Below are 1,153,433 nucleotides of genomic sequence, written 5' to 3'. Positions count from 1 at the left end.
AAATATATTAATAAATTTATAATTTATATATTTTAGAATGGACCGCACCAGTGATGAAATGTATGCTCCAAAACATGGAACTGGTACGCATATATACATTTCTTATAGATATATACAGATGAAATGTATATAATTTATTCAGACATTTTAAGATAAAAGTGCTAATATCATTTTACTTTGTACATTGAAAAAAATAAAGTATAAAACAACATTACTGTGTCATCTAATTTTTATATAATTTTTTACATTTTTCACTTGTGTTACAATTAAATCATAGAAATAATCTTTAAATTAATAATAAAAATGCCTTCTCTTTTATCTCTTTTAAATTACTAATATGTTTTGATTAAATCGTGTATAGCTTAAACGATTTTGTAAATTTATAGATTCTTTCAATTTGTTAATAATAAATATTATTATTTTACAATCTTTCAGATTGATGACGAAGGTATAATTAAAAAAGATGAACTTTTAACCGGATTTGAAAAAATCATCTCTGATGAAGGTAACTTAAATCAAGCAAAAACGCTGGTTTCATCGTGCTATGAGCAAGGTAACTTAAATATATTTAACATTTAGTAAAACATATTTTGTATCATATTCACAAATCAAAAAGATCTTTTATATCAAATAAATATTCTTTATATCAAATAAATATTTATTTGTTTCAAATAAATTATTTATTTGAACGTACTGAACTCAATATTTGTTAATTTAATAAACCTTTTTTTGCAGTGCATATACAATATTATATTACTTAATTTTATTTTTTATTTTTAATTTATTATTTCTATATTTTGCTTATACCGTAATTATACATATATATATATATATATATATACATATATATATATATATATATACATATATATATATATATATAATTACGATAATGGTCAATTAATCGCTGCAAGAAACTAACAAATTTTTATGTCTCTATTTTACATAATTAGAAATTGGAACTAAAACAAACTTTAATTTTTCCATGTTATTATATATGTATAATATATACGTATTATATAATAATAATAATAATATATATAATAATATATATTAAAATTATACATAATAAAATCAATATAATTTTATAAACTTGTTTTATTTCAAATTGCAGGATATGAAGGCGATGGAAGCAATGATGAAAAGACAATGATGATTATACAGTGTGCAATAAATGTAAAAGATCTATTCGATAAACCCTAATAAAAAGAAGAAGTACATATCATCTTTTATGTAACATTTATATATAAAGTACTAGCAATGCAGCAATCCTGTGTGCATGATTAAATATTATATAGTACTTCTGATATAATAAAACCTTTTTAGGGAGGCTTTATATAAAATTTTATCTCATGACTTGTAATTGATTCCCTTTTATGTCTATATTTCAATAAAGTATCATCCTCTCTGAGAATGTTATAAAAAACCTGTCTCTTACATTAATACAATCAAATACTACTTATAATACAATCAAAATATTATATTATACATATATATAATAAAATATTATAATTATAATAACTGAAACTATTTTATATCCAGTTATGAAAATTATTTTTAATTTTTTATATAGATACAATAAATAAAATGCGTATTTTATTTTATAAATTATTTATCAGACTCTCGTACCTATAGCATGTCTGCTCATAAAAATATTGTCTAATCATATATTAAACAATAGAATAAATAATAATGTTAATTCTTTTATATTATTATAAAATTTATATAAACTCGAAGTTTGCATTTTTCATATTTTCGCATTTTTTGAGTGTCATATATCATTGATACATTAATGCAACCAAACAAAACAAACTTGTATTGCTTTTAAAAAAAGGACTACACATTCCGCTTGATTATGATTTTTTAGTGTTCTCACATTGCGCGTTACAGATTAATCTCATTGCTTTTCTGACAGACCTCGTATATAAGTACCTAAATGTTTAACGTTTTGTAAAAATTATTTCTTATATGAGGCCCCAAGACTTTTATAGTATAGTATTTATTTTCTAATTTATCAGACTAATCAACAAGTTAAAATTTCTGTTAAACAAGCTTTTAATATCGACAATTGATTCTGAGATTTGCTCGAGAAATAAACGATAAATTACCGCTGAACATTACAGAGTAATTAATGCTATTTTTATATGTATATTCAAGTTCTTCCACTCCCTTAATTACTGCAACATCGCATAATGGTGTGTGTATAACTTTTTATAAACGATAAAAAAATAATCAGATACCATTTCAATATGATCAACCGCAAGCTTACAAAAATTATATTTAATATATAACACGGAATTAACATAATATTATCTCGTCACATTATATAACATCATGTTACTGTTACTACGTAGATATAAATGCAGTTGAAGAAGTGATGTACAAACAGTATCGTATCGAAGTGCGAGGGTAACACCAGATCAGTGCATTTTATATTCCAAACAACAATGAAGACATTTCTACTTATTGCCGTTTTTGATAGTAAGTAGAAAGCAATATACAAACTAGCAGTTCTCCAAACCAAAATATAAACAATAAAATAAAAAATTTTATTTTTTTTAATCATTGCGCAACATATTTGATATTGTGCATAAACATTCCATATATTTTATTTAAAGAAATATCTAATTTACTTGTAATAAAACAATATATAAATTAGAAATATCGAAATATAAGAAAAGAAAATATATATAAAAATATGTACGAAATAAATTAGACTATACAGAAATAGATAATATATAAAAATCAGTCAGTACTTAAACCGTTGTAATTGTTTTTTTTTTATTACGTTACATTTGGAATAATTGTTTAAAGACTCTTCAACCAATTTGTAATTTCATGCAATATACGCGACAGAATTCTATAGGTTTGAAATAACTTCTCAAAATTGCGTGAAAATCTAAGGTAAGCATAAAGTTAATAATACTAACGGTAATAATACTAATACTAGTACTCGTAAAAATAAATACGATACATTATAATAAAAATATATTAAATATGAATAATTAGTAAATGTGGAGAAAAACTATTTTGTTATATTTTTTCAGACAATATCCTACGCCGCTGATCGTGAAGTGAAAATTGAAGTTATTCTATCAAATCCACCAAAAATGTCTCAAGGAACAGAATTGCACAAGGTGAGTAATATACCATAATTTAAATTTGAATTAAATGAATATAAATTATTTATATAAAATATATTCATTTTATTGAATAAGGTTAAAGAAAGATCTTTGAACTTAAAAATTTCATTACCGTTATTATAAATGTTATAAATTTATATTACATATTAGTTTTATTATAAATAATTTTATCAACAAATATAATCATAATAGGCATTTTTTCTAAATAAAATCTTCAATTTTTTTCTGAATGAAATGTGAGTGTAAAGAAACAACTTTTTTCTGTTCGGGCCAGTAATATTCCTACATTAAAATAAAATTTAATAATAAAACGTAACAACTTTTTGATTCAAGAATTCTGTTGAAAGATTTGTATTGTAGAAAATACATTAGACCAATTGTATATCAAACTTTTATAACAAGTTTGTTTACAAATTTAATTACTAAATTATAAGCATACATATAAAATATGCTATTAAATTCATAATTAATATATTTTAGATTTTACTCCAGAAGTGGTCCGATGTATATTCTACGGATCGTGAAGTAGTACGTATATACATATTAAAACACACACACACACATATACATACTTTTATAACATATACACATATCAAGCATGTCAAGTGAGCCATCTTTACAAAAAATCAATAACATATTCTTATATATAACCGAAGGCTTTAAGAAATTAAGTATAAAAATCTATAAAAAAAAGAATTTTTAAATTAATTATGTTATAATATAAATTATTAATATAATTTTATTTCCAGAAGAAAGATAAATCCTTTTTACTTACAAAACAATTAGCACAATTGCAAAAATTATTACTATATAATTATTTTACTATGTGTATAACTACAAATTTTTTCAAAGTCAAAGTTCGTATTTTGACTCGTTACTTGTATTGAAAAATAATTGTTCTTGTGGTAATCAAAATTTTCGAAATGCGAAGCAAACAAACAATAATCAACAATTTCTCAAAATTATGACCTATAGAGCAATTTCAAATTCGGAATCTGTATTAAAAATCTATGAAATATGACTATAACTTTGTTTAAATATTATTTTTTAATAAAGTGTGTATAATTCATTTAATTTATATATAATACTAATTTATTAATTCCAGGTTGACGATAAGGCTGTAATTATAAAAAGATAAACTTTTTACACATTACGGATATATAATTTCCGATGAGAACAAATTAAATCAAGCAAAAGAAATCTTTAATAAGTGTGACGAACAAGGTAAATGAAAGAGAGAAAAAGAGAGAGAAAATATTCTTATGTAATAATTCATATTTTGTACTTGACATATATATTAGTTCAGTTATATTATTTCTTATTATTATGTTGTTGTTGTTAATTATTATTATTTTTTTATTATTATTACTTTCATTATTATTTCTTATACATAATACTATATACATATAACGTATTGCGCCTTATTTATTCTTTAATACATTATCGTAGCGATATTGCTTATTTCAATATTGCCACATTAATACGATAATTACCAATAAATGGTGCAAACTTTAAACTTTAAATCATGCTTTTTTTTATTCTATTATCTTTTTCATAATTAGAAATTATAAATTAAAAACAAATATTCTTTTCTATCTTATTATTATATATAATATATATATATAGATATATATATATATACACCATACATATATATTCAGGTATATTATATATATATATATATATATATATATATACATATATTATATTATAATAATATATATTACAATTATATATAATATCTATTTATCAAAATAATATTATTTTCAACCTGTTTTATATCTAATTACAGCACAGCAAAACGAGCGCCAGGAACTAACGAGGAGAAGCTTATGTTAACTATTTCATGCACAATGCCAATAAAAGATCTACTCGACAAACCCCCGCAATGAAAAAAAAAAGATCACTTTTTCTTTCACATAATATTCATATAAAATAGTAACGATGAAGAGATAAAGTATATATAATGAGATACGAATACTTTTGATCCTTTTTTTATACTAACAGGTTATTGGGAATTTTACACAACAATTTTTTTTGTCGTTTGAATTAACATGTACTTATTTTATATTATATTTAATAAAATTTTAATTTTTTTGAAACAAGTTTCGAGAAAGTGTGATACTGTGCTAAAGTTTATTTTAGAATCAGAAGATCATAATTTTAGCTAATAAAACAATGTTTTAAATTTATAATTGTACATTTTGTTTAAAAATTAAACATATTTACAACTAATATTATATCGTATTATATTACATTATATTATATATATGTACATACAATACATATGTTATAACATAATTAAAATTATCTTGAACACTGATATAATTTAAATAAAATTTTTTTATGGTTAAAAAATAAATTTAATATTTCATATTTAAAACTAAAATTGTATGCGATAATCTATGTGTAAAAAATGATAATAATTTAAATAAAAATTCAACTAATTAAACTATTGTGTTTTTAATTTAATCTCTATAGTTAGTGGTTTTTAATAGAAGATAAACAAATTTATATAAATCTTGTACTTTAGCGCGTCTGCTGATATAATATTCAAAAATATTTCTTAATAATATTGTTGTATATTTCACACATAGATATTAAGATTAGCGCCTGCGGATGACACCTCCCGGCGCTCTTAAATAGGAAGAAGTCGATTCTCTGTTATCGGCTAAAGTGCTCCGATTTTCGACGTGTCATATATACCCCCACCGGACACTAGCGGATAGCGCGCGCGTAAGAAGCAGGATCTGGAATCACTCCTGTGTGATCCTTTATCGCGAACACAATTAGCGTACCATATACAGAAATATAGTTACTCAGTTTCATATATATCGTGTAAATCATTCCATCGTTCTTCCATCACCAATCCTCTAATTGAAGGAACATAACAAATATATTTAACGCTAAAATAAAAAATAATTTTAGTTCTTTTACATTATTATTATAAAAAATTTTATAAATTCAAAGTTTGCGTTTTTTGTATTTTCGAATTTTGATATATCATTGACACATTAATGCAACCAAACAAATCAAAACTTGTATTGCTTTTAAAGGAAAAATTACTTTACATTTCGTTTGATTATAATTTTCTAGTGATCTCACTTTGCGCGTTACAGATTTAATCTCACTGCTTTTCTGACAGACCTCGTATAAGTATATTAAAGTTTTAATGTTTTGTAAAAATTACTTTTAAATAAGGCCACAGTATTTTTCAGTATAGTGTTTTATTCTAATTTATCAGACTCAAATCAACAAGTTAAAAATTCCAATAAAACAAGTTTCCAATATCCACAATTAATTCTTGGTTTTTTTGATTATTTGCTACAGATGTAACGGTAACTAAATTACAGCTGAACCATTACAGAGTAATTAATGCATTTTTTATATATTCAAGTTCTTCATTTTTTTCAATATCTATCAATATCGCGTGATTTATAACTTTTTAGAACAGTAAAAAAAAATAATTAGATATAAAATATTGCTTATTTCAATATAATCAATCCCAAGCTTATAAAAAATTATATTACATATATAGCTAGGGATTAACATAATATTATCTCGTCAAATTATATAACATTATGTTACTGTTACTACGTAGGTATAAATGCAGTTAAAGAAGTAATGTACAAAACAATAATCGTATCGAAGTGCGAGGTAACACCGGATCAGTGCATTTTATATTCCAAACAACAATGAAGAAACTTCTACTTATTGCGTTTTTAATAGTAAGTAGAAAGCAATATATAAACTAGCAGTTCTCCAAACCGAAATATAAAACAATAAAATGAAAAAATTTTATTTTTTTTAATCATTGCGCAACATATTTGATATTGCGCATAAACATTCCATATTATTTTATTTAAAGAAATATCTAATTTACTTGTAATAAAACAATATATAAATTAGAAATATCGAAATATAAGAAAGAGAAAATATATATAAAAATATGTACGACGAAATAAATTAGACTATACGAAATTGGATAATATATAAAAATCAGTCAGTATTTAAACCGTTGTTAATTGTTTTTTTTTATTACGTTACATTTGGAATAATTGTTTAAAGACTCTTCAACCGATTTGTAATTTCATGCAATATTCGCGACAGAATTCTATAAGTTTGAAATAACTTCTCAAAATTGCGTGAAAGTCTAAGGTAAGCAAAAAGTTAATAATACTAACGGTAATAATACTAATACTAGTACTGGTAAAAATAAATACGATACATTATAATAAAATATATTAAATATCAATAATTAGTAAATGTGGAGAAAAACTATTTTGTTATATTTTTCAGACAATATCCTACGCCGCTGATCGGGAAAAATTGAAGATAATGTATCAAATCTACCAAACTTGTCTCAGGGAACAGAATGCACAAAGTGAGTAATATTACCATAATTTAAATTTGAATTAAATGAATATAAATTATTTATATAAAATATATTCATTTTATTGAATAAGGTTAAAGAAAGATCTTTGAACTTTAAAAATTCATTACCGTTATTATAAATGTTATAAATTTATTATACATATTAGTTTTATTATAAATAATTTTATCACAAATATAATCATAATAGGCATTTTTTCTAAAATAAAGTCTTCCATTTTTTTTGCTGAATGAAAATAAGAGTGTAAAGAAACAATTTTCTCTGTTCGCGCCAGTAATATTACTACATTAAAATAAAATTTTATAATAAAACAACTTTTAGATTCAAGAATTCTATTTAAAAGATTTGTAGAAAATAACATTAGACAAATTGTATATTAAAATTTTTATAACAAGTTTTATTTATAAATTTAATTATTAAATTATAAGCATACATATAAAATTATATTATTAAATTCATAATTAATATATTTTAGCATGGATTCCAGGAGTGGTTCGATGTGTATTCTACAAGCTGGAAGTAGTATGTATATATAAAAAGCACACACATATACATACTTTAATAAAATATATATATATATATATATATATATATATATATATCAAGCATGTCAGGTGGAACCGTCTTTACAAAAAATTAATAGTATACTATTATATATAATTATTTTACCATACGTATAATTATAATTTTTTTTCAAAATTCATATTTTGACTTATTGCTTATATTGAAATTAAGTAATTGCTCCTGTGTAATTAGTATTGTTTGATAATAAAAAATGTCATAAATGCGAAGCAGAGAAACGATACTCTTAACAATCCTAAACTAATTTCTCAAAATAATGACATATTGAGCAATTTGAAATTTGGAATCGTTTAAAAAAACTATAGAATATGACTATATAGTTTTGTTTAAATATTATTTTTTAATAAACTGGGTATAATTAATTTAATTAAAAAAATAATACTAATTTATTAATTCCAGATTGACGATAAGGGTGCAATAATAAAAGATAAACTTTTTACACATTACGGATATATAATTTCCGATGAGAACAAATTAAATCAAGCAAAAGAGATCTTTACTAAGTGTGACGAACAAGGTAAATAAAAGAGACAAAAAGAGAGAGAAAGAGAGAGAGAGAGAGAAAATATTCTTATTGTAATAATTCATATTTTGTACTTGACATATTTATTTCAGTATTGCTTATTTTAATATTGTCATATTAATACGATAATTGACAATAAATCGTTGCAAACTTTAAACTATAAATCATATTTTTTTATTCTATTATTTTTTTTCATAATTAAAAATTATAATTAAAAACAAATATTCTTTTCTATGTTATTATTTATATATAATAATATATATTACAATTATATTTGTAATATCTATTTATTAATATATCATTTTCAATAACCTGTTTTATATCCAATTGCAGCAAAACAAGGATCAGAAACTAATGAAGAGAAGCTTATAAAAATTGTAACATGTGTAATGCCAATAAAAGATCTACTCGACAAACCCCCGCAATGAAACAAAGAAGATCACTTTTTTTTTCACATAATATTTATATAAAATAATAACGATAAATGATAAAGTATATATTGTATAATGGGATAAGAATACTTTTGATCCTTTCTTTATACTAACGGGTTATTAGGAATTTTGCACAAAGATTTTTTGTCGCTCGAATTAACATGTACCTATTTTTATATTATATTTAATAAAATTATAATTTTTTTGAAACAAGTTTCGAGAAAATGTAATACTGTGCTAAAGTTTATTTTAGAATCAGAAGATCATAATTTTAGCTAATAAAGCAATGTTTTAAATTTATAATTGTACATTTTGTTTAAAAATTAAACATATTTACAACTAATATTATATCGTATTATATTACATTATATTATATATATGTACATACATATGTTATAACTAAATTAAAATTATCTTGAACACTGATATAATTTAAATAAAATTTTTTATGATTAAGGAATAATTTTAATATTTCATATTTAAAACTAAAATTGTATGCGATAATCTATGTGTAAAAAATAATAATAATTTAAATAAAAATTCAACTAATTAAACTATTAAGTTTTTTAATTTAATCTCAATAGTTAGTTGTTCTTAATAGAGAATAAACAAATTTATATAAATTTTGTACTTCTAGCGTGTCTGCTGATAAAAATATTTATTAATAATATAATAAACAATAGGATATAAAGATAATTTTTGTTATTTTATATTATTATAAAAATTTTTATAAATTCAAAGTTTGCGTTTTTTATATTTTCGAATTTTGATATATCATTGATACATTAATGCAACCAAACAAATCAAAACTTGTATTGATTTTAAAGGAAAAATTATACTTTACATTCCGCTTGATTATAATTTTCTAGTGATCTCCCTTTGCGTTACAGATTCAATCTCACTACTTTTCTGACAGACCTCGTATAAGTATAATAAAGTTTTAATGTTTTGTAAAAATTACTTTTATATGAGGCCACAGTATTTTTCAGTGTGTTTCATTCTAATTTATCAGACTCAAATCAACAAGTTAAAACTTCCAGTTAAATAAGCTTTCAATATCCGCAAATAATTCTTCGTAATTTACTAGAGATAACAATGATAAATTACCGCTGAACCATTACAGAGTAATTAATGCTATTTTTATATGTATATTCACAAGTTCTTCCACTTCCCTTAATTACTGCAACATCGCATAATGTGTGTGTATAACTTTTATAACGATAAAAAAATAATCAGATACCATTTCAATATGATCAACCGCAAGCCTACAAAAATTATATTTAATATATAACACGGAATTAACATAATATTATCTCGTCACATTATATAACATCATGTTACTGTTACTACGTAGATATAAATGCAGTTGAAGAAGTGATGTACAAACAGTAATCGTATCGAAGTGCGAGGTAACACCAGATCAGTGCATTTTATATTCCAAACAACAATGAAGACATTTCTACTTATTGCGTTTTTGATAGTAAGTAGAAAGCAATATACAAACTAGCAGTTCTCCAAACCGAAATATAAAACAATAAAATAAAAAATTTTATTTTTTTTAATCATTGCGCAACATATTTGATATTGTGCATAAACATTCCATATTATTTTATTTAAAGAAATATCTAATTTACTTGTAATAAAACAATATATAAATTAGAAATATCGAAATATAAGAAAAAGAAAATATATATAAAAATATGTACGAAATAAATTAGACTATACAGAAATAGATAATATATAAAAATCAGTCAGTACTTAAACCGTTGTTAATTGTTTTTTTTTATTACGTTACATTTGGAATAATTGTTTAAAGACTCTTCAACCAATTTGTAATTTCATGCAATATACGCGACAGAATTCTATAGGTTTGAAATAACTTCTCAAAATTGCGTGAAAATCTAAGGTAAGCATAAAGTTAATAATACTAACGGTAATAATACTAATACTAGTACTCGTAAAAATAAATACGATACATTATAATAAAATATATTAAATATGAATAATTAGTAAATGTGGAGAAAAACTATTTTGTTATATTTTTCAGACAATATCCTACGCCGCTGATCGTGAAAAATTGAAGTTATTCTATCAAATCCACCAAAAATGTCTCAAGGAACAGAATGCACAAGGTGAGTAATATTACCATAATTTAAATTTGAATTAAATGAATATAAATTATTTATATAAAATATATTCATTTTATTGAATAAGGTTAAAGAAAGATCTTTGAACTTAAAAATTTCATTACCGTTATTATAAATGTTATAAATTTATTATACATATTAGTTTTATTATAAATAATTTTATCACAAATATAATCATAATAGGCATTTTTTCTAAAATAAAATCTTCAATTTTTTTCTGAATGAAAATGTGAGTGTAAAGAAACAATTTTTTCTGTTCGGGCCAGTAATATTCCTACATTAAAATAAAATTTAATAATAAAACGTAACAACTTTTTGATTCAAGAATTCTGTTTGAAAGATTTGTAGAAAATAACATTAGACAAATTGTATATTCAAACTTTTATAACAAGTTTTGTTTACAAATTTAATTACTAAATTATAAGCATACATATAAAATTATGCTATTAAATTCATAATTAATATATTTTAGATTTTACTCCAGAAGTGGTCCGATGTATATTCTACGATCGTGAAGTAGTACGTATATACATATTAAAACACACACACACACATATACATACTTTTATAACATATACACATATCAAGCATGTCAAGTGAGCCATCTTTACAAAAAATCAATAACATATTCTTATATATAACCGAAGGCTTTAAGAAATTAAAGTATAAAAAATCTATAAAAAAAAGAATTTTTTAAATTAATTATGTTATAATATAAATTATTAATATAATTTTATTTCCAGAAGAAAAGATAAATCCTTTTTACTTACAAAACAATTAGCACAATTGCAAAAATTATTACTATATAATTATTTTACTATGTGTATAACTACAAATTTTTTCAAAGTTCGTATTTTGACTCGTTACTTGTATTGAAAATAATTGTTCTTGTGTAATCAAAATTTTCGAAATGCGAAGCAAACAAACAATAATCAACAATTTCTCAAAATTATGACATATAGAGCAATTTCAAATTCGGAATCGTATTAAAAATCTATGAAATATGACTATAACTTTGTTTAAATATTATTTTTTAATAAAGTGTGTATAATTCATTTAATTTATATATAATACTAATTTATTAATTCCAGGTTGACGATAAGGCTGTAATTATAAAAGATAAACTTTTTACACATTACGGATATATAATTTCCGATGAGAACAAATTAAATCAAGCAAAAGAAATCTTTAATAAGTGTGACGAACAAGGTAAATGAAAGAGAGAAAAAGAGAGAGAAAATATTCTTATTGTAATAATTCATATTTTGTACTTGACATATATATTAGTTCAGTTATATTATTTCTTATTATTATGTTGTTAATTATTATTATTTTTTTTATTATTATTACTTTCATTATTATTTCTTATACATAATACTATATACATATAACGTATGCGCCTTATTTATTCTTTATACATTATTATTATAGATATTGCTTATTTCAATATTGCCACATTAATACGATAATTACCAATAAATGGTTGCAAACTTTAAACTTTAAATCATGCTTTTTTTATTCTATTATCTTTTTTCATAATTAGAAATTATAATTAAAAACAAATATTCTTTTCTATCTTATTATTTATATATAATATATATATATATATATATATATATATATACACACATACATATATATTCATGTATATATATATATATATATATATATATATATATACATATATATATTATAATAATATATATTACAATTATATGTAATATCTATTTATCAAAATAATATTATTTTCAACCTGTTTTATATCTAATTACAGCAAAACGAGCGCCAGGAACTAACGAGGAGAAGCTTATGTTAACTATTTCATGCACAATGCCAATAAAAGATCTACTCGACAAACCCCCGCAATGAAAAAAAAAAGATCACTTTTTCTTTCACATAATATTCATATAAAATAGTAACGATGAAGAGATAAAGTATATATAATGAGATACGAATACTTTTGATCCTTTTTTTATACTAACAGGTTATTGGGAATTTTACACAACAATTTTTTTTGTCGTTTGAATTAACATGTACTTATTTTATATTATATTTAATAAAATTTTAATTTTTTTGAAACAAGTTTCGAGAAAGTGTGATACTGTGCTAAAGTTTATTTTAGAATCAGAAGATCATAATTTTAGCTAATAAAACAATGTTTTAAATTTATAATTGTACATTTTGTTTAAAAATTAAACATATTTACAACTAATATTATATCGTATTATATTACATTATATTATATATATGTACATACATATGTTATAACATAATTAAAATTATCTTGAACACTGATATAATTTAAATAAAATTTTTTTATGGTTAAAAAATAAATTTAATATTTCATATTTAAAACTAAAATTGTATGCGATAATCTATGTGTAAAAAATGATAATAATTTAAATAAAAATTCAACTAATTAAACTATTGTGTTTTTAATTTAATCTCTATAGTTAGTGGTTTTTAATAGAAGATAAACAAATTTATATAAATCTTGTACTTTAGCGTGTCTGCTGATAAAAATATTTCTTAATAATATTGTTGTATATTTCACACATAAATATTAAGATTAGCGCCTGCGGATGACACCTCCCGGCGCTCTTAAATAGCAAGAAGTCGATTCTCTGTTATCGGTTAAAGTGCTCCGATTTTCGCCGTGTCATATGTACCCCCACCGGGGACTAGCGGATAGCGCGCGCGTAAGGAGCAGGATCGCTCTGAAATCACTCCTGTGTGATCCTTTATCGCGAACACAATTAGCGTACCATATACAGAAATATAGTTGCTCAGTTTCATATATATCGTGTAAATCATTCCATCGTTCTTCCATCACCGATCCTCTAATTGAAGGAACATAACAAATATATTTAACGCTAAAATAAAAAATAATTTTTGTTCTTTTATATTATTATTATAAAAAATTTTATAAATTCAAAGTTTGCGTTTTTCGTATTTTCGAATTTTGATATATCATTGACACATTAATACAACCAAACAAATCAAAACTTGTATTGCTTTTAAAGGAAAAATTACTTTACATTCCGTTTGATTATAATTTTCTAGTGATCTCACTTTGCGCGTTACAGATTTAATCTCACTGCTTTTCTGACAGACCTCGTATAAGTATATTAAAGTTTTAATGTTTTGTAAAAATTACTTTTAAATAAGGCCACAGTATTTTTCAGTATAGTGTTTTATTCTAATTTATCAGACTCAAATCAACAAGTTAAAAATTCCAATAAAACAAGTTTCCAATATCCACAATTAATTCTTGGTTTTTTTGATTATTTGCTACAGATGTAACGGTAACTAAATTACAGCTGAACCATTACAGAGTAATTAATGCATTTTTTATATATTCAAGTTCTTCATTTTTTTCAATATCTATCAATATCGCGTGATTTATAACTTTTTAGAACAGTAAAAAAAATAATTAGATATAAAATATTGCTTATTTCAATATAATCAATCCCAAGCTTATAAAAAATTATATTACATATATAGCTAGGGATTAACATAATATTATCTCGTCAAATTATATAACATTATGTTACTGTTACTACGTAGGTATAAATGCAGTTAAAGAAGTAATGTACAAAACAATAATCGTATCGAAGTGCGAGGTAACACCGGATCAGTGCATTTTATATTCCAAACAACAATGAAGAAACTTCTACTTATTGCGTTTTTAATAGTAAGTAGAAAGCAATATATAAATTAGCAGTTCTCCAAACCGAAATATAAAACAATAAAATGAAAAAATTTTATTTTTTTTAATCATTGCGCAACATACTTGATATTGCGCATAAACATTCCATATTATTTTATTTAAAGAAATATCTAATTTACTTGTAATAAAACAATATATAAATTAGAAATATCGAAATATAAGAAAGAAAAAATATATATAAAAATATGTACGACGAAATAAATTAGACTATACAGAAATGGATAATATATAAAAATCAGTCAGTACTTAAACCGTTGTTAATTGTTTTCTTTTATTACGTTACATTTGGAATAATTGTTTAAAGACTCTTCAACCGATTTGTAATTTCATGCAATATTCGCAACAGAATTCTATAGGTTTGAAATAACTTCTCAAAATTGCGTAAAAATCTAAAGTAAGCAAAAAGTTAATAATACTAACGGTAATAATACTAATACTAGTACTGGTAAAAATAAATACGATACATTATAATAAAATATATTAAATATGAATAATTAGAAAATGTGGAGAAAAACTAATTTGTTATATTTTTCAGACAATATCCTACGCCGCTGATCGGGAAAAATTGAAGATAATGTATCAAATCTACCAAACTTGTCTCAAAAAACAGAATGCACAAGATGAGTAATATTACCATAATTTAAATTTGGATTAAATAAATATAAATTATTTATATAAAATATATTCATTTTATTGAATAAGGTTAAAGAAAGACCTTTGAACTTTAAAATTACCGTTATTATAAATGTTATAAATTTATTATACATAATAATTTTATTATAAATAATTTTATCACAAATATAATCATAATAGGCATTTTTTCTAAAATAAAGTCTTCCATTTTTTTTCTGAATAAAAATGAAAGTGTAAAGAAACAATTTTCTCTGTTCGCGCCAGTAATATTACTACATTAAAATAAAATTTAATAATAAAACGTAACAACTTTTATATTCAAAAATTTTATTTAAAAGATTTGTAGAAAATAACATTAAACAATTTGTATATTAAAATTTTTATAACAAGTTTTATTTATAAATTTAATTACTAAATTATAAGCATACATATAAAAATATATTATTAAATTCATAAATAATATATTTTAGAATGGACTCCAGAAGTGGTTCGATGTACATTTTACAAGCATGGAATAGTACGTATATATAAAAAGCACACACATACATACTTTAATAACATATATATATATAGAAAATTCATGTATTATTTTGCGATATTCGCAATAATTATTGAGTTATTTAGTACAATATCTAAACAAATAAGCAGGTAGAAAACATTATTTGATCGAGAAGCGGCGTCATGCAGCGAGCGGCGACCAATGTAGTGGCGCCGAAAAGTAAGATGATACTTTTGATATTAAGCGGCATATAACAAATAAGTCAGCCGACATGCACACCGAGTCCGGCCTACCGCTTTCTACCCGCTCATTCGTTTAGATATTTTAGTTAATAACTCAATAATTATTGCGAACATCGCAAAATGATACAGAACTTTTCTATTCAGTTTAACACGCTCTATCTGCTCATTCGCGGTGGTTCGCGAATTATGGGACACCCTGTATATATCAAGTATGCCAGGTGGAGCCGTCTTTACAAAAAAATAATAACGTACTCTTATACATAACCGAAGACTTCAAAATTAAAGTAATTTATCTATAAAAAACAAGAATTTTTAAAATTAATTACGTTAAAATAAATAATTAATATAATTGTATTTCCAGAAGAAAAGAGAAGCCCTTTTTACTTATAAAACAATTATAGCAATTGCAAGAATTATTACTATACAATTATTTTACTATATGTATAATTATAATTTTTTTCAAAATTCATATTTTGACTTATTGCTTGTATTGAAAGTAATTGCTCTTGTGTAATTAGTATTATTCGATAATCAAAATTGACGTAAATGCGAAGCAGACAAACGATACTCGTAACGATTCCAAAATAATTTCTCAAAATAATGACATATTGAGCTATTTGAAACTTGAAATCGTATTAAAAAAAACTATGGAATACAATTTTGTTTAAATATTATTTTTTAATAAACTGCGTATAATTCATTTAATTGAAAAATAATATTAATTTATTAATTCCAGATTGACGATAAGGCTGTAATTATAAAAAATGAACTTTTCACAAATTACGGATATATAATTTCCGATGAGAGCAAATTAAATCAAGCAAAAGAGATCTTTACTAAGTGTGACGAACAAGGTAAATGAGAGAGAGAGAGAGATAGAGAGAGAGAAACAGAGAGAGAGAAAAAATATTCCTATTGTTAATAATTTATATTTTATACTTGGCATATTTTGTTTAAGTTATATTATTTCTTATTATCATTATGTTATTTTTTATTATTTTTTTATTATTATTTTCTTTATTATTATTTCTTATTATACATATATATGCGCCTTATTTATTCTTTATACATTATTATTATAGATATTGCTTATTTCAATATTACCACATTAATACGATAATTACCAATAAATGGTTGCAAACTTTAAACTTTAAATTATGTTTTTTTTATTCTATTATCTTTTTTCATAATTAGAAATATTATAATTAAAAACAAATAATTTTTTCTGTTAATATTTATATATAGTATATATAATATATATTATAATAATATACATATATTACAATTATATGTAATATCTATTTATTAAATTCAATATTAATTTGAATAAGCTGTTTTATATCAAATTGCAGCAAAACAACGGCCAGGAACTAACGAGGAGAAGCTTATGATAATTATAACATGTGCAATGCCAATAAAAGATCTACTCGACAAACCCCCCCAATGAAAGAAAGAAGATCATTTTTTCTTTCACATAATATTCATAAGTATTCATATAAAATAATAAAGATGAAGAGATAAAGTATATATATTGTATAATGAGATAAGAATACTTTTGATCCTTTATACTAACGAGTTTTTGAGAATTTTACACAAAGATTTTTCTTGTTGCTTGAATTGACATGTTATTACTTGTTTAAAATTATTATCAAGTATTAAATTTTTATTTGCTTTCTTCTTTTTTTACTTAATTATTTTTCTTCGATTTGCGGAGTATTTGGTGCAAATCTGTTTTCAGTTTGCGATTGACAAATCTGTTCTCAGCTTGTTGCGTTAATTTGTCGTCGCACTGTTAGTGACAGATCTTCTCTGGTGTTACACCCAACTTTTGATGTTAGGATATGCTTTCAACTTTTGATTGCAATTGGGGCGCACTCGAGGACACAGTAGGCCCTGGATTTACAGCCGTATTTGGCAGAAAATTGTTTCCCGATTGTTAACAATTCTAGAGCAAATGGTATTAGATGGGATTATATTATTATATATATTTATATATATATATATATATATATATATGAGTTGTAGAAATTAATCGAAATTAATCAAACTAGCGAGCAAATAATTTAACGTTTTTAGCGAGGCTCTATAAAATCTTATCTCATGACTTGTAATTGATTCCCTTATGTCTCTATTTCAATAAAGTATCATCCTCTTTGGGAATGTTATAAAAAAATCCCTGTCTTTTACATTATCTATAATACCATTAAAATATTATAAAAATAATATTTTTTTATAAAAGATTATATAAAAATATATTATTAAAAAATTATCAGTAAATTATCAACATAAATTTAACTATTTATTATACATATATATCTTATAAAATATTATATTTATAATAATTAAAACTATTTGATATCCAGTTATGAAAATTAATTTTTTATAGATACAGTGAAAAATAAATGCGTATTTTATAAATTATTTACATGAATCTCGTTCTTATAAGATGATTGCTGATAAAAATATTTCCTCATCATACATTAAACGATAGAATAAACAATTATTTTAATTCTTTTATATTATTATAAAAGTTTTATATAAATTCGAAGTTTGCGTTTTTCGTATTTTCAAATTTTGATGTATCATTGATACATTAATGCAACCAAACAAATAGAAACTTGTATTGCTTTTAAAGAAAGGACTGTACTTTACATTCCACTTGATTATAATTTTCTAGTGTTCTTACTTTGCGCGCTACAAATTTAATCTCATTGCGTTTCTGATAGACCTCGTATATAAGTACATTAAAATTTAATGTTTTGTAAAAATTATTTCTTATATGAGACCACAGTACGAGTATTTCTCGTATTTCTCAGTATAGTGTTTTATTCTAATTTATCAGATTCAAATCAACAAGTTGATAATTCCAATTGAACAAGCTTTCAATATCGACAATTAATTCTAAGATTTGCTAGAAATAACAATGATAAATTACCATTGAACCATTACAGACTAGTTAATGCATTTTTTATATATTCAAGTTCTTCATTTTCCTTAATATTTATTAATATCGCGTGGTGTACAACTTTTTAGAACAATAAAAAAAATAATTAGATATACAATATTGCTCATTTCAATATGACCAATCCCAAACCTATAAACAATTTAAATTTATGATTAATATGACCAATCCCAAGCCTATAATTATATTTTAAATTATATTTTATATATAACATGGGATTAATATAATATTACCTCGTCACATTATATAACATCATGTTACTATTATTTTGTAGATATATAAATACAGTTGAAGAAATGATGCACAAACAGTAATCGAATCAAAGTAGGATAGGTAACACCGGATCAGTGCATTTTATATTCCAAACAACAATGAAGACTCTTGTGCTTATTGCGTGTTTAGTAGTAAGTAGGAAGCAATACATACACTAGCCGTTTGTCAAACCAAAATATGAAACAATAAAATAAAAAAATTTTATTTTAAATCCTTATTAAAAAAATATAAAGTAGACTCAGTTTTCGCTTGCTATAGTTTTGATATATTTATTATTGCAACTGCAATCTTTACAATTATCTCGTTAATTTTGATATCTCTACACGTATTTTTAAAAACACTAATATGCCACTAAATCATAATAAATAAATTATTTAGACAATCGTATGCATAATTGTATTCGCGTAAGTTCATCATGGTTGGAAAGCTCGCATTAGAGAGAAAGAAAGAAAGAGAGAGAGGAGAGAGAGAGAGAGAGAGAGAGAGAGAGAATATTTATCAACTTTACTTTTCCAAAGTTTTCATTTCTATCCCCTAGACAATTAAAATTAACAATCAACGGTAATTGCCAAATGCTTCTATCATATTAATTCTAAATTATCATGATTTTATAGTAAAATAAACAACTTGATTAAGAAAATTGTTGAAAAAACTCGACAAAATAAATCAAATAAATAATAATTTAATTAATAATTTAATATATAATCATAAAGAAATAAATATATATGTATTTAATCCGGATATATACATATATAAAAATATTATATATGTTATCAATTTTAATCAAATAGAAATAATAATCAAAGAAATAATCAAAGAAATAATAATAAAATATATACACACACACATACAATATTATCATAATATTTTATACAACATATTATACATATATAATAATTGTGATATTAAATAAAATATTTTACATAAAAAGATATGATATATATATATATATATATATATATATATAATTAAAGATATGATAATATATATATATATATATTGTATATATCATATCTTAATTTATATATATATATCATATCTTTTATGTAAAATATTTTATTTAATATCACAATTATTATATATGTATAATATGTTGTATAAAATATTATGATAATATTGTATGTGTGTGTGTATATATTTTATTATTATTTCTTATACATATTACTATATTCATATAACGTATGCGCCTTATTTATTCTTTATACATTATTATTATAGATATTGCTTATTTCAATATTACCACATTAATACAATAATTACCAAAAAATGGTTGCAAACTTTAAACTTTAAATTATGTTTTTTTTATTCTATTATCTTTTTTCATAATTAGAAATTATAATTAAAAACAAATATTCTTTTCTATGTTATTATTTATATATAGTATATATATATATATATATACATATATATATTATAATAATATATATTACAATTATATGTAATATCTATTTATCAAAATAATATTATTTTCAATAACCTGTTTTATATTTAATTGCAGCAAAACGAGCGACAGGAACTAACAAAGAGAAGCTTATGTTAACTATAACATGCACAAAGCCAATAAAAGATCTAATCGACGGACCCCCGCAATGAAAACAAGAAGATCACTTTTTCTTTCACATAATATTCATATAAAATAGTAACGATGAAGAGATAAAGTATATATAATGAGATACGAATACTTTTGATCCATTTTTTATACTAACGGGTTATTGGGAATTTTACATAACAATTTTTTTTGTCGTTTGAATTAACATGTACTTATTTTATATTATAGTTAATAAAATTTTAATTTTTTTGAAACAAGTTTCGAGAAAGTGTGATACTGTGCTAAAGTTCATTTTACAATCAGAAGATCATAATTTTAGATAATAAAGCAATTTTTTTTAAATTTATAATTGTACATTTTTTAAAAATTAAACATATTTACACAACTAATATTATATCGTATTATATTACATTACATTATATTATATATATGTATATATTGTATATATATATATATATATATATATATATATATATACATATATTATAACTAAAATTAAATTATCTTGAACACTGATATAATTTTTTAAAAAATTTTTATGATTAAGGGATAAATTAAATATTTTATATTTAAAACTAAAATTGTATGCAATAATCTATGTGTAAAAAATGATAATAATTTAAATAAAAATTCAACTAATTAAACTATTGAGTTTTTAATTTAATCTCTATAGTTAATGATTTTTAATAGAAGCTAAACAAATTTATATAAATCTTGTACTTTAGCGTGTCTGCTGATAAAAATATTGGTTAATAATATAACGCTAAGATAAACAATAATTTTTGTTCTTTTATATTATTATTATAAAAAATTTTATAAATTCAAAGTTTGCGTTTTTCGTATTTTCGAATTTTGATATATCATTGACACATTAATGCAACCAAACAAATCAAAACTTGTATTGCTTTTAAAGGAAAAATTACTTTACATTCCGTTTGATTATAATTTTCTAGTGATCTCACTTTGCGCGTTACAGATTTAATCTCACTGCTTTTCTGACAGACCTCGTATAAGTATATTAAGTTTTAATGTTTTGTAAAAATTACTTTTAAATAAGGCCACAGTATTTTTCAGAATAGTGTTTTATTCTAATTTATCAGACTCAAATCAACAAGTTAAAAATTCCAATAAAACAAGTTTCCAATATCCACAATTAATTCTTGGTTTTTTTGATTATTTGCTAAAGATGTAACGTAAACTAAATTACCGCTGAACCATTACAGAGTAATTAATGCATTTTTTATATATTCAAGTTCTTCATTTTTTTCAATATCTATCAATATCGCGTAATTTATAACTTTTTAGAACAGTGAAAAAAATAATTAGATATAAAATATTGCTTATTTCATATATATAATCAATCCCAAGCTTATAAAAAATTATATTACATATATAGCAAGGGATTAACATAATATTATCTCGTCACATTATATAACATTATGTTACTGTTACTATGTAGATATAAATGCAGTTGAAGAAGAGCTGTACAAACAGTAACCGTATCGAAGTGCGAGGTAACACCGAATCAGTACATTTTATATTCCAAACAACAATGAAGACCCTTCTACTTATTGCGTCTTTGATAGTAAGTAGGAAGCAATATATAAACTAGCAGTTCTCCAAACCAAAATATAAAACAATAAAATGAAAAAATTTTATTTTTTTTAATCATTGCGCAACATATTTAATAATGCGCATAAAAATTCCATATTATTTTAGTTAAACAAATATTTAATTTACTTGTAATAAAACAATATAAAAATTAGAAATATCGAAATATAAGAAAGAAAAAATATATTTAAAAATATGTACGACGAAATAAATTAAACTATACAGAAATGAGTAATATATAAAAATCAGTCAGTACTTAAACCGTTGTTAATTATTATTTTTTTTTTTTATTACGTTACATTTGTAATAATTGTTTAAAGACTCTTCAACCGATTTGTAATTTTATACAATATTCGCGACAGAATTCTATAGGTTTGAAATAACTTCTCAAAATTGCGTGAAAATCTAAGGTGAGCAAAAAGTTAATAATACTAACGGTAATAATACTAATACTAGTACTGGTAAAAATAAATACGATACATTATAATAAAATATATTAAATATGAATTATATATATAAAGAACTAAGAAGTCACCAGTCAATAATTAAAAATGGTAATAATTTCGTCAACCATATCTGGCTATAAATACTATTTATTAAATTTCACGACGTTTCGGCCATGGGTTTCGGTCCTTATCAAGTGCTACTTAATACCGCATTATTGTAATAACACTACTTATTTGATCTTAGGTCATGACAGTACATGATCACGTCATGACCTAAGATCAAATAAGTAGTGTTATTACAATAATGCGGTATTAAGTAGCACTTGATAAGGACCGAAACCCATGGCCGAAACGTCGTGAAATTTAATAAATAGTATTTATAGCCAGATATGGTTGACGAAATTATTACCATTTTTAAATATGAATATATAGTAAATGTGGAGAAAAACTATTTTGTTATATTTTTCAGACAATATCCTACGCCGCTGATCAAGAAAAATTGAAGATAATGTATCAAATCTTCCAAACTTGTCTCGAGGAACAGAATGCACAAGGTGAGTAATATTACCATAATTTAAATTTGGATTAAATAAATATAAATTATTTATATAAAATATATTCATTTTATTGAATAAGGTTAAAGAAAGATCTTTGAACTTAAAAATTTCATTACCGTTATTATAAATGTTATAAATTTATTATACATATTAGTTTTATTATAAATAATTTTATCACAAATATAATCATAATAGGCATTTTTTCTAAAATAAAGTCTTCAATTTTTTTCTGAATGAAAATGAGAGTGTATAAAAACAATTTTCTCTGTTCGCGCCAGTAATATTCCTACATTAAAATAAAATTTAATAATAAACGTAACAACTTTTAGATTCAAGAATTCTGTTTGAAAGATTTGTAGAAAATAACATTAGACAAATTGTATATTCAAATTTTTATAACAAGTTTTGTTTACAAATTTAATTACTAAATTATAAGCATACATATAAAATTATATAATTAAATTCATAATTAATATATTTTAGCATGGATTCCAGAAGCGGTTCGATGTGTATTATACAAGCTGGAATAGTATGTATATATAAAAAGCACACACATATACATACTTTAATAACATATATATATATATATATATATATATATATATATATCAAGCATGTCAGGTGGAACCGTCTTTACAAAAAATTAATAGCATACTATTATATATAATTATTTTACCATACGTATAATTATAATTTTTTTTCAAAATTCATATTTTGACTTATTGCTTATATTGAAATTAATTAATTGCTCCTGTGTAATTAGTATTGTTTGATAATAAAAAATGTCATAAATGCGAAGCAGAGAAACAATACTCTTAACAATCCTAAACTAATTTCTCAAAATAATGACATATTGAGCAATTTGAAACTTGGAATCGTATTAAAAAAACTATAGAATATGACTATATAGTTTTGTTTAAATATTATTTTTTAATAAACAGTGTATAATTCATTTATTTAAAAAATAATACTAATTTATTAATCCAGGTTGACGATAAGGCTGTAGTTATAAAAGAGAAACTTTTTACAATTTACGGATATATAATTTCCGATGAAAACAAATTAAATCAAGCAAAAGAGATCTTTACTAAGTGTGACGAACAAGGTAAATAAAAGAGAGAAAAAGAGAGAGAAAGAGAGAGAGAGAGAGAGAGAGAGAGAGAGAGAGAGAGAGAGAAAATATTCTTATTGTAATAATTCATATTTTGTACTTGACATATTTTATTTCAATTATATTATTTCTTTTATGTTAAAACTCTTATATATTATTTCTTATTATTAATGTTATTTATTATTATTTTTTTTATTATTATTTCTTTCATTATTATTTCTTATACATATTACTATATACATATAACGTATGCGCCTTATTTATTCTTTATACATTATTATTATAAATATTGCTTATTTCAATATTGCCACATTAATACGATAATTATCAATAAATGATTGCAAACTTTAAACTTTAAATCATGTTTTTTTTTATTCTATTATCTTTTTTCATAATTAGAAATTATAATTAAAAACAAATATTCTTTTCTATGTTATTATTTATATATAATATATATATATATATATATATATATATATATATATACATATATATATACATACACACATACATATATATATACATATATATATTATAATAATATATATTACAATTATATGTAATATCTATTTATCAAAATAATATTATTTTCAACCTGTTTTATATCTAATTGCAGCAAAACGAGCGCCAGGAACTAACGAGGAGAAGCTTATGTTAACTATTTCATGCACAATGCCAATAAAAGATCTACTCGACAAACCCCCGCAATGAAAAAAAAAAGATCACTTTTTCTTTCACATAATATTCATATAAAATAGTAACGATGAAGAGATAAAGTATATATAATGAGATACAAATACTTTTGATCCATTTTTTATACTAACGGGTTATTGGGAATTTTACACAACAATTTTTTTGTCGTTTGAATTAACATGTACTTATTTTATATTATATTTAATAAAATTATAATTTTTTTGAAACAAGTTTCGAGAAAGTGTGATACTGTGCTAAAGTTTATTTTAGAATCAGAAGATCATAATTTTAGATAATAAAGCAATTTTTTTTAAATTTATAATTGTACATTTTTTAAAAATTAAACATATTTACAACTAATATTATATCGTATTATATTATATTACATTATAATATATATATATTGTTACGTCCTCCGGACGTTCTTTCTCGCAAAAGACGTCTCTCGCACACACTCTCACTCACTCGCGGCTCGCGAAATAAATACACTCTCTTATGAAGAAATGATCCTTTATACAATGATGAAATACAATGACTAATGTACACGCGAAAGAAAGAAGATTGCTCTCTGGTCAAGTCACGTCCGTACGAGATGACAGCCAGACCAAAAACTGTCATGGACCCTGAAAACAACCACCGGGCGGTTGTCAATAAACAACCCCCCTTAACGATGAAGCTCCACGACACAAGGGATGATATTCAGGGGATGAAAGATCAGGGACGTAACAATATATATATATGTATATACATATATTATAACTAAAATTAAATTATCTTGAACACTGATATAATTTTTTAAAGAATTTTTATGATTAAGGGATAAATTAAATATTTTATATTTAAAACTAAAATTGTATGCAATAATCTATGTGTAAAAAATGATAATAATTTAAATAAAAATTCAACTAATTAAACTATTGAGTTTTTAATTTAATCTCTATAGTTAATGATTTTTAATAGAAGCTAAACAAATTTATATAAATCTTGTACTTTAGCGTGTCTGCTGATAAAAATATTTGTTAATAATATAACGCTAAGATAAACAATAATTTTTGTTCTTTTATATTATTATTATAAAAAATTTTATAAATTCAAAGTTTGCGTTTTTCGTATTTTCGAATTTTGATATATCATTGACACATTAATGCAACCAAACAAATCAAAACTTGTATTGCTTTTAAAGGAAAAATTACTTTACATTCCGTTTGATTATAATTTTCTAGTGATCTCACTTTGCGCGTTACAGATTTAATCTCACTGCTTTTCTGACAGACCTCGTATAAGTATATAGTTTTAATGTTTTGTAAAAATTACTTTTAAATAAGGCCACAGTATTTTTCAGAATAGTGTTTTATTCTAATTTATCAGACTCAAATCAACAAGTTAAAAATTCCAATAAAACAAGTTTCCAATATCCACAATTAATTCTTGGTTTTTTTGATTATTTGCTAAAGATGTAACGTAAACTAAATTACCGCTGAACCATTACAGAGTAATTAATGCATTTTTTATATATTCAAGTTCTTCATTTTTTTCAATATCTATCAATATCGCGTAATTTATAATTTTTTAGAACAGTAAAAAAAATAATTAGATGTAAAATATTGCTTATTTCATATATATAATCAATCCCAAGCTTATAAAAAATTATATTACATATATAGCAAGGGATTAACATAATATTATCTCGTCACATTATATAACATCATGTTACTGTTACTACGTAGATATAAATGCAGTTAAAGAAGTGATGTACAAACAGTAATCGTATCGAAGTGCGAGGTAACACCGAATCAGTGCATTTTATATTCCAAACAACAATGAAGACACTTCTACTTATTGCGTTTTTGATAGTAAGTAAAAAACAATATATAAACTAGCAGTTCTCCAAACCGAAATATAAAACAATAAAATGAAAAAATTTTATTTTTTTTAATCATTGCGCATAAACATTCCATATTATTTTATTTAAAGAAATATTTAATTTACTTGTAATAAAACAATATAAAAATTAGAAATATCGAAATATAAGAAAGAGAAAATATATATAAAAATATGTACGACGAAATAAATTAGACTATACAGAAATGGATAATATATAAAAATCAATCAGTACTTAAACCGTTGTTAATTGTTTATTTTTTTTTTTTTATTACGTTACATTTGTAATAATTGTTTAAATACTCTTCAACCAATTTGTAATTTCATGCAATATTCGCGACAGAATTCTATAGGTTTGAAATAACTTCTCAAAATTGCGTGAAAATCTAAGGTGAGCATAAAGTTAATAATACTAACGGTAATAATACTAATACTAGTACTAGTAAAAATAAATACGACACATTATAATAAAATATATTAAATATGAATAATTAGTAAATGTGGAGAAAAACTATTTTGTTATATTTTTCAGACAATATCCTACGCCGCTGATCGTGAAAAATTGAAGATATTCTATCAAGTCTACCAAAAATGTCTCAAGGAACAGAATGCACAAGGTGAATAATATTACCATAATTTAAATTTGAATTAAATAAATATAAATTATTTATATAAAATATATTCATTTTATTGAATAAGGTTAAAGAAAGATCTTTGAACTTAAAAATTTCATTACCGTTATTATAAATGTTATAAATTTATTATACATATTAGTTTTATTATAAATAATTTTATCACAAATATAATCATAATAGGCATTTTTTCTAAAATAAAGTCTTCAATTTTTTTCTGAATGAAAATGAGAGTGTATAAAAACAATTTTCTCTGTTCGCGCCAGTAATATTCCTACATTAAAATAAAAATTAATAATAAAACGTAACAACTTTTTGATTCAAGAATTCTGTTTGAAAGATTTGTTGAAAATAACATTAGACAAATTGTATATTCAAATTTTTATAACAAGTTTTGTTTACAAATTTAATTACTAAATTATAAGCATACATATAAAATTATATTATTAAATTCATAATTAATATATTTTAGCATGGATTCCAGAAGCGGTTCGATGTGTATTATACAAGCTGGAAATAGTATGTATATATAAAAAGCACACACATATACATACTTTAATAACATATATATATATATATATATATCAAGCATGTCAGATGGAGCCATCTTTACAAAAAATAATAGCATACTATTATATATAATTATTTTACCATACGTATAAATATAATTTTTTTTCAAAATTCATATTTTGACTTATTGCTTATATTGAAAGTAAGTAATTCCTCCTGTGTAATTAGTATTGTTTGATAATAAAAAATGTCGTAAATGCGAAACAGAGAAACGATACTCTTAACAATCCTAAACTAATTTCTCAAAATAATGACATATTGAGCAATTTGAAACTTGGAATCGTATTCAAAAACCTATGAAATATGACTATAACTTTGTTTAAATATTATTTTTTAATAAACTGGGTATAATTAATTTAATTAAAAAAATAATACTAATTTATTAATTCCAGATTGACGATAAGAGTGCAATAATAAAAGATAAACTTTTTACACAATACGGATATATCATTTCCGATGAGAACAAATTAAATCAAGCAAAAGAGATCTTTAATAAGTGTGACGAACAAGGTAAATAAAAGGGAGAAAAAGAGAAAGAGAGAGAGAGAGAGAGAGAGAGAGAAAGAGAAAATATTCTTATTGTAATAATTCATATTTTGTACTTGACATATTTTATTTCAGTTATATTATTTCTTATTATTAATGTTATTTATTATTATTTTTTTTTATTATTATTTCTTTCATTATTATTTCTTATACATATTACTATATACATATAACGTATGCGCCTTATTTATTCTTTATACATTATTATTATAGATATTGCTTATTTCAATATTGCCACATTAATACGATAATTACCAATAAATGATTGCAAACTTTAAACTTTAAATCATGTTTTTTTTATTCTATTATCTTTTTTCATAATTAGAAATTATAATTAAAAACAAATATTCTTTTCTGTTATTATTTATATATAATATATATATATATATATATATATATATATATATATAGTATATACATATATATATACATACACACATACATATATATACATGTATATATATATATATATATATATATATATACATATATATATTATAATAATATATATTACAATTATATGTAATATATATTTATCAAAATAATATTATTTTCAACCTGTTTTATATCTAATTGCAGCAAAACGAGCGCCAGGAACTAACGAGGAGAAGCTTATGTTAATTATAACATGCATAAAGCCAACAGAAGATCTATTCGACGAACCCCCGGCAATGAAAAAAAGAAGATCACATTTTCTTTCACATAATATTCATATAAAATAGTAACGATGAAGAGATAAAGTATATATAATGAGATACGAATACTTTTGATCCTTTTTTTATACTAACGGGTTATTGGGAATTTTACACAACAATTTTTTTTGTCGTTTGAATTAACATGTACTTATTTTATATTATATTTAATAAAATTTTAATTTTTTTGAAACAAGTTTCGAGAAAGTGTGATACTGTGCTAAAGTTTATTTTAGAATCAGAAGATCATAATTTTAGATAATAAAGCAATTTTTTTTAATTTATAATTGTACATTTTTTAAAAATTAAACATATTTACAACTAATATTATATCGTATTATATTATATATATGTATATATACATATATTATAACTAAAATTAAATTATCTTGAACACTGATATAATTTTTTAAAAAATTTTTATGATTAAAGGATAAATTAAATATTTTATATTTAAAACTAAAATTGTATGCAATAATCTATGTGTAAAAAATGATAATAATTTAAATAAAAATTCAACTAATTAAACTATTGAGTTTTTAATTTAATCTCAATAGTTAGTGATTTTTAATAGAAGCTAAACAAATTTATATAAATCTTGTACTTTAGCGTGTCTCCTGATAAAAATATTTCTTAATAATATTGTTGTATATTTCACACATATAGATATTAAGATTAGCGCCTGCGGATGACACCTCCCGGCGCTCTTAAATAGCAAGAAGTCGATTCTCTGTTATTGGCTAAAGTGCTCCGATTTTCGCCGTGTCATATGTACCCCCACCGGGGACTAGCGGATAGCGCGCGCGTAAGAAGCAGGATCGCTCTGGAATCACTCCTGTGTGATCCTTTATCGCGAACACAATTAGCGTACCATATACAGAAATATAGTTACTCAGTTTCATATATATCGTGTAAATCATTCCATCGTTCTTCCATCACCGATCCTCTAATTGAAGGAACATAACAAATATATTTAACGCTGGGATAAAAAATAATTTTTGTTCTTTTATATTATTATTATAAAAAATTTTATAAAATCAAAGTTTGCGTTTTTTGTATTTTCGAATTTTGATATATCATTGACACATTAATGCAACCAAACAAATCAAAACTTGTATTGCTTTTAAAGGAAAAATTACTTTACATTCCGTTTGATCATAATTTTCTAGTGATCTCACTTTGCGCGTTACAGATTTAATCTCACTGCTTTTCTGACAGACCTCGTATAAGTATATTAAAGTTTTAATGTTTTGTAAAAATTACTTTTAAATAAGGCCACAGTATTTTTCAGTATAGTGTTTTATTCTAATTTATCAGACTCAAATCAACAAGTTAAAAATTCCAGTTAAATAAGCTTTCAATATCCGCAAATAATTCTTCGTAATTTACTAGAGATAACAATGATAAATTACCGCTGAACCATTACGAAGTAATAAATGCATTTTTTATATATTCAAGTTCTTCATTTTCTCCATATCTATTAATATCGCGTAGGGTATAACTTTTTAAAACAGTAAAAAAAAATTAGATATACGATATTATTTCAGTATGACCAATCCCAAGGCTATAGAAAATTATATTTTATATTTAGCACGGAATTAACATAACATTATCTCGTTACATTACATAACATCATGTTACCATTACTTTATAGATATAAATACAGTTAAAGAAATGATGCACAAACAGTAATCGAATCAAAATACGATAGATAACACCGGATCAGTGCATTTTATATTCCAAACAACAATAAAGACTCTTGTGCTTATTGCGTGTTTAGTAGTAAGTAGGAAGCAATACATAAACTAGCATTCTCCAAACCGAAATATAAATCAATATAATAAAAAAATTTTATTTTTTTAATATCATTAAAGAAAATATAAAATAAATTCAATTTTTGCTTAGTATAGTTTTGATATATTTATTATTGCAACTGTAATCCTGACAATTATCTCGTTAATTTTGATATCTCTACACGAATTTTTACAAACACTATTGTCACTAAATCATAATAGACAAATTACTCAGACAATCGTATGCATAATTGCATTCGCGCAAGTTCATAATGATTGGAAAGCTCGCACTGAAGAGAGAGAGAGAGAGAGAGAGAGAGAGAGAGAGAGAGAGAGAAAGAGAATATTTGTCAATTTTACTTTTCCAAAGTTTTCGTTTCTATCCCCTAGACAAGTAAAATTAACGATCAATGGTAATTGCCGCCAAATATGTTTTTATAGATTCTCATATTAATTCTTAAATTATTATGATTTTACAGTAAAATGAACAACATAAGTAAGAAAAATGTTAAAAAATTCTGCAGAATAAATCAAATATAAAAAATAATTTAATTTATAATTTTATGTATAATCATAAAAAAATTAATACATACATATATCATATATTTAAATCTTTATTTAAAATATTTCATTCAATATCACAATTATTATATATGAATAATATGTTGTATATAATATTATGATAATATTGTATGTGTGTGTGTGTATATTTTATATGTTTGAATATTTTCGTTACGTTATTCGTTTATATTAATTATTGCATAAAATACTACATTATATAAAAATAAATAGAATTCTGTCTCGAATATTGCATAAAATTACAAATCGGTTGAGTCTTTAAATAATTATTCCAAATGTAACGTAATAAAAAAAAAACAATTAACGACGGTTTAAGTACTGACTCTGATTTTTATATTATCCATTTCTCTATAATCTAATTTATTTCGTCGTACATATTTTTATATATATTTTTTCTTTCTTATATTTCGATATTTCTAATTATTAAATTATTTTATTACAAGTAAATCAGAAATATCTCGAAATAAAATAATTCATTCATTACTCGAAATAAAATAATATGGACTGCTTAAGCGCAATCAAATATTTTGAGCAATGGTATTTGAAATAACTTCTCAAAATTACGTGAAAATCTAAGGTACGCATAAAGTTAATAATACTGACGATAATAATACTAATGGTAAAAATAAATACGATACATTATAATGATATATTAAATATGAATAATTAAAAAATGCGGAGAAAAACTATTTTATTATATTTTTCAGACAATATCCTATACCGCTGATCTTGAAAAATTGAAGATATTCTATAAAAACTACCAAATTTGTCTCAATGAAGCGAACGTATCAGGTGAATAATATTACGATTAATTTAAATTTGGATTTAAATAAATATAAATTATTTATATTAAATATATTTATTTTATTAAATAATGTTAAAGAAAATTTTTGAACTTTATAATTTCATTACCGTTATTATAAATATTATAAATTTATTATACATATTGGTTTTATTATAAATATATAATGTTATCACAGATATAATCATAATAGGCATTTTTTCTAAAATAAAGTCTTCAATTTTTCTTTCTGAATAAAAATTAAAATGTAAAAAAACAATTTTCTCTGTTGAGGCCAGTAATAGGTATTACTACATTAAAATAAAATTTAATAATAAAACGTAATAACTTTTAGATTCAAGAATTCTATTTAAAAGATTTGTAGAAAATAACATTAGACAAATTGTATATTAGAATTTTTATAACAAATTTTATTTATAAATTTAATTACTAAATTATAAGCATACATATAAAAATATATTATTAAATTCATAATTAATATATTTTAGAATGGACTCCAGAAGTGGTTCGATGTACATTTTACAAGCATGGAATAGTACGTATATATAAAAAACACACACATACATACTTTAATAATATATATATATATATATATATATATATATATATATAAATAGAAAATTCATGTATCATTTTGCGATATTCGCAATAATTATTGAGTTATTTAGTAAAATATCTAAACGAATAAGCAGGTAGAAAGCATTATTTGATCGAGAGGCGACGTCATGCAGCGAGCGGCGACCAATGTAGTGGCGCCGAAAAGTAAGATGATACTTTTGATATTAAGCGGCATATAACAAATAAGTCATCCGACATGCACACCGAGTCCGGCCTACAGCTTTCTAACCGCTCATTCGTTTAGATATTTTAGTTAATAACTCAATAATTATTGCGAATATCGCAAAATGATACAGAACTTTTCTATTCAGTTTAACACGCTCTATCTGCTCATTCGTGGTGGTTCGCGAATTATGGGACACCCTGTATATATCAAGTATGCCAGGTGGAGCCGTCTTTACAAAAAAATAATAACGTACTCTTATACATAACCGAAGACTTCAAGAAATTAAAGTAATTTATCTATAAAAAACAAGAATTTTTAAAATTAATTACGTTAAAATAAATAATTAATATAATTTTATTTCCAGAAGAAAAGGGAAGCCCTTTTTACTTATAAAACAATTAGCAATTGCAAGAATTATTACTATACAATTATTTTACTATATGTATAATTATAATTTTTTTCAAAATTCATATTTTGACTTATTGCTTGTATTGAAAGTAATTGCTCTTGTGTAATTAGTATTATTCGATAATCAAAATTGACGTAAATGCGAAGCAGACAAACGATACTCGTAACAATTCCAAAATAATTTCTCAAAATAATGACATATTGAGCTATTTGAAACTTGAAATCGTATTAAAAAAAACTATGGAATACAATTTTGTTTAAATATTTTTAATAAACTGCGTATAATTCATTTAATTGAAAAATAATACTAATTTATTAATTCCAGATTGACGATAAGGCTGTAATTATAAAAAATGAACTTTTCACAAATTACGGATATATAATTTCCGATGAGAGCAAATTAAATCAAGCAAAAGAGATCTTTACTAAGTGTGACGAACAAGGTAAATGAGAGAGAGAGAGAGAGAGAGAGAGAGAAACAGAGAGAGAGAGAAAATATTCCTATTGTTAATAATTTATATTTTATACTTGGCATATTTTGTTTAAGTTATATTATTTCTTATTATCATTATGTTATTTTTTATTATTTTTTTATTATTATTTTCTTTATTATTATTTCTTATTATACATATATATGCACCTTATTTATTCTTTATACATTATTATTATAGATATTGCTTATTTCAATATTACCACATTAATACGATAATTACCAATAAATGGTTGCAAACTTTAAACTTTAAATTATGTTTTTTTTATTCTATTATCTTTTTTCATAATTAGAAATTATAATTAAAAACAAATAATCTTTTCTGTTAATATTTATATATAGTATATATAATATATATTATAATAATATACATATATTACAATTATATGTAATATCTATTTATTAAATTCAATATTAATTTGAATAAGCTGTTTTATATCAAATTGCAGCAAAACAACGGCCAGGAACTAACGAGGAGAAGCTTATGATAATTATAACATGTGCAATGCCAATAAAAGATCTACTCGACAAACCCCCCCAATGAAAGAAAGAAGATCATTTTTTCTTTCACATAATATTCATAAGTATTCATATAAAATAATAAAGATGAAGAGATAAAATATATATATTGTATAATGAGATAAGAATACTTTTGATCCTTTATACTAACGAGTTTTTGAGAATTTTACACAAAAATTTTTCTTGTTGTTTGAATTGACATGTTATTACTTGTTTAAAATTATTATCAAGTATTAAATGTTTTTATTTGCTTTCTTCTTTTTTTACTTAATTATTTTTCTTCGATTTGCGGAGTATTTGGTGCAAATCTGTTTTCAGTTTGCGATTGACAAATCTGTTCTCAGCTTGTTGCGTTAATTTGTCGTCGCACTGTTAGTGACAGATCTGCTCTGGTGTTACACCCAACTTTTGATGTTAGGATATGCTTTCAACTTTTTATTGCAATTGGGGCGTACTCGAGGACACAGTAGGCCCTGGATTTACAGCCGTATTTGGCAGAAAATTGTTTCCCGATTGTTAACAATTCTAGAGCAAATGGTATTAGATGGGATTATATTATTATATATATTTATATATATATATATATATATATATATATATGAGTAGTAGAAATTAATCGAAATTAATCAAACTAGCGAGCAAATAATTTAACGTTTTTAGCGAGGCTCTATAAAATCTTATCTCATGACTTGTAATTGATTCCCTTATGTCTCTATTTCAATAAAGTATCATCCTCTTTGGGAATGTTATAAAAAAACCCCTGTCTTTTACATTATCTATAATACCATTAAAATATTATAAAAATAATATTTTTTTATAAAAGATTATATAAAAATATATTATTAAAAAATTATCAGTAAATTATCAACATAAATTTAACTATTTATTATACATATATATCTAATAAAATATTATATTTATAATAATTAAAACTATTTGATATCCAGTTATGAAAATTAATTTTTTATAGATACAGTGAAAAATAAATGCGTATTTTATAAATTATTTACATGAATCTCGTTCTTATAAGATGATTGCTGATAAAAATATTTCCTCATCATATATTAAATGATAGAATAAACAATTATTTTAATTCTTTTATATTATTATGAAAGTTTTATATAAATTCGAAGTTTGCGTTTTTCGTATTTTCGAATTTTGATGTATCATTGATACATTAATGCAACCAAACAAATAGAAACTTGTATTGCTTTTAAAGAAAGGACTGTACTTTACATTCCACTTGATTATAATTTTCTAGTGTTCTTACTTTGCGCGCTACAAATTTAATCTCATTGCGTTTCTGATAGACCTCGTATATAAGTACATTAAAATTTAATGTTTTGTAAAAATTATTTCTTATATGAGACCACAGTACGAGTATTTCTCGTATTTCTCAGTATAGTGTTTTATTCTAATTTATCAGATTCAAATCAACAAGTTGATAATTCCAATTGAACAAGCTTTAATATCGACAATTAATTCTAAGATTTGCTAGAAATAACAATGATAAATTACCATTGAACCATTACAGACTAGTTAATGCATTTTTTATATATTCAAGTTCTTCATTTTCCTTAATATTTATTAATATCGCGTGGTGTACAACTTTTTAGAACAATAAAAAAAATAATTAGATATACAATATTGCTCATTTCAATATGACCAATCCCAAACCTATAAACAATTTAAATTTATGATTAATATGACCAATCCCAAGCCTATAATTATATTTTAAATTATATTTTATATATAACATGGGATTAATATAATATTACCTCGTCACATTATATAACATCATGTTACTATTATTTTGTAGATATATAAATACAGTTGAAGAAATGATGCACAAACAGTAATCGAATCAAAGTACGATAGGTAACACCGGATCAGTTTTATATTCCAAACAACAATGAAGACTCTTGTGCTTATTGCGTGTTTAGTAGTAAGTAGGAAGCAATACATACACTAGCCGTTTGTCAAACCAAAATATAAAACAATAAAATAAAAAAATTTTATTTTAAATCATTATTAAAAAAATATAAAGTAAACTCAGTTTTCGCTTGCTATAGTTTTGATATATCTATTATTGCAACTGCAATCTTTACAATTATCTCGTTAATTTTGATATCTCTACACGTATTTTTAAAAACACTAATATGTCACTAAATCATAATAAATAAATTATTCAGACAATCGTATGCATAATTGTATTCGCGCAAGTTCATCATGGTTGGAAAGCTCGCATTAGAGAGAAAGAAAGAGAGAGAGAGAGAGAGAGAGAAGGGGAGAGAGAGAGAGAGAATATTTGTCAATTTTACTTTTTCAAAGTTTTCATTTCTATCCCTTTTTTTATCCCCAAACAATTAAAATTAATAATCAACGGTAATGCCAAATGCTTTTATCATATTAATTCTAAATTATCATGATTTTATAGTAAAATAAACAACTTGATTAAGAAAATTGTTGAAAAAACTCGACAGAATAAATCAAATAAATAATAATTTAATTAATAATTTAATATATAATCATAAAAAAATAAATATATATATTTTATAAATTAAACTTCGGCTCGTATACAATTAAAATATGTGATATAATAAAAGGCCAACTTAACGAGCTTATAAGATATTAATTAAAAAATTTTTTTATTAATTTACGTCATAATATACAATAGATAAGATAAACGTTTCGACTGTACGACAGTCTTTTTCAATATCATGCTAATACGTCAAAAAATTAATTTAGTCATATCGACCTTATTATAAATACAACATTTATGAGATTATCATATGACGAACACAGTACAAAATTCATGTTTGTTGGCTTGAGTTAGAGCGTCAGATGTTGTTTAAGAAGAAATAATTTTTTAAAAAAAGTGTTATGTTCGTGACAAAAAATGTCATTACATAATATAACAGCATGACATACAGAAATCTGACGCTCTAACTCAAGCCAACAAACATGAATTTTGTACTGCGTTCGTCATATGATAATCTCATAAATGTTGTATTTATAATAAGGTCGATATGACTAAATTAATTTTTTGACATATTAGCATGATATTGAAAAAGACTGTCGTACAGTCAAAACGTTTATCTTATCTATTGTATATTATGACGTAAATGTCGTAAATTAATAAAAAAATTTTTTAATTAATATCTTATAAGCTCGTTAAGTTGGCCTTTTATTATATCACATATAAAAAAATAAATATATATGTATTTAATCCGGATATATACATATATAAAAATATTATATATTTTATCAATTTTAATCAAATATATATATATATATATTGTTTATATCATATCTTTAAATTTATATATATATATATATATATATATCATATCTTTTTATGTAAAATATTTTATTTAATATCACAATTATTATATATGTATAATATGTTGTATAAAATATTATGATAATATTGTATGTGTGTGTGTATATATTTTAATTATCGCAAAAATATTATATTATATAAAAATAAATAGAATCGTATTTATTTTTACCAGTATTAGTATTAGTATTATTAACTTTATGCTTACCTTAGATTTTCACGCAATTTTGAGAAGTTATTTCAAACCTATAGAATTCTGTCTCGAATATTGCATAAAATTACAAATCGGTTGAGAAGTCTTTAAACAATTATTCCAAATGTAACGTAATAAAAAAAAACAATTAACAACGGTTTATGTACTGACTCTGATTTTTATATTATCTATTTATCTATAGTCTAATATATTTCGTGTTACATATTTTTGTATATATTATTAATTTTTTATATTTCTATATTTCAAATTATTGTTTTATAGATCAGATATATTTCTAAATAAAATAATATTGAATGTTTATGCGCAATATCAAATATTTTGCGCAATAATATTTTAAGGGGTTAGGCCAATGTAGAGCGCCCAAAAAAGGCCTATTTTTTATAATTTTTTACTATAAAACAAAAACAGTGATAGAAAATCCTTTTTAAGTACTTAATCTTACATACTTCGAAATATATAAAAAAAATTTTTTTGCATTTTTTTTTTACAAAATGGCGGTGACAGAGCTCTGCAACGATGACCACTCGTTTCGGACAGTGCCTTACGGGCGACCTACTAGCTGCTCCAATTTTTGCTGTAGAACAAAAAACCAAATTTTTTTTAATTCTTTATATCATTAGCTAGCGAACTACGTACGGAAATTAAAAAATAATTGTTTTTGTAAAAATGACACAAGTTTGAAGAAAAAGTTTCATTTTTTGACGAAAAATTTTGCACAAAATTGTTTGTAAAAAAAAAAGTTTACAACGGAACGTAAAATCCGTACGTAGTTCGCTGACAAATGTATCTTAGAAGCTACAGTTTAAATTTGAAGTAAATCGGTCAAGATTTGTGGGAGTTATGAGGTCGCCCAGTTTGAAAAAAGTGATTTCGAGAAAAACGCGTTTAAAGTTTTATGTAACTTCCAAAAATGACACTTAGGAATTTGTTTCCGTTATAAAACCTTTTTTTTCTTATTTCTAAGATCTTAAAGCATCATTTAAGCAAAAAAAAAAAAAACGATTTTTTGAAATTTCTACAGTGGCGTGAAAATCTAAGGTACGCATAAAGTTAATTATACTAACGGTGATATACTAATGATAAACATAAAAATAATACATTATAATAATATATTAAGTATGAATAATTAGAAGATGAGGAGAAAACTATTTTCTTATATTTTTCAGACAATATCCTACGCCGCTAATCTTGAAAAAATGAAATTATTCTATCAAACCATCCAAACTTGTTTCAAGGAAGAGAATGTACAAGGTGAGTAATATTATATTATACGATTAAATGAAATTTGGATTTGATTAAATATAAATTATTTTTATAAAATATATTTATTTTATTGAATAAGATTAAGGAAAGATTTTTGAATTTTAAGATTTCATTACCGTTATTATAAATATTATAAATTTATTATACATATTAGTTTTATTATAAATAATTTTATTACAAATATAATTATAATAGGCATTTTTTCTAAAACAAAGTCTTCAATTTTTCTTTCTGAATAAAAATTAGAATGTAAAAAAAGAATTTTCTCTGTTCAAGCCAGTAATATTACTACATTAAAATAAAATTTAATAATAAAGCGTAACAAATTTTTGATTTCAGAATTTTATTTGAGAGATTTGTAGAAAGGAACTATAAATTAGACAAATTATATATTCACATTTTCATAACAAAAAAAAGTTTTATTTAAAAATTTAATTACTAAATTATAAGCATACATATAAAAAATTATATTATTAAATTCATAATTATTTATATTATTAAATTCATAATTAATATATTTTAGATTGGACTCCAGAAGCGGCTCGATGTGTATTCTACAAGCGTGGATTTGTACGTATATATATAAAACATATACACACACATATACATACTTTTATAATATATACACATATCAAGCATATTAAGTGAGCTATCTTTACAAAAAATTCATAACATACTCTTACATACATAACCGAAGACTTTAAGAAATTAAAATAATTTATCTATAAAAAAATTTTTTTAAATTAATTACGTTAAAATAAATGATTAATATAATTTTGGTTATACTTCGAGGAAAAAGATAAGTTACTTTTTACAATAAAACAATTAACAATTGCAAGAATCATTACTATATAATTAAATTTATTATATGTATAAATATAATTTTTTTCAAAATTTATATTTTGACTTATTGCTTGTATTGAAAGTAATTGCTCTTGTGTAATTAGTACTGCTCGATAATCAAAATTATGAGCAATTTAAAACTTGGAATCGTATTCAAAAACCTATGAAATATGACTATAATTTTGTTTAAATATTATTTTTTAATAAACTGAGTATAATTAATTTAATTAAAAAATAATACTAATTTATTAATTCCAGGTTGACGATAAGGGTGTAACTATGAAAGATAAACTTTTTAAAAATTACGGATATATAATTTCCGATGAGAGCAAATTAAATCAAGCAAAAGAGATCTTTATTAAGTGTGAGGAACAAGGTAAATGAGAGAGAAAGAGAAAGAGAAAGAGAGGGAGAAAATATTCCTATTGTTAATAATTTATATTTTGTACTTGACATATTCTGTTTAAGTTATATTATTTCTTATTATTATTATGTTATTTTTTATTATTATTATTCTTATTTTTATTTTCTTTATTATTATTTCTTTTTATACATATATATGCGCTTTATTTTATTTTTATACATTAATATTATGGATAAACTTTAAATTATAAATCATGTTTTTTTTATTATTCTATTATTTTTTTCATAATTAAAAATTATAATTACAAACAAATATTTTGTTCTATGTTATTATTTATATATAGTATATATATATTATAATAATATATATTACAATTATACAGTAATATCTATTTATTAAAATAATATTATTTTCAATAACCTGTTTTATATCAAATTGCAGAAAAACAAGGACCAGGAACTAACGAGGAGAAGCTTTTAAAAATTATAACATGCGCAATGCCGACAAAAGACTTAATCGACAAATAAAAGAAAGATCATTTTTTCTTTCACATAATATTCATATAAAATAATAACGATGAAGAGATAAAGTATATATAGTAATGAGATAAGAATACTTTTGATCCTTTCTTTATACTAACGGGTTATTGGGAATTTTACACAAAAATTTTTTTGTCGCTTGAATTAACGTGTACCTACTTTATATTATATTTAATAAAATTATAAATTTAAAAAATTATAATTTTTTTGAAACAAAGTTTCGAAAAAGTATAATACTGTTCTAAATTATTACTGCATTACTTGTAATCACTCAAGAATAAATTCAATATTTTTAACAATAATATCAAACATTTACTCACCCATTTACTCCTCTTAAATAAAATCCGTACTGATTAGTCGCCTGTTAGTTAACTCGCTGAATCTAAAAATAGAAATTAAAAATAGAAATTAGCTGCAATTTTTTGACTTATATGAAGTAAGAAACAAGAAAAATAGTATTTAAGTAGTCGTTTGTATTTTAAATCATATAATACATCTACATATCAAAAAGCATTATCATGATAAAAAATTCAGTGTTGTTGCATATTTATTAAAAGATTTTATAAAAAGCCTATGAAGAGTGGTGTCACTTCTAATTTGCGTAAATCTGAAAATCAATATTTCTTACATATTCTGAACCTTGAATTTACTTATATGTTAAATACTTCCGCGTACTTGACAATAAGAATACGCTCATATCCCATGTTTTACTTTTTTTATCTGAATCATAAACATAACAAACAAATGAATAAAAATAAAAAGTAATTAAAACTGTAAAATTAAAATTTGAATTCCTTATTCAAATTAAATGTCCACGTTTCATTACTTTACATAAATTTAAAAAAGGAGTACATTACTGTCATATTGTATATACTTTTTCAAAATTCTATTTCAAATAGGTACCAAACAAATAAGAATATAAGACTTTCATTGTTAATTCATATTGCATATTGTACAAAGTGTTATAAAAAACTATTTGAAATTGTCGCTTCTTTCTTGCAGAAATCTATCATTCTGGCATAATTAATTCTACCTAAATAAAATTTTCTCGCGACTTTCTATACTATATTATTTTCTTAATCTTATTAAAAATTGCACAGAAACCGCAGGAGCTTAAACATTTACTCACAGAAATATAAAGAGTCAATTTTTTGTATCTTCTTAATCTTATGTTTGTTTTTCTCTATTCTTTTTTTATTTTATTTCTTTTATTATTTTTATATTTCTCTTTATAAAATGTAATATTTGTAGCAATTTTTAATGCTTTTAATGTGATTTTACAATTCATAATAAAGTTTTAATGTAAGAATAAGGATAGATATTCATTACATATTATTATAATATATTTTACTTATTATTAGTCTATATTTTTCATTATGTAATTCTCTTTATTCTTTATTCCTTTTTTCATATCCTTCACTTTTTATTTTTTATTCTTCAGTATTCTTTAATTTTCTATATTTTCGATATATCTATAAAAATAGAACTTAGAATTTAAAAAAACTCTTAGAATGCATATTAGACCGCGTCTTCTTCTATCATTTTTTACAAAAAATAAATAATGTATAAGTATCATTCTTTAACATCCCAGTTCTTTATTGTTTCATTTAATTGCTATTTGTAAATATTTATTCATAAGATTAAAAAATCAATTAAATCAAACTGCCCTTTTTATATGTAAATCACCTATAATAAATCGGTGCTTGTGAACGCATATGTGGCGCAATTACATCATCAAATATTGGTTTGATATAAATACGCAGTTGAGGTATCGATGTATACCAGTGCGAGGAAAAATTAGAAACAGTGCATCTCAAAATATTCGAGAAACGACATAATGAAGACTCTCATATTTGTGGCATGTATGTTGGTAAGTGGAAAGCAACACGCAAACTAGACATTTCCGAACCACATATAAAACAATAGAGTAAAAGAAATAATATTAATATAATAAGAAATTTTATTTTTTTAAGTCACAAAAAATTTTTAACAAATTCGAAATTAGCGTTTACTGTATTCCTAAATTAATTTTGACATTATTTATACTACAATTAATTACACGCCACCATGATACTTTTATTTAAAGCTTCATATGAAGTCTCTTCTTATATTATCGTGATAATATAAAAAAAGAAAATGTTGAAAAAAACTTTACAAAGTAATTCAAATATACATATTTAAATAAAATGTTATTTAAAAATTTTTATTAAATATATTTTCATTAAGTTTAAATTCATATAGTTGTAGAATATATTTAAAATGTGGATATAACTTTATGTCTAAACAGCAATTTGATTTGCTTTAAAAATTTTGATATTCTATTCTACTTCATTGAACATATATGGATTATTTTTATTTCGTTTCATTACTCGACGTTCGTTGATTGCCTCTTATTTAATTAATATTATATTATTATAGTTTATGTGTCATACTATTTTGTAATATTTTATATTCTATATAATATAAATATACAATGTTTATAAAATATAATTATGTAATATAATTATATTCTAATTTGTTAGTATATATTTTAATACATAATTTTTATTTTATAGATTTTTAAACACATGTTTAAAATATAACGCAAAAGAAAAATTGACAACGTCTTGATTCTGATTCTTATGCTCAATAAATATTATTTCTTTTTAATAAAATAAATAAATAAATAAAGTAAGAAAAAGTAAAGTACTTAATGTAATAACATGTTATTTTTTTTATTTAAAGTAATTAAAAAATAAACATTTTTTAAGTAAAGAACAATTTTTTAAGTAAACCAAATATAGATGTGTATTATATGTACTTATATCAAATATTATTAATAAACACAATAATAGTGCTTTATTGGCGTCAAGAAGAAAGCGCACACAGATTAAGTAATACATTAAATATAAATAATTAAAATATTAATAAAATATAAGAATTAAAATAGAAAAAAATGTTTTAACTTTTCAGACAATTTCCTATGCGATTAATCTTGAAAACATGAAGAAATACAACAGTATCCACACAAAATGTATCGAGGAATTGAATGCGCAGGGTGATTATGGATAATATTATAATTAATAAATATTAGTATTGTATATATGTGTATGTAAATGGAGACAAACTAAAATGTCATATTTACTGGATAAATTGTAAATAAAATTTTCGATTTCTAACAAAATTAACAGTTTTTAAACATTTGTATTATTAAAATAATTGCACACGCAATAAGAATTTCCAAAACAAGATTTCCAATATGTTTCTTTAAAAATAAAAATAGGAAAAATATCTTATTATCTTCAAATTAATATTACTACATTAAAATAATTTAATATACAACACAAACTTGTTCAAAAATTCTATTTCAAAAAATTAAAGTAGATAATATTACATAAATAAATTGTATATTCAAGTTTTTAAACAACTTTTATTTATTATTTTATTAATTTATTTTATTTTATTTAATTTATTTAATTGCCATATTATAAGCAAACATAGGAATTTGTTGAGTTTTGAGTTCAATTTTTAATTTGTATATTTTAGGCGACTACCCACCGAATGTGGTTTTGTGTATGATGGAAAAGTACGAACTGGTATGTATATATATTTACTTATTGCATGAATAAAATATTATACATAATTTATGCACAAAATGTTATTGCAAAAGTGCCAATATAATAAATGAATATGATTTCTCACGTTATAACATGATATAAAAGATAACAAACGCGTAACTTACATCATATTATACAACTTATATCGTATAAAAATAATTTTTAAATTACAATTATAAATTCTTGAAATATATATTTTTTAAATATGTTAATAATAATAAATAATATAATTTATAAATTGCAGCTTGACGAACAGGGTTTAATTGTTAAAGAAAAAGTTTTCAACAATTTGAACAACCTTATTTCCGATAAAACCAAGTTACGTCATGCGAAAGAGTATGTTGGCTTGTGTATCGACCAAGGTAAATGAAATATTCTTAATAATTCATATTTTGTATAATTGACTAATCTTATTATTTATATTATTTTATATTTTATTATTGTATTTTTTTATTTATTGTATTATATATATTAATTACCAGAATCGCTGTAAATTTTAAAGTTAATCATTTTTAAAAATTTTTTATATTCATATAATTAATAGTATATTTTCTTTATATTTAGAAACTTACTTTATTTCAAATTACAGCAAATGAACGTTCAGAAAGTAACAACGAGAAAACTTTGGAAGCTATAAAATGCGGAACAGGAGTAGTACATCTATTTGATAAAATGGAATAAAAAGAAAAAATTACATTCCTTCTTATGAGTAATATTCATAAAATAATAGCTTTATAGAGAAGTCCACGCATAATTAAATACTAATAATTCTCACTTTCTATATACTAATGTATTGTCGAGAATTTTAAAGGTTTCTGGTCTCTTAAACTTAAATTGTATGCCTATGTTTCAATAAAATATGATGTATAAAATATGATCTTTTCTTTAGAACGTTAAATTGACCTATTTCTTATTTTAATAGTATAACATAAAATAACTATACATAATTAATATTATAAAATTAATATTATAAAAATATTTTTATTTGTTATAAAAAAACTTGTATAAAAAATATAATATTTTAATATTATCATAAATATAATTATGATAATATTAAACTATTATATTTTTATACAAGTTTTTTTATATATGCAGTTAACAAATTCTTATTATAAATTATTATGAGTATAATAATATATTATATTTTAAATAATTAAAACTATTTTATACTTCGTTACATAACATTTTTTTTAAATTTTATCTAAATAATAAGTAAATCATTATTATCATTTATATTATTTATATTATTTTAATAATCTAAAATTAACACCATCGACAATTGTGCCAAAAAATATATTAAAAATTAATATTAAATTTTTATAAATAAAATCAACACACTAGTGTCAATTACAGATCTGTATAACGTGTCACTATTGCTATTATAAAGAAATCACGCTAAATAAAATACTCTACATCAACTTTTAATTTCTGCGCAAAAAGAAAATAAATATATGTATGTGTACATATACAATATGTCACGTCAGTAACCATAGTCATATTCTATTATTCAACAGTCAATTTCAAAACCGACAGTACAAGGTCAGCAAAACATCTTTTCAGAAGCTATTTGTCATTAAATATAGCCAAGAGTAAGCCAAATGAAAATAAAGCTCGACTTAATGCATCTATTGCACGCTCTAACGAGACCGCGTATCCTCCAGCGATCGTTGTTGTCGTAATTGGAGTCATTATTTTTATCATTTATCATCATCGTAATTTGCTATCATCATTTTTATCATTTATCTCGTCAAATTACGCTATATTTTTTCTTTCTGTTATCGATTGCTTGTTAAACTTTAAAGTATATATTTTACATAAAACATTAATTACATTAGAAAAATGTTATATATATATATATATATATATATATACTAAATTTAAATATTTATATCATATTTATTAATAAATAAATATATAATAATATATATGTGTGTATATATTAAAATAAAAATATAAATTGCATATACTTGATAAATAATATTTATAAGGAAATGAAATATTCGTTACAATCAATCAGAGAATAAAAAAATTAATTCATATTTCATATCAACATAATTGACTGATTGTACTATTATTTTATATATAAAGTACTAATATATAAAATATGAATTATTTTTTATATATAAATATAGAAAATGAATTACATAAAAATATTTTCCCTGCATATTTTCCACTTGTACATACATATATACCGACTCATTTCACGTTAAAAATTCTGAATATTAATTTTACACGCAAATTTGACATTATTTGTTTTTAATATCGCCGATGTCACACATTCTGATGCGCTCTACGATATAATTGAGGCAACGTGTTATCGCGGCGCCATCGAAACTTATGAAAATCTGATATGTCACCCAATTATACCAATTGCGCTTCCGCAAATCCGCACACATTATGTATACTATACATACATATATACAAATACAGGTATTATCACTTGCAGATGATGTAAGAGCACATGGAATGGAATGACATGTGGGATGATAATATAAATATGAGCACATGGACACATTCACGTCCAGTTCACGAATTAACTCTCTGGGCAAGTTATTGATTGTTCTGTCATTAAACTATAAAAAGATGAAAAGAATCGCTTTCTTCGTTTTAGCTCTTATCGCTAATGTAAGTACAACTTATCATCTCCCTATTGCAATTATTATTTATTTTTTATTGTATTTTCTATTCTTTTTGTTTTCTAACTTCGTTCAAATAGCACAAACTAAATAAAACAATTCACATAGTTTAATTATATCGAGTATTTAAATATATAAAAGCATTTAAAACATTTTAAGTAAAATTTTGTTTTAAAAATATAAAATAAAATATTTATCTATATTATATAAAATAAATAAAAATTTTTCTGAAATAATAATTTTGTTATTATATTCTTATTGATACAGTTTTCCTACATTTTATATTATAAATTTGATGTAATATTCTTTTATTATAATTGCCAACAATAATGGCGTGCCAATAAAGAAATATATAATACGAGAGAGCTTATTTTAGGTAATTGCAGACGAAAAAACAAATATACAAGATGTAGCAACAAATTTCGAAACCGATACGCAAACGATAGAAATATGTCTAAGTGAAGCTGGGACAACTATAGGTAAGTGTTACACACATAATATCCAAACAATATTATATGTATGTGTGTGCACATACGCGCGTGTGTGTAATTGAAAAATACTTATATTTTAAAAATTACAAAAAATATATAATTTATAACTTAATATGATCTAAAGTTCTAGATTTAAAATTTGAAATTAAAAACTTAAAATTTAATATTCAAGATTAATTTACAATATTCATAAATAAAAATATTGTATTTAAAGTTCACTAATACAAAAAAGGACGTAGCTTTAGTCATTTTGAAAATTTCTTTTACTATATAATTCTTACAAATTTTTTTCTCGTAAATATAGAAAAAAAGAGATAATATATAAATATAACAATATAAATAAAAATAGAAAAATATATATATTCTTTATTTTTCATAATTAAAAATATTTTTCCATAACAGAGGAAATGGATATTGCGAAAGAGAAGTGGAAGGAAATCAAAGAGGATGAAGAGCTCGATGAAGAAACTAAAGAATCTTTTACAATACACGGAAACTTCTTAGCATGCATATTTGAGAAAAAAGATATGGTAACAATTCAACATACAGTAAATTTTTTTAATAATTATAATCAGATCAACTATATATTAAATATAAAAATGAAACCTTTTGAAGCCATTATTTTTTTAATTATTTTCATTCTAATACATATTAAATACTAAATTACATATTTATAATAATTTATTACAGCTTACAATTAGTCAAAAATATTAATATATTTAATCGTATATAATTAAACCGTGAATTTTCTCTGGTCTACAGTTTTCTTATTTTTTATATACATATATACTCGTATTAAGTCATTCAAATAAAAATGAGCCAAAGAACATAATTATTATAATTATTGTAAACCTATTCAGTATTTTGTTATGTCCTTTGACTTGTTTTTATTTGAATGACCTAATATTATATATATTATACAAAATATATTTTGTGCGTCTCATTTCTTTTTAATAACTTTAGATGAAAGACTCGAAGCTAGTTTTAGACAAAATACTAGAAATGGTTGACAAGGTACAGGATGCAACACTAAACAAGGAAGTTATAACGCAATGCTTGACTGCACGTAAGTAAAATAAATAAAGTAAATTAATTAATTAAGATAAAAAAAGTACTCCATCTCAATCCCTTTCTCTCTCTCTTGCTCTAAAAAAATCGGATAATGCATATAATTTTTGAACAAAATATATTTGATACTATAATCTAATAAAGAATAAAATAATGTTTGGATATTTAAGTTTTTTTTATAAAAGTAGATATACTCTAAACAATTTTACATTTATATAATAAATATATTATAATTATTATAAAATTTAAAACAATATTTTTATAAAATGTAACGTTAATTCATTTATAATTAATAAATATCAATTATGTTTTGTTTAAAAATTTATTAATTATTTAATAAGTAATTATATAGTTCCTTTAAGAATAATTATTTATGCTTTATTATTATTGGTTTCTGCGTTTGGTTTTTATATAATATTAGCTCGTTATATTATTACAAAATAAATAACATTAATAAATATATATTCGTACATAATAAAGGATTCATGTGGTTATAATATTTTTTATTCATAAGTTAATTACTTTTAAAAAAGATACTTCAAACCTTAAAAAAGAGACTTCAGAAACCGATAGATATGATTTAGAAAAAACTAACTGTCTGAATCGTATCTTTTATCATCTTTTACATGTCATTAAAAAGTTATAGAAGACGAGAGAAGAGAGAGAGATAGAAAAGTTCAAATCAAATTGAGAAGATTTTAAAATAAGTTTTTATTGCGCCTAATTATTGCACCTGGCTACCCAATTAGCTCATAATTAAAAAACTAAATAAATTAGTAGGAAAAAATATCTCAATCTCAACTTTATTATATACAATTTATGTATATTAAATATAAATCTAAATCGCAAGAAAGGCGTTTTAGATTTATATTTAATATTACAGAGCCGTAATTTAATCTTAGTAATTTATGTATAATTCTTATGTGTGTTATGTAAAATATTTCTAATAATTTCAACTTTGTCACTTTTTCAGTAAATGAAGATAACGAAATAACTCGGGAAGATAGAGCGTTTGGATGTTTACTTTGCGTATCTAGCAGTCAGATGAATGCAAACAAAAAATAAAAAAATAGGAAGAAACATTTGCACGACATTAGATTTGTAACATTAGATCGAACTAATGAAAAAATGTTCAACTTTGCAATGGTAACATCATTTAAACGAAAAACAAGATTTCTGTCATCGGGGTTTTTTAAAAATACGATATTATTCTTCTTGTAAATTCACAAAATTCTTGTAAACTTACAATAAATCATTCTGCTTATATATTTAATTACTGGTAATTAATTAAAACCGTCTAGATAGAAACATGATAACTTATTTAAACCTGTAACACATTAAGTAATAAATTAAAATTTAACTTATTTTGAAATGTAATAATTAAAAAAAAAACAAATAAGAATATCATATCTTGGTTTTCTATATATGTATTGTAGGAAGTAAAATCGAAAATTCTTCAACAAAAATAACTGTAAAAAAAGAATGACGCAAACAAATAAAAAAATCCATAATATTCAACTTTAAAGAAATGGAGTATGTAAAGTTAGCTCCCCATTTTTTTAATTTTGAAAAAATTATTAGAGTTCTGGCTTAATAATTCTAGAACTCTCTATCAACTTTAGAAATAGTTCCCCCGTTTAAAGCATTGAAAATAGCACTTCAAGTTACGAGGCGCTAACTTCAACTTTTTTCCAACTTTTAGGCCGTATAACTTTTTTCTATTTATTTTAGCGCATTAAACAATAAATAGAAAAAAGTTCTACAGCCTCAAAGTTGGAAAAAAAATGTGAAGTTAGCTAATGTAACTTCAAGTGCTATTTTCGATGCTTTAAAAGGTAGAACTATTTCTAAAGGGCTAACTTCACATACTCAAAGAAATATAAATTCTTGTTGTTGGATTATTTATTTACTTTTTTATAATATAAAAATTTTTAGTTGTATAACTCTACAACAATTTTCAATTGTATTACTATATAATATTTTTCAATTTTTAAAACTTTTATTTGTTATATTATACATATATTATATTTTTTATATATTTGAATTTTTTAGAAAAATATACCTACTATCTTTGAAATTGTATTATGTTAAAAAATTTTGTAAAAGATTTGCAATTAAATCGACAAAATAGAATATAAAATAGGATATAAAATTTATAAAATAGAATATAAAATTTCATAAATAATCTTAAGTCATTTTAAAATTTTTATACTTAAAATATTATGTTTCGCAATATTATTATTTCTAATCCTATCCCGACTAACATTCCAAAATCTGTAAAGAATTGTGCTGCAGCTGCTCTATGAACAACAGCTTATGAATAAACAAAACAATCTTAACGTTATAAATTATAAATTATTTAACGTCGCGACGACGATATAAATGAAATATGTGTTAACGGGCGACTTTTGCAAAACGTGTTTATATAATCAATATGCAATATGTTTGTGTTTATGCATATGTGTAAAAGCGAAGAAAGATCGCGTAAATAATTCACATTGCGAGATATATTCTAGATGTCATAATCAATTTTAAGGAGAACTATTATAAAGCGAAAATGTCTCAAATTTGGAAATATAAAGTGCTTTCGCACTATTAGAATTATGTAAATTTCGCAATTTTTAAACTTATTCGCAATATTTAAATTTCAATAAAAAATTGCCAATTTTTCTACTTGTATTCTCTCTGAAAAAGTTAAAAAAACAAATCAATATTTTAGAAGTATAAATAATCAATCCACCAATTCTAATTAATCTAAATTGTATGTGTTAATTTTATTAAAATATTCCTTCAAATTAGCCCATTGTCAAACATAATAAAAATTTTGTCTAAATTATTTTTTGTAAAGTGTTGTTTTTCAGAAATATTAGATCATTCTAGGTCTTTTCGCGTATATGTACATCATTATTCCTGGAATGCATTAACTTATGCAATCAAAACTATCAAGCCAAGTTATAATTAGACACTCTGACGATTTGTTTACATTGAAAGTGTTACAGTATTGAAATGGACTAAATCAAAATAGAGCTCAATTTTCTACATCTATTGCGCAATCTAACGACTATGCATATTCCGGCGATCTCAACTCATAGAATAATTATTTTTATCATTTATTATCTTCATAATTTGCTGTCATTATTTTTATTACATCTCTCATAAAATTTCGCACTTTTATCTTTATATTATTACTTGCTTCTTATTAAATTATAAAAAGTATAAAATTTTAATATTGAAATATTTTATTCAAAACATATTTTTTACTTATTATACTAATTACTACTTACTTTACTACTTATATTAGAAAGCATTTTATATATTAAAGTGTATTTTCTTTATATTATATTATTTATATATTATTAATTTTATATATTAATTATATTATAGATTAATTTTATATATTTATATTATATATTATTATTAAAATTTGTAGAATGTAAATTGCATTCTAATAAATAATATTTTAAAATCCCTTTTCATTCTGAATAATTGTACATCACTTAGTAATTACATTTTTTATACCTTTCCACAAAATTTTACAATTTTTTATATATAATAGAATATTAATTATATATAATAGAATATTAATTATAACAAAATTATTTTTCCTGTATATATTTTTGACTAATATATATTGATTTATATTACCTTAAAGATTTTGAATCAGTTTTACACACATCCGGAGTAATTAATCTTCAATGTCACCGATGTTACATTCTAATATACGAGCACAAAATAAAAAAAAAACAGTGCGATATTGCGCCATCGAAAATTATGCTTTCAAAATCTAATATGACAGCCAATTATACAAAACGAACTTCCGCAAATCCACACACGCATAAACATGTATATACACATATTTAAAATACAATTATTGTTTCTTGCAAGTTACATCGATGATGTAAGAGCATGGAACGGAATAATAATGTGGGGTGATAATATAAATATGAGCATAGACACATTTTCATCCAGTTCACAAATTAACGCTACGCAAGTTCTTTATTCTTCTGTAATTAAATTACAAACGACATGAAAAGAATCGGGTTCCTTGTTTTAGCTCTTATCGCTAATGTAAGTGTAACTTGTCTGTACTGCAAAGACTATTTACATTTTTCATTCTTTTTCTTTTCTTACTTCGTTCAAATAAAGCAAGCTAAATAGGACATTTCATATAATATATTTATCTCGAACATTTAAAATATATAAAAGTATTTAAAAAATTTTAAATAAAATTTTACAAAATACAAAATAAAATATATAGTATACCTATATTATATAAAAAATGTTCTCAAATAATTTTTATTATACATTTTTATTAGTACAGTTTTATTATATTAAATGTTATAAATATGCAATATTCTCGTGTTATAATTGCATCAATAGTAATGACATGACAATAAAAAAATATATAATATAATTATTTTAGGTAATCGCAGATGATGAAGAGGTAATACAAACTGTAGCGACAAATTTCGAAATCGATCTGCAAACGGTAAAAACATGTATGGACGAAGCTGGACTAACCGTGGGTAAGTTTTAGAGACACATACACACAATATGTGCGTGTTTTTATAAATACATACGTATATAAAAAATGCAACTTTAACATTTTGAAAATTTCTTTTGTTATATAATTTTTATAAACTTTTTTTGTGTATAAAAAAAACAAAGAAAAAGATAGCATAAATATAGCAACACAAATACAAAATCTATATGAATTCATACATAGATGAGTCGATGAAAAATCTGAAATATTTTTTATCTCGTAATTTACTGAATACAAAAGGTCGACACTTACATCATTTTTCTGCGTAATCTTCTTGGCGTACAATTATAAGTGAAGACTATGGAGAAAAATTATATAAGTGCGTATTTTTTATATTTAATAAAATACGAGATATAAATTACGAAAAACATTTAAGATTTTCACTTGACTCACTCTACTATTAAAATTTTCTTTTGCAAACATTTCTATTAAAAAATACATATTTTTTCTATAACTTACAATATCAAAAATATTTTTTCATGACAGAGGAGCTACATATTGCGGAAGAAAAGTGGAAGAAAATTACAAAATATGAAGATCTCGATGCACAAACTAAAGAAACTCCTGCAATACACGGTCGTTTCGTAGCATGCGTACTGGAGAAAAAAAATGTGGTAATTAATAATTCTACATTTTTAATTTTAATTAATGTATTAAAATCTCTTAATAATTATAATGAGTTCAATATACGTATAATACGTAAAAATGAATTTTTTAAATCATTATTGTTTTAATTATTTTTATTTAAATACATATTAAATATTACATTACATATTTATAATAATTTATGTGTGTCACAATATCTAATCAAAAATATTATTATATTTAAAACTAATATATGTTTTTTCCTTAAACCGCATTTTTTTCTTATATGTATCATGTTTCTTTTCTATAATAATGTTATAATAATTATATAATAATTCAATATCTTTAGATGAAAGACTCAAAGATAGTTGTAGAAAAAATACTAGAAGATATTGGTGAAAATGAGAATGAAGCGAATAAGAAAGTTATAACAGAATGCCTGTCTTCACGTAAGTAAAATCTTAAAATAAATTAAGATAAACAAAGTACACTCCTTTATTATGCCCCCCTCCCTCTTTCTTTAAAAATATCAGATGATTCATATACATTTTAAACCAATTTATATAATTAATATTAATCTTAACAATGAGATTCTCTAGTCTGTGAACATAAGTTTCTTTATATTATATATTTCTTTATATATTATATATTATGTATATTATTTATTATATATTATATATTATAATTATTATCATGAATCTTTGTTAATAAAATTTGTTTATAAAATTTTATGTTTCCAAACACAAAAATTCAGATAACAACTAGGCTAATAAGAGCCAAGGCACAAAAATAAAGCGCAACAAAAATTTGTTTTAAAAATTCCTTTATTAATTTAAATGTTTCGATTTTTTTCTCTCTCTTTGGACCGTCTTCAGCGGATCAAATAAAACAAAATTCAATCGATTTAAAAGCCGTGAGGAGATGAGGATCAAGACTTCAAGATGCATATATATTCTTTGTCAATTAAACTGATGAGAATAATCCAGAAGAAGAGGAGATATTTAAAAGTTCAAATTGAATAAAGATTTTAAGACAAACTTTTATTGCGCGTATATAGTTATACTGCACTTGGCTCCTATTATTCATAATTTAATAAATAAAATAATTTAATAAATAAAATAATAAGAGAACAAATACGTATATTTCAGCATCAACTTTGTTATATACTGCATAATTTCAATATACAATATTTCTGCATAATTTCTATATACTCGTATGTTATGTAAAACATTTCTAATAATTTCTTCTTTGTCTTTTTTTTTTAGTAAACGCAGAAGACGAACTGACTCGGGAGGATAGGGCGTTAGGACTTCCGCTTTGCGAAAGGAGCAAAGAAACAAATGTAGGCGAAAAAATAAAGAATGGAAAGAAACATTAATGCACGACGTATAACATTAGATCGGAATTACTCCGATACTTCCAACTTTGTAGTAGTAACATCATAAAAAAAAAGATTTTTGTCGTAAATTTATAAGATTCTCGCAAACTAACAATAAATCTTTCTGCTTACATATTTAGTTACTGATATTAATTAAAACTGTCTATATAAAAATATGATAACTCCACATTTATATAACTTGTAACACATTAAGTACTAAAATAAAATATTTTAAACTTATTTTGAAATGCATTAATTAAAAAGAAACAAAATATGAAAGTCATATCATGATTTCTTGTATACTGTGGAAAATAAAATTGGCATATCTGCAAAACATGTATATGTATATATATTTTTTTTTATCTTAATTTATTTTAAGATTTTACTTACGTGAAGACAGGCATTCTGTTATAACTTTCTTATTCGCTTCATTCTCTTTTCCACCAAATCTCTTCTAGTATTTTTTCTACAACTAACTTCGAGTCTTTCAGCTAAAGATATTGAATTATTATATAATTATTATAACATTATTATAAAAAAGAAACATGATACGCATAAAAGAAAAATACGGTTTAAGAAAAAACATATATTAGTTTTAAATATAATAATATTTTTAATTAGATATTGTAACACACATAAATTATTATAAATATGTAATTTAGTATTTAATATGTATTTAAATGAAAATAATTAGAACAATAATGATTTAAAAAATTTTATTTATATATATATATATATATATATATATATATATATATAATATGCAACGTATGTATTGTATTTATTGTGTAAAAGGAAAGAGTAATCGTATAAGTGACTCACGTCGCCGAATATATTCTAAATGTCATAACATAATTTCAAAAGGAATTATTATATAGCGAATATGTTCCTTTAAAAATATAAAGTTCTTTCGCACTATATTAGAAATATAAAAAATTTTACAGTTTTTAATATTCAAATTAAATCAAAAATTGCTTACAATTTTTTACTTGTATTCTCTTAGAAAAAGTAAAACTAAAACAACAAACCAATATTTCAGAAATATACCAAAAAAATTGACCAATTCTAATTAATTTAAATTCTCTATTAATTTTGTTTTATGTCTGTACAACTTAATTCCATTTAAACTAAATCCATATTTTCTATATTAATTTAATAAATATTTAATTTAAATTTATATACAAATTAAAAATTTATATTATAGTATTAATAAAGAAATATATTATAATTTATAATAAAATAATGATATGTATGTATAAATATATTACACATATGTAATAAATGTGTATTGTACATATACAATAAACATGAAATTCTGATGAGATCTAATGTATTTATTGTGTAAAAGGAACGCATGAAATAAGTGAGGTGATAATTATCGCTAATGTAAGTACAATTTAGGCAGCTTGATAAAACTTAAAATGAAAATCTGATAAGTCAGGCCATTATATCAATCACGCTTCCGCAAATTTGCGCACATATACATATATACAGATTCAGATATTGTCGCTTACAAGTCGATGATGTAAGAACACATGAAATGAAATGACATGTGGGGTGATAATATAAATATGAGCATAAACACATTTTCGTCCAGTTGATGAATTAACACTAAACAAGTTCTTCATTCTTCTGTTATTGAACTATAAAAAGATGAAGAGAATCGCGTTCCTCGTGTTAGCTCTTATCGCTAATGTAAGTACTACTTATCATCTCTCTATAGCGATTATCGTTTATTGTATTTTCCATTTTCTTTTTCTTTTCTTACTTCGTTCAAATAGAACTACATATAAACTAAATAAAACACTTTATGTAATTTGATTATCTCGAGTATTTAAAATATATAAAAGCATTTAAAAAGTTTTAAGTAAAATTTTGTTTTAAAAATATAAAATAAAATATATACCTATATTATATAAAATAAATAAAAATTTTTCTGTAATAATAATTTTTGTTATTATATATTTTTATTGGTACAGTTTTCCTATATTTTATATTATAAATTTTATGCAATATTCTTTTAATATAATTGCCAACAGTAATGGCATGACATTAGAATGATATAATATGATTATTATAGGTAATTGCAGATGAAAAGGAGAACATACAAAAAGTAGAGACATTTTTCCAAACCGATACACAAACGGTTGAATCATGTCTGAATAAAGCTGGAACAAATATGGGTAAATGCATACATACAATTTGATATGTGTGTAATTCAAAAATATAGAATGTTAGAAATTAGAAAAATATATAATTTATAATTTAACATCTGGAGTTCAAAATTTTATCTAAAATTTGAAATTTAGAATTTAATATTAATTTACAATATAAATTAAAATTTATAAATATAAATTTATAAAAATGTAACTTTATAACATTTTGAAAATTTCTCTTATTATATAATTTATTAATTATTATTATATATAATTTTCTATAAATTCTCTTTCGTAAATAAAAATTAAAGAAATAAATAATATAAACATAGCAATAGAAAAAATCTATAATTCATATGTTAATTTTTTTTCTTTTTTACAAACATTTCCATAGAAAAATATATCTTTTTCCATTATTTAAAATATTTTTCCATGACAGAGAAGGTATATATTGCAATGAACAAGTGGGACAAAATCACAGAAGATAGAGACATCAACAAAGAAACTGAAGAGTCACTTACAACAAGCGGAGATTTTATAGCATGCTTATTGGAGAAAAAAGATATGGTATCAAACCTACACACAATTTTAATTATTATAAACTAAATTCTTTTAATAATTACAATCTGATTAACTTTATACATATAATGCAAAAATGCAATTTTTAAGGCATTATTTTTTTTAATATTCTCATTCAAATACATACTAAATACGAAATTATATATTTATAATACTTTATGACTATTTAATCGAAAATATTATAATATCTAAAATTAATGTTTTTAAACTGTGATTTTTCTTTCATTGATAGTTTTTCTATATTATATACATATACATATACATATACATATACATATACATATACATATATATATATATATATATATATATATATATAAAATATGTATATATAAAATAAAAAATAATAGCATATATAATGAATCTCTCTAGAATATATCAATATAACACACATATTTTGTGTGCGTGTGCGTGTGTGTGTGTGCACGCGCGCGCGTGTGTGTACACACGCGTGTTATAAAATCAAACGCATTAAATTAAACCTTTTCTTCAAAAAACTAGATAAAATAATTAAAATAATTATTGTCTTATATATCTATAATCTATAGCTTTAATATGCATAAGATTTTGTTTCTTATATGTCTTGTTTCTTCTCAATAACTTTAGATGAAAGACTCGAAGCTAGTTGTAGACAGAATACTAAAATTGTTTCATAAAGGACTACTAAACAAAGAAAGTTTGACGCCATGCCTGACTTCATGTAAGTAAAATCTTAAAGTAAATAAATAAATCAAGATAAAAAATACTCCTTTATTTTAAATTTAAATCTATATATTTTTATAAAATTTATCATGTATTTGAATCATTTAATCACAAAGTTAAATCATACTATAAAATATTTCTAATAATTTCTCCTTTTTCTCTTTTTCAGTAAACGAAAATGTCGAATTGACTCGAGAAATTAGGGCCTTCGCATTTTTGTTTTGCCCATTTGAAAATATGGGTGCAAGCGAAAAATAGAACAATGGAAAGAAACACTTGCGTGACATATAACATTAGATTGGAAGAATTGCGATATTTCCTACAATGTAATGATAATATCATAAAAAAATTCCATCACCTTAGTTTATGAAAAAAATAGGATATTATTACTCTTGTAAACTCATAATGTTCTTGCAAATAAATCATTTTGCTTATATGTTATAATACTAGTATTAATTATTTATTTATCATATGCATATGTGTATACATATATGTATGTGAAAACAAAATATCTCAAAACGACCGAATATCCTTTTTACAACAGATTCTCTAAACAATTTAGGAATAATTTTTCCTCATTGCCAATGAAAATGTTCAGACTTGTTGAAATATCGAGACTTGAAAATTGTCAATAATTTTTAAGGTATAAGCGACTAAATAATAGAGTTTTTTAATACTAAACTTTTGTAAAGTTAAAAATTAACAAAATTATATTCTTAAGTTAATTTTAGAAATTTATTAGTATAAAGTTTCATTGACTTAATTACATAGAAATATGATAGCCAAAAAATAAAAACATATAAAAAATGATAATCTCCTTCGACATTTTCATTGAGGAGAAAAAATTATCTCCAAATTTTTCTATCTATTATTAGAAGAATATTTGAAGTTTTTTGGTACATTCAGTATATACATATACAGACACGCACGCACGCACATACAATATACAAAATACATATGAGATCTTAACACACAGAATTTTTATAATTTCGATTTTTAACGCAATAATTTGATGTTGCATTCATTAAATAAATAATACAAAATTAACGTAATTTTTTTTAACTTATATATTATAGAAAATTTGTATAAACTAAAAAAATTCTAACACAACTATCTAGCATCGGCATATAAATTAATAATATACACTCAACTATATTTGGTTAAATGCACTGATATTGTTAAATGCATTGATATTTATTTCTAAAGAGCGAGTTTATTAATATATAGAGTATAACAATTTTCAGTTTTTGAAAATTCTATTTTATGCATTATATAAATGGTAATTTTTATTTAAATTTTTTCCTTTTCTTTTTAGAAAAATTTTTTGCATATTTTACCAGTTTTTGTTGACATTTTTATTTAAATTTTATTATATAAACAAATTTTAAAATCTGCGATAAAATCGAAGACAAAATAAAACACAAAATAGCACATATATAAAATTCGCAAATGTGATGAATAGTTTCAAATCAATTATAAAATTTAATTATTCTTTTTCGCGAATTCTTATACTCAGACAATTCTTTTTCTAACAATGCTGTATTTCTTATTTCATCCCGACTGAAATTTCAAAATCTTTAAAGAATGATGTAGCTGTAGCTGCTATACCTAAAACGCAAGCTTATGAATAAACGAAGCAATCTTAACGCGTTATGAATTATTTAGTATCGCGACGACGATAAGCGCGATGTGTTAACGGCCGGCCTCTGCAAAACGTGTGTATATACGCAATCTGCAACGTGTTTGTATCTGTGTACGTGTAAAAGCAAAGAGAGATCGCGTAAGCGACTCACGTCCTCGGATATAATAGCAATCTGTAATGGTAGAAGTTAGCTCGTATAGACAGTATCGCATAAAGTTGTCGCCGGGTTGGAACGAGGAGAGGATAATGTTCTTGATGCCAGGACCAGTTTTAAGGGAAACTATTATATAACAAGCCAGTTCCAAATTTGGAAATATAAAGTGTTTCCACACTACTGAAATTGTGTCAAAAATTTCAATTTTTATCATTCAAATTTAAGTAAAAATTGCCTACTTGAATATATTCTACTTGCACCTTCTAGCTCTTTTAGTTGAAAAAAAGTTCAAAAAGAATTAATCTTTTTATCAATATTTTTTAATAAAGTATTTAAAACAATCAACCAATTTTAATTAATTCAAACTACAAATTTTATTTATATTAAAATATTAAATATTAAATATTTCATATATTTTATTATATACATTACATTTATTACATTATATTTATTATTATAAAATGTTAAAGTATTCCTAAAAATAAGTTTATTGTCATAAGTTTATTGTCACGTTAAATAAAATAATGTACATGAAATGCAATTTTTAGCACCAAAAAAAAACTAATCTCTTTTCGCTGATATGTTGTACATATAAAATCAGTATATATATATATATATATATATGTGCGTGTGTGTGTGTTTCACATCAATAACTTTAGTTACAATCCATTATACAACAATCATTTTCGAAACGAACAGTATAAGGTTAAAAAAATATTTTTCCAGGAACAATTTGTCACTGAATATAAACAAGAATACGCCAAATCAAAATAAAGCTTTGTACTCTTACAAGACTGCATCATTCGGCAATTTCATGTGGTTATACTGTAAAGTTATTATTTTTATCATTTATCATCTTCGAAAATTGCCGCCATTATATTTATCATTTGTCTTATCAAAATTAATTTTTTTCTTGATGTTACCAACTGTTTGTTAAACTATCAAAAATATAAGATTTATTTTAATATTAATATTTATTTATATTTTAAAATTTAAATTTTTTACATATAAAACTAATTATATTAGAAACAATTTTATATTTTTATGTATTATATATTTATATTATATTATTAATAAATAAATACATTATAATTAATAATAAATAAATATATATGTATATATATTAATTTTATATTACATATTAAAATTTGACTATAAAGTGTATGCTTAATAAATAATATTAATATATTTTATAATCCTCTTTTTTAAATTTTATAAATATAATATTTATATCTATATAAACATAATATTTTATATATAAAATAATAACATATAAAATATATATTTTCATATGTAAGAAAATATTAATTATATATATAAATATTTGTTTCCTTTATATTTTTAATTTATATACACTGATTTATATTATCTTAAATATTCTAAATATTATAGTTTACTGCACATTCGGCGTGATTTTTTTTCAAAGTCACCGATGTCACATACTCTGACGAGCTCTAATATATATACACGCGCGGAATAATAGAGGTAGCGTGATATCGCGCCATCGAAAATTATCCTTAAAAATCTGATATGACAACCAATTATACCAATCACGCTTCCGCAAATCCGCACACATTATATATACATTATATACATATATACAGAAATACATATTATCTTTTGTAGGTCGATGATGTAAGACTCACATGGAACGGTATGACATGTGGGATGCTAATATAAATATGAGCATAGATACATTTTCATCCAGTTGACAAATTAATTTTCAACAAGTTGTTCATTTTTTGTCATTAAACTGCAGAGATGAAGAGAATCGCACTCCTCGTTTTAGCTCTTATCGCTAATGTAAGTGTAATTTATCTCATCTGTATTGATATGCATTAGGCTATTTTTTCTCTATACATATATACATTTCTCTATACATTTCTATTTTAAAAAACAAATATATAATTAAAACTGTTATTGCGTAACAAAATTGAAAAAACAGGAAAAGAAAGAGAATATTGCGAAGATTATTTACATTTTCTATTCTATTTTTCTCTTACTTTGTTTGAACAGAATAAATTAAGTAAAACACTTCATATAATTTAATTATCTCGAGCATTTGAAATATATAAAAGCACTAAAAAAATTGTCTAAGTAAAATTTCTTTAAAAAATAAAATATATATACATATATAGAAAATAAATAAAAATTTCCTCAATAATAAGTTTTCGTATTCTTTTTATATAAAATTTTTTCTATTAGTATAGCTTTCTTATATTTTATGTTATAAATCATATTCTTTATATTCTTAATATAATATAAATTCTTTCATTACATTCGCCGCCAACAGTAAGTAATGGCATGACAATAGAAAAATTATAATATGATTATTTCAGGTAATCGCCGATGACAAAAAGGACATGGAAGAAATAGCATCAGATTTACAAGCCAGTGTACAAGATATAGAATCATGTTTGAATGAGGTTGGGACGACTCTGAGTAAGTGTTATATCCGCAATATGTGTGTGTATTTAAATAAAAATTTAGTATTTAAGATTTAAAAATATATAAAAAAATAACTTTAACTTTAAGTTCAAAAATTTCTTTTACTAGGTAATTTCTATAAAATTAAAAAATCTAAAAAATAATATCAATATAACAATATAACAATATATGTAAAAGTAACAAATCTACTTAAATTTATGCATTAAAACTTTTCCTTTTTTGCAAACATTTCAATATAATTTTCCACACTTAAAAATATTTTTCCATGACAGAGGAAGTAGCAATTGAGAGACAAAAGTTGATTGAAATCGACGAAAAAAAATACACCGAAGAAATGAAAAAATCTGTAATAGAATACTGTCGTTTCCTAGGATGCGTAATGGAGCGGATGGATTTGGTAACAATTAGACACATAAGTTTTTAATGCGTTATACTAAATTTTTTTAATAATTATAATAAGATTGATTTTATAATATATGTATATGTATGCAATTTTTTTTGTCATTATTTTTCCAATTATTGGTATTTTTTATATATATCCTGTTTTTCTCCACAATTTTAGATGAAAGACACAAAGATAGTTTTAGACAAATTATTAGAAGTGCTCCACAATGATAAAAGTGCAGTAGATGCATATGACGAGGAAATTTTATCGAAATGCGTGATTTCACGTAAGTAAAATTTTAAAGTAAATAAATAAATTAAAATAAAAAAGTATTCTCTTTCGCTTCTTCTTTTTTCAATTTTGTTATGCAATAACAGTTTTAATTATATATTTGCTTTTTAAAATAGAAATGTATAGAGAAATGTATATATGTATAGAAAAAAGAGTAGCCTATTCATATCAATTTTCTAAATTCTAATTATCTCATTAAGTTTTGTTTATTATTGAAATATATTTATATTTAAACAAGATTTGATGAAGAGTAAAAATGTAAAATATAATAACCAAAAAAGGTTCTGACATATAAATATAAATATTCGAATAAAAAATAGAATAAAAATCGTATAGAAATTAGAAACAAAAACTTGTCCAAAAATTTTTATTAATTTGAATGTTACGGTCATTTCTCTTTGGACCATCTTTATACCAATTGACAAAAAATTCATATCTCGATCTCGTTTTCGATTACTTTGAGAATTTACCAAGGAAGCGAGAATAAGGATCAAAAACATAAATTTTATTTGTCAATTGAATTAATGAGAATTACTCAGAAGGAAGGGAAGAGGATCGAAACATTCAAATCAAATAAAGATTTTAATAAAAAACAAATATTTCTGGGTCTGATTTTTGTTAGCTTATTTTGTTAACCTATTATCTGAATTCTCTTTTATATATACATATACAATATGTAAAAGTACAAAAATAAAAAAATATATTTCAACATTAACTTTACATCTATATTGTTTCTATATTATGTACAATATTTTTAATAATTTTTCCTTCTTAACTTTTTCAGTAAATGAAGAGGAAATGGCTAAAGAGGATAGGTCATATGGACTTTTGGTTTGCTTTGTTACCAGCGAAAAAGAGACGTAAGCAAAATCAAAAAGTAAAAAGAAATATTCGCACATGTAACGTTAAATCGGAAAAATTGTGATATTTCCTACGAGAACAGAAAATAAAGATATGTGTCAGGATTTATGGAAAATAAGATAATGTTCTTATAAACTCACAATATTATTGCAAACTCACAATAAAACTTTATGCTTATATATCATGTTACTGATATTAAATAAAATCGTCTAATTAAAAATTTGATAACTTATTTGTATAACCTGTTATACCATTAGCGTAATAAAAAAAATTTTTAATCTATTTTAAAATGCAGCAATTAAACAAAAAATAAAATTAGAAAATTGTCATATCCTAGATTCTTATACACTGTCAGAAATAAAGTTCGGGATGTTTTAATTAAAGAAGAGAGAGAGAAAAAGTTTCAAAAAAGACCGATGCAAAGAGCTATATATATAACAGTCTTAATAAGAAATTTTAGAAAAGCATATAAAAAAGAAATATTGAAAATAATTTAGAAATATTATTTTATGATCTAGATATAAAATATACTATAAATGTCTAAGTTAAAAACACACTACTGTTAAAAAAGATCTTTAAAAAACGTAATAAAAATAGTATATTAATAAATAAATAAATAGTTTATTAATTTTTATGAAGTTTAAAAATATATTATAAAAAATATGAATCAAAAGTAGACATAGAATGAATATAAATGTACTCAGTGTCACACAGCGCATAAAACTTTGACAATTCTTAAATGTATATAAACATATATGTATTATACGTTCAAATGATCAAATTAATTTATCTTGTGACATAGAACGTATCTATAATCTTAATAGTTTGATTTTTCTTCTCGCAAGTCAGATAAGTGTAATGAGTTCACAATAGTAAACACAGCATTGATAAAAGCATATTAAATGATATATGTATAACTAATATCTCGCACGAGCTTTTTTCTTAATTTAAAAATTATAAAACATAATTTCAATTTAATTTCTTCTATATAATTTAAGTTTTAATTTAAATATAATATAATTTTATATTAATAAATTAAGAGAACAATTCAAATATAAAATAAATTGTATTTATAAAGAATAGAACATATTTAATAATATAAATTTGATTGATATTTCAATGCAAAAATATATATAAAAGTAAATGTATATTAATATTTAAAAGTAAATGTATTTTCGTCAAAAGATAAAATTATAATAAAATGTAAAATATGTCTTATCGCAAAACCATATTACATTATTGCAAATCATAAAGCGATGTCTTTCAAACACAGAGTTAATTATAGCACATTCAATAAAGTCGTATAAAGTTGTTTATTTAAGATTTAAGAATACGGGAAATCCTCTCGGAAATCCCTAAAATGATTAAGTTCAGAGATAGCAACTTTCCTTGTTTGTTTTTGCTTCACAATTTTTTTATCGACGCAATATTCATTAGATTTTTTGTGAAAGAAAACTTTTAGACACTAAAAAATTCAAACTCTTCACAATTACTATTTTCGTCGTATATTTTAATTCTTTTTAAATATTTAAAATCTTTTAAAAACATTTTAAAAGTACAAATTATTCAATTCTATTCAATAATTTTAATGTAAAGACGTTTTAAGATTTTGAGTAATTAAAAAATAACACCATAATAAGAAAATTGCAAAAAAATTGCTAGTACAATACATCAGAAATATTTAAAATTCTAAATACAACTTATCACAAGATACGCCTTAAAATGATAAGATGTAATAAAAAATCTCAGGAATTTTTAGTATATTATTATATAATATATTCAACTTACTTGTTTCTACGTAAAATTATAATATTTTAAGTCGATCAAAGGATACGTGATGCAAATTGCGACGTAAATTTCCAATCAGCGTTATAATCTTCTTTAATCCGTACATCGACCGCAGCAAAATTTTTCCTCTTATACTTTTTCCGTATGTAACAGAGATAATAATATCAACGGCAATTTTCCTATAACGTTTTCTCGCGGTCGACGATTGCATATTTAGCGCTTGTATGAGATATATAAATAGGGGTGCGTTGGCTCATTGCTGTCAGTTCACGACGCAGCATCGAAAGTGCCTCATCAGTAAAATAAAAATGAAATTCCTCGCGCTATTCGTCTGGCTGATGGCAATCGTCGTAAGTAGACACAATTTATTTATTATTAAATATTTAATATAAAAAATTTAATTGCTATTAACCATATTTTTACAATTAAATATTTGCATTATTATAATTTATAAATATAGAAAAATTTATAACATGATATTTAACTTTCAAGAAATTTGTATTATTTATGAATAGAATATTTATTTATTTTTATATATTTAGTACTATTTTTATTTAATAATTAATAAATATTTTACACACAAACATAGATAAATATATATATATATTTTTTTTTAATTGTTATAATATATCTTTCATAGCTCTCATATCTAGGTCTCTTTACGCTTTATGTTTTCTAATTCTCATAACAAAATAATTTCAGATGATTGCCTATGCAAATACTATCGCAGATACAGCTTTACACGGAGGATCGTTACCAGCCGCGGATTTGGAACAATGTTATGAGAGAGCGAATTTAGTAGAAGGTAAACTTTCTTGAACTTCTTAAGAGAAAATGTATATACATGTGCACATACGTATGTAATATATGTTTATATATTCATGCATAAACATATAATATATACAATTGAATCCCGATTGATGGCCTCTCGTTTTAAGGCCACTTCAATATTATTTAAACTAAATACTCCTTTTATCTCGCATCCCGAAAGGATAGTTAATTGATTCAGAATCATTAAGGTTGCTCTAAAAATGATTTATATTATATTAATAATTGCAATATTATACTATTTATTTAACATTTTATTTATTTAGTATGTTTTTATTTATATATTTTTATATCACTTTTTGATCAAAAAGACTCTGAAAAGAAATATGCTTTCGTTCGTTTCAACTAATTTCTTACATTTGAAAACTTGTGTTATATTGCTTAAAAAAATAATTATACATATACACATACAGAGTGTGCCATTATATTATTATTACCTATTAATGAAAGATTCTTAAGATTATTTGGAGATTTTTTTTCAACGAAAATATGTCAAGGAATCTTTATTTTTTGCAAATTTCCATCATTCTTTTCAAATTTGTGCTATTATTCTAATATTTGTACCTAATCTTTAAATTAAACCTCTATTAAAATAAACTCTATTTGAAGTTAACTGAAGAATGTAGTTTTGATGATCATTTAATACTCTATCAAATTTAATTTGCCAAACGCCCTTCTTTTTGACTCACTTATAAATAGGAAATTATTGATGCCTCGAAATTTTTACTAAGAAGAAATCGTCTTCAAATAATCTCAAAAATGCCATTAACCAAGGGAAATCCTATATAAATAAGGAATAAATGCATAATTATTTTTTGCAATGTAATAATAGTACTAAATAATTACTTTGCAGCCGATTTAATTACAAACGCAGAAATAAAGGATGGTTCTTATAAAAATCCAGAAAATGCGCAAAAAGTGAAAAAAAATGGATGCTTCGTCTTATGTATATTAGAAAAACGGGGCTTAGTAAGTAATACAATAAATGATTAAATTGTTATGCACGAAACATTCATTGTTCCACAAAAATTATCACACACACAAAATACTTCACATTAATATAATACGTAATTCATTAATTATAATACGCTTTTCATCTATACGTTTTTCACTAATCTTAGTTTTTTAATTTAAAAAAACAATATAGCCTGTTAATAATTTGATTTAATCACAAAAAATATTTTTCACTGAATATAAGTAAATAATTATGTATATAATCATGTATCAATTAATATAAAACTTAAAAAAGTTAAAAAACAATTATTAAAAGCAAAGATTATATTTTTAAACGCATTTATAACATAAATTTTCTCAGAGTTAGAATTAAATATTTTAATATTTTAATATTTTAATATTAAATATTAAATATTTTAATATTATATAAGTTTAAAGCAAACGTCAGCGAATATCTATGTTTGTTTTCTAAACGCTCGAATTGAAAAATTTAAAGGATAATTTACGCTACTTTTGAACATATAAATAGTGATCATATCAAGAGGAATTTTCGTAATCCAAAATCTAAATAGCTTTTTAATCGTGTGTTAACCGATGCGATTATCAATTCAAATTACATCGAACCACAGCTTTGATGATTTTTGGATTAGAAATTTTTGACATAGTGTACTATTTTCCATACATTCTTAAACTGACATAATTTATATTTTTCCATATTTAAGGTATCGTTCATATTATAAAAAAAAATATTATATTATATTTATACATTATTTCTAGATCGTTGACTCAGAGATCCAGAAGGACAAGTTGTACGGCAAATCAGCACACGCTCATTTGAATCAGGCTACTCAAGCTAAAATATACGCGACTGTAGATCGTTGCATTGAACAAGGTAAGAATATACATCTACTATATATATAATCACAAGTTATCTCATAAATGTCGACAATGCCGTTTTCTTCAAGATAATAATTTTGAATAATAAAAGGTACATACATTTCTATATTAAATAAATGATATACCTATTCTTTATTATTGTGTTTTACAACAATATATTATTATCAAACAATTTTTTGATTTTTTATTTTAAAAGTTTAATCAATTCTCATATGTAATAAATATTTCACTCTTTATAAGATAACTGAACATATATAAAACATGTAAAAACAATAATTATTATTTCAGTTAAAACAAAGCCGGATATGTGCGACAAGTCCCTTGACCTTCTTACGTGTCTCTGGAAAGATTTCTAATCTGAGAAACGAAAGAGAGAAAGAATAGATTATCATATAAATATATGAAATACTCTGTTTCAACACAATAATATGAAAAATCGATTAGCGCTACAATTATTATAAATATGCTGATCTCTTTATATTAATAAAAAATCGTTTGTATTATATTTTGTGTGTGTGTGTTTTATTTATTGTCAGAATCTTCAATATTAAATATATCATTGTTACTTATTGTTGCTACAACAATATAAGTAGTTATAAAAGCATCAAAGTTTCTTAAAATTTAACCATTTAATTTTTTGATATATGTATATTTGATTCTTAAATTTTATTATATTGCAATATATGTTATTACATAATTTTAAAACTTCTTAAATTTTTATGTACTTTAACATTAATTTAAAATTATTAATATTTATTCATTTCTTCGAAATATAATCATATAAAAAATGGTAGTAATTCAATCGACCAACTCTGGCAAATAAGTATTTTTATTGAATATTCACAACGTTTCGGCCGTGGGTTTCGGCCCTTATCAAGTGCTATGTTCTTAAAACAAAGTAAATCACAATTTTTTTAAAAAACAAAAATTCGATCTTAGAATATGATATGATATAATAACATGATAGTATGAAAACGAAATAATTATGAGTATATAGTTATTTCGTTTTCATACTATCATGTTATTATATCATGTCATAATCTAAGATCGAATTTTTGTGTTTTAAAAAAAATTGTAATTTACTTTGTTTTAAGAACATAGCACTTAATAAGGGCCGAAGAAACTCACGGCCGAAACGTTGTGAATATTCAATAAAAATACTTATTTGCCAGAGTTGGTCAATTGAATTACTACCATTTTTTAATTATCATCTGGTGACTTTTTAGTTTTATATCATTTATAATCATATAAGCTAAAGATTTAAAAGTTAATATGACAAATATATAAAAAGTTGAGAAGTTTAGAATTTTAGAATTCTAGTGATAGTTTAACATACAATTACACATTATAAAAATATTAAAGATAAGATAAAGAAATAGTATTTAGATTTTTGTACAATGTTCTACTGTTATCAAAATTTTTGCTAAAATTCCAAAAAACAAAAAATTTTCTAAAAAATAAAGGTATATAAATAAAATAAATTAAATATTAAACCTACATACATATAAATTAAGATTACAAATTACTTAAATAAAAAAATAATATTAATATATCTGTAATACATCAGTGTGCACACAAACTATCAGACTTTTTACATGTGTATAAAATTGAAAAAATTATTTATATTTATTTTTATCATTATTATTTAGATAGAAATAAAATTACAATAATTATCATCAAAAATTTATCTTCCTTTTATATTTTTATATAAAATATTTATAATTTGTTAACACACATGATGTAAATGACGTTTAAACAACGCGTCTTTTTATTGAAATATATTTCTACAAACTAAATAAACAAAACGTTTATACGCAAGCAAGTTTTGTGAAATGCACCATTTTTCACATTTCAAAGATTATTACACATTAATAGAGTCTAATTCTCTTCGCGGAAGTATAAAAAACATTAATCGGAATTTAGACGTCAATACATCTATTATTACTTAATTCATTTTTAATAATTTTATAACAAATCAATTTCGCGGAATAATGAACACAACACGCTAATGTTTCCCAAGTACTGTGAGAAAAGTTCTTCACAACTTCACGCAGATGTCCTACACGATAACCTCGACACATAAAAATCATGGTAGTTTATCATCGGGTATAAGATATAAATGCCGTACATCGAGATGTCGACGCAGTTTATTGTTGAACAAGTGAATTGGCAAGTGTATTATCCAAAAACGTGTATAAAATAATTGTGAAATCATGAAGCAAGTAATATTCATTTTCGGTCTATTTATCGCCGTTGTAAGTATAACAAACAATTATTTTTAAAAATTAATCAAAAGATTGTATAAAACATTTGTCTTAATTTTCGAAATATACCCTAACAAAAATAAATTATATTTAAAAAATTGCTTTACTTGGCGCCACTCTTTTAACATCATAATTTTTGTAGGGTATATCTAGAAAATTAAAACAAATGTTTTGTACAATTTTTTGGTTAAAATAATTTTTTGTTACAACTCTACATGGGTTTGCAACTTTATTAATTTTTCACTGGCGCGTATTGTTTGGCACTTTTCTTTTTACATTTCTTGGTAAAATTTTAGAGATTATTCTCATTCTTTTTTTAGTGTAATATATACTATATTTCTTTCATAGTAAGAATTATGTTCTTGTTCCGCTACCATTTTATTACTATTTCTGTCTTATTAATATAACTACTTTCATGCTACACTATCATCTTACTATTTCTTTCATATGTTTATGTATACTTTTATATAATTTTAATCTGTATTTTATAGACAATGGGTCTCAGCGATGATGTCACAGAGAGAATGGCGGAATTTCTTATGCTGTCAAAAACAGATGTACAGATCTGTGTAAATAAAACATCTGTAACAATAGGTAAGTTTATTTGGCAATAAAATTAACAACCAAAATCTTTATCTTAAATTTTTCTTCTCACGTTATATACATAGTTGCAAACTATCAAAAAATGATTAACCATAAGTGTAATATAATATTATATTATATAAGTATTCCAGAGCAAAATCGGTAAACTTTATCAGCTCTAACTAAAAATTATTTGTATAATTAATTTTAATTTATGTAATTATTAAGGAAATTTCTATATATTTGTAAATTTAATTATATTTGATTATATTACAAAATAATTTAAATTTATATTAAAGTAATTAATAGCAAACGTATATATATATAAAATAAAAAGACAAATATTTTTAATTTGTATTAATAGTCAAACTGTTTATTGTTTTACGCGTACTTTTTCATTACAAAATAAAATTAATTATAATGCACAGTCGTTTTGCGCTCTCGTAAATTATTAGATATATTTTATCAATAATATTGATTAATCTGTTCGTACTTAATTTGTATTTTGCAGAAGATTTAGCGAAGCTAAATCAACTAGTAGATGATAATGTGGAAACAGCAGATATTGATAAGTCAGTTTCAAAAGTCGGCTGTTTCTTTGCCTGTTTGTTACAGAAAAAAGAAATAGTAAGATTTATTTAAAACTATATTAATAATACATCAATGATATATTCGTATAATTCATATCATTTACTTTTTTGATCATTGCAACAATATTTTTGAGTAAAAGAATTTTTTCATTTATTTATGTAATTCACATGTTTTTTGTGTACCCGTTATGTTATTGCTTAATCGATTTATCCATTCCTAATTATTTAATTTATACATTACACTAATTACATTTATTATTGCATTTATTCTCTCATTATTCATTATGCGTAAATTCCAGATGTCGGGTTCATATATCAATGTGGAGAAACTTAAGGAATTCGTGGATGTACGCTACAATACTGGTAGATCACCAAATCCAAGGCACATTGTTGCACGCAACCGAATATTTGACACATGTGCAGAACAAGGTAATCAATTAAAAAATACTAAAAATATTATGTTAATAAATAAAACTATAAAAATTAATTAGTACGTGTAACATAAAATTACTTAAAAATTAATTTAAATTTATATAATTATAATTGCAATCATATATGATTAAACATAATTTGCTATATTTCTTAATAATATAAATTTTTCATTTTGCAACATCGCAAAAATTTATTATTTTATTATTAAAATATTATTTATTTTGTCGTAATTTATGTATATATATATATATATATATATATATTGTTTCAGTTAAAAGCAAGACTGACGAATGCGAAGTGACTATTAAGTTCATTCTGTGTCTAATACTAGAAGCAAAACGCTTTAAGGAAACCTTTATGTGAGACTTATCGTCAAAGAAGAAAAAATATATAAATTGTATCAACAATCAAAACAAACATTTTGTAAAATAAAATAAATTTGTCTGTTCTACACATGTTAACAAATATCACAATTGTTCGTTGTTATTTGCTATTGTCCTGAGAGTTACAGCGAGTTTATTCTAGAATTGCAAAGTTGAGGCGGCAACTCGAAAGCACGACAATTATTCTAATCGAGGGTAAGAAGAAGAAGTTACATAAAGTACTAAATGCAAATATTTGCAAATACTGCGCGATCCGTGGTCTCTGCGGGTCAAAGTTTCGCAACGCAAATGAAATTACAAAACTAATATAGATTGCTTATCATACACCCGAAAACAAACTTAATACAATATAATTTAATATATATAATATATATATTATATTTATATATAGAATTATATCAAATATAAAAATTATAAAATATTAAAATATTAAAATAAGATATAATGCAATGTATAAGAAATCAATAAAAAATTATGATTAAAAAATATTTAAGTAATACGAAAATGTAGAAGTATAATAATGAATTTAAAGACATAAAATATATAAAATATATCTAACGATTAATAATATTTTTCAAAAAATCAACAAATAAATTTATTATTATATCCATTTTTCGAATAAGCAAATCGTGAATTATTTTGGGTCTCGAGAATCGAGAAATCGACTTTAACAACGATTAACGAGGACGAAAGGGTTGCCGCGGCGTTAATATAATTCGCGGTGGACCGCCTTCCAGACGATGACCGGAAAGGGAAATGCCATGCAAATTCCACGTTGGGATTAGCATCGTTCGAATTCCGATCCGTGAACATACTAACAATATGGCCGAACGAGAGGACGCGATCCCGCATGCTTCGCCCATGATCTCTCGTAGTCAATATGCACGTGTATTCAATCCTAAAGGGGTGGATAATCACCCAAAATTATGGCAACGGAATATCCTGTTAGGATCGCTTTAAAACGTTTATGATTCATGTGAATAAATCGTACCTATAATCCGAATACAATAGAAGCTCCATATTTGTGCGTCATTTATTATTGCGCGATTTTAACTATTTTAACTATTTTTTTTGCATTCACAATTCTAAAATAGACTCAGAGAAAAATTTTTTGACAGAAATAATGAATAAAAAATTTAACTTTTTTAATGCTTTCGTCTTTTTAATTTTAATTTTGGAGAAAATAGAGCAAAAATATGCAAAACAAAAAATATGTTTTATATATATTCTCTTTATACATATAATATTGTATATAATATGTAACAATAATTAACAAGAAATTGGGGACCAATCTTTTTCTTCAAGCAAACTTGTTTATCTCTCAAAAATTGTTGCAAAGAGGCAAGAATAAAAGAAAATAAAAAAGAAAAAATTTAATAAAGATAATAATAAAAATAAATAATAAAGATAAGAAATAAATTTTAACCCATATTCTTCAGCCAAAGATAGAACTTAAAAAAACTAACTTCTTATACGACATGATACACCCTATTTTAATGTTTATTTCTTGGTTGCGCCCACATATAAATAAATAAAATTACGTGTTTTTCCATATTTCAAAAATATTCTTGCCAGAATCAATATTCAATCAAAATAACAATTGCGCAGTTCGATAATATTGATGTAACTTACGTTATACTCTATCGAAGTTTCAAACTCCTAATTTCAGATATTTTAGCGAAGCAACCACATTAAAAGGAATGCACGAAGTTGCAGACGAAAATTGCCATGAAAGCTATACTTATATTGAAATTTCTACCGTTGCAATTCGAGGATATACATACATGGTAACTCGAATTATACACTTTACATGATTGTAGTATGCTCAATGTTAGAAATATATGCAGATACGATACGAATAATATTTACATTTACATGTCTGCATAATATCATTATACCAAAGCAATGACTTCATTTAAGTCCGTATTTTTAAAATATTGGCTAACATAAAATTGACATTCACATAGTTACTTTTATACAGTTAAAACTTATAAATATTAGAATTAATTATACATAAAATCATTAATTCTTTATACACATTTCTGATTATTATTTAATCATTTTTGTTGACTTTTTTCTTGAATTATCAAAAAATAATTATTAAAGTCATATGTGAATTTGCAAAAGAGGATGCAAATATAAACATATAAACAGATGGATAAACACAACTCCAATATAGCGCGGTATCTAATAAAGATACCATAAACTCTCTGAACCTCAGGATTCCGGGATTATTTTGGAAACTCTCTCGCGCGACAACAGCATAACACGAAGTTTTCCTCGTAATAATTTGCCGAGCGCGTTTATTACGAGCTATCATAAAATTAAGAAGAAGAATATACGGTTAATATCCTCGTCATAATACGCACCATCACGAAAATTTCGGCAGAACGCAACCAACGCGCATTTATGGACCCGCATCATGGCAAAGACTTATCATTAATAGATTTCATACGCAGTTCAAGTACAGAGTAATAAAGCGGAGATAAAAATTATTCATTTTATTGCTAGAATTTTCAGATTAATCATTAAAATATTTCAAACAAAAAAGTTATATTAGTTTATATGTATTATCATTTTTTCAAATATTAATTATATATTTTTACTATTATTGCCAATTTTTTATATGTAACACTTATAAGTGCTACATAAATATTTATTTAACTCTAACGATCATATGCAAATCTACGTGTATATAATAATAATAATCAATATAAAAAATTGAAATTTTATTAATTATTAGACAAATCAAATTATATCGAATTTATATTTTACTCTTTTTCTCTCTCTCTCTCTCTCTCTCTCTCTTTCTCTCTAGAAAATATATTTTGCTAAAAGTATATTTTATATCTATACATATACTGTAGGCATATAATTTTTTATTTTTTTTTTACCTATTTTATTTTATGTGTGTGTAGATATCAATATTTCTCAAATAAAGCACAAACATACATCCCTAGATAAAAATTCTAAGTTTAGCAGTTTAATTAAATCGAAAACAATCTATATATAAAGTCAAAAACTGTTATATATATCCAAAAAAGAAATAATTCTTTGTAAAACTAAATCAAAAATTTAGAATAAAATTGTAGAAAATTTCAGAAATAATTTATTATTTTTTATTAATATCAGTTATAAAAAATAATGTATTAAATATAAAATCTCTCTATTTAATACAACTTTGTCTAATTGGATAAAGTGCAACTTTATACGAAAGTTATGGTGAAGCTACTATAGGGAGGTCCATGCCCTGTCTGTGTCTCTCTAAATCGATTTTAGACCCATGGACCACCAGAGGCGTACACATTTGTGTTGAAAGAACACATTGTCAGATGGAAAGAAACCTTTGTCCGTAATTAAATAATTTTCGTAACAAGACCTTTTTCCTTGTTTTCATCTTTAAAATTATAAAACATGGCACTGTATATATATTTCTTATAACATACATTTTCTAAAATTAAATTCTAATAAAGTATACTAAATAAAAAAATATTAAAACTGTAGTTATTAAATGTGGCAAATTTAAAATATGTATTAAATATTATATTATCTCAAAAATATATTTAAAGATCAAATAAGTTCGAGACAAGTGAGAAAAAATAAAAATAAACAACATGACCAAATGCTTTTCCTGTACTCTGAAATATCTCTTATTAATCTATGATTTTTTTATGTGACGAACAAAAAAGAAAAAATGCATTACTCGAATGCAACGCATTTATATCGCAGTTATCGCTGTTCATACGTCCTTCTTGATAAGGCTTCAATGTGTGTTGCGCATTTATGAATTATCTTTCTCCCTTATTTCCGGTAATATACAAGAGACAAGATTTGAGACTTATTTTTTTCGCCGTAAATGCAATGAATTATGATTTTAGCTAAATTAATTCTAACATTTTTTTTTAAAAAAGGTAAAAAACATACGCCAAAAATACATAAAAAATATAAGCTTATACGTAAAAAAGTAAAAAAATATTTTTACAACTTACAACTTACAAAATTAGATATTTAAAAATAAATATGAGGTCAATGTATGTTTGCAAAAAGAGAGTCAAGTAGAAAGTTGTCAAGTATCATAGTTGATTGCATACTATAAATTTATAATTAACGTTAACTGTAATTTATGAATAACCATTATATATAATTCGTATAATACCTATATTTTATACTATATATTGTATGTATGTATAATATAAAAGAAAATCTTTCATAAATTTTAAATTACGTATTTAAGCGAAATATAAAAATTCAGCGTGCCCACAAGTTGCATTAAAATGCATATGTATATTTTGCCAACACACACTTTAACTGTATAAATTAGAATAAATTTGTATCGTCGTTAGTTTGAAGTATGTATTTAATATATTTTAATATAAAACAAGATAAAGTTATAAAAAATTCCAATTATTACAAAAGATGTAAAAAAAATATCTGCTAAAAATATCTGTAAAAAACATCAATCTACAAACTTCAATAAGTGCAACAATCTTTATAAAATTCTGGATACAGAAGTATATAGTAACGCTCACCGATAGATAATGATATAAATCTAGCCAAATCTTATCATTACTTTTATGTACTTACTTTTCATGTAGTTGCATTAAAAAAGTCTCTTCAGCATTCAATAATTTATATAAGCTGTTTAATATTATGCAATAAGTAATATATATATATTTATCTTTCAGAATTATACACTAAAAAATAAGATTTTTTTGCATCTGTTCTATTGAACAAGACGCACTTACCTTCTGTTCTATTTATATAAACATACATATATCATAATAAAAAAATAATCACTTTATATGTTTTATTCAAAATAAACATTTTTAACACATCATAATATATATATGTGTATATATATAATTAATATATATATTATTTTATCAAAATTTAGAAATATAGATATGTATATACGTAATATGTATTTATATATATATATGAAAAGAGTTGAGCGTGTAAATTAATTTTTTATTTTGTATTTTATCTCTTATATATCTTGATATTTTATATTTCCGCTATATTTTATATTAGCTGAAAAGTTTTTAAATATGTTATATTTTCAGATACGAGTTTTGTATAAAACTGATTTTTCAGCAGAGCATTCTAAGCCGCTCCATTTACTTTTATCATCGCGCTTTATCGGTTTACGATATCTTGCGATTACAAACTCCACATTTTTACGCGCTTTCGTTAACAAAACCATTCTTGCACACGAATTAAACCTTTTAATTCCATGCAAATTAATACAAATGTTTGTACACCAATTAAGTTTCTGAAATTGCTAAAAAAGAAAAAGAAGGCGATATCGAGAATAGCCGTGCTCTCAAAATATAGATCGCGCAATAACGAGTATTTTTCATTGACAGAATCCAATTTAGTCACATGTCCCCGCGAACTTATGCAGTCTAATATATTTTAATCAGATTCTCCTCCAGAGAAAAATGTTAAATAAAAATTATATCTCATCGATCACTTAAATTTTCACCAGTATGCTGCTAAATAGCATACAGTATGAAAAACTGAATATATAATCGCGAATAAAAATGCAATATTTTAAAATATATTATATCAGAAACTATATGTGTGTATCACTTTGTCCTACAATATTTTCTTTATCAATAATTGTTCTTTAAAATATTTATAGTTCCTTTGAACAAGAGTTCTAAGAAGAGTTTTGCCTTTTAAAAGTAAAAAATATTATTTAAAATCAAATAAACATTAGCAAATCTCTTTGTAAATCTCTTACATAAACATTAAAATAATCGTTTGAAAAATTGTACAATTATTTTCATCATCTGAGCTCTTTGGAAACAAAAAATGTAAATGTTCAGAATGCTTCAATACCAGAATTATTTCGTAATAAGCAGAATTGTCGAAAATCGAGTGGCATTTTACTTCGATATGTTTAAGTAAGAGATTTGATAGTCTTTATTTAGTTTTAGTTAATCTTTTAAATTTTTAGAAGGAAGAACTCTTAATTATTTGTGAGTTCCACGAAATAAGACGCTTTACACACTCTATATCGCTACAGAAATATTATAAAATAAACAATTTCTCACTCACCGATACGATGCAATAGCGGAATTGTAATGCACAGCATATTGATCTGAAAACAAAATATTCAAATTATGTATATACATAGTGTAGTGCTTAGATGATTTTAAAATTAGCTAGATAAAGATGAGATAATATGTAAATTCATTTTAAATAAAATAAAGATGATTTTGTTTTAAATATAGATAAAAGATAAAATTATATGGCGATTTATCTAGATACTTTTCTAGATTCTAGATAATAATTTTTAAACTGCTTATGTGAACACAGATATAAAAAAATGTAAATTAAAAAAGGAATATAAAAATATATGTATTCATATTTTTATTTATAAATTTTTATCGCTTACTGCGTAAGTTCTACTATTTAAGTATTTTTATGTGTTATGATTCTAAACCAAAATTATCTGAAAATTACTCTAGATAATTTAATAAAGATACTTAATACTTTTTTTCATCTAAAGTACAAATATAGATAATACATATTTTTATTTCTATATAAAGATAAGATAACGCCAAAGTTTTATCAAGATAATCATTTATATACATTTTTGTAGATAACAGCAAACATTGCGCGTGTGTGTGTGTGTGTGTGTGTACAGAATGTCTGGAAACAATCAAAACAAACAATACAGTTTAGAAAAAAATATTTATAATTTGCATACCTCACAGTTGCCCCACTGTCGCCCGATGCCTCCCTGGGCCTTCTCCTCCTCTCTTGGTCCTTCGTTGCACTCACGACACTCGCGAAAACGAATAATTACGATCGTCCGGCACTTTACACAGCACTCCCAACACGACGCGTGAATCGCAATGTTACCTGTAACAAATAAAATGCATACATATATTAGAATAATCTTAGTTTATATTATAACATACACAGTTTAAATATGTAAGTTAAAATTAATTAAACATTTTTTTATTTAATCGCCAGAACTATTTTGTTTAAAATTTAAACTATCAAGAACTCCAGAACACTATTGAAAGTAAAGCCAAAACTTTCAATTATTTATGATTTTCCATTAAGCAACATTATTATTTTAAAATTTAATTAGCAAAGTAACGCTTTATTAATATTTTTTGACAGAAATCAGCTGATTAAAAATAGATTAATATTTTTGACAGAAATCAGCTGATAACTGTCAAAAATGTTAATCGAATGTATAAAGTATTATGATAAATTATTTACACACACACGTAAAAGAGTCTTCAGTGATTCAAAATGGATGTGATTCAGAATTCTATCAACTATAATATATTTGAAAATTAATATAATTTATTTATAATAATTACCAAACAAATAATTTATAAATTATAAATATTATGATTAAATATAATTAATATTAAATAATTAAAAATATATACAACATTAAATATTTTTGTTTAATTTTATTATAATCATTACCTAATATAATTAATGTATTTTTTAATTAAAATTATTATATTTTTTATTAAAATTTATTAATATATAAAAATAATATTTAAGAATGTTTATGTACTATTTTTCACATGTATAAAAAAGTATATAAAAACATTTACATAACTTGATTACTGTATAAATAACATCCTTAATCTTATTTTGATACAATGTCTCTGTAATGTCGACACATTGTCTTATCTCACATTACGCGGCTGATAGTAACAAAATATTTACATGACCAACTAAAGTGCTAACGACTCGGATCAATGATCAAAGATAATACTTGTCTTACTCAGGTATAAATGTCTATCTGTATTGATTTTCTTTCTATTAGCATCCTCTAAAAACAAATAAATCCGCTAAAAAATTATATCATTTATGCATTTTGACAATTTTTTAAAATATAGGTACAATAAAATATATCACCAAAATATATCGAAAGAATTAAAAATATTCTAATAATCGAGTTTAATTTAAAAAAATCATATTATGCGTGAAATAGAAAGAGGATAAATAATATGTGTATAAATTAAAAATAATAAAAAATTGATATTCTATATTTTATAACAATTATTATTTTTTATTACATAATTATTATTTTTTAATTAAATATATATAAGTGTCTATGTTCTTTAATTCCTCTAATTTAATATTTAATTTTTAAAAAATCCTAGCTAAAAATTTTATTTACGAAAAAATTTGTATTAAACATTTAATTATTATAGAAAACTTTTTTATTGAGAAATTCGATCTTGATAATATATGTATATGTATATCGAGGAACAAGTTCTTGTGTACGTCAAGATCATAATTGTCGAAATACTATGTTAAAAACATTTATTCTTTTCTTTCATCACGTAGAATGTCTTCTAGCGGTACAGACATCAAATGCGTAAGTAGAATTGATGTTTTCATAATACCCAGGAACGAGAACGATTTCTTTGCTAATATGGATCGAAACATTCACTTTTGTAATTTGCATCTTTTGATTATTTAATTAATTAAAATTTACTCGATAATAATTCGCAAATGAAATTTTTCACACATACACACATAATTCAATCTTGTATAACTATAAGCATAATGCATATAATAATTTTCTTATATACTAAACACGAATGAAGTAGACATTATATTATAATGCCAATCTAGATGATCAATCACTATCAAATTATTAAAAAAGGTTCTTCATCAATTATGCATAAAATATTATTAAATATTATTAATTTATCTATTATTGTCATTACATACGTACATTCAAATTTATTAAATAATATTATTACGAATTATATATTATGTATTTTTATACATTATTTTAATTTTTTAATTTATATATTAATAGCTTCAATATATAGATTTAATTTATTTTAAAAAATGGACATATATTTATATGTATATACATACGTGTGTGCATGTATTATATAAATAAGTAAATGTATGTACATTTTTAATTACATTAAATCTTTTATATTAAAGCTATTAATATAAAAATTAAAATTAAAATATAATTTATAAAAATACATACTTAATATCTAATGTAATATATAAAAATAATTGTATTTTTTATATGGAATAATAAAATAATTACTATATTTTAAACCGCAATTAAATACGCATAAAAATGCGTTGAAAGAAGCTGTATGTTGCTGCAAGTAGTGATACACATTTCTTAGAAACTACATATCGCGAAAGATGAATCGGTCACGTCACAAAAGGATAATCTTTCTGGAAGCCAAGGTGTTTCGGTTCATCATGATAAAAAATGATTTATCTTATACTAGTTAATCTAATATAAGATATTTCACTTAAAGATTTCCTTGAAATTTTCAATATATTTCATATTTAATCTTTAATATTTTTTGATAAATTTTAAATCAATCTTTTCCGACATCAATTATATTTTTTATAAAAAAAAGTTTAAAAAAAGCACAGATCTCTACGCGTGCCTGTTGAAAAAATTATTATGCAAAGAAGGGTTGCTTTTTAATGCGCATATATTTATTGATTAACAGAAGAGTTTGATTGTTTATCATTTTCTTTATATTGAGAAAAACAATTATCTTAAAATATATTGTGTATGCACTTTTTTCTGCAATAAAAAATTTTAATTATTTTGAATCGTTTTTATTGCCTGCAATATATATAATGTCATCAGTTATATAAAATTTTTATTTTTTACATAAAATACTTTAAACTTTGATTTCTATTCACATATTTAATACTTTTTGTTTCCAATATGTTGTATATTTTAAGCAATTGATTAATTATAATATTATTTTTCTTTATTTTTATTCTATGAACATCGGAAGAGATTTTTCTTTAATTTCTCTCTACTCTTTTTGTATATTGGCTTTTCTTATTTACTAAGTATATTTATAATAGAATATTTTACACATTATAAGAGAATACACATTTCCATATGAAGAAACATCAACGCTCATAATATATAAAAAATTCTTTTACTTTTTTATTCGATTGATTAATTTTATACCGTGCAATACAAAATGTTTTCTTGAATACAAATATTATAATAAGTTCCTATTCATTTCATACATAAATGACTCTAATAAAAATATATAATATCTTTTCGTTACAAGATATCGTTGTTCAGAATCGATTGCTATCTTCTAATGATGTATAGCAGACTTGTTTGTTTCAGAAACAATTCCATAAATCTATGAAATATAGATGAGAACGAAAGAGATAAAGTAATATTTTAGGAAGTTTTATTAAGTATATTTTGACTTTTGGCGTCAAATAAGGTTCGAGTTTGTTTTATTGAAAAATATAAAGAATTCTATCTTGTAACGGAGTAAAAATCTTTCTTGTAACAAAAAAACACTATATCCAGATAGATGCGTAATCTTGAAAGTATTTTAACATTCACCAGAGAGTGCATAATGATAGCTGTTGTATACATATTCAATTCAGACAACGACTTGTAATATCATATACATGTAATAATCACAAAACTGTACTTGTTTTAGTCATCTTCTGATAAAAATTAAATTGAAATTCAAACAATATTGAAACAAAAAATACGATTGTTATTTTTTAGAAAATGCGTCGTTTAAAATATTAGGTATATTTATGTATCTATTTATATTGTATATATCATTTAAAAAAAAATGTTTTTAAATAAATTTTTTACATTAAATAATTTTTTTACAAATTATATATGTATACTCTAAATATGATTATATTATTCTTTCTATCTTTTTTTATTTTTAATTAAGTTTGTCATCTTCATTAATGTTCATATATGTGTGATTTTATTACATTTCAAAAAATTTTTATTTTAAAATATATATATCTCTGTTGTAATTTTCTGGCAATAATTATTATTCATACATATCAAAAAAAAAAAAATATATATATATATATACATATATGTGTGCACACTCGAATAAAATGTAAGCATAATATACACTTTATCATAGAACATTTTTAATATTAAAAATAATAATAAAATTTTATACATAATTTGTTGTACTGAATCAGCACAATTTTTTGATGTTATTTCTTTCTAAATAAGAAATAAACAGATTTAAATAAATATAAATAATAAAGTACATTAAAGCTAATAAAATACGTTAAATTAATAAAGTAAATATATAAAAATATGACACTTCTTTGTAGAACAATTTTTCTTAGTCACGTAATTTTTGTCATGTAAACTTTTATCAAAAAGATATTAAAATTTTTTTAATTACTTTTTTCTTTACACGCAAGAATATTATCATGTTTTATTATAATTAAAAAAGATATTTAATTTTTATAATATACATAATTACAAAATGTTTCATTTTAATATGTATTTATTTTTATGTAATAAATTATTTTAAGCAATTGATTAATTATATATACTAATTAGCAAAGAAAATTAAAATGTACAAAATATTAAAATATCAAGTGTATATAAATATAAAAAACAAACAAACTTATTTCTTAAAAATTTGCAACATATCAAATAATATAACAGTAACAAATTAATATACATAATTAAATTATATAAATATTATATGTAATAATTGTAATAATAATTATATATGTATCTAGGCAATCAGATTAAATTATATAACCGGATTTCCTAGCTCCGATTCGCTCCAATTTAAATCTGACACTTCTGTATAATAAAAATTGCAGTCACGCAATCGAAGATCTTTAAAGATCTTTAATTATGTATATTAATTATTACTGTTATATTATTTGATGTTACAAATTTAAGAAATCAGTTTTCTTTCTTTTATATTTATACACTTGATGTTCTAAATATTTTGTACATTTTAATTTCCTTTGCCGATTAGTATAATTAAGACCAGAAAAGTCTCGGTTTTCTCACGCGACTCTCGCGACTTTTAAATCCGGAATTCGGTTCGGACCTCGCTTTATATACACCAAAAATGATAACGCACTCACCTGCGCAGTGTACAATCACGGCACTTTCTCCCGCGACGAGACCCGGAAGAAAAATCTTGACAACGGAGCGCCCACGTGTGCCCAACCTGCTCCACCTTTGAGATACATCGACTCGAGATTCGAGATAAGTCAAAGCACGCGAAACATAGGACACACGCGTACTTTACTATCAACAGATAACGCGCGGCTACTTATCGACACCCGAAATATGCACACAAAAAAGAGGAGAAAACCAATAATGACACATAACACCTGTTGCGCGATCATCACAGACTGAACAGGCCCATTAAATTCGCCATACTGAAGATCTGGCATCTCGCAAGAATCGTATTCGACGCGCCATCTCGCGTCGATTGTCCGACACTAAATGTGCTGCGAAAATGCATGGTGCTTTGCATCTATGCAATTTTATTTGTTTGACGCAGACGAAAAATATATTTATTATAATATATTTATGACATATGTTATTAATATTCTGAGATTTTTTTTCTATATATTTTTTATATGTATATATTTAATATATTATTTGAAATTATTGATTGTAATAATTAATTAAAATTATACATATATAATGTATGATTTATTAAAATTGCTTCAACAAAATAAATAATGAAATAATTAATTTTTTTTCGACTATTCTCCGAATTACGAGGGCGACTTCCTCCACGACGCACTCGGAATCGCCGATGTTCCACAATTGAGAAATATACCATATAACAATGGCGACGCGACCTTTGTCATACTCGACCTGCGATTTTCGCGAAAATTACGAGCCTAGTTCGCGGAATGATACTCCGACACGACGATGCGAGAGTACGAGCAGAAACACGTAAACGCCCGCTTGAAATGCGATCGACGACGCGGAAAAACTCGGAAAATTTCGCGTCGAAAGCGCGGCGATAATTCCCGCGATCCGGCCTCGTAAACTTGCGCGCGCGAACTTTCGGCGGGCCCGAGCCGGAGCTGTGACGTCACGCGAATGTTAGATTGTGTTCAAAAATGTATTCAGCTAGTGTTCCTTGAATATTTATATTATTATTATTATTTATATTATTATTATTATTTATATTTATATAAATATAAATCAAAAATATAAATATAAATAATAATAATAATAATATAAATATAAATAATAATAATATAAATATAAATTTTTACTTTTTAAAAATATTTCTATTTCAAGGGACACTATATTCAGGGTGAAGCGCTCGACCAATCAGAACGAAGAGATCCTCGGTCTCCGATTGGTCGGTCGAGTTTCGCATTTTGACAGACGGATTTCCGAACGCGATCCTGAAGTTTCTTTCGACGTAAACTGGCTATATCTATATAAATGTCAGCACGTAGTAGGACGGTGTATATAACCCGCGTGTAGTGCAACAGACGGAGCGATATTAAAAGTAAAATCATCGCGAAGAAAGATGGTGGTGACAGTGGCTTCCGTACGTCAACAACTCACAAATCTGGCGCATTCCGGCGGTTCACACAAAGATCAGGCCGAGAAGTAAGTTTCGTAGAAAATCGCAAATCAATTCTCCCTCGTTCGCGAATCAACTTAATTCTTCTGTTTAGGTATCGTTCAACTTTGGACATGATATTGTTGTCTTCCGGCGAAGAACTAGTCGATGCCCTGAAGACGTTTATCGAAGCAAGTATGTTATTTTTATTCTACCACTAGTGTGTCTTGAAAAAATCCTGGGAACGATTGTGACGCCTTCTCCTCGACAAAAATTCTCCTGATCTCAATTATCATAGATAGGTTATAAAAAAGTTTTTTACAATTTTCTAGGAGATATTTTATGTGTGCACATGTGTCTCTAGAAATGCGGAATAGCTATTATTATCTCATCGATTTTGACAGTATTATGTAGTTTGAATTAAATACGAAAATGACAGGATTAATAATTATTAATAATTAATTTGTTGTTAAAATTCAATCATTTTAATTATTTTTTTATAGCATTCAGGCAACGTTTGTAGTCACATGTTTTAACACATTTTTCCCAAATATACATATCTATACAGTTACCGTTGCTAAAATACATTTATATACAATTTTATTGAAATTAATGACTTATTAGCTATTCCACATAATTATCTCTATCTGTAATAGAGTTGTAATAACATATTGAGTTACTCATCATGATAATTTGACATTAAATTAACATTTTTGTGTTATATGTAATCAGTTTTCTCTCTAACATATATATATATATATATATATATAAAACTACTACGAAAATCTCAACTATTTAATTCGACATTATGATGCAAATATTTGACATTATTTTTATGTATATATTCCAAAATTAGAAAAACATGTATAGATAAATTTTTATTCTAGTTGTGAATGAAAATGTGAGCTTGGTGATTTCGAGGCAAGTTCTGACTGATGTTAGCAGCCGTTTATTATTTTTACCTGATGAGATATCAAAAGCTGTTTCACATTACACATTAGATAAGGTAAATCATTATTATTCTATTGGTAATAAAATGATAAGAAAATAAATATATAATTTAAATATTATATAGAAAACATATTTCTCTCCCTTAATTAAAATCTTTTACATGTATGCAGGTTCAGCCACGTGTAATTTCCTTCGAAGAACAAGTAGCTAGTATAAGACAACACTTAGCTGATATTTATGAACGTAATCAGAATTGGCGAGAAGCTGCAAACGTTTTAGTCGGTATACCATTGGAAACAGGACAAAAGTAATGACATTTATCAATTAAGATCTACAAATATTTATACATATTTATCACATTGATGAAATTAATTCGTTTCAGGCAATATACCATTGATTACAAACTCGAGACTTATCTTAAAATTGCTAGATTATATTTAGAAGATGATGATCCAGTTCAAGCTGAAGCGTTTATCAACCGAGCGTCACTTTTGCAGGTAATTTCTTTTGTTTTTTTTTTTTGTAAATTTACTTACAAGTGTGATAATTATCTCATTCTTTCTGTATTGTTTGTAGGCCGAGTCTAAAAATGAACAACTACAAATCTATTATAAAGTCTGCTATGCAAGAGTACTAGATTATAGAAGAAAGTTTATAGAAGCTGCTCAAAGATACAATGAATTGTCATATAGATCTATTATTCATGAAGACGAACGCATGACTGCTCTTAGAAACGCATTAATTTGCACAGTATTAGCTTCTGCAGGTGAGTGATTCATTAAAATTAATCAGAGTTGAGTAAATTAATTATTTTATTAAATTAAAAGTTAAATTTAAAATTAATGACAAAATTAAATTAATTGTGTTAAAAGTTGCATCAATGAAAAACTAACTTATTTAAAAGTTGAGTTAAGATTAAATTAAATTAAAAGTTAATTTTTAAAAACATTAAATTAGAATGTCAATTTAAAAATTTTTAAATTTAATATTTTATTTATTAATTTTGATTTTTCTATATATATGAATGTATTTTTTTCTTTCTAACTACAATTATGAAAAAGATAAAAACTAATAGTATCTTTATTTATTTCATTATACTAAGAATTGATGTACATCATAAAAAATGATGCTTTTATTAAAATTTAATCATTATTGAAAATTGTCCAATATTTAAGATTTTATAGAAAAAATAATGTAATTCAAAAATGACAAAATATTTAACTTAGAAAAAAAGTTAATAAGTTTAAGTTTTAAAAATAATTAGTTAAAATTAAAAAGTAATTTATTTTAAATTAAACTAAGTTAAAGTTATTAACTTTTTAACTTTTTATTTATTTATTAAATAAAATATTTAATATTTTTCCCAAACTCTCGTTTACATCATTCTTATATTACAGGACAACAGAGAAGTCGAATGTTGGCAACCCTATTCAAGGACGAACGTTGCCAGCAACTTCCGGCTTATTCGATCCTTGAGAAAATGTATCTGGATCGTATCATTCGGCGTTCGGAATTGCAAGAATTCGAAGCGTTATTGCAACCTCATCAGAAAGCATGCACCATCGATGGATTAGGCTCCACCATACTCGATCGTGCCGTCATTGAGCATAACTTGTTATCAGCTAGTAAATTGTATAACAACATTTCGTTCGAAGAATTGGGCGCATTGTTGGATATCCCACCCACTAAAGCGGAAAAGATCGCCAGCCAAATGATCACCGAAAGCAGAATGAATGGATATATCGATCAGATAGATTCTATAGTACATTTTGAAAGTGAGTTGTCTGCTGAACCTTATCTAGATATTAAAGCTCCTGACTCTTTGCCGCATATTAGATTATGATACGTCAGAGACGAGAAAGCACTGAAAATTCTTAGATGCCATTTTTAAATATATATATATATATATATATGTGTATATATTAATACATAAATATTTAATATGTTAAATTTTATATACATATAGAATACAATTTTATATATATATATATATATATATATATTAAATATATATTAAAAATTATAAGCCATTTTTAATGAAAAGATATTTCGAAATGGTATCTAAGAATTTTTAGTGTATTTTCTCGCTTCTGACGTCACAATTCCAATATGCTTGGCGAGAAGCCAGGAGCCTGAAAAGTCTCACATCATCTCTCTCATTTCTTTTTTTCTACACAGCGCGCGAAACCTTACCGACGTGGGACAAGCAAATACAATCGCTGTGTTACCAAGTAAATCAAATAATCGAAAAGATAGCTCAAACCGAACCGGAATGGATCGCGAAAGCAATGGACGATCAGATGGTGCATTAATATAGATTTTCTTTAATACGGAAGAATCATTATCGTCGCGCGAGAGTAAGAGAATTTCATTTATAATAATAATTGTATATTAATTCTATAACAGAGAATCAGAGCCAAAATAATAATCATTTATAATTAATAGCTCATTCTTCAAACGCAAATATTGTCCGATATGCACGTTGTTCATTGTATTTATTTTCTATAATATAACATCTTTCGTTAAATTTTTCAGAAGTATATCCACATTGTTTTTTAAAGGATTAATAAGTAAATATATGTTTAAGATATCTTAAACGCATATTAAAACTTTACATTCTTAAAACTTTACAATATCAGGTTCTAGTATTTCGTTAACACTTATTATTAAAAATGGAACTAATAAAAGATCAATAAAATTTATCATAACACAAATAAATGTAAGTTTATTTAAAGGAAACGTTTTAAAAAAATTACTTGTTTTCAGTCAACTCAAATAAAATCATTGTATATGATAAAAAAATAATGTAAATTCTTGTAAATAAATCACATTTACATTTCGTACAATGTTCTTTACTAAACACACAAATAATTTATAATAAATAATTGTTGAGAGGAAAAACTACACATATATATATATATATATATATATATATATATATATATCTATTTCTATTTCTATTTCATAAATATTATTCCCTATATAAAATAAAGCAGTGGAATTACAAGTAACTATACGGTTATTGTGTCTTTTGAATATATGATCATTCCTTATCACATGTGTGATAGAACAATCTTATAAGAAGGAATAATATCTAAGGCAAACATCGTAATTAAACTGGCAGTATTCCCCTTTATACACAAGAAACAAGGAAACTGTTTCTTTCTTGCAATAGGAGACTGACCTGAATAATTTTTCACAATTATAATCTGTACATGTATACATATATAATTGCATTATTATTTATATGAATTAGAAGGCATCGTATATGTTTATATAAGTGACAGTACTAAATAAAAAAATGCATATACATTTACCATCAATCATACTGTGTTAATACTATTGGGGTGTAATTGCATACAAATATACATGTTGTGCATTTTAAAATCTGATACTATCTCTATCAAAAGATAAAAGTCATACTTTGTAATGATAAATAATTGATACTTTGCTGAAATGATATAAGATATTACTAGACACTTTTTATTACATCTTTTAAATTTATAGTATTGATGAATAAATCAATACTCTATATTATTAATTCGAAAAATATATAAAAGAATAATATTGTCAATATATTATGATTATATATGAACATGTATTAGAGAAAACCAAAATTTTATATGTACAGAGTTTATTACCGAATTTTCTAAACCATGCCAGTATGTACGAGTATAAATAAGGAAAAATATCTGAAATCTATAATTGTTTTGTTATAAAGTAATATATATATATATAAGAGAACCTATAATTGCTTCATCATAAAAAGTTATAACTAAAATATGTGGCTTTAAAGAAATAATTGAATTTCCTTTTATTAGTTATACAGAATAGAATACCATGAACGATATTTAATATATATTTAATATTATATATATTAATTTACTTTAATATATATATATATATATATAATAATTTTTAATATATATTATATTCAATATATATATATATTTTTTTTTAATTATTTATATGTAACATTATTTTATTTTATATTTATATATAATTTAACATATTAAATATTTATGTATTAATATATATGTATTTAATATATATATATTAATCTGTTTTATACAAATTGTATCTACTATATATACTTCAAAACGAAATTAAAGGTCATTCACGTAACTTCTATTGTTCAATTAGAGTCACTGTTCAGTTTCAAACTATCGATCATAAAAGCTGCGACACGAAATTGTACGATAATAAGTTCCATTACTTATAATTATTTTATATTGATATAAACGGCCAATATTTTAAGTTTTTAATGAAACAGTAATAATGTACAATTAATAAAATTATATTTATTATGTTGCATAAACAGATTAAATAAATATCGTGTATTGATTTTATATTCTATTAATTATATATAATATATAAATTATATATAATATTTTAAAACAAGCCATTATATTATTTTTATTTTATTTTTTTGTCATATTTTTGTTAAAACTTTTGAATAAAACATATTATAGGCCCCTCTTCTCTTCTGTTTATATTTTGTTTATGTATTTTTCCTTTTTTTTACTCGTAAAAGTACTAGCTGAAAAATCTTGGCATATCTTGTATATATGTGTATGCATATACATATATATGTACTTGTATATACATACATATAATAAGAGAGAAGTAAAAAAAGTATAAGGTTCGCAATTAATTAATTTTTTAATATTTTATTTTTACAAAAGTGCTTACACATCTCATACAGATACATCTTTTCATTACTTTTCGATACAGTCTCCTTTACTGAAACACTTGTCTAAGCATAAGATGCATGAACCAAAATTCTGTCAGTGAAGAATCTTGCATTTCTTTTTACATCCTTTGTATTTCATGCAAAAATGGCTTTGTCAAGTTGTCACTTTCTCATTTTAGACAAGTATCCCAATTAAATATATTGAAAAGTAGTGTGAGAATGTATCTATGAGATATAACATTTTTTTCAAAATAAAATTATTAAGAAAATGAATTAGTGTTGGAAACCTTTATTTATACTTTTTTTACTTCCTCATATATATATATACACATACATCTATACATATATATGTATGTATATATATATTTCTTTATATGTATATACATTTTTTATCTTTTTTTATTTTAATCGAATTGAGATGATTTTTTTTCATTTTTCATATTATTGCACTAATTTCCTTTTTATGCAATTTCAATATACTGAGTGACCCATTTTAATCTATAAAAGATTTATATTTCGGAAACTATGTTGAATTGAAAAATGTGATACATTTGATACAAATAATACATTGAATATATAGGAGGAAATTTGCTAGATGATGTTGTTAAGCAAATTTAGAGATCAAAATTTTTTGAATAAAATTATTTTTTTAATAAAATTTAATAGAACGTTAAATAAGAAAAAATATAAGATACTTGAACGCTGAATTGAACGCTAGAGAAATTGAATATCTCAAAAACTTAGAGTTTCAAGATTTAAAAAAAAAATATATTTAATCAAATTTCCTTGACGTTTTCTTATATATAGCAAACTTCTTCTCACATGTCCCTCTCAAAAATCCTGCAATCTTCCAAAAGAACAATTTTACAATTCAATAAAGTTTTCGAAATACAAACATTTGCAGATTAAAAAATTGATTACTCTGATATATTATCCTGACCTTCATGTCTTTATGAAAAGGATGATCTCAGGAACTTATAGCTGTGCAAGTAAAGTATTGTAGGTACTAAATAGAACTAGCAGTACAAATTTGTCTGATCTGTGTAATTGTTATTTGACTTTATACTGTTCATCGACCAATATATCATTTGCTTATGATAATTATGTATAATATAATCTATTTTTTTTTTAACTAATTTGAAATAATGCAGGATATTTTGCGGCATCTATTTATAAGAATCAATCTGTCTATACGTACAAGTAATACTTTATTTGAAGCATACTGTCACGCCAATTTTGACACAAAGGTCACGAAATATTTATTTATATGGGATAAATTTTTTTGCTGTTTCGTAATAAGAGTTATTTTGTAATGATACGTATTTAAGCTTGAAGGTCTAATGCGACGCCATATTTGTGGCCACCAGATCCAAAGTTTTTGCCATCAATGTTTGTAGAAAGTGTCAAGGTTACACCTGTAAACAGATATTTAGTTATTTAGCATGTATTAAAATATGTATTTCTTTATATGTCAAAAAAATTAATTTTTTTAATATTTAATACTATTTAATATTTATTTTTATATATTTATTTAATAACTATAGATTGTTACATTAAAATAGAAAAAGAGAAGCAATAAAGTGGAATATATAATTTTTATTCTGCAAAAGATTATTTTCTATTTATTATGACTTAATAAATATATACGAGCTACTAATAAATTCACCAATAGCAGGAACAAAAATATATATGTTTATGTGTTTACTTTCATTTTCTACAATGACATGGCAAAAATATGAACTTATATTTATAAATATTCTGGATTAAATAAAATTGCACAAAAATTCGTACTTCATAAACCAAAAAGTTCAAATATTCCTTTTTTTATATCATCTCAGAGGAAAAACTTTAAAAAAGTTATACTCACCATCCCGCAACTTATGTTGATACCCCAAACCTATTTGAAGATTAGAATTCACTTTGGCTCTAATGCTAGCATCATTATCAAGGTTGTACTTTGCTCCAATGCCAAAATGTGTAACATTATTACTGGAATTCCATGCCAAATTAATCGCTCCCTCTAAGTCTGGTTTTATCTTTTGATAAATGGAGCTACTGAAATCCTGACCATTATCCCTAAAAATATTATGTTTTAAATATTTCTATATAAATATCGCTCAAGAACTGTCTTGCAACATTACATATCTCATCTCATTATTACAAATTATATTTACACAGCAGTATGAAGAGCAAAATCTGAAGCAGTAAGTCCAAGAGCAAAGTTGTTCCTTGTAAGTTTGTTTCTTTGTGTGTCAAAGGCTATTTGGCAGCCACCAAGCCAGCCTGTAAATTAATACAAATACAATAATACGTGAATCTATAAACACTCACATGATGCAAATTCTTAACATCTGTTATATATCATAAGCTTACTTTTGTATATATTTTAGGATATTCCACATGATCCATGATAGGAAAATATATATTTGGGACAAAGAGAGGAATGGCACATATGTAGAAGAATTAAGGATCTAAATTAAAAGTATTTTCTTTCAACAATTTTGCATGAAACAAATATGAATAATTTTGTAAATTTTTTCTTTCAAAATATATTGAAATAAATTTGTAAATATTCTATTTTTTTTTATCATCTTGTATACCTTCAACATTTTTAAAGAAAATAAACTTTATGACAATAGATAAAACTTATAGAGCTATTATTTAATCCATGTAAACCTAGAAGAGAATCTCTGATATATTTTACTAATCGATATTATCAAATGCAAATAATAAAGCGTTATTTATTTCAATGTATTTTGCAAGGAAAAGATTTATACAAATTTCTCATTTCTATCATAATTCAATTTGACATCAATGAACAACCAAAAACATTGTAAGAGATGTATCTAGCATCTAAATTTACCTTGATAACCCACGACAGCTGAAGCATGAACTAGAGGTCCAGCAGACAGACTAAGATCAAAGTCAGAATTTATAGACACATTCTCATGCTTGTAGGTCGTCTTCAGTTTTCCAGTTTTGGAGCTATAAAGATGCAAAACAAAGAAAAATTGTAAATGCTATAAAAAATTATGAAGCAATTAATTTTCTTACATTACATAACAAACATATCTTACCCAGTTTGAGGAGAGAAGGTACAGCTGTAGCCAACGGTGAGACCATTGACCAATTTATTAGCGATGGAGATATCAGTCGCAAGAGTATTGTCAGTGTTCCACTTCTCGCTGAACGTTAACCCATATTCCTTGAGCTTGTACTTAGTTTCTAAGTTACCAAACACCTTTCCAGTATCCTGATTGGATACACCGCCACAGGAGAACTCCACATCAGAATTGGTCTTAGTTTTCACATCTAGTTTAAAGAGACCAAAGTGGTAGCCTTGGCCAAACACATCACGGGCGCTCTTTCCCAGATCACTGTACGTTGGCGGAGACATGTTCTGCAATGAAAATCTTTACTTAATGATTCATTATCCGTTCCATCAATGCAAATAAATATAGCTCGCAACAGATCAAAGAGTCACATAACAATACTCTATAATAAGACAACAGCTAAATTTAATTCAAGATACTTTGCCAGCTATCGCACTGTTTCTATTGATAATTATGCATACAATAATAAGCATAGTAGACATTAACCCGAATGAATTAAAACGAGATAATTAACGCGTAGAAGAGATCAATTAGCAAAAATTTCACGTACATTTATAAAAATTGCGAAAAAAAGGCGCGACTAAAAAATGACAAGTCACCTGTCACGAGGAGCCTAATGCAAACAAATCCGTGATGATAAAATTACAATCATTTCCTTATCACGACGTGCGAAATAGTATTGACCTGCCCTTAGTTAAGTATTACATAAGGCGTACACTTTGAACGAGTTACATCGCGACTACTTAAGATTCTGAGAAAAGTTGTTCTACAAATCACGTTTTGTCAAAAAAAAAAAAAAAAAAATTAGCTTTTTTCGTTCATAAATTTGTCTTTCGAAAATATTACAAAATCTGGATACGACTTCGAGGGATCCGATCGGTCACGGCAGACGACATTGCGAAATCGCGATCCCGTGCCGGTTCACCGTAAGAAACTCGTTTCTCGAGGCCCCGTACAAATTTCATTTCATTTCATTCACATCCGATGACTTTGGAGAAACGCGAATATCGCCAAAAAATTACTTACAGTCTTACAAGTTAGCGGACACGACGCGAAAAATGCGCAACTCTCTTCAGGACGCAGCGACGTGGGAAGCGACGACAAAGATCGGACGAGAGACGGAAGAGGGAGAGAGAGAGAGCGAGCGGGAAGAGACGGACGACCCCAGGGACGCAGACGCGCATGCGCGCTCGCGCGCGGAAAAATGGTGCTATTTCTGCGCAACCGAAGCGGGACGTCTCGACGTTCGGACATGAAAAAAATTCAAATCGCGGGACAGCATTGTATATTTCCAAGGGAAAATGATTTCTCGAAACTCGCTTTGCTGATGGCGGAATTCGAATTCTTTCGAAGGTATTTGTCAAGATGACAATTCGTTGGTAAACGTATAAAGTATAAGCTTTCATGTCAAACTTTTTTCGATCCTTATTAATATACATATATGTATATTTTTCCTTGAATATATATATATATGTCGAAATTTTTTATTTACTATTTAATTGTCCGAGAAAAAACTGCACCTACACATATATGATGGAAATTGGCATATAAACATAGCCTAAATATGTATAGCCTCTTGGCCAAAAATATAAAGCAGCCATTTTTAATTGCAACAATAAAATAATAGAAAAATAGTTTATCAATATTGAATTTCTTACAATAAATGTTAAATTTTTTACAACTATTTTTTTATTTCACAATGCTATTTTAGAGAAAAAACATATAATTGAAATTGTCATAAATATATAGGCTAAATATATGTATTCCCTCAGGGGCACTATTCCCTCAGGGGCACTACAGACTCATCCCTGTAGTGTACGGGTGTCGCAATCCCGAGGTACCCGAGCTGGAGTGTCTGGTGATGGATGAATGGGGCGTGATGGGCGTGCAGGCCCTAAAAAGGACTTATCCACTGCACTAGGTGAAGGAAAACACCGAAGATAACACCCGGGGGGGAGGCCCCGTTAGCTGAGTAAGGCAACCTCCTAAGGGGAAGGAAAACCCCTGACAGAAAAAACCAATTTCTTTTTTCAGAAAATGAGCAGTACGAAGAAAGAAGAGAACGTCCCGGGTTCGGGTACCGGGAACCGGCGTGGGGGGGGTGTAGGCCTGGCTCCCCCCATGTCGTCATCGAGCGACAGGTCGTCCATGGATTTGCCGGCTGGGTCTGTGGATTGGACTACGACAGTGCCGAGGAACAAGCTGGAGGACGAGGTTGATGACCAGCTAATTAAGCTGGCCATAGCCTGGGAGGACTTGGGCGTAGGTACTGATCCGAGGGATCTCGCGATCGACATCCATCGAGTCCTTCTAGACGGGAAAGTGCGTGCGCTCCGGCATCGCTTTGGCTTGTACGCGACTTTGTGCGGGTATATTCGGCCCTTCTTAAGGAAGTGCTCGCGTGGGGCCACGGAGTTCTGCTGCCAACACGAGTGTGTGGGGCAGTATGACTCCGCTGAACTCAGTGATACGGACTCTGTGGAGTGTGGTTTGGATGAGTCGTCGAGCGACTCCTCGCAGCTCCTCCCCTCTCCTGAAAAGTTGAGGGGAAATAGTAGTAATGAGGAGATGGAGGTCGGTGAACCGTCCTTCGTTACGATCTCGTCACCGAGCTCCCCCGAAGCCAAGGTGGGCAGACGGGATAGAGACGATTCGTGGGTTCCGGATGACATGAGGCTGATCACTGGCAGAAAGCAGTATCCACGGAAGGCAGCGCAGGGTGGGTCTGCCAAGCGCAAAAGAGGACGACCGATTAAAACGGATGAGTACTCGAACCTTGCCCAGGAGAGGGAGCGCCTTAATGCCGCTGAAAGAGAGGCATTAAGGCTTGAGTACGCGCGAAGGGTGCTGGACCCTTCTTTTGGTCCAACCCTTTCTGCTGTGGGTTCGGAGAACGCATCCACAGATGCGATGTTCGCTAAGGAGCTCCAGAGTATAACCACTCTGGAGCTCCGGCGATTAGGAGAGACCTTCGTCACACAAGTGGAGAGGGTGGCTGGGCAGCCGGGCCTTGTGGAGTGCATGGCTGAGACGCTCCGAGCCTCCTCGAGGAAGCTGGGTGGCGTTATTAACGAAGTAGTTAGTCGCACATCCAATGTCGACCCAAAAACGGATGCGCTGAGAAGCGAGAACCAGGGCCTTAGGGGTCAGATTTCGGCTCTGGAAAGGGAGGTCGATCGTTTGTCCGGGGAGCTTAGCTTCATGCGCTCAGTGCTCCCGGAATTTGATGATTACTTGGTTGGAAAAAAGAGGGCGGGAAAGAGGCCCCTACCATCTTCCTCGGAGGGGTCTCCGCAGAGTGCGTTGGCGATCTTGACGGCTCCTATGGTGGAAGATCGCCCAATTATGGAGTCCGACTTGTCGTCCCTTCTTGATCGTCGCTTCGGTGACTTGAGGGACGACATGTCGGTTGCTGTTAGGGCTGCCGTTAGGGCGGAACTCGCGGGGCGGGCTGGGGCCTCCTCCTCTTTGGAGGAGGTGGTTCCCATGCGTGAGCCGCCCGTGAAGAGTAGTGGTGGCGCTATTGCGTCTAGGGTCTGCCCCTTGCCTAGGGGCTCTGTCGCCTCCGCCTCGGTGGAGGTTTTGGCGGATGCCTCTGTCCATGGGGTGGTCAAAGGGGGTAAACGTCGTCGCGGTCGCGGAAAAGGACGGCAAATTGTGAGGGTGAAGGGACTGTCCTTGGGTGCCCCCTCTATGGAGGGTAGGGGGACTCAAAACTCCCTTTCTTCTGGGAGGAAAAAGATAAAGAGAAGCCGTATTCCCCCCCCCCCCTCTTCTTCGTCGGTGATTTCACTGACGGTTGGGGGGATGAAGAAGGATAGAGAAAGGACTTATGCCTCGGTTCTGTCCGAGGCTAAGTCCAAAATTGATATTAAGGCGATGGAAATTAGCTCCATGCGCATGCGCAGAGGAGCTACGGGCAGCATTTTGTTGACTCTCCCGGGTCGTGACTCAGCCTTGAAGGCGGATGCACTTGCCTCAAGGCTTAGAGAGGTGCTCCCTCTTTCAGGGGGGGTTAGAGTTGGTCGTCCTTCCCGGATGGAGGACGTTCGGTTGAGGGGTCAGATGTTCTCTGTTAGGAAATCTGAGATCTTGGAAGAAGTTGCCCTAGTTGGGGGTTGCGAGGTCGAGGACCTTAGGCCTGGAGAGATCCGACTGTTTCCAAAGTCGTGCGTGGGGACAATTTGGATACGCTGCCCCGCTGGAGTGGCGCGTAGGCTTGTGGCGGCGAAGAGGTTGTCGATTGGGGGGGGCTGGGCGACGTTGGATGTTATCCATCTGGCTCGTCGCCCCCTTCAGTGTTATCGGTGCCATGACTTTGGCCATACGGCCAATTGTTGTGGCGCTGAGGTGGATCGCAGCAGCCTCTGTTATAGGTGCGGTGGCCCGGGGCATAAGGCAGTCAGTTGCGTGGCGTCGCCCCGTTGCTATTCATGTGCGTCGAGGGGGAAGCCTGCTGGGCATAGAGTCGGGTCAGCGTCTTGCGCTCGAGTTCGTGTGCCTCCTAAGAGGAGCGGGGGGGGCACTCTTGCTGCTGAACGCGCGCAGTCTCCGGGGCGCCCCGATGGGGGGCCTGCGAGCCCGGAGTGGACGGGGGTGGACTGTGGCCGGGGGCGGGGGAAGTCGCGGAGAGGCGGCTCCCCCGTGCCGGGCTGCAGTTCTGCCCCCGATGTTTAGTGTCGGTTTTGTCCTTTGTTGTCGTAGTGAGTAGCGGTGGGTGCGAGGAGTTCTGGGGAGGTTGCCGAAAGGTGACTCCGTGGTCTCCCTGCCCCGCCAGGTTTATGTTGTAGGTTGCGGCGATGGGTGATGGAGCGCCGGGGAGGTTGCCGAGAGGTGACTCTGCGGCCTCTTCACCCGCGCCAAGTTTATGTAAGTCTTTGTTTTGTTTGTCTTTCGTTCATAGGTGGGGGTAACAACCCTCCCACCTTTATTGTGGTCGGCAATAGTGCCTCAATGTTGGCTCCTAGAGGGCTGGGCCTGCGGCCCTTACTTGGTTTATGTTGTGGACGTGTATATGTTTGTCCACGTATAGTTGGTGACGTCTTGTGACGTTAAGTGTGGGGTGGACGGCTGCGGCCGTCTCACTGACCGGGTTGGCAGAGAGAGGGGTGGGGGCCCCGCTCTCATTGCACGTCGACCCTGGGAAGTCCGGGGGGGGGCTAGTAGCCCGGCTCCCCTCGATGCCCTTTCGGGGCAAGGGATGTCCTCTCCGGGGGGATACCTGTAGTATCCTCTCGGGGGATGTGTCCTTCCTAAAGGACGCCGGTCGGGTGTCCACCGTGAAGTTATGCTTACGCGGTTCCGCGGTGGACATAACCCATATGACCAGGGGCTTCAGTCAGGTTTTAGGTCGGTCCCCCGCCCGATAGTCCCTCGGGATACTACGGGCGGGAATCCACCACAAAGCCTCCTGACCCTCCCTCAGGGGTCAGGACGGCGAAGTTTGGTTTAGGCAAATTTCCTGACTATAAAAAAAAAAAAAAAAAAAAAAATATATGTATAGCATCTTGGCCAACAATATGAAAAGCATCTATTCTTAATTGCAATAATAATTAAAATAATATAGAATTGTGAAATAAAGAATTGAATTTCTCAAAATACATTTTTTATTTTACACTATTTTATTGTTTAATCATTATTGCAATTAAGAATTAATGAGTGCTTTATCTTTTTTGATTAAGGCTGTATATATATGTTCTGAAAAAATAATGTCTATGTATGTAAAATATATATAATAACATAAATAAAATATGTGTCTATATATGTACAAGAAAAATAAAAGAAAAATATGATTGAAAAAATAATAAAAATATAAATAATTTCTTTTTTATAACAAACAAAATAAAATTTGAAGTAAGAAAACATTGTTTACATGATTATATGTATAAATTTTTATATAGGTAATTTTTTTCTCGAATATATATCTTGCAATGTAAATTTATTCACTTTTTCTAAAATGTGAAAATTATTGTTTGAATTACTTTTCTAATTTAACGGACAGATAAATGATATATAAAAAAAGAACAAAATATATAATGATTTTCCATATAATTTTATATTTTTATGTACAAACATTTTCATATATAAACAATATTTTTCAGATGTAAAGATGAATATAAAGATAGCTGTAATCACATCATCATCATCTCAGAATCATCTCGCAATTAAAACGTTAATAGAACAACAAGGCAGAATGCATGACATTACAGTTGCATATAATTATGGAGCAGAATGGTGGGAGCTTTTAGAGCTCCAAAAATATACATCTGCAACATGGTCAACGACGACGAAGAACGTCCTGATCACAACGTATCCGAAGCCGGTGCAAATCACCGATATAATTCAACTTATACCATTGGTGGAGCATTTGCATGTAGTATTTTTAATAGAAATAGAAGGTATAAAGCGTAGTAAGCTCGAGCTTCGGCTCAGTCCAGAAACAGATCTCCAATCAGCATCGTCATCGCTTATTGACGAGGAATAAAAAAATAAAAGTCGAGAAAAACGCTCGAGCAACTGAACATGTCGCAAAAATCATCGGTATGTCATCGATAATTTTAATTTTTTTTTTATATATATATTTTAATTATTATATATATTCACGCACACGAGAAAATTCGAGTAATTTCCTTAAATTAATATTCAAATATAATTTCAGGAAGGCGACGTATCTGCGGAAGGAGCTACATCACGAGCATACAAGATACTTCAAAATGATCAAGTTGGTAGGTGAGTGAAGATGTTAAATTGTTCAGAATCAAATATGAGAGAAATCTATGAGCAATACTTATATAGGAAAAATGGAATTTCTTAATAAAATTGCATAACGCACTTAATAAATATTGCAAAGTTATAATTAAAAATAAATCATGGTATACGCGATTTATGCAGCATAAAAATGATTTTAAATATATAAAATATAGAATATAGAATTGCAATCAACAACAAAAATAATTTTAAAGTGGAATAAATCCACAGTACATTAAATGTTATTAATAAATAATTAGTAATATATATTATAATATATTATAAATATTTTATAAATAGTAAATATATTATAAGTTATAAATATTTATAAGTTAATAAAGGACAAAATAGATAGAAACATAAATCACATAGTGAAAATGCCTCAACGTGCCAAGAGATGATTATTTTCGGCGATCGAAAAATAGATGTTTTATATTCTAATTAGAGCGTTTATTCGAACAAAAAAATTTTCAGGTACATGGTTGCAAGTAGAGAATTGCAGGTCGGCGAGGAAATCGTGACGGAAATGCCCTTCGTCATCGGACCTAAGTCATGCACTTATCCCTTGTGTCTCTCTTGCTACACACCTTGGCCGCCTAGTCCGGATAACAAACCGCTCTGCTCCAAGTGCAAATGGCCCGTTTGCAATCAAGAATGCGAGAATTCTCCGCAGCATAAAGATTATGAGTGCCCAGTGAGTGCGACCATTTTTTAAGGACCTTGTTTCCAATAAATTCTGTAGGTTGATCTCTGAAATGTGCATTTTTAATATGTAAAAGTGGAGATTACACATTACAAAAAGTTATGTATAATGTGTAGTATATATTTTCATGCTTTTTTAAAGTATAAGTTTAATATAAATTTTAATTCTTAGTAAATTAATTCATTAATAAATTTAATGTTAATTATTTATTGAATTTAACACTTCTCTTTATATATTTACGCCACTATAACCATTGCATTCATTTTTTTTAACATAGACTTAAGATGCTTTGGCATAATTATTTTAAATGTTTATTTCTCCTTCTAAATTGTGTTTTTACTTAAGAATCAATATTCTTCGATAGGTGTTTATGCAGGCGGATGAAAAGTTCAACGTGGACGCCGCACTATTGGATGGGAACGATGGTGTTCCGCAATTAGAGTGTATAACACCGTTAAGATTCCTATTGGAGTCGGAAAGGAATGTCGACAAGTGGAACGAAGAAGTAAAGGATATGGAGGCGCATAATAAGATAAGGTGTGAAAAAACGCAGTGGAAGTCAGATCGCATTAACATCGTGGATTATTTGAGGAACCGACTCAAGCTCGATAGGTATATATGCATTAATATATATTTTTATATTAATATATATTTTATTTTAAAATATATTTTTTTATATTTTATTAATATATTTTTATTATATATGTTAATTATATATATTTATTATATATGTATATTATATATGTATATTTATTAAACTATTATATTTATTAAACTGTATTGCGTCGACATACAATTATTCGATATGGAACCTCAAAGGGAATTATATTTGTAGATTTTCGGAAGAACGCATACAAACAGCGTGCGGAATTTTGGACATTAACACCTTTGAAGTCCGAACGGCGAAGGGATACAGCGCCCGAGGTCTTTATCCAAGTGTAGCTATGATGAATCACTCGTGCGTCTCAAACACGTCTCACAGTATATCACCGATCGATTATAGGTATTATTAACTCGATTCGTAGTGATCGTTTTACATATGAGATAAAAATATAAAATAAATAATAATCCTTAAGGTTGCCAGTAATAATTAATAAAAAACCACTCCTCAATGTTTAAAGTCGACCAGACTGGCAATAATTTATTATAAATAATTATTTGAAATACAACAACGTTTCGGCTGTCATTGCAGCCCTTTTCAAGTACATCAAATTTAAAACAGTAAATCAACTTCTATGCAAACTACCGACAATGTTAACGCTTGTTTTGATGAACAATGCAAGACTGACAGAAGTAAGCACATATTAAATAGATGTTAACTGTTCACAAGAATCTTAGTCACTCTTGAGTGACTAAGATTCTTGTGAACAGTTAAGTCACTCTTGAGTGACTAAGATTCTTGTGAACAGTTAAGTCACTCTTGAGTGACTAAGATTCTTGTGAACAGTTAACATCTATTTAATATGTGCTTACTTCTGTCAGTCTTGCATTGTTCATCAAAACAAGCGTTAACATTGTCGGTAGTTTGCATAGAAGTTGATTTACTGTTTTAAATTTGATGTACTTGAAAAGGGCTGCAATGACAGCCGAAACGTTGTTGTATTTCAAATAATTATTTATAATAAATTATTGCCAGTCTGGTCGACTTTAAACATTGAGGAGTGGTTTTTTATAAAAATATAAAACCTTACTGTGTTACATTACAAATAGCGATAAAATGTTTTTAAGAAATTATGAAATTAATAAGGCTCTCGTCTGTCAAACAATTGAGAATTTTTCGAGAACAAATAAGAGCTAGATGATCTGTCAATAAATCATTAATTTTTCTTTTAAACTGAATTGTGCACAATGCACATATTTATATTTATATATTATTTTATATTTATACAGGGTTTGTCCGGAAAGTAATGCGTCGCATTTTTTTAAAAAAGAATTTATTGATCGCATAGGTAAAACAACTTAAAATTGTTCGAAGTATGACCCTTCTGCGTCAATACATTTTTGCCAACGCGATTTCCATGCGTCATAAGATTTCTGGAACTCCTTGACTGGGATGCTGTTCAGGGAGGCCGTCGAAGTAGCTTGTACGTTGTCAACCGACTCGAGCTGTTGTCCTTTGAGCTCCCTTTTCAGCCGAGGAAATAAAAAAAAGTCCGCCGGGGCCAAGATAACGTTGTTCAGGAAATTGGGATTATCTGCACAGAGTTGCTTGAGTTCTTCACAAACTTCCACTCGGTGTTGCTTTTGCGCATCGGTCAACACTCTGGGCACAAGTTTTGCGCAAATCTTCCGCATGGCCAAGTCTTCCGATACAATCTCGTGAACAATCGTTTTCGGCAAGTTCAATAATTCCGACATTAAGCGAACATTCATTCGACGGTCTGAATTCAATAATTGGCGCACACGAGTCACATTGTCGTCCGTTCGCGATGTTGACGGGCGTCCTGCGCGGGCCTCGTCGGCGACCTCCTTCCGACCTTCTCTAAACATCTTGTGCCATCTGTTTGACTGCGATTTGGAAAGGCAATCGTCCCCGAAAACTTTCTTGAGCATTTCAAAAGTTTCCAGCGGCGTCTTGTCCAGCTTCACGCAAAACTTTATCGCATAGCGTTGCTCTATCGTTCTCTCCATCACAAGTTCGACGCGACCACTAAGCAGAGGTTCACAGAATAAGCCGTCCTAACCCTCCAAGCGCATGGAAACAATTGAGCGACCTACCGTTGGAAAGCTAAGGGTACCCCCCTTCCTCCCCAACCGGTCCCATCGCTCTGCGATGTATAGTCGCGTCACAAAAAAATGCGACGCATTACTTTCCGGACAAACCCTGTATATTTATGTTTTTCTTGATGCAATATCAAGTAATTAAATGAAAATCTCAAATTGAAATCTATTTAATTACTTGTCCTTGCATCAAGAAAAACATGTGTTCTGCACAACGATTCAGTTAAAAGAAAAATTAATTTTCCATTCTAGCTTTTACTTGTTAGTCAGGAAAATTTTAAAGTTTTTTTTTCAGCGATATTATTTTAACGTATTATCTCAACACAACTACATCTTCTCATTTGATTATTACGCTCACGCATGTGCTCCTTCCTCAATTAATTCGTACACCGTGTACGAACCCCAGGAAATCTCACGAGGTTTATTATGTTGATGAGGAATACGCTTGTGTATTATAACATATGAAAGCAGTAATTATAATATACTCGATTTTTGCACGTCTACACTACAGGATACGACTGCGTACCACGCTTAAGGTTTCTACGGGTGGTGAACTTTACGGAAGTTACACGCACTCATTACTCCCGACATTGCTGCGGAGGGAACACTTACTCCAAGTCAAATATTTTGCATGCGCGTGCCTGCGATGTTCGGATCCCACAGAATTAGGCACCCACATGTCCTCTCTTAAATGCAACAAATGTGACAACGGAATTATCCTGCCATTGGATTCTCTAGGTATCACTATCACTTAATACATATATTGAAGATATATATATATATATATATATATATCTCTCTTTCATGAATCGCATCGGCTCCGTCAGCTCCACTGATAGCTTCAGCGGCGTCTACTTCTGCTTGAATAATTCGAAAAACTTTTCGCACCGCTTGTCCGTTTGTTGAAAACTCGCAATGTGTACAGTTCCACGTACTTTCCGAATCTAAAAGATATATCATATACTCTATATATATTATATAATCACTATTTTATATTTTTAATAAATTAGAAGCTGCATTAACAGTAAATGTTACATTTTAGCCAAGAAAATTGATATAATCTCGATGAATTAATTTTTTATGCAATTACGCGAGAAAGAATTTTGCGTCAATTGTTATGTATTTATTCGAGAATGAATAAACATAAATAAATTTATTAACCGTTATACGCACACGATAACATATCTAGAGCAAAACTCTCAAAATTGGATTAGTTTTCAATCTTTAATTTATGCTTGATCACTATAACTTAAAAATATAAGATAAAATATAAGAATTTTGTATATATATATATATATTTTTTCATATATATATATATATATATATATATATATATATATATGAAAAAATATATATATATATATACAAAATTCTTATATTTTATCTTATATTTTTAAGTTATAGTGATCAAGCATAAATTAAAGATTGAAAACTAATCCAATTTTGAGAGTTTTGCTCTAGATATGTTATCGTGTGCGTATAACGGTTAATAAATTTATTTATGTTTATTCATTCTCGAATAAATACATAAAAATTGACGCAAAATTCTTTCTCGCGTAATTGCATTAAAAATTAATTCATCGAGATTATATCAATTTTCTTGGCTAAAATGTAACATTTACTGTTAATGCAGCTTCTAATTTATTAAAAATATAAAATAGTGATTATATAATATATATAGAGTATATGATATATCTTTTAGATTCGGAAAGTACGTGGAACTGTACACATTGCGAGTTTTCAACAAACGGACAAGCGGTGCGAAAAGTTTTTCGAATTATTCAAGCAGAAGTAGACGCCGCTGAAGCTATCAGTGGAGCTGACGGAGCCGATGCGATTCATGAAAGAGAGACTGTTATGAAAAAATATCGATCAGTTTTACATCCTCATCACGCCTTTCTTACGATGTTAAGGTATGATGCAGTTGCAATTGAAAAATTAACTCTAGTAATAATATATTGAATCAATTTTACTCTTCAGAGAGATCGGTTTTTATCTTTAAGTAAATTTAATTTAATATTGTTTCTCCAAATCGTCCAAATTCGTACTGAAATATTTTAATATTATATTAACGAATTATTTATTAGATAGCTATTCTGATTGTAAAGATATAGATGATTTAATTATTCATCTATATATATGTATAATATGAGATACATAATAAAATGTAAATAGTATGTAATTATAAAAATATATAAAATATGTACATATATATTTTCTCTTATATAATTTGGCTGTATGTACAGAAAAAAATAATAAGTAGAATAATTTTCGCTTCATTTTTTAAAAAAGTGAGAAAATTTGCCATAATTATACACTTTATATATGATTGATTGTAATGTTGTTTTATTACAAAAATAATGCAAAAATTATTCTTTTTATTATTTTTTCTGTACAAATATATACAGACGTCAAAAATTATACAAATGAAAGAAAACCATTTTATATATATATGTATATTCTCGTACATTTTTATTTTTCACACTTTCATACTATTAAAAAATCGTGAAATATTATATATGGTGTATATATATATATATCTTTTCTAGGCATTCATTGACTCAAATGTACGGCCGAGTTGAGGAATATTTGCTGGACGATTTGCCGAATGTTGTACTAGAGCACAAAGTTGACTTGTGTCGTTTATTGCTTCAAGTATTGGACGTTGTGGAGCCTGGATACACACGCGTAAGAGGTGCGCACTTCTTTTATTAGATAAATAAGTTCCTTTTTCGTTTTCAAAAAACGTAAAAGAGACATATGAAAATAATTCTATCGTCTTTTCGACAGGCATGACGTTATACGAGTTGCACGCGCCTTTACTTTTCCTAGCAAAAGGGCAATGGAATGCTGGTGTCATTGACGAGGCCACACTAAAATCGAAAATGACTGAAGCCGCGACTATTTTAAAGGAAGCTGCCGCAATATTAACTTTGGAGCTACCGGAGACGGCTGAAGGACAAATAGGACTCGTCGCAAAAGAATCTCTTGTTCAGCTGGAACAGTCTATAAATAACTTATAAATGAATTATTCTAAAGATTTCTTATTTGTGTTGAGATATTAATAAATATCTCGATATAAATATATATATCGAAATATTTATTTATATAGGTATATATATCAGAGTTGGGTAAGTTAATGATTTTTTAAAACTAAGTAAAGTTAAAGTTAGTTGTTTATAAAATTAATTTAGTTAAATTAAAAGTTGCAAAAAATTAATTCAGTTAAAGTTAAGTTAAGATTAAATTAACTGAAGTTAAATCAAAAGTTGATTTTTAAAAACATTATATTAAATTAGAATTTTGTTTGTTAATTGTTTTAAAATTTATAATAACAAATAACAAATAAATTTAACTTAGTTAAAAAAATTTAACTTAGGAAAAAATTAATAAATTTAAAGTCAAAAATAACTAATTAAAGTTAAAAATATTAATACATTTTAAATTAACTAAGCTAACGATAAGTTAAAAGTTATTAACTTTTTAACTAATTAACTAGTTTTATTACCCAACATGATAATTATTATATATATATATATATATATATATATACACGATACGTTGCTGTTATTTGTTAACTAATAACCAGAATTTTGCAGAGCATTTATAAATCGAAAATATTTTTGCCTTGCAAAAATTTGCATAGATGATTATATGAGAAAATATATACTGTGTATTATTTATTCTTATGAAAATAGATGTGAAATATATAAAAATTCGACAAACTATATGAGAAACATATCTTTGACGTACATATCACATAAAACATTTGAATATTTCTTGAAGATATATTATTATTATATAAATATTTATTTTTAATTAAACTTATTAATTAAATCATTAATATTAATATAATAGATATTTTTTATTAAACTTTTTATTAATAATTTTCTCATATGATGTAAAACGTCTTGTAAAACTCTCTTAAAAATGTGTAAATATACAGGAGAGAAATACGTCCGACATTCTGAAAATATCTTTAAATCTATAACAAAAATATATATATACACTGTGTGTGCGTAATGATTGATGATGATTAATATTATATCTCAAATTCTTGATATGTAATCGCCTCGAGATATCTGAAAATATGATACTTCCGGGGAGGGGCGATATCTTGACGGAATGATAGCGATATATCTCTGCTTTATCATGTAATTAAATCCGTACGTAATCAGGTCGAAAAGTGTAACATATATATACAGAGATCGACAATTTTGTTTGCGTTTGTAACTCTCTGCCAAGGTTCTACATTTCTTACTCTCTGTATCAGCGAATTGCGGATTGCGCGCAATGTCACAAGCGGTGTCTAATAATAATACAACACATCGCATGTGCATCGCCGGTTCGTGTTACTGATGCGTTCGCTTCCAACAAATGCCAGTTACCGGTGCCAGTTTGCAACAATCGCAAATCCGAAGGAAGTATTCTTATTTAATAGATATTATGGCGCCCACCTGCCCGAAATATAAGATCGCGCATTCGAAAAAACTTGGAAGGTAGTTGTATATTTTAGCATAATTTTGCGATTTGTTCATCTCTTTGTACATCAGTGACATATTGTAAAAGGAAGAGAGGGATTCGGCCCTTTCCCGAAATCCAACCCTCTAATAATAAATTGTTAATATTTTTGCGTTTATAGAGCACTTTTTTATTAAGTAAGTGAAATTAGAGTCCAGTTGCTTAATGCTAAGTATAAATTTGATTTAAGTGCTCGTTCAGAGTTCTAGTTTTCCTCAAAGCAAAATCCTAAATACGTCACTGTTGTACACTTATATGTAGCAGTTATTGCATAATCAGATTTTAACAAAACGAGTATACTTGAAAATCTTCAAAAAATATATTCTTATTTATAGGTGCTCTTTACTTATTTCTATTTAGCGAATAAATCACTAATTATTAAAGTTTTAATAAGAATAATAGAATAAAAATAGAGACGAAAGAGTAGATTTATACGATTTATTTTGAAAGTAAAAATTTAATGTTTTTTAAAGCCAAACAAGTATAAATCAGCGCAAGAAAAAAATCTATATAATAATTAAATATAAATACAATATATCAATATATTTATAAAAATATGTTCATATATATATATTTTCTTTCTTTTAAATAATTTTTATCCATATATACAGGAAAAATAATTTTTGTATTCATTTTAGAATAAATAAATTGCTTGTATATACAATCATGTATAAAAATATAAAATTATATGTAATTATTATTTTTTTATTGTTTTTAACATAAATAAACAGAGTATATAAGAGAAAGAGAACATATATGGACATATTCTGTACAAATTAATATATGTATAATTATATAGTAATGATTTATTATATATTAATTATATAGAAATTTTTTCGACTTTTAAGAACTATATCTTTTATGTTGTTATAAGATATCTCTCAACGACTAAAAACATAGCACCGGGGGAAGTCATAATTCGAGAGAATCCGATTGCAGTCGGTCCGATGACATATAACAAAAATTACTGTTTCTGCTTCGCGTGTTTGCGCTCGTTGCCAAAAATCGGTGCAGGAAATCGGTATACTTGTTCCAGATGTAACTTTGCACCACTGTGTAGTATTGCATGCGAGGTAACGAGTTACAAAATCAGTGGTTTTCAGAGCTTCATCCTTGAAAAAAAACGCGAAGAGAAACAGAACATTCGCACTTTAAAGAGACAGTAAAAATTGATAACCGCGCGGAAACACTTTGTTTAATTATATAAGAATGAAGACCTTTGAAAACTGCTGTGTATTACATAAATTTGTATCGTTTCAAAATAGTGCTTTGAATTTTTTCTCTTTTTATTTCCTATTTTTAAAGGTTCGAACGAATCATCATGCAGATGACGAATGTCAAATATTTAGAGACAATCAAGAACTATTGGCGAAAATTGGAATTGACAACACGACGAAAATTTTGCTCGTCTTGCGATTATGGCTAACAAAATACAGAGATCCAGCTATATGGGAAAAAATAAATCATGTGGAGGCTCATCTAGATAAAAGGATCGGGACTTCTGTCTGGAAGGAAAGGGAGGTTGATGTTGTAAATGTGAGTTTCATGTAAATTAAAATGTTTATTAGTTAAAATATACTTAAGAAGACGTTTTTTTTAAATCTAATTTACTCTCTATGCAAAAGAGAAATAGAGATGATCGCCATATAAATATCTTCGAAATATTTTGAAGAGAAAAAATATTTTTTTAAATATAATATTGTCAGATATATATATATTTCTTCCGTTTTTTTTAAAGCATCAATAATATTTCGTTGTTTTTTAGCTGATGATTCAGCTTGCATATGTATACAATATATTTTTTTAATACACTATATTATTATTATACTTTTTATTTATTATTATTATATTTTTAGCTGGTTTTTGCATTTGCAAGGTGAATCTCAGCTGAAAAATATACTATAACAATAATAATACTATAAAAATATACTATAATATATAATAAACCATTAAAAATATACTATAATATAAATATGTATAGGTGATTCGAAAACTTCGCATGCCTACGGAGACTGAGCCACCAGGTGCCGAATTGATACAGAAATTATGCGGCATCCTAGATGTAAATGCCTTCGAATTGCGATCTCCTAGCGTTCTGGAGGGTCTCTTTCTTCGGGGTTTATACCTCGAGGCGATGCTGATGGCTCACGATTGCAGGGGCAATACTTATCTCACCGTGGATGACAATTATCAGCTGACCATTTACGCGAGTGTCCCAATTAAGCAAGACGAGCCTATTCTTTTCAATTATACCTCGTCACTACTGGTCAGTAAATAATATGAATTTGAAAATTATTAATTTAACGTATAAGACGGGCAACAAGAGCCAAATCGCGGATGACAATGCGTTATCCTAACGAAACTAAATAATTTTCCGTTAGAATTAAATACCGGTGCACAAGGCACCAAATTTTACTTGGACACGGCCAAGATTTTAAAATATGAAATAATCTCATATTTGAGATTTAATTTCAATACCCCCTTTAACCCCCCTACGGAAATTAAATAAATGAATGCAAGAGAAACATATAGATCCGAAAATCGGGGATTCCCGATTCAGCGATTTTCGGATGTATATTTTTCTCTTGCATTCATTTATATATTTTCCGAAGGGGGGTTAAAGGGGGTATTGAAATTAAATCTCAAATATGAGATTATTTCATATTTTAAAATCTTGGCCGTGTCCAAGTAAAATTTGGTGCCTTGTGCACCGGTATTTAATTCTAACGGAAAATTATTTAGTTTCGTTAGGATAACGCATTGTCATCCGCGATTTGGCTCTTGTTGCCCGTCTTATACGTTAAATTTATATTTATATTACAGAGCCTTGTTAAAACTCTTATATTGAAAATTATTATTTTGAATTTTCCCTGAATATAATTTTGCGTCAATATTGAATCAAACGATTTTTTTTCTTATGTTAGTGATATATTTTTCTCGTTGCTTTCGTTTCTAAAAGAAAAAAGAATAATCACTAATGACGATTAAGAAGTCATTAATATTACATTAAGTCATTATATATATAATTTTATTATTATATAATAATAATTTAAAAATAACAATAGTTACAGTATATAACAAAATCATATATATATAATAGAATAAATAATAAAATTAAATATAAAATAGATATAATAAAAATTATATATTAATAAAAGTATATATAATAGAATGATATAATCATTTTTATTTTATGCAATATCAGAGTACAGCCGAGAGAAGGGAGCATCTTCGAGAAGAAAGGTACTTCGATTGCGAGTGCCCCTTATGTGAGGACCCTTACGAATTGCAATCGCACTTGAGCAGCGTGCTATGTTCACGCTGTAAAAAAGGATTTTTGGGAATGCAAAATGCCTCTGTCATAGCACCATATGAGAAAACTAGTCGATGGCAATGCCAGATGTGCAGGAAATTTTACAGCGGCCGTCTTATCAGAGCTACGTTGAACATATGCAAAACACTCGTCGACGAGTGCGAGGATGTCGATATAAAAGTTCGCAAAATATATATTTTTATATACATATATATAATATACATATTTATAAATTTTTTTCTCTATTTAATTTTAACGACGTAATATTTTTTTAGACTATCGACGACTTGCTGAAGAGATTATCCCGATCCTTGCATACCAATCATTTCCTCATGCTAGCATTAAAGCAGAAATTATTGACGGCGTGTAGGAGAGAGATGACTTCATTCAATCCTCGGAAAAAGATTGTGCAAAAGATGCTGAATACGTGCAAGCAAGTCTACGATGTTCTGGATATAGTAGAGCCTGGCATATCACGTTCAAAAGGTTTTTTTTTTCATATGCTGCATCTAAAAATATATTTTTTACGTCGCAAGATTGTGAGAGTATTTGTCAAATATTACCACAAATATTGATTTTAGGCATAATGTTGTATGAAATACATTTGCCTATGATAATATTGGCGAATCAATCTTATTCCGCCCGTGAGATCTCGTCGGAGCAGTTGGTCTGCCAGTTGGAAGAGGCCCGTGATCTTTTGAAGAAAGCTCTGACTATGCTTCTTTTGGAACCGGTGACGACTCCGGAGGGAAAATTAGCTAAGAGAGCACTCGAGGAATTACGTACGCTAAATCAAAATATAAGTGACGTAAAATCTTTACCGCCGGAAGAGCCAAAGGTCCATGCGCGTAAAGCAAAAGAACAGCGTAAAAAAAAGATCAAATAGCAACGAGCTTTTTTTAAATTTGTATGGAAATGTAGATTTCTAGAAAATGCAATTTTTTTTGCAATGCGCCATTATCATCATATATGCATTACATTGTGGAACAAAGAATTCGTATCATCTTGGATTTGTGATATGTTGTTTTTTTATTCTTCAATTATTAGGTTTGCGAAACACGCAACGTTACACAAATTTCGTAATTTAACAAATTGAACATTTACTTATTATTTTTCGAATCTATAATTTTTATCAATGCAAACACGATTTTTTTTAATTGATAAACAATCTCGTTTAATTAATAAACTAACAAATTACTTATAAATAACTGTACTTTATACAACTTGTAATAGTGTTAAAAAATAACAGATATTGTAATGGCTTATTTTTTGAATAATACATGCACACACACGCACACATTTTAAAAGGAAATAAAGAAACAAGTTGTCAATTATACATCTTTATGTGAAAAAAATATTTACAGTTTTGTAAATAGAAAATTGCAAGTTAATAAACACAAATTACTTCAAAATTTCAAAAGAAAAAAAGCCATAACTTATACATATATTTCTTTTTCTTCTTTATTCCGATTCGGATTGAGATTTTTCTTTACGCACACAATTTATTGTTATTTATTATATTTATTATATAATTATATAATATCACAATGCTGTATTATCTTGTATTTTTGCAAACTATTTTTCTTTGTAATATATAAGTAATATAACAATAAATAAATAAAATGAAAACAGCAGATTATTATTCATATAAGATGAACCTCAGTACATATTTAATGAATTTATATACATTTTAATTTCACACAATTTAAAGAAAAAAGTAACACTCCGGATTCCTAGAATTACGTATACTGTAATTTATACATTATAAATTAAAAAGTGTGATCGACTACAGAATTTTTAAAACTGCAATTTGTCAAAATATGTATCAGAATAAGAGTATCCATTTGAAAAAATAAATCAATTCGTTTTATTCCATATATTAATAACCAAGAAAGTCGAGTACGAGTCATTATCCAGTTCTTATAATTTTTTCTCCTCAATATTTGTACTGGGGTCAAAACTGGCATCATTCAAGCAGCCGCCGTACGAGAACATTTTTGGAATGTCTTGTCCATAATATATCTTCGCGTTGCGCGCTAATGCCTCGTACTTTTTGAGCTCTAAAAATTCTTTAGATAAAAGTAGTGTATTCGCCTCAGCTTGCATTTTCATTTGATAAAATTCGGCATCGGAACGGCTCTTTTGCCTCGCCAAATGCATCTCGTCTTCTATCGCAGCCATCTGTTGCAAAGACTCTTTCTCCATGATTTTCTGATTATACTGAATCTTTGCAACCTGTGCTTCCTTCTCAGCTTCGATGACAGCCTTCTTGCGATCAGTCTCAGCATCTTTCTCAACTACTTTTTGATGTTGCGTAGATATTAAAAGCTTTGTCTTTTCTCCTTCCCTAAATATATTAATATATATATATATATATATATATATACATTACATGTATAATATAATAAGAAATTTAAATAAATAAATATAAAAAATATAGAAATATATGCAAGAAAAATTTAAAACTTAAAAGAGAAAATTAATTAACAGAATCACTTACATTAATTCATAATTTTTCCTAATTGTTTCAGGAATTTTTGGTTTTGTTACTCTTACAGCCTGTATATTGAGACCAGGCGCTAATTCATTCAAGTCCCTTTGAAGCGCAGTTTTCAAGTTTTCATCAATTTGATCGAACAAATCAATGTAAACTTCATGCAGTGTATGTACAGAGCAAAATTGATTTAATTCATGATGCACTTTATTAAAAATTAGTGTGCGATCGTAATCTGCTGTGAAATTTCTCACCATATTGTAAACTACAAAGAAATTGTATATGTTAAATATTGTACAATTAGTGAGCAAATAATATACGTAAACATATTCTTGAGAAAGAACAAGCTCCAAGAGATCTCACCGCTATTTGCATCTAATATATTAACAACTTCTATACGATCAAAATAGATCATTACACCACCGCTGGTTCCACATGGCACATTCTTCACCTCATCCGTCTGCAGAGTTACTTGCACAGAACGATATGTGGTCAGCAATGGTATCATCATATGAAAACCTGGATTACTCACTTGAGGTAACAGTGCACCACCCTGATAGACAATTATAGAATAGAAAAATCGAGGAAATTGTGAGATTCTTAAATACAATCAAAGAAATAGATTTGAAATAACTCACCCTGAAGTACACCCCCACATGACCCTCTTCAATACGATGAAGAGAAAAGTTGAACACTATTGCAAAACACACAAGGAAGCAGATCGCTATGATTCTTTGATCAAACATAATTATCTGTTTATGAGATGCTGAAAAAAAATATACGAAATAGTTAATAATTTAGGAAATATATGTATATAAAATATATATATATATGTGTATGTGTGTGTGTGTATGTGTGCCATATAAAAAATGCACTATATATATATATATATATATATCTTATATACACTATATATATATATATACATATATATATATATATATATATATATATATATATATATATAAACTGTACAAGAGATGCACAGATATATATAAAAAAATAGAGCAAACATGAGTCACGAAATTCGAATAGCTTGAAATAAATAGTAGTTACGTAATGTGTGAATATAAGACGGTAGAAATTATACAAGGCACAATTAGCGAATCTTCATAATTCGGAATGCGACTTGTAGAAAGAGGTTATTTCGGGAATAATATATCCTACACACATACAGCTTATTGTCGACACACGAACGATATAGTACCTTCAAGTCAGAAGATGAAAAATGTGTGTCGCAAAGTAATGAGAGATCTATGATTATAATTAGAAATTACAACATAGTCAATTAAACTCATATTTGTGAAATTAATTCCTCGGTCTCATCCAGTAGCCATAGCGCTTCCTTCCAGTCGCTCTCTTTGACAGATATCGACTTTGGATAAAATATGACACGTCGGGAACGATGGAAACTGTATACCTGTATATTAATTTTATAAAATAATTAATTGTAGTTTATGAATATTATTTATTTTAATATTATTTATTTTAATATTATTTATTTATTTAAATTGTTATATTATACACTATATAATATATTATATTATATATTATATTATATATTATATTATATATTATATATTAATATTATATATTATATTATATTATAATAAAATATATAATTTTAAAAAATATTACATATTATAATATTAATTAAAAAAAAGAGAAAAATATTTTTAAAATAAAAAAAATATTTTTTATAATAATATACACATACATATATATGAAATAATTGTACGAAGAAATTTTATTCTCTTCGAGACGGAATTTGAAATCACGATCGATTAGATTTTCGATCATATCGATTAATCGATTTGTATCGACTCGCTCATCGTGTTGACATAAGATACCGATGTTAGGTTGGGTTAGGTGAATTCTGAAATGATATGTATGTAAATAATTATTAGAGGTTTAATGGTGTTTTAATTTATTATATTGTTATACGATTTATTTAGAAAAATGGAGGTTAAAACAAAGAGCGAGCATTTACTGGCATTAAAAGGTAATCGTGAAATAATTAAAAAATTGCATTGTTTTTGCAAGCTTTTAGGTTATGCTATTTTAATTATTTTATTATATACATATATATATATATATATATATATATAATATATAATTATTAATTAAATATAATGGTATGAAAAAATTATATATCCATAAAAATAATGAATTATTTTTCTCACAGTGATGAGACTAACACGACCTACTCTGGCAAGTCCTATGGTTGTTACCTGCGATTCAACAGATTTGCCAAGTAATACGCTAAACAATGAACTCAAGAATGATTGTACAGCGCTGCAGGGTATAGAAACGCTTGCTATAGGACAGTTTATGGTGTTACCTCAAAGCTTTGGGTACGTTTCTCAGTTTGGAAATAATCCTTCTTATATTAAGGAAAAAGAATTCCAAGCCAGTGCTATAATATTTCTTTGAGTGATAGTTGGGTTTTATTTTAGGAATATCTATCTAGGAGAAATATTTTCCAGCTATCTATGTGTACATAATGGCAGTAATCAAGTGGTAAAAAATGTTACTGTAAAAGTAAGTATAATAGTATATAATTTTGGGATGATAATAATTATGTTTTTTTTTTATCATGTTAAATTTTTATATTTTCTAATGTCCTATTCTTTCTGATATATTCTATAGGCAGATTTACAAACAAGTACGCAGACAATTTCCCTCTCTGGTAATCTAGAAGGAAAGGAATTAGCACCTGATAGTACAGTAGATGAAGTTATTCACCATGAGGTTAAGGAAATAGGTACACATATGTAAGGATATTTATAAATTCTTATAAAAATTTATTCTCGAATTCAAATAAAAAAAAAATAATAAATAGATAATAAAAAAAAATAAATTTTTGTTATATTTCTAGATTGGTTTGCGAAGTGTCTTACACAAATCAGGTTGGAGGATCTCCATTGTCGTTTAGAAAATATTTTAAATTCCAGGTAGTTAAACCACTAGATGTGAAGACGAAATTTTATAATGCAGAGGTAATATTTAAGTATTTAATTGCACTAAAGTTATACATGCTTCATACAAATTGTTATTCTGCCGATATGTCTGCCAATTTTCATAGTAATATTTTCTTTAAAGTCAGATGAAGTATATCTCGAGGCACAAATACAAAATTTAACAGCTGGGCCAATTTGTTTAGAAAAAGTTGTTCTTGAATCGTCTCATTTATTTAATGGTAAGTTGTCTCTGATCATAATTGAAAATGATTGTAATTCTGATTAAGAGTTTGATTTTTGACATAAATTGTATTCCAGTAACTACATTGAATACGAACGACGAAGGTGAATCTATTTATGGAAGCGTAAATCTATTAGATACAAATTGTAGTAGACAATATTTATACTGTTTAAAACCACAATTAAGCCTAATGAAAGATCCGAAAATGATGCAAAATGCCACGAATATTGGCAAATTAGATATTGTGTGGAGGAGCAATTTGGGAGAGAGGGGAAGATTGCAAACGAGTCAGTTGCAGAGAATGGTACATTATATATATATATATATATATATATATATATATATATATATATATATATATATATATATAAATTTAACATATATAAGATAGGCAATAAGAGCCAAATCGCGGATGACAGTGCGTTATTCTAAACGAAACTAAATTTTTTCGTTAGAATTAAATACCTGTGCACAAGGCACCAAATTTTTTTACTTGGGCACGGCCAAGATATAAAATTGGAATAATCTCTACAAGAGATTTTTAATTCCATGTATCCCCTATTCCCCCTAAAGAAATAAAGTGCGAGAGAAAAATATAGATCCGAAAGTCGCAGAATCGGGAATCGAACCCGAGACCTTTCGCTTGCCGGGCGACTTCTCTTCCAACTGAGCTATTCAGATCCTTTCGATTCTATACTTTTCTCTGTTATATATATTAATGTTGGTAAATAAACGCCTTTAAGCCAGCGTGTATAAATTAAGAGTTTAACTAGGCTCTGTAATCTATTAATAAATATTATTCATAAATATATATTATTAAATAAATATTCATTAATAAATATAATTATATGTATATAAAATTACATTTTATCTCAGGCACCTGAATACGGAGATCTGAGGGTCATCATGAAGGATGTTCCTTTAAAGGTGTATCTTGAAGAACCAGTTAATTGCACATGTCATATAATAAATACATCGTAAGTGCAAAATTTCAAAGAAGAAAACGTACACGATATATTATTGTGAACATAACAGGTCTTTCACTTTTTTTATTTGTAGAGAAAGAAGTATGGAGTTGCTATTGAGCCTAGAGTCCAATGATTCCATAGCTTGGTGCGGGATATCCGATACAACTATTGGTACTTTGAAACCCGGGGTTTCTATGGACATACCTCTTTGTTTGATTACGTTGACTACAGGCATTATTGTAATTTATTTTTATAGAATGTTTATACATTAGTATATGTATATATATAATATATACATATAAAATTTTATTTTATATATATAAACGCGTTTCTTTTTTTTACAGACTATCTCTGGATTAAAACTGACAGATACGTTCTTGAAAAGAGTATACGACTATGATGATTTAACACAGATTTTCGTCAATCAATTGGACTGAAATGTATGCATGCAATAAAAACTCTTTCTTCAGATGGCATCGGAATTTAGATGGCATTTTTATTTATAAACATATATAACTCATATGTCGGGATTATATAAAATATTTTATGGAATATTTAGAACATTCTTAATGTAATATATTTTAGTATTGATATTACCTTAATTTGTGTAATATAAAGAGATCTTTATTCAATTGTTCTAATAGATAATACTTATAATTTTGTATAAAAATGTATATTGAGTGCTAGGCAATCTCTGAACTCGATCATTTTTTAAATCAAATTTTATCATAAGAGTTACTTGATGTAATTTTGATGTACCAGAGTTATACTGAAGAGCTCATAAATATTCATCCATTGTTGACATTTTTTCGTTTTCACTGACAGCTCCTACCGCACATGCGAGTAATGTTTGAACGTCTTGTGGCTCATTACCACCGAAAACATATCCGCTGGCTTTATCCACCGCTTTTTTCACTTCTAACAACAATGCTTTATTAGAAACATCTAATGGTATAAAACTGACAAGACTATAGCCCTCGATTATCGATATTAGCGCTTTATTAAGTTTCTTGTGCCTGTAAAACATCACATCTACTTAGGAACTTACCGTAAAATATTTTACAAATTTGAATGGAACACATTCACATTTAAACATTATATATAATTTAAATACAATTAACTTACTTTCCAATAAAAACATCTTCATCCAATTGTTCTAAGAGATAATTCAAATCCAGTACTTCTGTGTAAAAATCTATATTGAACGCTAGGCAATCTTTAAACTTCTTCACTTCATCAAATTTTGTCATAATATTTACATGAGGTAAACCTACTTGTAACATCACTGTTGTGCAAAGAATCAGAGAGGATAAATATTTTCCTGTAAATAATAATAAAAAAATACACAATTAAATGTGAAATTCTAATAATCTAAATTATATATATATAATTAAAATTAATTTATTAGTATTTACCAGGATCGCTACAATGATGTGAATCTATAAGATGCACGCTGCACAATCTTATTAAATTCTCACTCAATTTCTCTGTTATCCGACTCACTGATTTATGATGTGTATACAATTCAACCTGTTAAAATTTTATGTCTTATTTATATATTCACTATAAAAAGATAATTTAAGAAAACTTTGTATCACAACTCACTTGACCCGGGCAATCAAAAATGAGATAGTGATCCTTTAAATTCAAAACTTTTGTGATAAGCCACTGCACATTGATTTCTAAAAATTCCATGCAATGTACTAAAGCACCATTTGGCCCAAGTCCACAGTCCGTCATAACATCTTCGTGTTTAATTAATTCAGATATATCTATTGCCGGATTATATTCCATGTTTTCATTTGCTGGATCTAAAATGTAATAAACTGCTTGCTTAGATTTAATTAAATAAAAAAAACCAATTAGAATAATATTTACATACCAATGTTAATAACAGCTACTTTTCTTCCAAGGGACTCGAGAAATTTAGACATTGCATTACAATATGTTGTTTTTCCACTACCGGGTGGACCGATAACCAGCTGTCCAAAAATTAAGCTCATAGTGATGCGGTAAATATTATATTACCACGGTTTTATCTGATTTACAGCAGCAACAATAGATTTTAAAGTCTTCACGTTATAATCTTTCAAGGCTATCGATAGCAATAAAGGTTTCTCAATGTTAAGTTCTTGCGCTATATATCTGGCAGCTACATGAACGTCATTGTTGTCACTACCAAAGAGTGTCCTAAAAATTTTAATACAATTAAGTGTCATATATTATACTAATGCAGCTTTAAATTGCACAGTAATTATTTATCACTTACTTTATTGTGAATACATCACTTGCGTAACCATTCACAGAGGACTCACGATTTATCATCAATAAAGTGCCGAATTTTTTGAAATGCGTTACAATCAACAGCGTCCGATTGCTACAAGAGAAAATATGCGATAATATTGTAAATAAATGTTTGTTCCAAAAAAACAAATACAAAGAGGTTACATCGTAATACCTATATGGTCTTAAAACGATATCAGTGTGATGGTCATTTGTAACAATACCGCAGGAATATTCAGTCATATTTTTTACACATGAATCGGCATGAATGTATAATAATAATAATAAGTAATAGTAGCTGAAACGTCAGTTCAGCTGCAACAGAAACAAACTTGTGGATACTCTTATCTGACTATAGACATGTGGTTTGTCATCATCATCATTCAATAATTCGATGTCATCAACACGATGAGAGTAACATAATTGACATTTGATAAATAATTATATTAATAATAATAATTATATATATTATATATTGTATATTATATGTAATAATTATATATAATAATTATATACAATAAATATATATACACGCAACCATTTGATTGGTTGAACAGGGTATTAAGTCAATTTCCAACTAGACTTAATCGGACTATGAATACGAGCCATTATATCTATAATAATACTAGCTTTTCGGACCGCGCGAAGCGCGGTCCTCATATAGCCTATATTAAATCCGTTTTAACACAAAAAATTAATTCTTTTTTTGTATTACCGCGAACTACTTCCATATTTGTTGTCCGACTTTCACGAAATTTATATCAAAATAAATGTTTAAATTTTTTTTGGATGACTACTATGTTATCTATTTCTTTCTCCCAGATATTTTATTTTACACCGCGTTTTGCATATATATTTAAATATTTATTATATATTTTTATTTTATTTTCTTGTTTATTTTAATTTCCACACAATTTCATATTTTTTAAATATAAAACATTAGTTTAGTTAATATATACTTTAAATATTTTTTTTATTACTTAATTATTATATCCTTTTTTACATTTTACTCAATTTTTTTTATTTCTAATGTACCCACCGCTAACCCGCTATTATTAGCTCTCATACAATGTCATAATTCTTCAATTTACAAAATTTCCCTGTATATTACATTTTTTGTAAAACATTTTTTACTTTAATCACAAACACGTACACACATTTTTTAAAAATTACTTCTTGGTGTGACCAAGTCAATAAATGCGTATGCACATGCGGGTACGTAGATACGTGGGTGAGTGCGTGGGTGGATAAATAAAGTGATAAAAATTTGTTAAAATCATATAGTAGCCATCCCGGACAAAATTTGAGTACAAATTTCGAAAAAGTCTGTGAATAAATGTTTGAATGCGTGGGTGGATGCATGGGTGGGATAAAACTTAAAAGAACCACACAGCAGCTTTCTCAGAAAAATTTGCAACATTTTTGTACCAATTTCGTAAAAATTGGTCCATAAATGCGCATGCGCGTGGGTGAATGCGTGGGTTGAGGTGTAACACTTGAAAAAATTACATCGTCGCCATCTCCAAAAAATTTGCAACATTTTGGTACCAATTTTTACAAAAATCCGTTCATAAATATGCGATTGCATGGGTGGATGCGTGGGTGGGGGCGTAAACCTAAAAAACCCACACAGCAGCTTTCTCAGAAAAATTTGCAACATTTTTGTACCAATTTCGTGAAAATTGGTCCATAAATGCGCATGCGCGTGGGTGGGTGCGTGGGTGGAGGTGTAACACTTGAAAAAACCGCATCGTCTCCATCTCCAAAAAATTTGCAACAATTTGGTACCGATTAAAAAAAAATCGGTTCATAAGTATGCGATTGCGCGGGTGAGTGCGTGGGTGGAGGCGTAAACTTAAAAAACCCACACAGCAGTTTCCTCAGAAAAATTTGCAACATTTTGGTACTAATTTCGTGAAAATTGGTCCATAAATGCGCATGCATGTGGGTAAATGCGTGGGTGGATGCGTGGGTGGAAGTGTTACACTTAAAAAAACCGCATCGTCGCTATCTCTAAAAATTTTGCAACATTTTGATACTATGTGTTCAGAAATATTGCAAAAAAATTTTTTTTGCAAAAACATACCCTCCTCTGAGGAAAAAAAATAAAAATAAAAAAATTAAAAAAAAAAACCCACAGCACCCTTACGAAAAGGAACTATTGCCGGCCGTGTGATTATTACACGCGGCTGTGTGATTATTACTGATGGCTCTGTAATTATCAAGACGAATATTATTGCCTCTATAATAATTACTAGCAACGGAATACAGACGAATATTACTCGCCTGTTGGGTATCACTAGAAAGATCACTGCATATGTAATAACTACTGAGGGTACAAATTACACGCAAATATTACTGGATGTCGCTCATGATTAATTCTATTATATAATATAAGCAGAAATATTGAAAATGTTATTGCAAATATAAAAACTTTAAAATTTTGTTATGCTAGAAGGTTTAAATATTTCTTTCAAATAAAGCAGCAAAATATTTTTGCAAAGATACAAATAATATTAGGTGTTTTTATATATGAATAATGTAAATTTAATTAAAAAATAAATGTTTTATAAATATATAGTATAAATTATTATTTATATATTTAATAAGTTTTTGCTTTTATTTATTTTAATTATTTACGAAAGATTTTATTGAACGTTTTTTAATGTCTAAAATATTTAAAAATTAATGTTCCATATTTTCTGCAATAAATAATTTTTTACAATGTTAAAATTTTTTACAATGTTAAAATTTACAATGTCACAAAGTGAATAACGTACAATAAGTTACATACTATCAACGTTATTTTTTATTTGGAAGAAAAGATTTTTAATACAAATGTTAAAACAATTATTGCTTTACATGTATAGATTTTTAAATTTACATTTTTTTACATTTTTATTTTTACATATGTTTTTTACATTTACATTTTTCATTATAAACTTATTTCATAATTCTTATTATTTATATAATTCAATCAGTTTCTATATTATTTACAAGAGGTATTATGCATCGCTTATTATTATCATAATTAATATTGTTTAGGGAATAAACAGGAATATTAATACATTTCTTTCTAATCGCAGAAGGAAATACACATTTAATAATGTCTGTTTTTTCTATAACGTAAGAGAAAAGATTTGACGTTATATTCCTATTTTTACATATTTCATCACCACGCAGTGTTTGCAATACCTTACAAATTAACAATTGTTTTTTTATGCCTGCTGATGTTTCTGCTATACATAGATATTGAATATCTAATAACGATCTATCTGTAGTTAAAATTGTACTGTTACATCTTTTTTTTAGTTGAGTACAATTGGAACCATAATAGAGAATATTTTGGTATATAAATCGCTGATAAGCTAGTGCTTTGTTTTTAACTGATTCTCCCAAAAATTGTTCGACAGTTATTTTTTCTATTAATGATAACTCTATGATAATTGCAGAACCAAATGCTCGCAAAGAATTTCCATATTCCATGCATCTTTTAATTCGACATTCTTTTATAATAGAATCAAAAAGATCCTTTCCTTTTTTACTACAATTAGGCTGATCAAAAACTGAACTTTGTTTTACGTATCTTATACGAGAATAAAATTTGCAGATTTGTTCCGGAATATATTGAGTGCCGTTAAAAAGTGATTGTATAGTATGATTAAAATCTTCATACGGAAAAGTTGACCATGCCCATAAAGCGCCAAATTGTTTTACAGCTTTTGGAATATGTAACATCAAGTGTATATTGTAGTTCATAAACATTGCTCCATACAATTTTTCAGTATCAAGTACAAATTTTTGGAGCGCAAACGTAGCTATGATAAAATTATTAGGAGATATTGTTGTACTTAGAAAAACATGCATACTGTAAACTAGTAACAACCAATGCTGTACATATTTATTTGGCATTAACCCTTTTAAACATATGAGAGAATAATATAAAGCAAAATTTTTGTATTCTGCACCTTTCCACAATCTCCGTTGTGTTATTGATTGAGGTGTTCTAGTTATTTCGGAGGTAGGTTTCATGCTCATTAATCTTTTATCAAAGAGCACTTCGTGCTTACGTAAGGACCAATCTTTCTCACGATTGCTAGAGTCAAACCATGCCATCAAAAATTGTTTAATTACACCTTCTGCCAGGCTGTGCAAATATTCCGGCGGAAATGATGAAATGACGTTAAACAGTGGTATAAGTGTAACAATTGATGGCCATTTGACGCCCTTAACTGGTTTATTTTTTTCTTGACTTTTTTCAGCATGACGCACGTAATGGCTCTGTTTACGTAAAGTACATATATTGCCACAGTATACTCGTTTTCGCCTATTTTGTTCTATACAAATTTGTTTTCCTTTATGATAACAATATGGGCACCCATACTTTCCATTATACTGCTTTATACCCTGAATGGCTGATCTGGCAACAGAATCAACCGGAGCAAGCAATGTATGGACTTTTATAAGAATTGGTTCTTGGTGAATAAATGTCGTGCTTTCAAAGCCATTAAAATGTAAATCTATCAGTTCTTCAAGAAAAGGTTGGAGAAAAACATTCATTGGAGGTTTACTTGATTGGAACCATAAACCAGTTAGCAATATTTGTTGTTTTCGAATACGATAAGGCAATTCATTAATTGTTACCAAAATTGGCCATAAAGAAGATAGGGAAGAATTAAAAAGTTGTACGCCATCTGTATTCCATTGAATAGTAATGTCATTTTCCCCTATAATATTTTTTCTTTTCAGTTTACGGTACACTTTACCATTGATAACGTCACTTTCCTTTTCGTTTTCCTGTCGAAATTGCATAAAAACCTTAGAATTAACTAACTCGATTAGTTGCTCTTTCAGCGGTATATATATAAAAAATTTTCCATCTTTTTTGAGCTGTGATGGGTTATACTGCTCAGAACATTTATCGCATTTTACAGTAATGCAGTCATTGTCAACATGTAAAATAAGTATACATTGTGGACAAAAGTAATATACATGATAAGTCTGCTTTGGTACAGATTTACAAAATAGATATTTCAAACCGTGACATGTGCGAGGAAGATGGCAATCAATGGTTTGGATGAAAGATTGTAATGCTGCATCAGTGAAATGATGACGTAAGGCTACACTCATTATTAGAAGTACACTTTCTTCTTTTGTTAAATCGCAGCCCTCATATAAAACTTGTCGGCACTGTAATATTTTTTAAATATTATTAAAAATATTGTATGCGTAATAATAACTTTAATTTATTTGTTTACCTGTACGTCATGATTGGGACAACGCTTTTCAACATTAATATTTTCATCTTCAAAATTTTCTTCATCCTGATCTGATTCGAAATTCTCGGAGCCTTCATTGAAATCGCTAACACTTGATGATTTGTGCTCTTCAATACTGTCATAATCATTATTATCATCGCTTATGCTTGTATCACTTTGCTGGTCACTGTCATCAATTTCTTGAACCGATGAATTACTATCATCAATATTATCAAGATTTGCAATACATAAATGGTCTAGTAGTTCCTGTTGATTTACATAATCTTCATTTTCATGCAGATCATCAAACGGTAGTCCATTCTACACATAATATTCATGTGTCAAAATACATATATATACAAATTGCAAATACTTAACATATAAAGAAAAACATATGTCAATAAAATTATGTTTGCGCGTACGCTCGATTGCTGACGTTGAACGCTCACGCACGAAGCTACGGATCCTGACAATCGGGTTGTAAATCCGATCGTCGATATCCGTCTCGTGTATAGATTGCACGGGAAGATTCAAAGTGGACTGTATCTTAAGGAGGGTGGACGCGCTCCGATTGGTGCGCAGGATGGGTAACGATTTAAGCCACGTGCCGAATCGAGAACCAGAATACGGAATTATATGCACAAATTACATAAAAACAATCCATTTATTAACTAAATTTGTCCGAGAGTCACAATGTACATAAACGCAAATTAATTTGAAACCTTTACATAAAATCTTTATCTATTAACGAATAAAATAGTCACCGCGAAAACACGTACGACGTGGTTGTTAAGCAGTCCGAAATGTCTCACTATATGGTATCTAGCATGTGTTGCATGGACACCACCGAAAAACTATTTGTTGCATAACAATTGCTAGTTACGATGAACACGCTCGAAACTCGTGTATCGAATCGTTCGAAATCTCATATTAAGATTTCGTACACGTTGCCGATTGCGGCGAATGCGATATTAAATCGCGAACCGAAATGTTTCAATTAACATGAAGAATCACTGATCACATAAATGTTACAGTGCGTTGAGCACCACGGGCTCGAAGGGATGAAAAAAAAAGGAACGCAAACACAATCACGACATCAGGTATCAGTCCCAGATGACTGATCACGTGATCTGCGCGCTCCAACTCACGTGATCTACGCGTGCCAAGCGAACACGCGCGAGCCTCATGTATACAATTATTACGTTCGTGGAAACAATCGGACTTCGGCACCTTGATATTTCACCATTGCGTGAATTCTGGTCCCAAATCACTGAATTCCGCTTCGTTAACAATGTTTTGAGCGCAAATTTTATGTCGCGTATATAACGGCGCACCTTGTTGCTACCGTTAATTAGCGAATGTCAAAGTGAACGTATTTCACATCTCACTTATCACTGAATCACAGCAGAATATCAATCTGATTATTTTTTTTTATTAATCAAACGAACTACGAACAATTAGAATCGCGACGGAAAACCCACATGTGACTAATCGCAAAGCCGTGCAAGGAGCGAATGCCCAGGTTCGATGACGAGGCAGTTCATCCCGGATCGATTCGATAATCGAACGCTTGAAGCGCGGCGTGTAGGTTCAGTGCGTGCTGCCCCGTGCCGGATTAACTCAAAAATTATAGAATTTCAAATTATCGACCTACTTCTTCATTCTCTTTGAACAAATAATAAAGTTCTTGACCTGGGGTCAACTTACTTCTGAACATACCGCCCGCCTCGAAATAAAGATTTCGAAATGTCTTACAGTAACTAAAGAACTTACCCCAGGTTTGGGTTTTTTTTTTGTTACATAAAGAGAAAAAAAAAAAGAAAAAATAAAACGTTAATCGCTTAATGATTTTTCGAGTGAGATTCAGTGATTACATATTGAACAATAACAGGCATTTGGTTGCTTACATGATTGAATAACAATATTAAGACATAGATTCTTACTAAACTTACATTAACGCGACGCGAGTGGTCTTGAGTAGTCAAGGATATTGAGCGCCGCCCGCCTTAACTAACTACGAAGGACTTGACTTGTCCTAATTATGCGAACGATTGAGACGTTGCATGCGCATTATGGAGTTGGGTTTTCCGCAGTACCTGTCTTACGTTCCGACAGTTGATCGATTAAGTTAATATCGATAGGTAGTAGGCACAATTTAGTTACTGGTCGCTTGTATTCGGACGTCGCTGTTTTAACTGAGACGACTCGAGTTAACCCGTCAGAGCCCGGATGACAATGAATAACTCGCCCTAATTCCCATTTACACGGTGGGAGAAGGGGGTTTTGAATCAAAACCATTGAGCCAACCTGAATCGGAGGCGTTTCTCGACGCCACTTTGATCTTTGTTGAAGAGTATTGACATAATCTGACTGCCACTGCTTCCAAAAACGCTCCGTAATCTGTCTGAGTAATTGCCATCGCGACAATCTGTTTTCGTTCAATTGTAGAACGGAAGGTTCCGGATTCGTAGTAATGGCAGTCCCAATCAAAAGGTGACCTGGGGTCAGGAACTCGTAGTCGTCTGGAGTATCATTGAGTGGAGAAAGCGGCCTTGAGTTGAGGATAGCCTCAATTTTGCACAACACTGTCGTGAACTCCTCAAATGTCAATGCGTGTGAGCTTACAATTCGACGAAGGTGGTGTTTGACACTCTTCACTCCTGCCTCCCATAGTCCTCCAAAATGAGGAGCATGAGGCGGGATGAAACTCCAAGTGATCCTATCTGTTGCGATTAAATTGAGAAAATCCGTATTGCGTTGAGCATCCCGATACGCGCGGGATAGCTCTTTATCGGCTCCTGTGAATGTTGTACCGTTATCCGAATACATAACTGCTGGCAAGCCTCGTCTGGCGCAAAATCGTTGAAATGCGTTCAAAAATGCTGGCGTTGAATAATCGCTGACCAACTCGAGATGAATGGCTCGAGTTGCCAAACATATGAAAACGGCTATGTAAGCCTTTCGTGAGGTGATTCCTCGACCAGCAGAGGCTCGAATGAGCACTGGACCGGCATAATCGATGCCGCTGTGCAAAAACGCCCTCGTTGGCGTTGAGACTCGAGTTGATGGGAGTTGACCCATTAACTGATTGGCTACCTGAGCTCTTTCTCGCGTGCATCGAACGCACCTGTAGATAACTGATTTAACTAAAGGCCTAGATTTTATAATCCAAAATTCTTGGCGAATTTTAGACAGGGTAGACTGAAGACCGGCGTGCAGCGAGGCTATGTGCGTGTAGCGAATGAGCATTGTAGTAATTGGATGATCAGCTAGTAGAACTGGATGTTTGGATTGAAATGGTAGATGAGAATGCTCCAATCTTCCGCCAACGCGGAGTAGACCATTTGCGTCTAGGAATGGATTTAATGATATCAGAGCGCTGTTTCTTGATAACCTCTTGTTTGACTTGAGTAAGTAGAGTTCTTGCTTGAACACCTCTGCTTGAATCATATGCAACCAAAAGTTACGAGACTGCATGTACTCAAATGCTGTAATGGCGTGGGACCGGACGTGATCTTTGTGATCTGCCGCGTGCTTCCGTTGACATTTGTTTATGAATCGGTATATATATGCAGTGACGCGTATCAATTTTGGCCACCATGAATACCGTGCAGCAAGACTCCAGTCTTCACGAGTACTGTTTTGATGAGCTTCACATGCCTTCAGTTCCAACTGAGTTTCGTGGTGCTCTGATAGAATTTGATGAGGCCACTCATCAGAATGAAGATGCAACCATGACGGCCCATGCCACCATAGGTTGATGGATATCAAATCTCGGCCGAGTAATCCGCGCGAAGCACAGTCTGCGGGGTTTTCACTGGTGTTTACGTGATGCCAACTACCGGTTGGTAATCGTGTCTGAATTTCGGCTACTCTATGAGCTACGAAAGTTTTCCAATTTGAGGGGTGCTTCTTGAGCCATGCGAGAACTACAGTGGAGTCTGTCCAACAATAAATCGCAATGTCGCTTAAATGAAGTGACTGCTTGATAAAGTCAATCAAGCGAACTAGCAGAACGGCAGCAGAAAGTTCGAGGCGAGGAACCGTCATTGGTTTAAGAGACGCGACTTTAGATCGCCCAGCAATGAGCGAGACCGTAATTTTCCCAGAGGAGGATGTCACGCGTAAAAACACCACTGCTGCGTAAGCGATTGTGGATGCGTCCGCGAACCCGTGTAATTCCACAGTTGCCGTTCCGGACTCAAAACCTGTCCAGCGACTCAGTTGAATCTTTCGTAGATAGGGTAATGACTCGTAGATAGACTTCCAGGATGATAAGATTTCGTCCGGAATAATGTCGTCCCATCCGATACGGTGTCGCCATAATTGCTGCATGAGAGTTTTCGCCTTTAAAATCGCAGGTGTGACCCACCCGAGCGGGTCGAATAATCTTGCTATTGTTGATAGAATTGCTCGTTTGGTGTTAGGAACAGTTTCAGATAATGTAATTTGAAACTGAAAGCAGTCATGTTTCGGGTTCCAGACAATACCGAGGATTTTTAGACTGTCATCAGTCTCCAAATTTTTTGCGTAAGCCAATCCATGATTGTCAGGCTGAATATCTGAAAGCAATTCTGAGTGGTTACTGGCCCATTTCCGGAGATCGAAACCACCACGGTTCAGCAAATTACAAAGTTGAGTGCGAGCTTGCTTTAACAGTGTGATATCGTCTGCACCAAATAATACATCATCGACGTAGATGTTTTCTCTTAGGATGGGAGAGGCTAACGGAAATGAATCTCCCTCGTCACAGTTCAATTGTTGGATTACTCGAAGAGCAAGAAACGGTGCTGACGCAGTGCCGTAAGTAACGGTAAGGAGTTGATATTCCTGTATAGTTGAGTTGTGGTCGACCCACAGTATCCGTTGGTAGTCTCTATCTCTAGGATCGATTAATATTTGGCGATACATTTTAGCGATGTCCGCAGAATATACATATTTATATTGCCTCCAGCGCAATATAACTGCTTGTAGATCGGACTGCAATTTTGGGCCGGTGTACATGTGAAAGTTGAGAGACGTTCCATTGGATGTGAGGCAGGAGGCGTCGAACACGACTCTTAAACGGGTTGTCGAACTTGTCTCCTTGATGACTGGATGATGAGGTATATAGGTCGCTTGAACATTATTTGAATGCAAAGGAGCGACTTGCTTCATATGATTTAATTGCTCATATTCGCGCATGAAGTCCAAATATTCTTGTGCAAGTGTGGGTTGACGAGCAAATTTACGAATTAGCGACGAAAGTCGGCGTTCAGCTATGCTGCGAGAGTCGCCTATTTTAATAGGCGGGCCCTCTTTAAAAGGGAGTCGCACGACATATCTGCCATCTGCTGTTCTAGTATGCGTGCGTTGAAAGTGATCCTCGCATTGTTTATCTTCTATGGACGCATGAACATGTTGAGGAGTTTCTTCAACCTCCCAAAACTTACATAATTGCCGTTCCAAGGAGCAGCAGTGAGCAACTGCATGATACCTTTGTTGTGAACTGGGTAATGGTGAGCCTTGAGGTTGGGCTCCGACATGCGATGAAACCAAAGTAGAGCCGACTACATGGGTGTTTTGTATGACATGATTAGGGATTGACGTAGGTCCAGATAGAATCCACCCGAAATGCGATTGTATAGCGTCTGGTTGACCTATGGGTCCATTGCGTATATTGACAAGAACCTTGCTATACAAATCAGCTCCAATAATGAGGTCAATAGGAGTTGATCCAGTCGGATCGTCATCCGCTAAGGTCAAGTTGGAGATGTGTTTCCAGTCACGTAATGACGAAGCGTGTCTGGGAGCATACTTCGTCAATGCTCTCATGATGTAAGCTACCGTGGTGAAAGTTGGCTCAGGTTTATCGCGAGGCGAAATATTAATTAACGCGGCAGATCGGCATGTACCGGTATCTGCACAGCTAATCCCCGAAGTTGAAGTAAATGTTTGCATACGAGGTAAGCGTAAAATTTGCGCTACGCGTTCCGTAAGAAATGTGAGTTCTGAACCACCGTCAAGTAAGGCTCTGACAGTTAAGGAACGTCCAGAAAGCGAATGTATTTTCACCGTTGCCGTAGACAACACCACAGGAGTCGGTGATGTAGTTAACGTGACCGCTGAAAGCGCTGTGACATTTGATATATTAGTAACATTCTGCGAACTCGATGACGCAGGAATGCTCGTTGTTTGTTGCAATGAGCCCGAGTCAACGTGGATCATTGTGTGATGCCGCTTGCTACATTTGCGACACGTGAATTTACTCTGACAATTAAGTGCTACGTGCTTATCGCTTAAGCAATTGAAACATCGCTTAAGTTTCTTTATCAATTCGCGTCGTTGATCCGTGCTCATTGAAAGAAATTGTTGACACTTAGAGAGAAAGTGAGATTGTTTACAAATTGGACATGACAAATTAACTGACGCAGTTGCGGTGGCGCTTGTCACTCTCGAATGTGACTTCGTTTTATCGTGTTCGTGAGGATGGAGTTCCTCAAGTGCTATAGCGCGCGAAGATATGAAACGTATCAAGTCTTTGTACGTTGGAGGATTTTCGTTATCGCTACTCTTCAATTTCCACGCTCGACGCGTAGCAGAATCAAACTTTTGTGAAATGAAGTATACTAATATATCGCTTACAATATCCTCTGCTGTACGATCAAGACGTTTCAATGTCGCTAACGCTTGTTCCGTTTTATCTCGCAACTCGTGAAGTTCTGACGCTGATTCGCGAGTCATCTTTGGAAGATGATATAAGGTCGACACATGTACTTCGATCAACCGTCGTTTGTTCTCGAAACGCGTGGTTAACGCTTTCCACGCGACCTTAAAATTTTCGGCGGTTACTTTGATTCCTAATATCGCATCGCGGGCCGGACCTGTCAAACTAGAGATCAAAAAATGCATACGAGTGAAATTTGACAATTCTTTGTTATCTATAATCAACGACTGAAAACGGTCGCGAAAGGTCTCCCAATCCTCGTTTTTTCCAGAAAAAGGCGGTAATTTAATAGGAGGGAGATGCTTTAACGAGAATGACGATGCGTCCATTTGCGCAAAAGAAGTTTCGAGGGATGTATCTCGACTTACGACAGGAACCAGGTCTTCTAGACATTCGTTCATATGATCCAGGGCTGATTGATAGAGATCTTCGTGAAGGTCGAATTGATTCTTCTTGAAATAATTAATTGACCCTTGATCATCCTCTGGAACAAGTTGAAGCAGAATGGTGTGATTGTGCACACCTTGAGTCCATTGAGCTTGTAAAGTCGCAATCCGTGAGCGAACCCTTGCGGCCGTCAAATTAGAACGACCAATCTTTTTGAAATTGTCGAGAGCTCGAGCAATTGAGTGGAAGATAGTTTGCTGATTTGCAAGAGCGTCTTCCATTTTGACACTATAGTTGTTTATGAATATGTCACTAACACGATTGTCTACTTAAACGCGATTACTTGACTGACTGTATCTCGAATCACGCTGCACTTAAATATCACTGGTGTCCTTAATTCAGTGTTCTCGATTCGTCATTACTCTCCCATCCGGCTCGAAGGACCAAAAAATGTTTGCGCGTACGCTCGATTGCTGACGTTGAACGCTCACGCACGAAGCTACGGATCCTGACAATCGGGTTGTAAATCCGATCGTCGATATCCGTCTCGTGTATAGATTGCACGGGAAGATTCAAAGTGGACTGTATCTTAAGGAGGGTGGACGCGCTCCGATTGGTGCGCAGGATGGGTAACGATTTAAGCCACGTGCCGAATCGAGAACCAGAATACGGAATTATATGCACAAATTACATAAAAACAATCCATTTATTAACTAAATTTGTCCGAGAGTCACAATGTACATAAACGCAAATTAATTTGAAACCTTTACATAAAATCTTTATCTATTAACGAATAAAATAGTCACCGCGAAAACACGTACGACGTGGTTGTTAAGCAGTCCGAAATGTCTCACTATATGGTATCTAGCATGTGTTGCATGGACACCACCGAAAAACTATTTGTTGCATAACAATTGCTAGTTACGATGAACACGCTCGAAACTCGTGTATCGAATTGTTCGAAATCTCATATTAAGATTTCGTACACGTTGCCGATTGCGGCGAATGCGATATTAAATCGCGAACCGAAATGTTTCAATTAACATGAAGAATCACTGATCACATAAATGTTACAGTGCGTTGAGCACCACGGGCTCGAAGGGATGAAAAAAAAAGGAACGCAAACACAATCACGACATCAGGTATCAGTCCCAGATGACTGATCACGTGATCTGCGCGCTCCAACTCACGTGATCTACGCGTACCAAGCGAACACGCGCGAGCCTCATGTATACAATTATTACGTTCGTGGAAACAATCGGACTTCGGCACCTTGATATTTCACCATTGCGTGAATTCTGGTCCCAAATCACTGAATTCCGCTTCGTTAACAATGTTTTGAGCGCAAATTTTATGTCGCGTATATAACGGCGCACCTTGTTGCTACCGTTAATTAGCGAATGTCAAAGTGAACGTATTTCACATCTCACTTATCACTGAATCACAGCAGAATATCAATCTGATTATTTTTTTTTATTAATCAAACGAACTACGAACAATTAGAATCGCGACGGAAAACCCACATGTGACTAATCGCAAAGCCGTGCAAGGAGCGAATGCCCAGGTTCGATGACGAGGCAGTTCATCCCCGATCGATTCGATAATCGAACGCTTGAAGCGCGGCGTGTAGGTTCAGTGCGTGCTGCCCCGTGCCGGATTAACTCAAAAATTATAGAATTTCAAATTATCGACCTACTTCTTCATTCTCTTTGAACAAATAATAAAGTTCTTGACCTGGGGTCAACTTACTTCTGAACAAATTATAACTTCAAAATTCATGTAAGTAAATCAAATATTACAATTATATTTTAGAAAATGCAAATTTATAATTATTTATTATGTACTTACACGTGCATCAGGGGACATAACCTCTTCATTGTATGTCGTTCTCTTGCCCGTACTACATTCACCAACACCAACTCGTCTTTTCTTTCGAGAATAGTCTGTCGATAGAGGAAGGTCGCCAGTCCTTTTCAAATGTTCTTTATAAGGGCCTCGTTTCATTATTCTCAATACTTCGTTTCAAAACCATCGATGTAATGTATACAAAAACATAGAGCCACGTGATAACGAGGTGATATGCAAACTGTTGCGCGTTGAGCATGCGTTGTGGAACGCATGCGTACGCGCATAAGGATAACGCGGTAAACCAGAAAGAATCATACTCGCGATACGATCGTGCTAACAAGGAATTCGGAGGAATTTGGAAAGTATAGATAATTATAGTATTTATCGGATAATGGAGGTGAATGACACAGAGGAGTTGAACGATGAAAAGTGTATTCTCGTAGAGTTTCCTAACGAGAACGGAAATATAGCCGTTGGATATTTCGCATGGCTAACAACAGTGAAAGAAGAAGAACGTGTAAATGCACTTATAAAAAGCGGTGAACATGTAGTTATTCGTTGGCCGGCGAATTGCATCGTTGGTCCACTGAATGCAAAAATGAAGAAAAAATTTCTTAATTGCAAGTGGACTCCGCACATCGTGTCCATTTTAGGATTTGGAGGTTATTAATATGAGTATAGTTTTTAAATAAAAAATTTTATTATATTTACTTTACTGCATATATGGCAGTGACAAATATTATTTAATTAGGATACTTGTAAATTTGTAAAATTATAAATATCTACATTTATATATTCACAGATTGGACAAGCATGAACACGCAGCTTAAAAATTATCTTAAATATGATGAGCCAAATCCAACGAAGGAAGATAGGAAGAAGTATGCTGCTAAGAAGAAAGGCAGCAGTAGTAGTGAAGAGGATGATAAAAAGAAAGAATTAAAGGTATGAAAAAAATTAAAAATTTTAAGCCGTAAAAGATAAAAGTAAGACATTAATAAAGTCAATTCTTAACGTGAACAAAAGACATCAAAAATTAGAAAATTTACAGCGCATACATCTTAAAGTCTACAGTATTATGTAAATACTGTAGACTTAACATGCATGCGCTGTAAATGAAAAAATTTTCAAGCTGCAATTAACACATACAAGTAAGACATTAATAAAATAGTATTTATAAAATACTGTAGACTTAAGATATATGCGATGTGAATTCTTTAATTTCTGATGTTTTTTGATTATGTTAAGAATTGATTTAATTAATGTCTTACTTTTATGTCTTAATTATAGCTTGATTTTTTACATATTATACTTTCAATTCTTTTCATTACTTTTATCTATTATGTATATATATATATATATATATATAACAATTAGTATAAAAATCTGTTTTTATGTGTTTGAGAACAAATTTTACGAACTTGTTCTTAAACACATAAACATTTTATACTAATTGTTATATAATAGATAATTCAGTAAATATATACATTTTTAAAAATAATGTCACTAATATGTCTTGTATTTTTGTTTGCTAGGATACAAATAAACGTCGAACCAGTGCTGCAAAAAAAGTGGCGGGAAATATACTGGAAAAAATTAAAAAAAAGGATCAATCACAATCAGAGGCACAAAGTGTAAGAATCTATATATATATATATATATATATATATATATATATTTATTTATTTATTTATTTATTTATTTATTGAAAAAGTGCATTACTTTTATTACTGAGAAATAAAAGATGTTTTTACTGTAATAATTCCAATATATCTATAGGTGACTCGTGCAGATTCGGATTCGACTTCGTCATCAGATGATGATTGTGCAATATCAATGAGAACTCTATCAACATCACATAACAATAAAATAAAATTTACAGAAGAAACGGTATCTTTGAGAAAGAAAAATAGAGCGTTGGAAGCCGAAAATTTAAAATTAAAAGAAGAAAATAAAGAAATAAAAATAGCTAGCGCAAAAGGTTTAGATTTATTTTTTTTTCACAAATGTAAAAATAATAAAAGATTTTTATTAAAAATTATATATCAATATGTATATATTTTTTGTTTTTAGATTTAAAAGACATAAAAGACATGACGACGACAATTTTAAGACTTTTAAAAGTTAATGAACGGGAAACAAAAAAACAGGTAAATAAGTTTTTAAAAAAAGTTTAAAATAAGTTGAATATACACCTGCATTTTCAGCTCACTAAACAAAAGAAAATAGAAATAGATATTTTGTAAAACATTTTTTCTTTTACAGAATGTAGACAATTTACATAAAGAGAGAGCCGAAGATAATGCCCAAAAAATTGTCTTTGACGGCTTCATAGATTCATTTGATCCGCCAATAAATGAAGACTCATTGAACGATGATTACGCAGTTTTTAGAGTACCTTATAAAAATAAAACGATTGTTCCACAGGATGACAATGAAATGGTAAAATTTCATTCACAATACATATATATATTTATTTATTTATAAATATTTATGATAGTTTATTATTTAATATTATAATGTAATATTAAATTTATCTTGTTTTTAAAAAGGCCAATACAAAAGAATTCAAAGTTGATTATAGTTATAAAGCAAAATATACACTTTTATACTTATACACACTAATTTAATATTTAATAATAAACTATCATGAAAAATGACTCAGTTACAATTCAGAATAACTTATAAATTACATTTTTCAGAAAAATCGTGTACTTAAAACCGTTGAAACAAAACGTGACGAGAAACGACAACTGATGACGATCAGTAGTAATGAGAACAAATTAAAGGTTAATAATATATTCATAATATTTTACTCAATAAATTAGACAATAATTTGTAATTTTATGGTACTCTATGGTAATATATTTTTAAAAGAATTCTCTGTTTAATTTACAGGAAAATGGAAAATATTTTGGAGATCGGTTTTTAAGCAATCAACAATTGGAAAAAATTAATGACAAAGACGGCCTATCAATGATGGCAAGCGAATTACTTGGATTAGTGTTCGATCGCGAGGAACTGCGAGAAAGCAGCTTAACAGGGAAGCAGGCTAATGCGAATAAAGGAAAAAAACTGCCCAAAAGCATCGACACAACAGCTTGATCCTACACGTGTAGCAGATGTTGCAGGTAAAATAAATAATAACATAAAATAAATGAGAATTATTAAATATTATAATCGGTGTTTTCAAGGTATCTACATCAAATCTAATTTTTTTACAGCGTACATATACGAACGGTTCGGAGGAAAGACTCGGGACAATGAAAAATTATTTCGAGCTGCTGTTCGCAGCAAATGTAATAACGCAAAAAAATATTGTTAACTTTCTTTAAAAATTCGTTTGCAGCAAATGCAAAGTGCAAAACATGCGACTGTTTTTTAAGTTTTTTTTTAATTTTTAAAATATTTTAATTAAGTTTTTGTTCGTAGCAAATGCAATAATGCAAAGAATACTTTTCGTTTTTTTTCAAGTTTTCTGAGTATAAGTATGCAATATTTCTGAGTATATTAAAGTTTGCAAAAATTTCTGAGTTTAATAAATAAAAAATATACCTAATATATATTTGTATATATATATTATATATATAAAATTGTATGCAATAAATAGCTATTATTTTATTATATACGTGTTTAATGTATATTGAAGTAACATATAAGATTTTATAGGAGAAGTTTTTTGGGATAATTTCAGTAGTTACTGATAAAGCAACAATATTTTAGTAATATAATTTTCAGTTAATTTTAAAACGAAAGTTATTGGACACATCACCAATATATATATTTACTATTATTTCAATGATGAAAAAAGAGTAATAATATATTTTGGTCGTTGTGTCTATTAATTATCTTTTAAAATTAACTGGAAATCATTATTAAAATATTGTCTTATCAGTAACTCTACTGAAATTATTCCAAAAAGCCTCTTTTATTTAGGCAGTAATATTTTGGCAATAATATATTTTGGCAGTAATATATTTCGGCAGTGGTACGAAATAATTATTGACATTCTATGTAATTGCCAATAATATTTTCTGTGATATCCTGTAATATTTCTTGTAATATCCAGTAATATTTTTGTAATACCCAATAATATTTCCTGTGATATCCAGCGATATTCCCATGTAATTATTAGTAATATTTATGTGTAATCGGCAGTAGTTCTTTTTCGTAAGGGCAGCCACCCCCGAAAAATTTGCAACATTTTGGTACCAATCTCGAGACAATCGGTCCACAAATGCGGAAGTAGTTCGGGTACAGACAGACAGACAGACAGACGGACGGTGCTTATATATATAGATATTATATATGTATATTTTTTTATAATATACATGTATATATTTATATATAATTAAACGATTTATTATATTTGCCTACAAATAAATATAAAATATAAATATCTATAAAAATAATAAATAGAAAAATGCAAAACAAAAAAATTGTAACCCAGATAGACATGCAGATATATATGTTGAACATATAGTATGCAAACATTTTATGTCATGTATACTTTATGTAATGCAATTAGAACAGCATAAAATTACGAATTATTTTAATAAATTTTAATCGTGCATTATGATATCATATTCCCTTATAGAAATTTATGACTATAATAAGTCCAAATAATCATATTTTATTTCGAGCATATTACTGTATATCAATAATTTAAGTACTCGAATAAATAAAGTGATTATTTTAGACTTACTACTGATAAATTTCTATAAGTAATTAGTAATTATTAATATATATTTTAATATATTTGTTTCACTTTGTTATAAACGCACAATTGCAATAATTATAAAAAGTGTTTCTAATATTAAATTATTACCCAGCAAACACCGATATATAATTGTTACATTGCTATAATAAAACGGAATATAACAGGTAATATAACGTGTACGTTACATGTAACATCCCAGATAGCACAAGACGTCCTATGGACGTTCATTTTATATCCATTTTACGTATGTACGTCCATGGACATGAAATGAACGTCCATTGTACATCCGATTTCGGACATCCATCAGTGACTAATATTTGGACGTCCACAGGATGTCCATCAAATTCTCTTACAGCACGAAATATTGCTAAAATATTGCATAAATATTTTATTTTATTGTATCATAATAAATATTGAAGCAACATTGTGCAAATATTATAAATTTAATATTTTATTGGAGACATTGCAAAATATACTATGCAATATTATCTTGTAATAGTTCCTTCATTTGCCGCTATGCGACGCAAGATTCGCTGTTCATCTCGCTATTAAATTTAGTTAAGAGAATTATAAAGCGCATGCAAAAAGTGGCTATTACAGTTAAATATGTTATAATTATTCTGATCAGTTTAACCTTTCTGATACTATCCCAACACAAAAAATTTAGATATTGAATTAATTGAAAAAATTGAACAAATAAAAATTCGGATAAATAAAATGCGAAAATAATAAATATTCTGCAATATTTTATGATTAGTATAAAAATGAATTAATTTTGCATGTCAAATTTATTATTGCTTATAAATTTCTTCTTTATGAATTTTAAATGTCATTTTCAACGATATACATGTATAATAAAGAACCAAAATATGTTTATTAAAGATTTAAAATTTATTCATAAAAGATCCAAAATTCGTCCATTAGATCCATAATTAGTTTATATGAGATCCAAAATTCGTCCGTTAGATACATAATTTATCCATTTAAAATCCATAAATGACCAATAATGGACGACTTATGGACGTCCAGACCAGTTGCAAACGGACGTACAATGGACGTCCCTTGTACGTCCGCTGCAGGTAATCTGGACATCCGATGGATGTACACAATGTCCGGACCGGACATCCGTTGTACGTACATAGGATGTACTTGTGCTTATTGGGATCTATGTTAGTTGTAATTTCCCACTCATAGATGTAACATTTTAATATTAACATATATAATACATTGTGTAGTTATATTGTAATTATATACCAAATAGCACATTGATGTATTTGATAAGTCAGTGCTATCTTGTGATATAATGACAATATAACTACAATGTAATATATGTAATATTAAAAATGTTACATCTATGAGTGGGAAATTACAACTAACATATACGTTACATGTATAACATGCTTAAGTATATAACATTTATATACTGTGTTTGCTGAGTATATATGTCATATAATTGTAATCTTTTTTAGAAGCAATAATTGCAGCAAGTTATATATTTGACAAAATATTAATTTAACATTATTCTATTTTTATGTAGTTGTGAGTTCTATTTCTGACAAAATAAGCAGCATATTTTCACAGCATTAGAAGAATCCTTTAACTTAAATTGCTGATAATACTCAATGTTATATGAGCAGGATGCATTTCTCAATGTTTATGCAACATGTTCAATTTTAATGTCATTATGCAAGCAATTCACTGAAATAAGTTTATCTGGGAATATTGAAATAAATGCTTTCGTTTAATCGCCAAAAAGAGAGAGAATGTCTCAATTAATATAAATACAGTATATACAACGCTAATTAATAATTAAAATAATTTATTCTCATTTTAAATAAAATGAGTTATTCATTCGAATTTTATTTATAATGAGAATTAATTATTTTATTCTCATTGTAAATAAGCGATCATAAATGACGCCATATATACGTCAAAAAGAACTTCAGGGTTACGTTCGGAAATCCGTCCGTCAAAGTCCAGAATTCGACCGACCAATCGGAAACGAGGATTTCTTCGTCCTAATGACACTAGCTAAACACATTTTCGAACACAATCTAGCGTTCCGTGCTGCTCTCTAGTGCGCTTTCGAGTCGTTCGCAATCAACAACGTACAAACGCGCGTGCATCGCCGGTCCGGTCCACGAAAATACGTGAATATTCATTAGCCGGCCTCGTTAATTATTGATACAAATCTGTTCGAGTCACGCGTACCGACATCGCGATCGCGATCGTGCGGATGAGATCGATATCTCGTTGGCCGCGAGTCTCGCGTAATCTCCCGCGCATTCGTGCACCTCCGAGAGACCGCGTAACGTCACAGCTCCGGCTCGCTCCCGCCAAAAGTTCGCGCGCGCGAATTCACGAAGCCGGGTCGCGGGATGATCGCCGCGCTTTCGACGCGAAAATTTTCCGAGTTTTTCCGCGTCGTCGATCGCATCTCAAGCGGGCGATTGCACGTCTCCGTTCGTACTTCCGCATCGTCGTGTCGAAGCATCGTTCCGCAGACGAATTAGGCTCGTAATTTGCGCGAGAATCACAGGTCGAGTACGACAAAGATCGCGCCGCCATTGTTATATTTTTTATATCGTGGCCAATTTTCTGGAATATCGGCGAAGAAGAATAGTCCAAGTGTAAGTCAAATTAATTATTTCATTATTTATTTTACGAAACGTGTCGAAAATGTGATGGCTCAAACCCGGGCGTTGCAAACGAAAATTTAATAAAAATTGATACGTAGAATTAAAACTCGTTTTTACTTCGATCTCTAAAAAATATAAAATTCTTATAAAAATAAAACGATTCCTATCGTCGGTTTCAATCGTCTGCAAGAGAAAAAAAATAAAAATTTAATTTTTACCTCCCTCTTTAGAAAAGTGTAACACTCCAAGGAGGAATATAAGAATATATTTTTATATAAGAAATCTTCCTTAATTTTCGACAAAGAATCATCTTCTAAAATTTTTCGTGCTTATTTAAGTACACCATGTATAAAATGTTTACCATATATAGCTTCCTTAAACTCACACTTGTTTACATTATTCCCCACCTATCTGCTTGGCAGTTATCTATCTGTTTTTCTTTATATAACATTTATATTCTCATATTAATAATGAATATTCAGATTTCTGACGGTTCCCTTCTCGGATATTTTGTGCTCTTTCCGTTTTCATATTTTGTCTTGGGTAAATCTTCTCTCTTACACTGTTGGTTTTATTATTTTAACGAACTATATTAATTTCTTAGCTTATCATGTGAAGTTCTTTTGTAAATCTTTAATTGACATTTTGTAGAAACACGTTAATTTTTATAGAAGTCGATCGTATTTTTTTGAAGATCAAGCACAGGATTTTTAATTTCACGTACGTATTCTTATTTATATTTTATCCTTATCATTATCTATTCTTATATATGACACATTTATATAGTCTGAAAAAGGATCATGTTTAATTAAAGAATATTCACTGTTTTTGCCATGTTTTCTGCGCTTTTGCTTTCATTAAAGCATCCGTTATCATACTTTTTTTTTATATCGGTTATTACAATCTTTCTATTTGGATTTCTTAAACATATTTATTCTTATATAAAAAAAAGCTATAGCATAAAGAGAGGAACGTCGGTTGAGTAAATCGTTTGCTCTATAAAATAAATAATTTGATTAAGAAGGTTTAACAGACGAAGTAATTCTAAAAGTGAAGTAAAAAATAAATATATTAAGAGACAAGTGCAATTACATGAAATTACAGCAAAATTTATTTTTATAATCCTTTTTCTCAACACTAACAATAAGTTAATATATCCAAATAATTTATTTTTCATAATTTATGTTTATTTTTTTCAATAATTTATCTTTCTTATATATTTTTTATATAATACACATATTTTGCTAATAGTAATAATAATAATTTGCTAAGCTCTATTTAAATTTCAATTAATTTAATAATTAATTTTTTTGACAACTTTGATTGTTCGTAATTCTTTTTTGATAAAATTACAATTAAAAAAAAATTTTTAATTGTCCTTGTTATCAGCTTGTACATATTGGCACTATATATAATATATTTACCATTATATATAAAAATATGTTGTTTCTTTTAGATACCAAAAAATAAAATTATTTTACTTTTAGCCTTCGTAAAGCTAGCGAAATGGATCATATAATAATACAAAGAAAGAAACAAACACTTTCGACCTGTCGAGCTGTCGAGATGACATACTAAAAAGGCGAATATGATAGAATCAATATTTTTGTGAAGAAATGCGATAGCATTACTATTAGTGATACCGAAGAACGTAGACTTATCTATTAAAGTCTCTGAGAAAATTATTAAGAATTTTTATCACCAAATTTTTTATATATTAACAACGTAAAACTGTCACACAAATTAGAAAAAAGGATATTATTTTTGTTCGGCAAAAACTGACAAAAAATCTCATCTTCAACTCTAATATAACAAATGAAAAATTATGTAATTTTTTATATAAGTAAATTATTTTCTTTTGTATATCACTTGCGATCGATAGCATAGATTGATGAGATATATAAAAAATTTTCTCGTTGGTTCGTAAATTAATGAATTCTCAAATTTCGATGGGTTATACATACCTATATCATAACGATTTATCATAAGACATGCTCAAAATGGATATAATTGTATGCGCATCAGGATGTGCATTTAACGCAAGATAATAAAAAAAGGAATTTCTTGATATATTTTAACGATTCGACCAAACTCAAATTATGAAAAAATTAATTTTTAATATTTATAGACACATTACGCAAAAAACTCATTTTTTATTTCTGTCATTATAATTTAGTATAGCTAGTCGAAAAAAAAAGAAATTTTATAACAGGTATAACAATTAAGAGTTTAACTAGGCTCTGTAATATATAAATATAAATTTAACATATATAAGATAGGCAATAAGAGCCAAATCGCGGATGACAGTGCGTTATTCTAAACGAAACTAAATTTTTTCGTTAGAATTAAATACCTGTGCACAAGGCACCAAATTTTTACTTGGACACGGCCAAGATATAAAATTGGAATAATCTCTACAAGAGATTTTTAATTCCATGTATCCCCTATTCCCCCTAAAGAAATAAAGTGCGAGAGAAAAATATAGATCCGAAAGTCGCAGAATCGGGAATCGAACCCGAGACCTTTCGCTTGCCGGGCGACTGCTCTTCCAACTGAGCTATTCAGATCCTTTCGATTCTATACTTTTCTCTGTTATATATATTAATGTTGGTAAATAAACGCCTTTAAGCCAGCGTGTATAAATTAAGAGTTTAACTAGGCTCTGTAATATATAAATATAAATTTAACATATATAAGATAGGCAATAAGAGCCAAATCGCGGATGACAGTGCGTTATTCTAAACGAAACTAAATTTTTTCGTTAGAATTAAATACCTGTGCACAAGGCACCAAATTTTTACTTGGACACGGCCAAGATATAAAATTGGAATAATCTCTACAAGAGATTTTTAATTCCATGTATCCCCTATTCCCCCTAAAGAAATAAAGTGCGAGAGAAAAATATAGATCCGAAAGTCGCAGAATCGGGAATCGAACCCGAGACCTTTCGCTTGCCGGGCGACTGCTCTTCCAACTGAGCTATTCAGATCCTTTCGATTCTATACTTTTCTCTGTTATATATATTAATGTTGGTAAATAAACGCCTTTAAGCCAGCGTGTATAAATTAAGAGTTTAACTAGGCTCTGTAATATATAAATATAAATTTAACATATATAAGATAGGCAATAAGAGCCAAATCGCGGATGACAGTGCGTTATTCTAAACGAAACTAAATTTTTTCGTTAGAATTAAATACCTGTGCACAAGGCACCTATATTTTTCTCTCGCACTTTATTTCTTTAGGGGGAATAGGGGATACATGGAATTAAAAATCTCTTGTAGAGATTATTCCAATTTTATATCTTGGCCGTGTCCAAGTAAAAATTTGGTGCCTTGTGCACAGGTATTTAATTCTAACGAAAAAATTTAGTTTCGTTTAGAATAACGCACTGTCATCCGCGATTTGGCTCTTATTGCCTATCTTATATATGTTAAATTTATATTTATATATTACAGAGCCTAGTTAAACTCTTAATTTATACACGCTGGCTTAAAGGCGTTTATTTACCAACATTAATATATATAACAGAGAAAAGTATAGAATCGAAAGGATCTGAATAGCTCAGTTGGAAGAGCAGTCGCCCGGCAAGCGAAAGGTCTCGGGTTCGATTCCCGATTCTGCGACTTTCGGATCTATATTTTTCTCTCGCACTTTATTTCTTTAGGGGGAATAGGGGATACATGGAATTAAAAATCTCTTGTAGAGATTATTCCAATTTTATATCTTGGCCGTGTCCAAGTAAAAATTTGGTGCCTTGTGCACAGGTATTTAATTCTAACGAAAAAATTTAGTTTCGTTTAGAATAACGCACTGTCATCCGCGATTTGGCTCTTATTGCCTATCTTATATATGTTAAATTTATATTTATATATTACAGAGCCTAGTTAAACTCTTAATTTATACACGCTGGCTTAAAGGCGTTTATTTACCAACATTAATATATATAACAGAGAAAAGTATAGAATCGAAAGGATCTGAATAGCTCAGTTGGAAGAGCAGTCGCCCGGCAAGCGAAAGGTCTCGGGTTCGATTCCCGATTCTGCGACTTTCGGATCTATATTTTTCTCTCGCACTTTATTTCTTTAGGGGGAATAGGGGATACATGGAATTAAAAATCTCTTGTAGAGATTATTCCAATTTTATATCTTGGCCGTGTCCAAGTAAAAATTTGGTGCCTTGTGCACAGGTATTTAATTCTAACGAAAAAATTTAGTTTCGTTTAGAATAACGCACTGTCATCCGCGATTTGGCTCTTATTGCCTATCTTATATATGTTAAATTTATATTTATATATTACAGAGCCTAGTTAAACTCTTAATTTATACACGCTGGCTTAAAGGCGTTTATTTACCAACATTAATATATATAACAGAGAAAAGTATAGAATCGAAAGGATCTGAATAGCTCAGTTGGAAGAGCAGTCGCCCGGCAAGCGAAAGGTCTCGGGTTCGATTCCCGATTCTGCGACTTTCGGATCTATATTTTTCTCTCGCACTTTATTTCTTTAGGGGGAATAGGGGATACATGGAATTAAAAATCTCTTGTAGAGATTATTCCAATTTTATATCTTGGCCGTGTCCAAGTAAAAATTTGGTGCCTTGTGCACAGGTATTTAATTCTAACGAAAAAATTTAGTTTCGTTTAGAATAACGCACTGTCATCCGCGATTTGGCTCTTATTGCCTATCTTATATATGTTAAATTTATAGGTATAACAATCTTTTAAAAATCTTAAATTTTAGATGTATGAATTTTTTAAACACTTTAAAAATATGATCAAAAAATCCGTTCTGATAAAAAGAATCATATAAGAAGAAAAAGACGAATTTTTTCACTTCTTGTTCCATGAACATTGGTTTAATATTCGCAACAATTTTTTTTAAAGAGGTTTAATAATAAATACATGTTTACAACATATAAATATATAATATAAATGCGATTTGTAAAGGAAGAGTCAAGTGAATATAAAAACAACGTGACTTCAAGTAGAGATTTTATTGAAATATAAGGAATCTGTACCAGACAGAACTAAAATTACTGTTGAATTTGGATCTACCGGGGTTCACGTATCGTATATGCCTGCGTAATCGCTGCTTTATCGTATAATTGTAGTCGGAATATTTATATAAGTACAGAAACAATATCGAAGGTACGCGCACAGTCTATCTTGAACTTTCTAAAGCTAAGAAAAGGATTTTTTTCTCTCTATAGAGACCTATAGTTGCAATCTTACGTTTACAACTAGAGGAGAAGGGAGGGAGAGAGAAGGGGGATTTCTCTCTTTTTCATTTCTATGTACAATTGATAATTCAAAGTTTTTTTTTATATAAGCCATTCTCATGACTTCGCTTGCCATGGCGAAGACGCGTACAGTTGTGTTCGTCCAATTATTTACATTTTTTACAAGAAACATTCTCTCAATATACAGTGATACGTTACAACAATTTCAATGTATATTTAAATTCTTCTGCATTGATAGTTGCAACGAATGTGTCAATCTAATATCTTACGCGAATGGCCCCGTTTAAAAAAATATATAAAAAAAACAAATCTTTTTTGTCTTGACTATACGAATTTTCCAAGAAGTCGTCAAAATTTTTTAAAAATTTCTATAAAATCTCATCGGATCTCTAAATATACAATTTTTTATTGACATGAAAAGTTATCTATCCGTGGCGATTGTGCTAAAACGCAAGAAATAACACATTAATGCTGAATGTCGAACTCACTTTCCAATGTGTGCGGGACATCGTTGCACATACACATAATCTAATTATACAACTATATTATATATAAGAATGTAGAAACCTAAAAATCTTCGTGTTAGTTATAATAAATAAGCAACGTATACGTAAATTTAATAAGAGTGTGTATGTGTATGTGTCTGTATTTATGTCTGTGTTTGTAGTATGAATGTATGGGACTGCGTGTGTGTGTCTATTAAATATATATTAAATTATTTGCATGTATTTAATATATATTTAATATTTATACAGAAATATATTTAACTTAATGTAAAAGGGGTCTTTCGCACTGTCTTTTTCTAAATCCACCACATCGCGCTTTACAGATGCTATACAGATGCCTGTTACGCGAGATAGAAAATTTTTCTGCAGAAATGTTTAGGATGTTTTTCGACATTTTCGATTTTACTATATCGGTAAAAGATACACAAATTATTATAAAAAATGAATTATCAATTTATTCGTATTTCAATTTATTCTGTATTTTCTTTCATTATTCCTCAAGCATATTTCTCGATCTCGTTTGATTCAAAGTTAGTAATTGATCAGAATTCTTTAGTTGTTTCTCATGTGACTTTTATGTAAAACAGTGCCTCAATATAAAGAAAAAAAAATTCAAACGCGATCAGAAATCATGAGAAAAAATCTATTGGCAATTGATGAGGAAAATAATGCAAGAAAGTAAGAATAAGAGAAATAAGAGAAAAATCATGATATTCTATGTCCTAAATAAAATCAGTTTTTTTTTTTCAATTCGTGTCAAAGAAAGAAAAAAGATTTAACGTTGTGTCGAAACATCACATCATCGCATAAATCATTTTGATCATAATTTTAAATGACGCTAGCATCTTCCATCCTCCCATAAATTTGGAAATAAAATGTTTCTCTTCATTCTTATGCGATTAAAATTCTCCCATGTGATAGAAAAAAGAATGGCAAATAAGATAAATAGTGTTAACGAGAAAGATTAATTTCAGATAATTTTGATATAAAGACAAATATTGACTGTATATATTAAACTTGAATAGAACTGAATTTGGGATCGCAAAACTCTTTTTCAAATCTTGAAAAAAATCCTTTTTACGGTGTCCGATGATCGAAATGTATATAGTATGGTTTCACTAAGAGATAGGAAATGATCTTACACTGTCGATATACGGGCGATATTTTGCACGAATAAAAATATTTAATTACACGTAAAGGATATCGAAAGCGCAATATCCTTTTATGTATTAAATATGACATTTCGCGATCATTTGCAATTCTTAGTGAAATTTTTACGCTCGCATACGTATACACTTGAAATCGAAATTTATATCTTTCTTTCGCGACATTCTGACGTTTGCCGACGCATTAGCAAAGAATGAAAAATACATAACGGGATAAATGGGATATATATACAAGAGTTCAAAACTATCTCTTTTTTGTTCGAAATAATATAACTCGGAACGCCTCTCTCCCTTGGAATCGCTCTTCCGCGAAATATATTTTTTGATATTCTAAAAACGAATTAGAAAAATATTTTTTCTAACTTGTATATAAATACATATATGTATCCCGTAGTAAAAACAAAGGTTTTATTATAATAGTTTTATCTATACCATTTTCTCTCAGCAAAGTTCCAAGAGAAGCAAATAATGAATAAAACAACTAGAAGACGTAGCATCCGTTAATGTTATCTAGATCTTCAGCGTGTATGTGGTTAAAATCTACCAAGCGTTTTGAAATATACAAGTGTACGTATTGTAATAATAGGTATGATGATTTGCTCGTCAGACCGTTATCATTACAACATTCTTTATACAATAAATTTACACAGACTCGCAAATCTGAGTAAAGCATCGTTTGTGACTATTTAATTTTCAATTTGGTAGGAAAAAAGTTCTCTAATACTGATCAATTTCTAATTTCACTATTTAATCGAATTTCTTGGAATCTCAATGCGTACGGATTGTATAGATCTTTGCGCGCTGCCCGACTATCGTCGCGATATCTTTCTTCTTTTTCTGCGATACCATGATATATCGTCATCTGTCAATTATTAGAAAAGTTTAAATTTGCTCGGTACTATGATTACATCCTGGGCTTAACATGTGTGTGAAAATAATTTATATTTATTTACAATAATTCAATACACAATTCGGAGTGGATGTCCCCGACGCAGGGCTATTGATAGATATCGTTCTCGAAAGTTCAAAGAGTCTCTTTGGGATCTCTCTCCCGAAAGAAGCCCTTTTCAGTCTTGCACTCCCTGATGGTAACCGTTTTCAGATTAACAGTAACGTCCGTGATGAACACTTGATCCGCCACTGGGTTTCTCGCGTGCCAATAATCGGTGCTCGGGCTCGTGAGCGGGGCGTAGATCTCCGACTTCGGGATTTCGGTCTGCTTGACGCTCGAAGTGTTGTTATTATTGTTGTTATTATTATTGTTGTTAATATTATTATTATGACTGTGATGGCCGTTCACGACTGTCGGTAACCTATTGTTGTTGGTGTAAGAATCTGTGGGACTCGGTGATTTATGACCGTTCGCTTTTTCGCCGGTGACCGCCCCGTTCGATTTGTCCTGCTTCTGCTCCGACAAATGCCTCTTCTTCGTCGAGGGCTGTTCCAGGGGTGTGTCTATCTGGGGGGACAGCGGCGCCGGCGGTGCACGTGGAAGAGAGGGCGGTGGCCCGTGAGGTACGTCGGCTTCGGGACGCTTCTTGTCCTGGACTGCCGGTGCCGGCGTCGTCGGCACCGCCGGAAGTGGCTCCTCCGGTGTCGACTTTACGCTGGAGGACGACGGCCTCCTGCCGTTGACTTTGTGACTCTGTAATTAAAGAACGATCCTGTTTTTATAGCTGAATATATGTAGTCATCAGTGAGACATTTCTTCTCTTTATTCTTCCACATTGAAACAAATTTATTGAATTCGAATAAATATTTATTTCAATACGGCCTAATAAACAGTGTTGTGCTTAGACGATTTTGAAAATTATCTGAAGGTGATTTTGAATTAACCTTGGTGCAACTTAAGTCCATGTTAACTTAATTCGAAGGATTCGAATGTCCTTACATTATCCTATAACTTATTAGGAAATTACACTTTCGCGTTTCTGAAACTTACGTGATAAGAGGGCGTTGTAGGATTGTTCTTCAAAGGCAATAACCGAGGAACTTTGGTCGGTGGCGGGCTACCACTACCGCTATTGGGATTGCTCGTGGTAATTGTCACGCCGATCTTGCCGGACTCCTTGCTGAGGACCTCCGCCTTTCTCTTTGTACCCAGCTCTTTCCTGGGCAACAGAGGTATGTCTACGCTGCTGTTGGAACTGTCGGAATCGATGAATGTCGACGCCAATTCTGGCGGTGTCGGGGACTCGTGGCCGTCCAAGGAACTCGGGAGTGTGTCCTCGTCAGGGGCTACTGAGTTCAATCGAGGCGCCGAGGTGCTGCCTGTCGTCGATTCGTCCTGACTGTCCTCGCCTACTCTTTCATCTCCACCGGGTTCTTCCTCGACTACTAAATTGGCCAGCACCTGTTCCTGAAGATAAACATTATTGTAGATTAACAGTGTTTGCTATTATCTGAATAAAATTATATGGATAATTATCTAGACACAATTTTAGCGTCATCTTATTTTTATATAGATTTATAGATGATCAAAATATGTATCGTCTATATCTCCATTTTAGATGAAAAAAAGTGTCATCTTCACTAAATTATCTAGAATAATGTTCAGATAATTTGGTTTAGTCATAGCACATAAAAATACTTAATTAGTAGAATTTAGCAGTAAACGATAAAAACTTATAAAATTATGAATATATTTTTAAATAAAGTAGAACGTACATAAACAGGTCAACTTAAAAGCGAGCAAATTATTTAGGTGTACACCTAAATAATTTGCTCGTTTTCAAGTTGGCCTATTTATGTACGTTCTACTTTATTTAATTTTATACAAGCCGTAGTTTTTCATTTACTAATTTTTTATTTATTAATATATTTTTATATCTCTTTTATAATTAATATATTTTTTAAATAACTATGTTTACATAAACGGTCTTAAAAATGATATTATCTGGAAGTGATCTAGATGAATATTAATATATAATTTTATCTTTTACATCTAGATATATTTGAAACAAAATCATCTTCATATATCATATTTAAGATGAATTTACATATTTTCATCTCATCTTTAGCTAATTTTAAAATCATCTAAGCACAACACTGTAGATTAGATCGTCTACACAAGAAAAGCACCAGAAGGTCTCTAATCCAATTTTATGATTCTATTAATTCTCCATTTCAAACTATTTCGGCGAAATAAAAAGATTTTATGACTAGCTATATCCGCTTAACGAGGAACGTCATAATGTTTGCTGAGATATTAAGCTAGTAAAATAATTCGGTATAAAGATGATCTTTTAATGTAACTTCATAATGAAGAGATATAGTCGACATTTTACGAATTTGGCATATTTGACAAGTATATGTGTAAATACACATCTCTCTTGTATTTTTTACCATTTATATTCATAATGTTTTTTAACTTATACGTATATATGTATATATCAAATATATTATCTATCAAATTATTATTTAAAAATAAGACATTTTGCAAATGTATTTGAGAAATATTTCATGACAATTTTTTTAGAAAGTACAAATATAAATATATGTACACATACATATATATTTTGAAGAAATTAATGGCAAGTGTGAATATGTATATTATATTTATATATTCATCTACACTTGCCATCAATTTCTTCTCAAATTTTTAATTTTTTAAAGAATTAAATTTAAACGCGACGAAAATAAAGAAAGATAAAATAAAATGTCTATACAACGTTAAACTATGTATATGATAAAATCAATAATATTGATAAAATTAACTTAATCGAAATTGGTTTAACTTTCTTCTTAGCACAATTTCATTAAACTTGATTTCGTAATTTGTCGATAAATAATTGATAAAGACATCGCACCAAAGTATATAAATATACAGGTATATGTATATCGTTCGCTCTCACGTTATATCTGGTATCCCTTCGCCTTGGTCTTCTGGTGGATACATCTCCGCCTTTCTGACTCTCTTCATACAGCTCGATTAATCTGACGTCCAAAATATTTTCTTCCGGCTCCCATGTGTTATATCTGAAATAAAACGAGAAAAGTTACAAATGCGCAATCACGGAGTTTTACATGTCGAATAATTTCTGACAAAGATTTTATACTCACTTCTTGCTCCATCCTTTCCATTTGACAAAATATTCGATCTTGCCCTGCAAAAAAAACAAAACGTAAGATAAATATTACTAATATAGGTACTAATATAATTAAACGGCGAATATAGGGAAAAAATTATTGCATATAATTTATATGCTTTTTCGCAGTTATTCGAAATACATATTTTTTATATAATACATTATATATGACATAATATCACGCATGACATGAATATCTATCACGTCACATTCAACGATACAAGTTAATTGATATATATATATATACATATATATATATACTTAATTGGCGTTCAATATTTATATAGCGATATTATTCGGTAACGTATTAACGTTACTGAATAATTACTACTTTATTATGCCTTACAGAAAAAAATGGTACAGGACTTTTCGGCTCAGTTTTTCACGAGGAATATCGCTATATAATTAGTTTTTTTCTGTAAGGCATAATAAAGTAGTAATTATTCAGTAACGTATTAACTTACAGAAAAAAATGGTACAGAACTTTTCGACTCAGTTTTCCATGAAGAATATCGTTATATGAATATTGGGCGCCAATTAAGTGACACTCTGTATATATATATTGTGCCTAACGAGGATGGAAGATTGTTGTACATTTTTAACGAGAAAAAAATATTTCAAATTGTGCGAAAGATGTGTTTCTAAATGCAGCATTATATATATTTAAGCATTACTCTTCCAATTAAGTCATCGGCAACGCGTATAATCGCGTATTAATCACTTTTACTTCTATAATTAATTTCCATCGTTATCCCGCGCGTATCAGCCACGTCAGAGGTGGATCCACATGTTGCGCACGTTTACGAGCGGATCGTTTGCCGATAAGATCCGCTCCAATCGGGAAAGGCCGATTCGCTTATCAGAACGCGGTATAATTATAGCTATCGCGGGGCGATAATTAATTGCGACGCGAGAGGCGCGCCGTTACATCGATCGTCCCGCGCTGCGATTTTTCAACGATAAAAAAAAGTCCCGGAGACCGGATAAAACCAGGTGATCGGTGAAAGCCGGTTGGCGCCATTCGCTGTCAGTCAGCGGTAACAGTTTTACGTTGTAAAACCGGGTCAATCGCGCGCGGAGATAAACAGACAGATAGAATGCGTTTGTTTATATTCCAGGGATTGATGGATCTCACGAGAACGTGGAGTAAAAGGCGAGTGGACGGTACATATTGTATAAGCAATAAGTATTGATTACAAAGAGAAGTGATAAAAGAATCGGATCTTGATTTTTTATTAATTTACAATTTTTTTCGAATTAATCTTTATTTAATTTAGCCAAATTCGTTTTTTTCTTTTTATGTGATTCTTAATCAATGGACGTCGAATTATTAGTTATTTATATATTGAAACTATTTTTTATAAGTTGCGATAATCGAAATAAATGTTTTATATACAGGGTGTTTAGAAATTGGAAATCAATCGGGAGGTAATTGGCAACCCAAAAATTAGAAAAATGGCATAAACATAGGTTATAAAATGCATTTATTTGAGAATAAAATTTTAAATTTTACTTTCGAGATTTTTTCGAAATTGAAAAAAGATGGTTTTTACAAGTTTTGTAACATAATTAACATAATAAAGTCAATAATCAAACAAATCAAAAGATAAGTTGCATTTCCACGTGGTGCATCCTAAGTAGCAACTAAAAGTTATTATCTTTATTATATATGTTAATATATTACAAAACATATAAAAATCTTGTCTTCTTTGCTAAATTTTAAATTTTAACAAAAATCTTGAAAATAAATTCAAATTTCAAATCAATTTCAAATTTCAACATATAAATGAAGTTATCCCGAAATCAATGACTAAACTTTTCAACTAAATTATTGTACTATTTTATTAATTTTTTCTTATTTTTGGGTTTCTAATCATTTTCAATCTCCATTTTTAAATACTCTAGTTCGCGTTCCAAAATTAATTTTGTGAAGTAGATTAGTTTTTGATTGACTAATTAGGTCACAAAAGAGACACAAATTTCTTTGTTCTGATTAGTCCGTCAAAAGCTACCCTAAGGAGTAAATTTTAGAACCCTGTATGAATAAATATTTATATTTTTACTTCAAAAGTATTTTGCTCTTTCTCAATCGTTGTACAGGTAATACTTTTTGAAAAAAATATCAGGACTACAATCAGTATATAATTAAAAGCAAATTAGGCGTGTCAAATCTCTCTTTCTCCTTTTCTTGCAACTTATTCAAATTACACAGATGTCTCGATATTCCCGTACTTTGAAATAATAAAATAAATATTTGTTTCTTTACTCCAAAAATATTTTACTTTATCTCAGTATCATTGTACAGGTAATAATACCTTTTGAAAAAAAAGGACTTGAAAATAAAAATCCTATAACCAAAAGAATATAATTAAAAATATAAATATAAATCAGGACTACAATCAGCATGCATATAATTAAAAGCAGTATGCATATAATTAGGCGCATCGAATCTCTCTTTCTCTCCCTTCTTGCTCGTTCAAGTTACATACAGATGTCTCGATATTTCCGTATTTTGAAAACCGATTGGATACGCGAGAAAGAGAGGAATCGCGTGAATTTTCGAATCCATCTCGCGACACGCACGGTCGATAGTCGAGTCGGCTATGCCGACGTTCACGGGTAGCGGTTCACCCATTGGCCTACGGCCAACGACAGAAACGGCACGCCGGCCCATCGCGATGCGCAGGCACCGCGTGACAGTTGGAAAACAATGACACACGCGCTCGCGCGGGAGAAAGAGAGAGATACAACGTCGCGAAACGACAGAATGAAGCATCCACGAGTCCGATCGACAATGTGATAACGCGGAGCAGGTTGTCAGCCTCTCGCGAACCGATATTATTACATGTCGATACCGGTGCGACAATCACGTCGTCGATGTTCGCGAGAGTGAAATGCTCCGCGACGCTTTACACGAGTTATTTAGCAAGTTTATCCGATACAATATGAATGATGGAAACGATTGTGCGAATTGATGAGGTTCGTGTTCCTCTAAAAAACCCGGAAGGCTTCGCGAATGTTGAATGAAAGTGGTAGAATTGCTTCGAATAATTGTTAACTTTCTCGTATTTGAATATATAAGTTCGGATTGTTCCTTTACTTTGGTGCAATTATGCTGCACAATTTTGTAACATTTTAGGACACTTTGATGTTATACCTACATATATACGACTCTTTCTCGAGTTAAAGTAAAATCATTATCTTTTGTCATTTTATGCGCATTATTCTTCATATCTCTCTCTAAACTCATTAAATAAATTATGCTTAATTGTATGCAGCCGATTAAAATTATCACGATGTAATTTATGAAATTATATTATTATGAATTCACTTTTTTATTTTTTCCGAGTAAAATAAAAAAATGTAAGACATATAGAATACCCTAAAAACCTAAGAAAATCCTTTCAACGTCATATATTCTGTATTCTCCCTATAAGGACAAATTCTTTTCAAATTAGAGACTCTGCTATTAAAAAAAATATCCGATGGATTCGAAACTTCAGATATATAGTTTGTATGAAATTTCATGGGTCGAGAAGAATTTTGAGAATTATTTTTGCGAATTGTTTCGAAATTGTATAACGAGTTCCGTAAAGAAATACGCCACCAGTTGCTACCAGCTGATCGCCATACGGAGCCTTTCTCCTATCCGTCAGCGAGTTTACCATTGTCTGCCTCTGGGAACTCCCGTTAACCAGAAGAAGTATACATATAGTCGGCTTCAGAATGGTTGAGATTACTTTTTCTTTAGTAGCACACAATATCTACAAATTTACTCTTGCATATGAATCAGAAATAATCAATAATAATCATTAATTGTCTTATAAATGCAATGATGTATTTTATAAATAAGCCTATATTCGTTATATATAAAAAACAAAATTATCATTCATTAATATTTTAATAATTATTATCAATCTGTTGGTATCTATACAAGAGTACATTTATAGAGATCGAAAGAAAATATATCAAGTATAAACGTATCGAATAACCATTTTTTTCTATACATCGCGCACGTGAATATCTACAAATTGTTAAAGAATTGATTTAGCAGAGATAATTTTTTGTGAATATAGGATCAACCTTACGCGATTGTTGTATGTATGTGTTTATATAAATAAAACGCAAAAAGCTTCTTTCTGTTTTAAGTTAATAAACATTTATTTCTAATCGTCAATATATAAAATAAAAAATTATCCTTCTTCATAGTTACCAGCTTTATGGTAAAACTAAGATATGAATTACATCAAAGACAAATTTTTCATTATAAAATTTAGGAAAAAATAAATACCTATATAAAAATTGATTTAAATCACAAAATCTTATTATCATTTTTATTATATTGGATCTTTTTTTACTTTATTTTTTTTTTATTTACTTTACACGTTCATCTCTTTTAAGTATAAATTTAAATTTAGATAAATTTTTGTTCTTACTTTGTTTTAGTGTATTTTTAAATATGTATTTGCAACAAGAAATATTTTTTAATCTTTATCATTATATACTTGCATTATAGATACATTTTATATTTAATTTGATGTATTTTATAAATTTATATTAGAATTAAGTGTAGTTAAATATTGTACAGTGTATATTTTTTCCTCTTTTTTTGTCCCTTTCTATTTTTTTCTGTATCGAGAGAAAACATGCTGCGCAGGATTGCGCCATATCAAGGACCGACAATGATTAGATATGCTGTTCTATACATGTACGCATGCATTTTTGTGTGTTCTAGAAAAAGAGAGAGAGAGAGTAATGTTTTGCTATTTTTTTAAATTTATGATTTGTATAAATTGTAAAATATTATATCGTTGAAAACAATAGAAACATTATGATTAAAATTGCTATAAAAAATATGATTGCTACGCCTAAATAAGAATCGATCTCGAGAAAATTTATACTTTTTGTTCCCTTTCTCTTTTTCAATCAACACACGATCCTTATCACTTTTATTTCTCGTGACTGATACCGGTTGCGTATCGTAATGACGTCAAAATAGGAGGACACAGAGGATCGATTCCGCGCTTATACGCGGTTCCACAATGAATCGATAAACTTGCCGATGGAAAAGCTAGAATAATTCGATGCGTTCAAAAAAAAACTGCGCTCTTCTCTACATTCAATATAAAAATAAAAAAAAAAATAAAAAAAAAAAAAAAAAAAAATTACAGAGAGAAAACAAACCCGTATCCACCGTAGCGTACTTAATGAGTCTGACGTCGCGAAACGCGGCACGCTTCGTATCGTGGAAACGGCAGCCAAGAAGGAGCTGTCAGAGAGAGAAGAGGAGACAAAGAGGAAGAGAAAAAGACAGGACATACGGAGGGAGAATAGACAGAGAGGCGGGGAAACGTGTGGACAGATTCCGGCTGGTGGTGCCGTCTGGTGGCGAATAGTCGCAAACTAGCGAATACTAACCCGCTTTTCCCTCTTCTTCGTGATCCGTTCCGCGGCGTAGACTCTGTCGCCCAGTTCCATGGCCGTCGTGTGAATCCTTAATCCTTTCGATCTGACTCCGGACGAGCGCAGGGATGTCCTCCGATCGGATGTCCGTGGCCGCGTCGTGTCGCGCGTGATATCCTACGAAACACCATATGTAACGATGATGAACACCGGGTACGACAGAGTCGAACACACACATAGACACACATAGACACACACAGGCATTCCCCGGAAGTCGAGAAAAAACAGGGAGAAAGAGAGAGAAATACATTTATATATATCACAATGTAATAATATCGCAAAAAGCTGATCGATTTTCTGTACTTCCAGGTCACGAGGTGGATACCGGCGTGCGCCGTGAGCGGAGACACGTGCGCGATTAACCACGTGGGTGCGAGTTCGTATCTAGGGACTTCGGAGTCGCAGACCGATCGAATCAGTCGATTGTGTCATCCTCCCGCCCGCACGCTGTCATCAACTGTCAAACCGCGACGCGTTCTGTCATCCGCGAAAAGAGAAGAGGACGTAAGTAGTAAGTAATAACGACAGAAAGGAAGATGAAGGGCGGAAGAGTAAGGAACTGATGTTTTTCGAAAGGCCAGTAGCCGCATCGAGAACCCGGTGGTGAGTAAAGAATCATTTCTCATAAAAAAAAAAAAAACAGGAAAAAAAAAGGAATATAACGGATGACGTTTTCGACACGGTTAAAACTCCGTGTCTTTTCCCTCCAAGATTCCCTCGGGTTTTCGTTTTTCCCCCCTTGTTTCTCGGATAACTACCGGCGTGACAACGACGACACGACGTCGACGAAGCGCACGCTTCCTCCCGTATCCGTTCGTGCTGCTGTTGGTGCTGCTGCCGTTCGGGCGAGATCGGCCCGTTGGCCGCGTGACGTCAGCGATTCCCCCTCACGTCATAAACACCAAACATGGCCGTCGTACCGATATACGCTTGTCGAGTGCGTCCCAAGCTGAGGGCGTAAAACCGCCGTAATACGGACTGTCGCGGCTCGCAGATGCAGACAGGTAACGCGCGACGAGGCTCGCGAGCCCCGCGACTTAACCACGTAGGCCCCGGGTGGCGAATATTCGTGAACCGGAGCGATCGACTGGCGGCGTCTGACGCACTCCGCGGATCGAGGCCGACTAGAGCCGAGGTCTACCGAACTCCCCTTCGCAAGTCCTAGTGGACTCGCCCGAGAGCCCGCTCGAGGTTAGGGGGTGGGGAGGGGTTGGAGGGGCAGAGAAAGAGCGCGGCAGGGGAAGGGAGAGGCTCTCAACGGTACGTGCGGCGTGAAAGAAAGGGAGAGAGAGAGAAAGAGAGCGAAAGAGAGAGAGAGAGAGTGCGATTGAGTTAACCGAACGAACACGAGGGGGAGAGGAAGAGCAAGCGCAATGGAGGTAGAAAAGAGAGACGGCGCGACTAGGAGTGCCGTCCTCGGAACAAGAAAGCCGTCTGCCTGGCCTGCTTGTTTGCCTGCCTGCCCTGTTTGCTTGCCTGCTAGCCTGCCTGTCAGCCAGCCAGCCAGCCAACCAGCCAGCCACCCCAAGTTCCCTTCTAGGTACGTGTACGACGATGCATGCGTGTTTGTGTGCGCGAAGACAAGTCGATGCGCGACGTTGCCAGGTCATCTGGTTTCGTCGATAGCACCGCAAATGTCACACTGGTGCTGCCGTAGCTCCACCAGCGACGAAACCACGCTCGCGTAAATTCGTTCGGCAAGGGTTAGAACGATCAGATCCAACAAGACTCTCGCGATTTTCACGACCTCGCCGACTCCGAGTCGAGATCGATCGACGATGACGCTCTAGCTCGCTCGCTCTCTCTTTCTTTCTTTCCGTGTCGGAGCGCGCGTTCACTCCTCACTTCTCTCTTCCTCGGGCGGCCTCAACCAGTCGGTATATACGCGTATATTCGCGCCTACGACATCCGGCAACGTCGCATCCTCCTGCGACGTTCTGTCACACACACATACACTGTTCTCGAATCGCGCATACACCAACATATACACTTACACCATGTACACACGTATACTAGATGGGTAGTAGCAGGCTGTATCCTACCTGCGAAGAGCGAAGCTTCACTGATCTTGAAAAACAAGTGTCGTCACGTCAGGGTAACGCGTAACAAGCCGGACACACTATATATACACACACACACGCGCACAGTTACGGGGGCCACTTCCTCGGCCTGTCGCTCGTAGAAACGCGTGTTACCTCGACGGATCCCGAAACGAGAGTGTTCTCTCCTGCGCCGACGAACAGACGGGGTAGAGAGCGCTGAAGAAGGACGGGACGAGGTGTCGCCCGTGCGCGAACGAGACGCGATGAGACTGGGGGGAGGGAGGGGGGGACGAAGGGGAGGAAACCGTCTTCTCCTCGTCCTCGGGTGTAAATAGCGGGATAAAAAACCCGGGCGAACGGGGACGCCCGATTGGCGGAGCCGTCGAGGCGCCACCGTTGGTCCCGAACCCCATTCGTCGGGACGGCCAATCGCAACCTGGCACTGCCCACGTCGGCTTCCCCTCGACGTGTCGGGGAGGCGGGCATTAACCGGCGAACCCATCGGCCACGCTCGGCTTCTCCAACCCTTCCCCCCACTCTGCCCCCTCCCTGCCCCTTTTACCCCTCAAATCCTCCGGCTCTCTGTGTAAAGTCTCTCCGGGTTTCTCTCTCTCTCTCTCTCTCTTGGTCGAGAGAATCTGCCCCCTACTCTTATATACCAGAAGAGAGACGGAGACAGAACTCTGCCCCCTTTTGCCCCTCTTTGCCCCCTTCCCTGGTGCGAACACCCGAATAGCGGAGTGCGCTACCGTGGCTCTCTCTCTCTCTTCTTCTCGTCGCCGAACGACCGTGTAAAGCCGTATGATGCGAAGGGCGGGCACATAGACGAGGGACGCGAAGGGGGGGCAAGTTGTATATAGAGTTCCCGCTTAGAACGTGTTGGAACGTTCGCGAGCGCGCACTCATATACGCACACATGGTCGTCCCCCCTTCTCCCTCCTCCTTTCCCTGTGCGCTGTCGGTGGCCGACCACCGTATTGAAATATCCTGGCCCTGGAGTGCCAAGTAGCCGTGCGGCGATGCCGCTTCTTCCTATAACCATTACTGCGCGCGTGATTCTCTCGCTCCATGTCATCTCTCTCTCTCTCTCTCTCTCCCTTTTCTCGTTCTCTTTGTGTTCATACTTTGCCGTGCACTCTCCCCTCTGCATTTGCGTATCATCATCTCTCCCTCGTTCTCGAGCTTCATAATAGCGACTCCGTACCCTCTTTAGGAGGGATCCTGTGTTTTTCTCCCTCCCCCGAGTCTCTCCCCCCCCTCCCCGCCCCGGGTACCCACGACGACGACGAGGCTCGCCTCCCTTCGGAGCGCAATCAATCGTATCGCGTACGAAAGTGCTCTCTCTGCGCAACCCCGCGAGCGATGCGCGCGAGTTCGGATAAACGCGGGCAGGGGGAGGGAGAGAGACGCGTTTATTATAGGCACTTTCGAGTGCTCCCCCTCCCTCCCTCCCCCCCCGTCGTGCCCCGCCGACGTCACGTCACACGGCGGCATCGAATTGCGCAACTCTTAAGATACACTCGGGAGTTGGTGTAGTCCACGTAGATGGCGCGTATCATGGGTACGCGCCATCGTCTCCCTCTCCCCCCCCCCCCCCCGTGTCTCTCTTTGTTCTTTCTCGACGAAGGTTGACACCCGACGTCGTCTTCGTGGTATTTGTCGCGGTTTTTTGCCCTTTTAGTCTCGCGATCCTGTTACATCTGTCGCGATTAGAGGCGTAAAAAAAAAAGAGGATCGAGTTTTGTACGGAACTGAGATCGCGTGGTCAAATGTGGAAGAGGATATGAAGGGTATAAACTAGGATATCTATTTACAAAATAATCGCGGTGTCTCCCTTTTGAAGTATATCGAGATTTCTGACTTTCGGATGGATGGATTTTATGAACCAAATGCGCGATTAAACCTCTGATTTTGCTATCCTTTTCTAGGAACATACTATGTAAAATGTATCTTGGAATGTTATTTCTGGTAAAAATGAAAAATATATATGTAATATTAATGATTACATCCGTAGAAATGTCGAAATGTTCTCTATTGTTATGAAAATTTATACAATATTCATTTGAAATCAAAGTCCCGATGAATATGGATCTGTGAAAAGGAATTTTCAGTGTTTTGTGAATATAACTTATGATTTAACACAAGAAATTGTAAGAAGTGTTTAAAATAACCGTCGCACACATCTTATACATTAATTACATTGCATTTTACGTTGAATTGTGCCTCTGATTCCTCAGCATTTTCAATTGATCAAGAGTATTTTAAAGTAATCTTATGAAAAATCAAAGGAATTTGTAGTAAGTCGATTTTCTAATTTTTAATGCTGTCGTTATCATTATATCATTGTGCATACCTATATGTATATGTCGATCTTGTGCATCAGAAAACCATCATTCATGAAGTTAGAACCGGCCTATACAGGATCTATTCATCTTTCACGAAAAAAAAACTAAACCTGCATTCTCCTTTCACAAAACTTCTTAAAGGAAACAAAAAAATTGCCGTCAATTTTCTGCATAGAAATTCACAAAAGTCTTGTCTACATTTATTTAGAAAAATACACGGATCTAACAATGGCATAATTTAAGAATTTCTCTTCAAGTTTGCTGACAAAAATTTAACGCGGATAACTCATTTCGATATATAACTGCATGTGTATATAAATTGATTTTGTATTACACGTGCAGGCAAAGTGGCACTTTGTGTGCGTGTTTTCTGTGCGGAAAGCGGTTGATTTCCCACGCCGCCATCTAGCGACGACGCGGTGAGTGAATAAGTCGCGTTCAAAGTCATTGCCCACGGCTAAAGCCTCACCTTCGACTCGTGCGCGTCCATCCCCCGCACTCGTGACCAATTGTCAACTTTCCGCACTTGATACACAATATACTATTTATGTTGTGCATCTTTTTATCTGATGCGACATATTTTTCTATATATCTAAAAAAATCATATACGTTGAAAATTAAATCGATTATAATCTTTAAATTTAAAAAACAAGAAGTTTACGGATCAAACTTTTTTCCCCTCGAATTCGAAGTGCGAAATACGCCGGTAATTCGTGATACACGTGGCATTTCAGAAACATCATTTTCATAACGTGTTCAGCTTAACTCATTTAAACCTGCTTAACTCATCGCAGTGCTAGGATTAAATCGGCTTGACAAGCGTAAAATTTGTACGCCATGTTTTACTAACTAAATGTTACATTTGTACGCATATTTTCGAATATCCTGGTATTTGAGAATCGATGTAATTATATATGAAACAATCTGTATTTAAATAGAATAAAAGAATCTCTCTCTCGTTCTCTTTCTCTTAGAAAGAAATTAAAGGAATAAGATAGTTTATAGATAATGTGACAGCAGTAATTTTATGCGATAGATTCTATATTTTCACGTTACTCAAATTAGATTTAAATTACTAATTAATTAGTATGTCGTTAGCGCAAGCGGGATTTTTAAGTAAGACAGTAATAAAAAAGGAATTATTGTACAATAGATATGACAAACGTCGTAAACATAGCAACTTGATTAATGACTTTATACAACGCATTGTAAAAAAATGTGTAATATATTACATAAAAGTATGTAAAACTACATAAATTATTAAGTGTAAAATTACACGATAACTAATGTATACAATTTCATAATTTATAGTGTAATTTTATACTTATTATTTATGTAATTTTACATATTTTTTTTACAGTGCGACTTTGATTCCTCGCGCTAAAAATTTTGTAATCTTAATTCCATTCCGCTGTACTTATAGCGCGCAATTATTGTCGAATCGTAATTTGACAAGAAAATTCAGTTTTTATTTTATACTACGCGTTTCCCTTTTAATTTCCTCCATACTTTTCAAGGTCCTTTTTTAAGAGAGAAGCGCGGCGCGCTAAAACAAAACCAAGAGAATATCAAGCGAAACTTCCTCCATTTTTATATACGAATCGATATCGTTGAAAAATCACGCAACTGTAAACGCACTCTAGAGGTTTCTCTGCTCTCGTCGGGGATGATGAAAGGTTCTGACACGCTTCTGCCGCGAGCGACGTCGATGGCGCGCGCCGGCCGGGAGCGAGGCGTCCGTCACCAAAAGTGGCCATTTAATATCTCGAGAACGGGACGAGATATCGGGACGGGATTTGCGCCGGACGATTCCTTACCGTTTGTCATGCTCAATTATTTAGGCGCGGATCCGATCGCGTCGGCGGTTTCCGCGCGAGACGCGTCGCAAGGTTTGCGCCTGGAGACGCGGCGCATGCGCGTTGCGCACAATCCAACGACGGGGTTTTTCCCCGAATTTTGCACTCGACGACTCAAAAGTCGACCAATCGCACTGACTACGATGTCCGCGCTATTTCGTTAAAATGTGATTAATTTTCGCGGATTTCGGCGCAAAACGAATAAAACAGCGGTGAAAAGATAACTTCAGTATAGCGATGAGAAGGTAATCAGTGTTTGTTGTTGTCTAAATAAAATTATGTAGATGGTCATCCAGATCAAGTTTTGGCGTCATCTTATCTTTATATGGATAATAAAAATATGTATATATTATCTATATCTGTATTTTAAATGAAAAAAAGTGTAATCTTTATTATTGAATTATCTAGAATAATGTTCAGATAATTTGGTTTAGAGTCGTAGCACATAAAAATACTTGTAAATATAATTATTAAGTAGCAAAACTTAAGCAGTAAGCAATAGAAACGATGAATCGTCATATATAATTTTATCTTTTATCTACATATATTTGAAATAAAACCATCTTCATCGCTTGTCTAAGATAAATTTACATATTTTTACCTCATCTTTATCTAATTTTAAAATCATCTAAGCACAACACTGAAGATAATATACAAAAGTTTTTCGTATTTATAATAAAGAGAAATAACGGAGATATAGCGTCTATAAAATCGTCCTAAATTTAAATCTGAGACGAAAATATTGAAATAATATATTCCACTATAAGTATAAATGATCTTTCACGAAGAGCTTTTTTCTCGCCTGCTTGAATCTATTCATTTCTTTCTAAATCCGCTCGTATGAAGGATAAAGGATGCATAATTTGCCGAGTTCGGCAAGTGCACTTTCCGAAATAGCAACATTTGCAGGATCTTTCGCAACCTTTAATCCATTTTAATATTTCGCGAGTCAGATAACTAATGATTTTTGCGGCGAGGCGAGTTTCCTCGTCGAGAAAGTAGTCTTCGTTCCTATGTCGGCCAATTCGCGTCGGCCTAACGAAGGACGCACATGCGATTATACTTGCTCGCCGGACTGTACCAGTACCAGCTACGCGAGCCGCTCAAAGAGAAATAAACGAAACTCGCCGACAGTTATACCTTCGACCGCCTCAACCTATGCTTTTCCAACGAATTATCGATTTATCGTCAGATTCTTCTCGCTCTTATGCGAACTCGTGCTTTCCACGTCCAGTCGATCGATGTGTCGGATCGTCCTACGCAGTCGCGAAACCCTGAACATCAATGCAAAACCGCACGGAAAAGAAACAATAGTACTTTTTCATTTTGATTTACGGCTATTTTTAATTTGAAAATACGGTCGAACTCTATATTTCTCTCTACGTATAGGAAAGAATAGTGTATTTCTTGCTTTCTCTTATTCTTCTCGTCTTCTCTCTCTTATGATTAAAGAGCATTTTGCAATGGCATTTCACTTATTGTTGGATCTACTGTCGCGACAAATTGTTAAAAACAAATAATCTATAGCTCAAATAACAGAAATACTAATAAATTGTGTGATCAAAATGTTCAAAATGTTGAATTAAGCTCGTACAAGTTTGAATAAAATCAATAACTGGAAGGACAAATTCAGGCAAAAACGGTAAATTTTCAAACTCGAACGATGAGGAATTTAAATGTCTCGATGATCATTTGAAATGATAATCAAGACCTCTATTTCCGCAGCCATATTTAATTATGACACTAGGAAAATAATATGTGAATCTTTTTCCAAGAATTTATATAATTTCTTGCTCTTGGAATAACAAAAGAAATAAATAAATAAGATTTTGTTTCGATTTGTTAGAGCGTTTAATCGTAAACTTGAGCGGTTTTTAAATAATATTACTGTTTCTTAAATCGGCCAACAGAGCCAAAGCACGAAAAATTAATTATTCGGAACTGTAACTCTTGGTTTGAGATCACTAAGTTCCATATATAAATTAATCTCGAAACTTACATATGTAGAAATAGGCGCGTAAAATTTCTCCATGAAGTAAAATTTCCATATGGAGAAATTTTACGCGCCTATTTCTACATATGTAAGTTTCGAGATACAGTTCCGAATAATTAATTTTTCGTGCTTTGGCTCTGTTGGCCGATTTAAAAAACATCATATTTATATTCTTAATATTGAGAGCCGATAAAAATATTTCTTTCTGATATTACTGTTTCTGTTTAATTAGCGATTAATTTTGTGTGCGAGATTTGGAAGGAAAGATATAAAGATATAGTAAAAAAAAAAAAAAAAGGTATGCATATTCGCTTGGATAATAACGAATGACTGAATTGTCGATCCGAGAATAGAAATAATCTGCGATTTACCTATGTTTTCTAAATCGGAAATTTATTCGGTAACTATGAATCATTTAAAGGATCGTAAACGCAATTTCCATAATTATAGATTCATAAAACTGCGCGATTATACATTCGACTATGGATTCAGCGCATTTGGGAGTATAAATGTACAGGCAGAGAATTTACTCTGAAAATCGTGGTAATAATGGAACAATATTTACCAGAATAAAAAATATTAATGTGTACATAGTCAATTTTACTATATGTACATAATAAAATTAATCGAACGTATTTTATATTTTACTGTAGTACATAGATATTAATACTTTTTATTGTGGTAATTATATACATTAATCAGAGAAGCTGTTATAAAATTCTTCCAATACCATATATTGTCCCACGATTACGTGCTTTTCCGGGTAAATTTCAAGAGAAAATTCCCTCTATGTAGTAAACGCAATTTCCATAATAGATTCATAAAACTGCGCGATTATACGTCGACTATTGGATGCAGCGCATTTGAGAGTATAGATGTACAAAAGAAGAAAGAGAAAGAGGGAGACGTAGCGCGTGATCTTCTCGAGAACGAGGCCTAAATTGCAAGGACCCGATGCAATTATCGTGTCGTGACGAGGCGATTGAAGGAGAGAATACCGATATCGCGCTGTCACGCTCCTGAAAGGAAGAAACCGAGAGAGAGAGAGGGTCCCAGATATTTCCCTATCCGCGAATCTCTCTGGATACGGCAATGTGGGCATTAGCATGCGACTCCGGTTTGTCGTGCCCCTCCTTGGGGGACCGTAATCTTTCTCCCTTTCTCTCTTTCTCTTTCCTCCTGTCTCGTCGCGTCTTTTATCCTCTATCTTTGTTCCGACACCTTATCTCGCTCCTTCGAACCGGCGAGTTTGTTCCTTGAGCGAAGCGAGGAAGAGTCTGGCGCGAGAAATCGCACCAAGGATGTCCGATGAAATAGGATGGTGATCGGAGATAAATAAAGCGAAAGATATACGGGTGAAAAAACCACGAAAAATGTGTACGAAAAAAAAATATTAATCATCATAGCTAAATTTTAGCTGTTCCTTTCATTTGACACCTGACGTTTTTTCAGTTATTATATTGCCTATCATATATTAATGTGTTATCATATTAATAGGTTTAATGGAGAATTTTGTTCCACGTGTAATAATAATTGCGAATATAGCCTTCATTTAATTCGTTTATGAAATGTTTTTTATCTCGTACACAATATGGATGAAAATGCAGTCTAAAACGCGAATGTCGAGCACAACGTGAAAAGAAATGAATAAACGATGAACCGAAAATTTGCATTCGCTGTTCGTTCGCTTAGTATATACGCATTTACATATTAAATTTTATTCTCGAAGCGGAAATTCGTGAATGTTAATTAGTTTCAAAAAATTATATCTTCTGGTATCTTATAGATTCAGGCAAAATGCACGAACAATAATAAAAAGTATATAAAAATTTCATTAAAAACCGCAAGAAATATAAAAATAGCAGCTTAATCAATTAATTACAAGCGAGTATTCAATTCTCGATCGAACTATTCTTGAGAATTCTTGATCTGTGAGTCATCGATTCGCTTAAGGCTTTACTGCTTTACGTTGCCTTTTTACGCGTTTTTTTTCCTTTTCGAAATTATGACACGCTAAATTTACAAAATGCGTCATTAATTTCATGTCGCACGTTTTAAATTAAAAAAAATGTGTAACAGTATTTTATGCTCCAACATATAATCAAATATTTTATGTAACATCGGAAAAAGCTAATCATGATATATATTTTTTTAAAGAGAGCTTTTCACAGGATTAACTTTAGAAACATTTATTATAAAATAAAAAAAGGATTGTCAAGAATTTTACAAACTACAGTTTTCGACGCAAATGTCACGTCTAAATGAGATTATCAAAATATAATAAGAGTTTCCTCTTGAAATAAACTTGTCTTTTCTCTTCCGCGAAAAAGTTTCGGTCAGTTTTCCAAGAAATAAGCATTAAAATAAACGCAAGAATTTATAAATAAGAAACATGCTGCACGAAAAATGCGTATCTTAAGACAATTAAAATAGAACAAGAATTTAAAAAAAAAAATTACTGAACAGGTAAGCTTAGCAATTGATTCAATTAGATCCGACTCGCACAAAAATCTTCATTATGCGGAGCACGGAAACAATTTAGCTAAATGAAATGTTGGGTTTTTTGTGAATATATTTCAAATATAAAAATAAGTAGTTTAAAAAGATTAAAACCCATACAGCAGAAAATATTTTTAAAATCTTTGAAAAATATTTCTTAAAAGATAAAATAATTATCGAAAATGTTTTTAAAATGTTTCTATGTCCGCTTTTTCATGTTTAAAAAATATTTCTGAGCACATAGATTTAAACTAATATTTCAAAAATATGTATGAAATATTTAAGAAAATATTATCTGAGCGATAAAGAGGAACAGTTTTACAAATATTTTTCAAAGTTTTTTAAAAATATTCTGCAAAATGCTATCACAAGAAATGTTTAAATCATTTTTAAATATTCGTAAAACCATTTTAAAATAATTTGATGCAACATTTAGAAATATTTTTGGAAAACATTCATAATATTTTGTATTGCTTGGGAAATAGTTCAAAAAAGAACCGCGAATCCCGCTTTTATTGCACATACGACGTAGAGATAAAATCTCGCGAGTATCCTTCCGGTTACCACATCGATATTCATTTGACGGATGCGTGCGACACGTAACGATGAAGCTCGACGCGGCGCGCCGTCGTTTTTTATGCGACGCACAATGTCGGCGCACATGCGACTGCATACACACACACACACACGTACGTATACATAGCACGCACACGCGTGCGCGCGTGTCTGTTTATAATACGGTCGCGACTCGACGTCGTCACGTTATCGGGCCTGTGTTATCGCGCGGACTTGCCTCGCGGCTCATTTAAGTACGTTCTGCTGCAACGACTCTCTCGTACAATCCGCTCGGAATCCTAAGGAGGAGATTCGAAGGAATTTGGGCGGCTGAACTCTGTCCGATTCGTCAGAAATCGATCGCATCAAAAATTCACATATCCGAAAAAAATAAAATTATTTTTTAATTTAAATAATAAATGAGCTCTGAATAAACCATGCTTTTTTTTTTAAGCAAAAGAAGAAATACGTGAATCTTGAATGTCCGATATGTGTCGAGCTTCTTACAAATCTCAATTGTTTATTATATAGTTTATGAAACACATGATGCGTGAATAAACGCGGATAAGCTTGATAAAGGAAAGGGAATCGATAAAAAAAGATGGGGGGAAGTTAAGTGGCCTGGAATGGCGCCACGAGGGGAATGACCGAGATATTTTTGAGATACTCGGTCCTTTTCTTTTCTTATATAGTTGAAACAGACGTTTTAACAAAACAGCGATAATAATAAACTGATTTTTCTTTTTTTAATTCTACATCTGTCAATCAACGACATCGTATCAAAGATGTTAAATTCGTTGATAAGATCTTCGTCAATCATACGATTCAGATATTTAGATCCAAGATAAATACCACTTAATTAAGAAACCAACGATATGACGAGGACAAAATGAACGAAATATTCTGTAATTCTTCAAGTTTGATGATTCTTGACACTTTCTGTAATTTTGAATTTGAAAGGTGAGAGAAGTTTGTAATATGTAATTCGACCTGGTCAATGTCCGACGAATTTAGATAGATAAATCATCCGGTTCTCATTCATAGAATTCTTTGTCAAACAGAGCTCAGCATGAAACCATTCTTTCTTTATATTTACAGGTTTCTAACAGCCTTATTCCTTTCGATCTCCAGGTCGCATTTTCACAAATCATCGCCGCAAGAGATCATGTAAAATTCTTTTTTGTAACCTGAAGAATTTTTCCGTCACGATTCGTCTCGCCTTTTCTTGTCTGCGATAAATGAAAATTCGAATATCCCGAATAACAATTTAGTTTGCGTTTAAGAATACAGTATTGACATTATTCTAAACTATATATTTTTTAAACATCTCACGAAACAGTCCTACACACCATCTATTTGTGAAAACAATACGCCAACACATCTTAAACCTCAACCAGCGTTGCAATTTTCGTAGTTTGGCGAATATGCAGCTTACCCCGGGAATATGAAAATAATATTCGGCGGTATTTTTAGCAATAGCGAATCGCGAATAGCATCTCTAGTCGTTATCGAACGTTTTCCAGACTTGCGACGTCGATGATTCCCGAGAAACGTCGAAAATCGTCGGGTGCGCGAGTCCAAAAGGCGGATCCCAGGTATTCGCCGTAACTCCGCTTCCGCTGGAGCGATCGGGATGGGATTTAAACGGCGTGGCCGCGAAATGGTGCAGAATCGTATGCAAAAGGACCGAGGTCGCTATCGCGTCCGGAAGCCGAGATACAAATTGGCCGTTTTCCGTCTGCGCGCAGAGGGTCGAAATCGCGCAGCCAACCGCGCATGTTGCCTGCCTCTCTCATCGGGCGAGTGGAACTTTCCACGCGGCACGCGAGATCCGACCTCGGCCTCGGGTGGTATCGATATCTCGAGATGAGATCATCTGTTTTCGGGTTCTTCTTCCACGTCTCTCGCCTCGAAATTCACGGGTTTTCCTGCCTATCAGGGATCTCGATGCATTTTTCAAGCGAAGGACGAGACTGACAGCCCCGAATTTTCAGTCTCAAGTCTCTTCGACAGCGATCGGCGATGCCAAAGGAGTGATATTTTGGTATTTTGTAACAAATTTATTCGCCGCGAGAAAGGGACGAGAAAATACAAATACATTTGGAGATGATTTTTCCTTTATCATCGTGTATCTTTGTAACTAAGCCTTAAATAAAAATTATATTAAAGTAAACTCTACCTGAAATTAACTGATGAATGTGGTTTTGTCCATATTTTCTTTTTACAAGGATCAGTTTGCGAAAAAGTCTTTATTTTCAACTGCTTATAACTGGAGAATTGTTGGAAAAACTTTTTCTCCAGATCTAAAACATCCTGTATACATTACAGTATTTGTATAATATTATATTATACGAGATCACTTTGTGACAGAGGAATAATGCTTTTTACTAGTTGCTGCGATTATTTCCATTACAATGGTTTCCCCGCGTCGGTGATAATATACATTAACAATATAGTATTCTTATGTAAAAATACGAACCAGGTAGCTTTGCATGTCGTAATAATCTCGTAGTAATCGCCGGATGAAGTCGGATAAAGCGAAAGAGAGAAAGAGAGGGCAGTGAATGAGTTATGAGCCAACCTGGAAAACATGGGCGAGAAAAATTCCTGTACATACATTCCTTTCCGTGTATTCGTGTCACATGAATATGAAAATATGAGCGCTGATGCAACGAACTTGTCCGCTCCGCTTATAAGACGGTGTTTCTCGCGTGCTTTCATCTGCTTGCGACACTGTAATTGTTACATCTACCCTCCCCTCTCTTGGGACATCGTTCTTCAGAAACGCTTTACGCGGCTAAAAATGGAAACCATTGAGAAATTCGGTAGAAACCCAGCCAAGTAGATCTTTTTTTTTTACTACTTTTCTCTCTTCTCCACGGGAAAGAAATTAGCTACTATAGCTAAATTTTAGCTGTTCCTGTATCACAATTTAACTTTGATGGATAATATTTTTTAGTTATAGAATTCTCCGTTTTAAATTATAGCTAAAAAAAAATAATTGAAATAGTTACCATAGCTAAAATTTAGACATGATAACTAAATTTCAGGTTATACAATAGGACAGCTAAAATTGAACTATGGTAGCTGTCTTTCTTTAATGCACTTGTCTATGTACTTGACATTAGCAAGAAGTGTATGATACAACATAATATTATAAACTATCTTTTCCGAATCATGATGGAGGACTAGTTTCTCGAGTATCACTTTGCGAAAAACTGATCAGAGGCGACAGAATCGAGTTAACTCTGCGATGGCGTGTTATAGAATCAGTGATTTCAAGGTAAGAATCGCAGAATGACATTAGCATCCGCTCATTAGCGATCAAGATTGTAAATAATAAGCCCTTCGCGAGAGAAAGAATCAAGCTTGCCTTTCCACTGAAGCCATTGTAGTTGAACAAAGGCGCTCTCACGTGGGCGAAGGTTAAAAGAGTAGCCAGGAGGAGAAGATTGAATAGCTCGTATTTTCTTGTCTCTCGGAGATTTGTAACTATTGTTGACCTGGCCATCTTTGACACAGTTCTACCGTTGCCCTTCTTCGCAAAATTCTACGTGCGATATCGAAACTCTCGTCCCCTACACTTGATTTTGGCGAAGTGTACATCTACCACAAGCTTAATTTAGCATAAATTTAGCGAATCCTGACAAGAAAAGGAACAAAACATACAATTTCTCGAGTGGAGATTTCCATATGCATACTTTGAAATAACAAGCAAGATCGCAAGTTTGAGGATCGCAATTGGAAAGAATCCCAAATCGTTGGTTTCTGGTGCCATAGTGGTACAAAATGACGAAGTTTCCTAAATATTATTCCGACTTCCATATCCTCCGCTCGCGGAGGAACTCTTGGTTGATCGGCGACGCCGATACTCTCTTCTGCATCAGAAATGCGGGGGAGAGAACGAAAAAGAGGAACCCTTTACCGCGCGTGGACCAGCCGCGGGATCAGCGCGGGTTGCAGAGAATCAGAAGTTCGCCACAGCAGCGAGGAATAAAGGGAGGAGGAAAGAGAAGCCGAACCCGAGAGAGCGAGGAAGAAAGAGAGCTTCAGGGGAAAATTCTACCCCTGCCGGTAATTCCCGTCGTCATAGAAACACCCCCGAGGCGTCCCCCGTCAACGCCGGGCCACCCCACAAACACCACCGTCGGTTTCTCCTCGGCACTCACCCACTTCGCCCCACCCTCCCTTCGGCAGCCCTTCGCGCTCGAGTCCACCAGGAACCCGGTATCGATCCGCGGACGAGTTCGAGGTCCTACGTATTCTACGGGGAGTGCTACTGACAACGAGAGATCGTCTGCTCTATCACCCTCTCGCTTCCTCTCCCCTCGTTCTTCGCGCGCATTCCGACCTGGCGCCTATATGGTGTGTTTCACTCGCCTGTTCTCTCTCCTTCGGACTCCCTCCTTTTTCCCGCTCCGTTCGCTATCGAGAATCGCGTACGTTATTGGATCTCGGCTCGTTTTCACCGTCCTTCGCTCCGTTTTCTACGAGCCTTAATCGGCCTTGCTTCGCTTAATAGGGAACTTCTTGCCGATACAAATGTGCAGTTTCAACCACGAAGATTGCTTTCTTTCGCCGTTACAGATATACCTACACGTCGTTAAGAGAGTGCAAGTGTATTCTCGAGAATTATTGCACAACAAAATTATTTCATCAGCGCGATTTTGAAAAAGAGAAAGATTTTTATATCCCAAAATGTGCAGGCAATTGATATCGAAGTTGGATCTTGGAGCAAATTTTCTTCACTACAGAAACTTATTAAAACAAAAATGATCGTTTGCTCTAGAAATGCGCGAAGATCATCCCTCACGTGGGTTTCGCATTTTTTTAAAATCTTGAAATGAAAAAAATCTCGCGTCATTTTCTATTCAGCGATCGCGGTCGACGATGCATCTTCGTGCTTGCCAGACGATGTCTACTCCGCCTCGGTCATGACTTCGGCGCTGCATCGCATCGTCGTAAGCCACGAGGTGCTGTAATAAGATCTAAAACCTCCTCCCGCTTTTCCACCTTCTCTCCTCGTCTTATCGGAGATCCCTCTCGGCGCGGCGGTTCGCTCGTTGCTCTCGTTCTATTTCACTCTCTCTCCCCTCTTTCCTCCTCTTCCTCCTCCTCTCTCTTTCTCTTCTTGCCCGCGTCCCTCCGGCTAGCGGAATTCTAACGGAGCCGCCGCGGTCGTCGCTCGTTGTTGCGTTTGGTGCAAATTCAAGGACTTTCTCGACCGCGAGGCGTCTCGCAAAAATTCGCTCGCCTCGAGAGATAACGCGTTTTCGCCGCAATTCAGGCGGTTGGATTAAGGTTTTTTTTTTTTTTCATAAAACGATATGAAAATTATTCTTTTAGACAATTGGGGATGCGATTACGGAGCAAGTTTTTGACACTCGACGGTCTTAAAGCGAAGGCTCGTTTTGCGATAGCTTAGCTAGAGAAAGGATACGAGTATCTAGTAATTCCGTTGTGAGCTTTATAGATTCCCGACGTCATTTGGAAATGATTTTTCCTCAGTAACAATGTCGAGGGAGATCATCAATTTTCGCCATCGTGTATTTTTGTAATTAAAGCTTAAATTAAAATTCTGCAGAATATGGTTTTGTTAATATGTTGTTCCTACGAGGCTTAGTTTGCAAAAAAAACTCTATTTTCAATCGCTTATAACTTGAAAATTATCGGTGTCTCGACATTTTCGCGGAGGAAAATTTTGTTACATTTTTAAAAAATAATATTACGTAATTTCAGATTTTATATCATTTTAGTTCAAATTTAATCGCGCGCTTCGAGTCTCAATTCTATCAAATATTGGCGTTTCTTTTTTTCTGCATTGCAAAACGCTTTCAATTCATTAAAGATGTATTGGATAGATATACAAATCAATGTTTAAAAGTTATTAATTAACAAATTTCGCGATTTTAACATAGGATTTTATGTAAACGTTCGAGAGACAGATAATAAATGAATCACAAACTATGAAAAACCAATGATAAAAAATTGATCTTGTTACATAATAATGTTCAAACATGTAAAAATGTTTGCGCAAAGTTTCAAAACAATTTGCTCGCTCGTTTTACTCAATTATTATTAAAAAAAAACTGTGATTATTGGTGGCGAACGCTGGAGAAACGGCTGAATAAAGCCAGCGTTGAAACCACAACAAAAATTTTCTGTAAGGTGTAATATTTTTATCTCGGTCCTGCAACCTTGGAAAATAGAATTTTCCGAAAGGGGCGAAAAAAAAACGCACGCGAAGCTGCAACGCGCGATGGGTTTAGGAAATAAACGCGGCGCATCGGTGCGCACTTCGGAGAGAGAGGCAGCTTTACGATATTCCACGGATCTCTAAGCGTCAGCGGGCACGTCGGCGTTTCACAGACACACACGCACGCACACACATACATACACACACACAGAGACGCGCGCGCGCGTATTATCTGTTTGCAGCTACGCCAAGAGAGCGCGAGACCTTCGGCTCTTTTGCCAGCCCTCTCCTCGGCTCTCTCTCGTATTACATTCGCTTCTCTGTTTCACTTTGCTCGTATTGGTCGTCTCTCTTTCTCTCTTTTTCTTTCTCCCTTTCTCTCGCCGCTTCGCCGGCGGTATAAGAGAGCCGCTTCTTTCTCTCCACTCACCGCGTTTCTTTCCCCTTTCCATCCATCTCTCTGATGTGCGAGTCGCTCCTTCTCGTTTGGTCGAGTGAAAAAGAGAGAGAGAGAGAGTAGACTAGTGTCTTTCTTTCTCTTTTGTACCTTTACGCGCTGCGAGAGGCTTCGGAGTAATCTTTCAGAAAAAGTTGATAACATACCTCTTCCGTGTCCGATAGTTTGTAAAAAAAAACATCTTGGAAAACTGGAGTGTTACTTGGGATGTCGGAATTATTAATTTGTTTGTTATTTTGATGAATGTTGAATATTCAGCGATTTTCGCCACGAGGAATATTCGTCCTCCTTTCTGTTTTTATGTGATCGACAATGACAGTAATTGTGTTTTATTATGTAACGCGGAATCACACATGGATATTAATTTCCTGTTGCATATGAACTATTTATATACGCAACTATTTATGTCATCAACCCGATCTCTCAACCTATTAATAAACTATACGTAACACATACATGCATACATATATACATTCTTCACTTATTTTTTTATACCTGTCCAGTGTTGCGGTTAGACGATTTTCAAATCAGCTGGATAAAGATGATTTTGTTTTAAAATATATCTAGATAAAATTATATGACCATTCATCTACATGGTTAATTTTCAGATAGTACTATTTTTAAGACCGCTTATGTAAACACAATTACAAAAAGTCTAAGTCTTATAAAAGGGATATAAAAATATATTCATACTTTTATTTATAAAAGTTTTTATCATTTACTGCTTAAGCTCTACTAATTAAATATTTTTACGTGCTGCGACTCTAAATCAAATTATCTGAACATTTTATTCTAGATAATTTAGCGAAGAGGACATTTTTTTCCATCAAACTGCAGATATAGATAGATAATACATATTTTTATTGTCTGTATATGTAAAAATAAAATGACGCCGAAATTTCATCTAGATAATCGTCTAGATAATTTTATTTAGATAACAGCAAACACACCACGAGTTGGAAAATTTAATAAAATGACACTTATGGAGCAATTCTATCGCACAACATTTTTGCCTCTTGGACTCGAATAAAGCAAAAAATATGTATTATCTGTATAAAGATAAAATGACGCCGGAATTTCATCCAGATGATCATCTAGCTAATTTTATTTAGATAACAGCAAGCACTACGAGTATATAGGAGAATTTAATAAAATGACACTTATTGAGCAATTCTATCGCACATCGTTTTTGCCTCTTGGCCTCGAATAAAGCAAAAAATAGTAAAAATATGTATTATCTGTACAAATATAAGATGACGCCAAAATTTCATCCAGATGATCACCTAGCTAATTTTATTCAGACAACAGCAAACACTGTATCTGTCATATTTTACAGTCGGGCACTTCTTTTCGTAACGAATGCACTCTCTCTCTCTCTCTCTTTCTCTCTAATGCTCTTTCTCCGAGCGGCGCGGCGCCTCATCAGAGAGATACGATAAAGAAACTTCTGTTTCCATCTCGCTCGTTCGTTTCTTCGCTCCTCGACCGTCTTCCTGGCTTTCACCGCGTGCGATGAGCTCCGTTTGTTGCAGGATTCACGGGCCGAGAGTTCGACGTGCAGGCGAACGACAACGAGGCGAGTGTCGGCTCGAATATTTAAACAAGGGAGAAGCTAATATTCCTCGTCCGCGTGCGTAAAGATAGAGAAAGAGAGAGAGAGAGAGACTCATTAGATATGCGAAGTTTGCCAAGCGTGCCCGCGAAAAAAGACAGTCAACGAGGCCGCTAACGCGACGCGGCCTAATCCGAACTTTGTACTTTTATTTTTAGCCGGAGAAAGAGAGAGAGAAAGAATCGCGTTTGCGTGCGAAACGCTTTCGCATTCGAGATCTCTTGGCAATGGCCGAAAAATTTCGACCAACTCCAAAGTTTGACTTCCCATTAGCCGGACCTTGAAAGCCCGCGGTTTCTCCCTTAAGGGGATGCTGACTGAGTCTGCTTTATCGATAAATATTATTTTTATCTGACTATTTATTGGCTATACAGAATGAAAAATCCTTTACTAGAATTAAAGTATATATATATATATATATAAAAAAGAAAACTAAATAATTACAGTTTTCTTATCGGTCTTTTTTTCTATTCTGTATATCTCTATTTCATTTGTAAATTATTTCATTAAATTTTCATGATTTTATCTTATTGGATTTTAATAATAATTTTAATCCAATTAAGAAGAAAACTGTAATTATTTAACTTTCTTAATTTTCCTTACATACGTATATAGTAGGTAGCCCAGATTAGTTTTATTACGAATACTTTAATTCTAGTAAAGAATTTTTCATTCTGTATCGCCAATAAAAAGTTAAATGAAAATATCTGTCAATAAAAGTCACAGCCAACATCCTCTTAAATCAATCCCCTTTTTTAGGCTTAGATTATTTACAAATGATTTTCTACAGATTTAAGTTTTCACGAAAGATTCAATTTTAGAGGGAAAAGGGATCGAATTTTTGCGTCAAAGTTTCTCTTATTTCTTCTACTTATTTTTGGAACAATTTGTATCTGGCTTTGTCGAGTGTCGTGTCGACTCGATGAAAAGTTCGCGGGAAGGACGTGACTCTAGGCTTCCTTTTACGTATGCGAAAACTTTAGTCATATATTTCGCACTTTCAGATATGCTAGACCTTCGTTTGCGCGAGTTTCGAGCTTCGCGCCTTTTTATTACGCGAAGTGAACGCGTGCGAAACCTGTCGAGATTGCATCGTCGAGATATTCCGTATATACTTGTCTTACTGTAAATTCTAGTAGACACGGATTCTCGTTACGTGATTGCAATCCCCTTCGAAATTCTTTCGAACGTCGAGGTAAAAGTACAATATTTTTAATAAATAAGAAAGAATGAAACGCGTATGAGAGCTCGCAGTCATAGTCTAATCCAATAATGATAAATATGCGGTTATTTATTCATCTTTCTTAATAGGTAATAATAATAGATTTATCAGATGCAACGATGAATTCTTGATTATATTAAATACAGAGATGAAATTCATTACATTAAAATGAAGAAATAGAGTTCATTAATTTTTTTCTTGAATCTCAAAAAATTATATTATTTTAATAAATAATTTATATTATACTTTTTTCATTAGCGAGTTTATTTGCGCGATAGTAAAATTTTGTTGACACTTTCATCGGAAATTTGTGTACTAATAAGTTGGATCAAACTGCTTTACTAAAAAAAAACAGCTGATTACCAGCTGTTATTTAAAATTTACATATCTTACTTAGGATTTATATAAAGTTTTCTTCAGTTTATTAATTTTTTCCTTGTTTTTCATAATTTTTTCTTTCTTAGATGATATATAATATAAATAAATTAAAAAAAAAACAATAACGAATATTTATTATTAAATAAATAAATATAACTTAAAAAGAAATTTAAAATAGTCTAATTTTCACATCTTTACATGAATAACATTTGTATCTTCTGGTCAATTGCGAAAAATGAGTGAAGAAATATCTTTATTTGAATCACATTCGTTCAGTCATAAACAAATCAAATGATACGTAAATTGTGATCGCTTCCAGAAAACGCAGATATAATTTGCGATTTCATCGTTATTTTATCGGCGTCTTTCCATCGAATGATTTTTGCGTTGTTTTTATGCTATCTTTACGATTGTCCTGATTATCGAGAATCAGAAAGAAGAGGTATGTAAAATATGTATGTCGATCTCAACTACATGAAGAAAGTATTAAAAGCACAAGAGGACGTTTCTCAAGCAGGAGTTTCAGACACAATCGCTCATCGTGAAAAATTGAAAATACGATAGAGGATTGTTTTTGGACTGCCTGTTTGTTTATGCATCTGTAAATTGGCGTCTCCGACATCTCTAGATTTCAGAAAATTACATTGATTTGCGCATAATTGACGATGGTATCTTTGAAATTATGATTTATCTCGAGATCCTCGTAACGTGAAATATTCCTAAAATAGCGTATATTTATAGCGCTTTTCTTTCCTCATACCATTCAAAATTGTAACCTTCCTATCGGTAGATGATTGAAAAAACCTTGAGAAAAAATTCACCACTAGAGTAAGATATGTAGATGCGACAGAAGAAAAACGAGTTGTCCTAAGAACAGTGTTTGCTGTTATCTAAATAAAATTATATAGATGATCATCTAGATGAAACTTTGGCGGCATCTTATCTTTATAGATAATAAAAAATATGAATTATCTGTATCTACATCTTAGATGAAAAAAAGTATTATCTAGAATAACTTTCAGATAATTGTGATTTAGAATTATAACACAGTCTTAAAAATTATTATCTAGAAAATTATCTAAATGAATCGCCATATAAATTTTGTCTTTTTTATCTAGATGTATTTAAAACGAAATCATCTTCATCTTATCTAAGATGAATTTCCATATTTTTATCTAGTTAATTTGCAAATCGTCTAAACACAACACTGCCTAATAGCGAATTCGATCGGGGATGCACTAGTGCGCACTGAGTGCATATAAAAGTTGATCACACACATAAGTTCACAGTGACACAAATAATAAAAAAAGGAAAATAATTAATAGTAAGAACCATTATTATTGTTGCTCAATATGAATAATGATAACAATGCCCCTTACTATTAATTATTTTACTTTCTTAAATGTCATTGTAAAATTGTGTGCGATAACCTTTACGTGCACTCAGTGCGCACTAGTGCATCCAACCAAACTCGCTATAAGAAGCATCATCGATGCCGGCAAAAGTAAGATGAAGTAAATCGCATTTCGCGGAGACAAAAGGCGTCCGATTAAAACAATAGAATCGGGAGAAGATCAGAGACGGAGCAAACCCACTAAAACTCGATCCCACTAATCCCACAGGAACGATTCGTCATGATCGTCAGTCAGTCGTCTGGTTGGTTGAGCCGGCATGGAAAGCCATTGTTACGCTTCTATGAGTGGCACCCGGGCGATCTCTCCTTCTCTCTCTCTCTCTCTCTCTCTCTCTCTCTCTCTCTCTCTCTCTCTCTTTCTCTTTCACAGCCTCGGCTTCCCCATCGAGAAGCTGCGAGCGAGACGAGGAGAACCGAGGAGGGAGAGAGACGAAGAGCCGCTTGTAATTACATGGCTTTTATGTACGCGAGAAGGGGCTCTCTCTTTCTCTTTGTCGTGCTCTTTTTCTAGCCTCCGCTCGCTCATCTTCTCCTTGCGGCCTCGCTTCTTCCTTCTCTTTTTCTCGCGACCTCGCGCTCCTCTTTTTTTCTTCTCTTCTCTTCTTTGCGCTCCCTCTTTTCTCCTTTTCTCTTCCTCTCTCCGGAGTAGAGCAGCGACGCGTCCTCTTCTCCCTCCTTCTCGAACACAAACACACGGATGGACGGACACGCGCGCATGCATACCGGAAAGCCGAAACGAAGTGCACGCGAGCGAACGAGAGAGTTAAGTGACCCGACTCGCGCTCACGTGACCTCGTCGTGCAATGAGCCGCGAGGCTCCTTCCAGCCTCGTGACTTCAGATACGTCTCTCTGTCATCTTGTCGCCGCGCTCCTTTCCCGATATCTAGCTCCGCTTTCTTCGGCAGATATTCGGCTCCGACATCGATCATTTTACTCCAAGAGACGTACAAACGATATAGAATTGTTCGACAATTGTCACTTTTACTAAATTCTTCTACTACAAAAATTATACAGGGTGTATCTAAATTTTTTTCTTATATAAACTTGTACTAAAAATTAATCAGGTGTTGTTGTTGATTTCATATTTTCCCTTCTAATGATGCAGGAAGATCAAAAAAATATTAATAAATATTCCTTTTATTATTGGAAAATATTCATCAAGTTTCATTTTTTTTAATTTGTCGGAAATTTGAGAAAAAAAATAAAAACTTAATTTTTACCTCCTTCTTTAGAAAAGTGTAACTCCCCTTTAATTTTCGATAAAGAATCAACTTATCGGAACATCCGTTGGATGACTGAAGATAAAGAAGTTTTCGCAAACTAAGCCTTGTGAAAATAAAATACTAAGAGACCTATATATTTTCAGCTAATTTCAGGTCGAATTTGATTTAATAAAGTTTAAATTTAAGGCTTAGTTAGATTAAATTGGATTTAGTTACAAAGATATGTTATGGCAAAAATCGATGATTTTCGACATTTTCATTGAGGAAAAATCATTTCCAAATAACCTTAGGAATTTCTCAAGAGATAAGCTTGGAATAGTGTTGTGCTTTATAATTTTATTATTCAGATAACAGCAAATACTGATCCTATATCATTTAGAGACGATTTCTCCTTAAAAATGTTGAGGCAAAACATCATTTTTAGTATGTTCCTAATTTTTGTTATTACGTATCTTTATAACTAAGCCTTATATTAAAATTCTATAAAAGCAAACTCTAAAATTAACCGAAGAATGTAGTTCCGTTAATATTTTATTTCCACAAGGCTTAGTTTCCAAAAAAAGCCTTGGAAAATTATTAATGGCTCGACATTTTCGCCGAGGAAAAATCGTACCTCCGAATGACACCAAGAATCTGCTGTCATGAAAAACTTTCCTGCCAATTCTGGGACACCCTGTGCACCTTTTTTTAAATTTTAATATACAAAAGATGGCGGGAGATAAGTATCGAATAACTACCCCGTAAGTATATAGCCGTCCTCGATACCGGCATAGAGCCCATAGTTCCCAAGGTTATTTCTCGGTGTCAAGAGACACCACCGGCATATATACAATGCAGAGCCGCATCGTATCGCTTAATGGAATGATGAGACAGACGGGCTGTCTGCGGTTTCGCTGACAGACAGTCACAGTCCGACTGACTTGGCTTACGAGCTGCACGCGGGGACCACCGGAAGCGGCCCATCACCGCCCCACATTCCCGACTTCCGCTCTCATCCGCTCGAATCCCGGGACTTCTCTTTTTACGTCTCTCCTTGTTACATTACTGCCTTTTTCTCCGACGAACGCGGAGTCGAGCGCGCGTGTCGATTTTTACGAAATTTCATTCTTGCGAAATACTTTCTCGTTTGATCGAGATCTCGTGAGATCCGCAGCTTCAAAAGAAATTTGGAGAAAATCGAAAGAAAACCTACGGGGTATTCTTTATATTACGAGTGTCTGAGAAAAATATTTGGGAGTTCCTATATAGGAATACAAATGGAGAATTTTCCAGGGGCAAAATCATTAATAATACGCAGGAAATTTCATTTTAAGAGAATTCTCGAAGAATTTCATCTGTTGGGAATCGAACAGATCAAATAGATTTACAAGTATATAAGTATACTTCAAAATATACATATACGTAAAAATATATTTTTCTCGTTCATTAAACATTAGAAAAAAAATTAATTTCTTATATATATATGTATCATGTATGCGATGATAAAAGAGAAGCTAGGTCCGAAAAAATGGCGGCCCAGCGCGACCGCACAAAAATCTGCGATGCAATTGGCCCCGATCTTTTTTAAGTGTTGCATCAGTATGCACTCTTGTTAGGGTCTTTTGAACCGTCTCCAGGTGCGGTCGTTTCCTCGCTTAGTCGGTTGTGATGAGTAAAAAATGGTCTCTAATTCGGGAACGTTTCAATGCCGTCGAGAAGGAATAAAATATTTTCGTGCAAAAATAATACAATTGATTCTCGAGTATCGGAGAACAGAAATCCTCATAAAGGACCAATCCACAATTTCGTCTCTCAATCTTCAATTTATTTATTATATAAATATTATATTAAATTACATACAGGACGTTAATTGCAGATTCTTGGGTTTCTTCTCAATGAAAATGTCGGGGCATCGCAGTAATTTTCAGGTTACAAGTGATGGAACATAAAGACTTTTTCATAAACTAAGTCTCGTGGAAATAAAATATTAACGAAACTACATTCTCTCTAGTTAATTTCAGATAGAGTTTAATTTATAATTTTTAATAGAATTCCAATTTAACGCTCAGTTGCAAAAATACATGATGACAAAAAATGATGACCTGCCTCGACACTTTCGCTGTAGAAAAATCATCTCCAAATAACTTTAGGATCTTCCATTAAGATAATCCGGAACATCTTGTATATTATATTTTTTAAATGTATATCTTCGAAAATGCAGGGACACGTACGGAAAAAATTTCTCATCAATTAGTTTCGCAAAAATAGGTACCTGCGTTTAACAGTTTAGCATCCTATCATTCGAGGAATATTAATTTTTTAGATATATATATCTTCGAAAAGCTATAAGAAATAATCTTGGGAATTTTAAGCAGTGACACGTGCGGGAAAAATTTCTCATATCAATCGTTTTCGCAAATTTAGCATCAGGCTTCCGATCAGCCGCTGCACTGTAAAAAAATATGTAATATATTACACAAGAATATGTAAAATTACATAAATAATAAGTGTAAAGTAAAAACACGATAGATAATAGAAATGTTTACCTTTTCATTATTTATCATGTAATTTTACATTTATTATTTATGTAATTTACATATTTTTTTACAAGTGTGTATGCGAATTATTTTTAAAATTAAAATTTTTTATTATTCAAATATATAGATGCACTGTAAAAAAATCTGTAATATATTACACAAAAATATATAAAGTTACATAAACAATAAGTGTAAAATTACACGTTAAATAATAGAAATGTGTACATACCTTTTCATTATTTATCGTGCAATTTTACATTTATTATTTATCTAATTTTCCATACTTGTTTTCCAGTGCGAGACGAAACGTGGAGCGAATCACGATACGAATTCCGGCGAAGCGCGCAGACTGCAGCTTTCCTCGCGCCAAATTACGCGCATTACAACGGGATGAATCTATTAAAGTTTCGGCGAGACCCTACCTTGCAATCATATACCTACATGCGAAGTGGCGCGTCTTAATGGCGCGTTATCGCAGGTTCGGCCGGCCGTATCGACCGCAGGATCTCTCGGGCCGCTCCCGAGGCGTAAAGATGGCGAACGGACCTGAGAGCGAGATTAACAAGGTGCCCCCGGAGGGGCTCGAAATACCTGAAGGCAAGAGAGAGAGAGAGAGAGAGAGAGAGGCCGCCGCTCGTCGCTTGTGCCGGCGCACAATAGCCGTAACGTAATAAGGGAAAGCAACACACTCGCTCACGCACACAAACGCGCACGTATTGACACGCACACTTATTTACTTCGAGGCAGGTGTACCTGCTTGCCTACCTACCCTGGCGAGCCTGGCCTGTCGGGTAGGTAGAGATATAACCGGTCGATACCACGCTCCGATTATAGAGGAGCGGCCGACACTGAATTCTGCATGAGGCTTTTGTTCCGCTCTCTTTCGCCACGGCCAATCGGATTTTCTATTTTCGCGCGTCCCGCTACCCTCACCTTATATTCCTGGCTTTCATCCCTCTCCTTCGCCGTCGATTTTTCAATCGCGACTTTTCGCGAAAATTTATTGCGCGCGGAAAACGTTTATGCGTATGTGCCGTGGAAAAAGAAACTACGCGTGTATATGCATGCGCACGTGACAGTTGAAATGTCATTTTTGGATTAATTAAAATTCTTCGTCAAGTATATGCATTTTTACTTTTATATTTATCGCGCAGACGGACGGCGATTTTTAGAGGGATATTGTGTATCTTATTCGTATATACAGGGTTTTATACTGTTATCTAAATAAAATTATATATAGATGATGATTTGGATAAAATTTGACGTAATAAAAATATGTATTTTATCTGTATCTTAAATGAAAAAAGTCATGACATAATTTAGAATAAGATAATTTGGTTCAGAGTCATAGCACAAATACTTCATTAATAAAACTTATAAATAAAAAAAGTATGAATAAATGTTTATATCCTTTCTATAATTTTTTTTTTATAATTGAGTTTACATAAACGGTCTTAAAAATATTATCTGGAAGTTATCTAGATAAATCGCTATATAATTTTATCTTTTATCTCTAGAATCTATTGTAGATATATTTAATTAACAATATATTTTCATCTCATATTTATCTAGCTAATTTTAAAATTATCCAACACTGCGTGTGTACGTAATCATAGGACATAAAATGTAATAGAAATGCAATTTATAAATATCTTGTTTAGGTAAAAGATAAAAGCAAATTTACCGAAATCATTCGTTCTCAACGCATCTTCAGGTTATACAGGGTGTCCGGTAACTAACGGACCAATGATTAAGGGCGGATTCTCTGGCCAATTTGGAGACGATTTTTCCTTAGCAAAAATGTTGAGAAGTCAATAATTTTCGAGTTATAAGCGATTGAAAAAAAGGGTTTTTTGAAAACTAAACGGTTTGGAGTTAAAAGTCTAACATAATTACATTCTTCAGTTAATTTCAGGTAGAGTTTACTATAATAAAATTTTAATTTGAAGCTTAGTTATAAAGATACATAATGACAAATATTGGAAAGTTGTAAAAAATGATGACCTTTTTCGACATTTTCGCTGAGGAAAAATCGTTCCCAAATTGACCAAAGAATCCATTTGTAATCGTTGGTCCGTTAGTTACCGGACACCTTGTATATCTCTTTTTAGACATTTAAGATGGAGAAAACACAGCCTCTGAAAATGTCTCTTTTTACTGTCATCTTTTATACAGAGTTTCTTAGGCAAGTTGTCAAAACTAATCAGCTGTCATTTTTAAACGCACATACAGAGAGTAAAAAAATAAAATATCTTCTAATGAAGTTTTATTTGCATGTGGACTAAAGATTATTAGATATGTTCCTAAGATGAGCGATTCATGGATTTTTGTAACTCGCGTTTTTAGTGCGATAATCCAACATCAAAGATAAATATTGTATTAAAAAAGAGAATAGCTTTTCAGCGTCAAATATGTTCATTAAACCTCGTTCAAAGAGTTTGAAACTCATACTAAACTATATAATTATAGCCTCGTTTTGGACTGAAAGCATCGGGTGATGTAAAGTAAATCTCATTTCGCGCTTCAAATACACATATGAAACCTATCATACATTATAGATCCTGTTTGCCAGTTTTGTTTTGTTTTTTTTTATTAAAGAATAAGTCTTTAAACATTTATTTGCTAATACTTTGTTAATAAATAATGAAGCTAAATCTTTCATTCAGAATAATCTTTAAAAACATATGTCAAAGTAAATGTGTTGAGAGAAGACAGTCCTTATTCTTTAATTAAATATAGGTTTTTTTAACACTTAGATTATTTAATTTCTCACAATACAAAACTTATTTTTATAATTTAATTTTCGTGATAAATTCATTTTCATGTGGACATTTTAATAATAAATATTTGAAATGTCGCTTCTGAAACATTAAAAAGTTCCGCGTAAAAATTGTCCAGCATTACATTGTGTGATCTCAATTAAAAAATTCATTAACAAAATCAAGAGGAAACGTCAAACGATAAAAAAAAAAAAAATTTGGCCGATCGAGTAATTTCTTTCGAGATTTGGAATGAAATCGCATCCCCGTGGTTTTTGTGGGATAAAAGCGCCGCGGGGATGGAGAGAACGGATGTATATCGGAAGGATCATCGATACGAGTTCGCAAACACTTTCGAACGCCGGCAATCAGTGACGTAATCAGATGTGGAGCGTGAATATTCATGAACGCATGCGCGCACGCTTATTAGCATAACTCGTCCGCTTTATCCATTAATCAGGGACTAAGCAAGCGAGCTACCGCGCTTAACTGCATCGTCCAATTAATATGATTGACCGAAGGAATGTTTCGTTTGGATCCAGATGCAATAAAGATATAAAAAAAAATAACAATAAAATATTAAATTTCGTTCGCCAGGAATGAAATACTAAGGTAGTAGATATTAAACTGACTACACTGGCTGTCTATTAGATTTGTTAAACTATATTTATTGACGTTTCGACCATACGGGCTGTGGTCCTTTTCAAAATTACAATAGAAGCATTAATGAGTTACTGCATATCGTTATTGACATTTAAAAGTACGCTCCGGTGAGACTTAACTTAAGATCGGATGGTAAATTAACTGCGTTTCACTTGTGTCATCTTGCCACGACTGAGCACACTGTACTCCAATCCGGTCGAAACGTCAATAAATATAGTTTAACAAATCTAATAGACAGCCAGTGTAGTCAGTTTAATATCTACTACCTTAAAAAAAAAATAGTTGAAAAATTTGTTCAATTTAACAGATATATCCAACACGTCCCAAACGGCCCACAAAAATTTTCGTGTTAATTTAATACATAATGAAGACACGAATATTTTAACACAACTTAAATCCAAAACTTGGAGCAATTTAAAATAAATTTTGTGTAAAATTAAACATAGTATTGATGTAAAAATTAATTAAAAATATGTTAATTTTAGATTTTATTTCCACTTAAATATTATGAAATAAAAAATCAATATTTTTTTTCTTTTAAATAATAGATGCACATTGTATTATTTTTACACTCTTTTGAAATTATTTTTTAATAATTTAATATTTAAATTCAATTAATATAACAGCAATATGTTAAATTAATACATGAATGTGTTAAATATTTAACACACAAATTTTAACAAGAAAATACAAATTTTCCAACTGTGTAGGATATTAAAAAAATGTATGAATGAAGTGTATATGTATGTTAAATATGCAGAATATTTTAAACATTTTTATGTATGATTTAAATAGCGTCTAAATGAAAAAAAAATGTAACGACGCGATTTTTTAACTTTGAAAGAAGAATCCTGTCGAAGTAAAATAAGCACGGGAAGAAACGTTATCGAGAATGTCGAACGAAGCATTTTGATCAACATGCCGTATCACGTCGATCGGTGAATGTCATCGATACGAATGTCACGAATTCCGATGCGTCATCCATTGTCGATCTTATATGTGAATAGGTCATTTCGATTCTCATATGATGATTATAGCGCCTTGTTCCGGATATGATATGTCTCATTCATCTTTCACTACTTACTTACAGGGTTTGTCCGGAAAGTAATGCGTCGCATTTTTTTGTGACGCGACTATACATCGCAGAGCGATGGGACCGGTTGGGGAGGAAGGGGGGTACCCTTAGCTTTCCAACGGTAGGTCGCTCAATTGTTTCCATGCGCTTGGAGGGTTAGGACGGCTTATTCTGTGAACCTCTGCTTAGTGGTCGCGTCGAACTTGTGATGGAGAGAACGATAGAGCAACGCTATGCGATAAAGTTTTGCGTGAAGCTGGACAAGACGCCGCTGGAAACTTTTGAAATGCTCAAGAAAGTTTTCGGGGACGATTGCCTTTCCAAATCGCAGTCAAACAGATGGCACAAGATGTTTAGAGAAGGTCGGAAGGAGGTCGCCGACGAGGCCCGCGCAGGACGCCCGTCAACATCGCGAACGGACGACAATGTGACTCGTGTGCGCCAATTATTGAATTCAGACCGTCGAATGAATGTTCGCTTAATGTCGGAATTATTGAACTTGCCGAAAACGATTGTTCACGAGATTGTATCGGAAGACTTGGCCATGCGGAAGATTTGCGCAAAACTTGTGCCCAGAGTGTTGACCGATGCGCAAAAGCAACACCGAGTGGAAGTTTGTGAAGAACTCAAGCAACTCTGTGCAGATAATCCCAATTTCCTTCGGCCCCGGCGGACTTTTTTTTATTTCCTCGGCTGAAAAGGGAGCTCAAAGGACAACAGCTCGAGTCGGTTGACAACGTACAAGCTACTTCGACGGCCTCCCTGAACAGCATCCCAGTCAAGGAGTTCCAGAAATCTTATGACGCATGGAAATCGCGTTGGCAAAAATGTATTGACGCAGAAGGGTCATACTTCGAACAATTTTAAGTTGTTTTACCTATGCGATCAATAAATTCTTTTTTAAAAAAATGCGACGCATTACTTTCCGGACAAACCCTGTACATTACCCATACAGCACAAAATATTATGAATGTTTTCCAAAAATATTTCTATAAAATATTGCATAAAAACATTTTAAAATGGTTTAAGGAATATTTTAAAATAATTTAAAAATTTTTTGTGATAAAATTGTTTATATTTTTTAAAATTTTAAAAAATGTTCTTTATCGCTCAGATAATATTTTCTTAAATATTTGATACATATCTTTGAAATATTAGTTTAAATCTATATTCAAAAACATTTCTGAAAATATTTTTTAAACGTGAAAAAGCGGACATAGAAACATTTTAAAAATATTTTGTGCTGTATGGGTTACTTGTAATGCTTCTTTCTGATAGACTTTGTAATTCAAAAAACAATGAATAACAAAAATTTTGATAATCATTTTTTTAACTTTAGATATTTTGAGTATTTTTCGGCGTGATTTCTGTGCATGTATCCAATATTTTATAATACGAACAAATGAGCGTTCAATTTCCTTCAAAAGAAAGTATCTTTTAGAATTGGTGGCGAGTTATTTCTCCAAACATAACTTGTCGAAATTTAATTGATCTTTTTCATGAAAGTATAAATGGAAATAAATAAACGTCGAGAAAAATATCGAAAGTTCCTAGAACCGGAGATAATATCGCGTAAATCGAGATTGCGATTTAATTGCAGTTTTTCGATTAAAAACCAGTATTATGAATTTATGAATTAAACAATGTTCGGATTGTTCGCTAATTGTTTTGATCAATGTTTGAGTGACACGGAATATGTCGGTTTTGTTGACAAATTTCTCATATTTCAAATCGATTTGAAAGAAAACGCTATTTGCACGGCTCAGTATTTTCAATCTTTACTTTTTCTCGTATTAGAAATTAAGTTGATAATAGAGGATTTTTTTATATCGTTCTTTTTGTCATATTATTGTGTTCCACATTTCGAAATATAAATCATTATAAATTGTGCGCGTCATAAATATTGAAAGAGTCGATTGAAATATCAAGCGATTGTATCGTATTAATTAATTTATGATACTGTTTCAATTTTGTCGTTCGGAAGTTTGTGTCAGTGAAACAGAGGTGATGAAAAATTAAAATAAATTTCGAGCAGAAATTAACTTGGACCGTAGCTTCTAAATAATAACGTAAAAGCTAGTATTTTATATATTTGAATATATTAGAGTCGAAATTTTATATTACTGTTTTCAATCTCAATTTTCTCATATTTACAGAACCTGATAAGTTTTTTGATAGGTGCGTACTTTTATATCAGAAAATTTAATTTATATAATTTATTTATTATAATTTCAATGTTTATTACATTATATATATTTATATCTCTTTATAATCTATTTAATTGATATAGGAAAGACAATGATAAATTATTAAATTAAGGCCATGTGTAACGAGCAATACGATATTATTTTATTATTGAGAAGAAAATTCTTAATTTGAAATAATAATTATACAAACGTTTCGAGCTCTACTTGCTCCTCTTCAGTGCGCAAAAAAAAATAGTGATAATAAATAACGATAATAAATAAATACATAAAATTCTAATAAAAAATCCGCAATATATAGTCAATATAAGTTATATAGTTGAGTCATATTTAAAACGCAAAAATCTAATTGGGTTCTTACTTTGTTGAACTATTTTAATGGTCTCAATTCATTGTAAATATATTTTGCGTTTTAACTATGACTCAACTATATAACTTATATTGACTATGTATTGCGGATTTTTTATTAGAATTTTATGTATTTATTTATTATCGTTATTTATTATCACTATTTTTTTTGCGCACTGAAGAGGAGCAAGTAGAGCTCGAAACGTTTGTATAATTATTATTTCAAATTAAGAATTTTCTTCTCAATAATAAAATAATATCGTATTGCTCGTTACACATGGCCTTAATTTAATAATTTATCATTGTTTTTATTGTCATACGAGCTTGAGCATTGGTATGTGATGTTTTGATTAGGTATTAATTTTGCATTGATATAGGAAAGATTTATCTCTACTTTGTACCTCAATTAAATAATTATTGAATAGATTCCCACTTAAAGATTTAAGTTGTTTTCAGCAAAATTACAAGAAGAAAGTGATTTGATTGTTTAAAGTATCAAAGTAGATGTTAGATTAAATATTGAGTCAAAACTAGGAGGAAAATTTTGATTCGAATAATTAACTATATTAATTATATATTTAATTTCTGTATTATCACTCATCATCGAATTACGATAATATTATGATTTAACGATCATTTTATCGTAATGTAATTCGAATGAAGATTAGAAATACGAGATTTCAGTCAAGTCCGACACAAAGAGAGTAATACATAAAATTATATATAAAATTCATTTTCATATTTATATTAATTTTTGCTCCATAAAAATGATTTCGTTTCTGAAAATAATAATTTCGGATTTTATTACAAGGCGCTATGTAATACAAAATTTGACATTTATGCTGCGTTGATCGCCGCACATTATTGAGAGAGCGAGCTCAACTTTTGACACTTAAGAGGATATGTAGATCTTGCGGATGCATAATGAAGAGACGGAACGTGTTGGGCGGGATATTATTACTTTGCATCGCAAGTGCGTAATTACGCAATCATGAAACTGGTCCGAGCAGATCTGGAGCTTGATTAATAAAGAGATGAAAGCTTGCGTATTTATCACGATGCTGACTGTCTGCTCCATATGTCGCCGTATTCAGAAATATCCTCCGCTTCGAAAGTCGAGGCGCGACTTTAAATAATTAATTCAGATAAGCGCGAGACCTACGATTTATTTCCGAATTTCCGTTTTTATCAATTCCTCCGCTATTTTTAGCTAATTGGCGAACAACTCTTATAGTGTACATGCACCGAAATGCAATATGAAAAATGCGGAGTTTTTGAATTGCATAAAATTGTTGAAAAAAAATCTTGAGATAATTGTTCATTAAAAAGGAAAATTTTAAAGAAAAATGTTCATATTGGAAATAGATGATTTGTTGATAGATAGAAAGAGCGATAATGAATTCTCCACGCGATTTTATATTTCGAAAAATTCGATAATTAGTGCACATGCATCTAAATGCAATATTAAAAATGCGGATTTTTTAATTGCATAAAATTATTGAAAAAAATTCGCACACAAAAAAATCTTAAAATAATTGTTCATTAAAAAGAAAAATTTTAAAAAAATGTTGTGATGATCTGTTGACAGATAGAAAGAGCGATAATTAATTTTCGCGTCTCCACGCGATTTTATATTTCGAAAATTTCGTTAAATTAGTGCACATGCATCTAAATGCAATATTAAAAATGCGGATTTTTTAATTGCATAAAATTATTCTAAAAAAATCCGCACACAAAAAAAATCTTAAAATAATTGTTCATTAAAAAGAAAAATTTTAAAGAAATGATGTGATGATCTGTTGACAGATAGAAAGAGCGATAATTAATTTTCGCGTCTCCACGCGATTTTATATTTCGAAAAACTCGATACTTAGTCTCCGCTCTTCCCCAATCGCGGAATAAATATTTCACGAGACGAAGAGAGACGGCGACGCCTCGGCACAAAGTGCATAGCTCGAGTTCGACCGTTTCGTCCGCGTTGTCCGGGCGAGAAAGAGACGGAGAGAAGCAGAGAGAGAGAAATAATATAGAGAACCGGAGAACGAGGCGTGGCCTCGAGCACGACCCCATAGCGTTTCACCGTACCCCTTTAATTCGGCGTATAACGCGACTCGATAACGACTCGATGTGGCTCTTCATCCCCCCACGGGAGTCGTTTTCACGATTTCCGCGGCGTTTCCTCCGGAATACGCGCTCTACATACGTTTAATAACGTCGATGGATCGACGAATAAGCAGCAGACGAAAAGAGCTTCCTTCCGGATAATTATCGCTTTTCTCATTACCGAAGAAATACTGTTCGTTCCTTTTTTTAATGCATATTATATAAATAATACATTTTAGAAGCATTTGTAATTATTATCTTCATTTACATGGATTTTATTATCTGTAAAAAATTGGATTAAAACTATAAAGTTGCAAATGTAATTTTAGGAGAGACTTAAAATGAGTTCTTTTTATATATGAAGACATTTTTAGATTTAAATGTGATTTAAGAAAATTTAAAAAAATTAAAAGGTATTTTTTCACTCCTTAAATACCTCTAAATGATCTAAAAAAATTATTGATATATATATATATATATATTTATTATATAAATAATACATGTACGGAGCATTTGTATAATTATTATCTTGATTTACATGGATTTTTGTTGCAAATGTAGTTTTAAGAGAGACTTAAAATGAGCTCTTTCTATATATACAGGCGTTTTGAGATTTAAAAATGCTTTAAAAAAATTAAAAGTTATTTCTCCAGTCTTTAAAATACCTCTAAATAATCTAAAAAAAATTTTATTGATTAAAATATTAAATGCCCTATAAATATATATATATATCCTTATGTGGAGAGAGAAAATATGCAGACGAAAAATTGCAGACTTTGTAGGCTTTTTACATATGTCCAACATATATTTTTCTGTAAAAATGTTTTTCTAAAATTACAATTAATATACATATTTTAATTATTCATATCGATTATTGTGCCCCGTGTAAAGCGCTGAGCGAAATCACAGTTTCCCCTGCGTAAATGTAGCTGTGGGCTAAATTTTTCAGTAACCGAGTGTCGCTGGAGTTTCCTCCCTTCCCGCTTCTCGATTGTCTCATTAAACATCGACGATTGTCGAAGGGTGAGCGCTAGGGTGCCACTTGCCGTCGCAACCCTTCGTAAAGTTCATTACCGCGTTTATTTTCGCGAAATTTACCAGTAATCGAAAAGTTCAACTTTTCCGTCAAATGTCACTTTATCAACAATGAGAATTAATTGATTAATTTATCATTTGACAATTGTCGAGTAAAAGAGTACTGCTTCTCATTTAAATAATATATTTAGCGAATAAATAATTTCATTTTTTTAATAGCCGTTAATTTATGAAAAAAAAGAGAAATAAATAAAGGAAAAAACCCCTTTAAAGAAAAGAGAAAAATAAATAAAGGAAAACTATAATAGCAAAGAAATATGTTTTTGGACTCTAGTAATATTGAGGGAATCGTTAGAATGATTTAGATACATCTTAAAACATCATGCTGTCATTTTGCTTATTTGTGCATTAAGATGCGTGATTTATTTTATTGCGTACAACTTGTCAGTTATCCTGTGAAGAATCACACATATAACGACGCGTATATTTTTGCATTTGGAAAAAAACAAACAGGAAAAAATCGTTAGAAATATGCATCGAGACCTTAATGAGACCAATTATTCGCCGTTATCGCGTTTATCATATTGCAGAAAACTTTATGAGCTGTGTAGAGAAGACTTTGTCGAGAATATCTGTTTCACTTATTTTATAGTATACCTATATTTTATTATTTTTATTTCTGAAGATAAATAAGAGAAAATATTTTTAAAAACGCGTTCTTATATATTTTCTAAAATTGAAATTCTTTCTCTTCAATAAACATCAAATCATATCAGTCAATTTGTCAGTATTTACTCCTTGAATTGACATTTTAAATAATAGAATGTCAGATTATATCGATATCGATGTATTAGTCACAACATATATTGATTTACGAAATATTCTAACTTTCTAATCACACTGTAAAAAGCTTTCGAATTTCAAGAACTCGATTTAGCACACATAAGTGCACGAATTATAAATTTTCGACAAATAACTTAATTAATTAAATGAGAAAAAATTATATCACGATTTAAATTAATAAAGAATTATTATTTGTTCAGTCTTGGTCGTTTTATATAACTTTTTTCTCATTTTTCTATTACTGGCGACTTCAATATACACATCAAATTAATAAATTAAATTACCAAATACTCAATTACTACGAAAATAACGATGCATCAGCTTACGCACCTACGAGATCATGGATCTGTGCCAGTTCACCTTTCCCAACATCTTCGTATTCGATAATAGCGATCGAAGCGATGCTGCAACAGTGACTTAACTCCGGGTACCATCTGCGCTATTACGGTAATTAGAACGTAATTGGGCATAAATTGTTCGGCATCCTTTCCGGGACGAAACGTGCGGGCAGACGGCGAGATGGCGGGATTTCGGGGTGTCTACCCCCGAGTAGAGGATATTTAGTGGTGAAGAAAGAAAACAGGGTGTCCAGGAAAATTGGAAAATAAAATTTAAGACCATTTCATAAAAAGGACTCGTACAAAATATTTTTAAAATCTTTTAAAAATATTCATTAAAAGATAAAATAACTCTCGAAAATATTTTCAAATGTTTCCATGTCCGCTTTTTCACGTTTAAAAAATATTTTCAGAAAGATTTTTAAATATAGATTTTAATATTTCAAAAATATGTGTGAAATATTCAAGAAAATATTATCTGAGCGATAAAGAACATTTTTACAAATATTTTTAAAGCCATTTTAAAATGTTTTTATGCAATATTTTATAGAAATATTTAGAAATATTTTTTGAAAACATTCATAATATTTTGTATATATAGGAATGTATAAGAAACTAAAAACTTTATTTTCTTTATCAAGTCATAATTGCATGTTACTGAGAGAAAATACATTACAAATATTCAATACAATATTCTCTTATATTCTATTTGAACGATTAAAATCTATAACTTGTGCGTAACACATATTTTTGGATTTCAAAATAAAAAATATATTGTATTATTTACAAAGTAAGATGAAATATTTTTTACTCGAATAATCTCAATTTTTAGAAGCAACTAAAAAAATCAAGGATCTACGAAAAATTTAAGCACATTTCCAGGATTTTTAAAGAACAAAATTCCAGAACATTTCAAGGACTTCAAGGATTTCAAAGACACACCCTGGAAAAGCGCCATTAATATATCTCACGGCTTTTTTCGCTGTTTACTTCGCACGATGTATTTATATACTCAACTGAAGATCATATGGTAATTTCTATTGCTTAATCGCGCTGATTATATACCGCAAAAAATATTGCAGAATTACATGCATCATATTTAAGTGTCAAATTACGCAAATATAAATAATAAATATTTATATGAATTTTATAATAGCATTTCTGTGTTATTTATTGGATAATTTTGTATATTTACATATTTCTTTAAGAAAGACAGTAATAGTTGTTTAAGATTCTTTTGTTTCTCAAAATTAATAGCAAATTATTAAGTTCATCATTTCACGATTCATCGGTCATAAATTATTGATATGAAATATTATATGAATTTATTTTTTATTTTTAAAAATAAGAGAAGAAGTTTTTATCACGTCATCGACCGCGTATGAAGTGTCCTGAGAAAAAAGAAAACGAGGATTGTGTGAAAATATAATACGAGTTAATGTGTCATCTAATTTTAAAAAATAATTTTCTGTGGGAGACCAGAGGAAAAAGTTCTCCTTTATTTGATCAATTTTTAAAATTCTCTTTCCTTTCTCCTGTTGCTGCCATGCTCGATCTCGCTGTAGAGCATTCAATTTCCGAGAAACTCCGTTAAACAAGACGATTCAACAGGTGACGTCTTGCTGCGCCGTCGTGTTTTGATGATTCTTCTCGACGATCTGTCTTCATTATGTATTTATATTTTTCTAAACAGCTGTTTAAATCATTCTTCATTTTCATTTTCAGTGTGATTCGAAAGAAATAATATTGTTAACACAACAAAATATATATATACAATCAATCATCGTATTAAATATATATAAGTTTATAAATTAATTATATTAATTATTAAAAATATATCATTAACATAATCAATGGATATTATTATAATTAATATGTTGATCCTAGAAATTTTATTTATGTATTATATTATTTTCAAAGGTCCATTGAATACATTTTTTCATACCTAAAATGATTTTTTCTGCAGATACGAAAAAGAAAATAAAGAAGAATGCTTGTTGTTTCTGCTGATAATTTTTTGTTACTTTTCAGGATTTTTTCCAAATATAATTTACAAAGAAACCGTTCAAAATCACATAAGGAACAATAAATTATTATCTTCAAAAAATCGTATGTCTCTTTAATATTGTTCGGTGGATCCAAACATAAAACATAGCTGTACGGAAAAAAGAATTGGCTACCATAGCTAAATTTTAGCTGTCCATATATTACAACCTGAAATTTAGTTATCACGCCTAAATTTCAGCTATGGTAACTAATATTTTCTAGCCATAGTTTAACGGGGAATGTTATAGCTAAAAAATATTAGCTGTCAGCTAAAATTTAGGCATGATAACGAAATTTCACGTGTAATATATGAGCAAATAAATTTAGCTATGGTAGCTAATTCTTTTTTCCCGTTACTGTATTTATATATTATTATCATTCTTTAATATAATTATGTTTTAAGATTATATATTATATCCATTTTGTCATTTATTAATTAATATAACAGAATTCTTTTTAGAATTAAAGTTCTTTAAATAGAAAGCAAATAAATGATTAAGATGTTTTCTTTATGGAAATCGCACAGAAAGAACGAAAATACAGAAAAACATTGTCATTTGAAATGTAAATTTAAAATTTTTATCAATTATCTATATAACATGAAGTCACAGATAAAAACCACATGCACATACAAAACAATAAATAATCTTTCAAGTAATTCTTTCAAGTCATTCATCGACCCTTTTGAGAAGTGTCTCGCTGTTAAGGGAAAATATACATTTACTGAAAACAAGAATTCTTAATGTCGTTTATTCCGAATCCTTCGACACATCACCTCTTAGGAAGGAATTTACAAGTCAAGGTCGTCACGCATCGTTTTCGTCGCTCTTGAAAGGGGAAAAGAAAGAGCCCGACACTGATATCGACAGCGTAGTACTGGTAATCGCTACGGAGAGAAGAGCGGAAGAGAGAGGGAAATGCCTATAGTTATGGGAGTCACTATAGAGAGCGGAGTAAGCATTGTAAATCAATACCCCGACACGGCGCCCTGTGTTCCAGCACACCAATACACGTACGTACTGCGTCGAAACATACCCTCCATCGCTGTCAGACGCCGAAATACAAGCTTCTAGGCGGAGAGACCCGAAGGGCGGAGGCGGCAGGGAATTATAGGCGAATTGGAAAGAGTAGATTTTTTTTCCCTTCCTGTCTCTTTCTTTCTTCAGGATGTCCAGCTCAATGAAAAAAATCCCTCGATTTTTTCAGATTTTTCCAAGACCAGAAATTCATTTTTTTCCCTGGCTTTTTAGTTTTATTTTTCCCAAGTATCTAACTTGCATATATCTATATGATGAATCAATCGAATGAAATAATCGTATCAGGAATAATTATGATAATCGAAACAAACATGTCACTATAAACTATTTAAATAATCACCTTGTCTCTATTGAAATAAAATAACACGACGATGAAAATATAAATGAACGAAAACACTGTATATGAATCAATTTTTAGCAACACAGAAAATTAGCGTGCTGGGAGTCAAGGAAAAGTTTATTTAATAAAAAATTTCAATTTTTATTTTTAATTTTTTATATAAATTAATATAATATTTTTAGGGTGTCCAGCTCAATGAAAAAAATCTCCCGACTTTCTCAGATTTTCCACGACCAGAAATTCATTTTTTCCCTGGCTTTTTAGTTTTATTTTTCCAAAGTATATCTAACTTGCATATATCTATATGATGAATCAATCGAATGAAATAATCGTATCAGGAATAATTACGATAATCGAAACAAACATGTCACTATAAACTATTTAAATAATCACCTTGTCTCTATTGAAATAAAATAACACGACGATGAAAATATAAATGAACGAAAACACTGTATATGAATCAATTTTTAGCAACACAGAAAATTAGCGTGCTGGGAGTCAAGGAAAAGTTTATTTAATAAAAAATTTCAATTTTTATTTTTAATTTTTTATATAAATTAATATAATATTTTCAGGGTGTCCAGCAGACTCAATGAAAAAAATCCCTCGATTTTTTCAAATTTTTTCAAGACCAGAAATTCATTTTTTCCCTGGCTTTTTAGTTTTATTTTTCCCAAGTATCTAACTTGCATATATCTATATGATGAATCAATCGAATGAAATAATCGTATCAGGAATAATTACGATAATCGAAACAAACATGTGACTATAAACTATTTAAATAATCACCTTGTCTCTATTGAAATAAAATAACACGATGATGAAAATATAAATGAACGAAAACACTGTATATGAATCGATTTTTAGCAACACAGAAAATTAGCGTCCTGGGAGCCAAGGAAAAGTTTATTTAATAAAAAATTTCAATGTTTATTTTTAATTTTTTATATAAATTAATATAATATTTTCAGGGTGTCCAGCTCAATAAAAAAAATCCCCCGATTTTTTCAGATTTTTCCAAGACCAGAAATTCATTTTTTCCCTGGCTTTTTAGTTTTATTTTTCCCAAATATCTAATTTGCATATATCTATGTGATAAGTCTATAATAATGATTAAATGTTAAATCATAAAATCCTTGGGATATTTTTTATATTTATTTAATAAAATTATTTAATAAAATTACAATTATATAGTTTATATTTATTTAATAAAAAATTTCAAATTATTGAGACGAATGTAGAATGTGAAAAATCAAGATAAACAGTAAAATTTCCTGACTTTTCCCTGACCGCTAGATACCCTGTTTCTTTTAATCAAAAGTGTCTCCTTGGACTCGTTTGATCTGACGAATCTCGTGGATATGTATTAAAAAAGTGTATCAAGTTTCTCTTATCAGTCAAAATAAGGGGAAATGCGACGTGATGGAGAAATTATTGACGAAACCACTCAATTTCACACACGTAAGTGCGATAATCAAATTACCATATAATCGCGTTATTGAAAATAATAATCTCGCATGCCTTCTTAATTTCACTTTTTCGCTCCCTTCTAGCAAAAACCTCTCATCAAGACATTTTAAGCCTCACGTAATCACGAGTCATTAAACTCCCGAAACCGTGACGTGCTCGCCAAGGTACGATCTCGATTTACACGACAGACCTGCGCTTTTTTGTATATCTCAATTTCGCGCATTAACGTCAAATTTCCTAGCGATCTTATCGCGGAAGACCTTTACACGAATTCTCTCTCTCTCTCCTTCTTTCTCCGTCAAAACGATGAATGATGCGATAAAAATTTTCATCGAGGAATGCTGCTTTGCTTCCGGGGCCAGGTGCAACTTAGATATATATGTATACATACAGGGTGTCTGACATAAAATGTCACATCGAAAATATATAAATAGATCTCGTTACTTGGAGACGAGTTTTCCTCAGCAAAAATGTCGAGGGAGGCCATCATTTTTTGCATGAATTTTTGTCATTTTTTGAAATTAATTGGAGAACGTATGGTTTTGTTGATATTTTATTTCCACAAGGCTTAGTTTGCGAAAAACCCTTTATTCTCAATCACTTATAACTCGAAACTTAATGCTTCAATATTTTTGCTGAGGAAAAATTGTCTCGAAATAACAAGATCTACTTGTATATTCTTGGTGTGACACTTTATATCAAATAATCTATATACATATATACAAGATATTTCAGAACTGACGGGAAAGTTTTTAATGTCAGATTCCTGGTATCATTCGGAGATGATTTTCCTCAGCCAAAATGTCGAGGGAGATCATCAATTTTTGCCATCATGTATCTTTATAACTAACAATAAGCCTTATATTAAAATTCTATTAAAGCAAACTTTACCTAAAATTAACTGCAGAATGTAGTTCTGTTAATATTTCATTTCCACAAGGCTTAGTTTCCAAAGAAGCCTTTATTTTCAAACTATGCTTATAATTCGAAAATTATTGGTGTCTCGACATTTTTGCTGAGGAAAAATCGTCTCCAAATAACAAGATCTACTTGTATATTTTCAGTGTGCCATCTTATGTCAGACATCCTATATGTATGTGCAAAATAATAGCATGGATTGAAAAATGAGGGGAATTTGTATGTTTCCTCCACCATGTTAAACTGTCTTGACTATATCTACAATAGAATTAAATTCTGACTTTTGTGGTCTTCGAACGAATACCAGGAAATCCTTTAATAATCACTTTTCGATTATGGAGAAAATATAATTCAAATTACCCTTATTTTTTCAACCAATGAGTATTACTTTGCACATATATAGGATGAAATTCTGACTTTTGTGGTCTTCGAACGAATACCAGGAAATCCTTTAATAATCACTTTTCGATTGTGGAGAAAATATAATTCAAATTCCCCTTATTTTTTTCAACTAATGAGTATTACTTTGCACATATATAGGATGAAATTCTGACTTTTGTGGTCTTCGAACGAATACCAGGAAATCCTTTAATAATCACTTTTCGATTGTGGAGAAAATATAATTCAAATTCCCCTTATTTTTTTCAACCAATGAGTATTATTTCGCACATAACTGTACAAATATATACACGTATATGAGGTCTCCTGGTCCGATCGGACATCGTCGCGGCATCATTGCTTTATTTCCAAAGTCCCGAGGACGCGGGTGAAAAATCCGGCACTCGTACCTGGTCTTGGGATGAGGAGCGCGATATGTTGTGCCGTTGCCGGCGTCTCGAGGGCAGGTGGAGCTATTTGGAGAACAGCCCACTCGAGAGCCCACACCGTTCTCCGTTTCCTCTCTCTCTCTCTCTCTTCCACCCTCGTTCCATCTCTTCTCTCCGGCCGGTTTATTCGGTACACCGCGGTGGTCCGCAAGCTCCGGCGACCTTAGCAGAGGCTCGAAGGAAGGACCATCTGGTCCTATATATCGTCGCGCCAGCTGCGATAATCCCAGGGTTTTCGAAAATATACGAAGGTCGTGCTGAATTAGCCGGAGGAAAAGCGTCATGTTTTCTCTCTTTGTGTTCGGGGTTTTGTTTCTCTGCGTTTCTCTTCAAATATTCTTCATTTTCTCAAGAATCTCTGTAGATTCCTACGGCTTCAAGTGATTCTTGAAACAGACCCTACCCACGATTTATTATGTACCTTAGGTACATTCATAAAAGGATTCGCGTTGTGATGTTTCTTATAAATGTCGTGTAGTTAAGTGGGGATGGAAATATTAGTTACAGTTGAGGTATTTTGAGACTTTTTCTTAACATGTGTGACTTTTTTCCTATGGAGTCCAGCCTCTTTCCAGCTGAAAAGTCTAAAGCTAAAGTTTATATAAATCATAGATGTATAATTAATATATAAGTTATGGAAATTTAATTAATAATAAACGTAAATTTTTGTATGGAGACTGTTCCTTGTATCAAAGTTTTAATAATTTTGTTTTAAATTTTTTCTCGAGAATAGCTGTTTTTTTAAAAACGCAAAATTGAATAAAATATTTATATCCTGCTGTGTATCAACGTGTAAAAATTGTAGAAATGTGGTAAAAATGTAAAAAAGTATTGTAAATTATTAAATTGTCCAAATGTATTGAATTTAAAATTTTTTTAACATTACATTATTTATTTATAAAATATATTTTTTTAAAACACTATATCTTTTATCTTTAAAAATTAATAAGTTTTCACGAAAAACCCCATTTTCCTAATAACATTTATAAAAGAATTAAATGCAGCATTTAATAATTGCTCAGAAATATGAAGATCGTCGATTTATATAAAAATAAGATGACGTCAAAATTTTACCTAGATGATCATCTAACAATTTATAATATTCTACATCATTTTTTGTTACACATTTATATAAAGATAAGATGACGTTAAAATTTGATCTAGATAATCATCTGACAATAAGTACATAATTTGATTTAGATAATACCAAACACTGCTCTTTCTTCTAATCCGAACGCGTTCGTCTTCGAGATTCGTTCAAGAGGGCACGACCCCGACACGACGGACTCTGTGAAGTTGGCACGGCTTTTTTCGATTTTCAAAAAAAACAAATGAGTTCTAGTAGCACTTTTAAGAGTTCTAGAGTTCCTGATAGGTTTCGCAAATAGTTCTGTCAATTTAAGGTCAAAAAAACGAATTTTTTAAAAATGTCGTGCTAACTTCCCGTAGCACGACACTTATGCAAAAAAAATTTTTTATTCATGTATTTCGATAGATTTCGACGAGATCTAGAGTTCCTGATAGATTTTAACAATAGTTCCGGCGAACTATGCATTCTACGAGTTAAAAAACAAAATTTAAACGATATTTGTAAAAATTTTATCTTGTTGTGCTAATAGAAATATTCATTTCTCACGGCGCAATTTGCGAGCTCTAGGATAGTTCTGACCTCCAAAATAATGTTCGACAATAGTTCTGTCGATTAACCATAATTAACTTAATTAATTAATAAGCTATTATAGCACGACATCGCGGAAGAGTGTCGTGCTGGTAGAAATATCTATTTCTCTGGGCGCATTTTACGAGTTCTAGGATAGTTCTGACCTCCAAAATAATTTTCGATAATAGTTCTGTCGATTAACAGTAATTAACTTAAATAATTAATAAGATAATTATAGCACGACACTCGAGCAAAGGGTGTCGTGCTAAGTATATATCGCAGTTCTAGGGGGGGTTTTGGCCAGTTCTCGTAGAGTTCTATGCTTTGCAATTATTTTTAAAAATAGTTCGGGCGATTAAACATTTTTTAATAATTTTTAAAATTTTTTAATGTCCGATTTCAGCACGACACTCGAGCAAAGGGTGTCGTGCTGAGTATATATCGCAGTTCTAGGGAGAGTTTTGGCTAGTTCTCGTAGAGTTCTATGCTCTGCAATTATTTTCAATAATAGTTCCGGCGAGTAAACATTTTTTAATAATTTTTAAAATTTTTTAATGTCCGATTTCAGCACGACACTCGAGCAAAGGGTGTCGTGCTGAGTATATATCGCAGTTCTAGGGGAAGTTTTGGCTAGTTCTCGTAGAGTTCTATGCTCTGCAATTATTTTTAAAAATAGTTCCGGCGATTAAACATTTTTTAATAATTTTTAAAATTTTTTAATGTCCGATTTCAGCACGACACTCGAGCAAAGGGTGTCGTGCTGAGTATATATCGCAGTTCTAGGGGGAGTTTTGGCTAGTTCTCGTAGAGTTCTATGCTCTGCAATTATTTTTAAAAGTAGTTCCAGCGATTAAACATTTTTTAATAATTTTTAAAATTTTTTAATGTCCGATTTCAGCACGACACTCGAGCAAAGGGTGTCGTGCTGAGTATATATCGCAGTTCTAGGAAGAGTTTTGGCTAGTTCTCGTAGAGTTCTATGCTCTGCAATTATTTTTAAAAATAGTTCCGGCGATTAAACATTTTTTAATAATTTTTAAAATTTTTTAATGTCCGATTTCAGCACGACACTCGAGCAAAGGGTGTCGTGCTGAGTATATATCGCAGTTCTAGGGGGAGTTTTGGCTAGTTCTCGTAGAGTTCTAAGCTCTGCAATTATTTTTAAAAGTAGTTCCGGCGATTTAATATTTTTTAATAATTTTTAAAATTTTTTAATGTCCGATTTCAGCACGACACTCGAGCAAAGGGTGTCGTGCTGAGTATATATCGCAGTTCTAGGGAGAGTTTTGGCTAGTTCTCGTAGAGTTTTATGCTCTGCAATTATTTTTAAAAATAGTTCCGGCGATTAAACATTTTTTAATAATTTTTAAAATTTTTTAATGTCCGATTTCAGCACAACACTCGAGCAAAGGGTGTCGTGCTGAGTATATATCGCAGTTCTAGGGGGAGTTTTGGCTAGTTCTCGTAGAGTTCTATGCTCTGCAATTATTTTTAAAAATAGTTCCGGCGATTAAACATTTTTTAATAATTTTTAAAATTTTTTAATGTCTGATTTCAGCACGACACTCGAGCAAAGGGTGTCGTGCTGAGTATATATCGCAGTTCTAGGGGGAGTTTTGGCTAGTTCTCGTAGAGTTCTATGCTCTGCAATTATTTTTAAAAATAGTTCCGGCGATTAAACATTTTTTAATAATTTTTAAAATTTTTTAATGTCCGATTTCAGCACGACACTCGAGCAAAGGGTGTCGTGCTGAGTATATATCGCAGTTCTAGGGGGAGTTTTGGCTAGTTCTCGTAGAGTTCTATGCTCTGCAATTATTTTTAAAAATAGTTCCGGCGATTAAACATTTTTTAATAATTTTTAAAATTTTTTAATGTTCGATTTCAGCACGACAAAGTGCCAACTTCACAGAGTCGACACGACGGCCATTTTGAAAGGCATGCACCTTATCTGTATCAGACTCGTGTCACGATCATCTCGCGTTGTATCGCAGATAAGAAGCGCGAGCGCACGCTTCGGGGCTGCAATCTGACTAAGAAGAAGAGAGAAACTCGTATTTACTATGCAGACTTATCAGTGATCAAGGACACAGCCGGCTACCGACAAATAAAGTTTCTTTCTGGCGATAAGAGTCATTAGCTCGATTAGTCATTAGCTGGTTTACCTTTGGACCCCCTTATCGATAAAACGATCGATGTACAAGCGACTGCATCCGCCAATGATTCCTGACAATGAATCATCGGTGCGATTAAATAATACACCGGAAAAAATTACTAAATTAATACATATTTAGTTATACTGCCAGATGAATCACATTTATTTGAAACAAATATTTATTTGTTTTAAAAAGAATTTTCTTGTATCAAATCAATATTTTTCATATTAAATCATATATTATTAGTTTCAAATAAATTATTCATGTTTAGCAGTATTGATATGAATACTTATTCGAATTAAATAATTTTTTTTTAGTGTGAGAAAATTTTTTAGCATGTATGAAGAGTGCAATATAATAAAACCCTTGAGCTCTATTTTGGTCGGTGCTGTTTATTGAATAAGTTATTCTTTCTAATTTTCTATTATGATTTCAAAACACTTTTTTAGCGACTTTAACCACAAACTTTTAAAAAGATACATAAAGTCGAAAAGAATGCATTTATAGGAATTTCAAAGCTTTCGATGTTATTTTTATATTCAACATTTTTTTAAATATTAAAATGCAGTCAAAAATTATTTTATGTAGCGCAAATTGTTCAAAAAATGTGTTTCTAAAAATAAGAATTGTTCAGGGAGATGTAGATCGGGATATAAATTCGAATTCTTCGGAAAAAAAAAGAAATTTTCAATAAAGATTTGTAAGATATATGATTGAATATATCCGAAGATTCCGTTTCAAAAATACTAAAAAACTGTCTTATTGGAAATTATATAATAGAATATAATATTATATTATTATTATTTCTATAGAATAAAACGAAGTTCGACCTAATTCATAAATATGATATATTTGGATTCTTTCGAGTTAAATAGATGCTCTTTTTGTACAAAATTATTGCTTTTTAATTCGTTCGCAATAATATCATTTAACAGTTCTTGACGTTTGACATAATAAAAATATACAGGAAATGTTTTAAGTATAAAATATATCCTATTATCAATTCATGTTTATAAGTGGAGTTAAAATTCTGTCCCAATTGATATAATATATATAGTTAACATATACTATTATTATCATACAAACAGCATCCATTATTTGCAATACTGACTTCTCGTGTTTGTCTTTTCCAAAATGTTTTCTAAATTGTTCTACTACAAATCGTTATAGACAATCTTAATTTTATTCAAGCACAGTTTAATGTAACAAAGAAAATTTACATGTATATATTATTTTGTAAAAAATATATCCGCTTCCAATGATTAAGAAAAGCAAATTTTGTCATATATAACGCGAACCAGATACTCGGCGAGTCGAAATGAAAAGTTTGGGCGAATAAAGATTGAAGAGTAATTGATATTCGTCGATATTAATTATGATTATTGTTACCGAAGATGACAATTGTTCTCGCGCGAAGCCTCTAAATTTACATCGTTCCGAATCGAACGGCGCGTAAAATACAGAGAAATTTGCGCGTATCCATTGAATTTTTAATTTGTGCACATAAAATAGAACACGGATGTGTCGAGTGCAGCGAGAGTCGTCGAAAAAAAATCAATTCGTTTCTCATATGTGCCGATACAATATACAATAATATATTACGTCGTGTGAAACGATGTGTGAATGCTCGATAAATGAACAAACGCGCAACGTTTATATATATATATATAAAAATACCGTCGAAAACAGATGAAAATAATTTGGTTTCTTTGGTGAATTCTATTTTCAAGAGAACGATTTTATTTCTATAATTTCTATCGGTTTCGATGAGTCACGCGAAATTGATTCGATAGTTACAATCTCGATGAAAATTAATTGATACAGAAATAAAGGCACAAAAACGTGAATGAGAGATACTACGTCTTGATAAAATCACAAAAGGATATTGAGAGAAACTTTTCAATCTGCGTAGAGAACGAACCTTCCGCGAAGGTCAAACCCACCACCTGTTGCTCGATCGAGCAAAAGTCACGCATGAAAGGAGAGAAGAGAAAGAGAGATATATATATATAATATCAAGTCGGTTCTAGAATAAATTTACAAGATGTTGTTAAAATTATTTCCGGCGATTCTTTTATCCTTTCACGTTTGTAAAGAATTTTTTGACGATTTTCATGTAATGACAATTTCGAAAACCTTAATTTTTTTCATACTTAATTTATTTTTACTCAATATTTGCTGATATCTAAATAAAATTATAGATAATAAAAATATGAATTATGTATATTTGCATCTTAAACAAAAACAAGGGTTATTTTCACGAAAGTATCTAGAATATTCGGATAATTTGGTTTAGTCATAGGACATAAAAAATTACTTATAAATAAAAGTATGAATGTATTTTTATATCCTTTTATAATTTACATTTTTTTATAATTATCTTTACATAAGCGGTCTTAAAAATAATATATAAATCATAAATAATATATTTAAATCGAAATCATGCACCTTTATATCTTATCTAAAGTGAATTTACATATTTTCATCTCATCTTTATCTAACTAATTTTATTGTAAGTAGAACATTGTTCTTTCATACTTTTCTGTTTCTAATTTACCTTAATTTGCTTTTCTGTTTTCAATTTTTTCCCTTTTACTTTCCTATTTTACATTATTTACTGTTCCACATAGAAAATCGTAATAAAAATCAATATTCGAGCAGATTTAATAGCGATTTCATTATTTTTTCTCGACCCGTACATTTCGGCGAAAATGAAATTCGGCAGACGTCCTATCGAGAGAAAAAAGTTGACACTTCTCTTCGACAAAGATTTTGACAATTGTCTTCCGCATTTGCGGAGAGATTGCGCTTTCCGCGAACTGACAGGAGAGAAAAGTGACGGCTAGAACCGCGCGTATAGACGTAACTTTCCAGGAAACTATTATGACAGAGTGCCTGGCTGGGGTACCGTAGCCTAAATTGCCGCGTTCGTGGCTCCAGAGGCGATCGATCGTATATCTGCGGCCTTGCACGGGTGTATTACATTTGCATTGAGAAGAGGGAACGAAGAGCCGGCACGAAAACGGAGCGCGAGATAGTCGGCGGCACGTGCCTTTTCGCACGGCGAGAATTATCTCAAGAATTCTGATGCTTTTCATTTAAAAAAATGTTCAAAAAATTTCACTAATTTCTCTCATAAAATATAATCTCGAGATTCGCTCACGAATTTTTTTCATGCTTGGTAATATAACATTTGATTGCATTTCAAACCGCATCTGATAAAGAATTATATTAATAGCTTTTAAATCTATGACAGGTGCAGTTTAAGGAATTTCAGAAATTTCTTAGCATTTAGTAATTCCAGAATTAATGCGGAAAAAATTCCCTGACTTTTTCAGATTTTCCAAGACCAGAAATTCATCATCTGTCAATAATCAAAATGCACTATCGCTGACAAACGATTGAGACAATAAAAGATATAAATTCATTCAAGATTTTCCTTAGAACATTTGTCACGTGACAAATTTGCCTCAAATAAGTATATCGTCTACGGTACTAATTAAGAATATTTATTTTTATTTTTATACAGACGTTTTTGATCAGCTTGCATTTTCTTATAAGAATAACAGTTAAAAGATATATTGATTTCTTTATTTAACTTTACTTTAAAAAATAAAAAAAAATCGTACCTATAGTTTTATCGTACGTACGAATTATTCATCGTAGCTCTATATTTCACATATATCCGTTACTGTCGTCGATTACAAACGCAGACGCGAAATAGGCGGTTTGTCTTACGCAATGCTCGAAATTATAGTACAAAGTTCAGAAGCCGATGATTCCTGCGTTTTCGAGCGCCTCTCGCGCACACTCGAAATTCGCTCTATATAATTTAAGCCATTATGTACGCGATATATACCACCTCTCCCGAGGGAGAGGAGGAGGGAACCTTTTTCCTTCTTCTCTTTTTTTTTTTTTTCCCGAACACAATGAGCGGACGAACCGGCAGCTGCCTCCGGTGACACGCGCCAACGACGCACGCTCGCAGCTTGTTGTACACGCAAACGCGGGCTTTTCCTACGCTATATGAACCCCACAGTTCTCCTGAGCCCGCTCACGAACTCTTATATCCGTCCCGATTAAATACTTCCGCGCGCGCGATGTACGTATACATAGATGGATGGGATAAAGGCACGTGTGTAAGAGCCGATCGACGTAATCTGGACCCCGGAAAGCGCCTACCTGCGAGTCGAGCTGTTGAATGTGTGTTGTAACTCTCTCTTCCCTAATCTTATACGCAGCGTCCGAGAGATGGCAAATAAAAAAACCTGGCTCCTAAACAAGACAGTGAAGAATTGCACATGATGCATCAGAATCTCTTTTTTAATTTATTAAATTATATATATTTATATTTATTATATATTTCATATCTGTTAATATTTTATATATTATTTTTACTTTAATTATTAATATTTTTATGTAACTACTTTACACAGGATATGTACCTAAATAAGTGCGAATAATTTTAGATGATTCTGGGTCGAAAATTAAAAAGGGTTTTTTTTATAAACATGTATTCTTATATCCCTCCTTGAAGTTACGCAAATTAAGTTATTTTTTTCTCAAATTTCAGACAAATTAAAAAATTAAAACTTGGTGGATGTTTTCCACTAATAAAAAGGATATTTATTAATATTTTTTTATCTTCTTGTATCGTCATAAGAGGATAAAACTAATTTTTCTTTAGAAAAATTCTTTAGCAAAAATCTCCTAAAATTTTTCGCACTTATTTAGATACATCTTATATATGCATTTGCATTATATTTAAATATTTAATGCCGCGTCTCGAAATAATTTTTTTCTGACATTTTCTCCTCTTTCTCTTGTTAAAAAAAATCCACGATGTACATACAAAATTATTTAAAATAAATATCTAGTAGAAAGAGAGCAATGAGAAATTAATGTTCCTTCCCGGAGACGCGATGCACTCAAAGTGCAGCTGTCATCGAAATTTGAGAAAAAAATAACTTAATTTTTAAAACTCCTCAAGGAGAAATATAAGAATGTTATAAAAGAAACCTCTTTTAATTTTCGATAAAAAATCTCCTAAAATTTTGCGCACTTATTTAGATACATCTTATATACCTGTATGTATTTGCATTATATTTAAATATTTGCTGCCACATCTCGAAATAATTTTTTTTCTGACATTTTCTCCTCTTTCTCTTGTTAAAAAAAATCCACGATGTACATACAAAATTATTTAAAATAAATATTTAGTAGAAAGAGAAATTAATGTTCCTTCCCGGAGCCGCGATGCACTCAAAATGCAGCTGTCATCGAAATTTGAGAAAAAAATAACTTAATTTTTAAAACTCCTCAAGGAGAAATATAAGAATTTTATAAAAGAAACCTCTTTTAATTTTCGATAAAAAATCTAAAATTTTGCGCACTTATTTAGATACATCTTATATATGTATTTGCATTATATTTAAATATTTGCTGCCACATCTCGAAATAATTTTTTTTCTGACATTTTCTCCTCTTTCTCTTGTTAAAAAAAATCCACGATGTACATACAAAATTATTTAAAATAAATATTTAGTAGAAAGAGAGCAATGAGAAATTAATGTTCCTTCCCGGAGCCGCGATGCACTGAAAGCGCAGCTGTCACCGATTTCGCTGGGTATTTTTCCTTAGGATCTCTAAGACCAGCGTGGCACGGGCCAAGAATTTACGTACTGGGGATCTTCAGGTAGTCGCACGCATATAAGGATGGATATTAGACGCTTCGGCACGGGTCGACGGAGTTACAATGGCGCGGCATCGCAAGGGTGAAGGTATACCTACATAGAGTCAGATATATCGCGAGGGGTGCATGTACATACATATATACATATGTATGTATATGTGCGCAAGAGGGAAGTTTGTCGAATGAATTTAAATTGAATGAAGAGAGACTTTTGTACGCGCGTGGCATGCGCGCACTCGTGAAAATCACGCGATAATAAAACTTTCTCGGGACAAAGTTGCGCGTCGACATGCAACTTTCGTCCTTACATAATTTCGACGCGATAATTAGAAATCTGTTCTTAGAAAAAAAATTCCGCATTGAAATTCTGAAGACGTCGACTCTTTACTTGAGCTTTCACGGGGAAACTTTAGTTCGTAATATTTTTGACAAATTTAACCCTCCGGTAGCAATCGATTTTTTCCCGACGTTTTCTTCTCTTTCTCTTGTTTAAAAAAAATCCACAGATGTATGCAGAATTATTTTAAATAAATATTTTGTAGAAAGAGCAATGAGGAATTAATGTGAGACAAAATCAAATAAATTCTGGATCATTTGTCAACATCTCTATTATACAACATCCAATAGATTTCCAAACTAAATGTCAAACCCAATTGTTTATATGAAGCGAAATTTGAAGAGAAAATTGAAAAAAAAAATGAAAATTGACAAAGAATTAATACATCTTAATTCTCAATTAAATTTTAAACGTAAAATATCTCCGTGTGACTTATCTGTAAGAATCGATTAGAGACACAGCGGAGGAAAAATCGAGGCTCAAAATTCGCAAAAATGCCTGACGTCATGGAATATTCGGTGTATAAACGATCGGGTAATACGTGCGAAATGTTAATGATTTTTTTTATTTAATATGACTATACTCTTATGCTACCAGTCGAGCGACAGGCTAGATTACGCCCGGGGATAGGATTACTCAGCGATACCGGAGACTCGTGAAAACCGAGTGTTAAGGCCTTTAAGTTTCCTCGTACGACGAACGAAATGATGTTGAATACTTTGCAGCAATGAAATATTATAATAATCGGCTTCTGTATGTTTATTTCCTTCTTTTTATTATATTAATGCAATAAATTGCATTATAGATACGGTGACCGTCCTTTATTTTAGAAGATGGTCCTTTATTTCAGTTGTCTTTTATTCATTTTTATTTTTTTCTTTTATTTATTTTTTTGCTCGTTGATTTCCATTTTTATCGCAAATTAATTTGGAAACATGTTGAAACGAAGCCCTAAAATTGTCAAATTCGTCCTTCATTTTCTCTTAAACATGGTCACCATAATTATAGATTGGTCGATGTTTTTTGAACTATTTCTCTCTTTATTTAATTGCACTTTTTTAAATTTGGCACGAAAATCGTGGATAGAATTTATCCGTGAAATTTTTGAAATACGTACACAAAGAATAGATTTTATACGATCATTTCGCGATCCGTGTTTTGAAGTGACACCATAGATGTACATTTGAAATTATATGCATTATTTAAAATAGAAATACAAAAATGTAAAATGGTTATTAAGTATTTAAAATACATTTTTTTAAAATTATTTTACATTCCCATTTAAGTGGTTTTCATTGTTCATTTTCTATTACAAATACGCATGTTTTGTAATGTGCCATTGATACAATACGTCCTCATTCTCGCATCAGTGGTTCTAATTACGAAACCTTGTATAAGAAAAATGAGAAACTTCCTCTTTGAAAAATTTATTGTTCTAAAAGCACGTTCCACTTTTAAAGAGCATTACAAAATTAAAATGGTATTTTTATTTTTTATATTAGTTTATATTAAAATAAGAATTGAAGTATAGGAAATAATAGCGAGAAATATAAATAACAACAAATAAGAATTTAAATATAAATAAATATAAAAATGTAAATATCTAAAAATTGTATTAAAAAAAAAAAAAAAAAACAGTTTGCATTTTACATTTCCAACTATTTTGCATGTTCTATTTCAAATGAGTTTGGACGCCTGTTTTTGCACATTTTTGAATATATAATTTAAAAAATTGCCACAATTGCTCAACCTTCTCGTATATGAAAGCCGAATTTAGTTCAATACTGGCAAATGAATAATTTATTTTGAAACAAATAAATATTTATTTATTTTAAGAAGGATTTTCTTATATCAAATAAATATTTTTAGCCATTCATTTGACATAGTATTGAACTACTCATTCGAATGAAATAAATTTTTTTCTGCATCTTACTTATCGCGAATTCGAAATACGATTTTCCTAAACAATTGGCATGGATAAAAATTCTCGATGATCAACAGTCGAGGAATTCGCGACAAGGTCTGTCTCGAAACGTGTACTCGAAATGTCGTGTATCTCGCTTACGTAGCCGTGTGGACCCCACTTAACCAATCGTCCGGCGATAATCCTCTCTCTCTCTTGCTCCCTCGCGTCTTTCTCACTCTTTTTCTCTCTCTCAGCCCCACCCGACATATCTCTTTCTAGAGCCGCGCCAGCGCTCTCTCATTCATTCGCCGTCCCTGTCGACCTTTGTCGCCTCTATTTTCCCTCTCTCTTGCGCTACCTGCCCGTCCTTTCACCCTGTCCCTCCGATCCCTGGAATTCCGGAACGCGAAGAGCTGTCTAGTTAAGCTGTAAATCAGAACGAGCCTATCTCCTGGGCTAGCGATAACGTATCTCCACAATTTTTTTTGCGATGTCGATTCGATTATTCTTCTATTCTTTTCCCTGAAAACGCACGAGCTCGGGGCATTTAAAATCTAGTTTACAGATTTCATCATCATTCCGCAACAGTGATTGCATCATGCTTTGATAAGGTTCGAAAGAGACTATTCTTTTATTATTTAGCTAGAGAAAGGCTCATTTTTGTTAACACGCTAAAAAAAGTAACCTGTCAATTTTGAGTAAATTTAAATTCTTGCTCTTGAATTGGATTAGCGAAGTATCCCGAAGTACGCAAAGAATGTACACTATAAAATAATATATTACATAAATAAAATTACACAATAAATAATAGAAATGTTTACCTTTTCATTGTTTATCATGTAATTTTACATACTTTTTTCTACAGTGTATGCGTTCAAGCAACTGCCTGTTAATTTCTCGAGAGACTCAACACGCCACTTATGAATGTTTTTCACGGGCACGAATGTACTTGGACAGTAGACGTATCGACACACCCTATTGTGTCCCGAAACACCAGTCATGCGGCTCGTCGGGAAAGAGAGCGAGCCTCCGATCCCTTCATCCGCTCATCAAGGAACCACCCCTCGCGAAGCGAATCCGACGAATGCGTGATCGCGCCGACAAATAAGCCGCGTTTCTCTCGCAACCAAAACCATCCGGCTGTTTTTTCTCACGTAAGAATTTTTTTTCATATTTTGCCGCAAGATGCGCTCACGAATTTATAGCTAAAATCGATGACATATGTGCAGTTTAAGGAGTTTCATAAATTCCTTAGCATTTAGTAATTCCAGAATTAATAATTGCAGGGTGTCCACAGCAGACTCGACGAAAAAATTCCCTGATTTTTTCAGATTTTCCAAGACCAGAAATTGATTTTTTCCCTGACTTTTTAGTATTATTTCTTCCAAATATACAATTTGCATGTATCCACTGAAAAATCCAGATAAATAATAAAATTTCCCGACTTTTTCCCTGACAATGCCCGATTTTCTAGATTTCCCTGACCGCTAGATGAGATCACTTATAAACAAATGATAGCAATTAAAATGAAATTAAAATGGATTTTGACGTTTGACAGATATACAAATAAGTGTTCATAGAGAGATCTTTTACAACTATCAGGATGACATTTGCATATTTCCGTACGTAACTAAAATTACGTACATTGTTGCTGGAGAACATATAAATTTATGAAATTACTTTTACGAAGAAAAATGACTAAATTACGCGCGAGCAATACCTGACGAATCACGATGATTAGAGTTCGAATTCGAGGAACTCAAGAACGAAAACCGTACGACGTTTGTTCGGTTCTGCGCTCTCGACAGCCTTTTCCTTGCATCTCTTTCTCTCTCTCTCCCTTTCTCTCGTTCGTTCAGTTCTCTTAATCGCGAAGAAAGACCGCCGCGTCGTCGCGCCATTCTCATCCCCACAATAGACAGGCGTGTATCTAATTAGCAGTTGCCAGCGGCATTCACGGTAGAAAGTGCTTGGAGAAAGAAGGAAAGAAATTTCTCGTTCTCATGTATAGGAACGAGCGATTCGATGGAGATTACGCGCTGAAACGACATGATACACTGAAAAAAATATATGTGGAAAATTACGGGATTGTGCTGGGTTTTTTCCGATCCAGCGTAATCATGCAGTATTGCTACTTATATGGTAGATTACAAATTTTATATGTAATTTTATATAAAATATATTTTTATATATTTTCAAGATTAAAAATACTCCCGAACACGGAATTACACATAGAAAATACTAGTAATGTCTAAATGCCACAAAATAATGTTATGGATAAATACTTAAAAAAATTACAGTGATAAGCAACTAATTTTTCTCAGCAAGTATATAATTTCCATGCAAAAGTACATGGATTTTTTTCAGTGTAGACATGCATACGTCAAAATAAGGAAAGGTGTTAGGGGCGCGCGAGACTCCATTTTGACGGCGGCGTCGCGATGCTTCCCCTAACCTCTCTCTCTCTCTCTCTCTCTCTCTCTCTCTCTCTCTCTCTCTCTCTCTCTCTCTCTCTCTTGACACCAGAGAAAGGGAGAGAAACAGAGAGAGAATCACTAACGAGCCGCGGATAACCGCAGATTGTCGGTCATTGACGCGAGAACCCGTAATTAGACGCTATCTCCGCGCCCTCTCCCGGCGGTAATCGGCTCTCCCCGGGGGAGCGAGGGATCGATGCATATCCTTATCCGTCGACTTTATACGACTATAATTGGCCTCATTTACAGTCTCACCTTGAGAGGACGTCGTCCTCTCGTGCCCCGCCGCGTTTAACGGCGGCCGGAAGCGCGATCGGCGATTGTGACGCTTGATGGCGCGTGACGAAGTGACGTCATAATCTCATAGTCGCGACTCATACGCGACTATTCATAGTCGCGGCGCACCATATGGCATAACGGTGCGCCGTTCCCATTCTACTCGCTCTCGTAACTCGCGCGATTCGACTCTTCTTCGCGGCCTCTTTTATATCATTATCCTCTCCCCAAGGAGCCTCGATTAGCAGCGTCCTTAGGGAAGAGTCGCGATGAGATTCGACGTTGACGTTGAAATATTTAAGCTTTTAATAGTTGAGTAATTTGGGGGAAAAATCAAATTTACTTAAAGGGATCCTGAACGTTCTTGACAAGTCTGTGGTTTCTTTCCTGTTTTATCGACAACATGTGAGATTAGATTACTATATAAATCTATTTATTGGTTATACGGATTGTTTTTTACCCGAAATTAGACCAGGGCGGATTTGGCATTGGATAAAGGAATATAAGTGAATGTTTAGATATGAATTTGGAAGTCTAGTAAACGAGAATAGTTCATCTTACATGTGCACACATATGCATGAAAATGTGAGATGAGCTATTCTCGTTTTCTAGGCTTCCAAATTCATATCTGAACATTCACTTATATTCCTTTATCCAATGCCAAATCCGCCCTGTCTTATTTTGTATGTACAAACTGCCAATAAAGAGAATAAATAGCCTGTATGAAGTTAGCCCCCCATTTTTCGAATTTTAAAATTTTAAAGGTTGTTCCAGGTTGTTCTAGACTTGTTCTAAATTGTTCCAAAAGATCAAATTTAAAAAATAAAAATTTTCGCGAAAAATGGAAAAAAACGATTTTTTGACCTGGCCCCCCATTTTTCGAAAATCGAACTTTTAAAGGTTGTTCCAGATTGTTCTAGTTGTTCTAAACATTGTTCCAAAGTGATAATTCCCTAAACAAAATATTTCCCGAGATATAATAAAAAAATAGTTTCGTGCGCTAAAACAGTTTTTTTACGTTTTCGGCTATAGTTATTATCTCTTTAACACCAAACTGTATATTTTAGCTAAAAACGAACAGAACAACCTGGAACAACTCTCAATTTTGCTAGAACATAATTTTAAAGAGTACTTTACTCTTGGAAATAAACATATTTTTGTTGTTTTTTCGTGTTTTTCGACCGATAACGACGTGACAGCGATCCCAAACTATAGAACAATTACGTACTGGCATAGAACAACTTGGAACAACTCTCAGTTTTGCTAGAACATTATTTTAAAGGGTACTTTACTCTTGGAAATAAACACATTTTTTTTGTTTTTTCATCTTTTTTGCCCGCTAAAGTCGCGATAGCGGTCCCAAACTATAGAACAATTACGTACTGGCATAGAACAACTTGAAACAACTCTCAGTTTTGCTGGAACATTATTTTAAAGAGTACTTTACTCTTGGAAATAAACACATTTTTTTTGTTTTTTCATCTTTTTTGGTCGCTAAAGTCGCGATAGCGGTCCCAAACTATAGAACAATTACGTACTGGCATAGAACAACTTGGAACAACTCTCAATTTTGCTAGAACATAATTTTAAAGAGTACTTTACTCTTGGAAATAAACACATTTTTCTTGTTTTTTTGTGTTTTTCGACCGATAACGACGTGACAGCGATCCCAAACTATAGAACAATTACGTACTGGCATAGAACAACTTGGAACAACTCTGAGTTTTGCTAGAACATAATTTTAAAGGGTACTTTACTCTTGGAAATAAACACATTTTTTTTGTTTTTTCATCTTTTTTGCTCGCTAAAGTCGCGATAGCGGTCCCAAACTATAGAACAATTACGTACTGGCATAGAACAACTTGGAACAACTCTCAATTTTGCTAGAACATAATTTTAAAGAGTACTTTACTCTTGGAAATAAACATGTTCTAGTAAAATTGAGAGTTGTTCCAAGTTGTTCTATGCCAGTACGTAACTGTTCTATAGTTTGGGACCGCTATCGCGACTTTAGCGGGCAAAAAAGATGAAAAAACAAAAAAAATGTGTTTATTTCCAAGAGTAAAGTACCCTTTAAAATAATGTTCTAGCAAAACTGAGAGTTGTTCCAAGTTGTTCTATGCCAGTACGTAATTGTTCTATAGTTTGGGATCGCTGTCACGTCGTTATCGGTCGAAAAACACGAAAAAACAACAAAAATATGTTTATTTCCAAGAGTAAAGTACTCTTTAAAATTATGTTCTAGCAAAATTGAGAGTTGTTCCAGGTTGTTGTTCGTTTTTAGCTAAAATATACAGTTTGGTGTTTAAGAGATAATAACTATAGCCGAAAACGTAAAAATACTGTTTTAGCGCACGAAACTATTTTTTTATTATATCTCGTGAAATATTTTGTTTAGGGAATTATCACTTTGGAACAATGTTTAGAACAACTAGAACAATCTGGAACAACCTTTAAAAGTTCGATTTTCGAAAAATGGGGGGCCAGGTCAAAAAATCGTTTTTTTCCATTTTTCGCGAAAATTTTTATTTTTTAAATTTGATCTTTTGGAACAAATTAGAACAAGTCTAGAACAACCTGGAACAACCTTTAAAATTTTAAAATTCGAAAAATGGGGGGCTAACTTCATACAGGCGAATAAATAGATTGATAGTTTATCTATAACCTCACATTTTGTCGATAAAACAAAAAAGAAACCACAGACTTCTCAAGGACGTTTAGGATCCCCTTAAAAATAAAATTAATTTCCTGATTATTTTATTGCGTTTTAATTCGTTCAAAATTTCTTTTACGTAATATAATTCTTTGAAAGAAGAGAATCCTCCAAAATAATTATTTCTAAACATTAAATAATTAGTTTTAATAAAATATTTAAATAAACCAGGACCACTCGCGAAAATCGAGACGATCAAAATATGCGACTACAACTCGAGAATGATCAGATTCTACTTGAATTTTTCGAATATTCGCACGTTTCTAAAATATTGAAAATTATTGTCACGATTCTTCATTTATTTTATCAGTCATCTCCGACATTTAAAATTTTTTCCTCCTAGATATAATATTTATTTGTCCGACCATCCGATTTGATGTAGTATTTCATGACAAATTATAGATTTATCTGACAAATGTTTCCAAAATATTTTTAAAGACAATATTACGCATTATTTTTCGAAGGGACAATTAACGTTCTAAATTCTAAGAGGATGTTTAGTGACATGTTTCTATTTATTCTAGCAGTATCGAAGAAGAGAGAGGTCTCGATTCTTTCTTGTGTCAAATTATGTCGAGTTCGCGACGCTTTGGTCATTTTTATCGCGATCAAATACGAATCAGATGGGATATCGGGAGATAGATAAATAGATGGATATAGATAGACAAAGAGAGAACTAATATTCTCCGAAGGACAATACCGACAGGCAAATCGATAGCGCTAGATAAATAGAGTATCGCGAAGAGATACTTTCTCTAAAAATACTTCCGCAGCAGAATTTGATTGCATGGTGTAATCAATATTGCGATATCTTCATCTTGCGAAATTGAGTCGCAAAATAGAATCGGTTTGTGCGTTTCTTTACGAATCTGGAAAACTGTATTTGTTCTCTTCGTTGAAAAATATAAATATACCAAGGATGATCGAAAATTATCCGATCTTTTTTAGCAGTAGATTTTCTGGCCAATTTTGGACATAAAAATGTCGACCCAATTTTAGTCATCACGTATGCGTATATTTTTGTTACTTAAATTAAAGTTCTATTAAAACAAACATTTAAAAATAATTCCGAGCAGAGAATACGACATGTTCAGGATAAGAATTGATGGGGATTGTGTGATAAAAAATAATATATGAAGGAAACATCTCCACGTGTTTTGTGAGTGAATTTCAAAGCTGTTGAAGGAATATTAGCTGAGAAAAAAATATGGGACATTATAGTTTCTGAGCAACGCAGTGTTGCTTGCACATCACATCACTTATTAGCGATGTCGCGCGTGCATTTCTTTCCTTCGATCAGAACCGGGTGAGCAGAAACGCACGTATTAGTTAGATGAAAACGGTAGCAAGCGGTAGCAAGCGAGCATCTGAAAGAACGAGGACCAAGGACAAGGAACGGGAGAGCATTTAGCTAAGCATGCGACTAGTTTTTGTCGCGTAACTGAAAGGCGCAGAACAGAGATGCGAGAAAGATACAGAAGAGAGATAGAGAGACTTCATCCCAGCCAGGTGGCAAGTGCGCTTTCGAAGAACCTGCATCGTATATACACAGTAGAACAATTTGTTTTCTTGTTAAAAACGGTCCCCGTTCAAATTTTTGTGTTCAATATTTAACACATTCATGCGTTAACTTAACATATTACTGTTCTGTCATAATTGAACTTAAATGTTAAATTATTAAGAGAAAAGAAACATTTTTTTATTTTTAAGTTATGTCATTATTGCAGAAATAAGCGATATATTTCCGCTAAAAAAACTCTAAATTAGTCAGAGAATTTGTTATTGAGGAGAGAATTAGAATAGTTTTGGGACATTGTGTATTTAGTATATTTATGTATATTTTTGCAAGATATCGCACGATTCTGTTCAACCTTATCCACATTTCGTTTAACGGATAATGAACCGTTTCGAGAATCCATACTGCACAAAATATTATGAATGTTTTCAAAAAATATTTCTAAATATTTTATAAAATATTGCATAAAAGCATTTTATTAAAATGGTTTTAAGAATATTTTAAAATAATTTAAAAATTTTGTGTGATAAGATTTTTTAGAATATTTTTAAAAACTTTTAAAATATTTTTAAATTTGTTCTTTTTTACCGCTCAGATAATATTTTTTTAAATATTTGATACACATTTTTGAAATATTAATTTAAATCTATATTCAAAAATATTTTTAAGCATGAAAAAGTGGACATAAAAACACTTAAAAAATATTTTCGAGAATTATTTTATCTTTCAAGATTTTATCTTTTAAAAGATTTTAAACAAATTTTGTGCTGTATAGGAAACGAACAGAACGAGAAAGAGAAATCCCGAAATTATGGTCTTGGCCGTAAATCGGCGAGCGCGACGCGCCATCACAATTTCGCGCGGACATTAATCGTCGTCCCGCGGTTGAAATATCGTCGGCGATCTTAACGAGGTCCGTGCTACGAGATTTCCCCGATTTCCCGTTCGTCCGTCGAGCTCGAAATTTGTCAAAATTTGCCGATCGATCGGCGATTTTATTTTAAGGATCGTTTCGCGAAACTCGACTTCCCGTTTATCCGTCACGGTCGAAATTTGTCAAAATTTGCCGATCGATCGGCGATCTTATTTTGAGGATGGTTTCGCGAAACTCGCGCGATATTTGCAAAGTGGCTTCGTGAAAAATTCCTGATTATTGGCGAGAAAAGATGGGATGGACAATTTTATCGCGCTGTTCTCTTTCTCTCTCTCCTGCGGCCGAACTATTGATTTTTATTCTCATATGGTTCTCGCGCGCTACGCTTTTCGTAGAAAATTCGCCTCGTTATACGCGAAATGTAAGGAAAAATAGAACAATATCTTATATAACATATTAACAAACTTTAAGTCAGATTTCTAGCCCTTTTTCTCCTTACATTTGTCAAATATTTTTTACAGAGAGATATTGTTATTTTTCAATAAGATCTAACCTGGATATTTATTTACAATAAGAAAAATATTTAAAAAATAAAATGAGAATTCTAAATATTTACCCATAGAGAGAATTTTCTTTTAGAATTTACCCTAAATCATGATAATCATGGGACAATATTGGACAGTATATTGGAAGAATTTTTTTTTTTTTAGAGTTTCTCTGATTAATATTTATCACAATAAAAATATTAATATCTACTACAATAAGATATAAAACGTGATTAATTTTAACTATGTACTTATTAATATTTTTGATTGTGGCAAATATTAATCAGAGAAACTCTTATAAAATTCTCCCAATATTGTCCCACAAAATTTAAAAACGTTATACATATAAAGATTGTTTGTGAATAAAGTATGGATATCCAAAAAAGCACAATTTAACAATTTTGTAAAAAATTCATTAAAATTTTGTAAAAAAATTCAGCTGCAAAATTTGAAAAGTAAATAATGAACTTCTATTATATCTTGACGTTCATTTATAACCATATTCGCATAATCTGGACCTGACAGTTTAGACAAACGTCGGCAAAACGCAACATAATGACATCGTTTTTTCGTGTCCCAAAAAAGCGAGAAGTCGCAAGCAGGAATCCATGTGTCGAGTCTAGGATTTGTTGTGTTTTCTTCGTCAGAATAGCACGTCATGCAGCAACAGGATGTCGTGGAAGACACTGAGTTCTGTTCTCTGTCGACCGTTGTTTATCCTTCTTTCTCGACTGATTATTCAGGTCAGAGGCCACCTCCTGGCACATAATACTTATTGTGACATAAGCAGTCGATTACTCTCTTTTTCTCTTGCTGTCTTATACAAAAGAAATCGGCAACATCAAGAAGTAGATCGAATCCGAAAATTGACGTGGGTTGAAGAAAAAGTTAATTTTAATTAAAATTATAATTATTTTTATTTAACTTTTTATAGATTTACTTGAAAAGGGCTGCAATGACAGCCGAAACATTGTATTTTAATTAATTATTTATAATAAATGATTGCCAGTTTTGGTCGACTTTTACCATTGAGGAAAGATTTTTAATTTTAATTGTCAAAATTAAGGATCTTTTTCCCAAAATTTGGTTTCCGTTGTTGGTTTCCCATTTCGTAAATTTATGTCTTCTGGATTATCCCATTAATTCTTTTTACAATATTAAAAAGATTCCAAAATGATTTTGCTCATCTGTCGCTCTTCGTTGAATTGACATAACAATATGACACGGATGAAATATGCTGAAGAATTCGACCATGCAGCGTCGGTAGTTTTCAAATGAGCTCTCTTATACCTGTAAGGTTGGGCAAGATAATGGTGAGTCCTTTTCATATCGCTTTTGTGACTTAAATTGTTATGTCGGGAATATTTCTCCTCTGTTTTCTTTTTTTCTCTCCACCAATCTCTTTCGTGCGTCAAATTATTTCCTGTTGCAATATTTCCTCCGGTTGGACCACCATGCGTTTGGACACCATCGATAATTAATGACCAAAGATTTATGACTGCCATTTTTGAACTTTCTAACGCTGCTCTCTTCTATTCAAAGAGAAGTATTCAAAGAACTATTTGAAATACCGCTTAAATTGAAATTATTTTGTACCCTTCTATTTAACTTGCATAAGTATACATTTATTTCAAAATATAGGAGTTCGATAAAGTGTGACACAAATCGTAAATATTAAAATTTTTTTAAATAAAAATAAAAAAGAGAAATAAATAATTTTGACAACTCTGCGTTTGGTTTTATTTCCTAAAATTAAATAAAAAATCTCTAATAATTTCTAGAAGTTTTTAAAAAGGTCTAGAAAAGTCACAAACTCTAAAATTACTCTCTTTAAATTTGTAATTTTTATTAATAATTTATTTGTACTGCATTAATTATAGGTATTACCTGTGCTTTGATTTTATGCCATAAAGTCGATAACTCAAATTTCCATGCTCTTCATAATTTGTTGCATAACTTTCCAATTTGGAAAGTGTCGCGGTTTAATTCAAATTTTTAAAATTTCTCAATTTTTCTTCTTGCTTTTTGATACTTTAATTTTTTCCTTATATATATATTTTTTTTTTCTTTGAACCAAGAAGTTTCTATTTATCTTGGAGGCACAAAAAGATTACTTTTTAAAAATTGTTCTTTTTTGTTGTCATTTATAAATTTATGCCGCCCTCGATTATATAGAAAAATTGTCTCCTTTTGTGCAGGCAAGAAAGTTCTTAGAAAAATCGGACAAAGAAAAAATAATAAGTCGTACATAAAACTTATAAAAGATTTCGACAGAAACTTCTATTCTTCAGGTTGTCACGTTTCGATCTAATCTTTTAATAAATAATTATAACATAGAAATAATAAACTAACATATGCATATCATTTGTTGAAAAATATACATTTTTGTTTAAGAATAAAATATACTCATTTTCGTAAAGATCACATAATATATTTGCTTCTTTGAGAGTAAATGATCGAACCTGTGCCTAATTTCCTTTCTCCTCTTTTTTATATACACTGTAAAAAATATGTAAAATTATATTAAAAATATGTAAAATTACATAAATAATAAATGTAAATATTTCTATTATTTATCGTGTAATTTTACACTTATTATTTATGTAATTTTACATATTTTTGTGTAATATATTACAAATTTTTTTACAGTGTAGTCTTCTGATACATTTCTTAATGGTACATCTTAAATTTTCTCTTCATCAAATTTGTGTGCATTGATAGAACAAATGCTTGAGATATAAACGAAGCAGGAAGATAAACCTATCGATACCTTCATTTTCACGAAGGTGAAGAGGTTGCACAACTAACATCCAATCATTAATCACTAAAAGAGATCGCATATTATCACTTATCTCGCCTTACATTATCGTTTGTCCAATGTTCGTGCATTCCTGCTATTTATCTCTCTCTCTCTCTCTTTTTCCCTTGATCAGGCGACGAAGTTATAGCTTTATAAGCCATAACTCCAGGAATTTCCAGGAAGGCTTCCAGGAGGAGAGAAGACGCAGAAAGCGTAATAAATCCTTCTCGCAAGTATGTACAATAATGCCGGCACTCACGATGAAAGTTATCCACGATCATTGCCAGGATCTCTATCACCGACCTACGACCTTCATAGTCAGGTGATGTCCCTGTGTCGACGGAATATCCAAACCCCGAGAGAACGCGCATGCGCGCTACAAGTCTACGTAAATCTCTACAAATCTATATGAATGAATAAATCGGTAGTTCTATATAAAAAAAAATCGAGGTACACTAAGCTTATGTTTTTTGAATTATTTGCTCTCAAGATATCTAGGTTCTGAATTTTTTACTGGCGAAATAAGTTTAAAAAATTAATGTTTGACTTGTATAATGAATATAACATGAATTTTTATTTTATTTTGCGAGCAAAAAATTCAGGACCTGGATGTCTTGAGAGCAAATAATAATTCAGGGAATATTCTGATGCTATAATAATGCGAGCAACTAATTTTTTTAATGCACTTTACTCTTGAGCGTTTATTGTTAGCTAGCCCTTCGTAATTTTTTAATGGTTTGAGAAAAAAATAATTTTTTACAGCAAAAAATTAGCAAATTAATTCCATATATAATTTATTGTGTTTTGATGATTTGGCTTAGATAACTTAATATACCTAAAAAATCGTAGATTTATTCCTTTTACATTTAATTTTTTTTTTATTTTGAACAAACAAAACTATGATTTTTTAAAATAAATCATATCACTATTATAGTTCGCGCTGCTTTAAGCGAATGAATGAATTTGCATTGGTATTCATCGATATATCTATCAATAGTATGTCAAAAATATTTATGACTATGTTTCACTTTATCTATAGGATTTATTTCCCTGCTAGATGAAACAATCGCGTCGTGTCAGTTTGATTTAGATTTTGTTCTTTGTTTCTATACAGGGTGTCTCACATAAGATGTCGCATCGAAAATATACCTGTAGATCTTGTTATTTGGAGACAATATTTCCTCAGCAAAAATATTGAGGCGTCAATCATTTTCGAATTATAAGCGATTGAAAATAAAGGATTTCTTGTGGAAATAAAATATTAACAAAACCACATTCTCCAATTAATTTCTAGTAGAGTTTACTTTAATAAAATTTTATTTTAAGGTTTAGTTTTAAAGATACATGAGAGCAAAAATTGGGAACATGTAAAAAATGATGGCCTCCCTCGATATTTTTGTTGAGGAAAAATCGTCTTTAAAAAACGAAATCTACTTGTATATTTTCGGTGTGACACTTTATAATGTCAGATACTCTGTATATAAATCGATTTTATTCAAGAAAATTTGTCGACTTATTGCAATCCTTACATGTGTTATTAATAATAACTAATACACGTTGTAATATATTTAAATGTTTATTATCTGTCTGTCGCGTTTAAGCTTTGTCTGAGACTCGAATATTGCAAGATCTGTTGATTAATATATCACGGTTGAACTATCACACTGAAAAATTGAGAAAAATAAGTAGACGAAATCGTACATATTTGTCATTCCTGATATATCGAACTAGACTTCACAAATATTGGACAAAGATACGTGATAAGTTTTAAAAAATATTTAGTGATCAGGTTTTATCGAGTTCGACAATTCGGCAACAGACGTCTTCGGATGATCGGACAAGAGATAAACCGTAATCTGGTAGAAAAAAGATTTAAGCACGTGATAATCTACGTGATCACTAAATGCTCTTTTCTATTTTTCATAACAATCCTCTCTTTCAGCTTAACGCAAAATTAACAAAAAATTAACAAAAAATTAACAAAAAAAAGAAGACAGTGACAAAGGTCTACTAATACACGCTTACGAAAAATGTTAAAGGACACATGAACGAATCGAAACTTGGATTACTTTTAAAGGAAAAATTGTAATTGCACTTTATATTCCGTTTGATTACGACTTTTTCAGTGTTGTATGCTACAGATTCAATTTTATTAGACATTTCTAACAGAAAACCAACACTTTTCTTGTGTAAACAGCGTGTTAAACAAATCTTTCAACACTTATATGGTAGACAGTATAAAATACTGAGTAAAAAAGTCTTACATAGATCGAAAACTCAATCGTTTCAGAAATATATATAAACAATTTTATATATTAACTATCATGATTGACTTACAATTAGTAGTTTTTACATGTCATATATGAAGGTTTATCTCAGTGTTTATACAAACCGCTTATTTAAAGATATTCCATATACCCTTCTTCCATTATGATGGACGCAATTTTCTTACAGAATTGCAAACTGTCAAAAAATTTCAGATTTTTGTCGGATTGATTTTAAGTCTCTTGGCCTTTTTTTATGAAGGTATTCGAAAAGTAGATTCTTGAAATGGATTCGTGGAAATTTTTAAGAGGGTTCGCATCTCCGTCAGAAGAAAATGTCAAACGTGCATCATTGTAATGAAAAAAGGGCACATAAAATATCTTCTGTAAATAAGTGATTTGTAAACATTGAGATAAACCTTCATATGCAATGTAATATACAGGGTGTTTGACATAAAATACCAAACCCAAAATATACAAGTAGGTCTCGTTTTTTGGAGATGATTTTTCCTCAGCAAAAATGCCAAAGAAGGCTATCATTTTTTACATGTTCCCAATTTTTGCCATCATGTATCTTTATAACAAAATCTTATTAAAGTAAATTCTATTTGAAATTAATAGAAGAAATAAGCCTATATTAAAACTATTAAAGCAAACTCTACCTAAAATTAACTAAAGAATGTAGTTCTATTTTATTTCCACAAGGTTTAGTTTCCAAAAAAGCCTTTATCTTCAACTGCTTATAATTCGAAAATTATTGCCTCAATAGTTTTGCTGAGGAAAAATTGTCTCCAAATAACAAGATCTACTTGTAATTTTCGGTGTGACACCTTAAAACAGATCCTGTATAAAATGGTTTTTATATCTCTGAAACAATCGAATATTCGATATATGTTTACTAAGACTTTCACTTATGTTAGTACTATCTACCATATGAACGTTGAATGTTTCCTTTTAATACCTTGTATGAACGATGGTACTGTTTCGTTCTGTCTCTATGTAGTCTGTATCGTCGTTCTAATCTGCGATCTCTCACGGATATGTAAAGCGTGCGGGTACCCCACTTTGTGCATCCGCCGTAAAATGAACGGGAAATCGTTTTATAGCGGATATAAACGCGATGATGCGACGAAGAAAAAAGATCGAATCGCGTGAAATCTGGACGTGTGAAATTATATGACCGCGAATTAATAAAGAGAATGCGAGATGGAAATTCATAGCGTGGTCGATTGATCGCGTACGGGAGATCCCCTTTCGCGAGTTGGATCGCGAGGAATCAGCTGATTGTCAAAAGTGACGGCGAGACGAATTATATTATTGACGCTCGGCGAGTTATATTTTTAGAATTATTTTCCGGAAAGTCGACACGCGACAGATCGTCCTTTCGATTTTCCATTTGAAACATCGAATCTGATATACCACTTTCGCGGACTGAAAATTCCCGGTGGTTTAATCGCGAGTACAATTGTAACGAGATGGACGAATCTGAGCGATGAATTAAAAATTGAGCGCATCGTACATTTAAATAATATCTGATCTCGCGTGACTTTTATCTTCTTTTAAATAATTGTAGCTGTGAGACTAAAAAGAGAGGGAATAATTATTTTGCGTTTTCTTGTTATGAAAACTTTAGGTGTGTAACATATATTATATAATTTAATCGCAATTTTTTTTAATATAAAAAAATAAAAGAAACTAAAAAAAAACGTAAAAATGAGATCAAAAGTTCATGTCGTTGTTCCTAAAGTAAAAGCTATAAGCTTCTTTGTAATACCAGAAAGAAATATCACCCCAATTAATTTTGTCGAAACCCTTAATTGTTAAATCGACGTCAGGGGATCCTACAAGTAGTATACATTATATATTATATATAAAATATTATTTACATTTAGATGAAACCCGCGACATCTCGCTTCGGTCTAATCGTCCAAGAGATAACTTTTGCATAATTACACGGGAGAAAAGTCTAGGACGGGTTTGTTCGAGAGTCGCGAGGGGACTTGAACACATACACGACTCCAAGATCGGCGAAGGTCTCGAAAGGGGTTTGGCCGTCCCTCGTGCACGTCACCGCGTTTACGCGCCTGTTTGTGTGTGTGTGTGCACACGTGTATTTGTGCATTGTACGTGCATCTAACGCTCTCTCGAGGTATCATGAGCGTCGCTCGTGGAGAGACACGCGTGCGTATTTCGACGAGTCCGAGGTTGACACGTACAAGCACACACACAAATATACATACATATATATATATATATATATATATATATACACGAATGAATGCGTATGTACGAGAGAAAGATGGAGAAAGAAGGCTGGTAAGAACGAGAAGGCACGCTTGAAATGCAAGAGAGACGTGGATGAACTTCAAATATATCCTGGGTTCGACGAAGAAGGAATTGGGGAAAGAGACGTTTTATCTCCCGTGGAAGAAGAAACGCACATGTTGGGAAACAATCAAAGTGTCATAAAAAAATAAATTTCAAAATTGCTCCCTCACACAGATAGATCTCGCGAACCAGAGAGTAAAACGCATACATACATTCTAAAGGAAGACGAAGACGCACGAGAGATCTTCCCTATTGTCGTTCCATTCGAGGGACAAAGACGCGCGCAAGAGAACGAGAGAGAGAGGAAGACTCCATCTCTTTTTTTTTTGACAGAGAGAGAAAGAGCGAGAAGGACAAGGTTGAGCAAGGAGGAAAGGGAAAGCCGAGTGACCCTCCGCTGCGAGAAGAGAGAACCAGGCTCCCTCGAAAGGAGGGAACCGGCCTAGACGAGAGTGGAACTTGACGGTACGACCCTCGAGAAATCCTTAGGCGACAGCGGTGCAACAAAGACAGACAGACAGAGAGTAAGAGAGAGGGAGATAGTTCCGCCGCAGCGGCAGGAGGTCTGCATCAAGAGAGAAAGAGAAGTTTACGACCGCGAGAGCCGAGGTGAGATCGAGAAGGAGACACACATATGTATGTATTGTATATAGACGCACATACATGTATATAAAGTGGTGCGCGCGAGGAATCGTTCGGTCGATCCGGGAGAGATTTGGGAGGGAGAAAGGGCAGGTAGGAGAGAACGAGGGAGCGAGAGAAGGATGCTTATCGGATCATAGCATCGCGAAGCTCGCACGTACACCGCAACATCGAGGGATCGACGCCAGGAACCGAACACCACCACTGTGGCTTTCAGCGCTCTTTCTCTCTCCAAGGGGGATTATTCTTTTTTTCGTCCTCTATTCTAGATTCATTCACTCGATTGGACCATCGTTGGCTCTGCACCCGATTATGCTCGTATAGTAACATGTGACAGGCAGCGATCTGCTTATGGATGATTTTGAAATTAGCTAGATAAAAATGAGGTGAAAATATGTGATTTTGGATAAAATTTAAATTTATCTTAGATAAAGATGATTTTAAATATATCTAGATGAAAGATGAAATTATATGGCAATTCGTTTAGATAATTTCCAGATAATATTCTTTTTTTCGTCCTCTATTCTAGATCCATTCATTCGATTGGACCATCGTTGGCTCTGCACCCGATTATGCTCGTATAGTAACATGTGACAGGCAGTGATCTGTTTGTAGATGATTTTGAAATTAGCTAGATAAAGATGAGGTGAAAATATGTGAATTTATTTTAGATAAAATTTAAATTTATCTTAGATAAAGATGATTTTAAATATATCTAGATAAAAGATGAAATTATATGGCGATTCGTCTAGATAATATTCTTTTTTTCGTCCTCTATTCTAGATCCATTCATTCGATTGGACCATCGTTGGCTCTGCACCCGATTATGCTCGTATAGTAACATGTGACAGGCAGTGATCTGTTTGTAGATGATTTTGAAATTAGCTAGATAAAGATGAGGTAAAAATATGTGAATTCATTTTAGATAAAATTTAAATTTATCTTAGATAAAGATGATTTTAAATATATCTAGATGAAAGATGAAATTATATGGCGATTCGTCTAGATAATATTCTTTTTTTCGTCCTCTATTCTAGATCCATTCATTCGATTGGACCATCGTTGGCTCTGCACCCGATTATGCTCGTATAGTAACATGTGACAGGCAGTGATCTGTTTGTAGATGATTTTGAAATTAGCTAGATAAAGATGAGGTAAAAATATGTGAATTCATTTTAGATAAAATTTAAATTTATCTTAGATAAAGATGATTTTAAATATATCTAGATGAAAGATGAAATTATATGGCGATTCGTCTAGATAATATTCTTTTTTTCGTCCTCTATTCTAGATTCATTCACTCGATTGGACCATCGTTGGCTCTGCACCCGATTATGCTCGTATAGTAACATGTGACAGGCAGTGATCTGTTTGTAGATGATTTTGAAATTAGCTAGATAAAGATGAGATGAAAATATGTGAATTTATTTTGGATAAAATTTAAATTTATCTTAGAGAAAGATGATTTTAAATATATCTAGATGAAAGATGAAATTATATGGCGATTCGTCTAGATAATTTCCAGATAATATTCTTTTTTTCGTCCTCTATTCTAGATCCATTCACTCGATTGGACCATCGTTGGCTCTGAACCCGATTATGCTCGTATATTGATATGAATTCATTTTAGATAAAATATGCAAATTTATCTTAGATAAGATAAAGATGATTTTAAATATATATATCTAGATAAAAGATAAAATTATATGGCGATTTACCTAGCTAACTTAATTATAGATAGTATTATTTTTAAGATAGCTTATGTAAACACGGTTATTAAAAAATGTAAATTATATATGAAAAACATAAAAATATATTCATACTTTTATTTATAAGATTTTATCGTTTACTGTTTGAGTTCTATTAATTAAATAATTTTATGTGCTATGATTCTAAACCAAATTATCTGAATATTATTCTAGATAATTGTGTGTGAAAACAACACTTTCATCTAATTGTAAGGTGCAGATATAGATAATACATATTTTTATTATCTACATAAAGATAAGATGACGCCAAAAAATTTTATCCATATGATCATCTTATAATTTTATTTAGATAACAGCAAACACTGGTGACATGCGAGACTAGTCGTCGAAAGGTTTCCTTGTTCGAGTGTTTTCATTGAAAGCAATTTTATTTATCAGTTTCTTTTCTTGTCGTATATACGCTAAGATTTGAAGTTAAACTCTTTAAACATCTTCAAAGTTTTTAATATACAAAATATCTGAGAATTATCCGATTATCTTAATGGCAGATTCCTGGAATCATTTGGAGATAATTTTTTTTTCAGCAAAAATGCCGAAGCATCAATAATTTACGAGTTATAAATAATTGAAAATGTTGTGAAAACAAAATATGAACAACACTATTCTTCAATTAATTTCAAGTACAATTTACTTTAATAGAATTTTAATTGGAAACATGCAAAAAATGATGACCTCATTTTCGCTGAGGAAAAATTGTCTCCAAATGAGTTTAGGAATTTACCATAAACAGGTGTTTTTTTCTCAAACCATTAATTTTCAAATCATTAAATTAAACTTTAATTTCTTTACATATTTTTATTTCTTTAAACTTGCAATTTAATATTTTATCCTAATAATCTATAGAATATATCTTATACACCTAAATTTTCGTATCATAAAAAAATGTTTAATAAAAATAAATATTAAATAAATATCCTATCCTTTCCTCCTCTTCGAGTATGATTCAGGATAACGAGATTGTCTTATTTTAATTTTTCAAGAGTCTCCTAGATTCCTGTCCTGTTTATTTAATTTCATATGCCGCGAAATATCAGAACACGTGTAAATTAAAACAAAATAATTATCGACAATAATTCACAATAATTGCCAGATCAAAACTTATGTCAACTCTTTCTCTATCTTTCAATATTTGTCCCTCGATGACAAAAGTAATCATACTTGAAATTGTGTATCGAAAGAGATCTTTTAATAGTATCTTTATAAAAACGGGTATTCTTCACAAATAAATTTGTAGAACAGTAAAAGAAGAGAATAGAGATATTTCCTAGACTCGACTTCACATTTTTCAACAATTCTGTCTTAATCTAAAGAGCTTATCCGCTTCTCCCGATCGGATTTGCTCTCTGAAGTCCGTAAAGTTCGCGCGTGCCGATATTCTCCATTCCCTATTTGCTCAGAAGACGGAATCGGAGAGGAGGCAGAAAGAAAAGGAAATAAAGCGTCTCTCTGCCCGTTATTTCCACGAGGGACGTCGCTCTCTGGGACTTTAGCTGCCAATAAATCAACGAGTACATATCTCAGCAGTCTGCTTCGCATTGGTCGGCCATAGATGTTGGATGTAGGCTTAGTTCGCAAACGATGCATATTATTGACGGAAGAGTGACTTGGAGGGAATGAAAAGAGGGAAGAGAGTAGACAAACTCCAGTGGACGTCATCATGATTTATATCCGGTTCAGGAGGGGGAGAGATACGTGAGAATTCCGAATCCTTTAAGAGTTTCCTGGAACACCGTTTCACGCTTGCGGGCGAAAAAGCGTCCCATCAATAGACTAGGGCGGGAAAAGGTTCGATTGACCGGAACGACTAATCTCTGAAGCTTTCCGAATTGTTCATTTTGCGCGTTTATTTATATACGTGGCGCCGTTTATATTTATGGAGCTTCGGGGATACTTCATGAATGTGATTTATAACGCGAGGCTGTTCGCGACTGACATTTCTGCGTCGAACACATGTTTGCGTATATGCGATCTAAATTGATTTATTTTCTTGGAACTTACAATTTATTTATATTTCCAATTAATATTTTTCGCTTATAAAAATATTTGTAAAGTATCTTGGAGAATTATTTTTTATTTCAATTTCTTATCTCTTTTCATTTCCTCACATTAGTTTCTAACTCTAAAATATTTACGATGACAATGAATAAAAGTCTTACTTTTTAAAAAATATCATAAAAATATAAATGTAATAAAAATAAGAAAATAATTTAATTAATAAAAAATAGTAATTTAATAATGAAATAGAATCTACTAATTAAATAAAAAATAATTATAATTTATAAATGTAAACGAGTTTGAGTGAGGATTTGGCAAGTTGCATTACTACGTCAATTGTTGTATCGCGCGGCGAATGGTGGTGATTTTAGATATTTCTCGTAGAAATTCAGTGAACGGGGATTTCAGAAAGCCACGAAATCGCGGGTTACGAGACTGGCAATCGTGTGCGTTTCTTGTGAGAAACTTCTTCCCGACCCAATATTCAACTGATCACCTGTTGATCGGAAGGCATACACGAGTTTCCCGTGTATACGTCGGAAATAAAAACAAACTCGACACTTCCGCGGCTTTTGAAGTAAGCCGCGATAGCCTCGAGAGATAAGTTTTTCCTTGTGTTACATATCGCGGCGTATGCGTATAAATAAGTGTTCACGTTGAATCGTATTATTTACTGCTCAAGGCAGGAAGTCATACCAAGAGTCAGCAGGATGACGTCAAATCACGATTACACACTAGTAGTTTACGGTCAAAAATTATTTTAAACCAGACAAGGTGTTTCTCTTTTTAGATGCTAAAATCTCAAATGTCGCAGAAAAACCATTTCTTGCATATTAAACCTCAATTATTTCAGAAACTTGCGACCCTAAAAACGCTAAAAATTAGCTTCCAGCAAAAATCTATAAGAAACACCTTGTCTAATTTAAAATAATGAAACAGACAATCGGGATATTTTTCTTTCACAAATCTTGTAAATGTGACAAGAAAAAAATTGCCTCGAACATTATTGCATAATTTTTTTCCCGATAAAAAATTTCAAAAAGAGGCGGGAAAAATGACAGATCGCGTTCCTCTGTAAAACAGACAAGAAATTCGTCGGCGGCGAGTCTTCTGCGCTCCTCGATGTGCTCTTGGGAATTAAGAGCATTGTAAGAAAGTCTCGCACGCTTTAATTACCATTCAGGCCGGAGGGCCCCGGTGGGGAGTGACTCGCTCTCATGCAAGTATAATTCCCTCCTCGGAGTCTCGCGCTATGCTGTATACCTCTCGAATCATTCCTCGCTCTTTGTCTACCGCGTCTGGCCTTTGCAGAGACTGCTCGTGAGATACATCCGCGCAGAAATGCAGAGAGAGATGTGTACCGCGAATATATAGCGCGTTCAATATTATACAAGGTGTCCCAGAACTAGTACTACTGGCAGATTTCTGGGATAATTCGGAGACGATATTTCCTCGACGAAAATGTCGAGACATCAATCATTTTCGAGTTATACGCGGTGTTGGATAGTATTTAGATACGTGTATCTAGATACACTGAAAAAAAATTTATTGAATTCGAATAAGTATATTTATTTCAATACTGCCCAATGAATTATTGAAGCTACTATAATGATATTGATTTGATATGAAAAATATTTATTTGTTTCAAATAAATGATTCATTTAGGAGTATTCAAATTAATATTTATTAATTTAGTCTTTTTTTTTTAGTGTACATTTTGTGTATCTGAGTCTGTATCTGAGATATATTCGAATTGAAGTATCTAGATATAAAACATGGTATCTGAATTGCTTTTTTCAGATACATTTTCGTAATAGTCTTTGATACAAAATTCAATATCGACGTGCAATTTAACGCGGGTGTATAACAGAATTATGATACAAAGAATCAAGAAATAGCAAATCTACATTTATTATTAACATATAATATTTAAAAATAGTTAAAAAAAAACAATTTAGTTATACGGACCTATAATGCTGATATGTGAATTTATGACGTCTAAATATACATATAAAAATACCACACACCCTTTTTGAAACCATACATTCCTACTTTTTTATTTTAATTTATTTTTTTTTTGCTTTCTATATTTAGGCTTCTCGATTTAATTGCCGCAACTAGATCGAGAGAGAAAGGGAGAGAATGTTTTAACACTTTTCACTTCGTGCAATGGACAAGGTTCATGCGTAAGCACGCAATACTCCGTATGTTCATTAATATTGATAAATGATTCGTACTTCCGCGGTCTTACAATAAATCTTGTTGCGTAAAAAAAAAACCGCGACCGGAAGAAACATTTCGCCGCTCGCGCGGAATGTTGCCGAATAGCATGATTAATTTTGTGAAAAGCAAAAAACAACAATCGAGTTTTCACTTTTCTCTCTCTCTCTCTCTCTCTCTCTCTCTTTCATCTTCATGTAATCCTATCATCATAATATCACGCTTTCATCAATTTAAAAATTTCATTTATTTAGCGCTTAAATTAATTTATAAGCAAAAATGTACTTATATATTTATACTGAAAAAAAATTTATCGAATCCGAAATATTTATTTCGATACTGCTTAATAAATCACTTACTTGAAACTAATAATATTGATTTGAAAAATATTTATTTGATATAAGAAAATCTTTCTCGAAACAAATAAATATTGGTTTATTTCGTAAATTATTTATCTAGGCAGTATTGAAAATTAAATATTTAGTAATTTAATAATTTTTTTTCAGTGTAGACATTCTTTATTTTATATTTTCCTCGAGAAAAAATGAGAACGTCTTCTTTCACGAATTTTCGCATTTGCCGATCGCACGATCAGTAATAAATTAATATCGCGCTTCTCTCGCTCGCGGTTATTCAATTAATTCGCGACCCGGATAGGCGTGGTTCTTTCAGACGGCATCATTTATTTAAATGATCATTCGTGGTGATAGCTGCGCACTTCCACCGCGGAATGACATATGTATCTTCGGAAATGCAACTAATTTTTCTGACAGCTTTAAAAAAAGTCATTATTTTTTCATTTTCCTCCTATTTTCAACTTGAATTTTCTTACGTTTATAAATTTGAGAGGATTTCGATACATTTGATTTATATAAGGATTGAACTTTGTATCTCAAAAATAGACAATAATCCATAAAACTAGTCTCTGTCTCTTTCTCACACAAACGCACGATTTATTCAAATTATATATATATATAAAATTTGAATAAATCGTGCGTTTGTGTGAGAAAGAGACAGAGACTAGTTTTATGGATTATTGTCTATTTTATATATATATATATATATATATATATATATATATATATATATACACATATACGTTCACAACGATGGTTTTTCACCGTCGAGTGGAAACGAACGGACGCAAATAATTAATACCTGTTCGCCGTGCGGGAAAATTATCGACGCGAATAAAGAGAACGACGGTGCATTAATACATCAGAGCGCACATATAATATTACTATTCGTAATAATTTCACCGACATATGTATTGAGCGCGTGCGGTAGAATAGAGCGATACAATTAATTTTCCTACGACGTGTGTCGGTGACGCGCCTGCATGTATTGCGTAACATTCGGAATTATTATAAAACGAATTGTAACAATCGTGCGCTCCGCGAATCGCACGCGTATATTTATACATCTACGCGCAGAAAATTTATACAAATTATATGTGCAACACAAATTGAGAAAATGTTTATATACAGTCGGAAAATTATTTTCCATAAAGTATGCCATCTGCAGGGGAAAATATTATTTCCGGAATCGCGATAGATTTTTTTTTACAAAGAAAACAAGAACGTCAATAAACTACGATCAATAATGTTTGAGTTATCGATGTTTTAGTTTGTTTTAAATATATTGAAATTTTAAACCTTCTGACAAGGGGTAATTTTCATGGAGATTTTTCGTCCATTTTTTTTTTACATAGATCTAATATTTATTTAATCAGAAATTAACGCGATTTAAAAAATCGATATCTCGACAACGCTTCTAATCGCTTAAAAAATCTCGTGAAAATGGCCTATCAAATTGAGGTGTCCTGGGAATTTCATTTTCTTCATCAGTAAAAAAATTAAGCATTTACTCTCCTTGTGAATAAACACTGCAATTTATCTGCAATTTTATTTAATATCCCTAATAGCACAGCACAACATATCCGAAAGATATTCAGAGGATATTCAAAGGATATCCAGAGGACATTCGAACATCCTCAGGATGTTCTCTGAACGTCTTCGAGATACGTGTGCTATTAGGGATAAAAATATTAAAATAAAATAAAAAAATAATAAAAAAATTGAATTTAAAAAATTAAGGAAGAATAATATAATAGAAAATAAAAAAAATTTAATCATGTCCCTCTCTGGAAAAAAACATTATTATAATTTTAATGAATTAAAAGCGTATTATCGCAGCCGCGCGAAAATGGCATGAATATAATGGTATAAATAAATGATATGTGTGTAGAAGGAGCCACGCCCAGACGTAGACGATGCGCAACCCCTCTCGAACACGATGGTTATCTCGCGACGCGTGGTTTCGCCGCAAACGCGCGCGAGGCCGAAAGGAAACAAATAAATCGCGACTGCCTGCGGTTCTCGGCACGCGCGCTAAATGCTTCGTTTAACATGGCACGTCGAACGTAAACAAGGCACCGACGAATGCAAAAACGCGCGATTTTTAGTTCTCGTTCTGTGTTCTATAAATATGGTACACGCAACGCGAGACGTGTCATCTGTCAGGATCAGTGATGGATAAGATATATTTAAAATGTATCTGGATACGGATACGTATGAAAAAATATATCTATAGCTACAGATACATAAATTAAAATGTATATATAAAGATACAGGTACTCAAATACTTCCTAATTTTTGCCATCATGTATCGTAATTAAATAAATCTTAAATTAAATTTCTATATTAAAGTAAACTTTACGTGAAATTAATAAAAGAATGTAACTTTGTTAATATTTTACTTCCATGTGGTCAGTGATGGATGAGATACATTTAAAATGTATCTGGATACAGATACGGATACGTATGAAAAAATATATCTATAGCTACAGATACATAAATTAAAATGTATATAAAGATACAGGTACTCAGATACTTCCTAATTTTTGCCATCATGTATCGTAATTAAATAAATCTTAAATTAAATTTCTATATTAAAGTAAACTTTACGTGAAATTAATAAAAGAATGTAACTTTGTTAATATTTTACTTCCATGTGGTCAGTGATGGATGAGATACATTTAAAATGTATCTCGATACAGATACAGATACACAAATTAAAATGTATATAGATACAGATACTCGGATACTTGAAAAGTATCTGATATATATCGGATACTTTTAAATTATATTTTATCATAATAGTAGTAATATACACAAAATGTACTGAATAATTCTATTATTTTTATTCATATTTTTCTTTATATTACGACTTTATTCGTTAGTTTTAACACGTGAAAAATGTCTGAAAGATATCGTCACTCAAACTATTTCGCCATGGTATTAAAATTTGACCAATGCTTAATAATCACTTAATCAATGTTGCTGACGATATGTTAATAACTTACTTGATCTTTTAAAGATTTAAAGAATTGGGCTATTAAAAAAATATGTGAAAATGTATTTGCTTCTAATTTTTATATTTTTATTATTTTTTGTATTTTTTTAAATATAATTTTGTATTTTTCTTTATTTTTTAAATATATTTTTAAATATATTTTTTACATATTTTTTATTTTTTATTAATTAAATAATTTTAAAAGAAAATAACCTGAGTTCCTCTGCAATTGAGAGAACGAAAGTTTAGGAAAATCGAATTAATAGTTTAATATGTTATCAATGGAAGTCTCTGTAATAAATTTTCTGCCGCTTCAGTAGAAAAGAATACTTTATTTCAGGAAGTAGAAATTAATAGGTTCCATCTAACGTAAAACCTGGTCAAATTCTTAATCTATAATATTCGAAGCGAAATTTTGCTTTATTTTCAACCACAAAATCTTTCTCATGCTGACAAATTCTGGAGGATTTCGATAGATTCAATTTATATAAGAATTAAAAATTATATAAAAATAATTTTACAATCTCAGATTTAACAGAGAAATTGTCGACAAAAGAGGGTAATTTGACAATTTTAAGAATCCCAAGTCGAAATTTGTCTTGAAAATGTTTAATCTAACATTTAATTTGACACTTTATACAGTCAAAGATCACTTTATTTCGAAACTATTTAGATCCTCTTTTGAACTTTCAAACTGGAAAAGTGTCTACGTAAAATACAAAAAAACGTAGGGGTTCAATTCTTATAAGCTAAACTTTTACGAATCCGAATATAAAATGTAAAAAAATTCAGGATGCGAAGACAGAATTAAAATGTCGACATGTCAGATCGGAAATCGAGATTGAACGAAATGATTGCTTTAAAAAGCACTCAATTTGAAACCGGATAAAAAGCAGAGAGAGAGAGAGAGTATCCTCAAGAATCTTTTTCTAAGGAAAAAGGCTTTTCGCCGCGATTTCGGAGAACGAAGATTTCCCATCGTCTCATTTCTTCTCACGAACTGTCACGGCTTCTTCGATTTTCTCCCGCTTTTTCCACGCGGATCGTTAGACCGTCGGAACGCCAATTTAACGGAGTGTTCCCGGACGAGATCTCTGTTACAAGTACAGTCCCGCTACCGCGAAAGTACATACACGATGACTATGCGAATCGAGAAGCTGGCTGGCTGCCAAAGCGCGAGAGAATTTCAGCTACTTCGATCCTTCCCGTATCCTTTATTCGCTATATGTGCATGCATTTATTCATGTACAGGCCCTTATTATTAATTTTTTTTTATTATTAAATTTTTTATTATTAATTTTTTATTATTAATTTTTTATTATTAATTTTTTATCTAATTTTTAATTTATTTAAAATTTTTAAATTAATGTGTTTCGAGAATTCTAAATATTTAATCTATTATTAATTTTTTATCTAATTTTTAATTTATTTTAAATTTTTAAATCAATGTGTTTCGATAATTCTAAATATTTATGTATTTAGTTATGTACAGGCCCTTTTATTTAAAATGTTTAATCTAGTATTAATTTTTTTTATTACTAATTTTTTATCTAATTTTTAATTTATTTAAAATTTTTAAATCGATGTGCTCGAGAATTCTAATAAATATTTTCATTATTTTATTTTGGTCACCCGTTATTATAAATGCTTACTGTGCTACGTGAAGAAATTCCACGAGAATTACCTCTCGACTTCAAACGGTGCGATTAGATAGTGATAATTAGCTTAATAATTTTATAAATAATTTATTATTAAAATTTATTATTAAAAAAATAATTATAAAAATATATATATATATATATATATATATATATATATATAATGTATAATAACATATATGAATAAGATGAAATTTCATGGAAGATTTACAGAGACTTAACAAAATAAAATAATGTATAATTAAGATTTTGATAGATTTAATTAATATAAAAGATATTTGTATCTTACAATTAAACAGACAGGAGTTTATGTAAAAAAAGTTTTCAGCAAAAATATATAGATTAAATACTTTTAAAAGAAAATAATCTAATTGTTTAACATTAAGAATTATTTCAAATATGAAAGTAAAAGTTAGATTAAAAATTAAAGTCGAAAGTAGAAGAAAAATTTCGATTTGAGGAGATAAATCAGTTTAAAAAAAATTTTAAAAGATAAACTTGTGTCAACCTTACAATCCTTTTCAAATCATAAATCTATTTTATTTCAAGAATGTCAATCTAACATTCTTAATTAAAAAATACTTTAAATTGATTTGTATAATATATTAAATAATAAATAGAATATATTTAATATATTATTTTCTTAAATTTAAATTTCTATTTCTTAAATATTATAAATAGAAAAAAAAGAAATTGATCTCTAACTATAAATGCGAAACTGTTCGTTTATTGTTTACGTAAAAATAGAAGCTCAATTTCTATTTACAATATAAATTTAGAAATTAAAATTATCGACATTTTTTAGGATCTACAAATGTGAGAAATTGAGTTTGAAAATAGAAACAAAAATTATTGAGATTTTGTATCTTAAACAGGCAGGCAATGAACGAATCATTTCTTATTTAAAGATTGGAAAGTTTAAAAAAGGAGCTCTCGGCAAAACTATAAATTAAATAGTTTGAAAAGAATATATATTTAATATATTATATATTTCTTAAATATAAATGTCTATTTCTTAAATATTATTTCTCTCTTCCTGTAAATAGAAAATAAATTTTCTTGTAGTATAACAAAACAAAAACAAAAAAAAAGGAATTGACAGATAACGTCAGGCAGATCATTACGTGATTGAGAAGTGCAGTAAAAGCTCCCATACCACGATGTCGAAATTATCGGCTATCGAGTCTCTCTCCTCGTTCTCCTAATTGGATATTTAGGAAGTTCGATCACGCGGGAAATCGCAGTATCATTATATACCGGACATAACGGATTCCGTGCCAACCAACATGAAGCCATTTTGGCGCCCTTATATATGCATTTCTCGATGCATTCTCGATTTCGAAATGATCGAGGATTATATCACTGATCAAAATGTGCGAAATGCATATCGCGTGCCTGTGCATATTTTTATAAATCACGCGCGGTATTTCGTTGAAATTAATTTTAGCGCCTTCGAGTAAGATAAGGGAAGAAAAGGCAAACGCTGATGCACCCATTTTTTTTTTTTTTTGAACGGGAATAATAAAATACGCGACAAGAACTCTTTTCGCCGGGATAGAAATTTCATTAAATCGTCAGCCGGGCTGCACACGGATAAATTGATATAACGATGTTTCGGTACATCAAACTCAATTTCAAGCCCCGATAGAGTTCGTTTAACGAGATTTTAATTAATTAACCAACGTATGTGTCGTTCGACGACGAACTTACGTGTTCGTTCGATATTTCGTCCCCTAAGAAGGAGGTCCCCACATTTGAATTTTTCTTTTACCTTCGACCTCACTTCAGTCAACCTAACATTTTAAGTATTTCAAGTAGTATTTGAGGATTATAAAGTGTGGATACAAAGTTCATAATTTCTAAATAAATTGAATTTCTCGAAAAAATTTTCTAGAATTTATAAAGGAATTAAAAAAAATAAAGATTGCAAATAAATGCAAAATTTTAATTCGACAAAGAGTTCGGGAGAATCTCCGAAATTTTGTTTTTACATTCAATCTGACATGTATTTTAAATACTTCAAGTAGTCCAATTATTCTTTTGCCCAAACTGTTTCTGTCCTGCAATTTTGCCGAAAGCTACTCTTTTAAATCTCCAAGTGGGAAACTGTTCAAGATGATTTACTGTCTATTTAAGGAATACAAAGTATGAATACAAAGCACATAGTTTCTAAATAAATTAAATTTCTCGAAAAAAAGGCCTACAATATTTATAAAGGAATTTTAAAAAATTAAGAAAATTTTATTCGAGAAAGAGCTCGAGAGAATCTGTAAAATTTTGCTTTTACATTCAATCTGACATGTATTTTAAATACTTCAAGTAGTCCAATTATTCTTTTGTCCAAACTGTTTCTGTCCTGCAGTTTTGCCGAAAGCTACTCTTTTAAATCTCCAAGTGGGAAACTGTTCAAGATGATTTACTGTCTATTTAAGGAATACAAAGTATGGATACAAAGCACATAATTTCTAAATAAATTAAATTTCTCGAAAAAATATCCTAGAATTTATAAAGAAATTAAAAAAAATGAAGATTGCAAATAAATGCAAAATTTTAATTCGAGAAAGAGCTTAGGAGAATCTCTGAAATTTTGCTTTACGTCCAATTTTCTCTTCTTTAAGTTCCAAGTTCTAAGGGGTTGACATTTTTTCCGAATTTCGCAGTTCTGCTTGAAATAGTAAAGTAAATGTCACATTGAAAACTGAGATCAAAAGCAGAAGAAAAATTTCAACTCGGGACAATCTCGAAAAGGTAGCCGATGTCGATTGCTATCGCACGCAACGAACAATCGATTAATCGATTCCCGAACACGGCGATATTATAGCAAATGGCCAATTACGGTGCGACCCGTCAATTATGAATGAGTAATGAGAAATCGACTTTTTAATCTCTCTGTGTAGACAAAGGCGATTAAATCTCGCTCAAATCAAAAATTCCCTCCTACTTATAATATTAATTTTTAATCTAACAATACTTTGATACTTAAAGTACAGTGAGATCGCTTTTCTTTTCAAACTATTTAATTTATATATAATTTAAAGAAACGGATTAATTAATATTTAATTTATAGTTTTGCCGAGAGCTCCTTTTTTGAACTTTCCAATCTTTAAATAAGAAATGATTCGTTCACTGCCTGCCTGTTTAAGATACAAAATCTCAATAATTTTTGTTTCTATTTTCAAACTCAATTTCTCACATTTATAGATCCTAAAAAATGTCGATAATTTTAATTTCTAAATTTATATTGTAAATAGAAATTGAGCTTCTATTTTTACGTAAACAATAAACGAACAGTTTCGCATTTATAGTTAGAGATCAATTTCTTTTTTTTTTATTTTCTTTTAATTTGTTATTGACATTCTTGAAATAAAATAGATTTATGATTTGAAAAAGATTGTACGTATACACAAGTTTATTTTTTAGAATATTTTAAAATTGATTTATCTCCTCAAATCGAAATTTTTCTTCTACTTTCGACTTTAATTTTCAATCTAACTTTTACTTTCATATTTGAAATAATTCTTAATGTTAAACAATTAGATTATTTTCTTTTAAAAGTATTTAATTTATATATTTTTGCTGAAAACTTTTTTATATAAACTTTATTTAAAATTGTAAGATACAAATATCTTCTGTATAAATTAAATCTATCAAAATTTTAATTGTAGGTACTTTTTTATTTTTATTTTTATTTAAAAGAGAAACTTTTGGCTCAAACCATTAGGTGCAAAAATAAAGCAATATGCTTAAAATATCATAGTATTACGTAGATATAACATTAAAAAAATTGAAAGTAAAAAAAATATTCGACTTGGGCTCTTATACTTTATGAACGATTTTCGACGCAAAGAGAAAGTTTATACATCGATTCGTTCTCGCATCGAGCGCATTTTTTCCCCTACCGAGCGGTAAGAATGACACAGTTGGTTAACACGTTCGTGTCGATATCCGAATCCACAATGAGACTCGACGGAATATTAAACAACGAGATATATACGAGAAACAGAATGCTTTCAAGCACAATTTTTTTTACACACACATAGCCACACGTGGCTGCATAGATGCGAAAATGCGCTCGCGTTACGCTGCATTTTCCATATTTCCTTTTCACTTGAATTTATTAAAGAGGGAATAATTTTTATATCGCATCCTCTAGCCGCGAAAGAAAAACGCTTCGCATTCTTTTCATATTTGGAAAACGACTGTGATATAATCTCTATTTATGTTTTTCCCACGCGATTAATTTAATAAATTTTTTGATATTGTAACATTAAATTTTATTTATTTTTATTTTATATTTTTATGTGATATATACATATATATTAAATATAATATTTATTCATATGTAATATATGTATGTTTATTTTATATACATACATATAATATAAATAGTTTTATTTTATAATAATTTTACTTTATAATATCTCTAATTTATACGATTGACATATTCATTTCATTTTCATAAAAAAAAAGTTTTTATTTATAATGAGCCATAAAATTTTAATAAATATTCTGCACGCTTTATAAATAATTTTTATCGCGAAAAAAATAAGATGAAGGTAAATCACGAGAAGAAAAACGTTTTGAAGGCCCTTAAAGTCGTTCGTGAAAATTGAATAAAACGGAGAATCGACGCGAATCTCCTGCACACGCCGTCGCGAAAATCGGATTGAAAGTGCGTTAATTGAATGCTGCAAGCCGTAAAAAGTGCGGCCAAGTAATATTGTTATCCAACGACGATCGACATCGACATCGACGTCTCTCTGACAGGCATCGATTGTCGATGTCGGCTCTCTCTCTCTCTCTCTCTCCTCGACGTTACGTTTACGGGCCGTTGATTGCGCAAATGGAATTAAAGCCCATTTACCGAGCCCATTTGCTGCCAATTACGGAACGTTGTGACGCAAACGGGCCACGTGGGTGGGCCGCTCTTCGCGAACGTCAACGCTGTTATTTGGGGAAAAAAACAGCGATAACGCGCGCATTTTCGATTATTGTCCCGACTCGAATGCCGCGATACGCGTCAATGTGATTTAAACGAGGGGGGACAAAAATCTAGCAAAAAAGAGAGTGACGATTACATGCACACATGTTGACGCAAGCCGGATCGATTTAACGAACCGATTAATAATCGCGCGATGCGCCTATCGATTTACGAGACTGGAGAGATTGCGCGATATTGCGCTAAGATACTGAAACAACGCAGATATCTTCAAGCTGTACATCCCTCTTTTCTTAATGGTGATAATCAAGAGAGAAATGTTTCTCCCACTTTCGATCTCAATTGTCAATCTGTCATCTGTCAGCTGTCATCTGTCAACTGACATCTACTTTATTTTAAACAATAAAATTCGTTCTTTTTGGAAGCTGTTTAATCAGGATGTCTAATAAAATTTGAAAATAAAATTTGAGAACATTTCCAGGATGTGGAATATCCAGAATATAGGATTTCCAGAGGATATTTTAAGGAAATTTGCACGATTTTTCAATAGTATAATAAAAATGTACAAGAGACTAGAAACTTGATTTTTTTTTATCAAGTCCATAATTGCATATTAACGAAAATTAATATATGCATTATTAATATTAGATACAATATTCTCTTATATTATATTTTTTGAACGCTTAAAATCTATAAATAACTTATGCGTAACACATTTTTAGATTCCTAAATAAAAATATATTGTATTATTTACAAAATAAGATGAAATATTTTTTACTCGAATAGTGCTCTTTAAACTGAATGTTTAGAAGCAACGAAAAAATCTAGGATCTATGAAAAATTTAAGTACATTTCCAGAATTTTTAAAGAACAAACAAAATTCCAGAACATTTCAAGAACTTCAAGGATTTCAAGAATAACTAGACAAGAATATTTCTCCCACTTTCGAATTGTCAATGTGTCAATTGTCAACTGACATCTACTTTATGTATTTTGAACAATAAAATTCGCTCTTTTTGGAAGCTGTTTAATCTATAATTTTGCCGAAAACTCCTCTTTGAAAATTCTAAGTCGGAAATTGCTCGCTTACTATTTGAGAGAGAAAAAAGATCCCAAGAGATTCTTATGCATAAATTAAAAAATCAGTGTATTATATCGTTGAAAAATAGTGAAGTCACTAATAATAGCAAATCAATGAAATCTCGATAAAAAAAGATTAGTTAGCGATAATAATTGTTTCAATCGATGATATTTCGAAAAACGCGTTTTATATTATATGAAATAATATATTTCGTTGCAGAAATATCTGAGTTTCAACAAGAATCTTGTTCATTTTTGTTTATCACATCTTAAGATTGAAAACATGTAATATGCATATATAATTCTGAATTTGAATACTAAGTATACATGTTTTATTCCAGATATATGTGTGTGAGTTTTTCCTCTCAAAAAATGGCAATCCAAAGTAAATAGAAAAAGCTTTAAAAGCTATATCTCTGCAAATATATGCGCAATTATTACTGACTTATTAGTGAAATCTCAATTTCTGCTAATAAGTTTAGAAGAGTAGAATCCATAAAGAAAGGAAATTCGAAAAAATTAAAATTGAAAACAATATACAGAAATAAAAATTCGGCTCGAGCATATATAATCACGATAATAATTCGCGAGACGAGCTTCGACGAAACTTGTCATTCTCGTCGATGTTATGCATCATTATGCATATTACATCACAGCAATTCATTACGTCAGACGCGGCAATGACGTTTTCGTTTATCGTTTCTCTCGCTCATCTCGCATTCGCGATGAAATTTTTTATCTTTAGCGCAGATTAATTTTTTTAGCGCTTTAATCATATTAAACTTTATTACAGAATTTTGCATATATAAAGTAATATTAAAAAATAACTTTTTCTGCAATTTTTTAATAACAAAAAAATTAATATTTAATAAAACCATATAATATTAAATATCTTTCAAAATTGAATTAAATTAAAAGTAAAGTAAAAACCACGCGTCATTAAAAGCATACAGTTGTTTGAGAAACAAAGGCTTTTTCATAGAATTAAAAATGGAGAAATTTACAATGCGGTATCTTATATGAAATTCTTTATTTATTTATTATTTTTTTTTTTCGAAGACAAGTGTTTGAATCTACAAGACGCGCGTACGAATAATACAGGCGAAGATTTGACGATGTGGCAAGAGTTCGCGTGAGAGGAAACACTAAATTTTGTCAATAAAATGGTAGCCAACTGACTGGCTCACAAAACGTGCGTGGAATATATCTCGCGCATATATTTTTGAAAGAATCCCGAAATCGAAATTTCGCTGCTATTTTCATCCCCAATTTTCTTACATTTATAGAGATTTCGCGATATTAATACAGAATTTCTTCTTCGTATTAAATATTCACGAATGTTTTTCTCATTCAAAAAGATTTAAAAAAGGAATTTTTGACGAAAAAAATTATAAATTAAATTATAAAATTAATTAAATAGTTGGAATTCAAGGAATTTTTATATAAGAATGTGACTTTCAGTCAAGAAATCGAATGATTCTATTTTACAACCGCTTTAAGAATTAAATAGAATTAATATAGAATTTAAACTTTTCTTGTATCTTAAATAAACAATAAAAACTAATACGCGTTTTCCATTTAAAGAATTAAAGAAGAAAGAAAATTAGATGAATTAAATTATAAATAGCTATAAATTAAATAGTCTTAGATATTGGATTAAAATCGAGATAAAAAATAAAAGAAAAAAATTTCAATTCGAATTTTTATATCGTGTATCGTAAGAATGTGCGACTTTTATGCGAGAAATCGAAGGAATAAATTTTCCAACCCCTTTGAGAAAATTGCCGCGTCGATATGTGTACATATGTGCACACGTGGGCGTGTTATGTCAGGGAAATAATTGCGCGCTAATTTTGGCCTAGTATATGGAAAGGCGGAGGCGTAGTCATTTAATGGAATTAGTTAAGGCACTCGGGCGTACGAGAGGGTGCGCAAATAGAAACTAAACTCCGAAGAGAGTCCCAGGGTGTTTTCGATCCGTTTTGTCTCCTTATTCAGCCACCCCTCGGATGGGACTCCTCGCTAATCAATCTTGTTTCTTTGTCTCGCTTATAGCTGAATTCTCTCTCTCTCTCTCTCCTTCTTCGTCTATATATACATATATCCTCTCTTCGCAATTTTTTTAATTAGTACTGTCCGCCAAATGGTGCAACTATATAGAAGGCTCGCGAATAATGGATATTGCGTTTTAAGCGACGATAAAGTTTTGTTTTATTTTCGCACCAAAGCGCGATAAAAATTGCAACACGCCTATCATCATTTTGCTATAGCGTGTAAATTCTTTATTTTTATATACATTTTTTATTTTTAATCTTACCCAGGAGTCATAGAAAGTAATTACTATATTCACAATTAATGTCTAATTTAAGTTAATAGCGTCATTTTCCAACTCCAGCTTTTTCCCTTTACCTTGATGCCGGTAATTTACAATATGTCATATAGATGATTTTAAAATTAGCTAGGCAAAGATGAGATAAAAATATGTAAATTCATCTCAGATAAGATGAAGATGATTTTGTTTTAAATCTAGATAAAAGATAAAATTATATGGCGATTCAGCTGGATAATTTTCTAGATAATTTTTAAGACTGCTTATATAAAACACAGTTATAAAAAAATGTAAATTATAAAAAGGATATAAAAATATATATATATGTATTTAATGATATTAAAATATATGTATTTAGGAATATTAACATATGTCATATTTTTATTTATAAATTTTTATTGCTTACTGCTTAAGTTCTACTATTTAAGTATTTTTATGTGCTATAATTCTAATCAAAATAATTTGAAAATTATTCTAGATAATTAATAAAGATAATACTTTTTTTTCATCGAAGATGCAAATCGATATAGATATGAATATTATTGCATATATTTATATTTGATTATATATGGATTTTTTTCTACATTTGATATTTTCTCAAATATATACAATATCCTTATTTCCTCCAAAAATCATATTTATATAATAAAAACTTGTATATACACCCACAAACTTATTTGAATTATCTATATAAAGATAAGACGACGCCGTCGTTTCATCTAGATAATTTTATTTAGATAACAGCAAACACTGGTCGTCGTAAAATTAGATAGTTTGAGAAACAACGCGCGCGGACTTTAGGGTTTCGACCGAGTAAAATTAGCGCTCGTTTTCGAAAACGATACTCCGATACTTGGATCTCGAACCGTGTATGATATCGTCGATGAATCGACGAGGAAATGATAAACGCGGCGAAATCTAGAGCGGCTCTCTTTTCAATTGCGCGTTTCGCTTCTCGTATACGAAGCTCCTATCTAGGTCAGGCGTGTGACCTGACTCGCGCTTGTGGATGTATACGTGACCGCACATCGAGAGGCCATGTGTAAACATATACACACACGTGCCGCTAAACCTCCAAGTGTGCTTGTGACGCAGTACTGCGCGTTTCATTTGAATGGGAAGTGTTGCGGCTAGCGCGGCTGGCAGAAATAACACGCTTTTTCGCTTTGATCCTCGCGCAACTGACATTATACGCGCAATGAATGTGACGTAATTTCATATCGTTTTATATACCTATATATTTTGGAGTATCGATTTTATAAAAATCTTTCCTCAATGGTAAAAGTCGACCAAACTGGCAATCATTTATTGTAGATAATTAGTTATAATACAACGTTTCGGCTGTCATTGCAGCCCTTTTCAAGTAAATCTATAAAAAGTTACATAAAAATAATACAAGAAAAACAAACAAGAAAAAGAGAAATTGCAGAAATGTTTTATATAAAAAAACAAAGTAAAAGCATTAATTTACAGAAAGATACAGAGAATTTTAGTGAATTTATGATCGTGTTCTTGACGCTATTTAAAGTATTTTTATTTTTACGTATTTATTTATTTATTTGACTTTGTTATTAGGTTTTAGATTGCGGAAGACACATTAGTTTTGTCTCGATTTTTTAACGCGTAGTGACTAAGATTCTTGCTAACTGTTAACATCTTTTTATTTCTTGCTTATTTCTGTCAATTTTACATTGTTCATTAAAACAATGGTGAATGTTGTCGGAGGTATGCAGTAAATTTGATTTACTGTATTAAAATTTATTTAGCATTTACTTTTGGTATGTAACATTTTTTTGTTTATGAATTTATAATTAATTGTTGCGATAAATGTATTAAAATTATAATTATTTTTATGTAACTTTTTATAGATTTTTACTTGAAAAGGGCTGCAATGACAGCCGAAACGTTGTATTTTAACTAATTATCTACAATAAATGATTGCCAGTTTAGTCGACTTTTACCATTGAGGAAAGATTTTTATTAATTATTACTGGCAAACCTTAAGGATTTTTAACTATCGATTTTATATTTTATTCAGATGCTGAGATATATCATTCTCGCGTATTTAACATGTCATATAGATGATTTTAAAATTAGCTAGACAAAGATGAGATAAAAATATGTAAATTCATCTCAGATAAAATGAAGATGATTTTGTTTCAAATCTAGATAAAAGATAAAATTATATGGCGATTTTCAGCAGGATAATTTTCTAGATAATTTTTAAGACTGCTTATAAAAAACACAGTTATAAAAAAATTAGATTTACAGTGTTTGCTGTTATCTATTATAAATAAAATTATATAGATGATCATCTATCTATAGATAATAAAAATATCTATTATCTATATACTTGAAAAAAAGGATTCTTTACTAAATTATCTAGAATAATTTTCAAACAATTTTGGTTTAGAATTATACACTGAAAAAAATGACCAAGTTAATAAATATCTATTTGAATACCCCAAAATCGAATGATTTATTTGAAATATAATTTTGTGTGTATATAAGTTTTTATTATAAATATAATTTGTGGAGGAAATAAGGATATTGTATATAATTGAGAAAATTTAGTAGTAGCCTTCAAATTTTTTGTCATTTTATCATTTTCACATTTTAATCAAATATAAAAAAAATCCGTATATAATCGATAAGTGCAATAATATTCATATAAAATACATAATTTATGTACGATCGATATATAATTTCTTGCTTTCGCGGAAAATGCCATGAGAAAAATTGAAAAATAGTGAGAAAAAATGTACGCGTTGTTAAAAAAAAAAAAAATAAAATAAAATGAGGGAAATATATGAAAATATCGCCTAAATTTTCGCGCACGTCAAAATCCATGTTGGAGCAAAAATCGACTCCCCTGACATTTTCATCGATGCACCTCGTGTGCCCGAGAGAGTTTTCGCCGTAACAGTCGTAATAAGTAAGCGGCGGAATGCTCGTCCGGTGGACGCGCATAGCTGGCGATGCATTCGTGCAGCAGCAGCACACAGATCCGCGCGTCTAGGAGCGTGCGCGTGCGCGCACGGGATGCACGCGGTCACGCTCGTGCATGCACACACACATGCGCAGCCCGTGCACAGGTATGTGGTATCCGAGCGCAAGGTCGCGTCGGGGTTGGGAATTCGGACCATGAAGGGTTCCCATCCCTTCGTACTGCGCCAGAATTCTGACACTGCCCGAACCCGAGGAGGGAGAGACCCATCGAGAGTAGGGGAGAGAGAAAGAGAGAGAGAGGGCATGTCGTCTCGTCCCGTTCCGTGGTTATCCTTAGGGAATATCTACCGGGTGACTAAGAAAGAAGAATTCTTTTTCGCTTCCAAAAGCGAGGATTTTTTTCTCCTTTTTAGAATGAATTTTTACTCTAACTGAAATATAATAATATAAAAATATAAATATTAAATATAATAATATAAAAATATAAATAATAAATATAGTAATAATGGAAATAATTAAAATATCGCTCTTTTTTATATTACAAAAATATTAATTATTAATAGGGCCAATGAAGAGCAATAGATATTAGTTTGAAACTTATATAGTTAAAATGATCAATGGAACTGTATAAAGTTTATAATAATAATTAATAAGCGAATGTGATAAATGAATGAAGAAATAAAAAACGCTAATAATATATGCGCATTTTTTTCTTAATCGAGGAGATATTAACGCGCAAGAATGCATGGAATTAATTGATGAAGAACTCGCAAATGATTCGAGAACGGTAGTGCTTCTCAATTTGATCACCCGTTGTGCACCAACCGATCTGTTCGCGTAATATTATAGTCCGGTGAGCAGTAATCTGGGTTACGCCCTCCTCTCGATTCATAAGAACCGCGCGTTCGAGTGGGAGAGACTGTGATTTCTGTGCTTCTCTTTTTTTAGCTCTCGGCGCCGATTCTTTCTCTTTCTCTCTCTTTATCTTCTTTCACCAACACAATTTCCATCGTTCTTCCTTTCTTTTTCGCCTCGTTTTCACCTCTGTCCCGGTTACGCTCCTCCCTTCATCTTTCATTTTTGCTTTGACGCACGATCGATTATTTCACGTTTCGATAATCGATAGGATCGATAGGAGAAAAACTCGGAAAAAGTGGATTTTTTTCAAGAATTTTTTTCTACCTTGGATAACAAATTTACGGGGTTTTCTCAAAGGATTTTATTCCGCGATTCGCTAAACTTTTGTCGAAATTTTCTTTTAAATGTTTACATGTCAATATCTTGTGTAATTGTTTTTATTGAAAATACTCCCTTAGTATACAGAAGTATAAATTTTCTTTTAAATCTTTAAATAAGTTTCTGAAAAAATTTCTCTTTAAAATGTTTAACTGTTGACAGTTTCTTTACCTTTATAATAGATTCTATATTTCCTTATAAATAAAAAAATTAATTTTTTAAGATTAAATAAATAATAATAATAGTAAGTAACAATAATTTTATTTGTATTATTTCAATAATTTATAAAAAAAAGACTTACTTGCTTATCTCGATTAAATATAAAAAAATGGTTTATTATAAGATTAATATATAATAATAATAATAATTTTATCTGTATTATTTCAATAATTTATAAAAAAAAGACTTATCTGCTTATCTCGATTAAATACAAAAAATAGTTTATTATATATAAGATTGACGAAAATGGTACCAAAAATTGAAAGGAATATTTTTTTTTATAAAACGCATCCCTTGTTTCCTTAATTCCATCACATTTCGCGGAAACAATAACACCTGTTTTCGGCTCGGATATTGCGCGCTATTATAAATTAAAGCACTTTTATCGACATCCCCTTACGTGACCAAGTTTCCGAGGTTTGAATTCCGCCCCTTCCTTCTTTACAAACACGCGAAAAGTTTAACTTTAAATATTTCGTGCGTCGATTATAATATTAGATGTTCAGGGTGTCTAGTAAAATTTGAAAATAAAATTTAAAACCATTTCTAGAACATTTCAAGAAAATTTGCACGATTTTCCAATAGTATAATAAAGAGTTACCAGAAACTGAAAACTTTATATTTTTTTATCAAATCGATATATAATTGCATGTTAATAAAAATTAATATATGCATTACCGATATTAGATACAATATTCCCTTATGTTATATTTAAACGCTTAAAATCTATAACTTATGCATAACACATTTTTGGACTCCTGAATAAAAAATATATTGTATTATTTACACAAAGTAGGATAAAATATTTTTACTCTAATAGTCTCAATTTTTCAAACGAAAAAATGAGGGATTTACGAAAAATTTAAGCACATTTTCAGGATTTTTAAAGAACAAACAAAATTCCAGAACATTTCAAGGACTTCAAGGATTTCAAGAATGACTAGACACCCTGCAAGAGAGACACGAAATGTTTCTCTCACTTTCGATCTCAATTGTCAATCTGTCATCTGTCATCTGTCAATTGCCAACTAACATCTACTTCATATATTTTGAACAATAAAATTCGCTCTTTTGGGAGCTGTTTAATCTGTAGTTTTGAAAACTCCTCTTCATCTTATCTAAGCTAAATTTACATATTTTTATCTCATCTTTATCTATCTAATTTTAAAATTATTTAAATATAAATAAAAGATAATGGCGATTCGTCTAAATAATTTTTTAGACAATAATTTTTCAGTTTGTTTTAAATAGATATATCTATTTTCTTCATTTTCTCTTACATAAGTTTACATATTTTTATCTTATATTTATCTATCTAATTTTAAAATCATCGAAATATAGATGAAAGATAATGGCGATTTATCTAGATCATAATTATTTTCTAAACAATAATTTTTCATTTTATTTTCAATATATCTATTTAAAACAAAATCATCTTCATTTTATCTAAGATGAATTTACATATTTTTATCTCATCTTTATCTAATTTTAAAATCATCTAACAATAAGCACAACACTGTGGGTGCGTAAATGTTTTTCGCTCGTTATCGCACTGCACCAGAACTTCACAGTGCGTCCATTTATTCTCCTTTACTTCTGCGTGCCGTTAAGTACACGTACACTGTAAAAAAATATGTAATATATTACACAAAAAAATGTAAAATTACATAAATAATAAGTGTAAAATTACACGATAAATAATAGAAATTTTTAAACCTTTTCATTATTCATGTAATTTTACATTTAAATATTATTTATGTAATTTTACATATTTTTTTACAGTGTACACTGTAAAAAAATATGTAATATATTACACAAAAAAATGTAAAATTACATAAATAATAAGTGTAAAATTACACGATAAATAATAGAAATTTTTACTTTTTCATTATTCATGTAATTTTACATTTATTATTTATGTAATTTTACATATTTTTTACAGTGTACACTGTAAAAAAATATGTAATATATTACACAAAAATATGTAAAATTACATAAATAATAAGTGTAAAATTACACGATAAATAATAGAAATGATTACCTTTTCATTATTTATCATGTAATTTTACATTTATTATTTATGTAATTTTACATATTTTTAATGTAATTTTACATACTTTTAATGTAATTTTACATATTTTTTTACAGTGTACGTACCAGATATATATTTCTCTCTCACTCCTTTCGCCCCCTTTTCCATTCATTCGCGGGATTAAGTATCCGAGAAAGGCCGGATGCATCGGGCGAGAAAAAGAGAGAAGATAGGGCGAGGATGCGGATCGAGGATTTGTGAGAGACAGAGTGTGTGTGTATTTGTGTAAAAAAAGAGAGATAGAGTGAGAATGAGAGCTCTTCAAGAAAGTCCGACCGCGGTGAAAGAGGAAAAAGGAGGTCTCGGAGGTCTTGTCGGAATTGGAAAGGGATAGGGGAGACCCCTCGATTCACTGTGGGAATTTGTAATTGCGCGTTCTCCTTCTGCGCAGGGGCGCGGGAAAGCACGGGGAATTTTGGATTAGGGTTGCATCAAGGGGGATTTTAAGAGAACGTGGAATGTTGCGAGATGGAAATATAAACAAGGACCCCCAAATATCGGAGTTTTTCCACGGAAAGAATTTTCTCTTAAAATTTATCTTCTAAATATTTTATTCAATTTTTTTTCAATTTTTGACGCCATTTTCGTTAATCTTATAATAAACAGTTTTTTTTGTATTTAATCGAGATAAGTCTTTTTTATAAATTATTGAAATAATACAGATAAAATTATTGTTACTTACTATTATTATTGTTTATTTAATTTTATAATAAACAATTTTTTGTACTTAATCAAGATAAGCAGATAAGACCTTCTTTAAAAAAAATTTTAGTATAATCGTGGGATAAAAAAAAATAAAATACAATAAAAAAATATTAATATCTATCACAATTAGATATAAAATATGTTTGATTAACTGCACTAAAATATGTATATAGTAAATTTCAATAATTTTAAAATAATTAAAAACTTATGATTCTTTAAGTATTTTAAGCAGATGCCAAAAAAAAGTGATGAGCATTTAAAACATTTTACGCAAATTTCACAATGCAACATAATATTTTCAATCCAGCTTAATCGATCACGATGTATGATAATCTTCGGTTCATTACAAACATAATAAAATTTGTAGTAAATATTTTGCGATAAAATATAACGAAAAATTCCCTCCGTGTATTCTTGTCATCTTTTTCTCCGATCTCGTTGGAAAAATTTCCCCGAACGGTTCGTTTGACATAATAAATCGGATTATAAGACAGAAAAATAGTAAACCGACTAATTGTTATTTCTTACGAGATGGGATTCTCTCGCAAATGTTTTTGTGTATCTCCCACGTATCGCTCTGTCTTATAAAACGTTAATGTACAGTACAACGACCCGATGAAAAGTAGACTAATGTATACGATTTTGCCTTATACACAACATATGCCTTTCAATTAATCTCACGCGGGGCATAAATCATCGGGCCCTATGAATAGCTATTAGTCGCCCTGAATTAACTCTCGTGATTAAACGATCTAGAAACATATACATGCATCCGGACGCAGATACACCACGTGTTTCAAGATATTGGGTTATAAATTACGCGAGAGATCTCATTTAATATAATGCGTGATTCTAATAAAAAGGAGATACCCCATTAATGCAACATTTTTATTTATTTTTAATTTCGAAAAATAAATGCGCATGCGTGTGATTACTGTAAAAGGCTATCATTGCAAGAGTCGAAGAATGCCATTCAAGTCGCTCCTTCACAATTTTTATCGATAATAATAATTCTAATAAAAAGGGAGATATATTATTAATAATTCAAGTTTTTTAATTAAATTTTTATTTATTTTTAATTTAGAAAAATAAATGCCTGTGTGTGTGTGTGTGATTACTCAAAAATCTTTACAGCTGATATATATATATATTTTTTTTTGTATAATATTTTCAATTGAATTTTTGTTTATTTTTAATTTCAAAAAATAAATGCCTATGTATGAGAAATATCCTGAATGCATCACACTATATTCGCTTCCTTTGCAATTATTCAATAAATTATTAAAAATATTTAAAATTATTATCAACTAATCAATAATAGGCCAACTTAACGGGCTGTTTAGGAGACTGTTTAGAATGTCAAATAATTTTTTTATTGAAAACCATAGATTATTTAACATTATTTAACACCCTAAACACTCTAGCCTGTTAAGCTGGCTTATTATATTGATCAGTTGATTTTAAATTTACACGAGCCTATATGATTTTTTAATTAAATATTAAAAATTATTAAAAATATCAATAAATCATTATTAATATTACTAAACTTTTTCTTCGTCCTTAATAATAAAGATAGTCACCAATCGCGGCCGTGGAGGCGCATTACGTAAATCAGCGGTTCTGGTTCCTTTTGCCTCCCTCGAGTGATTTAGAGCGGCGCGGGACCATCAATGACCGGTTGGAAAAAAGAGCCCTGGCTCTCCGTATATTTTTCATAAGCCGCGCTCGCCATTGTGTGCAAATCTATACACACATGCGGGATATATAATACGTACTTTCCCCTCGCGTGTCTTTCACGCGGATTGTAACTCCGCGCGGCTCGCTCCGTTCGCGGCGAGTGTTAATAAATCTCCGCCGAGGAACGCGGAAAGGAGAAGGAATCGTGAAGGAAGAGAAGATATATATGTATGTATGTATGTATGTATACGCGAAGGGACGCGAGAAGCCGGCGTCCGTTCAATCGGTTCGTTAACGTCGCGGTTTCTGAGAATCTTCGCGTGAGCGTCGCCAAATGTCAAAATTTCGAAAAAAAAGAGCATTTTGGGTCTGGAAATTTTGACAAATTTCTGGGGATTAATCTAAATTTTTTTAATTTTTTTATTAATCGTAATTAAACTTTAAATTAATAGTATATTGTGTATCAAGTGCGGAAAGTTGACAATTGGTCACGAGTGCGACCACCTCACACGAGTGAACAATTGTCAATCCGCACGTGATACACATACTATTTTGTATTACAAGTGCAGGCAAAGTGGCTTTGTGCGCGTTTTCTGTGCACGAGGTGGCCGATCGCACGCCGCTAAATGGCGGCGTGGGAAATCGGCCGCTTTCCGCACAGAAAACACGCACACAAAGTGCCACTTTGCCTGCACGTGTAATACAAAATAATTAAAATGCCTATTTAAACCAAAAGTAGAGAAGCTCATTTTTATACTAAAAAAATATTGGCTAACTTTAATAGATATATTTTTCCTATATTTACACATAAAATTTGCTAATATTACTATAGGTATCTAAATTTTGGCTGCGATAACTAATATTTTTAATTATAATTTTGCGAAGAATTCTCTAAGCTACAACTTAAATATATTAATAAAATTATTATTAAAATATTAATTACCGTACCTAAAATTTATGATAACTAATATATTTGTTTTCCTTGTATATAAATTAAATCTATTGAAATTTTCTAGAATTCATGAACATGTCAAAATTGAGGAAAATTTTGACTCGGTCGCACAAACTGATTACGACAAAATAATAAACGATTGCAATGACATTTTGGTTTTCAGCGAGATTTAAATATATGTCTATCTTTATTTAGAAAGAAGAATCCAGATACATACATATTTAAATCTCGCTTGAAGTAAAATAACTGTTGGTGCAATCGGGCCTAGATATAAATATTATAAAATACAGGTATAGTATGAGCAGTTATAACAATTTATTGACATATATAGCACTCTTTGAACGACGAAAAAACATGATAAAATTTATAAAAGCTCTGTAGAAAGAGGGGCATATACAGGGTGTTATAGAAGTACCGGAACAGCAGAGAATAACTCGAAAAATGAGTTCTAGAAAAAATGTTAAGTACTGGGTTTTTATAAACTGAACGTCAGATATAGCCAGGAAAAAATTATAAAAGGCCAGGACTTAACATTTTTTCTAGGACTCATATTTTTTGACTTATTCTGCTGTTCCGGTACTTTTATAACACCCTGTATTTTTCGACGCAGCAGCGAACGCGGTGGTTTACCAACGCGATCGAGGATCGGCCGAGTTGTTCGTCGTCGATCGTAACTTTCGAGCCGAGAGCCGTAATAATAAATGCCGCTTTACGCTATGCCTGTTACGCGACCGGGTATGCATACGAATGAGGATCTCAATGAACGCGCCCATCAAGTCGGGAGAGGCCGAACCAGCAGGTTTCGCGGCATCTCTCGCCGATTACGTACTTACGCGAGTCTTTTCTCGAAGAGCGAGAAGGGAGAAGGTACATCCTGAAGAGTAACGAGTGCCATAAGGTCGCCCGGAGGTGGAGAGCAACCGCTGTGAAATTATGCGGGAGATGACGGACAAGGAAAGGGAGAGAGAGAGATGATGGCGTTGTGCAGGAATGTCGGGAAATGCGAGAGGAACTTGATTGAGATCATTAAACGAAGCGTTGAAAGGGCGAAGAGCGAATGAAAGAAAATATTAGGCTTTTTGCGATCTTTCATTTAATCCGGAACTTGATCGCCAAGTATAGCTATAAAATGATATGTGAGTTCTAGAATAATTATAATAATTTATTATTTCAGTTTTAATAATAAAAAATTTATTTTAACTATAAAATTAAAATTCTTTATATATAAAACGCTTGGGAAAAATATGTAATATATTACATAAAAATATGTAGAGTTAAATAAATAATAATTTTAACTATAAAATTAAAATCAATTCTATATCAAGTGCTTGGGAAAAATATGTCAAAGAATTTTTTTAGTGCAAATATTTGGTTAAAAACCAAATATTTAGTTCTTATTGCATTGATATTTATTTGCACGTATTCGACCGCAGATTTTAAGTCGAATAATTTTTTTTCAATGTGAGAAACCTCGTTTCTTTCCCTTTTCGACCTTCTCGTCTTTAGAGAGGATTGGGACAGATCGTGGGGAAATTCGCGGATTCGGGTGTGAGTGACATGTGTCAGTGGGTACCCTCGGGACCGGGAAGTTAGGCCACTTTTTCTGCTAGTTACACACACATATACAGCAGAGACAGTCCCGGTCTCGCATTATAATCACTCTGTATCCGATCGAATGTTCCTTCTCGTCGCTCCTCTAAGGTGGGAATAGATACGATTCCGGATACACAATGTCGCGTAATTGCAAGCAGGCGCTGAGAAACTCGTCACTTCCCATCGTTGTCATCCTCGCGCGATCGCGACACGTGATATACACAATTCTGCGTTTCATGCACACATACACACATGGATATTAATACGTAAGACTTTGAGGATGTTAAGCGTAGCCTAGAACTGTAATTAAGACGCCACATGTGGATTATGGCTGATCCGGATGATAGTTTTTCAATTATAGATATCGCGATTCTAATTCAAATTTGTATTGACAAATGAGAATTTGAGACTAAGTAATGTAAAAATATATAAATATTTTTAAAAATTATTTTTATATTTAAAAACAATTATTTTTTTAAATACTTATTTTGTATTTTCTATTTCAAATTAATCACATATTAGGATTCGTAAAAAAAAAGGAGAATAAAACTTGTATACGATTTTTTAAGCGCGCTATACTTTAAAAAAAAATGTAATATATTACATAAAAAAATATGTAAAATTGCACGATAAATAATGAAAAAATATATATTTTTTACAGTGTACAAACATGAAGAAATCATTGAAGACATAAATGAAATAATTGCTCGTAGTAAATTGCGGATAATGGGAACGGAGGAAAAACCCTGATTGACGAACCAGTTTTAATTGTAGGTCCTCAATGAGTCGTTGTAAATAAATCTCGAGACCCTCGCGCGAGAGGAAATAACCCTCGCTCGGGTGACAAATAAATACAAGCGATGCAGGGGTTGGCCTCCCTCTCGCGATGCGACGTGGGTAAGATTTGTAAAAAAAAAAAGAGAGAAAAAAGGAAGCGATTCGCTCTTTACGTCAGCTTGTTAGGTTCCATTATTCTTCCGTCTGAGTTTTTTTCCCTTTTTTCCTCTCGCGCGAACATCTCCGATGAATTCTCTTTTAATAAATTTAACGAAGAAGAGTCGAGATGTTATATATACAATGTTCTATCTTTATTGAAACCCGACGGAGCAGGCCAAGTCTAGATTTCCGCCTCTCGAGAACTCGCGAATTCTATTTTATCCATGTTTCTTCTTGATGGCATCGACCCTCCATCTTATATATCATCTCGCGAATATATATTTCGATAATGTAATTATTCCGTCCGAGAGAGAAAAAGCTTCACGACGCTTGTAAAATTTATATTCCCTTTTATTCATTTAGATCAATTCTTATACGATCGCAGTCGCATATTTCGGTTCTCATCTGCAAAAAAAAGTGTGAACCTATGTTTGAAAACTTGAGATCGACTTATCGACGTTTTACTTTCGACATTTTTATATGTACCTGTCGAAGAACCGACTTTCTATCGAAAATACTCTTATTTTCTTCCTCTGTGTCTCTGATACCAATATTTTAATTTAAAATTTATAATTTGAATTTTAATTTAATAATTAAATTTACTTAACTATTAGCTCACAGTATATCTGCGAAGGAACTAAAAAAACCATAGTGTGTTTCTTTCTTTTTTTTTGTCATCAATTTTCCTACTTTTATTATTTCTTTTAATTTACTCGATTGGTACCTCAATACTTAGATGTATATTTTTCATTAACGTTCAATCTTCACCGTTTCCAATCAACGCGCTCGTAACTATATCAGGGTGTCCAGCAGACTCAATAAAAAAAAATTCCCTGACTTTTTCAGATTTTCCAAGACCAGAAATTCATTTTTTCCCTGACTTTTTAGTATTATTTTTCCAAATATATAATTTGCATATATCTATATGATAAATCAATTAAATGTTAAATCATGAAATACTTGAGATATTTTTGTCAACAAAGAAAAGGTTCGGAAGTTAAAACAAAAATTTAAATCAATTATACAATTTGCATTATGTACGATAATCGACAAACATGTCACTGTAAACTATTTAAATAATCACCTATTTTATTTATATTATATCAAATTTTTTAGTTTTGTCTCTATCAAACACATTGAAATAAAATAGCACGACGATGAAAATACAAATGAACGAACACGCTGTAGATGAATCAATTTTTAACACAGAAAATTAGCGTGCTGGGAGTCAAGGAAAAGGGAAAGTTTATATTTATTTAATAAAAAATCTGAAATTATTGAGACAAATGTAGAATAATGTGAAAAAATCCAGATAAATAGTAAAATTTCCTGACTTTTCCCTGACAATTCCGGATTTCTAAAATTCCCTGACAATGCCCGGTTTTCCAGATTTCCCTGACCGCTATAGAACCCTGCTATATAACGTTACCTAGGACCACCCGGTAGATTCGGTATCGTTCTGATGCGATTATCAGACTACTCGAAGATAATAGACCACTCGACGAAGGAGACTCAAGTGGACGAACGGGACCAGGTTTCTGCTGTAGAATTTTTTCCCGATGCTTCACGCATTGAAAGTGATTTTTGAGGACGTAGCTTGGCATTCGGGACAATTTTACACGTGACACAAAAATTATTAATTAAATTAATTAATAATTAAAAAATTAAATTAATTAAAAATAACACCAATTTACTATATTTTATTTATATCCTACAATTTTTAATCAAAAAATATAATTTTTTAATATTTTCGCAACTATACATATTTATCCTATATCCATCAAATATTCCATTATTATTTCGGAAAAATTAATAAAACTAAGCCCTTTAAAAATTTGAATTAGTTTCCTTTGTAGTTTGTCTGACGTTATTGAAAGATCGACTGGATCTCTCTTCACGAAATCGAGTTCGTTACACACTTTACGCAGGATTCCGAAGTTTCGAATCATATTTTCCATCGCGATAGTAATCGATGGCAAATAAAAAGTCGTCGTGTTCTCGGATAAACAGATGAATATTTATATTCGCGCGCGTAATGTGTGTATTTACGAGAAGTTTGCACAAGAAATGTATAAATTCAAGGTAGTGCAGTGTCGTGATGTGCATTTTTTTTTTTTTAGACCGAACGCCTCTAAATACTCAATAAGAGATCCGCGATTTATTCTCTTCGAACCGCGGGATAATAAAACCCGGCGCGACCGGAAAGAAACTTTCGCGGGAAAAAAATCTCGGCGGCGAGAAAGTGAAAGAAATAAGAGAGAGAGAACCGAGAACCATTTTGCGGAGATTTCGCTCGGCGTGTTTTATGACGCGTTCCTTGAATTGTCACGTCGACGTATCGGCGGTTTAAAAAATAATTTATCGCTCTTTCGCATAACGAAGGTTAGTGCAACTAACGTCAATCATTTTCGAGTCGCGTCCAGCATCCAGGATACATTATTTACGAGCCACGTTGAAGACTATCTCTTCCTATTTCGCGCTCTCTCCTTGTCTCAATATTTATTCTATTTCTTATAGTAAATAATTTATTATAATATTTAATATTATATATATCATATATTATATAATATTTATTATTATAATAAATTATTTATTCAGATATTTAATATTATATATCATATAGTATTATATAATATTTATTGTTATAATAAATAATTTATTATATTTCATATTATATAATTATTAAATATTTATTATGATAAATAATAATATTATTATTTATTATTTCTAATAAGAAATAAAATTTCTTTCAAGCATCTCTTGATACTTGCTATTTATAATGTTAAATTATCTGCATTAATTTGAGAAATCTTGATCAGGACCGAATAAATGTCACTTTCTCTCTTTCAGCAACGAGTTAAATTGCCGCGAGTCCCTGACTAAAAGTACGAGCAGTTGGAAGCCGAGGACGAGGTCAAGGGTCGCCGACAGTTTCATCCTACGAGTTTCGTGAAGTACGAAAGCGATAATTCTCTCGTCTCCATCGTGAATCCTATTTAGAATGGGAGATGCCGCTGTCAGATTCGAGAAACTGGACAGGGAGAATTCTCGCGTCCGCAATGACGATCATTTCCTTCCTCTCTCGACGAATGTCAATTATATACGCTGGTGCTTGATAATTGCGTGATTTTTCCTCCTTCCTTCTCGCTCCCTTTGAATGAATGTCTCGGCGCATGCGGGATTGTGACGTCCGGAAATCAAGGCAAGACATGTCACAAGTTCCGGAAATATAATTTAGAATTTATATTACTTAAATGTGTGAGAGTATTTTTATATATTTTTATAATTCAATTATTTTAATTATCTTGCATTAATTTATTTATTTATTGCAGGAAATAAACAAATACCGATTTATATATCATTATTTTCAGGGAAAAGTTTGCGTTCTCAGAAACTGAGAATATATATATATGTAATAGACTAAAATATATATGATTTATTCCGACAATTATTCGGGGAAATTTTACTAATTTTAGCGATATACAAATATGTGATTTTAAGGGGTTATACCTACCTGCAAGGTCTGAAAAACACGTATTTTTGGGAATTTTTTTTTTAAATATTTGAAGTGCTTTGGAAAGGAACATTTGTTTTCAAATATATATATTTCAAAGATTATTTAGTATTTTTTTTATTGCAAAATGTTGATAAATAAAAAAGATATGCTTAATCTTCCAGAAGCAGTTTTTTGAAAAGCGTTTTGCGGTGACCACTCTAACTTTGAACTGGTTTACCAGAAATCAAAAAACCCGAGAAATTTAGTTAATATATAAGATTATCTAGTGCCCGATCGTTCATTTTTTTGAAAAATTAATTTGCGACAAAATGGCGGCTGTTCAAATTTGAAGGTATGATTTTGCTATCAAAAATTCGCTCGTTTTTTTATTATTAAAAAAAAAATACGCAACGAAAAAACAAAAGCCACGATCGGGCACTAGATTTTTTAGTATTAAAGATGTCTACCAAATTTTATTTTAATCGATGCAGCGGTTTTCGAGATATTTTGGTCACCGATTTTAAAAATGCTGTTTTGAGAAAAACGCATTTGAAGTTTCAAATTAAGTTCACAACCAAATAATATATTTATATATATATTTATATATATTATTTATTTATATATATTTTGGCTTTGTATAGAGACCGCTTTAGTCCGCGTCGCAGCTGCCGTTCGATACCTGAGACCCGTTTCTGTACCCTGCTTCTAAACAGCAGGATACGTTCACACCAGTATACCTTTAAACTCACATAACTTCGTTAATTTTTGTCGAATTGACTTGAAATTTGCAGGGAATATTTTTGAAAGTATGTACTTTAAGAAAATATCAAAATCCAAAAATCGATTTTTTTGAAGTTTGCAGGTAGGTATAACCCCTTAAACGCTGAAAATATGTTAATTGTATCGAAATCAAATGTTGCACCGCGATCGATCGTCCTTGAATTATTGACAAACATAAACATAACTATGGAAAGCGCACAAATGCAGGAGAAAATATATAATTGACAGACTGCAAAATAATCACTCATTTAAGTTAAATTAATCTCAATTAATGTCATAGTTAATATCACTGAACGGGAAAATATGTCCTGCAGTCATATATTGATTCGCTAATCGCAATATTTTTCTTCGTCATGCTTGCTATTTATATATTGTACAATATTATTCTCGTCTACAGTTTACAATAAAATAAAGCTAATTATAGAAGAAAAAATGAAGCGCGAAGGTTGAATTACTCCTGTCAAAATTATTCGAATCATTCTATATATTAATTATTACGCGGTTGCATCGCAACCGGATAAGTTTCCGCAATTCAGGCAGGGTACATTCAAACCTGCAACAGTGCATCGCGCGTATATAACGCGAGTTTGAAGTTGTTCGGAACCAAAACTCGCTCGGAGAACCTCGTCGAGAGCCGCGCACAATATAATACGAGCGTTTACGTAATTGTGATTACGTGTGTCCTTGCCTTAAATGCAATTGCCGTGCAGGCATATCTCCAGCCCGATCTGCCGATTTGCTCATCCGCGATCGCGAATATATATACCATACATGCGTACACAGTTGAAAAATTTCTGTTCAATTTAACAGATATCACGTGTCCCAAACGGTCCACAGAATTTTTTGTGTTAATTTAATATATGGATATGTTAAATGGAGACACAATTGTGTCAATATTTTAACACAAAATAAATAAAACTTCAAATAATTTAAAATCAATTTTATGTAAAATTAACATACTATTTATGTAAAAATTAACAAAAAATGTTAATTTTAGATTTTATCATCAACAAAATCAAAATTTTTTTCTGTAAATTTTAACAGAAAAATCTTGTCACTAATAAAGCAGAACATATTTATTGTGCAAAATTAAAAATAAATGCACATTGTGTTATTTTGACATTTTTTTCAATCCTTCTAATAATTTAACATTTAAATTCAATTAACAGAACAGTAATATGTTAAATTAACACATGAATGTGTTATATTGAACGCAAAAATTTGAACGGGCACCGTTTTTAACAAGAAAACAAATTTTTCTACTGTGTAGATTTGGGAATAAATCGTTCAGTTGAAAAATTTCTGTTAAATTTAACAGATATCACGTGTCCCAAACGGTCCATAGAATTTTTTGTTAATTTAATATAATATGGATATGTTGAATGCAGACACAAATATTGTGTTAATATTTTAACACAAAATAAATAAAACTTCAAATAATTTAAAATCAATTTTATGTAAAATTAACATACTATTTATGTAAAAATTAACAAAAACTGTTAATTTTAGATTTTATCATCAACAAAATCAAATTTTTTTAATGTAAATTTCAACAAATAAATTTTTTCTACTAATAAAGCAGAACATATTTATTGTGTAAAATTAAAAATAGATGCACATTGTTTTAACATTTAAGTTCAATTAACACATAAACAATATGTCAAGTTAACACATGAATGTGTTAAATATTGAACAAAAAAATTTGAACAGGGATCGTTTTTAACAAAAAGAAAAACAAATTTACTGTGTATGTATGCATGCATGTATGTATGCACGCGCGCATAAAACGTATTATCGCATCGTTTGATGTGCGCCATTAGTTGGAGTGTTAGAGAATTTTCTACGGTCGTACCGGACGCCGCATAATGGCGTATGCAAACTGGGTGATAAAAAGAAAAGGAAAAAAAAACCGATTCTCCACGGCGCCCTGCACGAAAGTCGAACGAGGAAAGAATATTGTAGCTTTAGAGGGAGATATATATACACTAGCGGATCCTAGAGGATTATTCTAGGGGTGAAAAAAATCAGTTATGCTGATTTCATGATATAACATTGTCTATTGAAGATGTTTGAGTTAATCGAACTCGAGGACAACTATAAAATAATTTTTAAAAATTTAATTACATAAAAAATTATAAAAAACGTAAAAGTAAAAGAAAATTGTAAAAAATACAAAAAACTTTAAAAAAGGTAAAAAAAGGCAATTCTTGAAGATTTGGGTTAAACAAACTCGATGACAACTATAAATAATTTTAAAAAAATTTAATTACATGAAAATTATAAGAAACATATAAAAGAAAGCGAAAGAAATAAAATACTTTACACAAGGTTAATATAAGATCAGAATTAATATTGTTGATCTTGAAATAAAAGCTAAGCTTTGTGATACCAAAAAAAATATCAAAGTAAATAATAATAGTAATTTTGCCGAAACTCCTATTATCGACATCAGAATCCGCTAGTGATTATATATATTGTATTTCGTTTAAATGCAGTTTCTTCCTTTTCTTTCAATATCTTCTTCTGTTTCACCATTATTTTTTGAGAGATTTCAGCGAGGATTTGAAGTTTCTAACTGCGAATGACACCTTTCGTCAATTTTAGCTTCGTAATTATCGAATGTATTTATAGATAGATGTACATCTAAACTGTGAAAATAATGTTGCAAATATAATTTGCGTGACATACATTGGAATAAAGGTATCTGTGTTTGAAATATGAAATACACATGTATGTATTAAATTAAAAAAAAGAATTATCTCAAATAAAGCTGCAAAAAAATGTCCAGGTTTTTCTCAAAATAAATGTACATTTTTTAATATAATTATCGAGTACGACGTTAAAATTGGCACATGCAATGCAACGGATTCTATATAACGTTCGTGGAGTAAATAATTAATTACCAAGTGTTTTGCAAGGTTTAATAGACCCAAAAAAGAATTTCATCATGAAAACCTTGTTAACCTTAATCTTCTGTTTCTGTTCAATAATTGAAACTTTTAACAGTACTCTTAATTTTTGAAGTTTCTGTTGAATTGTGTCCTATTTATTAAATTTTCTTATATACAGCGATAATTCGCCATTTTTCAGTTCCAAGCCAGTCGTTCGTGCTCGATGTCATCTCATTCTTTATCCATTCATTGTACGAGCGTCCTACATCTGCGGAGAGGAGTCCGTAAAAAAAGAAAATTTGCGCAACCTCCTTAAAAGAGGTGGCATACATTATTCTCTGGCAGTCGGCCAAGGAAATCGTTCTAGTTATGCGCGACTATACGCTTGTAATATTACTAGAAAGAAGAGGAGAGGGAAGGAGAACCGAGGGAAGACACGCAATTCTCGCTTGTTGTAACCGGAGATTTTCATAAATTAATGCGCGTTATTCACCCTCGCCGGACATATATAACTAACGTCAAGCTCGTAAATAACGCGAGAAGCAGTTTCGCTCGCCGATCTTATTCGTATTAGAGAACATGTTTATTTCCGCGGATATAAGCCGCGATATTAGGTATATTCGTAACATCTGTATTCCACGATCTATCAAATGTATTTCCGGAAGAAAAATCTCCTTTCCTTTTCAGGTTTTTATTATGAAATTTCATAAATTACGTTTATTATTTTTGTAGGATTTTACTTTATCATTTTATAATATTAATATATAACAATATAATATATTATATAATATGTAATAATAATAATAATAATAATAATATATATATAATACATTATATATTATTATTTAATATTATAAATTTTAATTAATAAAATTTTATTTGTAAAAAAATTGTTCTCGTGTGTTGCATAAAATAATTTGCGTTACGACAATTTTTTTTACTATGTATTTCTATATTTTTTCTTATTTATATTTTTTTACGAAACAGACAGTATAGGATTTAATTATTTTATAATTTTATAATATTAATGATAATACAATTTTATTTGTAAAAAAATTCTTCTCGTGTGCTACATAAAATAATTTGCGTTATGACAATTTTTTTGCTATACGTATTTCTATATTTTTTCTTATGTATATTTTTTTGTGAAACGAACAATAGGATTTAGTAGTGCGTGATACGCAGTAAAATATGCATTTGCCAGGCATGTTCGACACATCGATGATCCGAGAGACAAGTATGGAAATTTTAAGGGGAATACCGGTGAGGTTTTGTATTCCTACGCGATCCGTGTTTCCATTCATGTCTCGCTTTCATTAATTTTAATGGTGAATCCGGCCTCCCTCGTTCCTCATCGATAATCCCGAGAGCGAGGTATATATATACTCGTTCGCCGAGAGAACGCCCTCGTTGTAGATTTTTATCGAATGCATCGGAATTCGTCGGGAAAATGTATATCTACGAGATGATTAAACAAGAGGATGTGTCCGGTATTTTTTTTCTGCGTACAATTTTTCTGCTTTATCACAATTCACATCGCACGATGAATCTTCTTCATTTATTACCGCGATAACAATAACAACGTGCAATTATTCACGTGTAAAATATTTCTTGTCTATTAACGTATTTTTTATAATTTTTTAAAATAAAAGTATATATGGCAATATGATTGTGTATTTAGAGCAGTTAATTTAATAATGCAGGTTTTCAATTTTTTGTCCTTTTCATTTTTAGAAATAATAGAGTGATTTATTTATTCTTAATTCGATCAAAATAATTTTTTTATTCCAAAAAAGACAATAATTATTGTTTTACAGTTTCTTAAAAATTGCGAATACAAATCCTCTGAAATATATTCTATTATGTCAATTTCAAGAAATTTGAGATTACAGTTATGTTAAATAAATTAAATCGTGAAAGTTAATTAACTGTGAAAGGTTAATTTACCTAATATTTTTCATTTTAATTTATTAAAACTTGAAGAATTTTCAGGTCGTTAAATTTAGTATCGAAATAGATTCCAAATTATAGAATAATCAATATAGTGAAAACGCCAAAATTAAAAAGTTTATATTTTTTCAAAAATTAATATATACATAATTTTCAAATTATTGAACATGATTCTAGTGGTGATAGATTTAATATAACAGTCATGAAATAAATAATTAATCATGTAAATTTTCTGTAATTTAATTGACTCAATATTTAACAAAAATTTAATTAATCCTAATTTTCACGATTTTCTTTTGAGGATTAAAAGTTTTAACAATCTTAATATTTAACTTTAGAATAAATAATTCATCCCTCTCCCCATCTCGTTATATCTCTTCTTTAAAATTTTTTAAAATCATGATATATGTATTTCGAAAACTAAAATTGTATCCATTATAAAAAAATGATAATTATTCTTAAGTTTTTTTAAAAATCTGGGTAATTAAATTAATTACAAAAATTTATCATCTGTCAGATCAAAAAATTAGTCCAACATTTATCTAATCTTATAATCTTATAAAATATTCGAAACAAATAAATATTTATTCGTTTTGCAAAGAATTTTCTTATATCAAATAAATATTTTGCATATCAAATAAGTATTATTAGTTTCAAATAACTCATTTATTTGACAGTATTGAAATAAATACTTATAAGAATAAACAAAATTTTTTTTCACTGTATATAATTCATCTTGTTCACAAAATTCCGATAAAATAATTTGAATAAATGTCCTTCAACTGGAAGGACGCGGTAGAAACGTCCTCTCTCCGTATTCTGTCTACGCTTATGCACTTAAGAGGAAGTTTATATGTATATGTAAAACATGTGTGCGTGTCTCTTGATGCGGGCGAGTTGATTAAAGACAGGCGGGGAGAACGCAAGAGGATGTCCTTATTTCCACAGCAGGAAAACGTTCGAACCGACACGTGAATGAGTTGGCAGAGGGAAAGAGAAAGAGAGGAGATATTTTATGTCAGGTATATAACCGACCTCACAAAGTGCCGCGCCTACCGGCTTCTTTATTGCCTGATTTTTCGGTTCCTCGATTCACTACAATATGGAGACTGGGTCTCCTCTGATGTTTCCATCGGGAAATTTATTATTGGGCATTTTTGTGCTATTATCGCACTTAACATACATCATTTTAAATATATATTGATTACAAGATTGCATTACAAATTCACAAATTTCCTGGGGGAATTTCAAAGATTAAAGTGTAAAGGATACATTAGTTTCTTGTGCAGATCATAACGACATTCGCCTAATTAAATAGACGAATTAATTTTTATTCGTTTCTTGCAGCCACGGAATAGTTCCCCCTTTCTTCCCCCAAAAAAACGCGTAATCTGAATTTTTTAATTTAAGAGTAAAGGAAAATAAATACGATACGCCTATCTATAATTAAAGGAAATTTACACGATACGATATAAATTTATTAATTGTCAAATATCATTTATAAAAATCAAGAAACACAAATTATTTCTTCAAGGAAGCTATGAATTATAATAAATTTAATTTATTTTTAGATAACAATCTTATGGTACAATTTGAAAAAAAAAATTGAATAACCCTAAGTTATCTCAGAAGCGCGCCATTTATTTCGATGTCAGATCCTCAACAATGTCAAAATTTCGAATCGAAGCGATAAGACTCCGTCTGTAATGGATCATTTTCGAGTGATATGATAAACGGATAGTTTAGCGAGATAGAGCAATCTGTGATGTTATATTTTGGCTGTTGGCCAAAATGCGTTCACCCCTCGTGTGCAGCGGATGATTAATTTTACACGCGCGCGAGAATGGAGGACAGTGCGAGGTTTCCGTATCGGATGACGTTTCGCCGCTCGTTATCGCGCGTTAAATAATAATAACGCACCGATGAATCGCACACGCCTACACGCGACCTTATCCGGCTTCGCCTTGAGCAGTGGTGGGTAAGATACATTGAAAATGTATCTCGATACAGATGTATCTACACTGTAAAAAAATATGTAATATATTACACAAAAATATGTAAAATTACATAAATAATAAGTGTAAAATTACACGATAAATAATAGAAATTTTTATCTTTCCATTATTCATCATGTAATTTTACATTTATTATTTATGTAATTTTACATATTTTTAATGTAATTTTACATATTTTTTACAGTGTAGATACAGATACACAAATTAAAATGTATATAGATACAGATACTCAGATACTTTCTAATTTTTGTCATCATGTATCGTAATTAAACTTTAAATTAAGATTCTATTAAAGTAAACTCTATATGAGATTAATAAAAGAATGTAATTTTCTTAATATTTTACTTCCATGTGATCAGTGATGGATAAGATGCATTTAAAATGTATCTCGATATAGATACAGATACTCAGATACTTCCTAATTTTTCACATCATGTATCGTAATTAAACCTTACATTAAAATTCTATTAAAGGAAACTCTACATAAAATTAAATATATCTAGATACAAATACACAAATTAAAATGTATAGAGATACAGATGCTTCCTAATTTTTGACATCATGTATCGTAATTAAACCTTACATTAAAATTCTATTAAAGGAAACTCTACATGAAATTAATAAAAGAATGTAATTTTCTTAATATTTTACTTTCATGTGGTCAGTGATGGATGAGATACATTTAAAATGTATCTCGATACAGATACAGATACGTGTAAAAAATGTATCTAGATATAGATACAGATATACAAATTAAAATGTATATAGATACTCGGATACTTTAAAAGTATCTCAGATATATATCAGATACTTTTAAATTATATGTTATCATAATAATGGTATAATATGCACAAAATGTACTGAATAATTCTTTTCTCTTTATTCATATTTTTCTTTATATTACGACTTTATTCGTTAGTCTTAACACGTGAAAAATGCCTCAAAGATATCGTCACTCAAAACTATTTCGCCATGGTACGAAAATTTGACCAATGCTTAATAATCGCTCAACCGATGTTGATGACGATTTGTTGATAACTTGCAGTTTTGATCTTTTAAAAATTTAAAGAATTGGGCTAATTCAAAAAAATATGTCTGCAAATGTATCTGAAAAAAGCAATTCAGATACCATGTTTTGTATCTAGATACAGACATATATAAGAGTGTGTATACGAAGAGAGGAATATCATTATATTTCTTTTCTATAAGTTTTGCAAACGCCTCTTATTAACTTTCCACCGTTCCGAGATAACGATTTATAATTTATAAAATTACTTAATAAAGTAGACGATTCAATGAATATAGATGAGTAATCCGAAAAATGGTATAAGAAATAGGGTCAACCATTCCGAATTTCGATTCTCATTAGAAACATCCTGAAAGAACCTCGTCTGATTTTTACACAATATTAAATGAAATATAAAACAATAGATCGAATTTGATATAGATAAAAAATGAACTCTAGAATTTTATTTATTTGTATTTTGTATGATATAAAAATTTTATATTATTATTCTTTTATTTGCTTTTATGCTCGACTGATGTTTGTTCGTTCATTTTATTTTAAGAATTTTATCATTTAGTTTGAAATTAATAATTACTTATATTTATATTTAGAAAAAATAATGTACAATAATAAATTGCAATATTATAATCGTTTCAAAATTAAAATTATCAATAAATAAAGTTCCGATTTTTTAAGAGAAAAGACAATTCTATTTAGCGAATAATTTCTTTGATGATAATATGACAAGTATGATATTGTAAATGACATAACAAGAATTAATATGTTATTATTTGCATCGAATTATTGCACTTTATAATTTCGTGAAATGTCATTGCGCAACATGAAACAAATCGCTATGTTATATATTATTTGTGATAATTTAGATTTATATATGTGTACACGTTATTCCGACACTTCAACTTCGCCATGAAAAATATCTATATTTATAACAAAATTGCAATATATTATAATTAGAAATAAAATATATAAAATTACAATTTATATAAAAATACATATAACATTTCAAATATAATAAAAATATATAATAAAGTATATATAACATATAATAAATAACGTGTACAATAAAAATTGCAATTTATGTTAATAATAAAAAAATTGACAAAATCAAATCAGAGAGTAAAATCGATTTGTTCTGCGGCGAATAATAATAAAATTGAAACTCGGCGTAGAGATCATTTCTATTGTTCTTCGAAAAGCTTTATGCAGCAAGCTCGATTAACAACGATCGAATCGAGAATAAAAGCAAAGGCGTGTAATTTATTTATCGTGATATCACCGCGATATATATACATACATGTATCCTTATCCGTTCGCCAAACAAAGTCGCTGAACGATCGATAGCTCCACGTACTAGAAAATTGCGCACGAATACAAACGCATGTATATATACAGTTGAATTTCTGTTCAATTTAACAGATATCACGTGTCCCAAACGGTCCACAAAAATTTTTGTGTTAATTTAACATAATATGGATATGTTAAATGGAGACACAAATATTGTGTTGATATTTTAACACAAAAGAAATGCAAAACTTTAAATAATTTAAAATAAATTTTGTGTAAAATTAACTTTTTCTGTAAAAATGGACAAAAAATGTTAATTTTAGATTTTATCAACAAAATCAATATTTTTTCTGTAAATTTTAACGTGTAGAAAAATCTTGCCTCTAATAAAGCAGAACATATTTATTGTGTAAAATTAAAAATAGATGCACATTGTGTTATTTTGACATTTTTTTCAATTGTTTTAATAATTTAACATTTGAGTTGAATTAACAAAACAGCAATATGTTAAACTAACACATAAATGTGTTAAATATTGAACACAAAAATTTGAACGGGGACCGTTTTTAACAAGAAAACAAATTTTTCTACTGTGATACATATATATTTCGCATATTTGCCTCCTCTTATCGACTTGATGCTTTCGCATCCACTTGCAGCCGCGTATCGTTTCAGCGAAATACGGCACTACTGGCCGTTAACAACGCCGTATATGTGCAATCGCAGTCTTTTTTTCACTGGCTAAGCATTTTATCGTCGGGGAGGAAGAAGATACGTCGACGAATATCAGGGTCTATACTCAAATCTGAGGAATAAATTTCTTGAGGATTTTTCAGGTACTTTTGTTCAAAATTCTAGGTAAAATTTAAGTATTTTAAATAATATTTATATTAGAATACAATTTTGAAATAAGTTTGTTATACATAATTTTTTAACATAAATAAAGTATTTTTTTCATATAATAATGTAAATAATAAAATATATTTTAATATATACTCTATATATAAAACTAATAAATTTCATATTCTTTAAAACTATATATTTTAAAATCAAAGGGGCAATTTTTTAAAAAATTCCCCGAGTTCAAATCAAATTTCACGATAATTCAAGGATTTTTCAAAGTAGAACAAAATTTTCTGAAAATTCCAGGTTTTCCAGATTTTTCCAGAAAGTATGCACCCTGAATATATCGAGTCTCCGAAGAGCGAAATTGCGATTCTTTTTGGATTCCATGTCTAAAAGCGATTCGGTCAATAGTATCAAAAAATCTCGGATTATAATTCGCAATTAAATCAACTTATATTATAAATAAATAATCAAAACGTGTGATGCTATTAAACGCGTAATGTTTTTTTCTAAAGATATTTTTATAATTAACTTTTGTGTATAAATTCGCAACGTGGAGATGACGTTTCGATTCTTGACGGAATTAAAAAAAAAAAAAAAAAAAGGAAATATATATATTTGCCAACTCTGATCGAATTATTTCTTTGTAAAATGACTAATTAATAAATAATTAATCAATTTTGAAATATTAACTTTAAAAAACCGGTATTCTTTTATCGATATTATTTTAATTTTAAAACGTAATGCGATTATAATATTGCATTTTTTATTTAATTATTATTTTTTAATATAAATTATCATTAATTTAAAACTAAATGACTGAAAAAATTCTTAAAATATAAAATTAACGCACAATCATCGACCGAACATAAAAGCAATAAAAGTCAACGTATAGTTTTTTATCACACAAAATACAAATAATAAAATAAAATTCAGTGTTAATTTTACAATTTACATCGATCTATTATTAATTTATATTATTTAATATTACGTGAAAAGTCGGAACAAATAGCGTTCCATCTAAGGTTCTTTCTGGACACTTCTCATAGTCAAAATTCGGGATATCCCTGAAAATTCGGTCGATTGATCCTCCTATAATATCTTTTTGCTTTTATCATATCGGTTCGCTATAGCGTCGGATCGAAGAATCACGTCCTGTCGGCACGTATCCTCCGCTCTTTTTTCGTCGCCCGAATGTAAATTATATTTGACGCGATATATATGATATATATACACATATTCGAGGCTATCGCAATTTTCGAGAGCGGCTGTATAAATTTCGCCCTGCGAAAAACGCGCAATATCGACGCGCAAACCGCGAATGATAAATTATTTCGCGCTATTATTTTATAGGGCGAAATGCAATTATTTTTTATGTTCGTAGTTATATGAAATTAATTGTTGTGGAAATTTATAAGAAAAAGGGAGAGCAAACCCAAAAAATTCGTTACTCATATTTTCAAAATTATATATAGACGTTCAATTAAGTATAAGGTATTATTTCATAAAATCTGAATGTTATTAAGCGAGTTTTTCATACAATACACGCATAATTTTTTCTAAGAATTTTCCAAAGAATTTCTGAGAAGATTATATGATAAAACCGAAATTCTATATAATTTTATATTATATATAATTTTGTTTTATATCATTTTTTCTTATTTATCTTATATATATATTTATTATACACAATTTTCATATGTAATTTTGAAAAGTCGGTGTTTTAAATAAAAAAAAATAATTTCTACAATCTAAATTTTATTAATATATTTAAGTTGTAGCTCAGAGAATTCTTCGCAAAATTATAATGATAAATATTAGTTATCACAGCTAAAATTTAGATACGTATGATAATTTTAGTAAATTTTATGTGTAAATATAGGAAGGATATACCTATTAAAGTTAGCTAATATTTTTTCAGTATAAAAATGAGCTCCTCTCCTTGTATTAAATAGGCAGTGATTTAAAGGAAGAGTTTCCACCAAAACTATAGATTATACATAATTTCAGAAGTATTTTGATTGCTTTTTCGAATATCAAAGTAAATATTATTAGCAGTGTTGGGTAGTATTTAGGTACATGTATCTAAATACAATATCTAGATACATTTTGTATATCTGAGTCTGTATATATCTGAGATATATTCGAATTGAAGTATATCTATATCTGTATCTAGATACAAAACATGGTATCTGAATTGCTTTTTGCAGATACATTTTCACATATTTTTGAATAGCCCAATTCTTTGAATTTTTCAAATCAACATCGGTTGAACGATTATTAAGCATTGGTCAAATTTTAGTACGATGGCGAAATAGTTTGAGTGACGATATCTTTGAGGCATTTTTCACGTGTTAAGACTAACGAATAAAGTCGTAATATAAAGAAAAATATGAATAAAGAGAAAAGAATTATTCAGTACATTTTGTGCATATTATACCATTATTATGATAACATATAATTTAAAAGTATCTGATATATATCTGAGATACTTTTAAAGTATCCGAGTATCTATATACATTTTAATTTGTATATCTGTATCTATATCTAGATACATTTTTTACACGTATCTGTATCTGTATCGAGATACATTTTAAATGTATCTCATCCATCATTGACCACATGAAAGTAAAATATTAACAAAATTACATTCTTTTATTAATTTCATGTAGAGTTTCCTTTAATAGAATTTTAATGTAAGGTTTAATTACGATACATGATGTCAAAAATTAGAAAGTATCTGTATCTATATACATTTTAATTTGTGTATTTGTATCTAGATATATTTAATTTCATGTAGAGTTTCCTTTAATAGAATATAAATGTAAGGTTTAATTACGATACATGATGTGAAAAATTAGGAAATTTTAGCGCATTTATAAAAAGCACATCTCAATGTCTGCCGGATATCGATCGTCGGCCGGTCGCTGAATTCTTTAGCCGTTTCAGAATATCGAAATACAGGGTGTTAGAAAAGTACCGGAACAGCAAAATAACTCGAAAAATGAGTCCTAGAAAAAATGCTAAGTACTAGGTTTTTATGATTTTTTCCTGGCTATCTGACAATGAAAGCCAGGAAAAAATCATAGAAACACAGTGCTTAGCATTTTTTCTAGGACTCATATTTATCGAGTTATTCTGCTGTTCCGGTAATTTTCTAACACCCTGTATAATACTTTCGACGCGACGTAGGAGAGCTATGTTAGACGACAATCGCGTAATTCGATGGGGCCGCTTCCGCGAGGAATTAATTAAAAGTCGGTCGACCTAAGGTCGACGTATCATACGACGAGCGATTCCCGGGAGCCACCCTCCTGTTCCTCCAATCAGCAACGCGCACGAAAGCGGCGCGTAGCAGCTTTCAGCAACACCAGCCCGGCGTCCTGTTTCTCTGATCCTTCGCCGAGGGTTCCATTGTCCTTGGCGATCATCGCCAAACGGCGTAACGCTCTTTCGGTCCGCTTATCCTCAACTCTCTCTCTCTCTCTCTCTTCTCTTCTTTTCTCTTCCCTCATCATCCCTTCCCGTTCTCTCCGACTTCTGACCGCGAAATATCCCTCCCGCACAAGAGCGGAAATCCACTCTCGTGGTGCCCTGGTAAATATTGGCACGTGGTAGCGCGAGCAACCGGCTCGAAATTGTTCCAAAGCCGAAAACTGGTTGAGCTTTCGACGGGATATATAAATGTGGATGTGTGTGTGTTTGTGTGCGCGCGCGGATAAGTTTGGAATGGAAGGGAGAGAAGCACCTGTTATCCTGCGCCAGGACGACTCTTCTCCTCTCAGAGAGAGGGGACTTCCGGATCGATATTGCTCAGCCGCTTGTAAAGTTATTAATACGGCCGAGAGGCGCGAGAGTTCGTCTCATCTCTTTCTCTCTTGTACACAGTGTTGTGTTCAGACAGGGTGTCTAGTAAAATTCAAAAATAAAATTTAAGACGATTTGCAGGACATTTCAAGGAAGTTTGCACGATTTTCCGATTTTTAACAGCACAGAAAATTATTAGCGCGCTGATGGGAGTCAAGGAAAAGTTTGTATTTATTTAATAAAAAATCTGAAATTATTGAGACAAATATAGAATAATGTGGAAAAATCCAGGTAAATAATTAAATTTCCTGACTTTTCCCAGACAATTCCAGATTTATAAAATTCCTTGCCCGGTTTTCCAGATTTTCCCCTGACCGCTAGACACCCTGATTTTATATAAAAATAATAGAATTCTCCAATAGATGTATCTTCGCAAAAACGCGAATCGATTTTTAACACAGAAAATTAGCGTGCTGGGAATCAAGGAAAAGTTTATATTTATTTAATAAAAGATCTGAAATTATTGAGACAAATGTAGAATAATGTGATAAAGTCCAGATAAATAGTAAAATTTCCTGCACGGAGAGAATTTTCTCTTAAGATTTACCCTGAAAATCATGGTATAATATCGTGCGAAAATAATATGGGGTATTGGAAGAATTTTATAAGAGTTTTACCACAAAAAAATATATTAATATGTACATAGTAAAATTTATTAAGAATTTACTATGTAAAATTTACTATACATATTAGTATTTTTATTGTGATAAATATATTAATCAGAGAAATTTTTATAAGATTCTTTCAATACCATATTGTCGCACGACAATGATTTTCAGGAATTCAAATTCCAAGAGAAAATTCTCTCTGTGTGACTTTTCCCTGCTAATGTCCGGTTTTCCAGATTTCCCTGACCGCTAAACAGCCTGTAAACGAACGCAGCGGAGGAGAAATTTGAGGAAACCGCAAGATTTTCTCAGTAGCAAAGTGTTTCCGGATGTTCAGCCATCGCGGGCGGTCGGGCCTTCGTTATTCCTCCGTGACTCGGATCGCAATAATTAAGGGTTCTTTGGCGAGTAAGGTTAACGAGCTGCTAACGAGCAGTCGCGAACGAGGGCGATTATCATAATCAATGGCGTATGAAGATGGCCGTGAACGCGTGATTTCCCGCTTTCGGCAACACTCACCGTGCAAAATCCATCGCGGCTCATCGAATAGATTTTTCACTACTTACTTCATAAACAAAGGTAAATTATTAATCTGTGATATAATGAAGAATAAAATATATAATATTAATTTGAATGAAAATTTTACGGTCAATAAGAAATTTGCGGCATATATTTATCCCAGCTGTAGAAATCATCTATGTACATTTAATGCCTTAATATGTTAATTGCATAAATATCATTCTATTAATAATATATTATTTTTTTTAAATGAAGAATAAAATAAATTTAGAAAATCTATATTATTGATTACTGATTATCAAAATATTCATAATAATTTTTCTCGTTTTATAAACAAAATATTCTTACTAAATTAAAGAATTGTGCAAATAAGGAACTTGTTATTAAATACAACAAACTTCATTTAAATTTTACTTCAATAATCTTAAAAAAGACTTATTTTAATAAAAAAACTGTGTTCTTTGAAAGATAAAAATTTGATGTATATTTTCAAGAGAAAATAAAAGCCCGTGTGTGTTTACATTAGAAACGCAGCAGAACAATGTCACAGGATTAATGTGTAATATCACACGTGTCGCGTGTTTTCGATGACGCGTTTGAGAACCTTATTGAAACCGCCAGCTTCTCCAAGCCTGAAACGTCTCCTTTTTTTGACGAGGAAAAACCACGCTTATAGTGCTCGACGCTGCGCGAGGTTTTAATGAGTCTCCTGCATCCAGCTGCTCTCCAGTCTCAATGGCGTAACTTTAAACGAGTGTCGCGAGTTTCCTTATTCTATCCTTGCGCGTCATTTCTTTCTTTTAAGGAAAAGAAATAACAAAAATAAATAATAATTTATCAAGCAGCATTAAAATATTTATTCAAATTCAATGAAATTTGTTTTCAGCGTACGTACGTCAAAAACAGCTGTTTTTGACAGTTCATTCGTGTATCAAATAAAAATGATTAAAGTAACTATATATTTCAATACTACCTAATGAATCATTTATTTTGAAATAAATAAATATTTTTCACATAAAATCAATATTATTAGTTTCAAATAAATGATTTATCAGGCAGTATTAAAATAAATATTTGTTCAAATTCAATAAATTTTTCTTTCACTCAAAAACGTACATACGTCAAAAACAGCTGTTTTTGACAGTTCATTCGTGCATCAAATAACTCGAGACAATTATACTCAATGTTAATAAAAATATTTCTTTTTCTTTTTCTCTATCGTCTTTCGATCATCCCTTTACAAGTTTTCGACATTTACGAGTCTCGTGAGAGCAAACTGAGGGGAAGCGGAATGGAAACGAGAACAAAGTAGCTTCATTAGATGCAAATCGCCGCTGAAAGGAATCCGGAAAAGGGTATAAAGGACCTATTGCGAGGGTAAAAGGCACGGCTGGTGATACTTCTGTCTGACAAATATCCGGTCTCTCCAAATATTATCGATCGGGTTTTAACTTTTCTCGAATTTTCGCAGACTGTTTCACGGAAAGAAAATATTAGCCACCATAGTAAATTTAATTGGTTCTATATTACACCTGAAATTTAGTTACCATAGCTAGATTTTAGTTAGCATACACTGAAAAAAATATTTTCGTAAAATTACACAATACTGTATGATTATGCTGGGTTTTTTTTAGACTCAGCATAATCATACAGTATTGTTCCATACGGAAGATTATATGTAATTTCATATAAAATATATTCTTATATATTTTCAAGATTAACAATTAAAGTAAAAATACTAAATTTAAAATAACAAAATTAAGTAATCTTTACATAAAAATAGTAATTTAATCTAATATTTTGCACATATTTTTATTTGTGTATTTTCACTTTTAAAAATATATAGAAAAATATCCCAGTGATAAATTAAGTAATTTTTCCAGTTTTAAACACACAAATAATTTCCACGTAAAAGTATATGCATAGATTTTTTCAGTGTAGTTATCGTAGCTAATTTAGGCATGCACGGAAAACAAAAATTAATTACTATAGCTAAATTTTAATTAACCCTGTATTACACATGAAATTTAGTTTTCATGCTTAAAATTTAGCTACACAATGGCTAATATTTTTTAGCTATAAAATTCTCCGTTCAACTGTAGCTAAAAATATTAGTTACTATAACTAAAATTTACGTATAACTAATATTTCAGCTCGATCTAGTTTAACGAAGAATTCTGTAGCTAAAAAATATTAAAATATTAAAATGTAGGCACGACAAAATTTTAAGACGTATAATATGTTTTCGCGTGTTTCTGTATCTTGCACTATATTTTTGCAAAATTGTCACGTATATATTCACGTTTCTTGACTCTTGTTAAGACGGCGTTCATTCACGCGTTCGTGTGCACGGATACTTTTGAGCGCGATAAACGACAGTGTATCGAGACATCGGAACACAAGGGTGAAGGGGTGCAAGAGGGTGGAAATGGGGGGAGGGATGACATAAGCGCCGGCGCCAAACGACTCACGTCAGTCGATAAATACTGTGAGTCGAGCACACACACCTTTCTCCCTTTCCAGCTTGTCGGATTATCCTTAGACCGCCGTAAAGTCCAATGACGTACAACGCAACTAGGGGGTTGACGCGAAATGAGGGTTGTAAGGAATGAATGACGATGAGCTCGACAAAGATACCAGGACAGGTCATCAATCGCTACGGAGTCGTAATAATTGCACGAATTTAACTAACAATTCGGTCTAAAAATCAAGCCACGATGTTCGTGAGGAATTTTAAAATATCCATTAGTTTTATCCATTATAATATTTTGTTTACATAATTATATACACATATTAAAATTATATGACAACACACAAAAAATGTATTATTAAATTTTTAAAAAAAGTTGAATTAAAGAACAAAGTACCTGTATTAAAAAAAAACAACAGATTATGTACAGCATTAACTCTCTATAACTTTTGTATGTTTATTTTTAAAAAATATGATTATTAAAAAAGAAATATAGATTAATATATCTGATACTCTGCGCTTTTTTTTAAAGGGGCAATTTATAACTGAATTTATTATTTATTCATTTTGATTAAAGATACGAGTTTGATCTCGTTAAAAGCATGATATCTCGATGTAAATATCAATAATTCGCGCGATAAAGTTTGCTCGCACCAGAAGTGCATCGCTATGAACTAGTAACACGAACATCGTATTTTTTTCTTTCTGTAATCCTGAGTTTCATCCGGGATTCCGCGCATGTTCGCCAGTAAACTGAGCAATCTCTGGCTCGCCGTAGCAAGCACACATGCGAGATTGCTTTTACCTTTTTCTTTTACCTGTGAATTACACGACAGAAGAAACACTTCTCTTTCGACGCTTACTCTAAATCGCTTTACCGAATAAACTCCCGGATTGCAATTTACATTTTCATCAGTGTTCTAAATTGTATATATATATATATATATATATATATATATATATATATATATATTTCAGACAAATACCGATCTAGAATTAATTAACAGATCGATGTACCAGACGATTTTTTTTTCTTTTTCAGAGATCACTGAAAAAAATTTTTATAAATATTTATTTCAATACTGTCAAATAAATCATTTATTTGAAACTAATATTTATTTGATAAGAAAATCCTTTTCAAAGCAAATAAATATTTATTTGTTTCAAATAAATGATTTATTTGACAGTATGGAACTAAATATGTATTAATTTAGTCACTTTTTTTTAGTGTACGCAACAACTTTTCTTCTTTTTTTCTTTCAAAACGTATAATGAATACATGTATTCAGATAGTAGCAAGTATATTAAATTTGTCACAGACACACTAAAAAAAAAATTGATAATTTGACTAAACCATTCAATTGAATCACTATTTTGTTAATTGAACATATATTTGTATTTAAGTCAAATATACGTTTTGTTAGATTTAATATATTACATTTTATTTAAATATTTTTTTATGTTTAATTAACAAAATAATATTTAGTTAAAAGGTTTAGTCAAGTTAATAAATTTTTTTCCACTGTATCGTGTTAAAATCATTAAAATCGAAAATACTATTAGTATAATACGATATAATAAATTTTCAGAGAACAAAGAGAACAAATTCCTATATAACACTGCGATTAAAATATTTACACACACTAAAAAAAATTTAGTTAATTCTAATAAGTTATTTATTTTAATACTGTCAAATAAATCATTTATTTGAAACTAATAATATTTATTTCATATGAAAAATATTTATTTTATATAAGAAAATCCTTTTCAAAACAAATAAATATTAATTTATTTCAAATAAATGATTCTTTTGACAGTATTGAACAAAATATGTATTAATTTAACAAATTTAGTTTTCAGTGCATTGATGATAAAACTTGCATAAATCGTAGTTTATAGCGACCGTTTCGTCGTTTAATTGCCTACGCAGCGTCTTCCCGCGATCCGGAAATTGGTTAGTCGCTAATGACGATTAAAGAAGGGGGTTAACGAGGGAATTTACGCGAGTTTCCCCCTACGCAGAAGCGACAAATCCGAGAAAGCAGACAACGACTGCACCAGTGGGACCGAAATAACTGAGATTTATTTCGCGAGAGAAGAGAATCCAGAATCACACACGGTTTGGCCGCGTTAATAAACCCTGTAAACCGGGAACACATCACGTACACACACACACACATACACACACATTCACGACACGGAAACCCGAATGACCTCACGTTCTATAGCTGCAACACGAGATTCATACATTTCTCGCGCATTAACATTACCCAGTATATCGAGCATATCTGATTTATCGAACAGCTGGAAGCTGCCAGAGTATTTCTTCGATCGGGCGAATAATTTTTATAATGACAGCATATTTGCAAAAAATTAGAAAAATGGTGAGCACATATAAATGTTGTAATATAAATTAAATAAATAATTCAAAATTTAATTATTAGTTATTAAATATATATATATGTGTGTGCGACAAAATGATCTCTAATAAATTAAATGAATAACTAAACATTTAATTATTAATTAAATTTTTTGAATTAAATGATAATAATTAAATTTTGAATTATTCATTTAATTTTCATATAAAATTTATATATGTAAATATTTAATATATTAAATATATAAAACATTATTATATATTATATATTAATATATATATATTGACAGATGGCTATAAATAATAAATATACGACTATTTGTCGATTACATTTTATACAATCATGTAACAATAAATTGAGATGTTAAAAACGAATGTTAGACTACAAATGAAATATTATATCATTATTATGATAAAATATAATTTAAAAGTATCTGATGTCTATCTGAGACACTTTTCAAGTATCTGTATCTATATACACATTTTAATTTGTGTATCTGTATTTAGATATTTTTTACACGTATCTGTATCTGTATCGAGATACATTTTAAAGACTATTTAAAGATTGTTCCAACTCTTGGTAATTTTTACCTGACAGGTAGCATCATATCTTCATCTCTTTTTTTTTAGAATTTATCTGAAAAGAGACAAAAATATGCTATTTGTCGGGTATATAAAACTTCCCAAGAAGTTAGAAAAATCGGCCCTAAAATGGATCTTACCCATCACTGTTCACCTGTTTAGACATGACATAATAAATCACGCGCACGCGATAAGGAACTCTGTGACGTGCTTTGATGATGTGCTTTGCGACGTCTAAACAAAAGTAGTGAAAAAAGCGTCTTCGTATCTTTTTCAGATTTTATCTAGGTATCGAATTTCGTGAAAGTTTCGCAAATGCCGGCCCGAGCTCGAGCCTTCTAAGGATGAGGAACTAGAGATAAGAAGAGGAGAACAAAGAGAATACGAAGAGAAAAGCCGAACGCGAATGTTCGAGCCTACACCGACGATATAATCGCGTGTGTGAGTGAATAAAATGAAGGAAGGAAAGTGCGAGTAAAGTAAATAGAGCCATAAATTACCGCGATAAAAAACCTCGATGACAGATAGTCACTCGAGCGTGTCTTTAATAAAACAAAAGTAGACGCCGTAAAAAGGATGCAAATATAGAAAATCGGGAACGACGATGAAACGTACCTAATATGTTTCGTTCAGTTAGACTAGATATTTTACGAGCAGTGTTGTGCTTAGATGATTTTCAAATTAGCTAAATAAAGATGAGATAAAAATATGTAAACTCATATTAGATAAGATGAAGACGAAAAAATATCTAATTAAAAGATAAAATTATAGCGATTTATTTAGATAATTTTCTAAATAATTTTGAAAACTGCTTATGTAAATAGTTATAAAAAATTAGCTAGATAAGTATAAGATAAAAATATGTAAACTCATATTGGATAAGATGAAGACGATTTTGTTTTAAAAATATCTAATTAAAATAATAGCGATTTATTTAGATAATTTTCTAAATAATTTTGAAAACTGCTTATGTAAACACAGTTATAAAAAAAAGCTAAATAAAGATGAGATTAAAATATGTAAACTCATATTAAATAAGATGAAGACAATTTTGTTTTAAAAATACTTAGATAAAAGATTATCGTGTTTAGATTAAAAGTGACAGAACGATAATTTTCAGTTTTGATGCGTATTGCACATAATGTAGCATATGCTCATTAACAATTAACGATTATTATACTTGTGATATATTTATATCGTTCAATTAATTAAATTCATGAGATTAATAATGTATTTTGCAATATTATTAATAATTTATTAATATTTATTTGGGTAATGATTTTCGTATTATGCATATGTTTGTTCGCATTGGTATCTTTCAATGCCTTAAAAAACTTTAAATGTTAATAATAAAAATATTTAATTAAATAATTTAAAGAAATATATGCACGAAATAAATTAGTTCTAATAATTGAATTTTAGCTGTCCCTATATTGCAACCTGAAATTTAGTTAGCATACCTAAATTTTGGCTATGGTAATTAATATTTTTTAGCTATAATTTAATGGAGAATTCTATAGCTAAAAACAATATTAACTATCACAGAAAAATTTAGACATGATAATTAAATTTCCCGTGTAATAAAAGGACAGATAAAATTTAGCTGTAGTAATTATTTTTTTTTGTTTAAGTAATTATTTATACTATTGCATTGTATTATCAATTGCTATAAATATTTTAAATAAAACATTTATATACTTTTAAACTTTTAGTAAATTGAAATATAAATAATAAATCAAACTTTGATTAATAACAATATATAATAATTAAAATATATATTAATAACAAATACATTAAATATTTTTTCTCAATTTTTATAATTTCTTAATCTTACTTTTTAAATATAAAACTTTATTAGTTAATTATTTATAATAAAAAAAATTAATTAAATTTTGTCTATTTTTCTCCTCTATATATACTTTTCATAATAGATATTTCCCTCCAAAAATTCCCCAAAAATCTGCTTAACTAAATAACAATGACTAGCGGAGTGGGTGATTTCGAGGAGTCTGCGGATGATGCGCGCACGCGAGCGTCGTAAATCACACCGGGGGCCTCGTGGTCGCGAATCGTGGGCGTCCTGCGCGTCCGGTCGGCGGATCTGAGCTGGAAGAGGAAGGAAGGGTCCGTGAAAGGGTCCACGCGCGGTTGGAGTGGAACGACGACGTGTGGGACGGCACTATGGTACCTGCGAAGGTGGATACCGACAGTTAGCGCCAGACGGTCAAAAACTCGCCGGACCGGCTGCCACCGCGAGAGATCTTTTCCCCCCTTTTTCTTCTTTTCCTTTCCGCCGCGCCGTCGTCGCTTGTCTCCCTTTTGCGACGCACAGCCTTTGCGCGGCTTAATATCGACCACAAGAGCGCTCGCTCGTTGCGGCTCATATGTATCTTTGCGAACGCGTTTTCGAAGGAAACGCGTGTCTGAAAATGCGATCGTTTCGATGTGGCTTTCGAGTCTCGTCTATATGTATATGCACGGAATTTTATTGTATTCCAAGCCGCATCCGATAACAGTATATTGTGTATCAAGTGCGGAAAGTTGACAATTGGTCATGAGTGCGGGCGATGGACCACCCCACACGAATGAACAATTGTCAATCTGCACGTGATACACATACTATTTTGTATTACAAGTGCAGGCAAAGTGGCTTTGTGCGCGAGGTGGCCGATCGCACGTCGCCATCTTGCGGCGGCATAGTGCGAGAATAACCGTGTTCAAAGTCATTGTCCACGGCTGAAGGCGTGGGCAATGACTTTGAACGCGGCTCAGCCGTAGGCAATGGCTTTGAATGCGGCTTATTCACTCACCGCGTCGCCGCTAAATGACGGCGTGGGAAATCGGCTGCTTTCCGCACAGAAAACACGCACATAAAGTGCCAATTTGCCTGCACGTGTAATACAAAGAATTATATTAATAGCTAAAATCTATGACATGTGCAGTTTAAGGAATTTCAGAAATTCCTTAGCATTTAGTAATTCCACAATAATTTCAGGCTGTCCAGCAGACTCAATGAAGAAAATTCCGACTTTTTCAGATTTTCCAAGAAAATCCAGAAGTTAATTTTTTCCCTGACTTTTTAGTATTATTTTTTCCAAATATATCATTTGCATATATCTATATGACAAATCAATTAAATGTTAAATCATGAAATCTTTGAGATATTTTTGTCAACAATGAAAAGGTTCGGAAGTTAAAAAAACAAAAATTTAAATCAATTCTACAATCTGCATTATCTACGATAATCGAATTATTTATATTATATTATAGGTATTATTATTTATATTATATCAAATTTTTTAGTTTTATCTCCATCAAACACATTGAAATAAAATAACACGACGATGAAAATATAAATTAACGAACACGCTGTAGATGAATCGATTTTTAACAACACAGAAAATTAGTTGGGAGTCAAGGAAAAGTTTATATTTATTTAATAAAAAATTTCAAATTATTGAGACAAATGTAGAATGTGAAAAAATCCAAATAGTACCTGACCTTTCCCTGACAATTCCAGATTTAAAATTCCCTGACCGCTAGACACCCTGAATTTAATTATTGATTTGAGAGAGATGACGTATCCCGCGAGTCGCAATTAATTAGTTTATTAATTAGTGAACTTTTGAAGCTCAAGGAATACAGAATATTCCAAATATTTATATTGTATAGTAATAATAATAAATCAATTGTTTGTCGATACATAGCTATTGCGTCATCGAATCATCTTGGTATAATTAAGCGGGATTCGAATAGAAAGATAGTGATGAGAAACGCTCTGTCGTATTATTATTCAAGATGCTATTATGAAAACTGTCGGGAAACGCTGACGTATCTATAATTATCAGAATCTGTGATTATCAGCTTACATGGTTGATTAATTCCCGGAATGAACGTAGAAGTATTATAGTCATTGTTGTTAAAACAAACAGTCATTTATCAAAAATATTTCGCAATATACATATATGTATGTATATATTTTTTTTACGCATATTTTGAAATATTTTCTTTTTTTTTCTTTATTTTTTAACGCAGTATATATGTATAAAGTAGAAAAAATTACTCTATACATTTTATACATTGTATATATCCTATATATTAATAATTTATTCTACTTTATATTTCACAAGATATCAAGCAGATATAGAAGTGTTAATAACTATCGATGATAATAGTTTGATAATCTCCATTTGCCATCATAAGATGTGATTAACAAGCGTATATATACTTAATTAAAGTAAATGGAACCTCCCATTCCCAGACTGTTATATGCTCGAAATTATTGGAAAATTTTAAAAAATTGATTTGTCTTCTGGAATCTTTAGTTTCCATTCTTCGCAAGATATATTTCCAAAATTTGTATACATTGCTATAGACAGAAAAAAATTAGCCACCGTAGCTAAACTTTAGCTGTCTCTATATTGCAACCTAAAATTTAGTTATGCCTAAATTTTAGCTATAATAACTAATATTTTTTAAATGAGAAATATTTTTATCGGCTCTCAATATTAAGAATAATATATGATATTTTAAATTGACCAATAGAGCCCAAGCGCAAAAAATTAATTCTTCGGAACTGTATCTCTTGGTTTGAGATTACTAACCAAGAGATACAGTACCGAAGAATTAATTTTTCGCGCTTGGGCTCTATTGGCCGATTTAAAATATCATATATTATTCTTAATATTTTTTAGCTACAGTTTAATAAAGAATTCTATATCTAAAAAATATTAGCTATCATATATGTAGCTAAAATTTAATTATGGTGGTTAATTTTTTTATGATTTTATTTTATGGTAGATTCTGCATTCGGTGTTTCTCGTAACGAATATATGATAAATTTATCAAAAATATCTGCAGTTTTCATTTGGGAGCTGAATGAACGCTATCTGTGTTGAAACATTTAAGTCGAAATATCAAGTTCGTCGAGCGAGATTTGTAATAATTAATGGTGAATTGTATTGAGTTCATTGATCTCAGATTTCATTAAATCCACGGAAAAATGTTTGTTTTGTGAAGACAAGATCCACTCAGCTCACAGTTTCTCGCAAAAAAGTATTGTAACGCGAATATATAAACAAATCTATATTATTCCTTCATAAGATTTCATCAGAAAAGATATTCCACATTTAAAAAATAAAAAAAGCACGTGTTTATTCATGAAATAAAACTCTAAAACATCATCAAAGTATCACCCACCCAAAGTATCACATAAGACATAAGAGTTAAATGCAGAGAATATCAAAAAAAAGGTGTATATGTGTTTATACATCATCATTCTTTACTGTATCATTTTCTTCAAAAGTGAATTTAATCTTATGGCTTTAAATTATTTATATTTTTTCTATAGAAACATAAATAATAATTATTTCTCGCTATGCATTTTGACTATATAATATTGATCCTTATTTTGCGCAGCCTATTTTCTTCGGACCAGTTGGACTTACCTTTTCTGGTCGTACATTTCGATTAGAAATCGAAAAATGAGATACTTTTTTATTGCCGACTATTTATCGCCGGCGAATAACCGCAAAGATTTTATATGCACTTTGACAGTTTGTTAAACGCACGCGTGAAAATCGAAGAGAGCGAGAAACTTTTTTTTTGCCAGCTAATTATTGTTGCCGGCATATGAGTGGAAATATATCACGCTCGTTGACAATCGTTTGTTGGATGTTGATTTTAATATTACTTTACTTTATCCAAAAAAGCCAAGTTTTCAATAGAATTGATTGAAATTTTTATAGTAATGTATCATTTATAAAATGTAATTTATGACAAAATAAAATAAAATTGTTTTTATATTAATCTTCATATTTGTAATAAATATTTTTTAATTTAAAAAATTTATATTATTTATCATTCTTTTACAAGTAATTTGACAGATCACTTGACTTTACATCGGTTAAAGCAAAGTTTAACTACAGGGTTCTAGAATATAGATGGATGAGCTATAAAATTAGGATAAGAATGGCACACGATTGTAAGATTAATCATATATAATTTTAAAAAATAGCGTTATTTATTCAATAAATTAGAAATCTATAATTTAAAAAAAAACATGTTTTATTCTTTTTTTAATTTACACTTTATAATTTACTTTTGCAATAGATGCAATGCATGTCGAAAGAACTTATTGAAAGTTATTTACCCTAATCTGTTTTAACTCATCCATTTTGAGGCAACAAACCTATTTACAAATCTGCACTTTACAATCTACCTACAATCTACAAATAATTTCTACAAATCCGTTATCTCAGAATTAAATAAAAGTTTATCACTCACCGATGCAGCACCGATGCGCAACAGCGGAGTTTATTGAAATCGAAGCTACGTTGTCTGTAAAATATAAATATAAAATCCAAATTATAGTAATGCCGAAGTTAATTAATATATCGATAAATTATTATTATTATTATTATTACACACGCCGAATTTTACTCCAATGAATAAAATATATAAATATGGAATAATTTTATAAAATTTCTAAAATACATTTTTTATATAAAATATTTGAACACTTTTATAAGATTTATATTTGTATATAAATTATATATATTATTTTCTTTTCTGAGCTCTTCTTATTTAAATCATAAATGAATCGAATTAACGAGTATGTACGTCACAACAAATAATACAATTATTAATAAACAAATAATGAATATTCACCTTCAGGTTGCTCCGCTGGTGCCCGATGCCTGCTTGAAACTTCCTTTTCCTTGAAAGTTGTCAGGGTTGTCCGCTTAAATTTATCTGTAATAAAGAATCCAAATTATAGCGTCATAATAATAACTAATATTTCAAAAAATTGTTATCAAGTACATATTAAGTAATTAATTCTCAAATGCGTAATTTTCGGACATTAAATAAATGAAATTTTGTATGAGATCAGTGTTGTTTCTCTCACCACAATATAATAAGATTCGTGTAGTCCATCGCAATATAATAAAATTGAGCTCAAAAGAGAAAAAATAACATTTTTTCTTATTTATGAAAAAAATATTTTTAAAAGACTAATTCTTCATTATTTAATCTATTAAATCGGAGATTTTGAATATGACTGACATTTAAGTATAAAATATTTTTTAGATGGAATTCATCTCAGTTTAAGAGAAGTAGATTTAATCACATTAATATAATATTAACAGAGATTTAAAATGATTAAATATGGAAATATAATTTGATTATAAATGTTTCGATTGAAATATATATTAACGAATAAATTGACAGAAATATGCGAGTTCTGATATTTCTTTATTGTCATTGGCAGATAAAAAGATGAAAAAGTTTTCATAGTAATCTAGTGATCTAGTAATCTATTGTATACTAATTGTCAGCAAAAGTTTCGTCATGATATGGCACAGATAATGTTTTAAAGGGTCTTTTTGCCAATCGTCGGGATGGGTTATCGTTTTCGAGATTTATCAGAGTCATTTGCGTCGCTATTATCGCACATGACGAGTGAATATTATATTATATTCATCGATATGTATGTGTGTGCGTATGTCGGCTTTACAATTAATTTAGTTACAGGCAAATGTATAATACATTTTAATTCCCGTAACGCCTCGGGGATTATCAATGCCCAATTATGAATAAAATCAATAAAATGTTATTCTCACAGGTACTATGGTAAAATTACTGTCAATATTAAAGATTCGCAAATGTACGATTATATATCTGCGATTTATATCAACAATACATTGATACATGAAAATTGTATATAATATTATACGTTGATCAAACAAATGAATGTGTCTAATTCGAGAGAGGAAAACTCAATTTTCCTAGTTGCTTATTATCAGTGGTGTTGTGGTTAAATGATTTCAAAATTAGCTAGATAAAGATGAAATATAAAAATATGTAAATTTATCTTAGATAAGATAAAGATAATTTTGTTTTAAATATATATCTATAGACAAAAGAAAATTATATGGTAATTCATCCATAATAATTTTTAAGACTGGGATATAAAAGGGATATAAAAATATATGTATTTATATGTTTATTTATAAATTTATCGCTTACTACTCAAGTTCTACTATTTAAGTATTTTTATATGCTACGATTCTAAACCAAAATTATCTAAAAATTATTCTAGATCATTTAATAAAGATAATACATTTTTTTCATCTAAGATGCAGATATAATAGATAATACATATTTTTATTATCTATATATAAAGATAAGATGCACCACGACGAGAAACGCCTTTCGCATTCTTTTCCTCCGTCGGGTTTCTCGCACTTGCCGAGATTAATTCGTTAACGGATTTAAAGAGACTTATTTATTTATCGGGTTCTATCGCCTCGCTTATTTTAGCGCTAAACGCGATTAAGTCTTTCTTTCTTCTCGGATTTATTTATTTTACATCAAATTACACTTTATCCTTTCACGCCAAGTGTATAATAAGCAGTGTTTGCTGTTATCTAAATAAAATTATATAGATGATCATCTAGATGAACCTTCGGCGTCATCGCGGAACAAAAAATGAGCTACTATAGCTAAATTTTAGCTGCACTGTAAAAAATATGTAAAATTACGTAAATAATAAGTGTAAAATTACACGATAAATAATAAAAAGATAAAAATTTCTATTATTTATCGTGTAATTTTACACTTATTATTTATGTACTTTTACATATTTTCGTGTAATATATTACATATTTTTTTACAGTGTGTCCATATATTACACATGAAATTGAGTTATCATGCCAAAATTTGAGCTATGGTATAACTAATATTTTCTATAGCCATAGTTTAACGGAGAATGTTATAGCTAAAAAATATTAGCTCTCATAGCTCAAATTTAAGCATGATATAACTAAGCATGTATAATATATGGACAGTTAAAATTTAGCTATGGTAGCCAATCCTTTTTTTCCGTGTGACACTCTGTAACCAGCCGAAGAAAGAAGAATAGGGTTTCTCTCCCTGTCCACTCCGGGAGATCGAGGAGGAAAAAAGGCGAGATGGAAGATGAAAGAGAGGAGGACAGGAAGAGAGAGACTGGACTGGACTTCCTTCTCTCGCGACTCTCCCTGAATTTGCATGCGGGGGCCACCTTGGACCGGTCGTCGTCGATATCGATTCGCAGGTGGCTGCCCGGAGGGATCTCTCGCTTACAATACGATTTATTATGGGGGATCACCTGCCCGCAGAAATCTCAATCGCACAAGTCGCCGCGAACGAGTCGGCGAACGACAAAGAGAGAGAGAGAGAGAGAGAGACAGTTCCTTCTTCCCATGAAACTTCATTAAGACTTTTCTCGGTTCGCATCAGTTAGCAAGACCGCCTTTGTTCTTGCGCTGAGAGTTCATCGATCTATCGAATTCCTTTAAATTTTCATCATTCCACCTATCGACTTAAAAGAGCCCCCGAAGGCGATTCCGAATCTCATTGGGAATAGAAAGAAATTTAAGAACTGCAGGAAACAAAAATTAACCGCCATAGCTAAATTTTAGATGTCCCTATATTACAACTTGAATAAAAAAGATTAGCTAAAGTAGCTAAAATTTAGGCATGATACCTAAATTTCGTGTGTAATATATAGGGACAGATAAAATTTAGTTAAAAAATATGTAATATTACATATGTAATAATACATGATTGTAAAATGTAATGTAATGTAATATATAATATATGTATAATAATACATCATGTAATTTACATATGTAATAATGAAATATGTAATATTATATAAGAATATGTAAAATTACATAAATAAGAAATGTGAAATTACACGATAAATAATAATAAAAAGATATACATATTTTCATCATTTACATTTTTTATTTATGTAATTTTACATATTTTTAGGTAATATATTACATATTTTTTTACAGTATATGGTGACTAATTTTTTTCCGCGAAGTTGAAATGTCGCGAAAAATTATGCGATTTAAATAGACACTTTTTAAATCATAAAGAAATAAATGAAATTTGTTATCTATCAGCTATACTATAATACAAATTCTAAGATCTAAAATGAGCTCGCCTCGTTTTATCGTCTACGATTTATCGCCAAATATCGTGAATATATATCTCGATGAGTCAATAGTCGAGTTATCTCAGGCTGGACACGATGGTGAACGCTCTATAGTAATTTAACGAGTGAAACGAAGCGGAAGTTCCGGTTTATGGTTATTGCACGCGTCGCGTTTCCAGAGGATTTTTATAGCTATTGAATTTTCTGACAATGAGAGGGAAAAGAAAGGACGGGGACTTTATATTTTCCATGTTGGACAGTCCTCTTCCGTGCTCGATTTAAGAGCTCCCAGAAAGAAATTTAAAAAGTTTAGACGCCGCGAAAAAATATGCGATTTAAATAGACACTTTCAATCATGAAGAAGTAAGTAAAAATCATTTTTCGTTGACTATATACGGAAAAAAAATTAGAAAATGATTTTGTTTCAAATATATCTAGATAAAAGATAAAGTTATATATGGCGTCTCATTCAGATAATTTTCTAGATAATAATTTTTAAGACTGCTTATATAAATACAGTTATAAAAAATTAAATTATAAAAAGGATATAAGAATATATGAATTCATATTTTTATTTATAAATCTTTATCGCTTACTGCTCAAGTTCTACTATTTAAGTATTTTTATGTGCATGTATTCTAAATCAAAATTATCTGAAAATTATTCTATAAATAATTCTTTTTCCTCTAATATGCAGAGATATAGATAATATTTTTATTATCTATATTATTTTTCTTATCTATATATATTATTTTTATTATTTATATTATTGATTATCTATATATAAAGATAAGATGACGCCAGTTTCGTCTAGATAATCATCTATACAATTTCATTTAGATAACAGCAAACCCTGGATGTAGAATTGGGTTTGCTATAGATTCTCGCATCCGCCAATACTTTCTCGATATCGAGCGAATCCTCTCGATCGAGAGTTCGCGCGCGAGTTCGACGACGAGAATAAGGATATGCACTCGAAAGAAGGAGAGAGGAAGCGGCCTCTCGTCGGAGTGAATAAACGGTGGACTTTTGCGGGGGCCGATATCGGCGAACGTCAAGGAGAGGCCGTTCCTTTTTTCTTCCCGCATCGAACGCAGACACGGATGGCAAATCGATATCAACACTCGCGCGCAAGCGGCCGCGGTTTCGCGTTCTCCTATATACCTGCAGCAACCGACCTCTCTGGCCACGGGGTCACTGACACCCCGTTGCTGCTGCTGCTGCACCGACACGTTTCATCAAATTGCAGCCGCCGGGGAAAATCTCGTCGTCGCGTAAAAATATCGTAAACCGATATGTAAACCGGCCTTCCCTCTTCGGGAGTCTCGGCATTCTCTCTAATTCTTCGGTCCCCTCTCTCTTTCTTTCCCTCGCGAATTTCCGGGCGTAATTTATGCGCGCAACGATCGAAAATCGCTGTTCGTCGGTTTGTTCGCGGTGAAATGGGTCGCGAATTTCTTTGTCGATGGGTATCGATCGTGGGGTTCCTCCCCGCGATATATATATGTATGTATATGTATGCGTCTTTTTTTCCTAGCGTGTCGCCGGGAATTAATTTTCCATTTCGTAGCTCGCGGGGTTCGTACGGTGAAACTGTCGATGCGAATTGTCTCTCTCGAATTTTCGCGAAAGAGAAAAGACTAATATTTTTGGTCCTCGTGTCAATTTTTCACCACGCTGCTGTTCCACATATTAGCGAGGCCGCCTTTCGCTTCGGAGTTCAATCGCATATTCGCGAGTGTATATTTAGATCGCATTTAAAATTAACATCATCCTACCTCTTCTAATTTAATAAATTTTTTAGAAAAATCGAGTGATAAGAAATTACATGTATACATATATAAAATTTTGTACGCATACCTATATGTACATAAAATTTTTATTGTGCAATAATTTTGTTTAATTTTTTCCTGTCACTTGGATCTGTCAATCTTCGCAAGAAAATTCGAAATAAATTTTTGGAAGTGTCTAAATTTTCTCGCCGACATTAGACATGTTTAATGCAGTTAATATTCCTGAGCGTCGAATTGAAAAGTAACATCATCTTATCTCTTCTAATTTAATCAATTTTTTAGAAAGATCGAATAATAAGAAATTACATGTATACATATATAAAATTTTGTACGCATACCTATAAGTACATAAAATTGTTATTGTGCAATAATTTTGTTTAATTTTTTCCTGTCACTTGGATCTGTCAATCTTCGCAAGAAAATTCGAAATAAATTTTTGGAAGTGTCTAAATTTTCACGCCGACATTAGACATGTTTAATGCAGTTAATATTCCTGAGCGTCGAATTGAAAAGTAACATCATCTTATCTCTTCTAATTTAATCAATTTTTTAGAAAGATCGAGTGACGTATAAGAAATTACGTGTACACATATATAAAATTTTGTACGCATATCTTAATGTACATAAAATTTTTATCGTGCAATAACTTTGTTTAATTTTTTCCTGTCACTTGGATCTGTCAATCTTCGCAAGAAAATTCGAAATAAATTTTTGGAAGTGTCTAAATTTTCTCGCCGACATTAGACATGTTTAATGCAGTTAATATTCCTGAGCGTCGAATTGAAAATTAACATCATCTTACCTCTTCTAATTTAATAAATTTTTTAGAAAGATCGAGTGATAAGAAATTACGTGTATACATATATAAAATTTTGTACGCATACCTATAAGTACATAAAATAGTTATTATGCAATAACTTTGTTTAATTTTTTCCTGTCACTTGGATCTGTCAATCTTCGCAAGAAAATTCGAAATAAATTTTTGGAAGTGTCTAAATTTTCTCGCTGACATTAGACATGTTTAATGCAGTTAATATTCCTGAGCGTCGAATTGAAAAGTAACATCATCTTACCTCTTCTAATTTAATAAATTTTTTAGAAAGATCGAGTGATAAGAAATTACGTGTATACATATATAAAATTTTGTACGCATACCTATATGTACATAAAATTTTTATTGTGCAATAACTTTGTTTAATTTTTTCCTGTCACTTGGATCTGTCAATCTTTGCAAGAAAATTCGAAATAAATTTTTGGAAGTGTCTAAATTTTTTCGCCGACATTAGACATACTTAATGCATGATAGAGGCAGAAGAGAGGAGGGGAAAAGAAGGAGGGGGGTTTCCTTCTCGTTTGATACCTTTGATGGTTGCGCGAGACTTAATAGCCATATTCGTAGGTAGGTGCCAGTCGATCGCTTTCGACGACCTCTTGCCGTTCCTGCGACCTCGCTCTAACACAGGCCCTCTCCTCATTTCTACCGTACACGGTAGAGAGAGAATGTGCAGCACCGGTTTGATCTTATAACGATTCCGCGAGGAGGTCGCACGCGCTCCTTTTTTTTCTTCTTGTCGGTCCTCTACGCTTCCTTTCTTCACGCGAGAGAAAGATAGACGTATTCCCTAATAACGTGATACGTCTCTATCAGATCCAACCGAGGCGGAAAACTATATATCGCCTCTGCCTCATTCATCTCGAATTGATACTACGACGATGAATAATACCTCGCGCGAAATGCAATTTATAGCGACGAAAATATGACTTATCGATTACTATATGTGCAGAATTTTTTTTTTCTAGAGGATAATTTATTTTTTTTTAATTTTGTTACTTTTTGATTTTTGTATGAAATGTGCTGGTAAAATTCAAAGAAAGAGTGAATGGTTAATCTTTTCTATAGGGGGATAATTAATTTTTTATTTTTTGTATCTTTACAATTTTTCTAAATTAAATTCTATGTAATTTGAATTTTGTTATTTTTTTATATCAAATGTGTAAGTAAAATTCAATATTGATTCAAAGAGAGAGTAAAAGTGATGTTTAATTTCTTGCCGATTCCAGGAAGAAGACAAAGACCCTCTCCTGCCCCCCTCCTCAAACGCCCATATACATATTTGTATATGCATGATTTTTCCAAGAGCGATAATTATTTAAAAAAAAGTTTCTAAATTAAGCGAGTAAAATTCATAGCAAAAATAATGCTTAATTTTTCGGCGATTCCAGAAGGGCCATATTCATATATTCGTATATGGATTTGAGATACTCACGCTTCGCGAGCGTGTGTGTGTATCTGGCGCGCATGCACGGCTGGTGTCAGCTGGTGACGAGGAGGTGAGCCGAGCCGGCTCGGCTCTCTCCTCGACGATGATGACGAGACAGTTGGCGAGCCCTAAACGCGAGAGAGGCTCTATCAACGTCCGGGCCGGCGTCCGGGACGCTTTATGCTCGCCTGGTACCATGGGCAGCCGGACGCAGACGTGCAAGATGGCACGCCCAGCTGTCGCCACGCAGACGCCGTCGATGCTGGCAGCCGTCGTGGCAGCAGGATCGCATGCCGCCGGCCATGGTGTCCCGTTCCGTCGCGAGAGATTCCCGACCGCGCTTGCTCGCGCTAATAATAACAATCGACGACGAGTCGCGCGCGCGACTGACGTTTCGCGCCTGACAGCTCCGTACGTTCCCGCGCGATCGTTACGCGTGGAAGGCAGAGGGAGACAGAGAGCGTTTCGGGATCGAACCGGGGTGGCCTCCCTCTCCAACGCCGGAAGATCGATGACGCGTGATAATTCTGATTAGAGTTGATTAGAGGAAGGAGAGGACCGAGACACTTTTCCTTTCGATCGACACACCCCCGATATTTCTCGGATCCAGTATTTCAAGTTATCTAAATAAAATGAAATTTGTATAGATGATCATCATCTAGATACAATTTTGGCGTCAGCTTATCCATGTACAGATAATAAAAATATGTACTGTCATCTTAGATAAAAAAAAGTGGTATCTTTATTGAATTATGTAGAAGAATATTTCACTCCCGATATTTCTCGGATCCAGTGTTTCAAGTTATCTAAATGAAATTATATAGATGATCATCTAGATACAATTTTGGCGTCAGCTTATCTTTGTACAGATAATAAAAATATGTATTGTCTATATCATCTTAGATAAAAAAGTTTTCCTATAATTTTTAAGTGGAATTTTGGAACCGATTTCCGGTCGCGTTCGAAAGGAAATCAATTGCGCAAGAGAAAAAATGTAAGGCAATATTTGTAATATTATATGTATGATCTAATGGAAAACTGTTTCGAATAAATGCTTGTGGATAAAAATTTGCATTTCTTGTAATTTAGAGAACTATAGAGAGTACGTCGGTTTCGGTTTCTTTTAATGCTTTGAAAATCTCGAAATTCTTCCAGATCTCTGTCGACTTTTATGATTAATCAAGTTTTGTTCCCTCTTAATTCACGTAATTTAGATTGCAAACAAAAGCATCAGGAATTGAGATGAATCTGAATTCTGATTGTGTAAATGTTTTATAATTTTTACGGACAAATTAATTGAAATTTTAGAAACCGATGCGATACATCTTAATTAAAGAAAGGCAAGAATTGAAACGTGCTAATAAGTTATTATCTCGTTTTATCGGAATAGACGCTTATTCATTAAATAATATTTTGTTTCTCTGGATTACCTTTATTTTTCGAATTTACTTTAACATTAGGAGAATATTTTTATGATATAATTTTCTTATTATCTCAAACATTTAGATTTAACAAACCGTTTGTATTTTAACAGCTTTACCAATTTATGTCAAAAAAGAGAGAGAACAATTCATGAACATAAGTACTTTTTTATATTTATTTGTCGCACAATTTCAAATGCAAATTAAATAAAATTTAATGATATAAAGTATGTTTAAATTTTTTTATTTATCGCATTACATGCAGTTGTGAAAAAAACCTGAAAAGTACCAATTATTCTCTTTTTTGACATAAATTATTAAAATAATCAAAATACAAATATTTTAAACGTTAAAATTTGTAATAATTTATTTATTTAATATCAATAAATTAGACAATATCATAAAATTTTATTTAATATGTATCTGAAATTGCGAGAAAAAAAGATAAAAGGTAGAAAACATTTGTATATAGATTCAGTTCGAGAAGAAATAAAAGAAATCCCCTGCAAGGCTTTGTGAACTTGGCACCCGACTTACAGCAATATCTTCCTTCTTACTTTTTTCGAAAGATTATCGTATGTAGTTGAATGTAGTAACATTGATTTTGTTTGTAGTACCGCAGAAAAAAAATATGGCGATTTAAAAAAATGTCATCTCCCGACTTTAAAATCAATCAATTTTAACGATTGTCTCTTAAAGAAAATTGTTTGTAGTGGATCGTAGTAAAATTATTTCCGTTTGAAGTTGAACCGTTCGCGGGAAATAATTATTTAAAAATTTGTTAAAAATGAATTTTTTTAATTTTAAAGATACGTCAAATCCGCTTGTGGGAGTCGATTCAGAATCGTTTGTGGTTGATTATTATTTTTATAATAAATTGTTTAAATATATAATTATTTCTCGCGAACGGTTCAAACTACAAACGAAAGCAAAAGCACTACAATCAACTACAAACGATTCTGAATCGATTCCCACAAACAGATTTCAGATATCTTTAAAATTAAAAAAAAAAATTTCTTTTAATAACTATTTCTCGCGAACGGTTCAACTACAAACGGAAATAATTTTACTACAATCCACTACAAACGATTTTCTTTAAGAGACAATCGTTAAAATTGATTGATTTTAAAGTCGGGGATGATATTTTTTTTCTGCGTTACTACAAACAAAATCAATGTTACTACATTCAACTACATACGATAATCTTTCGAAAAAAAAGTAAGAAGGAAGATATTGCTGCAAATCGCGTGCCAAGTTCACAAAGCCCTCCTGCAACCTTTCGAGTTCCATTCGATCCATTCACGGTTTCAACTGAATTGTTTAAAGGTTAATCTGTGTTCTCTCCGCGTTCATGCTAATTGGAGGGCTTCCTTCCGGAGCCTTTGACGCAAATTTTCTCTCGATACACCTTTGTTCGCAATCTCTTATCGATTCCTCTGTGCAAGACGGATCGGCATAATTGAAAGGACGGGAAGGAAATTTCACGTGTCGATGCATCTCGACGTTTTCGAGAAATTCGAAACGAAGATAAATAAAGAAATGATGGTGAAAGTTTAATAATAAAAGCAGCGACATATCCGGAGGTTCTACGGATAAAACCTCGTCGTGCGAGTGTTATGTCTTATTTAAATTTTACGTCTCTCTTCTTGCAAGGAGATCAAGTGCGGGATATTAAATATACGATCGGAGAATATAGATGCGACGAATCATGCACGAGCTTTTGAGAAAATCGCCAGCGACTCACGAATCTGCGTGATTCTTCGTTAATATTTTCTATGATTAATTAATATAATATAATTTTTTAGTATAGAATTTTAATAATTATTTATAATTATGTAATTAATATAATGCAGTATTTTTAATATAATAATAATTAATATAATGTTTTCTCATTTTTATTAATAATCTTATTTTAATTATTAAATTAATTTTGTTATTGCTCGACACAAAAACATTTTACGAGTTATTTTAATTACAATCCGTATTCGATACAAAAATTTTCTTCTATTTTGGTTGCCTTTCAATCTAACACTAACTATTTTAATAATTTAAGCAGTCGCTTTCTTTTTTAAATTATTCAATCTATAGTTTTCTTCACTTTACTTATGTTTATAAATTCTATAGATTTCGATGAATTTTAATTTGTAAAAATTTCTACTTTGTGTAAGCGGTAAACGGATTCTTACTTAAAGGATTAAAAAAAAAGTTTCTGACAAAGTTATAAATTACTTAAGGTATTTTCAAATAGATGTTAGAAAATTTTCGATTCAAATACGCATCGCAATTAAAATAAACTAGCACATTCGATCAAATAAGTGAACATAAGATTGCATGAGATATTTCTATCGAGCAATAATATTAATTTGATAATTAAAAAAAATTCAATAAAAACAAGACAATTAAATCTGACTTATTTTCATATCCTTTATAATTAAATACTTTTTTGATTAAAAGCTGTTCTTTCAACTTTCTAGGAACCTGTTTCTTTATACAAAATAGCAGCTCGGTTTCTATAAATTACATCTATCGAAATCTTCTAGAATTCATAAACGCGAAAAAAATGGAAGTCAAAAAGATATATTTACACAATTGAAAAATTTCTTTTAACAAATATCACATGTCCCAAAAGGTCCACAGAAATTTTTATCAATTGAATGGAGATACAAATACCGTGTTAATATTTTAACACAAAACTTGTAGTAATTTCAACTACTTTTGTGTAAAATTAACCCCTAGTTTTAATGTAAAAATTAACTAAAAATATGTTGATTTTAGATTTCATGGTCCCTACTTTTATTATAAATAAAAAAATCAGCAATTTTGTCTGTAAATTTTCACGGATAAATCTCGTCAGTAAATCAGAACATATTTATAGTATAAAATTAAAAATACATAAACAATCTGTTATTTTTATATCTTTTCTCAGTTGTTTTAATCATTTAACATTTAACTTCAATTAACATAACAGCAATGTGTTAAATGAATAAGTTAAAAATTAAAAATAAAAGTTTTAACGGCGAGGACCGTTTCTAACGAGAAGACATGAATTTTTTCTACTGTGTAACTATAAAGGATATAAAAATAAATCCGACTCGGTTATCCTGTAGCGTATAATCATCAAGACAATTAAATATGACTTATTTTCATATTCTTTATAATTAAATACCTTTTTGATTAAAAGCTGTTCTTTCAACTCTCTAGGAACCTGTTTCTTTATACAAAATAGCAGCTCGGTTTCTATAAATTACATCTATCAAAATCTTCTAGAATTCATAAACGCAAAAAAAAATGGAAGTCAAAAAGATATATTTACACAATTGAAAAATTTCTTTCAACAAATATCACATGTCCCAAAAGGTCCACAGACATTTTTGTCAATTGAATGAAGAAACAAATATCGTGTTAATATTTTAACACAAAACTTGTAGTAATTTCAACTACTTTTGTGTAAAATTAACCCCTAGTTTTAATGTAAAAATTAACTAAAAATATGTTAATTTTAGATTTCATGGTCCCTACTTTTATTATAAATAAAAAAATCAGCAATTTTGTCTGTAAATTTTCACGGATAAATCTCGTCAGTAAATCAGAACATATTTATAGTATAAAATTAAAAATAGATAAACAATCTGTTATTTTTATATCTTTTCTCAGTTGTTTTAATCATTTAACATTTAACTTCAATTAACATAACAGCAATGTGTTAAATGAATAAGTTAAAAATTAAAAATAAAAGTTTTAACGGCGGGGACCGTTTTAAACAAGACATGAATTTTTTCTACTATGTAACTATAAAGAATATGAAAATAAATCCGACTTGGTGATCCTGTAGCGTATAGTCGCGATCGGCCACCGACAAGTCGTCGATCGAAGTCGGCGAAAATGGCGGTCGCGCCGCCCTTGAATTCGCGAGGAAATTACCCGGACTTCGGAGACTCGACGCTCCAGCCACGATTGGCCGATTCGTCCTTGGCCCAGGGGTTGAGGCGCACTTCCTGTCGCCCCGAGGAGAAGCGTCGCCATCCTGTGGCGAGCCCTCAAACCGCGAAAGGCTAAAGCTACTGCGCAGGCGAATTCGCCAACCCCTTCTCGAGGCACTCCGCGTCACCCTCCTCAGGCATCAACCCTTATTTCGCGGCAGATATTGGGGCTGGTAATTCTGACGGGAGCGCGATTTTATCGGCGGCGAATATAACCCCGGGAATAGACTTGCGGGAAAACTCGCAGGGGATGACGAGGGCTCTACTTGTTCCATAAATCAGGGTGTCCAGCAGACTCAGTGAAAAAAATCCCCTAATTTTTTTAGATTCTCCAAGACTAGAAATTCATTACTTCCCTGACTTATTAGTATTAAGAAATTATTTTAACAAAGAAAGTCAACTGAACTTTCCGTAAGAGTGGTAAGGAATGAAGTTTTTAGTATTATTTTTTTTCAAATATATAATTCGCATTAATCTATATGATAAATCAATTAAATGTTAAATTATAAAATTCTTGAAATATTTTTGTCAACAATGAAATGGCTCGAAAGTTAAAAAAACAAAAATTTAAATCAATTATACATTCTACATTAACCTATGTGAATCTGGCACCCGACTTTTAAAAAATTAATTTTTTTTTTACGTACAAACATAGCATTTCGATTGTAGTTTTTTTGTTTTGATATTAATTTCGTTTGTAGTTGTAGTTATAAAAAAAAATAATAATAAAAAATAAAAAATGCCTTGCACCCGACATTGAGCTACCTTAAATTCGATTGCGCAGTCTTTTTTAGAATCGTTTGTAGTTGTTTGCAGTGCCCTTCCTTTAGTTTGTAGTCGAGTCGTTCAAAAGTTATAAACAATTGTTTATACCAGTAAAAGGTATTTTACTGGTTTGTCAATTTTTGAGATATTAATTGACTTTGTCAATTTTTGAGATATTAATTGACTTTGTCAATTTTTGAGATATCACGAAACCGCTTACGCTTCTTCAGAATCATTTGTAGTTGTTTGTAGTGATTTTCAATTCGTCCGTAGTTGAATTGTTCAATAGTCATAAACAATTGCTTATACCATAAAAAGATAACGTTGTCAATTTTTAGAATATCGCGATTCTGCTTGCACAATCTTCTTCAAAATCGTTTGTAGATGTCCGTAGTGATTTTCAGCGATTCTAAAATAAACTGCACAATCGAATATAAATAGATCAATGTCGGGTGCGAGCCATTCTTTATTTTTCATTTTTTTTAACTACAAACGAAATCAATAACACTACAAATAACTACAATCCAAATGATTGCATATACATAAAAAAAATTTACTTTTTTTAAAGTCGTGTGCCAGATTCACATTAGTTCTACATCATGTATGATAATCGTAACATACATGTCACAATAAACTATTTAAATAAATCAACTCTTATTATTTAAATTTAATCAAATTTTTTAATTTTGATTCAAATAAAGTGATAAATATAAGGCCAACTTATCGAGCTGAATATTCGAGATGTTCAGTCAACTACCATTTATTACATGTATACATTATAAAACTACAATCATTATATTAAAACTAACGCAAATTACAATCATTCTATAAACGTTTCGACCGCACGCGGTCTTCTTCAGTATAATTATTGAAATATAAATTCTTACAATTCACATAATATCGAAATTTAATTATAGTTATTCAGAATCAAGAGTTTTTGAGCAATTAACGCGTGTTTCAATCCGTCCTGTCCAACAATGTTCGCCTCGATATGATCCCTGATTTTGTTCAGATCTCGGATAGTTTCATCGTTAATATGCGAGAAATTAACCCGTTCCGTAGGCGCTATCATCGTTCTTCTTGACAATTTTGATACTTATTAACAGTTATTAAGGATGACACATAACAAACCAACAATACAGAAAGACAGCTCATTTTAAACTCCAAAACTTGATTCAAATATATTTTAATAACCATAATATCAATATATTTAAATCAAACAAATTTTCTAGATATTTCAAAAATTACATAATCTGATTAAAATTGCAAAAGATTTAAATAATATATAATAAACCCAAAATAATAGTAAAAACCAGAAAACTGTACCAATTTTAATTACCGAAATACCGATTTTTTTTTTAATAATATACTTTTTCAAGATATTTCGAAAATTATATAATCTGATTAAAAATGCAGATTTAAATAACATAAAATAAACAAAAAAAATAGTAAAAACCAGAACAGTCTACCAATTATAATCATTAAAATATCGATATTATTTTATTAATTGACTTTTTCGAAACGCCCTTTAAGAATAAAAAAAAGTACTTAAAATTGGAGATTTTAAATATATACAATAAACCAAGCAAAATAGTACAAACCAAAAATGTCCAACGATTATAATTAACAAATAATCGATTTTTTTATATTAATTAACTTTTTCAAAACATATTTTTAAACTAAAATATAATGATTAAAATTTAAAATTTTAATTATATACAAAAACCAAGCAAAAGTGAAAACCAAAATAATACACATATTCTAATTAACGCAATATCAATTTTTAAAAATTATTAACTTTTTCAAGACATTTCAGAAAATACAAAACCTGATTAAATATGCAAGAGATTTAAATTATATACAATAAACCAAGCAAAATAATAAGAACCAAAAAAATCTAACAATTATAATTAACGAATTATCGATTTTTTTTAATTAATTAACTTTTTCAAAATATTTCGAAAATTACAAAATCTGATTAATAATGCATAAGATTTCAATTATAAACAATAAACCAAGCAAAGCAGTGAAAACCAGAAAAGTCTAACAATTACAATTAACGAAATATCGATTTTTTTAAATTAATTGACATTTTAAAGATATTTCGGAAATTTCTAAATCTGATTAAAAATGCATAAGATTCCAATTATAAACAATAAACCAAGCAAAACAGTGAAAGCCAGAAGAGTCTAACAATTATAATTAACGAAATATCGATTTTTTTAAATTAATTGACATTTTAAAGATATTTCGAAAATTTCAAAACCTGATTAAAAATGCATAAGATTTCAATTATAAACAATAAACCAAGCAAAGCAGTGAAAACCAGAAGAGTATAACAATTACAATTAACGAAATATCGATTTTATTAAATTAATTGACATTTTAAAGATATTTCGAAAATTTCAAAACCTGATTAAAAATGCATAAGATTTCAATTATAAACAATAAACCAAGCAAAGCAGTGAAAACCAGAAGAGTCTAACAATTATAATTAACGAAATATCGATTTTTTTAAATTAATTGACATTTTAAAGATATTTCGGAAATTTCAAAATGTAATTAAAAATGCATAAGATTCCAATTATAAACAATAAACCAAGCAGAGCAGTGAAAACCAGAAAAGTCTAACAATTATAATTAACGAAATATCGATTTTTTTAAATTAATTAACTTTTTCGAGATACTTCGGAAATTTCAAAATCTGATTAAAATGCATAAGATTTCAATTATAAACAATAAACCAAGCAAAATAGTGAAAACCAGAAGAGTCTAACAATTATAATTAACGAAATATCGATTTTTTTAAATTAATTAACTTTTTCGAGATATTTCGGAAATTACATAAATCTGATTATAAAATGCAGAAATTTACATTATTAACAATAAACCAAGCAAAATCAGTGAAAACCAGAAGAGTCTAACAATTATAATTAACGAAATATCGATTTTTTAAATTAATTGACATTTTCATGATATTTCGGAAATTTCAAAATCTGATTAAAAATGCATAAATTTCGATTATAAACAATAAACCAAGCAAAACAGTGAAAACCAGAAGAGTCTAACAATTATAATTAACGAAATATCGATTTTTTTAAATTAATTGACATTTTCAAGATATTTCGGAAATTTCAAAATCTGATTAAAAATGCATAAGATTTCAATTATAAACAATAAACCAAGCAAAACAGTGAAAACCAGAAGAGTCTAACAATTATAATTAACGAAATATCGATTTTTTTAAATTAATTGACATTTTCAAGATATTTCGGAAATTTCAAAATCTGATTAAAAATGCATAAGATTCCAATTATAAACAATAAACCAAGCAAAACAGTGAAAACCAGAAGAGTCTAACAATTATAATTAACGAGATATCGATTTTTTTAAATTGATTGACATTTTCATGATATTTCGGAAATTTCAAAATCTGATTAAAAATGTATAAAATTTCGATTATAAACAATAAACCAAGCAAAGCAGTGAAAACCTGAAGAGTCTAACAATTATAATTAACGAAATATCGATTTTTTTAAATTAATTGACATTTTCATGATATTTCGGAAATTTCAAAATCTGATTAAAAATGTATAAAATTTCGATTATAAACAATAAACCAAGCAAAGCAGTGAAAACCTGAAGAGTTTAACAATTATAATTAACGAAATATCGATTTTTTTAAATTAATTGACATTTTAAAGATATTTTGGAAATTTCAAAATCTGATTAAAAATGCAAAAGATTCCAATTATAAACAATAAACCAAGCAAACCAGTGAAAACCAGAAGTGTCTAACAATTATAATTAACGAAATATCGATTTTTTTAAATTAATTAACTTTTTCGAGATACTTCGGAAATTTCAAAATCTGATTAAAAATGCATAAGATTTCAATTATAAACAATAAACCAAGCAAAACAGTGAAAACCAGAAGAGTCTAACAATTATAATTAACGAAATATCGATTTTTTTAAATTAATTAACTTTTTCGAGATATTTCGAAAATTACATAATCTGATTATAAATGCAGGAAATTTACATTATTTACAATAAACCAAGCAAAATAGTGAAAACCAGAAGAGTCTAACAATTATAATTAACGAAATATCGATTTTTTTAAATTAATTGACATTTTAAAGATATTTCGGAAATTTCAAAATCTGATTAAAAATGCATAAGATTCCAATTATAAACAATAAACCAAGCAAAACAGTGAAAACCAGAAGAGTCTAACAATTATAATTAACGAAATATCGATTTTTTTAAATTAATTAACTTTTTCGAGATACTTCGAAAATTACATAATCTGATTATAAATGCAGGAAATTTACATTATTTACAATAAACCAAGCAAAACAGTAAAAACCAGAAGAGTTTAACAATTATAATTAACGAAATATCGATTTTTTTAAATTAATTGACATTTTAAAGATATTTCGGAAATTTCAAAATCTGATTAAAAATGCATAAGATTTCAATTATAAACAATAAACCAAGCAAAGCAGTGAAAACCAGAAGAGTCTAACAATTATAATTAACGAAATATCGATTTTTTAAAATTAATTAACTTTTTCGAGATACTTCGGAAATTTCAAAATCTGATTAAAAATGCATAAGATTTCAATTATAAACAATAAACCAAGCAAAACAGTGAAAACCAGGAGAGTTTAACAATTGTAATTAACGAAATATCGATTTTTTTAAATTAATTAACTTTTTCGAGATATTTCAGAAATTTCAAAATCTGATTAGAAATGCATAAGATTCCAATTATAAACAATAAACCAAGTGAAACAGTAAAAACCAGAAGAATCTAACAATTATAATTAACGAAATATCGATTTTTTTAAATTAATTGACATTTTAAAGATATTTCAGAAATTTCAAAGTCTGATTAAAAATGCATAAGAATCCAATTATAAACAATAAATCAAGCAAAACAGTGAAAACCAGAAGAGTCTAACAATTATAATTAACGAAATATCGATTTTTTAAAATTAATTAACTTTTTCGAGATATTTCGAAAATTACATAATCTGATTATAAATGCAGGAAATTTACATTATTTACAATAAACCAAGCAAAACAGTGAAAACCAGAATAGTCTAACAATTATAATTAACGAAATATCGACTTTTTTAAATTAATTGACATTTTAAAGATATTTCGGAAATTTCTAAATCTGATTAAAAATGCATAAGATTCCAATTATAAACAATAAACCAAGCAAAACAGTGAAAACCAGAAGAGTCTAACAATTATAATTAACGAAATATCGATTTTTTTAAATTGATTGACATTTTCATGATATTTCGGAAATTTCAAAATCTGATTAAAAATGCATAAGATTTCATTATAAACAATAAACCAAGCAAAGCAGTGAAAACCAGAAGAGTCTAACAATTATAATTAACGAAATATCGATTTTTTTAAATTAATTGAACATTTTTCAGATATTTCGGAAAATTACAAAATCTGATTAAAAATGCAGGAAAATTTACATTATTAACAATAAACCAAGCAAAATCAGTGAAAACCAGAAGAGTCTAACAATTATAATTAACGAAATATCGATTTTTTAAATTAATTGACATTTTCAAGATATTTCGGAAATTTCAAAATCTGATTAAAAATGCATAAGATTTCAATTATAAACAATAAACCAAGCAAAGCAGTGAAAACCAGAAGAGTCTAACAATTATAATTAACGAAATATCGATTTTTTTAAATTAATTACATTTTCGAGATATTTCGGAAATTTCAAAATCTGATTAAAAATGCATACATAAGATTTCGATTATAAACAATAAACCAAGCAAAGCAGTGAAAACCTGAAGAGTTTAACAATTATAATTAACGAAATATCGATTTTTTTAAATTAATTGACATTTTAAAGATATTTCGGAAATTTCAAAATCTGATTAAAAATGCAAAAGATTCCAATTATAAACAATAAACCAAGCAAACCAGTGAAAACCAGAAGTGTCTAACAATTATAATTAACGAAATATCGATTTTTTTAAATTAATTAACTTTTTCGAGATATTTCGAAAATTACATAATCTAATTATAAATGCAAAAAATTTACATTATTTACAATAAACCAAGCAAAACAATAAAAACCAGAAGAATCTAACAATTATAATAAACGAAATATCGATTTTTTTAAATTAATTAACTTTTTCGAGATATTTCGAAAATTACATAATCTGATTATAAATGCAGGAAATTTACATTATTTACAATAAACCAAGCAAAATAGTGAAAACCAAAAGTGTCTAACAATTATAATTAACGAAATATCGATTTTATTAAATTAATTGACATTTTCATGATATTTCGGAAATTTCAAAATCTGATTAAAAATGTATAAAATTTCGATTATAAACAATAAACCAAGCAAAGCAGTGAAAACCTGAAGAGTCTAACAATTATAATTAACGAAATATCGATTTTATTAAATTAATTGACAGTTTCATGATATTTCGGAAATTTCAAAATCTGATTAAAAATGTATAAAATTTCGATTATAAACAATAAACCAAGCAAAGCAGTGAAAACCTGAAGAGTCTAACAATTATAATTAACGAGATATCGATTTTTTTAAATTGATTGACATTTTCATGATATTTCGGAAATTTCAAAATCTGATTAAAAATGTATAAAATTTCGATTATAAACAATAAACCAAGCAAAACAGTGAAAACCAGAAAAGTCTAACAATTATAATTAACGAAATATCGATTTTTTTAAATTAATTAACTTTTTCGAGATACTTCGGAAATTTCAAAATCTGATTAAAAATGCATAAGATTTCAATTATAAACAATAAACCAAGCAAAATAGTGAAAACCAAAAAAGTCTAACAATTACAATTAACGAAATATCGATTTTTTTAAATTAATTAACATTCTAAAAATATATCGGAAATTTCTAAATCTGATTAAAAATGCATAAGATTCCAATTATAAACAATAAACCAAGCAAAACAGTGAAAACCAGAAGAGTCTAACAATTATAATTAACGAAATATCGATTTTTTTAAATTAATTGACATTTTCAAGATATTTCGGAAATTTCAAAATCTGATTAAAAATGCATAAGATTCCAATTATAAGCAATAAACCAAGCAAAACAGTGAAAACCAGAAAAGTCTAACAATTATAATTAACGAAATATCGATTTTTTCAAATTAATTAACTTTTTCGAGATATTTCGAAAATTACATAATCTGATTATAAATGCAGGAAATTTACATTATTTACAATAAACCAAGCAAAACAGTGAAAACCAGAATAGTCTAACAATTATAATTAACGAAATATCGATTTTTTTAAATTAATTACATTTTTCGAGATACTTCGGAAATTTCATAAATCTGATTAAAAATGCAGAAGATTTACATTATTAACAATAAACCAAGCAAAACAGTGAAAACCAGAAGAGTCTAACAATTATAATTAACGAAATATCGATTTTTTTAAATTAATTGACATTTTCATGATATTTCGGAAATTTCAAAATCTGATTAAAAATGCTATAAAATTTCGATTATAAACAATAAACCAAGCAAAGCAGTGAAAACCATGAAGAGTCTAACAATTATAATTAACGAAATATCGATTTTTTTAAATTAATTAACTTTTTCGACATACTTCGGAAATTTCAAAATCTGATTAAAAATGCATAAGATTTCAATTATAAATAATAAACCAAGCAAAATAGTGAAAACCAGAAGAGTTTAACAATTATAATTAACGAAATATCGATTTTTTAAAATTAATTAACTTTTTCGAGATACTTCGGAAATTTCAAAATCTGATTAAAAATGCATAAGATTTCAATTATAAACAATAAACCAAGCAAAACAGTGAAAACCAGAAGAGTCTAACAATTATAATTAACGAAATATCGATTTTTTTAAATTAATTGACATTTTAAAGATATTTCGGAAATTTCAAAATCTGATTAAAAATGCATAAGATTCCAATTATAAACAATAAACCAAGCAAAGCAGTGAAAACCAGAAGAGTCTAACAATTATAATTAACGAAATATCGATTTTTTTAAATTAATTAACTTTTTCGAGATACTTCGAAAATTACATAATCTGATTATAAATGCAGGAAATTTACATTATTTACAATAAACCAAGCAAAATAATGAAAACCAGAAGAGTCTAACAATTATAATTAACGAAATATCGATTTTTTAAATTAATTGACATTTTCATGATATTTCGGAAATTTCAAAATCTGATTAAAAATGCATAAGATTCCAATTATAAACAATAAACCAAGCAAAACAGTGAAAACCAGAAGAGTTTAACAATTGTAATTAACGAAATATCGATTTTTTTAAATTAATTGACATTTTAAAGATATTTCGGAAATTTCAAAATCTGATTAAACATGCATAAGATTTCAATTATAAACAATAAACCAAGCAAAACAATGAAAACCAGAAGAGTCTAACAATTATAATTAACGAAATATCGATTTTTTTAAATTAATTGACATTTTCATGATATTTCGGAAATTTCAAAATCTGATTAAAAATGTATAAAATTTCGATTATAAACAATAAACCAAGCAAAGCAGTGAAAACCTGAAGAGTTTAACAATTATAATTAACGAAATATCGATTTTTTTAAATTAATTGACATTTTAAAGATATTTCGGAAATTTCAAAATCTGATTAAAAATGCATAAGATTCCAATTATAAACAATAAACCAAGCGAAACAATGAAAACCAGAAGAGTCTAACAATTATAATTAACGAGATACCGATTTTTTTTAATTTATTAACTTTTTAAAGATATTTCGAAAATGACGTAATCTGATTATAAATGCAGGAAATTTACATTATTTACAATAAACCAAGCAAAACAGTGAAAACCAGAAGAGTCTAACAATTATAATTAACGAAATATCGATTTTTTTAAATTAATTAACTTTTTCGAGATACTTCGAAAATTACATAATCTGATTATAAATGCAGGAAATTTACATTATTTACAATAAACCAAGCAAAACAGTGAAAACCAGAAGAGTCTAACAATTATAATTAACGAAATATCGATTTTTTTAAATTAATTGACATTTTCATGATATTTCGGAAATTTCAAAATCTGATTAAAAATGTATAAAATTTCGATTATAAACAATAAACCAAGCAAAGCAGTGAAAACCTGAAGAGTTTAACAATTATAATTAACGAAATATCGATTTTTTTAAATTAATTGACATTTTAAAGATATTTCGGAAATTTCAAAATGTAATTAAAAATGCATAAGATTCCAATTATAAACAATAAACCAAGCAAAGCAGTGAAAACCAGAAAAGTCTAACAATTATAATTAACGAAATATCGATTTTTTTTAATTAATTGACATTTTAAAGATATTTCGGAAATTTCAAAATCTGATTAAAAATGCATAAGATTCCAATTATAAACAATAAACCAAGCGAAACAATGAAAACCAGAAGAGTCTAACAATTATAATTAACGAGATATCGATTTTTTTTTAATTTATTAACTTTTTAAAGATATTTCGAAAATTACGTAATCTGATTATAAATGCAAGAAATTTACATTATTTACAATAAACCAAGCAAAATAGTGAAAACCAGAAAAATCTAATAATTATAATTAACGAAATATAGATTTTTCCAAATTAATTAACTTTTTAAAAATATTTCGAAAATTACAAAATTTCATTAAAAATGCAGGAAATTTACATTATAAACAATAATCCAAGCAAAACAGTGAAAACCAGAAGAGTCTAACAATTATAATTAACGAGATATCGATTTTTTTAAATTAATTAACTTTTTAAAGATATTTCGAAAATTTCAAAATCTGATTAAAAATGCATAATATTTCAATTATAAACAATAAACCAAGCAAAACAGTCAAAACTAGAAGAGTCTAACAATTATAATTAACGAGATATCGATTTTTTAAATTAATTGACATTTTAAAGATATTTCGAAAATTACAAAATCTGATTAGAAATGCAGAAGATTTCAATTATAAACAATAAACCAAGCAAAACAGTGAAAAGAAGAATCTAACAATTATAATTAACGAAATATCGATTTTTTTTAATTAATTAACTTTTTCAAAATATTTCGAAAATTACAAAATCTGATTAAAAATGCAGGAGATTTTAATTATATACAATAAATCAAGCAAAATAGTGAAAACCAGAGAAGTGTACCAATTCTAATGAACGAAATATCGATTTATTTAAATTAATTACTTTTTTCAAGACGCATTTTGAAAATCGAAAAAAGTGATTGAAATCAGGAGATTTAAATTATATGCAATAAACCAAGCTAAATAGTAAAAATCAGAGAAGTCTAGTAATTATAATTAACGAAATATCGATTTTTTTAATTAATAAATTTTTCAATATATTTCTGAAATTACAAAATCTAATCTTTATCAATAAATATTAAAATAAATAATTCGACTCACATTTCGAATTATCTTTTTCAGATTCCTCGGCAGTATAATTTTATTTGTCGAAAACCAACCTCTGTATCCAAGAACTGTGCTCGAAAAAGCGTTGAAACACTTTACACTCGCGGTACTTTTTTTCGTTTGCGGCGACGCTCGGGTTTTAATTATCAATCACATTTTCGACGCGTTTCGGTAAAACGCGAAAATCACGAGAGCTTATTCGCGCGCGAATAAAACCGAAGCTCTATTTTTCGTCGCCGCATTATTCAAGGCTACTCGGAGGGCCTCATCGACCGACAAAGCGATTTCGTCCACACACACACTCAGAAGTCGCCGATATTCCAGAAATGAACACTGCACTTCACTGATTTATATTTCACTAAATTATGTTTCACTCAATAATTCGACAAAGAATTTGCGCACAAGCTTTGCCGATTATATATTAGAGAGACTCGAACGACGTCGAAGTACACCATTGACAAAATGGCGGCGCGACCGTTGCGGAAATTCACCCGAGATTTTTGCGAAACATACGAGCCTAGTTCGTCGCAGAGTGACACTTCAACACTTTGACACTTAAACACGTTGACACTTCAACACTTCAACAACGCGGAAGTACGAGCGGAAACACACTTAAAATACGAAAGCGCAGCCGGTAATCCAATCCGCTTTAGAACTCGCCCGGACTCCACGTCTCCAGCACGAAAATGCGAAGTCACGAAGAACGCAAGGAACGATGGGAAATTGAGCAAGATGGCCGGCCGTCGGGGCCAACTTCGCGTGATTCGGTCGCGTCGAATTGATACGATAATTCGAATAAAATAAATAAATGATGTCGAGAACGACGTGAAGACACTGATTATAACACTCACTCACACTCGCGAAGAGGACCGGCGCGGCGATGAGCGAGCGAACGCGAACGTTGATTGCGGATCCACGAGCAAAGCACACCGGAGGGGGGCCGGAACGGAACTGCTGCCGCTCTCGCTGCGCGCAGTATGCCGAGTCGGAGTGGTGGGGGAAAAAGCTCGGCGGCGCTCGGGAGAGTTCGGCCGAGTTCGGGCTCGCGTGATGCCCGAGAGCTTTTCCCCCACCACTCCGAGTCGGCGTACTGCGCGCAGCGAAAGCGGCAGCGGTTTCTTTGATGTTTTGGGTCCGTGTATCTTTCATTTACATTCGCGTTTGATCGCTTATCTTTAAAAAGAGTGTGAGTGTAATAATGAGTGACTTCACGTCGTTTTCTAATTATCGTACAAATTCGACACGTGTTTTCCAAGTGTCGAAGTGTCATACTGTTCATCCGTGAAGAAGGCTCGTAATTTTCGTAAAAATTTCGAGTCGACTCCCACAACAGTCGCGCCTCCATTTTATCAATGGTGTACTTTGATGTCGTTCGTGTCGCTCTAATAAATAATCGGTAATAAATAAGGCAAAGCTCGTGCGCAATTTTTTCCTCGTCGAATTATTGAGTGAAACATAAAATAGTGAAATATAAAAATAGTGAAGTGTAGCGTCCCTTTTTGGAATATCGGCGACTTCTGAGTGCGTCGTGGATGAAGTCGGTTCGTCGTTTGTTGAAGCCCTCCGATAAGTGATCTTGAAAAAACGGCGAAAACAGAGTGGTTTTATTCGCGTGCGAATAAGCTCTCGTGATTTTCGCGTTTTACTGAAACGCGTCAAAAATGTGATTGATAATTAAAATCCGAGCGTCGCCGCAAACGAAGAAAAGTAACGCGAGTGTAAAGTGTTTCTTCAAAGCTTCTTCGAGGACAGTTCCTGGACGCAGAGGTTGGTTTTCGACAGGAAAAATAATGCTGGCGAGGAATCCGAAAAAGAATAATTGAAATGTGAGTCGAATTATTTATTTTAATATTTATTGATAAAGCGAATTATATATGATAAAGCGAATATTATGTTTTTGTGCGTAAAACACGAATCTGGAAATTAAAATCCGACTGCCTTACATTGAAAAAAATTTGTTGAAATTTGTTTAAATCTTTAAAAATTTGTTTAAATCTTTCAACTAAATTACCATTTTGTTAATTGAACACATTAGTATTTAAGTCTAATATACGTTTTGTTAAATTTAATATGTTATATTTAATATATTGATAAATCTAGTGTTTGTCGTATTGTTTGTCAAACCTTTCAACAAAATATTATTTTGTTAATTGAACATATAAAAATATTTAAATAAAATATTATATATTAAATCTACCAAAACATAGATTTGACTTATTGTTAAAATATTAAAATATGTTTAATTAACAAAATAGAATTTTAGTTGAAAGGTTTAGTCAAGTTAACAAATATTTTCAGTGCACTTATTTGAATATAAGAACGAATTTTTATTTAACATTTTTCAGCTTTAAAAAAACTTAGGCGTTTTAAAAAAATCCTACGACAAACACTAGATTTATCAGTATACTGATAAATAAAAAATTCGTTCTTATATTCAAATAAGTGCACTAAAAATATTTGTTAACTTGACTAAACCTTTCAACTAAATTACTATTAAATTAGGCGTTTTAAAAAATTCTACGACAAATACTAGATTTATCAGTACACTGATAAATCTAGTGTTTGTCGTAGGATTTTTTTAAAACGCCTAATTTTTTTTAAAGCTGAGAAATGATAAATAAAAATTCGTTCTTATATTCAAATAACTAAAAATATTTGTTAACTTGACTAAACCTTTCAACTAAATTACTATTAAATTAGGCGTTTTAAAAAATTCTACGACAAACACTAGATTTATCAATATACTGATAAATCTAGTGTTTGTCGTAGGATTTTTTAAAAACGCCTAATTTTTTTTAAAGTTGAGAAATGATAAATAAAAATTCGTTCTTATATTCAAATAAGTGCACTGAAAATATTAGTTAACTTGACTAAACCTTTCAACTAAATTACTATTTGGTTAATTAAACATATTTTAATATTTAACAATAAGTCAAATATACGTTTTGGTAGATTTAATATATTATATTTAATTTAAATATTTTTATATGTTCAATTATATAACAAAATAATATTTTGTTGAAAGGTTTAGTCAAGTTAACAAATATTTTCAGTACACTTATAAGAACGAATTTTTATTTATCATTTTACAGCTATAAAAAAAATTAGGAATTTTAAAAAAATCCTATGACAAACACTAGATTTATCAGTATATTAATATATTAAATATATTAAATATAACATATTAAATTTAACAAAACGTATATTGGACTTAAATATTAATGTGTTCATTTAACAAAATGGTAATTTAGTTGAAAGATTTAGTCAACAAATTTTTTTCAATGTGTCGTTTTACAAATAATGCGTATTTAAAAAATTTTGCTACGGATTATGACTAGATTTCTCTATTTATTCTAAGATTTAATAATTTTTTTTTTGTTTCAAATAAACCATATGGATTGCATATTAAGTAAAACGCAACAGCATCTGACACCAGCAGCAATATCTTCTACAATTTTAAATATTTTTCAATAAAAAATTTACCTTAAATATTACTAAATATATATATATAATAGCGACAATTATAATTACAGATTCGTATTTTACGCACAAAAAAATACAATATTATAAAGTTTCGGAGAGCTCTTCTGCAGTTTTATAAAAACAATAATAGATCATACTAAAATTTGATATAAGTATAAAACTTTAAGATATTTTATTATTTGTATTTTGTAAAATATATAAAAAAAAACTTATATTGATTTTTTATTATTCGGTCGCGGTTGCAGATTCTTCGTTAATTATACTTTAAGAATTTTATCAATTTAGTTTTTTTTAATTAAATGTATTTTCCTACACAGAGAGAAATGTCTCTTAGAATTTATTTTGAAAATGGTAATCGTGAGACAATATGATAGTGAAATAATTTTGAGATTTTTCTGATTAATATTTACTATACAATAAAAAATATTAATATCTATCACAATTCACAATAAAATATGTTTGATTAATTTTACTATGTACATTTGTACATATCAATATTTTTTTTATTGTCTCACGATTATCATGATTTTTATATATAAATTCTAAGATAAAATTTCTCTGTATATTAAAACAAATAACATATTGCAATAAAAAAAATTCAATATTACAATATCGCGTTACGTTTCAAAATTAAAATTATATCAAAGTTACATAAAAATATATAAAAGTCCCGATTTTTTTTATTACATAGTTCAAAAATTTGTATTGTGAAAAACTTAACAGATATTATATAGCCCAAATAGTCCACAGAAATTTTTTGTTTTAACATAATTTAACATAATATGGATATAATAAATGGAGGCACGAATACTGTGTTAATATTTTAACGCAGAATAAATGGAAACTTTACGTAATTTAAAATAAATTTTGTGTGAAATTAGTATAGTTTTTATGTAAAAATTAAAGATAAATCTTGTCATCAATATATATATATAAAACAGAACATATTTATTGTGTAAAATTAAAAAATTAAATATAGATGCATATTGTGTTATTTTTACATCTTTTTTAGTTGTTTTAATAATTTAACATTGATCAATGTTCAATTAACACAACAGCAATATGTAAAATTGACTGATGAAAGTATTAAATATTTAACACAAAAATTTACGGGGGCGGTTTTTAACAAGAAAACACAAATTTTTCTACTGTGTATGTACATAGTACAATTTATTATGTACATTTAATATTTTTTGAGGGTTCTTTTTAGGATTTTCAGAATAAATTCTAAGAGAAAATTCTCTGCGTGTATTAAAAAAAATATCATACCATAAAAAACCTGTAATATTATAATCGCATTATGTTTCAAAATTAAAATTAGATCGAAGTTACATAAAAAAAATTCCGATTTTTTTTATTATGTCCTGATTGTTTAAGATTCTTACTAGGGTTGGGTAAGTTAATGGTTTTATTAAACTAAGTTAAGTTAGTTGCTTATAAAATTAATTTAGTTAAGTTAAAAGTTTTATGAACAAAAAATTAACTCAGTTAATGTTAAATTAAGATTAAATTAATTGAAGTTAAATCAAAAGTTAATTTTCAAAAATATTTATATTAAATTAGAATGTTGTTTGTTAAAATATATAACAAATCATAAAGAAATTTTGATTTTTATATAGAAATATATTTTTTGGTAATTACAATTGATGACAAATAAACATAAAAATTAATAATACTTTAATTTAAAAATAATACGGTTATAAAAAAAACAATAATGGTACCTATTCAGAGATAAAAAAATTTAACTTAGGAAAGGAAAAAAGGTTTTAAGTTTAAGGTAAAAAACAATTAGTTGAGGTTAAAAATAATTTTAAATTAACTAAGCTAAGTTAAAAATTATTAAATTTTTAACTTTTTTTAAACTTTTAACTAACTAGTTTTACCCAACCCTGATTATTTATTACTATCTTGAAATTGATTGATCGCCAAGAGTTGGTCACCCTAAGACCCTCGCCCTAAAACGCGTGTTGCACATCCGAGAGCACGTGCGCGCGTGTTCGGTGACGCAACAGCCCCGCTGTATGCGCGAATATTACGCACGTGACGTAACGACGAGTCGAGAGAGAGGTTAGCGCGCGACGACGAGAAATAACCGACGATGACGCCGCGGGACGTCGCGCGCTTGCGTGTGCCCTCTCCTTGTCCTTTCACGCTCCTTGCACTTCCGTGGAACGGAGGAATATGTGTGCATGCGTCGCGGAACTCTCGCGTGCGTGCGTGCGTCTGGGGAGTATCTCTCTCTCTCTCTCTCTCTCTCTCTTTCGCCGTTCATTCTATTGTGCCGTCAGCTGCGCGACGACCGTGACTCCGTGTGTCTGTCGGTCAGACTAGTACGTCACGTGACGGACGGACGGAGCGTCGCGTCGTCACGACGGACGACGACTCTCGTCGTCCTCGAAGGGTGGAGAAACCGCTCAACGAGAGAGAGGGAGAGGGAGAGAGAGAGACAGAGTGTGTGCGAGTCGCGTAGCACGCTGTCAAGTGTCAAACGTCGCGAGCTGTCAAACGTTAGCTTCGAGTCGTCGAGAAAGATTCGTCTCCCCGAAACGGAGGGAGAGCGACAGGATCGATAGGAAGCGAGAGAGAAGGAAACTTGGTCGTCTGCGTTTACGGGAAAAAGTGGGTCGACCTACCGCACGGCGGTGGAAGGTGAGTGTCTCCTTCGTCGTCGTTGTTACGTCATCGCGCCGCGTTATCGGTCAGAATAGAGAGATCGCTTATCGGGAAAGTGCGGTGGCGTGATAAAGTGCTGGCAGACTCCTGAGAGGACGACTCTCTCGTTAGATAGGTGTGTCGAGGTTCGATTTCCGATTGGAGAAGGCGCGACAGCAAGCGCTCGGTAGGGATCTCCTTTTCAAGGTAGGCTCGAAATGACAGTTATTTGAGTAATTGTACGCAATTTGCGCGTTTTGCGACTGATAGAACGCAGTCAATTTTCTAAATAAATTCTTCACTTCGTTTTGCATCTACAAAGCTGCCTTTTTATATGTTATATATATAGAGAGAGAGAATGCTTGTGCACGGAATTTTCTCGTAGAATTTACCCTGAAAATCCTTAAAAAAACTCTACAAAATTTAATATGTACGTATAGTAAATTTTACAAAATTAATCGAACGTATTTTATATCTCATTGTGGTAGATTTTTTATTTTGTGGTGAATAAATAAATAAATAAATTACCGTGATTTTCAGGGTAAAGTCGAGGAGAAAATTCTCTCTGTGCATCATTATGAAAGAGTGTTTTCAATCGATTGTATGTCTGGTATAAGAAAACCAGTTTTATATCATATTATTCTTCTAAAACGCGGAAGCAAGCTTTGTCGGGAAATATTGAGACTTCCATGCTTTATTAATATTGAATATATTCGCTCGGTAAAAAGTTGTGTGCGCTCTCGCGTTACTGGAAATAGAGAAAAACGATAGTCATATGCGACCTTGATGTCCACCGTGTTGAACGCACTTCGACATGGCCTTTCGGGGAATGACATTTAATCAATATCGCGTTGTCGGAGCGCAGTTTCAAAGTCACCGCCTAAGTCTATACCTATAGGACGTTTCCTCGCAGCAACGGAGAAATGCTTGTATTTGACATTTATATGATGATGCAATAATATATTATAAAGACCTTGCTGTTTGTAGAATTATTTAAATTCATATACTATATCTTTAAATTTCTTACATTAATTATAATTTTTTATTACTTCTAAATAATGTAAATTGATTATAGAAATACGTCATCTGTAGAAATAGAATATAATGGAGTGCATCGTAAAGATATATACGTATTTACTTTTGATTATAGTTGCTTTTGATAGTGCACATGCGCGAAAAGTGTAACAAGTTGCCGAGTGATTGTATACGTGTATATAGAACTCCAATTCATCCAGTGTTTGACCCAGTTTCCGTGAATTTTGACATAATTTTCATACATCGCTCGGGGTATTTCGGATAAACGAGGACGTGTAATAAATTTAAAGTTTTAAATTATTTATAATATTTATATAAAATAATTATTTTGATTTTAATTTTAAAATTTAATTCCAATTTTCATACATCGCTTAGACCTTTTGAGTAAATAAAATGTATTAATATATTGTAGCTTTAAATTGTTTACAATATTTATATATATAATAATTTAATTTATTAATTCAATTTTAATTTGTCAGTATTTCATTTGATTAATTACTTTATTTAATTTAGGATAAATCGCCGCTTTAAAAACAGTACAAACAAATCTGCGAAAATAATCGTTCTCTCTAACATTTCTGCTCTGATATGATATTACGATTATTTTTTGTTGCTGCGAATGTAATCGATGAGAACTTTCCCTTTGTGGCTAATAACTATATTACGTTGGCAGAATCCACAGTTAAAAGTTGCAACCCCTATAATTGTATATCATCGAGATCAGATATAGTGCAGATTGCACAACGACAGGTCATAAATGTCATTCCGAAATGACAACAATAGAGAGATTCGATCTTGCTACAGGAACGTTACATGTAAAAGTCGACGCCGTTGTAAATTTCGTGCGCGATCGCGATAAAATCCATAATAGTAAATTGCATACGTAGATAAATCAATATTTAAGATGACGTCTTGGTGATAATTTTGTGGTCACGACTGTATCGAGATGAGAATATAATAATTTTCTATATATTTGTCAGTTATAATTGCTATAACAAAATAAAAAAAAATATTAATTAACTAACAAAATAAAAATAACAAAAAAAAATAAAATAAATAAAATAATATTAATAACAGCTTAAACAACAAAATACAAAAAAATATTTTTTTGCCGATTTTATTAATCACTTCTAAATATAATTTCTGGAAATATTTTATATTGATATAATTTTCGGAAGTTGGGACAAAAAAAAGATTGTGCGATGCGCTGGAAAAGTTTTATTTATTTGAAAATAAAATATATTATAATTTTTAATCTTATATGTTGCTAAATACAAAGTTAAAAAAAAGATTTTTTTGTTGAGTTCAAAAGATTAATCGCTCCCTATAATTCCTCTAAATATAATTTCTAAATATCATTAATTTTAAGAAATTTGAGATAAAAAAAATTGTGCGATTACATTAGAAAAATTTTATTTAATTTTAAATGAAATATAATTATTACAATTTTCGATCTTTATAAAGAATTTATTCTCGAAACACTTATTAATCTTCCCAACAAATCCCTTTTAAGAAAAATTGCAACAGTGCTTAAATGTTAAACGATATAAAATTTTATAGCGCATCACATAGCTATTGCTATACAGGTATATAAATAACATTAAAATAGCATTATTTCTTTTAACTTGTATAATTTTTTTAAATTTTACAATGCGACAAAATATTTCTAAAATTAAAATCGAATGAAATATAAAACACCTACGAAGGATTATATTATTATTCAAGAACTTTACTTGAATTTTTGTTCTTTTTGCCGACCTGTCGTAACATCGTTTGCTAGATAAACTTGTCGATCGATACTTTGCGCAATTTGCGGCGCGCGACAATTTCGCGACGCGTAAACATAATGAAAACGTGCGGATACGGGCTCATAAAATACGAGCGACACACACGTATGTGTGCGGGGATTATACATGTAATCGTGTGCGGCTAAATATAGAGACGGCTTTTACCGAGACGCGGCACCCGAACGCGATCAACGGGCCCCGATGGCCTTTCTATTCGATCGAACTCACTCTCATTAAGGTCAGAGCTAAAGAGAGACGATCAAAGCGTCGAACAATCAAATATCGCCATGATTGCGGCGTAAGATATACAGAATCGCTGACACTGTTCGACAAAGTTACGCGATCGTTGATGAAATTCTAAATGTCATTCATATATGTATATGAATGATATGCATTTAAAAGATATATATTTAATATATATAATTAAAAATTATAATAAGATTGTAGATCAAGAATAAGAGTTTAGGCTGGAGATATATGAATACTTTATACATGTAAAAAAATATTAAATTTATAAAATATTATAAAATATTTTATTGGAATAAAATATTAATTAAATTAATATTAAGGATAAAAAGAGAAAAAATTTAGTAATAAAAAAAGAAATATTAATTTTTGAAGATATTTGGTGGAAAAAGAAGTTGCTCATTATTTGTTATATGAATTATTAATAATAATAAATTTTTTAATTATATATACAGGGTCATTGAAAAGTATCGGACCCCCCTAATATCTTTAGTTAGAATGCATTTTGGAGAAAATGTTCAATAGCAAAGTTGTATGGTTTCAAACGGGGAGTAAGATGATGACCTTGACCATGTTCTTCAAGATCATTTCAAGGTCAATCTAATTTTTGTAAATGGAACTCCTTACATTTTATTGCATATTCTTATAGCTTATCTCGAGAGCTTTCCAAAACACTATAATAAAACATTTTTGCATTAGGTACTTTTTGAATTATACAGGTTAACCTTGTTAACTTCAAACCTGTATAATTTAAAAAGTACTTAATGAAAAAATGTTTTATTTTAGTGTTTTGGAAAGCTCTCGAGATAAGCTATAAGAATATGCAATAAAAAATAGGAGGCAAAATGCATTCTAACTGAAGATATTAGGGGGGTCCGATACTTTTCAATGACCCTGTATATATATTTATAAATAAATAAAATATTTTATATGAATTTTAATTTATAATTAAATATATTAGAAAATATTAACAATAAAGAAATATAGAAATTGAGATGCTTAGGAATTTTGAGAAAATTTTTGACATTTTCTATCATAAAAATTCCCGAAGATCTCGATCATTTTTACGTGGTCACTGATCGAAAATGATTAAATTTAATGGCATATCTTCTGCGAAAATGCGTTTTCATACGAGTTGTTCATAGACTGAAATAATGACATCTCTCTGTCTTTTCGAGAATGCTGACTTTGATAACGTTTTCGACGTTTCGCTCGATTGGCCGCAGAAATAAAAAGAAACTGAAGAAATCTTACCGAGTATCGACTTCACAAGGACGTAGAATTTTTGTGGAAGATGAACGGAGCATCCTAGCGGAAGAGCTGCTTTTTGCTTAGTCGGACATTTGCCAAGTCGAATCCATCGTCTTATTAAAACGGGAGGGAATTATCCGTGCTTTCAATTCGCATTAAAGTTTGTCGACGAAATAAATCGATGAAACACTACACGATGAGGGATTCGCGAAGAAGAGGACACAGGATTACGCGCATCATTCGGAGAGATTTAAGAAGAGATTTCTCGACGGAAAAAAAATTCCAACTCTGGGATTTGTTAACTTCGAAACGCAATAATTCGCGAATCGCAATTACGGGTCGGACGTGCACGTGGGAAAAGAAAAAAGGGGAAAATACCTTCGTTTCTCGCTTCCCGATCCCGCAACACACCGAAAAAAATATATATGCACTTATTTTTATAATATCTTCCACTAAAATAGCCAAAAAAATCCTCTTAATTTAAAAGAGGAGAAATTTTGTTATCAATGTATTATTAATCGTGATAACAAAAACAGTCTTACAACTGGACATTTATTACTTACTTATCACATCGATATTTAAATGTTAAACACATAATTGAATATTTTTTATGTATTGACGTAGTTAAATACACACATTATATTATTTTTAATATTAATTGATAAACTTACAAATTTATTTTAACTTTTATTTTAAATTTCATTAATTGATTATTAATTTATTAAAGTTGCAAAAAAAAAAGATTCAGAATATGCTTTAGATATTTTAATACATATTTTTATTATCTATATAAAGATAAGATGACGCGAAAATTTCATCTAGATGATCATCTATACATTTTTACTTCGATGACACGAAACATTGATTTGAAGGAAACAATTTTTTCGGTGCACGGATGATCCACCAGCGAGAGAAGATGGGTGCGTGAGAGGTAAAACATGGGTGGGTGGAACTCATTGCAGTGGGTGGACCACGTCGGGAGGAGAGCGTGTGACAGAGACGAACGACAGGCTCTCGGTCCAAGTGATCGCATGCACGTGACGGAGACGAGAACGAGCGAGAGAGATTATTAGCGAACGAAGGAGAGACGAAATACGGAGCGTGCGGATGGATGTTGCGCGATAAGAATGAGCGAGAGAGAGAGAGGCCGTCTTTTTATGCCTGTCGAGTGTGACAAACGATAGGCACTCGAATGCGAGTTGGAGTAGGCATTTCAAAGAGATAGAACGTTTCTGTGCGACAATGATGCGTGCACGTTACGTGTCGAGACGTTAAAATAAGTTCACGGTTTATACTCCTAGGTAAAGTGATCAGTTCTTGATCGACTAATTTTCAGATACGCTGACAAACATTTATTTCATTCGAATAAGTATACTTATTTCAATACTGCTCTGAAAAAAATATTTATAAAATTACATGATTAAGCTAGGGTTTTTCCGACCCAGCATAATCATGCAATATTGATACTTATATATGGAAGATTATAGATTATATGTAATTTCATATGAAATATATTTTTCAATATTTTCAAGATTAAATATATTTCACTGGAACATGTAATTACACATAGGAAATGTTAGTAATGTGTAAATGCTATAAAATATTGTTATAAATAAAATAGATGAATACTTATAAAATAAAATTATTAAAAACTAATAAAGTAAAAATAGTAAATTTAAAATTACATATGACTTTTACATAAAAATAGTAATTTTACCTATATTTTACATGTATTTTTACATTAATATGTATTTTCACTTTAAAACAAATGGAAAAAAAATACAGTGATAAGCAAGTAACTTTTCCAGTTCTGAACTAATTTCCATGTAAAAGTACATGGATTTTTTTTAGTGTACCAAATGAATCATTTATTTGAAATTAATAATATTGATTTGATATGGAAAATATTTATTTGATATAAGAAAATCCTTTTCAAAACAAAGGAATATTTATTTGTTTCAAATAAATGATTCATTTGACAGTATTGAACTAAATATGTATTAATTTAGTCAGGACTTTTTTATTAGTATAATCTTAATTTTGAAACGATGCGATTATAATATTGTATTTTTTTATAATTATTTTTTTTGTAATATAAATTATTTATTAATTTACTATATATATATATATATATATATATATATATATATATATAATAACATCTATCTAATCATTAATAAACTACACTGATACAATTTTTTAAATGAAACATTAACAATCATCAAGCGAATGTAAGAGCAATAAAAATCAACATGTTTTTTATCGCACGACATACAAATATTTAAAGAAATTAGTTAATTTTATACCTATATCAAATCTTAGTATGATCTATTATTGCTTTATATTGTTTAATATTACGTGATAAATAAAAGCGTCTCGTCTGAAGTTCTGTCGGGACGTTTCTAATGAGAGTTGAAATTCGAGATGTCCTGGAAAATTTGGGATGGGTATCTTATTCCTGGGAAAAACCTTGTAAAACCTTGTATTCTTAGGAAATTTTCTACTACTGAAAATCAAGGAATTATCATGTAATTTTTTTAGAATTATTTTGTCAGAGAATTTTTTCAAAAATTGCTTCTTTGAAATAATTGTATTCTTACTTAGCACTTAAGAAACATATGTCTAACACACATCTTTGTAATATTTAATTTTTATTAAAATTTCATATGATTTATTTCATTGACAATTTATTTGTAGTATCAAGATTTTATATAAGTTTCATAGATTGTTCGATTATTTTGAATATTTTTTAGATAAATTAATATCCTTATTTATTTTAAACGAAATCTTGGAAGATCAAAAAATTCTAGGGAATTTTTTTATAAAATTTGAGTAGACATCCTGATAAGAGAAAAAAATGAAAGGAAGGAGAGAAAAATAAGTATCGTATAAAAAAGTTAAATAATATAAGATCTGCTCAATTTCTTCTTAAAATGCGTTATGTGTTTATATATATATATATATATATATATATATATATATATATATAGATTATTATTAAATATTAATTACATAATATAATTAATTATATAATATAATAATTATTAATATTGTATTTATACAGTTATAATTATTATAATAGTTATAATAACTAATTATATTATATTTATTTTCATAATAATAATTGTTATTAGAATAAGAAAATTATGCACAAATATGTAGTACATAAAATATTTTCAGACATTTTTGGAATTAAAAAAAATTCTCAAAATTGAAAGATCATCCTTTCTAGAGTGTACACAGCTTTATATAAAAATTCCATTTATTTTTTTCTCACAGCGATTAAATGGACCGGATGGGCGTGATTTTTCTGTTCGCAGTGAGGGACCCAATGCGACCCGGCGATCACCGAGGAACGATACTCGCATTTAAAGGGACACGATGAGAGGCGGCGCTGGTGATGGTTCATCCATGGTTCCCACTTCGGCGTCTCTTAATGTAAGTGTATTCTTGGAAGAATCGATCGACCTCCCGACTTGTCACAACCCAATTATTTGCTGTCGACTTTGTGTCGTCGCTCGTCGAGTAACGAGAAACCGGTATCGTAGGAATCCTAAGAACAGTATATATATGTATAATTGTACACGGATTCATGATAGGGTTCGTTCACAGGGTGTCTAGCGGTCAAGGAAATCTGGAAAACCGGGCATCATCAGGGAATTTTCAGAGAAATCTGGAATTGTCAGGGAAAAGTCAGAAAATCTTACTATTTATCTGGATTTTTTCACATTATTCTACATTTGTCTCAATAATTTGCAATTTTTTATTAAATAAATATAAACTTTTCCTCGACTCCTTATTTTATTTCAATATGTTTGATAGAGATAAAACTAAAAAATTTGATATAACATAAATAAGAAGGATGATTATTTAAATAGTTTAGAGTGACATGTTTGTTTCGATTATCGTACATACACTGTAAAAAAATATGTAATATATTATACAAAAATATGTAAAATTACATAAATAATAAGTGTAAAATTACACGATAAATAATAGAAATTTTTACCTTTTCATTATTTATCATGTAATTTTACATTTATTATTTATGTAGTTTTACATATTTTTAATGTAATTTTACATATTTTTTACAGTGTAATGCAGATTATATAATTGATTTAAATTTTTGTTTTAACTTCCGAATCTTTTCATTGTTGACAAAAATATCTCAAGGATTTCATGATTTAACGTTAATTGATTTATTATATAGATATATGCAAATTATATATTTGGAAAAATAATACTAAAAAGTCAGGGACTTTTTTTCATTGACTGCTGGACACCCTGATTCACCGAAAAAATTATATTCTTTTCGTAAGTAAAATACCACTTGTATCTTTCACTAAAATCGGCGCCAAAAGGATTTTTTTAATCTAAGATGAAAATTCTCTAAACATATATTCCTATTGGATATTCTTAACATGCAAGAATATTGTATACTTAACGCAATATTTTTTTGTCAGTGTGTTATTTCAAGTTATTAATCGCAATAACAAAAGTCTTACACACAGACATTTGTTATTTATTACGCATATAATATATATTTAAATGTTACGCAACTAAATATTTTTTATGTATTAATATAGTTAAATACACATTTTTGCTTATTACATTTAATATTAATTGTAACTGATAAATTTATTATAAATTTAAATAATTTTATTTTATTAATTTATTATAAATTTATTATATTTAATTTATTGCGGAACTAAAGTTGTCAAAAAAATGACTATATTTTTAATTTAATATATTTCAAAAGCATCACGTATAAAGAGAAAAATATTTTTATTAGAATATCTATTAAAAGGATTTATAAAATATACATTTGAAGAAAACAATTTTTTCGATGTTTCATCGATCGTTCAATTAAACAGCTGGCGTGCTCGATCAATGAGGCACTCCCGAAGCTGTAATTTTCCTCTCTCTTTTTTAAGGGGAAGACCGAATCTTTCTTCTGAACAGTGTGATAGATCACCGGCAGATTATCTTACAAGTATGCGTTTTTAACGAAACTGCTATGTACCGAAAAATATCGCATCAATATGTTTGCGTAAACATGTCTAATTCAATGCCATTAAAAATTGACAAGCATTCAAGTATTATGTTTCGAAAGATGTCTAGTATTAAGTCTAGGAAGATGATTTTGACACGAGAGATAAAATATGATAGTTTGAGAACGATATTGTTTGTGTTCCGATTGCGTTCCATAGCGTTTGATAACGGCATATTTATCTTCGATATATACGTAGAATCGATATCTAACTTGAATCAAATCTATAATTTCGATACTGAAAAAAATTTATTAAATTCGAATAAATATTTATTTCAATACTGCCTCATTAATTATTTGATGTAAGAAAATCTTTTGCAAAACAGATAAATTTTTATTTGTTTTAAATAAATGATTTAATAAGGCAGGTATTGATATAAATATTTATTAACTTAATAATTTTTTTTCAGTGAATAAAGGTTTAAATAATATTAAATTTAGATGAATTGTTAGGATTTTTTATAACAATATTAAGCAAAACTAAATGAATATTTATTTACATTTTTTGGTTTAATAATGAGCTATATATGTCTTTTTTTTTAAAGCTATTTTAAATAGATTAGAAGTTAAATTATATGATTATTTTTTGTGTAAAAATAAGAAGAATACTAACACATTTAAGATAAACCAACAATTGAAGAATATTATTTATAATATGAATATTGGAATATATTAAATATTTTAATAAATAATTTTTAATAATAAAAAATAATCTTGTTTTGTAACGCAAATTTATTTTGCATATTCGAAAATCTTAAAAGATGTGAATCTACCTTCTAGTTTACTAATTTTCATTTTATTTATGACAGAAGATTTAAATCATGAAATAAATGAAGAATCGTATAATTTTCGAAAAAATACGTTTGTTTTTATTTTCTATAATTAAAAAAAGTGATAGTATATACAATATCTACATCTGTCGTAATTATTATGCTATTTCGATTTCTTATCCAACGTGAATTCATGTATGTACATATATTTGAACTTATTTCGCGCAATCAAATAAATCGCTGTACACAAAACATGCGACATCTCTTCAAAAAATTAAAGGAATTAAAGAGATAATCTATCAGGTAAAATGAGAATGTGCATACACTGTAAAAAAATTTTGTAAAATTACATTAAAAATATGTAAAATTACATAAATAATAAATGTAAAATTACATGATAAATAATGAAAAGGTAATCATTTCTATTATTTATCATGTAATTTTACACTTATTATTTATGTAATTTTACATATTTTAGTGTGTAACATATTACATATTTTTTTACAGTGTATATCAGTGTATTATCAAATGATCTCTGTCATACTTTGCGTAATATAATACTCTTTCTATAAGTTAATTCAAGCCTTGAGATAACAACTGGGATCTTCAGCTTGAAAATATAAAGGAAGAATATGAGATACCCTACATCCCCAACATCTATCCGTAATGTCAATAATTGATAGCGAGAGTTAACGATAGTACTGCCTAATAATCCGTCCCCATGCTATCATTTGTACGTGCGCTGTCGATAAAAAGCATTAAGTCGTGCGATGAATACGCAAGGTACTTTAGCGGCCGCTTGAGTAGCCTTCGCGGAGCTAAAATATTTAACAGACAGCCGGCTAGAGATTATATCGGACTTCTCTTCCGTCGGTGAAGAACCTCTTCGCTAAAGAAGAGCGCTATTAATCATGTATGCCGGTCGCCTTTCGCCTTCATGCAAATTTATCAATTCCGTATGAGCTACCTTTCGATGTCGACAAACGATGCCATCGCGTGACATCACAATTCGCCAATTTTCACATCATAATTCGAACGTGACGTTTAACACTGACATGTATTCTGATCATTTTTATTTTACGAGGAGGGATATGCATCCAACTTCAAATCGCGATTTTTTTATAATTATTAATAAGCCTAACCATTTATTGATAGTCTATTTAATTAATACAAACCTAATTAATAAATTTATATTTATTAATAAAAATTTTTCTATTATTACATACATATAATAAATAAATTACTAAATGTACTAAATTCATTAAATGTTATAATTTTTGTTAATAATAGGTACATATAATAATATACATAATAAATATGGGATATAATATAATTAATAAATATAAATGTATCTATTAAATGATTCTATAAATAAATCAAGAGTAATTATAATAATATTTATAGTAACTTTAATAAATTTTTCCCTTTTTAATTATTCTATCAGTAATATATATTAATTACTCTAAATATATTCATACATTAAGAGCAATTTATTACTACAAGGCGATGTTGCAAATTTTTTATTAAAATATATACAGTTTGATCATATTTTCTCAATAAGTATCGAAATAATTGCGACGGCGGATTAAAACGATAGTACGAGGAATATAATATCGTAGAGACTACTCGCGTTCGCTGACAAGAAATAGATATGAAATCCGCGACATATCGGACGAATTAATCGTTTACATTTACATTTACATCGCACTCGCGACTCTATAAGAGAGCCGAGTAATGCTCGATTGCACCTCATTTTACGACCACGTCGGAAATCTAAGCGCTACATCTCGGTTCGCCGGAGACTTATTAATTGACTTTAAGTATCTCGACGTGTTACAACGTGTCCATTTTACGAATGATAATGAAGACATTGATCGATCGAAGGACAGTTATTTCTGGTGTCTGATAATATACGCGACATTTATTAAACAAATTATTTACACACTGAAAAAAAAAATTTTGTTGGATTAACAAAAATTCTGTTCGAAAATGGACGAAACGGAATTCTGGTTAAATCTACCAGAATTCCTTTTAATACAACAAATATCTTGTTTGCACCAATAAACTGATTTGTTGTACAAACAAGATGCTTGTTGCATTAAAAGGAATTCTGGTAGATTCAACCAGTAATTCCGTTTTGTCCATTTTCAAACAGAATTTTTGTTAATCCAACAAAATTTTTTTTCCAGTGCAAGTAAACAAATTCGAGTATAATAATTTTGTCAAAACTGCTTGTTGAATAACCATACATTCCGGAGATGTTAAAAGATTCTTTAATCGTATGATTCGCTGCTTATGACAGCCGAGGACAGCATGAGCGATGACGTGTTCGAGGACGTGGAGGACGAGCACTTATCCATCGTCACGAGTGCTCATTCCGGTCTTACACCCGCAACCGGGGAACGAGCCCTCAATAAGACACCCTCGCCCACCGGATACCGCGATTATAAGCCACCTGCCGAGGTGCTCGGAAACAACTACAGTACAACGTTTCGAACAACGAGCGACTTCGAGCACGTCAGGAGCTCCTTAAAAAGGGACCAGGAGAAGGACGACAACTTCGCGCACAAAGTAAGAATCTAACTTCATTCATTCTCACAGAAATACGGCGCCACACAATTTCTTTATCTCCGTTAATTCGAAAAAAATTGCTTCCTCGTACGAATTAAAAAAATATATGTGTATATTATATATTATACATATATTATATATTTTATACGTAAATAACGTAAGTAGGTATATATTTTATATATATGTATATAAGTTTTTTATTTATGTATATAATATGTAATTAATATATAATTATATTATACAGGGTGTTCAAGAACTGGCGGAAAAGTTTTTGATGGCAGATTTCTGGTATCATTCGGAGACGATTTTTCCTCAGCAAAAATGTCGAGACATCAATAATTTTACAATTATAAGCAGTTGAAAATAAAAAATACATTCTTCAGTTAATTTTAGATAGAGTTTGCTTTAATAAAATATTGATATAAGGCTTAGTTATAAAGATACATAATATATAACAAAAATTGGGAACGTGCTAAAAATGATAGCCTCTCTCAACATTTTCACTAAGGAAAACTTGTCTCCAAATGATATCAGGAATCTGTCATTAAAACTTTTCCGCCAGTTCTGGGACATCCTGTATATTAATAAAAAAATTAATAATTATATTAATAAATATAAAATATAAAAACGTAGATATTTGAAAATCGCCAGACAGAATTTAAAAAAGTAAAACTCTTCTCTCCACAATTGTGATTTAATAAATAATATTTGCCAATACGGTCGAGAGAAGAGTTTTACTTTTTTAAATATAAAATATATCAAATAATTATATTATTATACATAAAATATATAATATACATATATTGTACAGTAATTATATAAATATGAACGTTAATAATTAATCATTTATTCTTATAATTAATACATTAATTATATATATCGATAATCTATATATATATTATCCGTGATATATAATTATATATCCATACGCGAGAAATCACTTCGGATTTAAGTACATCAAGCGTGATAAAAGTGCGCGCGTGTCGGTACCTCGCAGATGTAAACGCAACGAGGTTGACCTTTCCTTCGTGCCAAGGACAAGGTGACCTTCTCTCGGCGAAACCGTGGAATAATGATCGGGGTCCCGCGGTACGGCCTCCAAGACGATTCCCCGTCCTTCATCATCTCGCGTTCTCGTTCTCTCGGCAGTTTCTCTCTTTCTCCCTCTTCTCCTGTCGAGCGATCGAGCCCCGTTTCTTTCCTCGCCTCGTCGCGTTGTCCTCCTCGCAGGATTTTTCTGTGTCTCTCTTCACCGCCTTCTTTCCTTTCTTCTTATCGTTGTCTTCATTCGAAGCGTGATCTGCGAACAGACTCACTCGCGTGAATCGAGTGACACGTCAATCAAATTCCCTTCTCTCTCGGAATGAACAATATTTTTTATTGACATTTATTTGATCGCAAAAATAAATAAAAATAAATATCAATTTGAAAAAATAGTATATTTTGTATTACAAGTGCAGGCAAAGTAGCACTTTGTGTGCGCGTTTTCTGTGCGTGAGGTGGCCGATCGCACGCCGCCATCTAGCGACGGCACGGTGCGGGAATAGCCGTGTTTAAAGTCATTGCCCACGGTTGAAGCCGTGAGCAATGACTTTAAACACGGCTCAGCCGTAGACAATGGCTTTGAATGCGGCTTATTCACTCACTGCGTCGCCGCTAGATGACGGCATGGGAAATCGGCCGCTTTCCGCACAGAAAACACGCACACAAAGTGCCACTTTGCCTGCACGTGTAATACAAAATAAATTTTTAATTTTTTATCAATTTTCCATGCAGAATATTAATATGGACTTCGACGAAGGGGGACAAGATGCCAAACAGGTCTCTTTGTTAATTCTCGAGTGCTCATAATAATAATTAATCGCCAAGTGATCCTTCTAACGAGAACGATAACGTTATATTGACGCTAAGTATATACGACGCGACGTGCTTTTCCCGGCCAACGTTGACGTTTAATTTTACATGCCGATCCTGCGCGCGCGGCAATAAAGTCGAACCCAGAAGCCATCGAGCACTTTTTCCCTCGGTTGCCCCGTCGCAATTAAGGAGAGGGTTCTCTCTCGTGACCACTCAACGTGGAAGGATGTGGAGGAAGGAGGACCGAATAAGCTACTACACGCACCAAGAGGGCCCAAGTAAAACCGGTAGGGAGTCTCTCTCTCTCTCTTTCTCTCTCCCGAGCCGGTTCTTGCCTTGCACTTTCTTCGGGGCCCCGATGTCCGGCCACCTCGTCAATACTCACTTCGTACCGCCTATAAAGGATAATTGAAGACCCCGGTCAGCCAGCAACCGGCTCTCGATTTTTGCAAATTCTCCCGGAGAAGGGAGAAGATAAATATCGTATTAAGGTTCTTTTACCTTTTCTTCTTCTTATCACGTGCTTCATCCCGTCGTTTCGTTTTTCATTTCCGCTCCTGTCACAATGTTTTTCCCTCCCCGAGTAAAACCATAGATGCATGCTTTCTGCCATCTTTGAATACGATCTTGATCAGAACAGTGCAATTATTTTTTGATAAGGCCGATGACATTCTTCAGAACAATTTTTGTAAGCGAGATATATTCTGCATTTTTTTAGCGATATTTGAATTTCAGTCTTATAAATCCTAACAGAACTGCATTATAAATTTGACAAAATTTTTCTCAATTTTCAATCAACATCCACTTTGACAGTTTAAGCAGTTGAATTATTTTATTTTTAATTAATTCATTAATTTTACCCCTTTTTGGGAAACTATTCATCTATTTGAGATGCAAAATGCTGAATTTATGTATACAGGGTGTCCCAGAACTGGTGGAAAAGTTTTTAACGGCAGATTCCTGGTATCATTCGGAGATGATTTTTCCTCAGCGAAAATGTCAAGATACTAATAATTTTCGAATTATAAACAGGGCGGAAAATAAAGGCTTTTTTGGAAACTAAGCCTTGTGGAAATAAAATATTAGCAGAACTACATTTTTCAGTTAATTTTAGATAGAGTTTGCTTTAATAGAATTTTAGTATAAGGCTTAGTTATAAAGATACATAATAACAAAAATTGGGAACATGTTAAAAATGATGGCCTTCTTCGACATTTTCACTGAGGAAAAATGATACCAGGAATCTGTCATTAAAAACTTTGCCAGCTCTGGGACACCCTGTATATTAAACCCTACATTATAGATCCAAAAAAATTTGTTCGTATTTTCCATCTCAATTTTCAATCAACATCTACTTCTATTTTTAATTAATTAATAATATTTTTTTTTATCTTTTGAGGAATTAGTCGTTCATCATCTACTTGAGATGCAAAATGCTGAATTGATGTACATATTAAACCTTTCCTCGAGAATCCATAAGTGTGAGATAATTGAGATGGAAGATAAGAGCAAAAAATGCCTGAGAAAGTCTCACGATTTTCGTGCATATTTTCGTCGCGAAATTATCGTTCCAGCTTTGGCTGTTTTCGTTTTTCCCGGAGATGAGATTAATTTTCTCCGACGGTATCTTTCCATAATGAAGCACGTCAAAGCCTAAGCTAGACAACGCTGACCTCAACCGCGTGCATCTGCATAGAGCTCGACTCACAAGGGACATGTCACAACTGTCCGGAACCGATTTGATTCTCCTTGAAATATGTTGTTAAATACACAAATCTAAAAGACACGTATTTTTTTATACGTGCGCAATTTGAGTTTTAAGGGGTGAAACACCCCTTTAAAGAATAACGGTATTTTTCTTTAGGATCAAATATCTGCTAAACTATAAGAGATATAAAGAAAAAACGTACAACAAATTTTAATGGCTTGAAGAGTACTTTAAAGTTATATGAACAAAAATTTTTTTTTTTTTTTTTTTTTTTTTAAAAACCCTCACCACCTAATTTTTTTTTTCAAAATTAAAAATTTTGTTTTACCTAATTTAAAGCTAATTTTTTTCCAAATTCAACCATGTGTAATAAAGTTATGTTACGAAATATCATTTTCGAAAATTAATTATAAACGCTCCCGTATATACGCTCATCCGTGCTATGTGCGTAAGTAATTACCGTCGAACAATAAAATATATAAAAAATGTTTTTGTATAATTCTTATTTATGTTTTCTATGTATTTATAACTGTGTATTGTGTATATTTAGATTTTTTTAAAAATGTATTTGCATTTTATATTATTCACTCATTATACACATTACAATAATGATATTCGACAAAAAAATGTTTCAAACATAATGACTTCTTGCACCAAGAACATCTTACTACAGCTATATTATTGCAACCTTCGATATCACATTTTGTTAAAGTTTCGTCTAAACTAAAGTGTACTGGATTTTCGAATTCGTCTGGTCTTTCATTCGTATAACCACTTTTAAACCACGAATATTTAAATAAGTTTTGATATCGTGGGGATGACAATTGATTATGTATCAAAGATTGCAATTTTATTATATTATTTCGTTCATGTAAGTTTATATTACTTTCCAACAGTAAAACCGCATCTGAAAATCTTTTAGCAAAATTTTTCCAAATTCTGAATCCATAAACATCTAATGGTTGTATTTTCCCTGTAGTTCCTTTCGGTATTATCATAGTAGTAATATGTGTTCCAGGAGGTGTTAAATCCGAAATCATATTGGGGCAATGTCCAGTCCATGAATCGATAAGAAGAACGCTATTAGGACCAATGTTTGCGAAATAAGCTTCTTCTAACCACATTTTAAAATGATCTGTACAAAATATAAATGTTAATTTAATAGTTTTTTTATGACTCTTATTAAATTGTTAAATAAAATAAGGTTGTTAAAAAAGTAATTATAAAAGGAAAATACCTGATGTCATTTTACCAGATTTCGATGCTTTTACAATAACATTTTCTGCTTTAAATAAATTTTCTTGTACTCTTGGTCCAAATTTACCATTAGCTTCTTTTAATACAATAAATAAAGGGGACAACAAATTGCCATTACAGGATATTATTGGTTGTATCGTATATGAATGGGTTGTTGATGATATGGATTGCACGACACGTTCTACTTTCTTTTCTCCCTGGTTAGACAATGATCTTCCAGAGTGAAGTTCCAATTGGAAACCACTTTGATCTGAATTGTAAATATTTTCAGATCCAAACTGTTCAATAAGAGGTTTTACTGTTTCCAGAAAATCATCAGCTGATTTTTGCAAATCAGCAGAATCTTCTAATGTTCTTCTAGTGACAAACTTCGTAACTTTTCTTGAAACAATTCGGTGAGACTTCTTAAATCTTGCTATCCAACTGTGAGATGCTTTAAATATAGGATTTAAATTTCCTATTTCTTCTTGAGCTTGTAAAGCCCATCTTTTTAAATCAATATCATGAACCATGAATCCTGATTCGACAGCTGCAGTAAATTTATCATGTGTAAATTTGGAGATGTAAGATAATTTTTCTGTACGACTTCCACCTGATTGTATTTGTTCTTCCCATCGCCTTAACTGACGTTCAGATGAAACTCTTCTAAATTTATTTTGTACTACTCTTAGAGGACGATTCCTTTTTCTGTCATTACTGTTTTCATCAGTGTCCCGAAATCGCCAATACTCAACAGCTCGTCTTTTATAAGAACTATCAAAATTTGTATCATCATTTGAACAATGAGGATGAGAATTTAAACTATCTTCATGCCATGCTTCTTCGTCATCTTCAATTATTTCAAAACTATGTAATTTATAAGGTTCTTCATAATCGAGATATATTTCTTCCGTTACTTCCACCCCATTATAATGAAAAACGCTATCCAGTAATATTTTTTTAATGTTTTCCTTTAATTCCACTTCTGCTTCAGTTACTGGCGTTTCTGTTAAATATATTGAATTTATTGACACCAATAAAAGTCTAACAACGTTAAGCGGATTGATAATCATATTCAAAGATGTTATATTTTGCTTTCTATTGCAATAAAAGAACAGTTTACACAGATATTATTACAACGAAAAGACTACACCGACTGTGAGAATTATGCTGCTACATGAACAATTTATATTAACTTATCAGAAATACGTCATCACATAATCTTATTTTATTATTTATTTTAACGTATTAAAGATTTTATTGTAAAAATTATAACTTATCTGGAACACGTACACATAATCTTATCTTATGATTCATTTAACGTAAGATATAAAATTTGTTTATGCCAAATATTGCGACATTGGTATTCGCAAGATTCAATTAAAAAATAATTTTATTATAAAATATAATTGTTTTTAATTTTTATAGAAGAAATTAAATATTAAAGAAATAATAAGAAAGCAGGGGGTATATTTAAAAAATTCTTATTAATTATATTTAAAAATTTTTTTTTAAATCTAAATATACACAATACGCAGTTATAAATACATAGAAAACATAAATAAGAATTATACAAAAACATTTTTTATATATTTTATTGTTCGACGATAATTACTTACGCACATAGCACGGATGAGCGTATATACGGGAGCGTTTATAATTAATTTTCGAAAATGATATTTCGTAACATAACTTTATTACACATGGTTGAATTTGGAAAAAAATAAGCTTTAAATTAGGTAAAACAAAATTTTTAATTTTGAAAAAAAAAATTAGGTGGTGAGGGTTTTTAAAAAAAAAAAAAAAAAAGAAAATTTTTGTTCATATAACTTTAAAGTACTCTTCAAGCCATTAAAATTTGTTGTACGTTTTTTCTTTATATCTCTTATAGTTTAGCAGATATTTGATCCTAAAGAAAAATACCGTTATTCTTTAAAGGGGTGTTTCACCCCTTAAAACTCAAATTGCGCACGTATAAAAAAATACGTGTCTTTTAGATTTGTGTATTTAACAACATATTTCAAGGAGAATCAAATCGGTTCCGGACAGTTGTGACATGTCCCTTGTCAGTCGCATACCAATTGAGTTAGGCGGCCACGTGGTAATGCAGAAAGCAACAAGATATATGCACATGTACATCTACATCTGTATATACATATATATACATGGAGGAGTCCGGGTAAAGCCCGGAAATTGACAACAGAGAGAGAGAGAGAGGGAGAGATAGATAGTTTGCCTCGTTTCATATCAGAGAAAACGATGTTATAAGATGATGAGGGAATTGAGTAAATGTCGTTTATAATTTAAATTGCTCGGTTTTGTGATATTTAATGAGATACGGAAATACTTGGATTATTTTGCACGATTTGACTTAATTGAAGCACCATTTCACTTTGTGTTACCAAGGACACAATTAATAATATTGCATATCAGAGCCCGGAGACACGAGCGAAACTATTTATCTCTCTTGCTCATTTTTTGCTTCATGGTTAAGATATGAAGGCACAGTCTGTGTATGCTAATCGGCATATTCGAAAGAAAAGTATCGCAAAATTGTGAATTTTCTAAGAGATTTGCAATTTTCTTTTTAATAATAGAATTGTGTGTGTGTGAAAAGTCATGAATCATTTATGTGGGTATTTATACATTAATGAACCGTGCACGTATATAAAAAATAAGTAAATTAAATATAAAATTTAAAATTATATTATAAATAAATATATTATCAATGAAATTTGAAATTAATATTGTGTATACATTTAAGTATATAATTCTCAATCTCTTGTTTTACTTCTTTTTTTCCTTTTTTTAATTATATTTATTTATATGCAATTTACAAGAATTTATCATTAAAAATACACGAGATAGTTTTAATTTATATTAAAATAGTTTTAAATCTTAATTTATACATACAATTCATGTAAAATTAATTTATATTATAAAAAATATAATTTATATATTTAGACGGAATTATAATTTTTATAATATAATTATATAATTTTTTTATAAATTTATTTAATATGCTAATTTTTATATACAAGATTATTTTAAATATATACTTTTATATGCGTCCGTGAGTGCAATTTTAGTACGATTAGTTAGTTTCGGACGAAGGAACATGCGGTCGCGATATTTTTCATACTTTCATTGTCGGTTTCACGGTCTGCTCGCAATGAGACAGATGCGCGATCTCGTCACATCCGCTCGTTAGATTTCAGTCGCGACCGACCATTGCCCCGGAAATGCGCGACGGATCTTTTCTCGATAAGACAACTCGCACGCGGAGTCGCGCGATTAGGATCCATCGAGGACGATAACCCCCGGCGATAAGATGTCAATTTTTCTGCACATGTCCGCTCTCGTCTGACTGGAATCTCCGGTTAACGGAGCCGCAATTAAGAGAGGAAAATGAGCCTTTTCTACGATCGGTTAAACTCTAATTAACTGATAGTGAAAGCAGTAAGCGAATTGTTCAATCGATCGAGGTGGTGTAAAAAAATAATAAGTTTAAATTATTATTGTTGCACACTTAAAAAATTTTTTTGTCTTTATTATAATTATCCTCGGGTTCTGTTTATCTTCAATGTCTGTTTATCGTAAATAGGCGTTAAATCATGAAATCAGCATAATTGATTTTTTTTTTAATTTGGAAGGAAGAAGTTTTAAATCAGTCTCCCTTTCCCTAGGATCCGCAAGTGTTTCCGCTTCCTTGTACATGTATTTTTCCGCGAAATTGGTGAAAAATAGATATATTTCTCCCGCGCACGATCACCCGCGTGTAATTCTCGTTCAAAGGGGGCGCAAATTGGCTCTTTAATTGCACGCCGACTTTAATGTAATTTCAAACTACGTAAATAATCTCCTTCCCCTCTCTCTCTCTCTCTCTCTCTCGAGTTTGTTCTATTCACCGAGAAGGCGCGCGGCGACGGTTTCCGCTCGCGGGATTCGCTCGACTTCATTTTGCGCTCGGCTGATTCGATCCCGGTTCGATAATAATCTAACCACCCGCAGCTGTTGCTGCCGAAGCGAGCCGCCGGGGAAGCCAGGCTTCTATTAAACCGGCGCGACTCCGCTCGGGCTATTTTTATCCGGCGGTTGCCTGACTCGAGAGGGAAAGAAAGATCCCTCTCGAGAGGAAGAGAAGAGGAAGGAAACTCTCGCGTCCTGGCGCACCTGGCACCACGCGCGAGAGATTCATTAAAAATATTCCGCGCGACCTTACTTCGCGGCTCGGTACTCGACCTCGATAACGGAGGACCCCTTCTTCTTCTTCATCTCGTTCCGCTGTTTACGCGAGACAAACGACGGACACGTGTCGCGAGAAACCAAGACGGATTATGAACGATGACGCCCTCGTATATGTACGTATGTATATGCTATATGCGCGATGTGTACTCATCAGCGAAACTGTCGCGTAATCAACGCTTCGCATTCATCCGCGCGCGCGAAAACAAGGAGGTTGACGGGGGATGATTCATTCGCGGTTCTGTATTCCGACACCTGTTCGGCGAAATAGGGATATATAAACGCTCTACGGGCTTTTATACCGTTAGTGCGGAGCGATATTGGCTGTAGGATGTGACCGCACGCGATAAAATCGCGCTTTGACAGCGAACGCCACGCCGGATCGATCAGATTCTAAACGCTGGCGAGAACACACGAGTCCTTTATCTGTTTGGGGCTAGAATTGCAAAACGTGGAATTTTTCTTTCTTCTTTTTTTTTTTGGACGATTTTTTAATATGACTTTTAGGGAAAAAAATGAAAACCGCGGATTATAAATGTCACGATACGTAGAATGTGTCACTCCGTATGATATTCGGATAAACCACAATGCATTATTGCGTATTTAGTAATATAAATATAGATATATATTATTCACTATTTGAACTGCTGCCATTTATAAAATTTGCAAAGAGGAATATTTATATGTTATCCAAAAATTATTTTTTATTTATTATAGTATATATTATATTATATATAATTTATTTTTATTCATATTTATATTATTTTTTTATTTATTTTTATTGATATATTATATATTATATATTAATTATATATTTATTATTTCAAATTGCATATCGATACATTTAACACCTGTAATTTATATTTATTTTGTATTTTTGTCTAATCTTCCTTTTGCTTCACCGCGTCGTTCCATTATTTTGTTAAAATCACATTCGGATCAATCGAATCCCGGCTTGTATGATAAAATGTGCGATGCGGTTTACATTAAAGTGAAAACGCGAAACATCGATTTTCATCTCGGCGAGAGCGAATTTGCAACCCATGTTCGCGTTTATCGGCTCGTATATCGCGAGCGTGAATTGCCGTCTCTCCTCTGTTTTTGCGTCTCGTCCTCTCCCTCTTCTTCTCAGCCTTGCCGACGATTAGCATACGAATGCACGCGGCCTTGTCATGTGCCATTGATCGTCGCGACCACGAAAAGCGGCATTGTCCGTGGTTAAAGGCTATCGTTCATAAAAAACGATCGCTTTCGAGATCACGCGGAGAAAAAAATTACGTAATTTTTCTCTTTTATATATGTTATTTTATATATATGTAATTTTCTCTTATATATATAATATTTTATTCTTATTTATGTATAATATTATATTATAATATATAATATATTATATATATAATATATAATATATTAATACATGTATATTAATATATTATAAAAGATATATGTAATAATTTCGAACGGTACATAAATATTCATTGATTTAAATTTATATAGTAGCAGTTCAAATAGAGACAAAAATGACATCTATATTTAAATTGCAAGATATAATAATGCATTATGGTTTCATATTCAAATATTGCACGGAATGACACATCCTACGTGTCATGAATGAAACGATATGAACTTGTTTAACAGAAACGATATTTTTTTGTCAGTGAAATAAATGGAATTTTCAAACTTATTGTCACACAAATAATAATTTGGATGTAAAAGGGTTGTTTTACTCTACGTTTCTTATAATTCTCATATACATATGGAAAGAATATTTGCCCTTTAATATAATGCTTTCCACGATATCAAATATTCCTCCGAAACTTACTACGTTTCCCATATTTTCCTTTCGCACCCGCAGTCAGAGAGAATGTGACTTCTTAAGATCATTCATTCTTCAGGATATCAGGATTCTCGCCTCCCTTTGTTCTCTTCTCTCGTCTGTTTTCGCACGTCTTTACATTTTATATCGTGGGGCATCTTTTTCGCGTTGGGATTTCCGATTTCGCAGTCAAAATGAGATCTGTCTGTTGACAAATCTTCCCCTCATCCATTTCGATAAGTCTTTTTTCACCCTTTGATAAAGAACTTTCCGAACCGTGCAAATTCTCGATTCGAAATTTTCCGCCTTTCTTCAATCTTTGGAATTTTTTCTTACGTTATGGTTCCCAGAGGATTTCGATAGATTTTATTTATATCTAGGAATTGAATTTCTACTTTGTTCTTCTCACGTAGACAGTAAAATAAACAGTTAAAGATTTAAAAGAGGAGCTTTCGGCTAAATTATTGATTAAGTAAAAAAAAAAAGATTTGACTGTTCTTGTGAAGTGTTAAATAAAAGTTTAATATTAATATTTTAATACTGTTACGATTTTTTAAATATAAATAATTAGTTAAAAATGTGAATGAAATTTGGATGCACTTATATGTACCAAAGTCTTTTTTCCAGTTATCTTTTCATTATTTTTATAAAATAACGAAGTAAAAATCAGTTGATGAAGACAAATGAATGAATGAAAATGAAAACAATTCGATTTTTTGACGAAAACATTTTTAGATTTCATCTTATCAAGACGAACACATTTTCAAACATTTTACGTAAGAACTTCCCTTTTTCCCCATAAAAAAGCGTAGGAAAATTTTGACCTCGTTTTTCTCCGTAGAAGCCTTAGATAATTTAGAGATGGCCCCTTACATTCGAATATCTATATTTCTCGAAGAGAGAGAAACAATGTTTGATTGAGCACCGCTGCCTCTCCACTTTTGTATATACTGGCTTTTTATTTCTTCACGCATGCGGCCATGAATGCGCGCGTAACGCGATATCACGCGCGTTCCGGAACGCAGAGGCTGCACTCGTGATGCACTAGCGATGCACACGCTAGCTAGAAAATTTGTTTTCTTGTTATAAAATAAACGGTCTCCGTTAAAATTTTTATGTTAAATATTTAACACATTTATGTGTTAATTTGGCATATTGCTTTAATATGTGTTAATTGAACTTAAATCTTAAATTATTAAAACAACTGAGAAAAAGTATAAAAATGACACAATGTGCATCTATTTTTAATTTTACACAATAAATACGTTCTGCTTTATTAGTATCAAGATTTATCTGTTAAAATTTACAGGAAAAAAATGTTAATTTTTTTTTATTATAAATTAGAATGATAAAATCTAAAATTAACATATTTTTAGTTAATTTTTACATTAAAACTATATTAATTTTACACAAAATTTATTTTCAATTATTTGAAGTTTTGCATTTATTGTGATAAAATATTAACACAGTATTTGTGTCTCCATATTATATTAAATTTACATATCCATATGATATTAAATTAATACAAAATTTTTTTGTGGACTGTTTAAGACATGTGACATCTATTAAATTTAACATAAATTTTTCAACTTTTTACGTGCGCGTGCACATTGCAACAACTGCGTTAAATAAACGCATGTGATGCGAAAATCTTGACGCCATTTGCGTACAACGTGTATTATCATTATTCGCTTTTGTTGGCAATGTGTATTATTTTTCAGTTTGTTAAATTCCATAGATTCTATATCTACATGTGAAAGCTGAATAAAAAATGATTCAATTTTGAATTAGTTCATACAGAGACATTTACAAATTGTAATTTTATTTTTATCGTGGTATTATGTAGAAAAATGCATCTGTATATCAATAATGCAGTTTATAATAAAAGTTAATGTTTTCTCGAAAAAAGCGAATTATGTCACGTCATAATTTTTCCGAATACAAATATTTTTATTATATCACAATACTTTATCGTGTCGATTTTGTGAAACTTTTGAATTTCTAAAAAAAAAGTTTAATGCACTTTAGATGATGTTGCAGCACGTGACATATTGGAAAAGTTTTATTCCATTCAAGATTTAATATATCGCTAGAAATTGCAATTTTCTCAAAAGGTTTTGATAAGAATCTTAAAATTAATAAGATTTTTGTAATTAAATATTAAACTTTTTGCGGGAAATTGAACTATATAATGAAAATCGTGAACCGAACATTTACTCTTTCAAACTTAGATTTTTTAAGTCACTGATTTAAACAATTTTTTTCATATTATCGAATATAAAGTCGATGTTAAAATCGAATATGGGAAATAAGGTAGCTACATAATTAATTTACAATCTTGCTATTTGTTGTAAAATAAATATTAAATATAATCCTTGCATTATTTACATATATAAGAATTTAATTTTTTTAAATTGGTGAAAATTAAGACAATTATAAGAAATAATTTTTCTTTTCTTTTTTATTGTTCTTTCGACTGCATATAATCTTTAGAATATTCTTTTATAAACAGTACAATATGTCTGACCGAGAAGACGCTTTTCTCCATTAAAAATCGTTATAGGGCGGGCTTATTTGACAGCACCATATTGTGACAACCTGTGAATTCTGCGCAACACCTCTTTTTACGACTTGTCTTCAAGATACACGTTTTACGGCCTTCACTTTTTATTATAGCTGTGCAGCCGATCGTCTATTGAAATTCACATTTCCGTTACAGTTACGGACTGACGTTGAGAAATACTCGATGATAAAGAACCTATTAATGGACAGTTTTGCATTCTTGAAGGCCAAATTGAAATTTTGCTCCTGTTCTTAACCCCGTTACGAATAAAGATTTTCAAGATATATGTCATTTATAATAAGAATTAAATTCCTACTTTACAAAATCTCATTAAACGAATGGTTTTTTGAAGGTTCAAAAAATGACGTTTTTACGACAAAAGACTTTAATCTGAAAACGTGCAATAAATCTTTATATTCTTCATACAAAAGAAAGAGAAAGAGAATAGATAATATATATAAATTATTGTATTATAAAATAACATCTGCTATTAAAAGGAAAAAAAATTGATGAATTAAATCGTGACTGCTGACTTAAATATCTCGAAAACTCTATTAATTTTGGCATGACGCATATGCTGTCAACATTTTATTTCCCAGAGTTTGCCGCTCTGCGGAATTCGATCATATCAAAAACTGTCATATTTAGTAAAAAAAAATAAAAAATAAAATTGATTTTTAAATTTTTCTTTTATCGCCTCCGTCCGTAGCAAAACTATTGTTAATCTGTGATATTCACCACGAAATCATAAACCTAGTTTCAATTTTTCCCATTTAAAATAGCAGAAATTTTCGGGTGGACAGAGAGCTGCATAATGAATTATTTTGTATAGCTTCTCAATAATCGCTTGAAACCGACTGATTAATCAGGATAAATATTTCATTTGTTGCAACGATTTTTAAAGCATTTTCCTATCGAATCGAACGTCAAATTTTTGATGCCGGAACACTACATTTGCTTCTTCCCATTTTTATTTTTCTTTGGATAAAAATAATCCTTACACACAGAAATTTTTGTGTTGATTTAACATAACACAATGTGCATCTATTTTTAATTTTATCATAAGAAAAATTTAGAATTGTGTATTAAAATATTATTGGACAACGGTTACCCTATTCATTTAATCTTTAAAGAAATAAATAAGAGAATAAGAGTTTTAAACAATGGTCAGTTTAACAACAATAGAAAAAAAGAAATTGCAGAAGATAATAGCAAGAAAAAATTTTTCGTCATTCCATACATTAATAACATTTCTGAGACAATAGCATTGACAATAAAAAAATCAGATTTCAGAGTAGGATACCGTTGTCTAAATAATCTTAACAAATTAATTAAAGTCCACAAGGACAAAAACGTGCATAACAATAATAATAATGTTGTCTACAAAATTAATTGTAAGAATTGTGAAGCTTCGTATGTTGGGCAAACCAAAAGAAAATTACGCACTAGACTAAAAGAGCATATGAATAATATTAAATTTGATTCCTCCAAGCATTCTGTGGTCTCTGAACATATTATGGATAAAAAACATGCTTTTGATTGGGATAACGTTAAAATACTTGATATTGAATCTAATTATTATAAAAGACTTATCTCGGAAATGATACACATCAAGGAACAAAGGCATGGTATAAATAATAACACAGACACCGAATTGCTTAACAACGCGTATTTCGACATTCTAGAAGAAATATCGAATTTTTAGACTTATGTAAATGTTTATTTTGTGAGATCTGACACCTATTTATTCGACTTTTTAAAAGACTAGACAACAGTCAAGTACTAACAATAAGACCAACAACAATTAGAAGCATCGTCATCTCAAGTTATTCGGAACAATTTGTAAGCATAAAGGTTCAATATTTTAGTAGTTAGTTTAATTTATAATTTTTAATCTTTTTTTCACATACACATTAGTGGAATCCTATTTTACAATTGAATAAATTCTTTAAATTCAGTTAACAAATATCAAATAATTTGGAGAAGATGAACATAATCATTGCCAGATCGAGGGACTTTCGTCAAATAACGATAAGTGGTTCATTTGGAGTAATGTATAAGTGTCACTCCAAGTTTTTATTAATAATTCTAATATATTTTATGAATAACCGGACGAATCATTCTGCTTCTAATTGGGTTCTTACTTTGTTGAACTATTTTAATGGTCTCAATTCATTGTAAATATATTTTGCGTTTTAACTATGACTCAACTATATAACTTATATTGACTATGTATTGCGGATTTTTTATTAGAATTTTATGTATTTATTTATTATCGTTATTTATTATCACTATTTTTTTGCGCACTGAAGAGGAGCAAGTAGAGCTCGAAACGTTTGTATAATTATTATTTCAAATTAAGAATTTTCTTCTCAATAATAAAATAATATCGTATTGCTCGTTACACATGGCCTTAATTTAATAATTTATCATTATTTTTAATTTTAGTTTAGTTAATTTTTACATTAAATCTATGTTAATTTTACCAAAAATTTATTTTAAATTATTTGAAGTTTTCAAGTATATATTAATACAGAATTTGTGTCTCCATTGAACATATCCATGTTATTTTTACATTTTTTTTCAGTTGTTTTAATAATTTAACATTTAAGTTCAACTAATACAGCAACAATATGTTAAATTAGCTCATAAATATGTGAAATATTTAACACAAATTTTAACGGGGGCCATTTTTAAGAAGAAAACATTTTTACGTCTTTTTTCAGTTGTTGTAATAATTTAACATTTAAGTTCAATTAATACAGCAACAATATGTTAAATTAGCTCATAAATATGTGCTCATGAAATATTTAACACAAATTTTAACGGGGACCATTTTTAAGAAGAAAACACAAGTTTTTTCATTTGTTTTAATAATTTAACATTCAAGTTTAATTAATACAACAACAATATGTTAAATTAGCTCATAAATATGTGAAATATTTAACACAAATTTTAACGGGGACCATTTTTAAGAAGAAAACATTTTTACGTCTTTTTTCAGTTGTTTTAATAATTTAACATTTAAGTTTAACTAATACAGCAACAATATGTTAAATTAGCACATATATGTGTGAAATATTGAACACAAAGATTTTAACGGGACCGTTTTTAAGAAGGAAACACAAGTTTTTTCAGTTGTTTTAATAATTTAACATTTAAGTTTAATTAATACAGCAACAATATGTTAAATTAGCACATAAATGTGTGAAATATTGAACACAAAGATTTTAACGGGGACCGTTTTTAAGAAGAAAACACAAGTTTTTTCAGTTGTTTTAATAATTTAACATTTAAGTTCAATTAATACAGCAACAATATGTTAAATTAGCTCATAAATATGTGAAATATTTAACACAAATTTTAACGGGGACCATTTTTAAGAAGAAAACAAGTTTTTTCAGTTGTTTTAATAATTTAACATTTAAGTTTAATTAATACAGCAACAATATGTTAAATTAGCTCATAAATATGTGAAATATTTAACACAAATTTTAACGGGGGCCATTTTTAAGAAGAAAACATTTTTACGTCTTTTTTCAGTTGTTGTAATAATTTAACATTTAAGTTCAATTAATACAGCAACAATATGTTAAATTAGCTCATAAATATGTGCTCATGAAATATTTAACACACATTTTAACGGGGACCATTTTTAAGAAGAAAACACAAGTTTTTTCATTTGTTTTAATAATTTAACATTCAAGTTTAATTAATACAACAACAATATGTTAAATTAGCTCATAAATATGTGAAATATTTAACACAAATTTTAACAGGGACCATTTTTAAGAAGAAAACATTTTTACGTCTTTTTTCAGTTGTTTTAATAATTTAACATTTAAGTTCAATTAATACAGCAACAATATGTTAAATTAGTACATAAATGTGTGAAATATTGAACACAAAGATTTTAACGGGACCGTTTTTAAGAAGGAAACACAAGTTTTTTCAGTTGTTTTAATAATTTAACATTTAAGTTTAATTAATACAGCAACAATATGTTAAATTAGCACATAAATGTGTGAAATATTGAACACAAAGATTTTAACGGGGACCGTTTTTAAGAAGAAAACACAAGTTTTTTCAGTTGTTTTAATAATTTAACATTTAAGTTCAATTAATACAGCAACAATATGTTAAATTAGCTCATAAATATGTGAAATATTTAACACAAATTTTAACGGGGACCATTTTTAAGAAGAAAACAAGTTTTTTCAGTTGTTTTAATAATTTAACATTTAAGTTTAATTAATACAACAACAATATGTTAAATTAGCTCATAAATATGTGAAATATTTAACACAAATTTTAACGGGGATCATTTTTAAGAAGAAAACATTTTTATGTCTTTTTTCAGTTGTTTTAATAATTTAACATTTAAGTTTAACTAATACAGCAACAATATGTTAAATTAGCACATAAATGTGTGAAATATTGAACACAAAGATTTTAACGGGACCGTTTTTAAGAAGGAAACACAAGTTTTCCTACCGTGTACGTACAATCCGGGAAAAAGAGAGATTTAAGAGTTTCTGAGAGGTGAAAATATTCGCACAACGAAATCCTCTCCGGCTCGCAGCGAGAGCTTTTAACTCTCGCTCACCCACGGCGATTACTTGGCAATTAATTGCAAACGCGCGGCAGGGCGACCATCTACAAAGAGGGGTTGGAGGGGGAGGGGAGGAACACATTGGCGGAAAAGAGAGCGAGAGGAGGGGAATCAATGTGCAGGATGGAGCGAGAGGGACAGAGAGTTGGGGAAGGAAGGGCAGTGAATTAAGTTTCTCCGCCCCTGAGGCCGACACATTCGCCGACACTCGTCACGACCACCCCTGGGGGTCTCCGCGAATCTTTCAATGGAAATTGCCCCCGTGCAAAGGGTTAGTCCACCCTCTCGCCCCCGGAGTGATTTTTAAATTTTCGCGGCCTCGCCACGTGACCCCAGAATCTTCGAGGATTTTCAGGGAATTTTAGAAATCTGGAATTGTCGGGAATTTTGACTATTTATTACTGAATTTTTGCACATTATTCTAAATTTGTGTCTCAATAATTTGAAATTTTTTATTAAATACGCTAATTTTCTGCGTTAATAATCGATTCATCTATAGCGTGTTCGTTCATTTATATTTTCATCGTTGTGTTATTTTATTTCAATGTCTTTAATAGAGTAAAACTAAAAAATGTGATATAATATAAATAATAATTTTAGAAATCTGGAATTTTAAAAATCTGGAATTGTCAGGAATTTTGACTATTTATTACTGAATTTTTGCACATTATTCTAAATTTGTGTCTCAATAATTTGAAATTTTTTATTAAATACGCTAATTTTCTGTATTAATAATCGATTCATCTATAGCGTGTTCGTTCATTTATATTTTCATCGTCGTGTTATTTTATTTCAATGTCTTTAATAGAGTAAAACTAAAAAATGTGATATAATATAAATAATAATACCTATAATATAATATAAATAATTCGATTATTGTACATAATACAGATTGTATAATTGATTATAAAATTTGTTTTTTTAACTTCCGAACTTTTTCATTGTTGACAAAAATATCTCGAGGATATCACAATTTAACATTTACTTAATTGATTTATCATGTTGATATATGGAAATTAAATATTTGGAAAAAATAATACTAAAAAGTCAAGGAAAAAATTAATTTCTGATTATGGAAAATCTGAAAAAATCAGGGAATTTTTTTCATTGAGTTTGCTGGACGTGTCAAATCAATGTGTCTCTCTTGATAATCATCATCTTTTTTTTACGAGTTTTGCAATTATGATCTTTTTCTGATTGTGAGAAAGATCGTTTTCTGAAGAGGTGAAAAAAAATCTTGCAAGAGATGCAACTAGAGCATCTAATTGTAACTATAAAACGGAAATTGAATGAGATCGCGCCGTTTTCCCTCTTGACATCAATCAAGAATGCTTTTTAGCCACGTTTAATTTCCCTTCTTTACGCGCTGCACAATTAATTTTAACAGTCACAATCTAAAGCTACTTAGTTACGTGCTTCATTACACAGAATGCGTTTAAAATTATAAAAAAGATATATATATATATATATATATTATATGCGCAAATATGAATAAAATGATTATTTTTCACGTAAAATTTTATTCATAAAAAATTTATTTGAAGAACTAAAAAAACATTCTTTTTTTATCCTGATTAAACATGAATAATTTTCAACAATTTTACATTGTTGCTAAATTCATTTAGCTACAGCTGTCAATTTATAAATAAGAACATACAGCATTTAATTTATATACCTAGCGTTTAAAAGAATTAAAACATTCAAAATAAAAATAATGTGGCTTAAAATAATATGTTTAATATAAATAATAAAATATTATTCCTTAACAATTTATGATAATTTAAAATAATTTATCCTGAAAAAGTTTTGCATAAAACTTCTCTAGATTATTTTTATTTTTCTAATAGAGAATATTACATCTTTTTATATATTATATATTTTTAGCCATCGTTGAGATGAATGCAACACAGTATCGCTAGAATTTAATCAAGCTGAAAAAGGTATGAATATTAATAAAAACGCGTGTGAAAAAATGTTCGGTATATTTTTTAACGAGAACTCACGAGAAGATCTTATTATTTGCATCACGATTTCGAGCGGATTTTCTTCAGTTTTAGAGTGATTTCCAAAAATATTCGTCCTATAAAGCGTAACAAATATTGGCCAGTGATGATAGCTCTCTATAGATAGCGATGTGGACGCGCAAGTTTATACACAGATCCGAGAATGTCAGGAGTCTAAAAATATCGTCGTCGTGCTTCATCATAAAAAAAAATGCATTTATATTTCAATGTACAGGCGCCTCTCTCTCTCTCTCTCTTTCTCTCGCGGCAGTAAAATCGCAAGGGGTGTTAAGAGTCCATGTCATCTAACCATTTATTTTATTGCCCGTTCGCCGATCGCTCGGTGACGCACTTTTATCGCCAGGCGAAGGACAATGCGATTCTCTTCGTCAGGACACAATGGAGGCGCACCTGCCAGTCGGCAGGTATGAACTCATCTACACAACACACACAAACACATGTATATGAATCCACGTGTTTTGTTTCGCTATTGGTGCCATTGATATTCTCATTCGCGATACGTCGAACTCGCGTATCAATCTTCTCCATTGCATTCATTGTTTCACAATGATCGTGGCGGGTCTTATGAAATAGAACAGACAAATAAATCGAGAGAGAAAGGCGGGACAAAGGAAATTTTTTTTTCCTAGTTTTATATATTTCGAGAAATAAATGATTTTTTTTGGACGCAAGAAAGAGGCTGGACGTCTCCTACGGTTTTTTCTGACATTGAATAATGATGACTTTAGCCTCCAAATTGCTCCGTCACATGGAACGTTATATTGGAGTTTAAGTTTTTTCACGAAAAAGCTATTTAATGGTTTTTTTACGGTATATAGGGTGTTAAAAAAATTTTAGTGCAATTAAAATTAAGTATGTTGTTAGGATTTTCAAATGTCATGAGAAATTTATTTGTATTGATTATGATTAAGCAATAAGATGTTCATGATTTTAAGTATAGATCTATTGTGGGAAAATTTCAAATTTAAGAGTTTTTCACATCGCTAAATACGAACTTGATGTTAAAATTGACAACATTAAAAGAGCGAAATTAATTTGACATTTTTTCAAATTTTGACATTTTTATAATATCGTTATTATCGAACATCTAATTCGTATTCAATAACTTGTAGAAATTTTTAAGTTCGAGTAAATTTTAATATATTTGATAGATCCTCAATATTCTAAAAAAATTAATATTTCCATATTTAATCATAATCATCTTGTTAAACTATCATCGATACAACTATAATAATATCAAAATTTGAAAAAATGTCAAATTAATTTCGCTCTTTTAAAGTTGTTAATTTTAACATCGAGTTCGTATTTAGCGATGTGAAAAACTCTTAAATTTAAAATTTTCCCACAATAAATCTATACTTAAAATCATGAACATCTTATTGCTTAATCATAACCAAAGAAGACATTTAACACAAATATACTTGATTGTACAACAAAATTGAAATTTGTTGAAGAATTCTCTTTCGGGACGTAGTTATAACAAATATAAAAAAAGATAAAAATAGCTTTCATTAATATTCCAATATCATACCTTTTATTCCCTACCATCTCTATTTAATATTCACGTATCTCGAATCCGATTAAGTATGTATCGCACGTTCATTTAAATAGATTGTTCCGCTGTCTAGGGAAAATTATGCAACGAGGAGAACAACGTCGATACAGTATCGACTTGTTTTAAACAACCGTCAAGCGAAACGGATGCAAATGGATGTTGATGCGTGAAGACGAACATCAGTTTAGTCATGTATGAATCATTTATCGACAACAATCGACTTTGACGTTCCTATCGATTGAACAAGCTGCATCCGATGTATCGTCTCGTTACAATTGTTTGCGTCTCCCTCTTCCCCTATCCTCCCTCTATCTCTATCTCTCTTCGTTAGTCCCATATGCAGAGGACCAAACAGACTCAAAATAGGACAGTGATTGCGTTTTCGAGAGGTGGACCGAACTTGACTACAGCCGGAAAACTGATTCCCGTAATTGCGTTCGCGCACGCTTTTATAAGCCCTTTGTCAGCACAGCTGTTCGTTTCGTGCCAAAATGACGGCGAGAAAATATTTGTATACGGTCTCCTCTCCAATAGAGGAAAAAGTAACAGTGGAAATGTTGGCGCGCAGAAAGGGGATGTTAATTCGGGGAGAGGAAAATGTTTCCTCTTTTTTTCTCCGTCTTTGAGTGACGAATAAATTTTTTTGTATTACACGTGCAGGCAAAGTGGCACTTTGTGTGCGTGTTTTCTGTGCGGAAAGCGGCCGATTTCCCACGCCGTCATCTAGCGGCGACGCGGTGAGTGAATGAGCCGCATTCAAAGCCATTGCTTACGGCTGAGCCGCGTTCAAAGTCATTGCCCACGGCTTCAGCCGTGGACAATGACTTTGAACGCGGCTATTTCCGCACTTTGCCTGTCGCAAGATGGCGGCGTGCGATCGACCACCTCGCGCACAGAAAACGCGCACAAAGCCACTTTGCCTGCACTTGTAATACAAAATATCGTGTGTATCAAGTGCGGATTGACAATTGTTCACTCGTGTGGGGTGGTCACACTCGTGACCAATTGTCAACTTTCCGCACTTGATACACAATATACTATTCTTCCAAGTTTCGGCGATTACGACTTAGTTTATGTTCATTGTTTGTACTTGCAGACAATCCTTCTCGGCGACAGCGGAGTCGGCAAAACCTCGTTATTAGTCCAGTTTGATACCGGAAGATTCCAGCCGGGAAACTTTGCGGCCACCGTCGGTATCGGTTTTACGGTAAGTATTAACGGAGAGCTAAAGTCTCTCCATCGAGATATTTAATTAAAAGCACTTTCCAGCTCGCTCCAGAAATGCACTTTTCCTCTCAATACTGTTTTCGCGAAGTTGGAACATTGCAGCGACGTTTTTGTTCGGCAACTTTTCCGTTTTCTTTATTTGTTACCCGCCGACTAACTTCAGCGATTCGTCGTTAATTTGTGCACCTTTTTTTCTCGGGATCGATAAATTTTTAATATCCGCACCGTCTCTGTGGATTAAAAAGTTACTATTGTTTTTAATAACTCCTCTCCGCAAAAAGGACCGACACGTGAGCTGGAAGGTGTGTTAGCCTTTTTTTAATAGAGTTACTTATGTATGTTCTTTGTCTTGCGATTGCATCGTCTCGCGATGACGTATCAACGTCTGACAATGTGAGCAGCATAATGCATTTGTCCACGTTATACATTAATTACTACTTTAAATCTTTGATCGAACGATTTAAAAGCGAAATAGATAAATCATAAACGCAACAATCGATAGAGACTTCTAAAAATCGCCAATAATAATTTAGCCAATTATACTGTTGAATAAAAAAATTAACTTAGAACCAGACTAGTCGGTTCTCATACTTTTTATGGATGTGGAATACAAATCCAGTTTTCAAATTATTCCATCACGTCACAATTTTGAGAAATTTTTAATTAAAGTTGCAAAAAAGGGCTTTTACATATCGTTATAATATGACTTTAATTTCAAATCTCTGAAAATTGTGACGTGATGGAGCAATTTGGAAACTGGATTTGTTTAGCATCCAAAAAACCTATGAGAAATGATTTTTTGAACAGCGTTATTAGCCAAGAATTTGGTCGTGTAAATCCAAAGAGAAAACTAACCCCAGCTATGAATCTTCAACTGTCGCAAGTTCCTAATAATACCATCCTTTAGGTATTGCATCGCAGCGCAGGTGCGAATCGCAACTATAGACATTGTCCGCTGTATCTAGATGCATATTCTCAAGGCTGAGTTATATCTTGCGCTCGTTTGACTTGGAGAGTTCTTAGCTCAAAGTAAATCGTAACTCCCGAGGCGAGAGGGACTCGATAAACACGCCCCATTTGCGAGCAACCCTCTTGCAAGCTTCTCTGTCATCACTTTTATGCTCCAAATGCCGTCACTCGCTGCATGATCGCTTTAGTATTTCCTCTCTGGAAGATCTAGCACGTTGCGGATCGTGATCTGTCACGGAATGTGGGATGAATATTTATGACAGGTCGCTTCCCTCGTCAGGAAGAGTTTCATGGCTTCATGACCGATTTGAGGGAAGAGGACCGTTTGCACATTTGGGTGTGACATTTTCGCGGTCCGATTATCGGTGCCTCGAAAAAGAGTCGGTAGAGCGGTTCGGATCCCACCCTTTTGTTCTCCCTTTTGCTCGGCACAAGCTTTTTCCGCGAATCATGGGAAAGAGGGAGAAGAGTGACTCGGTCTGTGTGGGATTTTATACACAGAGAGGCGTTTGAGTATTGAGGTTTTCAGGTGGCTGGCTTATGTGCACTCGCCTTTGATGGAGAGACTCGGCCGGCGAGAGAAAGTCTTTGTGATGTAAACTATGCAATTACGGGGGAGGAGATAGACCGGCCGCGGTAACCGGCCGACTTGCGGATCCGTCATCGTGCGACTTTACCGCGACCTTGGCATTTCATTCAACTTATAAATCGCGTGGTACGCGCATCCGCGATATTATATCGAATTTTATATCGTGGCGAAAAAATATTTCTCGCGGAAAACAAATATATATTTTATGTTTATGTTTATATATTTATTTATTTATATATATATTTATATATTTATTTTATTTTTTATATTTTTATATATTATTTATTTTATACAAATTATCATATTTATATAAAAAATATTTTTTTATATCAAATTTATATACATATTTTTTATATAAAATAAGTATCAAAGGAATTTTTCTCAAACAGAGATATATCCAAATATATATAAATTTTATCAAAATATCTTTTTCTATCCACAAATAATTTTTGTCGGCATTTTGCAGAAAGATATTTCTCGCAAAAAATAAAAAAAAATATATGTACATGTTTTTATGTGCTTGAAAAATTCCTTTGATATATCTATTTTTGTATCAAAATATCCTTTTCCGCACACAAAAAAAATATGTTTCTTGTCATAAAATTTACGTACATATATATAATTTTAAATATATATAAAATTCATAAAATTGGGCAAAAAATATAGAGAAGTTTGACGCAGCTTATGTTTTATCCCTGTCGCGGCGGAAATATCGTGGACATCGACCTGTCGATGATTATGGGGCATCGAGTCGCCGTACTTTCCAGTTACGAGAACACGTCTCTCTCTTTTTCTCTCAGGCCAGCTCGGTTTACCGTATCGTCGAGAAAGTTGCAATTGCAATCTATCAAACGACCGCTTAGTTGCGGATTTCACCGGTAAACGCGAGAAACTATCTCTCGCGTGAATGTCATGTGCTCTCCTGCATGGAAAGTCTCGTTTCAGAGAAATCTCCGGATTTTCTCTCTCTCTCTCTCTCTCTCTCTCTCTTTCAGAGGAACAGTAATTAATATTAAATTAAACCCCCATATGCTTTCAGTAGAATGTCGCCTCCAGGCATAAAATATTCTTAGAGTAAAATATTATAATTTCATCCTCATCTACGCGATGTCTCTTGTCGGGAGATTTTTTATATCTTTTCTTTTTTTATTTCTTTTTAATTTCTTATTTTTTTATTTTTCCTTTCTTTTTTTACGAACAATTTTACCTGAAGCTTTAAGTATATTAGAGTTTATAAATAAACAGAGAATAGGAAAATTATACATTTATTACTTCAATTGAACTCAAAGACTCGTGCTTATGTATATCTCGGATCGACGAATATATTTTACTACAAGCACTCTTATTCCTCGCGAAAACTTGCGTTACGATGTAATTAAGAGAGACGACGTAAGTATCTCGCGTAATCAGCGTAAGTGTCGCATTCAATAGCTTTTAATCCGTTTCCTTTCGAGGGAGGATCGATGGTCCGAACTAATTAATTACTGCGAATTCTGGGGCCAAGTTAAAGATTGTTATAGTTGATCTCAACTCAGTCTTCACTCAACGAGGAGTCGACGAGACGATATTAATTAAACGCTCGCGCGTATCGTTTATATATACATCCCGCTTTGTTAATTAATTAATTAAGTGGAACTCGCGAAATCCCAGCGTTATTTTTTTTTTTAATATGCAATTTTTAATATGCCACGAGCGGCGCGAGACGTCACCTTGTTAATTCACTTCGTCCCGACGGTGTGCTAAATGTTTAATCAAAATATCTTCTGGTAAATGGATGAAAATAATTGATATTGAAATTTGTCAGAATTACGGGAATCTGTATTTCCAATTACGTAACTTATTGCCGTCTGAATCTGATGGTTGTCTGTGATTGATGCGAATTGAATTCGTATATCGATGGTAGCTTTTAAATATGCGTTTATTATTTAATAACGTCGCTTTATTAGCTTGCGAATGTGCATTTTTTATTTTATGAAACATTTTTTTCCGGCTATTTTTTATTGACAATTTTTTCACATACTTAATTAAATGTTTTTAATACAAAAAGAAGAATGGAGAGTTTTTTCTAATTTAGGTATATACGTATTATCGGAGAACAGAGTATAATAAAAATGTCGTGTATTTTCTAATTTTTTTTAATAATGTTTTTTAAATGTTTCGAAATTTTCTTTTGTGAAATATACTAATATGTTTTTCGCTGCTTTAGTTACGGAGAGATTTTATACTAAAGAAAATATGTGTAATTTTTTATCAGATTTTTTTAATTCTTCAAACAAAAGAGTATTATATATTTTCTACCAATTTTTATCAAAATTTCATTAATATTGTTCTAATATTAATTATGCTTTTTATCTCCATTTTCTTTGAGCGTGAGGCGATAAACGCCAAGTTCCTTATAAATATAACAAGGACTCACGCAAGAAAGAGAAAGAGCGATATGGTGAAATCGCGACGCGGTGACAAAGAGATAAAATGGACCGCGATCGCATTGAAGCTCAGTAGCGCAGAAGACGGAGAAAACGCAGTGCGATCTTTGACGAGGCGCATGAAAAGAGGAGAAGACAAAGCGTGTACGGCTAGATAGAGTTCAGTTCACCGAGATACTTGGGGGAAAAAGCTCGACAAGACGAGAAAAGAAAGGAGTGAATAAAGGAAACACCAAAAGAAAAATCATACTCGCGGAAAAACGCAACATCCGATCGAGTGAGATGTCAGAAGTCAGAATGAGAAAAATTAAAGAGACCCTTGAGATTCTATAAAAACTACTTTGAGCATTAATATGTATAATTATTTGATTTTTTAATACAAAATTATTGCTTGTGTATCCAGAAACAATAATCTGCATATAATTTCCTTCAATGATTACTTTTATTTTTTCTTTCCGCCGAGAGTTGAAAATAGAAATCTCGATAATTATTTGCGATCCATAATTTTCCTGAATTTTTGACGTAAAACTCGTACAGTAGGATTTTTTTTGTTTGCTAAAAACGGTCCCCGTTAAAATTTTTGTGTTAAATATTTAACACATTTATTTGTTAATTTAACGTATTGCTGTTGTGCTAATTGAACTTAATGTTAAATTATTGAAACGATGGAAAAATAATACAATGTGTACATCAATTTTTAATTTTACACAATATGTTCTGTTTTATTAGTGACAAAACTTAGGTATGTTAAAATTTACGGAAAAAATATTAATTTTTTATTTTATAATATATAAGTCAGGATGATAAAATCTAGAATTAACATATTTTTAGTTAATATTTACATTAAAACTATGTTAATTTTGTACAAAATTCATTTTAAATTGCTTGAAGTTTGGCATTTATTTTAAAATATTATCACAATATTTGTGTCTCCATTTAACATATCCACATTATGTTAAATTAACAGAAAAATTTCTGTGGATCGTTTAGGACATGTCTGTTAAATTGAACACAAATGTCTCAACTGTGCGTCGATATTCGGGGAAAAATGAAAAGTCGGAAGAGTAAAGTTAATTGTGATTTTCCAAGAAAAGAGGGGTCTTGGCAAGGATATGGTTGTGCTCCAAGTATTGAGGATTAAAAGGAAAGGGGAAGACGGGTAATAAATCACTCTCGTTCTGAGAGTGCCAAGTTATAGGCTGCGCCGTCACGTGACGAAGCGGATTTGGTTTCTTCTTCCTTTTTTGCCCGCGATTGCCGTCTCTCTCTCTCTCTTTCAGCCATGAAATAAGTTTTCCGGAGCTCAAACCGCTCCGATTTCCAGGATATTCGCCAAATTGCCTTGGGAATATCAATTTTGCTACACGTGTCTGCCAAAGTTTTGTCCTTTCTGTCGTCAAACGTGCTCCAAATGCTTAAATAAGGGACCAATGTTTATACAAAAATGCAAAAATTTGTTTAAATCTGTTGCTTGATATATTATCACGCATATAAAATAATTTAGGAGGAAAGTTAAAAAAGAAATAATTAAAGATAGATCATTAAAAACGTTTAAATTTAAACGAAGCATTAATTTTTTTGTGATAACGAAGAAAAATTAAAATTGCTTCTATTTTTTATGAATTAAAAAAAAACAGTTTACATTTTTACCGTAAAATTTCCCTATATGTGGTCCAACTAAATCATATATTAAGATAAATCTCTTATTTACCGTCCATTATCAGTAAAAAATTAATGTAAAAAATAATTATCTCTATTTTTTATGAATTTTCAAAAAAGCAATTAAAATTCCTTTATATCTCATAATTATATCTTATATAATATATGCGATACAGTGACACAAAAAATTTCGTAAAATAGTAAAATAATTTATGCGAATATTAAAATATTAATTGACGTTCAATTTTCATTAATACCACTTGATTGTAATTAATAGAGTAAAACTGTCACGCGACTCTATTTTTTTCTTACTCTAAATTCTACAACGTAAGGAAGATCCCTCGCACACGTTCATTTCTAGCTGGAGGAAAATTTCCGTCTGCTTTATGACATCGAAGCGACGTGATTATATAGCGAGCGAAAGGGATCTCTCTGCGAGATGGGAAGGATGTTTTAATTATAAGCAACACGCGCGTTGCCGAGAATTATTCGAAGCGATGAGCCCTCGAGCTTTCGTTATATTATATACGATTGCGGCATTTAGAAGAAACGCGAGAAATCAAATAATCACGTATACACAATAACCTATCTCCGAAGATGCCGGAAATGCACTCGAATTTAATATGACGTTTTGATTAATTGCACTCGCGGCGCTTCGCAATCATTCATCAAAAATTAAATTTCGAATCCCCGGCTTAATCGACAGATTATTTTATCATTTAGTTGGACCACAATTTTACGGTGAAAATATAAACTGTTTAAAAAAGAAAGAAAGAAAGAAAATTAAGAAAAAAAATTAAAAATTAAAAAGGAATTCTTTCTTAATTCATAAAACAAAATCAATCATTTATGTGCTGATGTAAACTTTTAAGGAATTTATATGTAGATTATTGTTTCCGGATATACAAGCAATAATTTTGTATTAAAAAATCAAGTTATTATATTTATTAATGATCAAAATAGTTATTCAAAATTGTTAGGAAAGATCAACTTTTGTTTCAACGTTTTTCTGATCGAGAGATAATTGACATCGCGAGAGAGAGAAAGAGAGATATTAAATTAAATTCGTATATTATATTTATTGTTCTACATTCACGTTAACCGGATTTGACGCAATTTTATAATTGTTCTCTGATAAATATCAATTTCCGAGTACAAATTAATTATACAGAGATTTTTCGGTAAAGTGCCATCCCTCAATTACGAGAGAAAGAGTGAAAATTTTCTTACGTTTTCTTACGTGGAAGAAGGAAAAAGGGTTGAAATAATTCTTCAGATTTTTTAAATGTTCCTCCGATAAGAAAATCTGATGAAAAATTTTTTCACGAAGAAATTAAAATTTTAATTTTAATTTATTGATTAATCGTGTTTAACTATTTCACAAAAATAATAAAAATGCAACTTGATATACTTTGGTACAATAAATGTATTCAAATTTTCTTTTTATTTCTACAATATAAAAAAAACCTTAATAAAATAAAACTGTAAAATATTACGTAAAATACAGAGAGGAAGAGTTATCGAAAATCGTAAAAAAAACCTTACGTAAATTAAAGGGGCAACCTGGTTTAGGAGGCTGGAAAATACATCATTTTTAGAATTTTTTTCCAATTTATTTCTTTAATGTTATATTATTACCTTCTATTTAAACTAAAAAAATTAAAAGAAAAGCAAAAATTGAAAAACTTACAACTTTAAAAAAAATTACAATTTTCACGATAAAATTGTCTTTTCTTACAAAAAAAGTAATCTAATTTAATAATCTAACTTTTCTTTTAATTTTTTTAGTTTAAATAGAAAGTAATAATATAGCATCAAAGATATAAATTGGTTTTTTGGTTTCAGACAAAATTACGATCGCTAGGTTGTATATGTACACAGTGAAAAATGGGCACTATATCGATATATAGAGCTTTATTTTTTAACTAAAACTTCAATATTTTTAATAAAAAAATTATTACATAATTTAAATGTATAATAAAATGTGCCCAAAAATTTCTCAGCCTCCTATAAACCAGGTTTCCCCTTAAGGCTAGTCCTCAATAATATATTTATCCCACAGTTTTCATACCTTTTCCTTCTCCTTCTCCCGTATATCTTGATATAAAAAATCCGTCTGTGCAGATAGATCTATTTTTCTCGCAAGACAAAGAGATCTCAGCATTCGCTTTTCTCTTACGCGATACCCTCGAAGCGCGATTTATCGCTGGCCTTCTTCTCGCCGCGGTGGCTTCCCGAGGAGCGAAAAGGAGAAGGATAGGGATGAGAAAGAGATGAGAGAGGGTCGCCGACTCCTGACGGTACCGGTGTTGCTCGAATCGTTTCGTACCTTTTTGCTCTTGCGTTCGCCAGCGTACGAGAGAGGCTCGAAAACGTTATTCTGGTCACGAACTCGGCCTTCCTCTCTTTCTCCCTTTCTTGCTCTTCGTTTTCCTCCATTCCGCCTCTTCGTGCTCCTCTTCTTTTTACTTCTCTTCTGCTTCCCCCAACGCTGCTGATGCCGCTACATCTTCGGGCTTCTGCGCCGCTTATCAATATTTATATCGATTTGCCTTCGACAAAATATTCGCGAAACGCGCGAAAAAACTTATCCATCTATTCCAGTTGCCACTCATCGAACGAGGAATCTCCCGGGAATTTTCAAGAATCGTTCAGATCGAGAGGGAAGAAGGAAACTTGACAGATTTGACGAATTAAGGTCTCTTATTTGGCACATTGATTCAGCAACGAGTTCGATTGCATTTTAAAAATGCAATCGCTGACTTGGCATTTATTTTCTTGGTAGTGTGTAGATAAGAAATCAATTTTTTTGAAGTTTAACTCTTAAAAAATTTTATAGTCTTTAAATAACAAATAAATAAGAAATAAAATGTGCTACGCAATATTAAAGATTTATTTACATTTCAATGCTGAAGCTTTGTTTATTTTTTTTCAATTAATGAAAAATAGCGAAAACAATAAACGAGTGAAATAGATAGCGATAGAAAAATAGTAGAAAAGGGATACAGAATATTCACAAAATTCCGCTGTCTTTTATATAAAAAAAAGTTTATTGTTTATATAATTTATTGAGAATTTATTGTTGCGTTATTTTGATAAACCGAATATTTACTATAATCTCTTTTTATTATATCTCCGTTTATTTTTCTTATATATTATACGTTCGAATACACAATTTTAGTATATATACTCATGGGATACAATAGTCCCCAAGAAACTTTAGTACACAAGAGAATATACATGGTAGAAAAATACACATGCACTCAATTCGATTAGAGATTGTTGGAAGATATATAAAATATAAATTTATATTCGAAACATTTTTTATCATCAGAGTGTTTAGCGGTCAGAGAAATTTGGAAAACCGGGCATTGTCAGGACATTTTAGAAATCTTGAATTGTCAGGGAAAAGTCAGGAAATTTTAGTGTTTATCTGGATTTTTTCATATTATCTACAGATTGTATAATTGATATAAATTTTTGTTTCAACTTCCGAACTTTTTCATTGTTGACAAAAATATGTCGAGGATTTCATGATTCAACATTTAATTGATTTATCAAAGAGATATATGCAAATTATATATATATTTGTAAAAAATAATACTAAAAAGTGAGGGAACAAATAAATTTCTGGTCTTGGAAAATCCGAAAAAATCAGGGAATTTTTTTCATTGAGTCTGCTGGACACCCTGATTATCAACAATGAGAATTTGAAAACCATGTCTCCCCCACTAATAATCTAACTTCGATCGAGAGTGGGACACCGTTCTCACGTTTTATCAACAGTGATATAATCGCCATAAATTCGCTGGCGCAAATAATCAGCTGATTCGTCCGCGCGATGTTTAGACATAATCGAATTATCGACAAATATAATCGAATTACTCCTTCGGGCGACGCGCGATAAATTGCGTCGGAGATTAATCCCCATCCCACCCCTTTTTCCTTTACGCATATATACATATATATATATATATATATATATATATATATATATGTCCGCCTGTTGCTCTGCCCGGGAGTATATAATCTAATCGAGGCCGAGTGTAAACTACGCGTCGCTGGAAGATCAGACCGATGCGTGATGCATGACGAGGGGGATGAAAGGGGGATGAGAGTGGGCAACACATTTGTCGTGGATTATTGATTTTCGATATTGTGCGCGCGCGCGCGTTTCCCCTCGAAAATATATAATCGGCCACGTGTGCGGCCGCTACCCGCGAATATCGATTAAAGGGATTAAATTAGGAAGCGGCGTGATGTGTGTTTGGGATATATATGCGTTCCGCTGTTTGATCGCGATTTCAAACGCTATATCAACTTTCTTGTTTACTTCTGAATTTCTCCCTCCTAGCTCTCAGCGAACGCCATTTTATAATAATTTGTACATGAAGAATTTTTTCTTAATTTATCCTGAAAAAGCATGATAATCGTGGGACTATATGTTATTGAAAGAATTTTTCGGAGTTTGATTAATATTTATTACAATAAGAAATTTAAGATCTACCACAATATGACAGTATGATATTGGAAGAATCCTATAAGAGTTCCTCTGATTAATATTTACCACAAAAAGCATATTAATATATACATAGTAAAATATGTTTGATTAATTTTTTACTCCGTACGTAGTAAAATTTCCTAATTCTTTATTGTAAATATTAATCAGAGTGTGGCGATTATATCGTCACATGCTTCCCCAAAAATATTAGCAAGAGAAACACGTAGACGAATACGGACACGCACGCATACGAAAAGGATAGAGAGACAAATAAACATAAATAGAAATAAATATAACAGACGAGACGAAAGACGAAAAACATCGTGACGTTAGAGACAAAGAAATTAAATATAGAGAAAGTTCGCGAAGCCTCTCGAAGCCGATCGAAGGGCGTTTTGAGGCGAACGAGAAGTAGAATATTTTTACATGCGAAAGGGAGTTCGCTACCGATAGTCGCCGCGTACAGTCACACTATATCCGCACGGTCTTTCTTTATATATTGCTGTATCGAATTTTAACGTGTGCATTTGAGAAATATATTAGTGATATCAGCAAATACTCTCTCTCACATCATTATTAAATTCCCGTCTCGTATCGTTCCTTCAAATTCATCGCGACGCGCGTAATAATAATAATTACCAAAAGAGAAATTCTTATAAAATTCTTCCAATTGTGCCGATTATTATGGATAACTTCATTTCTAAAGCAGGGGAAAGGATTATTATACACAAATCATTATATATACATTTTTAATTATTATACAGGGTGTATTTAAATAAGCGCGAACAATTTTAGAAGATGATTCTTTGTCGAAAATTAAGGAACCATTTCTTGGAAAATCTGAAATAGTCAGGGAATTTTTTTCATTGAGTCTGCTGGACACCCTGAAATTACGTAAAATGTGAAATATTAAATTTGACATAATCATATGATTGCGAATATTTTTTTTCCTTTTCAAATTCATCAAATACTTGTCATCCATATCTAATCCATCATTCTTTATGCACGGAGAGAATTTTCTCTTAGAATTTACCCTGAAAATCATGGTAATCGTGCGACAGTATACGATATTGGAAGAATCCTATAAGAGTTCCTCTGATTAATATTTACCACAAAAAGCATATTAATATGTACATAGTAAAATTTACTATGTACATAGAAAAGTTTACGAAGAATTTACTATGTACATATTAATATTTTTATTGTGGTAAATATTAATCGGAGAAACTCTTATAAGATTCTTCCAATACCATATTGTCGATACCATGATTTTCAGGGTAAATTCTAAGAGAAAATTCCCTTTGTGTGCACTTTACGTATTTACCGATGGCATTGAAAATCCCGTTAGGTGTGTTTATCTTTTATCACTCTAACCATCGCGAAAAGGCGATCTCGAGCGGTCCGTTTCAAAGTGGTCTCCCACTCCCGAATTCACAGGATGAATCCTGTGGAGATTCCTAACAGAGTTAGGGTCCGTTGCGCCTATCCCTTTGTCCGGGCCCACGAAAGGTCAGGCCTGAACGGTCAGGACGAGTTGGCCCACGCCCTTAAGTACTTTGTACTTCTGCCATTTTGAAAAGAAATAAGAGAGAGAGAGAAGGGAGAAGCCCGCAGTCCCATGTCAGGAAGACATCCGACATCTGCCAACGAGGGGTGGCACAAACCAAGTCGTTTGACCGTTCGCGGAATGCAAATAATCGCTCCCCTTCCGTATTTTCTTCTCTTCTTTCTGCCCAAAGGGGTGTCATCCCCCCAACTCTCCCTCTCTCTGTCCTCGTAATAGGGAAACACATTTCGTTTACGCGGCTGGAGGCGCCCCTATGTTTTCTATATATTCCGAGTTTCATGTCGTTATATATAGGGGCGAAGGAGAAATTTGGTTAAATAGGTATCCCCTTTCGGGAGGTAGCGATGGATTGAAGTCGCTCGCGAGCTACGATAGAGATTATGTATTAAGTACATGTTCGTGGTTCATTACTTGCAATGTCGAGGTATAAGGTTTCTTATTGGAAAGAGGGTTCGCAATCCTACTCTTTTTCTTGGAAGGTGAATTATTCATCTTCGCGTTTACGTGCAACTAGTCCCCTCCGGAAAAAGCTGTTTGATGGTTTTTTTGTCGCCGGGTCAAGTTCAGCGATTGGCATTTAGTTAACCTTTCGAAATCAACGATGCAGTCATGTTAACTGTGCCACACGTCACCCTCGTATTTATGCTTTATTAATTTTTGCTGATGTGCCGACACTTATCTCTCTTTTTATACGCGCTGCCATTATTCTCTTTCTCGACTGAGGGTTGAGCTAATAAACTCCGGCCTCTGGGTTTCCCTCGCAAAGGGACGCCCGAGAGCAGATTTTACCCATCTTTGTCTTCTCAGTCTGCGTGCATCCGTGGAAAGAAAAATTGGCGAGATAAAGAGAGAAAGCCGCGTACATTGAAATTTCCATAAACAATTGAAGGCAAGAAGATTTAAAGAGTTGAATTAATATACGAAAAAAATATACGACATAATGGAAGTTTTTTATTTCACGGGTTGAAATAGAGAAGGTAAGAAAAATTAAGGGATTATTTACCTTTGTCGCGCGCAAAAACGATCTATTTTCGGAAATCTTTTTCTCAGTATATAATATAGTAATCAATGCAGGGTTTTTTAAAGAATTGTATATAAAAAAAATTATTAACATTTAGATGCTTCTAATGTCTGCATGATTTTGCACTGTTCGATGTGAAGAATAAAATTTTTTTTTAAGTAAAGAAATGTAATTACGATCTATCGCGTGCTTTTTTGATTTTCTGTCTTGCCTTTTTTATAACAAAAAGAAGAAGAAATTTTTTGACAAACCTAACTTTTTTTTTCAAATTACCTCATTTCGTGAATTTTTAAAAATTAAAACACTCCCTCGACAGATCACGTAACTATATTTTTTTTTACAAAAAAATATTTTTATTTTTTAGATCGCGAACTAATTTACAGTGCAAAGTTATGCAAACATTGGAATTAAATATATAACAGAAAAAAACTTGCATTGATTACTATGTTATTTACTATAAGAAAAAAATGTAGGATGCAAAACGATATAATTCTTTAAGAAACGAAGATTCGCAAAATCTTTCTATATATAACTTGGATTATCTGCTGAAATTTAATAGCATTAATCATCCTGCATTCCAAATACGATTATCGTCGACCTGTGCATGAAGGAGGAAGCAGGAGAGATTCTGTATCCTGCAAAGCTGCAGTGGATTGACGCAAGATATACAAGACTGAGATTGTGCGTTCCTAGACGAAACTGTCAAGTACAATAATTCGCGTAACCAAATTTGCCGATGGGAATGAGAATTTGTTGCGAAATATGAGTTACGTTAGCGCGCAATTAAGGAAAATCCCACGAAAAATAAGATTCAAGCTCGCAGTTCTATATAAATATGTATAAATAATGCGTAATGTATTCGTTTTTTCATCCTGACTATAGAATTTATTTTACGAATAAAATTTATTTTATTCATGAGTTATATATTTTCAAAATTTTAAATTTCAAGTTTTTTAATATTTATCCATCTATTCTCCCGATTTCTCCCGACATTCTGTATTTATAGTCTAGAATATCTTAAGCGAAATTGAAGAAGAGAAGAGTTTACTCGGAGATGAGAATAAACACAGCGGGAACACGGGTATGGGATATTCACGAGTGTGTATATGTATATATATATATATATATATATATATATATATATATATATATATATATACACATATATACAATATACATTGTCGTATCAAGACTCACTTGTGTATAAAGAGCTTTCGAGAGCTCCCTCAGTGGAATATCGCATTGTCGTTTCAGAAGAGAGAGAGAGAGAGAGAGAGAGAGAGAGAGAGAGAGAGAGAGAGAGAGAGAGAGAGAGAGAGAGAGAGAGAGAGAGAGAGAGAGAGAGAGAGACAACAGGGAATTCGCGAGCATATTCCGCAAGTGGTATCGGTTCTCCGACATTCTCGGATGTAATTTCTATTGTCATGTTCGAAGCGGGTTCAGTAGGACACGACTGCGCACAGGAGCTATTTGCGACGCGTCGCGTGCAATAATTATCGGGACTTAGAGGCTAACCGGACTTAGGCCTGGTCTACAATAAGTCGTATGTCGCAGTCGGATGTCGGAACGTAAGCGATTGTCCAATGAGGAAATTTTGTTTTCAAAAACAAAATTTCCTTTTTTCTTATAGTAAATAACATAGTAATCAATGCAAGTTTTTTTTCTGTTATATATTTAATTCCAATGTTTGCATAATTTTGCACTGTAAAATACAATAGTTCGCGATCTAAAAATTAAAAATATTTTTTTGTAAAAAAAAATATAGTTACGTGATCTGTCGAGGGAGTGTTTTAATTTTAAAAAATTCACAAAATGAGGTAATTTGAAAGAAAAAGTTAGATTTGTCAGAAAAATTTTTTCTTCTTTTTGTTATAAAAAAGGCAAGACAGAAAATCAAAAAAGCACGCGATAGATCGTAATTACATTTCTTTACTTAAAAAAAAAAATTTTATTCTTCACATCGAACAGTGCAAAATCATGCAGACATTAGAAGCATCTAAATGTTAATAATTTTTTTCGAAAACAAAATTTCCTCATTGGACAATCGCTTACGGTCCGACATCCGACTGCGACATATGACTTATTGTGTCTCATACGTCGTATGTCACAGTCGGATATCGAACGTAAGCAATGGTCCAATGAGAAAATTTCTTTTTCGAAAACAAAATTTCCTCATTGGACCATCGCTTACGTTCCGACATCCGACTGCGACTCATTGTAGACCCAGCTTTAGGCGCGCGTGTCGTGTCACGATTCACGATGCGTGCGATAATTGCCGGCTGCGTGCACTGGTAATCGCCTTAATGTCGCGTCAAGGCTCGCACGTAATTAAAGGCCTTGCGGTATAAAGCAGGCCCGTTGCGTAAATTCAAGCGAGCTCGAAGTTTGTTTCTCCACGTTCGTAGAGACGGGAAGTTCCCCGTCGGGTCGACAGGAAGTTGATTTGCATCGCAAACTTTTTACTATTTACGCAATTGCGCAATTTCAACTCGACATATAGACAAAAGCCATTTTCTCTCCCTAATCTTCGTTATTGAATATTTGTTCATTAAAGCTCGAATTATACAACTCTGTTTAAATGCATTTATTTACCTATTTATTTATTTATTATACATATGCATTTATTTACCTATTTATTTATTTATTATACATATGCATTTATTTACCTATTTATTTATTTATTTATTTTTTAATTATATATATAATATAAGTCTGTAATTTTTTATTATATATTTTCTGTTTAAACATATACAATATACATATGTTATTAATTTTTATAAGGATTATAAATAACTAAATAAATATATATATATATATATATATATATATATATATATACATATGTATATAATTTGTAATAGGTATATTATATATTTATGTATAAAAGACGGATAATTATAAACATTAAACTTAAGATTTCTTAATTCTCGTTGTGACTATGTTGGATTGTGACAGAAAAGGATAGTTTACGAATAATTTTATAAGTGTACCAAAGAATTTTATTGTTTCATTGAAATATCTCTTTATGTAAAAATAGCACGAAAAAATTTTCAGCGTCTATATTTTCTCGCTTCTGACGTCACGATTTTGACATGATCGACGAGGATCAAGGAGCCTTAAAAGTTAATTAAATTCAATTCAATCTTTCACTTTAATGTTTTCTCAATATTGAATTTCTAGATTAAATTTAATTCTCTCTTTCTCTTTTTCTCTGTATATAATATTATCATTATTTTTACATCTCGTACAATCAAATATATTTTCACTAAGATTATAAATTAATAAGATTGTTCTAAGCGAAATGTTAGTTACGTTCATGCATGTTGGTAGCGAAATAAATATTCTTGACAAAAAGCATGTTTATTGGATTCAAAAAATTGAATTGTATTTCGACATTGTTATTCGCGATGCTTCCTTTACATGTGATCGCACGCATGATTTTTATTGTGCGACCACGCATTGTTGCAAATAATAAAATGGAGAAAACTATTGGTCTAAATAATGTCATCCGTGAATTCTGCTAGAATATTCATGAGCGACATCATAATCGTTATAAACCTTTCAATACTTTCACGATATTCCAGAATATAAATTTATAACTCTCTTTATGATTCATGGCATTTCGTATTTCGCACACAGTTGAAAAATTTCTGTTAAATTTTACAGATATCACGTGTCCCACACGGTCCACAGAAATTTTTTGTATTAATTTAACATAATATAGATATGTTATATAAATGGAGACACAAAAATATTATGTTAATATTTTAACACAAAACAAATGTAAAACTTGAAATAATTTAAAATAAATTTTGTGTAAAATTAACATACTTTTAATTTTAACAGATAAATCTTGTCACTAATAAAGCAGAACATAAAAATTAAAAAATAGATGCACATTATGTTATTTTTACATTTTTTTAGTTGTTTTAATAATTTAACATTTAAGTTTGACAGAACAGTAATATGTTAAATTAACACGTGAATGTGTTAAATATTGAACACAAAAATTTTAACGGGGACCGTTTTTAACAAGAAAACACAATATTTTCTAGTGTACATATATTAATTTGCAAGAGAATGGCTAAATAAAAAACAAAAAGCGCTATATTATTCGATATATTATTCATCTATGTCGCGATTTTGGATCTCAAAGAATCTGTATAAAGTTCGCGAATATTTGATATATAATTCCAACGCAATGTACGCAAAAGGATTCTCCCTCTTTTTCTGAATGTGATCAATTTACAATCGTGTCGACGATTGTAAATAATACCGAGTTCGTATAATAATGGATTGCGATAATGGAAAATGGCCGTGTTGCACGTACATCCGCACAATTATTATTATTATTATTATTGCCGTTGCTCATATCCGGCCTTATACGGCTCATTCATTTAACCCAAAATTTATATATAATTTCATCGGATTACTCATTCTAAGTTCCCAACCTGACAGGTGGTCGATATATCGACCACCCCCGGCCGTAACGTAAAGGCCAATATAAAAAATTTTTTTTTGCTGTTTCAGCCTCAAAGTTGGTATATTCATGTTTTTTGATGTTCTGAATACGAAAAACATATTGGAAAAAATCATCCTTGACCTCAAAATGACGATCTATTTTGTATCAAAAGCGCAGTGAACTCCAACTACATCCGTGGAGATGCACAATGGCTTCTTCAGTCCCTCTTATCTAAAATGAAGGTGGACGATGCCTTCCTAAAAATGTTAGGTTAGGTTTTACGATACGCAGTACTATTTTTTCGCACTTAGCGCATAAATAATGTGGCTATACGAACTTTGAGGCCAAAATAGCGAAAAAAAAGAATTTGACCTTGAAATGGCAATTTCCAAAGTCAAGGATGCCTTCAGGATTTTTTTCACTATTTTTTCTTTAATAAACACACCAAATTTTGGCTGTAAACATCAAATAGTTTGTGTGCCTTGGGTGGTCGAAATATCGACCACTCCCGCCCTCTAAAGGTTAACGAGACGACAGTCGGACTGTACAAATACCGCAACATATGTATAATTTCTGCTTTGCTAATGACGTCGCATTTCGGTAAATAATTAATAATATCGCGCGAGTCGCGCGCAAGCAAGCTTTGTGTCATCGCGCAATTTTTGTCGAAAAACATTTCTTTTATTTTTAAGATATACATTTCCAAAATCGCTCGTCCGTTCACGTTTTGTTCACGAGAATTCCCGGTAAATGTTTGACCGCTCGTCGGTGTTTCGTTTAATCCGCATATATATATATATATATATATATATATATATATATATATATATATATATGCGGATTAAACGAAACACCGACGAGCGGTCAAACATTTACCGGGAATTCTCGTGTATATATATGAAATATTTAAAATTCAAGAGCTGTTCAAATATTTTCCGAATCGGACGAGAAATTGTATCGAATTCAAATAACATATTTTTTTTGTTGAAAACATAATCGCTCGTCTACTACATCTACATATATATGTAAAATTTTAATTATTCGTTGATAGAACGGATAGTCCATTATATCGGATATTTTAAGAGCCGCGCGAATCATTCTTCCTTTTTATACATATCGCGTACGGGAAAAAAATTCATAAACAATTTCCATGACTTTTTTCTCCATCCATTTCCGCGGGAATCTTTTATTTCTCGCGAAAATGACGAGATATCGAAAGCGACGTCATCAATCGCGCTCGTGAATCTTCTTACTCGGCGAAAAAAATCTTGTTCGAGAAGAGGAGATCAAGTTCGATGAAAAAAGACTGACGCGCATAAATTTTCCAATTGCGCTGAAAAGGAGCTACATCGGGAATCGTGTATATAAATCGAATATCGCCGAAAAGAAACGAGTCACGCGAGCGTGCGAGCTTTTTTTTTCTTCCGCTTTCCGGAACGAGAGGAAAAGCTCCGAGGAATGATTTTTCCATGGGAGAAGGATTTGCGAGGCCAATTTGTTCGCATCCCCGGGAAAAACTTGGTCGAGCGGGGGAAAAAAACGTGAACGGACGAGCGATTTTTTTTTGATGCGAGATACTTTGACGTACTAATAGGCGCTGCGTATCGATTTATCATTCTATCCGATGACACACAGCTCGCGTCTCCTACGTCGACGCTAATTGAAGTTTGATGATTGAGATTCCGTCCGTACGTATTAGCGGAAAAACTGACTAAAGCTCGCAATTTTTTTTCATTCTTTATTCGAGTTTCCGTGTTTTTACGCTACTTTGATAGAGATTAATAATTGTGTCTTCATATGTGGTAATAATATTCTAGCATTTACATCTCTTATTACAATCATGTAATTTATTTTTATATCTTGTTTATTATTCATTTATTATATAATTAGTTCTATATGCAATATTATATAATATTATATAATGTTACATAAAATTATATAATTATACAATTTATTATTATTATTATTGTTATACATACAATAAAAGTAATCATATATAATTAAAAAATAAATAAAATATATAGTAATAAAAAAATATCTAATAGAAATAATTATATATAAATAAAAAAATAATAAATAAAATATAATAAATATACTATAATCAAGATATAATTTTCGATCGATTTGTTCGCGAAGAAGATCTTTAATGGATTGTGCAATACCCTCAAAGTGTGGACTACTTTGGCTGTAATCACAAGTTCCATCACTGACAGAGAACAGGGTACCAGATGATTCACATAGGGTCCCTCGATTGAGAAAACTCCGGATGGAACCCCAGGTGTGTCTAAGGGTGCGAAACGAGTTATCTAAACAGAGGGTCGATCGATCCCTTTTTCATCTCCACGCAGTGATTTATGTTACGGTCTTATTCAATTTTAATATCACATATAAGAGTTTTAACAAGGCTCTGTAATATAAATATAAATTTAACGTATAAGACGGGCAACAAGAGCCAAATCGCGGATGACAATGCGTTATCCTAACGAAACTAAATAATTTTTCGTTAGAATTAAATACCGGTGCACAAGGCACCAAATTTTTACTTGGACACGGCCAAGATTTTAAATATAAGTTAAATATAAGTTCAAATAATTTGATGATAAATTAAAAAAAATAAATTTAAAAATTTAATAAATCGATATACACCGAAAAAAATAAGACAAACGCGCAGACATTTTAACGTAATATTGTCAAGAGAGATAATTCACAGCTTTTGCTTTGGCGGTCGATCGGATTCTCGAAAATTTCTGCAAACTCTGTGCAATTCCGTGAATCGCTCGACGATTTTTCCGCCTCGTCTAGCTTGAGACAGAAAAGTGTATCACAGAATAATCGATTTTATACGGTTCTTTGCCTTCCCGAATAGACATTATTTCTCTTTTGGACAGCTCTGGGACAAGCAGAGAATTGCGTGTACATCGAAAAGAGGCAACCAGTCGAGAAGAATTTCCAAAGTTGTTTGACATATCGGAATCACAATTTAAAGTTTTTCTCAATTTTACGTCGGTTACCAAGTTTTATGTTTAATTTATTTCTTCCAGAATGATAAATATAATATAATTAAAATAAATACAATATAATAAATATTTCATATAAAATTAATAAATAGAAATATATGTATAATGAATATAATATAATTAACAAATTTGATATTTTACAAAGCCCTGTAATTCTAACAATAGCGAAATGTATGCAATTAGTACAAAATTGAAATTAAAATAATTTGATAATGAATGAAAACACAAAATTGATTTAAATAAAAAAAATTATTTATCCAGTACCTAATAAAAATTTATTTTTTTTGAAGATAAAATATTTATTATACAGCATGTATTCTAATCTAGAAAATACATATATTTTTTCGAAAGAATTCGGAGAAAATCCATCATCGGAAGAGGATAACCGAGCTTTTTTCCAGACGGAACATTCTGTATATAAACTCATATATCTCTCCTTTCCCATCGCATAAACCTAGAGTGCTTTCCAACCCGGCCAAATCGTAAACCTTCCCTATCCGTAATAACAATTTTGATTCCGTCCCGTATTGTCGCCTTGAAGAAGAAAAAAAAAGAATTTCACGTCTTTTCGCGAAATCACTGGATCCCTCCCTCGCGATTCTAACCGATTAATTCAAAATCGACTAATCGATTGTAATCGAAAGAAACGTTTCATATTCGATTAATTAAGGTAGTTCTATCGTTACAATATCAACTAAAAGTTTCGCCTCTAATCGATAAGGAAATTCATCGTTTATTTATACAATGTTACCGTAGCAACAATTTTAGTTGAGTCTGTACAGTCTGAACCTTTTCACATAGAAACAGCTCATGTATGAATCATCATCGCAATTTCTCTCCATGTTCCGTTTGGAAAAAAAATTCATTTCTTTAAAAAGTAATATTTTTGAAACTAAACGATGGAAAAAATTTATTTATTTTTTTTTTTAATAATCCCACAAGCATTCATATTGTATACCCCACTGGTTTTTTATTAAAATCGTAAGATCCGTTCTATTGTTATATATTAAAATGTGATGAAAATGCCATCCTTTCACGTGGTGTATATAGAAAAAATGCTATTTTTAATTGTAAATAACTGTTAAACTAAACGGTGAATCGACTTCAAAATTTCGTAATCGATAGATATTAACTTCGTCTACAACATATTAAAATTTCTAAAAATTCGTAAGAATTGTGAAAAACGATAGAATTACCTTAAACGATTGATACTCGATTAATTTCGATTAATCGATTATAGTGGATACGATTAATCACTTAATCGATTTTTCTGATTAATTAATATATTTATTTTTAAAGATTTTCTCTTCTAGAATAATTAATAATCGATTAATCAATTTTAATGAGTATATTCGATTCTAATCGATTAATTTAAAATTGACTAATCGATTGAAAAACGTTTCATACTCGATTAATTTCGATTAATCGATTATAGTGGATACGATTAATCATTTAATCGATTTTTCTGATTAATTAATATATTTATTTTTAAAAGATTTTCTCTTCTAGAATAATTAATAATCGATTAATCGATTTTAATGAGTATATTCGATTCTAATCGATTAATCGCTAATCACGAGCCTTAATCTATATCGATTTCCCGCTCCGGATCCACGAAGTGGATACCTGATATTCCGGGCACACGCAAAGCTACTTCGAAACCTGTTGCCACGAGGTGCCTCGTCGGCGGCGCGTGCGCGTCTGAAAGAAGCGCGCGGCAACGAGGGGGTGAGAAGGGGTTGGTGGAAAGAGGGGTAGGGGAAGAAACGCACGCGTGTCGTCATGGGAACGCGGACGGTTCCTGGCTCGAGACGCTCGTGCCTGATGCCTGCGTGGGCGAGAGGCTTCGGGGGGTTGGAAGGGGGTGACTCTCCCCCGGAGGACGGTTCGCCGACCATCAGGTCGCGAGGGGGAGAAAAGGAAGGGGTAGGTAGGTAGGTAGGTATATAGGTAGGAAACCCTCCCCCGTCACACACAGTGAGCGCCGACAGTTTCCCCCAACTGTCGAAGTCGGCAGTTTCCGAATCCGCGGCCGTTCCGCGGGACCGTTTCGTCTCTTCTCCGTGGAGAGAGAAGAAATGAGAAGAGAGAGAGAGAGAGAGAGAGAGAGAGGGAGAGAGTTCTCTCTTCGCCGACGCGAGTGATCCTATAATAATGTTGGTCTCTGTCAATCGATGTCGATCGCCGCGAAATCTTAAGTTGTCTGCGATTTTTCTTGACCGATTCTCGGCGTAAGTTGTGTCGTGACGTTTTCTTCAAATCTTCTTTTTTTTTTCAGATATTGTGTATAAAAATATATTAGTCATTAGAGCTAATTTTAGCTGTCCTTATATTGCACTTGAATTTTAGTAACCATGCTTAAAATTTAACTTAGCTAAATTTCAGGTGTAACATAGGGGCAGCTAAAATTTAACTAAGGTGGCTAATACTTTCTCTGTGATAAAAATTCTTAATTAATCACTTTTTGTTAAGATATTGTGTATAAAAATATATTAGCCATTATAGCTAATTTTAGCTGTCCTTATATTGCACTTGAATTTTAGTAACCATGCCTAAAATTTAACTTATATAGTTAAATTTCAGGTGTAACATAGGGGCAGCTAAAATTTAACTAAGGTGGCTAATATTTTCTCTGTGATAAAAAATCTTAATTAATCACTTTTTGTTAAGATATTGTGTATAAAAATATATTAGTCATTATAGTTAATTTTAGCTGTCCATATTGCACTTGAATTTTAGTAACCATGCCTAAAATTTAACTTAGCTAAATTTCAGGTGTAACATAGGGGCAGCTAAAATTTAACTAAGGTGGCTAATACTTTCTCTGTGATAAAAAATCTTAATTAATCATTTTTTGTTAAGATATTGTGTATAAAAATATATTAGTCATTATAGCTAATTTTAGCTGTCCTTATATTGCACTTGAATTTTAGTAACCATGGATAAATTTTAGCTACCTTAGCTAAATTTCAGGTGTAACATAGGGACAGCTAAAATTTAACTAAGGTGGCTAATATTTTTTCTGTGATAAAAAATCTTAATTAATCATTTTTCGGATACCCTTTCGTTTGTCGTTACGAACTATTTGAAGTTTAGAAAATCTGTGATTTTTAATAATTAGCAATAATTAATATGTATTCGCATATGTACAATTTTTGAAAGCCCAATTATTTTAGACAATATGAAGATTAGTCTTCTTAACGTTGAGGATACATCGTTTTAAAACTCGGGTTTTTTAGATATTTAATTAATGTGCATACAAGTGTCATAATTGTATAACAATAATTAATGAAGCCGTGTGTTCATTTAAACATCTTTTTTTTTTTTTTAACAATGTACCTCTTTGAGTAAAGTCGAGTTACGGAACTATATTTTCGCGAAAGAATTCACGGAATATCGTGGAATATATCTGCACATTTCTTAATATTTTGCTAATATATGTACATAAGTGCTTTATCTTAAACCGACAGGAATAAAAAAATAATATGACTACGAAAAAGATTTTGAAATTCTTTTGACACGTGTCCAGTTGAATCTCGAGTTCGTATTTCGACACGCTTTTTGTTCATTTCGAGGCTGTCGCCGAAGAGTTTTGTAGCGATAAATCCGGAGTTAATTACAATCTGCCGAAATAGCTTCTGAAAGTGCGCGGCTAGGTTTTTTATCGGTCAATTTTGCCTCAGCCTCTTTCTCTCTGAAAGTTTCTCAGATAAATTTCAGATAAAATCCCTGTGCTTTGCACGAGGATCCAACTACCATGTTTTTCGGCTCAGCGATAATAATCTTGACTAATCGTTGCTCACTTGGACAAAGTTATAATGACATATATCGCTAAAAATTGTTGTCTTTAACGATCGCGTAATATTAACGAGAGAGGTATTTGGAGAAATTTATACCTCTTTAAATTATAAGCCCTATATTAAAATTTTATTAAAGTGGAAAAGACCGTAAAGAAATAATCGAAAATACATTGCTAGTTATGTTTCTTGTATTCCCCTAAATATTCAAAATTATTTTGTAATATAATTTTCTTTAAAAGATATATTTAAAAAATTTATATAATTTCTTCAAACATTTTTGTTAAATATTTATATTAATTTAATTTATATTATAAATTTATTATTAATAATTATCTTTACAAGATATTGTATATATTTATTATTAAAATGTAATTTAGTTTAATCTATCGGCAAATTTCTACGAAAATTATTCATTTCAGTATGATTTATATATATCTTTTTTGTTACACGAAATTCCACGACATCGAAATCTTCTTCAATATATAATGTGATTAAGAAACTTTACAACAACGAAAACTCTTATATAGATAAAATATACATTTAAAGATCGATATCAATTATACACTCCATCTTTTATTCGATCGAACAATTGAGAGGGAGAAATTTCCAAATTATTCTCTCTTTTATTATTAATGCGAGGGCGAGCTTGTCGTTCGAAAATTTGACATATAGTAAGCGGCTTGATTAAATTCAGAATCGCGTGACGAAATGCGTATATTTTATCTCCTCCTCTTTGTCTCTCTTCCAATTTCATTATTTTACGTGTCGCCCCATCGAAATCCAATTCTGCGCACAATTTGCGGACAGATTGTAAGCGTAACTGATTCAGTTGCCGAATAATTCCTATTAACTCCGGATCCTTGAGGTCGTGCCGGCTTCGCCGAATTCGCTGTTTATTTGAATATTTATTATTTCATCGGAACTGCGGACCGGGATCGATTTCCGGAAATCGCATCGATCTTTCGACGAAAAATAAATTTATACTTGTTTTCTTCTTAAAAACGGTCCCCGTTAAAATTTTTGTGTTAAATATTTAACATACGTGTGTTAATTTTATATATTGCTGATCTGTTAATTGAACTTAAATGTTAAATTATTAAAACAACTGAAAAAATGTTAAAATAACACAACGTGCATCTATTTTTAATTTTACACAATAAATATGTTCTGCTTTATTAGTGACAAGATTTTTCTGTTAAAATTTACAGAAAAAAATGTTGATAAGTGGGGATGCTAAAATCTAAAATTAACATATTTTTTGTTAGTTTTTACATAAAAAGTATGTTAATTTTACACAAAATTTATTTTAAATTACTTGAAGTTTTGTATTTATTTTATGTTAAAATATTAACGCAATATTTGTGTCTTTATTTAACATATCCACATTATGTTAAATTGACACAAAAATTTCTGTGGACCGTTTGGGACATGTGATATCTGTCAAATTTAACACAAATTTTTCAACTGTGCAAAGACCGAGATCTCGATACGATTCATTAATTATGTTTATTTCATTAATTATGCTTATTTTGTTGCTTAATTATGTCTATAATTATGTATTATTTTTCGAGCTAATTTTAATTGAAAATGTGAACTGCGTGTGCAATTTTGTCACATCAAACATGTTATTGCATTTGCAATTAATTAATTATAGTCTCATTTCTCAACGATCGAGAAATTTATGTACTATTGGTAAATCTTACTGCGTGCGCCCGCATTATTTCACGCTAATTAACGGACATTCCCTGAATCCACGTGACGAGCAATGCGATGAAATACAAAAAAGGAGAGAGAGAGAGAAAAAGGTAACGTTAACAGATTCACGGATAATCAGTGTCCAATTAATTACTTGGGCGAAAGACGAGATACGCAAGAGACGCTTTTTGCTATTGAAAAGGGATGCGGATCTGTGTCCGAACGTGGGATTAATTACGATTTTCACTGGGAATTTAATTAGTCTGGTAGAATGGCGTCATTGGCCAAATTTCGTGAGACTCGGATGATCCCTCGATCGACATCAAAGTGTTTCCGCGATCCTTTCTTCGGAGGAGTAATTAAACCGATATACGTGGAGATTCGGTTTATACATATAATATAGAATATATCCCCGAGCTACATCGGATATATATTTCTCTCATTACAAATTCTCTGACCGATAATAATTTTACATCGATTTTCTCCCAACGAGTCAACTCACTTTTCAACATTTTAATCAACGATTGAAAATGAGCGACCTCTCATGAATTAAGTTTCAAAGGAGATAAAATCGTACTCCTAGGTTAATTTTCCATGACTTTTACTTAATTGGGATTTTAATGTCGAGCACAGTTGGGGAAATGTCGAAAAGATGGAGAGACAGGGAATAAATCGACTGAAGATGTCGCGAATTTAAGATTATCTGTTTAAACGAAGTCAAACACCTGCGTCTATACAATGAAAAAAATGACTAAATTAATACATATTTAGTTCAATATTTATTCGAATTAAATAAATTTTTTTTTGAGTGTACAAAGATCCTCAATTTTTATTGTGCACATTGAATTTATTCTAAGTATCAAGTACGACCAGAATCGAACATCATTATAATATCCTATACTAACTTTAAATATACAAGATGTTTCCTAAGTGATATTGAAGCTCCATGTTAGGCAATTTTCTTTAACTTTAAAGGCCCACAACTGCGCAGGAAAGCAAGTTGTGCAATGTAAAAAAATTTGTAAAATTTGTAAAATTATTACTTATGTAATTTTACAAATTTTTTTACATTGCACAACTTGCTTTCCTGCGAAGTTGTGGGCCTTTAAAGTTAAAGAAAATTTTTAAAACGACTTAACTTAAATATGACACCTGTCATATTTCGTATATAACCGATCCTGTTGGAAGTTACAACACTATTTAATTTGGAAACATATGCCTTTAGTTATTCTAAAGATAGGTTTACAGAAATAGTATAAAGTGCATTAAACATAATTAATATTATTCAATTAAAATTTACGAAAGATAATCATAAAATTCTTTTATATTTTTCTTTGACTTTGAAGGACCATAATTTGCGGGGAAGCATTTCCGGAAACATAACATGTTCATGGAAACTTTTCGAAAATTGTAAAGGAAGGAATCTAAAATTGAATCACTTCCCGCACTGAAAAAAAATTTGTTACTTGATTCAACCTTTCAACTAAATTATTATTTTGTTAATTGAATATACATTAGTATTTAAATCAAATATACGTGTTTTGTTAGATTTAATATGTTAAATTAAATTTAAACATTTTTATGTGTAATTAACGAAATAATATTTAGTTGGAAGGTTTAATCAAGTTGACAATTTTTTTTTCAGTGTGGAGTTCCCGGGAAAAAATTTTTTATATATAATTAAATATATATATATAAATATTTGTATATTTATATACATATAATCGTAAGATTATATGTGAAATATGTCCATTTTTATATATAACTATATTATATAAATTATAAAGGTTCATATATAATCATGTCAAATTATATATATTTAAATCTATGAAGAAATATTTATTATATTGTTGCGCCCCCGTGTTACGCCCCTGGATCTACATCTTTGTATCGGGTGATACTTTTCGCGGGATCAACTCTTTACGCCTCCGGAAGATCGTCGTCAAGGGAGTTGTTGTTAAACAACTAAGGGTCTTCTTCTGTTTTCGGGAGACATGACAGATTTGGTCTAGCGGTCGCATCGTGCGGACGTTTTCCGAGACCGGAGCTTCTTTGCATTACGAATGCACTATTTGTTATATTTCATTGGTTTCGTGTATTGGTTCCTCATATTAAAGTTCATTTCCCTATTATGCGAGTGTCTTTATTTCGCGCGCGAGTGAGAGTGACTGTGTGTGAGTGACTGAGCGAGAGGCGTCCCGAGGACGCAACATTTTGGGGGCTCGTCCGGGATCAAAACCGAAAGAATCGCATCTTCCTGAGAGAACGCCAAAATGACGACTCAACATTCGCCGAAAGCGACGCGTTCCCGAACAACGATGAAGGAGATAGACGAGACGGATGCGTTGCAGACCGCACTGCGAGAACTACGAGAAATGCGGGCCGAACGAGAACATCAGCAAGCTCGCTTTGAGACTCTTCTCCGAGAGAAGGACGAACAGCTGCACCAGCTCGAATTGAGGATCTCCTCGCAGCAAACTAACCAGCTAAGTCCTTCTAATATAAGAGCTTCTGGGGATACACGACTGAATTTAGCTTGCGCGAGTACCGCGAGTGCCGCGATAGCCGCGAGTGCCGTGATAAACGCGGGTGAGACGACCGGTGACTTTCGTGCGAAAACGGGCTTAAAACTGAAGCCCGATACATTCGATGGAAGGGTTCCGCTGCGGGAGTTTCTCTCCCAATTTCTTTTGATAGCCGTCGCGAATAATTGGGATGAGAAAGCAAAAATGATTACTCTCGCTGCAAATTTAAGGGGAAAAGCTCGGTCCGTTTTAGAAAATGTCGAGAATTTTGAAGAATTAACATTCGCGGAATTAAAATCAAAATTAGAGTTGCTTTTTGAAGACGGAAACTTGACGCAAAATTATTACTATCTTTTTACGACACGGAAACAAAAATATGGAGAGGATTTCGATTCCTTTGGAGCCGAACTTGAGAGACTGTCGCGTCTGGCTTACCCCGAATGTTCATATGCGGTCCGCGATAAAATAGCATGCGCGCAATTTGTCTCGGCATTAATAGACGGGTTTGTCAAAAGAACCCTTCAACTGGAGGGAATTACATCCTTAAATTTGGCTATAGAAAGAGCTAAGGCCATAAAAATAATTCAGGGGGATAGTTTTGATAGAAAAAGAGACAATTTTAGTAATAAAGGAAATTACGGCAAAATAAGTCAAAATTATCAAAAAGGAGAGAGGAGCGACGCGCGAACCGATTCCGAAAAAAAGAAAAGCGAACGGTTTGACTCGAAAGGGGAAGCGCAAGCGAACAACTTTTCGGCCAAAGAGAAAGAATGTTGGTCTTGCGGGAAGACTGGGCATTTGCGTTTTCAATGTCCTGAGGCGAAGAAAACTAGAGGTAGTTGAATTTTTCGGGGAAAATTCAATTCTTACAGAAAACGCCCCGACGTCCAATTTTGTTGATCTCATTGATTGTAGTGTTAGAAGGACCTTTCTCTATTGTAAAGAAATTCAACGATGTGGTGTACTGCATTCAGAAGACACCCAGACATCGGAAGAAAGTAGTGCATGCAGATAGATTAGCTCCATTTTTAGATAGAAATATTGATTGTTAATTAGAAATAGTACAAAACTCAAATAAAGATTGCTAGGAATTGGAGAGTTGTGTTTGTGTGTATATTTGTAAGTACATTTTTTTAATTGGTGAATTTATTCTGCGTAAGGAATGTTTTCTTTTCTAGTTGGAAATTTTTAAGAAGAGGCTTGCCTGAGTTTCTGTTACAAGAGAATTCTCTGAGAAAGTTCCTGCGACCATTACTCATCGAGGGCAACTGGCTCCTTTCAATTGAGAAGACCGTCTCATCTTCAGAAGATTGGTCATTTGGTTCATCACGTTGAAGACTGTCCCTCTCGTGGTTTTTGATCCGTGGTTTTCCCACGAGACTGAGGGCAAATGCCGGGACAGAGACTTAGGGTGTTCACGAGGAACGTTGGGTCCACGGAAGATATTCCCCCCCTTTGTCTGAAGATTCATGGACCATTTCGTTATCCTTCCGGGAGACGGCGAGTATAGTGAAACCGCGAAGATGCAGGGATATCTTCTATCAACTCGACTGTTATGGGAAAAATCTGGCCAATTTTTCTTCAAAAAAACAGTTCGAGTACGGAGAGGAGGAGGGCGAAGCTCGGTAACCTGTAGCAGCAGCTAAGGGAGAGCAGGATTCGTCCGGACAGTGTAGACGCAAAAAGAGAGGGACCAGGCGTTTCGTTCGGTAACCTGTAGCAGCAGCTAAGGGAGAGCGGAGTATCGTTGGTGCCCTAATAGCAGCGTCAGAGTCCTGGGTCTTCAATCTCCGTGAGAATTGTCGGGACGACAATTTTGAAGAAGGGGGGCAGTGTTGCGCCCCCGTGTTACGCCCCTGGATCTACATCTTTGTATCGGGTGATACTTTTCGCGGGATCAACTCTTTACGCCTCCGGAAGATCGTCGTCAAGGGAGTTGTTGTTAAACAACTAAGGGTCTTCTTCTGTTTTCGGGAGACATGACAGATTTGGTCTAGCGGTCGCATCGTGCGGACGTTTTCCGAGACCGGAGCTTCTTTGCATTACGAATGCACTATTTGTTATATTTCATTGGTTTCGTGTATTGGTTCCTCATATTAAAGTTCATTTCCCTATTATGCGAGTGTCTTTATTTCGCGCGCGAGTGAGAGTGACTGTGTGTGAGTGACTGAGCGAGAGGCGTCCCGAGGACGCAACAATATATATTTCCGTAGAAATATTTCCGCCCACAGAACACTTATGTGTCCTTCAAAGGTTAAAGAAAATTATAAAAGATTTTATTATTATCTTTGCGTAATTTTTAATTGAATCAATTATTATTAATTATGTTCATGACTTTATACATTTGAGATCGCAAACCTCTTTTTAAAATAAAAGACATATCGTTTTTCCCACATTAAATAGAGTTGATAACTTCCACCAACATATTGGTTTCTATCACGAATATGACAGGTCAAATTTTAGGTCAAGTCGTTTTTAAAGATTTTCTTTTAACTTTTTAAAGACCCATAATAACTTTTAATGCAGGAACAGCAAGTTTTGCGAATGTAAAAAATATCATAAAATTACATAAGTAATAAGTGTATAAATTACTATTAATTATTACTTCAAAAATACTGCTATTTTACCCATTCTTTGGGAATGGGGTCGTATTTTATTTATATTATACCCCTTCAATTATTTTGGTTTTTTAATTATAATTATCTTATATTAGTTTTAATTATGATACAAAAATAGAATAATGTGTTAAGTATTATACTGACGAATTCTCTTCATTCCTCCTTTCTTGGTCCCTATCCTTCACTTTTTATACCCCTTCCCCACTTTTTCCTTCTCTTCCTCTCGCGATCCTTCACCCCCTGTTCCCTCTCCCGTCCCCCGATGTAGAATAAAAACTTGGGAAACAGCGTGTATAATAAATCCTTGAGAGAATGCCATCGTCGCGATATTTTGTTTTTTTCCCGAGATTTATTTTCTCTTCAGCAATATAAATACAAAGTTGGAAACGAGTGTCGCGCATTTTCGTCATATAATAAGTATGAGAGTGATATTGAATGAGATTTTTTTTTCCTCTGTATGCATTCGGTGGATGAAAAACGAGCGCGAATCCTGTGCCCACGACTGTTGTAAACAACGGGGGTAAAATTATAGGGGCGGAAATCATTGACGACCTTGCGAAAGAGACTTCCCTTTCCTTCAACATCCGCGCAGATAAAGCGGTCCACTTTTTAACTGCCCGAACGGTTTACCAATTCAATGAACTTTTTCGACGGAGATCCTTGAAAGTTTACGCCGCGAAAGATCGTTACATGTCCTTATTTTTCGTTAAGCCGCGAAAAAATTATATATTAAAAACAGTTTATGAAAAATGACTTTGCAAATTTTAAAATAAATAAATCTCGAATAATAAATTTTCAAGTAAAGAAAATTTTTTTTAATTTTGAAGGCATTAATAATCTCACAAAATGGTGATTGTGTCTTTTGCGTCATCCTCTTCTTCGGTACAAACTCCATTTTTCGTGTAAATCTAACATTAATTTGTGTACCAAAAAAAATTTGATGAAGACGGAAACTTGACGCAAAATTATTACTATCTTTTTACGACACGGAAACAAAAATATGGAAAGGATTTCGCTTCCTTTGGAGCCGAACTTGAGAGACTGTCGCGTCTGGCTTACCCCGAATGTCCATATGCGGTCCGCGATAAAATAGCATGCGCGCAATTTGTCTCGGCATTAATAGACGGGTTTGTCAAAAGAACCCTTCAACTGGAGGGAATTACATCCTTAAATTTGGCTATAGAAAGAGCTAAGGCCATAAAAATAATTCAGGGGGATAGTTTTGATAGAAAAAGAGACAATTTTAGTAATAAAGGAAATTACGGCAAAATAAGTCAAAATTATCAAAAAGGAGAGAGGAGCGACGCGCGAACCGATTCCGAAAAAAAGAAAAGCGAACGGTTTGACCCGAAAGGGGAAGCGCAAGCGAACAACTTTTCGGCCAAAGAGAAAGAATGTTGGTCTTGCGGGAAGACTGGGCATTTGCGTTTTCAATGTCCTGAGGCGAAGAAAACTAGAGGTAGTTGAATTTTTCGGGGAAAATTCAATTCTTACAGAAAACGCCCCGACGTCCAATTTTGTTGATCTCATTGATTGTAGTGTTAGAAGGACCTTTCTCTATTGTAAAGAAATTCAACGATGTGGTGTACTGCATTCAGAAGACACCCAGACATCGGAAGAAAGTAGTGCATGCAGATAGATTAGCTCCATTTTTAGATAGAAATATTGATTGTTAATTAGAAATAGTACAAAACTCAAATAAAGATTGCTAGGAATTGGAGAGTTGTGTTTGTGTGTATATTTGTAAGTACATTTTTTTAATTGGTGAATTTATTCTGCGTAAGGAATGTTTTCTTTTCTAGTTGGAAATTTTTAAGAAGAGGCTTGCCTGAGTTTCTGTTACAAGAGAATTCTCTGAGGAAGTTCCTGCGACCATTACTCATCGAGGGCAACTGGCTCCTTTCAATTGAGAAGACCGTCTCATCTTCAGAAGATTGGTCATTTGGTTCATCACGTTGAAGACTGTCCCTCTCGTGGTTTTTGATCCGTGGTTTTCCCACGAGACTGAGGGCAAATGCCGGGACAGAGACTTAGGGTGTTCACGAGGAACGTTGGGTCCACGGAAGATATTCCCCCCCTTTGTCTGAAGATTCATGGACCATTTCGTTATCCTTCCGGGAGACGGCGAGTATAGTGAAACCGCGAAGATGCAGGGATATCTTCTATCAACTCGACTGTTATGGGAAAAATCTGGCCAATTTTTCTTCAAAAAAACAGTTCGAGTACGGAGAGGAGGAGGGCGAAGCTCGGTAACCTGTAGCAGCAGCTAAGGGAGAGCAGGATTCGTCCGGACAGTGTAGACGCAAAAGAGAGGGACCAGGCGTTTCGTTCGGTAACCTGTAGCAGCAGCTAAGGGAGAGCGGAGTATCGTTGGTGCCCTAATAGCAGCGTCAGAGTCCTGGGTCTTCAATCTCCGTGAGAATTGTCGGGACGACAATTTTGAAGAAGGGGGGCAGTGTTGCGCCCCCGTGTTACGCCCCTGGATCTACATCTTTGTATCGGGTGATACTTTTCGCGGGATCAACTCTTTACGCCTCCGGAAGATCGTCGTCAAGGGAGTTGTTGTTAAACAACTAAGGGTCTTCTTCTGTTTTCGGGAGACATGACAGATTTGGTCTAGCGGTCGCATCGTGCGGACGTTTCCGAGACCGGAGCTTCTTTGCATTACGAATGCACTATTTGTTATATTTCATTGGTTTCGTGTATTGGTTCCTCATATTAAAGTTCATTTCCCTATTATGCGAGTGTCTTTATTTCGCGCGCGAGTGAGAGTGACTGTGTGTGAGTGACTGAGCGAGAGGCGTCCCGAGGACGCAACAATATATATAAATTTATATAATTATATATGTATGAAAAGCATTTTTATCTAATTATGTGTGGACATATTTCATATATAATTTTTCGATTATGTATACAATTTTATATATTTCTATATAATTTTATATTGTTATACATTTCCGGATTTTTGACATGTCTGTAATATTAGGATAACGAGTTCAATCGATAAATTTAACGCTAATGCAGACACACGTATATATCCGCATATACTGAAAACACACGACGAGTCGCGAAATTGCGCAAGAATCGCCGCTTATTAAGCTTTCCTCCGAAGGAAATGGTCGCTAATACGCGCGCGAAATTCTAACAGATATTACTCGGATTACATTATTGCTCCTGTATATATAAGCTCGGAAGCCATTAAATCGGGATTAACGTATTCCGGAAAGCGCGAATGGGATTCCCGGCGTGATCGGCAGCGCGAAGTTGCGGCAATAATCATCTTGTTCTCTCGTTCCAGGGACGTTACGTCAGGAACGATCCGTTTTCTTTTTTTTTATTTTTTTATTTTTTTATTTCGTCGCGAGGATGTAAAATCGCGGAAAATCATCTTTTGTCGCACCATGTTATCGCGACTTTCCGCCGATGTACTCGACGTAGTTTCTAAAAGGAGAAGAGCTAATGAGAAGCAGCTCTTTGCTGAACACTCGCGACAAGTTTATAATTAGCGACGTAATTTCCGTTTCCACGATTTAATTTTTTTTCTGTAAAAAATTATATATGTTATGTCGTATTTAGACTTGCAAAAAATTTGCTTGTATTTGGTCAACAAATTTTTTTAGTGAGGAAAGTGATTGAATTTTAGATTCCTTTCTTTACAATTTTAGAAAAAAGTTTCCACGAACATATTTCCGGAAATATTTCCCCAGAAAATTATGGTCCTTCAAAGTTAAAGAAAATTATAAAAGAATTTTATGATTATCTTTCGTAATTTTTAATTGAATAATATTATTAATTATGTTTAATGTACTTTATACTATTTTAGCAAACCTATTTTTAGAATAAAGACATATGTTTCCAAATTAAATAGAGTTGTAACTTCCAACAGGATTGGTTATATACAAAATATGACAGGTGTCAAATTTAAGTCAAGTCGTTTTAAAGATTTTCTTTAACTTTAAAGACCCATATAACTTTGCAGGAAAGCAAGTTTTGCAATGTAAAAAAATATATAAAATTACATAAGTAATAAGTGTAATAAATTACTATTAATTATGCGTTACAAAATACTGCTATTTATACATTAGTGGGAATTATTTTATTTTATTATACCACTTCAATTATTTTGGTTTTTTAATTATAATTATCTTATATTATTTAATTATTTAAAAATATGAATATTTGTTAATCATTATACTGAAGAATTATATTATTTTATTATATTTTAATTACTTAATTTTTTAAAAATTAAAATTATTTTCAATTATATTATCTAGTTAATAAACAAAAATGTTAACTCTCACGTAAAACGTGTAGAATAAAAACGTGGAAATGCGTGTATATAAATCTTGAGAGAGCCAGTCGTCGCGATATTTTTTATTCCCGAGATTTATTTTCTTCAGCAATATAAATACAAAGTTGGAGAACGAGTGTCGCGCATTTCGTCATATATAAGTATGAGAGTGATATTGAATGAGATTTTTTCCTTGTGATGCAGTTCGGGATGAAAAACGCGCGAATCCATGTGCACACGACTGTTGTAAACAACGGGGAAAATTATAGCGGAAATCATGACACACTTGCGAAAGACTTCCTTCAACTCCGCGGAAGATAAACGGTCCACTTTAACGGCCGAAGTTTACAAATTCATGGAATTTCGACGGGAGATACCTGAAAGTTTCGCCGCGAAAGATCGTATACATGTCCTTAATTTCGTTTGCGCGAAAAAATTATATATTAAAAAATTTGATGAAAAAATGACTTTTTGCTAATTTTTAAATCTCAATATAAATTTTCAACTAAAGAAAATTTTTAATTTTGAAGCATTAATATCTCAAAAATTATTGATCGTTTTTGCGTCATTCTCTTATTCGGTAAAAACTCCCATTTTCGTTTAAATTAAAATTAGATTTGTTGTACCAAAAAATTTGATGAAAAAATCTATGAAAATAATCTTATCAAAAAATCTTATCAATTTTTTTTGTAAAAAATCTAATATTAAATTATATCTATGAAATTGAAGGATTCCGAAAATAATATTCTCATTTTATGGAATAAAAGGACATGTCATTGCACATTCTTGTCTCTCGGAAACGGAAACTTTGCCGTGCCACGATGCGTTGATTACACGCTTTCTCCATTCTTCCTCTCTTCATGCGAATGTATTTACTTGGGGATCACTTTCTAGCTCTTTCCTCGAGAGATGAAAGGGTTTCAACCTTACTGCCACATTTTCCAAGGGTGCTCAAGGTCGCCGACCTTGCCATTTCTGTCATTGCCTTCGGCGAAAGACGTTTCAGGGGTCGAAGGACAGCCATTTTTCAGATTAACCGACTCTCTTTCTCTCTCTTTTGCGTGTGATTCGAGCTCGCGATTAATAATAGAGGTATACGTGCGAGGGGACGAGATCGAAGGGTTGAAAATAATCGCGAAGCGAACCGATCGTCGAAATTTATGACCAAGTCTGCGCTTCTTTGGCCAGCAACCATGATTTCTCTTGGCGTCTTGTCTTTTCAAGAGGAATTTATTCACAAATCTATATATTCGAATAATAAAAAATAAAAATTTTAAAAATAATAATCTAAAAATAACATACACACTATAAAAAAATATGTAAAATTACATAAATACAAAATGTAAAATTACATGATAAATAATGAAAAAGTAAACATTTCTATTATTCATCGTGTAATTTTACACTTATCATTTATGTAATTTTATATACTTTTGTGTAATATATTATATATTTTTTTACAGTGCATCTAAATATATTCAAATAATAAAAAATTAAAATTTAAAAATAATCTAAAAATAATAATTTGCATACGCACTGTAAATAAATTATAGAAAATTACATAAATAATAAATGTAAAATTACATCATAAATAATGAAAAGATAAACATTTTTATTATTTATCGTGTTTATACTTATTATTTATGTAATTTTACATATTTTTGTGTAACATATTACATATTTTTTTACAGTGCATGTATATATTTGAATAATGAAAAATTAAAATTTTAAATATAATTTGCATACATCTATATATTCAAAACATATTGTAATAAAGTAAATAATATTCTTCGAATATATAGATTTCAGGATGGAAGGGAAAGGAAGAAATTGTTGATAGAGGAGATGAGAAAGACGGCTGTTTTATTGGATATGTTATGCACCGGAAAAAGGACGTTGCAAGGACGCGAAGTATCGCGATTTGACGAGAGAACGTGACGTTATTTATTCGAATAAAAAAAATGGCTGGGGAAATTTTTTTACTTTAACCCTGTTTTTGTAGAGCGGATATAATAACTCGTCCGCGCATTTCCCGTCGAATGTTACAGAATATTCACTTTTGCACAAACCGAGAGATAGATAAATGTATATATATATGTGTGTGTGTGTATGTGTATGTATATGTATATAAAATGCATTTATTGAAAGACGAGCTCTCTGTCCGCACAAGCACGCAACCGAAGAAGGAAACAAAGTCAAAACGCAATCAAACAAATATATTTTGTTCACCGGAATTGAATTTCTAGAAATCGACTTACGGAATATTCAAAAATACGTTGTTACGTCCTTTTCTATAGTTTCTATCTCTTTGAAATTTCTCGAGATATTATCTGTGTATTTCATTTTTATTATTTTTCACAAAATAATATTTGAGAAATAAGTAAATAAAAGCGCATGCATATCTAAACTTTAATGGATCCGATATACGTAATATGATTCTTTATTTGCAAAACTGGAAGTTTGATAACAAGAATTGATCATAGAATGTAATCCTTCATCTTTTTTTAATTAATGAAATTTAACAGTATTATCGCGTGGTGAAATAATTTTTATCAAAGTGATGAGGATTTAAAGGTCGATCGCCATTATATATAAATTTATGTATTTTTCAGATTATTATTAAAAGTTGTATGCTTTTTTACGCGCGACATAAAAATATTCAATCAAGTGTGTCGAACATCGTATATTCTATTTATTTGTTTATTTATTTATTTATTTATTTATTTATTTATTTATTTATTTATTATTATTCATAAACAGGAAAGAGGTCTCTTTAATATCTCTATATTTTTTTCGAAATAAGAGATCTTGATACACGGTAAAAAAATTTGTTTTCTTGTTAAAAACGCGCGCGCGCGGTCCCCGTTAAATATTTATTTTGTGTTCAATATTGAACATATTCATGTGTTAATTTAACATATATACTATTCTGTTAATTGAACTTAAATGTTAAATTAATAAAACAACTGAAAAAAATGTAAAAATAACAATGTGCATTTACTTTTAATTTTATCCAATAAATATGTTCTGCTTTATTAGTGACAAGATTTTTTTGTTAAAATTTACAGAAAAAAATGTTGATTTTCTATTTTATAAGTGGGGATAATAAAATCTAAAATTAACATATTTCTAGTCTATTTTTACATAAAAGGTATGTTAATTTTACACAAAATTTATTTTAAATTACTTGAAGTTTTGCATTTATTTAGTGTTAAAATATAAACACAAAATTTGTGTCTCCATTTAACATATCTATTATGTTAAATTAACAAAAAAATTCTGTGGACCATTTGGAACATGATGTCTGTTAAAAACAGAAATTTTTCAACTGTGTACGATTGCAGTGTTATTTTACGAGTAAACATTTCGAACTCGGGTCGCGAGGTAATTATTGCATTAATCATCATTCATTGGAGAACGTGTATAAGTGTGTGTTCCTAATTGTCAAATGTCAAATATGTACAGTTGATGAAATTATGGCATCGCTCCAAGTCGCGTATGTTTATGTATCTATAAGCACCTCTCTATCTCTTCCTGTTCTCTCTCGTCTCACATCCATCGCGTTATATAATAATGAAATCCGCTCCTCGAATTCCGAGATCCAGCGTAAGTGTATCCCGAGGGATTTTCGAACGCGTGTCCCGGGAGTTTTGATTCTTTCGCTAGAGAGAAGAGAGAAAGATCCTCGAAGAGGGAAGAGAGATTCGTCTTGAATTTCGATCCGGGATATAATATATCGCGTCAACGTCGATTTTACGATGCAGTCCGGGTCTCGCGCGCTCATATGATGATGGCATTTCGATAAGAAGAGAAGCTCGACTCGTCGATCGCGGTCGGAATCAATCGCGGATAAGCCGCACAAAGGGGAAAAAGCAAGCTTCGATCGACGAATGAATTCGCGACGATAACGCTATTAATAAGAGATTTTTATTTTTCTCCACAAATTTTTATATGTTTTTTATATAATAATTTTATATAATGTATACATAAATTAAATATATATTAATATATATTATATATGCATATGTATAATTATATATAATAATTTTAATATATATAATATATATAATATATTAATATAATTAAATATATAATAATTAAAGAATGTTTGTACAATTTTTATATGAAACAATTTTTGTATTAATTTTCACGAATTATAATATTATATAATGAGAAAGGGATTCTTTTTTCCGAGGAATTCCTCATCTCTATGAAACGTCAAACCCGAGTGTTTCACTTTCTCAAACAGTAACCTACTTTCACAAAGAGATAAGACTAGACGCTAAAACCTACAGAGAGCTTCGCGAATTCCTTCTCTCTTTCTTATTTTGGAAAAATAGTATTGTTCTCTCTTTTTTTTATTTTGCTCTTCTCGCGAAACATTCCCGCTCAACCTGTTTCGAAGGATTATCCGTCTTTCTCGCTCTTTTTAACGAAGATATATTTTATCAATCACCCTGTAGGTTTCGGAAATCATTTTTACAATGTATTGTATAAATAATACACAGTATATAAAATATAGTGTTTTCTTGTTAAAAACGGTCCCTGTTAAACATTTTGTATTAAACATTTAACAAATTCATGTATTAATTTAACATATTGCTGTTGTGTTAATTGAACTTAAATGTTAAATTAAAACGATCGAAAAAAGATGTAAAAATAATACAATGTGTGTATCTATTTTTAATTTTGCACAATAAATATGTTCTGTTTTATTAGTGACAAGATTTATCTATTCAAATTTACAGACAAAAATTGTTTTATTTTATAAGTGATAAAATCTAAAATTAACATATTTTTAGTTAATTTTTACATCAAAATTATGTTGATTTTACACAAAATTTATTTTAAATTACTTGAAGTTTTGCATTTATCTCGTGTTAATATATTAACACACTATTTGTGTCTCCATTTAACATATCCATATCATGTTAAATTAACACAAATTTTTCAACTGTGTACATTAAAAGCAATAAGAATATCTGAATAATACAACAATATCTGTCTACAAATTTTACATGTACAATTTTCTGTAAAGTTCAACGTTAAATTGTTTTCGCAAGATTTTCGTAAGAGCAACGTTGTAATAATAATCCCTACTCTGACGATAAGTGAAACGAGTCGTAGGAAACGACTGTTTGGGCCGGTTATTGTGAATTTATATGCTTCAACGAGGTAGGAAATCGGTCCCTCTGTATATACAACACGAACAATAGGCAATAAAGACGATAAAGTTAATTTCATCATGTGCGGGCATCATGCTGGCGCAATCGCTTCTGTTGTAAATCAGTTACAAGTGCGCGAGGCCGGTTGGCTAGAGGGAAGAGAGAGATTCGCGGAGAAAAACTCCCTCCAAATTTATCACGTGAGTGAAATATGAATATTCATATAGCGAAGAAGCAAGAAAAAGATTGCGTGATTGACAAGATCGCTACACAGTTGAAAAATGTCTGTTAAATTTTACAGATATCACATGTCCCAAACGGTCCACAGGAATTTTTCTGTTAATTTAACATAATGTGGATATGTTAAATGGAGACACAAATTAATATTTTAACACAAAATAAATGCAAAATTTCAGGTAATTTAAAATAAATTTTATGCAAAATCAACATAGGATTAATGTAAAAATTAACTAAAATTATCTTAATTTTAGATTTTATCATCCTCACTTATCAACATTTTTTTCTGTAAATTTTAACAGATAAATCTTGTCACTAATAAAGTAGAACATTTATTGTGTAAAATTAAAAATAGATGCACATTGTGTTAATACTTTTACATTTTTTCAGTTGTTTTAATAATTTAACATTTAAGTTCAATTAACAAAACAGTAATATGTTAAATTAACACATGAATGTTTTGTGTTAAATATTGAACACAAAAATTTTAACGGCGACCGTTTTTAACAAGAAAACAAATTTTTCTACTATGTAGAATCGCTCTCGTCCAAGTATGAGTTCTACGTCACATCATCAAGTCACATGTCGATGTAACTCTAACAATAATAAGATCACGTTTCGGCAGGAATGTTATTTCCGGAACCTCTCAGTTTCATTGATAATTTTATCGGGAAAAAATTAAGTAAAACCGCAATGCGCGACGACAGTTTTCAAGATATCGTTTTTTAAAAATGGCAATAATAGCAGTTATTTATAATTTGAACCTAAACGCATTTCTAGTTAAATTAAAATTGAATTTGTTATATTAAAAAATTTGATGAAAAGTCTTTGTGAAAATTATCTCTTCAAAAATCTTGAAATCTTGACATATTAAAAAAATGTAATTAAATATTTAATATAATATTTAAATATTTAAAAATACCAAAAAAATTATTTAATATTTAAAAAGTTAAACTTTTGAAACACTGATATCTCGAAAATTATGATTGTATCGTAGTTTGCAACATTCTTTTTATCAGTAAAAAATATATCAAACAAAACTTATCAAAGAAGTCCCGGAAATAACATTTCCTCTCCTCAACATTTTTTCCTGGATCGTAATGCTTTGTGAATGGAATCTTTTTAATGTGATGTAATTAACGCAGCTAGGGCTGGATTTCATTAGTATCTAATTTAAATGCCCTGAATAAGAAGACATTTATCGTTATTACAATTCTCGTGAACAATAAATAAAATGCACCGATGCTTCCGGTATTGTTTTCCCCAACAGAGGATATGCATATATTGTTTGAGAGGAGAATATTGTAAACATCGGTATATTAATCGGATTCGATCGGGATTTATGAAATTATTTCGCGGTTTTACAGTCGCGCGAGTTCGATGGTTGTCGACTAAATAAATCAGGATGTTTCATATTCTGTATATATATATGCGTAGATATACACTTTTTGAAGCGCACGAACATCCATCGTGATACTGATGCATGTGCACGCGTCCGGTTTTTGTAATTCACGTGATGTACTACTACATATATACTCGTTATATCATATAATGGACGGCACACGTATGTATTTCCGAGGGAGTTAAATTTCACATTTAAAGCGCGCCATCATATCATGGCTACTGTGTATTTATATTGCGTCTGTCTATCTATCTGTCTCTTTCGAATTATTCGCTTTGAGAGTGGAGATTTATTAAGCATCGCCTCTCCAAGTTATTTTTAATAACGCACTCTTTGTGTCAGGCAACTTGTTGTACATTTTAAAAAAGTGTTCATTACTTTATAATAACAGTTTGTTATTTAAAATGCAGAATATATGGAACCATTTATTTTAATTCAAATGACACTTTTCGCACTTGTATACATATCTGTCAATTTTAATACCTTACTTCAGTATTGCACTCTTTTAAAAACCTAGTCACCGATTAAAGTAATGATACAAGAATTTACACAAAATTTATTTTAAATTATTTGAAGTTTTGTATTTATTTTGTGTTAAAATATTAACACATTATTTGTGTCTCCATTTAACATATCCATATTATGTCAAATTAACACAAACATTTCTGTGGACCGTTTGGAACATGTGATATCTGTTAAATTTAACAGAATTTTTTCAATTGTGTATTAATACAGTATTTGCGTGTCTTCATTTAACATATATTCACATTATGTTAGATTAACACAAAATTTTTTCTGAATTGTTTGGGACATGTGATATCAATTAACACAAATTTTTCAACTGTATTCCTTTTCGACGATAATACATTGATCTAATTTCCTTCGCGAATAATAATTTCTAACATACATATATGTAAGAGAACAACAATTAATTAACTTAATAATCTCTTAAGTTTTTTGTTCTTTGTTCATTCCGGATGTTATTGAATTATTAACCAAAGAAGAAGAGCTAAAATCGGCAGCGTTAAAGAAAGAAAAGAAGAAAAAATAAAGAAAAGAAGTAACGCGGGAACAATTTTACATTTAAAATGTATCTCGATACAGATACAGATGCGTGTAAAAAATATATCTAGATACAGATACTCAGATATTTAAAAAATCTCAGATACATTTAAATTCAAAAAAAAATATGTAAAAATGTATCTGCAAATGTATCGGCAAAAAGCAATTCAGATACCATGTTTTGTATCTAGATACAGATACTTCAATTCGAATATATCTCAGATACAGACTCAGATACACAAAATGAATCTAGATACATGTATTTAAATACTACCCAAAAATATGTGAAAATGTATCTGAAAAAAGCAATTCAGATACCATGTTTTGTATCTAGATACAATACAAATACTACTCAAAAAATATGTGAAAATGTATCTGAAAAAAGCAATTCAGATACCGTGTTTTGTATCTAGATACAGATACTTCAATTCGAATACATCTCAAATACAGATTCAGATACACAAAATGAATCTAGATACATGTATTTAAATACTACCCAAAAAATATGTAAAAATGTATCTGCAAAGGTATCGGCAAAAAGCAATTCAGATACCATGTTTTGTATCTAGATACAGATACTTCAATTCGAATATATCTCAGATACAGACTCAGATACACAAAATGAATCTAGATACATGTATTTAAATACTACCCAAAAATATGTGAAAATGTATCTGAAAAAAGCAATTCAGATACCATGTTTTGTATCTAGATAAAGATATAGATACTTTAATTCGAATATATCTCAGATACAGATTCAGATACACAAAATGTGAATCTAGATACATGTATTTAAATACTACCCAAAAATATGTGAAAATGTATCTGAAAAAAGCAATTCAGATACCATATTTTGTATCTAGATACAGATACTTCAATTCGAATAAATCTCAGATACAGATTCAGATACACAAAATGTATCTAGATACTGTATCTAGATACATGTATCTAAATACTCCCTAACACTGCGCGGAAAAGAGAGAGATAAAGAGAAGGATAGAGTACACATCAGCAACGCGTCTCCTGCGACCAACACATTTTCCGTGCCGATGCACTTACCCTCGCATCCACCGCGTCCGCTGCACCCCACAGACGACAATCCATCCCGTCCGCGCGCTTTTCGCCCCCCCCTTCCCCCGTCCTATATCTCCGCTCCCTTTTACCTCCCACCACCTCTTCGCGCCCTTCGCTCACTTACGAGTGACGACACCTGGTCTCTGGAAATAGTCGCCACAAAGCGATACGCCGCGCATCTATCGCGCGTGCCGACGTGCACAAGAAAGATTGTCGCAGGCGCATATCCGTCCCCAGTTCTTCTCTGTCTCTCTCTCGGTTCGCGAAACCGTCCCGAGCGCGAGAATAAAAAGTCATGACTTTCGACGGATTTTTGCGGCGAGGCGACAAAAAATATTGTATATCTTATCGGCGCGACCTTCGCGACCATATTTTCGTCGTGAAATTTATACGCGCGGCTATAATTGGAGTTTTGCTCGCGCATGTGTGCGTGTATGTGGATATTGTATGTGTGTGTGCGTGAAACTTCGTCTGGGCTTTCGATTTCCGTTCGAGTTCCGGCCGCATTTATTAATCCGGCTTTCGAGAAGAAAGTGTCCGCGTTTCTGTATTCGACGTTGTGTTTCTTGCCTTTGAAACGAAAGTTGCTCTCTTATCGCGGAATGCGCCGATAACGACAGCTGGAGAAACTAATTTGAAGTTGTGATTAATGATTTTCATTGCGGAATCTTGTCATTTGTTCTAAAAGAGATCAAATTTAGTTTCTTAATTCGTGAAAAATCGCTATCATTTGGAATTATTATTCTCTTTCTCTCTGTCTCTCTATTTTAACAAGTTTTGCTCAAGGACGCAATTTTCTGTTCATCGAAATTAATTAATACACAAAAATAAAAAATTAATTAATAAAATATTAATTTAAAAAATAATAAAGAATTAAAAAAATAATTAATATAAAATTAATTAATAAAATATTAATTTAAAGAAATAATAAAGAATTAAAAAAAAAAAATTAATTGAAAATTAATTAATTTGAATATCGACGAAATCGTGCAAGTGAGTTGATTATAAAGTGAATGATAATAAACCGCAATCGCGCTCCAGGGAAGTGAAAAATGATCTTGTGTATCTAATTGTAAGACTCAACACACGTGGATAATCCGGTGATGAACGACGTGTATTATTACGTGCCAGTGATTGAATTCGCCGGACAAGGCGTATTAGAGATAAACAATCACAAGAGCGTCTGTCTTCCATTATTCCACGTAGTTATTCGCGACGCTAGAGGGAAGAGATTATCTATCGATAATCGGTTCGATGTATCACACGATCTGTATCGAACATGCGCTCGTTAGCTGCTAGGATGGATGAGCGAAGGTATCTCTTAACCCTCTACCTCCTTTCCCTTCAAAGCAATCTCTGTGCGTGTCACTTATTTTATAATCCGTCAACACGGATATGGCGGGATGGGAACATCTTACTTATTGTAAAAAATATTTTTTTCAATTCTTTAGCAATCAGAAAATCCGCAGAATTTGAGAGACCCTCTTATATAAGGCGAGAAAAAATTTCCGTATCATTTTTTTCCCTATTTTCATTCATATAAATTTTTGCGACCCCAGCAGTCAGTTATTTTATAATCTGCCAATATGCACGGAAAAAAATTATTTATTATTTATTATTTTTTTTCAGTGTGAATATGGAGGGATGGGAAGATTACTTATTGTAAAAAAAAAAATAGTTTTTAATTCTTTAGTAATCAGAAGATCCGTAGAATTTTGAGAGACCCTCTTATGAGACGAAAAAACTTCCGTATCATTTCTTTTCCTATTTTCATTCATATAAATTTTTACGACCCCAGCAGTCAGTTATTTTATAATCTGCCAATATGCACGGAAAAAAATTATTTATTATTTATTATTAATTACTTACTATTAATTTTTTTTCAGTGTGAATATGGAGGGATGGGAAGATTACTTATTGTAAAAAAAAATAGTTTTTAATTCTTTAGTAATCAGAAGATCCGTAGAATTTTGAGAGACCCTCTTATGAGACGAAAAAACTTCCGTATCATTTTTTCCTATTTTTATTCATACAAATGTTTGCGAGCCCAGCAGGCGAGGTAATCCAAAAGGAGATTTGCTGTAAAAAGGGTCCCCATCAAGGTCTGCGATAATACGCCGTATTCCGTTCCCGGGAATCATATATCTAACCACTATAGGGCCGACGCGCGTTTATACTAACATTATATGTGCGTAGGGTGGCACGTGCTACCCCTGACAGAAGGACCGTTAATGAACCGCAGGCGAAATCAAAACGGCATCTCTTTCTCCGCTGTGAGAGAGAGAGAGAGAGAGGTTGTTGTTTGCGCCGTTAATTTTCATGCCCGCACTCTTGCGTAGTGCGGCTCGAAACTAATGATAATCAGGACGTGATAAAGGGCGGCTCTCGGGTTTATCGCGCCTCGGGGCGAGTGGATAAAAGCTCCTTCCCGGCCGAAGGGATTCTCATGCGATGATCGCAGGAGGGTTGCGATAGAAGGAAAAAAAGAGTCACCGCTGTGGGTGGATGTTTCTGATCTAACGCGATGTCAAAGAACCCGGTTGCTTTAATGGCAAAAATAAAATGATAAAAAAACAAGGGAAAAAGATAATCATCTTTATAGTTTATTTATTCGATGCTCTCGGATAAATATCTTTTTTTTTTTTTTAGCTTCTCTTATTCTTTCTTTTGTCTCGAAAAATCTTCTGCTGTATCACTTTCTGCTTTGAGAAAGTCGGAGATTAAAGTCGTCGAAGATTTATCTTGTTATTAATTTGTAATGCGGAAAAAAGAAATTTTATTTTGGTTGAAATTCAGTCTAGGATTTTTTCGATTTTTTAAGATTATTCAGATTTTCTTGATCGGATACTGAATCTATTAGATCGCGGAAAGTTTATATTTAATTATCTATTCTTTGGTTATATATATTGGATCCGCCAGATTCTCTTCATTAATTTTAATATTGGATTTGATTATACAATATATATATATATATATAAATCTTTTGTATATGTATGAATTTTCATCAGCAGCGGAAAACTTTTTAATTTGACATCTGTCATATTGAATTGCTTTTCAATAGTAGATTTGTATTCAGCTCGTAAGCTTGAATAATTTGAAAATGTTTTATGTATATAATCCTGTGATCTTAATGGCATAATTTACAACTTTCCCGTAACAATATATCTGGTATTCAATCACTTATTACGTTTAAAATAACCTTCATGTCAAATATCTTTTGAGAATTAAAAGAAAAAAAAAAGATGAGGATAATGATAATTATATTTAATTTTGAAAAAGAAGAAAATTATTTTAATATAAATTATAAATAAATAATTATTTTCTTACCATAAAATTTAAAATAATCAACACTTTAACACTACGAGTCGAATATTGTAAAAAAATTTGTTAACTTTTGACGAAACCTTTCAACTAATCATTTTGTTAATTGAACATTTACAAATATTTATATTAAATGTAACATATATATTAAATCTAACGAAACGTATATTTGACTTAAATACTAATATATGTTCAATTAACTAAATAGTGATTTAGTTGAAAGGTTTAGTCAAGTTAACACATTTTTTTGTTCAACTAACAAAATAATGATTTAGTTGAAAGGTTTGATCAAGCTAACAAGTTTTTTTACAGTAAAGAAAGTGAATTAAAAAACCGTCATCATTAGGTACTGTAGATTGTACCAGTACACGTTATACGCTAATCGGAGTTGAATATAAATGAAGAGTTATAAAGGTCGTCGGAGAGGAAAACGTGTACTATTTTTCGAGAGGGTCCGACGTGGGTGAAAGAAGAACTTTCGTTTGTTCCATATTTTACTTGGTTTTTTTCCCGCCCGACGATAAACAAAATGCAGCAGCAGCTCCGGGAGAGCTGGACCTCCCAATCCCGTCCCGTTCACTTAACGAATTAGCGTTTAATTCCAATTAGCGTGTACGCGCCCGGTTGTCGTACATAGTCAGAGTGTACAAGAGAGAGACTCGCGAGAGTTTCGCAATTTGCTCGGTGACGCTTTTACGCCGGGATCTGCCCGTTTAATTCAATTTGTCCCTTAGACCGTCCTATAGTCGCCGGGGTGTCATTTGTTTGTTTCTCCGGTGTTTCTTCTCCCTCTCGACCCGGGTGAACTTTTGTGTTTTCAATTTAGCTTTCCCTCTCTTTTTCGCGCCCGAGCTTCCGATCCCTAACTTCTCGCACGATGATAAAGGAATGCACGATTTGCTGTGCCCCACTTTCATTGCGAGCACTCACAGTAGAAAAATGCGTCTTTTTGTTCAAAACGGTCCACGTTAAAATTTTTGTGTTCAATATTTGTCACATTTATGTGTTAATTTAACATATTATTAAATAAGAAATATTTTTGTCGGCTCTCAATATTAAATACTAATAACATAAATGTGATATTTTTTAAAATCGGCCAATAGAGCCCAAAGTGCGAAAATTAATTTTTCGGAACTGTATCTCTTGGTACGAGATTACTAAAAGTTCCATATGGACAATAATATGTTCCATATGGAACTTTGAGTAATCTCGTACCAAGAGATACAGTTCCGAAAAATTAATTTTCGCGCTTTGGACTCTATTGGCCGATTTAAAAAATATATCATATTTAAGTTGTTAGTATTTAACATATTGTTCTGTTAATTGAACACCCTAATTTTACATAGTAGAAAAATCTATGTTTTCTTGTTAAAAACGGTCCACGTTAAAATTTTTGTGTTAAATATTTAACACATGTATAATTTTACATTTATTGCTGATCTGTTAATTGAACTTAAATGTTAAATTATTAAAACAACTGAAAAAAATGTTAAAATAACACAATGTGCATCTATTTTTAATTTTACACAATAAATATATTCTGTTTTATTAGTGACAAAATTTGTCTGTTAAAATTTATGGAAGAAAATGTTGATTTTTTATTTTATAATATAAGTGAGGATAATAAAATCTACAATTAACATATTTTTAGTTAATTTTTATTTTAAATTACTTGAAGTTTTGCATTTATTTTTGTGTTAAAATGTAAGTTTCGTTCTCATTGATTGCTCCATTGGGCGAATATAATACGTGATTTGTGATACTGCGAAGATCTCGAGAGATATCTTTCGGATATCTCGCGGGAAATTTCATTTTTTTATATTATGCTATTCGAGTTACTTGATTTAATTTTTTTGTTATTTGTTAATTATTAATTTTTTAATTTTAATAAGTTATTTTTTACTACAAATATAATGTATTAATTTTAATAATTTTTAACTTTAAATTGTTATACATTTTAGTCACAAAACAATTTTATTAAATCAGAAAAAAACATTCGATAACAACATTACTACTATAACATTGTTATTGAATGTCTTTTTCTGGGTGTACAAATTATTTTGCTAAGCGTATTTTTTAATATTAAAATTGAATATTCTTCTTTCTGATTTCTGCGTACCTTTAATTTCAATTTTTTATCTCGATATATTTTATTCTATTGTTAACCATTCAAAAAATTACTCTTTTTTATGTATTCAATTCAAATTAATTCAACATTTTTTATACCTATTTATATAATGATTATTTTTTGTTTATCTCTTTTATTTTTAAAATAGTTTATTAAATTTTGAAATATTATCAACTTATTCTATTAATCAAACGAGATGTTGACAATTCAATTATCCTTTACTTCTACGCATCCGTCTTATACATGGCGAATATATTGTGCGAATTCTACAATCAAGCTCTCGAGTTATCTCATACATATATAGGTATATACAAAGTAACACGCACATACAAACACATTGTTATTATTTATTTCCTACTTGTTTTCTGAGTTGTACTATGTGGACTGCACTCAGTATATATGGTTGTAATACTTATCACTCTCATTTCTCTGTTTTATTCCCTGCCATATAGCGGAATGTGGAAATGACGAATTGCGAACACGCGGACGGGAACAATATATTACTTTGAAATTAAAATCCACTTTCGCCATCAAGACAAACATTTCGAAAATATTTCAGAGAATGTAGAAAGGTAGTTTCCTTATTCTTCAAAATATTTGTTTGCTCTGTCAAATTTTATTTATTATTATAACTTTGATTCTCTACCAATAATTAAATGAATATCGTTTTTGTGCATAATATCTGCGCTATTTGATAGTAAAGATATATTATGCAAAAAAAAAACACGATTGTTTTAATATCGAAATTATACTATTCTTTATGTTTATATTATACAGAGATCGCGATTATTCTGATTATTCACTCGTATTTTCCTCCACTAGATAGCCATTTAACATATCCTTATTATGTTAAATTAACACAGAAATTTTTAGAACATATGATATTTGTTAAATTAACACAAATTTTTCAATTGTGAATTCGTCACAATTGATTATATGGCTTAAATATACATATATGTTTATTTAAAAGAGAACATATTTAATGTTATATGTGTATTTTAAAAAGTAAAATTAATAATAATAAAACAATAAAATTGTATAATAATAAAACCTTAATACCTTTGAAACTATTATTATTAAGTATAGTGCATCGTAATTTGCGACATTTTTTCTCGGTAAAAAGTCACATATATATTAAAAAAAAGGGATCCCAGAAAGAACTCTCTAGAAGTGACTTACTAGAAATCAAATGAAGGAGAGAATTTGACATCCTTGAGAAACGTGTCCGCGTATTTGCGACGCATGACGGTGTAAATAATAACTTGCAACACACACATTGCGATCTTGTACGACCAGCTGTACGTAAACGTTCGCTTCGCGAAACTGCGTTCTGGTTCGAGACCAGACAACACTTGTTCAAACGTGTCACACACTTGCGCGCAATAAAAGAACATGTCTTGTCATCGTCGTTTCGCAGCTTGCGTTATTACATAACGATACTTTAGCATGAGTTACATGCATAGCGACGCGAGCGAAACTTCATTCTTCGGAAAACTTGGCTCCTCATTCCCACCCTCTTTTTATTCTCCCGTCGTGGGAAACTTTCTCGGATAGAATCTTTACGAGGTCTTATATATCATAACGTTCTGGAAATTAAGGTGCTTTATTAAAGGAAGAAAATCGGGGAGCATATTAAGAAGGGATAACCACGCGCTTTGATAAGGGAAGCGACTTTTATACAAGGAAGCTTCGAACCTTTGGGAATTCTATGGGATAAAAAACAATCCGTATAGCTAATAAATAGATTTATAATTTATCTAATTTCATATTTTGTCGATAAAACAGGACAGAAACTTAGATTAGTTTAGGATCCCCTTAACGCGTTTTCTTCGATCTTGATGAAATGAGAAAAATTGTATCTCCGTTAGAAAATAAAATGGACTCTTTACTGCTATTTTAGCGATTGATCTTTCTTCGCAAAAAGAAAAATTCTCGATTATAGAGTTTAAAAAATTTAGAAACATAGAGAGAGAAAATATACATTCTGAATATATTTCCATTCCTTTTCGTATAATGAAGCTCCTAAGATCCGGAATCGAGTCTTTCCCGGAGTGCGAGAAGTCAAAGGATGAACGAAGCGACAAACGAGCAAAAATATAATATATATAAAAGTACATATGTATGTGTGTAAAAAAATCATAATGGCGGTAATGTTTTCCTTTCTTACGATCAATTATTTTCTGCTCCCGAAATTTCGCACTTTCTCGTGCCGGAAATATTTCTTGCAAAGTCAGGTGTCTAGCGGTCAGGGAATTTTAGAAATCTGGAATTGTCAAGAAATTTTACTATTTATTACTGGATTTTTGCACATTATTCTACATTTGTCTCAATAATTTGCAGATTGTATAATTGATTTAAATTTTTGTTTTAACTTCCAAACCTTTTCATTGTTGACAACAATATCTCAAGAATTTCATTAATTGATTTATCATATAGATATATATTTGGAAGAAATAATATTAAAAAGTCAGGGAAAAAATGAATTTCTGGTCTTGGAAAATCTGAAAAAGTCAGGGAACTTTTTTTATTGAGTCTGCTGGACACCCTGAAAATTCGCATCTTGCAAATATCTTGAAGAATTTTTTTACACACATACATATGTACTTTGATATATATTTTTGCTCGTTTGTCGCTTCGTTCATCCTTTGACTTCTCGCACTCCGGGAAAGACTCGATTCCGGATCTTAGGAGCTTCATTATACGAAAAGGGATGGAAATATATTCAGAATGTATATTTTACGAGAATACGTTTGCGCTCGTGTGACGAATGTGTCCCCTGTCTCAAAGGCTTACCCGATTCCTGAATGCGCGAAAATAGGGAAGATATATATCTATCTTCGATGATGAATTTGCGAAAGCCGGAGGACGCGAAAGACAAAAGGAGACGAGGGAGATGGGAAAACCTTTCATTTACACCAGACACATATATCTTCTGAATTTTCATCAGAAAGTCAAGAAATCACAAACCCGTTCTCTTTCCTTCTCTCTCTCTCTCTGTTTCTAAATCTTTTAAACTCTATAATCGAGAATTTTTCTTCTTGCGAAGAAAAACCAATCGCTAAAATAGCAGTAAAGAGTCCATTTTATTTTCTAACGGAGATACAATTTTTCTCATTTCATCAAGATCGAAGAAAACGCGTTAAGGGGATCCTAAACTAATCTAAGTTTCTGTCCTGTTTTATCGACAAAATATGAAATTAGATAAATTATAAATCTATTTATTGGCTATACGGATTGTTTTTTACCTAAAATTAGAGCGCTTCACCCTTTGTTAATATTAATACTTTAATTTGTACAGGAAGAAGATTTATCAATCTGTATAGTCTCATGCATCTTGGTTACAGAATTCTTGAATTCTTGAATTCATAATTCTGTAACCTAGATATATGAGACTGTACAGATTAATAAATATTTTCTTGTACAAATTAAAGTATTAATATTAACAAAGGGCGAAGCGTTCTAATTTCAGGTAAAAAACAATCCATATAGTCAATAAATACATTTATAAAAAATCTTCACAATTAATTGTTGATCGCCAGTGATAAATTTTAACAAATAATAAGATGCAATTTAATTCGACCAAAAACTAACTATTCATTTATTGAAAATAAGTACACACTACGTTTCGACTCACATTGTGGTCCTTTTTAAGTGTTGTTCTTATTCAGCAATTACATTAATTAAAAATATGTCAGTAGCTAACAGATTGTCGATATGACAGGACAACTTTCATGTTTCTATTTTTAATTAATGTAATTGTTGAATAAGAACAACACTTGAAAAGGATCACAATGTGGGTCGAAACGTAGTGTGTACTTATTTTCAATAAATGAATAGCCAGTTTTTGGTCGAAGTAAATTGCATCTTATTATTTGTTAAATACATTTATAGTTTATCTAATCTCACATTTTGTCGACAAAACAGGACGGAAATCACAGACTTTTCACGAACGTTTAGGATCACCTGAATTTCTGGGTTTCGGTCGCGCGCAGAGGAGGTAGACAGGAAAAATTTTCCGCGATCGCGGAAACTTGCGCCAATTACTTCTCATCCGAGAAGCTCGCGAAGGCGAGTTCCCGTAAATTACGAGCAATTTCGCGGGTCCCGGCAAAACAGAGCAGCGAGCTCTCGTAAAACGCGCTCGCGATTGTTTATCGTCCGATGCTCGCGCGCAATTAGGTTTTGCTCTCGCCTTCCATCGCGCTCCAATTTTCTTCCCTCACCCTTGCTTTTTCTCGCGCGGAACAAACCTGCGAGGGAAGATTTTGGGAGGAAGAAAGTAATTCTTAAGTAAATTTTTTAAAAATATTTTTTGACAAAATAAAATTTTATATACATTTTTTTTGTCAAAAAATCATGTTTTTATTTTTATTCGCTCATTACACTAAAAAAATTTATTGAATTCGAATAAGTATTTATTGCAATACTGCCAAATAAATTATTTATTTGAAACTAATATTGATTTTATGTGAAAAATATTTATTTGTTTCGAATAAATGATTTATTAGGCAGTATTGAAATAAATATTTATTAATTTCATAATTTTTTCAGTGTACTCATTTTTATATCAAAATTTCAACTATTTGATGAAAATAATGAAAATGGAATTTAATACTGTGGAAAAAGACTTATTTTGATACAATAAATGTATTCAAAAATTTCATATCACTCACGTTGAATCTTTACCTATTTCTAAAAAAGAATTTAACTATAAAAAATTTTATTAGTAAAATGATAAAATATGCAAGATATATAGGAGGAAATAGGTCACAGAAAATCTTACAATTCCTTATGTGAAGTCGAAAATCATAAAAAAAACCTTACGTAATTTAGGGATGGCCCTTTATATACGGGACACCTTCGTTTAATCATTCATTGTCATTTCGGAACCTTTCCTATCGTATAGGCTTTTCTCTTTCTTTCTTTCTTTCTTGTCGGTCTTAACGAGTTTTTTCCCATTCGAACAACTTTGCTCCCTTTCTCACAATTCATCGGGCGGATCTTTCACTAACCAGAGATATTTTATCCGAAGAAAATCAGATCCATTCATTGTTCCGTTCGTTTGTAAAAAAGAAAATGCTCCATTGTCGAACTTGCTCGTCCGTAGGTGTCTCTTTGTGAATTTTTTCGCTTCAGAAGTTTAAAGCAGGTAATTCAATGATGAAAGCGGTAATATTACAAGTATAGTGTCGTTTGATTCTTGAAGCGGCGAGAAAACCGTCATTAGCAGCGAGTGTTTTTAAAGAAAAGAGTTTATAAAATTAGTTGGAAGAATTTTCTATTCTTATGTTTCTTTCTTCTCATATACTGGATTGACATGTCTGAATAATTCTTTTCTCATATGTTCGCTTACATTTTATGTGCAAACTTTTTCTGAATTTTTAGTGCAATTTGTGTAAAGTCAAATTATTTTTAAAATGAATGATCACAACTTATAGTTTTCTTATTTCTGGATAACAATCAAATCAAAGATTTCTGAGAAAAAAATATAAGAAAAAAATTAGCCACCATAACTAAATTATCAGAGAGAAAGAAGAATATAAGATTTAACAAAGAAAAAAAATTAGCCACCATAACTAAATTAAATTGTAGTTGTCCCTATATTATAACCTGAAATTTAATAGTTATGCTAACTAATATTTTTTAACTATAATTTAATGAAGAATTGTATAGCTACAAAATAATAGCTATCACAGCTATAATGATAACTTATTATTTTTAATATATAGAGATAATTAAAATTTAGCTATCGTAGTTAATCTTTTTTCGTGATATTTCTGTAAAAAAAAAAAAAAAAAATCCGTATTTTTTTTATAACTTTCGAAATGCGATCTCAATTTTACGAGTCGCTATAGTGTTTGCAACTCGTCCGGAACTTTTGAATTTTGCGTTCGCCAATTCTCCTTACGACGCAGACAGAGTTTCCTCTCAAGAGATGGACAGAGAAAATATTCATCCTTAAGATGAAAGCTACTTGAGCAATTCCCTATTGATCCTTCATCTGGATACGCATCTCTTCAGACAGGATTAGCATAACGCTGCCAAAGGGCCTTTGCATATTCATCACTGCAGGTTGCGCACGTCGTATCATATTATATGCATATATATATATATATATATATATATATATATATAGAAAGAGAGAGAGAATAGATCGTTCGATAAGGTCGCTTAATTTTGGAGTGCCGGGTGTTTCTTATCGCGGAAAAAATTGACGAGAGATAACATCGCACTCGCCTTCTCTCAAGTCGCCCAGGGCGACAGCTGTCTTCAGCCTGTGTGTTCGCGATATATCGCAAAGTGTATCCTCTATCAAGCGGATAATATATTAACAATAAGTCTCCCGCTCACTCGTTAGCGTCGTATCGCCTTCGCGCGATCCGTAATTGAATATCGATCGCTTTCCGATTGTCGATTATTAAGTACGTGACGAGAGGAAAAGAAAGTTACGACGTTGCTATTTATTATAAAATATCCAAGCTTATTCTCCGGGAGATAAGAAAGAAGCGAAAAGAGAAGTTTCGCGCACAATTGAAAAATTTGTGTTAAGGGGATCCTAAACGTTCTTGAAGAGTCTGTTGTCTTGTCCTGTTGTATCGACAAAATGTGAAGTTAGGTAAACTATAAATCTATTTATTGGCTATATGGATTGTTTTTTACCTGAAATTAGATTAAGCCGGATTTGGCATTGGATAAAGGAATATAAGTGAATGTTTAGATACCAATTTGCAAGCCTAGTAAACGAAAATAGCTCATCCTTCATTTTTGTGCACACACGATGAATGCTTAAAATTCAGAATTCTGTAAATCTTTTCCTTGTAATAAACTAAAGTATTAATATTAAGAAAGGGCGAAGCATTCTAATTTCAGGTAAAAACAATCCGTGTAGCCAATAAATAGATATAGTTTATCTAATCTTATATTTTGTCGATAAAACGGGAAAAAAGCAATAGACTTCTCAAGGACGTTTAGGATCTTAAATTTAATAGATATCACATTCCAAAACGATCCACAAAAATTTTTGTGTTAATTTAATATAATATAAATATGTTAAATGGAGACACAAATATTGTTTTAATATTTTAACACAAAAAAAAACAATGTTTAAAAAATGCAAAACTTCAAGTAATTTAAAATTAGCATAGAGTTTTAATGTAAAAATTAACTAAAAATATGCTAATTTTAGATTTTATTATCCCCACTTATAAAATAAAAAATCAACATTTTATTATAAAATTAAAAATAGATACACATTTTATTTTTCAATTGTTTTAATCATTTAACATTTAAGTTAAATTAACAACAGAAATATGTTAAATTAACACAAACATTTTAATGGGGATTATTTTTAACAAGAAAACAAATTTCTCTACTGTGGTAAACCGTTCGTCGGCTCATTGTGAGACCTATATACAGTGTGTGTGTGTGTTTGTGTGTTTATATATCTGTGTAAGTGCAGATAACGATGTGTAATACGCAGCTACCTAGATTAGGCGGTTGGGAGTGCGGTTTACATTCGGACATATCAACAAGGTATGCACTCTCGGGGATAGTCAAGCTCGTATTGTAAACTCGAACATATCTCTCTCACAATCAGATACATCTGCTTCTGAAATTATATACGGGGTGAGCGCGATACAACCGTAAAGCGGACGACTTTTTTTGTGTATAGGAATAAGTTTTGCAAAATGTAGAAAATGGACAATTCTTGCTTTTTCCCATCGCAGGGGATTTAAATGCGCGTTTATACGCGGAGAAAATGTTATGATACAAATTTCACAACAATGAAAAATGCATATTTCCTTTTACAACACTTTAAACCACATTGTAATGATATTAGAGTATTATTATAAATATTAACGCATTTATACTGCAATTTAGGCATTTATTTTGTGCGTCAAAATATTTGACTGCTTGCAATGTTCTCGTGTTAATGAAATATAAAACGTATATAATATTATCGAGTTTTAAGCAAATCTTGTAATTTCTTTTGTAAGTTAGTATGATCTGCTATATTATAAAAAGAATTATAATATTTTTTTTACCACAATATTTTTTCTGTGCCTGAATATAAAAACGAATATTTACTATACATATACTCTTAATTGCGTCACTTTGCGATATCTTTTGCGACATTTCAAACGGATCGTTTTCTTTTGCGTGAGTTGACGCATTCATTCCCAGATGATCTCTAATCCTATATGAATGGTCCATTTATGTATTCCCATGTAAATCGCAATTATGATGCGAAACTCTTGGTATATGTATACAGAAGAGAAGATATTTTCCGCGCTGTTGCTTTTAAGAATTTTAATATTGTTCTTGAGAAAAAATGAGAACATATCTCGTCATTGATAATCGTATTTTTTGTCATCTTAGAAACGCAATGATTATGTGAGCGCGATTTACATAAATGCCAGGCCGCAGTGGCGGAAATTCCGAGTGTCTAAAGCCGCGTTAATTAGCGCGACAAGAGATATTCCGGATATCTCTTGCTCAGAGAACTGAGAACTGACTTTAGGGAATGTACTACGCATCGTTTCGTTCTCGTGACCGACGCATATAACGTGGTAAATGTATATTTAAATTGCGTTAAATTAGATCTTTAGATTAGGACAAAAATTATATTTCCATATCTAATTATACTTGGCATAATTTAATCACAGAGTTATCGTCGAGATTGAAAATTAACGAAAATTAACTCTTTTTAACTTTCAAATGAATAAATCAATAAATTAATTCTTCTTCTTCTTTCGATTCAATAACATTAAATCCATGTTAATCTAATCTTGGAAGGAATGTAAGTGATATAAATATAATATATAGTAATAGTATATATATCGCTAGTGGTAAATATAAATTGGTAGAGTTAAATCGACGTAACTAGCCAGTTTATTTAATTAAATTCACGTTTCGACCATTTGGTTGTGGTCCTTATCAAGTGAAATACATTAATTAATAAACGATGTACTGATCAAATTGTACTTAAAAAGAATCTAATAAATTATCATAGTAATAAATATAAATAAGGAAAAAGAAGAAACACGTCTAATCAGTATGATGCTCAGTCAACAACTGTAATAATATATAGTATACATTATATTATATAGTATGTTATATAGTATATATTATATTATAATATATACTATATAATATAATATACATAATATTATATAGTATATTATATTATGATATACTATATTATATATAGTATACTATATAATATATAATATATTATATAGTATATAATATAATATTGTATACATATAGTATATTATATAGTATATATTATATTATATACTATATTATAATTATTTTTAATTATAAAAATTATATAACAGTTATATAAATTCATAAATTATTTTATTGAAATGCTAAGTAACTCTGACGTAGCCTTGATTATCCGCACGCGCAAAACACGTGCGTGTTACGTCAGTACGAAATATGTTTGATGCCATCTGTCGAAGACAGCTATCGGTTGCGCTACGCACAGTCGCCATTTATCCTTAGTAACCAGATTTGTCTAGCTGTCAATCGGCGTGGCAAATACCGAGCGCCAGCCGTCAGCTGGCACGTTAAGCGAATGATTTATAAGGGTATGACGGAGAGAGCAACTCTCTTAACCACTAATGCCAGGCGCGGCCGCGCTCTTATTACGTAACCTATGTCGACCTAAGTGATTGAATGCATTTCGCGCTTGCACCTTTCGAAAGGAACTTGCACCTTGTTCTCTCTCTTTCTGTCAAATCTGTTAAATCTTATGTAAAAATGAATTTCAGTAAAAATTATGTACAAGTTGTGTAAAAAGGAATTTTAAATCAATTGGTTTGTTTATATGTTATAATTTATGTGCTGAAAAAGATGTGTAATAGCTGCAAAGATAATTAAGTAATGAATAATTATTGTGTTACACATTTGGTCAAGCAATTCTGTAAATCAGTAATTATCTATTATTTAGCTTTGAGCGTATTATATTTTTGTTCAGTAGATCAAAAACTACAACATATGAAAAAAGCAGCAGATTTTATAAGATTCAATTTTATATAGGATTAGTGCGGAGTTTTTTGTATATCAAATCTTAGATGAAATTAAATCTCGGTATAAAATCAGCTGGTTTTCTCATATGTTGTAACTTAGGATCTACTGAACAAAAAATGTAATAGACTCAAAGCTAAGTAATAGACAGATATAATGATTTACAATCAGTCAAATACACAAAGAGAATTTTCTTGTAGAATTTACCCTCAAAAATAAAAAAATAATCTACCACAATAAGATGTAAAATATGTTTAATTAATTTTACTATTTACATAGTAAAATTTACCATATATAATGTATATTATTATTTATGAATCTTTTTGATAAATATTAATCAAAGAAATTCTTATAAAATTCTTCTAATACCATATTGTTCCACGATTACTATTTCAGGGTAAATTCTAAGAGAAAATTCTCTCCGTGTATACGAAATCAGGTTTTGCAAATTGACTGTCTGTAACTCAATTTCATTATTTATCTTTACACTTATTACATTTTTTGTTCAGCAGGTCATATAAGCTACAATATATGAAAAAAAAATCAGTTGATTTAATCAAAATTTATTTTTACATAAAATTAGTGCGGGATACTTTGGCCTTCGATATGAAAAAAAATTATGTTCTTTTTCCTTTTAACATTTTACACTGATAAAAAATTATATCACTGCAAAATATCGTTTCTCTTTCTCTACATCTTTCTTTAGCACTATATATGTATAATTGATGCAATTAATATAATATAGATCCAAATAATTGTGCATGGACAATATATACAATAAATATATCACGCGGTGACACAATTAAGCGCCACAATTTGTATTTTAGAATTTGATAATGTAAATACGAATCAATATCAATAAATAATTAAATACACGAATAATTACATCGTACATAATTAATTACATGATTGAAAGTTGAACTAATGTACATTTATATAATAATATACATGTATAATGAATGGAATCCTATGTAATATGCATGTGTTCGTGCTCTCTTCTTTATCTTATATCTTATTTATCATCATATATCCGTGTCAATAAAATTGATAATCGTGTGACATAACATTTTGGTATCCACGAAAAACGTATTTTATCGAATTATCATATAAATGCTAATATCGTCCGATCGTTGATGGGTATATTATAACGTTTGCATAAGCGACTGATCAGAATGACAATTGCAATCAATTTCTAATCATGTCACACTGACATCGTCATTATGTAATTGATTCAACATTATTATCATAATTTTGCAAATTTACATGCAAATGTCGCGTACATATATATTCGTCCCTAGAGCGATAACTATTAATAAAATTATTCCTTATATTTCCGAGAAAACTTTAACGATATTTATATTGATCTATATATATTTTCGCAATTCTACTATTATTTCCTACACACATATATATGCATATACCTATTAATATATTCTTTATCCGAACAAAAATATCACATTCACATTTTTATCGATTCTTTACTTCGACATTTATTCAACAAGTTGAAGCTAATTATGAAAAGGGGAGGATCTAAGATTCTATTCGATTATATATATAATCGAACAGACGACCTCGAGAAATCTCTGACGTATTCTTTGTAATTACGACTTGTTTACATGCTAATGTTTAATACAACTTATTCTTAGCCTCGCGAGTGTCAGTAAAACATCTTGAAGTAAATACTCGAGCTCTCTAGTCGAAGAAAAACACGTTCGTCTTATTTTATAGATCTATTTATTACCTTGTGATTCTTACGCCACGAAATAATCGCGTTAATTTCCGTCATAAAAAATAACAGCTGATTGTGACAGAAGAACTGTCAAACTTGGAAGATTTGGGCAACGGTGCTTTTTTCGTTTGACATTCGACGTTCGTGTTTCGATTCTAACAAACGAGAGAGAAAAAAAGCATTTACTACCTTGTGATTCTTACGCCACGAAATAATCGCGTTAATTTCCGTCATAAAAGATAACAGCTGATCGTGACAGAAGAACTGTCAAACTTTGAAGTTTTGGGAACGGTGCTTTTTTCGTTTGACATTTGACGTTTGTGTTTCGATTCTAACAAACGAGAGAGAAAAAAGCATTTACTACCTTATGATTCTTACGCCACGAAATAATCGCGTTAATGTCCATCATAAAAGATAACAGCTGATCGTGACAGAAGAACTGTCAAACTTTGAAGTTTTGGGAACGGTGCTTTTTTCGTTTGACATTTGACGTTCGTGTTTCGATTCTAACGAACGAGAGAGAAAAAAAGCAGGCGAAAGCGGCAAAGATAAATACAGCAAGCCTGTTGAATGTATTATGCACGTAAATATAGGTGTTGCACTTGAAAAAATTCGATTTTTGCATCGTAAGGACATATTTACGGCATATCCATTCAGCCATCTGGAATTGATGTTCTCCCCGATATGAACGAGAAAAAGAGAAAATAATTTTTTTGGCACAACACGAATCGTGAAATACGTGCACGGGCAAGCGAGTATCTATATTTACATCATGTCGATATCAATTGGAGACCCGGAATTCGCGGTCGATCTGCGGACGACCGCAATGTTTCGGCGTTAAATTGGCGATTCAATCAACGAGCCGTATATTTTCCTCGTTCCCGTCAATAACAGTCTCCGTTAACAGGCTGAAGGTGCCATTTGTGTTAACTGCACGATTGGTCTGATTTTAGCGTGTCGACGAAATGATGATTTTGCGGATAAGTAGCTGCAAGCGCCACGTTTCAGCAATTATTGTGACTCGATTTCTTCATGTATTTTTAAATTTTTATCATATCTGAAACGATTATATATCTTTGAATATAATTAAAATTAGATTTTTAAAATTCTTTCTGCCTAGAATTAATCTATTTGATTTTTCAGAAAGTATTATATAATTTTACGATCAAAGAGCAACGAACATTTTTTTTATAATCACCTCGATCTCTTTATTTTTATTAAAATTATGTATCTTACATTTATTATTTTTTTGCATTTTTATTTGCATAATTCTATTTAACCTTTTGATATAGAAAAAATTTGCTAAATTGGTAGCGAATTGTTTAGAATGTTTATTTTTTATGTATGTTTCCGAATATTTTTTTAACATGGTACTCATTACTTTTATTAATATCTCAAAGTACAAGTGAAATAAAAAGATTATTGTGTATTGAAATTAATATTTCATTTTTTATACAAGAATTGAAGAACAAATTTTATACTCTGGGATTTGTGAAAGCCGTCACATATCTTATTAAAAGTAAGATCAATCTTGTTATAAATAATCATTTTAAATAATAGAATTCCACATCAGAAAATAATTCTACATTAATATAAAAACAACTTAAAATTAAACAGAACTGATAAAATAAGAAAGGCTGAATCAAGGTTATTAAAAAGGAGATAATAGTCGAATTAAAATCTAAAAATTATTATAAAAGAGACCGCTATATATACACTTGTGATCAATTTTTCAACGACCAGTTCATCTTCTTGACCTTTTTATCTCTCGTTATCTTCTTCTATCGTGACGCGAAACAGCCACCAATTAGGGTATCCGCCACAAATTGCAACAAAGATGCCACGGAAAAAGTTAGAAAAACAAAAAACACGTCGATACCAGTCAGTTATAAATTTATATATATATATATATATTTATATATATATATATATATATTTAAAAAATAGCAAGTAGGATATTTCATTAAGAAAAGATCGACACGCGAGGCAGAGAAGTTGTTGATCCGAAAGATTCGACATGTTTATATATTTTTATCCTTTTCCCTAAGCGACATTGCAACTGGACTTCAATCCATTTCAATTATTAGAAGTAATTTAGTTTCGAACAGCTTTTTTCTGTAACGTCTCTCTTTTCTTTTCTCTTTCAATGTTGTGCGAGCGATTAACGGTGATAAAATAGGTTGGGAATTCGATAACCGTATACTTCCCAGCAAAATATATATTCCGTATATTCCGGTATCAGAGGAAATTACGTATCTTTGAGCCATGTGTATTAGCGTTTTTTATTCATATTTTCGTAAGACAAAAAATTTAAGTTTTTATCATGAAACTTAACACATTTTCATCAAGTGTTATATATTGACTTCGATACACATTTCTTGAAAAAAGAAAATGTATATTCTTCAACCATTTTTTTTTCTTATTAAATTCCAATTAACGATTCTATTTAAAGCAGAAATTGATATAGAAATAAAATTTTTTTACCAATCTAATTTAATAAGATATATTAATCAAAAATATAATATATGTATATATAAAAACATAAATATATGATATAAATATTTGATAAAATATATTAAACAATATGATTTTTGTACACTATTCTAATAAAATAATATTTTATGTAATAATATATTTGAATCATTTTATTATACAAAAAGCTAAAGTTCTGAATATTAAAAAAAAAATTGATGAGATATCAATATACGTATTTTATTTTCATATATTTATTCTCGTTGATATTATTTCGTTATCAAATTAATATATGTTTTAATTGTAATCAGAGGATTAAAATTTCTTTAAATATCTATTTTTAGGAAGCGGTTCTTTAATAGTCACATTGGCTGCGCAGCTAACGTGATGCTTTGTAGAAACAGAGAACCAGGTTCGAATCCAACCGATGGCACGCTTGTCTCGAGAGAGAGACAGACTTGCCTGACATAAATGGATCTCTCAATCTCTCTTGCTTCTAAGCATTTCACACAATGATGACACCAAACGTTTACTCGAACTTCGGCGGGATTCATGTTGTTCAATATGACCCGTCGAAAGTAATGACCAAACATGTCATAGTTACTCTGAGTGTGAAATTTATGACTATTTTTTTATTTGTTTTCGTATTATTATTTGTATATGTACACTGAAAAAATTTTCTCTTAGAGAATTTCCTGAAAATTATAATAATCGTGGGACAATATATTTCTCTGATTTTTCTGATTAATATTTATCACATCAAATAAAAAATATTAATATGTACATAGTGAAATTAATCATACATATTTTATATCTTATTGTGACAAATATTAATCAGACAAATTCTTATAAAATTCTTCCAATGTCACAATTGTCTCATTTAATTAAAAATCATGATTTCGTAAGACGAAAAATTTAAGTTTTTATCATGAAACTTAACACATTTTCATCATGTGTTATATTGACTTCGATACACTTTTCTTTAAAAATAAAATGTATATTTTTCAACCATTTTTTCTTAATGATTTTCAGACCAAATTTTAAGAGAAAATTTTTTCTGTGTATAGAGAGATAAAATAGAGAGAAAGAAAAAAACCATGTCGAATATGTGCTTATGAACAATTATTTTTTCGCATTGTTTTGATTTTCTCTAGAGAAAAAAAAAAGATTTTATGAATATAATTTTTTCCTTCAATAATTAATCATTTCAAGAAACACGTGGCGAATTTAAGTTACATGATACCAAGGAAAAAACCTGCAGAAGATGCGCGATGCAAATAAGCATCAGCCGATATCGTGCGGTCTATCGTGCAATCAGCGCGTTAATTAGCATGTTAATTAGCAGCGGTGTAGCAACGGCTACCGTGTTACGGTGGCAGTCTTTCGCGAGCTTAGACTCTTTCCTGTTTCCTTCTGTCCTCTTCGCGCCGAGAGAAGCTGCGATCGAAAGACGAGGGATCGCGTCGGTTTTTACCGCCGTTTTTAATGGCTAACGACGCTCGCACGGCCAATGCACTCTCCGTAATGGCCAATGGCACGCTCCGAAAGGGCGTGATTAATTTCCATAATGGCCGCTGCGCCGACTCTTAATAAACGCGCTTTGTCGGACAGTCCTCAGCTGACAGATGCGTGAGAGAAAAATGATGGACGACATTTTCGCCGCGATAAATGCATGCGATCGGCGCTCTAATTCGCAAGCGACTGCTGATCGATAAGCTTTGATAAAGCACCTCTACCAAGCTAGCAAGTTGACATCCGAGATGAATATTAGATGCAGTTCGATAAAAGACAACTTGCCTTTAATTACAAATACCTTATACAAGTCAATAGTTCATTTCTGTACTTATTTTTTAATACACAATTCCAGTTTGTTAAATCTACACGGAGAGAATTTTCTCTTCAAATTTACCCTGAAAATCATGGTAATCGTGCGACAATATGGTATTGGGAAAATCTTATAAGAGTTTCTCTGATTAATATTTACCAAAAAAAAAATATTAATATGTACATAGTAAATTTTACTAAGAATTTACTAAAAATTTTACTATGTACATATTAATATTTTTATTGTGGTAAATATATATATTATTCAGAGAAACTCTTATAAAATTCTTCCAATACCATATTAAATTCTCTCTGTGTATGGTATATCATTATGTCACAATTTTGAGAAATTTAAAATAAAATTGTAGGAAAAATTCTTTATCACAGTTTATATCATGTAAATTAAAAAAGGAATTTATTGTAAAAATTTTAATTATACTGACATTTTCGTGTTCAAATATCAGATCGGAAGATTATTGCTAAATTCAAGTCATTGAAGTTAAGGGATAATCTAGATTGAATGTTTTTAAATTGTGTGTGAACTACAAATTTAGATCTCTTTATATAAATTGTTTAATATAAATCTGATTGCAAAATAAATTCGAAATGGCATCCAGATCATTATAACGTAAATGTTAAAATCTGAAAATTATCAAATTATTACGAAAATATATATTTTATCAAATTAAAACAAATCATATATAGTAGGCCAACTAAACGAGCAAATAAATAAGGTGTAAAAATTTTTATTAATAGTTAAATAATTAAATTAACATTCCGTTACAGAATCGATATAAATTGTATACGTCAATACAATTTATATCGATTCTGTAACGGAATGTTAATTTAATTATTTAACTATTAATAAAAATTTTTACACCTTATTTATTTGCTCGTTTAGTTGGCCTACTATATATGATTTGTTTTAATTTGTTAATTTATACGAGCCTTTTATTAATTAATTTTAATAAACGCTGGCCTTATATATTTTATGTTATCGAATGAAACACGAATTTAAAATCAATTAATATACAATATTACAGGGGTCCGATGTAACACTGGCTGTTACATTTCTCCTGCGGTATAAATGTAAATCTGATATTTAATTAAAAACTTTTTTCAATCTAAATCTCTTTACAATAAATTCCTGTTAAAAATTGATAATTCTGACAATATGCTTAACGGAATAAAATATGCGTCGATGTAGCATGATAAATTATATAAAGATGAGCTATTTTTGCGACTTCAAATTAAATTTTTCAAAGTTGTGACGTAATAAAATATTTCCGAAGAATTATATTGAACGTACACTGAAAAAAAATTTATTAACTTGACTAAACCTTTCACCTAAATTACTGTTTTGTTAAATCAACATATATTAGTATTTAAGTCAAATATACGTTTTGCTAAATTTAATATGTTATATTTAATTTAAATAATTTTATAGGTTCAATTAACGAAATAATATTTATATACAAATGATAATAATATATTTAGTTGAAATAATATTTAATTGAAAGGTTTAGTCAAGTCAACACTTTTTTCAGTGTAGAAAACTATAATATTTTTCATAGTATTTTTAGGCGGAAGAATATTTAATTATAATTTTTGTAAAGGGAGGAGCGAATATTAGACGTCTCACTAATCTCAATATAATATAATAGCTGCGCGATCGGAGGAATTAACGAAGAGCAAAGTTCCGTCGTTCTAGCGAGGCGTTGAATTTCTTTTGCGTTGCAACTCGACGGCTTTCTGTCGTCGTGACATATAAAACTGTCGTGTAAGAAACACTTCCGCGTCTAGGACACGAGGAGTTATAAATGCGCGCAGCTGGCGAATGAGTTATTTGTCACTTCGCAGTTATGCCGTTTACCTTGCGACTGGTTATCTTCGGGTTGTGAGTCATTCGAACGCTAGTATAAGCTACACGCAACGGCGTAGAAAATAGATGCGATAGGTCGAAGCAGGGGGCTAAGCTTCTTGGCTATGCGAGAAATGCGATTGCGACATATTTTCGATTTGTTACACAGTAGAAAAATTTCGGTTTTCTTGTTAGAAACGGTCCGCGTTATTAAATTTTTGTGTTCAATATTTAACACATTCATGTATTAATTTAACATATTATTCTGTTAATTGAACTTAAATGTTAAATTATTAAAACAACTGAAAAAATGTAAAAATAACACAGCATGCACCTATTTTTCATTTAAAACAAATATGTTCTGCTTTATTAGTGACAAGATTTTTTAGTTAAAATTTACAGAAAAAATGTTGATTTTCTATTTATAATATACATATAAGTGGGAATGATAAAATCTAAAATTAACATATTTTTTGTTAATTTTTTTATTAACACTACAAAATTTCTTTTTAAATTACTTGAAGTTTTGCATTTATTTTGTGTTAAAATATTAACACAATATTTGTGTTTCCATTTAATATATCCATATTATATTAAATTAATACAAAAATTTCTGTGGACCGTTTGGGACATGTGATATCTGTTAAATTTAACAGAAATTTTTCAACTGTGTATTTTTATATGCATCAGCATAAAAAAATTGTCGTAAATATTAAGTCAGATAATTATATTTTTTATTTATTTATATTAAAGAATTAAAGTTAATTTTACCTGCACTAATTCACATTATTACTTATTTAAGAAATAGGAGAGAATATTGCAGTAAAAATTACAATGTAGAATTTTTCTAATTTTTACTAGTCATAAAACATATTTAACGAGAAAAATCATGATATTAATATTTAATAATATTATATTCTACACAAACGAGTATTGTAATAATTTATTCAAATATTTTGATGCACAAACACATATTTGTTAACAAACAATCAATCAAATGTTATAAAAGGGAATGCAGTTTTTCATGTATTAATTTATATTGTAAAATTTTCTTCGTTTACGAGAGAGAGAAACGTGAAAACTTGTAAAATTTTACTCGGAATGTAACTTCTTTTATGTTTTAATTTGTTAATTATATATGTACACGCATGAAATTCTCTGCTTAAATTTTATTTTATGATCTGTACATTTTATCCAATTAGCACGAAAATTATCATTAATATTGTTAATAAAATAAATTTGAGAGCAGAAATTACTGTGCAAACTCTCATAAAGTAATCAGAAGACAAGAAATAATCGGAAAATATTTGCGTTCTATCTGTGGGTTAATTTAACGATTCGAAATATCGCGATCAAATATGCTTTGTATATAAAAATATTCTACAATTTGTCTGATTGAACGTATGCGAATAAAAATGAAATCAAGTGTACACTTGACACAATTATGAAGATTTATTATTAAACGATTGAATTAATAGAAGCGTCAGAGTGAACATGTTATCAATTAATAAAATCCGATACTCTCCTTATTATTTATTGGTCGGTATTCAGTACGATGTTTCATTTCGATAGCATTAATTATTTCTCACGCGATCCAATAATAATTGCCATGTAATTTTTCTCGTGATAAATTTCGACCATTATCGAGGATACTATTTTACGTTGCTTCATTTGTTTCTTTCTCTCTTTTTTGTATTGCGACATCAAAGATCTATTTAAAGAGTCCGATAGAATTTCGCAAGGATTAGATAAAATGGAAAAATCGACTAAATAAATTGAAAAATAAATAATCGAATTGTATTTTCGATTCATAAATATCAGATTTCTTATTTTAGAAATTCTTCATCTTTTCTTATTCCATTTTTATTTATTATACATTTATAAATATATCATTTTTTAATCTAAATTTTAAATAATCTTAAACTTTTAAATATTATCTAATTTTTCTCATATTTAATTTATATAGTTTTTGTATATAATATTTATTATAATATTTATTATAAAAATATATTTTCTCTCTTTTTTTCTCTCTTAAATATAATTATTATGTTATTATCGAAACGGATGTATATCGATAACACGAAACAAAGGAAAGCATTTTCTTCTGAGAGATTCATAAGATATAACGAAAGAAATAAATTCTCTCTCTCTATACAAAGCAACAAAAATACAAGTCTAATCGAAATAATGGTCTGCGATGAAATAATTCGAACTTTGAATCTATCCGTTATTAGTTTCTTTAAGCAAGTGAAGTATTCATATAATGATATACTATCGGTTTCTAAAGTTATTTGGAGACGATTTTTCTTCAAAATGTCGAGGCAATAATTTTCGAGTTATTATAAACGATTGAAAATAAAGAATTTTTCACAAACTAATAGCCTTGTAGAAATGAAATATTAACAAAATCACATTCAATTAATTTCAAGTAGAGTTTACATTAATAAAGTTTTAATTTAAGAGGACTGAGTACAGTCGAAACGTTTACCTTTCAATTATAATATGATAAATTAAATTATTCGACATCTAAAATTTTTTTGCTTATTTAATTGATCTATTTTTATCTTATTAATTTTTAATTAATAATTATAATACAAGCCTAATAATTATTAAATTTTTAATTGAAGGCTTACAAAGATACAGATTGGCAAAAATTGGGAACATGCAAAAAATGATGGCTTCCTCACATTTTCGCTGAGGAAAAAATCGTCTCGAAATGATCCCAGGAATCTGTCATTAGGTGATTCGCGAATTTCGGGACACCCAGTATGTCAAGATGGCACGTGTAGAAAAAATCAGTCCGGGTTCAACATCCTCCTCTTACATCTCGTAAATAAAAAACATCCGGTTACATTAGTCCTTCATTTTTATTCTCCTACCTGATCTCTTAACCTTTCTATTACGCAATTCGGAATATTTCACACGCGCTTGGCTCACTCCGGTGCGGAAATAATACGTTTGTTAAAGCAGTTTATCAATCGCAGTATCATCGTGTATATATCCATACATATGCGCATTTTAATTCTGAATTTAAAGTAGAATATTTTTTGCACCATTTAACAGCACACACATTTTTGATTATTAATAATATATATTCATATAAAAATTATATTACTAATTATTATTATTATTATTATTATTGCAATAATTACTTTCATCGATATATATAATTAATATAATAATTTATTGACTAACAAATAAACGTTTTGTTTCCAGCATATGATAATGCATAAGTCTATATATTTTTTGCATTCGATGGATACATAAAATTTTGCGTTAGAGTATTAATTATATTATAAATTGAAAATTGAGATCAAATTATACAAAAGCATAATTAAAATATTTTATTTGGAGAGATGTAGAACATTCGATGTATAAGCATTCCATTAAAATGGAAAGGTAGCTGGCAAATATATACTTTAGAACAGAAAGAGAGAGAAAGCTAAAGAGTATTAATATTGCGCAGGAAATTGCCAAGAGGTATTTAAAAAAGACATTCTTAAATACACAGAGTCGAGAACGCAACAAGCACGTTTGCCTTTGCATCTCTTTTAAATGAAGCCTTTTAATTGTAGATGGTAAATGAACAAAAATTATTATATATTTTGATAAAACGACTATCATGATTATTCTTATTACGAAGAACGTTTCATTAAAAAATATCCATTTTGTCTTTATGAAAATATTTTTTTTATTTATTAATTTAATGATCAATATATTATTTATTAAATTTAATAAATTTATAAATAATATATTGATTATTATTATATATATATATATATATATATATATATATATTATTAAATATTTAATTATTTATTTAACTTATAATTTATATATTTATTTTTAATCAATTTAAAATTTATTATATTTATCCATTTTTTTTCTTATATATAAGTATTTTATATATTATAATATATATTATTTTTCAAAAAATATAAATTTATACATAGGGTGTTTCAGAGCTGGTGGAAAAGTTTTCAATGTCAGATTCCTGATATCATTTAAAGACGATTTTTCCTTAGCGAAAATGTTGAGGAAGAGGCCATAATGTTTAGCATGTTCCTAATTTTGCTATTATGTATAAAATTAATTAAAATTCTATGGAAGCAAACTACCTAAAATTAACTGAAGAGTATAATTCTGTTCCCAGATAGCCACAGTAATTATTATGACATCATTTTGATGTCAAAGTGCATCATTTGCCATCAAAATGATGTCATAATAATTACTGTGGCTATCTGGGTTAATATTTTACCTCCATAAAGCTTAGTTGCCAAAAAAGCTTTTATTTTCAGCTGCTTATAATTCGAAAATTATTGGTGTCTTCACATTTTCACTGAGGAAAAATCCAAGGAATCTGATCCATTCAAAACTATTCCGCCAGTTTTTAAACACCCTGTATCTGTGTTTTGATTCTCTACTTTTTTATTACGCTACGTGTAGTTGTCAAGTAAGAAAGAAATATCGTATCAGAAACGGGAAAAATCGACAAATCCCATAGATATATATGGGAGAAGCGAATTCACCGACGTGTGACTTATGCGTGACGTAACGACCCGCAGACGAGAATCACGCGAGAAGACGATGTCAATGGCCGAGCCAAGGGCATCCACGCGATAGAGTACCTCGATTAATCACGTCCAGTTTTATATAATATCGCACCAGGTCGATATATGTAATCAATCGTGTCTGTGTCGCGGAGCGATTTTTTGGTCTCACGCTTCCCGATCGTTTGTCGTTTCTCTTCGGAGAAATGTTTGCAAAAGGGCGCCACCGATCGGGTAGAACCAGCCCGGCAGCCGCAGGGAGTCTTTTTTCCTTTCTTTTTTTTTCGGCGGCGTGGGTGGGCCCAAAAGAGCGGATAGGCTGGCCCACGAAGCTGCAATCCGGTTTTTCGTGCCGATCAGCTGACGGAATTCCTCTTCTCGAGTCATCTCTTATTCTAATGTAACAAGCATTTTTTTTAATTTTTTTATACAGAATAAAAAGCTTTTTGTATCGAAATTTTTTCTACATATTTATTAATATCTACAGTGTACACAAATTTTTTTGATACAAAAAAATGAAAATTAATTGCAGTGGACCACACTTCGAAGTTATCGATGAAAAAAAAGTTGGCACATGCAGTCCACATTGTAAAAAATTATGTAATGTATTACATAAAAATGTGTAAAATCACATAAATAATAAATGTATAATTACATCATAAATAATGAAAATGTATACATTTTTATTGTTTGTAATGTGTAATTTTACATTTAATTATTTAGGTAATTTTACATATTTTTAATGTAATTTTACATATTTTTTACAGTGCATGATTGAGCCAATCTTGCTTATTTAAAAATTCGAAATTAATTTCTAATTAGTACCTATGTCTTTGGTTATAGCAAGTACCAGAAAAAAACAATTGAAAATTCTAAAAATTACATTGCTTTAAAAATTAGGCTTTTATTTATACTATTTTTTATCTTTAAAAGGCTGTAAAAATGAAGAAAAAAATATTTAGACATAATTGTGGTAGAAACGACACCAACTTTTAACTTCAAAGCAGTCCACTGCAACTAATTTTCATTTCTTTGTACTAAAGAAATTTATAAACATACTGTAGATACTAATAAATATGTAAAAAAATCCCGATGCAGAAGCTCTTACACAGTAAAAAAAATTGTGTTAAATTTAACACATTTCACATGTCCCAATTTATCCACTCTAATTTTAATGTTAATTTAACAGAAAACAATTATGTAATTAAATAACACACGTAATATGTGAAAAAATAACACAAAAAAATATAATATAAGCAAAAATTCGTACATTTTCATTTAATTGTGTTGTTTTAACACTTAAAAATAGTGAATATTAACTCAACAGACAAATGTTAAAATAACATAACGACAATATGTTATATTAACATAAGAGTATGTTAAAATTTTAACACAAAAATTTCTACACAAGATAATTTCAACAGAAATACGAAATGTTTTTTACCGTGTATGGGTATAAAAATTCTGTATAAAAAATTTCGAAAAAAAAAACAAAAAAATAACGCTTGTCAGAAGACTACCTTAATTTCTCTTTACCTCTTGGAAACAATTACCGACACAAATTACGTTCTCTCCTCGCGCGATTTTTTCGCGCGAGTAATATAATTTAGCCGAGTGTGTCCACTGAAAAAAAACGTCTAAATTAATACATATTTAGTTCAATACTGTCAAATGAATAATTTATTTGAAACAAATAAATATTTATTTGTTTTGAAAGCAATTTTCTTATATCAAATAAATAATATTAACCATAGGACACAGTTTCCAATTAATATCTTGACAATCTGTCAGGTTTAAAAATCCGCGAAAAAAATATTTAATTTTTGCGCGGTTTGGCTTATTTAGTTATATTATATAAATATTATTAGTTTCAAATAAATGATTTATTTGACAGTATTGAAATAAATACTTGTAAGAATTAAATTTTTTTTTAGTGTTGCATTAAATTCGTAGAATAGAAATTCCGCGCATTCCGCGGTAATAAATGTCACATATCGCGAACGACATAAATTTTTCATTGGTGTAATTATATGCTCGAATATAACATATATTTTCCATCGTCCGCACTATTACGCGGGTTGAATTATTCAGGAGGCCTAGTCGGGAATATCATTGCGCTCTGCAAATGGACCACCAAATGCAATCGCATATCCGAGGCTTTTTCGCGATTGCACACACCGCGGTCGCCTCGAATGAGGCCGATTTTCTATTTCCCATTCCGATCAGGCCGGAAATGATCCGGAAGACGAGTTTTAGTGCCGACCGGTTCCTCTCGATTTCGATCCGCGTAAAAAGACGTAAAAGGCGCATCGAAATCGTCAAAGTCGCGATTGTAACGCATTCCACTCGCGTAAAGCAGACTGTTTTATTCCCCGGAAATATATTTTCTCCCTCGCAACGTGTACACGAAGCCCTTGATGGAAGTTCTCACTCTCCTCGGCTCGTTCCCGAAGCGACGACGGAAGAAACGCATCTCCGCGCGATTTTATTACCGCGGAAATGAGAGAAAAAAGAAAAAAAGGGAGAAAGAGAGAGAGAGAGAAGAAAAGCCGAATAATCTATACAGGGCGGGTATTATATCGCGTAATAATAAAAGTTGGAATAATCCGCGCCTGCAAACACTTCCGATAGCGTGAATATGTGATTTGGGAGAAAAAATTATTTTGGACAATTTGATGGAAAAATTGCGATAAGAGTCACGATTGCCAATATATCGATTCCTTCTAGATAAAAATGACGGTCGAGATTTTTTTTTACGAGCGCTGTTAGAGAATGCACTTCGCGATCGACATTATACGAGGATTTTTCTTTATCCCGATACGACGTACGATACGCATATATATAAATATATATATTTATTATTATTGGGTATAATAATAATTTATGTATAGAGAAATTCCATATATTTATACACACACACACACATATATATATATATTAACAAAAAATATGATAATTTTATATTTTATCATCCCCACTTATATATTATAAATAAAAAATCAACATTTTTTTCTATAAATTGTACCAGATAAATCTTGTCTCTTAAAACAGAACATATTTATTGTGTAAAATTAAAATTAGATGCACATTGTGTCATTTTTACATTTTTTCAGTTGTTTTAATAATTTGACATTTCAATTATACAGAACAGTAATATGTTAAATTAACATCTGAATGTGTTGAATATTGGACACAAAAAATTTAATGGGGGCCGTTTTTAACAAGAAAACAAATGTTTCTACCGTGTAGGATTATTCGGAAATGATTTGTCCTCAGTGAAAGTGTCGAGGCACCAATGATTAATTATCGAGTTCTAAGTGATTGAACATAAAGGGTCTTCGCAAACTAAGCCTTGTGGAAATATAAAATACCAACAAATATATGTTTTAATTAATTTCAGATTGAATTTAATTTAATAGAATTTTAAGGCTTGCAAAGAAATATGGCCAAAAATTCGGAGCTTGTAAAATATGATGACCTCCCTCGACATTTTCGTCGAGGACAAATCGTCTCCATATAAGTATTTATCAGCTGTCAGATGCACGAATAGATGGTTTTCTGAGATTTCGAAAACAAAGTCGTTTCAATCTGCCACACGCATGTAACAGCTCATTATTGCAGCAGGTGACAACGTTACAGTATCGCGATGGAATCTCGACATGCAGCTTTGCTACAAAATGACATATGAAGGGCATCGATCCTGTGCATAAGGGACATTATCTCCGCCAAAGATTTTTAGACTTCTTTTCTACATGAAATTTGTTGCTTCGATATTGCTCGCGAAACACGATAATTATGTATGTTCTTGAATTTTTTACTCCGAATTTCGATCTCGATTTTCTTCTATTTGCGATTCTAATAGATTGTAAAAGAATGTTTAATTTATATACGAACTGAATTGCTACTTACATACGAGCTTTGCTAATTAAACATTTCATACAGACAGTAAACGTATCGTTTCTCATTTAAAGGAAATTTAAAAGGGAAGCTTCTACGCACAAAACTAGTTGAAGATTTGATTGCTCACAAAATATATTTAGAAAATTAAAATTTATCAAAAATATACGAGAACAAATTTGCCTTGTGAAGTATTATACAAATTGAAAAAATTAATAGTTTCAAGATTTGATTGTGCAACCTAAATTTTAGATTAAAAATTAAAATTAATGAAAAATATAGGGGAAAAAATGTAGCTTGCGAAATATATATTATAAATTGAAAAAATTAATTTTAATATAATATCGAAAAAATAATTATAAGCACTCTATATATATTTTATATTATAAGCACTATATATATTATAATGCTTATACCTAATTATTTTCGAAATGTCATTAATTTCGACGATTTTCATACATATGCAGCGGAATTACGGGGAATTTATTAGACGTTTCTCCGAAGCCGATTATTCGCGCATGGTTGTACACTAGGATCGATTTCAATCTCGTAGAAGGTTCGTTGCAGGTGAACCAGCAGCTTCAGTGTCCGCTGGTACCTTCGCGAATTTATTAAAATCGCTCGCGCGAGCGCGCTGACGTAACCGGTCGTGACGTATTCCGAGACACGACGCATCTGAATGTGTACGTAGTGTGCAGGTATGTCTGCAGTTGCACATCCGCGTTTTTTCGGATTCTGTACAAATTGCCGTCCATCCCGTCGGCGAATTTTAATCCCGCTCAACGTCAAACGTCAGGAGTATATTTCAATGGCTCGACTTCATCGCTCGTTTCATACGAAATCAAAGGGAATTTTTCTTCCTTTGCATCCGTCAACCAATTTTTATTCTGCATTTAATGTGTCCGAGCTGCTGGCTCGCCGCGAGCTCCATTAAAGCGCAATTCACGCTGTTATAATATACGTCATATACACGCAATTTTACGCAGCTTCTCGCGTGAAAAACGCATACTTTTTCATCTCGTCCCGATTACATAATTTACTCAATATTACTTCCAATTACAAAGAGAGAGAGAGAGAAAGATCACACTCGATCGCGCGAACGTAAAACGCAAAAAAAAAATAAAAATAAAAAAAGCTCTTGCTTAAAAATTTCCATCGCGTTTCGCGAAGTAAATAAACCAACGGAGCGTTTTGTGCAGTGTTTTAGTAGTGGAAATATCGGGATAGCGCACGCAGCGGAGTGAATTATTCAGAACATTTGTACTAATCTAGGTGAGTGCATTCCGTAACCAGTCATCCAGCTTCGCGTCCAGGAAACGCGCAGCTTCGTTGTTCTCAACGGGAGATAGAGGAGGACCTTCCGAAAAAAGAGACGGCGGAGCGCAATCTCCCGCGCTTTTATCCCTACGTCAAGTAAGGCCGCGGCACTCTCGACTGAAGGCATAAAGACACGAAAGACGTCGGAAGGTCGGAGCAGAGGTAGAAGAGGAGAAAAGGAAGCACGTACGAACGTGGAAAGAAGGGTTTAGTGACCTCGTAGTCGTCCTACTCCTTCTGCCTCTTCTTAGGATTACGACGACGAGGGTACCGACAACGACGACGACGACGTCGACGACGACGGACGTCGTCGCGCGCGACGAGACGACGAGGAGTGGCCGAGAAGAAGAAGAGCAAATTGGTGCTCCCGGTAGCAGGGGCTCATGAGCATCGTGGAGGAAACGTTGCGTAACGTGTCGAGGCGCAGCAGACACGGCATGCGCGGCGGCGGCAACTCGGCCGCTGATTGGTCCGCGGCTGGTACGCGGGGCCCGGCCCAGCCAGCTCCTGTCATCGCGCCTGCTGCTCCCACCAGGCCCCAGGATATCGCGGGCCCGACTAGACGCCAGTCGTCGCGCGACAGCGTCGACTCTGCCGGCCAGCATACCCCACCCGATCACGCAGACCTCCTCTTCAAGGTCTCTGCCGCCTGATACCTCGCCGGCTTTCGCTGCTTTCTCGCTCGCCGATCGCGCTTATTCTCTCGCGGATGTTGTTTCTTTCTTTTTCAACTTTTTTTGCGTGCGAAATCATTTTTATTTCTTGGGGATACTGAATCTGTTTTATCGACAAATATTTTATTTTCACTTCATTATTTATTGGCTATGCGCAATGGAAAATTCTTTTCTAGAGTTAAAGTATTTATAATAACGAATCCGGGATACTATGTATGTGTATAGAAAACCAAGAAAGTTAAGCAATTACAGTTTAGGCATGATAACTGAATTTTAGGTTGTAATTAGGGACAGTTAAAATTTAGCTATGATTCCAGGCATGACAACTAAAGGATCCAAAGACAATAGGATTTTTAGCTTTCGGTGGAATTGGCTGTTTTTTTTTATATGTTGTAGTTTATGACTTGCTGAACAAAAGATGTAATAGGCTCAAAGCTAAATATTCGATAGTTACTGAGTTACAACCAGTCAGACAACTCGCAGTTTTAATTTTTCGTGTTTGACTAGTTATAAATCAGTAACCATCTATTATTTAATTTAGAGTCTCTTACAGTTTTCTTATCGGTCTTTTGCATCATGTCGACCGATAAAAAGACTGATAAAGAAATTAATTATTTAACTTTCTTGGTTTTTTATGTACATACATACTAGCCTAGATTTGTTATTGTGAATACTTTAGTTCTGAAAAAGGATTTTTCATTCTGTGTAGCCAATAAGTAGTTAAATGAAAATAACATTGTGTTGATAAAACAGACAGAAGAAACATCTCTTTTTTTATTTTCTGTAAAATATCGTAGATCGGAGCTTATGCAAATTACGGATGAGCGAGACGAGCTGAATGAAACAATCATTTGAAAATTTTCGCTCACGATGCAGGTGATGTTGCTTGGGGACAGTGGCGTTGGAAAAACCTGTCTTCTGACGCGTTTCCGTGACGGCCGCTTCCTGTCGGGAAACTACATAACAACCGTCGGCATTGATTTTAGGGTGAGAGATGTCATTTTTCATCTCGTACCGGAAAAAAAATTAAACACCGTAGCAAAATTTTAGCTGTTAGCCCTATATTGCACCTAAAATTATATTGCTGAGCTAATACTTTTTAGTTATAGAATTCTATGTAAAACTATAGCTAAAAATATTAGTTACCATAGCTAAAATTTAGGCATGATAACTAAAGGATTCAGTTCCAAAGACAGGATTTTTAGCTTTCGGTGGAATTGGCTGTTTTTTTCATATATTGTAATTTGTGACTTGCTGAACAAGAGATGTCATAGCCTCAAAGCTAAATATTCGATAGTTACTGATTGTGAGTTACATCCAGTCAAACAACTCGCAAAGTCTTAATTTTTCGTGTTTGACTAGCTGTAAATCAGTAACCATCTATTATTTAATTTAGAGTCTATTATATTCAATAAGTCATAAGTTACAACATATGAGAAAAAAATCAGCTGATATTATTGGGATTTTATTTCATACAGGATTTTATATAGGTTCAAAAACTCCGTATTAATTATATAAAATTGAATCTTTGTAAGATCAGGTGGTTTTCTCATTTGTTGTAGCTTATGATCTGTCGAACAAAAAATGTAATCGACTCAAAGCTAAATAATAGTTTCTGATTTACAACAGTCAAATACAAAAAATTCGGGGTTTGCGAGTTGTTTGACTAGCTGTAACTCAGTATGACTATATCGAATATTTAGCTTTGAGACTATTACATCTTTTGTTCAGCAGATCATAAGCTACAACATATGAAAAAAAAACAGCTGGTTTAACCGAAATCCACTACATAAGATTAGTGCAAGGTACTTTTAGGTTGTAATATGGGGACAGCTAAAATTTAGCTATGGTAGCTAATTTTGTTCCCGTGTACCGTCTATGTACGTAATTTTGTAAGCAGTGTCTCTCGAGTTGTTTGTTCTTTAAACGAGAAAATGCGTTGCTCACATTGGACGACGATGTAAATTGCGATTTATGGTCGCGGTTCTAAATCTGTCAAGTGTCTGTGTGACTCCATAGAAATGATATTTCCTATTCTTGCAGAACAAAGTTGTCACCGTCGATGACACGCCGATCAAGCTGCAAATCTGGGACACGGCCGGCCAGGAGAGGTTTCGAAGCGTGACGCACGCTTATTACCGAGACGCACATGGTAAATCATATATATCCCTACATCAGTAATAATCCGAGCATTAGCATATTGATCCAATAATCGACAGATACGCACGCACGTGGGAAATTAGAATTAAATACAAACTGGCAGAATTAGCATCGATGCTGAAAATGCATTTCATTAGCGATAAATCACGCTCGAGTGTTATTAGAATTTTGATTAATTGCGACTAACGAGTGTCTTAATATAACGAGAAAATCCAGGGATGACATTTTATGAAAACGTAATTTGTCGATTGCTTCGTTCGGGCGATATTTTAAGATCGTTAAGAGGATTTTTTCACCATTTATATTACGATTTATTCTCTCGTTAAAGTTGGGAATATGAAACATTCTGCTCGCGTTTTATCGTAGCAGGAAATGATGAGAGATATCTCGGTGAGCGAAAGAAAGAAAGAGGGAAAGAGATTCGACGTGCATTCAACGAGTGCATCAAGCGTTTTTCTAACATGCGTTTGATTTAAAATCGAGGTGATTCTTCTTTTATGCCAAACACGAAACACAATTTCAACTCGCGATGATTGTTATCGATGCAGTGCGCCGCTCCGAGGATCCTCCATATTTCTCCAATTTTATTTTCTTTTCAATAGCTATGTTTATTTTCGCAATAATAAAAAAATATTTTTGTGAAAACAGAAGTAAGGAAATTCGTGTTATATAAAATTCGAGTATTAAAATTTTTCATGATTTCACATATTGATCGATTGATTTAAAACCAAATTTTCTAATTCAGAACTCGATGCCATATTTTCTCCAAATATATTTTCTTTTCTTCAACAGCTATGTTTATTTTCATAATAATAAAAGAAAAATATTTTTGTGGAAATAAAAATAAATTTATCACATAAAATTCGCGTATTAAATTTTGTCTTGAATCTAGATCGATTTAAAACCAAATTTTATAATATATGGAATTCACATCTCGATATCTTATTTTCAACTACTATGTTTATTTTCGTAATAATAAAAAATAAAAATAAGTAAATTTGTCATAAAATTCGCGTATTAAAATTTTGTCTTGAATTTAGATCAATTTGAAACCAAATTGTCTAATATATAGAATTCACAACTCGATGTCTTATTTTCGTAATAATAAAAACATATTTTGGTGAAACCAAAAATAAATAAAATCATACCAAATTCGAGTATTAAAATGTCACCGATGCACATGCGGCATTTTCGGCGAAAACTTATCTGTCGAAAATTCATCCACATTGATCTCTCGAGATTATAGGATAGTTTCGAAGAGGATTTTCGTAATGAAGAGAAGTCACCGCGAACAACGATATTGCATCGGTCCGCCTTCGGGGAAATCTTAATTGTTCCATCTCTCGCCTCGAGACTCAATTCAACTCTCTCTCCGAGATTCCGAGTTCATTTTCGCATTCGAAATGATCAATTTGCAACGTTACCGTCGATTTCTCGCACCAACGCAACACAAACTATGGTTTGGGTCGAGTCTACAATGCACAAACCATTTGTAACTTTGCGCGCCGCGAATTCTAGTCGTTGCGTTCCCGATTTTGTTGCCCCGCCAGTTTTGGCTGAGAGCCAAACTCGATTCGCTATACAGATAGACGGGGCTGGAATACGAAGAGGAGGCTGCCTAAAAGGGGAGACAAGGGAGCGACCTCATTGTTTTCCACGGCAGAATCCATCTGTGAATTCTAAAGTTGTTGCGACAATTGCGCCGTGCGTTGCGCCACAACTTCGCCGGAAGTAATCACTCCGGACGAGTGAACGATAATTAGACGTGTCAGATCCATCTGGGAGATTAAATAGCGACCGTTATAGAATTTCGCGCGAGGCGAAAGTTCCGCGGGCGAAAGTAAACTAATTGCAAGCTTATGCAACAGTTGAAAAATTTCTGTTAAAAACAGATATTACGTGTCCCAAACGGTCCACAGAAATTTTTATATTAATTTAACATAATAGGGATATATTAAATGGAGACACAAATATTGTGTTAATATTTTAGCATTAAATAAATGCAAACCTTCAAATAATTTAAAATAAATTTTGTGTGAAATTAACATACTTTTTATGTAAAAATTAACAAAAAGTATGTTAATTTTAGATTTTATCATCTCCACTTATATTATAAAATAGAAAACCAACATTTTTTCCTGTAAATTTTAACAGATAAATCTTGTCACTAATAAAGCAGAACATATTTATGTGTAAAATTAAAAATAGATGTACATTGTGTTATTTTGACATTTTTTCAGTTCTTTTAATAATTTAATATTTAAGTTAAATTAACAGGACAGTAATATGTTAAATTAACACGTGAATGTGTTAAATATTGAACACAAAAATTTTAACGGGGACCGCTTTTAACAAGAAAACGTAATTTTTTCTACTGCGAAGATGTATTTAAATAAGTGCAAAAAATTAAAGAGATGATTCTTTGTCGAAAATTAAGAGGGGTTTCTTATATAAATATGTCCCTCTCTGAAGAGTTACACTTTTCTAAAGAAAGAGAATTAAGTTTTTATTTTTTTATTAGTGGAAAATATTCACCAAGTTTTATTTTTTTTAATTTGTCTGAAATTTGAGAAAAAAATACTTAGGAAGGATATAAAAGTATATGCTTATACATATAAGAAACTCCCCTTAATTTTCGACAAAGAATTTTTCTCTAATAAAAAGGATATTTTTTAATATTTAACACAAATAAAAATTTAATTTGTATTTCCCTCTTTAGAAAAGTTTAACTCGTTAGGGAGGGATATTTATATAAGAAACCTCCCTTAATTTTGGACAAAGAATTATCTAAAATTTTTCACTAATTTAAATACACTCTATATATATGTATTTGTTTATCAGATACGTCCAAAAATTTGTTAAAATTTTTCAATTATACATTTGCAGTTTAAATTGTATCAGATAATTAAATATAAATTACGTTTAAAGTTTAAATATAAAAAATAAGACTTACCTTTTTTTAGAATAATATTCCAAGCAAATTTTATTTATATGTAAATTCCAGTTTAACAAAAAATAATTGTTTTCGAACACAAGAAAGAGTCATCATTACCCGTATTTTTTGGCACTGAATAAAATTCCGGCCTCGAAATTTTGAAAAATTTACGATTAAAGTAATCCGAATAGAATTATATTAACATGTTGGCATTTTATCTTATAGTTATATAATATGTAACATGTTGGAAAAGTTTTGTTATATTTAAAGGATTTTTCAGAAATAATTATTATTTGTCTTGTGTGCTTCTCTCTTTTAATTTTTAATTAATTTATACTTATACGCAGTATCTCCGTTCTTGCTTTAACTCAATTATTCTTTCAAACTTCTATAACGTAATCAAACTTTTATGATGTATTTTATAAAAAGCTATCAACTATCAGATGACTTTAAGTCGATTGACTTAGGTCGACGATTAAAAAAAAATGATTACACGTGATTCCAGCGCTTTTACTGCTGTACGACGTGACAAATAAGACGAGTTACGACAATATCAGGGCTTGGCTGAGCGAAATACGGGAACACGCGAACGAGGATGTCGTCATCATGTTGCTAGGTGAGTCGTCGTTTATTTATGGTTCTCGCAGCGTCGATTTACAATAGATCTGCCTACTTGGAATTTGCGCAAAACTTGGCGAGAGACTTCGATCTCCAAGAAGTTAAATACCAAGTATAAGGGCCAGGTATAATGGTTTAGTAAAGATAAGAGCTCTCACTAGAAAGCTATCTGGAGATGACCCAGATTTGATTTCAATAACACCACTCGATTGTCTCAAATTATATGTATATGCATGTATATAAAGTTGACAGGTCGACGAGATTAAAAAAAAAAAAGATTCTGATTATATCAATTTATATCAAGAGATTTAGAAGTAACAAACAATCTCGCTTCGAGGAAGGATCGAGTTTAATTCGCAGCGTTTCCGCTTGAATGCAATTTGGATCGCTTCGAAAGCAATTAAAATCGATTTTCGCGAATTTATGTTTGTTTAATTGAAGGTGTACGGTATGAAAGAGAGTAAAAGGATATACAAATATTGTATTTTCCATCTCGCATTTTTTTCGTCAGCTTTTGCAATTGGAAATTTAAAAATTTCGATCTGGAAATTCAAGTTACTTCGTATATGAACCATTGACTCGTGTTTAGATTGGACTTAATTGCTTTCGGCTAACGCCAATTGAGAACGCAGTTGACCGCGTCATGGAAATATATATGTACAGGGTTTGTCCGGAAAGTAATGCGTCGCATTTTTTTGTGACGCGACTATACATCGCAGAGCGATGGGACCGGTAGGGGAGGAAGGGGGGTACCCTTAGCTTTCCAACGGTAGGTCGCTCAATTGTTTCCATGCGCTTGGAGGGTTAGGACGGCTTATTCTGTGAACCTCTGCTTAGTGGTCGCGTCGAACTTGTGATGGAGAGAACGATAGAGCAACGCTATGCGATAAAGTTTTGCGTGAAGCTGGACAAGACGCCGCTGGAAACTTTTGAAATGCTCAAGAAAGTTTTCGGGGACGATTGCCTTTCCAAATCGCAGTCAAACAGATGGCACAAGATGTTTAGAGAAGGTCGGAAGGAGGTCGCCGACGAGGCCCGCGCAGGACGCCCGTCAACATCGCGAACGGACGACAATGTGACTCGTGTGCGCCAATTATTGAATTCAGACCGTCGAATGAATGTTCGCTTAATGTCGGAATTATTGAACTTGCCGAAAACGATTGTTCACGAGATTGTATCGGAAGACTTGGCCATGCGGAAGATTTGCGCAAAACTTGTGCCCAGAGTGTTGACCGATGCGCAAAAGCAACACCGAGTGGAAGTTTGTGAAGAACTCAAGCAACTCTGTGCAGATAATCCCAATTTCCTGAACAACGTTATCACTGGGGATGAGTCATGGGTCTTTCAGTACGATCCGGAGTCAAAGAGGCAGAGTGCGGAATGGCACACGACGTACAAGCTACTTCGACGGCCTCCCTGAACAGCATCCCAGTCAAGGAGTTCCAGAAAGCTTATGACGCATGGAAATCGCGGTGGCAAAAATGTATTGACGCAGAAGGGTCATACTTCGAACAATTTTAAGTTGTTTTACCTATGCGATCAATAAATTCTTTTTTAAAAAAATGCGACGCATTACTTTCCGGACAAACCCTGTATTTACCTTCTCTCGTTGCTCTCTGTTTATCAAACTGCAGGTAACAAATCCGACTGTGGGACGGAGCGAATTGTTAGACGGGAGGACGGCGAGCGATTAGCGCAGGAATACAAAGTGCCGTTCATGGAAACGTCTGCCAAGACTGGCCTCAATGTCGAACTGGCATTCCTCGCCGTTGCCCGGTACGGTATTTAAAATCAAACGACAAGACAGTGATCGTTAAAACAATTTATTTTCAAGCGCGGCCGATTAATTTTATCTTAATTATCCCACAGTAGGAAAATTTGTGTTTTCTTGTTAAAAACGTTAACATTTTTGTCTTAAATATTTAACACATTTATGTGTTAATTTTTTACACATTGCTGTTGTGTTAATTGAAGTTGAATGTTAAATTATTAAAGCAACTATATATATATATATATATATATATATATATATATAAAAGATGTAGAAATAACACAATGTGCATGCATCTATTTTTAATTTTACACAATAAAAAATAGGTTCTGTTTTATTAGTGACAAGATTTATTTGTTAAAATTTACAGAAAGAAATGTTGATTTTTTATTTTAATATAAGTGGAGATAATAAGATCTAAAATTAACATATTTTTAGTTAATTTTTATGTTAAAACTATATTAATTTTACACAACATTTATTTTAAATTACTTGAAATTTTGCATTTATTTTATTAAGTTTATATTCATATTATGTTAAATTAACACAAATTTTTCAACTGTGCTCTTTCTAAAATTCAACATTTTTAACAATTAAAAATTAGAAGTTTTAACTAAACTTTTAGAAATATATTTTGCTTTGCAAAAGAGATCAGAATTGGACCGTATATGTACCAGTGTCAAAAAAAATTGACAGCTAAACAGCTGATCAGTGTTTGCTGTTATCTAAATAAAATTATATAAATAACCATTTAGATGAAATTTTGGCATTATCTTTATACATATAATAAAGATATGTATTACTTATATCTGCATCTTAGATGAAAATAAGTGTTACTTTAAATTATCTCTAAATTATCTAGGATAAATGTTCAGATAATTTGATTTAGGCTTGATTGCATTAACGTCATTTTGGCTTCGAGGCTTAAATATGTATTTGTTTTTATTTATTTAGAAAAAAATAAAGATAGATAGTACATATTTAAGTCTTGCATAAAGCCAATTGAATGTTAGCGCAATCAGGTCTTAGAGTCATAGCATAAAAAAACTTAAGCATGATAAATGATAAAAACTTTGAAATAAAAGTATGACTATATTTTCATATCCCTTTTATAATTTACATTTTTTTTATAACTGTGTTTACATAAGCGGCCTTAAAAATAATATTATCTGGGAGTTATCTAGATGAATCGCCATATAATTTTATTTTTTATTTAAGATATATTTAAAATAAAATCATCCTCATCTTATCCAAGATGAATTAACATTTTTTCATCTCATCGTTATCTGGCTAATTTTAAAATCATCCAAGCACAACACTGCAGCTAATCGACTATTCTCGTTTCAGGGATCTGAAGGCCAGAAAAAGCGACAATCCCGACGAGACGAAATTCAACGTTCAGGATTACGTGCGTCAGCAGTCGCAGCGGAGCACTTGCTTCAACTCCAGCTGTTTAACAACCTGAAGCGCTTTTCTTTCTACATCAAGTCATAAGGGGAAAGCTGGAAGCACGATGAGATCTGTTATGGCGCGAGTTTTCGAGCCATATATGTGGGATTCGTTTGATTTCCGCGTATAAGATGATTGTTATATACAACATATTTGCGTGTGCGAGACTTCTAAGTATTTTACACTCGATTCGTATAATATTTCATTAAACGAATCGGAAAAGAAGGACCGAGAGAAGACAGTATTAGCCTTTTTTCCAAAAAGTGCATATTATCAAGAGGCATTATTTTATTTCGTAGAATATATAAATACGAAATCGATCGCGCTCTTACAAGATTAGAGCCAGAGAGCTGGGACCTTTTCATGTAGTGTCAGAGAAAGAAAGAGAGAATAAGAGAAGATAGCATGAATCTTGTTATAAACGTAAAAAAAACATGTGTCAATGATTGCTCGCGTACAATTAATGTGAATAGTTCTAAGAAGATAGAGAATCTCACGTATACACAACACGAGACACCTCCATAGGTAAAAGCCTCTAGCGCTCAATGGTTCTAATTTCGCGTACAACATATATATATATATATATACAATGACTCGCGAAATTGATCAAGTATTTTGAAAATTTCGAAAGAGACATTATTTAGAAATTATTTTATAGACGTACAATTAGTTCGCGTGTTCCATTTTTTCTCCGGTAATATATATACAGGAACTGAATGTAATCTCCGTTCACTCCATCTTTTTTTGTTATTTACATCAAAGATTTTTTTCTAAAATTTTAAAAATATTTCATCAATTTTGCGAAGAATTGTATATTAATATTAAACGCTCAGTGACGCGCGATTATTAAAAGCAAACGTAAGCGTAAATTACAGCTTACTGGTTGTCGCACGCCCCGACTCTATAATCATTTGTTGCGCTGTTTGCATAAAGGACTGTAATCTTCAATTTGCATACAATGTGCTTGTTACAAGTTAGGTATATAGCGCGCGCGTTTATTCAACGTGCGGTTGCATCTGTCTCGCGGTGCCTGCGTAAGTGAACAAAAATATCAATGCAAGCTCAGTCTCTCGGCATACTAAGTAACGTAGTTGTGATATAATAGTGTCGAAAGAGAGAAAGAGAGAGGGAGAGAGGAAGAGAGGAAAAAGAGGAAAAGAGGGAAATAAAGGTCTATGCACATTATACGAAATGTCACATTGCTATTGTCAACTGGAGGTCATCGTCATTAACTTACCATCTAGTTTTGATCCAGATTAAGATTGCGTTTTTGTCTCTTTATTATATTATTAAAATATTTTTATTTTAAAAAAACAAAAAAAAATTGTGATAAAACTGTCCGGAAAAAAGTCCATATTTGATCAAATATAAATATATGTAATTATATATATATATATATATATATATAGTTTCCCTTTTTTTGTATAATTTCTATTCATATATACAAGGCAAATTATATACAGGCAATTTTTTTATATATAATTATATATGACTAATCTTTTCTCATTTCTTAAAATTTTCTTTTTCTAATTTAATGCGAAGATTATTCCTTTAATTCTTTTTCAATTATTCTTATTGTTTTTCATATATACAAAGAGAAATATTATTATATTTGATTATATATGGATTTTTCCTTGGATGCAATAATCTCGGATTAAACAAAAAGAAGAAATCAGGAAGATTATTAGAAATGTCATAAGGAAAATAAACCCAAGTCTATATTTTTCTTCTATTGTTGATTTCAATTTTCAACGTAACATTTACTTCAGCAGTCAGAAATCACAAATTATTTAATTCATATTTTGTCTCAAAAACTTTTCTTTTTTAAGCTACAAGTTAAATAGTTTTAAAAGACGATAATCTGACTTCTTTAAATACCGAAATAAATGTTGGATACAAAAATGAGATCAAAAGTAGGAGAAACATTATGAGACTTGGATGACGTACATAGTGTGCATAAGCCTTTATGCACTCTCTCGTAGAGATGCATCGCGAAACGATTCGTAGCTACCATCTAGCGAAGCGAGATGCACGGATGCACTTGAAATTTCGTACCTATCCTCGACGTACATCTGCGCGATGCTTTTTCCCTTTCTTTCTTTCTTTCTTTCTCGTTCTTATAATCGACAAATGTATGTGCATATTTTCGTGATATCGATCGTTAATAGACGCGTTTTGTATAAACGACAAATGAGATATTTATCAAAGAGATACGAATTGGCCGATCGGCCAACGATTATCTCCATATAATCGAGAAGAACTAATGAAATATATATTATATCGATCGTTATCGAGTCAAAATTCTAAGCGAAGTTGAGAACGCTTTATCAAGATGAAGAGTCAATAAATCTATAACACTGTTTAATAAAGCTCTATCGACGTTACTGCGAGGGGGACCCATATTACAATCATTCTCGATCTCTTCTCGCGCAGACGTTAATTTTATAGCAAACTGGGAATAGAAGGGAAGAGAGAGAATTTATAGAGTCGGTTTTTGCGCGCAAGAGAGAGATTAGAAGAATATATCTCGCGTATGCTACATCCCGTTGTATACGATGTGCAATCTGTCTTACCTGCAGTGTACAAATGACAATTTTGTGTAACAAATGTATATCACACACAGAAGGCATGTATGAAAATAAATAAAAAAGACCGACCAGATACACATTTCTCTGTAATATTCCCAGCCCGATTGAAATGCTATAAATCTTCTCGTTCTCGCAAAGCGATTCTTTTCGATAAATCACAATAAAAATAGAATCAGCGAACTGGTTTATTTATTTTTGTTTTTAGCTAAAATAAAAATATGGTTTTAGATTTAAAAAATGCAATGGATTCTTTCCAATCTAAAAAATCAATTTAGAAAAATTGTTTTTTTTAAATAGAAACGCAAAATTGTATAAATTATTTACGCATTGCAATAATTCTATTTCTTTTTTTTTTCTTGTGCGATTTTCGGAATATTCAAATGAAGGTAATCAGAAAAGGTTTCTCTCTAGCAAATTAATGCTAATGCAAAAATTAATTTATATTATTTTTCATAACTTTTATAATTATTGCATTAATAATAATTATAATTATTATTAAATATACGCTGTTTATTGGTATAAGAGATATATTTCGCTCATTATATGTATAAATTATATTTAATAAGGAAAAATGAGATGTACATTTTGTATTTTAAACTATTAATAGGTGATAGTTTAAAATAATATAAATTTATACTCATAAATATTGATTGGAAAGTCGCTTTTATTTGTCAGATTGCATCGCATTTCATACTTTCTAAATAAATCACCCTTTATAAAAGAATGTTCATGCAAAAATTAACTTAAAACTTTTATAATATTGCATTAACAATAATTATAATTATTATTAAATATATGTACTGTTTTATTGGGCATATTTAATACATTATTTAAATATTACGAGATAATTCTTTTTTTCTTTTATCTTGTGCAATTTTTCAGAATATTCAAAAAACAAAACTGGCCCTATTTTATAAGTCTACACTGAAAGATATTTGTAAAATTACATGATTATGCTAGATTTTTTTTCCGATCCAGCATATAAATCATACAATATTATTGCTACTTTTATGGAAGCTTACAAATTATATGTAATTTCATATGAAATATGGGTCTTACATATTTTCAAAATTAAAAATATTCCACTGAACATGGAATTACACAGGAAATTCTAATAATGTAGAAATGCTAGAAAATAATGTTATAATTTAAATAAAATAAATAAAAGCTTATATATAAAATAAAGTTCGAATAAAATAAAAATACTTTATAAATTTAAAATTCCATATGACTTTTGCATAAAAATAATAATTTTACCTATTTTACATGTATTTTTATATTAATATGTATTTTCACTTAAAAAAATATGGAAAAAAATTACATTGATAGTCAAGTAATTTTTCCAGTTCTGGACAAGTAATTTCCATGTAAAAGTACATTGATTTTTTTCAGTATATTCAAAATATAAAAAATATTACTAGAATTCACTTTATTTCGAATTGCATATTGTGTCTTTGATAATATATTATTTCACACGTTCTAAACAAATCGCTATTTTTTTTCAAATTAAGATCCGTTGAGAAACAAACCATCGGATTCTCCGATGCTCCATAAATTTCCACAAGGCCGAGTAAATCAATTAAAACAATCAATCCGAACTCACCTCGTTCTTCTCTCGATCGATATATGGGATTTCGAAGGAATGCGAAGGAAAAAACACACGCGAAAAAGGGTAAAAACACAGGCGAAAAAATGTAGAAACGCACTCGCGAGAGACACTCGTCGAAAGACGAGATGAGCGAAAGCGCGCCAACTTCTCGCCGCGCGACTCGAAACGTCATCGCTCGCGCCATCTGACAGCTGCGCTGTCAAGCTGGGACGCGTGGAACACGCGGAACGGATCTGCGCTCTCCCCCCCGGTGTCAAGTAACTCACGAAGTGGCGTGTCCTATCCTCAGGCCGCAAACAAAACGCTGCGTCCCCTAACCTGGGTCTTTCTGGAGAAGAAGAAGGAAAGTACGTCACGTAGAAGAGCCTTCCGAGTTCCCGCCTCGCTAAGCGTGCACGAGTAGCTTTTATTCAGAGCACACTTCGAGCCGGTGTCCGCGATGGAGGACGAGGACGTGGTGGAGATCGGGAACGTGGAGACGGTCTGCCGGCTGTGCTTGTCCACGGACGGCCCCAGGTCGTCCGTATTCGACCAGAACCGAGAGAAGGAGGAGGATGCGTCCGGGCTGCCACTGGCCGCCAAGATCCAGGCTTGCCTGTCGATCCAGGTAAGAACTGCCAGGAAGAGTCGTCTTCGTCTCGTTTACGAGAATCTACGGGTCTGTCTCCGATGAGATCGACCTTGGTTGATGCTCGATTGTGTTAGCTTTGAGGTTATATCCGCGAGCAGGATTGATGATGAAGTTGGAGAGAGGTGCTCAATCTCCTTAGGACTCGTTTGGTGTCTTCAGTTTCTCTTCTTTCGATGCATTTTCTTCTAATATTGACTTATTTTAGATGAATGAATTAATTAATGGATGAGGGAGATAATTATTTTGGATGCAGCATGCGAGCTAAATTCTTGAACCTTTTACAGAGAGAAATAACAATATGTAAATGTAAATTTAATGAAAATAATTTTTAGAGATCGAGTAATATTAAAACAATGTTGTCAGCTTATGGTTTGATGTCTTCAGTTTCTCTTCTTCTATTACATTTTCTTCTAATATTGACTTATTTTAGATGGATGAGTTAATTGATGGATGAAGGAGATAATTATTTTGGATGCAGCATGCGAGCTAAATTCTTATACCTTTTACAGAGAGAAATAACAATATGTAAATGTAAATTTAATGAAAATAATTTTTAGAGATCGAGTAATATTAAAACAATGTCGTCAGCTTATGGTTTGATGTCTTTAGTTTCTCTTTTTCTATTACATTTTCTTCTAATATTGACTTTATTTTAGATGAATGAATTAATTGATGGATGAGGGAGATAATTATTTTGGATGCAGCATGCGAGCTAAATTCTTATACCTTTTACAGAGAGAAATAACAATATGTAAATGTAAATTTAATGAAAATAATTTTTAGAGATCGAGTAATATTAAAACAATGTCGTCAGCTTATGGTTTGATGTCTTCAGTTTCTCTTCTATTACATTTTCTTCTAATATTGACTTATTTTAGATGAATGAATTAATTGATGGATGAGTGAGATAATTATCTTGGATGCGACCATGTGAGCTAAATTTTTATATCTTTTAAAGAGAAGTAACTATATGTAAATAGAAATTTTATGAAAATAACTTTTGGAGATCGAGTAATATTAAAACAATGTTATCAGCTTATGTAGATATTGATGGATAAATTTATAAAAACTTTAAGTAAGGAGTTTTAATTATAAATGTAAACATCTGTTAATGAGGGCAGAAAATGAGGCATAGTTTACCTAAAATTTTAAATTTGCTCTTCGCTTTGTTTTTTTGATATTCTGTTTTTTATATTTAAAATAAAATATATAAGAAAAACATATAGAAACACTAAAAATATTTAAAATAGTAAAAGAAATTAGAAGCATGATACGAAAGAACAAAAATGCTAGATTTTCCTAATTAAGTGAGTTTGATTTGCTCAAAAGTTTGGAAATTGTTAAAATTTTAATGTGCTGAATGCTTTTTTCAGATTTCAGCCACCGATAGGCTGTCCACACTGATATGCACAAGTTGCGTAAAGAAAGTTAACCAGTGGCATACTTACAAGGAGTCATGTCTGCGTTCACAGGACACGTTGCAAGAATGGCTGTCAAGCGAGTCTCAACCAAATCCTATGGTGAATATATGATATTTCAAAATATATATATCTTGAAAATCCTTTAATCACTTCTATTTTGGTATTCACACTGTGCCCACATTTGTAGGTCATAACAATCAAGGACGAACCGATGGATATTGATTATGAGGACAATGTAGAAATTATTTCAGAGACTATCAATAACTTTGAACAAGCAGTAAGTATTTTTCTCATATGAGAAATAAGATGGCGAAAACTTATAACTTGAAATATTAGTATATAGATAATATTTTTTCAACATATTATTAACACATTTTTCAATATATTTTTCAACATATTATCAACATATTTTCAACATATCATTAAAAATATCTGTTTTTCAGGGTTCGTCGCCTCAAATAGTGGAAGACAAGGAGACTGACAAGGAAATACAAGAAGTAATAGATGAAACCGACGCGAATGTCGCACAAAAACAAAAATATTTGGAGACAATTCCATCTACTGCGGAGACAGATTCATCTACTGCAGAGACAGATCCATCTACTGCAGAGATAATTCCATCTACGGAAACAATTCCAGATCCATCTATTGCAGAGATAATTCCATCTACGGAAACAATTCCATCTACGGAGACAATTCCATCTACAGAGACAGTTCCATCCACCATGGAAATGGAACCTGACAATGATCAAGATGAGATAGATCAAAGTCAAGTAGACAAAGGTCAAGTGGATCAGCAGGCTGCTACACCTCTACGTGCTATTAAAACCGAGCCACCGGACGAGAACGATACCAATTGCACTATCGAACTAGAATCCATGAATAGCAACGAATTGTTATTGAATCCCATGACGGCTGCAGCAAAAGAGGATACGGTTATGGAGGCTGATTCCACGCAAAAATCTAACGCAACTAGTGTGTTGCCCAAGAAGAAGATGAGACGCGGTCCTCACACCCATTTCAGAGGGACACGCGTCTTTAAGAAGAAGTGCACGCATTGCCAGATATTCCTGCATTCCAAATATTCGTACATGAACCACATGAAGAGATTCCACAGCAAGGAGAACGATAGCATTGACAATTTGGAGTTATCGCAGAACGACGACGACGAAGAGATGGTGGAGGATTTAGAGGACGAGTTAGTCAGCATGGAGAAGGACGCGCCGCTGACGCAGGTCCAGCAGGAAATTATCAGCCAGTTGAAGACATTCTCCTGCTATTCTTGCGAACAGACATTCAACGATCGGCGTAGCACGCTTTCCCACATCCGCCAGCATCTGCCGGATTTGCGACCGTACACGTGCATTCGCTTGCTTGACCGAGTTTCCAGATCGGTCCATGTATCAATTACATTGCGGCGCGTCCTTCGAGTGTGCCATGAAGATCGCCCTGGTGATACCCAAGTACGGCAATGAACGGTATTTCACGTGCAACATGTGTCTGCGTTCGATGCGCGATAGGAAGGAGCTGCTGAGTCACTTATCCAAGCATTCCGACAAGCAGTACGAGGAGATGATGTCGCCGGCGCGCGCGCCACCCAAGCTGAAGCCGATGGCACCGTTGCCGTCCGGGAAAGGCAGTCCGGATAAAGCGCAGCAGAAGAACGTCGTCAGCGGGCCTTACAAGAACGGCGATCCGGCGCACAATCACGCTTGCGATCTCTGCGGTATGATCTACAGATACCGAACCAACATGTTCAAGCATCGCGAGTTCTGTCAGAGGCTGCAGTCGGAAGAGAGAGTTTCGTACAAGTGCATACACTGTTCCATGACATTCCTCGTGTTCAAGAAAGTTCCACACTCACATCACGGTCGATCACAAGAAGAAGGAGTTCACTTGCGTCGAGTGTAACTCGAAGTTCCGATCGCCCAGCGATTACCTGACCCATCATGAGAAACACCGCTCGGCTGTCCTTGCCGGAAATCGTCAGGTGACCCAGGACGACGCGCAGCGGAACGCAGTTCAGGCGCCGTTGAAGGAGCGAAACGTCAAATCGACCGCCAAGTCGAGAATCGGCACTCAGAAGTACAGTTGCGCGCTTTGCACTCAAGAGTTCTCCACGAGGTCGCAGCTGATCGAGCACCGGAATCTTCATCTCAAGGTGAAGATATATTCCTGCGCCATCTGTCACAGCATGTTCAGCAGCCCGGGCACGTTGGAGATCCACATGAAGGATCACGGTATCGAGGATCCGAATGAACGAAACGCCAATATCTCCTGCGTGGAGTACGGCAACCTGGACGAGGACGTGAGGATCGACGAGAAGAACGCGATGAACGCCAGCGCCATCTCGGATCCCGGCACGCAGATTCACGAGTGCTCCGAATGCGGCAAGGTGATGTCGAATTACTCCAATCTTCGCCGGCACACCAAGATCGCTCATCGGAACGCCAAGATCTACGACTGCGTCGAATGCTCGCTCATGTTTACGCGTAAGGAGCTCTATGATCACCATATGCAGATCAAACACAACACGAAGACGACATACCAGTGTCCCCAGTGCCCCAAGCAATTCATCTACCAGTCGAACTTCACCTATCATTTTCGCACCGCCCACCTGGAGAAATCGAAAAACGGTTACGCCTGCGATATTTGTGGCAAGGTTTTCGTTGAAGAGGCGTCGCTGAAGATACACCGAGGCTGGCATAACCGTACCAACTCTCGTCTGAGCACGCGATTCATCCTGGGTAATAAGAAGACGCCCGATAACGAGTCACAGATGGAATCGGCTGGCGTTGAGTCGGCCGAGAATTCGGAACGACCGGCGAGAGCCCGAAAATCCTTCCCTAATCCTCCGCTCCAGACAACGATGGCGTCGAAGAGGAACTTCCAGTGTCAAGTGTGCAACGACCGATTCAACGACGTCACGGAGCTGCGGAACCACCTGTGGGACGTCCATTGCGCCCGCAACAAACCGGAGAAGAGCTTCTCCAACGATGAGCTCCAGTGCGAGCTCTGCACGAACGTCTTCCCCGATCGGGAGACCTTGGCGTCGCACATGCGGTGGCACAAGGCCAACCCGATTCTCAGCGACATACGAAAGACGTACTCCTGCGACGTGTGCAGCAAGTCTTACAGCTCGAAGAAGGTTCTGTGGAAGCACAAGAAGCTTCACAAGCCCACCGTCCAAGCGTCGATCAAGTTCCAATCTTTGGCCAGGAAACCGATGGCCAGCCAATTCCTCTGTACTTTCTGCCGGAAGATCTTCTCCAGCAACCAGTCGCTCCAACGGCACAAACTCAACTTCCACAGTGAGGCGCAGAACCCGCAACGGCAACCGCAGCTACAAATGTACAATAGCGGTCGCAGATTATCCCACGACGACGTCGAGCAGCCCAAGTCGAAACGCATGAAGATGGATACTCCGATTTACGCGGACACTCTAACAATATGTAAGGTGCCGCCCTTCGCCATGGATTTCGCCGGCGAGAGGAGGAAGAAGCCGGTCATGTGTCACGTGTGCAAGAAGGTATTCCCGAGCATGAGCGTGCTGTACAAACACAAGCAGAACGTGCACAAGCGTAAGAACGTGATACCCGAGTGTATACCGATGTCGACTCAGGACGGCAAGTTCTCGTGCAACGTCTGCTACAAGGAGTTCCCCGGCCTGTCGAATCTACGACAGCACTTTACCATCAAGCACAAGAAGACCGCGGAATCCAATCATCAGCCGCCTGCTGCAAGCATCGAGGTGCTCCCTCCTCCTCCTCCTTCTCCTCCTCCTCCTCCGTGTCGAACGAGTCGCGAAGGAGGTCCCCGAGCCGGTCCACAACAACGTCCTGTACAGCTGCAAGCTGTGCAAGCAGTGCCACGTCTTCAACAGGGAGGCGATCACGAGCCATATCACCAATGTGCACAACGCGGTCTACCAGGCTGACAGCAGGACGTTCCACAGGGAGGTCAACCTGAGCGGGTACATCGTGAAGGGGGCGGTCGGGGCCACGTGTCCCAGATGTCACGTCAAGTATCCCAACAACCGGGCCCTGAAGATACACTACATCAAGTTCCACGAGAACGCCGATTAAAGGTTTCGCGAGTCGCCGGAAGACTTGAAAAGAGAAGGATTCTCCTCCACGAATCGCGAAAAGGGAGACGGACTGATGAGACTTTTTCATTCTTCCGAGATCATGGATTCTCTTCATTATTCCACGTTCTTGCGCTGCATGTTCCTGAGATTCAGCATCGATCGATCGATCGATTTTTACGTGATATAGGCGTTTTGTTTCTCGCGACACAATTCGGGGTAAAAATTTGCGAATGAAAAAAAGACGGCGAAGCTCTCTTGTTTACTATTAATTCACTTTACAATGCGCGATTAATTCTTCAAATCTTATATTTATAATAATTGTGTCGTTGTGTTAACAAAAGTTTTTTGTATTACACGTGCAGGCAAAGTGGCACTTTGTGTTCGTGTTTTCTGTGCGGAAAGCGGCCGATTTCCCACGCCGCCGTCTAGCGGCGACGCGGTGAGTGAATAAATCGCGTTCAAAGTCATTGCCTACGGCTGAACCGCGTTCAAAGTCATTGCCCACGGCTGAAGCCATGGACAATGACTTTGAACACGGCTATTCCCGCATCGTGCCACCGCATGATGGCGGCGTGCGATCGGCCACCTCGCGCACAGAAAACGCGTACAAAGCCACTTTGCCTGCTACTTGTAATACAAAGTAGTATGTGTATCACGTGTGAATTGACAATTGTTCACTCGTGTGGGGGTGGTCGCACTCGCCTTCGACTCGTGCATCCATCCCCCGCACTCGTGACCAATTGTCAACTTTCCGCACTTGATACACAATATACTATTTTTTTCTTTTTTTACACGCGCGATCATTTCTTCTACAAACGCGAGCGGTTTTACACGTAGGCGATTTGTTATCTATTTGATACAGCAAACTTTGTAACTGACGTGTAAATATCGAGGCGATAAAATAGATATTACATAACTTGAGTGAAAAGAAAAAAGAAACAAAACCGTGTGCAGCCTCTCCAGGTATATTGTAGCTATATAAGTTGATTAATTGCTGCAGCCAGGTATGCAATCACGTGACAGTCCTCTGTCATAAGTGGAATTCGTAGAGTCTTGTCCTTGCATGTCGCGAATTGACGACTTTGATGCTTTTATATTTTCACAAAATAGAAATAATCTTCTTCCCGGTTACCCTTTCCTCCCCTCCGTGAATCGTTTTTTTTTTTTTCATTTTCGATCGATTTATTTATTACGTTTTGCAAGATCCTTTGTTGTCCACCTGGTTGCAGTGATAAACGAACGGATAATCTCACCTTAGAGGTGTACTGCAACAACTTTGCTTAGATTACTTTACCTACAATAGATTATAACAATTATTATATATAGAACGCAAAATAAATATCATAAATATCTTGCTTACGTCAAAAGTGGTATTTATTAAATTTCTTCCATTGTTACGTCCCATTATTTTCCGTTTAATTTATGCAGATTATACCTACATTTCTTATCGTTTGTTCCTTATTTTTCTCTTTAAACCGTATCAACCATGCGTTATGTATTAATTATTATATACGTATTGTTAGTTTGTAGTCGCGACATGTGAAAACTGTACCAATAAGAAAATTAAAATTGAAGGAAAATATCACTGATCTTTATTATCGAATTTCTTAGATTATTAATAGTTTAAATTATGACTGACAGAAATAAGATTTTGTATTCTCGATAATGAAGTCGTATAAATTAATGATATCTTTTATAATTACATACGATATATGTATTATATAATTTTTTATTTATATATAAGATATTTATTATGAAATATTTATATATAAAATAATAAAATTATATAAAATAATATATATTGCAAAAAGAGCCTCTGTATTATATAAATTGAATATTATTACATATTTATTTAATATATACAAAGGCTAAACATTTTATTATAAATTTCTACATTTTCTTTCGGTCAATGGATCGATATTTAATATTTAATTAAAAGCTCGTTATAATTATTTATCAAAAACAATTTTTTTCATAAACCATGAATCAAAATGTACAATTAGAAGAAGAAAGTTAGTCAAAGTGAATTTGACCGACCAATCGGAGATCGAGAATCTCTTCATCTTGATTGATTCTCCAAAGGTATCAATTAAAAATGTTTAATTTTTATATATATCGACGACGATAATTTTTATATATATCGAGCGAACGATCGAAATGTCATTTTCCGTATTAAAAAATTAATTTTTTAAAGTCAGGTGTCACATTCACATAACTTAAAACGAGACGTTTCTACGTGCGAATAAGTCTTTAACCGGAGATAGATCGATGTCGATCTTAAAGCGAAGAATTTAAAGAGTGACCTGACTTTATTATATGTAGTTGAAATCCGCATGCGCAGTCTTTTTTAGAATTGTTTTTAATTGTTCATATTATAACAATTTTTCGTGTTTGTTCCGCTTTTTTGTTTTATTAATGATAAATTTTTAAATTACTATATCTCTAGACTTTAAGATAAGTTTTAAATCTGTTTACGCAACTTGTTCTCGAATACATTGTGATATATATATATATATATATATATATATATATATATATATATGTATAATATATATGTATGTATATAAATATTTATGACTAACAGTTAATGTAGATCGTAATTGTCCTGATTTTTGTCCGTGATCTTTTTATTTTTTTCGTAAACAAAATTGTTTCGACAGAATATCTTTTGTATACTTGAATGAAAGGTCGTAATTTATTCATGCCACACTGTAAAAAAATTTTGTAAAATTACATAAATAATAAATGTAAAATTACATGATAAATAATGAAAAGGTAATCATTTCTATTATTTATCGTGTAATTTTACACTTATTATTTATGTAATTTTACATATTTTTGTGTAATATATTACATATTTTTTTACAGTGCATGATATATTTTTGTGTCAAAGTCAGGAGCTTGTCTTCTATATCTGGTGCCTTATTTGCCCGCTTTTTTTACCTGCATGTTTATGATTATTGTTTTGTTAGAATTCTAATTTTTTGTGTTTTCTCAGACTTATTTCGTGGTCTCTCATTATTCATGAGCGACACGTCGAAGACACCGTAACGTTGCATAACGGTACACATTCGGCGGCGATAAATTCAAAGACTGACGGACGTCAGAGGGGATATAAATGGGGTAAGTGTACAAAATAACAAAGAGACACATGAATATTCGATACTTTCTTTTTTTATGAATGCACAAAACATTTTAATATAAACTTAAAAATCCGTACAACAATATGAAAAATTATAGACTATTATACACATGTATATAGATATATATATTTATATTTATATATGCGTCGTACTTTTTATTTTTTCCATTTTTTCAGATTTATTAATATACATATATATATATATATTTTTTTTTATTTATATATATTATTTGTGTTTACTCTTTTGCTATATATCTTTTTTTATCAACGGGATGGAAAACTTCCGTTTCTCACTAATTATATATGTATATTTTATATATATGTATATATATATATATTTATATTTTGTTATATATATATATGTATAAGTATGTATATACTATATATATATTAATGTGTGTAGAAATATAAAGTGTGAACCGTTGAACGGTTCCGCGTCGCGTCTTACATAATTAGAGTGTGTCAACTCGCTAAAAATTTAAATAATAATTGAGATAATAATTTATATAATCGATAATCGTGCTTATATATAATATAAATACGGTAAAACGCTGACATATAATCATAACAACGATAATAATGTCGCGTGATAACACGCGCACATATGTAGTTATTTACGCTCGCAACAACGTTAGTTTGCATTAGGAAGATGTCAATTTTTTTATAGAGAATGGCGAAGGAAAATATATACAGGATGTTAAAAAATTAGATCGACAGATTTTTAAGGGAAATAGAAAACTTTAAAATAAACATTTTTTTCGTTTTGACGTCAAAATGAAATTTTAACAAAATGTCATTTTAACGTTTAATGACGTCAATTTGCTACTTAGGTAGTTTTATACTACATGTAGTATGAAATAAGAGTTTGTGACTTAAACAATAAACAAATGTATAAGTGGAAAAATTAAATTGTATTTTTTAATCTTGAATAAGTACATAGAAGTGAATCACTTTTTTGCAACAATAAATGCTCCAAAATTCGAAAATGACAAATTGAAAAACCATATAAATTTATATTTCATATTATGTAGTATTAAAATTAAACGTTGTAGAGAAAATTAGTATGAACACAAAATGTTTAATTTGAAATTCTCTTTTTCTTTTTAAAAATGTGTCGTCTAATTTTTTAACACCTTATATATATATATACAAATGTCATTCGCGCTCACCCTCGTCGAACTCGCGGATATTCCGGATCTCTCGCTAATGTTTTGTATTTTGTATTGCAAAACGTGCGTATGTGTATGTCTGTATATATGTGTTATATTGCATAAGAGTGTGTCGACGAGTGTGTGCGCGATGTCAGGTGTCGAACGCTGTTTTGCGTTCTCATACATATATGTATATAGAGACCTGGCATATATATAGATGTAGATTTTATATAAACATTTCTCCCCACCTTTTTTCTCTCACCAGGGAGGAATGTTATATCCCTTAATACGTGTATCGAAGTGACATGGGTAAATATTAGATACGTAACATCGATGGAGACACAGATTAGGCCAAATCGCTCTTTCTCTCTCATCATTTCTCCTCTTTTCTCTTTTTATCGCTATATGTTACATACCCATTACGACTTGATATGCAAGCCTCTCGATTCTAATCATATCATTATTCTGTCTGTCGTAATTAGTAGATGTATCCTTTCGAGATAAAAATTGAACGGTAATTTTTTTGCATCTGACACTTTTAACGCTTTTACGGGGAAATTGTGAAAAAAAACTTTTATTAAAGTACATCGTATATAAATCTGTAAGAAATTACATGATAATTTAATTAATCCTGTGAAGCATTATAAATTCGTTGATTTATCGTATCCGATAAAGCCACAAAATTTATTTATATTTTTAATCTGTTGTATTAATAATATTTTTTTATTAAATTTTTTTTTCCAACGAGTTTGCTCTTGGGAAAGTAACATCAAAGTAATATCTAAAATGACTTGATCCGATTTAGCTCGTATCACAATTACTTGATGGTTGATGGTGAAAAGAAAAGAGATGAAAAAGTCGAAGGAATACACCTCGTTTTCTCAATATTCGCGATGCTGAAAAATTTCACTTTCTCTTTCATCCCTCCTGAGAGAATACAAAGAGCTTTACAAGTAGTAAAGAGAAGAGGTATGTCGTTGTGCTGTTATCAGACTCGGATGAAAATATGGAAATATGGAAAAGAGTGTGTGAATTGTATTTTCTTAAATGGATTATGTTTTGGCTGGAGATGTTTTACGAGCAAGCGAAACGTTGCCATTGATAGATTTTTCCTGTCGAGATAAAAAATATACCGAAGACAATAGTAACGAGAGAAGTTGGAGAAAGATACGAAACGTTCTCCACGTCATTTTTCATGTTGTAGAAAAACTTGTATCGTAAAAAATAGCACGATTCCGATAACTTTGGTGAGACATGACTCAATCGATATTTTTAGTTATTGCAGCAAAATACAATGAAAGTTTCTAGAATGTAATTTTTTCAAAGTTTTTTAAGCATTTTATTATTTATATCGTAGAAAAAATGTTTCTTTATAAAAATACTTGTCATTTAAATTAATTTGCAAGACTGAAAATAATTTAAAGAAAAATCGTATATAAGTATAATTAATAATTACAATATTAATTATACAATAATTTACAATTAATAATATAATTTATTTTATTATCAGTTGCCCGGTGTTATTTATTTAAATTTTTATAAATTTTTTATTGAAAATCTGTTTATTATTTTATATATTTTTTATTTTAATTTATTATATAATAATATAATATTATTATATTAACAATAAGTTTATTTAAATGCCCAAATTCTTCGATTTTCTCAATATTCAAAATATCTTCAGAAGATATTTTTATACTTTACCAAAATTATCGAAATCTTAAGAAAAAATACTTGTAATTTCGCTGTATGATGCTATTACGAGGTATATTTCGGAAAGTTAATTCGAGACTTGAGACTTAACAATAACAGCGATGACGTAACGCGAAACGAGGCGAATAATTCAAGAAAATAGAGAAGGAGACGAGAGTCTCGTTAATTCATATCCGTCTCATTGAAATATATACCCCGTCTCTATCGCGAACTACGTCACCTCCTAGCATTCTAGCGTTCTTAGAAAAGACCTCTATCGCGAATTAATTATTCAGCATACAAGAGCGGGAGCTGGGTCAGAGGCGCAAGGGTCTATCGATTGAATTTTTAACTAGTTCGCCGCTCGTATAAGCTCGCGCGAGTTCGAAGAGTCGGCTTTCTAATCGCGCGACCGCGTTCCCTTTACACTTTGATAGTTTCCGGCCCACTTCCGGTCGACCCTCCGGTGATATAAGCCATATAGCTAACGCTTGTCTCTTGTCTTGTCTCGGGCTAAAACCGGCTTAGGTGCAATCGATATGCAGTTTATACGTGCACGAGAAATAGTTTGACAGCTGTCAAACTACCTAGGTATCGTCTATCCTAATGGGAACGTTTGCACTTGCGAACCTTTCTTTTTCTTTTATCGCCAGCAGAAGCTGAATACGTCTAAAAGAGAGGAATGAAAGACACATGTGTTATATATATAATATAAATATTAATATAAATTTAACATATATAAGATAGGCAATAAGAGCCAAATCGCGGATGACAGTGCGTTATTCTAAACGAAACTAAATTTTTTCGTTAGAATTAAATACCTGTGCACAAGGCACCAAATTTTTACTTGGACACGGCCAAGATATAAAATTGGAATAATCTCTACAAGAGATTTTTAATTCCATGTATCCCCTATTCCCCCTAAAGAAATAAAGTGCGAGAGAAAAATATAGATCCGAAAGTCGCAGAATCGGGAATCGAACCCGAGACCTTTCGCTTGCCGGGCGACTGCTCTTCCAACTGAGCTATTCAGATCCTTTCGATTCTATACTTTTCTCTGTTATATATATTAATGTTGGTAAATAAACGCCTTTAAGCCAGCGTGTATAAATTAAGAGTTTAACTAGGCTCTGTAATATATAAATATAAATTTAACATATATAAGATAGGCAATAAGAGCCAAATCGCGGATGACAGTGCGTTATTCTAAACGAAACTAAATTTTTTCGTTAGAATTAAATACCTGTGCACAAGGCACCAAATTTTTACTTGGACACGGCCAAGATATAAAATTGGAATAATCTCTACAAGAGATTTTTAATTCCATGTATCCCCTATTCCCCCTAAAGAAATAAAGTGCGAGAGAAAAATATAGATCCGAAAGTCGCAGAATCGGGAATCGAACCCGAGACCTTTCGCTTGCCGGGCGACTGCTCTTCCAACTGAGCTATTCAGATCCTTTCGATTCTATACTTTTCTCTGTTATATATATTAATGTTGGTAAATAAACGCCTTTAAGCCAGCGTGTATAAATTAAGAGTTTAACTAGGCTCTGTAATATATAAATATAAATTTAACATATATAAGATAGGCAATAAGAGCCAAATCGCGGATGACAGTGCGTTATTCTAAACGAAACTAAATTTTTTCGTTAGAATTAAATACCTGTGCACAAGGCACCAAATTTTTACTTGGACACGGCCAAGATATAAAATTGGAATAATCTCTACAAGAGATTTTTAATTCCATGTATCCCCTATTCCCCCTAAAGAAATAAAGTGCGAGAGAAAAATATAGATCCGAAAGTCGCAGAATCGGGAATCGAACCCGAGACCTTTCGCTTGCCGGGCGACTGCTCTTCCAACTGAGCTATTCAGATCCTTTCGATTCTATACTTTTCTCTGTTATATATATTAATGTTGGTAAATAAACGCCGAAAATAAATTATTTCTTTAGGGGGAATAGGGGATACATGGAATTAAAAATCTCTTGTAGAGATTATTCCAATTTTATATCTTGGCCGTGTCCAAGTAAAAATTTGGTGCCTTGTGCACAGGTATTTAATTCTAACGAAAAAATTTAGTTTCGTTTAGAATAACGCACTGTCATCCGCGATTTGGCTCTTATTGCCTATCTTATATATGTTAAATTTATATTTATATATTACAGAGCCTAGTTAAACTCTTAATTTATACACGCTGGCTTAAAGGCGTTTATTTACCAACATTAATATATATAACAGAGAAAAGTATAGAATCGAAAGGATCTGAATAGCTCAGTTGGAAGAGCAGTCGCCCGGCAAGCGAAAGGTCTCGGGTTCGATTCCCGATTCTGCGACTTTCGGATCTATATTTTTCTCTCGCACTTTATTTCTTTAGGGGGAATAGGGGATACATGGAATTAAAAATCTCTTGTAGAGATTATTCCAATTTTATATCTTGGCCGTGTCCAAGTAAAAATTTGGTGCCTTGTGCACAGGTATTTAATTCTAACGAAAAAATTTAGTTTCGTTTAGAATAACGCACTGTCATCCGCGATTTGGCTCTTATTGCCTATCTTATATATGTTAAATTTATATTTATATATTACAGAGCCTAGTTAAACTCTTAATTTATACACGCTGGCTTAAAGGCGTTTATTTACCAACATTAATATATATAACAGAGAAAAGTATAGAATCGAAAGGATCTGAATAGCTCAGTTGGAAGAGCAGTCGCCCGGCAAGCGAAAGGTCTCGGGTTCGATTCCCGATTCTGCGACTTTCGGATCTATATTTTTCTCTCGCACTTTATTTCTTTAGGGGGAATAGGGGATACATGGAATTAAAAATCTCTTGTAGAGATTATTCCAATTTTATATCTTGGCCGTGTCCAAGTAAAAATTTGGTGCCTTGTGCACAGGTATTTAATTCTAACGAAAAAATTTAGTTTCGTTTAGAATAACGCACTGTCATCCGCGATTTGGCTCTTATTGCCTATCTTATATATGTTAAATTTATATTTATATATTACAGAGCCTAGTTAAACTCTTAATTTATACACGCTGGCTTAAAGGCGTTTATTTACCAACATTAATATATATAACAGAGAAAAGTATAGAATCGAAAGGATCTGAATAGCTCAGTTGGAAGAGCAGTCGCCCGGCAAGCGAAAGGTCTCGGGTTCGATTCCCGATTCTGCGACTTTCGGATCTATATTTTTCTCTCGCACTTTATTTCTTTAGGGGGAATAGGGGATACATGGAATTAAAAATCTCTTGTAGAGATTATTCCAATTTTATATCTTGGCCGTGTCCAAGTAAAAATTTGGTGCCTTGTGCACAGGTATTTAATTCTAACGAAAAAATTTAGTTTCGTTTAGAATAACGCACTGTCATCCGCGATTTGGCTCTTATTGCCTATCTTATATATGTTAAATTTATATTTATATATTACAGAGCCTAGTTAAACTCTTAATTTATACACGCTGGCTTAAAGGCGTTTATTTACCAACATTAATATATATAACAGAGAAAAGTATAGAATCGAAAGGATCTGAATAGCTCAGTTGGAAGAGCAGTCGCCCGGCAAGCGAAAGGTCTCGGGTTCGATTCCCGATTCTGCGACTTTCGGATCTATATTTTTCTCTCGCACTTTATTTCTTTAGGGGGAATAGGGGATACATGGAATTAAAAATCTCTTGTAGAGATTATTCCAATTTTATATCTTGGCCGTGTCCAAGTAAAAATTTGGTGCCTTGTGCACAGGTATTTAATTCTAACGAAAAAATTTAGTTTCGTTTAGAATAACGCACTGTCATCCGCGATTTGGCTCTTATTGCCTATCTTATATATGTTAAATTTATATTTATATATTACAGAGCCTAGTTAAACTCTTAATTTATACACGCTGGCTTAAAGGCGTTTATTTACCAACATTAATATATATAACAGAGAAAAGTATAGAATCGAAAGGATCTGAATAGCTCAGTTGGAAGAGCAGTCGCCCGGCAAGCGAAAGGTCTCGGGTTCGATTCCCGATTCTGCGACTTTCGGATCTATATTTTTCTCTCGCACTTTATTTCTTTAGGGGGAATAGGGGATACATGGAATTAAAAATCTCTTGTAGAGATTATTCCAATTTTATATCTTGGCCGTGTCCAAGTAAAAATTTGGTGCCTTGTGCACAGGTATTTAATTCTAACGAAAAAATTTAGTTTCGTTTAGAATAACGCACTGTCATCCGCGATTTGGCTCTTATTGCCTATCTTATATATGTTAAATTTATATTTATATATTACAGAGCCTAGTTAAACTCTTAATATAAATATTATTTATATTATACTAGAGAGACAGGAAAACGTGTATCGGGATGTGTGACTCAGGATGATTGGGTTTTTTTTTAGACTGCGTGAATTTCTTCAATCTTTTTTTCTGTAATAGTGTGTGTGGTTTTTTACGCCGGTATCCTTGCTTTCAAAAAAAGGTTCAGGAGGGAACGCGGTTTGCATACAAACAGCCGTTGCGTCATTGTGAGCTGATTGTGTCGAGGTTGATTCGCGATGTGTCACACGAGAGATATCTCGTGCAACGAATTATAATTGGCTTCTCTCCCTTTTGCTCCGGAAAATTAATTCGGCAACATTCAGACGAATCTTTCCGAAATTCTATCGAAGAATTCGCATAGAAACCCGTAAAAGCATATAAAATAATATTAAATAATTATTAATATTCTATATTAATAACAATAAAAATTATCATTATTTAGCATTACAAAATTAATAAAAAAACAAACAATATTATGGAATAATTATTATTATATTACGTGTCTAATTATAATAATAAATTAACAAATTATATACTATATATAAAGATTAAAATTATTAATTTGATAATATTATAACAAATTGATAGTTATTAATATAATAATAAATTAATAATTATCCTTGCGTGTAAAATAAAAAAAAATAATAAAAAATTATTATCACATGTAATCCTCGATTTAATAATTTACCGCACTTTTTCTTCCCTCGACACAATCGACACCGATCTCAACATCAATGGCTATTATTTTTTGGTTTTTTTTTCTCTACGCAAACTTACGATTATATTTAGACGGTCAATTAATTTGCGAAGGATCGACCTCGCCGCCTGACTTTAATCGTTACACTATGGCGTAAGTGTATATTTTAACCCTTAAGATCATGTACGAGGTGTAGCTGCGCTGTTCAAGACTGCCCGATTAATCAGGCACCCTTGAGTAACGCGTCGTGTGTCGCTGCTTAATTAATTGATCAACGTTATACCCGGCTTTAGATCTACGTGCATCGCCCTTGAATCCTACTCCGGTAAACACACTTCGAGACTAAAGTTAAGAATCTCGGGTTCAAACTTGAGTATATTCGGTTCCAAATCTTTTCTGTATTTATTTGTCTATAATAATCTTTCAAAAAGCAGCCGACACGACGATTTACTCAAATGTAGTGTTTTTTTCTTTTTTTTTTTCGCTATTATATGTGTTAGTAACACGGGCTATCGAACATTATTACGTCACATTCATTAATTCTAAAGAGATCGTAATTTAGTTCGTAGAGTAGGACATCGATATCGAATCAACAGTAGTCACCTTAAAGGTATACGATTATTAGCTGGTAAATGTAGGTCTTCTTTTTTTTATTAATCCGTCCGCAATCAATTTGCGCCATTCAGACGGGATCGTAATTAAGTGGGTGTCGTGACACAAATGTGTGATTGATCGTATAATCGAATGAGAAACGATTGCGTCTCTCGTTCGGGATAATTAATATTAAATATTAATCGCGAGTTCGCATCTCTCTCCCTTCATTTTTTTTTCTCACTCACAATTAACATTTCTCTCACTCGAAAATTCACGGTGTGCGCTTGGGATAATTAAATCCTAATCTCCATTTTTTTCTATTATAAATTATTGTATATATTATACATTTTATATTTTCTCTCTCAGTGAAAAATTGCAAGAACGATTTTTTTTAGTAACTTAAATCGCGAGAAATTGTAAAAAAAATTGGAAAAAGATTCGATTGGAAAAAAAGAAAGCTATTCAATAACCCAGCGATTTGACACCATTGTGCCCAATTGTATATTATACATTTTATATTTTCTCTCTCAGTGAAAAATTGCAAGAACGATTTTTTTTAGTAACTTAAATCGCGAGAAATTGTAAAAAAAAATTGGAAAAAGATTCGATTGGAAAAAAAGAAAGCTATTCAATAACCCAGCGATTTGACACCATTGTGCCCAATTGTATATTATACATTTTATATTTTCTCTCAGTGAAAAATTACGAGAACAATTTTTTTTAGTAACTTAAATCGCGAGAAACGGTGGAAAAAAGTTGTAAAAAAATTCAATTGTAAAAAAAAAAGTTATTCGACTGGGGGCCCCAGCGATTCGACGCCATTGTGCTCCTGGCAGGAAAAAGGGCCCAAGGGGCCCGACCTCGCCATATTTCTGACGAGTCTTCTCGCATTGGAGAACGTAGAAACTCGTCGGTCCCCTCGGGCGATTAATACGATCGTTCTCTCTCTCTCTCTCTCTCGTTCGCCTTTGCTATCCGATACCGTGACAAGGTGAATGCTGATTAAACGCAACGTGAAACGCTTGCGACACCCGCGTATCCTGCAGGCGAGTTCGAGATCCCGGACGAGGGCGAAGAAAAAAAAATATGGAGATCGCGATTTCTCTTTTCTACTTCTCGTTCCGGATATATATGAATTCGAGTCAGTTCGACGCGAAATACGCATCTGTCGCGGAAAAATCAGACTAATTGCAGAAATAATAACGAGGGAAATTGAGGGGGTGAGTTCGACAGATATCGGACGCGGAAGAATCCCGCGGATTCGAGATCCCGTGTAATGACGGGGCGGAAAATTATACCGTTTCTCCCTCGCGGCGGTAATTAGCGGTGTAAGACGAAGCGAGGCGGAAACTGATGGGCTGTAACTTAAAAAGTTCGATCAATTTTCTCCCGAGTCAAGTCGCGCGCGCGTGCGCACCTGTCATAACAATAATAATAATAGTAATAATAATAATAATAATAATAATACACTGTTAAATTTAACAGATATTACATGTCCCAAACGGCCCACAGATATTTTTGTGTTAATTTAACATAAGATGGATGTGTTAAATGAAGACACAAATATTGTGTTAATATTTTAACACAAAATAAATGCAAAACTTCAAATAATTTAAAATAAATTTTGTGTAAAATTAACATAATTTTAATGTAAAAATTACCATAAAATATGTTAATTTTAGGTTTTATCATCCCCACTTATAGGTATTATAAAATAGAAAATCAACATTTTTCCTCTAAATTTTAACAGAAAAATCTTGTCACTAATAAAGCAGAACATATTTATTGTGTAAAATTAAAAATAGATGCACATTAAGTTATTTTTACATTTTTTTCAGTTCTTTTAATAATTTTACATTTAATTGTAAATTCAATTAACAGAACAGTAATATGTTAAATTAACACATAAATGTGTTAAATATTTAACACAAAAATTTTAACGAGGACCGTTTTTAACAAGAAAACACATTTTTCTACTGCGTAATAATAATGATAATGATAAATGATAATAATAATAATAATAATAATAAAACTGTCGCTATAATTATTTATACAAGCGAAACGAGTCGCCGGGATTATTTATGTAACCGTGTAAAATGTAATATAGACATACCCGAGAGCTAAAGTATGTCGTAAATCGCTTATAAACTTATTTACGTAATTACGTATTTTCTCGCGTAATATTTAATTATTAGTAATACTGACAATCTTCTAACTTTACTACGCAACTGGCGAACGTATGAGATTCCTCTCCTCTCTAAGCTAATGTAAGATTGAGTTTGCAATAAATTCGAAGAGATTTAAAAAGTGTAAAGATTCGCTATTTTAAGAAAGTAATTTTAAAATCCAGCGTTTCCACAAAAAACCATGAATTAAGTATAAAACAAGCAAATCATCTGCTGTAATATTTACAATTCTTTGCAATATTATATATACGATTTTAATATTTATTTAAATTTCCTCTTTATGTACTTAAAAACTCGATGAGTTTCTCAAACATTTTTCTCATCTCTTCGACAAGCGATACGTGATACTAATTAACATCCTTTTTGTTCTCATCACGAGCGGAACAAATTGCCATTTCTCCAGAGATCGTCCGTTCAAGAGCGATGCTGATTGCACTCGCGGATGCGATTAACGTCAAAAATATTTGTGCGCGCATTCGTCAGAGAAAATCTTTCAATGAAAAAAATGCTCTCTCTTTTATTCCAATAATTCGTCGATAAAAAGTCGCGCGAAGATATACCGCTTATTAATCGCAAGAAACAATCGATACGACTAATTTTTTATAAAATACTGAAGTATTGATGAGGAAAAAAAAAGATAAATTTACGCGACATTCGATTCATTCGCACTTCCAGAAATTATTCAGAAATAAGTGAGTTCCACATCGATTTTTTCGATCGACTCTATTTTATAAAAATTGAAAAAAATCCTCGAATATTAATTAAATATTGGAATAAATGTAATTGATTAAAAAAGAAAGCGCACAAACATGCACACACACACGTACATAAATAAACTCCAAATACTCGAAATAATAATTGGGAAAATGAAGAAATCGCTTTCTACGCTTGGAAAAATTCCTTTTCATCCTCGCACTTTTTCTTTGGCACTTTAGGGTCTTCCAGAATTGAAATTTTACAACAATATCTTAAAATCGTCCCTCTCATCTTTTTCTCCTCATTATTATTTCCTAACGTTTTTCTAATGTTAAGAAACGTATATATCGATTGATTTTCATCGGAATAAAAAGTGTCGCGAGTTTTTATGCGAAGAGACACTTATTCTAAGAAACTAAGACACACCGCGTTTCTTCTCTCCTCTCTTCGCCGAGATTTAAATTTTTACACAAGTATATATGCGACGAAAATTGTTCCTAAAAAATTATCAGCTAAACATCTAGGTCTCCACAGACTTACAATATATTATATAACAATATATGCGATTTATTTATATTTATTCATCTCGTTTATTTCTCTTTATCTTCACCTTAAAAATGTATTTTAGTTCTTAATGTTACAGTATACAGCTATTATTAATAAAATCCGTGAAAAAGTATCTAGCCGCGCTTATAGAGAGAGAGCCACGGCTATCTATAATATTATAATATATCTCCTCTATTATAATTTCACCTCTCTTTTTTTCTCTCACTGCTCTTCTCTTCTGTGTGAAAGTGTGCTTATGTACTTGCATGCGTGTATATGCGATATTCCATCGCTTTGCGATCGAGAGACGCATATATACATATATATATAAATTTCGTTCACATATGGCTAAAATATATCCTGAGGATTAAAAGAGCGCAGATGAGACACGTGTTTTTTTGCTCGATTAGTTCAGGAACTCCAAGGTGTAAAATCTAAGTGTAAAAAAGTCCTGATAAAATATGTGACAAACATTGAACAAAAATTGTTTAATTTGACTAAGCTTTTCAACTAAATTATACTATTTTGTTAATTGAATATGTACAAATATTTGAATTAAATATAACATATTCAATCCAATATATTTGATTTAAATACTAATATATGTTCAGTTAACAAAATCATAATTTAATTGAAAGATTTAGTCAAGTTGACAAATATTTTTTTCTAAATCTGCAATAAATGGAGCGATATTAAAATAAATTACGTAAAAAAAGTAGGTTCTATATAAATTATATACTTAATTTTGTTCAGTCTCTTTTGTTATTTGCAGAAGTCAATGCACATTTCCCGGAGTTCCTGGCCTGGTTTTCCCTTCAGCCGACCTTTCTGTCCGGTTGATTTACATTTTGATTTCGTAACGACACAAAAACACAGGTATTTATGCGAGTGTGCAAGAGATTGATACAGGATAGAGTATAGGTTGTACATAGGTGGACACAAACACGAATACGGTATAAATATATCTTTTATGCAAAGGACACGCTCGTGTCGCGCAATCAATCTATCGACTTTTTTAAAATCTTGCTCGGCCCTGATAAAAATGTGATCATCACTTTATTGCAATATTATGGTAGAAGATAGCCTGACGTAAGATGAAATCCTAAAACTAAATGCGTGTCTATCAAAATGCCTGAACTAATATCAGAGAGAATATTTATGATACGCAAACCATACTTTTGCGTCTTTAAAAACATTTTTTTATTTATACAATATTTTTTATATATAATATATATATTCTGATATATTTCATAAAATTTTTTAGGTTTCGATAACCCCTTTAATATAGACGATCTAATTATTTATTTTTAGTTAATCTATTTTTAGACAATTTATTCTCAAGTTCAAACAACTTTTTCTTTATATCAATGCTGTTGAGAAAAGTAATAAGTAGATTTTCAATTTTTGGAAAATATTTTTTCTTCTCTTTTTTTCTTTTCTTTATCAAAACGGAGAGATTTGATAAACGTCAACGTTGAAAGTGTTATTACATGTATTTACTTCACATTTACATCTAAAGATCCATCTACGGCGTAAAAAGTATGCATCCCTTAATATTATTTTAGAATATAAAATCGAATATACATGTTTACATTATAATATACGAGAATTTTTTTGGAGCGCGACGTAAAGTAGATTTTCCAACACACATTCAATTATTATGTGTGTGTACAATATATATTATTATATATAATATATAAACATGCACATATACACACGTATTGCATGCATTCATGCATACATATTGCACAATCATTCTAATTAAATTATTTTTATTCAGCAATTCTTTTTCTCATCATTCTCTCTCTCTCTCTCTTTTGATGCTTTAAGTAAAAAAAATAGAACTCACCGAATCTCGATATCTGAATTCTTTCACGGATTTCGTCAACGCATAAATATCGATATAATTAAATTTTAGAGGTGTATAAACATACTCAAGAATAGGAAAGAGATAAAAAACGCATTTCCTTGATCGTTGATACTTAATTACTTTTCCTTTTTTATTTTTTAGACAATAAGAACAGGATATATATATATATATATATATATATGTTCTTATTTTCATTATATTCCTTCGTGTTCCCTTTTATCTGTTTCTTTAAAGATAGCTTGTCCTCGATTTTTCTGCGTATGAAGACATTGCATAATCACAAAGAGTGAACGAATGTTACGTTAGAAGATGTAAACTAGGTTAACAACTGTTCGGTATCTCGATTACATCTCCTTCAGTCACCTACGAAGCGAAATCAGGTAGGTACCAATAAAGTTTTAAATAAAAAGTGAAATACGCTCTATTGTTTAATTGCAAAAAAAATATATATATATAAATTCGTCGAATTATATCGAAATTCGAAAAGTTTTCACATTAAAAGACGCGGAAATTAACTAATTAATAAATTGCTCTCCAATTAATTAAGCTATATTAAGATAATTAATTAATATAACGTGCAATACTGGTTAATTATTTGATTTTTAAATTTACATTATTATATGACTTAATTTTAAGTAAATATTTTTGATTGCATGCTTTGAACATAAAATGTTATTAAATAACATTATATCGAAATGATTTTTAAACTATTTAAAATCTATTTTTAAATTCGTGTTAATAATACTTGAGAGAAAAGAAAAAACATTTCGAAGAATTTTCTGTGTGCATTTCTTATATTTTTCAATTTCAAAAATTATATATACGATTATCGATGAGTCGCAAAAAAAATTACGCATCGATAATAAATGGAAATTAATAGATAAAGGCATTCCGCCGTAAATACTGTATTCAATAATTAAATATGATTTTTTAATATATCGATAACTTTTTTATGAATATAACTTTCCGCTTTTAATCAGCAGCGACTTTAGTCTAATTTGTAATTCCTTTCCGCGAAAAATTACTCGACAATAATGACTCGAAAAAACCGAAAAGGGGGATAAAATATTCTCGTACACGTATATATATATTGTACACAGTAGAAAAATTTGTTTTGTTAATTGTTAAAAACGGTCTCCGTTAAAATTTTTGTCTTAAATATTTAACACATTTATGTGTTAATTTAACGTATTATTATTCTGTTAATCGAATTTAAATGTTAAATTATTAAAAGAACTGAAAAAATGTAAAAATAACACAATGTGCATCTATTTTTAATTTTACACAATAAATATGTTCTGCTTTATTAGTGACAAGATTTTTCTGTTAAAATTTACAGAAAAAAATGTTGATTTTATATTTTATACTATAAGTAGGAATAAAATCTAAAATTAACATATTCTTTGGTAATTTTTACATTAAAATTATGTTAATTTTACGCAAAATTTATTTCATAATTATTTGAAGTTTTGCATTTATTTCGTGTTAAAATGTTAACACAACATATCCATATTGACACAAAAATTTCTGTGGACCGTTTAGGACATGTGATATCTGTTAAAGATAATACAAATTTTTCAACTGTGTATATAGCCTTAGCTGAACATACCAATGAAGACACAGAATAATACTAATAATAACATCCGTCTACATCCGCCTTAAATAACAACAGTATGCAGCATATTTTTATTTAGTAGCTTTTTTATTGTTTTAAGTATAAAGAAGTAACAAAGAGAATAATAATTTTATGATATTACACCATACATATTCTCTTTCGCTCGCATTTTCTCTCTCTTTCTCTCTCACTCACTCTCTCTCTCTCTCTCTCTCTCTCTTTTATATTCAATAGATATATATTTATATATATACTCATTCACATATTAAATATCGTGGCAAATATATAGATAAAGTTCTCGTCGTAGACAGCGACCCTGCCAAAAAAGAAGACTCCTTCTCTTACACGTCACATCCTTATTTACCGATCAGCTGTTCGTGATGCAACCCCTAACAACATCCCCTCCCCCTTCCTCCCTCCCCCTCCCGGAGGGAAAAACTTTCAGAGTACCTCGTAGAATTTCTCGCCTCGTTCTTCAGCAACGGGCGGCAAATATCAAGAGGGAAAATATCAATCTCGCTTGTCTAGCTCTCGGAAAGTTTTTTCTCCGAGAAGTGTCGTCGGAGCTGAGCGAAGGCTGTTTGTTCCCTCACGTGCGACAATCGATTTTTTTTTTTTTTTTTTCGTTTTGTTTCAATCAAAACTCTTGCTTTATTTCGTTATCAACGTTACACTGTAAAAAAACAATATGTAAAATTACATAAATAATAAATGTAAAATTACATGTAAAATTACATAAATAATGAAAAGATAAACATTTCTATTATTTATCGTGTAATTTTACACTTATTATTGATGTAATTTTACATATTTTTATGTAACATATATTACATATTTTTTTACAGTGCAGTCGAGTTACAAAGTAGAAGAAACGCACGCAATTTTTTATTTTCAATGTTCGTCCATGCCGAAATATATATAATCTATTGACGGAAATCGGAGACTTTGTGTCCTCGCTTCCCAAGCTCGAGATTGTAAACCGGATTTGGTTCGTCCAGCTCCGCCGTGAGGTGACCACAATCTTATCTCTCTTTGCTCGAGACAATCCACTTATACTGGACATTGGCCGGAAGTATATATATTCGGTATACCCCGACACTCTATTAGCGATTTCGCAAGTTACACATCCGCGATGACGAGGATGACGCGTCGAGAAAAGCCTGAAACCCCTCGTGACCTTTCCGCAGGACGACAGGGTCCAAAATTGCATAGAAATTGAATCTTCATTTATATAAGACCACGTATGCAAAAAATGCCCTGAAGCAATTTTCTTTCTCTTCTTCTCTTCAATTTTATATATTCTTTTTTTTTTTTTCAATAAACACTCTATATATAAACATTTATATTTGTTAAAAAAGCGGGATTTCAACAAAAGTTCCTCTATATCTTATTTTTATTAAATTCGCTATTAAAGTTTATAAAGAGATTTTCGAATTAAATAATAAAACGCACGGTAATATACGCGTGTTATCCATTTTTTCACATTTCGCTGCGTTTCCATAAATATTTCCATTAGCCAATATTTGCGATAACGTGATTTGTAATATATAAATCGAAATAAATAATGTTATATATATATATATATATATATATATATAATTATTATATAATACTTAACAATATTATATAATTAATTATATAATATTATCTATTAGCCATCATAATTTCTCGCGCTTCTGCGCATCTCCAAACTGATTTTACAAATGATTTTCTTGCGATCACGATGATCCAACAAAATGGCGTCTGTTTTGGAGAGGAAACAGCGAGTAATTAGCGCGCCGAAGATTTACGACAAAACGAACAAGAAGAAACGATGTCAGTACTAATGTTTTATCGATACCGCGATAGCGGTTTTTTGGATGACGCGCGAAGTTTACCGATATTACCCCGTTTTAATAATAATTACCCTCGACGCGCCGTAAAATCGAAGCCCTCTCGTATTTTCCCGATAAAATTTCATTTCGTTCCCGGATGGAATATATCGCGATTTTTACAGGACATTGCTCCCTCTCCTTCCCTCAATCATTTCGATCGTTGCTCCGGGGTATTAAATTTTCATTGGAATTCCACGGACTATATATTTCCAAACAACCGCGTATAAATAGCAGGATTTTTGTCACTGGGCGAAATTTCGGCTTTCCACGACGCGTCTGCCGTCTCTTCTCTCTCTCTCTCTCGCTTTAGCCACGCTCAACTAATAGAAAACTCGACAACCATTGAACTATACTCGAGAATTATCGTCTAGACTATAAAATTTCAACAACTAAGTGGGCGCCCCCTGTAGCCAAGAAACTAATGTGTACTAATACCAGGCGCCCTGCCCTTTTTTTCACTTCGCCGACGACATCGTTTCCGATCTCCTCGGATCCTCGTCGTTCGATCTCTCTCTTTTGTTTCCCTCGACGCTAATCGAAGCGATCCACGGCCGCTGGACAGATAAATAAATTCATCCAAGCGCGAGGAAAATCTTTGCCTATCAAATTTATTCTACCTTATCTCTAATAATTTAGAGCTAATTATAGGAGCTAATTAGGAGTGCAAAGAATGGATCTCTCTTCTCAGCGAAGATCTCGACGGCTTTTTTTTCCTTGAGGGAGGGAAAGAAAAAGAACCTTCGAGGAGAGAAGATATACTAATTGCAAGTGTACACTTAGGGATGGGCCATGTTCCTCGATTAATCGAAACAACTGATAGGTTTTTTTTAATTAATCGATATTTTCAACTGATTCATTTTTTTCCGATTAATCAATATCCGATTTTTTATTTAATATCGCCAAATAAAAAAAAATTTATATAATCTTATATATATATAATATATAATATTAATATATATATATATATATATATATATATATATAATATATTAAAAATTTTATATAATCTTATATATATAATATTACATTTTTGAGATACATTGACAGAAAGGGCTGGAGCACAGACTTTTACACAATGCATGTATAGAACGACGAATGGATTTTTCAATTTTTTAAAATTAAAATAACCGATACTTTTATGATTTTGTCTTTTAATCGATTTTTAAAATATTGATTAATTTTTTGTAACATCGCCCATCCCTATCCGCCCTATGAAGGATCATCAGAGGGAGACTCTTCGGCCCGACGATGCGACGTCGAAGGAGAAACGATAGAAATCGAGCGACGACAACCCGGTTTCGATGTCCGGGCGAATCGATTCGTTCGGCGACACCACCCTCGTCCATCGTGCTCGCATGAGAAACTAAGAAAGAACGTTCACGAGAAAAGTTCATACATACTCTCTTCAGACACTCTCTATCTCTCTCTCTCTCTCTCTCTTCTCTCTCTCTCTCTCTCTACATTTTTCTCTCACACGTAGACACGTATTCAACACGAGAATCAAGAAACTATCTTTTGCCTTCTGCTCCCATTCTCCCATGCGTGAAGCAAAATTTCTTGAAACTTGTCGACGGATCTTCTACGAAGGGCCGATTCAAGGATGAGATGGCGAGAGACGCAACAGCGTATGTTTTGTCTTTTCTCTTCCTCTTTTGATTACTTTCGAACATCTCCGTTGCTGCGCGAGGAAAAGAATTTTTAAATAGGGCTCGTGATAATCGATTAATCGATTTTTTCGATTAATTAATATATTTGGTTTTGAAGATTCTTTCTTCTAAAATCGTTAATTATAATGATTAATATATAAGTTTTAATTTGACACTTTTTTCTTTTCTTTGTAGACACTACAAGTTATAAAATTCTAATAAAAAACAAGCAATTAAAAAATATTTAATCGTTTAACGATTAATCAGTTTCGGCAATTAATCGATTAATCGAAATTGATTAATCGTTTCTTTTTCGGTTACGATCGGTTAATCGATTCTGAAATGACCGATTAATCGGTTGAAATCACGAGCCCTATTTTGAATCGTTATCGGTCGCGAGAAAAAAAAAATAGGCGAGATCAGCTGATCCCTTTTCTTCATCAGGTCACCTCCAGCTCGTCATTTCATCCTCGTACCGCGCGATCGAAATAATTTCACTTCGTCGGAATCGATTAGGCGGCTATTCCGAGCTGTTCTGCTGCGAGAGATACGAGGCAATTATCTGTCATAATTACTCAGACTCCGTTACGGCTCGAATGGCGGTTAATTTACATAAGACCGATAACATCTTACGCGCGCAGCGCTTCGGGGGATATAATTCGAGACCGAGGACGATAAATCTCTTTCCTTCGTGGTCGATTCGACCCTCGACCGCGCCTGTTTCCACGATTCTGTCGATTCCCGACGTGGAGAGATATTCGAAATTATATCAGTCGAAGATCATCGCGCCTTCTCGAAACTTTACTTGAAAAACCGCGTAAATCTCGTTTACTTGTATTTTTTTTACAAGCAAAATATATATATATATATTGTTGCACTGAGAAAAAAATGTTGTTGATTCAATCGAACGTCGGGCTGCACCAACATATGCAGTTGAGTCATCAGTATTTTGTTCATTCAATGATATTATTAATCAAATCAAGAAAAAAATGTTGTTTCAATTGAATATCGACGTCACGGGCTGCCACCAACATATGCAGTTGAGTCATCAGTATTTTGTTAATTCAATGACATTATTAATCAAATCAAGAAAAAAATGTTGTTTCAATTGAACGTCGACGTCACGGGCTGCCACAAATTCAATGACATAATTAATCAGATCAAGATGTCATGCTTTTGTTTATATTTTGTTTAAACATGTACAGTATAAACAAAAGCATGACATCTTGATTTGATTAATTATGTCATTGAATTTGTGGCAGCCCGTGACGTCGACGTTCAATTGAATCAACAACATTTTTTTCTCTGTATGGAAAATCAATTAACGCAGTATTATATACACTGTAAAAAAATATGTAATATATTACACAAAAATATGTAAAATTACATAAATAATAAGTGTAAAATTACACGATAAATAATAGAAATGTTTACCTTTTCATTATATTTATCACGTAATTTTACATTTATTATTTATGTAATTTTACATATTTTTTTACAGTGTACATGTGTAACGATGTAACAAAATTCGCGGAAGGATTAAATCGCGGTCGAGGGTGATCGAGGAACCTAGAAGACGCAAATTTTCCTACTTATTCGCTGTGATGCTTGAAAAATAATACCATTTCTTGCGGGATTATCTAAATAATCGGAGTTTATCTATCTATTCGCTAGGTTGAATCGATGAGAGACGAGAGTCCTTCGCATTTTCTCTCTCTCTCCCTCTCTCTCTCTCTCTCTCTCTTTCTCGACCTGTCCCCAAGTAGCAAACTGACGTCATTAAACGTCAAAATGACATATGCTTGCTACCTGGGTCAGAAAGAAGAGACTGGTACAAAAAGACTGGCCGGTGATCGATATTTAAAGTATATGTATAATAACGAACAAAAAGCACTGACAAGCTGCAAAAATACATACAGAGAGGTATACAAATAATCGGGAACAAGTAATAATCGTATATATAATCTTCGGGACTGGCGTGTGTTTTTGTATATATGTATATCGTATATTCATTAAATTAAAGGTCGCGCGCATGCGTGTATATGTATATATGTGTGTGTACATGTAATCGTGTTATTTTTTTTTTTTTACAAACGTTTTTCACATTTAAGCGCGGATTATGCCATTTTTTCGCATAATGCTACTGATGACAATAATCTTTTCTTTTTCTCTCGGCGCTGCTCTCGATCAACGAAAGAACTGTCAGCGATCGGATTAAGTATCATCAGCGTTAATTAATGCGTCGCGAGGTTCTTTTTGGTTTCTTTTGTTTTCATTTTTTTTTTGTTTCCATCCTGAACAAGGATTTTCCTTTTTGCATTCTCTCCCTCTCTCTCGCTCGATCTCTCTTTCTCTCTCTCTCTCTCTCTCTCTCTCTCTCTGTCTGGATTTCTCGCCGTTATATGCGCATAACACTGTTCCGCGACTCTCTTTTGTATGCTCTCGTTATTTATATATATGTATATATATAAAAATACAAAAAATAATTTACAAAATGATATTATAAGTTATATTACACGCGAGTTTTTTTTTTCTTCGATATCGTTATTTCGTGTCGGAGCCCCATTTATACGAATCGCTCGATAAATTTCAAGAAACGCCTCGTCGTCGCTTCGTGACACTGTTTAAACAAAATATAATGTAGCGGTATACATGTATATATATATATAATCCATATTTATATATAAGTGTATATACATACACATGTAAATATATATATGTATATACATATATATATTTTATGTATATGTGCACGTGTCTATCTATATATGTATATATTCACGGGCCGTGATAGAAACAGAAACAAATCCATCATATTATAACAGGCTAATGTAGTTATCAAACCACTGTATTATATATTAACAAAAATATATATTATATATATATATATATATAGTAATATATATATTTTTTTATATATTATATTTCTGTGTGACGCGCGACACGCGTCCCGCTAATATATATAATCAAATATCATACAAAAACAACAATAACAAACTATATAAAAAGAAGAGGGTTGAACAATCTTAAGCGAGCTACAATTATAATAGTTATATATATATGTATATATATAATGTGTAGGTAAAATCGACGTCGTCAATATGTTGTGTCTTCGTACAAAAATAAAGGAACAAAAATCTAAAGCCAACAGAAAATACATATATATATATATATTATATCCCAGGTAGCGAACTTACGTCATTTTGACGTCGAATGACGCCGTTAGCTCATATAGTCAAAATGACGTTAGTTTGACGTTTAATGATGTCAGTTTGCTACTTGGGATGTTTATGTGTATAAAAAAAGAAGAGAAAAATAAAAGAGACGAGGAAAGAAATAATAGAGTGTGAAAAAGACCTATATATACAGATACACATATATAGGTGCGCAGTGTGAATCCGTCTCTTTTTCTTTTTCGCGACTAACGGGTGGACAATTAATCGTAATCGTAATAATATAATAATCGTAAGTAAGACACGCACACATATATATATGCAAATACATATGTGCGCGTTCGAACAATTTGTAGTGCAAAAATCATTTTTGTCATTCCGCACCGAGGAAAAAATGAACCAAGGCGAACGAACGTGTCTCCCACTCATACATAATAGTTCAATCACTCCACTCGTTCCTTCTCATTCGCACGATTTCTTCTTTTTTCTCTACAAATTGCGTGGATGGGGGGGCTTTGGAGTAGGGGCAATTAACAGTTTTACATATAGGATTCGCTTACACGTAGTGTAACGTATTTTTTTTGCTTTTTTTTCGACACCGAGAGTGTGACTTGGGTGGGGTACAAAAAGATTCTCGCAGAATTCTCTCCCTCTTATCCTCCTCGACGTGGCCTCGAGGAAGAGTGTTTCGCATTTCCGGCTCGGCGTCGATAGTTTCATTCCGGTATTTTTTTTTTTCTTTTTTACTTCCGGTCCTCGTCGCCGACGAATTTTTTTTTCGAGCAAAGGTCATCGACAATAATGACTCTTTCCCGCTTTCGCGAAACACCCTTCTCTCTCGCGCATCCTGCGCGCATTAATAAGTGTGTGTATGTATATATAAAATATATATATTATATATACATATAATAATTTTATATATATAATATATATATATTTATTTTATATATATATATATATGTATATAGTTTACATTCAGCAAGTAGTTAAAGTATTGAAAAATATATATGTAATTAATTACAAATCTAATTATCATCCTCTTGTTTAATTCATTACTTGGTAGAATAATTAATCGATAGTTTCTTTTTTTGGAAATCTCTCTGTGTATGTAAGTGTGTATGTATGTGTTTGTGTATCCACGTGGCATCTCGATCAGCATTCGACGATATCGAAATACACCATTTCTTCTTCTCGGGATAATTCCAGCGGAAGATCGAATTTTTTTTTTTTTTTTTTTATTCACGCGTGTCGTTCGATATCTCTCGAATGCGCGAGATCGCACGATCTTTCGGGCTTTTTCGCACAAACTTGCTTTGTCCTAGATACATTCCACCTTTATAAATCTAAGAATATATATATTATATATATATATATATATATATATATATATATCATGTCATATATATGTATATATATATATATATATATATATATATATATATATATATATTGCAGAGAGTGTGTTTGTTTTATCGCTACTTTACACGACGTTACCACGGTTATTTGTATTTTATTTTATTTTTTGCCATTTATGTAAGAGACAATATCGATCTCGCTATAGTTTATAGACACATGATACTTTAAAGAGACAGATTACTGACTTCTTTTTTTTTCTTCTTATAAACTCTTGTGTGTACCCGAGTGACTTTTGAACGTGTTTTATGTATGTATATGTACGTACGTGTATATGTGTATATGTATACACTTACATATATATGTGTGGCTTCTCTCTGTCTTTCCCTTTCAACGAATTACATCCATTTTACGAGGTATGGAAAAAACTATGCGTAACTTTTTTTTCATCGCTTACAAAGTGTTTTTCATTACAATATCGTATCGTAAACGTATAATACTATATGTTTTTTTTGTGTGTATCTCAATTATAGTATATGCTCTATTAGTTATTAATTAGATTCGCTTAACTTTTTCCTCTCGTTCTCTCACTTTCTCTCTCTCCCTTTCTCACTATGTTGATTCGTGCCGCCATTTTCGCGCCCAATTTGCGCATTTTTTTTTTTTACTGCGCGCGTCTCCTATGTATTTAGTTAGTATATCCCCGTTTTTTTAATTCTCTGAGTTTCACTTTTGTTTGTTTATTTGTTATTTTTTTTTAAAGAGTATACATCGTGTTTGATTCTTCGCTAATCTGAGCCTCTCGTCTCAAGTCCGAGATCCATTTGATTCGCGACTTATTGCATTGTGAGTTGCCACTCTTTCCTTCCCTCTCGTTCTATCCCCGTAATTTCGCACTTTGTGCTCCGTCATCTCTCCTTCCTTCCTTTCCGTCGCCCTGCACTGTAATAGTATATTGTGTATCAAGTGCGGAAAGTTGACAATTGGTCACGAGTGCGGGGGATGGATCACCCCACATGAGTGAACAATTGTCAATCCGCACGTGATACACATACTATTTTGTATTACAAGTGCAGGCAAAGTGGCTTTGTGCGCGTTTTCTGTGCGCGAAGTGGCCGATCGCGCGCCGCTATCGTGCGGGAATAACTGTGTTCAAAGTCATTGTCCACGGCTGAAGCCGTGGGCAATGACTTTGAACGCGATTTAGCCGTAAGCAATGGCTTTGAACGCGGCTTATTCACTCATCGCGTCGCCGCTAAATAGCGGCGTGGGAAATCGGCCGCTTTCCGCACAGAAAACGCGCACACAAAGTGCCACTTTGCCTGCACGTGTAATAAAAAAAATATGTAAAATTACATAAATAATAAGTGTAAAATTACAAGATAAATAATAGAAATGTTTACCTCTTTATTATTTATCATGTAATTTTACATTTATTATTCATATAATTTTACATATTTTTAATGTAATTTTACATATTTTTTTTACAGTGTGGATTGTAAAATTTTCGGATCGCGTATGACGTCTTTCATATAAATGTCGTGTGTTATTCGAGAAAGTCCCGGGATTCGTTTAAAGTCTGCAAAGTTTTCTCGCGGCAGCGACAATTTCCAAAGTTTTCGCGCGTGCGGATTTTTCTTTTTTTTTCTCTTTTTTCAACTGTCGTCCGGTTGTTTGAAATGTCAGCGAAACGCGCCGAGTCGAAACTTTCGCGATTTCGTCGTCGAGAGAGAACTTCTCTGTCTCTATCTCGTGTTTGGAATCTCCTTTTATCCCCGATTTAATTTTTGTCGCGTGCGAAAAAAATCAATCGAATCGTAAACGTCCTCTTGATTCGCGACGGAAAGGACAGGAGCGAAATTTCCGAGTCGAAATTCTACACCTATTATTTTCTTTCAATTCTTTCACTCTTTCTTAGCTTTAGGAATTTTGACGGATAGCTTATGTAGGAATTAAGCTGCTAATTTTGTATCTCAAGTAAACAGGGAACGAGCAGTTTTCAATTTGCAGGTTCAAAGAGGAAACTTTCGGAGCATATAATTATATAGAGAGATTAAAAGGTTCAAAGGAAAGTGATCTTACTGTTTAAAGTATCTTCGAAGCAGAATGGTAAATTGGAAAGTAGGAAAAAAATTTCGACTCGGATTCATCTCGTCGGGAGATGAATTCTCTTTGCGTCATCGTTCATTATTTGCGAGATTCGCTGACGGAACACGATGCGAAAAATGATACTCGAGTGCGTATCTAAAAAAAGAGACAAAATTCTCATATCATCGAAATAAAATATACGATTTTTACATTACAATTAATCAGTTGGAAAATCGACATCGATATTCTACGAATAATTTTTCACCAATAATTTTAATAATTTTTCAACAACGATCAAATTTTTTAAATCGACCCAATAAATCATTATGGGAAATATTTATTATATATATATAAAAAAAAAAAAGATCGATCGGTGAATCTCGATACGCATCTCGAGGCACCATGCTGCAATTCGATCTTTCTTTCCAGCGGCATTTTCCCCACTTTTTCTCTCTCCCACCCTTCATATCGTCCCTATCTTACTCGCATCTTCGTCAATTTCTCTTTAACAATAGCAGGTACTAGCATAGCTACCACAGTCGTACGTATCGTTAATAGTTACAATTAAGTTTAGATATTACTAAAGGGTTCTGTCCTTCATCAGCGTTCCCCCTTCACGTCTACTTAGTTAATTTCGCGGTTAAAAACTTGTTTCACACCCACCGGGCTCGCCCGGAGATCACCAACCATTTGTGTCTATGTTCGACTAAGTTTGGACCAAGATGTCATGTAAAAAAAAAAAAAAAAAAAAAAAATTCTCTTCATTCTTCCCAAATAACGTGGTTCCCGAAATTCACGAGCGCGAGTTCCAGGGACGAGGCTGCGAGTCCATCATCCGCGCATATTTTTTTCCAGAGATTTCGTTTATTAAAAAAAATGGACGATCTCTTGGAGAGCCAGGGAGATTAAGGAAAATTCGCTACGAGGCCTATAGAAAAGTTCGTGTGAGAAATAATCGATCTCGTCCCTAGAAATCTCGTTGTCCCGCGCTAGAAATTAGTCTAATAATAAGGAAGGGAGACTGCGCGACCTATAAAATCGGACTCGAATCGGCGATCTCCAGCTGATTCGTCCCCCGGGCCCGTTTCTCCTCGCGTTTTGTCCCACGACCACAGGATTAAAACACTTTTGAATACTTTTTAGCACCTAGTGCGCGCGGCCCGCGGCTCGCGGCACTTCCGCCGCCATTACTGTCGGCAAGCTCGCGATCGTCGAGGATTTCCGCCGGAAAATGGGAAATCCGCTTCCCCAACATCCGCTGAATTCAGTTCTTCAAGCCGCATCGAGCGCTATTATTATTACACTGATTACGAAGCACCTCTGAATTAGATCCAATATCGAAGATCTAGGAGCTGGATGGAATATAAGAAGCCATTTCAACCGATCATTTTCAAAACGCGACCCGAATCATCCCCCTTCGTGAGTTTCCGAAAAGGAAGACGGTTCCGATAAAATAAAAAACATTTTTGCAAAGCGAGAATACTCTGCCAGTTGAAGAATAATTAAACATTCTGCAGCTAAGATCGATCATGATGATCGGATCGAATATTCAGCTGCTTTTTATTTCAAACCTGATTCAATTAAATTCAATTGATATTTAATTCAAAATATTAACCCTCAGTTACCACTCATGGGTTAGAGTAACCCAGAGTCTTCTTTTGTTTATATTTCTGGATCTAATGAAGCTATTTCGAAGTATTTTTTTTTCAATCGATACGCCAGACAGTAAAAAAAAAGACTGTATCGGTACAAATGTCACCAGATTTCTACGACTCGAGATATTTGAGAAAAAATGAAAAGTGATCTTCTAAAATTTCGAAAAAATCATGTTTGATATAGGTTAACGTAACCCGGAGAGGTAACCTGAGGGTTAATTTTCAAAATTAAATAAATTAAAGCAGACTATTTTCTTGTAAATTCCGTATAGCATCATAATTTCGATTTTTCGATTCTCGCGATCAGACGGACCTGTCGACAATAACGCGCGGCCTTTTAATTACGTAATCACTTAATTAACCTCGCGAACGCTAAGCGACAACTCGTTGCTCTCGCGAGACATTTTCCTTCTCGCCCCCTCGTCCTTCTTTGAATTCTCTCGCGCTATTTTTGTACTTGATTCGTTTTTTTTTTGTCAGCACCGTAAAGCTCAGCAGGTGATTCCGTTCGGTTTGATTAAAAGGACGCTGGAGTCGCGAGGAATCAGCTGTTCTGTCAAAGCCTTGGAAAATCGCGTCTCGAAGCAATTGATTTTGATCGACTGAAATGATTAGACGTGTCCTCTCTCTCTCGCTCGTCTACGACTAATGCGATTTATATTATATATAAATAGTGTACTCTTCTACAATTACGATTATACAAAATAATACAACGGAGGGAATTTCCGGATTCGTTCCAACACCCTAGCTAGCGGCAAAAGGGCCGTGGTTTTTAACGATTCGAAGAAGGAGAGAGGATTTTCTCCGACAGCTTGGAGGGTCATCGACTCCGGATATCAAATCGAAAGGCAATATCTCGAAAGGAAATCGATTCCCGATGGATTTTTCTGCGACCTGGGGGCGAGTGGGAGACAGAAGACCTCAGCAACGAGGCCACTCAACGTCCCTTACGAACACACCGGTTGACTTCTTCTACTTCTTCCTCATCCTCCCACTGCAAATCACTTGCCACACACTCTCTCTTTCTCTCGTTCTCTCCTACGTTCTACTGCATTTATTATAAAAATAAAATGTAAAATCGTACCGAGGACGAGTTTTCCGAACGGTATAAAACTGCGAGCAGCTCCTTTCCTCTCTCTCTCTCTCTCTCTCTCTCTCTCTCTCTATCTCTGCCTTTCTCTTTCTCCTACGTTATTACTAGACTCAAAGAAGGTTCGATCGTGTGTTTGTTCCTCTTCGTACTCTACCGTATATCTCGTGCGAATGCCGTCATCTCGTCTGGTTTAGGTTCTTCCTTTCTCTCTATTCGAAGCTTTCCAAGTTATCCCGAGTCTTTCGTTTTACGGACGCGCGCCTTTACGTATTTAGTGCCTGAATAGCCCCGCGCGCGAAAAACGCAAGCAAAAACGCCTCGATATGGAGAAAAAGACCTTTGGAAGACACCTTTTCGCCTTTTGAAAAGAAATTCGATCTAACGACTTTGGATCTCGGCGACGACTTCGCTCGACATGCACGAGCTCGGGGACACAAGTGTTATCTGTAGTTCGTACACCGTTTCGCGAGAACCCGTTTTTTTGCTTTTTTTTTTTTTAAGAGTGAGTGTGCATATTTTTGAATATAATACATAGGCTCTACAGATATATATTCATTATTCAATTCTTTCCGACTATATACCAGTGAAAAAATAAATTATTACACATTGGTAATATCTGTGTGTGAGTTAGTGTTCGCGTATCGTATATATGTGATTTCTCTTTCTCTCTCTCTCTCTCTCTCTCTCTCTCTCTTTCTCTCCCTCTGTCTCTTCATCTTTCTCTTCAATACCTATGTGTTTAACGTGTCGTCATCTACGTAGTGTTCGCATCGAATTATTTAAGGGAAGATCGGTATGTATACATCTGCACATGTGTATGTGTTTGTATCTGCGTTTTCTATATGTAACGTGTCAAGTGTGTCTTTACTGTCCCAGATGTCGGCGCTCGAAGACGCGTCGTTCAAACGTCTGCCGGCGCGCTACATGTACGTAATAATCTTTACGTGTACGTGTGTATGCGTAGTGGTAAAGTGTAGTAGTCGAGTAGCAATCGCAATCGAGTCCTTATCGGGTGTTTCAACTTTAGCACATATACACGCTCTCGTTAGTCGCTTCCTAGCCTTTCTCCTTCTTTCCTCCTCTTCTCTCCACTCCACGCTTAAAAGAAGCTTCCGCACGCACACGTCTGGCTACGCGACCAGGCGTACACCTCGGAACCAGGCAATCGTTTCCACACGCACACACGTTCTCCATCGCTCTATCGCGCTTATCCTTCTTTCCTCGCCTCGAGATCGCTTCCGTCATCGTCATCGGTGTCAGTCGCCGAGGCGGGACTCCTTCCTCTATCTATCTCTCTCTATCTCTATCTCTATCTCTCTCCCCGGACGTCGATAGCTACTGGATAGTGTGTATGTATGTACAAAGCTTGTATCGGGAAAAAGTCGAAAGAGCGTCCTGAGAAAGCGTCTGACTGGGGTACAGGTGAATCTCGTCGATCTTGTCTGATCCGGGAAGAGAGAGAGAGACGCAGAGTTGACGGTCCAGACCTCCGGCTGATTCCGCTCGTCATCAAGCTACGGAAGCCGGACTCTGGACGCCAGTCTCGGCGACGGAGCCTGGGAGACTGCCGGTCTCCCGGTCTCCTTCTTGTTCAGTCGTCGTAGTCGTCGAGAGTGGACCAGCGGCACCGAGGACGAAGACGGAAGCGGCGCGAGCGTCGGGACGCCGATGCTGCTGCTGCTGCCGGCGTCCTGGGTTCGGAGCGGCAGCGTTGTTGCCGACACTGATGGTCTGATGATGATGAGTACGCGCGGCGAGGTATTAGTTGGCCACGAGCAGATGCTGGTACTGGCTGGCCGGGTAGGGCGCGACCGAGCCGAGGCCGAAGTTGTTGAGGCCCTCGACCAGGGCGCTCTTGTCCTGTTGCTGCTGCGCCGCCGCGTTGTTCGCGTTGGTCGACGCGGAACCGATCGGGCCCAGGTTGCTGCCGGTGCTCTGGGTACCGGTGGTACCGTTGGTACCCGTGCCGTTCACGGTGCCGTTGGTACCGGCCGTGCCGGTGCCGTTCATACCGCCGCCGTAGAACTGATGACCGGCGAGGGCGGTCGGGTCCAGGTACGACGACGGGAACTTGGCGCCGGCGTAGAGATCGGCCGGCAGGTAGGCGCCGTGGTTCGACGAGTCGAAGATGTTGCGATGGGGAAATTGCGCGTGATACGCCGCCGCCGCCGCCGCCGCCGCGGCCGGCCCGTGTTGGAAGAAGTACGCGCTCGGGTCCGTGTGCTGCTGCGCGGCGCCAGCCGCGGCGACTATGCTACCTGGTGATAGGCTGCGACTGCGCGGCGAGCTCTGCGAGACCGGCAGACCAGCCGCGCCGGCCGCGGTCACCTGTTGCTGTTGCTGCTGGGGCGGCTGTTGCTGGGGCGGCTGCTGGTGCGGCTGCGGCTGCTGCTGCTGTTGCTGCTGATGGTGGTGGTGATGGTGGATCTGCTGCTGCATCGCTGCGCGCTGCTTTATATAGTTTGAGAACTCGGTAGGCGACATCCTGAAACCCAGCGGTACCGTGTGGTTCATCAGTGCCTGGCGTGTTTCGTGCATTCGCGCGCGCGCGCGCATATGTGTGTGTGTGTGTTTTTTTTTATGTATATATCCCAGGGTGGTGGATTGTCTCGCGGGGACGATAGGTTAGTAGGTATTAACCCTTGCAATGTTTTTATTACTCTCTAAGCTTTGGAATAGGCATGCTCGAGTTTTTGCTTCTACAGTTATACTTTGTGCTTCGTATTGATTAATTATTCACCTAGGAGCAATTGTTTTGTGGGAGTTAATTCTTATCGAGGATAAATATGTATACCTGAGAGTTTCAAGCAGCATTCTATTAATACACACAGATTAGAATATCTGAATATTGGTATATAAACTCTGACTTAACTAAATCTGAAATATAATCGATTGGGGGAATATGCATATATGGCTTCCTGTGTACCAACCTGTTGGCGCGTTTGCTGCTGGTCTTAAGCTTGGTGCTGCCAAACTTGGTCTGGGCGAAGGTGGCGGTGGTGAAGGTAAGCGGGGCGGTAGTGCGCGGGATGAAGGCCGGCACGGGGCTGGGCGAGCCCTTGAAGGAGCTGGTGATGGGCGTGGGCGAGGGCGCCGACGAGGAGCCGGAGCCGTGACCGTTCTGCTGATTGTTGGACGAGCCGTTGCTGGTGTTGCTGCCGAGGGAGCTCGAGAACGGCGACGTGGACTTGGGGCTGAGGCTGAGACCGCTCAGGGACGTGCTGACAGCCTCGATCGGCCTGAAACACTGCGCCTCCGGATTGAAGGTCTTGGTGACCTCGCGGTCGGCCGAGGTCTCGTCGTGCGGGTCGCCGGTCTCCGAGTACAGGATCTTGACGGCGTTCAGCTCGCCGATTCGGTAGCTCACCTCGCCGGGGTCAACCCAGACGGCGAGCTCGGCCGGCAGGTTCTCCAGGATGTCTTGGATCGGGACGCCGCTCTCTTTCGCGGCGCGTTCGAGGACCGGGTCGACCGGGTCCCCGGTCTTCAGGCACCTGAACGCGGAGCCCTTGAACGGCTTCTCCGGGTACCAGTGGCCCTTGAACTTGTCCTTGAGCGCCTTCTCGAGCTCCTCGCCGAAGATGTTGACCCGTCTGCGCGGCAGTTTGTTGTAGAGATACGATATCACGAAGTTAAGCGCCACCTGCACCTCGATATGCATCTTGGCCTTTGGTGGGAGAATCTTTGGGCTGTTGTCGTCGCTCGCACCGGGATAGCACCGAGGACGTCCGCACGATCGGCCGTCTTGCCACTCACGGGGAATTGTTCCGGAGATGTTGCTGTGTCGTATACACACACACGCGCGCGCGCGTGCGTCCGATGTGCAGACTATCGTCTTGCGAATAATCGCGAATATCTGGAGATCTGTAATCATACATAGAGAGAAAAACATTAGAAAAGATCTATAATAAATGAATGATGCAATAATAATTATTACTAATTAATATAGGGTGTCTTTATACTATCCCCCTTAATTTTCGAAACAAAGAATCGTCTCCTAAAATTTTCGCGTTTATTTAGAAATACTCTGTACAGGATGTCATATAAATCTAATATGTTTATTACATTACAAAATATGTTTCAATGTTTTATCAATACGAAAAGTTAAATATTAAATTCAATTAACAGAGTGACAATAATTTTTGTATTACACGTGCAGGCAAAGTGGCACTTTGTGTGCATATTTTCTGTGCGGAAAGCAGCCGATTTCCCACGCCTCAAGATGGCGGCGTGCGATCGGCCACCTCGCGCACAGAAAACGCGCACAAAGCCACTTTGCCTGCACTTGTAATACAAAATAGTATGTGTATCACGTGCGGACTGACAATTGTTCACTTTCCGCACTTGATACACAATATACTATTACAGAATCAAGAAATGACAAATGCATTGATCGCATATACTTCATTTTTTTAGAGAGGAAAATCCTTCTTTTAATCAAATCGAATTTTTTACAATAAAATTAATCAAATCGGATTTTTAATTCTCCAATAATTTGATGCTTTCACAGTTAACCGACAAATTCGTCCTTCAATTTCCGATTTAATTTGCGCATTATGGGGGGAGGTTAAACGCGCCGGCGAGCCTTAATTACGGTTCACAAATGAGTGGCGCCAAGTTTGCCGTCGAATGGCGGCGCCGCATTATCAGAGAGGCCGACAATAGATCGTTCTCCTCCCCTTTTCGCCAAGTTGTTGCAAAGATCCGGGATGCTGCGCGAGATCTCGCGTCGAAGGAAGGATCGTCGGAAAGGACTCGACTCGGTGCGTTTATCGGTTCCTTTCACGAGAGCGAGGCTCTCGCGCATTGAAACGGAACGCGGCTTCCGGTTTCTCGGCCTCGCGCGCTCAAGGAACCGGAACCTGGAGAGCCGAGCCGATCGTTCCTCGTCGTTGCGAGTCTAGGATAATGCTATATATCTCGAGGAGACGAAAGGTGAGAGAGTCTGCGGGAGATCTTCCAAGAACTGCCCCAAGGTTCGGAATAATGATTATTAATAGTAATTATATATGTAAAAGAATAGATAATTAGATTTTTACATTTTATATTACGTGTGCATATATAATATAAGTTTATTTTGTAAATAATAAAAAATACGCTTATATTTTATTATTTATTATTTAAATAAATATTTTCAATCGTAAAAATTGGAATCAATTCATTTAATATTTATTTAATTTCATTTATATCTTTTACATTTATATGAAGATATAATATACGAAATAAAATAATTCAATATAATATATATAAAGATAGGGACTCTGAAATTAAACGAATATTAAATAATCCGATCGCACAAGTTTTCATGATATTTCTAAAAATATTTGTTTAAATAATAATATAAATGTATATTTATATTATTATTATTATTATATCAAACTACGACTATAATCGATTTCAATTGTCCCGAGAAATTGGTTCCTTTCGCGATTTCGAGAATGTCAGGCGCATATTAATCATTATTAACAAAACCCGTATTCACAACACGTGTCATTTTCTCCTCTTTCCCAAGCCTAAGCGAGAGTTCTCCCGACTCCGACATTCCGTTCCGCTATTTTTTACGCTTGTTTACGCACGTCGCGCGTGTAAATTATGCAACGCGCAACGTACAAAAATGCTTACGTGTCCCCGGAGAGGTCTCCTCCGCGATGTAAACGAGTCTAGAGATAATAAAATGGGGATTCCGCGCCCTTTTTTAAGGGATATATAGTCTGGGAAGAGAACAAATAGAGAGAGAGAAACGTCTAGTTCCGCGGTCGCGAAAGTCGCCTCTTTCTCGGCAAACGACACCGAGAGCGAAAGGTGCTTCTGTTCTCTTCTCGATCTCATCCTTTTCTCTTTTCTCGCAATAGAGATTCTTGGGCGTCTACCAAGGGCTTCTTCTCCGCGACTGCCGGGTATATCCGGCACGACCCGAGAGTCTCGGAACTCGATTCCGCCTTTTCTGGCTTCTCCCCTTCGACCTCGCAATGTCGCTCGATCCGAGAAGAAGAGGAAGGAAGGAGAGAACCGCAAAAGAGTTTCTACGACTTTCGGGCCGGTGACCCTCTCGAAGACGCGAGGCGACCTCGCTGCTTTTTACCGGCTTCTTCCTTTCTTTCTCTTACGCAGATTTTATTTCTCAAAGAGCACATCTATCTTATCTGTAAAAAGAGAGGTGTACGCGCAGACTGCATACGATTGCGTTATTGCGTCTGAATGTTTCAACAAAAGCTTTTTTTATGTCTTTTAGCATTGTAATTGTCATTTGTTCGTTGTTGCTGGAAAAAATTAATTTATGGTCTTCTACGCGATCTTTGCGAACTTTGTTCAAAAAAGATGCTATTGTGCACGTTAAAAAATATTTATATCCCTTTTTGCCATAAAATATATATATTTATATTTTTCTTAAATATATTTCATTTTTACCAAATTGTTTATCAAATATACATGTATATCATTATTTTACTTTACAGAATATATATAGATAAAAATATTTTTAAAAGAATATTATTATGTATAATATTCATAATTATGTAATATAAAAATTATATATTATTTTCTTTCGACTTTCTAAATTCTCAGCACCGCAATATTCAGTTCACAATAGAAATAGAACAGAATAATCAGCTCCCCGTTTTTAGACGTGTTAGTTAAAAAGAACGAAAACGGCACCTAAAGCCATCGGGTTTATCAAAAAAATTTCCTAAAATTTTTCGCACTTATTTAGATACGCTGTGTAAATAAATCAATAAAATAAATAACCCCTACGGAAAATAAATAAATGAATGCAAGAGAAAAATATAGATCCGAAAATCGCTGAATCGGGAATCGAACCCGAGACCTTTCGCTTGCCGGGCGACTGCTCTTCCAGCTGAGCTATTCAGATCCTTTCGATTCTATACTTTTCTCTGTTATATATATTAATGTTGGTAAACAAACGCATTTTTTAAGCCAGCGTGTATCAAATATAAGAGTTTTAACAAGGCTCTGTAATATAAATATAAATTTAACGTATAAGACGGGCAACAAGAGCCATATTTCATATTTAAAATCTTGGCCGTGTCCAAGTAAAAATTTGGTGCCTTGTGCACCGGTATTTATTTCTAACGAAAAATTATTTAGTTTCGTTAGGATAACGCATTGTCATCCGCGATTTGGCTCTTGTTGCCCGTCTTATACGTTAAATTTATAAAATAATAGTATATTAATTTCTCATGTATATATTTTTTATAAAAAAAAAAAAAAAAAAAAAAATATGATGGATTTATGGAATCTCTCTCGAATGGAATATATCGCGATGAAATATTTCGCACGGAGCGAAGGTGGAAACGCAATTTCCCCCGACTTTTCTATCGAGGAGAGCACATTTCGCGCTTCTCGGCTTTATCCTCATCTGCGTGCACCCGTTTTTTCCACCGTTACTTTACTCCCCAACGATATGTAGGTTAAAGCTAGAGCGCGGCGCTCTCTCTCTCTCTTCTCTACCTCCGGCGAGATATAGGGGTTGGTTGTGCTTGTAGGTGTAGGTGTAGGTATTGATCCCGCGGCAACACGGGGCTGCCGGAAGGTTCTCGAGTTAAAAATACACGGCCTTGCGGCTCCGCGTGCTCGCCCCGAGTGCCATAATTTCCGCCACCTTGATTTCCTCGCGATTCCGCGAGTTTTGACAGATGAAGCAACCGCGTCGGCCTACGTCGTTCCATCCGAGCTTTCTCTGTTTAGATCGATCTATCCATATAACTTTGAGACATAATTATACGGATGAATATATTGAGCCAAAGTTCTGGCGAGCATCAATTCCACTAATCACGGCGCGTCTGCCGGTGATCATTATTTAACAAATACCGTGTATTGTGTTCCGAACACTTGAGGGAATTCATCCCGGAATGTTCAATTAATAATACGCTTTCTCCATCCCTCTCTATCTCTCTCTCTATTATCGATATCTCGGTGAATTATGTCTTAAATGAAATAGTTGAGATAGAACTTCAGGCGAGAATGTTATTTCTGAGCCCCTTAATTTGATAGGTCATTTTTATAGGATTTTTTAGATGAATGCTGCGAATCACGATGCTCTAGGATCTATAATTTTCGAGACACCGATTTTTAAGTCGCGATACTTTGGCTGCAATTGATGCATGATATTATATGTTTGTTTAAAGAATATTGTATTTGATAGGTGTATTATAAATTGAAAGCGTAGAAGGATAGAACTCTTTAATCTCAGATCGAATTAAAATTAGATTTTTATATTAAATTATTTTATATTTGATGATAAAAAATATATAATAAAGATAATAATTAAAAAACAATATTAAATTATTTTTATATTAACAATCCTTTTTTTTTTTTTTTTTTCGATAAGAAAATCTGTCAAATTTCGAGATCCCAGAAATAACACATCGAGTCAGATTAACTTCGTTATTGCTAATTATCCCCCAGTCGGAGAGAGATCGATTCTACGGTCAGCAGGTGTCAAAGTGTCAAAGGGATTTTTTCTTTCTCAGACAGAGAGAGAGAGAGAGAGTACGCGATCGCGGGTTGTGCTTTGTATTTACGCCGGACTGAATGGAGGTCGCGCGACAGAGAGAAGAGGTGCGATGGTATGTGGGCCGGAGAGATATAAAGCGTCCTTCGGCGAATCAAGTCAATGGAGCGCGCTTTTCTCCCTTCCCCCGTTGATATTCTCCACGTGGATGAGAGGAATTGTGCGAGCAGAAGAGCGCGGCGCGTCCTTGTCGCGACGCGACGTCGTTGCGGCGATCGAGAGAGACAGAGAGAAAGAGAGAGAGAGAGAGGTGGCGTATCCGGCTAATTATCCCCCTCCTTCCCCCCCGCGTTACTCGCTTCGTCGAGTCATCGCGCGAGAGATACCTCGACCGCTTGATCGCGCCAGATCAATGCACTCGACCACCGGAGTGCCTATACGAGAGTTGTGACGCGCAACCAGCGCGAACAAGGTGATTCCTAATGCCATCGTTAGTCGTCTCTTGAGACAGAAGAGTCTCTTAAATAAAGAATGCAATTGAATGAAGGAACGCGGCTTAATGATTGAAGGTATTTAATTCCCGACAATGCAGGTGCATATTATGCATTCGGAAATGTGTTATCCCTTCAAAATCATTTTCGAGAAAATATTGAGTAGCTATAAAAATATATACATAAATGATTAAAAAAGGATAGTAGAGATCCGATATTTTCACTCCAGCCTCAGTTTTTTCACGCTTATATAATTTGTAATTTTATGTTTAATTATATTTTTGTTTAAAAAATAAACAGAATTTATATTTTTTAATAAATAAAAACTTATACTTTTTAAATTTAATACAGTAAAACTAATAATAAGTTGCTATTTTGTAGGTACCTCAAATAAAAGGAACTTTTGACAAAAGTGTAGATAAATAAAAAATTCTAGAAAATGATTTAAGTGTTTAAAGTATCAAAATAAATTAGACTCAAAATTGAGATTAAAAGTAAAAAAAAATTAAAGTAGAAAAGTAGAGAAAAAATTGGAACTTGTGATCAATGAAGAATGATATAACATTGAAATATGAAATTGAAATTTAAAGTCGAGAATTAAATTTTTTATACGCTTCAAAGTTACTTTCTCTCATTAAATCCCAGATCAACGATTTAAAAGATGATTGAATAATAATAATATGCAATCCGAATATTTTTCCTTAAATAATATCCGCATGAATTCTTTCCACGTCTGAACCTTATATTATCCTAGACGCGAATTGGAGGAAAACTACTTACGACAGTCGTAATAATTTTCCAAGTTCCCGTGATTTCAAACAACACTCGAGTTAATTATCGCAACTAATTTCGAACAATTCTCTTGATTCGGGGGATTCGGTGGAGCGCATTAAATCCGTTAGAACGCGCGCACTCTCAGCTTATACAAGCTTAGGTGTACACCCGAGTTTAATCGATCCCCGAAGAAACAGCGGAGGGTTGATTTAATTACGCTGCTCGGGTCGTCGCAAATTAGGTCAAGACGGCGCACCGCCCCGACTTCTCTGCTTCGTATCGGATAAAGGAGACTCGTCGTCATCGACGAGCTCGGGCTCCCAAAGTCACCCCGAGAAGGAGTTCCGGAAAGTGCCGCGAGTGCCGCCGAGTAATCGATTGAATTCCAGTTTCAGACCCTCGTTTGAGGATCACCCGATTGTTTCACGGCCGTTACTTTGAAACAATCGGGCGACGCGAGAGGAACTCGTGTTATTACGTAACCGCGATCATTTATCTAGTTATACAACGAATTCTCGGTCGAGTCACGTACGTTGTGCGTCCGTCTATTTCTGAAACTCTGGTAGTTTAAAAAAGTCGAAAAAGCGCAAGGAAACAACATTGTGTTGCTGTGTAATGATCGATGGAATGGAACTTTTATAACTGTCAGACAAATCTCGTCGAGCTCGGGCTCCAAGTCGAGCCCAAAGTCACCCCGAGAGGGAGTTCCGGAAAGTGCCGCGAGTGCCGCCGAGTAATCGATTGAATTCCAGTTTCAGACCATCGTTTGAGGATCACCCGATTGTTTCACGGCCATTACTTTGAAACAATCGGGCGACGCGAAGAGGAACTCGTGTTATTACGTAACCGCGATCATTTATCTGGTTATACAACGAATTCTCGGTAACTGTCAGACAAATCTCGTCGAGCTCGGGCTCCAAGTCGAACCCAAAGTCACCCCGAGAGGGAGTTCCGGAAAGTGCCGCGAGTGCCGCCGAGTAATCGATTAAATTCCAGTTTCAGACCATCGTTTGAGGATCACCCGATTGTTTCACGGCCATTACTTTGAAACAATCGGGCGACGCGAGAGGAACTCGAGTTATTACGTAACCGCGATCATTTATCTAGTTATACAACGAATTCTCGGTCGAGTCACGTACGTTGTGCGTCCGTCTGTTGCTGAAACTCTGGTAGTTTAAAAAAATCGAAGAAGCGCGAGGAAACAACATTTTGTTGCTGCGTAATGATCGGTGGAATGGAACTTTCATAACTGTTGGACAGATCTCGTCGATGGCATAATTGAACGTTTCACAATGACATACATATGTGCATACTTTTGTAAAGTGAATCGGTGAAAATGTCACCGATTAAGCATTGACAAGATTTCACTGCAGTGTAATCAAGTAATTCACCCATCTTTGGTGAAAATATTTATACATTGCTCTCCTGTGTTTTATATTTCTTGGAATATGACAGCTTATATAATACATAAAAATTTATATATTATTTATATATAAATATACAATTCTGAATATTATATACTATATAATTTCTATATTAATATAGTATATAATATTCAGAATTATATACACATTTTTATTAAAGTAGGATAAATCCACATAAAATAAATAAAAAAAAAAGCTTCTTAATAAAATTAAAATTAAAAATATAAATAAATGAATGCAAGAGAAAAATATAGATCCGAAAATCGCTGAATCGGGAATCGAACCCGATAATGTTGTTTACCAACATTAATATATATAACAGAGAAAAGTATAGAATCGAGAGGATCTGAATAGCTCAGCTGGAAGAGCAGTCGCCCGGCAAGCGAAAGGTCTCGGGTTCGATTCCCGATTCAGCGATTTTCGGATCTATATTTTTCTCTTGCATTCATTTATTTATTTTCCGTGGGGAGGTTAAAAGGGGTATTGAAATTAAATCTCAAATATGAGATTATTTCATATTTAAAATCTTGGCCGTGTCCAAGTAAAATTTGGTGCCTTGTGCACCGGTATTTAATTCTAACGAAAAATTATTTAGTTTCGTTAGGATAACGCATTGTCATCCGCGATTTGGCTCTTGTTGCCCGTCTTATACGTTAAATTTATAAAATTAAAAAAAATACTTAAAAACAATTCCTATCAGTAATACTGTACTAATTTCATTTAAGAGAAAAATACGAATTCCACAAAATCCAAGGAACTCATTGTAGAAATAATAAAGGGTTCTTATACGAGCAATCGTGAAACGTCGAGACGTTCGTTTATGCCTTCGTCAGTTAAAACATTTGTTTTATGTACACATATATGAGAAAAAAAATTCGATCATGCGGAATCGTGAAACCCTGAGAATGCGAATCCTCACACGCATTCAAATTCCGTCCATTCTCGGACACGTGACCCCTCGCTCGCGTGACATTCGTTCTTTACAGGTAAGCAGGTGACAAGCGGCATCGCTCTGCATTAATCGATCGCGATAAAAAAATTCCCATTGGCGTATTTAAAAGAATTTAATTTACGCGCGATCGTACAAACGATTCGATCGACAGAAATTCTCAGATTTCCCTGAGTGTGGAATCACATAACTATGCAAATAAAATAAAAATAAAAATGATTTTTATAATAAAATAAAAATTTATATATAAAATTTAATTATACACCGCGTGAATTTTCTTAGAATTTACCCTGAAAATCATGATAGGACAATATAGTATTGAAAGAATTTTATAAGAATTTCTCTAATTAATATTTACCACAATAAAAAATGGTAAATATTCTACGTACATAGTAAAATTAATCGAACATATTTTTATTATGAATAAATATTAACATTTTTATTGTGGTAAATATTAATCAGATAAACTCTTAAAAAACTCGTCCAATACCACGAATACCATGAATTTGATTTTAATTACGTATAAAAGCAAAATAAAATAAAACTGAAAATTGTATATAAATAAAACACTTGGCGCAGAGTTTTAACGCATCTCGCGGATATAGCCTTTTGCTTATCAGGAGGAACGCACTCAGCATCCATTATGGATCGACCTAATCCACTCTGGAAGCGATTTTTATTGAACCTTATTGTGTAGGTTATAATAAATCCCCCTTCTCTTTCTTTCCGCTGTTCTCTCACCCTCTCTCTCTCTCTCTCTCTCGGATACTCCCCATCGCCCTCCTTTTCTTTCCCTTCTCTATCTTCTCGCTCTTTCTCGAGCGCGGTGCCAGGCGGACCGACAGATCAATACGACACAGTCTCTACGGACACGGGCGCTGCTGCTCCAGATAACAAGGCGAGAGAACGCGGACCTGCCCTATAAGCCTCCATTTAAAGCACCCTAAATACGTAGGTTGGTAGGTAGGTAGGTGCGTGTATAAGGGGAGCGCTCCTCCTAAAAGATGCCGGCTCCTGATCTTCGAAGGGTCACCCTCGTCGAGACCACCCGGACCTGGGCCAAACTTGCGTTACGTCACGCACTTTTTGGCCCGCCGCCATTGCGAGATCCCTTCGCGTTGGCGAAGCTAATCTCCTAGAGACTCTCTATCTTTTTTATCTAATCGCGGCGCATTCATTTAGTTTATTTATGTCTTCATATTTCTCGTTTATTTTACAGAAGGCACTGCAGGCATTTTTATAATATGGTAATAAAGTCATAAAGCCGGATTTTGTGAGATTAAAATATATTTATATATATATCTTCTTTCTCTTTTTTAAATATATATATATATATATATATATTTTTTTTTTAAATATATTTTATATATAATTATATTTTTGTTTAAAAAATAAACAGAGTTTATATTTTTAATAAATGAAAATTTATGCTTTTTAAATTTAATATACAAAAATTAAGTTGCTATTTTGTACCTCAAATAAATTAGATTTTTAACAGAGGAACTTTTGACAAAATTGTAGATAGATGAAAATAATTCCAGAGAATGATTTAACAGTGTTTAAAGTATCAAAATAAATTAAACTCGAAATTGAGATTTTTGTATATATACAAATTATATATTTTTAAAAAATAAAATAAATGTCACCATATCTGAAAATATTACTATTTATTCCAATCGATATAAACAGAAAATATATACCATTGATTTCAATAAGGTTTTAGAAAATTGTAGCTGACATGTAGCTGATGTGCTCTCAGAATAAACGATTCGTTCACAATCGTTCCATTTCTACGAGGTACAAGATTCAATTAAACACCGTGCTATCGTCGTGCAGCAATTTAAAAATAAAATGCACTTTGATTGGACGCGTGGGCGCGAACTTTATGAACGAAGAATAGATTTTATTATAGCTTTACCGCTCTCTCTCTCTCTCACTCATCTCTCTCTTCTCTCTGCAAGTTGCGTCCGATATTACGGCACGAAATCGAAATGGCGACGTGTCACCGTATCGTTGATTGACCTAATTACGCAGAAACTGATGCTCGCCGACGCAAGCGTATCGATTTATCGTTTATCTTGCAAGCGGGAATTAAAATTAAAAGTTCCATCGAGAAAACGCATATAGGTTTGTCGCGAATATTTTCTCAAAACACTTTTGCATTCGATCAAAATTGAACGTTTCCAACGTTTTGTCATACTCGCTTCATTATCCCGATCCACCATAAGATGCAAGAAAAATTTCAAGTTCCATAAACTCCTCATATTTGACCAAATTTTAGATAAAATCGCCACGTGATTATCCAAAATATTTTTTTATAATATATTAATATTAATAGAAAATATATTAATAGTAATAAAATATAATATAAAGATATAAATATATTAATATATAAAATTAATATGATATATTAATATTAATTAATATAAAACTAATATAATATATTAATATAAAAAATGTTTATATTAAATATTTTAGAGAAAGAAAAAGCCGCGATAAATCAATAAAATCGCGTAATCGATAGTAATAGAACGAAGATACTCGCGAGACGGTATATCTCGAAAGAGACGGATGTGAAAGGACCGTGAGAGGCTCGCTTTTTCATCTCCGAGAAAAATGGGACGGCGATCTCTACGGATTTTCCACCGTTCGATTGCGAACTCACGGCGGGCGAAGGGAATTAATTCGTTTCAGCGGGCGCGAGTGCGTTCGAGAGCTTGTATAATGAAAATTTACGACAAACGATGCGACGATGCATGCAAAAATGAGCGCGCGCGTGCCCGATAATTTCGTCGTCTGCGGAGAAACGGAAGAGAGAGGCTCTTAATGGTCGAAAAAGAATAAGAAGTTAGAAGAGAGAGAGAGAGAGAGAGACCCATTATCCGCAAAAATACGACTGGTTGTCATTCTCAGAACTCGCTCTTAGACGAACGGATTTTCATCCCGAGTTATTTTTCTGTACAGGATGTCCCATTTTAATTCGGGCGTTGAGATTTCTCGAAAACCATATAAGACTTTCATCGAAATGTTTCGTTCAAAAGATTTCGGAGGGACGCCATGTCCTCAAGTAGCAAACAGACGTTATTAAATGTCAAAATGTCATTTTTATTTATTTATTAGATGGAGGTATTTTTTAAATAATTTTCTGCAGAAAATAATGAGATAAATCAGTGTAATAAGAAAAACATATTTCTGCGATTAAAAAAAGCGCAATTTATAATATTGCAATTGCATATTTTTTAAAAATAATATATGATTTTTTATATTAAGATTTATGCAAAAAATTAGTAAAATTGTCGAAAAATGAGTATATTTTTTTTATACGAGATATTTCATATTATATTTATTTATTTCTTCATGTATGCGCGAGAAAAAAAAATTATTTTTGTTTTTTATTATTTATATACCATTATATGGTGGATCCATTAAAAAAAGTAATAGAATGAAATTTTAAAAATGTCTGTGTCTTCTGAATAATACGTCCCCCTCGAACAACTTTTGTACAAAACCTTTTTTGACGAAGATCTTGGTTTTCTCAACATGAAAAATCTCACCATGAAAGCTAAAACAGGACACTCTGTACATTTTCTCCTTCCGGCGCTTCTCTTAAGAGAGAAATTGCATCGCCCGTTTAGGGATTTTTATGACCAATTTGTTCAACGACCGCGGGTCCTAAAACTCCTCCTCTTCTCTCCCTGCTAAAGTTCGCGTATTTGTTATCTGGTGTTATACAACTAGTGTCTTCTCTTCTACACATGTGTGTGTGTGTGTGTTTGTCTCGTACAGGGTTGTGCAGATACTTCGAAACAAAATATTTAAATACAGGATACAAGATACTGTTTGATATATATTTAAATACTATTGAAATACTATTTAAATGCTATTTAAATACTATTTAAATGCTATTTAAATACTATTGAAATACGATTGAATACTATTGAAATACGATTGAATACTATTGAAATACTATTGAATACTGTTTAAATACTATTGAAATACTATTGAATACTATTTAAATACTATTGAATACTATTTAAATACTGTTGAAATACTATTGAATACTATTTAAATACTATTGAAATACTTTGGTTTTGAAATATATTAAAATACTAATTATATCTAAATACATTTATAAATACTTTTAAATACAACTTTTTTAAATTTTCTGATTATATATTATATACTTAATATTAAAGGAATTGCAAAAAGATTATCTACTATTATTTAAAAAATAAAATTTTTTAAATAATAGTAATAGTAGATGACTTTATTGCAATTACTTTAATATTAAGTATAATACAGTCTGGCGGTAGAATTATATGAAAATAATATCAAAAGTAAGTTAATTTCAACACTTTGACAGATAAGTTTATTCGCGTTTGAACTTTAAACTTATAATTAAAATAAACATATAATAGCATATATTACATTATATATTTATTATGTAATTACATAAATACATTTAAATACAAGATACATTTAAACTAAATAATTAAGTACAAAACTCGAAATACTTGATTATTCGGTATTTAAATACTGTATTTAAATAAGATACGTATTTAAATAGTTTCGTATATAGACTATATACCCCCGTGTAAAATGTCTGTCGTTTATATATTCTGCAATAAATCAAATCTCGGAACAAAATATATCGACCGATTGTCGATCATTGAGCCTGGAACACGTGATACGTTTTTGCCATTTTTTAATCTTTTTTCTTTGTATCTGCGCAAGATTAGAACGTGTCGCTGATCGTATCAGCGTCATTTTTGTAATTGCTCTTTAGATAGACGCTCGAGGAAGAAAGGTGACAAGGGGGAGGCTTATCGTACGTGTTCTAAAGAATAGAACTTGAGTATAACACCAGCTAGATACTGCAAGAGACAGCAAAAAGATTTTCTATCGCCATCCGCGAGTGATCGATAACGCTAAAGTATAATAACGTGTAATCGATCGTTATTTAACGCTAGAGAAAAAACATCGAAGAATGAGTTGAAGTAACATCATGTAATTTAATAAAAAAAATTTATAAAGAGTTTACACAATTATATTTTATCGCCTATAAATGCCTGTTGTGAATATATTATGCTTTAATTACGCGAAAAAAAAAACAAAGAAATGACCATCTCATTATTGTATTATTATGAGAAATCAAAGTTATATTAGAAACTGAATAAAAATCGCGGTAGAGCGTCAATTATCTTCTTTTTTTTTCACGGCGATTTATCCTGGAAATTCCTGCCTCTCTCTTGAAGAAAAAGAAGAAGTTAATTACTTCATCGCTTAAATGATATTCATCAACCGTATAATATAAAACAGTAAGTAAATCCCTAGATGACATAATTCACGCATACAGGCTCATAACATATAGATGCTCTTCCAAGAACGAACATCTCTCTCTCTCAAGTGTTCTCATGATTATAAATGGCTATTTAATAAAAGCATGTTTTTTTCTAAATAATAGAGAGATCGGCGGAATCAGTCTTTGGATATTAAAATGTTTAAAAGATCTATTCAATATGTTATCTAAAAAAGACGTTCAATTTATCCTGTTTCTGCACTGAAAAAAAATTCATTGAATTCGAATAAATATTTATTTTAATATTGCCTAATAAATAATTTATTTGAAATTAATAATATTGATTTGATGTGAAAAATATTTATTTGTTTGAAATAAATATTTTTCACATCAAATCAATATTATTAATCTCAAATAAATGATTTATTAGGCAATATTGAAATAAATATTTATTCGAATTCAATGAATTTTTTTTTCAATGCAAAAAATCAATATTATTAATTTCAAATAAACGAAATATTTATTAATTTAATAATTTTTTCAATTTAATTAATTCAATTTAATAATTTTTTATATGAGAAAATTTGAACTTACAAACACATCAGGAGTACAATATTACTCAATATTTTTTAAAAGTCACTCCTCATATCCGAGATGATCTCCACTGTGTAAAGACACATACATATTTGCATTAGTACAACAAAACTAACAATAAGCTGTCATCAAAGATGAGATTGATCTCTCGAAGAGAGGCTATTGTGAAACAAGTTCTTTTCGCACGAGATCCGAATGTCAATAGAGAGTCGCCGCTTTTCTTCAATGATCACAAACATCGGAAACAATGGGGGGAATCCCGCGATTATATCGAAGACACGCAATTGTTCACGGGACACTAAAAGCGTGAAAACATCTATCTTTCTCTCTCGCCTACCTGACTATTCTTTCTATCTCGATGCGCTACAATAGATATCGATAGGATTTCCTCGAGTTTCGACACGGATGAATGAGGAGTTTCTCTCGCTGATCTATCTTTCTTCCAATTCTTTACGCAAATTAGCTTTTTTTTCAATATTTCCAGGCACTTTTATACTTTCACCGATCGACAATCGATATTTTTAATCGATGATCGACGAAACCGCGCGAAATTAATCGCGCAGACAAAGTAATCGTTTTATAATAAAAGTATTTAATTTTACGTAAAGCTATATAAAAAAATGAAATACTCCTATTTCAATTGCATTAAAAAATTATGCATTATTCAGTCGCAATAAGGTTACTTTAACGCAATTAATTTTTTTTATTATTTATAGCACACATTATTTATTCATTCTATGTCCTTGATAATTGTTTTTTTAAATCGTTTTTATTCATTTCATTAATTATATAACTTATAGTTTATATAATTATTTAACACGAATCTCCTTCCTAATTTTTATCTCGTACCATATTTTCTTTTATATTTATATTTACATTTGTGATTGCAACAAAGAATTTTGTTTTTTGATTAATGGAAATAATTATAATTGCACACGCAAAATTCATATAAATTTCAATCACTGAGGTGAAATATCACGCTTGTTATTGCAAACGGACAGAATGTATTTTTTTAAATATTGAAGGTACACAAAAGAGGGACCTGCCTCTCTTCTCTCTCTCTCTCTCGTATATGCAAATTATATCCGTTCAAACACGATGTGTCCAATGCAGAATGAAATCGCGACATTATATCCGGCCGCCCACTTGGCTGTCTTCATTGTCGAATGCATAATTAATGCATTCAGATATTCTCATTATCGATTAATTTACTTTAACAGGCAGACATTATGGAAAACGAGAATCCCTCGATGAGACCGACGTCACTCTCGAGATTAACCGTCCAGTTCTGTTTGTAAATATTACGATTACGACGATATCTTGTTTGGTTTTACTCTTTTATTGAATAAAGTGATTTAAATATTGTAATTAGGATATACTAGAGATAATTCTCAAAGTATCTTTTCTCGCTTCTCTTGGAGACGTGATTAAAGTAAGGATAATAATAATAATGCATGCAGATGGAAAAAGATATTTAAAACCAGTATCGTTTCAATACATTCGAAATTATTTATGATCAAAATATAAATTAATATAATACACATTATTATATTATTTATGACAATTATAGTCTAATAAAGGAATAAATATAGAAACAGTAAAAAAATTTTAAACTAAAATGCAAAATGTTCGTAAGAAAGATGATTTTTCAGATGACATTTCAGATGACATTTGAATAATTTATGGTATTGAAATATATGTATATAAAATATAATATGAAGATTGTAGAATCTCTCGAAGCTTTTATACAGAAATAAATTTAAAAAAAGATAAGCTCAATCCACTTCGCAGGTTACACAATGCACGTTCTTCTAAATATATTATATACCTTGCGTAACTTTTCTTCTGACATTTCTGTACCTCACTTCCGAGAAGAGTAAGTCGCGTGTTTTCCTCGATTCGTAAGCACTGGAGTATTTTACAAAAAAAAAAAAAAAAAAAAAAAAACTAAGGCACTGTTCAACGAAGAGCGACGTCGTTTTCGCGGAGCCGAATGGTTGGTGAATGTCGGTGCAGTTTCCATCGCGAAAAGCGGAAGGAAGAAATGCGCGAGAGGACGAGGTGGTGATCGATCGTCGGTGGCCGCCCCTATCGAAAAGGAGTAGAGAAAGAGAGAGGTGATTTCCCATAAAAGAGAAAAGCGAGGAAAGAGAAAGGATATTCGACGATATCTCACTGATATCCGACCGCGTTTCATGATTCTGAATTTTTGCGAGAAAGGGGGTCGTCGAACTGGACTACCTTCTAGAATTAGGATCTAAATTTTCGCGAGATTGCACTGTAAAAAAGTATGTAACATGTTACATCAAAATATGTAAAATTACATAAATAATAAGGGTAAAATTATACGATAAATAATGAAAATATATGCATTTTCATAAAAATATGTAAAATTACACTTATTCATGTAATTTTACATATTTTTATGTAACATATTACATATTTTTTTATAGTGTGAAGAATAAAAGACAGCAGTCTCTCTTCACTGAAAAAAAATTTTTCCAAAAAATATCCAAATTTTCGCGAGATTGCACTGTAAAAAAATATGTAACATGTTTCATAAAAATATGTAAAATTACACTTATTATTTATAATTTTACATATTTTTATGTAATATTACATATTTTTTACAGTCTGAAGAATAAAAGACAGCAGTCTCTCTTCACTGAAAAAAAATGTGTTAACTTGACTAAACCTTTCAACTAAATTTTATTTTATTAATTGAACCTATAAAAACATTCAAATTAAATATAACATTAAATTTAACAAAATAGTAATTCAGTTGAAAGGTTTAGTCAAGTTAACAAATCTTTTTTCAGTGTTGAAGTCTTTTAAATCAAAGAACTTGAAATTGAGAGAACAGAGATATTTTGATTTAAAAAAAAAATATTAAAATATATTTTGCGATCGAGATAAATATAAAACTCCTCAAGATTCTTGTCCATTCATTCTTAGCGCAATACGCGTAAAAATAAATACGCGTTTAATTAATTTTTTTTCCCACAAGGTTGGTGCAAAAAAAGTGAAGCAATTAATACCGTTAATAGCTTTGAAATGCATTCTTTTATCGTCTAAGAATTTTCGAGTCTCTTTTGAAAGAAAATATCCTGGATTCTTAGCTCTAAGGAATATAAAGTTCAATGGAAAAACGTGATATCTAACATTTACGTAATATCGACGCTGAGAAGACTCAGCGTGCCGTATGACTGATCCCTCCTTGGGAATATTCTTGGGAAGGGAATGCAGGATTTCTCTCTCGATCCATGAAGAAATATGTAACAGCCCCAACGAGGAGCTATACGAGGAAGCGGATCTTAAAATCGCCGATATTTCAACCGTGATCGAGATTTGCGATGGACACGAGCCAACCATTTCAGGGTAGGTTGCACTAACTCGGATTACCTCCGCAAAAACATCGTGGGAATATCTCATACGAAATTACGTAGTAATCGAGATAGCTTTATAGGTTCGAGGGAGACCATCATTTTTTGCCATCATATCTTTGTAACTAAGCCTTAAATTAAAATTCTGTTAAAGTAAACTCTACCTGAAATCAACCGAAAAATGTTTTCTTAATATTTTATTTCCACAAGGCTTAGTTTGCAAAAAAGTCTGCTTATAAATCGAAAATTGATGCCTCGACATTTTCTCTATTTTATTTCCTCAGCTAATCTTGTCTTGGGTTTTTTTCGCTAAAATGATGCGTCATTCAAATTTCTGCAGCTAATAAATTTTATATATATATATATTTATACATATAATACATATATATATGTACTAATTAAATAATATTTTAATTATAATAATTATTACATGTATTAGTTAATTTTAACAATTAATTAAAATATACGCAAAGAAAATTTTCTCTTAGAATTTACCTTGATGAAAAATCGTATGTGTGAAAATATCTCGAAATATACCTGCGATCTTGTGTTTCCATCCAGAAATTACGTGTATGTTACCTATGTAAAAAAAAAAAAAAAATAAGGGTAGATCTGCAGTCTGTCTTTAATCGCGCGAGAAGAGGCGATGTAACGAAGGGGGTAACTAAAAAAAGCCTTGAAGACACAGACCGATCGATAACTTCCTCCCGTTGCACCGCGAGGTATCGCGATTCGGATGCCTTCGTGCGAGAGAGGAACGTCGCGCTGAAATTCCGCGCATTATGTAATAAAATGCACCGCAAAAAGCTCTCGTCGCTCATCCGCGAGTTGCATAAAATATTCGCGAATTGCGCGAAGAGCTATTTTTTTAGAATATCTCGCGCGTAAGTAATCCAATTTTCTCATCTCTCTTTTTTTTCAGGGTTCTCGCTCGAGCGTTTTTTTTCCACGCTCGCGATTCTCAAAGTATATCGACGACGAAATGTCAACGAGACCGCGATTATTAATTAATACGAGTGTATTCTCGGGTAAACATCGAAATCAAATTTCTCCGCGATTTTAATTTTTGTGGAGACCTTTATTTCGATGTTCTAATGAAATCCTGAAAAGTAGCCTTAATTTCATCCAGGGCGTTTTTTATGAGGGGTAAATTTTAGTTTTTTGCCATTATCTCGAATACTATCAATTTTTCGAAAAAATAGTTATTATCAAAATTGTAGCTCACAAAATTCTCTACGAAAAAGATCTGTATACTTTTTTCGTACAACTAATCGTTTTTGAGTAAAACGATAAAGTTGCAATGTCTATAGTTCGTAAAAAATATAAGGTAGAATACTGGGCGCGTTTTTTCGCTCTATATCTTCGAAACGGTTAATTCCACGAAAAAAAGTATAATGACCTTTTTTGTAGGGAATTTTATGAGTTACAATTTTGATAATAACTATTTTTCTCGACAACTCGACAGTTTTCGAGATAATGGCAAAAAACTAAAATTTACCCTCTTTTATCCCCCATAAAAACCCTGAAAATTAAAGATACTTTTCAAGATTTCATTAGAACATTGAAATAAAGGTCTCCACAAAAATTCAGCTTGTTCTTAATTTTTATGAAGTCAAAGTCAAATTTTACTAGATCACTATTAATACCCGATTGCGAAACGTCTCTATTCGAGGGAAATCTCGCGATTGCTTGCGGTTTCTCGTCTCGCGGACGATCTTTATAAGCTATAACTGGCGCGCAGCGTATTTCCAAGCCAAGGTTAAAGCCGGTTTCGCCTGGCACTTGGTCTGAAGAATTTCTGCTATTTCCTACAACGATATATAGTTCTACTATATATATATATATATATATATACAATATATATATATGTATGTGTATATACCATATAACCCGGAAGGGCATCGATTCCGAGGAGAGAGGCGGACCCGCTTGGAAACGCTCGATAGAGCGAGACAGACCGCATGTAGGGTTCCGCAGCCGCGGAAACTACAACTTTGCTCGTTCCGTGCTCGCCATAACTCGTTTTATTCGCGAGCGTTTTACCGTGACGCGAGTTTCCCGTACGGGAGAAAAGGTAAAGGCGCACGGGGAGCGCTAAAACGCGGAAAAGTGTTGGTAAACAACGGTAATAATGATGATGGCGCGCGACAAGAACGTGACCCGACTACCTCGTCCTCGAAAAGTGCGCTCTTTCACTTCCTCGCGTGTGCGACGCACCCCTCGCTTTTCCCCCGCGAATGAAAATTTTGCAAGGTAAATGTCTCTCCAGATAAAAATCCTCTATATTTTTCCTTCGAGATATTTTATTTCCTCAACTAAACTTGGGGTTTTTTCGCTAAAATGATGCGTCAGAAATTTCTTCAGCTAATGTACTAATTATTATAATAATTTTATTACATATATTAATTAATTTTGACAATTAAAAAATATATTTATACACGGAGAGAATGTTTTTTTTACTCTGAAAATTATATGATATTGGAAGAATTTTTAAGAATTTCTCTAATTAATATTTATCACAATAAAAAAATAGTAAATTTTATTGTGTACATAGTAAAATTAATCGAATATATTTTATACTTTATTGCGATAGATTGTTAATATTTTTTATTATGGCAAAAATATTACTTAATCAGAGAAACTCTTATAAAATTCTTCCAATATTGTCCCACGATTATTATGATTTTCAGGGTAAATTCTCCGTGTGATTATATGTATAACAAAATTATAATATATTTATATAATATTTTTCATTTATAAATTAACAAAAATACACATATATAAAATATATAATAATAATAATAAAAGTAATGATATATAAACTCTTTAGACAAACATTGACTTTCGTATATTTTTAAATGTCCCGTTAAATATAAAAACGGGGACATGCATATATACGGTGATGCAAAAATAGAGGGATATATTCTCGTTCGCGGATCACTTCCTTATTCGTCCAGCCGCGCTTTGCGTCCTCAAGACTTGTTTATGTAAGTGTGAATAAGACGTACCGCATTCTAACGATGATCTATTTACGTCCACTGCTGCCCGAGAGATCCCGGCACTCGCGGCCGATCCGCTACGCGCCTAATTTTATATTCGGAGCAAAAACTCGGCCACCATTGCCAAGTGGAGCTCTCCCGAGCACAATCGATTCTTCCTCGTCCCCGTGACCTTTCGCCTTTCGTGCTTTGCGGAGGAGAACAATATTTACGAGAATAAAAATTGGCTGGAAAACCGATGTCGCGATTTACGACGTTATTTGTTTTGGACGTAAGAGGGCGCCACGTAAAGATGACAGCTCGGGAAAATAAAACCGATAGATTAATCGCGAGACACGATTCCTCGTTTCGACCTAATAATCCTTCTTTTCCTCGTAATTGGATGACAATTGAGGGAAGAGCGAGGTCGCGAAGCAATTCCACGTGGAAAGTTTCTGCGCGACTTCCAAGGACATGTCATCGCTTCGGAAATTGTTCTCACCGGGACAGGAAGTCTTCGAAAAATCTTCCACTTTCCTTCTCTTTCCTCTGCCATTATCGAGGTAATCAGATTTATGACGACGAACGTATACGGCGCACCTATATAAGGCTGAAATTATTGCGCTAGATAAGATTTACGGGGTCCTATAAAACTGGAGTAGGGTAGGTATGTAGGTATAATAGTAGTTTCCGTCGCCGTTGTGTCTTTGCTTTCCGCGCGCATAAACGTGTTTCTCTCCGAGTGAGAACGGATTTAGAAACGGACGTTAATCGTCGAACTGAGAATGAGTATACTCTGAAAATACGCTTCGGGTATAATTAAAATGCCCGGGTTTATCGACCACCGATTGCCGAACGCGCGTTTGTCATCAAGTTTCTTATAAGAAAAAAGTATGGTTGAAACTGTGCGTATTTATTAATCAATTTTTACATATATAAACCTTGCAAAGTTGCAAGGTCTATCATCCGTTAGATACAATCAACTGTCAAAAAATCGATACATTAAAAAAAAATTAAAATTATTAATTTTATAAATTAAAATTATTATTTGAAAAATTATTTAAAAAAATTACAATTATTAAAAATTTATAAATTAATTTCTATGTCATTTTTTAAAAGACAATGTATCGATTTTTTGACGGTCGATTGTATCTGACAGATGACAGATGTTGCATCACTAAAAAAAAATATATAACTCTGCAGGAATATTTTATTATTTTCCTTATAAACCAAGGTACGAATTTTATGTATCTTTTGATTTTATTGGTACCTTCATAGAAATAACGCTATGATTTTTTTTCATAGCCACGTTTAATCGAGATAAATTCCGGAAAAATACGCCGTTATTACTTCATGGATGTAACTTTAATTAATCATCCCCCGACCTCGGTTGTAATTATCGTACGTTCGGGGATACTATTTTTTTCTTTCCTCGCTCGATATTCCGATATACTCTGAATATATGGTACATCGAAGCGTAAAACTCGGAGACGATCGATACTTTGCATGTATATATGTACATGGAAAACATTACCGTTTGGAAAGATAAGATCACGAGAGAAAAGGTTATTTTTCGGAGCGAAAGATGTTCTCGTAAAAAAAAAATTAATACATTTTTCAAATCAATCTTTTCTTTCTCTCTCTCTCTCTCGATTCGCGATACCTATCGCGCGAAATTAAAAATAAAGATGATGAGATCAAGTCGAAATGACGAAGAGCAAGTCACGATCGCGTTGATACAGACGTTCCTTATCTCGAGGAACGATAATGACAGCTCGATTGTCGCTCTCGCACAGTCTATAGTTTTGAAATACCGCGATATAAAATTATCGATTTTAAAGATGTTTCAAAAATCACGATCTCTCACCCTGAGACAGAAAAAAATTGGTGAACTTGACTAAATAACTGTCAACTAAATTACTATTTTATTAATAATGAACATATAAAAATACTTAAATTAAACATAACGAGTTAACAATTTTGTTTCAGTGCATTCGTCTACAAAATTTATTTTACTGCGTCGCGATGACGACTCGCCCGACAACTCTTGCCGATCGTATTTAATGAACGAGGTCATAGTGAAAAGTGCGTGCGCGCGTCCAAGAGATTATTAATCTTTTCGATTTCCATCGGCATTGACCCTGGTGCCTGCACACGTCGATCCATCATCCTATATTACACACACACACGCGCGAGCTGGAAAAAAAATCGACGGAAATCGAGCGAGGAAAAAAATAGCCCCGAGGAAACGTCACCCTTGGATCTCTCGTATAAATCGACGGTGTATAATAATTACGCAACTCGAAGCTCTAATGGCTCGGGGATTCGGTACCGTTTATCTTCGTTACGCAAGAGAATAACGAGTCGGAAAAATCCCGACGTAGACGATTCGGTTCCGGCTTGAACGATGATGGGGAGAATGACGATTCGAGCGATCGAATCGGTCGCGCTCGTCGCGGAAGTATCGGCGAGCCGATAAAGGCCCGGTTCAACGGTCGCTCATCGGTCGAGAATCATGCTTCCTGCCCGCCGCGGGTTGGCAACAATGAAAGTGCTCGATTACACACGCTCGTTATGTAATTAAGATTGTTACGTGCGCGCCGGACGGGAGCCAACAGCGCCGCGTCACCTTGCAGCTGGATGCTGCAAGTGGACGTGCATCGATCATTACAGATTCTCGTGCATCTCTGCATTTCTCGTCTGCAAATGCGGAACTTGGAGCGCTTTCAGCGATAAGAAAGAGCAAAAGAAATAGAGATAATTAAAATAATACTTATATAATATATAATTAAAATAATATATAATATAAAAAAATATATAATATATTATTTAAAATTATATATTTAATTATATATATATATATAGATTTTAAATATAATTTAAAATTATATATTATACGTATGTTAAATATATTAATTTATAATATATGTATACATGGAGAGAATTTTCTCTTAGTTTTTACCCTGAAAATCATGATAATCGTGGAACAATATAGTATTGAAAGAGTTTTATTAGAGTTTTTCTTATTAATATTTTTTTTATCACAATAAAAAATATTATTTATCATAATAAGATATAAAATATGTTGGACTAATTTTACTATGTACAAATTAATATTTTTATTGTGATGTAAATATTAATCACAGAAAATCTAACGATAAGAGAGAATTCTCTCTCTGTATATGTATATTAAAATATATAATTATACATTTCTATATATATATACATATGTATATGTGTATAAAGAGAAACAAAAATTAATTTGTGTGATAAGTGTCATATTTAAGTGTTATATTTGATCTGCAAGATTAGATGTTTAAATTTCATTTTTATCAGTTTCATTTCACAAGTGCACAGTAAGCTATATAATTTATTTATATTTGATTTACGAACTAAAATTTATACATCCGCGTATTTCAGTTATCTGACTGTGTGAAAAACAAATAAAAAATATAGATTTGAGAAAGAAAAATAAAATTATATTAAAACAATTAAATGATAAAAAACAATAAAAAAATTTATAATACAAAATATTTATATCGTAAAAACACATTCTGAAATTATATATATATGTATACATTTTTCTTCCTTATTTTCATCTTTCAATTTTTCTTATCCATATTAGCCGTGATTTGAGGAGAAAACGCGCGGCAATTCCGCGTCAAGACTTTGTCTTTCGCAAATTTCGAAATCGCATGTACAAGGTGAAAAAATTCTCCTTCGGAAAGTTTTTATCGCGGCGCTTTTATGCGCGTGCACGCACGACGGTCATCGCGATAATGACTTTATCGCGATCAACGTCGCCTACCCGGCGTCGTCCGATTATTACGCAGTCCCGGCTTCGAATCGAGGCTAAACAGATCGACGATAGAGCAGACGAAGCACCCTTACACCCTGAAGATGCTCTAGGAGGAATTTTCTCTTTTGAAAATCATGGACGACAATGTATGGCGTTGGAAGAATTTTATATAAGAGTTTCTCTGATTAATATATCTACCACAATAGAATATAAAATATGTTCGATTAATTTGACTAATAATCAAATTTACTACATATTAATATTTTTTTATTGTGGTAAATGTTTTTTAATCAGAGAAATTCTTATAAAATTCTTCCAAATTGTCCTACAATTCCCATAACTTTTAGGGCAAATTCTGGGAGAAAATTTTCTCCGTGTACTGATAATAATTATCAAAATATCCTAAAATATCAAAGGGAGAAATTTTACAGGGTGCCCAGCACCCTGTAGCATGAAAACAATTCCCTGACTTTTTCAGATTTTCCAAGACCAGAAATTAATTTCTTCCCTGACTTTTAGTATTATTTTTTCCAAATATATAATTTGCATATATCTATATGATAAATCAATTAAATGTTAAATCATGAAATTCTTGAGATATTTTTGTTAACAATAAAAGATTCGGAAGTTAAAAAAAAACAAAAATTTAAATCAATTATGTAGTGCCTTAAAAATATTATTTAGTGACGATTATCCCTAAAATAAGGACAAACGCGATGACGAACTTCAATTTCTAAATTAGCATTCTTGCATCTCTCTCCGTGAGGGATGCTTCCTCGCTGAAAGTGATTACGTAGCTCTTGTAAGTAGCTCTTGTAAGTAGTTTTTTTCAAGTGCCGCCATTGCTGCTGCTAATGACTTCCGTCTAACATCAGTTTCAGAGAATGTGCGACCGCACGTGTACAACGTCGTGGGTAGATTTTATTTATTTCTCTTTTCCAAGTTATAAGTATATAATGAAATAAAGAAATATATTTATAATAATATATTTATGAAAAATTATTTATAAAAAAATATATTTATAAAAATATATTTATAAAAAATGTATTTATAAAAAATGTATTTATAAAAAATATATTTAAAAAAAATATATTTTTCTAAATTACCTTTTCGATCAAATTTTGAAAAGAGCTGCCACGTCGAATTCTTGAAAAAAATCAAATAATAAACGAGTATAAACCTGTCATTTTATCCGTCCAAATCGCGGAATTTATACAAATATATTCGCGAAATATCCGCGATATGAGTACATCATTAATGAACCCTACTGTTTTACACGCGAGTATTCGGCAAAAGGATCCTTTTTTAGCTGACGCATCGATTATGGAAGGTCATTGCTCCGATAATTGCTGTTTGAATAATTCGAGCGGACAGAATAGCCGCAATTCGAACAAAGCTGCGTCATTACTGCTTTTTTTTTTTACTGTGCGCGATTTCAACTGAAACGCGAGAGCAATATACCCTCGAGCCTTTAGCAACGATATCGATCACATCGAAGGAGAACGAGAGAGGAAGAGAGAAGAAAAGGGAAATATAATTGTCACAATATTCTAGTAAATGATATTTAAATGTATTTTATTCCATAATCAGCGGGATGTGACATAATGTTTCGATATTGACATTCTTGTTGGTAAGGAAACAGTGAAATGTTTTATACAGAAATATATCTATATCTATAATTGGCATCGACAATTATTTGCGATGACGAAATAATATTTGTATAAGTTTATTTTATGTATATATTATATATTTGTTATATATTATATGTAAATATATTTTATTATATTATATATATATATATATATATATATATTTATCATATATAATTATTATTATTTCTATAAATTATATATATATATATATTGCAGTTTTATTGCATATTATTTTTTAATATATATATATTGAAAAATAATATAATAAATATATTAGAAAATATATTTTAATATATTATATTAAATATAATAAATATAATATATTTTATATATTATATTATATATATTATATTTAATGTATTTAATATGTTATATTAAAAAATAATATAATAAATATATTAAAAAGTATTTTTAATATATTTATATTAAAAATAATATACAATAAAATTATATATATATCTGCAATTATTTGCGATGATGAAAATTATATATATATATATATATATATATATATATATATATATATATAATTTTCATCATCGCAAATAATTATTAATGCTAATTGTGGATTAGATACTTCTTGTGTGAAAAATTATATATAAAGAATAATAATTATTATTGTTGTTCGCAATCATATCGCAAATAATTATACAATTAGATAACAATACGTGTCTCCGAGTAAATTCCCCGCCAATGGAGCCCCCAAAGATTGTATCGCGTACTTATGGCGTATTACACTTCGCTCTCGTCGAACAAACTGTTCAAACATCAAACGTCGTGAAACGAAATACGGTCAGATTCGTTATCAGCGTAGATATTTGTATGCCTCGTGACACGCGTGACGAACGCATGAGTTGGCGCGATCTTTGCGACGTTTCAGCGCGAAAAAAAAAGTGATAACGCTGCAACGCACAAAATTTCACTCGATCCTCGGCTGCGTTCGACGACACTCCGAAGGAATTCGACGGATCCAAAATTAAAATTCCGATTTATGATGGCTTATTAAGGTGGCCCGATTTCTCACATAACACATATTAAATAATATAAAACAATAATAGATCATACTAAAATTTTATATATGTAAGTATAAAATTAATTTTAGAATTTAATTTTATTGTTTGTATTTTATATAAGAAAAAATTTCATTATAATTTTTTTATTGCTTCTATGTTCGATTGCTAATTATTCATTAATTTTGTTTTAAGAATTTTTCAGTTTAAAAGTAATGATTAAATAATTATTACTTTTTTATTGTATAGTTTAATAAATTTTAATTTTAAACATAATTGTAATATCGCAGTTTTATTGTATATTATTTTTTAATATAAATATATTAAAACTACTTTTTAATATATTTATTATATTATTTTTTAATATAATATATTAAATAGATTAAATATAATATATAAAATATATTATATTTATTATATTTAATATAATATATTAAAATATATTTTCTAATATATTTATTATATTATTTTTGAATATATATATATATATATATTAAAAAATAATATGCAATAAAACTGCAATATTACAATTGTTTGAAAATTAAAATTTATTTAATTATACAGTCGATTTTTTAATTAGTTGGCCATCCTATTTGTATACACTGTAGTTGACAAATGTCGTATTTATCAAATATTTTGGTTTATTAATTTTGTGTCGTCACTCACGTGATGGACGAGTGTTTCGTTTTCGTTCGAGATATATACCGACATTATATAGCGTCGACGTGTAGCAAGCCGATAATGCTTCTGCACGACTTGCCGCGACCGCTTTGAACTTGGCGGATCTCGCAAATCGCACGGAAAACGGGGTAGTAGGTCGAGCATCGGCTATATATCGCTCGTGCTGGCGAGAACACATCCGTTTGGCATTTCTTCCTCGAGAATCCCTCTCTATTCCGAGATCGGCGAATCGATCTTCTCTTCCTTCCCTTTCCTCTGGACCGTTCGATAATGTTATCGAAGATGAGGAAAACGCGATGACGCGACGCGTGAAATCCGCGGTGATTTTGATAAGAGATCGAATGAAAATCTCCGTCCACCGAGAACTTAAATCGACGTAAGTGCGAAGATAAGCTTGGATAAGATTGCGAAAGGAGGAAAGGTAAACCTCTTTCTTCTCGAGACGACGAGAGGTTAAAATTACGCTTAACCATAGAGCAATTGCAAGAGGATTCGTTTGGCAGCCCTGTCATTTTCTCGAGGACCCTTAACAAGAGCTCTCTTTTCTCCCCAACTTCGGAACTCCTTCCCTCCATCTCGCGGATGGAAGGCAAAAAAATCTGTACCTATACTTCAATGCCCGAAAAAAGTAAATAAAATTTAAAAAATTATTTTAGTTATTATAATTTATAATTTTTAATGCAAACTATATTTCTTATTATTACTACAAAGAAAATTTTCTCTGAAAATTGTGGTGGGACAATTTATCACAATAAAAAATATTAATATGTACATAATAAAATTAATCAAACACATTTTATATCTTATTGTGGCAGATATTAATATTTTTTATTGTATGGTAAATATTTAATCAGAGTAACTCAAAATTCCTCCAATATTATCCCACGATTATTACGATTTTCAGGGTAAATTCTAAGAGAAAATTCTCTCCGTGTACGTACAAAATTATCGTGGCATGATGCCATAAAATGTAATAATTTAATTGGGATATATTATAAATAGATATACAATAGTATATAATATAACAAATATATAATATATTGATAATAGTTATTATTATGTATAATATATAGTTAATAATTATATACATTACGTATATTACCAATATTATAGTAATAACAACTATAAAAATAGAAATCTCAATAATAATTATTATGCAATGTAATAATTTAATTGGGATATATTATAAATATATATATATACAATAGTATATAAAATAACAAATATATAATAACATTAATTAATAAAATTAGTAAATATGTAATATATTGAAAATAATTATTATTATGCATAATATAGTTAATAATTATATATATTATGTATATTACCAATATTATAGTAATAACAACTATAAAAATAAGAATCTCAATTATAATTATTATGCAATTATAGAGCAAATATTACACACTTCTCAGTATAACGGAATGCGCTACATTATGATACGTTATCTACGGATGCTGCATGCATCATCGACCTTATCCGCCACATTTGTTGTGACAGCTTCGAATGCAGGCATGAAATATTTTGCCAGCTTGATTTCTCCCGATATTTCTTATAGCTATCGCGTTCTAATCGCTCCCTATAATTATTAATCGATATATTATATTCTTCTTTTCTATATTGTGCTCTTTTCAATATTTTGCATCAAAGACGTCAAAAAATTGTGAAAACAATTTTACAAAAATGTCTAACTATAGGTTTGAATTGTCAAGAATTGCTTGAGCCATCGGAGAAGTTAATTTGGATAATTTTTATCGGCGAAAAACCTTATACATAAAAATGACTTATACATAAAAATGCGGCAGAAAAGCTGCAGCATTTTTATATAATCTGCAGGTGGATGTGTATATGTGTGAGCTGCTGCATTTGGCCTTTTCTATACACTAACAAGAATTCTACGAATCAATAAACCTCGCTCACGTCACGATTCCTGGCTGGATCTTAATGCAACGCGGCCGTAATAATAACGAGCGGATAAAACGACGTCGTGCGCGATTGAAAACACTCTCGCGCAAGTTTCCCGCAATTTTCATAATTCGTTTTGGCGGCCGTCCAATCGCTCCTTGTTTCCTCGAGCGTCTTACCTCGGTAAAGATATAATTTAGTTCCGCGAATAAACACTGAATTTTTCGCAACGCGCGATAATGATTAATATCTGCATTATAAATCGCACTTCAATAAAAAGCATCCTTGAATCCTTAGCAAAGAATTTTGGCTCGAATTTATCATACCATAGCATAAATTATATCATTTCATTTTAATTAAAATAATAATTCAATTTAATTATATTAATCATTTAATTAAAATATATATATATATATATATATACTCTAAATATACATAATATATCCCATACAGCACAAAATATTTTTCAAATCGTTTAAAAATATTTCTTAAAAAATAAAATAATTCTCGAAAATATTTTTAAATGTTTCTATGTCCGCTTTTTCATGTTTCAAAAATATTTTTGAATAAAGATTTAAACTAATATTTCCAAAATATGTATCAAATATTTTAGAGAATATTATTTGAGCGATAAAGAACATTTTTAAAATATTCTAAAAAATGTTATCACAAACAATTTTTAAATCATTTTAAAATATTCCTAAAACTATTTTAAAATGTAAATTTAACGTATAAGACGGGCAACAAGAGCCAAATCGCGGATGACAATGCGTTATCCTAACGAATCTAAATAATTTTCCGTTAGAATTAAATACCGGTGCACAAGGCACCAAATTTTACTTGGACACGGCCAAGATTTTAAAATATGAAATAATCTCATATTTGAGATTTAATTTCAATACCCCCTTTAACCCCCCTACGGAAAATAAATAAATGAATGCAAGAGAAAAATATAGATCCGAAAATCGCTGAATCGGGAATTGAACCCGAGACCTTTCGCTTGCCGGGCGACTGCTCTTCCAGCTGAGCTATTCAGATCCTTTCGATTCTATACTTTTCTCTGTTATATATATTAATGTTGGTAAACAAACGCATTTTTAAGCCAGCGTGTATCAATATAAGAGTTTTAACAAGGCTCTGTAATATAAATATAAATTTAACGTATAAGACGGGCAACAAGAGCCAAATATATATTTATTTTCCGTAGGGGGGTTAAAGGGGGTATTGAAATTAAATCTCAAATATGAGATTATTTCATATTTTAAAATCTTGGCCGTGTCCAAGTAAAATTTGGTGCCTTGTGCACCGGTATTTAATTCTAACGGAAAATTATTTAGTTTCGTTAGGATAACGCATTGTCATCCGCGATTTGGCTCTTGTTGCCCGTCTTATACGTTAAATTTATATTTATATTACAGAGCCTTGTTAAAACTCTTATATTTTAAAATGTTTTTATGCAATATTTTATAGAAATATTTAGAAATATTTTTTGAAAACATTCATAATATTTTGTGCTGTATGGGATATTAATATAAATATATCATTATATATATTTATATATATATATATATAGCAAATATATATTTATTACACAAAGAATGAAATAAATGTCAAGTTCGATTATAAGATTATAAGATAATTTTTATAATATTAGGACGATATTATAAAATTAAATAATAGCAATTATTTAATTTCAAAATAAAAATCCTTATAAAATTAGTCTAATCTACAAGATTAATAGGAGCTTTCACTGTAAAAAATATGTAATATATTACACAAAAATATGTAAAATTACATAAATAATAAGTGTAAAATTATACGATAAATAATAGAAATATTTACCCTTTTATTATCATGTAATTTTACATATTTTTTTTTACAGAGTCGCTACGATTTCGAAAAAAATCGAAAAATATATAAATTAATTTCTGAGCTGAAGATTCCGAAATACAACGAATAATGCGAGATAAAAATCGCTGAGTCGATTAGACGAGGACATGGTCGAACGATGATCGAACGACGCAAAAGATACATCGTCGTGCGACTCGAAAAAGGAAGAACGCGGTGATAACCTCTTTACGTACACACACACACACTCACACACAACACACACACATACATTACACCGATATACATACATCGAGAACTCGGAAAAGCGAATCTCGCTTGCTCTCGAATGGAGAAGATTAACGATCCACTATTGAGGGAACGCGCGAGTCCGTGTTCCGCTCTCGTTCGACAATGTTATTCTTAGGCGAAGCAGCTGCGAAATTAATGAAGGCGACCACGGAAGAGAGAGATAAACGGGGGAGAGAAGCGTGAAATAATCGCGCGCTCGCGAGCGCGTCGCACAAAGGAATATTTCGCGTTTCTCACGCGGAAACGTCGCGTCTAGTGAGTAGCGGTTTCGCGAGTGATGGATGAGAGCGCACTCGAGACGAAAAAGTCGCGAAGGGAGAAGGAGAGATGATGGTGGAATCGTTGGAGGACTCTTGACTTTCACGCACAGTTCAGTCAGAATACTTGCGGCAAAGCTCGGAGACCGAGAAATTCAGATAAACGCGATTCTTTTAGGTTTTCGCGCTGCGGCTAGAGTAGTCGCATTAATGGAATTGGTTTTTTTTTTTTTAATTAGATGCAGCCTATCTTCCTGGTCCGTAAGTCGGCGCAAATATAATTAATTTAATTATTTATTTACAAGTAATAATTCATTTATTTATTTCTATAGTTCTTAAATTATTTATATACTAAATAATTTAATAATTATAAAAATAAATATTTATTTATTTCTAAATTATTCTTATAAATTATTTATATACTAAATAATTTAATAATTATAGAAATAAATAAATGAATAAATGATTACTATAAATAAATAATGAAATTAATTATAATTGCGCCGACTTCTAAATAAAGAAATGATTTAGTATATAAATCATTTCTTTATGTAGAATGTACGAAAAACTCATTACGTTAATTAGAGAAGAGAATAACGGCAAAGAAAAGGAGATATAAAATAAAATGCAATGAAAAATGAGAAATATATGTACGAGTGCTAAATCGAACGCTCTCGCGACTTCGAAAAGTAACTGGGTCAAAGATATTGTTCCCCCAGAAATAAATACCTGCGATATTCTCGATAACACACACGGAACAATTAAGTAAAAGGCGTGCGGGCGGGGAATTGTTTTCGTATACTTTGGTCGATCGATTATTCGCGGCGCGCAGCTATAGTAGTTTGCATATCACGTGATTGCCACCGATCCCGATGGGCCCGGGATATTTGCCTATCTACTACAGGCGACGGTATTTGCGCGCTGTGAGATTTTCCAATTAAACCGTGATTAATTCCGTGACGGCCAGTCGGAACGTGCGCGTCCGGTTGTTTACTGCGGAAGCGAATAAAGAAGTGGAGAAAGAACGAGAGAGAGAGAAAACAGGATCGATGAACAGGGCTAGAGAGGCCGGTCGCCAAATCAATGTTAATCCGATTTCGGCAGTTTGTTTGTCCCTCCGCGAGAACGTGGCACCACTTAATATAACGCGTGTGTACGCACTTTTTTCTTTAAATTTGCCCCGAAAATTATGGTAATCGAGGGATAATAAAGTATCAAGTGCGGAAAGTTGACAATTGGTCACGAGTGCGGGCGATGGACCACCCCACACGAGTGAACAATTGTCAATCCGCACGTGATACACACACTATTTTGTATTACAAGTGCAGGCAAAGTCGCCATTTTGCGGCGGCACGGTGCGGGAATAGTCGTGTTCAAAGTCATTGTTCACGGCTAAAACCGTGGACAAAGCATTGCCGCAAACGTTAGATAGCGGCGTGGGAAATCGGCCGCTTTCCGCACAGAAAACACGCACACAAAGTGCCACTTTGCCTGCACGTGTAATACAAAAGTTTATACCACAATAAAAATAATTTTTAATTAATTAATTAATTTTATTTAGTAAACTCGAAAATTAATATGTACATACATAGTAAAATTAATCAAACATATTTTATATCTTATTGTGATAAATATTAGTATTTTTATTGTGCTAAATATTAATTATATAAAAAGAAAAATATCTTATACAATTTTTCCAATACCATATTGTCTCACAATTAATTATCATAATTTTCAGAGTAAATTCTAAAAGAAAATTGTCTCTGTGTATATAAATATGCATATATTAGTAACCGCGTTATCCCGTTAACCAGGGGAAGTCCTGAACGGAGAAGTCCTCGACGACGAACGGAATTTACGGTACATCATGACTTCTTTTTTCCGGATGAGAGGAAAAACGGTGGGGATGAATGGAATTGCTGTCGCAAGCAATTAACGTATATATATACGTATATATGTATATACATATATCAGCTGTGCAAACTTTGCAGATTCGTTGAAAAAAATCACGAACGCGTCGGTATCCGCGATAAACCTCGGCTCGTCTAGAAATTTCGAGTAATTTATTATATTAGCACGATTTATTATATTAGATTCCGCAAAATATATACTCTCGCTTTATCCCGCGAAAAGTAAATCATTTTACTCCAGATTACGCGACGAAATAAAAATAATTTATTATTATCAGCGTTATTTATTCAACATGTTGCGCGAAATTACATCCGGCTTAAGCCAGATTGAGACGTATCACGACAAAATACAAGACAGAATATTTATAATTTGACACATGAGCGCGAGGATATAATATATTTCACGTTTTTTTTCAAATGTGTTTTTATTTCGTTCATAACGCACAAAGTAAAAACAGATTTCTGTCGCGGACTTTAAGCGCGAGATTATATTACAGTCAGATACATAAATGAATTTGCAACATACAATGTCAAGTCGCGCAGACAAGAAGAACGCAGAGTATCTTAAATTAAAAAAAATAAAAATAAAAATAAAAATAAAAAAATAAATTAAATAAATAAAAATAAATAAAATAAATAAAATAAAATAAATATCTAAGCCTGATGTAGAAAGTCGATAAATGTAAATTATAGATCATAAAAGATTACCCCGAATTCTGCGAATGTATGTGTAACTGTCGCATTGCATAATCAAATTAACATGTATATTTCCTAAACATTTCGGAGTAGCGAAACGAATACATATGAAATCTGTCTTGAAATTTGTCGCTAATCACGAAGCCTCGTCTTCAAGCGAACACAACCGACAAATAGCGCTGATGATAACAATAATATTATATTGTTATCGTTTATTATTCCATTGAAATCTGATGACATGACTCACTTAACGAGAATAAAGTGCGACAAGCGATATTCTGCTCGTCGTCACGAACAACAAATTACATCGGAGTTGTAATTGATCGGTAGCCTTTAAAGCAAACGATGCATCGGCCGATTCCAAACCGGTGCACGATCCTCGTGCCGAGGTTACACGTGTATAATAGGGGATACACGTATATATATATATATATATATATATATATATATATATATATATATATATATAAGCACAGACTCTATTATGACGCGCTAAAAACCGGCTTCTCGCGACCTTTAACGTAACTCGTCTTAATGATCGCGTTTGTGCGAGTGAAACGCAACGGTGATGAGTCAGTCACATACGCAGTCAGTCAGTTAGCTCCAGATTGTTGTCCTCCTCGCGCCGAGGGAAGCCTTGGAAGAAAATTAATCTCGTCGCGAGCGCGAGTGGAAATTAAATCGACGAGAGCACGTGCGTCTCGTCTCATAATCCGCGAGAGGGAAAGCAAACTAAAATGGACCAAAAAAAGCATCTTCCTATTTCTCGCAAAACCAGTTACTCGGTACGTCCTGAAGTATTCATGTTCGCGGAAAAAATTTTCCGATATAGGATACAGATTTGCGCGAGGCAAATGCGCTATCAAAAAAATTGGTCCATTTATTTTTCATAAATCGTCTCGTTCGATCACACTATATTAAATATTTCAGAAAGATGTAGGCGAATGACACAAGAAAAACTGTAGATTTTTTTTATAAATACGCTGTCCAGAAATATTTGTTCTCATCTTTTTTCATAAATTGTCTTGCTTCAATTATACACTGAAAAACAATTATTGAATTCGAATAAATATTTATTTCAATACTGTCTAATAAATCAGTCATTTATTTGAAAATAATAATAATAATAATTTTATGTGAAAAATATTTATTTAATATAAGAAAATCCTTTTCAAAATACATAAATATTTGTTTCAAATAAATGACTGATTAAGCAGTATTGAAATACATAAATATTCATTTATTTAATAATTTTTTTTCAGTGTACAAATTTACTGAATGTTTGAGAAAGATGTAGACGAACGACACAAGGAAAATTGTACGTAGAACTCTCTTCTAATTTATCCTATGAAAATCATGGTGATCGTAGGGCAATATAGTATTGGAAGAATTTTATAAGAAACGTTCGCGATGAATCATTGTATTTAAGGTTTGTTAAAATAAAGAAACAATTTTATTCCTTTTATAAGAGTTTCTCTGATCAATATTTGCCACAATAAAAATATTAATATCTAGCACAATAAGATATAAAATACGTTCGATTAATTTGACTACGTTCGTATTAATATTTTTTATTGTGGTCAATATTTTAATCGGACAAACTTTTATAAAATCCTTTCAATATCATTATTGTCCTTGTTAATTTTTTAATTTTATAAGAGTTTCTCTGACCAATATTTCCCACAATAAAAATATTAACATCTAGCACAATAAAACATAAAATACGTTCGATTAATTTGACTACGTTCGTATTAATATTTTTTATTGTGGTCAATATTTTAATCGGAGAAACTTTTATAAAATTCTTCCAATACCATTATTGTCCCACGATTACCATGTTTTTCCGGGCAAATTCCAAGAGAAAATTCTCTTCGCGTATAGAATAAAAATCGGACGCGCACAGTTGGAGGTGGAAATACCAGTCGACTTTCTCCGCGTCTATCAAATCGCGAAAGATCGCGAGGGCTGCCATGATATCAAGGCCGTGACTATCGTCACCTGTTCTTGCGCTACATAATTGCGGCCGCGGAACGGAGTAAACTCGACGAGTATATTACGTCGCAGATACACGTACAGATACACGTCGTCGTCGCGGGAACACGTCACGTAACACAACACGCGCGTGTTACAAAACGTTGCACGAGCGCGTCACGGCATTTCGCCGTGAGCGATTATACGCGAGCGCTCCTTATTAATTAATTAATTAAATAACTTGAGAACTATCGCGTCGCGAACTTGAAAATTCCGCCCGAGACATGATTAACTCCGATTAACAGGTCCGCTTTAATAAGCGCCTGTCGCGCTGCTTTTGACACTTGATTTTCAGAACGTTGCGTGTGCGTTCAATCGATCCGTAATTTCGCGTAAATTTGCAGTTTGACCGCGAGCTTATCTCCTGGCGCTCACGGACGACCACGAAGGAGAGATAAGCGCTGCCAAGGTATCACTCGCATATATCTGTCCGTTCGCGACTTCTGGATAAATTGCGTAAAGGAAAAAAAATCGTACAACGTTGCAAAAAAAAATATATATGCAAAAGTTCGCTCGTCATCTTATCAACGAAGACTCGACAATCATTGATTATATCGTGTGCTTTGCGCGAAATTATATTTATTATTCGTTGGCCTCACTTCATTTCCTTCGCGACGTCATCCTCGACGAGAGAAGAAAAAACGCAAGATTATGCAATGCTTCATCGTGCAGGCACGCGAAATATGCACGCGTGCCTGTGTGCGTGTGTAAATCATCGTTGTCGTCACGCTTCGTGAAGTTAGCCGCGGAAGGCCGGAGATCACCGCCCACGCGCGTGAGTCCAAGTTCGCGAAGTTAGCCGCGGAAGGCCGAAGCTTTTCCAAAACTCCGCAGTTATCGAGAAATATCGCGAATTTTACGACACTTTTGGTGATATACTCACGTGTCTTATCTCTCGTGCTCTACTCCCGGTAATTGACGTCGATTTATCCACACTACGACGATGTCGGTCCTCGGGAACGAATAAATTTCTTCCTCTTTTAACACTCAGCACTCGCGCGCAAAGATGGAGAAAGAAGGGTACGAAGTAAATTATAGATCAATCCGGGGGTGGACTAAGTAAGTACTTTTCACTCGAACGAGATTTCCACAAAATTGCACGATACGACGATATATATATAAAAGTAAAAAAAGAAAAGTGCTCGAAGATGTACACGCGGAATGGGGTGGAAACGGTGCAGGCGGTGCTGCTCCTTTCTCTCTTCTCCCTCGATTAACTGTTCTTCAACCTTCGCTAGGCGGTGAGTGCGCGACTGACTGAGATTTCTGTCGGACTCGGTGAGCGAAGCACACTGAAAAGAACTCCGCGCGCACGCGTACGTACCCACACCGTCCTGTATAACAGCGAGATCCGAGTATACAGGCAGTCCGTATGAGAGAGAGAGAGAGAGAGAACGCAAACGTTTTATCCGTTCCTTCCTTGCTTGGATCCGTTGCCACTTTTCGACGCGTGCAGAACAAGCGCTCGCGAGTGCCGCTGCGAGACTGGAACGCGGGGTAACATGTGCGGGCTCTTACATAGCGCGTCGAGTGGTGGGGATGGGAGTGCTATGGAGGGGGTTCGTGGAACAGTGGAAGGGAGTTCTCCCTACCCCTACTTCCCTTTTCGAGCAGAGGCAGAGAGAACTCGGCGGCGAGCTGGCAAGGACGCGCGATACCTCCGACGACGACGACGTGTCGATCGCTCTCGCTCTTTCGGAGCACACGCTCTGGTCCCCCTCTTCTCCGCCTTTCTCTCTCATTCTCTCTTTTATTATTATTATCTCCGGCTGATTATATTTTGATCCGCTTGTCGCATATTTCTGGATCGCACGCTTCTCTCGAGCGAATTTTCTCGAAATAAAATTAATTTATTTCCGTTCCTCTCTTTCTTCTTCATATTTTTCTTGTTATACTTTATTTGCGCGCATGTATATTCAGCTTTCGAGATTCACTTTGTTTTTCATTTAATGTAATACTGTTCGATTTTTTCCCCTTTTTTTTGCAATTCTTCCTCGCGTTCCATCCTCGTTGGAGAATTTTATTTTAGAGCGTGAAACATATATTGGTTATTTATTTTTCTTCCTGAGAATTATTTTAAATATTTTATTCCTCTTTAATTATCATTTTTAAATATAACGAAATGTATAGGATAAAAAGCGTAAATGTACATGTATAAGTGCATATTTAAACAAAAACATACAAAAATAGAATTGAAAGTCGACAAGATTTTTAAATATTATGTATAATAAAATAATTAAACAATAGGTTTTCCCTTTTACATGAAATCTAAAGCTTGTCATCTAAAGCTTATCGTGAATATTTACGTCGTCTACAGAAGGATAAGAAAAGAAGTAGATATAAATTTATCTCAAGGCATTTGAAGATGATACAGTATCGCGAAGCTTTCAAAGCTCGAATATAGGACAGCACAAATTCTGCGAGCAGATTACATTTTATAAAACAGCATCTCGAATCAGATTCTTTTTAATCCCGCACTTTTACAAGCACGGACATCCACAATTTTTCCAAAGAGAGCACGATTCAAAATATTACACGAAGAAAATTTGCTCTTATTATGTTAGAGAATTTACCCTGAAAATTATAGTAATCGTGGGAAAATATAGTATGTGAAGAATTTTACTATGTATATAATAAAATTAATCGAACATATTTTATATCTTTTTGTAGATATTATATTGTGGTATAAATATTAATCGCAGAAACTTTATAAAATTCGATGTAGAATATTCACAATTTAAATATATATCTTTTGATAATAAAATACTTTTTCACCGCGACAAGATATGTGTATTTTGAAAAGCTTTTTCTTTGCGCGCGGTTTTTAGTTTAAAAATTTTTGTTTTTTTAATTTAAATTTTTTTTTGTTATTTTGTTACTTTTATTTTTTCATATCAAATGTGCAAGTAAATTCCAGCATTTATTATTCGAAAAGAGAACAAATGCTTTTTTGCCGATTCCAAGGGGTGCAAAAGTCAGCCCTGCGGACGCTCATGTTTGCAAGCTCTTTTTTCGGAGCTTGTATAGACATTACACATTCGACCGATAATACGTAACTCATGCGAGGGAGGAAATTACTCGACACGCAGGAAGATGCGTATCGGAACTTCCGCGATGAACTAAGGCCCAGAGGATTCTTGCATTGTGTGCGTCTGCGGCGGCGCAACCGCGAGACGAGAGAGAAATGAATTCCTTTTTGCGGCGGCGAAAGGAGATCGAGAGACAGAGAGAGAGAGGAGAACGTTTTGTTTGGCCGCGATAATGAAGAAGACTCGCGGCACCGCCGTCGTTCTTGCTCGCTGAAGTCGCGGAAGCAATTCTAGAATCGTTCCGCCGCCTTTGTGCGTCTTGCGCGCGGCACGAGCGTTAATTCTCGTCGCTCGTGCGCGCGCGAATTCACCGCGGATGTCCCGTCTTTTGTTCGCCACCGCCGAGAGGGACAATGATACACCTCGCGAAAGCGACGCTCCTCTCCCGGATGCGACGTCCTCGCGATCAGCTGTTGCGTGAAGGATTCGTTCGACGCGATAAAAATTCGATTTTATATTTTTTATATCATTCTTATGTCATTTATATTTTATTAAGATTTAATAAATATGTATTTTTAGATTTTGTATAAATATAGTTTTTATATTGTTCTCTTGTGTCATTTATATTTTATTAAGACTTAAGAAATGTGTATTTTTATATTTTATATAAATAATCATTCAGTTTTTTAATTATCTTTGAAGAATATTTTTTTTTGGAAAATGAAAAAATATTTATCCTACAGTAATATAATGTAATAGATATTTTGATATATAGATATTTTTTTTATAAAAAAGGAAGTATATTTTAAGAGAGAGAGAGAGAGAGTGATTTTCTTACGTTTTCTCTGATTAATATTCACTACAATGAAAAATATTAATAACTATCACAATAAGATATAAAATATGTTTGATTAATTTTGTAAAATTTACTAGGTACATATTAATATTTTTTATTGTGGTAAATAGTTTTAATCAGAGAAACTCTTATAGAACTCTTCCATATTATCCCACGATTACCATGATTTTTATGGTAGAGTAAGTTCTAAGACAAAATTCTCCGTGTAATTTTATACTTATTATTTATGCAATTTTACACATTTTTATGTAATATATTACATATTTTTCTTCTAGTAGTTTTGCCGTCGAGATTGCACATGCAGGCGAGGTACAGATTTCAAAGAGTGGAAAGTTCTCGGAGAAAAGTGGTACGTCTTTCTACTATTAATTTTTGTCGAGTAATATTTAATATTTTTTTAAAAACAATTATTTTTCGACATCATGATCCGTTTCGCAATTACGCGAGAGTAGAAAATTATTAATTAATAGCGCTCGAATGTCGCGTTTCGGAAGAAATAGTTTGCAAAATTATACCAACGTTTCGGACATGTATATATGTTACATATACGCGAATGCACGCACACATGCAGCCCGCAATTAAGTTTGGGTTTAATCAATACCTCGTAATTTACTCGACCAAATTAATTCGACGATGGAGAGCGAGAGAATATCGCGATACCTCGAGAAATTGAAGTTTCGTCAATTACGAACAACGAAAAATCAGTAATTTTTAGAAATTCATTAATTGCAACTATATTTTAAGCGCATTTCGAGTCGAAATAATTGAAATAAATTTCCTCTTAAACTTTGCACTCGCTTGCGAATTTTCATCGCGCGATTTGAAGGTGCAAAATGAACGGACACCGAATAAAGGATCGCTGTCCATCACTAGGAAAAATTATATATCGGCTTCCTCCCTTCTCTTCTCACCCCTCTTTGATACCGGCCATTTGTTACCACCGTTGCTGCCGCCTTATCTTACTTCCGCATAGCCCGTATATATACAGTCGACTAAAGAAAAAAATGATACCTTGCGTAAGCATGAATCGAGAACGTGTACGGAACATTTTTTTTCCATTCAGTTCTCCAAAAAAGAGTGATGTGCACCATAAATTAGAATATTAATAATTATGCTTTCTTTCAACTCGACAAATCTCGATCATTGTTGCGGAATTTATCTCGACGCTGGTTATCAGTAATAAAAAATATATTCATATTTAAGAAAAAAGATAATTATTTTTTTAATATTATAGAAAATACTGCATCTTTTTTAACATTATATTAATTTTCAAAAAATATATATATATATATTTTTTTTTTGAAAATAAATAATGTCAAAAAAGATACAATATTTTCTATTGAAAAAAATAATTATATAATGTCAAAAAAGATGCAGTATTTTCTATTGGAAAAAATAATTTTTTTTTCAATAGAAAATACTGCATCTTTTTTGACATTATATATTTTTAAAATTAAGAGACTGTATGATTATTGATATACATATGTACATACACATATATACATATATATAATAAAAAATAAAACATACATATATATATATAATAAAAAATAAAACACATTAACATTTAAGAAAGAAAAGAGTTTCTTTAATAGAAAATGCTATCTTTTTTTAATTAAAAAATTTAAAAGATTCTAGGAAATATAAAAATGTTTCTCTAAAAGTCGGAAATATCTTGTTTATCTAAAATCGGCTCTCGGCTTATTGATACAGTTTCGAAGCCGCAGTTTGATATTTCCATATCAGTTATTTTTTTTCTCAAAAACACGCGCGGAAAATAACGAACCGATGCCTCGATCCGATTTTCTCTCTCGTCGATATTGCAATTTTGTCAGCGCGGGTCAAGCGAGGAGAGAAGAATCCGCGTCACGTCATCCGGAGAAATTCATCAACGCACGTTTCCGGTTTGCGATCGCGGCAGAAATAAATTAGGGAAAATCGGCCCGGTTCTTCTGGAAGCGGAGAGAACGAAAACAAACGGAGGAAAAAAACACTCCGGAGCGCGGGATGAGAAGTTGCTCATGAACACGTCAAATATTTGCGCGGGAAAAACAATTGCGTGCACGTACGCATCAATTTTGCACCTCGACGCGAAAAAATCGCGAGAGATTCACATATTCCTATATATCTCGTCCCGGAGTTTTTTCTGCGCGATAAGAATATATCGACGGAAACGAATAAAGATTATCTATCGACTCGAGGTGCCGAGATGTTTAATCATGATTGGACACGTGAATGGAATCTCGATTCGATTCTACGAGAAAATGTGTGCGTTTCTCTGACAAACGAGCAATAATTTCATTTCTGTCGCTCTTCGTGTCGACAGATGTTTATTTATTTAGCGGAATTATGCGAAAAAATCCATTATATACCAGAACAAAAAGAAAAAACCATAAGATTAATGGGACCAAAAATAAAACAAAAATTAAATTTTATTTTATATTATTTATTAAATTTATTATTAAATACGATTAAAATACAAAATTCGATGCAATTAAAATATGATTAAAAATTACAATTAAAATGAAAAACCTTATTTAATGGACGAGGGGGATTTTTTTCTATATCTTTACTCGACTCACGATGAATAATCGAGGACTGAAGATAAGACGCTCGAACAGGCCGAATAATAATATATATTACATGATAAGGCTGTAATTCGCGGCCGTAAAATGTAATTTCCGCGTCGCAATTTTTACGCCACGTGGAAATAAAATTTGCGCGCTCGCGCGATGACTTAATCAATCAATCTCGCTTTAATTCACGAGACGGTTAATTTTTTTCTGGAAAATTTGAGAAAATTTAGCAATCACTGTTCGCAATCGCGGCAAAAACGTAAAAAAAAACGTGAGTCATGCGAGTTTCTGCCATTCCGATAAACGCAATCGTATATTCCGCTGATACAGCGGTGTTATCGTTTGCAAGAAAGGTATAACATAATCGAGACATACATATGACGTTACCATCGTCCTCCAAATTATTAGGACATACCGTTACATACTAGACTATATTCGAAGATGCAATCTCGAAATTGCGGGTCGCGTCGAGGGATGAAAGTATAGATTCTCCAGCACGTGGAATAAATCGGTAAAATTAACAAAAAAAGATAAATGAAAAAAATTAATAAAACATAATTATAATAATTATTATAAATAATTATAAAAATAAAAATAATTATAAAAATAATTATAAATAATTATAATTATAATTATAAATAAAATGGAATTAATTCCGTTAAATCGTTTGCTCAGTCGATTTCATTAGGGATTTTTTGAGGGATCGCAAAAGAATAAATTATAGGATAAATCAGTAAAATTAAGAAAAAAGATAATTAAAAAAAATTAGTTAGACATAATTAATAATAAATAAAATGTAATTAACTCCGTTAAATCGCTTGTTCGGTCGATTTCGTTAGGGACTTCCGGTCTTTCGAGGGATCGCAAAAGAATAAATCAGTAAAATTAAAAAATAAAAAGTAATTTAAAAAAAAATTAAACATAATTAATAATAATAAATAAAATGTAATTAACTCCGTTAAATCGCTTGTTCGGTCGATTTCGTTAGGGACTTCCGGTCTTTCGAGGGATCGCAAAAGAATAAATCAGTAAAATTAAAAAATAAAAAAGTAATTAAAAAAAAATTAAACATAATTAATAATAATAAATAAAATGTAATTAACTCCGTTAAATCGCTTGTTCGGTCGATTTCGTTAGGGACTTCCGGTCTTTCGAGGGATCGCAAAAGAATAAATCAGTAAAATTAAAAAATAAAAAAGTAATTAAAAAAAAAATTAAACATAATTAATAATAATAAATAAAATGTAATTAACTCCGTTAAATCGCTTGTTCGGTCGATTTCGTTAGGGATCTTCCGGTCTTTCGAGGGATCGCGAAAGACCGGAGGTAGAAAGTCCCAGGACTAAGCGGCAAAATGCGAAAACGCATCGTTTCGGAACGTCCGGATTGTCGCAAGGTGCGCAGATTCGAGCGCACGCGTGTGTCTTGTTTTGCGTCTTGCGTAACGCGATACGCAACGAGAGGATGCAACGACGGAGAGGAGCGCGGGGAGAAGAGGAAGGCGTTTCTGCCGCGAGCGGAAATCGTATCCGCGGCTTGCGTAAGAATCGTAAGGACTGGCTGACCGACGACACAGCGTGTAATCGGTATCGCGGCTAAGTGCATGCATTTTTATATATGCACAAAACCTCTAGCGAGAATCCACCAGAGAGAGATCTTGGATTTACGGTTCTCTCCAGCGATTTCCGGCGAAGACGGAACGAAAAAGGGCGGAAGTGAATGTATTAATATATCATATTAAACAAATAAAAAAATTAATCGAAATATAAATAAAAATAAATATCAATAAATATAATATTAATATTATATTTTAAAATTATTAATGAGACAATTATAATGACGATTGTTATCTAATGTTCTATGACATAAAAAAAATCAAGAGTCTTATACTGGAGGATTTTAATAAAAATTTGAATACGCTTTTCTGTGCGTATATTTTTAAAAGATTTTTATACGTTTGGATGTAGGCTAAATAATTTTTATATTACATCATATAATATAAAATATATGAAAAATGATGATACTTCTTCATATATTTTATATGATGTACTATAAAAATTGAGCTTGCAAACGCGTGTAAATCTTTCAAAAAATCACAGAAAGGCGTTAAATTATTAGTGACAACAATTATTAATAATAATGAGTATTATCTAATACCCCATAAATATCAAGAGTCTAGAGGAATTTAATAAAAAATATGATTGAACGTCCTTTTGTGCGTTTTTTAAAAAGTCTTGTATGCATTTGAATGCTAAATCATTTTTATATCATATTACATAATATAAAATGTATGAACACATGATGAAGGGTTACCGAAGAAACTTAAAAATTACAGAGATAGAATTTTCTCTTTGAATTTACCCTGAAAATCATGGTAATCATGGACAATATGGTATTGAAAAAATTTTATAAGAATTACTCTGATTAATATATTTATCACAATAAAAAATATTAATATGTACATAGTAAATATAACTATGTACATAGTAAAATTCATCGAACATATTTTATATTTTATTGTGGTAGATATTAATATTTTTTATTGTGGCAAATATTAATCAGAGAAACTCTTGAAAAATTCTTCCATATTGATCCACGATTACCATGACTTTCAGGGTAAATTCTAAGAGAAAATTATCTCTGCGTGTATAGTGACAATTAATACACAATATTTAATATCCCATAGTATATTTTAACACAAAATAAATGCAAAACTTCAGGTAATTTAAAAAGAAATTTTGTAGTGTTAATGAAAAAATTACTAAAAAATATGTTAATTTTAGATTTTATCTATCCCCACTTATACATATATTATAAATAGAAAATCAACATTTTTTCTGTATAAATTTTAACAGAAAAATCTTGTCACTAATAAAGCAGAACATATTTATTGTGTAAAATTAAAAATAGATGCACATTGTGTTTTTTCAGTTGTTTTAATAATTTAACATTTAAGTTCAATTAACAGAATATATTAAATTAACACATGAACGTGTTAAATATTGAATCCAGAAATTTTCATGGGGACCGTTTTTAACAAGAAAACACAAATTTTTCTATTGTATATATGGAATGAACGTTTGTTCGATTAACTTTACTCTCATTCGCGGACTTTGCTTCGAATCGGTAGCGCGGCTGCTTCGATAGGATCTACGCGCGACGTTATTAAGACACGCGCGCGCGTAATTCGGACGTAACGCGAGCCACGCTTCGGCGAGTACGCTTGGACCTTCCCTCCGTCCATTCATGAGATTCGCGCGGATTCTATAAGCGGCTTCACCGAGTAGAGCGCGCTCGGCCGAGTCGAGTCGGTTCACTCGATTTCATTCATTTGCCGGATAATCGCCGTGTTCCTGTTTGCGGCTCGGCAGGGACGTGCCAAGCGCAATAGAGCGAGTGTCGTTCCCGCGCTCAAGGTCCCGAGTTCCGGAGGAGCATTGTCTTGCTGCACCTCTCCTAAGTAAGTAAGCGATGCAGGAAGTTGCTGACTCGCGCGAGATGACGACGCGGAATTTTCTCGCCTACCGCGCCGCCGAGAGATTTTATTATACTTTATAAGAGACCACGTGTGCGCGCGCGGAAGTCTTAGTTTAAGCGTTAGTTTGTTGCGTTCCAGGACGTTTGTCGTCGTCGCCAGATGTTTATTTATTTTTATATTAAAAGTAATTGTATTTTATCTGCGGTTCAGTTTATTTATTTGAAAATAAATAGTTTAAAAAAGAAGAGACAATCTTTTTTTAATTTTATTCTTAAAGGATAAATTAATCGTTTTGAAATTTATTTACGGAAATATATGTATATATAAAATTTTGATTAAATAATTCGAAAATTTGAAAGAGTATTTACATAATATATAAATTCGGTTTCACGATATATAATTTCGGTTTATTTTTTTGTGATTAAATTGTATATAGGAAGTATAAATCTGGCTCGAATTTTTTTCGAAATCTATACATGTGACAGGTGTTATTGCCCGTATGTGATATTTGATGTTTCATGTCCACACTTTAATTTTAATTAGTTGTATTTTTTCATTCTTCCGAATTTGTATACAGTATGTTTTTAAAAATTTACAGTTTGGACGAAATGGTGTCATTTTTTTCATAATAATAAAGTAGGAAGTGAAAAGAGTATTCGTAAATAAAAATATGATTAATTTTTTTGTAATATTGTGAAATCGAATTTATATATTATGTAAATATTCTTTAAAAATTTTAAATTATTTAATCAAAATTTTATATATACATATATTTCCGTAAATAAATTTCAAAACGATTCATTTATCCTTTAAGAATAAAATTAAAAAGAGGTTGTCTCTTCTTTTTTAAACTCTTTTCAAATAAATAAATTAAACCGTAGATAATTTAATTACTTTTAATATAGAAATAAAAGCAATAATGCCAATATAAAATATTAATGAGTGAATTTGGACAGAATGCAACAATTAATTAAATCTATCAAAGTTAGGATAAAGAAATGGAGAGTCTTTTACATATTTTGTAGATTTTATAAAAGATATTTTTATAATTAATAAACAATTTATATAAAAAAATGTATGCCTAACAAAACAGGAAAATTTAGTTTTCTTCTCAAGGAAACTTTTTTATTGAACCAATTTATTTTTCCATCTGCAGATCTATCTTATATCATACAATTCAATTAAATCATTTATTAACACAGAGTTGAATTCAACTCCTTATTTTTCTTTCCTTTTACCTTGTTTTTGTCTTCCTTTACTTTATCCTTTATTGAAAGGATTTTAAAAAAATTATATATACAATCAATAATATAAATAATTCGATACGTAAGTAGATATTAAAAGGGAGTGTATATACATGATTCGAGAGAAATAAATAAATAGATTTATTTATTTATATAGTTAAGTTATATATTTTTTAATCATGGGCAAATGTGTGTGTCACTCTTTCTCTCTTTCTGCAAAATTAATAAATTAATTAATTCTGCAAGATTAATTAATTAATAAAATTTAGATTTTATAAATTAGACATGCATTCTAAACGCACATTACGTGGTCCAAATCTCTACATTAAAAAAAATGAAAATTGCGCAATCATATCGTCTTTTTATTTTTTTTTTTTTTGCAACATTTAATTCTGACGATTTCCATAATAATCGTTCTCGTTTCTCTCCTCGAGGAATTTAACTTTTTCCGCGACACGCGCGTCCCACAAGACGCGAAATCAAGCAGCTGCTGCGCGCAGAGCGTGTGCGTGCACGTGGTCTGTGCACGCACACGCGGACCAGTCCGGCCACGGTCATCTCGAGACCTTCTTGTGCAGCCACCGCACTCACACAGACATGTACACGCATGACACGCGATTCGCGAGGCGAATTACGCAACGGCGCAATTGCGTGTACCGCAACGTAACGATGAGTTTCACGATATAACGACCGGTCGCACGACTCGCCTTCTCTCTCCACGCATCAACTTTAATAGAGATATATATATATATATATATATATATATATATATATATATATATTTGTCTCTTTTCTCTATCGCCATTCATAAATCTGTCGAGAAAAACTAAACTTTTTGGTAATCAAATGTCAGAGTAATTAAATTGTTGTTTTAATTAAAAGTAATTTTAAACTCGCATTATCTTATTCTCGTATTTTTGTAATTAAAGTAGTAGATATTAAACTGACTACACTGGCTGTCTATTCGATTTGTTAAACTATATTTATTGACGTTTCGACCATACGGGTTGTGGTCCTTTTCAAAATTACAATAGAAGCATTCTAGAAATAAATGTACATGCAATCAGAATCAACATTTAAATTGAAAACATGAAATGTAACAAATGAGACTTACAATGAGTTACTGCATATCGTTATTGACATTTAAAAGTACGCTCCGGTGAGACTTAACTTAAGATCGGATGGTAAATTAACTGCGTTTCACTTGTGTCATCTTGCTACGACTGAGCACACTGTACTAACGAATAAACACGCCGAAAATTATTAAAAGTTAACAATATTTACATTCTCGCTAAATTGTGATGTACCATATGGCAAATTACTAAAATAAAATATAAAAAATGAAAAATAAAATATAAAAAGTATAAGATAATAAAAAGACAAATAAATAAATAAATAAATATATTCGGTTCGCTTATGTCATCCTGCCTTAACATACCAATAATAAACTACTAATAATAGCTCCCAACAATGTATGTTAAAAATTTTTTACTTCAATTTCTAAACAAACTGTCATATATCGTACTAAAGCTTTCAGTGTCTTTCTGTAAATTGATAGTGGAATTCAATTTCTTGATAAAGTACATTTCGGCTATTTCTCTTTTTCTTCTATTGTTTTCTTTATGCAGAATTAAAGGATTCGACCAATCAAATTCATGTCCTTGATTAATTCTGTGCTCACTAACAACAGAAAAATTGCTCGCTGAATTTTTAATATTACGTCGGTGTTCGTTAATCCTAGTACTGAGATGTCTTTTTGTCTGCCCTACATAATTAGAATCACAATTGTTACAATTAATACAATAGACTACGCCGGTTTGCTTATTAATATCTAAATTATCTTTCCCCGATTTTATTAAACAGTTCAGTTTTTTGGGGATGGTAAAAATTACGTTAAGGTTCTTTTTGTTTAGAAATCTATATATGTCATTAGTGAACCGATTACAATATGGAATGACGATGAAATTTTCCCTCGAAACATCCGTCGAATCTACATTTATAATTTTTTTTATCCTTATTGTTTATAGGTTGTGACAGCTTGTGGGTTCTATCATTGACATATTTATTAATGAGATTTTCCGGGAAGCAATTATTTTTCAAAATATTCTTTACAATTTTTAAATTAGAGTTATGAAACCGTTTGTTAGATAAAATTATTGCATGGTCAACTAAATTGGTAATGGTGTTAATTTTATATTTCGTCGGATGATTCGAGAAAAAAATTGATGTATCTTCCTGAGAATGTTGGTTTTCTGTACCAGTTAGTTATGAGCTTATTATCATCCCTGTGGACAATTGTATTCAAAAAGCTGAGAGAATTATTAGTTTCAATCTCATAAGTAAAAGTTAGTCTTGGGTGATAGCTATTAAACACCTCGCTCACCTCTAACAGTTTATCGTTAGGAAGGATCATGAATATGTCATCTACATATCTATAGAAACAAGATGTTTCGAAACCAAGCAAGGACAAACAATCCGTTTCAAGATCCTCCATTACGATATTTGCGAGTATGGGGGAGAGAGGTGAGCCCATTGGACTCCCATAAATCTGTTCATAAGCTATCCCATTAAACATGAAACTAGTTGAACACAATATTGCATCAATCGCATGCCTGAACTGTTGAAAACTAAAATTAGTATGTCCCGATATCTCATTCCATCTCTTTTCTATACCTTTTATGACTAGTTCCTTCGGAATATTAGTGTAGAGTGAAGAGACATCCAACGACACCATTATATCGGTTGACTCTATGGTTTTATTATTTATTGATTTGACGAACTCCCAACTATCTTTGACGAACGATCGAGGTTTTTGAATTGAATTTAGTAAGATAGAGTGTAAATAATTTGCCATCATATACGTTGGACTCCCAATAGAAGAGATGATAATTCTTAAGGGGGTTCCCGCTTTGTGGATCTTCGGCAATCCATATGCTCTCGGAGTGTTCCCGTTCGTGCATTTTAAATTATTAAGAGTACGTTCGTCAATTAAGTTGTTCTTTTGCCAAGATTTTAATAAGTCGTTAATTCTTTGAGATACATTGTTTATCGGGTCTTTTTTCATGATTTTATATGTCGATGTGTCACTCAACAATTCAGTCATCTGACGCACGTATTTGTCCTTGTTCATAATGACAGTGACTTGTCCCTTATCCGCTCGCGTTACAAAAATATCTTTGTTGTCATTTAAAAACTTTTTACACTTTGAGAATTCGATTAGAATATGTCTATTTATAAAATCTTGATGTTTTCTTTTGTTTTTAAGTCTATTCAAAGAATTAGCGATGCAGTTACGCGTATCATTCAGTATTGCCCTTCAGTCGGTGGCTATTTAATTCAAAGTTTTTTATTACGTTAAGAGCAAATAACTCAGAATCTTTTTCACTATTATGATTAAACGGCAATCCGAATTTTCCCCCCAAGCTCAGAAACCTAAGTGTGTTCTCTGGTACTACTTTATCAGAATTATTAATTATCCATTTATTATAATCGAAATTGAAAAACCCACTATATAACTTATTTTGACGATTGAGAAGCAGATCAAATTTTTTAATTAATTTACCTTTAATTATATTTTTATGTTTTAGAACTTTTAGATTCTGTAATTCTTTAAACTCTTTAAGTAATTTATTCGGTAGCGCAGTTTGCAGATTCCTTTCTAATTGTCTGCTTCTTACATTAGAACGATTTAAGAAAAAGTTAATGTCCTTAATTTCTAGGTTCAAAATAAGTTGTTTGCCACGCGATACAAATGTGGAAAACCTTCGAGTAACAAGAAATGTACTTTATCAAGAAATTGAATTCCACTATCAATTTACAGAAAGACACTGAAAGCTTTAGTACGATATATGACAGTTTGTTTAGAAATTGAAGTAAAAAATTTTTAACATACATTGTTGGGAGCTATTATTAGTAGTTTATTATTGGTATGTTAAGGCAGGATGACATAAGCGAACCGAATATATTTATTTATTTATTTATTTGTCTTTTTATTATCTTATACTTTTTATATTTTATTTTTCATTTTTTATATTTTATTTTAGTAATTTGCCATATGGTACATCACAATTTAGCGAGAATGTAAATATTGTTAACTTTTAATAATTTTCGGCGTGTTTATTCGTTAGTACAGTGTGCTCAGTCGTAGCAAGATGACACAAGTGAAACGCAGTTAATTTACCATCCGATCTTAAGTTAAGTCTCACCGGAGCGTACTTTTAAATGTCAATAACGATATGCAGTAACTCATTGTAAGTCTCATTTGTTACATTTCATGTTTTCAATTTAAATGTTGATTCTGATTGCATGTACATTAATTTCTAGAATGCTTCTATTGTAATTTTGAAAAGGACCACAACCCGTATGGTCGAAACGTCAATAAATATAGTTTAACAAATCGAATAGACAGCCAGTGTAGTCAGTTTAATATCTACTACCTTAGTATTTCATTCCTGGCAAACGAAATTTAATATTTTATTTTTTTGTAATTAATTCTTTACTTTGATTAACAAAGATGTATCAAATAAATGAATTATTAAATATGTAAATAATTTAAAAATATGAATCAATAATGTATGAAAGTAATGGAAATTAATAATGTGTATATATATATACATATATATATATATATATATATATATGTATTTATTAATAAATATAATGTGAAACATTCCAAATTTATTCCTCGATAAATAATAAATATCGAAATTAATCTTAATTCTGAAATAATAAATAAAATAATTTGTGAAATTTAACGACTAAAAATACATTTTAGAATAATCTATATAAAATATAAAGGTTAATTTTTTTTAATTATTTTTATCATTACTAGTTTGACAAATTATAAAAAAATTTTAAAAGTCATAAATTTCTTAAATAATTTTAATAACATCGAGAAAAATTAAAATTGAAAATATTTACCATTCACTCGTAATCAATCTTTAAATATAAATAAACAATTTTTTTATCTCGCATATGAATGAAATTTCGTAATTGCCAAAATACTCATATATTATATATATATCGCAGAGTTATTTTCATACTTGACCTCGTACTTGACGAAAAGACGTGGGGCTTCAATGAAAGCGATAAGCAGTTAATCAAGTTGTCGCGCCGATATATCGCCATCCATTTCACAAAAACAATATAACATGACAATTCTACGAACAGGGTCGGATTTATTTTTTTCTTTTTATTTTAACATTTGTGTCATTTTTGAAAGCATGCGAACGGTGGCAAAAATCTGGAATAAAAGCGCATTTGTACACTAAAAAAAAATGTGTTAATTATTTTTTATAGGTTCAATTAACAAAATAATATTTAAAAAGTTTGGTCAAGTTAACAAATTTTTTTTGCATAGCGTTATTTATTTTTTTTTTGCAAAGATAAATTTTTTTAAACAAAACGACGCCGTTTTAAAAGTGAACGCATGTTATAAACGTCAACGAAACTATCGAGAAGTTCTATCGAGCGTGGCGGAGTAACATTGCTGCGCGCAATCATGCGGTGGGCCTGAAACGCGATTATCGATTTATCGGCGCGCACTTATATCGGAGGGCGAGAGAGAACGACTCGCAAAACGCGATCTCACGAAAACGATCGTAGCGAATGTTGTTGCTTACGCTTATGTAATTTCGAGCGTAATATCGCTCTCGTGTTTTAACGAGATTGATATATCGATGCGGCGTTAATTAAACGTTCCTTCAATTCGACGGCGACGTCGAATCTGCCTTATGGGAAATTTTCAGAAGTTTCGGCAAATCGAATTTTTTGTCTTACTCTTTTCTTTTTAATTTTATTTAAATAAAAATTAATATACAATTAATTCGATATATTTATAACGCTATAGATCATATTACAAAGTTTACGTTGCAGAATTTTAAACGTGTTTTTCTTGAAATATTATTTTTCAAAAAGATGATTGGAATAATTCAAACGCGATTTATTCAATATAATTGAAAGTTTTGAGTAATATTTTTAATTCGCATTTGTATCTGCTTTCAAAAATAATTTTTTTAAATATTTTCGAGAATTATTTTATCTTTTAAAAAAGATTTTTAAAAGATTTGAAAAATATTTTGTGCTGTATGGAATATATTATGTATATTATATATATATTCAGAAATATATTTTTTAATGAAATGGTTAATATAATTAAATAAAATTATTATATTTCAATTAAAATTAAATATATTATGCTATGGTGTGATAAATTCGAGCCAAAATTCTTTACTAAGGATCCGAGAATCCTTAAAATATTTTCAATATTTAAAAATAGTTTCAAGAATTATTTGATCTTTTAAGAAATATTTCAGAAAAATTTTAAAAACATTTTGTGCTGTCTAAGCTACGGCACAATATGATACGATGCTCGTATTAGTTGTTGCGCCAACGAGGCATGAGGCAAGAGAGAAGCAAGTATATCGAACGAACGAGTGCGGCGGCTAAAAAGGATAGTTACTATTGGCATTTAATAAACGGCGCGTTTCTGCGTGGTGCGTAACCATGTGTCACTTGACTCGCGCTAATAATCGATCGGCCGCCGATCGACCTTCGAACATTGAAATATTGCGCACAACGTACCTGCGACAGTCCAATGCGTCCAAGGTCCCCGCGATTAGTGGGTCACAGTGTATACGTTGCACGCCGTTTTAAGCGAAGGCGACCGATTCGCGATGCGATTAAATTCGCGCGCCGAGTCCAATTAACCGTGGCGAAAATTAACGGGGATCCAAACTCGATAACTGGTGTTGCACTTATAATTAGAACAGCTCGAAAAATTAGCTAGGCTGACAAAAATATTTATGTAAAATTACATGATTATGTAGAGGTTTTTTCCGACCCAGCATAATAATGCAATATTGACTTATATATGGAAGATTATACAGATTATATGTAATTTTAGATGAAATATATTCTTAAATATTTTCAAGATTAAAAATATTTCACTGAACAGGAATGGCTAGTAATGTAAAAAATAATGTCACAAATAAAATGGATAAATTATAACTTATAAAATAAAGTTCTAATAAAGTAAAAATATTAAATTTAAAATTACATATTTTTGCGTAAAAAATAATGCAATATTGACACTTATATGGAAGATTATATACAGATTATATGTTATTTTAGATGAAATATATTCTTAAATATTTTCAAGATTAAAAATATTTCACTGAACAGGAAAGGCTAGTAATGTAAAAAATAATGTCATAAATAAAATGGATAAATTATAATTTATATAAAATAAAGTTCTAATAAAGTAAAAATAGTAAATTTAAAATTACATATTTTTGCATAAAAATAGTAATTTTACATGTATTTTTACATTAATACTTTCACTTTAAAAAAAATGGAAAAATAAATTACAGTGCCAAGCAAGTAATTTTCCAATTCTGTATAGTAATTTCCATGTAAAAATACATGGATTTTTTTCAATGTAGATCAATTTAAATACATTTCAGATAAGACAAAGATAATTTTGTTTTAAATATATCTAGGTAAAAGACAAAATTGTGGCGATTTAGCTAGATAACTTTTAGGATGGAAACAATTATAAAAAAATGTAAATAGGTAATTAATACATATTTTTATTATATATATAAAGATGAGATGACGCCAAAATTTCATTTAGGTGATCATTTATATAATTTTATTTAGGTACCAGCAAACACTGTCGGCAACACCCGCGGAATATCGACGAGGAACTTTAATTATGCATAAATGAAAGTAATAAAAAAAGTTGCTCACATACGTGTTTATGTTGAATATATTTTCTTTAACATGGAGATAAAAAAGCGCAAACAAACCTAACTTATTTGTCTATCACTCTTTGACAATTATGATTAAGGATAAGAAAAAAAAACGAATTTCTTCAAGTTTAAATATGCAATATGTACAGAAAGAAAATTAAGAAATTTTTGAAATTTCAAATCAAATAATTGTTAAAAAAATATAAAATTACAGAATTCACTTTTTAATAATTATATATTTGATTAAAAAATGAATTCTGTAATTTTAGATTTTCTAACAATTTGATTTGACATTTTTTAAATATCTTAACTTATTCCCTTTTGTACATATATTGCATATTAAAACTTGAAAAAAATAATAAAAATAATTAATAATTAGTTTTTTCATACAATACAGAATATGTGCGTAATTTAAATAAAATGTAGAAGTATTTGGAACAAACAAATTTCTTTTTGCGGAAACAAATTATTTTTCATCCGCGCGATCGAGAAAATACGATTTCCAGCTTGAATCCGATAACGCGGACTCGATCCAAAAAAAATTAATGGACAAATTCTTATTGTGAGATTATTCGACGTTGTTATCGACGCGATAAAACCGGATTTATTTAAGGACGAGATTGAACTCTCGTGGGACATTTTAACGATCCGTTCACGATTGAAGTTATATCGCGACATGTCGTAACGATTGGTCCCGCTCGCAAAATACGTATCTTTCCAATTCGACTTTTCGAGATGTCACGCAAATCTAATCAGCTCTCTCTGTACTAATTAGCGTTTAATTTATACACGCTATTATAATAAAATTAACATCGACATGACGTAAATTATTTTACATAAATAGAGACGCATAATGTAAATAAAAAAAACATTAATGAAAATAAAATTAAAATATACTTATTGTTAGACTAAGTATATACTTAATTATATATCTTGAGAGAAAAAGGGATTGTAATTAACGTGTCGTGTTTAGAAAATAACGACGGGTCGCGTTTTCTCGCGCGCGTGTGACCTTGAGCCGGTGCATGTTCGCGATCATCCTGGCGATTATTTAACACGACGGCATATAATGTCGACGTAACGACAGCATAATTTACGAACGTTACGCTATCTATCCCCCTCTCCCTTTCCCCTAGATATCGACGTTGTCCTTGAATTTTTCCTTCCGGTCGCGTCATAAATTTTGACAGTAGGAAATAAGCTTGTGACGGCGCCTATTGTTCGGCGTGAACCGAAAGGAAATTATATTATTATAGCACTGAAAAATTGTTTTGTGTGTTGATGTAACTGAAATTTGGTAAACCGATCCAAATAATTTGGTTAATATAAATGATGAACCTAATATTTTATTGGTTCAACGAAAATATTTTTCTTATCTTAAATAAAAATACAATAATAAGAACCAAATTTTCGGTAGAGTATGTAGATTTATTCTTGCACTGAAAAATTCTTTTGTTGGTAGAACTAAAATTTGGTACACCGTTCCAAAATATACAACTAATAATATTTATTTGATATGAAAAATATTAAAATAAGGTTTCAAATAAATGATGCATTTGGCAGTATTGAATTAAATATGTATTAATAACTTAGTCCTTTTTTCAGTGTATATATTGATTTTTATTTTAATAAAATATATGTATTGTTTATTTGAGAAAAAAGTTACAAGCACAATAAAATAATGAAATAAAAAAATTTATTTTTTAAATCTTAAAATAACTAAAAAAACAGTTTCTTATTTTCTCGCGTTGTATCTGTATGTATAAATGTATTTTATGTCTTAAGTCTGCTATACTTATGTTTCTTTTCAGTAGTTGCAATTTTCACGAAATATAATTCCTATTTTCACGAAATATAATTCCTATATGAAAGACAAATTGTTGTACGCTTGATTATTAAGAAGTCACGTTTTTAAAGTAAAATATAATAAAGTTAATGTATAAAATATTACATTTTTAAACCAAACTTTAGTCAAAAATACTATACTAAAGTAATCTTACATAATTGCACAGAACATTGTGATATGTGTGTGTGTGTGTGTATGACAAATATTCATTTTCTTGCCAACGTTTCAACAAATTGGCTCGACTGCAATAAAGTCAATGTTACGAGCTGATTTGCATACTGATTGAAAATAATAATTTAAATATAATATTTCGTTTAATAAATAAAAGATTCTTCGATTTATATTTTTTTGCTAATAATAGACATATAATAAATACATTTAAAAGATTTATTTTTAAATACAAATTGAAATACATTTGAAATTATTAATTAAAATAATGACCCAAAAGAACAAACATTAAAATATTTTTATTTGGAATAATATATAAAGTTTTTAAAAACTTGTGCTAATTATACATTTCAAAAATTACTTTTAATATTATTTCAAATATTGTTTTACATATTATATAATTAGAAAAGTGTCAAAACAAATATGCACTTGTCATTTATCAATAGCAATCATTGCTCAATCTACAAAATTTACAAAAAATAATTAATATAATTTAATGAGATATCGAACCGAAGATTTAAAAAAAAGATAAATAGAATAAGTAAATGAGAATTCACAGTATATTTTATTGTCTATGTAATGGTAGACATTAATTACTTTAAGTGTTTAACGAGACAAAGATCTATATCTATACTTATAAAATCAATCAAATATTTTAGATAAAATTTTTATTAACACAACAGAATTATCTCTTTAATTATTTATATCTTTCCTGTATGTGTTGTTTGTGAAAAAAATAAATAAATAAGAAAGAACAGTATTAGAAATTTTAAATATTTGAAACAGCTAAATATCTAGACTTTCCATTTCTATAAAATATTTATTCGAATATTTTAGATAAAATTTTTATTAACACAACAAAATTACCTCTTTAATTATTTATATCTTTCGTGTATACGTTGTTTGTGAAAAAAATAAATAAATAAAAAAGAACAGTATTAGATATTTTAAATATTTGAAACAGCTAAATATCTATACTTTCCACTTCTATAAAATATTTATTCGAATATTTTAGATAAAATTTTTATTAACACAACAAAATTACCTCTTTAATTATTTATATCTTTCGTGTATGCGTTGTTTGTGAAAAAAATAAATAAATAAGAAAGAACAGTATTAGATATTTTAAATATTTGAAACAGCTAAATATCTATACTTTCCACTTCTAAAAAAAAAATTGAATGTGCTCTAAAAAAAACTCGCGAGACGATATACGGCATCTAAAATTGGCGATTTCACCTGCGACTTCCAAGAAGCGGCTTTTTCCAACCAGTGGAATAATACCGGCAGTGATCAGTCAAAGCCGGCCGCGATATGTAATAAAGTGCAGCGCGATAGAAACGCTTGAATGGCAGTGGAATATTACTAGACATAGGCTTGGAGCCTATTATGTGTGCCACATAATAGAACGCGGTATCTTAATTCGGCGTAACGACATATATCTTTTATTATGAATTTTCCTCGCGACGACGCGCAATTACCTGTCGCGATTACTTATAGACGCAATAATTTCCGAGGGAAGCCCGCCGATAAAACCGCCCCTTATAACGACGCTCTTAATTAATTCTTTACGGCGTAGCTCTCGTTTCATCGGAGAAGAAACTCCGGGACGGCCGACGTATAATAACTAATTATTATATTGTCAGAAGCTATAAAAAAAGAAAAATTTTCCCCGAGATATATTCTTCAATGATCGGACATAAAATTATATAGATGATCAACTAGATAAAATTTTTATATAAAATATTATTATGTATTTTGAGGCGATTTGTTCAGTATTTTTGAATAAGAATACTGATTTTATTTAAAAAAATAAGAATACTGATTTCATTAAAAAAAATTATATAAGTAGATGATTATCTGGATAAAATTTTATTATGTATTTTGAAGTGATTTGTTCAGTATTTTTGAATAAGAATACTGATTTCATTTAAAACAATGCTTTCCGTATGCAGAGTGAATAAATTAATAGAAAATTAAATATGAATTAGAAAATTAAAATTTTCTGAAATAAATATTTACAAATTGTTATCTCATCTTTATCTAGCTAATTTAAAAATCATCTAAGCACAACACTGATTCTAACACACATTTGACGATATTTTACCTTTTTCTCTCTGTCGCTTACATACATTAATCATGAATAAAAATCCCGAAGAGTGTCTCAAGGTTTACAATACACGAAATCCGGAAAAACAAAATAAAACCGGTCTCCCTCTCGATTGACGGATGATCCAGAGTCACGGACACTTTATCCGCTGTCAATGGGATTAATCCGCGGCGACGATCGATTCGAAAGGGGAATTGATGGCTCTGTCGTCGCGTATGGTGTAAACAAATTTTTCATCAAAGCGGCGCTAAGTAAGAGACCCCGAAAATATCCCGGCGCCGAAAAATGCGCGGCAAAGCCAGCCGCGTCGATTCACGATTGGTCAATCGAACATATTGTCGAGATGAAAGAAGAAGAAGAAATGAGAGGAGGTGGTAGAAGCAGAAGATCGATCGTCCGGAGGGAGAGCTGCCAAAATCAGCGATGTCGCAACTCGTTCTTTCGCGCCCTTGCCAGCTCACACGCGGCCTCTCTCTCGTCGCCGTTTTAATTTAAGACCACCCCTTCAAATGTCACGAATAACGCATTCCGTTCCGCGCCGACTCACCGCGAGATTGAAAACAGTGGACGCGTCTGCGCCGATATTCCTCGTGCGCGCGAGCGCTTCCTCTCCTGTCAAAAGCTAACAAAAGCCAGATTTCGCTAATTCGTTTTTAATGACGACGCTCTCACCATCGACACATGTTCCGTCAATTCATCCCTCCCTTCTAGCAATCGATCTGTCATTTGCCTCGCGCAAACGTCAACAACATTTTTAGTGCGTCTTTATATATTTAATTATTCAACTTTTGCACAATATATATTAAATATTATATATATTATATATATATATTTATATAATATATTTAATATTATATATAGTAAATATAATACATTTATTATTATATATTAAATATTATATATATTATATATTAATATATTTAATATTATATATATTAATATAATAATATAATATTATATAAAATTATAATTCAAAAAAATTATGTGTCTAGCTCGTATATAATATTATATATTATTTTATATAATAATTATACAGAGAGAATTTTCTCTTAGAATTTACTCTGAAAATCATGGTAATTATGGGATAGTATTGGAAGAATTTTATAAGAGTTTCTCTGATTAATATTTACCACAGTAGATGTAAAATGTGTTCGATTAATTTTATATTTTATATAAAATATTTTATTTTAGATTTATATTTTATATTAATATTTTTTATTATAATAAATTAATAAAAAAAACCCATAAAATTTTTCCAATACCATATTGTCCTACGATTTCATGATTTTCAGGATAAATTCTAAGAGAAAATTCTCTCCGTGTATATTAAATTATTATTAATTACTAATATAATACATGAATTTTAATATATATATATTAATGCGAGACCATTAAAGATAGACATCACAACGTTTATTAATATTTTAATATTTATATTTATATTTTACATTAATATTTTTTATTATAATAAATTAATCAAAAAACCCTTAATATAAAATTTTTCTAATACCATATTGTCCTACAATTACTAATATAATATATGATAATTTTAATATATATATTAATGCGGGACCATTAAAGATAGACATCACAAAGTTTATTATGAAATAAAATAGTCCATTATTTCGCGTGGAGAACAACGTATCCTTGTTGAGCTAACGAGGGTGCAGTAATGAAGAATCGTCACTGGTTGTTATATCGTGCTCGAAAAGCAACGATATGCCCTTACTTTCGCCGTTTTAGCAAGCTTAAAAGAGACTCCTAGTAATCTCCGACCTTTAACGAGGACTCGAGATCTCTCGGTGAGATTCGTGCCAATCTCTTTTAATCGTGTTTACGAGCATACCTTTGCGCGACACAGAGATGCAATTTCCAGTTTACGAGAGCGACGAAAACTCGAGTGAATTAAAGCGACGGAATAAGTACGAGACATTTTTCTATCTTTGTAAGATGTATACATGTGTGCACTTCTGCGAAAAGTCGATAAACTGACAGGATATGATGCGATGTAACTTTATCTTTGGAAAGTTTATCTTCGCAATCGCGTCACATTGTGTATTAAATATATATATATATATATATATATATATATATGTAGATAATAACCGCAGAATTACGACAGAGATAATTTTAGTAAAAAGAATGATTTTTTTTTTTAAGACACAAGAAAAAATTAATCACTTTTCATTATGTCACAATTTTGAGAAACTTTTGAGAAATAGACTATTTTCGTGTGTTTTATCGCGTTGGAAGTTTTTTATTCACGAAATTAAGCTTTTAAATTTCTAAAGGAAATTTGTTCGGTCGATTAATAAGATTAAAATAAGACTCATAATTAAATATAAACGTTTACTGCGAATTTATTATTCAAAATAAAAAATGTGTTAAATCGCAAAAATATGAACGTGATCTATTTTGAAGAGGACGGAATTAATACGACAAATTTTTAAATAACTACACGAAAAATAATGATCCTCTGTATTTTTTTTTTTTTTCAACATTAAACGGTGCGTGTTATTTACGTTTATAAAAATCTATAACGCGATGTCCCCCATCGTCTCGTCTCGCTGATTAATTAACTCGTCGCACAGACACGACAACAAGCGTTCACGGCTGCAACGGCCGTTTATATCTTTAGGTTCGGCGAACAAAGCCAAAATACATTCGATCCAGAAATGTCGATTAAATCCATCGGCGCGCGTTTCCGCGCGTTTCTCATTCGCGAATAAGATGAGACGAGAGCGTAACTCGTGACGAAACCGCGCCGACTGCACACACCCGTCGCCGACGACCCACATTTATAAATAGAGAGGTCTCATCTTCTCCGACGAGAGGCGAAGGTGCGCGCCGTGTGTCACCCCAGAAATAACGCCGGCCGACCGAGTGACCGGCGAGTGCCAGCGAGTGAATGAGACCTCGCGAATCATTTTTTGCGTGATATATTTGCGACCTGCAGAAAAACAAAACTATGGACTAAAAAAAATTATTTCATTCGAATAAATAAATTAAAAAATAATATCTACATAGTATATATACATATAGTAAAATTAATCGAACATATTTTATATTTTAGTGTGGTAGATATTAATATTTTTATTGTGGTAAATATTAACTCTTATAAAATTCTTTCATTATTATATTGTCTTAGATTACCATAATTTTCAGGATAAATTTTAAGAGAAAATTTCTCTCTAGGTATATTTTATTTTAATACTGCGCGGAAAGAATTTTCTCTTGGAATTTACCCTGAAAATCATGGTAATCGTGAACAATTTGGAAGAATTTTATAAGAATTTCTCTGATTAATATTTACCACAATAAGAAAAATAGAGAGTAAATTTTACTATATAGTAAAATTAATGTTTCCACTGCTCCGATTTTATTTACCTTGTATTTGAACACGGCAAATGTATCTGTGATATTCGTACGCGGAGAGAATTTTTTCTTAATTTTTTTAGGATAAATGTATTTATCCTGAAAATTATGGCAATCGTGGGATAATATGATAATGAAAAAATTTTATAAGAATTTCTTTGATTAATATTTATCACAAAAAGTATTAAAAGATGTACATAGTAAATTTTAATATGTACATAATAAATTTTACTATGTAATAGTAAAATTCATCGAACATATTTGATACTTTATTGTGGTAGATAACTATTTTTATTGTGTGGTAAATATTAATCATAGAAATTCTTATAAAATTTTTCCAATACCATATTGTCCATAATTATCATGATTTTTAGGGTAAATTCTCTCTGTGTGCCAAATGAATCATTTTTATTTGAAACTAATAATATTAATTTATTTCAAATAAATGATTCATTTGCCAGTATTGAACTAAATATGTATTAGTTTAGTCATTTTTTCAGTGTATAAGTATCGTATAATACTGTGAAATTAAAAAATTTACATAATTTTCTTCAGTTATCAATTTGAATTAAATTGAATGAGATTTAGATTAAATTAATTAACTAGATTTAATTAAATCTTGATGATAAGTTTTTCTATTAACGTTAATTAATTTTATTAATGTTAATAAAATTAATTATTATATATAAACATAAAATTAATAATATACTACATATATTCAATTCAATTCTTTATTCGTCCCCTAAGGGATTGAAGGCGCTTTTGAAGGAGCGTTCCCCAACCTTACAAACTCTACTACATATATATTATAAATAATAATAAAATTAATAATTATATATATTAACAATAAAATACCATTACATAATAAACTTAATAACTTACCATCTCAAGGCCTTAATTAATTTAATTTGATCTAAATTATATCTAATTAATTAATTTAATCTGAATCTTATTTAATGTAATCTAAAAGTATAATATATTGTAATTAAGGAAAATTACGTAAATTTATTTTTTTTTAATTTTATTTTACATCCTCCCTAAATTCCTGTGAAATTGATCGAATAAAGCGGTCAGCTGGCGAGTTTGGATGCGGAATCTGCGAAGCGAGAGAATTTCCTTCCTCTTGTGATATCGGACTTTAACTATGTAGCACGAGAGTAACTATATGCGCGTAATGAAATGCATAATGCTTCTGTTGTCCTTGGCTATGCCATGTCGATTGCATAATGGAGGGAAAAGGTCGAGCTCACGATCGTGAGCGCAAAAATTCGATAAACAAGAACAATAAATATTGACGATTATTTTAAATATCGCAGAAATATTAAAAATCTCTAAAAAAATTAATTGACTCAATATCTACATTTGAAAAAAAAATAAAAAATTTTAGAATCTAAAAATTTAATATTATCAAAATATGACAGATCTTGGAAAAAGTGTATAATTTTGTGTTCGCTGTCATGTTTATTTTCTCTCATAAGTGGACGATATTTTAAATATCGCAGAAATATTAGAAATCTCTAAAAAATTAATTGGCTTAAATATCTATATTTGAAAAAAAAAGAAAAAATTGTAAAATCTCAAAATTTAATATTATATCAAAATATGACAGATTTTGGAAAAAGTACGTATAATTTTGTGTTCGCTATCATGTTTATTTTCTCTCATAAGTGGACGATATTTTAAATATCGCAGAAATATTAGAAATCTCTAAAAAATTAATTGGCTTAAATATCTACATTCGAAAAAAAAAGAAAAAATTGTAAAATCTCAAAATTTAATATTATAAAAATATGACAGATCTTGGAAAAAGTGTATAATTTAGCATTCGCTGTTACGTTTATTTTTTTTTCATAAATGGACGATCAAATATATAAAGAAATACATGTTTTGTGTATATATTTTATGTTCCAATTATTTTTCACTGTTTCGCGCAAAACAACTCTGTCCCTGGAAGAATCGCCGGAGATTCTTCCACTTTTTTTCGTCCAGTAATAAAGACGAGCGCGCGTGCCAGCTTAACGGGGGTAGGACACTTTTGCGTTGGCGCGAAGGAATGTTGGCCGATTTATCGTCGCATCGAGGGGACATTAAAGATCGTTGCTTGGCGATAGACGAAATTTAAATCAACTTGATGTGTCGTAACGACCGAGACCGCGGGCCGTTCATAGCAGATTGGGAAGAACGACCTCGCCATATTATTAGAGGCATTATTATATATCGCCGCGTTACGTGGCCAAGTATATATGTGTATTCATATATGTATACACATTGTATATGTGTATTTTTCTCTCTCTCTCTCTTGCTGTAAATGCTCCGAGTTATTACTAATGGAAGCATTCAACCACACGCGCGTGTTTTACGCGATCAGCTGATTTGTGAGTAGAAAGAATCCGCCGGACGCGAAATAATACAAAATAAATAATGTTGTGCTTAGATGATTTTAAAATTATCTAGCTAAAGATGAGATGGAAATGTGTAAATTCACCTTAAATAATACATAATAAATAATGTTGTGCTTAGATGATTTTAAAATTATCTAGCTAAAGATGAGATGGAAATGTGTAAAATCATCTTAGATAATACATAATAAATAATAAACAATGTTGTGCTTAGATGATTTAAAAATTGTCTAGCTAAAGATGAGATGGAAATATGTAAATTTATCTTATTTGAATAATTTATAAATTATTTGAATAATTTAGTAAAAATAACACTTCTTTTATCTAAGATGCAAATATAGATAATACATATTTTTATTATCTATATATAAAAATAAGATGACGTCAAAATTTTATCTAGATAAGCATCTATATAATTTTATTTAGATAACAGCAAACACTAATAATTTTTTTGAAATGCAAGTATTAGAAATATACACTGAAAAAATGACTAAATTGGTACACATATTTAGTTCAATTCTGCCAAATGAATCATTTATTTGAAACAAATAAATATTTATTTGTTTTGAAAAGGATTTTCTTATATCAAATAAATGATTTATTTGGCAGTATTGAAATAAATACTTATTCGAATTAACTAAATTTTTTTTATTATACTCTTCAAGATAATACAATATATTTACTTTACATTTCGACGAATTAAGTTGGATAAAAACGATAGTACCTCGAGCATAAATAAAAAATCTATTTGAGATCTCTGATACGGATTATCTTACTTGGGGTAAGTTTATTCCGTGACATTATTATATGCTTTATCACGAAAGGTACAATTATAGCGTCGGGACGAGAAGATATTTGACGTCGGCGAATGTTCCAACGTCGTTTATGGACTTCTTTCCTCGAGCCTTGAATTTTTATAGCTCCCGACATAGCTATTGAGCTTTTTGCGGTAGTAAAGATTACGTATCAACGCAGAGAATAATTGAATTGAGCAATAACACACTCTCTCTCACGTATATATTATACCGATCCGAAAATTCGATGCATCAATCAAATGAATTAAGGAGGCGGACTTGAGAAAGACTAAGCGCGGGAAAAATAGCACAAAATCGCAATTTTTCTCTTCGGCTCCGATCTCGTTATCGGACGCTCATTTTCGATTAATAATAGATACAAACACGAGGAATATCGGAATTGGAATCTCCGAAACAATCGACGAGCACTCGTCGAGATAAGCTCGCTTTATTATGTGCTGTCGGGAATAGAATTTGCGCCGAAATAACACGAGAGGAGATTCAATTCTCTAGAACCGGGGTCTTCATATTTTGCGACTTTGTTTTTTCACCATCGGAGATCGTCCCATCTCCCGCGATTGTCTGTCGATTTTCGTAAGAACTTTACGCGGCCCAGGGCTTAAGTAAAAAATATCCATCTGGAAGTCAGCCAGTGAGACTATTTCCAGAACGAGTGGCGTAAATAGCGTTGTTGTGGCGAACGAGTGCTCGTTGTGGCCCTCGTGCAAAACGAGAAATTACAATCTGCAAGGTACCAGGACGATAGTGCTCGGAAAAAATCGGAAGCATATATATATATATATATATATCTTTGGATAGATATATGTATATGTAAACAGAAAAAAGTGAGATGCAATTTAATTCGACCAAAAACTGGCTGAAAAAGAATCAATTGGCTCGACTAAGTCGACGGTCACGAACTGTCAAATAAATTTTTAGCTAAGGCTACAAAAATTTCCTTGTTCGAACTAAAAATTGACATGACAGTCCGAATAATCAATTAGAATCAAAATTTCGTTATCCTGACTAAAAATTTATTTGACAGTTCTGTGACCGTCGATTTAGTTGAGCTAATTAATTTTTTTTTTCAGTAATATGCACAGTAGAAAAGTTTGTTTTCTTGTTAAAAACCGTTCCCATGAAAATTTTTCTATTAAATATTTAATACATTCATCTTTGGATAGATATATGTACGTGTAAACTGAAAAAAAAATTAATTGTCTCGACTAAATCGACGGTCACGAACTGTCAAATAAATTTTTAGGCTAGAAAAATTTTCTTATCCGAACTAAAAATTGACATCACAGTCCGAATAATCAATTAGAACAAAAATTTCGTTATCCCGACTAAAAATTTATTTGACAGTCTGTGACCGTCAATTTAGTTGAGTCAATTAATTTTTTTTCAGTGATTAACATATTACTGTTCTGTTAATTGAACTTAAATGTTAAATTATTAAAAGAACTGAAAAAATGTAAAAATAATACAATGTGCATCTATTTTTAATTTTACACAATAAATATGTTCTGCTTTATTAGTGACATTTTTTTGTTAAAATTTACAGAAAAACATTTTGATTTTCTATTTTATAATATAAGTGGCGATGATAAAATCTAAAATTAACATATTTGTTGTTCATTTTTACATTAAAATTATGTTAATTTTACACAAAATTTATTTTAAATTATTTGAAGTTTCATATTTATTTTATGTTAAAATATTAACACAAAAATTTCTGTAGATTGTTTGGGACATATGATATCTGTTAAATTTAACAGAAATTTTTCAACTCTGTGTGCCTTTTTTTCGCCTCGAATGTAATTTACATGCGAAAATTAATTTATAATAATATATTTCGGAATTAAATCGGAATTTAAATTTAAATTCAAATTGCAATTTGATAATCAGATTACTTGCTCGATAAATTCATATAAATTTTCGAGCGTTATAAATTCAAATTAAAATCACTCCGATTAATGTAAATTTCCAAATTTGACAAATTTACAATTTATTTCGGTCTATCTAGTTCGCGCAAGATGCAGAATTAATACGCATATCGTCGTATATACAATACTTTTGTCGCTGATAAGTTCCTATGATCGAGCTCGTAAATTCCGCTTATCAACTGAATGTCAAATTGGCCAAGTGAATTTGCAGTTAGACCAAGATCTCTCTTTCTTAAGAACAACATCTCGAGAGCGATTTGAACGCTTTTTTTATCGATATAATCTATATCGACATCGCTGCGTTCTACTTCGAAATTACGTTTTATTTTCATAATTACGACTCGGATAGAAACCTTATCAATTCGATATACATATACTGCGTTTTTTTCTCCGCTTTTTTGCGACGCGAAAAAAATTGCCAAGAAACGTCATTTATCTAGTCGAGATTCAGATAGTCGGTTCCGAGAAAAGATCGCGAAAAGATAACGCCCACACGTCTAATATCATTGTGATCTGCCTGGGATTTATATAATGCTCCCTCCCTCCTACCAGATAAATCTTCACCGACGCGAATAATTAGTCGAGCGCTAATGAGCATGACAAAAAGTTAATCGCGAGACTTTTGAGCGAGGTCGAGTATCTTTCGTTATCTCATTGTCAGTAAGAAGACACGCGTCACGTGTCATCTGCGAAAGCTCAATCGAAGAGTTCTACACGCACACATATATATATATATATATATATATATATATATATGCAGTTTTATTAGGAAAGGAAAGTTACCTTATTGTTCGTTACTGGATATCTGCTTCTATCCTCTATCCTTGAGTTTCGTCCTTCAACTGCAAGCAAAATGGAGAAACATTTGTTAGATATATTGACGCCGAATATATATAAAAAGAAGGTTATACGAAAAAATCAATTTCTTAATTTTTATACATTTTTAAACTTAAGTTTAAAAATTTATAAAAATTAAAAAAATATTTTATTATTAAAATAATTATATCTTATTTTATTTTTTTTATTATTTTATTTTATTATTTTGTTATTAATTATTTAAAAATTATTTATAGATATATTATTGACGGAAATTAAACATAAAATGGAGATCATGCGAGAAACTTAAGTTTAAAAATTTATAAAAATTATTTTATTATTAAAATAATTATATTATATTTTATTATTTTGTTTTTTTTATTATTTTATTATTAATTATTTAAAAATGTTTTTTGCCTTGTCAATAACTATTTATATAGTTACTAATTTCGGAATACGTCTAAACATATAATTTTATTATCTCTAATTATTATGTATCTTTAATTATTATGTAAAAGGAAATCAGGCACATTTCCTAAAGATAGAAATAAGAGAAAGTTGTATATTAAAATAAAAATAATTATGAAGAATAAAGGAGGGGAGAATTAATTATTTTTGCTAGCATAGAAGGTGCATTAGATAATTATATATATATATAGGTATATATATATATATATATATATATATATAATTTAGAATTTTTTCCTATAAAAGACTATTAATAGCTACCTAGCTTCGACCAATTCTATGAGGATTTCAGTGATAATTTATTCCAACATTATGCAAGTAATTAACACAAAATAATAATGAGAGCTTCAAAGCGTAATTTGGGAAGCTGCAAAAATTATGCATAGTACGAAAATTATATGAATTCCACATGCCTTTTTAATGAAGGTACATCATTATTATACAAATTATATAAACTGTAGAAATTGCTGCAGAGACAAATGCACAATAAAAGATAAACATCGAATAGTCAAGGCTAAGTGTACCGCAAGCGACGAAGGAGGTAACATTGCGTCGTAAACAAATCAGATTTGACAAGTTAAAAGCTTCATCGTCTGCGGAAAGCTTATTATATAATCCTGAAATAGATTTTATGTAAATCGAAGAAATCATTCGACGTATGATTTAAAATCTTAATATAGTCAAAAAATGATAACAAATATATCTTGTTAAAATAAATAAATTCACTTCATTCTCTTCTAATTATTATTTCACATGCAGGCTTTATTGTAGATTGTTTTAGAGTTGTACCGTATTTTTTTTTCTAAAAATTGCACCTTTAAATTCAGAAGTCCATCAAAATCAAAAACTTCTAAAATCGCCTACACGACACAATTAAATTTATTAATGCATTAAGAATTTGTTTAATTTTTTGTTTCAGGAAAACGATGATTCCTCAAATTATTACATCTTGGAGCATCAATTGGCGCTTTCTCAACATGCATAATTAAAAATTTTATAACATTTACTAATGCACGTGTAAGATATTAGTCAAAATTCTCTTGAATGAAATTAATAGTTTCTGCAAATAAATAAATAATAAAAATAGACATCTTTTTGGTCCCCTTTTGAGTGTAAATCCCCCGATATAAACTATACAGATATATATGTATCGATATTGTTAAGCTGACGAATCAATCGTTTTTATCATGCAGCGGAAATAAACCGCGGTTCCGCTAAATAAAAAGAAACGATAATTACAACTTTACGCTTCACCGAATAATAACGCAACGCCCTATAAATCGAGAAGTTCAATCTTCATCCATTATCGACAAACTCGCCCGAAGGTTTTTGTTTCATTTCGTTCGACCAATCTCAAATACACGTTCAGATTCTCGCGCGAATGCGACGAAGCGAGAAACGAAAACCGGCACATTTGCGCTTGCGCAAAAAAGAATTGCAATAAAATCGCAAATTGTCGTAACAGTATGCAAAACCGCGTAATAAAACCTATCGTGCTAAATGTCAGGCAAAATTATTTTAAGAGAATCACAGGATGTCTAGCAGTCAGGGAAATCTGGAAAACCGGAAAACATTGTCAGGGAATTTTAGAAATCTGGAATCGTCAAGGAAAAAAGTCACGAAATTTTACGACTTATCTGGATTTTTTCATATGATTCTACATTTGTTTCAATAATTTGAAATTTTTTATTACATAAATATAAACTTTTCCTTGACTCCCAGCACGCTAATTTTCTGTGTGTTAAAATCGATTTATCCATGGCGTGTTCGTTAATTTATATTTTCATCGTCGTGTTATTTTATTTCAATATGTGTTTGATAGAGACAAAATTAAAGATTATTTAAATAGTTTATAGTGACATGTTTGTTTATACATAAAAAAATAAGTTATATTAATTTACATAAAAAATTAAAAATAAAAATTGAAATTTTTTTATTCAAAAGATATAAACTTTTCCTTGACTCCCAGCACGCTAATTTTCTGTTATTTCAATGTATTTGAGAGATAGAGACAAAACCAAAAAATTTGATATAATATAAATAAAAAAGATAATTATTTAAATAGTTTATATATATAGTGACATGTTTATTTCGATTATCGTACATAATGCAGATTATATAACTAATTAAAATTTCTGTTTTAACTTCCGAACCTTTTCATTGTTGACAAAAATATCTCAAGGATTTCATAATTTAACATTTAATTGATTTATCATATAGACAGATATATGCAATTATATATTTGTAAAAAATAATACTATAAGGTCAGGGAGAAAATGAATTTCTGGTCTTGGAAAATCTGAAAAAGTCAGGGAATTTTTTTCATTGAGTCTGCTGGATATCCTGAATCATTTCGTATAAAAAAGGCGAAGTAAGTAAATTTTGCGTTCGACGAAATTGACGTAGACGCGAATCGCGCACTCATAATTGCAGTGACCGTGAACCAAGAGCGAAGTCTCGGCTAGTCAAGGTTCACAGGTCAAAGTTCGTCGCGGGGCGATGCTTGCGTCGTCTGTTAATATGTGTGTCACTATGCGAAACAGTTCGTCTCGTTGACTTTAGATCCTACATTCTTTTTAATCTCTTAATTTTCTCCTACAATATCTTAAAGATATTAATTTTACACATTTTAAGAATTCCAACAAATTTTATTAACAATATGATTAAACGATGCTATTTAAATAATTTTAAGTTACATTGTATTTTATTTTTAATTCTCTAGCGTTCATCCATGTTTTGTCAACAGAAGAGAGATGGAAAAAATTATTAAATGCAGATTTTAAGAATTCCAATAAAATTAATTAACAATATGATAAAAGAACACCCTAAATAATTTTAAGTTACATTGTATTTTATTTTTAATTCTAGTGAATATATACGAATCTATTTTAAGAAAGAGAAGGTTTATGCATAAATACTTATTCGGTGAAATATTGAAATATACACAGAGAGAATTTTCTCTTAGAATTTGCTCTGAAAATCACGGTAGAATTTTATAAAAGTTTCTCTAATTAATATTTACACACAACAAAAAATATTAATTAATTAATTAATTAATTAATTTTATTTAGTAAATGAGAAAATGAATATGTACATAGTAAATTAATCGAGCGTATTTTGTATCTTATTATGTTCTTATGTATTAAATATAATATTTAATCAAAGAAACTCTCTCATAGTTACCATAATTTTCCGGGTAAATTCTAAGAGAAAATTCTGTCTATGTAATCTAAATATAGTCCAAATCGAAACGTTTCGACGGCGCGAATTTCAGTGAGTACGATTTTACGATTTCTTCGTGAAAGCGCATCGAGGATGATTCAGCACGCGTCAACGCAAACAATAGACCCCTCGTTATCGCTTTTGTTTGCGTCTATTATTGAGCGCACTATTTGGAGAGCAGGTGACGATGTATCCCCGGTTATAAAGAAGGAAATAAAAAAAAAATAATAATAATAATAAAAATAAACACACGAAAAATAAACATTCTCGCGATGCGTCTTCGTGACGTCTGGCCGAAGGAATGTCTGGTAATTTCCGCCGTCGTCGCGAGAATCGGAGAACACAATTTCACGAGAGACACGCCCGTGAGTCAGTCACGTCACAGGCGGCTTCTCTCTGTGACCTGATTCAATTTCGAAATAATTCCCCGAAAAAAGAGAAAAAGAGGCGCGTTCTCTTCTCTTTTCTCCTCTTCCGCGCATTTGCGCGCAGATGAAACACAAAATCGACGCGAGCGTCTGCTCGGGTCGAAAATATACAGCGCGCTTTTGACTTGGTAAATAAAAAAAAGCATTCTAAAACGGTAGAATCGTACACGTGTTGTGCGCCATCGATTACCGATGCGTGAAAATACTCTTCGCTGAAATGCTCGTCAAAATTAGCATGCCTGTAGACCGAGGAAAAAAGAGATCTTTTGGCTCTCTCGTCGCATAATCTGACATTTCATCTCGTTTCGAGGTTGCTCAAATCCTAACATTATTTTTAGGGGCATCGACATTCCAGAACTCGAGGATTTGGCGAGAATATTATTTTCAGAATCTTCAGTTTGACAGCATTTTTTATCAGATGAAGATTACCATAAAGAGCCACAGCCCTTTCTCGAAAAATTCTAATATAACCTATTTTTTATTCAATTATATTCAAATTAATTATAATAAAATTATACTAAGTTATATAATAAATAATATAATACTAAAAAATTATATTAAATTTATAATAAAAATAATATAAGTATAATAAATACAGTAAAAATTATATTTAAAAATTTGTTAAAAATTTTGAAATTCCAAAAGGTTTTACAAAAAAAAATTAAACTTGAAATACCTCGAAAATATTATTGATCGCGCGTAATTTGCAGCATTATTTTTTTTTTCTCTTAAAAAATCTGTCACACCTGTCACAAATTGAAGGGGTCCCGGAAATTACATTCTGCCCGAGAATTTGAACACGCGATCGGCTACTAGTCTTGTATAAAAGCTCACGATACGAAACCGATTGGCTTCAGGCGAGGATCGGGCTCGTTGAAAATAAACGGGAAGTCAAACGCTGACGCAATTGCGTCAATCTCACGTCGCGCGAAATTCCGGGTTGGTAACGATCGCTTTCATAATAAAGCGAGCGTATTACAACCGCGTCCGTCGCGTCGTCGTGGGCTAATGCATTTCTTGCGGCCGCATTGGAAGTTTCAGGCGCGAGTGACGCGAGACGGGCCGGAGGAAAGTGCATCCACGTGCAGTCAATAAGGCAGAATGTCCTTTTTCTCGTGTTGTCTGCGACTATGATCCAATCGTCGTTGACGATCGATTGAACAATGGATCAGGAAAGTCCGAGGCGTAATTTCATTTGTACCGCGAAAAATTATCGCTTCCGTCTGTCACCTTTTTTATCTGTCATTTTTATCTGATTAGCTGAGATGATTCGAGAGAGAATTTTTTTTAATATAAATATATTTATATTATTTTTATTATTATTTATTTTATTATTATTATTATTTATATTATTTTTTATTATTTTATTATTACAATATATAAACAATTATAATTTTATTTGAAGTAAGTCGAAATGTTTCTTAATAAGCGATCAGATTATATTCTCTCTTGAAAAACTTAATCTACAATATTGCCTTTTTTAAACCTCCAAGTGAAAACCTGCTTGTTCACTGCCTATATTCGAAGTAAACAATTTTTGGAAAAATCTCTGGAATTTCTACAAACGTGAAAAAAATTGAAGTTGCAAATAGAAACAAAGTATCAACTCGGGTACTATAAAACGACCTCTCTCTCTTTCGTAACGAGCGTAAAATATGGGAAAGTGACGATTTGATTTTTGCGCAACGATAAATCAAGTGTCAAAACGCGACGAGAATATTCGCATAACATACGTATACGCTCGCCATTTTTGTGGGTGGATGTACGCGGGTTTCATCTCGCGTAATCAGGCAACTTTCTCGCACTCGAGTTCTCTCCTCAGGGTCAACAGAGGACGTCGACGAAAGAGGCCAACCGGGGGCATCAAGGTCTTCACGACTCGGCAATAAGGGAAAGTGCAAGAGGCTTTCGACGGAATGACCCTTTAAGAGGAGGGTAGTTTCGACGATGACAGGAGCAGGGAAAGGGAAACGGAGAAGGGGTGTATATATTGATCGTCCCAAAAACATTCGCTGAAAATTCTCCTTTGCATAAAAAAGCACCACATTTCTCTGGATCATATATTTAGATTATGAAAAATGTAAAAAAAAAATTTTTAATTATATATGTACATATATAGGGTGTAACTAAACAAAGGTATACGAAGCACATCATCGGATGCAGGATGACAAACTAAATCGAAAAGTCCTGAGCAATTTTTTAATCTGAGCTTTATTTTTAACGTTATAAATTGTTAAAGATTGACCAATTAGCGTGTGGCTACGCCTACTAAGGCGGGGCCTATGCTGTTTTCTGTTGTAGCCACGCGCTAATTGGCACACTTTAACAATTTATAGCATCAAAAATAAAGCTTAGATTGAAAAATGGCTCAGGACTTTTCGCTTTAGTTTGTCGTCCTGCATCCGATGATGTGCTTCGTATATCTTTGTTTAGTTACACCCTATATATGTACATATATAATTAAAAATTTTTTTTTTACATTTTTCATAATCTAAATATATGATCCAGAGAAATGTGGTGCTTTTTTATGCAAAGGAGAATTTTCAGCGAATGTTTTTGGGACGATCAATATATACACCCCTTCTCCGTTTCCCTTTCCCTGCTCCTGTCATCGTCGAAACTACCCTCCTCTTAAAGGGTCATTCCGTCGAAAGCCTCTTGCACTTTCCCTTATTGCCGAGTCGTGAAGACCTTGATGCCCCCGGTTGGCCTCTTTCGTCGACGTCCTCTGTTGACCCTGAGGAGAGAACTCGAGTGCGAGAAAGTTGCCTGATTACGCGAGATGAAACCCGCGTACATCCACCCACAAAAATGGCGAGCGTATACGCATGTTATGCGAATATTCTCGTCGCGTTTTGACACTTGATTTATCGTTGCGCAAAAATCAAATCGTCACTTTCCCATATTTTAGTTACACCCTGTATATACATATGCAGCAAGAAAATTTCTTTGGACGGGATATATTGACGTATCTAAGGAATCAAGTCATTTAGCGAGATTGAAATCTGCGACGGCCCGTCGAAGTCTTTCTCGTGAGCGAGGGTAATTTAATAGTGCTTCGGTATTTGCTCGAGAAAATTGCGACGCACAAATTGCACATAACGGTTATTGCAGGGTGGCGGAAAAAAATGGGAGGCTAAGCTCCATCGTTAGAAACATATCCCTCTGCCCTCTGTTCTCAGTACATGTATATATAAACTTAAGAGTTTCTAGTAGCGTAATCCAAAACAACGTACGATTCTGCCTTTTCCTTTATCAGCATCAGCCACTCGACTTCATTATATATCCTCGTCGCGGCAATTACACTGTTCAAAATGAACAGAAAAATATTAACCAGAACAAGATTCGTTTCTCATAGTTTGTTGGATGCCGAATACGAATTATCGAGACAAATGCAGAATAACCAATCCAGATAAATAGTAAAATTTCCTGACGGTTCCCTGACAATTCCAGATTTCTAAAATTCCCTGACAATGCTCGGTTTTCCAGATTTCCCTGACTGATGGACACCCTGATTAGTCTCGTTTCAAACAAGTAAATTTTGATTGAACAGTGATTGGTGTACAAGCGTGTAATTTTTCCGCAGTCGAGAGGGAAAAGATTATGAAGAGTCATCAGGGGATATCGCATTTAGACGTACCTCTCTAAATGCGGAGGTCGCGCGAGGGTTGAATTCTCAAGGACGCGACGATGACGTAGACGTAGAGAGAAAGCAGAGGACGGTCGCGGTCTATTTTACGACGGACGGTCGTAAGTGATCGATCGTCAAGTGTCGTACCAACCCTGCGGAAAGCACAGGACAGAATATTTCGTGTTCTCTTTCTCTCTCTCCATCTTGCTATACTGCCTATTTCTGTAATCCACATTCGTAATTTCGGCACGCGAGGGTTATTGAACCGCGAACAGGAGTAGAGAGGATAAGTTTCATCACCGCCGAAGTTTAGGTTCTCCATCGAGACCGAACACGCCCGCATATCCGAAACTGATCGATCGTGAAATTTAGACTGACTGGCTGCGGTGTTAGCCGCCCCCATTCGAGTGTACGACACCGTGTCACGCATCAGGAATTCTTTATTATTTTGTTGTGCCAATTGTCGAGCCCGACATCTTCATTCCGTTCACGTTTCATACTTAATGGCAAATAAAATGTGTTTGTTCCAACATAAACGTACAAGTGAACTATCCGTGATAAAGATCATGATTGACGTCCGTAATATTATAATAAGGTTATTTTTCTAATCTTACGAATTCGTTGATCTTTAAATAAAAATTTTGGTATATTTCTTTTATTTTGTATGTTTTATATATTTGATAAAAAATTGTAGATTAATATTCTAAATGCGTCATTTAATATAAAATTTACAAAAAATAATGCCAAACGTATAGAATAAAAGAAGACTTTGTTTTCGAATATAATATATAAATCTGCAACATTTTACTGGAAAAATAAAAAATCTTGATACACACTACTTGTTTATTAAAAAAAAAATAAATAAATTTCTTTTAACTTAATTTGGAATTATCTAGATTTAATTAAATAAAATGTATTATTTTTTCTGATGTACTAACAGCTACTATCAAGACAAATTTAATAAAATCGAATACACAAATATATATATTTGCTTTTAGGCTTCGATACGGTTGCATTAGATAAAAGCTTCCATGTAAGGACTTGGGAGCTCCGAAAAACGATAAAATACATTTCTGTCGCTTCGCGAGGGAATGTAGGGCACTCTGATAGGTCGTTACAGAGATAACACCCGGACGACCGTTTCTTTGGATGCGCATTTCGATGAAGGAGAGTTAGAGAGAGGCCGCGTTTCTCCCTTCGGTAATTTTCTTCTCGCAAACTGTGCCGGCAACGGTACGTAGGAAGCGAGCCAGGTCGCCGGGAGCTTTTGTAACGTGGGCGGAAAAGCTCAGATCAATATCAAGCGCGAATTGGAACGTTACGTTGCGAAGATCGACCCGTGACCTAGTATGGACCCGCCCGTAGGTAGGGCGGCGATGGTGGCGCCATCCCAAAGATTATTTTACACACACACAAATGCACACACACACACACACACACATTTATATGTACAGATGCGAACACGCACGCATGCACGCAAAAGTCGGTCAGGCACGCATTTCGCCCCAAGCTAACTTTTCGTCTTTGAAGTATTTACATTCCATTACAAGCAATTATTTTACACGCCATATTGAATTAGTTTAGGGTTAGGTTAACGCTTTGTTCACGATATGTATTACACAGAGAGAATTTTCTCTGAGAGTTTACCCTAAAAATCATGTTAATCGTGGGACGATATGGTATTGCAAGAATTTTGTGAGTTTCTCTAATTAATGTTTACCACAATAAAAAATATTAATATCTATCACAATAAGATAGAAAATATGTTCGATTAGTTTTACTATATACATAGTAAAATTTACTATATACAGATTAATATTTTTTTTATGGTAAATATTATAATCAGAGAAATTCTTGTAAAAGTCTTCCAATATCGTATTGTCCCAAAATTAACGTGATTTTTAGGGTAAATTCTAAGAGAAAATTCTCTCCGTGTAGAAAATTAGGGTAATCATAGGACAACATAATATCTTGAAGAATTTTATCAGAGTCTTTCTTAATTAATATCTACCGCATGGAAATATAAATTAGGTTTGATTAATTTTGCTAAAATATATAGTAAAACTTCAATAATTTTGAAATATATTAAAAACGTATGATTCCTTCAGATTTATGGTAAATAAAATAGATGCTAAACATAAACTATGCATTTTTTCCAAATTCTAGATTTTGGGCAAAAATCTTTCAACTTAAAATGTATTATCAAAAAAAATAATAATAATAAAGAATAATTTAATACATAAAGAAAATTTATTCTTAGGATTTACTTTGAAAATTCTAAGAATGGTAATCGTGGGACAATATGGTATTAATAATTTATAAAAAATTTATAAAATTTATAAAACATTCTTCCATATTATCCTATGATTACCATGATTTTCAGGATAAATTCTAAGAGAAAATTCTATTCGTATCATTCTTATTAGCTTCGGTTCATGAGAAAAGACGTAAATACCGCATGGCAACTTACATAAAACGGAACGATGTATATATGTGTGTATGATTACCTTATCGATTGGTAAAGAGGCTTATTTTGCATCGAATTTTAAATTGATGCAATGTAAAATTAATTGATCGCGTGTCCCAGATTCCGATCTGTTTCTAACGAAGGGCAAATTGAACAGGACACGTGCATATATGTACTCATTTATTTATATAGAGAAATCTGTGGAAATTATTATATATACTATATATATATATATATGTACGTCAAGCAGTCACGCTAACAGGGACGAGACGCAAATTACTATTTTCGTTAAGCTCTCTAGATTAGAATAATCACGTATTTTCCGTTGCAAGTCTATTATTTCATCTTCAATATTCCTTTTTAAGTTGAGCTATCTTCGTCTTTAACTTTCTCATTAAAACGTAATAATTTCCGTTCTATAAAATACGATAATTCAATGAAGAAGAAACAAGGAACTCTTTGATCAAATGTATGTATATATTTTAGATTGTAAGTCATTTTTTATTCTTAAAAGCATTAAATTTTTTTAAGCTATATATAAGATTTCTAAAAAATTAAATCATATCGTTTGAGAAAGATGGATTAAAATAAATATAAAATATTAAATTTCGTTCGCCAGGAATGAAATACTAAGGTAGTAGATATTAAACTGACTACACTGGCTGTCTATTAGATTTGTTAAACTATATTTATTGACGTTTCGACCATACGGGCTGTGGTCTTTTTCAAAATTACAATAGAAGCATTCTAGAAATTAATGTACATGCAATCAGAATCAACATTTAAATTGAAAACGTGAAATGTAACAAATGAGACTTACAATGAGTTACTGCATATCGTTATTGACATTTAAAAGTACGCTCCGGTGAGACTTAACTTAAGATCGAGGATCTTGAAACAGATTGTTTGTCCTTGCTTGGTTTCGAAACATCTTGTTTCTATAGATATGTAGATGACATATTCATGATCCTTCCTAACGATAAACTGTTAGAGGTGAGCGAGGTATTTAATAGCTATCACCCAAGACTAACTTTTACTTATGAGACTGAAACTAATAATTCACTCAGCTTTTTGAATACAATTGTCCACAGGGATGATAATAAGCTCATAACTAACTGGTACAGAAAACCAACATTCTCAGGAAGATACATCAATTTTTTCTCGAATCATCCGACGAAATATAAAATTAACACCATTACCAATTTAGTTGACCATGCAATAAATTTATCTAATAAACGGTTTCATGACTCTAATTTAAAAATTGTAAAGAATATTTTGAAAAATAACTGCTTCCCGGAAAATCTCATTAATAAATATGTCAATGATAGAACCCACAAGCTGTCACAACCTATAAACAATGAGGATAAAAAAATTATAAATGTAGATTCGACGGATGTTTCGAGGGAAAATTTCATCGTCATTCCATATTGTAATCGGTTCACTAATGACATATATAGATTTCTAAACAAAAAGAACCTTAACGTAATTTTTACCATCCCCAAAAAACTGAACTGTTTAATAAAATCGGGGAAAGATAATTTAGATATTAATAAGCAAACCGGCGTAGTCTATTGTATTAATTGTAACAATTGTGATTCTAATTATGTAGGGCAGACAAAAAGACATCTTAGTACTAGGATTAACGAACACCGACGTAATATTAAAAATTCAGCGAGCAATTTTTCTGTTGTTAGTGAGCACAGAATTAATCAAGGACATGAATTTGATTGGTCGAATCCTTTAATTCTGCATAAAGAAAACAATAGAAGAAAAAGAGAAATAGCCGAAATGTACTTTATCAAGAAATTGAATTCCACTATCAATTTACAGAAAGACACTGAAAGCTTTAGTACGATATATGACAGTTTGTTTAGAAATTGAAGTAAAAAATTTTTAACATACATTGTTGGGAGCTATTATTAGTAGTTTATTATTGGTATGTTAAGGCAGGATGACATAAGCGAACCGAATATATCTATTTATTTATTTATTTATCTTTTTATTATCTTATACTTTCTATATTTTATTTTTTATTTTTTATTTTTTATATTTTATTTTAGTAATTTGCCATATGGTACATCACAATTTAGCGAGAATGTAAATATTGTTAACTTTTAATAATTTTCGGCGTGTTTATTCGTTAGTACAGTGTGCTCAGTCGTAGCAAGATGACACAAGTGAAACGCAGTTAATTTACCATCCGATCTTAAGTTAAGTCGCACCGGAGCGTACTTTTAAATGTCAATAACGATATGCAGTAACTCATTGTAAGTCTCATTTGTTACATTTCACGTTTTCAATTTAAATGTTGATTCTGATTGCATGTACATTAATTTCTAGAATGCTTCTATTGTAATTTTGAAAAGGACCACAGCCCGTATGGTCGAAACGTCAATAAATATAGTTTAACAAATCTAATAGACAGCCAGTGTAGTCAGTTTAATATCTACTACCTTAAAATAAATATGACGCAGATATTTTTGTATTTGTGTGTGTGTGTGTGTGTGTGTGTGTGTGACATAATTAAACCTTCAATTAGATTAGCTAATAGTCTAAAAATAATGCATGCATACCGTATCAAATTTAGACAAAAGGGTCAAAATTTTTATAATAACGAAGAGAAGAGTATTCGTATAAATATTAGAGATGATGTGCTGTTTAATGTAATAATTTTAATTTAATAAATTTTAAAATTAAATCTATTCAATCCTTTTAATTCGAAATTATTTGATTACTTATGTTTCCTTAACAACATTGAAATTTATCCATCATTTAAAGAGAATAAGATCAATTTTAATCAGAAATTATTATTAAATAAATTATTAAATAAATTGTTATTAGTAAACTTTTCTCCCAAAAATTGTTTAAATACCAATTTAAAAAAATGGTTAGTTTTTTCATTAGATTCATCGATATTGCTAAAAAGAAAAATTGATCTAATTCATTGTCAGATTGATATTTTCGATAGATCGAGTGACCTGTCAAACTTTTTTAAAGAATTTCTTTCTCCTGGAATAACAACAATAATTTCCCAAACGCGATCGATGCTAAAATGTGGAAATATGTACGGTATTAAAAAAATTTGAGAATCGCGCTGTTTGATAACATTGCAAAACTTGTCATATTTTGCGAAACAACGAAAGAGAGGGAAGAAGCTGTTTTGCAAAAACATGCACGATTACACGGTAGAGCGCGTATTACGTAACGAGAGGAGAAAGACGCGACATTCGCGGACTTTTAACGACCTTGAGAGGAGAATAGGGTTTGGCAATACATCTCGAAATAACGACGTCGCGTCGGCGAGAAGGTTGTTATTGCCTCGTCGTTCGTTCAATTCGAACTAGTTTCTCCGCTTCTCTATGTGTGTCCGCACGATAATGCAATTTGCTTATTCAATGCGCACACAGACACATGTGTGTATACTTAACTTTTCCCAGATGCGTCTATGCGACAATGATAACACGCGTGTGTGTACATAGTGACGCGTATCGTACGTGACGAGTGGAAAATTGGAACAGTCACGATTCTAATTGAGATGCGCATAACTTAGCGGGCAAATCTGTCCAGATATATACGGTGTCCCCCGTTCCTACCTTTTCTCCCTTTTCCATATACACTGACAAAAATATTTATGTCAAATTACTTGATTATGTTAGGCTTTTTCCGAATGTTCTCTTAGAATTTGCCCTGAACATCACGGGAGAATCTTATAAGTTTTTTTAATTAATATTTTGTATTACACGTGCAGGCAAAGTGGCACTTTGTGTGCGTGTTTTCTGTGCGAAAAGCGGCCGATTTCCCACGCCACTATCTAGCGGCGACGCAGTGAGTGAATAAGCCGCGTTCAAAGCCATTGCCCACGGCTAAACCGCGTTTAAAGTCATTGCCCACGGCTTCAACCGTGGACAATGACTTTGAACACGGTTATTCCCGCACCGTGCTGCCGCAAGATGGCGGCGTGCGATCGGCCACCTCGCGCACAGAAAACGCGCACAAAGCCACTTTGCCTATACTTGTAATACAAAATAGTATGTGTATCACGTGCGGATTGACAATTGTTCACTCGTGTGAGGTGATCACACTCGCCTTCGGCTCGTGCATCCATCCCCCGTGACCAATTGTCAACTTTCCGCACTTGATACACAATATACTATACCACAATAAAAAATGTACATAGTAAATTTTACTATGTACAGGGTAAAATTAATCAAATATATTTTTTATCTTATTGCGTGGATATTAAAAAATATTTATGTAAAATTACATGATTATGCTAGGTTTTTTCCGATCCAGCACAGGAGAGAATTTTCTTTAATTAATATTTACCGCAACAAAAAATATTAAAATGTAAATTTTATTATGTACAGGATAAAATTAATCGAACATATTTTCTATCTTATTGCGTAGATATTAATATTTTTTATTGTGGCAAGTATTAATCAGAGAAACTCTTATAAAATTCTTCTAATATCATATTGGCACATGATTACCATAATTTTGAGGGTAAATTCTAAAAGAAAATTCTTTCTGCGCATAATCATGCAATATTGCTACTTATAAGGAAGATTACAGATTATATGTAATTTCATATAAAATATATTCTTAAATATTTTCAAGATTAAAAATATTTCACTGAACATAGGAAATGCTAGTAATGTCAAAAATGTTATAAATAAAATGGATAAATACTTATAAAATAAAATTCTAATAAAGTAAAAATAGTAAATTTAAAATTACATATGATTTTTGCAATAGTAATTTTACCTATATTTTACATGCATTTTTACATTAATATATATTTTCACTTTAAAAAATATGGAAAAATAAATTACAGTAATGAACAAGTAAGTTTCCAATTCTGAACAAGTAATTTCAATGTAAAAATACATGGATTTTTTTCAGTGTATGTGTCTTTTTTCACCGCGATAAATATTATGCATTATCGGGATTTTTATTCCTATTTGTAAAAAAAAAAAAAAAAAAGAAATCTAATCCCTTTCTCCGTGAATATAATTTTGAGTATAACAGCGCGATGTAACTTCTAAAAAAATGTATTAAATAAATAAATCAAAGTAAATTAAAAAAATATTAAATAATTATAAAAAAATTTTAAACAATAATTTACATATCTTCTCAATTGTTAACAAATTAAACAATGTTCGTAAAAAATATATATATATATTTTACACCTTTATTTTTTACTTATAAAATGCATTTATATTTTTTCCAAGAAAAAAGAGATATTAAGTTACTCAAAAATTTCCCTATATATAGGGTGCCTCAAACTTACCAAATCACCCGTTAATGAGAGATTTCTAAGGTTGTTTAATGTCGAGAGAAGTCATCGTTTTATGTCTTTATAACTAAGCCTTAAAATTCTATTAAATTAAATTTAACCTGAAATTAATTGAAAAATAGTTTTATCAGTTTGCAAAAAACTCTTTATTTTCAATGGCTCATGACGTGTAATAAAAATGTTTGATGCCTCGAAAAAATCGTTTCAAAATAATCCCAAGAATCTGCCATTAACGGGTAAGTTTGGGACACCCAGTATATCGCATTGTAAAACGATTCACGCGCGCAAAACACATAATTTTCCGCGATAAACTATTGAATTTTTTTCGTGGCGACCAACGTATGTGAACTCGCGGCTGGTTAACTATGTATCTATATTTATTATTCCTATCGATATTCAAATAGGAATATTGCGTCTTTGCGAATATGAAATCGCATTATTATATAAATAAAATTTAGTTTCGTCGCTGACGAAAATTCGAATGACTTTTGCATCATCGAAGTTACACCTGATTCAACATCAAAACGTCAGATGCTGCGTAATGAAAACGTATTTATTCAAATAGAAAACATTACGTTTTTAGCGTCTCTCAAAGTACAAAAGTCAGGACAAGCGGTAATTTTTTTCTTGGTATTTTTTTTTAATGAATATGCAAATTGTTCTTTTTTTGAATTTACATTTTTATCGAGTCGAGGAAAACAATGAATAAACAACAATAAGCTTGAAGCGAGAAACTTGTACGAATGTGGGATTTGTTTTTTCCATGATTGAATAATTTCACGCCGCCTTTCTTTCTCGTTTTATCTTATTGTAATTCGTTTCGTCATCGGCTATAATATGAATTAAAAATTTTAAAAATTAAATCGTGTTACTGGTGAAACTCTTAACTCAGAAGTAAAATGAAAATGGCTCCTCGTTCGAACACGTGTCCCTTTCTTGGCAACTGTATATACTGTTTTGAATTCACGCGTAAAATTCTCCTAAAGAAGTTTAAGGCAAAAAAAGCAATTGCGCGAAATTGTATATTTAACTCTGTGAAAATACGAAGAAAATACGAAGAAGAGTTCAAGTTGAATGAAAATTGAATGAAAAACCGAGAAAAAGTAAAGTGGGGACCCGTCGTTGTATAAAAGTTCTTCAAATGTAACTTCTAAAAATCAAATAAATAAATTAAAGTAAATTGAAAAATTATTGAATAATTTAAAAAACAATAATTTACACACATCTTCTCAATTATTAACAATGTTCGTAAAAAAAATATATTTGCACCTTCATTTTTTACTTATAAAATACATTTATATTAAAAAAAAAGATATTAAATGTAACTTCTAAAAAAAATATATCAACTAAATAAATTGAAAAATAATTAAATTATTAATTTTAAAAAATTATAAAACAATAATTTACACATCTTCTCAATTATTAACAATTAAACAATGTTCGTAAAATATATATATATATATATATATATATATTTTACACCTTTATTTTTTACTTATAAAATGCATTTATATTTTTTCCAAGAAAAAAGATATTAAATGTAACTTCTAAAAAAATATATCAAATAAATAAATTGAAAAATGATTTAATTATTAATTTTAAAAAATTATAAAACAATAATTTACACATCTTCTCAATTATTAACAATTAAACCATGTTCGTAAAAAAAATATATTTTGCACCTTCATTTTTTACTTATAAAATGCATTTATATTTTTTTTCAAGAAAAGAGAGATATTAAGTTGCTGAAAATATATTTCATTATTTTATTTACGTAACTCATTCCCGGGTAGCCATCGATTTTATTCCGTCAAGCGTGATTGTCAACGCGCTTTCGGCAGGGTCGCACTCTAATAAGGTTATCGTAACAGCAGGAACAAGTGCGCCGCCCAGATAAGGTCTTTATTTATCCAAGGGATTAACACACGACCGGAGGTGGCAATAAATTTTGCACGTACAGAAGTGCCACATGTGTGTGTATGTGTGCGTTTTCCCTGCGCTGGGGTGAGAATCTGAGCTGAAACTGTCACTCATCGTCGTGCGTTATCTCCAGGATACCTTCCTCCAGTTTCCGCGTTTCTCGGATAAAGTCGTTTTTCTTCGCGCGATCATATAAAATTATAATCGCGCGGATACCGGCTTAACGACGAGCGAAATAATTAGCACGAGAGGATTTTTTAATGAAACGCGCTGTTTTATGGTTCTACGTCTTGTTATCGCGCGGTGCTATTATACGCTCGAGCGAAAGATATCGTCTATCAGACGGTGCGAATTAAAGCCGGATTTAAATTAGCCTCGTAACAAATCGAACTGATAATGCTGTGTGTTGCGAAAAGCGAATGGATTTTTTTTTAAATATATGATTAATAATTTTAAATAATATAATAATGAAATATATATTAATATATTAATAATATATTAATATATTTCATTATTATATTTAATATATTAATATAATTAATAATATATAATATCGTAATTTTCTCTTTGTCATTGAATAATAGCACGTAGTTTTTTAAATATATACCTATGTATATGTTTGATTGTGATTCACACAAGGGTTGAATTTGAGGAAAATGTGTAATCAGTAGTATAACGATGGATATACGTTTCAAAATGCAGATTATTGAAAATAATTGCATACCCAGTTTCGTTTACAAATAAAATACTGTTTGAAAATTTTTATCTTTCGCGAGAATAACGGAGAGATGCAAATATATAGGAAATATTTGATACGCTTTAGATTTATTGAAATATTACTAAAATAATAATTTTAAGAGAAAATTATCAAAAAAAATTTTTTTCGAACACTTACATTTTATGCAAATATTATCTTTTGTATTATTTTAAATATTATTGTAATGAAGAAAATACAAATTAGAAAAGTAATAACATATATATTCGTTTACTTAAAATGTAACTATCGTTCAGTAATAATGTTAATTTATAAAAACAATTAAGATAATTGAATAAACAAAGAAATATAAGATTAAAAATGAAAAATACAAGTACAAGTTTGTAAAAATATATTTTTCAAATATTTTACTGCCTATAATAGTAAAACACAATTAATTTGATTCTTTTTTATTGAAAGTCTCTAACAAAAAATTCTTTGTACTTGAAATAGTTTTGATTTTTAAAATCAACTAAACACTTGAAATAAAATTTTAGTTAATGTGCACATAAATTATATTATTGTTGCCAATCAATGACTATAAGTCAGAAGATGTTTAAGTTATAAATAACCTGTATACATATACATTTATGAAATATGTGTATCAATATCGTAACCAACTGTGTGTTCATTATAGCACCAAACATCGAGAATTAATTAAAAGATATCGTAAAATATCTAGTCGTCTGGCTAGAAAAATGATAGCTTTGCCGTGTCTATAAAATATCCGAAAGAATTCTTCTTCGCGAAACAAGCAGATAATCATTAAAAACATTTGCGTTGATCGTAGATCACGTTCGTGCAGCCTGTTTGTTACCTACATTTGTTGTCTTTTATCTAGTAAGGCGCCGCTTAAAGGCATTAGTTTATAAAAGAAACTCGGTAAACACATGTTGCGTACGACTAGAATCGTTGTAAACATTGTCGCGACAAAATCATACATCATACGTGCACAGTTGAAAAATAAATTTAACAGATATCACATGGTCCGCAGAAATTTTTCTGTTAATTTAACATAATATGGATATGTTATTGTGTTAATATTTTAACACAAAATAAATGCAAAACTTCAAATAATTTAAAATAAATTTTGTAAAATTAACATACTTTTAATGTAAAAATTAACAAAAAATATATTAAATTTAGATTATAAAATAGAAAATCAATATTTTTTTCTGTAAATTTTAACAGATAAATTTTATCAATAAAACAGAACATATTTATTATGTAAAATTAAAAATAGATGCACATTGCGTTATTTTTACATTTTTTCAGTTGTTTTAGCCTTTAGAAGACGGGCGTATTTTTTCGTAAACTTTTGTAATTTGAAGTAAGAATTTGTATATCTTTATTATAGTGTTGTACTATGAAAAATAAGCGACCCTTATAGAACCAAAATATTGGCTTCCCGTCCTCTAAGGGTTAATAATTTTATATTTCAATTAACAGAACAGTAATATGTTAAATTAACACGTGAATGTGTTAAATATTGAACACAAAAATGTTCACAAGGGACCGTTTTTGACAAGAAAACAAATGTTTCTACTGTGTGTATTCTCGCACTGGGGAAGATATATTTATACGTAATATAAATAACAAGAACGATGGCAGGTCGCCCGAAAATGGCGACCCGTTTTGTACAACCGGCGCATATGTGTTTGCCGATTTCCTGCAAGTAACGCGAAATATTGGCCGCCGTAAATTCCCATAAATATCGTTCCTCTTCTGCCTTTATTCTCTCCGCTGACGATCGAGCGACGACCCGAAAATTATGGCCCGTCGAAAAAGACGATGGACGACGCCGCGAGCGAAGCTACAACCATTGTCTTATGCGTCGAACGATTGAAACGGGCGTGGGGGAGTATCGAATCGATTAGGTCATCCCGATCGATCCCGGGTGTCCCGGAAATTCGCCGCTATTGCTCCACTTTCGAACGGAGCGTCCCCGTAATTCCATCGCTTCCTGCGCGCGCGTCATTTTTTCTCTCCCGGGCTTTCGAAACGCGCGACAAACCGATTTTGCGTTTCCGGAAACTGTTGCAGTAATTTTCCCCGTCATCTCGAACTCGACATCGATCATTGATATATAAATAAGAAAGTAAGCATTCTGCTCCTGCCTCTTAGAAAACAAATTTTTATGTATAAAATGTCAAGATAATTTCTTAATTTTTATTTTTTTTTTTTTTAATAAGAGGTATCTCTATATATATTTTAATAGAGATTTTTGCACACGAATTCTAATAAGATTATTAAAAAAGGATTTTCGAATTTGTACACAGAATTTTCTCTTAAAATTTATCCTAAAAATCATGGTAATCTTGGAACAATATAAAAAATGTATTAGAAGAATTTTATAAGAGTTTTTCTGATCAATATCTACTACAATAGGATATAAAATATGTTTGATTAATTTTATTATGTACATATTACCATGGATAAATTTTAAAAGAAAATTCTCTCCGTGTAAAAAATCATTTCTTCAAAGAATAAAGTTCCGAATAAAAATTTTATTTTATTTTCGATTTATTTTTTCATAACTCTTACAACTCTTACAAAAGTCTTCCAACGATTACCATAATTTTTAGGATAAATTCTAAAAGAAAATTCTCTGTGTGTAAAAAATCATTTTTTCAAAGAATAAACTTCTAAATGAAAATTTTATTTTATTTTCGACTTATTTTTTTACGATTCTTACAACTCTTACAAAATTCTTCCAACGATTACCATGATTTTTAAGATAAATTCTAAAAGAAAATTCTCTTCGTGTAAAAAATCATTTTTTTCAAGAATAAAGTTCCGAATAAAAGTTTTATTTTATTTTTTTCTCGAAGAGTCATCTGCTACTGACTGTACCGTAATTTCGAACGCGTCTACATATGTATATCTCTCTTTAAAAAGTAAGTACACTGTAAAAAATATATCACATAAAAATATTTAAAATTACATAAATAATAAATATAAAATTACACGATAAATGATGAAAATGTATAGCTTTTTATTATTTGTCGTGTAATTTTACACTTATTATTTATATAATTTTACTTATTTTAATGTAATATTACATATGTAATTTTACATATGTAATTTTACATATGTAATTTTACATATGTAATTTTACATATGTAATTTTACATATGTAATTTTACATATGTAATTTTACATATGTAATTTTACATATGTAATTTTACATATGTAATTTTACATATGTAATTTTACATATGTAATTTTACATATGTAATTTTACATATGTTTAATGTAATATTACATACGTAATTTTACATATTTTTAATGTAATATTACATATTTTTTACAGTGTAAATCCGAAAGGTTTATTTCCCACGTAACTCACATGTGAAGTATCGAGGAACTAAATGTCGATTCAGTTTGTTTTTCTATAATTCAATAAGCCACGAGTAAACCTTGACTTTAATGATTGAGTTTTATAATTGCGATCTCTCTCTCTCTCTCTCTCTCTCTCTCTTCTCTCTTTCAAGAGGAAGAAATGTCAGCATCAGCGTCGTGGCTGCGTTCTCATATTTTCGCAAACTAATAAGATTCTCCAATTAGATCCGCGATGATGTATCGATCGACGACGTGACGTAACTTTGCCGACGTCGTTACGTAATCAATGTCGCGAGCGAGAGAGTCGGTCGATCGCTTCTTCATTCTTCTCGATCTCGCAAGGAGAGGAAACTGCGATCGCAATTTTTCACGTGTCAGACACTCGTACGATTGTGTTTGTCGTCAGTCCCGATCGATAGATGCATCGCCATGTTTCGATATGCTTTCATGTTAAATGCAGCGAACTTCGAAGAAGCGGAGCGAGAGGGTACATAAATAATGGAACGCGGAATCCGGGAAAGGAAGAAGAGAAAGGGGTACCGAGACTCCGATAAAGTTTTACCGGTTGTTTTTAAATAAATAAGATGGATTCTTATCTCGACGGAAATTGACAAAGGAGAGACTCGCGCTTTCCATTTTCAACAAATTCGTCTTCAATTTAGATAAGCGAGATACAAAGCTTTTACTTATGTAAGATCCTAGGATCGGAGACATTGAAGAGTTATATCACATTCGGCGGATTGTTCTTTTCAAAATATAATAATGTCTTACGTGAATTTTCAATATTAGTGTAAACGTTAAAATTGCTTAATAATCAATTTTGCCACGACGCATTATTGATACAAGAGTTTTTTGTACATTTCAAATGCAAAATATTGAAAATAATGCGTTTAAATATTACTGTTTTTATAAATAAAATAATATGTAAAAATTTAATTAGAATATTTATTTGAAATCCCATAAAAACGGAATAATGGAAGTATTATTAAACTTTAAATTAAACGGAAATTTTTATGTGGATTAAAATTTTCGAGCTTGCAATCACTATTTTACATATTTTATATACATTTCATTCATGTATATTTGATATTATTTTTAAATTATAGTATTTCAAATTATTCAGTAAAAGAAAATATAAAAATGATAATACAAAAATAATATTAGAAAAAATTTATTAAATTAATAAAATATTTCTTTCAATTATCCTTGTTTGTTTGATTAATAATGACTTGATAAAACATGAACAAAAACTAATTTAAGACACATAAACTGTAAAAGAGAAATAAACAAGGAAAAAATATTATTTCGTGAAAATAATACTTATTGTTAAATATTTGTTTACTGTTACCCTTCTTTAATAATTATTTCAATTAATTCAAATATATGTACACGTTATATAATTTGATATAAAAATAAATTATTATTTTATATTCAATATTAAAATTCAGTAAGAAGGATAATTACCACATTAACTATTTTCTATTATATATTATTCAAATTATTCAGTAAAAGAAAATTAAAAAAAATAATACAAAAATAATATTAGAGAAAAATTAATTAAATTAATAAAATGTTTCTAATTCAAGACACATAAAATGTAAAAGAGAAAACATTTTTTGTCCCTTCTTTAATAATTAATTTCAATTAATTCAAACATACACGTTACATAATTTGATATGAAAATAAATTATTTATTATTCAACTTGACATATATCCGTTAATGCTTGACACAACTATATATACGCCGATAATCTCGTTGAAATTAAATAAATTTTTAATTACCCTACATTGTGTAAATTGCCTGTTTTACAACTATACATTACGTCTTGTCATCGATCTTGCACGGAGAGGCTGCACATTTCGTAACGACGATGATTGTATTTTCAACTTTTGTTTTTACACGCGCGTGCATATAACGAGTCATGTGCGCAATTTGTAAACGCCCCCGCTCACACAGAGTCGGCTCGATTATGCGAACCCGCGCGTGCGAAGGATGCACAATGGCGAGAGAACGAGAGGAATAAGATGAGGAACGCGAGGCGGGAGGCCGATGTGAAGCAATGTGTTTGAGGTATAATTGGCTAAGCCAAGTTCAAACGCAATCGTGTCTCTGGTCGGGTGACATTCCGCGAGCAGACGGGCCTTTGGTATGCAAAATCCATCGGGGGAAGCGTGCGTGTTTTTGTACGTGAGTGCAAAAGAGGCGAGCGCGAATAAAGAATAAAAAAAAAAATTCGAAAGAATGAAACCACCGCTTTGCATCGACTTTATGTCGATAACAATCGCCATATGTATCTCGCGATGAAAATTACGGTATTAAAAAAATCCATTTTCTCGAATTATTCCATTTTTTTTTTGTCCTATTTATTCTTATTGCTATTGTCGAATTAATTTAATAAAATTAATTAAAGTACTTCTCTTTGTTTTGTATTATTTTTCTAATATTTTTTTCCGCATAAGGAATCGTGAGAACTATTAATGAAATTAGTATAATAAGAATAATAAATTGAGATTATATAATTTCATAATTTATACAAAAATATTAAAGAGCAAAAAAGAAATTTTTTAAATATAAAGATTGTTCACTCATATATATTTGTATAAATAAAATTCACAACGAAATATCTATTTATTAAGCTTTGAAGATTTAAAGTTTAATGGCTTAACTTAAAAACCCCTAAGAAGATTAAAATAATTAAAAATTATTATAAATTTGATAAAAATAATTTAAAAATGTAGGAAAAATTTTGTTACCAAAAATATATCAAAATTAATGCTCTACAAAAAATAATTAATTCAACATACTGTAATGAAAAAGATTGATTCGACTTTTTAGCGATTGATCGAATATGCCGTTCCTCAATTCTCTTTCCGCAAAGAGACGTCATCATATAAACGATCGACAGAGACACGATCTCTGATGGAACTGCGTAATTGCAATTACTTAACTGACAATTAATCGCATTGCCTCGACGTTTTCCTGGATATAGTCCCATTCTTTTACGTATCTTCGCGAACGCGGGAAAAGGCCGCGTGTCGACGAGGCTTTAAACAACGAAGGATCCTCGCATAATAGCATCTTCGGCCGCGTGACGTAACGTTAACGATGATAGAAAACAAGCTTGGAGCAAGGAAAACGATCATCGATAGGACTGACTGAGAGTCGACGTAATAACTCACCCGCAATTACGTAATCATCTGCGTAATCAGCGGAAAATTTGTTAAGCGCGACGTCAGATAAAATGCTTTTTTTTTTCCACACACTTGAAAAGTTTCTGTTAATAGATATCATATGTCCCAAACGGTCCACAGAAATTTTTGTGTTAATTTAACATAATATGTTAAATGGAGACACGAATATTGTGTTAATATTTTAACACAAAATAAATGCAAATCTTTAAATAACTTAAAATAAATTTTGTGTAAAATTAACATACTTTTAATGTAAAAATTGTATGTTAATTTTAGATTTTATCATCCCAACTTATATTATAAAATAGAAAATCAACATTCTTTCCTGTAAATTTTAACAGAGATAAATCTTGTCACTAATAAAGCAGAATATATTTATTTTGTAAAATTAAAAATAGATGCACATTGTGTTATTTTTACATTTTTTTCAGATGTTTTACTAATTTAACATTTAAGTTCAATCAACAAAACAGATATAATATGTTAAATTAACACATGAATGTGTTAAATATTAAACACCAAAATTTTCACGGGAACCGTTTTTAACAAAAAAGCACAACTTTTTCTACTGTGCAAGGTTCGTCGGAAGCTCGCGCGATTTAGTCTCGGGGATAAAATTAATCGAGGAGAAAAAATGTTTTGCCGTTGCGCGACCGTCTCGGCGAGATATCGAGAGATCGATTCGCGCGCGGTTACGATTTCGTCGCGGAATAACTTACGAAATCGATCCGCGTAGCAGCAGCTGCCGGGATATATTTGCGCGAGGCAGTCCATTGGTAAATTAACCGGAATCTGGGCCAGTTACAACATTCGACGGCGAGGCGCAATCTTTGACACAACACGACGACGACGAATATCTCGCGCGAATCGCGCTGATGCCAAATTTAAATCCGACAACCGGCGCATCTCGCGATATCTCGCGGTAGATAGTAGATGTGTATCGCGAGGGAAAGCGGTGGTGTGCATCAACCGGGAGAGTGTTGTGTCATCAAACCATTTAGCGGCTTAAACTAATTTTCTATATCTATATGTATTATCGTGTCGTCGCGAAATGCCTGCACATAAATCTGTTGATTGCAACACAGTTTGTAAAAGCGATGAATGAAAGTAAAATTGTTTCACGCGATATTTATATTAACATCATAATTGTAACGATATTTTTTCTCATTCAAATCCAAGCTAGTTGATTGATCTTAATGAAAAAATTTTTTTATATTATTTAACAATTTTTTTATATTATTTTGAAAATTTCTGATTTGCACTTTAATATTCCTGTATAAATTATTAAAATTATAATCTCGATTTATTAATTATATATTTAAATTATTTATTAGTACTGTAGAAAAATTTTAAGTTGATAATTCTGCAATATGAAAATATGTTAAAAAATGTTCATTCTTATTTATATATAAATTACAAAAAAGCGCTATATATATATATTAAATTTTGATCTGAAATCGAGTTCTTTTGAAACTTGAAAGCAGAAAAATGCAATTTATGTGGATCGATTGAATGTACAACAGAAATAATACAACGCAAACTTACGACGACTTTTATGAAGTGGAATACACACTGCGTTTCGCTTGCAATTCCTCGTAAAGAGTATCACCAGTCGTGACACGCGTGCAACACGAATATATATGAACCAGGAGCGATACGTCGAACGATTCGTGGAGCACGAATGGCGACTCCTCACGCCTAACTCGGGGCTGTAAGTCAATATTTACGAGACATTTAATGGCGAAAGGGTAAGGCGCGCGATCCATAAGCGAGCTATCCGCAGGACACGCTTGAGCAAAATCAAAGTAAACGGGAGCGAAAGGGCATCCCTCGAAGAAATAGATTACAAATTTACGACGTAACAAGTTCGCCCGGGTACACTAAGTGGTTAAGCAACGCGACGAGTTGACAGGTTGTTATAGAAATAATTGTTGGATTGACATATATATACTTATACATATAAATTTTGTTTCGTCTTTCGTGTGATCGAGCTAAGGATCTTCTTTAAAGATTTTTTTAAAGATTTCTTTCAAGATCCAGGCAAGCATCAAAGCATATATTAATCATATTAGATAACCATCTGATTCTGAGAGAGATTGCTGCATATTAACTTTATAAAGCCGGTTTTGCGTGTCGTTGAACCTAATCATGCATGCATGTGTATAATAATAATTTTCTAATTACATTTTTGGAAATGCAATATTTTTTTATATAAAAATATTTTTGTTTTATAATTTAAATTTTTTAGTTATACATATTCTTTTTTATTTATGTCTTCTTTATTTCTAATATGTTTTGTATTTTTTAAATATTTTTCTTTCAGTCAAATATACCCATAATATGTTATCTACACTGAAAAAAATATTATATTCTAAATATTTATTTCAATACTGCCAATTAAATTATTTATTTGAAACAAATAAATATTTTTTACATCAAATAAATATTTTTAAATTCAAATAAATAATTCATTAGGTAGTTTTGAAATAAGTATTCATTCGAATTCAATAGATTTTTTAAATAATTTTAGAGAAATATAAATGACACTTTTTACTGCACCATTGATCTGCCTGTCCAATTATTGTCATTTTTATGCCATATATTTTGCAAGATAAATTACATAACTTTAGAAATTGTTGTCTAAAATACTCGTATATTTCTGTCCCAATTAATTGAAACTTCCGGGTGAGGAAATATTCACGAAAATCGCGATTTTCTGTCATTATTATCAATAATTGTTATCACTAATAATTTAACGCCCTGCTGCGATTTTTTAAAAGACTTACACGTTTGCAAACTGGAGTTTTATAGTACATCATATAAAATATACGAAGAAGTATCATCATCTTTTCATATATTTTATACTATATGATGTAATATAAAAATGATTTAGCTTGCATCCAAGTGTAAAAAAACCTTTGAAAAATATATGCACAGAAAAGCGTGTATTCACATTTTTTATTAAATTTATCCAGTAAGACTCTTGATATTTCATAGAACATTAGATAAGAATTGTCATTATAATTGTCATTAGTAATTTTTAAGTTTCATCAGCAATAATCCTTCATATTTTTTCCAGATTTTTGGATGCAGTCTGAATTAATTTTATATTACATTGCATAAAAAATCATATACTTGATATGGTGTAATATAAAGAAGAGCCACGCGCTTTCAAGCGGGAACTTTAATTCGTACGGCTAGAATTGCGTAAGAACATCACATGCACGATGGCGACTTCGCAAGGTTGAAATGCGTGGAAACGTCTTTAAAGAGGCACGCTCACTCCGTAGTTAGGTATTATAAGATTAACACTCGGCAATAGAATCTCTTTCGGAATCACCTGCGGTCATCTAATGTGATTAATGTGAGCTTTGATCCTTCAGGAAGATACTCAGCTGGATCAGACTAATCAAGTTGTGCCTAACAAGGGACGAAATTCGCAAAAAGGAAAAATATCGATAAAATGTACATAAAATGTAGGTCAACTAAAAATTGTATACATCTGCACCCTGAAGAAAGATTTGTTAATTTGACTAAATCTTTCAATTAAATTACTATTTTGTCGATTGAAATGTATATACTAGTATTTAAGTCAAATATACGTTTCGTGTTGGATTTATATTTAATATATTATATTTAATTTAAATATTTTTATATATTCAATTAACAAAATAATATTTAATTTAAAAAGGTTTAATCAAATTGACACATTTTTTCAGTGTGAATATCTATTGATTTGAATCGGACAAAATTTGTGTAAACAATGACACGCGTAAGATAAAATCAATCAGTCGAAACGATTAGTTATCGAGAATATCTAGAATATACATCGATCAGCTGATTCATGTCAAGATCATCTTTACGATAGCGCGTAAAACAGATAGGTGTCAACTAATCGAATAAAGATGAGGTTCCCTCAAACTAACTCGGACTCGAGCTTTCGCAAGATTCGACAATAATAATAATAACAACAACAATAACAACAAGGACGAACAAAATGAAATTCCTTTGACAGGTGTCGAGATCTGTCGCCTCGCTTCTCTAATAACTCGGAACATAATTAAGATACTATTAAAGTTTAATGACATTAATAATTCATTAAAACGAGCGAGGAAAAAGAGAGAAAAAAACGACGACTTGTTTCACGGACGACGGTATCGATCGAAACGTCATCACCGAGTTATACGCGATATATGTAATCGATACTATGCACTGCAAAAAAATTATTAAATTAATAAATATTTATTTCAATGCTGTCTAATAAATCATTTATTTGAAACAAAAAATATTTATCCGTTTCAAAAAGAATTTTTTTATATAAAATAAATATTTTTCCATCAAACATATATTATATATTAGTTTCAAATAAATAATATTTATTAAGCATTATTAAAATTAATAAATATTTATTCCAATTCAATACACTTTTTCTCAATGCGCATACTTAAGTAAAAAAAGGCCCGCTTCAACAAAGGTCGAAAGAGAAAAGAGAGAGAGAGAGAGAGAGAGAGAAAAAAGATCTCATTTATCTCCCGCACACATACACTAAATATATATGTATATATTTGGGCAGTGTTTGCTGTTATCTAAATAAAATTATATAGATGATCATTTAGATGAAACTTTGGCAACATCTTATCTTTATATAGATAATAAAAAATATGTATTATCTATATCTGTATCTTAGATGAAAAAAGTAGGTATTATCTTTACTAAATTATCTCGAATAATTTTCAGATAATTTTGGTTTAGAATCATATATATATGTTTCATGTCCTTTTTATAATTTACATTTTGTTATAACTGTGTTTACATAGGCAGTCTTAAAAATTATTATTTAGAAAATTATCTAGATAAATCGTCATATAATTTTATCTTTTGTCTAGATATATTTCAAACAAATCATCTTCATCTTATCTTATTGTTAGATAAATTCACATATTTTTATCTAATCTTTATCTAGCTAACTTCGTTTACATAAGCAGTCTTAAAAATTATTATTTAGAAAATTAGATCTAAATAAATCGTCATATAATTTAATCTTTTGTCTAGATATATTTCAAACAATATCATCTTCATCTTATCTTATTGTTAGATAAATTCACATATTTTTATCTCATCTTTATCTAGCTAACTCCGTTTACATAAGCAGTCTTAAAAATTATTATTTAGAAAATTAGATCTAAATAAATCGTCATATAATTTAATCTTTCGTCTAGATATATTTCAAACAAATCATCTTCATCTTATCTTATTGTTAGATAAATTCACATATTTTTATCTCATCTTTATCTAGCTAACTCCGTTTACATAAGCAATCTTAAAAATGATTATCCAGAAAATTATCTAGATGAATCGCCATATAATTTTATCTTTTATCTAGATAAATCGCCATCTAACTTCATCTTTCATCCAGATATATTTCAAACGAAATCATCTTAAAATCCAAGATGAATCTCCATATTTCGCTCATCATCTTTATCTGGCTAATATCTCAATCATCTAAACACGACACTGTAATTGGGGCACAAATCGTCGACACAAACCGCCTTGAACGATGCATATACACACCTGTAATGATACGTGTTACTCCTCGAAGTCGCCGCTTAAAGCACCACACACACGTGTCCCCTTGTAAATCCGTCCCCGCGACGTCCCACCTGCGCGCACCTGCTACTACTTACCGGGATAGAAATATCCCGCGTATGTAATACACGCGCGTTCCAAGGTGTATACAAATATATGTTTACTCGCGCGCCAGTCAACACCGAACTCCTGAACCGCCGGGCGAATGGACGCGAGAGCTTTCTCCCGTTTCGCGCTTCGACCACCCTCCTTTTTTTTTCTCTCTCTCCCGCCCTTTCTCTCTTCGAACCTGCAAAAGCGAAAGCGCGAACGAGGAAGAGTAACACGCAGCTCGGTGTACCAGCGGAGACTGGCGGCTCGGCTTTCCCTCGGTCTCGTCGAGCGCTGCCCGCTACAGAATAGATATATAGAGCGCCCGCGTATATCGTGTGTATACCTATATACGAGGAGGGGGTGGGGGAGGGAAGGGGGAGTCGAGTACACGAAGGTAAAACGATAGGTACCTCTCCGAGAGAGGGACAGAGAGAGAGAGAGAGAGAGGAGTCGTACGCTCTCGGCGTTGTGACGTAATTCGAGTCATTCTGTACTAGTGTGTCTACACGTCCGTGTAGAGGGGTGCGAGAAGAGGAGGGGGCGAGGGAGAGAGGGCAAGGGGCGTCGGCGCGATCCTCTCTTCTCTCTCTCTTTGGGCGAAGGAGAGGGCAAGGGCGACCTGGAGGGAGCGAAAGGGAGGTCATTAGTGCTACTGGGACACGAAAGCAAATCTCCCCACTTTCCCGCCCTTTTTCCAACCCCTCCACGAGATTGTCGGGGGTTCCACCACCCTCCACGGGGGTGCAAGCGCGATGCATCGCGGCCCGGAGGTGCACCTGCACTCCACAGCTTATGTGTATATCTGTGTGAATAGGGAAAGAGAAAGAGATGGAGAGGGAGAGAGAGAACTCGCTGCCGGGTGGAAGGGTGAGCTCCCTCGTTAGGGGTGGGCTCGCGTGTAACGCGGTCGCGGAAAAGAGGGGAGGGTAGGGGGAGGGCGAGAAAAGATTAGGTCGCACTCGCGACCTCGTCCTTGCCGGGACGAGATCGGGGAACCCTCTCTTTCCGCGGTCAGCGTCTTTCAGGGTGTCTAGCGGTCAGGGAAACCTGGAAAACCGGGGCATTGTCAGGGAATTTTGAATCTACAAATCTGGAATTGTCCGTGAGATTTTACTATTTATTACTGGATTTTTTTATATTATTCTACATTTTATTTTTGAAATTTTTTATTTCATAAATATAAACTTTTCCTTGACTTTTCAATCCGCACTTGATACACACGATACTTTGTATTACAAGTGCAGGCAACGTGGCACTTTGTGTGCGCGAGGTGGCCGATCGCACGCCGCCATCTTGCGATGGCACGGTGCGGGAATAGCCGCGTTCAAAGTCATTGTCCACGGCTGAAGCCGTGAACAATGTATTGCCCACGGATTTAGCCGTAGGCAATGACTTTGAACGCGGCTCAGCCGTAGGCAATGGCTTTGAATGCGGCTTATTTACTCACCGCGTCGCCGCTGATGGCGGCGTGGGAAATCGACCGCTTTCCGCACAGAAAACACGCACACAAAGTGCCACTTTGCCTGCACGTGTAATACAAAAATATATATATTCATATTTTTATTTCTAAATTTTTATCGCTTACTGTTAAGTTCTACTATTTAAGTATTCTTATGTGCTATGATTCTAAATCAAAGTTATTTGAAAATTTTTCCAGATAATTTAGTAAGGATAATACTTTTTTGCATTTAAGATACATATATAATATATAATAGATAATACATATTTTTATTATATATTATATAACAAAAAAATAAAAAAGTCTATATAAAGATAAGATGACGCCAAAGTTTCATCTAGACGATCATCTATATAATTTTATTTAGATATTACAGCAAACGCTGGTTACGCGTATATCGAGATCCTGCGAGGCGAATTTTCGATCGATCGATCGATCGCTTTTGACGTACCGGTTCAGGATGAATTTGTAATGTTTATCTCGTCAAAGAGCTCTTTTTCTCTGTCTCTTTCTTTCTTCCGATTACAATATAGCAGCGGATCAATGTATTTGCGATAAACGCGGGCACCCCGCGTAAATACCATCGCGTACGGTCATTAATTATTCGTGTGTTGACGGAAATAGTTGCATTGATTTTACGCGGCTATTTATCGACCTCAAACAGACTATCGTATTACGTTGAAACTTTCAACAGCCTGTATATCTTGGTGTAATTGATATGAACAGTTACTTTGCCATTTAATTTTATATATGCATATAATTAGAATATACATAGGTTTTCCTCGTTTGTTCGAATATAAAATAATTCAATTTGGCAGCTGTATATGTATATATTAATTTTATATACATATAATTTTGCGTTATACAGGGTGTATTTAAATAAGTGCGACAAATTTTAGGAGATGATTCTTTGTCGAAAATTAAGAAAAGTTTCTTATATAAATATATACTCTTATATTCCTCCCTTGACGAATTACACTTTTCTAAAGAGGGAGGTAAACATTAAGTTTTTTTTTCATATTTTGAGACAAATTGAAATGAAACTTGGTGGATGTTTTCCACTAATAAAAAGGATATTTATTAATATTTTTTTATCTTCCTGTATCATTATAAGAGGATGAAACCAACACCCTGTGTTTAATTTTTTTCTTTTTTTATTTCTAGAGTATGTTTACGTAAGAAAACTCCCCAAGAATCATCTTCTAAAATTTTTCACGCTTATTTAAATACATCCTGTATATACATATATAAAATGCATATTTTTCATTGAGGAGACACGTATAAATGTGTATTCAATTTCCGTTTGATGGAATTTCAGGGGATCCGAAAAGCAAAACTTTCAGAGCTTAAGATAGACTTTAATTACTCAATTACCATCTTAATAGATGGCTTGTAGTTTTAGTCAGAATCTGTCATGAGGGTATAATTAATTTCGTATTAACTTAATTTTCTTACCTTCCGCCATAAATTACCGGGGAAGAAATTTTCACGATACTTTTTTCCTTCAATATTAGCACGAAGCAGCATACTTTAATTACGATGTACCCGATACAATTTTACCCTGGCCTTGCAGTTTAATTTCCTCGAATTATTGCGACGACATATAATAAACCTAGTCGATAGATATATCGGAAAGTCTCCATATTTCCTGTCTTTTTCGCTTCGAATTTTACTCACCATCATCACGTTTTAATTCATTCATGTTTTATTCAGTGCTGTTATTTGCTGTTTGCTAAATGAAATTATATAGGTGATCATCTAGATGAAGTTTTGGCGTCATCTTATCTTTGATAATAAAAATATCTATATCTGCATCTTAGATGAAAAAAGTGTTTTCTTCACTAAATTATCTAGAATATAATGTTCAGATATAATTTGGTTTAGGCACATAAAAATACTTCAACTGTAAACGAAAAAAACTTGTAAATAAAATTTGTAATTTTTTCTAACTGTGTTTTCATAAGCGATCTTAAGGGGATCCATCGTCTGTTGTTTTCATATTTTCTGTTGTCTGTTGTTTATTAGATTTATAGTTTATCCAACTTCACATTTTGTCGACAAAACAGGAAAAAAACAACAGACTTCTCAAGAACGTTTGCGATCCCCTTAAAGTTATCTATCTGAATCATCACACAATTTTATCTTTTATATCGTTATAATTAAAACGAAATCATCTTTATTTTATCCAAGATGAATTTACACATATTTTCATCTCACCTTTTTCTAGCTAATTTCAAAATCATCTAATAAGTGCAACACTGAGTTCTCCTACAAAAATGACAAATTGGTTTTCGGCGTCGATCGTATTCATACGACAACGGAACGGCTTTCGCGGATATAAATTCAGCCTGCGCGACGCGTAATTACGAAACTTCCTTAATTTCCGCGGATCCTTTGTGCCTTGATTTACGTCCCGTAATGGCGGCGATTATTTCCTGCGGATCCGAACGACGCTATCATCGGCCGTTTATGATCCTTTTCCTTCCTCGATAGAGAGAGCGTCGATCGATGCGATATCCATCTAGGAAACGTGGAAGCGGACCGGTATATCCGGCGCAATACATAAAAGAAATGTATATCCTTCAAAGTTGTGCCCGAAGAGGCAATATTGATCAACCTCTATACTGAACTCTGACATTTGGGATTATAGCCGGGCGGGAGAGCCCCGGGAGCGCCTGCGAAGCGAAAAGCCATTGGCGAAAAACATGGCCGCGTGCTTAACCGGGGACCGCAAATTGCGAGATTGCACGCTTTCTTTTGGAAAAATATTTGCTAGAAAAAATAAATAAAATATAGTGAACAGAATGCTGTAGGGAATATTTTCTTTGAAATATTAATATTTTAAATAAATGTCATGTTTGAAAATGTAGAATAAAACTCGAGCCACGCTTTTCCAGAGAAAATTGATTTCGAATATCTACAAATTGATAACATGCATATTTACATGTTTTAAAATTTGAATATATTTGTTATAGATTGTGTTATTGATTTATCAAATTTATCTCGATAGCAATTTACATACATCTATATTGTCCTATGCGTATAACAGAATACAAATTTTATTTTTAAAAAATAATACTTTATATAAAATATTTTATTTGTAAAAGTCCTTCATTAGATTAAATTAAAGTTATATCGAATCGTTTTATTAAATTAAATGTCGCACTTTTATAATTATATAATTGTTGTTGAGATAAATTTGATAAAATTATTGGAAAATTGAAGAATAAATATATCATTAATTTTTTTAATTTTAAAATCAATCTTCTCGAAAAAGAAGACTCAAAGAGAAACAATTTTATGCAAAATAAATTGCTTCCTTCTCGTCTGTTCTTTGTTGTATGTTTTCTCTCTCTAACTGTATATGGTTTCTACCATAGGATTGAGAAGCAAAATATAAATGTGTGTATTCATTGAATTGAAAATCAATAAAATATTCACTGCCCTGAAAGTCGATGAAATCTTGTGTCTTTAATCAGTTTAAGGGAACAGATGTGAAAAACTGCGGATATAAAAAATTGTAGCTATTCATGGCACGTTTCACGATTAATTATTATATTAACTATTGCGGCACTAATAACCAAATATTACCAGCCCATACTATTATTCTGGGACTATACCGGAATCGTCGCTTCCCTCATCTTTTGGAGGAAAGTTACCGAAGCTGCTCCAATGTTGGGTCGTTCATATTACATCAGGTCAAGGCTTCTCTCCGACACGATGACATTGGCATTATATTGGTATAATATAGCGGCTCGTTCCGCCTGACGATACGAATCGCCGATCGTTATTTCCACGCTCAATACTAATGTCAATTTTAACACAGCAAGTCAATATACGGACGTCGATATCCAGATATGCAACAAGCGTTGCACTTTTAGCCAGATTTTACGATCTGAACTATCTCAACAATCTCTTGTACGCTTTTGTCAAACGCGACATATATAGGGAGATTAAATCTCCGATTAACGTCATATTCATTTTTCAGATATATAATAATATATTTTATTTGTAATATATAATATATATATATAATATATATAATATATATAATATATAAAATATATATAAATATAAAATATTATTATGTATTATAACTTGATAATTGTGAACTACCATTGTTCTTTCAGTGAAGTTTATTTTGATCTTTATGATTTTGAGATAATTTGTTCATTATTTTTGAATAAAAAGATTTATTTCATTTAAAAGAATTTTAAACTCGCATGTTTGTTCTATACAGAGTGAATGAATTAATAGAAAATTAAATATAAATTAGAAAATGAAAATTTTCTCACTTCGAGGTCCATTTTCCAGAATATTTAAAAATTCTGAAAAAATTACATATATATATATATAATATTTATTTGCTTCTCTAAATTTTAATGAATTCCAAAGATGTTATCTTGTCATAAAAAACGTCTCAATGTTACGATTTTAAAATTGTACCAAATTATGAATAGTGTTTGCTGTTATCTAAAAAGAATTATATAGATGAAACTTTGGCGTTATTTTATCTTCATATAGATAATAAAAATATATATTATCTATATCTGTATTTTACATTTAGATGAAAAACAGTATTATCTTTACTAAATTATCTAGAATAATTTTCAGATAATTTTGGTTTAGAATCATAGCACATAAAAATATGTTTCATATCCTTTGTATAATTTACATTTTTTTATAACTGTGTTTACATAAGCAATCTTAAAAATTATTATCTAGAAAATTATCTAGATAAATTGCCATATATAATTTTATCTTTTATCCAGATATATTTAAAACAAAATCATCTTCATCTTATCTAAGATGAATTTACACATTTTTATCTTATCTTTATCTAGCTAATTTTAAAATCATCTAAGCACAACACTGTATATGTATATATATATATATATATATATATATATATATATATAAATAATGTATTTACTTTCTTTTTAAAATTTTATTGAATTCCAAAGATTTGATCTTGCTATAAAAACGTCCCAATGTTACGATTTTACAATTGTGCCAAAAATTATGAACAAAACGACAGTTGTTCAAGAGGGAGGAAAAGAGGAGCTCGCGATTAGAAAGAATTCCGTTCGAAATAGATTTACCGAGCCATTACATCTTTCCCGGGCATTATTGAAAACAACTGCGCCCTAGTCCCGAGTAAAGTTTGCTTTCCATCACGCGGCTAAGCTCGCGTAATCGCGTGCGCCGTCGCGTCGCGTCGCGTCGAATAAATTTTATCGATTCCGGGAATAGGTCGCGAAGCTACTACACCTTGTTCGATTGCCCTTCGACCAATGGAGAAGATTCTCAATCGACGTGACGACGATGAGTTTCGAAGCTCGATGCTGCGCGGCGACGAGAAACCACCTATGGTAAACCCCAAGTACGAACATATATAGCGAGTTGAGGGCGAATAGACGTAAGGACATCCCCTTTCCTTCACCCCCGTCCTATTTCGAAGTGACTCCCGGAACACGCTCGTATATGTGTAGTTAGATTGAAAATCGACATCGTGTCGGGAGGGCGAGATTGCATCGGAAAACGAGCCCGAATTGCGTTTCGCGGAGAATCTCGATCTCTCGAGCTGCTCGTAAATCTCCGCCGTATTTCTATCGGAATATCTACAAAGTAAATGCAAAGATATGTGCTACTAATTCAAGGCAAGCAACACGCGCGAGGATGTAGAAAGAATAATAATGTCCAATAAGATATATCTTGATGCGCCTTCTTATATAGAAGCAAATATCGAATAGTATTTTTCCGACGACTTCAAAATGTGTGTTGTTCTTTAAAAATTATTTCGAATAATGTTTTGTATTTATTGACGTTACTTTAATCGCAAAAGACTCGTGAATTGATCAAAGTTATTTTCAGAGATCGAATAAAAGTTTATAAATTAATTTGCACACAGAGATAAAAGTATAAAAGTCAGCTGTCAAATAAATATGTATTGTATAACAAAAGACGATGTAAAATGTTTTATATCAAAGTCGTTGAATTTCGAGGGGGATGTCTTGTCGTAAGCATAATCTTATTTTAGACGGAAGCATTTTTGGGGACACTCATCTGTATAAATCTTGAAGTTCTCGAGCTCGTACAAAAGATAGCTATAGTTCAAGATCACTTTGAATGGACGAAAGAATTTTCCTCGAAGGGGTTCGAAAATTCGTGTATCTTGTGTAATATTTTACGAGGGTTACTATTTATATTTCGGGAACTGGCAACACTAATGTCATGTGAGTCCATCTGACGATTCCATCGTAAAGTTTGACAGTTTTGACGATATACGTACTCAGAACGATTTGTCATACGAACGCTATTTGTTTATTTTATATTTAGTTGAAAGTTTCGTCTCGGCAAAAGATGGAACTGAATCGTGAACATTTTCGTGCGATGATTTTTTACGACTTTCGACGTGGATTATCACAACAAAAGTGCATCAATCAACTTAATTTGACTTTTGGCGATGAAGCTCTATCAAAAACTACTGTGTATCGCTGGTATAGTGAATTCAATCGTGGTCGTTCAAAATCGACTGTAGTGCCAGAAAACATCGATGCTGTCCACGAAATGATTAAGCAAGATCGTCATGTAATCTATTGTGAGATTGAGGCATTAAGCATTAGTTCCACCAGCATATATGCGATTTTACATGAACACTTAGCTGTGAAGCGAAAGTTATGTTCGCGTTGGATCCCACATAATTTGACAATCGCTCAAAAAAAGGCTCGTGTCGATTGGTGCAAAGAAATGCTTAAGAAATACAATCGCGGTGCTTCAAAAGACGTTTATAAAATTGTGACAGCTGACGAATCATGGATATATTCGTATGAGCCCGAAAGTAAGCAGCAGTCGACTGTATGAGTGTTCCAAGATGAACCAAATCCAATAAAAGTTGTTCGCGCACGAAGCACTTCAAAGAAAATGGTGGCCTGTTTCTTCGGAAAAACTGGTCATATTGCAACAGTGCCTCTAGAGAATCGTAGAACAGTAAATTCTGAGTGGTACACAACAATCTATTTGCTAGAAGTCTTCGGTGAAATAAGGAAAACAAACAAGAGACGCCGAATGGTTCTTTATCACGACAATGCGAGCTCTCACACATCGGCTCAAACAAGCACTCAAAACATCAAATTGATGGGTCATCCGCCGTACAGCCTTGATTTGGCACCCAATGATTTCTTTTTGTTCCCATCCGGGAAGAATAAACTACGTGGTCAACGATTTTCATCGCCCGAAGAAGCTATTGAAGTGTTCAAAAATCATGTTTTGGAGATACCTCATTCGGAATGGAATAAACGCTTTGAAAATTGATTTAAGCGTATGCAAAAGTGTATCGATCATCGTGGCGAGTACTTTAAAAAACAATAAAAATATATTCGCAGCTTAACTATTTATTTTTGCTCTTATTCCCGAAATATAAATAGTAACCCTGGTACAACTTTACCAATGAGGTTTTTTTAATCATTTAACTTTTTTTTAGATAAAAAATTGATGAAACGTGAGCAATGTTGAAATTATTTCAAAATTATATAATATTTTTAACAAAAATATTAATATTTATTATAATAATTTATTTATATTTTTTAATTTTTGACTTTTTATAATATTATAAATAATTCTATTATTATTATTATTTAAAAATTTAACATAAAAATTCCTTCAACGCCTCTCTGTGAAAATAAATCATAAGAAAATTCTGACTCCTTCTCGCTCCCTCTCCCCAAAAGCCTTACATAATTAGAGATGGCCCGTGTCGGGAATTTCGCGACCGATTGTGCGCCGGCCTCTCGCAGGAATGCACGCGTGTGCCACGCATATTCTCGATCCTGCTCTCCATACGCATATCCTGTTTACACGCGCCGTTATCGCGCGACGCGGTATGCAAGCAGCACATACTAACGAGATATTTCATAACGGCGGATTAGCGAGGGCGAGCCTGGCGCTCCTAATCACCACGCGATGGCAATTAATCCCGGGATGCACGGGGACGCCGGAAACCGGAGAACCGTCGATTTACGGCGTCTCCAAATTAATCCCTCGCACAGTAGAAAAATTCGTGTTTTTTTTTTCATCAAAATTGTCGCCGTTAAAATTTTTGTGCTAAATATTTAACACAATCATGTGTTAATTTAACATATTACTGTTCTGTTAATTGAACTTCAATGTTAAATTATTAAAACAACTGAAAAATATTTAAAAATAACACAATGTGTGCAGCTATTTTTAATTTTACACAATATGTTATGTTTTATTAGTGACAAGATTTATCTGTTCAAATTTACAGGAAAAAATGTTGATTTTCTATTTTATAATATAAGTGGGGAATATAAAAACTAAAATTAACATATTTTTTGTTCATTTTTACATTAAAATTATATTAACTTTACACAAAATTTATTTAAGTTTTGCATTTATTTTGTGTTAAAATATTAACACAATATTTGTGTCTCAACAACAATATTGTCACCGTTAAAATTTTTGTGCTAAATATTTAACACAATCATGTGTTAATTTAACATATTACTGTTCTGTTAATTGAACTTAAATGTTAAATTATTAAAACAACTGACAAATATGTAAAAATAACAATTTGTGCACCTATTTTTAATTTTACACAATATATCTTCTGCTTTATTAGTGACAAGATTTTTCTGTTAAAATTTACAGGAAAAAAATGTTGATTTTCTATTTTATAATATAAGTGGGAAATATAAAAACTAAAATTAACATATTTTTTGTTCATTTTTACATTAAAATTATATTAACTTTACACAAAATTTATTTAAGTTTTGCATTTATTTTGTGTTAAAATATTAACACAATATTTGTGTCTCCATTTAACATATGCATATGTTAAATTAACACAAAAATTTTTGGGACATGTGATATCTGTTAAATTTAACAGAAATTTGTCAACTGTGCGCCCCCGGAATATATCGACGTCGTGCGTGTCTCATATATAAAACAAGTTTTTTTTCCCCCCGAATTTTCCCATCCCTCCGCAATTCCGCGTGTTCTCGTCCCTCGAAGGCGACCCGAAAGGTCAAAAGTTTCGATGCGCGCGCGTTAATCGATGCAGCGACGAGAAAAGGCTGCAGCCGCCCGAGAAAAGATTTTTTTTTTCATCTCCTCGAGGAGAAAATTATAACTGTCTCGGATATATATTAAGAGAGGAACGATATAAATAAACGGTAACGGTAAAAATAGTGCAATGGAAAAAGCGAAATTGCGATATATTCGCCACGAATTAATATATTAGAGCATTATAGTATTATATTATATATGTATGTATATACATTATAATATATTATATAATATTATAAGTAGTATGTATTACAGTGTTATAATATTATATTTTATATTACAGAAATCTCTTTGAAAAAATAAATAATATTGATGTGAAATATTAATTTTCTCACACACCCAACTTTAACGATTCATGAAGTGGAATTAAGTTTTCCCGCATAAAAATGAAATTAATATTGCAATATTAAATAACAAAATTTTACCACAATTACATAAACATAAATCTATCATGAGCACTCCGAGGAGGAAGAGAGGGTCGCCGAGATCAAAGATAACGAGATAACGATAGAAAGCTACGTCTTCTGATCTCTTCTTTTTCCCGCTCGCTTAAAATGTGTGATTCAATAAACAAAGAAAATTCTGCTCGTCGTTCGAGGAAAATAATGCGTAGGAATTTTAAATGAACGTTGTACAAATCGCAATGAAATTTTCCGCGTTAACCGTACATACTCGTACCAAAATGTCTTGCGGTCCTTTTGTTTTTTTCGTACTGCGACTTAAAGAGATACTTTCGCGCGAAAGTTTACTCCACGAGAGAGAGAGATTTGAGATTCTAATCCACTCCGCAGTCCAACATTTGACTCTTAGTCCAGTAAAATTAGACTTTGACTTCATACAAATTAGGATCAAGTTGCATTTTTGTAGAGACCTTTATTTTGATGTTCTAATGAAATCCTGAAAAGTACCCTTAATTTCATCCAGGGCGGTTTTTTTTTATGGAAGGTAAAAGAAGGTAAATTTTAGTTCTTTGCCATTATCTCGAAAACTATCGATTTTTCGAGAAAAATAGTTATTATCAAAATTGTAGCTCATAAAATTCTCTACAAAAAGGATCATTATACTTTTTTTCGTACAACTAATCGTTTTTGAGTGCGGTAAAGTTGCAATGTCACACCGCTGCTAGGGTATTTTTATTTTTTTTCATTCGCTCTATATCTTCGAAACGGTTAATTCCATGAAAAAAGTATAACAGCTTTTTTTGTATGGAATTTTATGAGCTACAATTTTGATAATAACTATTTTTTTCGAAAAATTGATAGTTGTCGAGATAATGTCAAAAAACTAAAATTTACCCCCCATAAAAAATGCCCTGGATAAAATTAAGGGCATTTTTCAGGATTTTATTAGAACATCGAAATAAAGGTCTCCAGAAAAATTCAGCTTGTTCCTAATTTTTATGAAGTTTTGCCCTTTTCAAGTCTAATTTTAGTAATCTACGCGAATTTTTATGCGACGCATTTATATGAATTTCCTTCCACGTATTTTAATAAAATACGTGTCGATAAAAATGATTAAAAAAAATGTCTCGATTTAGGAGAAGCGTGTTTGAGATAAAAGAGCATGAAAGGTAAGAAAAATATTTTTATCTGTCACGCGAATCAATGAAATGGCGAATAAAGAGGAGACTGAGTTGCTTGCTAAAATTGTGCGATCTAAAAAAGAACATCTTGCGGAGCCGTCCAATTTTATTCCTCGCTGTGGTCAATTTTAATCGCGAAACGAAGACGAGAGATACCTGTCTCTGGTGTCGTCGTCGTTTTGTATTAAGAAATGATGACCTTATTTCGAGCCTTTCTCGCTTGATCGGGACCGATATTCGTCGACAAATTCGCGGACGGATACCTATTTCCGCGTCGGTCTTTACAACCACATCAAACGACGGTTCATCGTCGAGTTCATTCAATTAATAACGAATTGATTAGATAATGCCCAGCCATCGTCGTCGTGCGCAAGGAATCTTGATTATTGCTCGCAATTTCTCACTAAATTGGCAACTCTTACGCATACTTGCAACATTAGATCGTATATAATAATTATATGTAATTAATAATAAATAAATTACATGCAATAAATAAATAAATAAAATTAATTAATTACTTAATATAAAATAAATAGATTATATTACGAATAATAAACGATTATATAATTTATTTAATAAAAATGTGTAAGAGAAATAGCGCTTTCTAAATGAATATATTTTATTACAACCTAATATTCTCGATAAAAATTCCCATTATATATAATTAATAATAAATTACATACGATAAATAAATAAATAAAATTAATTAATATAAAATAAATAGATTATATCATGAATAATGAATAATTATATAATTTCTTTCATAAAAATATGTAAGAGAAATAGCGTTTTCTATAAATACATTTTACTACAACCTGATATATTCTCGATAAAAATTGCCATCTCATGAAACGAAGAGATTAATAAATCCAAACGCGCGAAAATCAATATTTATTAGCAACAGTTATATTTGCTATTTCATTGTATATAATTGTACATCACGCGACGCATTAACATGCAATTTAAATCAATCCATTTCTACAATAGATATTCGACTATATGTACGTGTATGCAGAATTCATATGCAAATTAATATACGAAGTCGATTATTATTGTTTTCCGTAAATTGATTTCATAATGTCGTTTGATTGTCGCGACATTCCGGTTCAGCAGTTATTAACGGGTTTTAATGGCGAACTCAATAATTCAGTCCGCATACCGAAATGTAATGACAAACGGAATGTCATAAATATAGAAGCATATATCAGCAAAACGGAAGTAACGCGACGCGAAACGTTCCTCCTCCAATAACGATTCTCTCATCGATAAATCAATCGGGCATCGTTTTAATGATATAGAGACCGGCGCCTTTTATCTTTATTAAATCCCAAAGATACGGCCCGTCGCGCGGGAAGCAGGAGATCGTAATAAATTCCTTTTGGAACGTCTTGTTCCGATAGAATTTCTCATTTTTGACCCAGTTTAACGGGGAAAATTATATTACGAATGCGCGAGAGACTGAATTTATTCCCCAGAATCAGGTTTATCGCTAACAAATGGTGAAAAGAAAATGTACTAGTGCTCCTCTAATAAATTTCATTTCCATGATAGTCCTTTTTAAGACCATTTCAAATTTATATACAAATTAACATTGATATTAATATCAAACTGTTCAGATCAATATTAATATTAATATTTCAATGATATAAAGGTATATTTAAATATTATTAATATTAATTATTTATTAATTAATATTAATATAATTAATAATATTTTTAATATAATGTTAAATTTTTTAAATTGAAAATAATAAATTATATGATAAAAATAACATTTTTTCTAATTTTTTATTCTGTTGTTATTTACTGTAAAAAAAACAGAAAGACAATGTAAAGTTTATATACAAATTAACATTAATATTAATAGCAATATTAATATTAATATTTAATTGATATAGGTATATATATATATATATATTTATATATTATTAATATATATTAATTATTTATTAATTAATATTAATATACAATAATATTGATATTTTTAATAGAATGTTAAATTTTTTTAATTGAAAATAAATTATGATAAAAATAACATTTTTCAAAATTTTCTCTTCTGTTGTTATTTACTGTAAAAAAACCAGAAAAACAATTTAAAGTTTATTTACAAATTAACATTAATATTAATATCAAACTATTGTATATATAAATATTATTATTATTAATTATTTATTAATTAATATACTTAATAATATTGGTATTTTTAATACATATAGTGTTAAATTTTTAAAATTAAAAATAGTAAATTATGATAAAAGTAACAATTTTTTAAAATGTTCTCTTCTGTTATTTACTGTAAAAATCCCCAGGAAGATTAAAATGTCCGAGCGATTCGCTCGGATTAAAGTCCAAAGCAAAACAATGAATCGAAATCAATGAAATCTGTATATTGCTGCGATTTCATAGAAATTCTACAGCGGCCCCGGATTGTTTCTTCTTCAGTCACTTCGGTAACATTCTCCCACTTCAATCTAGAGTCCGGTCGTTACCGTAATCTGAACGAAACAGGTACACGAGAAAGAATTGTTCCCTCACCCTTGGTCCTTTTCTCTTTCCATAACAAGAGCTTAATCTTCGCGGCTTTTCCTCCTTTTCAGGAGGACTCGCAGCGAGATGCGGCCGCTTATAAATATCGTTCTTGGATATTAATCCGCAAGGAGCCGTTTCGTTCTTATATCTCTTCTCCACAAAAGGGATTACGTCTAATACAAGCCTGTTCCGGCCTCCTTTCTTACTCTTTTTTCTCTCTCTCTTTTTTTATCCCGATATACAACCCTATTGAGGAGAGAGAAACTTGTCTGTCTTCACTTCGTTGGAGAAAGAAGGCAGAAAACACTCTCGCACGAACAACATGATGCGCTCTTCTCGCATCGAATCGCCGCAGGCCACACTTGTGGGATATCGCGACCTGCCTACCTATCAACTTGCGAATTGGGTCATCGAAGGGTAAATCTGAGAGAGGAAATATCGAGGGAAGAAGATACATTTATTTTGGAGAAAAGAGTGATAAATGCCGAGAGCTGTGAAAAAATATTCTCGCAAATATTTTGTGAGGATAATTTTAATATTTCGACAATATCAATTTTAGAGTTATATATAATAATATAATTTATGTAAAAAAAGTATTGCTCTGTAGTTTTATTTGTATATATTGTATATTAATTTCAATTAATTACTTAATTTTTAACGTTATGTAATTTTTCACAATAAAGTTATGCCAGTTTTGGTTAACTAGATAAATTTAAATTTTCTACTGGCGATACCGCACTAAATTTCAGTATATATAATTATTTAATATTTAATATTTATATTTAAATAATTCTATTTAAATATTTAACGATTTTATAATATAATAAACGACGATGCAAATATTTGGAGAACGACGCTGATATTTTTTGGAGGGTTGTGTGTTTCTTATGCGTGTAAATGTAACACCAGTGTTTACTGTTATCTAAATAAAATTATATAGATGATCATCTAGATGAAACTTTGGCGTCATCTTATCTTTATACATATAGATAATAAAAATATGTACTATATATATATCTGCATCTTAGATAAAAAAGAGTATTATCTTTACTAAATTATCTAGAATAATTTTCAGATAATTTTGATTTAGAATCATAGCACATAAAAATACTTAAATAGTCGAATTTAAGCAATAAGGGATACAAATTTACAAATAAAAATATGAATACATTCATTTTCAAATCCCTTTTATAATTTACATTTTTTTATAACTATGTTTACGTAAGCAGTCTTAAAAATATTATTATCTAGATAAATCGCCATATAATTTTATCTTTAAAACAAAATCATCTTCGTCTTATTTAAGATGAATTCATATATTTTTATCTCATCTTTATCTAGCTAATTTTTCAATAATCTAAGCACAACAGTAACACTGCGTAACGCATGAAAAATATAAAAAAAAATTCGACAAAGTATTAGAGAGATTCCCTCTTTTTTCTTCCTAAAAACTTCTCGATACCACGGAGAAGAGAAGACTAATGTTCCACATAAATTTCCATCATCAAAGGACGTTACCAGAGGAGGAACATGTCATCGTGTTTCATCGCGCGACGCGTAACATCCGCTTATTTACGACGAGATTATGGGCGCGTCGAGGATTCGCCGTGCCCGGACGGTTTGCCAATGAGGAAGTCATAGGCCAAGACGACAATCTTCTCTCGACAATACTCGTATTATCATAAAGAAACTCGACGACAAACCGCCAGTGGTGGTGGCAACGTAGTTTTGCATTTACGATTATTATAACAGAGAGCGACACGGAGGCCCATTATCGTGATGGCCCGCATTCGCGGTTCCGTCATCAGGCCTCCTTTCCTTTCCGTTTGTTCCTTTCTGCTCCTACACGTGTATCCTTTGCTCAAAGAGATCCTTGTAGTAAACTACCCGGCTATCTAATCGTATCGATATTTAACATTTATGTATACAGTAGAACAATTTGTGTTTTCTTGTTCAAAACGATCCCCGTTCGAATTTTTGTGTGAGAATGAAACATGTGTTAATTTAACATATTACTGTTTTGTTAATTGAACTTAAATGTTAAATTATTTTAAAAAACTGAAAAAAGTAAAAATAACACAATGTGCATCTATTTTTAATTTTACGCAATAAATATGTTTTGCTTTATTAGTGACAAGATTTTCCTGTTAAAATTTACAGAAAAAAATGTTGATTTTCTATTTTATAATATAAGTGGATACGATAAAATCTAAAATTGACATATTTTATTTTATAAACAAAAAATTACAAAAAAAAATAATATCAATATTTTAAAAAATGCAGAAATAGAAATAAAAGTTTTAAATGTCTAATGAGAAATAACAGATGTTTCATCCATCTCATCTTTTAAGGATCTTATGCTAATAAATAGATTCTAAAAGACACTTGTGGTCTAGCATGTATAGAGGCGATCGGATCGATCAATCGACGACGAATATGAGCGATAAAGCATACCGTGCACTTGTCGCCGGCGTTTACAAGCAATAAGACTAACGTTATCGGCGATAACTCCTCGTGCCACATTACGTTTGTGGGCGGACCGCGCGGATTAATTGACAAACTTTCCGGGATAGCGCTACGGCCCGTCACCGCCCGGCACAAGTGCGAACGGTTTAGTTATGCGCATAACGGATGCACCGCATAGTTCCTGTGTGCAAATTAAGCGGTGACCGCTCCGACGAGAGTCGCGCGCGCATCGAAGCTGATAAAATATTGAAAGTGCCCCGGCGCGATAGAGTATTTCGAGCAAACCGAATTAAATTCCCCGTTGACTCGGCATTGAATTGAACGCGTACAATTTGTAAAGGGAGTAAATTATCTTCTCTTATCGCGCACTTGGGACTCGAGGAACCGCATTCCTTTCAAACGTAAAATTAAAGAGCGAGAAATAAATCATTAACGTGACCAAGATTTTGCTTCTTATTGATTTTCGCATGACTCAATTTTATTATAAATATTACGTATAAATTCGCAGTTACTTTGTCATCTACACGATTCCCTCGTATATTTTATTCCTCGGCGTCAAATTTTGCGAATGATAATAAATTAATGATATGATGATTATATGATAATGATGATAATGATGAAAATGGAAAATATGAGCGTGAAATAAATAATTAATATAAAAAAGATTATTGATGATGAAATGATGATGATGATGATGATGATGATGGAGCAAGAAATAAATAATAAATATAAAAAAGATTATTTACAATTATTCTGCCTTTTGTTGATTTTCTTATGGCTCAATATTTCATCATGAATATTACGTATAAATTCGCAGTTACCATACTTTATCGTCTACACGATTCCCTCGTATATTTTATTCCTCGGTATCGAATTTTGCGAATAATAATAAATTAATGATATGATGATATGATATTAATGATATAATTATATGATAATGATGAGAATGATGATGATAATGATGAAAATGGAAAATATGAGCGTGAAATAAATAATTAATATAAAAAAAATTATTGATGATAAAATGATGATGATGATGATGATGATGATGATGATGATGATGATGATGATGATGATGATAATGATGGAAAGTAAGAGCGAGAAATAAATAATAAATATAAAAAAGATTATTTACAATTATTTTGCCTCTTGTTGATTTTCTTATGGCTCAATATTTCATCATGAATATTACGTATAAATTCGCAGTTACTTTATCAAATACACGATTCTCTCATACATTTTATTCCTCGACGTTGAATAAATTTGCGAGTGATAATAATTAATGATACGATGATGACGATGAAAATGATGATAAAAATGGAAATTTTCTTTCTCCGTTTGTTTAGCGGCACGCGATATTTTCCATGCGCGCATTTTACGAGCCGTAGACCTCTGACTCTTGTATATAAAACGCATTGCGTTGAATGACACTTTGATCCCCAGGCGACGGTGACATCTCTTTTAACGCGGGACGTTAACGGACACGCCACATCAATGGATAAAGTAGAAATTACGTGTTACGTAAACTCATGTGAAAACGTGTCCTATAAAAATATACGCGTATATATATATATATATATATATATATATATATATATATATATATGTATGTACGTATGCTGCATTGCATTTCGGCGAACGTACAAAAGCTGTCAACAACATTTGAATGCGACTGACACGTTCGTTGTATAATATAAAAGGCAAATCGTTTAGTCGAAAGTCACACTGACGGCGTCATCTGTGCAAAATCCATTTCTTTCCGCCGGGAAAAAGAAATGATTAAAAGTCACATATTTTATCAATTTTTCCATGACGTCTACAAATCTATGCGTGCGTGTGATATCCAAAATCGCGTTTCAATATAAAGAACATTCTTTTATGTACATGCAGTGTTATGCTTAGATGATTTTAAAATTAGCTAAATAAAGATATGAGATAAAAGTTTGTAAATTTATCTTAGATAAGATGAAGATAATTTTGTTTCAAATATATCTAGATAAAAGATAAAAATATATTATCTAGATAACTTTCAGATAATATTATTTTTAAAAGTACTTATATATAAAAACAGTTATAAAAAAAAAAGTAAATTATGAAAGAGATATAAAAAATATATTTATATTTTTATTTGTAAGTTTTTATCGTTCACTGTTCTGCTATTTAAATGTTTTTATGTCTTATGACTCTAAATCAAATTATCTGAATATTATTGTAGATAATGTAGTAAAAATAATACTTTTTTTATCTAAGATGCAGATATAGATAATACATATTTTTATTATCTATATAAAGATGAGATAACGCCAAAATTTTTTCTAGATGTTCATCTATGTAATTTTATTTAGATAACAGCAAACACTGTGTATATATTTATTATTACATTTTACATTTTTTACATTATTACATTTACTATTATATTTATTATACATTTTATAATTTCTTTCAATTAATTGAGTAATTCATATTTCCATTTTAATACAAGTAAGAGCTTCGCATATGTTTGAACATTGAAGAATCATTTATCTGCTAAAAATAGGAATCGTTTCTCTAGAATTTCTTTTTTTAATAAGCCACCACTTTAAAAATAGAATGCACCTTTTTCCAGTCGGGAGATGTGCAAATCTGCATTGAAAAGGATGCAACTTTACAACATTTGGGTCGATTCGAAGAACACCGTAGGAAGTTGGTTAGCTCTTCGCCTCTTTTTCGACCGGAAGGTTTGTGGTTTCATAATGTTCTCGGAAAGCATTAAAAACTACGTCTTTCGCAGTTTTCCGAAGGGTTCTTCAAAAGAGAGAGAGAGAAAGGGAAGGAGGAAGAAAGAGAGAGAGAGAAAGAGACGTGGACGGATCGATAAAGGGGTTGGAATCACCCTCCTTCTCCGCCACCTCGGGACACTCTTAGGCGGGAAATCGTGGGATGGCAGTTAAAGGTCAAGGTCGAGCTATTTCTTGCACGGGCGAATCTCGAGTCTTTCGGATTACGTATACCGGAGAAATCGAGAAGGGAACGAGAGAGGAATAGGTCGGAAGAAATCGACTGAAATGCCGGATACAATGGCGGTTTATTGCTTGGCACAATTTCTGGATGGTCCCTCTTAGTCCAGTATAATTAGACTTGAAAAGGGCAAAACTTCATAAAAATTAGGAACAAGCTGAATTTTTCTGGAGACCTTTATTTCGATGTTCTAATAAAATCCTGAAAAGTACCCTTAATTTTATCCCGAGCATTTTTTATGGGGGGTAAATTTTAGTTTTTTGACATTATCTCGACAACTATCAATTTTTCGAGAAAAATAGTTATTATCAAAATTGTAGCTCATAAAATTCCATACAAAAAAGGCTATTATACTTTTTTCATGGAATTAACCGTTTCGAAGATATAGAGCGAATGAAAAAAAATAAAAATACCCTAGCGGCGGTGTGACATTGCAACTTTACCTCACTCAAAAACGATTAGTTGTACAAAAAAAAGTATAATGATCCTTTTTGTAGAGAATTTTATGAGCTACAATTTTGATAATAACTATTTTTCTCGAAAAATCGATAGTTTTCGAGATAATGGCAAAGAACTAAAATTTACCTTCTTTTACCTTCCATAAAAAAAACCGCCCTGGATGAAATTAAGGGTACTTTTCAGGATTTCATTAGAACATCAAAATAAAGGTCTCCACAAAAATTCAGCTTGTTCCTAATTTTTATGAAGTCAAAGTCTAAAATTTTACTGGACTATTTCGCGTTGACTGTGGAGTTTTCATTCCCAACGATCCGTCGTGGACGAATATCAGGGAAGAAGAGAGGGAGAGAGATATAACCTTGATGAGAATCACGAGATAGCATCGAATGGCACGTGTAGTATATGATCGCAACAGCGTGTGGGTTTAATTGTATTGCACGTCCTACACTTTTCTCTCCTCGTTAAAATACAGCCTCGTATTATTATTAAGAGAACGCGCGACACTTTTCTATATTTATGTTTCGCCTGCGTGTATCTATTTTTTTCTTTTCCAACACATTTCTAAACAAAGATTGAACTTTCCAATATATTGATTTCTTCCCAGGATGGAGTCATTTTCCACACAAGTCACGGATTATAATTTAATTTACATATTGGATCTTACAAAAATGACGTGGGTAAAATAAAAAATAGCGATTGCGCGGTTAAAGAAAGAAAAATAAATCAGCTGTAAAAGTTTCTACAATTGCGCGAATATATTGGACTATACTGAAATGTTGGAAAATGCAAAATTACAACGAGCGAGACAAAGTGAATAGGAGAGAGAATATGAAAAAGTAAAAGGATAAACGAGGAGCAGATATTGCTGCTGGCAAGTCTCGCAGTGGCCGCAAAACGCGAGAAATAGCGACGCAGCTATCTCCGGAAGACGTTTTTATTATTTTTTTCCCAGCCTATATCAATTCGTTTCATTCGCGACCCAAAGCTGGACCTTTTCGATATTTCCTTCCCGTGTCTTTTATTGCTTTCCGTTTACGTGACGTTCGTAAGATTCGAAAACGCTCGAAGTACTATGGATCGCTCTTGTGGGAATCATCGGGCTTAGGACACCTGATTTTACGAAGCGTTCCACTTGTATTTATTTTCGTCGACTTCTTCGGAGCAATTTAGCTTTTCCTCGACCAGGTGATGGAAGGAAAAAAATTATCACACGTTAATGGGAGATTTCTGAGGCAATTTTTCCTCAGCGAAAATATCGAGAAAGGTCATTGTTTTTTAAATGTTCCCAATTTTTGAAATCATGCACCTTGTGACTAAGCATTAAATTAAAATTCTATTAAAGTAAACTTTACCTGAAATGAACTAAGACATGTAATTTTGTTAATAATTTATTTTTACAAGGCTTATAGTTTACAAAAAAGAAACTTCTGACGATATATTAAGCAACTGTTTATTCCAAATACTGCAACTTTGATAATTTTACAAAAATAGAAATATAATAAAATATAATTAAATACAGTTAAATAAAATATAATAAAATTAAAGATGTATAATTTTATATACATATACATCTAATAAATTTTTTGTAAACTAAGCCTCAAAAATCAATTACTTCCAATCGTTTGTAACTCGAAAATTATTGGTGCCTGAACATTTTCGCTGAGAAAAAATCGTCTCCAAATCGTCTCTTTTTTTTTTTTGTTCAAAATTATCCTCGCTAAAAAATTCACGACAAATCGGTCCGTAAAGAAGACACGAGGTAGAAAATCCGACGTCTCTCGTCCGCGCCTGTTACTTAACGTCTTTCACTCATCGCCCGCTCCGGCTGCGAAGCTACGCGGGATATAAACGGGATGAGCTTTAGTTATCCTTGTCCGGACATGGAGCCCCGGGAAGCCTTTAAACTGCCAAGATGGCTGACGATACATAGGTGCACGCCCACGTGATCCCGCACAGCCACCACTCTGCTTTTTCATCCCCCCGTTTGCGCGCTCACCCTTTCGTCCCATCCCCATCTCTCTTTCACTCTCTCTTTCTTACGTCTCTCGCTGTACAACGTAATCCATCCATCGGCGGGCGGGCAAAAGCGTCTAGTTTTGCATGAGAGAAAACACCCGACCGCGCTCGGGTTAGCCTGATTTCGGCTAATGCGAAAGCGATGTAGTTGACTTGCGGAGCTTTTTAGAAGGGGACGCACACTACTTTTCAGGAGGAAAGATTTTCTCTGCACGCGCCGGACACGCATGTGATGTAGTGCGTATGGTCAAGCACCCCGACACCCTAAATCCCAGCTCATGTCAGAAGTTTATGGATAAAAGCAACTTATGGAAGAGATTCGTTCGACTTTGCACCATTCGTTGTATTAGACAGATGGTCCCGAAATTTTTTGACATTTGTCACTCTGTGTTTTAAGACAGATTGTGAGTCATCGTTTCGCATTTTATGTGCAAATCTTTCGAACAATTTTATTATATGAATATTTAAAATTATACAGCTTTAATTTTATTATATTTTATTTAACTGTATTTAATTATATTTTATTATAATACTTTTTTATAATACTTTCTTTCATCTAAGATGCAGATATAGATGATACATATTTTTATTATCTGTATAAATATAAGATGACGCCAGAGTTTCATCCAGATGATCATCTATATAATTTTATTTAGATAACAGCAAACTAATTTTTATGTGTTATGATTCTAAACCAAAATTATCCGAAAATTATTCTAGATAATTTAGTAAAGATAATACTTTCTTTCATCTAGATGATCATCTATATAATTTTATTGAGATAACAGCAAACTAATTTTTATGTGTTTGATTCTAAACCAAAGTTATTTGAGAATTATTCTAGATATTTAGTAAAGACAATACTTTCTTTCATTTAAGATGCAGATATAAATAATACATATTTTTATTATCTATATAAATATAAGATGACGCCAGAGTTTCATCCAGATGATCATCTATAGAATTTTATTTAGATAACAACAAACCCTAGTAGTAATTTGATAACAACATCTCCAAGTTTCACCAAATAATGACACATCTATAAAAGATATAATTTAAATTGTGCGTGAAAATAAAATATTCATAAGTATATATTTTCTATAGATTTGTATCTCTCTAAAGAGCTTCCACGCAACGTAAAGGGCTTAAGTCCCGGCTTATATGTAAATAACGCTTCCCGATCGACCGACCTATTCAATTTCACAGTATCGAGCACGAATTGAGACGGCGATAAATCGCCGTCAATCATGAATGACGACGCCGAGAATGAGAATGGATGACGACGACGACGGTGAACCGGAATGACGGCGAACCTGCACGTATACAGAGAGCAGAAGCGCCGGTGGTAGACGGAGCGCAGTTACCAAATACGGGTCACAGCGCCTCGTCAATAACGGCAAGCTACGTCGACGCGGCATCGACGTCGTCGACGACGACGACGACGGGATCGCGTTTTACGAACGCTTTAAGGACGCCCGACCCGCTTAATGGCTCCTCGCGACACAATGGAGCTACTGACACAGTTTCGAGGATCCCCCAGTGGAAGATGGACACTTTCGGACTCGTCGATTTGTCACCCGCCATCAATTTTCTCGGAGATAAACGAGGACGAAGGAAATGGGAGAAGTGAATCGAAGAATAATATTTTTTTTCGCCCCATTTTCTCTCGTCCCTATTTTTCTCGGTATAATCGGATCCACGTAATTTTATATTTGGACCGGACAACGACGCGTCTCTAACATGTTTCCATACATCCCCGGGAAATTCGCGGCCACTTCTTTGACAGTTAATCCGCGAATCGTGAGGGTGAAAACTCCCCATCGGTCAAAAACACCTGCTACTCTCTCGTGACGATCAAACACAGTCGACAGGGGTGAGATTTTTTTTTTTTTTTTTTTTTTTTTTTTTTTTCGTTTCCCTCTAAAGGAAAATATTAATGCGACGAAGCGATATTTCGTCCCGAATAATAACAGCGTTCTATTATTATCAATAATATTCTTCGAGATAACCACGGTTCTCTTTCTTCTCCCTCGTAAAAGGAGAAAGTAATAAGACTCCAGAAAGACGGAAAAGTGTGTAGGGAGGAATAAGAGTAATAATAGAAATCTTACTTATGTATCGGACTATCGGGCACGTGAAAATTGTTGCTTCTTTTCATCCTTGTAAGATGCAAACCGGGAGAGAAAGGAAATATCTCGTATAGTTCGGGATAGAGTCATACATCGCGGTCTCGATTGCGCTCATGTTGAAGAATGGAGCAATTTGTCGGAGCTACGAGAAGCAGAGATCGCGCTTTCGATCATATCGACTATCATCTTTTTCATCGGCATTTCCTTCTTTCCATCTCGCCGCATATCTTTCACGACCTCCGCACGTAATATCCCTACATTTTATCCGCGAGATATATCTTTTTATCGATCGTGTATAATATTTATATTATTTTCAGGTATAAAAATGTACCTATATTATTTTAAATATTTTTTTAAACGTAATCCAAATTTAATTATAACAGGTTTTTATGTACATAATTAAATTGTCATAAAAAAGAATTAAAAATCTATATTTTTTAAAGACGAGCGAGAAGGACTAAAAATGCGCACTGAATATTTTATTATATTCTAAACTCTCGTATACGAACTGATTCCAAAGTTACAGAATAATCGAGGCATCAATCAAGTTACGCGACACCCTTTAATGTTATTAGAGCATTAGAATAACTGAAATAAATTACGGACGCGTCAAATCCCTCCAGAGGACGAGATAGAGGGACAGTTCGAGTCAGGCGGCAATAAACTCACAATTATTTTCGACCCACAGGGGCATCTGTGCGACGGCAAGCCCCTGGGTTTATTCGTGATAGGGGTGCTTCCTTCGATTTAAGCAAATTCATCATCATCGGGTATTCCGTAAGATAGATTAATGTCGTCTCTCGACGACTGTGGGAAGGTTGAGGCGCCGCGTATATCCTTCGGTTTTGTCAATGCCCAAAACTTGCCTTATACTACTCAGCAAGTTCGGGCGCGGCCGCTAAATTACTTCGAATCGAGTTGCACTCGAAGATTTTGCCTCCCTATTCCTTTCATCCCGTTTAGAGTCTGACGTGGCGAATGAACTTTTATGCGCGGCGGTAAGATTCAATTCGGTTCTTCGATTATATAAATTAGATTTTTATCGAGAAAAAGAGGTGAAAATAGGGAAAAAATATAAAAATTACATATGTCTAGTTAAACATTTTTTACAAAGTCAAAAGAATTTTATTCTATTTTTTAACGCAAATTAAATTATTCAAATTTTGCTATTTTTCTCATTTTATAGATTATTCTTATTATAAAAGAAATTTTTTCTTTCATAAGAAAAATACTATTATATTCTATAGCCATGTGTCATTTATAAAAAAAATTTGTTTACGATAGATACGCTTTTATTTTTTCCTCTTCCTTTATAAAAAAAAAATTGTGCTATTTCTCTCGTTTTTTTTATTCTTCCTACAAAAAAATTCTACTATATTCTATATTTTTTAACGCAAATTTTTTTATTATAGATTCTTTATTTTTTTTTCTTCCTTTATGGGTCCAAAATTTCATAGAGGCAAATAAAAAACGCCGATTTAACTACCAAAAAAAATAGAAAAAATAACAGTTGCATGTGTATTTAAGTGCTTTTTATAAATTCATCAAAAGAATATTATTTTATATTTTTTAAAACAAATTAAACGATTAAAATTTCATTATTTCTCGTTTTTTTTTATTTTATTCTTCTTATAAAAAAAATTCTACTATATTTTACAGATATTCTTAATGTAAATTTTTTTTATTATAGATACTTAATTTTTTCCTATTTCTTTGTTGGCCCGAAAAATTCGTAAAGACAAATAAAAAACGCCGATTTACGCGACTGTGACTCTGCTATTGAAAGAATCTTTTTGATTACGAACGAAAAGTGCTCTTCACACTTTCTCCCTCTCTCTCTCTCTCATTTTCTATCTCTTTGTCTCTTTGATTGGGCTTTCAATACGGAACATGGTGACCCACTGATTCGCAGGAGTATTCTGACAGATGCATTTCACGATGGCCATTCCCATTTCGACATTGCTGACGGGCCGAGCAATTTTCATGCGAGCGAAATTTAGCCGACAGGTCGTATATGTCGCGCTTGAACACTATGCCCGAGTAATTAAACTCAAGTTTCTGCCGATGAAAACCGATAGTCGACGATGCGGAAGAAGAACCTAGAATGCACTCTACTTTCTCGAATGACGAAGCGTCGTCCCGAAGTCTAATTGCGGTCGTATCCAGGAAATATTTAATTAGAGCGTTTTAATTACTTTTCCGATCGCGAGATATAATTAACTGTCATTAATCACGGTTCATTATGCGCGTAAAGAAGAATAACAATTAATACATTTATATACATGTATGCATTTTTATGCATTTTATGAAAACTGCATCCAATTTTTATTGTATATAATTTAGATTATCAAAAATGTAAAAAAAAGTTTTTAATTATATATATATATATATATATATACATATATAGGGTGTAACTAAACAAAAGTATACGAAGCACATCATCGGATGCAGGACGACAAACTAAATCGAAAAGTCCTAAGCCATTTTTTAATCTGAGCTTTATTTTTGACGCTATAAATTGTTAAAGTGTGCCAATTAGCGCGGCGCTACAACGGAAAACAGCGTAGGCTCCGCCTTAAAAGACCTTAATACGCCTACTAAGCCGTATTTTCCGTTGTACCCACGCGCTAATTGGCACACTTTAACAATTTATAGCGTCAAAAATAAAGCTCAGATTAAAAAATGGCTTAGGACTTTTCGATTTAGTTTGTCGTCCTGCATCCGATGATGTGCTTCGTATACCTTTGTTTAGTTATACCCTGTATGTATATACATATATATATATATATATATATATCAATTAAAAAAGAACGTATTACGTGTCTTTAAATCTCTTTAGCGGACTGTGTTTCTTCAATAAAACTCGCGCAGTTTATACAGATGAAAGAGAATATTTCCGGAAGAAGAGACGCTCTTCCGGTGGCGGATGACGCGAGTTTCGTTCGCGTAACAATGGCGGCATTACCTCAGCCGGGCGGATTAAGAGCTCGCCGCGCGTTAATCCTCACGGGAATTGTTCGGCGCACGCGAACGGACACCGCTGTGAGTGAACTCGGGACGATATCCAGTTGCCGGATCGGCGATATCGGTCGAAGACTTAAGCCAAGTTTCCACATTTAAGCGTCCCAAACCTCCTCCTCGTCGGCACGGATTCCCGACGCCCAGTTTCTGGTCGGCGAGCATGATTCCACAAGATCGTCCCTATTACCGTAATAGATGTGTACGATGGTTCTCGATTCAACGATCGAATTGCGACGTGTGATACGTTCCGCAAATAGAAATGTATAGAGAAGGAAGAACAGGAATTGTTTAAACGTATGGAATGAAAAATGTAAAAAATGTAAAAGTCGGAAAATTATTCAAACGTATAAAAGTAAAAAATGTAAAAAATTGGAAAATTATTTAAAGGTATAAAATACAAAAAAAAACTGTGCTTTTTTAAAAGCGAGAATAATTTAACTGTGATTCATTCTCTCCCTTTTTTTGTCACACAAGAACTTTTTAATAAAACATTCTTCAAAGCTCTCTTTTTTCCCTTTTGTATAATTTTTGTTCTTTGAAATATATATGGTTTAAAAAAAGATATGTCGCATCCTGATTATTTAATCTGAGAACACTTTATGTATGTATAACTCTGTCGCACGTCGAGGTTCCTTTTCGCCAAGGTTTTCCGCTCGATTTGTCCGCCCTTTTTCTGTCGTCCGAGATACCGCATTGTGTTCTAACTGAGAGTTATATCCTGTGACCTACCTACCTCCCACGATTGGGGATAGCTCTTATTGTTAGCAGAATTTTTAGGCGTGACACGAGTACCAGAAAGGATCCAGCCGCAGAGCAGCTGGAAAGCGAGTGGTGCCACGTGGTAGATAATTTCCCGTTATCTCGGTCGCGCGATATAAAGTGTCGCTTTCTTATCTGGAAAGTATATTTGTACGTTTTACTTTAAGAGAAGAATTAACGTCGTATTTATAGAAAACTGTTTCGCGAGTATAATAAAAAAATTATTATATCTTTCGTTTAAATACCGCAAATAGAGCAAGAGAATCGTCTCGTTGAAGAGGATTCTAGCCAGTGTTGTGCTTAGATGATTTTAAAATTATCTGGATGAAGGTGAGACGAAAATATGTAAATTCATCTTAGATAAAATGAAAGCGATTTTGAATTTAAATGTATCCAGATAAAAGATAAAACTATATAGCGATTCATCGACAATAGATGACTTCTAACAATAAGTAATACTTTTTAAATCGTTTATGTAAACACAGTTGTAAAAAAATGATGAAAGGGATATAAAAAAGCAAATTATCTGAACATTATTCTAGATAATTTAATAAAAATAATTTTTTTCATCTAACATATGATGCAAGTGTAGATTATATTATCTATATAAAGACAAGATGAAGTCAAAATTTCATCTATATAATTTGATTTAGATAACAGCAAACACTGATTGTAGCATAAACTTTTATTTGAAAAAAAAAAAAAAAAAATTCGCTGTTTCCTTTCCTGAGAGAACTCGCCTTTCCTGATGGGATGATGTTAAAAGTAGCACAAATCTCTGAAAACCGTGAAAAGAGAAGAGAGCGAGATTCCGTTTTCGATCCTTGTCTCTTCGTTTCTCGTTTGTTTCCCGAAAACTTGATTCATTAAATCGCAGTGCGGCGAGTATCGAGCGATAACGGGCGGTTATTTGGTGACCTAGTTGCAGAGCTCTATCTCTCTCCGTCTCTCGGGGGTGGACAAAATACCAAAAAAAAAAAAAAAAAAAAAATGAAAAAGAGAAATTTCTGTCGCGCGCGGCCAGTGCGTTGCCATTTTCACTATCGATCTCCTCCCTCGTGTGTGTCAGATAGCGTACGATAATGTATTTGGACGACTTCCATGTGACACCTCATGTCGCTCGCGTACATCGAGAGGTGCCCTTCTCTCTCGCAATCAATGCGAGCCGCAAAAGAGCAGGCCGAGTGCAGCAGGGAGCATGCGTGGGTCTTCTCTCTCTTTCTTTACCCGAAACCGCTCTGGTTTTATTATCTTCCTGACCTTTTGCGTGTCCTTCGGCCTCTCTCGTAACGCACACTTTTTTCTCTCTCTTTCTGGCTTCGAGGACGAGATGAGAAAGATTAACGCGGAACCACCCCTTCGCGTTTAATAACGCGAAATGTGTTGAATAATATACGAAAATAGAGATCCACCAGATAAACGGGCTGATATACGAGAGGGTTAAAATGTGGATACCGACGATTCTTGCCCTATCTCTTCCACGACTTTACGTCAGGAAGAGGGATGTAATATATAGGGTAAAGCGAGTGACGTCCTTATAGATGCCTCTCGGGGAAAAATATATTTCTCTTTTAGAATATCGTTTTATAATATATATATATAAAAGATATCCTATATTTTATCGCATGTACCAGAGAGAGAAAGAGAGCAAGTTGGGGCAAATTGGGGAGTGGAAACTTCTTCTCGCGAAAAATACCTCGTTTTCGCCACGTCTTCTTCGAAATTTTTCTGCTCGCCCAAAACTTTCCCCGGCAAAATTCGATCAAGGAATAAACTCGAACCGCACGGCGGATACGCTACTCGATGTCGTTCGATCCGTCGAGTAAGTCGAGGAATTAAATTACTGATATAGCTGCGACAAATCTTCGGGAGAGACGCGAAGCAGATATTCCCTTGTGAAGGTTTCTTTGAGAGGCGGGGAATTTTTTTTCAGCAATTGTTTTTTAGCAATTTAATAACTTTTTTTTCGCCGATATTTTATTCGTTCTGTTTGCTATTTCGTTTCGCCGCGAAATATCTCCTGCCATGTTATTTCGAGAGCGAAGACGGCATTACACGGGTTATTTCCGCCCAGCTATAGGTAGGTGCACTTTCCACTAAATTTGCGTGCTAGTAAAAGGCTCTTAATACTGAAAATACCATCCATCATCGTTTTCTTCCAAGCTTTGCTTCCATCGATCTATTTAAATATTTCACATTTGTTCGCGTATTTTTATTGTATTATTTTTTTCCAATAAGCTGTTTTAATAGTACTCTGAGTTTTAAGCATTCTAATACGCTAATTAGAGGAACAATAAACGTTAATGAGAATCGGAAAATGGGAATTTGTATTTCTAACTTAATTGTTCCCTTTTTCTTATTGTGATGCAACAAAGAAAGCTTCTCTGAAGAGGCGAATTTTAAGTTATGCGAGAAGTTTCAAGTAATTTAGAAATAAATCTACATATTGAATACATAGATTTAGATCATTGTAAGTAAATGAATTAAAAGATATTTCTGAAATTTTCGAGAATAAAACATACTTGCAGTGTGCTGTTATCTAAATAAAATTATATAGATGATCATTTAGATAAAACTTTGACGTTATCTTATTGTTATACAGATAAAAATATGTATTATCTATATATCTGTATCTTAAATGAAAAAACGTATTATTTTTACTAAATTTTTTATCTAGAATAATTTTCAGATAATTTTGATTTAGAATCATAGCACATAAAAATATAATAGAACTAAAGCAGTAAATGATAAAAATTTATAAATAAAAATATAAATACATATATTTTATATCCATTTTATAATTTACATTTTTTTTTAAATAACTGTGTTTACGTAAGCAGTCTTCAAAATTATTATCTAGAAAATTATCTAGATAAATCGTCATATAATTTTATCTTTTATCTAGGTATATTTCAAACAAAATCATCTTTATTTTATCTTAGATAAATTTACATATTTTTATCTCATCTTTATCTAGGTAACTATGTTTACATAAACAGTCTTAAAAATTATTATCCAGAAAATTATCTAGATAAATCGCCATATAATTTTATCTTTCATTTAGATTAATCGCCATATAATTTTATCTTTTATCTAGATATATTTAAAACAAAATCTATGATAAATGAATGAAAATCATCTTTACGTAGCTAATTTTAAAATCATCTAAGCACAACACTGCTTACTCGACATCACAATCTGAACAAAAACAAATAATAATAATATCGTTTTTCTGATAAGAACACGTTCAACGCGAGAATAAATTTCCCATAAAATAAGTTGGATAAAAGAAAGAGGGAGAAATAAATTGAAGAGGTCCGTCGTTTGTCAAAGTAAAGACGACTTCTCATCTCTATTAAAGTTTCTTTCCTCCCAGCGGGCTTCGCTTAATCGAACTCATCATCGTCGTGACAAAAACACTTCCGCCGAAATGTCGACGGAAATGCACGAGGTATATGAAACGCTTCCCGAATGGGAAATGTGAAATTTAATCATGCGGGAGCATCCTTCCTACAGATTCGCTCCTCGACGCAATAACGCGATTAATCCCATCCTGATCCTCTTCTTAATCTCTCTCTCTCTAGCTCTTATTATCATCGTACAGATAAATTTTCGCGTTCGCCTTGACCTCTCTCCTGCCATTCGAACCACTCTTTCTCTCTTCTTTCCGCATCGTCATTAAAATTCATCCAGGAGTGGTCTTGAACTACGAGATGAAAATTAACTTTATTAAGAGCCCAGGATGTCCCGGAGACAAATAAAGCCGCGTAGAATTATCGTCGTCACCTATCAAGGATAAGCTTCCGTTGAAGCGAATAAAGAGCGGTCGCGAGCGTAATATTTTATCTCACTATATATATATATATATATATATATATGGTCTCTCGGCGAAGTTAAAAACGAGGAGAGCCACAAACTTGAAGAGACTCCTCTAGTCTAAAAGTCTCGTCCGAAAGACTATCGCTACTTATCCGAGACTCGATTACGAATAATTTCTGTCGATAAGCTCCCGGGTGAAAGAGAAAGAGAGGGACTCTTTTACAGGACTCTCCGAAAACCGAGAAGTACCAGGACTTAAGAGGAAAGGAAGCAAATTTATTCATTACCGAGACACGGTGAGACACTAAGTAATATCTCGAGAAGGTGGGATAAGGGCCTGGCTTTTCCTTCTAATCTTCTGAAAGACGTACCAAGGACAGATGCGATTTAAACGATGGGGCCTCGCGTCGTAAAACTGAAACACCATTGCGACGTGAATTCTTTGGAGAATTCGAATCTCCCCAAGGGAGGAGAAGAAATATTTCATTTTAAGTTATTTCTACGCTCGGGAGCCTCATCGGCCATCGAGTAGAAGCATGATTGATGTCCCCAATATTTTCACTCAGTTTGATATAATTAAAGTGTTCTTTTTAGACATATTTATAACATTATTTAAAAAAAATTTTTTTGGGAAAATTTAATTATTTCTCATTTATTTGCAAAAAATTTTAGGGGATAATTCTTTGTAAAAAATTAAGGGGGTTCTTTCATATAAATATCCTTCCTTTAGAAATTACATTCCTCCAAAGGAAGAGGTAAAGTAAATTTTTATTTTTTTCCTCCAATTTTAAACAAATAAAAGCATGAAATTTAGTGAACATTTTCTATTAATAAAAAGGATACTCGTTAAATTTTTTATTCTTTTTATATTGTTATAAGGGGCTATTCAATTTTTTATTATAATTTTCTAACAAGCCAGAATGTGATCATTTAAAAATATGTCTTAAAAAGTTGTATTCCTTTAGAAACTTTATCTTCTTTATCCTTGTCGTAAAATCAATAGTTAAGAAAATAATAAAATGCATTATGATGCACAGTACAATGTTAAATGGTATAAGACAGTTTCCAGTTACAAGAAGATTTAGAATAAAGAGAGCAAAATGCAAAATTTTTTAACTTGTTCAAAATTTCAGGGGAAAAATAAAAACCTAATTTTTACATCTCTTTTTATACAAAAGATGTTTAATGTTGTTTAATGTTTAACAAAGAATCATCTCCTAAAATTAATCACTTATTTAAAATCTGCATATTATGCATAGAGCTTTCCGAAAGTATAGCGCAAATTATTTAACGATAATCCAAATCAAGATCTACAACCGAATAATGGATTAATCCGGACGTTTCCTCCCGAGGGAAACTTGTTGTTTCGTCGGATGATTACCTTCGTACATCCGGGGGTGGGAGAGGAAGTAGATCCAGCCGACGACGTGTCCACGATCTTTAAAGCATATATATATACGTATACATAAGAGTTTCTTTCTTCCCGAGAAAGGGCCAATTACGCTCAGCCACAGTCTTATATACAAACACTTCTATATCGACTACATATGCTGTCAAGCGTAACAAAATGTAACTAATATGGCTGCCAACTCAGGCCGATTTATTTAATGTGCGCCAGCACAGATTTTTTTATTTTGACAGTTCTTTGACAGTTTTGTGTTAGATTATGTGCACAATTGGAAAAATGTTAAAAATAAACACGGTTAAAAAACCGTCGGAATAAATATTAAATATTAAGAGGATCCTAAACTTCCTTGAGAAGTCTGTTGGTTTTTTCCAGTTTTATCGACAAAATGTGAGGTTAAATAAACTATATAGTATATTGTGTATCAAGTGCGGAAAGTTGACAATTGGTCACGAGTGCGGGGGATGGACCACCCCACACGAGTGAACAATTATCAATCCGCACTTGATACACATACTATTTTGTATTACAAGTGCAGGCAAAGTGGCTTTGTGCGCGTTTTCTGTGCGCGAGGTGGCCGATTGCACGCCGCCATTTTGCGACGGCACGATGCGGGAATAGCCGCGTTCAAAGTCATTGCCCACGGCTTCAGCCGTGGACAATGACTTTGAACGCGGCTCAGCCGTAGGCAATGGCTTTGAATCACTCACCCGCGTCGCCGTTAGATGGCGGCGTGGGAAATCGGCCGCTTTCTGCACAGAAAACATGCACACAAAGTGCCACTTTGCCTGCACGTGTAATACAAAATCTATTTATTGGCTATACAGATTGTTTCTTGATCTGAAATTAGAGCGCTTTGCCCTTTATTAATATTCATACTTCAATTTGTACAGGAAAAAGATTTATCAGTCTGTATAATCTTCATATATCTTGATTACAAAATTTAGAATGCTTAGAATTCATAATTCTGTAATCAAGATATATGAGACTATACAGATTGATAAATCTTTTTCCTGTACAAATTAAAGTATATTAATATTAGCAAAAGGCGAAGCGCTCTAATTTAAGGTAAAAAACAATTCACATACAGCCAATAAATAAATTTATAATTTATCTAATCTCACATTTTGCCGATAAAACAGGTTTAGGATCCCCTTAATAATAGTTTTTATTAAATTATGTAAAAATAGTGAAATATACATATTATAATAAATATATTGTTATATGACAGGTCTGAGTTGGCCGCTATATTGCTTACATTTTTTATACACTTCGTTTTAATGAGTGTCCTGACCTGTATATAAGACCGTGCTCTCGGCGGACGATTGAAATCGAAATCGCGAAACGAGAAGAGCAAACCAAGGGATGGTGCTTGCGTTATCCGTGGTTGGGTACTGCAATGCAGCTCTCTTGCCTCCCTCTTCCCGGTCCTCTCTCCCGCTGCCCACCATCCCCCTGCCACCCCTTACCGCCGTTTCACCCCCTAAGGCCACCATCGCTCGCGCACTTCCATTTTACGCGATTCTCCATTTATTTCCCGCGACCAGCGGCCTCGCTTTCCTCTCTAAATGTCACCTCGTGGACGATTAACTTTTGCGTTGCCGCCTCCCTCTCTCTTTTTCTCACACACTCTTTTTCTCGTTTCGTCCGGACATCCTTTTCACGGCTGTTTGATTGGAGGAAGCTCTTGACCATCGGCTGGCCATTAACCGCTCGCTCGTAGAGCATTGCCGACTGTATCCTTCAGGGTATCCTTTTTCCGATTGTGATTGCCGTCACGTGCTTTAAAAGGGGTTCAACGCACTGACCTTTTTATAATTCCAACCGTTAAATTAGCCGTAAATTTTATATTTTGTATTTTTTAGTACTCGAGGAAATATTAATTAATTAAACAAAAAACGATAAAAAATTATAATATACTTTTCAAATTTAATTCATCATAGAAGAATATCCTCGTAACTCGATAAATCAAATGACGAGTTTTTCGACTCGCTATCAATTACGTCAAAGTTCCTACGTGAAATTCTCGGGATCCAACCGCGGAGAATTCTATTCTCTTAAACGAAATCAGTCCATTGTCATCATAAGCTATAAAAGCATAAGAAATAACTAATGAAGAAACTTCTTCGAAAAGAACGATCAATTTCGGTGAAATAAATTAACTAATCAACGAAACATAAAACGAAGGGACAAAGTACGAGTATTTTCACTGGAGACCAATCGAATATATTATAATGCTCATTGATCTTCCGTGAAATTTTGTCACTTGTCGCTCTATAATAAGTGACATTTTCATCGATTCGATTTAAGAGAGAATGCTTCCGCGAAAAGAAATCTTGTTTCAAAACGTTACGCGATTCTTATCAAAAATTTAGCCGATGGAACGATGAGATCGTGAAGACGGTCAGGGAACGTGGACGGGAATAGATACGGTGACAATTGTCTCGTGACCACGATTACATATTTACAGGATGTTCCAGAACTAAGTAAACCTGTTAACAGTGTTGTGTTTAGATGATTTAAAAATTAGCTAAATAAAGATGAGATAAAAATATTGTTTTTTAAAATAAATTCATCTTAAATAAGATGAAGATGATTTTTAAATATACCTAGATAAAAGATAAAATTATATGGCGATTCATCTAGATAATTTTTTAGATAATAATTTATACGTCTGCTTATATAAACACAGTTATAAAGAAAATGTAAATGATAAAAATACATGTATTTCGGAACATAAAAATAATTTTGGAACAAACAAAAATGTCAAAGAAGATTAATTTTTTGCATGTTCCCAATTTTTGCCATCGTATATCTTTGTAATTAAACCTTAAATTAAAATTCTATCAAAGTAAACTCTACTTGAAATTAATTAAAGAATGCAAATTTGTTAATATTTTATTTCCACAAGGCTTACAGTTAGTTTGCGAAAAATTTTTTATTTTTAATCGATATTTTCAGGGTGTCCAGCAGACTCAATGAAAAAAATTCCCTAACTTTTTCAGATTTTCCAAGACCAGAAATTAATTTTTTCCCTGACTTTTTAGTATTATTTTTCTAAGATATATAATTTGCATATATCTATATGATAAATCCATTAAATGTTAAATCATGAAATACTTGAGATATTTTTGTCAATAATGAAAAGATTTAAAGAAAAATTTAAATCAATTATACAATCTGCATTATGTACGATAATCGAAACAAATATGTCACTATAAACTATTTAAATAATCACCTTTTTTATTTATATTATATCAAATTTTTTACTTTTGTCTCTATTAAATACATTGAAATAAAATAACACGACAATGAAAATATAAATATAAACGAACACGCTGTAGATGAATCGATGTTTAACAACACAGAAAATTAGCGTGCTGGGAGTCAAGGAAAAGTTTATATTTATTCAATAAAAAATTTTAAATTATTGAGAGAAATGTAGAATAATATGAAAAAATCCAGATAAATAGTAAAATTTCCTCACTTTTTTCCCTGACAATTCCAGATTTCTAAAATTCCCTGACAATGCCGGGTTTTCCAGATTTTCTTGACACTCTGGCTTTACTGAGAAAAAATCGCCTCCAAGATACCCCAGGAATCTGTTCCATGAACAGATTTACTGCTAGTTCTGGGACACCTTGTATATGCACGTCTCTCTTGCAAAACAATGCGTCACCATAAGAGAGCTACGTACAATTGCATTTTCCTCGTCTCTGCCTATTAATATTAATAGATTCGATTGTCGCAATCGCGTGACAAATCGCACCTGCGATTTCCTCGGCGTATACATGCAATTATTAAGGTTCAATTCTCGTTCGTCGTTTAATTCGCATCGCCGATGCATGAACGATGAATTATAAATCGAAAGAAGTATCAAGTCGTCGTCGTCTGATCAAACGACTAGGAAAGGCGTCATTCGCGACAGTCCAAGTGTTAACAGACGCTAATTCCGATGACGCAAAACGCGTCGTTTCTCCTCGGAGTGTATAAAACATCTCGCTCTCTCTCTCTCCGTTCAATTGATGTCGCATATTAAACGAGAAGCTGTTTACAAGAAGCGATTATTATTTTCACTATCGCGCGTCGATCCCGGAACAAGGTGATCTATCACTCTCGCCCCGCACGTAATTATACTCGGCATTCGCGCAATTTATTATTCCCCGATAAAACAGCGTCGCGCCAACAACGTTGTATTATCCCGGCGATTATTTGTACGACACGCGCGCGCGTGCTTGTCACATGCTCCCGCGACGCGACACGTCACTCGCGTGTTCCTCCTATCTATATAATATTGCAGATCGCGGATGACGAGAGAGCGCGCAGAGTAATTACCGTTTCGTCATTTTGATATTCCGGATTAATCGCGCGTTAGCCTGTATTAGGCGATCATTTTCGAACGCTCACGCGGCATCGATGGATTGGAACTGTTAAGCCATCAATCACTGATCAATTGTCTGTAGAACCTCATCATTTCAATATGCATAGTTGTACGATAGTGTAGAGGAAATTTTTGTAATCTCCAGAAATAATCTCAAAGTGACAGTCACGTAACCACGTTATTTGAGAAACCTCTCAAAGAGCTTTATAGATGTTGAAAATAAAAAAAATTCCCCTGCCCTTAATTATATATTCAAATATTTCCCTTAAAAAAATAATCTATAAATTTGTGAAAAATTAAAGTGTATAGTTGTACTGAAATGTAGAGGAAATTTTTGTAGTCTCCAGAAATTAGCTCAAAGTGACAGTCACGTAGTTTTTCAAAGAGCTTTATAGATGTTGAAAATAAAAAAAATTCCCCTGCCCTTAATTATATATTCAAATATTTCCCTTAAAAAAATAATCTATAAATTTGTGAAAAATTAAAGTGTATAGTTGTACTGAAATGTAGAGGAAATTTTTGTAGTCTCCAGAAATTAGCTCAAAGTGACAGTCGCGTAGTTTTTCAAGGACTTTTATAGATGTTGAAAATAAAAAAAATTCCTCTGCCCTTAATTATATATCCAAATATTTCCCTTAAAAAATAATTTACAAATTTGTGAAAAATTAAAGTGTATAGTTGTACTGAAATGTAGAGGAAATTTTTGTAGTCTCCAGAAATTAGCTCAAAGTGACAGTCACGTAGTTTTTCAAGGAATTTTATAGATGTTGAAAATAAAAAAAATTCCTCTGCCTTTAATTATATATCCAAATATTTCCTTTAAAAAATAATTTATAAATTTGTGAAAAATTAAAGTGTATAGTTGTACTGAAATGTAGAGGAAATTTTTGTAGTCTCCAGAAATAATCTCAAAGTGACAGTCATGTGGTTTTTCAAAGAACTTTATAGATGTTGAAAATAAAAAAAATTCCTCTGCTCATAATTATATATCCAAATATTTCCCTTAAAAAATAATCTATAAATTTGTGATGTACGTAAATTTGTGATTGTGTTATGTAAAGAATTTTTGTAATGCACAGTTACATTTAAAACAGTAAAATTATCACTGAAATTTATCTTACCTTATTTACACGCTGACAACAACAACAACAGCAAAGATACTATTACCTTGCCAACTGACATTTAATAAATGGCAGTGTATGTGTTGTGTGTTGTGTACTTTTTTCTTTCAAATTAATTACATCTTCGCCGGGGGTATTTTTTTACAACCTCGTTTCATATTATCTCATCTTTCGTGAGTGCATACAAGAAATTTCTATTTATTCTCGCGAACAAAAAACAGAAAATAACTTCCACGTGGCCTTCTTTTTTTCCGCTCGAAAATCCCGTGTCGACGAGTTTGCGCTCGCGACATATATAATATTTCAAAAATAAAACGGTCCTCCGCGTTTTTCGCTCATTGCGCAATTCGCGCGTGTCAAAATTGTTATTTCCGCCCGCGATATTTCTTCCTCCTCTAATACGCGCGACACGCAGCTACATTAAAAATAATTTCGGAAAGCAAACAAACACATTTCGTAAACGCACGTTACAACGAGCGCGATAAATCATTACGTCATTTCAGCCGACACTTTTCCGCTCCGCCGAGTTTGCCGTGACAATTACCGAGTTTGCGCAACCGAGCGATCCTTAATAACGGGCGCGCACAAGAAACGCGCGACAACACGATAACGTAGTTATCAGTTTAAAAATAGAGTCCGGTCGCGAGATGTAACGAGAGAGCTAAACGACGGGTGTAAGACCTACATACGTATGTACGTACACGTATTTCGCGCACGACGGCAAATTAATTTCGCCGTTACACGCGCGCCCGCGTAATTCGATAAAATTACAAGCCTCAGATGTAACCGCGTCGTAAATTATGACCGTTATTATCGCGAAACTACCGGCGTAATTAAATCACCAGGTTCTGATGCGAGGAGGAGGAAGGAGGTTCGCCTGCTGCTGCGGGACTAAAGTAAATGAAACATGATGATCTCTCCCGAGATTGCCCTCGTCACGGATCTCAATTCAACTGCGTATATTTTGGTAATTTGCGCGACGACGAGGAGATATTTATGGACGGCATTTCACGGCGATTCAATTCGCTATATACACTCGGATCCCATATTTAGAATGTCAATTTTAGAGCTATGATAAAACATATTCAATTCGTATCTATTATTATACCCGAGAAAACATTTTTATATATAGCAATATAATATTATATAGAAATATATAAAATTATATATGTAATCGCAAAATTATATAGGAAATATGTCCATACATAATTAGATAAAAGTGATTTTTACATATATGTTTCATATATAATTTGACATAATTATATATAAAAAAATTTTTCCCGGGTAATGTTTTCATATATTTTTTATCTATTATCAGCGCGTTCTTTAAATAAAATAAATATGTAAAATCTGAATTGACATTCTTTATATTTTTTAAAATTCATATTTTAATTTACACTTGTATGTGTAATATGCTTTAATTATGTATAATAAAAGCATCTATCGAAGGTCCAATCTAAATAAATTTAATCTAATTCGTCCTACTCCATCTATTTTCAGGCAACGAATCTATGTGACAATCTATCTACAATCTACACTACAACTACAATTTATAAATCCGTTGCCTCAAAATTAAATAAAATTTATCTCACTCACCGACACCGATGCACACTAACGTAGTAGTTGATGTTCAAGCTATACGTGTTGTCTGTAACATACAAATATAAAATCTAAATTGTAACAGCGTTCAAATTAATTATTATACTATTTCAAAAAATTATTATTGGAATTTTATAGCCTATGTTACACAGGAAGAGAGATTTTACAAATCGGTTCAATAGTTTCTGAGATTATCTCAATGGAACAAACTTTACCTCTTTATTTATTAAGGATAGATTCATTTATTATTATCTATTTATTTATCTACTATTATCTATTTCTACCTAAATTAGAGGCACAGTGCGGGAATAGCCGTGTTCAAAGTCATTGCCCACGGCTTCAGCCGTGGGCAATGACTTTGAACGCGACTCAGCCGTAAACAATGGCTTTAAACGCGGCTTATTCACTCACCGCGTCGCCGCTAGATGGCGGAGTGGGAAATCGGCCGCTTTCCGCACAGAAAACACGCACACAAAGTGCCACTTTGCCTGCACGTGTAATACAAATATGAATTTACTCGATGGCCGTATTTTGAAGAGCAATCGAGAGAACAGCGACTAATTCACATGCGGAGCCTTGGATTAAAAGGCTCATTGATTCTTTTCGAAGGAAGATACATTGTCCAGTGGTTATCCTCATTGCTATTACGCATTCTATCGCCTCCATAAATCACGATTTTATCGCGATACTCGAAATATGCACTCGCCGCAGCATCGGGAGTACAAATATTACAAGTGTGTCCTGATACGAGTATGTGCGCGCCGTAAATTAGGAGAACACCGGAAGGGAACGGGTTGTGGAAACGCGTTCTCTCTCGCTCTATCTATCTCTCTCTCTCCCTCTCTCTCGATCAGCCAGGTGGACGGACTTTATGGCTCGTAGGTGGAAGCGCCGCAAGATATAGAGTAGAACAGAGATAAAACAGGAAGACACATCCGGCGCGCAGCGCGGAGGGATAACGATAGCGTATATATAACGCCGGGATTGATTTTATAACGGCGCGCAAAGATAGGGAAAGAGAGGGAGGAAGAGGGAGAATGCGCTCCAGTGTCGATCGTAAAATCTGTCCCACGGCCTAGTTTCGTTGCAGACCGAGTTTCGGCGGTTTTGTTCGTCCCTCTTGCAAATCGATCCGCCGCAGAATTTCGTGAGAGGCTGGAACGCTTTGAAACACGTTTGGAAAGCAAAAAGGGATGCGACGAAAAAGAGTGAAAAATAAAAAAAAATATTATTTTCGCTTCAAAAATATAATGAAATAAATTCTAAGGGAAGTCGACCGAAAACTTTGAATATTTTTCATCTCGTAATTTTTTAAATATAAAAAGTATGCACTTAAATTCATTTTTCATACAAATGTTCCAGCACTTTCGAAGTGCATGGATATCTCTTTTTATTGTGTCCATAAAGAAATGTGTACCCTTTGTATTTCAATAAATCATGGGATAAAATAATACTTAAAATTTTCAGTTCATGTCTAACCCATGATATAAATATGATAATATATACATAAAAAATATAATAAAACAATATATAAATATTTCATTAAAAAATAAAAAAAAATATATTCTTTATAAAGAAAAAAACGAGAAAAAAAGTCTTCTTTTTTTATACATGCAGTATTATATATTCGAAAAATATACAATGGTAAAATCGGCGCGTAGATATCGCAATTTGCGTTTTTCCGTTTTTTAACAATCCTGGCGATCGATGGAATCCGCTTCAGGCATTTATTCGCGTATTTCGTATACGGATGAAAACTATCGAGCGTCATTTCAGCTTATTAGTTTAAACGAGATGACGAATCCATCGATATTCTATTGAACGCGAATCCCGCGTTTCAATATGTATGAAAGAAAACTGTCACGTTTCTTCGCGCGATTGAATTTTCCGTTAATTCCGCAGCCGCGAAACGCTTCTCTCTCTCTTATCCCATCCGCTGGATCTACTCTCTGTGAAAAGGATTTTAAGCATCCTACTAAAGATTTTAAAAATCGCAAAATCCACGTTCTCTCCTTTCGAAGGAAAACTGTAAAAGCCGACAGTTAAAATTGTGCTCTGCCATCTGCACTGGAAAAGTAATTTACGTTCGCAAATTAGAACGAGAGAGAAGGAGAGAGAAACTCATTAAAAAATGCGCCGATGACATCACACGTTCATATATCATGGAAATAAAAAAATTACGACGATTAATTTCAACCGCTTGCTTTAATCTAATATTATCCATCTTGTATTAAGCGCACATCGCGAAGATTGTAAAGCGAACAAAAGATCAGAAATCCATTTAACTGATCCTTCTTTGATCTCTTATTGAAACGAGAATAAAGCCAATTTTGATCGAATTTAGGTCAGAGTGCATCAAAATTTAATCATCTATCCTCGCTCGAAGAAGCCCTATAATTATCACAACAAATTGCTCATTCATCTCCACATTTTTGCGAGAGAGAATCCAATTACGATTGGCCAATAATATCAATCAGTTGCAAAAAATGTCCCGTAGGAAAAGTAGGAACAAAGTTTCGGTCACAAATGTCTCTTGCCTTCTCGAAAAAAATCGAAGAAACGACGAGCCTTTCTTTCTTCACCGAAAAAATTGATGCATAGCTTTATAAGTCCTCTTAATAGATATATTCTTAATATATAAGGATATTTTTGCCTTTACATGATGCTTTTTGGGATATTCTCTTAAATTAAAAATATATTCTTAAATTTTGTTTGCAACTTTAGTTCCGCAATAAATTAAAATAATAAAAAATAAATTAATAAAAGAAAATTATTTTAATTATTTAAATTTATGACGCCAAAATTTCATTGATCTAGGTGATCATCTAGATAATTTTATTTAGATAATAACAAACACTATAAGTAATACATTTAAGATGGGAGTACATATTTTTCGGTGTTCCTTGGAACTCGTCTGTATTTTGCAAACTCGCTGACGCGGCAATTATAAAAAAAATTAAATTATAAAAGGGATAGATATATTTATATTTATATTTATAATTTTTTATCACTTACTGCTTAAGTCTGCTACTAAAGTATTTTTATGTGCTATGATTCTAAATCAAAATTATCTGAAAATTACTCTAGATAATTTAATAAAGATAATACTTTTTTCCATCAAAGTTTTTCAGATATAGATAATATACAATATATTTCTATTACCTATATAAAGATAAGATGACGCCAAAATCTCATCTAGATAATCATCTACATAATTTTATTTAGATAATAGCAGACACTACAATACATTTAAGATGGGAGTACATTTTTTTCGGTGTTCCTTGGAACTCATCTGTATTTCGCAAACTCGCAAACGCGGCAGTTATAAAAAAAAGTAAATTATAAAAGGGATAGATATATTTATATTTATATTTATAATTTTTTATCTGCTACTAAAGTATTTTTATGTGCTATGATTCTAAATCAAAATTATCTGAAAATTACTCTAGATAATTTAGTAAAGATAATACTTTTTTTCATCAAAGTTTTTCAGATATAGATAATATATATTACTATTACCTATATAAAGATAAGATGATGCCAAAATCTCATCTAGATGATCATCTAGATAATTTTATTTAGATAATAGCAGACACTACAATACATTTAAGATGGGAGTACATATTTTTCGGTGTTCCTTGGAACTCATCTGTATTTCGCAAACTCGCAAGCGCGGCTGTCGCCAATCCAACTCGTCACGCTAAAACGAATTAAAAGTTGGAGTACGGCGGAGTGCGCGCCTTAAACGCAGTGTAAACAAAACCGCGGCAAGGGGGTCGTCGACCTCAAGAACTCGTAATCCCCGAAACGTCACTCCCGACTCACAGTTTCAAGTTCGCGCATATAAAGTCAAGTACCGCCGGTGGTTAAAACAAAAAGTTTACGGCGCACCCTGTCGAGAGAGAGAGAAAGAGGAAGAGAACCTCGTACGCCAAGTTAGTGTCAGCGTAAAGTACTGACGCACGTAACGCGCGGAAAATTGAGAAAATTCCTCTCTTTTGTCCTGATATCCCCAGCTGGCAATTTAACACGTGTCGCGTTCCGTACCAAAATTAAGCTCGCTGAATGCACTTTACGACGCTCGCTGACCTTCGTCAAAACCTCTATACGTGCCGTCTATTATACGTGTGTACGTGCATCTGTCATCCCGCGACCGTATTAAATTATGACGTCAGAAGTGAGAGGAGAAAACGTGTCTCTTTTTCTTCCGTTATGTGTTTTCAAATAGAGAATAACATATTTTTTCGATTACACATACCTTTGTCGCGGATTTTTTTAGTTTATTTGTTATATATTTGAGTGTATGTTGTAAATCAAATATTATATTTTAAGTTTCATAAAAAATTGTAACTTTTATGATGATCTATCGGAAGATTTTTTTAATTTATAAAAATTTACGAAATTAGATAATTTGAAAGAAAAAGGTCTAATTTTTACCTCAAAATTTGTCCACTTTTTGTTATAAAAATAAACAAGAAAATCGGAAAAAAGTCCCCGATAAATCGTTTTTTTAACTATAACATTTCTTTATATAAAAATATTTTTATTTTTCTGATGGAATTAATTTACAGTATAAAATCATGTAAATACTGCACGCTTATCTGGTGTACACAACTTGTCATAAAAATTACAATTTCTAATAAAACTTTTGATATCTGCATACAATTTTTGCTATCTACATATACTCAAATATATAACAAAGAAAATAAAAAATCCTGTATTATTTATTGAGAAAAGAAATTCCCAAAAATAGGTCAATTTTTGTGCGCGACAAAAATGACCCCTTAAAAAGTAAAATAAATAAAATGGAAAATTATTATAAAATAAAATATTTTTTAAAAATAATATTTGTTTCATTTATCTTTAAATAAAAAAAAATGTTTTGCGTCGAATAAGATTCTCAAGATTATAATGAGATAAATGAACTTTTAGTTCGAAAGGAAGTAAAAGTAGAAATTTGAGACTTTGTTAAGTCCGTCTTCTATTATTAAAATTTCGTGCCCGGGGTACATCTGTGCGTTGTATTACACTTTCGAAGTAAAGAACAAAACACACACACACACACACACACAAAATGGTGCGATCGACGACAAATCATGGCCGAGAAAATAGTCGGACGGAAACTTTAATCTAGCAGCGTCGTGGCATTTCCGGCGAAACTTTTCGACGCTCTTGCGCATATATCATCAGCCTAAGAAACTTAGCGAGCTTGGCAATAAATTGGGAATAATTACGTTCCGAGGGCGGGTTCTTGTGCGAGGAACAGATAAAAGACACGCCGCGCCGTTTCTACGCGCAGTGTCCTTCGAGCTCGCGACTTTTATTAGCGAAGTTGATCAGCGGGTCGCGCGAACGACTATCATACCTCTTTCATTAAACTTGCGAAAAAGAACAATTAATTCACGTCGTTTTCTCCGAGCCGTTACACGGTTTAACAAGAAAGAAATACAAAAAAAAGAGAGAATAACTATATATTTTCCTTCCGTAGTTTTTTTTTTTTTTACGCTAAGTACGATTCTGATCTCTATCACGTCACAATTTTGAGAAATTTGTGATTAAAGTTTAAAAAAATGAGTTATCTTAATGGGATGCTCTGTCATGTTATAACTATATGAAATGTTGTGTTGAAAAAGTTTGGTTGCAATCAAAGTTATGTCGCTAGGATTTCCAATTTTTTAAAGAGATAGCTGTTGTATATGTTGATTATGATTAATAAGATATTTATTATTAGATAATAAAAAATGTAGGATTTTTATTGCAAAAAGTTTGAGGATTAGATCATTGATTTTCTATAGAGTTTTTCAAACTGCTTAATATAAATGTAATAAAAAATTGATAAATTTAGAATCACAGAATTAAATTTTTTTTTAAATGTTCAGAAAAATGTATACATATATGTGTGTAAAAATATATATTTATATACATTTTGAATTTATCAATTTTGTCGCATTCGCATCTAACTCTTTCTAACCTGTTGACATTTAAATAGGCAATGCAAAATCTTAATTATTTGGTAAATTTTCAATAATCTTATTTCCAACTTATTTTTAATAGATTTCATATTAATCATAAATATAAATATATTAAATACAAATAATATAATAATAAATTAATATAATAACCATATAAATATAAATATATTGAACAGTATAATCGATGCATTAAATTCTTTTGAGAGAGCTGAAAATCCTAACAATACATATAAAACTTGAAATTACAAAATTAAATTATAAAAATTATAAAATAAAAAATTATAACAATTAAAAAATAAATTATAAATTATAATAATTAAAAAATAAATTACAAAATTAAATTAGAAAATTGAAACTTCTCTTAACTATAACATGATAAATTACATCAAGGTAGCCCTTGTTGCAACTTTTACCGCACAAATGCGACATGATGTAGCGATTTGAATAGAGAGGAGATATCGCTACCTCTTTTCATGATGATATCAAAAATCGAATGAAAGGGATGAAAGGGATCAAACGCGGCGCGGTCGAACGAAGAAACTTCAATGTCGGATTTTCAGCCGGCGAAGATGAAACAAGCGGAGAGCCGATTTTTTTTCCCGATGCGTATGTGATTCGACTATCGAGACAAGTATCGGGATACAACGAAATAGTTTCCAGCGAGAACCCTTCGCTAGCGTATCGTCCGATGAGATTACGCGCGAGGAGAGCCAACGTTGATTAAATCCTTTGGGAGGGAAAAAAAAGTGGAATTAAAGTCCCTTTTGCTGGCAAGCGTTATTTCATCTGCCAATAGTTCCGATTTTTACCCGGGTTCGGGTATCCCGATCACGTAAAAATCGCAATCTCTTTAAGACGACGTGTCGGAAATGACGTTTGGCAAATGTCGGCCATTTTTCAAAATAGATCATGTAAACGTTCCGTGTCGACCTTCTGCTGGGTCCGCCATACTTTTCCCTTCTCCCTTTTTTCTTATTCCCTTTTATTATCCCAGAGCGTATCGATACGGATTTGACACTCGTGAAAGATATCTCTTTCGGTGGAGTCTGAAATAAGCAAATCTCTTTCTCAAGAGATACTCGAGATGTCTCCCAACTATGTTTATCACAATATATCTTCTGGTACCGACGATGCAAACTCGAAATAAAGAGATCCGAGTCGAGATTGCAGAAGATCGAGTTCACGATTAAACGGCCGGAGTCACGAAAGTATAACTGAATCGGATAAAAGTGGAATTTTATCTTCTTTTATCGAACGAAAAATCCCGATTTCAGGGAACGCGCGTTGCATCGAGAAAAAAAAATGCGCAAAATGACGTCAAAGTAGCAATCTCTCCGACAAAAATGCGAAGACGCTCAGCTGACGCATCGAAGCGTGAATCGGATGAAGATCTCTGAAACTCGCACCGATATTTCACGAGAATAAGAGTATAAGAGAAGACGGTTTCTTTCATCAAGGCGAACGCAAATGGACGTCGAAGTGGGAGTGACTAAGCAAAATGAATTTTTCTTCCTCTCTTTCTTTTCTCATTTCTCCCTCCCCATATCTTTTTCCCTCATGTTCAATATCTCGAAGAAAGCCAGCAACGAGAGAAGCAAATTTACTTGTGGTACGACGTATTTCGCTACTTTTATCTACTTTCGTGTACACGTCTATTATTTTCCCAAGAGTTATTTACTTAAACATATCGCAGATCTTAACCCTTAACTGGTATCGTGGGATGAAAAATGACCCAAGAGGTGTAAAAACGAATGTTAACTTTCTTATAGTGATTTTAGAGAAGTTATGTAATTATTAACAACACATCAATAGATGACTGATATGATTGATTGATGTTTTTGGAAGAGTGTATTGTTTCATTTAATCAAATAAATAACCATAAAAATCTAATATCCCACTAATGAGAAAGTATTTTATGTTGGTGTCTCAAATGACACCACGATACCAGTTAACTCACTGAATTTGACGATACCAGTTAAGGGTTAAGTTTAATTCCGTTTCAAAGTTCCTCCTCAGACACGAGCAAACATTGATTGGTCGCTTGGGCGCCCACTGGAATTTTTTCAGGATAAGAGCATGATTAAATTTTTTTATTATCTTTATTTTTATATGCAAAAATAATGTTTTTAATAATTATAAGGAGATAGGGCAAATGCCCCCTCTTGCTTTCATGATTTGGCGTCGAGAGAGTTTCCTATATCGCCAACTACATCGGTGGAAACAAATAGTTCGATATTTTCAAGGTCAATTAGGGAGAGGAAGTGAAAAAGGCCGCGAAGATGCAGCATCTTGTAGCTTATAGCTACCTTCAAATTTCCATCGGGCGACCAATTTAAATATGCATGAGAGCGGAAAGGTGGAAGCCGAATTGGGGTACGTCGCAAAGAGGGAAGAAAGTGAAGACGAGTGGGTTGTTTCGCGGGCAATCTCGTTATCCCCCTACCCCAATCCCCTCTTTCTGGTCCCCTCCATCCGCCAACCCGTGCAGAGTCGGCAGACGTCGTTGACGCACCAGGAGGACGAGAGTGAATCTCCCAGGATTATCCCGATGCGCGGTAATCAGCTTTTCCCAGCACGAGTGTGTCGCCCGGATCGGACATACCGGGAGAGATTGTCGTATACGCATATCTGCGCTGGAGATGCCAAGGAGAGATTGACGTCATCAGCGGCTTCTCGTTTAAAACTGGAATTCGCGCGAATCGATATGGATTGGATCGGCAAATTAACTGAGGACTGCTTATGTCTGACGTGGAGAGAGATAAGGAGAGATGCTTTACTTAAGGGAATCCTAAGAAGTCCTCCTTTGAGAAGTCTGTTGTTTTTTTTTCTGTTTTATCGACAAAATGTGAGGTTAGATAAATTATAAATCTATTTATTGACTACAGATTGTTTTTTACCTGAAGTTAGAGCGCTTCGCCCTTTATTAATATTAATACTTTAATTTGTACAGGAAACAGATTTATCAATCTGTATAGTATCTCATATATCTAGGTTACAGAATTCTTGAATTCATAATTCTGTAACCTAGATATATGAGACTATACAGATTGATAAATATTTTTCCTGTGTAAATTAAAGTATTAATATTAAGAAAGGGCTCTAATTTCAGGTAAAAAACATTCCGTATGACCAATAAATAGATTTATATAGTTTATCTAACCTCACATTTTGTCGATAAAACAGGAAACAACAGATTTCTCAAGGACGTTTAAGATCATCTTAATACAGGGTGTTTCAGAATTGGCGGAAAAGTTTTTAATGTCAGATTCCTGGTATCATTTGGAGACGATTTTTCCTTAGTAAAAATGTTGTCTCGACATTTTCGTTTGCAAATAATACCAGGAATATGTATGCATGAGAGGCAAGAAATTTTTGCTAGACTTTAAAGGACACGGGGAAGATACATGTGTTTGATCGAAAGGTAAACCTTGGGACCTTTGGTTTGAGATAAAACCGCAAAACGAATTTCTCTTGATTGCTCGAAATATCTCATACGTTTTCCCCAAGAAAGATATGTCTAAAGATAAAATCGGTTCTTTTTCAAAAAGATAAAATTGACGTCTTTTTAATCATTTATGTTTCCTCTTCTTATATATCTTATCAAATGATATTGTAAACGAGATATCTCAATACAAATTCAATAAGCTACTTCAAATAGACATATAAAAATTTTATATTAATTCCTATATACGTATCTTGAATGTATAAAGAAGTGACACTAGTAATAAAAAGATTTGTAATTAAATTTAATTTTTTCATTGTGTTTTTGTTTCGAAAAACAAAAAGAAATATACGAAAAAAATTAAAAGGAAAAGTGTAGTATCTTTTATAATTCTTGATATTTAATTATGGTCTCAAAAATATTCTCTATTACATCACAATCTTGAAGAATTAAGATCAAATTGGTTAAAAAGTTTTTTTTTAACTTATTATGTGCGAAGATCGTAAAGCAGTAGAAGATAAATTCTTCCAAAAGAATTTACTGTCGAGAATTAATTAAATTTTTATAATCAAATAGTGTATTTTTTATATTCATTTATTTATTGTATAACCACATAAATGGCATTCTAAATATAATTTTTTGTATCTAAAAAGTATTTTTAATAGCTACCATATTGATTGTACCATTTTAAATTTATTTTGATATTATATTTGTATTCCACAACCTGAAAAATTCTCGACTTTAAATCAACAATTAAAAAATGTTTGATAAATTATATACGTAATCTTCAATAATTTAATTAAACTTCCCGTAGCAAATAGAATATTTAATTACGAAAATCTGATTAAATGTCTAAAAAAATTGTCATATGACCATAACCAGAATATTTTAAAGTTTAGAAAATAATAATGAAAAAAATATTTAAAAAAATCAAAAGTATTTAAATATTTAAAAAATCATAGAAAACGACTCTCTTTCTTGAATTTGCGGAAAAGCATATTTTCTGCTGAAATGTAATTCGCATCAAGTCACATAGCGCATATGACGCGGTGTAGAAAGTTGACTAAACTCGAGACGCACGCACACACAGAATGCATTTGAAGGACAATGAACTCCCGAATGTATCTGATCGCGTAATGATATCGTATATCATGCCGACGTCGTTAGCGACTAATTTGAAAATCATGAGGGCGACGGTACCGAGTGTCACACGAAACTATTATTATCGGCACGCATATATAATCTCGTAGTTAATAACTCGGTGTGTCACCGATGACGCCGAGCGTATACATATATAAATAGCGTTGTATGTTTAAGCATTGGGTCTTTATTTGCGTCACGCATGGACGAGTCCTTCTTTTTAATTTTTTTTTTCGAGCATAGATAACGCACGAACGACATTGCATATTTTCAGGAATTATGCAGGGGAAAAAGAATATGCTGCACGTGTGTCTGTTAATCCGGATGCGGATTATCGTGCATTGACATCATGATTAACAGGTGGCGTATCCTTCTTTCTCTCGCGAGTTAACGACTTTGTTATAGCTCGACCAGCCACTTTTGTTTGCCTCTATACGTGCGACGAATATATACGCGAAATTACGCGGCGTCGATCTGCCACGGCATAAGGCTGTATAAAGAATCGCTCTTTGTTCAGCGCATCGAGCATTTCAAGTAGTAAGTCAGGAAATTTCTGTTTGGATAATAGAATAATCGGTGGTGAAATTACGCGGTGGATTAATCCGTTGCCTTTTACGAGAAGAAAGCGTACCTACCTCGCTAAAAACAAACTTGTCGAAATACGTGTACAAGTACAGCGTTAGAAAGTGTAACCAAAATGTATACAATTAGTTTCTTATTTACGTCTCGGAATGCGAGATCCTTTTTCTCGAGAATAAAGTTGTTCAAGTTTTTTTTTTTCTTATTAAAGTAAAAGAGAAATTAATAATCTGAGAATAATACGTCCTTCTTCATCTCGGAATAACTCTGCGTGAAATTATAGCGAAGAAAATATGTATGCACAAAAAATATATTAAAACAAATATTTATTGTTGGGCTAAAGAAGCTCCTTTAGCCCATAACAATAAATATTTGTTTTAAATTTCAAGGAGCCGTTTTTTACACATTTTGATTTAAAATATATTAAATATATATAAATATATTATATCATATCATATATATCATATATATAATATATTTATATATTATATATATGTATATATATATATATAATTATAATATACAAATATATTAATATTACTATATAATGAAATATTTATTACCTATATGTTATTCTATATACTTTTCTCTTACATCTCTTTATCTGTTCTCCCCTTATATTTATATTCTATCCTTGTCTCTCCTCTCATATCCTTCTTTCCTCTATTCGCTCTCTTTCCCCCACCTCCTGTCTCTCCTCTCTCTCTCTCTCTCTCTTCCTCTCTCTTCGGTCCCATCTACCTGCGTCTCCTTCTTCCTCCCTTCTGTGTTTTCTTTTTTCTCTCTTTCTTCTTCTCCTTTTTCCTAACTTGCTCTTTTCTTTTTCTCCCCTTTCTGTCTTCCGCTTGTTACTAGACAGCACTGCAGATAAGTACAGTTTATTATCCCTTGTAAGACTGTGCGACTGTCCAACTGCGTCTCGGAGAAATAAGGAGAAACTCGCGATGAGCCTCCGAGGAGAGACGGTTGTAATATCATCGGCTTGACGAGACGCAGATGCAGATTCGCGGAAGGAGCGATCATCAGCTGATACACGCGGGAGTCGCAAGCGAGAGAGACGCGCGAAAAGGCAATCATAACTTTCAATTATTCTTAAGCTGCGCTTAGTCTCTTCATCACGCTGATAACATCGTTCTCTACTTCCAAGCTGCTATCTCGCTGTACCTTCTCGCTGATTGTATACGACGGAAGCAGGCTCCCGATTTTTCATCCTCCAACGAGCGTGATGACGAACCGGAGAAAACACTCGAGAAACCAGGAAGAATGTTCTTTTTAGGTCGTCCGAGCAAGATGCAGTTTGCGTGCAATTTTTGATAAAACTTTAATAGGAATATTATTCATCTCGCAAGAAAAAGAGACATTGAAATCCATACGATGCGCAGTTGGAAAAATGAGAAAATTAAGATGATTTTTTTTCTTTCCGTCAAGAAAGAAACTTGCTTTAAATCCGTAAACACCGAGACAGAGAGAATCTGAAATCTCCATGTTGTGCGCATATGTAATTATCCTGTAGACTTTATTATTCTCGTAGTTTTAATATTTTGCGCTAAACAAAAAAGGATGTTTATAATATGCATAAAATCTCGTTAGAAAAGATGTTTATCTCATACAAAGTGACTCGCGCAAGGTAATCACGTTTTTCCGCTTTCGCTCTAATAAGGTTTACAATGAAAAACACTGCGCGCGCGCGCAACAAACAACCATGTACATAATTAAAATTGTATATAGAGCAAGTCGTGGAATGCGTGCAACCAAGTGCAACTTTCTTCGGGTATATAAGTCTCCCGGGAACGCAAGGCCGCCCGGAATCATTTGCAACATTTTTAATCAAATAGTCCGCGCCCGCGTTCTTAAAATTCCGCGAATATAACTGTCTTGTCAAAATCGGTATTTAATGCGCTAAAATTTGTCTTGCTGAAATAAATTTTTACATACGACGGAGGTAAACATAAACGAAATAAAAGTATCCTCTATTTTTCATACAAAAACTCTCAAAGTTGATCAAAAGTTTCAAACAATTATAAAAATGTATTATTGTTTTTTTGATAATATATATTATTTTGATTAATTATATTTTTTATATTATTTTTTATATTAATATACATATTATATGTATTACATATTAATATACATATTATATATTTTTAGATATATCATCTTCTTTCGCTTCTTCTTGTAGAATATTAAAGAAACTTTATGAAAAATTTTTACCTTTGATCCATTTCGCGATTAACAATAAGTGTGCAATTAAATACAGCTTTTTATCTCCTTATAATGAAAAGATTTCCTTTAAAGAGTTCATCTAACAAACAATAATGTTGAAAGACGCAATTTTTCGTGCAAATTTATAGATGTGGGGTTTGTCATCGGCAACGCAGAGTCAGAACAATAAAGGATGTATGTATACGATATAACGCGACAGGATACAATCGCCCGCAATCTGAATTTTGATATAACGCGCTTTGTATTAGAATTAGATTGCAAATCCGGTCTTTGTGCAAGCGTGAAATGGCGGCGCGTTCGAATTTCTATACTACGGTACTATTTGTATCGTTCTAACGCAATTAAACGTAACTTTGTGGACAAAATATAGACGCGATAGCGAAAATCAGCTTATCCTCGCTCAATCGCGTTGATATGCGTTAACGAATCTCGATGTATCGCGTCTAGAAAGAAAAAAATTATCTGATCCAATTTTTTCCTCAAAATTTAATATTCCGAATATTATCTCTTCGACACACTTTTCTGTTTTTTTTTTTTTTTTAATTCTCTTTTCTATTTAACTCCAGCAATTTTTTAAAACACACTTCACGAACACGTTTATCTGGAGCTCGCGCGGAACAGAAATTTTGTATAAATAAATATTTAAAACAACACAAACGCAACTTTCGCTACGACAAAATATAACGACATGTGCATTTTATTTTTATTTTTCATTTTTTGTAAAAATAGATTTCACGCTATTTGCGCGAGTAGAAATTTTGTGATACATAAACAGGTCCAGCAAACTCAATGAAAAAATTCCCTGACTTTTTCAGATTTTTCAAGAAATTAATCTTTTTCCTGACTTTTTAATATTATTTTTTCCAAATATATAATTTGCATATATCTATATATGATAAATCAATTACGTGTTAAATCATGAAAACCTTGAGATATTTTTTGTCAACAATGAAGTTAAAAAAACAAAAATTTAAATCAATTATACAATTTAAATTAATTAATATGTTCGATTAATTTTACTATGTACATAGTAAATTTTACTATATACATATTAAATTTTTTATTGTGGTATAAATATTAATCAGAGAAACTCTTATAAAATTCCTTCAATGCCATATTGTCTTGTTAGATTACCATGATTTTCAAGGTAAATTCTAAGAGAAAATTCTCTCCGTGTAGAATAATGTGAAAAAATCCAGATATATAGTAAAATTTCCTGACTTTTCCCTGACAATTCCAGATTTATCAAATTCCCTGACAATCCCCAGTTCTCCAGATTTCCCTGACCGCTAGACACCCTGATCAGTGTCCGGAGCAAAAGCAACCTCTATCAGGATGTAAAACTCTATGTGTCTCTAATTTCCTTTTTAATTTTCCAAAAATGCATTTTTCGCGAATATATCAGAAGTGGCCTCCCATTGAGGGAGGCACGTTACATTAGCGTTCGTATTAACAGAAAGAAAGAACGGTCACGAATCTCGCATCGACGCGCGCCTCACCATTTTTCTTCCTCGCGTCTCATTTCGCTTTGTACGTGTCTCGCGAGAGAAAGATCTCATGCATGCAGGCGAGCTCCGGCGGATGAGAGAAAGACGCTTTCATCCGCGACGAGGATTTATTGGCTTGAAAGAATCGACCCTTTTGATGCCTCTCTCCCTCTCTCTTCATCGGATTCTGTCGAGTGCGCTGCCTTTCACGGAGAATATTCCATCGCATATATATATATATATATATATATATATGTATAGCTAACAGACCCGCGTGCGTCAGAATCTTGGCTGCATTCCCGATTCCTCCTGTTAATTCAGAGGCATATAAATCTCAAGTCACAAAAGGATCCCGGCGACAAGACGCGAATTATGCAGTGTGTCTAATTAATTACGCGCGATTATTTGACTTTTGATCAAGCGACGTTCCCGGCTTTTCATCAGCGCTTTCGCGATGCTTCTGAATTGACGTGCGTTTTCACAATGATGCATTTTCCGAGTAAATTAAGGTGATCCCCTAAACGTCCTTGAGAAGTCTGTGATTTCCGTTCTGTTCTTTTTTAATCTTTTTTAATTCGAGAGCTGCTGGTCGAAATGATTTTAAATTATTTCGAAAAGGCGGAAGGGCTTTCCCGTATCGAAGTGTTTACGGAAAGATCACGAAATCGCGTGTGTATATTACGGCATTCGTGAGTCGCGTGATCCGTCGACGATTAAAGGACGAGTTTCTGACGTATGTACAGGTCTTGACCTTTGACTGGCTATTAAGGGGAACATTTAAGTAAGAGTCATAACTAGACATTATTTCGCTTCCTGTGAATATAAATCGAAAATAGAAAGGGTTTTCACGATCTCATCTGCAATGGCAAATATTGAATATTTCCGATTCCGCATAGCAACGTAATCGTCTCCTTCAACAACCATCGATTTGTAATTCCGACCTGAGAGGACTTTAATTATACGCCTACAGCGATAAAAATAAATCGACGTGAAACTATGTTAACCTTTCGAAGCTCCTGAGTTATTGGAGTTACTACGTAATATATCAAAGTTGGAATCCAAAAATTTATTTTGAAATAAACGTCCTTTGATAATATCACATATTATGTATTGTGTATTTCATTTTTTTAAATTTTTTAATAAAAGTGTAAGTTTTTAAAAGTAAAATATATGATTTTTCAAATTATGTTAATCAAAAAATGAAAAAATTTATCTTGGTTTTAAAGTTGGATTTTAAAACTTAAAATGTCAAATCGTATAAATAAATTGTTATTTTGTAGAATGAGGAAAAATGTATTTTTTTTTAATTTTAGATGGTGTTTCTACATAAGCGAAAAATTTTGGAAGATGATTATTTATCGGAAATTTTAAAAATTAGGTGTTTATATTTTTTTAACTATCAATTAAAAAAAATGTTTTAAATAAAATAAGTTTCCAAAAAAATCGAGCTTTTTAACGCATTGTTTGTTAGATGATCACATTCAGTTAAAAAGTTCTAATAAAAAATTGAATAAATAAAGATTATTAGTTTCATTCTCTTATAACGGTACGGAAAGATTAAAAAAAAATATTAATAAGTGTCCTTTTCATTAGTAGAGAATATTCACCAAATTTCATTTTTCTTACTTGTAAAAAATTTGAGAAAAAAATTAAAAACTTAATTTAATAACCTTCCCTTTGGAAAAGTGTAACTTCTTAAAAAGGGATATAAGAGCAAATGTTTATATGAAGAACTCCTCTCTTAATTTTCGACAAAGAATTATTTCCTAAAGTTCTTCATATTTATTTAGAAACACCCTGTAAATACCTATATGTTTTTTTTCAGTTACTGGGAGATATAAATTTTTTCCCCCAATGAAAATAATTTTCCAGTCGTTTCACTGCACAAAATAAAAGATTTATGTGCGCATTATTTACTTATAATATCCATTTTTATTCGAATGTATGCGCGTACGCGCGTATAAATTCATATAAACGTGCAATTCGAATCGCTGTTTCTCACCGAGCACCGACAAGCTTTACGTCAAACGAACAAAGCGGTAACAAAAGATCGGGATACGGTGAATTAATAATGTTACGATGGCAGTATATGACGTTGCAGCGAATCCGGCGACTGCACGTCTCGCACATCCGCGCGTCATTTACACGCACACGTGCGAAATGCCATTAACGCATTCGATGCGATAACGCATGTCACTCGCAACCGGCAGCAGCACTTTACTCTAAATGCTGATTCCGTATATGTGTATATATGGAAAAACGTAAATCCGGGGAATACATTTTTGTGTCGCGCAAACACGGAAAGCGGCGTCGTTTCTTTCATCAAACGTCATTTCGCGATATAGTATAGTAAAATTAGACTTTAACTTCGTAAAAAATAGAACCAAGCTGAAATTTTTTGTAAAGACCTTTATTTCGATGTTCTAATGAAATCCTGAAAAGTACCCTTAATTTCATCCAAGGTGTTTTTTTATGGGGGTAAATTTTAGTTTCTTGCCATTATATCGAAAACTATAAATTTTTCGAGAAAAATAGTTATCATCACAATTGTAGCTTATAAAATTTTCTACAAAAAAGGTCATTATATTTTTTTCGTGCAACTAATCGTTTTTCAGTAAAACGTGCGGTAAAGTTGCAAGACACATATAATATTATAGTAAATGTGCACATTTTCTTTCAGACTTAATTCGCTCTATATTCGAAACGATTAATTCCACGAAAAAAAATATAATGATCTTTTTTGTAAAGAATTTTATGAGCTACAATTTTGGTAATAACTATTGTTCGCGAAAAATTGATAGTTTTTGAGATAATGGTAAAAAACTAAAATTTACCCCTCATAGATGAAATTAAGGGTACTTTTCAGGATTTCATTAGAACAAAGGTCTCCACAAAAATTCAGCTTGATCCTAATTTTTATGAAGATTTGCCTTTTTTATTTTTACTGGAGTATCTTTCATCAAACGACATTTCGTGATAGAAAGAGAGAGAAATTACGAAGTTGTTTCCCAAAGTAAAACGTACAACTAATTGAAGGCGCAACGAATTGATTTAACGACAAAGGAATATCGCAAGAGGAGAAGGAGATCCTTCATTTAACTCATTTCATTTTACACGACGGTCTTCCGGTTAAAAGGTAACTGCAAGTAAGTATTAAAACTATCGTCGATCTCTTAACGTCTCTACGCGAGCAGCGAGAGGACATTCAAGTAGCATTAAACCTAATTAGAGACGCTCGGCGCGGCCAAGAGTTAGTGGGAAGAACTTGCGACATTATGCAAAATAACGACGGGATAAAATATTATCGCTCGCGAAACGTTAAACGATGATGGAGCGAGAAGTTGTAACAAAATCGAAATAACAAGTCACGTTGTATCAAAAATAACACTAACTTACAGTCAAAAATAATTTTGAACCAGACACAAGATATATTTCTTATATATTTTTCGATGCTGAAAACGATGTCGCGAATTAATTTTCACCAACACGTCAAGTTTCCGAATTTAAGATTTTTTTTGTAAAAAAGATTAACGTTGTCTGGAAATTCTCAGATCCGATGTTAAAATATTGGCCTGTATGAAGTTAGCCCCCCATTTTTCGAATTTTAAAATTTTAAAGGTTGTTCCAGGTTGTTCTAGACTTGTTCTAAATTGTTCCAAAAGATCAAATTTAAAAAATAAAAATTTTCGCGAAAAATGGAAAAAAAACGATTTTTTGACCTGGCCCCCCATTTTTCGAAAATCGAACTTTTAAAGGTTGTTCCAGATTGTGCTAGTTGTTCTAAACATTGTTCCAGAGTGATAATTCCCTAAACAAAATATTTCACGAGATATAATAAAAAAATAGTTTCGTGCGCTAAAACAGTATTTTTACGTTTTCGGCTATAGTTATTATCTCTTAAACACCAAACTGTATATTTTAGCTAAAAACGAACAGAACAACCTGGAACAACTCTCAATTTTGCTAGAACATAATTTTAAAGAGTACTTTACTCTTGGAAATAAACACATTTTTCTTGTTTTTTTGTGTTTTTCGACCGATAACGACGTGACAGCGATCCCAAACTATAGAACAATTACGTACTGGCATAGAACAACTTGGAACAACTCTCAGTTTTGCTAGAACATTATTTTAAAGGGTACTTTACTCTTGGAAATAAACACATTTTTTTTGTTTTTTCATCTTTTTTGCCCGCTAAAGTCGCGATAGCGGTCCCAAACTATAGAACAATTACGTACTGGCATAGAACAACTTGGAACAACTCTCAATTTTACTAGAACATGTTTATTTCCAAGAGTAAAGTACTCTTTAAAATAATGTTCCAGCAAAACTGAGAGTTGTTCCAAGTTGTTCTATGCCAGTACGTAATTGTTCTATAGTTTGGGACCGCTATCGCGACTTTAGCGGGCAAAAAAGATGAAAAAACAAAAAAAATGTGTTTATTTCCAAGAGTAAAGTACTCTTTAAAATAATGTTCCAGCAAAACTGAGAGTTGTTCCAAGTTGTTCTATGCCAGTACGTAATTGTTCTATAGTTTGGGACCGCTGTCGCGACATTATCGGTCGAAAAACACAAAAAAACAAGAAAAATGTGTTTATTTCCAAGAGTAAAGTACTCTTTAAAATTATGTTCTAGCAAAATTGAGAGTTGTTCCAAGTTGTTCTATGCCAGTACGTAATTGTTCTATAGTTTGGGACCGCTATCGCGACTTTAGCGGGCAAAAAAGATGAAAAAACAAAAAAAATGTGTTTATTTCCAAGAGTAAAGTACTCTTTAAAATAATGTTCCAGCAAAACTGAGAGTTGTTCCAAGTTGTTCTATGCCAGTACGTAATTGTTCTATAGTTTGGGACCGCTGTCACGTCGTTATCGGTCGAAAAACACAAAAAAACAAGAAAAATGTGTTTATTTCCAAGAGTAAAGTACTCTTTAAAATAATGTTCCAGCAAAACTGAGAGTTGTTCCAAGTTGTTCTATGCCAGTACGTAATTGTTCTATAGTTTGGGACCGCTATCGCGACTTTAGCGGGCAAAAAAGATGAAAAAACAAAAAAAATGTGTTTATTTCCAAGAGTAAAGTACTCTTTAAAATAATGTTCCAGCAAAACTGAGAGTTGTTCCAAGTTGTTCTATGCCAGTACGTAATTGTTCTATAGTTTGGGACCGCTGTCGCGACGTTATCGGTCGAAAAACACAAAAAAACAAGAAAAATGTGTTTATTTCCAAGAGTAAAGTACTCTTTAAAATAATGTTCCAGCAAAACTGAGAGTTGTTCCAAGTTGTTCTATGCCAGTACGTAATTGTTCTATAGTTTGGGACCGCTATCGCGACTTTAGCGGGCAAAAAAGATGAAAAAACAAAAAAAAATGTATTTATTTCCAAGAGTAAAGTACTCTTTAAAATAATGTTCCAGCAAAACTGAGAGTTGTTCCAAGTTGTTCTATGCCAGTACGTAATTGTTCTATAGTTTGGGACCGCTGTCGCGACGTTATCGGTCGAAAAACACAAAAAAACAAGAAAAATGTGTTTATTTCCAAGAGTAAAGTACTCTTTAAAATTATGTTCTAGCAAAATTGAGAGTTGTTCCAAGTTGTTCTATGCCAGTACGTAATTGTTCTATAGTTTGGGACCGCTATCGCGACTTTAGCGGGCAAAAAAGATGAAAAAACAAAAAAAATGTGTTTATTTCCAAGAGTAAAGTACTCTTTAAAATAATGTTCCAGCAAAACTGAGAGTTGTTCCAAGTTGTTCTATGCCAGTACGTAATTGTTCTATAGTTTGGGACCGCTGTCGCGACGTTATCGGTCGAAAAACACAAAAAAACAAGAAAAATGTGTTTATTTCCAAGAGTAAAGTACTCTTTAAAATTATGTTCTAGCAAAATTGAGAGTTGTTCCAAGTTGTTCTATGCCAGTACGTAATTGTTCTATAGTTTGGGACCGCTATCGCGACTTTAGCGAGCAAAAAAGATGAAAAAACAAAAAAAATGTGTTTATTTCCAAGAGTAAAGTACTCTTTAAAATAATGTTCCAGCAAAACTGAGAGTTGTTCCAAGTTATTCTATGCCAGTACGTAATTGTTCTATAGTTTGGGACCGCTATCGCGACTTTAGCGGGCAAAAAAGATGAAAAAACAAAAAAAATGTGTTTATTTCCAAGAGTAAAGTACCCTTTAAAATAATGTTCTAGCAAAACTGAGAGTTGTTCCAAGTTGTTCTATGCCAGTACGTAATTGTTCTATAGTTTGGGATCGCTGTCACGTCGTTATCGGTCGAAAAACACAAAAAAACAACAAAAATGTTTATTTCCAAGAGTAAAGTACTCTTTAAAATTATGTTCTAGCAAAATTGAGAGTTGTTCCAGGTTGTTCTGTTCGTTTTTAGCTAAAATATACAGTTTGGTGTTTAAGAGATAATAACTATAGCCGAAAACGTAAAAATACTGTTTTAGCGCACGAAACTATTTTTTTATTGTATCTCGTGAAATATTTTGTTTAGGGAATTATCACTCTGGAACAATGTTTAGAACAACTAGAACAATCTGGAACAACCTTTAAAAGTTCGATTTTCGAAAAATGGGGGGCCAGGTCAAAAAATCGTTTTTTTTCCATTTTTCGCGAAAATTTTTATTTTTTAAATTTGATCTTTTGGAACAATTTAGAACAAGTCTAGAACAACCTGGAACAACCTTTAAAATTTTAAAATTCGAAAAATGGGGGGCTAACTTCATACAGGCAATATATTGTTCGTTTCCTATAAAATGCATTTTTTTTTATTTCGACACCTTACTTTTTGTCGAAGTAAAAAAGTAGAAAAAATGCATTTTAATATATTTATGACACCTGATTAGAATTTTAGAAATAATATTAATATTTTTTATAGAAAAACCTGAAATATCGCAGAAAAGCAATTTTTTACATATTAAATCTCAATTATTTCGAAAACTTGCTAGTCAAAAATTGACTTACATCATCGTTTTCAGCCATCAAAAATCCATACGAAACGCTTTGTCTAATTTGAGATAAATAATGAAAAAAATATTTTTTAAATAATATTAAATAATGAAAAACATTTTTTTTCTAAACTAGTGTAATTTAATCACGTGACGAATGATAAGAGCGCAATGCGCGTATAATTAGCAAATACATCGGCGCAACAGCAAATAATTACATCCTCCACTCGTGCTTTTCCCAAGCCCTGCACAAAAGGGCGCGATTGCGCCCGAAGTGATCCGCGTAATTATAATTCGCAATTATGGGGCGTGTTCTGTTGAATTTGGAATCTAACGTTCGACGTGTGCACAATTTTAGGCACAAACCGCCGCGCCGAGCTCTTCCTCTCTCTTTGTGGTAATATATGTAAAGCACGTTGAAAATTTAAATTCGTTCGTTAATAGTGCATGGGAAACGTAACTTATTCGGGAACCGAAAACTTATAATCACTCTTTCAACGGGAATTTAATTCGCTTGGAGTTTAATTTACTATAAACTATTGTGATAATGATTGCAATTACATTCTCGCGCTTAAGGTTAAAAGGAATTTCTAAAGCGCGTTTATTCCACAATTTAGTACGATAAATGAGAGCAACAAAAGTTGTAAGAACAATTCACTCTAATAGACGATTTTCTCTCTTTCCAGCTCAAAATTAAGATTTCGCAAAAGTTCGCTTTAATCTACGATCTTGCTAGCATTTCTGTACATTTCTAATATTAATTTAAAAATATATTAATATAAAATATATTAATTCAAAAATATAATTTAAAAATATATTAATATAAAATATATTAATTCAAAAATATAATTTAAAAATATATTAATATACAAATCACCAAATTTCATGATCACAAAATAAGTTTTTGATTGGGAATAATAAGAATGATATATTTTAAAAATAATTTAGTTGAACAAATTTTCTTTGAAAATAATTAAAAATGCAATCTATTTCTTGAATTCATATTTTATTATTATACGGCAAGTCTCTTATTTTTTTAATGTTCTTGAAGTTAAATAAAAGGGAATATAAATTCGGTATATATATATATATATCTTGAAAACAAATATTTAAAGAGAAATATTTTAATATCAAAATCAAAGGAGGGAAATTAATATCAGTAACATAGTTTCTTGTAGTTATCCGAATATTAAAACATTTTTGAATATTGTTGAAACTTATTTTACGAACAATATTTGCGATTATTAAAAAAGAGAGAGAGAGAGTAACAAATTTGCAATATTTTAAAATTTAATTATGTCATATATTTGAGTTTTACCTTTCTCGTAGTAAAGATGCCAGGTTAACAGAAGTTTCAAAATGTGCAATCACTAATACTACTGTACATCCGACTCATGAATAAATATGACTGTAAATGCAGCCAACTCTAAACTTCTACATCTCAAAAACTAGTTCTCGAAATAATAAATTTCAAATACTCTTATTAAATTAATTTTTTTCAAAAACTATCTTGGTTAGTACTTTTTTCTTAAAATGAAATACGTTTTTAAACATTAAGAATAAATAATGCAGAAAACATATGTTGCATTATTGTAGATTTAATTTTTTCTGCATCAATAATCCATTACATTGAAAAAAGATAAAAAATTAAAATAATTTAACACTCACCGGAACGATGCCCAACGAAATTCAATAATGTTGATCTGTAAGAATAGAAATATCCAAATTAATTATATAAAGCGATGCCTGAAATATTTTATTGCATTATGTATAATAAAATAAAAAAATATTTTCATATTTTAAAGATCAATAATTTCACACAATTAATTTTTTTCTTGGACGAATATTTAATTTAAAGAATTACACAACTTCTAAAACAATTTTTTTAGACACAGTTTATATTTAAATGTATACATCACGCAAAATACCAACTCTGAAAATTCCCGTTCGGTATATTTCCGTAAAACATAAAAATTAATTAATAGTAATTGACGATTTGCAAGCGCATTATTTATCAAAGCAAATATTTCGCGCAATTTATATATTTCAAGAAGGAATCCAAGCTACAGACAAGTTACAGACACAAATTATTTTATTGCAATATTTATTATTGGATCATTATTTCTTCAAATAAAAGCTCAAATGCTGGAATATATTTCTCGTCGCGCGCTTCGAATTTTTCATTAATTTAAATGTAACTGGTAACAATTATTTTCGGATTGAAAGAGCGTATTATATAAAAAACATAATAATAATAATAATAATAATAATAATAATAATAATAAAATAATAATAATAAAATAATAATAATAATAATGTTATATTTTATATTGTTATACAAAAAACTTTTTCCCGGAAAAGTTTGCGAGAAGTCCTTCTTTTTCAATCATTTATAATTTGAAAATTATTGGTGTCTCGACATTTTCACTGAGGAAAAATCGTCTCCAAATTGGCCGGAAAATTTGATGGTGTGCTCCATATGTTTTTCGAATTACACCCTGTGTATACGCTTGTCAGTGATACGCGCGCATCATAAACATCGCGAATCGCATCTGCCCATGTTCGCATGTTGTACGCTTTATCCCTGTCCCGTATTTTTGTCGTCGATCGCCGCCGACACGTGAAAAAAAATATTCCCGGCAAGCAAGCAAGAAAAAAAGAACTTTGGATGTTTGGTTACTCATATAAAGTACAATAAAACATGTGCGGGATTTCCGCATGTTTATATTTCTCGCGACGCTTGATTACAATTTTGATTCGTCGATGCTGAAGACAGCATCTGGAAAAAAACATGTTGTTCACCTTAGATTGTTACAATTATTAGCGGAATAATTTTACACGCGAGAAAATTTTGCTCTGCAAAATCCTACACTGTAAAAAAATTGTTAACTTGACTAAACCTTTCAACTAAATCACTATTTTGTTAATTGTTTTGTTAGTTTTAATATGTCACATTTAATTTAAATATTTTTATAATCAACAAAATAATATTTAGTTGAAAGGGGTTTAGTCAAATTAACAAATTTTTTTTACAGTGTACTGGTTTTAACAATTTGATAGTGAGTAATATATCACTTTTCTATATTGATTTATATCATATATTTATATTAATTTTTAAAAAGATATCTTATTTGAAATAATGCATTATTGGTAATTGAAAATCAAGACTTTCGTCGAAAAATATTTTATACAAAAGTTGTAGGACATCTTGTCATAAAAATAGTCTTATTTTAAATGAGGGGGCTCTTGAGATTTCGAAATTATTATTATTATTTTAAATGAAACTACCATAATATTTTTACATAAATCGATTCCTCGTAATATTTGGCGTAAAAAATTGTTGAAGTGGAATAGTTGTAAAATGAATGGAACGAGATATTTTATGCTTCATTCCGACACATTTTGACAAAAAATATGAAATATCTCGAAATATATACTCACATATACATTTTTCAATAATCTTACATTCTATGTATAGAATATTGAGATAAATCAATTGATGTAAAAAACATTTTTTTAAGTATGCAGTTGCATATTACAAATTGCAAATCTATGGAAAAAAATTATTAAAGTAAGATAATCGAAAAATTAGTACATTACAATAAGATATAATATTTTTCGATAGAAGCCTGTTCGAAAAATGCATTATTTAAAATGAGACATGCTATATTAATATACCACAAAATGTCTCTTTCTCTTTCTCTCTTGCAAAGTATCTCTCCATCGATTTTCACAATTTTATGAAATTTGTTATTTAAAAAAAATGTCGATTTTAAATCAAATATTTATCCACTAAAAATTCCTTTTATTTGATTTCCTTCATTTATCATCATTATTCACGTTTAACGCGGGAGTTGTATCAATGACTCGACACAAGAAACATTCGGTCCCGCGTAAATCTACCTCATTGCGGTATATGATACATTTCCGTTCCACGAATTCGCAATTAAACGGATCATAGAACGAGCTCTCGAATTTGCGCGGTTATTCGTGCCTCTTTTTTCAAAGCTGTCAAACCGGGGCTGGTCAGCTGCCTGGTCCCCCTAGTCCCGATTGTTCTCCCGAGGACAATTAATGTCCCTGGGAATCGTTAACGCGATTACCGGAGCGTCTGCCGTTCCGCAGGTAAATTTCAGGATGCACCTGTATTAGTAGAGAGTCACCAGTCATCAGCGTGTAATCTATTTCTCCGGCGCGACAATGGCCGAAACGTAATTAATTCGCTGGAAATTTCAAGGGAATTCGCCTTGTCTCGCAAGCTATTATCACCTTCTCTCCTTCTTAACCGCCGTCGTATGTCGCATCGTCGCACGGCAAAGCATAATACGCGTCCTTCGAGCGTAATTAACCGTCTAATCACGAGTTATAGCGTGCGCATCTCGTATTCGCGATCAAGTTCCTCGCGAAACTTTATGAAACTTAGCTCCACTAATACCTTTGTTGATTACATAAACGACGCTCATTTACGAATGTCTATTATATTTAAAACACTTAAAGAATCATAAGTTTTTATAATAGATTTTAACATTATTAAAATTTTATTATATATAGTAAAATTTTAATAATAAAATATATATGGTATATAAATAAAAAACTAAAATATATATATTATATTTAATAAATATTTTATACATATTATATTATATTTTTACTAAAATATATATATTAATTGATCAAACTTATTTTATATCTTATTATGGCAAATATTAATGTGTTTTATTGTGGTAAATATTAATCAGAGAAACTCTTACAAAATTCTTTCAATACCACAAATTATTGTCCCACGATTACCATAAATATCAGAATAAATTCTAAGAAAAAATTCTCTGTGTATTTTTGTTTCAAATAAAGACAATAAAAAGATATGATGATATTATAAAGATATATTGCCGATAAAATAAAACTTTTAAGAAGATTTTATTATTTAAGTCAAATACATGTTTTGTTAAATTTAATTTATTTTTAATTTTTATTTAATTATTCACCAAAAAAAATGATTTTCTTAAAATGTATATTTATAAGTCCTCTTAATATTCTTAATAAGAATATTTTCCCTTTTATGTGATGCATTTTTGAATATATATCTTTTTAAATTAAGAATATATTCTTTAATTTTCTTTTTTGCAACTTCCGCAATAAATAAATATAATAAATTAATAAAAAAAATATGACAAATTATAAATTAATTAATTAATATAATAAACTTAAAATAAATTAATAAAATAAAACTATTTAAATTAATTTAAATTTATAATAAATTTATAACTTTATTAATTAATATTAAAAGTAATAATATAACCAAAAATGTGTATTTAACTATGTTAATACATAAAAAATATTTAATTATATATGCAATATTTAAATATATATGTAATAAATAACAAATGTCTATTTGTAAGACTGTGTTTTTTGTTATCACAATTAAAAATTTCAAATAATACACTGATAGAAAAAAAATCATCCTATTAAGTATATATTCTTCCACGTTACGAATATCTAATGAAAATATCTATTTTGCTCTTAAATTAAGAGAAATCTTTTGACGCATATTTAGAGGAAGATATTATAAAGATAAGTGGATATACTTAAGAATACAATTTTTTCGATGTTTAATTGATATTGAATTTATATTTATACTATATTTAATGTATAATATATGTTATATTTAATTTAAATATTTAATTTAAATACTTCTACATGTTTAATTATAACAATACAGTACAATATTATAGCTTTGAAGAGGAGAGGACAGAGTTTTCCTTTAGTATTACCATTATTTTTGCACAAGTTAAAAACAGGAAAATATATTTTCTTAGTCATACAAAATATCTTCGAGTTCGAAGTAGGAAAATTTTTTTTCCTGATAAATATATTTAATTGCACAACTATAACTAAAACCAGGAAAATTTTTTTCCTGATAGATTAAGCGTGACTTTTAGGAGCATTAGAGATAAAACAGCTAATTTACCAAATATTCGCTAAAAATACAAGACAATTTGTTGCTAGATAAGCATACTCCCTTGGATAACAATAAACGAATGACGACCGATGAATGCAACTCGAAATGACTTATCGCGACATGGCATTGCACTTTCGAATCATCGTCTCTTTCGCTTGATACGCGCATGTTACTTGACGAGGAATGGGCTCGAAAATTAATAAAATATGACGTTAACCATATATACACGATTGCTGTCATGTTTGCTCCGTGTTTGCCGTATGTCAACTGCGTCGTATTCCAATGTATATCGCGCGTTGATACGACTTTTCTGCGTAATAAAATTAAGTCTTTCATATAAATATACACTCTTCTAAAAAGAAAGGTAAAAATTAGGTTTTCACTTTTTTCTCAAATTTTATTTTTGTTACATTGTTTTATATTTACTATAATTTCGTTTTGCTTACTTTTATAGTTTAAAATTCAACACTTTGTAATTTTAATTTGCAACCATTTAGCACCGTGCTGTGCATGATAATATATTTTAATTTTTTTCTTGCAAACTATTGATTTTAAAATTAAAACAAGTCTTTAAAGGATTCAAGCTTTCTAACGCATATTTTTAGATTATCATATTCATTAAAAAGTTCTAATATAAAATTGAATAAAAGTTGCTAATTTCATTCTTATACGCATAAAAAGGATACAGAAGGATTAAAAAAATATTTTAATAAGTTTTCTTTTTACTAATAGAAAATATTTGCAAAATTTTATTTTTTCTAACTTGTTCTAAAGAGAAAAGAAAATAAAAACTTTATGTCTCTCCCTTTAGAATAATGTAACTTCTCAGAAAGGAATGTTATACAGTTAAAAAATTTGTGTTAAATTTAACAGATATCACATGTCTCAAAAAGTCCACAGAAATTTTTGTGTTAATTTAACATAATATGAATATGTTAAATGGAGGCACAAATATTGTGTTAATATTTTAACTCAAAATAAATGCAAAACTTCACATAATTTAAAATAAATTTTGTGTAAAATACTGTACTTTTAATGTAAAAATTAACAAAAAAGATGTTAATTTTAGATTTTATCATCCCTACTTATATTATAAAATAGAAAATTAACATTTAATTAACAGATCAATTTAAATAACAGATTACTTTAATATTTAAAATCCATTAACAATAATATGTTAAATTAACACATAAATGTGTTAAATATTTAACATACAAATTTTAACGGGGACCGTTTTTAACAAAAAAAACACCAATTTTTCTACCGTGTAATATAAAAGGACCTCTTTAATTTTTGACAAACTCGTCTTCTAAAATTGTTCACACTTTTTTCGAATCACTCTGTATTTATAGAATTAGCCATAAACGGACACACGATATGAAACATCGAATGATGTAAACTGACTCACCATGATCGACGACTGGTTAATCCACGAGTGAAAGGTACCCTTCCGAGCTTGAGGACATCGTCGCTTTTCTCTTTCTATTAACAGTTTCAATAATAATAATAATAGTTATTGACACGTGTAATTTAATGATTGATCGCAATATCTCCTCTTTTCGCAGGATTAAAATTAGCATCCTATTACGTTAATAATTCAGGATTACATCGCGGATCTCCTTTAATAGTATATTCTTGTAATTGTGTTGCAAAAAATCAAATAATCATCTTTCAATTATATAATACATAAATATATGAAAAATATATAAAAAGTAAATAAAGATAATTGCACAAATAACGTTCTAATGAGAACTTAACGAGCGCTTGTGCGACGTTTCACGTGTATGTCTTACAATTATATGATTACCTATACGGAAGACGCGTTGCATTTTGCACAAAGAAAGCTGTAGGATATCATTTCTTCGCTTTTCTCATCTCGTCGGGGCCTTTTATTACCGCACGCGTGAAGGCTCCCACACGTTACATAAACAAGTATTACGGAAACGACATTGTTTAATCGTCAGACGATACCTTTACGACGGCGCGTTTAAGCGACCGTCATTTATAAACCCATAAAATAAAATGCATCCTTTCGCAAATTCCATCCCGCGCCTTATTAACGTCGCGCGAAATCGCCGTCGTGAAAATCTCGTTACGTGATGCGTTAACAATGGCCCATCTTTACGTTTTTCGATAAAACGCGGAAGCCTAAAAGAGAAATGAACGCGATTTATCGCTCGCCTTAAACGAAACGTCATTCGGAGCATCTGGGTATTGAAAAATTCCGCAATAAATAAATATAATAAATTATATTTAATAGATATTTAATAGATTATAATAAGATCTAAAATAAAACTTAAAATAAATTAATAAAATTAAATTATTTAAATTTATCAATTAATATTAAAAAGAATAATATAATATAAAAAATGTGTATTTAACTATGTCAATACAACAATATTCAATTATGTGTTTAACATTTAAATATCTATGTAATAAATAATAAATGCCCATTTGTAAGACTCTTTTTGTTATCACGATTAATGATGTTAAATGAAACATTGATAAAAAACATCCTATTAAGCAGATATTCTTGCATGTTAAGAATATCTGTTTAGAGAATTTTCCTCTTATATTAAGAGGAGTGGCTTATTTTAAAGAGAGTGGAGAATATTATGAAGATAAGTATACTATTAATATTTATTATTTTTTTATTATTTTATATATTAATTTAATATATTAAATAGATTAATTATATATTTAATATATCTTAAATATATTAAATATATTAATTACATATTTAATATATCTTAAATATATTAAACATATTAATTATATGTTTAATATATCTTAAATATATTAAATATATTAATTACATATTTAATATATTAAATATATTAATTACGTATTTAATATATGAAATATATTAATTATATATTTAATATATTTTAAATATATAAAATATATTTATAAGATGAGAATACAATTTTTTCGTTGATATATTTGCCTGTGTATATCCATTTGCTATTCGCATATACAAATTTTTTCCTGAATCGTCCCTAATTACGCAAACCTGGTCTCTCTTTTTTTTCCGAGAACCAGGAAGAGAGAATACAATTTCCCCTCGGCAAATGCTAATTGGAGGCCGGCAATGAAATTCTTCGCGGGATTCGCCCGATGCGTTTAATTGCGCCAATTCGCTACGACAGAGAGAGGAGACAGATATATGTAGGTCCGCGGCGGAAAATTGGGTTACAGCGGTTTCGAATTCGATCTCTGGCCTCAGCGGCAGCGCCGAACGCTCATTATCCAACATTATCCCGGCTTCGACCTGCACACCCGGATATTCGCCGCGCGTGTCCGCACAATGACAGATCGCGCAGTCGATTGCCCTCCGAGAGAACTGCGCGTGGTGCGGCTCTGTAATTTATTTAAACATACCGAGAGATTTCGACTGCTAACTATCGAGAGGCTCTTTCACGACTCTCTAACAGTATTACGAACAGCGATAGTATCGTTTATCCCGCACATTCCGGGATTACTGCGCTAAAGTGCCGACGAAACAAGCAGTTATGAAATAATAATGTACACGATACTTGATTGAAACCGAACGTACAATTTTATATCTAGCGAGAGAGAAGGAGAAATAAATGGAAAAATATTACGCGACAAAAATTGTACACAGTAGAAAAATGTGTTTTCTTGTCAAAAACGGTCCCCATTAAATTTTTTCTATTAAATATTTAACACATTCATGTATTAATTTAACATATTACTGTTCTGTTAATTGTGGATTTCAGAAAATTTGTAATTATTTTCTAGAATCAAAATTTTATATTCTCATTCTCAATCTCAATCTTCCCCCGTTTATGGCTTTTAAAGAATTTAAATTGGTTTAATTTATGTAGGATATAAAACTCCAATTTTGTATCTCTCAAATAGGCAATAAAATCGAATAGTCTCTCATTTGGAGATAAAATAGGAACTTTCGGTGTAATTATAGCTTCAAAAGAAAGATCTTTTTTACACTGTTTAAAGTGTCAAAAAAATAGATTAAAAATTGAGAAAAAAATAAAAGGAACATTTTAAATCAGGTTTATATAGATTTATAGGAATAGAACTTTTATTTTGTATCTCAAACAGATAGTAAGCAAATATTTCTTATTTAAAAGCTGAAAAGAAGGGTTTTTGGCGAAATTATTATTATCTGCATTAAATAATTATTAAATAATTTCAAATAAAGATGGTTTCTTTAAACGACCCATAATTCGCAACAAAATTCAACACAGAACTCTATTTATAAATTATATGTATCATGTATTAATAAAAATCATTTAAACACGTAAAATGCATACAAATAAAAATATATTAAAATATGTTACCTATGCATAAAATGTTTTATAATATTATAAATAGAACGCTGCCTTAAATTATATCGCAAATAATAGACCGTATAAAGAAAAAAAAATTAAAAAATGGGGACAAAAAATTCAATTTGAGCAAGTACACAAATTTACACAAATTTAGATACATCTTTAACTTTCAACTCATCAAACTCCTCTTAATTACGCTTTTTAACCATCGTTAAGCTCAGTTAAATTTTTCACACATATTAAAAAATATTTATTTAATTTCAATCGATTCAAGATTTTAAATACACAATAATAAATCGCATAGTTGCGAAATAAAAAATATAATAAAAAAGAGGAATTATTTCTCGCAATTTTTTGAATTCCCTGAATTCTTTAAGTAACTCTATTCTTACATCCGCGTATAAATCAACAAACGACGATGTTGTAGAATCGATTTGCCGAGGCAAGTGATTATCGATTCGATTAGATACACAAGCCGGGGATAGCAAATTGTACTTTCTCTGTTAGGAAATACGCGCCGTATCAGCCGCCACCGCCTCCGATAAGCCATTGCTGCTGCGATGGCCGATTAGCATAATTCCAGAAATACCCCGTAGTCATTCGGATACACCTGATATTGTTCCGGCGCGAAACGCCGAAGAGCGAGAGAGCGCTCGCGTTACGCGCTTCGACACGCGCTGCAATGCGCGAACTATTCCAAACGCGAGGAATTCCCGTTGCTAGTTGAATATGTGCCGTTTCCTTCCACCGTAATTACTCCTATGTTGTTGGAAAAAAAAAGTAAAAACGGAATTTCGTTGCATGCATACATCTTTGACTTTTAACACGTCGAACTCCTCTTAATTACGCTTTTTAACACGGTTGAAAAATTTCTGTTAAATCTAACAGATATCACATGTCCCAAATGGAGACGCAAATATTGTGTTAATATTTTATTATACGCAAAATAAATCCAAAGCTTCAAATAATTTAAAATAAATTTTGTGTAAAATTAACATACCTTTAATGTAAAAATTAACAAAAAATATGTTAATTTGAGATTTTATCATCCCCACTTATATTATAAAATAGAAAATCAACATTTTTTTCTGTGAATTTTAACAGATAAATCTTGTCACTAATAAAACCGAACATATGTATTGTGTAAAATTAAAATTAGATACACATTAAGTTATTTTTACATTTTTTTCAGTTGTTTTAATAATTTAACATTTAAGTTCCATTAACAGAATAGTAATATATTAAATTAATACATGCATGTGTTAAATATTTAACACAAAAATTTTAACAGGACCTGTTTTTAACAAGAAAACACATAGTTTTCTACTGTAAACCATCGTTAAGCTCAGTTAAATTTTTCACAGATATTAAAAAATATTTAATTCATATTGATTCAAGATTTTAAATACACTATAATAAAAAAGAGGAATTATTTCCCACAATTTTTTGACGATGAATTCGGTCTTTAAATAATTCTATCACGGTTAAAGTTGTAAAACAAATTTAAATGTAATTTACATGTTATAACTGTGGTATATAATTGAAGAAGTTTTTTATTGCAAGCAAAATTAATTATAAAAGTATTAAAGATATTCTTAGAACTTGAAAGTTATAAAAAAAATATTATGTAGATTAATAAGATATTCATAATTAAATATGATGGAGAAATTGTGAATTAAATCATCGAAGACTTATCCAATATTTTTTTAATATGTTCATTTAAATTGAGATTTTTCAGGTTGTTAAATATCAATCTAAATGTCAAACTCCAAACTAACGAAATCAATATAATTCAAACAAAAGCAATCAAATGCCAAAATTTAACAAATTATCAAATTTTTTAATCGATTTCGTTATTTAAAATTTGTCCGTTTGACATCATATTCGTATTTACTTATAGTGATCTAAAAAATAACTTTTTTATTTGAATATAAAAAATATTTAGCAAATATTTAATAATTTAACTCAGTTTTTCCACAATAAACTTTATATTCATAATTATGAAAATCCCTTTAATACAAGTTTGTTTTCAAAGTTAAGCTCTAAGAACATATTTTGATTAAAACAAAACTTCTCTAAGACACGTACAATATAACACGCGATAAAATATATTAAAATAGTTCATGTTTATAAATTTAATCAAAATTTAACAAAATTATGATGGAGTGATTTGTAGGTCGAAATATGTGTTTAGAATAAAAGAAAACTATGAGAAACGCTAATCCCTATTCTCGTGTTCAGAAAAAGCGATTTTTTTTTTTATAAAACTGTGTTATTGACAGCAATTTGTTAAACTTTTCAATCTTTAATTTTCAATCTATTGAATAACCTCGGAAACTTTGTATACACGTACATGTACCTGTCGCACGAGCTCTTTGTAAATTCTGCCGTTTTACAAGAAACCCACACTTTTTTATAAACTGTTGGTCCCTTTTGTGCAAACGTTCGAGGCTTTATAAAAAAAAAAAAAAAAACTAATTCTACAAAAAGCCTGCAACACGTACAAATCAACATTTTACTATTAAAATAGCTGTCACTATTTTTAATATTTTTGTGTCTATACTTAAAATATACAATAGACATTTCTCATTTTTTTTTAACTAAATCTCTGTCAAAAATTTTTTTCAAACTGAATATAATTCCCCTCAAAATGTTCTATCGTAATTTAAAAAAATTAAAATTGTGTTGTGAGAAAATCTGATACTATTCGATATTAAATATACTGTTGAAACTTATAATTCTTGAAAGAAATTGATTGAAAATTAAGGTTATTTAGATTTTCGTGATTAAATGTCTAATGAAAAAAATTAAGCAACTAAGAATTGCGAATCTACAATCTACTAAAAATTTGTCAATTATTTGTTGCGAAAAGATTACACACGTCTTATCGATCACTTTGACTTTCACATAGATTATAACGAATGGAATCCTGAATTATGCATACTTTGAAGTTGTAGATTCTTCTAGTTTCTGAGATATATGACTTCAAACTTTTCTACTCTCTTTTTAAACTTAAAAATAACATATCTTAAGTATAATGTATGTAAATAGTTTGCGCAAAAGTATTAGCTTTAATAACTCTGACTTTGACATATGTGTCATGTCCAGAAATACATTAATACTTTTAATTATTATAATTCTTTTATTTAAAAAACAATTTTATTATTTAATACACATATATTATATAAATATGAAAATATGTAAAAATATAATATAAAAATCACCGCGAATCGGTGAAGTGTAATTCTCCGCAATTTGGCATTTATTTTAACTTGAAAATTTTTTTAGATCACTGGACACAAATCTGATGTTAAACTAAATATAAAAAAAATTGAAAATATGTGATAAATGTCGCAGTTAAAAACGTTTGAATTTTTGCAAAAAATTTTACACCAATTTTATGAAGTTTTTCAGATCACTGACAATCCAACGTTTTTATTAATTATTAATTATTACTATGCAATAATTAGCTTAACCGTTAATTCTTCGACGTACTTAGCGGTAAATATGCGAGATCACGTCGGTGCAGCTCAACTAACGTGTCTCTCAATATAGTCAATCGAACGAACAGGCTAATACGAATAGCATTACCGCATACTCGGTATTATTTGCAAAAGGAGAGACGTTGCTTAATGCTTAACGCTCATCGTGAAAGCGAACGCCGACGTCGCATTATTACGTCACTTCACGTAATTAGCGACTCGTCATTAATTCTCGTCATTCGTCGAGTTTGCGTCCTGCGATGCAGATATCCTATACGAAAAAGGCGATCCCTAAATTACGCAAGACAATTTTTTAAAGCGATTTTCAACCTCTCTCTCTTCTCTCCTGTATCTTATTGTGTAATATTTAACAATTTTATTAATAGGCTTTTTAATAGTTTAACCCTTTTATAAATAAAGACTTGGTTAAACATGTGTGATATAAAATTTGAATACATTAATTTTATATTAAGGTACTTAAGTATTTTTTCCATTAATTATATCAAGTTACATTTTCATTAAAAAATAGTTAAAATCAATACATACATAAAAACGATTAATTAATAAATAAATAAATTTTACGTAAAAACTACTTCAACTATTTCCCCTTTTCTCAAAAAGGTTACGTAATTTGAGAGATGGCCCAAAAATAACAATCCCAATTCCGCTGAAAAGCCAGGATGGAATAAATCCACGACCTTTATCGCAAAATGAACACGTTTGTCGAGCAGATATAATTTGCGCGTTTGATCGCCGAAAATACGAGAGGTGAAACGAATTTCACGAGAGTGTCCCCTCTTTTCTCCCTCCAGGGGAAAAATGTATGTGCGCGCGGACTAATTGGATTTATCGCTTTCCGCGCGCACCGATCTCAATCTGACGCAAAAGATACGGAGCAGAAATCGCGGAGGTAAGTGCTTGTCATATAACGGTGAAATATTGTCCGAAACGGCCTTTAAGGGGATCCTAAATGATGTTTTTACCGACCGAATGCGAGAATATTTATTTTTTTCATATAACTTTTTATTGACTATACTGATCAATAAATCCTTTTCCACGATTAAAGTACTTATAAAAACGGACCGCGCTAGCTATATGTTTGCATATATAAATCATATAAAAATAAAAAAATTACAGTTTCGTTATCGACTTCTTTGTGTCAGTTCGTAACAATACTTATTTAATAAAAAAGTACTGCAGTTTGTCTGTGCATGAAATATAGTATACGCGGTAAGGATAATATGAAGAATTATTAGTAAACGATTAAAAGTGAGATTGCGAATCTAATAAAAAAGTTATATATTAAAAACATTTCACGCATATGTGTGTGTGCAAATCGAGGCTGCGGAATAAAACAGAGCAGTAGATTAGTTGCGTGATATCGTGATAGATGGAGCTGCAACGTGTTTCTCTCTCTCTCTCTCTCTCTCTTTCTCTCGCTCTCTCTCTTTCTGTTTTTTATAAGGTCTGTTCGTTTTGGCTACACTGGCCACATTAGTTCAGAGGTTGTCTTTTTTGTTCGACATTGGAAGGAAAAAGATAACCTCTGAATTAGTGTAGCCAATGTATGCCATTATATATTTTATGTTTGATAATATAAATAATACATCAATTTTTTTCTATAAAAAACTATATATAAAACAGAAAAAATTTTGTGTTATTTATATTATCAAACACATGAAATATATAATGACATACAATTTTATTTTAATTATATTTGTATAATACAATAATATTCACATGATTTTTATAGATAATAAGTATATGCATTTATAATTTATAAAAACTAAATCTTATTTTTCATACATCGAAGTAATTCGAGTAATGATTTTACTGAAATATATATTTGATAGACATTGTGATTCTAACGAATTTTATTTGTTCGCATATACCTGTAAATTGTTATAAAAATTACTTTTACTGTAAATGTAAGATAAATTGTATGCAATCTATAAAACAAAAAGAGAGAGACAGAGAGAGAGAGAGAGAGAGAGAGAGAGCTCTCTTTTTTTACTTTTCAGAAAATAGTGACATTCAATGCAAACGATCAATTATACATATATTTCCTTACGACACATACAACCCGGGAAAAAATTTTTTATATATAATTATATAAAATAATTGTATAATTATACATATAATTTTGCGATTATATGTATAAAATTATACAATTATTTTAATATAATTATATATAAAAAATTTTTTCCCGGGTTGTATGTGTCGTAAGGAAATATATGTATAATTGATCGTTTGCATTGAATGTCACTATTTTCTGAAAAGTAAAAAAAGAGAGCTCTCTCCCTCTCTCTCTCTCTCTCTTTCTTGATCCTTTATGCTTATTGTTAGTATTCTATCAATTAGTAATCAATGCAATCAATCATATCGTTTTACGGCAACAGCCAGTTACTCGTTCACTCACTCATTCATTCTTTTAAAATATGTCCATTTTTATACATAATTATGTAAATTTATATATAAAAAATAAGGGTGCATATATAATCATGTCAAATTTGTATATAAAACATATATATTTATATATATAAAGAAATACTTATTTATTACACTTGTATATATATATATATATATAAATTTATATAATTATATATAACAAGCACTTTTACTTAATTATGTATAGACATATTTCATAATATAATTCTGCGATTATACGTATACTTTTATATATTTCTATATAATATTATATTATTATATACAAAAATTTTTGTCCCGGGGTATTTTAAACTTTTATTTTCTTTTTCTTTCCCCATTCTTGTTTGTCTTTACATGCATGTTATTATGTTGTATGTGTATCATGTATAATTTGGATTTGTATGTATGTTGAGAAGATTGGAATAGATAAAATTTTATTACTTCATGTTTTTATATTATAAATGCAGCTTTTTGTAAATATCCGAAATAAATAATTTTTCTACAAATATTTTAAATTTATCAAAATATTTTTTACTGCACAATTAGACTAATATATTTTGCATTATTCTATCTTTATTAATTTTTTTCATAATAAAATGGATTTTATTGAACAAATAATAAATAGTAAATAGAGAAAATATAAAATATCGAAAAGAATATATTCATATAAACATATATTTGTGAAATCGAAATTTTGTTAAAATTGACTTTCATAGAAATTGTATTTTATAAATTTAATTAAAAAAAGCTGCATTTATCAGATAGAAACATAAAGTAATAAAATAATATATTCCAATCTTCTCAACACACACACACACACACACACACACACACACACACGCACACAACTTCTCATAACAAATGTTATATAAATTATACATATACAGGATGTAACAACGATCATATATCAGAAGTTTTTAGAAGAAAATACGTATTTTATTGAAAAATGTTTTATTACCAAAGTTATAAGGGTTACTTATCATTACATAGTAGTATTAGTATTATGTTGAATAGCATTATCAAAGTCACATAAAGATCATTTGCATGTGTTGTATACGTGTAAATACGTGTAGCACGATACTACTATGTATGCGTGGTCGATGATGATAATGATGATGATAATAATAATGATGACGGGGACGTTTCTTAATAGAAATTTTTCATATTTTGACTTTGCATTTATATATCTCTGCTTACAAATCACGTAGAGCAGAAATAAAGACACTTTTATTATATAATTCGAACTCAATCTATCGATTAAGTCTAGTATAAACTCGATTGCTTCAGCCATTATTGAGGATTCGAAATATTATAAAGACTCAAATGTCCGACTCGCGTTAAGATACACGGTGTCTCCGCTACGCCCTTAACTGGTCGCGAGACACTACCGTGTCTCTTGATGTCATATCATAAAATTGATTCAATATCAGAATTACTGTTACATACAGTACAAATACACAAAATATTACATACCTATTTATTATGCACATAAATGTATATAACGATTAGATAGACAAAAAGAAAAAGAAATATATATATATCTATATATATATATATATATATATATAACATTATAAACAGTACAAATAAACATTAATTATATACATCTATTTGTTATACACATACATGGATATAATGAATAAATTAACAGATACAGAAAGCTGAAGAAAAAAAAAGAGAAAGATAGTGAGTATGAGTTCTCTAGCCTCTTAACATTATAAATATATATCATAAAGCAATATATATATGTATATATACATACACACATACATGTATACATACATAATAATATATTGCTTGTCGACGTTTATAAAAAGGCTCACTCGTTCGCTCTCTTTCTATTTATTTCTTTTTTCTTCTATTTCTTTTTTTTTGTCTATCTAATCATTATATACATTTATGTGCATAATAAATAGGTATGTAATATTTTGTGTATTTGTGCTGTATGTAACAGTATTATGTATGCTGTATGTATTATATATATATATATATATATATATTATAATAGTGCGCATGATATTTGAGACGTTTCTGATAATTAAAAAATTTATATTGTACAAATGAATTTGTTTCAAAGCTATTACGTAACAGAAAAATTAAAAAAAAAATGTTTTCATGAAAAAATGAATGTCATAATTTTTTTTTAAATAAAAGCATCATATTTAATCTAAATCAATTTGTTACAATATTCTGCATCAAAAATTATAAAGATAAAATTGTGAAAAAGTGAAAAGTTTACGAGATATTTGAGTTTTAGAGAAAATATGTAGCTGCTGGTTTACAATTTATATCTTTATTTATATCTGTGTTTTCTTTACACCAATTGATTTAAAATTGGAATAAAATAATCAGAAAATGATTTCATGAGATATTTCATAGTTTATGTACATTATGAAAGTATAATATATCTCATAAGCTATTCGCTTTTTTTGGCCATCCTACATTACAACTTATGCAGAATATTGAGAATCGATTTATATAAAAAAATATGATTTTATTAAAAAAAATTCAAGGTAACACTAATTTTTTTTATAAAAATTTTTTTTCCTCATTTTTTATTGCTTGTAATAGATTGCACAAAACAGATCAATTTTTACAATATATATTTTTTTCTAAACTGTTGCAAACATTTCAAAAATCGTACGTATTGTTATGCTGAACATCGTATTAATATATATATATATATTGATACATATATATTGATATATACAGGGTGTCCCATTTTAATGTACCAGTCGAAATAACTTCGAGGGTGATGGTTTTATCAAAAAATGTTTCAGACGAAAGTTACTGGGTTTGAAGGGGGTCGTCCATCGGTGACCTTGACTTTGACCTTGAAGTCAAATTTGAAGGTTATTTCAGGATCAAATTGTGAATTTTAAATGGAAACCCTAATTTTTTATTCGGGATATCGAAAGAGCGGGAAATTTCACGTCCAAACACGTGGTCATGTTTGGGCCAAAATGTCCTCTAACAACATTACAAGGTCAAACGAATGGAGCGGTGCTTAAGAATATTGTATGCAGATGTAAAAAATAATAGTTGCAAGGATCACAGGGGTGCGTCGAATGGTGACCTTGACCTTGATGTTGAGGTTAAATTTGAAGGTTATGTCAAGGTCGAAGTATTTTTTCTTGTCATCAAATGGAATGACGTACGACCTTCTCGAATATGACGTTAAAAAACCGTAGTCACTTTTGCATGAATTTTACGTTAAATACGTTTCTCTCGTTGCAACGCACATACGTTAAAAAATTCCATTAACCTAAATAGATCTTTCGGAGGTTAATGACATCAACTAAACTCAGGACGACCCTCGGCTTCAGCTTTACCCGATGTACACCACGTGGAGGTAGCCGATAGGAGTTTGTACATCATGTGGCCCTGAAAAGGACCGTTTGAATTCGTGTGTGTGTGCGTGTGTTGTGTGTGTGTGTGTGTGTGTGTGTGTGTGTGTGTGTGGTCGTGATTTCATCCGGCCGGTCAAGGCAAGATAATGATCAAGACGTATCAAGTCTGCGTGATCTATTTTACGGGCTCAATTAATTGCCCGTTGACTTCAATGCATTTCCTGATCCTCTTTTGAAACGAACCCCTTACTCTGTGAAGAATTTCAGGGGTTATTGAAGCACATGCATCGCGAATGCGGGTTTTCATATCCTCAACTGTTGTACGTTCTTCAGCGTAAACCTTTTCTTTAATGTATCCCCAAAAAAAGAAATCCAACAGTGTCAAATCTGGTGACCGTGGGGGCCACATTTGTGTTTGGCTTCCAAGACCTATCCACCTATTTGGGAATCTCACATTTAAATAATCTTTCACCCGCCGTGATCGATGAGCAGGCGCTCCATCTTGTTGGAACCACATTCTTTGACGAATATCAAGAGGTACATTTTCCAACAGCAGCGGTAGTTCATTTTCCAGAAAATGTAAATAGTTCTCTCCGTTTAAATGGTTGTCAAAGAAAAATGGCCCAATAATGTAGTCTCCGACAATACCGGCCCAGATATTAATAGACCATTGTCTCTGGAACTCTTGAGATCGCGTCCAATAAGGATTGAAATCAGAGTAATAGTGACAATTGTGTCTATTAAGTCCGCCTCGGTTTGAGAAGGTTGCTTCGTCACTAAACATTATTTGTTCGAGAAGCCCTGGATTTTCCTGGATCTGATTTTGTATCCAGTTGCAAAATTGTACACGGCGAGGAAAATCTCCTTGTTCGAGCTTGTGAAGAAGTATTATGCTGTAAGGGTGGAAGCTATTACTTTTGAGGATACGGTTTGATGTCGATCTTGGAACTCCGTACTGCCTTTCGATCTGCCTGGTCGAAATTTGCGGATTGACAACCGCAGCACCTACAACAGTTATTGCTACGCCTTCATCAGGGCCTGATTTTGAACGCACCCTTTTCAGATTACCTTGCCTAGCTCTCTCACAAAGAGTGCGTATCGTCTTACCCTGTATATAAATATATATATACATATATAAATATATATATATATATATAGTGACGTGGTCTTTTTGAGCCCGTCACAAGGGCGGACGCGCCCGGCCGGGAAGCGTCTGAGAGCGCTGTATTATTTTGTGTCTCGTGCGGGTGAGCAGCGACCTTTTCGCTAGCTCGCCCGCACTCTATATCGGGATCGAGGTGGTAGGCCAGGCGAACGGCCATTGTTTTAGGGAAAAGAGGACCTGGACAGACGACGGAGGAACGACCTCGAAAGGGGAGGAGCGGAGACTGAGCGACCGGCCCGGTGAGTATTACGAACAATACGCGGTACCGAGAAAATAAGGAAGCGATACTGCAGAGAAACTCGTTACAGCCTCGATGGGACGAACAGGAGCAGTCCAGAGCAGGGAGTAAAAGGCGCCTACATCCCCCGACAAGGATGATGCCCCTGAGGGGCCCGCCACCACGCCTCGAGAGAAACACGGAGATCTAACGGGATTGATCACCCCGGGACGACTTCCCTCAGCCAAGAAAGGTCGTTTGGAACATCAGCATACGGCCATACGAGGTGTGGACGGGACCGTCGAAAATGGACCTGCTGCATCGTCGCTCCCGAGGGCTGGGATTTGAATTTGGCGGCGGAAGTCCGCGACCAGCCGCGAGACACCGGAGTCGATACGAGGGTCGATTCCGGGTCCGGCGCGGGGCGCAACGCTGCCGCGAAACCTGGCAACCGGGCCGGGGTGGCGCGCATTGTCTTCCCCCTCCCCACCAGCGTACCTTCCGAGGTCCCGCCGGCCCGAAAGGAAATCACTGTTCGGCAAGCCGGTGTCCTGCGAGCACACCCAGGGACAACGACCCACTACAGCCAACTGCGACGGCGAAATACTGTAAGGCCACCTCCTCGATCGTCCGGTAAGCGCGGATTCGGCAGAGACCCGTGAGTCATTAGGGAAATATAACGATACCGAGCAATTATGCTGTAGATAATTTAGTACCGAGAATTAGTTGAGAGACTCACGGGACTCACGTCGATTTCCGCGTCATTAAGTTATTGCGTAAATCTTTGCCTTCTTCGCCTCTCCGAGGGGCACCGAAACGAGTCGACAGTCATATCGTAGTATATTATATTTGTACCATTGTATCGAGTCATTAATTAACGAAATTTGAGAATAAGTTACGCTGGATTGGTATATGATCCCTTCGATTCCGAGCCGGATACAAAGGGAGGAGAGTAACGATAATTAGAGATTTCGATAACACCCAGCGATCTCCCAACGGCTCGATAATAAAATTATAGCTATTTTGATTCACACCACTTATATACTATTAATTGAAAATATATTCTTATTTTATCCTATTTCTGAGTACAATCAATATCGAGACTTCCTCTCTCTCTCCGGGACTGCGATTCCGAATCTCCTTACGGAAAGAACCACGACACTCTACCCCCTGTTGATACCGAGCTACCGAGGCCGAGCCGTCGTGGCCGCTGATTATTAGTTGAGACATTGTTGAGTGGTGCGGCCTGACCGCACCTGGCGCCCAAAAGGATACGATACCGAGCAATCAGTGATACCGAGCAAGTATCGAGAGAACGGAGAGCGGCACGACGAGGTTGCGCAGCAGTCTCTCTCGCACTCTCTCTCTTAGTTTGACGAGAGAGGACGGAGAGACAGTCGCAATATATATATATATATATATATATATATATATTTGTATGTATGTATGTATGTAGGTGTAATTTTATAAGAACATTCAAATAGACGTTTAAAATGCAATTTTTATTTTTATTTTTAATTTTTATTTTAATTTTTTTTTATTAAAATGCAATTCTCAATTTTTTTTATCTGAAAGATAATGCAATTCTTTGTTTATTTTTTTATGTATAATTGATAATTATTATTATAGTTTTTATAGTAGTTAGTGCTAGAGGCGGTCTATTCGTGTGCTGGTTTAAAAAATAATTCCAGAGGCGATCTATTCGTGTTCTAGTTGTTTTAAAACTGTAATTCCAGAGGCGATCTATTCGTGTGCTGGTTGTTTTAAAACTGTAATTCCAGAGGCGATCTATTCGTGTGCTGGTTGTTTTAAAACTGTAATTCCAGAGGCGATCTATTCGTGTGCTGGTTGTTTTAAAAAATAATTCCAGAGGCGATCTATTCGTGTGCTGGTTGTTTTAAAACTGTAATTCCAGAGGCGATCTATTCGTGTGCTGGTTGTTTTAAAACTGTAATTCCAGAGGCGATCTATTCGTGTGCTGGTTGTTTTAAAACTGTAATTCCAGAGGCGATCTATTCGTGTGCTGGTTGTTTTAAAAAATAATTCCAGAGGCGATCTATTCGTGTGCTGGTTGTTTTAAAAAAATAATTCCAGAGGCGATCTATTCGTGTGCTGGTTGTTTTAAAAAATAATTCCACAGGCGATCTATTCGTTTGCTGATAACTGTACAAAATATTTTACCCCAGATGCAGTTTGCATGTGCGCAAAATTCTCAAAAGCGATATTGCAATGTTGAAACTCTATAACTTATCATGTGATAGTGACTTTCACGTAATCTTTATGACTGTGCAAGGTCAACACTAATGGTACTATTTTATAGTTCCTTTGAAATCGTACAACTTTTGTTGTTTTATTATAAAATGCATTAAAACAAAGAGATATTAGGGGTAGTAAAAATGGGACACCTTGTATAAATACACACACGCATACATATGTGTATATGTATGTGTAACAACCTGTGTATATATAATTTTTATATAATTATAAATTATATAAAATGGGACACCCTGTATATGTATGTGTGTGTCGATTGACAACTTTTTTATTGCAACATCTGTCGAGTTTTGTCGATAATTATATTTAAAAAATCTTCATTATCGACCCTATCGGAGTTCGCCCGTGCATTTAGGATCCCCTTAAGCTCGGCAATAATCGCCGCGCGCAGTAAGAAAACGTACGGCTCCTTCGACGTTGATTTATCGTCGGTTAACCGTATATGTATATATATGTTATGTATGAGAAGGAAAAGATGTCTAATATTTTTTTCACGTCCGGACAAATCTACTCTTAAATAAATGGAATCAGTATATTATCGCCGAAAAGCAACAATGAATATAGTACGATTAAGGGGATGCTGACCATGACTGTTTTACCGACTGAGTTCAAAAGCTTTTCTTTTTATTGCTATACAGATTAAAAAATCCTTCTTCACAATTAAAGGACTGATAATAATGAACGGAAAGCGCTGTAATTTCGTATAAAAAAACAATAAAAGTTAAAAAATTACAGTTTTTTATCAGCCTCTTGCATCAGCTCATAACAATACTTATTTAATACAAAAATTCTGCAGTTTATTTGTGCACAAAATATGACGCTCTCAATAGAGGTGACATGAAAGAATAATACAGAAGTAATAAAAATGAGATTAAAAGTCTGGAGGATTTTTCAATCTGTATATTCAATAAAACGTGAACCTAACGTAACTTAAAGTCAGGTAAAACAGAACGGCAGCATCCCTTTAATGATCTCAATTGTAAATATAGCACTGCAAATTAGTAAAATCTCGTTGAAAAAATCGCTCTTATAGTGCTGTTTTAATAATCAATCTTTTTTTATTACGTCTTATATAATGTTTATAATTATATGCATTACATTTTTTTTATTCTTAAAATATGAGAAAAATCGCGAAAAATCAACAAAACTTTAATCAAACTCACAAATCAGGTATTTCTCTTTAACAAAATATATGTTGCTATAATATTGATCTCATATATATTATACTATTATATATATATATATATATATATATATATATATATTAATAAATATATAATAAAATTATAAATTTAAATATTAGTTGTATATATTTCATTTTAGATATGCGAGAAAGTTTTTCTCAGAAAATAGTAATCCGAAATAAATAGAAAAATCTATAAAAACAATATTACAAATATACGATTGCTGATTTTTGATTCACAATGAGGGATATAAAATGTGAGGATATTTTTACTGAGATATTGATCTTCTTCGACGAAATCTTGCGTCACTGCTTTAATGAATGAAACCTTCACCGATTCAGTAAAAGAGATTTAAGGATTCTCGGACACGTCTATCTTCCCCATGGACATGTTTTCGGCCCATGACGACGACGACTGTTAAATCGTTAAATTTTCAACAAATCGTTAAAGTAATCTCACGATCGCACGAGTATATAATGTAATTCGCTGATCGCATAAACGTCGACTGAGAGACGGGAATAAACATCCGCGCGACAGTTAAACGCGCGCGAACACGATAACATTTACATAACCCCGTTTCTTCGCCGTGTCTTATCCTTGATGCAAACGGTGCATTCTTTCGTAAAATGTATATAGTGTGTTGTCGTCATTTTGCGATTTCTCGACATCGAGCGGCATATTTTTTCGCGTCTATTTCCAAATCTCATTGTCAGCTAAATCGGCGCACTTTTCTACGCCGAGTGATTATCGAATGTTACATGAACAGGAAGATGAAATTCAACATCCTTCAAGGATGAAACTTAAATAGCTAGATTTAGCGCAAAAATATTTTTTATATATTTTTTCTGTATTTTTTAAATATCTTTTAAATGGAATCATTATCGCTGATATAAGTATAAGGATTTCAATTATAAATATAGCTTTGCGAATCAGTGAAAAGATTTTAAGTAGTGGAGACAGCTGTTTCAATCAATGATATTTTTAAATGCATTTTATATTAAAATATACTAAATTTGTATTTACATTCTAATTATATTATATACGAAATAAATTCAATATATTTTGTTAAAAAAATATCTGAATTTTACGAAGAGTGCCTTGTTCATTTTTTTGTGAATTTATAACTACATAAGAATAAAACAGTAAAACAATGCATATATAATTTCCAGCTAATATTTTAATTCTAATCAATTATATTTAATACTAAATAAATTGTACAAAATCTTGCTGTCATAAAACATGAGTGTTTGAAATATTTACTGATTTTCGGTAGACTCTTGTTAGCGCTTTAATCAGTGCCATTTTCACTGTGTGATATCAATTTAAGGGAACGTATTTCATAATCGTAACAGTTATCCACCCTATTTCTAAAAAAAAAATAGTTACGTGATATGTGTGAGTGTGTGTGTGTTTCACGATATTTCCGCTCTTCTTCGTACCTCAATTCCGTAGCACGGAATCAAATCCGTAAATATGCAACTAGAGCAAGAAGGGTATGGGGAAAAGGGGGCAATACACGTCCAACTCCACCTCTGCCACCCTTATATTGGCCGCCATTCGAATTTTTCCGGATGTTGCGCGAATTCGTCCTCGTTTCTTTTTATTCGCGTCGCACATCGTCGCGCAATTTCTCGCGTATTCTTTTCGCGAGATATTCCCCCGAAATTTTCGTTCCCGACGATCGGAAATCGTCTGGTCAGAGTGTCCAGCAGAATCAATAAAAAAAATTCCCTATTTTCAGATTTTCCAAGACCAGAAATTAATTTTTTCCAAATATACACACAAAATAATCACGTAACATCATATAATAAATTACATTTTATTATTATGATAATTTTTTCTTTTATATTTTGTCTTAGAATTTATCCTGAACAACATGCAGGATGTCGAATAGACTCAATGAAAAAAATTCCCTGACTTTTTCAGATTTTCCAAGACCAGAAATTAATTTTTTCCCTGACTTTTTAGTGTTATTTTTTCCAAATATATAATTTGCATATATCTATATGATAAATCAATTAAATGTTAAATCATGAAATCCTTGAGATATTTTTGTCAACAGTACGAATAAAAAAATTCGTGAGTTACAAAAACAAAATTTTTAATCAATTATACAATCTGCATTATGTGCGGTAATCGAAACAAATATGTTACTATAAACTATTTAAATAATCACTTTTTTTATTTATATTATATCGAATTTTTTAGTTGTATCTCAATCAAACACATTGAAATAAAATAACACGACGATGAAAATATAAATTAATGGACACGCTGTAGATAAATCGATTTTTAACAATACAGAAAATTAGCGTACTGGGAGTTAAGGAGTTTATATTTATTTAATAAAAAATTTTTAATTATTGAGACAAATGTAAAATAATATGAAAAAATCCAGATAAATAGTAAAATTTCCTGACTTTTCACTGACAATTCCAGATTTCTAAAATTCCCTGACAATGCCCGGTTTTCTAGATTTCCCTGATTGCTAAACAATATTATGAGTTTCTCTGATTAAAATTTATCACAATAAAAATATTAATATCTACCGCAATAAGAGTAAAATATGTTCGATTAATAAAATGATAAGTAAAATTTACTATGTACATATTAATATTTTTTATTTTGATAAATATTAATGAGAGAAACTCATAAAATTCTTTCAATATTGTCCCACATTTACCATGATTTTCAGGAAAAATTCTCTCCGTGTAAATAAACACAAAGCGATGTTTGACTAAAATTTTATTTGATTATTGTAAATTTTGTGAAATAAAAAATTAATGCAGTTTCAAGACGGAATATCCTAGAATCTTAAATAATATATATGATATTTCCAGAATCTTAAATAATATATATGATATTTATAAGAAAATAATTATATAAGTACGTGCATAAATAAAAGAGTTCACGAAAAATAATAAATTAAAAAATTCAAACTAAAATTACAAAAAAAGAAAAATCGTAATGATTCAACTCTATGCATATACAATACAATACAGAAAATTAGCGTGTTAGCAATCAAGGAAGAGTTTATATTTATTTAATAAAAAATTTCAGATTATTGAGCTAAAATAGTATATTGTGTATCAAGTGCGGAAAGTTGACAATTAGTCATGAGTGCGGGGGATGGACCACCCCACACGAGTGAACAATTGTCAGTCCGCACGTGATACACACACTATTTTGTATTATAAGTGCAGGCAAAGTGAGTTTGTGCGCGTTTTCTGTGCGCGAGGTGGCCGATTGCACGCCGCCATCTTGCAGCGTGGGAAATCGGTTGCTTTCCGCACAGAAAACACGCACACAAAGTGCCACTTTGCCTGCACGTGTAATACAAAAATTATTGTGAAAAAATCCAGATAAAATCCAGGTAAAATCTCCTGACGATTCTAGATTTCTAAAATGCCCGGTTTTCCAGATTTCCCTGACCGCTGGCCACCCTGATAATTGTCAAACAACAGTCGTCACAGATAAAATAAGTCATTCTCTCTCTCGCGACTCTTGAGAAATACACAAGAACGGGCGGGAATCATTAATAGTTGCTATCGCGTTGCCACGTCGACAGACTCTCTAATCAGCTTCGGACGGAGTTAGTTACTTCGCCGAAGTCCGTAATCAACGCTTCTCCTCCCGAGCGCCATTAGGCGGGCACCAAGTCAGGACTCAATCCAAAAAGTAATAATTGCAACATTCCGCGCGGGTCCTGAATGGACGAGGCTTCAACGTGGATTTCCAGCGTGCATATAAAGGCCGGAGTAATTTTGCGACATTCTGCTTTCTATGCGAAAACGTCAGCCTATTGAGGGCGGCAAACGGATTTTTAACGCGCTTTAAGGATCAAAGGATCGCTTAATTGACTTTAAGTAAACTTGGAAAATCTGTGTCTGTGTTGATTATTGGAATTAATACTCGCTCTTTAATTTTAAACTTGATTGGGTTAAAAATTGGTTTTTTTAAATGCGTACTTTATAAGAGTCTTCTTAATAAATATTTTTAATGAATAAGGATATTTCTTTTTTTATGTGATGCTTTTTGGAATGTACTCTTAATCTTTTTTGCAACTTTATTTTCGCAATAAATGAATATAATAAATATAAATTTAACATATATAAGATAGGCAATAAGAGCCAAATCGCGGATGACAGTGCGTTATTCTAAACGAAACTAAATTTTTTCGTTAGAATTAAATACCTGTGCACAAGGCACCAAATTTTTACTTGGACACGGCCAAGATATAAAATTGGAATAATCTCTACAAGAGATTTTTAATTCCATGTATCCCCTATTCGCCCTAAAGAAATAAAGTGCGAGAGAAAAATATAGATCCGAAAGTCGCAGAATCGGGAATCGAACCCGAGACCTTTCGCTTGCCGGGCGACTGCTCTTCCAACTGAGCTATTCAGATCCTTTCGATTCTATACTTTTCTCTGTTATATATATTAATGTTGGTAAATAAACGCCTTTAAGCCAGCGTGTATAAATTAAGAGTTTAACTAGGCTCTGTAATATATAAATATAAATTTAACATATACCAACATTAATATATATAACAGAGAAAAGTATAGAATCGAAAGGATCTGAATAGCTCAGTTGGAAGAGCAGTCGCCCGGCAAGCGAAAGGTCTCGGGTTCGATTCCCGATTCTGCGACTTTCGGATCTATATTTTTCTCTCGCACTTTATTTCTTTAGGGGGAATAGGGGATACATGGAATTAAAAATCTCTTGTAGAGATTATTCCAATTTTATATCTTGGCCGTGTCCAAGTAAAAATTTGGTGCCTTGTGCACAGGTATTTAATTCTAACGAAAAAATTTAGTTTCGTTTAGAATAACGCACTGTCATCCGCGATTTGGCTCTTATTGCCTATCTTATATATGTTAAATTTATATTTATATATTACAGAGCCTAGTTAAACTCTTAATGAATATAATAAATTAATGAAATAACATAATTAAAATTATTTACATTTAAAATAAATTTATAAGTTTATCAATTAAAAATAATAATATAATATAAAAAATATGCATTGCACTTATGTTAATACATAAAAGAATATTCAATTATATTAACAATTAAATATATACATAATAAGTAAATAATAAATGTCCACTTGTAAGACTATTTATTACTACGATTAATAATTTCAAATAATACATTGATAAAAACCTATAAGTATACATTCGTGCATGTTAAAAATATCTAATAAGAATATCTGTTTAGAGAATTTTCCTGTTAAATTAAGAGGATCCTTTTGGCGCCTATTTTAGTGGAAAAATAAAAATAAGTAGGTATATTTAAGATCAGATTACAATTTTTTCTGTATAAACTTGAAAAATCTGTTAATTAATTAAATTAATACTTGCTTTCTTTAACTTTAAACTTGATTGGGTAAGAGTTCCTTTATTTCCTTGTCTAAAACAAACTTTTAGTCCAGTAAAATTAGACTTGAAAATAAGGACAAAACTTCAAAAAAATTATAATCAAGCTGAATTTTTGTGGAGACTTTTATTTCGATGTTCTAATGAAATCCTGAAAAGTACCCTTAATTTCAGCCTGGGCATTTTTTTATGTAGTGTAAAAGGGAGTAAATTTTAGTTTTTTGCCATTATCTCGAAAACTATCAATTTTTCGAGCAAAATAGTTATTATCAAAATTGTAGCTCATAAAATTTTCTACAAAAAAAGTCATTATACTTTTTTCGTACAATTAATCGTTTAAGAGTAAAACGTGCGGTAAGTTGCAAGTCACATATTATATTATAGTAAATGTGCACATTTTCTTTCAGACTTAATTCGTTCTATATCTTCAAAACGAATAATTCCACGAAAAAAAGTACAATAACCTTTTTTATAGGAAATTTTATGAGCTACAATTTTGATAATAACTATTTTTCTCGAAAAATTGAAAGTTTTTGAGATAATGGCAAAAAACTAAAATTTATCTCTTTTTACCCTTCATAAAAAAACGCCCTGGTTGAAATTAAGGGTACCTTTTCAGGATTTCATTAGAACATCGAAATAAAGGTCTCCACAAAAATTCAGCTTGATTATAATTCTTTTAAAGTGTAATTTTACTGGACTATTTCTGAAGACTATAAAGAAATTAGGAGAACCTTGCAACATTACATTTTCTCCGAACTGTCAAAGTTTGGCAGAGAGTTACTGAAACCTATTCTGTCGCGAATCATCATTACGCGGGCACGTGGGCAGAAAGAGAGAAAGAGAGACAAATAGAGAACTGAATTTAGTCGACCGATCGTAATTTCAGGCAATTCCGAAACGCCGTTATAGGACTTTGCTCGGGTTGTTTTACGGATAACACGGCGGTGGGCGCGATGGCGCATGTAATTTTCCATAGAGATTAACATGCAAAACTACTTCCCACTAGCGTTGCGTCGCCTAGATAAGCAGATACATACATTAAAATGCTAATTATTTCGTGTCAGGAGAAGAAGAAGGGATGAGACGCGGTGTGATAAAAGTAACAAACCCACTCTCTCGAGCCATACCGACCCTCATTATAACGCGACTCCCTCTCTCTCTCTCTCTCCTTTCTTTTCCCATTCTGCGCGTTTGTCCCAGTCCGGCGACTTCCGTTTCCTTTTTTTCCCCGCACAGCCACTTCGAATTTCAAAGTAACTCCGGTGAAAAATGTGCGAGACGAGGTGACGAAGAGGGATAATTCATCTCGGAGAGAGCTTTTCATTAACGATGTTGTTCATTTCTCGCGATATCGATGGATATAATTTCACGCTATTATTTTTCCTTTTTTTAGGATCTTTAGTTTTAAACAAAAGCTTGGAATAATCATCACCCGGGAAAAATTTTTTTATATATAATTATATATAAATAATTGTAAAATTATATGTGAAATATGTCCATTTTTTACATAATTATATAAATATATAAATTATAAAAGTTCGTATATAATTATATCAAAATATATATGAAACATATACATTTATATATATGAAGAAATACTTATTTATTACATATATATTTTATACAATATAATTATATATAAGAAGCACTTTTTATCTAATTATGTACGGACATATTTCATATATGATTTTGCGATTATATGTATAATTTTATATATTTTTATATAATTTTATATTGTTGTATATAAAAAATTTTTTCCCGGGCAGCGCTATATTATCGCGGAAAGACTTTTTGTCTCATAATGAATGACAAATATAATTATATTTGAGATTTCTATGGTCGTGATAATTTTACATAACATACACAGAGAAAATTTTCTCTTAGAATTTATCCTGAAAATCATGCGTTAATCAGGGGAGAATTTTATTAGAATTTCTCTGAATAATATTTACAATAAAAATATTAATATATTAATTATTAATCTACACAATAAGATATAAAATATGTTCGATTAATTTTACTATATGTGTACATAGTAAAATTTTCTATTAATATTTTTTATCGTGGAGAACTCTTATAAAATTCTTCCATATATATCATATATTATTCTTTCGTATTAAATAATTTTATCTGGATAATATGTACATATCGCAATTACACTTCTATCTTTTTGCTAGCTAGAGAATGCAAAAATGTAATTTAACGTATCGCAGCTAAAGGTTATTAAGTCCCTTTTAATTATCGCATCGCTCATTATCCGGCGAGCTAGTTCGTTTCGTGATACAATGATAAAATCGATTATTTCAGTGAATCTCCTATCTCGTACGTGTAATTATTATCTACCGGTGGATATCACACATTTGTGTGCACATCCGCGATTTCGTTCGTTCACAGTAGAAAAATTTGCGTTTTCTTGTTAAAAACGGTCCGCGTGAAAATTTGTGTGTTAAATATTTAACACATTCATGTGTTAATAAACATATTAACTAGGTTCTGTTAATTAAACTTAAATGTTGAATTATTAAAACAATTGACAAAAATGTAAAAATAACAATGTGCACCTATTTTTAATTTTACACAATAAATATGTTCTTCTTTATTAGTAACAAGATTTATCTGTTAAAATTTACAGAAAAAATGTTGATAAGTGGGGATATTAAAATCTAAAATTAACATAATTTTTGTTAATTTTTACATTAAACGTATGTTAATTTTACACAAAATTTATTTTAAATTATTTGAAGTTTTGCATTTATTTTGTGTTAAAATATTAACACAATATTTGTGTCTCCATTTAACATATCCATATTATGTTAAATTAACACAAAAATATCTGTGGACAACTGTGTTGTAATCGCTAAATTATGATATTCGCGCTACAACCGCGTCTAGGAAAGTGTACGAGTGTAATCTGAAAAAAACCGAGTAACCTCTTTTGATAATGGATACGAGTTTCCGATAATCCAGCAACAAGATACGTCGAACAAAAAGCTTCGTTCGCGCCGAATATCAAGAATTGCGCCGGCCAACGTGTCTTTTAATAAAAAACAGGATGCTTTTTCACGTCGTGTAAAATTTTTATTATAACAAGTAGACAAATATTTTTTTATTAAAAGATATATACTTTTTAAAATAAAATCAAGATGAGATATCAAAATAGAAAAACAATAATATAGCGTTCTAAATAATCCTGCGCCCATAAAATTCGCTTTTGACAAATTATTTAAAATTTTAGCATTTATATCACAATATACTATAGCTATGCTCCAAAATAGCAAACTGCCGATTAAACTATTTGTTGTGTAAATCTTTCAAATACGTCCTGCGAAGGAATTTTAAAAAAATACATATATGTATTTCCAATACGATATAAATAAAAAATACATTTTTTCATTTTTACACTTGTTGTTTTCAAAAAAACTCACGGAGGAACTTTTTTAATTTATTTTATACAAGACTAGACATATGCAGTTATTTAAAATATTTTATTATTATCTTCTGCAATTTTTAATTTTAATTTTTTATTTATTCAGAAAAATATTTATCAATTAAAAAAAATGTTTTTTTAATTGATAATCTAATTTAATTGAATAATCTAAATTTATATAAGGTAAAATATATTTTTGTAAATGTATATTTGTTAATAAAAAAATCATTTGTTTTATTCATTGAAATTTTTTACGTGATGACAAAATATATTTTATTTTTCGAATTACTGAATTTTTACAACTCCAATAAATTTCCCTCCTCCGCATTTATATCACAATATACTAGCTATGCTCCAAAATAGCAGACTGCCGATTAGATTCACTTCGTTTAAACTATTCGTTGTGTAAATCTTTCAAATACGTCCTGCAAAGGGATTTAAAAAAAATACATATATGTATTTCCACAATACGATATAAATATGATCGATGATTTTTAGCAGTCGCGAGTCGCGAGATTTAACTCGCTCTCCGGGTCTCTAAAAATCCTCTCGCGATCTCGAAATTCTCCCTGAAGGTTTTTTTTCAATATAAAAATACGAGAGGGGGCTAAAAAAGCCATTCGTTTCAAGACTCGATGCGGAGGTCGAGTTTATGCGGTCCTTTTAAAGCGCTCGGGCTCGTTTACCGAATGGAACGGAGTGATCGCGCGGTGTGTACGCAAATTAACGAACCGTGCCGGGCTTCCTTCCGCCTCGTGGGGTCGCTTAAGAACCTGTTTGCGTGTACGCGGACCCCGATAGCTTCTTATGGGGTGATGGCGGTCGAGACGAGGCTCAGAAAGGAGAGAGAGAGAGAGAGAGAGAGAGAGAGGGTGGCGCATTAATTCAAGCCAAACATAATTACCCATGTAAACGAGGAACCGTAACCATAAATACGTCTACCGGTTGTAAATACATCACCGGCCGCGGTTCATCTTCCTTGTCTATACTGGCTGTGTCTATATTTTTCATCGCCTCTCGAGATGGTTTAGTGAATCAGAAGGATTATTTTGTTTAACTATAAACGCGTCATTAAATTACAGTACCCTCTACAAGTTTGGAAACATACCTTATATTTTACAGTTAAACAAGCGTATGGCAGCGATCTGTGTAGATTTTTTGTATATGAGTAAATCGTGAAATATTTAAATGACAGTTTCATTTCTGACAGATCGCTGACATGCGATGAAATAGAAATGTCATTTAAATATTTTACGATTTATAAGACTGTTTTTTGTTATCACGATTAATAATGTTTTAAATAATATACTGAATAAAAAACATCCTATTAAGTTTATATTGTTGCATGTTACGAATATCTAATTAAAGGAAATTTCTTTAGAGAATTTTTCTCTTAAATTAAGAGGATCCTTTTGACAGATCTGTGCAGATTTTTTGTATGAGTAAATCGTGAAATATTTAAATGACAGTTTCATTTCTGACAGATCGCTGACATGCGATGAAATAGAAATGTCATTTAAATATTTTACGATTTATAAAACTGTTTTTTGTTATCACGATTAATAATGTTTCAAATAATATACTGAATAAAAAACATCCTATTAAGTTTATATTGTTGCATGTTACGAATATCTAATTAAAGGAAATTTCTTTAGAGAATTTTTCTCTTAAATTAAGAGGATCCTTTTGACAGATCTGTGCAGATTTTTTGTATGAGTAAATCGTGAAATATTTAAATGACAGTTTCATTTCTGACAGATCGCTGACATGCGATGAAATAGAAATGTCATTTAAATATTTTACGATTTATAAGACTGTTTTTTGTTATCACGATTAATAATGTTTTAAATAATATACTGAATAAAAAACATCCTATTAAGTTTATATTGTTGCATGTTACGAATATCTAATTAAAGGAAATTTCTTTAGAGAATTTTTCTCTTAAATTAAGAGGATCCTTTTGACAGATCTGTGCAGATTTTTTGTATGAATAAGTCGTGAAATATTTAAATGACAGTTTTATTTATGACAGATCGCATGGCAGCGATCTGTCATAAGTAGAAATGTCATTTAAATTTTACGATTTATAAGACTGTTTTTTGTTATCACGATTAATAATGTTTCATATAATATACTGAATAAAAAACATCCTATTAAGTTTATATTGTTCCATGTTACGAATATCTAATTAAAGGAAATTTCTTTAGAGAATTTTTCTCTTAAATTAAGAGGATCCTTTTGACAGATCTGTGCAGATTTTTTGTATGAATAAGTCGTGAAATATTTAAATGACAGTTTTATTTATGACAGATCGCTGCCATGCGATTAAAATTCTCTAAAGAAATATCCTTTAATTAAATAGAAATGTCATTTAGTAGAAATGTCATTTAAATATTTTACGATTTATAAGACTGTTTTTTGTTATCACGATTAATAATATTTTAAATAATATACTGAATAAAAAACATCCTATTAAGTTTATATTGTTGCATGTTACGAATATCTAATTAAAGGAAATTTCTTTAGAGAATTTTTCATTGAAATTAAGAGGATCCTTTTGACAGATCTGTGCAGATTTTTTATATAAATCGTAAAATAAACGTAAAATATTTAAATGACATTTTTATTTATGACAGATCGCTGCAATGCAATTGTTTAACTGTAAAATATAAGGTGTTTCCAAAATTGTGGAGGGTACTGCATCGTAAACACAGAGAAAATTTTGTCTTAGAATTTATCCTGAACATCATGCAGGGTGTCGAGCAGACTTAATGAAAAAAATTCTCTGACTTTTTCAGATTTAAATATAAAAAATTTAAAAAGAATAATTTTAATACTAATTTTATCGAAACGCCTTCTAAGATTCTCTATCTTTTAAATATAAGAATTTAATGAAACCACGTTTTATCTCTCAAAAAAAAAAAAAAAAAGTTGAAAAATCAACGACGGCAGATTCGTTGGTTCAAATGAAAACAAGCTCGTTTTCGTCTCTCCCAAACACCCGTTCGATTTTTTTTTTTTTTACCATAGTGACAATGAGAGGAGAGAAAAGAAACGGAACAGCGACGACTAGCAATTATCGCTCCGAGTGCAAACTCATTAGCGCGCTTTAAAGGTGGCCGTTACGCCTTCAGCGGAAGCAGAAGGCAGAACGCAAAAGAAATAGAAACATATTTGCCGCGATAACGACGCCGCTTGCAAATCTTTTCTTGCGAGAAGAACAAAGAGAGGAAGAGGGCGGCTCCCGGTTTTATTAATGCTAGAAATAAAATATACGGCTTCTTTCACGTGTATACGCGTATATATACGTATACAAATATATACAACAGTTGTTGCATCTCATCGCGATGCAGCAGCGCGGTGAATTAATTACCCGCCGCGCGATGACAAGTAATTAATTCCGCCGACCAAGATACACCAGGTTACCCCTTCTCTCGCACGGGGCTTACTTTTCGCTAATTAATGCAGCTCGTTACGTATGTTTATTCCGCGTGATTGATTCCGGGGAGAGCACGGAACACTGCGTTTTCGTGTTGCGTCGATTAATTGCATCCCTGCATGAACCAACTGCAGGGATTTCGAAAGAATTTACAAGCGCGAGAAAGATCTCAAAATATATAATAAAGATTGATTATACAAATTGTAATTGATTATTTTGTCGAACTATAAACGCGTCATTAAATTACAGTACAGTTAAACAATCGTATGAAAACGATCTGTGCAGATTTTTGTATGAATAAATCGTGAAATATTTAAATGACACTTTTATTTATGACAGATTGCATGGCAGCGATCTGTCATAAATAAAAATGTCATTTAAATATTTTACGATTTATAAGACTGTTTTTTGTTATCATGATTAATAATATTTCCAATAATATACTAAATAAATATATATTATTGCATGTTACGAATATCTAATTAAAGGATATTTCTTTAGAGAATTTTTCTCTTAAATTAGAAGGATCCTTTTGACAGATCTGTACAGATTTTTTGTCTGAATAAATCGTGAAATATTTAAATGACATTTTTATTTATGACAGATCGCTGCAATGCAATTGTTTAACTCTCAAATGTAAGATATTTCCAAACTTGTGGAGGGTACTGCATCGTAAACACAAAGAGAATTTTCTCTTAAAATTTACCCAGAAAATTATGCAGAGTGTCCAGCAGACTCAATAAAAAAAGTTCCCCGACTTTTCCAGATTTTCCAAGACCAGAAATTAATTTTTCCCCTAACATTTTAATATAATTTTTTCCAAATACACACACGAAATAATCACGTAATATCATATAATAAATTACATTTGATTATTATGATAATTGTTTCTTTTATATGAGATAACATTTACCTTATATCTTGAGGGAGCATAATTTTAATTAAATTTCGCTCCAACATTACGATAACATTTTTCGTCGAAACAGAGTGCAGGAATTTCGAGAAATAATATTCAAATTTATTCGCCGGCGGGGGATGTAATTGAAAATCACGACTGTTTCGACTTATTTTCTTAACGCACACTTGCGCGGCGGAGGCCGATAGAGAGAAACGCGAAATACGATAGCGAAGCGCGCATATAGCTATCTCTCGGCGAAATGTACATAATACGAGAGAAAAAGATACGCGATCCCGGTATGAGCCGGCTCGACTCGGTTGCTCCCGCAAATATTTGCGCGCCGGCGACAACCGAGCGACAATTTTGCCGGCACTCTTCGCGTGCTAATTCGCAGCCGCGATGACGACATCGCGCGAAATCGGTCGAAGAAGAGGGATGAACCGACCGCGAACGTGTGTCAACAGAATTCTTCCGTCTCTCTCTCTCTATCTCTCGCTCACTCTGTTATTTGTTAGCCGTTGTTTGCACGGACCAGAACGGCATATTGCGTGCATTCGCAATTATTGCCGGCGACACGCGCTCGAAACAGACACACCCTGTATTGGTATATCGAGTTAACGCTCTAGAAAGAAGTTGCAGAGCTCTGCAACTCGCGCGCGAGTTATTAAAGTGTACGGAAAGAGAGGAACTCGAGCTCTGACAAAGTGACGTTTCGTCCAGCTGCGAAAAAAAAGTGATGAAAGCATGAGATCGCATTTAAACTAGAAAAACTGGCCAAGAATGTCAGTTCCGGGACCCCTCAATTTTATAGATCATTTTCACATTTTTTTTAATCATCCTGAAAACATTCGAATTAAATTCATTCATTACTATTATATTAAAATTAGATTTGTTTTATTAAAAAATTTGATGAAAGATGTACTTTTTCTTAAAGAGTTTTTCTCTGATTAATATCTACCACAATAAAATATAAATTATGTTTGATTAATTTTACGAAAATATATATAGTAAAATTTCAATAATTTAAAAATATGTTAAAAATTTATGATACTAAAAAAGTGATATAAATATATAAAATATTTTACTGTGCAGTGTAATATTTGTAATCTGACTTAATCGCTCATAATAATTTTTGGTTTATTAACAAACTTGATAAAATTTGTAGTGAGTTTTGCGGTGAAATATAACGAAAAATTCTCTCTGTATAATTTGCGTCATTTTTGTTCTTGGTAAAAGAAATCTATCCAACACATCACATCAAATAAAAAATCCCGAAAATAACATATCTGCCGGAAAACCAAAATTCCATTAGAACGCAACGGAATCTTTCAGAGATGGTCTCCTAAAACCTTCCATTCTCCTCTTTCTCTCTCTTGTTCTCCAAATCACAGATTCTTCGATTTTCGCATTTTCGCAAAAGCCACCCCCTTGCTCAAATCTATATTTTTTTTATCCTCTCTTATTCACTCGCGCATTTCTATCACTCGATAAATTGGTTTCTTGAGTGCGCCTGAAAAGCTCGACGGAGGATAAGAAACCGGAAGAGACGAGAAGAAAGAAACGAAGACGCGAAGAGATAGGCCAAGAAGGCGGACGGTCGTCCTTTCCTTCGCTTTTCTAGCGCGAATTGAATTTCCAGCGGTTTTTGCTTAATTGCGAATGCAGCCGGTAAGCATCGCTTCTCGAATTTTGTAGAAGGGAATACTTGGAGCGCAAAATTTCATTTATAAGAGGAACTGCGTACATACAATAACAGCGCAAAAGGATTTATCACAAACCTCCGTAACTTAAGAGGGTGCTGACCAAATATGTTTTATCGATCGAAAAAGTGAAGTTAGATTCGACTATAAATCTATTTATTGGCTATACGGATTGTTCATTCTTGAAATTATGATGCCCTCCATTTGTACTTTAATTATGCAAAAAAAGATTTATCTGTATAGTCAATCAAAATATAAGCACTTGAACTCATAATTTTATAAGATTTTATAAGTTCAAGTGCTTATATTTTGATTGACTATATTTTGATCGACTATAAATCTATTTATTGGCTATATGGATTGTTCATTCTTGAAATTATGATGCCCCTCATTTGTTAATATTAATACTTTAATTGTGCAAAAAGATTTATCTGTATAGTCAATCAAAATATAAGCACTTGAACTCATAATTTTATGAGATTTTATAAGCTCAAGTGCTTATATTTTGATTGATTATATACAGATTGATAAATCCTTTTGCGCAATTAAAGTATTAATGTTAATAAATGGGACATCAAAATTTCAAGAATAAACAATCCGTATAGTCAATAAATAGATTTATAGTCGAATCTAGCTTCACTTTTTCGATCGATAAAAAAAACATTTAGTCAACATCCCCTTAAATATACATATCAATATACAAATATGTAGGCGTATCTTTTATACTTAACTGTAGCCGTATCTTTTATACTATATCGAATATCGAATCGATCAATTAATTATTGATTATTAAAATGTAGGAATGCAGGAGAAGGCCGGATGAATTTAGTTGAATCAGGAAAAGAAGTCAGGTTCGGAAGATATATATATATGTTTATTGCGAGTCGAAAACGTCTTCGCTGTCCAAGTCCCGTTTCTATTCTATCTTCCTTCCTGTCGCCTCGATATTAAAGATCTTCTGCCGGTTCGTGAGAGAATGCGTGCTTGTGTCTCGATAAAACGCTCCGAAGATGATGTTCTCAACAATGATCTGTGTCTCGATTCCCAAAAAGTCGGCATATTTATACCCGGTGTTAAAACCTTCCCTACCCGAAACATCGGACCAATCAGAATTACCTTCGTTCATCGCGCAGAACTGTGTTTTCGGTTTTCTCGACAAACAAAGGATCGCTCAGAACGCTTTCAATAATAAATATTACAAATAAATAAGTACCCGGCACGAGGTCGACAAACAAAACACGTAAATCAGCTAATCTCATCGTCGGTTAACGTCTTTATAAAAAATGCCTACAAATACAAATATCATTATCGCGAACCAACAAAGTGAGTCGAATCATCAAGCATCGACGTCTGAAGGATTTTTTCCAGGATGGGGATATGATTAAAATTTGTCTTCTTTTTTTCTTAATTTTAAAAATTTATTTTTATTTATTAGATACGCAAATAAATTGCAGTGTTTATTTAAAAGAAGAATAAATGCTTAATTTTTTTATTGATTGCAAGGGAGGGGGCAAATGCTCCCTCTTGTCCCTCTCTGTTTTCGAGTAAATTGTACCCGAGGTACTACCACAGTCTCATATATGGTATAGGTCAGGACACTCATTAAAATGAAGTGTATAAAAAATGTAACCAACATGGCGGCCAATTCCGGCCTGTCATATAATATTTATATATTTATTATAATATATTTCACTACTTTTAAATAATTTAATCAAAACTATTCTTATAATATTTAATATTTATTCCGACCATTTTTTAATCGTATTTATTTTTAACATTTTTTCAATTGTGCACAAAACTGTCAAAATACAAAAATCTGCGCTGGCGCACATTGATAATAAATCGGCCTGAGTTGGCAGCCATATTAGTTACATTTTGTTTTTAATTTTGCGGTTCAATTGACGTTTGCGCAAAAAAAAAAAACGTCTTTTTCTCTCTCTCATGACGTCTGTAAGATATTTCATTTAATCGCGCGAATATTTGCACAGCAAGCACGTATAGATGCTATATGGGCCTCTTTTTTTTTTTATCAATCGCACAAATATCGCGCTTGCGCAGGTGTACTCGCCTTGACACACTGCTGCCCTGATTTGCAAGGCAGTCATGCACGGCCCAGCCTCCGGGCCGGACGCGGTCGGCCCCGATGATAAAAATTGAGGCTAGGTTACTAATTATCGCGCGGCCTAATTATCTCGCGTGGGGAATAAACGAAAAGAGCGTTTACGAAATGTATATATACACATATATTATGCTTGGGCGTTGCGTTATCACCTCTTTGGCCTCGATCCAGTTTTCTTTTCCTTTTTTTTTTTAAATAATCGATCCTCGATCGATTTTCGCGACACATTTCCTTTTTATCCCGCATTTCTGGAATTGTATACCAATCGAGGAAATTGTTGCGGAATTAATTGTATAAAAACAGAATAAATAAATAAAGCAAACCTGCATCCATAATTCATATATATGAATATTAATTACTATAATGAATATTGATACGATTGAATCGGTTACAAATTTTGGAATTTAAATATGATTGACTGGATATTTCAGAACTGATATGATCTCGCGGTCATGAATTCCGCGAGATATAATCCGCGATATTTCCAAAAAATACCCCGACATGTGAGATCGATTGGTCCAGATATTCGAGTCTGGTGAATAATTGCAACGTTTCTCTGAAATTATGACGACACTACACGCATAAAAAAACCGGTTTCGGGAATGGAAATTATGCAACAGGCTTCGCAGCATTTTGAAAGAATTATGTATTCCTTTATATCCAACACAACGCTTTCTCTTTCAATTCTAAAATACTATTCAAGTTTTTAAATTAAAAGAAATCTCTTTTGAAATTAAATATATATAAAGTAGGGCACATTTAACTTGACCTAAATTATCCCTTATATATCCGTGGTTATATACATTAAAAATGTTTTTAACAACAGTTCCACAATTTCAGAGGAGAAATATGATGCATGTGATAATATAAATTTTTTATAGCATGCGTTTTTAAACATTTTAATTATATTTTTAGATGAGATTATACATTTTTTCTTACATATGTTTCATTTCGATTCTTTTTTTTTCATTATATGGTATAAAAGTATTCAGATAGAATATTATCAAAACATTGATAATTTATTAGATATTTTATAACTTATTTTGAATATGGTAATAAAAAAATATGCAAATTTTTGTAAAGTTTACTGGAGTATTTGTAAGTCTACTAAATTCTTTACATAACAATGAATAGAGTCTCTTGATCATACTTTTACTTTTATCAGTGCAATATTATAAGTGTAATTGTATGTTTCTTAAATAAATTTATGTATTTTTTTATATTACTTAATTCAGCTCATCACCATATTTTTTGTGTACAAATACCAAAAATAAAATGATCGAAAAGTAATTACTTTTATTACAACATAGTAAAATAAATTATGAAATATCTTGTAAATGTTGATTTTTTGTGCTAATTCTAATATTTTGTGTGTGATAATTCTTAATATTTGTATCTGCAGAATAATGAAGAAAATCAATTTATATAAGAAAAAATATATTCATTAAAAAAAAGATGTTAAAATAAAAAATGCATGCTGCAAGAAATTTGCTACATATATCATATTTCTTTTCTAAAACTGTAAACTTTTGCTAAAATTTCTCGGTATATATAACTGCATACTTAATACAGAAATAATTTAGATTTTATAAATGTTTTCATTTTTTCCCAACTCGCATTTCATGAATAACGAGTATCACAAAATCATAATTGACAAAAAAAAACAGAGTTGTATAATTTTCTGTCATAATCATATGATTATATTTATATGATAATATTACGACAATGAAGCTGCAAAGATATTCAGCTGAATGAAATCTAATTAAAATGTAAATATATTCTACGAATTTCTTTTTCCTCAGCCTCTTCCAAAAAGCGAATAAAAGAAATTATTTAATCGATTTGCAAAAATTAAAAATTACAATTTGCATGGAAATATGTGTAAGATTTTTTCCTTTTGCAATATTATATACATCTCCGAGCCTTTCAATTTTGTGAGATACCCATAGAGCACAAAATATTTTTCAAATCTTTTAAAAATATTTCTTAAAAGATAAAATAATTCTCGAAAATATTTTTAAAATGTTTCTATGTCCGTATTTTCATGTTTAAAAAATATTTCAGGAATATTTTTGAATTAGATTTAAATTAATATTTCAAAAATATGTATTAAATATTTAAGAAAATATTATCTGAGCGATAAAGAAGGACACGTTTAAAAATATTTTTAAGTTTTTAAAATATTCTAAAAAATGTTATCACAAAAAATTGTTAATTATTTTAAAATATTCCTAAAATTATTTAAAAATGTTTATATGCAATAAAAAATTTTATAGAAATATTTAGAAATATCTTTTGAAAACTCATAGTATTTAGTGCTGTATAGATAAAGACTAAAGAAATGGATACAAAATCCGAATCACAGAGCCGTAACAAAGTGTTGACACATCGCGGCTGCTATTCGTGCGGGAAGAAAGAAATCTAAAGACGATGACGACGATTGTTCGGCAACGCTGACAATAAAGTGACGGGTGTAGTAATTCTCTTGAGCGAGAGCGCTGATTTTGCGAAAGCCTCTTGCGCGCTAAAACTATTGGACTGCCCCTGCCGATCTTTGTTGCAATATCTCGCTACTGCGAAATCCCATCCGTCTCTTCTCTCTCTTTCTCTCTTTGCTACGTCATTCCGCCGCAAAATTGAATCCTTCCGAATTCGCGTTCGAGCCGCCGCAATCAGCGCGGATTATTCAAGTAAAAGCTTGGGGAACGTTCGCGTTCAAATAGCATGTGTTGGTGAAATTGCAGTTGCCACAAAGAAATTACTATTTCTCGCCTCTCTCGCGCCATTTTTGTGTCGAACCTTATCAATTTCTACGCCAAATATTATATATATATATATATAATATTTTTATATAATATATATTTAATTTATATAATATTATATATATAATATATTAATATAATATATAATATAATATAATATATTATTATATAAATGTAGGTACGTATATAGGTTTCTAGAATTTGCTCCAATAAAAATTCGCGATGACGTTTCATAAAATCCTTTTATCTAGGAAAAAGAATGAGAATAATAAAAAATATAAAATTTTTAAATCCAATATAAAAACGATTTCTTGCCTAATACGCTATTTTTTTAACTAATAAATGTCAACATTTGTGCTTTGAACAATTCCTTTGTTTCCTCGCGCAGAACTCTTGATCGGTTAAAGAGAGAATCCCTATGCAACAGTATGAGCTAAATGGATTTAGTGGAGTAGCTACAACCGCAACGCGAAATAGATAATTTGCCACGAAAAATGGAACAAGGAAATGTAAGAGACAATGTAAATCGAGTCTAGTGTCATATCCTTTCTGCTTTCATAATGTACATCTTCTCTAATATAATCGAATCCTTTAATTTGAGTAAACTCGCACAACAAGATAATTTATTACATATTTTACATAATATAATTATATATATATTCATGATTATATATTATAAATATATATATATATATATATATATATATAAATAATATATATTTATATAATATATAAATAAAATAATATATTTATAAATATATTTAAATACTTATACTATATAAATATATAGATTTCTAGAATTTGCTCCAATTAATATTCGCGATGACGCTTCATAACGCAATATAAATTTTTATAATTGTACATATATATACATATTTTTTTTGTTAAGAAATTTCGAATTGCATTTCGAGATAACAAATTTGTTTCTACAGGGAAGAGAAATAAAAGCACGTACACGGAAAATCAGATCTACTTAGATTGATACATCGCTCGTCGGTGATTCCGACGTAGATGTTGGTGTTTAAACGAAGTTGTTTGTGGTCCCATCAGAGAGACCGGCTACGCGGATCCTTTCTTTCTCCTCCCGGGGTAAGCAGCAAATATTTTGTCGGTAGTAATAGTGTGCGATACAAACTTAACGCAGACCGATATCATTTATCCATCGCTTCGGGAAGTACATTTTGTTTCTTCCTCTTACCGGAAATTGAGTTCGAGTGTGTTTCTCAAACTCTTTCCCCTACCTTCTTCTACTTTCCGTTGATATAGCGTTATCATTGGTGGCTCGTCTCATTGGTTTACATCGTTTGGAAAAATTCAATAATAATTGGAATAATTTGTAGCCCAGAGTAAAATTAGACTTGAAAAAAGCAAAACTTCAAAACAATTATAATCAAGCTGAATTTTTGTGGAGACCTTTTATTATGTTCTAATGAAATCCTGAAAAGTATCCTTAATTTCAGCCAGGGCGTTTTTTATGGGGGACAAATTTTAGTTTTTTACCATAATCTCGGAAACTATCAATTTAAAAAAAAATAGTTATTATCAAAATTGTAGTTCATAAAATTCTCTACAAAAAAAGTCATGATACTTTTTTTCGTACAACTAATCGTTTTTTAGTAAAACGTGCGGTAAAGTTGCAAGTCACATATAATATGTATTATAGTAAATGTGCACATTTTCTTTCAGACTTAATTCTCTTTATATCTTCTAAACAATTAATTCCACAAAAAAAAGTATAAAAACCCTTTTTATAGGGAATTTTATGAGCTACAATTTTGATAATAACTATTTTTCGAAAAATTGATGGTTTTCGAAATAATGGCAAAAAATTAAAATTTACCCCCTTTTACCCTCCATTAAACAAATGCCCTGGCTAAAATTAACAGTACTTTTCAGGATTTCATTGGAACATCGAAATAAAGGTCTCCACAAAAATTCAGCTTGATTATAATTTTTTTTAAGTAAAAGTTTAATTTTACTGAACTATTAGTTTCGCGAATAAAATTTATTGAAGATTTTAATTTTAAAGTCGCGAGTGAAATCCTTATTTTTCAGCCATATACTAATATAAGAAAATAAATGGAATTTTTTTCTCCTATAATATAAACAGTTCTAGATAAATCAGGAAAAATTTTTTTATGAAGAAAAAAACTAGAAAATTGCCCCCGGTGTTGAAAATCGGAATCCCTTGTTTCTCGCACAAAGCAAATCGGCGAAACTGTCGCAGACCTTGTACCGCAAAAATGCCAATAAAGCCTGTCGCATTGCGCTTACGCAATCCGTGACACAAAATCCTTGTAAACCCGGCGCGTCCAAAATGTTCGTAAATCTTTCACAACCACGGCCATACAATCAGCGCTGACACGTCGTCGACCACTTGCTATTCACTTGGCGAAATAAATGTTATACATATAGGCATTATTGTCGTTATTATTATTTTGGTCCGCATGCGGGACCAGCGTGCATTTTTGCGGCTCTCTACTTTGAACACGTTTCATGATTTAATGCCATTTTATTCAAAAATTTATCAAATTCCGATAATATATATATATATATACATATATATGTACATACATGAATCTCTATGTAAAATAATAACTCGCCATGTATAATATTTCTTTGTACAAATTTTTTTATTTTTATTGATTTTTATTTTTATTTAAATTAATAATTTTACATAAAAATAATGGAATTCTATAAAACACTTTAAGACGCGAGAAACGTCACTTGTATGTCTCGAAATTTTTAAACACCTTTTTTAAAAATGCTAATGATCCCGCGGTATTAATCATCGTCATCATCATCATATGCTAACGCATTTAGGAGATTTATATGGAAATCGCAAATCAATCGTACGCATGGCACTATTTGATGTACGGCTACGGTTGTGCCACTGCTTGCGCTCAAGTCATAAGCCCGGAACATTGTTCGAGATCGCGAAGAACAGTTGGGATTTGACGTCGACTAGGCCGTTTGCTGCCGCCGCAATCTGCGTGTGCGCTCGCTAATTGCGTAACGGTTGGCACCATCGGTGCTCCGGTAAATACACGGACGCGGTACACATCGAGCACGTGTTCACCTCTCGAGCGATGGCCGACCAGTAGTAGACAGTAGTAGTATAATAGCACGTTCGGGACCGATGCGCTGAAATTTTCCGCGCGTGCAGTTCGCAGACTATTCATACAAAAAAGTACTGATATTAAAAAAAAAATATATACGAGCAAATTTTTCCGAAATGATCACGCATCAGGACACTACCAGGTTGCGTTAAGGGGATCCTAAATGTCCTTGTTTTTTCTTGTTTTATCGAAAATGTGAGATTAGATAAACTATAAATCTATTTATTGACTGTACGGATTTATTTTTACCTGAAATTAGAGCGCTCCGCCCTTTTTGTTGATATATTAATACTTTAATTTGTACAGGAAAAAGATTTATCAATCTGTATAGTCTCATATATCTTGATTAGAATTCATTCTAAGCATTCGTAATTCTGTAATATAATACACTTACTTTTTCCTATGCAAATTAAAGTATTAATATTAACAAAGGGCGAAGCACTCTAATTTCAGGTAAAAAACGATCCGTATATCCAATAACTAGATTTATGGTTTATCTAACTTCACATTTTGTGACACACAATAAAACAGGACGGAAATCACAGACTTCTCAAGGACAGGAAAAATTCGTAATCCTACATTTGTGTGTGCACAAAAATGTAGGATGAGCTATTCTCGTTTACTAGGCTTTCAAATTGATATCTAAACAGCATTAGCCAAAGCCAAATCCGACCTGGTCTAATTTCAGGTAAAAAAACAATCCGTATAGCCAATAAATAGATTTATAGTAATCCAATCACACATTTTGTCGATAAAACAGAAAAAAAGGAACTTTTCAAGGAGGTTTAGGATCCCTTTAACGATCTGTCCTCGAAATTGACACGTTATAGGGGAACTCGTTTCGGGTCGTTTGCGATCACGGGATCGCCGAAAATACGCTCGAGGGCGACCTATACACCTACGCGGCCTCGAAGAGCTTCCGAAATGCGCTTTGGCAGCGATCCCTGAAAGCTCTCTCGCGGCCAATCCTTCTTAACTCGATCGCAAACACGAAGCGCAGCCGGTCAGCGGAGGCCAATAGCGATTCGGCACGGTACTTCTTGCCTTTTCGGTGGTATCCGAAAATACGTGCGCCGATACTAATCTAAAAGCGAATATGGCCGATAACCGAATCTTTTCGGCCAAATTGTGATATCATGGAATTTCGTGAAAATTGTCGTAAAATGTTTTTTAAAAAAGGCGATTAATCGCTCCTCGCGCTTTTCCACAAAAGCCGCGAAATTGCGTAATCGCGCTCGCTGTAGAAGAACTATGTCGCGTCTGTAATTAAATTCATCCCGCGTATAAGAGTGGATTAAACGAGATCGAGTTGATATCGAGTGGAATAATCGTTGGATAAATGGGACGATGTTAATTATTTTCCAAAAATTTACATTTGTTGTAAGAAATATTACCTATATAATTATATATTATTATATATAAAATATAACTATATAAAATATATGTTTTATATATTATATATATAAAATATTATATAATTATTAAAAATATATAATTTAAAAATATATAATTACATGTATAAAATATATATTTCACATGTACATATATAAAATAATAATACATAATCTGTGCAGTAAAAATTACATTTATTTTATTCGAGTGTTAAAAAAAATTGCAAGAGATCACGCTCTTACATAATACTTGAACAGTTAAAAAAGGGATGATCCTTGCGGATCGCATTGCGCATTAATTTCTTTCGAATCTCGCTCGTCCCGTATCTCACGAGAACGAGCTACAGGAACGTGTCCGGCATGTGAAAACGATTTGACAGGTCGTACCGCAGGCGTGTCACAACGTCTTTATGGCGAAATACCGTGTGCACGGTATACATCGGCGGGCCAAGTGCGCATATACGCGTCCCATTAAAGCACGTACAATTACCCGAACGCACACCCGGGCTCTATCTCTCTTCCTCTGGACAATCTCCCTGCAATCCCGATCCGCGGCGCATATAGGCGTTACGGTAATTATTACGGAGCGCGTGCATTCTCCCGCGGCACGTATGGGGTGCATGCAAAATTACCGGTCCGGCGGTGCATTTTCATTACCGTTTAATTGAATTAATTTTCTAAGCGCGCGCGCGCAGAACGCCGTCTTTCTCTTGGCGCCCTACCAACGCATTTGGGGATTCACCCGAAATATGACCCCGCGTATGGATATTTGATACGAGAGAGGGAGTACAATTTGCGGTGGACAGTTGCGTATACACTTGGCGCCTGATAATTGGCGGTGGAGAACTCGAGAAATATCGATTAGCTAATATCTGGGGAGTCAATTTTGGTATAATATGTATAATATGATTTTATTAATTCTCTCATATTTTTTTTATGTTTTATTTTTTTATAATCTGTATTTTGAATAAATTACATTACTTACTATTACACATATGTATGTATATAAAAAATATATTGTTGAAAATTTTATTACGCGCATATGTAATATGATTTTATTAATTCTGTCATATTTTTTGTTTTATTTTTTTGTAATCTGTATTTTAAATAAATACATTACTTATTATGCATATGTATATAAAAAATAGATTACGCGCATATATGTATAATATATGATTTTATTAATTCTGTCATATTTTTTCGAATATTTTATTTTCTTTATAATCTGTATTTTAAATAAATATATATTACTTAGTATTATACATATATAAAAAATATATTGTTAATATAAAATATGTTACGCGTATACTTAATTTATTATAAGAAAATGTAAAAAATTCTTTTCATTAACGGTAAGAATGGCTCCTGAAATAGCTCTTCAATTAAACTTTATTTCAGATTCATTCACTTGACTCGGCTCGAAGAGACGATATTGCAAATTGCGTAATTAGCACTATGTGCAATAAGATTGTTTTTCGATACCATAGTTTTCATCCCTGTCAACTTCCCTTTCTCTCCCACTCTTCCTGACCGCGAAACACGACTATCAAATCAAATCACGTTATTGATCGCTACGGCGGTAAGGATCGGAATATCGTGTGGTTTTACTGTCACCGTCGTAAAATACTACCGCGAGACGTCGACCGTGAAACTGAGCCAACAGATAAAGGATCCGGTTAACCGACAAGCTATTAAAGTGCCGAACACATGTGTATGGATGGATACGGTTTGCCAAAAAATATTTTTTTTTTAACCGTTAACACGAGTCAAATCAATAAAATTAGACAAGAACAAACCTTTATAAAAATTAGGAGCAAGCTGAATTTTTGTGGAGACTTTTATTTCGATGTTCTAATGAAATCCTGAAAAATATCGTTTCTTAATTTCAGTTAGGGCATTTTTTTAATGGAGGGTAAAAGGGGGTAAATTTTAATTTTTTGCCATTATTTCGAAAACCATCAATTTTTCGAAAAATAGTTATTATCAAAATTGTAGCTCATAAAATTCCCAACAAAAAAGGTCATTATACTTTTTTTCGTGGAATTAACAGTTTCAAAGATATAGAACAAATTAGGTCTGAAAGAAAATGTGCACATTTACTATAATACTCGTACATATTATATGTGACTTGCAACTTTACCGCACGTTTTACTCAAAAACGTTTAGTTGTACGCGAAAAAGTGTAATAACCTTTTTGTAGAGAATTTTATGAGCTACAATTTTGATAATAACTATTTTTCTCGAAAAATTGGCAGTTTCCGAGATAATGGCAAAAAACTAAAATTTACCCCCTTTTATCCCTTATGAAAAACGTTCTGGTTGAAATTAAGGATACTCTTCAAGATTTCATTAGAACATCAAAATAAAGATCTGCACAAAAATTCAGCTTGCTCCTAATTTTGATGAAGCTAAAGTCTAATTTTACTGAACTACAAATTGAATATAATTCTTCGTTTCTTTTTTTCCCCGCGCACAATACGATAATCTTAAACAGTTATCTGTTTGTGCCAACTTGACCGTACTCCCGCGTCCATTATTCTGGTCTAAATAAAGCTATAAGTGCGCGAACAATGGCTGTGCGACGACTCTTATTTCCGGTCGAAAGTCAGAGTTACGCTAGCCAAGTGGCAGAACATTATCGGAAATCTTTTTTTTCGAGAGACATGTGTTCAAATCTTAAGATAGAATAAGACGATGTGTTCTTCCGTCAATTTTCAAGTGTAAGATATTAACAGAAAATGAACCCCTTTCTCCTGTCAACGTGTTATGTAAATTTACTTTCTCTCTTTCCAATTCTTTTACGAGTTGATTTATGTTGATAATAAAAGACCAATTATTTGGAATTATATAGTATACCGATGCGAACAAATAGCTCTTCATTGTTACTGTTCACCACAAATAAACCAGAATGATCCGATTTCTTCCATGATTATACGCAAGGAATAAAGTATCACTCGAATTCTAATCAAACATTCCTCTATTTAATGGAAATAAATTGTTTCATCCGTCTGAACTTGTACGGTTCGAGTATTTCATTGATTGAGAGTTCATTATGACACATAAAATGAAAATAGATAAAATGTACGTTTATTTATTTAAATATGCACAATCACTTACGCGATTTATCGTGACGCCGATTGAGTTATTAATGATAAATTAACTACCCAATAAAATATTTATACTTTCATTCGATTAAGTCAACGAGATGAAGCTTTGTAAATGTTTCGTGAACGTTTAATTTTCAACGATTTTTTTGACACCTATGATATTTTAGCCCACAGGAAAGTTTTAAGATACTCTTACAGATTTTAATAAGTTTTTGATAATTTTTTTCATAATCTTTATAATATATTATTGTTCAAATAACGTGGTTACTCATTTCTTGGAAATTTTAAATGGAGAGCGCAATAAGTATTTGTTTATTCATTTGCAAATTCTTTAAACAATCACAAATCATATAATTTGTTTCTGAACAAGTAACAAAAAATAATAACCATTAAATTAATGAGTTTGGAAAAATATGATTTTAACAGGAAAACCTGTCAAAGGTTTTAATTCCATTCTTATATGTTGAACATTTTTTTAAACACTTATTAGATTCAAAAATTATTTATTATCTATTACTTAAAATATCCAGAAAATCACTTTATGTGTATATTCTTAAAAAATAAAAAAAATCTTAATATTTTAATAAATGCAACTGTAGGCAAAATTTCTTTAAATTTACTTATTGGCTTTAAATATTGTCGCTAAAAGATGATAAGGTAATTTTGTCAATCCTGATGAAACTGTCAATATCTTTCAAAGAGTTTGACAATCAAATTTATGCCTCAGTGAAACTAGCAAAAATATGACGCTGCAAAGAGCATTTTTATCCTTTTAAAAAATTCGAGGATTTTGAACAACTAGTTTAAATGGCGCATAAATAAAATAAAATATGGTCGCTTCACGATTACATGTAACATCGCCGAGCGATAGATAATGTTAACTGTCTGAAACACTGCCAAGGCATCGAAAAAACATTTAAATATATTTTCCTCTTGGAAATCTTTCTGCAATATTTTACACTTGATACTTGTAAAGTTATATCTCTGCAACCTGCTTATCGCTTTTGCAAAAAAGTTCTCCGTTGCAAAACGATAATTTCGAATGGAACGGATTATTGTATAATTAACGATTATACTGTCACTCAAATTCGGAATATTAAACTCTCGCGAACGAATCTGCTGTTGACGCAAACAAATCGCGTATATTATTGCGGAAACTGTGCAAATGCATTGTGAAATTCTGAAAGTATCGTAACATATCGGAAAATGTACTGCACAGATATTTCGGAGTAAACAAAGAGTAGATTGTGTTAAAACCAAATAAAACAGTATCACATGTCGGCTTAAGGCCATTTATCGCGTAGTCAATGCGAAGTTTATCAATCACAAAAAAATAAAAGAGAAATAGAAAGAGAGAGAGTACGTGATGATAGTTTCAAAATTCCACAATTTGATTTTCCTCCGTCGATTTGTAATTGAAATGTTACTCGTAAAAATAGAAAATATTGCACCCTCAAATGCACACCGAACTTTCAATCCGCGTTGTTCGCTCTGCAAAAAATTCATTTCCTTCTCTCTCTCTCTCTCTCTCTTCTCTCTCTCTCTGTGAGAAAAAAAATATATAAAAGCAGCATAAATTATATTGCAACGTACGTACAGTACGCTCCACAACTTTGGAAACACCTTACATTTGACAGTTGCATGGCAGCGATCTGTCATAAATAAAAATGTCATTTAAATATTTGACGTTTATTTTACGATTTATTCATACAAAAAATCTGTACAGATCTGTCAAAAAGATCTTCTTAATTTAAGAAGAAAATTCCCTAAGGAAATATTCTTTAATTAGATATTCGTAGCATAGAATGTTTTTTATTCAGTATATTATTAATATGATAACAAAAACCAGTCTTATAAATCATAAAATATTTAAATGACATTTTTATTTAAATATTTTACGATTTATTTATACAAAAAATCTGCACAGATCTGTCAAAAGGATCTTCTTAATTTAAGAGAAAAATTCCCTACGAAAATATTCTTTAATTAGATATTCGTAGCACAGAATGTTTTTTATTCAGTATATTATTAATATGATAACAAAAACCAGTCTTATAAATCGTAAAATATTAAAATGACATTTTTATTTAAATATTTTACGATTAATTCATACAAAAAATCTGCACAGATCGTAAACTTCACAATAAGTTTGGAAACACCTTACATTTGACAGTTGAACAATCGCATGACAGCGATCTGTTATAAATAAAAATGTCATTTAAATATTTTACAATTTATTCATACAAAAAATCTGTACAGATCGTAACCTTCACAATAAGTTTGGAAACACCTTACATTTGACAGCTGAAGAATCGCATGACAGCAATCTGTCATAAATAAAAGTGTCATTTAAATATTTGACGGATTAATTCATACAAAAAATCTCCACAGACGCTGCCATACGATTGTTTAACTGTCAAACGTAAGGTGTTCCCAAACTTGTGAAGGGTGCTGTATAAATATAATAAATCCGATAAAATTTACGTCGAATCTTTCCTGGGGAAGAAGCGCGCACGTTTTCCATCAGGAAGGGTGTAGCGCGCGCAGCATAAAACACCCCTTGACATTTACGCGGTCGAGGCCCGAACTCTCTCTCTCTCTCTCTCTCTCTCTCTCACTCGGCGTTGTCGCCCGGATCTCGGCCCAGAATCCCAGAACGGAGCGCGCGTCGACGTCCTGGGACATTTCCCGGATTTTTCAATCGATATTGCGACGAGGAGAGTCCCGTGACGTCACGGGAGTGTAGCCGTGACGCCTACGGGCGCCGAGTCTGGCGCATGCGTCTTGCGCCACTGGGTCAATAGGTTAGCTTATCGATCAGCAAGACGTCCGACAACATGCACAAGACCCTCCAACTATGCTCTCCTCTCGCGATTCAATCTGACCCACCCTCGCGCGCAAAGTGTTCTCTCTCTCTCTCTCTCTCTGCATCCCCGACTTCATCTTCCCCTTTCGATCTCATCCCTGCCTCAACAACCACCTTCGCCTCCCTTCCATTCGTCTTCATCCCCTACTCGCGGCCCTTCCAACTTCTCTCTCTCTCTCTCTTCGGCCTGGATCGACGCTGCTACTCGATCACTGACACTTTCAGAATTTCCATGCAGCCCCAGACGGAAACGCGTGTATCGATTTATTAAGCCGTCCTTTATAGGACAAATTACCTTTTCTCTCTCGGAAAATATGCAGTCTTGCTTCCGTTGCAATCTTCCTCTTTTGACGAGAGGCAGATCGGTGAGAAAACGACAGATGAATGGCTTTCAATAATGCGAGCAATGGGAAAAGTCTGAGTAACTTACAATCGAATTACGAGCAAACCTATAAATATGCAATCTGAAAAAGTTTGAAGTGAATGTTCAAGTTTTGCAGACTTTCCCCATCGGTTCATTATTATTCGAATATAATATTATGTACAGGGTTTGTCCGGAAAGTAATGCGTAGCATTTTTTTAAAAAAGAATTTATTGATCGCATAGGTAAAACAACTTAAAATTGTTCGAAGTATGACCCTTCTGCGTCAATACATTTTTGCCAACGCGATTTCCATGCGTCATAAGATTTCTGGAACTCCTTGACTGGGATGCTGTTCAGGGAGGCCGTCGAAGTAGCTTGTACGTTGTCAACCGACTCGAGCTGTTGTCCTTTGAGCTCCCTTTTCAGCCGAGGAAATAAAAAAAAGAAATTGGGATTATCTGCACAGAGTTGCTTGAGTTCTTCACAAACTTCCACTCGGTGTTGCTTTTGCGCATCGGTCAACACTCTGGGCACAAGTTTTGCGCAAATCTTCCGCATGGCCAAGTCTTCCGATACAATCTCGTGAACAATCGTTTTCGGCAAGTTCAATAATTCCGACATTAAGCGAACATTCATTCGACGGTCTGAATTCAATAATTGGCGCACACGAGTCACATTGTCGTCCGTTCGCGATGTTGACGGGCGTCCTGCGCGCGCCTCGTCGGCGACCTCCTTCCGACCTTCTCTAAACATCTTGTGCCATCTGTTTGACTGCGATTTGGAAAGGCAATCGTCCCCGAAAACTTTCTTGAGCATTTCAAAAGTTTCCAGCGGCGTCTTGTCCAGCTTCACGCAAAACTTTATCGCATAGCGTTGCTCTATCGTTCTCTCCATCACAAGTTCGACGCGACCACTAAGCAGAGGTTCACAGAATAAGCCGTCCTAACCCTCCAAGCGCATGGAAACAATTGAGCGACCTACCGTTGGAAAGCTAAGGGTACCCCCCTTCCTCCCCAACCGGTCCCATCGCTCTGCGATGTATAGTCGCGTCACAAAAAAATGCGACGCATTACTTTCCGGACAAACCCTGTATACAGGGTGTCCGGTAACTAACGGACCAATGATTAAGGGCGGATTCTCTGGCCGATTTGGAGACGATTTTTACTTAGCAAAAATGTTGAGAAGTCAATAATTTTCGAGTTATAAGCGATTGAAAAAAATGAGTTTTTTGAAAACTAAACGTTTTGGAGTTAAAAGTCTAACGTAATTACATTCTTCAGTTAATTTCAGGTAGAGTTTACTATAATAAAATTTTAATTTGAGGCTTAGTTATAAAGATACATAATGACAAATATTGGAAAGTTGTAAAAAATGATGACCTTTTTCGACATTTTTGCTGAGGAAAAATCGTTTCCAAATTGACCAAAGAATCCATTTGTAATCGTTGGTCCGTTAGTTACCGGACACCCTGTATACAGTGTTATCTCAATAAAATTATATAGATAAAACTTTGGCGTCATCTTATATCTTTATATAGATAACAAAAATATGTATTATCTATATCTGCATCTCAGATGAAAAAAGTATTATCTTTACTAAATTATCTAGAATAATGTTCAAATAATTTGGTTTAAAGTCATAGCGCATAAAAAATACAAAAAAATATTATAAATAAAAATATGAAGATATTTTTAGATTCCTATTTAGAATTTACATTTTTTTATAACTGTGTTTACATAAGCAGTTGTAAAAATGATCTAGATAAATTGCCATATATTTTAAAATCAGCTAAAGTGTATATATTACAGCACTGTGTATATATTAAAATATAAAATATTATAATATATATTTAATCTATAATACAATTTTATATTCGTATACACAATTTTTTTAAAATAAATCTTTGAAAAAAATTCGCAAAATGCAAAAAAAGAAAGAAAGCAGAAACGGAGAAAAAGTAAGCATATAAAAAGAAATTTTTTTATAGCCTGTATAACATTAAAAAAAGTATAAATAATATATTTATCTAAACATGTTTTTGAGATATCTAGATCTGAGTTTGAACACAATTACATTCAATAAAAAAATAATTTCAACAATTCTTTCGCAAATAAAAAAATTGTAATGTATACATATAAAAAAATCATATATGAACTAGAAAATCGACCTAGGTCTAGAATTCTCGAAATTGTCCCGGAAAATCGACTCGAAATATAATTTCCTTCATTGAAGTGTTCATTATCACATCTTCCTTTCTAACCGAATTGTTTGGGAACGACGTACATTTAAGGAATGATCTCGGGCTAAACCTGTTGATCCTTTTATCTAGATATCTTTCCTCATTCAAATAATCGCATTTTTTACGGCGACGTATATCGTAGTTAATTTAAAATGACAAAGGAAGACGCTCAAGTCTATACTTTAATCGAGATTTCATATTTCGTATGTTTGCGTGATAAAAAAAATACCATCTTTTTATACGAATCTTTTTCTATAACCGAATGCAAACGTCTTCGGAATATGAGAAGCGGAAAATGACGAATCGCCACCTCGTGTGTCCTTTTATCAGAGCATGAGTCTACGTTTGTTGCATTTTTGTAATTTCCCCAGGGTGTATGCGACGAGAGGCTGAGAGAAGCATTGATATTTCTCAGAGACTTTCCGAAGGAAATCTCGAAATTGCGCAAACAAGCGTGCGACATGACACCGTTCACATATGTCAAAGGGCCGAAATATTTCGGGAAAAAATCGCGCAGCACATTTTAAAATACGAACGAATTAGAATGAGTGAGACGGATAAAGCATCCTGATAAATAATTACCTACACTGAAAAAAAAATATTTAACTTAATAAAATCTGCGGTCGAATACGTGCAAATAAATATCAATTTAATAAGAACTAAACATTTTGTTTTTAACTAAATTTGTTTTAATTAAATTTTGTTTTAACTAAATATTTTGTTTAATTGCAATGGCAATGTAATAAGAACAAAATATTTTGTTTAAGTAATATTTAGTTAAAACAAATTAAACAAAACTAAATAATATTTTGTTTAATTGCAGTGCCAACGTAATAAGAACTAAATATTGTGTTAAAATTTTGTCAAATAATTTTCTCGTAGAATTTACCCTGAAAATCGTGATAATCGTGGGACAATTTGGATTTGAAGAATCTTATAAGAGGTTCTCTGATTAATATTTACCACAATAAAAATATTAATGTATACATAGTAAAATTTAATCCATGTAAAATTAATCGAACATATTTTATATCTTATTGTGACAGATATTAATATTTTTATTGTGGTAAATATTAATTAGAGAAACTCTTATAAAATTCTTTCAATATTATATTGTCTACGATTGCCATGATTTTCAGGGTAAATTTTAAGAGAAAATTCTCTATGTACCGATTTCTCAAGGGACCGTAAAAATAGCGCCGATATGCACAGAGAGCGTCGCTTGAATTTTTATTTCAGACTGTGACATTATCTCCGATAAATATACCCGCGAGTTCCCGTAATGCCAAAGGGCGTTACATCGTTACATCGACATTTAATAATAATTATAATATGTGTATTCGAGACGGACATTTAAATGTCTGTTAAATTTTATTTATATATCCTAGACCTCTCGACGACGGAGAGGTTTTGTTTCTACGCGACAGCCTGTATTAATTTAATACAGAGACCTCTCAACTCAGTCGGGCTGTAAATAAATGACAGCTGATGATCGTCGGAGAAAAAGGACCGAACTAAAAGTGAACCTCCATTTATTTATTTAAGTAAACTACGGTCGAAAATCGCGCGAATCTCGCCCGCGGGATGTTTTTCGCAAACGGAACGTCAGGTTGAGAGTTAGAAGGGGAAAACGTAAGCGTGGGAAACAGGGCGGAGTCCCGGTCGATATCCAGCACGCGGAGTCTCTCTCTCTCTCTCTCTCTCTCTTTCGAGTCCCGCGGGAACGGACGCGAAAATTATATCGTCATCTGTACCGTTTATGAAAACGTACAACATCTCGTAAAGCACGACGCGTCGTGAATTGAAGTCGTGTCGACTGTCGCAAACTCGCGATACGCCTTCCGGAGGCTGTTTGTATCCTGTACTTGCGCGATCCACAAAAGACGCGTCGTGACATTACAAATAATTCGAGAGAATTTGGGATTTGCCACGAGTTTACAACCCTGACGGGAAGTACGCGGAGAAAATTTATTACAATAGAGATTTCGTGGAAAATAAATAAAAAATAGTTTTACTACAATTTATTCTAAAGCTGGAATATATGTATTATTATTACTATAAAAATTGTTTATTTGTTGTATTGTTTGTTAACGATTATGCATTTATTGTGCATCAAAATATTTGAATGTTATTACAATATTTGTTTGTAAAATGTAATACGTGTATAATATTATTAAATATAAAAATATTGTGATTTTTCTTATAGGATCTGCGCACAATAGGAAAAATATGAAATATGAAATATTTAATATTTTTCTAGGATTTTAATTTACTTACTTTATTTTATTTTAATAGAAGAAACATTTAATATTTAATATTTAATTACTAATTGCTACAAGGAGAGACAATAAAGAGATTTACGCAGGAACAAAACTGTGAAACAATAAGACACTAAGTATCTTGAGAATATTTTGAACTTTGCACACTGAAGATGTTTTTCGATCTTTGGATTTTAACGACTAGTTTTGTTACTCCCATCTTGCGGTTAAGTATAAATATATATAGGGTGTTTCAAGTGATCAGTGGATATCCTTTTGACATTTTGGCCGAGGAAAACTCCGCAAACGGTTAGAGGAATCTGCCATTAAAAGGTCAAAGTTCGTGGTATATGGTTTTGGGACAAAGTACTGTATACATCCGTTTTCCGTTAAGAAAATGCCCGAATGCGGAATTATCGCAGGTCCAAGTCACGTTACGACAATTTGAATTAGCGGTATATCTAGCATATATTAACGGCACGAGATTACTTTCCGTTCCGTCGCTCATCGCCGACGAGACTCGCCGTTACATTAGTCGGGTTATAAGAACGTAGGAGAGAATATGACAGATGGTCGAAGGAGCTGGTCGAAGTACTTTGCATTCCGACCCTCGTAAACCGGTAAGTCGCGCATAAGAGGGGCATAAATGAATACTTAACGTCGCACGTACCACAACACGCAGGATATACATATAATATATATATATATATATATATATATATATATATATATATATATTATATGTGTGGTCTTTATTTAGATGAAGAGATTTAAAAGAGACTTGAAGACGCTCGATTCCCTTTGGGACCTGAGTCAATACACGCGTTTATTTTATTTATTAAATACGTCTACGGTTTATTGTACCAAAGGGGAGAGAATTTATTACGCGTAACGTCAACGTGCTAGATAAACTTGGAATTATTATAATAATACCTTATTATGCAATAATAGACACGTAAGGTGTACACATTTTTTACACTAATTAATAATGAATAGCGAAATTTTGAGTTTGACAGAAAACAGCTGTTTTCTCTCAAGCTCGAGATTTCGCTATTCATTATTAATTAGTGTAAAAAAACGTGTACAGTATCGCTAATGTCATTATTTTATTTTTTTAATGTAATAAACCAGAATAAAAGTACCCGAGATATTAAATTAATAATGAATAGCGAAAGCTTGAGTTTGAGAGAAAACAGCTGTTTTCTGTCAAACTCGAAATTTCGCTATTCATTATTAATTAGTGTAAAAAAAAAACGTGTACAGTATCGCTAATGTCGTTATTTTATTTTTTTAATGTAATAAACCAGAATAAAAGTACCCGAGATATTAAAATATTAAACAGACACTAGTGTATAAAATTTCGTATTTCCTTTATTGGAAAGAAAATTTAGTTACATCCCGTACATGTATATTTAAGAATCGGATTCGTCAATAAAAATTGCAGGCATCTCTCACGCCTTTTTTTACGTTCCACGATATCTCCCCGTCTGTTTTTTCGGAAAATATAAATCCGCTTCGAGAGCAAAGGTGTGTTGGGTATCGGAGAACCGCGAAAGAGTTGGAAAAAACAAGAACGCGTCATGTATGATTTATCATCGTTATACACTGATCTCGCCTCGTCTCTCCCTCTACATTCCTCGTTTTCTTCACCACGCGTGCAGCAACCTCCACCTTCTCTCGATCACCTCTTTTTCTTGCACAGCAGCCTCTTCCACAACTTTTATTACCCACTTTCGAAGTCACCTCGCGACCTTTCAGACCCTCTGTCATCTCCTAGGCGGATTGAAGTTGGGCGAAGAGAGCACCTTTGCGAAACGGGAAAAAGGGAGATAGAAAAGGAAAGTTGTCGGAGGACAAGGGAGGGAGAGAAGAAGGCATTTGAAAGTTCCTCTTTCGTACACCGAAAACTCTCGCGGAGGATAAAACGGGATGACAAATGTCGCGAAAAATTCATCTAAGAGGTTCGCGATTATAATTAAGCCGTTCTCCCTTTCTACCCTACATGCATAAATATGCAAAAAAAAAGCGTATCTCCTATCTTCGCACGCGTTTATCAAGCTGGCCCCTTCCCTCTTTCGCTCTTCTCTCGTGTACGAAATTTTATTCCCGTTATTCCTCGCTTAAAGCTCCTTCCCCATCTTGAAATATGCGCGGATGAGCGTTTCACGGTACTAAATAGCGAGAGGAGAATATTTAAAGAGGGAGAGAATATTTAGATATCCTCTCCCCCATGTTAGCCATTGTAATTCAACGCGAGAATATCAGAGTGTGTATACATTAGCATAGACCGCACGTATATCCTTAAGAGCACGGTTATTGCAGATTATCACGTAGCTTTTGGCTTCGTTAAAAGTCAAAGTCCATCGAAATTGGATATAAAACCGCCGGTTAGGGCGGAGCCATGCGCTTATCGCGTATCGTAAATTGATATTCTTCAACGATCCATTTTATGACAAATATTATAATTTTAATACAGTGAAATGTTTAATATAGAAATTTGCATTTTATATATTATAAATTGTATCTTTTATAACATGTGATACATTTTTTTACACTAATTTATAATGAATAGCGAAATCTTGAGTTTGACAGAAAACAGCTGTTTTCTGTCAAACTCAAGATTTCGCTATTCATTATTAATTTGTGTAAAAAAATTCATTATTAATTATGTATTTTATAATATATTATATTGTAAATATTTTGTTTATATATATATATATATATTATGTTGTAATGTTTTTTTACACTAATTACTATAATAAATGGCAAAATTTTGACAGAAAACAGCTGTTTTCTGTCAAATTATTATAATTGATTGAAAAAGAAGGCCACTTCTCGCAAACTAAATTTTGTGGAGTTAAAATATTAACAAACTATATTCTTCAGTTAATTTGAAATAGAATTTACTTTAAAGTTTAGTTACATGATGGCAAAATTTGGGAACATGCAAAAAATGATGACAGTTTCGCTGATGAAAAAATCGCTTCCAAATCGGTCAGAGAATCCGACAATGTGCTCCATATATATTTTTTCCGTTACACCTTGTATATTTTGTCGAATAAAAGAAATATATATGTATATATATATATATACTGTGTAAGAAAAATTTGAAAGAAGACCAGAGAGAGGACCATTTTCGGCCGCAATGCGCTCCGATGCTTTTCGACAAATCCGAGCATACCGACTACGAAGAGGTAAACCGCGGCAGCATGCGAGATTGCATGGGAATAAAAAAAAGCGTGTTCTCGGAAGTCGTTGACGATCTCCTATTTCCGCAGGATATGTATCACGCTCGCCGCATGCGGACGAACGTCTCACGAGATATGGGAAGAACTAGCAATAGGAAAAGGGAGGAGTGAGAAGGGAAGCTCGGCGACGACTCTCCCTATTTTCATGAACAGGTCCCCGGGGTGGTTTCCGCGCGCACGTGGATCGTCATGCACCCGTATGGGTATGTTAGCCCCCGTCCGTGGCTTTAGGGAGCCGCGCGTCAAGGGCTTCCACGATCGTGTCGAATTGAATTCTTCGAGTAGAACCACGTTCTCTCCCCTTCTGTAAATCCAACCTATACCGGCGACGAGAATAACAGGATCTTGGAACCGTCTCTCTCTCTCTCTTTTGTTTTCAATCGCTTATCTGCGAAGCCGAGGGATGACGAAGGATCTCGACGATCTGTCACGGACACGAAACATCTACTTGGAATTCCCTAAAGGGCTCACTTTCCTTCATTTTCTTGCGATATATTTAACGGTTAATATGTTCTCTATATAGGTCTGCGTTGATATAAGAGAAATGTAGGACGCGATAGAGTGAAAAGTAAAATGCAACTTATGGCTGAAGAATTACAAAGAAAAAAATTTTAAACTAATAATTAACTAAATGAGTTTATGGAAAAAATTTATTTTTCCCAAAGAAATGAAGTCACTGTTTTTAATAGGTATAGGAATTGTCGATGAAAGCTGATTCAATCTTAATTGACATTTAAGACTATAACCTCTCGATATGAAAATTATATTTAAATTTAATAGCAAGAATTAAATGCGAATATCAATGCGTCAGTTTCAAGGAAGAATTAATTTTTCATTGAATGTCGAATTAGAAATTTATTTAATTTCTTGATTTCGTACCAAGAAAAATTAGCATCCTATGTACAATAAATTAATTTCTCCTTGAACCTGACGCACTGACATTTGAATTTGGCTCTTGTCTATTTTTAAATATGATTTTATTGACACAAATTCCACACAATTAAGAAATGATGCACGTGTGCGTGGTTGATTATTGAAATAAATCGTTTTTACGAAATATATTCTTACGTAATTGCTTTATAATTCTTATTCTAAGAAATATTTGTTCTCTCGATGCAAAAAATGCATACATGGAACACAATCTAAAAATAAAATCACTTATATATCTTGGGCAAACATACGCAAAGATATCAATATGCCAACGATAAACCTTTATATGATTCTCTTCGAGAAAAAAAACAATTGATATTAATCTTGCATTACTATTCTAACTTCGTTTCAAACTAATAATAATTGTGCGCTTAAATTCTATAAACTTTGGTACAAAATTTATGCGTTATATATATATATAAATACAGTCTAATTAAATTCATAATTGTATCTAAACATAAATATACTTTATAATTTTTTATATATTTTTTATATTATACATTATTTATAATATATTACTAATTCTGAATAGAGCTAAATTTTTAAAAGATTCTTCTCTTACATATCAACTATACGTTTGATTAAAGCCGATAAATAATAGAAAAATCTTGCATGAGAGAGAAAAATAAGAAAAATATTTGCGCATCAAAGTATAAATTTCTTACATACATATACGTACATACGTGTAAAACGTATGTATTTGATAAGAGTGAGACATTCAACTGCATCAGTCTAGTTTTAACCGGTTGCTATTAACGTAACTTAACAGTTCACGTAACAGAATGGCGATCGTCATCTATATATTTCTTTAGTAATAATTTAAGAGACTTTTAGCTTTCAAACATTATGCTTAATGATCTTTGATCTTTTAATCTAAACAAACAAATTACCGTATATATTTTAAATGTCACATATTTTTCCGACCAATATAAATATCTATATTTTTATACTTACGCTTGATTTTAAGGAGAGAGAGAGAGAGAGAGAGAGAGAATGTAAGCAAAATTTGATAAAAGATTTTTATGCGCGAAATAAATACGGAAATATTCCAATGTGAATTCATCTTATAGGTTGAGCCAATTTCTCATTCTCGCGCTAAAAGGAGAGAGTGCTCGAAGGAAGAGAATAGCATCTCAATGCATTGATAAATGAAACAGGCACCGCGAGGAGCCTATTGAATCCTGGTGACGTTTTCGCGTCTCCCGACATTTACAAGGTCGGCGCTGAATGAAAATCTATGTAACAAAAAAGAGCTTTTTGTCACTGAACAGTAAAGCGATGCCTGGAAAGAACAATGAGCACTCGAGCTTCAACGAAGTGCAGCTCGGCGTTTAGCGTTTAGTTGGTCGCAGAAGTGCTATTATTATTCTCTTTGACACGTGAACCTTTCTCCTCCTTTCTCGTTGGAATACTCGGCGAAACGTGTCACAATCATTTTTACGTTTCCGTACATCAATAGAAATTATCGTAATTACAAGTCGAATAAATCTGTGTATATACATACATATAAATTTTTTTACACTAATTAATAATGAATAGTGAAATCTTGAATTTGACATAAAACAGCTGTTTTCTGTCAAATTTAAGATTTCGTTATTCATTATTAATGAGTATAAAAATATTACAACATAATGTTATTATAAAATATATCATTTATAATATATATAATTAATAATAATTTTTAACGGTAATTAATAATAATTATTAATAATAATTATTATTATTAATAATTATTTATTATTATTAACATTTCTCTATTTAAATAGAGAAATATTGAGTTTGACAGAAAACAGCTGTTTTTTGTTAAATTAAAGATTTCTCTCTTCATTATTAATTAGTGTAAAAAATTTTACAACATATTATTATAAAATATATAATTTATACTTTTTACACGATTCGATAATAATAAATCACGAGAATATAGTTAAGAACTTTATCTTGACTTGATATGACGAAACCGATAAGAGAGAAGTAGATTCCATTCACGGAATTTGCGAATTGATAAGAATCTATTTTCTCGTTGAGTCATTTCAAAACGTCAAATGGGAGTTCACCTTATCTCGACGTCATCGACAGAGATTAAGGGAGTTTACTTCACAAAGTGTAACAAAATCCCGAGATTTATCACACGTTCTGCGATTACATCGACAATGGTCCTCGTCTATCTCCCAGTTTCTATGCTATTCTAAAAAAAGGGGAAACATGCGCTCGATTTGAAAGTACAAAAGCAACGCCTTGACCTCAACGAATTCGATGCGGTCATCGCGTCCTTTTACCAGAAATTTCGAAGCCTTGAATTTAACATTCGATCAGTGCGTCGCACGAATACATAAGACAACCTTCACCCTGAAGTATAGCAACATGTACGAGCAAAAAAAATGATGTTGGAATTAAAACGTAGTAGCTTTGAATAGCGTTTCCTCAATATATGTGTAGGAAGAAAGAGAGGTCGTTTTGAGCCCGAGACGTCAATTCATTTGCGATACATTTGGAAGATATGTATCGGAGAAACCGAAGAAAAGAAGATTCTCGCTAGCACGATTCTTTCTTGTTTCTATAGTACGATGATGTGACATTAAGGTTAAAATTAGCAATGTAAATGTCTAGCAGAAAGTGAGCAGGCACGTGGATAAGATGGTTCAATGCTGAAAGCTGAAACCGCATAATCAGAAACGTTCCTGAAGCGAGTGCCCTTTGATCTCGGTCGTCAAAAATGACGCATTTCCTCAAAGTTTATATACATACACACATATCCTTTATAAATATTAAAGAACAGAATTTTTTATTATATACATATTTATTTTATTATTTATTAATATTTTCTAGAGTAGAGTTTTTTTATTTTCTATAAACGCGTTTATAAAAAATCTTATATAGAATAATTCCGGAATTTAAAAGAACTCTAGTTACTTTCCAAAAGAATCATGAATTCTGGTTAGAAATATTTAGATTAGAATGTTTTAGGAAATTAATTCTAAGTGAGAAAATTCTCCAAATAAAAACTTGCCTTTTTTAAATATTTTTTAGAAAGTCTTTTTCATTCAAAATTACAATTAAGCAGAATATATTTAAAGCATTTTGTCAAAATAAAAATTTGCAACAATTTAATATTAAATATTAGTTAATAAGTCAGTTAAATGTTCCAACTCTTCTATAGAGATTGAATCAGATTTTGATAAGAATAAATAATACTTTTTTTTACGATTAATAGCCGTGTTTTACAAGTTTTATATCCAGTCCATGACCAGAATTTAATAGATAACCCAATAGCTGATAAAAAAAAAGTAGTATGTTTTATCCAATTCCATAAAAAATGATATACCGATTTTATATTATTTAAAACCTACTAAAAATTTTTTTGCATCCGTTTCGATTCTAAATCAAAAGTATTTGAAATAAATACGGGATGTATAATTAAATTATTAACGCGTTGTACAATATATCTATTCAGATATTCCAATTGAATCTATACGACAAGAAATCTCGGAAAATTTTGGGAAATTTCTACGCGGAATATTTCAAGCTTTTAATTATACTTTAATAAAGATTTTACTATTACAAAATTAATAATAAAATTATAAATACAACATTGAACAAAATATCAATAAAATTGTAATAAAATTATAATGTACGCGGAGAGAATTTTCTCTTAGAACTTACCCTGAAAATGATGGTAATCGTGGGACAATATGATCTGATTAAATATTTATCAATAACAAAAATATCAATATATAATAAATTCAACACATAGTAAATTTTACTATGTACATATTTTACATAGTAAAATTAATCAAACATATATTTTATATCTTGTGGTATGTATAAAAATTTTTATTGTGATAAATATTTTTTAATCAGAAAAAATCCTAAAATTCTAATACCTACCATATTGTCCCGAGATTACCATGATTTCCAAGGTATAAATTCTAAGAGAAAATTCTGACAATTCTACAAATCATATTGTACTATTAAAGGCTTGTAATGAATTATACAGCCGTGCTAAATTAAAAATTTGCAAGCGATAAAATTATGCAACGATGTGGAGAGAGAGGAGCAGAAAAAGCTATGTAAAGACAATCTCCGCAGAGGCTTCGAAGAGTCCGATATTGGCCGGGACTTGTCGTCGCAGACGGCACGCGCCGGCCATCTGTCTTCCCTGGGTTCCCGGCAACTCGGCGCAACTAGGAGAGACACGGAAAAAGGAGACGAGTCTCGACCGCTCGACTCCTCGATGTCGCATCCGATCGATAGCTCGGTCGGTTTCATATAAATTCAGCTCCGCGCATCCGATAGAAAAAGAGTGAGAGAGAGAGAGAGGGTAGTTACCGCTCGTCAGACTGTACCGTCGACATCGTCACGGCGACAGGATACAGAGTAGATTGGGATGTGCCCCGGAGATCGTGTTCGGAATCTTCGCGCGATGAAATTCATGAGCGAGCACGGATATCAGATACAGAGCGCACCGATATGCGGTTCGTTTCTGTCGCGGAATCGCCTTTACTATATGGGATCCTCTCTGTCTCTCATATCTATGTGCAGCTCGTATCTTTATCCACGAGAAAGATCCCCCGTTCAATCATATACAGGGTGTTTCAGAATTGGCGGAAAAGTTGTTAATGGCAGATTCCTGGTATCATTCGGAGACGATTTTTCCTTAGTGAAAATGTTGAGGGAAGTCATCATTTTTTGCATGCTTTTAATTTTTGCCATTATGTATCTTTATAACTAAACCTTAAATTAAAATTTAATTCAAGTAAACCCTACTTGAAATTAATTAGAGAATGTGGTTTTGTTAATATTTTATTTCCACAAAGCTTAGTTTGAGAAAAACCCTTTATTTCCGATCGCTTAAAATTATTGATGCCTCAATATTTTTGCTGAGAAAAACTTTTCTCCAAATAAGATCTACTTGTACATTTTTATTAATAAAATTTTTATTAATATAATTAATTAATTAATTAATAAAATACATAAATAAATTTTTGCTATTACGTATCTTTATAATTAAGCTTTATATTAAAATTCTATTAAAGCAAACTTTACCTAAATAAATTAAGTGAAGAATGTAGTTCTGATAATATTTCATTTTCATAAGATCTAGTTTCCAAAAAAGCTTTTATCTTTAACTGCTTATAATTCGAAAATTATTGGTGTCTGGAGATTTTCGCTGAGAAAAAATCGCTTCCGAATGATACCAGAAGTCTGTCATTAAAAACTTTCCCGCCAATTTTAAAACACTCTGTATAGCTATCACGTATGTGCATTTAATTTTCCATTTATCCCATTTATTAAATATAAAAAGATTGTAGATGACATAATTCTATGATTACGTTGATTCTACGAAAGGTAGAACGCAAAAAGATCGGGATGAATGTTTTTATACGAGTCAGCCGGCAAAGGGTTCGCTCGCATTATTACATTGTCCCTTATTACAATGCCCGCTCTCGGAACGCTTTAAGTGGCAAAAAATCGGCGAACGCGCGGGAGAAAACTTGATCGATGGACGGTTCGTTACGTTCCATTACGGCACTGCAATGATTCTCGATGTAGACCGCAGAAACGCGGTTACAACGTTATGAAAATTCGCTCGAATCCGTATGCCGCGCGTGGAACTTTGCGATTTTTCCTTGCGCGCTTTTCTCCCAATCCCTCTCGAATCATTTATGATCGTATATAAGAGGCAAATTTCTCTCCCGCCAGACATACATTCACGCGTTTCACTTACCATACGAAATTCCGCTTGTGTCAAACTTCTTTCTCTCGCCGAGCGAATAAAATTTCGCGTTATATGCTCGTATATTCTTTATATACATATTTATACAATATTTATATATATATTTTTATATAATGTTCTTTCTTTCTCATCTTTCTACGAAAATATTATTTTACAACAAGATAGAGAAGATATGTATATTTGCTACATCTGTCATTATATTTATATTTTAAATATGATATTTTTATATCATTTTTATATATATTATATATATTTATGTATAATTATATATTATTAATATTACCCGGAGAGAATTTTCTGTTAAAATTTGCCCTGAAAATTTCTAGTAATGATGGAACAAAATATGCGGAAGAATTTTATTACAGTTTCTCAGATTAATATTTGCCACAATAAAAAATATTAATGTGTACATAGTAAAATTAATCGAATATATTTTTTATATCTCATTGTGGTAAATTAATATTTTTTATTGTGGTAAAAATATTAATCAGAGAAACTCTTATACAATATTTCAATATTATATTGTCTTGATTACTGCGTGATTTTCAGGGTAAATTCTAAGAGAAAATTCTCTCTGTGCATATATTATACAATTTTATTATAATATGAAAATATAAAAATATATAATATTAAATATAAAAATGTAATATTTATATATATATATATATATATATATATAATACAATATAATTTTATATGCATAAAAATATAATATTCATCTTTATTTTATATATTTATATATTATATATACTTCATATATTTATATATTATATATATTCCAGTGGAAACTCATGATGATATGCAAAAGCAAATTCTTGAAATTAAAAAATTTATGACTGACAATTAAATACACATCGCGTGATTCTAGATTCTAGACAAATCCGCGATAAAACGTTAAAACGAAGAAAATTACATTCGTCTGTGTGTCCAACATATATATTGGCCACGTTTAGCGTGCATGTTCGATAAGAACAAAAGAGATTAAAACCTTTCCGCGAGACTTTCCGCACTCGATTATCCATTGTATGGAGTCCCATTTCAGTGCAATTATTATACGCGCCACGTTTTCAACGGCGGGCCGCCCATGCAAGACCGGAATCGCGAATTTTCCTGAGAGAATTTATACTTTCCACGAAATATATAAGCTCTCCCATACTCTCCCTTGCGCGAGAACTCACTGAAGAAAGGGGCCGGTGGGGGCGAGAAACGAATAAAGGCGAATAGGAGAATGCGATAAGCGGCGGTTTGGACCAAATCGAAATCTTCGAACATCGTTTTCGCAATTTTCCCGCATCTGGTAGATCCAATCGCGCGAGAGATAGAAAAATCGTCTATACCGTCGTCGAGACTCGATCGAGGACACCGCGTGACGATAACTTCTGACGAACGAGAATCGAGGGCGAGAGCCAGCCCATAAAAGCTGCGTTCGATTTCGATGGAAACTGTCATAAGAGAGGGTCCGGCTACGTTAAGGTCGACACAATTCCGCCATAGGGGAGATCAACGAGTACAACGTGCGGCTATAAACAGCAGGAGATCGTCTTTGAGGACGCCCTCGTTGCTTTATTGCTTCAATAATATAACGCTAGAAGCATATCGCAAGAGAAATGTCTTCATATTTACTAAATATATTCTTCTCAAAATGTATCATGCATGTATAATAATTGTTTAGTAAAAAAAAATATAAGCAAGAGATTTATTAGAAATTATTCGACCCAAAAAAAATATAACATTATGAAATATAAATCTTAAGGGGATGCTGACCATTACTGTTTTACCGACTTTGAGTTCAAGGGCTTTTTTTTTTTATTGGCTACACAGATTGAAAAATCTTTCTCCACAATTAAAGTACCGATAATAATGAACGGGGAGTAATTTCGTATAAAAAACAATAACAGTTAAAAAATTACAGCTATTTTATCGGCCTCTTGCTGCAGCTTATAACAATACTTATTTAATACAAAAGTTGTGCAGTTTATTTGTGCACAAAATATGACGCTTCCAATAGAGATGCCATAAAAGAATAATACAGAGGTAATAAAAATGAGATTAGATTAAAAGCCTGTCATCAAAAGATTCGTACTTGAATTAATTATGCGCTTCCCATTCATTATCATTAGTACTTTCATTGTAGAGAATTTTTCAGTCAGTATATTTAATAAAAAGCGAATCTTATCTAACTTAAAGTCGGTAAAACAGAACCACGGCAACATCTCTTTAAGATGTTATATGTATAAAACATGAGATTAAAAAAATATTTCTAAAATAAAAAAAAGGTTATTTGATCGGCACAGAATCTTCAAAGTTTATATTTCTCCTCGTCTATTATTCTCCTATGAATTACTAATCCAAAACGATTGTGTCTGCGTGTGACAGTTCCTAAATGGGAAATAAACACCGTAATTCTCCGCAAAAGTACGGCTGCATTATTACTACCGAGTGCTCACGAGACATGTGAATTGTAGCATTTTCCAGAGAAGATCAGGGATATAATGTAAAAAAAATTCTAAACGACGTGCCTGGGACACGTGAAATTTCAACGTCACTCTCCCTCTCTTTCCCGCGCAAAATAATTTGCTCGAAATATTTCGATTGTCCGGAGATTGCCCTCTTTAAATCTCCTGTCAGACAAGCGTCACTTTCTGTCAACGATGCGCCAAATACATTTCATCCGACGACGCCTCTTCCTCTCGACCTTCCGAGCGAATTCCCTACCTCTTGCCAGAAACTAACGTAATTCAAAAGTTTTCGATTACCCTCCGACGTCAAAACTTTCCCGACAAGCGAAACTCATCCCCGGCGATCTCGTATCGCGGTATCGGTGGCATTTCGCTTACCACAATTCTCTATTCTTCAATTTGATACCAAGTCGAAAAGTGTTTATTTCTGAAGATATCGATATTGCTTGTTATCGAAGAACCGATATCAAAATCGTAAATATTATCCGCGTCTAGTCCTTTCACGGCGTATTAATGGAAGGCAAAAAATGTTAGTAATAACTATATTTTTATATTTTAATTATATAGGAATTCCAAGATTTCTTTCTTCTTTACGGAGAGGTATAAGAACTAATGGACCAAATGGAATTAAATTATTTAATGGAAAGGAACAAATTGTCTCGTATTGTTTAAACGTGGGTGTATCTAATGTGTACTGACATGTTTCCTCAGGATTGCAAGGATCGCTGAAAACGTCGGAGCAATTCGCGAGCTTCCTATAATTGAACCGTGTATCAATGTCGGCTGCACTTCATCACCAGAAGCTTCTCTCGTTACGTTTTGGACAGAACTTCGAGTTGAACACGTCAAGACATCGAAGATACTTCGTCAAATTCAAATTGTCGGAGCAACTTATCGGCGAACTTGAAGCTATTCCTAACCATAAGCATTAATCAGCTACAGATCGCAACTTGAAAATACTGCTAGATGTCTTAAGAAAATAGGAAACTTGATAAAATTTCACATTGAACGATAAAAAGAAAAAGAAAGATGAGCACAATTGAGCACAATTGTCATTTTTTAATATCCGTCGAGTGATAAATCAACATCTAATAGTTGTATATGTGGAGAAAATGTTTATTTAAGAGGATACATAAGTTTAGAACAAGGAAAAGTAGGATAATTTTTGACAATTTAAAAAAATTTTTTTAATTCAAACATTGTTATATATATATCTACCATTTTTGTCTATTATCTAATAGACAAAAATGTTTTCCTTAAAAAGATGAAAAAATCTAATCGTAGCCGATTTTAATAATATTAATTTCTCGCAAAATGACAATCATCTAAATATGTAGTTTTTTCTTTATTAAGAAATCATTCTTTTTAATTTATAAAAAATTAAATTACGACGTGTATATAAAAAAATCCTACGATAAAAATTAGTTTTTCATCTTTGTGAGGAAAAAATAAGCTATAAACATATATATAACAGTTTAAATTTTAAAAATTCACCAAAAAATCATCCTACTCTTCTTTGTTCCAAGTGTAACCCTTTAAAAACATATTATAAATTATAAATATCGTAAAAAAGCGCGTGTTTTCTCTAAATCAGTTTTGCGAGCGATGACGTATTATGCAAAATTGCTTGTCAACGATTAAACGCGACGACCTAAAATGAACAATAGTCGCGTCCACGCATGCGCGCGGGTCAATCGAAATTCGAAATCGACAGCGCGTCTGACAGTTGTACGCCATGGGATGAGACGTGCATATCCCTCCTTTCAATTTCAGCCCTCGAGCTGAATATAGCGATATCCATCGGCCCGTTCAACCTGCTTAGAATAAACCGCACTCATGCAAATCGAGGGCGTTAATTACGTCATGTCGCGTTAGACACATCATGTTGATCGCGAGGAATCGCGATTAATTGCGTTGCAACGAAATACATATATCGTCGAACTCGTTCGCCGGAAATTGCGTTCCTTTGTCCGTCAAGTATTTCATTTTCCCGAGGCGGGATGAGAAACAGCCCGGCTTTCTCTCGTCTCGAGCTTAACGATCAACCAATCTGTATCTCCGTTTACATTTGGATTCGCGACAAAGGCTCCATTCGTCTTCTGGCTCTTCCTCGGATCTCTGGAAGAGAAAAATCCCCTCAATCCAAGGACGAGAAGCAACTACTCCCATGTATAACAATGGCGTCTCGTTCATCATATCGGCCGGACACGAATAATCCTCGCTCGCGACCCCGTGAGTTATGAAACGCGGAATAACAAATGTTTGTGCCTTCGCGTTCTCGCGTGACGTCGTGTGACGTCACGTGTCGAGTCGGGAAGTGCAACCGCGATTTTGGGACGGAATATCGGCCTCGATATCGGAATCCTGGAATCTTCTCGCGCGCGACCCGCCCGAAATTTCATCGGATATACGCACAATGGCATGCTCGCGATTCGAACATATGATATGTAAATGCAAGCAGCCGTAACTAGCCGCGAGTTAGTTAACATCCGGGTTATAGTTCGCCAGGAGAAAGGGCCGGCGTCGCAATGCCGTGTATCACGTGGGGAATTGCGCGAAACACGTCGATGTTCATAGGATTTACTCCTATACAGGGTGTTTCAGAACTGTCGAAAAAGTTTTTCAGGGGATGCTGACCATTACTGTTTTATCGACTTTGAGTTCAAGGGTTTTTCTCTTTATTGTTATATAGATTCAAAAATCCTTCTCCACAATTAAAGTACTGATGATAATAAACGGGGAGGGCTGTAATTTCGTATAAAAAAGCAATAACAGTTAAAAAATTACAGTTATTTTATCGGTCTCTTGCAGCTCATAACAATACTTATTTAATACCAAAGTTCTGCAGTTTATTTGTGCACAAAATACGGCGCTCCTAATAGAGATGACATGAAAAAATAATACAGAAGTAATAAAAATGAGATTAAAAGCCTGTATCAAAAGATTCATACTTGAATCAATCATTGTGGAGGATTTTTCAATCTGTATATTCAATAACAAGCGAACCTAATCTAACTTAAAGTCGGTAAAACAGAACAACGGCATCCCTTCAATGACAGATTTCTGGTATCATTCGGAGACGATTTTTCCTCAGCAAAAATCTCGAGATACCAATAATTTTCAAATTATAAGCAGTTGAAAATAAAGGCTTTTTGGAAACTAGGCCTTGTGGAAATAAAATATTAACAGAACTACATTCTTCAGTTAATTTTAGATCGAGTTTGCTTTAATAGAATTTTAATATAAGACTTACTTATAAAGATACGTAAAATTTATTTATTTATTTTATTAATAAAAATATACAAGATCTTATTTGGAGAAAATTTTTTCTCATTATCAGCAAAAATATTGAGGCATCAATAATTTTTGAATTATAAGCGAACGAAAATAAAGTTTTTCGCAAACTAAGCGTTGTGGAAATACAATTGAGAACATGCGAAAAATAATGGCCTCCCTCGACATTTTTGCTGAGAGAAAATCGTCTCCAAATAACGAGATCTATTTGTATATTTTTGGTGTGGCACTTTATGTCAGACACCCAGTATATATACCAATTCGCGATTGTATATTCACCGAGCATGCCTATCGCATGAATATCGGAGATTAATACGGAGCGATGATGAAAATATCATTCTGCGAATATCTGAGCGAAATTAGCGGGAACGATTTAGGTAAAATATGTGTTCGATAATTTGACATTTTGAACATAGGTGTATATGTACACGTAATGCTATATCGAGATACAAGTCTACGAGATTGGAATTGCTCGTAGGCATATCAAAGTCCGCTAGGGTCTTTCAATTTGACATTTGCACTAATTAGAGCCGGCAAATATCACAGATTAGTATTAGTATTTGTAGAGCTAATCGTATCTATAATTACGTAGAGAGCAAATTGTGTGGAGGAGACAGATTGTAACTTCAATAATAGATACAAACCACGAATTTCTAAATGCAGATATACCGTTGTTATATAAGTCCTATAGTTGCGTTACGCGGTAAAGTTATACGGAATAGTATGCAAAATTTTATTAGCTGTCATGTACAATCGAATACATTCCGCAAATATTTTATGTTTGTAAAGCATATTAAGTTATTATTAATTCCTGCCGATATTTTAGACGCGTCATTGCTGACGATTATATATATTTTGTATTCGCATACATTAAACGCAAATATACATATTTTTGATGATGTATAATTAGCTTATGTTAATAACATTAAAAGTTTAATTAATTCTTTCTGTTGAACACACGTGCCGTTTGCAACACAAAATGTTTAACATTTTGCTAAACTCAAAATAACTGACCGCACTTCATAACTGAAGTTCGGGAAATTAATTTCTCTAAAGTTAATTGTTTCTAAAGAAAATTCAAAAGTTAAATGAAAAAAAAAATAAATAAAATTAATAAAACGTTTTCATAACATTATCGCGTTGATGCAACAGAGATTAAACACCTAAATTATTATGATGAATATCAAATATATAGTGTGTGTATTTAAAATTAATTGTTAATTGTTCTAAAAGAAAATCAAATAAGAGTTAAATGGAAAAAAAGATTATATATTAATAAAACATTTTCATAACATTATATCACGTTGGTGCAAAAGAGATATATTAAACGCCTAATTATAATGTGTATAAAAAACTATTTAATTGAATTTGACACTCTCTTAACAATACTTAACACCTCGTAGCAACTTTTTTACAAATATATGTATTAAATTCTATTTAAATTTCATGAAAGTTTTGATGTCGTAAATTGTATTTTTTATTATCTATTTTAATTTCTATATTTTTTATTCCATCAAAATTTATAATCTTTATTAATATAAAAGATTATTTGCACGTATATACATTATATATTAATAAATATACAATATATTAATTTATGTTGTTGGCTGCGTTCGCCATTATAAACAATTTGCGAAGCTTAGGGGGAAGTTCGTTGAACGGATTGCCGCGCGGAAACTATTTCATCCGCATTCTTTCGAGGAGCCGCGTTATCTGCGGCGCGCAAACTTCCGCTGATCCGCGCTCCGGAGCATCCTTTGTAATTGCCGTCGAGATGCGTCCCGAGGTTCGCGGGTTTACCTTTCTCAAGTATTACACGACCCGTGTAGGAAAATCGAGCTCTCGCTCGAAAGATGGGTGGGATGAGAAAGTTTCCAACTTTTGGCTGGTAGATCCTCAGCGAGGTCGAGAGGGAGGAAGGGTGAGAGAGAGAGAGAGAAAAGAGGGAGGATCTGCCCTCGGATGTTTCCCGGATAATTGGCAGGTCGCAACAGTCGCGCCGAATATTAGTCGAGTAAACTTACAATTAGACTTGAAAAGGGTAAAACTTTAAAAAAATTATAATCAAGCTGAATTTTTCTGGAGACCTTTATTTCGATGTTCTAATGAAATCCTGAAAAGTATCCTCAATTTCAGCCAGAGCTTTTTTTATGAGAGGTAAAAGGGGGTACATTTTAATTTTTTGTCATTACCTCGAAAATTATCAATTTTTCGAGAAAAATAGTTATTATCAAAATTATAGCTCATAAAATTCTCTACAAAAGAGGTTATTATACTTTTTTTCGTACAACTAATCGTTTTTGAGTGCGGTAAAGTTGCAATGTCATACCGCCGCTAGGGTATTTTTATTTTTTTTTTAATTCGCTCTATATCTTCGAAATGATTAATTCCACGAAAAAAAGAATAATAACCTTTTTTGTAGGGAATTTTATGAGCTACAATTTTGATAATAACTATTTTACTCGAAAAATTGATAGTTTTCGAGATAATAACAAAAAATTAAAATTTGTCTCCTTTTATCCCCCATAAAAAACGCCCTGACTGAAATTAAGGGTACTTTTCAGAATTTCATTGGAACATCGAAATAAAGGTCTCTAGAAAAATTCAGCTTGATTATAATTTGTTTGAAGTCAAAGTCTAATTTTACTGGACTATATCTCAACGGCAATAACCTAGATCGGGGCTACGTGAGGCTGTGCACGGCGCGATAACCCACATATACATACATATACGTAACCGGGGAAAGGGGTCAACGCGAGAAGGCGGGGGAGGGGGTCAAAATACATTCCCTCGGACGGTCGTTGAAGCTCTCATAACCGGCGCCGCCACAAAGCTGGCTTAACCCGGCGATACTCCCTCGTACGAAATACTGCCTCGTAAATGCGCCGATGACGTATTCGATTTAGGATCCGGATGGCTTTAACAACGCGGGGGTGGAGGAGGGGTGGAATGCGAGATTTATTCGTTTAAAGCCGTATCGAGGTAGGCACGAGTTTCGCGTTCCCAGGTCGGGAAAAAAAATTAATCGAAAGAGAGATTTGTAGTTATTTTTAGAAAAATTTTTTCCCTTATTTACGAAACGCAGCGAACTGTCAGATTGTCAATTTTTACTTGGCTCGCTCTTCTTTCGCGAATTTTTCCGACATTATTATAGAGTTCGAAATCTCGATAAAAAAAATAAATAAATATTTGACATACAAAATTATTGGATAAACCTTTGAAATATTAACGATCTCGTGATCAATTAATACGACACTATATTTCACGGAGATACATTCCTTTTTTTTTTTTTTTTTTTTTTTTTTTATTGAGTACCGTTGTTTTATTTCAAGTTCCGAGAAACGCGCGTTCGAGTTAAACCGGTTCGAAATAAATCATTGAAAGTTCATCGAAACGAAGGCGAGTCGTTAAGCGGGAAATTGGAAACGCTGCTGACGAAATAAAAATAAAAAAAGAGCGAAACACACCGGAGAAATGCTATATCTATCGAATGTCCGTGTGTTTATCGGCGCCTCGATCCAAAATTGCAATCGTAAATTAACGAGCGATCTCATCGCGCTATAGGCTTTTACGAGATGCGTTTATCGATTTGCTATAATCGATGAATGAACATTATATATCGCCGTTTCGCGAAAAGGTCAGAGGTCGAGTGCGTCCATCGAAATTAGAAGGGCTTCAAAAATACTTTGAACGCCCAAATGTTGCCACGTGCATCTGACAGATGCGCGCATGGAATTCGCCCTAACTGTTGTAATTTTGCACGCTATGTCAAAAATGAACACGAGCGCGAAAATGACATTTGCATTATTGTCTCTCGATATCGGGACGGACTGAGCATTTAGAAACGTCCGTTATACAATATATTCTTTATTATATTTCAGAGTATTCATCAGACTCGATGAACAAAATTTCCTAACTTTTTCAGATTTTCCAAGACCAAAAATTCATTTTTTCCCTTATTTAGTATAATGATATTTTTGTTTTTTTAACTTCCGAACCTTTTCATGGTTGAGAAAAATATCTTAGGGATTTCATGATTTAACATTTAATTGATTTATCATAGATATATGCAAATTATATATTTGGAAATAATAATACTAAAAAGTCAGACTATTTAGTATAATGATATTTTTGTTTTTTTTTTAACTTCCGAACCTTTTCATGGTTGACAAAAATATCTCAAGGATTTCATGATTTAACATTTAATTGATTTATCATATAGGTATATGCAAATTATATATTTGGAAATAATAATATTAAAAAGTCTAAATAAGTCTAGACTTTTTAGTATTATTTTTTCCAAATATATAATAAAATAAAATAAAATAGAATATATAAAAAAATAAAATATATAATAAAAAATATTTTAGTATTATTTAGACTTATTTATAGACCTTTTAGTATTATTTTTTCGAAATATATAATTTGAATATCTATATGATAAATCAATTAAATGTTAAATCATGAAATCCTTCAGATATTTTTTTGTCAACAATGAAAACGTTCGAAAGTTAAAAACACAAAAATTTAAATCAATTATACAATCTGCATTATGTACAATAATCGAAACGAACATGTCACTATAAACTATTTAAATAATCACCTTTTTTATTTATATTATATCAAATTTTTTGGTTTTTTCTCTATCAAACACATTGAAATAAAAGAACACGACGATGAAAATATAAATTAACGAATCGATTTTTAACAACACAGAAAATTAGCGTGCTGGGAGTCAATGAAAGGTTTATATTTGTTTAATAAGAAATTTCAAATTATTGAGACAAATGTAGAATAATGTGAAAAAATGCAGATAAATAGTAAAATTTCCTGACAGTTCCAGATTTATAAAAATCCCTGACAACGCCCGGTTTTCCAGATTTCCCTGACTACTAAACACCCTGTCTTTATTATTTTTTCCTCTTTGCTGCACGCATTTTCGAAGAAAGAACGCGAAATATTTTACTGTAAATTTATACAAAATAGAAATAGATGTACGAATCTGGAACATTGATCGAAATGGCAAAATGTGTGAGAGTTGATCCTCCTGTTGCGCGTATATTTAATTAATCCAATTCAATTTCTACATCAACCTACGTATTGTGTGAAATATATAGAATGTCCTGAAACTCATCAAATGTCCTTTTAATAATAGATTGTTCTCTGGCCAATTTAGAAACGATTATTCTTTAAAAATATTGAGAGATCATAATTTTTTGTAAGTTTCCAATTTTTTCCATTTCCATACCTTTTTATAATTAAGCTTCCAATTAAAACTATACCATCTGAAAAATGTAGCTTTGTTAACGATTCAACTCCACAAAATTTAATTTGCAAAAAACCACTCCTTTCAGATTCGCTATAACTCGAAAATGATTTAATACCTTGACATTTTAGCAGAAAAAAGTTTCTAAATTGGCTCGACATTAAAAGAGACATTTAGCAGTTTCGAGCGTATATATAAATATGACTTTAGTTGAAGTGAAATAATCCGTTAAAGGACCCGAGAGCAGAAATATTAAACTCCTATTTATATTATCGCAAACGAAACGTTGTCCTCCAATTCGAACGTCGGGAAGTGAAATTCCGACTGTGCGAAATAGAAAGTTTTGAGATCTAAGTCGATTATGCTCTTCGACTTTCTAAGTTGATTACGGTCCCACTTTGCGTTTATCGTCCTGCTCCCTCGGCTTGATTTCTGAGAGATCAACATATCCCGCGCCATCGCGCTCCGCGGAAATCGGATGCGAATTCTAAATGACGCGCGCACGAGGAATGGTGTACAGCCGTGACGTCAGTCCGCCGTGACGTCACCGTGCGGTCTCCTAGCAACCCGGGGCTGAAATCCCAGCACGGGCACGCTGAAACCGGGGCTGCACGTATACCGGGACAACCTTACGAGGGGAAAGAGGCACACTGCCCGGGCACGAGCTAAACTTACCCCCTTTACACACACACGGACACCCAACACGTTCCCCACCATCTCGATGATGTTGCGTCGCACATCACGTTGCTCCTTCTCTGTCGTCGCCCCAGTTTGTGGATCCGTCTCTCCAATCCCTCTCCGTTCCATTAATTCTCTTTCTCTCTCTCTCTCTTTCTTTCCCTTTCTCCCGTCGGTCTTCGTTCACTGTGTTACAACAAACTTCCGGGATCGCATAGTGACGTCACGACGACGAGGGGATGCTCGTTCTGTTTGATCTCCGCCTGTATGTGTCGCGTACAGGTGACAAACACGGTTTGGTTATGCGGCCATTTACATCGACACACCTCTTTGTTTTTTTTTTTTTTTTTTTTTTTTTTGCATTTTCTTCTCAAAGAAACCAAGGGATTTTTATAACTCATACCAGTTTAGCGAAGACGTACACAGAAAGAATTTTCTCGTAGAATTTACCCTGAAAATCATGGTGATCATGGGACAATGTAATATTGGACACATTTTATAAGAGTTTCTCTGATTAATATTTCACAATAAAAATATCAAATTAATCGAATATATATTCTATATCTTATTGTGGTAGATATTAATTTTTTTATTATGGTAAATAAAATTCTTCCAATACCACATTGTCCCATAATTACGATGATTTTCAGGGTGAATTCTAAGAGAAAATTCTTTCTGTGCACAACATTATTTAATTGTAATAACGCAGAATCTCTCGAATAAAAAAAGCAACGTCCATTTTACGCAAAATTGTCAAAAGATTTATTTTCGCTCCGCGACCCATTTTGTTAAAAAAAAAAAAAGTACATCAAACAGCATAGAACTATGACAAAATGGGGGGCTAAAAATATTACTATTCACATATCAAAATTAATCGAACATATTCTATATCTTATTGTGGTAGATATTAATTTTTTTAATATAATAAAAATATATAAAATTCTTCCAATACCACATTGTCCGATAATTACGATGATTTTCAGGGTGAATTCTAAGAAAGAAAATTCTTTCTGTGTACAACATTATTTAATTGTAATAACGCAGAATCTCTCGAATAAAAAAAGCAACGTCCATTTTACGCAAAATTGTCAAAAGATTTATTTTCGCTCCGCGACCCATTTTGTTAAAAAAAAAAAAAAAAAGTACATCAAACAGCATAGAACTATGACAAAGTGGGAAGCGCGTATTCCTCCAGCGGTTGTTAACCCAGAGGTTACGGCCCAAAATTGAATTGCCAGTGGCATCGTGCCAATGATGCCAGGGATCTCTCCGCGGAATTTAGATTTATCATCAGACTATTCTTCTTGCCATATCTTTATCCGCGTATATTCTTCTTCTTTGAGTCCTGCAAAACCCGCTCATTAGCGGAATTACGTATTTTCTCTCTCGCTCTCCCGCATTAAACGTATCCATGTTACACGAACGTTAAAAATACACGGTTGCAGTTCGCGCTCGAGTTTATGTCAGCATGCGGGTTTGCCGTGTAATTTAGTTAGAGTTAATATATATATATCCTCTTTCGATCTAGGAGATATTGCGATGCACGTTACAGCGTTTTCAGGGATAATAAAATTAGGATGGCACTGGAGTGGATCGCGATTTGTTAGAGCGCGCACCGAAAAAAATTGTTTTCAGGAAATGCATGCTTTATAAGTCCTCTTCATAGATATTCTTAATAATAAGGATATTTCCCTCTTTACGTAATGCTTTTTGAAATACCCTCTTAAATTAAAAATATATTCTCAGTTTTCTTTTTGCAACTTCAGTTCCGCAATAAATACATATAATTAAAATCTGATTTTATTTTTAATTTGTACGAGCTATATTTAAATAATTATTAAATATAATTAATTATTAATTAATTTAAAATAAATTAATAAAATAAAATTATTGAAATGATTTAAAATAATATAAGTTTCAATTAATATTAATAGCAATAATATAATAAACAAAAATGTGTGTTTAACTATGTCAATACATAAAAAAAATTCAATTATATGTATAACATTTAAATATATATGTAATTAATAACAAATATTTATTTGTAAAATTTTTTATCATGATTATTAATTTCAAATAATACACTAATAAAAAACATCCTATTAAGTATATATCCTTGCATTAAGAATATGTAATAAGAATATCTAATAAAAAAAATCTCTTTAGAAAGAATTTTCCTCTTAAATTAAGAGAATCCTTTTGGCGCCTATTTTAGTGACAGATATAAATATAAGTGTCATAAACTTAAGATAAGAATACAATTTTTTTGACGCGCAGTTGTCACAAATTTACTAAAAGAAATTTATTCCAAGAAATTTCGCAGGTAACAATGAAGAATAAAAAGTGTTCTTAATAATTTTCGTAAAAGAACATTTAAGTAAAAATTAGTTATTAGCCCTCTCGATTGTTCGTCTCGGCAGGGCCGATGCTTCTTTTTTTTCGAGGAGAAGGACAGAGGTAAGGAATTTTCTTGGCGGTTTTCTCTTAATTAAGATCTCGAAGTTGGCGGCACGTCGCGAATCCGTAATTAGCAGTAACGTTACCTCCGTCCGATAACTACTACTTCGCCAAATCTCGCTCGTTACTACGTGCTAGTCTCATCAGGCGACCTGGACGAGCGCATTCTTTCTGTTTCAAAGACGGAGAAACCACAAAACTCGAGTCCTTCTCTCGGGGAAAGTTTAGTTGGGTCAGGAAAAAGGGTGAGGAAGAGGATTTTCCTTAATTAGTCCTATCCCAACCGTTTAGAGTGAACACGCGATGCGATCTGTCAAATGATGTAAATTTTCGCTAGCTAGAGAGAGAGAGAGAGTTCCAAACTAAAAATATATGACGTCTCTTTAAAAAAAATAATTTCGCCGAAAAGAGATAAATATAAAAATGAGGAATATAATATATATATATATATATATATATATATGTGATACACATTTTTGTTTTATGAAAGCAATGAAAATTCTCCGCTTTGAATAATACCGCGCATAAAAGATTGAATAAAAGTTGTAATATTTTTATCGCAAACGCGAAAATATAAGAACCTCGACGGATAATAATACAATTTCTTAATATTTTTCTCGTCAAAACGAAACTCGGGGTAGCGATTCGCATGGCGAATCACAATTAAAATTAAACTGTTTATATTCCTCCCTCGTGAAAGTTTAAGAGCTCGCGCTCTCGGATAATGTTTTGAAACGGATGTTTTGCTGCGCTTTATTTTCGGCCTCTCCCGTTTTTCCCTCGGGCACTCGTTTTATATATATACGCAATTTCTTTTATTTCTCCCTTAACTTCCTGGCCTTGATAAAAGCCCCTATGTTTTCCGGAATCGCGCGCGATTCTACGTTTCTACGCAATTACAAAAAAAAACGCTTGCGATGACGAAGGATAGCGGAAAAATCGATACAATGAATAAAAAAAATAAAATAAAATAATGCGGATCAACGAACGAGAAAGAGAGAATTGTACGAGGGGGAAAGATATGATGAGGGAAAGAATATCGTGTCACGATTTAATTCTCCGCTTAATTCACGCTCGCGTTTTCCTCCCTCTAGTACTTCGTGCTATCTCGCGATTACACACAGTTGTAATTCCGCAAACTAAGACTTCGTGTAATCTTCTGTCAGAAGGGACTTTTATATTCGATATACAGGGTGTCCAACAGACTCAATGCAAAAAATTTCCTGACTTTTTCAGATTTTCCAAGATCAGAAATTAATTTTTTCTTTGACTTTTTAGTATTATTTTCTCCAAATATATAATTTGCATATACTTATAAAAATCAATATAATCAGATAAATCAATTAAATGTTAAATCATGAAATTCTTGAGATATTTTTGTCAACAATGAAAAGGTTCGGAAGTTAAAACAAAAATTTAAATCAATTATACAATCTGCATTATGTACGATAATCGAAACAAACATGTCACTATAAACTATTTAAATAATCACCTTTTTTATTTATATTATATCAAATTTTTTAGTTTTATCTCTATTAAGGGGATCCTAAACATCCTCGAGGAGCCTGTTGTTTTTTTCCTGTTTTATCGACAAAATGTTAGATTACTATAAATCTATTTATTGGCTATACAGATTGTTTTTTACCTGAAATTAGACTGGATTTGGTATTAGATAAAGGAATATAAGTGAATGTTTAGATATCAATTTGGAAGCTAGTAAAAGAGAATAGATCATCCTACATTTTTGTGTGTGCACAAATAGATTTATAGTTTATCTTACCTCACATATTGTCGATAAAACAGGAAAAAACGACTTTTCAAACATTTAGGATCCCCTTAAACACATTGAAATAAAATAACACGACGATGAAAATATAAATTAACAAACACGCTGTAGATGAATCGATTGTTAACACAAAAAATTAGCGTGCTGAGAGTCAAGGAAAAGTTTATATTTATTTAATAAAAAATTTCAAATTATTGAGATAAATGTAGAATAATATAAAAAAATCCAGATATATAAATAGTAAAAGTTCCTAACTTTTCCCTGACAATTCCAGATTTATAAAATTCCTTGACAACGCCCGGTTTTCCAGATTTCCCTGACTGCTAGACACCCTGATATATCTCCGCGCGCACGACTAACTAATTGTAAGGACGTCTTGTTTCGCCCCGTAATTGCCAGGATTATTAGACCCGATTCGTCGCAGCTGACTGGCTGCGACGAATCGGGCAGAGAGCCTGGGCTACAGTTGCGAATTGTTGAAGTGTCGATGACATGATTCGCGAATGGATCAGGGCGGCGAATTATTGGGCTCTTCGGCGTGCCTCTTGCGGCCTCGTTATCTCGTTATCGAGAACAAGAGGGTTACAGGAGAGATAGAGAGAGAAAAGCCGAGTGGGAGAATAGACGGGTAACGTCGGTAATTGCGGTCGCGTTCGACTAAATTGCGGCACTACCGCCAACAACGAGTAATAGACAATAAAGCGGCGTTTACTTCGAGAGTACCAGCATTAAAGTTTAATATCTGTACCAAGATGTTCGAGGGAGGCTGGAGAAGGAGAGAGAGTCATAAGGAGCTTTCAATACCCAGCGGACAGATTGGCAAGTACAATTCCCCAAATTCTAAGCTGTAGTGCTGTACAAATCAATATTATCGCGTTTTAAATCATATATATATTTGCATATCAACATCCAGTGTTGTGCTTAGACGATTTTAAAATTAGCTAGATAAAGATGAGAATATATGTAAATTTATCTTAGATAAAATAAAGAGATGATTTTGTTTTAAATATATCTAGATAAAATATAAAATTATATATGGCGATTTATGTAAATGACTTCCAGATAATATTTTTAAGACGAGAACGATAAGATGAGACCAAAACTATCTAGATGATCATCTATGTAATTTTATTTATATAACAGCAAACACTGTCAGATCACATTATCCTACATCCTTCAGTTAAAATTGTGAATTATATTTAAAAAAAATTAAAACGAGAAGATGAATGAAATGTGAGTGTAAATGTTAATCGTTAACGGAATGATAAATATTGATTTTTTATCGACAAAGAGAAAATCTCGAAGTGGTTCGAAGGAAAGAATCGATCCATTGAAAAATGGTTGATAAATGCGAGCTAGACAAATGGACTGATGCAGAATGAATAGATGCAGATCAAGATATGCATGTATGAGACGCTGCATTGTCTCGTTAATCGTCGTGACATCGTTTATTGATGCGCACTAACAAGAAGGCGTAGGGGTGGAATGGCAGTAATTGTGAAGACCCAATTAAAGCCAATGTGAGGGAGAGAGAAGACGACGAAGGAGGAACAAAGAGACAGCCGGAGACCGGATTAAACGATCATTTAATGATCATTCATCTAGTGTGCAAAGTCAATTGAGTCACATGACCTACATATTATGCGTAAATATACAGGCAGAACTCCTAAACTTGAATTATCTCATATTAATTTAATTTCATACTAAATATAGAGACAATTCAATTTAATCAGAGTAGTTATTAATAGATATGTGCAGTATTGTGCTTAGATGCTTTTAAAATTAGTTAAATAAAGATGAAATATAAATATGTGAATTCATCTTAGATAAGATGAAGGTGATTTTGTTTTAAATATATTTAGATAAAAGATAAAATTATATGGCGATCTAGATAATTTTTAAGACTGCTTATGTAAATACAATTATAAAAAGGATACAAAACATATATATGTATTCATATTTTTTTTATAAGTTTTCATCGCTTTACTGCTTAAGTTCTACTATTTAAATATTTTAATGTGCTATGATTCTAAACCAAAATTATCCGAAAATTATTCTTTAGTATCTCTTTCGCGCGTCGCGAGTGCTTAGGAGGAACGATGCGGGAATTAATTAAAGTTATGCAATGATTGTACTTAACTAAATATATTCTTCAAGGCAAATGGTACGCGTGAATACAGATAGATATATCGCTCGGATTACAAACCTGATGCGTCCGTGCGCGGCAACTATCGAAGACGGTATATCGTTATCTCAAAAATCTCCTATTTATACCTTGCCTCCTAAAACGCCCTTCGCTAGGCTTCGAGAGGCTTCGCGAATTTTCTATCTATTTTTACTTCTTTGTTTCTGTCCTACTCGTCTTTCGTCTCGTCTGTAATATTTTATTTATATTTATTTATGCCTTTGTCCTTTTCGTATATGTCAGTGTTCGTATTCGTATGCGTGTTTTCCTTATTAATCTCAGGGAAGTATGTGACGATGTAATCGCCACAGTACTCCCCCGCCAGTGCTATACCGATAGCACGATATCGTCCGAATATTGCGCTGTTTCCGCGCTAATTTCTTCGCTGGCGGACCGAGACGAATTCTACAATTTGCTCGCTGTTGTATTGAATTCGAAAGACCATAATCAATCTGATATGACGACAAAATAATAATAAATAATAATAAATAATAATAAATAATAATAAATAATAATAAATAATAATAAATAATAATGATATGGTCATAACTTGCTATTCGAACGCGCGTCGCTCTCGGTCCGAGACTCGTCAATTTAATTCAACGCGATTAAGATAAAACGCAGAATCTATATACGGATTTCTATGTCGAATTCGTCTTCGCTTACGTTTCGCGGCTCGTGTCGATTACATTAAAACAAAAAAAAAATTTTCTCGAGAACACACATCAAAAAGAAAAAATTAACTCGCGAGAAATATATAAGTCCTTTTTTTTTTTTTTATATTTTTTCTTCGCGGCGGTTTCTCACGGCTCTCGATGCACATCCTGGTTCCTCGACGTCACAGGCCCGCCTGGAAACGACTCGGGAATCGGACCTTTCTTCCCGCTCTCGTCGTTCTCTGGCTCTCTCGGGGCAGCGGCCTCGCGTCCTCTCGCGCGCCTCGCTGCTCGACCTCGGTGTCCCGGTCTCGTGCCGTCGACTCTGCCGGGCTGTTGTTTTCTGGCTCGCTCTGCAAAATATAAGCCGGTTTAAGACGGTCTATTGAGACCGTTTTCTCTTTGCCGTGCATACGCACGACAAAGACTTTGTCGCCTCGGCTGATGACTGCGTACGGCCCCTCGTACGGCGCCTGCAACATCTTTTTCGGTCCCTCGTGTCGCACGAACACCTGTTCGGCCGTCGCTAGGTCCTTGTAAAGGAACGGCCGTCGCTCCCCGTGTCGGGTGCCGTCCACCGGTCGCAGCTCCTCGAACTGCTCCCTCAGCGTCCTTGCGAAGTCGGCCGCGTCGTCCTCGCTGTCCACAGGTCGTCGACTCAGGAATTGCCCTGGGATCCTCAGCGTCTGGCCGTACACCAGCTCCGCTGCGGTCGCCTGCAGGTCGTCTCTCCACGCTGCTCGGATCCCGAGCAGCACCGTCGGCAGCGCCTCCGTCCAGCGATCATTCTGCCGGCATTTGATTGCCGCCTTGAGCTGGCGATGCAACCTCTCGACCATGCCATTGGCCTGCGGGTGGTACGCCGTCGTCCTCAGGTGCTGTACTCCTGTCATCTCGCTCAGCCGTCGAAAGAGATGGGACTCGAACTGGCGCCCCTGGTCCGTTGTTACTCGCACGGGCGCCCCGAATCTGCAAATCCATCCCTCGTAAAATGCTCTTGCGACCGTCTCCGCCTCCTGGTCTCGTAGTGCGAACGCCTCCGGCCACCGTGTGAAGCGGTCCACGCACGTGAGACAGTATCGCATGCCCTCTGAGACGGGCATCACGATAATGTCCAGGTGTACGTGCTCGAATCTGCTCGATGGTACTGCAAATCTTCCTAATGGCGCCGAGACATGTCGAGTGACCCTCGAACGTTGACAGGGCACGCATGCACGCGCCCAGCTGCGGCAGTCAGCGTTCATCAACGGCCAGACGTAGCGCTGCGCCACGAGTCTGCCCGTCGCCTTGATTCCTGGGTGTGCCAGGTCGTGCACCAAGTTGAATGCGGCCCGCCGAAAGGGTCTTGTCAAAAACGGTCGCGGTGTCGATGTCGTCGTATCGCAGTAGACTTGTATCCCCGTTCCGGGAATCTGCACTTTCTCGAGTTTTATTCCGGTCTCTCGCCTTGTATAATCGTCGAGCTCTTTGTCAGTCCCCTGCGACTCCGCCAGTGCAGCGTAGTCCAGGGGAGAATCCAGCTCCTCGACTCGTGATAACGCATCCGCCACGACGTTCTCCTCGCCTGTCACGTGCCGGATGTCGGTTGAGAACTGCCCGATGAGGTCCAAGTGGCGGAACTGGCGCGGCGTGCTCTTCTCCGGTCGTTGACGAAAAGCGTAGATCAACGGTTTGTGATCCGTGTAGATCACAAACGCGCGCGCCTCCAGCATGTATCGAAAGTGTTTGACCCCCAGGTAGATTGCCAGCAGTTCTCTGTCGAACGCGCTGTACTTCATCTCGGATGGGCTTAGCTTCTTCGAGAAGAAGGCTAACGGCTCCCATCCGTCGCTGCCACGCTGTTGCAAAGTCGCGCCGATGCTCTGCTCCGACGCGTCAGTGAACAGGGCGAGCTCTGCGTCTATCCTGGGGTGTCGCAAGAGCGCGGCCTGTGCCAAGCTCTCTTTCGAATTCTTGAATGCCTCCTGCGCTCGCGGCGTCCACGATATCGCCGCTTTCCCTTTGACGTTGCCGTGGAGGAGATCGTTCAACGGCGTCAGCATTTCGGCAGCTCTCGGCAGGAATCGTCGGTAGAAGTTGAGCATGCCTAGGTAGCGTCGCAGCTCCTTCGCCGTTCCTGGCTCTCGACACGCGAGGATCGCCTCCACACGTGTCGGCAGCGGTCGTGTTCCCCCGTCGGAAACTTCGTATCCCAGGAAATCTACCTTCTGCTGTCCGAATACGCACTTCGCGGGGTTGATGGTCACCCCGTATTCCCGCAGACGTTCGAATACTGCTCTAAGATGGTTTCGATGCTCCTCTTCCGACGTTGACGCGACCAGAATGTCATCGACGTACGCGTAACAAAAGTCTAATCCGCGTAAGACTTCGTCGATGAATCTCTGAAACGTCTGCGCCGCGTTTCTCAATCCGAATGACATGTACGGAAATTCGTACATGCCAAACGGTGTGGTGATCGCCGTCTTCGGAATGTGCTCCTCCGCCACTGGAATCTGGTGGTACGCCCGCACCAGATCTATCGTTGAAAATAGTTTTTTTCCTCCGAGGGCCTGTGCAAAATCCTGGATATGTCGCACAGGATACCGGTCCGGAATCGTCCTCGCGTTGAGTGCTCTATAATCGCCGCAAGGTCGCCATTCTTCGCCCTTTTTCGGCACCATGTGTAAGGGCGCCGACCAACTGCTCTTCGAAGGTCGCGCGATTCCGGTCTCCACCATTCGTCGGAACTCCTTTTTCGCGGCCGCGAGTCGATCCGGAGCGAGTCTTCGTGGCCTGCACGCGACAGGCGGTCCTGGCGTCGTTTCAATAAAATGTCGCGTGGCGTGGATCGTTTCTTGAATTTGTCCGCTCGGCCTCGTAATGTCCGCGTATTCCACCAACAACCGGTGGTACGGCGTCTCCCCTGTGATCGTCTTAATTTGCGGTACGTTGCAATGAATACAACGCCCGCGTGCGGTCAAGCTCGTCAGCTGATCGACGAGGCGAGAATTGCGCAGATCTACGAGGAGGCCATAATGCGCGAGGAAATCGGCACCGATTATTGGCTTCGACACGTCCGCGATCACGAAACGCCACGTGAAAGCCCGTCGCAATCCGAGATTCAAAGTTATGTTTTCCGTCCCGTATGTATATATTGGTGTGCCGTTGGCGGCCGATAACTCGTAGGTCGATCTCTGTCGTGGCCCTCGAACCATCTTTCGAGAGAACACGCAGAGATCCGCGCCCGTGTCAACTAAAAAATTCGTTTTCGTGTTTGTGTCCGTCACGAATAAGCGGCGCGCACTATGTTCCGGGTCGCTTGCCGCCTCTAACGTCCCGTTCCTGCGTTTCCCGGCATCTGCATCGAGCAGGGTGGTCTGCACTGCCGTGCCTCCGCTCCAAACTGCCAATGATACCAGCATACGCCGCTGGCCTGTGGACCACGGCTGCTGGATCGCGCTCGCGGGCGCGAACGTGAACGCAAACGAGGTCGCGAACGACGTCGATCATCGTCGCGATATCGGTTATCGCCAATGGATTCAATCGACTTACGTATGGCCGTCAGCTGTTCTGCCATCTCTTGCTGCATCGCAAGCCGCATTTGCGCCAGTCGCACCTCCATCCTGGCTTCCAAGGCCCCGGGATCGCTCGCGCCTTGCGTCTGCGGTGGCACAAATTTTGACGCCTCGGCCACTTGAAACGCCGGTGCCCGGGTAGCCTCAACGATCGCATCCGCGATATCGGCCAGCTGCTCGATCGTGTCCGCCGTGCGCGTCACCAGATGCGGCTGAATGTAAGCCGGCAATCGGCTAAGCCAGATCGTCCGCAAAACGGAGTCGCCAACCACGTTTCCAGCGAGGCCGCGGAGGTGTCTCAAAAATTGAGACGGCTTGCGATCTCCAATCTCTTCATGTTCCAGGAGCCTCCGGGTCTTGTGCTCCTGTGACAGGCTCAGACGCTTGACCAGCTCCGTCTTCAATGTTTCGTACGCGTGCTCCGCAGGCGGGTTCATGATGATATCTCGCACCTCGGCAGTGTAATTCGGCCCAATGGATGTTAGGGCGTAGCCGAATTTTGTAGCATCGACCGTGATTCCGGCGGCCTGGAAACTCCGGTCAACGATATTAAACCAGAGCTCCGGATCCGAAGGCGTAAACTCTGGCATTCGCATGCCAACACGGTTTATCTCGGGAGCGGTGAAAAAGTATCCCGGCGGCTGCTCCAACCTGGCCGCCTGCATCGCACTCGAGGCCGCCTGCATCGTGATCGGGGCTGCCTGCTGCACTTGCACACGCGGCTGATCGTACGCTCGCGCCTCCGTCTCTACGCGCGAACCGATCACTCCATCGTCTCGCGTCACAATCATGTCAAATTGTTTTTTTTTTTTTTACACGCAACTGGTCACTATCACTTTTCCGGGTCCGATCGAATAGATCGTCTCACCGGTCGTCACAATAAAAAGTAAAAAATGTACCGCTCTCTCACGCGAACACAAAAAAATCGCGAATTCCCGCTCGCTCGCGATCACGTCGGGACGTCACCACTTTAGTATCTCTTTCGCGCGTCGCGAGTGCTTAGGAGGAACGATGCGGGAATTAATTAAAGTTATGCAATGATTGTACTTAACTAAATATATTCTTCAAGGCAAATGGTACGCGTGAATACAGATAGATATATCGCTCGGATTACAAACGTGCGTCCGTGCGCGGCAACTATCGAAGACGGTATATCGTTATCTCAAAAATCTCCTATTTATACCTTGCCTCCTAAAACGCCCTTCGCTAGGCTTCGAGAGGCTTCGCGAATTTTCTATCTATTTTTACTTCTTTGTTTCTGTCCTACTCGTCTTTCGTCTCGTCTGTAATATTTTATTTATATTTATTTATGCCTTTGTCCTTTTCGTATATGTCAGTGTTCGTATTCGTATGCGTGTTTTCCTTATTAATCTCAGGGAAGTATGTGACGATGTAATCGCCACAATTCTAGATAATTTAGTAAAGATAATCCTTTTTTTCATCTAAGATGCAGATATAGATAATATATATTTTTTTTATCTATATAAAGGTAAGATGACGCCAAAATTTCATCTATATAATTTTATTTAGATAACAACAAACGCTGGATACGTGTGTATCAAAATATATAAATCTGCAGCGAGAGTATATAAGGTAGAAAATAAAGTAATTATGTAGTTCGAAAAGTATAACAATTTTAGAAAAAAATTATTTTAAACAGAATTTATAAAAAATGACACAACTGCTAAATAGAACACACTATGTCCTAAAAATTTTGATCTATTTTTATATCCAAAGTTTTCGAAACGTCAAGGCATTTTTTGTTATTTTTTCCATCTTTGTATGTATAAATTATACAATGCATAATGCGTTTAATTATACAGCCACACACTGCTGAAGTCATTTCGTCGTGTATGCGTGTGAAATAATTTTACAACAAGATCAAACCCTTCTACAGTGCGACTGTTATTCCAAACTACGGCTAAGAGGCAAGTACTTCCTCTTAACAGATCTAGTCTGCGTAGAAGCACCATGTCGGTGCTCGAGGGAGCTTCGCAACTACATCGTACGATTAATGTAAATGCTGTAGGTAGCAATAATACGCGCTTCGTTAAAATTTAGACGCAAATCTAGTCGCAAGGAACAGTGTTGCTTGCGATGTTTTCCTTATGTCTTCCTCTTGTCACAAATATTAATGTTGATAAAAAAATTTTTATTTAATAATAATCAGTATTTGCTGTTATCTAAATAAAATTATATAGATGATCATCTAAATAAAACTTTGGCATCATCTTATCTTTATATAAATAATACAAGTATGTATTATCTATATCTGTATCTTAGATGACAAAAGTATTATCTTACTAAATTATCTAGGATAATTTTCAAATAATTTTGGTTTAGAATCATAGCACAAAAATACTTAAATAGTAGAATTTAAGCAGTAAGCGATAAAAATTTATAAATAAAAATATGAATATGTATATTTTTATATTTACAATTTTTTATAATTTACATTTTTTTATAACTGTTTACATAAGCAGTCTGAAAATTATTATCTAGAAAATTATCTAGATAAATCGCATTATATTTTAAAATCTCATCAACGATATCGAATTTTCTAAAGTTTGCGCGATCAAATCTGAATTTCTTTGTCCCGTAACGAATAGACAAATAGATTTTAGATAAAAAAGAGATTTTGCAAAAGTTGTGGGTCTTTCGAGTTGAAAGATTGCATAGTATTGATTTGTAGCAACTAACGCTGCTTCTCTACGATTTATTGTTAGCTATGTTTCAATATAAAACTCCTAAAATCTGTTTTTATTGACATGTTCTAAATTTTTATATAAATTTTTTACAATCTCTCAAGGCAAAATCTATAATAAGTTCTGACACATATTTGTTTATATTAATTAGATCCAATAAGCGCACAACAAAAACCTCGATCTAATAAAAGTTGCAGCATTGTTTAAATACAAAATATCTTTATTATAAATTATATAAATTTTATCTATATAATTTGAAAATGAGAATGTAAAAGTTACCCGCGAAATTTCAAACCGTGAAAATTTGTAAAATAATTTGTAAAATAATTTTGTTAAATCGTACATTGTTGTACTCGTTTCGGACAGCGCTAGAAATTTTTACATCAAAATATTCACATTACTGTAAAATAATTGTGCACGTTTCCATACTTTAACATTTATAAGTGACAACTATGCTCACAATAGAATGAGTTTAATTTGATGTAGATATAGTTCGGTTAATTAATTTATTTCTTTTAGGAAAGGAGGAAGATAACGAAATTTAACGGAAAATTCTATATATTGTATATACGCGTGACGAATATATGGCTTATCGAAAAAAGATGATATATAGGCGACATGAAAGAAGAAATTTTAATTGGACGCTTCCAATTAACACGTATCCCCAATCGATGGCGTATATTCGCGACATATCCATTTTTCGTCTGCATCACAATACAAAAAAAGCGAAACATATATATATTCAAATAAACATGTAGCAGTTTGTAAGTTGTAAACAACTTTGAAAAATTGCTAAATTATTTTACAGTATTTTTTCTCCTCGTTCTTTTTCAATATTTCGATGAAGACACGCGCGGGCTCTATTATTACAATATATTCCCGATAAAATTAGAGACGACAGAAGGTTTACGCGGACGTGCTACTGATTTTTGAACGGATAAGAACACGGAGAGGGTCCGTCCTCTCTCGCATTTCCATCCGCAAGAGTCGGGCCGATCTGTTCCGACGCGTATATTCCTTCGGTAACGAGAACACGTTCATTGATATTCCGCGAAGAAGACGCTCTCGGTACGTGTCCGACGCCACGACGGCGGTGCAGTAAATGCAATTACTCCGCGACCGTCTCAATTACCGATCTGCGTCAGCAATTGTAACGGAGAGAATGGTGGAGCAGGTGTCACACACACACAAACATGTTTGAATGGATAAAAAAAGCGTTTTTTTGCCTATATTAAATACGAATTATTTAATATTTCATATTTTTTAATTTAATATTTGTATATAATTAAATATTTTATAATAATTTAATAATATTTACATAATTAAATATTTTTTATTTCTGTTCTTAATTTTTTTAAATTTAATTTGTTTGTTATTTTATTTTTTTTTCAGATTTTATTATATTAAATATATACGAATAAATTCTAGTGATTATTCAAAAGAAGCGTAAATGCTTTATTTTTTTACCGATTCCAAGGGAGGGCAAATGCCTCCTCTTGCTCCTTGAGGGTGACTATTTTTTCGAAGAAAAAATAAAGGTCAAAAGAAAATTTTAGGGCTTTGTATTAAGATGTTCCCAAATCAGTTTGCAATCAAAGTTACCACCTTTACATTCAAAATTCAAACTCATCTGGAAATTGGAAAGCAAAAAAAGAGGTAACTGTAATCTATCACGTATTCTTTTAATTTAAAATTGATTACAAATAACCATTATTGTGCTTAGATAATTTTAAAATTAGCTAGAATGAGATGAAAATATGTAAATTTATCTTAAAAGAAGATGATTTTGTTTTAAATGTATCTAGATAAAAGATAAAATTATGTAGCGATTCATCTAGATAATATTATTTTTGTTTAATATTATTTTTATTATTAATTACGAATAAATAAATTTATTCACACACATAACTTTGTTCTTAATTTTGTCCTTTTAAATTTTAGTCCTTTTTCAACTATAACTATTCTTATGAAAAATATATTATTAGGATAAATTAAAATAAATAAAAAAAAAAATAATAAAAAAATTAGAAAATAAAAAATAAAAAATAAAAAACAATTAGAAATAAATAAAAAATAAAAAACAAAATTAAAGTAAAAAACAAAACAAAAATTAAAAATAATAAAAAAACAAAAAAATTATAAGTATAAAAAATAAGCTTGTAAAAGTTGGAAATAATCACACATAAATAAAGTCTGTTGTTTATTATATAATTTTTCTTATTTAAATTTATTGTTATCATACATATTTAGCGCTATATAATTTACAAAAATTTCAGATTTTTGAATTCAAAAATTTTTTTTAATTATAATTATTATTAATTCTACAATTTACAAGAGCAGTCGGGAGACGCCGCGCTAAGTGTGTGTTCCGCAGCGTCAGTATACATATGCGTGTGTGCGTATGTGAGTGCATGTCAGTATGTGTATGAATGCGGGTATTCATATGTTCGTATGCGCGTGTTTGCGCGCATGAGTGCGTACATATGTGCGTACGTGCGCGCGTGACTTCGTGCGCGTACATGTGTATGAGTGTGTGAGTACGTCCGTTGAGTATCGATATTTGTGTTTGTGTCTATTTATTACATAAAACGTGCGCGTGCGTATATGTCTCAAATTTAGCGCGGCGTCTCCCGACTGCTCTTGTAAATTGTAGAATTAATAATAATTATAATTAAAAAAAATTTTTGAATTCAAAAATCTGAAATTTTTGTAAATTATATAGCGCTAAATATGTATGATAACAATAAATTTAAATAAGAAAAATTATATAATAAACAACAGACTTTATTTATGTGTGATTATTTCCAACTTTTACAAGCTTATTTTTTATACTTATAATTTTTTTGTTTTTTTATTATTTTTAATTTTTGTTTTGTTTTTTACTTTAATTTTGTTTTTTATTTTTTATTTATTTCTAATTGTTTTTTATTTTTTATTTTTTATTTTCTAATTTTTTTATTATTTTTTTTTTTATTTATTTTCTAATTTAAACATTAAAACTTTGTTGGCAGCAGTCGGGAGTTTTTTTTTTGTAAAAAATTTTATTATTTTCTAATTTTTTTATTTTCTAATTTATTTTTTATTTTCTAATTTTTTTTTCTAATTTATTTTTATTATTTATTTTCTAATTGTTTTTTATTTTTTATTTTTTTTTTAATTGTTTTTTATTTTTTATTTTTTATTTTCTAATTTTTTTATTATTTTTTTTTTATTTATTTTCTAATTTATTGCTGTTCTTATGCTGTTTCTTCATTCTTTTGTCTCTCTGCTTCTTCATCCTACACATGTAAAAGTTTTTATTATGTAATATATATATTACAATGTATATAATATAATAATAATAATAATAAAGACACATACACTCACCATGTGACTGCAATGTTCTATATTCTTTCCAAATATTTTTCTGCTACAATTTTTTTAATTAATATAATATAATATAAATAGAGAGATAAATAAAAAAAAATAGCTAGATAGATAGATTGATAGATAGAGAGAGACAGATGACAAAGACAGATGACAACAATATCTTATATCAAATACGTAAACTTGTACGCAATTATAATTATGGCTTCGACAAATATATTAACTTTCTTATGGTTATATAAGTTTATACATTATGTAATCACAAGTAAGTTTATATATTTGTATAGCCTTAATTATTATTACATATGTGAATAATCTTTTGTAGTAGATAATTGGCTATGTAAGTTAATATATTTGTCTGCATTGCCATAATTATTGGTGCGCTAATATCTTTGTATAACTATAAATATATTTGTATACATATTTTTAATTAATTATATAATTATTATATAATATACAAATAAGAGAAAAAATAACTATATACATTTATACAATTATATATGTGGATATTTATAGCAATGTGGCTACGTAGCAAATTTAATAGCAAATAAGTGACTACGCAGACAAATATAAATTCATATAGCCATGTTATGACTACAACAGATTAATTATATTATTAATTATATTATATATTTTTATTAATTATTAATAACAAGACTTACTCGTTTTCTATTATTAATAATGTTTTCTTCTTCAGATATCTCCAAGCGAGTATCTTCTTCCTACATATAAATAAAGAAACAATAAATAAATAATAATTAACAATATCCTAAATAAAGAAAAAAACAATAAATATAAAAGAAGAAACTTACTCCTTTATTTATATCTTCTTGAGATATATCCATAATAATACACTTCACTTAATATTGTTGTTGACAATAACACGCAACAGGTGACAGCTAACCTATCCTATCAGTCCCGTCATTATTACTTCGAGATGTATATACCAATGTCACCAACATTCCCTATCCGGATACTACAACGAATCTCATTGGTGAATCATTTTTCCTCTTAGGTTCACACAGCAGCCAATGAGAGACCGTATTGACGAAATAATACTCATTTTTCACTTTTTATTAATAGAATAAATAACGATAATAATACGCTTTAAACCTTCCTTGATTAATAAGAAACTTATGTTCCAAAGTTGATATAAAACTATGCAGTAGTTATCGAGAATTAAGGTCACGACCGATCCGGGCTCGATGAAACGCATACTTCCTCTCTTTTCGCCAACCTACGGTTGGCAGCAGTCGGGAGAAAAACAACTATAGCTGTTTTTATAAAATATATTATTAGGATAAATTAAAACAACTATAGTTGTCTTTATAAAATATATTATTAGGACTAATATTAAAAGGACAAAATTAAGAACAAAATTATGAATAAATCTATTTATTAAAATCACTATAGTTGTCTTCATGAAATATATTATTAGGACTAATATTAAAAGGACAAAATTAAAAACTTTAAGAAATGAAGAAAATTATAAATCTATTTATTAAAACCACTATAGTTGTCCTCATAAAATGTATTATATTATTAGGACTAATTTTGTCCTTTTAATATTAGTCCTAATAATATATTTCATGAGGACAACTATAATTGTTTTAATTTATCCTAATAATATATTTCATAAGGACAACTATAGTTAAAAAAAGGACTGTCCTCTGAAATAAAGGACAGATGGTCGTCATATATATATTTATGAGAGACACTTTACAAAATCATCTGTGCGCGATATTAACCTTAATGGACTAATATTAAAAGAACAAAATTAAGAACTTTAAAAAATTAAGAAAATTATGAACAAATCTATTTATTAAAACCATTATAGTTGTCCTCATGAAATGTATTATATTATTAGGACTAATTTTGTCCTTTTAATATTAGTCCTAATAATATATTTCATGAGGACAACTATAGTGTTGTTTTAATTTATCCTAATAATATATTTCATAAGGACAACTATAGTTGAAACAAGGACTGTCCTCTGAAATAAAGGACAGATGGTCGCCATATATATTTATGAGAGACACTTTACAAAATCATCTGTGCGCGATATTAAGTTTAATGCGATTACACAGAGATCCTGCGAATGTTTGTTTTGAATGTAACGAGAGAGATTAATAATGAGCCCACGAGTCTGTTTGATAATTGCCGCTACGAGCGCTTACTCGGATTTCTATCGACGCGATATACGAAGCGTCGTGTGACCACCTACCAATTTCACGAACCTGAGAAGATCAATATTACGAGGTGCGCGCGAGGGAAAGAGAACTCTCTCTCTCTCTCTCTCTCTGGACCGATGGGAACGGAAAACGGAATACGGTTCGTTCTCTCGCCCGTTAGCCGCGAAGGGAAAAAGTCACACGGCTGCAAACGCGGAGAGATGAATATTCTCTTCATGTACACCGTCTCGTAATTCCTCGGCGGCCGTAAAAATTCTAGTACCGTACTCGGCGCAAAATTCGCGGCAATATATTCACGAGTGTCGGTTCTGTTGTTTCACTTCTCCAGAAAACGATAATTTCACGGCCGTATAACGATGTTTCTTCTTCGACGACTTTCGAGACGAGAAATCTTTCGGCGACGAAAAATCTCGCCGACAAATCTTTCCGAACGACATTTCAAATCGTACGGAATTTCATCTATTATTTTTTTTATTTATTATATATTTATATTATATTATATACCTGTGTATATTATATTATATATAATATAATTATATTATTTATAAATATAAATTTAACATATATAAGATAGGCAATAAGAGCCAAATCGCGGATGACAGTGCGTTATTCTAAACGAAACTAAATTTTTTCGTTAGAATTAATACCTGTGCACAAGGCACCAAATTTTTACTTGGACACGGCCAAGATATAAAATTGGAATAATCTCTACAAGAGATTTTTAATTCCATGTATCCCCTATTCCCCCTAAAGAAATAAAGTGCGAGAGAAAAATATAGATCCGAAAGTCGCAGAATCGGGAATCGAACCCGAGACCTTTCGCTTGCCGGGCGACTGCTCTTCCAACTGAGCTATTCAGATTCTTTCGATTCTATACTTTTCTCTGTTATATATATTAATGTTGGTAAATAAACGCCTTTAAGCCAGCGTGTATAAATTAAGAGTTTAACTAGGCTCTGTAATATATAAATATAAATTTAACATATATAAGATAGGCAATAAGAGCCAAATCGCGGATGACAGTGCGTTATTCTAAACGAAACTAAATTTTTTCGTTAGAATTAATACCTGTGCACAAGGCACCAAATTTTTACTTGGACACGGCCAAGATATAAAATTGGAATAATCTCTACAAGAGATTTTTAATTCCATGTATCCCCTATTCCCCCTAAAGAAATAAAGTGCGAGAGAAAAATATAGATCCGAAAGTCGCAGAATCGGGAATCGAACCCGAGACCTTTCGCTTGCCGGGCGACTGCTCTTCCAACTGAGCTATTCAGATTCTTTCGATTCTATACTTTTCTCTGTTATATATATTAATGTTGGTAAATAAACGCCTTTAAGCCAGCGTGTATAAATTAAGAGTTTAACTAGGCTCTGTAATATATAAATATAAATTTAACATATATAAGATAGGCAATAAGAGCCAAATCGCGGATGACAGTGCGTTATTCTAAACGAAACTAAATTTTTTCGTTAGAATTAATACCTGTGCACAAGGCACCAAATTTTTACTTGGACACGGCCAAGATATAAAATTGGAATAATCTCTACAAGAGATTTTTAATTCCATGTATCCCCTATTCCCCCTAAAGAAATAAAGTGCGAGAGAAAAATATAGATCCGAAAGTCGCAGAATCGGGAATCGAACCCGAGACCTTTCGCTTGCCGGGCGACTGCTCTTCCAACTGAGCTATTCAGATTCTTTCGATTCTATACTTTTCTCTGTTATATATATTAATGTTGGTAAATAAACGCCTTTAAGCCAGCGTGTATAAATTAAGAGTTTAACTAGGCTCTGTAATATATAAATATAAATTTAACATATATAAGATAGGCAATAAGAGCCAAATCGCGGATGACAGTGCGTTATTCTAAACGAAACTAAATTTTTTCGTTAGAATTAATACCTGTGCACAAGGCACCAAATTTTTACTTGGACACGGCCAAGATATAAAATTGGAATAATCTCTACAAGAGATTTTTAATTCCATGTATCCCCTATTCCCCCTAAAGAAATAAAGTGCGAGAGAAAAATATAGATCCGAAAGTCGCAGAATCGGGAATCGAACCCGAGACCTTTCGCTTGCCGGGCGACTGCTCTTCCAACTGAGCTATTCAGATTCTTTCGATTCTATACTTTTCTCTGTTATATATATTAATGTTGGTAAATAAACGCCTTTAAGCCAGCGTGTATAAATTAAGAGTTTAACTAGGCTCTGTAATATATAAATATAAATTTAACATATATAAGATAGGCAATAAGAGCCAAATCGCGGATGACAGTGCGTTATTCTAAACGAAACTAAATTTTTTCGTTAGAATTAATACCTGTGCACAAGGCACCAAATTTTTACTTGGACACGGCCAAGATATAAAATTGGAATAATCTCTACAAGAGATTTTTAATTCCATGTATCCCCTATTCCCCCTAAAGAAATAAAGTGCGAGAGAAAAATATAGATCCGAAAGTCGCAGAATCGGGAATCGAACCCGAGACCTTTCGCTTGCCGGGCGACTGCTCTTCCAACTGAGCTATTCAGATTCTTTCGATTCTATACTTTTCTCTGTTATATATATTAATGTTGGTAAATAAACGCCTTTAAGCCAGCGTGTATAAATTAAGAGTTTAACTAGGCTCTGTAATATATAAATATAAATTTAACATATATAAGATAGGCAATAAGAGCCAAATCGCGGATGACAGTGCGTTATTCTAAACGAAACTAAATTTTTTCGTTAGAATTAATACCTGTGCACAAGGCACCAAATTTTTACTTGGACACGGCCAAGATATAAAATTGGAATAATCTCTACAAGAGATTTTTAATTCCATGTATCCCCTATTCCCCCTAAAGAAATAAAGTGCGAGAGAAAAATATAGATCCGAAAGTCGCAGAATCGGGAATCGAACCCGAGACCTTTCGCTTGCCGGGCGACTGCTCTTCCAACTGAGCTATTCAGATTCTTTCGATTCTATACTTTTCTCTGTTATATATATTAATGTTGGTAAATAAACGCCTTTAAGCCAGCGTGTATAAATTAAGAGTTTAACTAGGCTCTGTAATATATAAATATAAATTTAACATATATAAGATAGGCAATAAGAGCCAAATCGCGGATGACAGTGCGTTATTCTAAACGAAACTAAATTTTTTCGTTAGAATTAATACCTGTGCACAAGGCACCAAATTTTTACTTGGACACGGCCAAGATATAAAATTGGAATAATCTCTACAAGAGATTTTTAATTCCATGTATCCCCTATTCCCCCTAAAGAAATAAAGTGCGAGAGAAAAATATAGATCCGAAAGTCGCAGAATCGGGAATCGAACCCGAGACCTTTCGCTTGCCGGGCGACTGCTCTTCCAACTGAGCTATTCAGATCCTTTCGATTCTATACTTTTCTCTGTTATATATATTAATGTTGGTAAATAAACGCCTTTAAGCCAGCGTGTATAAATTAAGAGTTTAACTGGGCTCTGTAATATATAAATATAAATTTAACATATATAAGATAGGCAATAAGAGCCAAATCGCGGATGACAGTGCGTTATTCTAAACGAAACTAAATTTTTTCGTTAGAATTAAATACCTGTGCACAAGGCACCAAATTTTTACTTGGACACGGCCAAGATATAAAATTGGAATAATCTCTACAAGAGATTTTTAATTCCATGTATCCCCTAAAATTTATATTTATATATTACAGAGCCTAGTTAAACTCTTAATTTATACACGCTGGCTTAAAGGCGTTTATTTACCAACATTAATATATATAACAGAGAAAGTATAGAATCGAAGGATCTGAATAGCTCAGTTGGAAGAGCAGTCGCCCGGCAAGCGAAGGTCTCGGGTGTCGATTCACCGATTCTGCGACTTTCGGATCTATATTTTTCTCTCGCACTTTATTTCTTTAGGGGGAATAGGGGATACATGGAATTAAAAATCTCTTGTAGAGATTATTCCAATTTATATCTTGGCCGTGTCCAAGTAAAAATTTGGTGCCTTGTGCACAGGTATTTAATTCTAACGAAAAAATTTAGTTTCGTTTAGAATAACGCACTGTCATCCGCGATTTGGCTCTTATTGCCTATCTTATATATGTTAAATTTATATTTATATATTACAGAGCCTAGTTAAACTCTTAATTTATACACGCTGGCTTAAAGGCGTTTATTTACCAACATTAATATATATAACAGAGAAAAGTATAGAATCGAAAGGATCTGAATAGCTCAGTTGGAAGAGCAGTCGCCCGGCAAGCGAAAGGTCTCGGGTTCGATTCCCGATTCTGCGACTTTCGGATCTATATTTTTCTCTCGCACTTTATTTCTTTAGGGGGAATAGGGGATACATGGAATTAAAAATCTCTTGTAGAGATTATTCCAATTTTATATCTTGGCCGTGTCCAAGTAAAAATTTGGTGCCTTGTGCACAGGTATTAATTCTAACGAAAAAATTTAGTTTCGTTTAGAATAACGCACTGTCATCCGCGATTTGGCTCTTATTGCCTATCTTATATATGTTAAATTTATATTTATATATTACAGAGCCTAGTTAAACTCTTAATTTATACACGCTGGCTTAAAGGCGTTTATTTACCAACATTAATATATATAACAGAGAAAAGTATAGAATCGAAAGGATCTGAATAGCTCAGTTGGAAGAGCAGTCGCCCAGCAAGCGAAAGGTCTCGGGTTCGATTCCCGATTCTGCGACTTTCGGATCTATATTTTTCTCTCGCACTTTATTTCTTTAGGGGGAATAGGGGATACATGGAATTAAAAATCTCTTGTAGAGATTATTCCAATTTTATATCTTGGCCGTGTCCAAGTAAAAATTTGGTGCCTTGTGCACAGGTATTAATTCTAACGAAAAAATTTAGTTTCGTTTAGAATAACGCACTGTCATCCGCGATTTGGCTCTTATTGCCTATCTTATATATGTTAAATTTATATTTATATATTACAGAGCCTAGTTAAACTCTTAATTTATACACGCTGGCTTAAAGGCGTTTATTTACCAACATTAATATATATAACAGAGAAAAGTATAGAATCGAAAGGATCTGAATAGCTCAGTTGGAAGAGCAGTCGCCCGGCAAGCGAAAGGTCTCGGGTTCGATTCCCGATTCTGCGACTTTCGGATCTATATTTTTCTCTCGCACTTTATTTCTTTAGGGGGAATAGGGGATACATGGAATTAAAAATCTCTTGTAGAGATTATTCCAATTTTATATCTTGGCCGTGTCCAAGTAAAAATTTGGTGCCTTGTGCACAGGTATTAATTCTAACGAAAAAATTTAGTTTCGTTTAGAATAACGCACTGTCATCCGCGATTTGGCTCTTATTGCCTATCTTATATATGTTAAATTTATATTTATATATTACAGAGCCTAGTTAAACTCTTAATTTATACACGCTGGCTTAAAGGCGTTTATTTACCAACATTAATATATATAACAGAGAAAAGTATAGAATCGAAAGGAATCTGAATAGCTCAGTTGGAAGAGCAGTCGCCCGGCAAGCGAAAGGTCTCGGGTTCGATTCCCGATTCTGCGACTTTCGGATCTATATTTTTCTCTCGCACTTTATTTCTTTAGGGGGAATAGGGGATACATGGAATTAAAAATCTCTTGTAGAGATTATTCCAATTTTATATCTTGGCCGTGTCCAAGTAAAAATTTGGTGCCTTGTGCACAGGTATTAATTCTAACGAAAAAATTTAGTTTCGTTTAGAATAACGCACTGTCATCCGCGATTTGGCTCTTATTGCCTATCTTATATATGTTAAATTTATATTTATATATTACAGAGCCTAGTTAAACTCTTAATTTATACACGCTGGCTTAAAGGCGTTTATTTACCAACATTAATATATATAACAGAGAAAAGTATAGAATCGAAAGGAATCTGAATAGCTCAGTTGGAAGAGCAGTCGCCCGGCAAGCGAAAGGTCTCGGGTTCGATTCCCGATTCTGCGACTTTCGGATCTATATTTTTCTCTCGCACTTTATTTCTTTAGGGGGAATAGGGGATACATGGAATTAAAAATCTCTTGTAGAGATTATTCCAATTTTATATCTTGGCCGTGTCCAAGTAAAAATTTGGTGCCTTGTGCACAGGTATTAATTCTAACGAAAAAATTTAGTTTCGTTTAGAATAACGCACTGTCATCCGCGATTTGGCTCTTATTGCCTATCTTATATATGTTAAATTTATATTTATATATTACAGAGCCTAGTTAAACTCTTAATTTATACACGCTGGCTTAAAGGCGTTTATTTACCAACATTAATATATATAACAGAGAAAAGTATAGAATCGAAAGGAATCTGAATAGCTCAGTTGGAAGAGCAGTCGCCCGGCAAGCGAAAGGTCTCGGGTTCGATTCCCGATTCTGCGACTTTCGGATCTATATTTTTCTCTCGCACTTTATTTCTTTAGGGGGAATAGGGGATACATGGAATTAAAAATCTCTTGTAGAGATTATTCCAATTTTATATCTTGGCCGTGTCCAAGTAAAAATTTGGTGCCTTGTGCACAGGTATTAATTCTAACGAAAAAATTTAGTTTCGTTTAGAATAACGCACTGTCATCCGCGATTTGGCTCTTATTGCCTATCTTATATATGTTAAATTTATATTTATATATTACAGAGCCTAGTTAAACTCTTAATTTATACACGCTGGCTTAAAGGCGTTTATTTACCAACATTAATATATATAACAGAGAAAAGTATAGAATCGAAAGAATCTGAATAGCTCAGTTGGAAGAGCAGTCGCCCGGCAAGCGAAAGGTCTCGGGTTCGATTCCCGATTCTGCGACTTTCGGATCTATATTTTTCTCTCGCACTTTATTTCTTTAGGGGGAATAGGGGATACATGGAATTAAAAATCTCTTGTAGAGATTATTCCAATTTTATATCTTGGCCGTGTCCAAGTAAAAATTTGGTGCCTTGTGCACAGGTATTAATTCTAACGAAAAAATTTAGTTTCGTTTAGAATAACGCACTGTCATCCGCGATTTGGCTCTTATTGCCTATCTTATATATGTTAAATTTATATTTATATATTACAGAGCCTAGTTAAACTCTTAATTTATACACGCTGGCTTAAAGGCGTTTATTTACCAACATTAATATATATAACAGAGAAAAGTATAGAATCGAAAGGAATCTGAATAGCTCAGTTGGAAGAGCAGTCGCCCGGCAAGCGAAAGGTCTCGGGTTCGATTCCCGATTCTGCGACTTTCGGATCTATATTTTTCTCTCGCACTTTATTTCTTTAGGGGGAATAGGGGATACATGGAATTAAAAATCTCTTGTAGAGATTATTCCAATTTTATATCTTGGCCGTGTCCAAGTAAAAATTTGGTGCCTTGTGCACAGGTATTAATTCTAACGAAAAAATTTAGTTTCGTTTAGAATAACGCACTGTCATCCGCGATTTGGCTCTTATTGCCTATCTTATATATGTTAAATTTATATTTATATATTACAGAGCCTAGTTAAACTCTTATATTATTTATATTATATTATATATATATATTATATATTATATATTGTATATTGTATATATATATATATATATATATATATATATAGTATATATTTAGATTCATATTATACATATATATTTATTTTTATATGTAACATCAGTTTAAATACTTTGAAAATATTAATATAGATAATAAATAAATAAATAAAAATAATATAGATGTAAATACGAGTATTAATATTAAGAGGCATCACCGGTGCCGATTTTAATTTCGATTTCCCTTGCAATTATAGAGATTACAATTGGAATATTAATCAAACATCTCGAAGGAACTGCCATCGAAAAGGTCATATTATATCATATCATTCTATAATGGCATCGTTAATCGCATACTCGAGTTTGCGTAAAGAGAGATAATAATCGATAAGCGAGAGAGAGAGAAAGAGAGAGAGCCACCCATGGAGTGCCGATAATATCGCGTAGATTATTTCTCGGAACGAAGATAGATGATCCAAAGAACTGTGGCGGGTGTCGTCCTCGGGTCCTGGTTGGCGGAAATTGCGCCCCCGGGCTGGCAGTGCGGATTTAACGTTGTTTTGCCCTGACCTAGCTCTCTCTCGCCACGGTTCCCCATTCCCGACAGGAAGGTAACGCAGCAGCACCCTCTGGCTGCCTTTCAACCCCATTCGCTCTCTATCCCTCTCTTCTTCCTCCGCCTGATCCACCATTGTTTCGCCCTATCTGACGTCTTTCGCACCCTCGTACCTGTCCACGCACGTGCACGTGCAGCGAAGGGTGTGCTTCTTTCTCTCTTATCAGAATCCCGCCAGGGGGTTTTCCTTCGCGACGGAAATCCTTTTTCGTTACGCGCGGCGTATCCGCTGATACAGCATTCTCTCTCCATAGCTTGGCACTGCAAGAGATTATTAAGGAAAAAGGAGGACTAGCTTTTAGCGCAAGAATATTTCTTCAGACAATCGTCGCGACGAGATCCGGTTACATTGTGTGTCACGCTTTTGGGATTGTAAGTAGGGTCAACTGTCTCTTTAACTGGTCTCCTTAACTGGTATCTTGGGGTCATTTGAGACCCCAATGTAAAATACTTTCTCATTAGTGGGATATTAAATTTTTATGATTATTTATTTGATTAAATGAAACAATACTCTTCCAAAGACAATCAATCATATTAGTCATCTATTGATGTGTTGTTAATAATTACATAACTTCTCTCAAATCGCTATAAGAAAGTTAACATTCGTTTTTACACCTCTTGGGTCATTTTTCACCCCACGACACCAGTTAAGGGTTAAAAGGATATTTGTTTGGTGACATTTCTTTTATCGAAAATTGCGACAAAAAACGAGTATTTTTTTATCGTATATACTTGAGACACTTTCTCGTAAAAATATTATTTTAATTCTCCGTCAGCAATCTTTTTTTTTACTAATGCTATTGGCAAACTGGGTCTTTGAAGTCTACCCCATATTATTTTTATATTCTAAATTTTCACGAAATTAAAAACAATTCTGAATTATTTGCTAATATCTCTATTGTTTATACAAAGCAAAATTTGAATAACAATTTGGAAAAAATAAAAATTTGCTTGTATATCTTGAAAGACCCAGATCCCTGAAGGAGGCTTAATCTTCTGTTGCGCTTCGACAAATATGTGCTAATCTGATTGAGAATAGATGTTTAATTTCAAAGCTATATAAATATATAATATAATAAATAAATAGATAAATATAATTTTTAATAATATAAAATATTATTTTTAATATAATTTGAAAAATCCAGATAATAAAATAGTAAAATTTCCTGACTTTTCCCTAACAATGCCCGGGTTTCCAGATTTCCCTGATTGCTAGACACCCTATATTTTTATGTTGTAAACGTTCACAAAATTAAAAAAATTTTGGATTATTAGTTAATATAATTATATAAATATATAATATAATAGATAAATGTATAAATAGAATTTTTAATAGATTTCGAATAGAGATTATTAGAGAAAAAGAATTCTGAATTTTTGGAAAAATAGAAATGTGCCGTGGCATTTCGCGCGCCATTTTGTAACATTACACCGCGCACGCCATGTTAAAAGTGTAATTTTTGCCATTCGACCTGGCACCTGGTATGAACGTACATACATATAAACATACCATTGCGAGGAGGGTGTTTCATGCAAATGAAGTCGAGGACACGAACGAGCGTCCAAAACGCGTGCGACCGCGCAAAATGGAGGAGCCAAATGTAATTCCCGGCGTTGCATCGAACCGGTCGAATTAATAACGATCAGCTCCGATTGTTATCGCCGAATGATAACAATCGAAATGCAAATTCGTCACGCCGACACGTCGAAAGCACTCCCGCAACATCTTTCTCGGCCCGTTTCGCAAAATAATTACTTATATTATTCTCGCAGCAACGTTTTGCTACTGTTTTACGATAAACGCCGCGAAAGAGATCTCTTGATTAATTAATCCGAATATTATAAACGTCGAAAGTGCGCGAAACTTCGGGGGATGTAATGTAATAAAGCGGATTATCCGCAGTTGCTGTCGTTCTTTTGTGCTTTTCTTTAAACGAATTCCCCGTCGCTCGTCCTTATTAGGATCTCTAATAAAAGTTTCCTCGCGGAGGAGGAAAACCGACGATTAAGAGACAAAGATAAAACAAACTCTATAACGCGAGCACAAGTTAAACAAAAGAATGCATTTCGTTATTTAACCTCTTGGCTAAATACAAATAAGCGAGATAGTTCGTAACTAAAGGCGAGAATTTTCTATACTACCTTTGTAATTTGCTGTTTGTTTGCAGAGAGATATGCACGATTGATAATATAATAAATAATATTCCGATATAATTAAATAAAATCGCCTATAATTGTGATGAAATCTTTCGCGATGCAACGCTGTAATGTAATAATTATACTCGTTGAATAGCAGCGAAATTAAATTCTACTCCAAATCGTAATAAATCATTGTCAGCGCCGACAATATATCGGCGATGTACAACACGAGATGATGAGAAATGGGAGGTGATTCAAATGGGAAATAAATTTGTGTTTGCAAATTAATAAGATATTATTCCGCCAAATCGGCGCATGCCGCCGATGATGGTTCGACGCCAGCAGGTTCAGCTTCAGCGGAATCCAGAAAGCAGAAGGGATGAATATAGTATATGTATACAGGGTGACCGAGACCACCCGTACATCCCTTTTCTTTCGAAAACTAAGCATTTTAGAGACAAAAATTGTATGGTTTTGAGAGAAACATAAGATGGTGCCATTGAGTTGACCTTGAAAAGTCATTTGAAGGTCACGTGAAGGTCAACTTCAATTTCTTAAATGGAACTACCTATTTTTCATTACATATTCTTGTAGGTTATTTCAACAGCTTTTCAAAACCCCCCATAATAAAGTATTTTTTATGAAGTACTCTTTGAGTTATAAAGGTTTGAAACTAACACTTTTTTGACATAAAATGTATGTAAAATATCTTGTAAAATGTTCAATTTTCGATAATCATGTCTTAATACTTTTCTGCAGAGTATAATAAGATCAATCAATTGGTATAAAGAAAACAGATAATTGTTTTAAAAGAAATATGTAATATTCAATATGCAGCTGCATACTTCTTTTATAAGCAACTATGTGTTTTTTTTACACCAATTGATTGGTCACATTATTCCGTGCAAAAAAGTATTAAGATATAATTACCGAAAACTGAATATTTTTACAAATTAATAGCTTCAAACCTTTATAACTCAAAGAGTATTCCACGAAAAATACTTTACTATAGGGGTTTAGAAAGAGTTCTTGAGATAACCTAGAAAAATAGACAATTCCATTTAAAAAATTGAAGTTGACTTCGCATGACCTTCAAATGACTTTTCAAGGTCAAACCAATGGCACCATCTTATATGTTCCCCTCGAAACCGTACAATTTTTGCCTAAAACGTTTCTCCAACATGGTAAAATCCAGGACACCCTATATACGTATATATACGCGAGATGTTGCCGTTATTCTCCGATATCGAGAGAGATCGAATTCAAACGCATCCTGCGAACGCAACAAAAGCGAGCGAACGCCATCGCGAGCCTCCCCCGTTGCACCCCCTTTTCTCCCACCCCCGTTATTTAGCTTCTCTCCCTGCCCCGTCTGTCGGGGTCTGGCGGTGACAAAAGGGAGGTAGAATCGAAGCGAAGTACCTGAGCGGTGAATTTATTCGGGGCTCCGCCTAGTCCCGGCTCGACGCCGTCGCTGAGAATGCTAATGAGTTGCGATGAGTTCGTGTCGGCGGATTTACGTGGGAACCGATGCACCGGCGCGTTTATAAATTGCACGACATCCCGCCGCGAAAATTATAATCGCTACTGCTTTCGAACGAGCCCATGCAATATATACAGAGTGGCCTGCAAGCGTGACCTTTCAAACGAATCTTTACGTAACGCTCGGGAAAATCATTTATAATATCACGGTTGCTCGAGAAAATGGTGTGCTAATACTTTAGTAGAGTCCTACATATTGTCTAATTATCTCATTGGTAAATTAAAATTGTAGACTACAAATATGGCTCAAATACCACAGAAGAATGGCAATATATGTAAATATTATTATACGTAACACTCGGGAAAATCATTTATAATATCATGGTAGCTCGAGAAAATTAATGGTGTGCTAATACTTTAGTAGAGTCCTATATATTGTCTAATTATCTCATTGGTAAATTAAAATTGTAGACTACAAATATGGCTCAAATATCACAGAAAAAGGGCAATTTATGTAAATATTATTATACGTAACGCTCGGGAAAATCATTTATAATATCATGGTTGCTCGAGAAAATTAATGGTGTGCTAATACTTTAGTAGAGTCCTACATATTGTCTAATTATCTCATTGGTAAATTAAAATTGTAGACTACAAATATGGCTCAAATATCACAGAAGAATGGCAATATATGTAAATATTATTATACGTAACACTCGGGAAAATCATTTATAATATCATGGTTGCTCGAGAAAATTAATGGTGTGCTAATACTTTAGTAGAGTCCTACATATTGTCTAATTATCTCATTGGTAAATTAAAATTGTAGACTACAAATATGGCTCAAATACCACAGAAGAATGGCAATTTATGTAAATATTATTCTCTCCTCTGTATCTGAATGTGTGTGTGTGTGTGATATGCAGAAATTAGGAAAAAATGTTATTTAATATATATAGAAGATAAAAATATAAAAGTTATTTTTTATTATAAAATAATAATTGAATATATTAATTAAAATTTTAAAATTGCTAGTTTTACGAATTAGAAATAATTATTTCAAAAATTTATATTTCTGATTAAAAAATATAAATAATCAATACAATAATTATTTCTTTCGTCGTACGAATAGGAAAATATTTAAATTCTGTTTTCAAATGAAATTGTCACTCACTATTTATATTTCTGTCTTACAAATTTGTTTCTATTTATGTTTCAGTAAATTTTTGTATTTTTTTATATTTATATAAATTACTATTAAAAATAAATAATCGATGTTTTTAAATGAATGCGCATTTATTCTGCGGTTTTTTAAATTGTTTTCCTTATTACGTAATATTTGAAATAATATTTAAAACAATACGCGAAATACATATACATGTATACAAAAAATACACAATATCTGAAATCAATGCAAGATTTTCCAAAAATTTCTATTATTGTATATCTCAAATAAAAATATAATATTTAATATTTTTTTAACTTTTATTTTAATTAACAATCTCAATTATTGCATTTTAAATAAATTTGTCCACTATATTCATTACATAATATCCCACAAAAATTGAAAAATTTTTCAGTACAAGAAAGTAAAAATTTAAATAAATAATCAATTAGAACTTCTTGTCATTGTAATTTTTGATACTTTTATTAATTATATATTTTTGTTATTAATTAATATAGAAATACTCAATCTTATCAGTTTATTATACATGTAGTATTGCAGCTCATATTTTATTTGTCGTTGATTTTAAAACAACTTTTTGCATATTTACCGTAGTTGAAAGCTCGACAATAACAAGTACATGTAACAAAAGATATCGCCGTATGTAAACTTTCGTGAAACGCGCGAAACTGAAGTTTTGTGGTTTCAGCGTGTGAAGAATAAAAGTCACTGTTTTGCACGACCGTGTACACTCCGGAGGACAGAAAATGCAATATTTACCTTCGCAATTTCGCCGACGAGTTTCAAGCGAGGATATTACGTTGAAATGCGACGGGAATCGGTTTTTCACCAACTTCGCTTTTCTTAAATATCATTCGTATAAGTACCTAATCTTCTCAAAGCAATCACTTAAATGCACGACGATGTACCATTAATCGTATAAACCTCAATTGCAATTTTATATACAACAGACAATGTTGTGCTTAAATAATTTTAAAATAATCTAGATAAAGATGAGAGAGAGAGAGATGAAAATATGTAAATTTATCTTAAAAAATAAAATCATATGTCGATTCATATACATAATAATTTTTAAGTCTGCTTATGTAAACACAGTTATAAAAAAAATGTAAAGTATAAAAGGGATATAAAAATATCTTTTTATTTATCAATTTTTATCGCTTACTGCTTAAGTTCTACTATTTAAATATTTTTATGTGCTATGATTCTAAATCAAAATTACCTGAAAATTATTCTAGATAATTTAGTAAAGATAATACTCTTTTTGATATAATACATATTCTTATTATCTATATAAAGATAACATGACGCCAAAGTTTTATCTAGATGATCATCTGGATAATTTTATTTAGATAACAGCAAACACTGATCATCTATAACTTGATTTAGATAACAGCAAGCACTGACAACAAAGGAAGAAGAGAGCGAGATTCCGCAGTGGAGAGAACTGTAGTTTCATAAAGATACCTAACGTCTATCCGTTACGTGCCTACGGTTGCGGATCGATAACGGCACAAATCGTGGCCACGAGCCTGAATTGTGCAGCGCAGACGATCATCGGATTACCCAGGCACACATCAGGCCCTCTATGAGGAAGATTACATATATTCCGTCTGCAAAGTACATAGACCGGCAGTCGAATGTTATGCATACGGATCGTGTGCCGCCATTACGAAGTTTCTTCATCCCTCCTTCGATCGTTACGGGAGCGAATATAGAGCGGTACGAGCGTGTCCGAAGATAATGTAATATCGTTTTACGTGATGAGCCGAAATCCGGCGAGCCACGTGAGAATTACAACAAGGCGTTTCAGACAAGACTCGCAACCTACTTTTCGTTCCTGTCTCGCGAGTCAAGAAACTTGCACTTGAGGGTGTAACGTTTTACGAAATTATCTCGTGTTATCACGGTTCGAGCAGTTTTTGACACGAGTATAGTTTATTATACCGAAAAAAAAAATTATTAAATTTGAGTAAATATTTATTTTAATACTGCCTAATAAATCATTTATTTGAAATTAATAATATTGATTTGATGTAAAAAGTATATATTTATTTGTTTCAAATAAATGATTGATTAGGCAATATTAAAACAAATATTTATTAATTTAATAATTTTTGTCAGTATACTTATTGTCAATTGAATCAATATTAAGCTTAAGAATCAAGTTCGATTAAATTAAAATTAGCAGAGTAGCCAAAAAATGAAGCATTCATATCTATATATATGAATGTCATAAATATTTTTATTTGGTTCACCTAACCGGACTTATAAAGAAACAATAAAATCCGAATATTCCATAAAGCCATTCTTAGGGCATTAAAATATTTTTGTTTGCGTGAAAAAAAAAAGAAACACCTGTATTTGTTGGTCGCGCGACAAAGTTCGCTGCTCGAGTTGACAATCCCTTTCCACGTGAATCGCTTCTCATGCAAAGAGAGGAGTGTATCTACATTACAATATCTAATTCATCGGATCGAATGGAAAAAAAAACGCGTAAAAAGACAGCGAGAGAAAATTAATCCGTAGAACTTTTCTCTTTTCCCACCCTTCTCTCGCTTTTCTCTTACCACTCGTACACCTACCCTCCCGTCTATCTCGTTTGCGCGGAAAATGTCGGCCGTAATAACTTTGCGACTGCTGGCAACGACAGAGCATTTAGGCCCCTGAATATGCAATGGAAATTGCTGCCTCGCGACCGGCGCGACGTCGTTCGCACGTGAAGGGAGCTGATGAAATTGCGGAAAAAGCGCTGATCTTCCGCGGCGATTCCGTCCTTGAAACGCTCGATCGTTTCGCATCGATTGCCGATATCGTGTCTGCCTCATTATCGCGACGAGCAATAAGTTTGTGTCGCGAAATTAAAATCACGCGACACGAAACGAGGAGTTTATTTGTGTTCGTATTTAGAATAAATTAAATATGTCAAAAACTGCCTGACAAGAATACACGCGGAGAGAATTTTCTCTTAGAATTCACCCTGAAAATCGTGGTAATCCTGGGACAATATTTTTTATAAGACATTTTCATCGAATTTATATTTAATTTTATCAGAATTTCGCTGTTTAAATATTTACCACAATAAAAAATATTAATATATACATAATAAAATTTATTATGTATTAAAATTAATCAAACATATTTTATATCTTATTGTGATAATATGGTATTGGAAGAATGTTATAAGAGTTTCTCTAATTACTATTTATCACAATAAAAAATATTTATCACAAGATATAAAATATGTTCGATTAATTTCTTAATTTAATTAATTATTATATACATAATAAAATAAATCGAACATATTTTACATCTTATCGTGATATTAATATTTTTAAATAGATATTAACTTATATAAAATTCTTCCAATACCATATTGTCTCACGATTCCATTCATGTGATTTTCAGGATAATGTTAAGAAAAAATTCTCTCTGTGTAGGGAAAGAGAAAAGAAAATAATTAAAAAAGTATGTTAAAAATATAATTATATTTTCATCGTAATTTAATTGATCGATGAGAATCTTCTCTTTTTCTCTTCTCGAAAGAAATAAGGTTAATTTTAATATTAAAAAATTAATAATAAAAACTCCTTCCGAAGAATGAATACGTCTACACTTTCTAAGATTTATAATTTTATCTCGACAAAGAGGAATATTTTTAACGGAGAGAGTGTCACGCGGGAATGGAAGGTCAAAGGCCAGTAGCGCGCGATTCTAGCTTCCGATATATTATTGGAAAACGTACGTGTTCGGTAGCCATTTCGCGCAGCTACTACGAATCAACTACTGTAGCACTCTAACCGAACTGGAGGTACACGGCAAATCCGCGTGATTCCGACTTTGTTCGACGTCAGAGCGACGTTTTGCATATGGAAATTAGCTGTGCCTCGGTGTGTTTGCGCCAATCCCGACGTGGCACCGCATGAATAAAATAATGTACTTCCGGCACGGAAACATCACCATCGACCATCCCCCTAACACAGGTGTAGGCCTCCCTTCCCACATTCGAAGATTCACCGCCCTATAATGTATCGCTACTCCATCGTCGTCTCTTATCGGACTGAAAAGTCGCCGGAAAAGTCGCCGCCTTAAATCGTTTTCCAATTTCTCCGGACGGAGAGAATCTCTTTTTACGGCGCGTAAAGTTTTTGGGTCAGAGATCGGAGTCGTTCGAGCGGAAGGGAGATGGACGAGGGAGAATGGAGGACACGTAAGGGAGCAAGAGGCCGAAATCTCGTGGAGATAAAGACGCGATTCCAATTCCAGAACAAATGCACCGCGCACGTGTTCGCTTTATTATTTCATGTCATCTTGTAAAAGTCTATGAAATCTCGTCTGGAAGCTACCCCACCAACACGTTGACGTTATGTAAACGTTTAACAAACATTTTATCGTTTGGTAATCTGCAAATGGTTTATTCCTTTAACGATGAGAACGTCCGTGTAGAACAGTAAAAATCCAAAGACTTGTATCACTCGAAGAATCGTGAGTCTTTATATTTTTTAGTGCACAGAGAATATTGATGTGCTCAATTAAACTTACAATCTTTTAAAACTCTATTGAATAAGCCTCAATAATGAATGGTAAGTATTAGGTCTGTTCGTTTTGACTACACTAGTTTAGAAGTTACCTTTTTCCTTCCACACTGGTAAATATTAAATTTAAACCAATTTCTTGAGTTAAATTTGTTTGACTACCAGATGTATCAAATTTATTATTTTAACAGAAAATATATAGTTCAAAACATTTTTTATTAAGTCAAAGGATTACATTAACTTATACACCTAGTAAATAATAAACTAAATTTTAGTCAAATTTAACACATTTTTTAAATTAAATTATTCAACTCCATTGTTTTAAAATTAACAACATATTGAGTAGGAGCAGTGGTGACCTATAGGGATGATTAAAAATAATTCAAATTGGGTGAAATTTGACACAATGAATTCAATGTCGAGCAACAAAGACAACCTCTAAACTAGTGTTGCCAGTGTAGCCAAAACGAACAGACTTATTATAACGTTTAACTGGATGGACATTCACATGTTTTATGAACGTTCGAACGTTCCTGAAACGCTTATATAACACTAATGTGTTGATGGAGTACGTACATAATTGTTTACAGGTCAACGTTTAGATTACGCGCTCTTCAACGTGTATAAAACCGTCCTAAATTCGTCCCTCTTGACTTTTTTCGGCCTCCTTCCTCTTCTCTACCCCGTCTTTTCACACTCCTTCACGCTTGATGAAAACGACGGGGCACGATGTTAGCAATCAGCGCGCATTAACAAGCCTTGGAGGACATCTGGGCTTTCGCTGGGATAGGGAACTGGTGCACTGGCACGGCGAAATGTCAAGAGTTCGCTGTGGCTGAAGCGAGAGAGCCACCTCTTCTCGTATGCGGGAGCGAGAGGGACTCGGGAGTGGTAGATGGAATCGGGATAGCTGGATAGAACGAGAGAGAGAGAGAGAGAGAGAGAGAGAGAGGGAGAATCGCGGAGTGGTAGTAGGAGGAGATTTCAGCTGCAACTACTACCTACGGCTCCGTAGCTGGGATGCTGGATGAGAGAAGTCGGTCGATAGAGCTCCCGGGATCCCTCTGTTCCCGCTTTCCTCTGGGGCGTTCCATCTCTCTCTCTCTTCCCCTTCCTCGCCGCTCTGAAGGACAGAGAGCACGCTTGTTGCGAGTTGCTGCATCTCGCTCCGATGAGAATCCATCGACCGACCGACCGACCGACTACCGACGCACAGATGAATGGACGGTCCGACAAATGGTGGCGCAAACCCTCGCTTAGCAAAGTGGAAGAACTGCACAGCTCGAGTAAAAGAGGCCGTTGATCGGGAGATCCTCGAGAAAAAGCAGGCTTTCGAGGGAGTAAATCCTCGCGCGGATGGCACTGGGAATCGATCGCGATAATAAGACTGTTCCACGAAAAAATTAAGCAGAACGAGACTAGTCGTTTATCAGAGTTCTTTTGGACGAATCTGGTTTCCGAACTATTCCATCGCGTCACAATTTGGAGAAATTTTGAAGTAGAGTTGCGAAAAGGGCTTTTTTCACAAACTTTGTTATTGCAATCAAAATTAGGTATATTGTTAGGACCTTTCAACTCTCAAAAAGAATTTTTAATGTCAGTTATTGGTCATAAAGATATAATATATCCATGATTAAATGGGATGTATTGCGAAAGTTAGCTGTAACTTAAGTCATTGACGACTTATCAATTATTTAATCGTAAAGGTTTTTTAGGTCACTGAATATACAAATCCAGTGCCAAATTGTCAAATTGGAAAAATGGTACACTCAATATGGCGGATTTATATAAAAAAAGCATTTTTTTTTTAATTGTAACATTCCCCATATTGAGCACCATATTTTGAATTTGACCATTTTCATATTGAATTTGTATTCACTGAATCAAAAAATCCTTAAAAGCTATTTAACCATCAATGACCTAATTGTAAATCGCAGCTAACTTCTGTAACACAGCTCATATTTAACCATCGATAACTTATTAATTATAACCGACACCAAAAATCTCTTTTATGAGAGTTAAAAGTCCTAACAACATACTTTATTTTGATTGCAGTAAAACTTCTCCAGCACGTCACATATCGTAGTTATAATGATAAAACTCGTAAAAATAGCTCCTTTTTCAACTTGAATTAAAATTGTGACATGATGGAGCAATTTGGAAACCGAATTCAGCATTTAAAAAAATTATAAGAACCGATTAGTCTCGTTTCGGTGTTCGAAAACAATTATTTTTTGTTGAACACAGTGTAATCTATGCTTTGGCGGAAAAAAAGAAAGGATCGAGCATTTAACCATAATAAGAAAATTTCATGAAAACACGACATTCATGGCACGTTTTGCAAAATTAAAAGAAACCAATTAGTATCATACGTTTGAAAAAGAAAGTCTAACGCGTTAAGCAAGGCAATTAAACTTGATTTACGTTTTTGGCATTTCGCGTTTAATTAAAAATCTAAATGCAATCTCGCTATATTGAATGTCGCGACCACGGGCGCAACTTTTGCGCGAAATATCGCGCCGTGTACGATTCCATACCTGCGCTACGGCTTGATTATGCGGCTATAATCAAGTGAAACAATCGACCAGGGAGGCTTGAAGAACAGTATAACAGGGACGGGACGCCCTCGTTAGATTGTCGCTCGTTAATCACAAAAAGCTGTTCATTGTTCGCGACAGCAAAGAGAATGCAGAGAGGAAAAAAGAGAGAAGGCGAGGAGAAGGACCTAGGAGGATCAGATTCTCGCGCGTCGAATCGGAACTCGGTCACGACTTCGATCATCAGTCAATGAGCTAATACACGCATTCGCTATTGTCCCCGCGAGGCGATTGATCGTCCTTAATTAATCAAATCCGGAGGTGAACAACAACCGGGCCAAGACGGAGGAAGGATTTATCCCTCCCACTGGAAATCCTATACGCAACGCACCTCGTGTGTTTGACACATGTTTCTCTGATTAATATTTTTACCACAATAAAAAATATTAATATCTATATAAAAATATTAATATCACGATAAGATGTAAAATAAGTATGTTTAATTCATTTTACTATGTACATACACAGAGAGAATTTTCTCTTAGAATTTACCCTGAAAATCGTGGTAATAATGGACAATATGGTATTGGAAGAATTTTATAAGAATTTCTCTGATTAATATTTACCACAATAAAAATAGTAATATCTATTATAATAAAATATAAAATATGTTCAATGAATTTTATATAGTAAAATTTACTATGTATATATTAATATTTTTTATTGTGATAAATATTAATCAGAGAAATTCTTATAAGATTCTTCCAATACCATATTGTCCATGATTGTCATGATTTTCAGGGTAAATTCTAAGAGAAAATTCTCTCCATGTAGTACTTAATTAAATTAAAAAATTAATCGAACATATTTCATATCTTTTATATCTTATATCGTGTAGTAAATATTAATATTTCTTATTGTGATAAATAGTAATTAGAGAAACTCTTACAAAATTTTTCCAATACCATATTATCATCCATTTCCAATACCATATTATATCGTGTAGTAAATATTTATATTTCTTATTGTGATAAATAGTAATTAAAGAAACTCTTACAAAATTTTTCCAATACCATATTATCACAATAAGATATAAAATATGTTCGATTAATTTTAATATATAGTAAATTTTACTATGTATATATTAATATTTTTTATTGTGGTAAATATTTGAACAGAGAAATTTTTATAAAATTAAATATAAAATTAATGAAAATGTCTATATAAAATTCTTTCTAATACCATATTGTTCCAGCTGGGATTACCATGATTTTCAGGGTAAATTCTAAGAGAAAATTTCGCAGAGAAAAGATCACGGGGAGATTAATTTATCCGAGGGTTGTACCATCATTAGGGCGCGAAACAGAACGCGGAGGCCTTAGCTTGATGATCGCCCTGGGACAGGGCACGCGTTTAGAGAAAGATATCGGGGAGTATCAAGTCTTTTCATTCACGAAACGATCAACTTTACCGCAAGCTTCGCGTTCCCTTCGAATTTCGCTCTTTCGTCGGCCTTGTCGAAAACCGCTGACCCACATCAGCAATAATCCATTTAATAAGATTACGTACACTGCGAGCTCGCGTATATACCGCCCGAATATCTCTATCTTGTTTACAGCCTTCATAAAGTTCCACGTTCAAGCTAAGTAAATTTGTACGCAGACCTCCCTTTAACGTGAAAGAGGAACAATGAAACTCTGCTTCAAACTGCTTCGCTTGAATTACGTGCCAGTGTTCTTTCCCCGCAACTAAATTAAATTACACCAAACAGTGTACATAAATTTTGTAGTTTTAATACGTTCAATATCATTATATAAATATAAAAGTACAAAAAAGTGTTCGAAACGAAGAATCATAAAGACACGCTTCCTTATAAAAGGAAGCCAAGTTTTTAATGTATATTGTAATAACGCAATATTATATTTCACCTAACTTTCATAAACGATTTGTATTAGTTGTATAGTTTAATTACTCGGTCGAGACAAAGATAAAGAGAGAGAGAGGCAGAGAGAAATATATTATTAGCAAGAAACTGTCGAGACATTTAATTAAAAACGTCGCATCGTGCACCACTGCGTGACATTTAATTTCTTTCCGAGCAATTAACAATTAATTTCTCCGCACCGATTATATGCGAGCAATGTTAATATTTTGTAGCAGCAGGTACATCTCATCTCCGTAATGCGTTCGTAAAAATAATAAATTGTAGAAAATTTGAAGCAGATATATAAGTTGGTAATAATATTTTATATATACATATATATTTTTTTATATATTTAAATTATATATTTTATATATATGTATATATGCGGGGTGTATCTAAATAAATGCAAAAATTTTAGATGATTCTTTTGTCGAAAATTAAGAACGGGTTTTTTATATAAATATATACTTCTCAAATTAAAACTACAGACAAATTAAAAAACTTGGTGGATATTTTCCACTAATAAAAAGGATATTTATTAATATTTTTAAAAAAATTAAAATCTTTACCTCCCTCTTTAGAAAAGTGTAATTCCTCAAGGAGGGATATAAAAATATATGTATAAGAAACCTCCCTTAATTTTCGATAAAGAATCATCTACAATTTTTCGCACTTATTTAGATACATCCCGTATATATTTTATATATCTTTTATAATATTTTAAATTTTAAATATATACGCAGAGAGACAATTTTCTCTTGGAATTTACCCTTACAATCATGGTAATCGTGGGACTGATTAAATATTAACCACAATAAAAAATATTAATATCTATCACAATAAAATATAAAATATATTCAATTAATTTTACTATGTACATAATAAAGTTTAGTAATTTTACTATGTGCATAGTAAAATTTGTTATGTACATATACATATTTTATATTGTGGTATCTCCGGTTTCTCTGATTAATATTTATCACAATAAGAAATATTAATATGTACCACAATAATATATAAAATATATTCGATTAATTTTATTATGTACATTTAGATAATAAAACATAGTAATTTTACTATGTATGTACATATTAATATTTTTTTATTGTGGCAAATATTCAATCAGAAAAACTCTTATAAAATTCTTCTCATATATCAAATTTGCTCCACGATTACTAATTTTCAGGGTTAATTCTACGAGGAAATTCTCTCCGTGCATAATAAATGAGAAATTTTCTCTGAGAGAAAATAGATAAATATACATTATTATTAATTCAACAATGACTAATTTGACGATACGACAAACACATTTTCCACATTTTCTGTCGCGAGAGGCTCGAGTGAAGCCTACATGCATCTGTCGCCAAGTTAATGACGGCAATTTTTCTCGAACCGTCACGAAGGACGCGCATTCGTAAACAACACATCAGTGTATAACAAGACACGAACAAAGCGAGAATAGCTCGAGATCTCTTCGCGTATATTAATTCGCTTCTTTGGATAGAACTCGGAGCGTACGCGCGCGGACGGTCTGAAAATAAATTGTGGTAAACAGCAATGAATCTCGGTGCGCGATTGTTCCGACTGCGTTTTCCATTACATTTGCATCTGAAAGCGCGGATTTCGCGATGGACCACCGTGTATATAACGTTCCACGTGTGTACGTACAGCAGTTTATCTTCGCCGATTTTGTACTTTTTTTTATTAAATTTCAATAGGCGCATGAATCTATTTAATTTTAATTTTAATTAATTAAATAGATATAACATTTAAATTTAATGTGTTTCACATACACGGAGAGAATTTTCTCTGATTAATATTTACCACAAAAAAATATTAATATGTACATAGTAAATTTTACTAAGAATTTACTAACAATAAGAAAATACTAATTTTACTAAGAAAATACAGAGAAACTCTTATAAGATTCTTCCAATATCATATATTGACGCACGATTACCATGATTTTCCGGGTAAATTCTAAGAGAAAATTCTCTCCGTATAGGAGATGTCTTAATTAATTATTTTTGCCTGCACGTGTAATACAATATACTATTTTATCTTCCAGAATTCTCAATCACTTCGCGAGGACCGAGTGATTCTTGAAGAATCTGGAGTCGACCTTCATATCTAAACGCGAGATTCCCGTGTTTGAAAGGCTTCCATTAATTTTGACAAACACGTCGTGAAAGATATTCCGCCGATATTCCGTTATTTTCAGGGCGTAATGGAAATACGGCTATAAGCTTATTATTACTCCCTAGTATTATCTCGCTCTCTGCAACTTTCGTTCACGTTGATATTGCATTAATATAACCATCCCCACTTCCCAGTCGCGTTGCATTCCCTGCAAAACCGCGCGCACGGAAATTTCTACCGTGGTCTACCGCGCTGGTAATTGCAGAAATAGACTTACGAGTTTCCAACTTATCGCGGGATTGCGCGGCGGCCGCTCAAAGGAGCTAAAATGTAATATTTATAACGAAACGGACGTCTCTATTCGAAGCGAAGGACGTTCGTAATCCCTTTGAACGCACGCGAGACTTGTTCTCTTTCTCTCTTCTCTCCTTCTCTATCTCGTCTCGTTATAATAACGCGAAAATTTGCTGTAAAGCGCATCACGTATCGCTCTATTTTCTCGCGTGAGAGTGTTAACCTGGCGTTTAAATTAAAAAAAAAATTTTGTCGCGCGTAAAATACAAATTTCAATTTTTATTCCTCGCGTTATACGCATATCGAATGCATCGGTAATGACGCTTTTCTCGCGGCATCGAAAAATGCAAATTCGTATACAATTTTCATAAAATTCAATATTGAATGCACTCAATACACAGAGAAGTTCCTGGCGGCAAATCGCCAGGCTTTGTGCGAAATAACCGTATTGAGGCTTTTTCTGCAGTAAAATAGAAGGACAGAGAGAGATATTCCTCTCCTCTTGCAAATAAAAATGCTGCTCGCCGATAACGCGAGCACAATAATTTACCAGTAATATTATTTAAAAGGTTCGCAAAAATATTTGAAAAATATAGGCATTTGTTCTACTTTTGAAACTTTGAAACACTGAATTAATTCATATATTTTATTATATATTATTCTTTATTATTATATTTATTATATATTAAAAAATATTCATAAATATTAATAAAATATTACATATTATTATTAATAATATTAAAAATGAAAATAACAGGAAAATTAAGAAAGAACAAAAAATACAAAAATTTTTAATCATGCCTCTCCTCTGAAAAAAAAATCCTGCGGACGCCCATAATTTTTGGGCAGTCGGTGGTTTCGTCTGCCACTCATCAACGAAATGCGCAGATAAAAATAATAATAATTCATGCATGACATAGACTCACTCACCAATCGCTGCGATGCTGATTAATCGATTTACGTTGATTAATATCGGCGACATTTTCACACGTGTCGTGCTGCGTTGTTCGCCAACCTTGAAGTCAGCCTTTTAGAGGACGGGGAAAACCGCGATGAATCGACGTCATCAGCGCGCATTCTTTCTTTTAATCCGTGTTGCGTAATCTGAAAAAAGGGGGTTGACTAGTATTATCAAGATGATCGTTGCTTACGCTCGCAAAAGAGTGTGCCGTGCTGAGCACGTAGAGCAAATTAACCCAGAGGTTAATTGGGTTAGCCGGCGTATCACCGCCTCCGACTGTCCCTCGGCCTCTGCTGCTGCTGCTCGGCTGGCTTGATGGCGGTGTGTAAGTGCGATACGTACATTAATTTCTTTGTTAACCGTTTACCCGGGCTTAATTTTCCTCTAAAAGCCTCTCGTCGACCGCCCCGTTGCTGTTGCTGACAGCGGTTATAATAATAATGACGATGCTGACGCGGAAAAGGAGCAGTGCCATTAATTAATTACAATCGCTTGTATAGAGAATTTACCTTGATAAAAATCAAATTTCACAACGCGAGGCGCCAAATTTTTTTTCCCTCGCTCATATATTTATTTTCTTAATTAACTTTCCACATGAAGGTTCTTTAAACATTCAATAACCAGTCACCATAATAGTTTGAAAATTTAAAAGAATTATTGTATACAATTTTAATAAATAATTTAATAATTTAATCAAATAAATAATAATTGAATAATAATCACCAATAATAACAGTCATCAATAATAATTTAAAAAAAAAACAATAAATCTTGTCTTTACTATTTTTGATTTTTCCGTATATATTCCATACATATATATTTTTGGATAAAATGTGTATTAATCTTTATAAATTAAATTTAAATCCATTGCAATTTGTCTTTAAATTTAAATTACAAATTTTAAGTTATTTATAAAATTTATTTATAAAAAATATTTTAAAAGTAAATAAATAAATTTATTTAAAAAAATTAAATTGAAAAGCATTTTCCCTGCCTGCATTTTCATGAAATCGCCAATATAAAATTTAATTACCTGCGATATTGTATTTCTTTTTGCTCGCACTACGATAATTAATACAGCCAAGGATCCATATAGCAAAGAGGGAGAGAGACTCGGAGGCAAAGGACGGGAATAGCGGAAGTGCGAGCCTGTCCGAGCGGAAACGCGACATAATAACGACAACGCGCACGACGAGCCGTCCATCTTCCGCGTCGACGAAGATGTGCGATAATGGACTAAATTAACGCACGGTCCTGTCTATCTGACGAAACAACAGCAGGATGTTTCCGATGTTTTCCAAGCCGTATGATATAATTATCGTCGTTAACAAGGAAACTCTGGCATCGATCGGATCGATCCTTTCGTCGAAATTCGCAAAGACGGCTCTTCCCCCGTCAAGATCGCATTTTGAAAGTATATATTGTATGCATTATATAATGCAAACATCCATGATGAAAATAAATTCACTCACTGGTTCATCCAATCCCGCCAATTTCCGTCTCGCGCTGCGCCAGATCCTATATGTCCTCGAGAGAAATCCTGTGGGAGATGTATATCGATTAAAATTTGATGCGATGATATAACCTTGTAGATTATTATAATTCGATCGCGTGCTATTGTCGCGTCTCCTTCGAATTTATGTCACGTACTTTATTTAATTATATCAATGTAACGCAAGAGATTATTCTTGCACACTTAAGAATAAATATAATTAATTCACTGATTAACTCGACTCGCGGAGAGAAAGAGGCGCGAATTCAATTTCCGATTCGGAATTAATGACTAATTCGGTTGGATACACTGACGCGCTCCCTTTTTCTATTTTTCAATACCAACCAAACAAGAGGAAATTAATAGAAAATTAAGCGTAAATAATTTGGAGTAAAAAATATTATAAAAAATATTTTTGCTATATATTTGAATTAATTAGAAATAATCATCGATAAAAGATCTTTAATATAAAATATGGCTATATACAGAAAATTATAGCTTGAAGATGAAATAATATCTGACGATAAAGTGCGCTTTATTGCGTTCTCGAATTATTTACGGAAATGTGGATGTTGTAACGAGAAATTGTGTATAAAATTAGTTTGCGAGATGAGGAATTATAAATATAATACGTATATGCATATATAATAAGGAACACAATGCTTTGTTTACCTTTTCTGCGACTTTTTATGTGCGGGGGCGAACAGCACGATTCTCCGACGAGGACGTCCAACGTGAAGTTGTTCCCGCCAAAGATTGTCGTCTTTATGCGTGATTTCTGTCGAGTGGCGCCCTCTGTCGTGCGCTGCCGTAACTAATACACCGAATATCTCCAACATTTTACACTAGAAAAAAATATTAAATGTTATTTATTTTTTTAATGTTATTTATTTTGTTAAACTCTTAAGTTATTTATTTTATTTTTATATTTTAATTTCAAATATTTTTTCAAACTCTAATTAACAATAGATAGTCTAATAGTTAGCGTGCTTTCAGGATTAATTAATTATTCTTATTTTTTATTGCACAATATTCGCGAACTAATAATGTTATATCGTGATGAAATAATATCTAAATAGATAAGTTATATAAAAATCCACACAATTCACATATGTATAATTACACAAAATATATTCTGAAAATTACAATAAAAAAATTACATGAGATATTTGAAGAAGAATGAAAATAAGAAACTGAATTGGGGATGCAAGAGTTGTCAAAAATCGTGTAAATATTTTTTCTACATTTTTTTTACATGCATCGTTATGTCTTTCAACCCCGCGGATACTGCGTTTTCCCGCAAAATTTTTTCTCGGACGACGCAGATCATATTTCTCTCTCCTTTACATACCTTAGGAGTTACCTTTTCTCCATTTCTTCGAAATCTTCGCAAGACTTCTTTAACGCGTGCGAACGTAATTCGACGTACTTAATATTTCTAAACGAACGTAGTTAATTCAACGATGAGAGCCCTTCCAATCGCACTTTCCACGCTCCACTTCTCTCTTCGGAATAAACAAAAAGTGCAAGAGAGTACAACTGCGAGGCGCAGATCAGCAAGTCACGTGTCCACGCTGCCAATGTGTCCCTTGAAATAATAATAATAATAATAATAATAATAATAATAATAATATAAATAAAAAAATAAAATAAAATAATAAAATAAAATAATATAAATAAATATATGTAAATAATAATTTTAACACTAACCAATCAGAACGACGCACTCCTCGGTTCCGATTGGTCGGGCGAAACGCGCTCTTGAGTTTCCTCGCTACATCAACTCGCACAGTCCGCGACTGACAGCTCTCATCATGGCACACGTCAGCACATCGCGCCCTCTGCTCGCCTCCTTCGCGTATTTGTATATGTGATGTGGAGTGAGCGGTTCTCCCATGTGAGAGAGTAACGCTTGACTTTTCATCGCCAGGCGTTTTCGAATTAACTCGTCAGGATGGTGAGTGATCGTGATTCCCCGGGTGTTCGTCTACGCGAGTCGAAATCCGCCGGCGAAGACGCCGTCTCTTGGACGAAGGCGGATTCGACGTCGCACAGATGTCATCCATTAGCCAGCGGATCTCGGCGAGCCGCGATTGTCCCCGCAAACGTCACCGGCCGAATATACACGTCGGAATATTCAGCCTTGCCTCTTCTCTTTCCAGGTACTCATCGCCGCCGCGGTATGCACCAAAGCCGGGAAGAGTAAGTGAAACACGATACCCTCGACGCGTGTCTGTATACGTGTCTGCGTTCCGATAGCAGATCTCGCCCGGGGCTCGATTAAGATAATCACATGATTATATCGTGACGTTTCTTTGCTCTCTATTCGCGGAGAAACAAGCGTCAATTGTGTACATAAGCGGGCGACTCGTGAAAAATATTTCTGTCATGCTGGATTTGTTTGTTGTAATTTGAAAAAATTTTTTGTTTATCTTTGCAACTAGATTCACTTTTTTCCAGCTATAATTTCTCGACAATTCGTCGAGATGACGAAGGCGAGAATAGAGGGCCTACTCGCTGCGTTCCCAAAACTGATGAGCTCGGGTAAACAGCACACATTCGTGGAAACTGAGTCCGTTAGATATGTTTATCAGCCTCTAGAGAAAGTATATATGCTGCTCATCACAACTAAGGCCAGCAATATTTTGGAGGATCTGGAAACCTTGAGACTCTTTGCGAGAGTGGTAAGTAGATCATTCCATTGTGGATGCAAGTAATCGTCAGGAAAATTTTATTATGCGACAGTGTTACGTGTATGAAACCTTTCAGATTCCAGAATATTGCAGCTCGATGGACGAACTTGAAATAGCAGAGAACGCGTTCAATTTGATATTTGCATTTGACGAGATAGTTGCGCTAGGCTATAGGGAGAATGTTAATTTAGCACAAATCAGGACTTTTGTAGAAATGGATTCGCATGAGGAGAAGGTTTATCAAGCAGTGAGAATGACGCAGGAGCGCGAAGCTAAAAATAAGATGCGCGAGAAAGCTAAGGAATTGCAGAGGCAAAGAATGATGGAGGCTAACAAGAAGGGTGGAATTAAAAGTCCTGGATTTGGTGGAGGATACGGAAGTGGCAGTGTTCCAGCTACTCCGGCTGTCGGTGATACAGCTAATTTCGTGCCTGAACCAATTAGACCTTCCTATAAGCCCAAACAGTATGATTAATTCTAATTTACCAGACTCTAATTATGTATGTAATTATTTTCAGTCTCTATAATATCTGATCTCTTTTTATTCAGAAAGTCAACCAACGTTGGAACGGGTGCAATGAAATTGGGTGGCAAATCTCGCGATGTGGACTCCTTTGTTGATCAATTGAAGGAGGAAGGTGAAAATGTTGTATCAGGACCTCTTGCTGCTCCTGGGACGAAATTGACACCAATCAGTCCTCAAATAATGAACACAGAATTGTACGTAATTTCATAGATGCATGCGTATATAAGAGAAAAACTTAAAATATGTATTCATACAAGCAACAAATCGATTTAAACAAACACATTTTCATTAAAAGGGTTCACCTGAGGCAAGAGGAGAGACTTAACGTACGTGTCGGTCGAGACGGAGGTTTACAGAACTGCGAGTTGCACGGCTTGGTGACTGTACACATCTCTGACGAAAAATGGGGACGTATCCGCGTGCAAGTTGAAAACAAGGACACGAGAGGCATTCAGTTACAGACTCATCCAAACGTGGACAAGGAATTATTCAGAGCGCATGGTCAAATAGGTCTGAAAGTACCCACGAAACCATTTCCGTTAAACACTGATGTTGGTGTGTTGAAATGGCGTTTCCAAGCCCAAGACGAGGCAGCACTACCAATTTCGAGTAAGATTCATCAATTATATGCATAAATCAATTTTGTTAAGTTTTATAAAAAAAAAGGTCAAAGAATATACATATGTAATTAATGTAATTTGTAACAGTAAATTGTTGGCCTTCTGAAAACGGAGAGGGCGGCTGCGACGTGAATATCGAGTACGAATTGGAGCAGGCCGATCTCGAATTGAACGACGTCCAGATAAACATTCCTCTATCTATCGGATGCACTCCTATCGTAAGCGAATGCGACGGACAGTATACCCACGAGGGACGACGAAACACGTTAATCTGGTCCTTACCGGTGATCGATGCTTCAACAAAATCTGGCTCGATGGAGTTTTCGGCCCCGTCTTCTACACCCGCAGATTTCTTCCCACTTCACATTACATTTACATCTAAAACGCCGTATGCCAAAATCAAGGTATACAATACATGAATTTATTGCACAAATTACAAGATATACATCAATCCACGTAAAATTAATAATTATATTATTTTCATTACATTAATTAATAATTATATTACGTTCCAGGTTAGCGAAGTTTTGCTGGTAGAAGATGACAGCCCCGTTAAGTATTCAGTAGAAACTGTATTCTTTACTGATAATTATGAAGTTGTATAAGAAAGAATAGATAAAATATTTGCGCATATATAAGAGAATATGGAAATAGAGGCACAGTTCAGAAAATGGAAGGTATAATTTTACAATTAATAATCCATATTGATTACTGTTCGAGTTTTAATTTTATTGCCATAGTCATTCCTTGATGATCGATGAGCATATGTTGCTATATTTATATACATACATAATACATATCTTTTTATTACTATATCATTTAATAGCTGTCCGGTGCCGAATACGTTTGTAAAAAAGAAGATATATCCTAATTAGAAAAAATTGGATCGTGAAAATTTATCGTACATATTTACTTTTTATTTGATAAACATATATTTTAGTATATTTGCAATAACACGCCTGAGAAAAGGATTGTATTATTACCAAATATATATATATCGAATTTTGTTACTCGTTCGTAAGTTTATATACCTCATATCTCAGTAAATATTTAACACTTATTCATCATTTCTCTTATTACAATGTTGAAAAGATCTATTATAAAAAATTTTTTTCTTTTGCAGTCACACAAAGATGTTGCTCTTAATATTTTTATTTCTAAAAGTATACATATACAAATATTTACAATCATTAAAATATATATAAATAATTGTTACAATTCATCTGTTGGCATATTTATAATTTGTGGTATCAGGTGATTCTCAATAACTGCTTTGGCTGCAAAGAATAAATCCAGAGTAAATAAACTACACTTGTATAATAATTTTTATGTTTAAGTGAATAAAGTTGCTTACCATTCATCGAATTATTCATAATAGCTGCCTTGTAAGCACTTATATTCGAAGAATTAGTATATGTTACTTCTGCACCCTTTGTTAACAATTCATAACACACACGTGGATGATCGAAATATGCTCCATAGATTAGTGGTGTATTACCATCCTATGTCAGAACTGAGATTATTAATATCTAAACACCAATAAATTATTAGATTTTCAGATTTTGTGTAAAAATGTAACATGTATACCTCATCGGATGTATTAGGATCAGCACCATGATTTAACAATAGTTTAACAACATCGTAATGACCGTAAGCAGCTGCCAGATGCAAACTCGTCTCCCCTTTTGGTCCACGACGATTTATTTTGGCATTCCATTTGAGCAACTGTCTAATAGTACCTAATTGTCCATAAGCAGAGGCCCACATTAATGCTGTCAACCCCTTCTCATCAGTCGCATCTACTGAATCTGTACAATACAATTAATTATTCCATTACATATTTCTATAATTATATTATTTTTATAATTATTACAATTAAAAAAGATTAAGTATACACTGTACAGATATTAAATATTATATACTTGAAGATATATGCTCGTGGGTAAGTTCCCCTTGACCCGCCAGAGTATGAAATGTGATATCGTTCTCCACATACAGCTGATGTATCTGGGTTTGAGTGTTGCCTCTTTGCAGATTTGTCAACAGGGTGGGTGGCTGTGCATATGACACAAATATATTTGCACAGGTAAAGAATGTAAATATTTCATTCCATCCATATAAATCTTACAATAAAATATTATTAATATTATTATAATAAATAAATTTCCCTCTTGATTTATATGTATTTTCATTTAATCCATTTATATAATTTCATTGACAAGTGTACCTTGTAGGGCTGAAACGCGCTCGTCCTGGTGGCGTCCTGCCACGCTCCTGGGGCCCACTGCCACTTCCTCTCGATCGGCTCCGACTTGCAGCCGATGCTCACGTTCTCCGGCTTGCAGAGCAGAGGCTTCGGTCGTATCCCGATCGCCGAAGCATCGAGGGTGATGCTTTTGCTGCTCTCGCTGGAACATCGGTCCTCCTTCACGTCCTCCTCGTCCTGTTCCTCCTCCTTCATGATCATTTCCGAATGAACCTGCTTCTCCATAATCGTTGAACGCAGATTTTCAGGGGAACCATTTATGTATAAAATACGTCGAGCTATTTTCAATTTTATTTTCCACTTTGTTCATTTAAATCGCAACAAACATGCAGATATGTCACCTGTCAGAGGTTAGATTTGACGTTTCACGCCGATGACACTTCACATAGCAGAAGACCATTGTTTACATCCTCCTCGCATCTACTATTGTTTCTACTTAAATATATAAAAATGACTAATTATAAAACTGTTTGCTATTAGATGACATTATTTATATCGCGAAGGAAGCACGAAGGCGTTTAAAAGTTGGAGGCATTTGACAGTTCAAATGGCGGCTTCTACCTTTGAACAATAGCTCGTCGATTCGCGTGAATTAAAACCTGCTTTCTCATTAAATATTCTCTTCATTAATGCATATCTCTTCGCAAAATATTTATTATATATAAACATTTTCTAATGAGTAACAAAAAAAAATATATATATATATATTTTTTTTTTATATATACTAATACAAATCTTTATTATCGATCAAAGATTCATCTCAACGAATTTTAGATTACAGATATTAATTATTTATTAGATTAATTAAATGATTAGTGTATCACGGATTTTATAGTTAATTATATATATATATATATATATATATATATATATATATATTTGTGATTATAATATATATATATTTTCATTTATATAATCGAATAATAAGAATCCAATTAATATATATAAAGTGACATAAATACAAATTGAAAATTATAATTTCGTGGAAATACCTTTCAGAACAATAAATAAGATTAATAATAATGATAAACATATTAATGAATAGATTTTTCTCGGAGATTTCGCCAGGAAATGAAATGGATTCTGGAGCTGAAATTATAAATTTAAAACAGTAAACAGATAAATGAAAATCATATAAAATGCATGGAAATGAAATACTTAAAATTGTAAAAAGAAAGCTCGTCTATCATCATTGCTAATTAAATATTCATTGAACAATATTTGATAAATATTAAATAATATATTACAATAAAACTAGACACACAATAATATCCTGAATTCTAATTTCCATAAATATTTTATTACAAATGTTTACTCTCTTATTATATTGAATTTTGGAACATAAATAATCGTACAAGATATTTTTAATTATAATAGAAATTAAAAAATATGCTTTAATTGTAAATATTTTAGAAAGATGCAGTATACTAAAAAAGAAAACGCATTTTTAGACTCAGAGTTATTTATTAACACAGTATGCTTACAGAATTATTAATTTTAAACTAACGAGGGAAGGAATTTATTCGTAATTTGGCATTGGGAAACTGATCTTATTGTTAGTTATACGCTTTCTCATCAAATCGGAAAGCATTTATTAGGGTGATGTTGCAACGTGCTCAATATCGGGTGTCAAAGATTTGGAAGATCGCGCCAATTTGGTGCAATCTATTTTTTTTTCTCGATATTTTCAACAATATTCTACTTTAAAACGACTATAATGACGATGTTGATAGTGATAAAAAGTATGAAGTTGAAAGGCAGCGAGGCAAATGCTCAAATCATGTCTTCTTTTCTTATCGCGTTCAATAATAATCTGTTATTTTGTTGAAAAGTGACGATATGTATATATACATACATATATATATAATATATATACACATATATGTATACACATATATTGTAGTAAAAGTTTCGGAATCTTTCTAATCAGTCTTTTTCTTTTTGTCCTCGCAAGATTATCACAGAATTCGGATTTATACTTGAATGAGCAGCCAGTTGTAGAAATTGACGCGATCTTGTTCATGTTTTACTTGCTAATACTTGACATTGCTAAGCCGATCTTGTTTACATTTGTACATTCGAGAAGTTGAAAAAGTCATTTTTACGAATGAAAATTCCGTATTTTCATACAAGAGCGTTATTTTATATCATTGAGTGCGAGAGATGGAAAAGACTAGAATATTAGTATCGATTATCTATGTGTATAGCTTGTGTCTATGTGTATTGATATCAAAAAAAGCATGGAAATATTCTCTTCGTGTTTTTGTTTTTCTGTAAACAAGATGTATTGTCAAGAAGCTACGAATATTGTCCGCCGACAACTTCAACAATTACATGTTTTGCTTTCTTCCCTTCCTTTCCTAATCAATTGTTATTATGCAGAGTCAATGAAACGGAGTGTTCAACATTTAATCCTCTTTGCAACGTTCATAAATTCATTATTAACAGTACAATGAATTTTCAATGAATATAGTCAATTGACAATACGATTAGCAAACATAATAAAGTTGAAAACGTAATTTTGATCGTGCAATACATGTAAAAATTTATTAACAGTTTTTGCGCGCGAAAGATTTCCATTCGCAAAATTCCGAAGAAGACGAAGAACTTTGTACATAGAACATTTTTAGACCGATCGCATATCGTGTCAATAAATCTTATATAATTTTCAATTAATGTATCTCTCTTGCTCGTACAGTACTGAGAAATCCTTTGATTATCGATTAAACGTGTTAAAATTTTCGATATTCAAGAGAAAAGAGAAAGGAGATAAGACTTAAAGAGGTGAAGATAAAACTTAAATATATTAAACACTCCTCCTATACAGATGCGTTACTTAATAACGGGAAATTATCGTTAAATTAATCAATGAACGCCGTTGCTTCGCTTACAGCTGGCTGACGTTTTATGTACACGATTGATTAGTTTGTCATACAATTCCACAGCTCTTGGATTTTCGATCTTTCTACGTATGTATATATATAAAATCATTATTTCGTTTCTCCCTCGCGCGCGAACATTTACTCATCAATGGCAGTAAATAAGGCATGCGCGTTCTTGTATTTTATTTTATTTTATTTTTTTTTTTGCTTTTCGCGTATGTATCTTATTTTGTTAGTTTACCTATGTTTATTCTCATAACGCATTATTACGACGCTTAGATCTCTATCGTCTAGATCTCGTCGCGGAAAACGAGAAACGAATTAATGATGGATATATTTAATTATGGTGGATTATTTATTTTAATTGTTTATTTTTATTTTTATTTTTTTTAGTGAAAATGCGAACAACTTTGAGTCAAAATTTCAACATACAATAAGCAAAACTACTTTTCATGAATGATTACCAGTAGGTCGTATTATAATGATGAACATGATTTATGTCGAGTCTTATTTCACTTCTACATTCACAAACTTCACGTGTTTCCGATAATAAAAATCATTAGACATCAACATGCACCTAACATCGATAGAGATTGCTTATCGTTTCCGCTTATGCGCTCTAACTCTTTTTTTTTGTTACACACGATATAATTTATATTTCGAACGTTTTATTATGTTTAATATTTACAATATTTCTCTCGAGAATCGATGATAATAATGGTACTCGCTGACAATAATGACGCTGTTAAAATTCTCTCGATAAATGTGTATCATGTATTCGCGTGATTTACAATTCTTTTTTTTTCTTCAGCTTGTTATACTTATTAACATCTATATATAATATATAATATGTGTAAAACTAAGCAAAATGTAATAATTATCTACACACAATTCTATCGTTCAATCGCGCATCGCTTGAATTATAAATACAGTATGAAAAGTGTCCATTATTTTCCTTTTCTTTTTATTAATAAATAAATACTATACACGCGTTTTATACGGGAGGGGAAAAGGGTAGAGTAAACTTTTTTCTTTTTATACGCCAAATAATCTGGATTGGATCCTGCCCAATCTTTGTTTAAATTGATGTCCTCGGGTTTTTTTATGTTTCTGGACTTGACTTTATCCGCCCTTAAATTATCTCATTCTTTAGCACGCTTCGTGATTGTATGTATAAAACGACATACTACTCTATTGTGTATCCTAATAGAATTCTCGCGTGTATGTGTGTGTGTGGGGCAGTCTTGCTGCTTGCATTAAGTGCGTTGCTTCTTCCGTTTTGAAAACCACGGAGAAAATATGTACGAGAGACCCCGAATGGAGGAAAAAACGATTTTACATCAATATGAACGAATTTGCGAATGTAATTATTGCTATTTAAAATTGTCGTCGTCGTGGCCTTTGTTTAAAGAAAAGAAACACAAAGCGTACTAGAACGGGTATACAAAGATGTATCTCCTATTTTACATTACTGGAAGAATGCACACACATTATACTTCCGTAGTGCGACTGTACGGGCCAGATTCTTCAGATTGCGATAGCTTTCGTTCTCGTTTGGCGAAGAGGCCTCCTAAAAAAGACGGCTGCTGAGCCAGTCCTTTACCACCGGGACCTGGAATCGTAGCTCCTGAGTGCATAGGATGAACTTGTCCGGGATGCTTGATGCCTTGGCTCATCGAGCTGGCGGAAGTAGATTGAAACGAAATAGACATACCGCTATCTAGAGAACCCACGCTTCCACGACGCTGCGGTTTCTCACCAGCAACTAGACGCAAAAAGAGACATATTATATACATGTTATATTATTTGCGAAGATCAGAGTTGGCAGAAAACTTGTTTAATTCCAAAAGAAAACTTATTTAATTTTTATTCAATTTATAAAAGTAAGAATTAAAGAAATACTCAATATGCAATGACTGCAATTCCAATATGTTATTGTTCATTTAATATTTGATAATATTAAATATTCCAAAATTTAATAATAGACTTTTATACGTTAAACATGAACTTTAGACTTTTGTGATTTTAATTTATTTTGCTTTGTGTACTGCGCTGAAGAAGATCCGAAAAATTGGATCGAAACGTTCGCTTTTTCATTTGTTTTAACTTTCGAGTTTATTTTTATAATTTTATATTAATTTAAACTTTATTGTTTCTATCAGTACATATTGATTAAATGTAATAAATTAGTTTTTTTTTATAACCGTAATATTACTTCTGCTCTTATTAGCCTTTTATATGTGTAATACTTTATTTGAATTAAAGAGCATTTAATTATAGTATATTGTTTAATAATAGAATTATTAAAGATTTAATAATAAAATTAAAAATTTAATAATAAAATTTAATCATATTAAATATTCTGTTAAAATAATACTTACCTTATTACTTTTATTATTATAAACTACTGTTTAAAACTGTTTAAAACAGTGTCCACTGTTTTAAACGAGTTTTAATCAAACAGTTTTGAACAAATTGTTTAAAACATGCCAACCCTGGCCAAAATGTAATGATACTTTTACTCACACTGCTCATGTATGTCCAGAAGGGAATTGCTGAGGGCGGAACGTTTCAACTGCGTGTCGACGTCGACCGTCTCCGCTCTGTCGGAACAAGCGCCCGGGCAAGGGCATATCTCTACGTCGGCGACACCGGAGTCTCTATTTTCCGCGCCGCCTCGCGCGCCCCTGCTGCTCTTCTGTCTCTCCAATTCAGTCTCGATACGCAAAGTTTCCATCTCGTCCATTTCGCTGATGGACTCCCTGAGGTCTTCCACGAATTTACATCTGTCGTGCTCGTTTCGAGCGTTGAATGTGACTAGAACCTTTCCGTCAACGCGCTGAGAGAGTCTTATGCCGTATGGATAATCTGCAAGAAACGGACAATGTATCAAGTTATGCGCGACAAGTATTCTTTGTATATTTAACCCTCGGTTACCTCTCTGGGTTACGTTAACCCATATTAAAAATTTAAACGTGTGTTATTTTAAGAAATTTTAGAAGATCACTTTTCATTTTTTCTCAAATATTTCGAGTCGTAGAAATCTGGTGACATTTGTACCGATATGTTCTTTTCTCTTACTGTCTGGCGTATCGATTGAAAAAAAATACTTCAAAATAGCTTCTTTAGATCCAGAAATATAAACAAAAAAAGACTGGGTTACTCTAACCCATGAGTGGTAAAATAGGATGGTCAAAAATGAGTGGTAACTGAGGGTTAAGTATATTTGATCGTGGAAACACTTACGAGGAACCTCGAATAGAGTAACCACCATGCCGCAAAGTGAAAAGCTCTGCCTAAAGGTGTAAGTTACGCTGTTCTTTTTCTTGCTCAAAATTTTCGTGACGACGAGCAGATCGTTGAAGAGGAAAACTTCTCTCTGATGAACGCCGGGTCTCTCTTTCTTGTGAATGTCCGGTATCTCGTAGAGTCTGCAGTAACATACCAATCTTCTGTGCGGTAGCGCCATGTTTGGCTTCTTTCCAACGATGGTCGCTTGAACCTTCATCACTTGGGACACGTGGTCGGAGCCCGGCTTGAATTCGTTATCCTTCACCCGTTCGTAAATGCCAACCAGAATATCTTTATCTATGTCGCCGCAATCATCGATTCCTCGAAGATTTTTGATGAAATCTTCGAGTCTCATTCTGCGCTCCGGTTTCAAATTGGGTGTATGCAAATCTGTGTTAAGCATGATGATGGCAAAGGCCAGGACGAAAACAGTATCAGCTGACCGCAACCTTGATATTACATCGGGATTGCACTGGCAATAACGTTGACTGAAGACCTCCATCAACCGTTCGATCTTCTGCGCCTCGCCGGGCATTCTAAAATAGGCTTGAAACTTTCGTAAAGCTACATCTACTTGCATTCCAGAAAGATCCAGCTCCTGGGAGAAACATCTGCAAATTGTGAGTGAAATTAGAATTTAATATATCATAAAGGTATCAAAAAAATATTAATTAAAATTCAATTCAAATATATCTCAAGTAAATATCAATATATATTGAAACCACTTACTCGAGTACCGCCATATTGAAAGTATTCTGCAAGTTCCCGAGATACTCTCCTATCATCTGTTTGGATAAGCCTTTTCGGCTGATCAGGAATCTGGCGACCCCCTGCGGACTGTTCTCCAAAAATCCGCGTCTGATGAGGTAGCTAATTCCCCTCTCCGGCTTCTTGTTGAAGAGATTCAGGCCGACCCTGTACTGTCGCTTTCTCACCGTCTCGGACACCTTGTAACTCGTTTGGGTCGGCAGATTCTCCGTATGGTCCATCAGAGGAAGCTGGTAACCGGAACTGGCGTGCGAGTGGCCCAGCTCCTTAACGTTGGCAGCCATCGCCGTCGCGTCCGTAGTATGGCTCGCGCATTCCTGATGCTCCGGCGAACTCGACTGATTTCACAATGAAAAAACACGGGCTCCGTTAACGACGCTTTTCGCTCACGTCCTCAAAAAATCAGCGCTACCTCGCGGAGGAAGAGAGCAAGAGAGAAGAAAATCAGATGTACTCACGATTCCTTTGTGCTTCCAGACGGGTGAGCCTCTCTGAGCGTCACCTTCCGAGCTCTCGCAGTTGGTGGAATCGCTGCCGGAGCTCTGCACCGAGCTCAGACTTCCGTTCTCCACGCTTTTACTGAGACCATTGTGACGCGGTTCCATGGATCTGGAGCTGATGGAGGACGTTCTCTTCGGCACCTCCGGCGGAACCTTCTTGCCAGAACCTCCTCCTCCTCTCGACGTTCTACTAGGACCAAGCTGATTGGCGTTGTTCCAACTCTGCGATATCATCGTCAGATTGTGCGGCGCCGACGGTGACGTACACGGCGTCCGCAGCAGATCTCGCGGCGGCGTCTCCTGTCTCAGTCCACACAAGGCCTCCTGCGTAAATAAAGCGACAAACTTTGAACCGTCGACGCAAATTACAGCCGTTAACTTGACCAGAACGCTTCGTAACTCTCGGCACTCACCTGTGGATTGTAGTAATGGATACTGGAACCGCTCTCCTGGGAGCTCGACTCCCAACAGGGACTCGGAGGTAATTGCTGATGCCGGTTGCACGGGCTGGGCGCCAACGAAGGCGTGTGCCTGCCGCCGCTCTGATGCAAGCTATGGTTCGTGTGCTGATGCCCGGTGACCTGAACCTCGCATCTGCCGCTCTGGCTCCTCGGTATCGGCGATTGGGAATTGTCCACGTGCCGCCTCTCCCTCAGAGACATGCTGCGGATCGGCATCGGCCTGTTCAGATTCAGCGATCGATTTAGTCGCGGTGAACTTGACATATTGTGCATATGTGTGTATATGTGTGTACCTGTTGGCGGACTGCGCCTGCTGAATGTATATCTGACTGTGGTAAACCATTCTCTCATGATCGTTGAGATTGCCCGAACGATCTGTCGTCACCTCCTGAAGCTTCCTGCTCAGTCGCTTCTCCGCCTTGGCCATCGCCGTGATCGCCGCGAACTTCTTCAGCAACGTGTACCTTCGGAAGGCGCGCTGGATCGTCAACGCGGCGTTCCTCGCCTTCACGCCGCCGTATTTCCGCTCCAACATCTCGATCTGCTTGTCGAGCAGGTCCTGTGACAACTCGTACCTGCAAATTCCAAAATTCATTCTTAACTATGTGCAATGTTTGCTGTTATCTAAATAAAATTATATAGATGATCATCTAGATGAGAGAGAGAGAGAGAGAAACTTTGACATCATCGTATCTTTATAAATAATAAAATATATCGTTATCTATATCTGAATCTTGGATGAATAAAGTATTATCTTTACTAAATTATTTAGAATAATTTTCAGATAAATTTGGTTTATAATCATAACACGTAAAAATACTTACAATTAAATAGTAAAACTTAAGTAGTAAGCCATAAAAAATTATAAATAAAAATATGAATACATTTTATATTCCTTTTATAATTTATATTTTTTTTAATAACTGCACTTACTTAAACTGAATTTTTTTAATAACTGCAACTAAGAGAAGTTTCTCTTAAAGTTTATCCTAAAAATCATGGTAATCGTGGGACAATATGGTATTGGAAGAATTTTATGAGTTTCTCTAATTAATATTTACCACACTAAAAATATTAATATCTACCACAATAAGATATAAAATATGTTCAATTAATTTTACTATACACATAGTAAAATTTATTAATAGAGATATTTATATTTTTATTGTGGAAAATATTAATCAGAGAAATTCTTATAAAATTCTTCCAATATCGTATTATCCCACAATTAGCATGATTTTCAGGATAAATTCTAAGAGAAAATTCTCTCTGTGTGTGTTTACATTAGCAGTCTTAAAAATGATTATCTAAAAAATGATCTAGATGAATCGCCAAATATAATTTTATCTTTCATCTACAATAGATACATTTAAAACAAAATCTATGCTAAATTTACATATTTTTATCTCATCTTGTAGCTAATTTTAAAATCATCTAAGCACAACACTGACTTATATGCGTTCTCCATCCATTAGAATCTCTGGAAAAACTGATTCCTAATTTTTGTTCTCGCGAGAGTACAAGATGACGACTTACGCGGTCTGCAGTCGGCATCGTTTGAGGACGTCGCCGTTGCGGACCGAGCCCTTCTTCAGGATCTGACTCTGCTGGTACGCAGCGGACTGCGGTTGTCCGCCGAAGCCCTGCACCACGGTACCGTAGCTCTGCGGCTGCGAGTAGTTGCTCGAGCCGTGCGAAGGATACATCTGCACGTTCGCGGAGGGATACGGAGACGCGCCGTAATTCTGGTTCTGCATATAAGACTGGCCGGTGATGTACGACGTCGTCGACAAGGACGTCTGGCTACCGGATGAGTAGGCGCCGTGCATGCTGCTGCCGTGATGGACCTGATTTGAATTGCTGTGCACCAGGGGCCTCTCCACCTTCGTCGGGAAGCTGGACATTCAAAGAGAAATTACATCATTTAGATATTTGCTTTTATTATTTATTTTTAGTATTTTAGAATAATATACGAATATGTAATCTGCACAGAGAAAATTTTCTTTTAGAAATTGGAAGAATTTTATGAGTTTCTCTGATTAATATCTTTACTACAATAATACATATTAATATATATATATATATCAATAAGATATAAAAATATGTTCAATTAATTTTACTATACACATATTAAAACTTTTTATTGTAAAAGATATAAATTCTTCCAATCTTTCAGGGTAAATTTTAAGAGAAAATTCTCTTTGTGTATGCATGTATATAATAATAATAATACAATATATAATAATAATAATATTATACATAATAAAATAATAACATTATATATAATAAAATAATATTATATATAATAAAGTATTTAATAATAATAATATCATTATATTTTTTAAATATTGTATTTTTCAGGCAATTGAATTATCTTGCAATGTGCTAAAGATATTATTAAAAGCAACAAAAATTATTGAAGATACATGAATTTCTAATGATTAAAAAATCTGATCAACTCTATTAAATTTTTTTTTAGAATAAAACAGTTTCAGATTTTTAACTTAATTTTTCGTGTATAGAATTTTTTCACCGTAATATACCACAAGTTAAACTCCTTACAACTCCCTACATAAAAAGGCAGGTGTAAAGCAACCTTCGTAAAGCAGTCGTAAGAAGATAATTGCGTTAAAGACGTTATTAAAAACAATGTGTTAAAAAAAAACGTTATTAAAGACAACAATAAAAATGATCGAAGATCGAATTTTAATGGTAAAACATCTGATCATTTCTTTAAATTTTTATTCTTTTCGAGAAGAGTGTCAGATTTGTATAACTTAATTTTTCGTGTTATATAATTATTTTTCACCATAACATCATAAGTTTAAACTCCTGCGTGAAAAAGCACAGACGCAACCTGCGTAAAGTCGTAAGATTGTAAGAGAAGATAATTATCCTAAAAACATTATTAAAGACAACAAAAGTCATCGAAGCTTGAACTTTGACGATTAAAAAATCTGGTCGACTCTATTAAATTTTTATTTTTTCAAGAATAAAAAATTGCAAATTCTCAGCTCAATTTTTCGTATATAGATATATTTTTCAAATGTACCACAAGTTTAAAAAATCCACAAAAATGCGCAAACACGTAGAGCAACCTAAGATACTAAAAAAAAAAACATTGTTAAAGACAGCAGAAGTCATCGAAGCTCGAACTTTGACAATTTAAAATTCTGGTCGACTATTAAATTTTTATTTCTTTCAAGAATAAAAAAAATTGTAGATTCTTAACTCAATTTTTCGTATATACACTGAAAAAAATTTAGTTAATTCTCGTATAAGTATTTATTTTAATACTGTCAAATAAATCATTAATTTGAAAGTAATAAATGTATTTGATGAAAAATCTTTATTTGATATAAGAAAATCCATTCTTAAAAGCAAATAAATAATTATTTGTTTCAAATAAATGATCCATTTGAAATTTTTTTTCAGTGTAGAATTTTTTTTTGAAATGTCCAACAGGTTTAAACAACCCATAAGAGTGCGCAGACACGTAAAGCAACCTGCGTAAAATATTTATTTCAATATTGCATTGAGAAAAAAATTTAGTTAATTCCTATAAGTATGTATTTCAATACTGTCAAATAAATCATTTATTAACTAATAATATTAATTTGAAACTAATAATATTTAATATGAAAAATATTTATTTGATATAAGAAAATCCTTTTCAAAACAAATAAATCATTTATTAACTAATAATATTTATTTGATATGAAAAATCTTTATTTGATATAAGAAAATCCTTTTCAAAGCAAATAAATATTTATTTGTTTCAAATAAATGATTGATTTGAAATTTTTTGTTCAGTGTAGAATTTTTTTCAGTGTACCACAAGTTTAAACAACCCATAAGAGTGCGCAGACACGTAAAGCAACTTGCGTAAAGACTATATAAAGAGAGATAATTGAAATAAGATAACGATAATATATATCGCATAGAGCATTCCCTGCCAGGTGTCTCTAATTATATTATTAGATAGACGCGTGCAGGAGGTTTTACGGTGCCGGATCACGAAGATAAAAAGAACTCACCCCCTGAAACGGGGAACGCAAACGATCATGTTGCTTCCCGAGGAACTCGGTCGATTTTCCACGTGTATCGAATTTAAATGCGGTTGCGTGCGCGATATTCGCGTCCTCGATGTGTACACAACGGTACGGAAGACTCACTCTCTCGCTCGCACAATTACACAATTTACAACGCGGAACAACCCGTTTCTTCGCTCTCCAGCCGCGGACTCGATCATCCGATCTGCCTGATGATGATCCGACCACCGCGAAAGCCGAGGACGAACTGAATCCGGAGAACATCGGCAGCTGGCCAGCTGCTGGTGGTTCTTGGCTTTATTTTTCGGGCAAGAAATCTCGAAGGGATCACGAAGACGAAGGGCACGAGTCCTTCCCCTTCCGCGAAATAAAGGTGCGTGTATACGGACTCTTATGTATCCGTCGTTGTGCATCTGGCAGGTGCACAACGACGGTGCTCGACCGTGACACTCAACCTTTCCTATGCAAAGAGACTTCTTACGCAATACTAGTCAATTAAATGACTTATGTAAGAATCTGCATATATATATATAATGTAAACGTGCAATGTTGTATGACAAATGTACACGTGAGGATGTGAGCCGAGTTGAACATTGAGAGAATTTTCGCGCAAAATTTTTACCCTAAAAATCATGGTAATTATGGTATTGGGAGAATTTTGTGAGAGTTCTTCTGATTAAATATTTGCCACAATAAAAATATTAATTAATATGTATATACTGAAAAAAATTTAATGAATTCAAATTAATAGTTGTTTCAATATTGCCTTATAAATCATTTATTTGAAACTAATAATATTGATTTGATATGTGAAAAAATATTGATTTTATATAAGAAAATCATGGGACAATTATGGTATTGGGAGAATTTTATGAGAGTTCTTCTGATTAAATATTTGCCACAATAAAAATATTAATTAATATGTATATACTGAAAAAAAATTTAATGAATTCAAATAAATAGTTATTTCAATATTGCCTTATAAATCATTTATTTGAAACTAATAATATTGATTTGATATGTGAAAAATATTGATTTTATATAAGAAAATCATGGGACAATTATGGTATTGGGAGAATTTTATAAAAATTCCTCTGATTAAATATTTGCCAGAATAAAAAATATTAATATGTATACTGAAAAAAATTTAATGAATTTAAATAAATAGTTGTTTCAATATTGCCTTATAAATCATTTATTTGAAACTAATAATATTGATTTGATATGTGAAAAAATATTGATTTTATATAAGAAAATCATGGGACAATTATAGTATTGGGAGAATTTTATAAGAGTTCCTCCGATTAAATATTTGCCAGAATAAAAAATATTAATATGTATACTGAAAAAAATTTATTGAATTTAAATAAATAGTTATTTCAAAATTGCCTTATAAATTATTTATTTGAAACTAATAATATTGATTTGATATGTGAAAAAATATTGATTTTATATAAAAAAATTCTTTTCAAAACAGGTAAATATTTGTTTCAAATCAATGATTTATAAGGCAATATAGTGAAATAAATATTTATTAATTTAATATTTTTTTCCACTGTATACATATTAAAATTAATCAAACATATTTATATCTTATTATTAAATATTAATCAGAGAAGCTCTAATCAAATTTTTCCAATATACTATATTGTCTCGTGATTTTCAGGGTAAATTCTAAGAGAAAATTATGTGCAGGATTTCTGCAGTAAAGAGTTCCAGATCTAAATAATGACACAAGATATCTCTCTCCTGCCTTCGAATTCGAAAAAGAGAAATAATGATAAAAAATGAGTATAATTAATAAAATTTGTATTAGTGGACTGGACAATTTTTTTTCTGGAATAGACGGTCGAGAAATCGATGGTTCCGCTATAAAATGCATCGCTCTCGTGAGCGAGGTATATTTTTCTGCCGTAATCAGTGCGTGTACCATTAAACGTTATACGATAATGTGGATAAACCATATAAACGCGATGTCTTCGGCTAACAGACATATAGTCAAATAAGGCGTCTGATGTGTAAAGGCAGTTTTCAAATTAGAATTAAATTTCGAAGCTTAGAAACCATGTAGAGAGAGAGGATGTTCGACATGATAAAATTGCGAATGAAATGATTTTCATTATTTTCATCACGAATTATCAATATTTTCTCGCACGAAAATGGAAATTGTGTGCCCCAGATACAAAGTAAATTATATTAAGAAAATGTGACACGTCACATCTTCTCCTCGAAGGAGAAACATATTCTACAACGTATGAAGAAAATATTTTCAGATATCTCCAATTGAAACCGTATTCGATATATCGAATATCTTTTAATAAAAATATATATCACGTTCATAGATGAACATATGATAAATAATATACATATTAAATTGAATAATTCAATAATGAATAAATTAATTTCAGAATATCTTGGATTGAAATCATATCTAATTTTACAAAATTAATCCAACAATTTCGATTTCAAATTAAAAAAATTTCTTTTTTCCTATAACGTATTCAAGATAAATATATATATTATATAAAAAGTATAATATAAAAAAATTATAAAATATATTATATATTATAAAAAATATATTATAAAAATATATTTATAAAAAAATTATAAAAAATATATTATATAAAAAAAAATAACGTTTTAGATAAACATATGATATTTTCAGTAAATGATGCTTTTACAAAAATGAAAGTGTCTCTCCTCGAGGGATGAGAACACCAGGCCCCGCAGGATGCAGGCGCTTCGGAGCAGACGCTGAAAGTCTTTGCCTGGATATAAGGATAAATAAACGCGAGGAGAGAGCGCAATGTGGCATTAGAGCCCAAAAGGAAGGAACATCTGCTCCTCCATCATCGGACTCGCGTGCCACGATGCGCGCGTGCTATCAGGCCCTCTCTCTCCACGTTAATATCGCATACGGAACACTGCCTGCTTCTGCCGACACGCACCTGGCTCGATGCTTTTTTCTTTGGGGAAGATACCTTAGGCTGCCAAATGCACGGCTTCTTTCTGCCCCCTTTCGAGGTGCTTCGAGCCACAGCCTGTCCCGCGTGTTCATTATTTAAGTTCGATCCGCCGAGAGACCACATGTCTTGGAAAAAAAAGATTGATCCAAAAAATTCTTTCCTTATTACATTCTTTCTACACATTAAAAAAAATTATTAAATTAATAAATATTTGTTTCAATATTGCACTGAGAAAAAATTTAGTTAATTCCTACAAGTATGTATTTCAATATACTGTCAAATAAATCATTTATTAACTAATAATATTAATTTGAAACTAATAATATTTATTTAATATGAAAAATATTGATTTGATATAAGCAAATCCTTTTCAAAACAAATAAATGATTCATTTGACAGTATTATAGGTATGTATTTTAATACTGTCAAATAAATCATTTATTAATTAATTATATTTATTTGAAACTAATAATATTTATTTGATATGAAAAATATTTATTTGATATAAGAAAATTCTGTTCAAAACAATAAATGATTCATTTGACAGTATTGAACTAAATGTATTAATTTAACACATTTCTTTTCAGTGTGCCAATTCGATCATTTATTTGAAACAAATAAATATTTATCTGTTGAAAAGAATTTTCTTATATCAAATAAATATTTTTCACGCCAAATCAATATTATTAACTTCAAATAAATGATTTATTAGGCAGAATTGAAATAAATATTTATTCGAGTTCAATAAATTTTTTTTCAATGTACTTTACTTTTACAGTGATAAAATGGAAGATAAAAAGTGCAAGTGCATCTTTCGATCGACTTAGAATATTATTTTAAATGTCCATTAAATTGCATTTGACGTAATTATTGGAGGAGAAGAAGAGAGAAGATGCAGATCAGCAGAATCTCTTTAAATATATTTTTAAATGACAGATTTCGAAAAATATTGAATGACGAAAATGAGAATTGAGAATTAAAGTACATCATTATATATGCGCATATAATAAAATAAAATAATTTTTTAATGACAGATTTCGAAAAACATTGAATGACGAAAATGAGAATTGAGAATTAAAATACGTCTTTATTTATGTACACGTAATAAAATAGAATAATTTCTTTGACATCCCTGACATTTTATTCATTAAATCTTTACAGGGATCTCTATAAATGTGTGAGTCCATGTCAAAATATATCTGTGCATCGCGGCACACATATGTTATCGAAAGTGTACATTAAACGTTATTATCTGATGCAACGATAAGGATAGAACGCATTTACAATTAGTCAGGTTTCCGAATGCGATAGACGCATATAGCGTCTTGTTAACTTCTTAACTGTATGTAACTCGATGTATGTTCAAAGTACATGCAAATGTCCTTTGTCCTCGGAAGAGAAGATTGAATTACCGTGCTGCGATAACTTACGTTCATTATCATTGGCCTAAATGCACACAATGTAAATCATTTGCATATTGCGGATTCTCCCCAGGCAAATGACGCGCTCCCTGTCATATCATGTTGCATATTACCCAGTCCATTTACATGCTGTAATATATTTATTTAATATATAATAAATTTACATATATATAAATTTTTATATATTTTTAACTATGTAAATGGTTTGGTTAATATATACACATAATATAAATTATATAATATATTATATAATATATATTATATATTATATATTATAATATATATAATTATATGTTATAATATAATTATATATTATATAAAATAAAAAATAAATTAATATATAATATGATACGACAGAGAGATGCTAATATAAATGATATATAAAAGAGAAATGAAAATATACTTCGTTAATTTGAATTAATCAATCAACGGAGCTGCACGAGACTTATATAAAGTGATGACAGTTCGATAAAAGCACCGACTCTCGCGATCAATTACGATGTGGAAATCGACTGAGTGACAGCTCACTTCTACGAAGGCTCTCGGAAAGTTGCGTCTTTTAAAGACGTCTCATCTGTGCTCTACTTTTGCGACGCCTCGTCGCAGATGTACACCAGAGATTTGCGCAAGTGGCTATTACATATAATATATAAAGTCGCTTATTCGCGCGTAACGTCTTACGGTATATTGAAGCGATAATAAACTCCCGTGATTCACGCAAAAATTCCCCCGATAAGTTTTTTAACGACATTCACATATTTATATAGCTACAACTTGACAATGGAAGAAATATATCTTCGAAATGTAGCAAGACACTTTTTAATTTTAAAGATTTTACATTATTTATTATGATCCTCTGATCAAGGATAATTTCTACGTCATAAGCAAAAAAGGAACGAAATATATGTATAAAAATAAAAAATGTAAGAAAAAAAATATATATATAGATGTAAAGAATGATATACAAGGAAAAAATGTTCCGCCGCTCTAAAAAAAAAAAAATAATAAAAAATATAACAATGTAGGAAAAAAATATATATAGATGTAAAGAATAATATACGAGGAAAAAAAATATTCTGCTGCTCTAAAAAAGAAATAAAAAATAAGATAAGAAAAATAAAAATGTAAGAAAAATATTAGATGTAAAGAGAATGAAATTTTGAGCCCCTCTGGAAAAGAAATAAAAAAAATAAAATAAAATAATGATGCAAGAAAAATAAAATACATAAAAACAAACTAAAAAATGTAAGAAAGATATTAGACGTAAAGAATGATATACATCCGGAAACGAGGAAAAGGAATGTTCCGCCGTTCTAGTATTTCCGTTCTGGGGCTGTAAATAAAGTTTAACGGTACCCCGTTAAAATAAAGTTGTACGTCTTTAACGGCTGAACGCGCGGCTTTTGAGAGCGCAGGGCATCAAAACATGTCCGATATCGGGAAGAAGACACGAAGAAGTCGCGCAAAGTGTGCTAACATGTGTGTACCGTACTGGCAAATCGTGTATACGCGCGCGATGTGTTTTGTATCTCGAATTCATTACGGAAATTATTAAAGCACGCTCTCCATTATACATGGTATAGCAGAAAACGGAGAAGGAAGAAGAGCTCGCGCGCCGCGGACTAATTATCATCGAGCAATTAACAACCGTTGATTGCCATTACCAACGTGGGTGATGCGCGTGTATGCCTGCGCGATCCCTCTACTTGAAATAATTTTGCTCTCTATACTGACACGTTCGCGGAGATGTGCGTTTGTGTGTGCGCGAGTTTATCATCGGTTTAGTGTTGGAGAGGAAGAAGCGCGAGATGATGATGCCGCTTTAGATAAATTACTATGATAATTACACTCGTGCGAATCTCATCGAGATAGCGCCGATAGGGACGTTAGTACCGTTCATGCAGTTTCCTTTTCTTCAGTAGAATTTATGTATTTTATACACGGAGAGAATTTTCTCTTCAAATTTACTCCGAAAATCATGCTAATCGTGCGATAATATATATGTGGTATTGGAAGAATCTTATAAGAGCTTCTCTAATTAATATTTACCACCAAAAAAATATTAATGTATACATAGTAAATTTTACTAAGAATATTTTTCTTACATTGTTTTATTTTATTTTTATGTATATTATTTTTCTCTTTATTTTATTTTATTTTTTTCCAGAGCGACGGAGAGACATTTTTTCCTCGTATATCATTCTTTACATCTATATATATATTTTTCTTACATTTATTATTTTTATACATAGTATATTTCGTTCTAAGAGAAAATTCTCTCTGTGTAATTTCATGTACACATTAACATACACAGTTGAAAAATTTCTGTTTTTAACAGATATCACATGTTCCAAACGCTCTGGAAAAGAAATAAAAAAACAATAAAATAAAATAATGTAAGAAAAATAAAATACATAAAAACAAAATAAAAAATGTAAGAGAAATATATATAGATGTAAAAAATGATATACGAAGAAAAAAAATATTCTGCCGCTCTAAAAGAGAAATAAAAAATGTAAGATAAATATTAAAAATCCACGTCCACAGAAATTTTTGTGTTAATTTAACATAATATAATATATTAACGCAAAATGAATGGGTAAACTTCAAATAACTTAAAATAAATTTTGTATAAAATTAACATATATAAGAGTTTTAACAAGGCTCTGTAATATAAATATAAATTTAACGTATAAGACGGGCAACAAGAGCCAAATCGCGGATGACAATGCGTTATCCTAACGAAACTAAATAATTTTTCGTTAGAATTAAATACCGGTGCACAAGGCACCAAATTTTTACTTGGACACGGCCAAGATTTTAAATATGAAATAATCTCATATTTTGAGATTTAATTTCAATACCCCTTTAACCCCCCTACGGAAAATAAATAAATGAATGCAAGAGAAAAATATAGATCCGAAAATCGCTGAATCGGGAATCGAACCCGAGACCTTTCACTTGCCGGGCGACTGCTCTTCCAGCTGAGCTATTCAGATCCTTTCGATTCTATACTTTTCTCTGTTATATATATTAATGTTGGTAAACAAACGCATTTTTTAAGCCAGCGTGTATCAAATATAAGAGTTTTAACAAGGCTCTGTAATATAAATATAAATTTAACGTATAAGACGGGCAACAAGAGCCAAATCGCGGATGACAATGCGTTATCCTAACGAAACTAAATAATTTTTCGTTAGAATTAAATACCGGTGCACAAGGCACCAAATTTTTACTTGGACACGGCCAAGATTTTAAATATGAAATAATCTCATATTTTGAGATTTAATTTCAATACCCCTTTAACCCCCCTACGGAAAATAAATAAATGAATGCAAGAGAAAAATATAGATCCGAAAATCGCTGAATCGGGAATCGAACCCGAGACCTTTCACTTGCCGGGCGACTGCTCTTCCAGCTCTTGTTGCCCGTCTTATACGTTAAATTTATATTTATATTACAGAGCCTTGTTAAAACTCTTATATTTGATACACGCTGGCTTAAAAAATGCGTTTGTTTACCAACATTAATATATATAACAGAGAAAAGTATAGAATCGAAAGGATCTGAATAGCTCAGCTGGAAGAGCAGTCGCCCGGCAAGTGAAAGGTCTCGGGTTCGATTCCCGATTCAGCGATTTTCGGATCTATATTTTTCTCTTGCATTCATTTATTTATTTTCCGTAGGGGGGTTAAAGGGGTATTGAAATTAAATCTCAAAATATGAGATTATTTCATATTTAAAATCTTGGCCGTGTCCAAGTAAAAATTTGGTGCCTTGTGCACCGGTATTTAATTCTAACGAAAAATTATTTAGTTTCGTTAGGATAACGCATTGTCATCCGCGATTTGGCTCTTGTTGCCCGTCTTATACGTTAAATTTAAAATTAACATACTTTTAATATAAAAATTAACAAAAAATATGTTAATTTTAGATTTTATCATCCCCACTTATCAATATTTTCTTCCCGTAAATTTTAATAGATAAATCTTGTCACTAATAAAGCAGAACATATTTATTGTGTAAAATTAAAAATAGATGCACATTGTGTTATTTTTACATTTTTCTCATCTGTTTTAATAATTTAACATTTAAGGTCAACTAACAAAACAGTAATATTTAAAATTAACACATAAATGTGTTAAATATCTTGAAGAAAACAAATTTTTCTACTGTGTTGTCACGTTGTTGACAGTCGAATGCGCAGCACGTGAATTGCTATATCGGCCATCTGTCATCGGGCGGTTCGAACATGTCGTTGGCGTTTTATCGATGCGATTAAATAAAAATGATAAATATATATATGTATGTATATACCGATTGATGAACGACGTCGGCGTGGAGTAACCCAACTGAAGACGCGACCTGACGACCCTCTCCTGGACGGTCACCATCCTCGAGCTTCGCGAACTTTGGTGCACTCTGGTAGTACGTATTAGTTGATAACAGTGATGCTGGCTCTGGGGTGAACAGACCGTCACCCTGTCGCTGCGTGGCTCGATCATCGTGTTCGCGATGATCATCACTGTTCATCACGAGAATTCTCGCCGTTCTTCCGAGGAATCAGTCGCGAACTCATGATCGTCATCATTTCCTCACGTTCTCCACGTCGCGGAGTTTAACTCTCGATTCGCAAATAAGTTATAACGGCGGCATTCTTTGGTCGACTGGCAAGTGCCGAAGGAATCACGTTATATAGAGAGGATACACGTTCGATGGGTATCCAACGGATCTATAAATTTGATAAAAGCGGAGGACGACCCATTATATACCTGCGTCAATATTTACGGCGCGCAAATCGAAGAGAATTTTCAATTTAAAAGCGCAATATTTTCGCCCATCAAATGTCAATACTTCACGGAAAAAAGAATTAGCTATACCATAGATAAATTTTAGCTGTCCATATATTACAACCTGAAATTTAGTTATCATGCATGCCTAAATTTTAGCTATGCACGGAGAGAATTTTCTCTTAGAATTTACCCTGAAAATCATGGACAATATGGTATTGGAAAAATTTTATAAGAATTTCTCTGATTAATATTTATTACAATAAAAAATATTAAGTAACATCCCCTGTAAGAAAAAGACGAGAAAAATATTGGTCCGAAAGTCGGCCGAATCGGGAAAAAATATTAATGTGTACAAGTTTATTGTGGTAGATATTACTATTTTTATTGTGGTAAATATTAATATAATATTACCATGATTTTCAGGGTGAATTCTAAGAGAAAATTCTCTGTGTGGTAACTAATATTTTTTAACCATAGTTTAACGGAGAATGTTATAGCTAAAAAATATTAATTTCATGTGTAATGGACAGCTAAAATTTAGCTATGGTAGCTAATTTTTTTCCGTGTTAAGAAAAACGTGCGTCATGGTAAATTAATATGACAAATCTGAAATATCTATCTAATTTTGTTCTCGAGTTATATAATGTCGTAAAAGTTTAATAGGATAATTTGATATTTTAGCAAATATATATGTAGATGACATTTGTATAAATCGATCCTTATTAATGTAATAATTCAAATCTAAATTCGATTCCCGAGCATAGAGACGAGCTTAAATTTCACCTGAATTTAGCTTCAAAGTTGGACGTTAAGTAATTGGGTTAACTATTGCTGAGCTACTCTCTGGCGATCAATAGTGTCGTATTTTCACTCGTCCGTCTTTTCCGGTTGATTCATGGGCAATCGTTAAAACTTTCTAACGATATACTCTTAATTAATACATGCGTAACCACATATGTGTATCACAATGCGATATCTACGTACGATATATTCTCGTTGCTGTTAATGATTTCTCTTCAATGAAAGTATCATTATATATTTATACTTTCATGCAATATGCAAAATGCGTTATATGTAGATATACATAGTAATTTTTTTAATATTACAGTATTTGTCCATTCAAGTTTTCTATACGCATTCATTTCTATACTTTTTATACACCGAGAGAATTTTCTCTTAGAATTTACCCTGAAAATCATCTGTAATCGTGGGACAATAAGATATTGGAAGAATTTTACTATTTACCACAATAAAAAATATTAATATGTACATAGTAAAATTAATCGAACCTATCTTATTCTGTAGATATTAATATTTTCTAGTGTGATAAATATAATCAGAGAAACTCTAATAAAATTCTTCCAATACCATATTGTTCCATGATTACCACACTGAAAAAATTTATTAAATTCGAATAAATATTTATTTCAATACTGCCAAATAAATTATTTATTTGAAACAATATTGATGTGAAAATATTTATCTGATATGAGAAAATCCTTTTCAAAACAAAGAAATATTTATTTGTTTCAAAAAAATGATTTATTAGGCAGTATTGAAATAAATATTTATTGATTTAGCCATTTATTTTAGTGCATAATTTTCAGAATAAATTCTAAGGGAAAAAAATTCTCTGCGTAATAATATTGTACGATACTTGGAGGAAAAAACATAGATTCGAAATGTGGAGTGTAATAGAATAATATCGTTTGTATTATGATCTCGATATTGTTATGGTAACAGAATTGATAAACAATCGATTTTAATAATCCATTTGTTGTTTGGTGTTTATCGAACTCGGCGAGTGCGAAGCAGATTTTGCGAAATCGAATGAAATAAATTTCCGGGAAATTAACGCGCGCAATTAGTTTATGTGCTTGGCGACGAATACCGTTTGGTTTGTCTCTTGCTGCTTCGTATCGGGGACGCACGTACGAAAAAGTCAAAGACAGCGAATAATAATGAGCACACAGAAATCTTTCGTGCACGAATGAGACCGCGTTCGCGAAACGTCTTTAAGGTTACATGTGTCATATTTCGAAGGTAATGACAAAATTATGATAACTCAACAAAATTATAGAAATTTTCACATTATGAGAATAACAATGTTATATATAGCAATCAAATTCTTTTTTTTTTTTTATCAAAGTGCTTTAAGTGTTTAGAATGATTTATGCACATATTTGTAGCAATTCATAACTTAATCTCTTTTTTTTGTAAATAAATGAAATTGACTGGAATTTGAAATTATGCCTCTCTTTGCTGTAGAAATATATATTTTTTATATATTTATGATATCTATAATATATTTATATTATATTTGATATATTAATATTTTTTACATATATAGAGCATGTCCAAGATTTTCAAAAATATCCTCGAGAGTCCAATTATAATAATAAGAATCAATAGCAAACAATATTAAAATATACTATTAATTAAAAAACATGTTATTATAAATATAATTTTAATTCAGTCACTTTTTGCAGGGACTGTACAGTTCATACAATCTTAAATAATGTGACGCAAAATAATGTGATACAAAAATATTCTTGGTAATGCAATTTGCAACGATCCCTTTTTGCTTCTCGCTTTCGTACGGCACAAAATTCTCATTTCCTGTTAAAGTCGCGGAAAAAAAGAGTAAGCAAAACTGACGAAATATCGATTCAAAAAGAAGAAATGCGCGAGCAACTTTTTAATACACTTATCAAATTAATCCGAGAAGGCGGACGAGGTGATTTAAAACTCGCTGAACGCCGCGCATCGAATTAAATCGGCATTTTACGGAAGAGATCGATGACACTGCGCGCACTTTTCACATATTTATCGCGATTTAATTTCACGACAGACAGGCTCCGGCGAACAATGGGGCTCCTCCATACATCGAAAGCACATTTCCCCGATTGCGCAAAAGAGGAAAAAAAGAACAATAAAAATACCTCCAGGACGAGCCGGTGCGCGCGTTGATTCACGATCATCAACTACGCCCGTTCTGCTTTGCCGTTAGCTTCGATACCATAATGGAACTGTCAAAGTCGAATGAAAGGTGGGGCGGCGCGGCCTCCCACCGGCGTACACATTGTTACGCTCGTCTCGATTCTCGATTCCGAGCTAACGCTCGGAAATACAGGTCAATTCACGCTTTGACCATCGTATAGCGCGCCATTATAATCCGGATAGATATAATAAATTTTTGAAAAATCTGCGTTAAGGGATGCTGACCATGACTGTTTCACCGACTTTGAGTTCAAGGACTTTTCTTTTTATTGGCTACACAGATTGAAAAATCCACAATTAAAATACTGATAATAATAAACGGGAAGCGCTGAATTTCGTATAAAAAAATAATAAAATTTAAAAAATTACAGTTTTTTTATCGACCTCTTGCATCAGCTCACAACAATACTTATTTAATATAAAAGTTCTGCAGTTTATTTGTGCATAAAATATGGTGCTCCCAAAAGAGATGACATGAAAGAATAATACAGAAGTAATAAAAATGAAATTAAAAGTCTGGAGGATTTTTCAATCTGTATATTCAATAAAAAGTAAACCTAACCTAACTTAAAGTCGGTAAAACAGAACTACGACAGCAACCCTTTAAGGGCATGCTGACCATAAATGTTTTACCAACTTTGAGTTGAAGGGCTTTTCTTTTTATTAGCTATACAAATTGAAAAATCCTTTTCCACAATTGAAGTACTGATAATAATGAACAGGGAGCGCTGAATTTCGTATAAAAAAAATAATAAAATTTAAAAAATTACAGTTTTTTAATCGGCTCATAACAATACTTATTTAATACAAAAGTTCTGCCGATTATTTGTGCATAAAATATGGTGCTCCCAAAAGAGATGACAGAAGTGATAAAAATTAGATTAAAAGCCTGTATCAAAAGATTCGTGCTTGAATTAATTATGTATACCATATGTATATTTGCGTGCGGAATCGATGTCGAGACATAAAACAGCAAAAATTAGTTGCCAGACAGCGCTCCCCATTCATTATTATCAGTACTTTCATTGTGGAGGATTTTTCAATCTGTATATTCAATAAAAAGTGAACCTAACAAAGTAAAAGAAGAACAACAGCAGCATCCCCTTAAAATTCTTATTCCGTAGGATCAGGTCGTTGCACCGTCATGGGAGATTCATTTTAATGCGCGCCGAAAAAAGAGATCCGATCGATTTTCAACGCGCACAAAAGACATTTCCAATCACTATTATGCTTTCACATCGGGGTTTCAAATTTAACCCTTCGTGCTTAAATTTCGTGGGACAGAAATTTCGATAGGTTCACATCAAAAGCTCGAAAATATACGGACAGAATTTACGCGTAGAATTTATTCTGAAAACCATTGTATAATATGGTATTGGAAAAATTTTCTAAGAGTTCCTCTGATTAATATACCACAATAAAAATATCAAAATTTACATAGTAAAATTAATCGAACATATTTTATATCTTATTGTGGTAAATATTAATCAGAGCGAAATTCATAAAATTCTTCCTATACTATACTGTCTCATGATTACCATGATTTTCATAAATTCTAAGACAAAATTATCTCTGTATAATATATAATATAATTAATATATATTATAATATGATATAAAATTATATCTCTCATATCTAATATATGTATATGTATCATATATCTAAAAAATGTCAAAGAAAAAATTGAGAAAAATTGTTTCGCAGATGTCTCGTGCGTTGTCTAATTACAGAGTACTCGAGAGACAAATTCAGATAATAAAAAGAAGAGCAGAAGTAAAAGACAGATACGAAACAGAATGCAGTGCAAAAAGAAAATACGATATATATGTCGCGTCTGCATTTCTCGCATAATTTTTATAGGTCGCCGATACGTTTATATATGTACGTTCGACAAACCGATAGATTTATTCCTCTTTAAATCGCACCGCTGAACTGTGGATAGAAAAATAATGGCGCGTATACAGATACGTTCGCCTGTACTTTCACGTATGGTAATGTCGCGCGATGTGGATTTTGCGATGCAATACACGGTGACAGTTTCAACGAGTACGCGCGTTCCAGTTTTTTTAATTTTTGCACCATCTGGGCAAACTTCTGCGGGCTGTTGTTTCTCTCTCTTTCTCTTTTTCTCCCTTTCTGAGCCTATAAAAAACCCGCGTGCAAAATACACTCCACGTAACAGAGGAGAAATGAAAATATCCGCGATCTCTCAGCTGACGCATCTATTTTTAAAAGTTATGTCAGTCAAAGAAGTCCATTTGAGATTTTATTAAAAAATTCGAAATAATTTATGTTATACATTCGACTGTTTTCAATTATGTCAAGCCTCGAAATTCATGATAATTGTTTAATAATATGTCAAACCCTTTTTTACATAAAAATGATTATATCGAAATTCTCGAAGCCGCATCGTAAAGATGTATTTCAACTTCGTAGTCACTAATTATTCTCGAAAAAACATGTCGATAGAATCAATTCGACGAAATCGCTGATGTTGCTAATCATTCTATTTTTTTTTTTGCCATAATTCTTTTTAGCACCTCGAGTTTTCTTCGCACGCATGAGTAAAAAACGCGCGAGAAAAATAAAATTGAGCAAAGGTTCTGCATTTCGGAGCCGGCCTTGTCTCTCCTTCTCGCGGCGATGCAGATGATATAGGAACAAACACATTGAGATGCTCAATTCGCCTGTGGCAAAAGTAAAAGTTAACGATCAGGAGAAAGCTTCGGTCGAGCGTACACCTTCTGCCGGCTAGATGCGGGCGACTGTGAGAGACTGGTCTAGGCGAATCCGAGTGGCAAAGGTTAAGAGTGATTTCTGCTGTGAGACCATTCGCGAGCGAGCGAGTTGGCGAAAAGACATATATATATAATTGCTTAAGAACATAACATATAGATATGTACACTGAAAAAAAGTTATTAAATTAATAAATTTTTTATTTCAATACTGCCTAATAAATCATTTATTTCCAACTTTGAAAAGGATTTTCTTAAAACAAATATTTTTCACAGCAAATCAATATTATTAGTTTCAAATAAATGATTTTATAGACGGTATTGAAATAAATATTGAATTCGAATTCAATAAATTTTTTTGGAGTGTACATAATATATATTTTATTTATAACATATAAAATATAACATATATAATAATATACAGAAAGAATTTTCTCTTAGAATTTACCCTGAAAATCATGGTAATCGTGGGACAATGTATTATACTAAAAGAATTTTATAAGAGTTTTTTATTGATCTCTGATTAATATTTATCACAATAAAAAAATATTAATAATCTATAGATATTAATACCTTTTTAATATTATTTTTCTTAAAGCCACAATCTCCACTTGATTCCTCTCGACCAATAGAGCCAAACGCGATGTTATTGCGATAATTATGAAGGAAAGAACATTTTTGGAAAGGAATTTGAATCCTATGGTTGGGATCTCAGAAATTCCCCCTGTTCCTTCTCTTAACATCCCCTGTAAAGAAATAGGCGAGAAAAATATTGGTCCGAAAGTCGGCTGAATCGGGACTCGAACCCGAGCGGATCCTTCATAATTATCGCAATAACATCGCGTTTGGCTCTATTGGTCGAGAGGAATCAAGTGGAGATTGTGGCTTTAAAAATTAAAAGAGCTGACTAAATAAGTATTCGCATTATTATTATTTTTCTTATTATAGTTATACCATAATATAAGATATAAAACAGATTCGATTAATTTTACTATGTACATATTAATATTTTTTATCGTAGTAAATATTAATCAGAGAAAACTCTTATAAAATTCTTCCAATGCCGCATATTGTCATGATTATCATGATTTTCAAGGTAAATTTTAAGAGAAAATTCTCTCCGTATATATTATATACATGTAATATATAATATATGACGTATAATAATATATATTATACATTATAAATAAAATATATAATATATATAATAAATATATGTTATGTTCCTAAGAAAATAATGAAAATAATTATATAATTATATATAAATATATATATATATATATGTATATATATAAATAATGCATAACAGAAAATAAAATAATAAATAAAAATAAATAAAAAAATGTATAACAATATAAAATATGTATGTAAAGCTGAGCGAAAGCGACTTCGCGAAACGGGAATGAAAAGGATTCGCGACTTTTTTCTTGCATCAAGGATCCAAAAGTGGCACTCGAGCGGGTCACTAGGTTCGATTTCGCGAACCGGGCCATTTTTATCAATTTCAAGAGTCCTGTAACGGACTACATGTAATAACGGCGTTCACAGGTTTACTTCGGTGAAACGTCACACTCTAATAATAAGTTCGTCGGCATACTATCGGGTAATAAGTTGCGCGCACGCGAGTCACGAAAGCCGCGATATTATTCTCTTTTTTCCTATTCTCGTATTATATAGGTATCTACTTTTCTCGTTTCCTAATGACACGGTATTTCCGAGACCGGAGTGTGAGATAAATAGCGGGAAAACACTATACTCTATCTGTAACGTGGAGGTTGAGAGTGGATTTCCATGCAAGTGATGTAATACTGTGAAATTTGCACACTATTAAAACAAAACAAAAGTGTTTTTATATCCAGCTGTATGTATGTACATAAATATACTGCGCATTTAATTTTGTTCAAAGATTATCTTACTCATAAGTGCAGTAATCTAAATTTCAAATCTTTATGACGTAGCAGAAAAATATATAAATATACATATTCTTTTATTATTTATTCATATCTATATAAAATATTCTGAGAATAAAGAAACATAAGAATAAATTCTTTTTTCCCATTAGAGAAATATTTAACTTTATCATTTTAAATTTATATCTATATTAAAGTTTGACATTAAGGGAATGCTGACCATGACTGTCTTACTGACTTTGAGTTCAAGGGTTTTTCTTTTTATTGGCTATACAGATTGAAAAATCCTTCTCCATAATTAAAATATTGATAATAATGAACGGAGAGCGCTTAATTTCGTATAAAAAATAATAAAAGTTAAAAAACTACAGTTTTTTATCGGCCTCTTGCCTCAGCTCATGACAATACTTATTTAATACAAAAGTTCTGCAGTTTATTTGTGCACAAAATATGGCGCTCCCAATAGAGATGACATGAAAGAATAATGACATGACAGAAGTAATAAAAATGAGATTAAAAGTCTGGAGGATTTTTCAATCTGTATATTCAATAAAAAGTGAATCTAACCTTAACTTAAAGTCGGTGAAACAGAACAACGGCAGCATCCCCTTAAACGTATGCAAAATATTTCCGACCCATTATTAAATTTTTCACAATAGCACTGCTATGCAAACTATTTTTATAATCCACTAAATGTCGAGAGGTATTTTTATTCCTCCCGAGATCGAATAAATTTCATCTCACGCGGTGTCAATCAATAATACGCGAGATTTTTCTCACTCTCTCTCTCGTTCTCAAATTTTCAAACACTCTCATCGAGAAAGCTTCGACATCAGCGCCTTTCCATATAAATGTACGTAGTTGATAAATTTTATTTGATTTTACTACACGCGCCCGCGAGTTCTCGTTTGACTAAACGCGGGCGAAAATGTCCGGCTCGCGGATAACGGTTCGTATAAAACGCAAGCGTAGGAAATACATAGCCTCGCGCATTTTATTCGACATATACACATCTCGTCGGGAAAGAGAGAGATAAATTTATTTTCGCGAAATCCGTGCGGATCGGATACTTTCGGGAAAATGCATCAAGACGTTCGAGTTGAATAATAAAATAGATAGCGAACGCGGGCTATCCATTTCTGCAGTAAGACTTTTCCTCGTGCGAGATATACGAGATACTTTTCTGAGGTAGTTCAGAGATGCATAAAAAATATTTTCGCCGAATATTTTTAAACAATTTAACGTCGCAAAAATTAATAAATAAATATATCTGCAAATCCGCGTAAATTTTGAATTGCATTTTGCGGTATCATTTTTTTAATACACGGAGAGAATTTTCCATTAGAATTTATCCTATAAAAATCATGGAATTGGAAGAATTTTATTTCTGAGTAATATTTACTACACTGAAAAAAATTATTAAATTAAAAAATATTCGTAGATATTTGAGAATCGCCAGACAGAATTTAAAAAAGTAAAACTCTTCTCTCGACCGTACTAGCAAATATTATTTATAAAATCACAACGTTTCGACCCTTCTTTGAGTCCTTATCAAGTGATCTAGATATACATAGAGAAGAAATACAGTACAGAGATTAATACAATAAAAAAAAATTACTTTACTTAACAATATTACAAAATAATAAAAAGAAGCAAAACATACTTGTGAAATTAAAATAAAATTATAATTTTAAGATGTCAAGAACGAATATAGTGTCGGTTTGACAACACGTCAAGACTCTTAGACGAGTTATGAGAGATGAGTAAAAAATATTCATTTCAATACTGTCTAATAAATTACTTATTTGAAACAAATAAGTATTTATGTTTTGGAAATAATTTTCTTATATCAAATAAATATTTTTTACATCAAATCAAATATTATTAGTTTCAAATAAATGATTATTAATACGTACGTAGTAAAATTAATCGTACATATTTTATATTGTATCTTTAATATTTTTTATTGTGATAAATATTAATCATGATTAATTATCGATTCCCATAATTTCAGGGTAAATTTTAAGAGAAAATTCTCTCTGTGTACACTAAAAAAAAATTTTGTTAACTTGACTAAACTTTTCAACTAAATTATTAACATGTTATATTTAATTTAAATATTTGTATAGGTTCAATTAACAAAATAATATTTCGTTGAAAGGTTTAGTCAAGTTAACAAATTTTTATTCAGTGTAGCGAAATAATTGATTCTCGATTTTAAATTTTATTCACCGTCAAATTCGTCTGGCTACATACTTTCTATATGCAAAATAATGAGAAATATGCATACATTTCGGCTCGGGAGAGAGAAGCCAAGTGTAAAAAGCGCGACTTCTCGTAGTCGAAAGTCGAGAGATCCCGTAACTCGCGGAAGGCAGTGTTTCTTGCATTTTTCAAAGCACATCGCTCGAAAGCGCGCGCCGGGTTCGATTATCCCGATATCATTGTACCCGAGTCTCTCACGCGAAAAAGGCGGATTCGCGCTCCCACACACGAACGTACGTGCATATGCAACATTCTCTCCTCGTGGGCAACTAGATATCGCTGCGAATGGTATTAACGGTACCGGTAATGCTATTTGTACTATGTGTCCGTGCTCCACGTGCTCGCTTATATGCGTGTGCATATAAGATGCTGTGTTTAACACAGTTATCGCGTTATACAGTTCCCTGATATACATACATATGTACGTACACGGTGCTCATCCGAACGTGTTCGGACCTTTAAACCGATATTATTTCGAGAGCGACGTTCGCCAATCCGCTATATCTCGGTATTACGGCCCAATCCGCTATACCGGACCGACACGACTCCGGTCACGTCGGAGGAAGGTCAATCCGCGTCACGGATGCATAATTCTTCGTTCAACCGAAGGATTACACAGATATATTTTAATAAACTTGAGAAAAAAATAATTACGAAAACTGATATATTTTATAATTATTAATTGCAGAATTCTTCCTTTAACCGAAGAATTACACAAATATATTTTAATAGGGCTTGAAAGAAAAATAATAACGAAAATGCAGACCGATAAAAAATGTTGTTAAGTAACTCTAATCAAAGTATTAGATGTTTTTTTTATAAATAATTCTTCGTTTAACCGAAGGATTACACAGATAGATTTTAATAGGGCTTGAGAAAAATAATAACGAAAACTGATATATTTTATAATTATTAATTACAGAATTCTTCGTTTAACCGAAGAATTACACAAATATATTTTAATAAGGCTTGAGAAAAAAATAATAACGAAAACTATGATATAATTATTAATTACACAGACCGATAAAAATTGTGTTAAGTAGGTAACTCTAATCAAAGTATTAGATGTTTTTTATAAATAATTCTTCGTTTAACCAAAGAATTACACAGATATATTTTAATAGGGCTTGAGAAAAAAATAATAACTGAGATATTTTATAATTATTACACTAAAAAACGTTTATTGAATTCGAATAAGTATTTATTTCAATACTAATAATATTAATTTGATATGAAAAATATTTATTTGATATAAGAAAATCCTTTTCAAAACAAAATAAATATTTATTTATTTCAAATAAATGATTCTTTTGACAATATTCAAAGAAATATTCCTTAATTTAGTAATTTTTTTTCAGTGTAATTACACAAAATTCTACGTTTAACCGAAGAATTACACAGATATATATTTTAATAGGGCTTGAGAGAAAAATAATAATGCAGAACGAAAACAGGTATATTTTATGATTATTAGTTGCGCAGACCGACAAAAAAATATTGTGAAATAACTTTTAGTAGAGTTGATGTTTCTTATAGATTTTTTTTGCTACAAAAAATAATGCTACTATCCAAATTCATCACATCAGGTTTTAAAGTTATTTTGAATTTTAATATAGGAATTAAATTATTATAGATTTAAAGGAAAAAATATATAATAAATATATTCATTACCCAAAAACATTTTGTTTATTATAATTTATTATTATAAATTATTACTATAATTTATTACTATAACTTGACTTATTAAACCAAAAATTAAGAAGAAGCTATTTTCCCATAAAACTTGTTTGATCCTGAAAAAAATTTTTTTTGTCATTTCGAATCTATAAGAAATGCATATTTTGCTTAAAAGTACTTGGCAAAAATATTTATATTAGAGATAAATTAATATAATTGTCGCTCGTGTATTGAAAACAAAGTGATAAATATAAGGCCAACTTATCGAGCTGAATATTCGAGATGTTCAGTCAACTACCATTTATTACATGTATAAATTATAAAACTACAGTCATTATATTATATTAAAACTAACGCAAATTAACGCAAATTACAATCATTCTATAAACGTTTCGACCGCACGCGGTCTTCTTCAGTATAATTATTGAAAAATAAATTCTTACAATTCACATGATATCGAAATTTAATTATAGTTATTCAGAATCGAGAGTTTTTGAGCAATTAACGCGTGTTTCAATCCGTCCTGTCCAACAATGTTCGCCTCGATATGATCTCTGATTTTGTTCAGATCTCGGATGATTTCATCGTTAATATGCGAGAAATTAACCCGTACCGTAGGCGCTGCGATTAATAAGAAATTACCGATCAACGTATGTCCAAATTATAATATATATCCCCTACAATTGGTAGTATGCTTACCTATCATCGTTCTTCTTGACAATTTTGCTACTTATTAACAGTTATTAAGGATGACACTTAACAACAACAATACAGAAAGACAGCTCATTTTAAACTCTACTTGATCGGAGAGCGTGCGTGTTTATATATGATCTAATATCTATGTTTTACTCGTTAATGTCCTATTTGTCCTATTATTATTTATTGTTCGCTAATATATCCAAAATATCAAAATACGACTCGCTAAGTAACTCAGTATCTTTGTTTAAATTTAGTCCATTTTTTTGTTCCTTGATATGTAGCATCTCAGAAATGAGTCTTTTATAATAATTATTTTCGTTGTCCATGATCTTAACATTGTCCCAATTAAAAGTATGATGTTCATTTATTATGTGTTCAGAAATTACTGAATGTTTCGTTGAGTCCAACCTAATATTATTTTTATGTTCTTTTATTCGCGTCTGCAATTGCCTCTTTGTTTGGCCTACATAAGATGCATTACAATTATTGCAACTGATCTTATAAACCACATTCGAATTGCATGGATGTTTAGTTTTATCTTTCTGTGCTTTAATAATATTATCCAGTTTGTTGAGACATCTATACCCTACCATACAATTTTTATTTTTCACCGAGGAAACAATCATTTCTGAGACCCTATCTATATACGGAATGACAAAGAATTTTTTATTAACCGAGTCATTTCTTATACTTTTTGTTCTTTCTATGTTGGCCTGTCTCTCTAAAATGCTCCCCTTAGATATGATGTGTTCTATCCGATGATTAATTTTGTTAAAAATCAGATCAAGAGGGTAACCATTGCTTCTGAGTATATTAATAATTAACTCCAAATTTTTATTAAAAAATAGTGGATGTGATAGCAATAGACATCTGTCTACAAGGTTATATATTATTCCAATTTTGTGGCATAATGGGTGGTTTGAATAAAATGATAACGTCCTTCCTGAGAAGGTTTCTTTTTGATACCAGTCTATATATATTTTGTTATTAATAATTTTAAGTGATAAATCTAAGAAATTCAAGCTATGATTAACCTCTTGTTCGACCGTGAATTTAAGTCTTTCATGATAGTTGTTAAAATTATTCACAATCTGAGTCATATTAGTCATAGAGGTGGCCACTATTATGTCATCCACATAACGAAAATAAAACAAACATTCCAAATTCAACGCTTTGAGAACTGTATCCTCAAGATCTTGCATAACCAGGTCTGCAATAATTGGTGATAACGGTTGGTTAGAATCATAGTTTCATCGGTTGATACGGCTCTATACTCGCTGGCTTCGTTTTTACAAAACACCTTACGAACTAGCCTACCCAAAGCGAAAAGTCATATTAATAATAGTTTTGATTTGTACAGCATATTGTCTGGTAAAAAGATTGATGAGAATGATAGGATGTTTTCCTTGGATGTGGTGTCTTTGTTTACGAACGTTCCTCTGGATCTTGCGATTGACGGTATTAACGATAGATGGGATCACATTGGAATAAATACTAAAATACCGAAAAACGAATTTTTGGGGGGTATAAAATTCATATTGACTTCTACATATTTTACATTTGATGACATAATTTATAAACAGACGTTTGGGACCCCTATGGGGTCACCGTTATCACCAATTATTGCAGACCTGGTTATGCAAGATCTTGAGGATACAGTTCTCAAAGCGTTGAATTTGGAATGTTTGTTTTATTTTCGTTATGTGGATGACATAATAGTGGCCACCTCTATGACTAATATGACTCAGATTGTGAATAATTTTAACAACTATCATGAAAGACTTAAATTCACGGTCGAACAAGAGGTTAATCATAGCTTGAATTTCTTAGATTTATCACTTAAAATTATTAATAACAAAATATATATAGACTGGTATCAAAAAGAAACCTTCTCAGGAAGGACGTTATCATTTTATTCAAACCACCCATTATGCCACAAAATTGGAATAATATATAACCTTGTAGACAGATGTCTATTGCTATCACATCCACTATTTTTTAATAAAAATTTGGAGTTAATTATTAATATACTCAGAAGCAATGGTTACCCTCTTGATCTGATTTTTAACAAAATTAATCATCGGATAGAACACATCATATCTAAGGGGAGCATTTTAGAGAGACAGGCCAACATAGAAAGAACAAAAAGTATAAGAAATGACTCGGTTAATAAAAAATTCTTTGTCATTCCGTATATAGATAGGGTCTCAGAAATGATTGTTTCCTCGGTGAAAAATAAAAATTGTATGGTAGGGTATAGATGTCTCAACAAACTGGATAATATTATTAAAGCACAGAAAGATAAAACTAAACATCCATGCAATTCGAATGTGGTTTATAAGATCAGTTGCAATAATTGTAATGCATCTTATGTAGGCCAAACAAAGAGGCAATTGCAGACGCGAATAAAAGAACATAAAAATAATATTAGGTTGGACTCAACGAAACATTCAGTAATTTCTGAACACATAATAAATGAACATCATACTTTTAATTGGGACAATGTTAAGATCATGGACAACGAAAATAATTATTATAAAAGACTCATTTCTGAGATGCTACATATCAAGGAACAAAAAAATGGACTAAATTTAAACAAAGATACTGAGTTACTTAGCGAGTCGTATTTTGATATTTTGGATATATTAGCGAACAATAAATAATAATAGGACAAATAGGACATTAACGAGTAAAACATAGATATTAGATCATATATAAACACGCACGCTCTCCGATCAAGTAGAGTTTAAAATGAGCTGTCTTTCTGTATTGTTGTTGTTAAGTGTCATCCTTAATAACTGTTAATAAGTAGCAAAATTGTCAAGAAGAACGATGATAGGTAAGCATACTACCAATTGTAGGGGATATATATTATAATTTGGACATACGTTGATCGGTAATTTCTTATTAATCGCAGCGCCTACGGTACGGGTTAATTTCTCGCATATTAACGATGAAATCATCCGAGATCTGAACAAAATCAGAGATCATATCGAGGCGAACATTGTTGGACAGGACGGATTGAAACACGCGTTAATTGCTCAAAAACTCTCGATTCTGAATAACTATAATTAAATTTCGATATCATGTGAATTGTAAGAATTTATTTTTCAATAATTATACTGAAGAAGACCGCGTGCGGTCGAAACGTTTATAGAATGATTGTAATTTGCGTTAATTTGCGTTAGTTTTAATATAATATAATGACTGTAGTTTTATAATTTATACATGTAATAAATGGTAGTTGACTGAACATCTCGAATATTCAGCTCGATAAGTTGGCCTTATATTTATCACTTTGTTTTATATTAGAGTTACTTGATATTTTACATTTTATATAGAATAATTATTAATTATTAGAAAACTGGTGCGGTTTCTTGAGAAACAAAAACTACCATATAAGCTGAATATTTCTTCGTATTTTCTTTTATCTTTTCTTTTACTTTTAATTTAATTATACATAATTTTTATTTTTCCATGAAATTGTTTGCAAGTAAAACCGCGCATCACATATATAATTGATTAACTTTAAATGAAAATTCTCAAGGATATTGCGAAGCGGATTATCGTGTACAATTTATTATTTCTCTCTCCTTGACGAGGTATTATTCAATATAGTATAATCAATACACAGTCTCTATTTAGCGATGCAAAAATATTAACTTTACCGTCAACTTTTTCCGATGCAACGGTCATTAATTTAATCTGCGCGTGCATATATTACTCTCGCAATTGGTTTAGAATGGAAAATCATCGCAGCCGAAGGAGAGGATCCTCTCGTATATATTATACAGATGCGTTACGGATTATTCGGAGAGGACAGGAATACACGTCGTCCAAATTGCTTTCGAACATCAGGCGCCGCTTCGTGACGTACACGGCGTGAATTTAATACATATCATTATCGTAGCAGTTTAATATACACGTGACTGCCGCGATGGAGGCTCCACTTTGTCGAGACGACTCCGCTTTCATTTCGCTTCGGCGTCCGCGAATTTTCAATACTTTTAAAAGCCCCGGTTGGTTCGCCGACGCGAAAATCGACGCGAAAATCTCGCATTTTTGCGAGCTCATTTTTTTTTAATTTTTATATACTATTTTTAAATTATATATCTATTTTTTTATGTTATTATATTGAATTATATATATATATATATATAATTTTTTTATTTTATTATATTATATATTTATTTTATTTTTATATAGTAAATAGTATCTGCGTAATATTTATTTAAATTGACAGCGACATTTTTCTTCTCTTGATAAATATAGGAATAATCTGTAAATATTTATGTATATCGGATATAAATGAGCGGTTCTTTGCAAGATCTTGTTTTCACTTCTACCAGATTTTGTTTATCGATATTCGAGCAAAAGAAAACACTTTCTCTATTAGTTATCGCATTTTTGCGGATTATTGCTTATGGTTTATCACTCCTCGACTAAAATCATATAACATAAATACATCTAATAATTAATGTAAATTATTGAAATATGTATTCTACATTTTTTCATGCGCGCAATTTAATATTCTTGCTAATTTAATTTGAGGCCAAATACTAAATGTATTTACGTGGAAAAAACCTTTAAGTTAAATTTATTAATAAATATTCTATACGCTTTGCTGTTTAGTATCGCTATACTATTCTCAACTCGTTATTAATCCTCGGCGTTAAAAAATCTTCGCCAGAGATTTCTAATATACATATGGTGGAAATATCATCAGGCTTCAAAGATTATAAACTTTCTAAATATTTTCTATTTTCCTTCTCTTCGTTCGTGTTTATTCTATTCTCATAATTTTACCACACGTGACTCACTCTATTATATTCCTCATTCAAATAACCAAATTGCTTGAAATTCAGCCAGCTAGAGGAATCCTTTATTTCTCGTTTACACCGTTCTCACGGCCTTATCTAGTGTTCTTAATAGAATCGTTTTACACGAAACTCTTTCCTCTTTTTCATCGTCGCGCACTGACAGCGTGCGATTTTCAGAATGCAGTCGAGTGTAAATATCGTCGTGAAAGCCAACGGTCTCTGACAGTCCTACCATGATTTTCCGTTGCGTGTAAGTAATAATACGAGAAAAAGAGAGAGAGAGAGAGAGAGAGAGAGAGAGAGAGGACAAGGGTGCGTTTAATAGAAGACTTGGATCCTTTTGATCTTTACCTCGCTGATTACGCGGTTGCATTTATTCGATTTGAAAAAATAACAAAGTGCACCCAATTCTTTCTCCCTCGTATCTACGTAGAATTTTGCGCGACACTTATATTATATTCGTATAAAGGCCAACCGCAGTCGTAAATGACGGGTCGTCAATTTTAAGTGCGCGATGATTCAGCGCGCTTTTTAAGGCCTATCGATATACGTCGACTACCGATAAGGCGCACGTCCCCTTCGTTTATTCCACTGACATCATATCCCGTAAGTGAGTTCCGCCTGGTTAACCGTGAAGACAGCGGTAGCATCATGAATTCATTTAATATTCTACTTGGTTTACATATCTCCCGCGTATCCTTGGCACTGTCACACATTTATTTATTATTATTATATTTAATTATTATCGTGCGACTTAATTATTATCACTACCTGTCGGGAGAGAGAGGGAACTCGCGCACTCGCGACGAGGGAACTCGCGCACTCGCGACTGGGAAACTCGCGACAAGGAAAATCGCGGCTGGTCGCCGCGGATTTATTGTTACTCCTGGACCGCGAGAGCGGCGTCGGAGAAACGGTGAAACGCGGCGCTCTATCGCGCGGTTTCGGCTTGACTGAGCGCGCAAGTCGACGGCAAGCTGGATGTTCACGTCGGGACACCGTCGTCGAGCGGCTGACTTGTATGTATGTACCCCACCTCCGCGCGTGCTGACCGATAGATAGATAGACACGACGACGTGACGTGATGACGAGGACGACCGCGGCGACTTAGTTTCTCACAGAAACCGCGACTAGAACTGACTAGAACTCCCGACTGCGCGTATTTAACCTGCTGCTGCCGAATCACTTCAAGGGAGATCCAAATCGCGCTTATGAAATTTGGCTACTTGCTTTCTCATTTAAAGGATCTTTTTTTAACAATTATTTTTTGATCCTATTTTTAATTAAGTTTGTTCAATGTTCTTTATTTTTTATTTTAAAAAATAAATATTTATTAATTTAATAATTTGTTTTCAATATATATTACAATTATAATCGAAAAGAGTTCCAAAAAATTGTTTAAAACATATTTTGATAGAAAAATATGATTAAGAAGCTTTTTAAAAAAATATTTTTTTAAACAATTTTTCGGAACTCTTCGATTATAATTGTAATATACATTGAAAAAAAAATTATTAAATTATTTAATAAATATTGATTTCAATGCTGTCTAATAAATCTTTATTTGAAACAAATAAATATTTATCTGTTTTGAAAAAGATTTTCTTATATCGAATAAATATTTTTCACATCAAATCGATATTATTATTTTCACATAAATGATTTATAAGGCAGTATTGAAATAAATATTTATTCGAATTCAATAAATTTTTTCAGTGTATAAATACACAAAGAACTTTCTTTTAAAATTTACCTTGAAAATCATGGTAATTGTGAAACAATATATGGTATTGGATGAATTTTATATGAGTTTCTCAAATTAATATTTACCACAATAAAAAATATTAAATATCTATAACAATAAGATATAAAATGTTTGATTAATTTTAATTAATGAAAGGCTCGTATAAATTAAACAAAATTAAACAATCATATATAGTAGGCCAACTAAACGAGCAAATAAATAAGATGTAAAAAATTTTTTTTATTAATAGTTAAATCATTAAATTAACATTCCGTTACAGAATCGATATAAATTGTAAACGTTTCGACTGCACTACAGTCTTTATCAATACATAAAAATTAAATATTAAAATATAAAGTTAGATGTTAAAAATACAAAGTTAGTTAAATATTAAAATATAAAATTGAAACGATTCTTCGCTGTTGACCAATAGATATGCAAGGCAGGTATTCAGACTTCGCAACACACACTTGAAATATCGGGGAAAAGGACTTGTTAAAACGATAATCATGCTCAAATATCGCATAACTTGGCATCTCAGACCAATCGCCTTGCATATCTATTGGTCAACAGCGAAGAATCGTTTCAATATTATATTTTAATATTTAACTAACTTTGTATTTTTAACATCTAACTTTATATTTTAATATTTAATTTTTATGTATTGATAAAGACTGTAGTGCAGTCGAAACGTTTACAATTTATATCGATTCTGTAACGGAATGTTAATTTAATGATTTAACTATTAATAAAAAAAATTTTTTACATCTTATTTATTTGCTCGTTTAGTTGGCCTACTATATATGATTGTTTAATTTTGTTGATTAATTTTACTATATACATATATAGTAAAATTAATCGAACGCCTTATATAAAATTCTTTTTGATTTTCAGGGTAAATGCGAAAATAAAAATTCTCTTTATGTATAATTATTAATACCTATACAATATATGTATAATTATAATATATATTAGATATATTATATATGTTATATATATTATATAATTATATATAATATAATTATAATAATAACTCTGCTTTATTTGAATCATCGCTATTAATGACATTTGCTCGGCGAGAAAAATTTGGCGCCAAATAATCAGCGGCTTGAAAATAGGATCTCTCTATATAAAATCATCGTCTACTGAATTTAAATTACGTAATCCATGATTAGCGAATATTTATCCGCCCACCAAGAATACGTCCTTCAAAAAAAAAAAGAAATTAAAATGATATTTTCATTAATTGGACTGTACAGGAACGAAAATAAATATTTTCTTCCACTTGTTGCGTCAGTTTTGATTCAATTTACATTATGGTATACTACTTAGTAACTGTCGAATTACATATCTTACATAGTTATCCTATAGATTTTATTCCTGTCTCTCGACGGCGACTCGATATTTTAACTTACAAAACACGCCGGCGTGACGTTTTCCATTTGCTTTCTCGTCGAGATGGTCAGCCGAGGAACTTTCGCTCATTGTTAGCTGACGTTGTTACGCCTCGATTCGCGTCTCAATGCTATTTATAATTATTTCGGCTGTTGTCATTGATCGACACAAGCTACGTGACAAGAAAAATATTTATCATAGAAAAAAATTGCTAAAATCCTTTCCAATTACACTGTAAAAAATATGTAAAATTACATTTATAATGTATAAATACGTAAAATTACATATTACAATAAATATGTAAAATTACATAAATAATAAATGTAATTTTACATATTTTTTACAATGTAATCAGAAAGGATTTTAGCAATCTTTTTCTATATAATAAATATTTTTATATATGTAAAATTTTATATATGTAATATGTATTTTATATATATAATATATAAATTTTATATATGTAATAAATATTTTTATATATGTGTAAAAGTACATTTATTATTTATGTAATTTTACATATTTTTATGTAATATATTACATATTTTTTACAGCATATGCAACGAATGAAAATTCTCGCGATACCAGAAGCAAACGGAGATTATAAATGTCTCGCGTGAACCGGAATTCACTATTTTATCACTTTACTCGATCCAGACAGACTACGATAGATATCGAAGTTTCGGCGAAACACTTGAGTAGCTCATTCTCCCATAATTGTGTTTTCGTCGCATAGAGATGTTATTAAACGAAAAACGATAACGATTTCTCACTTCGTTTATGTAAACCGCAGAATTTTCGCCCGTTAACGAATGCCGCAACATCGAAAACATTTTTTTCAATTTCGTGGTTTTACGTAATAATTATGTGTAATATAAAAGTTAAATGACGGCTAAGTTTTACGCGAAAGTAATATAAGGCCGAATAACATTTATCGATCCGTGACAGCGAATATTTTTAAAGTGCTGCGAACGTTCAAATTCAAAGCGTTGACGTTATGAAAGCATTTTCCTTTCATCGCATATTGAATTTTTATTTATATCCAGCAATTCATCACTCGGTTTTAGAAATATTTTTTATTTATTATTACATTTTTTATAATTATTATATCGTGAGAGATTGATAAGAATTGTTCCTATCACGCTATAATCTCTATTTCCTGAGATTATTATCAATCATTTCTGTTATCATTTTTCTCAATAATTCTTTATACCACTTCAGTTTTTTTTTCCTAATTATTATGTCGAGCGTAATAAAAATTGTAATAAAAAAATTTATTACGATATGATATAATCCCGCGTGTATTTTTTACGATTACGGCCATTACGAAATCGCGATAAAATTTAGTGAAATTTCGCCCAAATATTTTCGACTCGAACAAGTGACAGAATATATTTGTCATCTTTCGCACGTATTGTATACATACACAGTCCAGCCTAACCTGCGTTGTCCATGTTAAAACATTAACGAATGTTTGGGTAAGTGCGAATGGTTTATGTCACGTTCCGAGATATGAGAGAAGTGATTTCGCGGGGCAAAGTTCCAACCAAACCTAAACGCAGCGGAAAATAATGTAAAAAGTTTAAAAAATCATTCCTTCTCGCAAAAACCTACGAAAATTCAAATTCAGAGAAAGATGCTTATTTTTAGAATAAATTCAATATATTTAAATAAATAGATCTATGTGTCTATATTTTTCTACTGTAATATAATTTTATTCAAATTCCAGAATTTTTAATTTCTTCTACAGAATAATATAAGCATTTTTGTTTATTAAGAAATTTTTACCTCAAAAAATAAACTTCGTGTGTATGTGATATTTTTGTAATTTCAATCTTGTTATCGCAAACTTTTTTACTTCCCTCTCATTTCAATAATAAACAAAAATAATAATCTTTTGCACAGAGAGAATTTTTTCTTAGAATTTATCCTAAAAATTATGAAATAATTTGGTATTGGAAGAATTTTATAAGAGTTTCTCTGATTAATATTTACCACAATAAAAAAAATATATATATGTGATATATATATATATATATATATATATATATATAAATGAATAGATTTACGCGTCTATATTTTTCTACTGCAATATAATTTTTTTCAAATTCCAGAATTTTTAATTTCTTTCACAGAATAATATTTTTGTTTATTAAGAAATTTTTACTTCAAAAAATAAACTTTGTGTGTATGTGATATTTTTGTATTTTCAATCTTGTCATCGCAAATTTTTTTACTTCCCTCTCATCTCAATAATAAACGAAAATAATAATCTTTTGCACAGAGAGAATTTTTTCTTAAAATTTACCCTGAAAATCATGCATTGGAAGAATTTTATACGAGTTCTCTGATTAATATTTACCACACAATAAATAATATAAATATCCCCATAAAATATAACATATTTTTATTGTGGTAAAATTCTGATAAAATTCTCCCATATTGTTCCACGATTTTTTCCACAAAATTGAAGAATTGAAAAAATTCTCTGCGTGCGGATTTCATTTTTTTTAATCGTCAAAAATTCTCGGACTTGCTCCTCTTATGTCAAAATCGATCATTCCCCACTTACTCCGATCCGCTTTACGAGTCCAGAGTTCTTGACACGATGTCGCGCGGTCGTCACTTTATATAACGAGTACCGATTAGCTCGTACCAGGCGGAGACGGTTTGTCATTGCACAAGAGGAAAAGAGAAAGAGATAGAGAGATTGAGAGAGAGAGGAAGAGAAAAGAGAGAGAGGAACGATATCGAGGATATATTCCGGAAAACGGAGAAATAAAGACGGAGCATATATATACATATATATACATATATATATATATATATATATATATATATATATATATATATATATATACAAGCAGATATACTCGCCTGGAGAAGAAGAAACGAGGAGGTCAGCCGAAGGTGAGGCGAACGAAAGAGATCGCGTTCGACTTTCGCTTTAGACCGGAGTGTGTCTTCAACCTGACGAGGGGAGCGCACCAACAGGATACACACGGTATGTGTATGTCTGAATTGCACTTATGCTCGGGTAACCCGCGCTCGAGAGGCTAATACAAATACGCTATGCTGCGCCGGAACGGTAACGAGTGACGCGACGCGGTGCATCCATTACTGCAACGCGAAGAACAGGAAAGATGCGGGATCAAATTCTCGGACAACATTTTCTCAGTGTACTTTTATTGCGTTCTTTTTTTTTTTTTTTTGCGTTTCAGAGAAAAAGGGATATTAATTGTATCGAATACGGTTATGTATTTATTTCATTCAAATTAATTATTATATATATTATATATGCAATTAATATATTATTAATAATGTAATAATGCAGAGGATATTTAATTAATAATATTATTATAAATTATATATAATATAATATATTATAATATAATATGATATAATATAACAGAATAATATCGTCGATATTATATATAGTATAACATAATATAATATATAATATATATAATATATTATCCTATTATATATATATATATTATAATTTATATTTTAAAAAACCACCTTTTCTTTTTGTAATTAATTTTATAAAATGTCATTTTGAATTTATACATATACCTAAATTTCCATATCTTCCCAAATAATTTGTCTCTTAGAATTTACTCTGAAAATCATGATAATCGTGGAACAATATGATATTTGAAAAATTTTATATAAGAATTATATATTTTATAAGAGAGATATTAAATATCTTATTGTGATAGATATTTAATATGTTTTATTGTGGGAAATATTAAACAGAAAAATTCTTATAAAATTGTTCCATATACCATGATTTTTAGGGTAAAATTCTAAGAGAAAATTCTCTATATGTATATACATATAATATTATTCATATTATTATTATTTAATATATAATTAAATATATAATACATAATTTAATATATAATATAATATATAATATAATATATAGTATATGATATAATTTAATATATAATTCCGGTTTGTCCGGAAAGTAATGCGTCGCATTTTTTTGTGACGCGACTATACATCGCAGAGCGATGGGACCGGTTGGGGAGGAAGGGGGGTACCCTTAGCTTTCCAACGGTAGGTCGCTCAATTGTTTCCATGCGCTTGGAGGGTTAGGACGGCTTATTCTGTGAACCTCTGCTTAGTGGTCGCGTCGAACTTGTGATGGAGAGAACGATAGAGCAACGCTATGCGATAAAGTTTTGCGTGAAGCTGGACAAGACGCCGCTGGAAACTTTTGAAATGCTCAAGAAAGTTTTCGGGGACGATTGCCTTTCCAAATCGCAGTCAAACAGATGGCACAAGATGTTTAGAGAAGGTCGGAAGGAGGTCGCCGACGAGGCCCGCGCAGGACGCCCGTCAACATCGCGAACGGACGACAATGTGACTCGTGTGCGCCAATTATTGAATTCAGACCGTCGAATGAATGTTCGCTTAATGTCGGAATTATTGAACTTGCCGAAAACGATTGTTCACGAGATTGTATCGGAAGACTTGGCCATGCGGAAGATTTGCGCAAAACTTGTGCCCAGAGTGTTGACCGATGCGCAAAAGCAACACCGAGTGGAAGTTTGTGAAGAACTCAAGCAACTCTGTGCAGATAATCCCAATTTCCGCAGCCGCCCTACAGTCCCGACTTGGCCCCGGCGGACTTTTTTTTATTTCCTCGGCTGAAAAGGGAGCTCAAAGGACAACAGCTCGAGTCGGTTGACAACGTACAAGCTACTTCGACGGCCTCCCTGAACAGCATCCCAGTCAAGGAGTTCCAGAAATCTTATGACGCATGGAAATCGCGTTGGCAAAAATGTATTGACGCAGAAGGGTCATACTTCGAACAATTTTAAGTTGTTTTACCTATGCGATCAATAAATTCTTTTTTAAAAAAATGCGACGCATTACTTTCCGGACAAACCCTGTATATGATATTAATTATATTTGATAATGTGAACTTTCCCAAAACCAATTTTTCTCTCACAATGAAAAATCCCGATTGAAATTAAAATCCTGCGATACATATATGTCGTTGTCGAAGATGTCGCGGGGTTTATTACGGAAACCGATATAAATATCCATCTGACACAACAATGTGCTAGGCGGTAGATATTAATTACGCGGGATTAATACGCGGCGCGCATTAAATTTACGGCAAACAAGTCATCGCTATAAATTGAGGTGCGTCGAGATAAGAAGGTAATTTCTCGAGTTTAATGATCGTAAATTTACGGGTCGCTCCGTGCATCAGCGAAATCAGTATTTAGGACTTCATCAACTAAAAAGAATATTATTATTTATTTTCAAGCGACTCTCTTCTTCCTAAAGCTTATGGGCTCCCCAAGATCCACAAGGAAAATATTCCTTTTAGATTAATAGTTTCCTCAATAAATACTTCTCTATATAATATTGCTTCTTTCTTTCATAAAATTCTAAAAGATAGCCTTCCTAGAGCGGACAGTTTTGTAAATAACAGTTTTGATATATGCAACATTCTACCAGGGAAAACAATACAAGATACCGACATAATAGCTTCATTGGACGTTGTTTCATTATTTACTAATGTTTCCGTAGATCTTGCATTAAACGGCATCAACAATAGATGGCATTTTATAGAGTCACACACAAAGATTCCCAAAAATGAATTCATAGGTATGATAAAATTTATATTAACTTCTACATTTTTCACTTTTAATAACATAACTTACAAACAAATTTATGGGACTCCTATGGGTTCCCCACTTTCTCCGATCATTGCCGATATAGTCATGCAGGACTTGGAAACATTAGTAATTAGTAATTTAAATTGCGAAATGACTTTCTATTTCCGTTATGTAGACGACATTATTTTATGCACTTCCGCTGACAATATTACATATGTTTTGAACGAATTCAACAATTATAACGATAGACTACAATTTACATTGGAAAAGGAGGATAATCGTTGTATAAGCTTTTTAGACATAATGATCAAAGTAATAGATAACAAAATTTATTTAGATTGGTATCACAAAAAGACATTCTCAGGTAGATTACTTTCATTTTTTTCAAATCATCCGACTTGTCATAAAATAGGAACAATTTATAACTTGGTAGATAGAGCTTTATTACTATCACATCCGCAATTTCACAAAAAAAATATAGAGAAAGCTACTAACATTTTGCTATCCAACGGTTATCCTCTTGATCTAATTTTCACAGAAATAAAACGCAGATTGAAAAATCTCTCAACTAAGAAATTTAACAAGCCTAATAATAACAATATAACAGATACTAATAATACTAATACTAACATTAAATATTTTGTCATACCATATATAGAATCAATATCTGAGAAAGTTGCTTCAGCAATAAGAAGACCTGACGTAGTGGTAGGATATCGTTGCATTAAAAAATTAAATGACTTCATAAGAGTTCAAAAGGACAAAAATAATTGCCCCACGAATTCTAACGTTATTTACAAATTGAATTGCAACGATTGTGACGCCACATATGTCGGACAGACAAAAAGACAGCTAGGAACGAGACTTAAAGAACATAAAAATAATATTAAATTAGACTCTGCTAGACATTCGGTTATCACGGAACACATTCTAAACGAACAACATACATTTGACTGGGATAATATTAAAATTATGGATCATGAAAAGAATTACCAAAAAAGACTAATATCTGAAATGATCCACATTAAAGAACAGAAAAATGGAATTAATTTAAATACAGACACCGAATTGTTAGACAGTAGTTATTTTGACATACTTAAAAAATTTGCTGAATCATAATTTAGAAAAAACATTGGTAATAAATAAATACATCACGCTCTCTATTTTGACATTTGGTATTCAGACTTCGCAACACACACTTGAAATATCGGGGAAAAGGACTTGTTAAAACGATAATGTAAGTTGAAAGATTTTTTAATATTTTCTGACATTGATTTAATTCGCGTATTATATCCGTAGCATGCTCAAATGTCGCATAACTTGGCATCTCAGACCAATCGCCTTGCATATCTATTGGTCAACAGCGAAGAATCGTTTCAATTTTATATTTTAATATTTAACTAACTTTGTATTTTTAACATCTAACTTTATATTTTAATATTTAATTTTTATGTATTGATAAAGACTGTAGTGCAGTCGAAACGTTTACAATTTATATCGATTCTGTAACGGAATGTTAATTTAATGATTTAACTATTAATAAAAAAATTTTTACATCTTATTTATTTGCTCGTTTAGTTGGCCTACTATATATGATTGTTTAATTTTGAGTATTTAGGACTATATACGGCACCGGTGGGAACTACTCTCTCGCACCGAGAAGCAAATAATCCCTCACCAAGTCCAACTCGCGAACCCGACATGGCGGTTTTTAATTCGATCACTTAACCGGTCCAGCGATTCACCGGCGAGAGAGGTTTTCATTTTCGACTTCACGGATCGCGATGAACATAAATATCGTGCGTTAAAAAGACTCCGTGCTTTAATTTGGCGCAAACGACTTCAATCCCTAGTATTTAAGAAATATCTTTCTTTTCAATCTTTTACCGCGCAATTAATTTTAATATGAAACTAATTTCTTGTACAGAAGCGTGTCTTATTATATTGTGTATTATTACAAACATTAGATGCACTGAAAAAATTTTAGTTCATTCTTATAAGCATTTATTTCAATACTACCAAATAAATCATTTATTGGAAACTAATAATATTTATTTGATATGAAAAATATTTGATATAAGAATTAACTAAATTTTTTTTCAGTGTACTCAACTTGAAATATATAAGTGCACTGAAAAAAATGTGTTAAATGAACACATATTTAGTTCAATACTGTCAAATGAATCATTTATTTGAAACAAATATCAAATAAATAATATTAGTTTCAAATCAATCATTTATTTGAAACAAATATCAAATAAATAATATTAGTTTCAAATAAATTATTTATTTGACAGTGTTGAAATAAATACTTATAAGAATTAACTAAATTTTTTTCAGTGTACTAGAACTTAAGCAGTAAATGATAAAAATTTATATTATATATTATATTATATATATATATATATATATATATTATTTATAAACAAAAATATATTTACATTATGCCTCTTCTAATTTCCATTTTTTTATATTTTCTATTTAAACCAAAATCATCATCATTTAAGCTGAATTTCCATATTTTTATCTCACCTTTATCTAGCTAATTTTCAAATCATCTAAGCACAACACTGATTATTGTGTTCAATATATTATAGCCATGCTACTGCATTCGCAGTGCAAATGTGATATTGCGTGAAAATAAGGTGCGCGATTAATCAAAGCGCGAAAACGATTTGATATTTATTGCCGTAAACTACGTAATGCAGACAATCAATTTCCATTGCAGAGTGTGCGATATCAGATATATAGACGTAGGAAGTTCAAGTACCTGTATAGATGGATGGAAATCGAGGTCGACTACTACTGCAGCTAAAGCAGCGGGTACATCGAGGCAGAGATAATACAACATCACTCGGCTATAACCGACTTGGCTCGTTCACGTCGGCGGAAAAGTTTCTCGTTATAGGAGCAGACTTGAAATTGGAAATTTGCCGCGCCGATTATGAAGCCGATCGCTCCGATAGGGAGCTCCGATATCTCACGAATCTCGCATTCGAACGGTGAAAGTTATTATGTGTATATATATCGCGATAACGCGTCATTTTCCCTACCCGACTTTTTTGCATATATTGATTTCATTCGCGGTTCAACCGACCACACATCCGGAATATTATAGACGTGGAGGTTTGTCCAAGGTTTTTCCTCCGCCGAGAAAAATTAAACGCGAGAAACGAGTTATCTGCTTTCTTCCGCTCGAAGAAAGACTCGTAAAAGTGTAGGTATTATCAGAGTTGGAAATAAACAGGGGAGGAAGTTCCTTTTTTAAATCAGCATGCACTGTAAAATTAATTTTTTTAATATCAATTAATATATTCATTTTTTAATAATATATTAATTTTTTATATAAATTAGTAAATTAATTTTTAATTTTTGTAATAAAAGGAACGAAATTAATTTAAATTACGAAATTAAATTTTAAAGAAAAAATCCATAATTTTGTCAAGGTTTAGTTGCGAAATTTTTTCTCGAATAAATATGTACCTAATATTATACATAAAATTACATAAAAATATGTAAATATCCTTGAATAATAAGTGCAAAATTACAATAGAAATAATGAAATTTTACATTTATTATTCATATAATTTTATGTATTTTTATGTATAATATATTAGATACATATTTTTTTACAGTGAAGCTGTCGAAGAATTTTTCCTTAAACTAGTATAACTTAAAAATAGTAACTACACTAAAAAAATTTAAATTAATAAATATTAAGAGTTTAACTAGGCTCTGTAATATATAAATATAAATTTAACATATATAAGATAGGCAATAAGAGCCAAATCGCGGATGACAGTGCGTTATTCTAAACGAAACTAAATTTTTTCGTTAGAATTAAATACCTGTGCACAAGGCACCAAATTTTTACTTGGACACGGCCAAGATATAAAATTGGAATAATCTCTACAAGAGATTTTTAATTCCATGTATCCCCTATTCCCCCTAAAGAAATAAAGTGCGAGAGAAAAATATAGATCCGAAAGTCGCAGAATCGGGAATCGAACCCGAGACCTTTCGCTTGCCGGGCGACTGCTCTTCCAACTGAGCTATTCAGATCCTTTCGATTCTATACTTTTCTCTGTTATATATATTAATGTTGGTAAATAAACGCCTTTAAGCCAGCGTGTATAAATTAAGAGTTTAACTAGGCTCTGTAATATATAAATATAAATTTAACATATATAAGATAGGCAATAAGAGCCAAATCGCGGATGACAGTGCGTTATTCTAAACGAAACTAAATTTTTTCCTTAGAATTAAATACCTGTGCACAAGGCACCAAATTTTTACTTGGACACGGCCAAGATATAAAATTGGAATAATCTCTACAAGAGATTTTTAATTCCATGTATCCCCTATTCCCCCTAAAGAAATAAAGTGCGAGAGAAAAATATAGATCCGAAAGTCGCGGAATCGGGAATCGAACCCGAGACCTTTCGCTTGCCGGGCGACTGCTCTTCCAACTGAGCTATTCAGATCCTTTCGATTCTATACTTTTCTCTGTTATATATATTAATGTTGGTAAATAAACGCCTTTAAGCCAGCGTGTATAAATTAAGAGTTTAACTAGGCTCTGTAATATATAAATATAAATTTAACATATATAAGATAGGCAATAAGAGCCAAATCGCGGATGACAGTGCGTTATTCTAAACGAAACTAAATTTTTTCGTTAGAATTAAATACCTGTGCACAAGGCACCAAATTTTTACTTGGACACGGCCAAGATATAAAATTGGAATAATCTCTACAAGAGATTTTTAATTCCATGTATCCCCTATTCCCCCTAAAGAAATAAAGTGCGAGAGAAAATGGAATTAAAAATCTCTTGTAGAGATTATTCCAATTTTATATCTTGGCCGTGTCCAAGTAAAAATTTGGTGCCTTGTGCACAGGTATTTAATTCTAACGAAAAAAAATTTAGTTTCGTTTAGAATAACGCACTGTCATCCGCGATTTGGCTCTTATTGCCTATCTTATATATGTTAAATTTATATTTATATATTACAGAGCCTAGTTAAACTCTTAATTTATACACGCTGGCTTAAAGGCGTTTATTTACCAACATTAATATATATAACAGAGAAAAGTATAGAATCGAAAGGATCTGAATAGCTCAGTTGGAAGAGCAGTCGCCCGGCAAGCGAAAGGTCTCGGGTTCGATTCCCGATTCTGCGACTTTCGGATCTATATTTTTCTCTCGCACTTTATTTCTTTAGGGGGAATAGGGGATACATGGAATTAAAAATCTCTTGTAGAGATTATTCCAATTTTATATCTTGGCCGTGTCCAAGTAAAAATTTGGTGCCTTGTGCACAGGTATTTAATTCTAACGAAAAAATTTAGTTTCGTTTAGAATAACGCACTGTCATCCGCGATTTGGCTCTTATTGCCTATCTTATATATGTTAAATTTATATTTATATATTACAGAGCCTAGTTAAACTCTTAATTTATACACGCTGGCTTAAAGGCGTTTATTTACCAACATTAATATATATAACAGAGAAAAGTATAGAATCGAAAGGATCTGAATAGCTCAGTTGGAAGAGCAGTCGCCCGGCAAGCGAAAGGTCTCGGGTTCGATTCCCGATTCTGCGACTTTCGGATCTATATTTTTCTCTCGCACTTTATTTCTTTAGGGGGAATAGGGGATACATGGAATTAAAAATCTCTTGTAGAGATTATTCCAATTTTATATCTTGGCCGTGTCCAAGTAAAAATTTGGTGCCTTGTGCACAGGTATTTAATTCTAACGAAAAAATTTAGTTTCGTTTAGAATAACGCACTGTCATCCGCGATTTGGCTCTTATTGCCTATCTTATATATGTTAAATTTATATTTATATATTACAGAGCCTAGTTAAACTCTTAATTTATACACGCTGGCTTAAAGGCGTTTATTTACCAACATTAATATATATAACAGAGAAAAGTATAGAATCGAAAGGATCTGAATAGCTCAGTTGGAAGAGCAGTCGCCCGGTAAGCGAAAGGTCTCGGGTTCGATTCCCGATTCTGCGACTTTCGGATCTATATTTTTCTCTCGCACTTTATTTCTTTAGGGGGAATAGGGGATACATGGAATTAAAAATCTCTTGTAGAGATTATTCCAATTTTATATCTTGGCCGTGTCCAAGTAAAAATTTGGTGCCTTGTGCACAGGTATTTAATTCTAACAAAAAAATTTAGTTTCGTTTAGAATAACGCACTGTCATCCGCGATTTGGCTCTTATTGCCTATCTTATATATGTTAAATTTATATTTATATATTACAGAGCCTAGTTAAACTCTTAATTTATACACGCTGGCTTAAAGGCGTTTATTTACCAACATTAATACATATAACAGAGAAAAGTATAGAATCGAAAGGATCTGAATAGCTCAGTTGGAAGAGCAGTCGCCCGGCAAGCGAAAGGTCTCGGGTTCGATTCCCGATTCTGCGACTTTCGGATCTATATTTTTCTCTCGCACTTTATTTCTTTAGGGGGAATAGGGGATACATGGAATTAAAAATCTCTTGTAGAGATTATTCCAATTTTATATCTTGGCCGTGTCCAAGTAAAAATTTGGTGCCTTGTGCACAGGTATTTAATTCTAACGAAAAAATTTAGTTTCGTTTAGAATAACGCACTGTCATCCGCGATTTGGCTCTTATTGCCTATCTTATATATGTTAAATTTATATTTATATATTACAGAGCCTAGTTAAACTCTTAATTTATACACGCTGGCTTAAAGGCGTTTATTTACCAACATTAATATATATAACAGAGAAAAGTATAGAATCGAAAGGATCTGAATAGCTCAGTTGGAAGAGCAGTCGCCCGGCAAGCGAAAGGTCTCGGGTTCGATTCCCGATTCTGCGACTTTCGGATCTATATTTTTCTCTCGCACTTTATTTCTTTAGGGGGAATAGGGGATACATGGAATTAAAAATCTCTTGTAGAGATTATTCCAATTTTATATCTTGGCCGTGTCCAAGTAAAAATTTGGTGCCTTGTGCACAGGTATTTAATTCTAACGAAAAAATTTAGTTTCGTTTAGAATAACGCACTGTCATCCGCGATTTGGCTCTTATTGCCTATCTTATATATGTTAAATTTATATTAATAAATATTTATTTCAATACTGCTTTATATTAAATCATTTATTTGAAACAAATAAATAAATAATATATTATTATAGTTTCAAATAAATAATTTATAAAGAGGAGTATTGAAATAAATATTGAATTCAATAAATTGTTTTTCAGTGTATTTAGCATAGCTGAAATTTAGGCATATGATAATTAAATTTCCGGTAATTCAGGGACGACTAAATTTGTTTTTCCATGGGGTACATTTTAATTAGCCGATTCTCGAAGAGACGTGCTCGTTATATACGCATTCTTCCGCCGATGTGAAAATATTCTCAAGCTGGCCGCAAGTCAACGGACGCTTTTAGCTCTTTCCAGTCGGCCGCTCGACATTCTCTCTTTTGACATCGAAATAGACTGCGCGACCGCGCTTATATGTACGAGGATATACATCGAGTATACCTACTCGCAAGAAACAATAATCAGTAGAATTATAGACTCGATTCTCTACTTTTTCAACGGTCAAATTTTTCCCCCTCTATACGTGACACCATAAAAATTTACAACTTTCTTTATACTTTCCTCGCGTTAATGTATGTACATATATAATAATTAATAAAGATATGTATATATACATACGCGATTATCGTGTATAGAGATCGGCGCAACAATGTGAATACCTCGAGATAAGATTATTATTTTTTAGTTTCGCTATTAAAACGCGGCGTCTTTTTTCACGCGATCCACTTGACTCGCGGACTATGAACGTATTCAGATGCGGCGTCTGCAATTAGCACATTAACGAACTTATGCATGTCTATTCGCAGCGAGCACGCTTGGCATATCCGTTGCGGTACAGCAGGTAAAACCGTTCTACTTCTGAGAGACAGGAAAAAAAAAAAAATATATATATATATATATGATATATATACCATATATATTAAAAAAAAAAAATATATATAGATAGAAAGATATAAAAAGATGGATAAAAATAGAGATAGAAGATATATATGTAAAAAAAATGGGTGTAGAGAGAGGTGGGGGAGAAAAAGGGGATAAATAAGAATAAGAATGATAATATATAGTAATATATATAATTATATATATAATATAAATAAAGAAATATATATATTATATATATTTTTTATATATATTATATAAATAATATATATATTAATATATATTATAATTATTATTTATAAAAATGTTTATAAAAAATTTATTATATATAAAAAAATATTATATACTATACATGCGTAATGCGTAACGCGCGAAAAAGTGGCAAGAATAGAGATTCGCGATTCTCTCTCATCTTCGCGAGGCCCCATTGTTCTCGCCACGGATTACCGGTGGTATATCGTTATCGCTTTTTTCAGGAAGAGGCTTGTGTGTCTCACTTTCTGCTCTATTATGCGCTTCCTACCGACGTACACATCGGCGCGGTTACGCGAACGAGAAGAGAACGATTCCCATGGCGTTTAATATCTCTCTTGTTACTGCGCGCGCTCGGAAATTCTTTAACTATCCGTAATGTCGTTTATGAGATGCGCCAAGCACCGTGCATCTCGAATCAAATTATGCGCCGTAAAGCTAAAAGGACATGGCGGTTTAATATCAAGATAATTTTTTTCTGTCGGTAGATAATCTCCTTTGTGTGCTTATTCGAGAAAAAAAATTTCAAAACTAAACTTCGACAAATTAATGTATTCTTTCCCTCCAAATAATTTCGCCAAAATTTAATTTTGTTGTTTAAAACAATTTAGATCCTTCACAGAGAGAATTTTCTCTTAGAACTCATCCTGGAAATCATGGTAATCGTTTTATAAGCGTTTTACTACAATACAAAATATTAATATACATATATGTAGTAAAATTAATCAAACATATTTTATATCATATTGTGATAAATATTAATCAGAAAAACTCTTATAAAATTCTTCCAATACATTCTTCTAAGAGAAAATTCTCTGTTTTATTATAAAAAAATGAATTTTTATACTTCCTAAAATTATAATGTTAAAAATTAATCGACCAATTTATATTAAAAAAATGAATTTATATTTAATTGACTTAATTTTTATCCGATGTAAAGAGCTTTCAATGCATTTGATGCTTGTTCGCTCTCTATCGCGAACATTTCCGACACAGAATTCGACATAAGCCATCGATTCGATCGGCGACTTTTCGATTCGATCGACAGAGGAATGTTCGCTCTCTGACATATACGTTAAAATAAATCCGATATTTCCAGTAATCCCTTTCGAACGTCCGTTCGACGTCACAGCCGTTCACGGCTGTGACGTCTGTGCAATTATATACGAGACGCGGCGATTTTTCGAAAGCGCGCGAAGGAACTCTAAACTCCTCCTCAGGCGCGCATTATTGTTCCATTTGCCTTCTTCGCTCGCTACATTAAACCGTACAATATTAATGCATGCATTACGGTGCATGCATATTGCCGCGCGCATTCGAGGAACAAGATGGGAGAAACGACCTTGCCTATGATAGTTATGGACTGACCTAGTCCGGGTAGTACCATTCACCGCGATGCCGATTACTTTACTTAGTCGTGCCTCAAAGTTGCGTTTTATGTTGCCGATCGCGAGAATCTCCACCCGGGAACTTTGCAATGATTCCCTGATTTTTTCAGATTCTCCAAGACCGCAGAAATTCATTTTTTCCCTGACTTTTTAGTATTATTTTTTACAAATATATCATTCGCATATCTCTATATGATAAATCAATTAAACGTTAAATCATGAAATTCTCGAGATATTTTTGTCAACAATAAAAAAATTCTAGGAAGTTAAAAAAACAAAAATTTTAATCAATTCTACAATATAATAAAATATAAATTAACAAACACGCTGTAGATGAATCGATTTTTAACAACACAGAAAATTAGCGTGCTGGGAGTCAAGGAAAAGTTTATATTTGTTTAATACAAAATTTTAATTTTAATTTTTTATTTTTTATATAAATTTCAGACTTTTTCAGATTTTCCAAGACCAGAAATTAATTTTTTCCCTGACTTTTTACTATTATTTTTTCCAAATATATTATTTGCATATATCTATATGATAAGAATCGGCCATGATTTAACATTAATCAATTAAATGAATGTTGAATCATGAAATCCTCGAGATATTTATTTATAATAAAATATTTCAAATTATTGAGACAAATGTAGAATAATGTGAAAAAATCCAGATAAATAGTAAAATTTCCTGACTTTTCCCTGACAATTCCAGATTTATAAAATTCTCTGACAATGTCCGGTTTTCCAGAGTTCCCTGACCCCTAGACACCCTGAAGCCCTGAATAATGTTTTGCAAATACATATATACGTATATATATTGTATATGTATATAAAACGCTTGTTTTTGGCCGATTCGATTTTCCCTCGACGAAAAACACTGTCGCTCACCAGCTTTCGAGTAATTACCGTTGCCGACACACCGTAGTTAATTCTAGGTAATTAAAATGGCAATTGCACGCTTACGCGAAGAAACGAAGACAAAGTGTCAACAGCACGCACTACGCTAACTTCTAATTACCGCGCTCTCTGCGTAAATTAGCTCTTCCTGCCTTAAACTAATCCGCGCGAATTTATGACGTGCAATAGAATATCTTCGATACGTCATTGTTAGAAAACTAGCGTCTTGCGAATGTTTCAGATATTTTGAATAACACAGAACTTTTAATTATATCGATCTATATCGATACAGTTCGATAGCAATCCTCATAATATATATATATATATATATATATATATATATATATATTTATATAATACACATATAAAATATATAAATTTATTTTATATAAATATATATAATTAATTTTATATGGGGTGTCCAGTGATAATCGCCTCACTTCTCTACAGATAGTACAGATAGAACGGAGGAAAGTTCTCTATTATTTTACGATAGTTAATGAAAAATTAATTCGCAATAATCAATGAGAAATTAATTTAAAAAGACCGGCCAATCTGCAGGAGTCAATTTTTTTACAATTAATGTCTACTTAATTATTTTGCGAAAATCGCAAAATAGATGGAGGACTTTCCTACGATTATTATCGAACACTCCGTATGTACATTAAATACTTAAATATATTTAAGTATTTAATTAAGTATTTAATACATTAAATTTATCTAATAAATTATGATTATAAATATATTAAATTATATTAAAATATACATAATATATTTTTAAATATTGCGAGACTTTTGCGGTCGTAAAAAAATGTCTATATAGATGGCCATTATCAATTTTACTTTCACCTCACATTTCACATTCACTCGCGCGTATCTAAGTATATGTGAACACTAAAAAAAATGTAAAAGAGTCTCTATACCTGTAATGAGCCCTGCTCCTACAACACACGTTTAGGAAACAACACATTGCGTCCAACATTAAACGATGGAAAAGTGTCGAATGTCCGCGAGAATTATACAGTATAATGATCATGGCGATACTTATGAACGATGGCAACAATGGCAATCTTGCGGACTCATTATCTTATCTCTCTCTCGTGTATCATTATGTTTTTACGATAGGATCATGTACGTAAAAAAAGACGCCGTGAAACGATCGAAATCGATCTTTCGTTAATCATCTGTACAAATTCGATATTAAAACGCTAGATTGATAGAAATAATGTCATTCTTATATATAGACTTAGTGAGGGAAGTATATCTTATCATTAACTTCGCGCGTAATCTTAATCCTCCCTCATAACAATTTGTGATAAAATAGAGATTAATCGGCATCATGCGCTAAACTATGCGAGCCAAACTTGTTTACGTATATTTATTTTGTTTTATATACGAATTATAATATTAATATATATTTTATAATATTACATTTTGACTTCCCAAAGTAAATCGAAAAATATATATATATATATCTTAATATAATATATTAGTATTATATTAATATTATCATAGTATATTATATTAATATAATATATTAGTATTATATATTAATATATTATATTAGTATTATATTAATATAATATATTAGTATTATATTAATATATAATATATTAGTAGATATTATATTAATATTATAATACGTATATTTTTTAATACATAAATTTTATTATTTTGGGAAGTGGAAATGTCAATTAATATTGTTTATGACAGCTGACAGCGATAAGCGCAATATTTTCGCATGCACGTGTTTTCAGTCAATTATACGCCCACTAAGTTCCCTATTTTTCCTGCTGTGACGTAATCCAAGTCGTTATCGAGCGAAGATTCCGCGAAAGCGAAACAAAATATATGTATCTATCTCTCTCTATCACCGCGATCTGTTATCGACCACTACTCTATTACGACACGGCGATAATCAATAACAGTGATCTTCATATAGTACGTACAAGTACGTGCGTATCGTACCATGACGATTTCGTGACGTATGTGAGAGGGTGTTGTACGCATGTATCCCCCGGTCGGAGTCATAAAAGCGATCGATATAAGAAAAAACAGTAGCGTGGAGAACGCCCTCGTAAAACTCTCGTATACTTGGTATTTTTTTTTGAAAAAAAATAAAAATAAATAAAAAAAGGAAAGACATTATCAGAGACGATAAATTTTCTCTCCGCGACGTATATATACGTTCCATTTCGCACGCTAGAGCGAAAGCCGTTGAATTTATGTAGGTATATTCCATCCACTGATCAGGGTGTAAAATTATAAATAAATTTCATGATTTTACTTTTCTTTAAAAGTAAAACTAAAGTATTTAAAAAATGTTTAAATACAATTTTAAATTAAGTTTATTTTTGTTATATATAATATTTTAACATACAATATTTCTTAATATAATAATATAATATTATATTTTATAATAAAATATATTTTTTAATATACTTTATATAAACCTAATAATAAAGGTATATTTGAAAAGAAAATCAAAGGGGTAATTTTTTTCAAAATAAATTCCATGAGTACTCCAGGATATTTCAAGGTAGGAAAAAATTCCCTGAGAATTCGTTTCCCAGGTTTTTCCTGCACTGTAAAAAAAATATGTAATAATATTACATAAAAATATGTAAAATTACATAAATAATAAGTGTAAAATTACACGATAAATGATGAAAATGTATATAGTTTTGCATTATTTATCCTGTGCTTTTACATTGATTCTTTACATATTTTTAAATTTACATATTTTTATGTAATATTACATATTTTAATATGTATGTAATATTACATATGTACAATAATTACATATTTTTAAATTTACATATTTTTATGTAATATTACATATTTTAATATGTATGTAATATTACATATGTACAATAATTACATTACATATGTACATTACATATGAACATATTTTAATATGTAATATTACATATTTTTTTACAATGAGGGAGTATACACCCTGATTGATTCGTCTCTAGTTGTGGTGAGTCAGATCGGAGCTTAATTTTATATATATTTTCGATAATTCCTACCCCGAAACAGTCCCGAATTTAGAATTTGGACAATTCCGCGCGTACCTATGTTCTTTCGCGAAATATAGACACTTACCTACGTCAGAGAGTTCTCGCGTGCGGGCCATAATAAATAAACGACACGCGCGAGTCATCAGCGTCGTCATCCGCGCGTGAGTCATTTCAATCGAAATTAGCGGAACGTGTGTACGGAACACGCGAGACCCCATTAAAGAGGGCTGTTTACGGCCGCCACCGTCCGAAGTAAATCCTGAATGATTCAGAAGAGGGTGCGGAATCGTCGAAGGGTCGTGTGCGTGGGGTCGACGAAACAAACAGCAAAAAATCAATAGCAGTAACCGAAACAATATGCCGGCTGCGTGTATAGATGCGTATAGTTGCATTAATTAACTGCTCCGTTGCGTTTTATAGAAATTCGAATTTATGTACGCCACGATAAAAATATTAATATGTACTACAATTATATATCTACCAAATAAATTTATTATTATATTAATATATTATATATTATATAATATATAATATATAATATTAAATGTTATATATAAAGACCCTAAATCTTTCGCTCTCTCTCTCTTTCTCTCTCTTTCTCTGCATCAACAAATACTGTTCTACGAAAGACCCTTGATTCTAGAATAGATTGTAGAAAAATGCCAATTAAGATCGCGTGTAAAACTCGCCCTATTTCAGGAAATCCGGAAACGGACCTCGGCCAATTGACATTGGCCCTTTTTCGCGACAAAATCCAATTGTTTCAACAGTGCTAGAACTCGGAGAATTGGCACCGATTCAAGCACTTCATTTCGTACAAGTTCTTGGAAGAAATTTGTCGCCAGAGATTTTATTAAAGCAAGAGAATCAGATGTTTATAGTCCACTTTATTTATTTCTCTGTTTCCTACCCAACAAACAATCCGGGAGCGAAGGAATTTCGTTCGCTTTATTCTTGGAGCGAAATTTTATACAGAGAGAATTTTCTCTTAGAATTTATCTGCAAAATCATGGTAAATAGTGGGACAATTTGGTATTGGAAGAATTTTTATAAGAGTTTCTCTGATTAAAAAATATTAATTTACTACAATAAAAAAATATTTATATTTATCTACCATAATAAGATATAAAATATGTTTGATTAATAATATATAGTAAAATTTACTATATATAGTAAAATTTACTCTATTTTTTTATTGTGGTAAATATTAATCAGAGAAATTCTTATAAAATTCTTCCAATACCATATTATCCCACGATTGCCATAATTTTCAGGATAAATATATTTATCCTAAAAAAAAGAAGAAAAAATTCTCTCTTAGTTCAATACTGCCAAATGAATCATTTATTTGAAACAAATAAATATCAAATCTATATTATTATCTTCACAATTAACTGTTGATTGCCAGTGATAAATTTTTCACAAATAATAAGATGCCATTTAATTCGACCAAAAACTGGCTATTCATTTATTTAAAATAAGTACACACTGTGTGTACTTATTTTAAATAAATAAATAGCCAGTTTTTGGTCGAATTAAATGGCATCTCAATATTATTAGCTTCAAATAAATGATTTATTTCACATTATTGAAATAAATACTTATTCCAATTAAATAAAATTTTCTTTCAGTGTACGAATATCACAGATACATTTGCCGTGTTCAAATGCACAGTAAATAAAGTCGGAGTAGTGAAAATATTGATTTTACTATATAGTAAAATTTGCTCTATTTTTTTATTGTGATAAATATTAATCAGAGAAAATCTTATAAAATTCTTCCAATACAATATTATCCCACGATTGTCATAATTTTTAGGCTAAATATATTTATCCTAAAATTAAAAAAAAAATCTCTCTAAGTTCAATATTGCCAAATAAATCATTTATTTGAAACAAATAAATATTTTTCATATCAAATCAATATTATTAGCTTCAAATAAATGATTCATTTCACAGTTTTGAAATAAATACTTATTCCAATTAAATAAAATTTTCTTTCAGTGTACGAATATCACAGATACATTTGCCGTGTTCAAATGCACAGTAAATAAAGTCGGAGTAGTGAAAAGATCCACGGATAATTTGGCAATAAGGCAATATGGCGACGGCGGCATGGTCTTGTGACCATTTGTGGTCTTTTCACGCTCGACCTACGTAAAGACTCGCCTTGAACGGCCATTCCCTTTAATGCTAAGTTTACCCACGTGCCCGCCTAAGTACGTAGGCAGAAAAATGTGTCGTTAAACCGTAATGCAATTCCCGCCTCGAGATACACAATAATGTGTACCTCGGTCGTAATAAGCGAGACCGAGAAAAAAAATGTACAATTAACGAGCTGGTCAATCTTAATCGAATAAGATATACGGTTTCTCGTGGAAACACGTAGAAAGTACGGCTATCTCCTCTCGCGAGAAACGCCCACTTGAACAAACTGAAAGTGCCAATATGTAAGCTCGCGCATGCAAAACCAAGCGATAATAATGCACGCATTTGTATTTATATTGGAAATGCATCCCGGAAAAAATTACGCACACTTGGCAACATCAAACAATTGTATCTACACGAATTTTCTCTTAAATTTACCCTGAAAATATAATGGTAATCATGGTGGAACAATACGTGGTATTGGGAGAATTTTGTAAGAGTTTCTCTGATTAATATTTACGCAATAAAACATATTAATATGTACATAGTAACAAATTAATCGAACATATTTTATATCTCATTGTGGTAAATATTAATCAGAGAAACTCTAATAAAATTATTCCAATACCATATTGTCGATTATCATGATTTTCAAGTATAAATGCTATACAAGAAAATTCTCTCTGTGTATTTTTCCATAAAAACAGCTTTCTGTAAAAAATATTTGATTTACTAAAAATTGAAAAAAATAAAAATGATATTAAGTACACAACAGGCGATGAGAGAAGAAAATCATTTTCTGATTCGCGCGAAGGGAATACCCGAGTAATTCTCTTTTGTAGTCACGATTGTCTCTGGAGAAATAATAACGCGACGTCGTCGTAAAAAATTTAAGATTGTCATTTACGAGAAATAAGGTCATCGTGTTACGATATATATATACAACGCATCGGATAATTGCAACATCTGATGATGCGGCCGAGTTATATAGCAGAATGAAGTATAGCAGTAAAGCACATCTCGCCGATTTAAAAAGTCGAGGTTTATCCGGTGATTGCGCGATCCTTGCGCCGATTCAGCATACTTTGCATTCCAACCGCAAGGTCGCACCACCATTCACAACTTCTCGTCGTGACGTTACCCATGCAAATCTGCATCTCGATGCACTCTCGTGCACACCGGGCGCGTGTGGGCGGCCCGAGAGTGCACTCGGCCTGAACGCTATTTTATTCTCGCGGGTGTCGCGGCTACACTCAAAAAAAATGTGTTCAATTAACACATATTTAGTTCAATACTGTCAAATGAATCATTTATTTGAGACAAATATCAAATTAATATTATTAGTTTCAAATAAATGATTTATTCGACAGTGTTGAAATAAATACTATCAGAATTAACTACATTTTTTTCAGTGTACTCCACTTGAAATATAATATATATGTGCACTGAAAAAAATTTGTTAAATTAACACATATTTAATTCAATACTGTCAAATAAATCATTTATTTGAAACAAATATCAAATCAATATTATTAGTTTCAAATAAATAATTTATTTGACAGTATTAAAATAAATACTTATAAGAATTAACTAATTTTTTTGTATTACACGTGCAGGCAAAATGGCACTTTGTGTGCGTGTTTTCTGTGCGGAAAGCGGCCGATTTCCCACGCCGCCATATAGCGGCGACACGGTGAGTGAATAAGCCGCATTCAAAGCCATTGCCTACGGCTGAGCCGCGTTCAAAGTCATTGCCCACGGCTTCAGCCGTGGACAATGACTTTGAACGCGGCTATTCCCGCACCGTGCCGTCGCAAGATGGCGGCGTGCGATTGGCCACCTCGCGCACAGAAAACGCGCACAAAGCCACTTTGCCTGCACTTGTAATACAAAATATCGTGTGCGGAAAGTTGACAATTGTTCACTCGTGTTCACTCGCCTTCGGCTCGTGCGTCCATCCCCCGCACTCGTGACCAATTGTCAACTTTCCGCACTTCATACACAATATACTATTTCAGTGTATAAAGAGTCAGGACCCACTCGCGAACCTCAAGAAGCATGAACGAATTGAAAAAGTATAGATTGAAGAAATTAAAAAAAAAAAAAATCGTAAAAATCAAAATTAACGTAATCATCCCTTGAACGGGGATTTACCTGGACATTATTATTATTATTCAGCCGGGGCGACTTTCGACACCTCCCAAAGCCTATCGTCCGTATGTACACCTCCTGGAGAGTCCTGCTGATGACGCACACGCGTCGCTGCACTTGGCACGCGCGTGCAATCGCGTGTAACGCACTCGCACTCGGTTGAAAAAGTGAATTTCGCGTGGATGAGGGAACACCTGGGTAAAAGAGAGGATGTACGGAACGGGGAGACGGGGGAGAGGAGGCGCGGCGCCGTTTTTCCGCGATGCCCGTGAATGGGAAGCGAGAGTACGCGATGTGAATCGTTAGAGGACTACTGGCAGCATCGGGATATAAAGGGCGTCGGGACGCCCGCGTCCGCCGAGTCTGCGCGGTCGTCACGACCAGAACGTCCCTTTGTCCCCACGAATCCCTCTCGCTGTCTCTGTCTTGCTCCCTCGCCCGGTATCCTTCCCTAGCTGCGTCGCTCTTTCGGGTTTCCTCGTCTACGCAAGAGCGTCGCGACGTCGACGATTGCGTTCGTCGCTCTCTTTATTGTTAGCGAGAAAAAGAGCTACGCGCCTCTCCCTTCCCTCTCCCGGACCCCGAATGTCAAGTCGAGATGAAAACGCGTGCGTCGACTCTCGTCATCCCCCGGAGAAGCTCTCGGGCGTGCATTAATTGCCGGCTAGACGATGCTATTCGGGGTAGAGCGCAATCGCGAGGAATAAATATGAGTTGAAGAGTTAAAAATTTGCACGCTGAACATTTGTTAACTTTTGATTAAACCTTTCAACTAAATATTATTTTGTTAGTTGAACCTATAAAAATATTTCAATTAGATATAACATATTAAAATCTAACAAAACGTATATTTGATTTGAATACTAATATATGTTGATTTAACAAAATAGTGCACAGTAAAAAAATTTGTGGTTTCTTGTTAAAATTTTTGTGTTAAATATTTAAGACATTCATGTGTTAATTTAACATATTACTGTTCTGTTAATTGAACTTGAATGTTAAATTATTGAAACAACTGAAAAGAATGTAAAGATAACACAATGTATACATCTATTTTTAATTTTACACAATAAATATGTTCTGCTTTATTAGTGACAAGATTTATCTGTTAAAATTTACAGGAAAAAATGTTGATTTTTTTATTTTATAAGTGGAGATGATAAAATCTAAAATTAACATCTTTTTTGTTAATTTTTACATTAAAAGTATGTTAATTTTACACAAAATTTATTTCAAATTATTTGAAGTTTCACATTTATTAACACAATAGTTGTGTCTCCATTTGTCCATATGTTAAATTAACACAAAAATTTCTGTGGACCATTTGGGACATGTGATATCTATTAAATGTATTGTAACACAAATTTTTCAACTGTGTAATTTAGTTGAAAGATTTAGTCAAGTTAACAAATTTTTGTATCTGTGAAATTTTTCTTTAGAATTTGCTCTGAAAATTGTGGTAATCGTGGGACAATATTGGAAGAATTTTTGTCTGATTAATATTTACCACAATAAGATATCAATTGTTCGATTAATTTTACACTAAAAAAAATTTGTTAAATTAACAAATATTTACTTCAACTCGTTCAAATAAATCATTTATTTGAAACAAATAAATATTTATTTGCTTTGAAAAGGATTTTCTTATATCAAATAAATATTTTTCATAACAAATAAATATTATTAGTTTCAAATAAATAATTTATTTGGCAGTATTGAACTAAATATACTTATAAAAATTAACTAAATTTTTTTCAGTGTATTAATGTATGTAAATCTTATCATAAATCAAGTTGCCGCAAAAAATATCTTTAATTTATTTTGTAAATGTAATAACAATTATTTCCTATTCTTTTAAGCAGAAATTATATATAGATATAATGAATTTTGTCATATTAATTTTTCTTCTTTCGCATAGTTGTAACTTTGCACTGTAAAAAAATATGTAAAATTACATAAATAATATAACTGTAAAATTGCATGATATACTATGTACAAATAGTAAAATTAATAAAACATATTTTATATCTTATTGCGGTAGATGTTAATATATTTTTATTATGGTAAATATTAATCAGAAAAACTTAATAAAATTCTTCCAATAAAAAGTATTTCGAGATAAATAAGAGAAAATTCTGTCGTGTATACAATTCTCCAAAATCGAGTTTTCAACGTACGTCAAATGTCATATTAATTAAAAGGAAAGAAGGAGAAAAGGGAGAATCGTTAACCTGTGTATTATTTCTATGTATAATAAAAAAAAAGAAAAAGAACTGGACAATACATGCCTGGCACTCGCGTGACCAAAAGCATTAAAGTACTCTCGTAATTATACGTCGCTACAGAGAGGACACTCCACCCTTCTCACGACCTTTTTCTATCTCTTTCTCTTTCTTTCCCTCCTTTCAACCCCGCGCAATTCTCAAAACCAAAAGCAACCGGCGTCACTTCTGTTGCAACTGCAATTTCTACTCATGTCGAATGAAAACAAATGAATTCTTATATGTTAGTTGCAGCCACAAAGGTGAACCGCGAGACGGTTCTTGCATTTAATAAAAAAATAATTATTACGCATATATATAGAATAAAACATCAAAGAGAAAAAGACGGATTTGAATAAAAATAAAAAACGCGAAATAAGATGAGAAATAAATAAAATAAAAAATAACGGGGATATAATACAGAATAAGACATCAAAGTAAAGAAAAGGGCAGATTCAAAAAAATTAATAAAACGCCTTGATGAATCGTCGAGATTAGATCGAGTTGCTGCAAAGAATATCTTTGATTTATTTTGTAAATGTGATAACAATTATTTCCAATTCTGTATAGACATTGAATTATTATATTATTAATTTTTCTTCTCCGCGTGTAGTTGCACTGTAAAGAATATGTAAAATTACATAAATAATAATTGTAAAATTGCACGATAAATAATGAAAATGTATACATATTTTTATTAATTATCGTGTAATTTTATACTTAAAATTATTTATGTAATTTTACATAGTTTCATGTAATATATTACATATTTTTAAAAATATGTATAATATATTACATAAAACAATGTAAAATTGCACTGTAAAAAATATGTAATATATTATATAGAACTAAAATTACATAAATAATCATTTGTAAAATTGCACGATAAATAATGAAAATGTATATATATTTTTATTAATTATCGTGTAATTTTACACTTATATATTACAAATTTTTAAAAATATGTAATATATTACATAAAACTATGTAAAATTGCATGATAAATAATGAGAATGTATACATATTTTCATTAATTATCGTATATAATTTAATATTTAAAACGATTTATGTAATTTTACATAGTTTTATGTAATGTATTACATATTTTTTACAGTGTACGCTATTGTTAGCGAGACGGGGCAATCACACAGGCAAGTATCGATTTTATAGCGTCAATGAAACTGCAAGAACTGTTCTATTCAGCAACTTTGCCGTATATATACCGTATATATACGGCGAGTATCTGCCGCAGATAGAAATCTTTCGACGCTTCAGTTCGCGCATTGTATGAACCGCGCAAGTTTCTGTTTTTGTTGCAGAACACGCATACATGTAAATAATATGGACGTGTCCGTGTTACGACATAAACACATCCAGACGCGTAATACGACGAGAGAATCCGACGATTTATCACACTTGTCTCTTTATAGTCTCGCTACCGTTTCGATTGTCAATAACTCGCTCGTCTCGAGTTTGAGAAGCTGATCGTAAATTACAGGATATCCGGTGAAAATGAAGGGTGAGGAAAGACGCGATTAATGCCGAAATAAAAAATTAAAAAACTTTCCCTATAATAAAAAGCATCACGGCGCGAATTATTCCCAGGAAAGACGAAAAGAAATACGGACTCTTTTTCTCCTCCGAAGATACAAATTAATAGCGCGATCTTATTTTCCTGATCATTTTTTAACGACAATAAAATCTTTTAATAAATTTTAAATATATACATAATAAATTTTATATCTTATTATATGATAAATATTTAATCAGAAAAATTCTTATAAAATTTTTCCAATATATTATCCCATGATTACCACAATTTTCTGAGTATATTCTATAAAAAAATTCTCTTTCTTGCTCGAGAAGCGATCGCTAATATATATTTAATACACATGCCAAAACATTGAACAAAATTTTGGTATATACAAGAATTCTTTTGTACACACAAAGATAATTTTTTTAGAATTTAGCTTGAAAATCATGATGATCGTGGGATAGTATCGGAAGAATTTTATAAAAGTTTCTCTGATTAAATATTTACCACAATAAAAAATGTTACATAATAAATTTTAAATATATAGTAAAATTAATATCGAATATATATTTTATATATATCTTTTGAATCAGAAAACTTTTTATAAAACTTTTCCAATATCATATTACCTCATGATTAGCATGATTTTCTGGGTAAATTCTATGAAAAATTCTCTCTGTGGAGTTAGAAAAAAATGTACAATTTTTATCGGGAAATATAACCACGCACATATACATATAATATATAAATACACGTCGCCGCATTTGACCGGCTATTTACGCTCGTATAGTCGATACACGTGCCCCGTCGTATCGATACCACGATTTCACATCGTGTTGATTATATTAGCGACGAAAGAGAGAGATAGAGTGCCCTTATAAGTGTTTATATCAACCGGTTGTCGAAGCGTCTATATCACTATATACTCGATTTGGAGTGTTCCAGATTCGCGCGCCACATTTTCTACCCGACTATCGAGCCGAAATATGCTATGTATTGGCTCCTCAATCAGTAATCGATATAGCAGCCCCGTTGCAATATTTCGGCCGAATGAAGACGAACGGCGGCTTTGTGAGAGAGACCCATTTACCCTGCAACACATCGGGCTGTTAAATCCAGCCTTATATGTGCTACCACCTTGTATGCGGCATGAATCCTCGTGGCACGGAATATAAAAGTAACGCGGTTAAGCTCGTTGTGCTTCGCTGTGATTCTCTCTGCACGCGAAGTCTGAAGAATTTATACGTAGGCACTGTAAAATCCTCAGCGCTTCACAGTAGACGTGAAAGTCACTGTAGCAAATTATCAAAGATATTGTACTGTCGCGAATCATTATCAATGTATTTATAAATCATTCATCAATTTCAACCATTTTTAAAAATATTCAAAATTGTGTATGTTGAGAAAACTTATATGACTTTAAATGTTTTAATAAAATAATGCTAAAACAATAATAAATATATAAATAAATTATGCAATGCAGCATAAACTAAAATTATTCATCTATTTTTCTCTACTTTTAGCAATTTAAATAATATGGCAGAATTAGAGTGCACTTGAATTTAAATCTCAAAAATAAAAAAACTAATTTCCCTATTCATGATTTTACTAATAATTTTAATTTGTATATTACTCTTAATTTTTATTTATCATATTTATTTTTACTATAATTAATAATACATTAATTGATCGGATTTCTTCCCCAAGAATATTTAATTAAATGAATTCACAACATTTAACAAAACCATTACATTTATAATTATTTTAATGTGTACTATTATTATTTTATTTTATAGAAAAAATATATTTTTGCAAATAAAAATTAAAAAAAAATTTTTACATATTCTTATACAAAGTTGTATGTAAAAAAAATATGTATACGCCTGTATAACTCTTGCGTATCGAATAAAAATATAGCGTGACACATACATATCTTCTTCCGCGAAGAGTCTCGTAATCCGACATTAAAAATCTAATGCATCATACGGACATCTGCATGATACACATAGGGCCATCTGTATGTGATTTAGTCGCAGAAAGGGGGGAACGAAGCAGCACAACCGTGTGCCCCATTTCCATATTTAAATTATCGTCCATCTCAGACGGTCGTTGCCAAGAGACATTGTTAGGAGTCCAGCAGACTCAATGAAAAAAATTCTCTGACTTTTTCAAATTTTCCAAGACCAGAAATGAATTTTTTCCCTGACTTTTTAGTATTATTTTTCCCTAATATATCATTTGCATATATCTATATGATAAATCAATTAAATGTTAAGTCATTAAGTTCTTGAGATATTTTTGTCAGCAATAAAAAGGTTCGAAAGGTAAAAAAACAAAAATTTAAATCAATTATATATTTATCTAATAAAAAATTTCAATTATTGAGACAAATGTAGAATAATGTGAAAAAATCCAGATAAATAGTAAAATTTCCTGACTTTTTCAGATTTTCCAAGACCAGAAATTAATTTTTTCCCTGACTTTTTAGTATTATTTTTCCCAAATATATCATTTGCATATATCTATATGATAAATCAATTAAATGTTAAGTCATTAAGTTCTTGAGATATTTTTGTCAAAAAAGATTCGAAAGGTAAAAAAACAAAAATTTAAATCAATTATATATTTATCTAATAAAAAATTTCAATTATTGAGACAAATGTAAAATAATGTGAAAAAATCCAGATAAACACCCTGAAAAAAAAATTATTAAATTAATAAATATTTGTTTCAATACTGTCAAATATAAAAATCATTTATTTAAGACAAATAAATATTTATTTGATTTGAAAAGGATTTTCTTATATCAAATAAATATTGTTCAAATCAAATAAATATTATTAGTTTCAAATAAATAATTTATTTGCGGCAATATTGAAATACATAAATACTTATTCGAATTCAATAAATTTTTTTTTCAGTGCAGTAAAATTTCCCGACTTTTTCCCTGACAATTCGAGATTTTTTAAATTCCCTGACAATGCCCGGTTCTCCAGATTTCCTTGACCTCTGGACACCCTGATTGCAGTCACGCGACACGGCCAGGAAATCGGTCCATTCTATCGATTATTGTCAGACGCTATTTTCGCCCGCGCAGCAACATCGTTCGATATGATATAACTCCGGCCGTCGCCGCCTCGATATATACACGAAAAAATACCTTGAGAAGTGCACGGAAGCGAAGGAGGAAGGAGCAGTGACGTAAAAATTCCCTGCACGTGTCAAATAACATGGCGTGTCAGTTCCGCGTGCAATTTGCATTTTTAGTCCTTCATACATCGATGGAGACCCGAGACTTCCGTTTATCGACCTTTAGCCATCGGATGAGATGCTTCGATCATCATGCACGCGTGCTTTATCTATTCAGACCGCGGTTTCGAAAGAACTCCTCCTCTTTCTTCTTCTAAGACATAAAGAGAGCTCTAGGAGAGTTTAAAAGTGCTGGTATAGATGAAGGGAAGAGAAGCTTTTTTAGATTTAGACACTCTAGTCCGTGTGGTCCACCGGCTATCTATAGAAGAGCATATAAGTGAATCCGAGTTCATAGAGATCTCCCTTTCTCTTCAGACTCCGACATCCGATCCGATTTTAGATATATAAATAGTACGATCTCGAGCGCATGGAAAATTTTGCATGAAACGGGAACAGATTTCCCTTGAACTTTCAATTCACGGCTATGCACGTTTATCTTTATCTAAGCATCGCTCAGCGTCACTGAACAGTTACAAGGTGATGATTTCATGGACACATATACATATATACACACTGAAAAAAATTTAGTTAATTCTTATAAGTATTTATTTCAATATTGTCAAAATATTATTTATTTGAAACTAATAATATTTATTTGATATGAAAAATATTTATTTGATATAAGAAAATCCTATTCGATACAAATAAATATTTATTTGTTTCAAATAAATGATTCAATTGACAGTATTGAACTAAATATGTGTTAATTTAACAAATTTTGTTCAGTGCACATATATTATATATTTCAAGTTGAGTTCAATGAAAAAAAAAATTTAGTTAATTCTTATAAGTATTTATTTCAATATTGTCAAATAAATTATTTATTTGAAACTAATAATATTTATTTGATATAAGAAAATCCTTTTCAATACAAATAAATATTTATTTGTTTCAAATAAATGATTCATTTGACAGTATTGAACTAAATATCTATTTAGTCATTTTTTTCAATATACCTTGATACACTGAAAAAATTGTTAACTTGACTAAACCTTTCAACTAAATTACTATTTTGTTAATCATGATAATCGTGGGACGATATTGGAAGAATTTTAAAGACTTCGATTGATTTTATTATGTACATATTAACAGTAAAATTAATCGAACATATTTTATATCTTATTGTGATAGATATCTAATATTTTTTATTGTGGTAAATATTAATTAGAGAAACTCTTATAAAAGCAGGGTAAATTCTAAAAAAAAATTCTCTCCGTGTATTTAAATCAAATACATGTTTTGTTAGATTTAGCGTTTGTCTTTATTTATTTAGAAAAAAAATAAAGTACATATTTAAATTTCGCTTAAAGCCAAAATAATATTGGTGCAATCAGGTTTTAATATATTGCACTTAATTTAAATGTTCAATTAACAAATAGTTTAATTCTATTAAATATAAAAAAAATTATATTTAATAATATTTATTTAAATTATTTAATTAATTAGAGATAAAATATAAATTAAATAAAATAAAGTTTAAATAAAAATAATTTTAATTAAATATTAAAAATAAATAAGAGAAAATTATAAAAAGAATTTTCTATATTTAGAGTATGAACCTAAAAAGCTTCCAAATTTAGCTTACTTATTTTTAATTTTTTTTTAAATTACTCCGTTGATGAAAGATTTAGTCAAGTTAATTTCTTGTCAGTGTAGTGACAAAAGTAGCAAGACGGTGACGCTTCGTTGCTGATGGCGAGCGACAACCTTGGCCGAAATGCCGAACCCGCTTTATCTGGTAATGCGATTTGCCACGCCTGCTACTGGTCACAACCGCGAAAAGGATTTCCAATTTCTTGTCAAATCGATTTCTTGCCGTCTGATCTCCTTATTTGTACCGAATACTTAAGCTTGTTTAGTCTGGTTTGTGCGGCAATCTCGAGATTCCTTCATCATAAAAAGATTAATTGACTAAAATTCCAGGAAATGAGAATTATGGGATTAAATCTTTTTTTTCACGACAGAGAGTAACTAATTTTACACAGATTGTGTAAATTACCATCGAGAGGAGATTATACACAACAATCGATTATTGGACGTCAATCAAAATAAATTAATAAACGGTGAAAAATATTCATTAATTAAAATTAAAGGCCAAATATAAAATATACGATATTATTGGCTCGTGTTTATTTCAGATGTATGTAAAATGAAAGGACTTTAAATACCAAATGTATGTAAAATTAAAGGATTTTCAATAAATTAATTAAACAGTGAAATATATATATATATATATATTCATTAATTAAAATTAAAGGCCAAATATGAAATATAAAATATATACGATATTATTGGCTCGTGTTTATTCCAAATGTAAAATTAAAGGATTTTAAATACCAAATAGCTGATTTCGATTAAGCCAGAGAAACTCTTACATAAAATTCTTCTTTTCTATTATAATTGTAATATATAAATACGCAGAGAGAATTTTCTCTTAGAAATTTATCCTGAAAATTATGGCAATCGTAGGACAATATGGTATTTGTGAATGAATTTTATAAGTTTTTCTGATTAATATTTATCACAATAAAAAATTAATATCGCGATAAAATATAAAAAATGTTTTAATTTTACTAAAACATATAATAATAAATTTTCAATAATTTTCAATAGTTTATAATTTTTATATAAAATATTTTATATAAATTTTACAATGCAGCACATTTTCATTCCAGCTCGTTCGCGATAATTTAAGAGTACAGAGTATATAATACTTGCACAGAATATACATATAATACCTTTGTCGCGTGCGACAGCTCGAGAGAGAGAAGCAGTATTAAAAGTCTAAAGTTCTCTTTGCAGTGGTCCACGTTGCAGGAAATAAACTATTTTCATCGTTGCCGGAGTGAGTGAGAAGTGAAAAGAAGGAGAGAAATGCAATCCTCTCACCAGGCGCGATGACAACAAAAACATTTGCTCATTCTCTCTTGCTCTGGGCGTGTATATGTGCTATGTATATTTTTCCTACGCATTATTCTATGCATTTTACACCGATGATTAGCGATTTCGCGACCGTCGACGCTAACCGACGTCAATTAGTCACGCAACGGGCGCGACTAATCGTTTCATTGGAAGATCGAAATTGTACTTTGGAACCGCCGTGAAAGCCTTGCCTACATCCGATAAAGGCGATCAAGAGTCAATCGACGTGTATAAATGTTACTTAATGCAGACAAAAAGGGCAAACGGGGCGAAACAGCCTCGAGTAGGTTGCAATCATCAGCAACGAGAAGAATCGCGCGTGACTTTAAGCGCAATATTCTACGATCATATATTTAACACATTCGTGTGTTAATTTAACACATTACTATTCTGTTAAATGAACTTCAATGTTAAATTATTAAAACAACTGGGAAAAAATGTCAAAATAACACAATGTGCACCTATTTTTGATTTTACACATATAGGTTCTACTTTATTAGTGACAAGATTTATCTGTTAGAACTTACAGAAAAAAATGTTGATTTATTATTTTATAATACCTATAAGTGCAAGGATGATAAAATCTAAAATTCACATATTTTTTGTTAATTTTTACATTATAAGTATGTTAATTTTACACAAAATTTGTTTCAAATTATTTAAAGTGTCACATTTATTAACACAATATTTGTGTCTCCATTTAACATATCCATATTATGTTAAATTAATACGAAAATTTTTGGAGCATGTGACATCTGTTAAATTTAACAGAAATTTTTCAACTGTGCATACCTATATGTGTCGAATAACTCTGGGAGTTCTCTATATCGAAAGAATTTTTCGTTATATTTTACCGCAAAATTTACCACAAATTTTATCATGTATAATAAGCCGAAAATTACCATGCTGCATTAAATTATCACAAACGATCTGGATTGAAAATATGCTGCATTGTAAAATTTATATAAAATATGTTATATTTTATAATTATTGAAAATTTATTACTATATATATATGTTTTAATAAAATTAATCAAACATTTTTTACATTTTATCGCAATAGATATTAATATTTTTTATTGTGGTAAATATTAGTCAGAGAAATTCTTACAAAATTCATTCACAAATAAGTACCATATTGTCCTATAATTACCATAATTTTTATGATAAATTTCTAAGAAAAAATTATGTCTGTGTATTTACATATATATTACAATTATAATAGAAAAGAATTTTATAACAGTTTCTCTAATTAATATTTACCACAATAAAAAATATTAAATATCTATCATAATTATATAGATATAATTTTACTATTAATCTGTATTACTATTAATTTGACTATTAGTCTGTGTATTTATATATTTCAATTATAATAGAAAAGAAGAATTTTATAAGAATTTCTCCAATTAATATTTACCACAGTAAAAAATATTAAATAAAACATCTATCACAATTAGATATAATTTAACTATTAATATGTACATAGTAAAATTAATCGAACGTCTTATAAAATTCTTCCAATACCATATTCTCCCACGATTACCGTATGAATTTCAGGATAAATTCCAAGAGAAAATTCTCTCTGCGCAGTCGAACCGATAATTAAAATGATTTGAAGCAATTGAAATAATTAGAAAGGTTGAGATATCTACAGAACTCTCACCGAGCAAAAGAGAGAGATGTTCTCTCGTTTTAGAAAAAAACCTATATAGGAGACGAACGCTAGATGGGTGGAGACGAGGGAAAACTCTTGTCGAGGTTTAGTAAGTTTGAGTGTGTCGTATATCACAAGAGCCTCGTTTTTAACATGTTCGCGCCAGATGTAAGAGAAGAGACACGAGCGTTGTTAGGACAGAGAACAGCCATTTCTTGGAAGCATCAATCTCTTTTCGACCAAGTATTACGTCTTCCTATGCCATGTGACCGTGTCGAGTCTGAAAGTCCAGGTCTATGGACCAGGAAATACTGGACGAGTATTCATCGCGCAACCGATTTGTTTTACACTGAATACGTAAAATTAACCGGAAAAAATGTTTAAGAAATATCCTATAGAAGCTGTAAAGTGCGTTTATATGAGCACTCGTGTATCTTTATAAATAATGCTTCCGCATTTTAATTATTTTTAATAGAAAAAATAAGTAAGTGAGTATAAGCAAGACTATAAGTGACTATAAATTTTAATATATAACTATTTAATATTATATAACTATATATTGTACAATAACTAGTTAGTAACTATAAGTAAGACTATTAATAATTATAAGTGACTATAAATGACTATAAATGACGGTTAAAATGTAAACGCTTCGTTTATTAATTTTTGGTCGTTATCAATTAAAATATTTTAACATCCAAAAAACATTTTTGCTCTCGTTTAGTTGGTCTTTCTTACTTATAGTTATATATCTTTTCTATATTAATTGTCATTTTACACGAGCCTAGTTATTTGTTTTGTTTATTGTTAATTATTTTTTTTCACCTCTGTATAATCTCCATGAAATTTTTTAAATATTTTTAATTATACACAGAAAATTTTCTCATAAAATTTATTTTGAAAATATCATGGTAGATGAAACAATATATTAGAAAAAATTATATAAGAGTGTCTCTGATTAACATTTATCCACACACAATAAAAAATATTAATCTACTACAAGCATTTTGTTAATTGTAAATTACATGGATTATCCAATGAGTTCTGTCCATCAAAATATTTAGGAAATTTTTTAAACAATTATTTTAATCCAAAAAACTTGTGGATAAAATTAATTATCGTTTTAATGACTAAAACTAAAAAATGTAGAACTATAGAACTCGTCGAAAACTATAAAATTCATTAGTTTAAATTCGAAAAATGACATGATATGCTAACTTGCCTGAAAGTTGGCATATCATTTCATTTTTCTAAATTTTTCTAAATTTAAGCAATAAAATTTTATAGTTTTCGACGAGTTCTATAGTTCTAATACAATAAAATATAAAATATGTTTAAATAACTTTATTAAAATATATATTAAAATTTTAATAATTTTAAAATATATTAAAAATTATATATGTTGAAAATTTATGACTCTTTAAGTGTTTTAATAAATGCTAAAAAAATGATAAATATATAAATAAATTATACAATGCAACATAAAATCGTTCATAATAATTTTAACATATGTAACATGATAATTTTCGACCTATCACATGATAAAATTTGTAGTAAATTTTGCGGTAAAATACAACGAAAAATTCTCTCCGTGTAAATCTGTTAATGTTTACGAGAGTATATATATCATCGCACTGTCACAAAATCCTCAGATTACTCAGAGAAAAAAAATAAAATATTATATATATTATATATATTTATTATAAAATATCTGAATTTTTCATCACGAGAATATAGCGAATAATTTAGATATCGCGCCGCATTTATTCATTTGACGTAATTTGAACCTTGATAAGAGAGAATTGACGTCAAAAGGGAAGAAACTTATTCACTGTTTGCGCAGCTGACAAAATTAAAAATAAGACGTGAGAAGCACAAAGAGATGTGTTAGAAATTGATCAAAAAACGTGGAGAAAAGCAAAATTTCATTTTTGAGGACACGCGACGGTATAAAAGTCTGAAATTTGTACGATATACTTTTGACATCAAAAAGCGCAATAAATTTCTGGAAACAATAGGCACACCGGATGCATCGCGAGAGCGCGAATGCGCGAATCTGTGTCAAATATCGCCCAACCTCCCAATTGTACATACGAGGGCAACCGCAATTATTACGAGATATATTTGGCATGACCGGTCGACCTCGTCGCGTGTAACGTTGCAATCGAACATTTCTTTTTACCAGGGTGTCCAGCAGACTCAATGAAAAAAATTCCCTCACTTTTTCAAATTTCCCAAGACCAGAAATTCATTTTTCCCTCACTTTTTAGTATTATTTTTTACAAATATATAATTTGCATATATCTATATGATAAGTCAAGTAAATGTTAAATCATGAAATTCTTAAGATATTTTTGTCAACAATGAAAAGGTTCGGAAGTTAAAAAAACAAAAATTTAAGTCAATTATACAATCTGCATTATGTATATACAATATTTAAATAATCTTTTTTATTTATATTATATTTTTATATTATATTTTTATATTATATTTTTAGTTTTATTTCTATTAAACACATTGAAATAAAATAACACGACGATGAAAATATAAATTAACAAACACACTGTAGATGAATCGATTTTTAACAACACAGAAAATTAGCGTTGGTGGGAGTCGAGGAAAAGTTTATATTTATTTAATAAAAAATTTCAAATTATGGAGACAAATGTAGAATAATGTAAAAAATCCAGATAAATAATAAAATTTCCCTGACAACTTCAGATTTATAAAATTTTCTGACAATGCCTGCTTTTCCAGATTTCCCTAACCGCTGTCACTGTAAAAAAAATGTGAAATTACATTAAAAATATGTAAAATTACATAAATAATAAATGTAAAATTACATGATAAATAATAAAAAGGTAAACATTTCTATTATTTGTCGTGTAATTTTACACTTATTATTTATGTAATTTGACATATTTTTGTGTAATATATTACATATTTTTTTACAGTATAGATACCCTGTTTACGGACGAAATACCACATATAAAGCTGTGCTTTTGCGGAAAAAAATTAATAAACGGTCTCTCGTACGCTCTTCTCTCTCAGGTGGTCCGAAAAGCGCCGACACACAATCCGGGAATAAATCAAGCGCGTCATTTGCGTCACACACGTGTTTGCTCGATTAGCATTTTGCGAGTACAGCAGTAGTTTCGGCAGCACGTCTCGCGATACATATACATATACATACAATTGGAAGAGCGCGCGAGAGATAAAGAGCTCACGCACATATACATAAAAAAAGTTGCCGAAGTTCGGGGGCAGGAAGGACCGGTTCTCTCTGCGTGCAACCCAGATATATTAAATCACGAGCGTATAAAGTTGGACGGATACAAAGCGAAGAGGAGATCTCAGCAGGTCAATAGGATGCTTCAAGGTCGCTGCTTCGGACGGTCTCAAAGATCTCTTCTTTTTTTTCTTCCCGTCGTGATTATTAAGCACTCGTATATTTACGGCATCTGATTTTACCTTTTAAAAACCCGTACTAACTGATCTGTCAGCTGAGCAACCGTGCACGGTTGCAGCAGCGAAAAAAAGGAATATATAAAGAATTTAATTTTTTTTTTTCAAATATTATATAATACCTACTCTTTTAATGTAATATTTATATAATATACAAATATTATATATACTTTTATGTTATATGTGTATTATTTTTTTCAAAAAAAAAAATAATAAATATTACGTAATGCTTTTAAATGTAACATATTAATATAACACTTAAATATTATATAATATACAAAAATGCTATAAAATATGGAAACACTGAATACATTTGAAAAGATTTATAAACACGAAGTGTATACCGCGAAATATACCTATAAATAAATCTGTCTAGAGCGCAGAAAATAATTTTCCAAAATTTTTGTCGACGGTATCAAAGCAGGAAAAATGTATAAAGGGGAAAAATGATGTATCCGCAAACTGTCACGGCAAAGATTGATGGGGGAAGCTAGACGAAGGAATTACAAAGCACCCCGATGTAATTGTTCATTATTATTACAGCATTATATCCTTCCTATATATGTATAGTCTATATCTTGTGGGAACGTCTTACGCATCGTACGCTTTACTCTCTTCCAGATGGACGATACGTGTGTGATTACTTTACCGGGTCTCGTTGTCTGTCTACTACAACTCCCTAACGTGTACACTCTCACGATGATGCATTAGGGGAATACAACGCTTATGAGCGCGACCGTACGCATTCGAATTATCCTTATTAAGATATAATACGATTTTGTGGAGCGCAGTTGAATTAAACACGACATTCATACACAGCGAGGGAAATATATATAGCGTTCGCAGAACTTTACTCTCTTTCAATAATAAATATCTTTTAATCTCTTCTGATAATCTAAAATTCTTATAATATTCTACACTGAAAAAAATGACTAAATTAATAAATATTTATTTGAATAAATAAATATTTTTTATTTGTTTTGCAAAATATTTTCTTATATCAAATAAATATTTTTTATATCAAATCAATATTATTAGTTTCAAATAAATAATTTATTTGGCAGTATTGAAATAAATATACTTATTGTAATAATTCTAAAATCTCTTCTAATAAAAAAAATATCTTTTAATCTCTTCTAATAATCTAAAATTCTGATAATATTCTACACTGAAAAATATGACTTTATTTGAATACTCCTAAGTGAGTCATTTATTTATATAAATATACTTATTGTAATAATTCTAAAATCTCTTCTAATAAAAAAATAATAAATAATAATTTAGAAAAAAAATAATATAATTTCTCTTTTACATTATTTTTATTATCTTTTTTTATTTCTGACATTTTAAATCGGAAATATTTTCCGAAATCGAGAAAACTTGGAAAAACAGATGTAAGAATAATAAAATTAACTTAAATTGTTCAATCGACAATTATTTTCTACGCGGAGAGAATTTTCTCGTAGAATTTATCCTGAAAATCTGAAAATCATGGTAATCGTTGGACAATATGATAAGAATTTTATAAGTTTCTCTGATTAATATTTACTGCAATAAAAAATATTAAGTAAAATTAATCGAACATATTTTATATCTTATTGTGTAGATATTAATATTTTTTATTGTGGCAAATATTAATCAGAGAAACTCATAAAATTCTTACAATATCGTATTGTCCCATATGATTTTCAGGATAAATCCTATAAGAATACATTTTCTTTGTGTATTAAATTATTTTCTGTTATTTTGATAATACATTTTTAGTTAAAAATATATTGTTTCCAAAAATCTAGAATTTGGAAAGAATGCGAAAATAATAAAACTAAATCGTTCAATCGAAAATTATTTTCTTATTAACTTACTATTTAATTTTTATTATTTCTGATGGTACATTTTACGTCAGAAATAATTTTCCGAAAATCGAGAAAATTTGTAAACAGATCGATGCGAGGCTAATAAAATTAACTTAAATCGTTCGATCGACAATTATTATTCGAATTTAGCGTCTCATTCCGTCAATAGTGTTCGACCGTATGTATCAAATTTCCGCTTTTTATCGTTCCATTTGATTTCTCACAGTATGTGCAAAGAGGATGCGAGAGATAAACTCTCTGCGAGCTAAATTATAATATATTCCATATTTTGCATCCAGTGTTGTGCTTCAATGATTTTAATATTAGCTAGATAAAGATAAGGTAAAAATATGTAAATTTATCAGATTCTGTTTTAAATATATCTAGATAAAAGATAAAATTATATGGCGATTCATCTAGATAATTTTCTAGATAATAATTTTTAAAACTGCTTGTGTAAACACGCATAAAAAATGTAAATTATAAAAGAAGTATAAAAATATATATGTATTCATGTTTTTATTTATAAATTTTTATCGCTTACTGCTTTAGTTCTACTATTTAACTACTATATTTAAATACTATTTAAGTATTTTTATGTACTGTGCTTCTAAACCAAAATTATCTGAGAATTATTCTAGATAATTTAATAAAGATAATACTTTTTGTCATACTTTTACGATACACGTATTTCTAAAATACACGGAGAGAATTTTCTCTTATTGTTAGAATTTACCCTGAAAATTATGGTTATCGTGAACAATATGATATTGGAAGAATTTTATATATAAAAAAGATTTTCTGATTAATATTTACCACAATAAAAAATATTAATAGATACATGATAGGTAAATTTTACTATATATGTACATAATAAAATTAATCGAGTATATTTTATATTTTATATTGTGCTAGATATTAATATTTTTATTGTGGTAAATATTAATCAGAAAAACTCTTATAAAATTCTTCCAATGGCATATTGTCTACGATTGCCATAATTTTCAGGATAAATTCTAAGAGAAAATCCTCTCTGTGTACACTAACAAAAGTTTGTTAAATTAACAAATATTTAGTTCAATGCGTTCAAATGAATCATTTATTTAAACCAAATGAATATTTATTTGATGTAAGAAAATCCTTCAAAGCAAATAAGTATTTATTTGTTTCAAATAAGTGATTCATTTCAACGTATATTGAACTAAATATTTGTTAATTTAGTCATTTTTTTCAGTCTACGCGGAGAGAATTTTTTCTTAATTTTTTTAGGATAAATATATTTATCCTGAAAATTATGGCAATCGTGGGATGATAATGGTAGGTATTGGAAGAATTTTATAAGAATTTCTCTGATTAATATTTAGCACAATAAAAAATAGAGTACATTTTACTATATATAGTAAACAAACTTCTTTTCAGTGTACAGATATAGATAATACATATATTTGTATTATCATTATCTATATAAAGATAAGACGACGCGAAATTTTATCTAGATGTTTGAATGTATGAAGTTTTATCTAGATGTTTGATGTATGAAGTTTCATCTATATAATTTTATTTAGGTAACAGCAAACACTGTTCGCATCCATACATCGCAGATAAATGCCTATCGCATATTATCGACTAGGCGTTTAGCGCAGTCTCTATCTGTAATTCGATGACGCGAACACAAGGTATCTCTCTTCCTCCTCTCTCCTTCCGGTTGTCATAGATTATCAATTTGTCTGTGTACGTGTTTGCAACGTTAATAGGCGTACGCCGTCATCTCTGTTTCACGTTTGCTTTAATAACACGCATTATCGACACGGTGTCGTACGCGACACAGCACATTAAACATCCCCACAGCACCGGGATGTGTCGATATATACAAACGTTAATGAAATAAAACACACACGGCTAAGCTTAACGGGACGAATCATCGATGCTGTGTACTTGTGTACTTATACTCTTCATCGACCATGATTTTGCGTTTGCATAAAACGGTGCCGAGCAAATAAAAACGTCTTTCAAATTATATCACGTACTCGAAATTATTACGTTGCATTCTTTATTATAATTTTTCCTCGACACGTACACAGAGAATTTTCTCTTATTGTTAGAATTTTATAAGAGTTTCTTTGATTAATATTATTTATCACAATAAAAAATGTAAAAATATTTAACATTTATCTTAAAATATTAATTGTGGGATAATATGGTACTGGAAGAATTTTATAAGTGTCTCTGATTAATATTTATCATAAGAAAATTATTAACATCTACCACAGTAAGATATAAAAATATTTAAAATTTATCTTGAAATACTTATTAATTGTGGGACAACATATCGGAAAAATTTTATAGTTTCTCTAATTAATATTGACCACAATAAAAAATATTGATATCTACCCCATAATAAGATATAAAAATAACTCGATAACTCGATTAATTTTAATATGTATAGATATTAATATTTTCTATTGTGGTAAATATTTTAATCGGAGACTCTCTTATAAAATTCTTCCATACCATAAATGTTGTCTTACAATTACCATGATTTTCAGGGTAAATTGTAAGAGAAAATCCATGTATGAAATCAATGTTTTCCCTAGTGGAATGTTTGTGGCAGCTATATAATTTTCAAGTGATTAAGCGAGTAAAGAGTAAAAGCTGGAAATGAGAACTCGAAGGGGGAGAAAATAAATGATGACAAAATTACATACTTCGATTAACGTCGAATAAACATTGCCTCGATAACAGTGCAATTTAAAACTTATCCAGAGATATATACGGAAGTGTTAAAAATTCACATGAAGGTGATAACCTTCCTCGACATTTCCGATAAGAAAGAAGAAAATTTCATCGCGAAATTATCCATTAGAAATTATTGAAGGGAAATAATGCGATATTAAACGCATTAAAGCATGAACGATGAATAACTGCGTCAATTAATTTTTGTACATTAAAAAATTGTTAATTGACTAAACTTTTTTAACAAATAATATTTTGTTAATTGAACATATAAAAATATTTAAATTAAATATAACATTAAATTTAACAAAACATGTATGTGACTTAAATATACATATATTTAACTAACAAAATAATAATTTAGTTGAAAAGTTTAGTTAAGTTCAAAATTTTTCAGTGTATTTTGAACATAGAATAGAAATTTTCGATCGAAATAATCGCGAGAAATCTTACAAAAAAAACAGCTAGAGATATAATAAAAAAATATATATATTTTCAACTTATTCTATTTTAACTTTTTGGATTGATCAATATTTTTAACCACATTTTCGAATCGTCGAAAAAAAAACTGCTTGAATTGTGACGCCTCGCGATGCTTAACACATCGATCACAGAATTCGATTGACGGCCAGAAACAGCAACATTGCCGAATAGAAAGTCAATCTAACGAGGCCCACTATATCGCATTTCGTTGCGTACACCACATATATGCGAATTGTGCCCTTCGATTCACGGATATCCACGTCACTCGCTCGCATCATGATATATCTGCCAGGGAATTTGTACGAAAACGCGATCGCACGCTCGCTGCTGCAATATCAATCTCCGGTGATTGATATTTGATGGCTTTTTCCGAGGACGAGGACGAGGAGACAGAGAGAGAGGAGGAGGATGGAGGAGATCAACGTGACGTGTCCTGCGACTCGCAGAAGGGCGAACCACCCTCCTAACACAATTCACGCCAGACACTCTTTCTGTAGGGTGGACCTGTACGCGAAAATTGGGAAATGAACAGCGCGTAAATACGAGCGAATCGCGGATAAATCAAAGCGTCCGAAGGAAAGGAAGAAAAACGCGCGGGAAAAGGATGCTTGTGGAACCGCCCTTTTTAGGTGTAATTTCTGCGCCTGCCTTACACCTCCTTCCTCTGCTCGAAGAGAAGGAGGAATTAAAAGGAGGAAACGCCATGTTATCATTTTCTGCAGCTCCGATACAGTTTCGTTCGAATGAAACGCAAATGTGAATTTCTATAGCTGTCAAATTTCGGTTCAATTTTTTGTCTCATATTACATCGCTGATTTCGTTTCAAGTAGCTTAGGTTTAAAAAAATGTGCGACTGTAAGAAGAGATTTTTTTCTCGTTTCGAGTTTCGATTTTTATTTCTTCCTGTTCGACCCAAATGCTGGGTCGCCATATACTTTATATTGTTCGACGTCGAAAAAGCATGTGTGTAAAAAATGCGAAAAATATGGAGACCACTTTCGGGTCGGGTAGTAAATTAATTTCGCAGCTGCGAAAATCATGTCGCACTTTATTTCACGTTCGGAATTAGAAAAAAAAAAACGTACACACAGCCGCGCGAAGAAAAAGAAAAATTGCTCCATAAAATACACAAACCGGAGAAGGAAAAAAAATACTTCCTCGCTCGAGAGGAGACTTCAATCTGGGAAATCTCGTCCTTCTCGCGTCAAATAAATTGAACAAAGGTTCGAATAGACGTGCACCACGTACCTGTCATCGTGCAGCCGCTTGAGGTCGGTCATCTCGCGCTCGAACTTGAATTTTGACACCTCACAGAGCAGGGCGTCCCGTTCACCGACAACTTCAGAGAGCTCGCGCTGCAGCCTCTCGATCTCGGCGTACTGGCGACTGATGAGCTGGTTCTTCTCCTCCAGGATGCTTTCGACGTCCGTATCCAGGAGCCCGCCCGGCGACGCCGTCGCCGGCGCCTCGTCGCCCAGGATCGCGCTCATAACTATTTGTTTACTTTCACCGACCGCGCGCGCGCGCGTTCGCGTATTCGACGCGAAAACGTTACGCTCTCGCGGGAGGAGGGGGAGGAGGAGGAGGCCGCTGCCACCCCACACGTCCGGGAAGAAACGTCGTCCGTTCGAACCCCCGCGTGTTTGTTTTTTCACGCGAGTGACGCGCGTCGCCGGTTCACGACGCGCCGCGACCAGCCACGGGACATTATACCATCGACATAAGACCGAACGTGCGTACGCGGATATCACACTCGAGTCACTGGAACCCGCGAGACAGCCGCCGACGAGGCACGCGCGACGCGACAGCTCCTCATCGTACACTCGCCATATTGCGAGACGGACCGCGGTCCGCCGTTTCCCCGCTCCCGGTCCGATTCCACCGGCCCGCCGTGTCAGGCGCGACGCGCATGCGCGCGCCGAATGACAGTTCGCCGCGCGCCGTCGATCAGCTGGACGCGTGGCGCCATCGCGCGGCCAGATTCGGTACTCGCGCGCGCTTTGACGAAATTTTATATATATATATATATATATATAATTTTATGTATAATATATTTTATTAATAATTTTATATATATAATATATATGTTAATAACTTTATATATATGTATGTATTAATAATTTTATATGTATATATATTATTCGAAATAGAATGCAGAGTTCTCGTACCTTTTTTAATTCGTCGCCTCGCAAATTTCTCAAAATATATATATATAATGACTTATTATTTCTTTCTATAGAGAAATATCTTGAATGCAGATCTCGTAACGAGGAGAATAATCTAAATTGGAGACGAGAGCTTAACTGAGAAGTGAGACTGATTAATTTCGAGTTTACTTTTCGATGTGGATTCAATATATATGTATGTAATGTCTACGTTTATTCGCGATAACGAAATACGAGCGTCGAGCGCGACTTTCACGCGTGTGTGAGAAACGAAACACACCGATGTGTCTCGCGATGACGTGTAAAAGGGGACGGGAAGGAGGAGAGAGAAAGGCGCGGCGCGTGCGTCTCTGAGCAAGGAGTAACCTTACTTTATATCGTTACGATACGCGAAACGTGATCGCGAAATACGGCATCTCGTATATGTGCGAATATATATGGTTTATGATAAACGCCGCAGGAAAATTCAAACGCGAACGAGAAGATCCACCCGTTTCATTATCGAATGCGCTAGCATCTTTCGCGATATATTTTGAATTTTATAAAACTTGGAATATTCTATCTCTCGAGAAAAAAAAGAAAGAAAGAAAAACACCCACTCGCGTCGCGCGAATCCTTTCTGAGAACGCGAAATATTCTAAAAATACGTCTGGCCGTTGTTACAAAGACCCAAGGTTGTATGATAATCCTATCGTAGTGTTTGTCCTTATGTGTGTACGTGGAGAACTTGAATTTTATGCATGTTCATCTTGATTGACAGTACATTGACGGGTTATACACGTTTTTCATTGTTCGCACGAATAATTTGTTATATCTCGCTAAATGGTTTTTCTTTTTCGTGATTAATGTAGAAGCACCGTTACAAACTTCGCGAACTCGAAATAATATTTGAGAGAAAAAGTTTTGATTTTTCTCTGATTTCTTACGCATTTTTTTCACATTATAAAAGTATTGAATTAAAAAACAAAAGAATTTTAGAAATATTTCTTGCTGATCGAAGAACAAGTTTTATATATATATGTTTTGAAATTTTTTGTATTTATATTGATAATTCTAATCAACTTCATTGTTGAATTTTTTTGTGTCAATCATATGTGAGAGATAAAGGTCAAACATAAGTGTAGAGATAATTTTATCTATAACGATAAAACATACATATATAAACAAATATATAACATTACATCTATAGAAATAATATTTCATTATTAAAAGATTGTGTCGTCAACTCTTGAAGATGAATTGTGGTGAGAAGAATTTGATGAATATCAATTTGCGATACTGCAAACTCTGTATTTTGGATATATGTATTCCTTAAATTTAATGTTTGTGTTCTATCTCTGCCATGTAAGATACTGGCCAATGGATAATTAATGCTCCGTGAGTTTGATTGTAATAGTTGCAAGAAGTTAGTGCCTCTTCAGGAAGATTTCTCAAACGATATTTCTACAGAAAATCTGGAAAACGCATCTGTCCACGAAAAATCATGACTGACATTAATATAAACGATCTAGAAAACCTTATCACATATTTTGCAAAGAACACTTACAAGGCCACAGTTGATAATGTCAGAGTAATTATTCTACAATTATATATTTTTACAATTGTACATGTTAACACTGTTAAGCTTTTTATGGAATAAATGACATGTATTCGTTACAGATTCAAGAAATTATGCAAAGATGTAAGCTGCTTGCATCTTTCGATTATGATTATCACATAATTGACAACTATGATGGCATCCTCTGCGGACATTATCCTAGAGATCTTATAATATTGGAACATGATAAATTACAAAATTCAAAAAAGTATGATACATCACTGCCACCATCGTACATACGAGAAAGCATGACTGAAACTATATATGTAAAGAATAAGCTCAAGAAATTGATGAAAGAATCAAGATTTGCTAGATGTCGTTCAAGATTCCCAACGCCAGTGATACTTTACAAGGGTAGACATGTATGCAGATCCGCAACATTAGCCAGTAAGCCAGAAATGATGTGTAGAACTGGATTAGATATGCTATCTAATGTAGCTGGTACCAGTTCTACATCACCAGATCCATTGGTAGACAAAAGTTTAACGCAAGTTGCAGAAGTTACAGAAGATTTAAAGTTTACTGACATGAAGAATAATCTTAGATTGTATGATATAGAACTCCTGAAGACTCTTAATGTGGGAACCATCATTGATTTCATGGTTGAGAAGAAAAAGGTCAAATTTGGAGTAAAGTAAGGCTGTCACTAAGTATCTTTTTTTTTTTTTACGTATTTATGTATTTTTCAAAGAGTAAATATTGAAAAGGTAGAGAAAAAATAAATACATAGAATTATTTAATTATTAAACTTTGCTCAATAAATTTAAAAAATAAATAATTACACAGTTTGAAAGAAATATAAATTGTAATAAAAGCATATACAAGAGAAAAAGATTATATTAAGATTATTTTACTATAAATAGGTAGATAGACAGATTATTTCATTGGATAAAAAAATCTAATAAAGATTACATACTTTGTCATAATAATGTTTAGGATGAAATATATATAGTTTTGAGAAGAGAACTGCATACACAATAGACAATAACTATTCCAATAAAGAAGATGTCCATCTTTGCAAATGCAGTAAAGTTCCATAATAATAGTTCTTAGTCTAAGCGGTCTATTTTATTCTATAAATCCACTTTTAGAGACCCTTAAACAGAGCTCTTTTGTTCGGTACTCAGCGTAACTTCATCGGAGAAGGTAGACCAGGAGAAAAGGTACGATGACTTTAACCTCATTTCACTGCCATATCCTGGATGTGAATTCTTCAAGGAATTTAGAAACAAAGATTATCGATCAAGAGGTTTGGTATTTGACTGGTACCAAAATTATGTAGACGCGATAATCCGTGTACCTGATGGCCCCTCCGATCAATTACGAATCACCTGGAATAAATACAGAGAATGGGATCTAGTCAGATTAACGCAGAATTATTTAAGATTAATACTAATATATTTGAGCGATAGTAAGAATGGAATATTGATTCACTGCATCTCAGGTACGGATAAAATATATATTTTCTTCCTGTTAAAAAGTTTAAAAAAATTTCTAGTGAAATTAATATATTATTTACAGGCTGGGATCGTACACCATTATTTATTTCATTATTGAGAATTAGTCTCTGGGCCGATGGTGTAATTCATAAAACATTAAATTCATATCAATTACTTTATTACACTATCGCCTATGACTGGCTGCTCTTTGGACACGATTTACGAGATCGACTAAATAAAGGAGAGGAGATATTCTTCTTTTGCTTTGATTTCTTAAAATATATTGAAACTGAAGATTTCAGTATACACCATAAGTGTAACGAGAAAACATCAAAGTCTAGCGACTCGCATCCGGAAACTATCACGATAAACGCCGAATCCTTTGAATTTATCGCCGCTCCTAGTTTCAGTTCATCTAGTTCTATTGAACAAACCAGCGAAGATGGTGATTCAACAGCTGTATTTTTCGATAATTTGGATAGTCAGGATTTGGATTCTCGAAATAATGTGTAATTATTTTAATTATTTATTTTTAAGTATCATTGCTAAATATTGATCTGATCAAACATTTATACATATCCATATTTGTTACAGCACTCTTACATCTGGGACACTTAATGTGTCTCCAAATAAAGAGGATGGTACCACACAGGGATCGCGTTTATCTCTATCCACAAATCGTACATCTCCGATTGGAGTTCCTATACCACATAATACTCGACGGATTCGACAACGAAATGATTCAACGTCTTCGGGTGATTCCTGGCAACTGGTGACAGGGACAGGTAGTCTGTGCGGTTCCACATCCGCTAATGCTGCCTGTATGGACAGCATGTTAATTCCTGGTTTAGATTGTAAGCCTTCGTGTGCAGCTTGCACAACTCCACGCACGTTACAAGGAAATGCAAACACAAATGATGACGAAGTTGCTTCTCAGCCTGTACAGTAAGTTTTTAATAATTTTTTTAGATTGCATTAAATTTTTTTAAATCTACAATTACATTAAAATATTTTAGACGTAAAGAACGATTGCGTTGCCTCCGAAATATATTTTGTAAAGCCTATGGACCTCATGGATTTCGATGGAAGGACGAGGCGAGTGGCATTAGCCAATATTTTGGAAATATTGTTGGGATGACTTAGACTTGACGCACATCCTAGTGACTGAAATACTGTTACTGACTGTCTAAGAACACGAATTTACAGTCTCGATTTTCTTTATTCTAAATGATATCAGAGAACTCCGAGCATTTCGAAGATTTTCACTCTTTCTAATAAGCAAAAATAAAAAAGTATATCATATACACATAGTATATATAGTATATACATTTTTTATTTTACTCACTTTTTACTATAATATTGTCATGTACATATAAGTGCCAGTGCAAAAAAAAACAGCAATTTAATACAAAGAATTTAGAATAGAGAAAATTGACTATATTGTTAATAATACTTATGTCCAATTGACAATTTTATAAACTACAATTTATATAACAAAAATGAGAATTGTATATTATTGTTTCTCAAAAAATGTTATATACAACACGATATGTGCAAATAATAGAATAAAAGTCAATATTTTTGTACATGTCTACATAGAATATATTAATTTTATCTCCTTCCATATAGAATTAGTATTAATTTTTATTAATAGACATCAATATTTGCATAAATTTACAAATTACATTTAAATAAATGAATAAAAAATTTAAAATTATATTTTAGGATATTTTAACAAATCTGGAAGGAAAGATAAGATAAAATTACTTTATACAGAATAGATTTATTTCATTTCAAAGATCAAGATGACTTTGTTTTATAATTTTACTTTAAAAATAATTAAAGATATAGTATTAGTTCTTTTTACATTTTTGTATATATATACATATTCAAGAAATATATAATCAACTATCACAGAAAATTATAGATTCATCACATGTACAATTCTTGATGGTGGTACATATTCTCTGCAATATGGACATTGTGGTTTAACACGTAACCACTCACTGAGACAAGTCCAACAAAACAAATGACCACATAATGTTGCAGTTGTTGCTGTCGTTTCGAGGCATAATTGACAACTATGACTAATACATTTTGTATTAGATGTACTTGTGATTGTAGTATCTTGCATCTTGCTACACTGCCAAATTCTTAATAGACATTGAATTAGAGTAGCAATTCCTAACAGTCTTAATCCCCAGCTGACGGTATCCACCGGTCGAGGACCATATACCTTTAAATCACATTGGAGATAAGAACAATAAGATTATATTACAAAAAGATTTTAAGATTTTACCTTTGTATGATCTAATCCAACAATTCTTCGACCCAGGCTGTAATATCTACCGTAAATGTAAAATATTCCTTTATGGAATAACACAATTACAGGTATCATTGTGCGCAATTTGGACAGGAAGTTATTAAGAAATGTTATTGCTGTTGGTGTCAGCTCACTATGGGGCCTGTTCACGTAAGCTTGACACTGTCCCAATAATTTGAGCAACATTCTCTCTCCGAGGCATTCCAAAATCGCAGCCAACACTCTGACCTTAATAAAAAGAGAAGAAAAATTTGGAATTTAATTAAGATTCTCTCACAGAAAATAAACATAATAAACTTTCTTATTGAAACGTACAGTTAGTGTAGGAACTTTGCGCGCCTCCAGATTAGCCTGTACAATGCCGGTGTATTCCTCGCCTAGGGTTTGATTTCCCATCCCCGACGTGAAGATAAAATACACTAATTTGAGCGGAATGTCAGACTGAATATAGTGAAACAACGGTCTGTGTATTCCAAAATTGTGCAGTATCTCGGATAATTTCTGCTTCAAATGATTCACAAAATCGTCGTCTCGTTGATGACAGCGCAATATTTCCGCTTGACTCGCACATTTTAATCTACGGGTAGACCATTTTTTGACAGTTCCCATTTTTTTTATTTAACGCACGTTTGTTGTGGCCGAGTGTGTATATATTAAAAAATCATGCCATGTCACGCATGGGTCTCCTACGAGAATACAAATAAGTAATCTCTCTCTCTTCTTTCATTCCGTTTCATTCTCGCTCTTTTGTGGTCAATGATGTCAATGTCAGATTTTTCTGCGCATGCGCAGTAGCTCAACAATCATATGACATTAAATAGCAATGTCAATAGGCCTATTATCATTAATATAAAATAGAAAATATGTAAATAAATGATATAAAGATCAAAATATTTTAAAAATCAAATTAGATAAAATATTTTATTTTTGTCGCGCGCGAAGTGTCTAAATAATCAGCCAAAATTATGTATAAATCGCAAAAATATATATTGCATCAATTTTTACAACTGCCAAATCGGAAAAGAAAGTAAAGAATATCGTGGTTTCGCTAGAAAACATTTACAGATTACATAATAATCGAGAAAACGCGGAAGTTATGCGCGCAACGCTTTCTTTCGCGAACCTGTCGAGTTGACAGCTGATTACGCAGTGAAACCCGAACCGGCCAATAGGAACAGCTATAGAGACTCTATGTCATTTTCGCGATTGGTTTCACCGCGTGTCGATAAGAAAATAATAAATATACAGTATATTATACGATGCTTCCGATTCTAATCTAATAAACGCAACCCAATTATTGCATAACGATTCGTCGACGGATCGTTGGATCGCTATTACGTATATTTTATGATGTAAAAGGGACAACGGGTTGTTCATGTAACATGAAGTTGGCTACAAAAATGGTGAATTAGTCGGGCTTTCGCTCAAGTGTCTCTATCACAGCTGTTCCACTGCTCCGTTTGACAGATCGCTGCCGTGTTTGACAGGTCGGTTCGTAAAAAATCGAAAAATCTTATCAGAGTCTTGAAACACGAATAGAGAGTTCCGAGTATCGGATCTTCCCTCAGAATCTTGCGCGGATTATGTATTGTATACATACGTCGTCTTCATCGACACGTTGACGGATGTAATGTCAAATTTAATGTCAAACGATTAATGATTTAATATGCAGCCGCTCGACGATAATCGGATGACATGAGACTTGTGTGCGACGTGATGAGGAACTGGGATATTGTTGAACGCCGGGTGGGATATTCGTCGTTAGTGGAAACGAAAAATGTTCGTCAGGGATCCCTGTGGCATCATATGCATTATCGTCACCTACATAGCGGTGTTTTACGCTGATTACGTTGTGGTGCGATGGATCGTGTTGCATACCATGCAAGACAGGTTCGTACGGCAGCTCTGATCGGCAGAAATTACAAGAATCGACATTTAATTATCTTCAGACAGTTGTGTCATATTTTGCGCAACACATCCTTATAAGATTTGGCCTGTTGAAATGTAAACAAATATAAGATGCTTGAATAATTTGAAACTCTCTCAAGGATTGTATGCAAACTGTAAATATTATCAATTAAAAAAAGATTTAAATGCTAGAAAAAAATGTATAGTAATTTTAATATTTTATAACAAGGATAGAGAATGTATCGCTGTGAAGAGTTAAATATAATATAATACTTATTGTTAGCAAATCGCTAAGACGAGGAATAATCTCTAAATTGAGATTTAAATTTCTCTTCTCCTTACTCCCCTAAAATTGATGTAGACGAGAAAAATATATTGATCAGAAAAAGGAAGATCTAATATTTTATATTCTTCTCTATCAATTGAAAATAGATCAGAATTATTAAAATTTTATGCTTCTTGTAGAGATGTGTGTACTCTTCAAAATATAACATTTATTTTAGACTATAATATTCAGATATTATATTTTTCGTTTTGTTTTAGCTTATGGGGCCCTTTTCATATAATAGCATTCAACACGGTTGTACTTCTTTTAATGATGGCACACTTGAAAGCTGTCTGTAGCGATCCTGGTATAGTACCCTTACCACAAAATAGAATGGACTTTTCCGATATTCATGTTTCTGGAGGTAATGATGATCATGAGGGCGATGAGAAGGATGATTGGACAGTGTGCACTAGATGTGAAACTTATAGGCCACCTAGAGCGCACCATTGTAGAATCTGCAAACGTTGCATCAGGAGAATGGATCATCATTGTCCGTGGTAACTATTATAGTTATTAGATAAGATTTATATACATTATTATATTTATAATTATTAAATTAATTTTTATAATTGACTTTTTTAGGATCAATAATTGTGTCGGCGAAAGGAATCAAAAATACTTCATACAATTTCTGGTATACGTCGGTGCATTAGCTATATATGCTATTGTTTTAGTTATTATATCATGGATTTATGACTGCCCACAGTGCAATAATGACATTGCAATCAAGCAAAATCGCATGTACGTATCTGTATTCTTATCTGAAGAAACGCTCTATAAGAATTCTAAAACTAAAAAAAACTTATATATCGATATTTTATTGCAGTTTACATTGTGTGATATTAGTTTTGGAATCTGCATTGTTCGGTATGTTTGTCATAGCGATTCTGGTGGATCAGTTTCAAGCGATTCTAGGCGATGAAACCGCTGTGGAACGCGTACAAGGTATACAACAGCGCTATCACAATAAGAATACACCACGAACATTTACGCTTTTGGCCCAAGTGTGTGGCAAGAGTCATCCGATATTTTGGTTGCTGCCTTGTCACAATCCGCCACGTTATTCCTTCAGAAAGGATGCGTATTTAATTGACCACGAAGTTTGAGACTAAACACGAGAGAGTGTACTATATCTGCACACAGTATTTCTTCTCTTTTGTATTATTTGTCTATACATCAATTTATTAGCAATTCTTTTCTTAGATTAACTTAATATGTCTTTATATGGATTATATATTGACATTATTATATAGATTTGAGACTTGTAGCTATAATTTTTCTACGGCGCAAAAATAAAATATTTATATATCCTACCTCTGTAAAGAAACTCTATCATCATTATTATTATATTCTTATATAATAATATGATTAGTACATATATACATTAAATATACATTAAATATACATTATATCTATATATATTACGTACATTATCTATAATTAGATATGTATTTAAACTGTGAACAAACAATAGCTTTAATTAATATTGCTTATGTTGAAACATACATGATAACAGTATATAATATAAATGAAAATGGAATATTTTTTTTATGTTAATAAATTAATTTTTTATCTTTTAAAGTTGAGATATCTATAAGAGTAAGAGTGATATACTTTAAGTGATATGCAAGAATGTCAATTCTTTAATTGAAAACGATGCTAGAACTTTATCCTCGCCTAATAATTTTTATTTGCTGCAAGGATTGTATTGTGTGGTATTTTAGAAAAAATAAAGTTGTTATTAACTTTAAAAGAAATTTATTATTAATAATTCATATCATGTAATTTTTTATTATATCTAAAATTACGATATTAGATGCTTGATAATTAATTTTGATAGTTTTGTTGACTAATTATATTGTTATATTGCTGGAGAATTATATTTTGTTAATTAAACATAATAAATTAAAGTATTTTTAATGTTAATATATATATATTATTGCGACGAAATCTTTTTCACCATTTAATTTTCATTTATAAAATTTTGTCTAATTATGTCAAAAATATTAAAAATATTAAAAAATTAATATTTTTTATTAGTTTATTTGTATATTTTTCTGCATTTTTATATAAAAAAATTGTTCAAGTATCTACTTATAAAAATAAAGTTACATTTAATTGACTAATCAGGAGCAAAGATCTCTTTATCCTGATTGGTCAATAAAATTTTAGGCGAGTTTTGGAAAATTTATTTTTCAATATTGGTAGTCCTGAATGTGGAACTTTGCGAGTCAAACTTCAGTTCAAACTTTTGCAATCGTGTTGTTTTAGGTTGGATCAGTGTTTGTTTATTCTTTACTTAAATTTAGCTATAATATATATAGCTGTATTTAATAAACTCGACTGGTGAAATTATCAACTCTGATTTGTGACGCTAATTTCTGATTTCCAACATTGTTCATATATGAATAAATAATATATAACCTGATACCTGATGTTACATCACATACAGCTGTGTTTTGATAATACCGGCTATTCATTTCCTTATTGAAGATAATTCCAAAGAGAAATAAACCAATCTTTCAATTATATATTTATTTTATTTTAACTATTATATATTATCAAGCACTATGAGTAATAGTTTGAGGACTGCGATTTTAAGAAAGGTATAATTTTCTTTTGTAATATAAAAATATTCATTACTATTGAGATAAGTTACGCAAAAGTTAATCTCTTTTGACATATTTAATTATCTTTTAATTGTATTTTTTTCAGATTACAAAATCTTTACAAAATGATAACAATATGAACATATCTGATATCGCATCCTACTTGCATTTTAAGACACAGAAAACAAATGGAGTCTACTCTTTTTTAGTTCCATTAAAAACTAGACAATATAATATGCAAGATAAAGTGCAGAATATCATTAATAATGATCCAAGTAGCATTTTTAATGTCAGTATAGAAAACAATGAGATCTCTTTCAATCTTTCCAGGGAGAAATGCATTAAGGAAATTTTGGAACATAACTGTTCTGCAGTATCGGCTCCAACTTTTGTCAATAATAAGAAAAATGTGATAGTGGAGTTTAGTTCGCCTAATATTGCAAAACCCTTTCATCTGGGACATCTTAGATCCACAATAATAGGAAACTACATTGCTAATATCAATAACTTTGTAGAAAATGATGTCAAGAGAATAAATTACTTGGGTGACTGGGGCACTCAATATGGTCTAGTTCAATTGGGAGTTGAAATAGCAGATCTCAGCGAGGACGAGATGAAAAGTAGTCCTATAAAGGCGTTATACAAGGCATACATTACCGCTAATAAGTTGGCTGAAACCAATCCCTCTATATTGGATCGTGCGAGAGAAATATTCAACAGCTTGGAAACTGGCACAGAAGTCACATGTGAGCAATGGAAAACATTTAAGCAGTACACTATCGAAGAGTTGAAGAGGACGTATGGTAGAATTGGTATCACATTCGACGAGTATCATTGGGAATCTATGTACAATGCCAAGAATATAGAGAAAATAATTACGTTAATGGAGAAAATGCAATTATTAATAATGGATGAGCAAAATAGAAAAGTTGTAAATCTAGACAATGATAAAATCGTTCCTTTAATCAAAAGTGATGGTTCCACTTTGTACATTGCTAGAGATATTGCCGCAGCTATCGACAGATTTGAAAAGAATCATTTTGATTATATGTATTACGTAGTGGATAATACTAAAGCTGAACATTTCTCAAATCTGTTGGAGATATTGAGACGAATGAAAATGCCATGGGTTGATAGATTGAAGTACGTAAATTTCGGTCGATTACATGGTATGCGTACGAGAAAGGGAGACACAATGTTTCTGGAAGATATCTTGAACACCACTAGAGATATCATGAAGCAGAAACAATTAGACTCACGAAGTATGAATCTTAAATTTTTATGTTAAAAGAATTTTATTATAATATTTCATCTAATTATTTTACATATCTTTTCAGCTACCAAAATTCATTTAGATTCCAGAGACAATAGCTCGGATATATTAGGCATTTCCGCGATGATAATTAACGATTTGAAGAGAAGACGACAACGGGATTATACATTCGATTTAAATGCAGCATTTGATGTAAGTTTCTTATCATTGTGTGCAGTGTTGTACTTAGATGATTTAAAAATTAGATACATAAAGATGAGATAAAAACATTTTTTTTTTTAATAAATTCATCTTAGATAAGATGAAGATGAATTTGTTTTAATATATCTAGATAAAACAAAATTATATGGCGATTCATCTAGATAATTTTCTAGATAATAATTTTTAAGACCGCTTACGTAAACACAGTTATAAAAAAATATTAATTATAAAAGAGATATAAAAATATATGTATTCATATTTTTATTTATAAATTTTTATCGCTTGCTGCTTAAGTCCTACTATTTAAATATTTTTATGTACTTTGATTCTAGACTAAAATTATCTGAAAATTATTCTAGATAATTTAGTAAAGATAATACTTTTTTTCATCTAAGATGCAGATATAGATAATATATATTTTTATTTTTTATATAAAGATAAGATGATGTTAAAGTCTCATCTCGATGATTATCTATATAATTTTAATTAAATAACATTCGATGATCTGATTTCTTAATTTCTCTTTGCAAGGTCAGTTGAAAGGGGACACCGGTGTGAAGTTGCAATACACTCATTGCAGACTCGTTAGCTTGAAGCGCAATTGCGGGACTGTCTTGCCTTCGGAATGCGACCCGAGCCTTTTACGAGAAGAAGCTGTCGATGACTTAATCATGTCAATTGCCAAATTCGAAGAGATAGTACTGAAGTCGTACGTAGAAATGGAACCGTGCATTTTAACAGGATACCTTTTTCACCTAATGTAAGCACAAATTCTACACGTCAAACATTTATTGTAATTATCTAATTGTATGATGTACAAAAACCTTTTCTTTTTATACAGCCACGTAATTAACAAGGCTTTCAAAGAGTTGAGAATAAAAAATGAATCGCCTGACGTTGCTGGTCAAAGACTACTGTTGTTTCACGTTGCTAGAAACGTTCTCGCACAAGGTATGAAATTGCTTGGTTTAATACCTCTAGAGGAAATGTAACACAGCGAAGAGATGGTGAGTCAAAACACTGCATAGTTTCTAATATTGTCACTGTAATAATTATATATAAAATATATGGAATAATTTAATTTTTTTTAAATAAATAATGTAATATTTTTTTAGACAAAATAATACTGTTTATATATATATATATATGATTTTATTGTAACATAATGAAAATTATACTATGTTAGAATAAGCAGATTAACGTTTGTTCCAAGTGAATTTTCTTCTGGCACCTTCTTGACCAGGCTTCTTCCTCTCGCGTTTTCGCCAGTCTTTCGTTAAAAGTCCAGCTGTTCGAAAATAAACAATGCTATAATTTTCTATTGTTTAATTCATAATATAATAGTTTCAAGGTAAAATATTAAACAAATATATTAAAATTATATTTGCGCATAATTTCTCATATCAATTGCTTCTTACCAATTCGCATTTTTTCGATCAGCGCTTTATCTACGAAGCTGCGTAAGCCCCATGAAATCCCCCACCGTATAGCGCCACACTGACCAGTAGGTCCTCCATGTTGAACTGTGGCCTCGATGTCTACTTTATCGCTCATGTTTGTGAAAATTAATGGAAATATAATCTGTAACAATCAAACGTAAGGAACGTCAAAGAAAATTCATCTAAACTTGAAAGTATAAATACAATGTCAACAGATCTCTTTGAAAATGTTCTCGATCAGGTTTAATTGTCAGTCACAGGAAGAGATGCCAGGAATAAAATAAAAATAAAAAGATTTAATATCGAATAAGGTTAAAAATGCAGGAACGATTCTATCCGATAAAAGCTCAATTATGCCATTAGCATAATCGATTATAGAGCATCGAGTCATACCGAGATATCGACCCATCTGCTTTACAACGAGGTTGTATATTGTTCCTTTGCCAACGTTGTCACGACAGTCTCCAACATTTTGTTCATTTCTAACAATTGCACTCTCAACAATTTCACAGCATCTTCGTTCACTTTCATCATAGCAATCAGTTTCTCGATCGTCGTTTGTAGGACGGTATCAGGGACCTCCTTGCTCTCTTCTTGCTTCAACCAGGCAGCATCGTTCAGAATAACGTCGTCGTTCGCGAAGGTGACGTTCTTCTGCGCTATCTCATAAGCGGCCTTCATTATATCCTTGGGCAATCGCTTCTCGAGTGGATTTAGCGGTTTCACAACGAGCACGCGTTTCCTATTCTCAACGTCGATCTTGTGATCCGACATCCACTTGCGAAAGGCGTACGGGATCGTGGTGTTGTGCAGGACCATCTCCGTGAAGAGGATCATCTTCGTCTGCCTCACCAGCTTCGTGAGTCCGGCGTGATTCCTCAGACCCTGTATATCGTGCACGGCGATACCGACCAGTAGATTCATCAGAATCACCGTGACGAAGACTATGAACAGAGTGAAGAGGATCTGCGAGCACACCGATAAGGGATGATAAATGACGAAGGAGCCACGTGTTGATCCGTCCGCCTGATTGATGAGCCCCTCAAAGTCCAGCTCGCCGGCCATCATGGCCAGAACCTTGATCAGGCCGGTGAAGGGATTCCCGAAGGCGGGCTCGCCCGCGAATATCACGCAGAAGCTGATGGTGAAGCCGATCAGCAGGCCGGAATACGCCAGCAGCAGCTTGGCGAACTCGAACTGGATGTGCGTGAACATGGCGACGTAGGTGCCAAAGGCCGGTAGCTGGCCCACCATCAGCATCAGGTTGGTCCAGGCGCAGAGGATGGCGAACGCGCCGACGTAATTCTGCCAATCGTAGGTACGCCCGGTGTAAATGAAGGACGTGACGAAGACGCTTACGATCACCACGCCGTCCAGGACGTTGTCGATGTTGGAGAAGTATTGCAACGCCGACCTATAGACCATGAAGCCGAAGATCTTCCTCGGTATGGTGATACACGTCAGCACTAGGGCGAGGTACCATTGAATCTCAATAAACGGTCTGCGAAAGAGGAAATCGGCCGTTCGTTTACTGCCGCATATCTTGGAGCTGTTGCTGGCGACCTCCTCGTTATAATTGTAACACTTGTACGCCAAAGCCGTGAGCACGTAAGTGGTCATGCTTATCACCGTCATGGTGTACAGAAGGATCCTCAGGAGATAGAGCTTGCGTATCTTCTCCCATTTCAGGTGTAGAAAAGCCATGACCAGCGGATGCGACAGAAGGTCCTTCCGGTGCTCCTGCACGAAGGTATTTATGAAGCTGGTCTCGCACTGACTGTTGCTGGGGAAGAGAATGTCAAAGTGCAGCCTCATCTCGAACTCGCGATTGTGCGACACCGGCCGGGTCAGTCTGATCGAGGCGTCCAGTCGCTGCCGGAAGACGCGCAACGACTCGGGGATCTTCTTCAGCACCACATTCAGCGCCGACAGTCCCGTGCACGTGGTCACGCTGACGTCCGCGCCCGCCCAGATGAGCGCCTCGACGCATCGCGACTGCTCGTTCAACGCGGCGATGTGAAGAGGCGTGAAGCCGCTCCGGTCAGCCGCGTTTACGTGGGCGCCACGTTTTAGTAGCAATTGCACCAGCTCGGCGGACGAGTCGGTGCTCATCACGGCGAAGTGCAGCGGGGTCCTTAACTCCCTGTCCACGGCGTTGACGCCGCTGATCGACAGCAGCTCGACGCAAGGTATCGACTGCACGAAGCAAGCCACGTGCAACGGCGTCTGACCCAAGTGGTTCTTCTCGACGACGCTGGCGCCGCGCTCCAGGAGCAACCGCACCATCTCCACCGCGTTCGCGCGCACCGCGCTGTGCAGAACCGGCTCGACCACCTCCTGACAGACGTAATTGAGCTTGGCGCCGTTCTCCAGCAGCGTGGCCGCGACCTGCCAGCTGTTGCCCAGGGCCGCGAAGTGCAGCGGCGTGTAACGAGTGACGAGACTCTCAGTAGTTGACGTCGGCGCCGTGTCCTATCAGGTACTCCACGCAGTCGACTCGGTTGCCCAGCGACGCGGCCAGGATGGCGTTCACGCCGGTACGCGGCTCCACGTAGTCGTAGCGCGCGCCGGCCTTCTCCAGCTCCGGAAGAAGGTGTAACAGGCCGCGATAGGACGCCCAGATGTAAGCGACATTCCGTAATCTCTCGCTCTTGCACGCGTTCGGCAGCGCGCGGCTCTTCTCCATGTCGAGAAGCAGCCTCGTCTCCGCCGGGTCGACGATAGGACCATATTGCCGATCTCAGTTTTGTTCCGTTCACGTAATGATTCCTGCAACATTCCAGGTTGTCGAAGAAGAGAGACTCGTCCACCGGCGGCGGCAGCCCGGCATCGATCTCGCTGTCTTTGGATGCTGCGATCACGTCATCGATGATGGTGATTTTCCGCTGTGGACAATCATTATTCTTCGCCGCGTAGGCGTCTCTTAAGGATCTATAAGTGGAGGCTAGCCTCACGAAGAGCGAATCATCCTTGGAACGACCATTGAAGCTGGAGTAGAGACGTTGCTTGTCCTGGTCGAGAATAATCGACGACAAAGTGTCCGGTTTCATATTTCTTACTTCTTCCTGCTCATTCTTGTGCATTCTGGAACGAATCGAGATTTATTTATCAATTAATCAGAACGAGGATTTTGCTTTTTCTCTATGTCTTCGAGTCAAGCTCGAGGATATGCATCTTCTTTTTTTTGTCAATCCGATATTGTTCGAATCATTTGCGATCTGGTGACTTGCTATTTGTATAATTTTTATCTCAATTATTTCCACATTCTTGCGCACAAGGACTTGTGCTCGAGATCCGATATTGTTCGAATCATTTGCGATCTGGTGACTTGCTATTTGTATAATTTTTATCTCAATTATTTCCACATTCTTGCGCACAAGGACTTGTGCTCGAGATCTTATCTCGTCCGGATTTGTGGTTATAGTATAATCCTGCGATTTATTGCTTCACATGTCTCTCTCAGAGTTATTTCAGCTACTCCGGATATGTTATTGTTCACAATGTTTAGTTTTCGACGCAAGCATCCGCGGTTGAATACCACTATGTAGTTATCGATGATTCGCTGCTAACGACATTTCAATTATTTATTCATCCGAGCTGCACCGATTTAATAACTTAATAATTTGTATTTATTCAAACAACTTAATGACACCTTGCGGCTAAATTTATATTTTCTTAGGTTCTTATTGCTGCCGATATATTTTATAATCTCGCAAGAATATGTCTTTTCATTAACGAAATAATTTATCGCATTCGCACACACATTTAATCTTCTCTCTTGAATTGCATCAGTAATATATGGTTCCTAGTTTATCACTGAAGATCCAATCGAATTATCGATGCTAATTTTCTATATACATATAAATATGCATTAAAATATATATTTACTGCGTCTTAATAAGACTTTAAATGATAAAAAGAGTTCAATAGTATTTTTCACCAACATGACGTTTCTTCTTCTCTTGACTTCGCACAAATATCATCATATGATCTTTTTGCCTTAGGAGTCCCGTATTTATAAGAGTCCAAGAGCTGGCCGAGAAGAACCCATTTGAAATGCGAAGACAGACGTCGAGAAGGATTTCCTAACGTGAACAAGGAGGCACATTTCCTAACGCGAAGGAGATCACGTCAGCTGACGATGTCTGTCATTGCTGAGCCGATCCTTATCGACGATTTCGCGAGTATTACGGACTTGACTGGTTTGTACAATCGCATTACACGTACTGCACGGCGTACCTACTCTGCATACATCTCTTACTTGGTCAGCCGATTGCGCGGGAGAAGAAGAAGAAGAGTTCACGAGCAGGGAGGTAGAAGCGTGACTTGTGGAATGGACTAAATATATGAATACGAAGAGATGTAGGTTGATATCGAGATCTATTTTTCTTTCGATGTGCGATAAACCGTCGTCCTGTTGAATTAATCCAGATTAATCTGGACGATGTTGGAAGAGATACTCGCTCAGCTTTCATTCTAGGACACATGCGATTTCTTATCATTTATATTTGTTATCGTTGAGAAAGTATTGTTTAGATGCAGATATTTGTTCTTACTCATGGTGGAACGATAAAACCGTGTTTCTCTTGTTGAAAATCAATGGAGGACGAAGGCTAAATGCATAAGAGATAAGAAAATGCGTGGAAAATATTTATACTGCGTAAATTGAATCCCCTATAATCTTTATAGCAAACTTTAATAATTTTAGATAGCGAGTTCATTTGTTAATATTTCAAAAAATCGCCTGTAAATCAAATTGTTTATTCCTGCTTAATCTATTATTCATCATCTACTTTTTTGTTCGATTTTTTTATATCGTAGAAAACATTTTGCGCTCTTTCTCTCATAGTCGATTTTTTTTGCAACTTCTCGAATCCGAACTACGTGTATCTCTAGTCGAACAACTTTCACATATGATACCACGACTCATTTGCGTAATTTTTTAATTTTGTATTCGTTTTCAGTATATTTGCAAAATCTCTGCCAAGATACTCCGATATTCTCGAGTTGCCGAAAAATTTGAAATGGATGCACGAAGTCGCTAGACATGAAATATGTATAGATAGTACTTGTTTTAATAAAAAAAATAACGTCACGGTGATTTTATTTAGAAGCCGACAAGAGAGAAGAATCCTTCGGGGTCTCACGACGTAATGGAACGTGTGATAAATTTTTTATTAAACTTTTTCTCCCCCCAACTAAAGATCAATTCGCAGAATTATGATCTATATCAATAAATCATCTGCGTGACGATGTGTAAATCCGATAGATGTACACCTAGGAAATAGAGCTTGTTCAAAGTACAAAGTTCAACATATCTTAAACATTAGTTCTACTAAATTCTTCTTTTCAAGAGCTGAATCTATAATTCAATGTCCTCGTTGTCAGATCTCCTATTTTGAAAGTTGAAATCATATGAGAAAATGTATGCGCAATGGAACCGGTTTTTGAGTGAATGCCTACGCATACCTTTAACGTTGTATGTATATATGAATGTATATATATTCTTTGAATCTGATATTGAAAATATTAAAATAAAATAAAATTTAATTAGTGCGAGATTTAAATTTCCTGTTAAATTCAATTTGTAATAAATTTTACTCGTGTATTTAACAATAATTCTTGATGGAAAATATGCAACAAGTCCATGTATATAAACTATTTATTTATAATTAAAATTTAATGTAGTTTTTACAAAAACTTTTTTTCATTAAAGAATGTATAACAATTGTACATAATAATGATAAAGAAAATAAGTAAAAAGGAAGAGAATTAATATTGAAATATGTTATACCAACGCGAAAATTAAATTAACCAATCTTAAAATTATACGCTGAACCGGTTAATTAATTATAATTTCGAAAATAAGGAAATTTTTTTGACGAACCGCACATCTTATAAAAACCTGCACAACTGTGGAAGAATGTTTAGAATAACATAGATCGTCCCGTTTTCTCTAAGGTCTCATCAATATACGCACATTAGTATTCGCATCACAAAATACATGTTATATACTTTGGAGATTAGGCATAGTACATGCATACTAAATATTTGAAGATACATGTATTTTAGATTGGAATAATCCTTTTTCTCTCGTAAGAGAATCTTATAATCCTTACGTAAAAGATAGAATAATTTATTTGCATTTATGCAAATTATATATCTTCTTTTCAATAAAAGATTCATATATAAAATGGACGGAATTAATACAACTGATATTTGGACGTGCGATCATATCTGTATCATATTTACAAACAAGTATGCTTTTTGAAAAATGTATAAAAAATAGAAGCAACTCTGCACTAAAAAAATTGTTAACTTGACTGAACCTTTCAGCTAAATATTATTTCGTTAATTAAACATATAAAAATATTTAAATTAAATGTAACATATTAAATCTAACAAAACGTATATTTGACTTAAATACTAATATATGTTCAATAAACAAAATAGTAATTTAGTTGAAAGGTTTAATCAAGTTAACAAATTTTTTTCAGTGTATGTGCGATATTTTAATTACTTATCCATCCTTGAATCTCAAATAGTCGACTTGGAGCGGATCCAAGTAGCAAACTGACGTCACTTTGACGTCAAAATGACGTACGTTCGCTACCTAGGGAATATTCTAATATTTCGACGAATATAGAGTCCTCTAGCGTTATTTATTTGTATCCTGCGCTTTCACAAGCTGTTGCAGGAGAGCATTATTCTTCTCGCAAAGTTCTCTGAGCTGTGCGATATCATCCTGGAATTTATTGCAATCCTGTATCAGCGTGTCCTGGTTATGACGACTCGCGTCACTCTCGAAGGCCGCCTTCACGTAGTAACTCTTCTTGCGGGCCGCGGAGAAACAGTTCTGCCCGTCTCCCTCCTTGGCGATCCTGTAACAGGCCAGGAGAACGTCGCGCGGCAGCCTCTTCTCCCTGGGATTCAGCGGACGAACGGTCAGGACGACGCGCAAGGGCGACGGCAGGAGCAACGTGCACCGCAGGAGCTTGACGAAACGCTTCGACGGCGTAAATCCGAGCGAGATCGCCATCTCCACGTCGTAGATGAGTTTCGTCTGACGAACGAGTTTCGCGAGCCCGGCCGTCTTCTGCAGGCCCTTGATGTCGTGCACGGCTATGCCGATCAGCAGATTCATCATCACGATCGTCACAAACAGGAGGAACAACAGGAAAATGAACTGGACCACGGTCTGCGAGGGGATGTCCTTCCAGGAGGGCAACATATTATTTTTGAATTGGTCGTAGTGTTTCTCGGACGCGAAGAAGAACTCCTCGAAGTTCAGCTCGCCGGTCATCATCACAAGGACCTTGGTCAGACCGAAGTACGGGCTGCTGAACGAGATGGTACGCGGAAACAACACGCAGAAGCAAGCAGCGAAGCCTATCAGCATACAGGCGTACGCCAGAAGTAGCTTGAACACCTCCTCCAGCACGCTGGTGAACATGGCGACGTACGCGCCAAATACAGGTAGCTGACCGATCATCAGCATCAGATTGCACCAACCACAGAGCACGGCTAAGGCGGCCAGATAATGCTGCCACGGTTCTATTTCCTCTGCATACAGAAACGAGGTGGTGAACACACTGAATATCACGAAGCACTCAATCAGATTTTCGATCTGCAGGAACTGTTTGAAGGATCGGTAACTAGGAATGACACTCATTTTACGAAAGGCCTCCACTACGCTGAATATCGCCAGTATGATCCACGTACTCAGAAGGAGCTTCGCCGATCTAAAATAAAAGTAGAAGGTATCCTCTCCGCATGTTTTTATTTTCATTATTTTCTAGTTCTATTTGGATTTTGTCCTTTGTAGATTCTTCCGCATTGGTTACGCACATTTCATTCTTAATCTCGGTGTTGTTTTTCATTGTCTCGTTGTAACAACGGTCCACCAAAATTATTACCTTTTTGCGATTCTCAATCTCAATTTTGGTTCTTATAGCCTCGTTGTAACAATTGTGCGCCAGAGTGGTTACTTTGTAGCGCATTTTGTTCTCAATTTCGGTTTTGTTTTTCATAGCCTCCTTTAAACAATCCTGTGCCGGAATGGTTATATCTCTGTGCATTTCATTATCAATCTCGGTTTCGTTCTTCATAATCTCGTTGTAACAATAGTGCGCCAGATTGGTTACCTTTATGCACCTTTCATTCATAATTTCGGTCGTGTTTTCCATACCCTTGTTGTAACAATTTTGCACCAGAGTGGTTATTTTTCTGCACATTTTATTCTCAATCTTGGTTTCGTTTATCATATTCTTATAACAATTGTGCACCAGAGTGATTATATTTCTGCGCATTTCATTCTCAATCTCGATTTCGTTTGTCGCATTCTCGTAACAATCGCGCGCCAGAGTGGTTATATCTCTGCGCATTTCATCGTCCATCTTAGCCTCGTTGTAACAATTGTGCGCCAGAGCGGTTATCGCCCAGCCCGTAAATATCATCATGTACACCAGATAGAAGAGCAATCGGACCATGTAATACTTTCGGATCTTGTGCCATTTGAGATGGAGGAAGGATTGGCACAACGGGTGCTCCAGAATTTCCTTGTAGCCCTCCTTCACGAAGGTGTTGAGGTAATCGATCTCGGGCAGGCGAGTCTGTCGGTTTCGTCGGTCCTGCAACAGCGGATGAAAGTCCAGTTGCAGCTCGATCTCGCCCGCGAAGCCCTGCCGGTTCAAGGTAAGAGACGAGTCCAGCCTACGCTCGAACACGTCCAGGGAAGTCGGGGTCTTCCGCAGAACGATGGACAGGGCGCTGTTAGCCGCCGATGGTCCTCGCACTGAGATCCGCCTCGTGCTTGATCAGTATGTTGACGCATCGCGACAGCTCGTTGGATGCGGCGATGTGCAGCGGCGTGTAACCGTATCTGTCGGCCTTGTTCACGTGCGCCCGCCACTTGAGCAAGAGCTCGGTGATCTCGTCGGTCATCAGGGATTTGCCCAGGGCCAGGTGCAGCGGCGTCCGGCCCTCGTCGTCCTCCGCGTTCGGATCCGCGTGGCCCCTTAACAGTATCTCCACGCATTCCAGGGAATGCGAGCGAGCGGCCAGGTGCAGAGCGGTGTATCCCCGATGATTCTTCAGCTGAAGATCGGCCTTCGCCTCGATCAGCAGGGCTAGATTCTCCGTGCAGCCGGCTTCCGCGGCCAGGTGCAGAGCAGTGTTCTTCTTAGCGGTGAACAGATCCACCTGGCAGCCGGCCTTGAGGAGCACGTCTAGACAACTCGAGTCGCCGCGATCGGCCGCGTGATGGATGGCGGCGTATCCGTCCTGATCCAGGTGATTCAGCTCCTTGCTGTTCGGAGTCAGCAGAGACAAGACGCGTCGAGCGTTGGTGCGCGCCGCCGCGTGCAGCACCGTCTCCTCGGTCTCGTTCGACATCTCCGGACTGATGCCATGTTGCACGAAGTACTGGGCGACCTCGAACGCGTCCCCGAAGGCGGCGTAATGAAACGGCGTGTGCTTCGCGCTGGTGTCGATCTTCGCGCCTCCCTGTTCCATCAGGTACTTGACCCCGTCCAGGCAGTTTCGAAATGCGCACAGGTGCAACGGGGTGAGACCGTGCTCGGGCTCGATGTAGTTGACGTTGGCGCCGTTCTGGCAGAGATGACGAATGATGTCGGGCCGCCCCATGAAACTCGCCTGCATCAGCAGCACGTTGATGTCGCTCGAGTTCGCGGCCGGCAGGACCGTCTCGGCCAGGGTCTCGTTCGTCGCGCTTATCTCCAGGTTCTCCCAGAGCTGCGACTTGCAGGACGCGCGCTTTCTGTGCTCCGTCAGGACGTTGCCGAGGAAGTCCTCGTTGATGCGCAGGCAAGTGCGGTTGATCTCCTCGGCGCAGGCGCGTTCGCTGATGACGAAGAAGTCTTCCATGTGAGCCGTGGAAGTGATCGGGCTGTCGAAGGACAAAGGGACGCGCTCCTGGTGATACTGAGGCTGACCGATCTTGAGCTCGCAGTTGTCTTGCTTCGACTGGGTGCGTCTATGCTTCAACCGAGCCAGGAACAAGGAAGCTGCGCTGGTGTGCTTCAATAAGACCGGGACGCTCTTCGTCGACGTGCACCCTTCGTTGTTCTCCTCCATCTTTTTCGCTGAGAAGGATACGAGTTTGCCGCTGAAATTATCCGCCATCCTTGCCTGTCGCCGTTTTACATTCAATTACCTAGAAACGTGATACAGCTTTCTTAACGAAGCCAGATTGTTTGGCGAAAAGTAGTCTCGAATTAAGGATTAGAGCCAATTTTTTAATATTTGATTTTTTAGAGATTTTTATTAATTTTTATTGTTTTTTATATCTTCGGAAAGAAATATTATAGACATATTATAGAAATATTATAGAAATATTACCCTCTTTTTGAGTTCTTTGAAATTGTTCAGTGTTTTGCATATATCATATTATAAAAACTTATATTTATTTTTGATTGCATAAATGAATATAACGCTGCGAAATTAATTATTTCGTATCAGATCCGCAAACTTTCTGTATTTTTTTTCTTTTATAATGTATATGCATGAGTCGGTATATTAATATCATTATTGTATCAACATATTATTGATATCAGTTTAATTAATCTTTTAGAAGATATAATCTTACCAGAAAGAATGAAAAAAATTATATTGTTTCTCTTAATTATTATTTAACAAATTTTGTAACAATTACATTTTTTCGCATCTTTTGGAAAACACTATTTGACTTTTTTCTCCGAATCTTCATAAAATTCAACCCCTGCCTTCCCTTCCATGGTCTCATGTATATATAATTATTGAAAAAATTGTATGTAAATTGAAATTTTTTAATGTCGTATCGGAAAGCATGTAGAGAATATTTTTAAATAATTTTGCAAATTTAATCGCGATGTATTTATAAAACGAGAAATATAAAAGACGTTTAAAATGTAATGTCGAAATTTTATGAAGATTCGGAGAAAAAAGTCAAATAGTGTTTTCCAAAAGATGCGAAAAAATGTAATTGTTACAAAATTTATTAAATAATAATTAAGAGAAACAATATATTTTTTTTCATTCTTTCTGGTAAGATTATACCTTCTAAAAGATTAATTAAACTGATATCAATAATATGTTGATACAATAATGATATTAATATATCGATTCATGCATATACATTATAAAAGAAAAAAAATACAGAAAGTTTGAGGATCTGATACAAAATAATTAATTAAAATAATTAATTTCGCAGCGTTATATTCATTTATGCAATCAAAAATAAATTATAAGTTTTTATAATATGATATATGCAAAACACTGAACAATTTCAAAGAACTCAAAAAGAGAGCTATAATATTTCTTTCAGAAGATATAAAAAACAAAAATTAATAAAAATCTCTAAAAAATCAAATATTAAAAAATTAAATAGAAATAAAAAAATAAATTTCCACATAAGACTACATTAAAAATTTTTAATATACGCGAAAGTAGGTGGAAATTACACGGAGGTAAACATTAAAATGTCCTTGGTGTATCAGTCTTTTGTGAGTTGAGTAAACTGTAAACGGTAAACTGTCTCCCTCGATAATGATATATCTCGGCTCGGTTATCGCGAATAAATCCTGAATAATCGGCTTAGATGATACGGATAATTCCAGAAAGAGTTTACCTTGCACAAATTACGGCACAACTTGACGCTAGGAATCGATGGTCGTCTCGATCGCACCTCGTTCTATCGCCAGACCGATTAATACTGAGAGCGAGAGAGCAAATAAAGATAGACTTCTGGCTCCATCGTATACCGGTTATACTGGCTTAGGTGTTATACGAATTCGATAAAACCGACCGGCTATCGCAGATACGCAGGGGAAGGTCATCTTCCTCCCGAAGGACGCCGCATGTTTTTTGCGCTTCGCATTTTTAGCTATACGCATCATAGAGGAAGAGTAATAAGAACATAGATTTTCTTCCGAGATTATCTGCTGCCGATGTTCCTCTTCAAATCCATGATGATCCGGTCCAAGAGATAGAAATAACGGATTCTTTCTCTCTTATCTGGATTAATGAAATTCGTCGTAACTTTTAGCACTCTGCGTCGTATTAGTTTTTGCTCTTGAGAGTCTCTTGAAGTTCGATGTAAACGCATCGTTGAAAAGAAATGCACAAATATTTAGATATATTATTCATTGAGTAGCGAACAGAAGAGTAAAAGTTTTCCTGTTCTGATTAAAATTTAAACCCTTCGCAAAAATACAAAACGCGATACATTTAGGATCTAAAAAGAGAGTGGATTTTGAAGACTTTGAAAGTCAAGATAAATGTGTCATTGAAAGTGAAAGTTGAAATATGATTCAATTTTTAAATTAAATAAGAGCCAAAAGAAATCGAAAAGTTTTATAAACAGGAAAAATTCGATCTTTTTCATGAAACAAACTATTAAAAAGTGTTTGAACCAAATTTTTCGAGCTTAATAAACTTGATTCGAGATCTTTTTGTGCGATTTCTCTGATTTGAATGCTTAAAGTAGCATTTATAATATACTTTTTTTACATAATTCTACTTTGAGGTGCTAATTTGATAATTAACATAATTATTTCATCATTATATGGCATAATAGACGTAACTTATTTTTTTATTTATTTATGAAAATTTTAGTTCTATTTACTTCGAGATTATTTGAATATGAATTTTGACTGAAATCGATTTTTTAATTCAGTTTTTTTACTTTTGATTACGACAATTCCATTCTACACTTTCAAGATAAATATACTATAAAATGTAAAAAGTAGTCATAATCGTTTTATTATTAAAATAATTAAAAAGATAAATATTGAGATATCTTAGTAAAAGTTTGAGATCGATATTATATTAAGATTCTTCAACATTTAATCAAGAAGCAAATTTAAGTAAAAGATCTAATTTTTTATCTATTTTGCAGATGTTATATTATTTATAGTTATCGTATAAAAAATGGAATACATATATATAATCATAGAATAGAATAAAAAGTGAATTGAAAAAAGTCTTTTTACAACAAATATACATGTATATATATAATGAATAAGAATAGTTTAGATATTTTGATCTTTCTTTTCAAAGTATTATTATATATAGATTTATTCGAGAACTTTATTTTGGTTGCTTAATTTTCCATCACATAAATCAAAATATGATAGAATATATGTCATTTTTTTATTTCAACAAGTGGCGAAAACATAAAATATTTTTTAATATATATTTTGACCAGGAAAAAGATATTTAAAATAAAAGTTATTCGAAATTCAACAAGATTTAGTTCTAAATAATAATAAGATCTTAATTCAAAATTTTAATTAAATATATATACATATACATATATATATATATACATATATATATACATATACATATATATATATACATATACATATATATATATATATATATATATATATATATATACACTAATTTGTATATCTAATTATGTAGATTTAATAATATTTAAAATTTATGTTGGAAAAATCTAAAAACTTTATGTAATGTCATAAATCTAATCTATCTTTTTCGACAAACATACATTAAAATGTATTAAGAAATCATTAAAAAGAGCTAAATATCGAGATTAACTTACTTGTTCGCGATGCTGTATATCTTTAAAGTATGTGATGTCCTGTCCGTTAATAGTGATATTGCCAGAACCATTTCCCCAGACTGTCACTACACCTCTTGCAGACTTTCTTATGCAATCTAAAATCATAATAAATTTGATTTTATATATATATATATATATATAAAATATTTCTTAGTCATTTGTTAATGTTAAGATTATTTACTTACTTTTGACTGTAATATAGGGCCTTCCTGTGCTGTCATGTTCCAACTGTACATATAAAAATATATATAAAAATAAGCTCCTGCATTCATCCTAATTATATTTTCCTTGTCATTATTACATATAACTTACAGGTGGTATGGTTATCTCATTGGAATGGCTAATGAGTATTTTACGATACTTCATAATGAAATCTGTTTCACGCTTTGATAGTGGGTGCTCACATAATCGCTCTAGTGATGTTATAAAATAGTTGTACTGAAAAAATTATTACATTTATGAGTTAAATCATGCGTTTCTTGTGCTTTCTTTCTTTTTATAAAGGATTGCATAGACTTCAGTATTATTATTACTATTATTCACCTCCATGTCTTGAAGAGTTTCAAGTAGCTTGTCTTCCATATCCTTCTTCGATAACCATGTAAAACCTATTAGATCACTAAAAACATGATAAAAACAATCTTGAAAAATAATTGTATATGCTTGTATAGGATAAAATTTATAAATTTTTAAAATTACATATTGTGATACAATTCATTCAATATCATTGATACTCAACATACATTTTATCCATAGGTAATGTTCCTTGCCGTATTAATGAATCTTCAATATCGTTTAAAGATTTGATTTTCTCCACAATTTCCTGTATGCAAAAATAATTTTCTCAACTGTTAATTGCTCTCTAGTATTTTCATAAAAGTTACTACAGAAACTTACGTATAGTATTTGATAGTAATTTGGTCTAGAAGTATAAAACATAGAATGAAAAGGTCTTCCAGTTTCATCAAACTCTGCTGCTTTCCGGCTTGGAAAAATCTCTTCTGGATGTCGCATTATTGGTCGAGCTTTGCGATCATACAGTCCCGATGGAAACAAATACTCAATTGATTTCTGAAAGTAATGATATGCGACTCTGAATACCAGCTTAGATATTTTCCATAAATTCAAAACAGCCTTTCTCATACAGTTACATACATCTATATCTGCTTGTGTAAAGAAGTCTGGATCTTCACCCATCATATTAGCCAAATGTCTTTTTCCTATTTCGTATTCCACAATCTCTTTCTTCATAAATTCATCTAAAAAATATAAATAAAAGATTTTATATAAAATATATAGATTATTAGTTATATAAAATACTGATTAATAGATAAAAGAAAAGTTCTTACTATGATCTTTCGCACGTTGCAAGTACATAATCATAGCTTTGCTCATCTTCTTAGCTGGTTTTGTCACCTCATCGTCAAACTTCAACATTTCATCGAGTTGATCAGTGGTAGGAGTTGTATATGATCTTGATATAACACGTTGTACATGATTCTGCAATTAAAAAATAATTAATACACACAATCCCGCGAAATAATTTACATAAATGTGATTAAAATATAAAATAGCTTTAAGCCTACAAAAAACCTCATTGTTCATCTTCACTTTGAACTTACTGAATATTGTGCAGCATCCGAAAACAAAACAGCTGCATTGTTACTTATAGCAATTCCCAAACGTCGAAAATGTAAATAACGTGTAAAGATAGACATAATTGTTTGGAAACAGATACAAACTATTCTTCAATTAATATAAAATTCGGAATTGGCAACTTAACCGTGAATTCAATTCAACCCACGTTTATGGTTGTGTTCGGAAATCTGCCCATCGACGAGTTGTCAAAACAAAAATTATTTCTTTATCCTGGGGTGCGTTCGTAAACCTTACCCGCTGAGGTATAGGTTTAAGGTGCCTACTGATGGACGCGGCAAGTTGCCGCGCGCGGCAGTTCAGAAAGAACTAGATCTAGGGGCTTCTGAATCACTCCTGCGTTGCCGCAAGTGAAGTTGGAATAATCCAACTTCACTTGCGGCAACGCGGGAGTGGTTATTTGTGCACATTTCAAAATAAAATTGAAACGATGGCAGGAGTAAATGTGGAGATTCCAAAGGTTAGTGTATGTTATTATATCCAAATATAATATAAGTTTAATATAAAAAAATATTAAGAAAGCAATCGCGAAGGTAATATATATGATTGTGCATAATTCAAGATTGGAGGTTAAGTGTATGTTTTGGTCGTTTCGGAAGAGAAAAACGTACCGTAACATGTGCGTACGAATCTATTTCAATTCTTATAAACATTTATGACTTGGAACCGAACTTTAGAATGACACATCGGGTGATATAATTGATTTTTTTTTTATGGCAGAAAGTATACACATGCGGATTATGCGAAATAATTCTTGGGGACCTTGAGGATGAAGAAACATGGTCCCATGAATGTTTTGCAAATTATTCAGAGATTGTTTTTGATGTGAATAGCTTGTATTTATATCCCAAATGTGGTAAGTAAAATATAAAAGGTGAAAGTGACCGATATAATACTATTTGAGCGAATGTAAAAATTTAAATATCTTGTAGAAGATGGAAGCATTGTGCGCCGAAGTGCGATTAATGGAGCAGAGCAGATTGTAATAGAATCGCCTCTTCCGACACAAGAGCCGTGCCCAGTGGAAAACCTGGAAGAACTTATCATTACAGAAGTGTCGGCACGAGAACTGTTATGGAATCAAAAACTGAGTATAACAAAACGTGACAGGCAAACTGTACAACAACTTTGGAAGCAAGTGGCTAATGCGACGAATGGTACGTATATATATTTGTGTGTGTATGTGAGAGAGAGAGAGAGAGAGAGAGAGAGAGAGAGAAAGAGAGTAGTTAAAGAAAACTCAATAGAATTAAAGTGATATAACAGTACGATTTTATTATTACAGGCGAATGTTCTGTCGATGAGGTAAAAAAAAAATGGAAGAACTTAAGGGATCGTTACATGAAAATAATCTCTCTTGAAAAGTTGCCAAGTGGATCAGGAAGTAAACCATCTCGCAGAAAGTGGCAACATTACGAATTGTTGTCTTTCTTACGTGACACTTCTTTGGAAAAAGAGTTAGTATTTCACAAAAGCATTCACTGCAATACTAAAAACAGTTAATATTGATATTATTTCATTTTATTGTATTTCAGGACAGTTTCAAATATGATGAGTCGTGAGGAAGACACTAGCAATGATGACACGGAAATCCAAAGTGTGGACGTCGTAGAAGTCAACGGTGCGATTGATGCATCAAAAAGTATTTCGTTCATAAGCTGTACGGGCAAGTAAATAAATTTAAAAACAGAAAGAGAATAATAAGAAGAATATGCAATAATAAAATAAAACTTTTGCAGAGTCTACAATGTAGTCGTTATGACAATACGACGCTGCAACGGACCAATCAGAGAAAAAAAATCATATATTCTCTTCTTTGATTGATCCGTCACAGCGTCGTAACATTGTAACGACTGCATCGTAGACCCCGCATTATATTCAAAATTCCACATTAATTATCAACCGACACACATATATATATATTGTAGGAAAATTGTACAAATTGAATATCTCACTTGTTAGTACTATTACAGCTAGCTACATCAATTTTGTCCAATAATACAAAATGTATTATTATGTAAAAGTCATTCTTTCATTTTCAGGAATGAAAAGAAAACGAAAAAGTACTGAGCGCGAAGAAGACTTGATGAAGCAGATAGCAGAGGCCTTGCAGACTCCACGACCACCTTTGCCAACTCCTCCTGTTCTTGACGAAGTTGACAATTTTACTTCGATGATTGCCTGCCAGCTACGAGAGTTGTCATCAGTCCGCAGACGCGCAATAATGTTGAAAATTCACGAGCTCTTACGTGCTGAATTATTGCGTAACGACAATTCGGCAACAACAATAATATAACGTAAAATATAATAATATGAATAATATATGTATACGTATAGTAATAAAACGAGACTGATTTTGTTAGTGCAATAAAGCCGAAGCGTATTTATTCAAATAGTTATTACTCAACTGGACCGGGATACCAAGAAACATTAAAGTTATGATTATCTGGGAAAGTAGGAAAAAGAAGTTTTAAAGAATTAGTTTGCATGATTAAAAGGTGTGATTTATTTCCTTTGCATGTGTAGTATACAAATAATGATTATATCTGTGATGTCTAGTATAATATTATAAATAAAACGAAATAATATGCTAATGTATCATTTATCATTTTGCCATGCTACTGAGCCTTCATTATTAAAATATTTACAAAATTCATCTCTAATGAGCATGGCACCCCGAGTACTTGTATTTGTACTACATTTGGAGATGACCACAAATGCACAACCATCTTCCATAATCGTCCTCCACGAACCTCGTATGTGATCACCCACAGCCGTTTCTTTATCCAACATACCTGGTGGAATATAATTGTTCTTCTCGATATCACTCTTGCGGAGCCAGTTATGAATGCAGATTGTACCTTGTACGATCTTCATAGCAGTTTCCACACTACTAATGATCGGTTTTCGATAAACTCGCCATTGGCTAGCAAGTATTCCGAAACAATTCTCTATCACTCGTCTGGCTCTACTGAGTCTATAATTGAAGATGTGCTGTTCGGCGGACAAGTTATTTTTGCCAGAGTATGGCCTTAGCAAATATGATTTCAATGGAAAGGCTTTATCCCCGACAATGCAGTAAGGCAAAGACGGGCCTCCTTTGTAAAAACTGTCCGATTTTGGGATATTCATTTGACCTGCATTAAGTTGTTGACCGAATCGGCTTTCACGAAAAATGCCTCCATCACTTCGCCTGCCATACGCACCAATATCGACGAACCGGAAAATATAATTGGCATCACAAATAGCTAATAGCACAATGCTATGACTGTTTTTATAGTTGTAGAAATTGGAGCCAGCATTATCCGGACACTGAAATTACACAAAGATTATTATATATTTTTCACATACTGCAAGAAAATTGGAGTCTGCTCGTATTGTTTTTTCTATTTATTTCCCGATAGTTTTTAATATTTGAATAATGCCTGAAAAGAATTATAATACAAGTATTACTTACTTGAATGGTTACATGCTTTCCATCGATTGCTCCAATGCAATGTGGAAAGTCCCATATATCTTCAAAATCTTCTGCGATGCTCCGCCAGTCATCTTCGAATAACTGAGGTGGAAGAACCAAAGGACACAAATGTTCCCAAATAATCTTGCATGTTGTAGCAATAATATTGCTTACAGTCGTCAAGCCTACTAAATATTGATATGTCATTGAAGACATGGAATCACCAGCTGCCAGAAATCTGAAACGTAATGCAAATTGATGTAATGCAACATTTACATTCATATAACTAAAATAAAAACAAAAGATGTTTACCGTAATGTCAACGTCAATCGTTCTGCTGCACTTATCGGCTCTCGCACGACGTATTGTTTCTCTAGATGCGGGCCTACAATGGCTAACAACTCTTCGTATTGCGTGGTTGACATCCGAAAATAATTATGGAACCGCAGATCTTCCAATTTAAGTGTTGGCAGCAAGGCATGGTAAAAACCATGCTCACAGCGTTTTTTAAAAATTGGAGCAACCCAGAAACGCTTCTTTTTGTTGATCCGTCTGTTTTTTGCAGCTAATAACATAGCTAATGATCCGAGCAACTTGTCACGTCGGTCTGCTTCTACATTCTGTTCCTGACTGCACTGCATTGACCACTCATAAATTTTCATTTTTGCAGACATGATATATTGATTATTTAAACTGATAACTGAGATACTGAGGAATTGAGGTTATATTGTTTCGCGACAAACGCGATGACGCCGAATTCGCGCGGCAGACGCGGCAAGCGGCATCAGTTTCAGAAGCCCCTAGATCTAGTTCTTTCTGAACTGCCGCGCGCGGCAACTTGCCGCGTCCATCAGTAGGCACCTTAACGCTGATTTTTATTAGAAGTATGTAAATGTTTGCTCTTTCTGTAATCTAAAAGTAAATAACATTATGATGAAAAGAAAATTTTACTCTAAAAATTCAGACAATACCAAAATCAATTGTATATTTATTTTTAAACTATCATTAAATATATATTTATTATGTCTAAATTTAATTTAAAAATGATGTTCTTTTATGTAACAACAGATCAGTTGGAGAAAGATTTGATTTAAGCAAATCTACATTATTTTCCTGCTTTGTTCGAATTACGACAGCTTTAAATGATTTAGCACCTCAAGTGATTCATTGGCCAACAGAACAGGAACTTCCATTGGTAAAAGAAAAATTTAAAGCTATGGCTGGAATTGATGGTGTTATAGGTGCTCTCGATGGGACATATGTACCAATTAAAGCACCATCAAAGGATCCAGAAACATATCGAAATCGTAAAATGCAGTACGCCATAACGCTGCAAGCAATTTGCGATGCTAATTTAAAATTCATAGATAGTTATTCAGGATATCCTAGTTCAGTACACGATGCTAGGATTTTTAGAAATTCTGACATTTATAATTTGATACGTCAAAATCCAGAAAAGTATTTTCCAAATGATGAATTTATTTTAGCCGATAAAGCTTATCCTACTTTAAAGTGGTGTATTACTCCATATATAAATCGAGGAAATTTGACAAGACAGCAGGGAATTTTTAATACACGAGTTTCACAGACAAGACAAACAATTGAAAGAGCATTTGCTCTTTTATTTGGTCGATTTAGACGCTTAAAATATTTGGACATGAACAGAGTCGATTTAATACCCAAAACGATACTTGCATGCTGTGTTTTGCATAATATATGTCTAGATTTTAGCGATGATTTGATATGCGAATATGTACAAGAAGGTATGGAGGCAATAATGGAAAAACCACAGGAACAAATTATATATGAAAATGAAAATGAAAAACGACTTGGAAATGAACGTCGCGATGCACTATGCAAAGCATTAAATCAAAATCGTCGACAAATGTAATATGTTCTCAGTGCTATATTCTGTAATATAACATATATTCTATAATATATTTTATAACTATATTTTATAATATAACATAAATAGGATATTCAAAAATAGGATCGCCCTAATACAGTTAAAATAAAAAATATACTTTTAAAATAATATACTATATAATAATATCAATTTAAAATAAACTTTTTCATTTAGATACTTTGAGGCGATATTTTTTAGAGTTAATACAGTAACCACGTCTTTGGCACAGATTTAAAGAAATTGAAAATCAATTTTTTTTTTCGCATTCAAGAAAAATAATTTATTAAGGGTGCTTTCCTTTTAGCGACACAAGTTGACACAATCATCATTCTGTCTTTTTTAAACATTCAGGCTTTAATAAAAGATAGAATGATACTTGTGTCAGCTTGTGTCAACTTGTATCGCTAAAAGAAAAACGTATTAATTCAAACAATTTTTTAATCATTAACTATTCAATCTCATTTTTCTTGGATGCAAATCTTCTTATAATTTAAATTAATACTGATATACTTATCATTATATAAAATGTATTGCAGAGCCGGACGGAACAATATTAAATAATCTTATCACAGCTTTATAGCTTTTCCATTAATTTTTCCATCATGCGTTCATAAGAACTTATACTTTGTCGAAGAAGTTCTTGTTTTTCTTCGTGCCTGGCCTTCTTTGCGTTTCTTTATCTTCAAGTATAACTTGTAAATCACTGAGAGTTATTGTACTCGCTCTCTTTCGTTGTTTTTTTTTATTATCTTTCGCATCATCAAGATCTTTCTGTGTAACTGTAAAATAATAATGTAACTTATAATAAATGTAAACAAATTCTTAACCAAATACATTTATATAAAATAATAATATTTATCATACCTTCAAACTTAATATTGTCATTCGATGAACTTGCTATTGCAACAGGAATAACATTGGGTTTATTTCCAAACAATTCATCGAGTTCCTCAAAGTTATCACATTTTACTGGTGCTGCACCAGTACTTTTAGGACCCATATTATCTATTTTTTTAAAATACTTTTTCTTCATGTATTTCATTTTTTCTTTACATTGTGCTGCAACAAAATTATAGCCTTCGCATTTCATACCACAGGCAATTTTAGTCCAGATATCGTCCTTTTTAATGCAATTGGAACTAAAATCATTTTGATACTTTTTGTACAAATGTAGCAGCATTGCTCTACTTTTATCTGTCCATAAGTTTTTCATTCCTTTATCCAGAACTTTTTCATTGCTCTCTTCTAAGGGTATCAATATTATGTTCTCAGTTTCTTCTAAGATAGATGTCGAACAGCGAGATGAATTTTCTGTATCAACATTTTTTTCGGGTAACATAATTTCTATTCCATACGGTTTGAGCAAAGTTTCAATAATATATTCCGTTAAAGGAATATAAGCCATTCTGCCTGCTGTAAAATATAATTAAAAGAGGTTATGTTATTTGTAAACGTTTTTTAACAATTAACTTGAGAATTATACAAAGCAATTTTTACAAAGGAACTAGATATTAAGCATTTATTAAGCATAATTCGTTCTTTGTCGTGTCTATTAAGACACAACAAAAGGCGAAATAAATGTACCAAATTTCTAAACATATATTTTGTAACTTACTTTTATTGTCACGTAAATAAACTTCCGACATTTCTGCGTTGAAAATTGGATTTCTATCGGCACCTTCTATAACTTTATACAAAGCTTGGGATTGTGATATCTTACAATTAGACATATTTGGTACACTATTGTAATTTCACTTATTTCACGTACGGACAGAGAGGTTTCTTTCCCCTGGTACGGAATTCTTGTGTAAAATGTGAAAAGTGCGTTTCTGCGCATGACGGGTAAACTCTACCTCAGTCGCGAGCAGGGTACATAAGGAGCACCCTGGGTAATTCCTCAAGAACTTTCTAAACGCATGTGGGTAAAGGTAACTTTTCCACCATAATGTATTTTTCGACTTTCTGAACGAGTTCAGAGACATTTATACCCTGCGGGTAACGTTTACGAACGCAGCCCTGATTGATCAATCAGAAACTGTTACAAATAATTAAAAAATAAGAATTATTAATAATTAATAATAATAATTATTATAATTATAAATAATAATATATATAATATATATATAATATATAATAAATAAAAATATTATTAATATTGATAATTTATTTTATTTTAATTAATATAAATTAATATTATTATTAATTTATAATTATAATAAAAAATAATACATATATTAAATAATATATTAAATAATATATAAAATAAAATATTAAATAATATAAACATATTAATAATGAATATAAGAGTTTTAACAAGGCTCTGTAATATAAATATAAATTTAACGTATAAGACGGGCAACAAGAGCCAAATCGCGGATGACAATGCGTTATCCTAACGAAACTAAATAATTTTTCGTTAGAATTAAATACCGGTGCACAAGGCACCAAATTTTTACTTGGACACGGCCAAGATTTTAAATATGAAATAATCTCATATTTTGAGATTTAATTTCAATACCCCTTTAACCCCCCTACGGAAAATAAATAAATGAATGCAAGAGAAAAATATAGATCCGAAAATCGCTGAATCGGGAATCGAACCCGAGACCTTTCACTTGCCGGGCGACTGCTCTTCCAGCTGAGCTATTCAGATCCTTTCGATTCTATACTTTTCTCTGTTATATATATTAATGTTGGTAAACAAACGCATTTTTTAAGCCAGCGTGTATCAAATATAAGAGTTTTAACAAGGCTCTGTAATATAAATATAAATTTAACGTATAAGACGGGCAACAAGAGCCAAATCGCGGATGACAATGCGTTATCCTAACGAAACTAAATAATTTTTCGTTAGAATTAAATACCGGTGCACAAGGCACCAAATTTTTACTTGGACACGGCCAAGATTTTAAATATGAAATAATCTCATATTTTGAGATTTAATTTCAATACCCCTAGGGGTGTTGAAATTAAATCTCAAAATATGAGATTATTTCATATTTAAAATCTTGGCCGTGTCCAAGTAAAAATTTGGTGCCTTGTGCACCGGTATTTAATTCTAACGAAAAATTATTTAGTTTCGTTAGGATAACGCATTGTCATCCGCGATTTGGCTCTTGTTGCCCGTCTTATACGTTAAATTTATATGAATAATGAATATTTAATAATAATTGCGCATGCGCGAAAGCCCGGTTCGGATTAGAATTCTCCCATACTCCCATCTAGCTTGCTTCGCGGTTCGTGCTTGTCGGGAGAATCTTATGACGTCACGAACGGTTCCGCGGCCAATGTCAGAGCGGTTCAGCTGTTGTGGACGGACAATGGCGATGATGGTGTGACATCCCGGACGGGGCTAGATGTTTTCGCTGCGTTGTCCGGCTGCACGTAAACGCGCATCAGCTCGCGGTGGCTGAAGGCCACGTCCTGGCGCGCAGCCCCAGGTGGTCTCCCGCACTTCTCTCGCCTCTCCTGTCATTCTCCTCGCCGCTCCCGCGATGGCTACGGTGAACGCAACCGCGCTGTCGAGTGACATAAGTCGTAGAAATCCTCAGGACGAGTACGAGCTCATCCAGAGAATAGGCAGCGGTACCTACGGCGACGTCTACAAGGTCAGTGTCCTCTGTCAACACAGAAAACCTGTCAACGAGCACGAGATTTTCAATTTTCGTCTTCCCTCTTTGCAGGCCAAACGTCTCTCCATGAACGACCTCGCAGCGATTAAGGTTATCAAGTTGGAGCCAGGTAAGCGTGAGAAATATTTGGTTCATCGGGGCAATCGACTTTTTCCTTTTGACATAGAATGCTTTCTTCACGTGCCATGAATACTCATGTAAAGTGTGCGGATTAAAAATTAAAAGGACTCGCAGAATTGTTTTTATTTATCTAGATGTTGAAATCTAACATGTAATCTATAGGAATTCTAGAAATGTGAACTTTGATGAGGTTTGTCACAGAATTACCAAGCAGAATAGTTTACAATATTTGTATGTTTTTTGTTAGGTGACGACTTTGCAATTATTCAACAGGAGATTCTAATGATGAAGGACTGTAGGCATCCAAATATTATTGCATATTACGGCAGTTATTTAAGGAGAGACAAATTGTGGATATGTATGGAGTACTGTGGTGGTGGATCGTTGCAGGATATATATCATAGTATGTATCTTGAACAATTCGACAATTAATAATATTCAATTCATGTAAAAAGTTTATAAAATAGTGATTTACAAATTAACATTTTTGTGATAATTACTTTTTTAAGTTGTTCTATATAATAATTATATCTTCAATTTTTTTTAGTAACCGGACCATTATCAGAAATACAAATAGCGTACATGTGTCGGGAGACCCTCACTGGTTTAGCTTACTTACATAGTATGGGCAAGATGCATCGTGATATTAAGGGTGCCAATATATTGTTGACTGAGGCGGGTGATGTAAAATTGGCAGACTTTGGTGTATCGGCACAGATTACTGCGACGATTAACAAGAGAAAGAGCTTCATTGGTACACCTTACTGGATGGCTCCTGAGGTGCTTTAACAATTTCTTGCAATTAATATAAATTGTCTTAATTGATTTAGTGTGATAAATTAATTCGCCAGTATAAAATTAAAACCAAAAATGAAAGTATATAGTATTAAAGAAACGACCGATACTGGACTACAAAGGCTTTATTTCAATTAAACCTGTGATTTAGGTCTTTTTCAAATGAGATAATATTAGAGATGACCACATAAATACAGCAGTGCGTAAAATTTATAACTTTTCACTAATATACATAAACATATTTCAAGATTAAACATTGTGTCTTAAAAGACTTCTCATCAGTAAAAGAGTGTGTTCATGTAATACAATCACTTTTAAACTAAGTTTAATTCACAGGTCGAAACTATACTTTCATTTTTAATTTTTTGCAATATTAATACGCATTTTGTAAAGCTACACTGTAGATCAACACAATTAATATTTGTGCAATTATCCGTGCAGGTAGCAGCTGTGGAGAGGAAAGGTGGATATAATCAGCTGTGCGATATATGGGCGTGCGGAATAACCGCGATAGAATTGGCGGAGTTGCAGCCGCCGATGTTTGATCTGCATCCAATGCGCGCTCTATTTCTCATGTCCAAGTCGGGGTTTAAACCGCCGACGTTGAAGGATCGCGATAAATGGAGTCCAACGTTTCACAATTTCGTCAAGGTCGCCCTCACGAAAAATCCCAAGAAGAGACCGACGGCGGAGAAGTTGCTTCAGGTTAGTCTTGCTTGGTTCACCGATAGACACGATTTGTCTTGTGTATGTTTGACGAGAGAAGAAGAAAGATATATCTCTGCAAAATCGAACCTGAAGTAAATTATTCTGAATGTTGCAGCACGCGTTTTTCCAAGGGGAGATGCATAAAAGACTGGCGTTAGAATTATTGCAAAAGGTGTCGAATCCCAGTCACATGTTTGCCGATTTAGAGGCCGACGAAGACGGAGCGGTACCCAATGTTCCACAAAGAATAGCCTCGCGTCACACTGCAAGGCCTAGGCCAAAGAGTCCCATATCGCAATTAGATAGTGATGGTAAGCATCGATTAATAGCAAATAATAACCAATGGATTGTACATTTTACAGCTTAACTTAATTGTGATTATAATTTGTTCTGCAGATCAGATCAACATTGACGGAGGGACATTACATAGAGATTCCATATCACCATCTGTGGACAGTAATCCGGCGTGGGATATCATGGACATCATGAATAATGTCAAGGTAAGTCCATTGCAAATGCTTTGTTCTGCTTAAATTATATATTGTGGCTTACTTTATTAAACAATATTAATGGAGAAAAGAGTTGAAACAGCATAAGTATTTTTCGTATATTACAATGATTATGTTATTATTTATATGATATTATTAATTCATATTGAATAATCTAATATAAATATTATAAATAATTAATGCAAGACTTATGACAAAACATCTAATTTGCATATATAGGCTGTACATAATTGCGATGTGCATCCGGACTGTGGGATTGGTTCCGCGTTTGAAGATGAGCAGGAAAAGTAAGTTGTTTTGCACTTTCATTCTATCAACTTTTATCGCACACATTTTCCGCGAAAGAGAACATTGAAAACTATGAAAGCTTCTCTATCACCTTCATTAATATGGTAGTTGCTGTTTTGTTCGAAAATATTCTCTTGTCTTGTAAATATATGTCTTTTAAATATCTGATACAGAATTTCAGAAGTATTTGATGTTGTAAAAAGATTTTACAGTTTCATATAAATGTATGTATTTTGATTTTGTAATATGTATTACGTCTTCGTCATCTACATGCATATATATATATCGATTACAAAGATTAGTAAGTTGTGAGAGCCAAATGCAATTGTCATATATTATACTAAACAAGACAGCAATGCAGTATGCTGTGTTATAAGGATCGCCAACATTTATAAGGATCATCGTCATCTTATTCTTTGTTGATAGTAACTAATAATAAGTACATTGCATATGGCATGTGCTTTTGCTTTACATCATGTCATACTAGTTTCAAATCATAATCTTAAATATGAGAAGATGTACATTCATTACTCTTACACCTAAAACAGCAACACATCATATTCTGAAATATCTTAATCTAGGTAGAGAAAAAATTCTTATAAAATAGGCGATTATTAATCATATTATACAAAATCTTTAAATATGAATGTTACAGGAATTTGTCCTTTGCAATTTTCACATCTCCAATCATTCTTTTTTTTTAATCCTTTTTTTGACTCTTACCACAAATGAAAAGTATAAATTACTCAGAGAATAGATCAAGATATGCTCATTTTTTGTATTAGTACACTTGGCGCAAACCTTAAGACAAGTAAAATATCGAAACGTCGTAGCAAAACTGGCACAGAGATATTTCGTATGACTATAAGGTAATATAAACATTTTTCCCGGTTGGTGTCTGGAGTGAAAAAATTTCTTTCTATTTTTAACATAACAAAAAAAAACATGTAGCCAACACAATTATACGCTTACTATTCACGTTCTCTTAAAACTAAATATTTGAAAAGTTTTGATGGTTTGTCGCCGTATAACATTAAAATAATCCAAGTTGTGTAATATAACATAAAAATTGCATTGAATTTTTTCTACGTCAAAGTGATTCTGAAGAACGTGTAAATTAAAGTATATGTAAGAATTTTTTATTCGAATAGAGTTAACAATGCTTTTTAATCAGGTATAAATAATCAAACTCTTTTTTATATAACAAAAGACAATTATACAGACACATCTCGGCGGGACAGACATTTAATAATATATTGTGTGTATACGAAAGTACAGTACACTACTTTTTGCATGTTAGGCGATAGATACAATTGCTTGTATGCATGATTTGATAGTAAATTTGTCAAAGAATTGCTGATATATATCGTACATGCATTTTATTAAAGTAAGTACGATCACTTTTTGAGATATATTTGTACATACACCAACATATCGCGGTTTCGTCCATTAGAATTAGTCATTCTAAAAGCTAAAATCATGCATTTTTTCATAAATATATTTCGAGAAAACACTTAATAAAAGACTCTAAAAATGCCGTTTGATTCCGAAAATAGAGATTGCCCGAGTATTTTGGATACATCTTAACAATTTAACATAATATTCAGCTTTAAAAAAATATTGTAATATTTACATCCTGTCACTATTAATTCCTGTTCCTATAGCACATCCGCCCCACGCCTAAAATTTCGTTTTTTGTAATCCACATATTTCCAATTATTCTTTTTTAATATATTTTTTGATTTTTCTGATCAGTTTGTAATTTTAATAATTTCTCCCAACAGGAGTCTATTGCAGTACATTGATGAGGAGTTGTTGCTAAGGTATTGGCAGGTAACCCTTTTCCCTTGCACCTTGCACCTTGCACTTATGTATCCTAATAACTGCGTAATAATTCTTGTAAATTGCATTACTCGGACAATTAATTCGCTTACGTTCTTTCGATATCTTCTTTTATTGCAAACATTAACATAATTCTAATTAACGCGCATTTTGTCTTCGGTTTCGTGTTAATCTTAAAAGACTCCTTTGAAATTGCATACATGTATAATTTTTAAATTATCCTAAAGAAAATTTAGTTTAACTAAATGTACTAAAAAGGAAAATTATAAAACACAAATCTCTCTAAAAACATATATACATATTTCTTATTAATATATATTTTTTAATATAATTAAAAAACAAAGTGATTAAAATGATATATAAGTTTCTAGAAAACACAATTAATTATCACAAATTTAATCAACATTCGCAGCGTGATTAGAATAATATTGGATATTACACTGAGAGAAAAAATAAATAATTATAGTTATCATAATTCATAATTATTTTTTATGGCAATTATATACAAGGCCATTACTTTATATAAGATTATTATTATTAATTTTATGGTAGTAATAACTATAAAAAATAAGAATCTGAATTATAATAATTTTACGGTGCAATTGCAGTAAAATATCAGACAATTTTCTTTCAGTGTATAAACACAATTTTAGATAGATGTAGAATTATGCTTTCTTCCTGTGTTATGCATTTGATGTTATTTGTTGCATGTTAGTTTTTTCAATAATCTGGACACACTAAAGTTGTTTCTAAAATGTATCAGCCATGATGGTGGGAAAGTTTCTGTAATACGAAGTATCTATAATACGAAGAGAAAGAGATGTTAGTTTATATGTAGTTACACTTTCAATGTTTTATCATACATCATATATCACATAAGATTGTCTCTTTCGATTCTATAACTGTTTAATGAAAAAACTTTTTTTTACACAAGAAAGCGGATGACAATTTTTGTAGTTTTTTTGCTAAATTTTGATTTTCAGTCTTTAAATTGCTCTATTACTCGCAATTTTGAGAAATTTATTACTAAAATTTTATTATAGCTGTATAATATGTTGGAAAAATTTTGTCAAAAATTGTTGTTGGAACTTTTAGTTCTAAAAAAATTATGTTGATTAATTAAATATTTGCGATTATAAATATGGAATCTAATGTAACATTATGAATTAGATCATTGAGAATTTTTCAGTATCTTTATTCACAAATTAAAGATTTTCCAGATAACTAAATATAAATATCAAAAATTGACAAATTTATAATGGTGAAATTAATGAAAAATCTAATAGTTTTTATAAATTTTCATATACTCTATATTGCCATTTTGCCATTTCTAAGTCAATTTTAATGTTGAATTTTTGTTAGTAATCTGAAATTTTAATAAATATAATCTGAAGTTTTAAATAAACATCAAAAAATATCTGAGATTTATGATGGCTTAATTTACAACTTTCTCGTAATGTATATCTTATTAATCATAATCTTATTAATCATATTTAACATAACAATTTTGTTGAGGTCTAAAATCTAAATTAAAGCAAGATTTTAACATAAAAATATATATTTTTCATATTTTTCAAAATTATAATGAAGCATTTTCTACTTAACATAATTAAAAAAAAAATTACGGAAAATAATTACTCTCTTTCTTGTGTCTTTTTTTATCGAACTCTATAATAACTCTCTAATAAGATCACGTATCTTGAAACGAGATTTATAAAAATTGATTGTGGGAAATAGCAATTTCTATGGACTTTTCTTTAGATATTATGTATTATAGAATAAAATATAAAAAATTATGATATAATGATTTAAAATAGAGAGAGAAGCACATCAAATTCTATTTATAGTAATAATTAGTAAAATGAACAGCAATTTTCCATGTAAATATATCTAAAAAGGAGAAACAATATTTCTGCTTTATCAAGCATCTTATATATTTTCGCAATTATGTATATATTATTTACAAGATTCTAAAGCGCAGAATATTTCGGACACAATAAAACGAAAAACGAGTTTATAATTTTTATAGTATGTGACCCTATCAATAGTTTCATGTGTGCAGGGGGAATGCAATGTCGATGGTCGATGGGCATTGCGATCAGCTATATTCCCTGCAGTAAGTAGATGACATAAATTACAGTAAATCATTTTTTATTGTCCCACACACATATATATTTTTGCACAGTAAAAAACATAACTTAAGAGGAAAAAAGATTGTAATTTATTTTCGGGGAATATCTCATGGCTGTTTTTGCCTATGGTTTGTTCAACTCACAATATTTGCCAAAAAATTTCATTCTGTATTACGTAACACCAGAATAGGCCTCACGATTGACACTTGTTAACACTTTGATAACACGATTGCCTTGTGACGTACTAAAATCTGATTGAAATATGCAGCTTTTACATGTCTAACTTGTTTTTTTTGCATCACATTTATTCGAAGGTCTATTAAACCACGTACATTTCAAGAGAAATACACGAGAACCTGATTGTTAATTTTATAATTTACAATTACGTCATTAACTTTATTTTTGTATTATTTGTTTTTTATTAACAAACGTATGTTTCCCCCTTCACGATAAAATAAAAGCGAGGAGAATAAAATCATAACGTTGTGCTTTCGTGCTTTCTTTTTTAGAGCCACTCTCCCACTCGGGGAATCATCGAACGATTGCGAGGTCCATTGCCCCTATTACAACGTGTCCGGTAAGTAATTTACACTGAAGCGATTGATGAAAAAAAGAAAAAACACTTCGCGTACGATATAAATCGAACTTTAAATTCGCACTTGCGTGTTCGGATGATAAAGAGTAAATTCCTTCGCACAGGCTCTCAGGCAAGTCCTCGACGTCACAGCTCTGTGGACGAATTGTACGGTCTCGTTAACAATTCTCAATCCCTAACAACCGTGAATGGTCAACGTCAACGATCATTGTCGGATAGCGGACCTAGGGACGAATCTGCGCAGTCAAACGGTAAGAGTGTACGTCGTGAGTTCAGTGTGCTTTAGATATTATATATAATATTTATATATATTATTTATATTATGTGTATATATAAAATATTTATATATACTATTTTATGTTGAAATATATAAATATTATATATAAATTGTGTAATAATTATTAATATTAACAATATATTAATAATTAATAGTAATAACATATGTATAATTATTATACATGGAGAGAATTTCCTCTTAGAATTTACCCTGAAAATCATGGTAATCGTGAAACAATATGGTATTAGAAGAATTTTATAAGAGTTTCTCTAATTAATATTTATCACAATAAAAATATTAATAATGTATGTGTACATAGTAAAATTAATCGAACATATTTTATATTTTATTGTGATAGATATTATATATAAATATTATATATAAATACAATATATTAAATATATAAATACATATAATTAATTACTCATCTTTTGTATTCGAAAAAAACTTGATATCTTGAGATATTAATGACATTAATACACATATGTATAATTTATTGATTTAATCTCAATTTTTTTAGGTGATAGCAATGAGATAGCAGCTGATCGAGACAGAGAGAGCATGAGTCCCGATTTACTCTCGGATACACCGCCCGTTCCTCCGAGGAGGAGGGATCGAAAAAGGCACACGCCACCAAGACCTATTAGTAATGGATTACCTCCCACGCCGAAAGTGCACATGGGAGCGTGTTTCTCAAAGGTCAGCTTACGAAAGAGCTTATTTGATTTTCTTGTGTATGTGTGTGTAGAAGAATGCCAGAGAAATGTTCACGTAATAAAATATATATAATATCTAAATAATATAATCAGCAATAAAAAAATTGTATATACATATACGAATTATTTTTTTTTATTGCTGATTATTATTCTTTATTTCAAATTTTATTACGTGAAATTTCTTTTACTGCATTATTTTTCGATAATATGTTAAAATCTTATTCATCTTATTTCTATTGGAAATTTTAATAGGTATTCAATGGCTGTCCGCTGAGAATACATTGTACTGCGAGTTGGATTCATCCGGATACGAGGGATCAGCATTTGTTGATCGCGGCGGAGGAAGGGATTTACAACTTGAACTTGAACGAGCTCCATGAAACTGCGATAGACCAGTTATATCCGAGACGTACCATCTGGATGTATGTTATTAAAGATGTTCTCATGTCCCTTTCTGGTAAGCGCATCTTGAGATTGTTATCATTGATGCATGTCTATTCATTTCTCTGAATAATGTTATTGATGTGTATTGTAGGAAAGACGCCTCAGTTGTATAGGCACGACTTATTAGCAATGCTAAGTAAACAGACTCATAGGTTTTCGTTGCACATGAATAAAATACCAGAGAGATTAGTCCCTAGGAAATTCGCCCTCACTACGAAGGTGCCGGATACAAAGGGATGCACCAAATGCTGCGTTGGGAGAAATCCGTATAATGGGTGAGTGAAAACTTTATTATCATAAAATATTGTTATAAATATTTTCTATAAAATATACGAAGTAAAACTTTTTGATGAAATAAGAAGAAAAATAAATCCAAGTATTAGTCCTTACATATAGAGGAAAAAATCGGATGTGCAATAATTATTTTAAGCTTGTCAGTCAAATAAAACTCAACAAATATAGCGATCTGTCTTTTTGAACGTGCAGGTACAAATATCTATGCGGCGCGACGCCGGCTGGTATATTCCTAATGCAATGGTATGATCCATTGAATAAATTTATGCTTCTGAAGCATTTCGACTGCGCTCTCCCGTCACCTCTAAACGTCTTTAAAATGGTTATCACACCTGAGATGGAATACCCAATGGTATGTGTATCGGTTAAGCAGCCATATCAGCAGAATAAATTGAAACTGGATTTGATTAATATGAACTCAGGAGCGAGTTGGTTCCACAGTGATGAATTAGAAGATATGGACGGTTCAGGTATTCTTATGTCATACATAGTTGACAAATTTTATTTAAAAAAGTTACAAAGAATTATAATCTCTATTGATCTTATTTTTATTTATTATTTTTTTTACATAAAGTTTTGCAATTTTAATCTTCTCTTTATTTTTAAAAATCTGACAATTTCCTAAAATCTTTATTATTTGGGAAAATTATTATCCTCTTTTTAATAAGAATATTTTTTTCAGCAACTGTGATACCAAGAAGAGAGAATTTGAACGTTATTAATGTCACACAATTTGAGAAAGATGCAATACTCGTTTGTTACGATAGTGAGTGTTACTAGAAGTTTATTATTATCGAGTACAATAATATTATACAATATTATTATACAATAAAAAATTAAATATTCGTATTTACAGATGTGGTGAAGATGGTGACACTACAAGGGAAACCTCGAGTTAGCAAGAAACAACTGTCAGAGCTGCAGTTTAATTTCCAGATCGAATCTATCAGTAAGCACACAAAACACTTTATTCACTCGTAATCTATAGTTTTTGTGACTAAAACAATGTGTCGTTTATTTTTAGTTTGTTTACCAGACAGTGTATTGGCGTTCCACAAACATGGTATGCAAGGTAGAAGTTTCAAGAATGGCGAAGTTACTCAAGAGATTAGTGATCCGAGTAGGACTTATAGGCTATTAGGCTCAGACAAGTATGTATCTAATGATATAAAAGATTTGAGGAAATGATCCATGTTAATGCAATAGAAGAGCATAATTAAAAAATAATTATTAGTGAGATTCGGTGTTTTTCCAAATCTCTTTTTTTTATTAGAATTTTAATTGTGATCTAAAAATAAGATTTTTGTTTTCTTAAATTTCTACATTAATTGATATATTGTTAATTCATAATATCAAAATTGATTTGATAAATTTTCTCTTTTAGAGAAATTTCATATATAAAAAAATTTAATATTATTGATAAAATCTTAATTTTAACTGATGTTTTTTTTTTAAATATTGTATATTTTATATTTTATATTTAAATTTTGGAATTTTTTAAAATTGTATATCTATATCTTTTAAGAGTCGTATATCTTTTTATTAATATTTATAATTACATATAAATTAGATTAATATTAGATTAATTAATAACCATTATGTGTATTAAACAGGGTTGTGATGTTGGAGAGTCACCTGGTTCACAGTGGTACATTGACTGAATCAGAAGGGGCCGATCTCTATATACTCGCTGGACACGAAGCCAGCTATTAAGAATCGATTTTCAAATTGCTAGCACGCTGCATTATCGTCTCGTGACGATTTGTGATTGAACTGCACGTGGAACAACTACAAGAGAGCGGTGAGATTAAAGTATATACGCAGAGAGGTAAAAGCTTTACAATTAATTATTTTCATTACTTCGCAATGTGCAATTCCAACGTTGCTGCGATGGGTTATTGCCGTCTCTCCGGTAGTAGTTGATATCGCGTAAACTGATAATTGCTCGCGGTAACTTTTTTAACGAGAGGCGTCATAGAACTTAAACAGTTCTTTGAATAGATGCGCACTACGATAGGGAAAGATATTGAGTTTATCAGAAAGATACGAAACTTAAGAGAGAGAATATGTATGTATATCCTTATGCCTGATTAAATGAAGCCAATAAAAGCCGTACTGCTTGTAAAAGTATTGGATAAAGGCAATTTCCTAGTTTATGTAGTTATACATGTGTAAATTACGCTCTTATATAAACTACGAGAAGAGATTTATGATTAAATTAAAACCTCGGAAAGGGGAATTGTAAAACTAATGTGAAGATTATATTCCGTGTTTCCGACGTTATAATATACATAGCTAAATTAGCTAGAATATATGGTGCAAGAGAATTGCTGCGCAGCGCGTTTTAAAGGCAACGAAGTTCTTGCAATGCTGTACAAAATGGTACAGTTTCGGATTCTATCTTTTTTTTCTAGAATCATGCTATATTCTAATTCTAGCTCTTAGCCTTCGAGAACCGTTTTGATCGTAATAGGGTTTAATAGGAATAAAAGCTAACGTATTTGTATTTTCGACGATCGCGGGAGATTATTTTCTAGACGTGACAATATTTATATTCTTACACACAGAGAAAGTCGCGTGAAGTTTTCGAAGGTTAAAGCGCTGCATTCAGATACAATATCCGAGGGAATTTTCGTGTAACTTTGACGGAATCTGTGTGACATTAATCGAGATTACAGCTTAATATCTCTTTGTCGTCTCGCTTTCACGAGATTCGAATTTCGGTGACCGGATCTTTGACTAAAGTGATCGTTTTTACAATCTTTTCATTTTCTTGACATTTACACATTTCTGCATATAAATACAAAATTGAATAAACGGTGTTTTTATTCAGTTTTTAATTAAATGAAATCAATATTTCTCTTTTTCGCTATTTCCAAATTTCAACGTTCTCCAAAAAATTAGTCTTTGTTTAAACAAAATTCCCAGTTAATTAATTAGGGAATCCAGCACTCAAATTCGATCTGCTGGAAGCAGGACGCTACGTGTATTTTCTTCCAAAGACGATAGATCGTAGAAACAACGGCAACGACATAGAAGGAAAGTAGCTAATTGTATGTCCCGTAAAAAAGAGTTCTTGAGAAATTCACGTAGAAATGAATTTCACTATGTGAATTGTATACATATATAAGATATCGTGTACACATATATGTACACACACGATGTAAGCAGTACAAAATTCGCTTGTACCAGGTGTCATCCTTGAAAGAATGTGTGTATATACGTGCGCACATCAATTCTATGCTATTCGAGCTTCATTTTGTTGGGCATGGGATCACAACTTTGAGAGAGAGAAAGAGCTAGCTTTATTCAGACATCGCGTTCGTCTCGCGGTGTCTCTAATTTTTCGGCGATATTAAAATATATATATATATATGTATCTATATATATATTATAAATTGCACGACAATATGTCATCGATAGCGATCGTGTGAATTTATCTTGAGATATACACGCGATATACAAAATGCATTGCTAAGTTTGAATCGTTTCGCTTGCTGCAAGATTGTAATAAACTCATCCAATCATTTGTCTTGATTTGCGCGCAACGATAATCCCCGATATCTATTTTCTTGCTTTACGAAGCAATCTAACACTTCTTCGAGTCATACAGTGCTCTCTGATGAAGCACCACTGTGATATATGTGACGGGAACAAAAGAAGCAGTCACACACGAACAAAATAAGACGAGAGGAGAGAAATAAAAATGATGATTTTAATACAGAAAATATAAAGAAGTGTCAAATTAACAATATTATAGTCCTTATTTCAATTTTACATATATTGTCTGAAGAATATAATATAATAAAATATTTTTATGAAAATAAGTTATTTTTTATATTCAACATATTTTTCTTAATCATCTTCTCAAATAATAAGATTTTAATATTTTTTCTAGAATTATGTAAAATGTTTTCATTCAAGCAATTTTTTGCGTATACAAGGGTTCATTTGACACTTCTTTTATTCTGTGAATGCGATTTTTCCATCGTTTAGGCACTTCTCTCCATATAAATCGGTCGCATCAGAAATCACGAGCGCATATAATTGTCCGCAGCAATTTCTTTTATATTTGACATTTTTTTCTTCGACATATTGCATATATCGTCAATGACGATGTTATCGTATATTATAATATATCTGTGAAGCGACGAGCGCAACATAACTTTCATGTGATCGGTTTCAAGACTGGGAGAAAATGTATTTTCTCGTTTACAGTAGACTTTCTATAATCCTTGAGAAGGAAGAGTGCTGGATTACATATAGGCTTTATTAGGCGGAATATTGCATTTTTGCAACTTAAGTATCGTCAACGTTGTTTTATTTTCACGGGAGAGATTTCACTCTGTACCAAATATACAAATTATATCCCGGAACATTTGTTAAAATTCGATCACCTATAAGTTGATGCTTGTAGATCTATAATGATTGAACCAACAGACACATTCCCTTTTTTTAATTTCGAATATTTGACCAATTTTTTAAAATAAAGTATTCACTAATCGCGCACTTAATTATTAGCAAAGATATATTATTCGTATTAATTATAATTGATGTATGATGATGTAAATTTGACATAATCATTCATTCTTTGATTATATCTTGATAAGTTATCGCGGCGATTTTTTTTTTAGTTTGTAACTCTTGTAATTTATTTAACGCAAGGAAGTGTAATTAATTCGCGAGCTTATCATAGTCAAACGATTCATTATTAAAGTCATACTGGACTATGACCTAAGAAGAGTAGAAGCTCTTGAAAATTTACCGCGTGAAAAACAAACATGTATTTTATTTTTCTTCAGACTGATATATATATATATATATATATATATATATATATATATATATATATGTATATTTATATAGTGTCTAGCACTTTTCCGTTTATATCGTCGAGATTTTGCCTTGAGTCAGAATCTTTAATTTACAATTCTTTGATGAGAGAGGCGTAAATTGAACCTGTAAAAAATCGTCAAAGCGAAACTCACGAAATTATATCCGTGCGGAATGTTGAACTATTTTGATATTTTATATGGATCTTTTTTCTCTGTACATAGAGAATAGATTGCTAAAGAAAGTACTATATATATTATCGAAAAGAGTTACGAATCGGTGTCTTATTACATTGTTTTTCGCTTGAATTTTCGCCTCACGCTTACATAATTCCAAAGCGATGTTTTTTTAATTATTATAATATATGTGTCTAAGTTCGCAGTTTGACTTTGCAGAATTTTGTATTTGCATCGCGTAATTAATAATTAATTGAAAGAATCTGCTGATATTTCTGTCAATCGCTCTTATATCGATTGTCGATTAATTCCACGCTCGATCAAATGCTACGTCAAATCTACACGACATTTATTGTAAACAGAGTTAAATAGGAAACACAATTGTCTTCCCCGTATATATTTAATAATATCCGTAAAATCATGTAATTTCAACGTTTGTTTAGCCGACAATCTCCGCTTCGTTAATATTGTAAGAACTATTCGAGCGAACTTAGTATATAAAGTATAAAGGATAAATCTGCTATTTGCGATAAGCGATTTCCGATAAACATTTTTTTTACGATGTCTAAAAGAAGGAGGAAGATTGTGATACATATATCGAAAAAACGAAATGCGGAGAATTATCTTTATTTCACGCAGATGTAATTCAGCTGAAAAGTTATGACAATGAGAAGGCTGTTATTTTAAAAAATGTATAGAAATGTCAGATTCGAAAGGATAGATATTATTTTATCTTGTATGGAGAGGAGATTTTATTTGCGCGAGATTATTCTACTTCTTTCCGGAGACGTACATATTTAAAAGATATTTTGATAAAAATAACCGTAAATAGTAACTGCAATGTTATCTGATGTGAATTTTTGTATTATTGTAAAGACAATAATTTTATCCGGAGCATCGTATCGAACGAATCACGGGAGGAAAAAAAGGATAGCTACATCGGCGACATCAGATTAGATATACATCTTAGAAATCTAGAAAATGAATAAATTTTAGAGCGAAGAATGAAGAAAAAAAAATAGAGGACACAATAATTAGAGAATCTTTAATTCTCGGACACAGACCAAGTATTAAAAAACAACTAAAAAAACATACATACACGTACACACACCATGCACTTTGTGTAGATTTCACATATCCATGTTCTGCTAACGATTTAAAATGAAATTTTATTCTACATAATTTTCACAAGAGAATGATAGTAAAAAATATAAAGTGAGTATGGGTGTAAAACACACATTAAGAGAGAGATATCTCTATTTCGGTATAATTTTATATAATTGTTAAAAAAATGAAACGCCTGAATACGCACTTTTTATTTACTCTTTTTTCGAGTTATTTTAAACATGACAGATCAATACTTATCTTTCGTAATAAATTAATATAAAAGATTTAGAAAAAAGGAAGTTCGTTATTTTGAAACAGTCAGGAAACGAAATATAAAGATATGCGACTGTTAATCTATGTATAATTAATCGTTGCGTCCAATTTGCGAAGAGTATCATACACCTATACTAGCAAAAATCTTCGAAAAGTTCCCTTGCGCAGACATGTATGTAATTAATACACATGTAAGTGCTAGGACAATTGATACAGCGATAAAATGTACCTGTACACATTGACCATATTACATGGTTTGCCTCTACGTACGATGCTTGAGTTCCAAAATCTTCTATTCTCGCATATTTTTAAACCTTGAAATCTGCATAGCAAAAGTGTAGAGACAGTAATATATGTATATATTTATTCCTTAATTTTTAATCATCCTTTAGATTTATTTGGTTTAAATTGATATAATATTTAATTTAAATTAATATAATATTTAATTTACATTAATATAATATTTAATTTAAATTAATATAACGAAAAATATTTTCAGAATTTTACTATGCATAAGGATTTCTAATCTATTTTATGATTATTTGATTTTTATTTAATTAAAAAATTTCAAAAAAAAATCGTATAAAATCGATTTTATAATGCAGTCAATTTTAATGTCAAAAGTATTTTACATAAAATATATTGGGTTTGAGAAAAAAAAGTCAATCCGATAATCTGAGGGATAGAAGATTAAGTATGCATGTACGCTTATCATTATTTTCAATTAAGAATCTGGCGATTGATAACATATAACATATTACGTTTTGCACGCAGAGAGATATACAAAATATTTTGAGAGGCAAATTCGTAAATTACATAAGGTGGAATAAAAAAAAGAGAAAGAAATATATATATATATATATATATATACATAAATATAAATAAATATATTTAATAAAATTTCTTGACATATATATATATATATATATTGTAAATTTAAAGAGATATTCACTTAATATCTAATAAAATAAATTCCGATAATTTTGTTAGACGACAAAGGTGAAGATACGAATTGCCGATATATCAGTAATAGTTGTTAATTAAAAAGCCGTAGCGACACAGGTAGAACAAAGACGAACAAAATTATTCTTCCAATCGGAAATTAGAGGAAAGCGAAACAGAAATATAATATTAATCATCGTACAGAGAGATTTTTAGAAGTATAAAGAGCTTCTGCTGTATAAAAAGAAAAGATTCTCACCAAGGTGTTACTCTGTTACGCGCATTTAATTATTTATTTAAAGAATATTAACGTAACGCTGTCCCCTTCCCTTAAAAAAATTTAGCAGAAATAAATTGCGAAAGAGGACGTTGATTTATTCTTTATAATCTAGAATTACGTATTAATATACACCGGAAGATAAGAGAGTAGAGGAATTTTCCTTATAAATATTAATTGAAGATGTACTAGCGATTAAGTCTGTAATTATACGCGAAAGTTGTATATAATGTGTATAACGTATTATATATACATATGTTAATCTTGCGTTCGCCGAGTCTTCGTTTTAGTCATTTTTTATATAAATACAGTATTGCGAAAGAGAGAAAGAAAATAATTTATAATTAACGCGCAAACATATTTAATTTACCAATGTATCTATAATAGAAACAATTAGACAAACTTTTCTGTAAATAGACCTTCCCGCAATAAAATCCACCTAAAGGAAAAAAATATATACTTATATATATATATATAGTCCAAAACATTTGCAATCCATCATCCTGTTGATGTGCTTCCTAATTATAATTTATAAAAATACTTACCTAAAAATATTATACTTATTGGTGTCAATTTTCTGGTCGAGATAAAAATGAAAAATACAAAATGAAGCGCAGAATTCATATAAAACATTATATTACTATATACACATGCATTATATGATAGCACATATACTGACTATTTTCTTATTCTAGCCAACGTTTTAATTATTTCAATTTATTCAATCATAATTGACGAAGTAGTTAATTATTTATTTGTGAAAACAAAAGTGCAGAAAATTATGATTGGGAATATAAAATTTGTTTGATATCAGAAACTTGCGTCTTCAAATTCTTTAGTTATAGTTTAATTTAATTGATGATCTTTTTGATCAAAAACAGAAAACATGGCTTTTCCAAATGCTTCGTTTAATTAAAAACTGTTCTCTTATATGCTCTATATAATATTACAAGTAAAATATCAAACAATATTTATTTTAACATATATTTCAACAATCTATAGGTAGATATTATGAAAACAATTGACGTAGTTTTCTTTACGCTTTTATGAAATATAATATAAACGTCTGAACGTTGACGCTTTTATTACATGCACATCAACATTAAGTGAGATATCAATTTTTATCATAGAATAATAGTATCACGTTAATTATCTTCCAGCCATATGAAGACACACTTGACTAAAGTTAGTTCTCAAACTTCTCAGTATAATAGATTATATGAATAAAGTAAAGCAAACACTTTTACTTTCATCTATCAATGAAATATTGGAATAAAAATAAAATTAGAAAATTATTTTTATCGGACATTATCTCTGTTCCTGGAAATATTATATAATCTACATGTGAATGTGCAAATTATTTTTTTTAACGATCGAGATTTAATTAAGGAAAAAAAGATTTTAAATATGATATACAAGATATTTCATAAAACATATAAAATATATTCACTTGTTTCATATTAATTTCAATTAAAACGCGAGCATTTTTTATCATGGATCGAATGCACAAGTATTTTCACGGAATATCTTTTTATCAAATTACCTATTTTTATTTCCAATTTTTACAAAGTTTCTTATGTATCTTATATAAGGATTAAAGCTCCTGGATACTCGCCGTGGAACTCCAAATTTCGACAGTAGCGACTATCAGGCGGATTATAGTTCTGTCTGTTTTTCTAAGCGAGAAATGACAGCCCGAAAGATTCTTGCGTGGCATTTTGTTATTATTCCTTTTACGCTAGTTTTGTGACGTGTGGTGTATACGTGAAATCCGTAAAAGACTTCGAAAACTAAGATTAGCGAGGGATTCTAATCGTGGAAAGAATATTTTCCACTCTTTTCGGCAGTGTCAAACCGTGTATTTTCCTGCATAATGAGGCTAACTTTGACGTTTATTTTAGAGCTATTTATTAGTTGCCAAGAGGAAAGGATTGTTTTCGAAGTCTTTTAGGAGTGTACTAAAGCAAACTAAAGTGTAGTTTTAGTCGAATATTTTTTTATTTAGAAATGCCACGCAAGAATTCTTAGCGTGTCATTTCTCGCCTCTGACGTCACAGTTAAATATGGCTGCGGCGACAATCCAGGAGTCTTAAATACTACTTTTCCTAGATAGAGCACTTCCCCTGTACTTATACTTGGCTGATACTTGGAACATCGTTTGCGTAACTTCATACGAAATCAATAATTCAACAAGTTTCGCAGGCTTCTAATAAGAACATTTGCTTCACTTTCATTCACACAACCAACCGACTGTGACTCGAGACTTATCAAATCTCGCAATTAACTCTATCATATATATATATATGTAATGTAACTCTATATATACATATATAAGTACAGATCACGTCTCGATGTGTCCCTGCAGTTGACCCACTATCTTCCGCACCCAGCCCGCTTGACTCTGGCCCGCGGAAACGTCAGGATCCATCATCTCCGAGTTCCGGTCGATCGACGAGTCGCCTCGCGGCTGATGAACTCTGTTCAGCCTCCCGGTGACCTTGATTTCCGAATCAGCCGCGACGTGTCCCTTCGTCGGGAGCGACTTGATCTTCAGGTAATCCGGTTTCTGCGCGACACTCGGTTTCCACCTCGACGACGGCATCAATGTCGAGAACGTTTCCTGCTTCCTCCGGGCGGGTATCGGCGGCGCGACCTTCACCTTCGGCGACGTCGTCGCGGTCGAGTGCCGCGTCACAAACACCTCGTCGACGTCGCTGAATATTGCACTGTCCCGGAACGCCTCGTCCACATCGGCGTCCGCGTAGTTCTCGATGGTCTCGAAGCTCCTCTCGTAGAAGCTGTCCGCGTCCTTGTTGCTGCCCGCGTCTTCCTCCTCCTCCTCCTCGTCGGTCTTGCCGATCGATTGATTATTGGCACCTGTAGAAGAGGACTGGACGCGTTTGCTCTCAGCGAAGAGAATCGCGGGATCGGCGTAATCCGACTGGGCGATTCTAGCGCCGAGACTGGAACTGCCTTGCTTGTAGTAGAGCTGGGGGATCCGCTGATCGTTGATCGAGCCGACGCTCGAGCACCCCACCAGCTCCTCTGCATCCGAGGAAAGCTCCCTCGTCTGCTGGTTCTTCGTCTTGGTCCGTCTTTTGGAACATTTTCCGTTCACTCCGCTCAACGAGCGGAAGTACCGCGTCCGCTCGACCTCGTCGTTGCATTCGAGCGTCTCCGTGCTCATGGTGTTCCTTAGACGGCCCTGCAGACGGCTGCTCGCCTTAAAGAAGACGCTCCGGAAGATCGTGCTGCCGTTCGCCCGGTAGATCTTGTGCTCGGGATGAATATTCGCGCCCTCGGTGGCGGACATTCGCACGTCGGAGTAAGCGTCGTCGGTCAGCCGCGTGTCCTCCAGCGAGCAGAAGAAAGTCGACGTGCTGGAGCTCGTGGACGTCGCCGGCATGGGAAACTTGGCGATCCTGCCCTCCGGCTGACACGTGGACGCGTACCTCTCCATGTCCTCAAGGTTGATCTCCGCTGGCTTGTCGGACGCGATCGTGAACGGCCGCTCGCTCATCGGTTTCCCGTCCCGTTGCAGGAACCGCGACTTCGTCACGCACGTCGGTCGCGAGTTTGGACTGATCTGAAAGCTACGCGGAAGCGAGCCGCACTTGGGCGGCGACGTGGGCAGACCCTCGCACAGCTTGGTGAGCCAGACCGCGGGCTGGGTCGGGCTGTCGCTGCCGTCGTCGACGTCCTTCGCCGTCTGCAGACCCTCCCAGACGTGCTGCAGGTTGTCGTAGTTACCGAAGCCCCTGGACTCGGCCTCTCCCGCCTCGTTGCAGTTGATCTCCTTGTGCGATTCCTCGGGGGCTCGGTGATTCGACGCCGGGTGGATCTCCTCGTGGTCCGTCGAATTATCACGAATGCGCAGCGCGGTCTGCATCACTTTGCTCTCAGTGACGATGCTCTGTCGTTTGAACGTCTCGAAGGTCCGCTGCTTCTCGTGATTGGTCTTGCTGGTCCGCGCTTCTGTCGAGGACTTCTGGACGGTCTTCAGGTTGTCGTAGAAGAACTGCAGCGGCTGCTGGTTCTCCCGCGCCGTCGTCGCCGAGGACAAAGAGTTCCAAGCGTTGTTCGTCCTGATCAGCCGCGTCGCCCGACCTCGTCCCGATTTGTTGTTGTTGTGATTGTTCGCGATGTAATTAGCGTTCTCCGAGTCGCTCTCGTCCGACGTGTCCGCGGAGATACGCTTGTTGAATCGTTGCTGTCGCACGTTGATGATGCTGTTGGTGCGTTGTTTCTCCAAGAGTCTCTGAAACTCTTGGTTCTGCATGAGAATGTGGCCGACGATCTCCTCTACCGTTTGCGTCGGAGTAGCATGCTGCTGCTCGAGATTATTATTGTCTTTGGCCTCGCTCGGAGGTGATGATGGCTTTGCTGTCTGATTCTCCGCCTCGGCGCCAACCTCGGCCGTTTCTTCGACCTCGGTCGTCGTAGACTGAGCGTCGCCGGTTATGTCCGCCTTTTGCTCCTCGTCCGAGTGATTGAGACACACGTACGATTGGAAGCCTGGCTCGGATTTTCGTCTCCAGCCGGTGAAGCGATCCTGAATATATTTATTACATTTAAATACATATATGTGTATATGTGTATATACATATATGTATGTGTATGTTGTTCGTGTAGCATGATCGAATTTGTACATTCCATGACTCTTCTAGCATATCTTGTTTTTAAAAAACAAAATGGCAGCCCTTAACTTCTCTGAGATGAAAAATGCAGATGAATGGGATGATTTTAAATAAATATTACAAAATAATAGAGTGCGAGAATGCGATATTTCTAAAATTAATTTGAAAATTATATTTTGTGTTTATTTGCATGGCAGGTTGCATTGAAACATGTTAAGGTTGATGGAATAAAATAAAAATGTGCAATGAAACTATATATTCGAGATAAGCGTGTAAAATAAGTGAAGTTTAAATTTTTATAAAAAAAATCATAAAATAAGATATAGTCTAATGATTTAAAAAATACTAATGTATGTGTAATGTATGTATAATACTTATGAGTAAAAAAGGATAATTTTTCAGGATATATACCTATAAATTATTATATATAGTTTTATAATAATTATACGGCAAATAATAAAAACCTTCTTGATTTTCGAGACTCGTATATCCGACGATCTGTTAAGAGTTTGCTCCCTGGAGTCATTAATGGCGATATCTTCGTCATCTTTGCGCGATGAACCCTAATGATAAAAGAATTTATAAAATTCCCGGCTTATATCAAATAAGACATTTTCCTACATCTTTTTCCTCTAGATATCTCACCATTGTGGTATCAGATTTTCGGGCGCCCTTCTTCAGCTTCTGCCTAAGACCAGTCTCGGATCTACGTCTTTCTCTCTCCTGCTTTACGTTTCTCCAGATATTCCGGAGGCGCAGAGTGTTTCTTCGCCGATCCTTTATCCGCGTCGTCTGTTAAAAATGTCACATTATTTTTTCCTGTCGACTTGCACGACATGATTAAAAGTAATAGAAGATTTTTAATTGTACAGTATATTTGTATGTACCTTCTTGTTGCGTTTGACCCAATTGCAATACCAATTGTCGCGCGTGCGACGGTATAACGGCGTTATAATTCTCTAATATCACTCTCTTTATTTGAAGGGTCCATTCTCTCTTTTGTTCTAGATTGCGTGCCTGGAAGACAAATGATCGAGTTAACTAAGAATTATTTATATCTATTATTTTGCAATTAAATATCTCGACGAATCTCACTTGTAATGTATACTGCAATCGAGGATTATCAAAAGGTATCACATGAAAGCTGAATGGCTCCCCCGGGATACTTTCAATCAGCATTAAGTTTGAACACTGAAATACAATACAATTATTTGCATAATTTTAATTAATTTTTATACTTAATTTTTTTAACATATTATATTTTATATTCTTTAAAACTATATATTTAAAAATCAAAGGAACAATTTTTTCAAAAATTCCATAATCCCAGGATTTTTCAAGGTAGAACAAAACTCCCTGGAAGAATTCCAGGTTTTCCAGGTATTTCCAGGGAGTATACACCCTTTAATCAAAACAAAAAGCTCAAGATACCAACCATGATATGAGCTTTGTAAACCAGAAGGCCGTCCTCCCTCTTCTTCGTCAAGAGGAGCATACGATCGAAGAGGAAGGCGTGTCGCGGCGCCTTGGCCCCTCGCATTCGGAATCTACCCTCCGCTACCAGTTCGCCGCCGGTAGTCAGATCCGGTCCCAGCCAGCCGTAAAGAAGCGATTGAATTTCTTGGACGCGCACGGCGTGCTCGTGCCGCCTCTTCATGGCATTGATGTGCTTCGCTATCCCGGTCATCGCGGCGAGAGCGGCCTCGATGGCGCTCACGCCCTCGTCAGCCTCGTTCTCTCTCGTGTTACAATCGGCGCCGTACTCCTTGGACAGATTCTCGAGGAGCAGGTGATACTTGAGGATCCTCTGGACCGGCTTGAGGAGGAACGAGCCGAGCGGCAGCGCGTGCTTCAGAGCGGTTTGACGCTCGCGAAACGCAGACGCGGTCTCTTCCCGGCCCATCAGATCGGTCAGCACGGAGACTGTCCTGGGATAATTGGTGCAGTACTCGGTGTAGACCTTGAATCCCGCGTTGTGCTCGATAAACGTATTCGCCACGCAGACCGGATCCAAGCCGCATCTCTCGATGTCCCCCAGCAACTCCCTATTGAACACGAAGATGTCCTCGATGTTGCTGAACAGATCGCCGAGGTTCAACTGACGGGCGAACGACGGCGGATCGTCCCGCCAGAAGATCAGATAGCCCTGAATGACTTGGCGCAGGTGCTCGACGTAGATCGCCTCGGTGTCCACGATCTCCAGCAGCACCCTCTCGACGGGATTGCGATGGGGGTCGCAGTAACGCGGTCTGTAGCAGCTCGGACCCTCCTCGGCGCTGTCTCTCCTTCCGGCTCCGGCCTCGTCGCTCAAGATTCTACAACTGGCCTCGGAGACGGTCGCGACTCCGCTGTCCGCTGAGCCCTGCGAGCTCGCGCAGGTGTCCGCGAGGGACTCGACCGAGGCCAGATACGGATTCGCGGCGCAGGTGTTGCCGCCCTGATTGCTGCCGCTGCTGGAGGACGAGCTGGACGCGATGGAGCTCCCAGAGAGCGGTCTACCTCCTCCGTTCCTGACGCGGCGCGTCCTGGTGTACCTGAGGGGGATTAGGCCGTTGCTCTCTCGCCTCTCGTACGTCGGCTTCTCGACGACGACGACGACCTCCCCGTTCTCCACCAGCATGGCGTTGTCGCTGATGTCGCCGACCTCGGCGTACTCGCTCTCCGCTTCTTCCTCGTCTTCTTTCTTGCTGCTCTTCGCCGGTTCGCGGAACTGACCCAGTATGGAGTCTCGATGGGCGCTCGGCACCAGGCTCAGGCGCTTCTGCAGAGCAGGCGGGATGCCGCAGGACGACGGCAGGACCACGTGCTCGCCGGCGTAGTCATCGCTGCGACGCGCCAGCTCGTCAAACATCCCAAGCAGCTGCGGCACCAGGTCCGTGCTAGTGCCTGCGAGTGGAAGTAAATAAAATTAATTTAATTATTATTATTAAATTATTATATTATTTTTTATTAAATAGATTTAATTGTTATTATTAAATAAATTAAATTATTATTAAAAAGGTAAGAATCTTCTCTCGACCGTACTGGCAAATATTATTTATTATTGATGAATTATTATATATTATTAAATTATTACATTATTTAATAGATTTAATTGTTATTATTAAATAAATTAAATTATTATTAAAAAGGTAAGAATCTTCTCTCGACCGTACTGGCAAATATTATTTATTGAATCACAACCCTTCTTTGAGTCCTTATCAAGTGATTTGTAAAAATAAAAATAAAATTATAATTTTAAGATGTCAAGAACGAAGATAGTATCGGTTTGACAACACGTCAAGACGAGTTATAAATTATTATTATTAAATAATTACGTTATTATTATTATTAAATAAATTTAATTATTATTATTATAAAATAAAATAAAATTACACTGAAAAATCAATGTACTTTTATATAGAAATTACTAGAATTTTCCATGTGTAATTCCATGTTCAATGGACTATTTTTAATTTTGAAGATATGTAAGAATATATTTCATACGAAATTACAAATAATCTGTAATCTTCCATATGAGTAGCAATATTGCATAATTATGATGGGTTGGAAAAAAACCCAGTATAATCATGTAATTTTACACGAATATTTTTTTTCAGTGTACGATGTAATTAATATACAGGGTGTCTAATTTTGTAGAAAAAATGCCCTGATCTTCCTGGTACTTTGATTAAAAATTTCAGGTAAAATAAAAAAATTGTAGATGCAGCTTTCGAAAAGTTTCATATATTTTTAATGTTTTTTATTTATGCAATTTAAAAGTTATCAAGAGTGCATCAATTTTTCTAATATTTAATATTGATTTATTAATTGCAAAATTAATTTAAACAACAATAAAGTGCAAATATAAAACAAACAATTTATTAAACATCTTATAAGGAATATTTATTAATTTAAATTAATTATTTATCAAATAAATAAGGAGTTTGGTTTTAAAAATGAAAAAAATTTTTATAAAACTTACATAAAATTTTGATAATAAAATAGATCGTCCATAAAAAAATTACACAAAATTTTAATAAAAACTTAAATATTTGCAAAGGGACATGCTTTTTAAGTTTTAAAAAAAAAGAGTAAAATTATCAAAAGTGTAATTTAAAAAGAATTCCCTGAATCCCAATTAAATTCCATGAGAATTCTCCGATTTTTCATGCATACACCCTGAATAAATTACGAATTTGACATTAAAAGATATCAGCTGTGTATTATTAAATCATATTTAGTGATAAGGAGATTAAATTTAAGTGCGGTTAATTTCTAGGATAAGATAATTACCCAAAAGCTTTTTTTAATTGCTCAGAGCGCTTCTTGATCATTTATATCAATAATTTGAATGAAATTTCTCCTTCAAATATTTCTCGGAACAGATTCGACGCGTTTCGAAACATCGTTTTGATTTGTCCCGAATCTTTTTCATTTACTCGAGAGTTCGTCATAAATTTTTGCGAACGAAAGACAGATGCGAGAGAGACTCTGGCAGATGGAAGAGAAATACTATAAATATTAATAATAACCTTCAATTCATCGCGAAGAATGGCTTCGTTCGCGCGAAAATACCGTTAACACTTTCTTTCGCGCAATCAATCATTTCCGATCATATTGAAGATTCTTAGAATGCTGTCTTGAGAAATTACGGGCCCTTCTTGCCACTCGACTTGGCACTTTATTCGTCGAAGCAATTACTCACGACAATTATTTAATTAATTAAGAAATGATCGTGAATGCGAATCATCGTATTGCTATGGCAACATGCTAATGAAAATCCATTTTTCTTATTCTGCATCACATGACATATCGAAAAATGAAATAATAATTATATGCGTATATAGTAATGAATATCTTTAATGCTTTTACCCATACAGCACAAAATATTTTTTAAATCCTTTTCAAATATTTCTTAAAAGATAAAATAAATCTCGAAAATATTTTTAAAATGTTTCTATGTCCGCTTTTCTATTTAAAAAATATTTTTGGTAATAAGAATGTTTAAAAAATATTTTTTAATATCGATTTAATAATATATTTCAAAAATATGTATCAAATATTGAACAAAATATTATCTGAGCGATAAAGAACATTTTTAAAAATATTAAAAATTTTTTTTTAAATATTCTAAAAAATGTTATCACAAAAAATTTTTTAATCATTTTAAAATGTTTTTATGCAATATTTTATAGAAATATTTAGAAATATTTTTTTAAAACATTTATAATATTTTGTGATGAGTTTGAAAACATTTATATTTTGTGATCTTTTGAAAGATTGCATATGAAAAAAATAGAGGATACACATACATCGATATGTACAAATTTTTTTTGATGAAAATTTTATCGTACATCTTTCCTCGTGTCTGTGTTTTAATATTTTATTGTATATAATGTAGAAAATAGATCCATAATTAATTAAAAAATATTTTTGGCATTTGCTTTTTTAATTTTTTTTTATTTTACTAAAAGAGACTATTTTGCTTATTCAGTGCTATATTATTTAAATAATTATTCATACTGTATTATATTTAAACAACTATTTGTACTGTATTATTATTTTGCTTTTTCAGTACTATATTATTTAAATAATTATATTGATTATATTGTAGTTAAATAATTATTTTTACTGATATAAAGATTTTTAAATAAGTAAAAAGCGCCTGCAAATTTCTGAAAACAACACATTTTGTTGAACGCAAACCTTACGAGATACATTATATCCGTAAAATACAAAACGGTAAAAGAGAAATTAATAATTCTCGTTTATATCAGATCGATGAATTTATACGCAAGAGGGGCAACAAAGGGGTGAAGAAGAAGGAAAGGCGATCATCTATTGACATATATCCGCGATATTTCATAAATCGTAAAAAAATTTCGCTAATAAAAGCCAGGCAAGAAGGATCGTTGCGCTGCCGTTGGCTGCTTTTATCGTTAATGCGATCGCCTCCAATTAACTCGCTTCCCGTTTATCGGCGCTAAGAGATCAGCTTGTGCCGATCCGATTACTCGCACACGATGTAATTACACGAATATGTACAGCATAGACTGGATATTCGCACTATACAGGATGTCCCAAACGCGTGGATATTTTTTTTCAATTAAACTATGGCGAATCCCGCTTATTCAGACTTAACATTAAAAAAAAACTCAATTTTATCCGCGTAAAATTAAATTAATTAACTTAATTAAATTAAATACATTTAATTAATTAATTAAGTAAAGTAAATTTATTTAATTTAATTAATTAAATTAATTAAGTGTGAAAGAGAATTTTTGGCGTTCGAAATTTACAGAGAAAATTGTCCCCTAGAATTTATCCTGAAAATCATGACAATTGTGGGGTAATATGATATATTAAAAAAATTTTATGAGATTCTTTGAGATTAATATTTACATTTACCACAATAAAAATATTAATATCTGTCACGATAAGATATAAATTTTATTAAAATAGGTAGCAAAATTTCAATAAAAAAACTATATTAAAATATATTAAAAATTATATAAGAACTTATGATTCTTTAAGTGTTTTAAGTAAAGTAGATGCCAAAAGAGTGATAAACATATAAAATATTTTACATAAATTTTACAATACAACATAATAATTTTCTTATTAGCAAAAATGATAAAATTTGTAGCGAATTTTACGGTAAAATAGTAAAATATAACGAAAAATTCTCTCCGTGTAATTAATAAATTATGAATTTAACGATGAAATGTCAGAAAGAAATTCTTATAAAATTCTTTCAATATCATATTGTCCTACAATTACCATGATTTTCGGAGTAAATTCTAAGAGAAAATTATCTCCGTGTATACACTCTGGTTACGTAACTATCACACTTTACGTCTAATTATTTTGCCTATTTCATCGCGACGACAGAGATTTCCCGACGACTAGATTGAAAATCGCCGATTAAAATTAGCCGTCTTTCTCTTCTTCTTCAAACATCAAACCGGAGAGAAATTCCAGCCGCTGCGGATGAGCTCGAGTGGAGGAAGGATGAATTTAAGACACACCCTGTATGCAATCATCGCGATCTCGCACATGGAAGTCGATTGTGATGTGTATAAACAAACGGGAGTAGGATTTTCAATTTCCTCGACGTGAAATCAACATCGTCCGCAAATGTACTGCTACTGGTGCGCAATCACGTAGGTTTGCACTCGTGATTTATTTTAATTTATTTTTTTTATGACAACGCACAAATGTATTAAGAGTTTAACTAGGCTCTGTAATATATAAATATAAATTTAACATATATAAGATAGGCAATAAGAGCCAAATCGCGGATGACAGTGCGTTATTCTAAACGAAACTAAATTTTTTCGTTAGAATTAAATACCTGTGCACAAGGCACCAAATTTTTACTTGGACACGGCCAAGATATAAAATTGGAATAATCTCTACAAGAGATTTTTAATTCCATGTATCCCCTATTCCCCCTAAAGAAATAAAGTGCGAGAGAAAAATATAGATCCGAAAGTCGCAGAATCGGGAATCGAACCCGAGACCTTTCGCTTGCCGGGCGACTGCTCTTCCAACTGAGCTATTCAGATCCTTTCGATTCTATACTTTTCTCTGTTATATATATTAATGTTGGTAAATAAACGCCTTTAAGCCGGGTTCGATTCCCGATTCTGCGACTTTCGGATCTATATTTTTCTCTCGCACTTTATTTCTTTAGGGGGAATAGGGGATACATGGAATTAAAAATCTCTTGTAGAGATTATTCCAATTTTATATCTTGGCCGTGTCCAAGTAAAAATTTGGTGCCTTGTGCACAGGTATTTAATTCTAACGAAAAAATTTAGTTTCGTTTAGAATAACGCACTGTCATCCGCGATTTGGCTCTTATTGCCTATCTTATATATGCACAAATGTATATTACACTTACACACGCACAAATACGTATATTTATCCGTGGAATTCTCTGTCTCTCCGATACGGATATATAAAATATGCAAATCGTCCGCGATTCTAAGCGCGTCCCCGATTCTTCGTGTCTCTCCCTCGGATTTACTCGTCGCAATATTATCTCAGTCTCCCAACTTGTGCACTCTTGGCTGGAAGTTCCTCTAATAATAGGAACACAGGGCACACACGGACTTTCATGCGATTTAAGACCGCCTCGTCTAGACCTCGATGTTTCAGTAATTTTACAAACAAATATATTGATGGAATAATTGACTCTTTAACTATTTTACCGACTTTGAGTTCAAGGCCTTTTCTTTTTATTGGTTATACAAATTGAAAAATCCTTCTCTACTAAAGTACTCTATTAAAGTTCTCTATTAAAGTATCGATAATAATGAACGGGGAGCGTTGTAATTTTGTATAAAAAAACAAAGTTAAAAAAATTACAGTTGTTTATCGGCCTTTTGCATCAGCTCATAAAAATACTTATTAAATACAAAAGTTTTGCAGTTTATTTGTGCACAAAATATGGCGCTCCCAATAGAGTTGACATGAAAGAATAATACAAAAGTAATAAAAATGAGATTAAAAGTCTGGAGGATTTTTCAATCTGTATATTCAAGAAAAAGTGAACCTAACTTAACATAAAATCGGTAAAACAGAACTACGGCAGCATCCCTTTAATTAGCTCTTTTAAGCGTTGCATAAAATATTCAAAGTGAAACAAAATGTTTGGTGTCTCGAACGAAAAAAAAGAGATGAATTTATCACAAAAATACGCTATACTATCTTCGAAGTCTCTTGCGAAACACCTTGTCCTTTTGTTTTGAGAATAAAAATAGTTCCGATACATTTTGACACTTTGACGCGGAACGAATTTTCCATGGGAAAAAAAAATAACGGGATTTTATGTCTTTCCGACGTGAAGAGATTTAAGGGCTTACGAATGGGACCCTTTGATCTTCAAGTTACTGTGTCTAAGAGGGCTCTCGGTTCTGAGATTTCAACATAAGTTTTCGTTCTTAAAATGTATCGTATAGTGATGGTGTTCTAATTTACCCAGAAGAGGCGACCAAAAATAGAGAACATTTCGGAGATAATCATGTTAAAAATTGGAAAGAAATATCAAATGTCAAAAAAGAACTAAAAAAAAAAGAAATAACTTATATTTTTTTTTAAATATTTACAATATATATAAATAAAATAAATATATATATTTATTACACACATTTCTTTACATTGTTCGGTTTTCGAATGAAAAAAATAAAAGAAGCATAAAATAATTATATTATTTTTAAATAAGAGTTTTACAAAGAAAAAGAATTAAATACAAAATTTTATAATATTTTTATTCGAGAGGAATGATTTAATCTCGCGTAAGAATTCATTACCTATACAAGCACTAAAAGGAGAATTGTTTCGATGATGAGTGATACTGCAAGCATGCTTTCACAATTTCTCGATCGCGTTAAAGGGGCAAACTGATGGAAAAGCGTGCAGTCTCGATTACAAACTGATCTTACAGCTGGTACCTCACACGAGGGCTACGAAAATAGCGTTCGCAAGGAGAACAGAGAGTAGAAGGAGAAGATGAAGACACACCACGAATCGTTCATTGACAAAACTCCGATACTAAGCACGTATTTGCTCGTATCGCGTTCATTGACACGTATAAACTCATTGAAGAAAACGTCTCTTCGATACGAAGTAGCAGAGTAATTTCAACTCGATCTTTAATGGACATTTTTTCAAGATTCTTTTATTCAAATTTCGTTAACTGAATATTTTTTTGATGATTATTAAATTAGGACTCCTTGAAGAAACTTATTTAATTAAAAAAATTTTTTTATTCGCTTTATCTTGATCTGTATTTGACTTTCAAGATTCAACTCTTTAAAAATGTCCCTTTTTCGCGCTTTTCATTAGATTATATTTAAAGTACGTGATGTAGCAACACGTGCAACCCTTCTGTCAATGATGGATACAGGGTTGGGTATGTTAATGATTTTTTAAACTGAGTTAAATTAAAGTTAGTTGCTTAAAAAATTAATTTATAGAATTAATTAATAGAAAAAATTGTCATCATGCAACGTGTCAAAAAAATGTGCATAGTATGAAAATTTATGTTTTCTTATTAAGAACGGTCTCCGTTAAAATTGTGTTCAATATTTAATACATTCATGTGTCAATTTGACATATTGCTGTTGTGTTAATTTAACTTAAACGTTAAAGTTAAATTAAACCAACTGAAAAAACACAATGTGCATCTATTTTTAATTTTACACAATAAATATGTTCTGTTTTATTAGTGACAAGATTTGTCCGTTAACATTTACAGAAAAAAATGTTGATTTTTTTATTTTATAATATAAGTAAGGATAATAAAATCTAAAATCAACATACCTATTTTAGTTAATTTTTACATTAAAACTCTATGTTAATTTTAAACACAAAATTTATTTTAAATTACTTAAGACTATTTTACTTTGCATTTATTTTGTGTTAAAATATTAACCTAGTATTTATATGTCTCCATTTAACATATCCGTATTATATTAAGTTACACAAAAATTTCTATGCACCGTTTGGAACATTGCGTGCGATGTCTGCTAAATTTAACAGAATAAGATAATTTGTCAACTGTGTGGTTGGTTGCCGGGTATATTCACACATAAAAAAGTTATGCATTGACAGAAGGGTTGAACAGGAGCGGGAGAGAAATGGGCGTTCAATGATGAAAAGCAGCGGTCGCTGAGAAAATGTTCAAGTGCCCCAGGGCATGCGACTGCATGCATGCCAACACGTTCCTATGAATCATGATTCCGCATAGGTGTGGACGTGCATATTCGCTTTGCATTCGCCGGCTCTGCGGCGCTAGACCCGGCGCATAAAATCTGCATGAGAGAAAGAATAGTGACGTAGAAGAGTAGGGAGACGCAAACTCGCACAGTGGAGTCCGATAATATTGTATTACGACTGATATCTGAGTGTTACTTCGCGGCGAATTAAGGTCAATTGCACCGGCGACATCCCCGGTCAATTAACTCTTAACGATTTCCTGTCCGTTCGAGAATCGGCTTAGCCGAGTCGTCGAGGTTGATTTAGACGGTGCTTTTTATAATCTCGCTCGCGAGGAATCTCCGAGTTACTCGATTCCATCAAATAAATAAATGCGGAAGAATTATGCGCCTTATTAAGACGAGATGTTCCAGCGAGATGTCTCTTGAAAAAGATGGGCTTAGGTTTGTCATGGATGAGTTCTCCTTCCAATGATTTCTCATTTTTCTCATATGGCATAGAAATATATTACAAATATATTTATATACGGAGAGAATTTTTTCTTAGAATTTAAAAGAAAATCACGGTAATCATGGGATTTTATTTTTTTATATTTTAATTCATTTTTTAATAATCTTTGAAGGATACTTTTTTGAAAAATAATGGAAAACAATTGTCCAATTATCCCATAGTTACATAATAAAATAGATATTTTAATATAAAAAAGGAAATATATTTTAAGTGACTTTTTTACACAGAGATTTTTTTCATAGAATTTATCCTAAAAATCACGGTAATCGTGGGACAATATGGTATTGGAAGAATTTTATAAGAGGTTCTTTGATTAATATTTTCACTAGTACAATAAAAAATTATTAATATTATTAATATGTGCATGGTAAAAATAATCGAACATATTTTGTATCTTATTGTGATAGATATTAATATTTTTTTATTGTGATAAAAATATTTCGTTATATAACTATACGATAATGGAACAATTTTTTCCATTATTTTTCAAAAAAGTGTTCTTCAAAGATTATTAAAAAATGAATTATTTTATTTATATATAAAATATAAAAAACAGGGGGAGAGAAGGCCAGAGGAAGCATTTATCCCCCCTAGAATCGGCCAAAAATTAAGCAATTGCTCTCTCTTTGAATAAACGCTGAAATTTACTTGCACATTTAATATAAAAAAATTAAAATAATAAAAAAAAATTTTTAAACTAAAAGATGCAAAGAAAATCTTTCTCGACACCTATTTTATGATAAAGCTTTCAATTATCAGGCGTACATTATATAACTTTCAAAATATTTCTAAAAGTAACATTATATGAATCACGCCTCTCTCCCTGCAGACGTTCTTATCAATACCTATATAAATTCTAGAATTAAATGATTATAGCATGACGGCGAGAATAATATATTGCGTTATCGAATGCCCTTCTTTCCAGCGTCGAAGAAGAGGATTGTAAGAAACGTTTCCGTGCAGTCTCCGTGCTTCGCCGGAGGCCAAAGACGGCGGAGGCTACCGTTAACTGGCTGATATCCAAAGTTCGGGAAAGTACGGGAAAGAAAACGGGCAGTTGCATCGTCCCGGTATATATACGACTCCTGGTGCAACTCGATTCCTCGTTCTGGAAACCGATCACGCGCGATTCCGCGCTGGAAAATTGCGCGGCGCGCACGACCAGAAAAGGAGAAAAGCCGCGCGCACAACACGCATACACACACACATATATACATATACATATACACACACCACACATATATATATATACATACACACAGGGTGTTTCAGGAAGAAAGGTACATATTTTAGGAAGTTGTGTAGTATGGACCATTTTGAGTAAATAAGTTCATATTAACACATGTCCAATTTTTCAATAGGTGTGGAGTTACAGTTGTTTGAATGTTAAGCATCTACAAAATCTGCCACAAATGAACAAGAGTATAAAAATGACTTATTTCTGCAAAAAACTTACAATAATTAATGAAGACCACATGAAGAACTTACTGATGAAAATACAAAAAACTTATTGGTGCTTTCATTGATGCAAAAACCCTACAAACATAAATAACACAGATTTTGTATCAATAAAAGCACCAATAAGTTTTTTGTATTTTCATCAGTAAGTTCTTCATGTGGCCTATATATTAATTATTGTAAGTTTTTTACAGAAATATATATATACATATAGAGGGTGTAACTAAACAAAGATATACGAAGCACATCATCGGATGCAGGACGACAAACTAAATCGAAAAGTCCTGAGCCATTTTTTAATCTGAGCTTTATTTTTGACGCTACAAATTGTTAAAGTGTGCCAATCAGCGCGTGGGTACAACGGAAAACAGCGCCTTAGTAGGCGTAGCCACGCGCTAATTGGTCAATCTTTAACAATTTATAGCGTCAAAAATAAAGCTCAGATTAAAAAATGACTCAGGACTTTTCGATTTAGTTTGTCGTCCTCCATCCGATGATGTGCTTCGTATATCTTTATTTAATTACACCCTGTATATATATAATATATATACATATATATCTATACATGCAGGCGTGTTATGCCACTCACGTAGCCGTGGCGACAAGTGCAAGGACCGCGCGTGTCGCGGCCGCTGCACCCCGGAATTCCAGGGTGTCCCCCTTTTATGGCTCTTCTCTGTTCCTGGAGGTGCACCCGGAAACGCGCTAAGCACTCCAGGAGATGCATTCTGAAATGCACGTCGAGAGAGACGCTGTTACGTTACGAAAAGGTTACGAGGCAACTGCCGAAAATAATTTTTGCCGCGGTAAAAATATGCACGTCACGTGCGAGAATGACAGATATTTTTGCGACAAATTCGTTTTTTTAAACGGAAAAATTTATAATATATACGACGAAAGATAATTAATTTCTAAAATTAGAATAAAATAAAATAATTTACAAGATTGATCCTCTCGCGATAGTTAGATTAGATAAATTTATCTAGTTTGTCGAGATAAATCGTTTTTTTAAAGATAGTTTAATTAAATTGAAAAATGCAGAAACAGTATAAAATTTATTTATCGCATCTAATTTATTTTAGTTATTTTTTATTTAGAAGAAATGAATATTAAAGTAAAAAAAGTAGATATTTCTCAATACATAAAGAATTTTCTTTTAGAATTTACCGTGAAAATCATGGTAATCGTGGGACAATATGGTATTGAAAGAATTTTGTAAGAGAATTTTCTTTGATTAAATATTTACTACAATAAAAAATATTAATACGTATATAGTAAATTTCACTATATACATAGTAAAATTAATTGAACTAATTTTATATCTTATTCCAGTAGATATTAATATTTTTATTGTATTAAATATTAATCAGAGAAACTCTTATCAAATTCTTCCATAATTTTCAGGGTAAATTCTATAAGAGAAAATTCTCTCTGTATATGAAATATATTCACTATAGAATTTATATTTTAAATTACAACTTCGAATCTGGTTATTGAAAAGCGAGACAAAAATTGGGAGAATAAATATCAATAAAAAAAAATATTCCTGTATTATCTCATATATGTCATTGTTCTCGTTTCTATTCTGAGATTGAAACGATGCGATCTTCGGTTGATTGTGCAAATCTTGCAATACTGCGCTACAATGAGATAATTGAGGCAAATATAGCAAATGAGACAAAGCCAACAGCGTTGCCCTGCTAATATTTGTTCTGTGATAACGAGATATTACACAAAACATGCGCAAACGTTTGTCAGATAAGAATCGCGAGATTAAATCGATGATTCTATATAGGAAATTGAAATTGTCTACTCGCGATTGAAGAATTAGATCACCTTTGTCTACTAATAACATTCCAGCGTTCTTATCAGTTGTTCAGATCAAAAATTAATTAATTTATCGATATTAATTATAGTAAAAAGTATCAAATTAATTTATCGTTATTTGTAACTAATTTTTTTAACAAGTAAAATATATTGAAAAGTACCGATTGTGGAATCATTTTTAATAAAATTTTTATTCTTGTGTTCTTATATTAATTAGTGTTTTCGCGAGTTAGTGCGAATGTGAATGTCACAATGGAGCAATAAAAGATACAAGAGAGAAGGAAGAAAGTCCAATGTGACATCGAATGACGATGGAGCAATTTATAATTTTCTTAATTTATTATTTATTTTTTGTTCTAATTCCAATAACTTTAAATAATGCTTTTATATATATAAGGAATAAATTGCATAAATGTAAATAAAAATAATAAAATATATTTTATAGCAAAATAATAATAAAAAGAAATATATAAATTATATATATTGACAATAAATTAGTACTTAATTATATATATATATATATATATATATATATATATATTATATCATATATTAATTACTCGCAAGACAAATAAAAATCATGGAAATGATAAAAGTCCAGTTTAAGATTAGATTGAGAAAAGATTAATAAAATAGAAGATATTACATAGTCGATAAATATTTGTACGCTCGTCTACGATCGATTATAAGATCTCTTGAGCAATGTACAACGTTATAAAAACTGACAAAAATTACCATATTTCATATACCGTTCTTAGGCAACTTTAATAAAGGGAAAATATGTACGAGTAATATTTTTTTAAAGCACGCACACAGTTGAAAAATTTGTGTTTTTAATAGATATTACATGTTTCAAACGGTTCACAAAAATTATGTTAATTTAACATAACATGGAGATACAAATACTGTGTTAATATTTTAACACAAAATGACGCAAAACTTCAACCAATTTAAAATAAATTTTGTGTAAAACTAACATAGAGTTTTAATGTAAAAATTAATTAAAAATATGTTGATTTTAGATTTTACTATCCCCACTTATATTATAAAATAAAAAATCAACATTTTTTTCTGTAAATGTTAACGGACAAATCTTGTCACTAATAAAACAGAACATATTTATTGTGTAAAATTAAAAATAGATGCACATTGTGTTTTTTCAGTTGGTTTAATTTAACTTTAACGTTTAAGTTGAATTAACACAACAGCAATATGTCAAATTGACACATAAATGTATTAAATATTGAACACAAAAATTTTAACGAAGACCGTTCTTAATAAGAAAACAAATTTTCATACTATGCACATTTTTGACACGTTGCATGATGACAATTTTTTCTATTAATTAATTCTATAAATTAATTTTATAAGCAACTAACTTTAACTCACAGTTTAAAAAATTATTAACATACCCAACTCTGTATCCATCATTGACAGAAGGGTTACACGTGTTGCTACATCGCGTACTTTAAATATAATCTATAATAAAAAGCGCGAAAGTCTTTTGTATTTTGTTTCGACACATTTTTAACATTTGCCTGGGTATCCATTCAGAGAAATAACAAAAATTTCTGTGGACCGTTTGGAACATGTGATATCTGTCAAATTTAACAGAAATTTTTCAACTGTGTATGTAAATAAAAAAAGATTGATGAATGAAGCATCCTGGCGCGGACAATGGCATTGAAAAGTATTGGACATGTGTCACACATTTTCTTTTTTTTTCAAAAATCCCGATCAGAGACTCGAGAAAGCCTTCCAGGCACGTTTCTCCTAAAGCATACAAAAGATGTCGAAACGCCGGTATTCGATAATAATTATACAAGTGACACACACACACACATACACACACACACACACACGTACACGTGGTTTTACGAAATTGACATTTCGTCCCTGAAGCGAGCTGTCACTTCTCGGAACTTATAGAAACTGTAACTTGACGTGTGCGTGTCTCGGTCGTAGTTTCTATCATTCGACACAGACTAACTAGCCTAATAGTTTACACAGACGTCGCAATAATGACTTGGGAGACAATGACTTGGATGACAATGACTTACGTGTCTTTTACTCCAATATCGCGCCGACGATTTTATCCCTCCGAGATACGTCACTTACGATCTGGCTCGGACAATTCGTTCGTTTTTCAATGTCGACCACCGGCAGCGATTATTCAAAATGATTCGCTCATCTCGTCCATTTCCGCTAATTATCGCGCTACGCGTTCGAACCGGATAAAGTAGTCACTCTTCGAGAAAATCCGTTTCCTTGTAACGATTACAGCGTCACGACCATGTGACATGATATAAGATCGCACGCTTTCGCGAAACGAGTATTTGAAACAGGTTTAGATCTTCCTCGTAATACAAGTATCTGATAAAAAAAGGAGATAAACCATCGAATATTTCGAAAGCACTTGTGTCACCATAAGATCACTCTCTGTCGAAGACGAAACTTTGAACCGAGCGTCTGCGCTTGCGAAATCCCGCCGAGTAGTAAAGGAATTTAATCACCCGCGAGGCGGAGTAAAAAGAAATTCGAAGCATCCTCGCGTGATAAGAAAAATAATAAATGATCGCTCTCTCTCTCCCTATCGATCGATCGGACGCGATAATTCTCGGATCTACAGTATCTATCCTCCAGCGAGTCGACAGAAAAATATCCCGCCACGCGGAAGAAGAGAGAAAAATGCGTCTGCGACGTCGCGTCGCCATCCGAGTAGGTGGGTCTTATAGGTATCCGGCCTCGGCCAGGTAGATACCGAGTCGCGCACAGTACAGCCTTTGCCGCTCGAGCAACAGGTAGATACTGGCGACCGCGGATGGGAACGGAGAGCTAAACGGAGCGAGCGTGCCACTCGGATGGCTCGCATCGAGAGTGCCGAGAGCAGAGCGGTTAATAAGTCGACGTCCACACCGGCGAAGTGCACTGTGTGAAGAGAAATTTTACTTGCACAGTTGAAACATTTGTGTTAAATTGGTGGATAGAAATTTATATTAATATTGAATATAAAAAATTTATTAATATAAATTATAATTTATATTCAATAGAAATTAATATATAGAGGTATAATTATAGAAATAATTATAATTATATAATAATAGTAATTATAAAATAATTATAGAAATTAATTAGCGATTAATTAATCAATTAATCTCTAATTAATTTCTCTATAATTATTTTATAATAATTATTATTATATAATTATAATTATAGAAATAATTATATAAATAAATATAATAATAATAATTATAAAATAATTATAGAAATTAGAGACTAATTGATTAATTAATCTCTAATTAATTTCTATAATTATTTTATAATTATAATTATAATTATTTCTATAATTCTCTATATTAATTTCTATTGAATATAAATTATAATTTATATTAATAGAATTTTTTTCTGTGACAGAAAAATCTTGCTCTTGACAGATAATCTTGTCTCTAATAAAACAGAACATATTTATTGTGTAAAATTAAAAATAGATTCACATTGTGTTTTTGTAGTCTTTTTAATTTAACTTTAACATTTAAGTTCAATTTACGTAACAGCAATATGTAAAATTAACTCATAAATGTGTTAAATATTTAACACAAAAATTTTAACGGGAACCGTTTTTATCAAGAAAGCACAAATTATCCTACTGATGACTAAACCTTTCAACTAACTTTCAACAACTTAAATGTAATATATTGTATAAAAGAGTAATTTAGTTGAAAGGTTCAGTCAAGGCACCACCTTTTTTTTCAGTGTGGATAAGATACAACAAGAGAGGCCATCGAGTGCACTCTTATCTGTCATTCTATATCATCGGAACATTGACATAAGAATGGGTGACACTGCGAGAATTAGAAGTGTGAAATTGAAAGTGCAACAATAAACAAATCATTCAAAATATTTCTATCTGTCACAGAAGATTTATCTGTCACAGAAAAAATGTTAATTTTTTATTTTATAAGTAGGGATGATCAAATCTAAAATTAACATATTTTTAGTTAATTACATTAAAATTATGTTAATTTTACACAAAATTTATTTTAAATTACTTCAAATTTTTTATAATGAAATATCTATCAAAAATTTTTTCCATAATTATTTAAAAAAAAATAAATTATTATTTAGGTAAAATATAAAAATACATATTTATTAAGTCTTGATTGATAAAATATAAATTACATAAAAATGTAGATAAAAAAATACATGTTACATATTGATTGTATGATAGTTTTTCTCTGTAACTTATATCTCTGTCATTCATTCATAGCCTGCTTATAGTAATGAGTCTCGGTCTATGCAACTAAATGCACAAGGCGGAAAAGATCCATTGAGAAATTCTGCGTAATATGGAGATTGGAGTTAAATCGAATGACAATTGCGTAATGCGTCTGCAGTTACAGTTATGTCAATCATGAGAGTATTAAAATATTACATTAATACATAATCGCGAACCGATGGACACGTGTGACAGGATATCAATTTTTCGAGAACTTTCAAAGATATCTGCAAAATAATCTGTCGTTGATGAATTTTTAGCGATATAAATACGTATAAATTATCTAATTATAATATATTATAATATATATATATATAATATAATATATTACGATATATAAATACATATAATGGCATAAATTAAAATAAAACAAAATTTATTTTTTTTTGTTATTAAATAATGAGTGAGTTTCTATAATAAGCTTTTAAAACTGTCTAACGATGTTTCTTTTCGAATGGAAAAGCTAATTTGGTTATAAAATCCATAAATCATAAACACGTCAAAATTATCATATATCCAACGCGGGATTAACGTGCGGCTTTCTTTTTCATTCTCTTCTATCCTTTAAAATCCTCTTATCATGCATCGCACTTTGACGACTGACAGAGAAAGAATAATCTTCTTTCTTTCTTCCTTTTCTCTCCGCATTAATTTATTCGAAATTTCAACTTTACAGATGCATTTTAAGACTCATAATCCTCTCAATCAGAAGTACCGTGAAAAAATTATATAAAATCTTATTTGCTCCTGCATTTCAAGATTGAATTTATCTCGACTCGTCAAACAAAAATATATACTTTTTCTACATTTCAAGATTTATCTTCTTATATCGAGTAGATAATGTTCTTGTTTCATCAGCGAACTGTGTATTAGCTGATAAAAAAAAGATGACATTCTATAAAATGTAGCAATAAAAATAAAATCATAATAAAAAATATTAATATGTACATAGTAAATTTTACTCACTACTAAAATGAATTGAACATTTTTCATATCTTATTGCGATAAATATTAATATTTTTTTATTGTAATTAATTTTATTATAAAATTTTTTCATTACCATATTGTCCCACGATTATCACGATTTTCAGGATAAATTTCAAGACAAAATTCTCTACAATGTGTATTTATTTATGATAATCATTATTAGAATAACTTATTCATCATTAGAATGACTTACAATTAGTCCCTATCCTCCAATTAATCATATAATGAAATTCCTTCTATTTAAATCAATTTTATTACTAAATTAATTTCTTTATTAATTTTATTAAATCTTTTTAATAATTAAATAATCTGTTTCATAAATTTTTTTATTTTAAAAATTACTTTTAATATGACAGATTTTAGTGCATTGGATTAAAATCCCAAATAAAAAGTTTTTTCTTTTATTAAAATTAATGTTATAAGTAACTAAATCAATTTTATTACTAAATTAATTATTAAATCTTTTTGATAATATAATCTGTTTCATAAATTTTTTATTTTAAAAATTACTTTTAATATGGCAGATTTCAATGCATTGAAATAAAATCCCAAATAAAAAGTTTTTTCGTTTATCAAAAATTAATTTTCTAAGCAAGCAACTTAAACTTAACTTGGTTTAAAAAAATCATTAACTTATCCAACCCTGTTCATTAATTATTATTAATCAATTAATTATTATTAAGTAATTTTATTACTAAATTAATTTCTTTATTAATTAATAAATCTTTTTAATAATTGAATAATCTGTTTCATAAATTTTTTATTTTAAAAATTACTTTTAACATGGCAGATTTTAGTGCATTGAATTAAAATCCCAAATAAAAAGTTTTTTTTTTTATCAAAAATTAATTTTCTAAGCAAGCAACTTAAACTTAACTTGGTTTAAAAAAATCATTAACTTCCCCAAGCCTGTTTATTAATTACTATTAATCATAATCTCCGGTGTGAACGTCGCCGTAGAACGTACGCGAGGGTGGAGTGGGGGATTCGACATCGTCGCAATGAATTACAACGAGCCCAGTCACTGTGTGAATGACTCACCGAGGTACTCTAAGTCGCCGCTGCTGCTGCGGAGCCGCGTCACGCGCCGATAAAAGGCTCTTCCTCGGCTCTCTTTGCGCTGGAAAGAGGAATTTCAACCGCCTGGAAGGGAAGTGAATAACCACGGGAGCCCGGGGAGGCATTAGGATAACCCGGGTTCCCTCGACTAAGGGGGCCTTCGGACTGGTTCGACCGCGAATTATGAATCATCGAAATGCCATACCGGCGTGTCTGAAGCGCGCTAATAATCGTCCGGGTTTCCGAGTAAAATCCAGGAGGGCTAACGGCATCCTCGACGCGCCGGGAATAGTCTTGAGCCGCAGATTAGCTGAGGGAGTGATTAGAGCGATGACGTGGACGCTTGTGCGCCAAGTCAGGAATGTCAAAAAAATAAGATACATTTCGCTTTTATTCTCTTTCTCTCTATCGAGTTCATCGCTCGTCGAAAGGTATTTAAAACAATGTTGAGGGTTTCCGAAGAGGGATAACAGGTATAAATCTCCGTGAAAATGTCATTGGATCGTTTTTAAAAATATAATAAGTAACTTAATAAAAAAATCGATCTTTGACAATCGATCCTTCTTTCGTAAATTGACGAAAAAATCTTAATTTAAAAAAAAAATGGTAATAATTTTTTTCTTATTGAATTTAACGAAATGCAATATAAATCTGTATAAAATTGCTAGATGCAATTCCGCGTATATCTCGCTTATTGCAATTTAATTATGATTCTGATTAAAATATTGCATCTATTATTTGTGAGATTTGCACGAGATATCGCTCGTCGAAAGGTATTCAAAAAAATGTTGAGTGTTTCCGATTACATATAAAGGAGTGTAATAATTTTTTTTTTATTAAATAAAATGCAATATAAATCTGCATAAAATTGCCAGATGCAATTCCGCGTATATCTCGCTTATTGCAGTTTAATTATGATTAAAATATTGCGTCTATTATTATTTTCGAGATATGCACGAGCCGTATTATATGTACATACGAGAAACTGTCGGTATTCGCTAATTAGCGACCAAAGAGTTAATGCAACAATTCGTAAACGACGCGTGTTTCTGTCTGACCCGACGAACGCGGCATTAATTACGTTACACAAACGTACTGTTATAATATTTAGCGGCGCCAATATGTGCATATATAATACATCACGCACACACACGCGCGGGATTTTCCGATGAAAACGCATACGCGGCACGCAAATTCCTGCAACAAGGAATATTCGACGCTCTTTTATACCGCCGTCGAGGACGCATATGCATAATGTCGTAAGAGAGAGACCTGCTTCAATGACGGATACGTCGCTCACGGCCAAAGAAATTTGCCATTCAAGCTGCTCGTTTTTATACAGGCGACGGAAAATCGCGTGTCGCAAAATTGCGAAATAAAACACGCAGATTAAAAAGAGCTCGCTCCACTTTTAACACGCAAACTTATTCTAATATCGTATATTCTTGAATCTATAAGTGTATACGCAGAAAAATATTTTTTTCATATATTTTATTTATATTATTTTTATTTATTTTATATATATATATATTTATTATATTATATTTATTTTATTTTATTTTATATTTTATGATATACATACATTATATACAGAGATAATTTTCTCCTGGAATTTATTATCCTGAAAATCAAGGTAATCGTGGAATAATATATAATATTGGAAGAATTTCATTTTTTCTGATTCATATTTTTTTGCCATAATAAAAAATATTAATATATACCACGATAAGACATAAAATATGTTCGATTAATTTACTGTACATATTAATATTTTTTATTGTGTAAATATATTTAAGAAAAATATTTTTTCCATATATTTTATATATATTTTTATATATATATATATGATTTTTATTTATTTTATATTTTATGATATATATACATTATATACAGAGAGAATTTTCTCCTGGAATTTACCCTGAAAATCATGGTAATCGTGGAATAATATATAGTATTGGAAAAATTTCATTTTCTCTGATTCATATTTTTTTGTCATAATAAAAAATATTAATATCTACCACGACAAGATATAAAATATGTTCGATTAATTTACTGTACATATTAATATTTTTTATTGCGTAAATATTAAACAGAGAGAGAGAAAATTCTTTCTGTGTAGAGACAGAAGCCGCTGGAAAAAAATTGACACAAACGTCTCTCAACTTCGTTCATCTGTCAAATATATATAAATTCTCATAGTTTCTCGAAATTCTGAATTCGCGCGGAAGTCCTTAACTCGAGAGATCGATCCATCGAGCGTGCGTATATCGCACTCGCAGCTCCGATATACCTTCTTGCACCTTTCACCGGCTTCGATAAGGAATTATATTTAAACCAACACGACACGTAACGCCGCCGCAGCCGGGAGGAATGAAGAAATCGCGCGCTTTTATCGGGATTTATTCGCATTCGCGGAATGCAACATCGTAATTGCGTCAATAAACGGGAGGCCGTATTACGCTTCTCTCTCTTTCTCGCTCCGCGATTATACTTTCTTTACTTTTCTCTGTTTATATAATTGTCTCCTCGAGAGAACATTATATATATATATATATATACATTAAACATTTGTGCGAGTACATTAAACTGCGAGAATTGTTTTCTAGTTTCTTATTCTCGCGGCAATTATATACACACTTTTATAAAAGCAACAGGCAACCTTGCGTATAGACACGGCAATTATTATTCTCGGCAAAGTAAAACAGAAAGACAGCTCACTGATGGAAGCAACAAAGGACTTCTCGCCTCTCTCGATTCACGAATATGTCTGGAATCGGAAACTTTCCCGCAGTCGCGGAATGAAAATGCAAGGCGCCGCGCCGCCGCTCAAGAAGGCACGTCAGGCATCTGACATTACTCGTACCATATACGGGGTGCTCGGAAACAATGGTCCATTTCGATTCCTTTTCATTAATTTAGTCAGTTTTTCTCAGAAAAAATATCCAGTCAAATGCTGTTTATATCGTTTTTTTCAACTTCTTGATTTGATTTTAATGGTTTCACGAATAAAAAATATTTAGTAGAGAACACAGTTGAAAAATTTCTGTGAAATTTGACTGATGTCACATGTCTCAAACGGTCCACAGAAATTTTTGTGTTAATTTAACATGATTTTTGTGTTAATTTAATATAATATAAATTTAACATAATATATTTAACATAATTTAACATAATATTAAATGGAAACACAACTATTGTGTTAATAAATGTAAAATTTGAAATAAATGTTGTCTAGAATTAACATACTTTTAATGTAAAAAGTAATAAAAAATATGTTAATTTTAGATTTTACCATCTCCACTTAAATTATAAAATAGAAAATCATGATATTTTTCTGTAAATTTTAACAGATAAATCTTGTCACTGATAAAGCAGAACATATTTATTGTGTAAAATTAAAAATAAACGCACATTGTTTTTTCAGTTGTTTTAATTTAACTTTAACATTTAAGTTCAATTAACAGAACAGTAATATGTTAAATTAACATGTGAATGTATTAAATATTTAACACAAAAATTTTAACGGGGACCATTTTTAACAAAAAAAAAATCAAATTTTTCTATTGAGAACTGTCCCTATATTACATCTGAAAAATTATCATGCCTAAATTTTAGCTGAATAATAGCTAATATTTTTAAATTATAGTTTAAAGAGAGTTCTTTCAAAAATATTAACTACAATTAAAATTTAGGCACAATAATTAAATTATAAGACAGCTAAAATTTAGCTATTATGGCTAATATTTTTTGTTCATGCTCCAGTATATGTAAAATTGTGAAAAATGTTATTCTTTTATGTAAAAAAATTGCAAAAAATAATCCTGCTTAACTTTTTGATGAAGAAGAATTTTAAGAATTAAGAGAAAATCACAACTGGATTCAAATCAATTAAATGTGAATACAAATTAATACATACTTTGGTAGCTGACGATATGCGACACGAATTAAAAGTCTATTAAAGAAAATTCCATTTTATTATCTAAATAATTTGTTCTTGGATTTAATTAACTGGAAATATTTCGGTGGCACCTACTTTTACTTACAATTTAGAAATTCTTCGTTTGACGATTTTTATAAAAGAATAATCAAGTACTTGAAATTGCTCGAAGGAATCCGTGAAGTCGGTCGTTGTCATTTGTTGAGCACCCTACATGTATAGCTACGTGCATGTAAGCCTCCTAATATCGTGTATGGTAACGAAATAATTATTAACCGTAGTCGAGAATCGCACCGGTAGTTGTTAACATCATGAAAGTACATTTCTGGGAATCGTTCTCGATTTCTTCATCCGGGAGAGATGGCACTCTATTAACCCAGAGAACAGCTGAGAGAGTGAATAAATTCGTTTTGTTAAATTCCAAACTCATTATCAGAGACATATATGTATTAAATTAATATATTGCTATTGTGTTAATTAAACTTAAATGTTAAATTATTGAAACAACTGAAAAAATGTAAAAATGCACAATGTGCATCTGTTTTTAATTTTACACAATAAATAAATGGTCTGTTTTATTAGTAGCAAGATTTACCTGTTAAAATTTACAGAAAAATATTGAATTTTTATTTGGTAATATAAGTGGATGATATAATATTTTATAATATAAGGATAGGATAAAATCTAAAATTAATATATTTTTAGTTAATTTTTACATTAAAACTCTATGTTAATTTTACACAAAATTTATTTTAAATTACTTGAAGTTTTGCATTTATTTTGTTAAAAATAATAACACAATATTTGTGTCTACAACCGTTTGGGACATGTGATATCTGTCAAATTTAACACAAATTTTTCAACGGTGTTCCCTTAAATAGACAAAGATGTCATTAATTATCAGTGAATAAAAACACGCACACTTTGCTCCTCAATTTCATATTGCACTAATTATGACAAGATTTCACGAAAAAAAATCAGTAATAGAGTGTACGAATCTTTCGCTAAAAAATCCAGAAATCCATTTCTGTATCAAAATATTGTTACAAAAATGTATATAATTAGGAGACGCACTTCTTTTAACATTACTGATCGAAACAGCCTCAGCATCATACTAACTGATCCTTTCAATGAGATTTCACTGACTCGCAGTGGTACACTTATAACCGATTATGAGATCATTAGTGAGACTATTCACCGTTGTTCGATATTATAATACACTGATTCCATTTAAGAGATTGGAGATGTAAAAGCGTTGCACGAGTAACGTTGCTAGAGATGATGGCTACTGATACCGATATATCGTGCATGCCAAATTTGATCGTATCGGTATCGGAGGGAGGAGAAAAGAGGGGAAATTGTGGCGCAACTACAAGAGATCGTTTCTCCATATCGGCGCCGCGAGACGGTTTCCTTTTCCCGCATCGGAAAACTTTCTCGAGATGCAGCGATCTTGCTCGCGCATATACACATATATACATATATATATATATATTATTAAAATAAATATATTTATAAATATAAATAATACAATAATAATAATAATAATAATAATAATAATAATATAATAATAATATAATAATAATAATAATAATAATAATATACTTATTCGAATTCAATAAATTTTTTTTTTCAGTGTATATATATATATATGTATGTATGTATGTATGTATATTGTATATATATATGTCCGCAGAAAGTCTATATATAAAACGTCGCCGCTAATACGCACGCGAGTAATATCGCAACCGGGAGTCCCGACGAGAGCTCTCGTAAGTAATTGCGGGGCGTAAAATCCGGTTCGCGGCGTTATTATCGGCGGCCGCCGATCGGAAACTGGTCGGATAGGAGCTTTCATAAGTGTGGACAAGGCATGCCGACGTGTCCTAGATACGCAGGGGGCCTTACTCCAAAAAATCATGGTCTCGCGATTCAACGGGAAAAAAAGATCCGAGATTTTTGGACGGTCGTGTGCGAGAAAATACGCGAGAAATTCCTTGCATTTCTATAAGGAGAGGTTTTTCCGGAAATTCATTCGACAAGTATCTGTTTGAATAAAATTTAATAATACCGGAAGTCAATGATATTTATCAAAGTAAAAAAATAAGAAGGGTCTTAACTATAAAAAATCATGCTCGCGATTTAACGGAAGAAAGATCTGGGATTTTTGGACGGTCGTGTGCGAGAAAATATGTGACAGCAAAATTCCTTGCATTTCTAAAGAGAGGTTTCTCCGGAAATTCATTCGACAAGTGCCTGTTTGAATAAAATTTAGTAATGCCGGAAGTCGGCGATATTTTTCAAAATAAATAAATAAGAAGGATCTTTCCTTATAACTTTAAAAAATGTTGTTTAATGTATTAAACAAATAAGTATGTTATTATTATTTATTATTTGTATAATGTTATGATTTCGTATTTGATATTTAATACCACGCGATATGAGAGACGCGATACTCTTTTTAGACAGACACAATAAGATGCAACGAGATAAATTGAAGGTCGAAAATAGCAAGTGCTTCTTCTCGTAATAAGATAAGAAAGGATATGAAGGTCAACAATAATACAGCTCGATTCACGCGAGAGAAGAAGGTATCGGGTTTCCGTAAATACTGTACATTTAACAGGGAAGTTATGCTACGAAAATTCTGTCATTTATTATTGTCTTTACGTTGTACAAAATAATCAATCTGTGAATCACATATCTATACCTTTATAAATATATCGACATAATTAATTATTTTGATAAGAATCTAAAAATATAATAAATTATAAAATCAAGTTTTCTATAAAAAAAAAAGTAACATATTACTATTATAAAATACATAAATATAAAAAAATTAAATCTTATATCAATCGACCGGAAACTGTCATCGACTTTCTGTCCTGTTGAGAAATTCTTCTACCTAGATATTAAATTAAGAAACTTAGGAATAATCTATTTCTCGCGCGATAGAAACACATGACACTAACGATGCTGTTTCTGGTCTAATAAATAAAAAAAAAAAAAAAAATCTTGCGTCGCGAGATCCCAGGAGAAGCATTATAAACCTATCATTAGAACTCTCGTATCCGGGGCACTCGAGGAAAGGCACTCACCGAGTCGCGCTAAAAATATACGCCAAATAAATCTTGATCACGCAATCCAAAACGGAGCCCTTCTTCCTCCTCGCCTTGAAATATACATATATATCGGTTCTGTGTGCCCTCGCTGCAATTTGATCGTCAATTAACCCTTGTACTATCAAGAGGGGTCCGCCTGGACCCCAAGCGGGATTTCATTCAGTCGTGTTTTTTAGCCTCGCGTCCTCGAGAGCACGTCCGCACCGTCTTTTTATACCCTACTCACAATCAGATATCAGATCACGAGACCGCAAATCTTGTTATCCGCGTTCCAATAAACGAACGACATTTTATGAGCATTATTACGTGCGAGCGATCTTAACACCGATTAAAAAATCCACAGATGAAATGAAATTAATTCGCGTTGCCGCCTGACTTACGAAGTAATAAATATCGCAAAGAGGAATTACAAGAAACTTAAAAATTGAGAAAAATATATTATATATAAATAAAATACATATATATGTATACATAATACAAATAAATAATATAGACGGAGAATTTGCCCTGAAAATCATGGTAATCGTGAAACAATAATGGTATCGGAAGAATTTTATAAGAATTTCTCTGATTAATATTTATTACAATAAAAAAGATTTATATGTACATAGTAACATATTAATCGAGCATATTTTATATCTTGTGATAGATATTAATATTTTATTTGAAAATTAAAAATTCATTAAATAAAAAAAAATTTACTTGAATTTGTCAGTTATAAAAACATAAAACTATTTTCTCGCTCCGGTCAGGCTTAATTTTTTTCAATTTTCCTCGAACGAGAAACATTTTCGAACTTATATATTTATAATAATATATAAATAAATTAAAAAAAAAAAAATAGCGCGCGCGGTATAAATTGAACCCGATTAAAATAAATAGCGCGTCAGGATCTCGACATTCCTGTCTTCCCTCCCCGGAAAAAGGAATTTGTCGCGTAATGCAACGTGGAAGGAAAAGTGCAACGCGGAATAATGCGTGCGGTAGGAGATGGCGCCAATCCGCAGTCCTCCCGCATCCCGCGTCCCGCATCCGCGTCGGCGACTTAAAATATTCGGGGCCTTCATCCTTCAGTTTCACCAATATCAAGTAACTGCACATCGCCTTACAAAGACGCGATATGGCCTCTTTAAAATTAATTACTCTTTTCGGAAAGTAGATTACACACGTGCTTTGCGTGATATGAATCATCTCATTCTTCATTTTTCGGGTTACATAATTTATTTTACAGAGATATTTTAAATTAAATTAAATTTTTTTTAATTTTATTTCTTAAGGGAGATATAAATTATCACGTTCATCCAGCGTTTTAGCTAATGTCAAGCAATTTTCATTTCGCGCGAGTATCTCTAATTAATTGTTCATATTAAGGATGCTGCCGTAGTTCTGTTTTACCGTCTTTAAGTTAGGTTAGGTTCGCTTTTTATTGAATATACAGTTTGAAAAATCCTCCAGACTTTTAATCTCATTTTTATTACTTCTGTATTATTCTTTCATGTCACCTCTATTGGGAGCACCATATTTTATGCACAAATAAACTGTAGAACTTTTGTATTAAATAAGTATTGTTATGAGCTGATGCAAGAAGCCGATAAAAAATTGTAATTTTTTAACTTTTATTGCTTTTTTAATACGAAATTACAGAGCTCTCCGTTCATCATTATCAATATTTTATTTGTGGAAAAGGATTTTTCAATCTGTAAAGCCAATAAAAAGAAAAGCCCTTGAACTCAAAGTCGATATAACAGAATCTGTTTATTCCGAGTTATTATTGAATAAATATAAATTGTAATTTTTTAACTTTTATTGCTTTTTTAATACGAAATTACAGAGCTCTCCGTTCATCATTATCAATATTTTATTTGTGGAAAAGGATTTTTCAATCTGTATAGCCAATAAAAAGAAAGCCCTTGAACTCAAAGTCGATAAAACAGACATGGTCAGGATCCCCTTAATCAAACTTAATGCACTTTGGAATTTCGAATAGATATGAACCGGCGAATATTATACATATAACAGAATCTCTTTATTCCGAGTTATTATTGAATACAAACGTACACGCGAATTTTTAATTAAGATCCTATATAATAAAAAAAAAATGATAACATCTTTAAAAATGCAGAGTTGTTGATCTCTCAACGCTTGTCGCGTATAAGTAGTTACGCGCCTGTGTTCTCGGATGTAGTGTATTAGTATCCCCGAGTTATATACTTCGCGCGTCGCATAAAGATGAAGGGAGAGAAAGAGAATGACGGGAGAAGAGCGCGAGCTGTGTGTTGCCTCAAGAGGAACAACGTGTGTGTGTGTGTGAGAGAGAGAGAGAAAGTCAGCTGTGTGTCGGATGTCTGCTCAGTCGCTCGGATCGTTTTTCTCCATGAGGAGCGGCGCCTCCGCATGGGATCGGCCGACCGGATCGCCGGCACCAAGTCTTACGTTGTGTGCCGCACCGCGACGAAAAAGAATCGCCGAGGAAAAAAAATACCGAGGCGAGTTCGAAAATGCTTCTCGTTCGAGGAACATTGAAAAATTGGAAAAAAAAATTAATTATACTTGCCGGAGCGAGAAAATAGAAAAGTTTCGATCGACACTCTCTTAGCCTTATGTTTTTATAACTTTAACAAATTTGAATTTAAAAAATAGATTAATTAAAAAAATCAATAGAAAATAAATAAAAAAAAAATTCAATGAACTGTTCAACATTAAATAAAAATTAATTTAACCGATTTCGACCGATACTTTTTATGTTTTTATAACTTTAACAAATTTGAATTAAAAAAATAAAAAAAATCAATAGAAAAAATTCGATAAACTTTTCGAAATTAAATAAAAAAAATTTAATAAATTTTTCAAATTTTTCCACTTGGAAATCACGTCAAAAGATGATCCGACTCTGTACCTTTATTGTTCTATTTAATATCTATCTTTCACTCAAAAAATCGACTTACATCCCTTCAAATACACGGAGAGAATTTTCTCTTAGAATTTACCCTGAAAATCACGAGACAATATATGGCATTGGAGGAATTTTTTTAGTAAAATTAATTGAACATATTTTTTATACTTTATTATTGTGATAAATATTTTCCTTGATTTTCAGGGTAAATTCTAAAAGAAAACTTTCTCTGTATAGATTTAAAAAAAAAGTTCGTGTTTCGTCTTGCCTTAAGTTCTTTTACGAGGAGAGATAAAAGAATATATCGATGAATATATTTGTGTAATAAACCGGAGAGAATGGAGTCATTATTCTCTTCCTCATGAGAAAAATTCTGCTTGAGCGTAGTACCGGTTTAAATTTATGCTTAAAAATAAACCGAATCAGTAGTATTACATGCACGCGTGCGCGTGCTCTTGGTTTCCAAAAAAGGACTCAAAGATACGATGACCACCATCCATTTAACCTACAATTTTGAAAGCCGGTCACCTCTTTTTATTTAACCGTGCGACGCAAAGTGCAATAAAATGAAGACAATAATTGTCGAAGATTTTAAAATGTAGGATAATATATAAAGATGAGAAACATTTTTTTTTTAATATTGCATCGTATAATAAAATATTTATTAAGACCTTAATCCAATATAGGTGTTAAAACATCCTTTATCCACTTTTCTCATCATTTGAATAATTACTGATTTTAGTTATATGTGATCAAAGTTCCTGTTTTCATGCATAAGTAATATTTTAAAAAATGCGTCTATAATATTATATACGAGATAAAATGGTAACAGATTTTAATAAAATATCTGAATTTAATTAAGTCTTTTTCCATTTTTTAAGAATTTATTACATCTTAAGAGAGTAAAAAATAATATTTATATAATTCTGAATTTGATAATTTTATATAGTTACACCTGTTTCATTCACAATTTAAAATAAATGAGAAAAGCTTTAAAAGTTACATCTTGCAAATATGCGGAATTACTAATTTTCTAATATTTTATTAATTTCTTTTATCATTGAGATTTTCATAAAAGAGTATAGGATTTTCCGCACAGGCTCTTTGACATTAAAAGTTTTTCTTTCGATGTGACGGAACTGAATACAAGCCAGCTGATCGGATCGTCAAGGAAATCGGCTTAAAGCAGTTTCCAACTCCTATAAGTAATTCGATCGGCTTATGTGAAAATCCACCTTTTCTTTAATACTCTCTCCGTAATCTTTTGCCGCGAAACAGGAGCGATGAAAGTGATTTCTCGCACCGGAATTGCGACGCGAGAATAACGATTGCTACCTGAATTCTATTTCTTATTCTCTCTTGGATCGATACCAACCAAACTCACATGCACATCTGCTCGTCGGATTTTTCAGATCGGACGAAGGATAAATTATTAATTTTTTACAATTTATCATATACGGAACTTGCTTTATTTTTTTTTATACACAGGGTGTATACTCAAATCTTAGAAATAAATTCTCTGAGGATTCCATGATTTTCTACATTGAAAAAAAAGATATGTTAATTTGATTTTTTTAAAAATTCCCTGAGATCAAATCAAATTCCATGATAATTCCAGGATTTTTTAAAGTAGAACAAAATTTTCGTTCAAAATTCCAAGTAAAATTGAAAGTATTAAAAAAATTTTTAATACAATTTTAAATTAAGTTTATTTTTGTTATACATAATTTTTTAACATAAATAAAATATTTTTTAAAATAATAATATATTATTTATATAATAAAATTTATTTTGATATATATACTTTATATAGATCTAATAAATTTAATATCCTTTAAAGATATATTTGAAAATAAAATCAAAGGGGCAATTTTTTAAAAAATTCCCTGAGTTCAAAATAAATTCCATGATAATTGCAGGATTTTTCAAGGTAGAACAAAATTCCCTGAGAATTCCAGGTTTTTTCAGGGAGTATACACCTTGTTATCCGATCCAATGCGTTTAGTTCAAGCTAGACGAGTCTTCAAGTCTCAGATGTACAATTATGTCTGTTAGAATACTTGTGCGACCCTGAATTCTAATGCATTTATGTGCCGGAGATAATTAACGGAGACAATGCTGGTGTTATCGCAATAAATGAAGAGTTCCTTGGAGCGCGATTTAGATCGACGTGTGGTCGTAGCGTGATTAAAAGAGCGGCAAAACCGATTGGCGACAGTCGCGGTTTCTCGAAAACTGGGTTGGGCGAGTCGCCGCAATTCAATTGTTACCCCGGAGTCCAATTAGGAATCTAATGTACGCGGCAATTACCGCGTTATAAAATTATTACTCCGATATACATATACCAATGTATGCTTTCTAATTACGAAAATTGTAATGTAGATCGGTATGAGCAACGAGGAACGTTGCAACATTTTCACCATGTATTAATAGTCTATTAATAGTTGAATCGACTCACCCAGAACTGCATCGATTGCGAACATTCTTGCGATTTTCGCGCAATTCAATATCCAGCTACACACATACAGGGTGGACCATTTTAATCAGTACACGCAGATATCTCATACAGTAAGCAAAATAGAAAAATGTTTATACAAAAGTTGTAGGATTCAGAAGGGGACACTTGATGAGGACCTTGACCCTATAACCTTGGAGTCAAATTTAGGGGTCATTTTAAGGTCAACTTGATTTTCTTAAGTGGTACCATCAATTTTTCATATTGTATTCTTGTAGCTGATGTCGAAACTTTTCCAAAACACTATAATAAAACATTTTTTCATTAAGTACTTTTTGAATTATAAAGGTTTGAAGTTTTGTCAAATGTCAAAAAAAAAAAAATTTTGACATTTGACAAATTGTTAACTTCAAACCTTTATAACTCAAAAAGTACTTAATGAAAAAATGTTTTATTATAGTGTTTTGGAAAGGTCTCGACATCAGCTACAAGAATACGATCTGAAAAATTGATGGTTTCATTTAAGAAAATAAAGTTGACCTTAAAATGACCCCTGAATTTGATTCCAAGGTCAGGGTGAAGGTCCTCATCAACCCTACAACTTTTGTATAAAACATATTTTTCTTTTTTGCCTATTTTATGAGATATCTGCGTGTATTGATTAAAATGGTCCATCCTGTATGTGTATATACACGTATATGCGTACGCGAAAGAGTTCATTATAAAATAAATAACTTACTTGTTTAATATCGTATATATTCGGTTTTATCGCTCGAGCAAAGTATAGTTTCAACTGGTTTGCCAGAAAGAAAAAGTTCGTTCTTTTTTAATCGCTTTCCTCTAAAGATATCCATTAAAAGCAAATGCTTTATCGAACGTGTAGATGTGTGTGTATAAATTTAGAACGCTCCGGATGTAACGTGATTTTTATTATATTTGTGTAAATACGGAGATAAGATCTCGCTGCTATTGCATTTTGTAGTAGATAAAATAAATAGAAGCGAGAATCTATTTATAAGTATCTACACACAAGTTATATCGCAGTATATGATAATTTTCTTATACATTTATAGTGTGGTGAATATAATTATATATTTATAATTACAATCTCCGGAAAAGAAGTAAAGGGCAACAGCCGATGTAGAGTCTCATTTATATAACCAATTCATTTTATATAACTTAATAAATTTAATTGTGTGAAATAATTTATTGCCATTTTTATATATGAAATTGATTTAAGTGAATTTAAATCTACGAGGCAATTCCACAAAGAGGCCTTAATCACTCAAATTGAAAACAATCTGCTTGTCTATAGAGTCAATCGAGTTAATAATGAAAGTGTAAATATGACACCGCAATATTTTTTCTTGATAATAATAAAATCAATTCACATATAGTCATATGAGAATTATTATTGATGAATATAAAAAGAATTTGAAAATGATAATTAAATAACACAAGTCGCATATTTTTAGAATCTGAAGCCAACATGTATATCTCTGTCAATTTAAAATCTATATCTTTTTTAGAAATTCATGGATCAGAGACAACGGCGCAACAAAATTTTTCACTGATAAAATCGAACATACAATTTTTTATAAATTACGATGATTAATTAAATATTTTTATTTAATTTATAATAAGATTTATAAATTTATATTTGTCATAATTTATTTAAATATTAATTAAATAAAAAATAAAAATTAAACAATGTTTTATTATAAAAATATCAAATTCATATAATATATTTATCGTGTGACATCTCTGATGCATCGGTGAATTCAATATTTTTCATAATCGAATTTTCACAGATATATGTATATAGATAATACAAAAATTTATTATCTATATCTGCATGCATCTTAGATGAAAAAGTACTATCTTAACTAAATTATCTAGAATAATTTTCAGATAATTTTGGTTTAGAATCATAGCAAATAAAAAAAGCGATAAAAATTTATAAGTAAAAATATGAATATATATATATATATATATATATATATATTTTTTATATCCCTTTTATCATTTATTTTTTTTAATTGCGTTTACATACGCAGTTTTAAAAATTATCTAGAAAATTCTCTTCATTTTATCTAAGATGAATTTATGTATATAATTATTATTTCTTCATATTTTTATTTCATCTTTATCTAGCTAATTTTAAAATCATCTAAGCACAACTGCCGATCGGATACGTCGAACATTCTCCTCGCCTTATATACGTACTAGAAGAACAATGACAGTCAATTGTCGCAATTAGAGCACCGAGTTTACCGTACGAATCAGCAACGCAGCTGTTCGAGAGCGCCAGTCATTTTCGACCGGTCGCAATTAATCGCGTCACGACATTACGCGGGAAAGTCTTTCAACTATTATTGAACAGACAAACAGGCGTATATATATAAGAGAGATTCTTGAAGAATAAAACGGTCAATTTTGACATTAGTCTCATACTTGATGATTTAGAAAATTCTTAAGTGTGAATCAATAAAATTGAAAATTATTGGATACATCCTCAATAATTTAATTTCTAATTTACAATTTTTTATTTTGAGAAATTTTTTGATTAAACAATAAAAATATCAATTATAAAGATTCCTTAATAATAAATTTAATTAAAATATTTTTCAGATGAATCAAAGTTGTCAAACACGTCTTTTCTTTCGGACTTTGACAAAAAGATTACTAATTATGTGTGTTTATTATATTCTTATATAAAAAAAAAAATAAAATAATTAAATTTTCTTCTCTTTATACATTTTTATACTACTTAAGTTGCCCAACACAGACTGCAATAAAATATGAATAGATCGACTGTATAAATACGTATATACCGCAGATAAAAAATAGACATACAACATTGATCAAAACACTCTGTAGGATGTGTTTTATTTTTGCTCGATGACGAAATTCGTAGGATAAATCAAGCGGCATGTGTGTATGAAATTCAACGGAAAGGAGTATTGATATTATTGTCTGACACTTCACATACTGCGTATAATCATTATCTTATCTGCCGCAAGGATGTAGTATTACGATAACGCGTTTGTTTACAACGTAGAGTCGATAAATGTATTGCTATTTGTGTTGTACCTTTTTGAATATTATCCTCGAACTAATTGCATCGTGACCCTTCGAATATATTAAAGTGAGACGAAAAAAACATTTTTTAAATAAAAAAATATGTGTGCAAAACAGCGTCAGAGTGTCCAACAAATTCAATGAAAAAAATTCTCTGACTTTTTCAGATTTTCCCAAACTAGAAATTAATTTTTTCCCTGATTTTTTAATATTATTTTTTACAAATATATAATTTGCATATATCTATATGATAAATCAATTCAATGTTAAATCATGAAATCCTTGAGATATTTTTGTCGACAATAAAAAGGTTCGGAAGTTAAAAAAACAAAAATTTAAATCAATTATACAATCTGCATTATGTACGATAATCGAAACAAACATGTCACTATAAACTATTTAAATAATCATCTTTTTTTGTCTCTATCAAACATATTGAAATAAAATAACACGACGATAAAAATATAAATTAACGAACACGCTGTAGATGAATCGATTTTTAACATAGAAAATTAGCGTGCTGGGAGTCGAGGAAAACTTTATATTTATTTAATAAAAAATTTCAATTATTGAGACAAATGTAGAATAATGTAAAAAATCCAGATAAATAGTAAAATTTTCTGACTTTTCCCTGACAATTCCAGATTTATAAATTTCCCTGACAATGCCCAGTTTTCCAGATTTCCTTAACTGCTAGACACCCTAAGATACAGATTTCTTGCGATCGATGGGAAAGAACAAATAAATATAGATTTTAATAATTAAAAATATTGAGAATTTAAAAAAATTGTATAACTATTATAAATGTCAATTATGGATAAGAATTTATCTTATGCACCGTCTTAGAAAATTATTCATTTTCTTTTTACAATACTTCCCTCATCTTTTCGAGACAATCAATTCTATTTGCTGAACAAGGAATAGATATTGCATTGACTGACTGAAAGATATTAGCTAATCCATACGTTTATGGCGTTAAAACAGCCGAGTTTCACACAAAGGACATTCCATTCTGTCTTACGTCGTTCGAGTTAATCTTTGTGCTATAATGGTTGCAATTGTTGTTTCATGGTGCAGTTATCTAAAATATTCGATGCTATCAAGTCTATAATGAGAGATTTCTTGTTTTGGAACCGATACAAAAAAATTGAATTTGACCAGAATCTTACTTGATCGATATTTATATTTAATAATTATATATGTGTATATATTATATATTATAGTATATGTATAATTCTTTTTGTGAAAAAAAATGATAATTTATTATACTGTTTTTGACATTTAATTTAAAACTACATTGCTTTAATTTTTTCCAATCGAACGTAAAAAATCTGTGCAGTTACCTTGCGATATAATTTTCGACCTCATTCTTTAATGTATTACAGTTAATTAATGCAATATTCCAATGTGTTCTAATTAATGACAGAGTTAATTATTTGTTAAGCGATTATCTGTCAACTGGAGGAAAAATATGGAGATAATTAAGATCACTTCTTTTAAATCTATAATTATATTTTCAAACACAAAGATAAAACGGGATTCTCAAAATTTACTTTTATCGTCCCAAGACTTCAAATTATGTTTACGAAGTTTCAACTGCACCCTCGATCGAGGCTCGCGAGCAACACGAGTGATTTGAATGCGAGAGCGAGTGATACTAACACTGTGTGTAAAAAATTTGTAATATATTACATAAAAATATGTAAAATTACATTTAAAAATTAAGCGTAAAATTACACGGTAAATAATAAAAAAAAATTTTTTTTTCATTATTTATCGTGCAATTTTACAATTATTTATGTAATTTTACATATTTTTTTAGTGTACATACACGATCGAGTGATTTGAACGTGAGAGTGAGTGATATTATCACTGTAAAAAATATGTAATATATTACATAAAAATATGTAAAATTACATAAATAATTTAAGTGTAAAATTACACGGTAAATAATGAAAAAAAATATTTTTTCATTATTTATCGTGCAATTTTACACGATAAATTTGTCGTGCAATTTTACACTTATTTATGTAATTTTACATATTTTTATGTAATTTTACATATTCTTGTTTAGTGTACATACAGTCGAGGGTTACCCGGCGGTACTAAGAATCATGTAATATACTATGATGACACGCATAACAAGACTATCATCAGCGAAGACGCTTTTTGCGAGACGCGCTATGAATATTGAACAAGGACTCGCGCGTCCGTAATAATAAAGGGGCGTCTGTATCCACCGTATATTATATAGCGGAAGAGCGGGAATACATACATCTCTCGTACATCGAGATAGACCTCGAGATATCGCCCACGGTATCTCCGAAACCATCTGATGATCGCGGTTTATTAATGAAACTTGATTTGCATCGATTTGCTCCGCGGCGACAAGCAGCGGATACAATTCGCGATATCTATAATTGATTGCCACAAAAAGTATCTGTCAAACAGCTTTTAATATTTATTTGTTTCTTTTGCGAAGACGATGTTATTTAATTTCCAGGTTGGGTAATAACTAGTTAATTAGTTAAAAGTTAAAAAAAGTTAAAAGTTAATAACTTTTAACTTAGCTTAGTTAATTTAAAATGTATTAATTTTTAATTTAACTAGTTATTTTTGAACTTAAACTTACATATTATCTTTTTTCCCAACAATAAGTTTAAATTTTTTATGTCTGAATACCATTATTGTTTTTTTAGTGCCTCCAATTAATCATATAATGAAATTCCTTCTATTTAAATCAATTTTATTACTAAATTAATTTCTTTATTAATTATTAAATCTTTCAAATAATTAAATAACCTTTTTCATCAATTTTTTTATTTTGAAAATTACTTTTAATATGGCAGATTTTGGTGCATTGGATTAAAATCCCAAATAAAGTTTCTTCTTTTTCTTTTATTAAAAATTAATTTTATAAGCAACTAACTTAAACTTAACTTGGTTTAAAAAAATCATAAACTTAGCCAACCCTGTTAATTTCTAATATAAGGGTGTAGAGAAATCGTGTTCGAGAATCAACAAACTCGAGTCGAGAGCTACTCGAGAAGCGATATAATTTAATTAGGTTAATGTAACTTAGTGACGTAATTTCTGGAGTAGAAATGAGGCTGTAAAATCGCAAAGAGGCCTCTTTCTCCTTCTTTTCTTTTCTTTTTCGAAGAAAAAGACACGCTCTCTCTCTCTCTTTTATCGAGGTAGCGCGCGCATCACGATGCACCTCGAATATAAATTCTTCTAATGCGGTTTCTCCGACGTGTTAGGAGAATACTTTATCTCACGAGATGTGCCGCCACGCGATGCGGTCTGGTTTCACGGCGGCACTTTTCCACGCGATCAACCGCGAGAGAAGCGAAAACCGGTCTGGAACGAGTCCGCGAAACGGACGACGGAACAAGGCGCGACACGCGATCAACGTCGTCGTCGTCATCGGCGGATTTCGGCGATTAATTGCTTTCAAATTGCCAGATCGTCCGTCCCGCAATCTTTCATTGTGTCGAACAAATTCGCGAGTATATATACATATTTGCGATAAATCTCGCTACGACCTCTCAAATTTTTAGTATTGACAAGAGAAGATCATTTAACGGAGTCGGGGATCATTATAAACACTGAAAAAAATTGGTTAACTTGACTAAAGAGAGTATAAGATTTTTTTTTAATTGTACATTTGCATCGGGCCATTTTTTCGCGTTATTTTTCTACCTTGAAAAATTGTGGAATACTCATGGAATTTATTTTGAACTCAGAGAATTTAAAAAAAAATTGCTCCTTTGATATAATTTTAAATATACCTTTAAAGAATATGAAATTTATTAGGTTTATAAAGTATATAAAATATATTTTATTATACAATATAATATTATATTATTATATATTAAAAATTATTTTATTTATGTTAAAAAATGATGTATAACAAAAATATACTTAATTTAAAATTGTATTGAAAATTCTCATTTAAAATTGTATTTAAAATTGCTTCTAATATGGTATTGAAAGAATTTTATAAGAGTTTCTTTATGATTAATATTTTTTAAAAATAAAAAATATAAAATATGTTCGATTAATTTTACTACACTTAAAAAAAAAATTTGTTCACTAAACCTTTCTAAATTACTATTTTGTTAAGTGAACATATATTAGTATTTAAATCAAAAAATATACCTTTTATTGTTAAATTTAATTTAAATATTTTCATATGTTCAATTAACAAAATTAAATTAAAATTAATTTAGTTGAAAGGTTTAATCAAGTTAACAAATTCTTTTTTTATTGTATGTACATATTAATACTTTTTATTGTGGGAAATATTAATCAGAGAAACTTTTTAATAAAATTCTTCTATATTGTCCCACGATTACCATGCATGATTTTCAGGGTAAACTCTAAGAGAAAATTTTCTCCGTGTAGAATGTTCTTTTGCTAATAGCTGTCTCGAGTTGCTGTTTATACAAAAGATTGTACTCTACAATATCTATGTGTGTACAAGGATTTCAAGACCTAATATAATATGCAAATATTCCTGCTCCGCTTAGCGGTCGCTTCTCGTGCATTTCATTATACAAAGCCTAGAGAATAGCTACGATTTTCTAAATTGTATTTTATATTTTTGATTTTTACTTCTATATGTAACAGCTTTGTTCAGTTGATTACAGTGTGATGTAATAAAATTACGGATTTTAGTACACAGTAGAAAAATTTGTTTTCTTGTTAAAAACGATCCCCGTTAAAATTTTTGTGTTAAATATACATTCATGTGTTAATTTAACATATTACTGTTCTGTTAATTTAACTTAAATGTTAAATTATAAAAGAACTGAAAAAAATGTAAAAATAACACAATATGCATCTATTTTTAATTTTACACAATAAATATGTTCTGCTAGTGACTGAAGATTTTTCTGTTAAAATTTACAGAAAAAATGTTGATTTTGTTGATGATAAAATCTAAAATTAACATATTTCTTGTTAATTTTTACATTAGAATTATGTTAATTTTACACAAAATTTATTTTAAATTATTTGAAGTTTTGCATTTATTTTGTGTTAAAATATTAACACAATATTTGTGTTAAATGAACAACAATTTCTGTGGACCGTTTGGGACATATGTGATATCTGTCAAATTTAAGAGAAATTTCTCAGCTGTGTACACGTGGATATCAGACTGGCGTATCTCTCTTTTTTTCTGACAATGAGATTATTTTGGTACTTACTTTGTTGGTAAGCTGGTCGCTGTCATTACACCCACGACTATGTCGTGCGATGTAATAGGAGCGTAACCATATTCGAATGCGCTTGTGGCCTCTAACAAGTTTTCTTTCTTTTTTCTTTTATCTCTGAGATCGTAGAGAGACGTGGCGAGAATTTTCCAACTTTATTGTTATCGAAACGATCAATTTATTTAATTCCAAAATTGCGTCGGATCCGAATATTATAGTACTAGAATATTTGGTAACATTTCGTCAACGTGAAATTTTGCTCCAAAAATTGTTGTCGTCATTAATACTTTTTAATGAAACTTTCTCTCTTGATAATACGTTGTCAAGAAAATCGACAAGTGCATCTTTTTATTTATTATACTTTGTCATTTTTTCTTATTATCTTATTTCCCGAAATTAATGAAAGTGCCTGAGACTCTGGACATGATACCGAGACTTTCGTCTGACGATATTTTCGAGATGGGAATTAATTCACACCCGTAATATATAATGTATTCGTTGAGTAACGCGTTGGCCAAACAGGTTCGATCGTCCTTCTTTTCGACTTTGTTTACTGTTACGCCACTGCACAAGCGATGTATTTCACCTCCCACGTGTCCTGGACGATCAGAAATCACGTGTACAGGGTGAGTCGAGAAAAGAACATAAGAATGAAGATAAAAGATGCTCCTACATCACATCGAAATACGATATCGTTAAAAGCATCGCATATAAAAAATCGTAATTACCGTATCTTTTTATAATTTAACTTTCAAAGCGTAAAATAATCTCAATTTTCATAGAAAGATTCCATTAAAAATCTGTTTAAATAATTAAAATAAAATATGATTATAAAAGAGAGAATGTGTCAAAATCACGTGTCCACTGTCACTTTATTTTTTTTTAACTTTTAAAGCGTAAAATAATCTCAATTTTCATAGAAAGATTCTATTAAAAATCTGTTTAAATAATTGAGGAAAAATATGATTATAAAAGAGAGAGAGGATGTGTCAAAATCACGTGTCAACTGTCACTTTATTTTTTTTAACTTTTAAAGCGTAAAATAATCTTAATTTTCATAGAAAGATTCCATTAAAAATCTGTTTAAATAATGAAGAAAAAATATGATTATAAAAGAGAGAGAGAGAGAGAGAGAGAGAGGATGTGTCAAAATCACGTGTCAATAATTGTCACTTTATTTTTTTTAACTTTTAAAGCGTAAAATAATCTTAATTTTCATAGAAAGATTCCATTAAAAATCTGTTTAAATAATTAAGAAAAAATATGATTATAAAAGAGAGAGAGAGAGAAAGAGGATGTGTCAAAATCACGTGTCAATTAATCTCGACATTAAAACAATTGTCATTTAATTTTTTTTGCTTCGATTACTAATTTATACCTCATTGTCAGAAAAAGAATGCGCATGACTTCTCGAACACCCCATATATCATACTTGGAGAAACTGCTCTCCGAGAAACACGACTAAACAGATAGTCGAGAGAACCAGTCTAATTCTTATTTTTTTTTTTAATATCCATAGATAACCTGATTTTCCAGCACTGTCAAAGTCCGCGGAGAAAAACCCACTTATAAGATAATAGTGAGACCGTAATAAATGAAATTCCATACGCTTGTGACGACGTCGGTCAACCTTCCTCCGGAACGAAAAGTCGCGCGTGCCCAGCTTCCTGTCGCGATTCGCGATCTCGTTTCGCATCTCCGCACGCGGTTTCCGATCGTCGCGTCGCGGCGAGAAACTGATCGCGGCACCGCACTGCATCCACGACGGTGCATGCGGTGGTCCTGCGTGAAAGGAACGGAATGGAATGGAAAGGAAGCGGAACGACGACGGCGCGTGTGTTTGTTGCGCGGCACTTTGCGAACTCGACAGAACGCACGCTCTTCACCGTTAGTCGGCTGACAATCGCCTCCCGGAGACGAAGAGTCTCGGACGATACTCTCCTTCGAATCGTCGCGAACGAATAATTGACTGTGATTTTTATTTTATGATTATTTACGCGAAAATGTAGTTCGTTGTGATTTTTTTCGAATTTTTTTTGAATTAATTAACGTCTAGCTTGGGTAATAACTACTTAACTTAATTAAAAGTTAAAACGTTAATAACTTAGCTTAGTTAATTTAAAATGTATTAATTTTCAACTTGAACTAGTTATTTTTTTACCTTAAATACCTTAAATAGTATTAAATTATAATAAATATAAAATTCTAAAAATATAAGTATATTATTAATATAATTATATAATTAAATATGTTATTAAATGTATAATTGAAGCCTGAATGACAAGATCATGGTGTTTTTACAAAAATACGAGTAATCGGAATTTTTATTTATTAATGAAGATATTTATACTTTTTAAAGAAGACAATAACCTGAGACATTTAAAAATTAAAATATCCTATTTTTTATATTAATTTAAAATAATCACGAGTAAATAATGCAGCATAAATATTTAATTTCACTTTCGTGAATATTGTTACACAGAGAGAATTTTTTGTTATTATTTATCCGTGGTAATCGAAGGACAATATATACAATGTTAGAACAATTTTGAAAATTTCGTTGATTAATATTTACCACAAAAAAATATTAATACCTACCACAATAAGATATAAAAAATTTTTTTGATTAATTTTACTAAAATATACATATAGTAAAATTTTAATAATTTTAAAATATATTAAAAATTACATGAAAAACTAATGATTATTTAAGTGTTTTAATTAGAATGAAAGATGCCAAAAAAGTGATAAGTATATACAATATTTTATATAAATTTTACAAATGCAGCATAATATTTTCAATCCTTAACCGTTCATGATTTTTACATGTAATTTTCGATTTATTATCAAACATGATAAAATTTGTTGTGAATTTTGCGGTAAGATATAACGAAAAATTTTCTCCATGTGGAACAAAATATAATATAAATTAAAATATAAATATGAATACAACATATACATTATTATTAGCTACCTTCGACTATAGAAATTATTTAGTTACACGCAATCAGTAAGATAAGCGATAAGACGATAAACGAATGTAGATTAAACATATATTTTTGTTACACATAATTTTTTAACATATAAATAAAATACTTTTTAATATAATATATTTTATAATAAAATAGATTTTAATGTACTTTATATAAACCTAATATAAATTTTATATTCTTTAAGGGTATATATTTGATAAAAATAAAATATTTTAAATATAATAATATAATATTATATTTTATAATAAAAAAATATATTTTTGTTTTAAATTCCTTTACAATATACAATACAACATTAAGATTAGAACAAATTATCCCATTTCTAAAATTATCCCACGATTCCATGCATGTGATTTTCAGAATAAATTCTAAGAGAATTTTTTCGGGGTTGTAAGACCCCTAAAATTCGATGAAATAACAAAGGAAGAAATACCAAAGCGTAACGTCGGTTTTCTCAGGCGCACTGAATTTAAGAGACTTATGACTATTTGAGAGACTATTACTATTTGAGCTCCCTTTTCAGCCGAGGAAATAAAAAAAAGTCCGCCGGGGCCAAGATAACGTTGTTCAGGAAATTGGGATTATCTGCACAGAGTTGCTTGAGTTCTTCACAAACTTCCACTCGGTGTTGCTTTTGCGCATCGGTCAACACTCTGGGCACAAGTTTTGCGCAAATCTTCCGCATGGCCAAGTCTTCCGATACAATCTCGTGAACAATCGTTTTCGGCAATGAACTCGTAATATATTCGCATCGCGCGTTAGTTACGTGTACTATTATGTACTTAACGGGACGAAAAGTATACGCGCTCGGGATATGGCGATGCGTGGCGTTATTTGCGAGCCGCAAATTGATTTCAGGCTGTCCGGTCGCGGCCTTTTGGCACGCGGGAGTATCGCTTTGTGGAAGGCGACACCTTCCCAGAAATGCAATCTCGGCGGCGCACGTGTGCGACTTAGGAAACGTTCCGCTACTCTCTCTTTCTTCCTCCTACCTTCCTAAGGCAAATGCATCTCCTGCATCTCCTGTCCTCGCACTTCATAATAATTCAGGGTGTATACTCAAATCTTATATGTAGAAATAAATTCCATGATTTTCCAGGTACCTTATTGTTCGAATTTTAAAAAATTTTTAATAAAATTTTTAATGAAGTATATTTTTGTTATATATATATATATATATACAGGGTTTGTCCGGAAAGTAATGCGTCGCATTTTTTTAAAAAAGAATTTATTGATCGCATAGGTAAAACAACTTAAAATTGTTCGAAGTATGACCCTTCTGCGTCAATACATTTTTGCCAACGCGATTTCCATGCGTCATAAGATTTCTGGAACTCCTTGACTGGGATGCTGTTCAGGGAGGCCGTCGAAGTAGCTTGTACGTTGTCAACCGACTCGAGCTGTTGTCCTTTGAGCTCCCTTTTCAGCCGAGGAAATAAAAAAAAGTCCGCCGGGGCCAAGATAACGTTGTTCAGGAAATTGGGATTATCTGCACAGAGTTGCTTGAGTTCTTCACAAACTTCCACTCGGTGTTGCTTTTGCGCATCGGTCAACACTCTGGGCACAAGTTTTGCGCAAATCTTCCGCATGGCCAAGTCTTCCGATACAATCTCGTGAACAATCGTTTTCGGCAAGTTCAATAATTCCGACATTAAGCGAACATTCATTCGACGGTCTGAATTCAATAATTGGCGCACACGAGTCACATTGTCGTCCGTTCGCGATGTTGACGGGCGTCCTGCGCGGGCCTCGTCGGCGACCTCCTTCCGACCTTCTCTAAACATCTTGTGCCATCTGTTTGACTGCGATTTGGAAAGGCAATCGTCCCCGAAAACTTTCTTGAGCATTTCAAAAGTTTCCAGCGGCGTCTTGTCCAGCTTCACGCAAAACTTTATCGCATAGCGTTGCTCTATCGTTCTCTCCATCACAAGTTCGACGCGACCACTAAGCAGAGGTTCACAGAATAAGCCGTCCTAACCCTCCAAGCGCATGGAAACAATTGAGCGACCTACCGTTGGAAAGCTAAGGGTACCCCCCTTCCTCCCCAACCGGTCCCATCGCTCTGCGATGTATAGTCGCGTCACAAAAAAATGCGACGCATTACTTTCCGGACAAACCCTGTATATATATATATATATAATTTTATATATATATATATAATTTTTTAACACAAATGAATTTTTTTAATATAATATAATATATTTTATAATAAAATATATTTTTAATATACACTAAAAAAATTTGTTAACTTGATTGAACCTTTCAACTAAATTACTATTTTGTTAATTGAACTTATATTAGTATTTAAGTCAAATATACGTTTTGTTAAATTTAAATATGTTACATTTAATTTAAATATATTTTTATATGTTTAATTAACAAAATAATATTTAAACGAAACTAAAATTTTTTCGTTAGAATTAAATACCTGTGCACAAGGCACCAAATTTTTACTTGGACACGGCCAAGATATAAAATTGGAATAATCTCTACAAGAGATTTTTAATTCCATGTATCCCCTATTCCCCCTAAAGAAATAAAGTGCGAGAGAAAAATATAGATCCGAAAGTCGCAGAATCGGGAATCGAACCCGAGACCTTTCGCTTGCCGGGCGACTGCTCTTCCAACTGAGCTATTCAGATTCTTTCGATTCTATACTTTTCTCTGTTATATATATTAATGTTGGTAAATAAACGCCTTTAAGCCAGCGTGTATAAATTAAGAGTTTAACTAGGCTCTGTAATATATAAATATAAATTTAACATATATAAGATAGGCAATAAGAGCCAAATCGCGGATGACAGTGCGTTATTCTAAACGAAACTAAAATTTTTTCGTTAGAATTAAATACTTGTGCACAAGGCACCAAATTTTTACTTGGACACGGCCAAGATATAAAATTGGAATAATTTCTACAAGAGATTTTTAATTCCATGTATCCCCTATTCCCCCTAAAGAAATAAAGTGCGAGAGAAAAATATAGATCCGAAAGTCGCAGAATCGGGAATCGAACCCGAGACCTTTCGCTTGCCGGGCGACTGCTCTTCCAACTGAGCTATTCAGATTCTTTCGATTCTATACTTTTCTCTGTTATATATATTAATGTTGGTAAATAAACGCCTTTAAGCCAGCGTGTATAAATTAAGAGTTTAACTAGGCTCTGTAATATATAAATATAAATTTAACATATATAAGATAGGCAATAAGAGCCAAATCGCGGATGACGATCTTGTAGAGATTATTCCAATTTTATATCTTGGCCGTGTCCAAGTAAAAATTTGGTGCCTTGTGCACAGGTATTTAATTCTAACGAAAAAATTTTAGTTTCGTTTAGAATAACGCACTGTCATCCGCGATTTGGCTCTTATTGCCTATCTTATATATGTTAAATTTATATTTATATATTACAGAGCCTAGTTAAACTCTTAATTTATACACGCTGGCTTAAAGGCGTTTATTTACCAACATTAATATATATAACAGAGAAAAGTATAGAATCGAAAGAATCTGAATAGCTCAGTTGGAAGAGCAGTCGCCCGGCAAGCGAAAGGTCTCGGGTTCGATTCCCGATTCTGCGACTTTCGGATCTATATTTTTCTCTCGCACTTTATTTCTTTAGGGGGAATAGGGGATACATGGAATTAAAAATCTCTTGTAGAGATTATTCCAATTTTATATCTTGGCCGTGTCCAAGTAAAAATTTGGTGCCTTGTGCACAAGTATTTAATTCTAACGAAAAAATTTTAGTTTCGTTTAGAATAACGCACTGTCATCCGCGATTTGGCTCTTATTGCCTATCTTATATATGTTAAATTTATATTTATATATTACAGAGCCTAGTTAAACTCTTAAAATAATATTTAGTTGAAAGGTTTAATCAAGTTAACAAATTTTTTTTAGTGTACTTTATATAAACCTAATAAATTTTATATTCTTTAAAAGTATATTTGAAAATAAGATCATAGGGGCAATTTTCAATATAATTTTAAATGAGAATTTTCAATACAATTTTAAATTAAGTATATTTTTGTTATACATAATTTTTTAACATAAATAAAATATTTTTTAATATCTAATAATATAATATTATATATTTTATAATAAAATATATTTTATATATCTATACTTCGTAAACCTAATAAATTTTATATTATAAAAAAACTGTTAATCTCGGCTCAAATTATTGTGTTACAATAAAAATAAAATCTCGACGGCAATCGGAGCCTGTGCGGATGACATGCACAAAATTAATAAATTAAAATGAGATCTCAAGTCAAACTCATTTATTAAATTCTAAACGTTTCGACCCGCACAGTCGTTAGAGTGATGTGTCACGTGTAGCATCGTCTTCTCTCTGTTTTTGCTGTCGGGTGTTGGTAAGGGAGTCACTGCTCTGCTTCCTTCCTGACGATGGTCACCGTTAGGGAGACACTCCGACGGCCGGACGGTTCGAATAGGGAGGAGAATGATATTTAATTTATTTGCGGATTCTACTGAAGAAGACCCGAAGTGGGTCGAAACGTTTAGAATTTAATAAATGAGTTTGACTTGAGATCTCATTTTAATTTATTAATTTTGTGCATGTCATCCGCACAGGCTCCGATTGCCGTCGAGATTTTAAATTTTATATTCTTTAAAAATATATTTAAAAATAAAATAAAAGGAGCAATTTTAAAAAAAAATTCGCTGAATTTAAAATAAATTCCATGAATATTCCAGGCTTTTTCAATAAAGAAAAAATAATTCCAGATTTTTCCAGGGAGTATACACCCTGTAATTATAATAACGCGAGAAATGGCTCGATGCATAAATGCGCAATTTAATCTCTCCTCACACACACTCTCTCTTTCTCTCGATTTATGTCTAGAACAGTTAAGATCTTTCTCTCGATAAAATCGCGGAATGCACTCCGCATTTGTATATCTATGTATAACGCTCGTTAAAAGCCCTCTGCTCCGGTTGCAGCTGAATTAATCAGTCAGAGGAGAGCGACGACAGGCCAATTATATACGGCGCGGATTCCATTTGCGATTCCCGCGACTCGACAGGTAAATCCGCCGCGGGCGGCTCTAAATCAACTACCTCGCGTAATTATACGCGAGTCGTATGTCGCGCGAGTCGACGTCGACTCATTTTCATTCGCGCGCAAAACGTCCGCGATCTGATGCCTCGTTTATACAGTGGCTGGCATTCGGATATTCATAAAGTGCGTACTTACAAGAGTGATATATATCCGAGATATTAATTATGCGTTCCGTTATCCTAGAATAATCTGATAACGTCGCGCGGAATGCGCTTCTGTATATATCAGGGTGTCCAGCAGACTCGATGCAAAAATTCCCTCACTTTTTACATTTTCCAAGACCAGAAATTCATAAATCAATTAAATGTGAAATCATGAAATCTTGAAATATTTTTGTCAACAATAGTTGCGTAGGATATGTCATATTTCACACGAATATACTAAATTAAATGTGTGGAGATAAACTGTGATATAAAAAAGGCCATACTCCATTTATTAAAAAAATAATTGTATAAATTGTATATAATCGATAAAAATCACACTGGATATTTTATCTTTTTCACTATTTCTAATTCAAAAATGAATAATTAAAAATTTAATTAAAGTGTAAATAAGATCCTTAATTTAAAAAATAATAATATTAATATATTTTTTTTTATTTAAAAACACTATAAAAGTTTTTCATATCAAATATGACGTAGGTATTACATTGATTTAAGGATTAACGAACATATTTAAGAAGAGAAAAATTTCTTCTCTCATCCTTTATATATTTTCTTCTATTTTTTAATCAATATAATTTGAAGTTTTTTTTAAATACACATAAATTTTAAAGGCATTAAAGGGTTCTTGATCTGAATTTTGAGGAACAACAAAGTGCATCGCTATCAAAATTTCTACACTGAAAAAAAATTATTAAGTTAATAAATATTTATTTCAATAAATTATTTATTTAAAACAAATCAATATGTATCTGTTTTGAAAAATATTTTCTTATTCAAATAAATATTTTTCACATCAGATCAATCATTATTATAGCTTCAAATAAATGATTTATTAGTACAGTATTGAAACAAATATTTATTCGAATGCAATAAATTTTTAAGTTAATAAATAGTTATAAGAAAATTATTAAGTTAATAAATATTTATTTCAATACTGCCCAATAAATCATTTATTTGAAACAAATCAATATGTATCTGTTTTGAAAAGTATTCTCTTATATCAAAGAAATATTTTTCACATCAGATCAATATTATTATATAGCTTCAAATAAATGATTTATTAGGCAGTATTAAAACACATATTTATTTGAATTCAATACATTTTTTTAGCGTAGAAAAGCGGAGGTTACGCGGTAAGAAAGTGTCGAGATTGAAGATTGTTCGCGGCGATTAGCGGCTCATACTACGAGGGCATAACGTTCACGCGCGTGCACAGAATGCACGATTTACGAGTGCATTACGTTCGCACCTTCGTTTGCACGTTGGCGACATACGCCGCCAGTTTTTCCCGGACCGCCCACGAATGTCGAATCGATTGGTCTCGAAGTAAGAGGTCATTTTCTCAAGAAATAATCGAATCGCGCTTTCTATAATGACGTTATCATATTCGAGTGTTTCAGGCCACTTTCATTTATTTATAACGTTATATTTAGGGTGTTCAGCAGACTCAAAAAATTCCCTGACTTTCAGATTTTCCAAGACCAGAAATTAATTTTTTCCCTGACCTTTTAGTATTATTTTTTCCAAATATATGATTTGCATATATCTACATTGAAAAAAATTTTGTTAATTTTTATAAGTATTTAGTTCAATACTGTCAAAAAAATTATTTATTTGACACTAATAATATTGATTTAATATGAAAAACATTTATTTGATATAAAAAAATCCTTTTCAAAACAAATAAATATTGATTTGTTTCAAATAAATGATTTATTTGACAGTATTAAATTAAATATGTACTTATTAATTTAGTCTTTTTTTCAGTGTATATGATAAGTCAATTAAATGTTAAATCATGAAATCCTTGAGATATTTTTGTCAACAATGAAAAAATTCGGAAGTTAAAAATTTAAATCAATTATACAATCTGCACTGAAAAAAAGTTTGTTAAATTAACAAAAATTTAGTTCAATACGTTTAAATAAATCATTTATTTCAAACAAATAAATATTTTTCATATTAAATAAATATTATTAGTTTCAAATACATGATTTATTTGAACGTATGTATTGAACTAAATACTTATAAGAATTAACTAAATTAATTTTTTTCAGTGTGCATTATTATGTACGATAATCGAAACAAACATGTCACTATCAACTATTTAAATAATCACCTTTTTTTATCTTTATTATACCAAATTTTTTAGTTTTATCTCTATCAAACAAGTTGAAATAAAATAACACGACGATGAAAATATAAATGAACGAACGCGTTGTGGATGCATCGATTTTTAACAACACAGAAAATTAGCGTGCTGGGAGTCGAGGAAAAGTGATTTATTTAATAAAAAATTTCAAATTATTGAGACAAATGTAGAATAATTTGAAAAAATTGTATAGTAAAATTTTCAGACTTTTCCCTGACAATTCCAGATTTATAAAATTCCCTGAAAATACATATACAAAAATATAAAAATAAAAAATGTAAATATAAATTTAACATATATAAGATAGGCAATAAGAGCCAAATCGCGGATGACAGTGCGTTATTCTAAACGAAACTAAATTTTTTCGTTAGAATTAAATACCTGTGCACAAGGCACCAAATTTTTACTTGGACACGGCCAAGATATAAAATTGGAATAATCTCTACAAGAGATTTTTAATTCCATGTATCCCCTATTCCCCCTAAAGAAAATAAAGTGCGAGAGAAAAATATAGATCCGAAAGTCGCAGAAGTTCTGTCATCCGCGATTTGGCTCTTATTGCCTATCTTATATATGTTAAATTTATATTTATATATTACAGAGCCTAGTTAAACTCTTAAAAAATATAAAACAAATAAACATAAATATAAATATAAAAATAAATATAAATTAAATAAAAGTAAAATAAAAATAAAATGCCCGGTTTTCCAAATTTTTCTGACCGCAAGACATCCTGATATCGCGCTATTAAGAAAAACAATGCGCTTCTGTTGACAAGAAATTATTTATTGCATCCGCTGTATATAAATTTTACGAAAAAAATACGTTTCCGAGGAATTCTCTTAAGGAACGATAATATTTGAAACGTGCATAGAGTCGCCTTTCACGCGACTTGGTTTCCGCACGTTTTATCAGTATTTAAAGTGTCGCGTCTTGGCGCTTTCGCAATCTTCGGAAAACACGCGTGACATTCGTCAAAATATACCGTACAAGTGACGATGCGTGAAGCCAAGCTAATTATTCCAGTCATGTTTCGACATATATATAGGTCGTCCAGCTCCGGAATCTCATTACGACATCTTGTATATTATAACACACTCGTCTTTACACTTTGAAAAAAATAAATATTCCGAAAAATATCTATAACTCATCTCGACACTTTCTACCTTTTTTTTCATCCCACCGACGCGGCGAGTCAAAGTGTCAAAATTAGATACTTTTACATCAAATATCTCGTATATGTAAAAGTAACGAATATAAATATAAATAAAAATGAACAAATGTAAATAAAAATAAATAAAAGTAAATAAATATAAATAAAATAAAAATAAATATAAATATAAATAAATAAAAAATAAATATAAAAAATATAAATAAAATAAAAAATATAAATAAATATAAATATAAATATAAATAAATAAAATTAATTGATGAAAGGCTCGTATAAATTAACGAAATTAAAAGAAATAAATATTGTAGGCCAACTTCGGTCGTCACGGAACACATTCTAAATGAACAGTATACATTTGACTGGGATAACACTAAGATTATGGATCATGAGAAGAATTACCAAAAAAAGGCTAATGTCTGAAACGATCCATATTAAAGAACAGAAAAATGGAATTAATTTAAACAAAGACACTGAATTGCTCGACAGTAGTTATTGTGACATACTTAAAGAATAAGCTGAATCATAGTTTAGAAAAACATTGGTAATAAATACATACATCACGCTCTCTACCTTGACATTTGTTATTTAGACTTCTCAACACACACTTGAAATTTCGAGAAGAAGAACTTGTTATTTATTTAAATTTAACATATATAAGATAGGCAATAAGAGCCAAATCGCGGATGACAGTGCGTTATTCTAAACGAAACTAAATTTTTTCGTTAGAATTAAATACCTGTGCACAAGGCACCAAATTTTAATTGGACTTTAATTGTTATTTATTTCTTTTAATTTCGTAAGAATAAATAAAATAAATATAAAAATAAATATAAAAAAACATAAATAAAATAAAAAATATAAATAAATATAAATATAAATATAAATAAAATAAAAATACAAATACAAATAAAAATCAATATATGGTAAATAATCAAATATAAATAAAATAAAAAATAAAATAGAAATACAAATACAAATGAATAAAGAAATATAAAAAACGAATATACGAATAAAAGGAGATTATAAAGAGAGTAGAAACGAAGGAAATAAAGGGCGAGAGAAGGAGAGGATGCCACGGGTCAAAGGTCGATTGTGTCGGCCAATCTGTCCGTCAGATCTCGATTCCGCGCGATTCCGGATTCAAACTGTTGTGGACCGTAACCCGGAGCAGAAAAGCGGACTATCTCGATCCGGCGACACACAGGTCGACCTCTTCCTCGTTCGCGATCAGACTTTTATATACATATATGTATATGCACGTGTGTGTGAACTGATACACATATAAAACCGGATATCTCCAACGAGGGGTTAAAGTCGCGGAGATGCCTAATGTTGCTACTCGCTACGATTCCCTTATATACGTTTAAGCAGAATCCAGATAAAGGTTCGTTCACACTCTATCGCTCGATTATTCGAAACTGCGTTTATTCGCTTCCTCGATTTCACTAATAAGGGAAAATATGCGCACGATTGACGAGAGAGAAAACTCTTGTTTAACTCTTCTGTCAATTAAGAATGTTTATTCAATGCTTAGCAGCTGGTATAAAAAAAAATGTCAAAAATAAATAGTTAGTATCCAGGTATCCATATATTGACAGAAAGGTGAAAAATTATGCATGGAAAACTTAAAAGCAAAAACAGATGAGATTAGTGACTATAAAAATAATCGCTATTGAAATAAATTAGCTCGTACACTGAAAAAATTGTTAATTAAACATATATTAATATTTAAGTCAAATATATGTTTTGCTAGATTTAATATGTTATATTGGATTTAAATATTTTTATATGTCCAGTTAATAAAATAATAATAATAAGAATAATAAAATGATATAAATTTAACGTATAAAACGGGCAACAAGAGCCAAATCGCGGATGACAATGCGTTATCCTAACGAAACTAAATAATTCTTCGTTAGAATTAAATACCGGTGCACAAGGCACCAAATTTTTACTTGGACACGTTAAAACTCTTATATTTGATACACGCTGGCTTAAAAAATGCGTTTGTTTACCAACATTAATATATATAACAGAGAAAAGTATGGAATCGAAAGGATCTGAATAGCTCAGCTGGAAGAGCAGTCGCCCGGCAAGCGAAAGATCTCGGGTTCGATTCCCGATTCAGCGATTTTCGGATCTATATTTTTCTCTTGCATTCATTTATTTATTTTCCGTAGGGGGGTTAAAGGGGTATTGAAATTAAATCTCAAAATATGAGATTATTTCATATTTAAAATCTTGACCGTGTCCAAGTAAAAATTTGGTGCCTTGTGCACCGGTATTTAATTCTAACGAAGAATTATTTAGTTTCGTTAGGATAACGCATTGTCATCCGCGATTTGGCTCTTGTTGCCCGTCTTATACGTTAAATTTATATTTATATTACAGAGCCTTGTTAAAACTCTTATATTAAATAAAATAATATTTATTTGAAAAGTTTAGTCAAATTAACAAATTTTTTTGCAGTGCACTGAAAAAAAAATTGTTAAATTAATATATACATATTTAGTTCAATACTGTCAAATGAATCAATTATTTGAAACAAATAAATATTTATTTGTTTTGAAAAGGATTTTCTTATATCAAATAAATATTTTTCATATCAAATAAATAGTATATTAGTTTCAAATAAATGATTTATTTGACAGTACTGAAATAAATAGTTTATATAAAAATTAACTAAATTTTCTTTCACTGTATTAATTTTTAATTTTAACTAGTTATTTTTGATCTTAAACTTATTAACTTTTTTCCTAAGTTAAATTTCATTCATCTCTGAGTATACCATTATTGTTTTAATAAGTTATATACGCATTATTTTGAAAATAAAGTATTATTAATTTTTATAAATCATCAATTATTTTATAAGTCATCAATTGTAATAATTACCAAAAAATATATTTCTGTATAAAAATCAAAATTATTTCTTCGTTATTTGTTATTATAAATTTGAAAAGAATTAACAAACAAAATTCTATTATAATAATTTAATATAAATAATGTTTTGAAAAATTAACTTTTGATTCAACTTCAGTTAATTTAATCTTAACTTAACTTGAACTGAGTTAATTTTTTGTTCATGCAACTTTTAACTAAATTAATTTTACAAGCAATTAACTTTAACTTAACTTAGTTTAAAAAGATTATTCAATTACCCAACTCTGATAATTCGCTTGGAAAAAATCGTATCGCGCTTCGCGTAGGCGCAATCAAAAGCGGAGATACGAGATTCACGCGAAGAAGAACAAAGCTCATCCTCTTTTTCCCGATATGAAATGCGATGAAACGCGATGAAAAGAGAAAAAAGAGATTGCACGACGATCCTGTTTAGATAAGCGTTATCCAACAGCTCATATCATCGTCTCTCACAGCAAAGGAATCGCGGGAAACAGTCTCGCTAATATTGTTACTGATTGATAATTCTTATCGGGAAATGACCGAATATAAATTTCATTGGGAAACAAATTTAATTCTAATGCAACGTGCACCTTTATGCCTTCTAATTCATGAATTAAATTGATTACTGAGTTAAACTCTCACCATAAAAAAATCACGATTAATCAATTTTGTATACAAAATTAATCAGTTTTCAAATAAGAAAAAAATGGACTAATTAAGAGTTAAACGCGATAAAAATTAATCATTAATTTGAATTCTAATTAATTTTGGGAAAATCAGGGTTGGGTAAAAATATATTTCTATATAAAAATCAAAATTTATAATAACAAAGAAATTTTGATTTTATATAGAAATAGGTATATTTTTTGGTAATTACAATCGATGACAAATGAACATAAAAATGATCAACACTGCAACCACTTCGATTCTGTATGTTCCTATATATTGTATATACCGAGACGCTGATAACGCTTACATTGTACGCGCGCATGCGAGGTTAATCTGTTTAGAATTAAATGGAAAAAGATGATGAGACTACTTCTCAGAGGAGAGATACACGTTCCGGTCTCGAGAGCGAACCTGCGCCGCCGCGGGCGATGCGGTTCTCCTTTAAAATTTCTGCACGTGCAAGCGAGGCCGCGGGAAATCAAGTTCAATGGCGTCTGGGATGAAGATCTAAGCTGGTCGCACACGCGTATGCAATTGGCGTGTACGTAAAAGACACGTAACATGTGTAAGGGAGAACCTGTCTCGAAGAAGCACAACTTTTCGCGAAGAGTCGCGAATATATACCTAATATACGACTTCCTTGGTTAAAATTAGATAGATAAAGATGAGATAAAAATATCGAAATTCATCTTAGATGAGATGAAGATGATTTGGTTTTAAACATATCTAGATAAAAGATAAAATTATATATGGCGATTCATCTAGATAATTATTTTTAAGACTGCTTATGTAAACACAGATATTAAAAAAACGTAAATTATTATAGAAGGGATATAAAAATATATGTATTCATATTTTTATTTATAAATTTTTATTGCTTACTGTTTAAGTTCCACTACTTAAGTATTTTTATGTGCTATGACTCCATAATTCTAAATAATTTAAGTAAAGACAACACTTTTTTCATCTAGAAACAAAACGAAAATCATTACAAACTACAAACAGTTCTATATAAAAAAGACTGCGCAAATAAATTTGAGATATTTCAATGTCATTTTTTAAATATTTTTAATTTTTAACTGATGAAACTACAAACAAAATTATTGTTACTACAAACAACTACAAATGCTATCATTTTCTGCATTGAAAAATTAAATTTTTAAAGTCGAGTTGTCAGGTTCACACAGCTCCATATATGTGCTTTTTCTATTAATGCTAATTATACTAATTACATCTTTCCGTAACGCTCTGCGAATATAAATGCAGATATATGATTTGTGTCTGTTGTATAGTGTTCCATTTCCTGTGTAATTAAATTTCTCCTTAACTCCTTTATGCTTTATGAGAGAAAAATTGTTATATATAGAAAATAGAGATATGCATATATTATTATATTAATAGACAATTATATATGTTATAATATTCATACTGACTGTGAGTTTTTCATACTTTTTTTGTTTTAATTCTGATTTAATTTTGATTTCCATATAGGGTATCTTTTTAAATTCTAAAAAGTAAACTTGAAATTAGCTGAAAAATGTAAAATTTATTTGTTTTATTTCCTAGAATTTTAGTTTTTTCTTAATCGGTTATAAAAAATTATTTACATCTTCGCTAAAAAAAAATAATTAAAGAACTAACGAAACATTCAATGATTTTTTGGAATACTTTTCAGGGTATCCAGCAAACTCAATGAAAAAAATTCCCTTACTTTTTTAGATTTTTCAAGACCAGAAATTCATTTTTTCCCTGACTTTTTAGTATTTTTTGCAAATATAAAATTTGCATATATCTAGATGATAAATCAATTAAATGTTAAATCATGAAATCCTTGGAAATATTTTTGTCAACAATGAAAGATTCGGAAGTTAAAAAAACAAAAATTTAAATCAATTATACAATTTACATTATGTACGATAATCGAAACAAACATGTTACTATAAACTATTTAAATAATACCTTTTTTTATTTATATTATATCAAATTTTTTAGTTTTATCTCTATTAAACACATTGAAATAAAATAACACGACGATGAAAATATAAATTAACGGACACGTTGTAGATGAATCGATTTTTAATAACACAGATTAAATTAGCGTGCTGGGAGTCAAGGAAAAGTTTATATTTATTTAATAAAAAATTTCAATTTTTATTTTCAATTTTTTATATAAATTAATATAACATTTTCAGGATGTCCAGCAGATTCAATGAAAAAAATTCCCTGACTTTTTCAGATTTTCCAAGATCAGAAATTAATTTTTTCCCTGACTTTTTAGTATTATTTTTTCCAAATAATATAATTTGCATATATATATATCTATATGATAAGTTAAATGATAAATCATGAAATCCTTGAGCTTTTTTGTCAACAATAAAAAAATTCGGAAATTTAAAAAAAAAACAAAAATTTAAATCAATTACACAATCTGCATTATGTACGATAATCGAAACAAACATATGTCACTATAAACTATTTAAATAATCGCCTTTTTTATTTATATTATATCAAATTTTTTAGTTTTGTCTCTATTAAACACATTGAAATAAAATAACACAAAGGTGAAAATATAAATTAACGAACACGCTATAAATGAATCGATCTTTAACACAGAAAATTAGCGTGTTGGGAGTTGAGAAAAAGTTTATATTTATTTAATAAAAAATTTCAAATTATTGAGACAAATGTAGAATAATGTAAAAATCCAGATAAATAGTTAAAATAAAATTTCCCGACTTTTTTCCCTGACTTCCAGATTTCTAAAATTCCCTGACAATGCCCGGTTTTCCCGATTTCCCTGACCGCTAGACACCCCGTGTTTGTTCAACGGTATAAAGAGTCGTATAGAAGCACGGTATTAACGTTTCGATAACTCTCGCGCGATCGAAAGATTTCCGGCGTTTGTTGTTACGTTCTCTCCCGGGTCGCAGAACCAGAGAGAAGCGAGAAGCACGCCTACGCCAGGGCGAAGCCCACGCTACCAGGACCGTAAGTATTCGGTCCAGTGTGACCAAGATGTCGTGGAATGTCCATTGCACAAGCTGACATTTCTCCCAAACGAATCGCGGAAATACTCCTCGCGGAAGGATTGTTTTAATCCTTCTGGCAATGCATCATTTTTTCACTTTTTTACAGGGTTGGATAAGTTAATGATTTTTTAAAATTAAGTTAAGTTATAGTTAGTTGCTTATATAATTAATTTAGTTAAGTTAACAGTTTTATGAACAAAAAATTAACTCATTGTCAGTTGAAGTTAAGATTAAATTAACTGCAATGAAGGTAAATCAAAAGTTAACTTTTACAAATATTATTTATATTAAATTAGAATTTTGTTTGTTAATTCTTTTAAAATATATATTATGTACATAGTAAAATTAATTAAACATGTATCTTATTGTGCTATATATATTAATATTTTTATTGTGGTGTAAATATTAATCAGAGAAAACTCTTATAAAATTCTTCCAATACAATATTGTCCCACGATTCCATGCATGTGATTTTCAGGGTAAATATAAGAAAATTTTCTTTGTGTATAGGTTTTCTTTGTGTATCCGGGTAACAATTGTTTTATTTGCTACACGTTGCACTGTGACAATTTCTTTACAATAACTACCTGCTGAGCATCGAATATTCTTTCCCGTTATTATTTTAGGGCTAAGGAAATTATGTATTTTGTTGAGTTTCTGCTCATAAATGGATAACGGTTCCATTGTTCGAAATTCCAAGTTTTTTAAGATACTCGACTCTGATATTTTCCCGATTTATAGGACTTTAAAACTTTAGAATTTTCGATGTTTTATGAAACGTCAACTCTCGGCATTTAGATCTCGAGAAACTACAAGCATTTACAGATTTCGTGTGACCATATTTAGAAAGTGCGAGTTACAATACATGTTTTAATGCACTTTCCAAAGTATGACGACCATTTTTTACCGTCGAAAATACCGAAGCAACTTTTGGAGAGATCCGGAGACACACTGTGAGAGAAAGAGACGATTCGGGACGCTCGAATTTTCGTTCTGCGACAAGACGCAGAAGAGAGCATAAAAGGGCAGGAACACACGCACGTCACTCTAAGCTGCATCCGGCAAAGAGGCGGTTTTTTGCGACATGCATCGGGCATTGCATGCATCCTTAAGTAAGTTCTACGCCACTTGTCCCGTGAAAGTGGTTGAAGCGAGGTCGCGAATTTTCGAAAAATCCGAGGAAATCTTTTTGGCGTTATCAGGGTGTATACTCAAATCTTAGAAATAAATTCCCTGAAGATTACACTGAAAAAAAATTTAGTTAATTCTTATAAGTATTTATTTCAATACTGTCAAATAAATAATTTATTTGAAACTAATAATATTTATTTGATATAAGAAAATCAAATATTTATTTGTTTCAAATAAATTATTCATTTGACAGTATTGAACCTATAAATATTTGTTAATTTAACAAATTTTTTTTCAGTACTTTTGTTCATAATTCCAGGTAAAATTAAAGCACTTTAAATAATATTTAGAATATAATTTTGAAATAAGTTTATATATGTTATACATAATTTTTTAACATAAATGAAGTATTTTTTAGTATAATAATGTAATATAGTATATTATGTATTATAATAAAATATATTTTAATATATACACTGAAAAAATTTGTTAAATTAATAAATATTTAATTAAATACTGTCAAATGAATCATTTATTTCAAACAAATAAATATTTATTTGAAAAGAGTTTTCTTATATCAAATAAATATTTTTTATATCAAATAAATATTATTAGTTTCAAATAAAAGATTTATTTGATAGTATTGAAATAAATACTTATAAGAATTAACTAAATTTTTTTCAGTGTACTTTATATAAAACTAATAAATTTTGTATTCTTTAAAACTATATTTTAAAATCAATTTTTATAAAAATTCCCTGAGTTCAAATCAAATTCCATGCTAATTCCTAGGAATTTTTCAAAATTCTCTGAGAATTCCAGTTTTCCAGGTTTTTCCAGGGAGTATACATGTTGCATTCAATTTTTTATTGTTATGCCCCCCCTTTCGAATTTCGTTTTTTTAGTATTTTTTAGAAGTACTTGTACATTTCGAAAGAACGAAATTATATTGCGGCGGGTTTTACGCGATTTATCACAGGCGATTAATTCTGTCGCGTATAGCTTCCTCAAGTTAGCTTCTCGACTTTCTTACAGGAGCCCCTCTTCGATGTGAGTAACATCTCAATTACGCTTTTTGTCATTACGAAATAGCATATATTTTCCGCGGCTGTAGACTTTCTAATTAAAGAGACGTGTCGGACGAGCGTTCTCTTCAAAAGCTTTATTACAGTACAAGGATATTTGCGTTGGAAAAACATATATGTATACTGCGTAGAGAAGAAATATCGATTCATCAATTTCACTCAATTTCTTTTCATCGAGAGAAGAACTGCAATTCGACAAAGCGTTTGGTCTCAGCAGGAAATATACGATTTCTGATGAAATAAGAAGATGAAAGAGATATTTACAAACTATTTTCCTTCTAAATTTTCGAAAAATATGAGAATTTGATAAAACTTGATGAAATTGATATTTAATCTTTGATAAAATTGATATTTTCGAACGTAAGCACTTTCTCCTTTTCGAATGCACTTTTGAAATTTTAGAAATTTGTTCTAATCTTCATGTTGTATTGTATATTGTAAAGGAATTAAAAAAGTTATGTCCACATTCGGTTATCGCCTTATCGTTTATCTTACTGATTGTGTAACTAAAATGTTCCTATAGTCGAAGATAGCTAATAATAATGTATATGTTGTGTTTATATTTTCGTTATATTTTACCGCAAAATTCACTACTAAATTACAATACATTTTATAATTTTATCATGTTTGATAATAAGCCGAAAATTACATGTTAAAATCATGAACGATTAAGGATTGAAAATATTATGCTGCATTTGTAAAATTTACATAAAATATTGTATATATTTATCACTTTTTTGGCATCTTTCATTCTAATTAAAACACTTAAATAATCATTAGTTTTTCATGTAAGTTTTAATATATTTTAAAATTATTAAAATTTTACTATATGTATATTTTAGTAAAATTAATCAACAAAATTTTTTATATCTTATTGTGGTAAATATTAATATTTTTTATTGTGGTAAATATTAATTAAAGAAACTTTCAAAATTGTTCTAATATTGTATATATTGTCTTTCGATTACCATGAATTTCAGGATAAATTATAACAGAAAATTCTCTCTGTGTAACAATATTCACGAAAGTGAAATTGAATATTTATGCTGCATTATTTACTCATGATTATCTTAAATTAATATAAAAAATATTTTAATTTAAAAAAATTTTCAAAATATATAATTATCTCAAAAGTTTGTCTTCTTTAGAAAGTATAAATATCTTCATTAATAAATAAAAATTTCGATTACTCAAATTTTTGTAAAAATACGATCTTGTCATTCAGGCTTCACAATTATATATTTAATAACATATTTAATTATATTAATAATATGTTATAATTATATTTTTAGAATTTTATATTTATTAAACATAAACGTAATTCTTTCCAATTGCTAGTCAATAAATAAGAAAGTCAAATAATCGACCACACTAGCAAAAATTAATTTATTAATCTTCACGTGTGAAGATTAATAAATTGATTTTCGCTAGTTTGGTCGATTATTTGAGTTTCCTTTATATTTATTATAATTTAATATTTATATACATGTATTTATTATAATTTAATAATATTTATAGACTGTCTTCTCTCTATTCTTTCTTTCTTCGTCGGCATAATTTTAAATTCCACGTGCGACGCGGGAAATCTGCACGATTGCATGCATTTCAAATTGGTTAAACGCGCCAGAGCGCAAGAAAGAGAAGACAATCGCGTCATTAGACGCAATAAAACACGCGACGAGGCTCGAAGACGCGCATTAATTCCGATCGTTCGAAGGATGAGAGGCCCGCGCTTTTATTCGCGCCAAATACGAAACACGTGACGTTTCGCCAATCACGTGTCAAAGAAAAAAAAACGAAGAACCAGAAACCACCGTAACACAATACATAACCGCGCAAACTCGTGCGGTCGACCTTTCTCGGCCACGTTTCTCGAAAATGTAAACAAACAGAAGAGGGGGGAGAAAAATAAAGGACATCGCATGTGCAATCTCACTCACCGAAGAAGTCCTCCCAGCTATCCGAACCGCAGTCGCAGTCCGCGGCGTTGTCGTTCGCGGCCTCCACTTCGCTGCCCATCATCGCGTCCCGATGATGATGATGATCCCTCGTCGAGCGTCGCTTTTGTTACTTGAATAATGACGTGCGGCGATGATGATGATGATAATGATGATGATGATCGTCGCGCGACGTCTCGTCTGGTCGCTTCGAAACAACGCGGGCTCGATAACACGTCCATGAACGCGCGAGAACCGACATTGTCTTTTCGGTAAACACTGCCGAAGGAGACGCGGGAGACGAAGCACGCCGCGCAGAGGATGGATCGCGACTGCCAGACACCGCCGACACCGGAGCGCGAAGTACGAGAGAGGTGAAGCGGGAGCGTCGGACGCTCCTGCGCGCACGTCACGCGCGCTCGCAGGATGAGGCGCGACTGACAGGACGCGAGCCATTGGACGCCGCCCGAAAATCGCCTAGGGTGAACGCTCGCGCGGGCCAATCAACGCGCTTCCCACGTTTTGCGAAATACAGTCCCTAGATTTTGATGTGATTTTTTTTCGTTCTTTTATTTTTGTCTGTTTTTTAAATATCTGTATGTTTAAGGATATTTCAAATCTAATTCAAAATATAAAATTATTTTAGACATATAGTATGTCGATTTTAAATTCTTTCTGTTAATTTATTTTGGGCTAAAAAATATAATATTTATAATATATAAAAAATATATATTATATTTTTATATATATATGTTTATATATATATATAACAATATTTAAAAATTAATATATAACAATATTTAAAATTTTAATAATATATGAAGTATATAAAAATATTTAAAATATAACAATAGATAAAATAAAAGAAAAATAAAATTATATATATATAGTATATTTATATAACAATATTAAAAATATTAATATATAAAAATATGTAAAATATAATATATAAAGTATATAAAATATTTAAAATATAACAATATATAAATAATAAACAATATTTTAAAAAAGACAACAAATGATATGATAAAAATAAAAATAACCTATATATTAATGGTAGCTAACCTATGTTAATGTAGCTAAAAAACTAAATAACAGTACTGGAGTCTTAAAAGGATATTAAATTTCAATGGTCACCGTAAACTGTTTAAATACTTCTTGCAACTGCGTGTCTGAAGTAATGCCTTGATTTATGTCTCCGATGAGAAAGCGTGGAAGCGATACGCATCGCGCGGAATATTAACGAGCGCGGAGTGACATCCGAAATAAAGGATCTCCCGAAAATATATACGTATCGCCGAAAAAGTATATAGCTGTAAATTCTTTCTGGAGCCTTCTCGCACGCGTGGCTGCGTTTATTTTTCGAAGAAGCGCGGAATACGCGCTTACACGTGCGTATATATTAGGGGCACGCACGATACGTCAACGGAGTCGTCGCCGTTCTATTATTAGACGGTCGGCGTTCGTCGCTGTTGCATCTTGCATCCGATGGCAGGAATGAATGGGGAATACGCTCCCCTGAACATATTAGGACGTTGCTCCTTAATACTTACATTGCAAAACAAAATTATATTTAATTTCAGCAAATAAAAATTAATTCCAGAATTTCAAGACTCGCTTTTTACCTTCTGAGAATTTTTTGGTGTAAACTTCAATCAAATTTCTAATTATTAATCTTGGAATTAAGCAGGAATAATTGTAAACATTTTAATCACACGTTTTCCTTCATTTATGTCTCTTTAAATTATTGTTGAGATTTTTTTCATATAAATTTTAATTAATTTTTATATATTAGGTGCGCAACTAAGTTCCCGCTGTTTGTCTATAGATGGCTCCAGCAGTAAGTGCTGGTCGATTTTGACATATCCAAAACGTCACGAGCCAAGCTTAGACATATGGTAAACAAACCGCTTTGACATGTTAATGATTTTGTTTTGGCGTCATATACTTTTAGTTGTGTGAAAATGTCTGATTTTGTACCAAATAATCGTCATTTGCGGGAAGTGTTGATTTTCTTATTTCATTCGAAGAAAACGGCGGCTGAAGCGCATCGAGAGCTCCAAAAAGTTTACGGAGATGCTGCTCTAAGTGAAACAACGTGCCGTGATTGGTTCCGTCGCTTCAAAGACGGTGATTTTGATGTTGACGACCGTCCGCGTGAAGGAAGGCCAAAAACCTTCGAAGACGCTGAATTGGAGGCATTGCTCGATGAGGATCCATGCCAAACGCAAGAACAGCTTGCTTCAGCATTAGGAGTTACCCGCCAAGCCATTTCCAAGCGATTGCATGCGTTGGGAATGATTCAAAAGCAAGGAACTTGGGTTCCTTATGATTTGAGCAGAGGCACGAAAAAGTGATTCTACTGCATGACAACGCTCGGCCTCATGTTGCCAAACCCGTTAAAACTTACGTGGAAACGCTCAAATGGGAAGTCCTACCCCACCCGCCATATTCCCCAGATATTGCGCCGTCCGATTATTACTTGTTCCGTTCGATGGCACATGGTCTGGCTGATCAGCAGTTCCGCTCATATGAAGACATCAAAAAATGGCTTGATTCGTGGATAGCCTCAAAAGACGAATACTTTTACCGTAACGGTATTCGAGCTCTGCCAGAAAGATGGGAAAAAGTTGTGGCTAACGATGGGCAATACTTTGAATGATTCATTTGTAACCATTTTTTCACAATAAAGTTGCATTTTCATAAAAAAAACAGCGAGAACTTAGTTGCGCACCTAATAATTTCTCATAAGCTTGATTTTTAAAGCTAATTGTGTTAATGTCTAAATGCATCAAAAATATGAAACTGGAATAAATATTTTTGTCAATAAAAAACATTGCATTAATATTAATTTCAAAAGAGAAATTAACATATGTTGTAACTTAATTTTTTCTAATAGCCTTTAGTATTTTTGTGTTCTTTTATATTTTTTATTAAAATAATAAGAAAGTGAACAACGTCTTTTAATCCAGATATATGATTAATAATACTCGCATTAATTGTCTTCTCTTCCTATCATATCATAAACATAGAATAATCATTTAATAATTTGAATGAGATAAATTGTATAAATTTCTAATATGGCATGCAAAAAATATAAAATTATTCATATACTTGTTTTTATATATTTTGCAATATAATATAGCCATAAAACAATGTATTGAGCGATAAATATACAATGCCGACGCGAGTACATGTATATATATATACATACATACATATACACACATTTTATATATATATATATATATATATACATTTATATATATACATATATATAAATTTATATATACATATATATATATAGATATATAAAATCTAGTATGGTTTATAATTTTATATACATTTTATCTAATAGTTACATTCTTGTTACATCTTCGCTCAAATTTAAGTAATTATCATCTTATGTATATATCTTATGTATAAAACAATAATAGTAATTTCGCAATGTTTAGCAATACTTAGGAAAATGCGCAGTCTTATCGCGCTGTGTTTTTAATTATTACAAAGTCTATTTTATTGCCAGTAAGATATCAATCTGTACAAAATAATCTAATAATGTATATTTGGCCGTATGTCTACGAGAAAATAATGTTTCTTCCCAGGGTTTGATATTTTTTTTTAAAATATTCTAAAAACAGGTATAGTATCTACCATTTTCGCATTTAAACATAACGATGAGGAGTTTCGTATGGAGATAGAATACAAATATAGATTGATGACAGTTTCGAGCAATAACGCTGAGAGAGAAAGGGCAGGAAGAGAAAGGGGACACAGATACATATAACTTAGAGAATGATATAATATAAATAAATTATCACAAATGTGTACTGTAAAAAAATTATAACTATAAACCTATAAATGAATCACGACAACGAAAAGCGCCAACACAATGATTAAACGACATCAATTAATTCATAAATATACACGCGCACGTTCTAGATCTACCTCTATCAGAGATAAAAGTTTATATAATGTGACATAAAATCGATCATGGTGTAGTATTTTCTAATATAAGCTCGGAATTACGGCATTAAAAAAATTACTAAACCTCGCTTCACTCGTAAAACATATAAAACAGTGAAATCTTATTATACGTTTTGTTAATATTCTTTTGTAGTATTTCTGACTTATTTTTCGATTAGTATCAATTTTAAATGTCACGATATAAACTAAATATATATTAAACGTATGCTTTTGTTTATTACACCTGTCATAATAAAAATTAAACTGTAAAAGTTAAAATATCTTTGAATACATTTTATACAAATTAGTGAAACGAACTATATTATAGTAGAGAAATGACGTATTTACAATTATATTGACTTTAACAAAGGAAATATGCATGTGCATAGTACAAAAAATGTATCTTCTCTTGTGTTATTTAATTTTGCATAAAATTAATAGAGCTCAGGGGATTAAGGCTCAGCGCACAATAGAGAAAATATTAGGAATAAGTATTAAATATTAAGAATAATTTAAAATAATAAAATCAAAAAAATTCTATTATAAAAATGCAAATTCAAATATAAAGGATTAGTAAGAATTAATAAACTGGTAAGAGCACTTTATACTTGAATTTATATTTGTATATCAGAATTTTTTGATTTTATTTTAAAATAATTCTTAATATTTAACATTATTTATTCCTAATGTTTTTTCTATGGCGCGCGGAACCTAACTGAAAAAATTAATATATAAAATTGATTGAGTTACATATCTGCGTTAATAATTCCTTAATATTTTACAATAATTCTTGAGCAGCTAGATAGGGAGACACGATTGTTCTGGAAAACAAGATTTTACAAAAAGTATGACACATTCAATATCCATTATCTTTCCTTTGACATTTCTTTACGATTTATATTGCACAAGAATATTCTTAAATCGAAAATTTATGTAATCTGTAATTTATTGTAATCGTCGTATAATTATCTTTACTATTTTATATCAATTTGTTTTTGTATATAAATACTGTATATCTTCTTTTAAAACACAAGAGAGTGAGATATTAGAAATTTTATAACATTGTCTGTGTTATGTGTCGGACACAAACGTGAGTCAAATTATTATGTATAATTGTAAATATATAGAGAGAAACATTTAATCTGACTGATTCGATTGTAATATTATATATGTATAACATATGCACACTCATGTACACATACATACACACAGATTCACATACTCTCTCTCTCTCTCTCTCTCTTTTTTCTACATATTAAATTAAATAAATTCAACCTAATGATCTGATTGCAAAATTCACTTGTGCGATCTTAAATTATGTAACAGGCATCATCTCTTGCAGGAATATTATGACATCGACATTTGACGTCTTTCTATACGAACACATTAATTCTATTGAATCTCTGTAATTTCCTAGGAGGAAGTCACTTAGTATTATTAGTAATATTATCACTATTTTGTTCGCTATACAACTATTTAGAAATCTTATGTATATCGTTTAATATTATCGAAGAACAAATTATCATGATGAAGCAGTCTTAAACAAATTGGCGCGATGTGTGGCGATAACATCATGTCGATGGATGAGATTTTGTCCGAATAATACTTAATTATATATTTCCTAATGAAGTGAATGTGCCGATGGTGTCATTCTCAGAGATATGATCTCCATAATACTAACCAGGCCCATTTAAGAGAATGAGCATTTTCTTCTTTTATTTGTAACCTCGATTGGATTGTCCCTTTTCCGTTTATCTTGCTTCTTAACTCCAAGTCCTAATATACATAATTATATGATTATTTGATATTATAAATATATATCCACGTATCTCAAAGATTCATTGTTCTATTGTAGAAATGTATAAAAAATATGTATAAAAAATATATAAAAATGTATAAAAAATATAAATGTATATAAAAAAGATTTAAATATTATTTTTTTTAACAAAAAAATATCAACAATATTTTCGAAATTAATTAAGATTAAAATTTTACATTATTTCCATAATTATATATAAAAATACACATTTGCAATTATTCTAGAATTAATTATCAATGCATCAATTTGCTGATATATCAATAATGCAACCAGTTGACAAAATTTAATGAATATATATGCATAATATATTAACTAAATATAATACTATTGATTAAAAGTGTAAGAGCAATAAATAGTATCTATGTTGTTTCTGTTTTTAAAAATAATGTCATATATTAATCTTACGTTTTACTTTCGCCACCCGTGAACGTGTTACGCGTGAACCTTGAGAATTTGCTACAGGATCGGGAGGCTCGACAATTTTATTTTTTAATCGTGCGACTTCTTCCATCGCGGGTGTCATCCATTTTGGCTTGAGTTCGTTACTAAGATTTGAAAGATAATAGATATATAAAAATGTGAAACATAGTATATATAAATATCTATATATAACAAATATATAAAAAAATATATAAATATATATAAAAACATACAATATATATACACTAAAAAATTATATATATAATTGTGAAAGTTGAATACTTACTCCGATGATTTCGGTATTCCTTTATGTCTAAATGAACTTGATTGCCTTTCCTTCATTCTACGAAGTACATCTAGCATAGCGTACGTCGGTAGAGATGGTGGTCGTGAGGGTGAGACTGATGGGGGTGTGAGAGGTGGTGTCAGAGGTGTCGAAGGTGGCGGTTGAGTACTAATTTTTGCAAATTTGTCCGGGTGCAGCGCCAATACTGCTTCCCAGCTAAATTCTTTTTTTGGAACTGGATGCTTAGGCTGTGTATTTCGTGTTATTCGAATCTAAATAATATTAAAACAATAGTTAATTATGTGAATATCAACTATACTAGATAATTGAAATTAAATGAGTCTTACTTCGCCATTTACAGGCCTACAAGGTCTCCTTTCTCTTAAATATGGACGTTCAAAAAATATAGCGGTTGTAAGATTTTCATTGGATTCTTTCATACTGTAAAGACATGTAGGAATATTGCCATCTTGGCTGTGTACAAATAAATTCCGTAAATACGAATAATTGGGCTTGGTCTCGAATTCTAACTCTGTCACATATTTCATATATTTCATAATTGCGGCTGTAAGAGAAACATATTTTAGATTAATGTAAAAAAAAGTTACAATACAAAGTGATATATAGAATGTGAATTTATTTTGTTTTTGTTATTATTTATCTTATTTTGTCATATTTTTACCTGGCGGTGTTTTCTTATAAGGGAAGCATTTATCCATAAACAAAGACAAGTCTGATAAAAGAAATTCTTTTTGTCGATGAACTTCTTCTGGATCCATAATTGAATCTATGTCGTCACTATCTTTCTCCCAAGGTAGCTTTCCACACATCCATTGTATAATGTTATATCCTAAAGTCTCTAGATCTCCTCTCCTTGAATGTGCTGAAAATATTTTATGAAAATTCTTAATGAAAATTTCAAATTTAAAGACATTTCTAATAATAAATAGTCAGCAGATTTTGTCACAAATGTAAGATTTCTTTGACAAAATTAAATAATTGTATCGCTCCTGTAAGTTTCTTACGCAATAATAATATTTTCAAGATACTCTTATAATAATCTTTTTTATCAGACTAATATATAAATAATTATAATGCGCAAAAGTTGAAAGTGTGGACATACTTCCATGGTGAGCGTCCCGTGATGTGAATTCTAAAGTACCCTCGTGAGCTCTTCTCTCGTCATGTACAAATGGTTTGTGTTCACCGGTTCCTGTGCGAAAACGATACGCCAGTCCGTAATCTACGAGGTATGCTTGGGACTTTTCCCTCCCTATCCCGTCCCCATACGATAATAGGATATTTGGTCCCTTAATATCTGCATGAGCATATCCTTTGCTGTGAATATACTCCAATGCATCCAACTGCAAAAAGAAGATTATAATTCCTGAATAATCGCAAGTTTGATCACGCTTAAATATTCATTGTCTATGCATCACAAGCAAGAAATTTACCATTTGTACAGCCAGCGTGTTAACTAATCTTGTTGGTAATTTCCTGCTATGCGACAGGAATAATTTTCCAATATCTATACCATATCGCGGTATTACTAGAAACCTGTATCGTTCATTCCTATAAATGTGAGATCCCGAACCCTCGTACGCGGGAACTCCGATTTTCCTTTTCCTCTGAGACTCGCACCAACTTTCAACTGTAAAAAAAGAGAACAAAAATGTCAAATACTAACAATACTAACATTTTTTGATTGATATAAATCATATCATGTATGCATGACTTACTCATGTGCTTACGCGCTGCCCTTATATAAAAATTCATTTCAACAAATAATGGCCCATTATTATGAGGTTCAATCTTTACAACATATTTGGCATTTTGGCCGACAGGTGATGTAATGTCATTAGAAGCTGTAAAGGAAAAAACAATTTTATTATATTTAATTTTATGCATAAAATATGATGCAGATTATACTTAAAATTATGAATGCAAATAGATTATGCAAAATATTTACCTAAGTATATGTCTCCAAAACCGCCATATCCAATAGTATTTCCCAGTCTCCATTTATTCTGTGTAATATCAGTCAAAATTTCTCCCGCTGGCAGTTGCGCTGGTAACTTACAACCTGCAGCTGCCACTCTCTTCACAGGCACATCTTCCGCTCGTCTTGGTGGCATTCTAACGCTATTAAATCATAAACATGTACGTTAATTTTGCTATTTATTTGACAAAGTAATAAAACATCTCATCACACATATCACACAGGTAGAAAGAAATCTCAATTTGCAATGCAAAGTTCCTTGTTGTTAAAATTTTATCGTAAAAGATAAAATTTATTTAATACAAATGAGATAACAATACATTGCATCATTGTCACACAACATACTAATATATTTTATACACCTTGAAAAGACAAGAATACATTGAATATATTAATAATCTGGTATTTTATTTCTTTCATTAATTTCTTAAAAAATATCATATGCATACATATAATTCTAAAGTGTTTTTATCTGTATATTAATTACGCCGAAAAGATATTTTATTGTTAAAATTATATACATTATATACATAATGTATATTTTGTATGTTTAATTTTGTTAGTAAATGTTTACAATATTCAGTAAAGATATTTTAGTAAAGAGATTATATACATTCATAATGAAGAATATAAAAGTAAATGTTTATTCCATAATTTTGAAGAACACAATTGTTAGATATATGCTATAGAGATTTTCAATATAAAAATACAAGTATGTAAAATATCAAGAATATTTTTTTAATACTATTCGCATATCTAAAATACAATTTTTTCGAGATGACAGATCCGAATGAAATTATTTACATGCTGTTAGATCAGCAAAATGCTATTTGAGAAATATTACCATTTTTTTTTCTACAAGTTTGTTAATGCATAATTTAAATTATTGCACTAATTTCATGAAAATATTGGTATAATAATATATTATTGTAAATAGAGAAATTAAACTTAACGATAAAAATTAAGTAAACCTTTACTAGTTTGTACGTGATATTTTGCTAATTTACAGAATGCTAAAACTTGCTTGGCCCCTACAGTTGTCCTTAAGCAAACATACGTTTAGAAATATCGATTGATTTTACACGAAATAACGAGACTCAAGCACCATAATTATAATAACAACAACAATAATAATAATAATAATAATAATGGTATCGATAATATATATTATTTGTACAAGAGAGAGAACTCATTACAAATAAATCGGAAGAGCGGAAATAAATTTTCTACACCTGTTATCCTTCGCGAGGATAGAGATATACTTACATGACGTTTACGTATCTCTCTTAACAAAACAAGATTCTCTGTTATTATTAATCAACAGGAGGAACTCACATTTCACGCACTCGCGAGAAGGGGAAGAGAATTCGCAAAATTAATTAGGTTTCCCTGAACGCCAGACGCGTCCCGCAAGGTTAGTTACAAGCTCGCGATGCATATATATATATATACACACACACACATATATATATATATATATGTACGTAACGTATTCCGAGTAAAGTTCGATGTGTGTACGAGGAGACGATCAGCCGGTCGGACCTTTTGCTCCGTTCTGGCTTCGAGACGCGAGTGCTACGTGTCCGCACTCAGGAGACGAAGGGACACGCGCGAAAAACTGTGTAAAAGGGAGAGACTTAACGCAGCGTGCATGTATGCACCGCCTGCATGCACGATCGTGTCTGTCAACGTTGTACGTGAAAAAGCACGGAAGCGCACGAATCCGGAGCGCTCTCGAGGCTTTCTCGAAAATTCGGTGCCGAGGAACCCCGGGGAAGCGCAGTTCGACGAGACCGAACGCGCCTGTCAATCCGGCCCGCAACGGCCCGCCGCGGACGGCAACTCTTGGTCTCTCTCTCTCGGCTCCTTCGTCCTCGTCCTCCGGGTGATTTTCCCCGCACAGGCGCACCAGGTCCGGCGAATCCGCGCCCCGTTGCCGTTAAAACCCGACTGCGGCGTCAATCGTTCGTCCTCGAACGCGAGAGTTTGATTTCATAGGCAAGAACGCGTCAGCCAATCAGCGGCCGGCGCGACTAGGGACCCTAGCGCGCGCGCTAGGGTCCCTAGTCGCGCCGGCCGCTGATTGGCTGACGCGCGCGGCGCAGACCGCTCGCGCATGCGCGGTAGCCTCGTGGGGGGAATAACGACGAAACGTCAAGTGGGAGTCGGCGAATCTATGATGCACGATTGTATCCGTGATGATGTCGCGGTTGTATTGTGCCGAAATCTGTCGATGCTGAGGATCGGAGTAGTGTAATATTGTGATTATCGAGGGCGAGAATTCTCACGGTAGAATTTTTATCGAGATGACGCGCAGGACTCTAGTACGATAACTTGTAGTTTCATTCCCGGACCCTTTCGTGTGAGTATCGGCCCCTGCTTTGGTGGTTAAAATTCCGTCCGCATTGACGTCTCTCTCTCTCTCTCTTGCCCTTCTTTCTCTCTCTCTCTTTCTTTCTTTCTTCTTCTCTCTGTCGGACGTTGCATGACGCGAGGATAATCACGGTCGGATCAGTTTCTTTTTCGAGGAAGAGAGTAAGAGAGTGTGCTTGTATAATTTGAGGGAGACTAATGCAGATGGTATATATCGGACGTATAAATTAGAAGCTAGAGGGAGAGAAAGAGAGAGAAAGAGAGAGAGAGAGAGGGAGACATTTATACGGAACGCTTCACACGGAGGATTCTTCGTCGCCTTCTGTCTTCATTCATTGATTAATCTTGTCATGGTGATTCCATATAGTTTGTTTTTATCTCAATTAAATGATATAAATAGCTGGCGAGAATAATTTCTTTATTATATATTGCAATATATGTGATTTTTGCTTATTTTCTATACAAGAAGCTTTGTATTTTTATAACAGTCTTAACTTTGAAATTGTGATGCTGTTTTACAGTATGTCAAATCATATTTTTCTCTTTTGTATAATTATTTAGGATGTTACTATCAATCCGACTTATTATTGGTATATTAAAGTATGACTTTGGAGCATAAGTTTTGCATTGTGCAAAGTTATTTAGTCAATCTGTTAAAAAAATTAATTTGCATTATAGATGTTATATAATAAAACTAATATCTCTTGTGTCTATAGCTGCATTATTATGATGAGTATGTAATTTTTTGCTCGTAAGACATAAATCATCTTTAAAGTAAGGTAAATTTTCACTCGACTTATTCGAGTTGCCAAAAATTTATGTAACTTAATTGTTGCAGTGTTCCTCTTTGTAGTATCCATTTGACATTGTCATGTCGTATCCTGGTCAACCACCTATGGGTATTCCAGGGATGCCCCCAATGCCATATATGGTTGGTGGACCTCCGCCAATTATAGGAGGAGTCATGCCTATGGCACATGTAAGTTACATATTTATGACGATAGCATGATAATTGTATTCTGATATTAGTCATCTGTGTAAAATACATCACGTTCACTTATATACGAATTAAATAACTCAATTTGTGTGTAACATTTGCTTTTCCTATTGCTGAGAAGTTAGTTCTTTAGAATTATAATCTATAAAACAAATTTATACATATCGTTGCGTTTGATTTTGAACATATTAAGCATGAACATACATTATTTGTATAAACATAGAATGATGCGCACCATGAAATGTATCATAAGATTTGTATTATCAAGTTGCAACAACAAAAGACAGAATAGAGAGAATCGTTTTAATAAATTTATACAGATAGCTTTGGATGTGCAAGATATCTAATGTTTAATTTTTCTTGAAGTTTACTTGATGCATGATTTACATAGCGGAATGTCTGTTATAATCTTATATATTCTATAATATAATGAAATGAAAGCTTAGCTAAAATAAGAATTAATCGCGTTATTAGTGGAGGGAGGGAAAAACTTGAGCATGAGTAGACATGTGCATAATTAAGAATCCTACCGTTTACAAAACATAGATGATTCCAACACCCGTATCTGCGATGCAGACATCTGCGCCGGCCGTGCGTTACTCGCGGAATCAGAATCGCCATGACAACAACCGAAGACGCGAGAGGGAATCCGGTCCACCTGTTACGGTGTTCATCGGTAACATAATGGACAGAGCGCCTGACGTGATGATACGACACATTCTGGGCGCGTGTGGACACGTTCTTTCCTGGAAGAGGGTACAGGCGTTCGGTTTCTGCGAATATGCTGGTCCTGATGCGGGTCTCAGAGCGGTTCGATTACTCCATGACATGGAAATAGGTACCAAGAAGCTCGTTGTCAAGGTAGATGCTAAAGCCAAGGTAGTCCTGGATCAGTTCAAAGGTGAGTTTCCAGAAAGGTATACTTTTGGAAAAAACCTGGTATTTACAGGGAATTCTCATGGAATTTTATTGAGAGTCAGGAAATTTAAAAAATCTATTCTTTTGAGAATTTTACTTTTATTTAGCATTTAAGAAACATATGTCTAACATATATTTGCTATATCTAAGTTTTTATTAAAATTGTATGTTTTTTTTATTGACGATTTATATCAGTATCAAGATGTAAGTTTTTATAAAAAATTATTCAATTTTTTAACAGGTAATGTTTAAATAAATTAGTACTCTTTATGTATTTAATAAATAATTAAAAAATGAAAATAATAATTTAATAAGATAATTTTTTTCTATTTTTATTTCATATTTATTAATTAATATTAAATGTTAGAAAAATTGTTTTTAATAATTTTCCAATTGTAATGAATAGAAAACATTAAAAAGCGTATACAATAAACTTTTAAAAGCTGCATCTACAAATTTTCCTATTTTACCTAAAATTTTAAACGAATGTACTGGAAGATCGGAATTTTTTTTACAAAATTTGAGTAGACATTCTGTCAGATTAAAAAAATTAAAAAATATACAAGATGGAAGAGGAGGAGAAAGGAAACTTGAATGATATGGATTATACAATGTCATTGTTTCACAGCTGAGCGAAGGAAGAAACTCAGGGGTGGTCAGTCGCCTTTGCAAGACGAGACATCTGGCGAAGGAGCCGATGGCGAAGAAGGTGAAGATTATATGGACGAAGGTATGAGAGTGGTTGATACGGATGCGCTCAATCGTATCCATCAGATCATTGCCGAACATGCTGCGGATTTAGAAATGGCCCAGGTTGCTCCAGGTAATTTACATAATTTCTAAATCTCTTTCTTTGCTTTCAAAAATAAAATGTGAAAGTTTTGATTTATAATTTATTACAGAAGAACATCAGACAAAAATGGTAGCTAAGTCCTTAAACTTGGATGACGCGGAAATAGAAGAGAGCAAAAGAGATTTGATCACTCGGGAAATTGGCAAATTTCGGGAAGTCATGAAGGTAATTATTATTGCAAGTATTTTTCTAGATCTCTTTTTTTTTTTTTAAGTCTCCTATGTCTCTCTGTCTCTCTCTTTTTCTTTTTATGATCATGAAAAGTTCTTTTATGATCTTGCGTAGACACAATAAAAGACGGAATTGTTTAATCTCTCTTAACAAGTACGTCGAAAGAATTTTTATTAATTTATTGATATTTATGATGAGATTAATATTATGTGTAACATACTCGGCTTACAAAACATTATATACATATTTTCTCACACGATTGAATATAATTTTTTTTATTGTAAAGTAAGCTATTGGAAATTTGGCAGAATAAAATAATTTCAGATTTTCAATAAAATCATATAAATTAATATAATGACTCAATCGTGTTTATTAATACATTGGCAATAATATGTATCCGTATTCTTTCTGAATATTCATATCATTTTTTTAGCTTCTTACATATCTGTTTCTTTATCATTTTATAAAGATATAAAGAAAGATACACACATTTTTATTTTTTATTTTCAGAATGCTAAGTATATGTTTGTAATACTTTGTATTATTTTGTTTGTTATTTTCATGATGCTTATGTCTTTTACACATGTGTCGGTTCACTCATAAGTTTATGATATTTAAAATGTTAATGATACTGATTGGATCTGTAGTGTGTGTACGCAAAATTTTTGAGAAACTTGAGAGCATTGAATGTACAGAAAAATATTATTACATTACATCTTGCTGATACATAGATATGAAATCAAAGGCATACAGCAGCATAACAACGACGTTAAATCTATATGAAATTCGTGCTATGCACGAAAGAAAGAATTTATCTTTTAATGTTTGTCGATGAATTGCCGCTAGTATCTACTTTATACGGATGTTGCGATTGGACACAGATATTCGCGCGTTTTCAATGTTTTGCATGATAATACGGAGTCATAAATCGACACTTTTATTATCGTAAGAGTGTCCAATCGCATACACATTCTATCGCAGACACTGGTAATTAGACTCTCTTTGTGTATACTTTGTGTATACTTGAAATGTAAAAGAATGTATTTGGATATACAAGAGAGGATTACGAGTATATCTCTCGAAAAGCCGTAGATTTTAAGTAATTTTGTGGTAAAAGTGCGTGTGTGCTACTATGTTAGCTCTGAACAATTGGAGCCGTGACTCGTTGCTATAATTATAATAACAGGCAGCGTGCGTCGCACACAGCAAACGCACACGCCTAGGAATGCTGTGTATGGGGACCACCCTTTCACTCACTCATTGGCTCTGAAGGGAGTCAATCACAGCACATCCCTCGTATTTTCGCAGGCGGCTGCAGGCTCGTCGGTAAGTCAGAGTATAATCCAAACAACCAAAACATGAAAAAAGCAAAAAAAAAAAAAGAAATGCTATACATTAAGAAGGAGACTCTCGTAGCTCTTCGCGACAAGCTGGCGACATGTAGCTGATCGGTTCTATTGGTATATTACGTTTTACTGATTCGTCGCAAATATAAATCTGTGCCACAATTGCGACTATTATATTTTTGACGTTTAGATACGATTTTTATTTGATAATAAAGTAATTTTATCTACTTCTGTATGTGTCATGCTAAACTGCTAGCAATTGATATCAAATGTTTTAATGTGCCAACTTAATGAGATCTTTTTATCTATTGTGAAAATATTTTTTAATATAATAATCAAATTGGGATATGTTAATTAGTAATATTTTTCAAAATTAAAAAATTTATTTGACAGAATTGTTATTGTAAATTATTGAACGTTTGTATATATTGAGATAGAAATATAGGTATATTTATAAAATAAGAATATTGCATCTATTGATATCTCATAATAGGATTTGTACGAAGAGGGCCATTTAAAATAGAACAGAATTAAATATTTTTCTTAAAATTCAAAGATGTTAAAAAAAAGAAATTGGGATAAGATTTAGATGGCTTTGAAAACTTGAATATTATGCAAAACATTTTTTCCTAGAATTTAATTTTTCTTAATTATCAAGTTTTTGGAAATAATTAGATATTTCTTAATTATTTTAGATATAACAGAATTAGAAAGTTAATTGCATCTGACTCATCTATGTTTAAGCTTAATTTTCAAAACTATGTGCATTAATCTAAATATTTTTTTAAACCTGATAATTTTTACATATTTTATTTCTAGTTTATTGCCATTTACTAAAACGAGTTATAATTAAAGTATATAATGACAAAAGCTATTTGTAGATAAACATGATTGATTAATATTCATGCTAAGATAGGCCTAGCAGTCTAGTATTTGCATATCGAACGTAGGTAAGCGGTTATTAGGTTGCTTTCACGCACAATTTAGGATTGGAATCTTATTACTATCATTTTGAGCAAAACACAAGTTTGGCGCTGACACACTTTTTGCGACACGGACTAGACTATTTGATAGGGTCGAGAGAAAGAACTTTGCTCGGTACACACAATTGAAACTGATTTTGTCCATCACCAATGGCGACTGTTCAGTTGTTGTCTTTATTTTGTGTAAACAGCTTCTGTCAGCGTCTCGATCAGACATGTAGTACCTAGGTGCGCGCTCCTCCATTCTCCGGTACCACCACACTGACTGACCAAGTCAACTTCACACCGTGAGTAAACTCCATAACCATGAGCCAACACAAGCAATTCGGTTCTTGTAGTTTTTTTTGCTAGTGAACTGCCCATCTCTGAGAAAAAAATACCTTTTTGACCACGTTTCATGTTTCAGCAGTCTATTCTCTCCTCACAATGTGCATCTACTTTTATGCACTGAATTATCCTACCCTTGTTAGAGCTTCAAACTATGGGTTACCGTATGGACGTACTTGTATAATATATATTTACATATATATTCCATTTGATGTTGGAATAGATAATCGTGTAAAACGGAATTAACAGTTACGTGATGAAAAGAAAGAAATATATAAAGAGAATTTTTAAAAATGTTTATAATTGTTGCAGCAAGTATTATTAATGCATATTATAATGATTTGAATTTTTATAGTGGAATTTTTTTACATTAAGAATAAGAATATTAGAAGAAAATATTGTGCATAATATAATATAAATGAATAGCATTTTTATACAGATTATATTTTAATAATTGGCAACGGAATCGATTTTCCAAACAGTAACCCATTTTTGGATACTAGTGTAACGAATAAGGATGAATCATACTAATTTATTTCTAAGACGTTGCGTTTAATAACACGGGGATGATAACGGTGGGCAAACTATTGTGCATTTGATATTCAACAGTTTGCTGCATCGGCTGCCATAACGCGTGTAACCATATCCAGGAGAAAACAAATGTTATCAGACAGTTTCTTGGCAAATGTGAAAAGATGTTTTGGCGGGATACCCCTCTTCGTGATGACTGCGCCTTCTATTGGTATAATACTTTCTAATAATTATTGAATATTGATCAAGAATGTCTTTAAATTTAATCTAAAAAAATAAGAACCCTTTCAAGCTCTAGAGATTTTGTCACTAGATTTTAGACACTATCGAACATTTTATAGGCACATTTGCAATGTTGTAAGTACATTGGGTGGCCTCTGCGATGCATCTGTTTAGCTATTAAGGTACTTAAATATAAGCTAGAAGTCTAAGATAACTTTTATGCTTGTATCCAAACATTTGTACCTGCACTTAGGTAATTGATATGTAAACGAGATTTCGTGTGTAAAGATGCTGCCGATCGAGCATACTCCAGTGGAGTGAGTATACCATATTGAAATGAACATCTCTCTACATTTGTTATGTCAGATGATTAAGGCTTATACAACTAGTAATCGTTCTGAATCGCGATACGTAATTCTTTTTTTCTTGCCTTTATGTATCTTCTCTCAGATGCAAAAAATCGGCAATTTTTAAAAATTAAACGGACGAGTGTTTTGGCAAAATTTTTTTAACGCTTTGCGTACGCGAATTTTTCGAGTCATTTGTCAAAGTTTCATTGAACACTTGTTACGTCATAAGTGCTTGTTTTCATAATTGTTAATAAGTTGTTATTTGTTAATAATATACATATATGTTTATGAATCATTTTTCTCTCGTTTCTCTTGTTTTTTGCGCTTAAAGAAGATACGATTGCTAGTTTCTTGGTTCCATATCACAGACCGATATCTTTGTTTCAACCTTCTCGTCTCACCTGCGTCCGCGTTCTTGTGTTTTATAGAAGCAGGAGGAGGAGAAGGCCCAAGTGAAGCGAAAGAAGGAGGCCGTCGAGAAGGAAGAGCGCGAAAAGCGGGAGAAAGAGCGACGTGATAAACGCGACGACGATGTTTCTAACAAGGAGGATCAGGATGGAGAACTTGGTAGTCCTACGTCTCATAAAGGTCGTAGTGATAGTACAGGCAGCAATAGAAGGGACAAGCGTCGTTCTAGATCTAGGTGAGCATGCCTTAGTTATATTTTGCTTATAATGGACGCATTGATGTATAACGTATAAAGTGTATGGCATTAAACTTTGCTTGCAAGTAAGAAATGTGTACGGTCAACACATCTTTATTATAGTATAGAAACTTGTGCGAGGAATCTTGCTACGGAGTGCGACCCCTAAACAGTTGACTCAACAAGTGACTCAACTTAAACATTTTTTCTTTTAGCTTTTATAAGGGTTTCAGAAATAGATAGTCAAGAGCATATTTTATTTACTGTAAGGATGAAAAAAAAAATCCGAAAAACACTTTTTTCATGCTTGTAATAAAGGCTCTTAAACATTGGCCACTTATTTCTGGAACACTCTGCATATATAGCTTTAGTATAATTTTTGCAAACTGTTTCACGATGCTGAATTTTCCAGATCTAAAGAACGTGACAGAGATCGATCGAGAAACGAGCGAGATCGGGATCGAGACAGAGACCGTGAAAGAGACCGAGAGCGGGAACGGGAGCGGGATCGGGATCGCGAGAGGGAACGCGAGCGGGAACGCGAGCGAGACAGGGAGAAGGAGAGGGACCGGGAACGCGAGAGAGAACGAGAACGGGAGCGTGAGGAGGTGAGGAAGACCGAGAGAGAGATTATGCGCGAGAGGGAGGAGGAGGAGGAGGCGAAGGAGAGGAAGAAGAACGAGAGGCGAGCCAGAGAGAAGGAGGCGGCGTACCAGGAACGTCTAAGGGCGTGGGAGACGCGCGAACGACGTAAGCAGAAGGAGTACGAGAAGGAGGCCGAGAAGCGTCGCGCGAAATGCGAGGCCAGAGAGAGGGAGGCGAAACGTCTGAAGGAATTCCTCGAGGACTACGATGACGATCGCGACGACGCCAAGTATTATAAGGGCAAGGAGTTGTCTCGCCGGCTCGAGGAACGAGCGCTAGAAGCCGAGGCGGACTCGAGGGACCGTTGCGCGGAACGCCAGGAACTTCAGCGTCTACGCGACAAGTTATACGCAGATGCTTCTAATCCAGATCCTGCCGCGGAATTTGAAAGGGTATATTCCTACATATATTCCTCACACAGACGATAAGAAGAGAAGAGTCGTATTGAGATTGATAGTCACAAATATATTTGCCAAAATTGTCTTATTACTTATCAAAAATTATATTAGCTCTTCAAGTATGCGTAGAGCTACTTTATGGAAAATATTTATTTTACATCATAAGATTTCATTTTGTTTTCTGTATTATATTTAATCGCGCTACAGATTCGAATTATCTAATTACAGTAACAAAGAAGTAATATACACGTATATATATATATATATATATATATATTTATAAATATATGATGTTATATTATTTATATATAATATTCTTACTTTATTAATATATATATTAATGAAGTAAGAATATTATATATAAATAATATATATTATAACATTATATAATATTATGATTATTTATATATTACATATTACTTATAAATGAAGAAGTAAGAATATATTAACGAAATTTTTAATTTTTATTGACAATTTATTTAATGTTTTTTTTTCCTCATCAGTTGAAAGCCGAAAGGGAGGAACAATATAAGCCTAAACCAGTGATCACTATAATCGACGAAGAGGATGACAAGGCGGCGAAGAAGGACAAGGAAATAATGCCGCCGATAGAAACCGAGCCAATAGAGAGTGATAGTGACGATGGTGTGCAATTTGATGAAGTTTCTCAACCGGAAACACCATCCAGAACGCCACCGCGACATCATCATCATCATCGTCGGCATCATAGACATCATCAGAATCATCATCGCGACGGCGAGGAGACTCAAGAGGGACTCGCAGAAGCAGATCGAGAGAGCCTAAAGGATGCACGACCTTCCCCCGCGCATCAAGCAGCCGCGACGCCCGCTCAATCCATTCCGCCTTCAATGGATGAAGATTCACGCATGTCTCTTGTCAGTGAACCGGAAAAGACAAGTGGCAGTGAGTTTAATTCACTCTTTGATACAACATTTGTCTCGTTGCGATTTAAGGTTTCTAGCTCTTCGTCGACCATGTTGAAGTTGTGACGTCAGAGGCGAGAACACGCTCAAAATTCTTGCGTGCCATCTTTATCTAAAAATTCTTTTTATCTAAAAATTTTACGCAAGACTTTTCAGAGTGTATTTTCTCATCTCTGACGTCACAATCCAAGATGATTGCGGTGAGGACCCAGGAGTCTTAATACTCTCTCTGTACTCTTTTTCGTTTATTTATGATATTGGTAATTATATATTCCGGTGATTGTATATGTAAATGTCTCTTTATAATAACATTTTTTTTTTGTAGGCAACTTTGTTCCGTTTGCTATGGGAAGCGGAGGCAATCGCGCTGGCGATCACGGTATAGGCGGTAAAACACCGGTCAGCCCTAATGCCGCTGTTAATACGAATTCACAACAACCGAATCAAACGCGGAAAAAAGGCCGCATCGATGTTAAAGACGTTTTCAATAACGATGATGACGACGATGCCACCAATAATGCGAAAAAACGTAAACTTGTACCTTTAGGTAAGTCATTTTTATCTTCATCATCATTATTAACTTTAATGAAGAAAACTGGAATACTTATAGTCTATATTTTTGCAGATTACGGCGATGAAAAGAAAAAGAAAACTGAAGAAGCCACGAAAGCAGGGAAGGAAGAAAGTACAAAAAGCCAGGAAGAGAAACGGAAACATATAAAATCTCTAATAGACAAAATACCCACTGATAAGAACGCACTATTTGGTTATCAACTCGATTGGGCACTCATTGACAACGTGAGTGTCATTTAAATAGCTTCTGGAACAAATTATTCTTGTTGTATTAACTTTGTTTAATTACAATTATATCGTGCCTTTAATCAATCTATTTTTTTTGTCTATATCATAGAGAGTATTATTTTGGATAAAACTAACTTTTATCTCTCATTGTTTTTCACATATTTCTTCTTGTTCAGACATTGATGGAGAAGAGGATAAGACCTTGGATCAATAAAAAAATTATCGAATATATTGGTGAACCAGAACCTACCTTAGTGGATTTTATTTGTAGCAAAGTAATGGCGGGTAGCTCTCCTCAGGGAATACTTGACGATGTACAGATGGTAATTATCAAATATTTCTTGTGTGCTGTTGCAAGAATTTTGTACAGATCTTTTGTGAATATATATCTCGCGTGTTCTAGGTATTAGACGAAGAAGCGGAAGTATTTGTAGTCAAAATGTGGAGGTTATTGATTTACGAAGTGGAAGCCAAGAAGATGGGCTTAGTAAAATAAACGGAGTGTCGTCCGAAACTTCATCAATTCAAGGTTTATACTACACATAAATTTCTTTTTTTTTATTACAAATGTTTATAGAAATTAAATACATATATTTTGCTGCAATTTACTATCGTACTATCGTAGGAATCTTTTCCTAGACAAAACACAAGTGTCGCTCGATCAATAGGTGGTACTAAGTGTGTAGTATATATAATTATAGCATTAAATATGAAACTTGTAAAATTACGATTTATATATATTTAGTGTTCTTCAATTTGTATGTGACTGTCGTCAGACGGGTAAATGATGTGATTCCTACACGATAAAAAAAATTAAATAAAATATTGATATCTTGATATACAATTATTTCAATATTTATTAATTGTTATGTATTGAAACAAAATGCACTGTCTTTTTCGCCAATTATCTAACGGATAGATTTGATAATAAATGCATAATAAAATATTTTTGTATTAAATGTAAATTAGTTACAAAAATACAATATGAACGATTAATAATTGCATGACATGCTATTATTTTGACATTAAATTTATTAATATTAGAGCAAGGAATACGTCATTTATTTCTGATTAATTTTTAATAAAAAAAACCAACATAAAATATATATTGTATAATTAATGAAATATTTCTGTAAAGCTAATATCAAATATCATATATTTATTTTCCGATTTCAGTCTTCGATATTTTGGAACAGTTTATGACAAGTGCATATAAAACATTATTTTTATATTTTAAACATGTAATTCTATCTTTAATTTAAGCAGTAAGAGACGCCTCTACTGGTATAGATGAATGTGTTCTTTGATATATTCATATTAGTTTTTCTTTCCTTTATTCGCAGACCTCAATCAAATTTGCTACTCTACTTCGCTACTAGATGGCGCTGTATGTATTGTCTGAAGTTGCGCGTATTCGCAAAGAAGAGAAGGATAATTACTTCGCTCACGTATTAATCCATTAAGCTGTTTATTCACAACCGCAGATTTATAATCAATCGAGTGTATAAATTTCTCCGATGTTTATGTCCAAGCGTGCTAATTAACTGTGCAGCAACGAAATATTTCGTAAGAATAATTTATGTATATTTTTTATTTTGAGATCGCAGAACTTGATCTTGATTTTCAATGAGAATTCAACTGTAACCTCTGTTACTTGTTCTGCTTTTTGCTTGCCATTATTGCGAAAACACATTAATTAGATACTTTGATTTTGTAACGTTAATTACTCATGATGACGTATTTTGAATGATAAAATGATCGAACGGTGGAAAATGAGAGACGCGGATCTCCTATTACCTTCTGTTTTAAATCGAATAAATATAGATAATAATAATAATAATATAATTAATAGTAATTCATATAATTATAATTAATTATATATAATAATATATATTATAATTACATATATAAAATATGATATATTTATATAATTATATATAATTATTATATATGTAATATATTATGATATAATTACATATATAAAATATGATATATTTATATAATTATATATAATTATTATATGTAATATATTATGATATATTAATATACATATATATATATATATATATATGTATATTAGTATATATAATTATACTATGTATTACAGTATTATATAATGTAATTATTATTATAATTAATTATTAATAATGAACATAGATTAATCGTAAGTGGTTTTCTCCATAAAATAGACCATTTTTATGTATTATTTTTACCGCGAGAAACAGGTCGGGTTTCCTCCTTTGTGACAAAAAGCAAGGACGTGTGAATCATTAATGGACTTTGGAATGGTTCATATAATTCGTGCGGAGGAATTTAATCGAGATTCATCGAAAAAAAGATTTTAATTGCCTCGTTTATGCGCTTTTTTTCGTAAATTTTACCTCTTACGCGACTTTGAGATTAACCTGTTTATTCGTGGTTCAAGCTTTTTGTATCACTTGACGAGACATTTTGATTCTAATAATTTCTTTGTGAATAATAAAAATTATATTTTAATTTTCAAGTATATGTATAATAGCACACTTTCATTTAATTATATTTCAATAATAATTTATTTAGCGGCAATAATTAATTATTTTCTATAATTATATATTTCTAATTTCAATATTTTCGATAACTATTTTTTATAATTATTCAACAAAATTATATTTCAGTAATTATAATTCAATTTTTAATTGATTTAGAAATTTTATTTTGTAAAGTAGAAAAATGTTCAAATATAGTTTCGAATAATTAAATAATTAATGATTAAAAGCAAAAGAGTTTTAATCAAAGAGAATTCATAAAAGAAAATAAATGATAAAATTATATCTTTAGTTGATTTTGATTAAATTTCACTGTAACATTTTTTAATTCGAAATTTAGTTGCAAAAGTATATAATTATGAAAATTATAAAGGTATGATGAACAACAATTTTCTTTCATATTTTTTATTAAAAAAATTATCTGCCGCTAAATTTGTTGTTAAAAATGATGCGTTGAAAATGATATATAGTTAACATACACGCTAATTTTGCAATTTAAAAAATGAAAACACAAACATTAGTTATTATCTTAATTTCATGTTAATCTTTATGTATTTTATGTTTATATATTTTTTGCTTTCTTAATATTTAATGATGTTATAATTTATTTATGTATAAAAGCATCAGAGTTAGAGTAAATTTGTCCATGATTGTCTTGAAATTTTTAGGTATAACGAAAAGTGTATGTTCGAAAATTTTATATACATAATATATGAAACTGCTCTTAATTTATTAATACAATTTAATTACATAATTCCGAAAATTTAACCTGTTATGCATTTAATTAAAAATTATATATTTTATATATATGGTAATATATACATTAAAAAAAATTAACTGAGCTAAACCTTTCAACTAAATTACTATTTTGTTAATTGAACATATATTAGTATTTAAGTCAAATACACGTTTTGCTAGATTTAATATATGTTATATTTAATTTAAATATGTTCATATGTTAAATATAACATATATTAAATCTAGCAAAACGTGTATTTGACTTAAATACTAATATATGTTCAATTAACAAAATAGTAATTTAGTATATTTAGTATTTATATATACACACACACACATACTTATTACATATATATACGTAAAATATTTATTAAATATTTTTATATATTAAGAATATTTTACTTTTATAAATGCGCAAGTTTTACTTGATTTTTAATCATACATTCGATAATAATATTTAAAATTGATCCTCTTAACTACCTTTTAAAGATATAATCTCGATTGCAGATAATTGGATAATTCGACTTGCGAAACGCAGCGTGTACCCTATACGCACTCACACGCACACATACATATACTTGCATAATGCATAAAAAAAAATATATATATATAGCTTTAAAACGTGTGATGAATAATCTGTGTATTATAAAATTGCATTCGCAAATTGCAATTTATTGCTTCGTCAGTTATCATAAAATCTTTTGTTTATTAATTTTAAGGTTTTACGTTTATAATTTTTCGATTTATGTTAATTTATTTTCATATCTATTTGTGTTTAGCATTAATTGATTCTATTATATTACCTATTTTAGTCTGTTCATTTATTTGCTAATTTAATGATTTTATTATGCGTGGTCAATTCAAATTATATATATTTATATATTTTTATAGTTATATATTTTTGATTAGAGGAGAAAAAAAAATGCAATCTTAATGCATCTCCCCTTTATTTATTCTAACGTCAATGCTACAAAAATCGGACTGTGAAACGAAATTACGCGCCAATAAATAACGATGGTTCACCGTCGACAATGGCGAATCGAATCGTTGGGAAGCATACGAAGAGAGACCACGGCAATTTAAATAAATTAACGGAGCTCGAGCGTATCCAGCACTTTCACCGAGTTAAAGAAAAGAAAGGAATATCCGAACAAATTCCGCGCGCTGAGTAATTGCGATTAATGGCTATTTTTATTAATGATCGTAAAAAAAAAATTTCATCTTCCTCCAATGACTTGCAAATTGTTTGAAATTAACGTCGAACGAGTCAAAATTAAATCACATTAAATATGTAATTTATACAAGAAGATCTTAAATTTTTTTTCCTTCACACATTTGACGTAGAATAAAAAAAAGTCACAATAAAATATATAATTAATTAAAAGTTAAATATAGAACTTTTATTTTTATTTCAATCTATTTTTCAAGATTTGAAAATTAATTTTATCGGAAAAATGCATGTATGAAAAATCTATTAGATCACAAAAAATGATACATTTAATTGTAATAACTTGATATTAAAATATCGGACATTTGTCTTCGAATTACGCAACTTTTTCTCGATGCTTAATGAGCGATTCCGTGATCTGATCTGTGATACTATCTCGCGATAATTCGATGTTTTATGGAAAGTCATATAAGGAAAACAAAGATACGATTTTCTTAAAATTTTTTCAATTCATTGAAAGTGATTGGAAACATCGCCGATGTTTTCGAAGATTTTGATCATCTTGATCATTTTTTAGGCGCACAGAATCGTAGAATTTATACATTTAAAATAAAGAATAAGTATGTAATGTTATGTAATGTCAGCAAATTCTTAGACTGCAATTTTGTGCGTGAATTTTATAGAATCAAACTTACGGTATACAATAGTAATTATCGATTTTACGCTACTCATCCATCTTTCATCATCGTAAGAAAAATAAATTGCATTAATTTACTTGTTAGTTGAATCTTAATGTATTTCTTCGAATATTTATTTCTCACTGTCAGTTAATATTAGCAGCAACGTTAATTATAGAATATCGTACACTGAAAAAAATTTATTGAATTTGAATAAATATTTATTTCAATACTGCCTTATAGATCATTTATTTGAAACTAATAATATTTATTTGATATACGAAAATCCTTTTCAAAACAGATAAATATTTATTAGTTTCAAATAAATGATTTATTTGGCAGTATTGAAATAAATAGTTATTATATTAATTTAATAATTTTTTTCAGTGTAGAATCTTTAGATTCTGTTTAGATTTTAATGACCGGTTTTTAAAAAAATTAATCTGGAGTCTAATATTGGGATACCAATAATTAAGGAAACAGAACTCTTATTTAATTATACGGAGATGTTACGAGTAGCGTTTCTTATTAATCCGAATTTTTTATTAATCTGAAGTTTATCTAATGTTGAGATGCAAAATAATAAGGCGACATACCTCCCATTTACGGGTTCAGAAATTTATTCAATGGTTAAAAGCAAAGAAAAAATGTTCGTTGTTTGCACAGAGAGGAGAGGGAGATCGATGTCACAAGCAACATATGACGCGGTGGTGAGTTAAAAATCGCGTTAGTCACTTCCGTTGTACGTCACTATATCTCTCAGTGCACAGAAATTATCGCCGTTGCAATTTCACGCATCATTTTTCAGGCTGATTGCAATCTTTCTCTCTCTCTCTTTCTCTTTCACCCGACATCGTATGTATATACCTTCCCAATAATAATCCACCGATCTCGACGATAGTTTCGCAATTCTGGTACATACTCTCGACTCTCTTTCCACACTGAATCATAGAAAGTGTAGCAACCGGCGCGCCGCGGCGTCCCACATGTGTTGATCACAGACAACACGATCATCGCATCCGACGTGGAATTGCGCCGACCTGTAAGCGATCCATCGTCGCGATTCCCACGGTAAATCTGTGTCGCAATCCGCGATCCCGACACGATAATATGAGCGGGAGATGTGAGTTCCAGAAAAGATAACAAAGATGCATTTTGCTGTTAAGATTCGCGCCTCGATATGTCAACAAACCCTCCTCCCAGTGTTGCGCTTAGATGATTTAAAAATTAGCTAGATAAAGATGAGATGAAAATATGTAAATTCATCTTAGATGAGGTGAAGATGATTTTGGTTTAAATATATATCTGGATAAAAGATAAAATTATATAACGATTTATCTAGATAATGTCCAAATATTATTTTTAAAATAAACACAGTTATTTCAAAAAATGTAAATTATAAGATGCATATTTAAAAATATATATCCATATTTTTATTATATTTTTGTTATGTAAATTTTTATCGCTTACTGCTTACTGCTTAAGTTCTACTACTAAGTATTTTTATGTGCTATGACTCTATAATTCTAGATAATTTAGTAAAGACAACTTTTTTTTATCTAAAAAGCAGCTATATAGATAATATATATTTTTATTATCTATACATATAAAGACAAGATGACGTCAAAATTTCTAGATGATCATCTACAGTGTTGTGCTTAGATGATTTGAAAATTAGCTAGATAAAGATGAGATGAAAATATGTAAATTTATCTTAGATAAGATAAAGATGATTTTGTTTTAAATATATGTAGATAAAAGATAAAATTATATAACGATTTATCTAGATAATTTCCAAATATTATTTTTAAAATCGCTCATGTAAACACTTTTTTCATCTAAAATGCAGTTATAGATAATATATATTTTTATTATCTATACACATAAAGATAAGATAACGTCAAAATTCCAATCACAGACAACTTTATTAATGTAAACTTTTCTCGTCATTAGAAAATTGATATTCAAAATTCTTTCACGATTGTAATAATTATGAAATTTTTAGGAATCTCCGGCCTTCGAGGATGGCTAAAATAAATGAAGAAGAGCGAAGAGAGCAGCAGAGTCGATCGAGCGGAAAGAAGGTGTCGGAGAGAGACGGCAGTAAGAGGAAGTAATGCAGGAGCAAAAGGCAGAAAACACCGGTAGGCAGTTTTGTAGCTGTTTTTATCAGCTTCTGGGCATCGAGGGTCCAGGGTCCCGAGCGTGGCAGGACGCATCTTGGGGGGTTCGTGTGGGAACGTACGTCTCTTTAGCGTACCATGTCCCTCTCTCTCTGTTTTTCAACTCGTTCTCTCGTCGTCCTTCTCCACCTTCTCTCCTCTTCCTCTTTGGCGAATCTGCCTTTTTTCTCCATTTGGACCGGCTCGACGATTCGTTCCTCCCTCGCGTTTCTCTTCTTCCTATCCTGCTCTTCTCGCTCTCCTCGCAGACTCGTCCTCTTCATCGAGGTTGGCTGCCTTCGGGTACTACTTGGGTCATCGGGGTCACCCTCCGCGGTGCACTCGCTACGTGGTATGCCCTATATTTACGCACGGTAAGAGCACCCTGAAGAGAAGGTGGACGCTCCTCTTTTCTCTCCTCTTTACCAAGCACCACCGAACCTCGCTCTTCTTCTTCTTCTTCTTCTTCTTCTTCTTCTATCCCGGCTGCTTCTCAATAAGCGCCGATCGCGTTAAGATCGACTCACAACGATCCTCTCCGCGGAGGATCAGTGTAAAAATCTCTTATCTCTCGCGGATACTTGCAGGATTATTTTTACATCGCTTCCTTTTCTCTTCTCCTTTCTTACATTTGGAGAAAAATTTGACAAATCGCGATTTTGGCGTTCTAACGAAATATTCTGAAATTATACTTGTCTCTTCAAAGTCGGAAAATATTGCAAACTGCCTTTTATAGCAGAAAAATCTTCACAGACAATAGGAGTAATTTTGCAGAGTTTTCCCACTTCAGAGAGGAGAAGATTCGATTATTCTCGATCGCGAATCGATCTTACATTTGAAAAAAATTGACAAATCGCGATTTTGTCGTTCTAACGAAATATTCTGAAATTATACTTGTCTCTTCAAAGCTGGAAAATATTGCAAATTGCCTTTTATAGCAGAAAAATCTTCACAGACAATAGGAGAAATTTTGCAAAGAATTTTCCCGCTTAAATATTGCAAATTGCCTTTTATAGCAGAAAAATTTTCACAAACAATAGGAATAATTTTGCAGAGTTTTCCCACTTCAGAGAGGAGAAGATTCGATTATTCTCGATCGCGAATCTATCTTACATTTGAAAAAAAATTGACAAATCGCGATTTTGTCGTTCGAACGAAATATTCTGAAATTATTTGTCCCTTCAAAGCTGGAAAATATTGCAAACTGCCTTTTATAGCAGAAAAATCTTCACAGACAATAGGAGTAATTTTGCCAGAGTTTTCCCACTTCAGAGAGAAGAAGATTCGATTATTCTCGATCGCGAATCGATCTTACATTTGAAAAAAAATTGACAAATCGCGATTTTGTTGTTCTAACGAAATATTTCAAAATTACTCCCTTCAAAGTCGGAAAATATTGCAAACGTCAAACTGTGAATTGCCTTTTACAGCAGCAAAATCTTCACAGACAATAGGAGTTACTTTGCCGAGAATTTTCCCGCTTTAGAAAATTCGATTTTTCTCGATCACGAATCGAATTCTATCTCGAGGAGTAGCCGCACGAATGACGAAGCGACGCGACGCGAAACAGGCGTGAAATTTCTTCTTCTCGCGAGCGGATTCTCTCGGCAAATCCCGACAAGTCTTCATTATTCGTCTCTCGGCGCGAAGGAAGGGTCGCGTATATGTATTGGATGAACGAAAGAAAGGAAAGAGAAAAGAAACGGTGAACGGCGCGGCGCGCGTTCCATAAATCAGCGGGATTATTAAAAAACGCCGCGCACCATTAATTCGTGCGATAAAAGCGTTAGGCGGCAAACTCGCGCATTGTGAGGGATTGCGACACGACGACGCGGTGCGCCTCTCGCAAAGGTTACGATATAGTATATATATACATATTTGTAATATATATAAAGTATATATATATATATATATATATATATATCTGTGTGGATGTACGAAGCTGCAATGGCGTGTTGTAACCTTTTGCGCGAGAATTCTGCATCGTATATGCTGTTCGTGCGATAGATAATGGCCGGCATGATCGTAATTACGTCGTATCAGACTCTCGCGTATTCTCTCGCGGCAAAAGTCCGCCGATTCCGAGAGAGCTCGGAAAAAATAACCCGAGAAAGTGGCTTGAAAAAGAAGAATCTCGAGCGTGAGATGAATTTCCTGCGATTACGGTTCATTTATATTTATGCGTCACTCATTTTTCTTCTTGTTGATACGTCCAAGTGGCCATTTAATTTAATCGATTGCGAGATCTGCCATTGTGCGCGAGTACTCTATTAAATGGAATCATCACTGAAAAGCAGTAAATTGTTAGATGGTTTCACAATCAGTTGTAAATATAACGCTGCAAATCGATGAAGCCTCACTGAAAGGAATTAATGATAATGTCTGTTTTAATCTATATGATTATTATTCATTTTTTTAGAAAAATCTTATTCTCATAATTAGAAGAGACAAGGTAGAAAAGCAGAGAGTGTGAATATTTTTGCTGAAAATCAATGAACATTTTCACTGATTTAATTTAAGAGAATACAAAAGCGACATTCTTGGATTAAGGAGATGCTGCTGTTGTTCTGTTTTACTTTAAGTTAGGTTCACTTTTTATTGAATATACAAATAGAAAAATCCTTCAGACTTTTAATCTCATTTTTATTACTTCTGTATTAATCTTTCATGTCATCTCTATTGGGAGCGCCATATTTTGTGCACAAATAAACTGCAGAACTTTTGTATTAAATAAGTATTGTTATGAGCTGATGCAAGAGGGCGATAAAAAGAACTATAATTTTTTAACTTTTATTGTATTTTTATACAAAATTACAGCACTCCCCGTTCATTATTATCAGTATACTTTAATTGTGGAGAAGGATTTTTCAATCTGCATAGCCAATAAAAAGAAAAGCCCTTGAACTCAAAGTCATGGTCAGCATCCTTTTAAGAGATACATTTATGATTTCGTTCAGGGAGCAAAATTCTCTGATTTCTCAGTGTGCACGAGGCCTAAGTATGCTCCAGAGACCTCATGCGAGATACCACGGGGTGGTCGCAATACGCGAACGTTACGGAGATGCGAGAGACGATGAAAAAATATCCGCTATCTCGGGCTAGGATCCTTCGAACAATGGGATATCTTCGGGACCGAGTCTTCGGCTACGCGGCTACGTGGACAATTATTAGCCCGATTGTCGGAAGATAATGCCTCATCGGCGATAAAATAATGATTTTCTGCTGATCGGACGGAAACACGCGAAAATTCCTTGGTAATGACCTAGTGGCGGTCTATCATTTCCTTCTCCCGCATATAAAGTCGCGGGATTAACTTGCCGATCTTGAAGAGGGCTCGTTAAATTAAATGAACTTGCTGATTTAAATTAGAATGCACGAAACGATGTACTGAAAAATACTATTAACTTGTTTATACACGAAACAAGGATTTCAATTTTGTAATAGAGATATTAAAATCAATGGAGAAGTAAAAAAATAATTGTTTTATGGTACATGAAGTGGAAAAAATAAAAGAGTATATATTTTTTGGAAATATTACATCGTTTTTTTTAAAACAGGAAATTTGTTATTTCAAAATTTTTATTTGTTAAATTTCTGAATAAAAGACATAATTATGTCATTGTGCTTTTTTAATGATTCTATATACAATATTTCTTTTTTATTATTATGCTTATAAAATTCTTGCGTAAAAATAAATAATCTTGGTATTGGCTAACATTATTTTATGTGTTCGCGATTTAAAAAGAAATATTTAAATATCTTAAGATGTTTCCTTTTTAAATTAAGAATCAATATGATTAAACGTAGCAATTATCACAGCCAGTTGACGATGATCTACAATTAAGTTGAGTGTGTCATGTTGCAATTATGCTGCAGAAACTCCTTCTGGAATTAATTTCTCGACGGAAATGCAAATTAGCTCTTTCACAGGGTGGCGTAAAAGTGCCATTGCACTTTCGCAGTCTTGTTTTTTTTCTTTTCGCCGTAAATCCTGCTCCCTTTTTTTTCTCTCACTTGCGTTTTCTCGCTCTTTCTCTCTCTTTCTCAACCGAACGACGTTGGTCCAACGTACGTCATGTCTAGCGAGATCTGCGCGTTATGTTTTTGTCGCCATTTGGGTTTCCCACACGAAAAGGACCCTCCTTCTCTGCCACGTTCGGGGATGCACAAAACATGATCGAGACTCTTTTCGATGAACGCGCTTTCTCCTCTCTCGAGTTCCGTCACAGTGATGACGCAAAACGCCTTTCATGCTGTCGCCGTTCGAATAGTACGATTAATATGCACGTGTTTTCACATTTACGTGCAAAAATAATATTAAAAGTATCGGATACAATTAAGCAGGGTTGGGTAACTAGTTAATTAGTTAAAAGTTAAAAAGGTAATAACTTAGCTTAGTTAATTTATTAATTTATTAAAAGGTATTAATTTGTAATTAGTTATTTTTGACCTTAAACTTTTTCCTAAGTTGACATTTTTGATATCTATTATATGAATTATTGGTTTTTTATTAGTTATAAACGTATTATTAATTTTTATGCTTATTTGTCATAAATTGTAATTACTAAAAATTTTCTTTGTTATTATAAATTTTAAAAGAATTAATAAACAAAATTCTAATTTAGTATAAATAATGTTTTTAAAAATTAACTTTTTATTTAACTACAGTTAATTTAATTTTAACTTTAACTGAGTTAATTTTTTATTCATGCAACTTTTAACTTAACTTAATTAATTTTATAAGCAACTAACTTTATCTTTACTTATTGTTAGTTTTAAAAAAATCATTAATTTACTCAACCCTGCAATTAAGTTAAATTTATAAATATCTGGCGCGATGCTTATATATACGTATATTATATATTTATATATATGGTAAATCGTCTATTTAAATACACGTCTATTTGGAAACAACTGCGTATGAAGTTAACTAATTCTTAACCGGATATGCATTTTTTTCGTAATGAAGAAAGATTGATCGATAACGAACACCTGTGCGTTTGTGGTCAATATTGATCGCGTAATCAGACTGGGATAAAAAAAATTAAATACGAATATGCGAGGATGTATACAATATATATTAATGTATTTAAAGTATTACTCATAAAGTTCGAGTTGAACAAATAAAACGAAATCACGATGCATGTGCGCGAGAATGAGCTTGTCCTACGTGACGATTGCAATTGATTGCATAAAGGAGAATTCTGAGATCGTGATGCAACTTTCACGAACTGTAACGGCAGGGAAAAGGACAGGATCCGGAAAACGATCGAGTTACGGATCTCTTCGAAATTGCAGTTTGGAAGTGGTTATTATTTTACAATTGTGATTGCACACTGAAACATTGTTAACTTGACTAAACCTTTCAACTAAATTATTATTTTGGTAATTGAACATATATTAGTTTTTAAGTCAAATACACGTTTTGCTAGATTTAATATGTTATATTTAATTTAAATATTTTTATATGTTCAATTAACAAAATAATATTTAGTTGAAAGATTTAGTCAAATTAACAAATTTTTTTTCAATGCATGTGAAAATTTGATGGTTTGTTGTGACACACATTTATTACAATAGTTTATTTCTTTTTATATATATAAATTCTATAAAATTAGAAGACTTGATTGACAGAAATTTGATATAATATGCGTATATCATATGCATTTTATGAACATCCAGGAAAACATTTTTCACGACGTTTACCGATTTTATATTATTTATATTTTATTAATATATAAATATATAAATTTTTTCTATGAATTTTTCTATGAAAATAATATAAATCTTCACATATAGAAGAAGTACATATTTCGATATGTATATAATAATTTATATAAATTTAGTTTATTTAATAATAATAACTTAATTTATATTAATATAAATTAATACACAAATTTTTAAATTGATACTTTTAATATAAACGTGATAAGTTTCTCGTCGAACATTTTTTAAATGAATTTTTTGCTAACGATAATTATCATAAGTTTCATTTCCTCATGACAAATGATAATAAAACAATTGAACTCATAAAAGATAAAATGCATAAAAACGAGTCATGGGCAACACTAATACATCCATACATACATTCTAAGCAACGATAACAAAACTAAATCATCATCTTTCTCAGGAAAGCATGCAACCAGTCGCGATTAGTTACGAAACACACGTATTCTCGGTAATAATACAAATATAACACCCAAGACGTTGTATGGGAATAATATTCCCCGAGTCGACGCGATGGATTAAACTATTATATGCATTATAAGATACATCGATCCTCGACATGTACGCAATCGCACTTATATGCAGAGCGCGGAACGAAAGAGAACCGCCGCGATCGACGACGCGGCCGGAGGAGACCACCCTTGGAAAGCGGTTCATTTCTTCGAAGGTGCGGTTACGCAAGTCGCGCGACGGATTACGCATTGCGCAGATCCGGAAAAACGCTTGGAATTCGTTTCACAATGACGACATATACATATGTACGCAAACGTCGCGCGCGCACGCGAGACGCCATCGTCGAACCGTCTCGCGAGCGGACGGACACACAAAGGGCCATTGTGCCGATTTTTATCCCGCGTCGCGGATCTAATCGCCCACGCGAAATGCCTGCGCGCTCTCGCGCGAATCGCCAGGCCGCGAGCCGAGACTATGATTTCAAGGAGCGCGTTACGCACATACGAGTTATTTACTATCGTATCAAGGTTGGAGCGCGCGGAATCGCGTGTGACAGATACCACGCTGCGCGACTGTCGCGGTACACCTCGGTTTTCAGCAGTACGCAGTGGAAAAAAATTTTAACAGATATGTTTAGTGTTGTGCTTAGATGATTTTTTAATTAGCTAGATAAAGATGAGATGAAAATAGGTAAATTTATCTTAGATAAGATGAAGATGATTGTATTTTAAATATATCTAGATGAAAGATGAAATTATGTAAAGATTTATCTAGATAATTTTCAAATATTATTTTTAAAATCGCTTATGTAAATACAATTATTTCAAATAATGTAAATTATAAGAGGAATATAAAAATATCCATATTTTTATTTGGAAATTTTTATCGCTTATACTGCTTACCTGTAAGTTCTACTACTTAAGTATTTTTATGTGCTATGATTCTATAATTTTAGATAATTTAGTAAAGACAACACTTTTTATCTAAAATGCAGCTATAGATAATATATATTTTATTATCTATACATATAAGGGTAAGATGACGTCAATCTAGATGATCATCTACAGTGATGATAGGTATGATTCTAAACCAAAATTATCGGAGAATTATTCTAGATAATTTAATAAAGATAATACTTTTTTTCATCTAAGGTACAGATATAGATAATACATATTTTTATTATCTATATAAAGATAAGATGACGCCAAAGTTTTGTCTAGATGATCATCTATATAATTTTATTTAGATAACAGCAAACACTGGATATGTCATACATGTCCCAAACGGTCCACAGAAATTTTTGTGTTTATTTAATATTGTATAATATAGATAAATGTTAAATGGAGACACAAATAGTCTATTGATATTTTGGCATACCAAATAAATTTTTAAAAACTTCAAGTCATTTAAAATAAATTTTGTGTAATATTGACATAGAGCTTTGATGCAAAAATTTACTAAAAATATGTTGATTTTGCATTTTATCATCTCCACTTATATGTATGTCTACAGGGAAGGGCAAAAAAGGACATTTGCTCCCTTCTTTAAAATTAGTAAAGAAAATTAAAACAACAAAATAGCAAAAAAGTCAAATTTAAAAGATTAAGAACAAAAATAAAAAAATCTTAATTATGCCTCTTTCTGGAAAGAATTCTGCGGACGCCTACTTATATTATAAAATAAAAAACATTTTTTCTTACAAATTTTAACAGTTAAATCTTGTCACTAATAAAACGGAATATTCATTGTGTAAAATTAAAAATAAATGCACATTGTCATTTTTACAATTCTTTTTTCAATTGTTTTAATAATTTTATATTTAAGTTAATAATTTAACACATAAATGTGTTAAATATTTAACACGAAAATTTGAACGGGATCCGTTTTTAACCAGAAAACAACAAATTTTCCTATTGTATACACTGGCATAATAAAAGACAGAGAAAGAGGAGGAGGGGAGAATGCATTCTCTTCTCGCCCCAGAATCGTTTTTGTATATTGCATACCGTTTGTTTTCGCTAACCCCAGATCGATAAAAATTTGTTTCAGAGCATTGTATACCTCGAGCTATACATGTATACCTTCGCGGAGTTACGGTACAGATCCTGATCTCCTATCGGAGGACATTGTTTGAAAGTAATGGAATTACGTTGGTGTATATACGGACAGGATGCAGTTAAGAGTGCGTGACGCACATAGCACTTGCTCCAATCTCTGACTTATGGGAGCGCTAACTTTGAAATGAACACGTGTGTTCGGACATTTCTATTCGTATTCCTTGCACCATGTGCATACCATTTATATGGTATCATTACACCATAAAACAACGCCTCCAAATATTATTGGTAAATATAATTTTAATACTGAATCTATAATTTTGAAAATATTATTTTTTCCTATCTAAAAAATGAAATATACAATTGTTTCTTGCTTTGTTAAGTGTTCTAATATTTATTTGTAATTAATATTTCTTTAAAATAAAACAACTAATATATTTTATATGTATGTCACAAAGGAACGCATGCTGCGACTACGATGCTAAAGGAATGCAAGGAAGTGAAATAATTGTGATCGAAAGCCGTAGCCGAATGTCAAACTACAAGTTTCGCGAAAGCGCCCAAGCACCTAGATACAACATTGATTAAATCGTATGAAAACATTCCTATTCAGCGCGCATCATCAGCATACTTTTTCCCCTTCGTACTTTAAATGCCACGTCGCCATCCGTACGAATAACAAAACACATAACTTTTCGCCACGTTCTCCTTTAAGACGGTACGTAATGGGTAAAATCAACCGATCGCTCGTTGATAGTTCAAGTTCAGTTAAATAAAAAAAAGAGGGAAGACGTCGTGCGCATGCGCGCCGGTCTTTAGTAGGTCACTCTTCTTAGTGCGCTTGTCGCTTATAACTATCGCGAAACGCGCGTTCCATCGACTTGCGAGTGTTCTTATCTATCATAAAAACGTTTATCATCAAATGTTTTCATATAAATCTTCGATAAACATCGTAAAAAAAAAAAAAAGAAAAACATTGAACTTATCGCGATTCCATCAGGCGCGATTATGAAACCGAAGAGAAGAGATCTTATATTTCTCGTTGCGAAAATTTCACTGTCACGTGATGCTGATCCGCTGTAAGGATAACGTTAAGCGCGAATTTAGCGGACCACGTGTCCGCCGCGTCGCGGAGATTCAAGATGCGCGACGCGGCGCGCCGTGAGAGGCGCGCATGCGCGAGTTAGTGGGTCGCGCGCGCTCGGCCGCGCTCGGCCGCGCTCGGCTCGGATTCGAACGCGCCCGACTCCCGCCACGCGCTCGGCGCGTCGACGGTCAGTCGGTCGATTGTACGCGACATGCGAGGGTTGTGAGGAGCACGCGAGACACGCGAGAATTCGCGAGAGGCTACGTCCGCGCACGCGACGAAGAGACGAGACGAGAGGTAGCTCTTGTGCGACGGAGCGGCTGGATAAAAATCTAATCGCGAGGGAAAAACAAGACGCAGCACTGCGGGCCGAGGAGGATTTTTCGTCGTCGTCGTCGTCGACGTTGTCATCGACCCAACCGCGCGGAGAGACGAAGCAAAGTTGATCTCTCCTCTCGATTGAGAGCGCCGGGAGATCGATTCTCGCGCGCGAGGACGGCAGCTGTCAAAAGTGTGGAGCCGCGAGCGAGCGAGATATGGTCTACGGAGGAGGATTCGACATGGTGGAGACGGTGAGTTTTGATCATTCTCTGATTACATTATCTTTCTTATTATGTTATACATGCGTTTCGTGTGAATTCGTCTATCATACAGCGTTTTATTTTGAACGCTTGTGCCGTTCTGAAAATCTGTTGAAAAGTAAACATGTTTGCGTCGACGCTTTAAATCACTCTGCAATCAGAAGATCTTGCTTGATTTATATTGCAATTTAAATAGATCTTATGTGTATACGATTGCAAACTGTGAATTTTTTGCATAAAATCGGTTATAGCACTCTGTGAAACATGAATCTTTAATATTATTCCAAGAGATTCACACTTTCAGAACAAAATTAATTACAAATATTGATACTTTAACTCATCGTTTATTTATTAGGCATTTTAAAGTTTTTTTGTTCCGATTTATGATTTGTTTGCACAAGTTTATACCATAGCTTTCAGAAGCAATAATCCTACATTTCATTTCGTTTTGCACATTTATTACTAAAAATTACGTGACTCAATATTATTGCACCATAAAGCTCGTATCGACTTTAATGTTGCAAGTTGTCTTTAATGTCTGAGGAATAAAATAAAACTTGAAAATTTTAACAAATAGAAGCGATTCGCGATTTGCGATTCGCTTCGCTGCAAATATATGCAGATTATTGCGCATCTATATCTCACAGATTACAATTTCTCGCAAAATATATTTACAAATATTAAGATACTCGTGCCTCGTTATAAACAAATATGTCACGGTGAAAAGAATCGCGACAAGCAGGGTGTATACTCCCTGGAAAAACGTGGAAAACCTGGAATTCTCAGGGAATTTTGTTCTACCCTAAAAAATCCTGCAGTGTAAAAAAATATGTTAACTTGACTAAACCTTTTAACTAAATCACTATTTTGTTAATTGAACATTAGCATTTAAGAGTCAAATATACGTTTTGTTAAATTTAATATGTTACATTTAATATAAATATTTTTATATGTTCAATTAATAAAATAATATTTAGTTGAAAGGTTTAGTCAAAAGTTAACAATTTTTTTACAGTGTTGAATTATTATGGTATTTGATTTGGACTCAGGGAATTTTAAAAAAAATTGCCCCTTTGATTTTAAAATATAGTTTCAAAGAATATAAAATTTATTAGTTTTATATGAAGTATATATTAAAAAATATTTTATTATAATATAATACTATATTACATTATATTATGTTCTAAATATTATTTAAACAGAGTGTCCAGTCGTTCCTAAAATCCTTGAAGTCCTTGAAATGTTATGGAATTTTGGTTGTTCTTTAAAAATCCTGGAAATGTGCTTAAATTTTTCGTAAATCCTTGATTTTTTTATTCTTGAACATTCAGTTTCTTTAGACTACCTTAAGAATAAAACAATTTTACTGATAAAATGAGTCGTTTTACTTATAAAAATACTGTAAATCGAGTCATTTTATTAGTAAAACAAAATTTTTTCGTCAAAGTTTATGAATCGAGTCAAGTTTTATCATAACAAATATATAGATTTCATAAGGTTGGAACTATCTAAAAATATTTAGCTAAAAGAATCGGCTGAGATAATTCAAGTAAAAAATATTTCAGTTATCTTACTTCGTAAATAATATAATGTACTATTTACTTACAGAATCTAAAAATGTGTTACAAAAAAATTATTTCTAGATTTCAAATATTCAAATATAAAAGAATATTTTATCGAATATTATAATGGATAGGTTTATTTTTATTAACGTGCAATTTATATCGACTTGATTAAAAAAATAAAATACTTTCTTCCTTATAAAATATTCTTTATTAAATTATTCCTTATAAAATATTCCTTGTTAAATTATTCTTTATAAAATACTTTATTTCTTGTATACATATTGATTATATTACTGGAAAATCGTTCTTATATAAAATGTGTTACATAAATTGAAATATCCTTAAATGTCATTTCCAAATTTTACTGGACACCCTGTCAAAATACTTAAATTTTATCCGGAATTTGAACAAAAATACCTGGAATCCTCAGGGAAATTATTTTTAAGATTTATACACTCTGATAAGGTCCGATTATGTCAAAAGTACTTACGGCCCTGTCGAGGAAAGACACGAGTCGGTCGTACGGAAGGCTAACTTTCGAATCTACCACCACTATAGGCAGTGTCGATAGTTGGGCACGAAGAGAACCGAGAAATTCACTCGGCTGGTACGTGATGGAAAATTTCGCGATAAAAACAGAAGCGAAAACCCGTTGTCGGTCCGCGGTTTTCTTGGCGGCGCAACTTTTACCGAGCAGGTTTGTCGCGTCTTCCGCAAAACGCGTCGCCTTCGGACGACGACATCCGTATTATTGTGCGCGAAAATCTGTCGTTCACCTATTTTGCAAAATTTCCAACGGCCAGGCGAGCTTATTTAGGTGACCCGATCAATTGGAATAAATCGCGAGGCTTCAAATCTGAGGAAATCCGAGCTACAATTAAATACATCAATATTTTTTACAATTTTCCAAAAATTTATTTCTTCCAGTTTAGATATATTCAGGTTTTTTTTCGTAAAAGATAGCACATTCAATTTTATGCAATCCTGTCTGGAGTTACATTTTTAGAAACATAGGCTGATGTTATTCAATTAAATTCAGAATAATATATCGTCTAGTAAATGTTTTTTTAGTAATAACTAAAATTAATTTCTTAAATGTTATTTAACGAAAATTGTTGATAATAACTAAATTGGTAATTATATCAAAATGCGTAAATTAGCAAAGAATCTCGTAAAACTTAATTCAATGAAGATATATAATTAGAATCGATTTAAATGTTGTAAGCGTTAAATTTGCATAAAATATGCATATTTGATGTGTGGCAACTATTAATATATCACTCATTATATATAAATGATATTTGTTTTAAATTTATTAATTATTTTTTATCATTACTTTGTAATTAAAAAGTAATTAAAAATTTAGAGTAATCGATCTATCATTTCATATAGTGAAAAAACAAGTGATATTCAAAGGCAGATAAATTTTCCGAGATTTCCGCGCAAAAAGGTACATCCGAATCCGAGTTTATCCTCCGCGAGAAATAAGAGTTAATTAATTAATATATGAACCCAACGAAACAACGCTTTTATGTGACTTTCTATTGGACTTTGCTTTCTGTATAATAGATTATATTTCGTTGATAAACGTCCATTATATCGCGCGTCTTTCGTAAAAGATACAAATATTTACGCACGAATTTCTCTCCCTGATAATAAAAAAGTTAAAAATAAATACCGATTGCATTAACATTTATATTAGATGGAAATGTGAAAGATAGTTCCTTACAATCAATATTATTGTGATTTCAATCTCGATCTTATCTCGACGATGTAATCAAACATTACTTTTGTGCAATGCCGATAGCGTAATATTTTTTCGTGGTATCTCGTATTTTTTCCTTTTTATTTTCCCGTCTTATCACACTCGGTCCTTTTTATTAAATATCTCGTTCTTCTCTTGCTCTGCTCTCACGCAGTCGATTTAAATCTATCGAATCTAAATCTACTTTTATAAGAGTTTTAACAAGGCTCTGTAATATAAATATAAATTTAACGTATAAGACGGGCAACAAGAGCCAAATCGCGGATGACAATGCGTTATCCTAACGAAACTAAATAATTTTTCGTTAGAATTAAATACCGGTGCACAAGGCACCAAATTTTTACTTGGACACGGCCAAGATTTTAAATATGAAATAATCTCATATTTTGAGATTTAATTTCAATACCCCTTTTAACCCCCCTACGGAAAATAAATAAATGAATGCAAGAGAAAAATCATTCATTTATTTATTTTCCGTAGGGGGGTTAAAAGGGGTATTGAAATTAAATCTCAAAATATGAGATTATTTCATATTTAAAATCTTGGCCGTGTCCAAGTAAAAATTTGGTGCCTTGTGCACCGGTATTTAATTCTAACGAAAAATTATTTAGTTTCGTTAGGATAACGCATTGTCATCCGCGATTTGGCTCTTGTTGCCCGTCTTATACGTTAAATTTATATTTATATTACAGAGCCTTGTTAAAACTCTTATATTTGATACACGCTGGCTTAAAAAATGCGTTTGTTTACCAACATTAATATATATAACAGAGAAAAGTATAGAATCGAAAAAATCTGAATAGCTCAGCTGGAAGAGCAGTCGCCCGGCAAGCGAAAGGTCTCGGGTTCGATTCCCGATTCAGCGATTTTCGGATCTATATTTTTCTCTTGCATTCATTTATTTATTTTCCGTAGGGGGGTTAAAAGGGGTATTGAAATTAAATCTCAAAATATGAGATTATTTCATATTTAAAATCTTGGCCGTGTCCAAGTAAAAATTTGGTGCCTTGTGCACCGGTATTTAATTCTAACGAAAAATTATTTAGTTTCGTTAGGATAACGCATTGTCATCCGCGATTTGGCTCTTGTTGCCCGTCTTATACGTTAAATTTATAAATCTACTTTGCCTAGTGAAAGGAAGCAAGAAAATTCAAACTTTTCTCATTCCGATTGTCTCTCCCTCTTGTTTACACACTGAAAAAAGATGACTAAATTAATAGATATTTATTTCAATACTGCCTAATGAATCATTTATTTAAAATAAATAAATATATATTTGTTTTGAAAAGGATTTTCTTATATATCAAATAAATATTTTTCATATTAAATGAATATTATTAGTTTCAAATAAATGATTTATTTAGCAGTATTGAAATAAATATTTATTCAAATTTAATAAATTTTTATTCAGTGCAGTCTTTGTATACACTAAAAAAATTTGTTAATTTGACTAAACTTTTCAACAAAATAACTATTTTGTTAATTGCACATATATTAGTATTTAAATCAAATATACATTTTGCTAGATTTAATGTTACATTTAATTTAAATATTTTTATATGTTCAATTAACAATATTATTTTTATATATTTGAAAGATTTAGTCAAATTAACAAATTTTTTTCAGTGCACACTGAAAAAAATGACTAAATTAATACATATTTAGTTCAATACTGTCAAATGTGAATCATTTATTTGAAAGAAACAAATATTTACTTGTTTTGAACAGGATTTTCTTATATCAAATAAATATTTTTCATATCAAATCAATATTATTAGATTCAAATAAATGATTCATTTGACAGTATTGTAAATACTTATTCGAATTAAATAAATTATTTTTCAGTGTACGGCTCGTCGTTTTTTTTCCATCGGCGATGCCGTGGAAAAGCGCGCGTCTCCATATCGTGCGAAACTTATTGTCGGCGATGGAGAGCCCGGGCATGTCGCTGTATCGAGTCCCGCGTAAACAGGGCGTAATTAAAAAATTGTCAGCAGCCGGTCTTTGTGCCGGCGGGAGCATTGTATATAGCCAGGCGTCCTTGCCGAGCCGATTCGAAATCCTGTCTCGCATTAGCGAGGGCGTGGTTGGTCGTTCGTTCGTTCCTGGTCCGAGGATAGCCAGCCTCGGATAGTAATTGCACCAGACTCGTTTCCACCGCGCGATTTTTATGCTTTCTGGTTTTTTTTTCTCGAGACTGTAAATTTTATCTCGCGACGAGATCTGCTCCGATTTTAAATAATGCGACCGCGGTGTAATCGCTCGATTCCATCATCGCGTATATACGAAAGCTTTTTTACCCGCGGATTTTTCCAGAATCGAATATGCGAGTTTGATCGAAGACAAAGAAATCATGTTTGAAGTCGAATGAAACTGACGAAATTCTCGAGAAATACACGGAGAGAATTTCCTCGTAGAATTTATCCGGAAAATCATGATAATCTAGGACAATATGGCATCGAAAGAATCTTATGAGTCTCTCTGATTAATATTTACCACAATAAAAAATAGTCAAAATTTTACTACGTGTATAGTAAAATTAATTAAACACATTAGAATATAAATTTTATAAGAGTTTCTCTGATTAATATTTAAGGTTTAGTCTAGTTAACAATTTTTTTAATATAAATATCTTATTGTGATAGATATAAATATTTTAATTGCGATAAATATTAATTATGATTTAAATATTTTATATGTAAAATTAACAAAATAATATTTTACTTAAATAAAAATTTATTTAAAATATTTAGTTGAAAGGTTTAGTCCAGTTAACAAATTTTTTATATAAATATCTTATTGTGATAGATATAAATATTTTCATTGTGAAAAATATTAATCAGAGAAACTTTTATAAAATTCAGGCTAAATTCCCAGAGAAAATTCTCTCTGTATATAATTCTTATTATATATCAAAGGCTCTCTCTGCTTCATCCCTTGTATATCACACATTGTATACGCTTGAGAAAATTTATAGATAAAATGCATACCTACATATTCTTCGATTTATCAATAGGATATAATAAATTACGTAAGAAACAGCTTTTTCGCTCACAAATTTTTTCACATCGGTTTTCGATATTTATTATGTGCTAGCTATAGCTTTATTGTACACATCAGCTCGCAGAGATAAAGGAGATAGAACGTATGTATGGTCGATGAGAGGAACATTTTCACGAGGTGAATTAAATCGATTCATTCGAGACGACCTTGGTTGGTTTTCTCGGAACTGCGACATCGCATCTCGCCCTCTCTTGCTGCCCTTTCACCTTTCTCCTCTTGTTTTCTCTTGTGCGGCCCTGACTTTGCGCGCCGCGCCTGAGAATCTGCATTATTTTCAATGAAAAATCATTGAAATTCCGAGATGTAATTTCATTATCTACATTCCTGCGGCTGCTCAAATTGTTATTTGCATGTTTATTTCCCTCAATAACCTGAAATTATATTTACGAAGTTTCAAGTCAAAGATTTTAATTTTTTGCTGTTAAATATTATCAGTCGATTTGTCTTTTTTTGTTGTTTTTTTTTTTCGAAGAATTGCCAATGAAGTTTATCGAAAGTAAGAGGAGACGGTTAGTAATATAAATGCAAAACATGCAGAAAGCACATATAAATAGCAAGAAATATACCTGTAGAGGCGGTATTCATCTATGAAAGGTTTTTAAAAATATTGTACAATATTCGACAACATTGCGAAGCTACATTTCGGAATTTAAGAATGATTCAGAGGCTCTCGTGGCTAGTTTGAAGTCAGCGAGAAACAGGCGGTAACGCATATGTAAAACAGAAGAGATTGGCTAAGAAAGAGGAGGCAAATTTACCGTACTAATTAATTAAGAGTACTAATGATTCATGCAGTTTTTTTATGAAGGTTGCTAATTGCCAACCGGTCGAAAACAAAGATTTGTGAGATAATCTAGACTCGACTGGCTGATTCATGGTATATTTTTACGAGAGTAGTTCAGATTACTTTGCATATACATGAACTGGAAAAAAAATGTTGTTGCATTAACAAAAATTCAACAACAAATCAGTTGTTTGTGCAAACAAGATATTTGTTGCATTAAAAGGAATTCTGGTAAATTCAACCAGTAATTCTCTGTTTCGTATATTTTTGAACAGAATTTTTGTTAACGCAACAAGAGTGCATTAAAACAAATTGTTAACTTGACTAAACTTTTCAACTAAATATTATTTTGTTAATTTTACATATAAAAAAATTTAAATCAAATCTGACATATTAAATCTCATAAAACGCATATTTGACGTAAATACTAATATATGTTCAATTAACAAAATAGTAATTTATATATACATATATATAATTAAAGGATTTACTTTAATTTTACTTGGACATTTGAATAAAAGTATCTGGAAAATCATGGAATTTATTTATAAAAATTGAGTATACACCCTATTAAACTTTATACTCTACACACTGAAAAAACAATTATTTGACTTAACAAAATCTGCGATCGAATACGTGCAAATAAATATCAATGTAATAAGAACTAAATATTTTGTTTAATTGTATTTAACATTTTTTTAAGTACAATTTTAAATTAAGTTTATTTTTGTAATACATAATTTTTTAACATAAATAAAATATTTTTAATATGATAATATAAAAATATTTAAATCAAATCTGACATATTAAATCTAACAAAACGCGTATTTGACTTAAATACTAATATATGTTCAATTAACAAAATAGTAATTTATATGTGTGTGTGTGTGTGTCAAAAATAAAATATTTAATTCTTGATATTTATTTGCATGTATTCGACCGCAGATTTTGTTAAGTTAAATAATTTTTTGTCAGTGTAAGGAAACAATGTACGACATCTGATTATTATTCGAAGTATAATATGACGCGTTAATACCAGGCCTGCCAAAAGCTACTCATTTTCTCGTCGCCCTGGGATATATGAAATCTCGCGGTGCGTTTCCGAATCAGACGGCGACGTTAACTTGGTTAACGGCGACATAGACTCCATTCTCCTCGTACTTAAGGGACATGAAAGGTCGTCTCGCTAACGCAACCGAGATATACAGGCGAGAGATATTGCGCAATCCTCAGCCATGTCGAACGAGAGAGAGAGAAGAGAGAGAGAGAGAGAGAGAGAGAGAGAGAGAGAGAGAGAGAGAGAGAGAGAGAGAGAGAGAGATCGATAGATCGGCCCTCGCAAGAGCGACGTCGAGTTTGCGTGTCGGCGCTCGCGATCTACGATCTAAAGGATCGATCCGGGGGCACGAAATCGAGGACATTAATCAGCGTTCGGCGGCGTTCTGCGCACGTGGGTGGCCGTTTACTGACGCAAATCGGCTCTTTCTCCCGCGGGTTCTGCGCGCGAGGTATAAAACCGAGCGAGGTCGAAGCGAGCTTCTCGAAGCGAGGCGAGAGACAAGGCAGGGCAGGGCAAGGCGAGAGCAACCGAGGTGGATTTTCGAAAGGCGGCTTTCGCGAAAGGTCGATCGTCCCCCTCGATATATAGTCTCCTTTCCTCTCCGCGGTTCCCATCGAGGAAAGCGAACTCGCGCGTTACAGTTGCGCGAAATCCAAGAAAAAAAGGAAGAGGAAAAGAAGCAAGAATTTCGCACGTTTACACTGTCCTGCAAATTAATTGAAATTTCGATCGAATCATTGTACTCGAGGAAATCTACACAGCGACAATTTTTCGTTATATTTTACCGCGAAATTCATTAGAATTTTATCGCGTTTGGGAATGACAAGAAATTACCCCGTTGCATGTCTATATTTATGTAAAATATTATTTATATGCATGTTTATTATTTTTTTGGTTTTTAATATTTTTAAATTATTGAAATTTTACTATATATTTTATATTTTATTACGGTAGATATTGATATTTTTTTATTATGATAGAGAGATATTATAATCAGAGAATACTATATGTTGTCCCATGACTATTATGATTTTCAGTATAAATTCTCTCCATATCTTATTTGCAAATTTCGTTCAAGAGTCTCATTGTAAAGAAAGAAACGAAAAAAAACTAGTCGATACGTTGGTGATTTTTTGCTATATATATTTTGTATATTATTATGCAGTATATATTAATATTTTTTATTGTGATAGATATTAATCAGAAAACTTTTCTTCGAAATACCATGTTGTCTCACGATTATCATAATTTTCAGTATAAATTCTATGAGAGAAAATTCTCTCCGTACCTTATTTGCAAATTTCATTCGAGAATCTCGTTGTAAAAAAAAAAAAATCAGTTGCTTGTCGATGTGTTGGCGATTAACTTCCTCATAATTTACGATCAATGAATTCCGATTACGTAAGATCGCACAATGCGGTTCTAAGAATCCTTTCCGTGGTCCATTCTTCGCGCGTGTTAACTCCGTGAAATTTACGACAACCATTACGGCTTCGATATCCTTTGTCTTATCGGCTCCGCCGAGAGCTGTCCTCCGAAATGCGCACTTTATTAGCGCGCGTCTTTTTCCCATTCGAGTATAATATACCTAACCTTAATCTCTCGCCTCCAGGCGATCGCGCGTTTCTGCGAGCTGTCATGCTAAAATCTCATCCCGTACTTGTTCGGACTTTTATTTCACTTTTATTCAGGGAATCTAAGGGTTCGAACTCATCTACAACAGTAATGTTAAATTAGAGAGCTTCTAATGAGAGTCTGGATAGAAGATAGCAACCTCTGATTGGTCCGCCATTTTTCTTCAATTCGCGCCATTTTTATGAAATTTCTATTGCTATCAAATATTATATAATTATTAAATATTGAAGAAAATACATGGAAATTTATATTTTCATAATATATCTCTTTGACGAGGAATTATTATACAAAATTCTGCCGCACATCCAACCATTATTTATTACTTTACACTCATACGCGCAGTATAAATAAGAGGTTGTGAGAAATTAAGAGAGAGAAAAGTAGCACATATTTCTCTCCTTCTCTCTCTTTCTCAGGATTTTGAAGAAAAATGTCAAACAATCTAACTTAACTATGTCCAGACTCCGATTAGAGGGTCTTTACGTTAAATGAGACTTCGATAAGGCTCGCGCATAAAATATGAAAATACTCTCGCACCGCACACGGCGCATAAATTACAATCTCATAAATTATCAACGCCGTATTATTAGCTTACGATAAACGGGAACGTCCAAGGACACGGTCAAATGAAAGATACGTGGCTATTTTGTATCATATTGGAGGTTTTACACGTTCTCCTCTGACATGTCACCGTCGCCGAAAGAGAGACACGGATTAACGAAGAAGTACTCATATTATAAATATATAATACAGGATGTAGCAATAGTGGTGGTAAAAAATTTAATGGTGTAAATTATTGTAATAAAAAAAATTTAGCCCCAACACGCGCGACAAAGATGCAAAATTATTCATCTCTTTATGCTAAACGAAAGCATTCCTTTTTGACAGTTCTTTTAGACTAGCACTTTCGTCGTTGAACTCAATTTTTCATGACCTCGAAAATGATCGTGTGTCCATCTTGACTGAAGTTTCTTTTATTTATAGTTTTTACACTATTAAATTTCTTCATATTTTCCATCATTTTTCATAGATTCTGTGGCGCGTTTGATATTCAAGAACGATTATTGCGAATGGAAGATGATTGAAAGTACGCGATGCCGTTTTAAAAGAGGAAATAATAGCCGTTTTTTTTTTTGACGACATGCGTTTATCGCTATTTATGCAATTATATGCATGCAATTGCGTCTCGCACGCATCTGTGTAAAGTGTCGGGGACCATTATAAGGATTCTTCGGGTTGTTATAAAAGAAAGAGTCATTCCCACCGTTTCTTAAGCAAGCCAATTTTGCTAGTAGTTGACTGTTATTAATACGACTAAATTTATTATAGTCTGAAAAGAGTTGCTGTGCGAGGTTTAGCGAATAATCTCTCATAATCCCTCATCATCGTTTTGATGTGTGCTTATTTTTTCCTCGTCAATTTTAAACACTGTCACGACTACAAATTTTACAACATATGCGAGAAACAGGTCTTAAGTCGATTGCTGTTTCTTGGTATGTCTCGTCTCTATCAGAAGAAATAAAATAGCAACTAAACAATCCTTAATTATTGATTTTTCATCGATATAAAGAGACACTTGACATTTCTTCGACTTCACTCGTAGTCATTTTGCAGCTTTTATCAATTATTATTTTACTGCGCCGAGAAAAGTAGGAATATATACATATCTTCCACTACTTATATGTATATATTCTTACCTATAAGCTTCCTTGAAAGTCACGCCCATGATAATAATTTGTTTCTCTTTCATTCCGATTCCTTTTTGCGTAAATGCGCCATAATGGATGGATGAATGATGGATATATTTTCTCTCTCCAACGTATACTTATGAAAATGCGATAATTTGCCAATCACTGTTATAATTCCTTTTATACGTTCACACATTCGCTGTAGCTTAGAAAGTCGTAACTATAAATTTCTCGATAATTTCATAAGCAAAAGTTCATCAACAAAAGTGGATATATATATATACATATATATATATATATATATATATATATATATATATATATATTTTATTTATGAAGAAATAAAAATATCCCATACAGCACAAAATATTATGAATGTTTTCAAAAAATATTTCTAAATATTTCTATATAATATTGCATAAAAACATTTTAACATGGTTTTAGGAATATTTTAAAATGATTTAAAAATTTTTTGTAATAACATTTTTTAGAATATTTTTAAAAACTTTTAAAAGTATTTTTAAAAATGTTTTTCTTTATCACTCAGATAATATTTTCTTAAATATTTGGTACATATTTTTAAAATATTAGTTCAAATCTATATTCAAAAATATTTTTTCAACATGAAAAAGCGGACATAGAAACATTAAAAAAAAATATTTTCGAGAATCATTTTATCTTTTAAGAAAAATTTGTTTAAAAGATTTGAAAAATCAGCACAAAATATTTTCAAAAGATTTAAAAAATATTTTGTGCTGTATGGGACATTATTTTATAAATTCTGTAGAAATGAAATTACATAGCGATAATCGAAACTCTTGATTTTTCCAAATCGGAGGATGTCGCAATTACTCTCCTTTATATACTCGCGTTTAATCTGCGATCCCGTTCGGCGGCTCTCGCATGCGCGTAGGAAAGAACTTTTGTTAATTCGCGGTTCCCTTCGACGAGAGAGGCTTGCACAGAGGCGTAATCGCGCTTTCTGCCGATTCGCCTCGGTTACGCTGTGCGTACGCCGTGGTATTTACGCGTAGCTACGTGATCCTCTCGCGGGCACAACCGCTGCGGCACAACCGAGTTTCTTCGGTACGTGACTTTTACCGTTAGGCCGCTTCTCCGCTTCTTCTTCTTCTTCTGTCCGCCGCGAGTTGCCTACATACGGAGCAGCCTTACTACTACGCGCGTTTAATGAACGAGTTTTCGATGCCTCTCCTTCTCTCTTTCTCTCCTGTCTTCCTCTGTCTGCCCCTACTGGATATATAGGCACGAGCGATTGATCGGCGATACTTCAGGATCGAATTTTATTTGACGTTTTTGACGAAGAGAGACTATTTTGAAAAAATAGAATCTTTATTATAGATTTTATTTAAATATATTTATTATACACAGAAAAAAATTTTGTACCTCGACTAGACTTTTTAATTAAATTACTATTTTGTTAATTGAACGTATATTAGTATTTAAGTAAAAAAAATATATATATACGTTTTGTTAGATTTAATGTTATATTTAATTTAAATATTTTTATATGTTCAAGGTGTGTGAATAAGATAATATTTAGTTGAAAGGTTTAGTCAAGTTAACAATTTTTTTTTCAGTGCACTCACCGTAGACGGTTCATATTTTATTTTGTATTTTATATTTAAGTTGATGCTTATATTTTTAATTGCGTAAAAAATCTAGTTGTAAAAAGTTATATAAGAAATTAATTATAACATGACACATGTTATATTATTTTGCTACGTCATTAAAAATATATATACATCGAATAAAATTAAATATAATATAAAATACAGAGTATAATATAATATTTAAAATAACTAATTTTAAAAACACGAAGATAAATGATAAATGTATAAATAGAAGTTGCAAAATATTATTATACATTCTTTATATTAATTTTACAAAATATCTGTGCAGAGCAGAATAGAATGTGGGAAAAAGTATGAAAGAGTTTTCGGTATTTCTCATTAACAATGCGATTTCGCGTAGCAGAAGAAGATCTCTTAAGATACGACGGGGTTTGCAGAAGCAACAAGAGCGCGAGACGGCATCGCCGAGAGGGAGAACACGAGTTTCATTTAAATAGAATAGGTCGATAGTGATTTACGATACTCGACGCCGTATACGCTCGTGACCGTTTTCCATTTCTCCTCTCGCTGCTCTTTACCGTCCCGGTCTGCCTCTTTATGAGCGTCGTACACACATCGATATCAGAAAATACGGGGTACATATATACACGCCGTGCCCCTTTGCGCGATTTGCGGTGCGAATGAAACAAAACGCGTAAACAAGATCGACGAAAGTTATGACGGACACGGCTAATTCAATAGACGCTAAATAGACGATCGATAAATCATTGGAGTTATTTGTAAAAAAAATAAACAAATAAAAATCAGCGATGTATAAAAAATTTAAGCATTGAGAAACAAGAGTGTCCGCAGGAGAAAAATTTTGTTTTCATTCAATTAAATGTGCAAATAAATTCTAGCGTTTAATTTAATTTTTAAGGGGATTTTAAACGTCCTTGGGAAATCTGTTATTTTTTTCCTGTTTTATCGATAAAATGTGAGATTAGATAAATTTCATTTTCTAATCTTCGAGCATTTCGTGCACACATGAAAATGTAGGATGAGTTATTCTCGTTTACTAGGCTTCCAAATTGATATCTAAACATTCACTTATATTCCTTTATCCAATGCCAAATTTGGCCTGGTTTAATTTCAGGTAAAAACAATCCATATAGCCAATAAATAGATTTATATAGTTTATCCAACCTCACATTTTGTCGATAAAACAGGAGAAAAACAACAGATTTCTCAAGGGCGTTTAGGACCCTCTTAAGAGTGCACACATGAAAATGTAGGATGAGTTATTCTTGTTTATTAAGCTTCCAAATTGATATCTAAACATTCACTTATATTCCTTTATCCAATGCCAAATTCGGCCTGGTCTAATTTCAGATAAAAAAACATCCGTATAGCCAATAAATAGATTTATAAGTTTCTCTAACCTCACATTTTGTCGATAAAACAGGATAAAACAGTTGTTTTTTTTTTTTTTTTTCTCTTTAATGGAAATCAATACGCGCTCTTTGCATAGCGCGAACGCTTACAACAATGCGCAGCAATAATACAGGGATACGAGGGTGGATGGAAGGAGCGAAGGAAAATTACGATTTCTAATATTACGCGCACGCGTGCATTGCGCAAGGCGTACCTATGCACGCTAATGCACCTATGCATGCCAGACTCATCGACGCCGCGAAGAATGAAACTTCGTCGTACGAAGTTATGCGTGAACCAGCGCGGCGCGCATTCACGTGCAACGGTATCTCCCGCGCGATGCGGCCGTCTGACTTTGACGAGCTCCATTCACTTGAAACGCATAGCGTAGCAGAAAGAAATACGCGAACCACTCGAGTTTAACGGGGGACCCTTGAGGCAACGCGAATAACAATCGTATTATTTTATTTTATTATTTTTTTTAATAGTATTGAGGGCGTGATGAGTTATATTTTGTTGTATATGCAATTATGCAGTTTGTACATGCAACTATGCAACAAAATATAACTAATCAACTAATCACCCTTTCAAATTTAAATTATTAAAAATTTCAAATTATTAAAAAAATACAATAAAACGTACATGCAAATTTGTGTATGCAAATCTGCATACAAATTGCATGATTGCATATACAACAAAATATAATTAATCATCCCTTTAATATTATTATTTCAAAAAAATTAAATACATTAAAACGATTGTTATATATATAATTATGTAAAATAAAAATTGCATAATTGCATATACAAACTGTATAATTAGATATACAACAAAATATAATTGTTACCCCTTTATATTATAAAAAAAAAAATAAAACGATTATTATTTGCGCGATCGATGGAAGGGGAAGCGCTCAGAAGAATGACTGTTGGCGATATTTTCATCCTTTTCACTTGCCTTTTATTTGAGATAATTATTATTACCTCAAGATTGAACTGTAAAAAGTAAGCGGCTTTAAAGCGGTTTCTAACGGAATATATTCAATCAGCAATAACTTCCAACTGTACACTTCGTAGAATAAAGTTAAATTGTTCACTCTGGATCGTACATTCGCGTAAAATACTAAGTGATATCATTAGAACATTCCTTTCTAAATTAGAGACGAATCTGAAAATGAAGGAAATTTAAGAACTTTAGTTGAAATAGCGATAGAACATCAGGAAATAATTTTGTTAAATGATAATGCTTCCGAAAAAAAGCATTTTGCTTTATACTCCAAGATTATTCGTTCATAATTTTTTCTTGGAGTTCAAGTTTTGTGTAATTTTTTTTACCTTACAAGACAGATTTACTTTCTATATAAAGGAACATGCAATAAGAAAATAACGATATTTTTATTCGTGCATTTTTTACCTCCAGTATAAAATACAATATAATACACTGAGAGAATTTTCTCTTACGATTAGAATTTACTCTGAAAATTATAATTGTAGGACAATAAAAATATTAATAATATAGTAAATTTTACGTACATAGTAAAATTAATCGAATATTTTTATATATTATTGTGGTAGATATTAATATTTTTATTGTGGTAAATATATTAATCAGAAAAACTTTTATAAAATTCTTTCAATACCATAATGTCTCACGATTATCATGATTTTCAAGGCAAATTCTAAAAGAAAATTTTCTCTGTGCACAATATCAAAAGATTATATATAAAATACAGAATATAAAATAATTATATCTGAAGGATTATATATAAAATGCAAAATACAATATTTGAAGATTTAAAAGAAAGGATTTTCAAGGTAAATTCTAGAAGAAAATTCTTTCTTTGTACAATATTGAAAGATTATATATAAAATAATTATATATATAAAGGATGTAAAATATAGTACAATATTCGAAGATTTAAAAGAAAAGATATCGATCAACGGGGTGGAAAAAAATGGCGCAATCGCGACGAGAGACGAGGAACGATGGCGACATATCCTATCTGGCGCGAACACACGGTGGCGAGTTCTGAGAACAGGAGGCCATTACTGCACTGATATCTCAATACGGTGTGCCCTTAGCTCGAATCCATTATAATGCCGCGAGGACAATCGTCGTGCGGAGAGAGAAACAGAGAAAGAGAGAGAAAGAGAGAGTATTGCTCTATCGAGAATGGCTATCCAGCGCACACCACGTTCCAGGAACTCCTGCCTCCTCTGTCTACCCTTGGAGTTCTTTCGTCGCGAATTCTCGCTTTTACGCCGGAGGAATTTGTCCGCGTCTTTTACGCACTCGCAAATTAAGAGGATCCTAAGTGAACTTAAGTTTTCTTCCTGTTTTATCGACAAAATGTGAGGTTAGATAAACTATAAATCTATTTATTGGCTATACGGATTGTTTTTTACCTGAAATTAAAGCGCTTCGCCCTTTGTTATAATATTAATACTTTAAGAATAATATATGATATTTTAAATCGGCCAATAGAGCCCAAAAGCGCGAAAAATTAATACTTTAATTTGTACAGGAAAAAGATTTATCAATCTGTATAGTCTCACATATCTTGATTAGAATTCATTCTAAGCATTTATAATTCTGTAATATAATACACTTACTTTTTCCTGTACAAATAAAAATATTAATATTAACAAAAAGAGCGGAACGCTCTAATTTCAGGTTAAAAAACAATCCCTATATTCAATAAATAGATATATAGTTTATCTAACCTCACATTTTGTCGATAAAACAGGAACAAACAACAGACTTATCAAGGATGTTTAGTATCCTCTTAATTAAAAAAAAAAAAGAAAAATTCGCGATATACCGTCGCGAATTTTCTGTAAAAAAATATTCGTGATAGCAAAAGCCTTGTGTCGATTTTACATCGACATCTCGATAAAATGGTGTCACGCACTCGCAGGGATGCGAATTGTCGCGTCGCCGTAAACATGGCGATGTTATGTCTTTTGCAGGAAGCATCATCGTTGATCGCCCCCGCGTTGTTCATACGTGCCTTCGTCGCCGAAGAGAATATGCTCTCGTTAAGTTATTCCGAGAAAGGATAACACGCGTTTTCATTACGTACGTATATGAAATTTCGTGATCGCTGTACGAGAAAATCAACCTCTCCAAAGTGAAATTACGAGATAAAATAGATGGAGAACACACAATTTTCTCTCCCTCTCCTGGGGTGAAGTTATCGAGAACTTTATCGATTGTTCAAACATATATGCTATATCCTTTTATTCGTCTTATCTTTTCGAAGATCTTTTATATCGCCTCTCTTTGTTTCGGTTTCTCGCAATTAATTTTTTCAGATTGAACGCAGCGCAAATTTACGATTAGTAAAATCTTGTATATACCAGCTTGGGGATCTTTTTCTCGTCTTTCCTCGCATCGACAATGAGATAAAGTTGAGAAAATATATACGCCCCTTTCTTCGTTGTAGGTGTACCGTGTGTACATGATATAATCCGAAACGAGAGTATGACAATAGTACGGTTACGTGCGTTTGTGGGCGAGAAAACTGTGCGACTCCTACGCGAAAGGAGACTTTCCAGGTCTACTCCAAGAAAGAAGCAGTGTGTCGTTTGCGTATATACGCACTTATTATTCCATCGCACTCCTTTTCCTCTCTATATCGCCCTCGTCTCTCGCTACTTGACGCCAAACATCGCGAACAGTGTTGTTCTTAGATGATTTTAAAATTAGCTAGATGAGATAAAATCTGTAAATTCATCTTAGATAAGATAAAGATGATTTTGTTTTAAATATATTTAGATAAAAGATAAAATTATATAACGATTTATCTATAGATAATTTCCAAATATTATTTTTAAAATCGTTTATGTAAACACAGTTATTTCAAGAAATTATAAGAGAAATATAAAAATATATCCATAATTTTATTTGTAAATTTTTATCGATTACTGCTTAAGTTCTACTACTTAAGTATTTTTATGTACTATGACTCTATAATTCTAGATAATTTAGTAAAGACAGCTTTTTTTTTAATCTAAAATGCAGCTATAGATAATATATATTTTATTATTTATACGTATAAAGATAAAATGACGTCAAAATTTCATCTAGATGATCATCTATAGTGTTGTGCTTAGATGATTTTAAAATTAGTTAGATAAAGATGAGATAAAAATATGTAAATTTACCTTAGATAATATGAAGATGATTTTGTTTTAAATATATCTAGATAAAAGAATCTAGATAAAATTATATGGCGACTCATCCAGATAATTTCCTAGATAATTAATTTTTAAAACTGGTTATATAAACATAGTTATAAAAACAAAAATTAAAAATAATAAAAAAACAAAAAAATTATAAGTATAAAAAATAAGCTTGTAAAAGTTGGAAATAATCACACATAAATAAAGTCTGTTGTTTATTATATAATTTTTCTTATTTAAATTTATTGTTATCATACATATTTAGCGCTATATAATTTACAAAAATTTCAGATTTTTGAATTCAAAAAATTTTTTTAATTATAATTATTATTATTAATTCTACAATTTACAAGAGCAGTCGGGAGACGCCGCGCGTCTAAAAACTGTAACGTCCGTTGAGTATCGATATTTGTGTTTGTGTCTATTTATTACATAAAACGTGCGCGTGCGTATATGTCTCAAATTTAGCGCGGCGTCTCCCGACTGCTCTTGTAAATTGTAGAATTAATAATAATAATTATAATTAAAAAAATTTTTTGAATTCAAAAATCTGAAATTTTTGTAAATTATATAGCGCTAAATATGTATGATAACAATAAATTTAAATATAAAAAATTATATAATAAACAACAGACTTTATTTATGTGTGATTATTTCCAACTTTTACAAGCTTATTTTTTATACTTATAATTTTTTTGTTTTTTTATTATTTTTAATTTTTGTTTTGTTTTTATTTTTTTATTTATTTCTAATTGTTTTTTATTTTTTATTTTTTATTTTCTAATTTTTTTATTATTTTTTTTTTATTTATTTTCTAATTTAAACATTATTTTCTAATTTAAACATTAAAACTTTGTTGGCAGCAGTCGGGAGTTTTTTTTTGTAAAAAATTTTATTATTATTTTCTAATTTTTTTATTTTCTAATTTATTTTTTATTTTCTAATTTTTTTTTTCTAATTTATTTGTATTATTTATTTTCTAATTGTTTTTTATTTTTTATTTTTTTTTTGTTTTTTATTTTTTATTTTTTATTTTCTAATTTTTTTATTATTATTTTTTTTTATTTATTTTCTAATTTATTGCTGTTCTTATGCTGTTTCTTCATTCTTTTGTCTCTCTGCTTCTTCATCCTACACATGTAAAAGTTTTTATTATGTAATATATATTACAATGTATATAATATAATAATAATAATAATAATAAAGACACACATACACTCACCATGTGACTGCAATGTTCTATATTCTTTTCAAATATTTTTCTGCTACAATTTTTTAAATTAATATAATATAATATAAATAGAGAGATAAATAAAAAAAAATAGCTAGATAGATAGATTGATAGATAGAGAGAGACAGATGACAAAGACAGATGACAACAATATCTTATATCAAATACATAAACTTGTACGCAGTTATAATTATGGCTTTGACAAATATATTAACTTTCTTATGGCTATATAAGTTTATACATTATGTAATCACAAGTAAGTTTATATATTTGTATAGCCTTAATTATTATTACATATGTGAATAATCTTTTGTAGTAGATAATTGGCTATGTAAGTTAATATATTTGTCTGCATTGCCATAATTATTGGTGCGCTAATATCTTTGTATAACTATAAATATATTTGTATACATATTTTTAATTAATTATATAATTATTATATAATATACAAATAAGAGAAAAAATAACTATATACATTTATACAATTATACATATATGTGGATATTTATAGCAATGTGGCTACGTAGCAAATTTAATAGCAAATAAGTGGCTACGCAGACAAATATAAATTCATATAGCCATGTTATGACTACAACAGATTAATTATATTATTAATTATATTATATATTTTTATTAATTATTAATAACAAGACTTACTCGTTTTCTATTATTAATAATGTTTTCTTCTTCAGATATCTTCAAGCGAGTATCTTCTTCCTACATATAAATAAAGAAACAATAAATAAATAATAATAACAATATTCTAAATAAAGAAAAAAACAATAAATATAAAAGAAGAAACTTACTCCTTTATTTATATCTTCTTGAGATATATCCATAATAATACACTTCACTTAATATTGTTGTTGACAATAACACGCAACAGGTGACAGCTAACCTATCCTATCAGTCCCGTCATTATTACTTCGAGATGTATATACCAATGTCACCAACATTCCCTATCCGGATACTACAACGAATCTCATTGGTGAATCATTTTTCCTCTTAGGTTCACACAGCAGCCAATGAGAGACCGTATTGACGAAATAATACTCATTTTTCACTTTTTATTAATAGAATAAATAACGATAATAATACGCTTTAAACCTTCCTTGATTAATAAGAAACTTATGTTCCAAAGTTGATATAAAACTATGCAGTAGTTATCGAGAATTAAGGTCACGACCGATCCGGGCTCGATGAAACGCATACTTCCTCTCTTTTCGCCAACCTACGGTTGGCAGCAGTCGGGAGAAAAAGATGTAAATTATAAAAGGAATATAAAAATATATGTATTCATATTTTTATTTATAAATTTTTATCGCTTACTCTGCTAAGTTCTACTATTTAAGTATTTTTATGTGCTATGATTTTAAACCAAAATTATTTGAAAATTATTCTAGATAATTTAATACTTTTTTTCATCTAAGATGCAGATATATATAATATATATTTTTATTATCCATATAAAGATAGGATGACGCTAAAGTTTCATCCAGATAATCAACTATAGAATTTTATTTAGATAACAGCAAACACTGATCGCGAATAAATAATCTTCCTTGTTCGAATATAAAATAAAAAAATGGTGAAAAATGTGCGGACAGACTTGGAAAAATCGAATATCTTTTTTTTTTTATCAAAATTCTCAATATTTCGTAAATAGAGAAAATTTGACTAGCCTCGAGAAACGTCACTTGAATCATCGTTTTTTTATTTATTTTTTTTTTATTTTTAACTCGTTACGCGTTCCTGTATTTTTTTTTCGAGACTGTGCCATCAGGTTCATTCTCTCGACCCGACCAATCTACGCTCGATCTCGGCCGGTTCCTCCGCATATGCGAACCACGCTTCGCGTTGCTGAATTAAACATAAGTCACCGCGCGCATAAGATATGCCGCGAATGTTGCTAGCATGGTAGTTATAAAACGCGACTCGATAGCCGCATCTTCGCGCCAGTTTCGGAAAAAAATTCATCTCACTCAAGTACATCATTCTTGTCTTGTTTTTTAGATCCAAAATATTGCCATCATTTGACGGCGCGTCTAACAAATAAATCTATTTTTATCATTTCTCAATTAACATTTAAATATAAAATAAATCTATAATTATAGTCAAACATATATTTATTAATACGAAAAAATTATTGCTCAGAAAATTTATCGTTGCATTTCTTCTGCAAAAAAGAACATGAACATTATTTTTATTTTATCGGCTTTTAATTTTAATTTATTTTATTGAATTTTTATTTTAACTACAAATTTATTTACGATGCACGCGAACAGTCAATAAATAAAAAAAAAAAAAATATATAGTAAAGTTTTACAATTGGAGAATATCTCGAAAAACGGAATAAATAATTTTCGCTGCTTTAAATAATTTAATCTCTATATATATTTTGATATTTCACAATTATCCCCTGCAGATAATGCGCGGAGCGTAGCACATAGTAGTCATTTTCCGCGAGAAAAATCTGTAAAGGAATATTTATTGCGCGGCCATCATGTCGTATATGCATGTCTGATACGATCAAAGAGGAACACGAGTTGCATTTCCGGACCGCATCGCGCAGCCGATGTACCGTTGCGTCTCTCGCGTTCATCGCGATGAAGCGCGGAGACTCTCGGAGGGACTCCCGTAATTATCGTCATTACCGTCGTTGCCTCGCGCAGCGTGGATATTTGCCCCTCGGGGCTACTCGTTCTCGCCGAGCTTCGCAAGATCGCTGCCTATTAACGAATAAATTATGTCATAACGGTCTGATCGCGCGTCGCGTCGCGTCGCAGCGCGTGCGGATGCGGGCAAAACACACGTCTGGTATGCTATATTCGTAAAAGTATATACCTGTTAAAGCCGTCAGTGATGAGCACTGAGTGTCAGATATATCGCGTAATTTCATGGGCTTTTATTATTTAAATAGGCGTCCCAAATGCTCCAGAAATTGTGGAATTATCGAACTTCAATTTTAATTTTAATTTGACAATCTGAAATATCCTTTCCTGTGTATCGTACATTTCTCATTTCGGCGATAATTATGTCTCAACATTTCATGAATCGTATGCAATCTTCTATTTTTATATTATTACTTTTATTTTACGTTTATTCAGTTTCTCAAATTTTCTATTTTTATTTTAATATTTTTTAAATATTTTTTAATTTTTTTAAATATATTAAATATGTTTTTCGTCTTATTTCTGGGATAAAAATTTCATTCTTTAATCAAATTTAACTTTGACTTTCATTTTCATGACATGCACAAAACAAATTAGTTGTTCACCTGCATAGTTATCATACCTAAATTTTAACTATGATAGCTAATATTTTTTAGCTAGTTTAAGAGAAAATGGTACGGATAAAAAATATTAGCTACCATTTAGTTAAAATTAGCTAAAATTTAGGCATGCTAAATAAATTCCATGTTTTATAAGGACAGCTAGAATTGAGCTATAGTAGCTAATTTTTTCTTTGATGTTTATACGTATTCAACATTTCATAAATCGTGCAATTCTCTACTTTTATATTATTGCTTTTATTTTTCGTTGTATTTAGTTTGTCAAATTTTCTATTTTTATTTTAATATTTTTTAAATATATTAAATATATATTTTTAAATATCTACACTATTTAATATCTCTCGTCTTATTTCTGGAATAACAAATATCATTTTTTAATTACGATTTAACTCTGACTTTGATTTTCATGACATACGCAGAAAAAAAATTAATTGTTTACATATATTTACAATCTGAAAAGTTATCATACCTAAACATTAGCTATCATTTAACTAAAATTAGCTCAAATTTAGACGTGATTTTAGTAGCTATTTTTTTTCCGTGATGTTTATACGTGTTACGTATAAGGTTAATAATGTATTCTCTTCGGTGGAAGCTGCAAACGCGACCCTACGTCTCTTCTCTCTTTCGTCCCATCTCTTTATACTTGTTATTAGCGGGTTATATTCACTCATCGAGCTATTCACAGTCGTCTTACAACTGGAGATGTAACGCCTCTCGTTCCCTCCGTTCTCTTCCTCTCTCTCTCTCTCTCTCTTTTTCCACCATTTTTTTCTTCGTCGGTCCCCCTTTCACAAGAGATGCAGGTATTCCCTCCTGCTCGAGGAGAGGTGATCGTTCCTCTCTCCGTGCTGGCAGAATGGACCGGCAGCTTCAAGGTCGGTCACTTCGGGTTTTCCAAATCGTGGTCCCTGTATGACGGGCGACTTCCTATCGTCATCCTCGTCTCGCTCAGGCAGCGAGAGAGCCGCGTGTCGATGTGTAATTCGACGACAAAAAGTCGCGCAATATATTTCGACCCTTTGACTCCGGTATATCTGCGATCGAAATGTGGAATACGCGTACGGAATTTTTTGACTAATAATAAAGCGTATTGGGACTGTCGGAGGATATATTACTGCGAGAGAAAAAAAAATGAGAAAGGAATTCGCTCACAAAAAGCTACAGGACACAGAGGATATCTGTAATTGATGATTTATTTATTTGCATACTCAACAAATAGTTCTTTCGCGACGATGACTCTGCTTAAGGGGATTCTGTTGTTTGTCAATTGTTTTTTCCTGTTTTATCGACAAAATGTGAGGTTAGAGAAACTATAAATCTATTTATTGGCTATACGGATGTTTTTTTACCTGAAATTAGACCAGGCCGGATTTGGCATTGGATAAAGGAATATAAGTGAATGTTTAGATATCAATTTAGAAGCCTAGTAAACGAGAATAACTCATTTTACATTTTCATGTGTGAGCAAAATGAATACTTAGAATTCATAATTCTGTAATCAAGATATATATGAGACTATACAGATTGATCAATCTTTTTTCTGTACAAATTAAAGTATTAATATTAACAAAGGGCGAAGCGCTTTAATTTCAGGTAAAAAACAATCCGTATAGCTAATAAATAGATTTATAGTTTATCTAATTTCACATTTTGTCGGTAAAACAGGAAAAAACAAGACTTCTCAAGAGCGTTTAGGATCCTCTTAGACATAGTACATAATTGCAGGTTTCATCGATCTAAAGAAACTTGATAAATTTATCTTTTTTTTTGTTTATATAATTATAGATTGATTTTATATTTAAAATGTTAATTGAGAAATGATAAAAATAGATTTATTTGTTAGATCTATTATAAAAATTAATTTCAACTTTTATAATTTATATAATAATAAATTAGCCTATGTTATAAATGAGAGATCTATCTCACATATTCAACTGTAGGAAAAATTAATTATCTCTCTGTTATAATATTTGAATAAAAAGATAAGATCGCAATTCCGAAATACGGATTTGTTTTTTCTCGACTCTTTATAGCATAGTTTAATAAGTAGCTCGCAGATTTTGCGTCGTCAATTTTTTTTTTACACCATTCGATCTTGCGACACTCGGAGAGCGGTCCATATCGAATTAAACTGTAGCTGAAGTGCCTGGCACGTGGCTAATCTGAATCTCAACACAAGGTCCTGCGTCACAAATGACAAGGGGCCCCTTCGAACGCGGAAGCGGGCCCCTGTCATATAATCATGTATTTATTACGGAGTAAGGTAGTAGTTTCTCGCGCTAAATCACCTTTTTGCGAATGCACATCGACAAAATATTTATGCGTCCTTGTATGTATATTAATCATTATACAGAATTAATTGATACTTGTGGCGAGAATTGCCACAATCGCTGTTATTTCGGTCAGTTAATTTTTCATTTTACGGACATATCGCGTATAAATTATATCTTTATCCATTGTATTATAAATATATCTTATACATATATCCGTGTTTCCAGTGTAATATATGTATAAGCGTATATATTTCTCTTAGATGTGCATAAGTAATGTACATAAATAAAAAGATATGCTGAATATTCAGATAATTTTAAAGAACAAGCATATTATAATGGAAAACTTGCGAAAATAAAGTATTAATATATGCATATATTTAATTTTAAACTAACTAATTAATTAATAATTATACGCCTAACTATAGTTGCATCGGAAAATATTGAATTAGTTTAAAATAATTTTTTAAACTTTTTTAAACGAGAAATAAAATATAATCCAATCGAAAATAATGTCTCGAAAGTAGCGATAGTTCAAAAATAATAACCTTGAACAGGTAAAAAAAATTATTTTACATAAAGTTCGTTATTCAATGCCACCTAAATTACTTCATCCTTTATTCTCTAAGCACTTTTGTATATCTTCAAATTCAATGGAAACACTTCAGATTGCATTTCCGATAACTGCTGTTTAATACTCGCATAATATATTTTTCAAATTAATGCACAGACAAGTTAAAAAGAATTAATTTCTCCAAGAATTTCAAGTGTCAAAACCAGAATAAAAATTTTCTTTTTCTATGTGTTGTAATTCTCACGCGAATTTAACGGAAAATCTATTTTAACATTACGCGACAAGCTTAAATTTATCTTTTCTCAGAGAGCTTTCAGTTTATGAAATTTTCCAAGCAGACGAGGAACATTTAAACATTCTTGTGTACTCATGGAATCACGCACGATTGTGCGAAACACGGCGCAAATTTTTCGCCAATTTCTAATACCGTGTATATTTATATGTGTATGTATGTGTGTATGCGCACGCGCAAACTAAACGTGCATGCATGTAAGATTGCATTATAGTCGCGGCAAGGGCGATGCGTGGGCGGTAAAGTGTTATTAATAGCGTACGCCGTCGATATATCGGACGGCGCAACGATGCGCAATAATGAGGCAATTATTAACGAGAGTCGATTAGCAGTCGTGAGAGCGGCGCGGGAGAGATGTTTCAGCGAATTTCCCATAAAATTATCACACGTGGACGTATGAGGTTGCGTAAATCTCACGTGACGCACCGTATCCCTTCTTTCATTATATCGATTAGGCGCACCGGTCTTTTTTTCTTGATTTTTTTGCATTTTCGATATTCATCGAACGGGATATATTTATAATTCAAGATTAAATTTTCCAATTGTTTTTGTGTGCAAAAATAGAATATTTGCGCTTTTATTCAAATTTTATTTTTAATTAAAAATTCGTGAAGAAAAATTTTGTCCGTGATTTAATACTTATTGAGGGGATGCTTACCAAATATGTTTCATCGATTAAAAAAGTGAAGTTAGATTCGACTATAAATCTAACTTCATCTAACGAATCTAACTTGACTTTTTCGATCGATAAACATATTTGGCCAGCATCCCCTTAATAGATTAAAATATTGAAAAAATATTCTATAGTAAATCAGTAATTCTAAGAGATCTAATTTTTGACATTTATTCCCTAACAGTAGACATATCCCAAAGACGTTCAGAAAACATCTTGAGGATGTTCGAATGTCCTCTGGATATCCCCTGAATATCCTCTAAATATCTTTCAGACATGTGCTATTTATAGGGTTATTTCTGTTGATTAGAACACGTTTTACTGTACTTTTACATTTATAAAAAAAACAAAGTAATTTTAGAATTGGGAGGGTACAAAATGCAGGAAGTGCAAAAGGAAAAGACCTATTAAATGAAGCCCTCTATCCACCTCCCGGAAAGAAAGAAAGAAAGATGAAAGATAGAGAAATGAACACAGAACACGTGAACCGACGTTTGCGAATTTATCTCGCGAGATAAATGTGTTGTTCGAGATCTGCGATCTTTTCTCTCTCTCTCTTTCTCGGATGAAGCTGCGCGAGGGTGATCCAGGTAGCCGGGGATCTCCCGGACGCGAATTTACGATCCTCGCGCGAGGCTATCCACGGACAGGGCAGCCACACTAAGGACACGATCCTGTTGGGGGATCTGGCGAGTTAAGGCGCTTTAATAATGCTACTTTAAAGCTCGCTTTCGCGCCGGACAAAGGCCGACCTGCCATAACTTCTTCACGGTGATGCACCGACGGCATTACCATGGCGCGTTATGCCCCCATTATGCGATATTATGTTACTATTTACGCTATCGCGGCCGCCTATTTATTTGTCTTGCCTCGCTGCCTGTTCTTCATCTTTTCACTCGATCTTTTGTTTCTTCGCTGTTCTCTCTGTCTCTTATCGTTGGAAAATGATACCGCGGAGGAACCCAAAAAGATATACCGTTTCATCATCAGCAAATGGAACATTGTGGGGTCTGTTTGTACAGGGCATCCCATAGGAAATTACTGAAACTAATCAGCTGTCATTTTTCTGTTTACTGAGATGTTTTATTTATTTTTCATGTTTGTTCAATTTTTCTTATTTTTCTTCGTTTCTCAATTTGCTTTGAAAAAGCATGACATCAAATTCCACCGTTCCATATGATGCATGTTTATACATGTATATTTTAATAGAATGAATGTGTGCATATAAGTATAAATAATAATAAGGGCCCATTATTTTATAATTCTAATTAAAAATTATTTTAACATCGTTTTTTATCTGTCTAATTATCATCAAGTTTATTCCGGACTCCCCTAGAAGTTGCCGGGGCATTTTCAAGGGACCGCTAAACCCTTACATCCTTCTTTTCTCGTTACAATATGTTACATATGCGGCGCTTTTTTCTGATAGGAGCGTTCCCGAACCTTTACAATCCTCCTCTAACCACTCATTACAATTCCATATCAATTCCCTCTGGCGCTTTTTTCTAATAGGAGCGTTCCCAAACCTCTACAGTCCCTTTTATTTCATTCACACCTTCTCTCCTTTTTCCTCCTTTTTTCATCTCCTTACTCCTTGTCTGTCTCCAATTCCTCTTCTTCCTTTTTTTCATTTTCTCCTCCTTCCAGCCGAACCTGCCTTTCTTCTTTTCCTCACTTCTCCATCTCCTCCTTCTTCACCTTTTTTCCTGGCAGGCATGTGGGGTGATTGGCTCGAATTGGATTCGAACCTGGGACCTTAGGTATATTGTCTTACGACTTAACCTACTGGTCCCATTTCACCCCATATCTGTCTAATTATTTTCATTAATTATCTCAAATTTAGTATTTATCTCAAAACGTTTATAGCAAAAATAAAACAATACAAATATACAGGGTGTCCCATAGGAAAATGTTGAAACGTTTAATCAACTATCATTTTTTAATGCATGCAGTTATTGAGAAAACAAAACTTGTGTTGGAAAAAGGAAAGTCTGCAGTTTTTAATGGATATAAATAAAATGTTTGTATACTATAGTTTATTTTATTGATAAAAAGTAAGAAAAAAGTGCTAATAATCACATAAAATCACATAAACTAATGACAATTATTTTCAACAGTGCCAGATTTAATAGCAGCTATTAAAAGAATCGTCAATAACATTAAAAGTAATTTTGTACAAATTCAAATGGCGCGCACTTCGAAAATATTTATCATTAGCTTACATATGTGATTATTAGCACTTTTTTCATTACTTTTTTTCAATAAAATATAAAACTGCAGCCTTTCCTCTTTTCAACACAATTTTTATTTTCTCAATAACTGAATGCGTTAAAAAATGACAGCTGATTAGTTCCAGCAATTTCTTACGGGACTATTCCTTCGATCCAAATATTGAGAGATCCAAGATTGCGGATTCGTTTATAAGGTGGTAAGATTTGCCAACGAGGAGTATATTTGAGATTTTTTCGCGGAGCAGAAAAAGAGTAGGTCTTAAAATTCGAAGATCGATTGTCGAGATACCCGATGGGGCTTCACTTTCGGGCTGGTGACGTGGTACCAATTCGCGCCTAACTTATAAGAACACCGTAAGTATTTCCGCGCGACGAGGGAAACGTAACTGTTATCCCGAGATAAAGCGTGGACTTAACGGCGTGCGAAAGAAAATATGCGAGAATAGAGGAAATGCGACCGACGAGCGTTTTAGTCATTAATGTCTGCGACTATCGTCGTTTGCCTACTACGTGACGATAAAGTAGCCATCGGGAGTTGCCTGCTTGACAGTCCGACTCGCGACGCATTTCCGCAAACAGCTCGTAATTTTCCTGTTTAAATGCTACGCGGACACAAACGTATATTGAATAATTTTTTATTGTTATTATTACACAATTTATTAACAAAAAAATATTAGCGAGAGAATAAACATTTTGTGTATCCTTTTTTGACATTTTATATATATCTGTTTTGAATTTTAATTTTCCATCGTGTCGTAATTATTGAAAAATGTTATTAAAATTGTAAAATAAATTATTATTTAAATGTATCTTATTATGTTATAAATAATATATCGGATATTGCGGAAAAAATATAAATTAAATAATTGAAGATTTGTCATATAATTTTCACAAGAATGTTTATTTCAATTTAAGAGCTTTTTTAAACCACTGAACATGAATTTGTCGAAATTGAAAAATTCAATATAGCAGAATTAATATAGCGAATGTTGGAATTAAAAAATGTTCAAATGTTGTTTGCAAAAGTTTAATTTATATGTATATTTTAATAAACATAATTGCAAACTATTTGATAAATTAATAATGTAATTTACAACTTTTCCGCATTATTAGATCCGATATTAAATCATGAATATATTAACTATAATCGATACGACAAATCTTTTTTAAGAATTGAAAATACATAATAATTTTAATTGCAACAAAACTTCTCTCATACAGCACATATCATGCACATAGCCATGACATGATAGAATACATAATTTAAATAATTATTTTGCAATTGTAATCACAAATTTTTCAAAATTATAATAAAATAGTGATGAAGCAATTATGAAGCTAAAATTTTGTTTAAAAAAATTAGAAACGTTACTTTTTTCGAAAAAAAAAATAAATCTTTCGTCGAATTGCGTTATTGCATGTTTTCTCTGATTTGTTGAATGTAGTGTTCATTTGTTTTTGGAGTAAGAGTTTTCAATTATTCGCACGGAAAAGACACGTATATACGTGAGAATGTCTAGCGTAGTCTGCGAAACGCTACGAGCAGCTATAAATTAAACGAGCGAACGCTATTATTTTTCTTACTTACTCATTACTCGCGTAGCAGAGAGATAATTGATTACGCGAATAACCGCGCGACCGCACACATCGCAAAGAAATATTCCTCGCGCCGAGATTACACTTAATTTGTAATACCGATAGGGACTTTTTTTTACCGGAATTGAATATCTCCGCCGCACATAGCCTTGGAGCACATGATGTAATTAAGGTAAAGTCTCACGAGAGATTTCCGCAGAAGACGACGCAAAAAAGGGATAACTATAAGAGATGACGCAACGGATAATATTAGAACAAAGTGAGCGAAGAATTTGAGCGCGTGGTGATTTAGGAAAAAAGGTGATAGGAAAAAGCGCGCGCGCGATTGCGATTAATTCAAAGATCAATGAAAAACACGGGAAATCAGGTGAGATATGTATACGCATTATCTGCAATTATCGCATCAACGTTTCATTAACATACAAATGATGATACAATCTAAGATGTTTAAGAAAGATGTAATTATGATGCGTATGCGAATGAAAGATACAGACTTGAAGTGGAAAAACCTACTACTCATTCATATTGTGTTTATCTACACATCGAGATGTTGCGATACTATTTTAATTCTCTGTGACATCACGGCAGGTCGGGAGAAAAAAATATGTAAATGACTACCGGCGCGTAATATAGTGTCTTCGTTGCACTATAATGCATAGAAATCAACCGCGGATAACGATATAAGAGAAAAAAAATGTACAATTATACTTCCCACATTTTCGTTCGGAGAACAAGTGAATAAATCTTCGCAGTTATGAGAATATATTGAACGATTGATTATAATGATGGAGGTGCTTGGCCGGTTTTTTCGACGAATATACGGGCTCTAAATAAGTGCGAAAAATTTTAAATGATTTCTTGTCGAAAATTAAAGGGGATTTCTTAAGTTTAAAATAATATTAAAATATATATTAATATCTTTTTATCATTTTTTAAATTTATCTGAAATTTGAGAAAAAAGAAACTTAATTTTTTAGAAAAGTGTAATTCTTCAGGGAGGGATATAAAAGTATATACGTTTATATAAGAAACCCACCTTAACTTTCGATAAAAATCATCTAAAATTTTTCGCATTTATTTAGGTACATCCTGTATATATTTTGTTATATGTCGCTTTAAAAAAACGGAATAATACATACATATTTATATCGCTTGATAAACGAGAAGAATGATTCGTTACAAAATTGTATGTACACAGATATTGCGAGTTGAAGCTGAATGAGAAAACTAATTCTTATCTCTAGTCGCTTGTATTGTAATTTATTCGACGGCGATAAATACGCCGTATGTGTCTATCGTATTATTTTTCTTCCAACAATCGTTCTTATATAATCCGTATAAATGGACTGTCAGTCTCGGATATGTTAAAAGCGGAAAGTTTTTTCTTTCCTTTTTTTCTTTGATTAAATAATTTTATTCGCTCTCGTTCTAATTTCGTACAATATCTTCTCAAAGATAACATCTTTTCATTTTATTGTCCTTAAGAATACTATTAACAAGTCCATTTCGAGGAATCTTCCTCTCGATAATTAAATTTTTAATTGGATCGAGAAATATTCACCAATTATGAACTTAATTAATTAATCTTTTTCCCTGGGGGAACAAAAAGAGCGAGCGTTTTATATATATATATATATATATATATATGTATTTGTATTAAAGCATTTAACTTTAATGGCCGAAAGCGCGTAAAGGCTTGCGTTCCGGACCGAGACGAGTTTGAATGGGCGACGAACTGGAAACGAGGTTTGTGGAGTAATTCAGCGCGTATGACGCACGCGATGCGATTCTCTCGCGTTCAGGTTGAGATCGGGCAGTTTATAAGCGTTAGGTGGAATTAATTGCACGGCGAACGAATGGAATGTCCGGCCGGCAAGAATATAAGGTAGCAAAGAATACCGGTCCGGCGTCGCGTCCTGTCACAATGATGGTAATATTCGGGAGGAAATTCCTCTCATAAATATCCCGGCTCGTAAAACGACGCGATGATGCGGATAAAGACGTATACATATGTATATGTATACAGGGTAGGCCATTTTAATCTTTCCACTAAAATTTCTCAAAATCCAAAAATTTAAGACAAAAATGTTTCAGATAAAAGTTGTATGGTTTCAAGGGGGACATGAGATGGTGTCATTGATTTGACCTTGAATAGCCATTTGAAGGTTACGTGAAGATCAACTTCAATTTCTTAAATGGAACACTATATTTTTTCTTGCATACTTTTGTAGCTGACTTCGAGATCTTTCCAAAACACTACAATAAAATATTTTTTCATGAAGTATTTTTCGAGTTATTAAGGCTGCAAATTTGCAGTATTTTGACATAAAATACAAAATATCTTGGGAAATATTCATTTTTCGATTATCATACCTTAATACTTTTATGCACAGAATAATGAGATAAATCAGTTGATGTAAAGAAAATACATAGTTACCTTTAAAAAAAAAATGAAAATTGCAATAAGCAGTTAGATAATTTTTCTTTAAGACAACTATGTGTTTTCTTTAAACCAATTAATTCGTCTCATTATTCTGTGCATAAAAGTATTAAGGTATGATAATCGAAAAATGAATATTTCCCAAGATATTTTGTATTTTATGTCAAAATACTGCAAATTTGCAGCCTTAATAACTCGATAAATACTTCATGAAAAAATATTTTATTGTAGTGTTTTGGAAAGATCTCGAAGTCAGCTACAAAAGTATGCAAGAAAAAATATAGTATAAGAGTTTTAACAAGGCTCTGTAATATAAATATAAATTTAACGTATAAGACGGGCAACAAGAGCCAAATCGCGGATGACAATGCGTTATCCTAACGAAACTATTTAATTCTAACGGTATTTAATTCTAACGGAAAATTATTTAGTTTCGTTAGGATAACGCATTGTCATCCGCGATTTGGCTCTTGTTGCCCGTCTTATACGTTAAAAAAATATAGTGTTCCATTTAAGAAATTGAAGTTGACCTTTACGTAACCTTCAAATGGCTATTCAAGGTCAAATCAATGACACCATCTCATGTCCCCCTTGAAACCATACAACTTTTATCTGAAACATTTTTGTCTTAAATTTTTGGATTTTGAGAAATTTTAGTGGAAAGATTAAAATGGCCTACCCTGTATATATATATATATATATATATATATATATATATATGTATATATATTTACGTATACAAGGTGCGTGTCTCCTTCTTTGCGTGACATTTTAATGACAGATCCGACCGATTTTTCCCCATTAAGGGAATCCTAAACGTCCTTGAGAAGTTTGTTGTTTTTTTCCTGTTTTATCGACAAAATGTGAGGTTAGATAACTATAAATCTATTTATTGGCTGTACGAATTATTTTTATCTGAAATTAAACCAGGTCGGATTTGGCATTGGATAAAGGAATATAAGTGAATGTTTAGATATCAATTTGGAAGCCTAATAAATGAGAATATAGCTCATCCTACATTTTGTATAGAGAATATAGCTCAACCTCACATTTTGTCGATAAAACAGGAAAAAAACAGACTTTTCAAGGTCGTTTAAGATCCCCTTACGAGAAATATCTGCGCTTCGTTCTTGAAACACACAAATATATTCGGAGTGTAATGCAAAATTGCAAATTCGAGAAAAATGTCGGGACATTTTACACCTCTTTACGTTCTCGCGTTAACAATGACATTACCAAGTCCAGTCGCTGCGCAGGTAATTAACAAGCGTATCAACCGCGGTAGAATGACTCGTTTAATTGCCAGGAGGAATTTATATATCGGAGACAAAGATACACGCGGCTGCGTCAATTAAAATCAATGTGTCTCTTAATATCTCTTCATTAACTAAATTGGTGGAAAAATATATTGACGAAAAGAGAAATATGAAGACACTTTGCGCGTTTAAGGGGAGCATTTAAAGTCAGATTTAGATTGAAGGGAGAGATCGCGTCTCTCGAAGTCGTTATATATCGTTAGCTGTGTACTAGATAGACGCGCGTGACGTCAGAATCCTTTCTAAATCTCTTACGTCATAATAGAATTGAGGATGATCTCGCGCATCGCGATGTCGTTGCTCTTTTAAAGTAGTTTCCGTTCTCTTCCCTCCTTGTAAATCATTTAAAAAATCCCCGAGATTACAATGTCGTATAAAAGCAACATATATATCTTCAACTCTCGAGTCCCACTTGGCTTAATATCAGATTAGAATATCACGGAGGAGAAATTTAAATTGAAACTCCCGATTTTTTCTCAAATCAATTAAAGCAGAAGTGGGATCGAAAGCGCGCGATCAGACTTGTTACGTATCAGGTGCTAGACATTTATAGCTACTTAAAATCGCCGCTGCATCCGAGCTCGTCTGTTCCGATTTCACCGAAGGCTGAAATGCGTAATTTGTGCTGCGCGAAAATTAATAGCGCGCTATACATATATTCGGAGAATAAACGTGCAATAAACGACGATGTAGACGACGGCGCACCTTATTTCGTGTCTTGGAGAGAGATTCCGGTTTTTTTTTTTTTTTTTTTTTTTAACAATCGTCTCCCGTAATTTTTCATCCTTCCTTTGCTCGGGCGCGGAATGCATATTCAAATTCGCGACGGACGCGCCAAAGATCTTTACGATTGCGCGAACGAGAGTTCGGGAGGAGAGAAGAAAGAAGGAGAATGAGCCTCTTCTCGTTCTCCCATTTCGTGGTCACGGTGTTATCGAAGGTCGCGATTTCTCGCTCGAAATGTCATCCGTGCGCGTTCAAAGTCCGACGGGATCGTGAAAAATCTCGATTATTACGAAACCGCGCGTGGACCCGATAACTCGCGCGTTATCGCGCAAACGCGATTGTATGTACACATACACATTTCGATAACTCTTTTCGTCGATTGCGCTGTCCCGATTCTCGTAATTAATTAATTAATTCAATTCTGCGGTATCGAGACAATCCGACGATTTATTATATTCCGTTTATCGATCTTCGGCGAGAGACGCCATTTTCGAAATTTCGCGGCGAACGGATCAGCGTGTTGAATTTATAATAACTGCGCTGGATTCTTCAGGATTGCGACAGATTGCATTATCCATTGATATATACATTAGCAGATCCTAGAAAGGAGTTTTGGAGTTAAAACCTTTCCTCTCCAATTAAAAAAAATCAGTGGTGCTAATTTAGATTTAACGCTGTCTAGAAGATATTTTAAATAAAATGGTTAAACAGAACTCAAAGACAATCATTTAAATAATAAAGACAAATTTTTTAAGTATGTAAAAAATTTAAAAAAATTTTTAATTGATTTTAAAGTAAAAGCTAAGCGTCACTAAAAGACAAATATTAAACCGAATATTTTTACCAAAACCCCTTTTGTTATCAATATCAAGATCTGCTAATGTATATATATATATATATATATATATATATATAAATATTTTGTATAGAATAAAAAAGAAAAAGAGACTAAAGAAAGGCGCGTTTTTTGTCAGATTATTTAAAAAAAAAAAAAAAAAGAAAAAAAATCAGGTGCCGCCGTGTAATCGCAAACAGATTACGGTGTTTGAACGGGACGAGACGGTCTCTCGAAAATTACGAGGTCGTCCCGTTGACTCGCTCGGTCCGTGACTCCGGTGGAATCCCGCGTTTCGCGCGCGGAAAGGAGGGAGGAGAGAATGCAACTGCAGCTGCACCGGCGATTAGTCGAATGTGACGTCATTGGCGCTTGTCTTTGCGAAACTTGCTCGAGAGCAAGGAGGCAGAGCGAAATCCAAGGAGAATCATGGAAGGTTCTCCCATCCGGGGCACCATATATTCTCGTTCACGAAGACCGATTAAAAGGTCGACGAAATTTCAGTCTCCGCGATAACGAGATTCGTCTCATTTCGTAATACGAAATAAAAGATAGACGTGAAAGTGAGACATCGAATATTGTGTCTGTTTAGTTTGCTTATCGCGCGATAAGGGTTTCCACAAATTTCAGGTTTAAGGGGATCCTAAACGGCCTTGAGTTTATTGACAAAATATGAGATAAGATTCAACTATAAATCTATTTGTTGGCTATACGGATTGTTTTTTACCTGAAATTAGAACACTTCGCAATTTGTTAATACTAATACTTTAATTTGTACAGGAAAAGGATTGATCAATCTGCACAGTCTCATATATCTAGGTGTAGAATTATAAATTGATGAAGAATTCATAATTCTACACCTAGATAATATGAGACTATTCGGATTGATAAATCTTTTTCCTGTACAAATTAAAGTAATGTCTCAATGTGAATGCTGTATCGCGTTTGGACGCCGATTCTTTTATTTTTCCTTTTTTCTCCGCTTGGTGTCGCTCGCGAGCCTCGTGATTCCGCGCGAGGTGAACCCAAGAGGAAGGTTCTCTCTCTCGAGAGAGGCGTTCTTAGATTCCATCAGTGTATAGATAAACATTCTCTTTCTCCTTGGAACCTTTCGAGAGGCCTCGGCAGAGATAGAGAGAGAGAATAAGCAGCGAGTGCGCTCTTGCTGTATCTCTTTGCTATCCCTATAATGTGAGATGTTCGTGTGCACGTATATATATATATATATATACGGGAACGTGTGCGATCAAAGTGGCAGAGGTATTGTGTCTCTACGTTGTCTGAGAGAGAGAGGCCCCCCTCTCATCCCCCTCGTATACCCTACCCTGTGTCCGTTGGGCATAATCGTTTATTTCGCGTCGACCTTTGCGGGGCACTACGTCAAAATGTCAGATGCGACCCCGCCTGAGCGCAGGGGAGAGATGCACTGGGAACGCTTGTAATGGGCTTACAAAGCGTAACAAACTGATGCGAGGTCAAACACACGACGGGCAATAAACACACGTAGAGATAAATGGGCCCTTAAGGTGCACCACACCGGGGCCCGCCGGCGGGAGAGAGACGGGAAGCGTCATTTCGTCTTTCTCTCGACTCGCGCAGCGTATCTCGAGCGTTTTCTTGGCCGCTCGCGAGATGAGCGTCGAGACGATCCGAGAGCACGATACCAGAAAGCCCGTTTTTTTCGACGAGCAAATAACTATTTTTTTTTTAGAGAAAAATAGGACGGGAATAAAAATTGTGTTCGATTTTAATGTCGGAAGATCATAAGAGTCATAAATTATATTTCACGTTGTTTGCTTTTGAAAATGTTGAAATTCCAACTCTTCGTCTGCTTTTAAAGTAATTTGGAACTCGTTAAGCTGATTGCATGTAATTAACAGAATGAGAAGTTTTTCGTAAAAATAATCCGAAAGCTTATAAATACTTGTAGCTGTCATACATAAATTAACTGATGATTGATGACATGAAATCAGTTTGTTTCAAATATTTATTCATATATGTGATTGGGCATGTTTGCAATTTTAAAGTAGATTGAATGTTATAATTATGTTGAATGTCTGAAACGAAGGGTGATTTTAAACTGTGCAAATTACGCATAATTATTGTATTTGAGGTTGCAATTATTTATCAATTTTGAATAATTATTTTTTATCATATGACAGAGTACTTGGTGAATCCTCAGTTCTTGTTTTAAAGCGAGCGAAGAATTGCACATTTTAAGAAGGAAAAAACAAAGTAAATATAATTTATATAAATTTTTAAAACCAATATCGAATTAATTTCCCATTTGTGTCGTGTTTTTGAAACATATTTAAGTATATTTTTGTCACATCCCGAGGAATATATCTTTCATTTTTCTAATGCTATTTTTTATCTTCAATTAATTTTTTATAGAATTTATATCGAAATTATTAATAAAATTTTCGTGAAATTTGCAACAAAAAATATAATTTTAATTTCATCCTCTTTCTGCTCAATCTCCTTGGTTTCGGGACAGTCGCTCATCCCGAGCGGCAGAAGGAGGATCGCCTTAAGCGACTCGCGGGGCGTAACAAACTGACGTGGGGTCAAACGCAAGACGGGCAATAAACACGCTGAAAGATAAACGGGCGATCCGCGGGTCCATTCGGGGCTCTCGGAGAAAGTGTTTCGTCCGCGGCGATTTTCGCTTTCGCGCGCGAATCGATATGAAGCATCTCTTGTATCGTCCGGACCGCACAAAAGGCGCGGTCCAGTTTTTATTGCCTCTCTTGTATATGTACACATGTGTTGTTTTATAACACGCGGCTGTGTGTTTTATACCTCTTAGGATCCAGAACAGCTCGGATTCGTCCTACGCTCGTTATTGCTCTCTGTTATCCTCTGGGTATTATATCCGTGTTATAAATGATATACTCATCGTCAGTGAGAAAAATCTTGCGTTATTTGTCACTATCTCATTTCTATATATAGATTCGGATTTTACGATAATATAATCGTATATGAAATTTTATTAATATATAATTATTAGTATAATTTTATATTAATATATTATATAATTATATTAATTTTATTATTAATTTAATTATTAATATTAATATAAAATACTTATATAATATGTATAATATTTATTTTATTATACATAATATATTTCGAATAGCACAATTCGAAAGATATTCATAGGATATCTAGAGGAACATCCTGAGGATGTTCTCTGAACAGTCTTCGGGATATGTGTGCTGTTAGGGATATTATACATATAGCTTCTTAATTGATGTACATTCATGATTAATATGTGTTCCGCGAGATAGTTGTAATATAATATGATTGAATAAGATTTCATGGAATACAGATCTCCGACGGTTTCCTTTTCCCGCTCGTTACAACGTTATCGCGGGTCGTTTCGTCCATTATATGTATACACGTTCGTAATCACCGGCCCACCACCACAAAACCACAATCGCGCTCTAATTGCCGGCATTAGACCGCTTATTGATGAAAAAAATGTTCACCGCGGTAAGAGAGGCGCTACTGAAGCAAAACAAATATGGCCGCCGCGAATATATGGTACAACAACAGTTTTAAGTGTAAAAATAAATTTTTCGAATGAAAAAGATGTTGTCATTGCGGCTAGACACACACTCTGTGATTATACAAAAGCTACGCCTTCATCAAGGAATTTGATCGAAGGATGTTATAAATTCCGGCATAATTATTATGTGTGGTGTAACTATGAAAAGTCAAGAAAGAATAAATGTATATTCCTTACGTCTATACAAATAAGTGCCTTGACATCAGAATCTCATGTGATCACTGGAACATTATTAATTGATTTTTCAAATAATAGTACGATAATGTTAGATGGATGATCATTTATGATAGTTCACGCAACCACCACTAGTGTCGCATTGATTTTTTAAGCCCCGAATAGTGGAAGTCGCTCGCGGATCGATCAGCCTTGGCCGCGACATTTTTTCCATCAATCTAAAAATCTATCTCGCCGACGAAATATGTGATTCGATACGATTGATCTTGAATTTGTTCTTTTTTTCTCCGCCTGTTCCCAGATGCCGCAAACGGTGCCCACCGCGGCCGGCTACTCGCCGTCGTTCGACTACAGCACTTTTCAGTTCGATCTGTCCCTCTTGCCGGAGGATTACAGTCCGGCCGGCGACCAGCTCGCCTGTCTGAAGAGCTCGCAGATCAAGCAGGAGGCGCGATCGCCGCGTCCGGGATCGCCCACGATCTACCAGAGCCCGCCGTATCAGAACGGCGAGCTGCCCTTGTCGCCCAACTACTCGCACGAGGGATCCTCGCCGGGATATCCGACCAGCCCGTACTTACGTACCCAGGAGCCCCCAGAGCGCCCAGTTTTACCCCACCAGCCCGGAACCCTCGGCCAAGCAGCCCGTTAAGAGGGAGAAGAGCCTCGATCTTTTGGCCATCCTCCAGGAGTCTAGGTAAATCACTCTATTATAATACAAGAATTTTCCATTTTTTCCATTTGTCCTTTGTGATCCATATAATCATAATTTTCTTGCGTTTGGGAACGAAAAAGAATTTTTGTTTTTAACATAAAATCGATCGGTCCGCGCCTTTTTTCTACGTGTACTTTATTATTCCATTCAAGCAATAAAAAGAAAAGAGCGCGCAAAATTTAAATAATTTTTAAATATTAATTTAATTATAACATAATTTATTTGTTAAATATTTTATTATTTTTAATTTAATTACATTACCTATTATTTCTCTATTTACTCATGACTTAATTATCATTTGATCTTTTATAGAACTTAATCATTTTCTATTTATTTGTTACAACATGTGTATAGATATAAAATTAAAAAAATATTTCACATTATTCAAGTTTGGATTTCTTTAATATTAATTTTTCCTTTAATTATTAATAATTTAAAAAAATACGGAATTTTCGCATGATTACAGACTCTTGGCCGAGAGTCTGGGCTACCGAGAGGACTCGACCGATTGCACGGTGCCCTGTACACCACCTCGTAGCGAGGAGGACATCTACAACAGTCTGGACGCGGATTTTCTGGCGAAGAAGGAGGACGCCGGCGTGCAAGGGCACCCTTTGCTCAAGGAGATTCTCTTCAAGGAGGAACCGCGCTCGGTTTCCAGCAGCAACGGCTCGTCCTTGTCCCCTTCCGCGTCCTCTTCCGCTTCGTCCTCGCCCAGCCCTTCGTGCGAGTTCGAGGGCGGCGGCTCGGCGTTGCGCGAGCTCCTCTTCAAGGGCGCCGCGCGCAAAGAGAACCCGCTGGAGATGCCGGACAAGCTGAGCCAGCTCAAGGTGGAACGCGGATCGCGGCAGGAGCTCGCCGCGAATAATCCGCTGCGCAAGGACGAGGAGCTCTTCAAGGACGGCCAGAAGAGCGATCACCAGCTGCTGCGAGAGGTGCTGCGGGATACCAGCTTCCAGAGGAAGTACAATCTGCGACCCGTCGATCTCGGCGGCGTCGGCACCGGCTACGTCGAGGATATGGAGGCCGGCGAATGCGTGGGCGACCTCGCCCGCGAGCAGCTCGAGCCGGTCCTCAGTTTGGCCATCCAGCAGTTGCAGAAGGACTTCGACAACACCTGCGTGGCCCTCGGCATTCATCCAGGTGAGTTGGCTCTTCCAACTTTTATTTACGCGGAACGGATCTTCAGCCTCTCTTTTTGCTTGTATTTATTTTTTTTATATTTATATTTATATTTTTATATTTTGTATTTTTATATTTTTATATTTGATCTCGTTCTATTTTTTTTTTTACTAGAAGACGGTGAAGAGAGGTTTTGAGAAAATAATTCTATACCTGTTTTATAGAATCAAGGGTTGGTTGAAAAATCATGAATAATGGAATGAAGAATTAAATTTATAATCTAAGAGAGAAAATAATGATGTATTTTTATCATCTTGTTCTGATTTTTTTTTTTTACTAGAAAACATGAAGGGAGGTTTTGAGAAAATAATTCTATACCTGTTTTATAGAATCAAGGGTTGGTTAAAAAATGATGAATAATGAAATGAAAAATTAAATTTATAATCTAAGAGAGAAAATAATGATGTATTTTTATCATCTTGTTCTGATTTTTTTTTTACTAGAAAACATGAAGGGAGGTTTTGAGAAAATAATTCTATAATTGTTTCATAGAATCAAAAGTTAATTAAAAAATGATGAATAATGGAATGAAGAATTAAATTTATAATCTAAAAAGAAGAGAATAATGATGTATTTTTATATTTTATCTCGTTCTATTTTTTTTTACTAGATTTTTTCTATTAGAAAACATGAAGGGAGGTTTTAAAAAAATAATTCTATAATTATTTCATAGAAACAAAGCTTAATTAAAAAATGGTGAATAATGAAATGAAGAATTAAATTTATAATCTAAAAAGAGAAATGATAATGATGTATTTTTATATTTTATCTCGTTCTATTTTTTTTACTAGATTTTTTCTACTAGAAAACATGAAGGGAGGTTTTAAGAAAATAATTCTATAATTGTTTTATATAATCAAAGGTTAATTAAAAAATGAATAATGGAATGAAGAATTAAATTTATAATCTAAAAAGAGAGAAAGAGAGAGAATAATGATGTATTTCATGATTATTGATACTGTCTCGTTGGAAAGTAAAATGCGTAACCTTGTGCGTACATCTTTGTAAACACGCTATTTCTTCGATAGCTGCCATAGACGGATGCAATCACGTACGCATTAATTATTATCAAGTTTGCAAGTAATTGCTGAATAAGATTTCTTCCTGAATTTCTCTCTCTCTATCCCTCTTCTTCAAGATTTTATTTTCTCTCTTATTCGATTTTTTTTCACTAAAATCGCCTCGTGTGACTCACCGTGCAAGAATTTATATATCGATAATTCTCGAGTGGAAAGGAGGAAATTGTAATACTTATTATATTATTTCACAACGTATGACACATGAAAGAAACTTTCCATTGCTTAAAAAAAAATCAAGTGAAACACTGTTTTTGGTCGAAAATTTCTCAGTTCCACTATCGAGCTAAGTTTCATTAAGTTCCCATATTTTTATTCGTTTATACAAACTCTCTCTTCGTAATCGGATACCGTAGAAATTGACTTCGTGCAATTCGATGATGTATGGATGACACGACTGTGAGGGGTCGAGTCATCAGAAATTCCGACGCGTATTTCTCGATTTTCTCGATTAACCTCGCTCCGTTAGACCTTCTCGTTACCTTGCCGCGAGCACAATTTTTAAGTTGTCGTCTTCACCGTCTTCATCATATCGGTATTCTAGTACATACGCGATTGATTCGTCTATTAGTTCGAACTGTGATGTCACGCTTGAAATAAGTCACGAAGTAAGTCGTGAAAGCGCGTCGAGTTACGAAATCAATCCACATCATCCACACATTTATTATGCTTCGCAAAAAGACTCTATTTTCTTTTCACGCTACATCCAATTAATTCAGAAAATAATAAAGAAAAAAAGAATTTACTCCGAGAGACATATAATAGTCTAGTAGAATTAGACTTGAAAAAGGCAAAACTTTATAAAAATTAGGAACGAGCTGAATTTTTGTGGAGACTTTTATTTCGATGTTCTAATAAAATCCTGAAAAGTATTCTTAATTTCATTCAGGACGTTTCTTTGTGGGGCATAAATTTTAGTTTTTTTTGCCATTATCTCGAAAACTATCAATTTTTCGAGAAAAATAATTATTATCAAAGTTGTAGTTCATAAAATTCTCTACAAAAAAGGTCATTATACTTTCAAAAAATTGATAGTTTTCGAGATAATGGCAAAAAACTAAAACTCATCTCCCATAAAAAACGTTCTGGAATGAAATTAAGAGTCCTTTCCAGGATTTCATTAGAACATCGAAATAAAGGTCTCCACAAAAATTCAGCGTGCTCCTAATTTTTATGAAGTCAAAGTCTAATTTTACTGGACTATAAAAATTCGCTTGAAGCTGATTCAATCATCGGTTCTCCGAGTCTAAATTTTTCGGGGAATTTTTTTCGATTAATAAAATAATGTAAAATTTTTAATTGCAGAACCGAGACGCTGGAGTGCAGCGGACGTGGCGGCCTGGGTGCAGTGGGCCAGACGGCAATTGCAATTGCCTTTGGTGCCGCTGGAGAGCTTCAACGTGGATGGCGCGACCCTGGCCACTCTCACCGAGGAGGAATTCTGCCAGAGAGCTCCCCAGGTGAGAATATATTTATTACATTCTTTCTTAGAATACAGATATGGTGTCTCGAAAAACATATTTTGCTCTTCGTAACATTTTACGATCTTCCCGAAAGATTTATAGCACAGTCCATTTTTTTAATAAAATCTTTCCATCTTTGATGTTATGTATCTTTATGTGATCATCCATGCTTTCATTTAAAATTAATATAAAATTCGAATAATATAAAATTTTATATATATATATATATATATACAATATATATAATTATATTATATATATATATATATATAATATACATAATTATATTCTATAATATATATATAAATAATATACATAATTATATAACATATGTATATATATAATATGTATTATATATATAATATACATAATTATATAATATATACATATATATATAATATATAATATAAAGTCGATTAATATAAAATTTAATTAAGAATGAAGTAAGAGATTTTTGTTACTTGTCTTCTTGAAGCTTCTTTCTAAAACACTTCAATTATTAATATTACGGAGATATCGAATTTTAAATTTTGGACGAAAAGTACCCTATAAATATTGCATATATTAATATCTTATAAATTTTGTTCTCTTATAATCTTATATTTCATTGTGTTTACTCGGCTTTTATTTTCTCGCATGCTTCACGATAATTGCATGTGCGCCTTGCAATTTTGACGCGGTATCGTTACGCAACTCTTGCGTTTGTGTTCGTGATGATCGACCTCGGCGGGGATCGTATGCGCTTTTAACGAATCAATTAACCGCAACGATTTTCGAAATCTCTCTTATTATGTACGAGAAGTGCTCAGACAATCGCAAAAAAAAAAAAAAAAGAGTGTTAAAATTACGCAGCATTTCCGTAAAATTTTGTTTTATTGTCAATATTATAAAATATATATTCGACAATGTTGGAATCAATGGCAAAATGATAGCGAAAATATATACGTCATTCCTTATCTGCCTCGCGTCGCCCTGGTTACATTTTTCATGAAATTTATCTCCCGTCGTCGTAGTGAGAATTTATAGTAGATTTTCCATTTATCGCTTTAATCCATTTTGTTTATAGTGTCTATTTTAGATAACAAGTTTGCTGTCTCTCAGTATTCTCATAAATAATTATATAAATATCTAAAACAACAAGGAAGCTTTAAAAAGATATATGTATATATTTTCTTGACTAGTTGATCTCGAATAAGCATCAGTGCTTATTAATAGAAAAAATAGAACCAATAGAAAGCACGATATAATAACGATGGCTGCAATTTATAAATTCGTATCCAAATTAGAGCGATTAAATTGTCGTTATATTCTCTTAAATAATTTTTTTAAATATTTAAAATAATAAATAAAAAAATTAAAAATGTATTGAATCAATATCTATATTATTGGCCTAATTAATCTCTTAAATTAGAGCGATTAAATTGTCGTTATATTCTCTTAAATAATTTTTTTAAATATTTAAAATAATAAATTTAAAAAAAAATTAAAAATGTATTGAATCAATATCTATATTATTGGACTAATTAATCTCTGAAAATAAGTATATCAATGGAGCATGATGCAATAACGAAAGTTAAAGATCTCGTCCCATTAAAGTGATTAAGTCTGCGATTTTTGGCAGCCATGAAGATTGAACTGGATTCGGCGCGAGTCGATAAATTAATAATTTCATCCTTTATTACTGCAACGTGCAATCGAATCGCGTTCGGCAAAGAAAATAAAACGACGAGGAGAGCCAGACTTGAGAAACGCGCGCCGCCGAGGTCCGGTGAAAGTGAGTTTCCTGGTAATCGATGTGCGTTTACGCGCTCCTTCCGCGTAATCCATACCCGAGGCATAAATGGAAAGAAGGTACCTCTACCTATGTGTACATATGCTGCGCAAGATTTCGACATGTGTAACGGGATCGGAATTCCCGCGCGAATCATCCGACGCGTGTGAGAGTTGCGTCAGTTTGCGTCAGGGATACAATTTCAGGGAGAGAAAGAGAGAGGCCCTTAAAGAAATTTTGCTCAAGGCTTTGCGAGGCGTCTTTCTCTTTATTAACGGATTCTATTACGAGGCTGGCACTCGCTCATCGGTAATAAATCTTAACCAGATCGCCGATAAGGGATACTGAGACTGATGTGTAGACTAATTCATATCATTATACCATATACACAAATATCAGCTTATCTTGCGCGTTAAACAAGATGTGCTCTTATACATTATTATATGTTAAATAAAATTAAAAGAGGTAGGATTAACAAAAAATAATTTGTAAAATTGAAGAAAATAAAAAAATTACTTTAATTGTGTTTATATAAAATATTAATTTTCATATTAAAAAAAATTTTTCAAATTTATATTGAGAAATTACCTAAAAAATATTTATTATTAAATAATAATAAATAATATAATGAAAAATGAATATATTAATAAAATAAATAGAATTGTTTAATAAGAAGATAATATTTATTGCAGCTTTTCTACTTTACGCTATATTAAATAAATGTAATAGACATAAACACTCGTTCCATGATCGTGCGAATTTTGTGTTACCAAAGTAATTGCCGCTAATTTGTTAAGAATTTGTCCATTACATATATCCTTGCAAATTATATCCAATTTAAAAATTTAATGCAACTCGATTGCAATGTATAAAATAACGTATAATAGTTACTTTTACAAGACACGTTTTAACAACGTGATTATTTGGCGAACAAAAGCGTGAAATTGCCTCGTGAATACTTATATCGTTATTCGTGAGAGAACTTAAGAAAACAAAAAAAGAATTCGACGACTTACTTTTGCGCTGCCTCTCTCGATATATATACTTGCGTATATATACAGCTATTATACATTGTCGCTTATTAAGTAACGAGTTTTCCATCGGCATCGAGCGTGCTAAAAACCGGTTGCTCTGTCAATGTTGATTATACCCATTGCTAATTATAACCCTAAACTTGACAAAGCCACGATAAAGTTGAAGAAAGAAGTGTGCGAACTTGACATTGTATTGTAATAAAAAAATTATTATTTCAATAAGTTAACTTTCCCTGAACAAAATAGTTATACTAGGTTTCTGCAAGTGCAATATTTTTCTCTTTCATGCTAATTTATAATTTTAAATAATATTAATCTTTTAATTTATAATTTTAAATAATATATTTATTATTTTGTGCGATTGAGAAATGTATATTTTTGTTAATTAAATATTTTTTCCCACGTTTTCTGTACCTTCTCGGTCTAAGTTTGTCGAAGAAAAAACGAAAAATTCGAATCAAAACTAGAACCCCGTAAGATGCTCATTTAGATGAAGTTTTGGCGCTAATATAAAATATATTTATATGAATATATAATAACTAAGAGAACTTATATAAATATATTTTTATATATGTAAATATGAATATATTTATATATTTTTTATAATTATGTTTAGATAAACGGTTTTAAAATTAATATTATCTGGAAGTCATCTAGATGAATCGCCATATTTTATCCCTTATCTAGATATATTTAAAACAAAATCATCCTCATCTTGTCTAAGATGAATTTATATATATTTTCATCTAGCTAATTTAAAAATCATCCAAGTACATTGCCGGTAACACACTTTCGATGCGGTAAACTCTCGATTATCGCGTTACATTTTCAATCAAAGTCGCAAGACAGAGGTGTGAGAATCTTGAAGAGTCTCACGACGCGCGTCTCGTTGTTCGAAGAGCTGGCGGACGTGAGTCCGTAACGGAAATTAATAGCGAGTAGAGTAGCCGCGTATATGGCGAACGACGGAAAAGTAGCCGTGCATAATGGATTCCGCTTTGCGTCTAGTAATTGGATAATCGTGCCACGAAGTATCGCGGTAATTCTATGGCGTATAGCGTGGAATCATGGTCACGTTCTATCTACGATCTCTCGCGCGACTCCTTTCCTCGTTTCCTCTCTTCGGCTTCTCTCGTCGATGCGATCAAATTTTCTTCGTCGACTTTTTTTCATCGAGCGCGATTCATAAATATGTATAAAGAAAAAAATTCGCTCTCGATATTGCGAATTAAATAGAGTCTTACCTTTAGTTTATCTGATTATTCGTTTCACTCTGTATTCCAATTTTCTTAAATATAATTTTTACTTTGAAAATAAAATTATATATTGTGATGAAATGTATTACTTGGAAAATTACAAAAAATTTTATATCAAGGTTGTAAATTATTAAATGATGTATTTTAAGAGAGTTAGACGTATCGATAGCTGACCTTCGCTAGAGTTGTCAAGGTCGCACAAAGATCACCTTGAATGTACGAAATGAGAATTCACGATTATACACGTGTATATAAATTTTTGAATGATTAATTATAAATCTGTTGCGAATGGAAAAAAGTAAAATATTGAAAAAGCGAAAGCGACAAAAAATCAGATTGCATTTAGATTGTTCAAAGTTGCCATAATAAAACTGACGAGTCTTGGCGCACTCGCTTCTCGAGGAAATAATTAACAGCATTCTTCGCGTTATTCTTTGGCGTCGCATTTTAATAACGGCGATTATATCGATATGCTGAGAATTTGTTTCTCAGAACGAGTCGCGAGTGTATAATTGTATATCGCTGGATGAATCTCTTGGATAGAATGCTGCGCGCAGTTAGGCTGTCGGATCGAATTATTATAAATTTACGTAGACATCTAATTTTTCAGCAACTAAACGCTCCATTCTCTAAATACTTCATTCTAAATGATAGCAAAAAATATATTTATTTATATAATTATTATTTCGCAACAAATCGAGCATTTAGAGAATGGAGGATTTAATATTGTTATATAATTTTATTCTCATAAATATTAAAATATACTTGCACATTTAATTAAAAAAATGAAAATAAAAATAACAAAATAATTTTAAAAATTAAGAAAGAGCAAAACATAAAAATTTTGATCATGCTTCCCCTTCCTGGAAAAAAATTCAACAAGTTAAAATTGAGCATTTAGAGAATGGAGGATTTAATATTGTTATAATTTTTTCTCATAAACACTAAAATATACTTGCACATTTAATATAAAAAAAAATAAATAACAAAATAAAAAAATTAAGAAAGAGCAAAAAATAAAAAGTTTAATAATTCCCCTTTCTGGAAAAAATTCTGGAAACGGGCAAACGAATAATCAGATAAATTAAATGTGAGATCTATAAGTAATATCTAAATGATATATCGCTTCAAGAGATGCGGAAGGATTGCATCTCGCAGCTCTGGATGTCAATGTCGCTTCCGCGCTACGAGCGACGACGAGGATGCCGAACTGTCAATCTGAAGCGCGTATACCACTTGGGTGTGCGTTCTTCTGCGCGATCAGATCGCTTTGCCTATACCTGCCGATGCGCACACCATCGGCTCGACATGGCAGAAACGATCGAGAAGTGGGTCAACCGCTCGAATGTCTTGTTGTCCGCCGCATGTTGCGTCTCAACGGAGAGCCGCTTTCTCTTCTCTCGCGCACTACGACTCTTCCGTTGGAATTCTAGCGTTCCGCGCCTCTCTTTTCTTTCTTTCTCTCTCTTTTTCCCCTCCATGCTCTTCTCGCATCTGCTTTTCATTTTTAATCGACCGCGTGATTCTGATGCTAATGACCAAGCTTCTCCGTGTGTGTCTTTTTCATGTCCAAAGCGTATCGGAGATCAAAACTTGGTCAATTGTCATCGGGATCACGCACTCGATTAAAATATATAAATATATATTTTTGAATAATTTTTAATAATATTTAAAATGTATAAATATATATTTTTTATAGAAAAATATGTTAATATAAGAGTAAAATACAAACTTAAAAAATGTAAAATGTAAAACACAAGTATAAAAGGAAATTAAATTAACATTTCTTCTTATATTTTTTTTTACAGAATAAAAAATTTTAATACAAAATTAAAATAAATTACAAACTATAAAAAATGTATATAACAAATATAAAAAAAATTAAATATAAAAAATATTTAAATATAAATATACGAATATAAAATATATATTTATAAATATAGACTGCGCTTTGATCTATCCAAGTAGAGCATCGGCGATGCTATTTAAGGTGCACGAAGCACCAAAGTCACGGCTAATTAGGCAAATTATAACGCGGCAACAATGTCGTTTATGTTGAAGTGCGGGAGCATGTTGCACGCGCAATTAGAGATTTGGAAGGCCGCTGTCGAGGAGTCACCGCGGAACACCCTGGCCGCTTCTTGGAGTCCCGCAGGGGTGGTCCAGTCTCCGAGCAGCGCCGTGACACCTGCTATCGGAAATACAACGACAACGACAACGGGCAGCCTCAAGGAGTCCCCTTGCGCCGTGGACTTCTCCGATGGTACGTTCCTTTTTCTTTCTTCTTAACTTCGATTCTCTTATATCATCTCGAAATACGTTTTTGTAGCTAACTATGATATAAAAGAAATTAATTATCCCAGACAGCACATGGATGTCCTTTGGATTTCCAAAGATCATTTTCTCTTTCTTAGGACATCCGAAGGAGGTCTTAGGATTAAAATAGAATATCCTGAGGATATCTGTTCTATTGGATGTCCTTTGGATTTCCAGAGGACATCCAATAGGAGGGATATAACAGATATCTTTAGGATATCGTATTTTAATCCTAAGACTTTCTACGGATATCCTAAGGAAGAACAAATGATCCCTCATTTTTTATCTCTGAATCATCCTTAGGATATTGTGTGGGATATTTCAAGGACTTTTATAGGATATGAAAAGGGTGCCTATTTATACTGATTTTTATATCGGAAAAAAGTTTACTCGTGCAAAAAGTATAAGAATATAAAAAATTACTAATAACAATAATTCTTCAATAATGTATTATTGGAGAACTATTATTATACCAGTAGTTTTTTGTATTCTTGTAGTTTAAAAAAAGGATATTCTCTTAGGATGTTCTCTGAACGTTTTCGGGATATGTGCGCTGTTAGGGACGCCTATATAGAAATTCTTTGGATATCCTCTGGATGTTCTATGAATATCCTATGAATATTCTCTGGATATTCAATAAATAAAATCCTATATACATCTAATGGTTATCTAGTGGACATTTATGAGACATTAATATTTATTATAATATTCAAATTGTATTAAATAGCCCGCATAACAGAAGTAATCATATATGGATATTAAATTTTTATAAAATATATTGATAATAATATCTTAAAACATTCTATAAATGTCCTGGACCATCTTGGACATTTTCAGGATAATTCTGAGGATGTCTTGTGCTGTCTGGGTACTTTTTCCAACGTGTCTTGACGAAATACTTTTGTATTACACGTGCAGGCAAAGTGGCACTTTGTGTGCGTGTTTTTTGTGCGGAAAGCGGCCGATTTCCCACGTCGCAAGATGGCGGCGTGCAATCGGCCACCTCGCGCACAGAAAACGCGCACAAAGCCACTTTGCCTGCACTTGTAATACAAAATAGTATGTGTATCACGTGCGGATTGACAATTGTTCACTCGTGTGGGGTGGTCGTCCATCCCCCGCATTCGTGACCAATTGTCAACTTTCCGCACTTGATACACAATATACTATTGTGGCTAACTATGACATAAAAGAGAATTAATTATGATATAAAAAACATCGCGTTTATCTCACTTCTCGTCTTTCATCCCTCGTGCGTTCGTATTATTTTTCGCAGACGAGGACGAGGATTGCGCTTCCGGTCAGGGTGCGAGCGGCAGCAGCAGCGGGTCGGGTGGCGGCAAGATCCGCAACGGCGGCAGCCACATCCACCTCTGGCAGTTCCTGAAGGAGCTGCTGCAGAGCCCGGGCGTCCACGGTTCCTGCATACGTTGGCTGGACCGCGGCAAAGGGGTCTTCAAGATCGAGGACTCGGTGCGAGTGGCGCGGCTGTGGGGCAAGCGGAAGAATCGGCCGGCCATGAACTACGACAAGCTCAGCCGCAGCATCCGACAGTACTATAAGAAGGGCATCATGAAGAAGACGGAGCGCAGCCAGAGACTGGTGTACCAGTTCTGCCATCCCTACTGTCTGTAAGGGAGTTCTCCATCCGTTCTCTTCCTTCCCATATCCCCCGTGAATCCTCTTATGCCTGCGATCCTTCGGACTTCGGAAAGACCCCAGCACGAGGAGATCGAAAGGTAAAAAAAAATGAAAAAAAAAAGAAAATCTAGACGATCCGCCGTGCTCGATGTTATCCCGCGACGATAACGCCGAGGTCATGGCTAGGGTCCGCTTAGTACGCCCGTTTGGGCGATCACTTTCGCCTTGAGTTTATTCTTCTCTCTCTTTCTTGTTCTTTCTTTTTCTTCCTCTCCTTTTTTTCGCTTAATTTTCGGGATTTTCTCTTCTTTCAATACTAAGCATGCGATTTCTCTCTAATTTTTTTTCTTTATTTTCTGTCTTTCTCTTTCTTTCTCTACGTCGAATCGCTTCTTCGCTTCGACGAAGTTGTCTCATCGCGAAGCGAAGACGCGAGTGGGTAGAGATTCGCTCGAGAAAAGGGAAGAAATGACTCTTTTCTCTCACGATCGCTTGTCGGTACCAGTTGTCGGGTTGTCCTCGAGCTGTCCGAGTGATACGCACGATTTATATATATATATATATATATATATATATATATATATATATATACTCTTGAGAGCCCGCGGAACTATTCGCTGCTCGCAGTATCCGTTCTCTCGACGGAAGCGAAGAAACACAACATTCTATTTTTTATACCGAACACTTTTTTCCAACCGATCACCGTTCTTCCGTCTGCTCGCGTTGCAAACAGACATGGGCGTCCGCAGAATTTTTCTCAAAAGGGAGGGTAATAATTAAAAATTTTTTTGTTCTTTCTTAATTTTTTAAAAAGTTTTCAAATTTTTATATTAAATATTAATTATAATTTATATATTTATTAAGTAAATATATATTACATTAATTAAATATTAATTATAATTTGTATATTTAATAATTAAATATATATTAATTAAATATTAATTATAGTTTATATATTTATTAATTAAATATTAATTATAATTTTTCTCTTTTAAATATCCAAATAATTGCAAGTGCCCCTTCTGCGAACACCCATGCGAACAGGGCTACAGAGACACGTCGAGAGACCTGTCAAAGAAATGTCAAAACTGTCAGCCGCCCAATAACGTCGTTCAATCACACTTTTACAATTTTATATATAATAATATAATCGAGATATTTTTGATGGTCGGACGAGATATTTTTGATGGTCGGACGAGATATTTATTAAGTCGTCGGGATCGTGCCTTAGACACGTGCCGTGGGCATCGCGACGGAAGGACGAGAGGAATTTCTCGCTCGATTGAGAGAGAGAGAGGCGCCCGTAGATAGATCATCATCGATCGAGAGAGCTCGCCCTCGAGAGAATAAATTAATCAACGATCGTGTTGCGCTCGAGGCATCTTAGACGCAAACGACTGGTGCTGGTGATTTTGGTCCCATATATCTATGATATATTAAATGCTGTATGTTCCATGAACGATTAGGCTTTTAAGATGACTTAGCTACGTAAGTATATAATCCGGGGCTCACGTGAGCCGCTCTTAGGTTACTCGAGGAGATTCTTTTGTTATTATTTTTTTTCTTTTAATTTTCTCATTTAATTTCTCGCGCTTGTATTTTATATATAGCTGCTCTTACATCGCTAATCTCACTTTGCACGGTTCTCCATTTCTATCGCACCAATTATCACAATAATATTTGTTCACATAATTCATATAATTAATTTTTTTTCTACGTCGCTTCCTTAGAAAGCGTTATCTTTCATACTTCTATTCTCGTTTAAACTTTAAACTGACGCTTTTTTGAAATAAAATATTTTAGTACTCTGGTTACTGCAATTTCGAATATTTCGTTATTTTAATGCATCGTAAGAGATATTAATTAACACGATTAATTTCGCGAATTTTTCAAGATAATTAAGTATAGGATTCATGTACTAACGTGTTCACGTTCGCTCACCGATCGGTTGTACATATAAAGATATTTGCGATATTTAATCATTTTATTCATTTTACCTATTTATATATGGTCTATATATTTTATGTAAGATATAATAAAGATAAAAATAATGTCGTTGGGAAGCATTTTAGCGCTTTGACGTTCCGTTCATATCAATTCCGCGGCTGGCATCAATTTCATCTTGTCAGTTTGTTTGTGTTAGATCGCGGAGATTTAATGTCACGGGGATTATTACGCGGCCTGTTCTTCGGCCGTGTAAAGGTGCAATTGATGAACAGTGCAATTATGTCCGTGCATTCATTATCGTCGGACTTGAATCATTCTCAGCCCACTATGACGTCATTATTCGGAATTGCGATGAGTGGAAGAAGACTAAGTTTCTGAAAAAGTTTCTTAAAATTACAAATAAACTCTACATTTTTTACGAAGATTTATTTTTTATTTTTTACAAAGTATCTGTATTGCAACATTTTACCTTATTTATTAAGGTTATTATTAAAGAGATGCTGTCGTTGTTTTACCGACTTTAAGTTGGATTATAGGTTCACTTTTTATTGAATATACAGATTGAAAAATTCTCCACAATGAAAGTACTGATAATAATGAATGGGGAGCGCTGTCCGGCAACTAAGTTTTGCTGTTTTATGTCTCAACATTGATTTTGCACGCAAATATGCATACATAATTAATTCAAGTTACGAATCTTGTGATACAGGCTTTTAATCTTATTTTTATTACTTCTGTATCATTCTTTCATGTCATCTTTATTGGGAGCGCCATGTTTTGTGCACAAATAAACTGCAGAACTTTTGTATTAATTAAGTATTGTTATGAGCTGATGCAAGAGGCCGTTAAAAACTGTAATTTTTATTATAACTTTTATTGTTTTTTTATACGAAATTACAGCCCTTCCCCATTTATTATTATCAGTACTTTAATTGTGGAAAAGGATTTTTTAATTGGTATATAGCCAATAAAAAGAAAAACCCTTGAACTCAAAGTCGGTAAAACAGTCATGGTCAGCATCCCCTTAATTGCATAATGATCTTTTTACTGACGTTTAGGCTGCTGAGAAAGATTCGAGACTCTGAAAAACTGTCTCGAATGCAGAAACTGAAGCCAAAGAACACATGGCGACGTGAAACGAGCGAATACCAGGTAGTTCCATCGAGGAAATGGATTTGCTCGCGTAATTAGATCGTAAAGCGCGCTTCCACGGCTGTTAGATTTCTACGACACATGCATTTTTTTTTTAATGCGGTTTGACATGGAACGCTCGTCAAATTGGAAGTAGACCGAGGCGGGACCTCGACTGTAATATAAATTCTGTGTGTGAAATTGAAAAAAAATTATTTTTAAATGTTAATCAACGTTTGTGAATTAACTCATATTTCTTCCAATTTTTCCAAAGTCGCGAGAAAATGTAACAGTCCTACGTTAATATTTTTGTTTACTTCTGCATTATGTAAAAATTGTTCTTATTGCTTCATATAAAACTATATTAATTAATATCAACAATGATAAGAAAAAAATTGGTTTATTTCTCTTTGATAGAATAAAATGATTGATTTCTTCAGAGTTGCTAAAAATTTACATTTACATGTTGAGAAACCCAGAGTTCGTTTCGTATCAGGCTTTACTGCATTTATATTGTATATTTTGTATAAGTTTAACGGTTGTTGGTTCTTCAATTCCGCGATAAAACCCGAAGGCGGGAAAGATTTATCCCGCGAAGATTAATCCCGGTGTAGTTACAATAATAGAAAGGAAGATGAAGCGAATGAGAAGTTGAAGAGCGCAGTTACTTTTGCGTAGTCAGCTAAAGAAATAGTAAAATCGGACGAAATATAACAGCGCGAATAATATCGATAGATATCCCAATCGCGCACAATGTGGTATCACAAAACGTACTTGTTGTGTATGTATATGTATGTTTAAAAACCAACTCTTATTTATTAAATTAATTAATACTTCTTAAGGTAAAATCGCATAAAATAAGAAAATTAAAAGAAGCAATTGTTTCTTTAGTTAACAATATATGTGAGAAATGAAAACTAATTTATGTCCGTTAAGACAATAAGGCGAATATTTTTTTGTACAGAGTGTTTATTGATAGATAGTATTTTTTTATATAAAATTGACATAATTTTTGTAACAAGCGCGCAGATCTAATATTAAGATATGATCGATTCGGAAAGAAAAAAAATATTGAATTGAATCACAAGATTGCAATTCGCCAAGGAAGCTTCATTTCTCAATTAATTACACAAGTAGATTTTATTTTAACAGGACCTTAGCTATTACTTTGTTTATCATTTATTTACATTACCAAATATCTTGTATGAAGAGAGTATATATAAAGAATTATTATTATTACTGATATTGGAATTTATTAAAAGTTACCAATGTAATTAAATATAATTTATTTTGCTAAAAAAAAAATGAAAAGTGGTTAATTGAGAGAAAATTGTGCTTCCATTATTCCAAACATTTTCGGCAATCAAAACATAATTATCGATGTATGCGCATTAAAGTGTACATATTTAAGACTAACGAGTAATATTACAAATATATATATATATATATATATATATAAATTATATATATATTTGTATGATAATCGTATAGTTTAGGCGTTACTGGTTTTATATGAGCAGAGATTTAATTAGCATTAAGCGTTGATTTCCTTAACTGTGCGGTCTGCAAGCAAAGACATTGTTATATACATATGCATATATTATATATACAATATATTTATATATATTTATATACTCATGTTTCGACTGTTCTAATGAGATTAAGTTGGGTATGAGATCACATGAGATAATAATCATAATCAAAGTTCTTCTCAAAACACGCCGATACATCGCGAGAACGCGATGTTCTACAAAATCTTCGCTGGAAGATGCAGATTTAACGCGTCGATTATAAATGCGCGTGAACTGAGATGAGTTTTGATGAGAGCAATAATAATAAAATTAATAATAATTATTAATATATACACACACATATATATATAAATACATTTATATATTTTCTTACGCCGATATTTTTCGTGCTGCCGATATTCGGAGCGAGTTACTAACACACGAAGAGATAAAAAGGAATAAAAATTTCGTATCTACATATTTCGCGTACGTTTTCATCCTTTTATTCTTCCCGTCCGTTCAATTTCCTCTCGCTTAAAATTCGCGCAGCGTCATCCGGAATCCCCCCGGAAACTTTCGTTACGCCAACGCTGAAATAACGGCACGCATTTTTTTTTAATATATCACGAATTGCGCGCAGAAGAAGCGAAAGCGACGAAGTGAAAGTCCTTTGGTCGAATTCCTAATCAGTCGCCGATGGCGACTGGATCTGTGTCGATCGTCATCTCCGAATTTCGCACAGACATTATATTAATTGAAGCACTTTGTATACATAATATTTTAAAAATATTTACTATTTATCGTATTACATTAATTTTCTTTAATATATAATATTTTAATTTTTGATATATTTAAATTTTACATTTTTAATATTTGTAATTATTAATTCATATTTTAATATAATGCATCTAAAAATATATAGAAGACAGAAATATTTTTTTTATCAGTTTCTTACCTATACAGCACAAAATATTTAAAAAATTTTTCAAAAATATTTCTTAAAAGATAAAATAATTCTCGAAAATATTTTAAAAATGTTTCTATGTCCGCTTTTTCATGTTTAAACAATATTTTTAAATATAGATTTAAACCAATATTTCAAAAATATGTATCAAATATTTAAGAAAATATCTGAGCAATAAAGAACATTTTTAAAAGTTTTTTAAAATATTCTAAAAAATGTTATTACAAAAATTTTTAAATCATTTTAAAATATTCCTAAAACAATTTTAAAATGTGCTTATGCAATATTTTATAGAAATATTTCGAAATATTTTTTGAAAACAATAATATTTTGTGCTGTGTATGGGTAGTTAATAAAAATCGTAAATATCACGTATAATTAATAAAATGAAATATGATTCAGCATCGCGAAAAATCTAAGAACTGAGATATTAATTTCTCCGATATGCATAATCTTTCTTTTTTTTAATCGCAAGTTTTGTCCGCGAGCGATTCGCACTTTATCGATTACTCGCCGATAGCCACGTCGGGGGAGTATTTGCACTCGGAGAGTTCTCTCCTCGAGGGCGAATCCAGCTGGCGAACTATGCGCATTCTAATTTCAGAATCTCAGAATCGACGTCCGGCGGCGTATGAAGAGGAAGAAAAGAACTCTCGGCGAAGAGGAAAGGCGAGAATCTCATACCGTCATAAAGATTCGTATCGCCCTGGAAACGTCGAGGAAGAGCACGAGGAGGCGGTCTCTATCTCTCTCTCTTTCCTCCGCGCTGGTGGGCGTCTCTTTTCGAGATTTACGACAATTTAATCGCGCAATTAATCTAACACCTTGTTGCAACAACACCTCGCGCGGCGACGAGGAAATAAAAATCGCGAGAAAGGAGGAGTGCGAGCTTCGATCTATCGCGGCGGATATCGCGGCGGGTCGACGCGAGGTTTAACCACGGTGTTAAAGGATTAACACCGAGGGGTGGAAAGAGGGGGCCAGGGGGCGCAAAGGGCGAGAGAAGCGATCTTGCAGCGGAACAGAGCAACCATAAGCCGCGTATCGTTATAGACGCGATAAATGAGTCCCCCGTGATTTTTATTGGCCCGTCATTGTTCCGCTGACCGTACGGCATAATTCGAGAGAGAGAGAGAGAGAGAGAGAACGAGGGTATTAGATGCAAAAATCGCCGACCAACATCAAAGCGTCACGATTCCTCCTTTCATATATATATATATATATATATATATATATACATATATCAAATATACACAGACATTTTTACTACGGAAAAATTGTTTCTAAATTGGTCAGAGAATTTGGTGGTGTGCTCTATATATGTTTTTTAACTTACATTTTGTATATATAAATGTTTTACATTAATTAATAGTAAACAGCAAAATATTGAATTTGACAGAAAACAGCTGTTTTCTGTCAAACTCAAGATTTCTCTATTCATTATTAATTAGTGTAAAAACAATTTACAATAAAATATATTGTAAAACATAATTTATAATATATAATAATAAATTTTTTACACTATAATCAATAATGATTAACGAAATCTTGAATTTGACAGAAAACAGCTGTTTTCTGTCAAACTCAAGATTTCTCTATTTATTATTAATTAGTGTAAAAACAATTTACAATAAAATATATTGTAAAACATAATTTATAATATATAGTAATAATAATAATAAATTTTTTACACTATAATCAATAATGATTAACGAAATCTTGAATTTGACAGAAAACAGCTGTTTTCTGTCAAACTCAAGATTTCGCTATTTATTATTAGTTAGTGTAAAAACAATTTACAATAAAATATATTGTAAAACATAATTTATAATATATATAATTATGATAATAAATTTTTTTACACTATACTTAATCAATCATGATTAACGAAATCTTGAATTTGACAGAAAACAGCTGTTTTCTGTCAAACTCAAGATTTCGCTATTCATTATTTATTAGTGTAAAAAATCTTTTGTCAACGCGATATAAATATAGCGTACGATTATAAAGATATAATATATAATATACGTTGTCAGCGTAGAAAGCGCGAATCATACAAAGCTGTTGGTACAGACACGTTAAAAAAATTCAAAATTAAATTCTTAAGTTTATTGTGCAAAAGTATTTTTGTAAAATTCTACCACAAGTAATACGGATAAATAATAATAATTACACAAACTTGCACGATTTACGAAAATTTATAGTACCGATAATTTCTCTGGAACATTAAATTGCACACAACAATTTTTGTCAAAAGATTGTGTATTTATATAATTTATAATATAAATTATATTATATACCATAAATTATAAAATAATATTTATAATATAAAATATTATTTATAAAAAATATACATAATATTTCCAATTAATATAAAATAATTTAAAATAAAATTTATATTTTAATAGAAAAAATAAATTATATAACAATACTCTTTTCATGTAAGTCGATGCAATCTTTTCTTTTTCCTTTTTTTTTTTTTTACGTAAGTTTAACAATATAAGTTCGACTTGGCGCAATCATTCGAGAGAGCGAGACGTATATAAATTTTCCTCAAGATCCTCTCTCGACTGTTTTGTTCTCGGCGACGAGGACACCCCCGCAAACAAGCGCGTGGACGCGCGCGCGTTCACGCTCGCTCTGTCTGTTCTGTACGATCAAGGACAACAACATTCTCCGCAAAACTAATTGCCAGGTAAATATATACGAACAACGAGCGCCAGCGTTTACGGACGACACGGCGGGGGCCCCCGTTGTCTATACGTCGGAATTTATTGCGCTCTTGCCTGGTACATAGCGATAGCGAAAAGAAGGGGCTCCACTCTCGTACGAGAGCGCGTAATTTATGCTCTCATTATGCAACAACCGAGATTCATTACGAGCGACACGCGTTGTCTCGCTTCGGAGATCGATCTGCGAAGGACGATCTCGATGAGGAGCGGTTCAGGTATTAAAGGTAACCGAAGAGAGAGAGAGAGAGAGAACGCCTTCTCTCGATGATGCACTTCGGGGATCGAGCAGCGAGATATTTTACGGGCGAAATTGTATATATTGACTATCGTTGCAATTTTTATTTCAGTTACGAGAGTATCTCAGATTCTTATACGAGTCTGGTTCTCCAAGTCGAGAAGCTTCGCGAGGCGGGTTTCCTTTTCTCTTCCCATGATGTACGATTATTTGATGCGATTGGTGAACTTTGATGAAGATGCTCATAAACACCGGGAATAATAATTTCGGAGTCGATGCGATGCAATCGCAAATACAGATTCTCTCGTTTTTTTAAGCACATAGATATATACTCAATTGTATTTACTAAACAATTTTTTTTATAAATCGAGATCTATTTGCGCCAGAGGATTAGAAGAAAAAAATAAGATCAAAATCGAGGAAATCTGATAAGAAATATAATTAAAAAAATATTTCAAAGTCAGCAAAGCAGAGTCTCTTGATCCGCAGCAAGTCGAAAAGAAAGGGGGCAGATAAGCTGAGGGGGGCAAAGGGGGGCTCAGGCAGAGAGTGACACTCTGCCTAATTGTAATTATAAAAAATTCAATATTAGCAAAACAGAGCCTCTTAACCCGCAACAAGTCGGAAAGAAAAGGGGGGAGCAGATAAGCTAAGGGGGGCAAAAGGGGGGCTCATGCAGAGGGTGACACTCTGCCTAATTGTAATTATAAAAAATTCAATATTAGCAAAACAGAGACTCTTAACCCGCAACAAGTCGGAAAGAAAAGGGGGGCAGATAAGCTGAGGGGGGCAAAGGGGGGCTCAGGCAGAGGATGACACTCCGTCTAATTGTAATTTAAAAAATTCAATGTGAGCAAAGCAGAGCCTCTTAACCCGCAACAAGTCGTAAAAAAAGAGGGGGCAGATAAGCTGAGGGGGGCAAAGGGGGGCTCAGGCAGAGGATGACACTCCGTCTAATTGTAATTTAAAAAATTCAGTGTGAGCAAAGCAGAGCCTCTTAACCCGCAACAAGTCGGAAAGAAAAGGGGGGGGGGCAGATAAGCTGAGGGGGGCAAAGGGGGGCTCAGGCAGAGGATGACACTCCGTCTAATTGTAATTTAAAAAATTCAGTGTGAGCAAAGCAGAGCCTCTTAACCCGCAACAAGTCGGACAGAAAAGGGGGTTGGCAGATAAGCTGAGGGGGGCAATGGGGGGCTCAGGCAGAGGATGACACTCCGTCTAATTGTAATTTAAAAAATTCAGTGTGAGCAAAGCAGAGCCTCTTAACCCGCAACAAGTCGGACAGAAAAGGGGGTTGGCAGACAAGCTGAGGGGGGCAAAGGGGGGCTCAGGCAGAGGGTGGCACTGCGTCTCTCGTCTCTCGCGCTTTTTCGTTGCAACATCGCGGAAACTATCGGTCACCCGTAGCGGGCCTGTAATCTCGGGGGGCCCGTAACCGCTCCTCGCGGCCGCGGCGACAAAAAACCGGCAGAGAATGAAATACGGATTACAGTGGTTGGCCGGCACCGGATAATGGCGGATAATGATGACCTCGGCCCCGGTGCTACCACCCGCCCGTCCGCCCTCGCGTCGGAAGATCACATATTTTCCCCTTTTCTCTTCTCTCCCTTTCCTGCCCCTCCTCGCCCCCGTCACGCTTGCCCATTTATGCGCTTTATCGCGTATCGGGATTTCCATACAAAGTTGCGCACGAGAGTTGCGTTTCTCACGCGCTTCTCGTCCGTCGTTGCGCTCTCGAGAGTGCATCGACCTGCATTCGACATTAAAAAGAGGAAAAGCGAGAAATTTCCACAGAGTTTATTCTGAAAACCTTGTACGAGATCCGTGTTATATCTATAATTTGGAACACAATTGTATTTGTTATGTATCTCATGAAAAAGTCCTCTCTGGATCCATAATTTATCACCTCAAGAAAAAAATTTAAAACGGAATTATATTTTTATAATTTTTAAAATTACGTGCCACATCGTCCTATTATATGTACCCAGATATTTTGCATTTACATATATATATTTTTTATTTTATACTTCTTTAAATATTTTATATATTTATATTACACATAAAATCATAAATAGAGAATTTCTTCTTGAATTTTGTTATTATATAAATCATTTATTTAGGGCTTTTAATGTAAAACAAAAAAATTAAAGAATACATATGCATACGAAATTCATATTAGAATTTTTATGCATATATTTTAGAATTTATATATCTTGCATAAGATTTTTTTAGTTAAGATTATGCTCGAGAGTACTCAACCTACATTTGACATTGAAAAGAAGAAAAGCGAGAAATTTCCGCGCAGATCATAATTCGAAACAGAATTTGTCATTGTATGCTGGATATTATACATGTCGCTGGATCTATAACTTATAACAAAAAAAAATTCAATACATAATTATATTTATAATTTGAATATAATTCTGTCGTATATAATAATTCACATTTATAATTTTGTGCCGCATTATTCTAATATATATATCTATGTCCAGGTACTTCATGTTATATAAGTGTATCTTATTATATACTTCTTAAAATGTTTTCTTTATTACACATAGAGACTTCTATCTTGAATTTTGTCATCATATGAATCATCTATTTAAGGCTTTTAATATATAAAAAATTTTTTAAAAATAATACACATATACGAAATTCATATTAGAATTTACATATATGTATATATTAAAAATTTCTTACATTAGAATTCATATACTACGTGTATATACATATATATATATATATATATATATATTATAATTTCTAAAGTATATACATATATATATATATATACATACATATAAATTTTAATATAAAATATTAAATAAAAAAAAATATATATATATATATATATTTTTTTTTTATTTAATATTTTATATTAAAATTTATATGTATATATATATATATATACTTTAGAAATTATAATATACTAGAATTTATATTTAAGAAAATATTTTTTTAAGAATTTACATATTTGGTGCACAAAAAAATGATAAATACTGTTGCGAAACGTCAAAATTTCGATCTATATTCACCGTATCAGATCTCAATAATGGAATGATGAAACGATATATCAACAGAGCGGAATCTTGTTGAGCAATCTTGCGACGGTTTCTAGTCAACTGAAATATCAAAGCAGTGAGCGCCTTCAAGGCTACAATAAGTTTTGTTTCGCAAAATGACACTTATGGCCGACGCTTCGATTAATGCACCTTCGAGAGTGTGCTTACATGTATGTATATATGTATATGCAACCAGGTATCGGCCTCGTTGCAGCCCGAGCAACGGCCGACGTCAATTCAACCCGGTGAAATAAATCAGGCATCGATTGCGAGAGCGGATCCCGATTCGCAGGTGGAATTAATGCGCGGAGATTTCCGATATATCGAGACCGCGAGAATAAATCAGCTGCTATATATGGGAGAACGCGCGCGAAAGTGTGAAGGACCGAAGATGCAGCTGGAAAATCGAGTAAATCGATCCACGCGTAAAATACATTACATGCTATATATCTGTGCAAATTTGACTAGTATTATATATACTCACTGCTGCAATATTACATTTGAAATATTACATCTTTCAGCAATATTGCAGAAACATTTCACGACCATTTCCGCAATATTTCAGCAATGTTTCAATGTCCGCAATTATTTCAAATGTAAACTTGTTAAAAGATTTCTGCAATATTTCAATGTCCGCAATTATTCCAAATGTAAACTTGTTGAAAGATTTCTGCAATATTTCAGCAACATTTCAATGTCCGCAATTATTCCAAATGTAAATTTGTTGAAGGATTTCTGCAATATTTCAGTAACGTTTCTGAAATCTTTCTGAAACATATCTGCTTAATATTGCGGTCACATATATTTAATATTGCAAAAACATATCTATTTAATATTACAGAAACATTTAATTACAATCAGAAATATTTCGAGCGGCCTACACGGTTCCTGCTGGGGTGAGTTTATTCACGAAGTGAAAATTACAAAAGTGATGAGCATATTTTATTAGATTTCGATAAATGAAATCATACATACTCTAGTAAATTCACTTTTGTCATTTTTACCACCGACGACGTTTTTATCGATAATGTGTTTACCTTGTAAACAAATTTTAATTCACTTAAGAACCGTCTGTATAATACAGACTCCCATTAGGTATATTTCATCTAAGGAAAATTGAAATGAAACAAAAGTAATAAAATCTTATAACATATATTCTAACAAAGTAAATATGAAACTTATAATAGTTAGATATATTTATTTATACTTAATAAAAATGAAACTTTATAAAAGATAAAAAAATAAAGAAAGGCCAACTTAAACGAGCTAATATTAATTCGATCAAGATGTCAAATAAAAATTTATTATTACAAAAAGAACCACATAAAACGAGTTATTACAACAAGTTATGAAACTTTATAATAGTTAGGTATACTTATTTATATACTTTAATAAACATGAAACTTTATAATAATAGTTAGATATACTTACTGATATCAGGAGAGCGGCCACCGGGATTTAATGGCCGCGTGTACTAATGCGTCCCCTGAGAAAATGGACATAAACTACGTCGTGACATTCGGTAAAAAGCACGGTAAATGGTTTGATTCCGTGATATGGTTCATGTCCGAACTTTCAGATAAAAACCAAGTTTAGTCAAACATTTTATACCTTTTATTTTCTATCTATGTTTACATCTCTTTTAAATGTAATTGTTAAAATTAATTAAACAAAATTCCAATTACCACATTTCGCAGTATTTCTATATATATGTCTTTTAAAAATATTAATAATAAGCGCAGAATTATATTGTACAATTTTAAAGTTATGTAATGAAATTTTATAAATATTAATAATAAGATTAATATTTTATTTAAAAAACTTTATTCAAATTAAAATGTGGATTACGCAAGAAAGAGAGAGGGGGGGGGGAACAGAAGAAGAGAGAAAGAGAAATTGTGTTATGTAATTTATTGTAAACTAAAAAATGAAAATCAATCACAATTTTTATATAATAACATATTAAATGTTTAAAATATCTAAATATTGAACATATATAGCACATATAATTAAAATTCGTTTCTATATAACGTTAAACATATTATTAATTCTTATTGTTGTACAAACATATATTTTATGTATACATACATTTATAAATATTATAATGTATTAATTATATATTTAATATATAATATGAACTGTAATATAATATAATACACGTATAAATAATATTACTATTTTATATACACACACATACACACATACTGACGCATACATAATTTACATATATATAATTTAAATAATAAAAAATTTAATAGTTCGTATATATATAAATATGTTGGCTATAAATGTTTATAATAGTTAAATAATAATTCAATATGTATGTGTGTGCGTTATATTATATCGAATAGTAATATTTATTATAATATTATATGGCTACTTTTTTGTGACTACACAGGTAATAATATATTATATATTTCAACTACTTCAAGCAAGATCGCAAAAGAAAAATGTAAAACTTGATGCATGCAGTCATAAAGTAAAGACGGCGGCATCGAATATTAAAACATCTAAATAAACAATAATTAAAGCAGTAAAATAAATAGTATATACAATATAAAAAATTCATATGAAGTATGTCCACGTATGCAAAGCTGCAATTTTTTTTTACATCCACACATTAGACGAATAAACTTTCAAAATACTGTCTCTGCCTTATGATTTGACGAATGCGATATATTATTTTGCTTTCAAATTTGTTATAATGCCCTATTATGGAATCCTAATATATATAAACAAAAATTTGCACAATGGAATCAATATACTGTTTATATAATAAACAAAACAAATATAAAATTAATATTCAAAAATTAATAAGAGAGATAGAACAATATTTCTTTTTCTTTTGTTTTCCATAATAATATTTATGAAATTTACCTTTTCTTTCATCCCAACATATAAGTCTTTATTGACCACCAAAAATGTAACGTATTCGTGTATTGTCTAGAATGGATTATTTTTACCATTATTAATAGACAACGTTATTATTACATTATTTAAATTATTTAAACATTATATAATATTTATTAATATCGCATTATTATCACATTTTGTATACATACATAAATAAACATGTAAAATTTTTACCTCAGCTAGATATTCGCGATATACATTATTAATCATAATAAGTAATGTTGCAATTACACCAACATGTCTAAAAACGAAAAAAAACAAATGCATATATAAAACACATAATAAATTTTTATACAAAATATTTATAAAAATATGTCAAATTACTTTGGTTTTATGTTAAAAAAATCGTCTAATATGTACTGCAAGATATCTCCATTCTTCGCATGCTTCGTAATAATATGTAAGAAATTGGTAACAAGATATTGGATTTCTCGTTTTCTAATAGATTTTATTCTTAAATAATCTTTAATTATATCATTATCTTTAGGGCAAGTCAAGTATTCTAAAAATTTAGGGTCAAATTTTTCACATCCTATGTCATACACTAATTCCCAAGACTCTTTGTTGGTAGTTATCGTCAAACCGTTACAATATGTCCATTCCTTCCACCATGGCAAAAGTCTAAAACATAACAAAATTAAATTTTTTATTAAAGATTAGCATATGTATCTCTTGATCAAATCATTTGAACATTGTGGGCTATACCTACTAGAGAATTTGATTTAGAAAGGCTAAAAAAATATGTATAACAATATTTACTTGTGTTTTGTAGGATCTTGGAGATGTTGTTCTAATTTATTGTTGGCTTTGCTCTTACAGGTTATGCTACCGAGAAAACATGCCCATCTTGCAGCTTCTTGTCGTAAACATACTCTAAATTCGTCTGCATCATCAATTTCTTCATATTTGATTCTTTCAAGTACCGTGTATAATGCGTGCCTTATTCTAAACTAAAAATTGTTAAATATATATTTATTTGTTTATATTATAAATGTATTTAAAAATTAATTATTATATTTTCTCATTATTTTTCAATAGATTCTTAAAATTTTCTCTATGAACTAAACATACATACAAATTCACTTATAGACGCTAACGTTTATCTATACACGTACATATGCACGTGCAAATATATATATGTATTATATCTGTACGCAAAAATATGGTTTAATTTGTGCGAAATGTTTTATAATATTTAATAGATATTAAAGTTTCATAACTATTTATTAATTATATTTTATTTTTAAATAAGGTATAAAATATTACTTTTTGAAATATATAATTAAATTTTTCCAACTATAAATATATGTTTAATTTTTTTTTTAATTACAACAAGTAATATTAATATAAAACCAATATAATTGCATTCATTGACAAAGATGTTAAGCACCCAGCTATATATCCAACAACAATGTTATATACCAATAATATTGGCAGTAGTGAAAATCATAAACTTTTTGACAGTTCTTCGGGTGAGTGATTATTTGAACTGAATTTGTTTGCACATTTGTTTGTGACGTAATAGTATGTAAAATTTTATTATTGCTGAATATATTTTTCTAAGTATTTAAATTATTTGTGATCAATGAGTGTATATGCAAATATTTAAAATGTAATAATTTCATTGAAATTTATTAATATTTACAGTAATATTTCCATTCAATTCTCTCCATGGAAAAGTACCATACATGTATTCTAAAGCTTTAAACATAGGATACCATGCTATATAATCTTCTTCTCGTTGCAAATACTCTATGAGATTCCAAAATATATGGGATTGGAGTTGGCCTGCTATCATTAAATGAAATGAATCATCGATAATTTGAGCACGATTAAGAACATGAATTTTCGTGTAATTATCAGATTTTAGGTAACTTGAAATTCTTTGCCAATTTTCATCATCATAGTTAACCCAATAATATCCTGTCGAACAGTAAATAAATTTTAACAATTTTTATTATTAATAAGAATATTTGTAAGTCAGCTCTCCAATTGTTTTAAAAACTCCATATTCATCTCGACTAAGAGCCAAACGCGATGTTATTGCGACAAATTAAGATAAGAAAATTTTTGGAAACTGAGTTCTCGGGTTCGATTCCCGATTCAGCCGACTTTCGGACCAATATTTTTCTCGTCTTTTTCTTACAGGGGATGTTTAGAGAAGGAACAAGGGGAATTTCTGAGATCCCAACCATAGGATTCAAATTCCTCAGTTTCCAAAAATTTTCTTATCTTAATTTGTCGCAATAACATCGCGTTTGGCTCTTAGTCGAGATAAATATGGAATTTTTATTATTTTTAATAATTTTATAATTAATATACTAATTTTCAAACATTTGTGTTTAATATTTTTTATAAATTTGAAGTATAAGACAGGCGATAAGAGCCGATTGCGGAAGACAATGCGTTATCCCAACGAAACTAAATTTTTTCGTTAGAATTAAATATCTGTGCACAAGGCACCAAATTTTACTTGGTCACTGCCAAGATTTTAAAATATGAAGATTATTTCATATTTTAAAATCGTGACAGTGACCAAGTAAAATTTGGTGCCTTGTGCACAGATATTTAATTCTAACGAAAAAATTTAGTTTTGTTGGGATAACGCACTGTCTTCCGCGATCAACTCTTATCGCTTGTCTTATACTTTAAATTTAATATTTCTGTTTATATAAATTATAAATTAAAAACGTATAAAAATTTAATAAAATGCAAATATATATATAAATGTGAATACATATAGAAAATTAATTATAAATTAAAAATGAAACTGTGCAAGATATTGTTTAGCATAAAATAAAATTGATTCTAGTTGTGCATAAATAATAATTATTTTATGCTAATCAATATAATTTTTATAACACGTAACAGTACGAAAAATGTATGTTACCTGCACTTATTATTATTATTAATTTTATAAATATATAATTATCCTTTTAATAATTTTTACTAATATTAGAATAAAATATTTGTAAAAGAAACTATTACAGTTATATAATAAATATCTCAGATTTTTATAAGACAATAAATAAAATAAATGAAAATATAAAATTATGTCAATTATATGTGTGTAAAATAAAGGCGAGAAATAATAGTCATAATAAGACCATTTGTCGATATTTACCAACTTGTTGTATATTGAACATCATCCAACCATCCTCTTTAAATGGTAATGTTATTAAATACTCTGACACGGGTAGAAAATGATAAGTTAAATTGTCAAAATCGGGAGATGCTTCCGTAGTAAAAGTTAGAGGGATGTTGCGATTTTCTAATGTGTCGATATATTTAATATTTATTTTCATTTGGCTCACAGAATTATTATAATATCGTACTACTTCAATGAGAGGACAATACATTTTCGCTTTTTCCCAATTTTCCATTTCTGTTATGTATGGTGGCATATCTGGATTTCTTTTTGAAGCAAAATCTGGCATAAAATCCGCGAAGCTTAAACGTTGCGAGCGCCTAAATTCACAAAGTATGTTAAATATATAAAAATATGTTAAAATTTTTTGTCTGTATAATGTTAATATTATAAAAAAATTTAATAAATACTAAGAAGTAAATTATAAATTGCGCACTTCTATTTATATAATTATATATCTTATATCTACAATAAATTCTGACAAGAAAAAAAATAATATAATTTTAAATCAAATTTATAAATTTTATTTAATTTTTTACGCATTATTAGCATTAATACAGATTATATTTCAGCAAAGTATTGACAGAGTACAAAATGATTAAAAGAAGAAATCAAACAAATAAGAAGTTGAAGGCAAATGTTACATATTTAAGAATCTGTTAAATAAAATTAGAAAACAAATATAGCACAGAATGCAATTAAAAAAACACAGATATAAGAATTATAGACGATATAAAGAGATGAAGGAAATAATAAAAACAAGAAAAATTATTTTAAAATATAACAAATTATGAAACGAAAATAAAACAACAATGGATATGTATATGAAAAAGTGATAACGATAAAATAACAATTTCTTTCTACAGAAACTGTTTTAATAGAAAAAGTAATGAAATTAAAAATAATTTTAGTAGAAGATTTAGAAAAATAACGGAATTGTAACGCTAACAATAAAAAAAAAACACTATGAAATAATGTCAGAAAAAACGAAAAAAAATAAGAGACATTATATAAAACTTTTATTGTTATACGTTATTTACGTTCTACGGCCCGTGAAACAGGTACCAAAATGTTTTTTTATCTTTTATTATTAATAATTTTATTTTTTGCTGATGTTCCCACCGCTGACCCGCTATTAATAGCTCTCATACATTTTTATAATTTTTTCAATTAATAAAACCTCTCTGTATACAACATTTCTCATAAAATATTTTAGTTTACTTAATTATTTGTCCTTGATTGCTTAATTCATTAATTTTTATTCTGATACTATCCCTTTCTGTTGCTCTAGAGAATGCTACATATAGTTGACTATGGGCAAATACGAGTTGTGGCAAATAAATTCCAACTCTTTGTAAAGTATGTCTCGAAATTTTGGTACTAATTTCGAGAAAATCGGTCTACAAATTTGTTGGTGCGTAGGTGGGTAAATAAGGTGATAAAAAGTTTTAAAAATCATATAGTAGCCATCTCCGATAAAATTTGAGTGCAAATTTCGAAAAAGTTGATGCATTCATGTGTGAATGCGTGAAGTTTTCGAAATTAAATCTCAAGTAAAAGATTATTATTTCAATTTTTAAAAAGTCTTGGTTGGTACACCGAGAATAATATGTCGTGTCTTGCGCACGCTTTGTTTCCAACGAAAATTTAATTTCGTTGTAAATGTACGTAGTAAACATCCGCGTATGGCTCTTTAAGCCTTCCTTATGATTTAGATTTTTATTTTGGTACCGATTTCAAAAAAATCGGTTCATAAATATGCGATTGTGTGGGTGGGTGCGTGGGTGAAAAATCACTATCGTCACACTCCCCGGAAAATTTATGAAATTTTGGTACCATTAGTGAAAATCAGTCCACAAATGCAGAAGTAATTCGCGTTCAGACACACAGACGGTACTTATACTATATAGATAGATTATATTACTCACTTATTGTTATATACATACTTGTTTATGAATGTCTCAAATATTTCTTCTGTGATGAAGGGTAGCAACATGCGCAGTATAAAAGGTGCTACAATTTACATTAAAATTATGAATTAGATATATTATAAATACATTCCCCATAATGTGCGTGTGCATGTGCGTGTGCGGGGGCGCGCGTATAAGTGTACTTTTATCAAAATTATATTTAATTAAAATTCAGATAAAGGATTAATTACCTTCTAATTTTACACATATTTTAAAATATTAGAAGTTAAAAATTTACACGGACTATTTTATTATTGTATATTACGTATACCTCTGATAGAATTGGGAATTTCCAATAAACTGTTAGCTTGTGAAGTAGAATTCAACATATAATAATAACTATCCAAATTAAAAGAGTAATGTTGATTTTGAACAACAAATAAATTTATTATTCGATCATCTTCAAAAATCTATAACAAAATAGTAAATATATAGATATAACCGTTCTGATTATACTAGCATTAAATGCAAATACTAATATTATTATCGTTACCTCATTGTTAGAACAAAACACTTTCTCATTTTAAAAAACACATATTAAAAGAATATAATAATAAAATCAAAATTTTGGATTAAAATAATAAGCAAACATTACATAATTTTTAAATTATATTGTCTCATCAGATATTATATTGCAGACTGCTCTTTATCAACTTTATTAAAATAAATATGATGTGTACTAGTTTTTGATTAATTTATCTTATTTGCATAAAATTTAAAAATATGTAATAAAGTGGCGTTAAAATAAAAATGTTTAATAAATTATAATTATATATGTATGTAAAGATGTGAAAAAAGTATTTTTTAAGAAACAGTTTACTATATTAATTATATTAAATTATCTTAAATAATACTAAATGTTTTCAAGACAATTAACAAAAAATGCATATAGGTTTTGTAAAAAGGGTTTGATTAAAGAAAGTCTTGCAATATATGAATGTTTAAGTATTGTATTATGTTGTTTGTGAGAAAATGGAAACAAGATATAGAGTTAAACATATTTAGAATAATGTACCTTACTGACAGCATACGTTGCAAGCAATGGAATAAGACCTTTCTTAAACCAAAAATCCGACACTAACGGATCGTTCAACATGTTATTAAACCATTCCTGTGTCACTTTACGTCCTACTAATTGAGCTACTTTGATTTTCTGAGCAATAGGATATAAATTTCTATCGTAGATGATATCTGTTTCACTGAAAGTATAATATATAAAAAATAAGACTCCGAAATTTTATAGAAAATAAAACTGTATTATTGTTACAATAACTTTATTTAATTGTTATACGATTTACAAACTCATGAGTACAATTTAGCAAATCAATATAAATCGTACCAAATACTTTCTTTATTTTTTAATTTACAATATGTAGCAACAATAAATTTCCGTTAATGTGTATATCGTTGACGAAGAACAATAATTTGAAATAAATAAAAAAATGTCAATTCTTTTATAGCTTTATTGCGGTTTTAACACTTATCTTAGGGAGTATGATATGATGTACGTATTAAAACGGTATACTTTAACTTGGTAATCATACGAATAAACTTAATTCAAGTAAAGTTGTTTTCGCATTCCTTATACTTTCGAACGTTTACAAAAACAAAAGATATACATGTTTTTATATTTTATAATTTTGTATACTAATATACTTTTATTTTTAATGTAATTTTAAGCACTTGTACTCACTTATAAAATACAATTCCAAAATTTATTATACCATTGTCATGGAAATTTGGAATCACAACATGAGTCACCTTCAAAATTTGCTCCGAACGTAAATTCCATTCAATTTTAAACAACAACGTGATACTTTCAGCAAAATTACTTGCAAATCTCATGTGAGATCCATATTCGTTACTGCACCACATTTCAATATTTCGATTGTCGACATCAATACGTAATAAGTAATTAGACACAATCATTGTTGCAAGATAACACGATATTGCAGATGTGGTAGCGAAGTATGTCCATAACATTTTGGACTCATTTTCTTCCGTTTGTCGCAATGGTATATTTGACAAAGCCGTACATTGATTACATCCTATAGATATGTTAAAGGTTGTCTCGAACAATACATTCTGTTGATCCCAACATGAAGACAATCGAGTGCATATTACATTGAAATGAATGCCAGTTAACAGACTATAAATTTTAAAGAATATAAATTGATAAAACATTTCTAGCAAGCATAAAAATATTGGAATTGAAAAACGTATAAATGTAATATGTAATAATATGTACTAAAAATAAAGATTAATTGTCTTTATATTTAAATTCAATAATGTATAATAATTTTTGAAACATTTGATACATAAATAATATATATTAATTGCAATGTTTCATGTAATTGCACATTGTACTTTTTTAATAAACATATTCTATTTACTTACGCAATTTTTCCTTTCGTGTCAAAAATTCTAAATATTTCATCAGCAATACCATGATATTTTATATTTAAAGTGTAATTTCCCGGTGATAACTCATCCAAAAAAGAAACATGAATTATGTTTTTATCAATATTATAAGTTGAGTTATAAACAATATCATTATCATTCTCATAATATTTTTCTATATTTGAAAATAAAATTATATTTAAAATATATAGTCTTTTTGAATGTAAAAATACGTCTTGCGTTTTGTTAAAAATGCTTATGCTGATATTGTATTCTCCATGTAAAATATGTCCTTCAATATATGATATAAGCTTGTAATCGTAATGGATTGGTCTTATATATTTTGATGGTTGACAGCATAAAGATGATTCATTACGAATAGAAGCCGTCGCAGCAATAAACATTAATCCGCTATTTAATAATAGTTTTAGAAATATCATCATGTCGGAACAGGAATATATATTTTAGATCTGTAAAGCACATTGTGTAAACAAAAGATAAATAGAGAAATTAAATATAGTTTTGATGACTTTTTTAAATCACTGGACGACACAAGAGCGCGCTTTGCGCGCGCTTTTGATATTATTTTCTATGATTTATTTTACAATTGTCATATTGTTAATTTTCGCGATGAGAGTTGCCTAATGTTATGAAAATGATCATAATTTTAATTCGCCGAATTTGGCAACTATTTTGTACATATATATACATACTATATCGTATTTCTATATACTTCTTATTTCGGTTAATTTAATCGAATATAATTACGTGCGCGAAACAAAATTATATTATTAGTTGATAATAAAATTTCAAAAAATGTAACGCAATACAATTATTACTGTTATGCAAGCATAGAAATATATTTATAAATTACATGATTCATACAAATTCAATATATGAATTTTTAACAGAAAACGAAAAATATAATTTTCTACAATCTTTTGATCAAAATATCGAGTCTGTACGCGTCCACTACGCTACACGGCTCACGCGAAACTGATTATTTGATTAGATTAGTATATTCGATACGTCTTTTCAGGTGAGCAATTCGGACGAGACTGATTTTCATGCGGGATATCGCGAGCGCGGGACCGATAGTCCTATCACATGCAGTCATGTGGTCGATGATCACGCGCGAAAAACAGTCTCGTGCGAGCCGCGCAGCGTGATGAACATGTGAGATATGAAATCTCGCACGAGTCTAATGAAAGCGTACATATGTATATATTTTATCACAAAAGAATCTTGTAAAAAATTGTATTTCTTTGTTCGTATTTTCTGTTAAAGATTTAAATGAATTGTTATGCATTGCATAATTAATTAATATATATATTTTATTTTTGCATGCACGTGTCGCAAATTTTGAGATTTTATTATCAAAGAATAATATAACTTTTCTTTGCGTGCGTAATTATATTTGGTTAGATTAAACGAAATGATATATATTAATGCTACATAAATTTAGTATATATAAGCAGATTTGTTAATACAATAAGAAGTTACAAGTGAAAGTAATTGTGTCAACTCATAAATCAAATTCGGTTTTGTTATCAAGTTTAATTATGATAGCATATTATTATTAGTATAGTAAACCGTACAATACTGTTAGTAGAATATTAATACAAATGTGAAAAAAACAACATCAAAAATTTTTATTAAATTTAATGAATCTATAAATAATGTTATAGTATATTATATTAAACAGTTATATTTTAATTTTATATTTTATTACATATTTTATATTTTAATTTTAATTCGAGATGTTTATTATGTACATAATTTTAATTCGCTGAATTTTAATTATGTATATAATCTTACTTTCTGATTTCTTGTTATGTATCAGATATCAGACAATACAAACGTGCGCGAAGCGCACGTTATTGATATTATCTTTATTTTTTAATTTTCAACTGTCAAAATATTAATTTTGACGATGGCATTTGTTTGATGTTATTAATATAACGCGCAATGTTAATCGAGACAACCAATCAGTACCGCAGAAAAGCAGCAACAATATTTGCGATAATTGATTTTGCATGCCTTTTTTTAAAAAGGGATTTTTGTATATAAACAAGAAAATAAATATAAAAAGTATCAAAAGTAATAATTAAAGAAACATTATACTTAATGAAATATTATATGGTAAGGAAGCAAAGTGCAAATTTTCATTTGCACAATTTCTTCTTTTAATGCATTATATACATATATATACATATATATATATATATATATATATATAGTAAAAGTAATTGTGTCAACTCATAAATCAAATTCGGTTTTGTTATCAAGTTTAATTATGATAGCATATTATTATTAGTATAATATTAAGAGTTTAACTAGGCTCTGTAATATAAATATAAATTTAACATATATAAGACAGGCAATAAGAGCCAAATCGCGGATGACAGTGCGTTATCCTAAACGAAACTAAATTTTTTCGTTAGAATTAAATACCTGTGCACAAGGCACCAAATTTTACTTGGACACGGCCAAGATATAAAATTGGAATAATCTCTACAAGAGATTTTTAATTCCATGTATCCCCTATTCCCCCTAAAGAAATAAATGCGAGAGAAAAATATAGATCCGAAAGTCGCAGAATCGGGAATCGATTCTCGGGTTCTTATATATGTTAAATTTTTATATATATATATATATATATACATATATGTATGTATGTATGTATGTATTTCAATGTTGCATATATTGTAATTGACAGCAATATACAAAAATTAAATTGACAAAAATTATTTTTCTCCCGACTGCTGCCAACCGTAGGTTGGCGAAAAGAGAGGAAGTATGCGTTTCATCGAGCCCGGATCGGTCGTGACCTTAATTCTCGATAACTACTGCATAGTTTTATATCAACTTTGGAACATAAGTTTCTTATTAATCAAGGAAGGTTTAAAGCGTATTATTATCGTTATTTATTCTATTAATAAAAAGTGAAAAATGAGTATTATTTCGTCAATACGGTCTCTCATTGGCTGCTGTGTGAACCTAAGAGGAAAAATGATTCACCAATGAGATTCGTTGTAGTATCCGGATAGGGAATGTTGGTGACATTGGTATATACATCTCGAAGTAATAATGACGGGACTGATAGGATAGGTTAGCTGTCACCTGTTGCGTGTTATTGTCAACAACAATATTAAGTGAAGTGTATTATTATGGATATATCTCAAGAAGATATAAATAAAGGAGTAAGTTTCTTCTTTTATATTTATTGTTTTTTTCTTTATTTAGAATATTGTTATTATTATTTATTTATTGTTTCTTTATTTATATGTAGGAAGAAGATACTCGCTTGAAGATATCTGAAGAAGAAAACATTATTAATAATAGAAAACGAGTAAGTCTTGTTATTAATAATTAATAAAAATATATAATATAATTAATAATATAATTAATCTGTTGTAGTCATAACATGGCTATATGAATTTATATTTGTCTGCGTAGCCACTTATTTGCTATTAAATTTGCTACGTAGCCACATTGCTATAAATATCCACATATATGTATAATTGTATAAATGTATATAGTTATTTTTTCTCTTATTTGTATATTATATAATAATTATATAATTAATTAAAAATATGTATACAAATATATTTATAGTTATACAAAGATATTAGCGCACCAATAATTATGGCAATGCAGACAAATATATTAACTTACATAGCCAATTATCTACTACAAAAGATTATTCACATATGTAATAATAATTAAGGCTATACAAATATATAAACTTACTTGTGATTACATAATGTATAAACTTATATAGCCATAAGAAAGTTAATATATTTGTCAAAGCCATAATTATAACTGCGTACAAGTTTATGTATTTGATATAAGATATTGTTGTCATCTGTCTTTGTCATCTGTCTCTCTCTATCTATCAATCTATCTATCTAGCTATTTTTTTTTATTTATCTCTCTATTTATATTATATTATATTAATTTAAAAAATTGTAGCAGAAAAATATTTGAAAAGAATATAGAACATTGCAGTCACATGGTGAGTGTATGTGTGTCTTTATTATTATTATTATTATTATATTATATACATTGTAATATATATATTACATAATAAAAACTTTTACATGTGTAGGATGAAGAAGCAGAGAGACAAAAGAATGAAGAAACAGCATAAGAACAGCAATAAATTAGAAAATAAATAAAAAAAAATAATAATAAAAAAATTAGAAAATAAAAAATAAAAAATAAAAAACAAAAAAAAAATAAAAAATAAAAAACAATTAGAAAATAAATAATACAAATAAATTAGAAAAAAAAAAATTAGAAAATAAAAAATAAATTAGAAAATAAAAAAATTAGAAAATAATAATAAAATTTTTTACAAAAAAAAACTCCCGACTGCTGCCAACAAAGTTTTAATGTTTAAATTAGAAAATAATGTTTAAATTAGAAAATAAATAAAAAAAAATAATAAAAAAATTAGAAAATAAAAAATAAAAAATAAAAAACAATTAGAAATAAATAAAAAAATAAAAAACAAAACAAAAATTAAAAATAATAAAAAAACAAAAAAATTATAAGTATAAAAAATAAGCTTGTAAAAGTTGGAAATAATCACACATAAATAAAGTCTGTTGTTTATTATATAATTTTTCTTATTTAAATTTATTGTTATCATACATATTTAGCGCTATATAATTTACAAAAATTTCAGATTTTTGAATTCAAAAAATTTTTTTAATTATAATTATTATTATTAATTCTACAATTTACAAGAGCAGTCGGGAGACGCCGCGCTAAATTTGAGACATATACGCACGCGCACGTTTTATGTAATAAATAGACACAAACACAAATATCGATACTCAACGGACGTTACAGTTTTTAGACGCGCGGCGTCTCCCGACTGCTCTTGTAAATTGTAGAATTAATAATAATAATTATAATTAAAAAAATTTTTTGAATTCAAAAATCTGAAATTTTTGTAAATTATATAGCGCTAAATATGTATGATAACAATAAATTTAAATAAGAAAAATTATATAATAAACAACAGACTTTATTTATGTGTGATTATTTCCAACTTTTACAAGCTTATTTTTTATACTTATAATTTTTTTGTTTTTTTATTATTTTTAATTTTTGTTTTGTTTTTTATTTTTTTATTTATTTCTAATTGTTTTTTATTTTTTATTTTATCGTCTAAAAATTATATACATCTAAAACAAAATTTTGAAAATAATTTGTTAAAATATAAAAATTTATAGAACATAAAGTTTATTGTTTGAAGCAAATTACATTAATAAACACAAGATCCATCACGTTTACATACATAAAAACTTGTTTTTATTCAAAATAAAAAACAGACAGTAAGACTAAGAAAGATCGAGCAGCGGAGACAAAGATATGAAGAGAGAATAAGAAAAGGAGAGAGAGAGAGAGAGAGAGAGAGAGAGAGAGAGAGAGAGAGAGAGAGAGAGCATAATAAACATTATTATTATTTTTCTTTAGAGGTCTGTGTTATTTCTTCTCTTAAATTGTGTATTATAAACTCCAAACAAACAATCGTCGAGAATAAACACACATAAAATCAATTTTAATTTATATAAATTATAAATTATAATTCAGTTAATTTTAAATTATATAAATTTTAAACGTGATAATGAATATTATATACATATATACAAGGTGAGGATTTTTCAACAGCGAAAATGTAGTACCAACAAATTTCGAGTTATAAGCGATCAAAAATAAATGATTTTTGGCAAACTAAGCCTTGTGGAAATAAAATATTAACAAATCACATTTGTCAATTAATTTTACTTAATTAACTTTACTTTTAATTTATTTGATTAATATAATTCTACTTATTTTTGAGTGCTGTTTTTATATTTATTTTGTATTTAACAAAATTAATTTTTTTCAAATTTTTTATAATATATCATCCTTATAAGGGGATATATCGAATATAAATTGAAAACAATTGTTCTATTTTTTATTTTACTTGATTATATATTTAATCTTTAACAGCAAAAGTTAATATTTGATTTTCCTTGTTAAAGTTATTTTAGTCAATACCACAACTTAAAAATCATTTTAAGTATTAAAATACACACAGATATTTTTTTATACACCATAAAAAGTACGACAAAGTTTAGAAAACAGAATTTTTATAATCTATTAATGAAAGAACAATTAAAGGTGTCTATTATAATAATTAGTATCTGTTATGTAAATTGTAGTATTTGTAAGTTTCAGAAATAGTTTATATTCGATATCAAACTTTTGATGGTTCACGATTATTTCAACATTACAATTCGTAAAATATTATATTATCGATATTATTTAAAATTATCGCAGAACTAAAATTTAAAAATAATTTTGAATAAAAGTATTCTCTTTATATCGTAAATATCCGTTGGTAATTCTATAAATATCCGTTATACTGTATGATTAAATATTATTGTATTTGTGAACAAATATATATATTTTTATATTTTTAACTTATTCTGACTTACCCTATATTTCGGAACAGTATGTTAACTGCAAAAGTATATTCATAAAATTTATATTTTTTAACAATTAACTGCAACCAATTAATACTAGCAGCACGCAATGTTGGAAGAATATAATAGATTCACACACTTTATTAAAAGTATTGTATCTACCACGATAAAGTTCGAAAAACTGACATCAGTCGATTCTCTGTACGGTTCGAAAGACCACGAAATACTGAAATCAGTCGATTCTCTGTACGTGTCATCATGCTAAATATGATGTGTTAGGTCAACAAAACTTTGGAGGTCGTTATATATATATGTATATATACTATATACATTTATGTATATATAGGTATATATATTTGTGTACGTGTAGCGGCATTTGTGTGTATCAGTTGTCTTAATTAAGCACATTCAAATTTTGCCTAATTAATCAAATAAATATGCATCATTTACAAATTCATATTATTTATTTCGAAAAACATTTTCACAAAAAATATGGTGTAATTTCTTGTGATATACTTATCTTTCGATAATTTCATTATAATAATTTTCTGCACAAAATATAGTTATATAATTCAATTAGTGTAAGTGTGTCATTATACATGTAAGATCGAAAAAAAATGTATTTTTAGGAATTTCTTTTTAAACTGAACAATCTTTTAAAATAAATGATTATTTATTCGAATGTATATATTTTGAAGATTCTATAATATTTTTTTATAACAAAATATTAAAAAACGAAATAGATATCAGAGCATTTATTTATAAATTTTTTTTGCACATTGCTTTAAATTGCAATTTTTTTAAATCGTTGGAGTGTTTTTCTTATATCAATCAATTTCTCCACATTATTTTGTGCAAAAATTTATTAAGCTAAAATAATATAACAAATACATTACAAGATGTTACATATTTTTGACAGAATAGAACATAAAACATTTAAAAATATGATGATAATTATAAAATTTCAAAAATGCCTCCATCTGAAATAAAACCATACTTACGACGCGACGCTCCTTTCAAATTCTATAAATATTATTTCAAGTATTTGTCGAAAGAGAAGCCTTGGTTCTGAAATAACAACAATACGTTATTTAAAATGGGACACTATATATTTTTTTGTTAAAAATAAATATTTATTTCTACATTTCTTTATGCACAATACTGTGCCTTTATATTGTACCTACGTCTGTATGTATAAGTATATATTATAAAATCGTAAATATTATAATCGCTTACTTATTAATCGCGATATGTACTATTTTTTTGTTTTTTATATCAATTTTTTTCTTAAAATTTTAATACTTTAATTATTTATTCGTACATTGTACTAAATGAGCTAAACTAAAAATTTATAATTGGTAGAATTAGTATCTCCATAAGACATTAAAGAAAAAAAGTTAATATACAAAATATTTTTGAAGAGCTACGTTACTTTTTTTTAAATTGTGTATATACTAAATAAACAAATTGTGAGAATAAAGTCAAAATAAAATACAATTTGAATTTAAGCCGTGATTTTCAGAACTATCGCAATATGTCAAACCAGATGCGCCAACAATTGCTCTGCATATTTATATTAAGAATTTTTTTGAACCATTAAATTATTTTATATTTGAAAATTAATAATTATAATATTGTCATCTTTCTCACATATAGCTGTATTTATATAAAAGGCCTTAAAATTTTCAACAATGTTTACTTTATTAAATCTTACTAATAGCGCAATAAAATATTTATTGAATTTAAATAAATTATTTATCTCAATACTCCTTTATAACAAAAATCATTTATTTGAAATTAATAATATCGATTTGATGCAAAAAATATTTATTTGATGTAAGAAAATTCTCTTCAAAACAGATAAATATTTATTTGTATCAAATAAATGATTTATATAGCAGTATAGAAATAAAAATATTTTTTTATTAAATTATTTTTTCAATGCGTTGATACACTTTTATACTTGTCAATTTTATTCTTGACAGTATGTGAAACATTTAATTGATTTTAATTGTGTTAGTAAGAATTAAATTAAATTATCATTTATTTTTATTTAAATGTCTGAGAAAATTAATAATGGATTCTTCCATTCTCTTAACAGTATTTTAATTAGTGTCAGAATTACTTCAATTCTTGAATTATGTATATATATATACACAGAAAATTATACGCAAATATGTGCATATATTACATAGTAACTCCGTTTTCATATTTTAATTGATGAGCTGTCGAAAGATTTTAGATATGTTAATTGTTTTAAAAAAATATTAGTAATAAGCGCGAAATTATGTTGTACAATTTTAAAGTTATGTGATATAATTTTATAAATATTAATATTAAAATTAATAATTTATTTCAATAAATTTATTGAAATTAAAATGTGGATTATGCAAGAGCAAGGGGCCGGGGGGAGGGAGAGAAAGAGAGAGAAAGAGAGAGAGAGAGAGAGAGAGAGAGAGAAAGAAATTATGTTATGTGATTTACTGTAAATTAAAAAATAAAAATCAATCAATTTTATATAATAACATATTAATATTGAACATATATAGCACGTTAACATATTATTAATTCTTATTGTTCTCTAAACATATATTTTATGTATACATACATTTATTAATATTATAATGTATTAATTAAATATTTTATATATAATATGAACTGAATATAATATAATACATGTATATATATTATTACTATTTTATATACACACACATACACACATGCATAGGCATACATATATAATTTACATGTATATATAGTTTATATAATAAAAAATTTAATATTTTGTATATATATAAATATGTTGGCTATAAATGTTTATAATAATTATGTGATAGAAAATAAATTACTAATTCAATATGTGTATGTGTGTTATATGTATTATAATGAATAGTAAAATTTATTATAATATTACATTACTTTCTTGTGACTACACAGGTAATAATATATATTACAACTACTTCAAGTAAGATCGCAAAAGAAAAATGTAAAACTTGATGCTTGCAGTCATAAAGTTTTGTAAAGACGGCGGCATCCAATAGTAAAACTTATAAATAAACAATAATTAAAGCAAAATAAATAGTATATACAATATAAAAAATTATTTATATGAAGTATATCCACGTATGCAAAGCTGCAATTTTTTTTACATGCACATATTCCAGACGAATAAACTTTCAAAATGCACTCTCTGTTCTTTGATTTGATGCTTGCGAATTAATGTTTTGCTTATGATTTTGTCATAATTCTGTATTATGAAATCCTAATATAGATCAACAAAAATTTGTACAATGAAATTAATATACTGTTTATATAATAAACAAAACAAATATAAAATTAATATTCAAAAATTAATAAGAGAGATAGAACAATATTTCTTTTTCTTTTGTTTTCCATAATAATATTTATGAAATTTACCTTTTCTTTTATCCCAACATATAAGTCTTTACTGTCCACCATAAATGTAACGTAATCGTTTATAAACTAGAATGTATTATTTTTACCATTATTAATAGACAACGTTATTATTACATTATTTAAATTATTTAAACATTATATAATATTTATTAATATCGCATTATTATTACATTTTGTATACATACATAAATAAACATGTAAAATTTTTACCTCAGCTAGATTTTCGCGATATACATTATTAATCATAATAAGTAATGCTGCAATTACACCAACATGTCTAAAAACGGAAAAAACAAATGCATATATAAAACACATAATAAATTTTTATACAAAATATTTATAAAAATATGTCAAATTACATTGGTTTTATGTTAAAAAAATCGTCTAATATGTACTGCAAGATATCTTCATTCTTCGTATGCTTCGTAATAATATGTAAGAAATTGGTAACAAGATATTGGATTTCTCGTTTTCTAATAGATTTTATTCTTAAATAATCTTTAATTATATCATTATCTTTAGGGCAAGTCAAGTATTCTAAAAATTTAGGGTCAAATTTTTCATATCCTATGTCATACACTAATTCCCAAGACTCTTTGTTGGTAGTTATCGTCAAACCGTTACAATATGTCCATTCCTTCCACCATGGCAAAAGTCTAAAACATAACAAAATTAAATTTTTTATTAAAGATTAGCATATGTATCTCTTGATCAAATCATTTGAACATTGTGGGCTATACCTACTAGAGAATTTGATTTAGGAAGGCTAAAAAAATATGTATAACAATATTTACTTGTGTTTTGTAGGATCTTGGAGATGTTGTTCTAATTTATTGTTGGCTTTTCTCTTACAAGTTATGCTATCGAGAAAACATGCCCATCTTGCAGCTTCTTGTCGTAAACATACTCTAAGTTCGTCTGCATCATCAATTTCTTCATATTTGATTCTTTCAAGTACTTTGTTTAATGCGTATTCTACTTGAGACTAAAAATTGGGAAATATTTATTTATTTGTTTATATTATAAATGTATTCAAAAATTAATTATTATATTTTTTCATTATTTTCCTATAGATTTATAAAATTTTCTCTATGAAATAAACATACATACAAATTCACTTATAGACGCTAACGTTTATCTATTCACGTACATATGCACGTGCAAATATACATATGTATTACATCTGTACGCAAAAATATGGTTTAATTTGTGCGAAATGTTTTAGAATATTTAATAGATATTAAAGTTTCATAACTATTTATTAATTATATTTTATTTTTAAATAAGGTATAAAATATTACTTTTTGAAATATATAATTAAATTTTTCCATCTATAAATATATGTTTAATTTTTTTTTTAATTACAACAAGTAATATTAATATAAAACCAATATAATTGCATTCATTGACAAAAATGTTAAGCACCCAGCTATATATCCAACAACAATGTTATATACCAATAATATTGGCAGTAATGAAAATCATAAACTTTTTGACAGTTCTTCGGGTGAGTGATTATTTGAACTGAATTTGTTTGCACATTTGTTTGCGACGTAATACTATGTAAAATTTTATTATTGCTGAATATATTTTTCTAAGTATTTAAATTATTTGTGATCAATGAGTGTATATGCAAATATTTAAATGTAATAAATTCATTGAAATTTATTAATATTTACAGTAATATTTCCATTCGATTCTCTCCATGGAAAAGTACCATACATGTATTCTAAAGCTTTAAACATAGGATACCATGCTATATAATCTTCTTCTCGTTGCAAATACTCTGTAAGATTCCAAAATATATGCGAATGGAGTTGGCCTGCTATCATTAAATGAAATGAATCATCGATAATTTGAGCACGATTAAGAACATGAATTTTCGTGTAATTATCAGATTTTAGATAACTTGAAATTCTTCGCCAATTTTCTTCATCATAGTTAACGCGATAATATCCTGTCGAACAGTAAATAAATTTTAACAATTTTTATTATTTTTAATAATTTTATAATTAATATACTAATTCTCAAACATTTGTGTTTAATATTTTTGTTTATATAAATTATAATTTGAAAACGTATAAAAATTTAATAAAATGCAAATATATATATAAATGTGAATACATATAGAAAATTAATTATAAATTTATAATGAAAGTGTGCAAGGTATTGTTCAACATAAAATAAAATGGATTCTAGTTGTGCATTAATAATAATTATTTTATGCTAACCAATACAATTTCTGTAACACGTAACAGTACAAAAAATGTATGTTACCTGCACTTATTATTATTAATTTTATAAATATATAATTATCCTTTTAATAATTTTTAATACTATTAGAATAAAATATTTTTAAAAAAACTATTACAGTTATATAATGAATATTTTAGATTTTTATAGGACAATAAAATAAATAAAAATATAAAATTATGTCAAGTATGTGTGTGTAAAATAAAGGCGAGAAATAATAGTCATAATAAGTCCATTTGTCGATATTTACCAACTTGTTGTATATTGAATATCATCCAACCATCCTCTTTAAATGGTAATGTTATTAAATACCCTGACACGGGTAGAAAATGATAAGTTAAATTGTCAAAATCGGGAGATGCTTCCGTAGTAAAAGTTAGAGGAATGCTGCGATTATCTACTGTGTCGATATATTTAATATTTATTTTCATTTGGCTCACAGAATCATTATAATATCGTACTACTTCAATGAGAGGACAATGCTGTTCCGCATTTTCCCAATTTCTTATTTCTGTTATGAATAGAGACGTACTTATATTTCTTCTTGGAGCAAAATCTGGCACAAAATCTGGCACAAAATCCGCGAAGCTTAAACGATGGAAGTGGCTAAATTCACAAAGTATGTAAAATATATAAAAATATGTTAAAATTTTTTGTCTGTATAATGTTAATATTATAAAAAAATTTAATAAATACTAAGAAGCAAAATATAAATTGCGCACTTCTATTTATATATTTATATATATTATATCTATAATATATTCTGACAAGAAAGAAGATAATATAATTTTAAATCAAATTTATAAATTTTATTTAATTTTTTATGCATTATTAGCATTAATACAGATTATATTTCAGCAAAGTATTGACAGAGTACAAGATGATTAAAAGAAGAAATAAAACAAATAAGAAGTTAAAGACAAAACAAAAATAAGAAAAATAATATAAAGGAGATCGATTTTTAAGAAAAGAAAATAAAAATAGAGAAAGGAATGAAAAATAAATATAAGCGTTACATATTTAAAAACCTGTTAAATAAAATTAGAAAACAAATGTAGCACAGAATACAATTAAAAAAAAACAGATATAAGAATTATAGACGATATAAAAAGATAAAGAAAATAATAAAGAGAAAAAAAATAATTTTATTTATTTTATTTAAATTGTTTTAAAAAATAACAAATTATGAAACGAAAATAAAACAACAATGGATATGTATATAAAAAAGTGATAACGATAAAATAACAATTTTCTTCTACAGAAACTGTTTTCATAGGAAAAGTAATAAAATTAAAAATAATTTTAGTAGAAGATTTAGAAATATAGCGGAATTGTAACGCTAACAATAAGAAAAATAACACTATGAAATAATGTCAGAAAAAACAAAAAAAAATACAAGACATTATATAAAACTTTTATTGTTATACGTTATTTAAGTTCTACAATTCTATTTTTTTTATATTATATTCTACTACCCTTTTCGGCCCGTGAAACAGGTATCAAATATTTTTTTATCTTTTATTATTAATTATTTTATTTTTTGCTGATGTTCCCACCGCTGACCCGCTATTAATAGTTCTCGTACATTTTTATACTTTCTTCAATTAATAAAATTTTTCTGTATACAACATTTTTCGTAAAATATTTTTGGTTTCCTTAATTATTTGTCTCTGATTGCTTAATTCATTAATTTTTATTCTGACACTATCCCTTTTTGTTGCTCTAGAGAATGCTACATATAGTTGACTATGGGCAAATACAGGTTGTGGCAAATAAATTCCAACTCTTTGTAAAGTACGTCTCGAAATTTTGGTACTAATTTCGAGAAAATCGGTCTACAAATTTGTTGGTGCATCGGTGAGTGAATAAGGTGATAAAAAGTTTTAAAAATCACATAATAGCCATCTCCCACAAAATTTTAGTACAAATTTCGAAAAAGTCGGTGCATAAATGTGTGAATGCGTGAGTGGATGCGTGGCTGGAAAGAAACTTGAAAAAACCACACAGTAGCTTTCTCTGAATAATTTGCAACATTTTGATACCAATTTTGCGAAAATTGATCCATAAACGCGCATGCGCGTGGGTAAATGCGTGGGTGGAGGTGTAACGTTTGAAAAAATTACATCGTCGCCATCTCCATAAAATTTGCAACATTTTGGTATCAACAAACGAAGATTCAATAACGGCTTTGTAATATAAATATATATCTAAATCATAAGGAAAACTTAAAGAGCCATACGCGGATGTTTTCTACGTACAACGAAACTAAATTTTCGTTGGAAACAAAGCGTGAGCAAGACACGTATTATTCTCGGTGTACCAACCAAGACTTTTAAAAAATTAAAATAATCTCTTACTTAAGATTTAATTTCAAAAACCCCTAATCCCCCTGCGAAAATAAATCTTAGTTTGTTTCTACACACGCCGGCGAATAGGCATTATAAGGTATATATAAGCAGAGAAGAGTACAGAATCGAAGGGTCTGAATAACTCAGATAGAAGAGCAGCCGCTCGGCAAGCGTAAGATTCGATTCAGCGACTTTCAGATCTACATTTTTCTCTTGCATTTACTTAATCATTTCCGCAGGGGGGTTAAACACTTTTGAAATTAAATCTCAAGTAAAAGATTATTTCAATTTTTAAAAAGTCTTGGTTGGTACACCGAGAATAATGCGTGCTTTGCGCACGCTTTGTTTTCAACGAAAATTTAGTTTCGTTGTAAATATACGTAAAAAACATCCGCGTATGGCTCTTTAAGCCTTCCTTATGATTTAGATTTTTATTTTGGTACCGATTTCAAAAAAATCGGTTCATAAATATGCGATTGTGTGGGTGGGTGCGTGGGTGAAAATCACTATCGTCACACTCCCCGGAAAATTTATGAAATTTTGATACCATTGGTGAAAATCAATCCACAAATGCGGAAGTAATACGCGTTCAGACACACAGACGGTACTTATACTATATAGATAGATTATATTACTCACTTATTGTTATATACATACCTGTTTATGAATGTCTCAAATATTTCTTCTGTGATGAAAGGTAGCAACATGCGCAGTATAAAAGGTGCTACAATTTACATTAAAATTATAAATTAGATATATTATAAATACATTCACCATAATGTGCGTGTGCATGTGCGTGTGCGGGGGCGCGCGTATAAGTGTACTTTTATCAAAATAATATTTAATTAAAATCCAGATAAAGGATTAATTATCTTCTAATTTTACACATATTTTAAAATATTAAGAGTTAAAAATTTACACGGACTATTTTATTATTGTATATTACGTATACCTCTGATAGAATTGGGAATTTCCAATAAACTGTTAGCTTGTGAAGTAGAATTCAACATATAATAATAACTATCCAAATTAAAAGAGTAATGTTGATTTTGAACAACAAATAAATTTATTATTCGATCATCTTCATAAATCTATAACAAAATAGTAAATATATAGATATAACCGTTCTGATTATACTAGCATTAAATGCAATTACTAATATTATTATCGTTACCTCATTGTTAGAACAAAACACTTTCTCATTTTGAAAAACACACATATTAAAAAAATATAATAAAAAAATCAAAAATTTTGTATTAAAATAATAAGCAAACATTAAATAATTTTTAAATTATATTGTCTCATCAGATATTATATTGCAGACTGCTCTTTATCAAGTTTATTAAAATAAATATGATGTGTATTAGTTTTTGATTAATTTATCTTATTTGCATAAAATTTAAAAATATGTAATAAAGTGGCGTTAAAATAAAAATTTTTAATAAATTATAATTATATATGTATGTAAAGATGTGAAAAAAGTAATTTTTAAGAAACAGTTAATTATATTAATTATATTAAATTATATTAAATAATACTAAATGTTTTCAAGACAATTCACTGAAAATGCATATAAATTTTGTAAAAAGGGTTTGATTTAAGAAAGTCTTGCGATATATGAATGTTTAAGTATTGTTACGTCCGCGACCACCCTTCGGATTATCTCGAAGAAATGTCGCGCGCACTCAAACTCTCACACGCCGGAAATGAATACACTCGCGTAATAAAGCAATAAACATTAATATTAGAAGCCAATAAACCGTAGCGATACAATATAATATTACGTGCATTAATTCTAATGCAAATATATCCGCCGATCAGCTGTCAGAGGATACGTCCTCACCGCACGACAGCTAGACCAGAACAAAACGCATCGATAGACATAAACAGCTTCTTAGCGACGATAGAAGATCCTGATAGAAGACCCTGATAGAAGACCCTGATAGAAGATCCTAATAGAAAATCCTGACGATCGTATAATACAGGGATGTATCGTCAAACCGGGCGGGACACGGACATAACAGTATTATGTCGTTTGCGAGAAAATGGAAACAAGATAAAGTTAAAAATATTTAGAATAATGTACCTTATTGACGGCATACGTTGCAAGTAATGGAATAAGACCTTTTTTAAACCAAAAATCCGACACTAACGGATCGTTCAACATGTTATTAAACCATTCCTGTGTCACTTTAAGTCCTACTAATTGAGCTACTTTGATTTCCTGAGCAGTAGAATATAAATTTCTATCGTAGATGATATCTGTTTCCCTATAAGTGTAATATTTAGAAGATAAGAATCCGAAATTTTATAGAAATAAAAACTGTATTTTTGTTACGATATCTTAATTTTATAGTTATACCATTTACAAACTCATGAGTACAATTTAGCAAATCAATATAAATCGTACCAAATACTTTCTTTATTTTTTAATTTACAATATGTAGCAACGATAAATTTCGTTTACAGAACGTTTACAGAAACAAAAAATATACATGTTTTTATATTTTATAATTTTGTATACTAATATACTTTTATTTTTAATGTAATTTTAAGCACTTGTACTCACTTATAAAATACAATTCCAAAATCTATTATACCATTGTCATGGAAATTTGGAATCACAACATGAGTCACCTTCAAAATTTGCTCCGAACGTAAATTCCATTCAATTTTAAACAACAACGTGATATTTTCAGCAAAATTTTTTGCAAATTCCATATGAGATATTCTATATTCGTTACTGCACCACATTTCAATGTTTCGATTGTCATCATCAGTACGTAATAGGTAATTAGACACAATCATTGTTGCAAGATAACACGATATTGCAGATGTGGTAGCGAAGTATGTCCATAACATTTTGGACTCATTTTCTTCCGTTTGTCGCAATGGTATATTTGACAAAGCCGTACATTGATTACATCCTATAGATATGTTAAAGGTTGTCTCGAACAATACATTCTGTTGATCCCAACATGAAGACAATCGGGTGCATATTACATTGAAATGAATACCAGCTAACAGACTATAAATTTTAAAGGATATAAATTGATGAAACATTTCTAGCAAGCATAAAAATATTGAAATTAAAAAACGTATAAATGTAATATGTAATAATATGTACTATAGATAAAGATTGATTGTCTTTATATTTAAATTCAATGATGTATAATAATTTTTGAAACATTTTATACATAAATAACATATATTAATTGCAATGTTTTATGTAATTGCACATTGTACTTTTTTAATAAACATATCCTATTTACTTACGCAATTTTTCCTTTCGTGTCAAAAATTCTAAATATTTTATCAGCAATACCATGATATTTTATATTTAAAGTGTAATTTCCGGGTGATAACTCATCCAAAAAAGAAACATGAATTATGTTTTTATCAATATTATAAGTTGAGTTATAAACAATATCATTATCATTCTCATAATATTTTTTTATATTTGAAAATAAAATTATATTTAAAATATATAGTTTTTTTGAATGTAAAAATACGTCTTGCGTTTTGTTAAAAATGCTTATGCTGATATTGTATTCTCCATGTAAAATATGTCCTTCAATATATGATATAAGCCTGATATCGTAATGGATTGGTTTTATATATTTTGATGGTTGACAGCATGAAGATGATTCATTACGAATAGAAGCCATCGCAGCGATAAACATTAATCCGCTATTTAATAATAGTTTTAGAAATATCATCATGTCGGAAAAGGAATATTTATTTTAGATCTGTAAAGCACAATATAAACAAAAAATAAATAGAGAAATTAAATATAGTTTTGATGACCTATTCGGGACCGATAGTCCCATCACATGTAATCACGTGATCAGTGGTCACACACGAAAGTCTCGTGCGAGCCGCGCAGCATGATGAACATGTGAAATATGGAATATCGCGCGAGTCTAATGAAAGCGTACATATATGTATATATTTTATCACAAAAGAATCTTGTAAAAAATTGTATTTTTTTGTTCGTATTTTCTGTTAAAGATTTAAATGAATTGTTATGCGTTGCATAATTAATTAATATATATATTTTTTTGCATGCACGTGTCGCAAATTTTGATATTTTATTATCAAAGAATAATATAACTTTTCTTTGCGTGCGTAATTATATTTGGTTAGATTAAACGAAATGATATATATTAATGCTACATAAATTTAGTATATATAAGCAGATTTGTTAATACAATAGGAAGTTACAAGTAAAAGTAATTGTGTCAACTCATAAATCAAATTCGGTTTTGTTATCAAGTTTAATTATGATAGCAGATTATTATTAGTATAGTAAACTGTACAATACTGTTAGCAGAATATTAATACAAATTTGAAAAAAACAACATCAGAAATTTTTATTAAATTTAATGCATCTATAAATAATGTTATAGTATATTATATAAAACAGTTATATTTTAATTTTATATTTTAATTTTAATTCCAAATGTTTATTATGTACATAATTTTAATTCGCTGAATTTTAATTATGTATATAATTTTACTTTCTGATTTCTTGTTATGTATCAGATATCAGACAATACAAACGTGCGCGAAGCGCGCGTTATTGATATTATTTTTATTTTTTAATTTTAAACTGTCAAAATATTAATTTTGACGGTGGCAGTTGTTTGATGCTATTAATATAACGCGCAATGTTAATCGAGACAACCAATCAGTACCGCAGAAAAGCAGCAACAATATTTGCGATAATTGATTTTGCATGCCTTTTTTAAAAAGGGATTCGTGTATATAAACAAGAAAATAAATACAAAAAATATTTAAATGTAATAATTAAAGAAACATTGTACTTAATAAAATATTATATGCTAAGAAAGCAAAGTGCAAAATTTCATTTTTTAATGCATTATGTATATATATATATATATATATATATATATAATTATATTAGCTAACAAGTGCATTTGTGAATTAATTTTACTTAATTAACTCTACTTTTAATTTATTTGATTAATATAATTCTTCTTATTTTTGAGTACTGTTTTATTTTTTATTTAACAAAATTGATTTTTTTCAAATTTTTCATAATATATTACTTGTATAAAGGGATATATCGAATGCAAATTGAAAACAATTGTTCTACTTTTTATTTTTCTTGATTGTATATTTAATCTTTAACAGCATAAGTTAAGATTTGATTTTTTTTTGTTAAAGTTATTTTAGTCAATAGCGCAACTTAAAAATTATTTTAAGTCTTAAAATACACACAGATATTTTTTTATACAAAATAAAAAGTACGACAAAGTTTAGAAAACACAATTTTAATAATCTATTAATGAAAGAACAATTAAAGGTGTCTATTATAGTAATTAGTATTTGTTATGTGAATTGTAGTATTTGTAAGTTTTAGAAATAGTTTATATATATATTCAATATCAAACTTTTGTTGGTCCACGATTATTTCAACATTATAATTCGTAAAATATCATATTATCGATATTATTTGAAATTATCTCAGGACTAAAATTTAAAAATAATTTTGAATAAAAGTATTTTCTTTATATCGTAAATATCCGTTGGTTATTCTATAAATATCCGTTATACTGTATGATTAAATATTATTGATTGTAAACAGAGAAAGGCTATAAAAGCTATTAAACGTAATACAGTTGACAGTTGATATTAATAAAATTCATTTAAACCAAATAATAAATACAAAAGAAATAAACATTTTGCGAACGTTTCGGCTGACATTTCAAGCCTTCAGCGCAATAAAAATATTATAATTATTGAATTGTAATATTAAACATTAAAGACGGTTATTAACAATGTCAAGATAATTTATATATAAAGTCAGCTTTTTAGATCTCGTTACATATGTTGCTAAGCAAGTCATCGTGTATGACAACCACTATCAGGGTTTAAAAACAAACCTTGATATAAAAAAGGTGAAAAATGTTTATTTCTTATGTATTTATTATTTGGTTTAAATGAATTTTATTAATATCAACTGTCAACTGTATTACGTTTAATAGCTCTTATAGCCCTTCTTTGTTTACAATTATTAAGTTTAGCAGAGCTTATTACTATTTTTATTAAATATTATTGTATTTGTGGACAAATATATATATATATATTTATATATTTTTAACTTATTTTGACTTACTCTATATTTCGGAACAGTATGTTAACTGCAAAAGTATATTGATAAAATTTATATTTTTTAACAATTAATTGCAACCAATTAATACTAGCAGCACGCAATGTTGGAAGAATATAATAGATTCACACACTTTATTAAAAGTATTGTATCTACCACGATATAGTTCGAAAAACTGACATCAGTCGATTCTCTGTACGGTTCGAAAGACCACGAAAGACTGAAATCAGTCGATTCTCTGTACGTGTCATCATGCTAAATATGATGTGTTAGGTCAACAAAACTTTGGAGGTCGTTATATACAGTGTCCCGGAACACCCTTAAGAACGTTCGTGTGATGATAGAGCGCATCGATACGAACGAAAAAGTCTTATACCATTTTGCGATATCTTCAATAATAATCGAAATATTTAATTTTAAAGTCAAGCGAATGAGAGCGAGTAAGAGAGAAAGTTTTATCAAAGATGGAGTTTTCGCAAAATGGTATATTTGGCCCTATATATAAATATATATATACATACAATACTTCTTTATAATAAAAATTATTTATGTGAAATTAATAATATCAATTTGATGTGAAAAATATTTATTTTATATAAGAAAATTCTTGTCAAAACAGATAAATATTTAATTGTAATCAAATAAATGATTTATATAGCAGTATAGAAATAACAATATTTTCTAATTTAATAATTTTTTCAATGCGTTGATACACTTTTATTCTTGTCAATTATATTCTTGGTAGTATATGAAACATTTAATTGATTTTAATTGTGTAAGTAAGAATTAAATTAAATTATCATTATAATAATCGATTCTTCCTTCCTTTTTACAGTATTTTATTTAGTGTCAGAATTACTTCAATTCCTGAATTATATATATATATATACACACACATATACATATACAGGGTGTTCCATAATACGCGATCACCTTTCATGGGCAGATAGAGCGTGTTAAACTGAATAGAAAATTCATGTATCATTTTGCGATATTTGCAATAATTATTGAGTTATTTATTAAAATATCTAAACGAATAAGCAGGTAGAAAGCATTATTTGATCGAGAGGCGGCGTTATGCAACGAGCGGCGACCAATGTAGTGGCGCCGAAAGGTAAGATGATACTTTTGATACTAAGCGGCATATAACAAAGAAGTCATTCGACATGCACACCGAGTTCGGACCTACCGCTTTCTACCCGCTCATTCGTTTAGATATTTTAATTAATAACTCAATAATTATTGCAAATATCACACACACACACACACAAAATAATACAGGACTTTTCTATTCAGTTTAACACGCTCTATCTGCCCATGAAAGATGATTCGCGAATTATGGGACACCCTGTATAAATATAGTTTTTTCTTTTCTTTTTTTTCGGATGGAGGAGTAGATTATAGCGAAGAAAAATACTTAACATCGTCGATAAAATTACACAAAACAATCTTCAAGAGATGTTTAAAAATTATTTTAGAAAATCGACTAGATAATTAAGACGTCGCTTAAATGTTAAAAATAATTAAAAAATTTTAATGTCTTCTATACAAAGATTGAAAATATTAGGCGATCTACGATGTTTATAAAAGATCTCCAAAAAGTAAAAATTTTTTAAATGTGTTTGAAGAATGCACATAAAAAAGCTAGGGTTTTTTAAATGTTTATTTAAAAAACATTTTCTCTCTTTATCTCTGAGGATTTTAGAGCGCTTTCTTAGGTTTAGATGAGATCTGAGAAATTGAAACATTATTTGGGCGTCTCTTGAAGACTTATACTAAATTGTATCTCTGTATTTATGGTTGCCCGTAGGAATAACGAAATTATTCTGAGAATACAAAATAATACTAGGGTCATGATAAAGTTACATACGATACGATACAGGGTTTTTATTCCGTTTACTTACAGTGTGAGCTGCTTTGGATGTAAACATGTGTACATCATTGAAAGAAATTATAACGTTCGATTAAAAAATCAAAAAAGCAGCAAAAAAAAAATGTTTCCATATATCAAATAAAAGCGAAGAAGACGAAAACAAACAAGTTATTTGCTAAATATCTTATTCTATACATTTGATTAAGAATATATAAATGTTGAGTGTGCCACATACCTTTCTTTTTTTTAAGTATTTTTTTGTTTATTAATGGTGCCCTGTACGTACCTGTTTGCGACATGTATGTTTATATGTATGTATAATATTGTATAATTTGTGTATTATAAATGCTGAAATAAATCTCATCAAGCAACGATGATTAAGAAAATATTAATGTTGGGTGTGCACTCTATATTTTAATATTTATATGAAACCTGTTTGTCTCATTAAAAATGTTTTCTCTTATATTTTAAGAAAAAAATTCTCATCCATCGACGATCTTTTAATGTGTATATATATATAATTCTCATCCATCGACGATCTTTTAATGTGTATATATATACACATTAAAAGATCGTCGATGGATGAGAATTTGGTGCGCATGGCGTCTTTCTTTATACGCAATCGAAGGGATCAAACGCTCTGCTCCCTTTCGAAAGAGCCTCCGAACGCGCTCCAGTAGACGCGCAGTGGTCGAGGACGAGCTATGGTCAGACGAAGGCGCGCTGTGGATCTTTCGCGTTCGAAATCGCCGCGCCGTAGAAATAATATTTACGCTTACCCCGAGCAGCGTCGTAAAACGAATGCCATCTCGTCATCGTCTCGACCATCGTAACACGCCCTCGTTGCATCCCAAGTACATCGAAATAGACGCCGTACGGAAGGCATATATGGGAAGCAAATATTAGTAGTATAAATGGAATTTTTCATCCACATCGCTGATGTGTACTATTATTGCAATGTTCAGAGAAATTAGAAAATGTCAAATAATACAATTGAACAATTATTTTTTCGTCGTATTGAAACTATACTGTCAAAGATATAAGCAAAATAAATTTTTTTCTAGTAACGTCAGTATAATAAAATATTATTTATATATGCACTCTATATTTTAATATTTATATGAATCCTGTTTGTCTCATTAAAAATGTTTTCTCTTATTTTTTAAGAAAAAAAATTGATAATTTTGTTCTTTTATACTAAAATCACAGATTCTTTAAAATTTTAATCTTATCTTTTGCCTTAATTTTTAAATATTTTGTAGAATAAAAACATATCCTTACATATTATCTAATAAATTTAAATAAATATGATGTTTTTTTTTAAATCGGCCAACAGAGCCAAAGCACGAAAAATTAATTATTCGAAACTGTATCTCTTGCTTTAAGATCACTAAGTTCCATATATAAATTAATCTCGAAACTTACATATGGAGAAATGGCTTCCCGCTTCAGCGACTTTTCGGACCTATATTTTTTGCGCCTATTTCTCCATATGTAAGTTTCGAGATTAATTTATATATGGAACTTAGTGATCTCAAACCAAGAGATACAGTTCCGAATAATTAATTTTTCGTGCTTTGGCTCTGTTGGCCGATTTAAAAAAAAACATCATATTTATATTCTTAATATTGAGAGCCGATAAAAATATTTCTTTCCAAATTTAAATAAATTTTAAAATATCTAATAAATGTTTAAATAAATTTAATAAATTTTAGTACAACATCCTAGCATAGCCGATCCGTGGTGAGCTGCAAGATTTTTTTTATTTATACGATTTCAACGGGTCAGCGTAATACAGGTATGCCACATACAGATATGCCACATGATACAGCCTTGTATTTTTTCCTGTTCATTAAAGGTGCCCTGTACGTACGTATTTGCAGCATGTATGTATATATGTATGTATAATTTGTGTATTATAAATGTTGAAATAAATCTCATCAAGCAACGAAACAACGGGAGATTTTTATTCTGAGTTTAGAAAATCATTAGCATCAATTTATATTTTTTTAAAAACACATTCAAAAACGTTATATAAAAAAATAATTTCATGATTAATAATAAATAGAAAAAATAAAGCTATAATATACACGAAATATATGTACTCTTCTTACATTAAATGCTTATTTATTAAATAGTTTAATTTTAATTTTAAGAACATCTTGAAGTGATTAATTGAGTGATGTAGATTATGCCACAATACTCATGCGTAAATAGTTTAAGTAAATAAAATTCTTTTTGATCAAAATTGATAACATTTTGATTGATTCTTTTATTTTATTTGATGTCATCATCGATTGATAAAAACGTATACTTATGACTCGTTAATTTTGATGTATGTATAATGTAGTCCATAGTCGACTAATTATGTAATAATGGATTCATCTAAATCGAATCATAAACTCCCTTCCTCACTCATACATACATGTATATATGTACATACATGAAATTATATATATTTCTATATATTAATTTAATTTTATTATATTTATGCGCGAATCGAAATCATATTGAATTAATGTAAGATTATATAACGAATTATATAGAAGATGATTTTATCTTAATGCGTGATCATAGTATAATTATATAAAACTCATATCAGATTTTCTCCCTCCTCCGATTTTTTGGCATCATTGTTTTCGACTATTTATTTACAACGATTCCTATATCTCAATTAATAGATCTATCACAAAGATAAATGATAAAAGCCCGATCGGAAATCCATGGAGTCATGTGTTCAAGAAATTTCAATGCAAAGTATACACATACATCATGCTGACTAGTTTTGTGTTAATCGTTATAATAATAATACTTTTCTGGATATATGCCAAGTTAGTATAAAGAAAAATACGGTAAATTAGTATTTAAAATATTAGATTGATTAATATAGTTATACTTATTTTAATACAATTCATTTTAATGTATTAATCAAATATGTATTTAATAATTTTAGCTATATCGAATATCATCTATTAAATGTTTTTTAAACTTTTTTTTATTTGGAATTTTTTAAAGAGAAAATTAAATAAGATTATTGGCTCACTTGAACTTAGATTCATATCTTCTATACTATAAGATACGAATATTATCGTTTCGATTAGAATTTAATGATTGTTTTATCATTAAAATCAATATCTTTTATCGATTTGTAGAAATAAAAGTGGGTCAATTACATGCTAAAATTGTTTTGGCGTTGCTTCTACGCGATTATGAGATCTGGTTAATCAAAAACAACGAGAGTTATCTAGACCCCCGATCAACTTTCACTGCTGCGGATAATGGAATTAATCTGCACTTCAGAAGGATTGTGCAAATGTAACATGAATTTTTCGAAAACTGTAAATAAAATATAAAAACATGTAAATAGAGAATCCTATTCTTTTTATGAATTTTAAATATTTAAAATAGGTTTTATAAAGCCACAATTATGAAAGATTTAAAGATATCTATCAAGTTTAAAAATATCACGTTATATTATTATATCTAAAGCAAATGTATCGCAATGAATCCTTCTTATTTCATAAATGTTCTTTTTGTTTTCTCATTGATACAGCACATAAGGATACAGCACATTCAATTAACTTTCTTAAGAACCGTGCAATTTTTTCTCTTCTTCTTTTTGCCGCAAATTGGAAAGTATACGGGTACCAAGGTGCTCGGCAACTACACGGATTACTTCCGCAAGGTCTTTTGGAATTCTATGGACAATAGGAAAGTAACGATAATGAATAATATTAATCATGATCTGAATCTGATATGAAATAAATAAATTCAAAATTAATACTCACAAAATGAAGATCTGCTGTTCTCAGGATTCGAGGGCGATATCCTTTTTGCTCAAGCGGCGATCTTTTTCGTGGCTGGTCGCGAGACTAGCATCACCACTATGACCTACACCCTCTGGGAGTTGGCCAAACATCCGGAAATGCAGAAACGCGTCAGAGAAGAAATTCTCGAGAAGATCCAAGAAGCAAACGGTGTCACATATGAAACGGTCCATAATATGAAATATCTGCATTAGTTGATAAACGAAACGTTAAGACTTTATCCGCCCGTGCCAATCCTGGATAGAGTTTCCTTAGAGGATTATACGGTATGTATAATATTATATTAAATCGCTCTTTTTCTTTTAATGATAGATCTTTTAGCTAAATAGAAGTGTCAATAGAAGAAAATAATACGAAGAGAATAATACAATTGACAAAAATAAATTACAGTTACCCAATACAGAGATAACTATCGAGAAAGGGACACCGGTGTACGTCGCATTACGCGGTATTCAGAGTGATCCCAGGTATTACTCGGATCCTAAGCGTTTCGATCCTGAACGATTTAGCGACGAGAGGAAGAACGAGATTGTACCATGCACTTTCTTACCTTTCGGCGAAGGCCCGCGAAATTGTATAGGTAGGTGAATCGTTGGCTATACAGGCGGATTTGGAATGGATTTGATAAAATGTAGAACTTGCTGCAGCAAATATTCTTCGATATCTATCAGTTGATAGATCTATTTATTTCATTTTATGTTTTTTATTACAGTTCATTTATTACATCTGCAAAACAAAACCGATTAGCAAAATAATTAATTTTTTAAATATTTGACAAATATGCACAACTAAATTTTTTATAAAGTGTAAGACAGGCAATAAGAGCCAATCGCGGAAGACAGTGCGTTATCCCAACAAAACTAAATTTTTTTGTTAGAATTAAATATCTGTGCACAAGGCACCAAATTTTGCTTGGTCACGGCCAAGATTTTAAAATATGAAATAATCTCATATTTGAGATTTAATTTCAATAACCCTTTAACTCCTCTACGGAAATAATATTTTATAAATTTTAAATTTTAAAATAAACTTTTTATATTATTTATAAAACAAATATATTAAAAGATCTATTGGCGTTTTAATTACCTGTTGTATATTATATTACGAAAAAAGTTCTGAATTCGCTTTTGCTCTTCCATTAAATTTTCGATCTTCTTCAGATTGATTTCCTTCTTGGTTATTAGCTACATGATTAGGAATGTTACTAACCGCTGTCGAATTGATAGCGATTCTACGCGATTACGAGGTTTTTTTTAATCCTTCATGGATGTCTATTGTGGAAGCGCGAAATGTGTTCACTACGCCACCCGAAGGATTCCTGCTGGACTTGAAGAAGATATAATTGGTATTTATATTATTTACACCATATTATATTATTATACATATAAATTAATCATATTACTCTCTCGTAATACTAATACTCTCATTTTAATGATATATTATTTGATGTATGTTTTTTTTCAATGTTGAATCTAATTAATGAATATTTTATTTGAGAGGACATTGGAAAAATATTTTGTTTAAAAGATATGAATGTCTTACAAATCTAATTATCATAATCAAAAATAATTCTATTAAAGTTATTTTATATAGTTTATATAATCGTAGCATTAATAATTATATACAATTTTATTAATTCTATTTATATATTCTTTTCACTATCTGAAAAATAAGAATTTTTAACACTTATTCTTTTTACAAAGTAAATTAAAAAGATAAAAATAAATTCAATACACACAATTAAAATAATAAATATATAAATCAATCTATAGAGTCATAATCATTTGATTATTTTTTTGTAAAAAGAAATTGTTTTAGCTTTATTTCAGGTTTTTTTAGCTATTTGTAGTCAAGTTGTACACCACTAAATTCACTATGTACACTATGCTGTGATCTACATATTATGCCGTTTTGTTTATATAAATTTAATTGTGATTATAATCCCGATTGGACTATTTAGGCAATAACGCCAGATATTTTTTGAATTCCCGAAGTACACAGTCCCGCGGATTGAGTGGTTCCACTGCCATCAGATAATTACTGAGGTACTGCGGTAAGAAGCAGAGGATACCCTTGCTAGCCAACATGGCCCAGTCTACAGGCTGCTTCTCCCCTGTGTTTATAATAATAATAATAAATCTTCTTTTTGCATAAATGAGCAGTTGCATATATAAATATATACCATGTACCATAATGCAAAAAGCATTTCTATATTCAAATTTTAAAAAATTAAAAATACATATAAATGAAATCCAAATATGTAAAAAATTAATTATAAAAATGTCATTCTAACATTGACAGTTAGAATGACATTTTTCAGTCAGAAAAATAAAAATATTATATGAATGCTTAAGTATTATGTCGTTTGCGAAAAAATGGAAATAAGACAGAGTTAAAAATATTTAGAATAATGTACCTCACTGATAGCATACGTTGCTAGCAATGGAATAAGACCTTTTTTAAACCAAAAATCCGACACTAACGGATTGTTCAACATGTTATTAAACCATTCTTGTGTCACTTTACGTCCTACTAATTGAGATACTTTGATTTTCTGAGCAATAGAATATAAATTTCTATCGTAGATGATATCTTTCACTAAAAGTAATATTTAGAAAATAAGACTCAGAATTTTTATAGAAAATAAAACTGTATTTTTGTCACATCTTAATTTAATTGTTATATGATTTACATACTCATGAGTACAATTTAGCAAATCGGTATAAATTGTACTAAATACTTTTTTATTTTTTAATATACAATATGCAACGATAAATTTCGCTTAATGTGTATATCGTTGACAAAAAACAATTGTCACATCTTAATTTAATTGTTATATGATTTACAAACTTATGAGTAAAATTTAGCAAATTAGTATAAATCGTACCAAATACTTTCTTTATTTTTTAATTTACAATATGTAGCAACGATAAATTTCCGTTAATGTGTATATCGTTGACAAAGGACAATAATTTGAAATAAATAAAAAAATGTCAATCCTTTTATAGCTTTATTGCGGTTTTAACACCTATCTTAGGGAGTATGATTTAGCATACATACTTTACAAGCAAGAAAAAAATATTGGAATTAAAAAACGTATAAATGTAATATGTAATAATATGTACTAAAGATAAAGATTGATTGTCTTTATATTTAAGTTTTATGGTGTATAATAATTTTTGAAACATTTGATACATAAATAATATATATTAATTGCAATGTTTTATGTAAATTGCACATTGTACTTTTTTAATAAACATATCCTATTTACTTACGCAATTTTTCCTTTTGTGTCAAAAATTCTAAATATTTCATCAGCAATATCAAGATATTTTATATTTAAAGTGTAACTTCCCGGTGATAACTCATCCAAAAAAGAAACATGAATTATCAATGTTATATGTCGAGTTATAAATTGTATCTTTATCTTTTTTATGATATTTTTTACATTTGGAAATAAAACTATATTTTTAATACTTAGTTTTTCTGAATGTAAAAATATGTTTTGCATTTTGTTAAAAATGCTTATACTGATATTGTATTCTCCATAGAAAATATATAATTATAATTAGTTTACATATAACTTTAACATATTACTAATTCTTATAGTTATGCAATCATGATATATATATTATATATATAATAACGAATTTAATAATACGTATAAATATAACTATATTGGCTGTAAATTTTTATAATATTTAAATAAAAATTTGTACTATATACCCATACGAAAAAAATTACTGATATAATAATACTTTTTCTATAATATATTATTGTTATACCAGTAATTTTTGCATATTCTTGTAGTTTCTTTTGTAAGGGTACGTATATATATATATATATATATATATATATATATATATATATGTATATACATATATATACAATACATGTGTATGTGTGTGTGTGCGTAAAGTGTATTGAGTAACAAGTGCGGGAAATCGGCCGAGAGTGCGGAAGTTTGGCGCACGAGGCGAAGTCAAGTGTGACAATCCGCACTCTCGGCCGATTTATGACCCGCACATGTTGGTCACGATATTATGTGTGACCGGTGCGTGGAAAGGGAATCTTTTCTATAATCCCAACATGTGCGGAAAGGGCGACTTTCCGCGCACCTGTTGCACAAAATATATTTTGGTTAATTCATGTAAAAAAATTAAAAACAAGTCAATATGTAATTCAAAATTAATAGATAGTACATTTATCATTTAACATTTAACAAACAAATTTATATATATATATATATATATATATATATATATATATATATATATACATTTTTATATTTATTTTATACCTAACAATAAAATTTATAGTAATATTATATGACTACTTTCTTATGAACACAGACAATAATATATACAATAGTTTAATTACATTAAGCAAGTTCGCAACAAAATTAAAAACTTGATGGGTGCAGTCATAAAGATTTGTAAATATAGAAACATCGAAGAATAGTACATCTAAATAAATAATAACTAAAGCAATGAAATATAAATAGTACATACAATATATAATAATTATTATTATAAAATATATTCACGCACACTATGTAAAGCTGCAATTTTTTTACTTTTACCAATGGATAATAGTATAGAAGACTGTCTTTGTCTTTCTATTTGATTGTCAGCGAATTGATATCTTGCTTTCAATTTTGCCAAAATTCTTCATTATAAAATCCTAATATATATAAACAAAGATTTGCACAATGAAATCAATATATACTCTTTATATAATAAACAAAACAAATATAAATTGATATTCATATATTAATAAGATTTTACAATATATCATTTTTTCTTTCGCTTTTCATAATAATATTTATTAAATTTACCTTTTCTTTCATTCCAATACTTGCGTCTACATTGACCTTCAATCGTTCAAGGTATTCGTTTATTTTCTAAAATGTATAATAATAATTTTTTTTACATTATTAATAAACAATGTTATTATAACATTATCAAAATTATTTAACATTAAATAATAATTATTAATATTGCATTATTATCGCATTTTGTATATACATACATATATATATACATGTAAAATTTTTACCTGAGTTAGATATACGGAATATACGTTATTAATAAGAATAATAAAAGCTGCAGGTATATTAATATGTCTAAAAATGAAAAAAACAAATGTATATATAAAGCACAATAAATTTTTGTACAAAATATAAAAATGTCACATTACTTTGGTTTTATGTTCCAAAAATCATTTAATATGAAGTACTTCAGGATAATTGAATTCTTTGCATGTTTCGTAATAATATGTAAGAATAAACTGTTAGGAAGATATTGATATTGTCGTTTTCCATAAATGTCATGTTTATAATTAAAATAGTCGGTGATGATAGAAGTATCTTCAGTGCAAGCCAAGTATTCTAAAAATTTAGGATCAGATTTTTCAAATCCTATATTATACACTAATCTCCAAATCATTTTGTTGGTATATATCGTCAAACCATTACAATATGTCCACTCCTTCCACCATGGCAAAACTCTAAAACGTAATAAAAGATTAAATTTTCTTATTAAAAATTAGCATATGGATCTCTTGATCGAATTATTTGAACATTGTAGGTGATACCTACAAGAAAATTTCATTAAAAAAGACTAAAAAAGTATGTATAACAATATTTACTTGTGTTTTGTAGGATTTTGGAGATGCTGTTCTAATTTATTCTTGGCTTCTTTCTTACAATTGAAGTTCTCAAGAAAACATGCCCATCTTGCAGCTTCTTGTCGTAAACATATTCTAAGTTCGTCTGTATCATCAATTTCTTCATATTTGATTCTTCCAAGTACTTGTTCTAATGCGTACCTTACTCTAGACTAAAAATTGTTAAATATATATTTATTTTAACAAATAGTAAGATGCAATTTAATTCGACCAAAAACTAACTATTCATTTATTGAAAATAAGTACACACTACATTTCGACCCACATTGTGTTAAAAATATATTTATTTGTTTATATTACAAATATATTTAAAAATTAATTATTATATTTTTTTATTATTTTCCAATAGATTCTTAAAATTTTTTTTATAAAATAAACATAAATACAAATTCACTTATAGACGCTAACGTTTATCTATTCACATACATATGCACGTGCAAATATACATATGTATTATACCTGTACGCAAAAATATGGTTTAATTTGTGCAAAATGTTTTATAATATTTAATAGATATTATCGCTTTATAACTATTTATTAATCATATTTTATTTTTAAATAAGGTATAAAATATATCTTTTTGAATTATGTAATTAAATTTTTTTAACTATATATATGTTTAATATTTTTTTTATTACAACATGTAATATTGATATAAAGCCAATATAATTGCATTTATTGACAAAGATTTTAAGCACCTTGCTATATATCAAATAACAATTTTATATACCAATAATATTTGGAGTAGTGAAAATTATAGACTTTTCGGACAGTTCTTCAGGTGAGTGATTATTCAAACTGAATTTGTTTGCACATTTGTTTGCGATATAATAGAATGTAAAATAATTTTATCGGTGCTGGATATATTTTTCCAAGTATTTAAATTATTTGTGATCAATGAGTGTATATGCAAATATTTAAAGTGTAATATTTTTATTGAAATTTATTAATATTTACAGTAATATTTCCATCCAGTTCTCTCCATGGAAAAGTACCATACATGTATTCCAAAGCTTTAAACATAGGATACCATGCTATATAATCTTCTTCTTGTTGCAAATACTCTATAAGATTCCAGAATATATGGGTTTGGAGTTGGCCTGCTATCATTAAATGAAATGCATCATCGATAATTTGAGCACGATTAAGAACATGAATTTTCGTGTAATTATCATGGATTAGAAAAATTGAAATTCTTCGCCAATTCTCATCATCATAATTAACGCGATAATATCCTGTCGAATAGTAAATAAATTTTATCAATTTTTATTGTTTTACGTAATTTTATCATTAAAATACATATTTTCAAATTTATTTCAATTTTTGTTTCATACTTCTGTTTATATAAATTATAAATTAAAAATCAAAAATTTAATAGATATAAAAGAAATGCAAATACATAATATAGAAAATTAATTATAAAAATGTCATTCTAATACTTGAAATAGTAGAGAAAATGAAACTGTGCAGGATATTGTTATATATCATAAAATAAAATTGATTTTAGTTGTGCATAATTAATAATTATTTTATGCTAAACCCATATAATTTTTGTAGCATATGTAACGTTACAAAAAATCTACGTTACCTGGATTTATTATTATTAATTTTATAAATATAATTATCTTTTTAATAATTTTTACAATTATTTGAATAACATATTTGTAAAAATATAACATTAATATTGAATGATATTATTTAGAAAACGCCTACGTATATCTTAAATATAATATTATATATATATATATATATATATATATATATATATATGTAAGTATGTAATATAATATATATATATATATATATGTAAGTATGTATATATATATATATATATATATATATATATATATACATATACATAATATATATATATATATACATATGTAAGTATGTATATATAATAATGCAAAATATTACACAAAAAGTTTTAAAACTATTATAATTATAATAAATTATATTATAATTATATAATAAATATCTCAAAATTTTATAGAACAATGAATAAAAAAATAAATAAAATTAGATAAAAAAATAAAATTATGTAAATTATATGTTTGTAAAATAAAGATAAGAAATAAATCATAATAAGTCCGTATGTCGATATTTACCAACTTGTTGTATATTAAATATCATCCAACCACCCTCTTTAAATGGTAATGATAATTTGAGATCCTCTGACACGTTTAGAAAATGATGAGTAAAATTGTTAAAATTGAGAGATGCTTCCGTAGTAAAAGTTATAGGAATGTGGCGAATTTTTAATATGTCGATATATTGTATCGACACAGTTGTTTGGCTCATTGGATCACTATAATTTCGTTTTACTTTAATGAGAGGACAGTGCTTTTCCGAAGACCAATATTTCATTCTTGTTAGTCGTACAGCATTATTCATTTTGAAAGCAACATTCAAATGATTCATAGAGCCTAGACAATGTGATAGCCTAAATTCACAAAGTACGTAAAATATATAAATAGAAACAAGTTACAAATATGTTCAAATTATCTGTATAATGTTCATATTATATAGAAAATGTTGGTAGTTATTGAGATATGGGAAGCCACTTCCGATTTCGATGACCTTGACATTTGTTGTCAAGATCACTGACCTGAGTAAGTATAAAGAGGTTTTAAGTGTCGCTCATTATTTTAAAAAAGTTATTAACAAAAAAGTTATGAACAGAAAAGAGATATAAGTTTTACATATTTAAAAACCTGTTAAATAAGATTAGAAAACAAATGTAGCACAAAAATGCAATTAAAACAACAGATATAAGAATTATAAACAATATAAAAAATAAAGAAAATAATAAATAAAAAAAAAATTTTTTAATAATTTTAAAAAATAACAAATTATGAAACAAAAATAAAACAACAATAAATATGTATATGAAAACATGATAACGATAACAACTTCTTTCTACAGAAATCGTTTTCATAGGAAGAGTAATAAAATTAAAAATAATACTGGTAGAAGATCAGTAAGAATAGAGGAATTGTAACACTAAGCAAAAACATTATGAAATAATGTCAGAAGAAACGAAAGAAAATAAGGGACATTATATAAAAAAAATTTGTATATTATTATAAATTATTTAAGATTTCTATAATTTTATTTTTTTATATTATATTCTATGTTGTATTACTCACGTGCTATTTGCATATGAGAGAATGTTTTTCCAAAAAATGTGTCCGAGGGCGTGTTGCATCATGCGCACTATAAAGGGTGCTATAATTTACATCAAAATTATAAATTAAATACTTTATAAATGCATATTTATTATAATGGTTGCATGTAAACAGAGTAATTTTATAAAGAAAATTATAATATAAATCTATATATAGGATAGTAATCGCGTAAGAGTGAAATGTTTTTTATTGCCGCACCGTTTATCGTTTTATTTTATAAGTAAATTTCTTCTTAATACTTACGAAGATAGCAAAACTTTAAAGGACCATTCCCTCTACTTACATATGTACGGCTATCACTGTACACTATGTGTGCGTGTGCGTGTGCGTGTGTGTGTGTGTGCGCGTTTGCGTAAGTGTGTGAATAAGCATGAGCGTGTGCGCGCGCAGGTGTGTACTTTTATAAATATATTAAATTAAAATCCAGATAAAAAATTAATTATCTTCTAATTTTACACATATTTTAAACCATTAACAGTTAAAAATTTGCGCAGACTATTTTATTAAATTACGTATACCTTTGATAGAATTGGGAATTTCCAATGAACTGTTAACTTGTGAAGTAAAATTCCACATATAATAATCACTATCCAAATTAAAAGAGTAATGTTGATTTTGAACAACAAATAAATTTATTATTGGATAATCTGGATTAGTCTATAGAAAAAATAATTATTATATCGATATAAGCTTTTTGAAAATACTTGCATTAAAAATAAATACTAATATTATTACTGTTACTTTATTGTTAAAACGAATCATTTTTTTATTTTAAAAAACACATTAAAATAAATATATAATAATGAAATCTAAATTTTGTATTAATATAATTAACGAATATGTATTACGTATTTTTTAAATTATTGCCTCATGATATTATATTATTGCAAATTTCTTTTTACCAAATTTAATTAAATAAATGTGTACTCGTTTTTTATTAATTTTTTTATATTACATTACATAAAAATTTTAAAATATGTACTAGTGGTGTTAAAAAAATAAAAATTTTAAATAAATTAATTATAATTATATATATGTAAACATGTGTGAAAAAAGTATTTCTTTAAAATAGTAAATTATTTTAAATAATACTAAATATATTTTCCAGACAATTCACAAAGAATGCATATAGATTTTGTAAAAAGGGTTTGATTTAAGAAAACCTTGCAATCTAAATGTTTAAGTATTATATCGTTTACAAGAAGGTGGGAGCGAGATAGAGTTGATAATATTTAAAATTACGTACCTTATTGACAGCATACGTTGCAAGCAATAAAATAAGACCTTTTTTAAACCAAAAATCCGACACTAATGGATCGTTCAACATGTTATTAAACCATTCCTGTGTCACTTTACGTCCTACTAATTGAGCTACTTCGATTTTGTGAGCAATAGGATATAAATTTTCATTGTAGATGATATCTGCTTCTCTGAAAATTATATTTTAATGTTAACACGCAGAACTTTTATAGAAAACTTTATTTTTGTTACAATATTTTAATTTAATTGTTACTTGTACGATTTACAAAGTCATGGATGCAATTTAGCAAATCAGTATTGTAAATTAAACCAAATAATATTTTCTTTATTTTTTAATTTACAATATGAAACAACGATAAATTTCTGTTAATGTGTATATCGTTGACAAAGAACAATAATTTGAAAATTTTTTAAATGTCATTTTTTTCATAGCTTCATTACAGTTTTAACATCTACCTGAGAGGGTACAATTTAACATACATACTTTACCTTTTATTCAAACGGTATACTTTAACTTTGGAATAATATAAATAAACATAATTCTACGAAAGTTTTTTATATTTCACAATTCTTTATACTTTCGAACGTGCACAGAAACAAAATATTGTATATACATGTTTTTAAATTTTATCTATTTGCATACTAATATAATTTTATTTTTAATGTAATTCTAAACACTTGTACTCACTTATAAAAAACAAGTCCGAAAACTATTATGCCATTGTCATGGAAATTTGGAATTGCAACATGTGTTACCTTCGAAATATTGTTCGAACATTGTTTCCATTCATTTTTGAACAGCAACGTGATATTTTCAGCTACATTTTCTGCAAATTCTATGTGAAATCCAGATTCGTTTCTGCACCACATTTCAATGTTTTGAGTGTCTTTATCAATAAGTTATAGGTAATTAGACACAATCATTGTTGCAAGATAAGGCGACATTGCAGATGTGATAGCGAAGTGTGTCCATAACATTTTAAACTTATTTTCTTCCGTTTGTCGCAATGGTATATTTGACAAAGCCGTACATTGATTACATCCTATAGATATATTAAAGGTTGCTTCTAACAATAAATTCTGTTCATTCCAACATGAAGACAATCGTCGGGTGCAGATTATATGAAACTGAGTAGCACCTATCAAACTATACATTTCAAGGAATATATATTAATGAACATTTTTAGTAAGCATAAAAATATTGGAATTAAAAAACGTATAAATGTAATAAGTAATATGTACTAAAAAAAAGATTACCCATCTTTATATTTAAATGTTATGGTATATAATAATTTTTGAAACATTTGATACATAAATAATTATTATATTAATTGCAATGTTTTATGTAATTGCACATTGTACTTTTCTAATAAACATATCCTATTTACTTACGCAATTTTTCCTTTCATGTCAAATATTCTAAAGGATTCATCAGTATTACCATAATATTTTATATTTAAAGTGTAAATTCCTGGTAATAACTCATCCATAAAAGAAACATGAATTATGTCTTTACCAATATTATATGTCGAGTTATAAATTGTATCTTTATCATTTTCATGATATTTTTTTACATTTGAAAATAAAACTATATTTTTAATACTCAATTCTCCTAAATATAAAAATATATCTTGCGTTTTGTAAAAAATTCTTATACTGATATTGTATTCTCCATAGAAAATATGTCCTTCAATATATGATATAAGCTTGATATCGTAATGAATTGGGTTTATATATTCTGATGGATCACAACATAAAGATGATTCATTACGAATAGAAGCCGTCTCAGCGATAAACATAAATCCGCTACTTAATAATAGTTTTAGAAATATCATCATTTTGGAAAAGGAATATTTATTTAAGATTTGTAAATCACACTGTAAACAAAAGATAAATAGAGAAATTAAATATAGTTTTGATGTCTATTTTAAATTTCTAGATGACACAAGAGCGTGCTTTGCGCGCGCTTTTAATATAATTTCTATTATTTATTTTACAATTGTTAAATTGTTAATTTTCGATGACAGTTGCATGATGCTATAAATATGTCCATAATTTTATTTCGCTGAATTTTAATTATGCATATAATTTTAATTTCTGTATTTTGATTATGTATATAATTTTAATTTCTGAATTTTTGTTATGTATCAGGTATCAGACAACACAAACGTGCGCAAAGCGCGCGTTATTGATATTATTTTAATTTTTTATTTTTCAACTGTCAAACTGTTTTCATTTAATTTATTTGATTAATATAATTCTACTTATTTTTGAGTACTGTTTTTATATTTATTTTTTATTTAACAAAATTGATTTTTTTCAAATTTTTCATAATATATTACTCGTATAAGGGGTTATATCGAATGCAAATTTAAAACAATTGTTCTACTTTTTATTTTTCTTGACTGTATATTTAATCTTCAACAGCATAACTTAAGATTTGATTTTTTTTGTTAAAGTTATTTTAGTCAATAGCGCAACTTAAAAATCATTTTAAGTATTAAAATACACACAGATATTTTTTTATACAAAATTAAAAGTACGACAAAGTTTAGAAAACAGAATTTTTATAATCTATTAATGAAAGAACAATTAAATGTGTCTATTATAATAATTATTATCTGTTATGTAAATTGTAGTATTTGTAAGTTTCAGAAATAGTTTATATTGGATATCAAACTTTTGTTGGTCCACGATTATTTCAACATTACAATTCATAAAATATTATATTATCGATATTATTTGAAATTATCTCAGGACTAAAATTTAAAAATAATTTTGAATAAAAGTATTCTCTTTATATCATAAATATCTATATATAATTAATTCTATAAATATCCGTTATACGGTATGATTAAATATTATTGATTGTAAACAAAGAAGGGCTATAAGAGCTATTAAACGTATAATACAGTTGACAGTTAATATATATTAATAAAATTCATTTAACTCAAATAATAAATACATAAGAAATAAACATTTTGCGAACGTTTCGGCTGACATTTCAAGTCTTCTTCGGCGCAATAAAAATATTTTAATTATAAATTAAATTGTAATATTAAACATTAAAGACGGTCATTAACAATGTCAAGATAGTGTAGCTCTTATAGTCCTTCTTTGTTTACAATTATTAAGTTTAACAGAGCTAATTACTAATTTTATTAAATATTCTTGTATTTGTGGACAAATATATATATATATTTTTATATTTTTAACTTATTCCGACTTACCCTATATTTCGGAACAGTATGTTAACTGCAAAAGTATATTGATAAAGATTATATTTTTTAACAATTAACTGCAACCAATTAATACTAGCAGCACGCAATGTTGGAAGAATATAATAGATTCACACACTTTATTAAAAGTATTGTATCTACCACGATATAGTTCGAAAAACTGACATCAGTCGATTCTCTGTACGGTTCGAAAGACCACGAAATACTGAAATCAGTCGATTCTCTGTACGTGTCATCATGCTAAATATGATGTGTTAAGTCAACAAAACTTTGGAGGTCGTTATATACAAGGTGTCCCGGAACACCCTTAACAACGTTCGTGTGATGATAGAGCGCATCGATACGAACGAAAAAGTCTTATACCATTTTGCGATATCTTTAATAATAACCGAAATATTTAATGTTAAAGTCAAGCGAATAATAGCGAGTAAGAGAGAAAGTTTTATCAAAGATGGAGTTTTCGCAAAATGGTATATTTGGCCCTATATATAAATATATATATATATACATACAATACTCTTTTATAATAAAAATTATTTATGAGAAATTAATAATATCGATTTGATGTAAAAAATATTTATTTGATATAAGAAAATTTTTGTCAAAACAGATAAATATTTAATTGTATCAAATAAATGATTTATATAGCAGTATAGAAATAACAATATTTTTTAATTTAATACTTTTTTCAATGCGTTGATACACTTTTATTCTTGTCAATTATATTCTTGGTAGTATATGAAACATTTAATTGATTTTAATTGTGTAAGTAAGAATTAAATTAAATTATCATTATAATAATCGATTTTTCCTTTCTTTTTACAGTATTTTATTTCGTGTCAGAATTACTTCAATTTCTAAATTATATATATATATATATATATATACACACAGAAAATTGTACGCAAATGTGTGCATATATTACATAGTAACTCTCTTGTCATATTCTAATTGATGAGCTATAGAAAGATTTTAAGATATGTGTTAATTGTTTTCCAATTTTAGTCTAACGAATTTTTATCTAATTTCGAACTTTTTGTTCATGTTGTGATACTGTTGTACACATTTTATTTTGCTAAAACATAGTCGACATTTATTATTAAGAATAATAAGAAACTATAAATAATAGAAAGGCAAATGAAATAGTAATATAATTTTTTGATATTAAGTTTTATCGTGTTTATTGGAAGAAGTACATGTTAGACGTGCACTTATTGAAAACATCGATTTGATGATCAGCTTTATACTTGTTATCTTCTATCTATGTTTACATCTTTCTTAAATGTAATTGTTAAAATTAATTAAATATGATTAAGTTAAAATTACGATTAACACTTATTATTATATCAGTATCGTTTGTGAGTTGATCAGAACAACACATCAATAACTTTGCGTATTAAAAAGAATATAACTGAGTTGTTATAAGAAAAATTATATTTTGATAGCCAGAACAAATTATGTAAGTACTTGTTTTTTATGATAATTTATGATATGACTCACATGGATATGATAGTTACGTAAGGTTAACAATTTAATAATAGAAAACTTTTATCGACTCCTGATTATATGTATATCGGAAAAAATTCAACAATAAAAAGATAGACAACAAAAGAGTAGACAGCAATGGCATCTGCAATCAAATATCACACTAAAATCCAAAATGACAATTGTAAAAAAATTTTTTCCTAATAAAGATGTCAATAATAAAAGCGAAAGTATAGGCGATTAAAAATCTGCGTTTATTTATTGATAAAAAATTAAATGTTTTAACCAAATCTGAGGCTTAATAAAAATTTATATTATCTATTAACATTGAGAAAGACTGTCGTGCAGTCGAAACGTATATGTATATGTAATTTGAATTTAGTTCTATTAAAATTATTTTAAGATTAATAAATGTTTTAGTATTTTAATAATGTGACATCGTAATTTGGTTTGCTCGTCATAGTTGGCCATTGTTTTTTATAGTATTCCTTCTTTTTTTATATTTACGATTAACACATTTTGCAGTATTTTTATGTCTTTTAAAGATATTAGTAGTAAGCGCCAAATTATGTTGTACAATTTTAAAGTTATGTAATATAATTTT

The 1,153,433-nt window shown here is 31.7% G+C and overlaps 54 protein-coding genes, 14 long non-coding RNA genes and 1 pseudogene across 129 annotated transcripts in view; 39 read left to right on the top strand and 30 right to left on the bottom strand.

The window, feature by feature from the left end:
- LOC146721698 (venom allergen 2-like) overlaps positions 1-1,348 on the top strand; it is a 2,260-nt gene extending 912 nt beyond the window's left edge. Inside the window, exons 3-5 of the mRNA XM_085486397.1 lie at positions 37-83; positions 436-553; positions 1,115-1,348. Of these exons, the coding sequence (XP_085342523.1) occupies positions 37-83; positions 436-553; positions 1,115-1,203 (254 nt within the window). The 3' untranslated portion in view covers positions 1,204-1,348. The remainder of the gene's footprint in view (positions 1-36; positions 84-435; positions 554-1,114) is intronic.
- A 4,763-nt stretch (positions 1,349-6,111) lies between these two features.
- LOC114928104 (uncharacterized) lies at positions 6,112-7,521 on the top strand. The gene is made up of 3 exons (XR_003819021.2): positions 6,112-6,511; positions 6,745-6,871; positions 7,443-7,521. It is a non-coding gene; the product is annotated as an uncharacterized LOC114928104 (long non-coding RNA).
- LOC114928101 (uncharacterized) lies at positions 7,519-13,301 on the top strand. Its single transcript, XM_085486414.1, has 9 exons — positions 7,519-7,531; positions 8,012-8,058; positions 8,518-8,635; positions 8,975-9,062; positions 10,450-10,552; positions 11,120-11,204; positions 11,692-11,738; positions 12,311-12,428; positions 12,994-13,301. Exons 1-9 carry the CDS (start codon positions 7,519-7,521, stop codon positions 13,086-13,088), a joined length of 714 nt encoding a protein of 237 aa, XP_085342540.1. The 3' UTR covers positions 13,089-13,301.
- Positions 13,302-13,789: 488 nt separating this feature from the next.
- Positions 13,790-15,596, top strand: LOC146721697 (uncharacterized). Its single transcript, XR_014925555.1, has 3 exons — positions 13,790-14,554; positions 14,787-14,913; positions 15,485-15,596. It is a non-coding gene; the product is annotated as an uncharacterized LOC146721697 (long non-coding RNA).
- Positions 15,597-15,798: 202 nt separating this feature from the next.
- On the top strand, positions 15,799-18,312 carry LOC114928103 (uncharacterized). The gene is made up of 3 exons (XR_003819020.2): positions 15,799-16,099; positions 17,060-17,177; positions 17,676-18,312. It is a non-coding gene; the product is annotated as an uncharacterized LOC114928103 (long non-coding RNA).
- Positions 18,313-19,578: 1,266 nt separating this feature from the next.
- On the top strand, positions 19,579-26,439 carry LOC114928102 (uncharacterized). Of its 3 annotated transcripts, none has more exons than XR_014925564.1 (6): positions 19,579-19,689; positions 21,057-21,197; positions 22,567-22,692; positions 23,634-23,718; positions 24,205-24,826; positions 25,449-26,439. It is a non-coding gene; the product is annotated as an uncharacterized LOC114928102 (long non-coding RNA). The 3 variants fall into 3 exon arrangements; XR_014925563.1 differs by having other exon boundaries at positions 21,057-21,216; XR_014925562.1 differs by lacking the exon at positions 21,057-21,197.
- Positions 26,440-27,258: 819 nt separating this feature from the next.
- Positions 27,259-30,042, top strand: LOC114928099 (uncharacterized). The gene is made up of 5 exons (XM_029299187.2): positions 27,259-27,378; positions 27,939-28,023; positions 28,511-28,557; positions 29,001-29,118; positions 29,734-30,042. Exons 1-5 carry the CDS (start codon positions 27,346-27,348, stop codon positions 29,874-29,876), a joined length of 426 nt encoding a protein of 141 aa, XP_029155020.1. The 5' UTR covers positions 27,259-27,345; the 3' UTR covers positions 29,877-30,042.
- A 2,618-nt stretch (positions 30,043-32,660) lies between these two features.
- LOC114928095 (uncharacterized) lies at positions 32,661-35,308 on the top strand. Its single transcript, XR_014925571.1, has 5 exons — positions 32,661-32,795; positions 32,926-33,010; positions 33,509-33,555; positions 34,538-34,655; positions 35,152-35,308. It is a non-coding gene; the product is annotated as an uncharacterized LOC114928095 (long non-coding RNA).
- Positions 35,309-37,058: 1,750 nt separating this feature from the next.
- On the top strand, positions 37,059-42,086 carry LOC114946688 (venom allergen 2-like). Its single transcript, XM_085486423.1, has 5 exons — positions 37,059-37,166; positions 39,942-40,026; positions 40,562-40,608; positions 41,140-41,257; positions 41,687-42,086. The coding sequence occupies exons 1-5, from the start codon at positions 37,134-37,136 to the stop codon at positions 41,770-41,772; spliced, it is 369 nt and encodes a 122-aa protein (XP_085342549.1). The 5' UTR covers positions 37,059-37,133; the 3' UTR covers positions 41,773-42,086.
- A 1,401-nt stretch (positions 42,087-43,487) lies between these two features.
- Positions 43,488-46,252, top strand: LOC114928904 (uncharacterized). Its single transcript, XM_085486422.1, has 5 exons — positions 43,488-43,654; positions 44,737-44,821; positions 45,310-45,359; positions 45,625-45,742; positions 45,970-46,252. The coding sequence occupies exons 1-5, from the start codon at positions 43,622-43,624 to the stop codon at positions 46,059-46,061; spliced, it is 378 nt and encodes a 125-aa protein (XP_085342548.1). The 5' UTR covers positions 43,488-43,621; the 3' UTR covers positions 46,062-46,252.
- A 1,636-nt stretch (positions 46,253-47,888) lies between these two features.
- Positions 47,889-50,848, top strand: LOC146721696 (uncharacterized). The gene is made up of 5 exons (XM_085486406.1): positions 47,889-48,005; positions 48,393-48,495; positions 48,910-49,037; positions 49,471-49,573; positions 50,549-50,848. Exons 1-5 carry the CDS (start codon positions 47,964-47,966, stop codon positions 50,638-50,640), a joined length of 468 nt encoding a protein of 155 aa, XP_085342532.1. The 5' UTR covers positions 47,889-47,963; the 3' UTR covers positions 50,641-50,848.
- A 2,687-nt stretch (positions 50,849-53,535) lies between these two features.
- Positions 53,536-56,321, top strand: LOC146721695 (uncharacterized). Its single transcript, XM_085486416.1, has 5 exons — positions 53,536-53,643; positions 53,999-54,101; positions 54,605-54,732; positions 55,053-55,152; positions 55,969-56,321. Exons 1-5 carry the CDS (start codon positions 53,602-53,604, stop codon positions 56,079-56,081), a joined length of 486 nt encoding a protein of 161 aa, XP_085342542.1. The 5' UTR covers positions 53,536-53,601; the 3' UTR covers positions 56,082-56,321.
- A 1,345-nt stretch (positions 56,322-57,666) lies between these two features.
- On the top strand, positions 57,667-59,962 carry LOC114928125 (uncharacterized). The gene is made up of 5 exons (XM_085486418.1): positions 57,667-57,776; positions 58,162-58,264; positions 58,677-58,804; positions 59,423-59,516; positions 59,688-59,962. Exons 1-5 carry the CDS (start codon positions 57,735-57,737, stop codon positions 59,774-59,776), a joined length of 456 nt encoding a protein of 151 aa, XP_085342544.1. The 5' UTR covers positions 57,667-57,734; the 3' UTR covers positions 59,777-59,962.
- A 3,046-nt stretch (positions 59,963-63,008) lies between these two features.
- On the top strand, positions 63,009-65,519 carry LOC114928123 (uncharacterized). The gene is made up of 5 exons (XM_085486417.1): positions 63,009-63,117; positions 63,654-63,756; positions 64,035-64,159; positions 64,325-64,433; positions 65,223-65,519. Exons 1-5 carry the CDS (start codon positions 63,076-63,078, stop codon positions 65,300-65,302), a joined length of 459 nt encoding a protein of 152 aa, XP_085342543.1. The 5' UTR covers positions 63,009-63,075; the 3' UTR covers positions 65,303-65,519.
- Positions 65,520-67,327: 1,808 nt separating this feature from the next.
- On the top strand, positions 67,328-70,271 carry LOC146721694 (pheromone-binding protein Gp-9-like). Its single transcript, XM_085486426.1, has 5 exons — positions 67,328-67,437; positions 67,790-67,892; positions 68,769-68,884; positions 69,647-69,761; positions 70,055-70,271. Exons 1-5 carry the CDS (start codon positions 67,396-67,398, stop codon positions 70,120-70,122), a joined length of 444 nt encoding a protein of 147 aa, XP_085342552.1. The 5' UTR covers positions 67,328-67,395; the 3' UTR covers positions 70,123-70,271.
- A 1,630-nt stretch (positions 70,272-71,901) lies between these two features.
- Positions 71,902-74,101, top strand: LOC146721693 (pheromone-binding protein Gp-9-like). The gene is made up of 5 exons (XM_085486398.1): positions 71,902-72,021; positions 72,522-72,624; positions 73,124-73,239; positions 73,502-73,631; positions 73,906-74,101. Exons 1-5 carry the CDS (start codon positions 71,980-71,982, stop codon positions 73,995-73,997), a joined length of 483 nt encoding a protein of 160 aa, XP_085342524.1. The 5' UTR covers positions 71,902-71,979; the 3' UTR covers positions 73,998-74,101.
- Positions 74,102-80,075: 5,974 nt separating this feature from the next.
- LOC114928130 (uncharacterized) lies at positions 80,076-86,335 on the bottom strand. Its single transcript, XR_014925572.1, has 3 exons — positions 85,910-86,335; positions 80,736-80,890; positions 80,076-80,123 (listed from the first exon to the last, which is right to left on the bottom strand). It is a non-coding gene; the product is annotated as an uncharacterized LOC114928130 (long non-coding RNA).
- Positions 86,336-87,228: 893 nt separating this feature from the next.
- CSN4 (COP9 signalosome subunit 4) lies at positions 87,229-91,082 on the top strand. The gene is made up of 8 exons (XM_029299216.2): positions 87,229-87,413; positions 87,482-87,561; positions 88,254-88,372; positions 88,488-88,624; positions 88,700-88,814; positions 88,894-89,083; positions 89,715-90,092; positions 90,496-91,082. The coding sequence occupies exons 1-8, from the start codon at positions 87,331-87,333 to the stop codon at positions 90,627-90,629; spliced, it is 1,236 nt and encodes a 411-aa protein (XP_029155049.1). The 5' UTR covers positions 87,229-87,330; the 3' UTR covers positions 90,630-91,082.
- Positions 91,083-94,199: 3,117 nt separating this feature from the next.
- On the bottom strand, positions 94,200-97,257 carry LOC114928127 (voltage-dependent anion-selective channel). 2 transcript variants are annotated; one of them, XM_085486452.1, is made up of 6 exons: positions 97,150-97,257; positions 96,088-96,423; positions 95,874-95,995; positions 95,185-95,293; positions 94,878-95,086; positions 94,200-94,425 (listed from the first exon to the last, which is right to left on the bottom strand). In XM_085486452.1, exons 2-6 carry the CDS (start codon positions 96,405-96,407, stop codon positions 94,334-94,336), a joined length of 852 nt encoding a protein of 283 aa, XP_085342578.1. In that variant the 5' UTR covers positions 96,408-96,423; positions 97,150-97,257; the 3' UTR covers positions 94,200-94,333. The 2 variants fall into 2 exon arrangements, with proteins under 2 accessions (XP_085342578.1, XP_029155050.1); XM_029299217.2 differs by having other exon boundaries at positions 96,088-96,410.
- Positions 97,258-97,300: 43 nt separating this feature from the next.
- LOC146721692 (uncharacterized) lies at positions 97,301-102,607 on the top strand. Its single transcript, XM_085486454.1, has 2 exons — positions 97,301-97,476; positions 102,225-102,607. The coding sequence occupies exon 2, from the start codon at positions 102,233-102,235 to the stop codon at positions 102,605-102,607; it is 375 nt and encodes a 124-aa protein (XP_085342580.1). The 5' UTR covers positions 97,301-97,476; positions 102,225-102,232.
- Positions 102,536-109,525, top strand: LOC114941288 (SET domain-containing protein SmydA-8). 2 transcript variants are annotated; one of them, XM_029316219.2, is made up of 9 exons: positions 102,536-102,663; positions 102,782-102,852; positions 103,345-103,564; positions 103,938-104,185; positions 104,409-104,576; positions 106,806-107,032; positions 107,997-108,207; positions 108,844-108,989; positions 109,085-109,525. In XM_029316219.2, the coding sequence occupies exons 1-9, from the start codon at positions 102,646-102,648 to the stop codon at positions 109,315-109,317; spliced, it is 1,542 nt and encodes a 513-aa protein (XP_029172052.2). In that variant the 5' UTR covers positions 102,536-102,645; the 3' UTR covers positions 109,318-109,525. The 2 variants fall into 2 exon arrangements, with proteins under 2 accessions (XP_029172052.2, XP_085342577.1); XM_085486451.1 differs by lacking the exon at positions 102,536-102,663 and having other exon boundaries at positions 102,785-102,848.
- Positions 105,462-106,404, bottom strand: LOC146721691 (protein GVQW3-like). The gene is made up of 2 exons (XM_085486453.1): positions 105,755-106,404; positions 105,462-105,724 (listed from the first exon to the last, which is right to left on the bottom strand). The coding sequence occupies exons 1-2, from the start codon at positions 106,202-106,204 to the stop codon at positions 105,533-105,535; spliced, it is 642 nt and encodes a 213-aa protein (XP_085342579.1). The 5' UTR covers positions 106,205-106,404; the 3' UTR covers positions 105,462-105,532.
- Positions 109,526-110,626: 1,101 nt separating the features above from the next.
- LOC114941279 (SET domain-containing protein SmydA-8) lies at positions 110,627-115,985 on the top strand. The gene is made up of 7 exons (XM_029316201.2): positions 110,627-110,793; positions 111,690-111,888; positions 112,121-112,351; positions 112,797-113,081; positions 114,021-114,308; positions 114,404-114,614; positions 114,710-115,985. Exons 1-7 carry the CDS (start codon positions 110,672-110,674, stop codon positions 115,012-115,014), a joined length of 1,641 nt encoding a protein of 546 aa, XP_029172034.2. The 5' UTR covers positions 110,627-110,671; the 3' UTR covers positions 115,015-115,985.
- On the bottom strand, positions 115,453-118,003 carry LOC114941286 (erlin-1). 2 transcript variants are annotated; one of them, XM_029316216.2, is made up of 5 exons: positions 117,830-118,003; positions 117,261-117,388; positions 116,986-117,175; positions 116,629-116,887; positions 115,453-116,475 (listed from the first exon to the last, which is right to left on the bottom strand). In XM_029316216.2, exons 2-5 carry the CDS (start codon positions 117,366-117,368, stop codon positions 116,049-116,051), a joined length of 984 nt encoding a protein of 327 aa, XP_029172049.2. In that variant the 5' UTR covers positions 117,369-117,388; positions 117,830-118,003; the 3' UTR covers positions 115,453-116,048. The 2 variants fall into 2 exon arrangements, with proteins under 2 accessions (XP_029172049.2, XP_029172050.2); XM_029316217.2 differs by lacking the exon at positions 117,830-118,003 and adding an exon at positions 117,679-117,789.
- A 447-nt stretch (positions 118,004-118,450) lies between these two features.
- LOC114928118 (trafficking protein particle complex subunit 13) lies at positions 118,451-121,273 on the top strand. 2 transcript variants are annotated; one of them, XM_029299211.2, is made up of 11 exons: positions 118,451-118,510; positions 118,578-118,624; positions 118,808-118,976; positions 119,079-119,163; positions 119,272-119,396; positions 119,501-119,621; positions 119,725-119,821; positions 119,901-120,127; positions 120,700-120,800; positions 120,883-121,030; positions 121,136-121,273. In XM_029299211.2, the coding sequence occupies exons 2-11, from the start codon at positions 118,582-118,584 to the stop codon at positions 121,226-121,228; spliced, it is 1,209 nt and encodes a 402-aa protein (XP_029155044.1). In that variant the 5' UTR covers positions 118,451-118,510; positions 118,578-118,581; the 3' UTR covers positions 121,229-121,273. The 2 variants fall into 2 exon arrangements, with proteins under 2 accessions (XP_029155044.1, XP_029155043.1); XM_029299210.2 differs by having other exon boundaries at positions 118,474-118,624.
- Positions 121,274-121,393: 120 nt separating this feature from the next.
- Positions 121,394-123,508, bottom strand: LOC114941287 (GPN-loop GTPase 2). The gene is made up of 7 exons (XM_029316218.2): positions 123,250-123,508; positions 123,061-123,168; positions 122,674-122,981; positions 122,397-122,602; positions 122,207-122,321; positions 121,917-122,112; positions 121,394-121,807 (listed from the first exon to the last, which is right to left on the bottom strand). The coding sequence occupies exons 3-7, from the start codon at positions 122,792-122,794 to the stop codon at positions 121,570-121,572; spliced, it is 876 nt and encodes a 291-aa protein (XP_029172051.1). The 5' UTR covers positions 122,795-122,981; positions 123,061-123,168; positions 123,250-123,508; the 3' UTR covers positions 121,394-121,569.
- LOC146721690 (proteasome assembly chaperone 3-like) lies at positions 122,816-123,317 on the bottom strand. The gene is made up of 3 exons (XM_085486413.1): positions 123,250-123,317; positions 123,061-123,168; positions 122,816-122,981 (listed from the first exon to the last, which is right to left on the bottom strand). The coding sequence occupies exons 1-3, from the start codon at positions 123,315-123,317 to the stop codon at positions 122,816-122,818; spliced, it is 342 nt and encodes a 113-aa protein (XP_085342539.1).
- Positions 123,509-125,971: 2,463 nt separating the features above from the next.
- On the bottom strand, positions 125,972-128,855 carry LOC114941313 (uncharacterized). The gene is made up of 3 exons (XM_085486444.1): positions 128,755-128,855; positions 128,333-128,653; positions 125,972-128,264 (listed from the first exon to the last, which is right to left on the bottom strand). Exon 3 carries the CDS (start codon positions 128,202-128,204, stop codon positions 126,048-126,050), a length of 2,157 nt encoding a protein of 718 aa, XP_085342570.1. The 5' UTR covers positions 128,205-128,264; positions 128,333-128,653; positions 128,755-128,855; the 3' UTR covers positions 125,972-126,047.
- Positions 128,856-130,402: 1,547 nt separating this feature from the next.
- On the bottom strand, positions 130,403-135,706 carry LOC114936008 (uncharacterized). The gene has a single exon (XM_085486412.1). It carries the CDS (start codon positions 135,704-135,706, stop codon positions 130,403-130,405), a length of 5,304 nt encoding a protein of 1,767 aa, XP_085342538.1.
- Positions 135,707-136,961: 1,255 nt separating this feature from the next.
- On the top strand, positions 136,962-140,897 carry LOC114933251 (uncharacterized). 2 transcript variants are annotated; one of them, XM_029305735.2, is made up of 10 exons: positions 136,962-137,204; positions 137,285-137,935; positions 138,076-138,218; positions 138,809-138,907; positions 139,053-139,254; positions 139,347-139,423; positions 139,539-139,715; positions 139,976-140,062; positions 140,172-140,404; positions 140,498-140,897. In XM_029305735.2, exons 2-9 carry the CDS (start codon positions 137,665-137,667, stop codon positions 140,376-140,378), a joined length of 1,263 nt encoding a protein of 420 aa, XP_029161568.1. In that variant the 5' UTR covers positions 136,962-137,204; positions 137,285-137,664; the 3' UTR covers positions 140,379-140,404; positions 140,498-140,897. The 2 variants fall into 2 exon arrangements, with proteins under 2 accessions (XP_029161568.1, XP_085342571.1); XM_085486445.1 differs by lacking the exon at positions 136,962-137,204 and having other exon boundaries at positions 137,243-137,935.
- A 4,219-nt stretch (positions 140,898-145,116) lies between these two features.
- LOC146721689 (uncharacterized) lies at positions 145,117-146,451 on the top strand. Its single transcript, XR_014925574.1, has 3 exons — positions 145,117-145,175; positions 145,304-145,352; positions 146,120-146,451. It is a non-coding gene; the product is annotated as an uncharacterized LOC146721689 (long non-coding RNA).
- Positions 146,452-149,609: 3,158 nt separating this feature from the next.
- LOC114928114 (polycomb group protein Pc) lies at positions 149,610-163,324 on the bottom strand. Of its 5 annotated transcripts, none has more exons than XM_029299201.2 (6): positions 163,140-163,324; positions 161,053-161,214; positions 155,609-155,652; positions 155,401-155,524; positions 153,489-153,905; positions 149,610-153,191 (listed from the first exon to the last, which is right to left on the bottom strand). In XM_029299201.2, exons 2-6 carry the CDS (start codon positions 161,110-161,112, stop codon positions 152,571-152,573), a joined length of 1,266 nt encoding a protein of 421 aa, XP_029155034.2. In that variant the 5' UTR covers positions 161,113-161,214; positions 163,140-163,324; the 3' UTR covers positions 149,610-152,570. The 5 variants fall into 5 exon arrangements, with proteins under 5 accessions (XP_029155034.2, XP_029155035.2, XP_029155033.2 ...); XM_029299202.2 differs by lacking the exon at positions 163,140-163,324 and adding an exon at positions 163,092-163,133; XM_029299200.2 differs by lacking the exon at positions 163,140-163,324 and adding an exon at positions 161,856-163,085.
- LOC114928115 (uncharacterized) lies at positions 161,060-268,551 on the top strand. 6 transcript variants are annotated; one of them, XR_003819023.2, is made up of 3 exons: positions 161,060-161,250; positions 161,407-161,700; positions 187,702-188,763. XR_003819023.2 is itself a non-coding variant. In XM_029299205.2 (2 exons), exons 1-2 carry the CDS (start codon positions 162,471-162,473, stop codon positions 268,252-268,254), a joined length of 270 nt encoding a protein of 89 aa, XP_029155038.1. In that variant the 5' UTR covers positions 162,331-162,470; the 3' UTR covers positions 268,255-268,551. The 6 variants fall into 6 exon arrangements, 3 of the variants coding, with proteins under 3 accessions (XP_029155038.1, XP_085342511.1, XP_085342510.1); XR_014925547.1 differs by lacking the exon at positions 161,060-161,250 and having other exon boundaries at positions 161,284-161,700; XR_014925546.1 differs by lacking the exons at positions 161,060-161,250; positions 161,407-161,700 and adding an exon at positions 162,331-162,637.
- Positions 268,552-326,382: 57,831 nt separating this feature from the next.
- Positions 326,383-451,883, top strand: LOC114931230 (ras-related protein Rab-37). Of its 9 annotated transcripts, none has more exons than XM_085486447.1 (8): positions 326,383-326,845; positions 334,488-334,605; positions 339,280-339,558; positions 362,271-362,381; positions 442,333-442,441; positions 445,890-446,000; positions 447,637-447,778; positions 449,121-451,883. In XM_085486447.1, the coding sequence occupies exons 2-8, from the start codon at positions 334,549-334,551 to the stop codon at positions 449,236-449,238; spliced, it is 927 nt and encodes a 308-aa protein (XP_085342573.1). In that variant the 5' UTR covers positions 326,383-326,845; positions 334,488-334,548; the 3' UTR covers positions 449,239-451,883. The 9 variants fall into 9 exon arrangements, with proteins under 9 accessions (XP_085342573.1, XP_085342572.1, XP_085342574.1 ...); XM_085486446.1 differs by having other exon boundaries at positions 326,383-327,055; XM_085486448.1 differs by lacking the exon at positions 326,383-326,845 and having other exon boundaries at positions 334,539-334,605; positions 339,290-339,558.
- On the bottom strand, positions 340,386-447,743 carry LOC146721687 (uncharacterized). Its single transcript, XR_014925573.1, has 2 exons — positions 447,603-447,743; positions 340,386-340,858 (listed from the first exon to the last, which is right to left on the bottom strand). It is a non-coding gene; the product is annotated as an uncharacterized LOC146721687 (long non-coding RNA).
- LOC146721688 (uncharacterized) lies at positions 342,408-345,772 on the bottom strand. Its single transcript, XM_085486405.1, has 2 exons — positions 344,361-345,772; positions 342,408-344,258 (listed from the first exon to the last, which is right to left on the bottom strand). The coding sequence occupies exons 1-2, from the start codon at positions 345,430-345,432 to the stop codon at positions 343,708-343,710; spliced, it is 1,623 nt and encodes a 540-aa protein (XP_085342531.1). The 5' UTR covers positions 345,433-345,772; the 3' UTR covers positions 342,408-343,707.
- Positions 451,884-453,639: 1,756 nt separating the features above from the next.
- Positions 453,640-460,917, top strand: LOC114931239 (uncharacterized). The gene is given in 7 exon segments (XM_029303202.2): positions 453,640-454,026; positions 455,424-455,570; positions 455,659-455,748; positions 455,915-456,838; positions 456,840-457,319; positions 457,321-459,285; positions 459,287-460,917. Coding segments are annotated over 7 exon segments (4,044 nt in total). The 5' UTR covers positions 453,640-453,858; the 3' UTR covers positions 459,557-460,917.
- A 22,507-nt stretch (positions 460,918-483,424) lies between these two features.
- LOC114931231 (uncharacterized) lies at positions 483,425-785,068 on the bottom strand. 3 transcript variants are annotated; one of them, XM_085486431.1, is made up of 10 exons: positions 784,926-785,068; positions 784,247-784,419; positions 783,555-783,622; positions 782,053-782,226; positions 664,147-664,220; positions 658,448-658,482; positions 634,986-635,037; positions 563,729-563,787; positions 493,862-494,795; positions 483,425-493,416 (listed from the first exon to the last, which is right to left on the bottom strand). In XM_085486431.1, exons 9-10 carry the CDS (start codon positions 494,590-494,592, stop codon positions 492,693-492,695), a joined length of 1,455 nt encoding a protein of 484 aa, XP_085342557.1. In that variant the 5' UTR covers positions 494,593-494,795; positions 563,729-563,787; positions 634,986-635,037; positions 658,448-658,482; positions 664,147-664,220; positions 782,053-782,226; positions 783,555-783,622; positions 784,247-784,419; positions 784,926-785,068; the 3' UTR covers positions 483,425-492,692. The 3 variants fall into 3 exon arrangements, with proteins under 3 accessions (XP_085342557.1, XP_029159029.1, XP_029159028.1); XM_029303196.2 differs by lacking the exons at positions 634,986-635,037; positions 658,448-658,482; positions 664,147-664,220; ... (2 more) ...; positions 784,247-784,419; positions 784,926-785,068 and adding an exon at positions 594,053-594,409; XM_029303195.2 differs by lacking the exons at positions 563,729-563,787; positions 634,986-635,037; positions 658,448-658,482; ... (3 more) ...; positions 784,247-784,419; positions 784,926-785,068 and adding an exon at positions 532,257-533,008.
- Positions 529,848-565,286, top strand: LOC114931233 (uncharacterized). 3 transcript variants are annotated; one of them, XM_085486433.1, is made up of 3 exons: positions 529,848-530,127; positions 535,537-535,607; positions 565,149-565,286. In XM_085486433.1, exons 1-3 carry the CDS (start codon positions 529,877-529,879, stop codon positions 565,157-565,159), a joined length of 333 nt encoding a protein of 110 aa, XP_085342559.1. In that variant the 5' UTR covers positions 529,848-529,876; the 3' UTR covers positions 565,160-565,286. The 3 variants fall into 3 exon arrangements, 2 of the variants coding, with proteins under 2 accessions (XP_085342559.1, XP_085342558.1); XM_085486432.1 differs by having other exon boundaries at positions 535,534-535,607; XR_003819633.2 differs by lacking the exon at positions 529,848-530,127 and adding an exon at positions 532,115-532,432 and having other exon boundaries at positions 535,534-535,607.
- LOC146721686 (uncharacterized) lies at positions 543,520-543,809 on the bottom strand. The gene is made up of 2 exons (XR_014925561.1): positions 543,671-543,809; positions 543,520-543,597 (listed from the first exon to the last, which is right to left on the bottom strand). It is a non-coding gene; the product is annotated as an uncharacterized LOC146721686 (long non-coding RNA).
- On the top strand, positions 546,668-546,957 carry LOC146721685 (uncharacterized). The gene is made up of 2 exons (XR_014925570.1): positions 546,668-546,806; positions 546,880-546,957. It is a non-coding gene; the product is annotated as an uncharacterized LOC146721685 (long non-coding RNA).
- Positions 589,814-592,040, top strand: LOC114931234 (uncharacterized). The gene is made up of 3 exons (XR_003819634.2): positions 589,814-590,393; positions 591,561-591,775; positions 591,865-592,040. It is a non-coding gene; the product is annotated as an uncharacterized LOC114931234 (long non-coding RNA).
- LOC146721684 (uncharacterized) lies at positions 676,486-677,632 on the bottom strand. Its single transcript, XM_085486411.1, has 2 exons — positions 677,495-677,632; positions 676,486-677,418 (listed from the first exon to the last, which is right to left on the bottom strand). The coding sequence occupies exons 1-2, from the start codon at positions 677,630-677,632 to the stop codon at positions 676,486-676,488; spliced, it is 1,071 nt and encodes a 356-aa protein (XP_085342537.1).
- On the bottom strand, positions 748,224-749,261 carry LOC146721683 (uncharacterized). The gene has a single exon (XM_085486410.1). It carries the CDS (start codon positions 749,259-749,261, stop codon positions 748,224-748,226), a length of 1,038 nt encoding a protein of 345 aa, XP_085342536.1.
- On the bottom strand, positions 754,359-755,799 carry LOC146721682 (uncharacterized). The gene is made up of 4 exons (XR_014925557.1): positions 755,354-755,799; positions 755,204-755,263; positions 754,536-754,584; positions 754,359-754,453 (listed from the first exon to the last, which is right to left on the bottom strand). It is a non-coding gene; the product is annotated as an uncharacterized LOC146721682 (long non-coding RNA).
- Positions 785,069-785,371: 303 nt separating the features above from the next.
- On the top strand, positions 785,372-788,778 carry deltaCOP (coatomer subunit delta). Of its 2 annotated transcripts, XR_014925556.1 has the most exons (9): positions 785,372-785,531; positions 785,737-785,776; positions 786,035-786,258; positions 786,344-786,732; positions 786,817-786,987; positions 787,089-787,402; positions 787,501-787,817; positions 787,929-788,090; positions 788,537-788,778. XR_014925556.1 is itself a non-coding variant. In XM_029319870.2 (8 exons), exons 1-8 carry the CDS (start codon positions 785,529-785,531, stop codon positions 788,016-788,018), a joined length of 1,548 nt encoding a protein of 515 aa, XP_029175703.2. In that variant the 5' UTR covers positions 785,372-785,528; the 3' UTR covers positions 788,019-788,423. The 2 variants fall into 2 exon arrangements, 1 of the variants encoding a protein (XP_029175703.2); XM_029319870.2 differs by lacking the exon at positions 788,537-788,778 and having other exon boundaries at positions 787,929-788,423.
- On the bottom strand, positions 788,122-790,252 carry LOC114944122 (uncharacterized). Of its 2 annotated transcripts, XM_085486415.1 has the most exons (6): positions 790,021-790,252; positions 789,641-789,892; positions 789,336-789,468; positions 789,001-789,221; positions 788,768-788,915; positions 788,122-788,690 (listed from the first exon to the last, which is right to left on the bottom strand). In XM_085486415.1, exons 2-6 carry the CDS (start codon positions 789,878-789,880, stop codon positions 788,626-788,628), a joined length of 807 nt encoding a protein of 268 aa, XP_085342541.1. In that variant the 5' UTR covers positions 789,881-789,892; positions 790,021-790,252; the 3' UTR covers positions 788,122-788,625. The 2 variants fall into 2 exon arrangements, with proteins under 2 accessions (XP_085342541.1, XP_029175715.2); XM_029319882.2 differs by lacking the exon at positions 790,021-790,252 and having other exon boundaries at positions 789,641-790,014.
- Positions 790,253-792,198: 1,946 nt separating this feature from the next.
- siz (Brefeldin-resistant Arf-GEF family protein schizo) lies at positions 792,199-876,543 on the bottom strand. Of its 6 annotated transcripts, none has more exons than XM_029311243.2 (10): positions 828,691-828,899; positions 810,338-810,752; positions 799,118-799,477; positions 797,875-798,156; positions 797,534-797,801; positions 797,079-797,444; positions 796,582-796,958; positions 795,808-796,463; positions 795,088-795,429; positions 792,199-794,326 (listed from the first exon to the last, which is right to left on the bottom strand). In XM_029311243.2, the coding sequence occupies exons 2-10, from the start codon at positions 810,541-810,543 to the stop codon at positions 794,052-794,054; spliced, it is 3,132 nt and encodes a 1,043-aa protein (XP_029167076.1). In that variant the 5' UTR covers positions 810,544-810,752; positions 828,691-828,899; the 3' UTR covers positions 792,199-794,051. The 6 variants fall into 6 exon arrangements, with proteins under 6 accessions (XP_029167076.1, XP_085342566.1, XP_029167077.1 ...); XM_085486440.1 differs by lacking the exon at positions 828,691-828,899 and adding an exon at positions 828,271-828,455; XM_029311244.2 differs by lacking the exon at positions 828,691-828,899 and adding an exon at positions 813,756-814,125.
- A 608-nt stretch (positions 876,544-877,151) lies between these two features.
- Positions 877,152-881,481, top strand: LOC146721681 (phosphatidylinositol-3,5-bisphosphate 3-phosphatase MTMR14-like). Its single transcript, XM_085486442.1, has 7 exons — positions 877,152-877,533; positions 878,309-878,429; positions 878,519-879,090; positions 879,584-879,900; positions 879,978-880,404; positions 880,490-880,840; positions 880,912-881,481. The coding sequence occupies exons 1-7, from the start codon at positions 877,283-877,285 to the stop codon at positions 881,036-881,038; spliced, it is 2,166 nt and encodes a 721-aa protein (XP_085342568.1). The 5' UTR covers positions 877,152-877,282; the 3' UTR covers positions 881,039-881,481.
- Positions 881,482-881,658: 177 nt separating this feature from the next.
- Positions 881,659-883,441, bottom strand: Pex10 (peroxisomal biogenesis factor 10). Its single transcript, XM_085486419.1, has 4 exons — positions 883,342-883,441; positions 882,534-883,053; positions 882,195-882,446; positions 881,659-882,131 (listed from the first exon to the last, which is right to left on the bottom strand). Exons 2-4 carry the CDS (start codon positions 882,825-882,827, stop codon positions 881,817-881,819), a joined length of 861 nt encoding a protein of 286 aa, XP_085342545.1. The 5' UTR covers positions 882,828-883,053; positions 883,342-883,441; the 3' UTR covers positions 881,659-881,816.
- On the top strand, positions 883,145-885,767 carry LOC114937674 (DNZDHHC/NEW1 zinc finger protein 11). Of its 2 annotated transcripts, XM_029311256.2 has the most exons (5): positions 883,145-883,705; positions 883,891-884,108; positions 884,670-884,951; positions 885,037-885,195; positions 885,281-885,767. In XM_029311256.2, the coding sequence occupies exons 2-5, from the start codon at positions 883,996-883,998 to the stop codon at positions 885,558-885,560; spliced, it is 834 nt and encodes a 277-aa protein (XP_029167089.1). In that variant the 5' UTR covers positions 883,145-883,705; positions 883,891-883,995; the 3' UTR covers positions 885,561-885,767. The 2 variants fall into 2 exon arrangements, with proteins under 2 accessions (XP_029167089.1, XP_029167088.1); XM_029311255.2 differs by having other exon boundaries at positions 883,145-884,108.
- Positions 885,768-886,664: 897 nt separating this feature from the next.
- Positions 886,665-895,529, top strand: ArgRS-m (arginyl-tRNA synthetase, mitochondrial). Of its 7 annotated transcripts, none has more exons than XR_014925566.1 (7): positions 886,665-887,060; positions 887,170-888,325; positions 888,401-888,528; positions 889,074-889,297; positions 889,379-890,400; positions 890,489-892,599; positions 892,760-895,529. XR_014925566.1 is itself a non-coding variant. In XM_085486428.1 (6 exons), the coding sequence occupies exons 1-5, from the start codon at positions 887,025-887,027 to the stop codon at positions 889,527-889,529; spliced, it is 1,695 nt and encodes a 564-aa protein (XP_085342554.1). In that variant the 5' UTR covers positions 886,665-887,024; the 3' UTR covers positions 889,530-889,544; positions 893,981-895,529. The 7 variants fall into 7 exon arrangements, 2 of the variants coding, with proteins under 2 accessions (XP_085342554.1, XP_029167097.2); XR_014925567.1 differs by having other exon boundaries at positions 889,379-891,584; positions 891,666-892,599; XR_014925568.1 differs by having other exon boundaries at positions 889,379-892,599; positions 892,760-892,850; positions 893,981-895,529.
- On the bottom strand, positions 889,662-905,396 carry LOC114937672 (mitochondrial ribosomal protein S9). Its single transcript, XM_085486429.1, has 11 exons — positions 905,187-905,396; positions 904,914-905,064; positions 904,720-904,823; positions 904,462-904,635; positions 904,308-904,387; positions 904,108-904,183; positions 903,877-904,002; positions 903,750-903,792; positions 903,544-903,659; positions 889,956-890,118; positions 889,662-889,825 (listed from the first exon to the last, which is right to left on the bottom strand). The coding sequence occupies exons 1-11, from the start codon at positions 905,280-905,282 to the stop codon at positions 889,734-889,736; spliced, it is 1,221 nt and encodes a 406-aa protein (XP_085342555.1). The 5' UTR covers positions 905,283-905,396; the 3' UTR covers positions 889,662-889,733.
- LOC114937680 (uncharacterized) lies at positions 889,980-893,209 on the bottom strand. The gene is given in 4 exon segments (XM_029311265.2): positions 889,980-890,118; positions 890,370-892,424; positions 892,426-892,698; positions 892,700-893,209. Coding segments are annotated over 3 exon segments (2,667 nt in total). The 5' UTR covers positions 893,060-893,209; the 3' UTR covers positions 889,980-890,118; positions 890,370-890,390.
- On the bottom strand, positions 893,269-900,347 carry LOC114937678 (uncharacterized). Its single transcript, XM_085486430.1, is given in 3 exon segments — positions 893,269-897,753; positions 898,289-898,750; positions 898,752-900,347. Coding segments are annotated over 3 exon segments (2,949 nt in total). The 5' UTR covers positions 900,120-900,347; the 3' UTR covers positions 893,269-896,634.
- Positions 905,397-905,573: 177 nt separating the features above from the next.
- LOC114937676 (uncharacterized) lies at positions 905,574-907,592 on the top strand. 4 transcript variants are annotated; one of them, XM_029311261.2, is made up of 6 exons: positions 905,574-905,680; positions 905,941-906,076; positions 906,153-906,377; positions 906,506-906,677; positions 906,756-906,890; positions 907,263-907,348. In XM_029311261.2, the coding sequence occupies exons 1-6, from the start codon at positions 905,651-905,653 to the stop codon at positions 907,288-907,290; spliced, it is 726 nt and encodes a 241-aa protein (XP_029167094.1). In that variant the 5' UTR covers positions 905,574-905,650; the 3' UTR covers positions 907,291-907,348. The 4 variants fall into 4 exon arrangements, with proteins under 4 accessions (XP_029167094.1, XP_029167093.1, XP_029167092.1 ...); XM_029311260.2 differs by having other exon boundaries at positions 905,578-905,680; positions 906,756-906,841; positions 907,263-907,592; XM_029311259.2 differs by having other exon boundaries at positions 905,578-905,680; positions 906,756-906,862; positions 907,263-907,592.
- Positions 907,593-910,273: 2,681 nt separating this feature from the next.
- On the bottom strand, positions 910,274-912,577 carry LOC114937677 (uncharacterized). The gene is made up of 3 exons (XM_029311262.2): positions 912,199-912,577; positions 911,448-911,996; positions 910,274-911,362 (listed from the first exon to the last, which is right to left on the bottom strand). The coding sequence occupies exons 1-3, from the start codon at positions 912,311-912,313 to the stop codon at positions 911,202-911,204; spliced, it is 825 nt and encodes a 274-aa protein (XP_029167095.1). The 5' UTR covers positions 912,314-912,577; the 3' UTR covers positions 910,274-911,201.
- A 1,257-nt stretch (positions 912,578-913,834) lies between these two features.
- hppy (MAP4K3-like protein hppy) lies at positions 913,835-931,121 on the top strand. 5 transcript variants are annotated; one of them, XM_085486436.1, is made up of 21 exons: positions 913,835-914,191; positions 914,267-914,324; positions 914,583-914,738; positions 914,883-915,115; positions 915,572-915,835; positions 915,954-916,149; positions 916,235-916,338; positions 916,567-916,634; positions 917,421-917,504; positions 918,420-918,458; positions 920,540-920,593; positions 921,119-921,186; positions 921,309-921,455; positions 922,002-922,180; positions 922,450-922,654; positions 922,733-922,916; positions 923,128-923,405; positions 923,618-923,701; positions 923,792-923,884; positions 923,960-924,086; positions 924,549-931,121. In XM_085486436.1, exons 1-21 carry the CDS (start codon positions 914,078-914,080, stop codon positions 924,646-924,648), a joined length of 2,835 nt encoding a protein of 944 aa, XP_085342562.1. In that variant the 5' UTR covers positions 913,835-914,077; the 3' UTR covers positions 924,649-931,121. The 5 variants fall into 5 exon arrangements, with proteins under 5 accessions (XP_085342562.1, XP_029167079.2, XP_029167080.2 ...); XM_029311246.2 differs by lacking the exon at positions 917,421-917,504 and having other exon boundaries at positions 913,836-914,191; XM_029311247.2 differs by lacking the exons at positions 917,421-917,504; positions 918,420-918,458 and having other exon boundaries at positions 913,836-914,191.
- A 153-nt stretch (positions 931,122-931,274) lies between these two features.
- On the bottom strand, positions 931,275-999,452 carry GEFmeso (Guanine nucleotide exchange factor in mesoderm). The gene is given in 8 exon segments (XM_085486435.1): positions 931,275-935,095; positions 935,645-935,743; positions 935,826-935,909; positions 935,911-935,972; positions 936,068-936,197; positions 936,276-936,371; positions 936,616-938,066; positions 999,033-999,452. Coding segments are annotated over 8 exon segments (4,215 nt in total). The 5' UTR covers positions 999,115-999,452; the 3' UTR covers positions 931,275-932,884.
- LOC146721679 (protein GVQW3-like) lies at positions 980,886-981,840 on the bottom strand. Its single transcript, XM_085486424.1, has 2 exons — positions 981,183-981,840; positions 980,886-981,152 (listed from the first exon to the last, which is right to left on the bottom strand). Exons 1-2 carry the CDS (start codon positions 981,630-981,632, stop codon positions 980,961-980,963), a joined length of 642 nt encoding a protein of 213 aa, XP_085342550.1. The 5' UTR covers positions 981,633-981,840; the 3' UTR covers positions 980,886-980,960.
- A 2,904-nt stretch (positions 999,453-1,002,356) lies between the features above and the next one.
- LOC114928078 (serine/threonine-protein kinase VRK1) lies at positions 1,002,357-1,009,480 on the bottom strand. Of its 2 annotated transcripts, XM_029299173.2 has the most exons (10): positions 1,008,786-1,009,480; positions 1,007,490-1,007,662; positions 1,007,260-1,007,385; positions 1,006,975-1,007,171; positions 1,006,644-1,006,884; positions 1,006,203-1,006,403; positions 1,005,868-1,006,085; positions 1,005,521-1,005,792; positions 1,005,220-1,005,359; positions 1,002,357-1,004,771 (listed from the first exon to the last, which is right to left on the bottom strand). In XM_029299173.2, the coding sequence occupies exons 2-10, from the start codon at positions 1,007,653-1,007,655 to the stop codon at positions 1,004,686-1,004,688; spliced, it is 1,647 nt and encodes a 548-aa protein (XP_029155006.2). In that variant the 5' UTR covers positions 1,007,656-1,007,662; positions 1,008,786-1,009,480; the 3' UTR covers positions 1,002,357-1,004,685. The 2 variants fall into 2 exon arrangements, with proteins under 2 accessions (XP_029155006.2, XP_085342547.1); XM_085486421.1 differs by lacking the exon at positions 1,008,786-1,009,480 and having other exon boundaries at positions 1,007,490-1,008,112.
- Positions 1,009,481-1,009,665: 185 nt separating this feature from the next.
- LOC114928074 (RNA-binding protein 25) lies at positions 1,009,666-1,021,838 on the top strand. Of its 5 annotated transcripts, none has more exons than XM_029299170.2 (12): positions 1,009,666-1,009,881; positions 1,010,746-1,010,871; positions 1,011,436-1,011,790; positions 1,012,436-1,012,630; positions 1,012,710-1,012,825; positions 1,017,019-1,017,233; positions 1,017,646-1,018,270; positions 1,018,780-1,019,200; positions 1,019,546-1,019,767; positions 1,019,846-1,020,018; positions 1,020,198-1,020,344; positions 1,020,425-1,020,865. In XM_029299170.2, exons 2-12 carry the CDS (start codon positions 1,010,764-1,010,766, stop codon positions 1,020,515-1,020,517), a joined length of 2,670 nt encoding a protein of 889 aa, XP_029155003.2. In that variant the 5' UTR covers positions 1,009,666-1,009,881; positions 1,010,746-1,010,763; the 3' UTR covers positions 1,020,518-1,020,865. The 5 variants fall into 5 exon arrangements, with proteins under 5 accessions (XP_029155003.2, XP_085342519.1, XP_085342520.1 ...); XM_085486393.1 differs by having other exon boundaries at positions 1,009,667-1,009,881; positions 1,010,731-1,010,871; XM_085486394.1 differs by lacking the exon at positions 1,009,666-1,009,881 and adding an exon at positions 1,009,929-1,010,245 and having other exon boundaries at positions 1,010,731-1,010,871.
- A 14,980-nt stretch (positions 1,021,839-1,036,818) lies between these two features.
- Ets98B (DNA-binding protein Ets98B) lies at positions 1,036,819-1,094,692 on the top strand. Its single transcript, XM_029299177.2, is given in 7 exon segments — positions 1,036,819-1,037,187; positions 1,077,471-1,077,743; positions 1,077,745-1,077,863; positions 1,078,348-1,079,024; positions 1,081,445-1,081,599; positions 1,087,725-1,087,926; positions 1,089,256-1,094,692. Coding segments are annotated over 7 exon segments (1,821 nt in total). The 5' UTR covers positions 1,036,819-1,037,151; the 3' UTR covers positions 1,089,615-1,094,692.
- On the bottom strand, positions 1,056,983-1,058,428 carry LOC146721678 (uncharacterized). 3 transcript variants are annotated; one of them, XR_014925558.1, is made up of 4 exons: positions 1,057,983-1,058,428; positions 1,057,834-1,057,893; positions 1,057,162-1,057,210; positions 1,056,983-1,057,076 (listed from the first exon to the last, which is right to left on the bottom strand). It is a non-coding gene; the product is annotated as an uncharacterized LOC146721678 (long non-coding RNA). The 3 variants fall into 3 exon arrangements; XR_014925559.1 differs by having other exon boundaries at positions 1,057,168-1,057,210; XR_014925560.1 differs by lacking the exon at positions 1,057,162-1,057,210.
- An 8,713-nt stretch (positions 1,094,693-1,103,405) lies between the features above and the next one.
- On the bottom strand, positions 1,103,406-1,132,475 carry LOC114928072 (aminopeptidase N-like). 2 transcript variants are annotated; one of them, XM_085486388.1, is made up of 13 exons: positions 1,118,128-1,118,348; positions 1,111,628-1,112,100; positions 1,110,924-1,111,278; positions 1,110,246-1,110,429; positions 1,109,502-1,109,640; positions 1,109,207-1,109,273; positions 1,107,237-1,107,580; positions 1,105,758-1,106,035; positions 1,104,872-1,105,062; positions 1,104,437-1,104,733; positions 1,104,287-1,104,353; positions 1,104,077-1,104,142; positions 1,103,406-1,103,921 (listed from the first exon to the last, which is right to left on the bottom strand). In XM_085486388.1, the coding sequence occupies exons 2-13, from the start codon at positions 1,111,677-1,111,679 to the stop codon at positions 1,103,820-1,103,822; spliced, it is 2,142 nt and encodes a 713-aa protein (XP_085342514.1). In that variant the 5' UTR covers positions 1,111,680-1,112,100; positions 1,118,128-1,118,348; the 3' UTR covers positions 1,103,406-1,103,819. The 2 variants fall into 2 exon arrangements, with proteins under 2 accessions (XP_085342514.1, XP_085342513.1); XM_085486387.1 differs by lacking the exons at positions 1,110,924-1,111,278; positions 1,111,628-1,112,100; positions 1,118,128-1,118,348 and adding exons at positions 1,128,703-1,129,060; positions 1,129,410-1,129,882; positions 1,132,276-1,132,475 and having other exon boundaries at positions 1,103,407-1,103,921.
- Positions 1,114,379-1,115,835, top strand: LOC146721677 (uncharacterized). Of its 3 annotated transcripts, none has more exons than XR_014925551.1 (4): positions 1,114,379-1,114,833; positions 1,114,923-1,114,982; positions 1,115,606-1,115,648; positions 1,115,742-1,115,835. It is a non-coding gene; the product is annotated as an uncharacterized LOC146721677 (long non-coding RNA). The 3 variants fall into 3 exon arrangements; XR_014925550.1 differs by having other exon boundaries at positions 1,115,606-1,115,654; XR_014925552.1 differs by lacking the exon at positions 1,115,606-1,115,648.
- Positions 1,120,775-1,128,510, bottom strand: LOC146721676 (aminopeptidase N-like). The gene is made up of 12 exons (XM_085486409.1): positions 1,128,503-1,128,510; positions 1,128,220-1,128,403; positions 1,127,086-1,127,224; positions 1,126,791-1,126,857; positions 1,124,318-1,124,391; positions 1,124,036-1,124,185; positions 1,123,212-1,123,489; positions 1,122,327-1,122,517; positions 1,121,892-1,122,188; positions 1,121,743-1,121,809; positions 1,121,533-1,121,598; positions 1,120,775-1,121,377 (listed from the first exon to the last, which is right to left on the bottom strand). Exons 1-12 carry the CDS (start codon positions 1,128,508-1,128,510, stop codon positions 1,121,261-1,121,263), a joined length of 1,638 nt encoding a protein of 545 aa, XP_085342535.1. The 3' UTR covers positions 1,120,775-1,121,260.
- Positions 1,132,476-1,136,966: 4,491 nt separating the features above from the next.
- LOC146721675 (cytochrome P450 6k1-like) lies at positions 1,136,967-1,139,375 on the top strand (annotated as a pseudogene).
- A 2,967-nt stretch (positions 1,139,376-1,142,342) lies between these two features.
- Positions 1,142,343-1,151,535, bottom strand: LOC114928071 (aminopeptidase N-like). 3 transcript variants are annotated; one of them, XM_085486401.1, is made up of 13 exons: positions 1,151,336-1,151,535; positions 1,149,498-1,149,982; positions 1,148,794-1,149,252; positions 1,148,092-1,148,275; positions 1,147,364-1,147,502; positions 1,146,807-1,146,885; positions 1,145,766-1,146,100; positions 1,144,615-1,144,892; positions 1,143,619-1,143,809; positions 1,143,169-1,143,477; positions 1,143,028-1,143,094; positions 1,142,807-1,142,872; positions 1,142,343-1,142,652 (listed from the first exon to the last, which is right to left on the bottom strand). In XM_085486401.1, the coding sequence occupies exons 3-13, from the start codon at positions 1,148,973-1,148,975 to the stop codon at positions 1,142,599-1,142,601; spliced, it is 1,884 nt and encodes a 627-aa protein (XP_085342527.1). In that variant the 5' UTR covers positions 1,148,976-1,149,252; positions 1,149,498-1,149,982; positions 1,151,336-1,151,535; the 3' UTR covers positions 1,142,343-1,142,598. The 3 variants fall into 3 exon arrangements, with proteins under 3 accessions (XP_085342527.1, XP_085342530.1, XP_085342528.1); XM_085486404.1 differs by having other exon boundaries at positions 1,144,615-1,144,760; XM_085486402.1 differs by lacking the exon at positions 1,149,498-1,149,982.
- Positions 1,151,536-1,153,433: the final 1,898 nt, after the last annotated feature.

The sequence above is a fragment of the Nylanderia fulva genome, unplaced genomic scaffold, assembly GCF_048542155.1.
Source record: "Nylanderia fulva isolate GAGA-0341 unplaced genomic scaffold, ASM4854215v1 Scaffold43, whole genome shotgun sequence".
In the NCBI taxonomy this organism is placed as follows: Eukaryota; Metazoa; Arthropoda; class Insecta; order Hymenoptera; family Formicidae; genus Nylanderia; species Nylanderia fulva.
This window is presented reverse-complemented; position numbering and strand designations above follow the sequence as displayed.

Excerpts from the sequence above, each read along its gene's own strand:
- LOC114931230 (XM_085486447.1), top strand. The coding sequence starts at position 334,549 with ATGAGAGGCGGCGCTGGTGATGGTTCATCCATGGTTCCCACTTCGGCG. Across the intron at positions 362,382-442,332 it reads CCGTCGGTATCGGTTTTACG|AACAAAGTTGTCACCGTCGA; the intron begins GTAAGTATTAAC and ends CTATTCTTGCAG. Across the intron at positions 442,442-445,889 it reads TTATTACCGAGACGCACATG|CGCTTTTACTGCTGTACGAC; the intron begins GTAAATCATATA and ends ACGTGATTCCAG.
- LOC114928071 (XM_085486401.1), bottom strand. The coding sequence starts at position 1,148,975 with ATGTGGTGCAGAAACGAATCTGGATTTCACATAGAATTTGCAGAAAAT. Across the intron at positions 1,147,503-1,148,091 it reads CAACGTATGCTGTCAATAAG|ACTAATCCAGATTATCCAAT; the intron begins GTACGTAATTTT and ends TTTTTTCTATAG. Across the intron at positions 1,143,810-1,144,614 it reads AACTGGATGGAAATATTACT|TCTAGAGTAAGGTACGCATT; the intron begins GTAAATATTAAT and ends AACAATTTTTAG.
- LOC114937674 (XM_029311256.2), top strand. The coding sequence starts at position 883,996 with ATGTTCGTCAGGGATCCCTGTGGCATCATATGCATTATCGTCACCTAC. Across the intron at positions 884,109-884,669 it reads TTGCATACCATGCAAGACAG|CTTATGGGGCCCTTTTCATA; the intron begins GTTCGTACGGCA and ends GTTTTGTTTTAG. Across the intron at positions 884,952-885,036 it reads ATGGATCATCATTGTCCGTG|GATCAATAATTGTGTCGGCG; the intron begins GTAACTATTATA and ends TGACTTTTTTAG.
- LOC146721696 (XM_085486406.1), top strand. The coding sequence starts at position 47,964 with ATGAAAAGAATCGCTTTCTTCGTTTTAGCTCTTATCGCTAAT. Across the intron at positions 48,006-48,392 it reads TTTTAGCTCTTATCGCTAAT|GTAATTGCAGACGAAAAAAC; the intron begins GTAAGTACAACT and ends AGCTTATTTTAG. Across the intron at positions 49,574-50,548 it reads AACGCAATGCTTGACTGCAC|TAAATGAAGATAACGAAATA; the intron begins GTAAGTAAAATA and ends TCACTTTTTCAG.
- LOC114937676 (XM_029311258.2), top strand. The coding sequence starts at position 905,651 with ATGGCAGGAGTAAATGTGGAGATTCCAAAG. Across the intron at positions 906,077-906,152 it reads GTATTTATATCCCAAATGTG|AAGATGGAAGCATTGTGCGC; the intron begins GTAAGTAAAATA and ends AATATCTTGTAG. Across the intron at positions 906,678-906,755 it reads GACACTTCTTTGGAAAAAGA|GACAGTTTCAAATATGATGA; the intron begins GTTAGTATTTCA and ends ATTGTATTTCAG.
- LOC114928078 (XM_029299173.2), bottom strand. The coding sequence starts at position 1,007,655 with ATGCCACCAAGACGAGCGGAAGATGTGCCTGTGAAGAGAGTGGCAGCT. Across the intron at positions 1,007,386-1,007,489 it reads TTTTGGAGACATATACTTAG|CTTCTAATGACATTACATCA; the intron begins GTAAATATTTTG and ends TTTCCTTTACAG. Across the intron at positions 1,005,360-1,005,520 it reads GGAATACCGAAATCATCGGA|TAACGAACTCAAGCCAAAAT; the intron begins GTAAGTATTCAA and ends TTCAAATCTTAG.
- LOC114941286 (XM_029316216.2), bottom strand. The coding sequence starts at position 117,368 with ATGTTTGATCAAAGAATCATAGCGATCTGCTTCCTTGTGTGTTTTGCA. Across the intron at positions 117,176-117,260 it reads ATGTGGGGGTGTACTTCAGG|GGTGGTGCACTGTTACCTCA; the intron begins GTGAGTTATTTC and ends ATTGTCTATCAG. Across the intron at positions 116,476-116,628 it reads AGGAAAAATTATGAATTAAT|GGAAGGAGAAAAGACAAAGC; the intron begins GTAAGTGATTCT and ends TAATATATTTAG.
- LOC114928123 (XM_085486417.1), top strand. The coding sequence starts at position 63,076 with ATGAAGAGAATCGCACTCCTCGTTTTAGCTCTTATCGCTAAT. Across the intron at positions 63,757-64,034 it reads TGAGGTTGGGACGACTCTGA|AGGAAGTAGCAATTGAGAGA; the intron begins GTAAGTGTTATA and ends TTTCCATGACAG. Across the intron at positions 64,160-64,324 it reads TAATGGAGCGGATGGATTTG|ATGAAAGACACAAAGATAGT; the intron begins GTAACAATTAGA and ends CCACAATTTTAG.
- LOC114936008 (XM_085486412.1), bottom strand. The coding sequence starts at position 135,706 with ATGGAAGACGCTCTTGCAAATCAGCAAACTATCTTCCACTCAATTGCT.
- Pex10 (XM_085486419.1), bottom strand. The coding sequence starts at position 882,827 with ATGGGAACTGTCAAAAAATGGTCTACCCGTAGATTAAAATGTGCGAGT. Across the intron at positions 882,447-882,533 it reads GCAAAGTTCCTACACTAACT|GTCAGAGTGTTGGCTGCGAT; the intron begins GTACGTTTCAAT and ends CTTTTTATTAAG. Across the intron at positions 882,132-882,194 it reads TTGGATTAGATCATACAAAG|GTATATGGTCCTCGACCGGT; the intron begins GTAAAATCTTAA and ends TGTGATTTAAAG.
- LOC114937677 (XM_029311262.2), bottom strand. The coding sequence starts at position 912,313 with ATGTCTAATTGTAAGATATCACAATCCCAAGCTTTGTATAAAGTTATA. Across the intron at positions 911,997-912,198 it reads TTATTTACGTGACAATAAAA|CAGGCAGAATGGCTTATATT; the intron begins GTAAGTTACAAA and ends TATATTTTACAG. Across the intron at positions 911,363-911,447 it reads TGACAATATTAAGTTTGAAG|TTACACAGAAAGATCTTGAT; the intron begins GTATGATAAATA and ends ATTATTTTACAG.
- LOC114941288 (XM_029316219.2), top strand. Across the intron at positions 102,853-103,344 it reads CAAAATGATCAAGTTGGTAG|GTACATGGTTGCAAGTAGAG; the intron begins GTGAGTGAAGAT and ends AAAAATTTTCAG. Across the intron at positions 107,033-107,996 it reads CCTGCCATTGGATTCTCTAG|ATTCGGAAAGTACGTGGAAC; the intron begins GTATCACTATCA and ends TATATCTTTTAG.
- LOC114928118 (XM_029299211.2), top strand. The coding sequence starts at position 118,582 with ATGGAGGTTAAAACAAAGAGCGAGCATTTACTGGCATTAAAAG. Across the intron at positions 118,977-119,078 it reads GTGTTACCTCAAAGCTTTGG|GAATATCTATCTAGGAGAAA; the intron begins GTACGTTTCTCA and ends GTTTTATTTTAG. Across the intron at positions 120,128-120,699 it reads CGAGTCAGTTGCAGAGAATG|GCACCTGAATACGGAGATCT; the intron begins GTACATTATATA and ends ATTTTATCTCAG.
- LOC146721684 (XM_085486411.1), bottom strand. The coding sequence starts at position 677,632 with ATGGCCGTTCGCCTGGCCTACCACCTCGATCCCGATATAGAGTGCGGG. Across the intron at positions 677,419-677,494 it reads GGCCGGGCGCGTCCGCCCTT|GGTAAGACGATACGCACTCT; the intron begins GTGACGGGCTCA and ends ATTTATATACAG.
- LOC146721690 (XM_085486413.1), bottom strand. The coding sequence starts at position 123,317 with ATGACTGAATATTCCTGCGGTATTGTTACAAATGACCATCACACTGAT. Across the intron at positions 123,169-123,249 it reads ATCGTTTTAAGACCATATAG|CAATCGGACGCTGTTGATTG; the intron begins GTATTACGATGT and ends TTTCTCTTGTAG. Across the intron at positions 122,982-123,060 it reads AGTGATGTATTCACAATAAA|GACACTCTTTGGTAGTGACA; the intron begins GTAAGTGATAAA and ends TAAAATTTTTAG.
- LOC114931231 (XM_085486431.1), bottom strand. The coding sequence starts at position 494,592 with ATGCATATCGAGGTGCAGGTGGCGCTTAACTTCGTGATATCGTATCTC. Across the intron at positions 493,417-493,861 it reads AGCAGCAAACGCGCCAACAG|GATGTCGCCTACCGAGTTCT; the intron begins GTTGGTACACAG and ends GCTGGGTTTCAG.
- LOC114928125 (XM_085486418.1), top strand. The coding sequence starts at position 57,735 with ATGAAGAGAATCGCGTTCCTCGTGTTAGCTCTTATCGCTAAT. Across the intron at positions 57,777-58,161 it reads TGTTAGCTCTTATCGCTAAT|GTAATTGCAGATGAAAAGGA; the intron begins GTAAGTACTACT and ends TGATTATTATAG. Across the intron at positions 58,265-58,676 it reads TAAAGCTGGAACAAATATGG|AGAAGGTATATATTGCAATG; the intron begins GTAAATGCATAC and ends TTTCCATGACAG.
- LOC146721691 (XM_085486453.1), bottom strand. The coding sequence starts at position 106,204 with ATGGAGAGAACGATAGAGCAACGCTATGCGATAAAGTTTTGCGTGAAG. Across the intron at positions 105,725-105,754 it reads GTGCAGATAATCCCAATTTC|TTTTTTTTATTTCCTCGGCT; the intron begins CTGAACAACGTT and ends GCCCCGGCGGAC.
- LOC114928127 (XM_085486452.1), bottom strand. The coding sequence starts at position 96,407 with ATGTCTCCGCCAACGTACAGTGATCTGGGAAAGAGCGCCCGTGATGTG. Across the intron at positions 95,087-95,184 it reads TTTGCTCTTCATACTGCTGT|GGATAATGGTCAGGATTTCA; the intron begins GTAAATATAATT and ends TAATATTTTTAG. Across the intron at positions 94,426-94,877 it reads TCAACATAAGTTGCGGGATG|GTGTAACCTTGACACTTTCT; the intron begins GTGAGTATAACT and ends ATCTGTTTACAG.
- LOC114928101 (XM_085486414.1), top strand. Across the intron at positions 9,063-10,449 it reads GATCTACTCGACAAACCCCC|ATGTACAAACAGTAATCGTA; the intron begins GCAATGAAACAA and ends GTTGAAGAAGTG. Across the intron at positions 11,205-11,691 it reads CAAGGAACAGAATGCACAAG|ATTTTACTCCAGAAGTGGTC; the intron begins GTGAGTAATATT and ends AATATATTTTAG.
- hppy (XM_085486436.1), top strand. The coding sequence starts at position 914,078 with ATGGCTACGGTGAACGCAACCGCGCTGTCGAGTGACATAAGTCGTAGA. Across the intron at positions 916,339-916,566 it reads ACATCATGAATAATGTCAAG|GCTGTACATAATTGCGATGT; the intron begins GTAAGTCCATTG and ends TTGCATATATAG. Across the intron at positions 921,187-921,308 it reads CCCCTATTACAACGTGTCCG|GCTCTCAGGCAAGTCCTCGA; the intron begins GTAAGTAATTTA and ends TCCTTCGCACAG.
- LOC114931233 (XM_085486432.1), top strand. The coding sequence starts at position 529,877 with ATGATCGCGTTTGTGCGAGTGAAACGCAACGGTGATGAGTCAGTCACA. Across the intron at positions 530,128-535,533 it reads CTCGCAAAACCAGTTACTCG|TAGTTTTGCCGTCGAGATTG; the intron begins GTACGTCCTGAA and ends TTTTTCTTCTAG.
- LOC114937672 (XM_085486429.1), bottom strand. The coding sequence starts at position 905,282 with ATGTCTATCTTTACACGTTATTTACATTTTCGACGTTTGGGAATTGCT. Across the intron at positions 903,793-903,876 it reads ATGAGATAACCATACCACCT|TTGGAACATGACAGCACAGG; the intron begins GTAAGTTATATG and ends TTATATGTACAG. Across the intron at positions 890,119-903,543 it reads ATATACAGCATCGCGAACAA|ATTATATTTCCATTAATTTT; the intron begins GTAAGTTAATCT and ends TGATTGTTACAG.
- LOC114928099 (XM_029299187.2), top strand. The coding sequence starts at position 27,346 with ATGAAGACACTTCTACTTATTGCGTTTTTGATA. Across the intron at positions 28,024-28,510 it reads CAAGGAACAGAATGCACAAG|CATGGATTCCAGAAGCGGTT; the intron begins GTGAATAATATT and ends AATATATTTTAG. Across the intron at positions 28,558-29,000 it reads TATTATACAAGCTGGAAATA|ATTGACGATAAGAGTGCAAT; the intron begins GTATGTATATAT and ends TATTAATTCCAG.
- LOC146721693 (XM_085486398.1), top strand. The coding sequence starts at position 71,980 with ATGAAGCAAGTAATATTCATTTTCGGTCTATTTATCGCCGTT. Across the intron at positions 72,022-72,521 it reads TCGGTCTATTTATCGCCGTT|ACAATGGGTCTCAGCGATGA; the intron begins GTAAGTATAACA and ends TGTATTTTATAG. Across the intron at positions 73,632-73,905 it reads TGACACATGTGCAGAACAAG|TTAAAAGCAAGACTGACGAA; the intron begins GTAATCAATTAA and ends ATATTGTTTCAG.
- LOC146721692 (XM_085486454.1), top strand. The coding sequence starts at position 102,233 with ATGAATATAAAGATAGCTGTAATCACATCATCATCATCTCAGAATCAT.
- LOC114928074 (XM_085486392.1), top strand. The coding sequence starts at position 1,010,764 with ATGTCGTATCCTGGTCAACCACCTATGGGTATTCCAGGGATGCCCCCA. Across the intron at positions 1,012,826-1,017,018 it reads AATTTCGGGAAGTCATGAAG|AAGCAGGAGGAGGAGAAGGC; the intron begins GTAATTATTATT and ends TGTGTTTTATAG. Across the intron at positions 1,020,345-1,020,424 it reads TACTTGACGATGTACAGATG|GTATTAGACGAAGAAGCGGA; the intron begins GTAATTATCAAA and ends CGCGTGTTCTAG.
- LOC114933251 (XM_029305735.2), top strand. The coding sequence starts at position 137,665 with ATGGAGGTGAATGACACAGAGGAGTTGAACGATGAAAAGTGTATTCTC. Across the intron at positions 138,908-139,052 it reads CACAATCAGAGGCACAAAGT|GTGACTCGTGCAGATTCGGA; the intron begins GTAAGAATCTAT and ends ATATATCTATAG. Across the intron at positions 140,063-140,171 it reads GTAATGAGAACAAATTAAAG|GAAAATGGAAAATATTTTGG; the intron begins GTTAATAATATA and ends TTTAATTTACAG.
- LOC146721683 (XM_085486410.1), bottom strand. The coding sequence starts at position 749,261 with ATGATTGTGACGCGAGACGATGGAGTGATCGGTTCGCGCGTAGAGACG.
- siz (XM_029311242.2), bottom strand. The coding sequence starts at position 876,184 with ATGAGCGCGATCCTGGGCGACGAGGCGCCGGCGACGGCGTCGCCGGGC. Across the intron at positions 799,478-875,942 it reads AAGCGGCTGCACGATGACAG|CTTCCCGACGAAGGTGGAGA; the intron begins GTACGTGGTGCA and ends TTGAATGTCCAG. Across the intron at positions 798,157-799,117 it reads CGATGCCGACTGCAGACCGC|GTACGAGTTGTCACAGGACC; the intron begins GTAAGTCGTCAT and ends TGGAATTTGCAG.
- LOC146721688 (XM_085486405.1), bottom strand. The coding sequence starts at position 345,432 with ATGATTATCAATCCGCTTAACGTTGTTAGACTTTTATTGGTGTCAATA. Across the intron at positions 344,259-344,360 it reads ATCTGGTAAAATGACATCAG|ATCATTTTAAAATGTGGTTA; the intron begins GTATTTTCCTTT and ends TATTTTGTACAG.
- CSN4 (XM_029299216.2), top strand. The coding sequence starts at position 87,331 with ATGGTGGTGACAGTGGCTTCCGTACGTCAACAACTCACAAATCTGGCG. Across the intron at positions 89,084-89,714 it reads CACAGTATTAGCTTCTGCAG|GACAACAGAGAAGTCGAATG; the intron begins GTGAGTGATTCA and ends CTTATATTACAG. Across the intron at positions 90,093-90,495 it reads TTCTATAGTACATTTTGAAA|CGCGCGAAACCTTACCGACG; the intron begins GTGAGTTGTCTG and ends TTTTCTACACAG.
- LOC146721679 (XM_085486424.1), bottom strand. The coding sequence starts at position 981,632 with ATGGAGAGAACGATAGAGCAACGCTATGCGATAAAGTTTTGCGTGAAG. Across the intron at positions 981,153-981,182 it reads GTGCAGATAATCCCAATTTC|TTTTTTTTATTTCCTCGGCT; the intron begins CTGAACAACGTT and ends GCCCCGGCGGAC.
- LOC146721694 (XM_085486426.1), top strand. The coding sequence starts at position 67,396 with ATGAAATTCCTCGCGCTATTCGTCTGGCTGATGGCAATCGTC. Across the intron at positions 67,438-67,789 it reads TCTGGCTGATGGCAATCGTC|ATGATTGCCTATGCAAATAC; the intron begins GTAAGTAGACAC and ends AAATAATTTCAG. Across the intron at positions 67,893-68,768 it reads GAGAGCGAATTTAGTAGAAG|CCGATTTAATTACAAACGCA; the intron begins GTAAACTTTCTT and ends ATTACTTTGCAG.
- deltaCOP (XM_029319870.2), top strand. Across the intron at positions 786,988-787,088 it reads CAAATAATGAACACAGAATT|GGTTCACCTGAGGCAAGAGG; the intron begins GTACGTAATTTC and ends TTTCATTAAAAG. Across the intron at positions 787,403-787,500 it reads GGCAGCACTACCAATTTCGA|TAAATTGTTGGCCTTCTGAA; the intron begins GTAAGATTCATC and ends AATTTGTAACAG.
- LOC114944122 (XM_029319882.2), bottom strand. The coding sequence starts at position 789,904 with ATGGAGAAGCAGGTTCATTCGGAAATGATCATGAAGGAGGAGGAACAG. Across the intron at positions 788,916-789,000 it reads ATCCTAATACATCCGATGAG|GATGGTAATACACCACTAAT; the intron begins GTATACATGTTA and ends GTTCTGACATAG. Across the intron at positions 788,691-788,767 it reads TATGAATAATTCGATGAATG|CCAAAGCAGTTATTGAGAAT; the intron begins GTAAGCAACTTT and ends TATTCTTTGCAG.
- ArgRS-m (XM_085486428.1), top strand. The coding sequence starts at position 887,025 with ATGAGTAATAGTTTGAGGACTGCGATTTTAAGAAAG. Across the intron at positions 888,326-888,400 it reads GAAACAATTAGACTCACGAA|CTACCAAAATTCATTTAGAT; the intron begins GTATGAATCTTA and ends ATATCTTTTCAG. Across the intron at positions 889,298-889,378 it reads GGATACCTTTTTCACCTAAT|CCACGTAATTAACAAGGCTT; the intron begins GTAAGCACAAAT and ends CTTTTTATACAG.
- LOC146721695 (XM_085486416.1), top strand. The coding sequence starts at position 53,602 with ATGAAAAGAATCGGGTTCCTTGTTTTAGCTCTTATCGCTAAT. Across the intron at positions 53,644-53,998 it reads TTTTAGCTCTTATCGCTAAT|GTAATCGCAGATGATGAAGA; the intron begins GTAAGTGTAACT and ends TAATTATTTTAG. Across the intron at positions 55,153-55,968 it reads AACAGAATGCCTGTCTTCAC|TAAACGCAGAAGACGAACTG; the intron begins GTAAGTAAAATC and ends TTTTTTTTTTAG.
- LOC146721676 (XM_085486409.1), bottom strand. Across the intron at positions 1,126,858-1,127,085 it reads AATTCCCAATTCTATCAGAG|CACCTTTTATACTGCGCATG; the intron begins GTATACGTAATA and ends TGTAAATTGTAG. Across the intron at positions 1,121,378-1,121,532 it reads ATGTTGGGATAAAAGAAAAG|GATTTCATAATACAGAATTA; the intron begins GTAAATTTCATA and ends GATCTATATTAG.
- LOC114928115 (XM_085486384.1), top strand. The coding sequence starts at position 162,471 with ATGGAGGTAGAAAAGAGAGACGGCGCGACTAGGAGTGCCGTCCTCGGA. Across the intron at positions 162,638-191,918 it reads CACCCCAAGTTCCCTTCTAG|GGTTTGTCCGGAAAGTAATG; the intron begins GTACGTGTACGA and ends ACTTACTTACAG.
- LOC114928904 (XM_085486422.1), top strand. The coding sequence starts at position 43,622 with ATGAAGACTCTCATATTTGTGGCATGTATGTTG. Across the intron at positions 44,822-45,309 it reads CGAGGAATTGAATGCGCAGG|GCGACTACCCACCGAATGTG; the intron begins GTGATTATGGAT and ends TGTATATTTTAG. Across the intron at positions 45,743-45,969 it reads TGGCTTGTGTATCGACCAAG|CAAATGAACGTTCAGAAAGT; the intron begins GTAAATGAAATA and ends TTCAAATTACAG.
- LOC114941313 (XM_085486444.1), bottom strand. The coding sequence starts at position 128,204 with ATGAGTGTAGCCTTACGTCATCATTTCACTGATGCAGCATTACAATCT.
- LOC114928072 (XM_085486387.1), bottom strand. The coding sequence starts at position 1,129,461 with ATGGTATTGCTGATAAAATATTTAGAATTTTTGACACGAAAGGAAAAA. Across the intron at positions 1,109,274-1,109,501 it reads AATTCCCAATTCTATCAGAG|CACCTTTTATACTGCGCATG; the intron begins GTATACGTAATA and ends TGTAAATTGTAG. Across the intron at positions 1,103,922-1,104,076 it reads ATGTTGGGATGAAAGAAAAG|GATTCCATAATAGGGCATTA; the intron begins GTAAATTTCATA and ends TATATATATTAG.
- LOC146721681 (XM_085486442.1), top strand. The coding sequence starts at position 877,283 with ATGTGCGAATATATATGGTTTATGATAAACGCCGCAGGAAAATTCAAA. Across the intron at positions 878,430-878,518 it reads CCACAGTTGATAATGTCAGA|ATTCAAGAAATTATGCAAAG; the intron begins GTAATTATTCTA and ends TATTCGTTACAG. Across the intron at positions 880,405-880,489 it reads TTGGATTCTCGAAATAATGT|CACTCTTACATCTGGGACAC; the intron begins GTAATTATTTTA and ends TATTTGTTACAG.
- LOC114941287 (XM_029316218.2), bottom strand. The coding sequence starts at position 122,794 with ATGAGCTTAATTTTTGGACAGCTGGTTATCGGTCCACCCGGTAGTGGA. Across the intron at positions 122,322-122,396 it reads TTTTTGATTGCCCGGGTCAA|GTTGAATTGTATACACATCA; the intron begins GTGAGTTGTGAT and ends AAATTTTAACAG. Across the intron at positions 121,808-121,916 it reads GAAGATGTTTTTATTGGAAA|GCACAAGAAACTTAATAAAG; the intron begins GTAAGTTAATTG and ends GATGTTTTACAG.
- LOC114946688 (XM_085486423.1), top strand. The coding sequence starts at position 37,134 with ATGAAGACTCTTGTGCTTATTGCGTGTTTAGTA. Across the intron at positions 40,609-41,139 it reads TATTCTACAAGCGTGGATTT|GTTGACGATAAGGGTGTAAC; the intron begins GTACGTATATAT and ends TATTAATTCCAG. Across the intron at positions 41,258-41,686 it reads TATTAAGTGTGAGGAACAAG|AAAAACAAGGACCAGGAACT; the intron begins GTAAATGAGAGA and ends ATCAAATTGCAG.
- LOC114928114 (XM_029299201.2), bottom strand. The coding sequence starts at position 161,112 with ATGGAACTGGGCGACAGAGTCTACGCCGCGGAACGGATCACGAAGAAG. Across the intron at positions 155,525-155,608 it reads TGGAAAGGATGGAGCAAGAA|ATATAACACATGGGAGCCGG; the intron begins GTGAGTATAAAA and ends GTTTTATTTCAG. Across the intron at positions 153,906-155,400 it reads GAAGGGATACCAGATATAAC|GAACAGGTGCTGGCCAATTT; the intron begins GTGAGAGCGAAC and ends GTTTATCTTCAG.
- LOC114941279 (XM_029316201.2), top strand. The coding sequence starts at position 110,672 with ATGCCAGTTACCGGTGCCAGTTTGCAACAATCGCAAATCCGAAGGAAG. Across the intron at positions 111,889-112,120 it reads TGTGTAGTATTGCATGCGAG|GTTCGAACGAATCATCATGC; the intron begins GTAACGAGTTAC and ends CTATTTTTAAAG. Across the intron at positions 114,615-114,709 it reads TGGCATATCACGTTCAAAAG|GCATAATGTTGTATGAAATA; the intron begins GTTTTTTTTTTC and ends TATTGATTTTAG.